Genomic DNA, 1,153,433 nt, shown 5'->3' with positions numbered 1-1,153,433 from the left:
GGGGTAGGAGGTGGCTCAGCAGTGGGTGATGGCTGCTATCCAACCACTTCAGCCAAGAAGCCCTGTGAAAGCTTAAGAGAGGATGATGAAGAAGAGGGAAATTGACAGAGGATGGGGCTTACTTGACTGCCACTATCCTGGCTTATCTATGACTGGTGAATGACACTTGTGGGTACTGGCATGATTATGTTCTAGAGGATGCCTTCATGATCCCATTACATGCAAATGCCTTGAGCTCATTAAATGAACCTCTCCCTCCCTCCCTCCCTCCCCCCCCACACAAAATAATAATAATAATAATAATAATTATTATTATTATTATTATTATTATTATTAATTTGCTGGTCCCTGCTTTCTTGGAGATGGGATTCTTTTTGTTGTTGTTGTTGTTGGGGAAGCAAAATTCAATTTTTACTTTTTAATTGGTTATTTTTAGGTATACAATAACAATAGGATTCATTTTGACATAATTATAAAAGCATGGAATATAATTTGTTCTAATTCAGTCTCCAGTACGGGAACCCTTTCCTTCCCTTTCTCCCTCACCCTGTTTCCTTCTCTCTACTCTCCTGATCTTTCTGCTATTTACTTCTGTTTTGTTTTTTCAGTGTCATGTATATGTACATGATGGTGAAATTTACTGTAGTATATTCATATATGTACACAGTAAATTTGGGTCAGATTCAATCCACTATCTTTCCTATCTCATCCTTCTTGCTTTCCCTTCTTTCTTCCTTGGTCTACTACACTGATTTTACTTCTATTCTTTTTTATTTATCCCCTACTCCCTTATTTTGGATTAGCTTCCACGTATCAGAAAACATTCAAACTTTGATCTTTTGGGACTACCTTATGTCACTTAGCATGATAGTCTCCAGTTTCATTCATTTACAGCAAATGTCATAAAGTCATTATCTATGGATGAGTAAAACACACACACACACACACACACACACACACACACACACACACACACCATTTTCTTTATCTACTCATCTGTTGAAAGACATCTCAGTTGGCCCCATAGCATGGCTATAGTGAATTGTGCTGCTATAAACTTTGATGTGGCTGGATCTGTAGTATGCTGATTTTAAATCTTTTGAATATACATCAAGGAGTAGAATAGACAGGTAATATTGCTTTTCCATTCCTAGATTTTTGAAGAATCTCCATACTGCTTTCCAGAGTGGTTGCACTAACTTGTAGTCCCACCAACTACATACAAATGTACCTTTTTCCCCCACATCCTCGCCAACATTGTTTCTTGTATTCTTGGTAACTGCCATTTTGACTGGAGTGAAATGGAATCTTAGAAAAAATGGAGATTGAAATTATAGTAATTGCTAGAGATGATGAACATGTTTTCATATATTGCTGACCATCTGTATTTTTTCATTTGAGAAGTGTCTGTTCAGTTCTTTTGTCCACTTATTTATTGGGGTTTTTTGTTTGTTTGTTAAGTTTTTTATAATTATTTGTATATCCTGCTTATTAATGCCCTATCTGAGGAACAGGATTTTCTCCCACTTTATTGACTCTTCAATTCTTAATTAGTTTCTTTGCTGTAAAGAAGATTTTTAATTTGATTCCACCCACCTATTAATTTTTATTTTATTTCTTGCACTTTAGGGGTCTTGTTGAAAGTCTTGTTCCTGAGCTGACATGTTGGAATGTTGGGCCTATATTTTCTTCTAGCAGTTGCAGGGCTTCTGGTCAAATTCCTAGATTTTTGATCCACTTTGACTTGACTTTTGTGCAGGGTAACAGATAGGGGTTAAATTTCATTCTATGACATATGTATTTCCAGTTTTCTCAGCACCATTTGTTAAAAAGGAGTTTTCCAATGTGTTTTTGGCACCTTTGTTTAGTATCAGGTAGCTGTATTTATGTGGGCATGTCTCTAATTATTTTATTCCTTTGGTCTTAGTGACTGTTTTGTGCCAATACCATGCTGTTTTTTCTGTAGTATAATTTGAGATCCTAGAGGTAAAATTCTTGATGATAACATTTTCTTGTATTGATTGTTATTATCTAAAGCCATAAATGGAAGGATAATTTTTTTATATTATTTGATGTATTAAAATCAGTAGAAGAGAAATACAAAAGTGTGGGTCCATTGTCATCATCTAAAAAAAATATTTCAAAAGATTCTCTACAACAGTATTCTTTAATGTGTGTTTCAGATATATAACTGCCTGGGAGAGTTCTTGATTATTCTTACCCATCAGATTTGACAGTGGGGGAGAGGTAGCACTGAGAGCTTTGGATTATTAGAAAAGATGAAGAATACTGGAACACATAAAATAAATAAACAGGAAAATAAAATAGAACATTTGGAATCAAAATGTAGTACTGAAGATTTAAAGTAGAACAGTGTGACAAGGTGAGAGGGAAGAAAGGAAAGCATAAATAATCCATAAATTCACCTGAATATTTTGAGGAAAAAAAATGAAGAATTTCCCAACTGTTAGCTATTACACAATCGAAAGCAGATCCAGTAAAATAATGGATTTCTTTCAAGCAATGTTGTTTTACAAAAGACAGAGAAGAATTGATGGTTTAACTCTAAAAATCTGTAACATCAAAATTATATTATTGCAATAAAGCTAAATAGACAAAAGAGATCTACTGTAGCCATATAAAATGTGGGGAAATTATCTATTGCTCATACAAAAACATTTCTAAATTTTACCTTAATGCCAAATAGAAAATTGACCTTTTTAATTATTTTTATTCACTGGTATCATTTTATGAAGATGGATAAGAAGTATTAGAGGGTTCCCAGAAGTCAAATTTCTTAACAACTAATATAACTTATATGTATTCCATTAGGCAGAAAATGTTAGTCTAAGGGAAACCAATGTTAGTCTAAAAGGGAAACCAATAGATTAAAGGAAAGGGTTCCAGAGAGAGGAGAAGGGTGAGGGCATGGGAAAATAGCAGTGAATACAATCTAACAAAGTATGCTATGTCCATGTAAAAATATACCAACATGGATCTCATCTCACATATAATAATAATTTACTAGTTACAATAATAATAACAACAACAACAATAATAAAAGAGATTAGCAGAATGGGCAATCAGGCTAGATGGAGCGAGGAGGGGCAGGAAAAGGAAGGGAAAGGGGAATGAGATTGATCAAATTATGTATGTGCATGTACAAATGTAGCATAATGGATAAAACAATTATGTACAATTATAATGCACCAATAAAACAAGAAAATGTCAGCCTACTGAAAAATAAATGAATTTATGTTGTCATTAATGTATGAAAAAAGGGATGGACAATGATTAAGGCAATCAATGTGACTAGAATGTGAGGCTTCTCATTAATCATAGCCTAGCCAGATTTCGACATGAACAAATGCATCATCTTTAATTTCATAGTTACCTTCCAATCCAAACAGAGCAAAACACACCAGTAAGCCATTTAAAATAGTTGGATTAGGTCACTGAATTTTTTGGTCAAACCCTTTCCTTTGAAGACAATGGATTTCTTCATAGGAAACTCCTGTTGGCAGGCCTACTTTTGAATACTGCCCACTGGTTTTTGGATCTTCCCTAAAGGGAAAAATGCCCAACTACCCTAAAATAGTCCTTTCTTTTTGAGGTAGCATTATTAGAATATAAAATACAATATTTTCCACTGTTTCTGACCTTAGAGGGAAAGCCTTCAACATTTTGTTACAGCATGTTTGCTACTAGATTTTTAGAGATACACTTTTATCAGATTAAAGGAATTCCTTTTTATTCCTAGTTGGCTAAGAATTTTATGTAAAATTTTGAACGTATTCACATGTTTAATCATCAAAGTCTCATATGGTTTTTCTTTTTTATTCTGTTAATGTGGTGAATTACATTGATTGATTTTTTTATAAATCTTAAATCACTTGTGTATTATTGCAATTAACCCAATTTGGACATGATGTCTTTTCATTGCTATAAAACACTGAATGATCATTTTTAATATTTAATTTAGGATTTTTGAATCAGAGAGATTGGCCAGTGGTATCCTTATGTGCATTTTCCTTATCAACTCTTGGTAATGAGAGGATGCTGGCCTCAGGAAGAAAGCTGAGAAGTGAGACATGTTTTATATTCTCTGGAAGTTTATCTAAGGTTACTGTTATTTTTATCATTAACTATTAAGTAAAAACTCAGTAATGAATTTCATTTCTTGAGAAAGCTTGGTAAATGATACACAGGATTCTATGATGTTTTTGTAATTTCCTGTATGTCTATAGTAACTTAATATATTTTAAAAATTCACTAGGGAAAACATCTGTGTTTTGGAGTTGTACCCTATCTCTCCAATGGTATTGAGTTGCATATTCAATTCCTTTATAGGTAGGGGAATTTTCAAATTTTCTATTCCTTCTGTATCAATTTTGCACAATTTTTTTTTCATTTTTACATACTTTTGCATAGTGTTGTCCATAATACCAATTTTCTCTTACCAATGTCTGCGAGACCCATGATAATGCTTCCATTCAACCCTGATGCTGTGGTGTTTGCTTTTGCACTGCCCTTTCTCTTTACTGGTCTTGCCATTTGAGCATCATTTTATTTGTCTTCACTGAAAATGACATTTTGCTTTACTGATACCTTACATTAAAATTTTATTCCATTGATTTTAGCTCAAGTATTCCTTTCATTGTTGTATTTTAATTATTGTTTTTTTTTTATATTGGGTTTAATTGCTCTTTTTTCCTTATCATTAGATTCTGCTCAAGTGTTTCATCATATCTAACAAATAAATATAAATTTCTGTTATGTTTTAGCTGGATCTCACATGTTTGTGATGTTTTCAATATAATTCAGTTAAAAATATTTTCCAAATTTCATTGGAGTTATTTTTAACACCTGGGTTAGTTAAGGAATATTTTCTAATACTTGATTAGTTTTTGGTTAAATCATGCTGTGGTGAGAGAATATACTCTGTATGATTGCATTATTTGAAATGTTTTGAAACTTGTTTAATGATCAGTGTTTGACTTAATTGGTGAATTTTCAACATGAGTGAGAAACATGTCCATCTATCAATTGCTGATATAGTATTCTATATTGATTTAGTTGACACTAGGATTAATTAATTGTGTGGATGTATCCTTAATCAATTGTTTTCCTTTGTTACTCAGAGAGACAAGTGGTAAAATCTGCAACTATAGTTATGTATGTTTCTATGATTTCTACCAGTTCTATCCATTTTTGCATTAGATAGTTTGATACATGTTTTATTTAATTTTTCACTGCTGTGACCAAAATACCTGATATAAACAACTTAAAGGAAGAAAGATTTATTTTGGTTACAGTTTAAGAGCTTTTAATACATGGTCATTCCTTTGGGCTTGAGGTTGGGCAGAAAATAATGGCTGAAGTGTGTAATACAGATGAACTGCTCACTTCATGGCAACTGGGAAGCAAAAACAGAGAGAGGAAGGAACCAGGAACAAAATGTAGTACCCAAGGGAACACCCTCAAGGACCTACAACCTTCAACTGGTTCCCACAGTCTTCACCACCTCCCAATTGTCCATTCAGCTATCAAAGAATTAATCCATTGATGAGGTCAGAGAGCTCATGATCTAATCACTTCCCAATAATTCTAGCTCTGAATATGACTGCTCTCTAGAGATGGAGCCTTCAACACGTGACTTCTGGAGGATATTTCAAATGCAAACTATACCAATAATATGATACTTTGTAGTTACAAACTTTAAATTAGTATGTGGCTTATTACAGGTGACCTCACTAGTCACTATTAAATATCTCCCTTTATTTGTATTAAAGCTTGCCTTATCTAATCCTAGTATATCTATACTAACTATATTTTAATTAAATGTATGATATACATTTTTCCAGAGGTTTTCTTTTATCCTTTATGCATTTTTATATTTAATATTTGTCCTTTTCTAAGAGCCATATTTATATTTAAATGGGGGCATTTAGGATATTAACATTTATTGTAATATCTAATGTACTTTAAATTTGCATCTTACTATTTGTCATCAAAATGTGTCCCTTGTGTTACTTTTATTTTTTTCCAATTTCCTTTATTTATCAATTTTTATGCTGATGATTTTTAAATATAAACACATAAAACAGCAAAATTAGAACTTACCAAAACTGACTCAAAAGTAAATCTAAATAGATCTATAACCATTAAAGTAAATAACCCACTTGAATCAAAGTGTGGAATATGATATGTCAAGAAATTTGTAATGTTTTGAACAACCCACAATAAAAAATTTAAAAAAAAAAAAAAAAAAAGTAAATGAAACGGTTGTTTAAAAGAAACCACAAAAATAAACACCTTTTCAGAGAGTTTACAACAAATTTTACCTACCTTGCCTTAAAAAACAAAAAATGAGAGACTCTATACCACGTTTTTATTATAACACTAATGTTCAAACCATAAAATAAATTATGAGGAAGGAAAAATACAGGTCAATTATTACTTATGAGTACAAATGCAAAATCATAATAAAATATTATCCAAAAAATTTGTCAAAATACACTCAACTATCATGTAAAAATATATAAAAATTGATCCAATTAATAAAAAAGGAAAAATAACACTAATTTGTTATTAAAATCCAAGAGATGATCGTTAAATTACTTTTTAAATTAAATGAATTTTAATCTATTTTACTACTTTGACATTAACTTTGAAAATATTGTTTACTCTATTCACAAAATAATTAATGATGAAAAATTGAAATATTCTCCATATATTCACATAATGCATATAATTATATCTAATACCCAGTTATATTCAGATGTTTATGTTACTACAACAAAATACCTTAAATTACATAATTTATAAAGAGCCAACATTTATGTCTCACACTTCTGGAGACTAGAAAGTAACAAGACCAAGCACCAGCAAGTTTAGTGTCTGGTGAGTCTCTAGTCCATGATGGTGCTTGAACATTGTGTCCTCACATATTGGGGTGAAGGGAAGAGCCTAACCTAGTCTTTTACAAGGCACTAATCTATCCATGAGGATGAGCCCACATGATTTCATCACTTCAATAATGCCCCCCCAATACCAATACAATGATATTAAGTTTTAATAGTCACTTTCCTTAACACAATAAACAATAAAACTGATCACAGGTAATATTAAAACCATTCCTCAGAAAATAAAAACAAGACAAAGATTCATGCTACCATCAATCCTACCAGACATTGTTTGAAGACCTCAGGCAGTTCAGGAAGAAAAGAAAAAGAAATGGAAGGTAAGAGAGTTAGAACTGATAAAATAAAACTCATCAAGTATGGTCTATATGAAAATTCAGATAATTTATTATCAAACTATAACTAGTGAAAAAGATTGGCAGAAATCAATGCCTTACCAACATTTAGAAAATATAACTTAAAAACATATTATCCCAATACCAACAAAATGTAAAATGTGTATGAACCATTATAACAAATGTGTAAAAACCTGAAATATTTATAAAGTTCTATCAAACAACTTTTTTTAAGTGCTTTATGAACAGAAAAATACTGCAATTTCCTGGACTGAGAGACTTGACATCACAAATAAGGCAATTCCACTCAAAATTAATACAATTTATATTCAAATTCTAACTGAATTTTTGCTGGGTGGGATTTTTAGGTGGACCCTTGTACTCATATGGAAGAAAAAAGTCTAGCTATAGAAGGAAATTTTTTTTAAAAAAATTGATTTACAAATACAGGAATGGTTGCAGATTAGCATGAGACAGCATTTCTCTTAGCTTAGCTACCAGGAACTCAAACAGTGGGAATACCATGTCTTCCCCAGGTTGAGAGTAAAACTCCTGAGCCTAGCTAAAACAGAGATAGTTCAATCAGATATTCAAAAGAAAGAAAAAAACAAAAACCTCTCCATGGTGTTTATCAATCATCCATGATCCAGGAGCCATTTGGGGACTGAGCTTGGCAGAGCCTAAGGAAACTGGACACTCATATCCATGAGTTTTCACCCAGGATTACACAGGTTAGAAAGGCTGGAAAGAGCTGGGCTCTCCCCAGCTCCATGAGCCCAGAGGCTTTGCGGGATCTGATGGGACTGGTGACAGTGGGTAGGATTCAGAAGGTTGGAAGAGTATGTGAGGGCATTTTGCTCTCAGCTTTCCCAGCCACCTTTCCAGCACCCACTGGTTTCCTTTCCTGGCACCAGCCTGGTCTCTGACCCTCTCCCCCTTAGTTTGGCATCTATCAGTTCTCAAGTCCCACTAGTTCCAGCATCAGTCTGACATTCAATGGGGTACTCTTACTTCCCAGTCTCCCAACACCTCCCTAGCCTTGTCCCTGCCCATTGCTCATAGCTTTGCAATCCAGCATGCACTACACAGTGCCCAGCCTTGATCCACTCAGCATGAGACAACAGGGTCCCCATTGTGTGGTGATCTAAATCGCTCCACACTCCAAATAGCTGCTGGACCCACCAGTCAAGTGCACAGTTTTGTTGCTGACTGCAGGTCCAGGTGCCCACCTGCATGTTCTGGTGTCCAGCTTTGATTCTCCCTAGGCAGAACAGCTGGACCCCAGATGTAGCCAGGCCCCAACTGACACCACAAGCAGCTCAGCCACTGGACCTGCCCAATCCATTATGCAGGCTTGTGACCAACTAGCAGGTCCCAGCCCCCAGCCCTCAGTACCAGCTGGGAGAGAATTGCCTACCCACAAATTGGAAAGGGCAGAGGCTGGAGAGATTTGAGTTAGAAAACTGAATCAGAGACCAGAAATCGTGAGGTTCATAGGTGATATAGTGGACTAAGAATAGGCTCCTACACCACATGAGTGGAACCTAAAGGTGATTCCTGGGGTTCAATTTTCCAACATAGACCAGAAATTCCTGGGCCTTGAAGGTATACTGACTTAAAATCTTCAGAACAATTGGCATTCATCAAAGGACTAGAACATGCCCAAGCCTACAACCCATCTCCAGGAATTCCACTTCCAGGATTAAGACTCTCACCCTAACAACCTCACTCACCCTGAGGGCAGAGCAAACATAAAACTACAGACAATCCCACCTAATTGATGAGAAGGGAAACTAAGAAACTTTTGAACTCCAACAGAAGAAAAATTTTTCACTTTTTCATCAAGAACTTACTTATTCTTTTTTTAACCTCAGATTTTTACCATTTTTGAAACCAACTATTTTTCATGCATCAGTTTATTGAGGACTCCAATATCCAAATAGTATATTTAGCCATGTTTTACATTCTTTTATTTATACCTTTTTCTTTCTATTTTTAATTTTTAAAATTTTATCATAATATATACACATTATAATACATATATAATATATATATATATATATATATATATATATATGAGCATTTATCTTGATTCTCTTTCTTTTCTCCTAATAACCAATCTTGATAATTCCCTCTTTCACTCTTTCTATAATTTTTTACTTCTATCTGCTCTCCTCCTTCTTCATAAACATTATATCCTACAACACTTCTGTTCTTTGTCTACCATCTAAAATTATAAACCCTTTTTCAAAATACTGTTTTTATTGTAGGCAATATCTGAACACATCATTTCTGTTTACTGAAACAAAACTGTAGAGGTCACAGTAGAGGCTGTTTGATTTAAGGCTATATATTTTTTTGCATTTGTTGCTATTATTATCTCTCTTCCCCTTAAAGGCAAAATACTGGAAACTTTCAAGGACACTATAAGTCTACAGGGTAGAAAATGTATTGCCTCAGATCCACCTGGTAGATACACAAACAGTATGAAAAAACAAGAGAACAAATCACTCCAAACAAACCAAGATGTGCCAATAATAAAATCCAATGTCAGAGAAGGCGTTCAGAATGTAGTTATGTAGTTAAACTGATCTGTGAGGTAAATGACAATGTATGGAGTAAAATCAGAGATAAAGTGATATTTTACCTCCTGAATTTTAATAAAGAAATAGAGGTTCTGAAAAGACATTAAGCAGTAATCCTGGAAATGAAAGAATCAATATACCAAATTAAAAATTCAAAAGAAAGCATCACCAATGGACTAGACAACTTGGAAGACAGACCCTCAGGCAATGAGACAAAATATATAATCTGAAAATAAAGTTAAAAGAGATGTTAAGAAGGGCTGGGGATGTGGCTCAAGCGGTAGCGCGCTCGCCTGGCATGTGTGCGGCCCGGGTTCGATCGTCAGCACCACATACCAACAAAGATGTTGTGTCCGCCGAGAACTAAAAAATAAATATTAAAAAAAAATCTCTCTCTCTCTCTTTAAAAAAAAAGAGATGTTAAGAAACCATGAACAGAACTTCTAAGAAGTATGGAATAACATAAAAAGACCAAATTTAAGATTTATCTGGATAGATGAAGATGTGGAGATACAAACCAAAGGAATGCACAATCAATAACATCAGAAAATTTTCCAACAAAAAGAATGAAATGAAAAATCAAATACAAAAGGCTTACAGGAACCCAAATGTTCAAAACTATAAGACTCACATCAAGGTACATTATAATGAAAATGCCTGACATAAAGAATAAGGATAGAATTTTAAAGCCTCCAAGAGAAAAATATCAGATTATGTATAGGGGGAAACCTATTTAGATCTCAGCTGATTTTTCAACCCAGACCCTCAAACCTAGGAGGTGCTAGAATAATATATACCAAGCTCTGAAAGAAAATGAATGCCAAACACAAGTCCTATATCCAGTAAAATTAAGCTTCAGATTTGAAGATGAAATAAACATTCTATGACTATCAAAAGTTAAAAGAATTCACAAAAAGAAGGCCTGCACTACAGAACATTTTCTGCAAAATATTCCATGAAGATTAAATGAAAACCAAAGAGTGAAAACCAGCAAAGGGAGGAACTACACTGAAGGAATAGTCAATCAAAGGAGAAACTAAGTAAAATTAAAAACCAGAAATAAACCAAAACGACTGGGAATACTAATCACATCTCAATATAACCTTGAATGTTAATGGCCTAAACTCATCAATGAGAAGACATAGACTAGTAGATTAGATTTTTTTAAAAAAGGACCCAATAATATGCTATCTCCAAGAGACTTACCTCATTGGCAAAGACATCCACAGACTGAATGTGAAAGGATGGGAAAACACAAATCACTCACATGGATCACCTAAACAAGCAGGGTTTTCTATCCTCATATCTGATAAAGTGGACTTCAAGCCAAAGTTAATCAAAAAGGACAAAGAAGGACATTTCCCACTGCTTAAGGGAATTATTCATCAACAAGACATAACAATCGGAAATATTTATGCCCCCCAAAATGGAGCATCTATGTACATCAAACAAATCCTTCTCAATTTCAAGAATCAAATAGACCAAAACACAATAATAGTGGGTTACTAACACACCTCTCTCACTATTGGGTAGATTTTCAAAAAAAAAAATTAAGCAGATATAGAAATTAAGAAGATATAGAATTAAATAATACAATCAATGATTTAGACCTATATAGAATATTTCATCTATCAACAAGCAAATACTCTTTCTTCTAAGCAGCACATGTATTCTTCTCTAAAATAGATCATATCTTATTCCACAAAACAACTCTTAGCAAATACAAAAAAAATAGATATAGTACCCTGCATTCTATCAGATGATAATGAAATGCAATAAGAAATTTATAGACTAAGAAATAGAAGCTTCTCTATCATTTGGTGACTAAATAATACGCTGTTGAACAACAAATAGATAGCAGAAGAAATTGGGGATGAAATAAATAGAGATAAATGAAAATGGCTATAAATCACATCAAAATCTCTTGGACACTATGAGAGTAGTGCTAAGAGGAAACTTCACTACATTGATCTCACTCATTAAAAGAACAGAATGTCAATGAATAAATTACCTAACATTATATCTCAAAACCTTAGAAAAAGAAGAACAAATCAACACAAATAGCAGTAGAAGACATCATTAAAATCAGAGATGAATCAATAAAATTGAAACAAAAGAAACAATTGAAAAAATTGACAAAAGTTGTTTACTTGAAAAATATAAATAAAATTGATAAAACCTTAGCTACACTAATGAAGAGAAAGAGAAAATTCCAATTATTTAACTTCATGATATAAAAGGAAATATCATGACAGACACTACTGAAATACATAAGAGGATCAGAAAATATTTTGAAAATTTATATTCTAACAAAATAGAAAATTCTGAAGACATTGACAAATTTGTAGAGATACATGACTTACCCAAACTGAATCATGGAAGACATACATGATTTAAACAGATCAATTTCAAATAATGAATTAGAAGACGCCATCAAAAGCCTACCAATTAAGAAAAGCCCAGGACCAGATGGATTCTCAGCTGACCTTCAAATAAGAATTAACACCAATACTCTTCAAATTATTCCATGAAATAGAAAAGGAGGGGACCCTTCTAAACTCATTATATGCAGCTAGTATCACCCTGAAAACAAAACCAGACAAAGATACATCAATGAAAGAAAATACATCAATGAAAGAAATACAAGGATGGTTTACCATACAGAAATGTATAAACATAATTCATCACATCAATAAACTTAAAGACAAAAGTTATGTGATCATCTCAATATATACAGAAAAGGCACTTGACAAAATATAGCATCTTTTCATGCTCAATTTTTTTTAGAACACTAGAAGAATTAGGGTTAGTAGAAACATACTTAAACACTATAAAAGATATTGTTACTATTTAGATGTAAGGTTCCCCAAAAGCCCATGTGTGAGACATTGCAAGAAGGTTCAGAGAAGAAATGATTGGGTTTTGAGAGCCTTAACCCAATAAGTGATTCAACCCCCTGCTAGGGATTACCTGAGTGGTAACTGAAGGCTGTTAGGGTCTGGATGGAGGTGGTGGGTCACTGAGGCATGCATGGCTTTGGGGTAGATATTTTATATCTTGGAGTCTCTCTCTGCTTACTGTTCATCATGAGAGCTGCTTCCCTCTGCCAAACTCTTCCACCATAATGTCCTGCCTCACCTTGAGCCTTGAGGAATGGATCCTACTGTCTATAGATTAAGACCTCGAAACCGAGAGCCCTAAATAAACTTTTCCTCCTCTACAATTCTGCTGGTTGGCTCACAACAGAGAAAAAGCCGAGTAAAATAGCTATATATGTAAACCCAAGGCCAAAATCATTCTAAATGGAGAAAAAAAAATGAAAGAATTCCCTCTGAGAACTGGAAAAAGACAAGGATGTCCTCTTTCACAACTTTTATTCAACATTGTCCTTGAAACTCTAGCCAGAGCAATTATAGAGGAGAAAGAAATTAAAAGGATATGGATAGAAAAAGAAGAACTCAAACTATCACTATTTAGAGATAACATGATTCTATATTTATAAGATCCAAAAATTCCACCAGAAAACTTATAGAACTAATAAATGAATTCAGCAAAGTAGCAGGATATAAAATTAACACCCATGAATCAAATGTGTTCCTATGCATCAGTGATGAACCAAGTGAAAGAGAAATTAGAAAAATTTCAAAATAGCCTCAAAAAAACAAAATATTTGGAAATCAATCTAACAAAAGAGCTGAAAGACCTCTACAATGACAATTACAGAACTCAAAGAAAGAAATTGAAGATGGCCTTAGAAGATGGAAAGATCTCCCAAGCTCTTGGATAGGCAGCATTAATGAACATTGTCAAAATTGCCATCCTACAAAAATCTTTATACAGATTTAATGAAATTCCTATTAAAATACCAATGGCATTCTTCATAGAGTTAGAAAAAGCAATCATGAATTTCATTGGGATAAATAAGAGACCCAGAATAGCCAAAGCAATTCTTAGCAAGAAAAGTGAAACAGGAAGCATCACAATACTACCAGACTTTAGTTTATACTACAAAGCCATAGTAAAAAAAAAATCATGGTATTGGCACCAAAACAGATGTGTAGACCAATGGTACAGAATAGAGGACACAGAGGCAAACCTATATAAATACAGTTATCTCATACTAGACAAAGGTGTCCACAACATACATTGGAGAAAAGATAGTCTCTTCAACAAATGGTGTTGGAAAAATTGAAAATCCATATGTAGCAAAATGAATTTAAAGCCCTATCTCTCACCCTACATGAAACCCAACTCAAAATGGATCAAAGACTTAAGCACCAGAACAGAGACCCTGCAGCTAACAGAAGAAAAAGCAGGCCCAAATCTTCACCATGTTGAGTTAACAAGATGCCTAAAGTACAAGAAGTAAAATCAAGAATCAATAAATGTAATGAAATCAAACTAAAATGCTTCTTCTCAGCAAAAGAAACAATAACATAAGGAGAGAGCCTACAGAATGGAAAAATATCTTTACCATATGCACCTCTGATAGAGCTTTCATATCCAGGATATATAAAGAAATCAAAAAACTTAACACCATAAAAAACCAAATTGCCCAATCAATAAATGGGCTAAGGAACTAATCAGACACTTCATAGAAGTAATACAATTTATGTACAAATATATGAAACACTGTCAACATCTCTAGCAATTAGAGAAATGCAAATCAAAACTACACTGAGATTCCATGTCAATCCAGTCAGAATGGCAATCATCAAGAATACAAGCAACAATAAGTGTTGGTGAGGATGTGGGAGGAAAGGTACACTCAGACATCGCTGGTGAGTACAAATTGGTGCAACCACTCTGGAAAGCAATATGGAGATTCCTCAGAATCTTGGAATGGAACCACTGTTTGACCATGTTATCATACTCTCGGTTTATACTCAAAGGACTTAAATACTACAGGGATTAAATACTACATACTACAGGGATGCAGCCATATCAATGTTTATAGCAACTCAATTCACAATAGCTAAATGGAACCAACCAAGGTGCCCTTCAACAGATGAATGGATAAAGAAGTTGTGGTGTATATATATACAATGAAATATTACTCAGCCTTAAAGAAGATGAAATTATGGCATTTGCCATAAATGAATGGTGCTGAAGAATAGCATGCCAAGCAAAATAAGCCAATCCCCAAGAACCAAAGGTTGAATGTTTTTTCTGATATGCAAATGCTAATTTACAATAATGGGTGGGGGTCAATGGAAGAATAGAGGTACTTTTGATGAGACAGAAGGGAGTGAAGGTAGGGGAGAGGTTATGGGGATGGGAAAGACAATGAAATGAATCAGACATTAATACCCTATGTGCATATATGATTATATGACTGGTGTAATTCTAAATCATGAACAACCAGAAGAATGAGAAATTGTACTCCATTTATGTGTATAATGTCAAAATATAAAGAATTCTACTTTCATTTATGACTAATTCAAGTAAAAAAATTGATCTTCCTCAAAAAAAACTTAATTTTAGACATACTAAATTTCTGCAGTATCTTACACAATAGATGACAAGAATAATAATTTCTGAGGGGGTGTTGATAGAATAAATACCAATATTTTCCTCTTTTGGAAACAATAAGGTTTTTCTCTATATATAATATATTCAGGATACCTCTTAACTTTTATTCTTTCTTCTATTAGTTGTAAGACAACATAAGTTTTGGAGCAAGATTTATACCTTTGTAGTCTTCAATCAACAAGACATCTCTTGGCAATTTAGTCATATTTTAATATCTCTAAAATCAATATTTTCTATTATAATTTGTAGGCTTTGTTTAATTCACAGCATTTTTCTTTCTTTCTGATACTCAAAATAATTGATCATCTTGAAAAGGATGACTCCTGAGATATAACAAAACATGGACATCAAAATGATGGGATATAGCCACAGAGACAAACTGACTAACAGACCATAGGAGAATCTTGAAGCAGACACTTTGGTAGCATGCTATTCAAGAAGAAGGTAAAATAGTAAGTGATATACAACTTATTAAATAAATCATGTACACACAATTGATCATACAGTTGGAGAAAAATAAAATCAGGTTTGTGCCTCACAAACTAGTATCATACTTATAAAATAAAATTCAAAGCATTCTAAACAATACATATGAGGCTATGTATATACAATCTTAGAGAAAGGATTTATTAAACAAGACATATAAAACAAAAAAGAATTATTTCCAGTGCGAAGATAAACTTGATACCTTACAATTTAAAACTTTCATGTGATAAAAACACTAAAAATAGTCACACCAAAGATTCAGAGAAGTAATTACAATGCATATGACCAATGAGGTATTAAGTCCAAAATGCATATTCACATAGAATAAATGTTACTTAAATAAGAAAAAACATCAATATAGAATAATAAATAAAATATGTAGCCAAGTAATATATGAGAAAGTAAATTACTAATGTACTAGATGAAAATATGTCATTTTTATTAAGATTATATAAAGCACAAAAATCTCATCTTCCTGATTATGAATATCATCTTCCCAGCCTAAATGCAAGTGTAATAACTATCAAGCAATATTTTAATGAAATTGAGACCACAATTCTGTATTTATTTAGGGATACAGGTAAATGAAAAGATAAACTTTTTAAGAAAAAAATGAAGAGAATTAATGGCGCTCAATCCATCACATGTTACAATATAAAATAAATCAATACCCTGTTAACTTATGAATAGACCTAAAAATAAGACACTGGTATTAAAAAAATACCCTATAAAATATTTTTCAAGATAATTGGGGAAATTGGTTAAATATTTGGATTTATCATAAGTTAAAACTTCACTGCACACTAAGAAAGAATATTCTGTTGTTCAGAGAAATTCACCAAAATCTGCAAATGGATAAAAAGAAGGTTTCACGTTCCTTATTTAATAATTCATCCAATGATTATTTCATTCTTTAGACCAGAGACAAGAAACATTTTCAATAGGTCAGATGGTACATATTTTAGGCCTTGAGGACCACATACTGCTGTAATAATGATTCAGCTTTTTGTAGCACAAAAGCAGCCACAGGCAACACATAAGCAAGTGGATACTGCTTTGCTTGCAAGAAACTTTGCTTACAAAAAAACAAATAGTCAGTTGATTTTGGTCCACTATAATTTAGCAACCTTCACTCTTCTCTAGAAAAATAAATGAACCTTATCTGATTATCTATTTGCACTTGTTGTGGGCTCACCCTTAGTGAGTTTACCAGTTAATATAGTTAAGATACTGAATCTATAGAGTTGAAAATTATTTTTTTCATATAAAATAGACAACCCCAAAGGTTATCATATTATTGCACAGTAGGTCTTTAATCTGTTGGGGCTTTAATTTGCTAAGTAAAATGTTTTTCCTTATTCCCTTCCTGATGGATTATATACACTTAATCCTCAAAGGCTCTTTGAACCAGGTTTGCCATATTTCTAGGTGAGTGAATTATACAAGTGAACTATTTTTAATTCTATCTTATATTGAATATATAAGTATTCCACCTTTATATTATATACATGTATGCTAAAATATTCTATATTGATATGAGGACCATATTTTTATGTTTCTGAAAACTGAACATTGACAATTTGATTTGAGGCAGACACACCAACATTTATATTTAATACCAATGACAACCAGCACAAAGACGTAGGGAGCGAGACAGGCAAGTGTGACCTATGAGGCCCCACCCTTTATTTATCAGACAGGTCCACAAGTTTCCCATGAGATTTCTGTGTCCTGATGTAGATTCCTAATGCCACCACCTAGAACTCCCTCTTCCAGTCACTGAACCACTGAACCATGGAACACCATCTTATATTTGTAAAATAAGACATTTCACCAATATAAAGGCCTGAGGTCTTTACCGGTTCCTCTCTACTTCAGACTAGTTTTCTTAAACACAGATTTCCTTATGTTTCCCCTCTCTATCCCTAATCAGAAAGTGCTGTTTTCTATTACCAGGCAAATAAAATCCAACCCAAGACCTCATCTAACTCACATACCAACACTTCCATTCTGCTTCATTCGAGGTCTTTTCAAGTCCTCATTGGCTCTTTTTTCTTCCCCTGAAACACAATTTATTATAGTCTTCTTTTGAAGTACTGTTTGCATAGTTCCCAACCATGGTGAAGGTCTTCCCAGTCCCAACAAAAGAGAATTTTTCCACCTTAGACACCTATCACCTCTCCCAGTTTTCTCTTTCATATTAACATTCTCAACATGCTTAGGAATTAGTAGACAAGAATGTTTATGGTCTGTTTCATTCTACTATTTTTCTTATCCCCACATACCCTGACTTCCCCTCCTTTCACTTCCATCTACCTATAAGTTATGCATTCTACTGTCATGTATAACTAATTAAAACAAATTTAAAAAAAAGAATGTATATGGTGACATTCTGATGGTTTGTGGGTTTACCCCAGCATTACCATTTGTTACCACTGTGATCTTTGCCAACCAATCAAGTGACTCGATTTTAGTTCCCACAATACTTTTTAAAAGTTAAAAAGTTTATCTTTCCAAGCTATTTGAGTTATGAATTACTAAAATTGGATCATATAAAAAATGATTTCTGGGGACTGAGGTATAGCTCAGTTGTAGAATGCTTGCCTAGCATTCACAAGACCCTGAGTTCAATTGTTTGATCCCAGCATTATTGAAAAAATAAAAGTATCATTTCCATGAAATGATTACATCTTGTACATCTGATTCTGTCTTTTCGTTAGTTATTTAACAAGAGCACCCACAAGGATGATTTGGGTTGCTCTGCATCCTTCTTTTGGTAACAGTTTTATGGGAAATTATTTCCCCTCATGAGGTCCAGTCTTTGTGAGACTACAAATCAAAGTGTCTGACCTCCCTCGTCAAACTTGTAGGCACTTTATTTAAGTTGGAAAAATTGAGCTTTCTGTCTTGGGACTTTGTACCTTGTAATGAAAAGTTTCAGGGCTGGGGATGTGGCTCAAGCGGTAGCGCGCTCACCTGGCATGCGTGCGGCCCGGGTTCGATCCTCAGCACCACATACAAACAAAGATGTTGTGTCCGCCGAGAACTAAAAAATAAATATTAAAAAAAATTCTCTCTCTCTCTCTCTTTAAAAAAAAAGTTTCAGAAAAAAATATTGAGCATGTTCATTCTAACATTGAAACCAACAAGAGTTGTATAGTTATTCTCACTGAAATCCCAGAATTATTTGGTTTTGTCCTTTATGACTTTTCTTCTAACTTTCCTCAAAGTGTCATACTTTCCACATTTACTCTCAAATCTCTTCTAATAAATTTCCTTTCTGCCAGAGTTAGTAGAATTGAATTGTGTGCAACCAAAGAAGCCAAACACAGGATTATCACATCTTTTAATCCCCAATAACCAAAACACAATCTCTAGTATTTAGCATCCTCAGTAAATTTTTTTAAAATTAAAATAAATTTCTAACCCTCATTGGCCTTGTATAGTTTACTTTCACTGTCTTAATTTCATTAGAAAGCAGAATGCTTTCAAATGTATTTGTTTCTACCCTAAATATTAGGGTAGAATATTACAAGTTATGCCCATCTTGTTCCAAAAAATAATTTAAAATTTCTTAAGGTTAACATAGAAAATTAAGGCAGTAGAAGAAAATGTAAAGAATCCCCTGCTATTTTCCCTAAAGTGAGCATTATAAAACACAGAGAAAAGTTCATCATTTTGACTATTATCCTGAGTAATTCATTTCAAATATTTCATCTCTGATCTAGCGTTTTCGGCCTAGCCTGTTGTTTGGATTCACCTGGGAAGATTATTTTTATTTTAAGTACATGTGACTAGCTTTCACCAAAGACCAATTTGACCTTAAGTTCTTGGAATGGAACTTGGGATACAATAATTTTAAATGTTCCCAGCTGATTCTAATATGTAATAAGAATTGAGGGCTTAAGACCTATGGATCCCATAAATTATGGGAAATTCTTAAAATGGAATAGTGATCCTCAAATTATACTCGTCAAGCACAGAAATGATTGTCCAGATTTGAGGGGGAAAAATACAAGCATAAAGATTCAGTAAAATAAACTCTCTTGAAAAACACTAATACTCTACAATTATTTTCCCATCAAAATAAAATAGTTCCAAATACACAGTCTCTTCCAGGTAGCATATCTTTAAAACCAAAGTGAAATTTTAAAACCACTCCTTCAAATAGCATCTGTCCAGTCGGCAATTGGTGTGTTTTAGTTCATTTCCCGTTTCCATTTGGTGGAGTTCATGGGATATTTAGAGAATCAATGGGAAATTGGGAATTGAGTGCCAACTTAGGTATTTGATTTGGAAATAGAGTCTCTGAAAACCATCAATTCCAAATACAAGGCAAGCCATCTGTATTATGCCATCCCAGAAACTGGTAAGAAGAATACTCTATAAACATTTACAAATGCCAGATCCAGGTTGTCTGGGCTACAGGTGGAGGCTACAAAATTGCCAGGAAAAGTAAGACACCTGCTGTGTCCTTGAATACCCTTTAATGGGTGGGAAAGGAAGACAACAGGGCCTGCTATAGTACAAATATGGGGAATTGATAGTGATTTAAAAATGTGATTACAGAGCAATATTGGGAGACCTTTCCTTAAATACATGCACAGTGGTCTCCAGTGGTAAAAATAATCAAGCCTGATAGCCCTAATTAGTTTTGGTTAAGTGGAAAGGACTCTTGTAAAAGTCACACACCTGCCCTAACTAGCCATTAACACTTTACAAGTCATTACTTCATCAGATACAGAATAAGCTGCTCTTTCTGGTCTGTTCAGCATATGTCCATGCAAATCTATGGTCTCTGTGACATTGTGCTTGGTTAAGAGGAATCAATCTCAAACCTAAGCGTGAAAAAAAAAAAAGGATCACTTTAAACTCTTATTAAAATTCTCTTGAAATGAAAAAAAACTTTATTATAAAATCTTTGAGATACAAGTCTAAACATTCTAATTAACAAGAACCATAGAGGAATCAAGAATCTGATTTTTTGAAGTCCTTTTTTAACTGGTGCATTGTAATCGTACATAATAGTGGGATTTATTATGCCATATTCATACATGCATACACCATAATTTGATCAACCTCAGCACAGGCATTTTTTATACAAGTTGGTATAAAGACAATACACAGAGAAGCCAAAGAAAATTAATACAAGGATTCCATTGAATTTATCATAATATAGAGGAGGCTGTATCTACAAAAGACCTGAGTAAAGGTGACCTTGGCAGGAGTTTCTGGCTGAAGTAAAGAAGCTACAAAGAACAGGAATGAGAGTTTGGACTTAAGAGCAAGATATTCTCTAAGTCTATTAGTCAGGAACAGAATCCACAGGAAGTATAATTATAAATAGGGAGACTTATTAGGTTGGCTTACGTGACCAGAAGCTGGATAGTCCACAATAGCCGTCTACAGGCTGGAGAGCTGGAAGAACCAGTAGCTGTGCATTCCAAGAGACTGAAGCCCCAGAATAAGAAGGATCAACAGTGCTACCCTAGTCTGAGAACGAAGGCTTCTGGGGAATCACTGGTAGAGTCCACTTTGGAAGAATGAAGAAGTGAAAGTTAATATCCTCAGACAATTCCAGCAGTAATCAAGATCCCCTTCAAAAAGAATTGAGCTTTCATCTACTGCTACTTCCTTGTTCTTTCAACTTTTTTTCCATCCAAGCCATCATCTTATTGGATGGTGCTTCCCAAACTTAGGAAGCATCTTCATTTCAGTTGGCTATCCCACATGCCAATCATTCCTAGGTACACCCACATTGACATAAACCTTTCAGTCCTCAGCACCTCTTAATCCAATCAAGATGACAATTCATAATGACCATTACAGTACATAGGATTGATCCAAAAGAAAGGGAAGAAAAGCATTTGCTAAGAACAAACCTCCCAACTACAAAACATTGCCAAAGATAATTTTAAAGATAGTAACAGTTTGGGAAATAAAGGAAAATAAGAAAATTCCAGATCATTAAGCTGTGATCAAGTGTAATTACCTCCCACATTGCTTCAGGTAATTTGGAATAATGACCTCCACTAGGAGTCAGCTGCAGCCCCTGTCCTTTATTTAGTAGGAGTATGGATTCTGGAGTAGCAGTCCTGAGCCTTAGGTACACCTGAGATCAACTGGGAACTTTGATAGATTCTGATGTCATGGCTCCAGGAAAAGAGTATAAAGCAATTGGTCTGGGACAGAACCTAAGCCTTTATGTTCCTTCCATGTTCTTGCCATATTTAAGAACTAATGCTATTGAAAAGTGTTCTCAAACTTTGGGATGTTTCAGAATCATCTGGAGAATGCATGGGGAATACAGGCCCAAATAACTTGAAGTAGGGAAAGACATGGATGATTTTGTTTGCCAAGTCCTCCAGGTGGTTTTGACACCCAAATCTGAGAACCATTGATCTAGAGTGAGATTGCATGGATTGGAAATGGGTCTCCACACTCAGGACTTGAGCACTTTGGGCCAGTTGCTCATCTTACCTACACTTCACTTTCCACTTTTATAGAGCCAGGTTAGTAGGACATAGCTGATAAGGGATTGATGAGGATGGGCATATATATTCTTCTCTATTTTCAGCTAGCCTAGCAGAAAGCGGGCTCAGCAGCTCTGTTATCTCAGTGGACAATCAGACTGGTCCCACCTCTGGCGTCATCCTATCTACCCTTCACATGGCCATTTCCCACAGCAGGGAGCTTTTAAGATTCATAATCTCCTAGATGTCCCTTGCATATTCTCCCCTAATCCCTATTTCCACCACAGTTATGTAGAATAGTTTCTTTTCACACTTTAGTGTGCCTAGACTTGATAAAACAGATTTGTGGGTCCTATCCCTAGAATTTCAGAGTCTGAAGGTGGCTCAAGAATTTGCATTTCTAACATGTTTTCAAGGGATACTGAGTTGATCTGAGATATATTTTGAGAACCATTGATATGGAAAAAAGGGGTTGTTTTTATATAGCTATTGGCCGTGTGAAAGCTATGAGATAATGGGAGTCTGAGATCTGTGTACCCTAAAACTTCTCTGGGTTATTTGAGTATAAAGTGTCCCTCAATGATCTCTCTGTTTTATCTGTCCTGCAGATTGGTATGTACCTATGGCTATAATGGGGATTATATATACTATCAAATGTAAAAGTGTCTAGAAATGGAATTAACAAATAATTTGTCTTTTTTTTCCATGCTGATGGTCAAACCCAGGACCTCTCTCATGAAAGGCAAATGCTCTACCATTGATCTACATCTCCAGTCTTTTCTCTTGGGGTCCTCAAAGGAAGCCAACATTAGTTTTCATTTGTCAAACCCATCTTGAGTACCTTCTCTGAGCCACACATTTGTCTACATGCTGAAATTACCATGATGAACTGACTGTCAACAAGTAAGAACGAAATGACCACAAATAATTATAATGCTATAATAGACACAACATTATATACTGTCTCTAATATGGGCAGGCTCCCATTAAGTTAGTTATTATAAGAAAAGGGAAAAGACCATAATTGGTCTCTTTGCTACCACTCATTTCCATGAGGTGGGGAATAAAAACACATCCTTTCACCCACCATATCCCTAACTTCCAAGTCCACTGCAAAGACATGTAGCACATGTATAATGTTAGTCTGTATTGAATTCATCAAAGATTAACATAGTGCAGGAAACAGCATTTGATAAATTTTAGATGTAGTTTTATCATTATTTTTCCTACAGACTGAATAGCCTTGATATTTTTAAATTTCTTACTGTTATCTGATGTTTACAAAGAGCCTTTCTTTAAAAAGCTGTCTTTTGGCACATGCCTATGATCCCAGGGAGTCAGTAGGCCGAGGCAGAAGGATTGTAAGTTCAAGGCCAGTCACAGCAACTTAGCAAGACCCTATCTCAAAATAAAAAATAAAAAGGGCTGGAGGTGTGGCTCAGTGGTTAAATGACACTGAGTTCAATCCCCAGTACAAAAACAAAAGGAAAACTATAAAAACTCTCTTTTCTTCACATATTACCTTCAGCTATTTCATCCCTGAGACATTTTAGATTTATTGGCTCCCTCATTTCATTAGAGGAACACAAGATGGAGAGACATTCAGGGGTTCATCTCAAAGCAGAAGATGAAAAGCAAAATTTCTGTCAGAGAGACCTAGGACTCCATGTTCTGCTGTGTTACAATTAGTAAAAGATGTATACCACCTAGAGCCATGTACCTCCCCCTACATGAGCAATCTCAGAGCACCTAGAGGGACAAGAATCTGGGGCAAATAATGATAATAAACAAAACCAGAGAAAAGATGTTATTTTTCAGAAATGATGGCATCCTCTGAGAGACACATCTTTTACGCTTCATAGGATCATCAAAAACAAGCTATTTTTGTAATCTTTAAAATTTATTTTTCCTAGATATACCTGACAATAGATGGCATTTTGACATAATTAGATTAGCTATAACTTGGATCCCATTCTTGTGGTTGTACATGATGTGGAATTTCACTGGTGGTGTATTCATATATGAATAAATGAAAGTTATGTCTGATTCATAACAAGTTATTTTAAATGAAGATATTTCCATCTATTTTCACACATAGGGTATAACTGCTTCTACTACTTGATCCCTGCTCCTTCCAAGATGTGTTTATCTTCACTCAGTAGCCTTCAAAAATGTTTACCAAATGGTCTAAGATGGATCACCCAGCTGCTGGTAAGAAGAAAGAAACAACCCTTTTCAGGGTCCATATTTTGCTGTGCTGATGATGTGAAGAAAGAATTGTATGTTACATACAATATTAGAACATTCTCATTTAAAATAAATTGTACCCTGACTCTTACAAAATGAATGTTAGTATATCTGAAGAAGATGTGCAGACAATTGGTTGGGTTTTCTCTCTGAGATACTTTGAATCAGCAGCTACCCTAATTGCTAAATATAATATTCAATCCCAAGTAAAATAAAGCCTGAGTCAACTATCTTCCAGTTAGAACTTCAAGGAGAATTCAGATCTCTTCCTCAGAGCCCCATTTATCATAAAAATTGCTCCAAATTCAGCATTTCAGCTGTACAAACTAGAACATCTCCTTCCAAATTTGATTACTTCCAGGAAATCCTACAAATATTTACAATTTTAGACACTGATAAAAAAATACATCTGACTTGATGTGAACCATGTCAATTTCTATGCCTTCACTGTGAGAGCTTATTATAAAACCCTAAAGTCAGAATCATTGGAAAACTTGGACACAAAGTGGAATTAAAGCCCAATTCCTGGGTAAGTCCAGTTGAGATCTATATGAATTTAGTTGTAGTAAACTGAGATTATGTAAATTTTTTTCAGGCTCATTGTCATTTCATATTTGAATAACTGCTAATACATTGTAAAATTTCTGAATCTGTACACTAAATTTTCTATATAACTCAGGAATAAGGATGTACACCTCTGAAATATGGAACAATCACAGGCAGACAATATCTGCTTACATAAATAACCCCATCACCACCACATTTATGATTGTAAATGTTTAAAACATTCATTGAATGCCTGTAAGAATATGTGGCCTGCAAAAAAGACTTTGCCCAGATAAATTACAGCTGAAAATTGATGATGACACCTGTCCTGTCACAGTAGATTCTCACCATTAACAAAATTCATTCCACACTCAGAAGACACAAGTCCTCAAGGTGCTTGCAAAGTGATCATTTTGATCCAGATTCAACTAGCTCCCTGAGAAACAAGACTGAGGCATCCTGCAAAGGGCAGGGTAATGGCATTCTTTTTCTCTTATCAGCCCATATCATTAAGCTAAGAATCAGCTTATGACCATTGGGCATGGAGAAGCTAAAAGTTAGGCATTGAGAGTCTTAGGGAACTGAATTGCAGTTATGACGCAGTTGCCAAACTGCTTTTCTTGCAAAATATTAGTAGAATTAATTGTTCCTGGCTTTCTATGGATGATAATGATGCCCCAAAATTATCTCAGCAGACATCTCTGAAAACACCTCATGTAAATTGTAAAACAGATTCTTCCATCATGTTTGTTCACGATCTTTTCTCTTCCCCATTATAACAAGAGATGTTGTCAGGGTAAGGATAAACAGGGCTTAGCAAATTTGTCTTAAATCAGTAGGTCTTAGATCGAAGTTTTTATCATATTGTGAACTCTCAGTGTTTTGTGACTTGAGTATCAATCCATGAACATAAAATGGGCCTTCCTCCACATCCCAAAGTATTCCTGCATGTTTTGGGAGTAGGTATGTTTCCTTTCTCATGATGCTCTGCAAATAAATAGTATCTATAAAGCAAGAGGGTTATGAGAAACAAAACTTTCTAAAGCAAAGAAAACACAAGTTGTTATGGCTGGAGTCTTGGATTAAATCAGGAATTTGAGGAAATAAGTTCTTCAGCATGGTTTCAGCTTGAAGAATGAGATGTGAAACTACAAACATTATTCCTTTGATTAGCCTACATCACAACCTTAAGAGTTAGTTTATGGTCACTCTCGGCCCTCAGCTAAGTAGTACCCCCTGCAAACTTCCCACACCTAGCAGGACCCAGAATTGATTCTCCATTCTAACTGATGCTCCTTATCAAGTCAAATGGCTCCTCACACATTTCATTGAACTGCTTCTATTTTCTTGACTGAAAGGTTTTCTACTGAGCTGGAATAAAAGAGCCACTTTTAAAAATCAATGGTCTCTTGCTTTCCGGAGGGACTATGTTTTGGTACCTAGACTCAGATAAAGAAAGAAATGGTATCAAAGACCTATCTCAAAATGAAAAACTATGGTTTCCAGCTCTTATCCAGGGTCCAACTATTAGCAAACTTAGGATGCTCTTTCCTTCGATGCTGCTGAAAGAATGTCTCTTAACCTTGAACCCACATTTGAATCACTTTGGGAGATTTCAAAAATTCCCCAAATCCCTCTTCAGACCATTTCAACAGGAATCCTGGGGTGGAACTCAGCCTCTGTATTTGATGACTCCTTATTTTCTGACTCCTACTTGTGACTCCAATGCAGAGCCAGGATTGAAAAAAACACCTTAAACCAGTCATTCTCAAACATCAACGTGTCTCAGAATCACCTGCAGGACATGCTAAAATAGTTTGCTGAGGCCCTCCCACAGTGTTTCTGGTTCTGTAGATCTTGGGTCAAGCCCCAAATTTGACTTTCTAACAAGCTCTCAAGTGAAGCTGGAGCTGGCACTTGCAGTACAGAGACGATACTTCGAGAACAAATCTCTTAAATAAATATGTGATCTGACATTTTAAGCAAAAGAAATAATAACATTATACATGTTTACATTTCAGAGAAATTGGTTTAATACAAGTATCCATTTTTAACAGCATTATATAATCTTTAATTTGACAAACTAATGGAAATACCAGTGACAGTGCCAAAGAGCATGTCTTAATGGTTTCACTGCCCTTTCAGTTATACAAGAAATCCAACTCATAAAATATAACTGAGATGTTTAAACAAACCACTTATGTGGTACTTAGGTAAAACCGTAACCCTTGTAAAGTGGCACAGATTAAAATCAATTTCATGAAGTCTCTGTTTCATTTCAGCAAGTTTGCTTGAAAATTTGAGCAGCTGCAGCATCAGAGAAACAGAATTGCATAATCACACCTTGATTAACTAGAAGGCAGCAATTCAAAATATTTAACTAGTATTTTTTTCTTCCATCCCTAGGAAACAGCTTCCTTCCAAAGCTCTGAAAATCTCCATACCAGTTGGAGTACATCATATTCATATCCTTATGTGATGAACATAGGTCTTGGTATCACTTAATCAAATCCGTTTCTCCCTTTTTGGAGTTTTTATTTTTTCTAACTAGTTATATATATATTAATGCCCTTAAAATAATTTTTTTCAAAGTTGTAGGAAGATAATCATATCAACTTTATGTGGAATAGAAAAAAACGAAATTTTATATTTTTATTACTGTATGCATGAAATGTAATTTTCTCCATTTCAGGCTCTACTGCCTCCTCTTTCTATCCTCTTTTCCTTCCATTTTCCTCCTTCCAGTCTACTGGACTTCCTTTTATTCATTTATTTTTAATTGGCACTTTATGAATATACATAAAACTGGAATTCGTGTTGGTATATTTATACATGCAGATGATGTAGTTTTGTCAAATTCATTCCACATTTCCCCCACTTTCTCCGTCCTCCTCAATCTCTCTCTTTCTTCTACTTCACTGTTCTCCCCTCTATCTTTATGATACATGACACCCCTTTATTCCCTCTTACTTTGTTCTAGTTTATGCATATGAGAAAACATTCAACCTTGACTTTCTGAGTTTGACTTCTTTTACTTAACATGATGTTCTCCAGTTCCATCCATATTCCACAAATTGGCATAATTTTATTTTTATTAATGGCTGTGTAAAACTTCATTGTGTGTGTGTGTGTGTGTGTGTGTGTGTGTGTGTGTTTATGACATTTTTCAAATCCATTCATCTATTGATGGGCACCTGGACTTGTTCCATAGTTTAGCTATTGTGAGTGCTGATATTAATTCTTTCATTCATATATATATATATATATATATATATATATATATATATTCCAAAGAGAGAGAGCTAGAGCTAGGTCAGGTGGTGGTTCCATTCCTTGGTTTTTTGTTTGTTTGTTTGTTTTTGAAGAATCTCTATACTACTTTCCAGAGAAGTTGTACTAATTTCAGTCACACCAATAATGTATAAGTAAAACATTTTCCTACATTCTTGCCAATGGGTATTATCATTTGTGTTTTTGATAATTGACCTTCTGACTACAGTGAGATGAAATCTCAATGTAGTTTTGATTTGTATTTCCATGATCGCTAGAGATTTTGAACATTTTTTCAGATAATTGTTGGCCCTTTGTATTTATTGTTTTGAGAAACATCTGTTTAGATCTTTTAAACGTTCACTGATTAGTCTACTTGTTTGTTTTTGTTAAGTTTTTTGAGTTCTTTATGTATTCTATATATAAATCCTCTGTCAGAGAAATAGCTGGCAAAGATCTGCCCCTATTCTGTAGGCTCTCTCTTCACATTCTTAATCATTTCCTTTGCTGGGCAGAAGTTTTTTAATTTAATGGCATTCCAATTATTGATTCTTCATTTTATTTCTTGAGCTTTAAAAGTCTGGCTGAGGAAGAAAGTGCTTGCCCCAATATGATGGAGTGTTGACCCTATGTTTTATTCTGGCAGTTGTGAATATTTTGGTCTAATTTCTAGGTCTTTTATCCACTTTGATTTTACTTCCATGCAGAGTCAGAGAGAGGGATCTAGTTTCATTCTTCTATATGTGGATATCCAGTAGAAAACAATTTTTTCATCAATAGGATAATAAATAAGAGCATATATCATTATGTGGATATATATGTATGCGTGTGTGTGTATACACACACAAACACTTAAGCACCACACAGCAATACAATGTGCAACACACAAAATGCATGATGAAATACCAACTCAAAGAAGTCATAGAGAAAAGATTCCATTTTATGTGGCTCCTTTTATTTGAAGCCTTAGAACAAGTACAACATAAACTTCAGAGGAGGGGTTGTCTTTGAGAGATATATTGACTGCAAGGGAAACACAGCAGGGTCATCTGTAGCACTAGACAAGTCTACACCTCATTCTGAGTGGTAAAGTAGATTTCTGATTATATAAATACTAATAAAGCTTATGATTCGTACACTTTCTATGGTATAATCCAATCAATAATTTTACTCTCAAAATTTCATTAGTATGATGAATTACTTTTTGCCCAATGTTCCTCATATCCAAATTCAAACCTGCCTACACTCAAATTTAGTAAGTTTTAATCACAAGCCTAATACAGAAAATAGCCCAAAAGTTTTGCTAATAAAGTGCAATGGAAAAAAGTTTCATCTAGACTAGGAGAGTAAAGGGAGGGAAATAGAGAAAGGAAAAACAGGAGGAAAAGTGGCAGTATTAAGGATTGAAATTGAGTGAATTACATTCTCTACATATATAATTATGTCAAAATGAACCCAGGTATTGTGTATAACTATAATTCACTAATAAATACTTCCACCATTTGTGTAATAAATAAAATAAATTATATAAAACAAAAAAACAAAAGACTTCCACCTAAAAAAAAGAGTGAATTACATTCTATGCATATATAATTATGTCAAAATGAACCCAGGTATTATGTATAACTATAATTCACTAATAAATACTTCCACCATTTGTGTAAAAAATAAAATAAATTAAATAAAACAAACAAAAAAGACTTCCACCTAAAAGTATTTTTTCCTCTTCTTTTAAAGTCCCACTAAATTAAGAGTACAGTATAAAATGTTGCAAATTAAGAACAAAGAGAATGGGAAAGAACAGAAGCTTCACCTACAGACATAAGATTTCAACAAGTTTTGAAGGGCAGAATGCAGATGAAAGATGGTAGCTAAGTTCACAGATGCATTAAAATACAACATAAAGTCACCATAAAAGAGGGAAAATGAGAGAGATCACTTTCCCAAGAGAGCTCTAGAAAGACATGATACACAGAGATAACCAATATGGAGGTTAAAGTGGACAGAATAGGCAAGATGTGAAGTTGAAAAATAGAAGGTGGTTATCAACAAAAGTCTGTATGCAGAATGATAGAGATCAAATCCCAGGTAAATCGTAAAATGTTTCCTTTCTGAAGAAATAGAGTGACTCTAGGAAATAATATTGTTTGTGCACTAGCACATCATTCCTCGGGGTAAATGTTCTATTCAGTCTTTTCAGTATTTTCATTATTTCTGTGAGGGAGTACAATCACAGATGTCCTCACTTCATTTCATTAACCTCTAAAATCTTAGTTTCTTAAGATTCATGATGTTCATTTGCTAAGAGCCATAGCCAAGTAGTATGATGCATGGCATTTTTGGTTGAAAGGTGATGCCAGCAAGCCATTGAGATGATATGATTATGTTAAGATCTGCATTCATATGGATATTAGACCCCTGCTGCCCACCTCAGCCTGCTACAGGACTCCTGGAGAGTTCCCATTGGTTGGGGAAGTGCGGTAGGAGTGATTTCCTGTTGCTGGCCAGGAGAACGCAGTGTGTGTCAGTTGGCATTTTTTTCCCAGGAGCGTATGGGGCATTGGCGGGGAGTTTCAAAATAAAGTTTGTTCCTGTTTGAGTGGCTCATGATTTTGTGCCCAGTCAGACTGCGGCATTCATTTTTGTGGGAAAATCCACCTGTCTAAAAGTCCCACCATAACATATAAAATTCCTGTTATGACCTAGTTATAGGAGTCCCCTCCAAAGCTCATGTGTGAGCCAATACAAGAATGTTCAGAGGTGAAATGATTATATTATGAGGATTGTAGCCTAAGCAGTGAATTAATCCACTGATATGAATTAACAGAGTGGTAACTGTGGGCAGGTAGGATGTGGCTGGAGGAAGTAGGTGACTGGAGATGTAGCTGTGGAGTTTATATTTTTTCCTTAGTGAGCAGACTCTCTCTATGCTTCCTGGCTGCCGTGTTCTGAGCTGCTTTCCTCTGCACACCTTTCCACCATGATGTTCTGCCTCACCTTTGGCCCAGAGCTGTGGAGCTGGCCAACCATGAACTGAGCCCCTGAAACTGAGAACCAAAATAAACTTTCCTTAACTAAATAGTTCTTGTTGCATACTTTTTGGCCAGAGCAATTCAAAAGCTGAATAAAACCGTTTCCAATAAGTGTTAGTGCTTTGCTCTTAATATGATATAGAAAAACAAGGACCACCAGATATTGGGGTAAGATGCTCCCAATTTATAGGAAGGAGAACCAAATGAATCGGGGGAGAAAACATTTTGAAAAGCTTAGACTTAAAAAGCATCAAACAAAATTTTATAAAAAAAAATTGAGTTACACCATAAAAATAATAAATGATTGTATTTATAAAACAAGAATATCATGTTTTATTAAAATACTCAAAAATAATAGTTTGCAATTAAATATAATTTTTAATTTTTAGATATTAAGAAATTTGAATGATGTTTCAGAAGATAATATTCAGAAACACCAAGAAAGTAGGGAATTATGAGACAAATAATGATATGTTTGGGAAATTAAATATAAGTGGACATTGCAGATAGAGAGAAAAGGGAAAAGACATAAGAGGAAAGTATTTTTAAAAGCAAATGTGGGCAGGGGTTGTTGCTCAGTGGTAGAGGGCTTGCCTAGCATGTGTGAGGAAAGGGTTGGATTTTCAGCACCACATATTAATAAAAATAAAGTTTCTTGACAACTAAAACAATTTAAAAAAAAATCTTGAAATCATGGGGTTGTGGCAGACATCTGTGCTCCCAGTGATTTGAGAGGCTGAGACAGAAAGACCACAAATTCCAGGCCCAGCACAGCAATTTAGTAAGACCCTGTTTCAAAATAAAAAGGGCTGGGGGGTGTAGCTAAGAGGTAAAGCACTCTGGGCTCAATCTCCAGTACCAAAACTAAAAAATTAAAGAAAATAAAATCATATGAGATATGTTACTAAAGTAACAGACATTTGTTTCTTACTTGAAAAATCCCAAGACGATAAAGAATAAAAATATAAAACAAAAGGACCACAACAATGCACAGTATCACAAAGTATAAGAACTCAGGATTAGATAGGTTTATGGAATGTTGGAGTGAGTGAGGTCGTCCCTGAATCTACTCCCTCATGAAAATACTGTAACACAATTGAAAACAATCACTTCAGAACTCTTGACATAAAACAAAACCATGAAACACACCAAAATATTTGTTGGATGCAAATGAGTGAAACAGTAAGATAGGAGATTGTGTGACATTTGAGGCTGTTCCCACCATGCTCTCCTTCACAGCTCAGTGGCATAAAAATCCAGCAGCCTCACAATAGAGATGGCCAGCATCTACTGACCACCATTAAAGCCCCAACCTCAAAGCACAGTCAATATTCTGTCCAGATTAGTAGTTTTCTAGAAAATTTCCATTTCTAGAACTGAGTGACTTTTAATTTCTATTTATCTGACTCAGAGTTTAGCTCTGGGAAAGAATAGAAAAAAAAAAAAAAAAAAAAAACCTATCCTTAGGGATTAGTGAAAACAATAGCAACCTGCTAGGAGCATTGCAGATGCCCAAGGCTGTGGTTTGAGTTAGGGGAAGCTAGATCCTGGACAAAAATTTAAAAGGAAGTCCTGGAGAACTATAGAACCAAAGGAAACTTTGAAAAGCTCCAACACATTGCTGGGGATCTAAAAGGTTTTGCATGCGTGGTGTTGCCAATAGGAAAAACCTGGGAAAAATAGTCTTCAGTCTTCACCTCTGGCTGAACTTGAGACTTGCACAAATAGGAAGTACAACCTAAAGCAGTCTTATAAACTTCCTGAAACTTCAATATGGAATTTCACACATCAATCCCCTTAGCAAAGGATTAAGAAAAATAAAAGAGAGGTACTTAAGAAAATATTTTGACCAAACTTGGGGTTCTTACTAATTTACACAGAACAAATGATAATCCCAAGCTTAAGAAGTAAAAATTAAAACAAGACCCTTAAAACAGTAAAGCTAACGAAAGAGTCAATGTTCTTATACTGTAAATAATACATAATACATAGGACTAGTTCTCAAAACAGCAATAAGAAAATAGCAAAACAGAATAGCAATAATACCAATAAACCCAATGGCGGGGGGAGGGGGGTGGTTAAGGTGTATGATTCTATTTATACAAATATATCATTTAAAATGTTCACTTTTCAACACAAAATGATGTATACAAAGAAATAGAAATAAATGTGAAATACAAAGAAAAAATATATAAAGAATTGAAAGGAAATACAACAACAGTATCTTGTCAGAGAAAATTTAATGAGACCAAATAGAAATTCTGGAGTTATATATATATATATGAATATATATATATATATATATATATATATATATATATATATATATTTCTGTATATATAAAACATATAAGTACACACACACACACACACACACAACTCAACCATAAAGAAGAATAAAATTATGACATTTGCTGGTAAATGGATGGAATCATACTGAGTAAAATAAGTCAGATTGAGAAGTAAAAGGTCAAGTGTTTTCTCTTATATGCAGAAGCTTACGAGAAATAGAAAATTTAAAAGCAGGAGAAATCTCATGAAAAAGAAGAACAGCGCAGTAGAGAAGGGGAATGAGTGGGAGGGAGGAGCAATGGGCAAAAGGAGGAACAACAGAATGAAATTAACTGAACAATATCATGTGCTTGTAAGAAAACATCACAATGAATTCCACTTTTATTCACAACTATAATGCACCAATTAAAAATAAGAAAAATAAATAATTAAAAAATAAAAAAGAAGAAATAATGGTAGGAAAGTTGCCAAATTTAATGAAAACATTAATCTCAATATCCAAGAAGCTCAATAAACTCCTAGACAAAAGGCAAAAACTAAGAGAAACAAAGCCATAAGAAAAATGTGACTTATCACATACAAAAAATACTCAATACAATTAACAATTAATTTAAACTGTGGAGAACAGAAACTCCTGAAATGACATCTTCCAAGTGCTAAAGAGAAAATATCAACAATAATTCTATACCCAGCAAAACTCTCATTCAGCAATGAATGAAAATTTTGAATATTCCAAGATAAATTAAAGCTGAGTAAACTTGCTAGAGATGCACCTTAAAATAAATACTACAAAGAGATCTTCAAATTGTAATAAATTATGGTATTACAGGCATGCACCACTGTACCTGTCAAGAAAGATACCTTCTCTCGCCTATCCTAATGGTCATGGCTAACACCTCTATAAGAAAGAAACATATTAACAAGAGAAAAGCATAAAAGGTTTTCTTAATTAAAGTTTTACATGCTATGGGAGACTTCAAAAATGAAAACCCAAAGACCCAGGGGAAATGATCTATTTTCATCTTAGACTAGATAAATAGCGAAAAGTCATGCAGAAATGTGATTGGACAAAAGGTATGACTGCCAAAGAAGATCCAGCAAAGCATGTCTGTCTGTTTTTTTGTTTGTTGTTTGTTTGTTTTCCTGGTGTAGCATCATTTCCTTCTCAGTTTAGGGAAGGGTCTGGTGTGAGATGGGCATCTTATGATCTAGTATTCTATTAGACAGGGTAAGTCAGTCACTTTACATATGGCTACACAGATAGGCAGAGGAAGTTTAGAGTAATATTCTAATTACTGTGGCTTTGGAAGAGCAATTCTAGTTTCTATGGCTCACTTGGGGGAGAAAGAGGAGCAGGAGAAAGGATAGGAAATGTCAAAGAAAGGTTTGGTTTCTGCAATCCTTCCAATACCCTTCAGTTTAAGTACTCAGCATATCTAAGTGGCATACTTTGGAGGTATTATTTTCTACTTTCTATGTTGATACCTGAAATCCACCTGAAGAAAGGAAGAACACCAGAGAAGTTACTACATTAATGTAGAAAATAATATATTTGTTTATAAATCTTTTCTTCCCTTATCTAACTTAAAAAAACATATAAAGCAATAATATAAAATTGTGTTAATGAAATTATGGGAAAATGTGATTTATATGATAACAGCTCAATAGAGATCAGAAGGAATGTGACTGTATTAGAACAAAATTTTATATGATATTAAAATTGTTTGTATAAAGAACTAAATCATCTTTTTTTTATTATGTTACTATTTTTTTAAGTTTTTTATTTTTATTTTTTTTTAATTTTTTATTGTTGGTTGTTCAAAACATTACAAATTTCTTGACATATCATATTCCACACTTTGATTCAAGTGGGTTATGAACTCCCACCTTCATCACATACACAGATTGCAGAATCACATCAGTTACACATCCATTGATTTACATATTGCCATACTAGTGTCTGTTGTGCTCCGCTGCCTTTCCCATCCTCCACCATCCCCCCTCCCCACCTCTCCCCTCCCCTCCCCTCCTCTCTCTCTACCCCCTCCACTGTATAACCCTGAGGGTCTCCTTCCATTTCCATGCAATTTCCCTTCTCTCTCCCTTTCCCTCCCACCTCTCATCCCTGTTAAATGTTAATCTTCTTCTCCTGCTCTTCATCCCTACTCTGATCTTAGTTACTCTCCTTATATCAAAGAAGACATTTGGCATTTGTTTTTTAGGGATTGGCTAGCTTCACTTAGCATAATCTGCTCTAATGCCATCCATTTCCCTGCAAATTCTATGATTTTGTCATTTTTTAATGCAGAGGAATACTCCATTGTGTATAAATGCCACATGTTTTTTTATCCATTCGTCTATTGAAGGGCATCTAGGTTGGTTCCACAGCCTTGCTATTGTGAACTGTGCTGCTATGAACATAGATGTAGCAGTGTCCCTGTAGCATGCTCTTTTTAGGTCTTTAGGGAATAGACCAAGAAGGGGAATAGCTGGGTCAAATGGTGGCTCCATTCCCAGCTTTCCAAGAAATCTCCATACTGCTTTCCAAATTGGCTGCACCAATCTGCAGTCCCACCAGCAATGTACAAGTGTACACTTTTCCCCACATCCTCGCCAGCACTTGTTGTTGTTTGACTTCATAATGGCTGCCAATCTTACTGGAGTGAGATGGTATCCTAGGGTGGTTTTGATTTGCATTTCTCTGACTGCTAGAGATGGTGAGCATTTTTTCATGTACTTGTTGATTGACTGCATGTCCTCCTCTGAGATGTGTCTGTTCAGGTCCTTGGCCCATTTATTGATTGGGTTGTTTGTTCTCTTATTGTCTAATTTTTTGAGTTCTTTGTATACTCTGGATATTAGGGCTCTATCTGAAGTGTGAGGAGTAAAGATTTGTTCCCAGGGTGTAGGCTCCCTATTTACCTCTCTTATTGTTTCTTTTGCTGAGAAAAAACTTTTAGTTTGAGTAAGTCCCATTTGTTGATTCTAGTTATTAACTTTTGTGCTATGGATGTCCTATTGAGGAATTTGGAGCCTGACCCCACCGAATGTAGATCGTAGCCAACTTTTTCTTCTATCAGACGGTGTGTCTCTGATTTGATATCAAGCTCCTTGTTCCATTTTGAATTCACTTTTGTGCATGGCGAGAGAAAGGGATTCAGTTTCATTTTGTTGCATATGGATTTCCAGTTTTCCCAGCACCATTTGTTGAAGATGCTATCCTTCCTCCATTGCATGCTTTTAGACCCTTTATCAAATATAAGATAGTTGTAGTTTTGTGGATTGGTTTCTGTGTCCTCTATTCTGTACCATTGGTCCACCCGCCTGTTTTGGTACCAGTACCGTGCTGTTTTTATTACTATTGCTCTGTAGTATAGTTTGAAGTCTGGTATCGCTATACCGCCTGATTCACACTTCCTGCTTAGCATTGTTTTTGCTATTCTGGGTCTTTTATTTTTCCATATGAATTTCATGATTGCTTTCTCTATTTCTACAAGAAATGCCGTTGGGATTTTGATTGGCATTGCATTAAACCTATAGAGAACTTTTGGTAATATCGCCATTTTGATGATGTTAGTTCTGCCTATCCATGAACAGGGTATATTTTTCCATCTTCTAAGATCTTCTTCTATTTCTCTCTTTAGGGTTCTGTAGTTTTCATTGTATAAGTCTTTCACCTCTTTTGTTAGGTTGATTCCCAAGTATTTTATTTTTTTTTGAAGATATTGTGAATGGAGTGTTTGTCCTCATTTCCATTTCAGAGGATTTGTCGCTGATATACAGGAATGCCTTTGATTTATGCGTGTTGATTTTATATCCTGCCACTTTGCTGAATTCATTTATTAGCTCTAATAGTTTCTTTGTAGACCCTTTTGGGTCTGCTAGGTATAGAATCATGTCATCTGCAAATAGTGATAATTTAAGTTCTTCTTTTCCTATTTGTATGCCTTTAATTTCTTTCGTCTGTCTAATTGCTCTGGCCAGTGTTTCGAGAACTATGTTGAACAGAAGTGGAGAGAGAGGGCATCCCTGTCTTGTCCCAGATTTTAGAGGAAATGCCTTCAGTTTTTCTCCATTCAGAATGATGCTAGCCTGAGGCTTAGCATAGATTGCTTTTACAATATTGAGGTATGTTCCTGTTATCCCTAGTTTTTCTAGAGTTTTGAACATAAAGGAATGCTGTACTTTGTCGAATGCTTTTTCCGCATCTATTGAGATGATCATATGGTTCTTATTTTTAAGTCTATTGATGTGGTGAATAACATTTATTGATTTCCGTATATTGAACCAGCCTTGCATCCCAGGGATGAATCCTACTTGATCATGGTGCACAATTTTTTTGATATGTTTTTGTATCCGATTCGCCAGAATTTTATTGAGGATTTTTGCATCTAGGTTCATTAGAGATATTGGTCTGTAGTTTTCTTTCTTTGAAGTGTCTTTGTCTGGTTTAGGTATCAGGGTGATGTTGGCCTCGTAGAATGAATTTGGAAGTTCTCCCTCTTTTTCTATTTCCTGAAGTAGCTTGAAAAGTATTGGTATTAGTTCTTCTTTAAAGGTTTTGTAAAATTCTGCTGTATACCCATCCGGTCCTGGGCTTTTCTTAGTTGGTAGTCTTTTGATGGTTTCTTCTATTTCCTCAATTGATATTGGTCTGTTTAGGTTGTCTATATCCTCCTGACTCAATCTGGGCAGATCATATGACTTAAGAAATTTATCTATGCCTTCACTATCTTCTAATTTATTGGAGTATAAGGATTCAAAATAGTTTTTGATTATCTTCTGTATTTCTGAAGTGTCTGTTGTGATATTGCCTTTTTCATCCCGTATGCTAGTAATTTGAGTTCTCTCTCTTCTTCTCTTCGCTAGCATGGCTAAGGGTCTGTCGATTTTGTTTATTTTTTCAAAGAACCAACTTTTAGTTTTGTCAATTTTTTCAATTGTTTTCTTTTGTTTTGATTTCATTAATTTCAGCTCTGATTTTAATTATTTCTTGCCTTCTACTTCTTTTGCTGTTGTTTTGCTCTTCTTTTTCAAGGATTTTGAGATGAAGTATGAGATCATTTATTTGTTGGTTTTTTCTTTTTTTAAGGAATGAACTCCAAGCAATGAATTTTCCTCTTAGAACTGCTTTCAATGTGTCCCATATATTCCGATATGTTGTGTCTGTGTTTTCATTTATCTCTAAGAATTTTTTAATTTCCTGCTTCATGTCTTCTATAACCCATTGATCATTCAGTAACCTATTGTTCATTCTCCAAGTTGTATGCTTTTTCCTTCCTTCTTTTATCGTTGATTTTCAGTTTCATTCCATTATGATCAGATAAGATGCATGGTATTATCTCTACTCCTTTATATTGTCTAAGAGTTGCCCTGTGACATAATATATGATCTATTTTTGAGAAGGATCCATGTGCTGCTGAGAAAAAAGTGTAACTGCTTGATGTTGGGTGGTATACTCTATATATGTCAATTAAGTCTAGGTTATTAATTGTGTTATTGAGTTCTATAGTTTCCTTATTCAACTTTTGTTTGGAAGATCTGTCCAGTGGCGAGAGAGGTGTGTTGAAGTCTCCCATGATTATTGTATGGTGGTCTATTAGACTCTTGAACTTGAGAAGAGTTTGTTTGATGAACATAGCTGCACCATTGTTTGGGGCATAAATATTTATGATTGTTATGTCTTGTTGGTGTATGGTTCCCTTAAGCAGTATGTAGTGTCCCTCTTTATCCCTTTTGATTAACTTTGGCTTGAAATCTATTTTATTTGATATGAGTATGGACACTCCTGCTTGTTTCCGAAGTCCATATGAGTGATATGATTTTTCCCAACCTTTCACCTTCAGCCTATGTATGTCTTTTCTTATCAAATGCGTCTCCTGTAGGCAGCATATTTTTGGGTCTTGTTTTGTGATCCATTCTACTAGCCATTGTCTCTTAATTGGTGAGTTTAAGCCATTAACATTTAGGGTTATTATTGAGATATGGGTTGTTCTTCCTGCCATATTTGTTTATTTCTGTTACTAAACATGGTTTGTTTTCCTCTTTGATTATTTTCCCCCCCTTTACTGTCCTACCTCCCACTGTTGGTTTTCATTGTTATTTTCCATTTCCTCTTCCTGTAATGTTTTGGCGAGGATGTTTTGAAGAGATGGTTTTCTAGCTGCAAATTCTTTAAACTTTTGTTTATCGTGGAAGGTTTTAATTTCATCTTCCATCCTGAAACTTAATTTCGCTGGATACACAATTCTTGGTTGGAACCCATTTTCTTTCAGTGTTTGAAATATGTTATTCCAGGATCTTCTACCTTTCAGAGTCTGTGTTGAAAGGTCAGCTGTTATCCTGATTGGCTTACCCCTAAATGTAATCTGCTTCCTTTCTCTTGTAGCTTTTAAAATTCTCTCCTTATTCTGTATGTTGGGCATCTTCATTATAATGTATCTAGGTGTGGATCTCTTATGATTTTGCACATTCGGCGTTCTGTAGGCTTCTAGGATTTGGGATTCTATCTCATTCTTCAAGTCTGGGAAGTTTTCTCGTATTATTTCATTGAATAGACTGCTCATTCCTTTGGTTTGGAGCTCTGTACCTTCCTGTATCCCAATGACTCTTAAGTTTGGTCTCTTAATGTTATCCCATATTTCTTGGATGTTCTGCTCATGGTTTCTTAACAGTCTTGCTGAGCTGTCTATGTTCTTTTCAAGTTGAAATACTTTGTCTTCATTGTCTGATGTTCTATCTTCTAAGTGTTCTACTCTGCTGGTAGTATTCTCCATTGAGTTTTTAAGTTGGTTTATTGCTTCCTGCATTTCTAGGATTTCTGTTTGTTTGTTTTTTATAACCTCTATCTCCCTGTATAGTTGATCCTTTGCTTCCTGGATTTGTTTGCGTAATTCATTGTCGAAGTGATCTTTCATTCTAAATCATCTTAAAATGCTAATTTTAATCCCAGGAGCATCATTAAGGACATACAAATATTATTAATAAAATAGCAGTATAGGAATTAAACTGATACACTATAACACATATAGTCAACAAACAAAAAGATAATAATGTACCAATACAAAAAGTAAAAATATATAACACATAACAATAGCAAACTGCAAATGTAAATCCTATGTATCCATAATTACAGTCAAAGTAAATAGTAAATAGATTAAGTACTCCAATCAAAATACAGAGATTAGGAGGAAAGTTTTTTTCTTACATTTATTTATCTATTTATTTTGATACTAGGGATTTAACCCACGAAAGCTTTTACAATTGACATACATCATCAGTCCTTTTATTTATTTATTTATTTTTGAGACAGAGTCTAAGTTGCTTTATTACTTGTTAAGATACTGAAGCTTAACTTAAATTTGTAATTCTACTGTCTCAGCTTCCTGAGTTTCTGGGATTACAGGCATGCACCACTGTACCTGTCAAGAAAAGATTTTTTTCCATACATGATTAATATGTGCTAACTACATAATGTCTGTAAGTTCCACACATTAAATCACATGACATAAAGAAGTTGAAAGTATGAAAAATAGTATAACATGTAAGAGAGCCATGCGGCCTATTCTAGTAATTGAAAATAAAAACAATAAAACTAAGGTTAATACTATTATCAGACACAAAGAAGGACATTTTATAATCATAAATCAGGCAAATATAACAATTTTAAACATATATAATCTTTTTTTTTTTTTTAATTTTTTATTGTTGGCTGTTCAAAACATTACATAGTTCTTGATGTATCATATTTCACAATTTTGATTCAAGTGGGTTATGAGCTCCCATTTTTACCCCATATACAGATTGCAGAATCACATCAGTTACACATCCATTGATTTACATATTGCCATACTAGTGTCTGTTGTATTCTGCTGTCTTTCCTATCCTCTACTATCCACCCTCCCCTCCCCTCCCCTCCCCTCCCCTCTTCTCTCTCTGCCCCCTTTACTGACATTCGTTTGTCCCCCTTGTATTATTTTTCCCCTTCCCCTCACTTCCTCTTGTATGTACTTTTGTATAACTCTGAGGGTCTCCTTCCATTTCCATGCATTTTCCCTTCTCTCTCCCTTTCCCTCCCACCTCTCATCCCTGTTTAATGTTAATCTTCTTCTCATGCTCTTCGACCCTACTCTGTTCTTAGTTACTCTCCTTATATCAAAGAAGACATTTGACATTTGTTTTTTAGGGATTGGCTAGCTTCACTTAGCATAATCTGCTCTAATGCCATCCATTTCCCTGTAAATTCTATGATTTTGTCATTTTTTAATGCAGAGTAATACTCCATTGTGTATAAATGCCACATTTTTTTTATCCATTCATCCATTGAAGGGCATCTAGGTTGGTTCCACAGTCTAGCTATTGTGAATTGTGCTGCTATGAACATCGATGTAGCAGTGTCCCTGTAGCATGCTCTTTTTAGGTCTTTAGGGAATAGACCGAGAAGGGGAATAGCTGGGTCAAATGGTGGCTCCATTCCCAGCTTTCCAAGAAATCTCCATACTGCTTTCCAAATTGGCTGCACCAATTTGCAGTCCCACCAGCAATGTACAAGTGTACCCTTTTCCCCACATCCTCGCCAGCACTTGTTGTTGTTTGACTTCCTAATGGCTGACAATCTAACTGGAGTGAGATGGTATCTTAGGGTGGTTTTGATTTGCATTTCTCTGACTGCTAGAGATGGTGAGCATTTTTTCATGTACTTGTTGATTGACTGTATGTCCTCCTCTGAGAAGTGTCTGTTCAGGTCCTTGGCCCATTTGTTGATTGGGTTGTTTGTTCTCTTATTGTCTAATTTTTTGAGCTCTTTGTATACTCTGGATATTAGGGCTCTATCTGAAGTGTGAGGAGTAAAGATTTGTTCCCAGGATGTAGGCTCTCTATTTACCTCTCTTATTGTATCTTTTGCTGAGAAAAAACTTTTTAGTTTGAGTAAGTCCCATTTGTTGATTCTAGTTATTAACTTTTGTGCTATGGGTGTCCTATTGAGGAATTTGGAGCCCGACCCCACCGACTGTAGATCGTAGCCAACTTTTTCTTCTATCAGACGGCGCGTCTCTGATTTGATATCAAGCTCCTTGATCCATTTTGAATTAACTTTTGTGCATGGCGAGAGAAAGGGATTCAGTTTCATTTTGTTGCATATGGATTTCCAGTTTTCCCAGCACCATTTGTTGAAGATGCTATCCTTCCTCCATTGCATGCTTTTAGACCCTTTATCAAATATAAGATAGTTGTAGTTTTGTGGATTGGTTTCTGTGTCCTCTATTCTGTACCATTGGTCCACCCGCCTGTTTTGGTACCAGTACCATGCTGTTTTTGTTACTATTGCTCTGTAATATAGTTTGAAGTCTGGTATCGCTATACCGCCTGATTCACACTTCCTGCTTAGCATTGTTTTTGCTATTCTGGGTCTTTTATTTTTCCATATGAATTTCATGATTGCTTTCTCTATTTCTACAAGAAATGCCGTTGGGATTTTGATTGGCATTGCATTAAACCTATAGAGAACTTTTGGTAATATCGCCATTTTGATGATGTTAGTTCTGCCTATCCATGAACAGGGTATATTTTTCCATCTTCTAAGATCTTCTTCTATTTCTCTCTTTAGGGTTCTGTAGTTTTCATTGTATAAGTCTTTCACCTCTTTTGTTAGGTTGATTCCCAAGTATTTTATTTTTTTTGAAGATATTGTGAATGGAGTGGTTGTCCTCATTTCCATTTCAGAGGATTTGTCGCTGATATACAGGAATGCCTTTGATTTATGCGTGTTGATTTTATATCCTGCCACTTTGCTGAATTCATTTATTAGCTCTAATAGTTTCTTTGTAGACCCTTTTGGGTCTGCTAGGTATAGAATCATGTCATCTGCAAATAGTGATAATTTAAGTTCTTCTTTTCCTATTTTGATGCCTTTAATTTCTTTCGTCTGTCTAATTGCTCTGGCCAGTGTTTCGAGAACTATGTTGAACAGAAGTGGTGAGAGAGGGCATCCCTGTCTTGTTCCAGATTTTAGAGGGAATGCCTTCAATTTTTCTCCATTCAGAATGATGCTAGCCTGAGGCTTAGCATAGATTGCTTTTACAATATTGAGGTATGTTCCTGTTATCCCTAGTTTTTCTAGAGTTTTGAACATAAAGGGATGCTGTACTTTGTCGAATGCTTTTTCCGCATCTATCGAGATGATCATATGGTTCTTATTTTTAAGTCTATTGATGTGGTGAATAACATTTATTGATTTCCTTATATTGAACCAGCCTTGCATCCAAGGGATGAATCCTACTTGATCATGGTGCACAATTTTTTTGATGTGCCTTTGTATCCGAGTGGCCAGAATTTTACTGAGGATTTTTGCATCTAGGTTCATTAGAGATATTGGTCTGTAGTTTTCTTTCTTTGAAGTGTCTTTGTCTGGTTTAGGTATCAGGGTGATGTTGGCCTCGTAGAATGAATTTGGAAGTTCTCCCTCTTTTTCTATTTCCCGAAGTAGCTTGAAAAGTATTGGTATTAGTTCCTCTTTAAAGGTTTTGTAAAACTCTGCTGTATACCCATCCGGTCCTGGGCTTTTCTTAGTTGGTAGTCTTTTGATGGTTTCTTCTATTTCCTCAATTGATATTGGTCTGTTTAGGTTGTCTATATCCTCCTGACTCAATCTGGGCAGATCATATGACTTAAGAAATTTATCTATGCCTTCACTATCTTCTAATTTATTGGAGTATAAGGATTCGAAATAATTTCTAATTATCTTCTGTATTTCTGAAGTGTCTGTTGTGATATTGCCTCTTTCATCCCGTATGTTAGTGATTTGAGTTGTCTCTCTTCTCTTCGCTAGCATGGCTAAGGGTCTGTCGATTTTGTTTATTTTTTCAAAGAACCAACTTTTAGTTTTGTCAATTTTTTCAATTGTTTCTTTTGTTTCGATTTCATTGATTTCAGCTCTGATTTTAATTATTTCTTGCCTTCTACTTCTTTTGCTGTTGTTTTGCTCTTCTTTTTCTAGGATTTTGAGATGAAGTATGAGATCATTTATTTGTTGGTTTTTTCTTTTTTTAAGGAATGAACTCCAAGCAATGAATTTTCCTCTTAGAACTGCTTTCAATGTGTCCCATAGATTCCGATATGTTGTGTCTGTGTTTTCATTAATCTCTAAGAATTTTTTAATTTCCTCCTTGATGTCTTCTATAACCCATTGATCATTCAGTAACCTATTGTTCATTCTCCAAGTGATATATTCTTTTTCCTTCCTTCTTTTATCGTTGATTTTCAGCTCCATTCCATTATGATCAGATAGGATGCATGGTATTATCTCTACTCCTTTGTATTGTCTAAGAGTTTCCCTGTGACATAATATATGATCTATTTTTGAGAAGGATCCATGTGCTGCTGAGAAAAAAGTGTAACTGTTTGATGTTGGGTGGTATATTCTATATATGTCAATTAAGTCTAGGTTATTAATTGTGTTATTGAGTTCTATAGTTTCCTTATTCAACTTTTGTTTGGAAGATCTGTCCAGTGGTGAGAGAGGTGTGTTGAAGTCTCCCATGATTATTGTATGGTGGTCTATTAGACTCTTGAACTTGAGAAGAGTTTGTTTGATGAACATAGCTGCACCATTGTTTGGGGCATATATATTCATGATTGTTATGTCTTGTTGGTGTATGTTTCCCTTGAGCAGTATGTAGTGTCCCTCTTTATCCCTTTTGATTAACTTTGGCTTAAAATCTATTTTATTTGATATGAGTATGGATACTCCTGCTTGTTTCCGAAGTCCATATGAGTGATATGATTTTTCCCAACCTTTTACCTTCAGCCTATGTATGTCTTTTCCTATCAAATGCGTCTCCTGTAGGCAGCATATTGTTGGGTCTTGTTTTGTGATCCATTCTACTAGCCTGTGTCTCTTGATTGGTGAGTTTAAGCCATTAACATTTAGGGTTATTATTGAGATATGGGTTGTTCTTCCAGCCATATTTGTTTATTTATGTTACTAAACATGGTTTGTTTTCCACTTTGATTATTTCCCCCCCTTTAGTGTCCTACCTCCCACTGTTGGTTTTCATTATTATTTTCCATTTCCTCTTCCTGTAATGTTTTGCCAAGGATGTTTTGAAGAGATGGTTTTCTAGCTGCAAATTCTTTTAACTTTTGTTTATCGTGGAAGGTTTTAATTTCATCTTCCATCCTGAAGCTTAATTTCGCTGGATACACAATTCTTGGTTGGAACCCATTTTCTTTCAGTGTTTGAAATATGTTATTCCAGGATCTTCTAGCTTTCAGAGTCTGTGTTGAAAGATCAGCTGTTATCCTGATTGGCTTACCCCTAAATGTGATCTGCTTCCTTTCTCTTGTAGCTTTTAAAATTCTCTCCTTATTCTGTATGTTGGGCATCTTCATTATAATGTGTCTAGGTGTGGGTCTCTTATGATTTTGCACATTCGGCGTCCTGTAGGCTTCTAGGATTTGGGGTTCTGTCTCATTCTTCAAGTCTGGGAAGTTTTCTCGAATTATTTCATTGAATAGATTGCTCATTCCTTTGGTTTGAAACTCTGTTCCTTCCTGTATCCCAATGACTCTTAAATTTGGTCTCTTGATGTTATCCCATATTTCTTGGATGTTCTGCTCATGGTTTCTTAACAGTCTTGCTGAGCTGTCTATGTTCTTTTCAAGTTGAAATACTTTATCTTCATTGTCTGATGTTCTGTCTTCTAAGTGTTCTACTCTGCTGGTAGTATTCTCAATTGAGTTTTTAAGTTGGCTTATTGCTTCCTGCATTTCTAGGATTTCTGTTTGTTTGTTTTTTATAACCTCTATTTCCCTGTATAGTTGATCTTTTGCTTCTTGGATTTGTTTATGTAATTCATTGTTGAAGTGATCTTTCATTGTCTGATTTTGCTGTCTGATGTCTTCCTTGAGACTCCAGATCATCTGAAGCATGTATATCCTGAATTCTTTATCTGACATTCCATCAGCTGCAGCTATTACCTCTTCTAAAGTTGAGTTGACCTGCAATGCTTGTGGTCCTTTCTTTCCTTGTCTCTTCATACTGTTCGTGTTCCTTTCTTCTTGGTGAAACTGTTGTGCTATTGAATTTTCCCCCTATATATTTATATTGGTCTTGTATAGTTGCAAAGTCTCCCTCGCAGGCGCGGGCGGCGGCTCTGCCCCTCCGCCAATTGGGGCAATGTGCCTACCACGCCGGCAGGCCGCTGGGCCTGCTCTGCCAGTCGGTAGCAGGTCCGCCGTCCTTGCAGGCGCGGGCGGCGGCTCTGTCCCTCTGCGGGCCGCTAGGCTTGTTCTGTCGGTGGTCGCAATTCTGCCTACTTTGCAGGCGCAGGCAGCGGCACTGCCCCTCTGCAGGCCTCTGGGGCTGTACTGCCAGTGGGTCGCAGGTCCGCCTACTTTGCAGGCGTGGGGGGGGGGGCGGCTCTACCCTTCCTCAGGCCACTGGGCCTGTTCTGTCTCTCGGTTGCAGGTGTGACCTGTTCTGATGGTGGTCTCAGTTCCGACTACCTTGCAGGCGCGGGGGGGAGGGGGCGGCTCTGCCTCTCAGCAGGCCGCTGCTCCTCTTCTGCCGGTGGGTCGCAGGCCCGCCTACCTTGCAGGAGTGATTGGAAGCTCTGTCCCGCCCTGGGCCACTGGGCCTTTTCTGTCGGTGGTCACCCTTCCCCTACCTGGCAGGCGAGGGGGGTGGGGGGCGGCTCTGCCCCTCAGCAGGCCGCTGGGCCTGCTCTGTGTTTGGTCCCAGTTCCCTCTACTATGCCGGCGCAGGGGGAGGGGGCGGCTCAGCCTCTCAGCAGGCGGCTGCTCCTCTTCTGCCGGTGGGTCGCAGGCCCGTCTACCTTGCAGGAGTGATTGGAAGCTCTGTCCCGCCGCGGGCCACTGGGCCTTTTCTGTCGGTGGTCACCCTTCCCCTACCTGGCAGGCGAGGGGGGTGGGGGGCGGCTCTGCCCCTCAGCAGGCCGCTGGGCCTGCTCTGTGTTTGGTCCCAGTTCCCTCTACTATGCCGGCGCAGGGGGAGGGGGCGGCTCAGCCTCTCAGCAGGCGACTGCTTCTCTTCTGCCGGCGGGTCGCAGGCCCGCCTACCTTGCAGGAGTGATTGGAAGCTCTGTCCCGCCGCGGGCCACTGGGCCTTTTCTGTCGGTGGTCACCCTTCCCCTACCTGGCAGGCGAGGGGGGTGGGGGGCGGCTCTGCCCCTCAGCAGGCCGCTGGGCCTGCTCTGTGTTTGGTCCCAGTTCCCTCTACTATGCCGGCGCAGGGGGAGGGGGCGGCTCAGCCTCTCAGCAGGCGACTGCTCCTCTTCTGCCGGTGGGTCGCAGGCCCACCTACCTTGCAGGAGTCATATATAATCTTAATAACAGAGTCTCAAAAAACACAAAGTAAAAACTAACAAAACAGAAAAACCTGAAAAATAAATAATTCAGCAATGATAATTTGAGACTTAAATGTCCCATTTTCAAATAGAAGAACTTGGCAAAAATTCAGAAAAGAAAATAGAATAATTGAACAACACTATAAGCCAAGACCTAACAGATATCCATGGAATACACATGCTAAGAGTCCTGAACAACGTCATTAGAGAATTAATTACCCCTAGGCATGGCAGTGAAGAAGGTACTGATAGGGAATACAGTCAACAGTCCTCGAGTCATCCCAGCCATGCACCAGACATGAGAATAATTTTGCCCGTGGAGTATTAATTTTCAGTTGTCAAATCATCCCTAGACAATAGTATAGAAATAAGCCTCCCCTGCTAAATCCAGTCTGAATTTCCAACCAAGAAAATTATGAACATTATATAAGTACTTGTTCTAAGTCACAAAGTATTGGGGCAGCTTGTTTTATAGCACTAGTCCTCAGAACAATAATCCCCCAGCATGGACTCACAATGACAGAGCAGCCACTCTGTCATGCTTCTTAGAAGAAAGGATGTCTAACCCATAATTGCAAACCTTTTCCTCATCTATCCCTATCAAAGTTACAATTGAATTAAGCAATTAATTAAACTAGGATAATAGAATATTTAAGTTAAACAATATAAGAATGGCATAATTATCAAGAGCCATCCTTGGGATGTTTGGACTATATTGTGCATCACAGCCTAGAGAATAGGATAATCTGGTGTCTGGGAATTTCCAGGGGACCTTTCCTCTGTGTAAGACTGCCTAGAAACATTGTGAGCACTATTCAGCTCTGCCTGGTCCCACATAGCACCAGAGATGGGGTGATCTGCTACAACCCCACAGCCACACTGCCCCTCTGAGATGGGTGTGACATTCCAAGAGGCCAATCAACCTGATGACTGCAAGACATTATGAAGCAAGACTTCACCCCTGAAACCTTATCCCTGACTTTTATGTACCCCCTTAAATAAACTACAGGAGCCATTTTCTAATTGTCAAGCTCCAGATCCTGTGTGGACTGGACCTAACAGGGGCTCCAACTTTTTGAAACTATCATTCCAACTTTGTCTTTTTTCTCTACTAATTATTCTAGACTTTAATTTGTTAGGTGGCTAACACCCTCCTTGGCAAGATGAACCCCCTAAAAAGGCACTGGCTACCTCCCCATAAATAATTATCTATTTTTCAAAACTCTCCCATTTGACTTAACTTCTTTAGTACCCTTTCTCTTCATTTAAAAAAAAAATTCCCATCACAGAAATTTCTCAATATACTACAAAAAAAGTGAATAAAAACATAAAAACAAAACTTGAGCTGGGATTGTGGCTCAATGGCAGAATGCTTGCCTTGCACATAGAAGGCATTAGGTTCAATCCTCTGTACCACATAAAAATAAATAAATAAAATAAAAGCATTATGTCCATCTGCAACCAAAAAATAAATATAAAAAATTAAAAATAAGCAACTAATTAGTCACTACATGGGAACTTTCAAACTAATTTAAAAGTATGTAATTGTTTGGTTTCATAAAGAACTCCAGACTCGACCACATTACCAGACCTTAACCTATACCTCAGAGCCATAGTAACAAAATCATCATGGTATGGGCATCAAAACAGACATGTAGACCAATGGCACAGAATAGAGGACACAAATACAAATCTACATAAATACAGTTATCTCATACTAGACAAAAGTGCCAAAAACATTCATTGGAGAAAAGATAGCCTATTCAACAAATGATGCTTGGAAAACTGGAAATCCACATGTAACAAAATGAAATTAAACCACTATCTCTCAGCCTGCACAAAATTTGACTCAAAGTGGATCAAAGACTTATGCACCAGTACAGAGATCTTGTCTGATGAGGTCCTTGGCCCAAATCTTCACCATGTCAGCTTAGGAACTGACTTCCTCTACAAGACTCCTAAAGCACAAAAAGTAAAATTAAGAATCAATAAATGGGATGGAATCAAACAAAAATGCTTCTTCACAGCAAAAGAAACAATCAATAACAAAGAGAGAGCCTACAGAATGGGAGAGAATCTTTATCACATGCCCCTCAGATAGAGCACTAATCTTCAGGATATATAAAGAACTCAAAAAACTTACCACCAAAAAACAAATAACCCAACTAAACAGACATTTCACAGAAGAAGAAATACGATTGATCAACAAATACATGAAAACATATTCAACATCTCTAGAAATTAGAGAAATGCAAATTAAAACAGTACTCAGATTCCATGTCACTCCAGTCAAAATGCCAATCATCAAGAATACAAGCAACAATAACTGTTGGTGAAGATGTGGGGGAAAAGATACACTCATACATTGCTAGTGGGACTGCAAATTTGTACAACCACTATGGAAAGCACTATGGAGATTCCTAAGAAAACTTGGAATGGAACCACCATTTGTCCCAGTCATCCCACTGCTAGGTTTATACCAAAAGGATTTAAAATCAGCACACTACAATGATGTAGCCACATCAATGTTTATAGCAGCATAATTTATAAGAGCTAAACTTTAGAACCAGCATAGGTACTCTTCAACAGATGAATGGATAAATAAATTGTGGTATATACACACACTGGAATATCACTCAGCATTAAAAGAGAATAAAATTATGACATTTGCAGGTAAATGGATGGAGTTGAGAATATTATGCTAAGCAAAATAAGCCAATCCCAAAGAATCAAAGGCCAAATGTTTTCTCTGATATGCAAAAGATAATTCACAAAGGAGGAGGGGAAGAATAGAATATTTTGGACTAGATAGAGGGGAGTGAAGAAAGGGGAGGAGGTGTGGGGTCGGAATGATAATATAATAAATTGGACATTATTACCTTCTATATATATGTTTATATGATCAGTGTAACTCTACATCATATACAACCAGACGAATAAGAAGTTATACTCCATGTATGTATGATATATCAAAATGCATTCTATTGTCATATATAACTAATTAGAACAAATATATATATATATACATATATATGTAAGTGTGTGTATATATATTTATATCTGTAAAAAAAGACCTTGAGACTCAACCTTATTGTGCCAAATGACAAGGTCTTATTCTTTGAAGCCAGACACAGAAAGAAACATATTACATGATCTAACTTGTATAACATATCTAAAAAAAAAGACAAAAACATCAAATATATAGAGATATAAAACAAAATAATGGTTCTCACGGGCAAGAAAGAAGGCAGAGGAAATGGGGAGATGTAGTAGGATACAAAGTATTTGATGTTGGGTGAACAAGTTTATAGATATATAATGTTCAAAATGAGGACCACTATGTTCAAAATGAGATAGTTCTACTGTATATAGAATTCATGCAAAAAAAAGTATATGTTAGCTGCTCTTGCCACAAAAATAAAGACAGAAAAACAATAAAAATGGGTAGCTATGAGATAATAGATATGTTAATTTGCTTGACCATCATGACTTTTTACCATCTATCTGTATCCCAAGCATTATATTGCATAACTTAAATATATATCATACTTTTTTAATTTTATTTTTTAAATACATGTCAGCAGAATGCATCACAATTCTGATTACACATATAGAACAATTTCTCATACCTCTATTTGTTTTTAAAGTATGTTCACATCAATTCATGTCTTCATACGTGTACTTTGGATAATGATGTCTATCACATTCGACCATCCTTGCTAATCCCCTGCCCCTTCCCTTTCCATCCCACCCCTCTTTCCTATCTAGAATTCATCTAATCCTCCCATGCTCCCACTTCCTACCAACTATGAGTCAGCCTCCTTATATCAGAGAAAACATTCAGCATTTGTTTTTTGGGGACTTGCTAACTTCACCTAGCGTTATCTTCTCCAACGCCATCCATTTACCTGCAAATGCTATGATTTTATTCTCTTTTTTTGCTGAGTAAAATTCCATCGTGTATATGTGCCACATTTTTTTATCCATTCATCCACTGAAGGGTATCTAGGTTGGCTCCACAGTTTAGCTATTGTGAATTGTGTTGCTATAAACATTGATGTGGCTGTGTCCCAGTAATATGCTGTTTTTAAGTCCTTTGGGTATAGTCTGAGGAGAGGGATAGCTGGGTAAAATGGTGGTTCCATTCCCAGATTTCCAAGGAATCTCCATACTGCTTTCCATATTGGCTGCACCAATTTTGCAGTCCCACCAGCAATGTATGAGTGTGCCTTTTTCCCCACACCTTCGCTAACACTTATTCTTGTTTGTCTTCATAATTCTTTCCATTCTAACTAGAGTGAGAAGTTATCTTAGAGTAGTTTTGATTTGCATTTCTCTAATTGCTAGAGATGATGAGCATTTTTTCATATATTTGTTGATTGATTGAATATCCTCTTCTGAGAAGTGTCTGTTGAGGAACTTGGCCCATTTATTGATTGGGCTATTTGATTTTTTGGTGTTTAGCTTTTTGAGTTCTTTATATACCCTGGAGATTAGTGCTCTATCTGATGTGTGGGATGTAAATATTTAATCCCAAGATGTAGGCTCTCTATTTACCTCACAGACTGTTTCTTTTGCTGAGAAGAAAGTTTTTAGTTTGAGTCTATCCCTTTTATTGATTCTTGGTTTTAATTCTTGCACTATAGAAGTCCTATTAAGGAAGTTGGGGCCTAATCCCACGTGATGGAGATTAGGGCCTACTTTTTCTTCTATTAGATGCAGAGACAAGAATCATATGATCATCTCAATTGATGCAGAAAAATCATTTGACAAAATACAGCACCCCTTCATGTTCAAAACACTAGAAAAACTAGGGATAACAGGAACATATCTCAACATCGTAAAGGCTATCTACACTAAGCCTCAGGCCAACATCATTCTAAATGGAAAAAAATTGAAGGCATTTCCTCTAAAAACTGGAACAAGACAGGGATGCCCTCTTTTACCACTTCTATTTAATATAGTCCTTGAAACACTGGCCAGAGCAATTAAACAGACAAAATAAATTAAAGGGATACATATAGGAAAAGAAGAACTTAAATTAGCACTATTTGCTTACGATATGATTCTATACCTAGAAGACCCAAAAAGCTCTACCAGAAAACTTCTAGAATAGTAAACAAATTCAGCAAAGTAGCAGGTTATAAAATCAACACCCATAAGTCAAAGGCATTTCTGTATATCAGTGACAAATCCTCCGAGTCGGAAATGAGGAAAACTACCCCATTTACAATAGCCTAAAAAAAATAAAATAAAATACATGGGGCTCAACTAATGAAAGAGGTGAAAGATCTATACAATGAAAACTGCAGAATCCCAAAGAAAGAAATCAGCTGGGGTTGTGGTTCAGCAGTAGAGCGCTGGCCTAGCACATGCGAGGCCCTGGGTTCAAAACTCAGCACCACATACAAATACATAAAATAAAGGTATTGTGTCCAACTGCAACTTAAAAATAAATATTTAAAAAAAAAAAAAAGAAAGAAAGAAATCAAAGAAGACCTTAGAAGATGGAAAAAAATCTACCTTGCTCTTGGATAGGTAAAATTAATATTATCAAAATGACTAATACTTTCAAAAGCACTATACAGATTTAATGCAATTATGATCAAAATCTCAATGGCATTCCTCATAGAAATAGAAAAAGCAATCATGAAATTCATCTGGAAAAATAAGAGACCAGAATAGCTAAAGCGATCCTTAGCAGGAAGAGTGAAGCAGGTGGCATCACTATACCAGACATTAAACTATACTATAGAGCAATAGTAACAAAACAGAATGATATTGGCACCAAAACAGACTGGTAGAGCAATGGTACAGAATAGAGGACACAGAGACTAACCCACAAAATTACAATTATCTTATATTAGACAAAGGTGCCAAAAACATGCATTGTAGAAAAGACAGCCTCTTCAACAATGGTGCTGGGAAAACTGGAAGCCCATACACAACAAAATGAAATTAAACCCCTATCTCTCACCATGCACAAAACTCATTTCGAAATGGATCAAGGACTTAGGAATACAACCAGAGACGCTGTGTCTAATATATCACAAAATTTTATATAAAATATCCTATTGGATTTGTGTTTTCATTATAAATTACAAATATGTTTATGATACATAATTGACCTAATCATAGTAATCTGATGTTGAAAAATAGAAAAAAATGCATTGTTTTTCAAAGTTTCTTTTTTTATTTTGTTGTAGTCCCAAATCACAAGCCATTCTACAAAGATTATATTTCATAGGTTGGAGCTAAGAATGGGAAGTACTGTCTTATGTATTTTCAATATTTTACCCTTGTGTAAGTTATAATCCACTGTGATTCTCCAACTTATTTTTAATTGGGGGAAAGTGGCTGAGTTTCTAAAAATGTATAGAATGTGGTCTCTTATGCATCTTATCTGGGAAATGTTTGATGTACAATGATCTAACGAAACAAATTACTAAAATAAAATCTGAATCAGTAACTAGAAAAAAAGCAAAACAAAATATCACCATTATTTACTATTTAACTTCTGGGAGAAAAGCATTAATAGGTTAAAATAGTTCTTCATTATTACTATGTAGTTTCTTGGTAACATTCACATTTTAAAATATTATCTCAAGTAATGCCATGTATTAGACCAGAGCTTTTGAAGGTTTGTGGAGGCAGTGGAGAGGAACTGATGGGGAATTTAAACACAAACCATCCAATTCAATTGGGAAAATGATGCTAATTATTACTCAGAGGCAAAGACAAATCCATGAGATTAACTTGGTAGGGGTTGAGGTTTTCACATAGAAGTTATACAGCAGGAGATACATAAACTTCCTTTAAAATGTGATAAGGCTATCTCTTGTATTTGACTGCATTAATCCCAAATGCTTTTGAAAGCTCCTTGTGGACAGGGACTTCATTCTGTTCACCAAAGTGTTCCTAGTGCCTTTCATATTTGCTGACTTAGATGAATACATAAACAATTAATAGAAAGCAAAAAATTTGAGTCAATGTTATTTTGTAAAAATAAAAAGAGCAAACATCTGTGAATAATCACTTTTGATTATTGCTTAATGCTTTAAAGCATGCAGTGACAGATGCAATCCTTATGGGTTGAAGATTCAAGTTATAAGAAAAATAAATAAATGAAGAGATGAGCTAGTGGATATCCAAATATCCTTTAGGAATGAGAGACATTCCTCTATTTGCTGGCAGTGATTCTAGAATATGATTTCTACCAGCAAACCTCCTTGGGGATTGCTTTTGCTAAAGAAGCGGCCTGGTTCAAGATCCTGCCCTCTTCCAAACCACCCTACAGCCAATGACTCATCTAAAGGAGATTATAAAGACCCTTCCCCTTCAGCCTCCTGGGCCAACTCTAAAGGGCCATCCTAGCCCCAATGTTTACTGCTTTATTGGAAGTGTATTCTCCCTCTACCATATCCCCCAGGGTTGGCCACTACCTCGCCAGGGAATTCTTGACTGCTCTGAGGAATCGGGAGAAATTAAAGTCTAGAAGAACAAAAGACAAGAGTCAGAAAGGATAGTTTTAAAGATGGAGCCCCTGATAGATCTCGTTGTCATAGGAGCAGGAGCTAGACAATCAGAAAACAGCTCCTGTGGTTTATTTAAGGGGGTACATCAAAGGCAGGGGTAAAGTTTCAAGACATCTTGTTTCTTGATGTCTTACAATCAGCAGGTTGATTGGCATCTTGGCAGGTCACACCCATCTCAGAGGGGCTGTAGGCTACAGCAGGTCACCCCATCTCTGGTGCTGTGTGGGACCGTTGGAAGAGCTTGAATAGGGCTCACAATGTGTCTGAGCAGTCTTACACAGAGGAAATGTCCACTGGAAGTTCTCAGACACCAGATTTCCCTATTCATTAGGCTTCAGTGGGCAACAGTCCACACACAACTCATGGAGGGCTCTGAACAGTATCCGGTTCTTTTCCTCTCATTTCCAAATCTTCATCATGAGTGTTATGATTTAGATATGAGGTACCCCCCAATAAAGTTTATATGTTAACAAAGGAGGTGAAATTATTTTATCATGAGAAATTTAACCTAACCAGTGGATTATCCATTTGACATATTAATAATTAAATTGGATTAGTGGGTGGTAACTGTCCACAGGAGGGGTATGCTTGCAGGAGGTGGGTCACTGGAGGTGTGCCCTGTCTCCTTCTTCTTTCTGTCTCTCTGTTTCTTTGCTACCATGAGGTAAGAAGCTTTCCTCCACCATACCCTTCTGCCAAAATATTCTGCTTCACTTTGGGCCCAGAGTGATGGAGTCAGCCAATCATGGGATGGGCTGAACCTATAAAATCATGAGCCCCAAAATAAACTTTTCCTGCGCTAAATTATTCTTGTCAGGTCTTTGGGTCACAGTGATGAAAAGCTGACTAATATAATGAAAACATCCTTAAATAATGGGTGCTACATGCTAATCTGTATCTCAGAAAATTAGGAACCATGTCTCCTTATCTATTTCTTCCACTTTATCAAACTGCCTCATGCATGAGCCCACACAAGAAGTTACTTCTTCTTATCTTTTTTATTCCAGCAGAAAGAGTTGCCCTAGTTTTCTATAAGTGTTTGCTTCCTTGTCTTCCATTATTTTGTATGGCCTAATTGAATGAACATTTCTTTGCTTCTCTCAAGACGCAATAAAAATGTAACCTGTCCTCATAAAAATATTAAAGACTATCAATTTTCTATGTCTTTCTATTTTTATTATGTGTCTTTAGAGATTAGAGAGAGTCCGATCATGATTATCCATATGAACAAATCAGTTTCCAATTCCTCTGGCAGATTTCTAAGCAACCTTGCTTGAAAAACACCTGGTAAAACATGCTTTCATTCAACTTCAGACAATTCAAAAGCAGCTGAAAGTCACTTAAGTGGAAACCCAACCATGATGCTGCTTTTCAAATCAAAAGCAAGAACTCGGCTCCACAGGATATGGCAGAGTGCCAGGTGTTTAATATTTGAGGGACAAGCACAGTGTTCAGAGCTTCTTTACGTAATTGACAAACCAAAGCCCAACACACCAAGGTTAGCAATTCACTTCTTTGGGGCCACAGAACTGGTATTGTGATATTCCTGCACTGCACATAAATCACTTTTGTAAAACAAGTACAGGTTGTTTTGAGTCCCTAAAAAAACTAGCAACAAGCCTCTGGGTAACTGAGCAATGTCAGAACAAGGTACAGCGAGGATTCAGGGTCACTTTGGAATCACCATCATTTTTCTTCCTTCTTGCTCCTGAAACTGCCAAATTGTTTTTGGCCCAAAAGCTATGCATTTAAATTCTATGCAGATGATAGCACAGATGTACGGTCACTCCACAGGTCTTTGATGGATTGGATTGGGACATCAAACATCAGCACATCTCCAGATGTCACAGAAAGCTTTGCAGAAGGTTTTCAGATTATGTTTTGCCAACCATTTGGGCTCGAAGACAGAAGATGTTATACAAGCTGATCAGCGTGATCACAAATCACTGGTGGTCAGAGTTTGATGTGCCTTATTCTTCCTTGTGTGTGTGGCAAAGGACACGTCATTGATCTGCTGTCAGAGGAAGGAAAACATAGAAAACTAACTCGAAAGTATAGAACAGTCTATGTGAAATTTCTAAAGAGAAGACAATTATTACAAGTTGTTTTATACTTTTTTTCTTCTCTTGATGGGAGAAAATAAATCATAAATTGATATTCCTGAATGCCTATCATGTCAGTTCCTCTACAAATTTATATATTGGCATATATTTAACATAAAATTTATATCATTTATGTATATAATTAAATGTCTCATTTGACTCTCACAATCAATGCATGAAAAAAAAGAGGCAAATGAAGTCCTTAGGATGTCAATAACTTGCCTAGGTTTACACAAAAACTAAAGTGAAATTATTGGCATTTAAAGAAAAGTTGTGATGACTTCCAAAGTATGATACTCTCACCCTTGCACCCCATGTTATATGGATTGTGATCCTAAGCATACAATTTTTTTTCTTTTTCCGGATTTTTTTTCTTTTAACTCATAAAACTTCTTGGCGGAGCTGTCTATTCATAAAATGACCCATGCTATGTTCAAGATTCTATTTGTCCAAAGCACAAGTGGGTTCTAACAAAATGAAAAAGACACTGATTCTGCTTTTGATTTATTGTTTAGTGTGGGTTATTGCAACCAATTACAAAAATATCCTACACAGTGAAAGTTCCATGTACTTTTTTATTTCAGCCAGACATTAAAGGATTAGTGGGGATAGGCGAAAAGAGCACCCTAAGTGGAACAGTATGGACAATCATAGTGCATGTCTAGAAGTGCAAAAATAACTCAACATTGCCAGGAGACAGGCTGCATGGACAGAATTGTAAACAACCTCCCCCCAAAAAAAGACATTGTGATCATATCAAAGTCTTTCATAAACATAAACAGGAAGTCTAGAGAAGGAGAATCTTGAGATTTGCAGATTATCTCAGTTCTTCACCCCTTTCTCTATCCATGACCTTTGATTCGGAATTTGGCTAGGTCCTCTGCCTGGAAAGGGAGTGTGCCTTGTCCTGTTCTTTTATTTGAATTCAGCCAAACACTCCTACCCCTCTGTCTCCATAACCTACACAACCAGTAAGTACCCCATTCTTCATTACTAAAATTTTGTCATTTCAAGTAACTTATATAAATTTGAATAATATAATACATAACCTTTGGGTTTGGCTTCTGTGTTTTTCCACTCAGCTTAATTCTCTGGAGATTCATTTAGTTGCATATATCAATGCTTTGTACCTTTTTTTTTTTCTGAGTGCTATTCCGTGGTAAAGATGTACCACAGTTAACCATTCACACATCTGGGTTGTTTAAGGTTTGAGGTAATTATGGATAAAACTTCTCATCTGAATACAAGTTTCTGTGTAAATGTAAGTTTTTATTTCTTTGGGATTAAGGCCTAGGTGTGCAATTGTGAGGCCATATAGTAGCTACAAGTCTGATGCTTTAAGGAACTGCCAAACTGTTTCCCAGAGTGGCAGTACTATTTTGTATCCCTGCTAGCAGTGTGGAAGTGATCCAGGACTCTATATTATCCCTATTTTCAATTTTAGCCAATCTAATAAGTGTTTAATGAAATCTTATTGAGGCTTTAGTTTGCATTTCTCTGGTGCCTAATGATGGTAAACACCTTTTCCTGTGATTATTTGTCATCTGTTTATTTTCTTTGATGAAACATCATATGTTATATTTTGCCTATGATTTGGTTGGATTATAAATATATTTCTTTCTGGAGAGATTAAATGTGCAATATTTTTAATTTTACTGTCTGTTTTCAGAACTAATATACAAACATGTAATTGATTTTTGTTTTTCTTATATTCTGTTAAATTTCTGTACTTACTAACTCTAGAAATTTTTTGGAGATTTCTTGGGATTCTCCACAAAAGATAATTGAGCCATCTGCAAAAGAGAGCCCATTCCTTTCCAATCTGGATGTATTTTATTACCTCTTCTTGCTCTGTTCCACTGGGAAAAACTTCTATCACTATATTTAATTGGAATAGATAAAAGTGGAACACCTTACCTTGATCCTAATGTTATGTTAAAGAATTCAGTCTTTTTATCTTTAAGTATAATGTTACTGTAGGTTTTTCATAGACATTCTTTATCAAACTGAGAAATTTCCCATCTCTTCTTATCTTTCTGAGAGGGTTCTTTTTTTTAAATCATAAATGAGTAACTTAGTCTGTTAATACAGTGGATACATTGATTTCCAAATTTTGAAACAATTGTGCATCCCTGAAATAAATCCCATTTAGTCATGGAGTATATATATATATATTTTCATTTGTTGCTGGATTCTGCTTGGTAATACTTTGTTAAGGACTTTTGCACCTATATGGATGATTACTACTGATTTACATTTTCTGATTTAAATATTTCCCAGTCTGTTTTTTTTTAATTAGGATAAGATTAGTTTCATAAAGAGGACTATAAAGTATTCTTACTCTTTTTATTTTCTTGAAAAATATTATGTAGAATTGATACTCATTTTAGTAAAATTCTCCATTGAAGATATCCACACCTGAAACTTTCTATTGGGGGAAGTTCAAATTATAAATGTAATTTCCTTAATAGTGATAGGGCTCTTTAAATTATGAGTTTTATAGTGGGAGATTTAGAGTAGTTTCTATATCTTGAGTAATAATTATCTAATTATCAAATATGTATGTGTACAGTTGTATTGGTCAGTGTTTTGTCATTGTGACAAGAACAACTTAAAGGAAGAAGAGTTTATTTTGGCTTATGATTTCAGAGGTTCAATTTATGCTTGGCAGACTCCATTGCTCTGGACCAAGGTGAGGCAGAACATCATGGTGGAAGGGCCTGGCAGAGGAAAGCGATCAATAAATGACAGTCAGGAAGCAGCAGAGAGCTTGAGTGCAAGGAGCCAGGGATAATATAATTCCCCAGGGCATGCCCCCAGTGTCCTAATTCTTCCAGACATGCCCTATCTGCCTATAGTTACCACCCAGAATCCATTTAAATTATTAAAACATCACATGCATTAATCCACTAATTAAGTACAACTCTCATTATATAATCATATGACCTCTGAACATTGCTTCCTGGTCTCACAGATAAGATTTTGGGAAACACTTCATATTCAAACTATAACATTAGGCCCCTGGCCCCCAAAAGCTCATGCCCATCTCACAATGCAAAATGCATTTAGTCCATTTCCAAGAGTTCCCTAGTCTTAACAGTTCTAGTATCGCCCAAAAGTCCAAGTTCAAAATCTCTTCTGAGACTCAAGGGAAACTCATGGCTGTGAGCCATAAAGATTAAAAGCAAATGACCTATATCCAATATATAATGGCACAGAGTAAATATTTTCATTCCAAAAGGAAGAAATTGGGTCATAGAAGGAAGTCATAGGACCCAAACAAGACTGAAATCCAGCTGGGTAAATAAGTCCTATAGCTCCAGCACCTGGGGCACATGGCATTGTGATGTTCTCTCCAAAGGGCTTGTGTAGCTCTGCCCCTGGGACCTCGATGATTGCAGCTCACATGGCCTCTCTCTCTTGGCTTGTTTCTGCTTGATTCCTGCGACTTTCCTCTGCAGATGTTCCACATTACTGGCAACTCTTAATTGCTTGGGTTTCTACTGCTACTTCAGCTTCATTCTCACATCTTCACACATGGCCTTCTCGGTGGATGTCTAGAGGGATTCTGTCCCTACTACACTTTTCCTGGCCTTCCAGGCCTTTTTTTGACAGGTTGTTGGAAGCCTTCATGACCTCCTCACTGCAGCATCCAACATTCCTGTAGAGTCAGCACCTCATGAATGATACCAAATTCTGCCACCATCTTGAGCACTACCCAGCCCTCCCAGGACCGTGACTACAGTCGCATCTGAGTGCCACTGCCAATCCACAAAACTACAACTATCTTATATTTGATCAAGGGGCTAAAAGCATGCAATGGAGGAAGGATAGCATCTTCAACAAATGGTGCTGGGAAAACTGGAAATCCATATGCAACAAAATGAAGCTGAACCCCTTTCTCTCGCCATGCACAAAAGTTAACTCAAAATGGATCAAGGAGCTTGATATCAAATCAGAGACTCTGCGTCTGATAGAAGAAAAAGTTGGCTCCGATCTACATATTGTGGGGTCGGGCTCCAAATTCCTTAATAGGATGCCCATAGCCCAAGAGTTAATAACAAGAATAAGCAAATGGGACTTACTTAAACTAAAAAGTTTTTTCTCAGCAAGAGAAACAATAAGAGAGGTAAATAGGGAGCCTACATCCTGGGAACAAATTTTTACCCCTCACACTTCAGATAGAGCCCTAATATCCAGAATACAAAGAACTCAAAAAATTAAACAATAAGATAACAAATAACCCAATCAACAAATGGGCCAAGGACCTGAACAGACACTTCTCAGAGGAGGACATACAATCAATCAACAAGTACATGAAAAAATGCTCACCATCTCTAGAAGTCAGAGAAATGCAAATCAAAACCACCCTAGGATACCATCTCACTCCAGTAAGATTGGCAGCCATTATGAAGTCAAACAACAATAAGTGTTGGCGAGGATGTGGGGAAAAGGGTACACTTGTACATTGCTGGTGGGACTGCAAATTGGTGCGGCCAATTTGGAAAGCAGTATGGAGATTCCTGGGAAAGCTGGGAATGGAACCACCATTTGACCCAGCTATGGCCCTTCTCGGACTATTCCCTGAGGACCTTAAAAGAGCGTACTATAGGGATACTGCCACATCAATGATCATAGCAGCACAATTCACAATAGCTAGACTGTGGAACCAACCTAGATGCCCTTCAATAGATGAATGGATAAAAAAAAATGTGGCATTTATACACAATGGAGTATTACGCAGCACTAAAAATGACAAAATCATGGAATTTGCAGGGAAATGGATGGCATTAGAGCAGACTATGCTAAGTGAAGCTATCCAATCCTTAAAAAACAAATGCCAAATGTCTTCCTTGATATAAGGAGAGCAACTAAGAACAGAGCAGGGAGGAAGAGCATGAGGAAAAGATTAACATTAAACAGAGACGAGTGGGGGGAGGGAAAGGGAGAGAAAAGGGAAATTGTATGGAAATGAAGGAGACCCTCAATGTTACACAAAATTACATATAAGAGGTTGTGAGGGGAAAGCGGGGGGAAACAAGGGAGAGAATTGAACAATAGCAGATGAGGTAGAGAAGGAAGATGGGAGGGGAGGGGAGGGGGGATAGTAGGGGATAGGAAAGGTAGCAGAATACAACAGTCACCAATATGGCATTATGTAAAAATGTGAATGTGTAACCGATGTGATTCTGCAATTTGTATTTGGGGTAAAAATGGGAGTTCATAACCCACTTGAATCAAATGTATGAAAGATGATATGGTTTGAGCTTTGTAATGTTTTGAACAACCAATAAAAAAAAAAGATTTCCTAACCTCCTTGTGTCAGATAGGTGCCCCAATAGTCTCATCTCAAAAGAATTTTTACTTTTACACCCTTGGTCCTCTGATGGGTGAGGTCCTGCCTATTCCTGAGATGCCCATAAGCCATATTTCCAATTGTCCCTTTGTAATGTACTTAACATCCTTTTATTGGCTGTAATCTATTCAATAATTTCAACTTTCTTTGCTGCCATTTTATATATAGTCTTCTGGCCAAATTAAAAGCTTTAAAAATCTTCCACTCTGCTTTCTGTTCTTGATTATCATAGCAAATTTGGCTAAAAGCCACCAACAATATCCATGCTGCCATGTAAATGCCATGCACCTTGACATTTCCTCCCCCAGGTTAGTCTATCACCTCCACATTCAGCTTCACACAGTCTCATAACATGACCAGAATTTAGACAAGTGTGTTTCCACCATGTAATGCAAATATACTCTAGTCCGATTCCCAACAGAGTCCTCATTTCCACCTGAAATCTCATGAGCACAGTCTACTGTCTACATTTCTATCTGCAACCTTATCTTTGGGGCTCCCATAAGAATTAATTATTAAGCTCTGCTTACAGAATTCTAAGGCCACTCCAGCCTGCATCTCCAAACTTCAAACTCTTCTCACAAACCAGTTCCAAATGCTTCTTTTGAACCACATGATCCAGGTTAGTCACAGAAACAACTCCACTTCTCGGTACTAATTTCTGTGTTAGTCAGAATTTCATCACTGTGACCAAAAAAACCTGACAAGAACAACTTAGAGAAGGAAAAGTTTATTTTGACTCATGATTTCAGAGGTTCAGTCCATGGTTAGCAAACTCTGTTGCTCTGGGTCCAAGATGAGGAAGGTCATGGCAGAGGAAAGCAGCACATGACATGAGAGTCAGGAAACAACAGACAGCTTGAGTGCAAAGATCTAGGGAAATTATAAGTCCCTAAGGGTATACCCACAGTGATCACTTCCTTCAGCCATGCCCTTCCCCCTACAGTTACTGCTCATTAATCTATTTAAATCATTAATCCATCAAATGGATTAATGAAATGGATTAGTCTACGGATTGGGTTACAGTCTTCACAATCTAATCATTTCACCTCTGAGCATTCTTCATTGTCTTACACATGAACTTTGGGGGCCACCTCATATTCAAACCATAATAACTTTTGTTCCCTAATTATGCCTTTGATTTCTTCAATGACTCCAATGATAACCCTTTCCTGGCCTATTATTGTAACTCATGACTAATTTCTCTTTTCTATTGCTGTGTTGTTAAACATGTGTCTATTTTATTATTCTTGTCAAAAACCATCTTGTCTTTTCTCAGTGTGTGCTTTTCCATTATTTATGGTTTATGATTCATTGATTTCCATTCTTAATTTCCTTTTGTCTCTTGTTTGGGGTTTTTTTTAGTTATTTTCAGAGGTTATTGAGATGGGAGCTTACGTGACTGATTTGAAGATTTTACCCTTTTCTAAAGTATGCATTTAGTGCTATAAATTTCCTTCTCAAACTGCTTTAGCTATCACCCTCACATTTTGATAGGTCTACTTTACTTTTTATTACACTGAAATTTTTTTGTCCCTTGGAACTTCTTCTTTGACCTAGGTTATTTTGAAAGGCGTGCAAGTTTACTTTCAAGTAAAATTACTGTTATTGATCTATAACTTTATTCACTGTAATTGGTGACTACTCTATGATTTCAAATCTGTTCAGGTATGTTTTCTTTGTTTCTTTGTTGTTGTTGTTGTTTTTGCTCCTAGATATAGTCTATCTGGGTTTATATCCTATGATCTCTTAAAAATAACATATATTTTGAATAAAATGTCCTATGAATGTCAATTACATACCGCTTAGTGCTATTTAGTTCTTCTTTATCCTTTCTTAGTTCTCTGTAATTAGTTCTCTAAATTCTTTTTTTTTAGATATTTATTTTTAGTTGTAGTTGGACACAATACCTTTATTTTATTTACTTTTATGTGGTGCTGAGGAGCAAACCCAGGGCCTAGTACGTGCTAGGCAAGTGCTCTAGCACTGAGCCACAACCCCAGCCCCGTAGTTCTCTGAATTCTGGAGGGGTAGATGTTGAAACCTTCTACTATAATTGTAGGTTTGATGATTTCTCCTTTTCATTCCTTTTCTTTTTTCTTTTTAACTTCACATATTTTGCAATTTTCTTGTTTAGTGTATGTATATTTAGAATTGCTATGCTATTTTGGTTCACTGACCTTTTATCATATTAGACGCTCCTTTCTGTCTCTATTACTATTTGCCCTAAGGTAGACTTAATCTGATATTGATACAGCTATTCTTTCTTTCCTTTGGTAATAATGTTTGCATCATTTATCATTTTTGTTCTTTTACCTTCAGTCAGTCTATACAGTTTTATTGGATGTGAGTTTGATTTAGAGAGCATTTAGTTAGTCTTTCTTTTATCTAATGTGTCAGTCTTTGTCCTTTAATTTATATTTAAATATATTGCAGTTAGTGTAAGTATTGATATAATAGAGTTAAAGTTTGTCACTTTTTTTGTTTTGTTTATTTTCTCTTTTCCATTTTTCTGATTTATCCTATGAGTTGCTAGATCATTTACTAAAATTCTAACTTGATTCATCTATTGTGCTTTTGAGTATATTTCTCTTTAGATATAGCCATTTTTGTGTCATATTCTATTGTCATTCTCATTTTGACAGTTTACATTAGCATAGACAACTTATCTTTCTTTACATCACTTATCCTTTCCCATTAATAGCATACTTGAAAATATATCCTATACATATATTCAGAACTGTATAAACGATGATGTAAGTGTTCAACTATAAGTCATAATTTAGAAAACCTCAGAGAAGAAGGAAAGCCTAGTATACTTGCTCATTGTTTTGCTCACAGTGTTCTTCCTTCACTCCTACAGCTGCAGGATTGCTTTCTTGACCATCTCCTATTTAAAGAAATACCTTCTTTTGAGATAGATCTTCCAGTGACAAATCTTAGTTTTTCTTCATCTGAAAATGTTTTGGATTTCAAACTCTGTGTACTTGCTGTTGAGATTTCTGCTGTCATCAAGATTCTTTTTCCCTTACCAGAAAAATTTTATCTCTGCTTGCTTTTAATTTGGGGGTTTCTGTTTTGTTTTGTTTTCCTTTCCTTCATTTTTAGTCTCCAGAAGTTTAATTAATCTACGTCTTAGCACAAATTTATTTATAATTATCTATTTGGAATGCATTACATTTCTTGAATCGATAGATCTTTCTCTTGCTCAGCTAGGAAGGGTTTCAGCCATAGTTTCCTCAAGTACTTTTTCACCACTACCCTCTCCCATTTCTCTTTTTGGGTATTGCATGACACAAATTTTAGATTTTGGCCATAACCCCATAGGTCTATGAGTTCTTTCCTTTTATTGCCCATGTTATTTTTTCCCCTATTATTCAGATTGGGTGATGACTATTGTTCTTTCTTCCATTTTTCTGATTCTTTCATCCCTCCTTCATGCTATTGAACCAAGCATTGAGTTTTTGTTTGGACTATTGTGTTTTCCAGTTCTTACTTGCTCATTTGTTCTTCCTTATATTTCTTTGCTGAGACTTTTCATTTATTCTCTTCTCTTTTTTCCTTTTGTTTCAGTTGTGTTCATAATTGATTGCTTAACCACATTTGAGGTATGCTTTTAAATGTTTGATCATTAATCCTGATGTCTTGTCAACTCATTGTTGGTATCTCTAGATTTTCTTTTTTTGTTTCCATCAGTTTGAGATCCTACTGTTTTTTTAAATATATATATAGTTGTTGTTGTAGATGAACACAATACCTTTATTTTATTTATTTTTATGTGGTGCTGAGGATTGAACCCAGTGCCTCACACAAGCTAGGCAATCACTCTACAACTGAGCCACAATCCCAGCCCCCCTGTGGTTTTGACATAACAAATTATTTCTTTTTTAACTGAAAATTGAAAATTACTATTTTAGGTGAAGCTTGATTTTTATTGAAACCTTCTGTTTTAATTGGCTTCCACTGACATTATTCCAACAGAGAAGGTACCACTTCTTGCCATTGGGTGAAAGGAGAAATACAAGTTTCCTAGTCAGTGAACATTGATAAATGAGGGATGAGGGATGTTCATTATTACTACTGATCAATGGACATCCTAGCCTCATTATTAGAGTTGGGAAGAAAGCATCAGTCTTTATCATGATGCACAGGAGGAAAAAGTGTTATATTGAAGATGGTAGTTCTGGCTCACCACAAGGTGTCCATTGACACTATCTAGGAATGGCCTCATAACCACCAAACCAAGGGAAAAGACCTGAACCTGTATTCGGCCTCCACTGGTACCCTCACTAGTGGAGAGGGAAACAAGTGTCTTACTACTGCCAGACAAGGGTGGAAATTTAAGCTCTGCACATGGTCTCTATTTATATCCAAGGAGAGGGGAGGGTGCCTCATTATCAGCTGCTGGTGATGGAAATCCCAGCTTCTCTCTCATCTTTCTCTACCATCACCCTGGTTAGTGAGCACCTTTTTCAACCTCATGAGGTTTGAATTTTAGGCAACCTAGGCAACCTTTGTTAGGTAGCCATGGGAAGACCCACTTTTTTTCTAGAGTCTTTGGCCCGAATAGACTTGTAATTGCCTGAAATTTTCTGTCTGGATAGTTTAACTTCTGCCTGATCCTTTGAATATAGAGAAGGATTTTTCTGAGGGTTTCCTCTGATGGTACTTGTTATAAATTGGGATTGCCAGGTTTTCAGCACTAAGTCTTAGAAATATGAGGAAAAAAAATGAAACCCAAGGGACTCACTACCATGTCCTTCCTCAGATTCTGACATGCCAAACCACACTGCCTTCTCTCCATCTTTCAGAGTACTATTTTGTTTGTTTTGTGTATTATATCCACAGTTTTTAGTTGTACTTAGCAAAAGAAATAGGGAATATTGATGCCTACTCCATCTTCCTGAAAGCAACACAAAATAACGTTTTTTATAAAGCATTCCCCATCAAGTAGAAATTACATTAATAATTATGGAAACATTAAAATCTACCTACCCCCTGCCTAAAAGGACTGAGTATATTTCCTAATATATTTGGCCAAGGAAATAAGCCTTACGGAAGGTGCATTATACTATAATATGCAAACTTGATCATGTTCAAACAATCCAATCAGAATTGTTATGGTTAACTTGAAAAACAATGAAGCCTTTTTTTAATGTTTTGAGCATGGATCTTGAAATATCTATAGAAAAGGTAATTGAATATTATGGGTGATTAAAAAGACAATTAAACTCCCCTGAAAAATTGAAGATTTCTTTTCTTATTGTTTTTTTGTTATCAAATGGCTCTTAAGGCAAAGTTGAAATATATTGCAGAGGAAAACTTTCCCCTTTAATTTACCCCCAGGTAGAATAGAATATCAAAAAGCAAATTTGTTGTTGTCAATGTGAAATAGATCTTAATTTTTTTCTAGAGGTATGGGAGCAGTCAAAAAGGAACTGAATGGATGCTTTTCAGTATTTCAAAACTTAACGAAATAATAGAATAAGTCATACAGTAAGAAAGCAGTAGAGGCAGGAAACATCACGTATGTTGCTCCTGGGTTTCCAGGCAGTAAGATATTTTCTCACTTTTTTTTTTCATATCACTGACAGTCTGCAGATGCTTGACTTTGCATTTTTAACCCCATATTTGTTTCCAATGAGGCTTTTGCAGAGGCTCTTCATGTTTCTAAAGAGCCTCATTGCAAAGCATTCATGTGTTCCATCTGGTAGTAGACCTGACTTCTCTTAAGTTCCTTACACTTAATACAAAGCAAGAATACAATCTGTTTCTCAGATCTAACTCATTTGGTGAAGTTGTTCCCCCTGGAAATTTTTCAAAACATCTCTATAACATGCAAGACTATATCCTGAGGGGGGTATAGTCTTCTTGTATCTCCCTATCGCGATTTTCCCCCATCACAATTTTGCAGTATCAGGATTTCAGTTGTTTTAAATTTTGCTTCTAAGTTATTCCTTTATTAATTTATTTACATTTGTCCATAAGTCAGTCACTAAACTTCAATATTCAGTAGAATTTTTAAAAAATCACAAGAAAAAAATGTTACATTAAAAAACACAAGAACAGAAGCCAAAAATAGATTCAATTCATAGGAAAAAGCACAAAACATAATGTTTAGAGAACTCAGTTCTTCTTCAAAACGCACAACTTCAACACATCATCTAGGTTTTCGCAGCCTCATTTCCTGAACAGCCTATCGTATGTGCTTACTTGGTAATCCACTCCAAGTGGTGATGTTTTGATAAAAATGAAGAATTTCATTTTAAAGCACAGTCCTTCAAACTATACTTTGTTATCTTTTTTTTAAGCTGTGCAATCATTTACTATTTTTTTATTTGTTCTTCTTAGATATACATGACAGATGAGTGTATTATAATCAAGTATAACTTATTCCAATTAGAATTCCATTCTTTTGCTTTTTTTTTGTACCAGGGATTGAAATCAGGAGCACTTAACCAATGAGCCACATCCCCAGCTCCTTTTTGTGTTTTAATTAGAGTCATGGTCTCACTGAGTTACTTAGAGCCTCCCAAGGTTGCTAAGTCTGGCTTTGATCTTAAGATCCTCCTGCCTCAGCCTCTCAAGCCTCTGGGATTAGAGGCAAGAGCCACCACACCCAGCAGGACTCCTTTCTTTCGGTTGTACATGATTTGGAGTTTCACTGGTGGTGTCTTCATATAAAAACATAGGAAAGTTATATCTGATTTTAATAAATAAAGTTTTATTGGAGTACTTTCATGTCAAGGCTACTGAAATTCTATGGCAGAATTACTTAGTAGTTGCTCTAGAGATCATGTATACCATAAAGATCAAAATACTGACAACATGCTCTTTCCAGAGAAAGTTTCTTGACATTTATCCTAAAAGATAACACATTGCTAGTAGATCAATGTTCCTGTTCATTCCCAAATTAAAAAGTGTTCAGGGACAGAATTATTCAGATACATATTTAAATATGGTATCACCTGCTTACTGAGTGTGTTATGTGAATAACATAAATAATTAAACCTTAAAAATAATTAAACCTTTAACAATCTTCCATGAATATAGAGAAAATTATTTTACATGTGACACACTCAGAACAAAACCAGTAACCCAAATTATGCTAGCTTTCATTTCATCCCCAAGGTAAGTTGTGTGTGATCTCAGACTTTCTCAGCAAAAGAAAATAACTTAGCATTTAGCATCATTATCAAAAGCAAAGATTTACTATGTGAAATAAATCCACATCAGCAAATAATATAATAATTTCTGCCACAGTATTCTGTAAAATCAATGCATTTGATATTTATAAAGCATGGGTATGCTAGGCACTATTTTCCATTTTGGAAATAAAGACTGTTCAAAATTTTACTCTCATTGGGCTTGGAGTCCCAGAACTGTAAGAGCTGCTCTTTATTCACAACCACCAAATGGTAAAAGAGTAAATTGATTAAGAGAAATACATTCATTAGGTCAAAGACAGCTAAGAACTGAATGAGATCGAATAAACAAAACCATGGCATTTGATAAATGAAGTTACTAGTGACCTAGATAAGGATTGTTTCAGGGGAATGGGAAGAATAGAATGAGTAGGAAAGAAGAGATGACAGCTGCTATCAATGATTTTGAGAAATGTTTCTCAAAGAGGAAGAAGAGAAACAGTGTAGAATCAAGAATGAAATTTGTAAAGATAACTTCTAATATGAAAAGTATTTTATTAATTGCAAGTTATTTGCAAAAGTACAAATTTGTAGATACAAATGCAAGGTTACTTTCATTTTTACTGGCAAATTAGCATTCCCTAAGTGTTGGTTTCCCTCTCTACTATGAAAATCAAAACTACAAATGTCCTATCAAATGAACAATGAATAAGTAAATTTGCCAAGTGAATTTTACTTTGTGAATAATCTGTCTGATTCTACCAACTTAATAAAAATAATTCTCACAGGGCTTTTCAAAATCAAAGTTTTAAAAGCCTAAAAAATAATTTCAGTAAGTTTTACAGCTCAGCATGTAAGCATTTGAGAGTCATCATCCTAACTATCACTCCATCTTAATGACTATCTTCTTAGATTCATCAGAAAAGTGAGGTGAAAGACAAATAGTTGCCCTCAAAATTGAAGAGACAGACAAACACAGAAGACCATAAGTTACTAGGGCAGCAGCCCACAAGCAGAAATAATTTGCAGTAAAGAGTGAGAACCAGAATAGAGAACTTAAAATGTAATAGATGAATTTTTGTAGACTCAGTGTGAACAAAGCTGGGAGTAAAGAGCTCCATGGTGACCCAACATAGGGATTCCTCCCATATTTGTGAGTTTTTGCTCCAGGAACTTGACCACATTATCACAATGAACACTGGAGATATACCTTGTTGTGTTTTCAGAGAGGGGAAAGGAAAAGTAACCATTTTGAAATATTCAAGACCATCCTGATTTAATCAAGGCCAATCTTCAAGAGAAAATATTTTTACTAGATCCTAACTGATTAATGTGTATTTATTTATTTATTTAGAGCTCACCAACCTGTAAAAGGGAAAGAGACAATTGTGGTCCCTGCTGCCTTTCACATGGGGGGAAGGAAAACCACAACTTCAGACCACTCTAGTCATCCTGTCTCCCTAAGATGTGAGACCAGAGAGAGCTAAGAAGCACTTAGAATAGTTTATAGTCAAGAGAAACAGTTTTACTAAAAGACTGAGATATAATCATAGAAATACAGATAACTGTAAGAAGAAGATAACCATGCCTGTTTTGAGACCTCTCTGGGGAATATTTTACAAACTCATCATTCATTCTTGTGTCATTCCAAATCTACCACCATATTATTAAAACCCTGTTGGCCACAGTTGCTTCTACACAGTATCTCATGTCCAATAAGAATTACAAGGCACAATAAAGACAGGAGAAAACCCAGATTCAAGAAGCAGAGCAAGCATCAGAACCAGACTCAGATAAAGCAGGAATATTTGAATCAAACTTGGAAGGTTTGAAAGCACACAAACGAAGCTACAATTAATATTCTAAGGACTCTAGTGGAGAAAGTAAACAGCATGCAAGAAGAGATGGGCCATATAAACACAGAAATGGACATTCTAAAAGTCAAAAAGAAATGGTAGATAACAAAAAATACTATAATAGTGTCCAGTCTAAAGCTGAAAATTAAAAGGAGAAAAAGTAAACAAACTAGGATATCCAAGAATAGTGGGTAACCACATAAGGTATAACATATGTATGATGGGAATATTAGAAGGAAAAGAGAAAGATAAAGGAACAGAAGACATTGTTGAAATAATAATGAGTGAGAATTTCTTCTATATTTAATTCAGGCACTGAACTACAAATACAAGATACTCAAAAAACATCAGTCAGGATAAATTTTAAAAACAAAAAAACTGTACATGGAGGAATAGTATATTCAAACTGTAGAAAATTAAAGATAAGAAAAAAGATCTTGAAAAAAAAGCTATAGAGGGAAAATTACTTACCTACAGAGGAGTAAGAATTACATCAGATATATCCTAAAAATCAATGCAAACAAAAAGAGAATGGAGAAAGCTCTTAAAGTGCTGAGAGGCAATGATCATAAACATAGAATTCTGTTGGAAATAATCCTTAAAACCAAAGGCAAAATAAAGAAATAGAGTCATTACAAAAGTTGAGGGGATTTTTTTACCAATAAACTTGCTTTGCAAGAAATGAGTTATTTGGAGAAAAAGAATATGATTGAGGTTAGAAATTTAGATCTACATAAAGAAAGAGAATCAAAGAAGGATAGTGCTAATGAAAAAAGAAAACCTTTTTCTCCTTCTTAATGAAACTAATTAATAATACTATTTTCAAAATAATAACAATAACAATGTATTTAATTATATATGCCCTGGTGGGTTTTTTTTTTTTTTTTTTTTTTTTTTTTTTGTGTGTGTGTGTGTGTGGAGGGAAATGAATGGCAGCAATTATACAAAGTACAAAGGAGAGGAATTGTGATTATTTTCTCACTATAAGGCACTTGTACTACCTGTGAGGTGGTGTAGTTGTTTTTGAAAGTGGATTTTGATTTGTTGTAAATGTATCTGACAAATAACAGGGTAACTACTTAACAAAGTAAAAATCAGCAGAAAATTTAATATTGCTGTTATACTAAGAAAGAAGAGAGGAAATAGAATAATATAAAATGTTCTATTAAAAATATAAAAAGCATAACAGGAGTGGAAACAAAAATTAGAACAAAAGCAATGAATAAAGAACAGACATTTTTATTCACCTCTATTCATAATCACTCTAAAAGTCAATGGTCCAAATACAACAATTAAATCAAAGTGATTAAAAGAGATTATAAAATAGGTCAAAAAACAAGATTCACTTATGTAGTTTCTATGGAAAACCCACTTCAAATATTAAAATGCATAAAGATTAAAAGTAAACAAATGGAGAAAGTTATACCATACTAACTGTAATCAACAGAAATCCATAGTAGCTATATTACAGGCAAAGCCAACTTGCAAGAAATGTTATTAGGGATTGAGCAGGGAATTAAATAATAATGAAGGATAATTTCTCCAAAAGTACACAACAACCTTAAGGAACACATGCCTAACCAGGGAACATCAAAATACCTGATGTAAAAATTGGCAGAGATACAAAGAGAAATAATTCAATTCGCTATTATAGTTGGAGGCTTCCACTTCCTTCTTTCAGAAAAGAGATAACCAGCAGGCAGAAAATCAGTAAAGACATAGTTGAATTCAACAAAATGAACAATCAACTGAACATAATGAATCTGTAGACAGTTTCATCCAACAGGAGCAGAGTGCACATTCTTCTGAAGCTCAAGTGGAACATTTGCCAAGATAGAACACGTTCTGTACCATAAAACACTACCAAACTGAACAGAAAGGAAAATCACATAATATCTGCTCTCAGAATGCAATGAAATTAAGCTAAAAATCATACAAGGAGGATACCTGGAAAAATCTCCCAAATACTTGGAAATTAAACAATACACACTTAAAGTACCCATGAGGTCAAAGAAAAAAAATATCAAGAGAAATTTTTAAATATTTTGAACTAAATTAAAAAATAATACAATAGCAAAATTTATAAAATGGAGCTAAATCAGTGCTTAATAGGAAATTTGTAACGTAAAGTTAATGCATACATTAAAAAAGAAAGATCTGAAATCAATGATGCAAGCTTTTATTTTAGGAAACTGGAGGAGGGGAGTAAATTAATTCCAAGCTAAAAAAAAAAAAGTGAAGGAAAGAAAAAAATGAGCAGAATTCAATGAAATTGAAAACAGGAAATTGGTAGAGAAATTTTTTAAAAAATCTCATTCTTGGAAAAGATCAGTAAATTCAGGCAGCATCTAGCCAAGTTGCCTAAAATAAAAGAAAGAAAACATCTTACTAACATCAGAAATAAAAGTGAGGACCTTGTAACAGACACCATGGCCATAAAAATGACAATAAAAGAATATTATAAACAATTCTATGACCATCAGTTGGCTAATCTAGATGCAAGGGACCAATTTCTTAAAACACACAATCTGCCCAAATAGGCAGAAATAATTAAAATATTATATCTATATTTATTAAAGAAATTGAATCAATAATTAATAGCTTTCTTAAATAGAAAGTACCAACCCCAGATGGGTATACTGGTGAATTCTACCAAACATTTAAGGAAGAAACTAAACTACTTTTCTATATCTCTCCAGAAGTTAGAAGCAGAGGAAATACATTCTAAATCATTCTGTGAGGTTAGGTTTACTCTGGTACCAAAATCAGAAAAAAAAAATACATTATAAGAAAAGAAAACTACAGAATAATATCTCTCATGACATGGATTTTAAAAATCCTTTAAAAAATATGTCAAAAGAAATCCAAAAATACATGAAAAGAATTACACATGACAACCAACTGTGATTTAATCCAGATATGTACAAGTATGGTATTCAAAAGTTAGTCAATGTAATCCATCACATCAACAGGCCAAAGAAAAAGTAATATGATTATATCAACAGATACAGAAAATCTTTGACAAAATCCAAGGTCCATTCATGGTAAAAGAAAAAAAAAAACAAAACTCCCGCAACTTGATAAATAACATCTATAAAAATCTTCAACTGACATTATTCTTAACAGTGACAAACTAGAAACTTTCCCACCAAAATATCTAAAGGCAAGGATGACCTCTCTTGCCTCTCCTTTTCAATGTAGAACTATAAGTCCTACAGAAAACAATACGAAAAAAAAATTAAAGGAGTATTGATTAGGAAGAAATAAAACATTTTGTTCACCTATGACATGATAAGTTATGTAGAAAAGCTGAAAGAATTAGCAAATGATTTCTGAAGTTAATAAGCAATTATAAGTAAAGTTTCAGGATGCAAGTTAATAGAAAATTATATAATTAATGACAAGATATAAATTATATTAACACATTAAAAATGAAATACTTCAGTATAAATCTCAATATATTTACAATGTCGGTGTGAGGAAAGCCACAAAATTGATGAAATAAGTTGAAGAAGGACTAAATAAATGGAGAAGTATTGCATGTTTTTGGATAGGAAAATGCAATATTATCCTGATGTCATTTATTCCCATTCTAATGTACAGATTCACTTCAATCACAAAGTCTTAGCATGCTATTTTGTGGATACTGACAAACTGATTCTAAAGTTACGTATAGAGATGAAAGACACTGAGTAGCTAACATATATCAAAGGAGGAGAACAAACTGGAAGGTGGATTTTGAGACATACTCAAAGCTACAGTAATCAAAATAGCACTGTATTGGAAAAAAGATAGATAAATAGATCAATGGAACAGAATAGAAAGCTCAGACATAGACTCTTGTGAACACTGTCAGCTGAATTTTTTTCCAAAGGAGCAAAGATCACAGAGTAGAGCAGGGACAACCTTTTCAACAAATGGTGCTGAAGTGACTGAATTGAACAAGCCAGAGGAGGAGGATGAAGAGGAGGGGAGGAGGACATAGATCTTCTACCCTTCACAAGAATTAACTCAAAATAGATCATTGACCTAAATGGGAAATCATAAATCTCCCAGATGATAACCTAGATGAAGTCAGGTAAGATAATGACTTCCTGGGAGGACACCAAAGGGACAATTCATGAAAGAAAAAATTGATAAGCTGGACTTCATTGAAACTGAAAACTTCTGCTCTACAAACTCACTGTCAAGAAAATGAGAAGAAAAAAAACAGACTGGGGTAAAATATTTGCAAAAGGCATATCAGATATAGGACAGCTGTTTAACATAAGAAAATCTTGAAACTCAGCAATTAGAAAACAGATTTGAAAATAGGTAAATGAACTGAACAGACATCTTAACCAAGAAAATGCACAAACAATAGCATATAAAAAGACATTCAATAACACATCATCAGGAAACTGTGAAACAATGTGTCAGTGGGCTACCACTGTACACCAGTAGAATGGCCAAGGTCCAAAATGCTGATAACACCGAATGCTGGTGAAGATGTGGAAAATAGGATTTCTTATTCACTTTGGGTAATGCAAAAATGATATAAACACTTTAGGAGATAATTTGACAGTTTCTTACAAAACTCAATGAACTTTTGCCATACGATGCAGCAATTTCACTCCTTAGTATCTCCCAAATAAGTTAAAAACATGCTCTCACACAAAACTTTCACATGCATGTATATCAGTCTTTGACATAATTGCCAAAACTTGGAAGCAACCAAGATGCACTTTTGTAGATGGATGAATAAATTAACTGTGGTATATTCAGACATTGAAAGAGTATTCAGCCTTAAAAATAAACAAGCTATTAAACTGAAATGTAAATTGATAAGCGAAAGAAGCCAATCTGAAAGGCCACATGGTCTGTGGTTCCAATCATTTGACATTCTGGAATAGGCATGTTTATGGACAGTAAAATTAAGAGTAGTTGATTTGGGGAGAAGAAGTGATTAGTGGGCAGAGCTTAGAGGAGTTTTAAGACAGTGACATTATTCTGCAGGATACTGTAATATTGAACACAAACCACTATGCATTTGTCAATAGAATGTGAAACATCATGAGTGAAACCTAATGTAAATATAGACTTTGGGTGATAATAATGTGTCCACGTATATTCATGTTTATAACAAATGTACCACTCCAGAATGAGAGAGGCTTTGCCTATGTCAGGGCAGCAAATGTGTAGAAACTCTTTGTACCATCTGCTCAATTTTGCTGTGAATCTAAAACTGCTCTGAAAAATAAAATGCATCTTTCAAAAAGACAAACCAAGATGACCTTCATTTTAAGAGAGAATTCAGCCCTTAGAAAACAAAATGCCACTGGGTAAGACAAGTGTGGTTGGGAGGTCAGGTCTTTCAGCTTTTCTCTCAGATAGTCAGTCAATTCCCCTAGTTCTGCCATTTTTCCTTCATCCAAATTGAACTTGCTGGTGCTGGGTGCAAGAGGAATCTCACTTTGACTGACTGTATGGCTGGATTATGACTTAAAGCCCAGGTTTCCATGAGTTATCATGGACAGGATTAGTCTGCAGAACTAAATGATTCAATTCATCCTAAACCTCACATAAAACAGTCATTGCACCCACCTCTTCCTCCTCCCAAGTGTTTTGCCCTAACTAACTGCTTCCTTTGTGAACCACAGTATCAGTTACTAAAATTTCTAAAGGCCTACTTATGTCCAACTTCTAAGACTAAGGCAGTACCAACTCACATTTGTGGAGCAATTCATATGGGCCACACATTGGACTAAGCAATTTACCTTAATATACAGTTTTCCATTATCATACAAATGGAACAGTATAAGGTTCATGTTAATGTTTCTACTTTACAGATAAGAAAACTGAAATTCAGTGCTTTATAATTTTGTCTGGATCACACTGCCTGATATTTACATTTCTTATTTCAAAACCCATTCTCCTACTATGATGCCATGAGAGGAACTCAGCAACACTTCTTTGTATTCCTGGCATGATCACACAGACTGAATCTCATGATGAGACAGCATACCTGAACTGGAGGCACTTTGCATGGTGACAACTCTGTGCTCTTCTGAGACATTAGAGTCATGGAAGACTAGGAAGAACTCGAAATAATCCCAGAAAAAACTGTCAGCACAGCAATATGCTAGTATAGGATCCTGAACTGGATCCTGAGCTAGAAAAATAACACCAGGGGCAATTGGCAAAAACTGAAGAGGTCTGTGGATTACATAACCTTGTGGAAATATTGATTTCCCAGATTTGGCTCATTATAACCCTATAACAGAATGTTCTTGTTTTAGGAAACACAGTGAAATGTTTAGAAGTGAGACAAAATCATGTCTACAACTTACAAACATTTCAGAAAATAAACATGTACATTAACTCTCACATGAACTACACATACACTCATGGTGGAGGAGGGGGTCATGGTATCTATCTCCTTTGTCTTTGAAGAATCCTAAAATAGGAAGAGTAACACTTAGCCTTCAACTTACATGTTAAAAGTGAAAAATTAAAAAACAGAGTCAGAGAAGTCATCTTTAAAGATCCACTTTATTTACTATTTACTCAGCACCTTCCAGTATCATATTAGAAGTCTAAAAGGATACAGAACCCTGAAATTCAAAACTTCTAGCCTTGATAAATATTTCTGTCTCTAGACATCTATATATCTATATTGTCTTAATCTTGATTGACTATGACTATGAAACACACAGGATGTGTCCAAGGCTATATGATGCTATAAAAACTCGAGTAGGATTAACTACCTTATAGTAAAAGACCAAAATGATAAAATAACAAAGAATTCTAATATGGCCATTTTATTCATAAGTATATTATTTTTCAATGATTCTTAACATTTTACTAACTAAAGCTTACAGTGTTTTTTTTGTCACTAGGCCAATTATTTAACTTATAGACACCATCTTCATTTTGAAGTCATGCTCATCTTTTGTGTTCATTGTCACATCCTAAATACCTAACTTAGAAGCCAGAATATAAAAACCTTGAGATAAATACATTGAGTATATATGTGAAGATTGGAACAAGGGACATCTCGTTAGGGCATCCAAACAGGCAAGAGGGTTAATGTTTCTGATCATAGAAAGTCAGTTTGCACTTATTACAGTCCAGAGCCAGTCAATTCTTATTTCCTGCCTCCTGAAGTCATCCTTGGGTAAATGATGTAGGAACAAAGCACTTCCCAACATGATTTCATAGGTCAAGTTTAATTAGGCAGAAATAGCACCTGCCCCACACACACACCCATACTTGCCTCCACAGCACTCTGGTAGCATTCAGTCTTTGTTTATTCTTTATGTGAGAATTGACTGCATTCCTTTTGACCTTGAATGAAAGACTACTATTTTAGTTGTAAAGCTTGCCTCTATTATCTTCTAGGATGGATCACAAAATAATTCTATGTTAAATATTTCTCATTTCTGAAATCTCTTTTCTGAACTAAGCAGGCATGGTTGAACTATGGTTTCATCAATCAGCAGTCATCTGGAGGCTGTAAGGATACAGAACCCTGAAATTCAAAACAGGCTGTACTGCCTGTGAAGTAACCCATGAAGAAATCAGTGCAGCAGGTTTATCTTTATGTAAGCAATATTTCCATCACCTGGCATTTCAGATTGTTAGTGTTATGTGATTCTGTTGGTGCTGGAAGGAGGTTTGGAAGCAACTGTGTAGATCCTGTTAGTCATGTGTTTCTATGGTTATTTATAAATATTATTACCAACCTTAGTCAATATATGATGATTATAAATTATTGTTTTTTTTTTAATTGCCAGGAGCTGTTTCCTTCCAGAGATCATTTAGAAGGACTTTGAAATTCAGTTGACTCTGATGAATGGGACTTACCAGACAGAAAATACTAATGGGGCCAAGATTTTGGCAATTAGGTTGAGATTCAGACACCAGTTTGCTGTGAGAATTGAGAAAAGGATGAGTAATAACAAAAAAGCAACCTTGTTTGACTATGCGTTAGAAGGAGTACTTATTTACAAGCATGGGAATAATAACTTTCAGGGGAAAATCACCTACACCTTGTGGGTCCAGGGAAATACTGCTGTAATATAATTCTGTTTCAGGGGGGTGGGGGCTGAAGCTACATGAGATAGAATTAGAAAGTTTCTTCTGTCCTTACAGACCGCATCATTGATAAAGAGCACTCACAGCATAGGTTCAGAAATGGATTATCCCAGATAAAATTCAAACATCAGAGGCTGAGGCTGCAGCTCAGTGGTAAAGCACTTGCCTAGCACAGGTTAAGGTGCGATGTTCAATCCTCAGCACCACGTAAAAACAAATGAACAAAATAAAAGTTGAATTCTCTTTAAAAAATGCAAACATCAAATGGGAAGGGAATTTAGCAATGAGTATTTAGAAACCCAGCTGATGCTTTGTGTAGAATCTACAAAATGAGGTTAAGATCATTCACCAGGCTCAAATTAAGACAAGACCTTCAGAAAACACATTGGAGCTTTAAGGATGCTAACCAATTGGCTAAGTAGTCATGAACCACATTTTACATTTCAGTCAACAGTGGGATATATAGGACCATATATCACCTAAGGATCTCAAAACCATCTTTGAGTACGCTATATGATGTTTGTTAACAACACATTTCTCAGTACACATTCCTGTATTTCAGTGACATGTGAATGTATTAGGAGTCAGGCTTGTTTGCATCATAAATATCCAGCAGAGAGAAATAGTCAATCAAAAATGAGCCACAGAGTAATTCTCATGTCTATTCTGCATTTATTTGTGAAAACTATCCCCCTTGTCATTAAATATGACAAGTGCAACCCCACTCATGTTAACCACTTTAATAAGCTCCTCTTGTAAATAGCCACAATGACTATGTAGAATTTTAATATTAAATTGTTGCTTTTACACATTAAAGTTTTGATGAATCCCCTTGTTATTTTTGAATATTTTATTTTTTCCCAGTAGGTGTGGTGGGATTTAAGAAAAGAAGGATAGCAGGCAATGAGTTGCTCAATGCTAGGTAAGAAAAAAAACCCTAAGAATACAAGAAAGAAGTAAAATTTATTCCAATCTCCCCAACTTGGATTTGAAAGAGCTGGGATTTGAACCCAAGTATTTGACTTTTAAAACATATTTTTCTATTACACTATGGGTTAAAAGAAAAATTACTACTAGAGATACACAAATAAATACTATATTTAATTATATTTTTTAAATTTAAATTCTAAGTATTATCTTGTTCATTTTGTGCTGTTGTAACAGAATACCTGAGACTGGGTAACTAACAATGCACAGAAATTTATTGGCTCACAGTCCTAGAGGCTAGAAAGTCCAATCAATGCACCAGCAACTGGAGAAGACTTCATGCCATATGATCACATGGAGGATGTGAGAGTGTGAAAGAGAGAGAAAGCAGATCAACTCATCATTTTATAAAATCACTACTCCCACCCCTGAGGTCAACCTCTCATGGTCTATCCACCTCTTAAAGGCCCACATCTTATTGCTGTAATATCAGCAGGATTTGCCTGTCACAATTGATCTATAATCTATTTCAATCAGCAGATGCTATATGGTAGAGAACTGATAATAGCCTCTTTAAATGTTTTATTGTCAGCTAAACTCTCCAAAAATTTAGAGAACATATACAATTGAGAATGATTTTCAAAGTAGTCATTTCTGAATATATTCTCCTCCTGTCATGGTCAATAATATATTTATATGTCTTATATGTTGAGGCCCAAGCCCACACATATTTATTTGTGTCTTGAACAAAGACTTATCAAATAATTACCATAAGCCAGGTATTTGTAGAGGGACTGTATATCCCACAAAGAAGACAAAATTCTTGTCTTCTGACAGCTTATTCTCAAGTGAAGGAAAGAGGCTCTTCGTGATAAATTAATATATAATAACTGACACAGAGCTCAAGTAACACAGGGTATTATGATACAGAATGACAGTAAGGTCCAGTTTCCAGTAGGCAGATGATAGACAGGTCATACTGATGGAGTGAAACTTAATCAGTAGACTGATAGAAGAGAGTGGATCCATGGAAAAACATTCCAGGTAAAGAAAGAGTAGAGAAAGTCCTTGTGGCCTAAGTGAGTATGTTTTGAGACTTACAAAGAAATTGGACATCCTAGGAATTAAAACAAAATGGTAGCTGGAGATGAGGAGGAGAATAAGTCAGAGTATGTAAGCATATGTGATCCATGGTAGAAGCATGGTTTGAAATCTATGTGCTAGTTAGCTTCCCATTACTATAACAAACACCTGAGATCATCAATTTATGAGGACAAAGGAACATGGGGGCTCACAGTTTTGAGCCACATTCAATTGGCTCTCTCATTTTTGAGACTGTAGGAGGCAGTGCATCATGAGAGTAATTTAGGAAAGCAAGCCCCTCACCCCATGTGACCAGGAAACATAAAAAGGAAGAAGAAAAGGTCCAGGTCATGATATCTCCTCTAAGGGCATTGACCTACCAATCAAAAGACCTCCCCCCTAGGTCCCACTTCCTAAAGGTTCTACCAGCTCCCAGTAGCACCATGCACTGGGGACAAGCCTTTACTGCATGAGACTTTGGAGAACATTTGACCAAGCTATAACATTATAACAACAGTGAGTGTAAATGGAGAAGCAACATAAACTTCATTTGAATTTTTTAAAACTCCCTGTGGCAGCACTCTGGAAACAAACAGTAGGAGCTATTGTAGGAAATGAAAGAAACAATCTGGAGAGTATTCCAGAAGTCCAGGTAAACATGGTCATGATTTAGATAGAACAGAGGTTCTCAAAATAAAGAAAAAATAGATGGGCATGAGGTACATGTTGGAGAGAGAATTGACAGGATCTGCTGATGAATTGGATGTGGAATATGAGGGAAAAGAAGAAGTCAAGAATGACTCTCAGGCTTCTGGCTGTGGTAACTAGGTCGATGGTAGTGCCATTTGCAGAGATGGAAAAGGCGGAGGAGAGCCAGGCATAAAGGGGGAAACTAAGGGCTCTGTTTTGGCCATATTAAGCTTTAGCTGTCTCATAAGACATCCAAGTGGGGTAGCTAAATAAATAATTCAGTGTTTGCATCTCAGATTTATAAGAAACATATGGTCTGAAGCTTCTAAGATAGGATTAAATTCTGGGAGACAAGGTAGATATGTCTTTCTGAAGCCATCTCTGTGCATGGGGTTTTCCATTTGATTCTAAGACTTTGGATCATGGACACCTCAACTCTGGTTGTTCTCCACCCATTTACCTCCTGGTTTCCTCTCCTCTGCAGAGTAGTGTCTTGTGAAAATTTCCACTTGTCCTTTCAAGTTGACCAGGAAGTAATCATGCAGGCTCTTCTCATTTTAGGTGTTTTTAACTAGAGTGGAAAAAACCCATTGCAAACAATAATAAAAACCACTAAGTGTAGTTTTCAGTAAAAACTGAAAAGTTTTCCTCTTACTGTAAATGGAGAAACCCTTGAGACTTTTTGTTCCTGATCTGCCACTTGATGGTTAAAGAGAAGCTTCTTATTTATTCTTCACCTATAACTCTTATCCCTCTAGGTATTTTTAGACACGTTATATCATGGAATTCATATTGACTCAAAAATCCCAAAAACAACGATCTGGAAAATTTCTGAAATACTTGTCCAACCTACTCATGTTACATGTAATGGAACAAAAATTAAAAAAAATAATCAACATTATTCTCTCCATCAGTTATCTTATTCTTTGTAATTATTGCATCTACATATGCTCAACTAAGGAAGTTTTGAAAATTGAAAAAGTATGAAGGAAACAAAAATTTCTTTAATACCATAAATCTTTGATAATCACAATATATATTTTGGTACATCTTACAGATTTTATTATATGTATATAATATGGAATATATGTGTGTGTATATAGATATTGTTTACCAATATTTATGTATGTGTATCTATATGTGTATATATGTATTATATACATGCATGCATATATGTACAGATATATGTTTTATATTATACATCCTCTTATTTCTCATATATATATATATATATATATATGGATAAATACAAACATATTCTCTTTGTTATTGATTATTCTTTCTTGTTCCCTAGACTATGTGGATGTGGCTAACTTTCTTAAATTTGTGAGTTCCTGGACAAGGAAAATGTGTGATTTAATTTTTTTCCCAAATAAACTTTAGAAAGAGCTCAAGGTGCCATGCCAGATGCCCTTCAGTGGGCCAATGTATCAATCCCTTGATCTAAGAGTTAATGACTCAAAGCTCCTTCTTCTGCTAAAGGTTAGAAGCCACACACACACACACACTAACACACAGACACACACACCCCACACACTCCCATGGACACCTGCATAGGGTAGACAAGTCATTTGCCTCAAAGTGGAACCAACAGTGTGGTACAATTCATGATCGGGAGCTTCCCATAAGATCAGGCAGAAATTCATGTTGAACCAGATAACATATTTGCTTAGCTTCAGTAATTTCATGAAGGTCTTCTTTGAGATTTGGATTACAGAGATCTGCTGGATTTAAACCTAGCCCTACAGTTTTGATTCAGTGTAGTATTAGTATACTTAATATAAGTAATTTTATGTAATGCCAAACAGTAATCTTTTAGTACTTAGGATCAAACCCAGGGCCTCAGGCATGCTAGGCAAACACTATCCCACTGAGCTGCAATCCTGCAAGAAGTTGTATAGGAATAAAAATAATGGCATTGCCTTGAGCTTGCACTACTTCAAATAATTGAAGTTTTAAATCCTTGAACATCATGAGTAATTTATGAAATGACAAATTGCAAAAACAAGTTAGTAATAAAAATTAAAGGAAAAAGACATGACAGGCAGAATCACTTCTATGTGGAGGGATAGAGAAAAATTACATGGGATATTAAGCATCTGACTTCTGATTTAAATAATGATGTACATTCACTTGGTTATACAAGAAAATTCTCCAACACTCAATGATTTAAAACAATAATGACTCATTAATGTCCTCAAGTTGTTTGGAGACAATTCTTGTGGTCTCTTACAGGCTCACTCATGCACCTGTTGTCACCTGCAGGCTCTACTGATCTAGGCTGGGTTCTCCCATAGAGAGCTGCAGGCTGAGCTAGGAAACCATTGGATGAGACAGCTGGGATTCCTCCCACCAGGTATCGCAGTCTCCAGCTGGCTAACCGGGGCTTGTTCACACAGCAACACAATTCTGAGGGAAATAGCAGAAGAGCCCAATACCTCTGAAACCCTGGGCTTGAAACTGCCACACTGTGGATTCTGCTCCATTCTACTGGGAAAAAAAGCAATAACAAGGCTGGAGGAATAGAGGATCGAATCCCATCTGTTGAACAGAAAAAATCTATAGTATAACATTTCAAATGATCTGAATATAGAGAAGAGTAAAAATTGCAACAATTTTTTATATTAACATTTTAAAAATTTTTTCTAATTTGTTATACATGACAGTAGAATGCATTTTGTTTCATTGTACACAAATAGAGCACAACTTTTCATTTCTCTGGTTGAACACCATGTAGAATCACATCATTTTTGCAATCATACATGTACCTAGGATAATGAAGTCCATCTCATTCTACCATCTTACTTACCCTCATGGCCCCTCCTCTCCCCCCACTTTGCCCAATCCAAAATTCATCCATTCTTCCCATTCTCCCTCCCCCCATTATGGATCAGCAACTACTTATCAGGGAGAACGTTCAGCATTTGGTGTTTTGGGATTGGCTTACTTCACTTAGCCCAATATTGCGTTCAAATGCCATAATTTTATTCTCTTTTAATGCTGAGTAATATTTCATTGTGTATGTATACCACAGTTTCTTTATCCATTCACCTATTGAAGGGCATCTAGGTTGGTTTCACAGTTTATGTACTGGGAATTAAGCTGCTATAAACATTGATGTGGCTGTGTCATGGTATTCTGATAGACCAAGGCTTGGGATAGCTGTGTTGAATGGTGGTTTCATTCCAAGCTTTCTAAGCAATCTCCATACTGTTTTCCAGATTAGTTGCACCAATTTGCAGTGCCACCAGCTATGTATGAGTGTGCCTTTCCCCCCCACATCCTCACCAATACTTATTGTTGTTTGTATTCTTGGTAATTGCCATTCTGACTGGAGTGAGATGAAATCTTAGAATAGTTTTGATTTGTATTTCTCTAATTGCTGGAGATGCGACATTTTTTTTACAATGAATCTACCACAAACATGAAAGATTTCAACAAGCAGAAAAAAAGAGAAGGCAATGCACTTATTTTATGGATTAAAAACACAGCTTTGTTAAGAAACATGGTGTAAAGAGATGGACATCATTACCCTAGGTACATGTATGACTACACATATGGTGTGACACTACATAGTGTACAACCAGAGAAATGAAAAGTTGTGCTGTAATTTTGTACAAGGAATCAAAATGTATTCTGCTGTCATATATACCTAATTAGAATAAATAAATAAATATTTTTTTAGAAACCCACAGCCTTTTGAATATTTAGGTATTGACAGTGGGAAAGTTACCTTATTTTCTATGTCTCCATGTTCTCATCATTAAAATGTAGGGAGAACAAGACCCACCTGTTAACATTGTTGAGAGATTTAAATTATGTGATTTATATAAGGCCCTTTGCAAAATGCACTTCACATTAGAATCTCCCAGTGGTGCCGACTCTGTTAGTTTTATAAATAAAGGCACAGAGAGGGTGTTTAAGGAGGTAAGGAGTGTTGTCTTTGACCACATTTGAAGGGTGCACACATCAGAGCCAACAGATTTTATCACTGTTAATATTTTGTGCTGGAACTAACAGTGTATCACCATAACGATTAGTGTTTGCATGACCAAAACCCCTGAGTGACCACAAACTCAACTATGTTTATACTTCTGCATAGGGAAGGACAGGCGGTGTAGCACATGCCCTCCTGAGTGGCATGGGAAACCCTGCCTAGTTTTCATTCTCATTCTGAAGGCTTAAAAATAATAAAATAATTTGCTTTTCTCCTAACTGCCCTCTTTCTCCAAATAACCACACTTCTCTAAACTCTGACCTTTCTAAAGTTTGCATTTTAGAAATGCTAGGAGTTGTGCTAGAGGTCCGAGGGGGAGTTTATAGAGGTGAGAACATCAGCTTGTGCATAAAGACATCTAATTTCTCATGGGTATTTGGCCTCCAATTAAACTCCTTTTTCAATACTAAAGCTTTGTCTTACAAAACTGTAATGATGTTCCAGATTTCTGATACACACACACACACACACACACACACACACACACACACACATATATATATATTCATGTATATATATCTTGTATATACACACATATATACACATGAATATTTTTTTTTAATTTTTTATTGTTGGTTGTTCAAAACATTACAAATTTCTTGACATATCATATTCCACACTTTGATTCAAGTGGGTTATGAACTCCCACCTTCACCCCATACACAGATTGCAGAATCACATCAGTTAAACATCCATTGATTTACATATTGCCATACTAGTGTCTGTTGTGCTCCGCTGCCTTTCCCATCCTCCACCCTCCCCCCTCCCCACCTCTCCCCTCCCCTCCCCTCCTCTCTCTCTACCCCCTCCACTGTATAACCCTGAGGGTCTCCTTCCATTTCCATGCAATTTCCCTTCTCTCCCCCTTTCCCTCCCACCTCTCATCCCTGTTAAATGTTAATCTTCTTCTCCTGCTCTTCGTCCCTACTCTGATCTTAGTTACTCTCCTTATATCAAAGAAGACATTTGGCATTTGTTTTTTAGGGATTGGCTAGCTTCACTTAGCATAATCTGCTCTAATGCCATCCATTTCCCTGCAAATTCTATGATTTTGTCATTTTTTAATGCAGAGTAGCCTGTGTCTCTTAATTGGTGAGTTTACACATGAATATTTATATATGCACACATATATACACACATGTATATGTATATAATACACATATATACAATATATCTCTGAGATAGATTGATAATCTCAAGAACATGAAAGCACCTGAGACTATTTTGTAAACCAGAGGGGGAAAAAGTTAAAGGGGCTAAATGGCCATGATTATTTGATAATTAGTTTTTGCTCATCTTTACTGGAAGGTAACAGTGAAAGCAGGCTTAGCCTAAAACCTCAGAGAATAGACACAAGAAAGAATTCCTTAATGAGGGCAAGACTCTTGACACAAGAATGAATGATGAGTTTGTGAAATATTCCCCAGAGAGGTCTCAAAACAGGCATGGTTCTCTTCTTCTTTCAGCTGACCAGAGATGTGGCCCCACTCTGCAGTGGAAAGCCAGGATTCACTAGCTGATGCCCAGCTCCTCCAGAACTCTGACTCAGTAAAGCAGACAGCGGTCCATGGACACTGGAAAAACTCAGTAATGTTTCCTGAATCTGTACCTCCCAGAAACTGCATTTGGGGCCAAGATTGTGACAAGTGCCTAGCATTGTCCAGACTGGATACAAACCCATAGATGTTAATTTTTCCAATGCTCCATGTGAGCACTGGACATGCTCACAAATCATCTGTGGGAATTCTCAAAGTATGATGTATGGTGCACCCACACTCCTTGGAAACACTTTACTATACAAACACTAAGCTATGTAAAAACTTTGCAAGTGAGTCTTTAATTCCCTTCTTTTAATTGTATGAAGGAATACATATTCACATTCACAGTCTATATTCAGTATTGCAGTAGGACTTATTTTGACATCAAAATATCCTCACATCACATGAAGATAATTGATATCTCAGGATTCCTTCAATTCACCTACTGGCATTACTGCCATTAAGATGACACCTGATGATCAGGAACAGGAGCTGACATATCTAATCCCAGTAACCTGAGAGGCTGAGGCAGGAGGATCACAAGTTCAAGGTGAGCCTAGGGAACTTAGTGAGACCCTCTCATAAAATAAAAAGGGCTGGGGGTGTAACATGGTGATAAAGCTACCCTGAGTTCAATCCCCAGTACTGCCAAAAAAAAAAAAAAAGGATCACACTTAATTCAGAAAAATAAAAATATTCACTGTTAATACAGTTGATATTTTCTTCATATTGGCATACTTGAATCATTTTATTACTTTTCTCTTTGTATGTTTTTATACTGAACAAAAATATGTAATTAACCTTGATATGTACTCATAAGCAGTATTTAGTAATAAATGTTATGCAAAAACCAAATGCACTAGAATTGAAATATTATAAGTAATAACATAAAAACTTGGTGGTATTTAAAAACTAATTAAAAAGTGAATTACTGCCCTAAGATCCACTTATTTAATAAAAACTTGGGACTTAAATGGCCATACACACAACAGTGATAAAGTAGTTAAAATGCAAAGGTATGCTCAAATTACATTAATGGAAATAGTCTCTTCCACTCAATTCTAAACAAGTTATGTGCATATCATATTACCTAACTTGTTCTTTACATTCAACATTAAATTGTTCAGAATTATTTTACATAATCCTCCCTCTCCACTAAACTACAACTTCCATGAGAGTGGGTCCAACTTCAATTTTTTCAAAGTGTTATCCTGAGAAACACTAACACAGCACATTAGAATGACAGTAAATAATCAATAGAAAGGAAGCTCCTACAAATGCATTTATTAGAGATATGAATCTCAAAGGTAAATCTTTTGTTACAATGATTTAAAGAACAGATGAGAGCCGGGTGTGGTGGCGCATACCTATAATTCCAGTGGCTCTCTCTGGAGGCTGAGACAGAAGTATCAAAAGTTCAAAGCCAGCCTCAGCAGTTTGGTGAGGCTCTAAGCAACTCAGAGAGACCCTGTAAAAAGACAAAATAAGGCTGGGATGTGGCTCAGTGGTCAAGTGCCCCTGAGTTTAATCCCCAGTACCCACCACCACCCCTCAAAAAAAAAAAAAAAGCAGATGAGGAGGGCCAGGAAACAAAATGATCAGGTGAAAACTTTAGGAGATAAGGTGAAAAGGGTCCTAGGAAGTCAATTATTGTTATTTGAGGAAATGAGGAGAATGAAACTTCGAACTTATTAACTTGCCAATCTATTCAATTAGCAAGTGGTAGGGAATATACTAGGTCCTCAACAATTATTTGAAAATGAATAGGAATGATTACACATTCACAAATTACCCACTAATTTTTGGGCTTTTCTACTTACAACTATATTTTTCTTTCTCCTTCTCCTTCTCCTTCTCCTGTGTGTGTGTGGTGATGGGGACCAAACCCAGGGCCTTGTGATTGTGAGGCAAGCACTCTCCCAACTGAGCTATATCCCCAAACCTTTTCTTTTATTTTTCACAAAGTCACATTCAGTAAACTCAATATATCAGTCCAAGTTCTTCATTTATGAAACTCAAAAGTGATTCTATTTATTCTGTAATATCTCTTTAATTCTTTATTTCATTCATTCATAATAAACACTTATTGACTATACCATATGTCATGTTATTTTTCTTCCCATCTTTTTTTTTTAAATTTTTATTATTCCCATATTTTAATTTGCGTATTATAGGTGAACATAAGGGTGGGATTCATTTTTATATATTCACACAGGCACACAATATAATTATATAATATGACAGCTATCATTCCCCAACTTTATCTAGGCCTGCCCATCTTTCCAAAATAATTGTACAGTACAGTCTGACCACTTGTGTGATATTTCAACTCTTGAGTTCTCTTTTACATTACAATTAGGAATGCTACTGATTGTAAGTTTTGGTGTTTGTTTTTTGTGTGTTTGTTTTGTTTTGTTTTTGCAATTTCTAACAAAGCAATGTCCTAATAATCCAAGGGTTCTAATTCAATAGAAGATAATCTCAACATTGTCAAAAAAGGTTAAATATTATAATTATTATTCTAAATGATGGAAATTTTCTTTAACACTATCCAACTAATTATATTCAGGATCTTGTTCAAATGCAAATTCTTGGGGTGGACCCAAGATTTTTCAATTTTAATAAGCTTCCAGGTGATAATTTAGTAGCTCTTTGCTAAACCACATATTAAATAGCAAGATTCTAGATTATCACATAGGTTTAGGATCTTTTATGGATGGTCAGGAGACAGATAAGTGAATATGTATAGCCCCTATTATAGTAACACTAGGAGGTAAACAAGTAAGTTTCCTACAGCACACAGAAATATACTTTTGCTTATAATAGAGGTATGTATTGTTATCATTTTATCGTTATCATTTTATTATCAGGACAGACAACCTAGTCTGATACAGTTCATTCATTTATTCATTCATCTCGTACGCTTTCTCTAAGTGGCCATCATATGTGAGGAATTATATAGTCCCTTCCTTCAAGTTTTCTACAATGCAGTATGAGATATAAACCAATAAAATCTAGGGTACACTGTGGACTTTCCTCAGATGCTTCACCAGCAGCCCCAATTTAATAGTCCTGACCCAACCTGATTCTTATCCAGGAAGTATTTATTTCTTGCTTCATCTCCATGGAAAAGACTCATCCTGTGGCATTTTTTTTTTCTTTCTGAAGGGAAAAAGCAGGAGTGCAAAAACCTAGTTAGATATTCTGAATCCCACAGTACATTTCAAGTCTCTGTGCTGTCCTGTCTCCTAACAACCCAAAGGCCAGTGCAAATCATTCCACTTACCACCAAGCCAGAACATGATGAAACTAAGCCAAAGATGATAGGAAACTATCTCAGGTAGAGGATGGGGATGGCAGAATAAATATTTTCTAAAAAATAACTTATCTCACTCTGAGTATATTTTTAACTAATACCCCAAAACAATGGTTGGTTGAAGTCAAGAGATAGAATATATATATATATATATATATATATATATATATATATATATATATATATATATAAAATTATAATAAGAAGATCACACAAATTTTATTAATCATATAAACCTTTCTCAACATGATCAGCACCAAATTGGGATATTGAAATCTTCTAACTAAAATATTTGAAGACTGAAGCAGAATAATGTAATAATGTTAGCTCTTGGGAAATAAATTATTGTAAAGATGTAATACAACAGTGTCTTTATATAATTTATCTTTTAATGTAACATGAATGAAGAAATTATAAAAGTGTTCTTGGTTTGAAAATGGAATGCCAATCCAACTGTCCTTCTGTATACCTTTTAGAAATAAATACAACTTTTAGAAAAACAGACCACCTGATCTCTAATCCAAAATGGTAATATTCTAATCATCAGATCACAAAAGCAGTTTTATAATAAGCAACATAAATTTCAGAATCTGTTCTAATGAACATTTATTCTCTAATAAACCATGATATCCCATCGGTCAACAAATTATGTTCTCTCCTCTCATAGTTTTATAACCATATTTTTTAAATTTTATAATTCTTTAATTCACCTTTTATAAATAAAATGTCTGTAGCTTAAATGGTAGCCTATTATATATTGCATATGAGGATTACTAAAAATTTAAATGTTAAGTAATTTTATAAAATTTGATTAGTAGTACAAGTTACTACTTAAAAGAAATACATCATCAGTGCTGGAGATGTTGTTCAGTGGCAGAGTGCTAACCTAGCATGCTATGAGGCTCTCAGTTCAATCCCCAGCACTGAAAATTTTAAAATCGAGAGAGAGGGACAGGGAGATAGAGAAATACATAATAACCTAATATTGATGCCAATATTTCACAATGCTTTTTGAATATGTAAATGTGACTACACATTTATATGAAGATTATTTTTGCAATCTCAGGACTGCTATAACAGATTACCAAAACTTGGTGGGTTAAAGCAACAGAAACTTCTTCTCTCACAATTCTGGAAGCCAGAAGTCTAAAAGCAAGAAGTCAACAGGGTTAGCTCCTTCTAGAATTTCTAAGGTAGCATCCATTCCCAATTTCTGAGTTTCTGGTAGTCATAGCAATCTTTGATGTTCAATGCAGTCTGTACTTTTGTCTTCATATAGCTTTCCTCTATGTCTCTTTGTGTATTCTCCTATTTTGTCTGATATCAGTCATGGGATATTTCTGAAAGTTTGGTACTCTATTAGGGTTTTCTAGAGAAACAGAATCAATAGAACCTATCAGTTCTCTCTCTCTCTCTCTCTCTCTCTCTCTCTCTCTCTCTCTCTCTCAATCTCTTGGAAATCTCTTTTAAGAAATTGGCTGACATGATTAAGATGTTGATAAGTCTGATGGTTGGTAAATCCATTCAGCAACTGGATCGGCTGGAAACTCAGGCAGAATTGCTACTTCAGGCTACAAATAACTTTCCTTCTTCCTGGGGAAACCTCCATCCTGGTCCTTAATGATCACTAATTAGAAGTGACATTGTCTGATACTAAGGAAGAAGAGAGGTTAGGCCTTGAGAAGAGTAGAGATGATTTTAAATGGTCATCATAAAAAGTAAGACCATGAGACCACGAGCTGACCGTGAACTGGAACCTACTTTATGGAGGGTAATGTGCCACACACAAAGTCAGTGGATTGTCAGTCTTAATCACATCTACAAAATGCTTTTATAGCAACATCTATGCTAATGTTTAATCAAACAACTCATTAGTGTACCCTAGCCAAGTTAACCCATAAAATCAACTCTTGGAAACAGGAAAGGGAAAGAAAGTGATAGGGTTACAGCTAGAGGATAGTGGATTACTTAATTAATATTTAACACAGAAAATTTAAGCCTACTTAAGGACAATGGGGGAAAGCCACAATAAATATTCAAGGGAGAAAGGACTAAAAATTAAATGTTAGTGAGATGAAAGGGAGGGTTAGGATACAAAATACAGGTGGAAGTATGGGACTACTTGGAAGGTACACCATTTGATACTAAGGATGAGGGGAGCTTAGACACTGGAAAATAGTGGACATGTATTTAAATGATGATCATGAATTGTATAACTCTGAGCAGATTATAAACTGAAACAGAAACTATTGAGACTGGTGATCAGAAATGTAAAACTTAAGAGATGATATAGCTACAATGTTATCCTGATGTAAGTACAAAGAAGGTAAGGAAAAGGGCTTAACAAGAACTGAGATATTACCAGGTAAGTCTGAATAACAGAAGAACAAGTAGATTGGCTATATGCAAGAAAAAATTGTAATAATAAACATGAAAATATAAACTATAAATGGAAAGAGATAAAGAAAAAATGGTGGGATTATAAAAAAGAATAGATAGAAGTCTAGGAAGATAGAGAATAATGACAGTGAGTCATGTTTCAGGTTGAACAAAAAAAATCTGAAACTGGACAACATTATGCTTTCCTGCATAACTGAGAGGAAAGGAAATCATAGTTGTTCTAGGTTTGGCAACATCCAAAGGGTGACTGCAGGGAGGGGCAGCTAAGGCAATTTGGAAGAAAAGATGTGGATGATGCTGAGGCATAAAATCAGAGCAGGAATTGTGATGAAGACGATATGTCAGACCAGTTGCCAAGTTCTTTTGGAAGTAGCGAGATGGACACCACTACCAACTCCCAACTCTGAGATACACAGGGCCTGAGAAGAGACTTTCCTGGCATTGGAAGATTCCAGGAAAAGAGATGCTCTCTGAGGATTCTGGGTTACATCCAAGGCAAGTTTTTTTAAAAAGTGAAAGAAACTTCATGGAGATTGTCCTTCCCTAACAAAGTAATGTTCTTCTCACTGTTCCTAAGAGCCCGTCTTCCTGTTCATCTTTTTCCTATCTACCTTAGTCCTTAGTTACCTTCTCTCACTCAGTCACATATCCACCAATCACACATCAATCTTAATGCATATATTTCATAATCGCTTTGCCCAATTTTATTTGACATCTTCCTACCATGACCCCATCTGAGGACATTGTCTTCTCTCTTGTCATATTTCCCACCAGACATGGTATTATGTCTTCAACAAGTGATTTCACTAGAAATGATACTGCTGATTGGACTGCTTTCCACTGACCAATAAAAAAATAAAATAAGTCAAATAAATACTGAGTACTAATAAAAAGCAAAAAGAAAGCCAGATTCCACTCTGACTTACACAGCTATTAGCATGACTCCCCAAAGGATCTATTTTAACCAAATACCAAAACCCTGACTTCTTTTGCACAGCTTGTAAGCAAATGTTAGCATGTGGACTAGATTTACATCTTACCCACAAAGAAAGAGAAAGGGCTGTGGGGCTGAAGAGAAGGCAACACAAAGGTTGATTTTGTCGCAATGGAATCCCCACTGCCTGGTTAGAGATGAACTTGAGTGATGGGTTTCCCATGATAGTCTCCCAGCACTTCATCTTAGCCAAATATTAATGTGCTGAATTTATTACAGTTGAGTTCTGAAATTAAAAATGGCCATCTGTGGCACATATGTGTGGTACATGGAACAGTAATATATTGTGGACCAGCCCGACATGAAGTAAAGGATATTGTGATTGTGACAAGGCAGGTGAACTCAGGCATACACCAAGACAGTGAAATGAATCTGCTAAACACTGGTATTGGTCCTCTCCGCAGGTATCTGCTTTCTGACACAATATATAATATATATGAGAGACATTTATTAATAATCCCTTTAACATACCTCTATAACAGATGGTATAGTCAATCTGAAAATGCAGTTAACTGACATAGAGTAATGAATTGAACAAAACCAAATTTTGGAGGGAAAACATCACAAGTATCAGAGAAAAGAATAATATTTCCTTTTGTATGGAGAGCAAGACTGCAATGAGGTTCAATACTGCAAAGGTTGTTCCACTGGGTCTGTTAGGTAGATGTCATAATCAAATTAGAAAGGTATGTGCATACACATTTTGTGATCATAAAAGAAAAAAAACAGCTTTTTTCATTAAGAAATCAAATATACCTGAAATTAACATTCATTATCTATCCAAAGAGAACAGAATATATTTTATAAGGCTGAATATTATCTTTTGTGAATATTTCAGAAGGCCCCCTGATAGAAAGCCAGAATATAAATTGATGAGATATGGGAACCATGGAGCATGGATAAATGAGTTTTTTCACATTTTGAATTGTTTGAGTCCAGAATGTAGAAAACAAATAAGACCAGTTCTTGGAATGTCATGTCATAAATATCATAGCACAAGATGGGGCCACTCTTTCCATTGCTTTGGTTTGTGCTTACATGACTGAGTTTAGTTAGTTTGGTTAAACCACAGCTAGACAAGATGTTTGTATCAGGGTTCTAAGAAATTAGTGACTTAATTATTTTGCTCATCCATAAACCATGCAATGTCCAAATATTGTCCTGTTAGTCACATGGATCTTTTCAGGGATTTCTGAAGACATGATACAGAAGAAAAATTAGTAGAGTAGGAGTCAAAATGTTACCTTATTACTACATTAAATAACATTAATATTCTGAAGTTCAGTGATGTTGGCATTCTGAGAATGTTCTAGAGAGTATCAGAAAAAGACAGAAATCTAGAGAGAAAACACAATGTCTACAGGGAAGGACAAACCTTCATTTACCCACTGTTTTAAATCACTCAGTACTTTTTGATTATAAGTAGTAGAAACACAATGCAAATTGAGCAAAGAATATGAATAAGCCACTAGAGATACAAATGTTAAATGAGACAATATAAATATTTTATCCTTTTAGAAGAAGTTAAAAGCAAAACAATGAGCAATGAGATATTTTTGTCTCTAAAATGTGTAAGCTATTGATAAAGAAGAATGGCCACTGTGTCATCACTGTGACCAAAACATCCAACAAGAGCAACTTAAAGGAGGAAAAGTTTATTTTGACTCATGGTTCAGAAGTTTAGTCCATGGTTGGTGGAATCCATTGCTTTTGGCCTGAATTGAGGCAGAATATCATGGCGGAAAAGAGTGGTGGAGGAAAGCTGCTCAGAGCAAAGTTTCTAGAAAACTGAGAAAGAGAGAGAGAGAGAGAGACCAGGGAGAACATGGAACCAGTGAGAAAATACAAACCCAAAGGCACACCCCAGTGGCATACTTCCTCCAGCCACAACCCAGCTGCCTATAGTTACAAGCCAGATAGTCCATTCTACTTATTAATCCATTAAATGGCTTAATCCTCTGATTAATTACAGCAATTATAATTTGATTATTTACCTCTGAAAACTCCTAGAATAACAGGACCTTTTGGGTTCACCTCATATCCAAACCATAACAGCCACTTTGATGCAATATGGTAACAGGCTTTTTCAGAGATCAGTGTGGCAAAAAAAATTAGAAAATATGCCTCAACATTTTTTTCATTCACTAAACAATTTATTGAGTGCCTGTATGTATGCAGCACTTTACAGATGTCCCTCTCACAGTAGTTACGATCTATAAGATAAGATACAAGTATTTTTTACCTAGAAGACCAAAAAGTAGGCAGACTAATAAACAATGTTGTTATAATTTTAGGTATGAGTTATCCCCCCAAATCTCATGTGTGAGTCAATACATTAATTCTCAAAAGTGAAATGATTCAGTTATGAGAGTTATAACCTAATCAGTGGATTAATCCTCTGATATAAATTAACTGATTTATATCTATAGGAATATAGAGTGTGAATGGAGGAGGTAGGTCACTGGGTATGTGCCTTTGGGGTTTATATTTTGTCCCTGATGAATAGAAATCTCTCTGCTTCCTGATTGCCATGTCCTGAGCACTTTCTTCCTCCACACCCTTCCACCATAATGTTTTGCCTCATCTTGAGCCCAGAACAATGAAGTTGGCTATCTATGGACTGAGATCTCTGAAATAGTAAGCACCAAATAAATTTTTCTTCCTTTAAAATCGTTCTTGTCAGGTCTTTTGGTCACTGTGTCAAAAAAGCTGACTAAAACAAATGTAAAACTATAATTTTAGTAAGCACCAGAATTATTTATATAGAGTTGAAATGCCTGTAGGAGTAAGCTGAATTGTAACAAAATTTTGCCAAAACTTCTTAGGTTGCACTGAGCCCTAAGCAATTGAGTAAGTAAACATTTACAAGGGGGGGGGGGGAGCAAAAAAGACCAAGAAGTATAATGATGTGTACAGAAACATAATGAAGAAAAGGAATGTAGAAAATAAAGGACAGTGCATCAGTCAGGACAGGCTATGCTATGCTACAGTAACAAGTAATTCTAATATCTCAAAGGTTTAAACCACTGAGTTATTGCTGCCTCACACTTCATAGCCATTTGAGTTTATTTTGCTCCAGATAATTCTACTGCTATTCTTCTTACTCTGAAACACAGTTAGGTAAAGCAGTCAACTATCTGAAGGTTAACAATTATCATGGTTAGCAAAACAGGGTAAAAGGTCAAAACCAGTCACATGACCTCAAAAAGGAGGCCCAGGAACTATACTCCTACAAGGTGTCCTGATGGAAGAAAGCTGAAATAACAGATTGACTACTCTGCTGAGACATTGGGGGAATTATGAGCTATAGTAAAAACAATCCTATAGGCAATGGGAAATCCTGTAGTTACTTAAAGCTCAATGTATGACCTTGTTTACCAAAGAACTATCCACTAATTTTTTTAAATGGTAGAAAAAATCTAAGTATTTAATAATACATTCTAGCTTAAAATGTAGTCACTGAATATTTAAAATGAAATATCATATAAGTAATAGAAATAATATGCTTAGAAAATTGTAACATGAAAAATAGATTAGGTAGAAAAATACATATTAGATACAGTATAAAATGAGATCCATTTAACTTTTTAAAGTAGTATATATTTATTATACTTACATTAAAACTCTTAGAAATAGATACAGATATATTTTATCAGAATTTAATCCAGGACCATGTTTTTCTTCTTTTTTTTTTAACTCTTACTATTGTTGCTATGTTATTTATTGTGTGCTTTATTCATGTGTTTATTTTCTGGAAAAATAAGTACACCCTATCAGCAAAACATTTTTTAATTGACCAAGACTTTGCCACCACTTGAAAATTAACATTTTTTCTTTATTTTTTCAAAATAAACATTACTACATTTTTTGCAGTCTTCTGTAAAGTGCACAAAAGTTATTGACACACTATTTTCATCTTTTAAAGTTACTTCTTGTCATGAGCAACCCCATGACTCAGATCTAAATCCATAACTTGCTTCCCTGAGGCAATGAAATGACAAGCTTTGGTCAAGACCAAAATGACCAAATATTTTTCAGGTGGAAATTCTATAGTCTAGTTAAGTACCCCAAACTTATGGAGCTAGAATGATCCATGAGACTCTTCTCTGCATCTTCTTTTGACTTCCCCTTGGCTATGGTGGCAGAATGGTCATAACTAGTAGTAATAAGTCAAGAATCATGCAATGATGTATCATTGATGCTGTCCTAAGAGTATACTTTTGGCTGAAAAATAAGACGACCTTATTTTGCTTTCTTCCTTCATCACTGAACATTTGACAACAGAAAAGTCTCCGATTTAAAAAAAAAAAATGGCACAAAAACTCAAACCTTATTTCAGCTCTGCTTCAGCTTCCAACAAAATAAATAATCTGTTTGGACTTTGCAGACATTGGCCAAATGTTGGCCTAAACTCTGGACTAATACCTGGATGGATTGATACATCTGACACAATTGGGTTACTGCAAACTGGGCCTTATGTGAAAGGCCGGGAAAAGTTTTAAATCAGTCTGGGGTGGAGATCCTCCACAGGGAAGAACATTGGTGAAGAAGTGGATTTGTACTTCTTGCAGGCATTGTTGTGTAGCATTTTGTGAGTGATTTTTTTGATGTTGTTTAAAGAGGAGAAAAGAATGAGGAATGAGATATGAGTCTCATTACAAAATCAGAAAACCAGTATTTTGTTTATCCATGTTACCATTTATTGATAGTTTCCACTTTGTACTCTCATGACTCTTCACAGCCCTTGAGATACCAATGGGCAGTCTTGATTGAGCTATTATTTTATGGGAAATGATTTGTTCTGAATTTTGTTTTTTTTAATGTTGCTGCAGTCAGTGCTTCATGAAGGTCTCCTATTTTGGTTCAGTGAATAGAAGTAGAATCTGAAATGAAAGTGAGGTCAAAATGTGAAAACATGAAAACTATTTACTGAACAGGCAGCAGATTACATGTTTTTAATGAAATTTTCTTTGAAAGTTATGTCTGAGTTCCCTTTGGGAACAACAATCAGGAATTCTGCATAATATTCTGCAAATGTCTTTTAAAACCACTAATAGATGAGAAAGAAGATAATGAATTTTTAGAATCAAATGGGGAAAATAAATACTGGAAAAGACAAGTTGTTAACTTCTATTATTCATAGGAAAGGAATAAAAGAAATGGGAAACATCAAGAAAAAATTCAGGTCTAATTCCATCAGAATTTGGTTCCTTAAGGATTGTTCAATGAAAACATATATGCTTTTCTCCAGGGGGGGGGGGAAGCTATGAGAAGCAAAGCCCCACACTAAAATTTTGGAAGAATAATTTATGATAGGTGGATCTAAGCAATATGATGAGGGTGGGTAGACCTGTCAGCACCTTCTTGGAACGCAAAAACAAATCCAGGTTGGGTCAAGGGTCAGATACCATTAGAAAATAGGGAAAAAATGCTAAAAACTAGTTATAGAAGCAGAAGTCATGCCCAGGGTCAGCTATCAGGAGGACCCAAAGGGCATGATAAATTCTAGTGGACTAATGAAAGCAATAGTTAGACCTAGATCAAGTCCTTTAGAAATTAAGAAAAAGATGAGTAACAAGAGCCAGCTCATATACTCTGTTTTAGTAGTTTCTAGAATAGAGATTCTTCTGAGGGTTAAGTCTCTGTCTAGATGAGCATAACTTCATATGCCTATAAGGCACAACACTCCAAGTTTAATCTGTTACCTAACACAGTAGGGAAATTTAATTTTCAGAAGATATTTCTATCCAACAAGACAAGTGTAGACATCCAAGATTGTCTACACCTGTCAACTGTATGCAAATCGAATCATGGCCTCTCTCCTGGCCTACACCAGATGAATTCTCCTGATTTGTCAAAATGCTTTAGAGTCTTATTTATGCATTTGTAGTCATAATTTTCATTAAGTTACTTGACAGAACTCAATTTTAATTGTGTATTTCTCACAATATCAAATATGTGTTTGTGTGTAAGTCAAACTAAAAATCCTTTTTGATAGTCTCAATAAATAATTTCAAGAAACTCCAATTATAAATCTCAAATGTTTAAAATGCAGCAAATTCCTAGCCAATAAATTTCATAAAATCAGGGCTGGGGTTGTGGCTCAGCGGTAGAGCGCCTGCCTGACACGTGTGAGACCCTGGGTTCAATCCTCAGCACCACATAAAAATAAATAAACAAAATAAAGATATTGTGCCCATGTATAACTAAAAAATATATATTTAAAAAATAAATAAATTTCATAAAATCAGAGACTTCAAGTTGGAAGTTACTTAAGAAGTCATCTGTGGTAGCTTTTATAAATGTCCAGAAATTTTGGACATTCCTTCCATCAAAATGGATACGCCTCCCCTAAGCATCTATAATGGACACTGATTCACTTGGAAAAGCAATAATATAGAGGAAATGAGTAGCATGGGTTCTAAGGCTATACCATTAGGGTAACACAGCTTCTGCCAGGTGCACTGAGACATATGATTTTAAATCTCTGAGCTGCTATGCAAGAATCCCAGCTACTCTGAAGCAAACATGCTGTAAGGAATTTGAGGGCAAAGAAAGAGGCTACAGGTACATGCCCTAGTTGGCAACACTAACTGAGCTCTCAGCCAACTGCCAGAAAAACCTTTCAGTCAGGTAAGAGAGCCACCTTAGGCATCCAACCCAGTAAATTCTTCATGTGGGTCTAGCTCCATTAGGTATATTACTGCCATTTCTGGAGACACTTCAAATGAAAAAATAATCTGAGGTCCTGAGCCATAACAGCATGAGCAAAATAAAAATGTTTTAACCCTAGAAATTTCAGAGCAATTTTTTAACGTAGGATAGAAAAATGATAAGCTAATTGATCTGAATTTTCACTCTGGATGAATCTTTTGGACTAAAAGATTTTAGTACAAGGGATCCCCTCTCACATGTTAGCCATGTGTTGGCAAACACTACTTTTTTCTTCATGTTAGGGTAAGTATCTCATTCTAACTTCAAACTTATAGTCTAGATGAACCCTCTCTGATTTCTTAAACACCAACAAAGGCACCCTGAAAATATCTGTTTGATCTTTTCTCCTATAAGAAAATAATGGTTTGTATACAGATTTGCCTGAAAAGATAATTTTTTTTTCAGAATTCTGTGTGCCTTCCTCCAAACACATTTCAGTTAGAGAAGTCCTAAAATATAATGCAAGGAATTTGACACTTTATTCCATAAGTCAGCTTACTAGAATAGAATTTGGTGAAATGTTCTTTTCTACTGCTTCCATTGTGCTAGACACAATATTTCACTAATGCAACCTAAGATTGTGCTAGTCTATTTTCCTAACAGCCACATCATACTATTGGCTTATTTTATGGTTGTCATCAAATGGAAATCCCAGAACTTTGCCATCTGTACTATGGCCAAGCCAGCTCACTCTCATGTGGCTGACTTGCTGAACCTAAACAGAACTTGAAACTTGTTTCTGCTTAATCTCATTTCACTGGTTTTGGACCAGTGTGTCTCTGTTAGTTGACATCACCTTTTTGTTGTGTCAATCACTTATCGGTTTGGCTAGGCATCCCACCTAGACATTCTCCCTTTTAAAACTTTATCAAAATTATCAATAGGAATATTGAGCCCAAAGAACTAAAACTATACTCAAATTCCATTAGAAAACTACACAGCTTTTCACTAACACACAGCAAGCATATGTTCAAGTCACTAAAATCAACAGTTCTATCACTCAATTCACTACTTAACCATGAAATTCTCAACAAAGATATTTTCAGATGCATTGATGTAATTAAAATGTGTTTGATCCTTGGGATTTCCTGTTCTCTGGAGGTTATAATGAAATGGAAAATCATGTGAATTTGGCATCATTTGTTTTGAATGAATATATGGAAGCTCCTAGAGATTATCTATAGTATTTTTCAAAGTTGTATAAATTACAAGCATGATAATTCATTCTAGAAAATTGTATTGAACTGAAAAAAAGACAACGATCCTTTTGTTCAATTTTTATCACCATTTTTGAAAGCCAATATATAATATTCATCTTTTAAACTTCTATTAGAAATCATGTGGTTTGATGTTTCTTAGAAATTGGCGTTTAACTATCTTATACTGGTAGGTTATAAATATGCTCTAGAGGAATTAATAAATCAGTTAATAATTAATAAATTATGCAGTTATTCTGTTCTATTTTTCCATACAACAAACTGCTCTACGAGTTCATTGACTGTTCACTTTACTTGCAATTTTCTGTTGTCTCCTGCGTATGATGGTAGACTTTGCCTACCTTGCTCAAGGTTGTATCTGCAATATCTAAATTCAAGCCAACTACATAGAAATATGTTGAACAAGGAATAAGATTTTTTATTTTACTTTAAAATTGACATACATTTGTACTTATTTAATTTGTATTTGTACTTATGTAATTTGATACATGTATACAATGTGTAAGGATCAAATTAGTTAATTAACATGTCCATCTCCTGGGATGGTATCATTCCCATGCATTGGGAATCTTCTATCTCTTCTTTTTTAGTATTCTTAAACATATAATTAACTGTCATAGACTGTAGTTGCATTATTTATTATGCCATATAACATTTAGAACTACTTCCCCTACAATGATGTTTTGGCACCCATTATCCACCCAATTACTATGTCCCATCAAACTTCCCTCCCTGTCTTCTCGTGACCTCTATCTACTCTCTACTTCTATGTGATCAGCACTTTTTAACTTCCAAAAATGAGGACGTGTAGCATTGGTATTTCTGTGACTGGTTTATTACATTTAACAAAATGTCCTCTAGTTTCATTCATTTTGCTACAAATGATGACCCCATCCTTTCTATCACTGAATAATATTCCATTATGTGTGTATATATCTCATTTTTACCCATTCCTACATTGATGGACATCTTGATTGATTCTCTATGTTGGTTTTTGGGAAGAGTCCACAATAAATATGAATGTACAGGTAGCTCTTGGACATAATGACTTCAATTCTTTTGAGTATTATATTAGTATTGAGATGAGCATTTTCCTCTTGTGGTTTTGGTTGGCATTTCTTTGACAACTAATGATGTTGGGCATTTTTTCAGATACTTTCTAGCCATTTGTATATCTTCTTTTGCAAAATACGTCTGTTCAGATCATTTGCTTATTTGTTAATTGCATTATTTGGTTAGTTGCTATTCAGTTGTCTGAGTGAGGAATGAGATTTAATTCAGGCAAACCTCAGGTCTCAAACTCACTCAATTACTCAACACTTCCTACAGACTCAATTTATTCGTCCCAGTTTAAAAACAAACAAACAAACTTTTCCATAATAAAGGATACTGACACAATTCTTCAGTTTTCTCTTTGTAAATTGTTAATGTGTTTCCAAGAAACACTTATGTTAAATGTCCTTTAAAACTTAAGATTTTAACTTAGATTCCCCCAGAAATAGCATTCAAACACAGTTCATATTGAAGGTGAACCCAGGTAGTAAACAGGGTAGGAGGAATCTGGGAAGTAAAACAAGGAAAAGGAATAAAAAAGAGTTCAGCTCTTCCTCTAGAATCTTTAAGAAATCATCCTTCAATCTTCAGAATTAGAATGATCTTCAGACAGACCTCGAGAGGTTGGTGGAATAATGTCTGTTTTATTGACTTTGCATTTCAAACATTATCCTCACTTTTCTAGAATTACATCTTCTCCTCCAGTGCTCTACAGGAAACTATCTTCTCAGCAGGTTAATGGAGATTGAAATGAAATATCAGTGTACATCTGACTCTTGCTTCAAAAAGAAAGAGATCCTCGTTGAAATTTTTTTTACATCTATCATTTCCCCATTTTTTCATTGTCTCATAATTCTTTGAGGTAAAAGACGTGCTTGTAAGAAGGAGCATATTAAAATTGGAATGTTAATACATTCACAAATATCTATTAAACACTCAAAAAAACCCTGTTAATTATAAATACATATCCATTTCAAGATTTTATAAAATAACTATAGGATATTTAATCGCATGAAAATATGACTCCTGGTGCTTGGTTTTAAAATAATTGATGCTATAAATAGATGATATTTTTGGTACATAACTTGGAACGCTTGCTGAGATGATTTTGTAGTATGCGATCACGTGATAAGATTGAGCAAACAGAAAAGATGGCAGTTGGCTTGGCCAGATACATTCTGGAAAGCAGCTCATTGGGAACCATGGGGACCACTGGGCTTTCACAACATCTCAAAATCTTTCTCCAATCCTCATACAAGCTTCTTTGATGTTAGAGAATCTTAGTTCAAATACATCTTAGATTTCACAGTCCTTTATGATCCATTGCCTTGTGGGCTGAGCATGGTAGCCAACCTCCAAGATGAGATGATTTAACAAAATGTCTAGTTTCATTCATTTTGCTACAAATGACCAGATTCCATCATTCCACTCAAAAAAACACATATTTGGTGGTAATATAAGAATGATTTTAATTGACTACATCATAGATAAACTGTTCCCCTTATTTAATTTCTACCCTTTCTCAATTCAAAGCTTACAAAACAGGATATTTTTGTCCTCTCTCTATGCTTCCCAGAAATTGAATAGATCTATCAATATGGTAGACAAAATTTAAAGCTAAATAAAATTTAGAATTCAGTCCTTCAGGTATACTAGGTATAAGTCAAGGACCCAATAGCCAACTATGATTAGTGGCCACCATACTGGACAATGCACATACCAAACATTGTCAAATGCTGTCAAGTTATTTGTTAAGACATAATGAAAAACTAAAGTTTTAAAGACATTACAGTCTTGTCTTGACCTTTAATACTTAGCTTACATGGTAGCCAATGTAATTTAGGGTAGAAACAAATGCAGCTCTCTCACTATGTTCTAGAATCATCTATAAATATGCCCCAAATTGATTGCTTTACCAAAAAAAAAAAAAAACAGGGTTTAAAAGAGCCCTGCTGTAATAATTGTTACTGTGAACCAAATCATTACAAAATTAAATGTCTTAAAATAAACAATAAGCATTAGTTATCACTTAGAGTTTCTATAGGCCAGGAATTCAAGAGCAACTAACTTGAGTAGTTCTGATTCAGAATCTCTCATGAGGTTGTAGTCAGATGTTAGTAGGGGCTAGGGCCATTTGAAAACTCAATATTATTGATTAATCCATTTTAAAGTTCATGCAAATGACTGGCAGATTGATCCCTCTCCTTGGGAGTGGTTGAGTTTTCCTACCATGAATGGCTGAACTCTGGCAGAATAAGAGATCCAAGATATTAAGGCGAAAGTTGTAATAACTTTATGACCTAGCCTTAAATGTCTCACACTGTCACTTCTACCATATTATATTGGACACCTGGGTGAGCCCTGAATGATTCAGCATGGAGAGAATTATACCAGATCATAAATATTAGAAGAAAGAGTCATTGGGGGGCCATTGGAGGCTGGCTACCATATTCAGCCCACAGTGTTTCTTCTAGAGTACAGAGGTTAAGAGGAGTGGAGAAATTATAAATGACTTTAGTCACAGTATCTCAGGTGTCTGCCAAAAATTTGCTTAGTAATTCCTCAAAAAAAATCCATGTCCCATCTACCTTTTAAACTTAAAAGAATTCTAAAATTTCACTTTCATCACAAAACTCTTTTAACTACATAAAAGATACCAATCTTAAATGACTCAGCATCAAGTGCATTCTATCATTCTTGAAACCATGTTGTGTTAGTATTATTCCAAAATGTTTCCAAATAATATTTCTTTGGATGATTCATGTTTAAATGAGAAGAACAAAATTTACCCAAAAGTTGCCATAAAAGTAGGTTTGTACACTCTGTATCAAAGAAGAAAGAGGAGGAGAAAAGAATGAAAAAATAGGAAAAAATTAAGACTGTTTCTTTTACCTCCATGGTATCAGCCAGTCTAATCATACAATATTTTCGTTTAGCCCAAAATAAATAAATGTATGAGATGACTTTGCAACTTTGATGCCCAAAGTTCACAAAAGCTTACTTCTTGAGAGGAGTCATCCTTACCGCAATCTTTACCTTGGAGTTACATCTGAAGTGGTTGGGTCAATCCCCTCCAAGAGCATATGTTGAAATTTTAGTCTAACTCCATGGTAACCATGGCACTGTTTATTCTTTACTTAATATTATAATGAACATAAAGAACTTTGAACATAAATATTTGGCCAAAAGAAAGAAATTGCCTAACTCTTATGCTGATGTTCTATTGGCTCCTAGGAGACCATCATGAAACATAAAAATTAAGTAGCTGAGTTTTCAATTACACTCTAACTAGTTTACAATTACCATGGTTGAACAGGATGACTTCCCTCTGCCTGGGAGTTAAAGGAAGTAGATTACAGCCCTGTTTTGTCTCTGATCAATTCTTTGATTTGAATGGGGCAAGTCAACCTTGATGAGCCTTAAATTAGTTATAAAATAAGAAAGGATTTGTTTAATAGATCTGAAGTTTCTTTGATTAACTCAAATATATTTTTAAGTGAATAAAAAAAAAACCCTGTGTGTACCTTACCATTTACCTATAGCCCTCTCTCCAACAATTTTATTCTTGACCTGAAACATTGAAAAATTTTAGCCATCAACTCTAAACTCCTGACTACATATCCTGGACAAAGTAAAATACAACTGTCTACAAACATAGTAGACTAATTATTAACCAGCAAATATTTACTGAGAAGCTGCTAGAGACAAAATACTACATAAAATTGATAGGCATCAGAGTCTTGTAAAAAAAAAACCCAACTATGGGCTAGTGGATGGTTCTTCTTATAACTGGGCACCTCATTAAACAGTGAAATTCACCGATAATGAGTTACAGAAGACCTCCCCATATAGGCCTGGCTAGTTCCCAGAAGTTAGTGTGAGTGTCCTAGAGAAGAGAGAGCAGTGTGTCTGCCTTAGAATCTCACAGCTTTAACCTTGAGAACCTCTCTCTAGTACAATTTAGATCCATATGCACCCAATGAGAAATGTGCTCAAAAAAGGCACACTCATTCTTTGCTGGTGGAACTGCAAATTGGTGCCACCAATCTAGAAAGCAGTAAGGAGATTCCTTGGAAAACTTGGAATGGAACCACCATTTGATCCAGCTATCCCACTCCTCTGTCTACACCCAAAGGACTTAAAAATAGCATACTACAGGGACACAGCCACATCAATGTTTATAGCAGCACAATTCACAATAGCTAAGTTGTGGAACCAACACAGATGCCCTTCAGTAGATGAATGGATTGGGAAACTTTGGTATATATATACATACACAATAGAACTTTACTCAGCATTAAAAAAGAATAAAATCATGGCATTTTCAGGTAAATGGATGGAGTTGGAAAATACAATGCTAAGTGAAGTAAGCCTATCCCATAAAAACAAAGGCCAAATGTTTTCTTTGATATGAAGATGCTGACTCATAAGGGGGAGGGGGCATGGGAGGAATGAAGGAAATTAGAGATAGGGCAAATTGGAGGGAGGGGAAAGGAGGGAGCAATGGGGTAGGAATGATGGTGGAATGAGTTAGACATCATTACCCTAAGTACATGTATGAAGACATGAATGGTGTGAAATGCTTTGTGTACAATCAGTGACTTGAAAAATTGTGCCCTCTCTATATAATATGAAATGAATTGCATTCTGCCATCGTGTATAACAAATTAGAATAAATAAATAATTTAATAATAAAAAAAGTAAAGTGCCACCTTGTTTGGAGTGGGCAAGGCCAAACACAAATGTAGGATATAACTAGAGATACTTAGCAAATAATAGCAACAAAACACATTTATCCCAGAGCTAAACCGTTTATAAACTTATGATATTCATTACATAACTCAGGGACAAGTTTTAGCTACTATAAATAACACTGATATATAACCTTAATATCATTGTACTTCTTTTTAAATAAACTTTAAAAATTTTTTCTGAAATGGTAAACGGATAGTTAGAGAATATAATGCTAAGTGAAATAAAAATGGAATTCTTCTCTCAGGCAGTATAAAATTTCATAAGGATTTTAAATGTTATACTGTTAAATTTCTCTCCACTAAAGCATAATGTATCTCCTCAAAAACAATTCTGCCATCACTTTTACTGACTGCATAGTATTCTGTCAGCACAAGGTGGAGATATACTTGTGTCAAACTTAAGAAGAAGAAGAAGGAGGAGGAGGAGGAGGAGAAGGAGGAGGATGATAATAATAATAATAATAATAATAATAATAATGGAGATACAACTATCAGTCTCATCTGTAACCAGCATTTAGTTCTGCAAACTTACCTACATTGCCTTCTATCCATGCCCACTAAATCACCGTCTTATCTGAATTTTACTTCCCAAATAGACATCAGTATAAAAAATATAATCACATTCCAGAATGAAGGTAATATTATTTTTTGACAGCACTTGGTACACTCATAACTCATATTTTGAGCTTCTCAAAATGCAGAAGGGAGGAGGGTATTCATAAAGAACTCCTATGATAATGCTAGACTTTTGTAAGGAACATTAAATCACATTTGAGATTCCTGTCAAACGTCAACACACTTATTTTTCTGTCTTCTTATTCCATCTTAATCTTGTCTTCCTCCTTCTTCTTCTTTTTCCTCCAATAAAGATAATTTATTGACTTGGCCTTGGATTTCAAAAATTGTTGGGATTTAACAGATGTTAGAAGAAGGATTTAAAATAGAACAGTGATCAGGTTGAATTGGGTGATAAAGTAGATCAGTCCATCCAATGGACAGAGGAGTGATACCAATGAGGTGAGACTAGAGACTTAAGCTGGACCCAGATCAGTAATATTTTCAAAGGGGGTTAAGGTCCTATGCAGTTGACTATGAGAGCCTGTAGGATTTCTTAACATTAGTGACATGGATAAAGTTTAAATTTTAGGAAGATCATGCATATTATATATTCTCATGCATGAAGGAGTTATACTAAATGCCATTTAACCACAATGCTTATAGTACTGTATCAGCCAGCTTCCCATTGCTATTTTAAAAATATGTGAGATAAATTAACTTAAAATGAGGGGGGAAAAAGTTTATTTTGGTTCATCATTTTGGCGGTTCCAGCCCATGATCTATTAATCCTATCTTTTGGGGTCTGTGACAAGGCAGCACATCAAGGTAGCAGGATGTGGTGGAGTCAAACTGCTCATCTTATGATAAGGACACAAGAGAGAACAACTGGGGTCCCACAGTCCTCTAAAAGGGCACACCTCCAATCCCACTAGGACCCACCTCTAAAATTTCTGTCTCCTCTGAATAGTGCCAAGCAGGACGCTCAAGCCTTTAACATATAGGTCCTTGGACGAAATTTAAGATCTAAACTATAATGGGTACTTTGAACTTCTATCCAAGACACCACACATTCCTTTTCAGTACATGGGGATAAGGCGCTTAGAGGGAAATGACTAATGTTTACTCACAGAAGATAACTGAAAAGAGATGAGGGGTGGGCCTGTCCATGAGTAATGGAAGGAGGAAGGAAATGAAAGACTCGCGATCTCTCCACTCATCCAGGACCTTTCCTCAGGGGTAGAGTTTGGCTTTCAGATGACCAGCAAGTCAACATTGGCAGCGACTCAGCCACCAGAGCAATATCCAGGAAGCTACTGAAACCACAGAGGACTTTGAAACACATGCGTCTGGGTTTCCTGCTATTCCCAAGAAATGTCGGTAGTCTTCCCCGGTCACCTCCCTCTGTGAGCACTGGAAACAAGGCTGACAGGAGGCAAGGAGGGACAACTGGAGACATCAGCTGAATCATAACATCTGGCGGGGACTTTTCTGCTATCACAGAATGGGAGAGAGGCTTAATAATAATCACACTAGCCTCTCAGAGAAGCTGTTCCTGCAGGAGGGTGAGACAGCCTAGAACTCCAGCTCAGGAAGAAATGTGTGAGTGTGAGCAAGAGGAAAAGGCAGTTTGTGTCTGTGCACAGGTGTGTGTTTTCAGAACAGAGAACAATTACGAAAATCAGAGATCCCTCTGGTGCGAAGGGTTCCCCCGAGTTGAATGTTTCAGTGATGCAGTTTGGCCCCGGAGCCTTCATCTGAGCTGAGGTTCCCTCCCTCTTCTTTTGCTTCAGTACAGTGTTTTGCTTGAATCTGAGTCATAAGCTCCTTAAGCTGGCAGGAAACGGATAGTCGGGCTGGCAGCTCCCTCTCCCTCAAGCAGAGGGAGTGTCTTGGCTGACACCTAAGCAACCTTTTCCATCCCCCGGACTCCTAACTGAACCAATGAACAAGAGCAGAATGGAGGCTGGGCTGCACTCTCAGAGCAGGCGAAAAGAAATGCATCCTGGAACAATTCATTAGCTGAACCCCTGGTTTTGAAAAGTGGTTTACAAAGTTACCCTCAGCCATTCACCAAGTCCTTCAAACATATTGTGTCTGTCACCCCAAACTGGCCTATGAACCCCAAACCTTCTCATCTAGGTCCCACCCCACACCTACAGGTTTTCTTTCTCTGCTTCCAATGGACTCTTCCCTCCAGCAGTCTTCTTCCTCCCCTCTATTTCTCCTAAACCACAGCTACTCTTAATAGCTAAGTTCACACATTCAAGATTGCTCATTATTCATAAGCAAAGTCATAAACTGCAATTTGAAGGAATCCGGGAAAGAACTCTCTCCTACCCAATGCCACTAGAATCTGCATTTAACTGTGTTAGGAAGAGCACTGATGTGATCAGAGAGGGAGGAAAACATTATCAGTCACTGATACCCCAGTTCCAATCAGTTGTCAAATTAACACCAGCAAGGATCAAGGGTACCAGCAAAGAGGGAATCAGATTTGGGAAAAGGAGAAAAAAAATGAGAGAGAAAAGTCTGGCCTGTGAAAATTGTGCCATGATCACTACAATGTGGATGACCCTGCAATTCAGGGGATGGGAGGGTGGTTGTCTGAACACCTGGATGGAGAGAATCTGCCAAAAGAGCTAAGGGGTGTTGAAAAGTAATGGCAGAATGTTGGAAGCAATCATTACCTTAAAAGTAGTTTTTTTCCTCTAACCAACCTGGTTACTTGAGTTTAAGACTGAGCCTTGGCAGGTTTTCTGCATGCCAGACCCCAAAGAAAAAGTCTGTCTCGCTCAAAACAGTTCCAACATTCTTTGTGCCCTCTCCTGATTTCCTCTACCTCCTTCTCAACCTCCTGCCATCATTTGCCTTCCCTGGCTCTCATCCATTCACTTCATCCCCAGCCTCCTCAAACTCCACTTCTGACATGCAACAAGACTCCCAAGTCCAGAGCCTCTGGCCTGTTTTCCCACCCAGCATTCCTCTGTCTCCTCCTGTCTGTACCATTGCCTGATACCTTCTGATTGCTCAGACCAGACCTCTGCTGTCAATCAAGAGCTTGACCTCCAGAAGGCAGTCTTCGGCCATTCAATTTCAGGAAAGTAAAAACAAAACAGAAATCTCTAATATATTTGAAACAAGCTCTGTTTGAATAGTTAAATCTGTTGAATGCTGAGTGTGTAAAATAACATCTTCCACTGTCCTAGAGAGAACTTTGCAAAGCAGCTATGTTTCGTATATTAGAAATATAGGCAGTTTTGTTATGAATTGAGCTCTTTCTTTTCACAGACACTAGCTCTTTGTTTATTTCAGATATGAACAGCTACACAGCTGCTCCCCAGCTTAATATTTGCAGCATATTAGTTATGAGAGATAACATTGAATTATTAATATAAATAGCGTGTTAATACTGCCCCACCTGTATGTGTAAGGGCCCTTGGAAAATAGTCTCTATACTTAGTATGAAATGACTTTAAAACCAAATTTCCATGGAGGAGAAGAAAGAACACTCATAACCATCAGGTTAAGCCCATTTCTCTCTTTCTAATGTGTTCAGATGGCCATGTGCCCTCCACTCTTGCTCCAAGTGTCCATTCTGAATGTTCATACAACAACCTTCCTGAAGACAGAATGATAGTAGAGTAGCTCATCCAATCTAAAGAACTTGTGATTTGATGTTCAAGTATTGCAGTTCTAATTTGACAGTTTGGACTTAGGAATATAAAGGGGTTGAAGCAGTCATCCAGCAAATATCTTCACAAATTCTGGTAGGGAAAGAGAGAACTGGAAGAAGAATTTATTAATTCAAAACATGAGGGAAAGTCCAACTTGATGAAATGTGACTTACAGTAGAAAGATATAGAGAAAAATCCCCTGAACATCTATGTTTTCCTCATAAATCTCTCTCACCTGAAGCAGAATGAAATGTTTCGAAAGTCCCATCACATGATATACTATATTCCATGGAGGACATACTATCGTATGGACATTTCTGAGTTCATCCTTAGAGAAGTGTTGCAACCAAATGAATATCCTTCATGCAAAAATAAGTACCCATGAACAAATTCTTTATTTGCATTTTTTAACTCTTTGAAGAAGACAGAGAATCTCCAGTAATAGTTTAAAAATTCCTCTCCTGCTGTCATCCACTGACAAGCATGGAAGCCAATCCCCAGGCACTTTCTTGAGAATAACCAAAGAATATTTGCCTCTCGGGCTTCTGCCTTTCAAATATTTTCTCCTCATTCTTACTCTTTATCACTTCCTTATGATAATTGATTGTCTTTTCTCTCTCACCTCAGAGGTCCTGTCCTTCTGAAGTCATATTCTAGTTCTTTGTTCAAATACCAGAAGAACTGGCCAAACCCTCCTCAAGTGGCAGAACTGAAGGTCTAGAGTCCTATGTATCCTAAGACATATGTAAGAGACTGGACACACATGTCGTCCCTCTTTTTTACCTAACAATCTGCATACTTTATTGAAGTCACATGAATGAGCCCCAGGATCTCATTTTTTTTTCTTATTTCTCACATATATTGCACATAGGCAATCTTTTGACACCTCTATTAATGTCCTTGGCATTAAGTGCCCTGTGAAAGGGAAGGTTTTTCTCCACTGAAAATCTCTTTTCAGCTTATCTCACTTCTCTGCATTTTTTATTGTTTCTGAGCTTTTAATGTATCAAAGACACTTATCTGTAGCTACTTTAATAATAGCATCATTGATCTACATTCTCTAACAAAGGAATGGTTCTTATATACTACAAAATGGCTTGAATGTACTCTTAAGTAAAAATGAAAGAAAAACACATAGTGTATTTCAAAGGCTTTCCCGGATAGAAAAGCTAAACTTTAATGAATTACTCTAAGATATGATATACTGCAAAGGAATTCAGTGAAAAATTAATGCACTAGTTCTGTATTCATCAATGTGAATAATCATAATAGTCATATTCTTCTCTTCCCCAGTACATAACCCTTTTCACACCTGTCTCTTCTACTCAGCATGTCTCTTAAGCTCTGCCTGAGCTCTCCCTCCCTGAATTGCAGCTTGAACATTCTCCAAGGTACTAAGTAATGTGGGGCACCTATTGGGTTCTCCACACTTGTTTTCCATATCTTGGGTATCATTGCCCTGTGTAACCTGACAATTAATGTCTTTAAAAACCCTTTTGCCCATGTATTTTGTCTTATTATTTTTGTTGTCTCAGAGAAGCAGATAAATATAAATTGTCTTAACTCCATCTTAGCCAGTAGTCCTGCCAGTAGAAGCAATTGAATACTCAATTGTTACTCAATCTGTATTTGGTGAATTCAATTGCTTAAAGTCCACAGCCTCTTGCCACAAAACACAGATGAAAAAAAAAAAATCCAACATACCTCATTATGCTTTGTGGTTGATATCCCAAATTCATAAGGAATTAAAATGACCACACACTAAGGCCATATAATAAAACAAAAAGTTTAAAAATAGTCCTGAATAAATATTTCTCAAAAGATGACATACAAATGACCAATAGGCATATGAAAAATGCTCAATATCACCAATAATCCAAGGGAACTGCAAATCAAAACCACAACAGGATGCCATCTCCCCCCAGATTTAATGGCTATTGCTTAAAAAATACAAGGAGAACAAATGTAGGCAGGGAGGTGGAACAAAGGGAACCTCTATCCACTGTTGGTGGGAACATAAAATAGTACAGCCATTATGGAAACCAATGTGTAGGATCCTCAAAAATTTAAAAATCAAACCTCCATATAACTCATCAATGCCATGAGAGGGATAGAGACACATTGATCAAAGGATAGATAATTATAGGTAGGAAGAATAAATTTCTAGAGATCTATTATACAGCAAGGTAACTCTAGTTAATGACAATATACAGATGGCCCTCAGTTTTCAATGATTCACCTTGCAATTTCTCAACTTCATGATGGAGCACAAGTGATACAAATTCAGTAGAAACTGTACTTAGATGTATAGTATTCAATAACTTACATGAAATATCACAAAATATTCAACACTTTATTATAAAGCAGGCTTGTATTAGGAAATTTTGCCCAAATGTTGACTGATATAACTATTCTCAGCACATTTAAGGTTGGCTAGGCTAGCTATCATGTTCTATAAGTTAGTATTACCTCCATTTTATATAAGATTTTATCAACTTACAATTCATTTACCTGGATACAACACTATCCTGTATCATGAAACCACTCTGTCATCTTCCTGAAAAAATTGGTAACTATGTGAGGTTATCATTTGTTAATTAGGTAACTTTAACCACTACATATTCATAATGTGTATGTATTTCAAAAAAATCATGCTTCACAGGGTCAAAACACCCAATTTATCTGTCAATTTAAAAATCCATTAATAAATAATCTTTACAAACATAAAAATAAAATGGCAAGCAACCTCCCCAGCCTACATTAGTTACTAGCGAGTGCAAGAAAGTACCTCAAATATAGTGGTAAAATAGACCTGTTTCTCTCACAGTTCTGAAGACATGACATTAAAAATCGTGATGTTAATTTGTACTTATGATAGTTAGAATACCTTCCTTTTATTCTAACCATCAGCCCCTAGTATCGTGTATTGCTTTTAAAGTAAACACTGAGGTGTTTGTAGGGGATTTAATTTAATTACAATGGCTAAGATGCTTTTCTATAAAGGTAATTTCAGGCATCAGTTTTAGTTTAGAGATTCCTAAAAATGTTGCCAGGTTAAAAAAAAAAGGAAGAAAGAAAAAACAAAAGTGATGCCAGGTATATAATTCTAATAGGCCCACAAGTGACATTTGACTGATGAACCAATACTGTTATTCCCACCTATGCAGAAGTCACTGGAGAGTTTCACTACTTATAAGCCAGAGAAAAAGAAAGAAGGTGCATGTCTGAATCTATAGATAATACTAGGATATCATCACTTATAAAGTGTGTCCTTGACTTAAGACATAATTAAAATGTGAAAGGTGTTTGACTCAAAATCATATAAATGTTGTGGTTTAGTTTGTTTTTGCTTTTGTTTGTTTTGTTGTTTTGTTTTGTTTTTGATATATGAATAAAAAGACATACTTGTGCACAATAAAAGAGATTGTTGTCCTAAAAGTAACCATTTATCTTGGCTAGAGAATTACCCCACCTTCTACCCTATGAAATTGGCCCATCTCTTTAGTCCTCCACCCCCGCCATCCAGCCAGACTACAGCCCACTGATCCACATTAGTTAGGGCGATGATATCTGGAATTAACTCAGAAATATCTGAGGCTAGGAATCTTTGTAGCCAAGTCACATTAATGGCATCATCTGACACATGGCGCTGAGATGTCTCATAGCTTTCATTTAGCTTCCCCTTTCCAAAGACTATGGGGTTTAATCCTGCTTCAGTTCCGCAAAATGCCCCAACGTCTTTCCAGTAAGCTCTTTTTTGTGGCTTAAGTCAGCCGGAGTTTATTTTTGTGGCCTGAAACCAAGAGAACCTTAACTAGCACGATGTCCTAAGAACATTTTCTTTCGGAAAGATATACAAGAAATTAATCTTAATTACCTCCGAGGAGTAAAGGGCCCTATGGGTCCTGAAGCTACATAGGGAACTTTCTTTATTACCTTGTAATATTCTGTACCATTGAACGTTGTGTTGTTATGTTTGGTTTAATTTGGGATGTGCATTTTGGCACCATGAATATCTATCAATTGCATACTTTTCCAGCTAGGTTTAAAGTAGGTTTTTTTTTCTCATGGCTCACCCTTATTCCTACACTAGTCTGGCCCCCTTATTTCAGGATCATGCAACTGAGTCTAGACCAGTTATGATATGGTCAACGATTTCATAGGTACCAAGAGTTCATTATCTTTGACTAGCTGAGAATTACTCTCATCATAAAGTCAATAATGATTTTATTATTTTGGTGTAGTAGATTGGAAGTGATCAAACATATTTCTGTTAAGTTGCCTATGCTATTGACAATAATACTTCTACTTTTTTTTTATTTGGGAATCATTCTGGTTAACAATCTCCCATTATGAAAAGAACATCAAACTTAGATGACTTAGTTATTAATCATTTCATATATTAAGGCGAATTTTTCTAAATTGGATTATCCAGGCACTTAGGTTAAATAACCCTAACTGAACAAATTGGGTGTTTGAATGGAACTGTGAAAATTAAGACAAGTGGGAGTTACCTAAAAACAGTATCCCAGTTCTTTCTTCTACTTCTCCCCCACCTCTACTACCTAGAAAGAAAAAAACTGATACAGTCAAAAAAAAAAAAAATCATCCCCTTGGAAAGAAATTAGCACAAAACAAGACAAATGGGCCAAATTAGCCATCTGTGGAATTATCCCATCCTGGGAGGTGATCTGTAAATGCCTTGTCAATGGAAGCAAAGGATTTCCAGTCCAGAGAAGGAGGAGGAAAACTAGACGGGTGTCTCATAATTATAAAGCCGTAAACTGTGCAGTTGTATTTTACCTTGCTTCAGATGATGTCATGGTGCTTTAGTAACTGATTTTAAAATAAGAATCAGAGAATAGGAATGCACCACTGTTTGTCCAGGACCGTCTGGAAAATCAGAACACCACCCAGGATCACTCTGATGCTACACAAGGGATCACAGTGTTTTACACATGCAACAGGTGTTTCCTAGACCAATGCACTTCATGGAAACGGGGTCATGAAGAGAGAAAGAAAGGAGGGAGGAGGAAAGAAAATAAAGGACAAATAAAGGAGAGAAGAGAAAAGGAAGAGAGTAGGGACAAAGAAAAGGGAAGCCAAGGAGGGAGAAGTGTTTACTTTGAATGTCATAATTTGGCCACTTAAAGTGTTAAAATATCATGGGGGCATGATCCTCTCCCCCCCGCCCCCCGCCCCCCCCCCCCCCCCCGGTCTGTTTTAATGGCATTTTAACTAATTTTCTCGTTAAAGAGTTTACATTGTTTCCTGGTGTGAAGTACGAAAGAAGGTTAAGTACAGAAGTTATTAGCTCATCCCTGCTTAAAATTCAGAATGTAGTCCTCTACCTCCTTTAGCATAATGTGGTTTATAGTTTAGGCTGCATTCCCTACTTCAGGGGCTTCACCTCCCAAATACAATTCTCCTCTGTGCCCTGGATTATGCTGATACTCCAAGTTCCCATAAAAACACCTTGCTTTTCCATATCCTAGAGCTTTTTCATACTCGACTTTATCTCAGCAGAATACAAGCCTGCCTGTCAACTCCCAATCATTGTTCCCTTTGTGCTGCTGGTGGGCTCAACCAGCAAGAAGGGTCCCAGCAAAATTTCTTTTCTAGAATGACTCATAACCTTCCATAAGAGAATGATTTATGAAAATCCTATTGATATTTATCAAAAGAAATTTAGTCATCAAAGTACCTTCCTCTTCCCCATCTAAATACTTAGCTCCAAAGAATAGGCAACATCTAACATTCACCTGACTGTAACACTCTCTCATACATGTTCACGATAGACCCTCAAAGTCACTAGAATAAATGAATGAAGCAAGACAAACTACTGTCAGGAGAATTTACCCAAAACTTGAAAATAATACAAAATAGTTACTTTCTTCCCATTTTAGAATTCTGTAGGGATGGCTGTTAATTTACAAAGGATTAGCAGCACTGAGGATGATTCCTGTCCATAGTAACACAAATGAATTATATAAATTTCTATAGGTTGAATTCTCTTTTGAACCACTATTAACATCTTTTCACTTCTCTCTCTTGAATAAAATCATTTACATGTGCTCATTTTATATTTGCATGAGTCATGATTTTACTATTTTTGAAAATTATGCTTCAACACTAGAACATCTTATTGTGTCTGTGCATAAACTATCAAATAGCATAGGTTGAGTGAGTCCCAATAGAATACAGGAAGTATTTTCTGTTAAATAACCTAATGTGGCCACTGTATGTTAATACAGAAGTCAAATTAATATAAATGTTAAAATCATAACATAAAACATAATAGAAAAATACAATAGAGTCTTCTGAAGTAGGTAGTTGCCAAGTTCAAATATGTGAAAAAAAAAATATATATATATATAATATAATATATAATATACATACACATATGTTTTAAAATGTAACCTGTACATTGTAGTCGATATATTTTCCATATAAGTGATTTCAAGTTTATAGGTTTCCACATCACAAGTATGTATCACACTCTATTAAACATGTAGTCATAAAGGCACAATGTTAACTCTGTTACTTAACTCGTTTAATCACTGTTACTCATTCTTGCCTGTTATTTGCTTTTCTATCATTCTTCCTAGCTAAAGCCTATGTATCATCCCCTTGCCAGACTTGGTCCCACTCATTCAAGGGGAAATAAGAAACTTTCCCAATAAAAGCAGCTGAACAGACCACATGAAACAAAACAAAACTCCAAATTTAATGGTCCATTACTCATAGTGAGCTGATGATCCACGGAGATGACTGACCAGGTAACTGGGTTAACTAGCTGAAGGGAGAGGTTTGCTAAGTTGATGAAATATTCCATTGAACCCTTTCTTCCCCCCATACAGACTCAGGCCCAGCCAAGACCTTTGCATTTAGTAGGGCTGCTCATAGTGTTCTCAACAAATCTCACTTTCCCAAAGCCAGTAACCATGGATTCAGCATCTATTCACATGGTCCCTGGAGCCATGTGATTCATTACCTGTACAAGTGTGAGTTTCTCATGGAAACATGGAATTTCAGAGAACTGGGAGTACACATGCTCCCTAAGATTGAAGTTCAGATTCCCTTTAAGAGAAGGACATTGCAAGGTCACCCATTTGCACACAAGTTTTTTTTTTTTTTTTTTTTAAGCATATCACTTCTTAAAACACATATGTGATTAGAACTTTATCCTATTTTTCTCCCTTTCTTAACTGGCATTCCATATGAATGGGAAAAAAAATCAAAGTCATTCTCTCACAAAAGTCCACATTGAAGTATATTTAAGTGTCAGATTAAAACTAACAAAAGACAGGAAGCTGGGAGTTAAGACCTTAACTCAGTCCTGAACTCACACTATTGTGCCTAGGTAAGAAGGGGTCAGGAAAGAACTCAGGGTCAGAATTCACTGCTTCTGTTTCCTTTCACTGCTGAGATATTAAACTTCAAAAAAATATTAAATTGACAAGAAATCCCCAAGTGCCCATAACCCATACAGGGTGGTAATCTGTGCATATCTCTAGCTTTGAAGGGCATGTTTCAACCTTACACCTTTCCAAAATTAGAAAAACATCTGTTACTTTTGGTAAATTCCCTTTTCTATGTGTCTGTTTTCTGGCTGTACTGAGACCTTTCCCTTTCATGAAATTAAATAAATAAGAAACAGGAAACATCTCAGAAGTAGAAAAAGCAGGGATTCCTTATCAGATAACAAACAGCAACTTATTTTGTTTTAGCATTCTCTTATAAGGAAACCATTATACACATAATTGAGCTTAATTTTCTAATCTAGCATGACCTCCAATATAAAGTATGATTCTGTTTCCTCTTGGTCATGTTCTAAACTCATCCTTCAGCAACAGTTGCAAATGTCTTTAGGGGATTTGCAGGTAGAGAGTGAACCTCCTCTGCAGAGACAGCCTGCCATTGGGATCCAATGCAAGTTTATCTAGGTTCTTTCACCCAAGTGAGGAGATAGACATTACTTAGGTATATATGTGAATCCTCTGTTTACAAAAAAGAATATATTTTATTTTTTGTACAATGGTAATTGATAGTTGGCTTCTGTGATCCATAATATTGCTAAGGAAATTGGCAACAGTTATTAAGATGCAAGTACCTGACCAGGATAGGGGAATAGCGAATAAGACTTGGTAGTGCAGGGGCTGTGTGGGGGTGGTGACATCTAAATAATATCTCAAGGGTATGGGGTTAATTTCTGAGGTGATGAGAATGTTGTAAATTTGACTCTGGTGATGGTTGCACCTATGTCTGAAATATATAATCAAAACCATTGAGCTGTAAGTTGTATGTTTAAATGAGTAAGTTGTATTATGTGTGAACTTATCTCAATAAAGCGGGTACTTAAAACTTGAGAGAGAGAGAGAGAGAGAGAGAGAGAGAGATTACAAGCACCACATACAACAAGCAGTGTTATGGGAGAAACTCTCAGAGCTCTGACAACTGGTAGCCCCTAGGATACTCGTAATGTTCCAGACTTAAGCAGATTCCTATTTTCACATATGAGAATCTGTGGTTGACTAACTGTGCCTGCTAGTCCAAATCTTGTGAATTTCAGAGCAAGCCTGCAACCACCCTCAAAGGGGAACCGATCCTCCTTTCACATTGTTTTCTTATGAAATACTGACTTACTTCTTACTGAAACTTTCTGATTATCCTGATATTTGTCATTTTTATCCCACATTGTCACTCCTACTGCTACTATAAAGAAGGGCTTTGCATTACTAGAACCTATTTCAATAAGAAATAAGTTTTGTCTCCCTCAGTGAGATTTAAAAAAAAAAAAAAAAGAAAAAGAAAACTAGCTCAATAGATGAAGAGAAAGACAAAGACAAGAAGGAAAAAAGGTATAGAAAGTGATCATTTATCATCCAACTGGTTGAGTTTTAAGAGCAAAAAAAGGACAGGACAAATGAGAAACTGGACTGAGAACAAGGACAAGAAGTGCACACTGGGGCCATCACATGGATGTAGGAGTTTTCCCTTAAGGTAAAGTTATAAAACTTTTTGGCTTGACTTTTAGGCATCTGTATTTAAGGAAGCAGTGGGGATATAGATGGTTTTGAGCTGCATGGTGCCTGGATGCATTGTGCTTTAGAAAGAGCTGTGCAGAATTCAGATGCAGGATGGATTTGAGAAGCCCCAAGGAAACAGATATTTAGATTATTACACTAGATCTTTGAGAGGTGTTTGGGGCTTAGCCTGAAGATAGAACAGAAGGAATGTGAGGATTTATTGATGTACAATGAACAGACTTCTACAACTTAACAGATGTGGGAAATCTCATATTCATAGACAGGGTGAATCAGAGGTGTTTTTTTAAATTTTTTTAGTAACTGATTGATGCTTTTAGAAGTATTTTTAGGGAAATGTGAAGTTAAAAGTTAATGTGTGCAAGTTCATTAACTAATCACAATATATTCTTCAGACCTTCCCTTTAAGAAACAGACAACTATATTTCAATGTAATAACTACCAAAAATGGGATGGGCAAGAAACTGAATCATAAGAATTTCCTCTGATCAGATCTGGATCTGTTTTTGAGTCTTGCTCACTCCATATGTGGCTCTGTTATTCATAGAAAATATCTGACCTTTTATGGGTTACATCATGGATTTTGAGTCTCTGAAATAGGTGTGTTCCTTCCTCACTATGCCCCTTAGTATTTGCAGCTCCCCTAGCATAATGCTCTTCCTGTCCAGTTTACGTGAGCAGCTCTTTCTCATTGCCTCTGTAAAGCTCTCTCAGAGAAGAGGCATACCCTACCAATAAGCACTTGTCTGTTTATTCCTTGAAGCAGTAATAACCTTGTCTGTTTATTCCTTTATTCCTTGTCAGCCAAGGTGTAACCATGTATCCTGGTTCATCCAACAACACATAAGCAGAAATTCATTGAAATGGGAATTCAACAAAAGATTTTACATCTCTGGTGTTGTTAAAAAAAAAAACTGACACATTCTTTTTCTGCTTTCTTTTTCAACCCACCTTGAACACCATTATAGTTTTGAAAATGAACAATGAACAAGTCATTTTGCAGCCATGTAGTAACCAATGAGAGAAGGAAAGCCAGCACACTAAGCTGTGAAAGATGTGATAAGTGGGTCATTTTTAGCACTACCTCAGCCCTATAACTAATTTTATCCTTCCTAGCATAAAAGATAAATAAATGCCTTCTTTCCAAGCCCCTATGACCAAGTTTTTGCAGTTATTGTTTTTGTGTTTTTTTAATGATAAAAGTCACATTGACACATTATCAGTTATCTATTGCTGACTAATAACAATCCTGCAAATCTACAGGTCACCTGGGCAGTTCTGCTACTCAGAGCTAGGCTTCTGCTGGGCTCTGCAGGCATTTTGGGGTCACTGGCAGGCAGATTTGTATCCATGTATTAAAGAATAGACTAGACATGGATACAGCAGAATTTTTTTTTAAAGTAGAGGGTATGAGTTTCCAACATCACTTCCACCATGTCTTATAATGCAAAACAAATGACTAGGCCAAATCCAGTATAGAATGGAGTAGAGAACTGGAGTCCTTATTGTGCAAAATCTATCACATAATCATAGAATATGAGAGATGCAAGACGGGGAATATGTGTTTACTTGTACCTCTTATATAGGAAGACTTCTCTAAACTTATTTTTATCTAAATGTTTTCTCTGTTTAATTCACAGGGCTGTTGGAAGAAACTTTTATTTCTAAGTCCACAGTAGATTAAATGGGAGGTCTTTAGAGGTGTAAGAAAACAGATGCTATATCACAAGCTGAATTGATTCTGGTATTACTATATCTTTGGATGCACACGTGTGGGAGCAAAGTTTACACCCATCTTCAGGGACTTTGGAAGAAGACAAGGAAGGAAACTGATTGTGGAAGAGCTTCAATTGCCAGCTGATGTTTGAAAGCTGAATTAACACAAGGTGATCCCTATTCTTGCCACCCAGTAATGGCTGTGTATTCTCAGTGGATGGTACACTGTATTTCAGTCATCTACTTGGGGTAATACTTGTCTTTTCTTGGAAGCAAAGCCTTTCTCCTGATCTGTATAGGATTTTCCAGGACCAATTTAGATAAACCACCTGCATTGTTACACAGAATAATAGTTACAGAAGCTTAGGAAACATGTGAGATGTGAGATGACATGTTACCTTCCCACCCCCCGAAAAAAAAAAACATTGCTCACATTAAGCAAGTTGGAATTAGACAGCAGTATATCCACTGTCTCAGGAAGAAAAAAAAAAAAAAAAACAATGAACACTCTACTCCTGATCCATGATGTTAGGGACCTGATAGATGCTCACCAGTTGTTTTTGTTTTATTTCTTCTTGGATACAAAGCCAAACTAAATCCCTGGGCCACCCGGCATCTAGGGAAAGACAAGTGATAGGGTTTTGCCATTGGAATGTGAATGGAAGACATCCCTTTGGATATTATGCAGAGTTCAGCAAAGCAGAGCCTATAGGTTAAATTTGGCCACAGTTGCCTGACTTTGTAAATACAGTTCTGCTGGACGACAACCACCCAAATTAATTTATGTATTGTCTATGGCTCCCAGTGCAGTGTAGCAGCAGAACTGAGTAGTTTTAATAGAGCTAAAAATATTTACGATTTTTCCCATTAGAAGTGGTCCAAAAAGCTTAAAATATTTACTACTTGTCCCATTACAGAAAATATGTTGACCTTTTTTTTAAGTCATATTAGAATTAAATGGTGCTTCACTTTTTCTTTTCCTTATCTGCCATCTGTCAGACCAATTTTGAAGCCTTGCAGAGGCCTATAATAAAAACACTTAGATTTCTGAAAAAATGTTTGACATAGAGGTCCCCATCCATATATAACAGGCCCGTTTCCAACTCCACATTGACCATGAGATTGGGGAAAAGAAAAAGCAAATAAATAAATAAACACTGTGTTATATTACAGTACTGAGATTTGGGGATTGTTTGTCCGAGTAGTTAACATCACTTACCCTGACAAATATAAATGGGTAAAACAGAGTATTTTATACAAATTCTAAATTTAAAAATTGAATAACTATAGCCCAGAAACATGACCATCCAAGCCTGGAAGAGACAAAAGTAGGTACCATTTCCTCTGATATTGAGATGAATTGGCAGAGAATTACCAGAGAGAAATTCCATCACCCACTTCAAGGTTCTGTTCATGTGACACGACTTAAGGACAATTAAAATTTTGAGTCCAAAAGGACATTCACTTGCAGACTTGTGACTAATGTCTGCCTGATTGTTTATAATATTAAAGTCTGCCTTTTGTTGATCAAGTGTGAGCATTATGGATATTCATTAGTTACTCCTCATTAGGAAAGACTTTTTATACCCTTTTCAAAAGAAGACTAGATAAATAAGCCAGAGATGTATTGTTATTCTCTCAAGACAACTAGAATCCCAGGCACCTGTAAGAGAAGGCTATGAAAAATAAAATAAAGGTAGATAGTTTTTGGAAAAGTGAGCAACTACCTAAATTTGCCCCCATCATTGAGTATTTGATATGAAATTGAGATATTCTAATGAAACATTAGGAACCTAGCAATTACCTTGAACACAGAGGGCAAGATATTCTTCCCATCTGCACTGTCCTTTCTCCTTCCTCTGTCTTCTCACTTCCTCTTCACCATGAGTCACTTCCCCTGAGAATCCTTCAGATCCATCCCAGGTCCATCCTTTTGTCTTCTGTAACCCCTGTAAGTAATAAATGGCTCAGGAAATCTTTTACTATAGTGCATTGCAATATAATTTTACACATCTGTCTCTCTGACCAGGCTTCAGGCCACGGCCATTCCCTGGCACCATTTCTGGAATACAGAACATGCTCACTAAATATTTGTAGAATTAATGGGAAACCGCTCTCTAGGCCAGTGGGCTTCCAAGTCTGGTTAAGACTTAAAATGACTTCAGGAACACGTAAAAATATGGATTCCCAGAACTCCTGAATCAGAGTCCCCAAGGGGTAGGACTATGAAACTACATTTTTAACAAACTGATTGTGGAACATTGAGTCCTATGCTCCAGTCATCCTAACCAGGAAATCTTCCCAATCCCGGGGATCTAGTCCAGTGTTAGTCCTTTCTTTTATGTTTCTGCCAGAGTCTCCTGGCTGCCACCAATGGAGCCGTCCTCCTCCCCCATCTCTTCCACCCTGCTCTTCTGCCTCATCTGGGGCCCAGAGCAATGAACTCAGCTGATTATGCATTAACCTCTAGAATCATGAACCAATATATACTATTCCTCCTGAAGTTGTTCTTGTCAGGTATTTTGGTTACAGCAAAGCAAAACTGATTTGAACATTCTATGGGTTCTATGCTAAAATTAGATAGAAGTGAGGAAAAGGTTGAAGCAGGGGAGACTGTTAAGAAACTGTTGTCCTAATTCCCACATGAGATGACAGTGGGTGAGACCAGGTGCTACAAGAGAGGTGGTGCTTCAGATCCTAGTTGAAAGGAAGAACCAACCGTTTATGCTTATCATTCAGATATACAGGAATAGAGAAAGGAAGAGAAGAGTCAGAGACAACTCTAAAGTTTGCGGCTGAGCCACTAAAAGGATGGCATTGCCATTAATCCAGATATGGAAAATAGAAAATTGAGAAGATAGGGTTGACACACCCAAGGGAAGATCTCATCAATCCATGCATTTCTTCCTCTCTGATCTTCTCTGGTTTTGATCCACAGAGATCTAACTCAAACCTCAGTTTTCTAAGGAAAGGGATAATTGCACATGTTTGTAAAAATTACACATGAAACCATAAGACTATCAAGTGAACATTATCGTTAGGTAAACGTAAAAATCCAGGGATGATGCCCATTGACCCCAAGAAAGGCCTTTCATTAGACCTTGAAAAAGCAAGTGAAAGGAAACATGAGTCCACAGCACCCTTAGGGTTCTTGGACCACAGGAGAACAGGTTAGATGTTTTGCAAGTAAATATAGTGCCCTTTCTGGAAAGCTTCTGTTTGCTAAACTTTCGAAAATGAAACATCAGTCATTAAATCATAACTTAAAGGAACATGAAGTAACAACTGACCATGCATACCTACCTATTCTTATCCAGGAAGTAAAAGCATTACGTGCAGCTAGAGAAACTATGGGTTTCAGAATATCTGAAACCAAATAGATTTCCTTTTTAAAGAAACCAGAATCCGTTCTCCCAACCCATCTCCCACTTCCATCCCATCTTGCAACCACCAGCTCTGCCCTCCTTCCCACCGGTCAAATCTTGGTAGAAACAGCTGTCACCACAAAAGTCATACCGGTAGGACAGCCAGCTGGCTCTGTGACTCACAAACAAACTAACCTTTGGACTTTATTTTGAGCAAAGGGGCTTCCTAGCCTGTGTTCTTTGCGGCCATCTATATTTTTGCTCTTGGGTAAATAAACACCAACTCAAATGTCATATTGAATCATATTGTGGGTGTTCAAGGTCATTACCTATCATTGCTTTTTAACATTTTTTCTTTCTTAATCAAAGTCTTTTATCTCTTGATAGCTTTGCTAATGAAGGTGCAGATCTTCATTACGTTTAAGTAGCCAAACTCCTGTTTGAGATTTTGCTTCTCTTAGAGGAAGAGGTGTGAACACTGTTTTTTTTTTCATTAACAATTCAATAACCCTTTCTCAAAGGGTAGGCAGAAGTCACAGAATTAACAGATGACATAATACGGTATTTATAAATTTTAAGAAACCATCAAATATATGTGTTGCAGCATAGCACCATCTACTGACTAAATAGGGAAAGAATGTAAAGAGAGGGAGGGAGACAGGCTGTGAAGGCTATGGGGAAAGGAGACAGGGAAAGGAAAATAAAAAGGAAGAGAAGAAAATGACTTTGGATTTCTTCTAGTTCAATTCCTCATTCCAAAGATAAAGAAACTAATCTCAGAAAGTTTGTTTGAATTCATCAAGAGCACAACAATTCTCAAATCTTCAATTTATAAGAAAAAATCACTATCACATTTACAAAGCTTAAAAATTAAGTAGTCACTGTAATATTTGAGAATAGACATATAGATCAAGGGAACAGAACCGAGACTCCACATATACGTGGAACAGCATGCTAAGTCCATTATTTTTTTAGCAAGGCCCAAAGCCAATTCCATAGAGAAATGATAACTCTCAATAAGTTGTGTTGGGCCAATTATGCAAAACAAATGCAATCTCAATTCATACTTTACACATTTTTGAAAACAAATATCATAAGCCCAAATAAAAAACATAACTACAAAGTTTCCAGAAGAATACATAGGAGAAATTATTTGGGACTTGTATTAAAAAAAAAATCGTACACTATTGCTTATAATGCAATATCACCACACTTAGTCCTTGAATAGACAAATGATAAACTATGGCCTAAAGAATACCACTCAACAATGGACATAAAGAAACTACTGATTCAACTAATGACAAAGATGAATTGAACACAAATGTATCATGCTAAGTGAAAGAAGTCATTCTCAAAGGAGACCTACATTCTGCACTATTCTATTTAATGGCATGTTGGAAAAGTGAAAACCATATCCTAAAGACAGAAAAGAGATCAGTGGTTGCTGGGACAGAGGAGATGCTCACTACCAAGGAACAAAGAAGAATGTAGCGGGGAAATAGGAAATGGTTCGGCATTGCGACTGAAATGGTGATTATAGGACTCTCTGCATTTATCTAAACTGTCAGAACTATACAATGGAAAGAGTGGATCTTACTGTACATGAGTATAACAATAAATACTATAAAGTATAATTACCCTGTCCAGAATATAACATACACACACACACACACACACACACATATTTTAAAGATGGGATTAAAAGTTTTCTACATTGGTGCACACCTGTAATTACAGCAGCTCAGGAGCCTGAGGTAGGAGGATCAAAAATAAGCCAGCTTCAGAAACTTAGAGAGGCCCTAAGCAACTTAGTGAGACCTTTTCCCTAAACAAAATATAAAAAGGGCTGGAATGTGCCTCAGTGGTTAATCACTCCTGGGTTCCATCCCTGGTACCAAGTTAAAAAAAAAAAAGCCTAATCTTACACATGATTTGTTTATACTAATCAATGTTCTTAAAAGGAAGTGCTTGCTAAATAAAATGGTCACTGACTTCTGCTTCAAGTATTCCCTATTCCAAAATATTAAACTCTTAACTGGCAAATTTTAGTGCAATAAGAATATTTTTGTTATTTGTGTTTGAATGACCAAAATAGATGGCAGAGAATATATTTAATGCATTTAAATTTATATAAAGTCAACTTTCAATGTGAATTTTCATCTTTATTAAATGTCTTTAGAAATTTTTCTGGTAGCTGATATAATAGAAATAAGTAAATACATATCTCTTTCTTTTGAAGCTACACATTACATTCTCATCTGCCTTTATGGATCCATGCACTTGTACTTACACCTCAAGTGACATCTCTTCCCTAAAGAGAAGAAGTCTAATGTCACAACCTATAAGCAGAACATTTATTGTGTTGGGTTTATGATGACAGTGGTAAGGTCAACCTAAGCAAGAGGATGGTAAATATTGAAATATCATTTCTGTACTATCATTTGCCTCTGTCATGATTTGATCACTGCCTCTCCTTAGATCCCACCCAGATCCAGAGGGATATTGGGCCATTAAAACTCATTTATCTTAAAAAATATTTCACATATATCTGTCATGTAAGGTATTGTGCTAAAATAAAACTAAGGACATTGTGGAGAATAAGAAGATCAAGAACCTATCCTACATCAGCTATTTTAGCAGGACAGACTAGATGTATGAAGTTAGAAATGATGAGGAAATAGGATCAGAAATGGGGAGGGAAGCTTCAGGAACATAAGAGGAAAGCAAGGTCACAAAGCAGGTTGGAATGGTACATAAGGGAAACAATTATGAGCACATGAGCATTAAGTTGTTTGATGACTAACCTCTTCTAACCAGGTTGATTGGAGAATGTGAACAATAAAAGAAGATACTAAGACCAAAGCTGTCAAGACTTAGAAGTTTCCAGTTGTACCTGATCCTGTAATTCAAGCTTTACTACATTATAAAAATGACATTTATAGGGAAAAAAACCACCCTGTAAAACTTTTAAAAAATACAAATTTAATTGATTTGTTGATATCCAATGGAAGTAATCTGATTGATGCTAAGTAGAGAAAGGAGACAAATCTTATTTAGAGAAAATTGTATCCCTAAATGGTCTAATTCATTTATCTTTATTTACATTATTAAAATGACTTATACTACCCAAATAAATTCTCCCAGAAGGTTGTCAGTTGGAATAAAAGCACAATGTGTTAGTCTCTATCATCTTTTCTGGTTCTGGAACCTGATATATTTGAAGGTGAAACCTGACAATACAGGTTTTTGGTAGAGGTCATTTTGGAAATAGTTACCTCTTACTTCTCATGAATTTTCTTCAATAGAAACACATCTCTTGACCACCGAGTCTTGCTGTTTCTTTCCACAGAACTTTGCCATTCATAGAAAAGAACATTCATTATGACTCCAAATCCTCATTTGTATTATGCACTTGAGTAATTGCTCTCATCAGTCATATAAAAGTCTGAAGATGTACGTGAAATTACTTAACCAGTAGCTTAAATGGTTAGGTAAGCAATCCCTCAAACCTCAAAACCTACAATAAAAAGAGGGCTAAAATGTCTCAAACCTAGCCATATTTTTGATCTGTGCCATTTTTTAAGGTAGAGTTTCAATAAATATTATTCCTTTAACATGCCATAAATTAACTTCTCTGTAGCTGCAATGGCTTAGTCACAGTTTTACAGTGCTCAGTTTTTGTGAATTTGTCTATCTTCAACCATCAGTCTTTGCCCTTCCACCATATTCATAATAAATAATTCAGAAATAGTGCCTCCATTTTTTCTTTGAAATTATTTTCATCATTGTTTTTATTTTTCTCCTCTTTTTTTATTTCAGGTCTCCTTTAACCCTCATCATCTAAATATAATTTTGATATTTAACTGTGATACTGACTTAACTAATAAACTAAGAATTCTGGTTTTTTTTGAAGGAGCAGTCTAACAGTTTAAAGTCATGATCAAAAAAGCAACCTGGCTGACATAAAAGGGTTTAAGAATTTTTTTTAAAAAGCCATTATTTTGATTGTTTCCTCAATGAACTGAGCAATAATGGGGGGGAAATGTCTTCTTTGCATGTCCCTATAATATTCTTCCAGATCCTAAAAAGCTAGACACGTTGGGGCCTTATTTCTCCTATGCAGTAATGCATGGGTTGCTCTGAGATACTCTTTCTTGTGAACATTATGTTGCTTCAGGTTGTAGGAAGTACTCTTCTAAGTCCTTGGAGTGGGTCTCCTTCATTAGAGTCTTGAAAAACAGAGCACAACATCCAAAATACCCACAATGCAACATGAAGCAATTATCACTGCTGACATGCAAAGTGAAATACACTCACTCCATTTACCACATGTTCCTGCCCAAGCTAGAAATCAATCAGTATCTCTCTTCCTCTCTTTTATTTTTATAAGCCAACAGAGAAATGCAAGATAAAGTCTTGCCATCTATGTTTATTAGCCAAGTGGTGTGGGAAAAGACAAGAAAAGGGTGAATTTTTTCAGATTATTCAATGTTTGCTTTGGGTCCTTACCAATAGCTCTTGGAAATTAAATCAAAACCATAACAGGTTCTGCCATTCATGAATAGTGCCAGAGAAGGCTCAGCATCATCTTCATAATGGTTGCAATGCACCTTCTACATTAGATATCACAGAATCCTGGTTAGGTTGAAGGAAACTCACTGATAAAGGGCAAATTCTTCTTACCCTTCCCATGTGGAAGCCATTGTTACTGTGTTCAAGACCACTCTTGTTAATTTTTTACTTTTGGTTTGGTAATCAAGTTCATTCAGGTGCCAATGTCCTCTTCACAAAACTGTTTTGAAGAATTGACTAGTCTTGAACCTGTATGTCACTATCCTTAACTCCCACTACAACTAGGAACTTCCTGTGGAGGATGAAATGTTCATGTCCCTTGAGATTCCTGTCTTCGACTCCACATCTACAAGTCTCCACTTGCACTATAGTGCTTCTTAGAAAACTGGTCACAAGAAGTGCCTGTTACAAGGAACATGGCTGCATTCCATTCAGAGGCCCTTGGATTCCTAGGCATGGCTACAGCCCATCCTCCCACTTTAGTGGGATTTTTATACCTGTGATTCCCTTTAGTAGGATGAACTGGAGTTATTAAAACTACTTTGCTGTCCAAAATGTCAGAAGTGTCCGGAGGTTTCTAGTCTTTAAGGGTGATCAACTAGCATGGTTTGCTTGATATTGAAGGATTTTTCCAAGATAAAAGATTTTTAGTGCTAAACACAGGACAGTCCCTGACAAACCAGGGTGGTTGGTCACCTAGTTTACCCCCAACATTCTTAATAAACAGCCATTAGCCAATAGTGGACTATGAAGCAACATCAAAGCCAGCTCCCTTAAGTTGGGACAAACTCTAAGAAGAAACTGTGCCTGGGGTTTCTTGAGGAATCCAGTTGAGGATGGGATTTCCCTTGCTTATTATTTCCCATTCTGTGTCAGGTTGGGACTCTCACTTCTGTTTCCTGAAAGGACTTCCTTCATAAATTACATGGACCCCCATTGTCATCTGCATAAAGATCTTTTGGGGATCTGCACTAAAGACTCTGCATCTCCATGAGTGTTAGAAAATAGTACTAAAATCTACAAGGCAGTCACATATTTTATTATCACTAAACTTTTAGTTCCTCTCCTGAATCCAAATTGATAATAGAAAAACTGTTGGGTACAAAAGTTGTTCATCTTAGTGAGTTTCCCTTCCTTGTCTCCATAGCCTGGAGGTGATAAATATGATAGAGACGAAGAAGACCATGAAGGTTTCACTTATGGGCAAGGAAACAGTAAAAGGAGGAGTATGGAATTTAAATAATAAACCCATGATCAAGACATGATTAGTTTTCAATAGTGTGGATCAAGGAATATTTTTCCTGAAATAAGAATAAATCTCCAGTACATTTTTAAGAAAATATTTTGTTTTGCTCTGATCATAGTAGATTTATATAATGTTTACATATACTTAAAAATATTTTTCTGAAACTGTAACTCAATAAAATATTAACCTGGACTGGAATCATCCCTTTTAAAAAAAAATATTTTAAAAGATCCTTCACTTACTTGCTCTTTCTTTGAACCACTAAATTACTATACAGTGAGGAGCAATTTGCAATAATTTACCAAAAAAAAAAAGTAATAAAGTAGCTGTATACCCTGTGTGTTTGTTTTAAGGAAAAGGGTTTCCCTTTCAGGACCCCACGAATGTACAAGGTTCAAACAAAGTGCGGGGTGCTAATGAACAGACTGTTTTCCTGTGCAGGGCCCCGGCACAGAATGACTTCATTCAGGACTACTGCTCGCGCATGGAAAGTGTTGGTAAAAAATCCCACAGAGTTCAGACGACCTTTTCCTAACTTTCTTTTTTTTTCTTTTTTTTTTTCCCCTTGTTTGTCTTTCGGGTCTAAGCCAGGGATAACATAAATATTCATCAGCTGATATTTGCAGTAGCTGTGAAGTTATGAATGAGGCCATGCGGCTTCTCTCCTATGCCTTCTACAGAGTGGCAGCCTCTCCACTCAACTTCCAGCCAAACGACACTTTCTGAAATCCCCAGAGTGTACCAGTAGGCTTTTCAAATTCAGTCCTTTTTTTTTTATTCCCCCCTTTAATGCTCAAAGCAGTAATGCTGTCTGCTTAATGTTTACCCTGGGATTATAGAAGAAGAAAAAGAAAAACATTCTTTTGCCAAGCTTTAAACTTTCAAATGCCTTGACGTAACAGGCAAATGTGTTAGCAGCCGAAAATATTGGTGATATATATCAATGCATATGACTGTTGCAAGGTTACTTTTTTATATCAAAGATAACTGGAGCGTGTATTGTGTGAAGAACAGAGAAAAATAACCATACCTTTGATCTTTTTCTTCTGCTTTATTAATTATCTGGACAGGTGTTGGAGATGTTGCAAAACACTTTAAAATAGGTAACTTCAAACAAGTTCTCAGTGTTCAGACATGAAAGAAAGACAGATGGAAAGTGAGAGAAAAAAAACTTGGGCCAATCCCATAAGGATAGGAAGGAGTTGGTCTTTCTATAATCCAGATTTCCTACAAATCAGGGCTTTAGAATCTGGAAACTTTTTATTTCTCAGGGTCTCACTCAAATAAAACTTAGTAAAAGGTTAGATGTGAATGGAATCAGGGAACTGTGTGGCAATAAATAGCCCACAGCTAATTCATCCATCCAATCCCCAATGGCTCATAAATATAAATAAAATGTGTTTTCATGGAGGTAGAATAAATGTACACAATATTTTCCTTTTGATTCTGCTCATTAGTGTGTTTTATTCAAAACTTGATGTTTGGTCTTTCCTTGTCTATGCTGTAAGTAAATTGGGTAGATCAAGAACTTGAGGATCATTTATAAAATGTCTTACAACAAGTACCATACTTGGAAGACTTTTCTTGGAAGTGTTCTGTATTTATGAATTTTAAATCACAATTGCAAATCAAGATCTCTTATGATCACTGTTCTGTATTTTTACTGGGTTTAGCCATCTTTCCCATACCTGACAGTGGAAATAATTGTCTAAAACCACCAAACCATAGAGATGGAGAGAAGGTCTCAGGTGTTCAAATAAGGACCAGATCCAGGCCTGGCAAGAAACTGACTGGAACAGATACTCATGGCTGGATTCCTGTGTCTGTCTCCATCCTGGAGTTAAGCTTTGCCAGAGCCAGAATGAAAGCCAGAGGTAAGTGCTCAACTGTGTTCTCCCAGGCTCCAGCCCTTACCAGAACGGGGCCTGTTGAAGAGCTAATTGGAGGGAATCAAAGGTAACAAACTTCTGTAAGAAAAAACTCAAAAGTAGACAGAAATGATGGATTGTCACACATACCCAGAGATATTTGAGAGACCAGCTGAGTTAGTGTAGGCGAGAACACATTTCCTCTCTCCCTTTTCCTTGCCCAATAATGAGCAATCTGACATGGAAGTAGTAGAGAGCAGAATTACTTATTGACCTTCTCTTTGAAACTTGATTTTTGTTTTGTTTTGTTTTGTGTTTTTCTAAATCACATCAGATCTCAATGTCATAAAGTATTCCAGTTAGATACTTCTTACTCTCATTTTTTTTGTCAGGAAAAAAAAAGTAAGTTGATTCAACGGTGCCCTATACAATCTTGTATGCAAATGATTCTATGTTTCAATCTTAGGCACAACCAGGCTGTTTTGTGTGTGTGTGTGTGTGTGTGTGTGTGTGTGTGTGTGTGTATTTGCTTATTTTTCTTTGTTTTTAAAGGATTACTTACATGTGAAAGACCACTTCCTATGTCCTAGCATTTCTTACATCTTTCTGGCTTCTCTATAAATACTGAATTTTCCTCACAAATACCTCATTTATTCAAGTATGAAGCTAGAATATTAAACAATTCAAGAAGACTGCAGATCTTTTGAGGCATATTTCAAGTAGACTCACACTATTCCATCAACGTGGCCCAAGTAATTTATAGTCTAAATCAGGAGATTTTGAGCATGAATGTGACGTTAATTATTATGGGAGAACAAGTATAAAGCTGGGACTCTTATGGACCAACTGGAGCACACTATCACTGGCAATATGTTGCTTTTCTCTAAGGCAATTTAATGCCATATTACTTGGAGGCTGACAACTGCTATACCCAGTCTTCATTGATATGCCCAAATGACAGTGCATTCTCCTAAAGTTACCTAGGAAATATCAACTTCCTTCTCCTTGATAGTTTTTTTAAAGCATATCACATAAACAACTTCATGCTCTCTCTTTAATGCAGGACCCACACTATGTCAAGAAAAGTAAAATAATGGGTGATTAGATCAGTTATTTCCATTGCTTCTGAGAAACTTCTCAGTGCATTCTGGGTATCCAGAGTTGGATCTCTATACTTAAGTGTGCTCAGCTCCTGATACCAGAATCAAGATGATTGACAAGGTACAAAGGGGGCCTCAGAAAATTCCCCTTAGGCTGATGTTCATAAACATTATAAAAGAGCATCTAGTTAGAACAGCAATTCTCACACATTGGTTTGGGATCTCAGGGTGCCATGGTATCAGTTGATTTCCAACTCCTCTGTGGTGAATTCTTTTCACTGTTTGTTGATCTTCTCCTGCTTCATATCATTTCTTTAGCACTGTAAGAAAACAAAATTATACTATTTTATCAATAATTTTTTGAAGTACTAATTACTTCAAAGTAAAATTAGTACTAATTACTTGAAGCCTACTTGTGCTATTTAAACTGGTTAGGAAAATTATGTTAGGGCTTTGCATTAAAATTTTTTTATAATTTTTGCAACTAAATCTTGCTTTATATCTACTGAAATTTATCAATTATCTCTAACTCTACTATTATTAATTGATTGCTCTTAAGTCAATCATCTTTCTAGATTAGTTCTTTACTAACCTGTCCAATGAATGAAGGGACTGGATTTTTAACATTTCTCACACAGCCTTCACTATATTTGGGGGAGGGGACATACACAAAGTATTCAGAATAAATACCTGTTTTAATAAATATTATTTGTTAAATAATTATATTTGTAATTATATTTTTAATGTAAGACATAAGATAACAGCAGAGAGTCTTATAAAGCATAGTACAAGACTCAACTTTAAGTCTACATAATTAATGTAGGCACTTCAAGAATAAAGCAACCTACAAGTTAAATGTGCAGGACTGAAGACATTAGTTTTGGAATAACATGTTAAATTTCCATCAAACATTCTGTGGTCTTAAACTGACACTATGGTTCTGGATCACTGATGGGGGTGTTGAAAAAACAAAGTAAAAATCTACTCACAGTGAGACTCCAGGCAATTTCCTGGCAACCATCTCATTTCCTAGTTGTCACATGATGCTGTACCCATAACGTATTGTAAGATTAAGATCAAAGAACTAAAGCAGTTGTCCCTCAGTATCCACAGGGAGTTGATTCAAGGACCCCACCCCCCATGCTTAAATCTCTCACACGAAGTAGCCTAGGCATATAACCTAGGCATATCTTCCAATATACTTTCAATTATCTATCCCTAGATTACTATAATACCTAATATAATGTAAATACTGTATAAACAGTTGTTGTACCATATTGTGTATGAAACAATGACCAAAAAAATATCTGTATATATTCAACGCAGATATAGGGTTTTTTTCCAAGTATTATTTTAATCTATGGTTGGTTGAATCAACAGATGAAGAACTCACAGATACTGAGGCCTGACTATATGTTTTCTAACTTTCTTTTTATGACAATATAACCAGAAAATATTAGTTCATTTGTAAGGTGGCTGCTATGGTTTAGATGTGAGGTGTTCCCTCAAAACTCCTGTGTTAATATTCAGAGTTAAAATGATTAGATTATAAGAGTTGGAACCTAATGGGTGGATTAAGACTCTGAAAGGACCACTCCACTGAGTGGTAACTATACCAAGGTTGGGTGTGGCTGGAAGATGTAGGTAACAGGGGATGTGCATTTGGGGTTTATATTTAGTCTCTGGGGACTCAATCTCTCTCTCTCTGCTTCCTGGCCACCATGAGCTGAGCAAATTTCTTCTGCCACACCCTTAATTCCAGAATGCTCTGCCTCACCTTGAGCCTGTGCCTTAGAGTCACCAAACCATGGACCTGGGGAACCATGAGCTCAAACTAAACTTTTCCTCCTCTAAGTTGTTATTGCCAGATATTGTGTGTCACTGTGACAAAAAGCTAACACAGTTTCACACAGATAGCAGGGTTTAGTGCACACATATATATATAAATACAAGGCACCACATTAAATTTGAATTTCAGATAAATAAGTAATTTTTTAGTATATTTCAAACTTACTGACTAGGAAATACTTATATTAAAATTTTGTTGCTTATGCAAGGGACACCTATTGTTTTGTTCCCAGTTAAGCTTTCTTTTTTTTTTTTTTTTAGTTATAGTTGGACACAATACTTTTATTTTATTTATTGTACGTGGTGCTGAGGATGGAACCCAGGGCCCTGCACAAGTTAGGCGAGCACTCTACCACTACCACTGAGCCACAACCCCAGCCCCCCAATTAAGCTTTCTTACACTGGGAACAGCAGTAACCTTTCTCTTCCCTCTTCTCTTAGGATAATTATACCTATATTCATTTACTACTCTTTCTTCTTGATCACAAAAGACTGTTCAAGGGACAGATATATGACCCAACTCTAGTTCTGTTCTCAGATCATCTTGAATAGGAGCTAAAACCACAGAGTGATTTTTTTTCTTTTTTAGAACTTCTGAGAAAATTAATTTTTACTTAAGCATCATAAACAATGTCCAACTGAGATTTTGTAATTCATGATGCTCAGTTGGAAAGAACAAAACACAATTCGAACTATGTCAAGGAAAAGGAGGAGGTAGCATCATAATAAGTCACACAAGTATTGAACAACCAAGCTGTGAAAAGAGCGTGGAATGTGTGTGGTAACAGGACTGGAAGATATGAAGCTGGGGGTCGGCAGGCAGCTGTGTTCCCTACATCCTCCCTAAAAGGAGGATGCCAGTTTGCAGTAAAAAATCAGAAGGCCAACATTTTGCAGGAACAAGAGTGGAAAACATCAGAAAAAGTCCTTGTTGCTTTCAAACCAAGCTCCTCAAGACTCCATCAGCCCCCTGCTCTTCCCATAGCTTGGTTATCAGTATTTCCTGTGATGAAGTAAGATGCTAACTTGTACTTTTCCTTGACTTAGTTAAAAAAGTGTTTTATTCTTTCCAACCCAGTATCATGAGTTACAAAATCTTACAAAATTGTTTCTGATGCTTAAGTAAAAACCAACTTTCTCAGAAGTTCCAAATCAATATTAATTACTCACCACTTTTTAGGAGCTAGCTGTTGCATGATTGAAATGCAGCAAACATCTTCACCCAACTTATTTGAAAAAAGAATTTTTTTTTAAAGAGTGGAATATAGGACTGGTTCATAGAATGCATAAGAATAACATCTAACCACATGATCTTAATATTTCAAGCAATTTTTAATATTCTGACTTTTTGAAATTTGAATTGTTCATCAATCTCAATTTGATATTTGCTGAAAAATAGAATAAAAGGAAAATTTAAATAATCAAATCTACTTGCAGGAAGATAATGCTGTTTGATATTCTAATACTCCCTTTTTTATTTCTGTTTTGAATATTAAACAATTTCATAATAGCAATTTGTGGTCATATAATACTAATGCATACAATCAATATTTTTAGAATTCTCTATCAATATTAACATTTTAAATTTTCTCAGTTGCATAATTTTCAGTACTTGCTTTATTTGTTCCTAAGCACAAAATGTCAGAGTTGGTTCAAAAAAGTCTCTGCAATATCCCTGATAAATGTTGATTAATTTAACAAAGATTTATTGAAAAACTATAATTTTTCATGCAAGGTGTTGCATGAAAATTATAAACAACAACAACAAAAAAAAAAAAACAAGACAGAAAAATTGGTCATGCTTATGACATCCTGGTATAAGGCATTATTTCCCCATAATTTTTTTTCACATTATATGTTTTTGTTTTGCTCTTAGGACCACATTGAATAAATTTACCCATGCATCTACTTAACAGCAGATAAGAAAGTAAAGATTATCACATGTCAACCCAAAGACTGTGGCACGTTCTAGAAGCATGACTTGATTTCCGGGCATCTTTACCCTGTGATTTCTTGCCCCTGAATGCATTCAGTGTGAATAGGACTGAAGTCAGTGTCACATGAGTAAACAGCACAAAATTGGGGGGTATTCTTTCTATGGGCCTGGACACTATTTTCCTGTCAATGTGTGAAAGGATTAGTAAGTCAGTTAGTGACCATAGAGCCCACCCTCTCTAGGATAAATAGGCATCAAACAGCAGTGCAGAAAGCAGTGCTTCGTAACAGAGAACGTGATGGCAGCTCAAACTTCAGTATGCATCACCACGGCAGGTCCCTGATGCTCAGAGAGATACGAAATAGCATCTAGCCTGCCTGTAGACAATTAAAGATCATATCCAAAAAAATTAAAGATCATGTCCAAACAATTACATCTGCCTACCCTTCCTCTCACTCTTCACACATGAAACTATTCAAAACTGCTTTTAATTGTATCTTGCTTTAGTAACTGAGATGTCATCATGCGATGGCCAGTGACAGGCCTAGTGACTCCTTTTCCTGAACGGCTTCAATAATGCCAAAAGGGTCTGTGCATAAGTATTTTCAATAGGGTCTGATATTTCTCAGTTTGTTCCCAACTTTTAGACTGAGAGAAGCAAAACTATAAACGAATCATACTGACTCTTATATTGGGTAGGTGATTGAGAATGCCTGAGTTATGCTTTACTTCTGACTGAGCATCAAAAAGTGAACTGGGTCAGGAAAACATAAACCACAGTAAAATGGACATGAAGCATTTGATTCCTTCACATTGTGAGCCCCTCTTTGTTGTGATTGTTGCTGCCAATGTCGTTTCTCTCATTTCCCATCCATCAGACAACACAAAAAGCACTGGAACACCATGTGACCTTCATGAGCAGGAAGGTGTGTTATTTATGAAAACTGATAGAGACTAATTAATTCCTTGTATAGCATTTTTTTAGTCAATGGGAAAATGGTATATTGTTACCTGTTACTTACCTGGAGCCTGCAAGAACCTTGGAAGTGGAAGTGTCCACAGACAGGCCATTTTGTCGAGGGGAAGAGATTCTCATTCTTGAGCTCCGGAGAGAGGGGCATTTCAAATCAGGAAGCAGTTTGGACATTAACCTCCCGTGCCCTTCTAACCACTCCCTTCCTGAGAAAGGCCTGACAACTCTGAGGAATGTCTGGCTTCCCAGAGACCTTTCTTTCTATGTTTATTTGCTTGCCTTTACATCATTTTCTCCAGCATTTGCTTGCCCAATAAAGGATGGACGACGAGAGATGGCAAAAGAGTTGAAAACCAATCACATAATCCTGGTTAAATTGTTAGCAGACCTAGAATAAGATCAGCCAAGAACCATTTATCTAAAATGAAGTTTGGGGGGAAAAATCTGTGGATTTCATTTAGATTGTGTTTACATGACAACAAAGCATCTGGTGTATTTAATGGAAAGTAGGCAAATTGTTTATGCAGTTGTGTGGACAAAACCGCCAGCTGATCCAATGATTGCCTTTTCAAAGTTATGAATTCTGGCTTTAGTAGTTGCAGCTCTGGCCTAAACATGAATATTTAAGAGCTGCATAAATTAAGTTTTTTTTTTCTTTTTGTTTTGATAGATTGACTGTTTACTAATGCTTGAGTCTTCAAATATTATGTTGCTTTATTGACTGCTGTTTATTGTGTGTGTGTATGTGTGTCTACGTATGTGGGAATGTTGAAAATAGTGAATTTTAACTTTAGTTAATTAATTGAAGAGTTTCTATAAAAGGTTTCTTCCTAGTTTTTGAAGGCATTAAAATTACTTCTTAAAACAGGATCGTCCTGACCTTGACATATATTATATGAGATTACTATTATTCCAAAATTCTCAAAAAGATTTGCAATGCTATCACGTCACATTTAAACTAGATAATATATGTTATGTTTTGGATTTTTTTAAATGTTCCACAAAGACCCATATGCTAAAGGCAATAATCCCAGCCTGCAGCACTACTGAGAGGTGGTGAAGCCTTTAATGCTTAATTGGAGGAAGTCAGGTCATTGAGGTTGTGACCTTTAAGGAGATATTTGGACCTTAGTCCTTTTCCCTCTTTGCTTCCCTGCCACTGTGAGGAGAACAACCTCCTCCAATGTACACCTCCACTATGATGTCTGCCTCATCAAGACCCAACACAATGGGCCCAATGTCCATGGACCAAAATAAATTTTTGTGATCCAAAATAAATTTTTCTTCCTTATAAGTTCATTATCTCAGGGTTTTTTTGTTTTGTTTTGTTTTTTGTAACAGCAATGGAAAACTGACTAGGACTGTGTGATTACAATAAAACACAGAAATCTGAAACAAACCATAATGTTGACCAAGGGAAAGTTATTGTCAACTACTTAAAAAAAAAATTCAGAGAACAATCTGAAAGATTTGCTTACTAACATTAAAACTATATAACACAGTATTAACAAATAAAGAAATATCAGTGCCACTTATGTTCCTGCTATACAAATAACTTTATATGGCAATGAAACTTGCACTCTGAAGTCAAAGAGATGCCAAAATTCCTTAGAGAAAGAGTCTTTACTGGTGCCAGGTTGCTATTGTGGATATAGGGTTTTGTCCTCTCTATTGGTCGGATTTCACTTCATTACAACCTTTACTCATCCTTTTCAGTTTTCCAAAAGGTAAGCCATTACATGTGCCATTTATGCTTATTACTATTATTTTATAATGACTTACACATACATCCTTTCTCAAAGGTTTTGTCACAACTTATTATTACATGCAACTCTTTAGTGATTTTACTGCTCTACCTAAATGATGAAATCTAACATTCAAGATTATTTTTTCAAGATGGTATGTCCACTCAAGATCTCAGCTGGGTAGAGACTCAAAACATTAAATAAAATTCTTGTTTTATTCCTAATAAATCATATCTGAAAAGATGAAGAGGAAAAACACACAAATAAAAAACCTAAAGCTCTTTTAGATCCATAGAGCACTTTCCTTACAAATAGTTTAAAAATATTTTCACATTTATTATTGCAATGTATGTTCCTACTATACAAATAACTTACAAATGATATTATATTTATTATTGCAACATATATGCCTACCATACAGGAAAGAGCTACTATAACATTTTAAATCAGAAAGTTTAGACTGAAAACACTTTAAGTAATTTTCCCAGGGGAACCATGTAACAGAGTTGACCAATTTATATTAGTCTTGAGTCTGTTCAATTAAATTTTTTAGTGATTAAGGTTATTCTCAACATCTGGTTCTGTGCTATTCAAAACACACCCACAAGTTACATATGAGTACATAAATTTAAATCAATTAAAAATAATTAAATCAAGATTTCAATACTTGGCACATTTCAAGGCCCAGTGGCCATAGGTTACTATACAAAACAGCATAGATCTAAAACATTTCCATTATTACAGAACATTCATGGGACAGCACTGGTTTAGATAACTGAAATCTCTATATAGGTTTGTTGTCATGGAATAAATGTCCAACAATTTATAATAACCATTGTTATTAATGTTTCCATAACATTGATGATAAAAGTAATGTAGAAAAATAGAGGACTTCATCATGCCTGTAATTCCAGTGGCTCTGGGTGGTGAGAAAAGAAGATCTAGAGTTCAAGGCATGAGGTGCTAAGCAATTCAGTGTGACCTGTCTCTAAATAAAATACAAAATAGGGCTGGGCATGTGGCTCAGTGGTCCAGTGCCCCTGAATTTAATCCCTAGTACCCCCCTCAAAAAAAAAAAAAAACAGAAAAAGAAAAATAGAAGACTTTGTAAAAATGTATGTCAATAAGTGATATGAGACATAAGTTTTTGTACATTTTTAAATTAGTACTTCATTTTTATCCAAACATATATTTTATTTTAATTTTGTATTTTGTATTTATTTATTTATACTGGGGACTGAAGCCAGGGATATTTTATCACTGAGCTACATCCCCAGCCCTTTTTTTTTTTTTTTTTTTTTTAACACAGGGCCTTGCTAAGTTGTTGAGGCTGGCCTCAAACTTACAATCCTCCTACCTCAGCTTTCCAAGTCACTTGGATTCCAGGTATGCACCACTGCCCCCACTGTCTTTGTATATTTAAATTTAAAGTAAAACAGAAGGTAGTAGCCATAGTTTTGTTTTAAAAATTGTGAACTGTATGACAGTCAGCCTCATCTTAGCTGAACTTATTGAAATTAAAAGATAAGGAAATACATTTTTAGAAATCAGATGGTGTTGGGGGAGGAGGAGATTGAGTCAACATCAAGGAGGAAACGGTTGGCCAATTTCAATGTCTCCAGATCAAATTTAATGCAAGAAGACAATCCAAAACTTGTGCCAAAGAAAGTGTGACCCCCAAATATAATACTCATTCAAAGTGTCAATCAAGGATAAAAGCATCCAACAGATTTTACATATTCACAAACTCAGGGAATACAGCTGCTCTTTAAGTTACAGTTGGCCAGTAAAATCCAGGGAATGAAGACATGAATCAAGTTAAGAAGAACAAATAATAGAGAAGATCTTAAATGGATAGTAACTGCTGAACCCATTGAAATGAAAACTATCAACACAGAAGAGGAACTTTGTACCATAACAATATAAAAACAATAACATATTAACAAATATGTTATATATATGGAGAGAGGAGGGGAAGAAAAAAGAAAGGATAATAGGTGTAAGAGACTACTGTCTTTATTTTCTTTACAAGTGAACTGATACTGTTCAAAATTGAAACGTGTATAAATCAAAAATGACTCCAACCACTTAACTTTCTATAAGTTTTAAAATACATTGAACAAGGTCTTTTAAATTACAATCTTTTCATAAAAGAAGCCCATTCCTTAATTTTAGGAAACTTTTCAATTTCACCTTCTATCCTACTAAATTCAAGTAAAAATAAATTGAATGTTTTACTTAAATGTAACACTTTTTTAACAAAGTCATGTCTGCCCATCTAGTTGTTATTTACTAAACATACACAGCAATCTCCAAACTGACATAAGTGCTCTCTGTGTGATAAAATCTGGAGATTTTTATTTTCACTCTGATTAATTTCTTGAAATTTTTAACCCTTTTTACAAAACAGTTATTTTGTTCTTAATAAATACTATAAAATAAAATGCATATTGTAACTTATACTATCTTGTTGATAATAAACACCTATTTTTTCCTACTATTTTCATGTTGAACCAATGAAGTAAGTGGATACTACTGTCCTCATCTCAAGCTGAGATCTGAAGGCCCTACCGTGGCCCACAGGGCTAGTCTCTTGGGCCGTTGGGATGCTAATTCAGTGCTTTCAGGCATGTTAGCCTTAGACCTTTGTTCAGTGAGGATAATAAAGAAGTTTTAAACAAACTCAAGGGTTGACTATAATGGGGAACCAGATAACTTTTTTGATTTAGAATTTTTTTTATTTGTTCTTTTTAGTTACACATGACAGTAGAATGCATTTTGACATATCATATATACAGGGTGTGTAATTTCTCATTATTGTATGTGATGTGGAGTTGCATAGGTTGTGTATTCATAAATACACATAGGAAAGTTATGTTTGATTCACTTCTACACGTTCCCATTCCCATCCCTCCTCCCTTTCCCTCATTACCCCTGTCCAATCCAGTATCCAATCCCCACCCCCGCAACCCTGCCTATTGTGAGTCAGCATCTGCATATCAAAGAAAACATTAAGACTTTGGTTCTTTGGGATTGGCTTATTTCACTTAGCATGATATTCTCCAGCTCCATCCATTTACCAGCAAATGCCATAATTTCAGTATTCTTTAAGGCTGAGTAATATTCCATTGTACATGTACCACATTTTCTTTAACCATTCATCTATTGAAGGGCACCTAGGTTGGTTCCATAGCTTAGCTATTGTGAATTGAGTTGCTGTGAACATCAATGTGTCTATTGTCACTATTGCATGCTGACTTTAAGACCTTTGGGTATATGCTGAGGATGGGGATAACTAGGTCAAATAGTAGTCATATTCCAAGGGAAAACCAGATAACTTTAAAGATAAATAATCCAGTGGGAGAAGATAGATAGCAAATTATGCCAGGCCTTTTTCCCACTGATGCTAAATCCACAAACAAAATCAGACATGATGCTTACTAAAATGCCAACTCTTGTTCTGACAGCATTCAGGGAGCCACAATTCTTGATTGTTAGAAGATCCTACAAAGTTTTCAGTTAAACCTATGTTCATTGTCTAAGTTTGGAAAAGTATCAGTGGAGAAACAACCAGACAACTGAAATTTTTTAAGTGTCTTTTTATTCCCCCACCTACCACCAACTATGAGCAATTACATTAGGGAAGAAGGGAGATCTTTATTGCTCAAGTTAGCTTTGGGTGAGGACAGGAAATTGCATCGTTTAAAATAGATAAGATTTCTCATCACATAAACATACAATAATGGCCTTCTGTCATTCAGGTTTACATTTATTTTGCTTAAAGTGAGCTCTTACCCTGATGTCTTCCTATAATTGACATATGACCGAGGGCACATTTAAGTAAATATAAGTGCAGAAAGCATCCTCTGTCTTTATAAGAAATCTTCAGACTTTCAAAACAGACAAACTTTACTTTGTTGCTAAGCAACTGTCATGCAACTCAGTCCATCAGACAGTAAATAAATTATGACTTTTACAATGAAGAGAAAACTCTTTTCTCCCTGTTGGTGAACAAGCCACAACTTCCTTTCATGCTATCCTAATCCACCACAGCCCTTTAAAGCTGTTTTACAAACACCAGTGTTTTGGCAAGATAAACAAGCAAATGAATAACACAGCAATGACCCAGATGCCGTTTGCAAACTGCACGCTAAGAAGCATCAGTTCCATTTTCTTCATTCCTACAGGCCTGAGAACCTAAGCCCCCAAGCCTGGTGGAGAGAAGGAAGTTTACTTCACACCCACATTCTTCCAAGTAGCAGAATATAAGCAAGCTTAAACAAAGAAGATTATGGAAGTTTCTGTCAGCAGGCTCACATCATGGCTACAGGGTAAGGCATGATTCTTTAGAAGGGAATAAGGGTGATTTCAGTCATGATAGAAACAGACATCTGAAGGGACAAGATGTTACAAGGGGGTGAGAACTTTGTGGCTCATGAACCAGATGTGGGCCACATCCACACTGAATGTGACCTGCTCAGTGTTTAAAATGTATTTGCTACCGTTTCGACTCTTTGCATGAAAATCTAAGTAGCTCACTTTCCTGGAAATATCATAAAATAACATTGTTGTTGTTGTTTTTATTTTCAGAGTAATCAGTTAGAATTTGCTTCCAGCAGGAAAACTGGAAATAATCCAAACATCTAACCATAGAAGAAGTAGATTAATTGTGGTCTAGTCCAGTAATGGATTACTACAGACCAGTAAACAGAGATAACTACTGATATACTCCATAATATGAATGGATTTCACATATGTCGAGCAAAAGAAACCAAATATCAAAGTACATGCTTCCGGGTTCCACATATGTGAAGTTCAAGGCCAGTCTAAACAAGTTGATGGCAATGGAAGTCAGCATAGTTCACTTCTTATGGAAGGGGTTTGGGATGATGAAAATGTTCTGTATCTTGATCTGGGATGGGTACTGTGAATGCATATATAAAACTTATCAACCTATACACTTTTTCTTGAGCACTTTACATAACTCACTATGCATTTTATACCCTAATAAGAAATAAAAATCAGCTAAAAGAATATAATGTCAAAGAGCAGCTGGTATTAGAAGTGGGGCATAGGACTTCCATCTAGCCCATACCCAACTACTGGCTCTTATATCTGGTTGAATCTGAATCTGATTCTGTGGGAGGTGGAGACCCAACAATCTGTTTTAACAGTTCTCTAGCTAGTCTGCTACACTCTGAAGTTTGAAGAAGGAAAAAAAAACTGTCCTAGCTTACTATGTACACTAAATGACATGGTAGAAAAGTAGATGTCCTGATTAAACCATCCATGCCCTATTGCCATTCCCCGCAACGTAGTCCAAGAAACTCACCAAGGAGACAGTTAAATGTGATTTAAACATTGTCTATTCATGTTTCAAAACATCACATGGTACTCTGCTAATATGTTAAATGTTTATGCTTAGATGTATACATTTTAAATTTTTAATTTAAATTAAAAGAAGAAAATAAAGAGTAGAAAAATCACTTGGCTTGTGAAAAGAACTTCTGTCATGTTTAAGTAATGAAACCCCTGGAATGAAATGAGCAATCAGCACACCTTATTCCTGTTTCAATCACCAGACACATTTGGTGTATTAGTACAACTAGATCCAAGTTCCTCTCTTAAAAAAAATGAAAAAACAACTATATCTTTCTGACTATGGGAAAATTACCAAGACATTAAGCATTCATATGCTGTGAAGATATAAATGGAAATCTATATATGAGGAGGTAGCTTGGCTCTAGAACTCATAAAAATACACAAATTAAGACGAGTAAACCCCATTCCCACTGTAACTTACCTAAAACACCATTGATGGATCTTTGTTTTCTGGGAAGTTATCAACATTTCAAGAAGATATCCCCCAACCACCTACTACGATGTAGCCAAAATGAACACTCTGTGACAAAGGCATTTCTGAATCAGTTCAAAGAGTCAAGGAGGTGCTTACTATATACCTATTCACTGATTAATATCATCTTGAGAAGCAATTGTATAATATGCAAACAACATGGAACAATATTAGAAAATAACCAGTAATAGGACAATAGCATTCTCTTTACATTTAGAGAAAAGAATAAGGAGGAGTAACTATCCCCTTTTATCAGATTGATTATTTTTATCAAATTTAAATATGATTTCAAAGAGAATTTATGTTTGTGCTCATGTTGGCATTTCAGAATGCCCTCTCATTTAGAGAGAGTAGGTCAGGGAGGGAAGGAGATCTGAGAATAACAAAACATAATAATAGAGCAATATAGTGATTGTATTTTTGGTAGTAAGTCTCTGAAAGGTTTTGCTCGATTTCTTATGGTAGATAATAAGAAATCAACTTCAAAATTACTTTTGACTACTAAACTTACCACACATTTGTCAAATGCTTGGTTTGAAAATAAATCTAAAAATTATATGACCAGGGTTTCACGGGCATGCCACCAGGCACTCACCAAAACACCACACTCACAAGGAGTCCACAAGCTTGGTTGGGGTTTGATATTCTGTGGTGTTTTAGAGTGAAGTTCCATGGGACAATGCACTACAGGCTTAGAGCTTACCATAACACATCATCTGTTCTTCTGCCACCCCACCACATCCCAGGAATAGGTTCTTGGTTCCTGGCTCAGCCATCCTGCTCAGTAATAGTTGTCCTGCACCTGTAGCCAGAACCTGGGCACAGGCAATAAAGGGTCAAAGCAAGGTGCAGGGGAGTACCTCAGATACCTGGGAGGATCTACAGTTGCCCTGTTGGGCAGCCTCCAATTCTCCATGACCAACTGTCCAAGGACACTTGACATTAACTAGCAAATAAGACACTATGATCAACTAAGGGAAAACCATAGAGAAAATGAAACGTTTTATTTTATTTTTTCTTCTTTCTGAGCAAGAAATCCACATCTTTACTTGGAATCACCCTATAAATTATGTAGTGATTCCCAAATGTGACTATAAGTGAGCAAAAAAGCAAATGAGGAAAGCAACGGATATAGGAGAAATAGAAGAATTAATGGGTATGCATCAGAGGAACAGGGAGATAATTATGGGTCAGAGATTAACTGGTTGAATTCCATATTGTTAACATTGAACCAGATACATTATTTTCAGAATTATTTATTTCTGATTAAGAAAGGGACATACACCATAAAACATTCAGATCTACTCAGATAATAACAATGGGAATAGAAATCTACCTTTGAGGCAGCAGCATAGCTCAGGGTGTTGGAAAGTAACAGTATCTACAAAAATCACAAATTACCACCATCCATTCCAATTCCCAGTACTATTTAGTTTGCGTTGTGATTCCAAATCTCCTGTTTCTCCAAGCATCTCCAGTATGTCAAACCTGAGCACTCAATTTAAGAATTTCCAAACACAATGCAGGTTAATAAAGAGTGAGAACATTATCTTTTTACCTCTGAGTTAGCTACCTCCAGTTTTACCAAAGGATATCTTTTGTTTTCCAGCACTTTTACCTGCCAGAGGATGACGTTGTCTAAACACATTTTCAATGTTTTCTTTTTAACAGTTAATATATTTCCAGGATGCAAGTCCATTTCTTCTAAAAAGTTCCTATGACACCCATTGAAAAGTCAAAAGCAATGAACTAAAAGGGATTGCTATTTTGTTAGAGAAGAACGACACCCTTTGTATTGAAGTGGGGAATTACAGACTGTGGTCACCCTCTGCACAGTGTCTCTTTGTCAAGTAATACATGCTGAAAAAAATAATACAGATGGGAAAATATTGTGCACTGTCAGATCTTGGAAACAGCCAAAGGATTTTTCCTCACCAATGTCTTGTCAATGACTTTCACATTCTGGCACCCTGAAAAAAATAATGCATACATTTAATATGGAATGAATGCAATAATAATCAGGCAGGTAATCGTTTTCCCAAGGAATGTAAAACTTGACAAATGTAAGGTTTATGATTCAAGGTAGGCTTGCCAAATCTTATGTGGCATGAGACCATTTTTATTACCTAAACAGTCCTTAACACAAAATGACTGGCACATATTTTTATTAACACAAAGAGTGTATTCTTTCTGCCACATTTAATAGAGAGCCAGTGGCTGAAAGCTCTCTTTTAGGATATATGTCTGTACCAAATTAAAATGCAAAGTGAGGATTCACGGGATGGCATTTTTCTTGGGGATGCTCTGTCTAACAGGCTCAAGAAAGTAGTGAGTAAACAGTTTAATTTCAGGAGTTCTCTCTTTTGAACAATCTGGATCCTTTGGGTCACACACAAAAAAGAATCCCTCTTTAGCTTTGAAACTGGGGTAGTTGATGATTTATTCAAGGTCATTCTTTGCAGCTAGAGGTTCATTCTGTGCCAAATTCAAAACAGTCGCTAATAATAACATTTATCTATTCTTTCAACAAATATTTATTTGTTGTTATTTGAATGTCAAGTACTGCAGTAGGCATTGAAAAGCTACAGTGAAGACAGCAGACAAAGATCCCTGCTTAACATTTCTTATATCTGAGAGGACATGTAAATTAAAAAGTGAATCATACGAAATATTATATATAGAAGGTAATGGATGCTAAAGAAAAACAATGGCATAAGAACACTGGGAAAGAAAATTGGAAGATAAAGGGATGGGAAATGGATTGTTATTTTAAATAGAGCAGCCAAGGTGGGCCTTTGTGGAAAAAAAAAAAAGTACAATTTCTATGTGAAAGCACTGAGAACCCAAGGACGTTCTTCATAGAGATATCTGTGAGGAATCATCCATTAGGAGGAAGCAGCCAATGCAAAATTCCTAGGCCAAGATGTGTCCGACAGAGATAAGGGACATCAAGGAGGCAAGGGTGGCCCAGGAGGAATAACCAAGGGTGACAGTGGAGGAAGCTGTGATCACAAAAGCAACAGAGGTCAAACTGCATATGGCCTTGTGAACCGTGGTAAGGACTTCAGTACTGGGCTCTGAGTAAACCAAGAGCTCTTGGACAGGTCTGATCAGAATATTAATGTGATCTGAATTAAATGATTTGAATTTAAACTGATCATTCAGCTAGGATGATCAATAGAGAACCTCAGAAGGGAGGTCAGATGGAGAGGCAGACCAGCAATACCCACAGGAAGAGAGATGATGATGAACCTGGCAGTGGAGGTGATGACTGAGGGCAGATCCTCATTATATTCTGAAGATAGAGCCCTTGTGGATGTGAGGGAATGAGGACAAAAAGAAGACCACTCAGGAATGACCCAATATTTTTGATGTGAGCCACTTAAACTTAGTGCTATCATCTGGATCATAAGTGTCCTGGGGTATTCCGTCGGTGTGTTACAGGCTTGGTCTCGAGCCTATGGTACTATTGAGGAGGTAGTGAAAGGGTTAGATCCTTGAGGGCATATCTTCAAAGGGTATATCAAGACCCCTGCTCCTTCCTTTCTCTCTTTCTCTTTCTCTGCTTCCCAGCCACCATGAGGAGAAAAGTTTTCCTTCCAAGGTGCTTCCACCATATTTTCTGCCTCACCCCAGACCCAAAGCTATAGGATCCAGCAACCATGGACTGACACTTCTCAAATCATGAGCTAACATGAATCTTTCCACCTTGCAAGTTGATTATCTCAGTTTTTTTTGTCACAGCAACAGAAAGCTGACTAACACACGTCGTATAAGACTGAGACAAGAGAAACTACAGGTGGAACTAATCTAATGGAGAAAGTTAGCAACTTAGTTTTGAACAAGTGGAATTTGACATGCCACTTAGATAGCCAAGTGGAAGTGTTGACAGGTCAGTGAGATTTATATATTGATATGTTATGAGATGAGAAAGGGCATAATGTAGCATTCACCCTTAAGGTACTCGTATCCACCAAAATATCCCTAATAAAACTATCAAGGATAGAATCTAACTGCTCACTATAGAATCCCTCAGTTCAGTGTGCTCTGAACCAAAACTGAAAATAGGAAGTCATCTTCAAATTTAATGTGCACCAAATGATTCCATTTTCTTCCTGCTCAAAACCACTTCTCTCCATCAAGGAGCCTGACTTAAAGTCCACAGAAGAAAAGAAAGTTGTAGATGTGAATAAGAGCCTTACCACTCAGAGCCATGGCCAACCAGAATTCTTCCTTGAGTATCTCAAGGACATCTTGGACACCTTTCTCCCCCTAAAGAAGTAAAAGACACAGAACTATTGGGTAAATCAGTTGGACTGGTTTCAGTAACTGGAAGGAAAAAAAAAAAAAAAGCAAATTTGAAATTGAATAGCTTACTTTTCTTTAAAAGTCCAACTATGTCACTATTGATTCATCTTGCTTTATATATTTATTTATTTGTCTAATTACCTGGAAGGCCAAGCCCCATATGATGGGTCTCCCCACAAACACAGCCTTGGCACCCAGGGCCAGAGCTTTCAGAACATCAGTGCCTTTCCTTACACCCCCATCCAGGAAGACTTCCACCTTTCCCTCCACGGCCTCCACAATTTCTGGCAGAACGTCAATCTGTGAAGAGATAAGGTCAATAGTTTCATACTATCAATGTTGAATTTTTATTCAATTCCACTTTCAAGGACCACTAGCCCACCCAACCAAGTCTTAAGAGAGAAAGAAGCGGAGTAGGCCTGGGTGAACAATAAAATTATTTCCCCTTGAAAAAAAAGAAGTACAACTGTTAGTAACTGAAACAAAACAATGACCAAAAATAAAAAGTAAATTTGAAATTTAGTAGCTTATTCTTCTTTCAAAGTCAAATATTGGCTTGTTTTACTGATATTCAAATTCTAGGGCTATGATAAAAAAAATTATAATTTTGAAGCAATTTGATCTTTTATAGCTTTTCTTTTTAAAAAATGTAAATTGACAGGTAGAGTGGCATACTCCTGTAATCCAGCAATTTGGGAGATTGAGACAGAAAGGTTGAAAGTTCAAGGCCAGCCTCAGCAATTTAGCAAGGTCCTCAGCAACTTAGTGAGACTCTGTCTCAAATAAAAAATAAAATGGGCTGGAGATGTGGCTCAGGGGTAAACTTCTCCTGGGTTCATTCAATCCTCAATACCAAAAAAAAAAAAAAAAAAAAAAAATGGAAAAAGGAAAAAAGAGAAAGAAAACAAAAATTGTAAACAAAATAAACTATCTTGTTTACACATTATTACAAATCAGCTGAAATTCACACTCAGATGATACTGCAAGCTCTGGTGTATAAAAATGCAAATTGGTCAGAAATGAAAAATTTAGTCTTGATTCCCTTGTCTAACATGTTTTGCATATAGAAACATATATTAGAGAATTTTCTGAGAAAATGTTTTCCTTGTTTTTAAAGGGAAAAAGTCACATGAGATTTGAAAATCCCCATCTTGATTGACAATAGATGACTGGCTCAGGTTAACACTAGAGAATACAAGATCCTCAGAGATCTGCTGGGTTGCACTATTCTTCCTTATGCTTCATACCTCTCAGAATTCACTTACTTTCCAAGGCAACTTCACTTTCTCTCACTAAAAGAAACAGAATGCACTTGCCCACTCCCTGACTTTGGCCTTGGCCATGCAACCTACTCTGGCCAAATATATGTAAGCAGAGATGGCAAAGGGCCATTTCTGGGCACAGGCTTAAGCAACTTCAGGCTTTTCTACTCACTCTTGTACCTTGGTTATTTGTCCTAAGAAGAACACACCCTCCCCCGCCCCTTTAATATTCCCCACTTAGCTTGGACCCGAGGATGTCTTATTCAGGAAGCAGAGCTATCCCAGCCAAGCCAAGCTGGACCTGAAACTTGGAGCACAGCCAGCTACCAGGCCTAGATCTAAGATCCCTGTTAACACAAAGCTTCAAGGGAATAAGTGACTGTCCATGTAAATCACTGAGTTAGAGATCTTTTATTTTATAGCATTAAGTGGCAGTATCTAACTGATACAATTGGCTAATTTGATGAAGATCTTTGCATTTGAAAATTGAAATAGTTCCTGTAGATGAAAATCTGTAAAACTATCCACATCCATCCTCAAATGTTGACTTCTAAAATGAAGCCCAGACTCTACTTAAAATGCATGCTGTAGAAACTACCATACACTCAAGTGCATTTTTTTCCAGAAATAATTGTGCTGAAATCACTAAAAGGCTTTTCTCCTTCTCCTCTAAAATTTTGAGGCTAAACTCAAGTAGATTTTTATGTAAAAGGGTGAAATCCAAACATGGCTACAGAGTTAGAGGAAGCGGAGGCAACTCTTGGCATATGGCCCTTAAATATTTGGCAGGTAATGTGATTTTCCTCTTTTCCTTTGGTTTCTCTACCTTGCCAAACATGCTTTGGATCCATTTACATATGTGCCCTTACCTATACATAGTCCTCCTTTTACATTCAAGCAAGTTACATCAACATATAAATGCTACAATTTCCAGGCCATGATGCAAGCCATAATTAAGCATATTTCCCCATTTGAAACCAGAACCAAAGAAAAATATTAGCTATCTTAGGTTCAATACACATTTTCAAAGTCACACAAATCAAGTCTGTTTAGGTTATTTCCAATGCCTAGCATGGCCTCAAAGTAAACTAATAAAGATACTTAAAATGTGAATCCTGGGTTATAAAACAGAGCCTATGTTTGAGTTCCTGTGTCTTTGGACAAGAATGTTCTGCCCATTGCTGAGCATCTCCATTCTCCCTTTTTCCTTTCAGTAGTTACAGTTTTATGAGATATAAATTATATAAAATAATTCCAATCATGACAGGTTGAATAAATAAATATAGTAGATAAACCCATTATTTTAAGACCCTGTTTAAATTTTCTTCTTTTCAGTTCACATCCCTATAGCCTTCATTGTTAGTCTTTTGACTTCTAACATTTTAGCAAAACAGCTGAGCATCAAATCAGATAAAACCAGATTTGCTTTAGTTAAAAGCAAAGAAGACCAAGTACAAGTCATTGCCCATAAATCTTCCCCTGATTCTGTACCTGACCCTAGCTATCACACTTTAATGCAAATCTGAGGTTCCTACTAAGCACACTTAGGAAAAAAAAAAAACTGGTCCACGAGGTTCAGTTATTGTTTGCAAAATGCAAAAAAAAAAAAAATGGTAGCCATGATTTCCCTCCCTGTCTTCATTTCTTGAAGGATTATAAGGATTATGGTGCAAGGGAATAGGAGCAGGGAGATCTGATCTGGCTTGCTTTCACCAATAGAAGATGAGAAAAGTTGACATTCAGTTCTAAACCTAGATCTTAAAAGACCTAATTCGTTCTAAACCTAGGTCTTTAGGAAATCAACCACCTCCTGAGAACAAGCCCACAAGAGTGTAGGAAGACATGAGGCAACCAGAGCCACCCATACTGAGCTCATCCTACACCAGCCTGCCCTAGTAGACTGGGCAGCTGACCACAGGCACAGATGAGTAAGCCCAGCCAGAAACACAACTCCACTCCCCAGAAGATCTCAGTCCAAATTGCCAACCCACAAAATTGTGTAATGAATAAATGGCTATTGTTTTTTAGCCAGTAAATTTCAGAATGGTTTGTTACACAGCAGAAGCCAACTGATGATGTCAAGTGTTACTCAAGGATGAAATTACATGGGCCTTTCTGTATTTTCCTTTTATTTATTTACTTTTTTGCTTCTAAACTAGACAAGTGCTGTACCACTGTGCTATAATCCCAGCCCCATAGACCCCATTTCAAAAGAAAAACATGAATCTCAAATCTCACAAAATATGCCCAATAACTCAATTTTAAAGACACCAACTTAGCAACCTAAATACTTATTCTACGAAAATGTTTTGCAATTGAGAATTTTCAGTGGAAAAGAATGTCACGTTTGTAAGTTTGAGGTACTCTGGGTCCACTTAGCACCAAAACAAAATGCAGCCAGTATACAGTGGCACACACCTATAATCCCAACAGGTTGAGAGACTGAGGCAGGAGAATCTTGAGTTCAAAGCCAGCCTCAGCAAAAGCCGAGGTGCTAAGCAATTCAGAGAGACCCTGTCTTTAAATAAAATACAAAATAGGGCTGTGGATGTGGCTCAGTGGTTGAGTGCCCCTGAGTTCAATCCCTGGTACCTCCTCCCCCCGCCCCACAAACACACACACACACACAAAAAAAAAAAAAAAAACAATGCAAACTGAAAAAAAAAATACTCTTAAGATTCAAACATATCAGAGAATCTGTCTTTAGACCTACATTTGAGATTTTAGAAATCAATCAGATTCTATCATACTATGCTCAAATGGCTTCAAGGTCAACCTGGGCCACATTATTACTGTAATGATAAGGTCCTTGAAGTAAACTGGGTTTCTTGTGTGTGTATTTTTTAAGTTTTTACTTTTTTTATTGATTCTTTTTAGTTATGCATTACAGTAGTATCCATTTTAACATAATTATTCAAGCATGGAATATATCTTATTCTAACTCAAACCCTAGTACACCTCCTTCCCCTCCTCTCTCCCCACCTGCTGCTTCCTTCTCTCTATTGATCTTTTTGCCATTTACCCATAGTTATTTTTTAATTAATTTCTTGCGGATATAAACAACGATGAGATTTGCTATGATATATTCATATGTGTTCATAGGAAAGTTATGTCAGACTCATTCCACTCTCCCTCTCTCTCTCTCTCTTTTTTTTAATCCTTTTGGATATAGCAAAGACCTGGAAGCAGTTATCAGAAGCAACGTGTTAAGATGAACTGAAGTTAAATTTCTGGCCGAGGGCTCCTAGTGATAACTATTTCTCCATACTAAGGAACCCTGAGATTATTAGAAATGTAGAAATCATATCCTCAGCCACGCAGTAAGAAGAGGCTTACACATAAAAGTATCCTGTTTCCCCATCTCTCATCCCAAAGGAGAGGCAAGACAAAGACTTAATTAACCCAAGACTCCCAGTTCAGTGTTCCTCCCATGATGTCACGTGACCTCTGTTGTTCTGGCTTATGATGTAACCAATTCCTCTGGACAATGAGCCCTTCTGTTCATCTGTTGAAAAGTTCAACACCCCAGCCTCCTTCAAGGCTCTTTGCCACTCAACCTCAAAATCCACACACTGAGGGGAAAACCCCAATTTGCCATAAATGAAGTCTTCTCTCTCACATTTCTCTCATCATCACGGGCCTTAAATTTCTTCTAAATTAGGAGGCAAAAAAACTCAAGTATCTCCTGTCATACACACAGCATGCAAAGGGAGGGTTATTGTTTTTTTAAAAACAGTCTCAGAGACCACAACTCAAAAAGCCCTTTTAGATAAGTTTCCATATCCCCTCAGCCAGAGGGAAATAAACCACACCATTTAGATATTTTTCCCCTTAAGATCTAGTTAGATTTGATTTCAGTAGATTTATATTTTATTTTTAGAAAACAAACTTAATTTGGGCCGCACACTGAGTCTATGTCTTCATACACAAGTGAGGCATAAATCTGAGAAAAAGTCTTGAGCGCTGACCAACTTCCCCACCCTGCTCACAGGAAGGCTTCACTTTCCACCTCTATTTACTTGCAGGCAATATTTAATATCACCTAAAAAGATGTGTCTCTAGGAGTAAAGCTGAGCTGGAAAAGGTGGAAAACTTACAGTCTTAGTATTCTAAATCTTGGTATAATCCTGCAGTGTATAGACTTGGTTGATTGAAATCAATAGTACTATAGAAAGAACAGTGCCACAAGCACACCCAATATTCCCCACCCAATTTACTCTGCCCTGTGTCACACTCCACTCATCTATCAATTGTAGCTAAATTGACCTGCCTGTTCAATGAAATGATAACCTATGACTACTTGGGTAAATTATTTCTTCTACTCTCTACTCTACTTCCAGTTGTTTAAATATAGTCCACTAGTCATCCCAATCACAGCCATCTATATCAGAACTATGATTAAATTGATCTCATAAAAGAGAGAACAATGTATATGCCAATTCAGTTTAGAAAAAAATAATGTGGTCTAGAAAGACCATCTACATTATTTAATAAATATGTACATTTTTTAATTTTTGTTATATGATACTAGTTTCTTTTGCCTGTGATAAATCAAATTATAATGCATTACAGTTCAAAAGCAACAAAAGAATTACATCTGATGTCTAACTTCAAATGATAAGAAAACCAGGATTCAGAGTAGAAATCCCCTCAGCAGTTCAGGTTCTCCTTTTCTCTTTCCTTGGATATGATAGTTATGAAGGTCACCTAATTGCTATTCATGCCAAAATCCAATTTGTAACACTCACTGCTGTTAAACCAAGTCTCTTCTGCTGTATATCCAATGACTTAGTATTTAAGAAACTCCTCCTTTGTCTATCCAGGCAGGTGTATTTCTCAGGACTCCCTCATTTCCACCAGACACTGCAAACAGAATGAACTACCTAATATTCCCCAAGCATATCCCACTCTTTCTCATTCCACATGAAAGCTTGTAGTTCTAAAGATGGAGGTTCACTCGAGTCCAGGGCAGAGCTGAAAGATACTTGCAACATCATTACCTCATCTATACAAATCTTAGCCAATTCCACAACTCCACACAACATCATAAGGAAATGACTTTTTAATACCTTATCCAGAGCTTCTGATCCCAATTCTGGATCATTGATCCATGAAATCTATCCAAAGCTATATATCTGTCTCATGGTTTAGGTATGAAATGTCTCCTCAAAGCTTATGCATTAGACAATCCAAGAAAATTTGGAGGTGAAATGATTGGGTATTGAGTGCCTTAACCTAGATCAGGACATTAACTCAGTTGAGTGTATTTAACTGGGTGGTAACCTAGGTAGGTGAGATGTGGCTGGAAGAGGTAAGTCATTGGGATGTGCCTTTGGGGTTTATATTTTGTCCCTGGTATGCAAGACATCTCTCTCTGCTTCCTGTTGTCATGTCCTGAACTGCTTTCCCCACCCACATTCTCTGGCCACAATGTTTTTGCCTTACCTTAGGCCCAGAGAAATGGAGTTGGCTGTCTGTGGACTGAGATCTCTGGAACCTTGAGCCCCAAAGTAAACTTTTCTTCTAATTGTTCTTTTTAGGTCTTTTGGTCACTCTGCTAAAAAAGCTGACTAAAACTGTCTCCACAATTTTTGATCCAGTTCTCATTCCCCAATCTTTGATCCCAAAATCTGCACTAAATAGATTGCTGGTATCCTTGGCTTTGGGTCTCCTTGAGGCTAACTCATTACCACAATTTGCAAGCCAGTTTAGTTTTTTGTTTTATTTTGTTTTGTTTTGGGGGGGCAGTACCAGGGATTGAATTCAGGGGCACTCTACCATTGAGCCACATCCCCAGCCCTATTTTGTATGTTTAATAGAGACAGAGTCTCACTGAGTTGTTCAGCACTTTGCTTTTGCTGGAGCTGGCTTTGAACCTGAGATCCTCCTGCCTCAGCTTCCCAACCTGCTGGGATTACAAGCATGTGCCACTGTGCCCAGCCAGTTTAGTTCATTTTTATATCTAGATTCTGAACTCTAATTTGTCTAGCATGGTATGTTAAGTATATAATAACCACAGATTCACATTGAAATCTCCTGGATAGCTTTAAAATGTATTGGTGTTTATGTGCCTCCCGATGATATGAGATTCTGATGAATGGATCTGCAGAGTAGCCTGGATATCATGATTCTCAAAGTTTTCCAGGTGATACAATATGCAACCAAGATAGTTCATAGCTCAACAGAGCAGCCTGTTTGCTGCTGAATTCTGCTCAACTGGGCCATAGGACTTCTATATTCTTTCCTCTTTACTTTCTTTGTGCAGCTTTTCAACTCCCACCCCTAGGGGGCTGCAGACATAGCTTGGTAATACAGTGCTTGCCTACCATACACCAGGCCCTGGGTTCAACCCCAGCACCACAAAACTCATAAATAAACAAATATTTTAAATTCCATTCCCACCTCCTCAGGAAATTCCAATGTATCCCTCTTCCTGACTTCTTGTCATAATTGAGCCTATGATCTCTAACTCCACCAAAGCTTTTTATAATTTCCACAATTTTCTATTAGCTAATCTTTTTTGGATTCTCATTGCTTAATATTTCCTCCCCTTTATGATAACTGCTGAAGTACCTATGATCACAAGGACATCCCTGCTCACAAATGCCTGATTACTTAACAAAGGCTTACTTATGAATTTATGAATAAATGTACTAGATTGATTAAAAATACTCCTATTAGTTGATTTCAATTATTCTGTGCCACTGAAAATCTGTGATGTCACATATCCACACATAGTTCACCTTGTGTGATGACAAAAATTTGCACATAGAATAAGCAGACATAGAGTCAAAATTGAGATGGAAGTGGGAGCCAAAGAGAAATCTCAGCACTTGAGGAAACTCACGGTGGCTGGCACTCCATCAAGTTGTCGAGCGCCATGATTGGACACTAAGATCCCATCCAGACCATGCTTAACTGCCTTCCTGGCATCATCGCCTAGGGGGGAAAAAAAACAGCCTATGAAAACTAGGATTTAACAGGTTTGGGTTTAGAGGCTGCAACAATCCAATTTTTCTATCCATTTATACTGAGAATTTAGTATATCCTCAAGTTCTTCAAAATTTCCCATTATTCTGTCTAATCTATGTCATTCATCTTATTGTCCTTAGAGGCAACTAACTGCCTAGAGCCCTCTACCTTCTTACTCATTTCTGTATTTGTAATTTTGGGGCCCCATTACCTATCTTCATCCTCTATGACTGCTCCTATTCTATTGGGATTGAAAGTCTTATAGTTCAATACATAATTTTCCCTGTCTCCTCTGTGTTCCCAGAGAGCCCACCTTGAGTTATAATTTTCTATTTTTCTTCAATCAAAATTCTCCCTTATTGTTGTTTTTTTTCCATAAATTCCTGAAAGTTTTTGGCTATTTGTGCTCTTCATCTGTTTAGCCGTGCTGTCATTGATTTATATATGTCAGTAAGAATGAAGTCTTGTGTTTGATAAGAGGGTCCCTGTGTATTTAGTCCAATGCATATCAATTAAAGTGTATTTTCAAAATGGTTCTCTAATGTATGGTCTTAATGCACTGCTGTCCAATTGAATTCTGGGTGAAAATGAAAATATTCTTTATCTGTTCACTTCCATTCAGTGACCACCTGCCACATGCAGTAATTGAAATGTGGCACTGTGACTAAGGAACTGGATTTTACATTTATTTTATTTTACTTAATTTAGGCAGTCACGTGTGACTGGTGATTATTATATTGGACATATGATGTTTATATAAGTTTACCTATCCTAATAAAGATATACAGTAGGGTATTTTTTTAAGTTTAGATATAGTCATAAATAACATTAACACGCAATGTAAAATTATGTTCTAAAATGATGTGGTTTGGTCTGGTTATGTACTTGTATGCATGATACCAAATAGAAAAGTCAAATATAAAAAAAAAACATTGAAATATGTGAATTATGATATTATGTGAACCCCATAATTGAGCACGTATGTATTCCTCCTACTTGTATTTGATTTCTGCCACCATAGAATATTATTAATAAATAGATCCTATACAGAATGAAGAAGGGATTGACTTCTTAGGCTAAGTCATAGGACTATCTGAAATTTTTTATTGGCATATATTAATTAAGTAGAATGCTGGGTTTCAATGTGATATATTTTCCCATATATAAAAACATAATTTGATTGATTTTACTCCCAGTACCTTTCCCACAATCCCATCCTCCCTCCCCAAGATCCCTTTCCTATACTCTAATGGTTGTTCTTCTACTTTCATTGAATCCCGTTTTTCCTCCTAGTTGTTTTTTTTTCCTCCTCTTGCTTCCACGTAAGAGAAAACATACAATAATTTCCTAAGTCTGACTTATTTTGCTCAAAAATATGGTCTCTATTTTCCTGAAAATGCATAATTTCATTCTTGTTTATGGCTGAATAAAAGCCCATTTTGTTTGAATGCTATATTTTTGTTACCCATTTATCTCTTAACATACACCCAGACTTATTCCATAACTTGGTTATTGTGCATTGTGCTGCAATAAACATGGATATGCCTGTATCTCTTGGATAAATATGAAGGAGTAGTATAGCTGGACCACACGGCAGTTCTGTCTTTAGCTTTTTAAGGAACTTCCATATTGATTTTCAGAGAGACTGCTCTGATTTACATTCATACCAAAAGAGTTCCTTTTTCCCCCACATCTTCATCAACATTTATTGCTATTTACATTCTTGATGTTTGTCATTCTAACTTGAGTGAGATATAATTTCAGTGCAGTTTTGATATGCAGTTCCCTCACGGCTAAAGATATTGAGGTTTTTTTCATATAATTGTTGATCCTTCATATTTTTTAATGTCTGCTTGATTCAGTTGCCCATTTGTTCATTGGGTATTTGCTTTTTTTCAATGTTGTGTGTGGGGAGGGGTATTTGTTTGTTTTCATTTTTGTTTTTTGCTTCTTCATGCATTCCAGACATTATTAGAAGAGTAACTGGTGAAGATTTCCTCCCATTATGGAGTCACTCACTGTTAATTCTTTCCTCTACTTTGCAGAGCTTCTTAATTTGATGCCATCCCTTTTATTGATTCTTTCTCTTATCTCCTAAGCTATAAGAGTCCTAGTCAGTGGTTTTTGCTTCTCCTAAGCTATAAGAGTCCTAGTCAGTGGTTTTTGCTTAAGTATATGTATATGTTGAAGTGTTTCCCCTATTTCTTCTTCTAACAGTTGCAAAATTTCTGGTCTTATACTTCTGTCTTTGATCCATTTTGAGGTATCTGTACAGGGTTAGATATAGAAATCTAGTTTGATGTTTTCTATATATGAATGTCCAATTTTCCCAGAACTGCTTGTAAAACGGGCTGTTTTGTCTCCAGTGTATGGTTTTGGTACCCTTTGTCAAAAATCAAATGACTGTTGTGTAGGTTATTCTCTCCTCAGACTGGTTTGCGGAATAAATAAATTGAGTGTTTGGAAAGTGTCTGACACATGTTGAGTACTCAGATGATTATGAAATATTACTAATACAGTCATCTGGTAGTGCAGGGAATATAAACTAAGAAGATGAGTTAGGTAGAGGAAGATTCATTTGCTGGATGCTTTGGGAAATTTATTTGTGTTCTGTTTATAGCAATAAAGTTTCATGCTAGTCTGGAGGATGATTATAAAGTACCCTGCATTTGGAGTAAGTGTTATTTAAGAAATAGATTGGTGTTTTCCATTATTTCAAATGGGTTTCCATGTTCTCCAGGCAATGTAGGACTATAAGGCCAAACAACAACAGAAAGATTTTCTCAGGGGATAGAAACAGGAGCTTATAGAGAAGCGAAGACAGTAAGAATAATTCATGAATGGATATAAGCTCTTTTAATTAGCTGCTTATAAATCTGTCTTGCAATTAATTTTTTTTTATTTATAACCTGGACAGGAAAGCAATTTTGCCTTCATGAGAAGGTCAAAATATTCTGACTTAGCAAAATGTTCATGAATCTTTGATATTTTCATTAACCATAATAGTTTACTGGTTTGTCATTCCTTATGTGTTAATTTGCCATTAAATTACACTGATCATTTAAGAAGCGAAATAACTGATAAGTATTCATACTGTTTTCTATCTTATTAATATACTATTTTCATATTTAATCTAAAATATCAAAGTGAAATATAGGTCATCAAGATTTACACTAAAGTCTTCTGAACTCTAGATAACTGGGCAACAATTTTTAATACAATTGAGACAGCCTGAGTAAAATATTATTTAAAGTGTCTTAAATGAGCAAACCAACCATGAAAAGAATTAATTAAACAACACTTCCGTAGATGCAAAAATAAGCCACAGTGGAAGTGAGATAACCTCATTAAAAAAAAAAAAAAAACTAAAAAGGATTATGCCTTTGCTCATGAGTCATTTGTTTATTAGTGTGAATTCTGGCAAAGACCAAATCCTGTCTGAAGTACACGTTTGGAGCTTGTGTTGATGTTCTCCAAGGACCAAGTTTAACCACAGCAAGGGATTACATCTTGCATTCCAATGTGCATCCACTAAAATGCAATTCTTAAAATGGTGGTAAGGATGGGATGTTTCACCTAGATCTTTCCAAATGCTCTTGAGTTTATGTTCCAGTGAACATAATCTGCATACTTCTGGTAAAAGGAAAATGAAAGGAAAGGGATGACTCTCAGTCAATCCATGTGATTCTGGAAGAAGACTTGTGACGTGAGTACTGGATTTCCCAGAACTCATCCACCTTCCCCTCCTCATCTCCAGATTGTGTATGAGCATTATTTGATGTAGTTGCTGTTATAGAGATGATTGTTGTTTGCTAAATAAATGAAACAAATAGTTACAGAAAAAACTGGACAAATATAAACTTACATTTATAAATAACTAACTTCTTTTCAAATGCCAAATGCTCTATTTCTTTATCTTGCTTTTTGAGTTCTAATTATATAGGCTTAGAGTTTTTACCAAGTATTTTATCCAATAAACATTTGGGCTACCTGATATGTGCAAAATATTGTGAAAACATGTAAAAATGAGCCAGATAATCCATATACACAAGAAAAAAGAGAGATGATGATGATGGTGGTGGTGGTGGTAGTAGTCTTGGGCAAAATGATTACAGACTAAAATTCTAGATTCAAAAGTATTTTTCAATGTAACCCATGATAGTAAGTGTAATGTAATGGATTTGCATAATAACCTATTGGGCAAAAAGTAGAAAATGATATAAATTGGGAATCCAGAATTGAAAACTGGGTTCAATAAAATGACCTCATTTTTTATAATTATTTCTTATTTAACTGAGACCATTTGGAAACTAGACTAAAAGTTTGTTCTTCTTTAGTGATTTCAAGCCAGATCTCCCAGGTCATGTCTGAGATTAACCATATTAATCTTCTAATTCAATTTTATCTTCTCATTCCCTTCCCTGACAATCATTTCTTACCTGGACAATCACACTTCCTGAATGTTCTTCCTGGCCACCTCCATCCATTAGGTCAATTTTACAAAACATGATTTTTCTAAGGTGCTGATCTGATGAGGTGGCTTCCCTGATTCACATGCTTCAGTGATTCTCAACCACCTTAAAGTCTACATTCCCTAAAATGCCTTACATTTTATATAAGTTGTTACCCATAAGTGCTTTATTTCACTACTATTTCAGTCTGTAATACAATCTGTTGACCCATTATCAGAGTGAAATTCAAGTATCTTCATTCTGAAATGAAACCTTTTCTAATCTGCTCTTCTAATGGTCCAACCATTTTAAAGCCACTGCCTTACACTGCCTAGTATATCTTTGGTGTTTTATACTTCAACATTTTAAACAACCCCAAATGCTTTTTTATATGTTTGTCTGTATAACAACAGGCTCTTCTTTAGGCCAAGCATCTTAAATTATAATCATAAAAACTTTTAGCACAAAATAAGTACAATAAATGTGCATGGAATGAATGAATAAGAAGAAGCAAGAATCAATGAATAAATGACACAGAATATCCCTGTGAATGTTCTTTAGAACCTAAGGTTGTGTGGCTACAGAAAGTAAGGGGACAAGGTGGTTGCAAATATAAGAAGTGAAACTGTTGTTTAAAGGTATATGTAAATCATAATTTAATCACTATGGTATAAAACCCATAGAAATTTTGAATTCAGATAATGATCAATAGTAAATAGTGTGACAATACATTTTTCAAAAGCAAAGATTAAGCTAGACCCCTGTTTAAACATATCTCCAAAAGCTGCACTGAGCCCATTCTTTCATTTAAATTTTTCTTAGTGCACAGATGACACAAAGTAGGCAGCATGCTTAGAGCTTTATAATTAGAGACCACATGACACACATTCAAGTAAACTCCATGAACAAAGTTTGATTTGTTAGACTCTGAGATAAGTTAATACACTCTCTCATCCCAAAGCCACTTACTCAAACATTTCACTTTTTTTTTCAAGTGTTTTTTTTTGTTTTTGTTTTGTTTTAGCTATCTATATAACCATGCTGGAGGTGGAGGGACACAAAATGTTTTCAAAGAAAACATTTTTTTTTTGAGAGAACACTCCAAAACATTGGCACTCCAAAGTCATTATAGTGATTATAAATCCTTGTGGGACTTGTATACATGTGGATTCTGGAGTAAGAATCAACTTCCTTACTATCCATGGGTTGATAATTGAGAATTATCCACCATTCTTCACAGAGAGATAATGGGAATTTCTCCACAGTCAAATATTAGCCCTGGCCATTGGTACTTGGAGGTAGCACAGGAAAAAGAGAAAAGACTCTTAAAACAACAGGTCTGGCTGTCCTAGTTCCTTCATTTGGGGCGTCTTTGGTCTAAGAGCAACTATTGTATCTTTCAGGTAAAACCATGTACTCGTGATGTTCTACCAAGATTTTGCCAAGTTCCATGAGTCAGTAATGGCTCCAGAACAAGTCAATGACATCACAAACACTTTGAAAAAGGTAACTTCTTACTTATCATCTTTTTCTCTGAATATTACCTAAGAATGAGTAGATATTTACTCACTAACATCAGAAGAGAGAATTGAGAATTGGAATGTGTCTTTTGATTTCCATAATAAGTTCTTCCTGATTGTTTTCCCTTAGGGAAAAAAAAAGGCACGGCAGTATCCACTAAAGTTAGTACGGATTCCAACTGAGAAATAAACAAACCTCTTAAGATGCCCTTTGCAACAATAGGCAGTGATGTCAGTCCCCTCAGCCACTCAATATCTTTCCAACTGATGGATGGGTCTATAGCTTTCGCCACGTATGCAGCAAGTCCACTGTCATCTCCAAAATTTTCCGTAGGAGAAAATGCTAAATCATTGGTTTCAAAATTCTTCAACCTGAAATAGTTACATAAATGTTAGAGTCTGTAAACAAGTCAAAATAACACCTGGCATTTTGCCAGGGGAATGTTAGAATTCGTAAACAAGTCTGGATGGTGCCTGGCAAAATGCCAGAGGGAGTGGTTTGAGAAGTAACAAAAGCGAGCCATTAAGTGTGAAGATTCCTGCTTGGTTCACTGCTGTATCTAGTTTATGTTAATTAGATAAGCTGTGTGGAATGTATAAATACTGCTCCTGTCTTACAATAAACGGCTCCTACTCCTGCTGTATCAATGTACACAAGTTGTTTCGTCACCCCCACCCCCCCCCCCCCGTTATTTTGCTGCAGCCAGACTGCGGCACATAAAATTAAAAAAAATTCCCAAAGTCACAAATATATTTATGATGATTGATTCAATGAAAAAAATAAAAGTGACTCTTTTCAAATCAATTAGCTATTCATTCCTCAATCACTCACTGAAGGTTACTTGCAGTTATATTTTCCATGTTTTGCTGTAGGACTCTAGGCTAAATGTGACAATTCAGTGGTCTTCATTGATTAACTAAAGAGTATGTGTGTGTGTGTGTGTGTGTGTGTGTGTATTGTTAAACATTTGTATATTTATAAGCAATTTCAAAGAAAAATATGTGACCATGTTCAAACATTTCCTGTTTAGGCCAGTTTATGGATCTAAACAATAGACTTGATGTTATTTTCAGCCAGCAATGCAAATTAATCATAATGAAAAACATTTGCATGATGCTTTATAACTTAAAAAGGGTTTTTATATATCTATATTTTCACATTTCTTTAAAAAACTTTTAGAAAGTAAAATTGACTCCTTGTCTCCCATTTTACACACACACACACAAATGAAAACAGAAATGTAGAATGAGTTGCCCCAAGAATAAAAATAGCTAATGACAGCATTTGGGCTCCAACCCAGGTCTCTCCACTGAACTCTTGATTAGGTTCTCTTTGCTTTTATAAGTTGCATCCTGGCTATTACAACTGGCCTCAGGCAACCTGACAATGCCCTAGGGTCCAGACTAAAGAAGGCTGGAACTGCAGTAACATGTGTTAATACTTCCTGTCTGTTCCCCTGTGGACAATTTTACCTGCCATATTGTTAGGGTAGTAGTGGTGGTGGGTACTGGGTACAAGAGGTCTTTTCTGGTATATAAGTTGTCAGAACTGGCTTTCCATCCATCCTTCATTATTTGTTCCTTCTGAAGCTCTGTACCTGCTGATTCAAACTTCCCTGATCTTCCAGACAACTTGGACAAAATCATGAGCTGTCTAATTATCAACACCTTAACCTGTGGCTTTTTCTTGCTCTGAGGAGCTTAAGTTACTAGCCATACAGAAGACTAGAAGTGTAAATAACCCAGCTCCTACACCACTCCAGAGACTAACTCTGAGATGCAATCTACATACACTCCCAGAGTTTTCCAGCAAGATTAAGCCTCAGTTGCCCTCTGTAACTGCCTTGATAAAGAGTTCTCTGTATGCTGCCTACCCCTCCTTGCCCCACTTCCCTGGCTCTCTAACAATATTTCTTCATATTCCAAACGAACTACCTGCATTCAAACCACTGGCTCACAGTCTGCTGCTCAAGGAACCCAATCAGGTACACCACTGAGTTGCTAACTTCCCGTGTCTAATTGCGTTGACCTAGTGTAGTCCCCAGTTTCTAATTCACCTCTAAGCCTCTGCTGCTGGCTCATCCTAAACCTGAAGTCATTTCATTGGACCTAATATCCTCATATTCTAATTAGACTTTGACAGTTCCCCAAACTAAAGGAAAAGTCCTTTCTGCCTACCGGTCTGACCACTAGGTGAATACATGGCCACCTGGACACAATAGCACCATCCATGTGACTTATCTACCCACAGCCCCAAATCCAGTAGCAATCTTCAGTCCCTGAAAGGCTGCTTATAAATAATGACAATGACTGGGTTCACCTTGATCTTCTGCATATTGTAACTAACCCTGTTAGTCTCCTTTTCAGGTATAAGTAGAACTATATATTGAACTCTGGCTTAGTTCTAGCTCTCTGCTCCCCTCTGGCACTGAACATAGAAAAGACCTTGGAGCCATGGCTGTAAAAGCCTTTATATAAAACTAGAACTATCTGGGAACATTGTTTTTAAATTATTTTTTAAACAATCCTTTAATACAAAACTCTTTTGATACTTTTTACATTTCAGTATATTTCAGCTCAAATAACAGGTTGTGTAGCTCAAGTGGCATATATTATCATAAGGACATGAACATTCAATTCCATAATCCTTGATTCAAGCCATTAGAAACATTTTCTCAATAAGAATTGAATAGTGCTATAGTTTTATGGACTCAGGTGACCACTAAAAGTAATAGAAAATTCTAGCTCCTTGAGGGTCATAAGAACATTTATCTAGCTATTGGGCTCTGATAGGGACTTTAACTGGGCTTCTTAAAAAATCAAACCACATAGGATTGTACATTTTATCACAGCCTTTGGTCTTCTGTGGTCACACTAACTTGAATTGAATTTACCTTTCTGGTCAATGACCATACACTCATGGTAAGACCTATTCCACTACTTATAAATTATATTAAAGTTCAAACTTTCAAGTAATGTTGTTAATAAGAAAAAGTGCAGTCTCTCTATCCCAGAGCAATAACAGGAGAAAAAAAATTGCTATGTGCATGGAGTCTAAATGGCACACCACCCCCATCCCAAACAAGCCACAGTGCTTCAGCAGGGGTGGGGTGAAAGGGTGAAATGGATAGGAAAAAACAGAAACATGGATAAAATTATATAAATAACTGTTGTTATTCTTGGATGGTGAATGCAGATCAACACTTGAATGAATGTTGCCTTACAGAAATCTCAGTGCACAATGAAGCCTTGTTGTTGCTCTCAAAATTGTTCAAAGCCAGAAGCCAAGAAAAAGTTTTCAGATATCTTGACAGAGACCCACGATGGAGTGTTTTACCAATGGCTCCAAGAGAAACCGCTATGAATGCTATTTTTATTCAGATTATGACATATATATATATATACACACACACACACACACACACACACACACACACACCACACATATCACACATATATATCACTTATGGCGCTTCTGATAACCAAAGTATTCCATTTCGTAAAAAAGGAAAAGAGAAATATTGAAATAATAACACAATTGCTTAGGGCTTAGTTTTTAAATACCAGTCTGTTTAATGGCACAAAGGCAAGTACCTTTTTTGTAAAATATTTGTTATGCCTAGAAGCTCTTAATATAATTTAACCTATTATAGAAATGGCTTTAGCTTTTAGTAAGTTAGTATCATGGTAATAGTGACAATTACTAAAGAAGGTTAAATATTATTAGATAACTACTAGCAATGCTATTATTATTGGATAATGTATAATATCTATTATATATATTGTTAGTGTAACACTAAAGGTAAAGCCACATCTGTATATTGGAAAACCAAAAATTAAAATAAAATAAAGCTTGCAATATCAACACAGTAAAAATTAAAAGAGAGATTGAGGGAGACATTCAAAATCCACACAGGATTGGTTCACAGACCACCAGCCTTGAATTCTTTGATTACAAAAGTACTTATGTTCAGATGATAGCCCTGGTCATTTGTTTCTCAGTATGCCTGGTAGTTAAAAGACGGGCTAGAGCTATAAATTTCAAGTTCAAATCCATGAGCAACTTCTTCATAGTAATGTTATATGGAGAAAATCTTATGTTCTACTACATTTTTATTTATTGACTCAACAATTATTATCGAGCAATTACTTATTTAATGTCACCAGTAAATAAGACAGTGCAAACTCCCTATCCATTGTAAAGACTATATGTAAATTATAGAGCATATTGGAATGTAAGTACTAGCAAATAAGAAAAGAAATAAAAATATAAATGGGTCAGAATAAAGGGATACGAACCGGCAGAATTTCCCATTGAAGTTTTAGTTAATGGTGACCAGGGCTGACCTTGATGAGAAGCTACTTTGAGAAGGAAATAGGTAGTGCTACATAATGTTTATTATAGCTGTAACAAACAACCACTTCTGCGGAAGCATAAGATGCCACACAGATTTATTATATTGAGGTTCTGAAGGTCAGAAATGCAAAATGGGTCTCACTGGATGGAACTCAAGGTGTCCTTTAGCATCATTCCTTCTGGAGCTAAGGAGAATCCATTCTCTTGCCTTTCTCAGCTGTAGGAACCTCCTGCTTCCCCTGCCTGCTGGCCACATTAATCCAGCCTTTGCTCCTGTTATCTCTCTCTCTGGCTCTGACACTCATGCCTCATGTTTCCTTAAACATTAAGTCTTTTAGGCTAAGATAGGATCACCTCCCTATCTCAAGGTCCTTAATCAGATTTGCATGTGAAGTAAGAGGTTCCAGCTATTAGGTATGGACAGCTTTGGCGTACCTCACCAATTAGCGAGGATGTTTTCCTCCATGATGTACCTCAGTCTTAATCAAGTGACCTCTCTTCTCTTGAAACTGCACTGAAAGAGCCAAATCCTAACCCAGTGTAAATTAACCATTTCCATGAGGGTTCAAAGAAATGAAAAGACAGACCATTGTCTCAAAGCCTCAAGAATCAGCATGATGAACCAGCTTCATTCCTTGCTTCATCCAGAGCAGAGGTGAATTTTCCTTACTCTTCTCAGTTTCAGGCACCTCCATGCCATTTATAATGTGCAGACTTACATATGTTTTGCATATAGACCAAGCAGAGATTTCCTACCCCCTGAACTCTGGCTGCTCCCAGATGCCAACAGTCAGGAGCCTCCCCCATCCAGGCAGAGGAAGTAGCAAGGGATGGAAGGAGCCACTGCTTTACAGACTCATTCTCCTCTGGATTTCCTGCCTCCTTCGCCTGCCAAACCTCACTTCTGAAAAGCCAGGCTTCACCTTCTGTTTGTCAGGTCAGTTGTGAAACCGATTTCATATCAAGCTATAACAGATGAGCTTTTGGGGTATAATAGGCTTAAAGCGGAAGCCAGGACCTCCCATTAATATACTGTGACTTCAAAAGCTGAAATGAGAGCCACTGGGGAGCTGACTGGATGGCAAGAACCTGCCCTGAAGCCCATCCTGACAAGCAAAGTCAGTGTGCACTCTGGGGAAGGGGATACACTCAGCTGCAAGATGGTTCCCATGTTCCCCATAACCTGGATGTGTGGCTTATTATTTGCTCATCTTCAGACCAGTGATGTGACAAGCTGGGGATCCACAGCCACTCCTGTGCACACAGACAGCTGAAAAGAATCTTTGTTTCATGGTCCTTCACGTCATCTGGGCAGAAGCCCAGGAGCAATGGAAAAGGGAGAAAGTAAATCCCCCTCCCCGCTCCTCACTGAGTGGCCCCAGTGTGGAAGGAGTAAGAGGAACCAGCCAGAATTAGTAACCATGTCATCTCACCCACCTAATTAGATACCTCTGCAAAATGCACTTTGCTATGCAAAAAAAAAAAAAAAGTATTTAAGTTGCAAAGAACAAACAGAACAATAAAAACAAACCCTGCTCTATTATTATTATTATTATTGTTAGCAGGAGTCCTATTGCAGGCAGGAAGAAAAGTAATAGCAAATTCCTTTTCAAATGACCAAAGGGAAATAATGAGGAATGTTTCTCAAAAGAAGCCAAGATAGTGGGAAACTAATTATTTTAGAAAGTCTCAAAGAAATTAGGTAGTCAAAATAGAGAAATAATGTAATTACAGGTTGCATGTTAGGGAAGTTTGAGGTCATCTGCTTTCTGACGAGTTTGGCAAGGTGTAGGATTATGTCAGAGGTTTTGTTTTTGTTCTCTTTAAAGACAGGTTGTTTGGGTAATATGTGAAGCAGCTTTATTGGCAAGCCTAAAAAAGGATAGTGCATTCTCTCTGTCGATTGGTCCACTACAGGTACCATACACAGAAATAATATCTTAACCTGCCTGGAAGAATCTGAGCAATAACATCATACTGTTAATTTACACCTGGCTCAACCACAAGATTTTATGGACAATAGTTTATACTTGCATATGTACATACCAAACACAGGTAAATGACAATTATGTGTCACATGTACAAGACTACATAGAGTCTTACAACTTAAATGGTAGTAGAGATACATCCTAATCTGATTATATTATGTATCAAATTATTGGTTTCCAACAATCCTTTTGTCCTTACATAGAATTCTGATTTGATTTTTGAATCTGTTTAGTGTGGAACTCTTAGAAGGGTAGACAGAGTGTGCATGTCTGACTTCTTTTGTCTCCAGTCTTTTATCCTTTTTCAACCTCCCAAACCCAGTTGCTCTAAACACAATGAAAATACACACAGTGAGGAATGGCTGCTATGGAATGAGCTTAAGTCTCCCAAATCCATCCCTCATCATTTCACACTCTGCTGGCTGCTGTGGAATTCCACCACCAAAAAGTCCTCCTGTAACACTAAGTTAGATCTCTGTTTGGATACTTACAGCCCTAATGATGATCACACATCAGTCACACATTGGTATTAAAAAAAAAAATCCAAGGGATGATTTTGCTGGGAACTATAGGAAGGAAAAAGCAATAGGGAATAGAGGTCTAGACTTAGGATAAGTTGGACTCTCAATAAGTTCCACTGAGTTCCCAGCTCCAACTCACTTCTAACCCTAAAATACTGCAAGAAATGGGAAAATACTCAAAGTTAATATAAAGGCTGAATGAACTAATAAAAATCATCCCAGTTCAATTTAAATTATTGGATACATAGTTTTTGCTAAGATGACTGATTGAGTGAATGAATGAATCTTGATCCATGGATGAGCCACATGAAAGCAGAAGATTGCTGAAAGGGGTAGAAGATGAAGGATCAAAGATGTGGTTTCTTTCACTTCAATTCTTTTCAAGTTTTTTTTTCTAGCCCTAGCTGCTCCTAATCCAATTAAAAATAATATCTAAAAATGGCTATTTGATTTCAACACACAAGAAATAGGGGACCAAGATCATGGTAACAAATTTTTGCCTATGTTAAATTCATTATCTTTCATCTGTATGGTATTTAGTACATATCAAAGCTCCAATGCGCTCTGGCACATAAACATATTTTAATTTTATAAGTATTTGGCAACTCATGGCCCCGTTATATAGCTCTAATATGTGACACCCACAAAGAAGATGTTATTTGCTAGAGAGTATGTGGACATTTAGCAATGACAGTTACTAGAACCCAGTGTCTATCATTCCTAGACAAGATAGATCCCTTTTTCCATGTGTTATTCTTTAAATATGAGGTGTAGTCCCAAACCTCCTGTTAATGTAGGAATATCCGAGGTGAAATGATTGTATTGTAAGCACTGTACCCTATAAGTCCATCCTAGTTTGAATGGGCTAATGGATGGTAACTGTAGGCAGGCCGGTTTAGTTGGAGAAAATGTTCACTAATGGGGCCTCCCTACACCCCCACCCCCCCACCCTCACTTCCTGGCCTTGAAGAGTTGAGCAGCTTTCCTCCCATGATGCACTGCCTCACCTTGGGGCCCAGAGCAATGGAGTCTGCCATCTATGGACTGAGACCTCTGAAACTGTGGGCCCCAAATAAACTTTCCCTTCGCTGAGTTGTTCTTGTCAGGTGTTTTGGTCACGGTGGTGAAAAACCGACTAACACACCACACTTCAAACTTTTTGGAGATCTAATTCCCCAGAGCATCTTCTGAAAACTGGGAAAAGCCTCTGTTGTCAGCTCATGGCAAGCAAAGAGGACTAGCAAATCAGCCCAGGGACCACACCATCATCCTTACCTGAGTTGAGGAGGCAGCTTGAACCTGTTCCGCACATCATCAAAGCGGTTTCCCAGGTAAGGGGTGTCCACGGTCACGAATATGGCCTTGTAGCCCATCTGCTCTGCTCGCTTCACCAGCTGCCTGGTGACCTCACGGTCCTTGTAGATGTACAGCTGCAGCCAACGAAGGGCCTCAGGACCAGCCTTGGCCACTTCTTCAATTGAGGAGGTAGCCCAGGAACTCAGCATCATGCCAGTTCCCAGGGTCTGACAGGCTGAGAAAGAAAGGAGACTATAAAAGCAGGTCAGCTATATCTCCCTCTCCCAAGCCTTTAAGTTGTAGATCAGTGGGCAAAGACCTCCGCAAGAGCAACTTGGCAATAGGAAGCCACATCTTTAAAATATTGGAAATGTATCCTTTTCACGTTGTGTATGTGGCTCCTATGTAACATCAAAGATGTGCCATATACATATGGGAATATTGAGAACAACCTGAATGTCTAGTCTTGGAGAATTGGTTTACCAGTAATTCCCACATAAAATTAAATATGCACCACAACCATTAAAGTAATGTTATTGTGCTGGTTAATTTTATGTATTAACTTGGATAGGCTGTGTTACCCAGATATTTGATCAAACACATCTGTGTATTGCTGTAAGGGTATTTATAGATTAGATTTGCAGATTATCCACTGTAATGTGGATGGGCCTTGTCTAATCAGTTGAAAGTCTTAACAAAAGACTATTTCCTAATGAAAAAGGAAATCTGCCAGCAGATTTAGATTTTAACTTTAGACTTGAGCAGCAATCTTGACTTTTCCCTAGTTCTCCACTGTGCTGTCTAACCTGCAGATATGAGATTTATCAGTCTCCATGATCATGTGAGCCAACTCCTTAAGGTAAATCTCTATCTCCTGTGAATAGATAAAGAAACATAGGTAGAGATAGATATTGATATAGATACATATTTATGTGTGTGTGTGTGTGTGTGTGTGTGTGTATAGAGAGAGAGAGAGAGAGAGAGAGAGAGAGAGTCTATTGGTTCTGTTTCTCTGGATAACCCTATTACAATTATTTTTATAAAATGTTCACAGTCAAAGTTGTTTGAGATATAGATATTTTAAGGAAAAAACATTCTACAAAACATGTATAATTCCATATTTGTTCAAATTATAATTATTGGTATAGGAAACTAAATAAAATACATGTTAACTGTGGGAAAGATAATTGTCAGTGAGTTTAATTTTTCTACCTTTATTTTTCTTATTTTTTTCTTCCTTAGTTTTTAAAATTTCATTTTTAACGATGTATTCTACCACTTATTTTGTTTTACAGTTTTAAAAAGGTGTATATGTTCGAAATCTCAAATAGACTCAGCATTTCTTGAGCAAGATAGCAAGAAACAAGAAACAAAATGAAAAATTAGTAAACAAACATTTGTCTTAGAACACTTTAACAAATATGGATCTTGGGTTTTCCTCCAAAAGTAGTAAAATTGGAGTCAACTTAGTGGAGGAAAAATTGATAGAATGTTTGAATACTATATAGAGAAGGACAGAAGATACATTATAAATATCTAAAACTGACTATATGACTCCAGGTGTTTGGCTGCTCTTAGTGCCTTGTCCTACCAATTGGGAGTAAATGTAGTTACAAAGTGACACTCATAAGATAGTGATGATAAGTTAGTGAGATGGTACTTATAAAGTTGCACTTGCAGGTTAAAATGTTTCTGTACTATAGAGCATGGTGGTGCACACCTGTATGTAATCCCAGCTACTCAGAAGGGTAAAGCAGGAGGATTGCAAGTTTGAGGCCAACCTAGACAATTTAGGAAGACCCTATCTCAAAATAAAAAATCAAAAGTGCTGTGGATGCAGCTCAGTGGTAACGTGTTTTTCTATCATGACTAAGGCTCTGGGTTTGATCCCAACCACTGCCAAAATACCAAAAAAAGAAAAAAAAAAACAATAAATAAATAAAGCTTCTGTTCTTCTCAAACTTTAGCTAACAGCAATAACCAAGTCCCTGGAAGGCTTATGAAAACAGGTTTCTTTGTCCCACCTTCAGTGTCTGACTACACAGGTCCAAGATGGGGCCCCAAGTTTTCCTTTCTAACAAGGAAAACTTATTACAATACTGATGCTGCCAGTGCTGAATCATACTCTGACATTTAAGTAGTAGCATCACCCCTTGATAGTAAAAGTCCAAGTTCAAACAGTAATAAAATGGATTTGGTTTTTGAAAAATGCTACTTTTCCCATGACTTTGAAGGTGATTTCATCCTTGTTCTCAGGTCATTTGGGCACATTCAGAAGATGTAAGCTGGAGATCATTATGTTTATGGGTCATTAATATGTTGCCCCAAGAGTTCCTCCGAGAATTTCTATCATAGGGTCTTATGACTTGCAAATTGTTGTCCAAGAAAAACCCCATATTTTTCTAAGCAATAACACATATGAACATCTGGACCATTGTCTGATTTTCATTAAGATTTGGAAATATGGAAATAATGCCAGGGGACATTGATTGCTTGGGTCAGAATCTTCTTAACCATCAACTTACCACAAAGAAAGGATGTCCTGGAGAAGATGTGACCTAACTAAGGTCACACAGTGTTTGTTGGACAGCAAAGTAGCATAAAAAACCGAGTACGTCTGATCATTCCTCCAGGGCAAGGATCTTTCTAGAACTCTCAGATGTCCAAAAGACTCTCTGGTACCAAGCATGGATAAATTTATTTCTTCTGTATTTCATAGTCATGATCTCCAAGAGAGTAGGTTTGCCATGTGCCTGAGAGATGCTAGCATACTCACATCTCTGAGGAGGCACAGAATCTTGGAAATCAATGAGAAAATCTGCCATATGTCAGAGGTGCAGTGAGGTGGCACAAAGGAGATACAGCAAAGAGGACCACTCAGATAAAGGGCATCTTTTTGTAAATAACACTAAAGCATCATGTAGGCTTAGCAGTGGCTCTGCCAACAGTAACATCAAAGTCTGCAAAAATATTTGCTTGATTTCATAAGAAATAGTTGCAGACATTAAACCTTGATTGTCAAAATGCCATACACACAGACATGCGCACACACACACACACACACACACACACACACACAAATGCACAGCTAATTCCTAAGGCATTCAAACCATCTAATTTGTGCAAGATGTCAGTCTTCACAAGCATGTTACCCAAGTGGCTTGAATGTGGATGTTCTTGAAAAAGAAGGACAGTCTCTCCATGCCATCTATTTCCAGAGCCTACCTGTTCTGATACAAGCGGCTTCTGGAGCTATTGCTGATCCTTATTTGTTGTTCATGATTCAAACTTAAGAGGCTGAAATTTGGAATCTGGATCCCTCAAATTCCAAGTTACTATTGTTTCCAGTTTTAGGCACTCTATAAATATTGGTGATTTAATACATTTATTCAAAAAGAGTCTCCAGGATGCAGGGGGACTATCAGAGGCTGTGCTGACGCATTATCTGTTGAGGCTGTTATTACTCCCAGGAGAAAACAGAAGGAAAAATTTTATAAGGTCCCATGCCTCTTACACCAAATACTGCCGATCATGGTGTTTCCCATTTACCTGTGATTATTTTCTTGATAAAGGTAAATTATTGATGAATTGCATCCATTGTATTTAACAAAATATAATATTAAAATGAGCTACAAGAGCCTGAGATTTTCCAAGAACCATTCAAAATAACAATTAAAAATTTGTTTATTCAAGCCAGTCCCAAAAAACCAAAGGCCAACTATTCTCTGTGATATGTGAACACTAATCCACATAAGAGGGTGGGAGGGGAAGAATAGAAGTCCATTGGATTAGACAAAGAGAAATGAAGGTAAGGGAGGAATGAGGCGAGTAGGAAGGACAGTAGAATCATTTGGACGTAACTTTCCTACGTTCGCATATGAGTATACCACCAGTGAAATTCCACATTATGTACAACCACAAGAATGGTATCCTAATTAGAATAATCATACTCCATGTATGCATAATATGTCAAAATAGACTCTATACTCCCATGCATATCTAAAAAGAGCAAATAAAAATGAATAAAATGTATGCTAAACTACAATACATAAAAATTTAGAGAAAAATTTTTTAAAAATTTGCTCTTTCAACTAAGGACAGATCTAAGATTAAGTTGATACATACCAGTATGGCAAAGAGCCTTGCTAAAATATCAAATTAATTCCATCCCAATTGGTAAGTAACCATGACTTTGAAGTGAATATCACCAATCTTGGTTTCCTTCAATGTGCTTCAATATGTCATCCATTCCTTCCCTCCCCAAGGAAACATCAGACCATTCTACCATCCAACAGCTTAAACATCAATGCCTGAAAGGCCTGGAACATACAAACCTACTGGAAGACTGGAGACTATCATCCAAACACCACTCCTAACTGGTCAGTTGCTAAACTTGTTGTTAAGGATTTCAAATATCAACTTACCTGAGAGATGAAGATTAAATCCTTCTAGCTCACACTTACTTGGGTGGATAAAAATTATAATCTTTCAAATTGTATGAATTGGTTTCATTTCTCATTAGAGATATCCTGGTCCAGGGTTTCAGAGGACTCCTGTGTTTGGTCCTTTTACTCTACCTGTGCATCTCTGAATTTCTCTCCTCCTGCTCTCAATGGTAAGAACAGTCAGATTTCATGCTCCAAAGACTGACTGGCATCAGTTTTTATTTCCATTCCAAACTTCTGGCTTTTTATCAAACGGTACTGAATATTTTCACAACACCTGACAAATGGAGCTTATGGACAAGGGGTTATTACTATAAAGGCAAGTCCTGGCTCATACTGATGATGAAGTTCTCTGTTAGGGTTTAGATATGAGGTATCCCCTAAAAGCTCATGGGTGAGACAAAGCAAGAATTTGTATGGGTGGAATGATTAGATTATGAGCCATATAATAATCAGGGAATTAATCCACTAATATTGATTAATTGAGTAGTAACTCTAGGCAGGTAGGGTGTGATCAGAGGAAGTAGGTCACTGGGGTTGTGCTTTGGGGGTTTATATTTTGTCCCTGGTAAACAGAACTCTCTCCACTTCCTGGTTGCCATATCCTGCGCTGTTTCCTCTGCCCTTTCGCCATGATATTCTGCCTCACCTTGGACCCAGCTAACTGTGGACTGAACCTCTGAAACCAGAAACCAAAATAAACATTTATTCCTCTAAGCTGTTCTACCAGGCCTTTTTACAACAGTAAAAAGGCTGACTAAACAGTCCCTAATGTTATTCTAAGCCTAAAAATCTGGGCTTTTCTATTAGTACATCCTAGAGATAACATATCCAGGATCCTTCACCATGAACTAAACATCAATTTCATACGAAAACCCAGGATTATAATTCCTTATTTTTAATCCTCTCTTTTATCACCCTTAAGACATATCTTTGAGAATAAACAGCTACACTTTTGATGTTCTCTAAATTTATTCAGACTCTGGTTATATGTTGGCATTTCTTTCTCATCTATATTTAGTAGAAAAATGCATAGGAGTCACATACTATCACCAAAAGAGACATTGGTAAGGTTATCAGCACTCAGGCATCAAACATAAAGCTACATATATGAACTTGGAAATAATATTCATATCTCACAATGAGATATTTGGTTGATTGAAAGTCTAAAGGCCTTGGTTTCAGTGCCAACCTTGAATCCCTGAGGCACATTCCACCTGCAAAACATCTGTAAGCCTAGCTGCCCTGCCCAGTTTATAGCATTGCTGGTTAGTCCATTGACACAGATGTTGGAACATTTTCTGCATAAACTCTGCAACTGAGAGATAGCCTGTCTCAAAATATAAATTTTACAAAGGTCTGGGGATATAGCTCAATGGTAAAGTGCCCCTGGGCTCAATCCCCAGTACCAAAAAATAAAAATAAAAAATAAAAGGCAAATAATAATAAATGTTGTCTAGAATGGGAAAAAGGAACTCTGGTGTACACTTGGCAGGAATATACACTACTACATGCATTTTGGGAAATAGTATGGAAGTTTTCCTGCCATGTTTTTGATGTGCAGGAACACATTCTTCTCTTTCTTTCCTTCCCAAATAGTGTCAAATGCTCACTCCTTTTAAGGGAAAGCTTCTTAAAAAGAGAAAAATCTTTTCCATGCCAAGGAATTCCCTATAGGGCCTTGTATAGGAAGCAATACCTAAAGAAATAATTTCTGAATTCTCAAGGCATATATTTCTGGAGGGTCAGTGACAAGATAACAGCAAAAAATTCAGGAACTGCAGCAAATCTGGTCTCTCCCCACCTCCATCCACAACTGTTTATAGATTTCCATGAAGAGAACTGTAGAGTAAGTCTAAAGGAGGGTCAGTATTTACATTAACCAATAATACCTGGAAGAATGAAGAAATCCTTTGTATGTATTTTTTTTTCCTTTATTCCACTTGTGATTTAACTGCAAATATAAACTAATGTTTACAGTAGCCCAAATCACAATAGCCAATTTATGGATTAACAGATAAAGAAAATGCACATATTCACAACAGAGTTTCAGTCATAAAGAGGAATATATTTATGTCATTTTTTGGTAAATGGATGGAACTGAAAAACACCTAAGTGAAATTAGAATCAGAAAGTCAAGAGTCAAAAAAGTTTTCTCTCATATGTGGGACTTAGAAAGAAAAAATGGAATCAAGAAAGTTATCCAATGAAAATAGAAGAGAGAACTGGATTCAATAGCCCACACCTATATTCCCAGCTTCTCAGGAGACTGAGGCAGGATTGCAAATTCGAGATCAGCCTCAGCAACTTAGGGGGATCCTTTCTCAAAATAAATAAATAAATGGAGATGTGGTAGTGGTAGAGTGCTTCTGGGTTCAATGCCAAGTAAAATAAATAATAAATAAATAAATAAGCAATTGAGTGGAGAAATGGGATCAAGAGGGAGGAGCCATGGGGAAGTACTAGTGAATAAAATCTAAAATTTTGCTATGTCCATGCACAAAAAAAGAACCCTATTTTCTATATAATTATAAGGCACCAATTAAAATAATACTAATAATAGAAGGAAGACCATAGAGTAGAACAAGAGAATCAAGGGAGGGGAGGTGGGGAGGAAAACAGAAGGTACTGATAAGTGAGATTGATCAAATTATATTGTGTGCATATACAAAGATGGCATAATGAATCTCCCTACCGTGTTTAATTATAATTCACCAATAATCTTCTTCTATTTTAAAAATAGCACAGCTTACTATCACCCCTATCTGTGTCCCCTCCAAAAAAAAATGGACTCTGGACTGATGGAAAGCATTAATGCTTTCAGTTTTATAGAATGAATGATGTCCTCAGACCCAGAAACAATACACGCTCAGATTAATATCAAGTCCCAGCACTAGAAAGACAAAATGCTACAAGGACCTGCAATAGCCTGGTGTAGGGTGTAGTTCTTCCTCCCTAGACCGCCATTGTATAGAGGGCTAGCTGAATTCCATACACTATGGAACCCATATTCAACTAATGAGGTTGACATCGACTTGTACCAGATACGAATGCCATTACCTCTAGGGTTGACACAATCCTGAACACCAAGGGATAGTGATATCCTGGACTAGAACAGGTCAAAAGCTTTGCAAAGCAGCCTGCACTGGGAGCACCTTCCTTAAAGCTAAGGATCGCAGTTATGCTTCTAATGACTGTTAGTTCCCTTTAAATATCAAGCCTTAACAAAAACTTTCATTTCTGGGATCAAGGTAATCTGGATGTGAAGAAGTGAAAATGGGAAACATATTGTGTACTTCAACTTTGGGGACCTGGATACTAAGCCCGCCCATGCCAGGTCTTTAATTGAAAATTTACTGAGTGGCCCTCTTATTTATCTAGTCTGTATCTTACCTCCCACTCACTTCAGAGAGTCAAGACAGAACTTAGACGGTCTTCAGAAGGGAATGTATTTGTACTCCACCTAATATGCTTCATGTTTGAGAATTTCAACTATGCCTCTAACTGGGAACCACCAGGAACTTTCATACCAGGCTTCTCCGCTTCTTCTCCAGCTTTGATGTGCATGGTGATCACATGGGAATGTTGACAAAATTCAGATTCTGACCCATTTGTTCTGTAGTGGGACCTGAGATTGTGCATTTCCTAATAGCTCCCAATTGACGTTTATTCTATTGACTCATAGACCATAATTTGAAAACAATGAGATAGATATTCTCTTTCACGAGTACTCATCTAAGGATATGTGTGGTGGTCCTCCCATCTTTGAAGAGCCACTCAAGATTTTCCTTATGGAAAACAGGAAAGAAAAACTAAACCATGGTGGTAAGGTGGGCAATAACACGCATGCCAGCATCCAGTCATGACCTGCTGATTACTCGGTCATTACCTGTTAGTAACCTTCCAAATAGAGACACAAATTCTCTTGCCATGGTTTCTCATGTATTCATCCCTTACTTATTTTAATGTCAAGGAATTAAACAGCATTAGAGTGACAACCCCTCAGCACACTTAACCATCATCACTTATATTTTATAAGCCTGCTTATATGTGTTTTGGCCTGCTTCCTAGATTTCAGATTAGAAGGGAAAATAAATAACCAAATAAAAATGAAATGGCAGAAGATGAGAAAGAAAAGAAAGAAGTTACTCAAAGCTAAGAAGACACAATTTACCAATTATAAAATAGCTTCCAAATGTTTAATATCAGGTCCAACAATCTTACCAACAGGGTGCTCAGTCATCAGTTAAAACTAAAGCACATCACAAAGGCTTGACATGGAAGGAAATTATAGTGCATCTGAGAAGGATGCCGATCCACAGCCACCATCACCCTCATGACACCAGAGAAAACATTATTTATCAAGGGGAGTAAAGGTCTATTATTTGGAACATTAATTCATGTGGAATAAATCATGTACCCAGACTGGAGCAGAACAATTAAATAATGTGTTACTTTGGGTACAAATGATTTCTTTGAAAAATACCTCCACTTAATGGGAAAAGGGAATTGATTTTCCCGAATTAAGTTTTTAAAGAAAAAGGAAGAAGTGGAGGGGGTGGAGAAGAGAAAGGGGTAATTTGTTCAAAGGGCCTCAGATTTTTTGAAGGTACATTTGATTAAAAGGCTTCTGCAAAACTTAGTCACCAAAACAGCTGCACTGAACATAATTTTGTTGAGAAAACGAATTTTGTCATCTGCACAGGAAGTCATTGTGTAATGGGGAAAATATGCAATGACAAAGTATCAAGCCGTTGTGTGGTTCTAAACTCAAGGTCTGACATATTGAAGTGTTTGCATAAGTGTGGGCCATAACGTCCACTGTGTGTGTCCGCCTTTCATCATAAGTGCACTTAGGTTACACAGGTTTGCTGAAGACACAATTAACATTGTTGCATAAATATCGCAAATTACGATTGATATTACCCAGAAAATAAAGTTCTGAAGCCTCTGCTCTACAGAAAGAATAAAACTTCCACTACAATTATGATCTAAATTCTTTGACGTGGTCAAACAAATCTTCTTCTACTATTTAGGGAATTGTACTCATTTAAACACTTTCAAGAAAGGCCAGGAAACTAGACTTAATTGTTCTAATGCTTCCACGATGCTTCATTGTCTGAATCAGGAGCAGAATAATCCTGAGTGACCACACTGCCACTCTATCTCTAGATTTCTTTTTTACTCTGCAGAAATATTTGCAAGGAACAAATAGTCTCAGTAACATCTTAGATCTCCCTGCCTTGCCTTTGCTTTATATCTGGGACAGAACTCTACAATAGACTAAAACATTAGCTCTACTGCAATGACTTTCAGGTTATTATTCTGTCATCTGATCGAGCTGTCAGGTCCTGGCATAACTGGCAGATCACACAGAGACCACACCACAGTGAGATGCCTTTCTATGATGACTTTGAGCAGTATCAAGTTTGCACCTGACAATTTCAATCAACCTCTCACAGTTTAACAATCTCAGTGTTGGGATACACATGTGAGCCTCTGACTTCTCACTGTCTCATTTTAATGCACACAGGCATACTAATTCAGAGAAGAAACAATCCCATGCTCTCAAGAAACATGCTCTAGAGGCTAAATTTTGGTAAAAAGTTCTTGATAGTATGGCATTTGATATTAGAATTTAATACTGGTAGGTTTTAATATGTTTTAAACATCGTTAAAAAAATTTTATCTGATTGCAAAGTGAACTGAATGCACTTTTGTGAAAACAAAAATGTAATTTTTATGAAAATTTTTAGAAATGAATTACTCACTGTCTAGATACAGACCTTTCTCAACTTACAATAGTGCAATCCCTGGTTTTCAACTCTATGATAGTACAAAAGCAATATGTATGTATTCAGTGGAAACATTTTAAAGTTTGAATTTTGATCTTTTCTTAGACTAACCATATCTCATATTTCATATTTCTCTTGCAATACTGAGCTACAGCTCACTGTAATATTGGCATCATTCAGGCAAATGACGAATGTTCTGCAGTGTACTACGAAGCTAAGCCACAGTAATCATTAGATTATGTATATTAAATGCATTTTCAACTTAATGATATTTCCCATTTTCAAGGAATTTATCAAATTGTAACCCCACTTTTTAGTCAATATATATATATATATTGACTAAATATATATATATATAATATAGCATCTATATATAATATAGCATCATAGGCACGTACATATACAAAGGAGGCCAATAATCTTTTAATATATGTGTATATGTACACATGTGTGTTGTGTGTGTGAATGCACATGTACATATAATGCGTATCACATGCACTACTTTTCCGTTCTTAGAAAAGCAGTTCAAAACATGAAATTGAGCTAAAACTGATCGAAATAAGGGTGAACAGAGGCATCAACTAGGATTTTAATTTGTTTGTTTTTACTACAATGACACCAGGAAATATTTGCTTCCAAATGTTTAGTTAATATAGTTTGGGCAAAACTTTAGGGAATCTCTTCCCTTTTGTTCCTCCCTAGTTTTGTTTCTTCTTAATAAAAATGCACAAAATAAACCATGATGTCAGACTTTACAGAGTGAAACAGAACAGGTTCAAGTTCCCTCTCCGCCATTGAAAGGTTCTAGTGCCTGCTCAAGGGTTTCCTTCCCTCTACTACTAAAAGCCACTGAAAAGGACCTTAAAGGTCTGTCCTGAAGAGAAATGATAGGAATGTAAAGTCTGAGCATTACACCAAGTGCCTAAAAGCCACTTTACTTCAGAAAGACTAAAAGTTTCCTTTAAAGCAAGTCTGGTGTTTTGCCTGGATTAAATAAAATTGAGAATCATGGGGACATTTCCCTAGTAGTTATGCTGAAATGTATATCTACTCGGTCACATAGTACAACACATAAACACATAAATCAATAAAACTTTCAAAAATAATTGGTCTGAGTTTGGAGCAAAGGAAATGACAATTTTTCCTGTAGATGTTCTTTCACTCAATGTTAAGTTTGATCACTTAATCTCGGAAAATCCAAAAATTCAACAGCTAAAGCTCTCACCTACGCCCTAACTCAGTTCTCTGGGGTCTGTATGGCTCTTTGTATTACACTGCAATTTGTTCCACCTGCACCTTATAGGTGGTCAGTGCATAGCTGAGTCCTCAAACTTCACTTTGGAATTTTCTGGCTTTGGGGCTCAAAAAGAAAGTGTTTAGATTTAATGGTTTTATGATCCATCAAATCCTGTGTAGTAGCCTCTAATTACATTCAGGGGCAGGAATTTCTTTTTAAACTTTTTTTTTTTTTTTGACAGCTTAATACGAATTTGCTAATATGCTGAGCATTCCTGGAACGCATTAGGTGGATTTTAATTTTCCTCTATATGAGGTCCCAGTGCTCCCTCATGTGGCATTTGTCTATATAACAAGTCAGAAGCCCAAGGATGAATTAATATTTAATCTTCTTAAAATTTCTTTTTCATTACCCATGTTTAAAAGCAGGGGGAAAGGAGGAGCTTATATAACCGTGGAAGGTGAAGTAAAATTTTATTTACAGCCATTGTTCGCAAACCCAGACGATTCCCTTATTTATGTTCATAAAGCATCAAGTGACAGAGAAAGCATTGTATTAATTGGTTCTCTGAGAAATCAGAGATGCTCTACTTATCTTGCAAGATTGAAATTTAGCCTAATGATACTATCTATTGTATATACTGCTGGCACTTACATTTAATATTGCTATTTTCTTAAATATGTTAAATACTTTTAGAATGGATTCTATGCCCTTCCCTAAAGAAAATAATGAACAAAACTTTATAATTAAAAATTTTTTAAATAATCTACCAGAGCCTCAAATGGATGTGCCATTATTGATAGCACCATTTATCAGATTCAAAAATGTTACAATAATTGACAATTATTAAAATGCTAATTAAATAATCTGTAGAAACATCTTTCATGCATAGCACAGCATGTGAGAAATTCCAGTCAATGTTTTGTAGTGATTTTCTTCCTTCAACAGAGATCCAGGAATTTTAATTTTAATTTTTTGATATTTTAAGACCTTTACATATGCTCCCAAATTTTATGGAAAGCTCGTATTTTCTGTAATTTTCATTTTCTATGGCTTGCTCCATCTTCTCAAAGTCAAAAGGATAAAATTATAAAAACATAATATGTTTTCAATTAATATTCCAAGATTACAGCATAGCGTTTGCCTTAGGCTACAGTTCATGACATCTGAAATATCAGTAACTGACCAGGATATTATAGACACAGCTCCTAAGAGAATGATATAACCTTGAGAAAGGTAATTAACCTCCCCAAGCCTCAGTTTCCATATCCACAGGGGTTGAAGAATAATCAAGGGAAGATTTTTCAGGAAGATAGAGAAAATGAGGAAAATACAGGGAAGAATCCCACAAATATAGATGGGCCATCAGTGGAGTCGAGGGAAGTAATAGAGGGGGAGAAATGGAAGAATAAAAAGGGAGGGACTGAGGATTGAATTGAACGAACTGTACTGTGTACATATGTAAATACACTGCGGTGAATTTTGCCTTTATTTAAAGTGCCAATTTTAAAAATTATAAATAGATATATAAAATAAATATTAAAAAATTATAAATAAACAATAAGAAGAGGATGGGAAACAGGGGGAAGGAGGAGGGGAGAGAAAAAGGAAGCACTAGGGACTAAAGTGAAACAACTTGTGCTCCATACTTGTATGATTATGTTAAAGTAGACCCCAATGTTATGTATAACTATGATGCACTAATAAAAATATTTTCTAAAAAAAAATAATAATAATGAAATTTTATTGGGAAAAGGGGAGGGAGGAGTGGGGAAGGGGGCATGGGGCAGGAAAGATGGTGGAATGAGATGGACATCATTAACCTAGGTACATGTATGACTGCACATATGATATGACGCTACATCATGTACAACCAGAGAAATAGAAAGTTGTTCTGCAATTGTGCACAATGAATCAAAATGCATTCTGCTGTCATATATACCTAATTAAAATAAGTTAATTAATAAATAATTAAAAATACAAAAAAAATAATGCTCTTACACTTTGGACTCACATATTTTTAACGTGGTAATAAGAAACAAATGAGATTACAAACTCAAATTGCCAGGCACACATTAATTTCTCAACAAATGTTGACTTTGATCATTTTGCATAAGATTCTGAAGTATTACTTTCAGAATTTGCAACATTTATTAAATGTGTTTTTGTGTTTTCAGCAAGATCCAAAGATAAATATGTATCCACTTTCTCTGCTCTATCTCAGGTATATAGTATAAGAAAGAAATCAAGCACATACAAATACTCCCCATTTGAACTCTCCACATTTGGCATAAAATGTGGTAGAAGAGGTAGGATTTCAGGAAAATAAGGAAGGGCAGGTCTGTACTTTGTACAGAGTATTCAGTGAATGTTTAAGTGGGATAAAACCATTTATTTATTTACTAAAAAAATTTGTAAAAAAAAAAAAAAATCCCCCATTTCTGTTAGGAATTTTCAGGTTTTATTTTTGTAGTTTTCTTATTGAAGAGTTTTTTGTTGCTGTTTGTTTGCTTTGTTTTCTTTTCATCTTAGCAGCAATTTAAAAAAAAAATTTTTTTTCTCCTAAGATCCAACATGAAACACAAGTACCTGTATGTTTGGTGATACAACTAAGGTCTCTAAGATCCTGGAAACCACCCTAGCACCACTTTCTTGGCTTAAGCCCCTCATTTTATCAGTGAAGAAACCTAATCCTACAGAGTGAAAATGACCTGCCACAAGAAGCAAAACCAGTTAGTGGCAGATTTTCACATAAATCAGATGTCCCAGCTGAGCAGCCCAGGAGACAGTTGTAGCCCACAGAAGTATTTGCTTTGGCCCACATATTTTTTTCCTCAAATAGTGTTTTAGAGCATTTTGATTTATTTGCCAACATATAAAAACCAGGAGATTGTACATAAAATCAAGATTTCTGACTTCTCTTAAAATATTTGAAGATTTGGCAACCCCTCATCCTCACTCCTTGGGGGAAAAGTCAGTGAGCCCTAAGATGTGGCTGCCCTCTTTGGGATACAAATACAATCTCAGCAAGGATTGGATGGAACTTGTGATCTCAGGTTTACTACTTTCTCCACCACTTGTGCGGTTGTTTTCTTAATTCCTTCCCTCTTCAGACATTAACTTTACAAGCTTAACCCTTAAAGGCCTTTTTTGAGGCCCCCTTTATAAAGCTTAAGACAAAAATATTTTTTAGCTGAGAAAAAGGAATTTTCATTCCCACCAAGGTTAAAATGGAGAGGACTTTCTGAAAGTGGGTTTTTACATGTGAAAGAGAAATATTTGGAGGGCTTTGGATTTGGAAGAAGGACAAATAAAAAGTATGCCCCATTTCTGTAAGCACTTACTTCAAGAATCCTCACAAGAATCCCTGAAAGTTCTTATTTGTATAGGTTTGCCACATTTAGTAAATATTAGGTTAAAAAAGTGACTTGTTCTTTATCTAAAATTCTCATGTAACTTGTCCCTGTATTTTGTCTGGCCACCTTATATTCATTGCCATTTTATATTTTTAAAAAAGTGTAGCTCTGCTGGTAATTCTGAAGCATAAAACAGCAATCATACTAGGGTTATAAGGTGAGAGGAAAGGCCAAAGTTTCCTTAAAGTTAGATTCTGCGAAAATGTCTGAAGAACCCATTGGGAATTGAAGACTACATTGCCATGGCAACATTCAGAACTTTCTGGAGGCACATACTAATTACTCAGGCCAGATCATTCCCTATAGATTCAAATGGCCTTCACTCTCACTATGGTGATGGGGACACTTTCTCAAGAGACAGATTGCTAACTACCCTCTGTCCTCTCAACTTGGTACCTACTTCTCTTCCTTGCAAGGGGCTACATCCCTGAAATCTGGAAAATTTAGGGGCCAGATAACTAGGAGGGTGACAGAAAAAATCTTTTCATAATAACATCCGTAGATTTCACAATATTCCCAAGGATTGCGATTACTAGAAAAGATTTCCATTTTCTTTTGGGGGATGATGGAGTAAATCAAATTAGAAGCTTCATAATTGCATGATGATTTTCTGAGTTTCAGAAAAAAAAGTAATCTTTACCAAGTATGAATGTTCTTATACTCTTACTTAAAATTTTCCCATGGCTGCATATAGCCCTCAGTTAACTATCATCCTGGTATTTATTCCTCTGGAAGCCAACGATGACAGGATGATTGAGTGCAAGTTGTTCCAGGTAGGGATGATCCCAAGGTGATCACTGGAGGATGGAGGGAGTGAGAGACAGATATAGGAAGGTAGCCAACCAGGAAGACAAGGCTGATGGGCAGGAAACTTTGGTGGACAACTAGGGATCAATTCCATTGGGTGACAGTATTAGTAAATGCTTCAGTTACTCTGAACAAAGAGAATTGAGCTATTTATCCACCAGTTACTATACACCACACATTCATTCATTTACTCCCAACTTAGCCATTCATGGGCTCCTGCTGCCAGAGAAAATGCCAGGCAAAAAGTTGCAGATTCAGGAAAAAAAGGAAGAACAACGATGAAATATATCTGGGGCATCAACAGAATCTGCTCCAGGGACACATCCCTCCCTTCCAAATAACCCATCATTCTACAACCAAAACACTGTGACCAAGAATTCCACTTGACTACAAGCCAATAACCACTGGTTTGGGGGGTTAATCTGAATGTTAAACAGACCAAGAACCCATTGATGAAAGCCTTAAAAATTCTGAAGTTCTCCAGGGAGGTTTCTCTCACAAGTCTGGAATATAATCTTTCTGAAACTCAAGAAGTCTGGAATAAACCTCAAGGGAGGTTGATCTTATAAATCTGGTTACTCTTGAGAGCAGTGTAACCATTCATTGACATCACCAAATCCTCTATGACCTCAATGTCACTACATTCCCTTCATTCTGTATTTTCCACTTTTTCCAAATGTCTATTATATATTTTGTTATCCTGGGAGAACTACTTTGCATGCATCTAAAGTTATAAGTTAATTACTTCCACAGGATTGTGATTGGCAAATAAATGGATTTCTTCTCTTGACACTTCAGAAGATTTTTCCAGACATTCAAGGCCAGGAGGAACTCCAATTCTGGAGACAGAATAGCTGGATCTGAATCTTACCTCTAACCCTTATTATCCATGTAATCCCGAGCAAGTTACTCATCTGGTGTGTAACTTGGTTTCTCTTGCGTAAAATGGATTTAACAATATGGCTTGATTCTCCAGGCTGTTTTGAAAATTCAATCCTTTAATAATTGTAGTGGCCTTCATAGTGATTTATAAGTGTCCGCTAAATAACTCTAAAAGGATTAGACTCTAATGAGCATTTAATATCCTCTCACAGTTTAGTGCTCAGGAAAATAATGTTAGATAAAATAGTCCTACCTAGGGGTTGTGGTTGTAGCTCTGTGGTAGAGCGCTTGCCTAGCATCTGTGAGTCAATGAGTCTGATACTCAGCAGCATAAATAAATAAATAAATAAATGTCCATCATATATATATATATACACACACACACTTGTTTTATTGTATATATGTATATATTAGTTATATATGATATATTTAAATATATATAACTAATATATATATATATATATATATATATATATTTTTTTTTTTTTTTTTTTTTTTTTTTTTTAAATCCTGACTAGGCTCTGAAGTCATTCATAGTTTCTAAATAGCTTACTTTTCTTCTTTACTGACACCCTATATTCACCAAGAATAAGGAACACTAACCTTGGCACCATTAAAAGTGACCTTACTAACTAAGAAACCTGCTTTCTCTGTAATTATAGCCATTTGGCCAAAATGAGACACTGACACCTGTCAAACATCAAGTAAAGGTATAAAAAGGTATAAAAGCAACTTGTTAGCTCTGGGATGTCTTACCCACTGCTTGTTAATGTCTATACTTCATTCCCTTCATTTGCATTCTCTTTATCGTTTTCCTTTTTTCTCCCCTCTTTTAAATCTAACTTGTGTTGAATTCTTCTTAAGAAATCATCCAAAGAGCAGTTTATAACTACGGACCAAGAGTCAGAAGAACAAAAAGTCAGGAATAATCTCATCACTCACGCATAAACCTTTGTAAACTCTGATAGGCATCCTCATCTTTAAATATATACTTTTAAAAATATTAAATAATAGCGATTTTCTATGTCATTATACTCTATATCATTTTTTTAAAATTTCATTACATTTCAATGCATCCTAGTTTTTGCAACTTATGTCCAGTGATTGAGACATTTTTCCAACTTTTTGCTTATTAAATATATAATAGATGTGCTAGAGATTACACTCTTGCCAAGCGTGTATGAAGCCCTGAGTTAGAACCCCAGCACTGCAAAAAAATAAAAATTAAAAAAAATAAATTAAATTAAGAATAAGAAAAATAACAGATGGCAAGGTCCTTGCAGAAGTGTTTTTCCTCAAAGTACTACTTTCTTGGAATTCCTAGAAAATAATGTGTAGCATCACATGGAATTTACATTTTTAGTGCTTTTTACTATGCCAAAATACTTTTAATGCCTAAACATTTTTAGAAAGATTATTCCACCATACACTGTTCCTCATCAGCTTTTTAAAATGCACAGTTTACTCCTAACCTCAGCTTACTGTATGATCTGAAAATAACAATTTGATATTTAGAAAATGAGAAATATTGTTATGATTAACATTCCTTTGCCTATCAGTGAAATTAAATATTTTCCATCCATTTATTGGTGGTTTTAATGTTTCCATTTGTTAATTTCCTACTTATATATTTATTTCCACTTATATATATTTTTTGTACCTTTTGGGTGATATGTTATTTTCTTTTTCAAATATATGGGCTTTTTACAGAGAAGGGACATTAACCCATTGCTATCACATTTTATCACTTTTTTTCAGTTTGCCATTTTCTTTAAATTTTTATAAAAATTTTAGAGCAACAATGTTTTAGTTCTGTATGTTTGTTTGCTTTTCTTTACTGGTTGATTCCTATGGCATCTTATCCCAACTTTAAATAGACATATACCCATTTAGTATTTAGTAACCAGTTTTTCCTTCTCCTTGCCTAATTTTCAGGATTCCCATAAATCAATGCCAGGAATCCCAAGGCCACTTACCTGCATGTGGTCTAGGATTAGAAAGAAAGAAGGAATGAAAGAAAGAAAGAGAGAGAGAGAGGGAGGGAGGGAGGGAGGGAGAGAGAGAGAGAGAGAGAGAGAGAAAAGGAAAGAAAAGAAACGAAACAAACAAAAATAAGTGCCAGCCTCAGTTGCCTAAGTCTGCCCAAAACCCAGAAGAATTCATTCTGACATCCCTGGTAGAATTTTGTGGCAAACATTTCAAAGAGGAAAATGAATCCACAAGATCCTTAATTTTTAGAACTAAAATGCCTTAAAATAGTATTTGGTTCATGCTCATTTGGCCTTCATTTCCAGTTCTACTGAGCATCAAAAGATGTCAAGTAAAATTTATTACCAATTTTTATAGGAATTTTTAAAGCAGAAATTACAGTGATATATGCATAGCCTTTTAAATGCTAATCATTGCTAAGGAACTAGGAAGTTCAAAAATTAGGCACAATAGGAGATTTCTTTACATCATATTTGATTTTCTCTTTGCTGTCTCTTAAGGCAGTTGAAAATGTTCTACTGGGAAAATAACGCATCCATAAAAAAGAATCTTAATCCAAAATCATAGAAGAAAACACAAGCAATCTGATTGCTTCTGTTCTTTTCAGTGTGAAATCACTTTGGCTTGGAGAAAGTAGATCTTTGAAATAGGGTAGCTACCTAGTTGAATCCCACTTCTGCCCCTACATAGCTGTGGCCTTGGAAGAGCCATTTCTCAGACCTTCATTTTTTGAGATGTTGATATTAACACCCGTAACTAACATTTATTGAGCCACTAATCTATGCCAAGAACTTAATATGTGTGAACTTATATTCACAGTAATCCAATGAGGCAGGTATGAATTTTATCTTCATTTTATAGCTGAGGAACCCAAGGTGTAGAGCAGTATGTTGCCCAAAGAGATACAACTAGAAAATAGAAGAGCAGGATATATAGCATTTTGATGATAGAACCAACAAGCTTAATTTTTCTGAGTGCAGGGAAGTGTTTGCTTGATGCATCATAGAAGAGAATTGCTAATCATTTTTCTTCTTCTGTCCCTGTGCTAAGGACATACTTCCTACCTCTCACAGTTGCAAGTTCCCCATCCACATGAGCCATGCGCTGCATGGCAGTAGCCCCAGCACATATTGGCATGCTGACCCGCTGTCCTAAAACAGAAGTTGACAAATCGATTTCAGCAACATTCTGGAGCATCCTTGGATATAGCTTCCATCTACAATTAAAAAAGATAAATAACTTTAGAACTTGAAAATATAACCAATGATTTGACATGGCATTTTATTCAGAAAGAAAAAAAAATATTAGATTTTTTTTTTTTTTTTTTTTTTGCATCAAGCAGATGATATCACAAAGCTAAAAGACAAGAAGCAATTTTAATTGTTAGGGCAGAAAGTTAGTAATAAGATGATAAGGAATATGATGCAATGTGTACATGTATTGAACAATACATGGCACCCCTTAGCATGTAAAACTTTAATTTTTATGTATGTATCAATCAAAATTCAAACATACAAAAAAGATGACAATGAATTTCCCAAGCTATTTATTTATTTATTTATTATTTCTTACTAGCAATTTTTAATTAAAGTATAAATAGCATACAGTAGAACTTACCAACACTTTTGTACATGTTTGTAGATTGTGAAAAACGTATATAGTGGCATAACTGCTAAGAAAATGAAGAGCCTTAATAGCTCAGTTACTCCTAAATTTCCCCATGCCCGCCACCTTTCCTGAATATGCAAAGCGCATTTAATCCATCTTCAAGAGTTCCCAAAGTATTAACTGTTTCAGTGTTGCCCAAAAGTCCAAGTCCAGAGTCTCATGTTAGATTTAAGACAAATTCTTTACTGTTAGTGTGAGCCACTGTAAAAAGCAAAAGCAAGTTATATATATATCCAATATATAGTGCCACGAGTAAACATTCTCATTACAAAAGGAAGGAATAGATGCATGTAATGAAGGAATGGGTCTCAAATCCAGCCAGGCAAACAAGTCCTGCATGTGTATAGACACTTGGTAGTGAAATGTGATAACCAAAAGACTTGTGTAATTCCATCCCTGTGGCCTTGTTGGTTACCATCCAATTGGTCTCTCTCTTAGGCAAGCTGTCTGCAGTCAGCAGCTTCCCTTGGCAGGTGTTCTGTTTAATTGGCATCTCTGAATCCCAGGGGTCTTTATTGCAACTTTGACTTCATTCTGCTAACTTCATGCATTGTCTTCTCAAAGATGCCTGCAAGGATTCCAACCCTGCTACACTTTGCCTGGCCTCCCAGACCTTTTAAATCTAAGTAGAATCTTCCATGACCCCCTAACTCCAGCATCCTGCATTCCTGCAGAACCAGCACCAATGAGATATCAACATCTGCTGCCAGCTCCAACAGTACATGGGACTCCTTGGATCAGAGCCGCACCAGCTTCTGAAAGCCTGGGCAGCTGAGTGCAGTGAAATCAATCCTGGGCAAAGAGATTTCCAGATTCCCCCCATTGGCAGAGTTCCACCAAGGAGTCTTCTCAAAGGAGTTTTCATTTTTACACCCTTGAACCGGCCATGAGTGTGATCTTGCTGATTCCTCTCAAATCTCAAAGCATCTTTCCTATTCTTTCTGTGCAAAGTACTTAACTTCACTTTATTGGTGTAATCTCTTCAGCAACCACATCTTCTTTGGCCCCAGTTTTATTTGTGTTTTTCTGTCCAAACCACAAATTTTTAAAACTTATTTTCTTCTGCATTCTGCTTCTGATTCTCACAGTAAACCTGTGAAAATAATTTAGAGGAAGAAAGATTTATTTGGGGCTCATGGTTTCAGAAGTTCAGGCTATGGTCAACTGATCCCATTGCTTTGGACCTGAGGTGAGACAGAACATCATGGAGCATAACACAGAGAAGCTTCTCAGCTCATGGCAGCTGGGAGGCAAAGAGACAAAGCCCCACTTGCTTTTACAGTAAAACACTCCCCATCTCAATCCTCTGACAACCATAAATGTGTTTTTTGTTGTTGGGTTGCTTTTTTGTTTGTTTGTTTGTTTGTTTGGTTGGTTGGTTGGTTTTTGTTTTTTGTTTTCAAAGTTTTGCTTTGCAAGAATATCCTAGAGTCTTTAATAATATTCTTTTTCCTTTGAATATAATGCATTTGAAATCTGTCCATATTGTTGCATTTATCAATAGTTGGTGCCTTTTGATTAATGACTAACACTCCACCATACAGGGGTATCACAGTTTGTTTCTCCATTCCCAAACTAAGGGACATTTGAAATGTTTTCAGTTTGAAGTGATTATACATAAAGTCACTATAAACATTGACCTACAGGTTTTTGAGAAAACATAGTTTTTATTTCACTTCCCTCTGGTCATTTTGAAGATGGACAGAGGCCCAGAAGGTAGATTAGAGTTGAAGAAGATATATTACATCACTTTCTTTTCTTTTTTCTGTAATGCATAGTAGCTGCAATTGCTTTTTAAATTATAATTTGCTTTCTTCAGCATGGTTGAGCTGAATGCTGTACTCATTGATATGTGATAATGAGGAAGGATAACCCTTTTTAGATGAGTTGAACATTTTCCTTGAAAATGTTAGTTAACTGAAACCAGAATTTTGGGCTTAAACAGTTTTTGACTCCTGAAAATTATCTTACATGATTTTTTTTTCTGTGATTCTTCCATGTTGGAGTAAAAATTTCCAAAAACAAAACAAACAAAAATTCACTAGTAAAATTTACAGATGCAACAGTTCTCTTTCCTCCAAGCAAAATGTACATCTCTAACTCATTTGGGTTCATTATTTTCCTCATTAATGAACAACTAAAGCTGAAGAAAATTCAGTCTTATTACTAATGGGTATTGGTCTAATGAATTGCTTGCACAGACACACATCTATACCTAACCAACACTTAACTCACACTTCCTTTCCTAGAGAGATTGAAGTTTTTTTTTTTTTTCAGTAAATATGGTGAAGTGTGATGTAGTAATGGAGTAATTGAGAAAAAAAGTTCTCATTTGAAGCCGACTTCAATTGAGAAATTCTGCCTTAATATTGCTTGTGAACTAGCTAAGGGTCTGTAATCTAACCCGTCCATTATAAAGTAAAACATCCCAGTTCTTAAAAAGCACTATAAAGTAGTTTCACTGTGTGATTTCTATGCTATTCCTTTGAACATCATAATTGTCATTATTTATGTCACACCGCACGCTCTGCTGCTGGAAGTCTTTTCTTCTCCACTGACCTTCACAGCATGATTCTTTGATCTCCGTGTTGAAGGGAGAGAGGCAAAAGCCTTGAAGGGAGCTTTTATTACCAACCATGTGTGTTCTTAGAATGAGAGAAAAAGATTTTAATAGCAGCCATTGGCATGCCAGCTAGGAAGGCACTAATATTGACTCAGGGCTGGGGAAACAATGAAAGCCTTTATGGAGAGGATACACAAAGCTGCAGGGTATGGGCGAAGGGTGTGTGTGTGTGTATGTGTGTGTGTGTGTGTGTGTGTGTGTGTCAAAGGGGAATTTTTCAATGTCTTATTCCTATTTGAAAAGCAAGGCTCTCTCCAGACAGCAGCTTTACACTTCTCCACCTGGTGGCGCAGTCACCTTAATAACTGTGCTGCTGTTGCTGCTTTCACCACAAATGCTATTTTCTGTGCTGAGGATGTTACAGTGAATCATCAGCCAATGAACGAAATCCAATTCTGGGCAAAATCAGATAAAGCCAATGGAGCGGGAAAATGTTCATCCTCTAAGAGTCATCCACGTTTGGACATTTTCCAAAGTTCAAGGACACTGAGTTTGCCAGATGTTTCCCATATCTTTCCAAACCCTACCCAGCCCACCTCGAATGAAACTGACTGTCCCAGGAATCATGCAAAAATGATGCTCTCATGGGGCCTCAGCTTTGGAAAGTCTTTAAAGATGCATCAAATGGTTGAACCAACTGAAGAATAAGACTTTTTTCAAAGGATAGAAAATAAGATGCCATTAACAGGACTTTTAGCCCAACGAGGCCCTCAAATTTAACTTATCAAAAAATCAACACAGGCACACACTCTCCAAGAGGTGACTGCTCTTGGAAGACATCCCAGCTTTAAAGCCTTGTGCTTATTGATCACACCTACCAAGCACAATGAATGACTGTTGCCTAAGTCCTTCAAACACTGTCACCTTGCATTACAATTTCCTTACCTTAATATTTTACTTTGAGACAGAATGCAAAAAGTGCCTTAACCACCTCTGGTGGCTATTAGTTAATAGAGATATTGTGATGAACACTAAAATGCTACTGGTGAGTTTATATGGCTTCTGGAATATCAAAGTAAGAACATCATCACTTTTATTCTTCAGTGATTAACAGAAAAAAAGCACACAGTTGTCAGTGTCGTTAGGTGACGTAGTGTGAGAGGGAGGAGCTTCTATTTTTGAAACCAGAGGGCCTCTAAGTACCCAAATTATAGAATGATTTTCTATCAATAATTATTTCAGAAAAAGCCACAAAATATGTGCAGATCATGCTTTAGGAGACTGCTTTGAGAGCATGTAGATGAGAAAAAAAATATACCGTTCCTTCTCAAATTAACCCTAATCAGATCAGGTCACACAAAATGCAGCAAGCTGACATTCACTCTGTTCTTATCATATTTATATTTGCAATAGGAAATTTCGTTCTTCTGAGTGGTTCCATTTATTCTTCATTATGTTTTTTTGTTGTTGTTGATTGATTGTTTGTTTTTGTTGTTTGTTTTTGGTTACAGTAATACTAAAGCCCCGAGTCTTAATCATAAATGTCTCCAAGCGATAGCTGGGTCACATGAAAGGTCCCAGTCCCCAAAACTCCAAAATGTGGTTTTCAGATCTGAGTACAGATAAACACTGTTACTTTAAATGACTCTTTGTTGTCCTTGTGGTAGGAGGAGACCATTTCACAAATGTCTTTGAAATACCCTGACCTTAGGTTACAACGGGTTATCTGAGGTTTAGGTGTTGCACCCTTTATTTGAATCAGAGTCAAAAAAAAAAATTTCAGGGTGATTCCTTTCATGTTATCAACCCAAAGCCACCAAAACCCTGGCAGAAAATCTTTTAGTTCCATGTGACAGCTAGATAATACAAGACAAAGAATCAAGGGTCACCCAGCAAGTCGCACAGCAAAAGAGGAATTGAGATGTGAAATCGGTAACCACGAGTATGTGTTGCAATACAGTCTCAAGTGCTCAATAACAAAAGAGTATCAGCTGTCTTCCAAAGTTGATAATGTCTTTTTTTTTTCTTTAAGGATGAACAAAAATGAATTGTCAAGATTCATGGAAACGGTGGCATTGCAAACTCTTTCCCATTACCTGCCACCCTTCCCTAAATTTCTCAGGGCACACATAGGAAGGTAATAATCTCTGGAGTGCCACATGATTCAAAATAAGCCACAGGATGGTTTTCCAGTTCATAACTTGAAGTGCCTAAGTCTTCTGGTCTCACAAAGTTCTCGAATCTCGAGGGTTGCAGCACCCTTTGGCTCTTTTCTCTGAAGGCTTCTCTGAGCCAACTGTTTGGAGTCCATTTAATATTAATTCAATCCTCCAGAATTATGGGAACCCAAAGTCAATATGCATTCATGGGATTTAAGCTCCTGTGGATGGAATTTGCTCTGGCTCACTGCTCTGCCCTCAGCTGGTAGTACAGAACCTAGCCCCTAGAGGCTGCTATAAGCAGAAGTTAACTCATTGGTAAGCATTGGGGGAGGGGCCAAGGAGTGTGGAAAGGGGTATAGAAATGGCCTGGGTGATCACCAGCACCAATGCTGAGACACCAGCTCCCTGCGTCTATCAAGGGCCTGAAATTCCCTTGGTAGTAATGGCCCATTTGGTTTAAGGTGTTGTTTTCAGACCACTCACAGAAGAACCATGTCATCTATTGAATAGAATTGACATGGGGGCAGTTGACGTGACAAGATGTCCAAGAAGGGACATCTTCCAGAAGCAGAAAATTTTGATGGGTCCAACATAGAAAGCAATGATTAGAAAAGATTAGATTATGCAGAAATGTAAGCCCCTCCACTCTTAGGCTATCATGAATTCTCCAGAATTTTCTAGTTCAAATGGGAGAAAACCTGAATCAAGGGTTGCAAGGACTGGGATAGGTCCCACCCTTTATTCCACGGCCAACCTGGGGCATCATGACCTGTGGGTCAATCAGCACTGCCTGCAGGAGATCAGCTGGGTTAGAATGATTTTATTTGTCCTAATTTACATATAGCAAAGTGATTTTGAGTGATTTCACTCTAGATTCAAGAATTCAAAAAGAAGCAGACTCTCCCTCCCTGGATATTTTCTGTCTCTTTTCCTTTAATTTATCACCATAATGAGCACTTACACTATTCATTGCCTTTAGTAAGGACTGTAATGGAAGATGGATGGAACTAACAGTGTATTGCAGCCTCCCCTCCCCTCCTCCAGAAAATAAACCATTTCTGTATCTGCTGAGAGAAAAACACTCCTTTAAAGATATCTTGTTTCTTGTTTTTATTACAAACAGAAAACATAAACCATGACACTCACCATCTTGTATCTTGAAATATGAAAGTCAAGGGAAAACTAATTTGGGAAGAGAAATGAAGCTTTTTGCAGGAGAGATGAAACAGCGAAGTTGAAAGATGAATGTAACGTAGACAAATTGAAATCTAAAGTGGAAGTTAAAAACAACAGTAATCAAAATGAATGATAACACAGGAAGCCAGCAGGATGGGAATATCTGAGGCAGTAATCCTATCTGGTTCAACCAGATAAGACGGTTATCTTGCAGTTAGTGTTATTTCCTACCTCATGAACATGAGCACTCACTGTCACTCTCACAGAAAAATAAATAAATAAAATTTTAAAAAACAAGGCATCAAAATTTATGACTAATGTTATGTGTGGTTAAATTAACTCCATCATACTTTCAAGTGTAGACAGAGGGGTAGCTTTTACAGTCAATTGTTCAAGATTCTCAGCCTTGGAATATTTTAAACAATCCAAGAACTCAAGATTCTTCACATCCCCCCAGAAAGTTCCCCTCTCTATTAAACGCATATCTAGACAAATAATTCCACACCACCAGCACAAACCTGCATCTTGTTTTGATGCTATATCTTAGTGTAATATTAAAGCACAATTTTACATTAAAAAATTTTCTTACCTGGAGAATGCTGTAATATTATCAGCCAAGGTCTCCTGATCATTTGCCCCAGATCTATAATAGTCATATATAGACTTTTGAAGCACTGATTTAGCATGTTGTTCATAATCATCAATACAAACTAGCCGGGAGAACATTTTCCTAGCTTATTTCGACCTTGGTTGTTACTGGTTTTTGGTTGTTTATTTTTTGAGTATTGCCTTCTACACCCTGACAATTCCATTATTTGTCAATTATTAATAGACTTTTGTCAAAGTTCATATTTAGTTCTCTGTTGCTTACATCAAGTAAGCAAACATTATATGCTTAGACTTTGAAATTTAATTTGCAAAGGTTATCCACCAAAGAACACCTAAGCCACAAGAAGTTGTGATTGGGGAGGCAGAAGGAGGCAATGAAGTGTCTATCACATTGAAAAAGCAGAGAAATGAATAAAAAAATAAGGACTTAGTATTTATGTGAAATCACTTTTGGTTTAGTTGTGCCTATGGCTGATTCTTCTACGTTACCTGCCTTTGGTCTTTGCTTTGTTCCCAGAACAGGCCCACTCATTTTCCTTCCACATTTGGATCATGTACATATTATATGAAAATGAAATACACTTCTACCAAATATGAAATTTAGCTATAAACCTTTGGCTTTAACACGGAACATTATGGCCACATTCACAACTAATTCTTAAAAAAAATATTTGGAAGGGATATAGGGAAGTGTCATCCCAAAGGACAATGTGATCTCAACCTAAAATTTCACCCAATTACAGAATATGTGATGAAGGTTTGGATCAGCAAGATGTGATTAAGAAAGCAATTCCTTTAACATCATGCCTGTGTTTCAATCTAGGAGCCTTTACTTTGAGTTGTTCCCATCTCTTCAACAGCTGAACTCCAACTGCTTACAACAGTATGAGAATTTTCTTCTAAATTTGGAGCCTGCTTTTCCATCCACATGACTGAAATGCTTAGTGTTATGAAATCAATATCTCATGGAACAGCCTTCAATCATGAACTTATGGGAGATGGTGCATAAATACCATCTCAAATACCTCACTCCTCTAGTGGGATCATTCCTCTGTTCTGATTCTATGACACAGGCTGCAGTTACCCACAGTGAGTTGCTTGAAAATCCAGCGGTAGTGAGTGCTTTCCTTCCAGTCTCACTGCCCTACCCCTTATCAATGCTCTGTCCACCTCCCAAACAAAACCCTTTTATTTGAATGCTTGTCTCACAGTCTTCTTTTGGTGAAACCCAAACTAAGACAAGGATAAATATTAACAACTATTTTGAGGGTTGACTGTCATGAGTGAAGGGCATATCATTATTGAAACACTTAGCATGTGTGAGATATGTAATAGATATTCCCTGCTCTTATTGTTTAGATAGAGTTTGTAAGTATTTTTTTAAAGAGTTTTGCTTAATACCAATTATGTTAAAACAAATCCTTAGCATGCAAGAGAATGAAAAAAGAGATTCTTGGGCTTTTATGACATCATTGCTGTTCTGCAAGTCCATTGGTTCCTGAGTATTTTCTTGTTACATTTGCAATTAGTTCAATTTATTTTCTATGCCCTCAAGAATAATGCCTTCCTGAAGTAATATGGATTTTTATATCTGGATCTATTGAACAATTGTCTTAACTTGTACTTTATGAAATTCCATAGAGTAAATAGGATAGGACGTAGAATCATAGGGTCACACACTGGGTGAGGGTCTTCTAAGTATTTTGTAGTGCGAAAAGCATCCAAGGTGAAAAGAATTACTAGGATTTGGTATGTAATCTGTAATACAGTTTTGACCTACCTGTGGCCACAGAGCAGAAAGAGTCCAGTCAACTATCATGTAAAACTCCTGCTCTGTGCATCACCAAACAGAGAAGAGGCAGGATGTGGACCAAATTCACTTGTACAACTAACAAAGCAACTAGAAACCAAAGATGCTGGTTCGATAGCAGTTCATTGGACAAAGTGGGAATGAAATAAGCACCAAAACTATAAGCATATCTAGGCCTTTCCCAGCTTTAAGGAAAAACATAATTTTTAAATTGATTTTTTTAAAAATAAATGACAGTGGAATGCATTATAATTCTTATTACACATATACAGCACAATTTTTCATACCTCTGGTTGTGTATAAAGTATGTTGACACCAATTCATGTCTTCATTCATATACTTTGGATAATGATATCTATCACATTCCACCATTCTTGCTAATCCCTTGCCTCCTCCCTTTCCCTCCCACCCCTCTGCCCTATCTAGAATTCATCTGTTCCTCCCATGCTCCCCCCCACCCCACTATGAGTCAGCCTCCTTGTATCAGAGAAAACATTCGGCATTTGTGAAAAACATAATTTTAAAAAGGAAATGAGTTTTGATTTAATCAAACACGTTTTGTTTGAATTATTTATTATTTAGTTAGGATTGACGTTAATTATACCTATGTTGATTCTAAAGTTTACAAATGCTTACTTAGTGATAAATAAAATGAGATACAAAAATTGCTATTAAAGGGCTCAATTCCCAGCACAAAAAAAGGAAATAAAACATTTTTAATTTAAAATTGCTACTGGGGCCAGGCACCGTGGCACACACCTGTAATCCCACCAGTTCAGGAGGCTGAGACAGGAGAATTGCAAATTCAAGGCCAGCTTCGGAAACTTGGCAAGGCCTTAAGCAATTTAGTGAAACACTGCCTCAAAACTAAAAATTGGAAAAAAAGAGCTGGGGATGTAGCCCAGTGGTTAAGTGCCCCTAGGTTCAATTCCTGGTACCTAATAATAATATTAATAATATAAAACAAAAATAAGAATGTAAAAAACCTGTTGATAAGATAAACAAGTTCCAAATAATTTATTTTGACAATTAATAAAGCCATCATGAAAGCTGATTCAAGGAATCTCAATTGCTATTGAGTATAGATTCAAAATTTGCAAACTAACCATAATCTTTTATTTACATATTCCATCACTACCAATTATTAAAAGTTAATGTTAGCTGTTATTGAAAGTTGCATCTTGCAACTAATATCATTGGGATGAACAGGCAGTTTGGTGTTCTATGGTAAAACTTCAGCAGGCCATGTCCTGGTACTACTGAGGAAGAGAAATAAGGGCCAGCATTTCTCAAAATGATTGGCCTCCCAAGAAGACTGATAGGAACAGGCAGTCTCAGGCACTAGCCTGAAGGAGAAATTATGGCCATTGGTGTGGCAAGAATCATCAGATGATGCTGACATGTAATACTGTTTGAGAGCCAGAATTTGGGCAAAAATGGGGAACCAAGAAGTATATTGAAAGAGGCTTGAATTTAAAAAGAACGAACAAGCCCCCCACTCTTCTTCTATAGGAGGGCATCTCATCAGTTTATTTGGAATAACATCTTAGTAGATGGAAATGCAATCCTCACACTGCTTCACTCATCTCTCAGTGGAAGGACAAAATGAAGTAGTTGGTGTTTAAAACAGATCTTGTTAATTTGTGATGATTACGTTCCGGAAATATCTCACATTCTTTTAGAGACAATGCAATCTTGTAAACCTCCTCTGGAGGCTCGGTGAAGTGAGATGCTTAAGCAGGACCCAGGGGACAGCAATCTCATGTCTTGTTCAGGCTGCTAAGGGCTGCATGTGTCACAATTGTTCCCTCCTCCACTCCCTAATTTGAGAATCAGATAGTAAATTATGCACATGACATCTTCTTAGTTCAGGTTCACCCCCTTTCACAGTGGCCAAAAGACTAGGGTTTTGTTTGTTTGTTTGTTTTCCTGCACTGGACTGAGTAGAATCTCTACTTCCAACCTTCCTTAGCATCCTAATAAAATCTTAGGCAGAATAATGTCCCAACATCTCCACAACTGTGGGATGGTTTCCAAGCCACAGGGCTCTCTTGCAGAACTCTCACCTGATGCTTAAACTCTTAAAGCAAAACTCTTAAAAGAAAAACTGAAGCATGAGCTCTGAGGAATCACCGAGATCTCTCTATCTTTGTCAGGGCACTCATTGTCACTTAACAGGCAGTTTAGACTGTTGCTTGAAGATGTCTTGTTTCCAGCTTTTATCCTTTTACAAAGCTTCTTGTCTTAAATGAGAGAGGTTTGGTGGAATCTTAGTCATTTCCACCATCCTACACACTGGAAAAGGCTAAGTTTTACAATTACCCAGCACCACTGACAGGCAGGCATGGGGTACCCTGGATGGCTGGAGAGAGTGCCTCTGACCCGTAGGTGGACCATTTTGTTGTGGTTTAATGTATATTTCCCTGTTGATTTACAATTTTGATCATCTTTTTACTGACCTTTTATTTTCATTGACCTTTTATTTTCCCACTTTAGTGAAATCTTTGGCCATTTTTTAAAATAGAATTCTGGTTGTTATTGATTAGTAGGTTTTCTTTATATATTTTGGCCATAGGTCCTTTGTGGTTATGCCCGGGTAAATTACACTTTTACTAAGCTCTTGACTTGCCTTTACACACTAATAATGTCAGTGTCAGCCTCAAATCTGCATGATTGTGAGCTTGTGGTTAGAACTTCTGTTTTCTTTCTCTTTATTTTGGCCTCCCTTTTCCCCTTCCTCATTCCCTCCCTTCCTTTCTTCCTCTTTCCTTCATCATTTTTGGTGGTGTGGGAGATACTGGAGACTGAACTCAGGGGCACTCAATCACTGAGCCACATTCCCAGCCCTATTTTGCATTTTATTTAGAGACAGGGTCTCACTGAGTTGCTTAGCATCTCGCTGTTTCTGAGGCTGGTTTTGAACTCGCGATCCTCCTGCCTCAGCCTCCAGAGCTGCTGGGATGACAGGTGAGCACCCAGCTTTGTCCTCATCTTTGACTTTTTTTGTCTTCTTTTACTTTTTCCCTTTCTTCTTCCTCCTCCTGATTCTCCTTTTATTAATTCTCTCTTTAACTTTCCTTTCTCTCCCTTTCTCCAATCAGAGCCCAGTCCTAGACAGGTAACTTACTTTCAGCTAGTTGAATTTTCTTTTTCTGGTTTATACTCTATAAGCATTGTCCTTTGAGGTCCTGGCTCTGAGCTGGGATTAAAGGGTATGAGAGTACTTACAGACTTCTGGGAAAGGTTCCCTCTTTTATTCTCTGCAACAATATGACTTGGCAAGCAGTCCCCTGGGGTGGATGAAGGCTGATAGGAGGGGTGCAGAGGGTTGACTTGTGTTTCCACTACTGTGAGTTAACAACCCTCTGAGTATTGGTTTATAAAGTGATAAATAGGATTTGCCTGCAGTTCCTCCAAGGTCCAAGAGGCCATTAAAAACAGAGCCCCAATACCATATTGGGTTCAGCACATGTTCCTGAGGTAAAGGTGGCTTCAAGATGCTATTCTGTGGGCTCTTGCTCTCACAGATTTTGATCTGTTTAGTCCTTATTACTTTAAAGGGATTGATGCCTTTAGAAATGTGTTTGTTATATTTAAAGTAACTTTCCATTATGTTCAGCAGAGTGGTTGAATTGGAAGAGTTGAAATCCCTTTATTAGCATGAAAATAAGCAACCAATCATTTGACTACTAACTAGTGCTCACGAATTAGCAGGTTTTTTGTTTGTTTGTTTGTTTGTTTTTATTATCCCACATACAGTATTTCCCATGGACCATCCCTTAAAGCAAGATCTTCCAGAACTCTATTTCCTGGGGGTGCCCTTCAGCATCTCATCTTTGTACAGCATTCTCCATAGCATGCTACTTAAAAGAGGCTCAGCAGATGGGGAACTTTCTGCTTTTTGTCACTTATCAGCTTGTTATTGCTTTTAGTATTTTTACTGATTTGTTGTATTTTTTGGCTCCTTGAGAATACCCCTTACTTTGTCATTCCAGTTACACCCTGTAAAGTATGCTTATAACATTTTATCTCACATCTGTAGTTTTGTGAAAGACGTTTTAGTTAAGTGAGTCCATGTATCTCTAATGATGACTCTTTAAATATAAGCCTTCTCTGATACAGAAATGTAAATGCTTTATATAGTCAAACATATCATAGCATTACTGATGAGCTTTTTAGTCTCATTTTTTAAAGCTCCCAGAGGCCTTAAAGGCATTCTCCCATGTTTTCTTTCATCTGGAACTGATCTTTGTGAACTGGGGTAGTTGCCATTTTGCTTTGGTAAGTTAAGTGGACCAAATGTATGACTCAGGAAATGTATCAGCTCCTCCCTTTCAAGGCACGGTAGTGAGACCAAATATTCTGGTTCCCTTGTGGACAGGGCCAAGCTGGTTTGAGTTCTCGGCAACGATTTGTCAGTGTATGGGACTTTCAAATTGGGGTTGGAGCACAGGATCCTCAATGCAACGCCTTTCCTAGATGTGTTTTCCTTGGCAGAGTAGCCAACTCTATCCTAATGCTTGCCACAGTATCAGCCTGGGTAATGTCAACCCCAGGCATCACATTGTGTGATCTCAAGTTATATCATTGTCACTATAAGTAACATGACAATATGTACATATATATGCATATATATGTTGCTCTAAGTTACATAATATATGTCAATGTTTTATATATGTATATACATGCACACATATACACACATACATACTCACATACATACATACATAATTCCTAAGGTAGGAATTAATTTAGTTTTCAAAGCAAATAACCAGTGTCTCACCATCACTTGCTGGATAACCCATCCTTCCCCACTCATTTAATAATAATATTCATTAAAACACAATTGTTCACACTCTATGACCAATAAAACCTAAACCTCTCCTTTTAGTTTACAAAAGACTAACATTATGAGGATATTTCTTGCATAGATATAAAGATATTTGCAAGGTGAATAATGAAAGCAGAAGGGTTATAGATGCTAGACATTATGGGGTTTGTAAGCAGTGAATGGGAAGGTAAATGAACAGTCTCCTAAGGAAGCTATTCTAAAAACACAAGTGTAGTTGGGACCAGTGAGCAAGAGGGGAAAGAGCAATAATGAAAGGTCACACTCTCTGATTTTGGAGATTAGGATTCAGAATCAAAATGACCTTCAATGGTACAATTTTATTTAAATTGTAGTCTTCTGCTTGGAGGAAAAGCCCTCCATATTTAAAAAAAAGACAATTTCTTTAGGTTAATCACTTGATTCTAGGGAAGAATCCACAAGACAGGGAAGATAGCTCTGCTGAAAGGCCGTAGTAAAAGGGAATCACTGTGCTTGGATGCACATCCCAGAACAGATGTGCCTTTAGGGTCAGGCACGGTGTTCCATTAGGTTTTTTTTAACTAGTACCTGACCAGTTTTGGAGTGTAATGGATGCCTATTAATAGCATGTTTTTTTGTTTGTTTGTTTGTTTGTTTTTTGTTTTGGTAAACTATTGCTGATCACCAAAGGCTAAATTTAAAAGGCTATTTCAAATGAAAATTTTCTTTTAGCATATTTGAAAACCAGAAAATTGTTAAGAATGACTCTTATGAAAGTTTTCAAAATAATATTTTTATGTCAAATGTGTTCAGGAACCAGGCTATTTTTTTCAAAGCAAATGGACTTGAGAAAAGGATCCTTCCCCTCTTCTTGTTGATAGACATAAAAATAATAAGAATATTAACTCAGTTTTTTAAAGATATGTAAAATGCTTTTTTTATATACTGATACTTCAACTCCATTGTTGAAATATCCATTATGGTAAGCAAAGGTAGGTGCCCAACCACAAAGGAGAGTGCATAAGAAGGAAAAAAAAGTTTATCTTCCAATTTATTATCACTGAGGGAATTGTTTACCGGAAATATTCTTTTTCTAATTTTTAACTGTTGATGGCTGTTATGGTTTAGATACAAGGTCCCCCAGAAGCTGATGTATAAGACAATGCAAAAGTTTTCAGGGGTGAAATCATTAGATTATGAAAGGTGTAACCAGATCAGTGGATTAATCCACAGACATAGATTAACTAGGAGGAAACTGTAGGCAGGTGGGGTGTGGCTGAAAGAATTAAGACACTGGAAATATGCCTTTAGAGTATATGTTTTGTCCCTAGTGAGCAGAGTTCTGCTTCTTTGTTGTTAGGTCCTGAGCTGCCACAGTTATACACATCTACCATTATGGTCTCCCTTACTTTTGGCCCAGAGCTATGGAGGAGTCAGCTAACCATGGAATGACACTCTGAAACCATGAGCTGAAATAAACTTTTACTCCTCTAAATTGTTGCTGTCAGGCATTTGGTCACAGTAACAAAAAGCTGACTAAAACAGTGGTGAATTGTTCAGTGTGGGAGTTAAGATCAACATATATTAATTATGTGAAAATTGATTGTCCGTTTTTTAAAATCTTAATAGAACTCATGAATTTACACATTATAATTCATAGACTATAATAATATAGCCTCATTGCCTTGTCTTACAAAAAAATCCATTCAATATAATATCATATTGACATATGTGCATATTATGATATGCATATTGCATATCATATTGCATAATATAATGTCATTGTAATATATATAAGCTCACTAACAAAAGTTATATAGACCTTAAGCTAAGACAAAAAAACATGTGGGGTCCAAATGGCATGAAGGGGGATGAAAATAAGAAATAAATTTCTCTGTATTTAGTGGTGCTACATGGGAAATGCCATCTGATTTACATGAAATTGCAATTTAACTTATATATAAGATAAGCTAAAACCATGGCTAAAAGTTAAATGCATAAATATTATAGTATCTATAGAGATAGTAGAAATCATTGAAAGTCTGGGTTAATTCCCCAAAAACCTCCTAAATGGTGATTCATGTTGTTTTGTTTTCTCTTCCATAAATTTATTGGGATGGCTGTATGGATACATGTTTTTGTATATTCTGTAATGTTGATATTCAAGATTAAAAGAAAATTTTCAATTTAAGGTTAAAATCTCATAAAGGTGGGCTTTTAGCAAATAGAAATTTTTAATATAAGCAAATATTATCTATGAGGACAGGGAGGAAACTAGGAGAATAATATTTACAATGGTAAACCATAGTTTCTAATGTCCCAAGTGTTGAATGATTCTTCTTGATTTCCCTTGTAAAATATACACAATGATACTCACAGACCTGGGGAAGTAGCTCATTGGTAGAGTATTTTCCTAGCATATGTATGGCCCCAGACTCAAGCCCCAGTACCACAGGGGAATAAAGAAGGAAGACCTCAGACCTTACAGTATCTTAAGCTGGGAATAAATAAGGTGACTATCAACCTCTAAGCCAAGTAACTTGGCTTTTAGAAATTGCAGAAGTAGTTTTCTATTCTGTTCAAGTGGATGGATACAAGACATTTTCTGATGCTGAACGCCTACTTCTCTGATGGGATATTAACCTTTGCCACCCTGCCAGGGCAATGCTAACATGATTTTGTCCTGAATAATGGATTTTTTTTTCCTTAAATAAACTCATTCAAAAGTTGTTAGTTTTTTAAAAAGACTCAATCAATTGAATGAGACCATCACTATTTTAGCAATCTCCTGATTATTAAAAACAAATCAAAATGTTCCCAAGTTCTATAGGTTAGTACAAATATACCTTATGCCAACAGCTTCATTATAATCAGGGAAAAAAGCTGCTTTTCAACTTCTATATAGCATTTATGTGAAGTCTATCACTCAGGACACTACAGAAATATAAAAGTAGTAATTTTCCAAGTGTATGATTCTTTATGTCTCCCTAGCCCCAGCAAAAAGGCAAATCACAGGTTTTGCATGGCTGTCTTCCTTTCCAGGTTGAAGTGAGACCATTTTATAATGAAACCTTATGGTTCTTTTCTTTGTTAAGCTCTCCTTTACCTATTGTAGAATAACTCCTGAAAATTAGATATACATGTGCTTAACTTTCCTATTGTACTCCTTGTTTCAGAGAAAGAAAAATCACACACAAAAAGGTAGGTTTTCTGAAAGGTTGAAAAGAATATGGTGAATTTGCAACAGAAAGAAAATTAGAAAAAATATCCACCTTGACATTCTTGGTATCAAATAGTTTTCAAATTATTATTTAAAGCAATAGTCCCCCTTCAACTTCTCATGTTCCTTTTGAAAATATAACTATACATTGTCTCTGGTTTTTTTTCTCCCAAGACCTTAGCCCACCAGCTTCTAACATTTTCTCCTCTCCTAGTCTCCACATTCATCTCCTCAGTGAGACCATAGTTAGACAACTTTAGGAATCAAGCCAACTCACAACTCTGCCCTTTTATCTTAATAGGATTTTCCAGAAATCATGTGGATAAAGATCATACCAATTATTCTGCTTTTTCAGCTCTCAGTAACAGGAAAGTGTCTGTTAATGAGATTTCGGTATTGATAGACATCAACATTTTCCAGAAAGAAAATGGCATCATTTCCAATGTGCAGGAAGCAATTTCTCAATGGATAGTCAGGTTCAAAAAGCACAGGAAATATAAAAATGAAAGACTTAAAAATTATGGTCATGCAGGCAGCTTGTTTATTTTAACCAATATATTTCTAAACAAAAATGAAATGTGTTTTTATGATTCTTGCAGTCTGGAGTCCATACCTACTGGGGCAGAAAATCAACATTTAATAATGTTAAATAATTTCTGCCCATAGAGGATATGTAAGTTCTCAAAATGTTTGGATACATATAAAATGAGCAGTACCTGGAATTCAAGTTCAACCAGTGAGACACATAATCTTTGTGTTGCCTTTTTCCATATCCCTTGATTGGCATGTGTAGGAAGGCAGCAACTCCTAAAGAAACTGGGTTTTGTGGGTCATTAATAAATGTTCTCTCAGAGAAACTAACTACATGTAGGAACAAAAAATAGCTTCAATGAAAAATTATGATTATTGAGACCACAGACTCCAAGCTTATTGGATTCTAGTCTCTCATTGTCTTTGAGCAATTTTACAACTCATAAATTAGAGAGAGATCTGATGGAAATGCAAACTAACGCAAACATTACATCCACAGGAGTAGTTTAACCCAAGAATTTCATCTTGCATGATCACTCACACAGATGCTCATAATGAAAACTAGAAAACATTACTAATTCTTCTCTTTACCTTTCACTGTCCACAACTTGTCCAGTAGCATTAAATTATATGCCAATTCCCCCATTAAATGATACATGTATTTAACCATCCTGGCCGAAGCCATCACCCTATCTCTCTTGAAGTGATAACCAGAGGATAAACTTCAGAACTTAAGTCAAATCATGGTTTGCCCTGCTTTCCACCCTCCAATGCCTTTTCATCACACTGAGAATAAAATCCACCTTTCCTACAGGTGATTTTTACTTATTAAATAGTCTTTTCCTCTCTCTCTCTCTCTCTCTCTCTCTCTCTCTCTCTCTCTCTCTCTCACACACACACACACACACACACACACACGGCATTCATCTCCAACTGTTGTTCTTCTTGCTTATTTTTGCTTGAAGATATCAAACTTATTCTATCTTCAAAGACTTCATGATCACTCTCCCTTCTCCAAGTAACACTTTCTAGAACTTTCCATGGCTGACTCATTACTCAAAATCTATTGAGAGAAGCCATACTGGACCATCCTATTTAAAAGTGTATCTTCCTTCCAGAGCCCTGACCTTTTCCTTCTTTATTTTCTTAATTACACATATGAAAATCTGAAATTATATCACATATCCATGTGTCTATTATTATCATTGCCCCCATACTAAAACATCAACTCCTAGAAATCACAGACTCATCTTTCACAGTTGACTTGTCAATGTCCACAACTGGGTGTGGCTTAAAGGATGCCATTGTGGCCTGAATAAAATCCTCCTCTACCACCATTGGGTCACTTCTCATTCTAGAAACTGTGACTATGTTACCTTAAGTAGCAAAGGGACTTTCCAGATGGGATTAAATTAATGATTTCAAAATAGGTATATTATCCTTGATTATCTGGAAGGGCCTTAAATGTAATCAAAGATTTTTTATGAGAGGTAACTATATCAATGATGATCTGGTGATGAAACTGAAAATGAGAAGGGAGGAGACAGAATTCTGGCAGCCTCTAGAAGCCGGAAGAGGCAAGGATGCATTCTGCCATCAAGCCTCCAGAAGACAATAACCTCCAGACACTGTGATGTTAGCACCTGTTATGGTTTAGGTGGGAGGTGTCCCTCAAAAAGCTCACAGATGAGACAATGAAAGAAGGTTCAGAGAAGAAATGGTTGGGTTGTAAGCATCTTAACCCAATCAGTGATTTAATCCCGATAGGGATTCACTGAGTGGTAACTGAAACGGTAGGATGTGGTTGGAGGAGGTGGTAATTCCAGTGTGTTTTTGGTGTGTATATTTGTATCTGGAGAGTGGAGTCTCTCTCTCTCTCTCTCTGCTTCTTGATCACCATGATGTGAGATGTTTCCCTCTGCTATGATGTTCAGCCTCATCTTGAGCCATGAAAAATGGAGCCAGCTTTCTATGGACTAAGACCTCTGAAACCCTAAGCCCTCAAATAAACTTTTTCTGGTCAAATCCTTTAGTCACAGCAACAAAAAAAGCTAAGTTAAAATGCCCCATAAGACCCATCATTTCTGACCCACAATTTTTAGCTAATAAATGTTTGTGTTAAGCCACTAAGTTTGTGGTCAATTTGTTTTAGCAGCAATAGCGAACAAATACAGATGCAGTCAATAGGAATTCACTTAATGAGTCCACTTAATAGAGGAATATAATACTTTGGAGGGAGGTTGTATATTAAGAACTTTTAGGTCTTGTCTGTTAGGCTCATGAGAGTGTATGTAGAAAGCACTTTATATAATCACTCAATACTTACCAAATGTTATTATTTTTATGTTTTATAGTTCAAGGGAAGTACGAGCCCTCTGTTCCTTATCTCTCGCTGTACATTAAAACCACTTGAAGAAGTATAAAATGCTCATGCTGTACCTCCTAACAGCAAGGACCAGCTACATAAGTTGCAGGACCTCATGTAAAAAGTATAGGGCTCCTTAATCACAAATTATTATAAACTTCAAAATAATAAAACAGCCTAGCACTTAAATCAAGCTCTGAGTTCTTGTAGGGATGACTGCACACATCATGTCCCCCACAGAGTTCCCTTTATCCAAAGCATTCTGAAATAAGTTGTATGGGCTTGTTTTAAATGTCAAGTTATTCTAGTGTGAAACCACAGTTGAGTACAACTGATGTAGTTCAACAATAGCTTTCAGTAAGTTGAAAACACTGAGACCCTTTGGTGGTACACCAGAATATCTCTAAAACAAATTTTAATGAGACAAAATCAAGCTTTTTTGCTTACTATGGTATGGCAGAGTGCTACCTCAAAGAAGTCTTTATTGCACCTCAGATGAAGGATGGCAAAACTGAAATATTTATTAAAATTCCAAGTGACTGAAGCCTTGGTTAGTTAGGATTGGGTAAAGATCAGAATGCAATTGTACAAGATCACAAGATTCTTCTATTTGAAGAATCTGGTGGGTCTTTTAGAAGGTCCCTGGATAGAACATACAGTTATTTGTCACTTTTATTTTCCTGGGCAAGTGTTTTCTGGAAAAATTATGATGACAAACACAGTATGGAATAATAAAGTGAAGTTAATTTAGACTTTAGGCAGTGTAGACATGCTGGATTTGCTCCAGGAAGGTGAAATGTCTTGCTCAGTATTACACAAGTAGTGAGTGAGTCAAGATGGACCCTGAAGGTTCTGACTCAAAAGTAATGTTCATACCACCTTCCAGGGTGCTTCTGCACTTAGACTTGTGTAGGAGAGAGCAATAAAACAAAAGAAATGTGTGGAGCTTTTAACATATGTTAATCTAGACAACAGAGTAGATTTTACTAAAATTCTTTCCAGAGATAAAAATAATTATTTGTGATTCTGAGTTTTGTTAGCTGGAATTACTGGACCATGTAGGGTCACTAAATTTAGACAGTTTATATTCCGGCAGTGAATCTATAGGCCTTCATATTTGTGATGTGACACTTATCACATCTTGGATTAAATTATTACCCAAATCAATAGTGCATATTTGGTATGAAAGCCAAATGCATGAACAATGGAATAAAGAAGTGGGAACTGAAGAATGGTTTTTTGAAATAACTCCAGAAAGTCAGAACAATGTGGTTGAGGCTTTGATAATATGAAAACTGACTTGGTGGTGGGTTGCGGGTAGGGAGATGCATGTTTCCAATTAGAAAATCAGACTGAAGGAGCAAATTTGATGTAGTAAACTTGAGATTCTCTTCAGAAGCAAATCTTCCCTGTGAAATTGCAAACTGTATATTATCTTTGAGACAGCTTCAATAGCCATCTGATTTTTTAAAGACATTATAGTACACTCTTAACAAAGAAAAACAGCCTATGTCAATACCACTTGGAACCGTCAAAAGCTGTTGCCTTGCTCCATTGGTGGTGAATGGTTTCATTCCAGGGGGATCTGGCTGCTGCCATGGAAGTCAACTTCAAGCCAACTTTGTAGCAGTCCCAGAAACTTGAGAAAATTCTGGAAAAATATGCCAATGAAGGTCCAAATAAAAAAGCTTTGAGTTGTGATTAGAGCAGTCCACTAAAGTGATACAAAGGCACAGACACAAAATTAAAGAGGTGCAGCACCTACCATCCTACTCCAAGGATGACTTATGCAGGTAAAACTAAAGAGGCTGAAATTAATGTAATGTTTGGTGGAAAGGATGTGCTCATATGTGGCTGGGAGAATTCCTGAGGTGGAATGACTGCAAGATGTGACTCATGAGCCCTGGCCACTCCCCTGGGTGAAGTAGATAGGTGAGTGAGCCACAATTTGCTACATTCTTAATCCAAGAGCAAGAATTTTTAGCATTAAAGTAGCTGACCAACCTGAGGAGGCAATAGAATGGATAGCAACAACCTCAAGAACCATCTCATGGGGCCCATACTACATTCCTTGAGCAGATTTAGGGAACTGGGAGTGATAGCAAGCATAATCCATCTTATTCAGATCTTCTTAGGTAAGCATAAACAAGGTCCAAATTCCTTCAGGATCCCCTACACACACACAGTTCTTCTTGAAGAATTGGCACCAATTTGACTGCAGTACAATAGGTTTCCTATGGTGAGGAATCTAAAAGAATCCAACATGGGTGAGTCCATAGGAGGATCACCCCAACCTGCCCAGACAAATCTGGAGGGCTGAAAGTGTCCAACACTTGCTTCTGTTGTAGAGAAGGAACTTCCAGAGTAGTCTCCACCATGAGGGTGCTTAAAAGCAATATAAGCTTTCCTTACACAAGGAACAGGGACTGGAGGAAACTGAAGATTCTCTGAATTGGGGAGAGGGTATGAGTGTGATTAAATCCTGAATCTGTTAAGTAGGCCTTCAGGAAATTTTCCATTTTCTATCTACAGTGTTTGTGGAGAGGACAAAGATGAATTTTGGCAGAGGGAACTAGTCTAAAAGTTCTATGACAAAAGCCTGGCAAGAATTCTGATCTGGCCAGCATAAACTAAATATGTCAGATAAGGGCTGACAGATGGAAAATGTAGTAGGTATACAGGGACAAGTCCTTTGGACACATGGATATGGAAGGCCTCCTACCCTTTTCCTCTCTCAATAAAGGAGAATTCTGGCCATCGTCTTTGATATTTAGTACTTTCCTGGAGATCCACGGTTTTGTTGTACAGCAAGATGAACCTTAGAAACACAGACAGTATATTTATATCTATGTCAGAAAGGATCTGTGGAAAGAGGATCTTCCTTTAGAGAAAGTAAAGAAGAGAGTTAGTAGTAAAAGGAAAGTGGCTAGGGAGAAGAAAACAATTGGTGCTGATACTTTGGGGGAACACCACAAAGAATTTTTAGGGAGAGAATAAAAAATATAATGAGGCAATACACTAGTTTGGGGAATGAATAGCTTCAGGGAATAAAAAGAGAGAATTATAATAATATTTAGAAAATCATTTACACTTTCGATTTCTGGATTATAGTCCTTTGAATGCAATAATCCACAGATACGGCTATCTGAGCCTCAGAATTTAATTAGTATCTGGCATCCTACCTCATAGCAAAAAAAAAAAAAAAAAAAAAAAAAAAAAAATCATCCAACCTAAGAACACAATCATCACCAATTAGCTTCCTCCCAGTATTTACACTGGCTTCCAAGATCATTTTATTCTGATTTCAGGAGTTGGATAGATAAAGGTTGAGTGTTGATCTCTGATGGATCTGTTTATTTCTGGTTCATCCTTATTCTTAACATTACTTGTTTCAGAGACCCAACCCAAATGAAAGGGTCTCATAAACCCTTCCACTCTTAACCAATCCCTGTCTCCTCAGCCACGGGATACTCTCAAAAGCATCCCTAAGCTTATCAACACTCCCCTATTTCTCCACTTAGAAAGAGCAAATGCCATCAGGAGAAAAATAGCCATGAATGTCAGGATAACCCCTTGCTCTTTGATATCTTGTAGACTCTAATGCCATATAATACAAAATATATACATGCATATTTATATTGCTTCTAAAGCAATTTTTCACGTTGTTCTCATTGAAAGAGCTAGTTAAAATCCTCTGCCTCCTGATTAATGATGTGGAAGTTTCCTATTAATATCATTGTAGATATGAGACACAGAAATTTTAGGTAACATGCTTAAATTCAGATCCATGACAAGCTGTGGACCTAGACTCAACCCCAGGAAGATCTGTTCCAGTGTCTATTCTCAATCATCAGCTACTTGCCTGCTAGGGAAATATATGTTGCTTTCTAGCGTTTCCAAAACAAATCATGGAAAGTCCTGAGGAATATATTTCTAACATTATGGTATTTCTCCCAAAGGTGATGATGATGATGATCATCATCATCATCATCATCATCATCATCCAGGGAATGTCTCAGTCAAAATGTTCAAAGGATCAGTTACATAGAAACATTGTATATACCTGACAATAATAGAACTTATGGGTAATATGTTCATATAATAATAAAATTAAAAAGTATTGAACCAATATATACAGAATGAATGAAACTCAAATACATTATTTTGAAAAAAAAAAAGGTACCTTTTTATATTTCATACTCCTTTCAGGTTTCTAAAGTTTTTCCAAAAAAAAAAACTATGATGTTTCTATAATAATTTTGTTTCAAGAATTTAGACGTCTAATCGGCCCTCTGATGAACTGCTTCCTTGTGTGATTTGTAATTGTTATGGTTTGGATACGAAGTGTCCTCAAACTCATGTATTGAAGGCTTGGGTCCCCAATGCAGGTATGTTTAGAGGTAGGGCTTTTGAGAACTGATTGAAATGTGAGGGCTGACTTCATCAGTAGATTAATCCACTGATGATCTATGACCACTGGGTGGTGATAAAAACTGTAGGCAGTTGAAAGATATTGGTTCCTGGGGGTATTTCCTTAGGGGGACTGTACCTTGTCCTGGCCTTCTCTCTCTCTCTCTCTCCTTCCTCACCTCAGGTCTAAAATGTTGTAGGCAACCTACAATTGACCAAAACGTCAAAAAATTTTTTTAAATTCTTTCCTCTTCTAAGTTTCTCTTGTCAGCTATTTTGGTCACAGATAAGAAAAGCTAATACAGTAATTTTGGATTGCGAATTCATCTTAAATGGGGTTTTACTTATGCGAATCTTTAAGCCAGGATGGGGATGTTTCAAAGAGTAGTTTTGTTGCTTTCACCTATATGACCTCACCTGCTGCTCCATTAGCCTTATAATTTCTGTTTTGAGACTATGGAACTATTCTCAAACTGCAAGTTTTATAAGGTCACACCCATGATTATAATTTCTTAGAGAGGCCTATTGTGTATCAACACATACACCAGGCTAAGAAAGGTTTTCTTGTGCTAGTGAACAGACTTGTTTTGCCAAGTATGTAAATGGGATATTATTTAAATTCCAATATCCCATCTTGAGGCAGCCAACACCTTTTATCCTCTAACCACGTGGCCAATAAAACGTATATTCTGCTATTTCCTAGGGCAACAGCTTTCCACCACCACCATTACCATTATCACCAGCACTGGGAGAGTCCTAGTACTAACTCAGTTTATTTGTTTCATGGTAAATTTTCAGCCTCATGTTCTTTTTGAGATCAACTTTGCCTTTAAAAAGATACCAGTTATAGTTTAGCCAAGATCTCTAGCTTTTGTAGTGAGCTTTCAAATGTTTTCTACCATATTTCTTGAAAAGTGTGTTTTGGAAATGCTAGAGATTAAACTCCTCCTTGAAGATTCACATTATTAGCTCCTTAGAGGACACCAATTTAAAAATTCCTTTGATCAAAAACTCTTTTTGACATACAATGCACAAAAATCTCTTCTTGGGTTGGGCCATAAATCATCACTTTATGCATTTTATAAATGAGACCATTCTGCTAGCCCAAGAAGAGCCATGAACTAGTTTCTTGAAGTCATTTACTTGGACCTACTAATAAGACCATGTTTGAATCACAAGACAAGGGCTTATCTTCCTCTTATAGTATAAGAGCAGAACTACAGTTTTAAAACATGTCAATATCTATGTTAAAAAAAATTACCTTCCTTTATGCCATTTAAAAAGATAATTGCCTCTGTTAGAAGGTAATTCCTACTTTTCCAGGGTCTACAGAACAAATGCTTTGAAAAGAGGGTCAAATGTCTTGATGCCAAAATTATAATCCAATGGCTTGGCCCATGGTGTTATATATGGACTGACCTAAATAAACAAGACATTTGGAAAACTCCATTCTATACCTGGCTCTCTCACCACTATTGCAGTAGTATGCTATTTTCCACCAGTGGAGAGAGCCTTCCCTCTATTGGCAGTCAAGGATATCAAAAGTATTAAAGAATGCATTGTACAATAATGTTAGTGGCCAAAGTAATTACGAGTGTGTGGTCAACTTATAAACTACTGGGTTTTAATGCTATTTATTAGACTAAGATTCATGCTTAGAACTTATACACAGAGAGCTTGCTTGAAGAGCAGTTCCATAGAATAACAGCCCAGTAATTAAGATTGTCCTAGAACACATATATTCTCTGGGTCTATCCTATGGTCTCTACCTAAGCAACAACAAAAAATAATTTTAGAAAAGGTCTCCATAAGTGACAGTAGTACACAATGAATTCTGATGGTGAAGACTTTCCAAAGGATAATATTTAAGTTAACATGATTAGTCAAATGTCTACTAAACAGAATATTTGAGAAATCTATAAATTTCTGATAAGAGTATCAGATATTTAAATAGGAGGAAAAGCTCATGCAAAGATTAGAGAGACAGTGAATTCATAATTTTCTCTTCAAAAAGAAAGTAAGGGCCAGAATTTATCTCGCTGGGTAGGCAAAGAATCTCTACCAAGAATAACCAAGTTTATATAGGCTGAGACAAAGCTAACATACATATTTCTCTGTAGGAGGAAATAAGATTCAGAGTTAGTTACTCTGAGGGAGGGATTTAGAGGCATACCAATTTAATAACTTTCTTACTACATATCCCACTATCATCTTCCAAGAGAAAAATCAAATCTCCCATCACATTAAGGCCTGAAAGTGTTTAAAGAATTGCCTCACCTCCTTTGTGCTATTTTACTGCAATAGTGGCAAGAGAGCCAGGTGTAGAATGGAGTTTTCCAAATGTCTTATTTAGGATACCAGGTCGGTCCACAGTGTCTTGGAGGAATCACAGCATCATTTGCCATCGGTTCCAGTCCTGCCACCCCCAGACCTCAGGACAAAGTGAACCTGGGAGGTGAGTGGAATGATTTTGTAAAGGCAATACAATTGGCTATGATGATGGGGAGCTCTTGAATCATAGAACTCGTCCTTGAGCAGCTAAATGGCACATAATTTGGTCTTTACAGAGTTGGGGTGGGAGAGGTGGGGAATGAACAGACAGATAAAGAGCAAACACAGAAGAAAACAATTTTTTTTAACAAAGTAATATTTTTAACTGCCTAGGCAAATGGTTTTGTGAAAATACTTATATGAAAAGCAATACACTATCTTGCATTTACGTAGTCATCACTATTGGGTTTTGACATAAATGAAAATTTACAATAAAGTGAAACCACACAGGATTAAGGATTATGTACAATTCTGTATCAGATGATCTATAATATAGGCAATGTACTGCTTGAAACAATATCTTGATTTCTCATTTCACTTGCTAAAGATGTACAAAGAATACATGGATAAACAGAACACTAAATGAAACGGCAAAATAATCAATACCATTACAGAAAATATACATAACAAATTTATAATGCATGACAATACAAATAAGCAGTGTCTTTAGTATAACAACTGCATTCCACAAAGAAAGTATCTACTAACAAATATGATCTAACTATACCGAAAACATATCACATATATAAAGCATCACAATCTACATAAATTTTACTGAGAATAAGCCATCTGAAGGCCATATCCTGGGCTGAAGTTTTCAAATAAACCTCCACTTTCAGAAAGCTGTTCACAACAGCCCCATCAGGTTTCATCAGACTTGATAACATTTGGCTTTTGCAAGATAAGCTATAATCTTCTCAAGAGAATCAAAATGTAAGACTGAGGTAAAGAGATACTACAAGAGGGAACTTTTTTGTTGGCACAAAAGATTTACATGAATAACCTCCAAAATGCTGATATATTTGACAGGATGGGTTCACCACACATGTATAATACTGACAGAAATAACACTACAACACTGAGATGAAGGACCTACTGACAAACACTAGCAAAAGCACCAATCCCTCTTCTTTCTCTCACTTCATGCTCAAGATTTTACACTGAAATTTACTCTTCTTTTCTACCTTTTTATTTTAATTTGGACCCTTTAATGTTTCCCATCCTGTAAGCAACAGAGCAGCTAAAGTCCCAAAAGCCTTGCTAACAAAGTTGGATGGCAAGTATTCCCTTAAATAGCATTTTTATCATCCAACCCAAAGGAGGTACAGGATGCAGATCTGCAAACTTACATACACTCAAATCATGAAGCAACCTCCAAACTATCAACAGAGTTTGGGATCATAAAAAAATCAAAATACAGCTTTCATAGCTGCAAAAGCCAACCTATTCAAAGCCTGTTTACTTTTTATAGGTAGTTATTTTTAGCTTACAGGGATCATATTCACAAGATGATGTTGCAAGTACGTGCCAAACAGTGCAATGCCCTGTGAATTTAACAGGCACTATCCCTGACCTATTCAATTATACTTCAAAGGGAAAGAAAGTGGAATTGCTTGTGCATTGCTTCAGTGAGATCCCTAACCAAGCAGGCTTCTTTTAGCAGATCTAGCAGAAGATGAATAATAAAAGAAATCAACAATAGGGTAACTAGAAGTTTCACATTCCTTCTAGGAGATGAATAATAAAAGAAATCAACAATAGGGTAACTAGAAGTTTCACATTCCTTCTAATCAGTGACAAGGCACCCTGCTCCCAACTACCTGCACATAAAGTGCTATGTACCCACACTCCACAATCATTACTTTACTTCATTCACCTATTCTGAATTCGCATAAAACACAATTGTATGATTAAACAAACTGATACTGCAATAGAGGGAAGCATGACTTTTAAAAAAAATTTTAAAATCAAAATCACATTTTCCATGCATTTAACCACTGGATTAAATATATTACTATAGAAAAAAACCAATTGAAATGCTGATCTGACTTTAAGTTTAGGTTGATGTTTTTATTTAGTTTTATATTAAGTATTGAAAACAAACCTAGAGGTTCAAGTGGAAAGATAATAAATTAGATGTGTATGAATCAGGCCACCTCCTAGAAAAGCTATCTTTTGTTAGGATGGTAAAAAAAAAAAGGAAAAATCAGGAAAAAATGGTTCTTATAGACAGATACTTAAACTTTTACTGGAGTCTCTTCCCAAGATGTTTTTCTTCCCACTCTATATTTTTAAAAAAGAAAATACATTTTTCTTATCATGTAGTTAGGTATTATTTGGGGTCCAACTGTAAATTGGGCTTACACTTAATAAAAAAAATAACAAAAACAACAACAACAACAAAAACAAAAAAACAAAGTAGAACGTGTTTTCTTTCTCATGCCTTTCCTCTAGTTGAAAACTTCACTTTAAAAAATTCTATTTGCAGGAGGGACGTTATATAGAAAAGCCAATCTATGAAACCTTTCTTATTTCATAACTAAACTTGAACTCACTATTCTTTGAAATCTTTGTTTACACAGTTGATTGTAAGAGAAAGAAATCCAGTGACAGGAGGACAGGCACAGCTTAGCTTGAGAGTATCCAGAAAAGCGTCCTGGTGTCAGGGAGTAGAACTGCCCCCATCAGAACCATGGCACTTTGGGTGAAGGTGTGTCAGAGGGGCAGGAACTGGAGGGAGGGGAAGAAACAGGCACAGGTCAGGTCAAAATTCTTCCTCCCAGTCCATCAATTCTGTGATGGTCTGAAGAGCACAATTACTAGCAACTTTAACAAACTTCAGCATATTAGGGAAGAGACTATTAGCTGAGTTGGAAAGATAAAAAATAACTATCTCTGAAAATCAATTCTCCTAGTAAAAATCTCCTTTGTGCAAAGTTGAAAGGAGCTTCAATCAACTACAGGAGAGCAGAGAGTTTCAGAGCCTCCCCCACCAGTGAGCCCCATTGTTAACAGTTAATACAAGGAAAGGGTTATATAAATAGTCAGATAGAAATAGACTGCATTTCCTTTTTAAAGATGACAGAAACTTTCTGAATTTCATAAACCTGTACTCATTATTCTGTTTGGACCCAAGGGGTATAAGCTTGACTTTAAGCATCTTTCATATGCTTGGAATCTAATTTTATGAATTTATTCTAAGACATAAATCAGGTAAGAGAAAAGTAGATGGATGGATTTTGAAAAGAAATTGGGTTCCCTGGGTACTTATAGTAGATTGAGGAGTGAGAGATTTACAAAGATACAATTCTCTAGAAGTTAAGGAAGATGGAAACAAAATCAAATCTTTTACATCCTGATACTGACTTTCATTAATTTTTTTCACCAAAAGCACATCAAGTGAAGGAAACTAGAAACAGTTTCCAGTTATTATTAAAGTGTTTCAAGAGCCAGGGAACCCCCTGAGATGGAAACAAAACAACACAGTATTCAAGTTTTCTTCACAAGGCTACCCTGTACTGGGCAAGACTTAGATCACTTCTGGCTTCAAAAAAATATAAAGCATTGCTAAATAAACTTTCTGAAAAAAGAAAACTACTACAGGTTGGCCAAAAACTTGTTTTAAAATCTGTCCTGTAAAATCCCTACTTCCTTTGAAACTCCAAAGGTTACAACATTTCATTTGAGATAGTTGGCAGTCAGGGCTTCATCAGTTGTGTTACTGATTTTCTAAACCTTCAAATGAGAATAAACATGGTGGAAGCAGACCTGGCTGCTGCATCTCCTAAGTGAGAAACAACTGTGAAGAGTGTGGGTAGTCTGCAGGCTCACAGTAGAAAAGTTGGAGAAATAAAAAATAGGAAATAAAACATAACAAAGGAGATTTAGAGCTGGCATATTTCCAAGTTCTTTTCTAAAACTGTATCCAGGGCCCTCTCGATTTCTATCTCTAAACAAATATTTGTGCACTGTGGTGCATGATGTTTCTTACAGTTTCACAAAATAAACAGTTAACACATGAAAAGGAAGCAAGACTTCTGCTATTCTTTGAGGATGCTCAGAAGTAAAGGCTGTTTTGCCTTCATTTTATGGATCTGTAGCTTTTTCTCCAGAGGGTGCTAATGACTGGGGGTTGCCTCCTCTGGTTAAGACTCTCAAGCCCCAATTAAATGAACTTGTTCCCATCCAGATCCCCCAAACAGATCATAACAGCATGTTGTTTTTATCTCTCGATTGTCATGACTGAAAGATTGTCCTTAGGGTACATGAGGCCTGTGCCTATGATACAATGCCACTAGAGATCATCTTTTAAGGGAGAAGCTTTCTCAGTCAGGAAAAATTAAGGATTTGGTTTAAATTGCAGACCAGAGGAAAGCTGACATATTCTTTTGGGCTGCACTGTTGGAAACTGCATCACCGAACCTATCTATGGTCCCTTACTGGCATTCTGACTCTTGCGCTGCCTCAATGCATCTTCTGCCACTTCTGTATCAGGTGAATGGGGCTGTTCTGTGACGTCTTCTTCAGCCTCATCAGGTTCAACTTCTTCCTGGGTCATACTGCCCTCTCTCAGGGGCCCTTGGTCACTGACTTCACTTTTCTCCTCATCCATACCACCTGGCAGATTGTCCTCTTCCTCTTCCTCCTCTGCTTCATCCTCATCACCAAGGTCTTCTTTCTCTTCTTCATCATCAACAAGGCTGTCCTTGTTTTCTTCTTCATTTGAATCATCTTTTTCCTCCTCTGCATCCTGCAACTGTTCAGCCCTGTGAGCTTCCTCAGACTTCTGATTCTGCTCTGTAGAGAGAAGACAGGAAAAACATCCTCCAAATAAATGATGGTAATTCAGTATTCAATTGAGTGTGTTTATCTATGAAATGAAAAAACAGGTGAATTGACAGTTTTATCCACCTTGAAGCTCTTGGTATTATACAGAACAATTCCTTACTTAGCATCCTAGCCCCCACCTAGGCTTCTCCTTCCCTGAGGGCCTTCAGTTACTATGTTGACTTTGGCAGAACATGTGGGCAGAGAGCAAAGGTTCCTTCATGCTCTGTATTTTGTAGCTTTTAAAAGGGTCAGTGGCTGACTGGTCATAGCAATTGGTTCGGAAATGTGACTTGAGCTGAACCAATCAGAATACTCCCTAGGAGAGTCAGGAAGAAAGGCCATCCTGTTTCTTAGTAACTGGTTAAACTGGTAAGATGTGAGTTGGGACTGCTGACAGCCACTAAATGAGCACGATGGAAACAGAAATCCAACATCACTCAGGCTGGGAATGATGCCAGAACACCCTTGGACTTTTCAGACAAGTAAGCTAATAAATTTTCATGTTCCCCCCTGAAGATGCTTTATACTGGGTTTCTGTTACATTTAAGAATTCTAAGGATCACATATATTATTCAATTATCTATGGAAGTCTCAAAGCCCCCAAAATTTCAAGTATGAAAATTCAAATTTATCTAAACTTCAAATAAAATTCAACAATTACAAAGTCTTTATGCAAAGTCTCAAAAAATAGCCATGAAAAAGACATTCAAATCCAGGGCCACTTAATTCCAGAAGCAGTGTGAAACATTGCTAGGATTCAGGAATACTGCCTTAAAGGACAGTAACACACAGTAGAGACTCAATAAATGTGCACTTCTCTCCCTCCTATTGTTCAATTCAAATGAGGAAAAGCTGTCCACTGATTAATAAAGGGCATAAAACTAAAGAGCAATTACCAATATAAAATATACTCCAACTTAACAGAGGAGAAAAAGGATTTTTTATTTTCAAATATACTCAGAGAACATATTTTAAGAAAATTGTCAAGGTGATATTTTGTTCATTTAAAAAATCAGGGGAAACCCCCTATGTATAAGAAGCACAAAAAGAATTCCAAACCATAGAACACCATAAAATTCTAAACATACTCTCACATATGAGCTTTTCAGACTTACCAGAATGTTCAGATAAATTCCTTGGAAGTGGCACATAGAAACATTCTGATATTATCACCAAGATCTGGAGGAAGAAAAGTGATTTTATAGTAAGTTCACATAACAGTTATTACCAAAGGGTATCAAAATTAGGCCTTGCTTCTATATAAACACACATTCTTAGACTAATAATTAATAGCTGATCAAAAGTCTTCAAAAAGATAAAGATATAATTAAGAATTTCCTCCTTTCAAATGTGACGTAACACAGGAAAATACCAATAATTTAGAACAAGGGCCACAAAGTCAAAAGCCTACAGAGAGTCTACTATAAATAGATGAGTGAAACAGGTATAAGAAAACAGGCTCTACAAGCCAAGTCTAAAATGGTCTCCTTAAAAACACTATTTTGAACAAAAAAAACTACTACGTATTTATTTGAGCTGCCCCACACTAATGGGTAACCCTCAATTGAGTGGAAGAACACTTCAGGGTCTGGAATTCTTAAGAATACCATTGAAATTTCTACAGACAAACTGTGAGAAAACTACTCAAAAATGTGAACTAAATCCTATTTGAGGCAGTGATGGATTAGTTTCATCTCTGACCTTGACTGAAGCATAAGTCATTTTCTATTGTAATAACCATGTCTTTTTCCTTGATGAACTCTAAGCTCCTTAAGGATAGGATCCATCTGCCATGGCCAGGGACCAGTAATGAGCCATACTGATGATACTAATGGCTACATCCAATAAGGCACCTGGTGCCAGAACAAAATTAGGATCCACTCTCTTCGTGTACAATTTTCCCTGCCCTTAAAGCACAACACGAACAGATCCAAGAATAAAGAAAGCTGCCCATATAGAAGGCTATACATTTCTTCTTGTATTTAATGCTTAGATTACAACTTCTTTTTGAATAATTGTACAGTCTTTAAAAACAGGAATAGTGCTACATATACTAGTGTTTTACATGTGCTCTAAAATTTTAAATAAGTCAATTCATAGTCCTTGATTCAATATTATAAGTATCAAATGAGTACTCTACTTTGTGTTCAGGATTACTACTAGGCATATATTCATTTATTACTGTACTTGATATTTGGTTCATTAGGTTCAAGGTACCATGCATGTTAATATCTGGGGCGTGTGTTGCAAAGAGAAAAAAACTAAGTTTATGGAAAATAAGTCTCATACAAAGCACTCTGATACTTAAGAGATAAAGAGCTTACATCCAGGTATGGAGTGGAGAAGGATCAAGGATGGAGAAAGCATTGAGCCAGAGCATAGAGTGGACAGCATAGGCAACATTCACTGCGTGGCTGCTCTAAGCTGCAGCCAGTGAGATTCCTGAGGCTCCTGGATCTCGATAAAGTCACAAGTGCCAGGTTCAGGAGACCCATGAAGTAAGGCAGTGCATTTCAGGAAGGCTTTGTGGGTTGGGGAACAAGCAGCTCCAAGCCATTAAATCACCCTTACCAGCAAAGAGGAAGCATTTCCATGTGTTAGGACTGAGGTTAAGGATCTTACATTTTTAATGTGATATTCATATGTTTACTAGCTATTTTCAGGACATAATATCTCTTGTGACTTTTTTTCTTTCTTAATTTCACCAGGAAGGACAAAGTCCTAATATATTGCAAGTGAAGAAGAAATATCTTTCAGTGACAATACAAGCATTTCCAACAATGCCCACAAGGGAGAAACTTGCATTTATGATACTAGAGGGCAGGCTGGTACTGGAGAAAAGACTCACAGGGGACCAGTCCCACCTTTGTCTTTCTTGCATTAGCTGAATAACCTGAAGTTCCCTTAACTGCTTTCGCTTATGCTCAAAAGGACAGGTTTGAGCTAGCCTACCACCAAGGCCTGTTGTCTTCCTTCTCAGAAACTGGGAGGAAATCCTCTCATCTTTTCATTAGATTCTTTCACTTCAAGGTCTAATTCTGGTCTAGAAAACCTTTCAGAAACAGTCTATAGGAGAATGGTACCTTTCTCTTCATCTTCTACAATGACCATAATAGGTTTTGGCTTCTACCTAGATGCAGATAACCATGCTACAAAATGAAGACGTGCACTGAAAGATGGAGTTTTTTCACAGAGTTATGACATTCATGATTCTAACACTGGGGACCTTCCTCTGTGGAAGGCCCCAGGCTAGACATTGGTTATCAGCATCTAGAAAAATAATCTACTTAAGCACCAGAATTTGAATAGTGCCTATATATGGCAACAGAAATAGATATGGCAGAGGAGAAAGCAAGTCAGCCTCTTCTTTTTCCATGAATGAACTATCTGAACTGAAAAGCTTGTAGACCTAAGCTACTTGGATCATAGCCTGTGTTCTGCGGGGCTTTTCTGCTTCTCTAAAACTTTGCTGCCTTTCACCCTTCAGAGTCCAGTTACTGACAGCAGAATGTGATCCTGTCACAGTCATTTGATCTATAGACTATGAACTAAAGATCACTCCAATGTTAGTTAAAAATACAGAATATATACTTGATTCTAAAACTGAGCTCTTTATTTAATGTGAAAAATAACATTTTATAAAATACTTCTACCATTACCAGGCTCAATCAAGAAAAATCAGCAGACTTGTTTTCATTTCCCATATTTTAAAACTGGGGTGGGGGGGGGAATAGTAAATACAATAGTCAAGCTAAGTGAAGAAATAATAGAGAACATTTCTTATGGAAAACATCTTGCCCTCCTAGCACTATGAAGACACACATAAAAGGAAGGAATGTCTCAAAAGTCATCAGAACCAAGTTCACATGTCTGCAAGCCTGGCCTTGACTTTTAGCCCCAGGTAATGGCAGAGGTGTCACAGAGTGCTGAAACTCACATCTGAAGCTCTGGCCTCTAATCCTGACTGTAAAAAGCAAGTGAGTCACAAAGCCTCTGCTGGCTGCAGCTTCTCTGGGAAGGGGGTGGTGAAATAGAGTATTTTAAAGGCTGTTTCCTTTGAGTACTCAGGCAATTCCTACTCTTCTATTTTGAGAAGTCCTATACTCAGCAGTTTTATCTCAGATTTATTCTATCTGAACTACTCATCTTTACATCCTGGCTTCACAACAGATGTGTCATTCCCCAGGGAATGTGGGCAAGATGTGGGGCAGCTGCTTCTCTGGGCCATTCAGAGCCAGTCTCAGTGATTCTGTTGAGCAGCAGCATCCTTTTCCCTAGTGTGCTACATTCTCTCTGTGGCTAAGAGGTGAAAACAATTGAGAAATGCTTCTTCTATAATCCTAGAAGCTAGTGAAAAGGCCACTCTGGAATAGATGATTTCAAAAGAGATAAAAGAATTCAGCTCTTTCAAATTGTACAACTAATTCCTAAAGATAAGATTTAAAACTACAAAAAAATAAAGATTTCTGAAGGCAAAAATTCTACATACTTTACAATTTTACAAAAACGTGATCTTAAAGATGTATTTACTATTTCTGATTAACAGATTATTTTGCTAAATAACATTATCTTCCCATGTTTTTATAAAGGCACAATAGAGTGTTTTCTTTATCACTTGAATCTTCTTTCTTCAAGTCAAGCCTCCAATAACCTTCCTATAATGTTATTTCCATCTAAGTTTCAAAATGAACCTCATGCATAAGCAGGCCTGACTCAATTTCTTAGACTTAAAAGTAACCTCAAAGTCTAAAACTCTTTATGCTGAGAATTTTCACTGGTTTTCCAACAGGTTCATACTCAACCTACATTCCCTTTGTCTCCATCTCTGAATTACCCAGGACCTCATCCTGTTCCCCTACAAAAGCCTCACACTGCTAGAAAAATCTGACATTAAAAATACATGGGAGAAGCACAAACAGTTAATTCTACTTAAATCCAAAGTCAAATCCCTTTAAAACAGGGCAGTGGAGACATGTAAACTAGCAATACAATTAATATAACAGAATATAACACACCAGGGACCTGATTATTAATTTATTCAGGTTGCTAAATTTCATCCCTACCTCTAAAGTTAACACCAGTAGTAAATCTCAAAGATAAGCCATAATGTGAATACAGCATGCTCTTGGAAAAATAAGAACTAAGTGTCCTCCACTCCTTAGAGTTATTACTTTGTCAGACCAAGTTGTGACTTAGTATCAAGTCAATTGCTAAGCATTTAAACTTATTAAAAAGAAATGTACACAATCTTACCTAAAAGTTTGTTCTTTAATATAAAACTTTTATAATCATTAATTATTCTCACCATGGAGTAGTTAACAGCTATGTCATTACCATACAGTAAAAAGGCTTTTCAGAACTTCTAAGAATTCAACAGGAAATCAAGTTGATCAAGGGCAGGTTAAGAGAAAGACAAAAATAATTTGTATCAGAGAGTAAAATATGCCAGGTGTGGTGGTAAACATTTGTAATCCCAGCAGCTCAGGAGGTTGAGGAGGAAGGGTTGGGAGTTCAAAGCCAGCCTCAGCAAAAGCGAGGCAGTAAACAATTCAGTGAGACCCTGACTCTAAATAAAGTACAAAACAGGGCTGGGGATGTGGCTCAGTGGTCGAGTACCCCTGAGTTCAATCCCCAGTCCCCCCTTCAAAAAAAAAGTAAAATATGCCACACATTTATAGTTGCCTATATAATTAAATAAATAAATTTATTATTTCAACTTTCACCTAAAACACCTAGGGAGAAAATACTGAGATACCTACTGGATACTGATTTTCATGTCCAAGGAGAACATGGTGATTTACGCTGAATCTTTTTTTTTCCCCCACATTAATGACAGTGTTCTTTCATCCACATTATTTTACAAAATTCACCTCAGGAAAACCAAATATGTATAAGCAACTGTATGTATAAGCAGCTGGTCAGGAGCAGAGGTTCAATTGGAGGATATGAACAGAAAAAAAAAAAAAAAAAAAAAAAACTTTGATCTAAGTAAGAAACAAATTCACAACTTTGGCCTTATCACCACCATAGTCTAATCAAGTAGGCAATGTGTAAAAACCATAGTCAACTCAGTTGTCTTGGAAACTATCAAGTCTGGGTCTCTGTTTCTTCGTTCACCAGTGTTTATGTTCTGGGCAATACACATCTTCAGAATAGTTAAGGGATAGGACTAGGGAGCGATAATTTAATGAACTTTCCATTATATCTCATATTACCCTTAAAAGTAACATTAAATAATCAAATGCTATTTAATTACTTGATTATACACAAAAGAATGTTTTGTGTTTTTTTCTTTCTTAGTCCCCTTTGAGTTTTACAGGAAATCCACATTTCTTTAAAGAAGAAAAAAATTGGTTTTCTCTCTTACCAGACCCATAAGGAGGCCAAAAAGCAAAGTGGCAATGACAAAAAAGACATAAGAACACCAGGCAGGAATTCCAAGGGTCACTGTGAAATAGTTGTGAAGATGCTGAAAACAAAAGAAAAAAAATTACTTGTAATGAGGACCAAAAATATTTTAATCATCTTCTCTAACACCAACCTGCAAATTGTCTATCCGTACATTTTTCCACAAAATGACCCCAAATATGTACCCAAATGACTCTTAATGAGCAAGTCAAGTTTTTCAACATTGAAATACTCAGAGTAATTATAAAGGTTGTATCTAAAAAGAGTTATCTTTCCCTAGAGCTCTGGACCTGAACCGAACTCTAGTAAACTGTTTTGCTAGTCCTTTCTTCGATCATGATTTGTTTTGTTTTGGTCCCTCATATAAATAATTATATATATTCAGTATTTATTCATAACATGGCATCTTTTAAAAAAATGAAATTCTTGGCCCTTTAGAAATTTTTATGTAAAGCAAAATGACTACAGAACCAACTATTTAAAATTGTCTCCATATTTACTTTTTCAAATCAGACTTATTATTCTACCCCTTAACAACTTTATTAACTACTACAAGTAATAAAATGCAATACTGAACAGAAGAAATTTTTTTGATTAATTTATTTTAAGCAAATGAGATTTTATTAGTCTTTCAGTAGAACATACATTATCTTATGCTTACTATTCTCTGGGACTCTAATGACAAATACTTGAAGAGACACAATCTTAGCTAGGAACTAGTTACCTGCTAACTCACACAGGGTATAGACATGAACCTGCTCATTTAATGTCAAGGTCCACTTAGATGCGAAGTTGCAGAGCTAATGCTTCCCCATGGTAATTTAGTCATCTGTTTTGATCCTTACATTGCCATCAACTATAATCCAAGCAATTTCTAGACACGGGGTAAAATGGTTCCAAGTTATATAGATATAATCAACAAGCAGAGATAATGATTAAATGATCTGCCTAGAACTGATAAAATAGATGAAAATGAATTCAAGTTTCTGTTTAATTTCATATTTCTCAAAATTTAAATCATTCCCATTGGTTTCCTAGTTTTATTTTGGGCAATTTAATAATACATTTTACTCTGGCTTAATTCTGAATGAAAGACAAGCAAACAAAAAAGTTGGTTAAATGATCTCATATAATCTGAGAGATCTAAATGAAGACTCAGCAAACATTTTAAGCACTAACACATGTAATCAATATATTCAATCAACACTTGTTGAATAAGGAAAAGATACCAAATGCTTGAACTATTCACATGAAATATAAACAAACAATTTGTAAAGCTGCTGTCTTTCTTCTGTTGATGGCACTTGTCATCAGTCTGTGCTTAGTCAGGACGATTGCTTATGAAGGGTAGTTTAAAACTCTTTCAATGTAAGTTCAAAAGGTATTATACATTTCCTACTTTAGAACATAATGTTTATTGAACAATTTATGCTTTTCTTGATGACTCAGTGCAATCAACACGATTAAACTCTGAAATGTGCCAAAGAATTAAGATACTAATTAAGATACTAAAAGTCAATCTGCCTCCGTGCTGACTCAGGGATGCATTCTGGAACTTGTTTTGTGTCTTCTGATTTACCTCATTTATGTGATTGGAATAAAAAAACTGAAATTTTTAGATGATTGTGTCTTATGCCCTTTCTGCAAAATAAATGATTGCAACTTTCAAGAAAATATTCTAACTTTTAGATTTTAGTAAGTTATTTGCTTTTGAATCATTGCATTCTGAGTCCAACATTTTTTAGCATTCTCAAAACATTATCTTATTGTAATGAGCTTCACTTCAATTTTTATACCAACCCACTCTTGAAGCAATTTGAGCTTCTTAAAGAAACTCTGCCATCTTGTGGTTTTTTTCAGGTAATTATTACTAAAGACATTAATCAAGTTATGTTTTCACAATCTGTAGATATGAATCTTTATCTGTTTACTTTGAGTTCATAATGGCTTTAGGGACCCTCTGTGAATGTTATAAGTCACAATATTAAGTATCTGGAGTTTTGCTTCAAGATCTGGATAGAACTATGATAAAATTGTTTTGCTCATTTTTTCTTCCATCATCGAAGATTTTTTTGGTCCCCCTTGCCTATGTGTACATGTGTGCATGTGTGTATGTATGTGTGTCCAAAATAATAACTGACTAACACTTATTTGATTTAATTTTAGATTTTCATGTTTGTTTCTTTAGCCATGTTTCTTTAAATACCAGTTTTCACTTGTGTAAAATCCTGGTCCTTGTTCAATATTACATGTTCTCATTACAAGGAAGTACCCGGATATTTACTGAAAATGCACTCAAATGTCACCTGATGGGTATGATAACCTATACCATTATATATTATATTATCTGACTTAGGGCTAATTTCTGGCTAAATATATAACTGAGTTGAAAGACCAAATGAAAAACATCACTACAAGAGAGTAAATGAGAACAGACCAATCAGTGGTCAGACTGGATTTAAGGAACCAGGCCAAGGTCCCCATGGTCAGAGGCAGAACCTTCCTTCCCCATGAAGGCCAGGACTCCCTCCAGAAGTCTAAACCATTACAGGCTGAATAAAATGCCACCCAGAGCATCCACCCATCCAAACCAATGTTTCACAGTCTCACTCAAAACTGAATTGGCCCTGAAAAACAGAGAGTCTTTGGATTTAGAACTTGCCTGCATCACAGGATATATACTCTGAGGTCAAGGACAGGCTTGATCCCTCACACACACAGATCAGAATTGCCAAAATATTTTCCCTATGTGTGAGCAGGCAGGAAGGACTCCTCGGTGGTAGTGGAGTACTCAATCCTCCTCCATGTTCTACCCCCAATATTTGCAATGAGACACAGACTTGCAATCTCTTGTAGAGTCCATGAAAGGAACCTCGTGAATGGCACAGTCTCACTGTAACATTCTACAAAACATTCTAGACATTTTTATGAGAGAGGAAAAAACACAGTAAGACAAGAGACACTGCTATGTAAATCACAAGGGAATGTTTTCAAGTTCTTTTTAATTTTTTTTAGATGTTGATGGACCTTTATTTTATTCATTTATTTATATGTGGTGCTAAGAATCAAAACCAGTGCCTCCCACATGCTAGTCAAGCAGCACTACCACTGAGCCACAACCCCAGCCCTCAAGTTTTAAAATAGTATTATTCTCCAATATAAACATGCAAGACCTTTAATTCTCATCCTTGGATATTTATGAAACACTAAATTTTCTGTTATGATAATCTAATCAAAAGAGAAGGTGATATTCATCAAACAGATTGTCCTCTCCAGGATGTAGCATGCCTTAGTTTAGCTAAAATTTGCCATGTCTATGCCCTTTCATAACAACAGTGACCTTTAGGAGATATAAGTTATATCCTATATTAGTTTTAGTAATTCACCAAATTTGATCAAACAATATTTTAAATACATTTAAACACTAAACCTAGTTATCAAAAGTATGTATGTTGTACAAGTGCCACAGAATTGTGTTTTAAGTTTATAATTAGTCTTGTTTAAAATAAACAAATAAAAACAACAACAAAAAAGTATTCTTGTTGTCTATCACCAGAAGGGGAAAATAAAATAATAAAGATGGCAATGATTAATGATTATAACTACAAAAAGTAGTTATCAAATATAACATAAGTGCCAGATTCTATGCTAAACATTCAAAGAGTTCTGGTAAGAACAGTCTATGTCAGAGAAAGCAAACAGCTTCAGAAACATGAACACAAGGAGGAAAAAGATGGCTTGTGTTTTGAAAGGGAGAAGGATAGTGCCTCTGAAGCATGGTAGCCAATCATAAAGAGAGATAAGAAAACAAAGACTAGAACATCTCTGTCCACACATGTGCCATCAGACAAAAAAAAAAAATCTCAGCCTGGAGAACCCTAGTCCTGACTATGAAACCAGAGCCAACGGCAGTGCTTCCTAAAATGCAGTCTTCTTCACATCACCTTCATGACATTCACCTCACCCTATACTGCTTTGAGAGTATTAACATTGCATTAAGTTGAATCATTTTAAGTTTTAATAAAAGTTTAAAAAGTTTTTTATATTGCTACTGCCTTAGAAAATCAGAGTCAATTCTGGACTTTGAAGATGTCTCCTCTCTGAGAAACTTTTCAAGTTGTTCACCTTCTAGACTTCATTGACTCCTTTTATGAGTGAAGCATATGGAATGTCAAGACAATCCATGAGGACAGGATTACTTCTATGAGTTTATAGATATCTAGTATACAGGTGAATGCCCTCATGATTGGATTAGAAAAACAATTTGAATTTGGTGATGGAGAGAACACTGATGATCATTTACTCTTAGCCACATTGTGGTACAAATTACCAATCAAAAATTCCTAGGGTTCCACTGGCCATGGTGGAGTATGCCTATAGTCCTAGCAGCTCAGCAGGCTAAGGCAGGAAGATTGCAGGTTCAAAGCTAGCAACTTAATGAGCTATAAGCAAACTAGTGAATCCCTGTCTCAAAATAAAAAAAATGTAAAAAGTTGGGGATGTGACTCAGTGGTTAATTGCTCTGGGATTCAATCCTTGTTACAAAAAAAAAAAAAAAAAAAAAAAAATCCTAGGGTTCAAGGTAACTGCAAAAAGGCCATTCAAGCGACTGCCCTACTTAAGGGTTCACTTCAAATAAGAACATAGGGGAGGCTGATACAAAATGAAGAAGTACAAATGCAAACCAAATAAAATCTCTTGAGTTCATAGGAATTCAGCTAAGTGGGTATCACAATACCAGGCAACCTTAGAATCCTAAGGTCCAGTTTTTAACTTCAAAATGTCAGACAAGCAAGTTGACTTCACTCCTAAAACAGAAATTCAAGGACTTTAAGGAATCACTAGTTTAGTAGGATCTGATGTTCTAGATATTGACATTTTTTTCCATTTTTTTTTTTTTTTTTCATTACAGAAAAATTAGAGAGTGCCGCAGTCTGGCTGGGCATAATTCAGGAGCCACTTGTTAAAAGAAACGAACTTTATTTTTAGAACCACACACCGCACCACACAGCTCCTCAGGAAAAACCCTCAGAGCCCAACTGCCACCACCAGCTTCTCACAAGCCTCTCAACCTCCCCCAGTCCTCCTGCTCTTGAGGCCCATGGGCAATTGGCTGGGTCGCATGGGCGGAGCCAAAAAAAGTCCCCCAATGAGAAGCTCCATGGTCTGAAAGGGCGGGGAAACAGCCCAATGAGTATCACCGCAAAGGAGCCAATCAGCTAGAAGTTGCTGGGGCAGCTGTGAGCCAATCATCAGCTGGCAGCTGGAAGTTTGCTGGGGCCTCTTCAGCTGTGGCTCTCAACAAGAGAGTACAGAAAAAACAGGTCTTTAAAATCAGCCAGAATTCCAGTATTAGAGAATATCATTGTCAAGAATCTATTTGATCTGTCTAGGCATTTTTCTATATAAGTGATACATAATGTTTTGCTATCTTTCCCCCCAATTAATAAGTTGCATCTTTCTTTTCAGAAAAATTTACTTCTAATAGCTAGCCAAGCAGGAAAGTTGACTGCTAAGGAAAAATTGACTTCTATTTGTATACATATCCACAAAATCTCAGTAGGATAAAAGACTATAGACAGACATCACCAATTTTGCTTCTCTAGCTTTAGCTACATTACTTCTTTCTTGCTTACATGTTTTTATCTTCTTTCTCTGAGACTTTCCACACTTTATGTTTTAGCCTCATCCATGATCTCTCTGTCTCTCCCTCCCACACCACGTGCTGTGCTTCTTCTGTTCATTGTTAATACTACAGTTTTACTTCTGTTCACTGTTAATACTACAGTTTTATTTTATCTAGACATAAGTTAAAAACAGATGACATTCCAGACAATTATATATTTGACCCTGACAAGAGACTCCTGGGCAAAAGAAAAAGTCAGATAACTAAGTAGGCAGGACAGTCAGCTAAGACTGCTAAGTAAGGCCGACAAAGCCAGACTATGCCAAGATTTGGAAATGGGGACCAGAAAGACCTGATGGGACATCAAGGACTAGGCCCCATCAGGCCAAATATCATACATCTTGTAAATAAGAAGTCAAGAGCTAGTAGAATGTACTAACTATATATCTTCCCTAATATAGTCTTTGAAAGTAAAACTCTTCTCTAGCATCAATGAAAGTCATGATTTTTTCTCAACCTGGAGGATAAATTCACCTATTAATTTTTACATCATAGGTTCTGTGCTAAGATCTTGCTCTCAGTGCTGTCTGATAACCAACAAATCTACAAGGCTCAGATATCTATTAGACTATATGATAATCAACCTTTAATGTCAACATACTGCAAAAGGCAAAATCCCTTATTCTCAATTTTCGGATTGCAATTCACAGTTCTCAGCTCTTGACTAAACTTCGCACCAATGTTAATAAATCAACAGAAGGAAAACTTATGAAACTTAAAACTATTTAGAAAAAGGAAAAATACTAATTATTGTTGAATGTGATTTTAAAAATGTCAAAAAAAAAAAAGTTAAAGTTTAACCAAAAAGACTGAATCCAAGTCTCTGATTAGCTTCTTGTAAAAACACAAAACAAAACAAAAACCCCATGAAATAGATATCTAACAAGGCAGAATATATAACTAAGAAACTGGTATATGAAAGGTTGTTTTTAAATTTCCCTCACTATATATCAATGTGTATAAGAAACAGAGTCTTCTTGAGTTCTTTAAATGTTAGGTTTCAAATATGATACCATGACCTATGATCATTGTTTAGAAAAAAACATAAACAAGAATTCATGTCTGAAGAATTTTTTTAAGTATTTTGAGCTATAATTAATTCCAGAGCACTCTCATTCAATCTTTGAATTTAGCCTCCTCTACAGAAAAGGGAAACAAAAGGTCATAGACATAGCCAAGGTTATATAATGGTTCAACATTTTAACCTGAACAACAGTACACTGAAATGACTAAGTGAAATTTTATAATTACATACAGCAAAGGTCCACAAACAATAAAAGGGTCAGATAAGACATATTTTTGGCTCATGAACCACAACTCCTTGTCAGTAACATCTACTCAACTCTACCACTATCATATATAAGCAGTCATAGATAATGAATACTGAATGAAAATGGCTGTGTTCAAATAATGTTTTATTTACAAAAATAGTGGCCTACCCATAGGCTATCGTTTGGTGACCTTTGAAATATACTAATACCTTCATACTTAGATAATCTGATCTGTAGGGAGATTTGTCAATGAGAAAATTAAAATACTATATATGAAATAAAATGATATAAGCCCTTTGGCCTTGATAAGAATTTTAATTTCCAATCAAAAAAAAAAAAAAGATATGACTTAGACAAAGTATCGACTAATCCCTGATCAAATTATGCCCTTGTAAACACAATTTGTATAACTTAAGGAGAAAAGCAGAATTTTCCTTTTGCATAAAAGCTACACATTTATTCTTAAGAACCTCTCTGCAAATATAATTGTGATGGTTTTACTTAAGATTACTCACCCAAATCTTGCCAGAGATGCTAAAAAGACCAGCCATTCCAGACATCCTTAAAAAATAAAGAGAGAAGAGGACAACTGATCATGTATACTAAGAAGAAAAAGAAAAAAAAAAAAATGCTCAGATCAGAGGGACTACCCTTCACTGATCTCACTACACATTGTTCTCTTTCTTGGATTGACTTCTGTTCTTACACAGTTTACCATCTGTGGTTGTCATTTGAATCTGCCTGAGGTAAATACATTCCAATTTCTTGGCTTTTTCTCCCTTCATTGTATATGTCTGGCAAAAATCCCAAACGTAAACATCTGAATGTCTCTGGGGAAAGATTACATGTAGAGATGAACCCCAGCCTAAGTGAATACTCAGTTCCACCTAGTCTTAGGGCATTTTTTAAAGACTCTGGGATAATAGCTCATTTCCTCTTCCCCCTCTTTAAACCTTACATGTATCCCCACTCCTAAAATACTCATTGCTAACAAACACCTTGAAATCAGAAGCCATTATGTGATCTATCTTATCTTTCTACCACCAAATCTAAGTCTGGTGTATACCTGCATCTACCTTCTCATTTCAACAAGAAATTCTATCTTTCCTACTACGGTCCAATTACTCTTGTGCCTTAGTTCTTTTCACTTTATCCTATTAATGACTTGGTTCTTTCCGTAATCCCTTCTTCCTGTGTTACTCCATCTCTGCAGGACATCTCTCCTCAGCATGCATATATATTTCCTCCCATCTTTTAAAAAGAGCAACCCTGGACCTCAAGTGTTCCTTCAGTTTCACAGATGAATTTTTCCAAAGAATAGTGCTCACTATTTCTTCTGCATCATATCTTAACATTCAAACCTGCCTCTTACTTGTAAAGCTAATATTACATGATCTTACACTGCTTCATTCTATGCCCATGTCACCATTTGATTTTCCTTAATCTCTTGGTAACAGGGACACAAGTAACTACTCCTTCCTTCTTGAGTACCTGTTGTCTGGAAAATGGTACACTCCATTTTTCTTCCTGCCTCTCTATATTCATTTTCAGTTTTCTCTTGCTGACTTATTCTCTATGCAAATTCTTAATTTGGAAATAGTTCAGGGATCAATACTAAGCAATCCTATTTCTTTCTAGGTGTTTTTTTCCCTTCTGAGACTTTAAACACCATGTAGGCGTGTCCTAGATGGACACCTCTATTTGTGTTCCTGAAATCATGGAGACCCATTCCCATGTAACCAATTTAACAGCTCTACAAAGTCTACATCTCAAATTCAATAAGTCCAACACAGAGTCATTGATCTTCTCTTGCCTGAATAAGTAAGTAATACCAAGATTCATCTGCTATTCAAACGTGAAACCCAGTTTTCACTTGTGAATTCTCCCTCTTTTCACCTTGGCCAAGTCTACCTTCAAAACATACTTTAAATCCATTCATTTCTCCTTCTCCACCACTGTCACTCTCCTACAAGCTATCATCTCAAAGATGGACACTATGAAATACTTCTAACTAGACTCTGATCATTCATTCATTTCTCATTGCATGGACTGATAACTTCCAAGTTTGACTTTAGGGTCACAGGCTCTACAGGATCTAGCTTCAGCCTGCCTCTTACTTGTAAAGTTAATGTTACTCTTCTCCCTTGCACCATGATCCAATCTGGCCACCACTTTGCTCCACATGTACATCAAGGTGTTTCCCAAACTGGGGCTTATGTTCATGCCATACTTGTTGCTGGGAATAGTCTTCCCCTGCTCTTTACCTGGGCTAGTCCTTCTCCCTCAGATCTTACACTTCAAGTTCTTCCCTCCAAGCAATTCCTCCTAAACCCTCCCTTCTAAATTAATAGGCCCAGAACCCCACAGTTTTTACCTATCTTAGTAAAGTACAGTTTTGTTTGTTTGGTAGGTTGGTTTTTGTTTTGCAGTGCTGGGGACTGAACCAACTATGCTATTTTTGTTTATCCAGATTATGACTCTTGATATCCCCAGTTTTTTCTAATCTTACTCACTTTGAGTTACCTAAAAATAATAGAGGGATCATGTCTGTCTCATTCACTGATAAATACCTAGCACCCTGAAAAAACATCTGGCATAAAATTAAGGCTTAATTATTTGTAGAAGAAAGGCTAGAGGTAAGCTGCTTTTAGGGTAAGTTATATGTTTCCTGAACATTAATATAGAAGCCACTAGATGATTTATTCCTGAAATATTAAACCATTTGTTCCTACATTAGTTAGGGAAATTATGCCTGCATGTTAAAATAAAATTAATTATAAATATGTCTATTCGAAATTAAAACCAACTATGGAAAAAATTTCCATGATCTGGCCTTATCTTTCTTGCCAAGTATTATAAAGTTTATGATCATGGCCAAAAGTTTTTGCCACTAATATTCTGCCAGGCAGTTAAAAACCACATACGCTTTGTTTTCACATAAGACACAACAAATAATTTATTCCTTTATAAATTATTTCCTGAATTACTATAATTCAGGAAAGAACTGCTCTCCATCTTACCAATAATATAAAAGAAGGAAAAACAACTGGCATTCAATATGATATTTTACAAAGAGAAAGTGGTCAACAGGCAAAAGCTGGAGGGGAGGCTTTCTGTAACCCACAGAAATCTGGCTACTCAGTTCCCAACAGAATAAAAACTACCTGAAATACAAGTGGATCAGAAAATCAGAAACCCTCCATGAGCCAATTATGGGCATATGTATGTGATATGAGTAACAGAAGTGAATATGAAGAAAAATGTAGGCTTTTAAGCAGGGTAACTTGATACCTAGTATTTTGTTTTTAATACTTTATCATTAAAAAATTTAAAAATTACGTTAGAGAAGCTGGAGATTTCCAGCCAGTCAGAGGTTCAACTGACTGCCATTTCTTCTCTAAGATGTAATTCTGTAGGTCTTCGAAGATTCCTGGACCACGGTAACGGCGGAATATTCCATCCTTTGCACTACAGATTATAAGAACAAGTAGAATAGAAATAAATCAAAATATAACTGGCTATAGATCATAAAAATCAAAATAAATATGGCTATACATGAGAAATTCTAAAACTGAAAGCATTTAACATTTTGCAACTTCAAGCAAAGTTCTTGACAGTGTTTAATTTGTCAAATTATTTTTCATTACTTTTGCTAGAATTATTTTAATTTTTCTGTCCTAAAAGCAAAATATCCATTATTATCAGATTTAAAAAATTGTATCTACATTTCCAAACTTATGGCATTCAGTCCATCCCCTGGGAATCACAAGAACAAAAAAAAAAAAAACTCACAATCGCCTTCAGTCTTCCCTCCCTCTTACCTTCTTACCATGGTCAAGTCTCACCAGGGCAAGTGTCTGCATTTACCATTTTCTTCTCTTCATTACTCATTCACCACTCAGGCAGACTGTTGTGAGGGAGGGTCCTACTCCTACAACTCCATTGAACTTGATTGGGGTTCTCCAGTGACTTGTAAATGCCACGACAAATGGAGTACTTTTCTGACATTTTTCTTTCACATGATATTGGCACTGTTGACTACTGGACACTCCTTCCTTCTTCCTTTAGCTTGACATTTTTTTTTGAGGGGAGGGGAGTGCCGGGGATCCAACCTATGGCCTTGTGCATGCTAGGTAATTGCTCCATTAATGAGCCACACTCCCAGTTCATTTAGCCTGAATTCCTACTACTCTGACCATCCCTTCTCAGTTTCCTCAATCACTGTCTTCCTTGGCAGATGTCCTATTGGTCAACCCCAGGCTCTACCCTTCACCTGCTTCACATCTCATTGTATATGCTCTTCCTACATATATTTCAATTGATATTACCCAAGCCCAAGGAATCCCCAACATGTATTTCCAGTCTAATCTTTCTTCATAGTTCTAGATCCTGACATCAAACTGCCACTGGAACTTCTCCATTTGTAATCAAAATAAGCACTTAACACTATATTCTCCATTCTGGTCTCTACTTTCCAAATCTCATTTTATTTTAAGGGCTTCTGATTTTGTAGGCCAGAAATAGCACATGATAGTTTTAAATGACCTGTTGGTAGTCATCACAGACTGTTCCTTCCTTGGATAATAAGTTACCAAACCCCAATAATCTCATCTATAAGAACCTCTGAAATCCATCCTTTCCTTTCTCTTTCCCCTGCTACTGAGTCTCTCTAGCCTCATCACCCAGCATGATCCAACTGTACCTGTGGGCCAGCCATACAGAAACAGTTAAAATTCTCAGAAGGTGTCTCATTTCTCTGAGCTTATTTATGCTACTTCCTTTATCTGGGAAGATTTTCTTCATCTTGTTGGTTTAATTCATATCTACGTACCCATTAAGAGTTATCACACCTTTATATCATCAGAAAATCTTCTCTGACCCCTACTTATACCTTTTCCCCATCTGATATTAGGTTCTCTTCTCCACAGCACTTCAGGCAACCTGATCTTTTGACATCTATCATTCAGAGCAATGCAGGCTTTCCTCTCCTCAAACACTCTGCTAAACTAGTGGCAGTCATGAAAAACTCCTCAGAATATCTGGTATATACTGACTGATTTATAATCTTTGCAAGACCAGAAAAATTATTTCTACTTACTGAAAAAATGCAGGGAGAGTGGTGACAAAGAAACGGCCACTCAAACCTATAAGAAGCATAAACAGAAAGGGTTATAAGTCAAATTCAGAGTAAACTGAGCAACTTAAGTACTAAGAAAAAGTTTCCTCACACTTACCTTTATAATCAATTATTAAAATAATTAAAATTTTTGAATCACATTTATTATTTCTTTTTTTGATTTAAGGAAACATTATTTTTACATATTTTGATTACATAACACTTTATAGTCACTGACATACAATTTGCTTATCCTCCATGTGTACGCTGGAATTTCCTAGCTGTGTGCCATTTGGGAATATAGAGAGGTTGAAAAGATACCTATAAAGTCATACAATCTTAAACACTAACTTCCCTATTTATTAATTTTATGGCTTTAGATCAATTATTTCACTTTTCTCTTTTTTATTGGTTCTTTTTAGTTTTATATGACAATAGAATATACTTTGTTCTAAGCATGAAATATAATTTGTTCTAATTCAGTCCCCTTCCCCTCCTTTCCTCCTACCCCCAATTCCATTCCCTATACTCAAGTGATCTTTCTGTTCTTTACTTATAGTTTTGTTTTTTTTTATTAGTGTCTTGTGGATATACTTGATGGTGAGATTTACTGTGGTATATTCATATATGTACCTTTCTAAATCTCAGTCACTTGCTCCATAAAATGGGTATATTAAAACCTAATTGAGCCAGGCACAGTGGGATATACCTACAAACCCAGTGGTTCAGGAGGCTGAGGCAGGAGAATCGTAAGTTCAAAGCTAGCCTCAGCAACTTACCGAAGCTCTAAGCAACTTAGCAAAACTCTGTCTCAATATAAAAACTAAAAAGGGCTGGGGATGTGGCTCAGTGGTTAATCATCCCTAGGTTAATTTCCCAGTATCAAAAAAATGAAATGAAATAAAATAAACCTAACTGAATTATTCTGAAGTTAGATTACATCAAGGATGTTAAGAGCTTAGTCTGGTGCCTGATAAAAAGTGAGGAACTCAATAAATCACCGGTAATATTATTATCAGTTATCAATTTAAAAAGAAGAGTAAAGAATATGAACTATATAAGATCACATATAATCTTTGTACATTTATAAAATTCCCAAGTACTATAAAAGGAACAGATGTGTGTGTGTGTGTGTGTGTGTGTGTGTGCGCGCGCGCGCGCGCGCGCACATATAGGGATATATACACACATATTACACATATATCTCATATAGATACATACACACATATATCATACACACATATACACATGTATGTATGTATATTTATGTATGCATGTACATATATACATATGTATATATTTATGTATACATACATATATATGTATAAAAGCATGGTTTATATAAACCATGCTTTTCCAATTTGTCTTAGCAAACATTACTGAACACTCAATACAAATCAAATGCTATACTACATATATATAAAGGCAAAGATTTTGAAACGCTTAGTAACTCCAACAAATATTCACTAAGAACCTTATTTGTTCCAGAAACTATGATGATTGTTCAAGACAAACAGAAAACTTTGCTCTCATAGAGCTTACAATCTGGAGGCAAAGGAAAAGAATTTAAGCAAATAGTCAAAATCATGATTATAAACAGAGTAAATGATGTTGAGAAAAAGGGGCATAAAACAAAATATTAATGAGACTAGAAGTAGAGAACAGATCTCTGCCCTTCAAATGTTTATAAAAATGATATTTTATAAATAAATTGTATTAATGAGGGCATTAAAAATGAGTAAAGAGAAGGAATGCAAAAGAACCCAGCATATAAAATTAACAAGAGACATCATTCTAACATTTCTCATTACTTCTACCTCTCCCATTCAAGAATAATCCAAACAAAATGAAATAACTATTAAAATAAACTTGCTCAAATTTTAGATCTTGAAAGTCACCTGAACTTTGAAATGCTGAAGTGTTCCTTTTAACAACATGAGAGATTTACTATTAACTCATTTTATAAATTAAATCTATATTCAACATAATACTTTATTGATTAACAATAAGTCTTCTTAAAGGAAGATTCTCTATTTCTTCTCATAACAGAACAAATGGACTCTAATAAAACTCTTTAAGAAAACACAGCACTTGAGGGTGTAAAAAATCAATGTCACAAAAAGAAACATTTACTACAAAAATTTTTCACTCTACCCTTTTTTAAAAAGTTGTTTTGTCAGCTATAAATATGCAAGTGACCCAAGGAGAGGTCAAATGAGGATTTTATTTTGACAAGCACTTCTGAGGGCATTTTTACCTCTGACGTTACTTGGAATTCCACCAGAATGAAGAGCAAGGATACCTCTGCTGTACTAAACTTTCAACTCTAAATTGCCATGTGGAAATGTATTGGTATTTCTAAGTATTTAAAAATTATTACATGCTTTGATTTAAAATAATTACAAATAGTGTCATGTTTTACTTCTTTCCTAGCTATTAATTCTTATACCTATCCTGAAATTTTATCTGAGATTTACAGTGTTGGGGAAACACATTTTTCTTACATGGTTTTTTAGTTGGAATAAAAAATAAACAGTATCTCATTTATTCTTAAAGTTTTTTATTTAGATTTTGTCAGAATAAATGGAATTTCTAATAAATGTTATATATCACTGCAATTTTCTTAACCTGCTTTTAAAGTCCTTTATATATGTTTAGTCATCATCAGCTATAGCAATAAATAAGTAAATGCATAAAAGTACAAAAATTTTCTTAAATATTTATTTACACAATACAGAAAATATTTCCAATTTCAGAAGCCAGCATACCTGCGATTTAATCTCACTTCTGCCTTTTTAATCTGGGGTAGATAATTTTAAATTCTTTTATATTTATTTTTTTGTTGTTGTAGTTGAACACAATACCTTTTTATTTTATTCTTATGTGGTGCTGAGGATCGATTATTTTATGTGGTGCTCAGGGTCTCACACATGTGAGGTGAGCACTCTACCGCTGAGCCACCCCCAGCCAGATAATTTTAAATTCTCTGGGCTTCAGTTTTTCTTCTTATACACAGGCACCATATTTTCTATCAATTAGTATTTAGTATTAAATGATTTTATATTTATATTTTAAAAGCATGTACAATTCAGTACCTGATATATGATAAATACTAATAATTGCTAGCTCTGATATTTTATATTTAAATCTCTGATTAAATAAGATGATGTGATAGGCACAAACTAATTTTGTCTGCAGTTCTTTGTAAACTGCACATTATTTTGGAAAATATAAATTATGTCCATGCAAATAAATGTATCCATGAAAATAAATGAGTACAAAGAAAATAAGAAAACGAAACAAGTAACAGATAGTCTCTAAAATTTTCCTGCATTTTTCTGGTTCAGGCTAGAGGGTTATACTAAAACACTTGTTGCCAAAATTGCTAGATTAAAATGTAGGAAAATTTTATGGCTCTTGATATGAACTGCTGATTTGTTTTCTGTAACCATTGTATCAATTTACAAGGCCATAAAATGATACATTTAAAATAAAGACTACTGCTAATAAATAGTACCATCTCAAGACTGCTTTCATTTATACTTCTTTGTCAATTTGACTTCAAATGACAATACATGTGTGGAATATTAAGAATAGGACTGCAGCATAATAGGACTGTAGATATGAGTTCAGTTTATTCTAGAATAATATATCATCAGTGAGGATGAATTCAGTAAAACCAACAACAAAATCTAGAAGAGCCAAAGTCATCTTTGAAGTATGAGACACTACTAAAACCCTTGCAGATGTGACACCATAGGAAATCCATGCCAGTGTTTCAAACATGTTCTAACCTTTTATACTGATGCTATAAAGCAGCAAGAGACATCTTTTCATTATCTGCAAAATTAAAATATGAGCACTCTGTAACATATAGGAACTATCTGAGGTTGGGACTTCAGAATAAAACCAGTAAGCCAAGTGTGAATTTTGCAAAGAATTAGAACAGCATGGCAGCAGCCATTTCCAGAAGCACATGATAATTCACTGCAGCAAGCTGCAAAAAGCATGTGGATTCTGAAATTCAGAGTCTGACCAACACTCCCAAAATTTCTGTGTGACTTTTCTATTATAAGGGTGGCTTCTACTTTAAAGTAAAGACTATATATAGCACAATGTATAAAGGGTATAAATCCAGAATACACAAAGTTTTAAATTTCTTATCAGAAAACACATAAAGATTAAAAACTTAGAGGAAAAAAATTATACTGGTATGCAAAAACACAATAGAAATTAAGGTCAGTATTGAGAAAACTAATAGCTTTTGTTCTACTTTTTATTAGCTGTGATACCTTGGTCATGTTACTAAACCTCCTGAGGCTCAGTTTTCTGAGTAAGATGGAGAATTATTATAAAGCTAAAATGCGTATACCTAACACAATTACAAACAAAAGTAATGGCTTATTAAATTCTAGTTATCACTTAAGAAAGTGAAGGAAAACAACTAAAAAAAAGTAGAACTAACCTAATCTTTGAGATTGAAATAATGTTGCCAATTATAGTAGAATACAAAGTTGTTATATTATAAAATTTAAAATATAACACTAACTGAAGTACAGCAAACTAAACTGACTTCTGCTGCATTAAATTGTGGTTTAAGAACAATGTTTATTCTTAGTTGAGATAGGGTCTGGTTTCCTTCTAATCCAGTGACACAGCCATCACCCATGGGTGATGTATGAGCAGCTACTGTTTTGTACATACTCATTAAATTCAATTTCAAAAAGAGAACCCAACTGAAATATCACCCTATCTTATGCAGTATTAAACAGCCAATGTAATGTAACTTAGAATCTAAAGCTTGTCCTTTCCTTTCTACATCTCAGCTATAAAAACACAATATGTTTATAATGTCTGTTTTCATAATTGTGAAATATCTTTTATTTAGAATACATAAAGGAGAAGAATCATGGGCATGACTAATGCATTTTCTTATGTATGAACACTTAAAATATTGTTGCTTTCCTGATTATAAATTTTACTCTCAGAGAAAAATGAAATTACTACTGACTAACATGCCTGTGGCAAGTCAGTCTTGATGAAAGAATATGCAAATGAAGCTCTATAACCAAATAGAAATTTGCATAGAAAAATATCCAGTAGAGAATAAAACAGACACTAGTATTGCTGTATGTATTAACGTGGCTGTATAACCAATGTGATCCTGCAATCTGTACATGTGGACAAATGAGAATTCAGACCCCATTTGAATCAAATGTATGATATGTCAAGATCATTGTATTGTCTTGAGCAACTAATAAAAAAAGAAAAAGAAAAAAGAAAAATATCCAGTAGAGTGCTCAACTTGGGGAAAAGTAATCAATAACATTTCAATGGTTTTCCATTACTCATTCAGGATAATAAATTTTATAAAAATAAATAGTAAAATTGTTTCTAGGCATAGGGACAAGCTGCCACATAGGTTTGCCTGAGAGTTGGTACCAGGTTAGATGCATGCTTACGCCCTCTCTCCCCTCACCCCTCTCCTCTACCTTACTGGCTTCTACTTCTCTGCTGAAAATTCTTATCCTCCAAATGTTGGAGTGCCCAAGTTCTCATTCTCTAGTACACGCCCCATAGGCAATCTCAATTCTTCCTTTCTCTAGCTTCAAACATCTGCACAGATGATCCTCAAATATCTCTCTCTAGCTTCTTTCTAAATGGATGTTTATTTAACACTCTGAACTTAACCCATCCCAAATCTGCTCCTCCTCAGACCTACCTCCTGTCTCCCTACTACATTCTACAAACAATCCATCAGGAAATCCTACTCTCAAATCCAACCACTTAACCATTACTGCTTCTAGGCTAAGCTACGTCTTCTCAACTCTGAATTACTGCGTTAACACCCTAATTGTTCTCCCTACTTTCCATTTCTGGCTCCCTACAGTCAGCTTTTTCCACATAGCAGCCAAAGGGAATTCTTTTAAAACATAAAATCACATCACATCACTTCCCTACTCAAACCTTCCAGAATCTTTCTTCTTATCATCCTTCATATAAAATCTAAATTCCGTGCCATGGCCAAAAAGATACTACATAGCCTGCTGCCTAGCTACCACTCCATTTCCATTCATTCAGAGTACTTTACTGGCCCTCTTATTGCTTTTGCAAATAAGCCAGGAATACTCCTACCTGCACATAGCGTTTGCTCTACCTGCAATGCTCCTGCCCCAAATCTTGTTGAAGTTCACTCTCTTATTATAACAAGATCTCTGGTTTAAAGACTTCTTCCCTGGCCATCCTATTAAAAAAAAAAAAAAAAAAAAAAGTTTCTCCCATTGGTTTCTACAATTTTTACCTTATTATTTTCTTCTTATCGCCAAACACTATCTGACATTATTTTTTATTTGTATTTATTACTACTTATCTCCTTTACTAGAATGTAAGCTCAATGAAGAACCAGCCTTCTATATTCCTTGTTTACTTTTCAAGTCTGATGCATGGTAGGAATTCAAATATTTTTGTTGAATGAACATGCTATTTTTAAGTCCTATTAAAGGGTTAATGAAAACATGAGGTTTGAAATTTCAAGTAAAATTATAAACTTAAAACACTATAATCAGAAGCATATAGCCATGCATCATTTAAAGATCAGAACATGTTCTGCCAATGCATCATTATGTAATTTTTTTGTGTGAACATCATAGAATGCACTGACACAAACTACATTCTACACACAATCTACATCATTAGGCAATAAGAATTTATGGTACCAAAGTCATCTATGCAGTTTGTCCTTGTCCAAAACATGATTATGTAGCCCATGATTGTATTCTCTAGGACATTCAAACAGTCATGCATGTATAACTTTGTCTCCTAATTTGTGTTTATGAATTGCAGTCTTCAAGATTTTATCATTTAAAATAATTTTAGAATCTTTGCCTTAAAAATTGTGCTAATACATAAAATACTTTTATTTCATTGAACTTTATTTTCTTAGTTATTCTTGTAAAATACCAGATGAAAGAGTCATTTTTTTTTGTATTTCAAATATAATTAGTTTACATCTACAGAAAACTTTAAGTTAACAATAAATGTTTTTAAAATATTTCTTCAAAGCAATTTCTCTTACTGTATTCTTGATCCACAACAGCCAAAACCAAGAACTAATAATCATAATTGCCCATCCCCAAGTAGAGGATGGACAGAAGCAACTTTGTTCCAATGCTTAAAAGGTGGAAGCTTGAAGACTCATGGCTTACATGGCTTATAATAAAAAATATCTCTCCATGGGTTTGTCCTTATGTCCATATTAACATATATCATCCATTCTTTTTTCCAAGTAAATGGTACTTCATTACTTAGTATAGTTTTTTTTTAATTCACAGTTATTATACAAAGGTAAACAGCTACCCTTTCATGCTTAACTTCTTTTTCACTTATAAAGTGATGTCATAGGTAAAAATTGAATTTCTATAAGAAAAGATGACTGATAAACTTTGAAAAATAGGCACATTCAGAGATTTAGATCATAAAAGCCCACAACTTCTCAACTTATATATAATACACAAAGTTATTTTTAAACTACAAATACAAATTTATTGTATATTAACTTTCCAAAATATAAAGTATTCGCTTTTACTCTTTGGTGAAGTGATTCTTTCTCTTAAAAAATTACAGCCCTCAGAGCTTATAAGAATAGATGGAATGACAAAATTAGATACTCACCATTTTGGAACCCACTGAGTCAGGTAAAATCATCATGAATCTTAAAAATCCCAAAGTATCATTTCACTGATTATTTGTTAATAAGCAGGTTGTTTCTAAAATATTTAGATAGATAGTGTTACCACCTTAACCAAATGCACACAATTAACTTCACTAATGGTGATAACATTTGGCTTTTGCTGAGATGCAACATAAAGTCAGAGTACCACCTATGAAGTACTATTGCCATAATGTCTAGCCAGAATTGAACTACACCTCTGGATCAAAATTCCACTTTATAGAAAATGAATAAAATACGAGAGTAAGTTAAATATCACCATAAGGAAACACGTAGGTAAATCCTGGCTTATCTTCATCAAGATATTAATGTCATGAAAGAAAAAAATGGGCTTATTCTAAATTGAGAGAGACTAAAAACACAGAACAAAACAAATGCAGCTTGAAAACCTTGATTCATTCCCCCTCACCCATGGGAAATAATCAGGAAGATTTTACATGATAAAGAAGTGAAGTGTGAAGTGTCATGATGCCTGCAACTTACTGCCAATGTCTCAGAAAATACAAATACATATGCACATACATAGACAGACCCAGATGTGCTAAAATGTAATCTGATGATTTAAAAGGTAGTCCTAGTCTCCCAACTTTTTGATAAACTTTAAAAAATTACAAAATAAAAAGTGATTTTTTTTTTGCATATATGTTCAACATTTACAATACCTGGTTCTTGAATGACATCTACTTTCCCCACACTGATTTGAAGTGTTTCACCATTCTTTGCAAAAGTCTCCCATTCAGAATCAGTCTGCTGGCAGGATGGACACCATGGGGCATAACTAGAAGAGAAGAATAGTTAATTAGCACAAATATATGGAAAAAATTATAAGAAAAAATAGAGGAATAGAATATTTAAATGAAAAAATAAATTCTAAACTAAAGAGAAGTATAAAAATCAAGCTTTTCCAAAGTCCTTTAAAATAGAAAAAGAGAAGCATACTTTCCCTCTAGAATTTAATATATGAATATCAATTCTATTGGAAAAAATTAGTCAAAGTTTGAGGAATTATTGCTATATATAAAATGTTTAATGCTATTCTTACACTTAAACTGAACTTTGTTACTTTCTAAATATATTTTGATCTCTGAGGATGAATGCACTTTGAGTGCCCCACTAAAGGAAAGTAATTTTCACAAGGTTACCCTTATGATAAACCAGTTTCAGATCCATCAAAGCTGTAGATCTACTAGATAGGGGCCAGAAGTTCTGTCATTAGTGGGTCCTCAAGCATGTTTCCAAACATCTGAGTATCTGTGTTCTGAATCATTCCAAGAAGAAAAGGAAAAGTTCTATACAACACTTTTTTAAATTGAAAAAGAGTTAAAAATACTTGGGCCTTCAAGCAGAAATCCCACTTTTTATATATATTTCTTATTCAATAAAAAATATTAATTTACATTTAATGTTTACATAAAAAAACATTAAGCACTCTACTAAAAGCTGAGGTCACAACAGTGAATGGGATAGATGTGGTGTCTCCTTTCCTTGTGGCTTGTATTATCCAGGGGTGAAGAGAAGATACAGACGGGTAAATACAATCGAAGTGACAAATGCTATGATTGAGAATGCTGAACAGATGCTATAGTGACACTGAGGAGCTTGGGTACCTCAGAAAGAGCCACTAAGAAAGATTTAAAACAGGAGTACCATCAGGGAGGGGTCAAAGAATGTTCAACCCTTAGCAGAGAAAAACAAATATGTGTGAAGACTCAGAGCCCTGAGACAATACTTTAGTGGCTTCACCTTGCCCTCCCATGTCTGGAAAACACCATAAAGATATACACTACAAAGCTCTAAATTTTTTTCAGGGTTTAATCTGCAATTGTTAAGATGAGAATCCAGAGAAGTTTACTGCTCAGAAAGTGTTGTTGGTTGAATAATATTCCCCCAAAAGATATGTCCAAGTGCTGGCCCTGGTATCCATGAATATGACCTTACTTTAAGTAGGAGTCTCTGTACGTATAATTAAAGATCCCAAGATGAGATCATTCTGACTTAAGATGGGCTCTAAATCCAATAACAGTTGTTTGAAGAGGAAGAAAAGGGAGCTTTGACAAAGATAAATAGGCAGAAGACCATGTGAAGATGGAGGCATAGAAATGAGTAATATAGCTACAAGCCAAGGAACACCCAGGGATGCCAGCAGCCACCTCATAGAGGCACCAAAGGGACACTCCTACAGAGCCTACTGGGGCCCCCAGCCCTGCTGCATTCTGGCCTTCGAAATTTGACCTTCAGAAAGGTGAGAAAATAAATTTCTGTTGTTTAAAATCACCCCATCTGTAATTTGTGATAGCAGATCAAAGAAACTAATACAGAAAGGAAGACATCCTTTGAAATTAGAAGGAGTTAGATCAAACAAGCTGTATAGAGATTTAACAAAGCTTGCAGGATTATGCTTAATATAAAATATTGTGAACAAACAATACCACATGCTTGAAATACATTCAAAATACTATCATGACAAAATTAAAAGGAAAATTAACATTTTCAGAATAATGGCACAAAAATACATTGGAACAAATGGAGAAACATTTGGTTTTGAATAATTCCCAGAACAATAGAAAATAAAATAATTAGTACTCACAAAATAGAACAGGATACTCCAGGCAAAAATAAATAAATCATTGGGCGCATTTTAAGTAACATTTCAGGATGCCACCAACTAGACATATTTTTTTAATCTACTTAAACTTTTGAAAAAATCTTTAATGTAAGTCAAAATATTGAGGAAATAAATAAAATAGACATAAGAAAAAATTGCTATCCCTAGATTGATCACATGTAATGAGTCTCACAGTATAAAAATTTTACCACCAAAGGATAATGGACAGAAAGTACAGATGAAACAAGACTGACAAGGTATTGATAACTGCTAAACCTGAATGATGGGTAAAATAAGGATTTACTACACACCTATTTTGTGTAGAAAGATTTTTTAATAATATTTTTTAAAAGACTTGATTGAAGAGATACACCAAGTTTTTGGTAAACATTATAAAATGCTCAATTTATTTTTTATGTTTTCAATTCCAGAATTGTTTTTACAAAATCGTTTTCACAAAAAATATTTCTGCATTAAGAGAGGGAAGAGGCAGGGGAGAAAAAGAAGTAGGAAAAAAATGCCTGCCAAAAAAACAAACACATACACCAAGTCCTAGGAAAGGAAACAGAGTAAAGGGGAAAGGTTGCCGCAGTCTGGCTGGGCACAATCAGGAGCCACTTGTCAAAAGAAACTAACTTTATTTTTAGAACCAAACACGCCAAACAAACAGCATCTCAGGAAAAACCCCTCAGAGCCTCAACTGCCACCACCGGCTTTCCACAAGCCTGTCTCTCCCCCCCACAAGCTTCTCTCCACCTCCCACATTGGGAAGGGGTATATATTCCCCAAAGATAAACTTAAAATAACCCTTTTTACTCTAAACTTTTAAAATTTGGATTCATCAGGACTTAGTGCTGCGGAAAGGCATATGTGTCCAAAAAATGTACATAAGCCCAAGGTACTTTGGAAGGATATTCTAACAGGACAATGGAAAGGTCCTGACCCAGTAATTGTCTGGAGTCGGGGGTCTGTTTGTGTGTTTCCACAGGGAGAACAGCAGCCGATTTGGATTCCAGAGAGATTAACCAAAGTCCTGACCCAGTGATTGTCTGGAGTCGGGGGTCTGTTTATGTGTTTCCACAGGGAGAACAGCGGCCGATTTGGATTCCAGAAAGATTAACTAAAGCGATTTCTACAGACCAAAAAGAAGATGATTTGGCTCAAATCCATAACAACTGATATCCAAAACTCCAGTTTGGCTATTCTTACATCTGCAACAGAACCAGGATGCTTTTTTCAATATCTATTTTATTATTGCCCTTTGCCATATCATGAAGTTCTATTTTGTTTTTTGAGCTCATACAGACCTAGGTTAATGTTTTGCTGATCAGTTCTATTTTTTGACTATAGAGTTTTTAAACATTGCAATGGAGATTTCACCTGTAAAAAGTTATAAGGCCTTTACTATAATGTTATGTGTTGTATGTATTATGTTATGTGTGCACACTTGTGTTTTGTGTTATATGTTTGAATGTCCATATATCATATATGATGAGCGCTCATGATAAAATGGATCCAAATATTTTTTTTTTCACGTGATTTATATGGTTTAATTTAAATTGGGTAAACAACTGTTGAGGATTGTTTTAATATGTAAACAAAAAAGAAGGTTAACAGATCTGTTTGTTTACTTTCACCTTTCCTTTTCATTATATTTAATAATTCTCTTAAAGACAATGTAAATTGTTAAGAAAATTGTTTTCTTTTAGTGCCTTCTGTAATGTTACATAATTTTTTCTTTAGCCATTATTGCCAGAATTCCTATCTTCATCCCAGTGCCGGTGAAGACAATGTAAATTGTTAAGAAAATTGTTTTCTTTTAGTGCCTTCTGTAATGTTACATAATTTTTTCTTTAGCCATTATTGCCAGAATTCCTATCTTCATCCCAGTGCTGGTGAAGTCAAAGATAAAACCAATCTACACCTTCTACAATAGCCATCACTGAACTGCTTGCAGAACTTGCCTGGGCACAATCAGGAGCCACTTGTCAAAAGAAACTAACTTTATTTTTAGAACCAAACACGCCAAACAAACAGCATCTCAGGAAAAACCCCTCAGAGCCTCAACTGCCACCACCGGCTTTCCACAAGCCTGTCTCTCCCCCCCACAAGCTTCTCTCCACCTCCCACAATCCTCCTGCTCTTGAGGCCGATTGGCTGGGTCACGTGGGCAGAGCCAAAAAGTCCCCCAATGAGCAGCTCCGTGGTCTGAAAGGGCAGGGAAACAGTCCAATGAGCATCACCGCAGAGGAGCCAATCAGCTAGATGTTGCTGGGGCCGAGGAGCCAATCAGCTAGATGTTGCTGGGGCCGCTGTGAGCCAATCATCAGCCGGCAGCTGGATTGCTGGCAGCTGGAAGTTTGCTGGGGCCCCTTCGGCTGTGGCTCTCAACATCTCCCCCTCTCTGTTTAAACAACAAGCATGTGGCTTAGGGACCGTGCCTGTTAGGCAGTCCAATTCAACATATGGTCCTTACCCGTCATCGGATGAACTGACCTCTAGGCGTCAGCCTCCTGTCTTAGGTTGGTACCACTGCAATTGGATCATACCCGTCACTGACTACCGGTCCAGCATACAGCTATACTTGTGGATAGGCCTTTGCACCAGTGGGGGGGTGAGGTTCTTTGCCTCACCTCTGTTGGCCCCCAAATTTTAGACCATCACTAGTAGAGGAGGATGCAAAATGCCATGACATTAAGCCAATTGAGGGCTCCTTTGAAAAATTGTACCACCGGTGACATCATCAGCAAAAATACCCCAACACTACCACAAGTCGCTGCACCAACAGATAGTTCAAAATGCATACAGGTGAGCTCACAATGTGTCCAGGCAAGTTCTGCAAGCAGTTCAGTGATGGCTATTGTAGAAGGTGTAGATTGGTTTTATCTTTGACTTCACCAGCACTGGGATGAAGATAGGAATTCTGGCAATAATGGCTAAAGAAAAAATTATGTAACATTACAGAAGGCACTAAAAGAAAACAATTTTCTTAACAATTTACATTGTCTTCACCGGCACTGGGATGAAGATAGGAATTCTGGCAATAATGGCTAAAGAAAAAATTATGTAACATTACAGAAGGCACTAAAAGAAAACAATTTTCTTAACAATTTACATTGTCTTTAAGAGAATTATTAAATATAATGAAAAGGAAAGGTGAAAGTAAACAAACAGATCTGTTAACCTTCTTTTTTGTTTACATATTAAAACAATCCTCAACAGTTGTTTACCCAATTTAAATTAAACCATATAAATCACGTGAAAAAAAAAATATTTGGATCCATTTTATCATGAGCGCTCATCATATATGATATATGGACATTCAAACATATAACACAAAACACAAGTGTGCACACATAACATAATACATACAACACATAACATTATAGTAAAGGCCTTATAACTTTTTACAGGTGAAATCTCCATTGCAATGTTTAAAAACTCTATAGTCAAAAAATAGAACTGATCAGCAAAACATTAACCTAGGTCTGTATGAGCTCAAAAAACAAAATAGAACTTCATGATATGGCAAAGGGCAATAATAAAATAGATATTGAAAAAAGCATCCTGGTTCTGTTGCAGATGTAAGAATAGCCAAACTGGAGTTTTGGATATCAGTTGTTATGGATTTGAGCCAAATCATCTTCTTTTTGGTCTGTAGAAATCGCTTTAGTTAATCTTTCTGGAATCCAAATCGGCCGCTGTTCTCCCTGTGGAAACACATAAACAGACCCCCGACTCCAGACAATCACTGGGTCAGGACTTTGGTTAATCTCTCTGGAATCCAAATCGGCTGCTGTTCTCCCTGTGGAAACACACAAACAGACCCCCGACTCCAGACAATTACTGGGTCAGGACCTTTCCATTGTCCTGTTAGAATATCCTTCCAAAGTACCTTGGGCTTATGTACATTTTTTGGACACATATGCCTTTCCGCAGCACTAAGTCCTGATGAATCCAAATTTTAAAAGTTTAGAGTAAAAAGGGTTATTTTAAGTTTATCTTTGGGGAATATATACCCCTTCCCAATTCCTTCTTTTTGCTTTAATAAGTACATTTTAATAGTTTGATGAGCTCTTTCAACTATGCCTTGTCCCTGTGGATTGTATGGGATTCCTGTTATATGAGTAATGCCAAATGTTGAGCAAAATTGTTTAAAAGAGGTAGAAGTATAACCAGGGGCATTATCTGTTTTTAACTGTTTTGGAACACCCACAGTGGCAAAATTTGGTAAGCAATGAGCTATAACATCTTTAGTTTTTTCTCCGGCATGAAGGGAGCCCATCAAAAATCCAGAAGAAGTATCAACTGTAACATGCAAATATTTTAATTTTCCAAATTCTGGCAAGTGTGTGACGTCCATCTGCCAAATATGGTTAGGTATCAATCCTCTAGGATTGACTCCAAGATTAACTTGTGGTAAAAAGGTCACACAATTTTGACATTGTTTTATTATTTGTCTAGCTTGTTCCTTAGTTATTTTAAAACGCTTTTGTAAAGTATTAGCATTGACATGGAACTTTTTATGAAAATTTATAGCTTCTTCTAGTGTAGAGAAAATATGTATGTCATGTGTAGTTTTATCTGCTAAATCATTGCCCAAACTAAGGGCTCCAGGCAATCCTGTATGTGCCCTGATATGTCCTATAAAGAATGGATCTTTTCTGTCCCAGATTAGACTTTGTATAGTGGAAAGCAAAGAGAAAACAGTAGAAGAAGGGGAAATCCTACCAGCATCTTCAAGAGATACTATAGCATTAACTACATACTGACTATCAGAAAATAAATTAAATACAGAATCTTTAAACATCACAAAAGCTTGTAAAACTGCATTAAGCTCTACCTTTTGAGCTGATTGTTTGGGTACTAAAAATGTAAAAGTTTGATCAGGGGTAACTACTGCTGCTGTACCATTATTTGACCCATCAGTGAATATATTTGGAGCATTCATGATAGGTGTTTTTCTTGTCATTTTTGGAAAAATTACAGGATGCAATGCCCAAAAAGACAATAAAGGATTAGATGGTAAGTGGTTATCAAATGAAACATTAGATTTGCACATGATTATTGCCCAAGTATTTAACTCATTAGCTAACTCATCAATTTGATTCATAGTATATGGAGTAATAATTTTATTGGGAGAAATTCCAAACACTCCCTTTGCTGCTTTTATTCCTTTGAGTATTAATTGTCCTACAGCCTCAGGATACCTAGTAAGAATAGTGTTAGGAGAATAAGATAAATGTATCCATAATAATGGACCTTCTTGCCAAAATACTCCTGTAGGAATATTTTTTGTTGGTAGTACAATAAATAATAAAGGCAAACTTATATCAATTCTATCCAAATGCATATTTTCCATATATGTTTCAATGATTTTTAATGCCTTTCTTGCTTCAGGCGTTAACATTCGGGGTGAATTTGGATCTGATGGACCTTTTAGGATATCAAATAAAGGTCCCAACTCTCCTGTTGGTATACCTAAATAAGGCCTTATCCAATTTATGTCTCCTAATAACTTTTGAAAGTCATTAAGTGATTTGAGTTGATCTACTCGTATTTGAATTTTTGGTGGACGGACCATGGTTGAGGATAATAGAACTCCTAAATAATTAATTGGAAAATTTAATTGTACTTTATCTATTGCTATCTCTAGATTATAATTTTTTAATAAGTTTGTAAGTGTGGCATAACATTCTAGCAATGTGTTTTTATCTTTGTGTGCTAATAATACATCATCCATATAGTGAAATATTTGTAGTTCAGAATTTTGATTTCTAAGTGGCTGGATTGCTTTGTTAACATAAATTTGACACATAGTTGGGCTGTTAGCCATCCCTTGAGGGAGTACTTTCCATTCATATCTCTGATCAGGACCTTCATGATTCAGTGCAGGGATAGTAAATGCAAAACGTGGACTATCCTCAGGATGAATTGGAATTGAAAAAAAACAATCTTTAATATCTATAACTAAAACATACCAGGTTTTTGGCAAAGCAGACAACTGAGGAATCCCTGATTGAGCAGGTCCCATAATAACCATCTCATTATTAATGGCTCTTAAATCTTGCAATAATCTCCATTTACCAGATTTCTTTTTGATGACAAAAATGGGAGTATTATGGGGAGATACAGAAGGTTGTATATGTCCTTCTGCTAATTGTTGTTTGACCAGGTCATGGGCTGCTTGTATCTTTTCTTTAGTCAGGGGCCACTGAGGAACCCACACTGGTCTTTCTGATTTCCAAGTAATTTTTATTGTCTCAGTGGCCCTTTCTGAAAATCCAACCCATGTCTGTCTGTTCCTTGATCTATTTGTATTGGTGCTGCTATACCTTGTTCTTGTTTTTCTAATCTTTTTCCTTTCCTAAAACCTTGTCTAGTCATAATAGTGGGTGCATTTTGGTTGATGTTATTTGTTAATGTCAAACCTAATTGATCTAGGACATCTCGTCCCCATAAATTTACGGGAAGATGATCCAATACATATGGCTGTATAGTTCCTTCACATCCTTCAGGATCCTTCCAATCTAATACCATTGCACTTCTATGGGGATTAGTCGCCACTCCTAGGCCTCGAAGCGTTTGAGTGGCTTGTTGTAATGGCCAATGTTTTGGCCATTCTTGACGAGAGATGATGCTAAGGTCTGCACCTGTATCCAGTAGCCCATTAAATTCATGTCCTTGAATATTTAGTTTTAGCATGGGGCGAGAATCTAAATTTAAAGAAAGCATAGCCCAATCTACACCTGTGGAACCTAATCCCTTGGAACCTCTTTCTACAGTACGACTGGAAAATTTATCATGTAGGCTGGGTATTATTAGTAACTGTGCTATTCTATCTCCTGGTGAAATTACTGATATACCCTTTGGAGAACTGGCTATAATTTTTATTTCACCTTCATAATCGGGATCAATTACCCCAGGACTTATCATAAGTCCTTTTAGAGTAGAAGAGCTGCGTCCCAATAATAAGCCTACTGTTCCTTTGGGAAGAGGTCCTTTCACCCCTGTGGGAATGATTTGAACTCCCATCTCTGGAGTTAGTACTGCTCTGGCGGAGGCGCAGATGTCCAACCCTGCGCTCCCTCTGGTTTGTCTGATGAGGGATCTGATGGACAATGTGTCCTGGGCACTACCCTGATGGGGTTGCTGGGTTCCTCCAGTGCTCCGTATATTTGTGGTTTTGGGCCCCGGAGCATTGGGCCCCCTTGTCCATTTTTTGGCAATGGAGCCTGATGCCTTTCTCCACGATATCGTGGATAAACACCTGGTCCTTGTTCGTTTTTTGATAATGGAGTACCCTCTATGGTGGTTTGAGAACGGCATTCATTAGCCCAATGTCTCCCTCTACGGCATCGTGGGCAAATACCTGGTATTCTACTCCTTGGATACCTAGTTTTGTTAAACCCTCCTCCAATGGGGCAATTCCTTTTAAAATGTCCTGTTTCTTCACAATTGTAGCATGTTCTTGGCCTGGCATCTAAAGCCTGTTTTACTGCAGCTGCCACAATTTGCCCTTGTTCATTAATGTCTCTGGCATCTAAAGCCTGTTTTACTGCAGCTGCCACGACTTGCTCTTGTTCATTAATGTCTCTACATAATTTAATATATGTGTTTAAATCTTCATGTTTCCATGGTCTAATGATATCTCTGCACCAACGATTCGCTTGCTCATAAGCCAGGTGTTTTAGTAATGGCATTGCTTGTTCTGTATTCCCAAAAACTCTGGTAGCTGTTTGAATAAGCCTATCTACAAATTCAGCATAAGGTTCATTAGCTCCTTGTATTACCTTAGATAATTGACCTTGTAAACCTCCATGTCCTTGTAAAGTCTTCCATGCCTTAATTGCATCTGCAGCAATTTGTGCGTATACGCCAGGATCATATGCAATTTGTTGCTGCTGATCCTCATAAGATCCCTTTCCTAACAACATATCTAGATTTCTCTGAGGATAACCAGCTGCTGCATTTCGCCTAGCCGTCTCCTTGCAAAATTCCTCATTGGCAACCTTCCATAACAGGTATTGTCCTCCATTTAGCACAGCTTTACACATATTAGCCCAATCTGCTGGCGTCATGTTCAAGTTGTTAATGGATTCGACCAAGCTTACAGTGAAGGGTGCTTGAGGACCATAGGTTGTTACAGCCTCTTTTAGCTGCTTCACTGTTTTGAAATTTAAAACTTGGTAAAATCGCTGCCCTCCTGCCTCAAATACAGGGCATGTTAATATTTGAGATCTTGTCTCAGGATCCCAACTATCAACTGCGGGGGTTGGGGACCTCCCAGCATATGGAGGTGGCCTTGTTAGTTGGACACTTACGTCCTCTGGTGATAGAAAGGTGTTAGTAGCAGTCTCCTGTAGAGGTGGTGCTGTTGGTTGGACACTTACACCCTCTGGTGATAGAAAGGTGTTAGTAGCGATCTCCTGTTGTAACTTTCCCCCTGATGGCTTTTTCTGTTTTACACTTTCTTTCTCTGTCTGACTAACTTGAGAGGCCTTCTCTTTTACTTGAATCTTTTCCTCTGTCTGACTAACTTGAGAGACCTTCTTTTTTACTTGAATCTTTTCCTCTGTCTGACTAACTTGAGAGACCTTCTCTTTTACTTGAATCATTATGTCTTCTCCTTCCTCTACCATTGTCTGAACTGAAGGCTTTGGACTAAGCAAACAAGATACGAACGTCCACAATGGCAATGTGCCAACTGGCAGAGTCCCTGGGCTTTTCTTTTCTATTCTTTTTAAATCTTCACCATGATGGTTCCATTGTGATATATTTAACAACTCCTCCTTAAAAAGCCATGGGCTACATTTTTGTATTGTATCAACGTATGCCCTGACTGCTACTGATTTTACTGGGATGCCTCCTTCCTCTAACAATTTACTTAACACTCTTTCAGTTTGTTTTTTACTAATTTCTGATCCCGTATTTCTACTATAATACAACCCAACAAGATGACGCCAAACAAAACCGAGACAGAATGAAATAAAAAGGGAACAACAAAAAGTCATTATAGCCTTTCTATCCTCCTGACATGTGCATCCGTCCTTTCTCCCTATCTGTTCCTCAGACGTAAATAGTTTTTCCTCAGATGTGAGCGGTTTTTCTTCCGTCTCACTCATCTCCAGGGACAGGCAACTTAAAACAAAAGTGAAACAAAATAACAAAAGAAGAATCTTAAAATGGCTACCCATCCTCTCGCCCTGCCCTCAGGGGCGAGCAGTTCACTTACCCTCAGTCGCTCCCCGTGCGAGCCACCAGATGCCGCAGTCTGGCTGGGCACAATCAGGAGCCACTTGTCAAAAGAAACTAACTTTATTTTTAGAACCAAACACGCCAAACAAACAGCATCTCAGGAAAAACCCCTCAGAGCCTCAACTGCCACCACCGGCTTTCCACAAGCCTGTCTCTCCCCCCCACAAGCTTCTCTCCACCTCCCACAATCCTCCTGCTCTTGAGGCCGATTGGCTGGGTCACGTGGGCAGAGCCAAAAAGTCCCCCAATGAGCAGCTCCGTGGTCTGAAAGGGCAGGGAAACAGTCCAATGAGCATCACCGCAGAGGAGCCAATCAGCTAGATGTTGCTGGGGCCGAGGAGCCAATCAGCTAGATGTTGCTGGGGCCGCTGTGAGCCAATCATCAGCCGGCAGCTGGATTGCTGGCAGCTGGAAGTTTGCTGGGGCCCCTTCGGCTGTGGCTCTCAACAAAAGGTAGTAAATTGATCCAATTTTTAAATAAGGTTTAGGGTTAAAGGGATGTCAGATCACCTGTGCAAGCAAGTCCTTTTAAAATCTTGAACTGTGCAAAGTTCTATTCAAACAATCAAAGCAATTATACACATGCACTTTGCAGAACAACAACAAAGTAAAAAAAAAAAACTGCAATCAGGAAAGATTTTAATATTTCACATTATAAAAAGGTAGGGTGGGGATGTTAAAAAGACAAGACTAGGGGAAAGGATGAATTTATTTTAGATAAAATACTGGAAATTAAGCAGAAATCAGAAGAAACAGGATGCCCAAACCTCTATCCAATCAGGCCCCAAAAGCAGCAAGACTAGCAAAACTCCCTAATGACATCTCTAGAAAAGACTATTCTAGCTAATCCAAAGATCGCTCTAAAAGACCATTAGTCTTCCCATTATAGAAGATCTAGAAGACATGGGCTAGAGAACATTCCTGTAACATTTTTTTAACATGGATTTTTTTTAAAATTTTATCTCTATATTTCCAGGGCAAAGTATATTCCCGATACACAGTAAGTGGTCTAGAAATGTATGCTGAATAAGCAAATGTATAAACTTCAGTAAAAATTTCATTTTCATTCTTCATAGAAAAAAAGTTATTTTCTATATAACTTCTAAATATCCAAAAGGCAGATGAGTCTTAGGCAGTTGGCAAACTTTAAAGAAAAAGGAACACTAAATCATTCAGAATATTTCAGTAGGCATTTCAGGATTTTGAATAAGAGCTCTGCTACAGGAATCAGATCAACCATGAATTACCCATGTGATTTTGGGCAGGTTAATAATCTTTCCATGCTTAAGCTTCCTCAACTATAAAATGAGATAGTAACAGGAGCTACCTTACAAGGTTATTGGAAGGTTAAATGATACATACAAAGCAAGCACACAGTAAGAATGATCATTAACACAAACTACATTTGCAATACTCTGCTAGGTTTCCAAGACACGTTTATAATACCTCACCTCAGCTCATCTGAACTTCATATCCTTGCTGACAAGGAGAGAAAGCAGGTTTAGAGAGACTTGCTTAAGTCTTAAGACCACTTAAAGCAAGAACACAGATGGAGGTATCTGTGATTTAAAAAAAAAAAAATCTTCAAGATACAACATCAACAAAAAGACAACATCACCACCAACATTCAGAGGGAAAGAGGTAGGAGGCATAAGAAAGAATGTACAAAAATAAGGAAAAACCCTTGAAGGACAATTTAATGGATTTTAGATATTCTCTGCTTAATTTCTCTAGGACTCTGTCTTTGCATACATGTGCTACATTACTAATTATTAAACCTTGCAAATTTCACAAATTTTAAAAAATCAAGCCCTTAGTCGCTAGACTGTTATGTAAATTAGATTTTTGGTGAAACTGGTATTCAGATATGCAATTATGATACACCATCAGATAAGCCATTGAAGTAATTTTAGTTATTCCATTTTCTATGTTGCTGCTACCACTGGGCTGTGGATTGTCAAAGCCATTATTTCTGATATTTAGTCAGAGCTGGTTGTGGTGGAATACACCAACATGTTCCTTCAATTGTGGAGATAAGCCAGTTCTGGATTAAGTAAGAGAACTGACCCATTGTTGCCACAGCTTTTTTATGTGTACTCCTGTATTCTTCTGTATATAAGGGATAATAATTTAAACAAGAATTTAAAACCTATTATAAATAAAATATTGCCAGGGGTAAAATGAATGCATAGATATGCCATGTGATCTTCGAGTTTCTCTCTCCCCCCCCCCACATATATGTATATATAATTTATTTATGTACATGTGCATGTAAGCATAAATAAAACTCGTTGGAAAGAACCAAACATGGTCTTTCTTTACATTGTTTAAAACAAGGAGACAGGCACAGTGGCAGATGTCTGTAATCAAAAGTTCAATCCATCCTGGGAAAACTTGTCTTAAAATTTAAAAAATTATTAAAAGGCTGGGGACACAGGTCAGTGTATAGAGGGCTTGCCTACCATTTTCTAGTCCCTGAGTTCCATTCCCAGTACTGAAAAGAAAAAAAAAAAAAAACAATTACCTCATAGTAGCAGTCTTTTCTTAAGAACTATAAAAAAAATCTTATCTGCCAGTAAGTGTGTCCTTTACACATAATGTAATCCTCTTTGATTTCAGAGTCTCTATGGGGAATTAGTATATCATTGTATTCCTGGAAACTAGGTCAACATATTTTCTATTAAAACATTTTGCAAGTCATAGTGATATGTAAAATTACAAAGCTTCATAAAGACATCTGAAATATATTTCAGATAACCAAAATGCTGTTAAATTACATAACTTGGATATAAGTTTAACGTTTTTAATCATTTCTGGGGAACCAAATTCAACAGCACACCATTGTTATCTATGGTAGTATTCATATACAAAGTACACTGAGGTTCTGCTAGATGCACGGTGATGATACGTTTTTTGTATGAAGTCACCAAATTCAATTTCATTAGGTGTACTAAACATTTCAGAGGGAAGACTTAGTTAAATTTATTTTTTGGAATTTTTATTAAAAATAAGTTTTTATTCACCAATAATGGACAATTTTTCTTCTGTCTTCACTCCAATCTCACTAGTATTTTGTACTACATTCATAGAAGTGAGAAGGACAATGAGACATGCAAACATTTGCTAAATGAAATGAATGTAACTTATGCTATTTATTTCCTTCAGAGCATTATAAAATGCCAGTCCCTTAAAATCAAGGTTGTAGCTCATTCACCTCCACCTTCCCAAGTCTTCAACCCTGTAAAGAACCTACAACAAGAATTTAAGCAACTACCTCTTTAACAGTCAATCAATAAAATCAAGACAATCTATAAACTGCAGGAAATGACAACTACTTGACACAGATAAGTTAAGGAAATAATGTTCAATACACCCTCTAGGCATGAGAAGAATACTAGAAAGAAAATTCCAAAATCTAGAGGTCCTAAGCAAATAAATGAGGCTTTACTCCATCACCAGGTGTCTAATCTGTTTTGAAACATGAGCAGCCCAAGAACAAGGTCAGAAAAAGTATTTTATAAAAAATCAACCTGATCTGATTTACAGAAGTAATGTGATTTAACTCAAATATTTTTATATTTTTTCATTGCATTTTGGTTTAACGATAAGCAGGTCAAAAATAAGCTATTTGGATATCTGCTTGTTTATCTGCTTTGTTTAGCTATCAAAACAGTATACAGAGTGTATCATATTGCATACTCTTGTGTTTCTAAAGAATAAAAGCGGTATTCTCAAGGACTGACATAATGGAAGCCAAGCAAGTATTTAAAACAGCAAAAGGTTGCAAAGCAACGGAATGGAACACAACATAAAAAAGAAAAGAAAACATGGGAAGATCTTAAAAAAAAAAAAAAAGCACAGCAAGCCAGTTGTAGTGCCATGGCAGAAATGGATGAGTGTTATAAAATGATTATATGAAAGCAAACAAAAAGAGAAAACAGAGAATACAGTAAGCCCTTAGCATTAAAGAAAATATAAGCAGTAATAAAATTCTTTTGCAGATTTGTAAAAAGGTTTCAGAATAGAAATGAATTACTGCAAATATATTCTTATCTGATAATTTCTCTTTAACACAGCACTGCTTTTCTAAAACTGGAAATTCAGCTACAAGGATCCCCAAAATTGTCTGTTTGAAAGACACAGAAAATATAACAAATTGAATTTTGTATTTGGATCTTTTCATGTCTCAGAGCCAGGCAAACATTGGTAGGTCCTTAAAACTAAATGAAATTAACAGCACAAATATAACCATAAATTGCATTACAGAGGCTTTATATGACATGAGATATAGAACAGCAGATTCCCAGAAGAAAAGTTCCTTATAAGCAAATGAATAAAGAAAGAACTGTCATTCAAAGTGATGTTAGATTCTCAAACTTTTTTCTTTTCTTAAATTTTTTTAGATGTTGATGAATCTTTATTTTATTCATTTATTTATATATGGTGCTGAGAATCCAACACAGTGCCTCACACATGCCAGGCAAGTGCTCTAACACTAAGCAACAGCCCTACCCCCCTTATCAAATATTTAATACCATGAGAAAGTTTCCCAACATTTCTTCTTTAGGTAGTTCAACACATCAGCAGCAGACTCTAGTTACCTCCAATTATAAAACCAGTTCACTTGAGCACAATGTTGATCTGGGAAGTAGCATAAACACATTTTGTTTTTCTCTTATGAGAAGAAAAACCTGATAATGTTTGAATCCCTAGAACGTCATAGGCCTATAGTGGTATCAATAATATAATGAATCTTATATTTTTTAAACTGTTGGATTTTTTCAAAGGGAAGAGAAGGAGTATCATCTAATAATACAGAAAATAAATCAAAAATAGACAAGAGCTATAGTATTTATTCAGAGGAAACATTTCTGAAGAGGTTCTGGTATGCAGAAATTGGAATGTAATTTGGGTGAATCCTTTCCTTTCCTGTCATTTCCTATCCACTAATTCTGCAGAATACTCCATGTAAAGAGAACTCCTACTAAAATGATCTCAATATGTACACAGCTTACTTCCAGGTTACAAGACTCTTTTTGCATCACAGTGCAAGCTTACACAAGACAACTGGACAAATGGCAAGCTTATCGCATATGATCTCTCCCATCTACGCTTATACATTTATAAAAAGGTACAATGTGAACCATCAACATAACCAAACATAAGAGTTATTGGCTGTCACTCATTTTTAGAAACTTAGTGGGGCTTCAACTCACCAATGATTTAGTGTTCTTAGTTCTCTGACTTACCAAAAAAAAAAAGCAATTCCAAAAGAAACCATAAACATAAAGGAGCTGAGGAGTTGGCAACATTAAATATGAGTTTTCTTCTTTGACTGTTATCACCTACATACACAAACTGTTTTAATCAGAAAATTAACATCCAGGAAAAGAACGTGGTGTAAAAATCTACTAGGAAAAAAAAAAAAAAAAAAAGACCTTTCCGTAGTATTAGCTGGCAAAATGCAGTTTCTCTAAAGTTCTTACAGTTATTCGAGGGAAACAGGCATTCCTAACATAAAGCTCCACTTAGTTTAAAAGTTTCTCTTAAATAGAATATGATTTCCTCACTTCCTTCCAAAGTAGTTGAGTGGTTTACTTTAATTGTTCGATCCTCTAGCTTTTTTCCAACAGTTTTACTGATTTATTATGATAACAAGGGCATTTGTTTTGAGTTCTAAATATTCCTTTTTTTGTAACCAAAAGCTAAATTCAAATTTGAAGAGATAGTATGCATATGTTCTTTGAGCAATGTAATTTGTTAAGTGACAACTTCGTCCATCATCTCAACACTGTTTTTACTCTATTAGGCATCTGCTTGCAATCTAAATTGCAGTCTAAGGAATCAAAATTTGGTCTTGGATAAAGACAGATCCAATTTTGAGAGTCTTTTGTGCCGAATGAAAAATTAATTATCAAATATTAGGAAATATATATACACATATATGGCCTGAAACCACAGGCTACAGAGATGTGGTCTCAGCCATTATTTCTCCAGAACTTCATTTTCCCTAAAAGCCCATCATGATGGTCTCTCAAGTCTATTCAAACAACTGTCCTCGGTCAACTTCAAGTCTTCTTTCAAATGATTACTTCCTTACTATTCAGAGTTAATTGAAAGCTACAACCAACAAATCCCCTGCCTTCTCCTAACTAAAAAACAGTTGCCCACCCCTTTCAAGCAAAAGCACTGAAAACATTTTACCTTCTGTTGTTCAAAAGGAACAATTTGTTAATAACCTACTCTTTATAAAGTCAGCACAATTAAATTATTAAATCCACCTAAAAGATCGACCTCTAAAAATTATATAGTATCAGCATTTATTTGTAATCCTGTTTTAAAACTAAAATGCACGCTTGTTAATGTTTTATTCTCACAATGACATCTCAAGGTCTTCAAAAGAAAAACTAAGACATTAGTACAAAGTGGTTTCCCTTCTCTAATCTACTGTAACTTATTCAACACAAATGTTACCTATCCTTTCCTCCTTATTCATACTGTACATGATGTCACTGAATGACTGCCAATTATCCCATACACGTATACTCACTCCTGTGAGGGCACGGTTTTCATGCAGATTTCCTCCCCTCCACCCTCTTTCCCTTGGTAAGCTGCATTCTCTCTCCCAGAAACAACCTCCCCTAAAGCAAGTGAGAAAAATGTGGGGATGCACTTCACCCCTAGCCGTCAGCGCGGAGGGTCTTGCGCGCATGCGCAAAGGAGGTCGGCCCCCGCACCGCAGGTCGCTGGCAGGGTGGGTACCCGGCCCTAGGTCTAGCCAAGCCGGACCACTCTGCGAGCCGACCACGCGGGCTGCGGGAAGGTGGCGCCCGCGAGGATAATGTGGCGAGCGGGGCGGGCGGGCACACTCACAATTTCAGCATCCACTCGCCTTCCATCACCAGTGTCCAGTTGGAGGCGGTCATGGGCTGGACTCGGCTTTGCTCCGCCGGCAGCACAGCCTGCTCGGGGCCCTCGGTCGCCGCCAATGCCACAACCGAGGCGACCAGAAGCGTCGTCAGCAGTGGGCCGCAGCGCCCGCCCGCCATGTTGGGCGCGGAGTAACACTCCCCAGCAGGGAGTGTGGGCCAAGGAAACTACAGGGCCGAGGCCTGGTCGCCTGCCCGCCCGGCGGGGCCTTGCCAGGTAGTCCAGAGGAGATGCCCAGCCGCCCCGCCTCCGCCTGGCAGTGTGTACAGACCCCGCTCGCGACACCGGCGGGCGGCCGGCACCGCCTCTTATCGGCCTGCGTCCGCCGAGGCCACGCCCCCTCCCGCCTCGCCTTGCCGTTGCCCGGGGGTGTCGGTTGCCATGGCAACAGCCGCCCTTTCTCCCTGACTGCCACACTGAAAATAAACAGATGACCCAACGTTGTTTAAGTTAGTGCCAGCACCGCTCAGGCCCCTGGAATAGCGGGTTGGAGCGCGTGCGTTTCTCTAAAGAGAAACGTGGCCGGTCATTTAAAATCCATGCTCTTTAAAATAGCAGCAGGGGGCTGTGGAGTAATCTTAAGGTCACTGAAAAATGGAGGGACATGTGGGCTGGCTTCTGGCTGAAAAATTTAAGTGCTTTCTGCATGTATACATTGAAGCATCACCGCGTAATTGGAGATGATGATGAAACTAGACGATTCGATTTTATATAATTTTTACTAAAATATTTTAATTTTATTAAAAATTAAAACATGAGCACTGACAGATGGATGCATCATTTAATAAGAATATGGCCATGGGCAACGCAATGAACTTCACCTTTCTCTCAGCTATAGTTTTGTTAGTGTTTTAAGATAAAAGTAGTCTTCAAGTTCAAAAGCCAACCTCAGAAACTTAGCAAGGCCCTAAGCAACTTAGGGAGACCCTGTATCAAAATAAACAAAATTAAAATTAAAAGGGCTAACGATGTGGCTCAGTGGTAAAGTGCTCTGGATTCAAACCCCTGTGCTAAAAATAAACAAATAATTAATTTAAAAAATAAAATAAGCTGTAGTCTTAAATGATTTCCAAATCTCTTTGCAGGTAATACATTAGATGAATCTGGGGGACCACCACACCCTGAGTAGGTAAGACTGGTTACAATTAAAGCGTGGGTGAGTGATTTCAAAGTTGCTTTATAAGCGTTTACTAGGTGTACAAAGCATGAAACTCAGTAGTGTAGTTACTAGATCTTGAAAAAGAGGTGGTTGCTTAGACACACTAAGAGTACTTCAAGCACCTGCAATCACTCTCCAATCAGTAATATATAAGTAAGAAAGATGAGTTTTACTTGCAGAAAAGAGCTTGTCTGAATTAGGTGTTAATTAGTATTAGATAAAACCTATGTAGACACAGCTCTTATCATCAAAATATAACACTAAAGAGTTTACAAACTATTGTAAATTAGAAAAATGTCTTTGCAATGAATGTTACTAAGACTTTTATACATCAATCCTGCAGTCAATAGAAAATAGTTTACTGTGTTAACAAGAGGGAGAAATCATCTCAGGCACAAAAGAAACTCACTGCTGGAGCATTTCCTATCTCAACTACAAATTGTGTGTTCAGTAATTGCATTTCTTGGCCTTCAGATGAAGGAGGACAGAGAAGACTGAAGGAAACAATATAGCAGGAATGTGTGGAAAGGACTTTGTCTTGAGGAAGCATAAAGCAGCCTAAAAGGAAGCAGCTGCTGTCAGACTGTGACAGCCTTTCAGTTCTGACACATCCTAGCCAAGTGATTGTGGCTTGTACCAAACTTACGTGAAAAAATGATAGAACCTGCTTTAAAAGGTGGCTACGAAGATAATAAAAGAATAATGCCTATGACATGGTATAATCCAGAAGAGGTTATTATTATTTGGAGTCAATAATACCCTATAATACTTTTGAGGCCTTCTAATTTTCCCGAAGTAATGTCCTTCACATTCAGCTTCATTTCTACCGCTTACATTCTACCATTCTCCAATCTCCCTCAATCACGTGCAAGGATGGCCTCCCACAATCTCCCTTGCTCCAGTAACACAAAACTACCCTCCTTTCCCAAAGCACACTGGTGCTTGGATGCCTCCCTGCATCTTTATTCTGCTTAAACACTCTTCTTCCCTAGTTGCCTAGTGAGGCATTATTTAACCTCTGTCATGTAGCTCACAGTGTTCCTCCAATAGACCATGCAAAATGTGCTGCTATCTCCTTTCAGATCCAATAACACTTATGTGTAACTCTACCATACTCCTTTTAGATTCAACACATTTACATTTAGTTATCACTCTCTCACCTCAGTTCTCCAATCCATACTAGGTACTCTTCAAAGTTAAGGGTCTTACCTTAGGCATCTTTGTGTCTCCAAAATAGCAGAATTCACGCCTCATAGCAGTACTTGGGGTAAACAATTTTTGACACAGGGCCAAAGATCTTCATCTCTTGGTGTTCAGGCCCTTGTGTAATTCTCTCTTCTTGAGTGTGTACTGGGCCCAGCAACTCATTTTGAATTGGCAAAATATGATGAAAGTGATAGCATTGCTCTTCTATTACAAGCTTACAAAATATCAGAACTTCCTTCTTGCTCAGATACCCCCCTTGCTTGCTCACTCCAAGACACTGTACAGAGAATTTCAAGTGACAAGAAACTTAGGGAGGCCTCTAGCCAATATCTCATGAGGAACTGAGGCCTCAGTCCAACAGTCAGCCAAAACCCAAAACTTGGGAATAATCATGTGAGTAACCCACAAGTGAATCTATCCCCAGTGCACTTGAGATACATGGGCCTGATGAGTGACCCAAAGCCAGAAGACAAGAGTTTAGCACAGCACTGTACCCACAGAAACTGTGACATAATAAATATTGGTGTATTAATCCATAAAGATTTATGATAATTTGCGATGTACATGTTTTCATATGTGAAATATTTCTTTACATTTTAATGAAGAGTGGTATCTGGTACTAGGAGAAAGCGATTCGGTCCCCAGAATAAGTTTGTAATGGTCGTATTGTGGGGCACTTATGGTTACACAAAAATACATGATTCCTACAAAGAAAAGGAATCTCTTGGACTTTTCCTCCTCTAAGTTGATTTTATAGGGTATTTTGGTCACAGTGATGAGAAGGTAACACACTTCACAAAGGCAAGAAATATTCATTATGATAACCTATTCAACTTAGCTGTTACTACATAACCAACCAACCCAAAACTCATCGCTATGGTTCCAGGGATTGATGATGATGATGGTGATGATGATGATGATGATGACGATGATGATGATGATGATGATAATGATGCGATGTGTGTGTGTTCATGTGGTGGCAGATGTTTGGAGCTAAGGCCAGAGTCAAAATCTTTTCATTCACAACTGACATTTGATACAGGATTTGTGGGACAGCAAGAGATGGATCAGACATCTCTCTTATCCTACATCCTCTCCCTGTGTGTATCTTGGACTTCCTTACAGCTTGGCACTTTGGGAGTGTCCTCCTTAAGATCTCTACAGCAAAAGCTCCCATATACAACTAGAAGTTGCACTGCTTCTTAACCTCAACTCAAAGATGTGAAAATGTCACCTGTACCATATTCCAGTGGTCAAACAAAGCACTAAAGGCCAGCCAGAGAAGAGGAATCGGATTTTACCACTTAACAAGAAGCAGCAAAATAAATGTTGACCCCCTTTTTGGTATTTACTTATATATTTATTTGTACCAGGGATTGAACCCAGGAGCACTTAACCACTGAGTCATATGACAAGCCCTTTTTTATTTTGAAACAGGATCTCACTAATTTTCTTAGGGTTTCCCTAAGTTGCTGAGCCTGGCTTTGAACTTGTGATCTTCCTGCCTCAGCCTCCTGAGCCATTGGAATTATAGGCATACATCATCACACCCAGCAATTGTGATCATTTTTAATCTACCAAAAAGTAAAAAAATTGGAATAGTTTATTATTGAAGCACAATTTATGCAATTCTGATCAACCCTCTGTCTTCCTTTCAGTAGTAGGTTGGGTGTTTTGAGGGAAAAGACAGTGGTATTTCTACAAAACAGAATGGGAACTCCCTCTCCCCTTTTATCTTTTGTGGGTAGGTGCCTGTGAGATGCTGATTTGTGCAAAATTGTGAGAATGATTTTTAAGCCTGCTACAGCCAAATGGTTTGATTTAAGTACCCTTAGAAGGTCATAAAATTTTGGTTAAACACATTCCAAAAGATTTTTAAAATGAGAATATTTGTGTAAACAAACCTGTAAAAATCTGATAACTATCTGTATTCTGAAACTGTTTTTGCTTGAATAATGAGTGTAGAAAAACAATTTTTAAGAGAGATAAAATCTTATGTTCTAATGATACCAAGTTTTAATACAGAGTTACCAATCAAAGACTTCAATAAATATGGCAACTTGGAACTTGATATTAGGCAGATAATCAATGAAAGGTAAGAAGATTGCATTCAGATCACAAAAATCTAAAATTATAAGTTATAGAAATAATGATATGCATTGATTTTCCTGTTGTGAATGGTGAAACTGGTATGGAAATATTAAATAAGCTAAGCAATGCTGTAAAATTAGTCTATAAAGTAATGAGAGTACAGGAATTTAATTACACAAACAGATTTGCTAAATGCCTTACAGGAACAAGAGGTGGATGGAGAATTTAAATAGGACACAGTAATATGTCCTAGAACAGATGGCAGAAGAAACCATGAAGGATGGAAATAAGCTGAAGTGTATGCAGACTAGTGACTAGAAACAAATCCAGAAGGAGACTCAATAAATCTCTAAGAAAGAAGCTTTGGGCCATGTCTTGATGAAAGAAAATCAACGAAGTTTCTACAGAACTAATAAATGAGCCCAGGAAAAGAGCAGCTGCATTTTAGAGAAAGGTAGGCAAATCAGTTCTCTTTCTATGTATCAGTAGGAATTTAATTAAAAATATAATATAGACAAAGATTTTATACAATAGCAACAAAAACTCCTTTTTTAAAAATTAAAAGAAACATATGAGATACAGGGAACATACTAGAGTACTTTTTTGACACAGAAGTAAATTTTCCCAAATTGATTTATAAATATAATGCAATGTGATTCAAAATCCAACCAAGGTCTTTTTTTTTAACAGAATTCTAAAAATCTGTCTTAATACTTATGACCAGTCAAAGGGATTTTGAAAAGAGCAATTGTGTAGGTCTTGGTCCTCTTACGTGGTAAAACCTACTGTAAAGTTGCAATAAAATAGTGAAATGGAGAAACTGGCATAAGAAGCAGCAAGAGGATAAATAGTTCATAGTTAAGACCCAAGAAATAAACATACTGTGTGTGTGTGTGTGTATGTGTGTAATATATATGCAACATATATATTTACATATGCAACATATTAGTCAGGATAAGATAGACTTAAGCTACAATAACAAACACAGAGGCTTAACTCACAAATCTCCATTCTCTGTGATACAAATTCACAATGGACTCAAGAAACTCTCCAAAAAAGCTGTACACCAGCCAGGGTGTACACAATACACACTACACTGCTTCAATCTTATGACTCTGTTCTCTCAACATGAGACTTTCTCCAAGATCACTGCAGGGTGAAAGACATGTAAAAGACTACAAGGAGATTTTTGCTCTAGAAATTGTCCACATAATGAAAAAACAATATTGAAAAAGTAAAGCCAAACAGAGTGAAATGGTCTGAAATCTCCATAGCACACAATGGTTTAATAATTATAAAGTTGAAGTTCTACAAATAATTAAGAAAAGGGATAATAGCAAGATTATACATAACTGCAAGATTACACATATCCAGAGATGAAAAACTAACAAGATTATTACAAAAAGCTGCTCAAGCATACTGCTCATCAGAAAAGTACATTTTGTAATTACTGATAGTTTATTTGATACTTCTCTATGATACTCTATGATACTCCTTAGGGGTCAACCTATTAGGACTAGACATCCCAATACTATAAAATCCTCAGCGGTCTTCATCCATAATTTTCCCTTTATAAGTACTGTTCACTTTATGATTCTTCTCTCTGATTACATGACTTTTGGGAATCTGGCATGTGCATATCAACTTCAAAGTACAACTAAATGGAAACTGGAAAAGAAGGAGAATAAAAATTATTAAATAGCAATCATGTACCTTAAATAGGTCAAATCATATATGAAAGGAAATAAATGTATAATGTGTAAAATTACCTACAATGTTGAGTGTTCTCCAGTAATCACCAGGCCTTGCATATTGGAGCATATAACCTGGTGTCTTCATTTAAAATTTTTTAAAAAATATTTATTTTTTAGTTGTAATTGGTTGGATATAATACCTTTATTTTATTTATTTTTATGTGGTGCTGACGATCAAACCCAGGGCCTCGCATGTACTAGACGAGCACTCTACCGCTGAGCCACAACCCCAACCCATGGTGTCTTCATTTTATTGAACAAATTTCACAGAAAACAGATGGTACACAGACCTTGTGCTAGGTTTTGTGAGACAAGGAGGTGTGAATCTCTGTTCTAAATGAGACAGAACATTAATCAATAACATGTTAAATAATAATAGTTAAGTAGTGTTTGGAAATTAGTAACCCAAAAGATGCTGTATATGATATTGAAAAAAAGGCTAATTGAATGGATTCATATTCTAAACTGTTCAGTAATCTAGATCATTTCATAATGGAAAGGCTGAGAATATAGCATGCAAGATAGTGAACTTCAGAACTACTCTGACATGTAGGTAGAAAGAGGAAAGATGAAGAAGAGGGGCAAAGAGATTTTCAGTCTGGGAAGATGCCATGAGATTAAGAAAGCCAGTTATGGTGGCACATGCCTGTAATCCTAGCGAGTCAAGATGCTGAGACAGGAGGATTGCAAGTTCAAAACAAGTCTCAGCAATTTAGCAAGAGGCCTTAAGCAATTTAGTGAGACACTGTCTCAAAATAAAACATAAAAAGAACTGGTGATGTGGATTAGTGGTTAAGTGCCCCTCGGTTCAATCCCTGGTATCTGAAAAATAAATAAATAAAAAGAATTTATATTGGGTTAAGGATGTAGCTTAATGGTACAGCACTTGCGTAGCATAGGTAAAGCCCTACATTCAATTTCCAGCACTGCAAAATAAAGAAGAAAACATTTTGAGGTTTAAATTCAACATAAAAACAAATAAAATCTCAACCGCATTTATTATGAAGAAATATCTGTTCTTGTGTTTTGGCATTTGAAGGTTGAGAAATCAGGATCTGTATTTCTGCACTTGACACATTTAATCAAGATTTATTTTTATTGAAGAGGAGAAACTGGAAAGGAACACAGATGTCCGCTGAGTTTACTGCTGTGTTCCAAGGAAATAAAACATGCTAACTGAACCATCAGTTGTTGCATGTCTAGCAAGAATTTACTTTATTCTATAGATCTTATTTTAGGAAATATTTCTTTATATTTGATCCAAATCTTTCTAAACATATTTAACTCATATTTTTAAATTATTTTTTGTGTTTATATTTCAATAAAGGTAGAAATCAAATATTCACTGGGTAATAAACTTAACTTTACATTTATAATCTATAATCTTTTTTTCTATACTTCAAGCTCTTCTCCAATTGTCTTCATATAAAATTTTTAAAGCCAAAGTTAGATACAGATAAGCATTAGCATATTAGATAATACCTTGCGTTTTACCTAATAAAATATTTTGGAATGGGCAGTGATTTCTATGTTAGTGATATAAGCAGGGAAAATGTTAGATTCTTTAAGTGAAAACCTAACTAAAAAGTCCATTTGTTCATGTGTTTATTTATTTATTTATGTATTTATTGGTATGAAGGATTGAACCCAAGGGCACTTAACCACTGAACCACATACTCAGCCATTTATCTATCTATCTATCTATCTATCTATTTATTTATTTATGAATCAGGGTCTTGCTAAGTTGCTGAGACTAGCTTTGAACTCACAATCCTCCTGCCTCAATCTCCGGAGTTACTGGGGTTAAAGGTGTGTACCACTGTGCCCAGCAAAAATTCATATTTTTCATGAATCACTTCTACAATTTACTGCTAAAGCATGTACATAATACTTAATAAATCTAATATAATAAGATAGAGTTCATGTTACAGCACTCAGCCTAAGCACATGTGGTGTGCTAGTATTTAAAAACCCACATTCCAGAGTCCAAGATAACCTCATCTGTTGAGTTTGCCAAATTCTATGACCTAAGAATCCCCCCATGTCTGATTTTAAACTGTCTACTCGATATTCACCAGCTAGCAAAATTTCTACATTTTATCAATTGGTTCTTACAGTTGGGTGCAAGTTTATTCCAGATCCACATCATAAACACTGATAATAGTATACTACGACTTATCAAAATCCTTACCTTCTATTTGTTCTGAGTGTGAATGGTATAAATTAAAAACTCTTAAATACCTGTATAAAATTTATGATTTTTACAGGTGTGTGCTGCATATTTATGAACTTAAAATATTGTACCTGATTTAATCCTATGCTTTTTTAGCACTTATTACTAAATGACTTTCTTTTAAAGGCGTTTTTAAAACATAACTAAAGAACAAATATATTGTTAAGTGAATTTTTATGTAGGAATATAACTTGTGTTGAGTGACTGCTTGATTTGTGCATGCTCACACACACATGCATGTGCATGCACACATACACATACACACACCCACACACACCCACACACACCCACTGCACAAGCACACATTTGAGTATTTAAATGACTTGATTCAGTACAGGTGGTTGGGCTGTGGCAATGATCCTCTTTCTAACATAACTAAATGATGCTTTTCCTATGTTCCATGACAGATTTACAGCATTGCCTAAACCCTAATGAATCACAACATTATTTTTCTCAAATTATACTTATATACAAGAGAGCACGTACTTTAAAATATCTGTAATATAAAACATGCTCTGTGTTGTCAAGTTTTCACTTTTGCTCTTTTTTTAACCATCAAAAATGAAACTAAGTCCAGCTAACTCTTAAAAATACTAGTCTTCCCATGCCAATGGAGCAGAAATAATAAGCTCGTTTAAGACATTTATTTTGAACATATAAGCACATTCTCTACTGATCTTATTTTTGTGCCATGCAAATTAAAGTTTTTTCATGAAATCATTCAAGGTAATCAAATATTCTTCTATAAGATAGAGGCCTCTAAAGCTTTCACTGGATAAAGGAACAGAAGCAATCTCATACCCAGGATTATGAGAAACAGCAAAGAATTCCTGAAAGGAGATGTACAATGTCCACCATGTTTTATTTATGTTAAAAAAATGTAGGTTCAAGTTGAAAAGGTGTTGCATATCTTGCTGATGTGCAAGAGTAATAACTAGTCTTGTGTCAGAGATTTTCATTAGAAAACTGCCGCAGTCTGGCTGGGCACAATCAGGAGCCACTTGTCAAAAGAAACTAACTTTATTTTTAGAACCACACACGCCAAACAAAACAGCCTCTCAGGAAAAACCCTCAGAGCCTCAACTGCCACCACCGGCTTCCCCCAAGCCTCTCTCTCCAACACAAGCTTCTCTCCACCTCCCACAATCCTCCTGCTCTTGAAGCCAATTGGCTGGGTCACATGGGCGGAGCCAAAAAAGACCCCAATGAGCAGCTCCGTGGTCTAAAAGGGCAGGGAAACAGCCCAATGAGCATCACCGCAGAGGAGCCAATCAGCTAGATGTTGCTGGGGCCGCTGTGATCCAATCATCAGCAGGCAGCTGGAAGTTTGCTGGCAGCTGGAAGTTTGCAAGGGCCCCTTCGGCTGTGGCTCTCAACATCTCCCCCTCTCTGTTTAAACAACAAGCATGTGGCTTAGGGACCGTGCCTGCCTTAGGTTGTCCAATAGTACATATGGTCCTTACCCGTTAGGTTGGTACCATTGCAATTGGATCTTACCCATCACTGACTACCGGTCCAGTATACAGCCACACATGTGGAGAGGTCTTTGTACCAGCGGGGGGGTGAGGTTCTTTGCCTCACCTCTGTTGGCCCCCAAATTTTAGCTGGACGATCATGACAAGCAGAAGGGAGGAAGATACACCAAGCCAATTGATGCTCCTTTTGGAAAAATTGTACCACCGATGACATCATCAGCAAAAATACCCCAACACTACCACAAGTCGCTGCACCAACAGATAGTTCACAATGCATACAGGTGAGTTCACAATGTGTCCAGGCAAGTTCTGCAAGCAGTTCAGTGATGGCTATTGCAGAAGCTGTAGATTGGTTTTATCTTTGACTTCACCAGCACTGGGATGAAGATAGGAATTCTGGCAATAATGGCTAAAGAAAAAATTATGTAACATTACAGAAGGCACTAAAAGAAAACAATTTTCTTAACAATTTACATTGTCTTCACCGGCACTGGGATGAAGATAGGAATTCTGGCAATAATGGCTAAAGAAAAAATTATGTATTAAAATATTTAAATTATGTATTAAAATATTTAAATTATTTTTGAGCTGTAAGACCTCAAAAAACAAAATAGAACTTCATGATATGGCAAAGGGAAATAATAAAATAGATATTGAAAAAAGCATCCTGGTTCTGTGCAGATGTAAGAATAGCCAAACTGGAGTTTTGGATATCAGTTGTTATGGATTTGAGCCAAATCATCTTCTTTTTGGTCTGTAGAAATCGCTTTAGTTAATCTTTCTGGAATCCAAATCGGCTGCTGTTCTCCCTGTGGAAACACATAAACAGACCCCCGACTCCAGACAATCACTGGGTCAGGACCTTGGTTAATCTCTCTGGAATCCAAATCGGCTGCTGTTCTCCCTGTGGAAACACACAAACAGACCCCCGACTCCAGACAATTACTGGGTCAGGACTTTTCCATTGTCCTGTTAGAATATCCTTCCAAAGTACCTTGGGCTTATGCACATTTTTTGGACACATATGCCTTTCCGCAGCACTAAGTCCTGATGAATCCAAATTTAAAAAGTTTAGAGTAAAAAGGGTTATTTTAAGTTTATCTTTGGGGAATATATACCCCTTCCCAATTCCTTCTTTTTGCTTTAATAAGTACATTTTAATAGTTTGATGAGCTCTTTCAACTATGCCTTGTCCCTGTGGATTGTATGGGATTCCTGTTATATGAGTAATACCAAATGTTGAGCAAAATTGTTTAAAAGAGGGAGAAGTATAACCAGGGGCATTATCTGTTTTTAACTGTTTTGGAACACCCACAGTGGCAAAATTTTGTAAGCAATGAGCTATAACATCTTTAGTTTTTTCTCTGGCATGAAGGGAGCCCATCAAAAATCCAGAAGAAGTATCAACTGTAACATGCAAATATTTTAATTTTCCAAATTCTGGCAAGTGTGTGACGTCCATCTGCCAAATATGGTTAGGTATCAATCCTCTAGGATTGACTCCAAGATTAATTTGTGGTAAAAAGGTCACACAATTTTGACATTGTTTTATTATTTGTCTAGCTTGTTCCTTAGTTATTTTAAAACGCTTTTGTAAAGTATTAGCATTGACATAGAACTTTTTATGAAAATTTATAGCTTCTTCTAGTGTAGAGAAAATATGTATGTCATGTGTAGTTTTATCTGCTAAATCATTGCCCAAACTAAGGGCTCCAGGCAATCCTGTATGTGCCCTGATATGTCCTATAAAGAATGGATCTTTTCTGTCCCAGATTAGACTTTGTATAGTGGAAAGCAAAGAGAAAACAGTAGAAGAAGGGGAAATCCTACCAGCATCTTCAAGGGATACTATAGCGTTAACTATATACTGACTATCGGAAAATAAATTAAATACAGAATCTTTAAACATCACAAAAGCTTGTAATACTGCATTAAGCTCTACCTTTTGAGCTGATTGTTTGGGTACTAAAAATGTAAAAGTTTGATCAGGTGTAACCACTGCTGCTGTACCATTATTTGATCCATCAGTGAATATATTTGGAGCATTCATGATAGGTGTTTTTCTTGTCATTTTTGGAAAAATTACAGGATGCAATGACCAAAAAGACAATAAAGGATTAGATGGTAAGTGGTTATCAGATGAAACATTAGATTTGCACATGATTATTGCCCAAGTATTTAACTCATTAGCTAACTCATCAATTTGATTCATAGTATATGGAGTAATAATTTTATTGGGAGAAATTCCAAACACTCCCTTTGCTGCTTTTATTCCTTTGAGTATTAATTGTCCTACAGCCTCAGGATACCTAGTAAGAATAGTGTTAGGAGAATAAGATAAATGTATCCATAATAATGGACCTTCTTGCCAAAATACTCCTGTAGGAATATTTTTTGTTGGTAGTACAATAAATAATAAAGGCAAACTTATATCAATTCTATCCAAATGCATATTTTCCATATATGTTTCAATGATTTTTAATGCCTTTCTTGCTTCAGGCATTAACATTCGGGGTGAATTTGGATCTGATGGACCTTTTAGGATATCAAATAAAGGTCCCAACTCTCCTGTTGGTATACCTAGATGAGGCCTTATCCAATTTATGTCTCCTAATAACTTTTGAAAGTCATTAAGTGATTTGAGTTGATCTACTTGTATTTGAATTTTTGGTGGACGGACCATGGTTGAGGATAATAGAACTCCTAAATAATTAATTGGAAAATTTAATTGTACTTTATCTATTGCTATCTCTAGATTATAATTTTTTAATAAGTTTGTAAGTGTGGCATAACATTCCAGCAATATGTTTTTATCTTTATGTGCCAATAATACATCATCCATATAGTAAAATATTTGTAGTTCAGGATTTTGATTTCTAAGTGGCTGGATTACTTTGTTAACATAAATTTGACACATAGTTGGGCTGTTAGCCATCCCTTGAGGGAGTACTTTCCATTCATATCTCTGATCAGGACCTTCATGATTCAGTGCAGGGATAGTAAATGCAAAACGTGGACTATCCTCAGGATGAATTGGAATTGAAAAGAAACAATCTTTAATATCTATAACTAAAACATACCAGGTTTTTGGCAAAGCAGACAATTGAGGAATCCCTGATTGAGCAGATCCCATAATAACCATCTCATTATTAATGGCTCTTAAATCTTGCAATAATCTCCATTTACCAGATTTCTTTTTGATGACAAAAATGGGAGTATTATGGGGAGATACAGAAGGTTGTATATGTCCTTCCGCTAATTGTTGTTTGACCAGGTCATGGGCTGCTTGTATCTTTTCTTTAGTCAGGGGCCACTGAGGAACCCATACTGGTCTTTCCAAGTAATTTTGATTGTCTCAGTGGCCCTTTCTGAAAATCCAACCCATGTCTGTCTGTTCCTTGATCTATTTGTATTGGTGCTGCTATACCTTGTTCTTGTTTTTCTACTCTTTTTCCTTTCCTAAAATCTTGTCTAGCCATAATAGTGGGTGCATTTTGATTGATGTTATTTGTTAATGTCAAACCTAATTGATCTAGCACAAATCGTCCCCATAAATTTACGGGAAGATGATCCAATACATATGGCTGTATAGGTCCTTCACATCCTTCAGGATCCTTCCAATCTAATACCATTGCACTTCTGTGGGGATTAGTGGCCACTCCTAGGCCTCGAAGCATTTGAGTGGCTTGTTGTAATGGCCAATGTTTTGGCCACTCTTGAGGAGAGATGATGCTAAGGTCTGCACCTGTATCCAGTAGTCCATTAAATTCATGTCCTTGAATATTTAGTTTTAGCATGGGGTGAGAATCTAAATTTAAAGAAAGCATAGCCCAATCTACACCTGTGGAGCCTAATCCCTTGGAACCTCTTTCTACAGCACAACTGGAAAATTTATCATGTAGGCTGGGTATTATCAGTAACTGTGCTATTCTATCTCCTGGTGAAATTACTGATATACCCTTTGGAGAACTGGCTATAATTTTTATTTCACCTTCATAATCGGGATAAATTACCCCAGGACTTATCATAAGTCCTTTTAGAGTAGAAGAGCTGCGTCCCAATAATAAGCCTACTGTTCCTTTGGGAAGAGGTCCTTTTACCCCTGTGGGAATGATTTGAACTCCCATTTCTGGAGTTAGTACTGCTCTGGCGGAGGCGCAGATGTCCAACCCTGCGCTCCCTCTGGTTTGTCTGATGAGGGATCTGATGGACAATGTGTCCTGGGCACTACCCTGACGGGGTTGCTGGGTTCCTCCAGTGCTCCGTATATTTGTGGTTTTGGGCCCCGGAGCATTGGGCCCCCCTGTCCATTTTTTGGCAATGGAGCCCGATGCCTCTCTCCACGATATCGTGGATAAACACCTGGTCCTTGTTCGTTTTTTGATAATGGAGTACCCTCTATGGTGGTTTGAGAACGGCATTCATTAGCCCAATGTCTCCCTCTACGGCATCGTGGGCAAATACCTGGTATTCTACTCCTTTGATACCTAGTTTTGTTAAACCCTCCTCCTATGGGGCAATTCCTTTTAAAATGTCCTGTTTCTTCACAATTGTAGCATGTTCTTGGCCTGGCATCTAAAGCCTGTTTTACTGCAGCTGCCACAATTTGCCCTTGTTCATTAATGTCTCTGGCATCTAAAGCCTTTTTTACTGCAGCTGCCACGACTTGCTCTTTTCATTAATATCTCTACATAATTTAATATATGTGTTTAAATCTTCATGTTTCCATGGTCTAATGATATCTCTGCACCAACGATTCGCTTGCTCATAAGCCAGTTGTTTTAGTAATGGCATTGCTTGTTCTGTATTCCCAAAAACTCTGGTAGCTGTTTGAATAAGCCTATCTACAAATTCAGCATAAGGTTCATTAGCTCCTTGTATTACCTTAGATAATTGACCTTGTAAACCTCCATGTCCTTGTAAAGTCTTCCATGCCTTAATTGCATCTACAGCAATTTGTGCATATACACCAGGATCATATGCAATTTGTTGCTGCTGATCCTCATAAGGTCCCTTTCCTAACAACATATCTAGATTTCTCTGAGGATAACCAGCTGCTGCATTTCGCCTAGCCATCTCCTTGCAAAATTCCTCATTGGCAACCTTCCATAACAGGTATTGTCCTCCATTTAGCACAGCTTTACACATATTAGCCGAATCTGCTGGCGTCATGTTCAAGTTGTTAATGGATTCGACCATGCTTACAGTGAAGGGTGCTTGAGGACCATAGGTTGTTACAGCCTCTTTTAGCTGCTTCACTGTTTTGAAATTTAAAACATGGTAAACTCGCTGCCCTCCTGCCTCAAATACAGGGCATGTTAATACTTGTCTCAGGATCCCAACTATCAACTGCGGGGGTTGGGGACCTCCCAGAATATGGAGGTGGCCTTGTTAGTTGGACACTTACGTCCTCTGGTAATAGAAAGGTGTTAGTAGCAGTCTCCTGTTGTAACTTTCCCCCTGATGGCTTTTTCTGTTTTACACTTTCTTTCTCTGTCTGACTAGCTTGAGAGGCCTTCTCTTTTACTTGAATCTTTTCCTCTGTCTGACTAACTTGAGAGACCTTTTCTTTTACTTGAATCATTTCCTCTGTCTGACTAACTTGAGAGACCTTCTCTTTTACTTGAATCAATATGTCTTCTCCTTCCTCTACCACTGTCTGAACTGAAGGCTTTGGACTAAGCAAACAAGATACGAACAACGTCCACAATGGCAATGTGCCAACTGGCAGAGTCCCTGGGCTTTTCTTTTCTTTTCTTTTTAAATCTTCACCATGATGGTTCCATTGTGATATATTTAACAACTCCTCCTTAAAAAGCCATGGGCTACATTTTTGTATTGTATCAACGTATGCCCTGACTGTTCTTGATTTTACTGAGATGCCTCCTTCCTCTAACAATTTACTTAACACTCTTTCAGTTTGTTTTTTAATAATTTCTGATCCCGTATTTCTACTATAATACAACCCAACAAGATGACGCCAAACAAAACCGAGACAGAATGAAATAAAAAGGGAACAACAAAAAGTCATTATAGCCTTTCTATCCTCCTGACATGTGCATCCGTCCTTTCTCCCTATCTGTTCCTCAGACGTAAATAGTTTTTCCTCAGATGTAAGTGGTTTTTCTTCCGTCTCACTCATCTCCAGGGACAGGCACCTTAAAACAAAAGTGAAGCAAAATAAAAGAGGAATCTTAAAATGGCTACCCATCCTCTCGCCCTGCCCTCAGGGGCGAGCAGTTTCACTTATCCTCAGTCGCTCCCTGTGCGAGCCACCAAATGCCGCAGTCTGGCTGGGCACAATCAGGAGCCACTTGTCAAAAGAAACTAACTTTATTTTTAGAACCACCCACGCCAAACAAAACAGCCTCTCAGGAAAACCCTCAGAGCCTCAACTGCCACCACCGGCTTCCCCCAAGCCTCTCTCTCCAACACAAGCTTCTCTCCACCTCCCACAATCCTCCTGCTCTTGAGGCCAATTGGCTGGGCAGAGCCAAAAAAGTCCCCCAGTGAGCAGCTCCGTGGTCTAAAAGGGCAGGGAAACAGCCCAATGAGCATCACCGCAGAGGAGCCAATCAGCTAGATGTTGCTGGGGCCGCTGTGATCCAATCATCAGCAGGCAGCTGGAAGTTTGCTGGCAGCTGGAAGTTTGCTGGGGCCCCTTCGGCTGTGGCTCTCAACAGAAAACTACTGGACAGGTGGTTCTCAACAGAGGGTGATAAATGACTTTGTCCTTCAGGGGACATTTGGCCATGTCTGCAGAACTTTGGGTTATCAGAAAACGTTGGAAGGAAGGGATGTTAGTGATATCTAGTGGACTAAGACAAGGGATGTTAGTAAATACCCTATAATGACAGAACAACTCCTCAAAAAGTCAAATGTTAAAAGAAACCTTGCACAAATGTGAACATTTGCACACATGTAAATCAAACAGGCGAAGAAATGGGATATCTTCAGCACCGTTGAAGTCTCTCACTTGGTCCTCCCTAATCACAAAGCCCTCCATCCCTTTCAGAGGTGATCTCTGTCTCAACTTATGTGGCAATTGTTTGCTTGCCTACCTTCACAGTTGATGTCACAGCTCATGTCACTAAATATCAGAAAAGAATTCTACCTGTCCTGACTATTTTGTGAATAGAATTTTCAAGTGACTTTCATACTTTTAGATAATAGGCAATAGATACTTCTGTTACCCATTATTATGTCTTTAAGGCTTAGTCATTTCAGTGAATGTACCTATACTCTATTAAACTTCTGCACCTGATTGCTTGTATGAACAAAATATGATTTATCCACTTTAAGGTAGATTGATGTTTAAATTGCTTCTAGGTTCAGAGGACCACAGACAATGCTGGTGGGACCATCTGTGTACACAAACACTAGCACGCTTGTCTACCAGTTGATGGACATCATAGGACTGAATACTGAATCCCAGGGTATGTGTATTTTCAACCTCACCAGATAGTACTAAATTCTTTCCCAAAATAGTTGTATCCATTTATATTTCTACTGGTAGTACACAAAAATCCCTCTTGAATGTTATCTTCTCCAGTATTTTCTTGTCCTTTATTTTGTTAGTACTAAGTATAATATACTTATTATATATAAAAGAAGTATATTTTAAGAAAAAAAAAAAAAGGCTCTTCGCCACTGAGCTGCATCTCCAGTACATTTCATTTTATATTTTGAGGCAGTGTCTTGCTAAGTCGCTGAGGTTTGCCTTATTCATTTCAGTGAATATAGCTATACTCCATTTAAACTACTGTACCTTTTTGCTTGTTTGGAAAAAAATATGATTTATCCACTTTAGGGTGTACATTTGTAAGTCACAAGCTAAGTATAAATATCTCAAAGTTATCACATTGAGCTGTTTTAGTCCCTATATTAATACTATCCTGCTTTAATTAGTATATTTTATTACATATTTTGATATTTGGTAGAGAAAATTATCCCCCTTTTTCCATCTTTTTTTTAAAATAAATTTGGTATCCTCCTGCCTCAATCTTCCAAATAGCTGGAATTACAGATGTGTACCAGTACACCCAGCTTCCTCTGTTTTCTACTGTAAGAATCTTCTATATGGTGGATATTTAGTGATATCCTAGAGAGTCTTTACAAATGTTTATTTGCCAATTTCTCCTCTTTAATGAAGGACCAGTTCAGGTATTTTGCTCATTTGTTTCCTGCTGGGTTGTCTGAGACTTTCTTGTATATTTGTAGTGTTTCTTTATGTATTCTTGAAATTAATCTTTTGCCATGACACCTAGATAATTTTTCACTAATTTCATGGTGAAATTAGTTTTGATGAATAAAGTTTGTAAAAGTTTTTAATACACTTACCTGTGTTTTCTATTTTATTGGTACTTTCACAATCCTATTCAGGAATTTGTCTTCTAATGTAAGGTCACAAATCTATTTTTCCTATATTATCCTAAAAAATGTATCCAATTATCCTTTTAATTATTAGGCTTTTACACTCCTTAATTTTTTAATATGATGTAAAGTAGGGATTTAATTCAATTCAATTTGGTTCAATTCAACTCAATTCAATTCAATATGGTTCCTCAGTGGTCCAAGAAATAATATACTACCTTAACTGATCTGATATACTAACCTGTTTGCCATAGAGTACATGCACATTTGTAAGTCATAAGCTAAGTATAAATAGCTCAAAATTATAACAGTGAGCTATTTTAGTCCCTATATTAATAATATCCTGCTTTAATTAATATATTTTATGACATATTTTGATATTTGGTAGAGAAAATTATGCCCTCCCCTTTTTTTTGTGAGTTCCTTGACTATTCTTGTTTCTCTATTTTTCCATATACATTTTAGAATATATTATATTCTGGCCAATCCTAAAACCAACCAAACCAACCAAAAACCAAAACCTGTTGGATTTTTAAAAAAGATTACCCTAGGTATATCAAGTTAGTTTTTCAATCTATCAATAATATATATCATTTCTTTAAAGATGTCCTTTTTAAGCATGGAGGGTGGCACACACCTGTAATCCCAGCCACTCAGGAGACTGAAGCAGGAGAATCACAAGTTCAAGACCAGCCTTGACAATTTAGCAAGACCTTACCTCAACAAATAAAAAGGGCTGGGAATGATGTAGGTCAGTAGTAAAATGAACCTGGGTTCAATATACAGTAACAAGATAGAAAAAGATAACTTATTTAATATCTTAATAAAGTTTTATATTTTTTCATAGAGATTGCATTTTTTTTTTACCCCAGCTGGAGGAGGAGCCCAGCCTCCCGCCTGCATGGTAGGCAGACCACATGGCCCAGAGAGGGGGCACAGCCACCCGCCCGTGCGGTCACCTGACTGAGCTCTGGACAAACATAAGGTTTCCCCAACACCCCACCTCATCAAACACCTTATGAGAAAAACTGATGGAACTCATCTTGGAAAATCCCACCAACCCTTAAAACCCACCAACTGGTGGGCGTGGCTACCAGCTCGGTTCTGCAGCAGATCAGGCACCTGGTTTACATCTCAGAGAATAAGAGTAGAGAGGCCACAGATGGAAGCTCATGTCCTCTCACACTGACTACCACCACCACCCTGAGCCCAGAGACTCAAGCTAGGAATAGACAACGCCACCAACTGGAAGAAAAGAAAACAGAGTTCTGAGAGACATTTTTTTTTCTTTCTTTTCTCTCTCTCTTTTCATCTATTCATCCAGTCTCCTCTACCCTTCCCCCTCTGGTCCTCACAACCTCAACATATGTGAAACCAAAAATTGTGCATGAAAGAGTCTTTTAACAACTGAATCACCAGAATAATATAATATACAGGAATTGCATATGCCCCACCTCCCTTCCCCCCTTTTTATTTCTTTTCTTTTTTCTCTTATTTTCTTTTTCCCGCTCTCTTTTTTCTCTTTCTTTCCTTGTTATTTGTTTTTCTCCCTCTTACTCCCTCTATCCCACTTGCAACCCCTTAAATTTTACTATTTATAAGTAGGGTAATCTTATAAATATAGATAGGAATTTGAATCTATACATTCTTCCATAAATTACCCATCTATTGGTTAGAGCTTTCCAAAGTTACTAAGTTAGATTAACCCCATACCCTCACTCTTTTCCCCCTAAACATAACATCCTACACCTGAAATTCAGTTTTCTTCAAGCTACCAGAAACGGTATGCCTTTCATTAAACTGATGACTATATTTGTAAACAAAAATCAAAACCAACATTTGTAGACATAAAGTCTAGCTATAAATGTAGTAATAAGGAAAACGTGTGCTTAGATGATGTACTATTGATATTGAGAACTGTTAACATTGTATTTCTCCACAAAAGGGAGACTTTGCAACTATGCAAGAGCAATATAACTATATAGGGGGAAAATCAATAACACAACAGTTTCACAAAGCAGAAAGAAACGTGAGCAGTATGAAAAGACAAGGAAAGAAAGGACCACAAGCAATGCAGGTCAACTCAACTTAAGAAGAGGTAATATCTGCAGCAGATGGAATGTCAGATAAAGAATTCAGGATATACATACTTCAGATGATCTGGAGTCTCAAGGAAGACATTAGAGAGCAAAATCAGACAAGGAAAGATCACTTTGACAATGAATTACATAAACAAATCCAAGAAGCAAAAGATCAACTATACAGAGAGATAGAGGTTATAAAAAACAAACAAACAGATATCCTAGAAATGCAGGAACAATAAACCAAATTAAAAACTCAAATGAGAGTACTACCAGCAGAGTAGAACACTTAGAAGATAGAACATCAGATAATGAAGACAAAGTATTTCAACTTGAAAAGAACATAGACAGCTCAGCGAGACTGTCAAGAAACCATGAGCAGAACATCCAAGAAATATGGGATAACATAAAGAGACCAAACTTAAGAGTTATTGGGATACAGGAAGGTATAGAGGTCTAAACCAAAGGAATGAGCAATCTGTTCAAAGAAATAATATGAGAAAACTTCCCAGACTTCAAGAATGAGACAGAATCCCAAATCCTAGAAGCCTACAGGATGCCGAATGTGCAAAATCATAAGAGATCCACACCTAGACACATTATAATGAAGATGCCCAACATACAGAATAAGGAGAGAATTTTAAAAGCTACAAGAGAAAGGAAGCAGATTACATTTAGGGGTAAACCAATCAGGATAACAACTGATCTTTCAACACAGACTCTGAAAGCTAGAAGATCCTGGAACAACATATTTAAAATGCTGAAAGAAAATGGGTTCCAATGAAGAATTGTGTATCCAGCGAAATTAAGCTTCAGGATGGAAGATGAAACTAAAACCTTCCACGATAAACAAAAGTTAAAAGAATTTGCAGCTAGAAAACCAGCTCTTCAAAACATCCTCAGCAAAACATTACAGGAAGAGGAAATGGAAAATAACAATGAAAACCAACAGCGGGAGGTAGTATATTAAGGGGAAAAAAATAATCAAAGAGGAAAAACAAATAATATTAAGTAACATAAATCAACAAATATGGCTGGGAGTACAAACCATATTCAATAGTAACCCTACATGTTAATGGCTTAAACTCACCAATCAAGAGACACAGGCTAGTAGAATGGATAAAAAAAAAAAAAAGATCCAACATTATGCTGCCTACAGGAGATGCATTTGATAGGAAAAGACATACATAGACTGAAGCTGAAAGGTTGGGAAAAATCATATCACTCATATGGACCTCGGAAACAAGCAGGAGTGTCCATACTCATATCAAATAAAATACACTTCAAGCCAAAGTTAATCAAAAGGGATAAAGAAGGACACTACATACTGCTCAAGGGAACCATACAACAACAAGAGATAACAATCATAAATATATATGCCCCAAACAATGGTGCAGCTATGTTCATCAAACAAACTCTTCTCAAGTTCAAGAGTCAAATAGACCACCATACAATAATTATGGGAGAATTCAACACACCTCTCTCACCAGTGGACAGATCTTCCAAACAAAAGTTGAATAAAGAAAGTATAGAACTCAATAATACAATTAATAACCTAGACTTAATTGACATATATAGAATATACCACCCAACATCAAGCAGTTACACTTTTTTCGCAGCAGCACATGGATCCTTCTCAAAAACAGATCATATATTATGTCACAGGGCAACTCTTAGAAATTATAAAGGAGTAGAGATAATACCATGCATCCTATCTGATCATAATGGAATGAAACTGGAAATCAACGATAAAAGAAGGAAGAAAAAATCCTGTATCACTTGGAGAATGAACAAGAGGTTACTGAATGATCAATGGGTTACAGAAGACATCAAGGAGGAAATTAAAAAATTCTTAGAGATAAATAAAAACACAGACACAACATATCGGAATCTATGGGACACAATGAAAGCAGTTCTAAGAGGGAAATTCATTGCTTGGAGTTCATTCCTTAAAAAAAGAAAAAACCAACAAATAAATGATCTCACACTTCATCTCAAAACCATAGAAAAAGAAGAGCAAAACAACAGCAAAAGAAGTAGAAGGCAAGAAATGATTAAAATCAGAGCTGAAATCAATGAAATCGAAACAAAAGAAACAATTGAAAAAATTGACAAAACTAAAAGTTGGTTCTTTGAAAAATAAGATCAACAGACCCTTATCCATGCTAACGAAGAGAAGAAGAGAGAGAACTCAAATTACTAGCATACGGGATGAAAAAGGCAATATCACAACAGACACTTCAGAAATACAGAAGATAATTAGAAATTATTTTGAATCCTTATACTCCAATAAAATAGAAGATAGTGAAGGCATCGATAAATTTCTTAAGTCATATGATCTGCCCAGATTGAGTCAGGAGGATATACACAACCTAAACATACCAATATCAATTGAGGAAATAGAAGAAGCCATCAAAAGACTACCAACTATGAAAAGCCCAGGACTGGATGGGTATACAGCAGAGTTTTACAAAACCTTTAAAGAAGAACTAATACCAATACTTTTCAAGCTATTTCAGGAAATAGAAAAAGAGGGAGAACTTCCAAATTCATTCTACAAGGCCAACATTACCCTGATTCCTAAACCAGGCAAAGACACTTCAAAGAAAGAAAACTACAGACCAATATCTCTAATGAACATAGATGCAAAAATCCTCAATAAAATTCTGGCAAATCAGATACAGAAACATATCAAAAAGATCGTGCATCATGATCAAGTAGGATTCATCCCTAGGATGCAAGGCTGGTTCAATATACGGAAATCAATAAATGTTATTCACCACATCAATAGACTTAAAGATAAGAACAATATGATTATCTCTATAGATGCAGAAAAAGCATTCGACAAAGTACAGCATCACTTTATGTTCAAAACTCTAGAAAAACTAGGGATAACAGGAACATACTTCAATATTGTAAAAGCTATCTATACTAAGCCTCAGGCTAGCATCATTCTGAATGGAGAAAAATTGAAGGCATTCCCTCTAAAATCTGGAACAAGACAAGGATGCCCTCTCTCACCACTTCTGTTTAACATAGTTCTCAAAACACTGGCCAGAGCAATTAGACAGACGAAAGAAATTAAATGCATAAAAATAGGAAAAGTAGAACTTAAATTATCACTATTTGCTGATGACATGATTCTATTCCTAGAACACCCAAAAGGGTCTACAAAGAAACTATTAGAGCTAATAAATGAATTCAGCAAAGTGGCAGGATATAAAATCAACACGCATAAATCAAAGGCATTCCTATATATCAGTGACAAATCTTCTGAAATGGAAATGAGGACAACCACCCCATTCACAATATCCTCAAAAAAAAATAAAATACTTGGGAATCAACCTAACAAAAGAGGTGAAAGACTTATACAATGAAAACTACAGAACCCTAAAGAGAGAAATAGAAGAAGATTTTAGAAGATGGAAAAATATACCCTGTTCATGGATAGGCAGAACTAACATCATCAAAATGGCGATATTACCCAAAGTTCTTTATAGGTTTAATGCAATGCCAATCAAAATCCCAACGGCATTTCTTGTAGAAATAGATAAAGCAATCATGAAATTCATATGGAAAAATAAAAGATCCAGAATAGCAAAAACAACTCTAAGCAGGAAGTGTGAATCAGGCGATACAGCAATAGACTTCAAACTATACTACAGAGCAATAGTAAAAAAAACCAGCATGGTACTGGTACCAAAACAGGCGGGTGGACCAATGGTACAGAATAGAGGACACAGAGACCAATCCACAAAATTACAACTATCTTATATTTGATAAAGGTACTAAAAGCATGCAATGGAGGAAGATAGCATCTTCAACAAATGTTGTTGGGAAAACTGGAAATCCATATGCAACACAATGAATCTGAATCCCTTTCTCTTGCCATGCACAAAAGTTAACTCAAAATGGATCAAAGAGCTTGATATTAAATCAGAGACTCTGCATCTGATAGATAGAAGAAAAAAATGGCTCCAATCTACATATTGTGGGGTCAGGCTCCAAATTCCTTAATAGGACACCCATAGCACAAGAGTTAATAATAAGAATCAACAAATGGGACTTACTCAAACTAAAATGTTTTTTCTCAGCAAGAGAAACAATAAGAGAGGTAAATAGGGAGCCTACATCCTGGGAACAAATTTTTACTCCTCACACTTCAGATAGAGCCCTAATATCCAGAGTGTACAAAGAACTCAAAAAATTAAACAATAAGAAAACAAATAATACAATCAACAAATGGGCCAAGGACCTGAACAGACACTTCTCAGAGGATGACATACAATCAATCAACAAGTACATGAAAAAATGCTCACCATCTGTAGCAGTCAGAGAAATGCAAATCAAAACCACCCTAAGATACCATCTCATTCCAGTAAGATTGGCAGCCATTATGAAGTCAAACAACAACAAGTGCTGGCGAGGATGTGGGGAAAAGGGTACACTGCTGGGAGCCATTAGCCAAGTAGGTATGACAATTTCCTTGCCAGCGTACCCCATGTTGCTTCGTGGAAGGACTCGTGGAAATAGGACATTTTGCAGTGACTTTGCATGTAGTGACCTTGCTCAAGGACCAGGGCGGATTAGGGTGTTCCCGGTTTAGGATAATCGGGTTTAGGGCGTTCCCGGTTTAGGTTCCAGGTTTAAGGTTTAAGATTATTCCTGCTGGGAATAGGGCGTATCCTGCTGCCTGAGTTCCCCTTGAGTTCTCACGGGATTCAGACAGTATTTTTGGGAGACAGAAGCCCAGTGGAGGTGGATATGGGCAGAGAACGTGGATTTCCCCAGAACGTGATTGTAGACGGCTGGTGTGAGTTCGGGAATAAAGAGTTGCTGTTTGAATCTACAAGCTGTGTGGTGGCTCGTGATTGTGTGCCCAGCCAGACTGCGGCATTTGTGCCCAGCCAGACTGCGGCATTTGGTGGCCCGTACGGGGAACGTCTAAAGCTTGGAGGTAAGTGAAATTGCTTGCCCCTGAGGAAGAGCAAAAGAATGGGTGACCAATTCAAAAAACAATGCGTTATTGTTTTGATTTATCTTGTTTTTGTTTCAAGCTGCCTATCCCTAGAAATTTCTCAGGCAAACTGGAAAAAATGGTTGACTAAAGGTTTGAAGTTTGTCTGCCCTGAGGAAGAGAAAATTGATACAACGATTTTTTATTCTGTTTTTGTTTCATTCAGTTTCGGTTTTGTTTTGAGTTATCTTATTGGGTTGCGTTATCTTTATAGTAGATTAGAAATTAGTAAAAAACAAACCGAAAAGATGTTAAGTAAATTGTTAGAGGTTCAGACCATGGAGAAAGACATTTTAGATCAAGCAAAAGAGAAGGTCTCTCGAGCTAGTCAGACAGAGGAAGAAAATTTAAAGGAAAAGGGGTTGTTAGGAAAAAGGCCACAACAGGAGGCTGTTACTAACTCCGTTTTATCACAAGAGGGCGTAATTCAACCAACAGCCCCACCAATGGAGACAGCTGAGTGGCCCTCAAACCCCGTAGTTGATAAATGGGATCCTGAGACAGGACCTCAAAGATTAGCATGCCCTGTACTTGAACAGGCAGGAGGGCAGCGAATTCACTGTGCTTTAGATTTTAAAACAGTGAAGCAGTTAAAGGAGGCTGTAACAACCTATGGTCCCCAAGCTCCCTTCACGGTAAGCATGGTCGAGTCCATTACTAACTTGGATATGACGCCAGCAGATTGGGCTAGCATGTGTAAATCTGTACTAAATGGAGGACAATATTTGTTATGGAAGGTTGCCAATGAGGAATTTTGCGCAGAGACAGCTAGGCAAAATGCAGCAGCCGGTTACCCTCAAAGAAATCTAGATATGTTGTTAGGAAAAGGACCTTATGAGGTTCAACGGCAACAAATTGAATATGATCCTGCTATATATGCACAAATTGCTGCAGACGCAGTTAGGGCATGGAAGACTTTACAAGGACATGGAGATTTACAAGGTCAGCTATCTAAGGTAATACAGAGAGCTAATGAACCTTACGCTGACTTCGTAGATAGGCTAATTCAAACGGCTGCCAAAATTTGGGGGGATATAGAACAAGCAATGCCATTAATAAAACAACTGGCTTATGACCAAGCAAATCGTTGCTGCAGAGAGGTTATTAGACCATGGAGACATGAAGATTTAACTACATATATTAAATTATGTAGAGATATTAATGAACAAGGGCAAGTCTTGGCAGCTGCAGTACAACAGGCTTTAGATGCCAGGCCAAAAACATGCTATGATTGTGAACAAACAGGACATTTTAAAAGGAATTGCCCCATAGGAGGAGGGTTTAACAAAAGTAGGTATCAAAGGAATAGAATACTGGGTATTTGCCCACGATGCCATAGAGGGAGACACTGGGCTAATGAATGCCATTCTCAAACCACCATAGAGGGTACTCCCTTATCAAAAAACGGACAAAGACCAGGTATTTACCCACGATATCGTGGAGAAAGGCATCAGGCTCCATTGCCAAAAAACATACAGGGGGGCCCAATGCCCCGGGGCCCACAACCACAAATCTACGGGGCAGTGGAGGAACCCAGCAACACCATCAGTGTAGTGCCCAGGATACATTGTCCATTAAATCCCTCATCAGACAAACCCGAGTGAGCGCAGGGTTGGACATCTGCGCCTCTGCCAGAGCAGTATTAACTCCAGAGATGGGAGTTCAAATCATTCCCACAGGAGTAAAAGGACCTCTTCCCCAAGGAACAGTAGGCTTATTATTGGGACGTAGTTCATCTACATTAAAAGGACTTATGATAAGTCTTGGGGTAATTGATCCCGATTATGTAGGTGAAATAAAAATTATAGCTAGTTCTCCAAGAGGTATATCAGTAATTTCACCTGGAGATAGAATAGCACAGTTGTTAATAATACCCAGCCTACATAATAAATTTCCTAGTCATAGTGTAGAAAGAGGTTCCAAGGGATTAGGCTCCACAGGTGTAGATTGGGCTATGTTGTCTTTAAATTTAGATTCTTGCCCAATGCTAAAACTAAATATTCAAGGTCATGAGTTTAATGGACTACTGGACACAGGAGCTGACCTTAGCATCATATCTCGTCAAGAATGGCCAAAACATTGGCCATTACAACAAGCCACTCAAACGCTTCGAGGCCTAGGATTGGCGACTAATCCCCATAGAAGTTCTATGATATTAGATTGGAAGGATCCTGAAGGATGTGAAGGAACTATACAGGCATATGTATTGGATCATCTTCCTATAAATTTATGGGGACGAGATGTCCTAGATCAATTAGGTTTGACGTTAACAAATAACATCAATCCTAATGCGCCCACTACTAGGGCTAGACAAGGCTTTAGGAAAGAAAAAAGATTAGGAAAACAAGGGCAAGGTATAGCAGCACCAATACAAATAGATCAAGGAACAGACAGACATGGGTTGGATTTTCAGAAAGGGCCACTGAGACAATCAAAATTACTTGGAAATCAGAAAGACCAGTGTGGGTTCCTCAGTGGCCCCTGACTAAAGAAAAGATACAAGCAGCCCATGATCTGGTCAAACAACAATTAGCGGAAGGACATATACAACCTTCCATATCTCCCCATAATACTCCCATTTTTGTCATCAAAAAGAAATCTGGTAAATGTAGATTATTGCAAGATTTAAGAGCCATTAATAATGAGATGGTTATTATGGGACCTGCTCAATCAGGGATTCCTCAATTGTCTGCTTTGCCAAAAACCTGGCATGTTTTAGCTATAGATATTAAAGATTGTTTTTTTTTTCAATTCCAATTCATCCTGAGGATAGTCCACATTTTGCATTTACTATCCCTGCACTGAATCATGAAGGTCCTGATCAGAGATATGAATGGAAAGTACTCCCTCAAGGGATGGCTAACAGTCCAACTATGTGTCAAATATATGTTAACAAAGCAATCCAGCCACTTAGAAATCAAAATCCTGAACTACAAATATTTTACTATATGGATGATGTATTATTGGCACATAAAGATAAAAACATATTGCTGGAATGTTATGCCACACTTACAAACTTATTAAAAAATTATAATCTAGAGATAGCAATAGATAAAGTACAATTAAATTTTCCAATTAATTATTTAGGAGTTCTATTATCCTCAACCATGGTCCGTCCACCAAAAATTCAAATACAAGTAGATCAACTCAAATCACTTAACGACTTTCAAAAGTTATTGGGAGACATAAATTGGATAAGGCCTTATCTATGTATACCAACAGGAGAGTTGGGACCTTTATTTGATATCCTAAAAGGTCCATCAGATCCAAATTCACCCCGAAGGTTAACGCCTGAAGCAAGAAAGGCATTAAAAATTATTGAAACATATATGGAAAATATGCATTTGGATAGAATTGATATAACTTTGCCTTTATTATTTATTGTACTACCAACAAAAAATATTCCTACAGGAGTATTTTGGCAAGAAGGTCCATTATTGTGGATACATTTATCTTATTCTCCTAACACTATTCTTACTAGGTATCCTGAGGCTGTAGGACAATTAATACTCAAAGGAAATAGAGCAGCAAAGGGAGTGTTTGGAATTTCTCCCAATAAAATTATTACTCCATATACTATGGATCAAATTGATGAGTTAGCTAATGAGTTAAATACTTGGGCAATAATCATGTGTAAATCTAATGTTTCATTTGATAATCATTTACCATCTAATCCTTTGTTGTCTTTTTGGTCTAAGCATCCTGTAGTTTTTCCTAAAATGACAAGAAAAACACCTATCATGAATGCTCCAAATATATTCACTGATGGGTCTAATAATGGTACAGCAGCAGTAGTTACCCCAGATTGAACTTTTACATTTTTAGTACCCAAACAATGAGCTCAAAAGGTAGAGCTTAATGCAGTTTTACAAGCTTTTTGGATGTTTAAAGATTCTGTATTTAATTTATTTTCTGATAGTCAGTATGTAGTTAATGCTATAGTATCCCTTGAAGATGCTGGTAGGATTTCCCCTTCTTCTACTGTTTTCTCTTTGTTTTCCACTATACAAAGTCTAATCTGGGACAGAAAAGATCCATTCTTCATAGGACATATTAGGGCACATACAGGATTGCCTGGAGCCCTTAGTTTAGGCAATGATTTAGCAGATAAAACTACACATGACATACATATTTTCTCTACATTTGAAGAAGCTACAAATTTTCATAAAAGGTTTCATGTTAATGCTAATACTTTACAAAAGCGTTTTAAAATAACTAAGGAACAAGCCAGACATATAATAAAACAATGTCAAAATTGTGTGACATTTTTACCACAAGTTAATCTTGGAGACAATCCTAGAGGACTGATACCTAACCATATTTGGCAGATGGACGTCACACACTTGCCAGAATTTGGAAAATTAAAATATTTACACATTACAGTTGATACTTCTTCTGGATTTTTGATGGGCTCACTTCATGCCGGAGAAAAATCTAAAGATGTTATAACTCATTGCTTACAAAATTTTGCCACTGTGGGCGTTCCTAAACAGTTAAAAACCGATAATGGTCCTGGCTATACCTCTACCTCTTTTAAACAATTTTGCTCATCATTTGGTATTACTCATATAACAGGAATCCCATACAATCCACCGGGACAAGGCATAGTTGAAGGAGCTCATCAAACTATTAAAACGTACTTATTAAAGCAAAAAGAGGGAATTGGAAGGGGGTATATATCCCCCAAAGATAAACTTAAAATAACGCTTTTTACTCTAAACTTTTTAAATTTGGATTCATCAGGACTTAGTGCTGCGGAAAGGCATATGTATCCAAAAAATGTACATAAGCCTAAAGTACTTTGGAAAGATATTCTAACAGGACAATGGAAAGGTCCTGACCCAGTGATTGTCTGGAGTCAGGGGTCTGTTTGTGTGTTTCCACAGGGAGAACAGCAGCCGATTTGGATTCCAGAGAGATTATCTAAAACAATTTCTACAGATCGAAAAGAAGATGATTTGACTCAAATCCATAACAGCTGATATCCAGAACTCCAGCTTGGCCATTCTTACATCTGCGACAGTGATTAACCAGGATGCTTTTTTCAATAGCTATTTTATTATTGCATTTTTCCACATTATAAGGTTCTATTTTTATTTTTTGAGCTCATACAAACCTAGGTTAATGTTTTTCTGATCAGTTTTATTTTTTGACTGTGGAGTTTTTAAACATTGCAATGGAGATTTCACCTAGGTAAAGATACAAGGTCTTTACTATTGTCTTATGTGTTGTACGTTTGTGTGCACATTTGTGTTTTGTGTTGTATGTCTGTGTGTGCGTATGTCCATAGATCTTATATGAGGAGCGCTCATGAAAAAATGGATCCGAATTATTATTATTTTTTTTATTCACGTGATTTAAATGGTTTAATTTAAGTTAGGTAAACAGCTGTTAAGGATTGTTTTTAAAGTAGGTTAACAGATCTGTTTGTTTACTTTCACCTTTCCTTTTCATTATATTTAATAATTCTTTTCAGGATAATGTCTCTTTAGCATCATTGCCAGAATTCCTATCTTCATCCCAGTGCCGGTGAAGACAAAGATAAAACCAAACTACAGCTTCTATGATAGCTATCACAGTAAACTGTATAAACTGATGCATCAATGAATATAACTCAACAAGCAATGCTCAATCAAGGAGTCAACTTACTTTGGGAGGAAACGGATTTTGGGAAGAAATGGACATATTGATAGATTCCTCCGCTTTAAACTGCTTGCAGAACTTGCCTGGACTATGTAACTATTGTTTGGTGCAGCGAATTGTGGTAATGCTGGCATATCTTTGCTGATGGTGTCACCAGTGATGCAATTTTTATTTCCTTGCCAGCGCACCCCATGTTAATTGTGGTAGTGCTGGCATATCTTTGCTGATGGTGTCACCAGTGATGCAATTTTTCCCAAGGAGCCGTCAATTGGCTTGGTGTCGTGGCATTTCTGTATCCTCCTCCCTTCTGCTAGTGATGGTCTAAAATTTGGGGGCCAATGGCTATATGCTGGACCGGTAGTCAGTGACGGGTATGATCCAATTGCAGTGGTATCAACCTAAGACAGGAGGCTGACGCCTAAAGGTCAGTTTTCCGATGACGGGTAAGAACCATATGTTGAATTGGACAACCTACCAGGCAGGGTCCTTAAGCCACATTAACCTCACTCCCCGACTGGCACCAAGGCCAAATTTGGGGGCCAACAGAGGTGAGGCAAAGAACCTCACCCCCCCACTGGTGCATAGACCTATCTACAAGTATGGCTGTATGCTGGACTGGTAGTCAGTGACGGATATGATCCAATTGCAGTGGTATCAACCTAAGACAGGAGGCTGACGCCTAAAGGTCAGTTTTTCCCATGACGGGTAAGAACCATATGTTGAATTGGACAACCTACCAGGCACAGTCCTTAAGCCACATTGCTTGTTGTTTAATTAATCAGAAGGGGGGAGAGGCTGGGAGCCATTAGCCAAGTAGGTATGACAATTTCCTTGCCAGCGTACCCCATGTTGCTTAGTGGAAGGACTCGTGGAAATAGGACATTTTGCAGTGACATTGCATGTAGTGACCTTGCTCAAGGACCAGGGCGGATTAGGGTGTTCCCGGTTTAGGATAATCGGGTTTAGGGCGTTCCCGGTTTAGGTTCCAGGTTTAAGGTTTAAGATTATTCCTGCTGGGAATAGGGCGTATCCTGCTGCCTGAGTTCCCCTTGAGTTCTCACGGGATTCAGACAGTATTTTTGGGAGACAGAAGCCCAGTGGAGGTGGATATGGGCAGAGAACGTGGATTTCCCCAGAACGTGATTGTAGACGGCTGGTGTGAGTTCGGGAATAAAGAGTTGCTGTTTGAATCTACAAGCTGTGTGGTGGCTCGTGATTGTGTGCCCAGCCAGACTGCGGCATTTGTGCCCAGCCAGACTGCGGCAGTACACTTGTACATTGCTGGTGGGACTGCAAATTGGTGCAGCCAATTTGGAAAGCAGTATGGAGATTTCTTGGAAAGCTGGGAATGGAACCACCATTTGACCCAGCTACTTCCCTTCTCGGACTATTCCCTAAAGACCTTAAAAGAGCGTACTACAGGGATACTGCTACAACAATGTTCATAGCGACACAATTCACAATAGCTAGACTGTGAAACCAACCTAGATGCCCTTCAATAGATGAATGGATAAAAAAAATGTGGCATTTATACACAATGGATTATTACCCTGTACTAAAAAATGACAAAATCATGGCATTTGCAGGGAAATGGATGGCATTAGAGCAGATTATGCTAAGTGAAGCTAGCCAATCCCTGAAAAACAAATGCCAAATGTCTTCTTTGATATAAGGAGAACAACTAAGAACAGAGCAGGGAGGAAGAGCATGAGAAGAAGATTAACATTAAACAGGGATGAGAGGTGGGAGGGAAAGGTAGAGAGAAGGGAAATTGCATGGAAATGGAAGGAGACCCCCATCGTTATACAAAATTACATATAAGAGGAAGTGAGGGAAAAGGGAAAGAAAACAAGGGTGAGAAATGAATTACAGTAGATGGGGTAGAGAGAGAAGATGGGAGGGGAGGGGGATAGTAGAGGATAGGAAAGGCAACAGAATACAACAGACACTAGTATGGCACTATGTAAAACAGTGGATGTGTAACCAATATGATTTTGCAATCTGTATACGGGGTAAAAATGGGAGTTCATAACCCACTTGAATCAAATGTATGAAATATGATATGTCAAGAACCATGTAATGTTTTGAACAACCAATAATAAAAATTAAAAAAAAGAAAAAAAAATAGATTGCATTTTTTGTTGTATCAGCTAATAATTACTCCATTTTAAATGGTATTTTTTTTTTCAATTTATTCTTTTTTTTTTATTGGTTGTTCAAAACATTACAAAGCTCTTGACATATCATATTTCATACATTAGATTCAAGTGGGTTATGAACTCCCATTTTTACCCCAAATACAGATTGCAGAATCACATCGGTTACACATCCACATTTCAATTTATTCTTTATAGAAATTTTACACAGTTATTTATTACATTGCATTTTATATGTTGCTCCATTCTCTGAAACATGCTGATAATTTGATGATTTATTCTCATTTGTGCTCTGAATACTTCATACTTATGTCATTATATTTTTAAACTATTTTAACCCCTTCACCTATGTAATCCTGATGTTATCACACTGATATTATTCTTTTTATTCCAGACCAGATTCAACTAGCAAACATTCTGTGTCTGTGGGATGAATTTAATTGCTATTTTCTCTACTGTTTCTGTTTTTATTGTTCACACTAAGGCTTTATTTCAATATTGTCTTATCCCTTATCCACATTTGTTTTTTTTTTCTTTCTCTTCTTTCTTTTTTTTTAGCTAATCAATGTATTTATTGATTTGCTAAAAAAATAATTTTTGTAATTTCACTGTTTTGCACACTTGTTTGTTGTATAATACGTATTTTTTTTTTTTAATTTTTTATTGTGGGTTGTTCAAAACATTACAAATTTCTTGACATATCATATTCCACACTTTGATTCAAGTGGGTTATGAACTCCCACCTTCACCCCATACACAGATTGCAGAATCACATCAGTTACACATCCATTGATTTACAAATTGCCATACTAGTGTCTGTTGTGCTCCGCTGCCTTTCCCATCCTCCACCCTCCCCCCTCCCCACCTCTCCCCTCCCCTCCCCTCCTCTCTCTCTACCTCCTCCACTGTATAACCCTGAGGGTCTCCTTCCATTACCATGCAATTTCCCTTCTCTCTCCCTTTCCCTCCCACCTCTCATCCCTGTTAAATGTTAATCTTCTTCTCCTGTTCTTCGTCCCTACACTGTTCTTAGTTACTCTCCTTATATCAAAGAAGACATTTGGCATTTGTTTTTTAGGGATTGGCTAGCTTCACTTAGCATAATCTGCTCTAATACCATCCATTTCCCTGTAAATTCTATGATTTTGTCATTTTTTAATGCAGAGTAATACTCCATTGTGTATAAATGCCACATTTTTTTTATCCATTCGTCTATTGAAGGGCATCTAGGTTGGTTCCACAGTCTTGCTATTGTGAACTGTGCTGCTATGAACATCGATGTAGCAGTGTCCCTGTAGCATGCTCTTTTTAGGTCTTTAGGGAATAGACCAAGAAGGGGAATAGCTGGGTCAAATGGTGGCTCCATTCCCAGCTTTCCAAGAAATCTCCATACTGCTTTCCAAATTGGCTGCACCAATCTGCAGTCCCACCAGCAATGTACAAGTGTACCCTTTTCCCCACATCCTCGCCAGCACTTGTTGTTGTTTGACTTCCTAATGGCTGACAATCTTACTGGAGTGAGATGGTATCTTAGGGTGGTTTTGATTTGCATTTCTCTGACAGCTAGAGATGTTGAGCATTTTTTCATGTACTTGTTGATTGACTGTGAGTCCTCCTCTGAGAAGTGTCTGTTCAGGTCCTTGGCCCATTTGTTGATTGGGTTGTTTGTTTTCTTATTGTCTAATTTTTTGAGTTCTTTGTATACTCTGGATATTAGGGCTCTATCTGAAGTGTGAGGAGTAAAGATTTGTTCCCAGGGTGTAGGCTCCCTATTTACCTCTCTTATTGTTTCTTTTGCTGAGAAAAAACTTTTTAGTTTGAGTAAGTCCCATTTGTTGATTCTAGTTATTAACTTTTGTGCTATGGGTGTCCTATTGAGGAATTTGGAGCCCGACCCCACCGACTGTAGATCGTAGCCAACTTTTTCTTCTATCAGACGGCGCGTCTCTGATTTGATATCAAGCTCCTTGATCCATTTTGAATTCACTTTTGTGCATGGCGAGAGAAAGGGATTCAGTTTCATTTTGTTGCATATGGATTTCCAGTTTTCCCAGCACCATTTGTTGAAGATGCTATCCTTCCTCCATTGCATGCTTTTAGCCCCTTTATCAAATATAAGATAGTTGTAGTTTTGTGGATTGGTTTCTGTGTCCTCTATTCTGTACCATTGGTCCACCCGCCTGTTTTGGTACCAGTACCATGCTGTTTTTGTTACTATTGCTCTGTAGTATAGTTTGAAGTCTGGTATCGCTATACCGCCTGATTCACACTTCCTGCTTAGCATTGTTTTTGCTATTCTGGGTCTTTTATTTTTCCATATGAATTTCATGATTGCTTTCTCTATTTCTACAAGAAATGCCGATGGGATTTTGATTGGCATTGCATTAAACCTATAGAGAACTTTTGGTAATATCGCCATTTTGATGATGTTAGTTCTGCCTATCCATGAACAGGGTATATTTTTCCATCTTCTAAGATCTTCTTCTATTTCTCTCTTTAGGGTTCTGTAGTTTTCATTGTATAAGTCTTTCACCTCTTTTGTTAGGTTGATTCCCAAGTATTTTATTTTTTTTGAAGATATTTTGAATGGAGTGGTTGTCCTCATTTCCAATTCAGAGGATTTGTCGCTGATATACAGGAATGCCTTTGATTTATGTGTGTTGATTTTATATCCTGCCACTTTGCTGAATTCATTTATTAGCTCTAATAGTTTCTTTGTAGAGCCTTTTGGGTCTGCTAGGTATAGAATCATATCATCTGCAAATAGTGATAATTTAAGTTCTTCTTTTCCTATTTTGATGCCTTTAATTTCTTTCGTCTGTCTAATTGCTCTGGCCAGTGTTTCGAGAACTATGTTGAACAGAAGTGGAGAGAGAGGGCATCCCTGTCTTGTTCCAGATTTTAGAGGGAATGCCTTCAGTTTTTCTCCATTCAGAATGATGCTAGCCTGAGGCTTAGCATAGATTGCTTTTACAATATTGAGGTATGTTCCTGTTATCCCTAGTTTTTCTAGAGTTTTGAACATAAAGGGATGCTGTACTTTGTCAAATGCTTTTTCCGCATCTATCGAGATGATCATATGGTTCTTATTTTTAAGTCTATTGATGTGGTGAATAACATTTATTGATTTCCGTATATTGAACCAGCCTTGCATCCCAGGGATGAATCCTACTTGATCATGGTGTACAATTTTTTTGATATGTTTTTGTATCCGATTCGCCAGAATTTTATTGAGGATTTTTGCATCTAGGTTCATTAGAGATATTGGTCTGTAGTTTTCTTTCTTTGAAGTGTCTTTGTCTGGTTTAGGTATCAGGGTGATGTTGGCCTCATAGAATGAATTTGGAAGTTCTCCCTCCTTTTCTATTTCCTGAAGTAGCTTGAAAAGTATTGGTATTAGTTCTTCTTTAAAGGTTTTGTAAAATTCTGCTGTATACCCATCTGGACCTGGGCTTTTCTTAGTTGGTATTCTTTTTATGGTTTCTTCTATTTCCTCAATTGATATTGGTCTGTTTAGGTTTTCTATATCCTCCTGACTCAATCTGGGCAGATCATATGACTTAAGAAATTTATCTATGCCTTCACTATCTTCTAATTTATTGGAGTATAAGGATTCAAAATAGTCTTTGATTATCTTCTGTATTTCTGAAGTGTCTGTTGTGATATTGCCTTTTTCATCCCGTATGCTAGTAATTTGAGTTCTCTCTCTTCTTCTCTTCGCTAGCATCGCTAAGGGTCTGTCGATTTTGTTTATTTTTTCAAAGAACCAACTTTTAGTTTTGTCAATTTTTTCAATTGTTTCTTTTGTTTCGATTTCATTAATTTCAGCTCTGATTTTCATTATTTCTTGCCTTCTACTTCTTTTGCTGTTGTTTTGCTCTTCATTTTCAAGGATTTTGAGATGAAGTATGAGATCATTTATTTGTTGGTTTTTTCTTTTTTTAAGGAATGAACTCCAAGCAATGAATTTTCCTCTTAGAACTGCTTTCAATGTGTCCCATAGATTCCGATATGTTGTGTCTGTGTTTTCATTTATCTCTAAGAATTTTTTGATTTCCTTCTTGATGTCTTCTATAACCCATTGATCGTTCAGTAACCTATTGTTCATTCTCCAAGTGATGTATGCTTTTTCCTTCCTTCTTTTATCGTTGATTTTCAGTTTCATTCCATTATGATCAGATAAGATGCATGGTATTATCTCTACTCCTTTATATTGTCTAAGAGTTGCCCTGTGACATAATATATGATCTATTTTTGAGAAGGATCCATGTGCTGCTGAGAAAAAAGTGTAACTGCTTGATGTTGGGTGGTATATTCTATATATGTCAATTAGGTCTAGGTTATTAATAGTGTTATTGAGTTCTATAGTTTCCTTATTCAACTTTTGTTTGGAAGATCTGTCCAGTGGCGAGAGAGGTGTGTTGAAGTCTCCCATGATTATGGTATGGTGGTCTATTAGACTCTTGAACTTGAGAAGAGTTTGTTTGACGAATATAGCTGCACCATTGTTTGGGGCATAAATATTTATGATTGTTATGTCTTGTTGGTGTATGGTTCCCTTAAGCAGTATGTAGTGTCCCTCTTTATCTCTTTTGATTAACTTTGGCTTGAAATCTATTTTATTTGATATGAGTATGGACACTCCTGCTTGTTTCCGAAGTCCATATGAGTGATATGATTTTTCCCAACCTTTCACCTTCAGCCTATGTATGTCCTTTCCTATCAAATGCGTCTCCTGTAGGCAGCATATTGTTGGGTCTTGTTTTGTGATCCATTCTACTAGCCTGTGTCTCTTAATTGGTGAGTTTAAGCCATTAACATTTAGGGTTATTATTGAGATATGGGTTGTTCTTCCAGCCATATTTGTTTATTTCTGTTACTAAACATGGTTTGTTTTCCTCTTTGATTATCCCCCCCCCCTTTACTGTCCTACCTCCCACTGTTGGTTTTCATTGTTATTTTCCATTTCCTCTTCCTGTAATGCTTTGGCGAGGATGTTTTGAAGAGATGGTTTTCTAGCTGCGAATTCTTTAAACTTTTGTTTATCGTGGAAGGTTTTAATTTCATCCTCCATCCTGAAGCTTAATTTCGCTGGATACACAATTCTTGGTTGGAACCCATTTTCTTTCAGTGTTTGAAATATGTTATTCCAGGATCTTCTAGCTTTCAGAGTCTGTGTTGACAGATCAGCTGTTATCCTGATTGGCTTACCCCTAAATGTAATCTGCTTCCTTTCTCTTGTAGCTTTTAAAATTCTCTCCTTATTCTGTATGTTGGGCATCTTCATTATAATGTGTCTAGGTGTGGATCTCTTATGATTTTGCACATTCGGCGTCCTGTAGGCTTCTAGGATTTGGGATTCTGTCTCATTCTTCAAGTCTGGGAAGTTTTCTTGTATTATTTCATTGAATAGACTTCTCATTCCTTTGGTTTGGAGCTCTGTACCTTCCTGTATCCCAATGACTCTTAAATTTGGTCTCTTAATGTTATCCCATATTTCTTGGATGTTCTGCTCATGGTTTCTTAACAGTCTTGCTGAGCTGTCTATGTTCTTTTCCAGTTGAAATACTTTGTCTTCATTGTCTGATGTTCTATCTTCTAGGTGTTCTACTCTGCTGGTAGTATTCTCCATTGAGTTTTTAAGTTGGTTTATTGCTTCCTGCATTTCTAGGATTTCTGTTTGTTTGTTTTTTATAACCTCTATCTCCCTGTATAGTTGATCCTTTGCTTCCTGGATTTGTTTGCGTAATTCGTTGTCGAAGTGATCTTTCATTGTCTGATTTTGCTGTTTAATGTCTTCCTTGATACTCCAGATCATCTGAAGCATGTATATCCTGAATTCTTTATCTGACATTCCATCTGCTGCAGCTGTTACCTCTTCTAAAGTTGCGTTGACCTGCATTGCTTGTGGTCCTTTCTTTCCTTGTCTTTTCATACTGCTTGCGTATCTTTCCTGCAGGTGCGGGCGGCGGCTCTGCTCTCTTCTTATTCCAATTGGGGTGTCGTGGCTACCACGCCGGCAGGTCACTGGGCCTGTTCTGGGAGCTGGCGGCGGCTCTGTTCTGCCCCTACTCCAATTGGGGTGACGAGTGTACCACGCCGGCAGGCCACTGGGCCTGATCCGCCGGTCGGTTGCAGGTTTGCCTACCCTGCAGGCGCGGGCGGCGGCTCTACTCTGCCCCTACTGCAAATGGGGTGACGTGTCTGTCGTACCGGCAGGCCACTGGGCCTGTCCCGCTGGTCGGTCGCAGATCTGCCCACCTTTCGGGCACGGGTGGAGGCTCTGCTCTGCCCCTAGTCCAATTGGGGTGTCGTGACTACCCCGCCTGCAGGACACTGGGCCTGTTCCTGGCACGGGCGGCGACTCTGCTCTGCCACTACTCCAATTAGGGTGGTGTTTGTACCACGCCGGCAGGCTCCTGGGCCTGATCCGCAGGTCTGTTGTAGGTCTGCCTACCTTGGAGGCGCGGGCGGCGGATCTGCCCTGCCCCTCCTACCACGCCTGCGGACCCCTGGGCCTGATCTACAGGTTGATCACTGGTCTGCTCACCCTGCGGGCACGGGTGGCGGTTCTGCTCCGCCCCCGATTGGGGTCACGTGACCACCACACCGGCAGGGCCTGATCCGGGCGTGGGAGAAGGATCTGCTCTGCCCCTACTCCAGTTGGGGTGACGTGTGTACCACACTGGCAGGCCACTGGGCCTGACCCGCCAGGCTGTCACAGGTCTGTTTACCTTGCACGCTCATTCGTCACAGCGCGAACCGCGGCTCTGCCCTGCCCCTCCTACCACGCCCATGTACCACTGGGTCGCGGGTCTGCCCACCTTGCGGTTGCGGGTGGCGGCTCCGCTCCGCCCCCTCTCCAATTGGGTTCACGCGGTCACCACGCTGGCGAGCCGCTGGGCCTGCTCCGGGCGCTGGCGGCGGCCCGGCTCCTTCCCTCTGGCTCGACGACAAATTGAGGAGACTCGGGTGACTGTGCCTCACCCCCCCTACCAGGAGACCAACTGCTTATGTCACCACTGGTATTGATGAAGTTCCCTCCTCCGCCGCTTTCTGCAGACATCAGATCTCTGCCATGTTGGTATCCTATGCGAATGGCAGCATTTCGTTCCCCTTGCCGGGCAACCAAAGCACCGGGTGAGTCCTGACCGGCCCTCAGCAGGACCCGGACCGAGAAGCAGTTTCCGTGGGCTCCTAGCCCCGGGCCAGGGAAGTTCCGGGAGCCGGAACTCGGCCACTCCGTGCTCGGTGTAAGCTGCTATAAATGTAAGCTCCAAGAAGCAGTCCCCGCGGGCTCAGTTCCGGGAGCCGTAATTCGGCTGCTTAGTTCTTGTTGTATGCTCTGGTAGGCGCAGGGTCCAAGAAGCAGCCTCTGCGGGCTCAGCAGCCCTGGGCCAGGGCGGTTCCGGGAGCCGGAACTCGGCTGCCCCGCACTGGGTATTCACTCCGATAAGATCAGGTTCTAAGAAGCACCCAGGCGCTGAGCCCTAGCAATCTGTCTGCAAGCCGCAGGCGAATTGCAGCCTGAAATTACCTGTTCTATGGCTGAATGAGCTGCGGTCAGTCGAAAACAGCGGTGGTGACGTCATTTTACCAACATGGTGGCTGCTGGCCTCCTCTGTGGTCTGACCGGTGTGGAGAACCGAGATGAACCGCTTCCTTCCCCCGTCTCGAACCCAGAATTCAGCCCTGAGTACCGTGCTTGCGCGGCTGGCAGAAACTGCAGCGCTGTAACCCTGCGTCTCTATCCCAGCGCACGCTGCAGATTCTAGCCTCGGGCCGATTTGCTGAATAAGCAGTGCGACAAACCTCTCGCGTTTGAGTCCCCGTAGCTGATCCTCGTGCGATGGAAATCCTTCCTCCAGGTTCCGGAGCACCCCACTATTGCTGGAAATTCCTAACAAGATATCCTTTAGCCGTCCTGACTTGTCATACTCCCACACAGTGAAGCAGCACACGGGGGCAATGCACTCCCCTCGCCGCCATCTTTAATCAACCCCTTAAATGGTATTTTAAATGCTGTCTTTTTAATTTTTGTTTTTATTACTTAAAAATCAAAAACGACTATCTATATAAATTTTGTATACATTTAACTGCCTAAACTCTTACTCATGTAAAAAAAAAATTGTCTCAACTTCTTCGGCAGGACAAGTTCTAAGATGGTACCTGGGCTTCCTGCCCTCTGGTATCAGGCTGCTAAGTGTGGGTGGGGCCTGTGTAGTGTTGTGGGATATAACCCATGATTAGGTAATGTTATAGGCAAAGGTAAAGGGATTTTGCAGATATCAATAAGGTCTCAAAATGTAGTTTTCTCCAGGTGAGCCCAGCCTGATCATTTAAAAACTAAGAGAGAGATGAGACTCTTCCTAAAGAGACATGCTCTCCTGCTAACCTTTGGGAAGCAAGTAGGCATAGGTGAAGTGCTTCTGGATGGGGCTGGCCTCAACCTCAAGAAAGTGATTTCTGCCAACAACCTGAGTATGTTTGGAAAAAGTCCCTGAGCACCAGATGGGAACACCTGGGTCAACTGAGAACATGAGTCAAAAACCCTGCTAGGTCGTGATTTATAACCCACAGAATCTATGAATAACAAATATGTGTGTTTTAAACTACCAGATTTGTGCTAATTTGTTACACAATCTGATTTTCTATTTTTCTACATACACAAATTTGTTCTAAAGGAATCAGCATTTCATATCTTCCTTTCCTGTTTTTAAGTAATTTCTTATTCCACTCTCCCTTATTTAAGACCTTCATATAAAGTTGACTAGAAATAGTAGTATTGGCATAATTGTCTAGTTTTGTTATTAGTGGTTTTAGTAAAGGGAAAGTTTTCAATATTTCAGTATTAAGTATGGCATTTACTGCAGTTTTTTCAAAGACACTCTAACTGGATTAAGCAACTCTTTTCTATCCCTCATTTGCTAAAAATTTTTGCCAGGAATAAGTGTTGGCTTTTATTAAACACTTTCTGTATCTTTGGAAAATATCATGATTTTTTGCTTGAAATGTATAATGTATGAATTACATTAACTTACATTCTAATATTAAAGCAAGCTTTGATTCTGGGTGAGGACAAGTGGGAGAAGCAGTTTAGTAATAGTACTGGATCAGAATAATTTTTTTGATTCAGTTTGCCAATATTAGCTTAAGATTTTTGCATCACCCTTGTTAGTGACCTATAATGATTCATAATTATCTTTTATTTTTATTCTTAGTGTTTTCATTTCTAGGATATGCTAGTCCTATACAGTGAATTCTCTGAAAGCATTGTATAAGATTGAAATGTTTTTCTCCTCCATGTACTTTAGAAATTAGTGATAAAAATATCTAAGCCCCAAGGACTACTGAAGACGTGAATGTAGTGTCTGGAGGTTGTCAGGATAAATATGGTAACTATGCTAATGATCAAAAACACTCACAGTACAGCAAGCTAAACTTGTTTTCTCAGTTAATGGGCATTGTAAAAACATGTCTGTAGAGATCAAATAAGACTGTAAAACAGTGCTTCCTAAACTTATTTGACCACTGAATGCTTCTTCAATTTTAATTTGTGAAACAGTTATCTTTTGTTATCCCAAAACCTTTTCTTTTATTCAAAGATCCAAGGACAAGGATTCTTTTAGCATAGTGTTTCATAAACTCAAAACTCTGAATGATACGACAATTACATGCCAATTTTAAATATTGACTTGGCATACATCAGTGTGTTGATAAACACCCCTTAGAGATTAAATTTCAGATTTTTTTCATTCATAATGCATAGAAAAGTATATACCACATGGTTCAGTTATGGAGCAAGAATATAATGCTACATTCAAAAGTAATGCCAAAAGAACCCTGCTTATATTTCTCAAGTCTTATGAAAGGGACATTTAAGCCACAGGGCTTCTTAAAAAAGGGAAAAAAAAGACAATTAAAAGAAATATAACAATCGGGCTGGGGATGTGGCTCAAGCAGTAACACGCTTGCCTGACATGTGCGGGGCGCTGGGTTCGATCCTCAGCATCACATAAAAATAAAATAAAGATGTTGTATCCACCGAAAACTGAAAAATAATATTAAAAAATTCTCTCTCTCTCTCTCTCTCTCTCTCTCTCTCTCTCTCTTCTCTCTATCTAAAAAAAAAGAAAAGAAATATAACAATCAAATCTAATTCCTCCCATCCAATAACTAAGGCATCAAAGTTCTTCTCAAAACATTCACACACACACACACACACACACTCAAACACACACATACCTGAGAAAATAATATTTTCCTTGACCTTGGCTTTATTTACCTCTGTTCTTTTAATTAAAACCCCATATGGTTAACTGTTGAGGGTCACAACCAAGTCAAGATGGCGCCTGGCACTTTGCCAGGAGGAGTGGTTTGTGAGCTAATGCCCCCGAGCCATTAAAATGATGGAGATTCCTTATTGGCTGATTGCTGTATCTAGATGATGTTAATTGAAACAAGCTGTGTATAATCAGTATATATACCTCTGCTGTCCTGCAATAAAGCGGCTCCCACTGTTTCAATCTTCACAAGTTGCTTGTCACCCCCCGGTTATTTTGCCCAGCCAGACTGCGGCAGTTAACAAACTTGAGGACAGGAGAGGAACAGAAAATGGAAGAGACAATCCAGCTTCACTTTGGCAAAAACAACACAAAGTCTAGAAATGCAGTGACAAATCATAAGCTTCATATATTCTGATACACGTCAATAGAGTACACTATCCCTAACAGCAAGTTAAGACTTGCTAACAAGAGAAGTTTGGGGTACACATTTGGTCATTTTTACTTATATTTGTAAAAACTTTCTAAGAAAAACTTTTCCTATGACTGTTTTTTTTTTCCACTTGTATTCCTATCAGCTTTCTATGGAACACTAAGTTTCCAAGAAACACAAGTCTCAAAATTTGCCATATTTGAAAGCATCACTGTGTTTTTAGATGTCTTTCACAATCATTTCTTTCAGGTCACCATCTTTAAGGTGACATAGAGATGTCCTGTTGAAAGTGTACTAAATAATGCAATTTGCTGCCAGGGTCAATCCTATAAAAAGCTTCTCAGATATTGTGTCCTAAATTTGTTAAATATCATTATGACTTTGGACATGTGAAGTTATGTGGATAAACTTCAGCTTCATATAGGTTACATCATAAACTCCTCCAAGGCTCAGATCTGTAAATGATCAACTGAGGTTTTAGTAAGAAGACCACGGAAAAGTAAGTTGTAGTTGATTTATTGTCAGGAATGAAAGTCATAATTCACCCTATATTGCTAATGGAAAATATTCTGAAATCTCTAAAATGCAAAATTTAGAATACAGAGAGAGCACTTTCAGTTGTTAAAATGTGATTCTATAACCAACAGAACTGATGAGGAACTCTTTAACAAGTCAGAAGACGGTAGGTAGGGATTGCCCTGGGTGTTTTGAAATGTGTTTGTTCCCCTTGTGATGACTTATGGTGTTTTACATTTGAGGTTTGCACACTTTTCCAGTGTATGTTACCTTAACCAAAGCATTTAAAATTTTCATCTTGTCAAGGTTTATTAACATGAGATAATGCTGACCATATTGGAATATGTAATTAATTATCTTATAAAATAGTATGTCTAGTATGACATCATCTTGGAAAATACACAACTATATTTGATCACAAGAAAAACATCACTTGAAGGATATATACCATCAACTTCCTAGTGGTTAATAAAAAGTATTATGGTGTCCAGCTGAAACTAATAAAAATGGGAGACAATACCATATCAGTACATAAACACAAGCTTTCTCATTTTTAACAGTTTCTGTGTATTTTTACATAATACATTATGCATAATGTATTTATGGAGATTTTCACTGATGGAATTCAGTTTATTTCCAAACTTTTGCTCTTGTAAACAATGTTGCGATAAATAATCCTTTGCCTGGACTGTGTTGCATATGTGCAAGTATATCTGTAGAATTGTTTCCTAGAAGCAGAATTTCTGCCTTAAAGGAAATACACATTTGTAACTTTGACAGCCATAGTGCTCCATAGCACCCGTTCTCCATAGAGATTTTCTCAATTTATGTTCCCAGAAGCAATGTATCAAATTGCCAGATTCCACACTTCTGTTAGCATAGTTTGCATTTATTTTTTTCTCTGCAAAGTTTGTTCATTGAACAAATGTAAAAATCACAGATAAGTATTTTGGTGATATTATAAGTGACCCCCTTGCCTTTTTTCCTTTTCTCTTTGCTTGTTTTCTAGGTTTTTAAATTAATTGGAAGAGAAATCAAGTTTCAAAACAATGTTTATAGTATATCACCACTGATATAAAAATAAATTAGAAAAGAGATGTATTTATGTATATACATAGAAGTCCTAAAAGCTGAGATAATGCTCGTAATGCCAAGAATTAGGAACATATTTCCCCTTGTCAAGCTTTATTAAGAATGACAATCAAAATGCTCAGATGAAATGGAGAGATGTCTGTGAATTCTTGGTGGCTCTGTGGTCCCAACACTTGCGGATGCATTCTCAATGTAAGTTTCAAAGGAGGGTGAAGAGGCTTCATGTTGTACTCAGGTGTAGCCTATTTGACAGTTGGTCAGTAAGGAGCCTCAACTTTCCAGGTTCTGATGACTGTGGGCTCTTTATACAGAGGCTGTCTTCCAAGGGCCCTTCAAAGATAATGCCTCTTCCTCTTAAAATCAATAAGTCTATTTACCTGGAGGTCCAAATGACTTGGAGGTTAGATCAGATCCTCTCTCTTTATCCGGAAGGCATGACCCTGATAAAGAAAGTGAATGGCTCTCAGAAATGACTTTAACTCCTTCCTTTCAGAAGGCTACTCAGCAGTGTATTAAGGAAGCTGGTATTTGGGAACAGGGTAAGATGGGAATTTCCAACTGAGTATCTTTGTAGTCCATGTGAATCTTTATCTATTATTAAATGATTAAATAAATGCAATTAACAAAAGTGAAGTTGAAGCATGCAACTTATAATCAGAGAAATGATATTTTTGGATCACATTTGTCCATATTCATGGAAAATGCTTCCCTGCCATACTCGAACACTGCCAATTTAATTTTGATAATGGAGTATTTGGCATAGGGAAGATTGTGACCAAGTTAAAGAATGTGACAATATTAAAGTCACATTTGGCGAAAAACAGCAGAGATCCTTGGAACTCTGCCTAATAAAAGCTTTTTATCCCCTTCCCGAAATATATTTGTAGATTTGATGTACTTTCTGAATATATTAATAACATTGCCCTTTTTAGTTTGACCATTGTTTTTTATTGTTCTTTCAGAAATGATGGCTGAGCTTCAGGACATTACTCTACTTGTCCCATCTTTGTCACTTCATTGCCTTTAGCAAGACATAACTTCTTGTGTGTGTGTGTGTGTGTTTAGTTCAGATGTGCAGATGTAGTATGATTTAGGCTGGATTTGGCCTGACAGTTGCTATTTATGTGACATCAAAGTTACACAGTTTCCTTGAGTTTCACAAATAAATATTCTCATCTGTAAAAAAGGAATATCAATACCCAGATTTGAGCCCAGATTCTTGAGAGAGCAAAGCCTGGAGCCAGGTTGAAAGCACCAATACTCATTTGGGGAATGAGAGTGGGAAGGTGAAAATCTGGAGCTGTAAGAGTAAGGAAGAGAGGTGACCTGAGGCTAATGGAGATTCAGAGCCATAGTATCCTGCAAATATGTCCACCTTGCACAAGGTTTCCTAGATTGCTAAAAAGAGAATCCAGCCAAGAGCAGTGGTGCACACCTGTAATTCCAGTGTCTCAGAAGGCTGAGGCAGAAGGATCTCAAGTTCAAGGCCAAGCTCAGCAATTTAGCAAGACTCCATCTTAAAATAAAAAGGGTAGCTCAGTGGTAGACTGCCCCTGGATTCAATCCCCAGTACTGCAAGAGAGAGAGAACCCATGCATGAGATCAGTTCTTCTTAGGGAGAAAGAAGGAATATATTAGCTGAGATTTACTTATCATCTCCTCCTTCTCAGGGGGCCAAAGTTTTCTCCAAATTTAAGTTGAAGTGCACTTCCTCATGGGCATCCTTTGGCTCCTTCAGATATCTCTTGGATTGCCACAACCCAATTCTTGTGATACAACATTTTATTGAAGTCCTCAGGTGGCTGGAAGAGTCACAATTCCAGATGGGTGAGTCTTGGGTGCTTTACAGTGGCCTTTGAAGGAAGTTCCAGCATTCATGAGGCAAAGGGAACATGAATCAGAGCAGAGTAAGCATTCCATGAATATCATGAATGCCTAACACTGTCTGATACACAGTCTATTCAAGTTTTTCTAATTTCTTGAATATGTCTTCTAGCTGTTGATATGATCAGATTACACACAAGGTCAATGTATTGCAATTAATTAATGTGTTTTGAAGTTTCTTTTAATCACTAGCAATTCTCCTTCCCACACTTATTACAGATGGTCTTCATTTCCAGTAAGATTATGCCCCATTTTAAAAAATATTGAAAGTCAAAAATGTTTTTAATACACCTAACCTTCTGAGCATCATAGCCTAGCAACACAGAGTACTGTACAGTAAGTGTTGTTCACCCTCGAGATCACTCAGCTAAGTGAGAGATAGATGCCCATCAGAGAGAGTAATTTACCACATACTACCAGCCTGGGAAAAGATCAAAATACAAAGTTCAAAGTACAGTTTCTATCAAATGTGTGATCACTTGCCCACATCATAAAGAGGAAAACTTACAAGTCTAACTATTATAAATTGGCAATCATCTAAATCTTACCATTTGTTTTTTGAAGAAACTTAGCCATAGAAGTCCCATAGAAGTCTGCCCTTCCCCTCCTTTTTTTTTGTGTGTGTATGTGTGTGTGACTGAGGATTGACCCCCCAACCCTTTTTTTTTTTGAGACAGGGTCTCACTAAATTGCAGAGACTGGCCTTGAACTTGAGGTCCTCCTGCCTCAGTCTCCTGAGTTGCTGGGATTACAGGCAGGAGCCATAATGCCCAGCCAAAGTTTTCAATATTTAATTAATGTAGGCAAATTCATCATATTCTTAATCTTGGAAACCACTGGTCTGCTCTTGGTCCAGTAGTTTATTTTCTAGAAAGTCACATAAATGGAATAATAGACAGCCTTTTAAGTCTGGCTTCTTTTACATAACAGTATTCTTGAAATTCATCCATGTTAATGGGTATGTTGGTAGTGTTTCTATTACTAATTATATTCTGTTGTTTTTATGTATATTTCCTATCTAAGGGATATTTGTGCTATTTCCAGTTTGGGCAATAACACTGAATAAAACTAATACAACTATTTGAGTATAGATTTTGGTAAGAATTTGGGTTTTTATTTGTTTTGAATGGGATTTCTGCATCAAACAGTAAGGGTATGTTCAACTTTACAGTCATCTGCTAAACTCTTTCCCCTAGGGATAGCACCAATTTGCATCCTGATAAGCAATGCACCATAATTAGTGTTGCTTTACATCCTGACCAGCACTTGGACTTATTTTAGTATTCCAATCATTTTAATGGGCATATAAATATATACAATGGAATGTTATTCAAGCACAAAAGGAATGAACTTAGGAGACATGGTATAACATGGATAAACCTTAAACACGGTGTGTATGCTAAGTGATAAACCAAACACAGAGGATAATTATCGTAGGGTTTCACTGTTATGAAATAACTCCTGTTTTGGTCAGCTTTTTCTTGTTGTTGTTGTGACCAAAACACCTGATATGAACAATTTTAGAGGACGAAAAGTTGATCTTGGGGCTCACAGTTTCAGAGGGCTCAGTCCACACATAGATGGCTGACTCTATTTCTCAGGGCCTGAGGTGAAGCAGAACATCATGACGGAAGAATGGGGTGGAAGAAAGTGGCTCAGGATATGGCCAAGAAGAAGAGAGAGAGAGCTCTGCTCAACAAGGACAAAATCTAAACTACAGAGTTTTGCCCCCAGTGACCCACCTCCTCCATCCACACCTTACCTGCCTACAGTTACCACTCAGTTAATCCTTATCAGGGGATTAATTCACTGATTGGTTAAGGCTCTGATAACGCAATAATTTCACCTCTAAACCTTTTTGCATTATCTCACACATGAGTTTTTTGGGGGATACCCCACATCTAAACCATAACACTATGGTAGGCAAATTTATAAAGACAGAAATATCAGGGGTTTCTAGAGCTGAGAAAGAAAAAAATGGACTATTGTTTCATGGGTAAAAAGTTTCTACTTGGGATGTCGCAAATGTTTTGGAAATAAATAATAGCGGTATTTACACACCATTGTGGATATAATTAATGGCACTGAATTGTTTACTTAAAAATTTCAAATAGAGTCCAGCATGGTGGTACACACCTATAATCTCAGCAACTCCAAAGACAGGAGGATTGCCAAGTTCAAAGCAAGACTCAGCAATTTAGTGAGGCTGAAAGTGACTTAGCAAGACCTTGTCTCAAAATAAAAAATAAAAAGGAGCTGGGGAAGAGAATTAGTGTTTAAGTGCTCCTGGGTTCAATCCCTGGTATGAAAGAAAATCAAAATTCAAATAGAGAGGCCTGGGAGTATCTCAGTGATAGAGTGCTTGTCCAAGCCTTGGGTTCAATGCCCAGTACAAAGAAAAAGAACAAAAAAACTAAAAACCTTACCAGTTGCCATAGTGCACACTTGTAATACCATGTAATCCCAACTACTATGGAGGCTAAGACACAGAGGATTGTAACTTCAAGATCAATCTGGGCAACATAGAGAGAACCTGTCTCAAAAAAACAAACAAACAAACAACAACAACAAAAACTTACCAACTTTCAACCAACATTTTATGTCATCTATCTATCTCCACAATTAAAGTGATTATTAAAAAGTGATTACTGAGATATTATCATCAATTTCAGGAAGCAAAAGAGAAGATTGATGAGCAGTCCTCTCAGGTATCATACACCGTGAAACCATTTGTACTAAGAACACAGAGCACACATAGTGAGGACAGGGAGAGATTTGTTAGGTTTATAATGACATTGACTTTAAGATGGTTACATACTATTATATGTAATTGGTAATTTGATGCCAAACAGTGGAAATATAGATTTGTGGACCATTAGTATTTAGTGGTAGCTAAAAAAAATGGTAGAATGATAATAAAAATTCACAATGATTTTAGGGAAATTCAATCTTCTCTTACAGTGTAATAAATTTGACTACATTATACTGAAAAAAAAATCAGTCATAAAATAGCTTCTTTCTGACCAGTAGTCCTAATTCTTTTGACTGTTCCCAAAATGGAAAAATTAGAGTGAACATGTTGTGACACTGCATGGCAACAATATAATTTAGTTTTCTTTTGTTTATTACCACAAATTTAATTAGATACATAATCCAGAGCCATTAATAGTTTGTCTGTTTACTTCAGGGTACAATGGACTTCTCAGAAGCCTGATTCTCAGAATCCATTTACTTGTGTGCCCTGATGCCCTGTGTGGGAGCAAGGATTGCCCTACGTACCCTAGACACATGAACTTGGATATTCCCAGACAAGATTGACATCCTCTATCCTGGAATGACCTCACTGTGATACATCCTAAGCCAAAGCTCAAATGAGGTAAAATATAAGAAATATCTTGATACAGTTTAAAGCTCTATATAAATAGTACTTACTATTCTTAGTATTATTGTTTGGATACAATAAGCCTGAGAAACTGAATGTGTCACATCATTATCAGCATAAACCTGGTGAAAAGGGAAGTTAGTAGTGTGAAAATATATATTGTGGATACGTATGTATATGATACTGGAGGTTTTCCCCAAGGACTACAGAACGCTGGTAAATCTCCTTAACTAGTATCTAAAAAAACTGTTGTTGGAACTTTCAGAGATTCTCAATCTCAGCAGAATCAATGTTTTAGACTGGATAATTCTGTTCATTGTAGGATGTTTACTAGTATGGCTGGCTTCTGACCACCAGATATCATTTCCACCTCCCGAGTCCTGACAATCAAAAACATCTCCAAACTTTGTCAAATGTTCCCTGGGCAGGGGTGAGTTGAAATACCCCATGGTTATTTTACCTAAGTGGACTATGGTACTCAAGAAATGCTGAGGGGAAAATGCCTGCCTACTAGACAGGAGGGGTTTACTCCAAGTGCAGAAGTGGACACCAGAAGACCTATCAGCACAGGGCACAGCCAAATGGAGGTAACAAGTAGGTGGTCAGGTCAAGAGTCTCCCATCCATTGGATGCCTCTGTCTTCTCTGGGCCTAGTGTTTGACTTGCTTAACCCCAACACTTTCCCAGCATAGTAATAACACCACCACCACATAATAAGAAGTCAGTCACTAGGAAAGGGGTGGAGTTAAATGTTGATAGACATTTAAGGCTACCATAAAATGGAACTTGTTAGTTCTCTGGTATCCGCAAGAAACTGTGCTCCCACACATAGATGATATGAAAGGTAAATAGAAAGTCTCAGTGTTTGGTTGTGGTTGCTGTTTCTGCTGTTGCTTTTGAAATACGAAGATGGAGCTCGATTTAAGGTGCAGGAAAAAAATGAGCATCCTGGTGCTGGAATTGTGGCTCAGCGATAGAGTGCTCCCCTAGCATTGGCAAAGCCCTGGGTTCGATCCCCAACACCACATAAAAATAAAGATATTGTGTCCAACTACAAATAAGAAATAAAAAAAAAATGAGCAACCTTTTCTTGGTTGTCAAGTAAAAATAATAAAAGTTAACACTACCATAGAATGTAATTCCAAACCCAAGAGAGAATCAATGTTTAATAAATATGTACATACATATCACACTTTTCTTTTTAAATAATTTTAGATTTACAGAGTTGTTTCAAAAGAAATACATATCTAGGTTTCACTGACTCTGACGTTTTACAATTATCATAACAAAGATATTAGTGTTGGTACAATACTATACGTTGAGCATCCCAAACTCAAAAATCCCTAACTCAAAAATGCTCCAAAATCCAAAACTCTTTGAATGACTATATGATAGATGCCATAAGTGCAAACTCCCACACCTGACTTCATGTGACAAATGACAGTTAAACTGCAGGTGCACCAAACCATATTGTATAAAATTACCTTCAGCCTATGTGTATAAGGTAGATAGATATAAAACATAAATTAATTTCACATTTAGATTTGGGTCATTATGTATATGCAAATATTCCAAAATCTGAAAATGTCTGAAAAACATTTCTGGGCCTAAGCATTTTGGATAAGGGATATTCAACTCATTTTAACAAAATCATCTTTGTCCAACTTATTTAGTTTATCCACTAGCATTTGTTTTTCTAGCATTTGCAAGATGGAATCCAAGAGCCTGTGTTGTTATGTCACTTAGTATTCTCCAATGTGCTATAGCTTTCAGTCTTTCTTTGTTTCTTTATGACCTTGGCAGGTAGATTATCCCCCAGTTTGGGCTGATGTGATATTTTCTCATGATTAAATTAAATTCTGTATTTTTGGCATGAACACAACAGACCTGATGCTGTATCCTTCTCAATACACTCTATCAGGGCATTTGCAATGAAGCTGTGTCTTATGATCAGAGAATTTTACCCTTGCTCCCTTGGTGAAGGTGGTGTCTGCTAGATTTCAGCATTGTAAAATTGCTCTTTTTCCTTTGTGTTCAAGTCCTTTTGTTTGGAAGACATGATAAAACTACGTACATGCACTATTTCTCAAGGTTTTGCCTACTAAATGTAGCACTTATCAGCGGATCTTGTCTGCAACAGGATTTTCTTTGGTGCTTGCTTAATGGTGATTTTCTATTCTCCTTCCACATTTATTAATTAGAGTATTCTCTAGGTGGAGCTTTCCATTCTCCACCCATTTATTTATTTATTCAACTATTCATTCTCAGCATGAATTCAAGGATATTTCTTTTAATCTCTGGGTTATAATCCAAGGCTTATCATTATTTATTTAGTTGCTCAAAGTGTCTTGGTTTTGGCGGTAGGGAGCCTTTTCAAATTGGTGCCCCTGTGTTTTGACGAAACCCACATTCTTTTCCATTACTGTCTGGCACTCTGAGAGCTTTGAGGCTTACCTTGTATTTTTAAAAATGAAACCTCTTGTTAGTTAAAATGTAGAATAAAAAGGATTTTCATGCAGTTAATAAAAAAGGAGTAGGATTTACAAAAGGCAAGTGATTACTGTAAAAGAAAAGAGATTTATCTCTAAAGAAAAGAGAAATGGTAGATTGTGGGAGAAAAGCATGAAAGAACATACCAAAGAGAAAATCAACAGATGCACACAGAAAATGGGGTGAGTTTGAGAAGAGAAAAAATCAAGTGACAGCAGAATGCAATAGTTTTTTAAAAATGTAAATGACATTGAAGCATAACAAATATTTTAAAAAGTAACTGTAAAAGAGAAATGCATTATGATATAAAACAAGAATTTATATTGAGGTGCTTTATCATACTAAAATTGAATACTTTATTCTGCTAGCTGAAACTTTAAAAAATTGTGAATTTATTAAAATTTTCACCTTTTATTTCTCAGGGCCTTTTGGTTGTAGAATCATTTAAATTTGTAGATAGTTGGTATCTCTGAGATAGAACATACTACAATTGTTTTTGGCTTTGATTTTTTAAAAAAATGAGATAGTTACATGTTTTATATTCTATTAACATGATTTCCTACCATACCATTCTCTCAGCGACTAAATAAGAAAATATATATATCTAGTATGTTAACTCCCTATCTATCACCTGCTCTACTGCATGCCGACCATGAATAATTAGAAACTCTAAAGTTCTGGTATTTGGTTCTTGAGAATAAAGTTACCTGCTCCCAGGCAGGAGGAACTATTTCGGCTCATTGATTCTGATTTTAAGGTTTCTGCCACTAGATGGCGATGGTGTTCTTAACTGTACCGTGGAGTCTTGGAGGCTATGGAATCTTTGTAACTCTCCATTATTCTTTCATTCATTTGATTTATTTAAAATTATTCTTTATTAAATATAATTATTATATGAATCTGTAAGAGAAAAACTATACTTTTTAAAATGCCTAAGATCAGATGATGCTGAAATGGTTCATGTGATTGCTGAGAAGGCAGGAGCAACTTCTGAATCTGTTTGGCACTTGTGACTTCCCACGTAACTCGTAACTCAGGAAAGTCACTCAAAACCACTAAATTACCATATTATTTTAAAAAGTCTACTTAATTATGTTGGCTTTGTGTAGATTATGTTCAGTTAGCAGCAATGTATTTCTCGTATTGTCTTCTCACCCCCAGGGAACAGTTCCTTTCTGACCCAGTCTTGAATTTCAAAATTCACTGTATTATTGCTGTTATAATTGTTAATGCATCTTTATTGTACAAATTAATAGGTTTCAATATGCCATTTCCATACATACATATATTGTGCTTTGAACATATACTTCCCCCTGCTTTCTTCCCCTCCCCTCCCTCCCTATTCCTCTCAGTTTATTCCTGTCCCCTTCCTTAATTCCTCTTCTTCCAGGACATTTTTGTTTTCCAGAGATGAGAAAAATACAAGATAATTTCCTGTTTGTGTTTGGCTTGTTTCTAGTTCTATCCATTTTTTTTTCTCTGAATGACATGATTTTAGTTTATTTATTTTGTGGCAGAATAATAGTTTGCATTTATTTGTATATCATATTTTTATCCCTTCATTTATTGGTAAGCACTTAATCTTGACTCCAACATCTTGGCTATTGTGAACAATGCTATAATAAGCCTGAGGATATAGGTGTCTATTTTGCTTGCTGACTTCATTTACTTCAGGTGCAAACTCAGTAGTGATATAGCTGGAGCCTATGTTTGTCCTATTTTTAGTTTTTTGAAGAATCTCCATAGTGTTTGGAATTTGCTTTAATATGTACCTATGTTCTTCTCACTCTAGGAGGACTTTACTCTGAGCTCAGAGACACCAACATCCGTTGTTAATACCCCTTTTTCAGTCCCTTGGGGCTCCTCCTCCAAGCCAATCCCTTTGTAGAGGTCCCTTCTTTATATTTCTCCTTTTAATTAACCCAGTGTCTTGCCTTTGTTACCCCAGCTCTCCAGGTGGTAGTTGTTTCCTTTGGTTCCTAATTCAAGAATACCTTTTTGTGCACTTTATCTTCTCTTGGTAGTTTAGTTCTTTCATATATTAAATTTCTACAAATGACATCAAAACTGGTATGGTTTCTATCTCCCTAGGAAACACTGACTAATAAACTCCTCTGTTTAGCCCCTCAAATCTTCTCTAAGAAATCTTGGTATGGGCTGGGCATGGTGGCACATGCTGTGATCCCAGTGGCTCCAGAGGCTGAGACAAGAGGATCACAAGTTGAAAAACCAGCCTCCACAACTTAGTGAGCAACTTAGCAAGACCCTGTCTCAGGAAAAAAAAAAAAAAAAAAAGAATAAAGGGCTGGGTGTGTTGCTCCCTGGGTTCAATCCCCACTACCAAAAAAAATTGATATGTTATCTAAGATAATAAGTAGTGAACTAATCCATAGTAAACATTTATCTTTGTTCTAAAAATAAAGCACCTCCTGATGACGAGATAGGAAAAACACAAAGGGAGATCTAACCAACATATCAACAATTTTTGCAAAGTATCTGCCTTGATTCTACAGCAAAAATTTACTTTTATAAATATTATTACTTAAACTTACTAGAAAAAAATACATTTCAAGGGCTTTAAAAAGGGAAGATGCTATAACCCTGAAATGGAAAGCATCAGTATCCTACATAATAGTAAAAGAAAATTGGATAATTTTTTAATGAGTTCTATTACATTATCTATGAAATTAGCAGCAACACACTGTATTTTATATAACTTCTCACTTCTCAGAATTGAAGGAAACCATTTGGACATCACTTTTCATTCTACAGCACACCTTTTTCAAAGATAGCCACAGTTTAATTGGAAAGAAATTCTGTCAGAAAAAATTAAATTAGTTGGGATTAAGAGTAAAAAATTATGATTTATCTATTTTGGTGCCCTCTGTTTATCTGTAACATTTCTTAGACTACTTAACAGAGTTCACTAGACAGCTCAGTTTTAGTTTGTTTTGTTTTGTTTAATGAGATGTCCTATCTTGCTTTTCTTATTATACCGTGTAAGTTGCCATGGCTACTGTATTTTTGAAGATTCAAATTTTTTTTTTATAATGAACCTACCTTTACTGAGCTTTTGTCCATAATATATAAACAATGCTTGTTTTTTGTTTTTTAAAAAAGTAAGAGGTACATCAAATATACGGAGGAAAGTAAAAATTCCTTGAAATCTCACAACACTATATCATGCACACATATTCACTTACATGATTTTCTGTAAAATTTATAATAGAAACTTTTAAAATACACTTTGTAAAACTGCTTGGCATTATCTTGTAAAGATGACCATAAAAATATGTTACAGAGCTGAGGAATTTGGGGAAACTGAGGCAGTGTGAAAATACACCCTTCAAACCCCGATTCTTATAATCAAGTAAGAAAGATTTAAGACAGGTTGTTTAGAGCAACAAGCATGAGTTTTTTGAAGGGATAGGGAAAGGGAAAAGGGACATTCTCAAAGGAGAGAGGTCTCTTCAGAGAAAGTGTGCTTCTCCTGCACTCCAGTTTTACTGGGGATCCCAGAGAAGTTTCCAGAGAGTCCCACCCAGGTCCACCTCTTGACTTTTGACTGACAACAGGATAACATAAACTTTCAAGTCCCCACTGCCATGACAATTCTAGGTCATCTTGGCTCATGCTGACCAGTTCTAATTAGATTCTTAATGATAAATTCTTACAGATTTTTTGGTGAGGAAAAATTACTCTTCTCTCCCCGAGTTTTGGAATGGAGTCTATGAAAAATATCACAAAAGTCTCCTCTTCGGGATAGCTTGTATTTCTCTTATCAACATTATTTCAGGCCTGCATTGCTCTTGCAGTTAACAGGTAGTTTGCTGAGGAATGGAACATATTCTGTCTACTTAAGCCAATCAGAGCTGCAGATATATTGCTTCTTGGAAAAGAAAGAATGTGGGGGTCTGCACAATGGGGCCATTTTATAAAATTATTTCTTACCCTCATGTTCCCACCACTTGCATCTGTTTGTCCCCTGTCAGGTATTCTTCAACCTAGCAATTCCACTTGTAGGTAGGAATACTATAGAAACCTTTGTTCACATGCCCCAAGAGAAATGTACAGGGATATCCCTAAGAACTCTCATGAGAGAAGAACATACTTGTCCATTAACAGGAGTAAAGGGAAATAATCTATGGTATAGTCATAACAAGAAAATAACACAGCTGAGAAAAGGAATAAACTATCTATTGGTGTGGATAATCCTTAGAAACATTTTTGAAGGAAAAAAACAGTTGCATAAAAAATGTGAGTAAAACCACCTATGTTTTTATAAAAATGAGAAATATCCTTCATTTTGTTTTGGGTTTTTTTTTTTTTTTTGGTACTGGTAATTGAACCCTGGATGCTTAACCATTCAGCCAGATCCCCGGTTCCTTTTATTTATTTATTTATTTTTATTTATTTATTTATTTTGAGATACGGTCTCTCTAAATTTCAGAGATTCTTGTTAAATTGATGGAGCTGTCCTTGAACTGGAGATCCTCCTTCCTCACCCTCCTGAGTCTCTGGAATTAGAGGTATGAACCACTTCATCTGTAACACCCCAATTTTACAAGACAAACTGCATTTTAATCCATAAACTAGAGCAATAGAATGATAGAGCACCATTATTTTTCTTCCTTTATTTTGCTACCTGTACTCTACTCCTCTGTCTTAGCTCATATTTTCATTCCTTATAAAATTCTGACAATGCCCTTCCATACTGTGATAGCCATGAAGATGCACTGCTTAAATCTCCCATCAAGAAAGAAATAACCATTCTGCTTCCAGGAGTGCAGTTGGCCGACAGCCTCCAGTGACAAGGCCCTGTGGGTTCCATCTGCGCCTCTGAGCTGATGCTGCATTCTTCCTGGAGCCAAACACAGCTAATGACTGAGCAGAGTGAGGATAGTAAGTGGCCATTTGAGCCCCATATGAGTCTCTTCCAATGGGCAATCTTTGCTCCAGTACTTCCCGTTAAGATGCCAAGACTGACAAAATCAGTTTTAATCTCAGGCTCTCTTTATTCTATTCCACTTCCTCCCCTTTCATGTTTATTGAGCACAATCCCTGAAAAAAAATCTTTTGCTCTCCAAAGCTCACTTGAACATCTGCTTTCTAAAGCAGCAGAATGACACACTCCAATTCAAATAATTATATACAAATGCACACATTAGAAAATTTAGCATAGTTTACAAAACTGTGATAATATGTACAATTCTATTCATTTTGGTTTTGACCACTTAACAAGATGGGGTGGAAATGCTTCCCCATTCACTATGGAGTTCTCATTATTTTAATAGCCATGGAACATTGTATGATATTAATATACCTCAATTTGTTAGTTTCCTTTCTGATGGGGATGTGTTTACTACAAGTGTGTTGTAGTAAACACATCTGTATCCACATTCTATGTATCAGTCTTTTTATTTTAGTGGTATAGATTTTCAGAAGTAGGGTTTCAGGCACTAAAATATATGTATTTTGCATTTTACTAAATTATAAATTTTCTTACTAAAATATAAAATATCAGGTGTATACACACTTGTAAATTTTTTTCCACTCGGAGAATGATAAAGGGATGCTACTGCTACCTACATTTCTATTCTCCGAAGACTGGAGAAATTGAGCCCTTTTCCATGTTTATTGTTCATTTTTATTTGATCATCCAAATATTCCTTTTCATATTAGCAATCTATTTTCCGATAAATTTTAACTAACTTACAATGACCCTTTGGATATTATGCAATATAACTACATACACTGCAAATTTTCATACAGTAAGATAAGTTTATCTCCTAGAAATTCTTGGCTTTCTCTCTTAGTTAAAAACTTTTTGCATAACAACCTTCCCCTTTTTTATTTTCCAAATTATTTCCTAAACTGCTTTCTGTGCTGCTTATTGTTTCTTTTTAAATTTCACCTTTGAATTCAACTGGAATTGATTTGGTTATGTGTGGAGATTGAGTTCATTCTGCAGTCTTTCAGATGTGTACATGTTGTGAGAATAAAAAAGTCTGGTGGTCCATTTTCAAAATATAGTATTCAGCCTTAATTGGATCCAATTGTACCCATTTTAGTTAGAGCCCTTCTCTTTGCTTGCCCTAATTTTAAACTTAAGCCAATCCCAAAGATTGTATCTCTGAGTCCTCCAATCAGGGCGAAGGGGTTTTAGGTATATAAACCAGTGGACTGCAAGTCCAGGCGCACTTGGTAGCCAGGTTCAGGTTGCATCCCATAAGTAAAGGTTTGCCTTGCCTACCCACTTTTGGGCTCTTGTAGCACCTTATTATTTCTAACGATGCTAATGTCCCATGACCACTTTTTTAAAAATGCATGTTAGTGCACCACTGTTTTGCACCTTTGTCACATATCAACTTCTTATGTACATTTTGATATATTTGGGAGATTAGTCTGTCATTCTATGTGTTCTTTTCATGATAGTGGCTTTAGAATAGGTTTTAGAATTTGAGAAGCTCTGACTCATTATTCTTTGAAAAGAGTTATTTGCTTGCTTTATTGAATTCACTAGAATCACTGAAGTAATGGTGAACAAAAATGACAATAATGACTTCCCTGTCTTATTGTTTATTTTAATGGAGATGGATTTAGTGCTTCATTAATCCACTGTTGGTCATTAGTTTTTGAAGCTTGAGAATATTAAGTCATTTCTTTTTCTTCCTAATTGCTGAAGTTTCTCAAATTCCTTTTCAATATCTACATTTTGTGGGGGCTTTTTTTCTCTTTAAGTAGTTTGCTTAATGGATTGAAAGATTTTTCTGATCCTGTACCACGTGAGCATTTGTGAAGCCCATCCTCTTTTTTCAGTGTATTATTTTCTTCCTGCTTATATCCCAAAAAGAAGAAGAGTAGTTTTTAAGAATTTTCTCTACTAGAGATAATGATAAAATTGTTTATCCTGAAAACGCTGCAATCAATCATTTGGTTTAGTGCTAAGTTAATGCTTTTAAAAGAATATGTTCTCAATCATATTCTGGTCTCTCTTTTTTTAAAAAAAAAACTAATTTGGAGGTCAGTTTTGCAATTTTCATTCTTCTAAGAAAGCATACATCTTTCTAGCTTTTCAAATTTTATGTCAGTTACATGTAATCACTTTCTTTTATTTGTTTAATCTCTTCTCCTATATAGCTTCTTTTAAAAATATTCCTACCACTGAATATTTTTCATTCACTCTTTTATCCATTTTACTATATCTTTGTTTTCTTTCATTTTTTTTACTTAGTCATTCCTTTTTTCCCCACTTTTATTTATATTTTAGAAGTTCTTCCAACTTCTTATAGTGAGTTTTATTGTCAAAGGACATAAACTTTCTGTTACCAAATAAACAAGTTCTAGGTATTTTATGTACAGATTGGTGATGGATGTATAAATTAATTTCCTTGCAGTCATCACTACGCAAAGTAAAAATATATTAAATCATTACATTGTATACCTTGAATGTATGGAATTTGGACAATGTTTTAAAATAAAAAATAATAATGATTAAAAAATTTCTAAAGGATAGTGGTTATAGATATGGAACTCGAATTCTCTTTTAAGTGGCTAGCTGTGTTAACACACTGTTCCATCTCTGTGCCTCAATCTATCTAATAGGGATTAAAATATCTATCTAATAGGGATTAAAAATAACAACTTTATAAGGTTCTTGTGAGAGCTAAATAATGCAATATATATTTATAAAGATGAGAAATATTATCTATCATGTAGCAAACACTGAAGTACTGAAATTTTTTGTAAGGTATTATTCCCTTTCTCTCTTTTTTTAATAATTTTTATTGTTGGTTGTTCAAAACATTACATAGTTCTTGATATATCATATTTCACATTTTGATTCAAGTGGGTTATGAACTCCCATTTTTACCCCGTATACAGATTGCAGAATCACATCAGTTACACATCCACTGATTTATATATTGCCATACTAGTGTCTGTTGTATTCTGCTGCCTTTACTATCCTCTACTATCCCCCCTCCCCTCCCCTCCCCTCCCCTCTTCTCTCTCTACCCCATCTACTGTAATTCATTTCTCCCCTTTGTTTTTTTCCCCTTTCCCCTCACTTCCTCTTGTATGTAATTTTGTATAACCCTGAGGGTCTCCTTCCATTTCCATGCAATTTCCCTTCTCTCTCCCTTTCCCTCCCACCTCTCATCCCTGTTTAATGTTAATCTTCTTCTCATGCTCTTCCTCCCTACTCTGTTCTTAGTTACTCTACTTATATCAAAGAAGACATTTGGCATTTGCTTTTTAGGGATTGGCTAGCTTAACTTAGCATAATCTGCTCTGATGCCATCCATTTCCCTGCAAATTCTATGATTTTGTCATTTTTTAATGCAGAGTAATATTCCATTGTGTATAAATGCCACATTTTTTTTATCCATTCGTCTATTGAGGGGCATCTAGGTTGGTTCCACAGTCTTCCTATTGTGAATTGTGCTGCTATGAACATCGATGTAGCAGTGTCCCTGTAGTATGCTCTTTTTAGGTCTTTAGGGAATAGACCGAGAAGGGGAATAGCTGGGTCAAATGGTGGTTCCATTCCAAGGTTTCCAAGAAATCTCCATACTGCTATCCAAATTGGCTGCACCAATTTGCAGTCCCACCAGCAATGTACAAGTGTACCCTTTTTCCCACATCCTCGCCAGCACTTGTTGTTGTTTGACTTCATAATGGCTGCCAATCTTACTGGAGTGAGATGGTATCTTAGGGTGGTTTTGATTTGCATTTCTCTGACTGGTAGAGATGGTGAGCATTTTTTCATGTACTTGTTGATTGACTGCATGTCCTCCTCTGAGAAGTGTCTGTTCAGGTCCTTGGCCCATTTGTTGATTGGGTTATTTGTTCTCTTATTGTCTAATTTTTTGAGTTCTTTGTATACTCTGGATATTAGGGCTCTATCTGAAGTGTGAGGAGTAAAGATTTGTTCCCAGGATGTAGGCTCCCTATTTACCTCTCTTATTGTTTCTTTTGCTGAGAAAAAACATTTTAGTTTGAGTAAGTCCCATTTGTTGATTCTAGTTATTAACTCTTGTGCTATGGGTGTCCTATTGAGGAATTTGGAGCCCGACCCCACCGTATGTAGATCGTAGCCAACTTTTTCTTCTATCAGACGGCGTGTCTCTGATTTGATATCAAGCTCCTTGATCCATTTTGAGTTAACTTTTGTGCACGGCGAGAGAAAGGCATTCAGTTTCATTTTGTTGCATATGGATTTCAAGTTTTCCCAGCACCATTTGTTGACGATGCTATCCTTCCTCCATTGCACGCTTTTAGCCCCTTTATCAAATATAAGATAGTTGTAATATTGTGGATTGGTTTCTGTGTCCTCTATTCTGTACCATTGGTCCACCCGCCTGTTTTGGTACCAGTACCATGCTGGTTTTGTTACTATTGCTCTGTAGTATAGTTTGAAGTCTGGTATCGCTATACCGCCTGATTCACACTTCCTGCTTAGAGTTGTTTTTGCTATTCTGGGTCTTTTGTTTTTCCATATGAATTTCATGCTTGCTTTCTCTATTTCTACAAGAAATGCCGTTGGGATTTTGATTGGCATTGCATTAAACCTATAGAGAACTTTTGGTAATATCGCCATTTTGATGATGTTAGTTCTGCCTATCCATGAACAGGGTATATTTTTCCATCTTCTAAGGTCTTCTTCTATTTCTCTCTTTAGGGTTCTGTAGTTTTCATTGTATAAGTCTTTCACCTCTTTTGTTAGGTTGATTCCCAAGTATTTTATTTTATTTTTTTTGAGGATATTGTGAATGGAGTGGTTGTCCTCATTTCCATTTCAGAGGATTTGTCGCTGATATACAGGAATGCCTTTGATTTATGCGTGTTGATTTTATATCCTGCCACTTTGCTGAATTCATTTATTAGCTCTAATAGTTTCTTTGTAGACCCTTTTGGGTCTGCTAGATATAGAATCATGTTATCTGCAAATAGTGATAATTTAAGTTCTTCTTTTCCTATTTTTATGCCTTTAATTTCTTTTGTCTGTCTAATTGCTCTGGCCAGTGTTTCGAGAACTATGTTGAACAGAAGTGGTGAGAGAGGGCATCCCTGTCTTGTTCCAGATTTTAGAGGGAATGCCTTCAATTTTTCTCCATTCAGAATGATGCTAGCCTGAGGCTTAGCATAGATTGCTTTTACAATATTGAGGTATGTTCCTGTTATCCCTAGTTTTTCTAGAGTTTTGAACATAAAGTGATGCTGTACTTTGTCGAATGCTTTTTCTGCATCTATCGAGATGATCATATGGTTCTTATCTTTAAGTCTATTGATGTGGTGAATAACATTTATTGATTTCCGTATATTGAACCAGCCTTGCATCCCAGGGATGAATCCTACTTGATCATGGTGCACAATTTTTTTGATATGTTTTTGTATCCGATTCGCCAGAATTTTATTGAGGATTTTTGCATCTAGATTCATTAGAGATATTGGTCTGTAGTTTTCTTTCTTTGAAGTATCTTTGTCTGGTTTAGGAATCAGGGTGATGTTGGCCTCGTAGAATGAATTTGGAAGTTCTCCCTCTTTTTCTATTTCCTGGAATAGCTTGAAAAGTATTGGTATTAGTTCTTCTTTAAAGGTTTTGTAAAACTCTGCTGTATACCCATCCGGTCCTGGGCTTTTCTTAGTTGGTAGTATTTGATGGCTTCTTCTATTTCCTCAATTGATATTGGTCTGTTTAGGTTGTCTATATCCTCCTGACTCAATCTGGGTAGATCATATGACTTAAGAAATTTATCGATGCCTTCACTATCTTCTATTTTATTGGAGTATAAGGATTCAAAATAATTTCTAATTATCTTCTGTATTTCTGAAGTGTCTGTTGTGATATTGCCTTTTTCATCCCTTATGCTAGTAATTTGAGTTCTCTCTCTTCTTCTCTTCGTTAGCATGGCTAAGGGTCTGTCGATCTTATTTATTTTTTCAAAGAACCAACTTTTAGTTTTGTCAATTTTTTCAATTGTTTCTTTTGTTTCAGTTTCATTAATTTCAGCTCTGATTTTAATTATTTCTTGCCTTCTACTTCTTTTGCTGCTGTTTTGCTCTTCTTTTTCTAGGATTTTGAGATGAAGTGTGAGATCATTTATTTGTTGGTTTTTCCTTTTTTTAAGGAATGACCTCCAGGCAATGAATTTTCCTCTTAGAACTGCTTTCATTGTGTCCCATAGATTCCGATATGTTGTGTCTGTGTTTTCATTTATCTCTAAGAATTTTTTAATTTCCTCCTTGATGTCTTCTATAACCCATTGATCATTCAGTAACCTATTGTTCATTCTCCAAGTGATGCATGATTTTTCCTTCCTTCTTTTATCGTTGATTTCCAGTTTCATTCCATTATGACCCTTTCTCTTTTTGAAAATGAAAAAATTTCAGCTTTTATGTTCTCACCTGACTACAGCTTTACCTATGTCACATTAGGTAAATTTTCATGTGAACTTTGCTTCTCTGAAAAACCCAAAGTTCATTTTTTTGTATTTCATAATTCTCAGTTTTTGCACATTGTTTATGTTGTTATGATCAAAAGAAATGGGTAATAAATTCTAGTCTTTCAGTTTTGGGGGAGCCAATTATATAATTAACATATTAGAGAACTTCATATTATTCTACACATATGAGAGTTTGCTATTTCATGAAATCAAGTTTTGGTGGGTTACTCATTTCCTGTTCAAGCTCCTATTAATAATTAAATATGTGTATTATAATATTTCACTAGATCCTAATTTTTAATTAAATTCTCCCTGTGCTTCTGATCGTTTTTGTTTTGCATATTTAGCTGACATAGAGTCATTGGCTTGTAATCTAGTTAAGTTATTCATTATCACACCTTTCATCTTACATAATATTCCTTTGTCCTGTGCTTTCAACATAAATTCTCTCTTGTCTACCACTGATGCTGTAAAACTTGTGTTCTTTTTGTTTCTGGTATCTTTAGACCTACAATGTCATTATGAATATTTCTCCTTTTCTTGAAAAAATATTTTCTTCCTTTCTTAAATCTTCCTCAAATTTATGCTTAAAGTTTAGGATTTCATTAGCTTTCAGGAGCTCATTGTGTTCTTCCACTATGAAGAATCTTTCTTTCTTCCACTTAGGGTAAATTTCTTCTGTTACATAAATATTGTCTTTCCTCCATCTGTTTCTTTTTGTCTCTTTGGAGTCCTTATTAATGGCACATTAGAGTTCCTGGAGTTGCTCTCCAAATTGCCTTTGGTTTACCTTGTGATTTCCAAAGCTCTGAAATTTGTTTTGAGTTTGGAGATACTTATTAGACAGGGTTTTTCTGCCTGATGTATCTAGTCTGCTCTCCCTTTCAATACATCTCTTGAATTATAAAATTTTTAGTTTGTTTCCATCTCCAAAATAACTTTGTGCCTTTTTATTGAATCCCCTTACATCTTTAATTAATTTATTTATCTACTCAGTAAGTTAATTAGACAGTTTCCATGTGTTTCCCGGAGAAGTCATTTTTTGCTAGGAGCCACCTGTGCATCTGTCACTCCCCCTCTGACTTCTGGTTCACCTCTCTTTTATTATTTTCCCACCTGCTTGCTGATGACTCACACTTAAATCATAGCCTTAAGAAGATATTTGGGATCCCTTCCTACCAGCAGACTACTGGGGGAGCCGAGATCCAGCCCAGACCTCCCACATCAGCCCTAGTGGGACCCTTGCTCACAGCAGGCCTGGTCCATCCCACCCCCTGCTGGACAGACATTCACCAGAGCCTAGCTTCTGGTGAAGGACTGCCCCTTCCGACCAGCAGACCACCAATGGAGGTCAAGCCCAGTGGCCCAGATCCACCCACACCAACTTGCACAAGACCTAAATCCAGGATAAAGTAGCATTTATTGAGGGACATCAGCAGGATCTGGAAGCCCAATATCAAGGGGAGGTACAGACAATCTGCATGGGTATTACAAAAATATAGGGAAGAAACTGTAATATCTCAGATCCACACTGAAAGAAAGGAAGACACATAGACAACATGAAAAAACAAGGGAGGAAAGTGTCCCCAAACAAACCAGGACACTATAATAACAGAACCCATGGACAGCGAAGTTGATGAAATGTCAGAGAAGGAGTTCAGAAGGCTCATAATTAAAATGATCTGTGAATTAAAGAAGGACCTAAATGAGCAAATACAGGCAAAAATTTATTACTCCAAAAATGAGATAAGAGAGCAAATACAGGTAGCAAAAGATTATTTCAAGAAAGAGATAGAGACTCTGAAAAAAAAAAAAAACAGTGAGAAATCCTTGAAATGAAGGATATAAAAAATCAAACAAAAAGCTTAATAGAAAGCATAACCAACAGGCTAGATCACTTGGAAAAAAGAACATCAGATAATGAAGACAAAGTATACAACCCTGAAAATAAAGTTGATCACACAGTGAAGATAGTTAGAAATCATGAACAGAACATCCAAGAATTATGGGACAGCATCAAAAGACCAAATCTAAGAGTCATTGGGATAGACGAAGGTACAGAGTTTCAAACCAAAGGAATGCACAATCTCTTCAATAAGATAATATTAGAAAATTCCCAAGCATGAAGAACGAATTGGAAAACTAAATCCAAGAGGCTTACAGGACACCAAATGTACAAAATTACAACAGATCTACACCAAGACACATTATAATGAAAATTCCTAGCATACAGAAGAAGGATAGAATCTTAAAAGCCACAAGAGAGAGGAATCAGATCACATATCAGGGTAGACCAATTTGTATCTCAGCAGATTTTTCAACCCAGACCCTCAAATCCAGGAGATCGTGGAACAACATATACCAAGCTCTGAAAGAAAATGGATGCCAACCAAGAATCTTATATCTAGCAAAACTAAGCTTTAGATTTTATGATGAAATAAAAACCTTCCATGATAAACGTTAAAAGAAATTACAACTAGAAAGTCTGCACTACAGAACATCCTCAGCAAAATATTCCAAGAGAGGAAACGAAAAAGAACAGGGGGAGGGATTACACTAAGAGAAAAATCTAATCAGAGGAGAAACCAAGTCACGTTAAATACCAAAAATAAACAAAAATGGCTGGGAATTCAAATCATGTCTCAATAATAACTCTGAATTTTTAATGGCCTAAACTCACCAATCAAAAGAAAATAGACTAGCAGATTAGATCAGAAGAAAAAAAAAGGCCCAACAATATTCTGCCTCCAAGAGACTCATCTCATAGAAAAAGACATCCACAGACTGAAGATGAAGGGTTGGGAAAAATCATAACACTCACATGGACTGCAGAAGCAAGCAGGGGTTTCCATCCTTATATCAAATAAAGTAGACTTCGAACTAAAGTCAATCAAAAAAGGATAAAGAAGGATACATCATAATGCTCAAGGGAACCATACACCAATTAGAGTTAACAATTATAAATATATATGCCCCAAACAATGGATTATCTATGTTCATCAAACTCTTCTCAAGTTCATGAGTCAAACAGACTACAACACAATAATTTTGGGTGACTTTAATACACCTCTTTCATCACTAGATAGATCTTCCAAACAAAAGCTGAACAAAGAAACTATAGAACTCAATTATATAATCAATAACTTAGGCTTAAATGACATATATAGAAATTTCATCCTGCAACAAGAGAATACACTTTCTTCTCAGCAGCACATAGATCCTTCTCTAAAATAGACCATATACTATGCCACAAATAAACTCTTAGCAAACATAAAAAAGTAAGTATCTCTACATTCTATCAGATCACAATGGAATGAAATTAGAAATCAATGATAAAATAAGAAATAAAAGCCACTCCAACACTTGGAGACTAAATAATATGCTACTGAATGAACAGTGGGTTACAGAAGACATCAAGGAGGAGATTAAAAGTTTTTAGAGGTGAATGAGAACACAGATATACAACATATCAAAATCTGTGAGACACTATGAAAGTAGTTCTAGGAGGAAAGTTCATTGCATGGAGTTCATTCCTTAAAAGAAGAAAAATTCAATAAGTAAATGACTTAACACTACACCTCAAAGCCATGGGGGGAGGGAGAAGAAGACGAACAAATCAACTCCAAAAACAGCAGAAAACAGGAAATAATTACAACCAGAGCTGAAATCTATGAAATTGAAACAAAAGAAAAAAATTGAAAAAATTAACAGAACAAAAAGTTGGTTCTTTGAAAAAATAAATAAAATTGACAGACCCTTATTCATGCTAATGAAGAGAAGAAGAGAGAAAACTCAAATTACTAACATACATAATGAAAAAGGAAATGTCACACAGACACTTTAAAGTACAGAAGATAATAAGAAATTATTTTGAAAACCTGTACTACAATAAAATAGAAAATATTGAAGGCACCAACAAATTTCTAGAGTCATATAATTTGCCCAAATTGAATTAAGATGATATACAGAGATCAATTAAATCAATTTAAACAGATCAATTTCAAGTGATGGAACAGCAGACACCATCCAATGTCTACCAACCAAGAAAAGCCCAGGACTGGACGGATAAACAGCTGAGTTCTACAAGACCTTTAAAGAAGAACGAATACCAATACTTTCCAATTTATTTCAGGAAATAGATAAAGAGGCAGTACTTCCAAACTCATTCTATGAGGCCAATATCACTCTGATTCCAAAACCAGGCAAAGTCACATCAAAGAAAGAAAACTTCAGACCACCATCTCTAATGAATATAGATGCAAAAATTCTCAATAAAATTATGGCAAATCAAATATGAAAATATATCAAAAAGATTGTGCCCCATGATCAAGTGGGATTCATCCCAGGGATAAAAGTTTGGTTCAACATACGGAAATCAATAAATGTAATTCATCACATCAATAGACTTAAGAATCATATGGTCATCTCAATAGACACAGAAAAAACATTTGACAAAATACAGCACCCCTTTATGTTCAAAACACTAGAAAAACTTGGGATAACAGAAACATATCTCAACATCATAAAGGCTATCTATGCTAAGCCCCAGGCCAATGTCATTCTAAATGGAGAAAAGTTGAAGGCATTCCCTCTATAAACACTGGAACAAGACAGAGATGCCCTCTTTTACCACTTCTATTCAACATAGTTCTTGAAACATGGCCAGAGCAATTAGACAGATGAAAGAAATTAAAGGGATACACATAGGAAAAGAAGAACTAAAATTGGCACTATTTGCTGACAATATGATTGTATACCTAGAGGACCCTAAAAGTTCCACCAGAAAACTTCCAGAACTAGAAAATGAATTCAGGAAAGTAGCAGGATATAAAATCAACACCCATAAATCAAAAGCATTTCTGTTTATCAGTTACAAATCCTCAGAAATGGAAACAAAGAAAACTACATCATTTTCAATAGCCTAAAAAAAATACTTGGAAATCAACTTAAGGAAGGAGGTGGAAGATCTATATAATGAAAATTAAAGAACCCTAAAGAAAGAAACCAAAGAAGACCTTAGAAGATGGAAAGATCTACCTTGCCCTTGGATAGGCAGAATTAATATTATCAAAATGACCATACTTCCAAAAGCAGTATATAGATTTAATGCAATTCCAATCAAAATTCCAATGACATTTCTCATAAAAATAAAAAAAAAGCAATCATGAAATTCATCTGGAAAAATAAGAGATCCAGAATAGCTAAAGCAATCCTTAGCAGGAAGAGTGAAGCAGATGGCATCACTATACCAGACCTTAAACTATACTACAGAGCAATAGTAACAAAATCAGCATGGTATTGGCACCAAAATAGACTGGTAGACTAATGGTACAGAATAGAGGACACAGAGACTAACCCACAAAACTACAATTATCTTATACTAGACAAAGGTGCCGAGAACATGCATTGGAGAAAAGACAGTTTCTTTAACAAATGGTGCTGGATAAACTGGAAATCCATATCAACAAAATGAAATTATACCCCTATCTCTCACCATGCACAAAACTCAACTCAAAATGGATCAAGGGAGTAAGAATTAAACCAGAGACCCTGTGTCTAATAGAAGAAAAAGTACGCCCTTTTCTTCATCATGTCGGATTAGGCCTCAACTTCCTTAATAAGACTCCTGTGGCACAAGAATTAAAATCAAAAATCAATAAATGAAATGGACTCAAACTAAAAAGTTTCTTCTCAGCAAAAGAAACAATCTGTGAGGTGAATAGAGAGCCTACATCTTAGGCTCTCATCACACATCAGAGCACTAATCTCTAGGGTATATAAAAAACTCAAAAATCTAAGCACCCCAAAAAAATAATCCAATCAACAAATGGGCCAAGGACCTGAAGAGACACTTCTCAGTATATTGATATACAATCAGTCAACAAATATATGAAAAAAATATTCATCATCACTAGCAATTATAGAAATGCAAATCAAAACTACTCTAAGATTTCATCTCACTCCAGTCAGAATGGCAGCTATGAAGAACACAAACAACAATAAGTGTTGGCGAGAATGTGGAGAAAAAGGCACACTCATACACTGCTGTTGGGACTGCAAATTGGTGCAGCCAATATGGAAAGCAGTATGGAGATTTCTTGGAAAATTGGGAATGGAACCACCATTCGACCCATCTGTCCCTCTCCTCGGACTATACCCTAAAGACTTACAAACAGCATACCACAGGGACACAGCCACATCAATGTTTATAGCAGCACAGTTCACAATAGCTAAACTGTGGAACCAACCTAGATGCCCTTCAGTGGATGAATGGATAAAAAAAAATGTGGCATATATACAATGGAATATTACTCAGCAATAAAGGAGAATAAAATCATGGCATTTGCAGGTAAATGGATAAAGTTAGAGAAGATAATGCTAAGTGGAGATAGCCAATCCCCCCCAAAACAAAAGCTGAATGTTTTCTTTTATATAAGGAGGCTGATTCATAGTGGGATAGGAAGAAGGAGCATGGGAGGAACAGGCCAACTCTAGATAGGGCAAAAGGGTTAGAGGGGAAGGGAGGGGTCATGGGTTAATTAATGATGGTGGAATGTGATGATCATTATTACCCCAAGTACAGGTATGAAGACACAAATTGGTGTGAATATACTTTGTATACAACCAGAGATATGAAAAATTGTGCTCTATATGTGTAATAAGAATTGTAATGCATTCTGCTGTCATACATAAATAAAAAAGGAAGATATTTGGTATCTACCATAAATATGTGGGAAAAGAGCATACTTATTATTGAACTATCTTAGGAATTCCTACAAAAGTCTTTAAAGAAGTTGAGGAAAGCTACCATCAGGGTCAATGTAATAAAACAAGAAAGAAATTAGGTACAGTGTTTAGAAAGGAATTAACCCAAACTGACATTGCTTGCAAATGATATCATCTGACCAGTGAAATCTAGGTGCATAAACCAACATATTGTTGGAACTAATAAGAGAATTTATCAAGATAGTCATATGTAAGATACATAAAATCTGACTATATTTTATAAAAAATATAATAAAATATAAGCAGCAATAAAGATTCTAAAATATCTAGAAAAAAAACCTACCATGGTACCTGTGGAAGGTATATAAGAAGAAAACTATGAACATTTGTAAATATAAGTAAAAGAAAATGAGCATAGAGAAACATACAAAAATCTTAAGTGAAGAAATTCAATATTGTAAATATTTCAGCTATCCAGAAATTATACTATAAATTTAATGCAATAACAAATAAAGTACACATTGGATTTTTTGAAATATGGACTTGAGAAACTATATTTAAATTTCTTCTGGAAGGGGGAAATCCAAACCTAAGCTATACACTTATCACAGAAAACACGAATGATATAGAGTAACTTGTCTGGACTAATATCATCAGAACTTATTCTGTATCTACAGTCATTGAATCAGTGTAGCAAGAAGTTTAGAAAATATAAATAAAGAAATCAGCTATTCCAAATAGGCCAAGTACAGAGCTAGAAGTATAGCTCAGTGGTAGAGTGTTTGCTTAGCCAATGTGAGGCCCTAAGTTCAACCCCCAGTGCTGGAAAGAAAAAAGAAAGAAAGAAAAGACTAACTAGGCCAAACACAAACCTATGTCCAATGGGAAATTGAGTATATGCTATAGGTGGCTTTTTAAAGGGGAAGTAAAAGGGGGATTGTTCAGAAAAATGTACTCAAATTGTGAATTTAATACTTGGAAGAAAAAAATTCACTTAACCACTGCAAATGTTTTGCAGATCAATATTCCAAAGAAGCAAAAATTAAAAGTAAAATAAAAATTTTTTTTTTAATTCTCAAGAAGCAATTTTTGAGACAGATTTATTGGCAGGAAGCTTACTGGGGATCTGGTCTTGAGTTAATCTTATGAGGGCGATGTGTAGGAAGCAGCACAGGCAGAGGGAGAAGTTGAGCTGTAATTGAGTCAATTGGTTGAGGATTCAGCCAAGCCCTAAGGTAGGTGTGAAGCTGGGGTGTTCCTTTAGCGCTGTCCATCTCTGGGATTAGGGACCATTCATAGGATCAATCATTGGATATTGGTTGCCTGTAGGAAAAGAGTGGGAACTTGGGCAAGGTCACTGTCTCCACCTAAAGGTTTGACACCACATTAATGACATGAATGCCAGATGTGTTCAAAAACAATAGTAGGAAGATAAAATATGGGATGTAAATTTAAAAATACAGTGGAATATATTTATCATCTTAGAGTCAGAAGGTATTTTAATGATAGATGAATTTCATGACATAAAATATTGAGAATGTTCTTAAATGTATTATTACATAAAGCCAATGCAGAAAAAAAAATGTTTGCCATGTGTTTTAAACAATGCATGACACATAGAATGTAACAAAAAGTAACTTTACTTTTGGTTACCTAAATATTTACATCCTAAATATGATTGAAGCAGAAGCTTTAATAAGGCCTCATGACTCTTCGGTCCTTGTATTCATGTCAAGTCAGAAATGCATTCTCGTTTTAGCCCAAGAGATCAATCCACACTTCAAACTTCCTTCTAAGACAAAATTTCTCCTCCCCCAGCTCTGTGTTGCATTTGGGGGAAGGGGATGTGGTTGGCTTCCGTTTGTTCTTTTATCTCTTTTCACCTCATGCCTTTTTGGTAGCTGTGGTTTCAGACCCCGCCTCGCTGAAAACGTTGTGGAGAAGATAGGAGAGGTAAAGGCTCAGAGCTGGAAAGTTTCAACTTAGCTGGGAATGAGTCCGTCACAGCTGACTTTGTATTCTGTGTGTCACTGATGTGTGAAGGCGACTCTCTTCTGAGAAATCTGATGAAGTCTTTGAACATCCTAGTAGTCCTTTCAACCCCAGCCAGAGCATTCATGACTCCCTGGATGTTGCTTCCAGTTAGCTGATGGACCACTCCTCAGATTCTTGTGGTAGAGTCCCCACCTCTTCCCTGATGGTTTTGGGAACAGTTAGGATTGATTCCCATGCTCCTAGATGGACCATGCATAGGAAATCAGCTATTTCCCAGATGTATCTCTTTTCACTCTTAACTATCCCTCTGTCACCATCTATACATCCTGAGCAGGAGGCAGAGAACAGTGTGCTCTGCTCCTGTTGCAACTCCTTGTAGAATGTACCTCTCTACGTGTGAGGCGACAGAGAAGTCATAGATACATGGGGCAAGAGTTAGGAAGGGATGGAACTCACTGGGCAGAGTCATACCCTAAGAAATCCTGTATAAATTTCTGCCTGTCTTCTCAACCCCTTTTGGGGAAGGTTGTTTGCTTGCTTTAATTTCAAATGTGTTCTTTATGAAAACATTCCTTCACTCTGTGTATCAGAAAAGTAATTAATACCAGAGCATATAAAAAGCTGCGAATTAACAGTCAATTTACAGAAGACAAACAATTAAAGAGTGGGTGCTAAAAGTCATTGATGATCACCAGAATAGAACTTAATTGGCACTTGAATTGTCAAAATTAAAGAGATCTAAGGCAAAGAATTTGGGAAGTGAATGTTCTCATTCACTGTAGTGAGTGGAAACTGGCAATTTGACAAGGACTGCTAACATGTTGGGGGGAATGATTTAGCTATCTGATTAAAGATGTAAGTCTCCACATCCATCCTCTAGAAGCGATTATATTATGTTTTCCAATGATGAGTAAAATTGGATCACCTGAGATTAGGAAAGTTTGCACATTTATAAAATGAATTTATGTTCCTGATATCTGATTTGTGACTCTCAAAGTCATATTGAATTTTTGTAAGAATATATTCCTGTAACACTTGTGCACTTAAAATAATTTTAAAAGATCATTCCATTTTATTATTGCTTTGCAATGAATTGTTCCACAAATACAACAATTGTCTCACCAGGCCATTTCTTATATTCTTTTGAAATTACAAATTTTCACTATTAAAATTGTTTCCATGCCCCTGAAAAGAAAATAATTTTCTTTGCTCGGCCATTTCGCATTAGCATCTCCTTGTAATTAAGCACGTGTCTTCACAGCCCACTCCACCTCTCTTAGGACTGCCTTTCTAAGACAGCCTGGGCCTTAGCAACCATGAGTGTATTATAGAACCTTGTATAAGCTGCTTCTAAAGCTGATTGGATTTGTGTATTCACATGAATCAAGTTCTATTAATCAGCATATCTCTTCTGGTGATTTGGAGTAAGATTGAGAGACTCTAAAGCATCTGAGCTGCTTTACATAGAGAACATGGAAAGAGCCTGGAGAGCCCCCTTGAGACCTGTGCGTTCAGGAGATGGAACCATTCTGCACAGAGGGGGAAGGTTAAAGCAGACAAGATTAGAGACCAGGACCAGCTGCTTGGTTTCATGATACTTTTCATTGCTTTCCAAATAATCACAATTAACATAATAACATGTGTTGAATACCTACTATGTGAGAGAGCCATGCTAACCACTTTATATGCGTATACTATCTCTTTTAGTCTCCATGAGAGCCAGACCAGTGAGGACTCTTAGCAATCCTGCCTAGGAAGGCATAGCTTAATTTCCTAATGTAATTTGAAGAGCACCAGTTTGCACCCAGGCTGAGTAAGTCTGAAACCTAGATTTGTTCTTTCCTTTCTCTCTTTGTTAAGTTTTATTTAATTTTTGCTTTTGTGTCCACAAATCTTTATTTGAAAATTCCCTCCTCGATCCCTAGTATTTTCTTTAGAGTTTACCCCCAAATATGCGATCAAGATTAAGTATTGTTTTGTTGTTGTTGTTGTTATTGTTGTTGTCAAATTCCTTAAGCCTTCTTTAAAATAGTCCCTGAGGATTTTGGTTGTTGTTGTTTGTTTTGTTTTTTTAACTGCCTGGGCCTCATCTGTGCTTCATCCCAAATTAGCTTCTTTTTAAAATATTTTTATTAGTGCACTATAGTTAAACATAATAGTTGGGTTCATTTTGACACAATCACACATGATTGGAATTTAATTTCCTCCACTTCAGTCCCCAGTGCCTTCTCTTTCCCTGTCCTCCTTCTTCCCCTGTTCCACTTCCTCTACTCTACTGGTCTTCCTTCTATTTATTTACTTATTTTTAATTGCTGCTTTATACATATACATAAGAGTTGGATTCTCTGTAGTAAATTTATACCTAAATTTGTCTTGTATTGTTTTTGACTTTTTGTTCCATGCCTGTTCAGTTGCAACCTACTGTTGCATAAGTTATACCAAGACTTGGTGATTTAATGCCATTTAAACAACAACCATTTAATAATGGCTAAAATTACTGCAGGTCAGAAGAAGTAGACAGAGTACAGTGGAAGTGGCTTTGCTTTCACTCCATGGTGGCTGATGCCACAGACTTGAAAAGCAGGGGGTCAGAATCATCTGGATGCTTCCTTATTCACATGCCTCATGGGCTGGGGCAGCGGTAGGGCTGAGTTCAGTAGTGATTATCTGCCACAGAAGGCTGCTCTATGAGGCCTTGTCACACATGGCAGCTTCAGGGTAGTTAGACTTATTATATGTTGGCTTAGGGTTCCATGGCTTAGAATTCTAATACTACTTCATAGAAGCTGATAGGCCTTTAATAATCTAGTGTTGGAAGTCACATGATTCTCCTTTTGCTCTACTAAACTGAACAAAGTAGTCACAGAGGAGGGGACATAGAAGCTCTCCTTCCTTTAATGGGTATACTGTGAGAGAATTTACAACCATGTTTTAAAATCACTACAATATCCTTGATTTCTTTGAAGAATCCAGGCCAGTTAAATAGGTTTTTAACCTTCCTATCATGTTGTTGCCCTGTACAAGTTATCCTATTAGCTTTCCAATTTTTCTTTTCTATTACTAGTTTGGAGTACTTTTCTGTTAAATTAATATGAAAAAGACTCTAAAAAATAAGGGAGTATATTTCAAAAGTTCCTTTTTTACATTGAACTCTAAGTATGCTGTGCTGGCAACAAGCAGTTAGATCTTGAACAAACCTACCCCATATTGCTTAAGAGGCTATGACCTTCAGTTCATCCTATTCACATCACCAAATCAAAGCCATACATAACACCTGTAACCCAGAAGGAGCATTGAACCACCGCACCTCACACCGTGCATCACAAAATATTCCAAGAAGAAAAGCAAGAATTTTGGCTACTCTTTAAATAAAAATTATAGGGAAAGAGATTTCATCCAAGAACATTTTAAAAACAAGGCTTTTCAATGTATACTTTATACACAGTAAAACTCATCTTTTTGGCAGGCTACTCCATGAATTTAACAAAAAAACAGCATATAGTCATAGTTACATAACCACCATCACCACCACAATTAAGATAAAGAATAATTCCACTCACTTCAAATGATTTTCTACTCTGCTTTTTAAAAAATTGTAGATGGACACAATATCTTTATTTTATTTATTTTTATGTGATGCTGAGGATTGAACCCAGTGTCTCACACATGTGAGATGAGTGCTCAATCACTGCGCCCCAGCCCCAGCCCTCTACTTTGCTTTTATAATTAGTTATTTTAATCCACCTCCAGCCACTGGCAACTAGAGATCTCATTTTTCCACTGACAATCTATAATTTTTCCAGTAGATCATATATAAGATCATATATACAGAATCAAACCATATGCAGCTTTTTGCATTCAGAATTTTTCATATCAGAAGGCTCTGGGGACTTATGTTGTTACATTTGTCAATAGCACAATCTCTTTTGTTGCTGAGTAGGATTCTGGGTTTTTTTAGGTAACTTTTTGTCACTATTACCAAAAGACTTGACAAGAACATCTTAAGAGAAGAAAAGTTTTATTTTGGCTCAAAGTTTCAGAGGTTCAGTTTCATAGGTAGGCCAACTCCATAACTATGGGCCCAAAGTGAGGCAGAACATGATGGCAGAAGGGCATTGCAGAGAAAAGTAGTTCAGGATATAACAGCCAAGAAGCAGAGGGAGCTCTGCTCACCAAGGACAAAATATACACCTCAAAGGCATGCCCCGATGCCCACCTCTAGCCATACTCTACCTGACTACAGTGAGTACCGTGTTAATCCATATCAGTGGATTAAAACACTGATTGGTTAACACTTTTATTCTATTTGTTTGATCTTGCATTGTTGCGCACATGACTTTTGGGGGACACCTCATATGTAAACCATATTATGTTGTATGATTACACCACAATTTGGTTTGTCCATTTATCTGCCAAACAATATTTGGGTTGATGTCAACACAGAACATTTTTAAAAATAAGTAGAAAATGGTACCAATGAATTTAATCATATAGCCTTGAATTTCTAATCTCTTCATATTTCAAGTCATTCTGAGCTTCTTATTAGCAAACTTTGTAAGTCACCAAGTTGACAGGAATTATGCAAGTTAGGGAGGAGCAATGGTTTCTTTCTAATCAACCATCTTCCCACTGAAATCCTTCTGGTTTGGTGCAATTTCTCTTGTTTCTTGATCAACATGTTTATGGAGAGTGTTGAAAGGGGATTATGTTGTAATGGGTGACAGCAGTCCACACAATATTTCGATGACCAAAGGATCATTCAAGTGCATAACTTTAAAAAGTGGAGTTAAGCTTTGGGTCAGAAGATGGAGCACTCTCTTTGGCTGATGTATAAGCCTCAGGTCCTCAAATGAGTGTTGTTTAGGCAGCCACGTGCCTTCTGCAGGATGGAATGTGAACAGGTAAGGATAATAGGAAGCACCCTGAGGGGGGAAAATGCATATTTCTGTTTTTCCCAGTATTCAGCTCCTTCACAATAACTCAAAGCAAGTTACTGCACATGCTGAGCAAGATTTCAGTAGGTTAAAACTAACTTTAATTCCATCAAAATCACCCAGTATCAGCATTGTCTCCATGACCCCTTGCTATAAAACAACTGAGAACAATGTAGCCCTGCTGATTTTCTCATTCTATTGTATCAGTTAGCAAAAAAACAGGTGTGCCACAGACGTTTCAAGTCTGTTGCAGCTCAACTTAATATGCCTGCACAATTCTCTAATTTCACTGTCAATGCAGCAATCTTTTCTCCTTTGTTAAAAGGTTCTCGAAATCCTGTAAATAATGCCAATGCATACTGAATTTAAGTCAAATAATCCATTTGCCTTTCTCATTATCTTTAACTCTTTAAAAAGAAAGATCTGAAAAATGAGAGATGAGCCCTGGAATGAATCATTCAATGCTAAATTTCTCTGGTTTTGCAACAGTCAATATTTATAAAAAGAAGAAAAATAATAGAAAAAGAAAATCTGAAGTTTTCTATCACATTTAAAGCCTCAAGGTATTTTTGTTGCTGTTGTTTATTTATTCATATCTTGTCCCTTTCATTTTGTAATAATCCTTTTCTTAATAAAATTGCTATTGAAAAATGAAATGTCATCTTTGATTCACATGTCAGTCTCCTGCTTCCCCTTATCCTCTCCACCTTTGCTCCCCACTAATACTAACTTCTTAGTAATTTCCATCGTCAGGATCCTGGTTAACTAGACAAATCAGTATCTCCAGAGTTATTCACAGTTACTTTAATCAGTATCACAAAATGCATACTTATTCATCTACACTGATCATTTATGCACACAAGCTGGGAATGGAGAATGGAAAAAGAAAAAAAAAAAAACATGCATTTTTTCCCTCCTACTATCTTAATCTGTTTGTAGTCACTCCTGCAAAAAGCCAGTGACTGCCTAAACAACAGCATCATTTGAGGACTTGAGGCTTGAAAGTCAGCCAGAGAAGGTGCTCTGTCTTCTGACCCAACCTGTAGGCCAAATTTCTTTATTATTTTCATTACCTATTAAAGTAGTGTGTGCAAATAAACACATACATAATACATATAAATAATAAAATGAATATGCATATAATTTATGAATTGTGTGTCTGATAAATACACATATATACATGTGTACATATATTACATATGTAACTTTAAAATGTGAATGGGCTCACAGAAACTGAAACCCCTGTGGCTTCCCACTCTCAACAGTACCTGCCCCAGATCCTTCACTGCTCTGACCACACCCCTTGCCTTCTTCTCTTGTTTTTTACACTCTGGTTTCATAGTCCTGTTAGATTTTAAGGACACTGAACTAATTCCCATATCCACATCTTTGCCCTAGGTGTCCTTTTGACCAGAGGAAACCTCTGTCTCTCTCTGATGTGAGCAACACCAAGTCTCTCTTATCTTGCACATTTCAGCTTAATATTATAATAACTTTTGTCTGCCAATTATAACTTTTGTTGTTACCATAGCTATGCAATCATTCTCACTTTTCTTATGTTTTTCTTGTTTTTTACTTTGTTAATAACTGGCATCCTACATGCCTTCCTGCAGTAGATCTCTGGGTGCCTCTGTAAATACCTCTCACTCCTTGCTGTTCCCTCTCAAGTTTGTGGCTCCCACTCTTTGCACCTATTATTTCCTGCCTAAGGGCTTTTTCTGGCCACAGGATCACCCTCAGCCTGTAGGATTGTGCAGGCTAGAGTGCCAGTGAGTTCATGAGGAAGCGCCCTCAACCAATGATGTCCCAAAGTTAATGAACTGTTGCATGGGACCTTTCTGAGGTATCCTTTGTGAAATATCCCAATGATCCACAAATAGCACTAAGTCCCAGTTGCCCACAGTAGTAACAATTCTTCAACACATTTTACTTTCTTTCCTTCCATATTTTCTCTTTCTCCTACCCTACCTGCATTATCTATCCCCCCGAAAAAAACACCCATTTGTGCCCTCATAATTATTTCATAGTTTGCTTCTAAAAAAAAAAAAAAATCAACCCAAGACACTCCCTTAAATAAAATGTTAGCTCCACTAAAAGCAGGAAATACTTGTCATACTTATCATTATTTACCCCTTCCCCTTCAGCACTGGGCACATGTTAAACACAGGACACATATGCCTTGAATGTGTGCATACATGTGTGGTAGGATATAATTGGGCTATTTTCAGAGATTCTTTCCCTGATATTGCAATTCCCCTATAGGCCTTCCTTCAGATCTACTTGTCACGTTAGGAGAAGGATCTTCATTCTCTGAGGACTCAAGTATAAAACAGAAAACACAAAAGATACAGAGGTCTTGAAAAAGACAATATGGTAACTTGGAAATTATAAATCTATATTTAAAACTGTGTTTAAATGTTGAGGATTTGAATTCCAAGTGGAGGATTTTTTGAGAGACAAGAGGCTGTTTGAGCATCCATATAGCGAGAGAGGTGCTCAGTGAAACTGCAGAGAGTAAGGAAGGTGTCAGGGGACCCAGGAACTCCCCACATTGCATTTGTTCAGCAATATTTCTTCACTAACCAGAAAAACCAGGGACACACAGATTTCCTGGAGATTGCCAGTGACTATAATAATGTTATATGTTAATATTGTTCAATCAAAAATAGTTATTGGACAACTCTCATACATTTCCTGGGACTATGTTAGTATGGAGGTTATTACCATGAATCAGATAGCAAAACTTCTTGTCCTTGTAGAGCTTCTGTTTGGGCCAACAGAGGTACTTTAATGAGCAAAATTTGAAAATGACTTAGGTATTAAAATAAGAAGTGAAAATCAAGGAAGGTAAGGGGAATGATGCTATTTTAATGCAGAGGTAAAGGTAGGTCTCTCTAATATGATGATAAATGAGCAGAAGCCTAAAGGGAATGAGGAAGCCAGCTCTGCAAAATATCTCTGGAGGATGAACAATGGAAGCAGCTAAAATAGTTCAGGATAGAAATTCTTAAGCTGGAATATGTTCCTGTGTTTGAGCAGCTACAAGGAGACTCAGGCTCAACTTAATGAGGGAGAGAAAGAATGGTGGATGGGACCAGGGACCTTGTGATGTTTTAAGTATATAATTTCCAAATCATCTTTATTTGACTTCAAGTCAATTAATCTGACAATTGTGCATTAATTTAAGTGTCATTTTGTGATTCAATTGCTTCACATCCACAAGATAGCTGCCATGCTCCAGCCTTAGGTCACCATGTTAGGTAAAACAGCAAAGGTTTAATTTCACATATAAAATTTTAATTGAAGAACAACATGCATATTTAAAAGTGCAAAAATCATAAGTGTTCATCTTGATGAAATTTTATAAGTGATCATATCCATATAGCCAACATCCAAATCAAGAAATAAAACTTTTTCTCTCTCTCTCCAAAGAAACCACTCTTCTGACTTCTAGTATCACATGTTACATTTGCTTCTTTTTGAACTCTGTATAAATGAAATCAACATGTATTTTTTGCATCTGGAGTTTTTGCTCAACAATAGATTTAAAAGATCCATCTGTTTTATTGTATGTAGTTGTATTTTGCCAATTGTGTTTGCTAGGTGTGGATTACATTTTCAATATACAACAATTTATTATATCTGTTTTGATGTTGATGAGCATTAGTATTTTTCAGTATGGGCCAACACAAATAGCCTTGTTAAGAACATCATTGTCTTTATATTTTGGTGTGCATATTTAGGAGTCAAATTGCTGGGTTAAAGTACATTGATCTTTTTTAGCTTTACTAAATGCTGAATGGTTTTCTAAAATGATTTACCAATTTTTTCCTATCATTATAGGCCTGAGCCTAAGCAACTCCATTTTAAAAACTCCAATTTGAAACCTGCAGTCTTAGTAGGCACACCTAATGAAGTCCTTCAGTATGGCCTGGGACATAAACAAGTCACTTCACCCTGAGAAGGTGAAGCCTCTGGCAGGCTGTCCTCACCTGATAAGAGGGAAAGGTGAGAAGATCAGCCAGGAGACCACCAGACCAGATGTTTTTGACCCCAGGGTAAATGATATCATGGAGAAATCTGGTGGTAGCTGATAAGGATTGAAAGGTGGGGGGGGGGGGTCAAAAAGTCCAAAACGTAGTATAAATAATAGAACTAATGAACAGGAATTCAGCCAGCGGAAACAAGGATGCACTCAAGCTGGAGAGCCTGATGAGCCTGATGAGGACCATTACTTGTCATGGTTTTCCTGATCCTCTGCGTGATCCTCACTGCCCTCAAACTCTACCGCCTGTCTAGACCCTGGTGAGAGCCTCAATATCTCCATAAGACCCTCTCCTCAACCAGCCATCCACTCCACACCAGGAAAATCCTGCCTTGGTTCTGGACCTGATCGCCGAGGTCTGAGTGAGTGTGCATCTGCTGGACATAAAGCCTAAGGCTTAAGACTTTTGAGTTTAGCATGCAGAGGGAGTGTCTGTCATTAGCCTGTCATGATTAAGTGTGTTTTCAGTGCTTAGAATTAATCTAGAATTGTTTGCTGTGAATTAATTAATCTAGAATTGTTTGCTATGAATTGATTATGTCTACTGAAGTGCCTAGCATTAAGGATTGTCGTTTTCTTGATAAAGAACTCACACTTCAGATAGAGCCCTAATATCCAGAGTATACAAAGAACTCAAAAAATTAAACATTAAGAAAACAAATAACCCAATCAACAAATGGGCCAAAGACCTGAACAGACAATTCTCAGAGGAGGACATACAATCAATCAACAAGTACATGAAAAAATGCTCACCATCTCTAGCAGTCAGAGAAATGCAAATCAAAACCACCCTAAGATACCATCTCACTCCAGTAAGATTGGCAGCCATTATGAAGTCAAACAACAACAAGTGCTGGTGAGGATGTGGGGAAAAGGGTACTCTTGTACATTGCTGGTGGGACTGCAAACTGGTGTGGCCAATCTGGAAAGCAGTATGGAGATTCCTGGGAAAGCTGGGAATGGAACCACCATTTGACCCAGCTATTGCCCTTCTTGGACTTTTCCCTGAAGACCTTAAAAGAGCGTACTACAGGGATACTGCTACATCGATGTTCATAGCAGCACAATTCACAATTGCTAGACTGTGGAACCAACCCAGATACCCTTCAATAGATGAATGGATAAAAAACATGTGGCATTTATACACCATGGAGTATTACGCAGCACTAAAAAATGACAAAATCATAGAATTTGCAGGGAAATGGATGGCACTAGAGCAGATTATGCTAAGTGAAGCTAGCCAATCCCTAAAAAACAAATACCAAATGTCTTCTTTGATATAATGAGAGCAACTAAGAACAGAGCAGGGAGGAAGAGCAGGAAGAAAAGATTAACATTAAACAGATACATGAGGTGGGATGGAAAGGGAGAGAAAAGGGAAATTGCATGGTAATGGAGGGAGACCCTCATTGTTATACAAAATTACATATAAGAGGTTGTGAGGGGAATGGGAAAATAAACAAGGAGAGATATGAATTACAGTGGATGGGGTAGAGAGAGAAGATGGGAGGGGAGGGAGGGGGGATGGTAGAGGATAGGAAAGGTAGCAGAATACAACAGTTACTAATAGGGCATTATGTAAAAATGTGGATGTGTAACCGATGTGATTCTGCAATCTGTATTTGGGGTAAAATTGGGAGTTCATAACCAACTTGAATCTAATGTATGAAATATGATATGTCAAGAGCTCTATAATGTTTTGAACAACCAATAAAAAAATAGTTAAAAATTAAGGAAAAAAAAAAAAAGAACCTATAGAGTGAAATTGTATGGAGTGATTTGAGTGAATAAAGCATTGAAAAGGGGCAGAAGCTCATGGACATTCTTTATTTCTCCCCCTCGACTGCATACATCGCAACTTTGCCCCCTCGAGACACATGAGCAGAATGTGAGAATTACTACTGGTCCATCTTAGATAAATGTTACTGATACTAGTGATGAGAATCAGGACTGAGTCCTGTTTCCAGGATGTGAAGATTGAACACCCGAGAAATGCCAAGGCAAGCTTAGAACACAAGTTTTATTTCAAGGATAGAACAGAGATAGACTTCTCCCAAGAGAAGGGGCCCAGAGCTGGGTGTCCAAGGAAGTGGGGTGTCCTGCCCTTTTACACATTTTAGATTTCCTTTGTTCTCAAGCTCTCTCCCCCATACATCCTATCTACCGACTAGTGACAAAAAGGTGGGCCACAAGGTGGACTGATCCAAGGGCAGGAATGAAGCAGGGGTATAGGCAGGAAAGAAGTCACCCAGGGCTATTCTTTGGCCACTAATTAACAACTCCTTGCAGGGAGCAATAATTCCATGGAGGCAGATAATCTTGGCAACAGGTGGAGGAGGGGAAGGAGCTCTGGAGGTATTAGCATTTTATTTCCTTTTGAATCAACCACCATCTTTCCGACCTAACCATTTGTCACCTACACTGACTGTCCTTGCCCCTCACCCCCAGCTTCAGTATTTTCTGTCATTTTCATTTAAGCTATTCTGTGTGGAGGCATTAGATGGTAGTTTAAATTTATATTTCCTTGGAGTGAGTTTTGCACCATATTTTTTCTGGAAATTAAATATTTATACTTGAAAAACAGCTTATAAGTCATTCCAAATTTATGGGAGTTATAAATGGGGATAATACCAGTACCCATATCATGGAATGGGAGATAATTGCATTAAAGCGTCCATGAAAAACAATGTGATGTGCAGTGAAGAGTAAGAGCTCAATTAATATTAGATAGTATTATTTTATGGGTTGAACAAACAAACGCTTCAAAAATATGATAATCTTTGGTGCTAAGTGTCCATTTGAAGAGTGCCATAGTCTGGTTGGGCACAAATCACCGAGCCGCCACAAAGCACTTGTATGTTCAAACAGGAAACTTTATTGCCTGAACTCCAACAGCACTCCACGCACATTCCCCGGGAACTCTCCGGAACGCCACCCACGCAGCCCCTCTCTGGCACACCACACCAACTGGAACTCCCTCCACTGGAACTTCACCAACCGACATGAACTCCCCAGGAAATCCCGCAAGAACTCCAAAGTAGGGCGGACAGCAGGGGTCTATATACAATTGAATCAATCCAGCATCATCTTAATGGCTCACCTCTCAACCATTACTTCTGGAAAAATGCCAGGGGCCATTCTGACTTGGCTGTGGCTCTCAACAGAAGAGGAAATCCAGAGGCACTTCTGAGTACAGACAAAGAAAAGAGGAATCATTTTGATAGAACCAATAGAAAAAAATGACACTGGAACCAGAAATAAAACATCCAAATAACTTCCAAGGCTACATTATGTTCATTTCAAATTAGTCTTAAACATCAAAGCGAAAGTCAAAATAATAACACTGAAAAATATTCATAATTCTCTTGTTCATATACACTTTTGGTAACTATTGACATCTCATTGAGCAGAATATCTTCATCTTTTATCCATAAAATAATGTTCTTCATAGATAGATAAAATGCATCTGGTTATAGTCAGTGTATTTTCACAATAATCACCATTACTATCAGTGGAGCCATTAAGTGGATTTTGAACTGAATTAGGCCAATCCCTCAGATAGAGGAAACAGAAATCAACATGGTAGAATGCTAGTACCTGAAATGCACATCCCATTTCAACCTTACAGGATTAGTAGGATTTTTTAGAATCTTAAGGCAAGAAGGGCATATTAAGAACTTAAAACAACAACAAAATAACTGAAATTTTTTTTTCATATGTTATGTGGAGGAAATGGTGATGTCTGTAAATACAGACAGGCAATAGGTAAGCAGACGCAACATAGGCAACAAAGATAAGAGGAATCTCGATCATGACCATTGTGCTAGACTTGGTTCAGTAGCCTTATGGGACCGTGAAATGATTCTGAATTGAGAAATGAGAAATGACATACCCACATTCTGGGAAGGTAGCTTTAGGAATCTTATCCATTATGGATGAAGTGGTTTTAGAGTCTGAGTGACAAATCCCTAAAGATTTTGCAAGAGTTGTTATGTATAATGAGACCATGAGTGTAGGTGATAGTACAGCAAGGGTAAAAGAGATGATTCATTTGAAATATGTTTTGAAACAGTTTTGACAAAACTTACTATACCTTGAAAAAACTGTCAGATGAGGAAAATTAAAGCATGGTCAAAGATGGCATTGAGAAGATAATGAGTACTTTTTAATTCTAGAAAATATTATTAGGACTGGATTCAAACCAAATTTAGAAAGACGTCCATGAATTCAATTTGGGACTTTTTCATGTTGATAGTTGAATTTTTTTCACATTCGATAACATAATGCCGATAGTAATTAAAATTAATGGAAAGTCAAAGGTGGAAGCAATTTTGAATATGCCAGAAATTTTTATAGAGGAAAAGATAAATTAGAGGGGAGAATAGAGAGATAAACAGTTACAACTGTGGGGTAAATTTATGAGACAAAAAAAGATTGGCAAGTGAAACAATAAATTGATATTTTTATGGATGATACAATTATGATGAGATCAAAGCAATTTAGTACATAGATTTGATTAAGTATACATATTCTCCTCTAGCCATCTTCATTCCAATTCAACCCAAATGAGAAATCATCAGCACCATAATAAGAGAATAATTAAGAGAAATTATAATAATTAGCTTACATCCATATTTTTAATACTTTTATAATTAGAAAAGAGATCTTCCAAATGGATATTAAGTTACACTTTTATAAACTCATTGTAGTACTCTAATTCACTCACTCAAAACATGTTTGTTTTTTAATTTCTAACTATTTTCAGGAACTATTCTAAGCCATGGCATTAGCAAAGCACACAACAGACCCCAAATCTCAATCCTTCTCAAAAACTTTTTAGTGGTTATGTAGGAAGTAATGCCCTGCCTTAAACTCATAGTAACTTCTCTGTTTACTCTGTTTTCCCTTCCCTGTCAAACGCAAGTGGAGCTAAACACCGATGAGATGATCATAACAAACAACCTAAATCAGGTTTGGTAATTGCGATCGGCCAAGAGACACCTGTCTAATAGAGATAAGTGGTTTTATGATTTCATTCCAACTCTGCTAACTGTAAAATGCCAAATAAACATTTAATATACCTCCTGTAATTCAGTAAGTCCATGTTTTGAGAAGAGAGATTAAACCACGTGCATAACTGTTCTAATTTTTCATATCCTGAGAGCATTTGCCATTGCAGTTCATTTTCCCAGAAAGGACAGTGAGTCCTTAAAATAATTATTTAGCTAACCTCTGAATGAACCAGCTCCACTGTCACTGTTAAAATTTGGATGTACTCATTGTATTAATAGGTTTTGGCTCATCTCTGCTTCTTATTTCCATTTTTTTAAGAATAGATCTTGTTCTCAGTGGTCTACATTGTGCAAAGATAAAAGGCATATTTTAAATAAATCCTACTGTTGCTTTTAACTATTATTTTCCCTTAGAATGTAGATCTGGAATCTCACACAGTTAAATCATCGAATAGAAGACATTGAGGACATGCATCATTATGAAAAACTCCCTTACATAATGTTGGCTCACACTGTTAAAACTGGCTGATATTTTATATTAGTTCCAGAAATTTTCTTAGGATATAAAGTCAAAATGCTTTTCCTCAACTGGTCATTAAAACTGAAAATATTTACTAACAACATATGAGTAAATACTTATTATAAAAAATTATATTTGCACATGGTTTTGATCCTATTTGAAGTATGGCCCCATGTATGTATTATCAATCTTGCTTCGAAAATTCATTGTTATTGCTACGTATTTTTTGCTGCTTTAACTTCATTGAGATAAATTCTTGCTAGAACATCAAGACCCACAGATATATGTTTCCTGAAATTCTAAAATCTCACTAAAACCAAGCAAAACATTTCAAAATAGCCATCTGGAAGAAGTCTGGGATTTAGGAAGATATTCTCACCTCGAGTGGGCATCATTTCTATGCAATAAGGTTCTGTTCTATTGTATTTATAGATTTTACAGATGCTTGGAAATATGTTTTCCCTCTGAGAGAACATGAAGAAAACTAAATATCTACCAGAATTCCCAAGATGGTATGTTTTAAACAAAACCATGTCAAGACAATAAAAGAAAAAGGAATGAATAGATTTTGTTTTTTAATTTTTCTTAACAGTGACTAGTTTCTTTTGAAAACATTCCAGTAGGGGAGATCATAAAATAAGATTACAAATAAGGTAGCTTGCTTAAATTATTATGCATGAAAACTTCCTTTGGCCATGTGTTCCAGATGAAAGGAATTTATATCCATATTTCAATGTTAGTCATACATTCACTACATAATCTGTTCCATTTCATTACATGTCCAATAAATTTCATACTACCTTGCATCTTTTCATATACTACACTTTTTAAGATTTTATTTGTAGTGTTAGCTGAATTTTTCAAAACATAAAGAAGATGGTTTGTAGGCATTTTTCTGTTTCATATCATAAAACATGTATGGCTTATAGGAACACCATGTCTGTAGGTTATGGTTGTACAGCAAACATTCCACGGTCTTTTTTAAAGAAAGGAGTGTTTATTTCTCCCTCTATTGAAGGTCAAAGTTTATTTCTCACTCTACTGTAGTTCAAAGTTTATTTCTCACTGTGCCAAAGTTCTAAATTTATTTCTCACTTTACCGAACGCTACAAGACATAAACAAACCTCTTTAAAAATAAACCACCAAGAGATGAACAAGGCTGGTAAGTCTTATAGTGAAACTCAGTCATATGTCTAGAGTTTCCACAGTCTTTTAAAGCAAGTTGATTTCATGTGTTGTTTAAAATATCAGAAAAAAACAATGTTGAGGCATGTACCTTTTGAGAATGCCTTTGGATTTTAAGAGTGAACTAAAATGATCGTAGTTATATAAATAATTATGTTGTTTGATGGAAGCTATTAGAAGGTTTTCAACACTGTATAACTCCTGTGAGGGTACAATTTTTTAGGTGCAAGATGTAAGTCAGCAATCATCTGGTTGTTTGTTAAAGCACATATCTGGAGGAGGTCTAGGCTTTCCAGTGGGAGGTGGCTTGGGAAAGCTATATCACTGCCTCTGAGAGCTATAACATTGAATGTTCACCAATATTACGTTAAACAGAGACTTTCAGATTTACTATTTATTGATGTAGAAATCAAAACCATAAAATGATACTATAATTAAAAAATAAGATGTTGGAGGGAGGGAATGCTTTTCTTTCAATGGGATGTAAATCTAAATCTGTAAAGCAAATAGTAAGATTTAAGCATAAATACATTTTCCAATTTTAACAAGAAATAGACACAGGAAAATACAGTGAGTTAATTGCATATGTATTTATATTTAAGAATATAAATTTGTGATTCTTAGATGTTAAACTTTAGAAGCCAACCATTCTCTATTTACAATAAAATGTGGTTTTTTTTTCATGGCCACTAATTCTGTTGTTTGATTGTCAAAGTCTATATAGACATTTCTTCACTATAGTGAGAAAATGGATGTAAAATATATGAGTAGTATTTTAAGATAGGATATGGCTATTGCAATAGCTAGTACAGCAAATAATTACTACACAAAGTTAAAGGAGTAATCTCTTGAGGTCAGGCAGTCAGAAAGGGCTTATGGGAAGCCAGAACTGATATTCTAAAGTGGAAAACAGTCATTTATTCACTCAATAAACCTTTCCTAAGTACCTCAGATATGCTAGGAAATCCACAAAGCACTATGGGAACAATTATAAACAGGTATGGCCATGGCACAAAAATATGTAGAGATAGGTAGGTTCATCAGTTATCCATTGCTACAATAAGACGGCATAAAGCTAATCATGAAACCTCAGTGGTTTCCAACAGTAAACATTTATTTAGTTCTTGGTTTTGTGATATGGGTTGGATTCGGTTTCTGTTCGTGCATCTGGGGTCAGCTACAGATATTTAAGTATGATCTTGGTGGGGCTCACGCCTGTGAATGGGGGATGGCTTTTGCCTGATGACATTAGCTCATGTTACAGGGGTATATTTCATTCTTTAGCATACCAGCTCAGGCATGTTTTCATACCTTCTCAAGGAACAAGTATGAGGACAAGCCAAAGTTTTTAATTATGTCACTCTAACTAATATCTCATTGATCAAAACAGTCATATGATCAAGCCAGACACAGAATAGTAGGGTTCCACAAGATTTCAAGCCAAAGGGCATGGGCCATTGACATAGTCAACTTACCAAAGTGAATGAAATAGAAACTATAGCCACCCCTCTAACCATGGGATCCCCATCCATAAACTCAATCAACCATGAATGAAAACTATTTGCAAAATATATTGTGTCTGTATTGAACATGTATACACACTTTTTTGTGTTTTACTATTCCCTACATACTACAGTGTAACTGTTTACATAGCATTTACATGTATTAGCTAATATATGTAATCCACAGATAACTTAAAATATATGGAGGATGTGCATATATTTCTATGCAAATACTGTGCATTTATACAAATGACTGGAGCATCCATGGATTTTGGAATGGGGGAAGTGGTCCTGCAACCAATCCTCTATGGATATCAAGGGAGCATTATTCAAGATATGAGTGCATAAGAAACGGGCACACATCTTTGGGAATTAAGAGCAAAAACAAGATAAATTCAAATTATAGTGGACTCAGGAAAATGATTTTGAAGTAAATAGTACTTTAATAGGATCTTGATGCAAAAGTTAGATGTGATAGAATTTCAGTTGGAGATTTAGTGGAGCAGAAGCAGGTAGAAGAAAAAGTAGTAAGCAAATTAGAAGAAAAAATGGTCACCAATTTGATTCCAGCACTAGTTTGGGGTAGAGAAACAGTGAGAAACAGAATTTCCATTATGGACTCATGTGAGGAGGGTGTCCACATTACTTGTAACACTTAGCTAAGGAGTATGAGTTTTATTTTGTAGGCTATAGGAGACTTAAAGTTTACAAGAAGCAGCATGACTTTTCTTATGGTAACTGATATCTGAAGTGGATCTTTGCTCCCCCATATAGATTTGCTATTACCTATGCCAAAATTATTTAATAGACTTAATCCAAGAACTGCCACTACATGAAATTCCTTTAATAAACATGTAAACTGAGGGAGAAAGTGCTAATGTATTTATGGAAAGTAGTATGTACAGTTCTGAAAATGACTTCCAAAGTGAGCTGTGGTTCATTCTTTTTTCAAACACTCGTTTTTGCAAAGCCTTAAACGTTCCTTTAAGGCAAATATGAAAAACAAAGACTACTCCAAATAAGTAGGAATTGTGCTTTCTAGGGATTTTAGAATAAAATATTCTGTCTTATGAAATAGATTTTATCTAATGGGAAGGAACAGAAGAGAAAACAAATAGTTAAAATGTGTTGTGATAACTTCATGATAGAAGTTATGGAAGAGTTTTGAGATCACTAATAGGAAAGGTCTTGTGGGATTAAAATTTGAATGAACCATTTGTACTTATCGGAGGACAGACACCAGAGGACTCTACTGGGTTATAGAGTCAATGCTACGAGCACTGTCTATAGCCCTGACCTGATTACTTCCATGTCTGCTGGCCCACCTGTAGTCACCACTCTCTGTGTCAACTCACTGGAGAGCTTTCTCCAAAGCTGCTCATGTTCTTTCTACTTAACTGCTCATATACATGGCGGGCCAAAATGAAGAGGAATCAGAAATAGCCCTCAACCGATGACAGAAGGAATTAGTATATAAATCCCTTGGTCCTCAAGTAGGGTAATTCGGATGTCAACTCTACACGGTTCTCTAGAGTTCCCCTGCAAGGTTAGGCTTCAGTGAACTCACAGTGGTGACCTTCCTCCATTGACACCTCCTGGATCACCTTCCAGATCACCTTCTTACACTCAGGGTCCACTAGTGTAGGGACCTAAACAAAAACAGAGGGGATACATGTAATTATTCTTCATTATCCCCAAATCATATTGGATTATCACTACAAATTATGCACATTTGTGCTTATAAGTTATAGAAATGACAAGAGAAGACCCTGTTGAAATGTGAATGATCACACTTCCATCAGCCCCAGAGGCTGGGGGCTCACTTTATTCTCACCAACAAATCAAGAATATTATATTCTACACTCAATGATATTCCATTCTCGCACATCGTAATAAAATTGACATCATCTAAAAAGTGATTTTTAAAAGAAGAAAAAAAATACAGATACAAAAATATCTGAAAAAATATAATTCGCTTGCATGGCTTTTGTTGTTGTTCATATTTTACTAAGCTTATGATGGTATATGATAACTAAAGGAGATATAAATCCTAATTGCTGATGAAAAAGAGCCACTAGTGTGAGTGAAAAACCATTGTCTATGCTTGGGACTCATTTTGTAGTTTTTCATTTTCAGCCACTGAATTTCCAAAATCACAAATTTTGATTTTATAAGAATGTTCACTATTAGTGATGGATACCTCCATGTGTAAAAATATAGTCATTCCTTTACCTCATGTTAAAATTAGGAGAAAGGAAACAAAAATAAAGGCAGAGCTATTATAGGGAAATATCTATGAGAAAAAAGTCTCTTGTGCTGGTTGTAGTTAATTATATTCATTGATTTCAGATTACATAACTGGCAGAAAATAGCCTTTTAATCTAAGAATTATAACTTGGCTAATGGTTTTCTCAAAATGAATAACCTTATCTAGAAGAAATACAAGGAATTTAAAAAGTTTACTTGTTTTACCTAATAAAACTACATTCCTGAGTTATGTTTATTAATGGAATAAACCTTCTACTCTTCTTAAGCCACTTTATTATACCACAAGTGCACTCAAGAGTAACAAGTAATAGGCCTTCAAAGTGCTGAAAAAATGGACCACCCATTAAAGGACCAAGATAAATTTATATATATATATATGTGTGTGTGTGTGTGTGTGTGTGTGTGTGTGTGAGCTTGTTCTCAAAAGAGGTAGAGAGTTGACCTATGAAAAAACCACTAACTCCCTTCCTATATCCCGAACATCAAAAGCACTCCTCTCAGAAATTGGATTGGTACCCACCTTAGCTGTGAAATATAATGTCCACATTAAATCAAATTGTGAAGAAACATTTTTTAAATATCAGGAGTTCTTATGCAGCATAATTACATAGTTTCAGGAGTGAGCAGTGTCTCTCAGGGGTCCAATTCTAGTTCCATTTCACAGATAATAAAGTTGAGAAGTTAAAGTCTCCCAAACCTGTTAAGTCTGGATCTAGAAACTGCCTTTTCTCTTCATGCTGTAGCTCAGGAGGAACAGGACCTAGGAAGAATGGGACATCTGCTAATGTGAAAAGGAGATGTTGAGGTTAGGAACATGAGGTACTGCCTTTGTGAGCTGCGACAACTCTTTTGCTCAGAGAAGAAACTAGTCTTAATTTCATTAGATTAGCTTCAATTATTCATCATTTATAGACCATTCACTAATTTATGAAAAGAATAAAAATTCAAAGAAAGCACACATTGCCTTTGAGAGTATGAACATATTTTTATGTTATTTGTTGTGTCTTTGTTCTGTGGCCAACTTTATATTTAGAAGGAAACAAAATAAGTGAGGAAAATCTAATTTCAGAAACCCTCTACTCAGTTGCTTTTCAACATTTTTATTACATAAAGTCAATCTTGAACCAAAACATCACTTGATCATATGCAAGTTTTCATGTTAATGAAATGACTGTGATAAAAATCTAATCATTGAAAGGGACAGTAACTCATATTTTTATACAGTTTCACTATTATTTGGTTTCCATTGTTTATTTGGCAATATCTTTGAAGAATAAATAACTAAGAAAAAATCATTAGCCATAGGGCATTGTAAATCTTTCAATGATATCATTTACTTCCTATGAAGAACAATTTACTACAGTCATGTTGTTCCAAATCTACTGATTAAAACAGTATGAAAATTTTAATAAACTCTGGCAACTTTGTCTAACAGTAAATACATATTCATCAAGGAATAAAAAACACTAACTAAAGTCATTAAAGTTGGGAATTGTTTCATAAGACACTTCTCCAAGTAGCTTTTTAAAAAATGTTTCCTAGTGGTAGAAGACCAGTCACAAGGATAAGAAGCCCATCCAAGATTCAGGCATAGAATCAGCAAATGGCAGAGGGCCTATCAAACAGGCCCGGAGACTGGATCCTATTAGTAGCATTTGACCCTATAACATGGGTCTTAGAGTTCTTCAGAAGCAAACCCTGAAACCAAGGAACACATGCAAATGATTTATTAAATGATTTCTCTCAGACAAAACCAGTAAGGATGAGGTAGAGACAATGGGGAAGGGAAGGAAGCGAAGTCAAGACTGAGTTCAAGTGAAGTTCCCTTGTCAGCCTGACTGTGAGGGGAACACTGGTGCACAAATCACACCTTAGGGTTGGTCCTACCCCAAGACAAAGGAAATGGGCTTTTACTCTTGTGACAGTTAATGGCTACAACTTAGCTCTAGAGTAGTAGTCTTTTGAAGAACATTACAGTGTTAAGAATGAAGCTCATAAAAGCAGAGGGATGGGGGCAAAGTACCAATAAAAGGTATTTGAAGCCGACATGGTGGCAAGCCTATAATCCCAGGCTGAAGCAGAAGGATCAAAAGTTCAAAGCCAGCTTCAGCAATGGCGAGGCGCTAAGCAACTCAGTGAGACCCTGTCTCTAAATAAAATACAAAAGATGGCTGAGGATATGCCCCAGTGGTTAAGTGCCCCTGGGTTCAATCTCTGGTACCAAAATAAATAAATAAACTAAATAGGTATTTGAATGCGTCTGGAGGTAGGGGTGGCTATAGTACCTACTATGGACATGTAAGGGGATATGATAGTATTTGTCCTTGTGACAGCTCACATCTGGAGTCAGTTGGACCCATTATCCAGTTGTTGGTTAAATAAGAGACACAGTGTGGCTGTCTTCTGTCTTATTGCAGAAAGGCCTGAGTTTGGTCCATACTCTGAGTCTCCTGTAGTTTGATGATAGAGAATCAAGATTAAGGGTATAAAATATGCTTTCTACAGGATGGCACCACTGTTAACATTGAAATTCTGGATTTACTGCCTAAGCCCAAACAAGGTAAATCTATTTTACCTCACTGTGGAGTTGTTGCCTGAAGCACCAAAAACAGAAATGGAGTTCATAAAGATCAGAGTAATTTTTTTTTCTTTAAGCAGTTTTCTGTTTTCATTAACTAAGCATTTCTTAACACTTTGAACAGGACAATTTGCAGGAGAAAGACAAAATTTGGGAGTCACACTGGAAAGGAAAGCAATAAGATGCACGTGTTTCTCTTGTAGACTTTTTACTACTATTAATATATATTTTCTGTCACCAAGAAGGGTGACATGGCATATAAAATGATCATACTGAGATGACCATGTAACCTGTATAGTGTGAGGACATCTTGTAAAATTAATGTTTCATGAACTTACTTTGGCAAATTGTCCTGTGAATGATTAACACTGAAAAATTATGTACCCATTTGACTCTTAGTAGATGTAAATATCTTAAACAATATATATGCAAATCGAATCTGTATAAAAATGCTAACAGGTTATAATGAGTTTTAAATACTTATAATCATTTTAATAGTTGTAGGATGAACAAATGGTATTTGGTGGTATTAGGGATTGAACCCAGGGCCTTGTATATGCTAGACAAGCACTGTACCACTGAGCTATACCCCCAGCCCAGGATAAAAGATAGCAAAGCCTATATCTATTTTACAAGAGAAATTATGAATGTAGGATGCAGGGTGATGGGAAATTACAGAGAAGGGAGGTAAAGATGGAAAGGGGAAGGGATCATATTTGATAGGTCCCTTCAATATTTTAGTTTCTGTGTTGTCTGGAGAGTAAGATATTCCATGAAATAACAAACTAAATAACTAAATAAAACCACAAAAATAAGCTATAAATGAGAATATCACAAACCAAGGGTTGTGATATAGATATAAAGCTTATTAAATTAAGAATAGATGGAAATTTTATGTCTGTCCAAAATTTTAAAAGCTGAAACAAACATCACTGAGAAAAACTTAAAATAACCTTAAAAAATTGATTATAAGGATCTCTACCATCATTACTTTCACTAATGTACTGAAGGTTTGGGTCAGTACAAAAGAAGAAAAAGAAAGGAGACACATAGGATTTGAAATAGGAATTAATATCTCTATTTCCATGGGAGTTTTGCTGACATGGAGAACAAATAATCAAAAAAATTCTTAAATGTACTCAAATTTATTAAAGTTTATTAATTTATTAAAGTTATAAGACAAATAATCAAAAGTACTTAACATATTTATGCAATAGTGCAAACACCTATAACTATAATAAAAGAAAAATACTATATACAATATCAAATGCCTAAGAATAAATATTTTTTAAAAAGATATATCTGATCTCAATGGGGAAAATCATAAAATGGCATTAAGAGATATTAAAGAATATATAAATAAATAGGTTTTTATAATTAAGAAGAGCTAATATTATCTGACCCTACTTTTCCCCAGTTGATCTGTTGATTCCATGAAACTTCAATCAAACCTCAATAGTTCCTCAGACACTGCTATGATACTACAATTTACATGAAAGTATAGTAAAAGAATAATCAAGACCCCTTTGAAGTCATAAGTAGGGAGGAACAACTTGCTCTACCAGGAATCCAGACAAGCTATAAAACTATGGAATTTAAGACAGGAAGATAATGACATAGCAGGAGAACTATTAAGCACAGAAATTCCACAGAATCACAGACAAGAACTCAGTAAGTTATAAACTTTGATCCATAACAAAAGAGAAATGGATGAGCTGTTCAATAAAGAACTAGGAAAGGTGGTTAGTCACTTGGAAAATAATGAAGTTGGATTTCATGTCCCACACTAAAAACAACTCTTATCAGATTAAAGTCTAAAAAGTTTTTAAAAATTTAAAAAGTTTTGAATACATAGATAAATATCTTTTAGATATTCAATTACAAAAAGAAAACAAGGGAAATTATGAACATAAGGTACAGGATGATGGCTATCTACAGAGACAAGAGGTAAGGATGGAAGGAAAAGGAACCATATTTGATAGGTCTTTTCAACATTTCCTTTTTTGTGTTGGATAGTGAATATGTAAAATAGTACAGGAAATAACAACCTAAATAACTAAATAGTACCGCAAAGTAAGCTATAAGTCAGAGTATCCATCTATAAAAATAGTAACAATGCCCTTGCCTTGTGTTAGTTCAAGGTTTTAAAATAAGAATCATTGATAGTAATGATTCCCAAATATTTTGCAAAATATTTCAAAATGGAAGAGGGAATTAATAGATATCTTTGGGCTGGGGATGTGGCTCAAGCGGTAGCGCGCTAGCCTGGCATGCATGCGGCCTGGGTTTGATCCTCAGCATCACATACAAAGATGTTGTGTCCGCTGAAAACTAAATAAATATTAAAATTCTCTCTCTCTCTCTCTCTCTCTCTCTCTCTCTCTCTCTCTCTCTCTTTAAAAAAAAAAAACTTAATAGATATCTTTGGGTCAAAGCAGATTCAACCTTCCATAAGAAGCTTTCTTTGAACTCTGGTTTCTTGTTTCTGACATTTCATACTATTTATTATTATTAAGTCTTCTTTCTAAAATGTTTTAAATAATTTATCATCCGTAGAAACGGGGAACAGTAAAACTTTAACAGACAATTCAGTGACATCAGTATGTGAACTGGGGTGTGCGCTATAGTAGGAAGATCTCAGTACACTTGACTGTAAGTGAGGAAATGCCAGTCATCAAGAATGGGTACACCATTTGGAAAGGTGAACATATCTTGAGTACGTGTAAAGGCAGTCTTGTCCACTGGACCATCAAATCATGTTTTGATATTTGATGGGATCCTAAAGAATTCTTGTAGGACAACAACAACAAACTAAAACAGAAAAAAAGAGTAGTGATATTTTTCCATAATTCATGGAACAGATAGAGAAAGATGTTTAGAGATTTATAAAAGGTAGACACGTGCAGAGACAGGAACTTAGGAAAGAAGGGCTGGCTACTATGAATCTTCAGAGACCTAAACCAACTGATCCTGTATCTAATCTGAGATCAGACAGAGTGTAGAGAATCAGAATCACAGTATGGATGAGCAAAATCAGGAAAAGAATGCAGACATCTAAAAAAAAATGGGCACATTTTGCATAAAAGAGAAACAACAGTAAAAGTCCAACTAGAATTTAAGACCACCATTTCTGGGCTGGGGTTGTAGCTCAGTGGTTGAGTGCTTGACTTACGTGTGTGAGGCACTGGGTTCAATCATCAACACCACATAAAAAATAAATAAATAAATAAATAAACAAAACAAAGGTTTTTTTGTTTGTTTTTTGTTTTTTTAAAAAAGACCACTTGATTGATTGCCAAAGTCCCCACAAGTCCCAAAATGCTCAAGGTGGGCAGTGACATGAACCTCAAGAACTTGATATTGGATCACCTTTGTAGAGGACCTAAAACAAATTTCAGTAGTACATTAAAGTGATACTCCTTGCACATACATTTTCATGGAACAATTCATGTCTGTTCCAATCAAGTTAATATAGGTGAAATAATGTTGAATAAAGTTTTGCCATACCAGAAAATTAGGCAAAACTGAAGAGGGTTTACACACATGCAATGCCTCTTTTCCATTTTTGTAATCCATTAATGTAAAAACCCAGTCTTGTCATATGGAACAATGAAACCAATTATATAGGTAAATATATATGTGTATATATATATATATACACACTCATGTGCATATATACATACATACATATGTATATATATGAATATACACACATAAATATATATATGGAAGCAAAAGATGTAATGTATAGCAGTAAATGCATATAAATCTATAGGCAAGTATATATATATATATATATATATATATATATATATATACACACACATATACATAAAGCAATATAATTTTTAGTAGTAACAAAAACTACTACCTAAGGATGAATCTGAAAAATAATTTATGTAAGACCTTTGTGGAGAAAAATTGTATGGAAAAGTGTATTAGATTATTCAGCAAATCGCCCCACGGCTAGAGTCTGCAGCGCGCGCTGGGAAACGAGGAGATAGCGACGCAGGGATACAGCGCTGCAGTTTCTGCCAGCCGTGCAAGCACCGTACTCAGGGCTGAATTCTGGGTTCGAGATGGGGGAAGGAAGCGGTCCATCTCGGTTCTCCACACCGGTCAGACCACAGAGGAGGCCAGCAGCCACCATGTTGGAAAGCTGACGTCACCATCCCTGTTTTTGACTGACCGCAGCTCATTCAGCCATAGAACAGGTAATTTCAGGCTGCCATTCGCCTGCGGCTTGCAGACAGATTGCTAGGGTTCAGTGCATGGGTGCTTCTTAGAACCTGATCTTATCGGAGCGAACACGGAGCGCAGGGCGGCCGAGTTCCGGCTCCCGGAACCGCCCTGGCCCAGGGCTGCGGAGCCTGCAGAGGCTGCTTCTTGGACCCTGCTCCTATCAGAGCATACACCAAGCACTAAGCGGCCGAATTCCGGCTCCCGGAACTGAGCCCGCGGGGACTGCTTCTTGGAGCCTACTCTTATCGGAGCTTACATCGAGCACGGAGCGGCCGAGTTCCGGCTCCCGGAACTGCCCTGGCCCGGGGCTAGGAGCCCACAGAAACTGCTTCTCGGTCCGGGTCCTGCTGAGGGCCGGTCAGGACTCACCCGTTGCTTTGGTTGCCCGGCAAGGGGAACGAAATGCTGCCATTCGCATAGGATACCAACATGGCAGAGATCTGATGTCATCAGAAAGCGGCGGAGGAGAGAACTTCATCAATACCAGCGGCGACAGTAACAGTTGGTCTCCTGGTAGGGGAGGTGAGGCACAGACACCCAAGTCTCCTCAATTTGTCGTCGAGCCAGAGGGGAGGAGCCGGGCCTCCGCCAGCGCCCGGAGCAGGCCCAGTGGCTCGCCAGCATGGTGACCGCGTGACCCCAATTGGAGAGGGGGCGGAGCGGAGCCGCCACCCGCACCCGCAAGGTGGGCAGACCCGCGACCCAGTGGTACATGGGCGTGGTAGGAGGGGCAGGGCAGAGCCGCCGTTCGCGCTTGCAAGGTAAACAGACCTGTGACAGCCTGGCGGGTCAGGCCCAGTGGCCTGCCAGTGTGGTACACACGTCACCCCAACTGGAGTAGGGGCAGAGCAGATCCTTCTCCCACGCCCGGATCAGGCCCTGCCAGTGTGGTGGCCACGTGACTCCAATTGGAGTGGGGGCGGAGCGGAACCGCCACCCGTGCCCGCAGGGTGAGCAGACCTGTGACCAACCTGCAGATCAGGCCCAGGGGTCCGCAGGCGTGGTAGGAGGGGCAGGGCAGATCAGCCGCCAGCGCCTCCAAGGTAGGCAGACCTGCAACAGACCGGCGGATCAGGCCCAGGAGCCTGCCGGCGTGGTACACACACCACCCTAATTGGAGTAGGGGCAGAGCAGAGTCGCCGCCCGTACCAGGAACAGGCCCAGCGTCCTGCAGGCGGGGTAGTCACGACACCCCAATTGGAGTAGGGGCAGAGCAGAGCCTCCACCCGTGCCCGAAAGGTGGGCAGATCTGCGACCGACCAGCGGGACAGGCCCAGTGGCCTGCCGGTACGACAGACACGTCACCCCATTTGGAGTAGGGGCAGAGTAGAGCCGCTGTCCGCGCCTGCAGGGTAGGCAAACCTGCAACCGACCGGCGGATCAGGCCCGGTGGCCTGCCGCCGTGGTACACTCGTCACCCCAATTGGAGTAGGGGCAGAACAGAGCCGCCGCCAGCGCCCAGAACAGGCCCAGTGACCTGCCGGCATGGTAGCCATGACACCCCAATTGGAATAAGGAGAGAGCAGAGGCGCCGCCCGCGCCTGCAGGAAAGATACGCAAGCAGTATGAAAAGACAAGGAAAGAAAGGACCACAAGCAATGCAGGTCAACACAACTTTAGAAGAGGTAACAGCTGCAGCAGACGGAATGTCAGATAAAGAATTCAGGATATACATGCTTCAGACGATCTGGAGTATCAAGGAAGACATTAAACAGTAAAATCAGACAACGAAAGATCACTTCGACAATGAATCACGCAAACAAATCCAGGAAGCAAAGGATCAACTATACAGGGAGATAGAGGTTATAAAAAACAAACAAACAGAAATCCTAGAAATGCAGGAAGCAATAAACCAACTTAAAAACTCAATGGAGAATACTACCAGCAGAGTAGAACACTTAGAAGATAGAACATCAGACAATGAAGACAAAGTATTTCAACTGGAAAAGAACATAGACAGCTCAGCAAGACTGTTAAGAAACCATGAGCAGAACATCCAAGAAATATGGGATAACATCAAGAGACCAAACTTAAGAGTCATTGGGATACAGGAAGGTACAGAGCTCCAAACCAAAGGAATGAGCAGTCTATTCAATGAAATAATACGAGAAAACTTCCCAGACTTGAAGAATGAGATAGAATCCCAAATCCTAGAAGCCTACAGGACGCCGAATGTGCAAAATCAAAAGAGATCCACACCTAGACACATTATAATGAAGATGCCCAACATACAGAATAAGGAGAGAATTTTAAAAGCTACAAGAGAAAGGAAGCAGATTACATTTAGGGGTAAGCCAATCAGGATAACAGCTGATCTGTCAACACAGACTCTGAAAGCTAAAAGATCCTGGAATAACATATTTCAAACACTGAAAGAAAATGGGTTCCAACCAAGAATTGTGTATCCAGCGAAATTAAGCTTCAGGATGGAAGATGAAATTAAAACCTTCCACGATAAACAAAAGTTTAAAGAATTCGCAGCTAGAAAACCATCTCTTCAAAACATCCTCGCCAAAACATTACAGGAAGAGGAAATGGAAAATAACAATGAAAACCAACAGTGGGAGGTAGGACAGTAAAGGGGGGGAAAATAATCAAAGAGGAAAACAAACCATGTTTAGTAACAGAAATAAACAAATATGGCTGGAAGAACAACCCATATCTCAATAATAACCCTAAATGTTAATGGCTTAAACTCACCAATTAAGAGACACAGGCTAGTAGAATGGATCACAAAACAAGACCCAACAATATGCTGCCTACAGGAGACGCATTTGATAGGAAAAGACATACATAGGCTGAAGGTGAAAGGTTGGGAAAAATCATATCACTCATATGGACTTCGGAAACAAGCAGGAGTGTCCATACTCATATCAAATAAAATAGATTTCAAGCCAAAGTTAATCAAAAGGGATAAAGAGGGACACTACATACTGCTTAAGGGAACCATACACCAACAAGACATAACAATCATAAATATTTATGCCCCAAACAATGGTGCAGCTATATTCGTCAAACAAACTCTTCTCAAGTTCAAGAGTCTAATAGACCACCATACAATAATCATGGGAGACTTCAACACACCTCTCTCGCCACTGGACAGATCTTCCAAACAAAAGTTGAATAAGGAAACTATAGAACTCAATAACACAATTAATAATCTAGACCTAATTGACATATATAGAGTATACCACCCAACATCAAGCAGTTACACTTTTTTCTCAGCAGCACATGGATCCTTCTCAAAAATAGATCATATATTATGTCACAGGGCAACTCTTAGACAATATAAAGGAGTAGAGATAATACCATGCATCTTATCTGATAATAATGGAATGAAACTGAAAATCAACGATAAAAGAAGGAAGGAAAAAGCATACATCACTTGGAGAATGAACAATAGGTTACTGAATGATCAATGGGTTATAGAAGACATCAAGGAGGAAATTAAAAAATTCTTAGAGATAAATGAAAACACAGACACAACATATCGGAATCTATGGGACACATTGAAAGCAGTTCTAAGAGGAAAATTCATTGCTTGGAGTTCATTCCTTAAAAAAAGAAAAAACCAACAAATAAATGATCTCATACTTCATCTCAAAATCCTTGAAAAAGAAGCGCAAAACAACAGCAAAAGAAGTAGAAGGCAAGAAATAATTAAAATCAGAGCTGAAATTAATGAAATCGAAACAAAAGAAACAATTGAAAAAATTGACAAAATTAAAAGTTGGTTCTTTGAAAAAATAAACAAAATCGACAGACCCTTAGCGATGCTAGTGAAGAGAAGAAGAGAGAGAACTCAAATTACTAGCATACGGGATGAAAAAGGCAATATCACAACAGAAACTTCAGAAATACAGAAGATAATGAAAAACTATTTTGAATCCTTATACTCCAATAAATTAGAAGATAGTGAAGGCATAGATAAATTTCTTAAGTCATATGATCTGCCCAGATTGAGTCAGGAGGATATAGAAAACCTAAACAGACCAATATCAATTGAGGAAATAGAAGAAACCATCAAAAGACTACCAACTAAGAAAAGCCCAGGACCGGATGGGTATACAGCAGAATTTTACAAAACCTTTAAAGAAGAACTAATACCAATACTTTTCAAGCTACTTCAGGAAATAGAAAAAGAGGGAGAACTTCCAAATTCATTCTATGAGGCCAACATCACCCTGATACCTAAACCAGACAAAGACACTTCAAAGAAAGAAAACTACAGACCAATATCTCTAATGAACCTAGATGCAAAAATCCTCAACAAAATTCTGGCGAATCGGATACAAAAACATATCAAAAAAATTGTACACCATGATCAAGTAGGATTCATCCCTGGGATGCAAGGCTGGTTCAATATACGGAAATCAATAAATGTTATTCACCACATCAATAGACTTAAAAATAAGAACCATATGATCATCTCGATTGATGCGGAAAAAGCATTCGACAAAGTACAGCATCCCTTTATGTTCAAAACTCTAGAAAAACTAGGGATAACAGGAACATACCTCAATATTGTAAAAGCAATCTATGCTAAGCCTCAGGCTAGCATCATTCTGAATGGAGAAAAACTGAAGGCATTCCCTCTAAAATCTGGAACAAGACAGGGATGCCCTCTCTCTCCACTTCTGTTCAACATAGTTCTCGAAACACTGGCCAGAGCAATTAGACAGACAAAAGAAATTAAAGGCATAAAAATAGGAAAAGAAGAACTTAAATTATCACTATTTGCAGATGATATGATTCTATACCTAGCAGACCCAAAAGGCTCTACAAAGAAACTATTAGAGCTAATAAATGAATTCAGCAAAGTGGCAGGATATAAAATCAACACGCATAAATCAAAGGCATTCCTGTATATCAGCGACAAATCCTCTGAAATGGAAATGAGGACAACCACTCCATTCAAAATATCTTCAAAAAAAAATAAAATACTTGGGAATCAACCTAACAAAAGAGGTGAAAGACTTATACAATGAAAACTACAGAACCCTAAAGAGAGAAATAGAAGAAGATCTTAGAAGATGGAAAAATATACCCTGTTCATGGATAGGCAGAACTAACATCATCAAAATGGCGATATTACCAAAAGTTCTCTATAGGTTTAATGCAATGCCAATCAAAATCCCAACGGCATTTCTTGTAGAAATAGATAAAGCAATCATGAAATTCATATGGAAAAATAAAAGACCCAGAATAGCAAAAACAATGCTAAGCAGGAAGTGTGAATCAGGCGGTATAGCGATACCAGACTTCAAACTATACTACAGAGCAATAGTAACAAAACCAGCATGGTACTGGTACCAAAACAGGCGGGTGGACCAATGGTACAGAATAGAGGACACAGAAACCAATCCACAATATTACAACTATCTTATATTTGATAAAGGGGCTAAAAGCGTGCAATGGAGGAAGGATAGCATCTTCAACAAATGGTGCTGGGAAAACTGGAAATCCATATGCAACAAAATGAAACTGAATCCCTTTCTCTCGCCATGCACAAAAGTGAATTCAAAATGGATCAAGGAGCTTGATATCAAATCAGATACACAACGTCTGATAGAAGAAAAAGTTGGCTACGATCTACATTCGGTGGGGTCGGGCTCCAAATTCCTCAATAGGACACCCATAGCACAAAAGTTAATAACTAGAATCAACAAATGGGACTTACTCAAACTAAAAAGTTTTTTCTCAGCAAAAGAAACAATAAGAGAGGTAAATAGGGAGCCTACACCCTGGGAACAAATCTTTACTCCTCACACTTCAGATAGAGCCCTAATATCCAGAGTATACAAAGAACTCAAAAAATTAGACAATAAGAGAACAAACAACCCAATCAACAAATGGGCCAAGGACCTGAACAGACACTTCTCAGAGGAGGACATACAGTCAATCAACAAGTACATGAAAAAATGCTCAACATCTCTAGCTGTCAGAGAAATGCAAATCAAAACCACCCTAAGATACCATCTCACTCCAGTAAGATTGGCAGCCATTAGGAAGTCAAACAACAACAAGTGCTGGCGAGGATGTGGGGAAAAGGGTACACTTGTACATTGCTGGTGGGACTGCAGATTGGTGCAGCCAATTTGGAAAGCAGTATGGAGATTTCTTGGAAAGCTGGGAATGGAGCCACCATTTGACCCAGCTATTCCCCTTCTTGGTCTATTCCCTAAAGACCTAAAAAGAGCATGCTACAGGGACACTGCTACATCGATGTTCATAGCAGCACAGTTCACAATAGCAAGACTGTGGAACCAACCTAGATGCCCTTCAATAGACGAATGGATAAAAAAAATGTGGCATTTATACACAATGGAGTATTACTCTGCATTAAAAAATGACAAAATCATAGAATTTACAGGGAAATGGATGGCATTAGAGCAGATTATGCTAAGTGAAGCTAGCCAATCCCTAAAAAACAAATGCCAAATGTCTTCTTTGATATAAGGAGAGTAACTAAGATCAGAGTAGAGACGAAGAGCAGGAGAAGAAGATTAACATTTAACAGGGATGAGAGGTGGGAGGGAAAGGGAGAGAGAAGGGAAATTGCATGGTAATGGAAGGAGACCCTCAGGGTTATACAGTGGAGGGGGTAGAGAGAGAGGAGGGGAGGGGAGGGGAGAGGAAGGGAGGGGAGGGGAGAGGTGGGGAGGGGGGAGGGTGGAGGATGGGAAAGGCAGCGGAGCACAACAGACACTAGTATGGCAATATGTAAATCAATGGATGTGTAACTGATGTGATTCTGCAATCTGTGTATGGCGTGAAGGTGGGAGTTCATAACCCACTTGAATCAAAGTGTGGAATATGATATGTCAAGAAATTTGTAATGTTTTGAACAACCCACAATAAAAAATTAAAAAAAAATAAAAATAAAATGATGTTAAAAAAAAAAGTGTATTAAATGATCAAAATAAAGGCCCAAATAAATAGTAAGATATACATATCCTAAAATAAAAGATGTCATTTTTCTCCATTCCATCCATAATAGGAAATATATTCTTTTTAATGTTTTTACTGGTATTATACTTGTACATAATATTGGGATTCCTTGTGACATATCTATACATACACAAAATATTATTTGATCAATTTTACTCCCCAGTACTTTTCTTTTCCCTCCCCTCTTCCCTCCTCTTTTTCCTGTTCTTCTATTACACTTGCCTTACTTCTATTTGTTTTTAATTGGTGTATTATAATTATACATAAAATGGGATTTATTGTGATATATTTATATATGCATATATCATAATTTGTTCAATTTCATTAAATTCCAGTAGCCAACAAGATTTATCAAAGAACTTGACAAACTCATTCTAAATCTTGTATACAGTACACCTTCTTTACAATCATTTTCCTCTCTATGGTTTGACTTATACATAGTTACCTGTGGTCCAAGAATATTAAAGGGAAGATTCCATAAACAAAAAATTTACAAATTTTGAATCACTTTATTACAGTATATTTACATAATTGTTCTATCATTATTAGTTATTTTTAAAACTTTACTGTGCCTAACACATTAATTGAACTTTTTCATAGGTATGTATGTATTGGAAAGCATAGTCTGTATATACATATATGTGTGTATGTGTATACACACATATACACATACACACGCGTTTGGATACCAACTGGGATTCCACTGGGGGCTTTGGAACATATAAATATGGAAAACATATCAAAGAGGAAAAACTAAAATAATACCAAGACTATTTTGGAAAATTGAAAGAATTATTTTCCTACCAGTTATCAAGTTTCATGATAAAGCTATAATAACTAAAAGAATGTCTTGAAAGATAGGATCATAATAATATTGTCCAAATAAAGAAACAGACCAAAAGGGGAAAAAGGGATAAAATGATGCATTGGGCATTGTTATATTAACATAAAAGGATTTCAAATTTGTGGGGGCCAGGTGGTATTGAGAGGTTTAATTTTCCAGATTTAGAAATAAAATATGTAATTCACATTATAAAATGAAACACAACTAAATAAAGACTATATTCAGTTTTTAAAAAGTAAAGCTATGAGATATAAGTGTAGTCTGTTAGCCTTACTATCTCTGAATATAAAAAGATATTTGAACAAAGAAATAAAGGAAAGGGGCTGGGGATGTGGCTCAAGTGGTAGCACGCTCCCCTGGCATTCATGCGGCCCGGGTTCGACCCTCAGCACCACATACAAACAATGATGTTGTGTCCACCGAAAACTAGAAAATAAATATTAAAAAAATTCTCTTTCTCTCTCTCTCTCTCTCACTCTTTCTTAAAAAAAAAGAAATAAAGGAAAGTTTAAAACAATAAACAGAGGGTATTGTCACAAATGAAAAACAAATACATTGAATCACAGCATAATTAAATAAGACTGTACACTGTATTTTATTGTACAAATAAGACGCTGTAATAGGCAGGTCCACTTTTATTGGGTTCTCTTAAAGTTCATGACTTTGGTTAATCCCCTCCCATGAAGTAACTCATCTACAACCAACAGAATGCCTCAACCTTGACAGCATGTCATTTCCATAACTAGATTTCAAAGGTGCTGATTATCATCTTACCTGCACACTCTCTCTCCCTTGCTTGCTCCAATGAAGCAAGTTGCCAGGTTTTGCCTCTCTAACAGTCAGGAAGTAAAGCTCTTGATTCCTCTCAAAAGGATCTCAATGCTACCCAAACCACATAAATGAGCTCAGCAGCTATCATCTTCAGCTGATCCTTCTAATGAGCCTGTGTCCTGGGTGACATCCTGATTGCATCTTTATGAAAGACCCTGAAGCAGAGGACTCACCAAGCCATCTCCAGATTCTCAACTCACTGAAACTGTGAGATAATACATGTGTGTTGTTTTAGGCTGCTCTGTTTCTGGTAATTTGCTTCACAGCAGTAGATAAACTAATACAGACAATGAGTCAGAGAAAACAACTCATTACCACACATACTACAGTCAAAGGTTTAGCACCAAGATTACATAAGAAACTCCTGTACATGAAGATAAAATGCTATTCTAAAAACATAAGTGGACCAATGAAATGATCAGACAATTCCTAAAACAGAGAATTCCATTGATAATAAACACATGAGAAAGTGGCTAGCCTCACTAGTATTGAAGAAACAAACATTTAAAAAAATAAATATTTTACAACAATTATTTGATTGACAAAACCTTAAACAGTCTGACAAAATCAAATTCAGCCTGGGTGTGAGGGAATGAGAACTGATATCCACTGCTGGTAAAAGTATCAATGGTCACAACTGTTCTGAAAAGCATAGAAATTAAAAGATACATACATTTTCATTTCTAAGTATATGCTCAGGAAAATAGGAGCAGGGATATTTATTCTGGCATTTTTTGCTGTAGTGAAAAATAGGAAATTCCCCTAGTGTTTATCAATGTTGGAATAGTAGAGTCACGCTTTGCAGTTATAAGAAAATAAAATAAATAAGTTAGATCTATAATATTTAGATAGAAGGAACAAAGCCAGGTAAAGTTCATGATACATGGCATAATATTATGTATGAAATTTTAAAGAACCATTCAAAATAACACTGATTAAATAGTATAATATGTAACAATGTTTTAAAATAATACTTATGCAGATTAAATAATCTTTAAATTGTATGTTTAGTTTTAACCAACTTTATAAAAATATGAGAATAGCTGCATCCACAAATTTCAACAATATTACCTCTTTTCCCATGTATTTCTTTGTTCTCTTTCCCAAAATAACCTCTTTGATATAACCATTTTAATTTTGATTGGTTTTATTATTGGTAAAGGGAAAAAAACTCATTGTGATCATCACCTTTGGAAAGGAATAGAATAATGGTCCTGGAGAGAAAATAGGTTTAATTATTTAATTTTTATAGCTGTTTTTATTTTATTCCTTCAAGTTCATGATAATTATCTATACAATATGTAAACATATTTAGATTTTGGATGGTAGTTGTTATCCAGGGTTTTTTTGTGAGGTATTATTTTTCATAATAAAAATAGTATTAGAGATAAATTTCTTCTATGTAGCACTTATTTTCTTCATTGCAATGATTGATGCAAGCCACTGTGATATTTCCAGGAAAGTGCCTAAAATAATATGTGACAACATTTCTGAGGGCTGTGAGTAAAATCTTATATATCACATGTCAGGCTGGAAAGGTGGTACGTGAGTATTTGCTATTTTAACATTAAGTTGGTCATTTTCTTTACACAAACAGATTGAAAGACAAATAATCCTCACCATCAGTTCTCTTTTACTCGCATTCTCACATTGAACTACTATAACCTGATGAAATGCTGTCATCACTTCCAATCTTAGTGTTGTAAACAATAACTGCTTTTTATTTCTCATGGGTATAGGGCTCAGCTTAGTGATTTCTTAGTTCTTGGCCAGGCTTGTTCACCCATGTGACATCAGGTTTTGGGTTGTCTGGAGACTGCATGATCTAACCTGGCTTCAGTGAGACAGTTAGTACCCAGTCTGCATGTGTCTCATTCTCCACAGGTTAATCCAGACACTGTCCTGCAGTAGAGGCAGGGGTATAAGAAACACAATAGATATTCCCAATTGCTATTTCAAAGCTCACAAGAGTTAACTCACCTATTCAAGACCAGAATCAGTGCAGAAGCATACTACTGGAGTGTAGATACCAGGAGGTATGAAAAACTTGAGGCATTTATACAACCTATCTACCTTCGTACTTAAAATCAGTCATGGTTCCACTTGTGGCTCTTATAATGAGATTTCCCCAGGATGGCCAACTTTGTGACATTATTATTAAATTGGTAACTCTATATTATTCATGGTACAAATAACATTCTTCAGTCAGTCCCTAGATTTCTATATTTCATTTCTCATTTGTCAATAACAGAAGTACTTAGGATGAGTTTACTTCTTTCCACCCTTCTTTTCTACTGCACTAGAGAGCAGGAATCCATAAGTGCTCAAAAATATGACAGCAGTCCAGTCCCATTTTTTATCTTATAGCCTTGGAGGGGAACCAACTGTGATAGAAGTCACCATCCAAAATGTTTTTCCAGGTGCTAGTAGTCCCCAGAATGATGAAGAGGTAGTTTGCTCTTTGGAAGAGATTCAGACTGCAATGTAACAGAGCTTCCAGGGGCTTCTAGACCTTCTGAAGCTAACCTTCTGAACTATCCTCCAGGCAAGTGAGATGCTATCTATACCAGTAAGAGCATCCTTGTTGGTTGGGGAAAAGCCTGGTGAGGACACCTGCTACCATCAAAGTCATGGCTAAAAACATTCTTGACTTATTAAGATCAATTGAAAAATGACATAAACTCTGGTTATTAGAATTCTCAGTGTCCAGTCCTTCCAGTTAATATGTAGTGATTTCTCCTAGTTCTTCTTGAATAACTCTTATCTCAGAAAGCAAGAGTCCTCCACTAGTTCTTCTTGAATAACTCTTATCTCAGAAAGCAAGAGTCCTCCACTGGTCCTCTGCTTTGCTCAAATACTGGAGATGACTTTTGAATCCATTTTTCTTCAGACTTGTAATTTGACTTCAGCTTAACTCATAGTCCTTCCCTGCTACTGGGTCTTAGGGGCTGTCAGAGTAGTTCATCCCTATGAATCTAATTTTGAATCTCATTTATCAGAAATCAGTTATATTCCTTCTTCCCAGACAGTCCAGCTCTCCTTATACAAATTGATTTGCCTCCTGCAGGTGAGATTAGCTCTGACAGCAAAGCAATTCCCTTCTTCTTACAACTTCCTTTGAGCATTACAAATATGCCTAAAAGATGAGTATTTTAAACAAACATTTCTATCACTCCAGTCCTTGCATAAGTCAAGGAAATCAAGCAGCAGGCTTTTGGAAGGTAAGGGCACAACCTTCAGAGAACTGAAAAGGCTTGATTCAGGGTCCTACATTGGTCCCCTTGTAGATATGGCCCCACATTTACACTCAAAAATCTCAGTCCATACTCTGTGCACTAAAAAGCACACATGGTAGGCAATAATATGAACACCTGGAAACAATACACAAACACAATCCTTTCATGAACAACCATTTCATCAGTATTTCAGTCTTTAGCTTGTCCTAGACACAGGGTCAGGCACTAGAGGCATGTAAACAAGCATCACATGGTGCTATTCCTGAACTCTGATAGATTTTTTAGATAGGAATAGCTGTAAAAAAATTTTGCATTTGCCTTCAATATAACTTTTGTAATTTTGCACAAAATATAAACACTTTTTTTCATTTTCAGAGCTTAGAGTTAAGATGGATAATTTTTGTGGAACTCACAAGGTTAAAGCAGATTTTAGGCCTTCTTGACATTCTTTAAATAAAACTGCAGGACAGAATTTATCAGAAGCAGTCCTCATACATATTTGGAAGAGATAACCAAGGTTAGCTGGTTCCTGACTTTTTCTTTTGATATACCTCAGATGTCTGTGATTTTTGCCAAAGTTATAAATGGCCAACAGACTCTTTGCTGAAACACATTTTCCTTATCATGAACTGTAAGTTTTATAACTTCAATGTTGGTAAATTTTATAAATGTCATCTAGACATAGCCATTTTAGAGAAAAAGCAGAACTCAAGTTTAGCAACGATATTTATTTATTTTTTAAATCCTCATTTGTTGTGCCTTTTATAAGTTATATTTCTGGAAGTTCTCCAGGTAAATAATTATTAATTGATGGAATGTTCTTTCAAATGACGTCACAGAACTAAAAGTATTATTAAAACTGTCTTCCCCCTTTTTCTTCCTATTGATGACTTAACTTTGAGTGAGGTTTGAAACTATAGAGAAAATTGGGCATCCACATTTCAGTTTCAGTAATTTGAAACATAAAAATGTTACCAATTTCTGTGATTCATACTCACACCTAAAGAAAGAAAGACAGAGAAATAGAAAGGAGAGAGAGAAAGAAAGAATTGCCTTAGGAGAGTTCATTTGTTCTTTGATGATATTAGAAAACAATAACTTTCCTTCCTACTCACTGGAGTGACTCCTGAAATATGTAAAGAATCCACTATCATTAATTTAAAGTCCTGAGGCACCATTGTCTATTTAAAAGCATATGCCTAACACTTAAGAAGTATGAGGCATTATAAAAGAATGCAAGTCCGAAAGCAGATCCACTTACCAACATTTAAGTAATTGATTTCACACTTACAGATTTGAGAACTAGTATAAATTAGTCACCAATAATTAATACACTTGGTACAATTGATAAAAATGCCTGAACACAGCCAACCATGAGCAACCTTATATGGTCAGGAAGAGCAGTACTATTTATAATGCCAAGCATTAAGTCTGGTCTACATTTTCAGAAAGGGCTTTGAATACATGGTTTAATATATTTCATGTAAAATTCTTTATAAATAAATAGGATTGTTTTCTAGGATGAAAATAAAGCTAATCATTGACTCAATAAACATCCATTTTATGTGGGGTTTTTTTTCTAGCAAACAATAGTAATATTGGGAATTGAGTCATTACCAAGAATGAAATTTTTGTCATTGATTGAAGACATTTGTTTATTACACAAATTTTTTAAAAATAGATCTTCAGTTGAAAGGACAGCGTTCCCAGTCTATCTGAAAATGGACAATTTTCATTAATTACTGGACATGACAGATTCTGCTGGGGGCACGCTGGTCATGAATTCCCTTTGACTCTCAGAGAAGTCAAGTGGCTGCATTCCTTTGTCTGTTTCTCCCCATGAAATCACTGAGTGAAGTCAGAATCCTGAACAGACAGTTATCAAGAACCTTAAATGCTAGGAGTGAAAAAAAAAACTGGTGTTGTGAGCATCCACATCTTTCCTGCTTTCTATAAATGCCTGACTGATTCCCATGTGCATACATGGAAGGAAAATAAGCAATAGGGATTTTCAAATATATTTGGTAGAAATAATGTTTCCGGTTAATTATTCATTTATATCCCCCCATGGCTTTTAAATTAATTTAATTTTATTTATTTTGTCACATGGATTTATACAGGGATTCTATTGCCACATTTTATTTTTAAAATAGCAAAATTAACTAAGGCCTCTAATACCAGCCCCTTCATACTGTATGTTTCTTTGAATCCTTTTGTGTATGGTAGGCATGCAAGGGTACGTGGTCTATGTGGATGTGTTCATGTACTTCTTAAAACAGAAGTCTAGAGTTTCCACATAGGTTGGCCATGTCCATTACCTCTTCCATGAATTCTCTATCTGGAATTCAAGTGAAGAACATTTGGACTTATAAATATATAGGTATTTTTTAAAATATGAATTGTTTCATATGGTTGTATCATTGTACCAGTCACTTAAAAAAGCTTTAGTGATCCTTTTTTTTTTTTGTTAGAACATATAAAGCCACTGATTTTTATTTAACTGCTGGATGGGTGTTCCATAGAGGAGATTTAACAGGTTTTATTTAACTGTTCCCTGTGGGTGCCTCTTTGCACATGAGATTTTTCTAGCATAATCAGAAGTAGAATTGTTCAGTCAAAGAGATACATATTTTAATTCTAATTTCAAAGAAATTCTGCCAAATTCTCCTTCAAAATGCTAAATTATTCCCACCAGCCATGCAGAAAAGTTAATGTATCTCCTGTGCTGGCCAACAATGGAGGTTAACAAGTTCTCAAATTTTTGCCAAACTGATGCAAATTGTTGCATCAAATTTGTTTGAAATTCAGGTCCCTGAGTAGCAAGTGCAATTATACATATGTTCCATACAGTTATTGTCCAGTTGCATTTTCTACCTTGAATTTTCTTTCTATGAAACTCAAATGAAAAAATACAGGGATTATGCTGATGTATATTATAGTATTATTTTTACTTGTCTTCTAGTTATATTTTGTAAAAATATTTTCTTTTTTAATTGAAGCAGTTATATATCTTGAATCTCTATTTAATTTGTGTTATAAGTGGTTCTCCCCATTTTGAAACTTTTAAAACTAATAAGGGCATATTTTATAATATAAAATTTCAAAACCATATGATTTAAATGTATCTGTTTTCCTTACAGCACTGCCAGACTTTTTCAAAAGTTATAAACATACTCTTTCATTACTGTTAGGGTTCCTTTTATATATTTAGATGTTAAATCATCTGGAATAAGTTTTGTGAATGGTAGAGGGGAGACGGGATTCCAACTTTTTTCTCCAGATGGAAAACCTGTTGTCCCCATGTCACTTGGTGAATACTTCATTTCTCCACTAATAGAATATGTCACCTAATAGATACACATGTCCTTAATTTGTCCCATCTAATCATTTAAAAAATGATGCATGCATAAATATCAGGAATTTACTACTGGCAACAATTATGATCTTCAGTCACTTAACAATGTGTCTGTTATGTGTCTATCACACAATTTTAAGACCTGGGAGAGAGCATCAACAAAACAAGCCAAATACCTGCATTCATGCTTTTGTGTTCAACAAAGTGGAGGGGAGAGAATACCACACAGCCAATGGGTATGAAACAACTTATCTGTAAGATGTCAAACTTAAACAGTTTGAACCCAGGGCCTTACAACTGCTAGGAAAGTGCTCTACCACTGGCCTATAGTCCCAGCTCACTGGCCCATTTCTAAATATTCTATTAAAGACAATTAATATGCAAACATCTGAAACTACTGAGAAAGTGTTTGTCAAGCCCTTCTCTTACCTCCAAATTTAAAACATATCTGGGGAAAAGAGGCATAAACAATCAAAATGATATGATATAGCTAGACAAAAAGAATAAGAAAGGAAAGGCAAATTTTTTTCAAATAAATTGAATAAAACCATAAAAATTATGCCAACCCGAGGGACCAGGCCACTGGGATGTGGAAAGATTGTGCTGCTCTGACTGTAGTTATGGAAGTATAAATTAGGGGACACACAAATAAGCTTAGCATTTTTTAAATCATTTTTAATGACATTGTTCATTTCCTTATATTGATTTTACAGAAATGGAAAAAAAAAAAGAAGACATGTCATTGGAGGATTGGCTGGAAAAGTAATCTAGACTGAGTTTTAAGAACACTTTAAATGATTAAGAAGTTGATTACATTATATATATATATATATATATATATATATATATATATATATATATATATAAAGGGAAATTAGCAAAAAAATATGTAAGCATAAGGAGGACACGGTTTCAATGAATCAGTGGTTTTGGAATCCTTGAGGACAGGACTGCCCGAGACAAAAAACCTGGCTTTAACTTCAGAGTTTTCTTTTCCCCTGAGGTGCTCAGTGTCTTTGTGCACCCTTGTAGTTGTGCTCTTTGGTGTTCAGAACTCTCCAGAAATACTAAATACTCTTTTCTACTTCTCAACTTCCATGGACAAACTAAGTAGTTTCTACCATGTATATTATGATTCTAAGGATAATTAATCAACATTGGATTATCACAGGTGGTCTTGGATATATCTCTCCTGTAAAACACATGTGCATTTAACAAATTTGCTGAAGTTGCTTGGGAAATAGAAACCCTTCTTCTCAAAAGTACATGAAAATCTCAGTTACTAGGGTAGCCTGGGAGGAGAGATGCTTTTGTCTCAGGGAGAGCTCCAGTTTCTGTGGTAGCCTTTCAAATGTCTCCCAGCCATCCTACCACTGAGTTTGTTTGTTTATGTAATATCCCTTTCTTAAGTGTGAGCTGGACTTAGTGAGTCATTCATGTCACACAAAGAGGATATGGCAAAGGTGGTGGGATGCCACTTTCAAGATTAAGTTGTGAAAATTGGCTCCCTTTCTTGCTCATCATTAATGTGAGCCAACTACCATGTTTTACTGCTCCATGTTTTACCGCATGAAAAGAACTTCAAGGAGGATCCCAATCAATGAGGGAATCAGTCCTGTGCAGTACCACATGAATGAATTCTCCTCCTGTGAAGCCATAAGCTCACTGCATGGTCACTTGATCACAAACTTGTGAGAAAACAGGAGATAGGTAGAAAACACAGCTAACACACCAGATTCCTGACACATAGACATTTGTGACATAAGAATTAATTTGTTGTTTTGTATCACTTAATTTTGGGTAGTCCTTTCTCCTTCACATACAGTTAATAAAAGCTACCTTGCAGCAAAACATTCTGTGGTTATCATAGGAATCATAGACTCTTGAGATAGAAAGAGACTTTAAAATCAACTAGATCCATGCCACACTGGATGCTTGAGACTCTTCTAATACCCTTCTAATGGTGGTCAAGCACACTTGAACACCTCCCATGATGTGAATAGTTTCACAGAATTAATCACAATTAATTTTCACTTGGGTTTGGAAATTTCTCCAGTAATAGTTACTTGATAATGATGAATTTTCATGTCACTCTGATCAACTCCCATTAATGTTTGCTTCTCAGTAAGGAGAATTATATCATTGGTTAAGACTGATGGGAAAGAGAAAGTAGGTTATGTCAGAAAGGGTCATCACGCCTAATCTAATGACTCTTTCCTTTGTCAAGTTTCCTGTATAAAACATGTCATCTCATAAAACTGAAATGGAAAATGTCAACATAATTGTGCTCTGAGGCCATGATAAAGAGTAAAAAATGGATCATCCCTGCAGTTGTAATAAATACCTACAAATAATTTTTTAATGCAAAACACATCTGATGAATTGCATAGACGTGTCAGTGACTTGACTTCTTAAGGAAGAAAAACTTCACAGTGATAATCCAGCTCATAAAATTACTTTATGAACTGCTCTTTGTTAATAGTAATCATGGGACATCTGCAGCACATCTTGAAATTCCACCACATTTCCCAACTACATTAGTAACAAATTGAAGTCATGCACTCAAATGGGATGAAGCAATCCATTCAATAGCAGCTGCAAGAGACTGGTCAGCTTTAACAGAGTCTAATGATAATTCCACTGGCAAGGACAACTGAAAAATGACTGCATTCCTGGATTACTTAAATGTAGCTGAAGCTATTGATATCTCATTCTTATTCCCTTGAGGCTCACCCCTACACTAGGAAGGCTGCTTATTGCAAACACCTGCTGTTCTCTCACTGTGAGATTTAATTCTGACCCACTCTTAGTAAAAATTGGAATTGCCAGAAGGAAGATAATATTCTGGATGGAAGCTTCAATCAATGTTGGAATCGAAATTGAATGAAAGAAAGTGCCATCTTTCTTTGCAGCTCTATCGGCAAAACTCCAACCCATCCATGTTCTACACTCTCTCCCAGAAATCCCGTACCATTTTAAATATATATATATATATATATATATAGATAGATAGATAGATAGATATAGATATAGATATAGATATAGATATACACACACATACACACACATATATGTGTGTGTGTGTATTTTTTAACTATAGATGGAAACAATACCTTTGTTTTATTTATTTATTTTTATGTGGGGTTAAGAATCAAATCCCATGCTTCATATGTTCTAGGCAAGCGCTCCATCACTGAACCACAACCCCAGCCCTTCCTGCATCATTTTTAAATAGTTCCCCAAAGTGGTAACTCCTAGATAGAATAGCATTATGGCCTGATTATCCTTTCTTATTTTCCTACTCCACTACTAGTGTTTCCTTATACTTATCACCAAAATAAAGTACATGGACTGAAGTCTATTTTGCAGGTTCAGTTGGCCCCAACTTACTAGAGTTGCACCTTTAATTTAAGTATAATTTTTTTCATCTATTCCATTAATTTTCAGTATGTATGTTTTTCACTTTTTGTAAAATTCCCTTTGATTTGCCAACTTTTGATTTAGTCGGTTCTTTATTTCCTTATTTTTTAAGGCGGGAACTAAGGTAATAGACTTGATACCTTTCTTGGTTTGTAAAATGGAATATAAATGCTAAAAAATTACCACTAACTACTACATTTGGGAATCTCAAAATTCTTGATTCTTTTTTTTTAAATTTTCATTCAAATTAAACCACATTTTAATTTCTATTTTGATTTCTTCTTTAAATCATGGATTGCTGGACATATATTAATTACCAAACATTTGTGGATTTTTTCAGAAACCTTAATTAGTTCTGTTTTTTTCTCTAATTTTGACATAAAATATATTTTGAATGATATCAATCCATTTTAATTCACTGAGACTTGTTTTACGGTCAAGAATATTGTCTATCTGGATAAATGTTCTATATCTACTTGAGAAGAATGTGTATTCTGCTGTTTGTGAGAGGGTTCTATAAATGTCATTTAGGTCAACTCTTCTATATTCTTACTAACTTACTGTCTGCTTTGTTTTATTGTTTTCTGAAAGAAATATGTTAAACTCTCTAACTACAATTGTGAATGTTAAAATTTTTCTGCAATTCTGTCAGTTTTCATTTATGTAAGTTCAAATTCTGTTATTAGGATTGTCATGTCCTCTTGAGTAATGACTCTTTCAATTCCTTCCTCTGAAATACTAATATAGCCTCTTCTGTTTTCTTTTGATTAGGATGAGTATGGCATATTTTTCATCCTTTTACTTTTAATTCACATTTTTCATATTAAATTTGTATTTTGTTTCTTTTATGCAGCATACAGTTAAGTCCTGATGAATTTTCAATATGGCACTATTTGCCTATTCTAACACTATTCAAGTATTAGACTCATGTGTGTCTATTGTGATTTCAGTTTTGTTTACATTAAGCCTATTTCCTGTTGAATCTTCTTCACTTTCACACCATCAAAAATTCAAAAAACAGTAAGTGGAATCATCTTCAGAACTGTCAGTATCTTCAAGATGTTACTCCATTGTCTTCCATTTTTCATGGATTCTAAAGAACATCACGTTTTCTTTACTTCTCTATGTGGAATGTCTCTCTTGCTAGTTTTAAGATATTTCTTTAATGATTTTGAGCAATTTGATTATGTGGTATTTAGGCATGTTTTCTTCATTTTCTATATTGGTACTCATTGAACTTCTTATATCTTTGGTTTTTAAATACACTTCTTTGGGAAAAAAATATCAGTTTTGTGTATTTTAAAAAAAAAAGCCTCCAATTTTGGGAACTCTACTTAAAGTGTATGAGTATGTGCCCTGAAGTTTTTCCATAGTTCTTGGCATTTTATTTTGGAGAGTTTTATTGCCACCTTCTTATTTTCTAACAAATTTTCTGCAATGTTCAGTCTTCCATTAATTGAACATAGTGTAGTTTTCATTTATAGATGTTTTAATTTTTTTATTTTTTATTTGTTCTTTATAGTTATATATGACAGTAGGGTATATTTTGACATATTATACACACATGGAATATAACTTATTCTAACGAGGATCGCATTCTTTTGGTTGTACATAACGTGGAGTCACACTGGTCATGAATTAATATATAAACATAGGAAAGTTATATTGGATTCATCCTAGTGTCTTTCCCATTGCCATCCCCACTCCATTCCCTTCATTCCTATTGGGTCTTTAAAAAATGTTCCCTTACCTATTTATCTTTTTTAATGTATGGGAATTTATTAGATGTCTAAGTCAGCTAATCCAAATATCTTTATCGTTCTAGATCATTTCCACATAATTGATTTTTCTTCTCATCATGAATCTTATTATCTTGTTTTCTTTTATGTCTCATAAAGTTGAGATAGATATCTGGAATTGGCTGGAAACTTCACCATTTTGACTGCTAAATGCTTTTATATTACTATAAATAGGTCTCACTTCTATTCTGGAAGAGAGTTAAACTACTTGGAAACATTTGGTTCTTTAGGGTCTATCATTTATAGTTAATTGGGTGGACGCATAGTATATTTAGTTCAGGGGTAACAATTATCCATTCTTGAGCTCCACTACTGAGTACCTTTTGGGCACTATCTAGCTACTGAATTTGAGGTTTCCAGTATAGTTAGTTGATACAGCCATTATCCCTAGCCCTGCATGAGTTCCAGGCAATGTTCATTCTAATCCTTGCCGTGATTCTTTCCCTACACTTGGGTAATTTCCTTACCAGTATGTGCTGATTAGTGCTCTGCTAAATGCTGAAGGAAACCCCTCAGCATATCTCAGGAGTTCTATTTCTATTCAGCCCTTTCCTTTCTAAAGCGTTGTAGTAAGAACTGTAGCAAATTTGTTCTCTCTTCACAGCTCATAGAATCTGCTGGACCCTCCCTAGAAGTCCCTTCTCTGTGACAAGGAAATTCCTCCATATCATAAGCCGAGGCCATTACAGGGCTTGTAGACTTCACTTTGTATATCTTGGATAATACAATTCATGGGCATTTGATGTAAAACATCTTAACAACTATAGTTCATGTATTTTGTCCAATTGTTGTATAGTTTCAGATGGAAAGAAAAATCTGGTCCCTATTTCCATCATTGCTGGAATCAGAAGTGCCCTGTAACTCTTTATTAAAATTTAATAAATTGGTAAACCGAAACAGAGAAGTATCTTGCTTAAGGTTACACTATTAAGTGGTGAGATCAGAATTGAAACATAGATTTTCAGATTCCAGAGCACTCATTCTTGACCACTGCTCTCTACTGTTTATGTAAATCACATTCCAGTACTTACTTCCTCATTAGCACTCAATGAATACTATTTATTTGTGTTTTATTGATAATAAGAAAGTTATTTACATGAAGTAAAAATTTATGTAAAATTTTATATAAATAAAAAATATATAAAGAAAACCAAAAGTTTTCTTTTAAAGTCAAATTACACATGGGCAAGGGACTCTAGATCACATAAAATAATTACATTAAAGTCAAAAGTATTTTAGTATATATATTAAGTAGATGTTTCAAATAGCTAAATTTGAGCAAGAAAATATGACTAGAAATCCACAGTTCATTCAGATTAGGCTTTAAGACATTCTATTCTGGAACAATTTGGAACAATTTATTTGGGATTTCCAATAATTGTGAATCAGATATGCATGCACACATTGGTAAGAATATTCTCCAATGAGAATTTTCCTAACAGCCATGATTTGGACTTTATCAAGCCTGCTTCGTAGGAAATATTATTAACTCAAGTTCTAAATATCGTGCAAAGGAATAGCCTAGATTATTATGTAAAAGTTGTATCAGCATTTAAGGAAGAAAATGAAGATAGATATTACCAATAATAGTCTATTGTCATATTTGTTTTCATTTTTAAAATGGGTATGTTTGGCATTTTTTTATGTTGGGTATTAAAAGTGTGTATGAGTCTTTATACAAACACACACACACACACACACACACACACTCACACACACACACACACACACACACAGAGAAAGGCTGACAAACCCAGAAGTGACATCTTAAAATTCCTTCCAAACCTATGATTTTACTAATTAATTCTAACCATTTCTCATGGATTATAGTAGCTGCCTCTTTTGGCAGCTGATGAAGTGATATTTATTGCAAACCTTGAAGTGGGAAAAAATACTCAAATAATTTCTCTTTTTCTGCCCAATCTGCCTCCAAGCAACCCAGAGATTAGAATTAATTTGTGTAAAACACCTGACATTGCTCCTGGTATAGAATAGGCGCCTAATGAAAAGTTTCCTAATTTACTATGAATAGAAATTTGAGGTGGGGGGGTAAAAATAGTTCTGAGAAAAAGAGAAAATAAGTTAGCATGAGAGAAAGGAAAAAAGATGTGTGGTAAAGCACTCAGAATAATTTTGCATCCACTCAGAAATAGGAAATGGGTAGGGGGTATAAATAAAGACTGTAAGCAGCCAATTAATTTGGTCTAGACAAGGTCAAGCTAACAACTTATCCAAAGGCCCTATCAGTGAGGAGGTAAACTACCATCTCAATTCATAGGTAAGCTTAACCACCATCGAAATTGACTCTCATGACAGACTTCATTTTCAAGAGGATTTTGAGGTTACTAAAATCAAGAAGGAAAACACAAAACCAAAGGTTTCAACAGGGTGGGGGAAAAGAAGTTCAGGAGAATTATATTTTAAAGCTAAGTATTTCAGAATAAAAGATAAGCCAAGCTTGGAGGATAAACATCCCTACCATTATCATTTTTCCCCATCCTTGGTGGTTTCAGCTAATTCCAGCAATTTTATATTAATTTACATATCAATATTTTAAATTTTTAAAAAAGTTTGCAATTGAATATTATTGGTAAGAATTGAGTATGTAAAATAATACAACCATTTAATGGAATAGTCACATTTATTATCAATTTTCTACAGTAAACTTAAACTTACCATTGTTTTTTTTCTTTTAAAATAATCTACTTCAAATATATCACCATCTCCCATGGGATTTTCCAACTGAGATTTTTTTTTCTATTGCAATTGTTTAGTAGTTTTATTTCAAGCCAAGTGCATTGGAGTGACTCACATCTCAGGTCCTCTTGCTTTTTCTTCACCCTTTCAGACAACAGAAATATGAAGTGATGTGTTTGTTATCTGCAGCTCCCAGGAGACTCAGGTTCTTACATACTCTAAGTATTTCATCCCAGGCCACAGCAATGTAAATTTTGGAAAGAATTGAGTATCCACTTATGCAAGATATTTCTGTAGTTGCAAAAATTATTCTAGAGAAATTACATTTTTTTCCCTCCTCCTTCTTATCATTTAATAGCATGCTTTGAAGTGTATCCACTTTCTGGGGAGATATGCTCTCTGTCCAATGGCGTTACTGCTAAGAGCTCCCACTGTTCCTTTTCATCAAACTCACATAGACCCTTTTTGTAGACCCATTTTTTTTTATCATATATTTATTTATCTCTGAATTTAAAAATAAATGGTATACAGGGCTGAGTGATTTAGTGAATAAATGATGCGTGGAAATTGCATAGCCATGTACTCTCTTGAATTGTTTCACAAAATTGGTTTAATGAGATGGAGATGACAATTAACTTTTTCCAATTATCATTTCTCTAATTCAACATTCACTTGCTGAGTGTCAAAGTGAGCTCCACAAATCCTTCAGGGGTCAATAATTAAACAGCATGACCAGAGTTTTAATGATCTCACTTTCTCTTTTTAAAATGAATTTCAACGTTTTTTTCTTCCCATTTCAAAATAATAGGCCAGAGGGCACTGCCTCTTCTTTGCTCCAAAAATGCAAGGGAAACAATACATTTGAGAAATCTGGAGACTTCAAAGAACTTTATTTTAGCCACATGGGAAAGATCAAGACAGTCTAAGACCAGGGCTTTGGGGTCAGGAGAAGTGCAACTAAGTCTCCATTCTTCCCTTCAAACCTATGGGGTATTAGCCATAGCTTTGGCTCTGGTTCATTTTCTATAAAATGGGAGTAATATTAACTATTTTTTTACAGAGTTGTAATGAGCAACAAATGGATTAACATGCAATGCCTGACAATAAACACCAATTCCTTCTTTTTTTTCTTTTTGATAAATGTCATTCTGTGAGTTTCATTCTTATTACCTGTAAAAGGTAGAGAAGTCAGAGTTGTATCAGTATTTATCAGGCAGGATGTATGGCTTGGGATGGTGTATGGACTATATCTACCATTATAAGGAGTCTTGTCCTCTCTGAGCAGATTTTTTCCAAGGGACTTTCATAGTTCAACTTATTTTTTCTCAATCCATTACAGTCCTCTGGACAACAAACTGTCCTGGGATATATAAATAAATTAGAGGAATATTTGATAGCGTATCTAAAGCTCAGCAGATTCTTCAACTCTGCTAGCCTACCCTCATACGTAGCAGGCTCTGATTCAACTCTACTTCTGTTTTCTACATGTCCTAAAATCACATCTTATTCCTCCTACTCTGTGATATCCAACATTTTAATCCACAAGTGATCATCACTAAAAAATAATTTGTGCATGCCATCATTAAGAAGTATGTATTTATAAATGATAGGTATGCACCTCTATACTAATACTGTCCTCATATTTTAAAATATGAATAAAAGTAAATGAAAATAGAAGTTGTAACATATTCTTGACATGTTACAATAGGTCACCTTGCACATTCCTTGGTGTGCATTCCATTTCAGACAGGAAGTTTTTCCTGTTGGAACTTGTGTGGTGGCGGGGAATGCATGAGACAGAGTAGGTGATGCTGCAGACTAGCACTGCTTTGTTAGAACTTTGTTGCAAGGGCTGTAAGTTGGCCATATTTACGGTGTGGCAGATTCTTCTACTCTCGTTCTTGGAAGCAGCCAAATCAGGCTTTTTTTCTTTGCCAACAAGAACTGAAGGAAACTGGACTCTTGTCTGAATGCCAGTCTACCCTTTTGCTAGCTTTATGCTTTTGTAACCAAACATTACCCTGTGTCCTTTGAGAAGATAAAACTGGCTTGAATCCTCACATTGAGTTCTGAGCAAATTTTCATACCCTCTTTAAGATTTCTGTAATTTCCATGGAAGGTTTACATCCCCCATGGTTACCTCTTCCTCTGCTTTTTTACCCCTTTGAAATTCTCTATCTTGTTTACTTTGTGCTACTCTTCTGAAATTCTCTCAATCAAATTTTAAAAAGAGCTAGGAGGTAGCTCAGAAGTACAGAGCAGGAGGTCCTGGGTTCAATCACCAATACAAAAAAAATTATCCTTTCAAAATTCATTCTCCATTCATAACTCAATGTCTTCAGCAAATTTTTCAAAAAGGTGAATTCCAGGATAAGAGATTAATACCAGAGATGTATAATAGTACTTCAATAACAGTTGCTTAACTTTGTGTCATGACACCATGGTATCATTATGAGTTGTGAAGTATGAGGTGAGTTCTTGATTCCCAACAGTATGCACAATATTGATTGTGTGTTTATTACCATAAAATCATTTTTATTTTTTGAGTTGCAATATAAATTCTAGAATAGAAGAGAAAGTGGTATAATTACAACAAGTGTCTTGGGAATTGTGCATAATTTTTTGGTCCATCCCTGAGGGTGCATCTCATATATGAACATCAGCTAACCGTAAAGCTTCTGCATGGATATTTTGAGTCTCATTTCTTTAGACCAGAGGATGTCCAGTGTGAGACACATAATCAAGGAGCAAGCAAGATGATTCAATGAGGCAAAAGAAAGTATTACAATTTATATTTTATTATTATTAATTTATTTGCTGGAGATTGAATCTTAATTTATTATACTGGAGATTGAATCTTGAGTTATTGAATTATATCCCCAGCATTTTTTTCCCCTTTATTTTCTATTTTGAGACAGTGTCTTGCTAAGTTTCCCAGGCTAGGCTCAAACCTGTGACCCTCAAAAATATAAATAAATCTAAGTTGGAATTCTAGAAAGAAAAAATAAATCTACAAGAAGGCAGGAAAAAGAAAATGGAGAAACAAATGAACATATTGGGTGAGATTTTGTAGATGCCTAGAAGATTTTGTAGACGTCTTAGAAGAAAGGTATATATAAAATGTCCAAATCAGTAATTTAAGTTCCCACTACAAGACAGACAAAGAATAAAACAAACTATAAAGTGGAAAATAAAAGACCTACTGTATTAATAATCATACTAACTGTTAATGGTTTAAGTATACCAATTAAAGATAGAAAAGACAGATCACACATTCTATTCATGCACCCATGGGACATACAGCAATATAGACCATACCTTGGGTCTTAACAAAAAGCTCAACAAACTTGAAAGAATGAAATTATGTACAATGTGTTCTCCAAACAAACTGGAATCAAACTAAATGTCATTAGCAGAAAGATAACAGGAAAATTTCTGAACATTTGGAGACTAAGCAGTACATTTTTCACATAGCCTATTGGTCAAAGAGAAAGATGATATTTTTTTTAAAATACCCTAAGTAAAATGAAAAGGGAAATATAATATGTCAAAAATTATGGACGACAGCTAATACAGAGCTCAAAGAAAAATTTTAGTACTATATGCATGCCTTAGAAGAAAGGTATGCATAAAATGTCCAAATCAGTAATTTAAGTTCACACTACAAGAATGTAGGTGATGAAGAATAAATCAAACCTAAATCAAGTAGAAGGAAGAAAATAATAAAGATAAGAAGAGAAATCAATAAAATAGAAAAAGAACAGGAGAACTCAAGGAAACAAAGGGCTATTTTTTTAAAGGATCCAAAAAAAAAATTGACAAACCCCTAACAACACTGATGAAGAAAGAAAAAAGAAAAAGAAAGCAAACACAAAGGACCAATATGAATAAACAGGTGATATCACTATAGACCCTGCAGGCATTAAAAGAATAATAAGGGAATTATGAACAATCCTAACACAAAAATGTGAAAACTTAGATAAAATAAATCAATTCTCAATTCCTAAAAAAAAGCTAAAAAATCTCACTCAATATGAAATGGATAATTCTCTACAGTTATAAAGAATATTGAATTCACAATTTTAAAATTCTTATAATAGAAATCTTTAGGCCCAGTAGGCCTTACTACAGAATGCTAGCAAAATTTAAAGAATTTACACCAATCCTGTGCAGTCTCTTTCAGAAAATGGAAAGGAACTATTTCCAGTTCATTTATAAGGCTAATGTTATCCTTATATCAAAATCAGGTGGAGAATTTTTTGAAAGAGAAAGTTATAGACAAATATCTCTCCTGAATATAGACATAAAACTCCTTAACAAAATATTCATCAATGGATTCAGCAATGTTAAACAAAATCATAAACATGGACAATGCTATTTATTCCAGGGTTGCAAGGGTAGTTCAATGTTTGGAAAATTTTACCTACTAAAGTCCTACAGATAACATTATACTTACTAATAAAAAGACTAAACTCTTCCTCCCAAGATCAGGAACAGGGTATGTGTGTCATCTGCTCTTTTCCTTCTTATTCAACATTGTGCTGGAAATTATAGCCAGTTCAACCCAGCAAGCAAAGTAAATTAAAGACATATAGATATGAAATAATGAGCAAAATTTTCCTTATTTGCAAATGACATAATGGTTCTGTAGAACATCACAAATAACCTATACAAAAGTAGGCTAAAGAATTGAAATCAGTAAGGTCATAGATATAAGATAAATACATAAAAATTCATTGTATTTATCTACCACCAAGAAACACATGGCACCAAAATTAAAAATATAATGGCACTTATAATTGCTCAAAAAATGAAATACATGAAAGTGAATAAAACATTCAGGACTCATAAGCTAAAACTTTATGATTAAAGATCTAACTAAACATCTATATCATGTTCACAAATTGGCAGATTCAATTTAGTAAAGACATCTAAATGTAAATTCTCCCCAAGTTTATATACAAGTTTTGCGCAATTCTTATCAAAATTTTAGCACATTTTTGGAGATATAATCATGACTATTCTACAAAGTATATGGAAAGGCCAAGTAAATATGAGGAATTGGTACCCTTGATTTCAGGAATTTTCATATAATTATAATTAAATTGACCAAGGGATAGACACATAGATCAATGGCACAAAATAGAAAATCCAGAAATAAATCCACACAAATAAAACCAACTTATTTTTCAAAAACCTTGCAAACAATTCAGTGGAGGAAAAAATAGTTTTTTTGACAAATGGCAAAGTGGCATTGAAATAATTGGAGATCCATAAGGCCAAGAGGAAAAAAAGAAAGAAAAAAACAAAATAACTCCAACCTAAACCTAACACTTTCCCCTAAAATTAACACAAAATTGATCACAGACTTAAGCATAACATGTAAATCTACAAAATTTTACAATCAAAGGAGAAAATCTTTGGAACCCAGAGCTAGGCAAGGTATTCTCACAATTGGCATTAAAAAACATGATACAAAAAAGGAAAAATGCCTAAATTGGATTTCATCTAACTTAAAAACTTTTTCCTGTGAAAGATTTCCTTTGAAGAATAGAATAGAGAAAGAAGATTGAGGGAGGCAGATGGGGGATGGAGAGGGAAAGATAATAGGGTATGAAATTGACTAAATTATGTTATGTATATGTATAAATATATCACAATGGATCCTGATTTTAAGTATCATTATAATGCACCAAGTTTTTTTAAAAAAAATAAATGGAAGGGAGATCAGAAGAACAGAGAAAAGGATTGAGAAAGGGAGGGACAGGGGGAGTACTGTGGAATAAAATGCAGCAATTACATTATGTGCATGTATAAATGTCACAATTTACTAAGAATGTTATGATAAAGGCAAAAAAATATTTCTTTTAAAAGAATGAAAAGACAATTGATAGAACAAGATAAAATATTTACAAACCATATATCTGAAAAAGGACTAGTATCTAGAATGTATATCAAGAACAATCAAAACTCAGCAATAAAAGAGGAAGCAATGCAATTGGAACATGGTCAAATGACATGAAGCTCTTTCACCAAAGAGGATATGCAGATGAAATATAGGTTCAGAAGAAAAAAGATGTTCAACATTATAACCCCAATAAGATATCACTACATTTATATACCCTGGAGATTAATGCTGTGTCTGAGGTGCACATTGTAAAGATTTTCTCCCATTCTGTAGGCTCTCTCTTCATGTTGTTGATTGTTTCTTTTGCTGAGAAGAAGCTTGTAAGTTTGACTCCATCACATTTATTGATTCTTTATTTTACTTCTTGCACGATAAGAGTCTTGTTAAGGAAATCAGTTTCTAAGCCAACAAGGTGAAGATTTGGGTCTACTTTTTTTTTATGCTATTAAGGCACAAAGTCTCTTTTCAAGTGCCTAAGTCTTAGATCCACTTTGGGTTGAGCTTTGTGCAGGGTAAGAGATATGGGTTTAATTTGTTAAAGAGTCTATCTTTTCTCCAGGGAATGATTTTGACACTTTTGTCTAGCATGAGATAACTACATTTATGTGGGTTTGCTTCTGTATCTTCTATTCTGTATCATTGATCTACATTATCTGTTTGGTGCCAATACCATGTCATTTTTGTTACTATGGCTCTGTAGTATAGTTTAAGGTCTGGTATTATGATGCTTCACTTTTCTTTACCACATGTACCTCAGACAAAACATTAATCTCCAAGATACATTAAGAACTAAAAAACTCAACACCAAAATCAAATAACCCAATCAATAAATGAGCTAAGGAACCAAGCAGATACTTCACAAAAGACAAAATACAATCAATCAATAAATATATGAAAAAAAGTTCATCATCTCTAGCAATTTGAGAAATGCAAATCAAAACTACTCTAAGATTTCATCTCACTCCAGTCAGAATGGCAATTATCAAGAATATAAGCAACAATAAATGTTGGCAAGGATGTGGGGGGGGAAGTATATTCATACACTGCTGGTGGGACTGTAAATTGATGTAACCATTATGGAAAGCAGCATGGAGATTCTTCAGAAAACTTGGAAGGGAACCACCATCTGACCCACTTATCCCACTTCTTTGTTTATGACCAAAGGACTTAAAATCGACATACCATAGTAACACAGCCACATTAATGTTTATAGCAGCTCCACTCACAATAGCCAAAGTATGGAATCAAACTAGATTCCCCTCAACAGAGGAATGGATAAAGAAAATGTGGTATATATAAACAATGGAGCATGACTCAGTTTTAAAGAAGAATGAAATTATGGTATTTGCAGGTAAATGGATGGAGTTGGAGAATATCATGCTCAGTGAAAAAAGCCATTCCCAAAAAATCAAAGTCTGAGTGTTTTCTCTGATATGCAGATGCTAATTCATAATAAGGGAGGAACTAGGGAAGAATAGAGTTACTCTGGATTAGGCAGAGGGGAGTGAAAGGAGAGTAGGGGAATTGGGGTAGGAAGGATAGTAAAATGAATCAGACAATATTACCCAATGGACATACATGATTACATGACCCTTGTAGTTCTACAACATGTACAACTAAAAGAAGAAGTTTTACTCCATTTATATATAATGTGTCAAAATGCATTCTACTGCCATGTATAATTAATTATAACAAACAAAAAATTTTTTAAAAAGATATCACTACATAATAGCTAAAATTTTAAATGTTGTTAATACCAAATGTTGGCAATGCTATAGAGAAATGGGATCACTCAGATGTTGCTGAATGAAATAAAAATGATACAGCAATCTGGAAAAAAACGTTTGTCAGTTTCTTAAAAATGAAACATGCAACTACCATACAACCTTGCAGTTGTATTTCCAGCCATTTATCCTAGAGAAATGAAGATCTACACATAAGAAAAAAAAGTACATAGTTGTTTATAATATCATTCATAATGCAACAACACAAGAAACAAACTAGATGTTCTTCAATAGATGGAGAGTTAAACACTCTTTAATATGTGCACATCATGGAAGAGTAATAATTAAAAAAGTGTGTCAATACATGTAACAACCTAGATGGAGTTCCACTGTGTTACGGTGAGTGAACAAAGCCATTCCCAAAAGATGATAGTCTATATAATTCCATTTGCATAGTTCTCTTTAAAAAAAATGCTGGGAATCAAACCTAGGGGCTTGCACATCCTGAGACAAACATTCATTCTACTATTGAGCTATATCCCCAGTCCTTATTCCACATTTTTTTCTTGAAATGAAAAATATTATAGAAACAGAAAACATATCAGTGGTTGTCAGAGGTCAGGAGGGAGAGGTCACAAGAGGTAAGTGTTTGGGACTACAAAATGACACCAGGTAGGATTCTTGAGAGGATGAATCTTCAGTGTTTTCATTGTGTCAATGACAATATCCTGGGTGTGATAGCATGTTGTTTTTCTAGATGGTACCCTCGAGGTAAATTGAAAAGTGGATACACCAGCATCCCTCTACACTATTTCTGAAAATTGGATATGAATCTACAATTATCTCGAAAATTTAAAAAATATATAGGTGGGTGGGCTAGGGGTGTACTCAGTGGCAGATCACTTGCCTAACATTCACAAAGCCAAGGGTTTAATCCCTAGAAATTGAAATATACATATTTGATATATACATATACATTTCACATATATGTATATTCATACATGTATATATATACATTTTATATATTTCATATACACATACATACATGTATGTATATAAACATGTATGAGGGTATAACTGACATTTAACTGATATGCTTCAAATTTTGCTATTTTTTAAAGTTATTTCTTTGGTTTTCTTTATACTTTAAATAATATACTCATTCCTTAATTTTAATATTTATTCTTTCCAGTGTTCTTAATATTCTTAAATTTCTTCTATATTCAGCTGAGTTATATTCTCAAGTAAAATTTTCAGAAAATCTAGTTGAATTTTTATGCATCAGAAAATGTAATCATTCAAACTCAGAAAGTCAAGGGTCATGTTTTTTCTCATATGTAGAATCTGGAGAAGAAAAAGGAAACAAAAGGTGGGGGACAATCTCATGAAAATTGAAAGTAGACTAATAAAGTAGAGGAAAGGAACAGTGGGGGAAGGAAAAATATTGAAGGATGATATTAGCCATATTATATTGTTATAGTGTGTGCATACACAAATATATAACAATGAACTACACCACTATGTAGAGTTATAATGCACCAACAAAATATATGAAAAACTATCCAAAAGGTCTGGGTATATAGCTCAGTGGTAGAATGCCCCTGGGTTCAATCCCTAGTACCCTGAAAGAATAAATGAATGAATGAATAAGTACCAATCACAGTGCTGGACACATGGTAGATGATTTTAAAAAAAGAAAATAATTACTTTTCCCTTACATTTATGAAACTGATAGCTAGACTGAATATAGAATTCTTAGTTCCAAACATTTTTCTCTTCAAATTTATAAGACATTGCTATTTCATTATTTTTGGCTCTATTGTTACTGATGAGAAGTCTGATATCATTCTCATTCTAATTTCTTAGGAAATCACCATATTAGTGTGTGTTGTTTTCTCTTTGAAAGTTTTTAGGCACTTATTTTCAAAAATTGATTTCAGATATGAATTGTTTTAACTTACCAAGATGTCTGTGAGACTTTGGGGCAACAGATTGTTTTAGTTTAGCAATAGATTGCTATGATTTCTGTGGTTATTTAAACCAGTCCTAAATCCCCCTATTCCAATTTCTATTTTTTTTTCTGGAACTTCTCTGATGTGACTCTTATGCCTCCTCAAATGACCCTTGATGGTTTAAGCTAAGAAAGGACTTGTTAATTTTTCTTTGTTTCCCTGTTTCTCTGAATATTTGTGATTTAGCCTTGGCATTTCATAGTCTCTCCTCAGTTCAGTAGCCAGAGTGAGCAGGGTTTAACATGTCAGATTATGACATTATTCACTCAAACCCTGCATTATCTGGTTCACTTGAGTACAAAACCCTAAGTCCTAAGAATGGCAGATAAAACCTTGCATAAAACCCAAGAACCTCTTTGGCTTCATCTTCCAGGACACTTGGCCTTGCTCATTCAATTCATCTACAGATTCTCTTTGCTTTTTCTCCATCACACCAGACACACACCTGCCTTATAGATTTTTCAAAAACTATTCTGTACTCCTGGAAAACCCTTTCCCCTTGATACTCCTAACCACGGTCCTTCATGCCTCTCATGTCTTTGCTTGTATCCTTATTTTACAATGGTGCTGACCTGGACAGTCCCATTTAATTCCAAATCCTGCTCCTCTCTATTGTTCATAATGAGCCATATTCATTCCCCTGTGCTCTTATCTGTTGCCTAACATATTCTGATTATCTCTAGTTTATTATGTTTGGATTTATTACTGTCTCCTCCTTCTAAAAGGTCAGCCTTTGAAGGATGGAATTTTGTGGCTACTTTGTTCACTAGTATAGTTCAATCACCTAGTATATAGTACCAGGACCAGACACATAAAAGGTATTAAATTAATATTCATGGATTGAATAAATGACTTCATGTCCTGGAAAATTAAATGATTTGTTTTTCTTGCAGCTCTTCAATTAAACATCATATTCTGTGCTTCTATCTAAAATTTACTTGAACTCTTTCTTTTTCTTGAATTGTTTCTTAATTGCTTCCTGTTTCTTACAGTTGCAAAATCATCTCCTATTACTCTGAAAATAATGATTAGATTGTTTCCAAGTTCTTTCTATTTCCTTGAATTTTTCTTAAGACAAAAGGTGAATCCTAATTTCTAATTCATTTAATCACTTTCATTTTAAGTTTTATGGCATTGGGCCATAATCAAGACTTGTCAGTGCCAGGTACTTAAATCAAATTATCTTAAGCTAAGAATTTGTTCTCTTCTTGCTGATGTAATTGAAAAGTCCATGGCTACATCTCTATTTATGGTTGAATCATGGATCTCATTCTCCATCCTTTGGAAAGATACTCACTTGTAGTTGGCAAAATGGCTATCAGAGTCCAAGATTTCTATTCTGTCAGTTTACCAACCCCATTGGAACATGGAGAGTTTTTCCAACAAAAATGCTGATTGGTCTGGCTTGTGTCACATGACTAATTAAAAAAAAAAAACTTGTGGTCAGGTATTTGGGATTCTCTGTTTTTTTCAGATATGGGTCTCATGTTCCCAAGATGCAAAAAGATGAACAACCTCACCTAACCTACATGGTTTGTTTCCCAAAAGAAAAAGATATTTATTGCAGTAAGAAAAAGAGAGGCAAAAATTTTGCCTCATACAATCTCTGTACCTTTAGAGGAAAACAAAAAGTTCTTATTTGTTTTGATCAGACATCTTTAGCTATGATGTTAGATAAAAGTACAAAATAATTTATCTTCAGAGATAGCCGCCTGAATACAAATAATTCACTATTTATTAATCATTTTTTAAACTAGTAGAAGTCTCATTAGACTCTTATCTGGGCAGTTATTTATGGCTCAGTGGAGTCATCAGGATTCCATTAGCTGTGTGACTCAATTTGCATAGTGTACCATAAATACCACTTGCTGAATGAGATTAAATTCATATGATTAGATGTTCAAAACATCAATTCTCATTTCTTTCAACCCATGTGAAGCCAAATTTTTACTGAAAAATCAACAATACCTACATTGCTAAAAATGCCAGGAAGGAAAAAACACTATAATTAATTCATTTTATAAAGGTGTAGGAGCAAAGCAAGAAACATATAATAATAACATGACAGTAATACTTATCCTAATAATAATTTTGCTGTTGAATATCCTTAAGTATTTCCAAATATTTTCACTTAACATCATAGAATCACTTGGTATTTGAGCTCATAAAATTAGATATATATGATTATGCCAATTTACAGAATGAGAAAAATGAAGTCATTGTAGGCAAATATGACATTTATATATACAACCACATAGCTTTTATCACATTATATTAGAAATCTCTGTTTATGTTAGGATTGGGAATTACATGAGGTCAGATATCTTATATTATTTATTATTATTATTTTTTTTTATTTCCAGGCCCCAGCTAGTGTTTGGACAAACCAACAAACAAAAATCCTCCCAAGTATAATTCAGTTGCCTATGGTCACAAAGCTAAGTCACATATGGTAAAAACCAAGTTCTTGTTCTTTTCAATTGAAATGCTTTTCAGTCCATGGATCGAGCAGCAGAGGTTAAGTAGACAGAAGTGGTCCCCCTGTAGAGGCTATCAGTGACCTTTTTGAGATCCAGTAGGCAGGGAACCTGGAGAACTAATATTCTGACTTTATCCTTTGCTTTCCTCCCATCTCATCCTAATGTACCCTGTGGCTAACTAAGACCAAACAGAAAACTACTCCTATTGATGAATCCATTCTGATTTGTGTTCCAGAGACCAGGTCAGACAGCAGGGAAGAGAAGAATGGGATGGCTCTGGAGGGATCAAATCCTACCTAGTCCAATCCTTAAGAGACAGTGAAAATCATCTTACCTACTTAGCCTACACTTGACTGCTGACTGAGGAAGCTGATTTGCTCATAGGAATTGGTATGCTAACAGAACTGCTGCCATTCTTTGGAATAGGAGCTTGTTTTTGTCAAGAAGCATAAACAGATGGGATCCATGGTTTTACTCATCACTTATGCTGTGTGCAGCTGTAAATTATGGCTACTGTCCTGGGTTCCAGAGGGTTGCAGGCAAGAGTTTGTATCCAAGATCTTCCAGAAAACAACTGGCGTACTCTTTATACAGTGAATACAAGCTCAATCTATCCACACTGCAAGTTTCAAAGCATATTCTTCATTAATTGAATGTGACAGTGCATTTACCCCTTTTTGTGGGGAGAGAACAAAATACTGATTCAAAGATTGTTCTGACTCTGAACTCCAAACAGCACATACAACAGAAGCCAGTAAATCAGTTGGGTCTATTTCTTTATGAATAGACTCCTCTGTGTGGTGTGTCACAGAAAGTCCTACTTGCAAAGTCTCCACGTTGCTCATACTGGCTAAGCCAGCACTAGTCTTCCCTTTTAACTTAGTTGGCATGGCTTATTCCTCTTGGGCCATAACAATCTCAGCTGAATCATGCAACTTGTACACACAGGATATTAAGGAAATGACCTGAATAAGTCTTTTGCAAGTAAAGGGCCAGACTCAGGCATCTGGTCTACAAACTGATGAGCCACATCTGGTTCTATCATTGTCTGACTGTGGTGAGCTCAATAACCCTCTGTAATTTGGTATTTCCATCTAGGTAAGAGGACATTTGGGGCTTTGGGTATAGCTTATTGGTAGAAAATACAGGTAGCATGCATGAGACCCTTGATTTGATACCCAGCACCAAAAAAAAAAAAAAAAAAAAGAGAGAGACATTTAATTTCTCCTCTTCTTCAAAATCTTGAAATCCCTAAGGCACTCCCTAATTATAAAATACTATAATCATATAATATATAACTGTCAAACATATTAAATATCTAGAAAGATATATACTTGCCTTTATTTTCTGCAGAATAGGTCATGAGGTTTGAGAGGGAGCATGTCCTAACTAGAATAGAGAAAAGATGTTTTCATTTCAACCTATTATGAAAAGTAAAGTGAAAATTGAAAATTCATACACTGAGTTTATGATTCAGATTTCTTGTGTGAGAAATGGGGATGGTGAGATATTTACCTCCAGAGTTTTTTCTGGAATAAAAGAAAAGAATAAGCAATCAAAAAATGTCAAATGTCATAAAAATGAAACTTGCTCCTAAGGTTAGTTTAGGTAGTGAGTCATTATGTTTGCTACGTCAATTTATTTTCATATTACATAAATAGTGTTTTGTTAGTCTTGACTAAAGTTAGAGTCAGAATCCCAATCTGTGGAAATGGAATTTTTTAGGGTTTCTCAAGAGAACAAATGAAAGTCATAATTTGAATGACTTTGGTCAAATGGAAGCAAACCCTGGGCTGGAAAGGAAACATGAAAGAATTGATTACAAACAGTAATAAATCTGTTCAAAATATGGTTAGATTTGAGTTTAATAGTTTGGGATCTTTGTACTCATATCATTTATCTATTCCCACAACAATGCTGTGTTGGAAGCTACCCCCAAACTCTGGTTTAGAACATTGATGCTTGTGACTATGTGGATCAACAGGAGAAGGCCTTTGGTACTAAATGAACACACCCAGATGTCTGCAATCAGTTGTGGATTGGAAAGCAGCTCTCTTGACCTTGTCTGGCTCTATGCTGGCCTAGGATGGGTTAAGATGGAATGACAGCTTTTTTTTTCATTGGTTTCTGCATCCCTCTATTAAGAATAGCCAGGGCTGATTTCTCATGGTGCCTAGGCATGGTTGATATTTAAGCTTAGAACTGGCACATTTCACTTTGGCACTATTCTGTTAGTCCCAAGACCAGGCCATATTTTTGAAGTAGGCAGAGATATTCCACTGCTGGATGGGAGAAGCTGCAAAATCACATTGTCAAGGGTGTGAATACTTCTCCCAGAGAATTGCCCCCTGCCCCCATTTTTTTTTGCATTCAGTCTATCACAGAACTCTGTTTGAATTTCCACATGAGAACTCTGGAAGGCTTATAAACATCTGGGAAGCTTCAGAAATTTGGACATTGCTACACCAGCATGCCACTACAACAGGCAAGCCAAATTTGTACTTAGAGGGCTCTATAAGACATGCCAACTATTTTTATGAATGTACAAGTTTGGCTGACATACATTTTCTAATATCTGAAACATCCCACTTGTGCTACTTGAGCAACCAAATCAAATGTAGTAACTAGTGGTGTGACACGCTCCTCACCCACTCTTTTAACAGCACAATAATAAAGTCGATATTTATCTTACCTATTGGATTTGATTTACAGAATAAACCCATGTCACTTCTTGAAAGCTTCCATCTCACTTGTATTTTTAGAAGGAAGAAATTCTTTACATAACCATATTTGGAAATATGTCTTCCAATTAAAAAAACAGTTAAATAGCATATATACTTGAAGTTCTCAATACAAAAAAGTGTCTGTAGGAGGTAGTTATTTACAATTATTTGCTCTTGCAGCTGTAGAATTTTTTTTTTCTTTAAACATGGAGCTCCCAGGAGAAATTCATGTCAATGACAGTAACATCTATTTGTTTAGTCTTTATTAAGAACAAAGAGGTTTTTTTTTTTTTTTTGGTTTTAGGATTTCTCAAAAGAAACAATGAAAGTCATAAATTGAATGACTTTAGTCAAATGGAAGGAAACACTGGATCATTTTTATTTGTTTGTCTGTTTGTTTGTTTATATAAATACCAAGTATGGAGAAAATAGAATTAAAGAATACTATTGGGAAATAACTATAGAAAATATAAAATTATGTAATTAAGAAAACAGTGAATGTAACCCCATTGAAAAGAAAAGAAGAAGCAAAAAAAAAGTGACATCATTTATTGTTTTAGATATTTCAGAATACAGCATAGGTAGATGCTTAGCTAATTCTTACTCCTTAGAGAAGGTTTGAATTGAGAAAATACCGCAGGAATGCATGCAGGAGTCCATAGATCTCTAACCAATCATGAAATGAGAAAATAATTTCAAATGTTATCCTGTAATCTGCAATGTTTTTATTAGATATAGTTGGGCTTTAAAACATCAGAGAATTTTACGTGTAGGAGTTACATGGAAAAACTGTGGTTACTTCAGAATTTCATTAAACAAGTTCAAGTTAGAATTTTTCTTCTCTCAAGTTTTCATCTCTTCAGCTTACTGATTTGCTTTGGAATCCAAAAGCCTGTGCCAATCTCCATGCTCAATGTGGACATTAAAATCTTGTGTAACATGAAGGGGGTGCTGTATTTTGTCAAATGCTTTCTCTGCATCTATTGAGATGATCATATGACTTTTATCTTTGAGTCTATTAATGTGATGAATTACATTTATTGATTTCTGTATGTTGAACCAACCTTACATATTTGGGATGAACCTTACTTGATCTTGGTGCACTATCTTTAGGGATATCAGGAACATATCTCAACATTGTAAAGCTATCTATGTTAAGCCCCAGGCTAACATCATTCTAAATGGAGAAAAATTCAAAGCATTCCCTCTAAAAACTGGAACAAGACAGGGATGCCCTCTTTCGCCATTTCTATTTAACATAGTTCTTGAAACTCTAGCCAGAGCAATTAGATAGATTAAAGAAATTAAAGGGATACAGATAGGAAAAGAAGAACTCAAATTATCACTATTTGCCAATGATATGATTCTATACCTAGAAGACCCCAAAATTCCACCAGAAATCTTCTAGAACTAATAAATGAATTCAGCAAAGTGGCCATAAATCAAAGGCATTCCTGTACATCAGGGACAAATCCTCAGAAAGAGAAAGTAGGAAAACCACTCCATTTATAATAGCCTAAAAAAAACACCTTGGGAATCAACTTAGTGAAAGAACTCTACAATGAAAACTACAGAATGCTAAAGAAAGAAATCAAAGAAGACCTTAGAAGATGAAAAGATCTACCTTGTTCTTGGATAGGCAGAATTAATATTGTCAAGATGACCATACTGCCAAAAGCACTATACATATTCAATGCAATCCCAATCAAAATCCCAATGTTATTCCTCATAGAAATAGAAAAAACAGTCATGAAATTCATCTGGAAAAATAAGAGACCCAGAATAGCCAAAGCAATCCTTAGCAAGAAGATTGATGCTGGGGCATCACTATTCAAGACCTTAAATTATACTACAGAGCAATAGTAACAAAACAGCATGCTATTGGCACCAAAATAGACCTGTAGACCAATGGTACAGAATAGAGGACACAGAGACAAACCTACATAATTACAGTTATGTCATATTAGACAAAGGCATGAAAAACATACATTGGAGAAAAGATAGCCTTTTCAACAAATGGTGTTGGGAAAACTGGAAATCCACATGTAAGAAAATGAAATTAAACCTCTATTTCTCACCATGCACAAAACTCAACCCGAAGTGGATCAAGGACCTAGGAATTAAACCAGAGACCTTGTGCCTAACTGAAGAAAAAGTAGGCCCAAATCTCCATCATGTCATATTAGGCCCCAGCTTCCTTAGTGAGACTCCTATAGTGTAAGAATTAAAATTAAGAATCAATAAATGAGATGGATTCAAACTAAAAAGCTTCTTCTCAGCAAAAGAAACAATCAGTGAGGTGAATAGAGAGCCTACAGAATGGGAAAAAATCTTTAGCCCTCATACATCAGATAGAGCACTAATCTCTAGGATATATAAAGCGTTCAAAAGCCTTAACACCAAAAAACAAATAACCCAATCATTAATGGGACAAGGAACTGAAGAGACACTTCTCAGAAAAGGGTATACAATCAATCAACACTCATATATAAAAAAATGTTCAACATCTCTAGCAATTAGAGAAATGTAAATCAAAACCACTCTAAGATTTCATCTCACTCCAGTCAGAATGGCAGCTATTAAGAATACAAACAATAAGTGTTGGCGAGGACGTTGGGGAAAAGGCACACTCATACATTGCTGGTGGGACTGCAAGTTGGTGCAGCCAATATGGAAAGCAGTACAGAGATTCCTCAGAAAACTTGGAATGGAACCACCATTTGACCCAGCTATCTCACTCCTTGGTCTATACCCAAAGGACTTAAAAACAGCATACTACAGGGTCACAGACACATCAATGTTTATAGCAGCACAATTCACAATAGCTAAATTTTGGAACCAAACTAGATGCCCTTCAATAGTTGAATGAATAAAGAAACCATGGAACATATACACAATGGAATATTATTCAGCAATAAAAGAGAATAAAATCAGGCCATTTGGAGGTAAATGGATGGAGTTGGAGAATATAATGCTAAGTGAAGTTAGCTAATCTCAAGAAACAAATGCCGAATGTTTTCTCTGATATAAGGAGGCTGATTCATAGTGAGGTTGGGAGGGGAAGCATGAGAGGATTAGATGAACTCTAGATATGGCAATGGGGTGGGAGGGGAAGGGAGGGGGATGGGGGTAGAAAAGATGGTGGAATGAGTTAGACATCATTACCCTAAGTACATGTATGAAGACATAAATGGTGTGAATATACTTTGTATACAACCAGAGATATGAAAAAATGTGCTCTATATATGTAATATGAATTGTAATGCATTCTACTGTCATATATTAACAAATTGGAATAAAACATTAATTAATTAAAAAATAAAACTTACACTTTACTCTTAAAAAATCTTGTGCAAACTTAAATTTATGATTTCTGCATTGACTTTTATTTTTCTACCATTTCTGACTATCTATCTTAACAACTTGTTCACTAAAATATTCAGTGGAATATTTCTAACATTTAAAATAATAGTCATTTTAACAATCGATGTTAGAGAATGATGAGTTTGGGGTTCAAATTCTGGTTCCCACATTTCTAATTGCATGATATCAATAAGGTGAGGTTCACTCCCCTCAACTTCATTTTTTAAACTTTAAATTGGAGATAATAATGTTACTTGTCTCATAGGGTATTTGTAAATATACAATGAGGTAGTGTGCATAAAATAAACATGTAAAAAGCACTCTATAAATCATGATAGCCTGAGGTCACAATTTAAAATGCACCAATATTCTAACTCAGGGGAGTTTTTGCTGAGGTATATGGCCAAGATAAAAGAAAAATCTAAAAGATATTAATACTGAAGTAACTCACTGAATAGCCCACTCTGATTACCATAAGGTATGAACCACAATTTGGAAGCCCTGCTCCTGCACCTATAGTTTTCAATCATTGTTTTCTTTCTTTCTTTTTTTTTCTCTCTCTCTCACTCCACAGGTTAAGATAAACTGGCAGCCAAAGATCATCAGATATTTATGGGAAGTGTCCAGTGTGAAAATGGAGACAAAGCAACCAGGAAATAGTAACCAGATGGAAAAACAGACCAGCTATTAGAAGACTTTAAAAATAAACAAAGTAGATTAACATTATGGAATTGCCAGTGAAACCAGGATGCTATGAAAATGACTGTTCAGCAAGTGAAAAAATGTCTTCAAAAGAAAAAAAAAATGATGGCAGAGATGAAAACTGAAACAGAAGTGTTAAGTTAGAAAATTCCACAGAAATTAGAGCAAAAAGATAAAGACATGGAAGACAGTAAAGATAAGACAATTAGAGGACTAATCTACGAGGCTTGCTAACCCAAATATGAAGTCTTCCAGAAGGAGAACATATGAAGAAGTAATCAGAGAAATAATTCTAGAACATTGCCCAGAATTATGAGACATACTTTTCTAAATTAAAAGACCTCACTGAGTGTCCTACATAGTAATTGAATATAACACAAAGTCCAAAAGTCACATAAACTCAGAACACTGGAGGGCAAAGAGGAGGTTCCACAAATTTCCTGAAATAAAACAAAATGAAACGAATAGTTTTCATATGGAGGATCAAAAAAGACAATCAGATTTCTTAAGAGCAATATTGCTAAAAAATAATGAAAGAGAGTAAGCCCTCCAAGTTGCGAGAAAATTTAGTTTCTAAACTAGAAAATTTCAGTTTAGCCAACTTACTAATTAATCACGAAAGGTAGAATAAAGGCATTTTCACACGTGTCAGCTTTCAAACAATTTACTTTCCTGCTTACCTTCTCATGAAGCCACATAGAGATAAAATCCTTGAAAACAAAAGAGTTAAACAAAACAGTTAAGACAAGAATTAAGGGTTCCAACACAGCAACATGGAAAAGTCTGATGGAGTTCTGATGGTGAAGGGGAAACTCCTACAGGCCAGAGTGTGGAACCAGATTGGAGCAGGGCAGAAGTCTCCAAAAAATACCCCTTGAAGAAGAAAAGGTTCAGAAAACACTCAACAAGTCTGCACACATCACAGGAATTTTCAACAACTGAGAATATTATCTGTCTTGAATTAGTGGTAAGTATAAAAACTAGCTGATGAAATGATAAAACAAGGTACTCAGAACAACAACAACAAAAAAACTTTGCAGAGAAGATTAAAACTAAATATAGCAGAGTTGCTTAGCTTGCACTCAACCACTAATATATATAGTAGCAATATAAACATGAACTATTGAGTTCACCAGAGTTAAGTCCATATTCCTGGTAGGATAGGTGGGCAAGGGGAAAAACTGGAGGGGACATTGATAAAAGTAATTTACTTATCTTTAGTGCTGAGATATCAACACAATGAATGGAGTGAATCACTAAGTAAAATATAAACACAGTATTTAATGACATGGGGGCTAAATGCTATAAGAATCAATGGAAATAGTTGAAAGTATTTATGAAGAAAATTGGATGAGCAAAGCTTTGTAGTTATTTGATCCTTTAAAACTAAGTGTTTTTATAATTTGATGACAGTAAAATCTAAATGTTAAAAACATTATTTCTATGAAATTACTTACTGGTTCAGTATTTAAAAAGTGAAGACAAATATTGCTGAAAATGAACAGTTTGATTGGAGCTTTTAACCATGAAGACACATATGGGAACAAACACACACAGAGACACACAAGCACATTTGCACACATATTGTCGTCATCACCATCACCAAGCAACTATTTTCTAGATGTGAAGTATATTCCCCCCCCCCAGTACTGTAGTTCTTTGTCTAACCTTTATCTACAGATTTTATCACACATTCTTGAGAACCCAAACCTGTTAAGCAACTTTACAGAAAAGGCCAGTCAACAAGAAAGCAGTCACCAAACCTCCTTCTGTCTCCTTCCCCTGAAATCAAGTACAAAATAGAATAAACTTTATTACCTAAAAACAACACATTTCTAAATATGGAGCATTTTCATTGGTCTCATTAAAAATTTAATGAAAGTTTTGATTAAATTAGAAATCAGAAATTACATATATACAAAGGGTCAAATAATTTTATAAATTATTCATTGCAACAGTTTAAAGCTCAAATATCAAGTATTAGCAACTTATGATCATGCATGGCCCTTTTTCTGAGTAGCACCTGTCATTGTATGATGAGGATGAAAATCAATTTTCTCACTGTTTAGTGACAAAGAGGGAAGGCATTTCTGAGTGTAGCAGAGCTGGGGCCTTCTGAGAAACTGAGGCAGTGTGAAGACCCTCAAATCCCAATTCTTTCGATCAAGTCAGAAAGATTTCAGACATGTCTTTTCAGAATAACAGGAATGAGTTTATTGAAGGGATATAAAAAGGGAAGGGAGACACTCTCAAGGGAGAGAGTGGGTCCATTCAAAGAGGAAAGAGACGGGGTAGGGGTTATCGCTCAGTGCTCGCCTAGCACACATGAGGCACTGGGTTTGATCCTCCTGCACCATATAAAAATAAAATAGAGGTATTGTGTCTATCTACAAAATATAAATATAAATGTTATATATATATATATAAATGTTTGTTTTATTGGGCATCGCAGAGAAGTTTCCAGAGAGTCCTGCCCAGATCCACCTTTTGACTTTTGACTGACAGTAAGATGACATCTGACTTTCATCCTCACTGTCATGACAATACTAGGTCACCTTGGCCCATGCTGACAGGTTCTAATGGAACTCTTAACCATAAGCTTTTACAGATTTTATAGTTAGGAAGAACTATCCTTATCTCCTAGAATTTCAGGATCTGATCACAAGAGTCTCCTGGATTCGTCCCATGAACATGAACTTGGTCCTGCTTTTCTTCTTCAGTTAACAGGTAATTTTGCTGAGGAATGTGACATATCTGTCATTTAGGCCAGTCAAGGCTGCAGGTAAATTGCTTCTTGGAAATTAAAGCATTGGGGTCAGCAGAGTGGGCTCATTTTATAGAATTATTCTGTGTTTCTACAATCCTCACCTGTCTGTTCCCTAACATGAGAATTAAAATTGAGCAATATATTAGCTTTCTGGGGCTGGGGATGTGGCTCAAGTGGCGCACGGCGCTCGCCTACCATGCGTGCGACCCGGGTTCAATCCTCAGCACCACATACAAACAAAGATGTTGTGTCCGCCGAAAACTAAAAAATAAATATTAAAATTCTCTCTCTCTCTCTCTCTCTCTCTCTCTCTCTCTCTCTCTCTCTCTTTCTCTCTCTCTCTTTAAAATAATATATTAGCTTTCTTATGTGGTTCATTTTTTTAACTATAACACATAAAACCATGTAAGTAACTAAGTGATGAATAAGTGACTCATGGAATATCATACCAACATGGATGGTATTTAACCAAACTTCAACAGTCTCTCAAAACTCAGCATATTTTTTCATGCACAGAAGTGACCTCAGTTATTCTGTAAAGAATAATCATCTTAAGGAGCAAGGCTTCTTTGCATTCATGTCTACAAGGTTCTATGATTATATTATGTCAACAACCCATTTGTATTCTTCTCAATGTCAAGATCTTTGATAAGTAATTAGATCCCAAGGAAGTTGAAAGCAGGATTGCAGGACAATAGAGTCACATACCTGACTGTGTCAGTAATAGATTGCCCAGGTTCTACTTCACTCCAAGGTATGTACCAATGCCCTGGCTACTGGCTAAAATGTACTCTCTGTTACTATAGGTTAGGTATGGAGCCCAGGATTCTCTTACCCAAATAGCTCATAAGCGATGCTGATGCTGGTCTGTGTATCACACATTGAGCAGCAAGGTGCTAAATGATATCAATAGTTTCCTATTTACTAGATTCCTAGGTCATGAAAGAGAGAAATTCAATTATAGACTCCAGTAGATTTCCTGTTACACAGTAGGAACTCAATATATTTAGGGTGACTTTGCTATCTTTGGAAAAGTATGGGGAAAAAGAAACCTCACAAAACAGGTTTTAGCCCTGTAGTCATATTTAATGAGAGCTAGGCAATTATCTATATATGTTTGGTAGTTTTTAAATTTCATTTATGTAAATAATGCTAATAAGAAGTGTTATTTTAATAACTGAGTTTCTCAAGTATTTCTGGAGAAGATTAATTTGCACAGTTACAAATTAGCTCATAGATTTTGGGGGGGGGATATGTATTTTGGAAGGAGTTTCCTTTAGATTTTTCTTTATGATGGATTTCCTGTTCTCAGGTTGTTTTTGTTGAAGCATCATTGTTATGGGTTTGGTTATGAAGTGTCCCCTAAAACTCCTATTAATGCAAAAATATTCACAGGTGAAATTATTTGATTATGAGAGCTGTGACCTGATCAGTCCTTCCTAGTTTGAATAGACTGATTGGGTAGTAACTGTAGGCAGGTGGGCATGGCTAGATGAGGTGGGTCACTGGCCTTGGAAAGTTCATCTTCCTGCTGCCCCTTTTCTCTTCTCTCTGTTTCTGTGGCTGCCAAGAATGAAGCAGCACTCCTCCAACACACCCTTCTGCCATGATGTTCTGCCTCACCTTGGGCCCAAAGCAATGGAATTTTGGCATTGGTGGACTGAGATCTCTGAAACCCTGAACCCCAAATGAAATTTTCTAAGTTGTTCTTATTGGTATTTTGGTCATAGTGAAAAAAAGCTGACAGGGTCCACATTATATTTACTTACCTTTACCTAGTCAAGTCAGATCTTTGTTTTCATGTATAAAATACATCCTGCTTCAAGTATGCTTTCTTGTTTATATAACAGTGGGATTAATTAAGGCCACCTATTTCATATCACAGAAAAATAAATGACACAATTATAAAACAATAAATGCTTACTTATTTTAAGGGTGACAGCATAAATTTCAAGAAATTTAGAGAAGATTTCTTCCTATTAATCAGGGACTGGCAGATTACATGGATCAAATAAAGCCTGCCACATTTTTTTGTAAATAAAGCTTTATTGAGATATAGATATACCCTGTCATTGATCTATAGGCTATGCCTGTTTCAGTCTACCATGGTGGAATTGAGCAGTTGTGATAGAAACCATATGATTTACAAAGCCCGAAATACTTACTGTCTGACTTTTGCCCAAAATGTTTACCTATCCTTGCTGTACAATTAGAGATTATGTTCTTCCTAACACATGAATTTTGAAAGTCATCAGGAGCTAGCATCATAAACTATACCTGGTAAATTTAGAATTACACTGTAGAATGTTGTGAATTTTACCTAGTTTCATTCTGGAAGATGCAGTGGCAACACAGCTTAAAAATCAGTATAGTTTGTTAGAGAAGGAGGATTTTCTCTTCATTGTTTTTATTTACAATCTTATTTTTCTTTTGTTAATCATGACTACAAAAAATGACTGCTTGTGTTTAAAGCAGTTTCTTTGTTCTTTCTATATAGGCAAGAAAATGGGGATATTTTGTGAATATTCATATTAATGATTTGAAAAATTTTACCACAATTTTAAGAAAACCATTTTCCAGGTTATTTTTTTTCTCTTTGTAACATAATCACTGCCATCTGTTGCTCAGTTTAGTTGTTCTTTCTTGCTCTTTGTACATATTTGTACATGTCCATCTGATATTTACTATGCACTAATGGGGGTAATTTATAGTAGAGAAATGCTCATGTTGTTATAAAATATTTCTATTTACTTAATACAAATGTACAAATTGAATTAATTTCAGTAGATTCAGGAGTTTAGTGTCTTTGAGTGAGAGCTAGTACCTTTTGTTATGTCTGCAAAATCCCAGCTCAACATTATTTTTTTTATCTATAAGAATCAGTTTGGCAGGGGCTGTGTTGTGGGTCCGTGGTAGAATGCTTGCCTAACCTGTGTGAGGCATGAGGTTCAATCCTTAGCACCACATAAAAAATAAACAAATTTTTTTTAAAAGTCAGTTTGGCATCACGAAACTGGTTCAACAGTGATGTAGGATTATTTGTTTTTTCAGTCTTTAAAATATGAGGGAAATTGGAATGTAGTGCTTTCTTTTGAGTCATGCTATTTAGTTAGATGAAGAATGAAATTGTCCAAAGCATATTGTTTCATTAATTCTCTTGTTTACTGTAATATCAACATGAATGTAAAGGATGATATTCAAGTGAGAAAAAGCGAAACTTCGTAGTTAGTCTGTAAATCATCACAGATTGACATAGTGAGATCTGCTCTAATTATGTAGCTGCTACAGTAGCATGGGGACTTGTTTTCAATAAACTGCATCATCTCTGCAGTCTGCCTCTCTAGTTACCCTCACAAAGACTTTGAGTACAATTCCTCCTCAAGGAAGCCAGTGTTTCTTCCAGGGAGACCAGGACAAAGTTATTTACATTTTTGGTAAAATAACAGAGAACCAGTAATTTCTTCAAGAACAGAACCCTGGGAAATATGTGAAAAAAAACCCAACCAACCAAAAGACTTTTTCTTAACCTGTTGGCACAGAGTATTCAGAGACAATTAGAGAATCTGTAGGGGTAATGAGCATGAGCAGTTACAAGTGTTTGGTATTTGCTGTTTGCATCTAAATCTGTTAGGATTGGTTGTGGTTGCTTCAGGTAAAAACTCCCAAATTTCAGGAATTCAAACAAGGGAGAAACTTGTTTCTTTCTCTTACAAGAAATGTATATGAGCCAGGTGGGGTGGCACACACCTGTAATCTCAGAAATTTGAGAGGATGAGGTCAGAGGATCTCAAGTTGAAGACCAGCCTGGTGATGAAACCCTGTTCCAAAAAAAAAAAAAAAAGAATAAAAAAGGGATGTAACAGTGGTAGAATGCTACTGGGTTCATTCACAGCACTGACAAATAAATGAATAAATAAATTAGCAAAATCTATGTGATCTGGGGTGGTTTGTGGCTGGGACACCCAATAAATTTCATCTTTCTGCTCTTCTATTCTTTCTCCTTGTTTATGTTTTCAATGTCATCTTATGGTTGGCTGAAGCCAACAAGAAAGAGGAAATGTCTGTGGACAAAGAACATTACTACTCTAAATTAAGGTGGAGTCCTACTACTAATGACACTAGGAGACTGTAACCTGGATGGCAACTAGAAATCTCTTAACAGCCTCTTTGCTGTCCTTTGCAGAGGGACTTTTCTCTACCTCTTCTGTATATTTTAAAGAATTAAATGAATCATTTTAGCTAATGATACAGAGAGTTGGCTCTTTTTCCCTAAAGTAGGATAACAGCAGTGAAATGAGAGAATGCTAATTGGAAGAGAAATTCTAAACTGAAACAAAGTCATGTCAATGTTTATTAACATCCTTGGAAAAATGTTAGTGGATATTTATCTTATTTTATAGGTGTTACCATAGTATTAATGGTGATTGAAATCTTTGCATCAGAAGGGAAGGTACAGAAATGTACAATTTAATTTCAAATTAACCTGGAAGAAGGCAAAAAGGTTTTTTTTCTTCTTTTTAAATGTGAATCCATTCATAGTGTTCAAAAGCATGAAAATGAAACAAAGAATTCTTTAGATTCTGTTGCCTATAACTATAGATATGACAGGAGACCCAAAGTTTGGTGGTTTAATTTGAAGCAAGACACAGAGCTGTGCTGACATTTATTTTTGTAGAACAGAGAAGATACATATCTGGAAAATATACTGACTCATGAAGATTGTTTTGATACTTGTGTGTCTCCATCTCTGTGTGAGGGTTCAGAGACAGCAAGGAGGGAAGTAGGATGAGGTAGACCTACCTGATCAACCCTGAGGCACTGTATCTGCAGTCCTCCCTTCCCAACACCAGTGTTTTCTGAAAATCCAGCTTCTGCAGTGAGTACCTCTCTTTAAACATTTTTGCATCTGAGCTTCCAAATTTTCTTTTCAAAATTGTGTTTAAGGCAATCATCCAGATTTCAATGAAAGCATTTGCTTTAAGTGAAGGATAAAGTAGAACTCTAATGAATATAAGGTCATTTTTCTTATTCTTCAAGAAGAAAAAAAACCACCATTTTTGTAAGGAAACCAATTTGAGAGCTTTATTTCTTTTGTGTGACAGAATTTAGGGAAATACATTGTGCTGTTAAGAAAGGGTTCAAATAAGAAGGGTATGGCTGTCTTCCATGTGCCAGTGATAATTTTAAGTTGTCTTCTTTTGAGGCTCTGCCTGTCTCCATGTGTCACTGGATAACAAACTTCACTGAGTCAGAACTTGGCCACTTCACAGGATGCATTTTCTTGTTTATAATCTAAGAAGTGTAAACCTTATCTCTTTTATTAATGTGAAATGAAATGATAATCATGATGTTGATGACATTTAATTCTTGGCTCCAAGAGTCTACAAACGTGTTTCTTGATTACAGAATCATCCTGGGTAGGTACAGAATCTCTGCCTTCTTCAACACGTGGCTCCCAAGGTCACTGTGAAGATCATCTCCATCCCTGCAAGCCAGGCAGCAAAAGAGTGGGCAGCTGCACACACGGAAGGTTTTATGTGCCAAAGATAATTTATTGTAACCCAGATGTATCTGGTTCTGGGTAGTTTTTCTTTATATATCTCCTTTATTTAAAAAAAATATAAAAGAACCTGGTGCTTAGATGCAATCAAACCTCATTTATTCATCATGGAGAAAAGCCTTTCAATTCTAGAAGGTTAGAGAAGAAAATGGATATGATTAAAGTTTACAGAATCAATGGAGGCAAAAAAGAAGTTAACTAAATCACAGATCACAGAAATAGGGTGCTATCTTTGAACACTGAAAGCTTTATTTTAGGGCACATATAGGCAATAGAGTATAATTTTAGAATAATTATAAGTGTTAATTACTATTGATTAACACTAACTACGTGACAGTGACTTACATACATGATTTTATTTGATCTTTATAATCACTCTTTAAGCTAACTTAGTATGGTGATTAAATTTGCAGACTAGAGGGTCGAACTGCCTGGCTTTCACTTCTGGTTCTTTCACTTACTAGCTTGAAAAATTTGGTGCAACCATTTAACACTTTTACTCAGTTTCAGGTATAAAATAAAGATCGATGACAGTAATCAAGTTCATAACATTATTGTGAGGACTAATGAAGTAAGAGTAAAAATTCTTACAACAGTGCCAAGTACATAATAAGCTTTCTTCCTCATCATCATTATTTCCTCATTTACCTATATCAGCATACTGTATTCCAGAAGTGGTAAAAGACTTCCCCAAGGTCACATAGCTAGTTACAGATAGAACTAGCTATTGGAAAGTACATCAATTCAGATCAAATCACCTGTCCTTCCCAGGGTGGCAGATCTGGAGTAAGTTATGAACTGATAAGACAGTTGTGGGATATATACCACAATCTAAGTTCTAGGGGAATTAGAAATATTTATATTTTATTATAGTAAAATCAGGGAGAAATTATCCAGATCTTACAAGGGACAACCATGATGGTTTAGAGTGAAGGTCATAAATTCATACTTTCTAGGTTTTGATTTCAGTTCCACCTTATATAACCTTGATATTAATTCACTTCTCCAAGCCTCGGCTTTATAATCAGTAAAATAAGGAGTAATAATTTCATCCACCAGATCAGCTGAGAGTAACCCTGAGATATAACTGATAAAGATATCTATTATTTTACTTAACAGGAAGTCTAGAGATCCTTCAAAGAGTTAGGGATGTTAGGAAGGAGAAAGGCTATTTGCATTTTTCTACTCAACTGTGCTCTTCACATAAGGAGAGAGGAAGAAGGGGGTGGAGAGAAAAGGAGCAACAGAGAGACAGAGAGACACTCCCATACACATTGGTCAGATCTGGATCCCATATGTACCTTCTACACCAGTGAAAAGCAAAGGAGAATGGAATTACTTTAATTGGTTTAGACCAATCAAGTTCATTTCCTGGACAGAGGAAGGGACCACCTTCCTAAGCAATACTGACTAAACAAAATCAGGGCATGCTTCTAAGAAAAAGTGGGTGAAGAAGGCTGATGAATAGTAAGGGTTACACTGCTGAATGTCTGGGAAGTGCTTAACTTAGTGCACTGACCTCTGGTCAATAGAGGCTAACTTTGCCAACTCCCAGAGGCTGACATTCCCAAAGGCAATTCTGTGCTCTCACAAAACACAGACCTTCTTATTGTTTCAAAAAAGAAAAACAGAACAAAGCACTGAACTGGATGGATCATAAGCCCGATTCACACGATTTTGAATTGTCTTGCAGGTTCCTTTGCATGGCAAAAATCCCCACACTTAAAAAACAAAAGAAATAAGCAAATAAACAAACAAAATATTTCTACATAGTATCCTTAAAAAAAGGTGTACAAAACTAGGGAGTTGAATCAAGCTGCCTCAAGTGTCATCCCGATTTTGAAGGGATTTATTCTGTACTCTTCCTGTATGAAGCTGCATCATTTCCATTATTTTGCTGAAAAAAAAAATACAGAAACGAAAACCCCAGGGGCCCAAGTTTGTTTTGAAGCCAATCTCTATGCAGATATTACTGCTTTACCCTTCTTTTTACATTCACATTCCCAGCAACAGCTGGGAGGGATAAAGAATGCCTGATGAAATACTCAACCATCCATTCCCATGATAATGGTGCATAACAAATGACCCCCAATTCTGCTGCGTTCAAAGAAGAACATTTATTGTCATGCTCAGGGGTCTGCAGGTTGGTTAGGTTCTGGCAGATCTGGGGTGAATTCTGCTGGGCTTGACTCCAAACTGCAAATTAGGTTTAGGTCTGCTGACACATGTGTCTCCTTGGATCAGAGGCTCCCTGAGACATGGTTGCTTATCTCCTGCCAGTGAACAGAAACCTAAGAGGGCAAACCCCACCTCAGAAGCATATTTCAAGCCTTTGCTCATATCACACCTTCAAACATCCCACTTGTCCAAGCAAGTCACATTGTCCAACAACAGTGGGGTAGATAGATACACTGCATGACTTAGTGAAATCTAAAAGTTCACAAGTGAAATGTAAACATATAGGGAGGGGCACAGAGCAAAGAACAGAGATGCAAGGAACCTATCTACCTTCTAATTTTGCTCAGAGCCCATTTATGACCTTCCAAATTCTTCCTTTAGTGGGCCCATCTTTGATCTGTCTTGACTTCCTAAGTCATTCTGATAGCTGAAAATATATTTCCCCAGTAATCTTTCCAGTGGATTACAAAGTAATTGAAGGGAAAAAGGAAAGGAAAGGAATGAAAAAGAAAGGATAGAAACAGAGCAAAACAATCTGGTAGAATCAGCTGTAAGGACAATTGAGAAAGCACAGAGCCCTGGAAGCAGGGTTTCGTCTCAGTCTTTTAATTGAAGGTAATCAACATAAGAACTTGACAGTGCCTTCTGAGAGGCAACTAGCAGGTCAACATCACTTTTTAGAAGGACTATGTATGACAGATTCAGGGTATAGTCTAGAGATGCATGATTAGAATGAAACAGGTTTTTAATGAAATTCTTGGTGGCAAGTGGCTTCCAAGGTCAAGAGAAGACCTCCCAAAGACATGGAATCATGGGTCTTGTTCACCAGGTTGCCCACGGTGATTGAAATAGTGCCAAGCATGTAGGTGGTGATCATTATATTTTTTGAATACATTGCAAAATTATACAGCAAATTCCCCTATTGGATTGTTGATAATCTTTTGATTCAGTTTATAAATCTTGTCTTATAGAGACCCAGAAGGTAGAGAACAGTCTGTTTTCTCCCTTTATTTAAAATAAGATGTAATTTAACTATAAATTCAGTCATTTTATGAATTCAGTTTTATGAGCTTTGAAAAATTTAAACACACATGATATAGAATATTTCTGTCACCCTCAAAAGTTCCCTGGTCAATCTTTGAGAAAGCTCTCTCTCAGTATAGACTAGCTCTTCTATTCAAGAATACCTATAAAGGGAATCATGTAGCATGTGGTCTACTGTGTCTGACTTCTTCTACTAAATTTAAAGTTTATAGGATTCACTCATGGCATTGAATGTTCATTCCTTTTTATTGTGGAATAGTATTCCATTATTTGGACATACCAAATTTGTGTATTTATTCACTAGTTTATTGGCATTCTCAGCTTCCAGTTGAGGGTATTATGAAAAACGTTATTAACTTACTGTACAAGTCTGTTTTCATTTCACTTGGACAAAAATCTAGGAGTAGAATTTTTTGATTGTATGATAAATAAACATTTAACTTCACAAGAAACTGTTCTCCAAAGTGTCTTTAAAATTTTATATTCCCTCCAGCAATGGATGAGAGTTCCAGTTGCTCCGCAGTCTTCTCCAACGCTTGGTATAATTAGGCTTTAAACTTTTATCCATGTTTTTCTCCTGTACCTTCCTCCAATGAGACATGTTTGAAAAAATGAGTAAACACAAACATTCCTGGATCTATGTTCCTAAATAAGCCAAGTATCTATTATTATAAAATCTCTCTCTCCCTCTCTCTCTCTCTCTCTCTCTCTCTCTCTCACACACACACACACACACACACACACACTGACAGAAGAATATGAGGGGACCCCCTGTCTCCCTTGGGAATAAAACCTTTGCTTGCCTAAAGATCGACTTTTGAATCTCAAAAGCACAACTTAACCGTTCGCTGGACTTCAAGACCGATGCTTGCCAATTTCCTTAAGAAGCAGCAAGGTTTCTTCAAAGAACTCTCACTTCAAACCTCTCAACTGCTCTCTTATGTTAATAAATAATAATTCCCTTTTTTAAAAAGCTGGAGAGCTCCTGCTGGAACGGCAAGCTATGGGTTGCCTCTATCTTCCCTCCCAACACCTTCCCTTTCTCCCTGCGTTCCTGCCCAAGTTCCCCAGAAAACCCTAAGAATCGCAAATACTCCCGGACACCACTTGTACCCCTGCTACTAGGGCACGGGGCATGCTCAGAGGGCATTGAGGGAGGCGCAGGCGTTGGCTGCAGTGGGCCTCTGGAGCCGGGAGGTGCCGCTGCGTCCCCGCTTCCAGGCGCCTGACCCAGCGCGCAAAGTTGGGCTGGGAGCGCGGGGCGGGGGGAGGAAAGACCGAGCGCGAGGGTGGCGGAGAAGGGGGGGGAGAGGAGGCGAGGGAGGAGGGGAAGGAGCAGGGGTGGGGGGCGCCGAGCGTGTGTCACTCGCTCTCTCCCTCTGTGTATAGAGGATGTGCTGAATGGTGCGCTTTGAGGCGGCGGCGGAGGAGGAGCAGGATCCGGCGGTCGCTGGCAGCTTTGGCCGCCTGGCTCGGCTTCTCTTCATCTTCCGAGGCTCGGCATCTACCGCGGGCTTCCGACCCCGCGTCCCGCCCGGGGCATGGCCGGGCGCTGCGCCCCCGCGCGCCCCGCCTGCTAAGCGGCGCCTGAGGGAGGTGCGGAGGCCAGGAGGCCAGGGGAGGCCGGCGGGTGAGCAGAGTCGAGCGCCTCTGGAGCAGAGAAAGGAGCCCGCGCCTAGTCCCTGCCGTGCTCGCCCGGGCCACCCGGAGCCCCGATGAGCCCAGATGGCTGGGGCTCAACCCGGAGTGCACGCCTTGCAACTCAAGCCTGTGTGCGTGTCCGACAGCCTCAAGAAGGGCACCAAATTCGTCAAGTGGGATGATGTAAGTATTGGGGCGGCCCGGCTCGGGGCGCTGGCCCGGGCACCCGGCAGGGCGGGCTGCGTGGGGGTGGGGCGAGGGGCGCGTTATGCAATGGGCGCACTGGGAGCGGGCAGGGGCAGCCTCGGGGCGCACAGGTTGTCATCTGCCAAGGCGGACAGCAAAAGGCTGGAGGCTTACGCGCGCTCCTGTGTCCTCCAGGTTTAGAGTTGACATCCTTGTTGGATCTGGTAAACGCCTTCTGAGGGTCTTGTCTGTGGGTTCAGTGGAACAGGAGAAGGAAGCTTTGCCTGGTGACGGGTCCAGAGAGTTTAGAAAGTGGGGAATGTGAAGTTGGGACCAGATGGAACTCGCTGGGTATGGACAAGATGCGCCCCTCTCCTCTCACAGGCGCATCCCCATTACCTCTTTTGCCCCTTTTGAAGAAGGAATGACCCCCAAGTCCGAAACTGTTTAGTGATTTCTACCCTCTTAGCGCTTTTCTGAGAGACACGCGGCAGAGGACACATCGGTCCAGCCGACAGGTGGTCGTTGATGCCAAACTTTAGCGCCTGGCTCCGGAGTAAGGGCCCCTGCGAAGGGCGGAGGAGGACACACCTGGGAAGGGCTAATGAGCAGTAGGGTGCCTTTAAGGGTTGAGGAGGGCTTAGTGGGCCTGCAGGCGGGTAGGGAGGGCTAATTTTTGAGAAATGACCTGGCTGGAGTCTTCAGTTTGAAGCAGACACGTCAAGATGTTCCATAAGTATTACCTGTATCTTTTGCCAGGATGGGTACACCCTACCCCAGTCCCCGGGGTCTCCTGGACTTCACATGTAGTCAGACCCCAGGACTTAAAATGACCTCTCTTCCTTCCACCACAGTGACTTTCAAAATATTTAAATGAACAAATCCAGCTGAAAACATGTGATTGAAGTTGCACATTATAGTATCAATTTTTGTCCTGGGTGTCATTCAAAGGGTTTGATAAGAACAACCGCTGAAATAAACTCCAGCTGTCAGGATCTAAGGAAATTTAGGTCCAAATGACTAATACATCTCTTAATCAGAAAGAATTATAGGAGAATGAGGCATGGTTCTTGCTGAAAAGATTTTCCACCTAGTAAATTATAGCCTCTTATCCTCCAGGGTATTTTTCTTTAATCTTCTTAAGCCAATTTCCAGTGTCTGAAAACAATTTAAATATTCCAGGTAGCGAATCCAATTACTTAGCTGAGTGCGTCTGTGTCTATATTTTGTCCAGTTGGAAGCGCAAACGGAACTTGCAGTATGAGCCACAGCTTCCTTGAAAGCTTGTGCCAATTATTAAATGCTGTAGGCAAGGATGTAAACATGCATCTTTTACCATGGACGTTAGACTTTTCTCTTTTCTGTTCCAGTTTAATTGTACCAGATATTTTTGTAAAAGAATAGAATCTAAACAATAAATTCAGACACAGGTTAAATGCTTTGTGTCACGGGGAAATAAAAGAAAATGCAATTCTACAAATAAAATAGTCCTGCCCCTCTTGAGATCCTTACAAGGAGAGCTAATGTGATGATTTACTGAGAAAGAGAGGGACAGGCAGAGAAGAAGGGAGGAGTATTTTTCAAGAATAAAACTGGGAGTTTGGGCATAAGCTCTGGATTTCTTTACAGTTTTGACTTTAAGCTATATTTTAAGTAATTCTCCATAATTTCCAGTTTGGGAGAAAAATAACCAATGCTGCTTCAACGATGAAGTCTTCATGAAAATACATTTTGAAATATCCAGGTGGATTATTTGTAATATATGCATTTATGTAACAAATATTCGTTGCCAGCCTTGGACTTCATTTCTGGGGTGGTGAAGAGATTAGACAAAATTCTGGCAATTAAGGCACCTTACATACTAGGTAGAAAAGACAAAAATGATTTAAAAAATTGAGAAAGAGAGTGATGCATTGAGACTGTCGGAGGAATCACTAGTGAAAACACTACTGGATAAAGGGAAAGGTGAAAGAAAGCTCGCCAAGCCTTGCAGCAGTGTTTCTGGGGGAACTATAGGAAGGAGGTAGATACTAAGGAGAGAGCCAGTAGAATCCCAGGTCTTTTTAAAGAGGAAATCTAGAGTGCACCCAGGAGAAAAGTTCTATTTACTGTGATAAATTATTCTGTAGGTGCTTTGATTCCCTTAGTCTCCATGACCTGAGGACTAAGAGGGACCCAGACTTTCTTAAGATTGCCTTTATCCTTCTGTGGTATCTTCTGCTCAACTCTCTGCAGTTCATATTTGGTCTTTTAGAATCAAACCAGTTTAGTCTCTCTGGCTATTCTTATTGCATCTTCATGAGATTGTGCATTGAAGACAAAAGAGAACTAAATCTCGAGTCAAAGTCCTGGGTTTACCTCCTGGTTCTCTTGTCAGTCTGCTGTGTAACTTAAGGTAAATCGCTCATCCTCTCTGAACCCTTGTTGCTTCTTAAGCAAATCTGAGGTAATGGTGCTGTTCCTACCAGTTTCAGGTACTAGTTGGGAGAAACCAATAGGAGAAAGCAACACTTCTCACACTGAGCATACATCTGAACCATCTGGGAGACTTGGTAATGCTCAGATTGCTGGGTCTCACCCTCTGTTTCTGATTCAGGTGTGGGCTGGGCTTAAAAATCTACCTTTCTCCAAGGGTCTTGGGTGATGCTAATGCTGCTGGTGTGGGAAACCACACTGTGAAAACCACTGGGATAAGGTTTGTGAATGAATTTGGAAAGTATGACAGACGTAGCACAGTCTCCTTGGCCTGCGTCAGTTTTGGTTGGCTTGTGGATTTAATTTTATTTCTGTGTGTATTGAGAAATTCATTCAATAGTTAAACAACTTAATAATCTTTCATTTACTTGTTATCACTTAAAAAATGGAGAATCCTTCTTTCTTTTCTATAAAAGGAAGGGTTAGCTTACTCATAAAACAGATTCTCGGTATACCGATACAAAGCATCACACATAAAAGGACATTTAAAAATGATGTGTTTGGAGTTATTTAGAATTGCTTAGAGATTACTTCTTATTCCTTAAGTGAAAGCATCATATCCGCTGGTTCTGACCACCATAAAGAGTGGGAGATGTCCCCCAGAGAGTGCCATGCCATACACAATGTTTTGGCTCCCTACCAAAATCCTGGTGAGGTTGTGGATGCTCTCAGGGTGTGAGTGAAAGCTTTCACACTGGCACTGACCAGTCACAACAGCAGGTGGCTAAGAGCAGGAGCCAGAGCCCTGTTGTACTAGGCAGGCATTGACCCTTTTACTGCCTAATCCTGGCAAGGTCTGGTCTTCCTAGGGTTTGGGGTAGGTGGGTGGGGAATTTGGAATGTTTCAGAATTTTAAAACTAGTAATGTAAATGGTGTCAACATTTGAACCTTTGATGCTTCTTAAGCAAACCAGTGTTAATGGTGCCTTTCCTACCAGTTTCATATAGAAGTTGGGAGAAACCAATAGGAGAAAGCAACACTTCTCACACTTGAAGATACATCTGAACCATCTGGAAGACTTGGGAACTAAGTCTGTCCTGAACTTGGCAAGCAGATAAAGAATCAACTTATCACAGCTACCTGTTTCACTAATGATATTAAAGGAAGAAACTTTATGTCCTTGCTTTAATTTTATGTTTTTATATTATTGGGCTTTGGTGGTTGGAAGTGGATATAAAGGACTGTGCACTTTATGGAAAAATGCTAATGAGATAGTGGAAGGAGAGTTACTTTTTCCAACTCGAGTAGAGACCTGGGAGGTAGTGAGACTGGCCCTTTTCTCTCCTGGACCTTGGCTTTACTCTGGATTATTGGACAGGATTTAGAAGAAAAGGGAAAGGACCCCTGCCAACCTTGATTTGTCCCTGTTTCCCATGGCCAGGACCCTGTCTCTTTGTCTCATACCCTGTAGAGAAAGGTTTTCATTTGTTTGTTCTTTCTCTTCTTCATTCTTACTTTCCAAATTTGACTCTCCTTATGGGCAGGTTGCTTCATACATCCCCACCTCAGTTTCCTCAACTGTAATGTGTAGATTGCAGTATTTCCCTCCTCCCCAAACAGTTGTTAAGGCTTCAGCAGTGAAAGCATGTATGTCACTTTGTGTATGGCCTGACACACAGGAAACCCTCAATAAAATGTTCTTTAAAAAAGTTATTGTCTCCTAATAGTAAGAGAATCATGAATTTTTGTCAAGTCAGTGTCAGGTGCTTTTAATATATTCATGGGAAGATCCAGACCTTTCTTTTATTCCCTTTAATTTGTATTTTGATTTGTATAGGTTATAATTTAGAGAAAACCAATCAGTTTTTTTAACCTCCTTTAGAAATTTCAGATGGGTCATGGAAAATGAATCTACATAATTCAAAGGAGGACCCACTCTTTTTTAAGCAAGTCGGTTTACAAATTATTTAGAAGTTTTATTCCTACTTAAATTATGTATCTCTGTATCTCTCTCTCTTTATATATAAATGTACCCCCCCCCACATACTTAACCTATATATAACCTTACATCATATTTCCTGTTTCTCAAGGATTATCTAACACTCAAACGTCATAATTGCTAGACTAAGTTGTTTGAGAAAAAGTTTGAAGAAGCTCAGAGGTTTGGATTTCCATTAATGCACTGCTTGTTTGAAACAAGAACTCCCTACCCCTAATTAAAACAGAAAAATTGACAAAGGCAGCATTCTACACAAAAGCTTAGTTAGAACTTTTACATTATATGGAATCTGCTGTTCTGGTTTCTAAAACGATTACAAGATAAGATGACAATGACTGAAGACTAAGGAGGGAGCAGAGGGGAAGGGTTCCTGAGGTTGGAATTCCACAGCATTCCCTTTGGAAAGGTTATGGGAAATAGGGAACGGACAGCTGAGTTGGAAGTGGGTGGATGCAGATTGGGGTACCCACAGAGGAGCAGTTTGACTGGAAGTTAAGCAGGTGCCTTCTAGAGAGCCACATATGTCCATGTTCAAAGAGTTTTGGGAATTTCTCATTGACAGTAATTACTATGATCTAAATGTAAAAATATAACTTTCTCTGAGTCAATAAAGGTGTGTTAAGCCTTTTATCAGAGTGTAACATGTATACAGCCAAAGGCACCAGCTGTGTGTCCCGCTGGATTGGTTTTCACAAAGTGAGCATTCTGCTTCATCAACACAAGATCAAGAAACCAGAAGTCACCTAGGGCTCTTTTCTAGCCCCTGCCCCTCTCCCGGGGTCACCTTTATCCTGATTGCTAACACTAACATCTGTTTTGCCTATTTAGACCTGTTTTGCCTCTAATAGGCCTATTTTTATATTGAATGAAAGCTAAACCAAATCTCTTCATTTTTATTATTGCTGAATTAACCCTCTTGATCACTAACAACAGAAGTGACTTGTTTTTGATTTAGATGGCCCTTGATTAGGTCCTTCTTATCTGTGCTAAGGTGAAGTCTGAGAAGTGTAGCAGGTGCAGTCAATGCCCCAAAGGAGGAAATGGTTAAGCAAAGCTCTAGTGATTTAGCAAGGAATCGTTATGCCTGCAGGCCGTTATTGGCAGGGTACAACAGATTCGCAGATTTGTACAGTGCCACTGCCTGAGTATACTTTTCTCCCATGGAGTTTTTTTTCTTTCTCTTTTTGGGTGCTGGGGATTTAAGCCAGAGCCTTGTCCATGTTCAGCACATAAGCACATGTTCTACCCCGAGCTGTGTCTCTAGCCCTTTTTATAAAAAAGTCAGTTTAAATACTTTTATTTTTACATTTTAAAAACTGAAGTGAAATTCTCCTAACACAAAATTAATCATTTTAATGTAAAACAAAATTCAATAATGGCATCCTGTGTACTTACAATGTTGTACTAACAACATCCCATCCAGCTCCCAAACACCTGATGTAGACGTTGCCAACCTATGGTGCATTAAGGTAATTTGCTCTGGCTATTAGCATATCTTGAATGTGTCCCTTGAAATTTTAGCCTATCAATAAATAGCTTCAAATTATATTTACCTGCAGTGATATTTAAATGGAACAAGAACATTTTGCTTTTTTTGACAGTGAACTTGGTAACCTGTGGTTAAATGCTTCCTTATCAGAATTGTTTCCTGTTATCATGAGCAATAAGTACCAGCAGAAATGGAATGGGATTGATTGTGAATTGTTAACTAACGCTGTGGGTCTCCACTTAAATAACAAATCCTTGGTAACTGAAAACGTTAGTTTTCCTGTTACCTGACCTTCTGTTAGGTTCATGCAGCCTTTCAGATCCAATCATAAATTCCATATGCTCAGACAGAGCTCACAGTCTATTTCACCTAATCCTTGCTCAGTCTATTCCATGTCTGATCTCCTAATCAGACCCATGTGCCCCTGTCTCAGTAGGCAAGGAACTAGAGACGTATTTCTGGGTTATTTACGCACATGATCCTAAAGTAGCCATCAATTTTTGTAGAAATCTAACTCAAGTAGCATATAAAGGATGGTTAGGCTCTTTAAGACTCTGATTCCCCTCTGATCTCTTTTAAGGTTTGAAATTTGATTTTTTTTGTTATGTGTTAATTTCAATTTTAGAAATTTTTAATTTCATTTGTACTCTGGAAAGAATGTTTAGGTATATATGTTAATTAATATTGACTAAATCTATGTAGGTATCAAGAAACTAAATTATTATATATTGGGAAGTAGACTAACATATAAAATGAGAAAAAAAAAGAAAGGTATGTAGTACCAAAGCAGAATTAAAAACATCCTGCATCTGCTTTTCATTTTGAGGGCTTTTTTAGTTCAGTGTTTTGTTTCTTTTTATTGCACTGAAGTTTTATAAGAAGTTTGTGGAAAAAGGGATTAGTTAGCAAAGGAAGCATTTTTACCTGAACGAGTCATGTTCTCTGTCAATACACAGCACTGATACCTAGAAGATTAAGATATTATTATGCCATTAAAAATCAAATTTTCTTTGGAACTTGTCTATGAAATTAGGTATTAGAAATTTAGTTTTGATTCATTTCATAAAAGAGGTCATATGAACTGGGAGTGCTGGTACATGCCCGTAATTCTAACCACTTGGGAGGCTGAAGCCAGAGGATCACAGGTTTGAGGCCAGACTCAGAAACTTAGTGAGACCCTCAATGACTTGGCAATTCTTTTTCTCAAAGTAAACAATAAAAAGGACTTGGGGTGGGGCTGTAGCTGTAGCTAAGTGGCAGAGTGCTTAGCTAGCACATGTGAGGCACTGAGTTAGATCCTTAACACCACATAAAAGTAAACAAATAAAGGCATGCTGTCCATCTACAACTACAAAAAAAAAAATAGGAGATATTGTTCAGTGGTGAAGCTCCCTAGGTTCAATTCCCAATACTAAAAAAAAAAAAAAAAAAAAAAAGCCACATGAATTTAAAAGGGAGTTGGTTGGAAGCCCGTAGAATAAGTCCACAAGATTGAAAAAAAATTTAAGGAAGCTTGATCATGATCAATCAATCATGATCTTGGGTGTGCTGTGTTGAATGTGGTTGAATCTTTGCATGTATTCCTACATCTCAGGCCTATTTTTAAAAACAAAGCCTAGACATCTTAAGCTACATTTATCAGAATCCCTTGAGGCTAATATTCTACCTGCAAATTAAATTCTACCAAATGGATGCCTGGGCATAAAATTTGGAGGGCAGAAATGTGAAATAGGCCACTCTCCTCCATCTTTTGGGTTGTTTCTGCAGATATATGAGAGACTGAAGAAGTAGCATCTTCTGTAGTACATCTCCATTGCTTCCAAGAGCCTCCTGTGACAGTGGCTACTCCCTATTTTCAGGTTACTCTTCCTGTGATTCTTTTGGACCCTCATAGTTCTTTCTTGATTTCTCACATTCCTGAATGTGGTGGAGGCAAGAGCTGTCCTCAAAGGTCAGAGCTGTGGTGTTCTGAGGTCATTCATGGAGACCCAACCTGAAGCCCATTTCTAGAACCTTCCCATGATTTGATCAATTGCTTCATTGATTGTTTTAATTTCCTTTATGTTCAAAATTCAAGAAAGTTTTCTGCTTCCTGCATCTACAGTGTGCTGGATATGGCCTTTTATGGCTCTAGGACTTCATGACTTTTAGTCTTTGCATGGTAGTAATCATCTAAACAACCTATATAATCTCTCCCACAATACTACATTTGGAGTTTTGCTATAATGTTGGCTCTAGAATTCAGTATCCAGGATGAGTCTTTGTGGCAGACACTTATCCTTGTAAAAAACTAGTTTTTATTAACATTCACTCCATTTAGTCATGGAACCTACCTTGGGTGGTGGGAAAAAGCAATTGTTGCTACCATTTGACACAGTGAGCTATGACTTGCTTCAGGACACAAAATTATCAGAGTCAGAATCAAAATTTAAAAATAGATCTTAGAGTTAAATTCAAGACCCTTTACTATCTACCATGATGTCCCAAAACAGGATCCTTTTGGTAACAGAACATTTTTAAAAGAGTTCAAATGAATGCAAGTTGAAAGATTCATTGACTTTTCTAAAAAATATCCCTGATTTTAAGATTTATACAAATGAAGCTTAATGGCTATGTACACACCTCTTTTGGCTAGTGCTTTCAAGTAGCTCTTTGCATGGCATATATACACAAAGTCAATTTTTGTGTACACTATGCAGGATTTAGGAATGTGGGAAAACTTCATCGCTGCTTTGAAATACAGAGACCAGTGCATGATCTAGAGTCTTTACAGGTGTTCTATATCCATCAGTCGGTGTGAAAACATTCCTATGGAATGTTGGAGAATGGTGTTAAAACAAAGTTCATTTTTGTTCATTGCTAAATAAGTGACATTTATTGCATATGCTGCAACACTTTATACACTTCCCAACATACGTGGAAATATTCTTTTTGTTGGGTTGTTATTAAGGTTGGTCCCATGGCTTCTTATGGAAATCGTGGATCATGGAAGATGGTAGACCAAAGGAAGTACAGAGGATCAGTCGCTTGCTCCCAGGCAAGGTGCAGAGTGACTTGGAACACAATGTAATGTTCATCTTGGAGAAGATAAAAGAGTTATCTGAGATAACTCAGAGACCAGATCTAGATTGCCAGTGCAGGGAGTGAGTATGCCTTGTCTGCATTACACCTATTCCAGGTCTCCAGGGAGGCTCTAGCGTTGTATTATTTATTGGCTTTCCCCAGGGGAACCACAGGTCTGGCACTTGGTGGGTGCTGGTATTCCCTCTTGTTAGTGGAATGAATGAAAAATGGTTTGGTGTGTCTGGCTCATAGTGGGTGCACATAGGGAGGCACGCAGCCTTGAGGGAGACCTGGAGGATGGGCATATTGACAGGAAACCTTCATGACCTTTGCTGTGTCATGTGATTTTGGTTGTAAAGCATACTTTCTATTCCAAATGAAATCTCCCAGAATCCTGAGGGACTCTATGGGCTTCTTAAATAGAGTTTCTCTGTGTGTCTTTGAGAAACAAAATGTTCATCGGCAACACAAAGTTAACTGTTGTCACAGTGCTGATTTCATTTAAGGCCTAAATACAGCTTAAGGTTGAATGTGTACTCAATGATGATTCTATATTGATTGAAAATTATGGGGCTTTGTGTATTTACATTTCTTGTAACTCTTACCAGTGACTCCATTTTTCTTTAAAAAAAAGATGTTCATACATACATTCGATGAAAATTGTCCTTCAAGAAATTCAGAATTGTTGAGAGCGACATCCAAAGGTTGACCAGAAGGAGAACATTCTATCACAATAATGATTCACAAAAAGAAAAAATGAATGGATCACTCTTATTGATAAAATGAGAAAATTAGCAAGGAAAGGCCTATAGTTTTACAACTTTACTTATAATAAATTTTCCACTGTGGTTTTCCCTCTGTACAGAAGCAATGGAAGCCAGTGGAACAACATTTAACTTCCTCCCACCCCCAGCCCTTGTTCATTGTACTTGGCCCACTCTATCCTTCCACCTGCCCTTTTCCTGAGAGAGCATTTTACCGTATTTATTTATGCTTGGAGCCCATCCTTTCTGGCATCTCTGAATCCTGGCTTTATTATTCTCCACCATTACCTCCCTCTCTTTTGACAGTACTTAAGTTTTCCCTCTGTTGGCACTCTGCAGAGAACATAGCAATATGCCTGCATTAGTCTACTTCCCTCTACTATGACAAACATCTGAGATAACCAATTTATAAAAAGATTTATCTAGACTCACAGTTTTGGAAGTTTCAATCCATCATTGATTGGCCCTATTGTGTAGGATGAACACTACATCATGGCAGGAGCATGTGGCAGAGCTCCTGACCAGGAAAGGAAAGAAGAGAAGGGAATGGGGTCCCACAGTCCCCTTTGGGAGTATATCCCCAGTGACCAAATGACCTTCCAGTAAGCTTCACCTTCTGAAGGCTTCATCTCCCAACAGAGTCACTCTAGGGATCAAACCTTTAACACATGGGTCTTTGGGAAACTTTTAAGACTCAAATTATAGTGAGATCATTATTCATAAAAGCCCCAACATAAATCTATCACAATGCTCCCCAGCCCTTCTTCCTCCTTTACTTACTGCCCTCTCTCTCTTCTCTTTCCCTCTACAAGGAAAGGGTAATTTCTATTCATTGTCTCACTTTCTTTGCTACCCACTTTTTACCCCTCCAAGCATTATTTTCCTCTCACCACTGCTTTCAAATTGCTCTTGCCATTTCTTACAATGCCTTCAAAATTTCTCTTGCCATTCCATGAAATAACTTGCTAGGTGCCAATGGCGACTGATATTTTTCATAGTCCACCTAGCTTCTTTTTTGGCAGTACTCTTCCACTCATCCATTCACCCATTCAGTATTCATACCTTATAAATTTATTGATACCTCTTATGAGATATTATGGTAGTGTTATGGACTTATGATGATAAATGGTTTGGTTCTTGTGCTCATAGAGTTTTTCTTTCACCAAGGGAGATAGATGGTAGACAAATAGAGGTATAAATATTTTATTGTAATTGTGATAAGTGCTACAGAAAAAAATAAAATAAAAAAGAGTGCAAGTGATTATAAGAACCATGGAAAGTTTCCTAGGAGAAATTCTATTTATGAAAAGACCTGACTTGTAAGTAGGACTTGGGCCAATATAAGAGAAATGTGTCCCGCTGAGGGAACATTCCAAGCAGTCAAGGAGCAGAGGACTTTGAAGGCAAAAGCAGGATAAGCAAATGGGGCATGCAGCTCAAGTAATGCTATGTGGATAGCAAGAGAGTGCCTGTGTACTGCCTCAGTCCTAGAAGATTTTTGGACTTATCATAACATTAACAGGAGACCATTAAACTTGTGGTTTCTCAGTTTTGACACTACTGACATTTGGAGCCAGACAATTCTTTGTTGTGTTGTTCTAACTTGTGTATTATGGGATGTTTAGCGACATCCTTGGCTTCTACTCACAAGATGCCAGCAGTAAAACCCCCAGTTGTGACAATCAAAATTGCCTCTAAACATTGCCAAGTTCCCCAAGGTGCAAAATTGCTCCTAGTAATAAAATGATATGATATACTATCAACTGATTTTTAAATATCAGGCTACTTCTCATTCTCACTATCTTGTACTTACACAGAGACCCACAAACACACACACACATGCACACAGGGCCAGTAAGTACATGAAAAGATGTTTAACATCATTAGTCACCAGATGAATGCAAATTATGACCACAATGAGATGTCACTTTATATCCACCAAAGCTATATCTCACTGAAATGACCAGTTTTGTCATCCAGGAACTCATGAGGCAATGAGAAGCTTGACTGATGGGGGATCAGGAATTTCACTTTGTTCCCTGGTTTGGCATCTGGTAGATCTGGCCTGGCACTGGAAGAAGCATACTTCCAACTTTTCCCCATATTCTTTTAAAAGGATTTTTATCCTTTTCAGTAAAAGACAAGCAACTTTTTTTGGTGGGGGATTTTATATATATATATATATATATATATATATATATATATATATATATATATATATATATGATAGCAGAATGCATTACAATTCTTATTATACATATAAAGCACAATTTTTCATGCCTCTGGTTGTATACAAAGTATATTCACCCCAATTTGTGTCTTTGTACAGGTACTTTGGATAATAATGTCCATCACATTCCACAATCTTAATTATACTTCTTTACAATGTTTTACATCCTCTACTTTGGAATTTCTTGCCTCCTTTGTTTTATTTTAGGAAATTTCAGACTAGACACACCCCTAGAGGAAAATGCTCATCAATGTTGATGCATATGGAAATTTCACTTCGCTGATCCTAACTTAGCACTCTAGTTTCATATCTAAGACAGTCCTCATTGTGTTGTTATTTCATAGTCAGTGCCTTATGGCTTATGTTTGATGGACATCCACTTTGATATTCAGTTACCCTTAGACTTCTTCCTTAGATAGCATTTTCCTCTGGTGTATCTATTGCCATATTTTCCTTAATGCTTTCTAATATAAATTTTGGGCAATCCCAAGATTTTTATTTTCCTTGTTAAATCTGTAATATTGATTAGCTTAGAAACACATGTCTATTTATGTAAGTTCTCTTTTAATAGCATAAACACATAAACATTGCTGGGAATTCGGAATTGTGGTTGACCTTGGTCAACAGACCTCTGACAGTGGTGCTAAGGAATGCACTGTGGGTCCGGGACTGATCCTTGACATTAGATTTGAGGTCTAGGGCTATATTTTGTATCAGTTTATTAGGACTGCCATAACGGACTGGGTGGCTCGCATGATAGGAATTTATTTTCCCATAGTTCTGGAGTCCAGAGTCCAAGATCAAGGTGTCAGCAGGGTTACTTTCTTCTGAGAGCCATGAAGGAAGCATCTGTTCCAGGGTTCTCTTCTTGCTTTGTAGATGGCTGACTTCTCCCTCTTCTTTATTTTAGTTTATTAGAGTTTCAGAGGTCTCAGGAGTACCCTTCTAAGATACATCCCAGTGACTCACCTCCTCCTGCTGAGCCCCACCTGCCTACAATTACCACAGAGTCCATCCATTCCAAGTAAGAGTGATCTGAGAATCAGTCCAAAACCCACAGTGCATTCCTTAGTGCCACTGTCAGAGGACTCTTGGCCATCCTTGACCACAGTTCTGACTTTACAGTGATTCTTGTGTCTTTATATGATTACAAGAGAACACAGAGACACATGTGCTTCTTAACTAATCAATGTATGGGTTTCACCAAGAAAATAAAAATAAAATCAAGGATTCCATAATTTAACCTTTGAATATCCCTGTGGAAACACAGGAGCTTTTGGGGATGCCTCATATCCAAACCATAACACCTTATCTTCAAATTAGTACAGTCACACTTTGAAGTTATAACATCTGGACATGTGATTTGGTGGGGGAGGAGGTGAACAATTCAATTCTTAGCATTCCTCTGCCTGGTAAAGTGTGTCTCAGATGGCAGTAACATGATAACTGTTATTAGATGTTTGAAGAATTGAAACTTAAAGTAACTAGATTTATTTTGTAATATTTAGATGTTAAAAATTAGATGATAGCTGTATACACGAGGAGGAAAAAAGCTATCTAGTTGGAATTGTCTGAGGAGAACTAAGTTTGTTTAGTGAGAAAGATTTCTATGTTAAGGAGAGTCCTCAGCAAGGAGGTGTACTGCCTTATAGAAATATCATGCAAGCCACATAGGACACTTTTAAAGTTTCTAGGGGCTGAGGTTGTGGCTCAGTGGTAGAGTGCTTGTCAGGCATGTGTGGGGCACTGGCTTGATTTATATATAATATAAAAATATTTTCTAGTAGCCACTTAAATCAGTAAGAAAGAAACAGGTGGAATGAATTTTAATAATTTATTCTATTTAATAATGTGTATGTTTTAATGTGCAAAAAATATAAAAAAATTATTAATGAGGTGTTTTAAATTCTTCCTTTCATTCTCATTCTTTGAACTCTTACAACACATCTTAGTTCCAGAAGCCACAATTCAAGTGCTCAGTTTCTCCAGGGTTGTCACATGGATTTTGCATTGGAGACTATATTCCCAGTGGGATAGGCAATGTTAGCTTTTTTACTGCTGTGACTAAAAGATCTGACTAGAATATTTTTAAAGGAGGAAAAGTTATTTGAGGGCTCATGGTTTTGAGGTCTTAGTCCATAGAAGGCTGGCTTCATTCCTCGGGGCTCAGGGTAAAGCAGAACATCATAGTGGAAGTGAATGACAGGGAGAAGCAGCTCTCATGCTGATCAGAAAGTGTAGAGAGAGAGGGTCTCCATACGCCAGATACAAATATATACCCCAAAGCCGAAACCCCAATTCCCTATCTACTCCAGCCACATCCCACCTGCCTCCAAATACCACTCAATTAATCCCATCAGGGATTAAGTCATTGATTAAGTTAAGGCTACAACCCAATCATTTCTCCTCTGAATTTTCTTGCATTGTCTCACACGTCAGCTTTTGGGGGACACCTCACATCCAAATCATAACAGGGGGCCAAGAAAATGGTTCTTGGGGGACAAAAAGTATCTTCTCACCTTTTTAAAATAAATCCCAGATATACATGCAACATATAAACAGATATTTAGGATATCTGTAATATTAAAACTTCATGAGGGAGGACCAGGAAAATAAATATATCTAAAAAGACTCCTTGGTGTGGCAATAATGACAATATGTTGAGATGAATTGGTGGAGTGCATGTATTTGTAGGTTTGCTTTCTATTGTAGCTTAGCTAGGTTTCCCTCAGCAAGTTATTTAGCCCAAACCTTGGCCTATTAATATGTAAAATGTGACTTATAAGAACTACCTCTTCAGTTATTATACGTACAGTCATGTATTTAATGGTGGGGATCCATTATTCTTGAGAAATATGTCCTTAGAAATTTTGTTGTTGTGAGAACAACACAGGGTGTATTACACAAACCCAGACAGTATAGCTTAGTACATAGCTAGGCCACATCATGCAGTGGTTTGTTCCTAGGCTACAAACCAGTACAGCATGTTACTGTAATGAATAGTATAGACAACTGTAACAAGGGCAAGTATTTTTGGGGTCTAGACACACCTAAATATAAGACAGGTACAGTAAAAATACTAAGGAATAAGACTTTTCCAGCTTCATTATAATCTTACAGGACCTACATATTATACAAGGTCCATTGCTGACAAGATTGTTATGTGACACATGACTAGACACACACAGAGGAGAAAATCCATGGGGTGGTAGAGAGGGAAAAGGAAAAGAAAATTGGGGGATCTCATGAATATTGGAAAATAGTAGAGTAGAGGAAAGGGACCAGGGGAGAGTAGAGGGAAGGGAAAGGGGAAATACTGGGGAATGATATCAGACAAGTTTATATATAAATAAATAAATGGAGTTTATTGAAATTCATGGAGTTGCAGTAAATAGCAGTTGAGACAGTAAGACAGTCTTCTTTCTTCAATTGACTTCATGGAATTTATACTGTTTCGCACAGACAGAATCCAAAGTTCTTTCAGAGTGTATTCTTTTTTAAAAATTTTGTTTTATCTGTTCTTTTTAGATATACATGACAGTAGACTGTCTTTTGACATATTACACATACATGGAGTGTAACTTCCCATTCTTGAGGTGGTACACAATATCAGCTAAATCACACTATTATATTGTGTACATGTGTGAATACGTAAAAACAGATCCCAACATTATGTATAACTATAATGCTCCAATACAAAATATGGGAAAGAAAGAAAATCCATGGGAAGGTCATACCACAGTGACTAACCTAGAACAAATGTTAAGGATGGGTCCATTGTTATTCTATCAGGGATTTTTGTAAAAAACAAAAAAATATATGCTGGTATTAGGGGGAAGTTTGGGTCACTAATGCCTTTGGTAGTTTTTCTCAGTTTCTTTAGGATTTATCATTGATTTATATCAGCTAATTGATAAGAACATTTTTATTGTAATAAAGAGCTACAGGCTTTGGTAATGTTAATGTGATCCTGATGAGTATTTTTCTTGCTGAAATGTTTGTCATTTTTTTGGATGTTAAGGTTTTGTGGAAATTCTTTACTTTCTCTCTCTCTCTCTCTCTCTCTCTCTCTCTCTCTCTCTCTCTCTCTCTCCCTCCCTCCCTCCCTCCCTCCCTCCCTCCCTCCCTCTCTTTGCTTATACAAAGAAAAACCTCTATTAACTGGATAAAATGGGAAACTTGAGGGCTGGGGATGTGGCTCAAGCGGTAGCGCACTAGCCTGGCATGCGTGCGGCCCGGGTTGGGTCCTCAGCACCACATACAAACAAAGATGTTGTGTCCACCGAAAACTGAAAAATAAATATTAAAAAAATGAGAAACTTGAATAGATTAGTAATAAAAAACAAAATTTAAACTTTTGATAAAGATTTTTTTCGACAAAATTCTAGGACAGCACTGTAGTCACCCTTACGTTTTCACATAGAGGTGATATCTTACAGAAATTACAATTTAAAATTAATAGTACTTTTGAAGAATAATTGTAATCATGTAGGAGTTATTACAGGAATATAAGAATACTATTTTAAAATATGTTAATAAATCAAATCAATAACTTAAAAAGTATGAAATTCAGAAATTCCTTTACTTTGTTTCTTGACTGTCCTTTATGGGCCTGAAGACTTTTTGAAGATTGTAAGTAGTAGCTTCTTATCATTATATGAGTCTTTGCTATTGATGATATAGGGATGGTAAATTAGTTCCTTTCAGACAAAAAATAGTAAGTGTAAAATTACTGTACATCATCCACTATTACTAACTTAAGACAGGTGTGTTTATTCTATTCTTTTTCTAAGGCAGACATTGATTGGGAAATACCGTATAGCTTTAAATAGGCAAAAAGGAGTTCAATTCTGAGAGACAGTGTACTTAAAAGATACTCATTTACCTACATTTTAAGCTAATAGATCCTTGAATCTTAACATTTTTATACTTCAGACCCAAAGTTTCACCCACCGTAGGCCTACATCAACGGTTCTCAAAGTATGGTCCCTGGACCACTAGCATCAGCATCACTTTAGCTTATTAGAAGTGGAGACACTCAGATTCCATCCAAAATATAGTAAATGGAAAATGGGGAAAGGGCCCAGCAACCTGCTTTAATAACAGCTCAGGAAATCTGATTCATCTGAAGATTTTAAAATGGCCATCTTGTGGAATACAGCTCTCATTAATATTAATGGTGAGAAAAAATAAATAAAACATAGACCCTCTGAGGGTTGAGTTCATCCTTCTGTGCTAAGTTACTTCAAGAGTCATTCCCATCTGCAGTTTCCTTGGGAATGAAGGTTGAATTTGTATTTCAAAGGTTATACCTGGGCATAAGTTTTGACAATGTAAAGTATTTGAGATCTTGGTTGAGTGGCTGCTTTGGTATGGAGAAAATATAGATTATTGCAGCTATGTGGGAAGTAGGAAGAAAAGCAGGTGGAATTGAAAATGGAGATTTGTGTATTTCTGGGTCAAATCCTGCCTTGCATGGCAAGAATGCCAAGTTCCAGCTGATCTTGGAATGTTAGAGGTGATTATGGAGGAAGCAGGCAGGGAGCCCAGATAAATGATCATTTAACAGAGGAACTGTGGCCGGAAGAGTGGGGTCATGAAAATATTGAACAAAGGAGCTCTGATTTGGAAGGAGGAGAAGGAATAAGCTAGAAATAGCAGTATCTGAAACAAATGAGGCAGCCTCATACAGTGTTCCAAGATCTAAATTTGAGCAGTTTTGCTGTGCTTACTTAAATATTTGGTTGTCTGGGATCCTAGCAATGAATTGCCACCTAGTTTTGGTTAGAATCCTTTCAGAAGCTCTGGTAAGAAAAAGAACTGACCTGAAAATGATAAGTTACACCTACGGGTTCATTCCAGTTGATCTAGAAGTAGATATGTGTGCAGCCTGCCAGAGCTCTTATTTTGCCCACCTGTAGAAGAGTAAGTGATGAAACAGGACCAAAAATATTGCTGCAGTTTATTGGAAATATTGCTGTGAACTGTTTTGCATGCAATCTCATGGAAGAAGCCTAAAATAATCTTTAAATTACCGTTTCATTAGAATATCAGATTTGTTTCCAAATGTCTTTTTTTCTTGACATTTAAAAGTGATCTTGAAAATTAAAAATCCTAGCATAATTGTACTGAATCCTAACAGAACAGTTCTCATAAAAGATATTTTTCAAACTGCATGTTAAGAATATCAGGATAAAACAGGATGGCAATTCCTCGAATTATTAAACATAAAACTGCCATAGGATCCAGCATTTCCACTTTTGGATAGATACTGAGAATAACTGAAAGAGATATTTGCACACCTATGTTCTTAGCAGTATTGTTCACAATTGCCAAAAGGTGGAAACAGTGCAAATGTGCATTGACAGAAAAAGGGATAAATAAAACATGGTGTACACATAAAATGGAATGTGCTTTCAATGTTCTTAATGCTATTGGACTGTGCGCTGAAGCTGATAAATTTTACATTAAAAATGTTTTACCATAAAAATATATCAAGAGAAACTTTTATATTTTAATGCATCTGTTTTTACATATAATCCAATATCATAATAATGAACACCTTTATATGGAAGGCAGTTGTCCAGCTGCTTTACCCCAAATAATCCTGTTTAAATTTCATGCTGTACTTTTTGGTAGGTAATTGTCTCTTATTTTTAGTTATGTAAATTGAGGTACCAAGAAAGGACAGGCAAGAATTTGAACCCAAGAGGATAGACTGCAAAGCTGAGTTCTTACAACAAAACTTAATAGACTGGGCATGGTGACTCACATCTGTACTCTCTGCTGCTTGGAAGGCTGAGACAGGATCATAAGTTCAAGGTGAACTGGGCAGGTCAGCAAGACCCTATCTCAAAATAAAAATTTTAAAAGCATCGGGAAGATGGCTCAGTGATAGAGTGTTTGTCTATCATGTGTAAAGCCTTTGATGCCCAGTATTGAGAGAAACTTCATTAAAAAAACTTAATAAGTAGATAAAAAACCATGAGTACTGCTTTACTAATCAGAAAAAAAAAATCTCACATTCCAAAATTATCTCTCCAAGTCCCAATTTTCATTGCAAGTTCCTTTGAACATATAAAGGCTATGGCATACTATATAGTTATAATATTCATGAAAAATTGCAAAAACTGGCAATTTATATCTATTTAAAAAATACAATTCCTGCAAAGGCCTGAGTATTTCAGCAGAAAAGTCTGTATCTTGTGACACGCATTTTCTTGTGCAGATGGTATGTCTTTCTGAAAATTGCCAGAAGAAAAGAACACATATTTTAGAAATGTTTGATATTGTAATCACAATGCATGCAATTTTTTCTCTATAATATGCATGCATTAAATTCAGGAGACTATTTGTCTGTGATGTTTTAGCATGTGAAATTTAAATTTGCAGCAATTTTGTGTGTATCTTTCCAAATATGTAGAAGATGGCCTTATTTACTGTTACCTTGGAAACAGCAATGCCCAACTGCTACGCTTATTCTCTTTAGTACAATTAAAAATCATTTTATGGAGCAAATGTAATTTAAAATATTATCCTCAAGCATAGATTTTAATTAACTTTATTCATATGAAATAGGTAATGATGGTTAGTGTTAAAATTATGTGGAAAACTAAATATAGCTTTTTAATAGAAAACATGTCAATGCCTTTAAAAACTTGTCTTAATCAATAAATGTATCACTGGACTTTTCCTTTACAAGTTATTTACAAATATTCTGATTATTGGTAAAGGATCTTGATTACAAGGTTAATAATTCTATGAAATTATAAAAATGCCATGCCTCATTTTTTTTTCCAAAATTTTGGTGAGCTTGAACTATAGTTAGTCTTTCTTCAGTAACTCCTGAATGGGACTTTCCATAGTAATGTATGTTGACATACATGTTTTTTCTTATATTTTTAGGACTCCACTATTGTTACTCCAATTATTTTGAGGACTGACCCTCAGGGATTTTTCTTTTACTGGACAGATCAAAATAAGGTAAGAAATGTCTTTCATAATTTTCCCCATTATTACTGCTTTGCAAAATATCTATTTAATTGAATTATGTAAGTATATCCAGTTCACAGGTGCCTCTTAGGAATTTGTTTATAGATTCTGCTTCCAAAGAACAGCTGAGGTCAAATGTTTTAGGACTTTTCAAGAATACTGATTTGAATCATTAGATTTGTTAAAACCCCAAATAATTGGTAATTTTCAGTTTTGCTTATATTATTTGTTAGGACAAGAATATGCAAATTATAAACTGGATTTGGTGTAGAACATTATTAGGCAGTGTTGCTGGTTGAAGTCCTTGCCCATAAAGAATGAAGAGAAATGATGAGAAAATCACTTTTGACCCAATGACCATAGCCTTGACTTTTCCTTTTCCTTTCTTCTCCCCTGTGTTGTTCATTAAGAATTCTTCCAGCATCAAAAGGAATTTGGCCTTGATAATTTACTCATGTTAGAAAATCAAGGATAAGAGTTCTCTAACTTTTTCCTTCAGGTTTCAGAGTCTTCCCAAATTAGCTTTTTGCCCACAATACCAGGAATTTAATATCTCATTTATTATGAAACCAATTGATGATCCATACTGAATTATTAAAAAGTAGAATGTCTGAAGATCATAAGATTTATTTGAGGCTTAACAGGCATTTAGATGAGAATATTCATAGAAAGTGGTTATTATTTCAAAAGTTATTGGTGTAATTCTACCCTTGAACCTAAGAGGCACCAAATACAGAATATTTTCGTCCTCTGAGTACTGAGATTTGGAGAGATGGGTTAGAGTGCCTTTGAAGTGCTAAATACATTTTGAAACCAATAGAATAGGAATAGAATACCTTAGACTATCTGGGAGCTCTAGGATTACTGGAGAAGAGTGTCCAAAATGTTAACTCTTTCAAATCTCCTCATTAGATCTCTGGTATCCAAAGTTCCTGGAATTATCCCTCTCACCTTCCTCCTTTGGGGCAATGTCAGTTACATCTTTGAGCAGTGAGTTGGAATGGCCCTGTGCATTGGCAATTTTGCAGGGCAGTGTGGGCTTTGGGGAAAGGTTTTAGGGTACTGGAAAGTAATGTCTGGCCCCAGGGGCTAGTCCTGAGTGGGCCCATTTACGTATTACCCCAAAGGCAGATTTCAGCCTTGTGGTCCTATAGTTATTTTCTAAATACTGTATTGCATCCTGCAACCATCTGTGGCCACAGATGTGGGACTGAACCATAGACTATGCTCATGTCAAAAATTATGTCTGAGTAGGATTTCGTATTTAATGTTCACGTTTATTACTGGGTGTGTTAATCACTTTGGCTTAGACATTATGTTTGGTTTCCTGCTGTTATGTATAAAACAATGGCTTGAAAGAGTTTTTTTTTTTTTTTCTCTCCTCCAAACGCTATTTTTAGAGCTGTTGGAGCTATATTCCTGAAAGATATATTTATAATGCCTAGAGCTTTTCTTAAGGTTGGGTATTTGTACAAGAGACCAAACTGTCAGTTTGATTTTTCAACTTGTAAATCAAGCTTCTATAAAAGCAAGAGAAGATATTTTGGGATTTTTAAATAATTCATGGAGACTCAGTTAAGCATCCCTTGAAGACCAATCATAAATATTTCTTTGCTGAAGAGAAAGGGCTTAGGACCAAAGGTTCTTTGATGCACTTCTATTGTTCCATGAACCTGATATTTTGACCCATGCTTATTTTCAAATATGGGAAATTTTCTTTTAGCTTTTTTACACCAGCCTTTTTCTCTTGGTCCTAGTTATGTATTTGACCAATTGAAACAAGTAATGTGGGTAGCAATTCCTTTTATCTCTTTTCATGAATATTAATCTTACAGTTCTAGATAGAGATGGTACATTTCCCTTTTCCTTTTTAGATACCTAATTCATTACTCAGTCATTTTTCAGTTCAGAGGTTTACTTTTTGGTCAATGATTATATATCTTAGAATCTAAAAAATGAGGAGATGTAAGAAAAACAAACTTAATATGCTTTCAAGTTTGTCATTTTCTTTCTGGCTTTATGCCTAGTCCCGGAACCAGGACAAGAGATGCATTCACTCTTAGGAGATGGACTGTTATAGGAATGTGTTCTAGCAAATGTATATTAGAAGAAATGGTGCACACAACAAACTTTGATACATCAAGCTCGTAGTCAGCATTTTTGCATAAGACCATCTAATGGTTCTTGGTGGAATTGTGCAATCATGATGTGACTTAGAGGAGTATTTTCATTATGATATATATATTTTTTCTGGCAAGTATTCTTAAGAATCTATTTCATGTTATTATAGTGATCCTATCTCAGAAAAAAAAATATTATGCTTTTGTTTGGCCTTTGATGTTGCACACTCGTTTTCCATTGGTTGGGGACCTTTATTGGTATTTATTGTAATATGCCTCTTTTGACTTCTTCTTTTGACCTTTTTTTGTAACATATTCCCTCTGTGGTTCATGAAGCTTATACCAGAGCATTTTGATTAGCAATCACCTAAGCCTTGCGTGCTTACAAGTGATTTGAGTGGCTTTAAGAAGTTCTTGCTAAAGAGTGTTATTAAAGAGAGCTTTCTTTTTCTAGCTTTGGGAAAAAAACAAAACAAAACAAACAAACAACCAAAAAAAAAAAAAAACAACTCGCCATTTGTACTGTGTAACTCCTGTCCTTCTCTGCTTATGGGTACATTGTACCTCTTACCTGAGCTTCCCCCATTCTAAGCTTTTGGCTTTTCCTCCATAGACAGTGACATGTTGCCTTCCCCAGCCCTTCCTTTGATGCGTCATCATCGAAATGATAGGTGCCAAAGAAGACAGCACAGATGAAAAATTTCAGAATTAAAAACCAGAGCTGGCAAGTCATTTTTAGGTAACTGAAATGGGTTTCAGTGAAACAGTGACAGGATTTGGGGGGTTGGTGGAAACAGATAAATATGAAAATCATTTTTAGGAAGAAATGTTCATACTTTTTACCAGCTCTGGACTTATTTTGACAATTCTTCCCATTTATGGTTGGTTCTGTAAAATCTTATTGAATAAAATTAGCAAATGCAGCTTTCTAAATATAACTATTTTAAGCATGGTGGTTTTTCTAGTGTAAATGTAGATTTATGTGAAGAGGATAAGTTTATTTCTAAGTCATGGGTGAGAAGGGGCTCCTGTCTAGCTGGAGTAGTGAAGGGCTGAATTAGGATATGACTTTTTTTTTTGTTTTGGATCTATGCCATGTGGGTACCAGTACCATATCAGGAAGTGTCAGCCATGAGAAGTATGTGATCAACAAGATTCTGCAGCAGAGTTTTGAAGGAAAGACTGAAGCAGAAAAGAGGGTCAATGTGAAAGAGCTAACACCTTTCTGTAGGCCAAGGAAGGTACTAAACCTTCTCCTTGCAACTCGATGCCCTGCTTGTATGCCAAGGTTGGTGTAAAAATAAAACAAGTTGCTACTAGTTCAGATCAGAAGTTCACTGTAGTTTGGTAAATGCTTCCTTGTATCCATAAAACAGGAGCTCAGGGTAAGGGAGAAGAAATTCATAATAAATTTTAAAATGAAAAACACACATTTTCAATGAAGGATTCTTACTACTTTCTTTGTTATAGATTTTTAATTTTGCAGATAATATAAAGATATCTTTTTGTTCTTGTTGTTTGGAGAGAAAGTATAAAGCAGTGTAAATATTCTCAAGCCATACCATGGTGAACCCCAGTCCTAGTCCTTTATCTGAAGTCTACTGGTAATGGCTCCTTGGTTTCTTCCTGGGTTTCATTATTTAATTTTTTTTTTTTTTTTTTTTTTTTTTTAGTTTTATTTAGTCTTTTTTTTTTTGGAACTGGGTATTGAACCCAGAGTTCTCTACCACTGAGCTACATCCCTAGCCCTTTTATTTTTTATTTTGAGACAAGTTTTTGCTAAGTTGCTGATGTTTGTGATTCTCCTACCTCAGCTTCCAGAATTGCTAGGATTATAGCCATGCACCACCATGCTTGTTTGGGTCTCCTTTTAATGAATCTGTGCAAGCATAAGTATGGAAATGTTTCATTCTGTTTTGTTTGTATTAACTTTTTTTAAATGATTTTTTTTTAGTTGTTGATGGACCTTTATTTTATTTGCTTACTTATATGTGGTGCTGGGAATCGAATGCAGTGCCTCTCACATACGAGGCAAGTGCTCTACCGCTGAGCTACAACTCCAGCCCCTGCATTCACTTTTTTAAAAAAAATATGTATTTTTTAGTTGTAGCTGGACACAATACCTTTATTTTATTTACTCATTTTATGTGGTGCTGAAGATTGAACACAGGGCCTCACGCATGCTAAGCAAGTTCTCTACCGCTGAGCCACAACCCCAGCCCCTGCATTCACTTTTAATCCAACTTTCATCCTGTTTTTTTTTTTTTTTTTTTTTTTTAAGTATTCCACAACTTGCTTTTTACTTCTCAGTATTTCTTATAGAAATTTTCATATGTGTATTTGACTTATTCTTTTACATTGCTCTATTGTATCCTAAAGAATAGATTGCTAACTTTTATTTGCTAATACAAATGGTGGACCTTTGATGTTTATTTCTAATATGGAGCCATAGCAAGCAATACTATAATAGAGAGTGATAGCCTTGTCTACATCTTTCTGAGTATATGGTCCAGGGGATCCCTAAGGGATGTGCTTAGAAGTGCAATTGCTGATTGAAGTCTATACATATCCAAAATTCTAGCTATTGGCTGTGCTGTGCCTTGCATAACCCCCCTGTCTTAATATGAGAGAAACAGTGTTCTTAAATCTCACTAGTACTGCTAGGAAACATTCCGATTTTTGCAAATCTGATACAACAATTGTATCTCTTTGTTTTAATCTGCTACAGCCCGATTGGCTAGTCAACAATGTATATTTTCTTGCATGTTTTGGCTGGCCGTTTCTGTTCCTTCTTACATAGATTGCCTGCTTATACCTTCTGCCCTTGTGATGGTAGTTCTCTTTGCATTCTAAATGTTAATTTTGTAACTGTTGTAAATGTTGCAAACTTCTTCCTGTCTGTGGCTTGTTTTGAATTTCTTAACATCAGATTCACGCATGACAAAAGATAGCTCAGAGCCTTAAACCTAATGCAGTCATATTTTAGTGTTCCTTTCCTATTTTTCTACTCATCATATGTGTCACTGTCCTCATTATTAGTCTAGGTTTGTCTGGTTTCGTTTTCTGTGGTGCTAGGAATCCAACCACTGAGCTGCATTCTCAGCCCTTAATCTTGGTTTTTAATCTATGCGTAATATATTTTGGTGGGAGGTAGAGTTCTCTAATTTCTTCAGATTATTAGTCCTGTGGGTTGGTGCTTCCTATAGTTTTTAGTTGTGGCCAGCTGCGGTAGCAACCCATAGCACGCCCCACACATTCTTTTCTTTTTACTACTTGAGATTCAACCCCGGGGCTGTCTGCTGCAGAGTTCCTTTTCTTGTTTTATCTCAAGACAGGGTCTCACTAAGTGTCTAAGTCTGGTCTGTAATTTGCAATCCTACTGCCTCAGCCTTCTGAATTGATGGGATTACAAGCATGACCACCTTGCCCAGCTAGCACCTCCTTTCTTGTGGCTTTCTTCCTGGCTTAGAGTGTGAAGCGTGGGGGAGGTGGGGTCTGTAGTGGCAAGATGCATCTGAGTCAGTGTTCCTATATGGTTCCTAGTGTGGGCACCTTCACCACTTGGTTTGATGGCCATAGAGTATTTCATGCATTTCAGTGCCTGCAGACTTCTGCATTGTCATTTCCTACTTCATTCCTATTTATCTCCTGCCTTTTATACTTTCTGGTTCAACGAGTGCAAACATTATTGTTTACCCATGATCCTAGATTAAAGACATAAATTTATACCTGTGTATTTAGTCATTTCTAGGGACACAGGACAGGAGGGATTGGCTCTACCATCTGCTCCATCTGCCTGTCCTGTTCTGCTTTATGATTTTGCCTGAGACACCATTTGGGATTATTATACAGAGCGATGATTAAGTTTCTATAAACGGCAACTATAGATCACTTTCTCTTAACCTTAAATTCCTATACAGAGTTCAAAAACAAAGTTTAAAAGTTAAATATTTACCTAAGCCACAGTGACATTTCTCAGCATGAGTCCAGAGTTCAAAAAATATTTTAAATGATGTGTCATGAACCTCTACAAGAAGAGCTAGTGATTTCCTATTAAAAAAAAAATACCCCATCAAGAACTACTGAGCACACATTTTATGAATGGTCATTTAGCAGAGGAGCTTCCTCTTTAGGACCCCCTTGTCTACTATATTCCAGAAACATCAGTTTTTGTCTTTCTTGTGTGAGACAAATGGAATAGGGGACTCTAGGGTTGACTGAGTGCTTGAAGGCATAATGAGGTAGTTAGAAATGAAGAACATGAAGTTTATTTATTTTTATTTGTTAGCTATTCCCAAAGGCTGAAACAGTAACTGAAATTACCTTGGAAAGCAGCAAAATTCATGTGAAGGTTGCTTTGTTTGTTTGTTTTTTTTTTTAATTTTTTATTGTTGGTTGTTCAAAACATTACAAATTTCTTGACATATCATATTCCACACTTTGATTCAAGTGGGTTATGAACTCCCACCTTCACCCCATACACAGATTGCAGAATCACATCAGTTACACATCCATTGATTTACATATTGCCATACTAGTGTCTGTTGTGCTCTGCTGCCTTTCCCATCCTCCACCATCCCCCCTCCCCACCTCTCCCCTCCCCTCCCCTCCTCACATTTAACAGGGATGAGAGGTGGGAGGGAAAGGGAGAGAGAAGGGAAATTGCATGGAAATGGAAGGAGACCCTCAGGGTTATACAGTGGAGGGGGTGAAGGTTGCTTTGTGAGGGCTGCAATTGTTCTTTGGCCTGGAGCACCTGTCTTTGCTGACTACCCAGCAGCATCAATGGATGAAGTCCTTTCCTTCACCTTCCCTGCATTTCCTTTGCAGTATCAATAACTAGAAGAGGCACAGTATCATGTCTGTGCCCTCGACCTTACTGCTGCATAGGACACTAGCTGGACACCAGTGGGCATCCAGCTCCTGCATTCTTTTGCTCTTTTGGCCACTAGAGCTCACTTTGCCTTCTATGTAGCTGCTCAGAACTTTCTGGCAATCAACACTCAAACAGACCAAGAGGTGGTGCAACTCAGAAGTGTGTGTTTTATGGCATTGCACAGAGCATGCCTGTGGAGTGAAGCCCGTTACTCCTAATGGTAACTGGCTTGATAAGTTACCCTGTATGTTATCCTTCCCTTCCTGTATCACTTCCTCACTACTAACGTGTCTGAAAACCACCTCTAAAATAAACTTCTTTTACTAGAATCCTTGTGCAGGAACTTCTTAATGTGGATACATAATGCCTAACAACTTAATACAGATATTTCCTGATTAGGGATGTAAGGGAATTCCTTGGGTAAAAAGCACTGGAACATATTAGGTGAATACTTTGTCCAAAGCCAGGACTGGTTTTCCTAAAACAGTTTTAATTTGGGAAGCCTGAATCTGGTCACAAAAACAAGCTTTGAAGTTGTTGTAGCAGATGTGGGTTTGGGTTCTGGGTTTGCTGTCTACTTAATGAGTCATCTTCGGCAAATCTCCTGGGCACTCTAAGCCTCAGTTTCTGCATCTGTAAGACAGGTATTGCTGTCTTAGAATTGTTGTGAAGGCTGAATATAAAACATGAAGTGCCCAGCATCATGCACACTACCTTCTAAACTCTCCTTCCTCTCTGCTGGCTTTTATGTAACAAATAATTAGTCTCCAACTAAACAGTTGTCCATAATTAATTCTTAGGGACCACAAATGTACTGTTTTGAAAACCAACTGATTGTTTATTTATGTATACATTTCTATTGCTTTTTTTTCTTCTTCTTCAAGGCAACACTGACCTGTTTTCTGTTTAGACTCTTGTGGTCTTTTGATCCAGAGCACTGAAGCTTAGATCTGTTTGGGCAAACAAGATGTTTATTTATGTATTTCATAATGTTTTGGGAACAGAGCCAGGGAAGGCAAAAGAAGGGATTTATTGCTTAAAAGACTTTTCCTCTGAGAATAATTTGCTAATAAATTCTCCATCATAGGTGAAAGTTTCTTAGACCACAGGGAACTTGAAACATCTTAAGGAACAAGCTTTAAGATGATTTAAAGAATTTTGATAGGAGAAAATGGTAATAGTCACAAGAATTAAATGCCACCATGGTTGTCTATGCCTTCTTTTCCTAAGATAACTGTTTCAGTATTATTACAGTTATTATTATAACAGTATTATTACATTGGCATCAGGTAGCTCTTTCTCATTCACACTGATTAGATCCTTAAAAATTAAACGTTTAGTGATTTTGAGCATAGTTTAAACAGATGTGGGTCAAATTGCTAGGAGCAAGTCTCTATTCCTCAGTTAGTACTTTTTGATACAAAAAATGGCATGAAACATTGAATTGGAAGAATAGGGAGTTCATCTATGCATTGTTTATAAGTTTTGTTTCTTGCCACAGGGAAAATCCATTGTCCTTTATAGTGAACAGAATTACCAGATACGTGGGAGTGACATGAAGTTTTTCTCTTTTGTTGGAATTACAGATGTTGTAGATAGAGTATACTAATTTAGTTGCTCTTGGGTTTATTTTCTTGCCAATTTAAGATTATTTGATCCTCCTGATGGGGTCATATGGAGCTCTTTCTATGTTTAATCAGAAGATAAACTTCTTTTTGCCTTTTGGTAAAACAAAGTTTAGATCAATAGTTGAGTTATGTAAACATTTACCCCCCCCCCCCCCACACACACACAAAGATTCAAATAATATACTTCATTATTTCATTCTATTTTTTGTATTTTATCATTGCTAATTTTATTTAAATGATTTAAAAAGGCAAAAAGGCAAACCCTGATTAAAGTAAATTATTGGGAAGTCAGTTCTTACATATAAGTAAATTTCTCAAATCTAGGAAGGATTTGACATTTGCTAGTTCAGTTTGCACATACTTTTTCACTATTATTATTGTCATTGTCATTATCATTAGTATCAATAATAGCAAACATAGATATTGTTTTCTGCATGCCAAGCATCATTAATACATATGTGTGCAGTGTATATACATTTTTGGGGGTATATATATCTATATAGTATAGAAATTTGATATGTAGCGTATATATTTATAGTGTATATGCAATATATATATATGCTATATGTATACTTTTATAGTGTACATCTATTCATAAACATAGTATGTATAATAATATACATAAATATTATTATTTATGAACAGAATATACTATAATATACATAACTATCCTGTAATGCATACATACTATTAAATCATTTTCAAAAGCCTCTGAAGGACAACACTATAATTATAAAGTGAATAAGTTGAACTGCACACAGAGGTCATGTTCTGACCCTAAGTCCTATTGTTGGTTAGTGGCAGAGTCAGGAGCAGAATCAACACAGGTAGCCTGACTGTGTAGACTGGCTCTTACTTAAAAATCTGATTATTGTGTAATTTTGTTTACCTGTAGGATTTTTTCCCCTTAAATTTGTTAAAAAAAAAGCAAGAAACCTCAGTAGGTATAATACATTTGCCTGGATGAAGCAAACTGTATGCAGAAGGGGTTCTCATTAATTCAATAAACTTCCTGAGCGGATGTGCACACTCTGCCTTTCCTGTCCAGGGCATAGCCTATTTTCCTGCTGAAGTAATCCTCCATATGAGTACTCACAGGCTCCACTAGATTCTGAATTATTTGACAATGATTGCATAATATTCCCTATACTGTACGTAATAAGTCAGGAAATTACTAGAATTTTTTTAGAATGTTTCTCAATATCCAAGAGTGAATCAAAATAGATTTTTCGGTTATATTCAGTTCATTAAAATTCATTTGCTTTCCCATTCCCTGAATGCTCCAGGTATTAGCCATTTGTTCTGTCTTTACTAAACACGTCCTCGGCATTAATGTCCTGTTTGTGAACCTTTATGTTTTATTTTTCTAGATTCTATTAGATCAAGGCACTGTTTAAATTCCATAATTAATTAATTGAATTAGCTACATTTTTGAATAAGGGAATATGGAATTAAGAATAACCTTAAAGGTCTAAGGGTGTAGTTCAATGGTAGAGCACATATTTTTGGCATGCATGAGGTCCTTAGTTCAGTCCCTAGCACATGTGTGAGCATGTGCTTGTGCACACACACACACATACACACATACACTACTTACAAAATTATTTCATTTTATATCTTAACTTTTATTTATGAATACAAAGCCAGATGTTATCTTAAATCGCCACATCTTGTCATTTCTTATCAGTTTGTAGAAACCCTTCCCTTATTGACACAGGTACCCAATGAGGGAGAATGATAATTTGCAGGTGTGATCGGAAGCTTGCCCTTTAGTAACCTCTACATCATGCATTTGATAAAAGTGAAAGCACATTTCTTTCATTACAGTGTTTGGTTTTCACTCTGTCTTTTGTAGGGAGTGTGGATTGTGATGAGAATGATTTCACATGAGATTTCTCCCTGCTTTTCTGCCCAAACTCCCTCCTTTCTTAGGGACTGTGTCTGTAAACCTTGTTACATCATGACAATCCATGCACCTGTGTGAATGAATGCTTCACTGAAAAGTTTTATGGGGCAGAACTAGTTGCTATACTGAGAAGCTAATGACTGTGCTGCTATACATAATGGATTCTATTTTTAGATGAACATTTGTTCCTTTTGCATGGCTTAATTATGCAAGAGGACTGCAGTTCCAGGGCTATATTATGAATATTGAGGTATTAGAATCCAGAGTAGATGTGACCTTAGATATGTTGTGACTTTTGCATCAATTTGAGTCATGACGTAGTTTATAACTAGACAGAAAAAAAAAAATTAAAACAAAGCACCAAAACAATTTTTGGTGTTTGTAGGTTGAATTCTTCCAGCAGCTGACGCCCCAAGCTCAAGTGACTTATTCAGGAGATGACCTCAGGAAACATGGAAAGGACAGTGGGGAAGTGAGAGAGTCAAGGGAAGGCAGCCAGTGCAGGATGAGTTATCAGGTGAGTAGACAAAGGAAGCTTCATCCTGCCGAGAATCTTGGTAGACACTGCAGGGAGTTCCATCAGTTCTCTTTAGTCAGTGACTGAAGGCAGCTCTCTCAGGAGTATTGCTTCAGCTCTTCTGCCAGCTTCTCTTGGTGGCTCAGAGGGTTCCAGGCAAGTGAGGCCCAGGTTCTGAGAAAACCCTCAGACATAGTTACAGTTGGAAGCTATCAGTTGGCATGTGTGAGAACACATGGGCACCACCAGTGCTGACTACTCTGGGGGCTTTAATTTTCAATGAACCAGATTTCATACATCTATACCTAGGGTGCAAACTAGAGGCTGGACCTGTTCATAAACAGATCTTGCTTAGTTTGCATAATACCTTAAACACATAAACATGAGTTCTCAGCATTTAAAAACCTGGTGATTCAATTTGTAAATCTAGATTTCAAAAACAAAACAAAACAAACAAACAAAAAACCCAAACAAACAAACAGAAAAAACAGAAGGCATGCCAACCTACAACATCATACCCGCCATGGCCACATTTAATTGGAGTAGAGCAGCAGCTGCCTGCTTTAGACAGAGTTTGGTACCAAATCTACCACATTCCTCACCAAGCTACCCTACCTAATTTATATGACCAACTTAGATGCTTGTGGGTAAATTTAAGGCTTTTGTGATAATATTCTGTACTGGAAGCTTCAGTAAACTAATGATTACAAAGCTTCATGTGAAATGTAGTTAATTCTGTCACAGCGTGCCTATTGGAGTACTATGGCAGAAAGAACTGAATTTTTTGTAGTGGAAAAACATGGTTGAAGGTTTGAGTATCCAGGTCCCGTTCTTAAGTTCCATAAGCAATTGATGCCCTAAGCCCTCTTCTTCTCTGTGAAATATGGATCTGAAGTATAGGAGCCCTGAGGTCCCTCTCCACTGTAAAAGACTATTATTCCAAAGTGACTTTCACGTGCAATTGTACTAGGTAAGATTTATAAATATAACTCCTTTCAAAAGAATTCAAGTTGAATTGGGCCATTAATCTAAGGGAAATAAGAATAGTGGGCTCTGGGATACCAAGCAGAGTGACTTCATTTAGTGGAACAAAGGGGATTAATTTCAACCCTAGCCCAAGGCAGTGAGTATTGTCTGGTATAGCCAACCAAAGTGGCTACTCCTTTCCTCAGCATAGAGCTGTGCTGTCTGTACCATATCATGAAGACTTGTGGCTTTTTACATGTTCACTTTGATTAAGATAAAATACAATTAAAAACTCAGTTTCTTACTCATACTAGTCATATTCTCAGTGCTTTAAAGCCATCTGTGGACAATTACAGTTATACACTTCCATCATGGTGGAAAATTCTTTTGGACATTGCTGCATAGTTTGGACTGGGAATGACTCTTCAGAGCCAGTGCAGTTTCCTTGCAATAAAAAGTTTTCTTGAACTGATGGAGAAAGAACCACTCTGTCTTTTGCGGGATTCTGGTCTACAAGTATGTGATATCTGGACCTGCTTTTGTTATTTTGTTTTTGTGGAAGAATATGGTGGTATAGGTAGCTGAGACACTACTTTGGGAGCAGAAGAGGGAAGCTTACCCTGCAGAAGACAGGGTAAGCTTAGTCTGTTTTGTGTTTCTGTGGCAAGATACCTGAGGCTGGGTACTATGTAAATTAAAGGGATTTATTTGGCCTTCAACAATTCTGGTGGCTGGTGGATCCAAGAATTGTGGCACCAGTGTCCTGGTGGGGGACACACCTGGCTGCATTACAACATGGTTAAGAAATGAAACTGACAGCATGAAGAAGGGGCCAAGTGCATGGGGTGTCCTTGTATTATAACAGTTTTCATGAAAACTCACTCCCTCCTGCTAGAATTATACCAATCCCTTCTGAGGTTGATACCATTAGTGTCCTAATTAATTTGCCTCAGGCCCCTCCTCTTAAAGGTCTAATTACTTCCACATTGTAACTCTAGGGATCCAGCTTCTAGCATATGAAATTTTGGGGGACACATAACAACCATATTTAAATCAGAGCACTAGTGACGAACCCAGTAGTTGGTTACATCATGTGAGATGCCAGATTTTCCATTTTAATTCCATAAGCTAATCAATCCCTTCATTTTCTAAGCCAGTTTAAGATGAGCTGTTTGTCACTTTCAAGATTGCAAACTGATATGCTGGACATTTATTTATTTGAAGGAAGACAGGGACTCATATATGAAGGATTCAGCTACATCTGTCCCATGAACATGAAAGATAAATAAAAGAGGGGATAATATTTATGAACAATTTATGTACTCAGTGACTACAATTTCTTGCCTAAGACATTGCTGTCTTATATATTTTTCTAATTTGAGCTTTAGCTATCCATGATAACTTTATCAACTTCTAATTACCACAAGGGAAGGCTATTTCTTGAAAATCATGGAGAAAATTGCACAAATAATATAAGGTTTTGGCAATTTTGTGTATGAACCTAATATTCTGTCTAGATTATACCAGGAAGATTTGTAGGGAAGGAAAGTAGAACTTATGGGTAAACTGTTGTGTTGCAGACCTTGTGCTAGTGTGCTCAATGTGAAATGTTTTATTGGTGCATCATTTGGTTGTTTTTTTTTCCATTTTGCATCAAGGAAAATGAGGCTATGGGTAGGTAGGGTAATTCTTTCCCTGGAAGGCTCTTTTGAACCCTGACAGTTTAGAATGAAGTGCTGTTGTCTGTGTTCAGGAATATCTCTGGCTTTCTTTTACTAAGGTAGAAATTAACACATTGTGTTTATGTTGTCTAACTGCTTTTACTTGCGCAGTAGAGGATGGAGTCCTTAAATACAGGGACATTACCCAATTCATTTGGCATTTCTAGTATGCTGCTAGTATACAGTAGTTGCTCAATCAATATTTGTCAAATGAATTTGAAAGGCTGTGCAGCTTGTCTAAAGCTAGGGTTCACTAAGTGGTAGTAGAAAGCTGGATCTGTCCAAAGCCAGTGCTCTCTCTTACCATTGCTCATTTGTTAAAACCTCCCTGATAAATCTCCACTGCCCCACTCTTGGCAATTTGTGTGAACTTCTACTTCCTGTAGAAGAGGGAAAGCACTGTAGGGCATCCCCACCTACTTCCTGCTATGTGTCTCGGAGGCACAGCAGCTGCTCAGTCCCTTGTTTGCAACTGTATTTTTTTTCCCCAGCCCATTTCTACCTCTTTGGTCCTGGACCCTAGTTTCTCTGTTATTTTACACTAACATTTATTTCTTTTCCTATTATTTGTGTTAACAGTATTTGCCCTATAGCCAGATGTGTACCATCAATATTTAACATGACGTGCCACTTGTATATTAAATAGAAACCCTACACCCTCTCTGGACCTTCATGCTTGCTTTCCCTTTTATCATCTTCATCTAAGCAAACTTCTGGAAAGACTTGCTTATGTTCTTCTTTTCACCTGCTCCTCAATTCATATCAACCTGGATTCTGTTCCTGTCCCTTCTCCAAACTCCTTTTCCTAAACCCACCAGTGACTTTCACATTTTGAAACATATTGACTCTTTTTAGCTCTCTTGGTGCTTGACCTTGCATCAGGATTTTATATTATTGACCACCCCATTTCCCTTGAAACATTCTCATTTCTTGACTTATAATCCAGTTTCACATTATCATCCAGTACCCTGTCCCTGACATAACTGAAACCAAGTATTTCCATGATTGGTACCCTGCCTTTCCTACCTTCATGCCTGACCTGGTCCTGCTGCCATACTAGGTACTGCCTTCCTCTGAGTTGTCCAATTCTGGACTCTGGAAGTCTTCCTTAACATCTTCTCTACCCTCCATCAATCTCTTGGGCCCTTCCTTTTGTGCTGTGATCACACAAACTACATTAGTCCTCTTCTGTTTCCCCAGTTGTGGTACATTCTTTTCTGCTTGAAGTCTTCACAGTAATTTCCCTCTGCTTGGAAATATACCATCTTTCCTGCTAAATTACCCCCTCTATTGCTTAGCTATCATTTTTGCAGTTGTAATCAATTATTTTTACATAGTTTTATAACATCTAGCTCCCCTGTTAAGACTGTTAACTCAATGAGAGTGGAGTCCAATATTGTTCTGGTCAGTGTTTAAGAAGTGGTTTTCCTATGAGGGCAAATGATTTGTGGCATTAGCTGATTTCCATGGTGTAAATACCCCTGCTGTGTCTGATTTCATGATACCTGTGCTTTGTGACTGAGCATGGACTTGGGTAAAGAAGGCACAGTTGGCTCTCAAGAGCTTGTACACGCACTCCAGTGCATCAACGGGACAGATGCACATTTCCTCTTCACTACTGTACTCTCACAATTTGCTTGGCATATTGCAGCTTCTCTGTCACCATTCATTAGAGGGATAAATGTATTTTTTTTTTTCTGCTTAGCAATGTGGCCAAAAATTGGTAATGTTTCAGATAAAAAATGACATAAAATCTGTCAGCTGAGAATTGGACTGGGCTTTAGAATTTAGTACATCCAATCCCTTCATTTTCTCTGTTAGCATTGAGGGTCAAGAAGTGGAGTCTGCCACAATCATCCAGCTAACTCATAAGAGTTCAAATTAAAATGTACATCCCTTAAGTTCCAACCAAGACTCCACTGTGGCACATTGTCATTAAAAAAACAAAAACAAAAACCTCCAAAAAATAATTTCTCTTAAACTAATGATTTAGTTCAGGAGCTATTATTAGTGATGTAGTTGGTTATTTCTTATCTGTTAAGACAGATTTTGTTTTTTATCTTTTCCCTCTTAATTTCCCAATTCAGTTATTTATAGAATGAAGATAATCCATCAACTTTTGGTATGTAGTCCTAAAACGACAGCTATGTATTCAGATCACCTTTTTTTTTTTTTTTTTTTTTTTGATACTGGGGATTGAACTCAGCGGCACTGGACCACTGAACCATATCCCCAGCCCCATTTTGTATTTTTATCTAGAGACAGGGTCTCACTGAGTTGCTTGCAGCCTCACTAAGTTGCTGAGGCTGGCTTTGAATTAGAGATCCTCCTGTCTCAGCCTCCCCAGCTGCTGGGATTACAGGTGTGTACCACCACACCTGGCTCAGATCACTTTTCCATGGTTTGATGATCTGGCATAGGCTCCGGTGGATCATTTTCTGCTCTCAGCTCCCCTGGCTTCGGCAATTCTGTGTGGCATAGACATGTGGTTCTGCTGATCACACTGGGGTCTCAAGTCTGAGGCTTCAGTTAGCAGGGTTGGCTGGTTGGCTTGTACCTGGTCCATGTGGTCTCTTCTGCTCCAAAAGGCTAGGCCAGCTTGTTCTTGTGGGATACTGGCAGAGTTCCAAGGGAGTAGAAGCAGAAAGGCCCAAGAAACAGAATTGCCATACTGATGTCTCTGCCATATATTATATGCCAAATGAAATCATGCATCAAGTGAGGACATAGACCTCTCCTATAAATGAGAAGCCCTGCAGAGTTATATCACACATAGCCTGGATCTTCAAAGGGGAATCATTTATAGCTTGTTTTACAATCAAATACATAAAACAATTTTTTTTTCTCTAAAATTAATAGAAGATTCTCTCTCTGCTAGTGGAGTGTTTCCTGGAGCAGAACTGATCAATGGCTTCCTCATCTTTCAGAAATATTGAGGCAATGTGACCCCCCATCCAGGAAATTGTGTTAATTTAACATTAGAGTGCTTGAACTTCTCTAAGGTAGGGGGTTTCTCTATACCTTGGATTTAGTTGTTCTCAATTGATGTTCTGAAAGGAAAAAGTACCTTTGAGGTCATGGGGAGGTAAATTTACCTCCTGACCCAGTGTTCAGATGGGATCCTCCAAGGAACAGCTGTTAAAACCAGTTTGTTTGTTTGTTTGTTTTTTCGAAGTCACTGAGGAATGAGGTGACTTGGGGACCATTGTGACAAGAGAGGGACATCTCTTTATGGTTTCCTGTTTATTGGTTTGGCCAGCTTTCTGTCACTATAACAAACACTGGAGACAATCAACTTAGAGAAAAAAGTTATTTTGGTTCAGAGTTTGAGAGGTTCCAGTCCATGACCAGGTGGACCCATTGTTTTTAGGTCTCTGGTGGAGGAGCCAGATGGCAATGATTGGAGCATTTGACAGAGAAAAACCCATCACTGCATGACTGGGAAACAACCGAGAAAGGAGAAGGGCCTGGGGTTTATCCCATTGATGACACCCATAATGACCTGAAGAACCCCCACTAGGGACCGCCAAGCCAGGGACCAAGCCTTTAATACGTGGGCCTTTGGGGGCATTAAAGAGCCAAACTGTAGTAGTTGTCAGTAATCTCTTGCTTTGTTGTACTTTTATTCTTCTCTCCTTTAGTGATTTTTCAGTGACTGGAAGTCTTTTTACTTTTTATATATATATATATATATATATATTTTGGATCCTGTGCTGGGAACATGGAAATAACTCTAAATCTGCAAGAACACAGGGCAAGTAGATAGTAAACCTCAGAATTCTCCACTGTTGAAAAATGATCATGGGGAAAATTCCATAGCAGAGAGATGGAAATCATTGCAGACCTCTTCTTCTATCCTAGGTCTTCAACATGCATTTTTCTGGGATGAGAAACATATGTGTTTGACTGAGGGCGAATTCAGTAGGTTTTGTCAATGAGGCATGGGAAGGGATCAGTCCTTACTCTGAGCTCATCTTTTTTTAAGCTGAGTGTGCTCTGGGAAGATGCAGGTGTCAGCGTATTTATATCTAATGGAGCCAACAGGGCATGCCGTGACGGGAAGGAAGGCTGTTATCTGGTGGGTGTACATTGGGCTGGGGAGCCACTGAGGTTGAAAAGTTCAGTTTACTGCCATCTCTTCACTTTGTGCTGCGTCGAGTTAGTTCACGACCTCCTGTAATTGTTCTTTTGTAAGGTACCCCATGTAAGATCAGAGACTCTGAAATCCACCTCCCTGGGTTTAAAACCTGGATCAAGCACTGTGTGTCTCTGGGGACAAAATTTAACCAGCCTGTACTCCAGGTTTCTCTTCTGCACAGTGGAAATAACAAATATACTTCATAGAATTCTTGTGAGGATTAAATGAGATAACACATTCCAAACACTCAACAGAGCACACAGTGTAAATGTTCCATGGGTGCTGGCTGATTTTAGTAAAAAGTCTTAATCAATTTGAATACATATTGTGTGAACTTGAACTATGACAGGGGAGGTGGATTTCAGAGTCTCTGATCTTACATGGGGTACCTTACAAAAGAACAATTATGGAGATGGTGAACTAACTCAACACAGCACAAAGTGAAGAGGTGGCAATAAACTGAACTTTTCAACTTCAGTGGCTCCCCAGCCCAATGTACACCCACCAGATAACAGCCTTCCTTCCTGTCGCCGCATGCCCTGTTGAACTATGACAGTTATTCAGATATTTCTAATTCATGTTCTCACCTAGTTGCTTAGGGCCTCACTAGGTTGCTGAAGCTGACCTCAAACTTGCAATCCTCCTGCCTCAGCCTCCTGACCCTCTGGGATTACAGGCATGAGCACCTGGCTCTATATCTTTTTATACTCAATTTAATTGAAAAATCAGGATCTCAAAGAAATGCCAGTATCTATAGTCGCAGAAAATACTCACAAGTTACAGATATGTTCTGTGATTGGAGGACAACCTATGAGTGAGTGTGTCCACCCAGATTCCCAGGACCTCTGGTCATAGATCATAGAGCCTGAACTAAGGCCACACGTGGTTCATGTGACCTGTGTCTCAAGTTGCCTCTGACCAATGAACCTTAAGAATGGAAGGCTGAGTGGAAGGACATAGTTTGTACTCAAACTAACGCTCTGGACACGGTGGTCCAGATGGTTCTGGAGTATGAGATTGAATATTGATTTACCTTTGTGAAAACAAGTCCCATGTCTGATTTCTTTTGTGCTTCTGGCTGCTTTCAGCAAGACATCTTATATTAAGAGAATGGCATTAGGATCTCAATACAGATGGCCTGAGTCAATCAGTTAGAGGACACCGACTCGGTTTCTCCACTGGTCAATGTCAGTATTCTACCCAGGTTCCTGGGATTATGCACCAACCATTTCACATAGTTTTGAGTGCCAGTATTATGCTCTGACACTGTTGTATTAACTCCATCTAGACATGCCTATTTAAATTAATAAGTTATTTTATTTGTTGTAAGGACAAATAGAAAATCTTATTGACTCTGGGAAAGAATGGCAAATATTTATTGCAGTGTCGAAAGGAGCTACACATGGATGTTTACAAAATACATAATAAAATCTATTTAAAAAATGGAAGTAAAACGAGGGAAGCACTTAGAAGTATATCTTTGAAATGAATCAGCTTCATTCAAAATGTAAGTGGAAACATTGGGGTAGGAAAAAAATGTCATTTGCGGAATTATTTTAAATGATATCTAAATTTTTAGATTTAAAGTTCCGGATGGGAAAAAAGATAATCATTGCTTTGAACTTCTTAGGAGAAGAAAATTTAAAAATTGGGGAAATAGGCTGAGAAATGGGCATTATTCCTTTTTTGGTTTTTTGACCTGTTATATTAAACAGCTACATTTGGTGATCCTTAGTCTGTGACTTTATACAAAAAACGAAAAATGGTGGTGATGGTGGTGGGGGCTTGAGCCATATGAAATTGCCGTAATTATAGATAAAAAGTGGTCAAACATGGGCAGTTTCATGTAATCCAGCAAGGCAGTCATTCTGAAAGAGCAACAGTGTTACTTTTGCTAAATTGTCCATCTAATGATAACAGTTTAGAATCTGACATTGAAGTGTGAACATAAATTAGCTTCTCGATTGTTAACAGCTATGATTTTCCTCTAAAATAGCAGTATTTGCTGCAACGTTTTATGATTAACATTAGAGACACTGTTACTTTCAATCATCTGTATAGTTTCCTCATGTTTAGTTATACACATTTAAGTGAGTACAAATATGACTTTTGCTTAAAGGTCAGCTTCAAATTAGAGGTTGGGGTAATAAGCTTGAAATTAATTTTTCATTGTTTCTCATTTTATTTGTGAGTTATGCTCTATTTCTTTGTTGTTATGAAGGAAAGAAAGTGATTTATTTTGTTTCTTTTGCAGTATAGGATGGTAGTTATAAGTACAGACTTTGTTATTATTTGTTTGAGTTTGGATCTCAGCTCTATTGCTCCTCCAGCTGTGACTTGAGATGGGGAGTTAACCTCTCTGTACCTTGGTTTTCACATGTATAAAAATGGATATGATAGTACTTCATTGAAAGGTTTTGGTAGGGATTACCTGAATGAGTGTAATGTGTTTGGATCTGTACTTATCATGTTGGATGCAAAGAGTATTTATTATCTTTCATTATACTCTCCATTATGAAGCATGTATATGAGCCATCTGGAGAATGACTCCTTGTCTTTGAAAGTGAGAAATTGTACCACTTCTCTTGTAGTACCAGAAGTTCACCTGTGGGAGTGTCCCTTTGTCAACATAAAGTCCACTCCAGCCAGGTGACCCCTCAAGGTGAGGCCTGCTTAATCAGTTCATGCTTTGTGAGGATTGGTTGTTGGAAGTAAACTACCCCTGAGTGTTTATGTGGCTGGGAACCAGCCCATCTGCTGCTACCTTTTATGTGTCTTAGTTCCATTTCTTTTCAGGTGTGTTCTTTCCCAAGTAGCAGTTTGGCATAGCTATTCTAAGCCCCCATAAGTGCTGGATGCATCGGTGGATAGAAATGTACATTCTGTAATCCATTCGTTTTTTGTTTTTTTTTTTCAGCATGATTCTTTGAGCACCTACTAAGTGTCAGGCACTCTTCTGTGTCAGATATATCACAGATAATATATAACCACATGGCAAGTCAGGTGGGCTGCTGTAGAGAGTGAGAAGAGGATGGGAAGGGCTGGGAGAGTGAGTCAGAGTGGCTATTTTATGTAGGTGTTCAAGGAAGGCCTTTCTGATAAGCTGATCTTTGAGCAGAGATATAAAGGTGCTGGGGATCGGACATTGTGGCTCTCTGGAGGAAGAATATTCTAGGAAAAAGAATTAGTAAGCGTGAATCCATGAGTCTTCTGGAATGTTTTGATGCACAGCCCAGAGGCCAGGTGGCTGGAACTGAGTCAAAGGGGGAGACATAACATTCAATGACGTCAGAGCCCTGTGGAAGGCAGGGCAAATCATGTAAGAGTTTTTTTCAACCAGTGTAAGGACTGTGGTTTTTCTCTGAATGAAATTTGAAGCCATTATAAGATTTTGAACAAATTTGTGGTGTGCATGGACTCGTATCAAAAAAAAAAAAAATAAGAAGGATCACTCAGAGTTCCAATGTGGACAAGATAGCATAGAGTTTTTTTTCTCTCTGTTCTTCTTTGCTGAGTACAATGAAAAGTCTTGAAAGTAATGTAAGAGGCACCAGTGTGGAACTCTGAAAGGTGCCAAGAGGAAGGCCAAATGGATTGTGATCTCAGGACTCAAGGAGCAACATGGTGGCATTGTATGTGTCCCCAGCAAACAGAAGAGGAGCCCTACACCCACCATTTTACAACCCTGACCCCACAAAAGAAAGTGGTCCAGAGGTGCTCCCTCCTTCCGATGTCTCCATGGGAGCCCAGCAACACTGGCGATGTGGTCATTGAGGAGCTTAGCTGGCAGTAAGTGGCCAGGGTCAGTGTTCTATCAGAGGCACACACCATGGGTGGGCAGAAGGGAGCTCATCACAATAAGCAGCCCAGCCTGAGAAGCCTCTTGTCCCCATAGGCCTGAGGCTCCTATCTGCTGCCCAGAGACACTGGGACTGGGACACCAGTAAAGAGGATTCAACTGCAACCAGCACTTGACCTAGGAAACCTGTTTGTTCCCATGTGGAGGCCCCAGATTCCCCTCCATCACCAGAGACACAGGAGGGTCAGACTGAAGACACCCCTCTGCCTCTCAGGCTCAGGGACCTGTGGGCATCCCAGAAGCATCATCTAAACTAAAGAGACCAAAATGACATAGCAAAGGCTCTGGAAAATAAACTATCATTGGGATGATGGCCCATAAAAGTAGAACAACTCACATCACCAACTTAGACCAGGGTTGTGGTCTGCTAAAATAAACAATTGAAATAAGATTTGGAGTCTTCTAACATAATAGATGCAAGGTCTAGTATACCAGTGACTGTGGCCCATCAGACCAAGCACCAGGAAAAGCACAGCTGGAGTGAAAAGAGGCAGCTGGAGCCAACTCCAAGACAAATCAGATGTTAGAACTTTTTGAGAAGGGTTTTAAAGCAGCCACCATAAAAAACTTTATTAATTATAACATATTTGAAACAAATGCAATAGTCAAAAACCTTAGCAAATAAATAGAAGTCCTAAGAAAGAACTAAATAGGGTAAAACTGATTTTTTTTTTCCCTACTGAAAGTCTTAATGGTCAAAATAAAAGAGCTCCACTGGATGGGCTCAATAATAGAGCAAAGTCAACAGAAGATACTGTTAGTGATTTGATCACAGACTGACAGAATGTATTCCATCTGAATGGTAGAAATGAAATCCATTAAAAAATGAACGGATAGCTGGGCACTGTGGTGTACATATGTAATCCCAGTGGCTCATGAGGCTGAGGTCAGAGGATCTCAAGTTCAAAGCCAGCCTCAGCAAAAGTGAGGCTCTAAGCAACTCAGTGAGACCCTGTCTCTAAATAAAATACAAAATAGGGCTGGGGATGTGGCTCAGTGGTTGAGTGCCTCAGAGTTAAATCCCCAGTGCCTCCACCCTCCCCCCCCCCCCCCCCGCAAAAAAAAAAAAAACAGATGCCAAGGATCTATGAAACAATAACAAATTATCTAAAATTCGTGTCATTAGCATTTTAAAAGAGCCCCAAGAATACTGGGCTGAAGTGTACTCAAACCTCCTGTAAGACACAAACCTATAGATTTAAGAATCTGAGCAAACCTCAAACAGGATTTAATCTAAGAAAATCTCAGTCAAGATGTACCAGGTTTAAACTCTGAAGACCTAACACAAAGACAAAAAATAATCTTGAAAGCACAAAAGTGTTGTATTAATTATAAGGAAACACTGATTCAGATAATAGAGGCTTCTCATGGGAAAACACGGAGGCTGTAAGCTAATGGGGAATTTTTCATTGCTGAAAGAAAAGAACTGGAAGAAAGGAAAATAATGGAAGGAGAATAAATGCAAGTGGGCAATCCTTTGCCTTGTCCGTTTTTGCGAATCATATTTGACAGTTGAAACTAAATGATATCACAGTCTGATATTCAATTCTATTTAATATGGTGGGGGTAGTAAAGGGATCCAAATATAAGTAAAATTATTTCCACACTTTTGTGAATTAATAAAATTTTGATACCTATAGACTGTGGTAATCACATATGTATTATAAGAGCCAGAGAAGCTGCTAGAAAAATTATATAAATACTCATACTTAAAAAAAAAGAAAGAAATCAAGGCAGAATCCTAAAAAAACTTTTCAAATAACCCTCAAAGAATTAAGAAAACTAACAAAAGGTATAAGCAGAAAATCCAGCAAAGATGATACACAGATGGCAAATAAGCCAACATCATTAGGCATTAGGGAAATGCAAACTGAAACCCCAGTGAGGTACCACTCACATCTATCAAATGGCTACAATTAATCAGTGACATTATTAATTACTGCAAGGATGGGAAGAAACTAGAACCCTGGTACCTTGTTTGTGGGAATGTGAAGTGGAATTGAACTTTGGAGAAAAGTTTGGCAGTTTCTTGGAGTTACTTTATGACACAATAATTCTGTTCTTTTTTTTTTTTTTTTTTTAAGTACTGAGGATTGAACTCAGGGGCATTGAGCCACATCCCCAGCCCTATTTTGTATTTTATTTAGAGACAGGGTCTCACTGAGTTGCTTAGTTCCCAGCTGAATTCCTGAGGCTGGCTTTGAACTCGTGATCCTCCAGTCTCTGTCTCCTGGGCCACTGGAATTACAGGCATGGGCCACTGCACCTGGCCTATTCTTAAACATATATTCCAGAAAAAAAAATTGAAAAGGATGTTCATACAAAAAAATATCGGTACACAGATGGTCATTGCAGCTTTATATACAACAGCCCCAACCTGAGAACAGCTCACATGTCCTTCACAGATTGTAGGTTAAATAAAGGTGGTGTGTCCATACTATACAATACTAGCCAGCAATTAAAAGGTTAATATCCACAACCTAGATGACTCTCTACAATGTTGAGCTGAAAAAGCCATTCCCAAAAGGTTGAAGTTTGTACAATTCCATGAACATATGAGTTTTGAAATGACAGAACTTTAGAAATGGGAAGATATTTGCAGTTGCTAGCCATTAGGCACAGGTACAGGCAAGGTGGGAGAGTGATGTGGTTTTAAAGGATGATGTGAAGTATCATTGTGGTGGTGATTCTGTTCCATGGCTAGACTGTACAGGGAACACAATAGACCTCCAGTGAGAAATAAATTGGTGTGTGATACACTGTTTGAAATTTGGTGTACATCTCATTAAAAATGTAATTGTTCATTTTCTTATTAATTTACAATGTAGCTCTGAGTTTCCCAGGAGTACATGCAAAGATTTCTCAGTGGTGATTAGAGCAACTAGAATAGCTTTTGCAGAGTAATGGCCACTATAGCTGCTTGTTATGGTTTGGCTATGAGGTGTACCCCAAAAATCTCACGTGTGAGACAATGCAAGAGGGCTCAGAGGGTAAATGATTGGGTTGTGAGAGTCTTAGTTAGGGAATTAATCCTGTGATAGGGATTAACCAAGTGGTAACTGAAATGGTAGGGTGTGGCTGGAGGAGGTGGGAATTGGGGTATGGCTTTGGGATATATCTTTCTATCTGGCAAGTGAAAATCTCTCTCTGCGTCTTGATCACCATGATGTGAGCTGCTTCCCTCTGCCACACACTTCACTATGATGTTCAGCTTCATCTGGAGTCCTGAGAAATGGAGCCAGCCTTCTATGGACTAACACCTCTTAACCTGGGAGCCCTCAAATAAACTTTCCTTCTCTACAGTTGTTCTGGTCAGATCCTTTAGGCACAGCAGTGAAAAAACTGAATAAAACACTGCTAATATTTACCACCCATGCTGAGACCTAGTAACTTTTTCCATTGTGTCACCATAAAGAAGACAATGCCATGTCTTCCTTGGGTGACCTCTCTATGAGACACAGAAGCAATAGCATTCACAGTGTGTAGCCTCAAATAATTCTGAAACTTAGATAAAAAGCTCTTTTATCACTAGCAAATAAAACCACGTGAGCCAAGTATGCAATGGTGCTCTGGTGTCTGGTATGGAAGGTTGGTGACCTCAGTATTTCCCTTTCCTGTCGCACAACTGTTTGGTTTTGTATATCCTCCCATCAAGAGGTGGAGACTGATTCCTCAACTTTTGAGTCTGGGTAGGTTGTGACTGTCTGTCCAGGAGAAGGTGGTAGAAGTAATGATGAGTCATATTTGAGCCTAGACTTGAAGCAGCCTCATGTGCTTCAGTTTCATCCTGGGAATCCCATCAGTGTCCAGGGAACAGCTCAGGCTTGCTGGAGAGAAGAACCTGTGGAGCAGCCGGAGTCATCCCGCTCCATCCAGCTCCCAGCTCCCACTCGACAGGCAAGCTGATTACAGTATATGAGAGTGCCAAGCTGAGTTCATCTCAATCTAGCCCAGATCAGCAGAGGCATTCATCTGGTCCATATGCTCATGAGCAATGATAAACCTTTATTACATACCACTGAGGTTTTCTGTTATTTGTTACACAGCATTATTATTGTCATAAATAACTGTTATATCTCACTTCATCTACTAGAGAAAAATTGATTGGCTATGTAGCCTGGGTTCCAGTCTTTGTTTTCATTCAACTTGTTTGCATGACTTTCATTTACCTCTCAGCAAGGCATGTGTAAAATGACAAAAACAATTACTTTTTTGTCTAACTGACAAAATTGTTACAGTGAAATGAAATATTTATAAATGTATTTGTTACCCATGAAGCACAATGCAAATTTAGGTTAATGTAAACTGTCCACTTTACAAGAATATATCACATTTCAGTTTTCTCCAATGCACTTGATCTGTCAGCAACTAAATAAAGCAAAGAAAAAAACAAACATAAATATTATTTCAGTGCCAAACTAGTGCCACTGATCCAGGCATGGTTTGATATTCTCTGATATGTTTACAGTGAATTTGAAATTAGCTGAAGAATAACACTTGTTTAGTTCTGGTAATAATGGGTAAAAGCATGGGTCTTAAAGTAGAACAAATCTTGATTTATTTGGGCACACTTTTTAGTTCAAGAATGTGGAGTATAAATACCAGTCTTTAGGTACATCAGGGTGTGAACCACATAATAATCAAAAATTTGAATTTTTATTCTTATATTTTCAAAAGTAAAACGTAAACGGAAAGTGGTTCTCTTGGCTTGGGTATAAATTGCATTCTTTTCTTTAAAAAATTATGAATATTCCTAGTTTTCAAATAATGGCTCTTTTTAAAAATAATAATATGTAATTGTTATAAAATTTGAAACAGTTAATGGTAGGTAAATAAAATAAAATTTACTACAGAAATTTTTACCTAGAAATATGAACTTAACTTTAAGTAATGTATTTCAGATATCAATCTATGCACAGATGAGCAACTAAAAACAGAGCAGGGAGGAAGAGCAGGAGGAAAAGAATAACATTAAACAGAGACATGAGGTGGGAGGGAAAGAGAGAGAAAAGGGAAATTGCATGGAAATGGAAGGAGACCCTCATTGTTATACAAAATTACATATAAGAGGTTGTGAAGGGAATGGGGAAAAAAACAAGGAGAGAAATGAATTACAGTAGATGGGGTAGAGAGAGAAGATGGGAGGGGAGGGGAGGGGGGATAGTAGAGGGTAGGAAAGGTAGCAGAATACAACAGTCACTAATATGGTATTATGTAAAAATGTGGATGTGTAACCGATGTGATTCTGCAATCTGTATTTGGGGTAAAAATGGGAGTTCATAACCCACTTGAATCTAATGTATGAAATATGATATATCAAGAGCTTTGTAATGTTTTGAACAACCAATAAAAAAAAAGAAAAAAAGTCAGCCTCAGGAACTTAGTGAGGCCCTAAGCAACTTAGCAAGACCCTGTCTCTAGATAATGTATTAAAATGGGCTGGCGATGTGGCTGAGTTATTAAGCACCCATGGGTTCAATCACTAGTTCCAAATAAAAAATTAAAAAGAAAAAAAAAAGATACATATACAAAGATAATGTAGAAACAAGAATATGCTTATAACAACTGGAACCTATGATATGAAGTTATTTAATTAACATTTTTAGATTTTTTTAAATTTAATTTTTTTAATGTCACTTGAATTAAGCATAAAAATGAAGCTTAATTCAATCTAAATGGTAAGACTCCAGATAACAGTTTCACCATAGGATGTTCTTTTTTAAGGATCCCTCTAAAATTTAATATTAAATGGTCATGGATAATTTGAAGTTTAAATCATTGTTTATGTACCTAAAACTTTATCCATATTCATATCTAATTCTTGCTGTGAAAGATGATGAAAGCAGATTATGTAGGCTTCGTTTTTGACTTTACCATCTCATCTCCTGAATTACTCATTATAATACATTATATGGTTTTAAGCTTTCTACCATCCTATGATGTTCTGTGATGATACTTCTTGAAATGGTTTTTAACTATTTTTTCTCAGAAATCAATTAAAACACAAACTGCTGAAACTCCTTAGTTATAGAAAGGCAAAACCAAACCCATTCATAATAGTAGAAATACAAATTATAACCATACTGAGTTTCCACTTCTCTGTCACATTGTCAGTGACCTAAATTTTTTAAAGTATTTTTTTAGTTGTTGATGGACCTTTATTTTATTTATTTATATGTGGTGCTGAGAATCAAACCCAATGCCTCACATATGCTAGACAAGCACTGTGCCCCCAAGCAATAATCCCATCCCCAGTGATCTGAAATTTGACCACACCTTTTAATGGTAAGGCTGGAGAAGCCGGCCTTATCATGCATTGCTGGGAAGAGTGCAATTAGTTCCCTATTATTGAGGGTAATTTAGTAATAACTACCAGGACTATAAATATATGTATCTTTCAACCCAGCAATTTCTCTTCTAGGTGTTTATCCTTTTCATGTATATCTGCACATGCACAAAATGGCATAGGTACAAAGTGAATCATCTCACTGTTGCTTATAAAAGCCTAACTTGGAAGCAACGTTCATCACCAGGGAACAGGTTGAAGAAATATGGAATATTCATGCAATTAAATATTTTGCACCTAAGGAAGAACAGGTGGCAAAGAAGGGAAAGGAGAAAGGAGAGCTCTCTGTGTTGATGTAGAAAGATCTCTAAGACATAATGATCAATAAAATGTTCATGACCAGAAGCGAGTGGTACAGGGAATTAATAAGGATATATTTGTATTTGCATAAAGAAGGACATATATTAAAATAACAGGTGCCTGGGATGGGAGAGGACAGGACAGAAAGGGTACTGGAGATTGTTCACTCCATCTCTTTAAATGGTTTTAATTCGTTAATCATTGGCTGTTACTTATTGCAAAAATAAAGTTAAAACATTAAGGGGATTCAATTCTCAACAGCACCCCTTTTCTCAGACTCCCCATTCATGACTTTAATTTGATTCGCTTTTGGCTAACTGGATTTTGTCATGTAGTTAATGTTAAAGAATTCATGAAAATTCTATTTACCAAATTTCTGCATGAATGAGAATATGTATCACAATTTTGTGTGGGAATCACTTGAAAACCTCTGGATTTTTTGCTCGCATTTGATCACACCTCAAATTTTTATTAGCATCATTCTCATATCTTCTAGAATGGGATTGTAGCATTTTTACCAAAGTGGAGTTTTTTGTATCTACTTTGGTTTTTTGTTGTTGTTGTTGCTGTTTGTTGATTATTGTTTAAGATGGAAGAGTTCATGACAAATGGTTTGTATTCTCTAATCCTACACTGCAGGTTGGATTTCTTTTTAGTTTATATTTTAACATTGTATTATTTTAGAATTGTTCACTTTATCTCTTACTTTTCTCTGTAGAATATATCCAGAGCAATATTTTAATTCTTGAGAGGTTTAAATGAAACTTTTCTCTATGAAATTATTCATGTCCATATATGAATTATATGTGAGGCCATATATAATCCTCTTTTATATGAATTACGTATAAGAATAATCTGAAGTTCTGTGCTTGTTTTAATTGTGTGAATTATGAAATTGGTGTTAGTTTCCTGAGCTCTCTATCATACTGTCTATCTTTTGAAATGTCTGTGTGATCTTTAATAGGGAAGTAGGTGATTTTTAAAATCTGTATTGACTATGATATAAGCCTTGTAGATAAGATGTTCTGTGTGTAGAATGTTCAGAACCTTTTGCCAAACTTCTGTGAGTTTGCCTCAATGATGCTAAAACAATCAAATTGAAACAAAAAGGGAGGGATATTGTGCAGATGGTCCAGTTTCTCTATATTTCTGATTATCCAAATGTTCTGAGAAGCAGAAACCAAGATGGGATTAAAGATGAAAAGATTTTATTAGGGGAAATACCCGTATGAGTTAAGAAAGGGGGAGACCTGAGGATATAGCTCCTTGATATTGGTCAGTTAACAAGTATGAAGCCATGAGTTCCATCCCAGCACTGAATAAAAAACAAACAAACAAGGAAATAAGATTCTGGGAGAAGCAGAAGAGCTTCCAGGTAATATAAATTTGACCTCAGTGAAGGAGAGAAGGGGGGAAGACTGGTTGGAAGTGTCCTGGCAGATGACTTAAGCAAATTGAAGGAGTGTCCTTGAGCCAAAGTCAGCTGTCAGAGGAATCCTGGCTCTCCCCAGAATGGACCAGCCTGACTCTGTCTGGTGGAATTAGTCATTGGCTGGACATTGATAGTGGTCATGGCCTTGGCATAAATATGGTGATGGCTTTTGGACTCAGCAGAATGAACCTCTTTGATCAACTAAGATCTCTTCAGGAACCCTTGACAGTTGGAATTCCAAAGGCTTACACTAAGCCTCTTATTTTATATTTGCTGTTGAATGATCTTATCCACTCCTATGACATGGCCTCTATCTCTTCTCAGTCTATAGTCCTGATTGTTATCTTATCTTCCATGCCAAACCTAGGTTCCCATTGCCTTCTCCTATCCACTCTCAATCCTGCAGATTCTCCAACTTGACACCTCACCACAAGCTCCTCCCTCACTCTTTACCGTGTCTTCATCGTCTTCCAGTAGTAATAGTCTTGAAGTCATCTGTACTCCTTCCACCCCTCACCTCAGGTACCCAGCCAATTGGCCTGTCCTTTGGGTATATCTAGAATTTTGGGATCTGGCTCCTTCTCCCATTTCTATTGTGAGAATTCTAATTTGGTTCACAGGTTCTTTTTATAATTACATATTTTTAGATGGAGACTGTGGCTCTGCTGGGGTTTGGCTGATGTAGGCTTCTTCTGCTTCAGGCTCTGGGTGTGAACCAGACTTCTGGTCTTCTCAGCATGTGCTCATTGTGGGACCCAGGCTTATGAGCCACCAGCTGCTTAGAGAAGGCTCCTCTCATGGATGGCTGAAATTCAAGAAAGCAAGACCACCTGCGCAAACACATTTGATGTGTCTGCTTATGTCGTGTTCACTAATGTTCCTTTGGATGAAACAAGTGACACGGTTGAGGCCAATATCAAAGGGTCTACTGAGAAGAATCCCGAAAGAAGTGGATACAGGGAGGGGTGACATATTGGGAACAAAAGTGCAATTGATGATTGCTTTCTATAAAAAGGAAATAATCATAAAAAAATCTTGAGACTCCATTGTATGTGTATATGTGCCTTTCATGCTGTATGTTTCCTTGTAATTGGGGGAGGAGATGGATTTTACTATTGAAATCAAAAGGGAAACTGTAAGAAGGGTAATTTGAATTTATAGAGGAAAGGAGAGTTATGGAGTTGTATGCTGATATGCTGAGTGGTTCCAACTTGTAAACAACTTTCGCAAGTTTTCAGAAACTTACGGGAAATTGTCATTTTCATTCACATTTTTAATCCCTGACCTGTTTAAAGGGTAAAGTGTGTTGCATATGATGGTCCATATGTATAATCCCAGGTACTCAAGAGGTTGATGCAGGAGAATGGCAAGTTCAAGGCCACCCTTGGCAACTTAATAAGAACCTGTCTGAAAATAATAAAAAAATGACAGGGGATGTAGCTCAGTAATAGAGCTCTTGTCCAGCTCAGTAATAGTGCAAGAGACCCTGGGCTTACTCCCCAGTACCAGTGACAGGGCAGGGGAGTGAAAAAAGAGCAAAGTCTTGTAATATTTTTTTCATTTTCAAAATTAGTTTTTACTAGCTTTATATGGGCAATATAAAATGTGCAATTTCGCCAAAAATTAACACATGAGCATTGAGTATATTAAGAAATGGAATCCCAGAATATAAATTTATAATTTTAAAGTGTTATATAGTTGACCACTACTTAGTATATGATTGGTGGTATAGTGATTTGATTGGTAATTCACATTTTATTTTATATCTTACAACATAAGAGAAGAATTCTATGAAGCCAATTGTTGAGAAATCAAATGAGAAGTGAAGTGAATAGCTGTAATTTCAAACAATTGCTGCCTACCTTTCCCTATCCTTACTGTCTTGTTCTCTCTCTTTGTGTATTTTTTTAAATTCCATATATAAATGAGATTGTGCAATAGTTTTATTTCTTTTTCTGCCTTATTTCACTTAACATGATGTCTTCCAGATATAGTACTTAGGATTTTTGCTAAATGAGTAGATTATAGTTCCTCTTTCGAGGAGGAAAAGAGAAATGAATAACTGTGAAACTATTTGTTTCACTGTAATAGCCATCTTACCCTGTATGTATCACATAGCATCATGTTGTGGGCCCTGAATTATACAGTGAAATTTATTTAAAAATAGCATTACCTAAACAAGCATCATGCATGTTTACTAATATTAGGAAGGATTTTACTTGAACACCTAAACATAACACATTTGCATCTAGATTTTATATAGAAGCAAAGATATTACCTAAGGAAAATGGGTCTGTCTCCCTTTCGCATCAAAGATGTTGGGAGACACAGATAATCCAGCCACAAGAAACTCAATGAACATGTGGTCAAACGTACTGGCATTTTCTATTAAATTGTAAGATTTCTCAAAACTTTAACATATTTATCATCCATATATCAAGATACATGGAAATGACAATGTCTTTAATTTTCAGTCACCCAAATTTTGTACAACTGTTTTATTCACTGTAAAATTCATCACAGAAATTTATCTGGTTCAATTTGTGAGAATCTAAGAACTGTCAACTTCCACCTCTTTGCTCTTTGTCATCTGCAGAATCCCTTTGAAACTTCAACACTTAGGAAATATTTTGCTAGGGAGAACTGCACAGTGTGGAAGAGAAGAAGAAAGAAGAACTATAGTTGAAACAGAATATTCAGGATTCTCAAGGTTATGATGTTGAGACTAGGCAGCAACTTTTTAGCATGACTTGAATTGATAATGTACATGTGGCTTCACTGGGTTTCTTTTTTTTTTCATAGACTAATATATTAAAAAAGTCTGAGAAATAGGGCCAGGGATGTAGTTCATTGGTGAAGTGTTTGCTTATCATGAACGAGGACCTGGATTCAAACCCCAGCACTGCAAAATTAAAATAAATAAATAAATAATGAAAAATTAAAATAAATAAAATCATAAAGCGAGAAAGATATATAGATTCCTTAGCAACTGCTAAAGTAAAAATTCTGATTTAAATTTCAGTCTCTGAAAACCTAGATTCAAACGGCAGGTGACACCTGTTACTGAAGTATGTTCTTCCTCCATTTCTTTCATTGTATACAGTTCTAATGCTCTTTTGGTGAAACCTGGTTAATCATTAAGAAGGTCAGAGTGCATAAACTACCTGAAATTCTCAGATAAGTAGTTTCTTGATATCTTTTTTTTTTGGTGCTATTTGAAGTACTTAGGTTAGTGTTATTTTTGCTTAACAATGTGAAACTGTTCGATTTTACACTTTAAAAAAACCCTAATTATTCCTATAGACCACAAATGTGATTTGGAAGTTTGAAATGCCTTCACCTTCTCCATTAGAGATAAATTATGTTTTGGAGTTAGGGAGCTTGACACCTGCATATGACATTTGTGTTTATGAGGGCAGAGCAAAGTGAAGATTTCAGACAATTAACTTGGCAGTCGGGCCTCTGGGTCGGCTGGCTGCTGTGTTTACAGGCAAAGCAAGCCGGATGTTGAGATGTCAGCAGACAACCTGATAAGTACATAATGGTCCAGATTGCCTTCTATCCTCAGCACCCAAGTCACTTGCTGGTGTAAGTTGGATATTTAAGGGTGAATATTAACTCTGGTGGGTCACTGGGAACCATTTAATAAGTAACTAGAGGCCTGGAGATGATCACCTCTTCCTCTAATGCCCTGATTTTGTTACTGGTGCAGTTCACCGAAGGTCACTCTATGGTTTCAAATATTTAATGTCCTTTCCTGAGTGAGTGAGCCGGGTCCAGTGGGGAAGCAGGCTGACTTCTTATTTGTGATCAGCTAGTATCTAGTAAGCTGATGAAGTCCATGATAATTATAATCTGGCAAGAAAATGCTGATCCACAGATATTCTAGAAGCTCAGAGAAGCCAGAATAAATCCAAGTTATGATAAAACAACTTCATTAGGTATGAGCATATTTATATGCACAAGAGTTTTGAGGGGATCACCTTTTGTGAATTTTACGATAACTTTTAATTTTATATAATGTCATATTTAATGGAAAATAGGTAAGATAAAAATTCAGGAACAACTCTGTATTCTTCACAGAGATTCACTGATTGTTTTTAACTTTCCCAGTCTTTTCTATCAATCTATCTACCAAGAATTTAACTTCTATAACAATTTTTTTCCTTCATCTCTGGATAATTCTGTATTCTAAGATCACAAACTTTTTTTTTAACATTGTTATGGTGAATAATTGTAAAAGTCAGGAAATTTTAAAATGATCCATACTGTTATCTGATTGTTGGTATGCTTTTAATAAATTATATTGTATATAGTGAGACAGAAAAAGGAAAGTACGTGAATGCAATTCCAAAATAGATTAGTTGCCTCAATATTTGGCCTCTTAGTGTTTTGGATTTCATAATTTGCATACACAATTCAGTATAAATATAATTAGATAGGATAAAGGCTGACATAATACATCTAAAATAAGGAGAACCGTTATCAGACTTTGCGTGAATACGTGTAATAATAGAAAATAAAAATAAGGCATACTATTCCGATTTTAGATTCTTTAAAATGTCATCAATTTACTGAGATTTTCTAATGGTACAATGTTGTAGCAATAACTAAAAAGCTTAAATTTTTCTTCCGGAATACTTTAAAGGGATGCTAGCCCATTAGGGTCATCTGTGGTCATCAATTTCATGATCATTTTTTATAGCTGATGCTTCAAACGGTGGTATGAGGTCAATTGAATTCTGGTGTCCAAGAAGCCAATTAAAAAAAAAAATTCTCAGGGTGGACTGCAGACTGTTGAATGGGGGTTAAGATGAACACTAAAAAGCAACATAAAGGTCAGGGAAGCCAGTAGCATGGCTCTCCTATGAGGGAGGGTCCCAGCTGTGACAGCAGAGCCCTCCCTCAGCAATACTTCCTGAGAATTTTGGCCTCAAAGCTCCAGTGATAGCTTGGGAAATTTACGAAAGAGAATGTAATGTCACCTTCACCCTCGGGCCAGTTTTGAAAGCAGGTTGCACCTCATTTCTAATCCTTGCAGAGTTCCTTACAAATTTTCTATTACACTCAAAATTATGTCAAAATTAAAATTTACAAAATTCACGAAAGCTATTTGGCTTATTTACAAATGCCAGCTAACTGGCACCAGTGTAACCACCCAAGGATTCAGGAAATGGAAGTCATATTTTTGGAGACAGAACTCAGGAGAAACTGGGAATATAGCAAAGGGTAGGAGAACATTCCAAGAATTGTGTAAATAAAAGTATATAGCTACAATGAAGCAACTAGCTGCAGAATGGTGGCCAGATACAAGCGGGGGTGGGGTGGGGGTGTGGGGGTGGCTATTGTGTTTCAGGAATATCCAGTTGGTTGCTAGTTCTCACAAAAATAGGATGCATGCTGTATAAGTGGCCTCCACCGTCCATGTGGTAGAACAGGCTGCCCCAATGGGTAGAGGACTTTTAAACCTCCAACTTGCTAAGACATGTTCACATACATCTTATAATAATGAAGTCTAGCTCAGGGATTTCTGCCTTTATATATAGAATTTATGACATGTGTTATAGGATATAATTAGAAGCTGACAAAGAACATCCAAAATACAGACGACTGTTAACCTGTCACATATTTTGTAGGAGAGACTGTGGGCAACCAGGCATGTTCATGTATTGCTGATGGGAATATAAATCATTACAACATCCACAGAGGGCAGCCTGATGATATCTATTAAAATTCCAAATATACCCTTTTCCCTGAAAGTGCAGCTTGTATAATCTATCCTATAGATACACTTATGCACAGTGCAATAAAAACAGAAGATTAAAACTCAAACCAAATATTTGAAAATGGAAACGGATCAAATAACTGTAGTAGATCCAGCCATGGAATACTATACAGCTGTAAAAGAGAAAGTTCAAAGAAGAAGAAGAGGAGGAGGAAGAATGTGCTGTATGTGATGATTGGGAAATGTCTTCTAGGGGAAGGCAAGAATAGTCTCTTTTGCATACATTTGCATTAAAGAAACTAGAAAGAGATATAAAAAATGAATAAAAGTGTTTTGTGGTGGGTGGAAACTGGCAGATGGAGACTGGGGTGGGTGTGAACATCTTCACTGGGTAAGTCTTCTGATAGTTTTTTTTTTCAGCTGTGTTCATGTACTAGTTAATTAAAAATCTGGAGAAAAGGACTTGTTGTGTTCTTGTAGGAATTGCAAGGAAGGCTGATTTTTCACCCGAACATCTATTCTCCCAGTGGTTTTGATGTTAAACTGGAGTATCTTTCTCTAGACTAAAGTCATATTCCGGCAGCTTCCCTTGCAGCCAAATGTAGCTCTGAGACCAGTGACACAGAATGTGAAGTGTTTTGTGGTACACCATGATATTTTTTAATATATCCAACCAACCACAAAGGCCTTTCTGCCTTGCTTTCATCTTCCTGAATATGGATTTGATGTCCAGAGCCTCAGCAGATATCTTGGCAAGGAGGGGAACTTGATATTGTAAGCCATGGGCTTCAGAGGACAGAGCAGAGAGAGCCATGAGTTCTGAGGCCACTGTGGAGCAAACATAGCGACTCCTCCTTGGTTTCTCTCAGATGAAAGAAAAACAACTTCTCTCCTGTGAATGCCACTCTTTTTTTTTATTGGTTGTTCAAAACATTACAAAGCTCATGACATATCATCTTTCATATATTTGATTCAAGTGGGTTATGAACTCCCATTTTTGCCCCAAATACAAGTTGCAGAATCACATCGGTTACACATCCACATTTTTACATAATACCATATTAATGACTGTTGTATTCTGCTACCTTTCCTATCCCCTACTATCCCCCCTCCCCTTCCCTCTCATCTTCCCTCTCTACCCCATCTGCTGTTGTTTAATTCTCTCCCTTTTTTTCCCCTTTCTCCTCACAAACTCTTATATGTAATTTTGTGTAACAATGAGTATCTCCTTCCATTTCCATACAGTTTCCCTTCTCTCTCCCTTTCTCTCCCCCCACTCGTCTCTGTTTAATGTTAATCTTTTCCTCATGCTCTTCTTCCCTGTTCTATTCTTAGTTGCTCTCTTTATATCAAAGAAGACATTTGGCATTTGTTTTTTAAGGATTGGCTAGCTTCACTTAGCATAATCTGCTCTAATGCCATCCATTTCCCTGCAAAATCCATGATTTTGTCGTTTTTTAGTGCTGCGTAATACTCCATTGTGTATAAATGCCACATTTTTTTTTTTTATCCATTCATCTATTGAAGGGCATCTAGGTTGATTCCAGAGTCTAGCTATTGTGAATTTTGCTGCTATGATCATTGATGTGGCAGTATCCCTATAGTATGCTCTTTTAAGGTCATCAGGGAATAGACTGTGAAGGGCGATAGCTGGGTCAAATGGTGGTTCCATTCCCAGCTTTCCCAGGAATCTCCATACTGCTTTCCAAATTGGCCGCACCAATTTGCAGTCCCACCAGCAATGTACAAGTGTACCCTTTTCCCCACATCCTCGCCAGCACTTGTTGTTGTTTGACTTCATAATGGCTGCCAATCTTACTGGAGTGAGATGGTATCTTAGGGTGGTTTTGATTTTGATCTTAGTGGTAATGATTTGATGTGGGAATCCAATCTAGTATTTGCCCCCAATTTGTATCCTGTTTTTCTTTAAGATCTCTCGCTCTTTTTTTTTTTTTTTTTGTGAACTTTGCTGGACACTGTAGCACTTTTCTAACTTGTTCAAATCTTTGAGTTCTTACGATACCGCTGGTTACCAGTCCTGCTTCCCCAATGTTGAAGTATAACATTAGAGAAGCACACTGAGGCAAGCATATAAAGCAGGTTTTTTTTTTTTTTAAAAAGGGGTAACACAGACTCCTCCTGGGAGGGAGAAGGGGAGTCATAGCTGCTATCCTGGTATCCCAAGGTGTGAGAGCCTTCTGCCTTTTTTGTATGCCCTAGGCTTCCTTTGATCTCCTGTTCTCTTTCTCTTATCTCTTTCCTTCCTGCCTATAGGACTAGGCCCAGGAGATGCTCAGGTGGGATGGCCAAAAGGTGAGGGGACGGGCTAGAGGGGACAAGGTGGAGTGATCCAGGCAGAAGGGAAGTCCAGGGTGCATTAACAACTTTTATAACTCCCCTTAGGGAGGGACAGTCCCTGGGACAGATTACCTAAGCAACAAATTGGAGCAGGGGCAGGTTATCTTGATAAGGGTGGAGGAAGGGCTCTGAAGGAATTAACACTTGGATCTGTCTGTTCTCTGGATTCAACCCTTGTCTATCTGCCTGTTCAATTCTGGCTTCACTTGTAATCATGATTCACAATAAGTATTCCTAGATTACTTATTAGTAATTATTAGAATTAGTTCTCAAGATTTCTAATCATGAGACATGGCTACTATTAGTTGTTGTGTTTTGCAATTCAAAGTACCACTGTTGGGAAAATCTCCCATGATTGTCTCCTGTCATTTTTCTTTTTAAGGTAGTTGTACAGCTTAATGTCTAATATTTCATAACCAGTTAAAATAACCATGCTTCTTGTGTCAAAATAAATGTTCAGATTCTCAATCATGGATTTAAAGATGTGTGGAATTAGATTGATTTTAGGAAAGGTGCATGCCACTTTTATTACTACACTTAAAATTCAGTCCAAAAATAAAGGATGATGAGTAATAGGGAAAACAAGATGGAAAAATGAATGAAATTTATTTTTTAGATGCATGGGAGGTAGTAGTGGGAGGGCTGATATGCTGATGTATTTCTAGCAAGGATGTCTATTAATGTGGCTGTAATAAACTAGATTTAGTAAGAAAACATTAACCTTTATCCCAAAAAGATTTGTTAGTAAAAAGATACGTCATGGTCTCATTGTTGAAAGACTCATACTTCTTCATATTGGAAGGGAAAAAGCAATTTCCATCCATGGTTGCACAGTGTATATATCTTTACTTAAATGGGTAAGCCAACTTTGTTCACTGAAAAGCAGTGGAATAACATTAATAAAGCATAATCTTAATAGACTGCGGAAGCGAACGAACTTGTCTGGTGTTGCATAACATGTTTTTGACCTAGGATGACTTCTTTGAGGCCCCTCATACTGATTCTAATTTAAATACCCAATTTAGCAGCCTTTTTCTCTGCCTTAAGTGGAAACAATATTCCAAAGGAAGTTTTTACATAATTATTCTACATTATGGAGATGGACTTTCCCACGCATTATTACTAGGAAATCTTTCAGGAAAGCAAAGAATAAACCACTCCAAAGGAAATAAAAGTTTTTGAGAGCAGCTTAAAAGACAGAACAGGAATTTTTCTTGATATTATTCCAGATAAAATTCTGCTATAGGCTGAATGGTTCTGTGTCCCCAAGATTCATTTATTGAAACTACTCTCCAATGCAAAGGGGTTTGCAGTTGGGCCTTCGGGATGCCATTAGGGAGGTGACTGGGAGGATTACACCCTAGTGAATGGAATGAGTGTCTTTAGAAAAGAGGCCTCAATGAGCTCTCTTGGCCATTCTGCCATGGGAACAAAAGATGGCTTTGTGTGAATCAGACAGTGGTTCTCACCAGATACCAAATCTGCCAGGGTGCCTGGATTTTGTACTGCCCAGCCTCCAGAGCTGTGAGAAATAAATTTATGTTCTTAATAAGCCATGCAATCTATTCTGTTTTTTGTTTTAGCAACCCAAATGGACTAAGATAAACTTTTCTCTTCCCCATAGATTGAACTAGAAAACATCAATAATTGCAGTGCAGTAATTGACACAGAGAACTTTACACTAAATATATTTTTTATCCATACATTTTTGTATTCATTAGTCATCTGTGTTGTGCTAAGGCCACAGAACTGGAGACAGTAGTTGGTCCCTGATGTCAGAGAGCTTTGTAGAAGAGTCTCACGATCAATGATTTCCACAATAGACACTACTGATTAAGAACCAGGATAGGTGTTGTGGAGGGTGACTAGGCCATTTTGGGAGAGTGCAGTTCAAAGGAACCAGATCCAAGCTGTAGGCTCAGAGTCCTGAGCAAGTGGTAACTGAGTTCTAGCAAGGTGTGGGTGCAGGATGCTGCACCTTATTTTTTTGAGTCCTAAAGAGCTTTGCAATGTGAGTCAACTTTAGCTCTCCCACTTTTTAGAACTTTCCCAGCAGGGGGCAGCTTAGAGAGCAAGAGGAAGGGACTGGTGAGATAAAAGGGAGAAGTAGGTTGGGCATGACCATGTCAGGCTTTAAGGATTTCCCTTTTCACCCTCCATGTGGTGGGAAGCCCTAGAAAGGCTTTGGAGAGAGAGCCTGGAATGGGAGAGACCAGCATCACAGCAGTCAAGCAGAGTAGATGCCAGAAACTGGTAGGGAGCAAAAACAATGAGAGTTGAACTGCTGGGGTTGTGGGGAGTGGCCAAGATGGCAAAAATCCCAACGTATCTGAGAAAAATTTAGGAAGATAAAATGGATAGGAAAGGATGGTGGATTGGATTAAAAAGGTATTTATGACTTAATCTTATGTAGCAATTGAATGAAAAGCTATGATTCCAAGCCAGACAATTGGTTTGGAATGTATGCTCTTTTGGCTTTATCTTATTACTGATTACCCATCTCTTTATTCTGATTATTAAATCCTTATCCAATAATTTGCATTTCAAGTGTTCCTTCCTCTTGAAAGTCTTTTCGTTTTGTCCATGCTATCTTTTGTTCTACAGAAGTATGCAGTGACCGTAAGAATGCAATCAAGTTGCTCAGTTTTTTCCTTCTTCGTCATTATTATTTTATTTTTAGTTTGCTTAGGAAATCTATTCTTATTTAGATAGATGCCAATATTTTCTTTAAAAACCTCAAATTAAAGGGCTGGTGTTGTAGCTCAGTGGTGGAGTGCTTACCTCACACATATGAGGCACTGGGTTCCATCCTCAGCAACACATTTAAAAAAAAAAAATCCCAACATCACTGTGTGTTGGAATTGGTGTCTATCTTTAGTATGAGGTAGGAACTTTGTTATACCTATTTTGTTACAAAAATCACAGCCTCAGCAGCATTTATTAATATATCTTTCTTTAGTAAGGCCTTGAACTTCATATTTTTTTTATTTCTAGGTGCTTTTCAAACTTTATTACTACAGAGAATGAAATCATTTTGTTTATTACCTTTTCAGATTGGTATTAAGTTGGTTATTTTCCTGGGTAGGAATGCCTCTGGATCTTAGAATATTGATCTTGTAACCAGTCACCTTGCTTAACTCTTTTTTGTATTTTAACAGTTTTTCTGAGGATTCTCTTAGATTTTCTGCGTGGAAAAGTGTTCTATACATAATCTATAAACAGCCAGATATTCAAAGGTTTTAACCATTTAATTTTTTTTCTTGTGTTTTTAATCATCCAGGGCTTCTGGAAAAAGACTGATTAAAAGCTCAGCGTAGGATCTGTGCATCTCTCTGATTACAGAGAAAATGGTTCTCAAGTTTTGCCATTAAGCATGATATCTGCTTTAGATCTTTAAAAGGTATTCCTGAACAGGTTAAGGAAGCTCTCTTTTATACCTGATTTGCTAGGGGCTTTTGAAAACTCATACATAGGTGTTAAATATTGGTAAATGACTCCTCTGCATGTATTGAAACACACTTTCCTTCTCTCATATGTTAAGATAAATCCTATTTGCTATTGTTAACATCTGCTTGCTAATATTTTATTTTACTTCTATATTTACAAGTGAGGCAGGCCTAGGATTATTCTTTCTTATACTTTCCTTGTTCAATATCAAAATATATGGCTTCATAAAAGAGTTGGAAAATATTATTATTTGTTTGTTTCTTTATTGGGTGTTTAATGTTCTGTTATGTTCCCAGTTCTTCTCAATTATTTACTTTTAGTCCCTGTCTTGTTTATTGAAGTTATCAGAAAAAAAGGCCACATTCTCAGTATCATAAAAGTAATTATCTCTTTTTTCTAGTATTTTAGATATTGTATTTTTTAACCTTTAAATCTTAAATAAATAACTTAGAGTCAGTTCTTCTATATACGTGATTAAGATAGGGTTATGAGATTTTTATTTTAAAACTACAGAAAAAAAATTCCAAGCTGTTTTTAGCAGAAGTCTCAAATATATCATTCCTGGTACCCGCTGGGATGCCCAGGAGAATTGCTATAGGTTTCAGGCTTAAAATAAACCCAAGTCTCTACCTGATTCAACAATATGATGCCATCCTTAATGCAGAAATAAGCCTTTATCTCCAAATATAATGAGAGAAGGAAATTTAATTTGAGAATCCTTCCAACTCATATATGCTATCATGCAGCCAGAGCTAAGGATTTACTTTAGCAAGCAGGTGGAATTCCCAAGCATACTGAAGCCAGGTACAGAGATCCAACTCCCTGTTCCTCCCAAAAATCAATGTTTTAAAGCAGAATTTGAAGCAAAATTTCTTCTCAGCCTTCCAATCAACAATGCTATTGATGACATGGCTTTTAAAATTAGTACTGAATAAACTTAAAGAGAAAATGTTCAGTTTTTACATGTGCAGAGACATGAAAAGTGCAGTATAGCATGAAGGAAAGAGCACATAGCTTTGCCTGTACTGTGTTTCATGGTTCCTTCTGGATTCCTACTTATATTTGAAACACATGTTAGAATGAAAGTTTCTAAAACAGTTTGTCTTACTAGTAATCTTATTCCTCAGTCAATATACTCAGGAACACTGTACTTTTTAGATGGTTGTTCTGTTCTTGGAATTTAATTACTTATCTTTTTATTTTTTAATGTCAATATTATGTTGCCTGAACATCATCCATTGTTTGAAATGTGTGTGTGTGTGTGTGTGTGTGTGTGTGGTTGTGCTTGCATGGGTTACAGAGTCTGTTTAGATAGTATCTGACTGTGGATACCTGTCTGTGAAAACCCATTCAAATGCAGAAGACATTCAGGTAATTATGGACTGGATAATTCTAATGTCACACATCAGAGGTTGCTTATTTTTTTTATTTAATTCAATAACGTATATTGAGTGTATAGTGAGTGTGAGACCATGCATTGTGTTCTGTGGTCTCACACAGGGATAAAGACCTACTAAAAGGAAGAAGATGATGATTTGTCTGTAACAATCACATCAGACAATATAACCATTGATATTCAAGTATCATAAATAACATGGAGAGGGAACATAGAGAAGGAAGAAGTTTGTTTTGCAAGGGATTGGTGGTGAATGTAGGAGGAGAGTTAAGGAAGAACATATGGAGAATTTAGAATTTGGGCTTACCTTTGGAAGGAAGTATCTTTTAGGGACCAAAGAACTGAACCATAAGGGACCTTTGTTCTTTCAGGAAAGTGCAAATAACATAGCATATGTGGTGAGCAATGGTGATTAAAGAGCAGGATAGGTTGGGATAGAAGCGCTCATCCATTCTCCTTTTAATATAAATTAATCTGGAAGTTGTATGGAGGATCATTCAGAACCTAGGGAAAGTAAAGGTTACATAATTGAGAATGTAGTTCAGGATCTAAGCAACAGTGGTAGGAATAGAAACATGGGATACAAGGGACAAAAATTGATGACAAATATAATAGAGGCATAAGGAAGAAGAATAAGCAAAGATGACGTGCAATGGTCTGGTTTGCGTAGCTAGATGGAAGTTAACTTGTTAATGGAATGGAGAATTAGGGCAGATTTTTTTTTTCATTAATTTTAAAATGACTTAGAGTGTGGTGGTTAAGAGAAAATGGTGGTGAATTTGGTTTTGAACACACTGAGTTTGAGGAAACTGCAGAAATATTTAAGTGGAAATGTGAGTCTACATAGGGAAAATGAATTTGTTGCTCTGAAAAGGGTGATAAACAGATGTCATCACAACATGGGTGATAGGTATAGACAAGGGAGAGGATGAGTTTGTCCAGACAGAGATGCACAGTCTGAAAAGTAGACACTTATAAGGGGTAAGATTGGAAGATCCAGCTTCTCCATCAATGAGATGCAGGAAGAAAACTGGGACACTATTTCCTTGAAAATTGTGGGACACGAGTTCCTAGAAGGAATAGCCAAAGAGTATAGTTAGGAATTGTTTAATCAGGGTCCTCACTTCCTTGACCTTCAGTTGTTACAACTCTGAAGTAAACACCACACCTTCATCTAGAGTTCCCTAGCAGGAGTCAGCCATAGATGCCCACAGTGAGTAATTTGTTCATTATGAAAGCCTACATTGCCTCCCTTCCCATCTGTCTTACTTCTCAACTCCCTATCCAGTGCTCCCTGAGGTCACCTGAGGAATCCAATCCTTGCATGACAGTCTGTTTCTGGGGAGAAACAACCCTAAGACAAAATAAAAGTTTGGTTTTTCCTTCTTAAGAATGTGGGATTGGAGTGAATTAGGAGGAGGATGGAGAGACAAGCCTGAAAGTGGTAGGGTAGAGAAGTAATTGAATAAGAAATAAATACTCAGAAGAACTAAAGAAGATGGAGTTGGAGGATTAGAGGTTATTCACTGCCTGAGCCAGAAAGAAGTGAAGACAGTGGAAAAAATGTATATAGTATTTGTGATGGAGTGTGGTAATTCTTGATCATTTCTCAAGGAAAGAGAGAGTTGCTGATCCAGAATACACCTCTTAATAAGCACCTTGGGACAGTTCATTCATTCCAACTATGTTGTCATTGTTCATTCAACAAATATTTATAAAGCACATACCATGTGTCACCACTTGTGATTTTCTGTCTTAAATGTTAGGATCCTCTTTTATCATTTTTTCCTTTGTCACTTGATTGTCAGCACTGGTGGCTTCTGTTTTTCTGACATTGAACTCAGTTAATTTGACTCTGCCTTTGACATCCCTGATAATAAATTATTATCCTAGAAATGTGTTTTGAATTTAAACTCAATTTCCATCTTGAAATTTCCTTTAATTTTTTTTTGTGGTTAAATCCATTGAGTGTAATAATCAGAAAAGACAAAGGAAAAATATTAAGATAGACTATTTAATAATGTTGCTGGGAAATGTAGCAGACTCTTGAGGAGGTAAATAATGTTCTAAAACTCTAAAACTCGCTGAAAATGGAGCAACATGAATTTTTTTCCTCTCTGATTTTATCTGGTTTTTCTCTTGCTTCTAACTTTATTAGCATGCATATATTAATATAATTTTTCTTCTTGATAGACAGCATATAAAAGAGTCTTGCCCCCACAAAAAAATCAAGCCATGAAATTTATCACGCCTGTAAATCTAACTATTGACTTATTGAAAAAGTCAATAGAGAAATATGTTACTAAATGATAGAGAATGCCATCATTCTATCTATACTATAGGAAATAGGAAAATCTTCAAGATTTTAACTTGTTTTATTTATTGAATAAATGTAAGAAAAATAAGTGGGAACTATAGTTTAGCATATGTACAGGTCATTTGAATGTACAGCTTTTATTTAGATTGGGATTTAAAAATAATATGACAGAACAATTTTGAATATTTGGTGATATTTAAAAATTATTGTTAATTTTAAAAATTATTTTGGTTATGTTAAATAAAAGGAAACCACACCTTTAGAGATACTTTCTAAATAGCCTATGGATACAATGAAATGATTTTTTTGGACTTGATTATAATAAAATAGGGGAGCATAAGAAGGAGTGAGGGTGTAAAGGAGGCGAATATTTTTGAGGCTGGATTATGGCTTTGGGTTCTTGTTTTGCTGTTTGGTTTACTCCTAAGCATGTTGAAAATCATCCATGACAAAAACAGGAAAGTTAGCCAGGCACAGTGGTGAACACCTCAAATCCCAGTTACTCAGGAGGCTCTCAATTTGAGGCCAACCTAGGTATCTTAGTGAGACTTTATATCAAAGTAAAAAATAAAAAAGGCCTAAAGATGTAGCTCAATGATAGGACTCTTGCATAACTTGTGTAAGGCCCTGGGCTCTATGCTCAGTAACACACACACACACACACACTCACACATACACACACATACACACACACACAAAACCCAAAAACAATAACAATTAAAAAAACCCAGAAATGTTAAATTAATAGTATATGGCTAGACTAGATTGCCTTTATTGTTTGGACAGAATATGGTTTATTTTTATGTTAAAAAACCTTTCTTGTGAAATGGTGTGGTTTCTTAAAATTCATCTATTTCATAGAATGTTAAGCAAGTTTAAGAATCAATTAAAATCTTCTTAGGATAAGCTTTATTGCAAATCCACTTTTGACCTTTGCTCAGAGAAGAGAATGTGAAAAGAACACATCTGTGTATATTCTTTTCCTCATCTGTGATTTGTATAGGTGTTTGTTCAGTATTTTTAACTCTTTTGGTTAGGTAAATATTTTTCTATCCTTCTTCCATCTTCCAATTATCCTTCTTGAAATTTTAATCATTAATGAATATTGTGAACATTTTTAGTAAGATGTCTAAGCCTTAGATAGTGACCATTGATTACATTTTCTTATTTCCAGAACTACAGGATTCAAAAGAATGAGGAAGAGAAAAATTAATAAATGGGTATGAATGTATTTTCATCACTGTGACATTTTTAAAGAAAACCTCTTCAATATGACTTGGGAATTATTACATTTTCATATAATACTTTGGAAGAATTAATAAAGTTTATTTTTTGGAGTTGCATCTAGATTTGCTTCTGCCAAAACTAATATGGAATGTAAAATACTGACTATATTTTAGTTAACGTACTGATTTTTTAAATTATTTTTATTCCTAAAATGTTAAGCAGGAAGAGAGAACAGAATTACTATGCTGAATCATATAAACATATCCCAAGAAAATATTTGAAAAGAAGAAAAGTAAATGGGTACAAAGATAGTCACTGTCATATTTCCAGGACTAAAGCACTGAATGATAAAAAAATTACAAAAAGTAAATAAGTAAATCATAATATTTAATAACATGAATTATTGAATTATCATGGGAAATAAAATTTAAGAGATGAAGTGATATGGAAATATATAGAAAATTAGGGAAAGTACAAGCAAAATAAAACATTGTGCTTTCACTCTAATAACAACTATGAAAAGCATGTTGGTTTATAGATAAATACTGGAGGAGAATATTTAAAAACGAAGCCAGCTGTTGCACTGTAGTGTTAGTATTAAGAGTGATTTATTTTTTCTTTAAAATTGCCTTCTGTTGTTATCATTGCTATTTATAAAACTTTAAAAAAGACGCAGAGAACAAAAAAATTAATTCTGTCTTGAAAAACTCTAATTATATTGAAAATGCAGTTCTAAAGGGAAGAAAATGGAAGATTAATTTTGTTAGCCCTAATGAATACAATGAATAAATTGCTATGAACTGCCACATATTTTAAAGTCTTCTTTGTTTTAGTGGTATCAAGGGCAACTCATGGCTTTGCCCTCCTTCAACAGAAAAGGCGAATGCTGCTATAAATCCTATACTCTTAAAAAATCATTGCTTTCCTATGAAGGTGAGCTTTATTCAGTGTCCATTACAGTGCTGGCCCCAGGTGAGCACTTCCTACAAACTTACAGGAAGTCTGAAGGGAAGCCATTGAATCTCTTTATAGAATATTGGTGATTCTCCAAGGTGATATTTTCTTTTACGGTGTGACATTTTATTTCTGTATCATATTGCATTCTCTTTTCAATACCTGTCTCCTTTCCCCAGCTGTACTGCAACTTTAAATTGCAGATAAATATTTTCAAGTGGTAACAGTGAGTCTTAACTCTCCTTAGGTTCTTTCAGGATGTTTGCATGGGCATGAGGTTGGCTTTTTCTTGGTGGTTATTGCAATGGGATGCATTTTCAGTACATATCGAGATGTGCTTCCTATTGTCAAAATCACAAAATGTGGATAGGTATTTGGACTAAACCATCAATAACTGTTTTCTGTTTTTCTTTTTCTGTTTTTTAACAGAGATACTGTAGAATCCTATTCTAGGATTCTGATGATTTGGTACATAAACAGACTTTCTTGAATCTGGAGTCAGAAGAAAAAAATCATGTGACTGGATAGAGTGTTTCTTTAGCTTATTATTTTTACTATTTACTATACAATTGAGTTAAAATTAGAGAGCATGTAAAGCTGGCTGCTTTTGAAACAGAGAAAATGGACATGACCTTTGATCAGGGCTAGTAGTGGAAGGGAAAAGGAGGAGGTTGTCATTTTTCTATGAGACAATAAACCATAGACCTATTTGGTTCTTTCCACTGCTAGGAAATTGCTCCTGGGGAGTAAACATCACCCTTTTTCCTGTTTATGTGATACATTTTTTCAAGTCAATTAAAGTGCTTAGCAGGCATTGTTTTATTAAACATATAGAAGTCTAATAAAACATAGAGATATATTTAGTATCATTACATCTTTTTCATGGATGTCATGTGGTATGTTATTGGAATATAATAATATAGTTTTTGCCCCAAGGAGTTCATGTGTACTTTTTCAACATTTTTAAAATTGGTGCATTATAGTTGTGCATTATGGTAGGATTTGTTTTTATATATTCATATTCATACATGCACACACACAATATAACAACACATTTTGACTAATATCACTCCCTGGCACTTTCTCTGTCCCTCTGAACCTCCTACCCCATGGTCCCTTTCCTCTATTCTACTATACTACTATTCTACTATTCTGATTTCCATAGTTGTTGTTTATATACACTTTCTGATGCATGTGCATCAGGAAGTTTGTAAAAATCAAATAATCACATGAAGACTAAAGCAGTGTTTTTCATTTATTTATTGAGATTATTGGAACTAGTAAAAACTGAAACTATTCTTTAAGATAAGATAGTGTGCAGAATAAAGATTTTACTGATGGATTTAAATTATTATCAAAACTACAGAGTGATTAGTTAAATAAAATAGAGAATGAAGAAATTTTTTTGTCTTGAGCTGTATTAAAATTTTGCTCAGTGTTTCTCTTGGTTCTTTTAGTGAAGAGTCTGATCAGATAATCAAGATGGTATTAATGCGTTTGTTTTGAAAAATGCTTTGCTGGAAGTTCTGTCTGCAGAGAATGATTAATAGGGGTAGAGACAGCATTACAGAATAACTGTAGTCTTTCAGGGACAGCCACACTGACCATTGGAATTCTGGCTGCTCTTTTAATTAAACTTGAGGACAGGAGTAAAGAACTGCTTTTTTTTTTCTTTCTAAAATAAGTATTGAGGTTACACAATGTGTTTAACCTTGGGATTTGTCAACATTTGTGGAACAAACCCGTATGCAGTTTTTCAGTTCAGTAACCAAATGACTTTTCCATTGTAAGTGAAAGTAGGAAACTACTTTTCTTAGCAAATGTAGAATTTGTTCTCAGAGGAGCTAGTTATTGTCTTCAAACAATGGGTACACGGAAAATGTAATTTAGGAAAAGAAAGGAGTGTGTAATCTTATGATAATTTTACTGTGGTATATTATGCTGTTTTAAAAGGTTATTTTATTCCCTTAAACTTAAAAGCTTTTTTCTTTTTTTTAATGTTACAAAGTAGTACTTATTATTGAAAGTATTTGATGATTGTTAAAATTCCAGTGTCATAATTTCTGTTGGGAAAGAAGGACCAAAGAATACAAAAATATTTGTAATAAAAATTGTGTTTCTCTCCATTCCTTAACCCATCTGGAGGTCAACCTTGTTATCAGATATGATTTTATCATAAATTGATGCCCGTCCAAACCTTGGATCTGTTGTCTTAACTCATTTAATTTATGGAACATGTTCTTGACATAATCTAATTGGAAAACCCAACCCTCATTGTTAGAAAAAGTCTGATTTCATTCTTCAATTCAGATAAGCATGTTAAATGCACACTGCCATGATCCATATTTTATTTCTGAATTGTGCATGTGAGATAGAAGAGGAACAAAGGTCTTCTAGGTGTTGTGCTGTGTCAAGATATCGTCCCACTCACTTCCATTTGTCTTCATTGTGCTGTCCCTTGAGATGGATGCCTTCATTTTCAACGGTGAAGAATATAAGAAGCCACTTTGTTAAATAAAAATGTTTAGCTCTTCTGCAGTATAGCTGCACTTGAAACATATATGTTTCAGGGAAGACCCAAAACACCACTATCAGCTGATAGTGCCTTGAATGAAAAGAGACTCAGTTATACCTCACCTCTGAGAGAATTCTACTTCCTGAGACAACACCTCTTTGCAAGATTCTGGTTGGATGAGTGTCAGATCTTTCCTTTGTAAAGGTGAGATGGGCAGCAGAGAAAGGAGAAGGAGCAGGTAGCAGCATTGCAGAAGTCTTCCTGTGTTGATCAGATTTGGGAACATTGAAAATCTGCTATAGTTTTATTTCCTTAAAGCTCTCCATATCAGTGTTTCTTTTGGGAAATTTTGGTGTGTACTTCCATTACCATTTGAATAACACCATTCTAGTTTATTTCAGTGAAACAGTAAATTGGCCACTCTGAGTGAAAATACCAGTGATAGACATTTACAAATGCTACTGAATTTTAACTTTTAGGTTCTTTATATATAATCATGCAATTCTTCCATGAATTAGGATTGCAACAGATTGCAAAATCTCTAGGTATATCATTTGTCCTAAAATAAATCTTTAAAAGCAGTTAATTATCTATAATTCTACCCTGGGTTAAAATAAAAATACGCTTTCTAGGTCAATCTTCATTAAGCTATTAATATCCTTTTCATTTATAAGACTTTCAATTTCCTTTATTAGCAACTGCAGGTGGCTTAAACATGATTGTCATTGTTTTGAATATTAACTGACATTTGAATTTTTTGGTGATTTTGCACTGCCTACATCCTGACAAACACAGGCACATGAAATTTCCCAACATATCTGTATTTACTGAACTGTATTTATTTTTTACTTTTCTTCTGGTCATGGATATGTCTGTTTTCTATGATTTCTAGCACAATTCAAGAATTGTCATAGGGACACTCAGTAGTATATTTAGAAAAACCTGAATTTTTTCCTGCTTTATTTTCATGAAAATAAAAATCTTTTCAGGGTAAATAAATGAGAATTCAATTTAATGAGTTCAGAGGGAGCATCTGAATTTTGAGTTCATCAATTATATATAGTTCCTTAAAAACGATATTTACAACATGTATACTCAGAAAAATGAGAAATTATATCCCATCTATGTGTGATATATCAAAGTGCATAAATTATACCCCATCTATGTGTGATATATCAAAGTGCATTATTCTACTGTCATGTATAACTAATTAAAACAAATTAAAAATTAATTTAAAAACCCTATATCTACAGATTTTATATGCATTTATTATAAATAAAGTTTATATCTACAATTTGGCCAAAAGCACTATTCGCTGTTTGCTAATGGTTAAAAGACATACCCTTGCATGAGTATACCTTTGTTTATTTGCTTATTAAAGATATTTGGAGCCCTTGGAAGTTTCAGCTGCAGTCCACATCCAGAGACTCCCAAAGAACATTCATGTACATATTTTAGAATGTATATATGAAAATGTTGCATCAAAGTATATGAACTTCTACATTTTCATCTTTGCTACCATAAAAATTATATGAAAAATGGATACTGCAGATTTGAAAAAAAAATTCTTTGTAAGTTTGAATGTTGAAAAACATTTTTTCCTTCTTGGGTCCCTTCTTCCTTTTTTGCCTTCTTGGGCCCTTCCATCTTTGTGAATTTCCACTTAATTAAACCCTCTCCAGGTACCTTTTAGATTGCACTCATGTTTCCTGCTGGGACTCCACAACTTTATTGCCTCCAAACTAGATTGTAATAAAAAGTGTATTTAGTAATTCATCCAAGAATTGTTTTGGCCTGGTATTGCACTGGAGCCTGAGGCTACAGTGGTAAACAAAAGCAATATTTATGGAGCTCGGGATTTAGTCGGTCAGGGCCAAGTTCTTCATTAGACAATGGCAGGGATGCTTGTGCATTGCTGAACCCAAGAGAGCCCTGTGAATACAGAAGAACCTGACAGGGACTGAGGGCGATGGGACAGGGCCTCTAGGAAAGAGCTCGCAGGGAAGTAACATTTACTTCTTAAGATGAGTAAGAATTGCCCAAAGTAATGTGGTAATAATTGTACTGGGGAGAAGAGATTGGACATGCCAAGGTCCTGCAGCAGGAAGTAGCAAAGCAAGTTTGAATTGTTGAAATCAGGCCATGAGGTTGAGCCCAGATCACAAGGAGAAGTTTAATCAAAAGTAAAGCTGGCAGAGGGGCTAAAATAAAGCCTCTCCTATTGGTCTGATTAAATTGCATCTGAAATGCAATAGGAGTAATTTAAGGAAAAGTGAAAATAGGGATGCTGATGCTGTGTGTGTGTGGTGTGTCTGAGGGAACTATCATGATTGGATGTTTATTAACAAAACTTAAATTAATTAGGAAGAGAATGCTTAAATTTAAAAAATTACAATCTTGTTTATCTTGTACCAGTTACTCATGGAAGAAGGTAACTTATAATTCTTTTGGAGGTGATTCTCTTCAATAATGAAGTTATTTTCTCATATTCAGCAAGGAAATACTAATAAAGTCATTTTCCTACAGGGCAGAGAGTCCCAGTTCAATTTAGCATCTGTGGCTAACAGTTTCTGAATAATTTAATCCTTAACTATTCAACCAAAGCAGGGACAATAGGAAGTGTGTTTTTAAAACCCTCATGAACGTGCCTGTGTCATTCAGCTTTTCGTTGTTGTGACCAAAATACCTGACAAGAACAGCTTAAAGGAGGAAAAGCTTATTTGGGGCTTACAGTTTCCATGGTTGGCCAATTGCATTGCTTTGGGCCTAAGTAAAGCATAAGGGTGTAGCAGCATGTATCATGCTCAGCTCATGACAGCCAGAAAGCAGAGTGAAGGAAATCAGGGACAAAATTTAGTCCCTAAAAGCATGCTCCCAGTGACTTATTTCCTTCAACCATGCCCCACTAGCCTGCCATTACTCCCAAGCCAATTAAAACTATTAGCCCATTAAAATTATTAATCCATCAAATGGGGTAATCCATTTGATAAGGTTACGGCTGTCAAATCTAATGATTTCACCTGTGAACACTCCTGGATTGCCTAATGTATGAGATTTTCAGCAGACATTAGAGATGTAAACCATAAAGGTACCTAAATGAGCAAAAGCTAAACAAAGGAGGTTGTAGCACAGAGCAATCTTGGATGTAAGATTTCAACTTTGGGAATGATTTGCAAATAATAGCTTCGTAGAGATGGTCCAGTATATGCTCATGAAAGTAGTTATGCCTTCACACATTAAAAGGCTACTAAAATGTGCCCACTACTGGCACTTGGCATCCTTGCTTTCCTCCCATTTAGGACTGCCATCTTATATATCAAAGACTCACATTGCCTTTTTCCTTCTTTACGTAATAATATGCTCGGATGTGGCCTTTGAATTGCCCATTAAGCAATTACAGGGTTCTGGGGTTCAGGATGGTGTTTGGGGGATTTATGTGCTATTTAACTTTCATTTTTCACTCTCAAATAGGAAAAAAAGATCTAAGCACTCCTTTAGAGTTGTCTGGGGGATTGCTTATGTTTTCCTGCTTGAGGAGATGTGTCTGTGGGGCAGCCATAATTATAGAAAGGCCAAGCTAACTGGAAAATGGTGTACTTGTTCCTGAAATTGTCTTTTACTGTCTCTTCCTTTTGTATGTTACTGGATTGAAAAAAACAAAATCTTTTTTCCTCCCAGCTCCACATCAGCTTTTTATGGTCCTATTTATGTAGCTGGGCAATGCAGAAGCTCTGTGTTTACCATGTAAGCTGGAAGTCACTTAGAAGATTATTTTGTTTGTCTCACCTTTTGACCTCCTGAAAGCTCCCATCAGCCCTTTCTCCTCCCACCTTCCACACTATAAATAAAAGCCAACCCATGGCACCCACTTGAATATATCACTTCTTAAACTTCTGAATCAACTTGTGAATCTTGAAAGGCCATAAAACCTGAAAACTTAAGTAGCTAACAGGGGGAAAAGAAAGTTTGAGACAAATTCTTGGATGACTTGGAAGAGAAGAGGTTTGGAGAACAATCGTTCTTGTTGTTGAGGGATTAGAGAAAGCAACTGTCATGGTGCCCAGCAAGACCCAGGATAGCTTTGGAAGATAGCCAATTGGGAGCTATGGTGTGTTTTTTAAGGTGATGCAAGTCAAGTTTTTTCCCCCCTTCAAATAGCTTAGGGTTCATACCCTGCCCCCATAGGAATATTACAACCAGAAATTATGCAATTCTCCCACAAGAATTCTAGTTTGAGGCCAAGACTGGATTGTGAACATTGAGAGTTTGGGGTCTGTCTTGACAAACTTGAAATGGATGGATGCTCTGAGACCATCAACATTATTTTGGTTGTAGAGACAAAGTATTTCTGGGCTTGAATGAAATCCTGCACAAGTAGATCAGCCTCAGAATACAGCCAGAATAACTTCAAAAAGTACTCAAATAGGGTAAAGTATTAGACAATTCACCATATTTTAATTTTTATTTCTTTGTATATATATTTATATAGTATATATACTTATATATATGTGTGTATATATATATTTATATAGTTATATTTAATCCACAGAATGGTACAGTACACACACTATGAATAAGAGAGAAATCTAATTTTATGCAGAGTTAATTTGATAATACTCTACTTTTTATTTTATTTTTTCAGGGCTATTTATATGATTTTGAGAAGTTTGTTAAAATTAGATGATATTTTAAGACCCTTTTGACATTTTATGTGATGATAGGACATGGGTACATAAGTTCAAAAAAACTGGACAGCTCTCACAGTTGAAGAGCTGCCATATTTGGGAGTCCTTGGCAAACTTCAATGTAAACTGTATGTTGTTTACTTAGGGAGTCTTTATAACAGAATTACAAGCACCCATTATACTTGGTTCATGGGCTTAAAAATCACAGAATGAATTTTGCAAAACTATTGAGTGATATGGAATTTTAGGTTAGAGAAAAAAATGGAGAGTATAAATACAGACCAAAGGTCACTATCTCTGAATACCAAGCTGGAGGATTTACTCCTGAGGCTGGGCAGAAACTCAAATTTGAAATGGTGCTGGGACTCCAACATTCTCTTTCAAGGAGCTGAGGCACAGTTTGTTGTGTTCTGTTTTGGTGTCCAGTGAGAGGGACTTCTGAAACAGAGGTCAGAGGTGAATTTGACTTTAAAAATACAATTCTAAGTAGAGATTGAAAGTGGGTATTTTTAAGTAGAAATATAAGTTTGATCATGATTCATAGCATCCACTCAGCTAAAAGGTCATTTCCTGCGAAGTAGAAGATCCTTGTCCTCCAAGAGGTCAGAGAAAGTCCCCACAAATTCTCATATTTAAAGATAAATGACAGAACCTCACACACACAAAAAAGATGTAGCATAAAAGAGAGAAATTCAGATTAGGAATGCAAAAAATATTTGTCATCTACTAATGCTGTGCAGAAACCTATGTACTTAGAGTTGTAAGTCTACTACTTATGAGCATTCAGAACACAGAACAAGCCAAAAAGACCATGTAAGCCAATTTCCCTGGCAGGTTGCAACTAGTAGCAGAGTCCCCTTTTCTCCTGCATGACTAGACATTATCCCAAATGTGTCCTGTGTAGCTTTCACTTACCCAGCCTTCTCTATATGATTTTAGTCTCCCTGCGGGTGAGTGGCTAGCCTTTATTTGCCTCTCCTAACCCTTGTTTTAAATCTACTTTACTGATGGTGACTTGTTTATCAGTGATTCCCAGAACACATCCCATGCACCCATCCCTGTCCAAGAAGTTGGCACCTTGATGCAGACGCAGCAGTGCATTGCAGTTCTGAACAAAGAATTCTTTGGATGTGAAGGATCTTGAATTAGGGCTAGGATAGAGTCTCCCTAGAAAGTGTGCAGTTGCTGGATCAGAATCTGAGGGGATGGTAGAGTTGAAGGAGAGATGGGCAGATGGATTCACTGACAGGGAAGAAAGCTCAAGAAGAAATAAAGGGATTGACAGAAGGAGAAGGAGAAGGAGAAGGAGAAATGAGAGGTAGATCTATCTCTCCCCAAGAATGGAAGGAGAGAACAGGACAAAGAGTCTTCATGGTAGAGAAAAGGGTAGAGTTACACAGTATGGCAGAAGCTATAGGAAGGAATTTGTGGGAATTTGATATCAATGACCTTGAACTTCTGACTAAAGTAAGAAATGAAGAGATCTGCTCATAGAATGATACAGAGTGGGGGATCATGAGGAGAATTGGAAATGGATTGGCTAACTTTTGAAATGGGTTTTCAATGCACATTCATTCATCTATCTACCTAACAATATTTGTCTTGTGCGAGGGACACATGCAGGCAAATGCAGTCCCTGTTTTCATCAATGAGGAACACAGCAAGGGACCTTGCTGTTCTGAGTCTGGTGCATGAATGAGTAGCATCTAGATTCCCTGGGAGAGTGTTGGAGATAGAAATCTTTGTGTGCATAAGAAGTGAGGAGCTTTAGTCCACCTTAGAGGTTAATTCTGGGGCCAGAAAACCTGAGTTCAAATTCCAGCTTCTGCCACTTGCTAGCTTTGTGACTTTGGGAAAATTCTTTAATCTCTCAGATTCCTGTCATGTAAACTGGGAATAAAAATAATAACACCTACTTCACAGAGTTATTTTGAAGATAAAATATTTATAAAATACCTTGGAACATAGTAAATATTCTCTAAGTATTGATAAATAAAAATAAGCAGTTAGAGAGGCCAAATCTAGAATCTGCTAGGGAACAGAGTGTGAACTAGTGGGTCTCTGGGTGGGAGTGTGGTGCCACTCCTAGAATATGTTTTAGAATTTCATGGGAAGTTGGTTATTCCACTTTGGGGGGATCATAATCTTGTAGAGGCTTAAAATTCCCTGGCAGACATTCATGTGGGTGACAGAAGAACTTAAAATATCTGAAGCTATATATCACTCCATCTTACATGTAATACGGTGTTTCAGATTTTTATTGGGTTCAGTTAGGTGTTTCTGAGTTTTATTGTACCCTGGATTTCCAGGACTGCAGTAGCCTTGTAAACTTAGGGATGATTACACTTTGTTTTATTGAGAATGTTACCAGGAACTAGTCACCATTTCCGAATGTCACCAGTTCTAGCATTTGAGTCCTGATGTAATGCAAATGTGCCAGTGTGCAGCACTCACTGTGATCTTTCTTGTTTGTATAAGCCTCTGAAGACTTCGCCTTTCTTCTAGTGCAACTGTACCCAAACGTAATATATTGAGATTCATATGCATTTGGAATAATTTTGCTTTATTTCTTTATATTAACAATGAGAGCTTTATGTTAGTTTTTTAAATTATATAAGTGGTTGGGTAGGTTACTGAATCAGTGAATTTTATCACATAACTTAGTTGCAGAGTGGGACTGAAATGGGCAGGAATAGTGGGTACAAGCAAGGGTCCTGGGGCAGGTGTCAGTCAGAGGTAAGGTGGCTGAGGTTGGGCCATTGACTGATCTTTACAAGGGAGGCAATCATTAGATGGGATCAACCTGTCACCTGAGGGATTTGGTGTAGTCTTAGGTTGCCAAGCTGAGGTTTATTGAGGTATGATATTGACATTTTCCTTTATACCTTTATAAACAAGGTAGAAGTTAATGATGAACATTTGCTATACCTAAACCAGCCACTTGAATTATGTCCAAATCCATTCACATTCTTACAGACTTTTGGAGTGAAGCTCAGTTGCTAATGTGAGTGTTCATTACATGACACTTTTCCCCGTTTATGTGACATTATTGGGAGGACAGATAAGAGTTTGAAATTTAATTCAATAGTTATAAATTACTTTTTAACTTACAAGTTTTATATGTGTGTGGGGGGTGGGCATGTTCAAAAGTTACTTCACAGATTTGATACATGTTATTCATATTTAGTATGTGTATAAATCTGTGCGCGCGTGCACACACACACACACACACACACACACGCACGCGTATATATAGTCCACTTAAGCAATGTGAGAGTTTCATAAATGATTTTTTTTCTAGGTTTCAGACTATTTGCATACAGGTAGTCAGTTTTGAATATCTTTTTAACTGAAAGAGTGCCTGGCAGAATAAAAGCATAACACAGCTTTAATGGACGAAGAAACTCTTATGAGAGTGGTGCATCTGGGAAGTAACCTGAGTTGAAATCATACGTCCTTAGGATTCCACTTCTCAATCTGTCATTGACTGAATTTTGACCTTGGGTAAATTATTCAAAGTGTTGGTTTAATCACTCAAAACTCAGATTACTAACACATGCCTAGATTACATATAACATCAATCAAAAGAGAGACAACAGATCAAACCATTTTAAATGTACAAAATGCTAAAGAAATGCAAGATTTAACAGTTTCTACAAAAAATGTAAAATGACATTTTGGCTTATTTAGGAAGAATGGTGCATTCGTTAGGGGTATTGTGGGGAAAATGGTGTGTTGCCAAGTTCACATCCACCTGGAACCTCAGAATGCAACCTTATAGGATATATTGGATGTATCATGATGGATTAGGTTGGGCCCTACATCCTGTGACTGACTGGCATCCTCATCAGAACAGAGGACATGCAAGGAGACATAGAAATGAAGGCTGTGTGCAGATGGAGCCAGGCACTGGTGTTATATAGCTGCAAGCCAAGGGATGCCCAGGATGGCCAGGAACCACTGGAAACTAAGAGGAGGCAAGGAAGGATTCTTCTCTAGAGCCTAGAGAAGCAAAGAGCCTCTGCTGACACCTTCAGACATTGCTTCCAGAATAGTGAGAGAATAAATTTCTGTTGTTTCAGGTCTCCTGGTTTGTTAGGCAGCCCAAGGGAATTCATAAAGGGGTAATAATTTTTACCTCCTGTGAAGAAAGGGTCAGGCTCAGAGGTGAAATATTGCTTTGGAAAATGTGCTTGGTGTCCTGGCATTGTTGATCAGCACATGGCTTGCAGGCACTGGCTTCTGAGGCAGGCATAGATGGGCTTTCTGTTCCACCATTGTCCACACCCTGGGAGGCTGGCCATACCCCAGTTCCTGCCTGCCTACTCCAAGTGATAATAGCTGTATCTAGCCCATTCATTGCTTTGAAGAGTAAATGATATAATATATGTAGCTTAAGTGTATGTGCACATCTAGCTCAGATTAATGTCTTCTAAAGTTCACTGATTATTACTATAAACTTGGTAATTTGAGGCAACCGTTCTCCAATTCCATTTTATTCTGCCTTACAAGACTATGAGCCAAGAACTTTTAAAACCAAAATGATATTTTCCACCTTGATTCAGGATTCTTAACCACTTCTTCTTATCAGAGTCTGAATTTGCCTTTCTCACAGTGAACCTCACTTGGCTGATTTGGATTCTCAGGGCTAGGTGGCTTTTTATTTATTTCTTTTAACTAACTGCAACTTTTTGCTTGTTCTTAGTAAAAACACAGAAGTAGAAAATTATGAAAAAGTCCTTGAGCCTGAAATTGCTTTACAGACTCTGTATATATTTCAAGATAAACACAAGGTTTTAAATATCAGTTACCCTGGGAAGGTTCCTGACTGGCTCTTTGCCAGCATGAGAGATGAACATGCCGGACTCATACACCATCACTACCCTTTATGAGCTCAGCCTGGGCTGTCGTGTAACTGATCAATAAATGGTTCTTCATAGGTTTAAAATCTCAAATTGTCATCTAAATGCATTAACGAGAAAGGTATTATAAGAAATATTCGGAGAAGGGAAGTTCAAGGTCAAAGGTAAAATCCACAAATAGTTTCAATAAATAGATCTAAGGTTTTCATGTTCCATAGACTTCTCTATTTAACTGTACTTCTCAAAAGTCTCCTGGCATAGCTTTTAGAGTTAATTGACACAAAAAGATCAAAATTTTTTGGAAACTTAAGTTTAATTGTTCATTTATTTTCTTTTCCAACAATTTATTATGAAATTCTCAAAACAGCATTAATACTGTGTCTCAAGTAAAAATCATTTGCCTGGTCCTTGTTTCCAGAGTAGAGACTGGTTAAATACATCTATGTCCATTTGAACCCCCACAAGGCAGTGTTATAATCTTGCTTTAAACAGTAATTATGTATTTTAAAGAAATTAAGAGGAAAATCATCTCTTTATAAAAATGTCCCTATATATTTACCACTTAAAGTGTTTGTTGTTCTTTCCTGAAGATTTACATTTCATTTTTCTGCAGCCTTAATAACTTCCTTTAGCTTTTGCTACTGTACCAAAGAATGATTTTCCTCATTTTCCTGTTTAAAACATCTCTATCTTACCTTCATTTCTGATGGATACTTTTTTCTGGATGTTGAATTCTGGGTGATGTATCTGTTTTCTTTCAGAACTTTAAAGGTGTTTTTCTATTTCTTGTCTTCATTGTTAGTGATCATTCAAATTCTTTGCTCACCTGGAGGTAATACCTTGTTTTGTTCTAATGACTTTTAAGATTTTCATCTTTATCTTTGGTTTTCAGCATTTAGACTATGATGAATCTAGATGCTGCTTTTTTTTTTCCCCTAGGGATTGACCAGGGGCACTTTACCACTGAGCTACTTCTCTAGTCCCCCACCCCTTCCTTTTCTTTTCTCCCATTTCGAGACAGAGTCTCACTAAATTTCCTGGGCTGGCCTTGAACTTGTGATCCTCTTGCTTTAGCTGAGATAACAAGTTGTTTCAGTCAGCTTTTTCATCTCACTGACCAAAAGATCTGAGCAATACAACTTAGAAGAGGAAAAGTTTATTTGGTGGTAAAGGTTTCAGATCTGCAATCCATAGATGCTCAACTCCATGGCCCTGGGCCAAAGGTGCCATAGAACATCATGGCAGAAGGGCATGATAGAGAAAAGCAGCTCAGTACATAGCAAGAAGGAAGCAGAGAAAGAGTGAGCTCTGTTTACCAGGGACAAAAAATAAACCCTGAAGATATGCCCCCAGTGACCCACCTCCTCCAGCCACACCCCACCTGCCTACAATTACCACCCAGTTGGTCCATCAGTGGACTAATTGACTGATTAGGTTAAGGCTCTTATAACCCAATCATTTCACTTCTGAACTTTCAAGCATTGTCTCATATATGAGCTTTTGGGTAACATCTCATATCTAAATCCTAAAACAGGTATATGTCATTGCACCTGGTATTAGACATAATTTTTAAAAAATTCTGTACTTGGGTTTTGCTGAGTTTTCTCAATACATAAATTTGTGCCTTTAATCAAACTTGGAAAAATTTTGGCCATTTCTTCAAATATCTTTTGTCCACGTCTTTTGGAATTCTAATTGTGTTATACTTATGTTTTGACCAACTTTGAATTATTTTTAATAATTGTATTCAACACACATCTTTGATGATGCAATTAGATATGAATAAATTGACTTTCTCAACCCCTAGCAGACTCTGTGAAACAAATCCAGGTCTTCAGTATATCCATTTCATATGGGTCTTTTTTTTTTAATGAATACTCTTCAACTCTCCAACAAATATATGACTGGCCTTTATATTCGGGTGGAAGTATTAGCATGACTCCTGAAGTTCTTGCTCAAAGGAGAGGCAATTATGATCTAGAATATACAAGAGGGATAGAATCACTAGATGAATCATAGCAAGATTTGGCACATGCGAGGTTAATGGAATTTTTCAAAGTAAATCATTGCTTACAGTTTCAAATTGTTTTCATTTTGAGTTATTTTGTTTAAAAACAGAAACCTTCCATAGGTATAGTCTTTGGTTAACTATCTTACCATTTTGCTCACGAGTGATAGATATGTCTCCATAAGTCTATTAGCTATCCTAAATCAAACAGTTTTGTCCAGTTATGACAAACAAACTTCCATTGATAGATAAATGTTCTAATCTTTCTGTAACTTTTTGGCAGTGACTCTCTTATGTGGAATTCTATTTCTGCCCCAGTGTCTTTCAGCTGTCCTATCTGTGTCCCATTTAAGGACTTGGTTGCATTTCTATTGTAGAAACCTTAGTGTGGTGCTAAGGAATCTCATCCTTTTAGGGAATTTGTGTTTCAAATCAATTGCTAAAACCCTGGCCTTCTTTGAACATTTACATGGTCTCACAGCTCTGTTTAGAACAGGCTGTAAGGCTTCTCTGTCTCGAGTGAGACTTAAAGACTCATTCTTACCAGCACATTGGCAAATACCCTGGAAGCCAGCCATTTGGAGGAACCAGATTGAACAGCCAAGCCTGAAGGCTTGGGAGAGTCCCAGCCTTGACCTCCCCACTTCCTTTTCTCCTTCTCCTTCTCCCTCTCCCCTTCTACACTCTCATTTCTCCTCTCCTCCTCTCCCCTCCCTTTTTTCTCTTTTTCTATAGAAGAATTACTGCTTGCTATTGATTGTCATGTCTATCAATGTCTGAAATTCAGCATTTGAACATGAAATTTGTTTTACTGTGCACATTTGCTTTTGTTGAATTAAGTCCAGGTCTCTTCATTTCCCAGGGCATAAAATCTTGGTTAAATTCCATGGGAAAAGATTGTGTTCTGGATATATAAACATCCAGCCAAATACTTGTAGAATTCAGAAAGAGCATATATTCTTAGCAGTGACTGAATTCAGACACTTGCATGTAGATTAAATGTTTTCTTCAAGGAGGCATCTTACATTATAGCTTTGAAAATGTTGGACTTTTTTTCCCCCCCAATTTGCTGTAAAAACCTCTCATTCATCTGAAGTAGAATATGCTTTATGTTTGGGTGGAAGTATTAGCATGACTCCTGAAGTTCTTGCTCAAAGGAGAGGCAATTATGATCTAGAATATACAAGAGGGATAGAATCACTAGATGAATTATAGCAAGATTTGGCACATGCAAGGTTAATGGAATTTTTCAAAGTAAATCATTGCTTACAGTTTCAAATTGTTTTCATTTTGAGTTATTTTGGTTAAAAACAGAAACCAAAATTTAAACAAAACAATCTGCTTAATGTAAAATAAACATGTAACTTAATTTGCACATTTGTTGGATGCTTGCTTTGGAAATCATTGTGGTAAAATGGAAATAGTCACATAGGCTTCTGAGCCAGGTAAATGTGGATATGAGTCCTGGCTGAATAGCTTTGTGGCTTTCGGTGAGTCGCTAAACTCCCCTGAGCCACATTTTTTTTTGTCCAAAAAGTAGAAGTGGTAATACCTATCTGCAAGGCTGGGTTAGGGTTTAACAATTCAGCCAGCACCCAGAGGGTCCTTAATAACTACTTTGAGAATGGAAAGCCAAAAAATGAAAGCATTTTGTTTATGACTAATAACTCCTAGGTGATGTTGCTTTCACTCATATGTCGAGATAATTGAGTTTCTACTTTGAAATCTTTGTACTGTGAAAAGTGTACGAGGCATAAACCGTAAATGCATAAGTTAATGAATTGAATATTAATAGATATTTATGTAGCCATCAATTAGTTTGTCAGCTTAAAAAAAACTTTTTATGATGCTATAACAGACACAAAGAAAAGTACAAGAAGAATCACAAGTGTGATTCCACAGTAAAGAGGTTTTGAAAAGCGAATGTTACAAATATGGCACAGATCTTCTTCAGAAGCTTCTTCAGATCTGTGCCATATTTGTAACATTCACTTTTCAAAAACCTCTTTACTGTGGAAATATCTATTGCCCACCAAGGACGTAAAAGTATAATGAACCTTAATATTTCCATCACCCTTTATTTTTTTTTAACTTTTTTGACATTTTTGTTATGTTTAGATATACATGAAAGTAGAATGTATTTTGACATATCATACATACACGGAGTATAACTTCCTATTTTTGTGGTTGTACATCATGTGGAATCACATCCTTTGTGTATTCATATATGAACATAGAAAAGTAATGTTTAATTCATTCTACTCTCTTTCCTATACCCTCCTCTTCCCCCTCCATTTCCTTCATTCCTCTTTTCTAATTCAATGAACTTCCATCCCTATCAACCTTATAGAGTGTTAGCATTCACATATTAGAGAAAACATTTGGCCTTTGATTTTTTGGGATTTTTTTTTTTATTTTTTGGGATAGCATGATAGTCTTGATTGCATCCATTTACCAGCAAATGCCACAGTTTTATTCTTTATTATGGCAGAGTAATATTCCATTGTGTATATATACTACATTTTCTTTATCCATTTCTCTGTTGAAGGACACCTAGGCTAGTTTCATAGTTTAGCTGTTGTGAAATGAGGTACTGTAAACATTGATATAGCTACATCACTATAATATGCTGATTTTGAGTCCTTTGGGTACATATTGAGGAGTGGAATAATGGGGTCAAATGATGTTTTCATTTCAAGTTTTCTGAGAATTCTCTGATTTCCAGAGGGGTTGCACCAACTTGTAGTCCAACCAGCAATGTATGAGTGTACCATTTTCCCCACATCCTTGGCAACCCGTATTGTTGCTTGTATTCTTGATAATTGCCATTCTAACTGGAGTGGTATGAAATCTCAGTGTAGTTTTAATTTGCATTTTTTCTAATTGCTAGAGATGTTGCTATTTTTTTCATATATTTGTTGACTGATTGCATTTCTTATTCTGTTAAGTGTCTGTTCAGTTCCTTTGCCCATTTATTGATTGCATTATTTGTTTTTTTGCTGTTAAGTTTTTTGAGTTCTTAATATAAATATTGGAGATGAATACTCTATCTGAGGTACAGGTGGCAAAGATTTTCTCCCATTCTGTAAGCTCTTTTCTCAGGTTCTTGATTTTTTTTTTTTTTTTTTTTTTTTTTTTTTTTGCTGTGAAGAAGCTTTTTAGTTTGATGCCATCCCATTAATTGATTCTTAATGCTACACTACTTCTTGCGCTTTAGGAATCTTGTTGAAGAACTTGGTTCTTAAGCCAACATGAGAGATTAGCCCTACATTTTCTTCTAGTAGGGTCTCTTTTCTAATGCCTAGGTCCTGATCCACTTTGAGTTGAGTTTTGTGCAGGGTGAGAAATAGGGGTTTAATTTCATTTTGCTACATATGGACTTCCAGTTTTCCCAGCACCATTTGTTGAAGAGACTATCTTTTCTTCAATGTATGTTTCTGGAGCCTTTGTCTAATATGGGATAACTGTATTTATGTTAGTTTGTCTCTGTGTCATTGGTTTATGTAAACCAATGATGCTTTGTTTTGGTGCCAATATCATGCCATTTTTTGTTACTATAGCTCTGTATAATTTAAGGTTTGGTATTGTGATGCCTCCTGTTTCACTTTTCTCCCTGAGGATCCATCACCCTTTTAAACCTTCCTTATTCATAAGTACTTTGTTTCATCTGCACATCTAATTCTCAGCAGTCCCAAGAGCACTGGATGATTTTCCCAAAGCACCTTATCATTTCATCCATTCATATTTCAGTATTCATCTTAATAAGAAAACGATCCTTTTATCACACTATTTCATGAAAATAGTATCCTGCCAGGAATCCACGTTTCCCCTTTGTCTCTTTAGGGGTTTATTTATTTATTTGCAGTGGGTTGTTCACTACAGGGTCTGATTAAAGTTTGTAGATAACTTTCTTTTAAATGTTTATTTATGAAGTCCAGGCCTCTGTTGAATTTATGCTGAATATTTAAGTGGGATGGCAATTTATGTGGCTCATTTGAGGAGAGAAAAATGTTGCATATTTTCAAATTAAATCTGCTCTTGGAATTTATAACATTTTGGAATGCTAAAATGAGAGATAATCTTTTTTTTTTTAAAGGGAGAGAGAAAGAGAGAATTTTTAAATATTTATTTTTTCAGTTTTTGGTGGAAACAACATCTTTTATTTGTATGTGGTGCTGAGGTTCAAACCCAGCACCCAGCGCATGCTAGGCGAGTGTGTTAGCTATGGCTCTCAGCAGTTACCGCTTGAGCCACATCCCTAGCCCAAGAGAGATAATCTTTTAATTTACTGATACCTTGTGCCTTGGCATACTTCAAATCCCTTTTTGCACTTAATATTTTAGCCTGATTTTTTTCCCTTTGGTGCCATTTGGTATTATAGAGTCTACTGATTCCTACTTGGCTCCTTTGATTTACCTACAAAGTGATGAGCACAATGGGTGTCTTGGTTTAGCTTTTCTGAAGAAATTTATCCCTGACACCTGAGACAGTTTCTAATTCCTTCCTTCAGCCATCAATGGGAAGTGGTCAGGACTTTCATTATACAATCACTTCCCAAAAGCCCTACCTCTGAACACATAAGACTCTGGGGGGCATTCTAGATCCAGACTATAACGGACAGCAAGGTTAAGGATGTAACAGTAAAGCTGACCACAATCAGATGTTCGTTCAAATGATTTTTCTCTTCTATTTTATTTGATCTTATTTTCAAACAGTTCTTACTCCTGACTACAGAGAGGACTTGATGTTTCCAGTTAAATATTTTTCAAGTCTTTTCCGGTTTAAAACTTCTCTAGTCTTAGATTTCATCTTACTTACCTGTGACCTGGTTAAGAGTTTTCTCCTGTCTCTTCCTTCACAAGCTGGTACCTGGTGCATGGGGAGGGAGGACAATTTTTGCCTTTGCAATGGAACTGGTTGATTGAGAGCTCCCATATTTTATATATATATATATATATATATATATATATATATATATATATATATATATATATATATATATATTTTTTTTTTTTTTTTTTATAACAAGCAGAGTCTTCTGTGGTCCTTAAGAATTCTGCTTTGGGGACGTCAATCCCGAACCCTTGTTGATGAGATTTGCAATGCTCAAGTTCACTTCTGTGTTCTACTCTAAACCCTCCTCCGTCTACCAGTCCTGCAGCTTCCATCAGCATTTATGGCCTTGTGGATGCTTTCTTCTCATTGTAGCGTGCTGCATTCTGACCTTTGCCTGGTCACTTACCCAAGCTCTGTTATTCTACTGGGTCTGGACATACTGTGCACACTGTCACAGGAAGGGCTGGGCTGAGCCATACTCACAAGGAGAAGCTGAGGCCAGCCGATCTGAGCCACGGTGCTTTGCCCATCTCTTCTGTGTTTTCCCTGAAGGGGTTACCAGGACCCTTGTTCTGTCTCCTCAATATCATAAACTTCCTTTCTTCTCTGCAATTTGTTTCAATCAGCAGGACTGATTCAGGAATTTCCTTTTCATTGCATAGGAAATGTGAAATATTCTAATTGCCAAAATAAGGAAAAATAAAAGGAAGCCAGTGAAACACATCCAAAATATTACCATTTCAATATGTCATCAACATAAAATTTATTGAGATATTTTACATTCTGTTTCTTTTCTTGTGGGTGGTTATGGGTGGTTACAGAGTCTTTGAATTCCAGTGTTTGTGTTTTATATTTACAGCACTACTCAATTTGGGCCAGCTGCACTGGAGACTGTGGCTGCTATAGATAGTGTAGGACTAGGTAATCCAAGGTCAGAAATGAAGAAGCCTAAAGATAATTTTAAAGGAAAGCAAAAACATTAAATAAACTGAACTCTTAAGACCTGTGTAGTCTCTAGGTAATTTCAGAGGAAAAGCAATAATAATAAATAAACTGGACTCTTAGACTGGTGCAGCTTTAACTGCCCGTCTTAGCATTTCATTAATTCCAAGATTCCTGATGGCCACCATCGCTTGATGTATGTAGAGCCTGGCGTTCACTGCAATAGCTTTCTGATCATAGGCATCAAGTCTCTGGTTTCTCCTCAGTCTTCCCAAAAACCTAGCACAGTGCTGAGCTCACAGTAGATACTCTGCCAATTAATCCTTTGATATAAGAAATGATCACAGACCACTGCTTTGATGTCTTTGATGTCCAAGTAAGAAAAGTTTAGTTGTCTGACAGCCCTGATACTGTCCTTCCTCCTCCCCCACCCACACATTTTCTCACTGCCTTTTGGTTTAAGGTCATTAAAGCCACATTTTAAGAGCAAAAATATCGGGAACTGTGTATTAAAAGTGCAAACTATAGGACCCCAATGAAGCATGTGCCAAAATTTTATTGTATTGATGAGATGACTTAGCAATACAAGGATGGGACTGGAGTGGCTCCCAAATCTTATCTAGAAATGTACCTCATGATATGTAATAATGTATGAAAATGATACTTCTAATTAAGTACATTCTAATGAGTTGGACAAATTTAGGCAAATCAGCTAGATTCCTTATGAGTCCTCAAAATAAATAAATGATGAATAATGATTGGCACACATTCCTGCACCAGCAAGGGGATGTTGGGTTCAATGACCAGCAGAGACACTGATACAAGCATCCACCCTCCCTACCTACACACAGGCACGTACTCAGTCACCCAACATTATTTAATGGTACTCCTTTAATTCTTCCCAAAGCTGCACTTCCCTTTATGTCCCTACTGTCCCCTGTTGTGTTCCCAGCCCCACAGTCATCCTTTAGTCAGCACTTCCAACTCTCAGTGGAAAATACCAGTTTTTCCCCCTTGAATTCACCAGAGCTCAATATTATTATAAAACATACCACAAATTAGAAAAATTAAATGGGGAAAAACCCAGGCACACAAAATAGAAGTCCATTAAAAAAATATTCTTAGATGTGTTCCTGTAGTCCCAGCTACTTGATGCTATGCCAGGAAAATCACATGAGCCTTGGAGTTCAAGGCCAGCCTAAGCAATATAGTGAAACTCTATCTTAGTGAAAGAAAAAAATATTATTATGTTAGGTAGACCCAAAATTGCTCTCTCAAAATGCTATAAGTTTCCAAATATTTACTCTCAGTTTCTGTACATAGGTTCTCATGAGTTGATAAAAGAGCTTGGTTTATGCACTATAAATTGAGTATTCATGTTATAGATATGTGTACAGTCCACTGTGATGGCCAGTAGCCACTTATAGTTTTTTTTTTAACTTAAAATTTCAATTACTTTAAAGTAAGTCAATAAAAAATTCAAATACTCAGTGCTTAGTATTTCAGGCGTTTCCTAGCCTCACGTGGCTAGTGGTTATTATAGTGGACATTTGAGGTATAGAATATTCCAGTCATCACAAAATGTTCTATTGGATAGTGCTTTTGCAGTCCCTTGATACTCAAAGTGTGGTCCGTTGGTCCGTGCAGTTGTTGAACATGGCAGCTTGTTAGACATGTGCAATCTTGGACCTACACCTACTGAAACAGAAACTGACTTTTTAATGGGTTTTCCAGTTGATCCCTATCTACTGAAACTTAGAAGCCCTACTCTAGCATGTTTCCAGGACAAGCTAAAATCCAATTCTGATGAGGCGGATCCACTAATTATTCTATAGCTGTCTAGACAAGCTCTATCCAGAATGATAAGCACCAGCCAGCCACATGTGGCTATTTAAGTTAATGAAAATAAAATAGAATTATCAATTGTTTCCTCTGTCACCTCTGGCACATTTCAAGTACTCTATTGTCATATTTAGCTAATGGCTATCATATTAGACAATGTGGATGTATTTTATCCACTAAAAATGTTTGGTTGGACAGTGCTGATCTAGACTCTAGTTTACATCAAGAATTCTACATCACTCAGCCCCTAGCTGCCTCTCAACTTGAACTCCCTTGGTGCTCTTTGTTGATCCTTGTCTCTGTCATGAGTGAGTGAAGTAATTTAGTTTCTGTGCACTTACATATCCATTGTTCCTTTGCCTTGAACACTATTTTTCTCTTCCTGATTGAAGATCATCTCCCCATGTTCTTCAATCAGCCTCTCTGTCAAATGACCTCATGAGTTAACTACTACAAGAAGCATTTATAGAAATCATTTCACACATATCACACATGTACACACACACACAAACACACCCCATTTATACAGTCCTTTTTTATTTCTTGGGTTGAAGCTTGTGTGTGTACATATCACACTTTTTGGTACTGATTTATTCTCTCTCCTAAGGTCAGCATTTCTCAGCCTCAGCCCTGTAACATTTGGAACTAGATAATTCTTCATTGCAAAAGTAGAGTGCTATCCTGTGTGTTACAGGATGTTTAGAGGCTTCTCTGGTCTCTGCCCACTGGATATTGGTAATCCCACAGTTGTGATTACCCCTATTACGTTGTCCAATGTGCCCTAAGGGACAAATTCACCAGTGGTTGAAAACCACTCCTTTACATCTCATGAGGAGAGTATCCTAAGAATTATGAGACACTTTGAATCCATAGCACTTTGCAAGTTTCTGCATATAGTTGGCACTATTTTGATACAAATGGTGATTGGAAAATTGATAGGAAAACCTGTCATGAGCAGGTGTTTCTTTCATTCATGATTCCTTTCTTCTTTCCTTTTCTTCCTCCCTCTCCTCTTCTCTCTTCTCATTCCTTCCTTCCTTTGTCCCTCCCTACGTACCTTCCTCCCTCCCTCCCTTTCTTTCTTCTTTTCTTCTCTTCTCCTCTCCACTTCCTTCCTTCCTTCCCTTGCAGAGTAAGTAACACATTCTCACATCTAATTTGATTTGTTCAGTGAGTATTCTAACCAGGAAAGAAGACCTACAAGAAGGACAGTTCCTGGTCAGATGTGTCTCCCAGGGTAGTTTGGATGAGCCACAGTAGATAGATGTGTTGTGCTCAGTTTTATCATTTTTACTGTGAGTCAGAATTGCCAAGCCTGTCAACTTCTCAAACAGATATCATCACGGGATTTCAGAATTTAGAGGAAAACCAAAAGATGGTGTGTTCCAGATTCCTCCTTTTTATCTACACATGGACACTTTTATTAACTTCTACTCCAGCCATCATTAGCATCCGGATGGACATAGATTTTTTGAGGTCCCATAACTTACTACCCATCAGATGCAGAGTTATAGGATAATGGAACTTGATCGGGAAGTCCCAAACTTTGCAGTATGCTACTCTTTTACCCCAGGCAGTCCCCTGGTACTCGTATGGTAATGGAATGGTACCCAGCTTAGCTCTGCCATATTTTTCCAGGCAAGTATAAAGGAGTCAGAAATTATCCATCATCCAAGTCCTCAACAGCTTTGGAGTCTACTTTTCTTTCTTTTTTTAAACTGATATTATTTTTTTAAAATACATGACAATGGAATGCATTACAATTCTTATTATACATATAGAGCACAGTTTTTCATATCTTTGTATATAGTATGTTCACATCAATTCTTCCCTTTATACATGTACTTTTTTTGCCTTACAATTCTTTTTATTTTATTTTTTAGCTGTAGTTGGGCGCAATACCTTGATTTTATATACTTTATTTTTATGTGGTGCTAAGGATCGAACCCAGGGCTTTGCATGTCCTAGGCGAACTCTCTACCACTAAGCCACAACCCTAGCCCTGCATTACAATTCTTATTACACATATATACTACGATTTTTCATATCTCTGTTTATATATAAAGTATGTTGACACCCAGTTCCTGTCTTCATACATGTACTTTGGATAATGATATCCATCACATTCCACCATCCTTGCTAATCCCCTGCCCCTTCCCTTTCCCTCCCACCCCTCTTCCCCATCTAGAGTTCATCTAATCCTCTCATGCTCCCCCTCCCTACCCCACTATGAGTCAGCCTCCTTATATCAGAGAAAACATTCGACATTTGCTGTTTTGAGATTGGCTAACTTCACTTAGCATTATCTTCTCCAATGCCATCCATTTACCTGCAGATGCCATGATTTTATTCTCTTTTATTGCTGAGTAAAATCCCATTGTGTATATAAGCCATATTTTTTTTTTATCCATTCATCCACTGAAAGGCATCTAGGTTGGCTCCACATTTTAGCTATTGTGAATTGTGCTGCTATAAACATGGATGTGGCTGTGTCTTTGTAGTATGCTGTTTTTAAGTCCTTTGGGTATAGACCCAGGAGAGGGATAGCTGGGTCAAATGGTGGTTCCATTTTCAGATTTTCAAGGAATTTCCATTCTGCTTTCCATATTGGCTGCACCAATTTGTAGTCCCACCAGCATTTTCTGAGTGTACCTTTTCCCCCTGTTTCTTTCTAGAATGCTCTCGGAAAACTAATCGCCCACATTTACCCGGAAAACCTGGACCTTATCATATTTATCCTTGCTGTTCTTCATTTCTGCACAGAGGTTCCTCAAGTATCTTTCTAGACCTGGCTCTAATTGTCAAGATTTTGCCCATCTCTTGGATTGGACTGGAGGTGGATGATTGTGTCCTCTCTGCTGTTTTGGTCTGGCCTTTTTTTCCAAGGCCTTGCTAGAATTTGATCAACCCTTGATCCCACAGCAGCCACGGCCACACCCTTCCAGCATCTGGTGCTGGCATCTCCCTGTGATGCTGACACTGACACCCCCTGATGTACTGCCTCTGCGTGGAAATGTGCTTGTAGTCATCCCCAATTATCCTTTGGAGATAGGTTCCAAGATCCCCCAGTGGATACCAGAAAATTCAGATAGTCCTGAATCCTTATTTCATTCTTACTGTAGGTGTTAGCAACCTCAGGAAACAATTTACTTTTCACTTTAATGGTCACATTTTAGGTCTTCTCTTGGATGTATTGAAATTGCCAGCATCCCTTTTCTTATACTTTGGAGCCAATATTGAGTAAAATAAGAGATTCTTGTGCATAAGCAGTGTGGTACCACAACAGTTGATCTGAAAAGTGTCAGGGCTGCTTTGTAATGATCAGGTACTATATGCAGGGGAAAAAAAAAGATGATTTATATCCCAGCAGGACACTGTAAGTTTTCATCACACTATTGAGAAACAATTCAAAACTTATTGCTTGTTTACTTCTGGAATTTTCCATTTAATATTCTTGGGTGGCAGATGATTATGGGTACCTGACATCATGGAAGGGGAAGCCACTCCTAAGGGGGACTTCCGGAAGTTTCTTCACTGCACAAGGTCAGCAACTCTCCCCGTCCAAGATGTGCCTGTCTTGATTCTGTTATACTCAAAGGCCCGAGAAGCTGCATTCAGCTTCCTTTACAGCTTAAGCACATGGCCAGTTAGATGGACTGGGAGGATGACCAGCCAGGAACCTACTCCTTGTAAAGTCGCAAAGCTTTGGGTAAAATCCTTTGCTCCATCTTCTCAAATATTTATCAAATACCCACTCAGGACTCATCCCTGTGGATACGAATAAGATACCATGTCCTTTAGCTGTTGGTCATCCAGGGGGAACAGAAATGAAGCAAAAACATGATTTTGGTGCAGTGAAGAATGAATATTCAAAAGGATACAGTGACACAGATAATGGGGAGTCAGAGAATAATGATAAGAATAACTTTTTTGTGGTGACATTTCTGTGTTTTTATGCTAGGCACAAAAATACTGGTCATTTTTTCATATAACTTTCATATCTGCTAAAGTGTCGTGTCGTGGGTACTTGGTGAGGTACACAGGTGTCTGAGATGGGGGAAACCCCCTTCAGAAGTTGATGCTTGAATCTAATTATTTTTTCTTTGTATTTCTTTCTTTCTTTTCTTTTTTTTTAACTTTTTATTGAAGTATAAATTAGAAAATTAGAATAGCACAGTTAGAAATCACTCAGCTCATTGAATTTTCATCACCTGAGCACACCCATGTAACCAGCCTTCTGACATCAGATTAAGAAGCAGGTCATGCCCAACATCCCAGAGTTCTCACAGCACAACCCTTCAATTGCACATTCCACTTTTCTTCTGGATATTGCTTCCCCTCCACCCAGGGGTAATCTTCTGACTTTAACAGCATAGATGAACTGCTAGTTTTGTACTTCAGATCAATGGAAGCATGCGACATGTGCTCTTTTTTGTGTGTGTCTGGGTTTTTACACTCAGGATAGTGTTTATGACATTCATCTGCATTGTCACGTACAACAGCAGTTCTCATTGCTGTATAATATTCCCCTAAATGCTTTTCTAACATTTATCTTCCTGTTATAGGCACTTGGTTAGTTTTCAGTTTAGAGTCCTTATTAGTAGCATTGTTACCGATATTACAGATATTATTCTAATGCACATCTTTTCTCGTGCCTTCGTAAGCATGTGTTGAGGAGTAGACAGGAGTTACCCAGAGGGTTAATAATAATAAAAAGAAGCAGCAGGGAAAAATGTTCCAGAACTATGCAGTATCTGATTGACAGCATGGGTGGTTACTCATTTCTCTGTGTGTGTGAATTTGAAATCTTGCCATGAGTTCATTTTGCTTACTCTTTCCTGAACTTTCCAGCCACTAATGGAATGTAACACTTTCCCCTTTTTGAACTTCTTCCTTCTTAACGCAGTACCACATTAAAGGTCAACTGTAAAATTTTCACACCCTATTACATGCATTCCTAAAGCTGGATATAATGCTTCAAAATGCTACTCCTGTTCAAAGACATACGCATAATAATTGTCATGGAAGAATGTAGTGAACATGAAATTCTTTGTTTGAATTTCCAAATTTTTCCCCCTTCTTTGTCTTTGTTTTGACTCTGTGGATCTGGCAACAGTTGATAAATTGTTTTGGAGTAGAGGATTACTAGATTAAAAACAGCATTTGACTAAAAATAGGCCTCTGATTTTATTATCAGTGTCCCAAGAGACAATGTGAGTGTCTGTTTCTTTTTCTTTCATTTTTTTTTTTTATCATGATGTTAAGTATCACCAGAACTTAACACTCACTGGCTGAAGCCATTGTTTTATTTTTTATTTTTTTGGCGACTGGGGATTGAATTCAGGGGCACTCAGCCACTGAACCACATCTCCAGCCCTATTTTGTATTTTATTTAGAGACAGGGTCTCAGTTACTCAGTGCCTCACTTTTGCTGTGGCTGGCTTTAAACTTTGGTCCTCCTGCCTGAGCCTCCTGAGCTGCTGGGATTACGGGCATGCACCACCATGCCAGGCTGAACCCATTTTTGTTTATAATTGAAATTCATTTTTCCCGTTTTAAGAATCCAGGTTGATGGGTTCAGAATTGCATAGTGAGTGTACCTGAGCAGTTGTGATGTTGAGGCAAGTATTTTTTTAAAAGTCATTTTAAAGTTAGCAAAGGTGTATCATTTTGCCCAGCTAAATTCATGCAGCTTCATTTTGGGATTAATGTGCTGTTTATTGGGACACTTCTGAATATATGCCTCTGAGATTTGCTCTGTGAGGGGAGGGGCTACTGGGATTGAGATTGAACTCAGAGGTGTTTTATCACTGAGCCACATCTGTAGCCCTTTTTTGAAATTGTTCCTATTAGTTATACATGACAGTAGAATGTATTTTAACACATTTTACATATATGGAGTATAACTTCTCATTCTTCTGGTTGAACATGACGTGGAATTATACTGGTCGGGTATTCATATATGCATATTGGAAAGTTATGTCCAATTCATTCTACTATGTTTTCTATTATTATTCCTCCTCCACTCCCTTCATTCCCCTTTGTCTAATCCAAAGTATTTCTATCCTTCCCTATTCCTACCCTCTTATTGTGAGTTAGCATGTGCATAACAGATATAACATTTGGCCTCTGGATTTTTGGGATCAGCTTATTCCATTTAACATGATAGTTTCCAGTTTCATTCATTTTCCAGCGAATGCCACAATTTCTTTCTTATTTATGGTTGAGTAATATTCCATTGTGTATAAGTATCACATTTTCTTTATCCATTCTTCTGTTGAAGGGCATTTAGGCCAGTTACATAGTTTAGCTGTTGTGAATTGAGGTGCTATAAACATTGATGTGGCTGCATCTTGTAGTATGCTGATTTTGAGTCCTTTGGGTATATGCTGAGGAGTGGGATGATTGCCTCAGTGATGATTTGATTCTATTCAAAGTTTTCTGAGGATTCTCCATACTGCTTTCCAAAGTGGTTGCACCAATTTGCAGTCCCACCAGCAATGTATGAGTGTATTTTTCCCCACATCCTCATCAACATTTATTGTTGCTTGTATTCTTGATAATTGCCATTCTGACAGGAGTGAGATGAAATCTTACTTTTGATTTGCATTTCTCTAATTGCTAGAGATGTTGAACATTTTTCATTTATTTGATGACAGATCATCTTACTTATTCTGTGAAGTGTCTTTTCAGTTCCTTTTCCTGTTTATTAATTAGGTTATTTTATCTTTGGGTGTTAAGTGTTTTTGAGTTCTTTGTATGTCCCGGAGATTAATGATCTACCTGAGGTGCAGGTGGCAAAGATTTTCTCCTATTCTGTAGGCTCTCTCTTCACATTCTTGATTCTTTCCTTTTTTTGTGAAGAAGCTTTGATTCCATCCCATTTGTTGATTCTTGATTTTACTTTTTGCCATTTAGGATTCTTATTAAAGAAGTCGATTCCCAAGTAGACATGATGGAGATGGCGATTTGGGCCTATTTCTCCTTCTCTTAGACACAGGGGTTCATAAATGAATTCAGCAAAGTAGCAAGATATAAAATTATCACCCATAAATCAATTGGATTTTTTTATACATCAGTGATAAAGCAACTGAAAGAGAGATTAGGAAAACTCCCTCATTCACAATAGCCTCAAAAAAATGGGGAATCAATCTGACAAAACAGGTAAAAGACCTCTACAATAAAAACTACAGAACCCTAAAGAAAGAAATTGAAGAAGACCTTAGAGGTTGGAAAGACTCCCCATGTGCCAGGCAGAATTAACATGACCAAAATGGCCATACTACCAAAAGTGCTATACAAATTTAGTACTATTTCTATTAAAATCCCAGTTACTTACTTCACAGAAATAGAAAATGCAGCCATGAAATTAATTTGGAAAAAGGAAACCCCAAATTGCCAAAGCAATCATCAGCATGAAAAGTGAACAAGGAGGCATCACAATACCAGACCTTATACTACAGAACAATACTAACAAAAATGGCATGATATTGGCACCAAAACAGACATGTAGACCAATGGTACATATGAGAAGACACAAAGACAAACCCACATAAATACAGTTATCTCATATTAGACAGAAGCACCAAAAATATACTTTGGAGAGAAGATAGCCTCTTCAATAAATGGTGCTGGGAAAACTAGAAATCCATATGCAGCAAAACAAAATTAAACTCCTACCTCTCACCCTGCCCAAAACTTAACTCGAAATGGATCAAGGACTTAGGCATTTGACTATAGCCCTTTTTATTTTTTATTTTGAGGCCAGGTCTCACTAAATTGCTTAGGGCCTCACTAAATTGCTGAGGCTGGCCTGGAACTTGTTATCCTCCTGCCTCAGCCTCCTAAATCAGAGTTGCTGGGATTACAGGCATGAGCCATCATGACTGGCTTTGTGATCTTGAAAAAGCATGAATCTGCAATGATTTTCAGAGACTTTGTTCCAGAAATGAAGAAATATAGGTGATGCTTGCAGAGAATGAAATTAGGTGTTACTTATGAGTAACTTATATAACAGTTTCTTCCTGAAACGTGTTTCAGAATTATTCTCTGGGTGGTCAAGGTTGAAGGTGTATATCGATAAAATATAGCACCATAATAAAAATACAACATAATAGAGATTGACCCTGAAATGTAAAAGTATTTTACTTTTAGACAACATACCAATGTGGTTATGTTAATGTCAGCAGATACAAGGAGGGAGAGTGCTTGATCATACTGATAAAATGACAAAAAGATATATGATTCTGTTCTACTCCTAATAATTTTTAAAAGATCTTACAAATGGGAATATTAGAATGCTATTGCAAACAAATGTCCACATCCTACACAATACTAATGTTCTGTGGCTTTCCTGCTAAATGGAGAAGAAATCAAGGTTATTCATTGTCAGTCCTATTATTGAACACTGTTCAGTAAAATGAAGCAAGGAAATATTAGAAAAGAGAAGCTGTTTTATAATTTACATATGCCCTGGTTGTTTACCCTGAAGACACAGATCAACTAAAAATTAATCCTAATGATGAATTCAATAAGGAGTTTCTTTTCAAAGTAAATTTATGAAATGATTTTTCTGATTTGATCATTGAATATTGCCTACGTGTATTGAATTATCATGGTGTACCCCATAAATATGTACAACAAATCATAATAAAAAAAGAAGAGAATTGTTTTTTATGTTCAGTAATCAAAAGTTAGGAAAGCTGACACTCAAAACTTCAACCCAAAATATAACATAATAAAATTTTAAAAATCTTAATTAATTTTATAGGATCCATTTATTTCAAAATATTTATTTTAAATAGAGACAATATATTTCTGTATTCTTCAAGTCATGTTTCTTTTAAGAATAAAACAATACGTATTTTGCCAAAGTTAGAAAGTTATTTTTCAAATTTATAAAATGACTCAAGTGAATCTTAAATTATTTTGAGAAGCTACTGGAGAAATATTGAGTGAACTCTGTCCACCAAAATTTCAGATGTAGTATAAAAAACACTATAACATTTCATTGTTATGGAAATAAACACCAGTAAATTAGAGCACAAAGTTAATAAATTCATCAAGTACTATAAAAATTAACACATGAGAAGAGTACTAAATCACTTGCTTCAGATTATTCAGTATGAGTTCGAATTTGCAAAGGGAAATATAAATTTGACAACATTATTTTAATATACTTCTACATAAAACAATGCAAAAGTTAAAAAAAATGCAAAGGAAAACGATGAACAGACTAGGATTTTTTTTTCCAAAATAGATGACATACAGTATTTAAATCCTTATTCTATAAACTAATCTTTATAATGTACAAGAAAAATGAAAAAAAGTGTAAATAGCAATTAAAGAAGAATGAAATATAAGCATAAATAAGTATACAAAAATCATTACTTTCACTACTAACTAAAGAAATATAAAGGCAATAATTATTTTAACCTTGAAGTTTTCCTCTTTTTCTGAAAACTCAATAACCCTGTGGTTGGCCATGTTGAGGTTAAATATCATTCTATGGTATGTTGACAATATTTTAAATTGGTTCAGTTTTCTGGTAGCCTTTAGCATATTTATCAAAAACATAAAAGTCCTCAGGCCCTTCAATTCAACAATTTTAGTTTTAATGCCTTCTTCTAAGGAAATTACTATGAAAGTTGAGAGACATTACAAAGAAATTCCTTGCAGCACTGATCGATATTATGATAAATCAAAAACTAAACTGTAGGTATGCAACAATAGGAAATCACTTAAATAATTATGATAGATGTCTATAGTGAAAAATAATGCTGGCATTAAAATCACTTTATGTGATGTTTGCTTAATTAAACATCACATAATGTCTGCTTGCTCTATTGTCAAGGGAAATATGCAGATTACAAAGTAAAATGAACAATAAGATCTTATTCTTTTTAAATAGAGTAAATGCCTAGAAGCTATATGGATAAGCATCAAAAGAACAGTGGTTTTCTCTGGCTGGTGCATTATGAATGATTTTAATTTACTCATTTGTAATTGCCTCACATTTGCAATTTTTTCTAAAATGAACATACATTACTTTCATCATTTATCATGATAAAGTCATATTTTATAAGCAACGTGTTTTGTGTTCTAAAAACAGAAAACAGAAATGGAATGATTAGTATTACTTATTAATTCAAAGTTTGAAGGAGGGATTCATTGGTTTCTTCATTATGAGTAAATTGAGTAATCTAGTTTTTCATTTACTCTGATGTAGACACAAATAGAATTCACAATATAATCAGGCACTAAACATGGGGTTAATTAGCCAAGTAATTACATAAATCAGATTGCAGTTTCACAAACTATACTACTACAGGAATGTCCTTTTCTTAAAATACCAGCTTCAAAAAATTAATTCTGACAATTTGTAAAAAGATTGTATAACATCCTGAGAAAAGATTTAGAATATATAAGTTGAAGAGAAACTCTGAAAGACAGACATATTTGAATCCAATAATGCTTCTATAAGAATTTAAACTTATGCTGGGAAAAGAGAATGAAGGTTTAAAAGTTCCACAAAATCTTTTCCATGACTCCCCAAGAGTTAAACCCGTAAATCATGTAATAATTTTTATTCTCAATAAACTTACTGGAAGGAGAGGTGGTTTGTTGGGGATTGGTGGGTATGGGTTATGTAAGACTGAGATTTTAGGTAAGAGGATTGGAGCAACTGGCAAGGTACCCAGGGAGGAAATACCCAGCAGACATTTAGGGGCAAAGAATTGACTCTTGAATCAGATTTTAGAGTAGTAATGATGCTGATGTAGCAGTCAGTTATTTCAACTTGACACTGTGGAGGCCTGAATTCCAGGTGAGTTCACAACCCCCTGGTTGCAAGACTACATCCCCAGGGAACACTCTTCTTAGTTCCTTCTCTGGAGTTATACCTAAGGGCAGATCACTCACATTAACTATATTATGAACAACTTCCCCTTCCATTCCTCCATTGTGCAAGGTGGCACCTAGAGATGAAGTCTCTCAGGAGAGTTAAATAGAAGAAAATAAGTACAATAGTTTACACTACTATAGGCATGATGAAATGAAGGTGGGGAGTCAGCAAGCAGTAAAAGCAAGGTGGATGAAGTAAGGTAAACTTGCCAGGTGTGGTGGTGCACGCCTGTAATCCCAGTGACTCTGGAGGCTGAAGCACTAGGATCGCAAGTTCGAGGCTAGCCTCAGCAACTTAGCAAGGAGTGAAGCAACTTAGGGAAACCCTGTCTCAAAATAAGTAAATAGATAAAGGAAAATAAAGGACTGGAGATGTAGCCCAGTGGTAGAGAATCCTTAGGTTCAATTCCCAGTATGGCGGTGTGGGGGAAAAGAAAGGAAGCAAACTCAAGGAAAAATGATACAGGGCGAAATTTCAGGATACATTTGACCTAGACATAAAGTGGTATAGACACAACTAAAGCCGTGAGAACTGAGACAGACCAGCAAGCCTAAAAATAGATAGAAATGGATAATCTTGGAGATGGTGCAGTCCCCTGGGTAAATGGGGATGAGGGCTTCAAGGCATCTGGAGTCAGAAGCTGGTACCTGGGGAGGAATGGAGGACGGTGGCTCAGTGTGTGTCATCATTGATAAAAGGACTTTTATTTCTGTTTAGGGAAGCTTGATTATATTTTTGTGTAGAACAAAAGCAATCAGGAGAGAGGGAAATATTTAAAGTACCAGAACAAGATGGGATGGTTGATTAAACAGAAGGGTTTGAGAAAAAGCTGAGTAGGATTGGATCAATATACCAGGGCCAGGATCAACCCTGGAAAAGATGAGGAACACCCACTTCTCAGACCTACCATGAGACTCAAGTGTGGACAAGTAACTAACTCCTTCCAAAGAAGAGATGGATTGTCTGAAAAGTCATGGAATGGAATACTGTCTCCATAATAGATTTCTATTTACACCACTTTCCCAAATTTATAGAGTAAGAAATGAATATATATTAAACTAGATACCATGAAAGTTTGCTTTATATTTTTCCCTATTCTTATCAGCTTTGAAGTCCAGTTCTGCTTGGTCGTCTAAATCAAGGAGTTGGAGAATAACAAACATCTAGTAATTAAATTAGGGGTTATGGGAAACTTTTGAACACAAGATTCTTTACTTGTCTGTTTTAAGTTATTTTTTTCTCAGTTTTGTGATTCTGTGATCTCACATCTGCTAAAATTTTCATGGTTGGGGTATTTCCTAATATAATTGAAATTCTCCTGGTTTAGAAATTTCATTGTCATAAACGTACCGGCAGAATCATCTTTTTGTTTTCACTTGATGTTTTCCCAAATGTAAGAAAATATGCCTAGTGACTTGATTAAAAAATACAAGTTATCTCCTTGAAATAAAGCCTGTACTTTTTAGGAAAAATAATCTTAATGAATTTTGGGTTTTCTTTCATGAGTCCTACCATGTTGTAGGGTCAGGTTGGGTCACATGCTGATGATTTGGACTAACCTCATTTGCTAGTTCGGTGTAGGGAAAGTGGGAAGTTCTTGAGTGGAAGAGCACAATACTCTTGTTTGAAAGCAACAGGGCCCATATCATTTTTAAATAATGTATCTTTGTTGCCATTTAATGTCAGCATGATTTTCAAACAAACTTTCATAGGAATCAAAAAAAAATAGAAGAAACACAAAGCAATATTCATTGAGCACAGAGCTGGGTGAAGCACTTTTATGTGTTACCTAGTACATGCTCAGAAGAAATCGTGCCGCATGTTTTATTTGACTTGATTTGTGTATCAGGAAATAGGCTGAGAGAGGGAAGAAGAACACAAGTCATCAATGCAGAGTTTCCCTAGCTTCATGTACATCTTCCCACCATCCTTCCACCCACCTTGGCAGAAAGTGAAAGCTGGAGCAAAGAGAGCCTCTTGGAAGAAGTGGAGTTTGAGTCAAGGCCAAAATGGTGGCCAAGATTTAGATGAAGAGGAAGGAGGAGCCAGAGTTTAAGGAGGCTTAGAGTCTATGCAAAGACACTCAGATGAAGAGTGCATGGTGTTCAAATGCTCTTTACCCAGCTTTACCTAAGAGGAAGAAAACTCTATTGAACTCACTTTGGGCTATATCATTTTGGAGAATAAAGGGTTTTGGCAGGAAATCCAGTGGGGCCTCATAAAGAACAGCAGCCAGGAATTAGGATTCAGGAGGTAAGATGACTTCTTGTGTCTGTCTAGAGAACTCCATGTCTTTTCTCTCCTGTTGAACTTACTGTTACATGGCTTTTTTTTTTTCTTTTCTGCAGAATAATATGTTTGCTGTGCTTAGTTTGCCCTGCTATAGAAGAGATGTACTAGAGATATACTAACCTTAGTGAACGTTAATGTCAGGTTCCACTGGCTAGATATCCATCTCCAGCCCAATCACCTGTGATAAGGAGAAAATGTCTTTGGAGGTCTCACTTACCTTGGTGTGGGAGCAGGCTTTTTGATAGCATGGTACAGAGAGTGTCTCTAAGAAGGAACTGATTGGCACTTGAACCACAAAGAACAAGGGAAGTGAGAGGGCAATGTGGTCAGACTTTATGGAATCCCTTGAAGACCAGTGGAACCACTTGCACTTGAGCCTCTAATTGAGAGGTGAAAGCTTGCAAGGGGAAGATATTTGGGCAAGTTGAAAGGATGGAGAGATGGAGGGGCAGAGATCAGCTAAGAGATAATGGCAATAACATAGGACCAGGGCATAATGGCTAGACTTAGGGACATGGGAGAGGAATGGCAATTGGTGAGAGGACAAGGAGGTACTTTAAAAGGATAAGCAGAATTTATTGAGTGGTTATAAGGAAAAGACACCTTTCAGCTCCAGGCATAGGGACAGTGTAGTGTGCCTTCGGGAGATAAAGAAAGGAAAATGAGGAGGAACATAATTGTGAGGGGAGAGAGACTATGCCTCGTTTGGGGAATGTTCTCTCAGGCATAATTGCATCAGGAAAATATTAGCCATAAGATTACGAATGGAATGGTGGAGTGTACAAAGTGAATTGAGTAAAATGGAAGCCCTACTAATTGCAAGTTTGTGAAATAGGGGGTTGGGGGTGCTTTGGAGTAAAACAGGAATTCAATGGCCAATAGCCTTACATCTTAATTTGCATCATTGTGGGACATACCATTTTGGGGTTTGTGACAAAATTTCAATGAGCTATTAGATGATTAGGTCAGGTTATCAGATTTGTGAGACACATGAAAAATATGACCTAGGGTAAAATTTGGGGGCCTGCTGAGGCACAGTGATAATAGATGAGCCCTTCTCCAGGTGGGAAAACTCTGGAAGCAAATCCAACATTCATTGTGTTAAGAACAATGCTGGAGGGCTGGGGTTGTGGTTCAGTTTTACAGCTTTTGCCTGGCACAGGTGAGGCCCTGGGTTTGATCCTCAGCACCACATAAAAAATAAATAAATAATAAAATAAAGGTTAAATTATTTTAGGAAAAAAAACAATAATAATGTTGGAACTTTTGGATGGCCATTTATTCCTAAGCATGTGTTAAGATGCAGACGCAAATAGGAAAAGGTTAAATTTCCAAACACAAGACAAAATATTTCTTCCTCTTGCACTAACAGGACCTAGCCATTCCCTAATGCAGACAACATTAGTCTGAAAGAATGGTTGTGTTTTGGCCAAACCACGAACTCCTTCTTGAGATCCTGCCAGTTCCTGGTGGAAGCCAGGAAGTATATTTTTAGTCCTCTATAACTCGGGCTAAGGCAACTATGTACCTCCTAATGGTTGTCATCCCATGGATATAAATAGAAGCTTTAAAGAAACAAGCCATATGTTTTGCAGTGGTTATTTTATTTAACTCCAGATCTGATTTACAAGCACTTAAATTCCTAAAAACTACTCTATTTTATTCTTTAAGGATATGCAATGCCCACAGGAATGCTTTGTAATTTGGCTGTGGAATCAGAAACCAAAGATACTTTCCTCTCCAAAACTTGTGATAAGGTCAAATGCTAGAGGCCTATAGTAATTGTTTTTGGCTGTTCTCTTAGAATTGAAAACAAATGCTATCTAATACCCCCAAAGTAGTGTGCTGTTGGTAATGTATTTATATAGCTAATATATATAATTTCAGTTTTTCATCACTTTTATGCATTACCTCAAACTTAAATGTGGTTCTCAAATTTGAAGAATTGGAAGTAGTGATTTAGCCAGTTAAAGTCAGATTGGTATTTTTTTGCATCAGGGAATTGTTGTAGTAAAAATTAATTTAAAAATGCATAATGATGTATAATTTAGACCAGTATAAAGATACACTGCTTGCCTATCAAAATAAAGATAATTGAAAATACTGACTATATCCACATTTGGAAATAATACAGATAGAGATAGCAGAACTCCTGTGCATTGCTGCTGATGGGAGTACAAAGTGGTTAAATTTGAAAACTGTTTACTAAAAGCTATACATGTCTCTCCTGTATGAGGCATAAGAGAGGTGGTAGTATATGTCTTTCCAAGGATGGCTAAATGTATGACCATGCTGCTTTATAGAACCCAAACACAAACAATCCAGTCATCTATCAACAAGAGAGTGGATAAACAAATTTTAATATACTGATAATGTAGAATAACATTCACAATATGTTAAATGAAAGAAATTGGACACAAAGATAAATATGACTCCTATTACATGAAGTTCAAGAAAAGCAAACCAAATCCATGGTGATACACATCAGAATAGTATCCCACTCCTCTGGGGAGTTCAGTGCCTGAAAAGGGGCACTTGTCAATTCAAAGTGACAAGGAAATGTCATAGACCTTGGTCTGGGTGGCGTTTTCAGGGTGTATGCATATGTTAAACATTCATCAAATTGTGAACGGGAGGCATGAGTAGTTTACTTTGTGTAAGATATAAGTCAGTAATTGTATTAAATATGTCATATGCCTCAAAATGATTCACAACAAATTTTCTTCTTCTTTCCAATTCCACAGAGAAGGGAGAGGCTAAGTGTAGCACAAAACATTGATTCTGGGCCAAACTGAGGAGGAGATGATGCGATTTAAGTATCCAAGCAAATACAAAGGGACTTTAACTTCCCAGTGTTTATTGCAAGGAAATAAATGTGCTCTACTTGTGAAGATAGTAAAATAGTGTGGCCCATGAAGAGATCTTATTCGAAGTGGCCCTGTATAGATGCTTTTTTATGTTTTATGCTATACTACATCAACATTAAAAAATAAAAATAATTTCAACTTTAAGCAGATTTTGTTCTTTAAAATATTTTATATCTATGTTGCCGTATAATTGCCCATGGAAATAAGATCATGTGTATGCTTGTGGGTTGTTTGTTTGTTTGTTTGTTTATCCTGTTTCTTCTTCCCATTACCTATTGTATAACTTACATAATTTTGTTTATGTTCAGATAACAGGGCCAGGTTAGGCATTTTGTTGTTGTTGTGACAAATGCCCGAGGAAAACAACTTTTAAAGGAAAAAATATTTATTTTGGCTTACAGTATTGAGGTTGTAGTCCATGGTCAGCTGGCTCCATTGCTAAGGGCCTGTTGGAGGCAGAGCATCATGGCAGATGAAACTGCTTGGCTCATGGCTACCAAAAAGTGGAGGGAAGGGAGAGAAAGACAAGAGTAAGGAGCCGTGGATGGCATGACAAGATATACCCTTTTAGGGAAGGATCCCAGTGACCTACTTCCTCCAATTAGGCCCTCTTGCCTACTATTTTCAAAACTTCCAATAATGCCATCAAATATGAATCTCTCAATGTATTAATCCACAATGAGGGTAGAGCCCTCATGATCCAGTCTTCCCAAAGGTCCCACCTCTTAGACTAGAGACTTTGGGATATGTTTCAGATCCAAACCATAACAGAGGCATGAGCTTATATATGTAAATGTGCACATTTATATATCTCCAACCACTCACATCCATATATGTTTCTTTGTGCTAAAAATATAGTATTTTATTATACACTTTCCTACATCTTGCTTTTTTTCCCCCTTAATAAAATTTCGTGGAAATCTCTGAAAGTTAATTAGTGTTATGGTTTAGATGTGAGGTGTCCCCCAAAAGCTCATGTGTGGGACAACGCAAGAAGGTTCAGAGGAGAAATGATTGAGTTGTAAGGATCTTAACCCAATGAGTGAATTAATCCCTGATGGGATTCACTGAGTGGTAACTGGAGGCAGGTGGAGTGTGGCTGGAGGAAGTGGTTAATTGGGGGTGTGGCTTTGGTGTATATATTTGTATCCAGAAAGTGTAGTCTCTCTGCTTCCTGATCACCATGATGTGAGCTGCTTCCCTCTGCCACCCTCTCCCCCTATTACCTCGAGCCCATAGGAATGGAGCCAGCATTCTATGGACTAAGACCTCTGAAACTGTGAGCCCTCGAATAAACTTTTCCTCTTCCATAATTGTGCTGGTGAGGTTCTTTAGTCACAGCAGCAAAAAAGCTGACTAAAACAATCAGTATGTCATGGTGGCCTCCAGCTCCATATTGGGATATACAACTCCATATTGGTATATACAACTCAACCAATTCTTTTTCTCTTGGGTTTTGATTAGGCAAGCTCTTTAGAGTACTGCAGTGAGAGTGTTTTGGACTTAGAATAGCAGTCAAGGTTCTACATGGAATGCCTCAAGGCATCTATCTTTCCTCCATCAAAAGGTGATAAATTTATACTTGTGCACTCAGAAAATGAGGAAATGGTGTTTAAAAGTCTGTGTTTTGGGTATGATAAGAAGAACTCTGTCATGGCTGACAGTCGTTTGCTTGTGTTATGCTTGCTGTGTTTGAGGCATGATTGTAAGAACTTGTAATGTGTTCGTTTAATCTTTAAAATAGCAAAATTGATGCACTATATCTTATTTTTTTCCTATTTGCCCATGAAAGAATGAAGAAAAATTGAGGTAACTTGGCCAGGGTTGGAAGAACATCTCAGGTTCAGTTCCTGGATTTCCAACTGGAGATCCTGTTGTTTTATCACCACACAATGTTACGTCTCAAGTATGATGTTTACTATACCTTTTATCTTATCCATGAGTACTCATTGATAATGTGAAATGACTGGTTCTCAGGAAATTGATGTCATTACCTTGTCAATCATAAACAACACTAATAGAAGGCTACATATGTGTCAGATACGTTTGTTTGTTTGTATTACCAGGAAGTTGATCATTCACACATGTTAGGTAAGTGCTTTACTGTTCAAATAACTAATTTTTTTTTTTTTTTTTTGCTTCAGAAATTGTCCTAAGCCAAGGAAGGAGTGGTGCACACCTGTAATGCTAGCTACTTGGGAGGTTGAAGTAAATGTATCACAAGTTCGAGACCAGCCTGGGCAACTTAGTGAGACCCAATCTCAAAAGAAAAAATAAATTAAAATTAATTTAAGGAAAAGGATGCAGCTCAGTGGTAGAACACTCGTGGATTTCATCCCCAATACGGGGGCGGGGGAAGAGAAAAGAAAAGAAAAAAGAAATTGTCCTTAAAAGGTAGTGGCTTAAAAAGCAACCATGATTTAGGCTGTGATTCTGTGGATAGGCAGTGGGATCTGGGCTCAGCTGGTGGTTCATCTGTTTGGTCTGGGATCACTCAAGCATCTGTGGTTAGCTACTCAAGTCAGTATGGCAGCTCCGCTCTGGAGATTGACTGTTAGTTGGAATAATAGGGACGATCAAGCTGTGAGGCTTTTATCCTGCAGTAGGTTTCTCCAGGATTGTAAGATAGTGGTGGTATGGTTTCTAGAGGAAGGATGGAAACATACAGAAGTTCTTGAGGCCTACCATCAGAACTGGTATAGCCTGGTTTCCACCATATTTTCTAAGTCCAAATGATCCACAAATCTGGCCTGGACTCAACCACCATTGGACTTAGTGCCCAGTCACATGTCAGAAGGCAAAGACAGAGGATGATGAGTAGTTGTTGCTATTTTATTCAGGATGGAAATCAAACAAAAATAAGTTATTTAATTCATGTGATAGGGTCCTCACCCTTGTATCTTATTGTGTGTGTATGTGTGGGCTTACATGTGTACTTTTTCCTGAGAATGTCTCCTATATTTTTATCCTTCAGTTTGCAAAATAAAACTAATTTTCTTTTTCTTGGGGTATTTCTTTCTAAGATAGTGATATACTTGCTCCAAATGTCTAAGCTGAATTGAATCTCTCCACAATCCGTAGGTGCACTTGTTCTCTTGAAGTCCCTCTGTCTACAGCGATTACAGTCTCTATTTCTCAGGTAGCCAAAGGGCATGACATGATATTGTGGCTTTTCAAATCAGCAGGACTTTTCATTTTATATAAGGCAGGCATCCAAAACATCCATAACTCAGGTGGCTTAAATGCCTGTAAGTTGGAAATTTTACAGGGAACACTATCATACTTCCCTTCTACACCTTGAGCATTGTCTCTCTGTTCCCAGAATCCCTGTCCCATTGTACTAAAGAAGGGTGCACATTTATCAAATTTGTAAACTGAGGCATAGGAAAATATCAGTTTGATACAGGGTTAATTGAGATGCAAAGGTTTCTCATTTTTTGGTCCACAAATGTATAATTATCTATAATGTTCAGGTTGTTTCATCTTTCTTTCTCTTCTGAAAGCTTAAAATGATATATTGTTTAACTCATCCGTTCAATGTGGCATTTCTTCTAGGATGCCTACTGTTGTAGAAATGATGATATCCTTGTATAAGAGAATTTTAGAGAACTGTGTTAAATTAGGAGTGTAGTGACCATTACTTTTTTCATTTTTATTCTCATGGCACAGTAGATGAAAAGCATGGATCCAGGAATTAGCCAGGCTGGGTGGGATTAAAATGTCAATTCTACCATTTTTAACATGTATAATCTTAGTTTAATCAATTTAATACTACACACTCGCATATGTTCACCAGCCTAATACCTAGAACAAAGTTGTAAATGGTCAGTAAATATTTATTATTATTATTGAAAACAAAGGGCAGTGTAGGAATGGCCATCTTCATTCAGATCAGGAATGACTGGTGGATGACAGAGGGTCTCTTGTGCAGATGTCCTTGTGTTTCTCCTCTTTAGTTGAGGCTTTTCTCTCAAGTGTCCAGATGGTGCATGAATTACCCTTGGGTAAGAGCCAATGAGATAATGCATGCACAGTGCCTAGCGCAGGGTCTGGAAAGAGTAAGCGCTCTGCAAATATCAGCTTACTTCCTCTTCCATTGACTCTCCTTGTGGGGAATGGACAGCTTGTGAACTAGCCTTCTGTCTTATGCTGGGTTCCCTAGAACCAGCCCCTGGGAGGAGGAGGATGTGAAGGTGATTTATGAGGGATGAATCCCAGGAGACTCTGGCAGGAGTGGTGGAAGCAGGCCAAGGAAGAGGAAGAAGCCAAATACGGGTTCCATTTTCAGAGATGTTCCAGCCTTCGTATGACCCCATGGGGTGATATGAAACACAGATGGACCTCAGAATATGTCCTGCCTGGAGGCAAGGCAGCTTGTATTTCAGACTCCTGTACCGCTGTGGGTGGAATAAGAAGTAATACTGCCAGCTCTTCAAAACATTAGCACACTTGCTACAGCTCCCAGGTGCAAGGGGTTGGAAACAAAACCTGTAGAAGCTGGGGATGGACACACAGAGCCAACAAAAGGGATGGACATGGCAGATCTGTTGGCAATAGTAGTGACCACTGAACACTGTTATGGTTCATGAAGTTCAGGTAAACAAATCTCTTATTAAAATGGTGGCCTTCTGGTAGGAAGAAGAAGCTTACTAATTTGGTCAGAGTTATCCATTGTGTTGTGAGCAGCTACTAAAACAATATCAATCAACAGAAATAAGGTCTGTCTTTGAAGAAAATCTGTCTCAAGTTTCAGCCTCCCCAGTTAAACTTCTGCCAGGCCCCATCTGAATATGACTATGAGTATTTGGTCAGAGCATCCCTGGGTAAAGTAAGATGGTATGTAGGAATCAGCTTTAACATAATCCCTTGCAGAAGGAAACAACTGATGATTAATAGCTATGCAGGGCTTTTCCTCCAAAAGGGATGATTAAACTGCAGGTTTACTTCGGAAGAAATACAGTCTGCATGTTAACTATAGTATTTAACAAAGAGCAAAAAAAGAAAGTAAGCAAAATTTTAGGAAAATTTCAGGATTCAGAAGGAAAGAAATAGAGTTATTAAATAATAAATAGAAAATATTTTAAAAAGCTGTTAATGGTCTTTGACATATTTTTAAAAGTTTGTGAAAGGGGATCTGTTTCAAGGTGTCATTATTTGTATTGTGCCTCATTTTGGGGGTCTCTTGAGAAATTAAAAATTGCTGATAAGCAAATTTGAATGCTTTGGAGATAAGTGAAAACATTCTATCTGTGATTCATGGCTTGTTATTATTCTTACATTTTTCTTCCCTGTGTTAAGGACCTGTCCATCATTGGAAGTAATTGAAAAGACAACTTTGCCTGAAGCTACTTGAGACTAGAACCAAAATCTTAAATGTTGAGGCAAGATTCCAAAATTAATTATGAAGGCTCTTGTAAAGATGTAGCATATTTTAACCTATTTTGATGGACAGAACCTATCACAAATGGAGAGCTCACTTTCCCTTTGCTCTGTGCTTCCCTGTGATTTTAGGTCATGACCAGTCTGAAATCTGAGCCTCCATCAAAGCCATGTCTTCATATATGTCAGCCAAAAAGAGCAAGACAAGACAAGACAGCCTGTGTCTGTGTCTGTGTGTGTGTGACTCCAATGGGTCCCATAAGCAGAAGGCCCTGAGCCACAGTTTGTTTCTTTTGATTACTGGCAGATCACTGTCTGTGCTGTTCTCTGATGTGACTGAACATATTAGCTATGCTCTCCCCTAATAATCCATGCTTCTAGTGTTACCCATTCAGAATTTATGACCATTAAGGACAGTGGATTAGAAGCCTGAAGAATTGAGGCTTAAGTCTGCTGTCAGAGATTTACTGTCATTGTTTTAGGTGCAAAATATTAGCAGGCAGGCCAAGTCTCTTCAATTCCTGGCATAGTACATTTAGTGGGGGAATTATCTGAGAATGAATACATTTTCTCCAACACAGCTAAGAAATCAAACACACAGGGAGTTGTTGAAAATTGGAATGTAAGTTTAAGCTTATCATTCCCTATCTGATCGGCATCATCCTGTATTTGAGAGAAATCTGACCTGGAAGATGCGAATGTAGGCTCTTGAACAATGTTTCAAGGAGAGTAGCAAAAGGAGACTTACTCCTTTCTTCTTTCCCTCTTACTAGTTTCAAGTTTAATTAGTTGATTAAAAAGAAAAAAAAATAACTTAATAATCATGTAGCATAAATTGCTACTGGAAATACCTATATTTTCTATGTTACAATAGTTTATTTTATTTCATTTTTTGTGATTTGTTGGGTTTTGTGACCTCGTGCTTTAAATCATTTTTCATTTGTAAGATGGTTGATGGTTATTCTTCATCATATAGTTTGCTATCTTTGAGTTGCTTTTTTAAACTACTTGTTTTTATATTGCTTAACCTACAGTTAAGGTAGAAATGACTACCAATAAAGTATACTTACTGAAGTGCCTTTTCAAACTTTGCGTGAACCGATGCATTTAATCTTCCTTTCTGTCTGTCAGCAAATATTTATTGAGCTTCACCAATATATCAGGGACATTGCTGGCTGATGGGTCAGGGAACAAGAGCCATGGTGCATTTCATCTCACTTTGAAGCTGTCAGTCCATAAATATTTATTGAGCCCAAGACTATGCCAGCTTCTTTGCTGGCAGCTGGGGATTCAGATATGGAAATACGTATTTCCTTTTATTCCCAGAATTAATTGAATCTACAAACAACAATGATGTAGTAGACACAGGATGTGTACTCTGTCTTAGTCTATTCAGGATACTGTAACAAAAATACCTTAAACTTGATAATTTTTGAAACTGAATTTATTACTTATAGTTCTGGAGGTTGGAAAGTCCAAGATCAGTGTCTGATGAGGGCCCATTGTTTATAGATGGTACCTTCAAACTGCATCCTCTCACTGGCAGAAGGACAATAAGTCTCTCTCTAACCTGCTTCATAAGATCACGAATCCCATTCATGACACTGGAGCCTTCATGACTCACTTCCGGAAGACCTCTTCTCTTAATAATATCACATTGGGGATTAAGTTTCAACATATGAATGGGGGCTGCCAATATTCAGACCCCACTCTGATGGAGGGCCAGGCCAAGTATAGTGGATTTTTAATGAAAATGTCTACTAGCAAGAGTAGGGAGGGTAGCTTGGAGCTGAGCTTTGGTGCACAGAGACACATTTGCTAGACGGAACAAGATCAGGGAACATGGTGCTTTTGAAATAGGGAGAAAACATGAGTACAAGCACAAAGGCCTGCCAGAGATTCGAGAATCCATCAGGGACTCTGAGTTATTGGAAAATGAAGTATAAGGCAAAGCGGTTGCAGCCAAGAGGCATCATATTATAAAGAAACTAGATGTGCTGCTTAAAGTGGTTCCTCTATTTTCTGCCAATCGCTTATTAGAAAGGAATGTGCTCTTCTAGGTGGCATCTGTTATGGTTAAGGGAAAAGGAGAGGGAAGTTTCCAACAACGTGGATTACACAGCTGTAAGTGGGATTCACATCACTGATGTGCTTGCCCTCAAAGCCTTCAGAGTTGGAGCAGATTACATGATGATAAAAGTTTGTGGTGAAATCACTTGTTTGCTACTGTAAAGACCATTGAATGAGAATGCCCATGTAGAAAGTGTATTTATTGCTGTGGACATAGGAACCTGGGTGTTAGTATGTTTTCCCTGGTACTGACAACTTCCCTTGGCAAGCTCTTTGAAAAGGACCCAGTGATGTTACAATTTGGGGACTCAAACCCTTTTCCAGATGGTCAAGACATAAAGATGATTATTAAGAAAATATGGGTCATAAAAGAGGGAGATTGGAGTGGTTTATTCATCACAGACTGGATAAGAAAAAAAAAGAAACTCAGGGGATGAGCTTGGAGACTTTAGATCCAGTTGCCCTACCCTCATGAAGTTCCTTGGCCAAACTTGACTCCTAATGGGCTTTGATAAATGTCAGGCAGCTTCTGGACTCAGATTCTATGAGAGGATAACTCAGTGCTGTCTTCAGTGCACAACTGCCCAGGTCTCTCAGGTGGTCTGAAACTGCTGACTTGGAAAATGCCTACCTATTGGTAAATCCTGTGTTGGAGATGGGGCAGTGTTGCTCTCTCCCTGTGCACCATTACCCATGCAGAGTATCAAGGTGGAGGACATGATGATGATGAAAAGCAGGTTCTAGAAATTGACAATGGCTCATTCTGTCCCGTGATCTTACGTAACGTTCAAATAAATGTGAGCTTGGTGTGGATGAAAATGTCAATTTTATTCAACAGTGTTCTTCGCATCAGCAATACAGCTGGGCCACACTGTTCCTAAGATTGCTTTTAATCTTACCTCAATAGCACACCAAGGCAAATTGAATTCCCACTGATTAGCCCTCCCATGGTCTCTCATTCTTCTGGCCCTTTAGAGCACTGAGTGTAGAATCTCACTGGCCAGTTCACTTAGGATTGAACAGAGGTGTTTGTAAAGGGAGCAGTCTTTATCTACACCATGTCTTGCTCTCATGGATATGGTTTATTAGTGTCAGTTCATTAGGTTTGAGATAAAATAGTTTCTTCAGTGACATAGCTTTGTTTTGCATTGTTTACATTTAGATGACCACACAAAGGTTTATCTGGGACAGTCCAGTTTTATGCCTGTGTTCTCTAGGTTATTCTTATTTATTTATTTTAGTTGTAGGTGAACACAATACCTTTATTTTATTTATTTGTTTTTATGTGGTGCTGAAGATAGAACCCAGCACCTCACACATGCTAGGTGAGTACTCTACCACTGAGCCACAACCCCAGCCCTCTATGTAATTCTTAGTAGTGTCCCTTTTCATTCTCTAAAGTATTCCATCCTGAACAAAAGTTTATGTGGTTTCCTGTAGTAGATGCAGCGAATTCTTTTTTCACATCCATCAGTTCTAACGTGATTGGTATCCTGTTGAAGCTGTTAACGTGTTATGGAATGTTCTCCTGACACTGCAGGAACTCTTGACCCACTCACTTGGTAGACTGAAATTTTGGGGTGTTAACTCCCAACCCAGTCAAAATCATTCCTGATCCTATTACTTATTGATCTTAATTGGTGGTCAATGTCATTTGCTTGTTCTTATGGATGTCCAGATGCTCCAGCTCTGTCATTTAGAAAATTTACTTTTCCTATTACATTTCATTGGCACCTTTATCAAGAGGTAAGTGGCTTTATATGTGTGAGTCCAGTTCTAGAACCTCCTGTGATCCATTGGTTTACCCTTATACCAATACCAGACTGCCATAATTACCCCCAGGTGACTGGAGTTTGCCTTCACAATTGAAAATCTTCAGTTTGATGCACTGTTCTTCAAACCATGGCCAAATGCATTGCTAGTTTAAATGGATTTGGGGTTTTATTCATAAGAAGAGATTATATGGAGTTGACAGCCAACAGTGTCTTCCAGACATATATTAAATCATATATGAAGCTATGTTTTTTTATGAATAGTACTTTAACCCTATTCATTTCATAGAGGCATTTTTCTCATCCACAATCTTCATCTAACTCATGGACACATCATCATCATTGGAGCATCTTTTGAAGTCATCTAACCAAGTTTTCCAAAATAAATATTTCAGAACTTATATTTATATTGTTTGACATACTGCATTTTTGAGAATCCCTATGTGATGTGGAAACTGGAAATTTTATCCCAAGCTATAGTACCATTGGAATAAATTAGGATAGTTTGGCTTTTTTTTTTGCCATCAATCCTGCATATTATAGTGTGTCTGAAACTACTTACTGTATTGATTTTTAAAATGATCTTTAAAAAATCTCTTTATATATGTAACATTTGCAATTGTGTGATTACTTGGAATAATTGCTAAATAAGTAGCTGTTTTAAATTTTCTGATACACTAGTTTTATTTAAGTAAACCTCTAAAAGTTTCCAAACTAAGATTAATAGAGGTAATTTGGGGCCAGTGTATCTCATGCAAATATTATTTCATTGCACAAAATAAAATCATTAAGAAAACATTGATAACATGAGTGACTTTTTGAAGTCTTGACTACAAATCTGGCCCATCTTTTCTGATGAATGCTTATGGAGGAAAAATTCTGTACCTCAATACAAACTTATGTAATTGTTCCCTGACTACCAGTCTAGGGATTTGTAATTCCTTTTGACCATGTTTCAAAGTGGTAAATTATAAACAACTTGAAAACTGCAATTTAATATGGTTGAGTTGTTTTATACATCTCTGAGAAGGTTTTTGGCTCAAGTAACATCTACCTTTTCCAGAAGATCCCTGTGTATCATGAATTCTAAACTAACAAAGTTACCAGGGTACAGGAAAATGATGTGATGTGTCTTAGTTGCTGAAGGTTCACTTTATCTTGAATAATAAAATTACTGATCTACCTAGAATTAAGCTTAATTGCACAGTATTGTATTTCCTTTGCCAATTAACCCAGTGCAGGTCCAAAGTAATATATATGAAAAATGCTTTGTAATCTAAAAAACACTAGGCAGCTGTTAATCGTTGTCATTACTATATTGGAAAAACTACCTGTGGCCACTCAAAATGGAGAAAAAAGTCTTAACAGTGAGCAAAGAACAGCTCAACCCTTAGGCAAGTACTTTATCATCAAAACATTTCCTAATGACTGTGATTCATAGCAGATGAAAACTAACTCCAGTGTTTTTCAAACTAGAGGTCTTGACCCATGAGTAAGTTGTGAAATCAGTTTATTAGTTGGAAAGAAAGAAAAGAAATGAACAGAATAGGAATATGTGTATAGTGGAAAGTATCAGAGCTAGTAAGGATAAATATTGTTTGGGGAAGATTTCTGGGTGTACTTGTATATACAAATACATATATACTTAAAAGTGTTCTGATTGTGAAGCATTATTCAAAAATAAACCAGATTCAATAATGTGTCATTTCCCTGGTCTTTTGTTTAAAAAATGTTTGCGATCATGATAGTCATCCTTAGACTTAGCTATTATTATCTAATTTTTCATGTAACACAGAATGTTAAGGCTCAAATGTTGGTCATTCTTGAATCGAAATAGAGCCTAAAGGATTAACTATTAAAATTCTTCTTTTAAAGCATTGTCATTTTTAACCAGATAGTTTGATTCAACACATTTATTTAGAATTAAGAATATATATAAAACACAGAACAAGAAAAATATATAAATATTATATAATTCTGCTTTATGCTAAATGGCAATTTAGTTTCTTCTATGGGACATTAATATTCTATAAATTATTTTTAAAGGCTGATACAGATTTAGAAATATTATCTGACTTAATTTTACATGTTTTCTGTAACAGAAACAGTTAACTATTGCTGTGTAACTAATCATTAGTCTAAGCTGGGCTTTACTTAGGGACTTTGGTCCCTGTTGACCTCCTTATGGGTCTGGTCAGCTGTGGATTTGCAGAGCCACTCTGGTTGTGAGAGTTGGCAGGCTGTTGGCTGGCTTACTTCAGCTCTCCCCTACCCTGGTCATTTCTCATTCTCAACAGAGTACCTAGGACCAGTTCAGGAGACAGAGCCTGGTCTCTGAGAGAGAGCAGATGTGTGGAAGTCACCTTGAGTCCTAAATTCAGACTGGTATAGTACCACTTTGGATGCATCCTGCTGGCGGTAGCAAGTCACATCCATGCCCAGATTTAAGTTCTGGGTGAAGTAGACTCTTCTCATGATGGAAGAAGTGGCAAAACCACAAGGAAAAGGGCAGAGATACAAGGAGACCATTAATTGGGGCCATCAATGCAACCAGTCTACCCGCTGCTCTTTTCCTCCCTATAATTTTCACTGGAGCAATATAAAGGAATCTGTTAGACAAATGCACATAAGGACCTTCTTTCCTGCCTCTGGTTTAGCTCATAGTAAAGAGAAGATTAATGTGGAAATTGATCTAATCCATGCATTAATAAGTAGAACAATTACTTAAACTGGGCAATTTTTCTCTCAATTTGATTTTAATAAATATCATGCTTTTAAGAGTCTAATATTGCTAACAGAATGATTGTGTTTGCTCTGAGAACATTCTGAAGCTTGCCTTACTGAACAAGTACTTTCCTAAAAGGGTGTGGGAAAATAGAATTATAAATCAAACCAAATTTTGTATATTGAGCCTCCTCAGTTTAAAATGATTCCTTTACATGTGTTTTCCTTCCATAGATGTCTCTAAAAGTCCTAGTTTTGAGACAGGCTGTTCACCAAAGCAATCTTTACCTGTAGAACATAATTGCTATATTTAGCTCAAAACTTGGGACAGAAAGGCTAATAACATGTCATTTAAAGCTTGAAGATAAAAATGAATATAATCTGTTGAGAATAGTTTCATCAACTAAGTTTAGAAATAATCAGGTATAAGGGTGATTTTTACATAATCATTCGTCTCTTGTTGAACAAACTAGGATGAAAATTAGAGGAAATTAGAAGGGAAATTAGAAAGGATAGTACGACATCCTACTCATATAGTGATGATTTTATAAGTGAAAGTGAGCTAAAACTGGCATTTGTGTATTCCTACCTGCCTGTGAATTTTATAATCTAAAATAATTATTGAGGTAATATAAAGTAATTAGGGGGGCTGACTCCCAAGACAGACTGCTTGAGTTTGAGTTAATTCTCCATCCTGCATTATCTCTGTATCCCATATGAATGCTTTGTGCACCGTTTATGCAGCATAATACTGGCTCCTACTTTATCAGGTTGTTTGAGGATTGCATGAGTAAGTATGTATGACGTGCACAGGACAGTGACCAGAGCATGGGGGTACAGTAACTCCATTGTCAATGCCACAGTTCGTTTTTATTCCAGCCTTCATGCATTCTCAATGACTCATTACACACTTGTTTGAATTCATATGCTGTATTCCTGCTCTGGGGTCTGGAAGACAAAGATAAAAGACCAATGCAATAACCCCAACTGACTCCAAGTGTTGGGTGATTACCTTTATCACACCCTTGGCTGCATAGCTGGTGATGTCACCCATAAATGGGATATCAAACCTGAAGATCATTCAGAATGCCTGCAAGACTGGCTTGTTTCTTAGAAAATGCTTGAACATATACATGTTTTTAAAGCTGTTAACTAAAAGTTGTTGAGTTATCTGGATTTACTTAAGTTCACACCCTGTCTTTATGTTTCTCTGAATATAGAAATTTCCCAACATTATATGTGCTTTTAAAAAGGAACTTGCTATGTATAGAGTGCATTAAGTTTAAGGAAAGTAATACATTTTTCACTCTTGTACTATCCAGGCATTTAAATTTTTTTATGTGATGAATTGTTTCATTTTTGTCTTTTTTCCCATATTTTTGTTGATGCGTTATAATTGTATATAATGGTAGAATTCATTATTACATATTCATACATGCACACATTATAATCATATAATTTGGCCAATATCGTTTCCCAAACATTTTGATTTTCATTTGACAGTTTCTAATTGTCCCCTGAAATTGTGCCAACCTTAATACTGACTGAATTCTGCCACAAAGAAAAGGAAGTGATTAGGATTTTTTTTTTCATAGATCGTTGGACCACATGAAAAATATTGGTTGGTTATGGAGCTTACTTGGAGAACAGGGTATGTCAATACCACACAATTTTTGCTTCTGCCTATTCTTTTTTGTGTGTGTGGTGCTGGGGATAGAACCCAGGGCCTTGTGTATACAAGGCAAGCACTCTACCAACTGAGCTATATCCCTAGCCCCTAATTGTCTACTCTTAATTTGGTCCCATCCCTTGTCCTCTATGGATTTACACTAGCTTAGAAGTAGTGAGTTATATGGTAGGAAAATTTTTGGTATATGAATTTCATTCACTCATTGAAGAAATGGATCTTGAATTCAGCCCTTCCCTTTCAAGTGCAAGATGGATAATCTAATTTTCATAAATTACAATTAACTGATTATAAAGACAAGTGTACCTTAGTTTTAAATTAATAATTTCTGAAGAGAAAATACTTTAAGTATAGAATACTGATTCTGTCAAATGCAAAATGGGCAGGAATTCCAGTTATCAGTAAATATGTGGATTATGTTTCTAAATTTTAATTAAGATAATTTTTGGATTATATTGTAATATGTATATTACTAAGCCAGGCATTACTTTTTTCTACCTTTAAAATTTATGTCTGCTTTGCACAGAGTAAAATTTACCTGTATGAGACTGTGGTTGTGCAAGTTTCAACAATTATATGCCTTTGTGTAGAAATTAGAATTGCCTTCATTCATTGGAACACCCACAGTATGAATGGCCATTTTAATTACTTAAGTGCTTGATTTCATTTTTGAATTTTTTTCCTCCCTCACATTTGTGTTTTGTCTTACTTGGCTTCTACAACAAAATAGCATAGACTATGTGGCTTAAATAATAACACTTTCTACAATCCTGGAGGATGAGAAGTTCAAGATCAAGATGGTGGCAGATTTGATTCCCAGCTAAGGGGTTCTTGACTTGTGTACACAGCCCCTCTTGCTGTGAAAAACAGGCCCACATGACCTTCCCTTAGTATGTGTATGAGAAGAGAAGAAGTGGTGGCAGGCAGGGGCAATGGAGAGAAAGAGAGAGAGAGAGAGAGAGACAGAAAGGGAGGGGAGATTTTCCTCTTCTCAGAAGGGCTCCAGTGCCATCTTGATTATCCCAAACTCATGACCTCATCTAAACTTAATTACCACCCAGTGGCCCCACCCCCAAATATCATCACATTGAGGACTAAGGTGTCAACATGAATACTGGATGACACAAACATTCACTCCGTGTGAGATCTTCTAGTAGGAAATGCTTGGGGATGCATTAGGAGGTTAGGGCAATGATTAACAATGAAGGCTTGAGGCTTGGACCCGGCTTCTCTATCTCTTATCTCAGGAAATTACTCATAAATCCAGGACCTGGCAATGTTGAGAATAACTTGTCATTTGTCTCGCATTGTACATATGCCAGTGTTTGAAATCACAGGCTTTGTTGTCAGGCATGCATGGGTTCAGTCCTAGATTCACCAGTGATACCTGTCACTAGATGTGTGATTTTGGACATTCTCAAGGTTTTTTTTTTTTTTTTTTCATCAATTGAATGGAAATAGCAGTATCTATCCCATAAGGCAATTGTGAAGATTAAATGAGTGAATGTTACGTAAAAACTTTTGGTGCTGCCCTGGCTCATGGTAGCACTGGACTAGTTATTATTGTTGGATTTATCTAATTCAAAGCATTTTCATTCCACAAGGGAATGACAGAGTACCATTTAAGACTTGCCAAAGGGCGGGGAAGCTATTAAATATCTAAATAATGATATCACTGATCATTTCTAAGTGAGTTGAGGTTTTTAGCTAGAAGGAAACTTTGATAGAATTTGGAAACAGCATTTTCATGAATTTTTATTCTGTCATTTAGCTTTGGAAAAAAAAGTTTTTGCATCACCTGCTATTATGGTTATATCCCAAGTTTATGTGTCTTTAATGTTGTCTTGTTCTTATTTTTTATTCTGCACCACGTGAAATTCAGTCATTTCTAAAATAGAAAAGTGTGGAGCATAAATGCATGTGTCTAAGTCATAATAATATTATCAACAAATTCATAGTGTTTTTACTGGCAATAGTTACTTAATAAAAAACATGTGTCAGGAGAGCCAAAATAGTATTTAGTGATTTGTGAAACCATTGTTTTATTATTTTTATTTTTTCTGTCATCACCATTAGGCATCACACAATGTCATTATAGAAATAAATCATCAGAGTTTGGTGAATAATTAATATTTTGAGTTAAGAATAACCTTATTGATCTGAAGATGTATTTTAAGATCACCTATCTTTTTGAGCCCCTTACTTTATTTGATTAAATGCTGTGTGAATGTACTGCTGAGCCTCTGGATTCTGCTTGGTCAGTCAAAGCCAATATTGAGGCTTTGCTGGTGACAACTTCCAATTGTATATCAGTTAATATTGCCAAAGTAATGCTGTATAAGAAGCTACCTCAAACTTGAGGCTTAAAAGCACTATTTTTTTTTCTAGCAGTATGATTGCATTTCTCCTTCTCTAAGCCTGCCTTAGCAGGGCTTCTTCACATGTCTGTCATTGCTGCAAGTTAGCAAGGTAGTATCATTGAACTTGTACAGGCCCTCACATAGATGGGGTCTCAGCTCAGGTGACTGAACTCTGTCCCACGTGGTAGCTCATCCTCCAGAAGGCTAACTTAGTCATATTTGCATTGCAATCACAAATCAGCAAAAACAGAAAGCAAAAATGCTCAGCCATATACCTGTATTTTTTGTATCAAGTCAATTAACACACTTTTGCCCAAGGTAAGTCCATGGTGAAACTAAGAGCAGAATAGGAGAGAGCTACAAAGTTACAGGGTAAAAGATGTGGCTGTGTAGATGCTGCTAAATGGATTGTTAATAAAATCAGTCTCCCACAGATGGGATGGATCCACTCCACAGGGAAACCACCAATTTTCTGAAGGATTTCCCCAATTGGACTGCTTTAATAGCCTCTCTCTCCAGATGACCTGTTTATCATCTAAATGCCTGGAATGTGTTGTGAGAAATGTTTGTACCTGAGATGATCAGATAACAATGCTGCTACAGCTACCTTAAAGAAAGGGCATGGCCTGTTAGCACTGCAAAGAGCAATCCATGATACTAAAGTATAAGTCACCTGCCTTTATGGAGAAATGCCTCACAATACCTTCTAATGGCTGAGAAGAGGCGACTTATCATTATATAGCAAATGGAAATCATACCTTATGGGATGATGTTGGTGCAGTGCTCAGATGCTCTTGGGCTGATGATTCTTCAGCTGCTTCTAGTACTGGCTGCTGGCTCCCCTCATCTTATCCCCTCTCTCCCACCTTCCCCTTTCCTTAATTATTCTTAGTCCAAGGGTCTGAGGTAACCTCATCCCAATTACTTTGCCTCAAGATGGGACCACCTCTGTGGTACTGTTAATCTCCCAACTTCTTTGGAATTAGACTTGGGGTAAACCACAGCCTTGCTCAGCTCTGTTCCCTTCCCCATCTGTTTCCCTCCCTCCCTTATGCTGACAATCACCATGAATAAATCACATGCCTCCAAATTCCTGTCTCAGTCTCTGGTTTTGGTGAACCCAACCTAAGACATATGTTATGATGTTATATTCTTTATATACTTTTTTTTTGTACCAGGGCTTGAACCCAGGGGTACTTAACTACTGAAACACATACCAGCCACCCCCCCCCCCCCCTTTTCTTTTATTTTCTATTTTGAGACAAGGTCTCACTAAGTTACTTAGGGCTCCAGTAGGTTGCTGAGACTGGCTTTGAACTTGTGATCCTCCTCCCTTAACCTCCTGAGCTTTGGGATTACAGGCTTGCAACACCATGCCCTGCCTTTATGTATTTTTTTTAACTTCACATTGATTTGAAAAGATAGAGTAGACCTCATAGATACAAAATGAGATGGTCTTCATAATATATGTATCCTATCTTTTACCTTGAGTATAAATATCCTCATGTGAAAAAGTGGGAATAATTACTATAATCTGAAGCGATAATGTTGAGAATAAGGTTAAATGAGGTAATGTATGTGAAAGGACTTTGTTAGGGGCCTGGACTATAGGTTAGTTGTTTTTATTTGTAGATTGTACCTTTCTTTTGTAATTCAGAGATCTTAAAAATATAAAAAAAAGTTATTACTGGATGCCAATAAAATAGAGTGAAGCAATAACACTGATGGCATACTCCTTTATTAAAAAATGGTTTTCTTGATTACTGTTTTTTTTTTTTTCATTTTGTCAAAATTGAAACATAAGTTTTGTATCTCTATCCAGGGGACATGAAGACAGATTTTTGGCTTCCATCACATCACCACAGGAAGATAAAGAATGTTCACTTCATTTTAATATTATATTTTGACTTCCTTTGCAGAATGCTGCTTCAGGCATATGGCAAAATAAACTTTCAAAATTAGTAAGCTTTGAGGAATAAATAATGATTTAAACATTCTTTATTTGTGAAATGGAGATGATTATCTTCTAAAAACCCAGCTAATTTTATTTATTCTGTTGTGTCTTAGCAATTTTGGTATACTATAATTGGCGGATTGTAGATTCAAGCTGGAAATGATACTACTTCTTAGTACCATATCAATCATAAAATTCACCTATATTTTGGGTCAGTCCAGGGTTAAGCAGAAAAGAGTGTTCTTAGCATGGCTATCAGAATGATTGTCAAACATTTGCGACCAGAACAAGCATTTCTGTTAAATGAAAATCAAACACTTGGGATTTGACCCTGTGTACTGGGATCTAGACTCACACATATGCTTAGGGTACCAATGTATGCAAAAACCCTTCTTGGAATTATTTGTCTAATTACACTGCATTGGCTTGCTTCCTTTCTTTCTCCTCCTGCCCTTCAGCTTGCCAAAACACACTCTGCATTTCCTTCCTTAAAGACTTCTTCTTTGTTTGTTTGTTTTGTTTCTCAAAGATATTTTCTTGAGGAATTTAAAAAATCCAAGGGAAGGGAAAAGAGTTAGCAGACTTAAATTCCAGTGAAAGTTGTCACTGATTATGATGTAATGTAGGTGTTTAATAAAGGGGAATGAGAAATTATATTGTTGATGCTGAGTGAGATTTGGAGAATTTTCAACTTATGTTACAGTATCTTTGTTAATGAGGAAAAACAAGATGTATTTAGAAAGGTAAGCTGATTGTCGGTCGATATGGAGAAAAATAAGAGGGTGGAATTCTGCAAAGAAAACCCAATTGTGGGAATTCTTAAGGTTCTTCAGTTTCTGGACATTGAATCTTTTGTGTGTGTTGATCCTGATGTTTGTGATTAAAATCCAACTTTTTCTTTTCAGCTTTTTAAAGTGAAAATCAGTGAAGATTCTTGTAGATCTCTGTCAATAGGATGTGCAGTAATCTCACTTTTGATTTAATGCCTCAGGCATATAGCAGCATTTAAAAATTATAGAGTTGCTGTTATATAATTGGCTTCAATCCCATCTTGTACCCTTTTGCTGATATAGCAAAACAAACCTACGCAAATATGGAAGAAATTAGCCATAGCAGTTACCAACCCCCGTGCCACTCAGAAGAAAGTATTGTTGTACATAAACTAAAGCTGAAAATACTGAACATTCTTTAGCCGGAGCTGTGTGTTAATTGCCTGTGCTGCTGTGTTTTATTTTCTACTTTAAATTTTTTTTTTACTATAAGTTTCATTGAAAGTGATAGACATCATCCACTTAGATGTTTCTGGTTTGTCTAGAATAAATGTGGGAATAAAATATATAGGGAAAATGACACTCTGATTTCCTTAAATTTTTCATCGTGGGAGTTCATCTCATCTCATTGTGCCTTATTGATTTTATAATATTGCTATTTAAGGCATTGGTTATATGATGGAAACTATTGGTCCTTTGATTAGGATTGAAATGATTGGCTATCTCTGATTTGATGAAGTTTTGTCTATTCTCCTCCCTAGTATAATCACAAAATCCCCTTGTTTCATTAATTAAAGGCCCATGCTTTAAGATGAATGGAAACTTTAAAACCAGATTAAATTAATTTTAGGGAAAACAATTTACATTACATTAAATTCAGGATTATTCTTTACTCCTTATGTTATTTTAAGACTGTCTCTTGATCTTAAGTAGCAGAATATCTGCCTTAGTTCATCTAAGAAGTATATCGTATATAATAGCTGGAAAATAAGAGAGTGACTTATAAAATGTTTGATGAAGAGAGACAAGAGGCAACCACAGATTCTTGTCAAAGTCAAAGTTTCCCTTAAAAAATATGGAAAATTAGAGCCTGAAGTTCTGGGAATGAAACAAGCCAGAAATAAAATTAAATTTATGTAGGTATATGGGCTTCAGCATTCTACAACCCAGTTATATAACAGAGACAAAATAAGGTAACTCTGGTTATAACATCTTGTAAAAGAAGAAGCAAGGTTATATAATTAGACTGCATTTATCAAGTAGCACATTCCACCTACACAGGCTCTGAAGAAAGACGGAAGAAGTGGGGAGGGAAGGATTTCTAAGGAATAATGAGTAAGAACAGTTTGATATGTTGTACATTTGTGTCATCCTTTCAAACTTTGTTTTTTTTCTTAGTATCGTGCATAACAACACTTAGGTGCCTAATGACCTGTACAATTCGATCCTTCAAAGACCTTGGTCAAGCCAGTCTTGGAGGCAAAAATGAGATCTCAGTGACTTCGGAAGTAGGGGATGCTTGTGCTTTAAGAACTTGAGTCTCAGGAAGTCAGCAACAGTTACTTAAGAATATGTTTATTTGGAAAGATCATTTTCAATATTGGTAAGCAAAGTGATCAGGTCTATAGATAGCACATCTTTTGTGCCTTTCAATGTATGAGTCAGAAGATTTGGTCTAATACTGTGTTATCACTGTTAGAGATAATGCAGTATGTTCTGCTAGTCAAACCATGTCATAGGGAGGTACAAAGGAGAGGATGCAGAAGCAAGACAGTAACAAAGATACTCATTATGTTGATCCATGCTTATAGGAGGAACAGTAAATAGATCAGAAATCATTCCTACCACCATGGGTACACTTGTTTCCATTTCACCTGTTCAACAACAGTTTTGACCAGATGCTTGTCACCCTATGCTATTAAATAGCAATTTCTGCTGAAGAAGCATATTTTGCTGAGTACACACAAATTGGAAAATTCAACCCCAAACAAAATTTCTAGAGTGTTTTCTCCAGGATTAGAGTTTTTTTGAGAGAGCCAGGGAAATGTCCCTTTACCAATTTATTAGATCCCAGAAGTTTAGTGCCATTGATTTATCTAAAATTTGGGAGACAACTCATGGATAAAGAAATAAAAGAAATTAAAGTTCCTGCTAAATTAAATGTAGTTTTTGAAACTGCCAGCATTGCATTCAGTGTTGGGTCACTCTGCCACCATTTGCATTTGTGCTTCCGTTGAGTGCCTAACATCTGGTGATGGACCTGCCTTGTAGGTCTGTCTTCTCTGTTTTCAGTGGAAATATGCAGTCATGCTAGAATCTTCTAGTGAAGTAGTGACAATAAACACTTAACAATCATTCCCAAGACACTGGCTGCTCCTAGTTAAAGGTGCATAATAAACAGATAACAAAGATTGTCAAAGAGATGAGAAAAATTGCCTCCACTTCCACCCTTTGGAAGCAACCTTCATGGATATTGGATGAACTAAATTTTAACAGAGGAAGCTGGCAGATAACTGAGTCTGTATTTAAGATATTTGGTGGGTAATTTATTCATTTCATAGTATTTCTGATTTGATGACTTGGATTTTCATTTCTAATGAAACTAACAAAGACATACCATTTGGCCTGATGGGTTTAAATCTAAATGTATCACAATTGAAATTGGTAAAATGAACTGCTTTTAAAACTCATTTCTGGCTGTTAATTTTACTTGTCTTTAGACAGAGGCTAAGTGTTACCTATACCTCATTTGGCAACCATAATTCACTTGTAAACTTTTATGGTGAAACAATTGCCATTTTGGTGAAATCTAGGCAGGAAACTCATCAGTGACATGATGCTGCCTTGCTGCTTCAAAGCTTTAAGCCTGAGGACTTTTTAAAGCAGGAAACCTAACCTCACTGGCTGAGCTGGTATAAAAAAGTGGTAGCTCATGTACTCCCTTTGATATGAATTTCAAAACTCAAAAGTATTGGATTTTAGTTGCAGTAACAATTTGCATTTATTTTTAGAAGTTGATTCCCAGTGGACTTCAAAGATCTTACTCTTCTGTATGGATTAGTTTAAAAAAAAAACATAGGAAAAAAATAAACCTTTCCTAAAATGTTAATAGTGTAAATAATATGGGCTCTGGCTTGAGGTGGATATGCGTTCTGGACTCACCTCTTCCTACTGGGACCAAGCTGTCTACTGCTCTGTAACATTCAGATGATAATAGTTCATGAAGGTAACATCATGGAAGATGCAAATGTTTCCATCTCTGAACACTGTTGAAAATAGTAGAAAGGGAGATAAGGGAGAAATATCATGGTATTGATAAAAATAATTGCAGTGAATGGGGATAAGAGAAACTGGTCAAGTACTTTCAATGTAAGAAATTATTTTAAAGATGAGTAGCCAGTGCTAGTAGCTTTCCATATTTGCTCTCATTCTTTTATTTTACAAGCATGACATTATTTTTGTGGCATGCATATTTATGTATGTAAGTATTTGTGCATGCCATCTACATAAGGAAGAAAGCACAAAAATCAGAGTTTAAAAAAAATCACCTTGAACTTTACCACCCAGAAGTATTTATCAATAATATCAGTTTAACATCATTCTAAATACATTTCTAAGTGTTTATACAGGTATTCATATAGATGAAAGAATATAAATGGTGTTATATAATTGAGTTAATTCTGTAGATACTATTTTAACAGGAAGGCTTCGCATTCCATTCTTAGTATCGATTGCTTCTCTGTGATCCATGATAACATTCACCACCTACAGAGTTCCCTTCACCCAACTTCAAATCTTGATTTTTCTTATGTGTATCATGCTGTGAATGCTCAGAACATTCATGTTGTTCTAGAACCCTGGTTTCCATATTTGATCACTACCAGTGCCATATTTAATTGTAAACAGTGTGCTCCATCTACCATTTGCCATGGGTTTTGTTGTTAAATCATTTATCTTGCTTCTTCTCTAAATTGTCCATTTCATTGGCATTGGCTATTTAAAAGAATATGTCTGGGCTCATAGGTGCCCATGAGGTCTCTATGTTTGCCAGTACAACTATGCTTAGGTCACGTTGATAGCCTTTGCTCTATGGCCTTCTATCACTAAAGAACACTGTGTAGAAATTTCAGAAGACTGTTCTTTCCTTGTGATGAGTTATTTGCTTTTTATGTTGAGATGCTAAATAAATTATTTTCCTCTGAACTAGAATATTTTGCATAGTTGCTTTGCCCTTTTTTCATCTTGCTTGGATGACCTTTTTAAAACATTCTGTATTTTCTAATAAAATATTGGTGACTTCTTGACTTTCTTCCTTTATGAGACCAGAGTGCTCTCTATGCACCGGCTGTAGTGTGAAGAGCTGGTTGTTTCAAGTTCTTTGTTTCCCTTGAGAAGGGAGGTTGAAGCATGTACCAATGCCATATACATTCTTAGATCAGGCTTATTTTTTTTTCTTCTGACATTTTGTAAAATGTCATGTTCCAGGTTTACATCAGAAAGTAAGAGAGAGGGAGAGAGGAAGAGAATGAATGTGTGTGTAAGAAATGGGTACTTTCCATTCCTACAGAGAACATACTTGGACTTCTACTGTTTTTCTCAATTCATCCCGAAGCTCCAGATGGTTTCATCCTTTTCTTCAAAGAGAATCAGTCTTCTCCATTTCTGATATTTCCTTGACAAGGAAAACTATAATACCTGTTTAACTCTTTTGTCTCCCAATTTGTGAACAGAAAGTTTGGACTTACCCACTGACTTGGAGGAGGCTCCATGGTTAGAGTCAGGGACTCAGCTCTGTTCTGTATTCATGGCTTCTGTTATTTTCTTAGCTGTCAGAGTTATTGCATCATGTCAAATTTTGTTTCTTTTCTTTTTTTTTTTGTGGTTGTTGTTGTTCTGTCTTCTTTATGATGATTTTGCTCATTTTTAAGTGTAAATGTATTCAGTGAGGCAGTTTTCAACCTCCTTTAGTTTTGAACCTGAAAATCCATACCAGATTTTGACCTAAGCACAGAGAGCTTCTCCTCTTGCCTGTGAAGGTGGTTTGTGGTCCCTGTAGGGAAGTTGTCTAGAAGCATTAAACCCCCTGTGCGAGCTAAGCTTATCAAAAGGGTATTTAACTGAACACCTGCTGGCATATATTTTTTTATTTTTAAAATTTTTTTACTCTTAGTGCTTGTCAGTATCGAGTACCATATTTTTCCTTTCTTTTTTGTCACCACTTACAAGCTGAATAAGAAAGAACATTCACACCTCACTGACTTTCTTTTTATTGGGACGTTCTTATTTTTCCTCTTGATTTATTTTCCCTTGCTCTGAGGATGTTTATAAAACTAAAGAGAGAGAGGGAGATAGACAGAGGAACATTTAGATCAGATATACTAGCTAGATTGTTCCAAAACCCCAACATCTTTTTAAGTTTTGAAAGCAAAACTTAACAAAAATTAGTTCTTACTATATGAAGGTGTTTTCTATCCAAAATATGTTTCTGTATAAATTCTTAGCAGTTTGAAAAAAGCATTACATCAGTCCACATCATCAGATAAAGAGCTAGCTTTCTGATTTATTTCCAAATGCTTTAGATTGAATAAAATTGAATTTCTTTTTGTGCACACACAGTGCTCACATGTGAGAATAACAAATGTGATATTAGACTCTCTCCTGCTGGATCCTTTACTATATAGAGTGCTGCTTGAGAAATCTGCTTCATAATGTGGTAGTGCGCGTTAAATGAGCAAATATAATAAAAGCACTTAGTAACCCTGTAATGAATCTTATCTGTGGCTGCTGCTGGTGGTATTGTTATACCATTCAATGGGCTTTTTCTTAGGTGGGTTTCTTAATCATTAAACATTCCCTTTGAAGTCATTAATGCCTTAGATGAAATTTTTACATAATGCATAAATGGCAAACTGTATTGATTTTACATTGAGCTTTGTCCAGGCATGTTGTTGTATTGGTTAATATGTGATATAAGTGAAGCTACTAGTCTCTGATGGAGACAGGCCTCAAGTGCATCCTGCATACGTCTCCACCAATGGTCTCCTCAGCTTGTTTCAGCAGGCCCTGGGCAGGAAGGAAGCCACAAATATAAGAGCAGATCCCTCACCTTCCCATGACAAATATTGGAATCAAGGATTTGGATTGTCATAGCCTTGATCTGCTCCTTGACCCCATCTCTGTGTACCATATCATTTCTTATATTGCACTTCTCCAAGTGTTTGATTTCCTTTGCACAAAGGAAAATCTGTGTGGAGTCATTTTTATAAGAAGATACTATGATACCAAATTACTCATAGTTATTTTACTTGATGATTTGGTTTCAATTTCTTAAGTTGCTGTGAATGTTATCATACCATCCATGCTACTCAAATAAATTCCTTAGACCATCTGCTTTGGCACTGAGAGTTTGTTAGAAGTGGGGATTATCAGACTCCAACCTAGACCCAATGTTAAAATTTGCATTTTACAAATTCTTTGAAGTCATTAATGCCTTACAAGATCCTACAGAAATTCACATACACATTAATGTTTAATGTTACAGTACTGATGTGGCTGAGATTTGATTGAAATTGAAAGTCATGGCACTCAAGAGAAACATGGATTTAAAAGGCTTTTAAACATGTGAAACAGGTACTCGCAACTCATAATGAAAAAGACAGTCTAAATCCAATAGCTAAATATCAATTTTCTCCTAATAGATTGGTAAAAATTTATAGATACTAATATACTTGTACATTGTCAATAAACAGATAATAGCATTGGTAGAATTTGGAGGAACAATGGATATAATCCCTATGAATTTTTGACCCATCTATCAAAAGTCTACCCTTTAGCTCAGCAAACCTACTTCTGACAAATTATCCTGTAAATATGCATGCAAATTGATAAATGTGTAAAGATATTTATCATTTAAGATATTTATTATTTAAGGTTTATTTGAGGGACTGTCACAATCAACAATGTTATAATCATGCAATGGAATATTATATAGCTGTTCAAAAGAATGTGAGATTTCTTTTTGTGCTAATTAGAAATACTCTTCAAAGAACATTGGTAAGCGAAAAGATCAAGGTGCTGAAAATGTCTATATTTTTGTGTGAACACAGAAACAATATCTATATGTATACATATATACACATATACATACACACAAATATATATATTTAAATTAGCCTGTCATATATTTAAATTAGCCTGTAGATGCATCTAGGAAAAAACAGCTCTACAATCACATAAGAGAAACAAAGTAGGTATTTACAATACATGTAATTGAAGAAGAGTTTTTCAAGACATATATTGAGCTAATAAAATTCTGTACAAAAAGGACAGTTTATGCACTGGAATAAAAAAATAAAGATTATTGAGGAGGCTATTCATTTTTGGACACACTGTTCTTTAAAGAGGATCTTAAACAGCCAATAAATGTATGAAAAGTGTTTAGTGTCATCAATAATGATGCAAATTCATACCAAAAATGTCTATCATTCTACATGTACCAGAAGTAAAAATCTTTAGAATAACAAATGCACCAGAAACTTGGATATGTGCTGATGGGGTGAAAATTAGTCTAAACACTTTGAAAAATTCTTCAACATTTCCCACTAAAATTGAACTTGCACATTTCTTATGACTGAGCAATTTCAATCCCAGGTATGCACCCTCTGGAAATATATTTCCCTATGCACTAGGGAACCAACTCAAGAATGCTCTTGTTGGCATTATTTGCAATAGCCATAGACTGGAAATAACCCAATATCCAGTAACAGTAAAATAAACATGTTTATGTTTTATAAAACAGAAAATCATAAGCATCGGCAAGTATTGGAGGAATTAAAATATTTATACATCGATGGTGAGAATATAAAGTGGTGTAGCTGTTGTGGAAAACAGTTTTGCCATTCATCAAAAAGTTAAAGGTAGAATTATAATATGATTTGACAATTCTATCCACAGATATACTTGCAAAATAATTGAAAGTAGGTTTTGTAGCAGATACTTGTATGCCAGTGTGCCTGGATGGATTATGCACTATCGACAAAAGGTGAAAACAGCCAAGTGTCCATTCACAGAGGAAAGTATAATCAAAATGTGTTTTATACATATATAGTGCAGTATTATTCAGCTTTCTAAAAATGAAGTTCTGATATTGCCCAGAACATAGAAGAACATTGAAAACATTATACTAAGTGAAAGAAGCTCGTCACAGACTACCAATATTGTGTGATTCCACTTACATGAGGTACATAGAATGGGAAAATTCACAGAAACAGACAATAGAATAGTGGCTATGAGGAGCTGGGAAGGGAGGTTGTAAGAGGAAGGGAGAATGGAGAATTGTTACTTAATGGGAACAGAGTTTCAGTTTGAGATGATGAAAATGTTCTGAAAATGGATGGTAGTGATGGTTATATAACATTGAAAATGAACTTAATGCCACCAAATTATACATTTAAAATGGTCAAAATGATTAATTTTTAGTTATATATATTGTCATAATAATAAGCAAATTATAGCATGTTCATGCAAAAGAATATTATACAGACACAAAAATAAATACACCGGAAGTACACTCAACATGATGAGTCTCTCAAATGTTAAATGGAGGAAGCTGAATATAAAATAACGCACACCATTAAATGATGGTGAGCTCACCTGTATAAGAGACAAATAGATAAATCTGAACTAGAGTATACAGGGATGAAACTAAAGTACATTAAATTTAAAAAAAAAAAGCAAAGAAAGAATTGCTATAGGTATGTGTCTTTGTCCGTTTTCTCTTGCTGTAACAAAATAGTGGAGGCTCTGTAGATTTTAAAGAAAATAAATATATTTGGCTCACACTTTTAGTGGCTAGAAGGTCTGAACAGCATCACACTGGTTATATGGTGAGGATGTGGTGGGTTTGATCTCAATATCATTCCATTTTCAATTTTCTTTAATTGGAAGTTTTGTTACATTTCATTTTTTGATTCACATTGCTATGCCAGGAAACTATCAAAACGATTCAGATCAGATAACTTCAAGAAGTTTTGATTTTACATGCTCAATCTATATGGATTCCAGGACATCTGAAGGCTTGTGTTATATAAATAGGAAAATGATTATGTTGTAAATGTTAAAATTATATTTGATTTTTCTTCAGAATCCAATATTTTGTATTCTTTTGTGCTTTGAAACCCTGCTTTTTGACTTAGGTCATTAAATCTTAAAGACTTACTTATTACAAGAAAATGGATTTGTTTCTTCCTTTTTGAAATTGAAAAGTAGCCAAGGCCTGAATCAGGGTAGCTGTTCTCCCCACAGGGGCAAAACGAAAGCCTTGCAACAAGCCAATTTAACATCCTAGTTTGGGTCATACATTAAATTTCTGAAAAATACCATTTTCTCAAAAAGGATCAAGAAGCATTAGTGCACGAGAAGATTAGGGTTCCACGTTGAGAACAGCGATTGTCACCCAGGCCATTGGGCGGCTGGCGCTTTTCTGGAACATGCGTCTTCTTCAAATGGCCTTCTCTGTGGCTCCACAAGGAATTAATAATCTTTCTCAAAGTAAAAGTCTCTTTGGGGTAAAATGGCATTGAGAATTGAATAAGAATGGGAGTAAACGATGTCAGCATGTTTCTTTCAAAGCTGTGCATTTAGAACTCAAAGCAATGCCAATTTGGAGATCTATAAAACAGCTTATCAGACATATTCATGCTGGGAAAGGTAGGATTTGAGAGTTCCTGGTTTTTATATGCACAGCCCTTCTTCAGTTTAAAATCACTGGAGGTTTTTATTTGTGTCAAAAAAGTCATGTAAGTAAACCTAGAATTATTTTAAAGCATTTTTGCCTGTTTTGTCTCTTCTGCTATTGTTTGATTAAATTATTTTTAAAAATCTTTTAAAGGTAGATACCAAGAGTAACGTTTGATAAATAATTCTACAGCAAACATTAGAGGGTGTTTTTTTAATGCAGAGAACACAAAGCTGTTTGTTCAGGTGGTTTCTTTAAATTTTCAAACTCATTTTATTAATACACCCTTATATACAAGCGAACAAAGATCCACTGCACAAACTGTTCAGTTAGGTGGCTTCTTCACTTTTTTCCAGTGAGACTTTATGAGTTTGATCTAAAAAATGTTCTCAAAAGTATAGATAGCAGGGCTGGGGATATAGCTCAGTTGGTAGAGTGCTTGCCTTGCATGTGCAAGGCCCTGGGTACAATCCCCAGCACCAAAAAAAAAAAAAAAAAGAAAAGAAAAGTATAGATAGCCTTTATAGGAAGATGGGAAGATGTTTCCTAGTGTGTGATTTTCTGTGATCTTCTTGCAATTGTGGTATTTTAATTATCATCTTTTACACTTTCCTGTTGAGTTAACAATAAGTGATATGCTTATCATTCAAAAACATGTACTCCCATGTAGAAGTCTTCTTTCTTTATATCCTTTACAGTTCTACAGCAGGAAAATTATAGCACATTTACTATACTAACAGGCATTATTTTCTATGCTGCCTACCTAGTAACTCAGAAATTGAGGGATGTTTGATTTTTCATTTTATTTTTGCAGTATAGTTTTGTATAGTCTAGTATGTTTTTCAGCTACTTATTCTTTTCATTGAAAGGAAAACTTTGGATAAACTATCATAAAAACTCCTATATGTATTCAGGTATGTGTGTGTATACACACACTATATATATATATATATATATATACACACACACACATACATATACACATATATAAAACACCTATATATGCATACATATGCATATATATATGCATACATGTATATGTGTGTATATATACATGCATACATATACATGTGCGTGTTTATGTATTCACACACACATACACATACACATATACATCATGTTAGAATGCACAGATTATCCATTTTATATTCCATGCCATATTTGTGATTATTATATATTGCTTTGTGTCTATTTGGGTCACCGCAACCCTGTATTAGAATGTACTCTGTATTTGTATGTGCTGCATTTTCTCCAATGGAATGAGTAATACCTACTGCGGGGATCAGTGATATGTCAAGCATTGGTGTTCTTCTGCCTGTTGATTTTTAGTTCTTAATACAAAGGAGAAGAGCACAGAGATGAATCATGCTTCCTCCCCTTGTGATCTTAATTTTGACTTTTATTGCCTAATTGGGCAACAAGGTTATATAGCCTCACTAATAAACCTGGGCTAGGTCAGATGGCCACGTTCAGTAAAAGGTGGCTCTTTGGCCCTCAGATTTTAAGCCATCTGACATTTTAAATTTGCATTAGGAGGCAAGGAGAGGAAATAACCAATATTCTGTGCTTCTTTAGCTCTTGAGAAGGAAGCTTTTTCAAGTCAAGTCTTTGTTCAGATTTTTTGGTCAGTAATGAAGTAATCTTCATTTTTGTGTTATATCAGCAAAGAAAATGACAGCTGAAATCTGAAGGCAGGATACAAACAGATATTAATGCCTCAAGTCAATTTGTTTAAAAAATAACACATATAAGAAGGGGAAAATAATCAATCAAAAGAGTTATAGAGCTTTTTTTTTTTTTAATATACCAAGTGCCTCCAAGTTGGGCCTTTTTCCAACAGTTGTCAGTTAAATCCCTATTTCTCCTCAGTTGAATGTTATTTTATTCCATGGAATTAACAGGAGATCATGACTGAACTTTCCTAAAGTGGATGTATTAGTTAGGATATGAGTCTAGCTACAGTAGCAAGAGTCCGAGTATACTGTGATTAGAAATTGTTTCTGGCCTACATTAATTAGATAACAGTTAGATTAAGTGCTCCTTGGTACCAAGGGTCTGGACTCTTTCTATGTCAGTGTGCTTCTGTCCTCAAACTTGCTTCCACCTTATGATCTAAGATAACTGCTTCAACTCCAGTCTTCACAGCTACCTTCCACCAAGAAAGATAAAATGTATTCTGGATATCCCTACATATTGCCTTCACTTAAATTCCATTAAAGTATGTGCAGTTAAACAAAGAGAGACTGGGAAAATGTAATCTTAATGCTAGATAGTTATGTGCTCAACTAAAATTGGTGGTGCTATTACTACAGAAAGAAAGGCAGTCTGGATATTGGAAGATAATTGTCTTGCCATCATATATAAAAAAATGTAAAGAAGAAAATGAGAATTGTCTGTAAACTCACCATCTAAAGATAGTCACTTTTAAGTTTTGTCATGTTGACTTTCATTACTTTAATGTAATAAATATTTTTAAAAGAACTATACTATACAATATAATATGCTATATTTTGTTTAATGTAGTAAGACAATTGAAACATTTCTTCCAATGCTTTTTACAATGCTTTACTAACAACCTTTGAAATACTGTTGCAATGATGATAGTTACATACTATCTGTGAAACCTAATATAGTTATCTGAATTTATACTTTTGAGCATTTATATTTTTGTCCAGTTATATTCTAAAGATATCACTGGTTATAAATATTTTAGTATCTATCAGAGATGCCTAATTTAGAGGTAAAATGAATATCTTTAAAGTTTTTAATGTATTTTTTAAAATTGCCCCTTAGAAAATTAGTGCAAAGTTATACTCCCACAGTTGCTTCTAAGAGTACTCATCACATCAAATCTCCTCCATTACAAAGTAATATATAAGATTTAAGATAATTACAAATTTGATAGTTTACAAATAGTCCTTTTGGGTTGGGAGGTACCAGGGATTGAACTCGGAAGCACTCTACCACTGAGCCACATCCCCAGCCCTATTCCGGATTTTTTATTTAGAGACAGGGTCTCACTGTGTTGCTTAGCTCCTCACCATTGTTGAGGCTTTGAACTCGCAAACCTCCTGCCTCAGCCTCCTGAGCCACTGGGATAACAGGTGAGCCACTGTGCCTGGCTACAATTAATCTTTTAAAATTTTATTATTTTAATTTATATTTTTTGTGAACAGCATCAAATATTTTCAAACATTTTTGGTCATCTATGATCTGATTTAAATTTCACCTATATTATCTGTGTCTAAATGTCAGAAAAAAAAATAACTTCAAAAGAGAAAAGGTTTATTCTGACCTATGGTTCCAGAAGTTTTAGTCCCTGCTCAGCCCAGTTACTTCAGTCCATCAATCACCCTCCCAAAGACCCCACATCTGAACACTGCTGCAGTGAGGACACATGAGTTTTGGGGGAACACTTCAAATTCAAACTTTAAATATGACCTTTATATTTTTTCTACTTATGATTTCCAAAGACTCTAGGATGAGAGTAGAATTTATTTTAAAATATGTTCAACTATATTTCTAGCTTGGAATTAGCCTTCTGCTTCAATAAGTATTTACATTCTTGGAGATTTCTTCTGTTAATGTAATTAGAACAAATATTTGTCAATATCTAGTGGGCAATCAATAAATGTTTGTTTAATATGTGATTGGAAAAGTGAATGAATGGTTAGGTTGATCACCACATTTCCCTGTTCTTAATGCTCCCTGGTTTACTTTGCTTCTTTTCTCAGGTCTTTCCCATTCTGAAGCTTTGGGTTTTAATTTGTATCTTGGCTGACTAGAGCATATATTTTCAAAAGAATTTTGAGTGTTCATGCATATTATGCTTGATGTGATCATGCATATGAAAATATTCTGATGACTTTGCCCACTGAATTACTACACAGATTGTATAGCAGTCTTTATTACAGTTATTTCCCTTTAAAACTCTTCCCCTATCTTCTGATTCAAAGTATAAGAATCGTCTAATTCTTATTTTTTTCTGAGATGTTGCTGCTGTTTTACTTTCTGGAATCTCCAAGAACTTTTTTTCTCTCTTTTTTGAAATCTGAAAAAGAAAATATCAACTCAATGTAATATGAATAGACACTGATAACATTTCATAATTTTCCCTTGGAATCTGGGGAAGTACTTTAAATAGATTTGGAAGTGTTTCCTTCACTCTGCCCTTAATTCTCATTTCTCTTGGGTCCGTCTGGTCTCTTCCTCTGGAGCATTAGTTCATACTCTGTGGGTTTGCTTTTCATTTCAATGTTCTTCTTTCTTGTTATTTTTATCCATGTTTTCCTTCATTCTGGTAAAAATGTGGGTTCTTGCAACCAGTGGTTTGATTGTCCTGCTGTAACAAGTTTCTGCCTGCTCTCTAATCAAAATACTGTCTTCTTAGCCTACCCAGCTCGTCTTGTTTCTCAGTGGATCACACCTCCTGTTGCATTTCATTCTCTGGCTTTAGCTCCTCACTATTTCCGGAGTTCTTATTTCAAGGAATTTATCAATTCTATAAAGCAGATGCTCAACTTGTGTCCTTGTGTTTTGCTCTGATATTTTCCCAATTATGCTCTTGTGTGTGTGCTCGTTCTCTCTCTCTCTTCCTCTCTTCAGCTTTTGAAACCTTTTATTCCCTATACTATTTATTCATCCTAGAACAATGAGGTGTCCATGAAGTATGACTGATATTTTGATCATAAACTTGAAATGTTAGTGGTTGGATTCTTGGATCTTTTTATATACAAGTATTTTCTTTAAGAATCTCCTCCTGCTGGGTGATGTGATGCATGCCTATAATTCTAGCAACTCAGGAAGCTGAGACAGGAGGGTGGCAGGTTGAAGTCCCATCCAGGCAATTTAGAGAGACACTCTCTCAAAAAAAAATTATAAAGGGCTAGGGATGCTCACTGGTATAGCTCAGTGATAGAGAAACAGTGAGTACAATCTCCAATACTACTACTACTATTAGTACTACACACACACACACACACACACACACACACACACATGCAATCCCCTTTTATTTCATTTTTTAACCAGGAAGAGTGGATATCATATGTCTATCAATAAGCTGGTGAAGACTTATCTCCTCCTTTATTCTATTCACAAATTTTATATTACTAAATATCCCTAATACCTAAAACATAGTGCTAAATAGCCTTATGAATGTATAAATTCACACTTATATTCTATACATCATGCGTAATATGAAACATGTAGCACATTATATTATATAATTATACATAAATGCAAATATATATTAAGCACATACATTTAACATTGAGGTATAATCCTTTGCAATATAAAGTAAACCCTAGAAATATATTTATATTGCTGGCTCAATGACCCAGGTGCTCAAAGGACATGAGCAGTTCTTTGTATTTGACTCTTGGACTGGCCTGAACTTTGGTGTGGCATGGTGTGGCCATGCCTGACCACATGCCTTGAAATGAAACTTCAAGTGAGGAAGATCATCAGAAGTTTTCCTGGGCAGCTACTTCATTGGACTGACTTCTCCACAGGGGCAGGCAAATCCTGTGGCCTTCTCATCTGCATCCACCAACTGGGAGGATTTCCAAAGTCCCTACAATAATTTGTTTTGTTTTATTTTTAATTTGTTGTTTGCAGTACCGAGGTTGAACCTGGGGACTCAAGTATGCTGGGCAAGCACTTTACCACTGAGCTACACCCCAGACCCTTTTAATTTTCACTAAGTTGCCCGAGCTGGCCTCAAACATGTGATTTTGCTACCTCAGTCTCCCAAGTAGCTGGGATTACAGGTTTGCACCACCCCACCCAGATTGCAAGTACTGTTTATATCTATATAATATCTATATTTATTTCTCTATTTCTCAAGGTGGGTACTGGCAAAATCTTGGTGTTTTCCTTCAAATTGTTTCTCTTCTCCAGAATATCTAGCCAAAGTTTTATGTTTCTAAAATGATGTTAGTATTGTTTATAGGCTGATATGTTATTACCTACATGGGGTAGTCCATGGGTCATTTTGGAATGGACCCAAGAGATGTAGCACAAGAGAGTAAGGATTGCTTTCCTAGGCTACTGTCTTCGGTGATGGTGACAGGTTTATATTAGTGCCATTAAATAGATGATATATACTGTTCTGCCTTCTGAATGCTCAGAATAGATAATTGATATTCTGGCAAAAAATAGTTTTAATGATTTCCTACTATTTCACCGTGGAACTATCATATATATATGCACATATTTCCATAGCTGCTCATGAGAGTTAGTGATTTGCTGAGTTTGGCCCTGGGCAGGAAAGGTGTGTAGGTTCCTCGGTAGGTTCCCAGGAGTCAGTAGCAGCCAACACTCCCAGGAATGGGAGGATGCTGCATTGGCAGCTGGTAAAGGAGACCTTGGCAGGGTACCAAGAGCATCCAATGTAATAATTCTCTACAGTTCCTGCCATGTGAACTATATGTGTGAGCACTTTTCCATTAATTTCATTGCTAATTAATTCAACAACTAGGTATTGTCTGTTACATGTTAGAGATCTTAAATCTTTCTAAAAAATATTGGTCAATGAAACTCTGGGATTCATTTGCCAGGTCTTTATTTTAAAGAGAAGATACCATAAAGTAAATATCATTTTGTCTATTTTATTTAATTAAACTCAATACAATACCTTTCTGGTTTCAGCTTCTCCTTATAAGTATATACGAAGGTTTTGGCTTAGAGAAGTTAGAAAGTTTTACTCTTGAAATTACTAGAGGGCTTTTCCCCCCATATTTCCTTTACTTATTGGTATATTAAAAGACTATTGAAGTCATCATAAAGCCTGATACTCAGTTCTATATTTTCATCTCTTATTTTAATATTTTATTTTTAATCCAATAAGAATTTTTATGATAAGTGAGATTTGAATGAATGTGTTTTCCTTGGAAAACAAGCCAATTTTATGGTGCTGTTAATTAAATAGTTCTTTCCAGTTGATGAGTGGTTTTCTTTATCCTATACCTCAAAGGATTGTACCTCAATGATAAATATATATATGCTTAATAAATATTTTTAATTATGTGTAATTATATAATACTGCATTATAAGTCACATATTATAATATAATATAGCATAACATGTAAATGTAAATGGATACATTTATAAAGATATTGAGCCCAGTATTTCAAGTTTCAGGGATATTTAGTAGTATAAAATTTATGATTAGAATGAAGAACAAGATAAGATGTCACCGGCTTATGGATGATAACTGTCACCCCAAATACCTCATCTTGTCCCCAGGAGACCTGCTGAGGCATGTGGGGGAGGGATGGAGAGCCAGATGGTGCTTGTGGCTGGAAGTCGATGACTCCGGGAGGGATGGAAAGCAATTACTCGGTACCAGTCCCCTGGGAGGCTGCCGACAAGGCAGGCATGTTCTCTGCATTCATCTCTACAAGGTGTGATAATTAAGCCAACAGAATCGTAGCATGTGTCTGATGGGTGTACAAAGACTCAGCATGGACCCTCTTGGCTTGTTCATCACCTCCACATCACCTACATAGACTCGTAATTATTAGGAATTTAGGGCATCTACCTGTGACAAATGTCTGCCTCATTAACACCTCAGATACTTAAGGTACCATGGATAGCCAAAACCTGCTTATCACCAGGGCAGCTGGAGCATTGAGGACTGAGGTAACTGTTGTATCAACCTTAAGAAGAATTTGCTATATGCCAGAGAGAAGAGGACGGAGGTATGCTGGAGTTAGCCATCTTGATGCATATAGTTGGTATCAGCTTATTAAAAGCCTTATGAACTAGAGGTCTTCTCTATTTGACATGTAATTGTCTAATATATCTCCCAGTGACTCAGGGCTAGTTGCCAGAGACTGAGCAGCAAAAGACCCTCCCAGCCTGTATATTGGGAATTCTTGGCAGGTCTTGAAATCTGTTTTAGGGATGACTCTACTTTTGCTTCCCATTCAAAGGCCAAGGCAAACTTAAGTGGGGTCTTTTGTTATCCAGCTTCTTTTTCTTTAAAAACAAAATTATTTATTTTGCTTTTTGTGATGCTAGGGATCAAACCCAGGGCCTTGTGCATGCTAGATAAGCACTGTACCACTGAGCTACACACCCTAAACCAGTTTCTTCTTCTTGAGGGACCAAAGGAGGCTACAAAGAAATGAGAAATTCCTATTCATTTTGAGATCTGCAACCCTTGCCCTGGAATGCTGACAGAGAAATTCTCAAGAGAAAAAGAAAAGGGACTATCTTATGTTGGGTTCTCTAGGAGCAGAGCTTGAGATGAGAATTCTCATCCAAGTAACTTATTGAGGGCCTGCCGCATGCTTCACACCAGACACCATTAGCTTCCTTGTTCACAGCTGGGGGATCAAGAGTTTTGGGTGTTTCTTCATAGCCAGTTCTTTAGGCATTGATGGATGTAGACATGACTGGGAAGTCCATCTTCTTCTCCTCATGACTGGAAACAGACATCATGTCCATGCCAGAGTTTGCTACAAGATCAGGCTTAGTCTAAGGCCACATCTGAGATCCTGACTTCTTGGCTTCTTTCTCTTCTCTGTCCTTTTCTCCTGCCCCTCTCTCTGTTGTCTTTGTGTTCTGTATCAATACATCATGTATTTATGTACCTGCATCTCAGGGTCTGCTTCTGGGAAATTGCGTCTGTGACACCATCTAATGCGAAGGATGTGGATCAAGAAACTACAAAATCAAATATGCAAGTACGACTGAGGCTTGTGTGCCAAGAGTTTATCGTGAAGTTTATCATGAAGGCAGTATATCATGAAGGCACTTAGCTGATTCTTGGAGACCACATTCTGGGGGAACCATCCTCTTCAGTGAGAAAGGAATAGTAAAAATTGATGAGGCACTCTCAGCCTTTCCAACTCTGCTTTAAGCAGTCGGCACATACTATGTCTGTGCCTCTCAGGCTTTAATGTGCACCCACACACATTTTGTTAAAAATACACATTCTGTTTCAGTGGGTATGATGAGGGGTATTCTACCCAGGAACCCCTGGGAAAGCTCATAATTCTGGTCTCCACACCAGCACTATGAGTAGCAAGGGATTTACTCACCCATCCTCATAATAGTTCTGTGAAGCAGATTGTAGAATTATTTCCATTTTTTTTTTAGATGAGAGTGAGGCACAGAGAGACTAAACAGTTTGCTCTAAATTGCATAGCTGGCAAAAAGTAAAACCATAACTTGAACCCAGGTTGCCTGGTTCCTGAAAGTATCATCTGAAATGCTCTGAAGTTAGGTCTCCATTGAAAGTGAAGTTCTAAGAAAGGTTGGCCAGGCCAAAAACTGAAACACAGTGTATCCCTGTTATGGATTGCAAGGAAAATCCAGATGGGACACTGCCCCAGGACACTGAGTGTCAAATAAAGAGAAGCTGTTCCACTGTCAGGTTCTTTTTGAGCCACCCATGCCTCTGGAACATTTGGTGGCAGTTTGACAGTATTGCCTAGTGGCTTGAAAGTAAATGACCAAGTGCCAGAGACTCACAGAGGTGAATGACAGCCGTTTTAATTTCTCCAAGATCACTCGATTTGTCTTTTGTGATATTTCAACATGTTCAGTAAAATAGCAAGCAACTAGAGATCTATAACCTGATTCACTCTAATTGATTTCTTGGCTTCCTTGGGTCTAATTAATTTTAAATATGTGTCCTAAAATGGTGCAGTAGGCTTCCTAAAAGTTGTTAGAAGGCAGCTGTATCACCAGTTGATGAAAAATTGAGAGTCGGTAGGTAAATAGGAATTGATTTTTCTGTTGAGGTCCAGACAGAAAGAAGGAAAATTGACCCCAGAACTCAACAGACGACCCTGGATTACTCTTGTCTTGATTTGAGTTTCCCCAGGATGAGACTGTGAGACAGATTGCCGCACAAATGGTTTTCCTGAAGTCTAGAGAGGAGGACCCTTTGGAGAATTGGGAGGGGGAGAGGAAAAGACCACTAGGGGGTGCATCATCGAGGAAGACACTTCTGTGGGTATCTGGGGTTCAGTCTCTGGAGTTCTCTGAGAGACGGTGTAGGTCTTGTATTTCGGAATTATTCCAACCTAGGAGCAAGGTGTCTGGGTCATTTATTCACTTGTACCCATCATTCCTGGGTTACTGGCTGGCCCTGTAAGGCTGTCTCCTTAAAACCCAGAATTTCTGGGCATAGGCCTGGCAGGTGGAGGCAGCAAGAGAGAAGAGCCAGAGTGTGTGCCCTTGGAGCTGTAGAGCTGGGTCCACAGCGGGACAGTAAATGCCATTGAGACGTGAACAGGGCACCTATAGCATCTCTCACCATGGCCAATGTCCACATATAAATCATGTTCCTTTGTCCTCCTTTTGGGCTCCTGTGACTCCTCACCATACCCCAGTTTCCAACCTCTTGCTCCCCACTTGTGTGGAGCCTATAACCTAGATTACCTTCGCCACTGGCTTGGCAACGTTGAACTCAAGCAGTCATTCATCCTACATTTTATAATACAATCCTCTACCCCTATTTAGAAGGTTACACACTTGAATTGTAACTCTCAATTATATATTATGACTATAAGTTATAACTATGGATTAGATTACTTAGACTCTAAAGTACTTAGCTTCATAGAGGACCTGCAGAAACCATTTTTTTCTTTTTCTTTTTTCTTTTTTTTGTGGAGGAAATAATAAAAAAAAAAAAGCAATGCCCAGCAAAACTGAAAATTGAATAGAAGCTTATGTATGGCAGTAATTTCTAATGGGATTAAAATTTAATCTTAAAAGTGTGACATTTGTGTTTGACATTGTCAGAGGTGAAGGAGGAAAAAAAGTATATTCTAGGCCAATGAGAAATAAAATGGGCTCCTCTCCAGGCTCTGTTGCCTGCGGGGTGTCATTACCTAGGTTTCCCGTCTGACACCATGTAGGCCGTCTGGTCACCTTGCAGTCCCAGCTGCTGTTTGATCACCTGTGTGCCTTATTCCTGTCAGAGGGAAGGAAAACAAAACAAAAACAGTGTGGTCATCCAGACTCGCCTTAAGTTCAAAAACAGGCTTTCCCTTTGGGGACTGTTATCCCCATCATGAAGCTTCTCATATTGGTATGGGATAGACCACTCAGTCACCTCTTTCCTTTACCCATTTTTTTTTTTTAGAAATCACCTGAATATGGAGATGCTGCAGATCAGGAAGATGATTTCAGTACCTATCCTTGGTTTTCTTTAATATTGGGAAGTATATGAAAGAGTTCGATTTCTGTTACTGTAACAGATGCCTGAGGTAAACCGACTTATAAGGTGGAAAGGTTAATTTTGGCTCATAATTTTAGAGGTTTCAATTTATGGTTGTTTGGCTTCATTGCCTGGTAGTGAGGCAGTGCTTCAAGATAGGAGCATGTGGCAGAGACGGCTGCTTAACTCATGGTAGCCCGGAGGCAAAGAGGTAGAAGGGAGGGGACCTAGGGTCCTAATGTCCCCTTAAAGAACATACTTCCAATGACCTAACTTTCTCCTAATTAGTAAAGTTTCTATCACTTCCCAGTAGATCTACAAGATAGGGACTAAGTCTTCAACATATGGGCCTTTGGAGTGTATTCAAAGTCCAAACCATAACAGTGTTATTGAGTGCCTTGCTATGTCACTCAATGACATTTCCATTTTTTTGTTTTATTTTTTATTAACAAAGCATAGTTCTAATGCACAAGAAAATGTCTAAAGTACTTGGTCAATTAATCTCATTCTTGTCTTCATAAATTTGCATGAATAATAATAATATTTTCACCCTCATTTTACACATGTGAAAACTGAAACACCAAAAAAGTTGTCATGTTGGCATTGTCCTGAGGGTGACATGGAGATTGATGGAAATATGTTTTAACTAATTTTGACTCTTTGATTAATTCTTGGGCCCCTCTGTCCTATTCCTAAGAGGCTTCTATTCCACTTGACTTTAGGGATGTTTTTCAATATGCATTAAAAGCTTGATCTACATTCTCCCTGGGTTAAGTCAGCACAGCATGGAGAAAATGCCACTGAGCCAAAAATACCATTGAGATTGCTTTCAGGCACTTCCAGAGTCCTGCCTTGTGGGCTTACGTATATAAGCTTCTCTGGTGATTATAAGGATGTTGAAGTTGTAGAGCAACCCAGATTAACAGAAGAAAGGAACTTTCAAATCAGTCAACTCCCCAGGACTGAGGGAGGATTGGGTGAAGGAATCATGCAGTTTGTACTTGCCTGACAAGTTGATCCTTTCCTATTTTCACATCAATCTTCTTGAATCATAATGCCTAGTAGTAGATTTCTTTATTATCTTGAAAATATTTGCTCACGCACAGTTGTGGGTTTTAAGGAAGTATAGCCTAGTGGTTAAAAAAAAGAAGCAAGAGGTCTGAGTTGGACTCTGAGCCTCTGCTTGGGTATTCACTGCGGACACATTACATAATACATTGGAACCTCAGTGTTTTATCTATAAAATGGACACATAATCTGTAACAGTTTATAGAGTCAGTGTAAAGATTGGTTCCTGTGAAGACAACTATAATGTGCTTGTCACTCAGCAAGCATGCTCTGAATGTCAAATACCCTTATTATTCTATAGTCTAATGTGTTCTGGGGTTTTGTCTAGCATAGTGTTCCCACCATGAATGGACATGATGAGAGCCTGGTTTTAGTACTTGGAAGCTTGTGACCCTGATCAAGTTATTCAACAACACTGAGGTTCCATTTCCCAACTGCAAAACAAGGTGAATATTACTTTCTTCATAACATTATTATAAGCATTAAGCTAATTAACTTATCCAGAAGTCTTAGGTCTGTGTCTGGGATTTTTGTCTGTTCTTGTCTTTGAACCTAGCACATTATAGATATTCAATAAATATTTTTTTCAAATTGGTGAATAAACTCACAATAGCTACAGTAAGGAAGGACTTGTCACATTAAAATATTGTCTTTTGTTTGATTCTCTTTTTCCATGGACATTTTATTTGCCCACCGTATGAGTGGATGTACAGTGTAGTCGCATTCGTTAATGTCACCACTGATCTCTTCAGAAAGGCCTGCAAGTATTGAGGAGACATCAGTCTCATGGTGGTGGACATGCATTTTCCTAAATTCTGACTTAGGCCCAGAAGCTTGAATTTCATCATTGGTGACACGTACTGGCAGTTATTTATCTTGGAGTGGCCCGTTCACTTCATTCATTTTCAATAAAATGTCTGCCATACACCCAAGTCTGAATAAACCCTTTGCCTGTCAGTCATTCTTTTAAGTAAAAATGGGAAGAGTGACTAGATGAGTTCTTAACTCATCCCATAAGTGGGTGAGTAGACTGCAGAACTTTGCGAATACTTCCCATCTTGCACATAGGATATTTTAAAAGCATTCTCTTAGGAGTCAAGATTTAATAAAGTTGATCACTTTTCCTACTTCATTTTATCTGTCTGTTATTATGTGGTGCTGAGGATCAAACCCAGTGCCTAACATGTGCTAGGCAAGCGCTCTACCACTGAGCTACAACTGCAGCCCAAGAAGGAGATTCTTAAGTGTACTTTATCATATTGAGTGTGTGACAATGAGTAATTTGATGGCTTCTGGCTGGAAGCCTGGCACCGTTTCCTTGATTTGTGTGAGAACACCAACAGTTGTATCCATCATTGCTTTCGTACCGAGTGTAAATGTCATCATAGTGTAAAAGGCAATCACCTCAGAGTGTTAATATGAAATCATTTTGACCTTGGGTACACTCTGAAAGGGACTTGGGGAAACCCAGAGATGTGTGGACCATGCTTTTGGAATTGCAGAGTTATGGAAACACACAGAAGGTTCAAGTGGCTGGCTTCTGCCATTTATGAATGAAAGGGAAGGAGAGTAAATGAAGACTTTGTTTCCCATCCAAGAAAATAGGTGGACACAGACTCTATTGAAGAGAAGGAGAAGAATAGGAGAAGAGTGGATTTCTGATAGACAAGAGAGGTTCCATTGTGGAGCATGAGGCGTCTGTCTATACGTTATCCTATTTGAGTTCCTTATTTTAGGACATCTTTACAATTGTTTATTCAAGATTTATCCATCATGTTCTGGGGACAACAGAAATATATTTGATTCCAGTTTTTTTTTCATGCAATAGTTTTTTCTTAGTGGAGTTATAAGTTCTTTGGAGGATACCCTAAATAATACATTTAGGAAAAAAAAAAAAAAGAAAGAACCCAATACAACACAAGACATTATCAAAGCAACCTGGTTTTGAAATATGACATTCTCCTTCCTGCCTCCCCACAATGACATAGTTTTTATTCCATCCTTCAGCTCCGATCAGACTAATAAACACAGTCATTCTAACCTTCATCATAAATTAGGGAAATGCAAATATACTACCATAGTGAGATCTTGTACATTCAATAGACTAAATTAGAGAGACTGACAGTTTCAAGGATTGAGGGTGATGTGATTTCTCAACTGTGCTTGACTCTTTTAGGTGTCAAATTAAATGAATTCAACCATTTGGAAAACAATTTCACACTATCCTGTGAGGTTGAACATTATATTCCCTATAATTCAGAAATTTCAATTTTGGGGATATACTCCACTAAAAATCTACTTATGCCAAGAGATAGGTGCAAGAAATACATTGAAAATGGCAGAAATGGAAGGAGAGAGCAACCCAAATAACCACTGGTAGAATAAATGGTGACCTAGTCCAATGCTGGAATACCATGCTTCAGTGAAAAGGAATGGAATTCTACTGCAAGAAGTCACATTTTGAAATCATACAGATACAAGCTTAAGGGAAAACAGAACTTTGGATGAGTATAGAGAATGCATGACACATTATTTATAAAGTTCAAAGCCAACATGATTTTAAAAAATAGACTTTAATGGTTATATACCTATTTGATAAAATTCTACACAAAAGAAAAACAAAACAAAACAAAAACAAGAATACAATATTAGCCCAGAATTTTAAGAAAGTGTTTTCTCCTGGTGGGTGTGTAGACAAAAGATGTGATACAGGAAGACTATATAAGACAACATGGTGATATGGATGAACTTCTAAGTTTTAAATGAAGAGATCAATAAATTTTTATTATAAAAACTTAGGGTATATACAGGTAGGATACACATATTTTTGTATACATTATTTTATGATAAAGTTAGAACTATGATGAAAGAAAAAGTTTCCTTGTTAAGTTTTGATCTCAAGATTTAGTAACTTTTGTATCTTTTGTCTGCATTGTAAATGTGTCTCCTGATGAAGTAGACAGCTTTCCTCGCAGACACCTTATTTTAGTCATGTTTATATCTTGTCTTTAAAAATATTCTAGAATATATTCTGTACTAAATCTATGTCTGCTAATTAAAAAAAAAACAATCAAAATAAATAAATAAATAGAATCTACTTTCTGGATTGATCTATAACCAATATAATTTACTAAGTTTTCACTTAACATTTTTGACCTGAATACATTAGATAAAAGTAATTTAGTCAAGATAATTTATTTATAAATTCTTTGATTATTTTTTATATTTTGGCATTTAGATAAATATTGTGATGATTATCTTTTATACATATGCATACAAAATAAAGAGGAATGTTCTTTTGTATATGGTGTAATATGTTCTTCACTCTAATACAATGAATAAGCTTCTTTTTTTAAATAGGAAAGAGATTACTCAACTAATTTTGACCAAGTTTATTGAGTGAGTTTGCCTCAAAACTCACTTCCATTTTTATGCCTCCCTGTATCTTCACATAATAAACTTACAAGTGTGTTTAGTGCAATGCTTTGTCTCAAAGTGTGTGTGTGTGTGTGTGTGTGTGTGTGTGTGTGTATGTGTGTGTGTGTCCGTCTATCCTCTGAAATTATGTGGCTTCATTTCCCAGAGCCCATCAGTGGTTTTACAGAACTTACACAGATTATTAGAGCTTTCCCTTCCAGATTGTACCCTGCACCATATAAACCTTTATACAGCAATGACAGTGGGGAAGAGGGACAGGTGTGTTCTGGCCAACACCTGGGAGCTGTCTCTGTTTCTTCCAGCTGAGGTTTTAACACAAATCTGTTGGCCTGGGAAATGTCTTCTAGGTCGCTTTCCCCCTTAACTGGGCAGTCCTAACAATTCTCCTGAGGCTCTGGGGAAAGGTGATCCCAGGGAAAGGATGGAGCAAGGCAGGGAGGGTGTGGATGGGCATTTCCTTCCAAGTCAGACCCCTTGCCCTGCTCCCCTCCTCTGGTGTTTTGTTAAGCTGGCCATGAGGGCATCTAGCCTATTTTGGTCCCACTCCCCCACCAGCTCACTGTGGTGCAAATCCAGATCTCTGGAGGAATTGGAAATACTTTAAAAAGGGTGAAGCAGCTCTAGAGAAAGACTCTCAAAACACAGAAGACTTTTCACATGCTGTAGCTTCATTCAGACATCATTTATATGTGGGGAGGTGACCTTTCATCTAGTTGAGCAAACTCTTCCTTGGAAGATGAGTGTTCAAAAAATCATCTCTTATACAAAATAATTTCAACTCAGTATAACCTGTGCTATTTTTAGTATTTATATTTTTTCTCTTCCTTGGAAAAAAAAACTGGGATAATAGTGAGTATATACATCTTTGTGTCTACAGACATATAGACATACACTATATAAATCTAAATCTAAATATATATGTGTATACACATACACACCATATGTGTGCATGTATACATCCACACACATATCTACATGTACACAATACATGCAGATAAGTGTTTCTATATGTGTACACTTATATGTATAAAATTGAGGGAAAAAAAGGCCATTTTATGCAAATATACGACTTGAGTTTCTTCCCTGTAATAAAATCAATTAACCATTCTCCTTTCTGCAGGAAAGATGAATTTGCTCTCTGAAAGAGTGATCAGCCATATTAGTTGTAATAATATTCAATATTCAGAGATTAGCTGTACACTGATGTCCAAAAGGGTCAATCCAAAAACAGAATGGGAAAAGCCTCTAAATCACATGGCCTCTTTAACTGTTTATTGATAAAGTTCTTGAAAGGGAACTGGAGAAACTGGGGAAAGACAATTGAATGTCAAGTAATCATAATTATATCCACTGACGGATGACTGAGAGTGGACCATATTGATTGTCCAAAGAAAGTTTTCTTGGGACTCTGAGGACGTTGTTCTCGTTAATGCACAGCCACCTGGGAAGGGTTTTCAAAGGTGAGGAAGGGACCCCACCATTAGAAATAAAAGTGAGCCATTTTTCAGAAGGTTCCTGCTCATTGTGTCAGCCAAAAACGATTAGCTCCAGTGAATCCTGCCTGGGTGATGGACAGCCCCTTTGATGTTAAACCTTAACATTCATTCCTGGTTTTATTAGCTTTGTAGCTCGCTCTTGGATTCTGTTGCCAGTGGCCTCACTGCCTGATTTTGCAGGCTCACGTGCTTCTGGCTTTCCAACACAGTCCCACCAAGTCCAGTTCTGTCTAATAAGATGAAGCAAGAACTTTAATTCAGTTCCTAAATCTCAAACCCCACCAGAGGCATTGAGAGAGTTTACCGTATCCTTTTAAGACTCCTTGTGACTGACTCCTTGCTAAGGGAAAAACCAATGCATTGTGCATTCTTATTCCTCAAGCTACCTTTGATTTTAGTGAACATCCCCTGGGTCATATGGTCATATTTCTATTATTTATTTTTAAAGTTTAAAGGGATATCCTTTAAACTCAGTGTACTGAAAAAGTTTTATTCACTGACTTTTGAACAAAGTGTCCCATTTAGATGTATGCAACCTGACTTTTTTTTCCCCCTTGATAGGGAATCAACCACTGTGGAATACTGATTCTTTAAAAAATATTTAAATCTTGTTGTGTTTTTGGTATAGTTTAATTTCAGAAGTACTTATTCAGAACTTCTTGTATTCAGAGCTCTGATGATATGTTGCACAACTCCTGGGAATTTAAATGCAGTGGAGCATCCAAAATACAACCAAACAGATGTGTGGGCATGTGTTATGCCAATGGGAAATGCTACCCAGGGCACCACTTTGGCATGTATTGATATATTATAAAGGAACATGATGAATTTATGGGTAGATAGGTAGGTAAGTAGAATAGATTCAGTCATTTATTCATGGATGTATCTATTACCAAAAACATAGCAAAAGGAAGACTGCAGAACTTTCTAAAAGCCTCTGCAGGCCAAATCCCCTTCATTGTAGCAGCTAATCTTTACTTGCTACATCCCACAGTTAGTGGGATGCTTTCTCCATCTGTTTTCTTTCAGGAAAGTCTCAAGGACTTTTCTAATAGAAATCAAATTAGATTCTTGGACTCTTCTTTCTACCTCATTGCCCTGACTGACCAATAAAGGATTAACAACTATGCAACCCCATAAGCATGCCTTAATACTGTGTCTTTCAATGTCTTGGTTTTGTTTTTGATGAAGTCAGAATAAACCTACATTTTATCATGTGCCTCTATGTGTAAGCTACTTTTAGGCCCCAGCATCTTGCCATTCTTGGTCAGCATTCTTGCTGAAGGGCATATCATTCAGTGTCTTGAATGGAAATATACCTGCCTTCCGAACTCCCAAATCCACATTACCATTCCTTCTGTATGCCCTGTCTGTCCAAGGTGTCTGTCTGACATCTCCACTTACATGTCTCTCTCACTTCCTTGTCCTCATCTACAGTAAATTCTCAGCTTCCTTAGCCTCCTCAAACTGACCCTTTTCCATCCTTCCTTTTAAGAAAATTCCATACCTTTCCACTTATTTGCTCAAACTGGATGCCAAAGTGCCATCTCTGGGTGCCTTATATGACCCATAACTTACCTAGTATCACCATGTTCCATTGTGAAACCATCCACTGTTTTCGATTTCTTACCTTCTCTCAAGGCTCAAGGACTTGACTTTCTTACCTGGCTGACTCTTCCTCAGTGTTGTTCATGTTGCCTTAGGTATCAGTTGTCTCTTGCTACGATAATGCTACATTAACAGCCACAGACACTTCTCTGGTGTACAGCACAACTGCAGGTATTTGTTGTGCACGCATTTGGGGGTGAGCTTCCCCTGGTCTTGGCTGAGCTTACTCACACTTCTGGGGAGCAGCAGGCTGTGAGCTGAATTGGGATGGCTTCAGCTTGGAAAACTAGGGTGACTCAGCTGTGTTCCATGTGTCTCATGCTTGGACAGACTAGTTAGAAGTTGTCCTCACAGGTAAGGCATAGAGCACAGATAAGGGCACTAAGTGTTTTCTTTAATATGCTGGTGACTCCCGTTCCTTAGCTAGGGACCAAGGGGCAGGGGATTATACTTGGGCTCTGGAGTGGACATCTGATAAATCCGTGGATAGGGACATGGAAGATGATGAACTGGGACCACTGAAGCCATCAGTGTACCACCAGTTCAGAACGGTCCTTCCCCACACATGAGAGTCTCACTTTCATTCACACTCTATCACAGCACCCTCTTTTATTAGTTCGTAGATATTTGTGGGGAGGTGGCTAATTTAATGACTGTGTACTTTACAAAGCTGTAAACCCCCTGAGATCATAGGGAAAGGAGCTCTATTTTGTTTATTCATTTGCAAAGCCTAATACGGTGCCTGCTTCATTGTAAGTGCTCACTAAATGCAGAATACATTATAGGGAGAAGCTGGTAGTGGAGCTTTCAAGGTGCAAGCAATTTGTCTTCACCATACCCCAGGATAAGTTGCTGCTTACAACTTAGACATAAGTACTCTGGTCAATAAATTGGCCCATCCAAAACAAGACCTCTTATATCCCTGAGCCAATCATCATTATTATTATTTATTTTAATTGTCATCATCATTTATTGTATTGTTGGTGATTAAACTCAGGGGTCTCTACATGAGTTACATCCCCATTTCTTTTTATTTTGAGACAGAGTCTCACAAAGTCACTGAAGCTATTCTTAAAATTACCATCCTCCTGCCTCAGCCTCTGGAATTTTGGGGTTGCAGGTGTGCACCAGCATGTATGGCTTTAATGAGCCTTTCAAGAAATGCTGAGTTCCCCTGGCTTTGGCTATGAGGGACCTCTTTCCCTGGACCAGAATTGGGGACAGAAGGCAATACTTCAACATCGGTGTTGAGAGGAGCCTTCCATGTCTGTTTTTGATTGTTAGACTCTTGCCTAGAATTATGGGACCCAGTCAAAAAAGCTGGAGGAAACCTACCCTCTCTCTGGAAATTCAACTCTCTTTCAATAAATGAACCTAAAGGGATGTATACCCTGCTTATGGAATTTTCTACAGTAGTGGGGGCAGCACTATTGTTTGAAAAACTTTCTTGTAGTGCAAAGAAAACAGGCCCTTTTTAAAGAGCTGAGTTTGGCACCTCACAATTCAATAGTCCAATTATCTACTGTCTATTGTAAAAGACATTCAGTATAATTCATTAAAAACTAGGAAGCGCTAAAAAATCCATAATACTTTATTTTTCTACCAAATAACAAATGCAAGCACTATTAGTGCGATTTAATGCGTTTACATGGATTCAAGGGGACTATAAATCCTTCCAGATAAAAAGCATCCAGAACATTGATAAGAGAGCCCCACCCACTGCTCCACCAAGACCCACCACTACACAGCCATCCTATTTTCCACATACTAGACAAATGAAGCACCCGCTGCTGCTGGATCACCATTCCCCATTGCCCTTCTGTTCATGCTGTTTGTGCCATCTGGAATCCTCTCCCCTACCTTTCCTGACAGACCAGGTTCTACTCAGCATTAGGCACTGGGTATAAATTTAAACTGTGCACCTGTTTTGACCCAGTAATTTTGCTTTGAAGAATTTATCCTAAATAAATAATTGGACTTGTGCCTTGAGATTGCACAGCAATACACCAGGATGTTAACAGTATTTATGTCACCTCCAGGAGTTAGAATTTGGGGGTCAGCAGTGGGGCTTTGGTGTCAAACTGCCTGGATTCAAATCATGACTCTATTATGTTCTAGGTGTTTTGATCTGGGACAAATCATTTCATCTTTTTGTTCAATTGCTTCATACCTAAAACTAAACAGTAAATATTATCACTTTCTAGAGTTATTGGGATGATTTAAAAAATCCTGGTAAATGCAATATACTTAGAATAGTGCAGTATACACACAAGAATTCAGTGCAGTATACACACAAGAATTCAATAAGAATTCAGTATACACACAAGTGCTTTCAGATATGTTTACATTATTTATGCTTTTTTTTTCTTTTTCTTGCTGCCATTGCTATTAGTGAAGAGGTTAGACTCTTCTTTTTTCTTTCTTTAAAACCTTGAACCCTAGTGATTTAGCTAGACTCAATGTAAAATGAACAATTGGTGACTTGTCAAGAAAAATAATGAAAATTCCTAAGCTAAATTAGTTTCTTTCATAGAGGAATACATGCCAATTTCTAATTTGGGAAGCTACTTCATTTTCATGATATCATCGCAGATGTCATGATAGCTATTCAAGACCATGGCACTTGATGATATGGCACAAATATATGGTCAACTTAAGTCAGCTACAAGTCCAATTTAAATAGGCTTCACTGGGTCGAAATTAGCCCTTTAATTATACTTTATCTAATGTCAGGAGTCAGTGTTGTGCTTTAGCTATTTAAATCTTTGGCTTTCAATTAGACATTTAATAGCAAGCCATCAGTGTTCTTCTCATTGCGTGTTTAGAATGTGAATATCTAGCTCCCCACCCTTTGATTAAAGATTGTTCCAATCACTGCTGATTGTAGACATTTTAAGTTGTGTGCTCTAATTCCCATTTCAGTTTTTAATTTTTTTAAAAAAATTTATCTTTTGACTTGCCATTTTATTTAACCACAACAAAGTAGGTCAGGAGATGGGTTATTTTTCTCTGAATAAAAACTCTTATTTTCCAAGGAATTTTTTTTTCACTTATCAAACATTATATCATTAATACAGAATCTGGGCTTTAGGAAGGATCTTTGAAGATGGGGAAGGTAATAGTTTTGATATGATAAGATCAAAAATGAAATGGACAGAATCCTGACAGATTACCTTGGATGCACCTGCTGCTCTGCTGTGAGGTAGGGATCAAATTCAAAGCCTGGTTTATTTGCAGTTTGTGGTGATCTCTACCAAAAGGACAGAGAGATGTGAAGAGTTGCCCTTCCTAATAAAGGCAGAATTGATTCCATCTTGGATGTCCTATGTGTGTCCCTGAGATAGATGTTTTGCTGTCTTAAGCAGCTCTTGAAAACATGAGAAGATTCTCTCGGATGAAAGACGACTTCTTGCTTCCTTTTTGTTACTTTACTCTTTGTGGAGATCTGATGTTTCAAAGGTCATGGTACCATCTCCTCAGTTGTTTTGTTTCTGGGCCCTCTTTGCCTTTATGGCAAGAGTTGCTGCTAGTTCTTAACACGAATACCCAAAGAGCTATACTTATCCTTCTGATCAGATAGAAGCAAGAATGCTGTAGAGACAATATAGATTCCCCTCGCCTGCCCCAAGGGATTTGAGTGAGAAAAGAAATTCAAGGGTGGTAAATAATGACCCAGTGTTTAACAGAAAATTCGCGAACTGGATAGTGCATTCTTTTTAAAAAAAAAATTTTTTTTTAAATTTTTTATTGTTGGTTGTTCAAAACATTACAAATTTCTTGATATATCATATTTCACACTTTGATTCAAGTGGGTTATGAACTCCCATTTTTACCCCATATACAGATTGCAGAATCACATCAGTTACACATCCATTGATTTACATATTGCCATACTAGTGTCTGTTGTGTTCTGCTGCCTTTCCTATCCTCTACTATCCCCCCTCCCCTCCCCTCCCCTCCCCTCTTCTCTCTCTACCCCCTCTACTGTCATTCATAGTTCAGTGACTTGTTGCAAAGTAATTGTGCATTACTTCTTTAATAAAATAACCAGAGAATCACAAAAAAAAGGACAATGCTAAAATCTCCAAACAGTGAAAATATTAGTTTTTTTTTTCTCCTTTACATTGGCCTTTTATGTCCAGTCCTAGGAATATTTTACAGTTTTTTTCCCCCCTTGGTAAAATCAGCAGGAGCTTCCAGGTGGCTGAAATCCACTCTGTGCATTGTTGCCGAGAACATTTATAGCACATTGTTCAGAACAGAATAGACGAGAACGACAGGGGGCTCTTCAAATGTGCCTCATGGAGCCCCAAACTGGAGATGTTTTTTTTCTTGTCATTTCAGAGTTTCAGCAGTAGGGTCTGGGATTCAAAGCAAATACCAGCTCCTACAGAACACAAGCCTTAATTAATTTCCAGCAGGAGATGAGCGATTGCCAATAAGCCATGAATTAAAATGGAACAGTGCACCAAAGGCCAGGTTCTCATCTCAAAATGAATAGCATTTCTTGCTGTTTTCTTGAAAGATCACCTAGGACTGAGAGGTGAGCAAGCTCTCGTGGCAGCTCTCTTGTCTGTAAGGGGGTGAATGGTTTGGGCCAATGCACAGCAGGAAGTGGCCCCGGAGAACACAGGGACCAAATCTGATGAACTCAAAGACATTTTGTCAGTGTGCCCGACACATCATCTGCAATATTTATGGAGCATCTACTTGTTTTACTGGCTTTATTAATTTCTCCTATAGTCATCAAACCTCAGTCTTGGAAGGACCCTCAGTCAGTGTTTCTTGTGCCTAGGGGCCACTTTGCCAAAGGGATTAGTGTTATTCAAACTCCTCTTGTACCCACAAACTCCATCTTACAAGATGTAGCCTATTTTATCTCTGAGCAGCTCAACTGATTCCCATTTCTTCTTAAAATTGAGCAAAATTGAATCCCCTGCTGCATTGGTCCTTTGGGGCTGGCTTATCCCTGGGACCAAACACAATGAATCAAAAATGATCTTGTGCTTGATAGCTCCTTAATAAAGAGGGAAGGCAGGTCTCATACACTCTGTGAGGGGCTACTTCTATGGGAAAAAAAATATCTTTCAACATTCTTCACTGGGCATTGTGTGTGTATGTGTGTGTGTGTGTGTGTGTGTGTGTGTACACACACTGGCTCAGTGTAACAATAGTTGTTTTCCTAACAATAAATAGCTAATATGTATCCAGTGTTCACAGTGGGGCAGGCAATAATAATAACTGTATCAACTAATTACTAGGATTATCAGGTTTTACAGATGAGGAAAAATGAGGAGGTAGAAGCTTACCCACAGGATCTGAATCTAGAATCCATACTCTTAACCCCAGCTCTCTAATGCATCTCATGCTCTTGCTGAAGATGTTAACCACTTTCCATTTCTTTTGGGAAGCTGCCATTTCTGTCATCTGTTTCACACTGGATATACACTACGGACATTAGATATGTTGTCCTGACCGATCCAAAACTCAGCAAACTTTGACCCTGTTTTCCTGGTGAGAAATGATAAGCAGCTGAATCGTGATTTGCACCTGAGTAGTTCTGGGTCAAAACCATAGAGTTTCCATTCTACCAGCTCACCTTGAGGGTTGTAACCAGGTGAGTCTCTGTAGGCACCAGCAACTCATGAATGGGAGGCCAATTTCTGTAAAGCATTCCTGCTATCTATAACTAGTGCCCTCTAGTGGTTTGAGAGAAAGGATGAGGTGAGCTCTGGTTTATGGTTTGACTTCCAGCATTCAGAGGCCAAATAGTCAGAAAACCTTGCTATTTGTATCTCTTCCTCAAGTCTGGGACCCTCAACCCACATCTGCTGCAATGTAGATTCAGCCTTAAGGGACCATGAGAATTATGTACCCAGCTGCTCATTTCTGTGCCAATTCAAGGATTAGTTTTGACTTTTATAGATGCATACAAAGGAGGCAGAGTCAAGAGACGAGCTTGACTTGTGGCCTACTAAAGTAAATTAAGTCCATGCATGTGGCACCCCAGGGCAGCCATAGAGGGTGGGCTGGGATGCTACTTGTAATTAGCTCCAGGAGCATAAATGAGGGCCTATTCTTTTACATCTCTTTCCCATGAGGTTGCTAAGGATTTGTTGGGATTAATGCATTCCTCGTTCAGTTTTTAAACACTCAGGATGTTAAGCTGGCAGACTATTCTCATTATAGTAGGAATTGTTTCACTGGGTTGCACTTTACAGAGATTGGCTGCAGGGAATAAATGATTTGTTGGAAAACTAGGAGCAGAAAAGGTTGGAAAGATCAAAGTTTCAATGTTCAGAGAAGTCTTCTCTCCACTCTTTTCATTCAATTTGAAATGAATTCATTATGACCGGCAGATCCCAGGGGACTCCAGAGACATTTGAGAGAAGTGCCTTAGAAATGCCCCCTACTTCTCACTGGTGATGTCAAAACATGGAATGTCTACACAAGTCAAATATAAGAAAAGAACTTGTTACTTTGGGCCAAATTTACTCAAGTTTTAGACTAACTCCTAGCTCTGTTTCTAACTTTGACAAACCCCTTAATGTCTGTGATCCTTAAATCTTTTCATCTGTAAGGCAGGGCTAAAAATAGTTTTTAAGACTATTTTAGGAATTGACATCATGTCCTAACAGGGCCAGCCTAGTGCTAACATAGTAGATGCTCATTAAAATGGGATTACATTAAAATTAACTATTATTTTGGTTAGTTGATGAATTTATTGAAAAATGAATGAAGAGCTATCCTCTCATATAATTTCCTTTTCTATTTTTTAGGTTAATAGTTTAAGGAGCCTTAACAGGAATTTTTTTTTTTTTTTTTAATACTTGATTTGGAAGCAGTGAATCTTTAAAAGCTGAACCATGAAATGTTACCATCAGGGAAGAACTGCTGCTGCAATTTACAAGCATTAACCAAATCCCCAAGAATTAAACTAGAACCGAGTACATTCTTAACGAGGCAGCTTGGAGTTTTCAGACACGTCTTTATTTCTTCAGCTCATTTGCAAATACTTATCTCTGAGTTAAATCATTCAAATGACTTCAGAAACACAATGGAAGCAGAGCAGAACTAAGTGTATCCAACTGTCAGTCTGGTGAGGGATGATATAAAATGGGACATTTAGCTGGCATCCTACATGGTCTCTAAATAGAGCTAACAAAAGCTTCCAGGTTTCAGTGGCTAAAAATAGTGGTTATTGTGGAGGAAACATGCTTTGGACGTGAGATCAGGGCCGGGGGAGAGTAAGAGAAATGGGTACATGTGGGTGCGGCAGGAACATTTGGAGGGTCAACTAAAAGGCTCTTAGTCTTTGGATTCAGCTTTAATTGGTTCCATAAAAATGAAGCAGAAATGACCTTCCTTCTCTTTGTGGTGTCAGCTTCAAATGAGTTATGGACACTGACTCTGCAGAGATAAAACCAGTTGATGAAGTAAGCAATCCATTGATTTAAAACAAATTGCCAATTGGAATAATCTGTCAAAGACCTGCTTGTTCTTCGTTAGCGTTTATGTGGTGTTTCAGTGTTAATGAGGTTTTGGTTTTTCTGTTTTGTTTTGTGTTTGGGGTTTAGAAGTTCTCTCATCCCACTCCCATGAATCATTAATTTTGTTGTGAGTTAAGAGCACAGGTATTTGACTCATGGTAGTGTATTTCTTCTGTAGATTGTCTATATTATCAGAGACTTTCACTATCAAAGTAGTTAAGCCAGAAACTTTTCACTTGGGTTGAACAGCAAAAACTATTACCATTTTTTTTTTTTTTTTTTTTTTACAGAAGAACTTCTCTCAGTAAGGGAAGTTTTTTCATAGCCTGAAACTAAAACTCCATGAGATAGGGAGAACTCACTCAAATTCTTTCTGAGCCAAACACTTGCTATTAATTTATTTTTATTAAATGTGCATATAGCATTTACCATCTACCAGATAATTTATATTCCTTGCTAATATTAACAAATTTAATCCTCATAATGATTTTATGAATAAAATACTACAAATGTTTCCAAATTACAGAGGAAGAATAACTGAAATACAGAGGAGTTATGTAACTTGCCCAAGATCACAGGATTAATAAGTAAATGAGGCAGAATTTGAAACCCAGGTAGTGTACATGAACTTAATCAACATTCTGTCAGTATTTTTTGGTCATATCTCTTAAATGTAATTATAAATAATAATGATAATAAAAGTCTGCCAACATTTGCTTTGTACTTCTTTTGCCTAAAATGTCCAGATATGAACCCATAGATTATTTCTTTTTAATATTACAGTTAGTCTCAAATTTGGTGATTTAAAATGAAAGTCCAGATGGAATATATATGTATGTGTATATAAGAGGCACACATATATAATATGCATATATGTTTAATGCACATATATGTGTGTGTGTGTGTGTGTGTATATATATATAATCTGGAATTGGGTGTTATTGGGAAAAAAACATTGCAAGTTGTCTCCATGGTCTCATCAATTGTTTGTGCTTGGAGGAATGGCATTTTCTTACCCCTTAAGTTTTGGAGGTGAAGAGTCTGAGATGGCAGAGGTTACACCAATGTCACAGGTCCCACTAGTAATGGTGCTCCTGAGTTCCTGGCTCCCAGCTTCTAGGCATCCCTCTCTGCTGGGCCATTTTCCTGAAATAGCTTCAGAAGTTGCAGCCTAGAAGAGGGGCCAAGGACATGCTGGAAGTCTGAAGCCAGCTGCTGTCCTTGGTCTTTTCTGTATTCCCCAGGCAGCTTAAGAGTTTTTTTTTCCCATAGAACGTGTACACAAGGTGAATTCAGGGTCTATTGGCTTCTTCGACCAGAAGGAGCCATCTGTCTTTTTAAAAGATGGATGGTTGATAGGGATTGCCCAGGTTTGTCTCATGCAACTGATGATTGGTTGTTTAGGTGGACCAAGCTCAGAATCCTCATGTATAAAAGATGGTGTTAGATTGAATTCTAGGATGAGCCTAACATAGGCTTACCTTAGAAAAGCAGAGTATAGGACATCCTCGAATGGAACATGATTGACAAATGCACAGATTAGCAGAGAGGTGGGAAAAGCCATTGGAAGCTCTACTGCTATCCTGGTTTAAAATGGATGTCACCTTGCCTTGGCTCATGGGAGGTTTTTACCTCTATCGTGACCTTGCAAAGTATCCAAACATTCCTAACATCTGTCATGCAGGGTAGTTGGTGGCACAGTGCCTCTTAAGTCTATCTTGGGCTCTGGTTTGAGATTGTCCACATAGTGTATGTTAACTGTATGAGAAGCATGGAGAGATTCTCAGGGTACAAAGAATCCACGAGACTGGGCAATATATGAACATTGGCCTCGACTATGGGTGATGGGTGGCAAATCAAGGGTCCATTTGGTGCTGGGTTGATCTGCCTGCAGTTCTTAGCTACTATTAGTTGATCAGGGATTCATAGCCTCTTTTGAGCTATTATCCTCATTGTCAGGTGAAGCCCATGGAGCCCTTATAATAATAATAATAACTTTTTAGTACTTTAACTTGGTAAATTTACATATAGAAAAATGAAGAAAAAACCTTTTGTGTAGCTCAATTAATTGTGACAGATGTATACATCAATGTCACCATTGTTCCAACCAAAAGAACATTTCTGTCACTCCAGAAAGTTTCTTTGTGCTTTTCTTAGTATATCCTCTTTACCCTAGAGCAAATCACAATGATTTCTACTACCATACCTAGCTTTGAACCTCATATATGCATTAGGAGGAAAATTCTCTCTGCCCCCAGAAGAATTTTCAAGACCTAGCTAGCCCACAATGGTCACTCAAATAGAATCAAGACCAAGACATTGCCTAGGCTCACATAATGACTGATATAGATAAGCATGTATTTCATTGTTTGAGTGAAAAAGCATACATTTTGAAGTTTTTTAGGAATATATTTCTTATAGCTAGAAATAGTAACTAAAACATTGTCACACGCGGAAGTCTGTATTGTAAATAGCTAAGGGTTTGGTTAGTTTGGGCTATAAATGAGAAATAGAAGCCCCATGGTGATCTAAGCCATTGAAGTGTCAAGTTGAAGTCTCCTAGTTAAGAATTAAAGGAAGCCACAGGGTGAGGAGCACTGTGTCCATAATCCTGTTGACAGTGGTTTTCTTCAGGCTTTGATTCATGGCTCATCTGCTCCCTGCCTATGGCCTGAATTCAGCAAGGCCATGCCGGTTTCCATGGTGCTGGTTTGCATACCAAACCAGGACTTGTATTTTTGTGTTTGCCTCACACATTTCCAGTGCTAAGTGTTCTTCTAAGAAAGGGATTAGCATGCTAGCCAATTAAGGGAGTTTGCCAGAAATAAAGCACCCAGGGAATTCATCTTCAGGTTATATTGCTGCTGCTTTGCCTAAGAACTGACAGCATGGTTGATTGGTTTCCTTAGGCCAGCATGACTCTTAGGATAAAATATCTATGGTGAAATCTGTAGCATATGTTTTTGTGTTCCCCCCCGCCGCCCTTTTTTTCTTAATACCTTCTAAGTAGTTCCCAAAATTGAAATAGAGTTTTTTTTAAATTTTTTCATTTTTTTATTTGATAGTTTTGTTGTGGAGCAAGAATGGGTTTCTGGAACTTTACCTTTGGAGGTTTTGCTTGTTTTTGTTATTGTGGGTCTCTTCAGTGGAAAAAAAATTGCCCCATTCATTTAGGAATATTTTCCTTAAAAATCATGCTTTTGAAAAAGATATTATCTAAAAAACAGGCCTTTTAATCAGCTTTAGCCATCAGAACTAAAGCTTAAAAATGTTTGGTTTCAAATATCTCCAAGGAGTATGATTTGCAACACACAAGTACAAAGTATTGATAGTCACAACTTCATGGATCAATCTCAAAAACAGATGCTGAGTGAAAGAAGTCTTTTACATCTTCCATTTAGATGAAATTCTAGAAAGGGAAAATTAATATATGGTGTGGAAAGGAACAGTGTTTGCCCCTGGGTGGTGGAGCAGGAATTGATTAGTAAGAGCCTGGGTTGTCTGGGGTGACTTCAAAGGCTTCCTATTTTGAAGGGGATTTGGGTTATGCGAGTGTATTTATCCTAATTTATGAGCGTATGCTTAAGATGTATACATTTTGTTACATATAAATTTTACCGCAAAAGAAAAAAAAAAAGACTTGTAAAAATGAAGTTCCCTTGCAAAATCTAGGGTGATCCTATGAGATATTTAGACACACAGAAAACTAATGAAAATTGATGATTCATGACAAATCAGTCAGTGGTATTTGGAAATCATGTGTGGCTATATCCATTCTGTGATTTCAGATATTTATCTGAATCTCTAGATTCCTATGGAAGATGTCTGCTTGCAGAAAGCACTATCTTCATTGATAGTTTTAAGTGGTCAGCAAGGGTTTGACTGAGTTGGAAAGCAGATCATTTGTGTCACAGGGCAAAGGCTTCCTGTGGAGCTGAGACCACCTTGGCAATTCTTTCTCACAGATTCTTGGTGATCACACCAGAAAGATCTCAGACATGTCATACAGAGTAGCAGGCATGAGTTTACTAAAAGAGACCAGGAAAAGGAAAAGGGGACACTCTCAAGGGACAGAGTGGGTCTTCTCAATGACAGGAAGGACAGCAGACTCCTCTTACTCTCCAGTTTTACTGGGGTCCCAAGGAAGTGTCCCAGAAAGCCCTGCACAGGTCCACTTTTTGGCTTTTGATGGACATCAGGATCACCTTAGACTTCCAAGTCCCTGCTGCACATGAAAACTTCAGTCACTTTGGCCCATGCTGACCATTTCTAATTGGAACCTGTTCTTACAGATTCTAGTTAGGGGAGATTATCCTTGTCTCTCTGAGTTCTAGAACTTGGTCTTAAAAGGTAACCAAAATCCCCCCTTCAGGGTAACTTGTGTTCTTCTGACCAGTATTTTGAGTCTGCATTTCTTCTGCAGATAACAGATTGTTTGCTGAACAATGTAACATATCATATTGACTTAAGCCCTAAAGGGTTGCAGGTAAATTGCTTTTCAAATGAAAGCCTGTGGGCCAAGTTTAAAGGATCATTCCCTTAAATTCACCACCATCTCTGTTTCCTATTCATTTGGACTTCACTTTGATCCCTTTTCCTTTTTGGAGTATTGAGAGAAAAAACATGCATGATCATGTCTTTGATTGGGTAGCATTGGATGATCCTGCTTCTTGAGGCAAGCTTAGGTTTTATCTCTATCAAATGCCTTCATCTTTTAAAAGTTTTCCTTTCAGGATCTGGAAAGCCCTTGGGGTAGCACAGAAATTCTCCTATAATTTGGGAGTGATCTTTGGCCCTTACCAATGCTTTGGTTTTACTCAGTTCCCACTTGAACTTGTTTAGGAAGTGAAAGAGGTGATGCTTGGACAGTCAAATCATGTGGAATGTGGCTGCCAATTCCTGCCCTGATGTTATGGTTGGTTCATATCACACATTTGATAGAAATACACAAATGTGCAGATGTGGAATTCAATTTTGTGCAGTGAAGAAGATCCTAAATATCTTCCTAGGAGGGTAATGAGTTGTTGATCCCTACCTGCTTTGTGAGCTTTCCTCTCCATTGATGTCCCCCTGTCTGCTCACCACTTAGCCTCCAAATCCATATCACTTGCGCTTAAGGATACAGTGCGTTATAGAAGACACTGTCGGTGGTCCATCCAGATTCCTTTAACCTGACCTATAGCATCTGGAGTCCAGCTGCTTTGAGGATTGGTTTTGAAAGTGTACAGCTGCCTCACTAGTCAGAGAAACACCTTAGCCAGTTTAGAAGCTATCCATCCAGGGAGGTTACAGATCTGGCCCCCTGCCCTACACATCCAGCCAACAAGCCTGGAGATGAAAGATGACTCTGTGGTATGTTGTATGCTCCAGAACTTTCTGTGGGATCAGCACAAAGACTGCACTCAGATATGTGTCTTCCTGTAATTCTTCTTTATAAAGATGGTGAACTTCAAAGAGACCAAGGTTGCTCATCTTCAGACAGGATCAATGATTGCCTATGAGAAGAATTTACATATGGGTATCTGAGTACCTGCAATTAAGTAGTGCTATTTCAATGTTTGCTCACTCTGAAACCAGGTACATGTTACGCGTGGAGAATGCAACTCTTCCAATATGCAAGACAACCAGAAGTCATTGCCCTCTAACATATTAATGTGGGAGAGGGAATGATGGGGAAAAGCGCATGTGTGTGTGTGTGTGTGTGTGTGTGTGTGTGTGTAAGAATCCTCTTTTTTCCTTGTCCTACTTGAAAGGTCATGATTTATACTCATTCTACCTGTAGAACTTTTAACAGAAGGGACACACGGTTGGTTCATATCACACATTTGATAGAAATACACAAATGTACAGATGTGGAATTTGATTTTGTGCAGTGAAGAAGATCCTAAATAATATCTTTCATGTAGAATATGCTAGAGATTTTGTACTTCCTGGAAGCCAAGAGCCTCCATGTTTTCTCTCTGAGAGAAAATATAATGGCTTCAACCATAGGTTGGCCATCCTGTGTTTGAATGTGTTACAACTTGAAGAGTGGCTGTTCTCTTCAAAATAGCTGGGATTATAGAGTCACAAAACAGTATAACTCTTTGGGTGCTTACTTATGTTGACAATAATGTTTATGTACATTGATATTTAATGAAATTTGAAGTGAAGGAAAAATTATTTCTTTCTCTGTATGGAAAAATTTTGTTACCCTCAGGGGCATCTCAACCTGCCTACAGCATTATTTTACATAAAACAGAAAGTACCAGCATTTTTTTTAAAAAAAATAAGGGAATAGAACAGAAAAGAACTGTATCAATTATCCATTTGCAAAATAGTGCTCTGTAACAAACCCCCTCAAATTTAATTAACTAACCAAGCAATCTGTGATCCATCAATATAGAGTGGGCTCAACTGGTAGTTCTTCTGCTCCCAACTGAGCTTAGTCCTATGCCTGGCAGCTAACTGTTGTTCTGGAAAATAGGGTCAGCTGAGCCATATGCCTCCCATTCTCCAACAAGCTATTCTGAGCATGGTCTCAGAGAGGTGACCAACAGTAAAGATCAGAGCAAGCAAGATGAGGTCACTAAACCCTTTCCACGTCCTCACTTGTGTCACATTTGCTAAGATCTCATTGATTGAAGATTGCCATAGGTAGTCAAGCATCTGGTCATGATAGGACACCACAAAATTAATGTTCACAAGTGTGAATACTGGTGACAACAAAGAATTAAAAACATTGAAACATGTCACCTAGTGCATGTACACACACACACACACAGAGAGAGAGAGAGAGAGAGAGAGAGAGAGAGAGAATATAGTCATCTGTCAGCATTCGTGAGAGATTAATTCCAGGAATCTTGTGGATAGCAAAACTGAGTATGACGAAGTACCTTATATACAATGATGTGGTATTTGCATATAACCTATATAGATCTTCCTATATACATTGAATCATCTCTAAATTTCTCATAATACCTAATACTATTTAAATAGTTGTTAGACTATACTTTTTAGGGAATGGTGACAAAAATTGACTGTATATGTTTGGAACAGACAAAATTCTCTTTCCAGATATTGATATGTGGTTGCTTGTTTGCATGGATGTGGAACCCACTGATATGGAGGGTAAACTGTGTATGAAATGTTATCAAGTAAAACATGGAACTCAAGAGCTGGAAGCCTAAACCTCCAATTGTAACATCATATTTTCTATCTTCTCTTTTTAGACTCCTGGCCCTACTCATTGACCTTGACCTGTCTTATTTTGTCATCAGAAATCTTACAAATTATCATTTCTCTTTCTTGGAATATGTTTCTTTTTTTCTTTTCTACTCAATTCTAAGAATTTTTTGTAAACCTTTGTCATTTTTCAACACGTCTATGCTACCTTATATTAATGTTTATATGTATGATAGTACCCTGTAACTTTAATCAAATAGGAGCTCTTTCTAATCAGAATCACTTATTTTATTTCCCTATGTTGGCTTATTATATAATAAGAGTTTAATAATATATTGATTAGTGGTTCTGTTCTCCACATTCTGTGCTACTCTTCTCTTTCTTGTCTCTACCTATGTTCTCTTCCTTTTAAATCTGATAAAGTGTCTTGATCTTGAGTGTCATCTTCAGTCCATTAGTAACAGATGCCTGGGAAGATTGTGTTGAGAATAGCTCTGAACTCAGTATCAAAAAGAATTGGCATGGGTGCCATCTTGGATTAGTAATGCCTGCCATGGATGCAGGAGAGGATAGACCATTCATATTTGGCACCGAATAAGTTGTTAATTTTTAAAGAGGCATTCCATCTTCTAAGCTCTGTGGGGAGAGGAGTAGTAGTGATATTCATTGAAGGAAAATGATGGTGATGGCCAATATTATAAGATACGTAAGCAATCAGACATTCAAACAAAATCTCTCAATAAGAGGCAGGAGGACAAAGAGTAGGGCTTTTGGGTCAACCCACCTAACTTCAAAATCTGATTCTGCTCATTACTAAACTTGGTGACTTTGGATAAACTAGATAACATTTATTTTCCTTAGCTTCCCCATGTACCAGAAATGGTACCATGGCAGGGTCATTTTTAAGTGTTCAATGAATTAACTTACACAAAATGCACAGCATTATTTTTGACTCATAGTTTGTAGTGAATGAATGCTAGCTACCATTTTATTATAAAGCAGTGGTAAAAATTACAAATAAGTAAAATATATCTTTAAAATAAAATAACAGTGTTTCCATTTGGAAATCTTTGATAAAGTCTGTGGATGACAATAATGGGAGGTTAATGAGCCTGGCTGTAACCTGGGAGTAGTCTATTCTCAAAATAAGCAGGAACAGTTCTGAGCAATCATTTCACCAACTACTGGCACCTCATTTCATTCAGGATCAATTACAGATGTAGAACCATGAATAAAAATTCATTACAGGGATTTGACCTTTTGCAGTAGTGGGAGCTGTTAAACCATCTTCTGTTAACCAAATCTGTTGTCTTCACCTTTGAGACTGGAGCTTATTGTCTTCAAAGAAGCCAAGATGGACATAAGGTGGGCAGCAAGGACAAGCTAGAACTAGCAGCATGGGCAAGACCCCATAATATCAGTCTGAAACTAGTCAGTTCACTTATATACAACTTGGGCTAAACAGGTTATCATGCAAGAGAAGTTGGCACCCTTCATCCTGGAGGAGAACAGGCGTCTGACCAGGGAGATGGAGACTCTAAGAAGGTAGTAAATTTTGAACAATTGAATGCCAGGTAAGTGATTCATCAAATAAATGACAGTGGACATCTGCCCAACCTTCAGAGTGTGGAGATCAATGTGACGGCTATTGGCTGTTTCACTTCCTTCTTCCAACTCCTCTGCCAACTGCCTGTTGCCTCCCCCACTCCCACCCCTTGCCTCCCCACCAATCAGACATTCTGGGAAATCTTCTTCAGCCTAGTTAAGCTGACATGTTAAAGGGTCACCACACACCCCTACTGACCATGTGTTGCAACAGGAAAAGAAACCTTCAAATCAAGAGCTTTGGGCTATTTAACCTTAAGCAAAACCAATTAACCTTTCTGGGTTTCAGATTTTAATTTTCCCATGAATGAAATAGGAAAGAAGGATAGTCTTTCTCATCCTTTAGGATCACTTTCAGTTCTTAATCTTTAATTCTGTCCTCTTAACTTCCTATATCCATTCAATTTCTTGTGTCTCCCTTTCTTGCTTACCTATTCCCTGTGCTTCTGTCCCAAGGCAGTCAGCTAAGCCAGAATGAGCACGAGGCAGATGAAAGGAGCCCTGGGTGTTTGCCTAAGCTCTCAGAGCTGCCAAAGGCAAATGCTGGGGCAAAGGGCAACTGTAAGTGATGGAATTAAATATTTACCATGTTAACCATGACCACTCATGGATTTCAGAGAAAGCCGACCATATTGACTGGAATTTTTCCTCCTGTGTTTCTAATGATATGCAATCTTGACTAGATTTGCCAGCTCTCAGAGGGTTGCACACTATTCAGCAACATTAATTTCTTTGCCTACTTCCTGTTACAAGCAATTATAATCTTGGCAGTTTTACTCGCCTTGAATAAGCACTTGTACACTTTATTGATATCTGGCAGAGGGGACTCTCTCCATGTTAAGCCTTACTTAGAGTTTTGACACTGCTAATTCTACAAAGTACTTGAGCTGCAGATCAACATTTGCTGGGCATTCTGTGGGGAGGTTTTATTACTGAATCCTGTGAAATGGAAGATTCCAAGAAAATTTAAGATAATTGATTTTTTTTTTTTTTTGCCCTCACATCTTCTTGCCCACTCTACTCCCCAAATGGTGATTTAACCAGTCCTATAAGGCAGTAGGCACAGGTTCACAACCACTTATTGATAATTCCCTCTCTAGTAGGACTTGACCTTGCCTAAAGAGAGCCATCCTGCCTCCAGTCATGCTCTTCCCTAAAGCATGCATTCAGTGGGTCCTGTTTCCAGTATATAAGACCCAGTTCACTCTTTCTAATTCAAGACATCTCTGTAGAACTGGCTCAACTCGGGGCTCCCAGGAGGTTGCCTGAGACCTCTTCAGGAACATTATCACAGCCTGACTTCTTCTCCTGTCCCTACTTTCTTCTTTACTTTCCTCCTTTCTTCTCTAGGTGTTGATCCCACAATGTAAATGCATGTATACATTTTTTTTTTTTTTTATCTCAGAGTCTATTTTTCCAAGGAATCAAAGCTGTAACTGTAGTGACATGGAGCGAGATCAAAGTTTAGGAAGCAGAAAGACCTGTGGTGGAATCTACCTACTAACTCTTTAGATCTTGGACACTTGAGTTTCTTTCTCTCTTCATTTTTTTTTTCATTTATAAAATGGTCTTTTTGGGAGGATTAAAGCAGCTCAGTTAGTATAAATCCCCAGGCCCTGTGGGGGATATTCACACTGTTTATGTCCTCCCACTGCTTCTGTCGCCTTCTATCCCATATGATTTGCTCAGCTATTATGTTTTCATGTTTTTTGCTTACTTTTTGTCTGCATCCACCCCACTGCCCACACACCCACAAACAGGAACACAAGCCCTGCAAAGAAAAATATCCTTGTTGTTTTTGTTATGCATTTCAAACACATAGTGAGCATCGATAAGTACTAAACGAACGAACACATGAAGGAAAGGGAAAATAGAGGCTGGGAGATCAGTTGGGGCGGGGGCTGGGACCCCAGTGTTAATGGGGGCAGTAATAAAGGCTGAGTGACATGGAAGCATGGGAGTGAGAAGCAGATAGATTTTAACAGTTTGGGGAAATTAAATGCATGGAGTATCTTAAAAACACATAAAGTTTTCAAACTTGAAGTTGCATCAGATTCCCTTTGAGGGCTTGTTTAAACACAGATTCCAGGGCCCCATTGTGAGAGTGTCTGATTCTGAAGGTTCATGACCAAAGCCTCATTTGGATAATTATTTCTTTAAGCAATTTTCACCTATTTATCCTTCTACTTTCAGTTTAATAAGGTTTTTAGTAATTTTGGTCATTGTGGAAGTAAAGAAAAATGTGTTAGTATTCCCCTTGTGACAGTAAAACTTCACAGTTATAAAGACAATGATTAAATAACCCATTCCTCTGTCCTCTTTCAGTTTGTTTAAAACTCTCCTTGTTGTTTCTAATTATTTTCTCTCGGGCACTATTATCATTCTTTGTTTGTTTTTCCATTGAGAGTCTGTTAAGAACTGTTTCTTTACTCCTTGTTTTGAAATTTATCAAGCATCTCCATGTCCATATTAGAATACAAAATATTGAACATCAAATTCTTAAGTAAAATAGCAGTTATCACCAGATTTTAATTTCTCTGAAGCCTTATCTCCATGATACATCCTAGTATCCATGCCAGATCTTTCTTCAAAAGCAGTTCTGTAAATTTTTATACAGCTTATGGTCTCTTATGTCCTGTAGGATTTTTAAAAAGTCCTTTAAAAACATCAGAGATACATATTTTTCTTTCTGATCTTACAGCATTTCAAATTCATTAACTCCTAGTTTGATTTCTTGGGGTGGGGTGGAGATATAAAAGTAGCAACTAATATGATATAGTTAAGTTATGAGCATTTTGACTTATCAAATATGCAGATTTTTATCTTCTGAAACTTTCATTTCTGAACATTCTTAATATATTAAGCTAAACATTATTTTATAGAAATTGCCCACTCATTTAAAAAAAAAAAAACATTATCCATGTTATTTCTCAGTTGTACAGATCACCCAGACACCAGCAAAGGGCTGAGACTGATTCATTCATTCCTGGATCATTAGAAGGTAGCAAAATTCTTCAACATAATACTTGCACAATAAGTGTGCGTTCAAGATTGCCATCAACAGAGTTGACTATTATTTTTATTCAAGAAAACTCTTTTTTCTTGTGTTTGTTTTGTGGGTTTGCATGACAATATTATGTTTCTTCAAAACCAGGTGCCTTAGCCAGTTTTGTTTTGTTATAACAGAATAGTGTGAACGGGGTAATTTATAAAGAAAAGATATTTACTTAACTCATAGTTCTGGAGGCTGGAAAGTCCAGGATCATGAGTCTGACAAAAGTCTACTTGTTGGATCATCCCATGGCTATAGGTGGAAGAGCAACAGTGTACTCACAAGAAGGAAGGAGACTGAACTCATATTTTTATAAGGAACCCTCTTCTGTGATAACTAACCTGATTCCTTGACAATCAGCATTAATGCATTCATTCAAACTTTAACACCAGTTAAGAAAACGAACTGGGATGAAAACATTTTCAGTGGATTAAAAAATGCTTACCTTGTGTTTATTTTTATGGTCTGATTTTCACATAGTATGATAATCAGAGTAACATACTTTAAAATAATGACTTATAACTCATTATGTGTTAAAAGTAAAAGTAGCACTCCCTTAGTTTTATAAAATCATCACTCTTTGCTGTTTAATAAAGAGATGTATTTTTACCACTTCTTACCACACTTAATTCCCCCAACTTAAAATAGCCTGTTTAGCTGTATTATATCAACACCCACTCCACATACCTTTTTATAAAGTGAATATTATATAGGCACACACACATACATCTTCATTTTACAGTGACTTTTTTTACAGCTTCAAAAACGTGAGTCTTGAAGTCATCTAATCACTGTCCAAACCTAGTGTTTAAGTCTTACCTCTATTATTGTATTAATTGTCTGTTGCAAAATAATGTTGCATAAAAAAATCTCCCCCAAACTCAGTAGCTTAAGACAATGCATATTTGTTTAGTTTATGTATCTGCAGGTTGGAAATTTAGACTGGTCTCTACTGGGCCATTCATCTGATGTGATTCACCCACATGTTGAGCAGTGGGCTGATTTTAATGACATAGCGATTGGATTGTGTGTTTCTCCTCATCCAATAGGCTATCCCTGGCTAGTTCTCATGATGACTGGGCAGGGCAGAGAGAGGAGGAGGGAAGAGAGAGAGAGAGAGAGAGAACAATAGAGAGAGGGAGAGAGGAAGAACATAAATTTCTTTGAATCCTAGGCTCAACACAACACACTGTTGGTTCTGGTGCATTCTCTGGGCCAAAGAAAATTGCAAAGCTAGCCACAGTCAAGAAGTGAAGGACTAGATTCCACTTCCTGAAAGCAAAGTATTTTGGTACAGAGAGGGAAGTGAACTGGGGTCATTTATTCAATCTACTACAGCTATTCCTAAGCTGATTTTGAGCAGTTCCCTTCATTTCCCCCTCATCGACCCCAAATAAAGAAACTTTTTCACATTTTCCTTTTCTTATGGTGATTCTAGGGATGGTGTATTACTCTGGTGAAATAAAGATCCTCCTCACTTATAATCAAGACATGGGAGTGAACCAACATAAATAGTGTCATTGTGCTAACCTATGGTGATACTAGAAGCCACATTGCAGTGTTAGCACCAGATTTGTGGTGAAGAAGGTGACATAGTTGAAGTCTGCAGAGTGGCACGATGGCTTCCTCTGTATCACAGATATGCCTCAACATGTGAGATTTATTCAATAAGTATATGACGAATGAAGAAATGTACTTCTCTATGTGTTGTTATTTATAATTAAGTGTGTCTTTCACAATTAGGACATGAAAGGTCATATAACATAGACATACATACACCACACATGTTGGTATGCACCCCAAAACATCTCTGAGTTCACATAATAGCAGTCAACATGTACTACTTGTTACACAGCAGATCCTGTCCCAGTAGCTCCTTTCTGTTAGCCATTTAGGCTTTTGAAAACAGGCAGTAAGCCTTATGAACATCTGCATTTTGCAGGTGAGGTAATTCAGGTTCACAGAATTCTGTTCATTTGCCAAATGTTCTAAATGTCCTGCTCAGAGTCACACAGCTAATACAGAACAATGTCAAGATTTGCCCTCGGGCAAGACATTTTCAGGCTCTGACACCTAAATCACTGCTATACCACCGTGGCTTTAGTTAGAGCTTTCATCTGTGGTCTCCCTTGTAATGTTGGCTTCCATCCTTTAAACTAACTCTCAGGAAAACCAAACCATGACTTGCATATCACCCTGTGAACATTTTTCATCTAACCCTGACTTGTCCTGACACCCACCTAGTAGACTTCTAATAAGACTTCCCTTTGCTGATAATTTCCACATTGTCAAGGGATGCAAAATAGTTTCAATAAAAAGTTTTAATATTAGCCAATAAGAAAGTATAAAAGAAATAGAAAAAAAGCATAAAAGGAAGGAAGGAGAACAAAAGAAGAGAGAGAAAACTTTTTAAAAAAAGGGGGGATAATGGGGGACTGAGTTTGTAATTCAGTGGTAGAGTGTTTGCCTAGGATATACAAGGTCCTGGGTTCTATCAACAGTACTGCAAGAAGAGGAAGATGGAGAAGGAGCAAGAGAAGGAGAGGAGCAAGAGAAGGAGCAGGAGCAAGAGAAGGAGAAGGAGCAAGAGAAGGAGAAGAAAATGGATTGCAGTATTTTCTGTCAGTCCCAATGTTTGGTTCATCTATCCATCATCCTCTCTGTTAGCAAGTGAAATTGAAATGAGTGGTTTAGGTAATGAACCTAAACGACTGTAGTATTCATTACTAACCACTCTCAAAACTATTCTGCTTGATGGTTTTTATTTGGATGGATATATACAAGTTTCCTTTTCATAGCTAGATATAAACATATGTGAGAAAAATTCTGACTCAGAACAGATTTTAAACCAGGAGGCCCTTTTGCTTGCTCTGAATTGTTATTCATCACATCCCTTATTGTCATGTTCTAGGCCCTTCAAAACTTTGTTTTTTAGTGCTGTGTTTCCTCATAAACTTCCGTGTTCCACTGCCTATGTGTGAATAAAAAGTAACATTTTAAATAAGCATCTTTGCTGCCCTAGAGGTCAGGAGAGACTTTGAAGACACTGGAGGGTTGATCCATGTCCTGAGAGGGCAAGAGTTGTCTTTTGATAGCAAGCCAAAGAGGGCTAAATTTCCTTTAAATAGTTTATCAGTACTCTGTAGTTCTCAGGATCACTTATAAAAATGGAATTGGTATAAAAATCCTCAACAAAGGTAGACTGGCTTAGATAGTAATACATGGTCTCAAACTGTGTTGCAAGGTCACCAAAATGCTTCCAAATAAGAAAACATCCAAACTAAAGGCCACTACTGCATATCTGCTCCATCCTGAGTATGGTGTACAGAAGAGCTTCAGTCTCTGCCACACATATGCAATTTCCCTTTGATAGGCCTTCAGTGTCCAATCTGTGGTAAGATTCCTGTTAGAAGTACTGTGGCCTGCTGCCCAAGAGAGATTTCTCTGGCTTCTGAATGTTCTCAGTCATGTGCTTAGTGGACTGAAAGAGAGAGAATCAATGCCCATGGAAGCAGCCCTCCACCCATTACTGAAGGGATTGGGTAGATTTTATTTGGGCCGGATATAAGGCATTTTCTTCCCAGTTTTCTAAGAATTCCCCAACAGTATCAAGCTCCAAGACCAGGAACAATAATCCAATTATTAACCTACCCTATCTTGGCTTCCTACTTTTCACTGCCTTTCATCCCCTGTTAACATTTGGATGTGAGGTGTCCCACAAAAACTCACATGTTGAGACAATGTGAGAGGGTTCAGAGGGGAAATGATTGAGTTGTGACAGCCTTAACCCAATCAGTGACTTATCCCTTGATGGGATTAATTGAGTGATAACTGGGGGCAGGTGAGGTGTGGTTGGAAGAGATGGCATTTGGGGGGCTTGGCTTTGGAGTATATATTTGTATCTGCTAAGTGGAGATCTCTCTCTCTCTCTCTCTCTCTCTCTCCTTTCTGATTATCATGTGAACTGGTTCCCTTCTGCCACACTTTTCTGCCATGATGTCCTGCCTCACTTTGAGCCCCGAGTAATGGGGCTGTCTATGAACCAAACCTCGGAAACCATAAGCCCCTATGTAAACTTTTCCTCCTCTACAGTTTTTCTGATTGGGTCTTTTAGTCACAGCAGAGAAAAAGCTGACTGAAACACCCTCACTCAACTATTCTGGTTTCCTGGAGTTACTTTTCCTGGACGAATTAGTCATCTACCCCTTACCTCAGGGTGCTTCTGCCGGGACCCTACATTACTAAAGGTGTTCTTATTATTTTATCATATTTTCTTCCTGTACTTTTATCCCCCTCTGCCTTTCTCCATTTCTCTTTCCCCTGAATTCCAAGGTTATAATGCCCCATCCTACAAGGTCAAGTTCTCAGCACACCAACTAAGGAATAATTTCATAACATTAAAAAATCAATAAGTAGAATTCAACACTAGAATCATAAGGGAAAAAAATCTTATTAAACCCCAAGATAGAAAATGGCTATAAAAATAGAATAAAAAGATAGGAGATACTCTATGGAATTTCTGAAATTAGTATTTTAAGAGCTTTAAATCATCAGGCAGAAAGTAGAAAAGTACTTTATCCAGATCAACAGAAGGTATTTCTCAGAGACTAGAAGAATCTCACAATTTACATAATAAGTTTTGAATCGAAAATGACAGAAGAAGTATAAATTTGGAAAACTTTGTCGGAACTCTCCTTCACTTGGGATAGTGGGCAGCTGCCTTGGCCTGTCAGAAAAATAAGTAGCCGTCACTGACTGGACATGTGTTGCCTTGCGTGAGACTGTGCAGCATGTAAAGGTTTGACAGAACTGACATAAAAAATATACCTCAGGTTTTGTTAGCACTGAGAAGGACAGCTCCCGTTCATTAGAAAGAAGGTCTTCACAGAAATGGCCACTGGGGCAGATCTCCCTCTCTCAGGGAAAAAGATTTTCAGTAAAGTCCAGTTAACACATTGTTTCAGAAATACAACCCAACACAGGATGCCAATGTAAACTTTGTTGCCCACACATTTGCAAATTTGGCCACTGTTTTTCTGACATGTTTTATGTATGTCCTTTCTAAAATATAGTCACAGATTCTTTAAGCAATGCATAAGGTTTTCATTTATGAAGTACATAATGCTCTAGTTATCCATTGCTGTGTAATATACCAGCCTCACACTTAGTGGTTTGAAAATAAAAAAAAAAAAACAGTAATAGATATTGTTTGTTATTGTCTATTATGGTTCTCGGGGTCAACTTGGCCTAGTACAGCAGTAATCTCTTGAGGTCCCTCAGGAATCTGCGTGGGGAGTGTGCCTGAGGATAGAATTATCCCTTGTCCTCTCACATATCTATTGTCTTGACTGTAAAGACTCAAACATCTGGGGTCTGGGAGAGCTGGGACTCCTGAGGATCTACCTCCAGAGGTATGTACTCTCCTGTGTGATCTCTCCAGCAGGATGGATTTGGGACAGCTGGATTTCTCATTGGTGGTTCTAGGCTCCAAAGATTCAAGTCCAAAGAGGGAGAATTGGGCAATGACTGCCTTGCCCATTATGGTCTAGGCAAATCACTGAGGCAGCCCCTATTCAAGGAAAAGACATATGACTCCATGTCTTGATGGAAGGATTTTCAAGCACTTTTCACTTCTTTTCTGAAACTGTTACATTTAATAGTGATTCTCTTTCATCATTATGGGGTTTTAACTGTGTTTATAATCCCACTGCACTTACCCTAATACCATGCTCAGTCATTGCAGAAAAGCAAAATTCGGCTAACTTAATGCATCAAACTATAGTACAACAACACTTTTGCTAATTTTTATGTTCTAGCCAACTATCCTTTAAAATGTATTTATCTAGAGAAACAGTTAAGTGAGAGAACTGGAGATTGAGAGGTAAGAGGTTGACTTCTAAATAAGGAAAAACTATGCACTATTTTTTTTTAATTCAACTGGTATCTACAAAATGATAGCTATATGTCTAATATTGTGCTAAGCTACTGTGACAAAGGCAGCTAAGAACAGGAAGTTTTAAAATTAGGGGCACAACTCATTCCCATTTCAGGCTGTATAAAGGTATGTATGTGGTTGCACGTGTGTGTGTGAAATTTACTTACAAATATTACCTGCACACCATTATAGAAGTCACACTAATGAAATATAACAAAAATTCATGTCTTGAGTTTTGATATTCTGCAGAAGGGTCAGGCAACAGTACTCAACATTCTGCCAAATCCATAATCAATCCAAATCAATTTTTCAGCAACAGCTTTGTATATAGATAGTTCAAAAGGGGTTGATAGTGTTAGGCAATAATCACACGGGATAGTGTTTTACCATAAATTATGAGTTATGTATCATAAATATTGTGTGAATGTTTGTTGAGTGAATGAGATATTATGAAGCATCACTGGGAAAAATGTACAACCGTGAGGACTTCTCTCATATGGAGACTCCATGTGCAGGAATCTGGAGACTTCTGAACTATTTAAAGTAGAAGCATTAGAGTTGTAAAATGGGAACAAAAACATTAATTTTCCCTCAAATTATTTTATAAATGTGTAAGCTATGAAAAGAGGCATTTTCTCATTGGTCTTTTGTGTTATTTTGGTCTCATGAGTCTGTCTATAAACATCAACATCCCAACCTAATTAAAAAAAAATTACTTGAGCTGAAATCCTTACCACAGTTGCTGCTTCTGGGAAAACTTAAGCCAAGATACCATGACTGGGGTGCTGAACATTTGAAAGAATCATATCGAATAGCCACATGGAAAGAATCTCTAAATAATTTTCAAAGGAAGAAAAGATTTAGTTAAAGGTTTTGATAATATGGAGGTACCTCTGGGGGACTGGTTCCAGGAACCGTTCAAATAATAAAATCCATGAATGCTCAAATAGAATTGTAGTATTCACATAAACCTGTGCACATCATCCTGTATATTTTAAATGCTCTCTAGATCATGTATACTACTTAATACAATGCAAATGCTGTGTAAATAGTTGCTATAATGTTATTTTAAGGGAATAATAACATGAAAATATTCTGTTCAGTGTCAGTACAGATATAGTTATTGTAGGCTTAATTACATTTTCCATCTGTTGCTGGTTGAACCATAATAAGTATTAACATAATAAGGGTACAAATAGAATGTTGGGTACTTTTCTTGTGAAACTTTAATTGACGTTTTCTTCTTGCAATAATCATGGTATCCATTGTTAGAAATCACCCACTATTGATGATATTTGGAATAATGGAAGTTACGGGGTAACTCTGAAAAGAAGCTACATTTTGGAGATTCTTTGTAGCTAAGATAAAGAACATTCAAAAACCAGCATTTCAGATTTCAGGTTCCATATCTTCAAAGAGGAGACTACCTCTCAGAACTAAGATAGATGCATTTTAGACCCAAATATTTCAGAATCTTCCCTGGTGAGATCTAGAGAGAATTTTGTTGATTTGTGATCTCCTTAGCGTTTCATATTTTTATTGGAAATCAAAAACAAATTAAAGCAATACTTATTTGTGAAATTCATGTCATCTGTAAACTTGATCTATTATGTGTTCAGCCAACATTTTGTTAAAAAATGTCATCAGACAGCTATGGAGTCAGAGACTTGGCATTCATGTAGTGCTTACTGTTCTAGGTAGTGGACTGAGAAATTTATCATGTGTTAACTCATGCAATCCTCATAGAGATATGGTTCAGGAAGATAAAGTAACATGCCTAAGGCCACATATGTATGCTTTGGTGGACCCTGGACTTCAACCTTGTCTGTTTTTAGAGTCTACACTCTTGATCATATAAGTGAAGCTCCATCTTCACCTACTCTCATAGAGTTCTTAGAAAGGAGAGGTAGGAAAACTAATGATGACAGGATTAAATGTTTGGTAGAATGTTCAGGAAGTGCCAAAAAGCACAGAGATAAAAGGGCTTCACTTTACCTGGGGAATTTGAAAGCTCTGTAGAAGATACCCTTGACCTCAATTAGAAAGGGCATTGCGCTGTGGAAAAGTTGTTATTTCCAGGAAACAAAATATTTTAGAATATTTTGAAACTCTCTAAGAAACTAAAAATACTTCTACCCACTTTTCTCATCTAAGTGAAAGTAATTAGAAGTTTATTCTTTTTTAAAAGAGAATTGCCCTTTAGGATTGTCTAAGTAAATATTTTGCTCTCTGTTAAGTGTTCCTACTTGGAAGTGTAAATATCTGCTAGTGTGTTCACATGGGTCTTGATGACTACAGAAAGATTCCTATTCCTATTTTCTTCCAACTCTTTTTGCAAATTTTAATTCTCTGAGAAATTATGTAGTGATATATTGACTTCCAAAGATTATGCTTTTAATGTAAAGTTACCCAAGTGGTTTTAATTTAGTGTTGCTGCTAATTTTTTCTGACTTATCCGTGTTCACCCATGTCCTGAGCCTAAGATTCTGAAGTGGGAAGGCTCATGTTTCAGCCCAGCATTCATAGCGCAGCGGAATAACCCTTCAAGCCAAAGAGTCGGCAAGGTCCAATTGTGTTTGAACTTGTTAGGAATGATAGTTTGACTTTCCTTGCCTATGTTTTACCCAGTCTGACAAAAAATACATTTTTTTCCTCCTGTCTTGCAAACTTGTTTTTGAGGTAAGAGATCTGCATCTTCCAAAATTTTTCCTGGTGACCTATGAAATCTTTGAAGAAACAGAATGTGTTTCTCAAATTTTATGATCTGTCCAGGTAACCCTTAATATTATCTCCTTTCACTTTTTAAAAGAAAAAAAAAACATAAGAAGAAAGTCCTCTCTTTTTAGTCAGAGCCAAATTGCATCTTCATTTTAATTTTATTTCCATGACCTTCTAGAAATTACTCCAAAGTACACTTGCTTATTAAGACTGAAACACAGCTCTGAAAAGCTGATATTCACCATAATATGGGTCTGGCTGCTTTTATAGGATAAAAATGAAAGTGATTTAATCAATATGGAAGGCTTATTGCTTTTTCATGTTCAGGTCTAAACCAGTAGTCAGTTTAAGGTGACCCTTATCCATGTGATTGTCCGGTTATCCAGGTTTGATAGAGTATTCACAAGGCTGAACAGCAACATGTCATCATTCTACATGAGGAAAGGGAGGAGAAAGTGGAGGGAAACAGATTCCTTTTCAGGACAAGATTCAGAACTTTCATAAATCACTGAAGTTCATATACTATTGGCCAGGACCATGCTTAGCTCTGAGGGAGGGTGGGAAATGTCCACTGAGTTCAGTAGACATGAATTCAACCAATATTCAGGAGAAGAAAGAAAATGTGGCTAACTGAAGAATGAGCAGTGCCTGGCTAGAAGGCCTAGTCATCCTAGTTCAGTTCAGTAGATATTAAGGTCTTTCTAATTTTAGTTTACACCAAGTTTATATTCCAGTGTTTTAATTAACTTGTGGTTCACCGAAACCCCCCAGGGAATTTTCTGATGCTTTTCCGGTTGGTGATTTACTTCATATATTGAAAAATTATTTTATTTTCTGGTTGCCACCATATACAATTAACTATAATTTGGTATGTTTCCCTAATTGTAAATATGCATATGTGTAGGTTATATGTAATACACACACAAATATAGTGTTATATATTCATATGTTGTGAGATACACACACACACACATCCCTATACAGTACAACACATTCATACATGCATGCATGCACATACACATGCCTGAAAATATGACTGGTGTAATTTTTCTTACATTCTTCATTGGATCATTTTTTCTCTCCCTTTTCTTGCTGAACTCTTTTTACCCTAGCTTAAATTTGAATTCTGCTGCTTCTGCAGAGTGCTTAAAATGGAAAGAGGAGGCAGATGCAGGAATTGCTAGTGTCTGCAGCCAGCTTTTCTCATGACTAGTTTGGCTGTTCTTATCTTAATTTTTAAGCACATGACAGGTTTTAATTGTTGTTTTTTTTTTTCTGGTGGATTGTGTGATGGAAGCCCTAACCATTGCATTTTAATTTTAGTAACCCTGCATCATTTCCACTGGGGTGTTTCATTGGTGATTTCTTTATACATGGATGACTAGGACTAGCATATATTTTATGCACTATCTTACATAAGTCACATGAATTTTATAATTTAAATAATCATATGTGCATACAAGACAATAGCTTACTGCTACTCTGATATGCTACTTGGGGCATATCAAAGTTGATGCTGTTTTGAGTTTGCACATGCTCTGATACAGATGACCCAGAACAAGATATCTGAATTCTTTCTAATCTGAGGTTCCTAGAAGACTCTCTGGGATGAGATGTAGTTCAGAAAGGAGACATGCACCCTAAGAATAATATTGTGTTATGTCCAACTAATCAAAGACATAGTTAATTGAGGAACTAGGTGTGTGTAAGATACTGTACAGGGTACAGGATCAAGACAAGCTATTATTCTTGAACAGCCCAAATATCTTCAATTATCAATACCTGACACTGACAGTATCGTCCAGCATCCAATGGAAATGCAAGGTTCAAATGACTATCCTAACCCACTACTGTTTCTCAACACATTCATTTTGAATCCTGTAACTCTAATTCTGTATTCCTGTATTTATATCCAGTATTCTATAAAGGTAGAAGTTTGGTGAAATGGTTTTACACACATTCCTATGAATTAAAACAAATTTCAGCCTGTTTTAGAAAAGACTTCTGGCCGGGACATGGTGGTACACACTTGTAATTGCTAACGCAGAAGGATTGCCAAGTTCAAAACCAGTCTCCACAACTTAGTGAGAATATAAGCAACAGAGAGGCCTGTTTCAGAAAAAGGGACTGGGGATGTGGTTAAGCATCCCTGATTAAATTTCCAGTACTGGGGACTGGGAGTGCACTTCTAAACCCTTACTTGCTTTTCCACCAGATGTACTGGGAAATGATTAAAAATCTCTCAACTACATTCCTTAGGTCTTTGAGTTTGGGCAATAATTTGACCCTTTGGCCTGAAAGAAAGACTTTTTTTATCCACCACCTTTTCACCCCTGCATGCAGAACACTTAAACATTCCCTTCTTTTACCTGTCAGTAACTTTCACCAATCCTGGTTCATCTCTGAGGCTTCCATAGTTTTATCCCATGTACAATGATAATGCTATGGATGGCATGGTGCCTTCCTCTGGTAGTGGGACCCAAAGCCATGTTTTTGGTAAGGTTTTGCAGCATTGCTCTCATCAATTTTATGATTTGGACTGTGGTTTATTTTTAGAGTTTGCCTTAGAGTCTACCTAGGCAATATTCAAAGATATGGCCCAATAGGTTCTGAAATCAGAGTTGGGTCTCTTTCACTACAGCCTAGCAATTTCAAAAGGACCTTTGATTATGAAATTTATGAAATCTCCTAGAGAAAATGTATGTAAATTAAAATAAGCATGTCTTAAATATTTGTAGTGGAGCTACGTTTTTGATTTCCCTCTTTCATTCAATGCTGACATGTTTTACAATTGAAAATTTAAAAATGGGTAAGTAGCAAATAAGTCTTAAGAAATAATTTCTTCCTGGGATAAATATCACTAATGTAAAGATTCTTTCCCACTTATTCTCAGGAAGAAAAGTAGCATAAAACTATGGGGTCTTAAAATACATGGAGTGCCTTATGCAGTGTGGCTCATGCCTGTAATCCCAGCAATTCGGGATCTCAAGTTTGAGGCTAGCCTTGGCAAATTAGTGAGACCCTGTCTAAATTTTAAAAAAAAGAGGAAAAAATGAATGGAAGCTGTGACATTGGATCACTCATAATATCTACCACTTATTAATTGCTTACCACATGTTGGTCCTTGTTCTTGTTACTTTATAGTATATTAACTTAATCATTATAGAAAATATAGGCATCAGATACTATTTCATTTTCCTTTTTAGAGGGAATGCTGAAGCACAGAGAGGTTACGTAACATCTTCTAAGTCTCACAGCTGTAACTGGTAAAGCTGAGATTTGAACCCAGTTGGTCTGTTTCTAGAATCTCTATGCTTAACTATCACAACAAGGGCATGATTTTGTCAAGTGTTACAAGTCAATGCTCAAGAAACTGCATTTTATAGCCACAGAAGAGCAATGCCACATTTACACCTTTCCTTGGAAGGCTTTCAAATGTCACACTAGCTCACTACATTGACTTACACACCCTCCAGTCTGGCAGCACCAGCAATCACGTTCATACCCAGCCACCACTCTCAATTCCAGAAATCCGATGAACGTGTATCACGCTATGGAATGTCTGTGTTTCTGTAAAAGACAATAAAGATTCTGGTTTTCATCTTCTCTCCTTACCTTCCTTCTCATACTTTCTTCTTACCCTTCTTCTCTTGTCCTTCCCTCTTCCCTCCCTCCCTCCCTCCCTCCCTCTCTCCTCTCTCTCTCTCTCTCTCTCTCTCTCTCTCTCTCTCTCTCTCTCTCTCTTTTTCTGTCTTGTGGTTCTGGTGATCAAATCCAGGGCCTTGTGCATTCTAGGCAAGCACCTTACAACAGGGTTGCTCTAGGATTCCTACATTCTTGATTGCATTCAAAGGGTACTGCAAAGTCAGCAGAATGTACTGCCCAACTACTTTAGGACATTGACATATAACAGATTCTGAAAGACTGTGTCTGGACATCTTGATGACATTCCTCACTGGTTAATTTGGAAGTATGTCACTGGCACCCATGACAAGACCATCTGGTTCCTCTGCTGTTATAAAGGATGGATATAAAATAAAATGAACTGTGAAGTAGAGGGGTAGGAAGTATGATGTCATATTTTTTCAGAGCATAAAGTAGGTTTTCAGCGATGACTAGATATTTAATGTGCATTAGGCCCTTCTGGTATATATAAGATTGAACATGAAATACCACTTTTCTAGATAAAAAACTGGGGGAAAATAGAAATGGCATCCACACACACATGCGCATGTAAAGATATTCATGCTATCATTGATAAATGGTTAAACAAATAGATGTTAAAACAATAGATGAAGCTCAAAGTTATCCAGTGGAATTTTGCTTGAAATTCAGAGGATATTAAAATCTTACATACCTGAAATTAGGAGGTGGCTCTGAGAACCCATTCTCAGGATTCTCTTAGGAAAAGATGTTTTCCAGGCAGAGACTTGCTTTAGAAATATTATACCTGTCACCATATTCTCAAGACAAAAATTACACCTTGAAAGAATGAGACTCAACATGTGGGAATGTTTTTTATATTAAAATTGGAAGAATATTATCTAAGGCTGACATCTTGAGATATGTTTGGCTTTTTTTTTCTGTTTTGTTATGTTTTGTTTTCATATTACTCTGCTGAAAGTGAAGGCTGAAGCCTTTGGCAAGGTTTTGTAGCTTGGGGCATGGTTTTGCTGCAGTGATGTGAGTAGTTTTTCAAATGTCATTTTTTTGACAGAAGTTACCGAAGCGTGGTGTCTGAGTTCACCAAACCATTACATCTTTAGTTATTAGGCACCTGACAGAAATAGGGGCTTTGAGGTCTTTTGATCCTAAGTCGAAGTCTTTTTTGGAGTTAAGAGTTGTTGTTTTGTTGCATTAAAGAGATGAAAGTAAAGTGCTCAGAGAAAGTAGAAACTCACTTTACATTTTGGAGAACTATTTCTTAAAGAGGTTTTTGTGGCCTGGAAAACTGGGCACCTTACAGAAAAGACATTATGTGGTCTTTCTATGTTTGCCTCTTATGGCTGATTATCACTTTACTGTGCAGAATTTAAACATATAAAGCAACACATGTGAAAACAGTGCAGGTAAGATGCTTGGCCCAAGAATTAGTAAATGTGAGTTTTGGACTAATGTCTTCCATTTAGCCAAGGCCTTTCTGGATCTTTGTCTCATCATCTGTAAAACAAGGTTACTCAAGACCATGAACCGGAAGGTTCTGGGTTTCTGTTCTTGGCCCCAGCATTTATGGCCTCTAAACTGGCAGGAGAACACAAGGTATTTGACCTTGCTTCCATCTTTCATACTGTGCCCTGCTGCCCTTGGTATTTAAATGAACATGACTCTCCTGACTTTCTGTCAGTGGGGTTACACTCTGGGCTTCTTTCCAGCTGAGGGAAGGATTTATGCTGATTCATCCACACTTATTTTCCCAGATGTCACCTCTCCCAATTTCTACCATAGAATGGAGCAAATTTGCCAAAGTCAATGACAGAGTTTATTTGTTCTTTGTAATCTGGCTTAAGTGCAAAAACCTAAATGGACTTCAAAATAGATAGAACTTAAGTGTGATGTATATTAGCCAGAAAATTCTGTAAATGAATAGATTATGTGTTAGTTATTTCTTATCCCACAAAATCAATAACCAAAGTGTATTATTAGTCACCGTTCAGTGCTCTACACATATATCACTTAAACTTCATGACAACTCTGATGAAGTGTATGTGATTGTCTCCAAGTGAGAAAATGGTAGCAAATGAGAGACTGAATTACTTGAGTAAGTCATTCAACCATTCAGTGGCAAAGCCAATGTTTGATCCCAGTCAGACTCCAGCAACAGTGGTTATAACTGCCATGCTGTCTCTCTTCCTGCCTAATGGTACTTGCTGTCTCTTCTGAATATGCCCTGTCCACCTTCTGAGGTAGGAACGCTTAATTGGATAGAGTTCTGGATCCAGGAGGTCAACCCCAAGCCAGAGGAACTCTTCATATCCAAACTTTGTCAGGTATAAAACGGGAAAATAACCCAAGGATGATTGGTATTATATTTGCCTAACTTACGTGGTTTTTATTAGGCTGAAATATTTATGTAGCTGCTTTGAAAGTTGTAGAACTATGGCACAGATGGCTAGAAGATCAATAAAATACACTCTTCCATTGGATTATTACTGGTAAAAATCTTCTCAGTGAAGGTCTATCTAACCAGCTCTCTCCAGCAAAATGTGAGAAGTGATGTGTTACTTCTAAGTTGATGTGGTTACAGAGAGATCCACATTTTTTTTTTTACTCTTTTTATACTGCTAAAACAGAGTACTTGAAACTGGGTAATTTGTAAATAATTTATTTATAATATATAAATGTATTTCTTATACTTCTGAAGGCTGAGAAGTTCAAGATCAAGGGGCTGTCATCTGGTGAGGGCCTTCTGGCTGCATCATATCATGCTAAAAGGTGGAAAGCATCATATGGAAGAAAGAAGAGGAGAGGGAACTGAACTCGCTTTTATAACAAGCACACTCTTGAGATAACAAAAGTACTCCCATGATAACGACAGTGATCTGTTCATGAGGGTATAGATCTCTTATGACCTAATCACCTCTTAAAGATCCAACCTCAACACTGTTGCACTGGGGATTAAATTTCTAACGTTTGAACTTTGGGAAACATATTCAAACTGTAGCATTGTCGTTACCTCACCCCTGCCTGAATGGAGGGAATTCCATTCAAGTGTTGAAGATGGTAGAGCCAAAAGCACAGGAGTCTGAACTCCTAAATGATCAACTTTGACAAAGTCATCTGACCAGGAATACCCACATTGTATTATAACATGACTAAGGAATGTGCAATGAATTAAGATACAGAGTGAGGGGTTTCTCTGTTGTTAACAGCTAGTGTGACTTAACCTAACTATGACCTAACACACAATCCAAAGATGTTGTTGCTTTAATCTTGATCTAGAGTAAAGGAACTGAGGATTCTATTATTACTCATCTATTAAATTGCTGAGCAAATCAGTGAACTTAGCAATGCAAAATGCTACTGTTCAATAAGGAAAAAAAAATGATTTTATGGCCTCAGAGCAATGTTTCTCAAGTGGGGGCAATTTTGCCTCCCATCCATAGGAAGTGTTTGGCAATATCTGGAGACATTTGGTCACATCTGGGTTAAGGTGTTACTGGCATTTAGGGGGTAGAGAGCAGGTGTACTACTCAACATCCTACAATGCCTATGACTTCCTGTTACAGTTTGACCCAAAACATTGATAGTGTTGAGGTCTTGAAACCCTGCCCTAGAAACATGTTTAGAGCCACAGATGTGAACACCATTATAGTGTGCTTGTGCCATGTAGCTCTCTTCAAATGGTAGGAGCCGTCTGGCCCCTGCTCTGTATTGGGTACTATATTATTCAGGAGACATGCTCTTGACAGAAAAACTCTTGGTTCTTGGGTATCATATAGTCATGAGATGACCATTGAGTGGAGTAGAAAACATTGGCTTTAAAGTTAGGTCTTTCTGTTAATAGCTGTATGAATTAGTCAAGTTCATAAAGCTTTACTTCCTTCATTTCTAAAGAGAAATAAGGCTGCAACCTCATAGGTTTATAAGTGTTAAATAGAATTATTGATATACATAAAATGTTTAATATAATCTGTTGTATATAGCAGGTACCCAGGCAAATATTCTTTTCCTTCCCAGGAGAACAAAAATATGACAAGGTAACAAGATCTGAATCTGTACAGTACAATAAGTAAGAAAAAAAATGTGTGGAGTGGTATAATGTATAGTGGTATAATGGCCCATACATTTATATATTTTTGGTTTACTGGTTGAAGAAATAACTGGCTTCCACAAAAGCACAAACAACAATTAAGGTTAAGATTCAGTTCAAAAATCATACATTCCCAGTTTTAATTCCAGTTCTTTCTTGACAATGACTTGGTGAGCCCTCTTCCAGCAGCAACTCAGAAAAATATTATTCTGATTTAGGTCCAAGTTCTTCATTCTGTGGTCCCTCCAGTTCTGTGTGTTCTTTTGTTTCTCACATCTTTGACTAGGTTGTGTCCCACACCTACTTTCACTCCATGCTCTTCCATGCATGGCTGCTTATGTCCTTGTGTCAAGGTTGATATGCCGTGGAGGAACATTCTCAGATGCTCTTTGCAATAGTTGAAAGTTCAGAAACTGAATGTCATGACCTTCATCCACTTTACCATAGCTATTTTCATACATATGGTTGCTGTATCTATTACCGCAATGCAAAGACTTAATGAATGGTGATTTACCCATCAGTGCCTGTCCTATAAGTGTCTTTTTCTATTGCCCAGGTGTTCTTTTTGCTCCAGGGCTCTGATATGTACAGGTACTTGATGTTGACAGAAAATGTAGATTTTTATGAGTTTTTATAAATTTTTGGGGGTGGCACATCACATATTGGAAAAATATATTGTGTATGCAGATCTCGGCCTGCTGGAGGTGACCAGCTAGGATCCTATACTGCTCAGGCCTCATGTCAAAGGGTAAGTGTCTAGGTAGAGTTTCCTTAACGATACATGATATGCTGACTTGTTGGGCAACTCTGTTCTAGACTGCCTTGGCACTGAATCATAAAAAAATGCAAATTGAATAAAAAGTTGTACACTCTCTTTCTTACCCTTGACTTCCTAGAAAGTCCCCACTCAAGTCTTACCCTTTATTTTTATTTTCATGATTGTTAGATCAATTGTCACCTTACCTTTAAGAGAATGTTTCGTGCTGTGTAATTGTCTCTCTTGGCTACACTTGACATCTCTGCCTGTGCACGAGTACATCGTTTCTCCCTACATGCTTGTTCTCCTTCTACCTTGGGCACTGTCCAATGTCCCTTCATTGTTTTCAACCAAGCACACACGTTCTCTTTAACTTCAGGAATGAAGATTGAGTTTTGGGCAATTAATGCCATTACAGGGCAGAGACAGGGCTCTTCCTGGCATCTCCAATACATTTGGACCATTACAGAATAAATAAGTATTATAGTAATTTATGTGATTCAGGAACTAATTTCTTCTATTCTTCTATGATTTTTTTTTTTTCTGATAGTGGGGATTGAACCCAGAGGCTCTTTCTCACTGAATCATATCCTCAGCCCTTTGTATTTTTATTCTGGGACAGTATCATGCTAAGTTGCTAAAAATCTCATTAAGTTAACAAGGCTAGCTTTGAACTTGCTATCATCCCGTCTTAGCCTCCGGAGTTGCTGGGATTATAAGCATCTGTCATGGGACTTGGCTCTTCTGTGACTTTAAAAATGACATTTTAAAATGAATATGTTATTGGTCAAGAAGAAATCACTCCTGGAGAACAATTGATTGCTATATAATGCTGGTCAGGAAGAACTGGATTCTGGTGCTGCTTCTTGGAGCTGTTGATAGCATGGAGGGATTCAAAGGGTCAGGGGAGGGTGGCGAGGTGCAGGGACCAGTAGAAACAGCTGGAGCCTGGGACTGGAGAAAAGAAGTTCAAGGGGAGGTAGGAAGCTACTTTCAGCTTTCTAAGAAGGAATTAGTAAAACTGATGCTGAATTCTCCAGTCAACAAGAACTAAGTCTAAAGGGTAAAAATGGTAGCCACAGAAAGAAAGGCAAACAATACCTGTGAAAATTGGTTACTAGTGTAAACAGTCAAAGGTTATTCTTGCAGAAGTTTTTCTATGTAAATCTAAATCTATATATGCTCATATAAACATAAATATTTTATATCATGAATATATGTTTGTTTATAGTTTACATAAGGGGGATAATGGCTTACATGGTTAGTTTGGATTCCATGTATTAAAGACTCTCAAAGAACCAGGGATATTTAGAAGTGGAACAGACTACCTCAGTATTAGTGAAATTGCTATGAGTTCAAGTAATTAGAATACAACAGGCCAGCAAGTATTCAGATTTAATATTCATGCCTGTCTCCTGGGGATCTCGTTAAAATGCAGGTTCTGAATCAGAAGATCTTGGTGGGGTGTGGAATTCTGTATTTCTAACAAGATACCAGCTGTTGATAGTTCTAGGCCCATTCTGAGGAGCAAGGTTCTGATTGAACTTCACTAGCATCTGTGGGGATGCTTAGGATGAATGCCTTCCTGGGATCAGGGTGAAATACCTCTAAGTTTCCTTATAACATGAAGGTTTTCATTTGTCTGGAATAAATACACAGACACATACATATATATGTATACAAATGTATATGTGTATATATGTGCCTTATAATATTATATATAATTATATGTAATATATAATGTTGGATATATATAATGTTGATTCTATATGGCTACCTTCATATGTTGTCTTGTTTGTATTCATCAGTTTTCTTTTTCTGTTTTTTTAGTACAGCTTACAGCAATATGATAACTTTTACTATCAACATTTTATATTTTAACACTTAAAACTAATATTCTAATCCTTAACTTCCATTGGTTCCATATATCTTTATTTAGAGAAATATGTATGCATGTATTTTAGGATATTTTCTATGTGTCTAAGTTAGTTTCCATGGTAACATAAGGATTACATAGAAGCGTTGTCCCTGATGATTCTAATAGAGGGAACAAGAACAAAAATAATAGTCAGTAATAATGCTTAACAGCAATTAAGCACAGCTTACATGCTGGGCAATACTTTAGGTGCTTTATAGGCATGAAGGTATTTAATCTAATATACAAACCTAGGAAATAGGCACTATTAATATCTCACTTTATAGATAATGGAAGTGTGGCCCTTGTGATTCAGAAAGTATCAAGGGAAGGATTTCATCCATAAGAGGTGTGCTAATTTTTCATGGAGTTTGGACCTTTGTGAGGAGAGTGCAGATATTGTCCTATTCCTCTATAGGAATATATTCTGCATGTGGTGCCCTAATACTTCTTCATTAGTGGCACATGTGTGTTTTTGTTAATGCTTTCTTGCAGGAAACAAGCATTAAAGGGGTCTGGTACCTGTGTGATTGTTGAGTAGCAAGTGCAGCTGGAATGTGAATTCTCCTTCATTGCATCTTTGTGTGTCTCGTGATGCCTAGTGATGGATGGGACAGAGTCTAACTAGCAAAACTGAGACAAGGGTGATAAAAGTCATCAGTGAAGAGGTTTTCTTTACCCAGATACCAGAGCAAGGGCAGTTACATAAAATTATTATTTTGTATTCTAATGGTTCTTCTATGCAATATAACTTGTATACACTATATGCATAAATCTCAAGTATATCACATCTTGAATTTAGACACATGTGTATGCCTGTGTCACCATAGTGTACATTAACATAGACAACATTTTTATGCTCCAGAAAGCTTTTATCTTCCCTCCGTCAGTTCCTCTCCCTACTACCCCTGCACACACACAAAGTACCCAGGTACAGCTATTGCTCTGACACCAAGCTGAATTTTATGTACTTTTGCCCTTCAGATAAGTGGAATCAGCTGATATATTTTTGTGTGTCGGACACCTGGCTCTGCATAATTATCTGCAACTCAACACAGCAATCCAGAGATTTGTCCAGGCTGCTACACGTGGCATTTATTGTCATGTAGTATTTCCTTTAATGACTTTTCCATGACTTTTATGAGTTTATTCCTTCTGCAGTGGATGATGGTTTGGGTTGTGTCCAGTTTTGAGCTGTTATGGATAAAGTTTGTTCAGGTCTTTTTTTTTTTTGTGGGTGTGTGTTTTCATTTCTCTTGGGGGAATTAAGTACCTAGAAGAAGACTTGTTGAGCTATAGGGAGGTGTGTCTGTTTAACAGTATTAGAACCTTGTAGTTTTTTGAAGTGTTGTTTTACTTTATACTCCTACCAGGTGTTTGTGAGACACAGATGATTGTGATCACAGTGCTGGAATGTCACCTACCCTTCGAGTAGACAATTTCTGTGGTATTCCTCTCTCCCACAGGAAAGAGTGGGAGAGAGTAACAGGCTGGGGTTGATGGTGATGGAGTTACAGAGTCAGTGCACTGGAGAGGTAATGGGTCCCTCTCCAGCCAGTGGCAGAAGTTCATTTACTCCCAGAACTGCTCCTCAGCTGGCAATGCCTGCCAACCTTCCATTAAGCGTTACACCATGGCCACTGGCTGCGTTACAGAATTAATTCCGGGACTGGCTTTCAGCCCACCTGCACCTTGACCTCATCTCTGCTTGTTCTCTTTGCACACCCACACGGTATTCATCCAGCTTCACAAAAACTCCCTTCTTCTGTTTTTGGTAATTTGCTTGGTTGCGCCTCTTTTCACTGAAGCTTTGTGGTCATGAGTTCTCTCCCTAAATAGGTGCATAACTTTGGGCTAGTTACAGATCTCCAAGCTTCTGTTGCCTTGCCTGTAAAATGAGGAACAGAATGCTGTAAGTATTACAAAGTTAATGCAACGATAATACCTACAAAGACCTTGGCATAGGATCTGGCACATAGCGTGTGCTCAATAAAAGCTAACAGCTGTACTTTTTATAAATGGTTCAATCTCTACCCCACCCTGGTTCCTTTCACAGCTAATTCTATGTAAAAGCCCCTTCTGCAGATTAGTGACTTATAAAAGGACTGGATTTAAGTAGCTTGACCCTGTTTGCCTTTTGCCATGTGCTGAATATAGTATCCATCCCTTCTGGATGACATCATTTAAGGCCTTGTTTTGGAAGTGGAGACCAGGCCCTCACCAGGTACCAAATCTGTTGGCGCCTTACACTTGAATTTCCTAGCCTTCAAGATTGTGAGCAATAGATTTATGCTATTTATAAATTCAAAAAAAAATACCCTCCTGGGAATTGTGCTCACATTTTTTTTTTTTTTTTTTTTGCCCAGATTCCTCCCTTTCTAAGGCTCAGTCGCTAACTGCTTCATCTTGACTATGTCTTAGCAACAATCACCATTTCTAGTGCAGACTTTAAGTTCCTGCTACTTTGTTCTGGGACTCTTTGGATTTCCTTTTCCATACTTCCCAGGATTAATTAAGGATTATATGCTAAAAATAGATCATTATGCATTTTCAAGAGCTTTACTTTATTGTTAGATTGTTACTTTTAACACATGAAGGATATCTCCCCTTTCAAAACAAATTATCACTACATGCTGAGAGCCAGACAATATTATTCTACATTTTTGATATTCCAGTGGCCTCAGGAATTCCCAGGGGTGCCTTTCCTGTTCATCACAGAAAGGACTTTGTATACACTGGTGTTTTAGTCAGCTTTTTGGTCACTGTGACCAAAAGACCTGAAGGTAACCATCAGAGGAGGAAAAGTTTAATTGGCCCATGGTTTCAGAGGTCTCAGTCCATGATTGGCTGACTCCATAGACCTGGATCCAGGGTGAGGCAAAACATCATGGGCTAAGAGCATGGGGGAGGAAAGCAGCTTAGGTTGGGGCCACCAGGAAACAGAAAGAGCACTGCTCACTGGAGACAAAGTGTAAACCCCAAAGGCACAATCTCAATGACTTACCTCCTCAACCACATTCTACCTACCTACAGTTATCACCCCGTTAATCCACATCAGTGGATTAATATAGTGATTAGGTTAAGGCTCTCATAACCCAATCATTTCACCTCTGAACTTTCTTGCATTGTCTCACACGTGAGGTTTTTTTTTTTGGGGGGGGGGCACCTCATATTCAAACCATAACATCTGGGTAGTGAAAATTCATGGTTTTTGTCTTAAATTGTCTCATCTAAAAGTTGCTCCTTTACTTCCAAGATCTTCATCTTGCAGTTTTCAGCATGGTGCCCTTGCACTTGGCTGGCTCTTTATGCTCATTCCGGCTGCCTGTTGCTCTCTCATCAGGTTTAGACATTCTCAACCTGCATATGGACCTCCCTTCTTTTCCCTGCCTTCTCCCACATCAATATGACCATCCAAGAGCTTCTTGTTTGTATGCCTTTACTCACTTTACCCCTTTCCCTGGTTAGTAATTCAGTTTTAGCAACTTCAAGTCACTCTGTACTACTCATTCCCTGACTTTGCTCTTTCTTGTCCCCACAAAACTCTTTAAAAATGGTCTTCACTGAGATTCTCAACTTCCTCGTCCTCCACTCACCCTCAACAATCGCCCACTCACTCACTCACTCACCCTCCACAGTCTCTATCAGGGCTGCTGCCCCCACCTTCAGCTGAAAGTGGGGCCAGTGAATGTCTAATACCTGGTCATCTGTGTTCATCTCAGGTGAACCCTTTGCATCCCTGACAGACCTATCTCTTTCTTAGTACTTTTCTCCTAGGTTTTAAGGCATTGTACTTGCTGGGTGGGTTTTTTTTTTTTTTCTTTCTGTTTGAACTTTCTTCTCCTAGGTCTTCATAATGCTGCCCCTCCCTATGGATTTATCTTCCACGCAGAGGTCTTCCCAGTCCTGCACCATTCTACCCAAAACGGCTCTCTTTAGCACTTGGCCTCAATTTCTAAATATTTTTAATTATTAATATCACTATCCATGTCCAAGATTCTTATATACGTAAATATATGTGTATGTGTATATATGTATATATAAAAACATTTCATGGAGTAGTTTGTAACAAATTCCACATTTGATAATAATGAAAACTGGTATTTATTAAAGACCTACTATGTGCTAATTATTGCCATAAACTATTTTTATGCATTAACTCATTTTCATATTTATTGTAACACAATCAAGTAGGAACTATTATCTCCTTTTGACATATGTGGAAACTGAGATACAGAGTGGTTAAATAACTTGTCCTTGGTTTCAAGACCAAGCAGAGTGAGGATACTGAACTGCCCATTGTGATGCAGAGATTTGTGGTAGAAATCACCAAGGTAAAAACCACCAAATTAATATGCTTCCCCATGCATTACCAGAGCACAAAGAAAGATGTGGTGAGACAGAGCATCCTCAATGACACCAGCTGGAATGGAGTAACATTTTTGCTTCCTATGAAGCATTGAGAATGTGAAGGTATGGCTTTGTGATGGCTGAAGGAGTCTTACACCATACACTCATATCATTTTGCATTGAGTGTGGCTAGCAGAGCTTCAAATGATACAGAAATGCATTGTGAGCCTTGTCTAAATCTTAGAGTAAGAATGTAAATGTCTGAAAGTTGTAACTTACAGATAACAAGATATATTAATTTACTCTTTAAACAATCAGTAATCTGGATGAACTAGAATTAGTTCCTAATTAAAAGAAGGAAGATGAGCTGGCCCCTGTTTCCTTCCCTTGGACTCTCCGTTGTTGATGCCTCTATCTTTGCAAACTCCTGGCAGGAGAAAGCAGGTTTGAGTGCATTTTTGCAGCTGGAGACAGCAGGTGTTTCCCACCTGTGTGGTTCTGTCTTCTGGGCTGAACTTTGCCTTCCTTCCAGAGTCCCCAGCACACTCTCCCAGCTCATTAGCACTCTTGTCAACTGTTGGTCTGTTGCTGGCAAGCCTGAGTCAACCTGAGTGAAAGCCAGCTGCATAGAACCCTTGAAATTGCATCTAACCTGTTCTTAACACATCCTATATTTGCCTGTCTTAAGATATCCTCATCTCTTGTGTGACTTTGCCAAAAGGGAGACCAAAAACTCAGTGGATGTCATATGTAAATGATTTCATTTGTAGCGCACACACAAAAATGTTTATAATATTTTTTTTGGAAGGGGACAGTTAAGAAAGGCAGACATTTAATGCCAAAGGATGAAAAGTCTTTACTGTTCAACAAGAATAGACCCTGGGGACCCTCAAGTTCCAACAGAGCAGTAAATTCAGTCCATGTGGCTATGCAAAGGGTAATTTTATATCACTAGATTATAAATCAAATGTTGGAGGGAGGAGCTGTTCATTAATTGCCTAAAATGCCCCTTTAGTCTGTACTTTCTTCCCATTCCTACAGTTACTCCCTTTTTATGGGCCTTATAATCCATCCTTGAGTCATCTTTTTCAATCTCAATGTTCCTACCAAGCACCTGGAGCTCTGGAAAACCTAGATTCTAACTTGGTGAGTGGGGAATGGGGCCTGAGATTGCACATCTCTGACCAACTCCCAGGGGATGCCCAAGCTGCTGCCATCAGATCACACATTGCATCGCAGAACTCTAGGACAGCCCTTCTCAAACCACAGCTTGTACCCAAATTCCCTGGGGATTAGTTAAAGTACAGATTTCTAGACTGGTTGTGTACCACAGTGGTAAAGTACATGCTTCACATACCCAAGGCCCTGCATTCAATTCTCAGAATCCAAAACAAATCAAAAAACAACAAACGAACAAACAAAAGTCCTCACATATTTCTAGGTCTGATGACAAGAGATTCATATTCAGTAGATGTTAGAAGAGGCTCATTTGTCACAGGTTCCCAGGTGATGCTGCTGCTGCTGGTCTGGGATCCATTCTTTGAGATCCATCATGCTAGACATTTGTAGTAGCTTCCGACTTATTTCTGCCACCTCTACTTGTTTATGTTATTTATTTATATCACTGTCACCAGAATTATTCCTTGAAATTGTAAAAGTGATGATTTTCACAGGCTTTCTTGTTTATGAAACGGGTAATGTTTCTTGGTGCAGCATTGAATACATTTCTAGGCTCTTTGGCAGCTGTGTTAGTCAGCTTTTCGTCATGGTGACCAAAATACCTGACAAGAACAACTTAGAGGAGGAAAAGTTTATTTTGGCTCATGGTCCATGGTCAGCTGCGTCCACTGCTCTGGGCCCAGGGTGAGGCAGAACATGGTGTAAGGGAGGAATCTTGTTCTGTTCATGGCAGCCAGGAAGCAGAGAGGAGAAGGGGGAGGGGCAAAAGGGAAGAGGAAGCCCTCCAGTGACCTACCTCCTCTAGCCATGCCCCACCTGCCTATAGTTACTATCCAATTAGTTCATTCAAACCAGGATGGACTAATTGAGTTACAGCTCTCATAAACCAACCATTTCTCCTCTGAACGTTTCTGAACTATCAAATGCGATTAATGGGAGACACCTTATATACAAATCATAGCAGTGACCTGCCTCTATATCTACCTTAATGATAATTATGAGATATACTTCACATATCTGATTTATCAGTCCTTAAATGATTCCTTATTTCTTGGACTTATTCAGATTATAGGAGCATTTTTTTGAGAATGTGGAAACATAACCATACAATGATAGTCACAAAAGTTTTAGAAATCTGTAACTAATATTTAATACCAATTATAAAGTTGTCATGCTGTATATGAGGATCCTGCTATCAAGTCCCAAGTCCAGTGTCTTGAGAGCTTTCCAGTGTCACCCAGGAGAAGCTGCTCCATGATGCTGTGACCTAAGCTGCACTTTGCTCTGCCCTAGTTTTGTTGAGTCTCTTCTATGAGACTCCATGCTATTTTCTTGCAGGCTGCTAGATGCAAGGGTTATTTGTTGTTGCCAAAGTTTGTTTTGTTGTGGGGCTCTTGATCCTAATTCTTTTTCACTGAATCTGCAAATACTCCAAGTGCAGTCCATAAAGAGCCTTGACTTCTCTCCAGAATGCACTGCCAGATGCTTGCTTCCAGCTTTACTAACCAACCTGAGAGAGGGATTTTGTGGGTTTGTTTGGTCTTGCAGTTTGGAGCCAACTGAGCACCATGTCCCTAGTCCACCTTCTTTATTGCTTGCAAGTATAAAAAGGGAACATTTTATTCCACTCCCTTGGGTGGGAACAATCACTCTATTTATGGGGTCTTAGCTAAAATTAGATTTCTCTACTGCATGATTCTCTGGCTTTATCTATATACAACCATGTCTTTTATTATATTGCTATTTCATGTTTAGGTTCTTCTAGTCTTCTGGTGGTGTTTGAGCCTTTGTAGCCTCAGTCTTCCTTTCCAGGTTCACCTTCTAGCACTGTGGCACATGTACTCCAGCCATCCTCAGAGAAGTCAGAAACCCTTACATCTTGCCTCCTGCCTTCTTTCCTTTCTTCCTTCCTTCCCTCTTGCATTAGTCAGGGGGTTCCAGAGAAACAAAAATATACCCCACCACATACACATGTATTACAAGAGGGGATTTATTAGGTTGGCTTACATGATTAGACGCTGAATAGCTCCATAATGGCCACCTGCAGGCTGGAGGGAGACTGGGGAAACCAATAGCTGCTCAATATCAGAAGCTAGAAGTCTCAGAATAAGAGGAACCAAGAATTGAACTTGGAACTGTAGTCCAAGTTCAATGCAGAAGACCTGGAAGCCCCTGGAGAGTCACTGGTGCAAGTTTATTTGCAAAAGCTGAGGAATCTGGAGTCAGATGTCCACTGGCAATGTCAGCACCAAAACCTGCACTTGCTCGAGAAGAATGGATTGTGCATGTGTGTGCTTGCCTCCCACTTGCACTGTTCCAGCTGGGCCCCTGCCTATTGGATGGTGCCACCCCGTTCATAGCAGGTCATCATTTAGTTTTCTGACCTTATACGAATCATTTCTGGGAACACCTTCCCAAAACATCCAGAGGCATATTTTATCAACTTTCTATGTGTCTCTCAGTAACATTGAAAACCAAAATTAAGCATCACATCTCTTCTGCACTGTATCCTCTCCTGGTATGTGATCCTAACTAAGTTAAGCCCACACATGCAGGACTCTTCAGATCTTAAACTAAATCTTGTTAAGCCCAATGAAAATCAGGTGCTTTGTCCTCAAATACAGTTGACCTAACTCATTTCAGTTTTTCTTTGGTCTGGTTTCATAGGAATGTTGTGAGGGAGAGGGGAGGTATTTGCTGCAGGCAAATGTTGGAACATTTAGGACAGTTAAGGGAAGAAGGGACCTAAAGCCTGGTAAAAGTTGCACTTGGCATATTGAAAGGAATTTTTGCTCCTTTAATGATCTTTGTTTTCTTTTTGTAAGTTGATCTAAAGCAATTAAAAACAGAAAACTGTTCTACCCAAACTGACCATTATTTTTTACATACTTGGTACATTGTATACTCACCATATTTTGAGAGATTTTGAAAAGTGAAGAAACCTCAAAACTGCCAAAATCTGCTCTTCTTTCACTCATCAGAGTGCCTTAGTAGGACAAATGAAATAACTTGTCTGTGTTGTTCTGGGTCTTCTTCTGTATTGACATCCATGCATTTAAAGGATTTGAGATAGGTTGCAGTTGGAAACTTGGGTTTCTCTTATTATTTATTTCCCTTTGTGTTTTCACCCATCTATACCATTGACTGATACTATATATTGCCCAGGCACTGGGGTGTAGGTTAACATGGCTTTAGTATGTACAAGGCCCTATGTTCAATCCCTAGCACCAAATAAATAAAAAAATGGATATTATGGTCTTTATGTTTTAGAACTTTGATATTTTTAGAGAATTCTACTTAAATGACACCCAGCCTAAACGAGAGCCAAAAATCCATCAGCATGATATTTAAAAAGAGTTGATGGTTGGGCTGGGGGTATAGTTGGTAGAGTGCTTCTTGCATGTACAAGGCCCTAGCACCACATTAAAAAAAAAAAAATCTTCCCCTGGGGTGGACTCAGCAACACATTGAAGGCAATAAATGAAGAAAAAAAAATTAAAAAACAAAAAGAATACATAAGAACTAAAAAAAAAAAAAAGAGTCGATGGCTGATGAAACAACATATTGGAAGTCACAACCCCCTTCTTCGGAGCTATGAAATTGAAAGCCTGCAGTCAAGATGATGAGTTGCCTAACCAGACCCCTTTCTGGGTCAGTATAGTGTCTTCTCCATATTACAGGTGCTGTCCTCTAACTACTAGGTGTCAGTAGCATGCACCAGGGTAACAACCAAAATGTGCCAGACTTTGCCAAATGTCTAGGGCTGTGGAAGGAGAAAGGGAGGAAGGGAGAAATGGGTAGCAAGATCCACCACCTCTTCAGATCCACTGGTCTGTAGGGAACCTGTGAAAATCTTAAATCCCTAAGACTTACTCAAAAAGAGAGTAGAAATACTCTGCAAATTGAACATGACTTTCTTTTCCTATCACCAGTTTCCCTTTTCCCTATTTTTAGTCCCAAATTTTCATCCATGTATTCTGCAAGCATCTAAGATGGCAGAAGAGTGAAAGGAGTCATGGTTTGTACTTTGAAGAGTCCAATAAGGCTGGAAATGGTCCTGGCATAAATTAGGGAAGTCAAAGATATCCCTTGTTTATGTGAGATCCTGGCAAGATACAAAATGTTAATGCATGCTAGGCAGGTGCTATACTACTGAGACACAAAATTTAAAAAAAATTAAATAAAACTTATTGAATATAACATCATGACTTTATAATGATAGAAAGAGTAAGGATGTTTGAAATGTGACCCCCAGACCACAAGCCCAACTAAACTAATTTTATCCTTTTCCTCTGAACATATTGCTCCCTTCCATATTCTTCCCCTCAGTGGCATGGGGTGCCTGCCCATGCCACTCCATCCTTCATAGCTACACCTGATGGAAAGCCCACCCAGGATCAATATAATTAAGCAAAGCTGATTTCAAAGGCTTGAATCATTAATTGCTGTGATTCTGACATTTAAGAATGTTATGTTGACCTTGGTCTAGTTCAGTCACAAGAAGTCAATGAAGGAGAAGTGCACCACAGCAAGGCCCTTAACTTAATAAAGATTTAATTTATAGTGTTTCCTAACAGTCTCTTCTTTTGAGGTAGCATAGCCCCTTAGGTACCTTTTTTATTATCTGAACTATTAAATACACATCTTCTTTGTTTTGTATTTTGTTGTTTTTGTTCATCAAGGCAGTGACAAGTAAAATTCTGTCCACAGAACATTTTATGTACTTTAAAACAAATATTCACTTTTCAATGAGCCTTTAAATACACCCACTGACATTGAAGGTGAAAAATCTTATATTGTCTCAGAAGATCAAACAGCATTCAGCAGTGGGCCATGAAATCCCAAAGGCCACAGTTCTGTCCCTGGAAGACTGTCTCCATCCAAAAGACAGTTTCCTTTCTTTCCAGAAAAGAACCAAAGAGACAGGAATCACCTGACAGTGAACACAGAAAGTAAACACACAGCTCCGTGACATGGAGGACATGGAACCCCATGGAAAGCTGACTGGCTCAAGAGACAGAAGGATGTAGAATTCTGAGAGAAATGGGTATTGTTAAGCATTTGTGGGGTGGAAGAGAGACACCATAAACAAAGCCAAGTGCTAAATATAGCAACTATGGAAATAAGTAGCCCAGGCTCCCAGGATAGTCCCTATCTTTGATGCTAAGCAGCTAAGCAGCCCCAAACAGGTTCCTGTGTAAAGCTATAAACAGGAAAGGATTAAGAATATGCTGATTGAAAGAAACAAATGTGTTTTACCTCTGGATTTTGCTATTTATATAATAAAACACAAGAATGTCAGAGCAAGTATTTCGTATAATTAAAGTTCTCCAGTTTAGGGGCTGGGGAGTAGCTCAATGGCAGAGCTCTTGCCTAGCACCTGTGAAGCCCTGGGTTTGATCCGTAGCATCACATAAGAAATAAAATAAAGGCACGCTGTCCATCTACAACTACAGGAAAAAAAAAAGATTTTTAAAAGAATTTTTCTCCAGTTTATGGTGGGGGAAAAATGACATATGGATCATTGACTTGAAATGTCGATTTCACAATCTTTTGAGAAGGGATTTTTAAAAACAGTAGATGTTTTGTTGTAAAAATGCTAGTTCACTAGGACCAAAAATTGAATACTTAGGATCTGTATGTGTGATACTACAAAAAAACTAAAAACAGAAGTCAAAAAAGATTGAAAGAAATTGGGAGATATCTCACATTTATGGGTAGGAAAGTTTAATATAAAGATGTCAGTTCTTCCCAATTAAACTGTAGATTCAACAGAATACCAACCAAATCCCAGCAAAATTTGTTTTCAGTGTTCACATACTTGCTTTAAAATTTATGATAATTGATGATGCCAAAAAACGGAGAAGAGCCAACATAATGCCATAATGAAAGAACAAGTTGGAGGAACCACATTATCTGATTTTAAAACGTGGTATACAATTGAAGTAATTCAGAAAGTTTGGTGGTATTAGGAAAGGAACATACATGTAGATCAGAAGAGCAAAATAGAAAGCTCCAAACCAGACATCTGTAGGTACAGTTAACAGATTTGTTTCTACAAAGATTTAACAAAAATTCAATGCAGAAGGTGCAGTCTTTTCACACATAGTTCGGAGCAAATTGGTATCTATATGAGACATAGAGCTCATACCTTACACAAAATATTAACTCAAGTCATGATTAAAATGAGTCTTAGACATACATGTAAAATGCAAACCACTAAAACTTCTAATAAAAAATAATTTTTTTGTGTGTGATCTTGGATTCATAGATGAGTTTCTAAATACAACAACAAAAGTATGATCCATGAAAGAAAAAATTGATAAATTAGACTTCACTGAAATTAAAAGCTTGTGTTATACAAAATACATCATTAAAGGAATCATGGAAAAGACACAGACCAGGAGAAAGATATTAAAAAATCATTTTTCTCATAAATAATTGCATCCAGAATATACAAAGAACACTCAAAATCCAACAATAATAAAACAGCCAATTAATTAAAAACTTGGCAAAATGTCTGAGCAGATATCTCAAAAAGAAAATAAGCAGAATGAAAATACACATATGAAAAAAGTGTTCAATATCATTTGTCATCGGGAAATGCGAATTAACACCCCAGTGAAATATCACTACACCATCCAAATGAGAAAAAAAGGACAATACCAATGTCTGGCAAGAATACACAGCAATAGTATCTCATTTTCACTAGGGGAAATGCAAAATGGTATAATTATTTTCAAAGAGAGTTTGACCATTTCTTATAAAACTAAACATAATCTTGCCATGTGATCTCACAATTGTGTTCCTGGGTATTTATCCAATTATTTGAAAATTTATGTCCACATAAAATCTTGCAATTCAAGTATTTGCTTTAACCTTGCTTTAAAATTTATGATAATTGATGATGCAAAAAAACGGAGAAGAGCCAACATAATACCATAATGGAAGAACAAAGGAGGAGGAACCATATCATCTGATTTTAAAACTTGCTATACAATTGAATTAATTCAGAAAGTTTGGGGGATATTATTATTCATAATATCCCAAAACTATGAACAACCATAGTGTGTTTCAATAGGTGAATGGATAAACAGATTATGGTTTATATAGTGGAATGCTGTTGAGTGATAAAAAAGAATTAGCTCTCAAACCATGCAGATCCATGAATGAACCTCAAATGCATATTTCTAAGTGAAATAAGTCAGTCTGGAAAGGCTATATCTTATATGATTCCATTTGTATTACATTCTGAAAGAAGCAAAGCCACAGAAATGGTAGAGATCAGTTGTTACTAGGTAATAGGGATATGGGGGGAAATTGAAAAGGTGAAGCACAAGAGATACTTTCAAGATGCTGAACTATGCTGCATGACATTGAAATTGTAGACAACAAATACTCTACATTTATAAAAATCCATAGAACTTTGAAGCACCAATAATGAACCTTAGTGTATTCAGTTAAAGAAAATCTTTTAGGATGTCAAAGAAATTCCAAGATGAAATGCAGATTGTGTTCAAAGAATGAACTTTATCACAAATGTATGAAACAATTTTGCTGAAGGGAGTTGGGGAGAAAGTTACTGACTTAGGTAAATTGGAAATCTATGGAATCTATGAAACTAAAGCAAACAGAACTGGCTCTAGTGAATAAAGTTGTTTCCCATGGAGGCATGGGTTAACAATCTAATACCCCTGTACTTACATACTGGAATTGAATAATTAGGCAGTTGGTAGAAGTGCGATTTCTCCTTGCTGAAGTCGGGGGTGTTTTGAGCAAGGGAAGGAGGCTAAAATGATTCATGTGGTCATGGACTACAGTTGTAGACATCACTGTGAACTCATTTGTTTTAATACAGATGCAGATGGATAAATATAAAAATAGCTATAGGGGTATGTGAGTATAGGTTCAAATATAAAACAATTTCCACTGAGAGAACCTAGCAGCAATAACACATCAATGTCTATGAGCACACTTCCCTTGAACTAGGTTTCTAATACTACTCTTTAAGGAAAAAATGGCTGATTCTTAATTGAGGAAGGAATCTGTAGCATCTAACTGTGTCCGGAAATAAGTACTCAAAGAACACAACAATGAAGGCATGTCAAAGGGACAGGAAGCCAACTCCAAGAGCTCTCAATGGTGAAAACTGAAACAACTTAAGCAACAAATTGAATAATGTAATATTGGATTATAGCCCTAGGTAAAAAATAAGTATCCATAAGACCATAATATTGTTAATCAATGAACGAATAAACAAATAATTTGAAAGAAAAATAATTCCTTCATACAGAAGAGTTCAAAATAACTGATGTACCTAGTGCCTTTCAGCGTGGTGAAGTGTAACTGCCATCTGCTCAGGAGAGCTTTGCAAAGAACGACCTTTCAGAAAACAGACCCTGGAAAGTGGAGATATAAAGAGCAGCTCTACTGAGCAGAAGCTGGACAGTCACTACCTGAGCCAGGGGGTCAAGGGAGAATATCATCAGTATTAAGTCAGGCTGATAGTATGTGCCTTTGATAGGATGGGAATGGGATGCAAGTAGCACTTTGGGAGCTGGGGGTGTAGCTCAGGAGTAGAGTGCTTGCCTAGCAGGTGTAAGGCTGTGTTTTCATCCCTAGTGTCCAAAAAAAGTGGTGGCGGGGGGATAACAGTTTATATCTAGTTTCTCTTCCCAAACCCATAACCTCAGTCTAATCATGATAAAAACACCATCTCTCCAAAATACCTGACCAAGCCCTCGTCAAAGTTGTCAAGGCTATCAAAATCAGAGAAAAACCAAGCAATACTCACAATACAGAAAACCTAGCAAGATCTGAGAGCTAAATGTAATATGGCACCCTGGATGGGATCGTGGCCCAAAATAAAGGACAATAGGTCAATTTAAAGATATATGAATAAAGGACACACCTTAGTTAATATAAAGTATCAATGCTGGTTTATGAATTGTATCAAATATACCAATGTATGATGTTAACTTTGAGGTCAAGTGTGGGTGTGTAACATAAATTCTCTGTACAACTTCTGTGTAAATCTAAAATCATTCCAAATTGAAGCATTCTACCTATTTTTGAAAGGACCAAGGTTGAAAGTTGGATGGTGGTTGTCAAGGGCTAGGAGTAGAGAGCGGTTAATGGAAAGTTATTGTTTAATTCATGTAGAATTTTGGTTTGATAGGAAGGAAAAAAGTTCCTGAGATGGATGTAATGATGGGCACACAGTGGAGGGAATGTATTGAATGCCACTGATTTGTGTATTTGCAACTGATTAAAATGGCAAATTGTATGCTACATATATTTTATCACAATAAAAATACTCCAACCCCTCCTAAGACATAGAAAATTAGAGAAGAGAAACATCAGAAGGACTGGAAACAACATTTAAAAATAGAAAACAGAGAAAGCAGTAGGTCGGAAGGCAAGATGGATAAAATCCACAGGGGAAAATACTCCCATCACTAGATCATCAGGGGAAAAAAAAACACCTGCTATGGACCAACAAAATAGTGCCCAGGGAATACACTCCATATTCTTCACTTTTAGATTTTATACCACCCTTTCCCCCAAATCCAATGCAGAAGGCAAGGAAAACAAATTTAGTTAGTAAACTAAATTTGGTATCGAACAGAGAGACAGAACAAAAAGTGGAGTCCCTGATGTACTTTGGCCTCAGATATTGGCCCTCTGGGAAGGGGATGGAGAGAGTAACCAGATGTTGTATTTATGAACTGTCACTCAGGATCCAGGCATTGCACTATCTCTATTTTATACATTGTTGTAATCCTTACAGCAGTGTTAGATACCAGGACCATTATTTCTCACTTTAGAGGTGGCATTTGAGATCATCCTTTCCAATCACTGGCTAGCATTAATTAGTGACACTGAAAATTCCCATCCACATTAGGAATAGAGCTGAATTTTTCAGGGAGACCGTAACTAAGTGAACTTAGCTGATCCTATTTATGTTAGAGGATGCTTGCTATAAATCAAATGGTTTTCTGTCTACCAAGTCAGGAAAATGAGTTAGCAAGGCGTGTGGTCTCTGTCCTACAATGGAACTCTACATTGTTCAGCTCACTAGCTGTGGGATCTTGAGTTATTTTACATTGAGGGGACTTATTTTCACCCTCTAAACAATGGGGATAAAATTTATTCTTTGCTTATAACATCCCCCCTCGCCCCCCCCCCCGCATCCTTCCTTCCTTTCTTCTTCCTCTTTTTCTTTGTCATTCAGGATTAAACCCAGAGGTGCTTTACCACTGAGATACATCCCCACTCAACCCCTCACTTTTTTTTTTTTTTGTGAGATAGGGTTGAGCAAAGTTGCTGAGTGTTGAGTGTCTCACTAAGTTGCTAAGGCTGGTCTCAAACTTGTGATCACTCGCCTCCACCTCCCTTGTTTCTGAAATTACAGGCATGCAACAGCATCCCCAGCTGTTATTTTTCATGTTATTATGCCTATTATATTTTTAATAACCTGAAATAATAGTATTCGTTCCTTCAAAAAAAGGGTCATAAATTGGGTAGGGGTGTGCCTCAGTGGTACATTGCATATCTATGATGAATACATAAAGCCCTGGTTTTGATCCCAAGCACCAAAAAAGGGGGTGGGGGGACGAGTATCATATAAGCTCTGTATTAATTGAAGTATCCTAGGTTCTATAAAAAAAAATAAACTCCAGGATTTCAGTGGCTTAACACAATCAAAAGTATTTCTAATTAACTCAGGAGTCCAGTGTGGATGATTTTTATATAAAGTTGGCTTTCTTCTACTGATGATTCAGGTAGGTTCTGTTTAAACTAGTAGCTCCAATAACCCTCAGGGTCTCTTTGTCCTCTATATACAGGAGGAAGAGGAAAGAAGGCTAGAAAGGACTCTCTCTCTCTCTTTCATTCATGTTCCATTTGTGAGAACCATTCACATACCGTCCATAAATGCCAGGGCTGTCATGAAATATGGATCATGATAGGGAAATTATTTCCCTATAGTTCTCTATAGTATATACAGCAAAGTGCACGTTTGGGCAGAGAGTGGGTCACTTCCACTAAGCTCTGCACAGGCTTGCCAGTTGTGAACCATGAAAACCCACTCACCTGTTTGAGGACATCATAATAAGGCCTAATTCAATGGTTACCAAGTGTAATAATGACAGTTAATCCCTCAATTTTCTCTGACCTTTAAATGGTTTAATAATAATTCCATTGAAAAGTGATTTGAAATGACTTGGAAATGCTTAATATATGATTGAGATAACATTAAAAAAAATCGCTGGAGTTCCAGCATTAAGTGACCTTTAATGTAACAATGAGGCTCTTCACATTATATTTTTTCTTAACTTTCTTTCTTTATTTATTGGTATTAAAGATTGAGTCCAGTGATGCTTTATGATTGACCTACATACCCAGTTCCCCAGTTCTATTTATTTATTTATGTTTAGAGATAGGATCTCACTAAGTCACTGGAGGCTGGCCTCAAACTTGCAATACTCCTACTTCAGCCCCACAAGTCTCTGATATCACATGTGTACCCTACCATGACTGGTGTTTCTTCTTAAATTTAAAGTGAGATTTGCATGCCAGGTGTGGTGGTATATGTCTATAACCCCCAGCTACTCAGGCAGCTGACTCAGATTCCAGGACAGGTTGAGCAACTTAGATCCTTTCTCAAAATTAAAAAAAAAAAAAAAAAGAAAGAAAGAAAAGAAAAAAGAAAGAAAAGATAAAAAGGACTGGGAATGTAGCTCAGCGATAGATCTCTTGCTGAGTATGCCTAAGACCATGGGGTTGACAACCTGGACCACAAAAAATAAAAATGAAAAAGACTTGCAGAAGGGATATGATATACCATGAGACTCTCTTATATATGCAGTTTATTCTTTGTATTTACACTTTATCTTTCTCTTTCTCTCATTCTCTCTTGCTCTTCCTTAGGTTTATCAATTTTTAGTTACATATTTTGTTTAAAAATAACATCTGATCATTGTATTCATCAAGTATTTTACTTAAATAGGATGACATGCTTTTGTCCAAGTGTTTTCAAGAAAATATGAGTGTTTAAATGTAAGGGAATTACTAAGAACAAGAAACCTTGGTATAGCCACATGATATTTGTTACTAGTCTTCAAGAGTTGCTTCCAGAGGTTCTCAAACTTCAGAGTATAAAGACTTACTTGTAGGTTTGTTAGAACATAGATCATTGGGTTCCACGCACTGTAGTTTTGGATACAGGAAGTCTCAGATGGGGGCCAGCAATTTGTGTTTCCCATTTGCAGATGATGCCAATACTGCTGCTGTAGGGACTCTATTTTGAGAACCACCTATTTGTCCATCAATTCACACCCCAAAACTTTAAGAAGAATGTTATCAAATCTATGCAGTTTCTTTGAGGTTGAACTATTTGATGTGCCCCAGGTTTTTAATAAAGAAAAAAAAAAAAGCCAAAAGACATACAGTGCTTAAGACTCAGGTTAATTTAATTCCATAATCATAAGGCAGAAGAGTACCAATTTTGGTACATGGAGACTTCTGTACTTAATTTTGACTGACCCACATAAAGCAAATGTGATTCATCTGACTTGTGATTGAAAACCCAAATTACCCAGGTTGTGAAATACAAAAGGTTTTTTTTTTTGTTTTTTTTTTTTTTTTTTTTTGATGAGGCCTAAACAGAGACAAAAGTGCTAGGAGTGACTGGGTCAAAGGTGCACAGGGGAATAATTTGCCCAAATATTCAGGAAAAGAACAAGAAAATCACAGCAACTTTAAAGAAAAACAAGTAGAATATTTCCACTGAATAAGAGTCCAAAGTCTGAGCTAAATGGCTTTAAAGTTTTTCCCCTAGGCATTTACTTTTTTTTTTTTTTTTAAGTACAGGGGAAGTAATTCTGAGTAAGATTTATTTTTCAGATTTACTTTCATCTGAGTAAGAAGAAATATATTGTGCAGAAATGAAAAAGTGATTTGTCCTCTTGGGTATTCAAAGCTTATGTTAAGGATTCATGAGTTATTTATTTAGAAAAATTATACACCCAGGGACAATGAAGCTGGTTAATACATAGGGTGCATAAGATATTATGAAATTCAGTTTTTCAAAACCCTAGAGATAAATAATCTATTCATAACATTGTAAATTGTGAAATTAACAAATAAATGTCAAAGTGGGGTCCTGTTTAGAAAGTCTTAGGTGGCCTGGAATGAACATACGGGTCTTACTTCAAAAGGTGAACAAGGATATTAATCAGTAGTGGATTCTTTGAGGAGATGATCTGACTTGAAAAGACATCTCACACAGCAGGAAGGTAATATTTCAGCAGCTGAAGAAGCCAGTGACAAATTCTTACCACTGTCTTGCCCTCGGTGAAAAATTCTAATACAGTTAATATTTTTTTTCTCAACTATATTTACACAGAAGTGTTATTATAAAAATGATCATGTTTTGATTTAAAGGAAGGAGAGGGTGAGAAGAAATTCTTCTCTGCACCCTGCCATTGGCAATTTTAAGAGAATGATTGTACTGTCAATTGCTTCTTTCTTCACTGCCCAATTTAATATTTCAGAAAAGTCATTCAAGGGCTGTTTTTCCCCCCCCATAGTTGTCTTGTTGGCACCCTTTTATGGTGTCACTGTGCTCAGAGTGCTCATCTGCTTTGACAAGGTGAAGGTCATGCCTAAGCAGAGGCAGAGACCCAAGGTCAAGTGCACCTCCGAGCACCCTTAGAGTGAGGTTTCAGGGGTCCACCTTGCTGCCGCGGCCACCATCATCAGTCAACCCTTCTGTGAGATGTGGCGGTGGGCGGGGGGGGGGCAGCCCTGTAGACCCTCTCTGTTCCTTTCCCTGGCTTATGCTATGTTTTCCATTGTACCCTGACTCTATCTACCCATGCGTCCTGGTGGGCACCAATAACATAAGCCAACCATGCCCCAGAGTTCCTCCTCCCTCCTTTCATTCCTTCTTTCCTAAATTTCTTTCCAAAAGTGTTTTTGGTATGTGTAACAGGAAAATATAAAACATAATAGAAGAAAATGCCAACTTCAGCATTTTTCTTTAATATTTTTGCATCGCTCCAAGAACTCATTTCACGCCTGCACCTTTTTCTTCAGGGTGAAAGTGCATTCAGTGTCTTTCATCTCTGTCACTTGTAGGTACATTCCCTTTCTTTAAGTCTGTCTCTCCCTTTTTTTCTCTTTTCCAAGTTTCCATGCTGTCACTTTTGAAAGGTCCCATGCTCCCCAATTTGTTGAAATACATGGCACTGTGTTGCCACTTCCCAAACTTTTTAGTGAAGGAAGCCAATGTAAGAATTGCTCAGAGAATTTCTCCTGAAGGTCAAGTAAAGGATGTGTTGAGAAAAGACAGATGTCTTGTATTAGTTGTTCTTGTTTGTTGTGTTTGGTCTCACTGTTCTGAAGCAGTGAATGCAGAAACACTAGGCCTTATAAAAGATGTTTTACACAATATCATTTCCTTTCTCATTGTTATGGAGGGCAAATGGGAAGCGTTTAGGCAATGACTCTGCAGTTCCCTATTCATAAATTGAAGAATTTCAACAAAATTATTAACTTCCTCCTCATAAGGACAAATTCACTGTCTGCTTCCCAAATCTATTCCTGCCTGACTCTGATAAACCTAAATTTCTACACATTTTCTTTAAACACTTCTGTTTTTAATTAACTTAAAGAAAGGTCATAAAAATACCCGCCTTTTCACATTAGCTACTAGAGTATTCCTATAAAATTTTAAGCCTCAATTTCATCTCTGTCTTTTAAATCTATGCCATCTGAGTAATTCCAAGATTCCTGGTGGGCAACTTTTCTGTAACAATTGTTCCATTCTTGAATTTTATCCTCAGCAAATATTTAGCTTGATTTCTTAAGGATTATTAGGTCTTTTCTTTTTTACTCTTTTTAGAATCTTTCCCTCTCAAAAACAGTAATTCTTTTTTTTTTGTATTTTTAAGTACAAATAATACTTGTATATATTTATAGGATGCAATGTCAAATTATATGGGTGTGTGTATTGCATTGGCTATGAAATATTTATCCTTATATTGCATATTAATCATCTCTGTGGTCAGAACATTTAAAATCTATTTTTAAACATTTTTTAAATACACAGTGACTCTAATTTCACAGTCTTCCCTGTGTTGGCTTTCAAATCTTCCCTCGTCCCACTATGAATCTCTGAAGTGTTTGTGAAAATGCCTAGAAAAAAAAATGTTATTTATATAAAGATTTTTAAAAATCATCTTCATTCATTTTAAGTAATGTTTTGATAAAATGATGGAATGAATAATTTTTATTCCTCTTTGGAATATAATTAGATATGTTCCCTTTTGGACAGATTTCTTTTTCTTTTTCTCTTTCTTTCTTTTCTTTTTTTTTTAAGGAAGGGAAGCCAGAATAGGTGGTGTAAAATGAATTGTATCTTTACCAAGAAGAAAGTAAAACACAGTATGAAAATATTTATTTTAGCTTTGAATATGACCAAAAATTAAGTCTGAATTGGAAATTATGAAAACTGATTCTTTTTATAGCTTTTAATTCTTTTTTAGTAAGAAATATTCCTCCTTTAAAATCAGACATTTTTAGATTGTGATGTGACAACACTTTTGAGAAAACTGTTTGCACATTCGATTAGCTGGTATGTATCTACATATCTATTTCACAGGAAATGGTCAAAATATTTTAAAATCTGGGTAAAGATAATACAAGGTAAAACAGAGTACAGTGACTAAGAATTCACAGCCCTAAAGAATGCTTGTTTAATGGGTATAGTACTAAAAATCCTGAAACACACAGAAATACATGTAAAGCCAAAGAAAATCATCAATAGAACAATGGAGTTGATTTTTTAAAATAGTATGTGTGTGATTCAAAACAGTTTTAACATATTTTCTATGTTGATTGTTTACACAATAATAGATCATGTTTTTGGAACAGAACCAAGGCAAACTTTTATATATAAGGGATTTAAGCAAGGACCCCCAGGAGAGAAGAGTGAGCCTGCAGGAAGCAGAACAGCAGAGGGAAGATCCAGACAAGGGGAGACCTTCAGGTGAAGTTCCAGCCTCAGCCTCACCAGCTAAGAGCTCCACAACATAAGTTACACCTGGGAGTTTGTTCTGCCCCAAAGCAGGTTGCTGGGCTTCCCTGCTTTTGAACCTGTCAGTCAACAGCTATGAGCATTCTCAGGGGAGATAGCCTTCCAAGTACATGGTGTCTGCACAGCTGGGTGAAATGGCTACAGGATGCCAAAGGGAGTCAAGTTGTTAGGAGTAAAGCAAACAGGCTCTGAGAAATAATAACTAACCAATAAAGAGCCAAATAGTGATCCAGTGAGCATCAACTGAGCTTTCTATAGGCACTTCAAGCAAATTTCCTGGATAATTAAAAAATGACCCTAGATTTAATCTACCTTATATAAATCATTTATAGTTCATGGTATGAATAGCTGGCCTCATTTCTTGTACTTGAATTAGCGTTGAGGTTAATGAACGTTGAGTCAAAAAGAGAGTTTTTCTTCTGGTAAACTTACAGAAGCTCACGAGGACCTTGGGGTTGATTTATTGATCAACTCAGTGAATGTTCTGGTCAGGAAGATTCATTAAACATCTTACTCCCTATTAGACTCCCAGATCCATAATGCACAAATTAGCATTGGAAAAATCTCAACCGGATTCTCATCTTGCCAGAAAGGCAAAAGTGATCTTAAGAAGCAAGTCTTTGGAAAGAAAAGAAAAATTGCACATATTATCTACTTAAAATATCTTATTTTGGAAACTAGATTAACTCCCTGCACATTCAGAATGTCATATAAGATGAAAAGTTGATCTGAAGCTTGTGGTTGCTGGAACACAGAGAAAGCCTTAGGAACAGGAAAATTAGTTGTATATTTTGGAATAAATAACTTAAGAAGAAAAATGAGGCTATCTATACAAAGTGGCTACTAAGGTAAGGCGAGGATAAATGCCAATTATGTATGCTTTCAAAATTCAGAAATCACCCCATACCATGACTTAGTGAGTAAAGAAAAAAGAGATTACATTGGTTGCCAGCAAAGGGTTGATTTGGAACATCTGGAAATGGGCCAGGTTTGCTTAGAACTTCTCCTTGATTCTGCTTGGCCTCCAAGGGCCCAATTTGGAAATTGCTGCTTTAATTAGTATTGGTGCTTCAGATAAACATACTGGTCTAAAGAAGACCTTTCTTGAACGAGTTGATTAGTAGTTCTCTCGTTGTTCATAGAACTCTGATGTAGTTATTTTGTAAATGGATCTAGGTGGCCTGTACAACTATCCCCATATCTTATAACTCCTACTCCTGGTTAATGAATCTTCTTTGTAGGCAGCTTCATCTTTATTTACGATCTAGGGCAGAGGTTCTCAAAGTTCAGATTCCATCTGAATCACACTGAAGCTTATTAAAAAAAAAAAAAAAAAAAAAGCAGATGTGTGAGCCCTACCCCAAATGTTCTGAATCAATGGATCTAGGGTAGCAACAGAGGATTTGCATTTTTCTCATGTTTCAAGTGATGTTGATGTCATTGGCAAAGGGGCCGCACTTTGAGAACCACTGGAGAAATAAGGGAATTCAAGTCCTCAAAGCAGTAAAGTAGTATATCCAAATATTATATTAAGGTAGGACTTTGGGAATAGGAGCAGCTTGCTCTGCCAGATGAAAACACTTGACTGCCTGTTCAGCCATAGTGAAATAGGTATAGACCAGAGATAGTATCTTAGATGACTCAAAGGGACAATCTGGCTACAATTAAATCATCTGGACTTTTCAAGTGGAAACAGCTTTGTTTTCCTGATGAATCTATATCATTTCCATATTTCTTTTCAAAAGACCTTTTATGGAAATTAGATTCTTTGCTCACCCAAAATATTCATGAAGATGGTTTTCAGCACTTATGAAACTATTTGCAAAATGATGGATGCTATTTCTAGTTAATCTGATTAGTCTAAAATGAGGACTTTTGCTTAGCACAGACAGTAATAGAAAATTGTGAGAATGGATCTTATCATAGTTGAGATCATTTCAATGAAAACTCTAGTCCTTAAAAAACATGGTGTCATCTGTGCTCCAAAGTGTTAATCCCTCCATGACATGGTAGGTAATAAATTAGAATTAGTAAAATAAAATATACTGTTCACAAAGATCTAATATATTCCTGATTTTATCCAACTTTAGAATACATGTAGATATACCACAGCGATTATGGAGTTTTTTTTTTTCTCAGTTTTTTATAATGTCAACCAAAAAGGGTAAAAGTGAAATAATTACTATCATGTTAAATGTCACCTGGCTTACATTCATCATTTTGAAAAATTGCCAAAATATATTTTTTATTTTATTTTTCTAGTTTATTCATGTATTCTAATTTGTTATATGTGAGAGTAGAATGCGTTTCCATTCATAGTACACATATAGAGCACAATGTTTCTTGTCTCTGATTGTACACAAAGTAGAATCACACCATTCGTGTCTTCTCCTTTCCCTTTCCTCCCCTTTCCCTATCTAAAGTTCCTCCATTCCTCCAATGCTCCCCCACCCCCATTGTGGATCAGCATTCATTTACTGAAAATGCCATGATTTTATTCTTTTTTAATGCTGAATAATATTCCATTGTGTATATACGCCACATTTCTTTATCCATTCATCTACTGAAGGGCATCTAGGTTGGTTCTACAATTTAGCTATTATGAATCATGCTGCTATAAACATTGATGTGGCTGTGTCACTGTATTATTTTTTTTTTAACTCTTTGGGTATAAACCTAGGAATGGGATAGCTGAGTCAAATGGTGGTTCCATTTCAAGTTTTCCAAGGAATCTCTATACTGATTTTCCAACTTTCTTAATAAAACTCCCATAGCTCAGGAAATAAAATCAAGAATCCATAAATAAATGGATTCAAACTAAAATGCTGCTTCTTAGCAAAAGAAATAAATAGAGAGCCTACAGAATGGGAGCAAATTTTTACTACACGCACATCAGATACAGCACTAATCTCCAGGATATATAAAGAGAACTCTAAAATCTTAACCCCCAAAATAAACAAATAACTCAATCAATAAATGGGCCAATGAGCCAAAATATATTTTTTAATATAATGTGTTCCAGGATCTACGAAGCATGTATGGCAGTATTCCCTCTCAGAGTCATAGATACATCCCTTTAGCCTATAAATGGTCAGGTTTTATTAATTTTATGTCTTAATAAAGTTTTGGTAGTGAGGATATAGTTTATGTTTTGCTGCATTTAGCATATATGAGTATATAAAAATTCCTCAGGTTTCTAAAAAAAGAAATAAGGAGAAAATTTGGCCATTGAACAATGCGGGTCTAAATTATCCCACCTGCTAATTTACAAAGAACACACTTCGTAAATAAGTGCTGTTATATTTCACATTGCTTGTGCCGACATAGCCTCTGAAAAGTAGTGTTTCATTCTTCTTATTTATTATTTTATTTTTTGTCCATGAACAAAGACTGAAGTGGGTTTTCTTTTCCTTTTAATTGCTCAATACTCCTGGTGCATTATCAGTATTGAAAAATAATTTAAGAAAAAAATTAATTTGCAGATATATGGATTCTTTTTTTGACCTGTACCCCATCTCAGTGATCTTGGGCAATTGAAATATTTGCTCTGGGACTTGGCTTCTTCATTTGTGATCTGTTTCAGCTTTATAAGGCTTGGATTCTGTTATTGTAATTGTTTCTAGATGGTTGTATTCAATAATGGTGATGGCATTGCAATCAGTTGTGTGCTTGGTAGGTTCTCAAGATATGTAAATTCATCCACATTCCTTTTTTTAATTAAATGCATTAGAACTTAAAAATAATGGAAGTAGTGTATTAGTCAACTATTGCTTAAATACAAATTACTACAAACTTGGTAGCTTAAAACAGCAAACATTTATTATGCTACAGAGGGTCATAGTCTCATCTTCTTAGGGTTTCTTAAATTTGCAATGAAATTGTCTTTGGGATTGTGTGCTTACCTGGTGTTTTAGTTTATGAGAGATTTCAGATCCTTGCTGGAATTCACTTCCATGAATTCTAGGGCTGAGACTCTTATCACATACAGACCTTCTTTTTGTTGTTGTTGTTTTGCTTTGTTTTTGTTTTTGGTAGTGGGTAGTGACCCCAAGGGTGCTTTACTACTGAAAGACATCCCCAGTTTTTGTTTTGTTTTGTTTTTTAAATCTTGAGACAGGGTTGTCTAGGGCCTCACTGGGTTGCTGAGATTTTTTTTTTTAATTATTATTGGTCGTTCAAAACATTACACAGCTTTTGACATATCATATTTCATACATTTGATTCAAGTGGGTTATGAACTCCCATTTTTACCCCGTATACAGATTGCAGAATCACTGTGAACTTGTGATCCTTCTGCCTCAGCCTCAAAAGTTACTGAGATGATAGACATATACCACAGAAGACTCAGGCCTTCCTTTTCTTAAATAGTATACTATAAATCTATCAGATTAGCGTCTTTGCTGCTTCTAGGTCCTTTTCACAAAGACTTACTCAGGATGTGTCTCTCTTGGTTACCTGAAAAATCATTTCCCATTTGCCATATTACCTAACATAATCATAGGACCCATAGCCCATCACCTCTGCCATATGATGTTAGTTGGAAACAAGTTGCAGATCCTGTTTATGTTCAAAGGGAGAGGATTACACAGAGGTACAGATACATTAGGGCAGGAAGAATCTTGGCCATGTTACAATTCTGCCCAATACAGGTGTGTTTGTAGGTTTTCATCACTGTGACTAAAATACCTGACAATTTTTGAAGCTGGAAAAAGTTTATTTTGGGATCATGGTTTCAGAGGTTCAGTCCATGATTAGCCAACTGCATTGATCTGGGCCTGAGGTGAGACAGAACATCATGATGGGAAGGCATGGCAGAGAAATAGTAGCCAGGAAGCTGAGAGAGGGAGGATGTACTTCCTCCAGCCACACCCTACCTGCCTACAGATACCACCCAATACAATAGTCCTTTCAAGTTATTAACCCATCAAATTGGTTAATCCACTGAAGAGGTTACATTTCTCATCATCTAATCATTTCATTTCTAAAAATTATTACAGGAGCTTTTGGAGGATACCTTACATCTAAAATGTACCATCTTGCCCCTGAGCCCCAAAAGATCATATCCACCTCACAATGAAAGATGCATTTAGTTTATTTTTAAGATTTCCCATAGAATTAACAGTTCCAGCAATTCCCAAAAGTTTCTTCTGTGACTTAAGGCAAATTCTTTGTTGTGAACCCTTGTGAGACCAAAAGAAGGTTAAATCTACCCAATATACAATGATACAGAGTAAACTTTTCTATTCCAATGGGGAGAAACAGGCATAGAAAGAAGGAATAGGACCAAATTAAGACCAAAGCCCAGTTAGCTAAATATTAAGTTCTTTAGCTCCTGGCATCCTGTGCACATAGTGGCAAGAGTTGATCTTCAAAAGTCTTGTGAAGCCCCACCTCTTGCTGGTTGCAACCCACATGGTCACTCTCTTAGACTAGCTCTTTTCATAGCCAGTAGCTTTCCTTAGCAGAAATTCCACCTCACTGGCATCTTTAAATCGCAGAGCTCTCCTCTCCTTCTCAAGCCTTTATGTATTTCCTTCTCAGAGGCTTCCTGAAGGGATTCTGACCCTGGTACATTTTGCATGACCTCCCAAGACTTCCTTTGAAATCTTGTAGGGAGGTCTCCATAACCTCTTAACTCCAGCATCCTACTTTCCTGCAGAACCAGAACCACATGGATGATGCCAAAGTCTGCCACCAGCTTGAACAGGAGTTGGATCCCTTTGGAGCAGAGTTTCAGTGACCTCTGTACCTGGGGAGCTGAACATGATGAAACAAATCCTGGGGAACCAACTTTCTAGGCTCCCCTGAGTGAGCAGGGTATCCCCAAGTTCTCTTAAAATAATTTTTACTTGTACATTTCTAAGACTGCAAAGGGTATGCTCTTGCAAATTCCTGAGATGGCCTCAAGACACCTTTCCTATTTTCTCTATGCATAGTACTCAACAAATTCTCCTCCTCCTCCTCCTCCTCTTCCTTCTCAGGATTAAACCCAGGCAGCTTAACCACTGAGTCAAATCTTGAGATCTTTTTTTCCTTTTAATGTTTTGTTGAGAGACAGGATCTTGATGTGTTTCTTGGTACCTTGCTATGTTGAAGAGGCTGTCTTTGAACTTGTGATCCTCCTGCTAAACTTCTCTTTAATGACAATAATCTCTACAACTTCCTTGGTCTTCACTTTTCTTGCCAAACTGCAAAATTTTCAAATCTATTCTCTTCACCTTTTCTACTGATTATCACAGTAAAATTGGCTAAAAGTTGTCAGTAATATCCATGCCACTGCCTGAATGATGTGTTGCCTTGAAATTCCCTTCACCAGATTAATAAATTCAACCTCACACAATGTCTCAGGACATGGGGAAAATGCAGACAACTTCTTTGCCAGAATGTAACATGAATGTCAATAGTCAAATTTCTGATAGAGTCCTCATTCCTTTCTGAAACCTCATGAGCACAGTCTTTACTGTCCATATTCCTGTCAGCATTATGGTCTGAGCTACCACTGGAATCATCCATTACACTCTGTTCAAAACACTCTAAGGCATTTTAGCATGTATCTCTAAACATTTCCAAACTCTTCTCACAAAGATTTCTAAACCACGTGGTCTGGTTAATCACAGCACCAACATCACTTCTTTGTACCAGTTTCTGTGACAGTCATGTTTTTGTCACTTGACCAAAACACCTGACAAGAACAATTTAAAGGAGGGATGGAAGCATGGCATAAGAATCTTCTGGTTTACCTTCTACCTCCTGGACTGCTTCCTTTCTGAATCCTTACAGTTCATCCTTTTTCACTCCAGATATCTAAAAGGCCACTAAGTATTTATTAGCCATTTAACTTCATAACTACATCACATCTTCTTACCCCTGAGTTCTGTATTCTCAGATTCAGAAAACTGTAGATCAAAAATATTAGTAAGGAAAGGGACTGTTTCCATACTGAACAGGTACATTACTTTTTTCTTGCCATTATTCCATAGACAATACAATATAGCACCTGTTTACATAACATTTACATTATATTAAGTGTTTTAATGAAACTAGAGATGACTTGCAGTATGTGGAAGGTTGCATGCAAATACTGTGCCATTTACATAAGGGACTTGAGCATCCATAGGCTTTGTAATCCATAGGGTTCCTGGAACCAAACTCACAAGGATACTGAGGGAAACCTGTATATATTCTGATGTCAAAGTTTGATTGAAGATCTGGTCATGCCAACCTCCTGCTCAAAATACTACAACAACTTTGATTGCTTGTTGAATACATGCAAAAATCCTTAAATTGGCCATAATGCCCTATATGTCTAGATATCAGTCAGACTGTCTGCTCTAATATGCTGTTCTTTGTTATAGTATCCTGTTTCTTTTTTTCCCAGGGCCTTCAGAAGACTCTTTTCTCTTCCTGAGTACTTCTGCCCCTTTTACTGCTTCTTTCATGAATCAACTCTGTCATGACTTTCTCAGAGAGATCTCTTTGCCTAGGGCTACTGCTGCAGAACCTGGTACCCAACTCTAAGTACTCGCCCTTTTATAAATTGACACTTGCTGAAGCCATCTCCAAATTGCAATTTTTCTATTCTGTGAGTCCCCTTATTGGTTTCTTTTTACTCATCATTATATCCCCATTTCTTAACTTAGTGTCTGCTACATTATAGGTGCTCAGTAAAAATTCATTAAAAAAATAGAATAGTGAGGTTTTTCAAGTCCTTAAGTTTTCCACAAACCATATCTGGCCTTTAGATGTTATCTGAATCGTCAGTATAGTTGCCTTCTATTTCTCTAAGCCTCACTGTCTTTTCTGATCTCTGTTTTTTACCCAGTTGACTCATAAAATTTGTACCTGGCTGAGATACCTCTGTGAATTAAAAAATGCATTCAGAAATACTGCCTGGTTTTCCAATCCAGTTTCATCTTGGATATTGATCTTGACACTTGAAGAATGCACAAACTCTGGACCTTGGTGAATTTCTTATATTTGTAGGAAGCATGATGGCAAAATGAAGGAAGAAAGCAAAGAAAAATGACAAATACCCTCCACATTTTCTGCCATACTTGTCAGGTACTTACCAATGCCATCAGGATAATGAATTTTGAAACAGATCCAGAGATACATTTCAGACACAAGTAAAAAGGAAGATAATATACAAAAGCATTGGAAACCCCCACACCCTCTATATTCATTTTTTCTATTAAATTTAAGAGAATATGAGAATCTGATAAGTACAAGATGTGTTGGCCAACTTTATATGTCCTAGGTTGCTTGTAACAGTAGATATCTAGTTGATTTTCTGAGTAAAGGTGGAATTGACTGATGTTTTTTACATTATGTTCTTCCTAGAGCCAAAGGCAGCAAATACTGTCCTCAGTAGGGTGTCATTCTTTCTGTAAACCAGGACAGAATACACCCTCTGTGCTGGACTTCTTGTTAAGCATTATACCAATGGAGATGAAAAAGCAAGTTCATTTTGTCAAGAGAGTCACAAACAAGTCCAAAGACCCTATGTCAAGATACCGTACAGTACAACCCATAACACATGACCTATCTTGTGCTTTCTTTCCATGCCAAATGTTAGTCTAATTTTGTATTTAATTGAAAACATAGAAGTGAAATCAGTTTTCACTGGAAGGTGCTTCTCTTATTTAGGTTTCAAGTTTTTAAGAAATATCTTTCCAGTACTAGGTTTTCAAACACTTTTTATTTTGTTCATTTGTATTCGACATTTTTCTTCTAGATGCTTTATCTGCCAGCTTTTGCCATTTCCAGTAGGATCTTTTACTTTCACTTGGGATGGGAAATGTTGCAAGCATAAGGATTCGTGTGAATGCATTGTTCCCTGCGTGCTGAATGGAGATCTTAGTTTAATATCTCAGTTGATTAAGCAGCAGCTCAATAAGGAAGATGTTGCTGGCATCTGCATCTGTGTTTGACAGATAAGGATACCAGGCGAACACAAACATCTGCAGTAATTTGCTTAATATTGCATTGATGACAAGTGATAATGCCAAGCAAGAACTTAGATTTTTCTGCCTCCTAGCTTTAAGAAATTTGCATTATATTAACTTAAGCGTGTTTAAATAAAAGAGATCCAGATGTGTCACCTTTTTTTTGTTCTCTGCTCTGTTGTATTGATGACTGGTGCATCTCATTTCCATTGGTGTTACTTATGCTAAGACTTCGTCATAGGTTGTGGATAAAAGACAAAAAAAAAAAAAAAAAAAAACATGCATAGGGAACAAAGAAAACAGGAGACCAGGTAGAAGACAAGGCAGAGATTTTTTTTTTTTTTAAGAGCTATACTGCTTAGATTTTGTACCTCCTCAAAAACAGAATAAAGGAACAAAGCATTTAGTTTAAGTCCATCTGCTTCTTTTAAAATTAAAACCCCTTCATTAAAGGGCTCTAAAATAGGGTTTTTAACTTGTGCTTTGTACGGATATTTGGCAGTCAAAAATATATCAATGTATTCCACTTGTGGTAAATCGAGGTTGAACAACTTAATGAATACACCACATGTAGAGGTATACATAATCACACACACCCAACCATTAATATCTTCTGTGTGAAAAGCTCATGACTGTAATTGCTGCTGTGATTATATATTATGTGAACTTGAAGCACGTTATTATATTGGGTGACTAATGGAATTTGGTAACAATGCACAGAAATTTGTATTCTGGAAAGAGTTGAGTTTTAAATTGTATTCTTTCCTGAGTTTGCAGTGGATTTCATGGCTCATCTACCTCACAGTAAGTTTGAGGCTGATGGATTGAAATTTTTCTGCTGAATGGTAAACATCAGAGACCATTCAGTTTTTCCTTAGCTTGCAAGAATCAGTTTTCTCATCATTCATTCAAAATTTAAAAATAACACACAATCCTCAAAAACCTTTGATCACTGTTAATTTACTTTTATCCATTCTTACAAAGGGAGAAAGCACAATAGTCCAGTACATGCATTAGGGATCCTGGAAGTATGATTCCCAATTTTTGCAGGTGTCATTGTGAGCCTGAAATAAAGGGGTCTGTTACTGCATTTTTCCTTTACTCCTCCAAGCAAGTCACATGACTGTGTACTCAGATCCCTTTTTGGCTGTTGGATGGGCTTAGAGGTTAAAGAAAACCAATTTTCTCCTTCAACTTTTTAAAGACATTTTTAATGTTATGAATAATAGTACAAACGATAAGTAGTAGTTCCTGCCAACATAAAACAATTTCAATGATTGCTTGAATTTCTTAACACTTAAAGACTTGTAGAGAATAAAATTTAATACAAAGAAAAATTTTAAAATAGAAGTTGATGGCATTTTTCTTCAGTTAAATCCAGGCCTAGATTGTTCAAGATCAGGCACACTTTTACATGCAATAGATGTAATATTTTTGACAGTTCCATGTAGAAAGAAATGACAGTTACAGATTCTTCATGTAATGTATAAATACTGTATAGTGTTATCAATCATGTTAACCTAAAAGCCTTATAGCAACAGCCTATGTGTGTGTATTTATCAGTACTTCTCAAAGTGTGGTCCTTGGACAAACAGCATCAGCATTACTGGAAGTTTATTAGAGACAGAGATTCTCAAGTCTGCTGCACACTTACTGAACCAAAACTCTGATGAGAGGTATCCAGCTAATCTATGTTATAGCAACCTTCCAGAAGACTACGTTTTAAGAGCCACTACTTTGGAAGGTGTTATCATCCTCATTTAGTTGATTATACAATTGATGCTCAGCGTGAGAAAATGGTTGGCTGAAGACATGGCAGTTAATTTCAGGGCCCTTACTTATGCTTATGTTTCCTGTTTGTGTATCAGGTGATCCCCTGTTCTTAAGAAAGGAGCAAAATAGGCTTGGGAGGGGGCAGGAGGTTAACAAGGATGGTGGAATGTGATGGACATCGTTATCCAAAGTACATGTTCAAAGACACGAATTGGTGTGAACATACTTTATATACAATCAGAGATATGAAAAATTGTGCTCTATATGTGTAACAAGAATTGTAATGCATTCTGCTGTCATTTATTTTTAAAAAATCAATTAAAAAAAAGGAAAGGAGCAAAGTAGTAGTGAATTTTGCAAAGCTAGAAAACAGTAACTCTTAAATGAACTGAGAAAGGGATCATTTCACCATTTTATAATAATGAGAGTGGGTAGTTAAAACTATTAAGGAAAGAAAATTAACCTAGAAAAAGTTTCAGTGACACAAATAACATTGTTGTGGTCCTGTGCATTGAGTTCTTCATTTTCCTCTTAGGGGAGGAGAGAAAAAGATGTAGTTAAGCCTCAGAGGGGTGGCTGTTGCATGTTAATAGAAGGAAGAGATACTATTTTAATGATCACTTTCTCGCCGAATGAGTCCATGAAGAGTTTTTCCACCTGGGTCTTTCCCATGCCACATTACCCACATCGATGATGCCCTGCAGTGGTTTTCCAGTACATGCAATTTTACACACACGGGTGAGAGAAATTTCTTAGTCCTCTGGTGTCAGAATGAATCCCTAGGGTAGATGGCATTAACTACCCTTGGTGGCTTGGGAATGGAATGCTTCCTTGGAGCTGAAAGTAGAAAACAGTGTTCATTATCGGTAATATAAAAGTCTATCTAATGCTGCTTGCTACGATGTAGGTTCTTTGTGAACTCAATTTGGGCTTTGTGTATATTATCAAACAAGTAACACTTCAGTCTGTAGTTTGTTCAGCTGGGAGGAACTTCCTTGAATAGAACCAAACATAAATACCATTGCTTTATGATAAGCGGGACAGTCACATTAGGTCCACTAAATCTGAAGGTGATCCCTAGTGTACATCCCAAGTGGGCCGGGGTTTTCTGTACATAGCTCCTTGCTCTGTGCATTTGCACCTACCTTTTATTCTTTCTGAAAACACCTGTCACCCTCTCCCCCATGCAAATTTATAAGACTGACAAACTCCTGAAGGATCTTATCCTGTGGATTGGCTGAAAGGATGCCATAGCTTTCTATAGCCTATATCTATGCATTTTCAAAGATTTTATCTTTGCATTTTGTCACTTAATCCTTAGTACTGTAGCCTGACACATTGTTGACACGTAATTCATAATGCTTGAGTGACTTAAAGACTGCCATTTGCACTTAGATAAACCTCTTAGACCAACGTTTCCAAAATGCACTATCATTTTGTCCAAAATTGCAAGTCCCAGTGAGGAAGATAGAAATCCCATCACTGTTTTTCATTCCTCTCTGGACTTCTGTTCCATTCTACACCATATTGCCTTTCTCATCTCTCTTCATATTATGTATCTTCATCTTGTCTCCTAGATTTCCACTCAGTTCCACCTTTTAGATTAAACTGAATCAGGTCGGTTCCCTTTCTGTTTCCTCTCTTCCAGCATATGGATTGGTTGTTGTTGCTGTGGAGATGAAGAAACTTGAGCCAGATGCTCAACTTCCTCAAGGCTGATTTTCCCATCCTGTCTCCATAAAGAGCTTTATAATGCATTTGCCTAGGGGAAGCATGGAATTCCAGGTTGATACTGTTGTTATCTAACACTGATCAGGTCCCTTCAATATAGTGGATGAAATGGCCTTGGAGAAAACAGTAGCACTTTAGATCTATCTTGCAAGGTTCTTACCTGGTTTCCACCTATCATACCACAGGGCTTGGAAGGGCTTCCACAGGGCCATACACAGTGTGAAATGGGCTATGGAATCCTCTAAAATGGGGAAAAGAAGCCTTTCAAAATTGGGGTGAGCACGAGAAGAGACCCAATGTTTTACAGCTTCCTTTATTCCTCAGAAGTGTTCTGTTAGACTTGCTGTGTGGGTTGGCATTTCGGGGTAGGGACTCTACCTGTGATTTGACCCCTATTTCATTGCAGCCTTAGGAAAATTATCAGACCATTTTCACCAAACTTGTTTTGGAATTGGTGGTAGCTATTTGAAAAAGCTGCCTGGGAACACAGTGGGCAGGCACTTGGGGATCTTCTTGCAGTCTAGGAGAAGTCAGACATTCCTGTCCTGAGGGACCGTCAGTTAGCCACTGAAATATGACATAGGTTGGACATCTGGAATCTCTTTAAGACAAGTCTATTCATGGCACCCCAGTCCTGTCTGGCGAGTGGCAGAGTCCATTGTATAACTTTATTACATGTATGTCACAAACATCATGGATCAGTGTCCTTAGCTGAACTTTCAGGGTTTCCCACCCCCTGACATCATCTGCATGACTTCTCTTTGCATGTTCAATACTCCACCCAAATGGAATACTGAATGACCCCCATGTGAATCCCCTCCCACACCGCCACTGTGTCTGGGGTGTTGTTCTTCTTTACTCCTGTGTGCCTCTTGATCTTCTTCTCTCTACTCCCTTTCCCTTCAATGTTCTACAAGTGTCTGAAGACCATGAGCATCTCAAGATTCAGCCCAAGCCTCTAGTCCATTCTTGTTTGGGTTATTGTGAACCCTGCACCTGGGATGAGCTCTCTGCCTCTCCACTTCTCTTCTCCAAGCTTAATGACCCCTCCATGGAGTTTTCTTCCAGCCTCTAGGGGGCAGACTCTTTTTTCTCTGTTGACCTCCCACAGCAGTTAACGGAATTTGACTTTAAAGCACCCTCTCTTGTCTTACTCATCTACATTTATTTACCTCCCTACTTGATGGTGATCCAGGGAACCAATCACATCTTATGTATCTTATGCTGAGAGTAACTTCCATATTGGAGATGTTGAATAATGGAAAATGCACAAAAGAAAAATATAGGGTCATGAGGTTTATGTACAAAATGCTGGGGTTGCAGGAGGCAGATCCATATCTTTACCTTGGCTGGATGAGCTAGTAGTAATACCTGTGAGCTTCCATCCTCCTCCCTAATCCTCCATCCCTGCTGACATTTCCTTGTGTCTTTGCCTGTATTCTGTGACTCCCAGGATTATTTTCAACAGTGGAACAAAAAGGACTGACTCCTCATGATTTAGGAATGGCTTGGAGGATAAATTGGGGACTCAAACCATGCACTTTATGCTTTCCAGATGTGTTACAATATATGTTAAACTGAACAGTTAGCAGTTAGCCATCTTTTTGTTTCCATCCTATTTCAGCTGAGAAGTGATAAAAGAGGGGAAAATAGCCTAACTGCAGAGAAATGTTCAGGCAAGTCTCAAGACAATATTATTTTTTTAAAGGGATGTCAGTGACATAAAACAAAGAAAAAATATCTGTGTGGTTGCTTAACAATTTCATATTTTTGCCTTCCAGGAGACGGAGCTGTTAGATCTCAGCCTTGTCAAGGATGCCAGGTGTGGGAAGCATGCCAAAGCTCCCAAGGTAGGAAGTGGAGCATTGTTCATGTACCAGCTGCGGCCTTATTTATCTGTGTCATGATATCAATTAATTTCCCCAATTAAAAGTTTCTTTGTTGTAGCTATTGCAAGACACAACAGCCAGTGTGCCCTAAACACTTCCACTTTCATTAAAATATGAATGAACATATGGGCAGTGCAACCTTGGGGCTTGCTTCAAGCCCTGGACTTTATTTTTGTTTGAGGAAAAAATATAACAATGCCAAAGTTACAGGTTAAGCATTCGTAATAAGAAAATCTGAAATTGGAATAATAAATCTAAATATGAAAATCTGCAATCTCTGGAGCACTAATGCAGTCCATGCCATAAGTAGAAAATTCCACACCTGACCTCATGTGATAACGGATCACAGTCAAAATTTGGGTGCACTAAAAATATTGTATAAAATTACTTTCAGGTTGTGTGTAAGCTGTATTTGAAACATAGATGAATTTTGTGTTTAAATTTGGGTCTCATCCTCAAGGGTCCTTATTATGTATATGCAAATATTCAAAAATCTGAAAAAAAAATCTGAAACCCTGTGTTTCCCAATCATTTCAGACAATGGATACTTAACCTGTACTGGTTAATTCTAAGTGGTTAATGTGTGCCTGAAATAATTTTTAAAAATATCCTTGAAACTTATAACATTTAGATGTGATGAATGGAAATTCTACATAACTAGAACATTCTACAATTAAAATAATTCCACCCATGAGACCAAAAAGATGTAAATTCTTAATTCTGAAAATGTTACTGGAGAAGACCAGCATACTTTGGGATCAGTTGTGTGGGATGACATTTGTTTTGGCATGAAAAACTTGCTGAGAAATAATCAAGGAAGTGTTTTCAGTTCATTTATATTTGGAAGATTATTTTAAACTGTTGGATGAAGAAAATATATGTTTTTTTTTTAAACTTAGATTATTTGGTAAGGAATAGTAGCAGGATGTGTTGACTCAACATCAAAGTCAAAAACTATTCTTTATCATATTTAAAACTTAGTGCTTTTGAATACTTCATTTTTAGCAGAAAGAGTATTAGCAAAAATAGAAGTACAGTTTCCATTTAGGAGCCCAGAGCTTCTCTGTCTATTTGATATAAAGCTAGAGATTTCCATATGGTTGTGGCGGTGCAGACCTTTAATTCCAGCTATTGGAGGATTGCAAGTTCAAGGTCAGCGTGGGCAACTTAAACACTTTCTGATCCTGTCACTAAGTGAAATAAGCAAGGCTCAGAAAATCAAGCGTCAAATGTTTTCTGTCATATGTGGAAGCTAGAGTAAAATAAGGGGAAAAAATGTGGAGAGAATCACATGAAAATATTAGGGAGATCAGTGAAGCCGAGGACAGAGATTGAGAGGGAGGGAAGAATGACCTGAAAAGGGAGGGATTGTGGAATGAAATTGACCAAATTATGCCGTGTGTGTTTGTGTGTGTGTGTGTGTGTGTATAGATCATAGCAAATTCTTTTTATATGTGTGTATATATGTATATATGTGTGTATATGTGTATATATGTGTGTGTATACATATAAATATATGAATATATATATATATATATATATATATATATATACACATCTGTGTGTGTGTGTGTATACACACAGATAGATATATATGGAAGACCATAAAGTAGATGAAGGAGAAGGAGAACATGGAGAAGGAAGGAGAGGAAAGAGGAAGGGACTGAAATAGAGCAAATTATATTCCATGCATATATGAATATGTCAAAATGAAACCCACTATTATGTATAACTATAATGCACTTATAAAAAATGTTTTTTAAGGACTGGAATGTAGCTCTGTGGTAGAATGCTTGCCTAGCCTAGCATGTTCAAGGTCCTGGATTCAATCCCCAGCCCTGAAAAAAAAAAAATGATGACTTTCTTTTTGAGAATTTTCCTACAACTTTTGTCTTATCTCTTAAAAGTCAAAATTAGTTTCTTTAACATCCAGGATGACTGATTGCTTCAGATTTGCAGGGGGAAATAAAAAATTACTCCTGTGATGTCTCTCTTTAGAGATATAAAAATGCCTTAGAGCAAATGCAGAGATGAAGGTTTGGAGCTGAAAGGGTTAAAGTGGCTCAGTTTAAAATGTGAAAAATGAAAGTTGTAGAAAGAAAAATCAAAACTGTTTTCCTTCAGAAGGCTTCTAAAAGTATTTAGTGTGAAACTAGCTCATTATGTGCATCCATCTCCTAGTAATAGGGAATTTCAATACCTTTGATCTTTCAATTCTATCGAGTTTATCATAATTAATACTTTGTTGATGATTGAAAATTGTTCACAGTTTTTAGCATAGAAAGAATCTATACTTTTCCTCTTCTCCCAACAACATGTCAGCCAACTTTTATATAAGCCTGTTAGTTCCAACAACTACAGTGTATCAATAACAAAGCTCTGAAGTTGGTCTTCTAATGCAAGCTTATTAGCCTAACTTGAGATTTCAGTATCAACATTGGCTAAAGACAGTTGTCTGAAGAACATCAGAGCCTTCTTTGTCTCAGGCATCAGGAGTCAAAGTCAATTGTATTGGCACATGGAGAGTTCCATGCTGGAATCTGTCTCTCTTATTGCAGTTCACAGCTAGCTTATTAGTTAAGTGTTTCATTTATGGATGCAGTTTGATAAATGTCTATTGAATGTTGATAAATGAACAGAAGTAGCATCTGTGCTCTGATAATCTGATAAACCATTATTAGATCCTAAAATATTTCTCTCCATGATAGACTTTTAACACCCAGAATACCCTGGCTTTGGTGTTTCAGTTAACGCTTTCTTTGAGGGGGGAGGGGGAAGTGCTTCCTCTGTGCATTATACCTGCCTATGGCTTTCTTACTTTCCTCCTCCTTTCTGGTGTTTAAGAGCCTTACTCTAACATTTTCAGAGCCTGGTTCTGTTGAATATTACCCTTGTGGCTTTGCTGAGCATCAGACTTCTTCCTCATAGGACCAATGATGATGATAATAATAAGTTCTTTATATGATTGCTGTAAGGAACAAATGAAATAATTCATTAACAAATCTCTCGCACAGGAGTTCTCAAATTTAATTGCTCATGGAATCACCTGAGAAACTTTAAAAGCTTCTGTTGCCTGTTTCCCACTTCCAAAGTACCACATTAATCTAACTGATACAGATGGGGCATGGATATCAGGGTTTTAGAAAACAAATTTGCAGCAAAATTTGAGCATCCCTACTTAAATTATGGTAGTATTTAATAACCACTCACTAAAAACTCAGTACTAGCAACTATTGTTGATATGGTCATTGTTTTATTTGTTTCTTTTTCTGTGTTGGGGATGGAGCGCAGGGCCTCATACTTTCTAAGCAAGTGCTCTACCACTGAACTATCCCCTCTCAGCCCCACATCATTATTTTGTTATTATCATTAAAATTTTCAGGTTTGATTTGCAGTAAGTGGATTTTTGTTTCATTCACCCAAGTTAGAAAAGTTTATATTATGGGGCTGGAAGGGGCTATGTCCATTAATAGACAAGACAAAGACGATTATAAGAATATTAGTTTAAAACTCTTTAACTTGACAGCCAGACAGTGGTGCATAACCTCTGATCCCTCAACTCCTGGAGGCTGAGGTAGAAGAATCACAGATTCAAGATCCACCTGGGAACTTAGACCCTAAATCGAATAAAATATAAATTAAAAGGGCTGGGGCTATAACTTAGAGGGAGAATGCTCCTTGGTTTGATCCCCCCAGTACTGCAGAATAAATGAATAGAAATCTTTAAGTTGACAATTTGAATTCAAACTGGATAAATAACAACATAATTTATTTAAAATATTTGAAAAGTGTTGCAAATTTGAATGCAAGTGGTGGGTTCCAGGAAAGTCTCATTCAGCTCTTCAATTAATGTCACTAGGGACTAGGCACCTTTTTTTTTTTTTTTTTTCTCGAAAGTCTGGCTTCCAGTGTTCTGGAAGAGGCCCCTTTTTCATTCTCTGGTACCCCTTGGTGATTGCCCCCTGCAAATCGCCCTTGGTAGCTCCTGACTTGACAGCAGTTCCATGGAGTGTGGGCTAGAAGAGAGACTAGCTGTCTGAGAGCCTTCCAGAATGACTACAGTAGAACACCTTGTCAGAGAAGACATGGTGGAGGAGGACGGCTAAATAAGATACCATTAAGATAGTTGGAACAAAAGCAGCAGAACAGTGAAAAATTGAAAGTGTAAAGATATCAATATAGAGTGAGCAAATCTTGGAAACTTAGGACAAACAGGCAGTGTAACAGGAAGACAGATTGAGTGCAAGACTTTCTCCAGAAGCTTCCAAACCACAAAGGAAGGAAAAAAAAACATTTGTGGAACATGTATCAAAATACCCAGGCACCCTGCAAATATTTATCTATGTATTCATATTATTTTGTTTTTCACAGCATCTCATTACATAAAAATCCAACATCTCTTTGAAAATGAACTGTTTTCTATGCCTGCTGTGATTTGAAATAGCATTTATAGGAAATGGAAAAGGCTTCCACACGCTGCCTTGTTAATAAATTTAAATGTTGACTCTCGATACAATGCATAGCATTCCAAATCTGCTTTTCTATATGTAGCCTTCGTTCAAGTTGCTAGCTTTTAAATTTCTCACGGGAGAGACATTGGGAGATTAAAAAAAAAAAATCCAAATGTAAAAACCAGAGGAAACCAAATTTGAATCCTTTGAAATCTAAAATGTATTTATATTTTCATTCTTGGTGTCTTCTTCCAACCCTCCATGGTTTATGTAGTACATGTAAGGACAACGTGCTGAGGTTGATACATCTTGTCTGTGCTATACACTTGTGCTCCCTAGATTGTCATTTCAAAGGGATCTTCCTTTTTTAAAAGAGTGTTTATCACTGTGCCTTCTCATCTATTAGTAGTTCTTGACCCAACAGATCAATTTAGTAGCACATGTGTAGCATTCATAAAATGAAGCAGACCTGACTAGAATTAAAAAAAAAAAAACAAAACAAAAAAACAGAATCTTGTGCAGAGTAACTGGGTTTCTGAAATTTTGCTCATGGTCATGAATCCATATTCTGGATTACAATACAAAGCATATATATTTGTTTTACTGTGTGCCAAATGAGAAAGACTTCAAAGATGCAAATGAAAAGAGATGATTTCTTCATCTTCTGCATTCTTAGGATGTACTTTTCTGTAGGTGTACTGAAAAGTGGATGAACTAGGAAAATGGAGATGTAGGTGCAGATACCACCTCTGCCATTAATGAGCTCAAAGAAGTTGTATTTTCTGCCTGGTCCTTTATTTCGTCCTCTGTGAAATGGGAGTACAGGCTGCATGCCTGGTTTTCGGTGTATAATTCCTGTTAGCCTTTTGATTCCAAATTTTAAATCAGAAAGTAAATCAAGCCAAAACTCTTCCTCTTCTAAAAGTGATGTGGAACAAGTTGAAATGACCTAAAACTTCTTATCTTGGTCATGGCAAATCAGATGAACTAAAAAACAAAAACAAAGCAAATAAAATCAGGTCACAATCGAACCAAAGTAAGATGCTATGCACACAAAAAGGAAGAAAAACATGTCATACTTTGCACATAGCTTTTTGAATGCAATTCTAAGTACTTTCAGACTCCATAGGGAACAAGCTCACCGTTATGGATGATCCCCCAACTTTAGTGCATGAAAATCGCATGCAGCTGACATGTGCATACAGCAATAACCTTGAGAAATATTTCTACCATTTTACTTTATTTTCAAACTGTTTTTTGTTTGTTTGGGTGTTTTTTTTTTTGTATTCTGAGGACACAGATTCCCATACTTATTTGATGACCTTTTCATTCTGTGGGTGAAGGGCAGTTTATTTCAGATATGTAATATTAATTTCATTTTGACTCCTTGTAAGTATCTAGGTCCCAATTAAATTCTAGATGGTATATAGTATCATCAGAATCCCCAAAGGCAGATTAGAGTAAATTAAATTTTAAAAATTGATTCAGCTTTGCTTTCCTAATCCCTATATAAAAAGATATTAGTTCATTTTTTTTACTGGTTTGACCAAATTGTCATTGAGAGACAATTTGTGACAGGCGCTGTTCTAGGCACAGGGAAAGCAGCTCTTTGTGTGACTTTCTATTTAGGAATGATGGTACTGGTATATTGGTCCTTACAAATAAAAAGAAAAAAAGAAAAGAAAACCCTCATTTGTTTGCCAATTTTCCTAGGTAACTGTTTTTCACCTTGGTAGATTTCAAGTCACCAACCTGACATCACTGAATGGACAGGTGAAAAGCAATGTACATCGCAGCCTAAAGCCCTATATGAATAGGTCCAAGGGTGGGGAAAACAGGTAACAGATGAGACCTACTGAGAAAAGTAGGGCAGGATAGGAGACCATAGACCCGAAATGATGGCGAAGCTAGTTTTCTTCTTCTCTCTCTCTCTTTTTTAATGAGTCCCACAGGAATAAGTTATCTTGATACAATGCAGTCATGTGAGTAGGGACATGAATTTAGCAAGGGAGAGAACTAGGTTAATGACCACAGGAGGAGCACTCCAGGCAGGGAGCACAGCAAGAGCAGAGGCCCTGAGGTGGGAGCATGCAGAGCTTGTTTGAGGAATAAATAGCAAGGAGGTCAGTGCCATCAGGGGCGTCAGGGCTCATGCATTATGCTGATGACTGGGGTTTTCCTCTGATAGATTTGAGGGGCGTCTGAAAGCTCTGAGGAGGGGGTAACAAGGTTTGAGCTTCTGAAAAGCATTGCTGGTGGCTGTGTTCAATGCATACTATAGAGGACACAGGAAGAAGCTAGGGAAACCAACTAGCTGGCTATTGCAAACATCCTGGGTAGTGGGGATGGTGACTTGTAACCAACATGGTATCTACAGAGCTGGTGAAAAAAAAAAAAAAAAAGACCGAATCTGAATGTGTGCTGAAGATGGAGACGCAGGTCAGTGTGTTGGATGGGAAGTAAAAGAAAAAGAAAGGATTGAAGAATAACTGTTTGTGTTTTGACTTGGGAAATTAGGAGAATTGCGTTGCCATGTCCTAACACAGAAGAAGAACTGAACACACTTGAATTGAAAAAAAACGCAGGTTTTGGATAGGTAAGGTTTGAGATGCCTGTTATACTTCTAATTGATAATGTCAGTAAGAAATCAGATCTGAAATTCAGGGTAGTTGTTGGCCCTGTAGGTATAACTTTGAGTATTTTAAATTTGATATTTGGGTGAAATCTCCTAAGGAATGTGGGTTTAGAAGAAGGCAGTCTGAAGTCTGAACCCTGAAGCCTTCAAGAAATTTAGGCAGAACTAACAAGAGACTGAGAATGGTACATACCCTAAAGAATTGAAAGTAGAAACTCGGTTACTTTTATACTGATGTCAATCAATGGATGAATGGATATGCAATAGGTAGTATATGCTTCAAATGGAATATTATTCAGCCTTAAAAAGGAATAAGATGTTAACACATGTTGCAACATGAATAAACCTTGACAATATTACACTAAGTAAAATAATCCAGACCCAAAATTTATTCGCATGAGGTATCTAGAGTAGTCAAATGCACAGAGAAAGTAAAATTATAGTTGTCAGGCCCATGGGAGGGGAGGATGGGGGATTATGGTTTAATGGGTACAGAGTTTCTGTTTGAGAAGATGAAAAAATTCTAGATGTGGATGGTGACAGTGGTCATACTACAGTGTTTATTTACTTAATGCTACTGACCTTTACACTTAAAATTATAAATCTTCTGCTGTGTATAAAAAAGGAACAGCCAGTGAGGAGGGAAAAGATAGAACAGATCATATCCTTCATATCTAGAAATGTGTTTTGAGAAAAAGGGAGTCCTGGGATGAATTTGGGTCAAATGATTAATTTCATTCTATCCTTTTTCTTTTTTAACTTAACACGTTTTCACACTTTTATTTTATTGAACACACCCCTGTATGTACATATATTTACAGATATGAATATACACTATATATACACACATGCTTTAATTTTTTTTCCTATATCAGGAGCATTCCTTGCTAATATTCAGAGTAGTTCATTTATTTAAGGGTTGTCGAAACTCAAACAGCTCATCATAGAATCTGGATGCCAGCATATAAATCTCATAATGAGCTGTTATTTGGATGTTATACAACAGCGGTTTCAATGAATCATCTATGAGGACTGGAGTTGAAATGAGTACTTTATTTATTGTCCCCTTTTGTTGATTATAATCTATTTCCCTCACTTTGAACCGTTTACCATTGTATGAAACCGCAAACATAAAATTTGAGTTAGCTATTTTGAGGATTAGAAAAGAAAAAGAAAACTCTTTATACAACAAAATAAAACTTTCTTCCTTTTTCACTTAATCGCTGATGAGATCAACCTTTGGTCCTTATTCTTGACTCCAAATATTTCTTAATTTGCCTAACATGTTGCAATAGGTGTTTTTTTTTTCCTCCACCTTTGGTTGGTTTGTTTTTTGTCATTCTGACAAAATGTGTTTATTTACGTCTTTACCAAATGGAGAAAAATTGGTCAAAAAATTTACAGAACTCTGTGCCCCTGTGTGTGTTGGTGATTTTGATAGCTATTCAAATTTATCTTCAGATGTAAATTATATGGCATAGTTCCTTTTTTTATGTTCATTAAATTCCATAGATGTCAGTGGTTTCCTTGGAAACTAAAACCTTTATATAACTAGTCAGAGATTTGGTAGCAGAAATATCGGGATGCTGGGGGGTGGTGGTTAGGGAATGGTTCCCTTGGTTAGATATTTGCATTTAAAACTCTTCTGGATTTTTTCCTTTCCCCTTACCCTCATGGCTGTTCAATAGTGAACAGGAAAAGAATTGCAAAGCTACTGTTAAGGTATAGAATATCATTTGTAATGACTAAAAGCTTTTTACTTTTACAAAACAATCTCAGGTAGGCATAGTTTTTTTCGGGGATGTTGGTGTTATTTTTTATGTTTGAGAAGTGATTGGTATGTCTTTTATCAGCAGTTAAATGAAAGCATTTGGTCAATGCATACATCACTCAGTATAATAACACATATCCACCAGTAAAATACAATAAACTGAAAATGTGTGTGGTTGAGTCAGGATTCTGTGTTTTTTTTAATAATTGCAAGTAGCATTCTTGGTACCCTGCCCCTAAGAGGTCAAAAAGTTCTTGATGGTGGTATAGAGAGATAAAGGAAGACCTCAGTTCTACTAAGAACATTTTCATTGTGGCCAAACTGGACCCCTTGTTCAAAAGGAGATTAGTAACATTCGTTCACTAAACCCACATCTCTTCAGAATGCTGTAATTCATTTTATGATTGCATGTACCTCATGTAATTTTCCTCTAAATCTGATTGGTTTTACAAGCAATGGTGCAGAGTTACATTTTGGAAACATCTCTCAATTTCAATTTTTTTCAAGTGCAGAAATACGCCATCTTGTGGATATATCTGTTAGCAATTTTAAAATTCTGTATAGTGACCCTCTCTCTAAGCCACAGCTTTCAATCTTAGGTTCTAATATAGAGATAAGCAAAACATTGGGGGAGCTGTTAAAATCATGATATTCAGTCCACACCCAGATCAATTAAATTAAAATGTGTGGTGTGGGGCTTAGGCACCATGTTTTCTTTGTTAGTTCCTTTGAGTTTCTGGTGTTCAATGAGAACAATAACTCTAAGTAAAAAGAATATCAGCTAAAATAAAGGTTGCTCTTTTTTAAAATAGGAATTTTTATTTTTCAGAATGACACTGAGAATTTTTCTACAACATATGCTACTCGAAAGGACTACTAATCAGTCTAGTCTTTTTAAAACCTGGCCACTATACTTAATACAAAGAAGTGTGCATAATACTTACCTTAGTCTCTTCTGCCTGACATATAAAAACAAGTGCCACAGACTGGGTGGTGTAAATAAGACAGTTATTTTGTCACAACTTTGAAAGCAAGACGAGATCAAGGTGTCACCAGGGCTGTTTTCATTGGAGACCCTTCTTTCCCTGTATCTTCACATGGTCTTTCCTCTGGATCTAACTATGTCCTAATTTCCTATGCTGATAAAGAACAAATCATTTTGTATTAGGACCCACTCTAATTATCTCCCTTTACCTTAATTACTTCATTAAAGCCCTCAACACCATTACATTTTAAGTTCCTATGGTTACAACTTCAACCTATGAATTTTGAGGGGATTATAATTCAGTCCACAAAATTATTTCCTCATGATATTACAAAACCAAATTTATGATTTACTTCTTTCTAAGGAGTATACTATAAGATTATTTCACTCTTGATCTAATAAAGATAAGTGGATTTTTTTTCTTGATAGTCAATGATTGTCAAAATGGATAGAATTTTGTAGTCAGAATAATTTCAGAAATAGACATGGTTGCTTTTTTGAATTGGTTTTATTGCAGAATATGTTGTTTTCGTCTCTTTATCTCTCATATTTGTATATCCTGGAATGACCAATGTGTGTCTTTGTACATTGTAAGTGCCTAATGGAGAATAGTCATTACAGATGCAAACTCTTGTGTCAGACAATCAAGCCTCAAGGCCAGTCATAAACTGTATAACTCAGTGATTTATTCCATATCTCTGAGACTTAGTTTCCGTATCTGAAATATAGGAATAATCTCCATGTCTATCTCATGTTGTTGCTGAAATGACTCAATGATAAAGCGCATGAAAAGGACTAAACACAACTTTCACTACATTTTATGTGCTAAATATATTTTAGCTGTCATTATTAATAGATTTTACTAAACAGATAAAATGGGTAATTGATACTTATTGGATATTTCATAGTGGGCAAAAGGAAATTAAAGTTGCATAATTCACCTGCTTAATAGAATTTTTTGTTCTGCTATAGATTGATTCACAGTGTTAAATATATATTTTTGTAGCTTTAATGTTTAAGCCTACCTATGAGAATATTTTTATATTAACTATAGAGAAATGAACTTGGAGCATATTTATCTTTTCAGCTGAACACCTACCTCCAGAGAACCATTATAGCAATCCTATTTTATTAAGACTTACAGTTCTTATTTAGAAAACTGCCTAGATTTGCCAACACTTAAGTGGATTTTCCCAACAATCAAAATAATTTTAGAGCAATTCACTTTCAGTTAAGAACATGTTGGTATCTTTTTCTGCACTATGAAGCCATTGATACAAAATCCAAAGCACTGTTTTGAAATAGAATAACAAGGCTTGAGGTCAGAGAGACCCAGATTCAAACCTAAGTGCACATATGACCTGAGAGATCCCAGAAGGGCTTTTTTAGTTCCTCTGTGGATGCTAATACCTGTCTGGATAGCATGGTCTGACAAGTTGTATTTTGACTGGTAACAAGACACAGATCATTTTTTTTTTTACCATAGGATTTCACAGTTTGCTACTTCTCTTTCAACCTGTTTTAAGCTTATCTTTTGGTTTACCTAGCACCTTGTGATACTGATACATAATTATGCATATGCATTATTTGAACCGCCTCCATTATGAAGATCAGGTTCTAAAGCATTTTGGTAAGTAATTTGGCACATGATCTAACAGGGGGAAAGTACAGGGATGTAATCTGACACGTAATTTAACAGAGGAATGGGAGTAGGCCTTAGAAATACGAGACATTACATTTCCTTTTCAGCATCAGGACAGAGTAGAATGAATGCCATGTTAGTTTTCGTGGGCTGTGAGTGCTATAGTTTGAACATCTGTGCTTCCTCCAAGATTCATGTGCAAATTTATCCTTGAATGTAATAATATTAAGAGGTGGGTTCTTCAGCTGGTGATTATATCACAAGTGTTCCTCAGGTATGGGATTAAGACCCTCATAAAAGAAGTTTCACAAAGGGACCTCCTTCCCCGCCACCTTTGCTCATCCACCTTCCACTATGGGACATAGCATTCGAGGCACTTTAAGAGACACTGAAACCCTGGTGCCTTGTTCTTGAATTTCCTCTCCTCTAAAACTGTGAGAAATGAAATTGTAATGGCTTGCGAATTCCTCAAGTATTTTGTTACAGTGGCACAAATGGACAAAGACACTGGGTTTTAGCTTGAGATCTTCCATTGGTGGAATGATCTTGGAGGAATCTTCTCATCCCTTTTCTGATAATAATGAACAAGATGATCTGTAGACACTGAAGATGATATTTACAGACACATTGATTTATTATGAGACTTAAATGATGTATATGCCTCAAATAGCTTTGCCAAGAGTATTATGTGGTGGAGTAATATTCACCAGGCAACTTGGTAGCTTGGAAGAAACTTTAGGGTATGTACTAGTTTATTCTGAAAATTCTAAACTTTCTTACATTTACCATAAAAATATGAAATCCTACATCATAGCCTTTGCATGTGATAACTGGCACATAATACGTATTTTCATGGATGAAAGAATTCTTTCTATGTAGTTTTCCTTTCCTGAATGTGAACACAGCTAACAATCTTAGGTATCTAAACTGAAATTTCAAGTATTCAAAAAAATAGCATTGATATTACCTAAAATGTATCAATTAAGAGTCAAAAGAAAGTAGTGTGATAATTGCTCTTTGAAAAATATCTGGGGCTGGGAGTATAGCTCAGTTGGTAGAGTGCTTGCCTTGCATGCATGAAGCCCTGGGTTCAATCCCCAGCACCAAAAAAACCCCCCAAAAAACAAAAACCACTCCTGAAAGAAATCTGTAAATGGCAGAAATATACTTATCCAAAACTGGTGAAACTACTGTCCACTGAGATTTTGGCAAGACAGTATAGACTAACTAGTTAAGCAACAGTTAGTTCAACAGTGTTTAAACCGTGACATGAAATCATTAGGACGAATAGGTCAGAAAATTCTATTCCCCATACACCTACCCATTTTCTTGGTGTCTTTTAATATTTCCACACCCATATGCTGCTTTATATGTAAATTTGTGCCTGAGCATTTACCTATTTCAGATATGCCCCTGGGGAGTTGGAAGAAGAATTTGCTTGTCACCATCACCAGGAATAAGCCTGACTCTATGAACAGTCACTCCATTTATCTCAGGGTCAGAGAATACTTTTTAAAGACCATAACTCAGAAGTTCTCCAGGCAAATTCCTTGGAATACTAACAGGTTTTACAAAAGTGTTTGGGGCTGGAACTGTAACTTAGTGGTAGAGCACGTGCTTAGCATTTGAGAGACACTGAGTTCAAGCCTCCGGCACCCAAAATAAACAAATAAATAAAAAGTGTTTTCTGGTTGATAAGTGTGGGAAGTGTTGGATTTCTCTATTACAGGATTTCTCACTGCCTTTGATTCGTTAGACGTGGATTTTATGGCCTTTTTGTCACAAGTATATCACAGGATTAATATTCTCCTGAATTTGAATTCACATTAGTAAATGTTGTTATTGACAGTTATTGTGAAAGTAAGCATTTTGGAACACCAGGTTTTAGGAGGAATGTCTGTTCTCACAGTAGGGCAGACACCCAATGAAAGATGTTTAATGATCAAATTCTTAGGTGACCTAAACTAGAAAGTGTTTCTTGAATCTTTTGATAATACATTGTTGAATTTTTGTCTTGCATTATATCATGGACTGTTTTTAATATTGAACTTTAACAATTACCATTAGTACCATTTATCATTTTTCAAATTGAGATTTTGGTGCATGACAGAACACCATCAAAATTATTCACAGATTACCACAACACAAAAGTCTTCTTCATTTCCAAGGTACCTAGAATCTAGTTTGAAACTTTAGTGAGCCTACTGCCTGCTCTAACACTAAATGTGAGATTTCATGCCTGCTGACAATTTTTTCTGGAGATCTGTTTTCTGTGGATTTGCATATCATCACTTATATAAAAATGATGTCACTTGGCCTTCCCAGAATGATCTTAAGTCAACATAAAACTTGATTTGAGGTTACATTAAAAGGGAATAGAAATTATTGGGGTAAGAATAGTTTTTAAAATACATAGCTTCTACCTGTTTCTATGTGTATGCATATGTATGTGTGTGTCTGTCTGAGAAGTAGAGATTTTTGACTCTGTGATTTCATGTGAATTGATTTCAATGCTCTGAAAGTGAAGCTTTGATTCTATAACCTCATGTTGGTGGCATGGGACAGCCTTGCTTAAAGATGCTCCACCAGAATTACCCATGTAACCATGTCAAGTCATAGAATTTCTTCATGTCTTGATTTCCTCATTCATAAAATAAAGCAAATGGAGCTATTTCTAGGGTCATTATGAAGATTATAGGACATAATATATTTCATAGGTAGTAGCTTTGGTTGTGCTTAAAATCAGAGGTCATAGTATATATGTTCAACAGACTTGAAGTCCATTTCATTTTTTAACAATTTAGACTTTTCTATATGGTTATACTGTCTAAGTGTTTTCTTTATATATTTGCATTTTCCATCAACACTATGGAGGATTCTCACTTATTATCATTTTTTTCCTTTTAATCATTCATTTAACTACCTTTTATTTATTTATTGCCTTGGTATTAGGGATTGAACCTAGTACCACTGAGCTTCATCCTCAGCCCTTTTTATTTTTTATTTTGAAACAGGGTCTTGCCAAGTTGCTCAGGTTATCTTCAACCTTGCCATACTCCTACCTCAGACTTAGAGTCACTGGGGTTATAGATACACATCACTATACCTGGCATTAATAACATTGTTTTAAAAAGTTTTGTTCGTTACTCATGTTTCAAAAATACTAAGATAATGTTTAAATTTTTTTTTAATTTTTTATTGTTGGTTGTTCAAAACATTACATAGTTCTTGATATATCATATATCACACTTTGATTCAAGTGGGTTATGAACTCCCATTTTTACCCCATATACAGATTGCAGAATCACATCAGTTACACATCCATTGATTTACATATTGCCATACTAAATTTTTACATTAAACATTTCCTTACTAAATTATTTCGGGGTTTGTAATACCTTAGTTAAAAATTGTTGTGAAACACATGTTTTTATAAATGTTATTAAAAGTTACATTTCACTATTTTAGTTGAAATTTTAAAGCAGCTCATTTTGCATCTGATAGGAATTACATTGGCTTAATTCTTATAGAGTACCTTAGTATGCATTTAATAAGAGTTTTTAAAGTTTCATGAGTTGAAATACACACAAATATTCTGGGCAGTTAAACAACTATTGCCCTGATAATTTTTGCCATATCTTTACTTTGTGAAATGAGCCAATGAGAGAGAGTAATTTTGTGGGGCTCTTAAACATGCTTCTGAATTAATCATGCCCTTGCAATATTATCTGAATTGCTTAGAAGGCATTGTTTACACATTTTTCTTATACAAATATGAATACCAGATGGAAATCTAAATAAAATTAATTTAAGAAATATGTTATTATTTCTGTCCCTCACAGATATCAAATGATGTAGCATGGCTGAATAAAGAAAACTAAATTTTATGTTTATATAATTGTAAAAGTCAATAAATTTTTCAAATAAGTTCTCCATACATACTATGAAAAAGAATTGCTCTTAGAATATCAAAATAAAAATAGGTGATTGAGTGGGATAGTTCATAGAGTTAGTGGTTTATAGAACTTTTCAAAAGAATGTGAAAGAGTAAATTGTGCAAGTACTGACAAACTAGACTTGATATTTAATTTTATGGTTAACTGCTCAAAATTTCATAGTTTGAGTAGATAGTTCTTAAGTCAAATAAGGATATTGTAGAGCATTTGAAACACTGGAAGTGTGACGAGAGCCCTATTTTTCCATGTTTAAAAGAAAAAAAAAAAGTAAATTGTTAATCTCGTATGCACAGTATGGAAAGTCATAGTAGATCGAATCTCTGCTCCGTAAATATTTTTCCCCTGATACTTAACTGTGCCACAGTTAGGCCTAAATTCTTTCAAGTAAATTCTTAGAAATGTTCTAAGTATTTAGAAACTCATTAAGCGCTTTTAATCATATCCTTTAAACATTCTGCTTTTAATTTGCCAATATTCACGCTCAGTTCAAGATTTTAAATTGAGAAACTATGAAGTCGGAACAGAAAAACAATATATGGAGCTGAACCTCGTCTTGCTTTTTCTAAGCTGAGCTTGTTTCTCTGACAAGATATTAGACAGTAAGTCATGTATGGACCATATAGCTGCAGAGGAAGTAGGGGTGCAGAAAGTTCAGGAGTATTCTCTGACTCTTGTCTGTGACATTCTTGCCCCAGTTAATAAGGTGTGGTACTGCAGACTGAAGGGCAGAAATTCAAGGCTGGGGTGAATCTAAGCCAGTTAAAAATATTTTTTTAGTCCTAACAAAACATGTTTCTTTAGTAGCATTAGGTGGTATTAGTTGCATGCACAATTTTCACACATTATTAATCCTAGCACTACATTGGAACTCTACAATTCTGCATCCTTGGCACTAAATAAATTCTTCTGGCTGTATGACTTAGAAGAGAAAAGCTAATTATTTTCATGGCCAGTTCTGAATTTTGCCTTGGTGAAGATTCAGTCTATAAAAATGAGAACTTGTCCAAAGGATAGTTTAAAAACAGGAGGAAAGAATGACAGAACAGGATTCTGTCTTTAATTTCATCAACTTCTGAAGCTACTACAGAAAAATTCTTTTCAGAAAAAAAGTGTAGACTAAATAAATTGCCTAAGAGGTTGAATAATTCCAGATACAACAAGTTATGTGTTTATTTCCCAAAAGATCCAACTGTGTTCAACTGTGTATTTATAAATATGACATATTAAAGTTCTTTTATCTGACCTGACATAGGAAATTTGGCCATAGTTCTAACTATTATTCATATTTATCAGTTTTGTGGCTAAATAAAAATATGTTGATTCAAATTTGTATTTACTTTTCAGTATCCACTTATTATGGAGTGGTTTAAAAATCTCTGCTTTAGTTTTGCTACTATTAGTAACTCTAATAGTAATCTATCTTCATTCAGCATTCTTTGATGTGTTTTCTCTAAAACGTAATCCTAGCAATGGGATTATAGACCTAAATAGATCAAATTAAATTCATTGTCTTGAGACTCTAACTTATGACTTCTTTTTCCATGTGGGTAAATATATTATTACATTAATATATTTGCTTGTTTGTTATACTTTGTACAGAATAATTCTAGATAAAAATACAGGTGCTACTTGTAACAAATCAAGTAGAGAAAACTCGTTTCCTTGCAGTTCTCTTTATCTCTTAGCATGTTTCTCACTAAAAATATATGTTCCAAGGATATTAAAATTAATCAGCTATTCAGTTTGATTAAATCATTTAAAATTATATTCAGCTTTGGGGATTGCAATTATTTATTCTTTTTTAAAATTTGACATTCTGAAAATATAAAGTATTCCCATAGTTCAAGATTCAAAATTATATACATGAGAATACACAAGAATTCTCATTCCCATCCATGTCCTTTCCATTCGATTTCTACCTTCCTTCTGATGTTTCCCCATCATGTTTTTCTTTGCAAACCTAAGGAAGCACAGATACACAAATGCATACCAGCTATCTAGGCCATTCATCTCTGATAAAAATAAATCTTCTTTATTCTTTTGTAAACTGCATAGTATTCCATGGCATGTTTATACCCTTGGTCTTGCAATCACTCTCCTGTGGATGAGCATGTTAGGTGCTTCTAATGCCTTATTATGTGATGCATAAGGCTGTAAGTGAAAAAAAAAAATATGCCTCCCTTTACAAAGGCAGAGGTCCAGTTTCAGGATAAATTCCTAGGATTATTGAATTTGTTAATATTTCAGCTTCATGGAATTTTATTGGTGTCTTTTTCTTTTCTTTTTTATTTGTTTGTTTTTGCTGTTTTCTACTTCTCCCTGCAACATAGAAGAGGATCTTTATTCCCTCAACCCCAACTTCACCACAAAGTGTATTGTCAAGGTTTTTATGTTTGCAGATTTTGTGAGAAATGTTATGAGTATAGTTTTAACTTGCATTTCTTCTAATATACATGAAAGCAAACATTCCTTCTATTTGAGAGAGAGAGAGAGAGAGAATATGTGTCATCTGTCTTATTATGCCTGGCACCTGAAACAAAAGCATTTATTGCTCACAGTTCTGGTTGCCAGGAAGGCCAAGATGAAGGTACTAGAAGATCTGGTGTCTAGCAAAGGCCTGCTTCCTGGTTTGCCAATAGTGACCTTCTCTTTATATCTTCACATGGTAGAGAACAGAGACAGGGAGAGGGGCTCTCAGGTTTCCTGTTCTAAGGACATTAATCCCATTTGTGGATGATCTCATTCCCTCCCAATAGCCCCATCTCCAAATACCATCACATCCGAGATTAGAGGACAGCATATGAATTCTAGAATTTGGCCCATAGCTGAATATTTGTTCATGTATTTTGCATATTTTTCACTTGGGAGTTTTTTACCTTCCCATGATTATTTTAGAAATCTCTGTATATATTTGGAGAATCGACTCTCTCATAGATGTACAAAAGTGTTCTCTTGCTTTGTTTTTGCCTTTTGATTTTGCTTAGGGCATTTTTTGCCATGTAATATTTTGCTTTCATTTTTATGCGATCAATTTTTCAATATCTTCTTTTATTACTTTTGGATTTTTGAAGAGCAGTAAGTTTTTTCCATAGTTAATTTATAAAAAAAAATGTGCTCAGATTTTTTCTAGCATAGTTTCATCTTTTTACATTTATATCCTAGATCACCTTGATTTTTTCCTGTTGTTTACTATGAGGTATGCATACAATTTTGTTTTTCTAGTTTTGTTATTTTTGTTCCAATGCTATTTTTACATTCATTATTTAATATTGTTGAATTGCATACATGTACAAATAAGTAACAAGAAATCTCACCATATATACAATTATAATACATCATAAAAAACAACATGTAAAAAAATCTTGAAAAGAAAAATCCAATTGTGTCTTTTAAAATTTCCTTTTTTGTGTGTCCCAATATCATTTATTTAGAATTCTGTGTTTTGCATTCTTTTTGAAGGAGTTGAACTTATGTCCTGTGAATTGAAATACTACCTTTCTCATGTACGTGTTTCCATATGGACCTGGACCTATTTCTTGTTTATTTATGTGTTCTCACAGTTCAATCCATCTATGAACATTTACTATGTTAAATCAAGTGGATTTTTTTTCAGGAGGGACCCAAGAAATCAAATGTCACCATATTTTTTTAATCAATTATATTGACTAATACTGTTCCCTGGTTTGCAGCCTCCATAGAAAAATTGTTTTTCCCCATGGCAATTGTTATATGAGATTTTAAAATTATATATATGTTTAAATATTTATGGTTTGGATTATATAAATATTTATGGTTTGGATGTGAGGTTTCCCCTAAAAGCTCATGTGTGAGGTAATGTAAGAAGACATAGAGGAGAAATGATTGGATTATGAGGTAACCACAAACCTACAATATGTCATTTCTAGTTTGGAAATTTTAATTTCATTTTTTCAAATTTCTAGCAAATGAAAAACAAAATACTAATAAATACTAATTAAGGAAATGACATTATCTTATTCATTTAACTGCGAAGTCAAGGAAATCAAAATAAGTCAAGAAAACTTGAGGTTAGTCTGTTTTATAAATTAGACTTTCAGAAATCTATGTTACCATCAAGTTGTTCATTCTATAATTTCTGAGTACATTTTATGTAAAAATAACTCCTGTGCATTATTCATGTTGACAGACCCTTTAAATAGCCATAAAGCATGTGGGAGCAGAGTAATGCTGCATCTGCCCTGTGCTTTTTAAGTCTATCAATTTTATGAGATGGAAATCCTGCATAATTTCAGAACTTTTCTAATGTTCCCAACTGTGGTGGCATAGGGAAGTACCTTAGCCGCATTATGTGGGTGAAAATGTCATATGTCTTGATAGGGTTTTTATCCAAGGAAGGTGAGAACTGTCAGTTTCACTTCTTAACTGATAAAAATAAAATGTTACAAGTTGAATAAGTTTTACTTTAAATGAAAGTCAGGAGTAGCTACTGTGACTTGCCTGTTTGTGCCAGGGTTCTTCCTGACAGTGGTCACCAGGCACACGGCCACTGTGACATGTAGGACTTTGGGGGTCTGAAAATTAAAACTGATACCCTGAGTTTCCTTAGGGTATCAGTCTGGTTTTATGAATTTAAATAATTGTTTTAAAAAAAGAAACAATCCATCCATCTACTAAAAACTAAATTCTAGGTACTAAAAGTCATTAAAAAGTGTTTGCTTCCGCTGCAGCAACAATTCATTGCAGTTTCCTGTTTTCATTTCCCAGAAAGTCTATAAATGATATACCACCAAATGCTATTTTAACTTAGTAATATGTCTCAGAAATTATGTCGTATCAATTCACTTCTATCTACTTCATTCCTTTTTTCTGAAATGGTAAGGTACTCTTATTTTATAGTGGTGCCATAATTTACATATTGAGTCACTTCTTAAACATTTTGTGGTTTCCAGGTTTTTGGTGCTCCTAACAGTGCGTTAATGTACATTCATTAAATATATCTATTATTTTTCTTTTTGGTATTGGAGATTGGACCCATGGATACTTTACCACCAAAGTACATCCTCATCCCTTTGTATTTGTTTATGTATTTTTTAAATTTTGAGACAAATCTCACTAAGTTGCTTAGCACCTTGCTAAGTTTCTGACACTAGCCTCAAACTTATGATCCTCCTGTCTCAGCTTTCTGAGTTGCTGGGATTAGAGGTGTACCCTACCTTGCCAGGCCCAATAAATATATTTTTGACCAAAAATATGAATTTCCTATAAGTGAAATTGCTGGGTCAAATTGCACATTTTAAATTATGAAATATGTTGCCAATTGCTCAACAAAGAGGTTGTGTCAATTATATTTTCATCCACTGAGTTCAAGATCACCAGTTTTTTTCACACTTGCACCAATAACATGTTTTTGATTTTTGCAAATGTGATAGATGAAATATTGGTAGTTCTTTGTTATTTAAATTTGCATTTCTTCTATTATAATCTAGAAAGGAATCTTTCATCATGTGTTATCTGTATTTCTAACCATGTTCTTTACCCATTTTCCAATGGGTGGGTTGTTTGCTTACTATTTTTTAGACATTTTGATGCATTAAGAACTGTCATGTGTTACAAGCATAATGTTAAGCTTCTAATTTCAATTTTAATTTATTTAGTTTCTGCTTCCCAGAAATTGTATTTTTTAGTCAAATGTATTAATCCTATTCTTTTATGTTTTTAACTTGGAGTGCTGCATAGTAGATTTGCCTGTTTTAATATCATGAAGACCATTTAAAAAAAAATTTCTTCCAGGGGCCGGGGTTGTGGCTCAGTGGTAGAGTGCTTGCCTAGCATGTCTGAGGCACTGGGTTCGATCCTCAGCACCACATAAAAATAACTAAACAAAATAAAGGTCTATCAACAATTAAAAAAATTTTTTTCTTCTAGAGTTTTCACGTTTCCAGTGTTTATGGCTATATCTTTGAGCCTCTTTGATCTTATTTTATGATAGTCACAGAGAAGGAATCTTTATTAGAATAGGCTAAGGTAGTTCATCATAACAAACAGCCCTCAGATGTCAAACATCAAAATTGTATCACTTGCTCAGTCTACTGAAGTTCTGAAAATGTTCCAAGATGGCACCCTCAGCAATCTTCATTGTTTTCTATCTTGAGCTCTGCCATCTTAACATTGGTAATTGTATTTACTGTAGCAAGAGAAGTAACGGTAAAACCAAGAGGGGCTTGTCAATGCTTCGACCAGCGAGTGGTGCCTATTCCTTCTCCTTATATTGCATTGGCTGTGTCTAGTTACGTGGCCCTCCCAAGTTGCAAGGAGGTTGAGAAATATACACCCCATGTGCCCATGAAAGAAAGGAGAACCAATTATTAGTAATGTTTACCACAAAGTCAAGTGTGTTCTATGCTAGATGGCCACCAAGTTGTCCAATATTAATTATTGCATAAGCCATTTTTTAATGATTTGAAAAGCAATCTTAATTATATACTGAAAGCCTGTATAATGTTTCCATTCTGTACTGTGATATTATTGACCTTTTATTTAGTTTGAGGCTACTAATAAAGTATTTTAATTACCATAGTTTCATATTTCACAAATGTTTTTGGTAGGGATATTCCCTGCCAAAATTTTTAAAATGAATTTCAGAATAAATTTTACTGTTATAAAAACTGTGTTTAATTTTTATTGATATTATTTCATATGTTTAGAGTAATGTAGTAATAGTTTATGTCTGTAGCACACGGGATATTTTTACCATAATGTCTTTAATTTTTCTCTTTATATTCCTTATAGATAAATATCTCATAGATCTTTTGTAAAATATTCTTTTAGTTGTAGATGGACATGATACCTTTATTTTATTTATTTATATATTTATTTTTATGTGGTGCTGAGGCTCAAACCCTGTGTCTCACATATGCCAGGCAAGCATCCTACCACTGAACCACATCCCCAGGCCCCCTTAGATCATTCATAGTTAATTTTTCTTGAGTATTTTACCACTTTGATGCTGTTCTAAATACAGTTTTTATTTATATTTCTAGTGGTTTTAAAGTAAATAATGGAAAACTAATTTTTGGTATATCTTTGAGTACCCAGGTATTTCAGTGAATCTCTTTGTTGTATAGTTCTGTTGATCTTCTTTATTTTAATTAATATGCAGCCAAACCCTCTGTGGCAAAAGGTAATTTTGTCTCCTCATATTCAAATCTGATATCTATATTTTCTTTATCTTTGAACTTAAGTATAAATGTTTTGCTAATTTGGAAAAAATCTCATTCTTTTGTATTTAAGAAAAAAATTAATATTCCATATAATATTTTCTTAGATTTTAAATTCTTTGTGATTAGAACTACTTAATTTTGTAAAACTGTTGAACATCTCCCACTAGAAAATGACTGCTTTAGGTCTCAGATGACATAAAAATAGAAATAAAACTGAGCTCTGGCTTTTCTGGTTCTTGCACTTGAAACTGAAAGAAAATACAAAAATGTCTATAATGCAAAATTATGTGTAGTAAGTAATGTAAATGGAGTATAAAAAGAAGTATTCACTATAACAAATGTTGAATTTGCCTCAGGGGTTGGGAGTCGATTTGGCTGGAATGGAAGAGGTTGAACAAGGCCTCACAGAGAAGGTAGCATTTGGGTGAAATCTTGATATTCACAAACAAAACATCCTGTGGATTGCAGAAATGGCCATTGTAGACATTAGAGTAAAATCTAAACTAATTTTAGGAGCTTCATTTTATTCAACACCTAAAATGGATTATGTCCATGGACATGCAAAATGTTTTGGAGATTAATCTATTGCATGAGAATTGATTACTAGTAACTTATTCATGCATGTCTTATTTTGAAGTGTGAATGCCCATTCTATTGGAAACCAGGACAATTTTTTTCTGGTTCATTGAGGATCGGTTATATATAATTCACTTTGTTGTTTATAAGATATTCTAGGTTGAATTAAATCAGCTTTTTTGTATGGTTTTATTTTTGGTTCATAAGTATCTATGGACAAAAATTATCTATTTTATTTATTTATGTGGTACCAGCAATTGAACTTGGGCAGTCAACCACTGAGCCACATCCCCAGTCCTTTTGTTTTGTATTTTATTTACAGACAGCGTCTCACTGAGTTGTTTAGTGCCTCACTTTTGCTGAGGCTGGCTTTGAACTCACAATACTCCTGCCTCAGCCTTGCAAACAGCTGGCATTATAAGTGTACACCACTGCACCTGGCTTATTTTTTTAATTTTTTATTAAGTGAAAAATGTGACATTGATTTTGTTATAAAAAAAAAGAATAAAGTGAATTTTTCTTTCTAAACAATTTTTTTACTTAAGGAATAATGACAGCCAACTTTCATTAAGAGCAAAGGGTTTTATTATTTCATAGAATAAATACTTTGTGCTGAATTAATTGAGCTAAGTTTTCATTCACAGTTTTGGCCAAATATCTGCATATCTATAGTCAAAAAAATCAGTTTTCCTCAGTTTCCTTCTAGGTAGAAATCAGTATGTGAGATCACAAAATTCCCAGGTTCCCTTCAATATGAAACTTTTTAAACCAATTCCAATTTTGCCTTGCATGTCAAAAGGGTAGCATTTCTCTGTATTAAACACATCTCTTCTCCTTATACTAAGCCAGAAAATACAAGATTAAAAAGCATCTAGCAAGACAATAAAAGGGACAATTCTGAAGTTTAATATGCTTCTCTTCCTTCCTTTTCCTCTGGCTACCCACCTGAAAAACAGGAAATCATGCTTTTGGGGAAACTAATACTTGTGGTAAATATCAGTTTACTATTGAAGTGCTTCATTTTCTCAAAGTGACATGGGCTAGGAAAGCACTCTGGCACTCTTGGATACTGAATTTTAAAATATAAAGATCCTTTTAATAATCCTTTGGCAGAAATATTGGGTAGTACTTTTAAGAGATCAAATTTCAATTCTTTATAAGATATATTAGTATTGAATCCACAAAATGTAGTAAGAATATTTTGGAAACATAACCTTAACTTTTAAAAATGGCAGAATTATTTCTGATAAGGAATTTTTGGGGTCCAAATAATATATCTAACTATAATTCTTAAAGTTGTATGTGACCAGATTAGAAAAAATAAAAGCAGTATGCATGTCTCATTCCCTATTTCCTACCTGTCCCCTCAATTTATTCTGACATTTGAAGTTTTACTTACTTTTCTGCTTTTCTTCAAATGCTTCACACACCATTCCTTCAAAATTCATCCACCCTGGTCATATTTTCATGATGAAATCAAAAGAATCAGAGAAAGTGTGTAATGGCACAAGGCCTTTAGTGGTCTAGTCTCCAAATAGGACCCCATCAGTTAAACCATTCTTTAGGTCAAAGCAAGTGTCAAGATGAGCCTACATATAAGGGTAGGGAAAGAAACTCTTCCTTAATAGAAAGAAATGCAATGTCACATTTAAAAATGATTGGATACAGGGAAAGTGGAAAATTAGGGTCATTTTTTATAATCAGCCTACCTTACTTTCTTTATAATGGCTGGTGGCTTCACCAAAATTAAAACCATCTGAAACCTGGATAATCTGGTAGCCATAAAGTTTCCCTATATACATAATTGCAGTTGATTTGTACCAGATCATGGAGCCAGTCTTACAAAATAGCTATTAAATTATAAAAACTAAAAACAAAATGCACTATATTTAAATAATATTAAGCCCATCATTTCTAGATAATTTTTTATCTCTGTTCTTAAGGTTGTTTATAACTGTCTTATCTGAGTAGCTGGCAGTGCTGTATAATGATGTGCTGCTATATATCTCTGCCCCAATATGTGCTCAGTGATATTGGGGCTCTGAAAACAAATCTCAAAGTGTGGCATATTGGCATGCTAAGTATTTTCAAATGAAGGACATTGGAAGTCCTTAGAAAGCAAATTCTCTTTTTGGCTTTTCCTTGCTCTCTTTTCTCTATCTCTCCAGCTCTCACTAGGAAGACCACAGAAACTAAGAATTCATTTTTCACATGGTGGACTGTAGAAACTAGAACCCCTTCTTCCAAAGCCAGCCATAAAACCTAAAAAATCACTCTATTTTCCAGAGTAAAAGCTGGTCACAAAGAAATTATCAATCTACCTTATTTGATAGTAGATCATAAAACCATCATTCCAGATGAGGCCCTATCCTGCACCCAGGAGGAAAGAATGCCACACAGAAAGCCAAAAAGAATCTGAACAGGTGGACCTTTCTGATTTCCCCTTCAATCTGTTATCATTAGATCAAATCCTTTTGCCCCATGACTTTTCAGAACACTATCCATTCTAAGCATAAAAATAGACATTTCTCCCTGGGCTTGGGGGTCTTCAATTTGAAGGCTCCCATGTCGTGTAAAACTTGATAAAATACATTTGTTATGCTTTATTCTTGTTAATCTGTCTTTCATTATAGAGATGACAGCCGTGACCCTTATGATGGGGAAAAAAAGCATCACCCATTTCCACCTTCATGATGACATCATGCTAATAGCTTGCCATTAGCTGTAAAAATATTTATACCACTAAAATTAGCAAATGCTAATTGGGGTTCTTTTTGATAGCTACCTATAACTTTCACCCATATGTCACTGACTGTGTGTATCATGCAAGATTTAACGGCTTAAGCCAAGCAATTCCTGTACTTTCAATCCTGACTTCCAGATTAACCTTATTTACTTGTATATAATCTACTGCTTTGATTTAAGGGGGAAAAAAAAGCATGAATGGAGTAAAGAAACTAAATTGCCTAAACATACATTTTAAAAGCAGTAAGAACTATGATAGCAAAAGCTGTTTTCCTCTTTGTTTAGTAAATACCCTGCTTGGAATGAAACATAAATTTATACTGCTTTGTAGTGTCAATGCACAAATCTAACCTTAAGGGAAAACCGAGGGACAAGGAAGATCAATAGAAGCCACAGTCATTAAAATGTGGTTCATGCATTCAGAAGAAAATTGCCTTACACTAAATGTTTTCAGCACCATAACTTCAGGGTGAGTTTTGTCTTAGGAAGCAACAAAATTCAAGTGATGCACGCTGTTTTATTTCCTTGCTGGTGGAGACCATGACTTATTTATTTTTTCTGAGTCAGATAGGTTGACAATTGCCTTCCAGTATTCCAGTGCTACAAAAGGTCATTCTGGCTACCTAAGAGCTTGTCAAGGAGACAGCCCTTTCAGAAAGAAACCTCACTGTAGAACCAGTAGGAAATGGAGAAAATGCAAAAAGTTACAAAAAAGAAAGGCTACTCAAGTTTTGTTATTCAGTTTTACCATCTTCACAATGGATTCCCAGGAAAAGCAAGAATTGTCACAGTTCTGTGTGGCAGGTCAACTTGTCTGGGCTGTTACTTGTTTCTAAAATTCATTTATTAGTGGTGCTTTGATGAATAGATGAAATGTGGTTTTGCCAAATGAGAATTTAGGATGAATATTTAGGATATGATATTTCTAAGTGAGAAAAAATTAGACTGTTAACTAATTAAAGAATCAGCATTCTACTTCCCAAACTCTGACAGCTCTAAGCAAATTATTTTCTTAACTTACAGTGTAACTTCTGAAGCTTTGGAGTCCATAACCTCTGCATATTTTAATTGTTACATGTAACTTTGAGAGGGGTTTAGGGTGACTCATGTAATATTATAATGAGATATTAGTACGACTCATGTTTAGATAAAGATGAATAAACATAAAAAATATAGACATATGTGTATCTTCAGGTTAATGTACATATATGTATATTTCTAAGCTCTGTTCACTAATGGGACCTAGAAGCATCAACACCCAAGAAGCAAGAATCACACCCTGTGTGTAGAACTTGGTTTCTAAGACCAAGTTCTTGAAATTCAAAACTTCTGTAAGAAATAACTGATTTAAGAACTGTGGCACGGAATATATAAGGTGTGCCTAGACTGGGTTGTAGTTCTAGAAAATAAGCAAGTATTCAGAAGGCACAATTATGGATATATGTTGAAGGGGCACAGGAGTTCACATAGTGACTACCTTTCCAAGAATACAGAAAAGGGGGAAAGAGCAACTTCACAGTGAAGAAACCTGAAGTACACACTACCTCAGCCATGCAATCAATGTTAAAGTCATCAGTGATAAATCTGATTAAAGATAGGGCTTAATAGTATGTACACCTGACATGATGCTATGAGATGGCTGTTTACACTGTGGTTACCTACTGCCAAGCTGACAACTCAAGTCTAACCATGTAACAGACACCAGACAAGCCCAAACATAGGGATATTTTACAGAATACCTGAATAGAGCAGTTCTCCTCAAAACTGTCAGGCTTCAAAAACAAGAAAGATCTAAAAAACACATTGGAGAGGAACCTTCGGAAATGTGAATGCTTAATATAATCTGGCATCCTGGGTAGAATCCTGAAACAGAAAGAGGACATTGGTCAATGCTAAGGAAATACTAGTAAAGCATGGGATGTTTTTAAAGGAATAATATAAAGATTTTGGTTCATTGGTTGTGAAAAGTGTATCATACCAATTTAAGTGCATCACTAAATAAGAGAATGAGTCTTTATTAAGAAAGGGAAACCAGATGTGGAATAGAGGAGAATATTCTCCTGCAAGTTCCAACTGCAAGTTTTTGTACAGAGAGAAATAAATTTACAAACATCTAAAATAGTTGTTGTAATGCTATTCTCGATTTTAAGTTTATTTTTTTAAATATTGAAATGACAAACTATCCGTAGTGAATTCTCTTATATCAGATCTTAATATCTCTTATATCAGATAGTGGGTTATATTATGGTGTTTCATTTTACAATAAATGTTTGTGTAAATATGTCTTTTATAGTGTACAGTTGTAGGCAGTTGAAGGAAGCCCATGCTTAATACAGTGATTTTTAACTTTGGATAGCTTTACACCTTTAAGCACATTAGCATTTTTGTCTAAGTAGCTAAAATCACACTGTTAAAGAGTCAACAATGCTAGAGTCTATTTCTATCTGTGCCATTACACATATGTGACATCTGAAACAAATTACTTTATCTCACTTTTATCAACCTTTCTGCCCATCCTTGAACATGTTACTGCCAATTCAGGACACTGGAGAGCTATATATATATATATATATATATATATATATATATATATATATTCAAATTATTGTACATATTTGTAAATATGTACAATATAGCTGTACAAATTCTTCTTCTATTGCTAATAGTTTTGTCATTTCATTACTAATATTCATCTTTCCTGTTTTATTTTAATAAGGGCTCTGAAATACAATGTATAATTTACATAAAAATTGAATTTTTACAATTTTTGTATGTTGTTGAGCTTGGAAATTTTAATTTTTTTAGAAGACAATAGCATGTTGGTTAGCTTTTCACTTGTGTGTCCAAAATACTTGACAAGAATAATTTGAAGAAAGAAAATTTTATGTTGGTTCATGGTTTCAGAGATTCAATTCATGATGGACCATCTCCATTGCTCTAGGCCTGAGGTGAGGCAGGACATCATGGCATAAGGGTACATAAGAGGAAAGCTGCTCAGCTCATGGCAGCCAGGAAGCAGAGAGAGAGAAAGGAAGGAAAAAAAAAAGAGAAGATAAGCCTTTCCAGGACATGCCTCCTCTGACTGACTTTCTCCAATGAGGTTCTACCATTTTGCCATCTGAGAAGGGCAGGGCCCTAATGATCCAAGTTAGTTGGGACCACATGGCAAATGGTTGTGGGTGTATTCTCTCTGCACATTTTAATGAAATTCTACTTGTTATGGTTTGGATCTGGAATGTTCCCCATGTGTTCAGAAGTATGACCTGTGGGAAGTGATTAAATCATTAAATCCCAATATATTTGAAGTCTGAGCTCAGAGAGAGTCAATGCATATTGTGGGGCTTTATCTTGGTAGGGAAAGAACTTTTCTATGGTGGCATGTATGTGTCTGCCGTGACACTCCACAAGTATGGTCCTGACAGAATAAAAGAGCCTAAATGAAACTTGCTATGCTAAAAGAAGGGCTTATATCCCAGGACAAATGAAATTATATTAGCAATCAGAGAGGTCTTCAAACACACTGTTGAACCAAACTTGACTTCTGTGAGGACAGACAAGGACATTGTTCATATGAATCTTTTTTTATGTTTTTATTGCAGTATTATACAAAATAGCAGAGTTCATTTTGACATATTCCTAAATGCATATAATAAAAATTGTTCCATTTCAATTCCTGTGACTTCCCCTCCCCTGCCCCGTGATTCCCTTCCTTGACTTTACTGGTCTTACTTCTATTTATTTTATTGTTGTATTATAGTTATCTATAAAAGTAGATTTCATTATGATACATTCACACATTCACGTAGTATAATTTGGTTGATTTCATTCCACAGCTCTTCCCATTTTCAACCTTTCCTCCTTCCCCCTTAACCCCCTTCTTCTTTGCTCTTTTCCCTTCTATTTTCATAAATTCCCCCTTTTCCATTCTTTTTTTCCCCCCTCTAGCTTCAGCATATGAGAGAAAACATTCAACCCTTGACTTTCTGAGTCTGGCTTGTTTCATTTGGCATTATGTTCTCCAGTTCCATCCATTTACCAGCAAATGCCATAATTTCATTTTTCCTTTTTGACTGAGTAGAACTCTATTGTGTATATTTGCCACATTTTCTTTATCAATTCATCTGTTAATGGACATGTAGGCTGGTTCCATAATTCAGCTATAGTGAATTATACTGAGATAAATATTGGACTGATGATATGAATATAGAATGCTGATTTTAGCTCTTTTGAATAAGTATTAAGGAGTAGAATATCTGTGTCATGGTTGTTCCATCCCTAATCTTTTGAGGAATCTCCGTACTACTTTCATATAGATCTCATATATTATTGTGACTGGGGTGGACAGTAAACAAGTGAACAAATGAATACAATCACTAAGAGAATAGTATGAACTGTGAAGAAGAATTAAACTGTATTAGGAAAGAAGATGATGGGAGATGAAGCCCACTCCTTGAAGCAGATTTAATGCATGTGCCTTGGGGTGGTATTGATAATGAATTGTCAATAAGAAAAATGACCATGAATCCATTCCTCTGAGGGCTAAAAATATTAGAACTAATACAAATTGTAATTTTATGTAAAATCATAGTGTTCATTTTGGGTCTGGCTCTGTTCATTCAGCATTGTATTCTGAGATTCAATCATATTGTCATGCATTATTATAGATTATAGAATAATTACTCATTCTCTTTGCTGTGTGGAATATTCCTTTGTATGAATATACAACAACTTATTTATCTGCTATTTATGTATCCAATAGACAGCTGACAGTCACTTGCATAGTTTCCAGTTGGGGCTCTGTCAAGCAGTTTTGCTCTCACAACATCTTAGCAGATGCCTCCTGGTGAACACAGACACATAGGGGTGGAGTTACTGAGATGTGGGGAATGATTATTTGAATTAGGGACAAACATTTTGACAAAGTGTTTGCCCTAATTTGCACTTTCACTAAGTATTTAAGAAAGATCTTGTTTCCTACATCCTGGTCAAAATTTGGTTATGTTCCTTTTTTAAAAAAAAAAAATTATGTTTTTCAAGTATATGTGCTGTCGTAACACAAACTGTTTATGCTTTTATTGTTCTTTATTTAATTAAATATAAAAATGTTTAATTATTGTTGAATTTGATGTGTGTCTTATGTATGTCTTATAAATCTTATTTTATGAAACACATGCCCCATTGGTCCATGTAGTTTGCTTTTAATTTATTAGTTTGTTACTTTTAATTGTAGCGGATTTAATGATAATTTCTAGAAAGGTATGTCTATGTCCTAATTTCCAGAATCCTTGAATATTGTATTATTTAGAAAAAAGTTATTTGTGGTATAATTATTTAGATTGTAAAGTTCATCCTTGGATGATCCTGGCTGGACTTAAGTTCAATGACAAGAGTTTTTGGTGAGACAGACACAAGGGGAATTGGCGCAGAAAAGGAAGAGGTGACATGAAGATGGCTGTGCAGGTCAGAATGATGTAGCCAAAAGACAATCAAAGCTAGGAAGCACCAGAACCTGAGGTGATAAGTAATGGAACCCCTCTAGAACCTTCAGAGAAAGCACAACCCAACAGACACCTTAAATATGGCCTTCTGACCTCCAGAACTACAAAACTAAATTTCTGTTGTTTGAAGCCACTGATTAGGTGGCCATTTGTTATAGTACTCCCAGGAAACAAAGATTTTGAAATACACAATTTATCACATTATCCCAAACTACACCATCCAATAGCCGAATTTGAAATTGACTAGTCTGAATTAGATGTGAGTGTAAAATATACTTTGAATTTTGAAATCTTAGCATGAAAAAAATGCCAAATTTATCATTAGTAGCTTTGTATATTCATATTTTGGAAATATTGGGTTAAATAATCTGTAGTATTAGAGTTAATCTTACCTATGTCTTTTTTACCATTTTCAAAAATGTGGCTCCTAGACAGCCTACAACTGTACATATGGCTCACATTATAATTCTATTAGGTCATGCTGCTCTACAAACAACCCTAAAAACATTTAGAGTGAAAACAGTAACTGTTGTCAGCTCATCATAAATTTATCCTGTTAATCTTTATTCACCCAATAAAGAATAAAGACATTTATTGGGTTGCTGTTTTCAAATCCTATTATGCAGATTGTTTCGGGTACAAATTTGGAGGTCCTGTTTTCCACTTCTATATTTAAAATACCTGAACTTATACTGAAAAACCTTTTGACAAAAGAATACAAGGATTTGTTACCTGGCAAACCAGAGGTTTTTTTTTTTCTTTCTGACCTGGTCAAACAGACAATTTCCTCATTAATGAAACTGACATATTCAAATAAGAAAACTAAGAATCAATTTACCCAAGCAGTGCACGCTAATAAATACATTGTAAGATGTATTAGTTACTACTCCAATAAAGCTTAATAAAAAATCCCTCAAATTTAATAATTTATAATAAAATGCATTTACTTTCCTGTTCAGACATTACACTGTGCTATGCCACCTATGTTAGGTGAATTATGCTGTATGCTGGGTGAGTTGGGCTCCAAATTTCAAATTAGATTCAAACTTTCAACTCTGGTCTCCATAATATCCTTGAACTAGCACCTACCTGCAGCTGTTCTTCCCATAATAATGCCAAGAAACCAAAAAGATGTGTAAAACTCTCTCTGCCTGTTAAGGCCCTGGGTTAGATCTGGCATACTCCTACTTAAGCCACTTTTTTTTTTTTTGTACCAAGGATTGATTTCCAGGGGCACTTACCAGTGAACCACAACCCCAGTCCCAAACTCTTTGAAATATATACCTTATTTTGAGACAAGGTCTTATTAAGTTGCTGGGGCTGACTTGAACTTGTGATCTTCTTGCCCCCACCTTCCAAGCTGCTGGGTTCACAGGTATGCACCCACCCTGGCTCTCCTTCAGCCATATTCTATTGTACAAAATCAGTCACCTGGTCAAAGCCGGCGTCAGTGGGATGGTAAAGTACACACCACATACTTATCCCACAGGGGTGTTCCAGAGTAAGGGAGTGTAGGATTGAGGCTTAATTCCATTTACTACACAAGAAAACACTATTTTTGTTTCTCTTCTAATTGACATAGAAGGTCTACATTCATTAACTGTCTAATATGTCATCAAATTCTGCAGTAGAAGAAGTGGGAGGTCAGAGATGAGTAAATAGCAAGGCTCTGACTTATAAAGGTTATAATAGTCGAATAGAGAACACAGTCCTGTCATTTAACCTTCTTGTGCTTCCTCAATTGTTTGCAGAGATAATATTACTATGTGTTTTCTGTAGTTATCATGAAGATTCATGAGGTAACACATGTGAAGGGTGATGCATAAATATTATGGGGTTACAAAGATTATAACCATTGTATGTATCCAGATGTTCACCCAGCTGTATAGTTGGATTTCAATTTTTAAAAAATCAAAATGCAAATTTATACTTTAACCCAAACTGAAAACAATCTGTGTAATAAGATTTGGTCATATGCATATATATTTATATGTACTTTGCAAAAACAAACTAACATGAAAGAAATACCACATCAGTATTTCCTGTATATGATTTTTTTTGTTGGTATTGAGCTTTGGCAGTATTTTTATATTATTCAATTTTATGTTTTCTCAAATTTCTGCAGTGATCATCTCCTGAGACAAAAATCAATCATAATATATTTTAGAATGTAATTTACCCAGTGAATTAGATTAAATTGAGGAATTTCAGCTCTGATATATATATTTTTTTCATTTGTTAGAGACTTTGACCAGATTCTGTAGATGATTACATGGACATTAAAGTTTATTTTGTCTTAAAGCTACTGCCGTAGAATATTCTAGAAAAGGTTGATTTTTTATATATATATGTGTGAATTTGTCTTCTAATAATTGATTTAATTATTATTTTATTTTAATTTTACTTATGTTTAAATTCTGTAAATAGTAAAGTCATCCATTTTCTCCTTTTCTTCCCTTGCCTTGCCCTATTGTTGTTCAAATTTATCTATGATTACTTCATTTCCTCTCATTGAAAAAAGAGGGTGTGCTGCCATAACAAACCCTCATTACATGGAGGGTCTTCCAGGTTTATTTTAATTGTTAAAACTTGTAGTTAACAGCATGAACACCCAAAAGGGAACAGTCTGGATTTTTCTTTTTCAAATTATCAATGACAGTAAGTAAAAACATTTTACAAAACTGTAAAATGCTCTGTCTCCAGAAGCAGTTTTGGTAACTAATGTGCACAAGGTTTATCAAACATTCAAAATTGGCCAAGGGTTTAATTGGTTACTTTCTTGAAGTTTACTTAATCACCATTGCTACTTTTCAGAGACCCTTTCAAATACTCTAGCCAAACACAAAAGGACTAACATCAGAAGACTTCCATTACTTGTATTTAACAAGAATAAAGAATACCCAATAAGACTGCTCAATTCTAGATCCTTCTCTATTTGCAGTATCAGAAGGAATCTACTATATTTTAAACCTTCCATTTTTGAAACTATCCCTGACTGCAATTAGATTGAAAAACTCAAGCGCTGATACAGTTTCTGGTGTCTTCTTGTGGTTTGAGTCTGGAATGTCCCTCAAAGTCTCATTTGTAGTAGGCCTTGTTCCCAGTGCAGTACCATTCAGAGATGGGGCTTTGGGGAAGTGATTGGATCATGAGGGCTTTCACCTGAATAGTGGATCAATCCATTGATAGCTGAATGGACTCCTGGAAGGTGGGAGGAATGGTAGGTGGTGGGGTGTGGTTGGAATACTGGGGGATTCTTTGGAAGTTTATTTATTTTCCCTGGCTCTTCCCCTGTGAGCTCTCCCCCCCTGTGACTCATTCTGCTCTGCGCCACCATAAGGTGAGTAGCATTTCTCTACCATGCCCTTCTATAAATTTCTGCCTTGGGTCAGGACCAAGCAATGGACCCAGCCAACCATGGACTAAAACCTCTGAAACTATGAGCCAAAATTAAAAAAAAAAAAAAATCTTCCTTTAAGTTGTATTTCTCAGCTACTTCTCACAGTGACACAAAGCTAACCAACAAGAAACCAATGCCAGGAAACCAAGGGTTTCCTATTCTGTTTTTAGCCACCAATTGTAGTTTTTTAAATCGAATTATATTTAATTATAAGAGATATATTGCATTTGAACTTTGGGTGTATCTTTATTTTCAAGAGGATGGGTATCCTATTACTAGTTCAGATTTCCTGAGAGTCTAACAGATAAATAATCGAGATGGAAATAAGTATTATATTCCCAAGGTATTTTAAACTATTAGAAAGACAGATGACTATATGTGTTAATAAAAAATATCATTTTCATGGAAAGGTGGTTTGAAAGAGTACTATCAGGACTAAAAATATGTTTTTCATTAGAAGAGCCCGGATTTCTCAATCTTGATATTAAGTGGAATTTATATTTTTTAATTCAGTCAAAAAATCAAGAATGATTATTACTACAGCTAGTATACTAGGAAATAGTATTTAACCTGTATCAAATTTAGTGTAATTACCCTAAACCATCTATGAATGAATATTCATAATTTACTAAAAAAAAAATCCTAGAAACAAGAATTGATGTGAAAGGCACATTGTTTTGATAACCCATAGTGCTTCAGCCAGCTGTATTAGAAGAAATGTATCCCAAGATGCCTTATAGCCCTTCTCCTTTCCCATTTCAGAATCCTATATGAAAGTATAAGAAAAGAAGAAGAAAAATCTTCAATAAACATAGTGTGGATTGTTGGAAAAGTGTGAACAATGGGTAAAGCAGGATGGAAAAAAAAGTTTTTTAAATCAGAAATCAAAGAGAAGCAAATATTTGTCTGAGAACATTTCTATAATATTTAAAAACAATCCTATCGGACGAAAATTTCTACTTGCTATAGATGCTTAATCTGTGTTGTCCAGTATGGTAGCCACTAACCACATGTGGCTCTTGAGCACTGGAAATGTGACTAGTGTGACAGAGGACCTGAATTTCTGATTTTACATGAGGCTAGTTGCTGCCTTAGGGTCAGCATATGTTCACAGCTTTACCTCCTGAAGTGTGGTCTTACACCAGGAGCAACCTCGTCATCTGGGAGTTTATTAGTAATGTAGAATCTTGGCTCACACCCAGACCTGCTGCTGCAGAATATGCATTTTAACAAGATCTTTGGGCAAGTGGCATGCTCCTGGAAGTTGGGGAGGCATTTACCCTGTGGCAATTTTCACTTGCTAATTAATCACCCATTCAGAAACACTGAGAATTCTCTATTTTTATCATAGGATAGTGAACATTAGCAGTATACTAATTTTATCCACAGAAGAGTATTTGCTGCAACTGGAGTAAGTTGTAATAGTACTTGAACTGCTGACTTTAACTCTTTTCAAATGTGAAAAGAAAAACAAAAAACAAAACCCATTGCTTGATCTGCTGATTCCTTCCTTCATGAAACACATATGTCCTTACATGGTAGGTGTGCTTGATTTGTGAAGCATCTCCTGTTGAATTCAAGGAAGTGCTTTAATTCTCTGTGGCAAAGGGAAAGGGAAGGAAGTGAACAGATTTCTGGGTTCACCCTTGAGGCCAGTAGTTAAAAAATCATCATTACAAATTTTGAAAGCAAGGAAATGTCATAAAAGTTAGAACTGTGAAATTATGTTGCTAGAGTATTTTATTACCTTTGGTTCTTGTCCTTTATCATGTGTCTTAATTTGGAGTCCTCTGAAAGTCAACTCAGAGATAAGGACTTGTGTACAAGTAATATATTAAAGTCATCCCTGGAACCATGATGAGTTGTGGGAATGAAGGAGAGAAATTAGGAAGATCAATAAAGAGCACTTTGATGGATGAACCAATTATATGGGCTACTGGGTCTTAACTCCTTTAAGGGCCATATAACAGGCTAAAGTGGAAGACACTAGCATGTAAGGAAACTGTCTACTTAAGGTCAGGGTCAAGTGTCTTCCTGGATGATCAATATGGTAGGGGGGCAACAGCAGAATCTCCTCTACTGCAGTAGAAGGTGCTTTTGTAATGAGATACACCCTCTATGTAGGTTAGAAAGCTATCAAGTGCTTTTTGGAAGAGAAAAGAGAGAACCAGGACATCAAGAATTTGGTTGAGTTTTCCTATTGGTTTATTATTGGTGTTAAGTAAATTCCTCAGGGTAACAGGAGCACAATGGAGATATTGCACATTATAATCACAGAAGCTGTTCCCTGCTCTAATGCCAGCTTTGTACCCCTCCTCACTAATATCTATATCTTCATTTCATTTTTTTTTTCTGAAATTTGTTCTTACTTTCTTAGTTTCTTCCCTGTAGAGTCCACTAAGAATAATAACCTATAAGCTTAGAGTCTCCAAAATGCACAAGTGTGATATGTTTCTGATTCCATTTGTCTTATGTGTGTTTAGCCACATCTAATTGGAAGGTATAGTGAGTACTTGGGTGGCATTTTTAGAGTCACAGTCATGAGAACATACAGTCTAACAAGGGAGATTTTCTCTATTTTGTGTGTATTTTAGTTAGTTTTTTGTTCTTGTGACCAAAAGACCTGAAAGGAACATTTTTAGAGGAGGACAAGTATATTTGGGGGTTCACTGTTTCTGTGGTCTCAGTCCATAGACAAGCTGGCTTTATACCTCTGGGTGAGGCAGAACCTCATGGCAGAAGAGTGGGTAGAAGAAGGCAGCTGAGAACATGGCACCAGGAAGAAGAGAGTGAGAGAGCAGGAGAGAGAGAGAGAGAGAGAGAGAGAGAGAGAGAGAGAGAGAGAGCTCCTCACAGAAAAAATGCAGACACCAAAGGTACAACATTGACCCATCTTTTCCAGCCACACCCTATCTGCCTGCAGTTACCCTTTAATCTCTATCAAGGGATTAGCACACTGATTAGGTCAAGGCCCTCATAACTAAATCATTTCATCTCTAACCCTTGCTTTGTCTCACACACGAAGTTACCATAACAGTATGCATTTATTTATATTTTCTCAGACACAATTTTAAAACAACTTACATATATGCTTAATTCAGAGTCCTCTGGGTAGAGCAAAAATAAGAATAAGAATTTATTCATAGAAAGTCATTTAGATGCAAAAATGTGTTCAATTAGATTTAGTTATAGATGATAAAGTTGTCTTTCCTAGATAAAAAAAAATCCTGAAGTCTCTGCTAGAAAAATCTATGAGACTTGACCACACAAGCTAGGGAGAGTGTAAAGGTATGTTCACTAATCTTAAGCAACCTAGTGTCCCTTATGATGGCAAGGTATATTCCTTAAAAACAGGTCAAATGAATTTACAAGGGAGCACAGTCTGTAGAGGGCTTAGGACAGGTCCTGTGGCTATTCTGTAGGATGTGTGAGACAGAGCACAAGATTTAACATGGTTAGTAGTGAATTGCTCAGAGAGGGAAGCATTCAAGCCAAGTTTTGAAGCCTGAGGACTAAGTATACAGACTCTGTCAGGGGCATTTTGTAAACAAAGCTGAACATGAGCTTGTTGGGTTTAGGAAACTAGTTGGAGATAGCCTAATTAAAGGTTATTTAGCCAATAAGAGAGGATATGGTTGCAACTGCCAAGGAAGAACCTGAATGACACTAAACGTAGGACTCAAAAGAAATGTTCCTTGATGGTGTCTCTTACAGTGGAACAGATTGGAATATGTAGATAGAGAAATATGGATATACATATAGACACTGCTTAATGATGGGGGTATAGTCTGAGAAATGCATCATTAGGAAATTTCATCATAGAGTGTGAGCATCATAGAGTGCATTATATACCCCAAGATGGTACAAGTCAATCACTCTATGTGGCCTCTTGATATGATCAAGAGACATGGAAACAACACCTGTATGAGGTTGCTGCCAGTGGAACACAGGGTACTGTATATATTACAGTAAACTTTTTTTGGGAAATAATGATGAAGATTATACCAGAAACCAGAACCAGAACCCAGAAACAGTTGTGTAATATCATTGTTAAGTATTATGTGCTGGATAGTTGTATGTGCTATACTTTTACGTGACTGGAAGTGGAGTAGATTTTACACCAGCATCACCACAAACATGTAGGAAATGTGTTATGATATGATGTTGTAACAGCAAGTGTGTTACTGGGTGACAGGCATTTTTCTGCCCTGTTATAACAGGCATATATAAGAACTCCACCACTGAATGACTCTTCATTACACACCACACAACCATATGATTTTAGCCTTAGGACTCCATCATCCCCTGTGGTTCATTTACATTGTAGTTATGTTTAAAAATGGTGTCATTGATTTATTATTAATGAATTCTTGCATTTTTACTAAAAGTACATGTTTTCTATTTTAGAGGATCCTACCCTAGAGGTAAACAAATGGATACAATTCAAAACAAGAAGTCTTAATAAAAAATCCCATGAAATTATATACAGGCTAATTCTAATTAGATTTTCTAATTGACTTGCTATTTACTTCCCATTCTCTATTCTCCATGGAGTCCCATATACTTTGTAAGGAGACAGAATGTCTGAGCAGAAAATCTTAGGGGAGAAATATCCACTCTGTCAAATTCTAGAAGCCCATCTTCTATTTGTGAATAGTAATGCAGTCTAGTAGGATGTCCTTATGCAGACTGAGTGGGCCCATAGACCTGTCTCTAAGATAACCAGACCACTGTCAAGCACTAGGTACAGGGTGGTGCTGATCTGGGTTCACCTGGAGACTCAGGGTAGCTTCTGCAGTCTTCTAGTTCTGGCTAGAATTCTTCTTTCAGCTGGTTGACATTCAAGAACTAGCTTGTGGGAAGTTCCCTGGAGAATAATATCAGTATCCTCTGCAGGCCAACTGAATTGGTAAGGTTGAAGATAGTGACAGTCAGACTTAGGATCCAGCTTGTCCTTCTCTTCTCTTGCTTGGTGTCCAGTGTTCATTCTCATCTCATGGCCCTAACCTGTAGTCAGTTGAATCCCACCAGTAGATGCTAGAACAACAGTCCTCCATAGACTTCTTAGCTGGTTAAGCTCTCATAGTTTTGTAAGATGTAATGAACTCAGATTTCATGTCTCTGTGATTCCATGTTCCTCTGAGTGTCTCTGCTTTCCTGACCATGTGCCAGCTGCAGTAGAGCCTAATGCCTGGCCCAACCTTTAGGCTACCTCCAAACTAAATCACTAGATGTTGTGTATCCATACTTGAATATCTTTAGAATGTGCAAAAAAAAAAAAAAAAAAAAAAAAAAAAAATTCTGTATAGGCCTCAGAAGTGAATATATAATTGTCTCAGTCCATTTTGTGTTGCTGTAACAAAATTCCTGAAGGCAGGTGATTAATAAGAACACAAATTTTTTGGCTCATAGTTCCAGAGGCTGGACAGCATGAAGCCAGCATCTACTCAGCATTGGGTCAGAGTCTTCTTTCTGCATCCTAACCTGGTGAAGGGTATCACATGGTGAGACAGGGCAAACCTGTCCCAGCTTGGGTTTCCTTTTCTCTTCTTATAAAAGCACTAATGCCTTCATGAGGCTAATTCTGATTAGGTCCCAAAAGTCCTACCTTCAAATACCATTAACATCTGTATTGAGGTATTAAGTTTACATTACATAAAGTCTTAGGGAACACAGTCACACCAAAGCAACAATTGCATATGAATTCTTATTTTATTGAAATTTGCTGTGAATAATGGTATTTCTTCATCTAGGTACTAATGGAGTTCTTTTCAAATAATTTATTTAGTATGGATTTCTTCTATCTTGCTCTTTATTTTCAAAGGTGATCACTTGGGATTTAAAAATTCATGTTAAAATGAACAAAAATCAAGATATTTGCTTTTTTATAAGAGGACAACCACTGCGTTTAGCCTGTGAATTTCTTATCTAATTATACTCTAACTTTCATTCAATTACTGAGCACCCTAGAGGCCTGAATTGGCTCAGACACATTGATGACTTTGTTTACTGTCACCCAACCATCCTAGAGAGAGACTGGACCTTCTAGATGAAATGGTACCCTTCTCCAATCCCTCTGGAGTCCCATATCATTATCTATCTACACAGAGAAGGGCAACCACTGAGATTTCTTAGAGTCCCAAGGAATCATTTTTTAAGCTCACTCTATATGAAATACTGTTTGTATGCTTCACCAAAGCTCATTAATGTAATTTTCACATCATTATTGCATCTAATGATTATGTAAGCATCCCTGATCATGTGGAAAAATTAAAGATGTTAAATTATAATATCACTTGATCTTTTAAAAATCAAAGTTAGTCTGTCTTTGGTGTATAAGATGGAACTCTTTGAACTTCACACAGTGCTTAACAACTGTAATAATATTTTTATGTGACATGCATATTTATAAATGATCTTTTTTTTGAGTCTGCTTATGTTTTCAGGCATTTGTTTTTAGTCACAGGCCTACGACTTTGCTTGACTAATGAAAGATTTCCAAAAATGTTAGCAATACTTATGATTTTACATGGAGGCAACAGTAGAAAATGTATAGTTCACTTATAACTTAAATGTTTTTGTATTCAATCTACGTAAAAAGGTATCTATCTTAGTTGTTTTCAGGTTGTGATAGGGTTTCTGTTGTCCTTGAGTTGTAGGCCCCCCCATAGGTATAGGAGCAACAGTTTGTATTTGAAATTATTATAAAGGATTCACATGTTATAAATGTGCCTGTCAAAGTTCCATTATTAAGTAAGATCATAGTAGCAATTGTGATTAATAGAGCTGGTTTGGACAGTTCTAAGCATGCATCCAACAGAGAGCTGTTGTACACTTTTGTAAGAGAAAGTCTCATATTCCCTTACCTCTAAAATATGGTTCTTAATTCCTTCTGTAAAGATTGTAATGAAGCTGAAAGAAGCCACGTAGAGAAGGGAGATTCTGGGAGATCTGCAAGCTCTTTTCACTCTTCTAAACAACCCACCAAAATTTGCAGAGGACAGGGCTCAAATACACTAGGAACCACTGGGCTTATTCGGAATTATTTGAAATCATAAATATTAAATCTAAAAGTAACAAGAATCCACTGAATAGCTATAGAGACATTTTATTAATATTTTATTTTTCAATAAATACGATTTTGAAATCTTTCGGTGTGTTCAGCAGATTAGTCTATCTAAATAGCTCAGCCAGAATGCCATAACATGAAAAAATGCCTCACTTGAAAAATTCTGAGTGTGTCTGTGAGAGTAACAGAAAGATACAAATCAGAATGAGAAAATTTGCCATTGCTGCTCAGAATGTCTTATGCTTCCTGGAAATACCTAGTTTTAAAGTCTGTTTTTGTTTTCAATACCCTGATGGAATAGACCAGTTTGACAGTCTGGAAAGAACTTTAAAAACATAGCTGTCAGACAAATATCATGTCGCTAGCAAGAGACATAAAGAGGGAAATATGAAACTCGGAGAAATAAGACACTGGCATCAGCTTTTCTAGTTAGACTAGTGAGAAGAATAAACAGCCTTGTTATTATATAGAGAAAATGAATCAGAACCTTGTAATTATTTCCAAGGTTCATTGATGTAATGAATCTGCTTACAATGGTTTACATGTTACAAGGTTTTCTGCCCGCCCATGTCTACCTTTCTTAGGCAATACATTGCCAAAGTAGTGTACAAACTCGGCCTTCTCACTCTGAAATTTTGTGGAACCTGCCATTTTAGAAAAGCACAAACAAAAATAAGGAGTACACAGCCTAAGTTTTCAGTGATTGTTGTTGTAGTTGTGTGTGTGTGTGTGTTGCCAGGGTTCCAACCAGGGTTTTGTGCATGTTAAGAAAGTGCTACTGCTGAGACATACCCCAACCCCGATTTCCTTTTGCTTTAAAGATAATCAAACCATTTAGAGAGCTCCCTTGGGAATAACATTACTTCATTCTGGGAAAATACTTCCATGTTCCCTTTACTCTATTGGAGGAGCACCAGATCTGTCAAGTGCTCTGCAAAGAAGGGTTCCACCATCTAATAAATATGCAAAACCTCATCTACTATAAATACTCTTGAAGAGCTACTGATGAGGCTAGATCCCTCATAGTCCAATCACTTCCTTAAAGCCTCATTTATGAACATTGTTGCTTTGGGGTTCAAGCCATCATCACATGAGCCTTTGGGGACATTCCAGATCCAAACCATAACAATCCTGCATTAAAGAAATCATTTTAAGTTTAGCCAAGTGACTCCCCCAATTTTTCACTTTAAATCCTATTTGTGCTCCCAAATCTTTCTTTACTTGTACCGGAATTCATCCTTAGTAACTCCTCACTTGAAATTTGGTCCTTAGTTGAGCAAAATCAGCTTCTTCTGTGGCTTCTTAGAAATAATGGAGTATTGGGCCCAACCCCAAACCTATCAAATCAGAATCTGCATCTTAATAAGATATTCAGGTGATTCATATGCATTTCAAAGTTTGAGAATCATAGGTCTAATAATCATTCTGATTTACCACCTTCACTTCCATGAAGCTAAGAACCTGCTGAGGAAAAATCTCATGCAGAGCATTTAAACAATGTGGGAACAGCAGGCAAGTTGCACCTGCAAAGAGTGTCTGCATGCTCTGCCTCTCTAATTTCTGTGAAGCTGGAGATGTCTTTTGGAGGTTGGGATGAGTCTTTACAACCTGTTCCATTAGTCTAGTGCATTGTGAGTAATGATACTCTATGTTACAAATAGCAGACACACACGCAAATGAGCCTGTGTCTTTTCTCAAATGCAGTGTCAGCTGGCAGAGTTTATAAAGCCAGGTATTTAGCAGAAATCAGAGCATGACTGCCACTTCAAGAAGCTTTGCTTATACACAAAAAGGGCAGGTAAGTCCAGAATGGAAGGCTGCTGTGGAAAAATATGATTGGTGATATTTCCAAACATGATTATTGGTTTGCTCTGGCAGGTGAAATGTTTATGAGGAATCAAAATACTACTCATCATTCAAAAATGCCTGTAGAAATATCTCTATTGGGAGCAACTAAATCAGGTACAATTGACCTAGAAGTACTACATAGAGCCCTCTCCCCTTGGTATTAGATATGGTCTATGTCTTGATAGAAGTTACATAAACATTGCATTCACCAAACCCAATAAATTAACCACTTATGATCTGTATATCTCACTGTATATAAATTATACCTCATTATAAAAGGAAAGTATTTGTCTTGTGAAATTGGAGTACAGCTGATATTAGATGCAGCCATTTGGGCTACCAAGAAGACTTTAATGGAAACATGCATTTGTAAATGCCCTTCACTTAATATATGGACAGGTTTTGATTGGAGGATAGCCATTGCTTTATGTGACCTCATAGGCATCCCGGTCAGCAGTGCCAGCGCTCTGGAGAAGCCACATAGCATGGCATAGGGTATTGTAGCATGGGCTGCAGATAAACACTGTCTAGGTTCAAATCTGGCCATAGTTCTTGGGGATACAGAGCATGTGATTTGACCTTTATGTGGCATAGTTTTCTTATCTTTCAAATGTCAGTGATAAAATATACGTCCTTCACAGGATATTTTGAAGACTAAATTATCTAAAATGTGTAAAGACCTTCGAATAGTCCTGGCATATAAGAAAACACTCTATAAATGTTTATGAAGCAAATATAATTGCTTCAATAAACTAGCTACAACCACCACAATCATATTAGCCGTTTATTTCTTTAACAGGACTTATTACTATTTAAATGGTCCTGTTTTAATTTTTTTCTTTTCATGTGGTATTGTTAGTTTACTATCCATCTAATTCATGAGACCCAAAACATAAAGACTGATCTATCTTGTGCATCATTGCACTCCTGAGGTACTAGAAAAGTGCCTGATACACAATAGATGGATAATAACACATTGAACAGATGAATAAATGAATGGCATTTAAATAAAATCTCTTAAGAAAGCAGGTGTCATGATGTAATGTCACTTTATAAAATACTGATTAAATACTATCAGGTGCACTTAGCAATAGGTAAACATCTTTTGGAGCTAAAGTATCTGCTTTGATAGTATCACAGAAGTCTTTTGAATAATTGGAAGGAGCCAATAAGTGGACAACCCAAGTTATGAGTATTACAAGAAGAGGAAACTGCCATTGCAAAGCCCAGAGACTCAGATGATTGGACTGTGTCCCAGGATCTGAAGGTTTCCTATGTCAATATTTATATCATAAACTTTATACTTTTCAGAGTACTTAAAAACCCAGCTAAACATCCTTTATACCATCTAAGTATGCTATATTTTCCTTTTAGGATGGTAGATCAAGTAAGATTAAGTGTTTTATACTATGTTTGGGATGTAAGCCAAATTAACAACAGACAAAATTTGATCTTCAAATTTGGCAAATACTGTATTTCCATTAACCCCTGCACCTGGCTTCATACTTCATGAGGTTAAGACCTAATCATGCTCATTTATGCCTCTCTCAGAGCTTCCCAGACTACCTTGTATGGAAGATGCACAATAAATATAAAATCCAGCTAAATGGATTTAATTGGAGTGCACACAACTGATGCTCAGAGGATTTAAAGTAAGACTCTGACTCCTACAAGGACAGAGGGGTCATCCACTCAGTTTGGGATCAATCCTTGTATCTTGCAATTCCTTATTAACCTTGCTATACCTGCAAATTATACTTTATCTTCACAAGACACCACACTACACACACACACACACACACACACACACACACACACACCACAGTAATGTAACAAAGGATTTGCTTCAGGTACCATGAGTTATTATAAGATAAATTGCTTGGGGCAAGAGCTTACAACACTGCAAAATATGCTGTGGTGAAGATTCATATTTGATTCATAGGACAGGAATTCAAATGTTTATTTCTAAGGGGCTCAGATACCACAGATTTATATCTGAAAGCCAACACGGTATTTGTGTAACTACACACTGTTATTTTGTTGAGACTAACCGACTTTCTTTCATTTCCATTGCAAAGCACTGTTTTTGTATGGAGGGACTTATTTCAGCATTTGGTCAGCTTTTTAATGGAAAAAAAATCCTAGATACAAGTCCAAATGAGTGTTTTTATCTATTAGATAACTCCTATGACCTAAAGTTCTGAAACTTTTCTAATTTAAAATACATTAAACCTCTTGGCTTCCTTCTACATTTTCTAAGATCATTTTTAAGGAATCAGATGAGCAAGACTGTTCTGCATTACTGTTTAGCTAACTAGTGAGCAGATTTTTCACCTTAATTCAATGGTCCTCCCTTACGCTCAGAAGATCAATTCCACTGCCTTCACCTATGGATGTTACTGAACTCTCTGTATTTGTACTGAGATCTTTCACCTTTTCATTCAAAGGTACCCCCTTAAACTTTGTAAGGCATATAGCTTATAGCTTATAAGGCTGGCATATCTGAATAGCCAATATCACTACTTGGGTGTTTTGGGGTCATTATTAAGAAAAATAAGGTTAATTAAACACAAGCATTGCAATACTAGGTTACTCTGATAGCCCAGAAGGCTACCAGTGACTAACAAGAGGGTAACATATAGTAGTGTGTATAGTATGGATATATCGGACTGAAAGATGATTCATTTTCTGGATGGATGCATTGGGTCAATGTGAGATTTCATCATACAACTCAGTATGGCTTGCAATTTAAAAGGTAGGAATTAATTGTTTATAGAATTTCCGTTCAATATTTTTGGGCAGAGCTTAACTAAGAGTACCTGAAACTATAGAAAGTGAACCCTGGGGGTATGGGGGGATTATTGTACTTAACTGTGCTCAAAGATCCCTAATCAAGTCATCTATGACGGGACTTCTCACACTATACTTGCATCCAAATCTCCTGGAAAGCATTTTAAAAAGTCAATTGGATTCTGAAAGTCTATGTGAATCCTAAGATTCTGTGTCTCTAACAAGCCCCCAGGTGATGCCATAGACCATTTCGGCCAATTAATTAAAATAAATTCCATATTTTTTACCTCTAAAGTGGGTGATTATAAATCCCGTAGGCAATGAGGAGATTCTCAGCTATGATGTTCTAAGTGCAGAATAAATTATCATTACATACTGTCAGCAGACTACATGATCACTGACCACAAACAAGGGCTTTGATTTTTTTTTTTTTTTTGGTTTCTTTTGCAATGGAGTGCAATGTTATGTCCACACTGCGTGAAGTTTTATAGAGCGGGGGGCGGGGGGGGGGGGAAGCAACTTTGAGAAAATTTCTCCAAGAAAGCACTTCTTTGCTGTTTCTAAACTTCTTTCTCATTTTTCTGGTATCTTGCAGCAGGCAGTGGAGAAACCTGCTTAAGCTCACCCTTCTTTCACTTTGAGCTTTATGGTGACACTTTTCTGGCACCCATGTCAGCAGATTCTGCTTTTATGCCGAGTTGAAAGAAACATCGGAAGCACTGCTTCATTTCTGTCTGGAAGAGCCAGGGACATGATGAAATGTGATTTCTTTCCCTGAAATGTGGAAGGATGATTGGCAAGAAATGAAGCAGCTCAGTGATTGTTCTTCACTGAGGGCCAACTCCATGAGCAATGTGCTACTTTAGCTCCCAGTAGTTTCTGGACAAGACCTAAAATAAATCACAATTCTAAAGGAAGAAATGTTCTATTTCTTTCCAGTGGTATGTAAGAAAATAGAAAATCTGTTACAATTTGGTTTTTATTCTTGGAAAACCAAATGAGCGAACTAGTTTTGTTTCCACATATATATGCACGCACATGCACATGCGTAGACAATGGATTTGAATCTATGAGCAAAAGGGAATTTAAAATTAATTTTTTTTGCAGTCTGAGCAAAAAATAAAAGAGTTAGATCCAAGGATACAAAGTAGCAAATATGTAGGATGTTCAATTCTAGGGACTCACTGTATAACAGAACTACAATTAATAAAATCATTTTATTTGGGATTTTTGTTAAATTAGTCTTGTCACACACACATACACAAAATTAACTGTGTTAGATGATAGACATGCTACTTTAAGATAATAACCATTTTTCTGTTTATCTGTCTCCCTCTCTCTCTCTATATGTATATATGCATGTATATGCACATATATATATATATATATATATATATATATATATATATATATATAAAATACATAGCTATGTACACATATGTTTGTGTGTATATGTATGTATATATATATATATATATATATATTTACACATATATATCCCCAATAACATCTTGTCATGAACCCCAACTATACACAAAATTTATTTTAAAAATGTCATAGACTGAGATCTTCAGAACACAGGAAAAAAAAATGAATTGGGCGAGGGTAGGAAGGGCCAAAAAGTGAAAGAAGACTATTTATAAAAAAAAAAAAAGACTTTATGACAATGAAGATAACATACCAGATTTATAGCTTCAACTCATGAAAGATGTAGGTCCATTTTGCTCTCTCAGTCAGGATGTCTACAAAGAAACCTGGCTTCTGAGGATTTGAAGATTCAGATGTGATTCTCTAATCTTAAGTGGCCTTCCATCCAATTAAAGTAAAGGCTTCAGGACTGGGGAGATAGCTTGGTGGTAGAACATTCACCTAGGGTTCCCCAGGACTAGATTCATCTTCTACACCATTAAAAAAAAAAACAGAAATATTTAATTTAAAAAAAAAAAGAAAATCATAAGATAAGCTTAACTGGGAAGCTGGGACTGCACAGGGAGGTGACTGGTAAGGGAGAGATTTTAAAAGATTGCATTTGAGTAAAACTATGAAAGGAGGATTGAACCAGGATGAGTGGAAACAATCTAGGACATCCTCAGCAAAAAGCCCCTATAACTTGAGTTTCAAAGACTAAAAAACTTTTGAGGACCAATGTAGGGGTTTTGAAGCTATGTTTAAATAAAAGAAAATTGCACAGGACAAAAATGTGCTGTATCAATAAATGGGCAGAATTTTTCACCCTTTCCTTGTACTCTCCATCCCCAGAGAAACACCACTGAACTGCAAGGACATATCAAATATCACAAAAAAAAAGGAATTGTGACAGATAGAATGGAAAGCCTTAGTCATTTTCTGGTATTGAGGATGAAACCCTGGATCACTCTACCACTGAGCTACATTCCCAGGCCTTTTCATTTTTTTTTTTTTCTTTTGCAACATTGTCTCTCTCTAAATTGCCCAGGCTGGTCTTGTACTAATGATTCTCCTTCCCCAGCCTCCTGAGTCACTGGGATTAGAGGTGTGTGTTATTGTACCCAGCAGCCCTAGTCATTTAAAAGGGACTCCAATAGCCCCAGGAAGGAGATAGCTGTGGACCCAACTAGTCCAGTTTATCTCTGAGAAATGATGGAAAACAAAAGTGTGGTGAGAAATTTGGATCTTCTGTGGATTCCATCTAGAATTTTGCTTGGCAGCTGTCACAAGTGCTTCTCAGATACATGAGAATCCAGAGTGTAAAGAGTTTGATTTCTGGTCCTTGGCACTTAATATGGAACTTCTGGTGGATTAGTTAGGAGACTCAGGTTACATTCCTGAAAGAGAAAACCAAAATTACTCCCTGAACGTGTAAAGGAGATTTCCAGTATCTACTTTGTGGATCCCTTTACTAGCTTTTCTCTTATCCTCTTATGCCCCCAAGAACATGCTTCAGGTAGACACAACCTGGTCTCACCTTTCTGCCAGTCTTGGCAGTTAGGTATGTCACTGGGCCAATAAAGTGGCTGCCAGAAGTACAGTATTCTCCCCTTATCTGTGGTTTAGGTTAACTGATTAGTTGTGGTCCTAAACTATTAAATGGAAAATTCCAGAAATAAACAATTTGTAAGTGTTCAATTGAATGTCTTTCTGAAGAGTGTGATGAAATCTCACACTGTCCTGTTTTGCCAGCCTGGGACATGAATTCCTCTTAACCTAGTGTGTCCCCAACACATACACTACCTGCCCATTAGTCACTTAGTACCCATCTAGGTTATCAGCTCTGCTATTGTGGTATCATTGTACTTTGTTCAATAATTATCCTTATTTTATGTAATAGAGGCCCCAATGCACAGGAGTGGTGATGTTTTTAATTTGAATACTCAAAGAGAAGCCCTGAGTTGCTTCCTGTAAGAGAAAAGTGAAAGTTCTCATTTTAAGGAAAGAAAAAAATATATATGCTAAGGTTGCTAAGATCTAAAATAGGAATCAATCTATTCTTGAAATTGTGAAGAAGTAAAAAGAAATTCTTGGTAGTTTTGCTGTTGCACCTTGGACTGCAAAACTTCCAGCCATGGTGTGTGATTATATGTCATTTTATACACACACACACACACACACACATATGTATATATATACACATATATTTCATACATATAGTATGTATTTCAGAATCATACATATATTAATATATATAATTCTGAAATAATTATATACATAACAAACATATATATATAATTATATATTTCAGAATTATCTGAGGTTTCTGGTGTTCACTGAGGGTCTTGAAATATTCCTCATAGATGAGGAGGGACTATTGCACCAACTCATTTGATTTGGGTTTGTATAGTAAAAACCACTGAGTTGATTTCCTTTTCACATCTCTACCTATTTAAAAACTGAATGAAACAACTCATGGTAGAAAGACAGGAGAATTTCCCGATAGCCCCTTTGAGCAGGAACTCTTTTCGTTGCCATGGATGGCTAAGGGAATATAACAAGGTTGTTTTGGGTTAGGCTTCTCAGCGACCTATTTGTGGGTTAGGAATTCAATTTTGTGAATTGGGACCTCCAATTTGAGGGGAAAAAATAAAGAAATAGAATATAATAGAATCAAATACAGCACATAAAAATGTCAGGGTTTATTAAATGTAATAAGGTTAAATGCTGCTTTGTGAATTAATCTTTGTTCCAGTTACATATATAAAGGTATGTTTGAATGTATTGAATGACACATAAAATACATTTCTTTCTGAGTGACATGATCAGAAAAAATGTAAAACTAGAGATTAACATCAATATATTTCCCTTAGGAATATTTTATTTTTTGAGGGGGTGTCAGGAGTTCAACTCAGGTGTGCTTAACCAGTTAAGTTCAGTCACATCCCTACCCCACCTCCTTTTTTATTATTTTTCTTTAAATTTTGAGACAGGGTCTAACTAACTTGCTTGGAGCCTTGCTACATTGCTGAGGCTGATCTCAAACTTGAAATCCTCCTGCCTCAGCCTCCCAAGTTGCTGAAATTACAGGCAAGTGTCACCATGCTTGGAAAGAATAATTTCAAATACTTTTTTTTTTTAGTAAAAGGAAGGAAGAACACCGAATTATTTGAAGATCAACACTGTATAGGCATTTTAATCCTTGTAGCCTCCCACTGAGGCAGACCTTATGTTTTATTATGTTTTTGGATGAACCTTCAGTGGTTTCAAAAGGTGATTTGACTCTCAGGAGTTTTAAGAGATAAACTAACTGGAGGCTTCCTGTTGTTTGTAGATGTCAGAGCACCAGGATTTGTTTGCCATGGATCTGCCATAGTCATAGTGAGGGAGTATGTTGGTCAAGTTTCCACGGGAAGGTCAGTTTGGGAAAGCAGGAAACATCTATCATACTGTGTGATGAAGGCTGAGGGTCTGGACACTGAAGAGAACCAGGAGTTATTTTGGTTCTGGTGGATTGTGAGTCATAAGACAGACATTAAACTAGACAATAAGTCCACAGGAGAAATGGGAAAATGTGCCATGAATTTGAGTTATGTTTGTGAAACATTAGAGTTGAATCCAAGTTGCAAGAATGTCCACACAATTACAGAGGCTAGAGGTGATCAGCAAAACCCTAGAGGACAGGGAAGAGGCTGCAGGTGATGAAAAACAAGGATATGTTTAGAGTACAGGAGAACAGAAAAGAGGTTCTTCCCAGGCCAGTTTTAAGGTTGAGATATTTCAGGAAAACTGGGTACAAGGCACAGTTGGAGAGACCAGGCTGAGCTGGCGTTATTATTTGGATCTGGAAAGTCTCCCAAGGGCTCATGTATGGAAGGCTTGGTTCCCAATGCAGACATGTTCAAAGGTGGGACTTTTGGAAAGTAATTGGAGCATGAGAGCTCTGTTCTCATCAATGGATTAAACCACTGCTGGTTTCATAAGTGAATGGTCTATTTGGAGGTTATGGGAAAAGTAGGAAGTGGGGGCTTGTTTTAGGAAGCAGGTCATTGAGAGTGTGCAGTAGAGGGGTGTATCTTGTTCCCATCCTCATCCTCTTTCCCTCTCTCTCTGCTTTCTGGCCTTCATGAGGTGAACAGCCTCTTCCACCATACACTGTCAGCCATGATGTTCTGCCAGACTTCTGACCCAAAGCAATGGAGCCAGCTGGTCATGGACTGAAACCTCTGAAACTGGGAGCCAAAACAAGTCTTTCAGCCTTTAAGTTGTTTTTCTCAGGTATTGTGTCACAGGAACAAAAAGCAACTAACACAGCTGGTGAATCCGTCCACTACTAGTCTCAGCTTTGCCCTGCTTTGGAACAGGGTGGACACAACTCCTAGCTGAAAATGCAAATCTCAGTGGTGCATGTTTAATGAGTCTAGCTGGGAGGATGTGAGGACTCAGACTGGTTTTCATGCAAGAGCTTCCTTTCAAAAAATAAGGCAACAGAACTACAACAGTACTGATTACGAAGGAAATTTCTTACATGTATATTTTTTTTGCCTTTTCTCAAAAGAGAAGAACAAATAGAAATTAGAGAGAAAAACTATTTCCTTTTTATTGATTTGTTAGATAAAAAGAATTTTATGATTATTACATGTTATGCATTAATATATCATTATATTAATTATGTACAAGTATATATTAACAACATATTGCCATCTTCTTCAATTAATTCTAAGCTCCAAAGGAAAAGAGAACATTTGAAAAATTAGCTTTGGGTACTGTCCACAATGTTGAAGTTCTCTTAGTAAATTAACCAAACCTTTAAAATTAATACAAAGAGGCTGTTTTCACTGTTGCCTGCTGGACACAAGCCTTAATTATGGTAGTAATCTGAACAGCCAAGTTATTCTGAATTCCGAGCAGGGGATGATGTATATGATATTGGGTACTTGAATATTATACCTGATAATTCACCTGTGGGTTTCTGTATATGTAACTGTAAAATTCTCCAGATAATTTGGTATGTCAATACATTTTCTTTGAAGTCTGTGTTTTAACATGAAGGTCTTTGAACAGACTGTTAGCTGAAATTGAATTTAAAAATTTGAGTCATAAAGTTTTGATGCTGTAACAAAATATCTTAGACTGAAATAAACACAGAAATTTATTTCTTATGGTTCTGGAAGCTGTGAAGATCAGGGTGCTGGCAAGGTAGGTCTCATTCTTCTCTCAGCTCCTAGGTGACTTTTCTCATTAAGATACTAATCCTATCCTATCCTAGTTCTATCCTATGTGGACTCTGCCCTTATGACCTCATTTAATCTAAATTACCTCTTAATGAGGCTGTCTCCAAATATGGTCACACTGTGGGTTAGGGCTTCAACATATGATTTTTCTTTTTCTTTTCTTTTCTTTTTTTTTTTTTCAGACAGTGCTATATTCAGTCCCTAGCAGATTTTAAAATTTAGAACTGACTTTCGTTACTTTACTAAATAATTATATAGTGTGGTTCGTTGCAGGGTTTCTTTTCTTTCTTAATCCACCTTCTTTCAATTCCATGTTTGTTTCTTTTCTGAGAAATTATTCCTTCATGATCAAAGTGACAGACCCTTCGAAGTGGCATTTGAAGTTGCCAGTATCAGACCCTTTGATACATCCAGCCTATTTGCCAGCCCAACAAGGAGGAGCTATATCACTCATCCATCTAACTTCACAACTCTGAGTGCAGAAACCCAGTTGGCGTGGAAAACATTTCCTGTCCTGAGTTAAATTTAACACCAAACACACCACGCCTGGATGATTCTCCTGGTGGCGCTCACTTGGGGCAAGAAAACATGAACCCCACTGGCTTTGCTATTTGTAGGTTTCCTATCACACGTGGTAGTCATTCATCAGTCCTGGCTGGAACTGGTTTTTAATAGCAAACAAACTTGGCATCATGGGCGCAATCAGCTGAGGTTAACCAAAGTTCTAATTAGACCCAGAAAGGTTTGTTACACTAAGCTTTAGGGAGACAGTTGCAACCAGAAACAAATTCCTTGCAGCATCGGGTCCTTTCCTAGCTCCATGTTATGATCAAGAGGAAAACCTCCAACCCCAGAATCAGGGACATAATTGTCAACATCTGGGAATTTAACAATCCAATAATTGTAAAATAAAATTTGACTTTCTAATAACTCTAGGGAAAGAAAGGATTCTAGAAAAAAAATCTGAGAAATTGTTTTTAGAGTGACGAAGATTTTAAATTTGGATACAAAATGGTTATTTTGATTTGTTATGTTAAAGCTGCTTTTTCTTTCTGAAGATCTTCTGTGAAGAGGTGAACTATGAATGGCAGGGTGCAGGTCAGGCAGTGAAACTGTTGATGTCCTGTTCTGTGTGTGACTTTGGCAAGATTCTGTGCCTTAGTTTCTTCATCTACAAGTGGATGTGCAAAAAGCAGCTGCCTCGCAAAGAAGATGCAAGGACTGAATGAGAAAATGTCAAAAGAACATGAAAGGGGAGCTGGCACAGAGTAAATCATGGGAATGCCATCTTCATCACCACTGTCATATGATTGTGATCAATTGGCTTTATTCATCTGATAATGGGCGGAGCCATCTGACACTACACCACTGTGAATTGCCTACAAGAGTGGTGTAAATGAAGTCTGTTTATAAAGAGATGCTGGAAAATGTCTAATTTTATCAGTATGGCATCAAGAACAGTCATGGGTATCACCAGGGGATAAGCTCTTTATTTGGAAGAACGCCACACTTCTTTCTATTAAAAAACATGAATTAGTCAGCTTGTCATATTTTTGTTTTTTCCTTTATTATCAGAAGATTACAAGATGATTTTCAGTCACAATGACTATTAGTTTCTGTGACTAACTGCTTATTTCTTTTCCATTCTTAAGATTGGATTTTCTACTCTCGAGCTAAAAAAAAGCATAATAGGTATGATTGAGGGCACCAGGTTTTCAAATGAGACAGGAAGTTTGCTGACAATTGTTTAAGATGCATATTCATTCTAGTTGTGTCTGCACTTCCTCATGGATTTTAAACATTTTTGGAGACATTATCTCTGTTGTGTTATTTTTCATTTTTTTATTCATACAAAAGTTTACTGAGTGCCTCACACTAGACAGTAGGTTATCACAGTAAGTAAAACCTAGTCTCAGCCTCTAGAGGTGTAGCATATAGCAGAAGATACAATTTAAAAATTACAATAATAATATCTGCTATGTATGTAAGCACATAAGATCAGGAACATGGAAATTTCTTTCTGCTGTGTTCCCTGCTCTATCCCTTCTTATCTAGCGCCTGAAACAGATTAGCTGCTCAATTAATATCTATTCAATGAATTATTGCATCAGGCATTTCACATATACTAAAAATCTTAAATCTGTCAAGCATAGTGGTGCATGCCTATAATCCCAGCAACTCAGGAACCAGAGGCAGGACAATTGCAACTTCCAGGCCATCTCAGTGACTTAGTGAGGCCCTAAAAAGGGATGGGGATGTGGCTCAGTGGTAAAGTGGCCCTGGGTTCAATCCCCAATGCCTATATATATAATTTTAAATTTGGACACAATATGGCCATGTATATATGAAATCTTTATTGAGCAACTCCTATCTGTGTTCCAAACACTGTAGACCATTTCAACACCATCAACCAGAAAGAACTGCTAATGTTATGAAATATGTGAACATTGAGATCTAGTTGGTTATGTAATTTGCTTGTGGTTTCACAGTTAGGACGAGCCAAACAGAGGGCTGCCTAGCTCCAGAGCCATGCCCTTAACCAATCCCTCCATCTATAACACTGTCTTGCCCTAATACTGGTGGGTGATGGAATAGTTTCCCTACTTCATGGATAATGAAAGTGAGATTTTCGAAGGCAGGACCAGGTTAGTAAATGCCATGTTCAAACCAATACTCTCAGGACTCCGAACTGTGAACACTTTCAACTATACCACACTGTCCCTTGTGCATGCACTTGTGGACAATTATCCCATACACATATAAATACATGCTCTAACAAGAGCTTGTATGAATTGTGCAAATGTCATGTATGTTCATGTGTCCATGGCATAAAATACACCTGCAATGGAATATCTATTGAAATAAATTGAGCTTAATGGTGACCTTCCTACCGAGGATGGGATTGGGCATGACACAAAACACCCAGTGACTTGAGTTTGTCACTCTTCACTACACTATTTATTTCTTACTTAAATACATTGTAAGCATCAAGACAGTTTTTAGCCTTAATGTACAAATCTGTAGATGGGATTCTTAGGTGGCTCTCATGATCTCCACCCACTGGTGTTTGATCCTACCGTAATCCCTACTGTTTGGGTCTGGACAAAATCTAGGACTTGCTCTTCACCAATAGAAAATGACAAAGGTGAAGGAATTGTGTAGATGGATTCAAGTCTTAAGTCAGTTGATTTTGAATAAATCAAAATGGAGACGATTTTATCCTGGGTGGTTCTGACTCAGTGAGGTGAAAGCCTTTAAAAGGGGGACTGAGCCCATCTGAAGGTGACTGTTCTTGCAGAGATGATGAAGCTCCTGGCCCTGTTAGAGAAGTCACATGGCAAGGAAACATGGAATCTCTGGGAACTCAGGAAGCCAGCAAAAAACCAAGGCTCCAGTCAGAGTTTAAGAAATTGAATTCCGCCAACAACCTGAATGAGCTTGCTTGAAAGCAGATAATTCCTCCATCATGCCAGCAGATGTTAACACAACCTAGCTGACACCTTAATTACAGTCCTCTGAGACCCTGACAGATGTCTCAGCAAGGCTGTGCCCAGGCATTTGACCCATGAGAAGAGTGAGGTAATGTGTTGTTGTTGTAAGCCCTTAAAAAGCCCTCGAATTTGTGGCAATTTGTTGCATAGGCATTGAAATTGAATATGTGTACAGTTTTAAGCCTCCCTTGTTAGCCAAACTGGTTAGTTGCCATTCTGGTCCCTAGGGCTCCATTGATGACATTTAAACATTTATTTATTTTTTTCTCAAGCTAATATTCTATTTCTTATACTCAGATACATTGAAAAGTAATTTGTGACTAGTTGAAGCACTATTTGGAATATTATTATTGGGGTTGACTGAGTCCAGATGGGAAGATGAACTATAATGAGATTTCAAACCTCTCTAAGGAGAGATTGGAATGATATTTAGGTGATCCCTTGAAGAGACACACTAACATTCCTCTCTCCACACAGGGCATTTAATCATGTTTGCTACTTCTTTTGGAAATCCCATCATTAAGAATATTGACTATGATACGGATGTACATTTGTTAATTCTTTTGAGCAATGACTATTTTTTGGCTTCACTAAATGTAGAATTCTCACTTTGTGTTCAGAAAAACAAACAAGCAGATAAAGACTTCCCATCAATCATTTTACATTTTGATTACACAGTAAGAAATCTGTAATTTAAAAAATCTGTTGTCACATAAGAGCTCCCTTTTCTTGTTCTTCCTCCCTCTCTCGTTTCCCACTACTCTTTCATCATTTCTCGGGTTTGGGTATCTTTTATTTCCTCTCCATGTGCTGCCCCTGTCTGCTTTAGAGTTCTACCTTCTTGCTTCAAATTCAAGGAAGATACCTGTTTTCACATGTTCCAAAGAAAACAATAGTGGGCCTGTCTTGAACCAGCTCAGGGGCCAAGAGCAAAGTCCACATCTCAGAACTGTGTGCAGAGGAGTTGGTTTCAAACAGGGAGACATGGATGAAATTTATCCAATACTGAGAAACTTTCCTAAAAAGGAGTTTTACTGGGGGTTGAAGTCAGGAAACAAAACAGAATCATCCCTAAGTTAGACATACTTTGGCTAGAAGAGAGAACATTTTAAGCTATTATTTAAAATACCATCTTTTAGTACAGGAATAGATAACTGTATCAATGTTAGAGAAGAGATTAGAACATGTTCAGATAGGTATAACTCATTCTGAATGGTGGTATGAAATGCTATCTCATTATAGTGCTATTGTTTTAGAAATGTTTTTTATTATATGACAAAAATATATGAAGATAAATCTATTACTATACTAAGCAGTGCAGTTATTAAGTATTTCTCAAATAACCAGTCATCCATGAGGGTACAGTGACATTGTATTTATTATTTTTACCATCTATATTTTCCCTTTACTGCAGGGTCTGCTTCTACCTGTATTTTATATTTTCAGGAACATTTTTAGTCCAAGACGGCTATCAAAAATGTGCATGTGTTAGTGTTCTCAAGAGTTGCAAAGAAAAATATCCAATTCCGTGTTAAAATTCCACTTTTACTGGTGTTCTAGGATAAAATAGACATTATTATTGCTGTATATATACATACGCGACTGCATGACCAATGTGATTCTGCAACCTGTACACTCAGAAAAATGAGAAATTATACCCCATCTGATTCAAATGTATGATAGGTCAAGATCATTGTACTGTCATGTGTATCTAATTAAAACAAATTTTAAAAAATCCACTTTTACTGGGGTTCTAGGAACTTTCAAGATATGATCAAAGAAATATTAGGTAACATTAACAATTATATAGCTTGTCAGGTACTAGGGGAAATTTTTGTAAACTTAGTGGGCCACATACACATCACTACAGCCTAAGAAGATTTAACAAATAAAGAAAAAAGAAATTTCCAATAAATAGCACTGAGACTTCATTGCCATAAGGATTATACCATTATGAGGCATCCATTTCCTTAATCATTATAAAAATCACTACAATTTATATATTATATACTTTTATATAATTATTAATTTATATTTTATATAAAATTTTATTTTTATTTTGCAGGTTTTTTCTTGTATTTATACATAATTTCATAAAGATGTGTTTCTTTGGGGTTGTTAAACATGTAATGTATATATGACATTTCCAAGTGATAGGCACATGGTATTTTCTGGAAAGATATTGAGACAATGGATATCCATTTGGACTTAGGTAACATTGGCACCCTACCTCACACCACATAAGCAAATAAATTTGACATGGAATAAGTATATTAACATTGAGGTACATAAAAATCACTAAAATATACAAAAATACTTTTTTATAACTGTAGAATATAGGAGAAGTCTTTTCTAGAAATGATATAAAACCCTGAAACCATAAAGGAAAATATTGGGAGATGGCCACTGAGCCCTATTAAATTTCTGGTTTGCAAAAGACACAAGAGACAAAGGGAAGAATAAGTTGCAGGATGGAAGAGAACATTCAAAAGATATGTCAGAAAGCAGGTAAATATATGTGATCCCTAATGTAAAAAGTGGCTGACCTAAATCACTAAACAGCAACAATGTTCTCATGCATCTCTGAATGCCAGTCAGAGTTGTCTCCCAGCCAGGTGTCTAGGGTGCTTCAAAAATCAAATGACTTCAGTCCTTGACCAGTTGGTCCTGGCTCTGTTGGACGAGGGACCTCCCTATGGCTTATGGACAGCAATAATCTTGTCCAGCTCATTCTCTTCCTTCCTGACCCCAGTATGCTCTAATCATTAGTCCTCATTCTGGGCTTTAAGAAGAGTATCTCCTTGGAAACTGGCAACAGGCTGTCTCACCTGGCCCCAAGATGAAGGAATCCATCCACTCAGCTTTTCCATGGTGATCTGGAGCACACCTGACCTAGCAAGTGCCCTGCTGGCACTGCCTGTTTGTTCTATGGTTATTGACTTTACTGCAGAAAGGAAATTTGGAGGATAGAGTCAGGGCCATGCTCTCAAAAGGCTAGCCATTTATAATACCCCACACTCCACTTATAATACCCCACTCGACTGTAAGTATCTCATTAGAGCCTTCTACCTTGAAGTTTCCCTCAATCCACCTTTGTACACCCAGCACTTTACAGAGAGTGCACACTCAGTAAAAATTTGTCAAGAGTATGTGAATGATTGAACACTAGATGGAACACAGATTGCTCAATCCCTGCATCTTTTCCTTCCAAAGAGTTCAGGGTCAGTGGCTAAACCAGTTGTAGTAAAGATGCCAAGGTTTGAGGCATCTAGGGGGCATTAGCACACTGAAATATTTGTTAAGACTGAGAAGCAGGCTCTTTTTTCGGCTGTTTCAAACAGTACCTAAAAAAGCAACTCGTCTTTTTAGATGCTGTAAAGGATGACAGGGTGCATTTTTTCCTAAGACCAATAAAATAAGTAGCATAAACTGTTACTGCTTCTTAAGAAAAATGGAGGTAGAGAAATACTCAGACCCTTAACCAAGGAAGTTGGAATTTACCCAAAATATTTTTGAAGGGCTGTACAGCTCATAATATTCACACCACATCCTAAACAGGCATTTATCACCCTTTAAAGTTGTGTGATATTTAGATATTTAGATTTATGATATTTGGACAGATGATATTTGAATATGTGGATAGCAGATCTATAAATAAAACTTGGATCATTTCTAATATTATTCTTCTACTATATTTTCAAGGCTACCTTATATTTAATGTAATATTTTTCCTTTTTGACTAGTTCAATTCTTTTTCTTTTTTTACCCCAGGTGATTGGCCTATCCCTTGCCCTTTTAGGAAATTGTTATGACCTCTACTCTCTATTTTATTTTAACTAACAATATCTTAGAATTTGCAGGTTTGTTTCTAGAAACGTGTTTGATCTTGTTAAGTATATTAAAGTAAGTCATATGAAAGATTACACTGCTTTAAAAGAATGCTAAAGGAATAATGAAATATCTAAACAGAATTTTACAGAACTACTTTTATAAGAGCATTAAAATATAAACTGATCACATCAACATCAGGGTCATCATCATCAGTTGATCTCATCATGTCACCATGAAATGGGATGGTTTAAATTAGTTTTTTGGGGGGCAGAAATACCTGGTAGCTTGAAAGCCAGCAATTAATCAATAGTTTGAAAATATATCTCTAAGTCTAAAAACAAAATCATTTTAATGGTAGCCAGAATATCTTTCTCTCTCTCTCTCTCTCTCTCTCTCTCTCTCTCTCTCTCTCTCTCTCTTTCTCTCTCTCTCTCTCTCTCTCTCTCTCTCTCTCTCTCTCTCTCTCTCACATACACACACACACACACACACACACACACACACACAGGTAAATTCAAACATGTGCTAATCCTGTATCTAATATAGAAGGTATAAGTAATGTGAAATAACAATATATTCTTTTCATTGTTATGGTTTTATTCTTTAAAAACATTTGGACTTTATTTTTATTGTCTAAGAAAACTGTTTAACCATTATAGATGGATCATTGATGGTAGAAAGATCTATAAATAAAACTTGGATCATTTCTTATATTATTATTATAAGGCAACTCAGATCAAATAGATTCCCAGTGATTCAATATGGTGCCTGGATTTTCTACAGAAACAGATTGTTGAGTATTATTTCATCACATATTTTTAATACCTTTAAAAATACTGTCTATATGTCCAATAATTCCACCTCTTTAGATCACCTATAAAGAACAAATTCAAGAGACTTTAATGATGTCATTCAGTGCAGTGAAATTTTACAAAAGATATCATCACAAGAAATCCCTTATATAATTGCAAGCAAGTGGCCATATTTCTTGACAATTTGCCCATTATTTTTATCATATACAATTGAAGTTAAACTATTGTTTCGAACTGGTAACATTCCAGTTAAAGTAAATACCATCATTTACTCATTGGTATCAAGCATCTATGGTCAGTACTACAGAATTTGAGAATTTTACCTATATAGCTCAAATTCAATGGTAAAGCACTCACCCAGCATGTGTGTGGCCCTCTTCAATCCACAGCACTGAAAAGAGAGGGGGCGGGGAGGGAGAGAGAGGGAGAATTAGAGAGAACTATATGGTTGAAATATTTTTAAAAGTGACAGTTTACAAACATTACAGATCACAATAGGATACTTAACAAAGATGCTCATAATAAAGACCATACTTCCTGTATATGATATGAATTTCTGAAAGGTAGAGTGGTTTGCTACAGGAAAGAATTGCTTTGGAATATATCTTCCAGTCAAGATGTTTCATGACTATTAACTGGTTGCAAACTAATCTGATCACAAAATAAGTAATTTGATCAATGTAATTCCAATTCATGTCAATAAGAAATAATAAATACTCATTGTTTTGGAGGTTTGCAAGTGACTTAATATTTATCAAGGTAGAGATGGTTTTGTATGGACACCAGGACTGAATGAAATTACTGTTTGATTATGAATGAATGAGCAGTCACTGACCACAACAGAAATTATCTCTGATATTATTTACTCTTCCAACACAAAAATTCTTATGGGAAGACATGGTGAGAAGGCAGTCAGGATTGTCTCATGAATGTCTTTAGAGAGATGATATGTTAGTCAGCTTTCCATTGCTATGACAAAACACCTGAGAAAATTAACTTAACAAGAGGAAATATTTATTTTGACTCCTGGTTTCAGAGGTTTTACTTCATGGAAAGTTCGCCTGTTGCTTTCTGGCCTGTGGCAAGGCAGAATATCATGGTAGGGAGCACATGAGGGAGCAAAGCTGCTTGTGTTATGGCCGCTGGGAAGCAAAAAGAGAGAGGAAGGGGATGGTCTCCAATATCACCTTTATGGGCATACTCCAGTGACCTATCAATATTCCACTAGTCCCACCTCCTAAGGTTCCACCACCTCCTTGAAGTACTACAGGCTATCAACCAAGCCTTTAAAATATGGATCTTTGGGGAATAGTTAAGATCTGAATCATAATAGAGGATCATCAAGCATGTTTCCTCCAACTATGAACATATTTACTCTGAAAATTTCCTTTTTAATTAAAAATTTCCTTTTAAATATCAATAAAGGAATATTACTAAGCAACAACAAAGAGGCATTTTACCTTAAAATTGTTATATACTTAATATAAGAAAGGATTCTGTTAAGATAAATGAGTACAGAAAACAGGGAATAGGTTTCCAAGGAATATGTTTTATCCTAGTTGTGATTTCAGATAAACAAGAGAAGGCACACTGAATATAGTTTGATCTAGAGTACTTGTAGAAATAAAGTAATTTACTATATTCGGTTTATATTGAGGGCAAATAAGTACAAATATGGTTTAGAATTCTGTAATATTTTTCTTATTTTTGTTTAGAGAATTCTCTAGAAAAATCTATATAGGTTTTAAGTACCTGATTTTCACATCCTTGTTATCTTTTTTTCCAGAAATTCCTTACTATTAAAAAAAATTAAAGCCCAGTTCAATGAATATCTACACTAAAAATTTAGTGAAGCCCTCATATCCAATTTATTGTCTTTTGAAATTAATTCATGGAGACATTTCTTGACATAGATTATCACATTTTATAATACTGTCTATTTAAATCATTTTTTTTAGTTTAATGATAAAACCCAGGAGGTTAAATTACCTTGGTATTCCACAGAAAATAGTAAAACAGTCAAACATGAAAAACTGCCATGCTGGGAAAACACTAGTTATTTATAAAAGAGTTAAATGATAATAAATACTATTTATTCATTAAAAGTTCATCTTTATTCTCTTGGATACTACTACAACACAAAAAGACAATAATGCTGAGTTTTCTAGAGAGTAGGAAAAAAACCTGCATTTCACATTTTAATGATAAAAGTATCTTATGAGATCTACTGTAAATGACACCTGAGAGCATGTCTTGACCTTAGGCTTGATTTATTTTTGGTGTGTCATGGGGGTATTACCAGGGATTGAGCTCTGGGGCACCTGATCACTGAACCACATCCCCAACCCTATTTGTAATTTATTTAGAGACAGGATCTCACTGAGTTGCTTAGCGCCTCGCTAAATTTCTGAGGTTGGCTTTGAACTCGTGATCCTCCTGTCTCAGCCTCCAGAGCTTCTGGGATTACTGGCGAGCGCCACCCCGCCTGGCTATTTTTATCAAATATAACAATGAAAGAGGCCACTTCCTCCATCTTGACAGGATGAGGCCCCTGTTTTGTATAAGGTAAAGAAGAGAATGCTGTTCAAAATCCGTTTAAGAACAACTTAACCCATGTGGAAAGAAATTGGCAGGGAGACCTATTGACCAGTAGCCAATCTCAAGAAGAACTCTAGGCTTTTTATTTTTTCTATTTGTTGCCCCACAGCTCCTTCACTCCCACCCATTCCAGTCTTCACCATTTTCTTACCTGTTTTTTACCCTGGGAAAATGTCTCAGATGATCTGCATTTTTCAAGCTCCATGATCAGCTGACCTCAGTTTAGATTTAGCCAACAAAAGTAGCATCAGGTTACTGGAAGGCAAGCGGAGAGACCTTATCCCCTGTTCCCCTGCTTCTGCCTCACATATCTGGCAGTGGCTATCTCTCCAGATACAGCTCCCAACAGGTAATCCGTCTGTGGTCCCAGCTTTCACCAGTTACAGTAACTATTTCTTGTAACAGGTCCTCCTTCCAACCACTGCCCTACCCCTTTGGGTCCATGGGTCCTAACAGATCCCAGCAGTGGCTCATTCCTGGTCATATGATTTTCTTTTTGGTTCTTGTACAGACTGCCTACACTTCAGAGCTCTCCCTTTGTTAAAGTCTCTTCCCCCTAATTTACATGGTTCAAATCTGTTTGTCTTTGTTCAGTTTTATTTTGTTGTTGAGATCTTAACTGATACAGAATTTTTAAATCCCTGGTTTGGAAGCATTTAGGAAAAAACATTGTGAGCTTTAGGAGTCAACTGGCATCAAATGTATTGTCCAGCAAATCCACAGCTCTTTGTACGGGCATCCCTAATGACAATGTTTATGATGGTTATGTCTCAAGGTTATATCCTCCCTCTCCTTCTGACCCTTTATTTTTGTTATGAAATTCTAGGAAGCTATCAGGGAAGATTGTTTTGTAATTTTCTCTGATGCACAATTTGGAGACATAATTAATTCATTGAATAAGATCATCCAGGTTCAAAAAGGTCTCAGTGACTTGAAATTCTTAATGTACACAGTTTGAGTTTCTGAAGCTGAGCACAAATCCTAAGTTTGCAGGCATGTGATTTGCTTTAGTCATAAATCCAGTATAAGGCAATGTGGCAATTTGCCTTTTGGAAATATTAATAGCATTTTTGGCATAGTTAGAGAAAGTCAAAAGCCAACAACACCCTGCACCAGTCAGTCCATATCTGGAGATAATGTGTTCATTTGGAGCATGACCTTGAACAGGTAAATCATCAGGATTGCTGTGTGGCAAATGATTTCATGCTCAGGGTTTTAAGTGCTGGATTTTAATGGCCTGGGTTTGACCCTCATCTCTCTCCCTTATAAGCTCTGAAATGTTGGCAAGCAGAGTATGTTTTGCTCATTGACTCTGAATTGGGGATCCTGAGACTTGGGGATTACGCATTCAGAGAATATACATAAAGTGATGTCTGGCGCATTCCACATCTTCTACAACAATAGCTAGAATTATAGTTATTAGTATTAGGGTGTGATTAGTCCAGAAACCACAGTACCTGAGTAACAACAGTTCAGGGACCTGGGGACAATTTATCTTGTGGGAAAGAAGGTACAGTGAGGGTGGAGAGGCTTCTTTAGAACGTGAAAGATTGTATAATCCAAGGCGGAATTGCCCTAGGAAGTCAGAATGAAATGCTCGATGGAAGTTACAGGGAGATATAATTTGGCATGGTATCAGAAATAACTTTGCAATTTCCAGCACCGTCCAACAAGGAAGGAGGCTGATGAACAATGTCTTTTTTATCCATTCGTCAACAGAGGCTAGGTAGTCACTATGTGGAAGATGATTTTAGCAGGAAATCTTTGAATAAAGGCTGAAGAGGGGAGGGTAAGGATAGGGAGAAAGGTGACAATAAGACCTTTGATTTCCCCTCAGGCTGTGCGATTTGGGACTCTTGTGTGTGTGTTGGACAGAATATCAGGAAAGTGGTTACAACCTTTGTTTATATTCATGTTGCCCTCTTTTGAATCAGCCCTTGGCAATAGTCCTGAGTCATGATGTCCCAACTGGGTACTGATGATCCCATGTATATTTTATTGTTGAGATGGCTTTGCCTGCCAGAGACTGAGTGGTACACAATGGCTTCTGTATTGCCAACCTTGAAGACTTTAATATGCTGTGTTCTGGAATAAATCCCTTTGCAAATGTGTCTTTTCTTGACCAGAATGAAGCATGGATCGTTGGGAGGAAGGAACCTCACAGTTTTTGTGTTTTTCTCTTCACCCAACCAGGTATTTTTACCCTGATCAAGCAGGCTTTGGAAACCTTAAATGCACACCAGTGTTGTGCCTCTGGCAGTTTCTATCACTAGTGGTTGATAATTACAGCTTTTCAAAGATACATAGCATATGCCACGTTTTTAGTGGGAGCAGAGCCTTTGTGTGGCAAAGTGGCTGATACACTTCTAACTAAATCTGTAGATGTGTTATGTTTAGAAGGCAGCGGAAGAAGCCTGAGCTGGCAGAATAATTGCTGTGTTAGGGCGCCACCAAAGACAAATTGTGCACCCAAGATTGTGAAAACCCTGTCTTATAAAAACTTGTTTCAAAATCAGGGCTCCTACTGGGACAGAAATAACAATGCCTACCATTTTGGAGCACATTTGGAGAAAATGTCAATGTAGTATCTCAGGGAAAATTCATTTTTGAAAAATGAGAGTTCTTTCTAGTGAATATGACTTTTTGAAGGGATATTTTTAGTTTTTGAAACTGTGTTTTCCTCCTCCATCTGAGCTGTTTGTATGAGCAGCGATAACAAAAGAAATGAATACCAAACGAATCAGCTTCAATTGTTTAAGTCAACACAGATAGTTTCTAGGTTAAGAAAAGAAATTCCATCTGCTGAAAGGCATGGCACTGTCTATTGAATAGATGAACTTGGAGGTCGTTTCCAAGCTCGAGGTTCTATGGTTCTATAATCACAGAAACTATGAGGGAATGTGACAGTTCATAACTCATCCACTGGCTATGTCACATGCCAGCTGAACCAAGAAAGGAAAGAGAACATTATTCAAAGCAAATTCAGACTCACAGAAATTTTATATATATAATATATATATATGCATATTATATATATATTTATATAGATAGATATAGATGGGCATTGCTTATTTATCAATAAGAAAATGAAAACAATTTATGCTTACTGAATGCTTTTATTAGCCAGGTATTATATCGAGCATTGTGTATGTAATATGCATTTAACTGTTTCATGCATGAGGAAACTGAGCACTGTAGATATGTTCAGGAGTACCATGAAGCTGACACTAAGCAGATACCCTCTCAGCTCCATTATGTCTTGCTTCTTTACAGCAAACATAAGCAATTCATCACACCACATCTTTCCGGACCCCAGACTCCAGCACAACTAGCATTGACATTTTATTACATATTTTCAGGGCTTCACTTTCTTCAATTCTATGTGTGAAGAGAAACTGGAAGTCCATTTGGTAAGTAGGTGCCACTTAGAATGAAGAGGTTAACACAATCCAGAAACTAAGGAATGATAGGGGTGGTGTCTGGAAAACTCCCAGGCTGACTGTCCGCCAGAAAAGTTTCAAGGCTTATACTGTGTAGTTTCTCAAAGTGTCCCCAGCATGGGGGGAAGGAGACCTCCCACTCAAGAGTAATGATAAGGAGCTCATTCCTGCATGTTTTTTTTTTTGTATATTGCTTCCATCTCTATCTCTTCCCTGATCCTCATTTTTGCTCCTTAGGGTAACCTCCCACAGACATTTCTTGTATACAAGTCCTTGTCTAATGTGGTGGTTTGGTGAGGGAAGTCAAATTGAGACAGTCCCTAAGAATATGTGACTGCTATCTTTTTTACTGGCATAATCCCCCTAACTGATTACAATGTCTATCATACTAGGGGATTGACTATTAAAAAACTCAAGTTAATTTGTAAATATCTCTGTGGCATCAAATCTCTAACCACATGATGGAAGTTAATGGTAATATATTGAAATTTGCTTTTTTTAGAATTGAGTTACTCAATAAAATAAAAAAGAAATCATCACTACACAGTGACATGACCCTTTTGAAGTCATCAAAAAGCATAATGGTATTTAGAGAACATTTTCCTAGTCTTCCAGTCTACTCCTGGAAATGATCTGTTGTTAATTTGCCTTGTGGTCTTAGATGAGTCAGAGATTGAGATGTAATGATTGTGTTCACATTCCTTTTGAAAAAATCTCCCGTCACATCTCTTTCCATCTACTCCAAGACCTTGTATTTAACTTGAATAGGATTAAAATAAATATTTCAATTTAGACAAGGGTTTCACTGAATGCAGGGAACAAAATCATGATATATATTTTTAAATTTCTTCTTAATTTCCTAAATGAATAGAAAGATAAAGATATCCACCAGTTGGGACATTGTTAGGTGGTATTTTTCCTGCAAGAACAGTACAGTTCTGGAGTTACTGACAATTTCAAAAAGAATTCTGTTGGTGCACATTTTTTTGTCTTTTTTGTCTTGTTTGTCTCTGATTTCTTCAGTCTCTGTTCTTCAAACAACTGGGTGGCTTTTCCTAGTGCCTTGAACAGAATACTAGAGTTTATATGCCTTTTTTCTGTAGCCATGCAATGAAAGCAGAATCCCTTTTTAAGAACTCTGTGTTTAATGCAGCATCCACTACAAATTCCATGCTTTGTAGATTTTTATTTGCAGGACCCTACCATCCCTCATTCATAACATATGATAAACTCAATAATAAAAATAATAAAAATTGGTTCTACAAGCTCATGCTATCCTGGAAAATCATCCAAAATTTTGTGAAAGTGTTATGGATTTAGAATAGATATCAGCTAAACCTCATTTAGTTGCTAAGTTGTAGAGTGAGCTTGTACTCAAATGAAGACATTTGGTAAATTTGTATGCAGTCCCAAGGGGAGATATGTACCAAGTGGCAAAATAAGACAAGATTCTGCCATGTTCAAAACTCTAAAAGCAGTGGGACAAATGCTCAGTCTTTGCAGTAATATAGAAACTGTGCACTCACTTGTCATTAGTTAGAACATATTTTTCATTTTTGAACCACATAGTGTTCATTCATTGATGTCCTATTCAGCTATGCCATATATGACTTTGTCAAAAAGTGATTTGCCTATTAAAATTTCATTACTGTTATGATTTAAAAAATAATAATTTGTTCAGAGGGAAAAAATTGACAATTTGCATCTGTATAGAAATTGTAAATGGACTTATTGAATTTCAACTCCTCCTAAGAACTCGTTTCAGATTTCCTTCTCTAAATAGGCATTTTAAATTACCTCTTTTAAGGAATTTCTTCCGTCTTTCTCTCCCTCTCTCCCTCTCTCCCTCTTTTCCTCCCTTCCTTTCTTCCTATCTCCTTTCCTCTCTTCCTTTCTTCCCTTTTCTTCTCTTCTTTCCTTCATTTATCTAAAAATTCTTTAATGTAGGTGTTTGAGTGAATTATTCCAGTTATTCACTAAAAAGTCCCTGGAACCCAGCATGAGAATCATGTCTTATTTTTAAAATTGAAACCAAATATCATAAGAGGTATACTAAGAAAATTTGAAACAACTTTAATTATATTCTCTTAAATAGGTACTCTCCATGAAACAACCAGATTTCAGAGGATTCTCAATTTGTGAAGCATCATTCTGTGCTCCTTTAGAGCTCTCTGTCTAATGTCTCTGATAGGAAATAAGCAATTTTATTCTGGTAAGAAGAAATTACTTTTCCTCCTTTCTTTTCTCTCTTAATTTTTAATCCACCTTTTAGTACTTTTACTAAAACCAATGTTTAAAAGAAAAGTGTTCATAGTACCCCTGGGAATTTTTTAGTCACATGTAAACATATGGGAAAATGAGTTAAAAAGATGCAACATGGTCTACTGGAAGAACACTGAGACTTTTGGGATAAGATTAAGATTAATTTCTCAGCTCTACACTTATTTAGTGGCAGAAGAGGTCAAGGTCCTCCTTTGAAAAGTGAAGTTATGTTTCCAAATGATTGTTGTGCTTCTCCAAAGTGTTGCTGTGCTGGGATGTAAAATGAAGAACATATTGATTGGTGGTGACTTTGGAGAACATCCTAGAAGAGAGGGTAAGGTAAAGCAAGTGATGATTTGTGTGCATGAATCAGGCCAGATTTTACAGGGGGTTGGCTCTGTTAATAAAGCTCAGTGAACCCTGAAAGAGAAACATTTGTTTCTGTCCAGATAGACCATACAGAAAGAACCAAAGAGAAGAAATGATATTTGATTTGGGTTTTGTAAGATGAATAGGATTTTACCAGTGAATACATGAGAAGAAACACAGCTTGGTAGGAGAAGCATTAGTCAAACCATTGTAAGACATAGGGAGGACACACACACACACACACACACACACACAAATATATATATGTATGTGTATGTGTGTATATATATATATATATATATATATATATATATATATATATATATATAATCAAAAATGGAAAATATGTGGGCCTAATTGTGATCTATAATCAACATTTCATTTCCTTGTTTGCTTACTTATTTAATTGTTTGAGCATACCAGCTGTCACGGAGACCAGGATTCCAACTATGAGAATTCCTTCTCTATTGACTTCAAATCGACATGCAAATCAGCTCTCCTTGGACCATGCTAGACTGGCATCATTTTGAGTTCCACTCCTAACTGGGACGGAGTTATTCCATTTGTGTGCGGGATAGCAGCGTGTTGGGGCACAACACCCTTCCTAAGGTGTTCCTCTCCAGAGCCTCCCTTCAGCTCTAGTTCTTGGGCAGAAAACCCCTGGCCCTCAGATCCAATATGGCCCTCATTGAATCAGCACACTGTGCTGAGGCTTTCAATCAGACCTGAGAGCAACAACAGTAGCATTAGCTTTTATAGCCACTTCCCAGGACTGTTGAAAAGAATAGAGACGATACTAGATGGAACATGTGTTCATTTGGATTTAAACTCAGGTTCAGACTGAGAGAACCAAGTCAATTTATTGAGCTTTTCTGAGGCTCAATTTCCTCATCTGTATTATAGAGCTAATAAGACCTATTTGATAGAATTCCTGGAAATTTTATTAAACAAATGTGGATTGTACATTTGCTCCATGCAGGTTACTATTCTAGAGCTTGGAACATTACAATGTTGTCCCTGTATCCTGAGATTCAGAGAAGAGCAGGTAGGGATTGGGGGCTGGAAGAATAATAAAAGGGACAGGGAAATAATGTTATAGTATGACAAAGGACAGCCAACAGGGGCATCGTACCTGCATGAAATGAAGGAGTAAACAATGTATCTGGAAGAAGAGTATTTCAGGCAGAGGAAACAGCACATGGAAGCTCTGCTGTGGACTGAATTGCCCCTCCCCCCCCACACACACAAACTTTCATGTATAAACCCTAATGCCAATGTGACTATGTTTGGAAATAAGGCTTTTAAGGGAGTTAATTAAGTTTAAATAAGGTCATAAGTGTCCATTGTACTAGTGTCATAAAACAAAACAGGAAGAGACCCTAGAGCTCACTTGATCTCTGCATGCACACAGGAAAGCATGTGAGGACACATGGAGGAGGTGGCTATCTACAAGCCAGAAAGAGACATCTCACCAGAAATCATCCCTGGAGGCACCTTTTAGCCACCAGAACTGTTTGAGAAAATAAATTCTTGCTGTGGAGTCATGCAAACTATGGCATTTTGTTAAAGGAAGCCCAAACCAACCAATTACAAGCTCTGGGGATAAAATGACCTTGACACGTGGCTGCAGAAGAGTTAATGGTAGGAGAGAGTGCTGGGAAATTATGTGGAGAAGTAGCTAGTAAGGATCCAGAACACCTTAGCCTTGAGGAGGAGTGGAGATTTTATGCCAAAGGGGATGGGTGTTTTAGAGGATTCGCTTCAAGAAGTTTAACATATGGTGTATGGTTTCAAAAGATCAGAGAGACTGACAGGCAGAAAAATTGACTATGGAGCAGAAAACATGGCCTTGAAAGCAGTCAGGTAGATGAGGGCATGAGCCCTATTGAAATGGGGACAAGGGATGGAGAGAGATCTGGGAGATGGAGCTGACAGAATTTGGTGATGGATTGGCTATGAAGTGGGGAGAAACAAGTCAGGATGACTCACAGGTTATTGGACTGAGCCTCCAAGTGAATGATGGCAGTCCATGCTTGCGTCTGGAACAACGCTGCTCTGCAGACACCAGTGTGGCTCATTGTCTCCCCTCCTGCATGTCTTTACTCAAATGTCACCTTTGCATTCAAGCCTTCCCTGACCTGCCTACTTAAATGATGCTTTTGCTCCATTTTCCTTTCCTCTCTAGCATTTTTCCCCACGCAAAATATTCTATATTTTACTACCTATTTTATTTATTGGCTTCTAGAGTGTACACCTCATGAAATCATGTGGTTTTGTCTGTGTTGTTCTCTGCTCTTTGGCTCATCATGTCTAGAACACTGTCTAGCACATAAAAGATGATTAATAAATGTTTGATGAATACATAAATAAATGAATGGATGGTTGAAACAGGGACTAGGGCCTCAAGAAGTCTGTCAGGATGCCTACTGAACAGTCAAATGGAAATGGCTAGTAGATCATAGGGTGTATGTTTTTTAAAAAAAAAAAAACTAAGGCATATACTATGCGTAACATCTTGCCTTCATTAAGTAGCAGTCATTATTACTGCTACTATATTATTATTCTAAGCCTGCTGTGTCTGCCTTTTACTATATTTTAGGCTAAATCATCTGATACCTGAGATTCTAGTTCTATGTCTGTGCAGGTATGAGATTGGAGAGAAGTGGAAAGAGACTAAAGCCCAACTGTGTCCTTTCATAGCCATTTAGTCACCACTGTCACACAAAAGGTCCTTTATTCAGATTCCCTAGATGCTTCATGGGCTTCTATCTCTGAGCAGAATGTTAATTCCTATCTGAACTCAAAGACCGCAATCAAGCAAGGGCAATAATCAAAATGATGTATATAGCAAAATCAAAGATTTTTTATATCATGATCAAAATCATGTGGTTAATTATAGGAATATATGTTAAGGTTTATTGAATTACTTTGGTCTTTCTAGGATACATGATGTACAGAAAAGCAAAGATTGTTTTAAAAGTGGCCAAAAGGAAGCTTTTTTAAAATAAATATGTTTTTATATAACTTTGCATACTAATGCTTATGTTTTATATAGCAACATTTTGCTGAATGTCTCACTATGCCTGTCTTTTAGCAGATTAAGATTTTAAAAAATCTCTCAGTACTTGTTTTTATGTGGTATCTCAAGGAATGATCTGCCTTCCAAAATTTCTTTACAAGGGAGATGATGTTCACATGAGCAAAATAAGGTAATGCAATTTTGCTCCATAGTGTTAAATAGATTCCTGTCTTTGCTGCTATGAATTGTGAGCTAACAGTTTGGGATGTTTATTTTGTTTCTCATTGAAAAGTAAAACAATTGTCAGTTTATTTTGTGGCGCTGGTTTTGTTTTGTTTTTGTTTGGGACAATATTTTTTTGTTGTTCTTCTTAAATTATAGAGTACTAGTAAGAGAGTTGTTGGTCTTTTTATGAATATTTTCTGCTTTTCATAAACACAAAAGTTTCATAAGGAAAAGTACATAAATTTTAATGTAAAATAAAATAATTTGAATGTCAACAAATATAGACAAGGAAAAAGAATTATTTTACCTTTACTTAGTCTGTTCAGACTGTTATAACAAGATAACATAAACTGGGTAGTTTATAAACACAGAGATTTATTTCTCGTGGATTTGGAGCCTCAAAAGTCCAAGATCAAAGTGCTGGCCAATTTGGTGTCTGGAGAGAGCCAATTTCTTCATGCATAGCTGTTTTCTCACTATAACCTCACATGAAGGAAAGAACAAGGGATCTCTCTGAGGACTTTTTTATTTTTTAACATCAGGTCTTCTTGTGTTGTCCAGGTTGATCTTGAACTCCTCAGCTCAAGTGATCCTTCTCCCTAAGCCTCCTTAGTAACTGGGACTATAGACTCACACCAGCATGTCAGGCTTAGGGTCCTCTTTTATAATGTCACTGATGCCATTTATGAGGGCTCTTACCCTCTCAGAGCCTAATCTTCTCCAAAGTCTCACCTCCTAATAAAATTGCCTTGGGTTTTAGGATTTGAGCATAGGGATTTCAGGGGTGGGAACAAATATTCAATCCATGGCAACTGTCTTCACCTAAGCCACATTTTATCCAAAATCATCTTCCTTAAACTTCTACAGAAGTTGTTAGATTTTTTTTTTACCTACCACTCTTTTATGCAATAACATGGGTTTCCTTGTGCACATAATCTCTATTATCTAGCCTTCTCATGAAGTTGCTTTCCTTCAGCATCGTCAGAGGCCCCACGGAGAGAGAGTTCAAGAAGGGAACTCTCTATTATTGTGCGGTGTCACTGTCTACCTGAAGTGTGGCATGTGTAGTGGGAATAACATAAGCTTTGCACCTGTCATCCAGGCCTCCTGTTCCACCTGCACCACTTACCCACGGCTGTTATTTTGGTTAATGACTTCCTTACCTATTCTTGGTGAGCAATGCCACCTAGAAACCACCAGTAATTCCCAGCTTTTCTGCTGTCTTCCTCCCATACCACATCAGCCATGTGTCCTTAGCATCTTTCTCATCTCACTCATGTCATTTTTTTTTGTCCACTACCATCTTTCATCTGGCCCATAGCTATGGTGTCCTCAGAAGACTCACCTCCATCCGTGTTCCACTGGGTGCCAGTGTGAAATTCCAAAATTCCAAGTTTGATCCTCTCAGTCCCCATTCATTTTCCCACTATTGCGTATGACCACTAGAGAACTAACTTGTATGCTTTCAGGTCTGTTGATGAATGATCTTCCTGTCTTCCTTCTTCAGAGTCATCTCATCTTTATACTCCTAATACATGCCCACGTGTGTGCTTACACACACACACACACACACACACACACACACACTCTGCCTTCCAGCACACTCAGCCTCCTTCATGCACTGCTCCTGACATACTATCTGATACTTGAACTTCAGTGCTTCTGCTTCTTGTGGAATCTTTTCCAGCCTCTTACTGGATCATTTTGTAAAGTTGTTTCTAATCTGTGTTTGTGGAAATGTATGGCGATGACTCAAATAAGAACAAATAAGGCAAATAGAGAGGTTCAAACCTTTAGAGTGAAAAGGGATTGGCTTGAAGTGCACTCTGATGGGAGATTGTTGGTCTGAGGAAGCCTGACTGGAGCTGGCTAGAGGTGGGCTTCTGATGAGGTGGGTTTGGGAGGCAGATTTGGCCTTCTCTAGTTGGTCCGTAATTGGAAGGAGGAGGGAAAACAGGGAGGCTAGAAATCAGTGACTAAGCCATGACTGTCTGGGCTGATTGCAGAGATTGCGGTGGGAACTCAGTTGTCATACATTGTCTGGCCATTGTCCGTGTGCGTATTCAATCTCTCATGTCCAATCGATATTTGTTGAGTGAGTAAGTGAATATTTCATCTTAGTAATTGTTTATTCTATCCTCTTCCATCTTAATAACAAAATTGCTAATGCCCCAGCCTCTCCATCTCTCAACAAATTATGTTTCCCTTTCTTAATATACGAAAAAAGGTCTTCCACATAGGTCTAGATGTGATATCAAGAGAAAGATTTTTCTGCCCCAAGAAATTTCTTGAGCCTTTCCCCTTAATCACCCGCCTACATCACCGTTTTCAGAAGAAACAGGTTGGGGGTGTGCGTTCTTTTATTTACCCAGTCCATTTCTATTACATATCTAATTGGGTCTTCCTACCTTGTTTATAATGCCTTCCTAGGATAAAAGGTCTTTAGGGTTGTCATTCCATACATTTATGTAAGTTCTTCTTTTACAGGTAAAGAAACTGACCTTCAAACTTTTCCCTTTTAACATCAATAATAACACACCACCCAGTACAGAAAAGAAATCATTCCAATGAATGAAATAGTGTTTGTACAGGGTTTGACACTCCACAAAATATTCTAATAACATGGTGCCTACTCTTTGAAATGTTCAGATCCTATTTCAATAGAATTTTTAAAAGTCAATGTAAAATAAAATGTGAATTGCTTGTCACACTTGTACATGGAGGCACAGGGCTATATTGATGTCTTTAGACAACTTAAAAGCTAGATTCTGGCAAAGTTTCTGATGAGTAGGATTGGATTGGAAAGAGGAGGTGATGGTGGTATTTTTGCATATCCATCTTTGTAGAAAAACAGTGGGCTGCAACATGAAACCACAAAAACACTAATGTAGCTAAATTCACAGAAATCTTTCTCCTCATCTCTGAGGGAAAGTTTTGGCTAAGCAAGTTAATTTTGTCTTTCTGCATTTGCATAGTAATTGTATTGAATCTGAATATGCATTTGCATGAAAATCATTCTTTTTCTTTCAGCCCTATTCTTTGTAAAGGGATTAATATGGCTCATGACAAGTCATTAAATAATAAACTATTGATGTTGAATGCTTAATTATTATCTTATGTTTGGGTCTTTTATAACTTGATGCTTGAGTTGTTAGTCTGAAGTTTGTTGCTGCTGTCTTTATTGTTGTTCCCAGATAATAATCACTTGAATTTTATATTGTGGACTTGGTTTAGGGCACTACAAATGCTTTCCTATAGTGAAGTACTTCAAATATTATTAAAGAATTATAATTAAATATACTTGATATTGAAGAGAGATATAATGTCTAAACTAACAGTTTTGCTGTGACTATTGTGATGCTCACAAAAATATGTGATCATATAGATTATTTAATGGGATTATTCCAGGTAACTTCAAATGACCTCAGGTCACTGACATCATTGTATGCAGTAATCAGCCATAGAGGTCAGGATATTCTTCACTTGCCAAAGTATCCAGGGTCATTTCACAAATCATTGCTTTGAATGCCACAACAGCAGGGCTTCTAGAAATTAATTGCCTGGGGACGATGAAGTATCTTCACCTGTAGGATTTCCCAGAATTAGTGGAAGAGACGTAATCAAGTTACTGTGTAATATCTTCCACCAAAATGATGAATATCCACATAAGAACACTGAATATGTGCTTCTGTAATGCCAATTTAAGTGGTGATTTGTGGCTCAGAAATCGAAAGCTAATGTTTTATTTTCCTGAAACAGAAATATAGATGGAAGAAACTTATTCATGCAGATTTTAGAACATATTCCTCTTTGTTAATTGAAAACTGATAGAAATAATTCTACAAACTCTATACTGGAATGAGATGCTGATAGAAATATTAGCAAGATGAGATCTGTTTTCTTTAAATCTTTTTAAAAATATTTCCTAGTAATTTATTGTATTTTTCTGTATACATTGACATCTTCTACTCTCTCTCTAACAGGACTACAGGACTACTTTCCCAGCATTTACCTAAAGAGCTGGGAAGCCACCCTTTTACACAGGGCTTAGAATATTCCTTGTAGAATCATGACCATAGGCCTGCTGAGACTCAAGCATGTTGCCTTAAAGCATACTATTTCATGAACTCTTCTTGTAGACTGTGCTGCCTACTTAACCTTTGCTGAAAACCTATCCTCTTCCATTTATCAAAACATAAGATCAATGCATTATTCACCTAAATTACTCTTCAAATGTCTCTGTCCCAAAGAAGTTTTATTTTAATATCTACAATCTCTATGCAATGCCTGGAATATGGCCATCCATATATGATCTTCATTATTTTTATTACTGACTTCTTAGTATTTATTTTGAATGTAAAGTTCTCTCTATTCTTCTACTCATACCTTTAGATATGAGCTGTTCCCAAAAGTTCATGTATGAGACAATGCAAGAATTTTCAGACTCAGAGCTGGAATGACTAGATTATGAGAGGTACACCCTAATTAACTAGACAGTAATGATAGGCAAGTAGGGTGTTAGGGGAGGGGGTGGGTGGTGGGGGATGCCTTTGGGGTATTGTGCCTCAGGTGAGCAGAGCACTAGCATCTATCTATACCTTCCTGCCTGGTATGTTCTGAACTGCTTTCCTCTACCATTCCTTCCTGCCATGATGTTCTGCCTCATCTTCGGTTCAAAGCAATGGAGTCTATGGACTGAGACCTCTGAAACTGTGAGCCCCCCCAAAACTTTTTCTCCTCTACAGTTGTTCTTGTCAGGTCTTTTGGTCACAGCAAAACTGACTAAAACATCTGTCTACCAGCCCACACATTTTACTTGGTTGTCAAAGATTTAGGAAAGTTCTAGAAGCTTTTCTCTTATCACCCCATTTAAGATTTTAAGTAACATTAATCAGTGGAAACTCTTATTCTGAATAACTCCTGGATGAAAAGTGTGATGGTGAGCCTGCACTTTAAGTAGCATGGCTCAAGAGCAGGGATTTCTAATCATAGGTCTGTGGTGCTTGCTGGGCATGTTCCATATTTACACCATCTAAACCAGTGACCCCTTGCTAGGTGTGCCAACTGAATACTTGAAATGTGACCATTGCACCTGAGGAACTGAAATTTAGCTTTTCTTAGTTCAATTATTTTGTAATTAAATAGCTACCTGGCATATGATCTTCATTATTTTTAAAGACTTTGTTACAGTCTTTATGGCTTGTTGGTTGTTCCGAGTTTTGAGAAGGGGAATCTCCAGATTAAAGGATTATTCTTGCTTATTCTGAATTTCCAGAATCTTTCTTTCTTAATTGACCCAGAAAAAAATTTATACATTGTTTGGAGTAACATGTGATTTTGTATGCATGTAGACATTGTCTAGGAATGAGTGTAACTATCTACAAACATTTTAAATTTCTTTCTACTAAAAACATTCAAGTTTCTTTATCATAGCTAGTTTCAAGCATAATGTACTAACATTATCTCTAGCTATCCAGTTATGCAATAGAACACCAGGGTTTATTCCCCCTATATAACTATAACTTGGTACCCACTGATAAACTGTTTCCCAGACCTCTGTCCCCTCTGCTCTCCAAGTCTCTGGCAACCACTATTCTACTTTCAACTTCTGTAAGATCAAATTTTAGGGGGTGTATTTCTAGCATATTGCATAAGCTCAAACATGATATTTGTGCATTGTAAATGCCTTTCATATTGAGAGATTAAGTGTACAGTTAAGTGGGCAGATTCATAGAATTGTCTTATAATAAAAAGATTTGACTTTGAAGATACAAAACATGGAGGGTAAGTAATTCTTTCTTTACCAATTATAGGATTATTTCTAACAAGTCACTTAATCCCTTTAAGCATCAATTTTCTCATTTCAAAATAGCAATCATTACTGTGGTAATGTAATACTCACCTCAGATTTGGTATTTTTTTTTCACATGAAACATTTGGCACATGTTTTTTTCAGGTAGAATTTGCTCTATAAATGTAATTTTTGTGAATGCATCAGCATATAATCTCTCCCTCTTCTAAATAGTTACAGTTTTGTGGAACAATATATAGAAAAATGCTCTACATGGGCACAACTGAAATAAAATTGCATGGTTAAATATCACCCATTACTGTGTGCAGTTACGATGGTCCAGAAGAAGGACTTTAGAAAATTCATTTGATTTCACTACATTTTACTTTATTTTAATTTACATGGAAATAAACATAATATTTTTGGTCTGGGAGTTTAAATTGTTTGATTTAATTTTCTCATAAAAACTTGTCACAGATGAATCTGATTGAAATATTTTAAATTCAGCTCTTCTTGAAAGTTCCTCATTCCAGCCTTTCAGGTACACAATTTCTTCCTTTTATAATGCTAAAACAAAAATATTTTCTTGAGAAGATTTTTGTCTTTCATAGCCTTAAATATATATGCACACACGCACACACACAGGCACATACACTCACACACTCACACACACACACACACACACACACACTTTTTTTAAAAAAATATAAATCATTGACTTACTCATGCAAATAAGAAAAAAAATCACAACAGCTAACATTAGGAATTGTAAAAGCACAATTCTAAACACTTTAAATATATAAATTCATAGAGTTGTCATTGAGGCTGAATAAACCATAAGCTCTTTTGCTCTCTGCTATTACAGTGAGTTCTGAAAATATTGACAGTCCTCTAATTACTAGTAATGGCATGAAGCTGCCATCCAATGACCTTTACACAATCATGATTTATGTATGGGTTGAACTGGGAGCTTCACCATTTAAGAATGATTGATTAAGACAAATCTAGGCATTTTGAAAGAGAATAGATTGATTTTGTATTCCTTAAAGTGTCTACAGTTTATAATGGAGCAGCTATTTTTTTTTTATATTCTTAAACAAGCTCCATAGGCCTTACAATATTTTAAATGCTCTGTTTAACAATTGGTGTTCCAGCCAACCCAACTTTCTGTTTGCATTCATTGGTATTTTCTTCACAGAATTTTACCTTTCCTCAGGGTTACTTTTTAAGTCAATCATCTGATCTGGATAGACAGAAGGGGGGATAGGTTAACAATCACTCATAATTGAATTAGTTTTGTCTTAGTCTTGAGTCTCTATGGCCCAACTGTGGTTCAGGTTGAGACATACACTCTCCTGACCTGAGCTCCTTGCCTCTCTCTTGCCTCCTTCTAGAGTAAGACCTGGATGCAAAACACTTGAGTTTTCCTGATCACCTTGCAGGCATAAGAGACCAGGTAACCCAATAGGCAGAAAACAACCAAGGAGAATCTCCTCACATGAATAAAAAGGCTAAGAATTGTGAAAAGAACACCTTTCCACACTACCTCAACTTTGAGTAAATGAAGAATATTAAAATTTTACTTTGGTTTGTTCATTTATGTCTCATGCGCTCTGATTTCTAGGCACCTAATTGTGTTGATCTTTTCCCCCAGATTATGCTTATCTTCTCCGTAAAGTGGGATTTCTACCAATGAATGCATATCTCCAGGACAATCTGACTTGGCTCAGAACAGCATATTAACACATTTTTAATTGTGTATTGAAGTTAGGCTAAAATATCATGCACGTAAAGATACAAACAATAATAATAAAATGAGAAGGTATGTAACTACCACCAGCTTCTCGGACCTTAGAAACCCAATGTACATCTCTGTCATCCTTTCATTTCCTTCCCTGCCAAAATAATCATTGTTAGAATTCTGTTTACTTACCTATCCTTCTTTAATAGTTGGCCCACATACCAAATAGTTTAAAACATATATATTTAATTGTGCATATTTTTAGACATCTTAGCAATCATGTTGAATATAAACATAGAAAATATATGAATGTTATATGTTCCTATAAAACTTGTTTTTTTTCTTTCAATGTACTTTTTATTTTTAATTTTTTAATTTTTTATTTGTTTTAATTAGTTACACATGACAGTAGAATGCATTTATGCACTTTGATATATCATACATATAATTTCTCATTTTTCTGAGTGTACATGTTGCAGAATCATATTGGTCATGTAGTGACATACATACATACAGTAATAATGTCTGTTTCAGTCTACTATCTTTCCTATCCCCACATCCCCTCTTCCCCCCTTCCGTCACTTCCCTCTACCTAATCTAAGGTAACACTATTCTTCCTTAGTGCCCCCCACACCTTATTGTGAATTAGCATCCACATATTGAAAAAAACATTCAGCCTTTGGTTTTGTGGGATTGGCTTATTTCACTTAGCATGATGTTCTCTGACTCTAACCATTTACTGTCAAAGGCCATAATTTTACTCTTCTTTAAAGCAGAGTAATATTCCATCGAGTATATATATATACCACATTTTCTTTATCCATTCATCTATTAAGGGACACCTAGGTTGGTTCCATAGTCTAGCTATTGTGAATTGAGCTGTTATAAACATTGGTGTAGCTGTGTCACTATAGTATGCTGATTTTAAGTCCTTTGGGTATAAAGCAAGGAGCAAGATAGCTGGGTCAAATGGTGGTTCCATTCCCAGTTTTCTGAGGAATCTCCATACTGCTTTCCATAGCGGTTGCTCCAATTTGCAGTCCTGCCAGCAATGTATGAGTGTACCTTTTTCACTACATCCTTGCCAACATGTATTGTTGCTTGTATTCTGACAGAAGTGAAATGAAATCGTACTATTTTGATTTGCATTTCTCTAATTGCTAAAGATGTTGAACATTTTTCATATATTTGTTGAGCAATCATATTTCTCTTCTGTGAAGTGTCTGTTCAGTTCCTTAGCCCATTTATTTGTTTTTTTGGTGTTAAGTTTTTTGAGGTTTTTTTTTTATCATGTAGTAATGCTTCCTGAAATTTACTTATATTTATGTTGTTGGTTATAGTCATTCATTTTTCACTGCTATATATTAATTGCTTGATTACCACAGAAATTCTGACAAGAATATTAACTTTAATCAGAATCATTATGTTTCTTTTGAATGATAACATACGTTTAGCATTTTAGCTTCAGCAGTTGTCATCTATTTTAATTTTATCCTAAACTATATAAATCAGACATTTTTAATACTCTCATTGATTATTTAAATGCACTTGCATATTTACTAGTTTTTGTTTGTTTGTTTGTTTACCTCTTCCTTTTACATGTCAGACTTGATATTTGGGATTTTCCCTTCTATCTGGAATACATTTATAAGCATTCTTCAAATGAGGGTGTATTGTCAAACATTTTCTTATTTTGTTTGAATGAAAATGACCTTCTTTTATTTTTATTTTTTATTATTTTTTAATTAGTTGCTCATGACAATACAATGATCTTGACATATCATTCATTTGACTCAAATAGGGTATAATTTCTCATTTTTCCAAGTGTACAGGTTGCAGAATCACATTGGTTACACAGCCACGTATATACATACAGCAATACTAGTGTCTATTTTATTCTGCTGCCCTTCCTATCCCCCCTTTCTTTTATTTATTTATTTTTTATAAGAAGTGAGATTCATCAAGTTCTTGTTTCAGGTTGACACTTGTTCTCTCCTGGCACATTGGCAAGTGTCCCACAAACTGGTGTCCACTGGTACAGCTGACATGTCAATCCGATTTGTAGTTTCGTGAAGTTACCTTTTCCTCCAGTTATAGTATTTTCATGTTGTCTTTGGGGTTTTGTAATTTTGCTGTACAGGATGTCTTTAGTATGACTTTAATTTTAAGTATCCTCCTGTTTCGGTCAGCTTTTTCACCACTATAGTTTTAGAAGAGGAAAAGTTTATTTGGGGCTCATGGTTTCAGAGGGCTCAGTCTGTAGATGGACAACTCTATTGCTCTGTGTCCGAGATAAGGCAGAGCATCATGGCTGAAGAGGAAAGCAGTTCAGGACATGAAATCAGGAAGCAGAGAGAGCACTCTGCTCAACAAGGACAACATATATACCCCAAAGACACATCTTCAGGGACTCACCTCATCCAGTCACATCCTACCTGCCTGTAGTTACCACCCAGTTAATTCCTAGCAGGGATTAATGCACTGCTTAGGTCAAGACAGTCATAACCCAATCATTTCACCTCTAAGTTTTCTCTCATTGTCTCTCATCTGAGCTTTTTGTGGGCACTTCATATCTAAACCATAACACTTCCTCAAGATTAGTTGGCCATCTTACATCTGAGGGTGGAGAGAATTAGTTCTCAAGCATTTTTTGCCTTATTTCTTCATTGCTTCTCTCCTAGTCATTATTTTCCTCATTCTCAGTTGACCCATTTTTAGTTGAATTTTGCATTCTTTTCTAAATTTGAGTTGTAAAATTTGCATTGATTTTTATTGTAGCTTTGTTTGTTTGGGTCTTCTTTTGTTTTATCAGCTTGTTGATTAATAGTGGGTAGATCTCTGCTGGTTAAAAATGAGTCATTCCTGAAATAATAATAAAAAAAGGGAGGGCTGGGTTAGAGGGAGGGAGAGAGAAAGGGACAGAGAATCAAGTGGTGTGGAATACTTGCAAACATGATCATGATAACTAAATGTCACCAGTTATGAGTAAGTTAATATTTGGTTTGCTAGTTCCAAAGTTATGTACAACCCACATATTGGTTCCAATATAATATTTAATTCATAAATTCTATGTAGTATTTTTAATTGCTTTTTCTTCTTCATCTGACTTTCAAATTCCATAGAAAGCTCTGACAGAAGGGCAGGTATGAAAGTCAGATGATGAGGGAGCACCTGATAAGTGGCCTGTTACAAGGTCAGAATTAATAAGAGAGGGACCTGAAATTTTACTGAAAGAAAACTTAATATTAATTAAGCAGAAAGAGGAGGGGAAAACTAGGACAATTTGTGGTTCCTCTCAGCTAGCTGGCATGTTTAATTTTTATTAGTGTTCATAATTGACGCGCTGCTAGATGAATTGGATTTTGCAGGATTGATTTGTTATGTATTTTGAAAATCTTTAAATTGAACAAATGGGACTCCTTAAGGTGCAGGCTTTGGCCAGCCATCCTTTCAAGGGTGCGTTTTAGCTGGATAGGTTTCCCAATCTCCATCAAAGTTCAGGAACATCATTGGCATAGCTGATTTAATTCTAGAGGTCTTCTCATTTATGGAACATATTGAGGAAGCTGCCATCTTCTCACAAATTGTGGAAGAATGGCATTGTTTCTGGAAATAGGAATTTAGAGTTTAATTGTTACTGATTCGTTTCTGCCCTCTTCAGAACCAGAAAAATATAGCTTGTGTCAGTTAACATTGCTTTGAAGATACAAAAGATTTTTAAACTATTCCATGTTCAAGGTAATTTTAATCTCCTCCCCAGGGGTAATAATAATGTATCCATTAGGAAATTTAGATCTTAGTTTTTATTTTTAGAGAAGTGGCAGAACTTTCATTTCAATGAAATTAGGCATAGATAACTTGATTATACAGGCATTATGTTTGCAAACCTTTGCAAATCTATTCTGGGTTAAATTAAACCATTGACTCAAAATAATGGTCCTTTTCTTTCATTGTTATTTTATTTCATTTTACTTATCTTCTTTTATTGACTTTATTATTTATTTTAATTTTTGCTCATAATGTTAGCAATAGGATTCTGGTGGTCACATAGTTTATTGTCAGGTAGCCAAGTAGAAGTCATATGATACACAAACCAAGCTTCAATATAATAGTTAAGCCATCTCAATCAGTCAAAGCTGTGTGATAACACTTAGTCTGACCCAAGATATACCATCACTTTATAGAATGACTCTCTCTGGAATAAAAAAGATTCTCTTCATCATTGAGATCCCGTATGGATCACTCAAGTATTTTGGAGAATTGAAGGATCACAGATAAAAGTGCTAGATATAAATATATGATATAAGAGAGGGTCCAGGATGGGGATCATAGTCCTCTCTGCTAGTATATGTTGTAAAAAAAATAATCCTCAAATCTTAGTAATTTACACTGTAGAACTATGTTTTCTGTTTTACCTAATGTTCTTTCTGGTAGACTTTTCTCTTTTAAGCCATGCTTCACAGATCCAGGATTCTTCCCTTTAATGGGTTAGTTTTCTATAAATAGGGATTTCTAATTTCCTTGCAAAGCTGCATCAAGTTAGAAAGAGAGAGGATATGTATAATCACCAATATGAACACACACTTTACCTCTTTCCCGATGGCTAGATGTCAGTCGCATGTGGTTAGGTGTCACAAGGCACACTCAGACAAGTAGTACAATGTGTGCTTAAGGAAAACTAGATGGGGTTTTGTGATCCTGTGTATCTCTGACCTATATAGTTGCATATTTGCTTTTTCATATTTATCATGTTGATATCAATGTGAATAATGTAATGGAGTTAATCGCCTCTAAAGGAAAAAAATACACACGCACATATTGCATATTAATTTTACATTTAAATCTCAGTCTGATAATTAATATATCAACATGTTAGGTAATTTCCTTAATAAGATCTTTTCAAATTAGTTCAAAGATGTTTGGGGCATTACTGAAAGGCAAATTTTATTGAGCGAAGAATGTCTTCTCAATTTACAAAACAAATAACCAGCTCATATGTGTATCTCTCAAATCTCCTTTGCACATCAAATTGAGTAGCTTAGCATCATGTATAGCGAAAAAATGGATATTGACAGCCCAGCCTTGTTAGTTTTCATTTCAACAGGTCCCATTAGCATGAAGATCCAGCTGCCTGCTTCAGCTCTAGGACACTAATGGGAAGTAAATATCCATCCAAGTGCCTGGCCACTTTTCTAAAATAGAAAATGACATCATGTAATTGGTTTTGTCTGAAATGCTCAGTGGGCAAAAATGTGATTCAGATGAGTTAAGGCATGATGTCATTTTTCTCGAAGTGTATTCCGGGATTCTCGCAAAGTCTGGGAGATCAGCAGCCTCATTCTTGGAGGCAGTCTGAGTGCACCAACGTAGGGATGAACGTAGCTCTCATTTGTATGAGGTGGCTACTCTCTTTTCAAATGGAAACATATTGGGCTATTTTTAAAATCAAGAAATGATCAGAACAAACTCCAGATCATCACTGATGGCTCAAAGAAAACTTCAGATAATTAATGCCTGCTATGATTTTGCCTTGTCGTCAGTCTGTCACCTGGAATGTGTTGTAAATTAGGCAAGAACATCATCCAACTTTCAGCTCCTTCCAAAGCTCCAGTGGCAAAAAGAGGGGTGGAACTCTGAGACAGTCTTTTTAAATTTATTGTAAATAATCAGCAAATAGGAATATTATCTAATGCCAGATAGAGCTGAGTACCAGAAAGAAAGATACACAGGGGTAAAGAGCTAGAAAAGGATGAAGAAATGGAATGCCATGGAAAAGGGGGTGTGAGAATCAGACAGTTGAGCAAAAGCATGAATAGATTAAGACAGGAAATCCTGTGGATATTTGGCAGGAAAGTAATACAGGTACAGGGAACAGCAGAGACAAAGACCCTGGATCAGGCCGGGTGCTCACCTGTAATCCCAGTGGTTAGGGAGGCAAGAAGATCACCAGTTCTAAGCCAGCCTCAGCAATTTAGAGAGGCCCTGTGTAACTTAGTGAGACCTTGTCTCAAAATTAACAATCAAATCAGCTGAGTATGTGACTTAGTGGTTAAGCAACCTGGGGTTCTACCCCTGATCCCTGCCCCTTATCACCAAAGACAGACCCTGAATTAGGAGTGTACTGGTCAAATTTGAAGATCAACATTTGCACACTTGGTGGGAATATTAATTAGTAGTGCCTTTGTAGGAACACTATGGGGGTTCCTAAAAAGAGTTAAAAGTAGAACTAGTATATGATCCTGCAACCGAACTACTAGTTATTTATCCAAAGGAAATGAAATTAGTATATTGAAAAGACATGTGCATTCCCATGTTTATTGCAGCAGTATTCACAATAGCCAAAAAAAATGGAAACAACCTGTGTTCATCAACTGATGAATGGAAAAAGGAAAAGTGGTACATAAACATAATGGAATACTATTCAGCCATAAAAAGATGGAATCCTGCCATTTCTAGCAACATGGAAAGAACTGAGATCATTATGTCAGGTGAAATAAGGCAAGCACAGAAAGGCAAATATTTCACAACATAAGTGGAATCTAAAAAAGTTATTCTTATAGAAGTTAAGAGTGCAATGGTGGTTGCCAGAGGCTAGGAAGGGTATGTAGGGGAGAAAGAGGAAAGTTTGATTAATGGGTACTAAGTTATAGTTAGGGAAAAAAAGTTCTTCAGTGGCTGTATGAAAAAATAGCTCATTAATATCACTATTAATAAAAAATAAAAATCAGCAAACTTGAGTAAGAGGGAGAGTGGTAGAGAATATGATGAAGGTGGCAGGGCTGAGAACAAATTGTACAGGATACTACTATTGACCAGTATATTGTTCTGTCCATGCATCTGTAAAGCCGCCCTTCTTGGGGCTTTCCACCCATGCTTCAGCACCATGAAGGATGAGGCTTTGTAGGTTGTGGGTTCTGCATTGGTGCTGGGAACTCAGGTTTGCCATTTCTGGGCCTTGAACAATTGGCACCAGTTGAGAATGAAGAGGTCCATTGTCTGTAAAGAATTTTAATTTATAAGGGTAACCTTATAATAATCTCAGTTCTATCCAATTATAAGAATAACCAAGATGGACCTATTTTTTTTTATTATGACCAGGCTAAAATTCCAAACAATTTCAGTGATCAGTATTGTTCCCCAAAGGGCCAAACTACCTTCATATATACCCCACCATCATCATCCCTGCATGTCCTCTTGTTTTTGCCTGAAGTTCACCAGGCATAATTAAATATTATCTAATTCAAGCCACATCTTCTATACAGTTGCCAAAAACAATATCACATGCATACATAACTACACACATGCATATAGATATTTTTATACATTTAGCAAGGAATGATAAGTATATGAATTTTAAAATGGGATATTGCCTATTTGCAACCAAAGGTCTTACAGAGAACATATTAAATTATTAAGATAAAACGTGGCACAATTAATATTACTGAGTACCCATGATGAGCCTGGAAGATTTTTTTTCATGCAATCATTTTGTTGTTCAAAAACTATTTTGTGGGGTTTTCTCAGTGCTATGAAAGATATAATCAAAATCTAGAGATATTCTTACAAGAAACCACAATTTGACAAACTAAGAAAACCGAGGCAAGGAGAGGGTTAGCCTTTGCTCAAAGTCATGAAGCTAGCAACACACAGCTAGTCTCAAATGTGATTATTTCCCTTACACCTTGTCTTCTTTAAAAAGAAAATGTTTTTCAGATAATTGGAACATATAAAATAATCCAATCCACATGGCCTATTTAAATGGCTGTATTTCATCCAGGATATAATTAATATCTTGTGCAGAGCAAAAATTGTATGGAATACATAAAAACAGTTAATCAGATAATCTAATTTAAGGTAGAATGTGATAACAGGAGTAATTAATACAGAATGACTGGTAAACACCCTATGCATAATCTTTTCTCTAGAAATAAGTCTTCCTCCCACACTTGGCCATCATATTAATAATTCTGTGACTTTTAATTATGCACGTGGCTGCTCCTCCACACCTCCACGAGGACATTATCTAACACTGCATCATATACCACTACTTTTCATCTTACCAAAATGCAGATTCTGATTGATTCATGGTTCTAGGATGAGACCTGAGATTCTACAGATGCTGCAGGTCTGTGAGACAAACTTTGAGTTTAAGGCTATTACAGTCAATTCTGACACCAACCTAGGAGCTGTCATTTGGGCTCCATTCCTACTGTTTGTTACTTTTGCAAGAGTGTTTCCTGAGCCAAGGTCTTAGTCAGCTTTTGTGTCACTGTGACCAATATGCCTGATAAGTACAACTTAGAGGAGGAAAAACTTATTTCTGCTCACAGTTTCAGAGGTTCATTCCATGTTTGTCTGATTCCATATCTCTGGGCTCCAGATGAATATCATGGCCAAAGGGCATGGTGGAGAAAAGCTGCTCAGGGAATGGCAACCAGGAAGCAGAGAGAGACCTGCTCACCAGGGACAAAATATAAACCTCAAAGGCAAGCCCCCAGTCACCTACTTCCTCCAGCCACACACTCCCTGCACACAGTTTCCACCTAGTTAATTCATACTAGGGATGAACCCACCAATTAAGTTATGGCTTTCATAATCCAATCATTTTACCTCTGGTCATTCTTGCCTTATCTCACACATGAATATTGGGAGACACTTCATATCTAAACCATAACCACTGACTTTCTAGTACAGCAGTTGACAGGATTTCAAGAAGATATGGAGTGACTATAGAAGAGATAAAGTATGCACAATAAAAGTTTTAGAGAGTAGATTCTACAGCTCACTCTTCTAGAATCCACAGACCAATCATTCAGTCCTTGTTCAAGTGTATCAGCCTGAATCAGTACAGTTGATCTGATGAAGCATCACCTCATGGGGCAAAGCTGTTGTTCACCTTGAAGAATGGGTATGTTGTTCCTTGGGGGTAACCTCAGTTTCGCCTTGCTTAAAAAAAAAAAAAAAAGAAAGAAAAAAATCAAAAAAGGATCCAATATTCTTCTCCTTATATTATTCATTCTGGCTGGCTGCTAACATTAATTTTCTTGAGTGCTTTGGACAGAATATTAACACTTTCCCTTTTATCAAATGCTTCTGTGTGAAACTTTTGAAAACATGCAAGATAATTCCTTCATTAAAGCATGGATTCTCAAATTTTAGTGAAACCACAAATCACCTTAGAACATTATTAAAAACATAAATTTTGGCTCAATGAGTCTGGGAGTGGGAAATGAAAATCTGCATTTCTTAAAATATACTAGATGAGGTGGATGCAAAGAATTCCTGGCACAAACTTCATAGAGAAGACTTAAAATGTTTGCTCTTGTCTTGAACTACGATGGCTTTTTTTTTCTTTTTTGTATGTATGAGATGTCCAAAGTATAAAGTATTATATTTACATACCACACAAAGCCCAAAATGATGGAAAGAAAGAACCCACCCCGTAATATAGGCCAGTTATTAAAAAAAAAAAAATCTGCAATCGCATTATTTTCTTTCTGTGAAGGACTATTCAAATGCCAGCTGTGGGAAAGGATTCTTGTCAGAAAGTTGACTGGCCATTCCAACTTTTCTGAAATTAAGATCTACTTTAGATTACACAGAAGGTTCTAAAGAGAGCAGATGTTCAAGATCTACCCCAGACCAACTAAATCAGCATCTTTGGCCTAAGTCTAATGAGTAGATTAGACCAGATGTACCAGCAGCACCTGCAGTCTTTAGAGATACATAGAATCTCAGGCCATTCAATCTACTGAATCTGAATCTCCAGTTGATAAAGATCCCCAAGCAGTGTCAGCACATATTCGGTTTTGAGAGACCCTGTTAAGTGGGAGGCAAGTCTTGAAAACCAACAGAGCAACTTAATTATAAGATTTTGTCTCCTTTCCTGTCTACTAGTTTGGGGCTCTGCCTCATATTAGGATATTAAGATGAAGAGAAAGGTTAAGTGTATAGCCTAGTGATAAAGCCACTAACTACAATGGATAAGGCACAGGGTTTGAGCCCCACCATTGGAGGCAAACAGGGAGAGACAGACAGACAGACAGAAATATAATGGGTCCACCCCAAACCTGTTATTTTTATTAAACCTGCGTCTTCCAGGATGGTATAAAATAATTGGGAGAAAACATAGGAAATTTATTCAGTTCCATGTAAGTACTGCTTTCTTCCGTCTGTCTTTAGCTCCTCTTCATCATGAATTCTTCTCAACTTCTTCCCCCCAAATTCTTATTAGTTGCTTTCTGCTTTAAATCTGTTGAGTAAAAAGTTTGCCTAAAGGAAATTGAATCAATAATTCAACAGAGGAAAGATCACATGATAAGCAAGGGCGTTCCTATTGTTCCTTTGCAGTGATAGCAATTCATACCACTGGGCTAGAACTCAAGTGAAGGAAACAGAAACAAGGGTTAAGTGTTTAGTGAAGAACTACTTAATGCTTGACATCATGCTAAGGAATACAATAATGAATGTAAAGGGTTAGTTGCTGGGCATTTGTTGGAGATGCATGTATTAAATTTACAAACAATATAAACAACTAAGGTGTTACATTCTGAAATACAGAAAATAAGGGCTTAAATATGGAACAGGGTCTGAACAGTAATAAAGTAGTGAAGAGAGGGGTCGGTTTCAGTTGAAGCTTCACAATGAAACTTGAGTAGATTTAGGATGTTGGACATTCTATTTGGAGGCAATGGTTTGAAAATGAAAGAAAGAGAAGCCACAGAGATGACAGGAACAAATAAATGAACTCTTATTCTTCAGTCATAGTGCCAGTTTTCAGTTTGCATTCTTGAATGAACACAGAATTTTTACATATGTTTGGGAAACTGTAGAAAGGAAAACAGTTTTAAAAATAAGCATATTTTAAAAAAACTTTTTTTAGTTGGAGTTGGACACAATAGCTTTATTTTATTTATTTATTTTTATGTGGTGCTGAGGATCGAACCCAGTGCCTCAAACATGCTAGGCAAGCACTCTACCTCTGAGCCACAATCCCAGGCCCATAAAAATAAGCATTTTTAAAGTGTTATAATTTTCATATTTTTTTCTGGAAGATATGAAGTATAGGAAATGTTTCCTTGGAATTTTGCTAATTTCAAAATGTAAAGCATAACCTTTTATGAAATATTAATTAATGAAACAATATTCCCAGTTATTAATGACCTAAAACCTTGCGAATTTTAGCAGTGTTTTTTCCAGAAATTAAAAATAGTCAAAATTTCATGGATGTTATATATTGGTGTTCCATAAATTTCATTGTATTATACTTGTTAAAAAAAAAGAAAGGGAAAATAAAATTTTACTATATGGTTTGCAGAGCCAATTTTATACTGTGGCATTTGTGCATGATTCTTTAGCTAATTACTACTTGGAATTTCTGTTCCTATTAATTTTTCAATGTGGAAAGCTGAATTTACAACCCTAATCAAAATAAGCCTTTTCTATTTTTGAGTATTAATACTCCAAATAATATTCCAAAATAGACATGTATTTTATTTTGAAATAGTTTTTTTCTAAGAATATCTGCATAACATAAGAAGTTCATGTATTCAAAATATGATAGAATGACATGCCTGATAAATTTACATGTTTAATACCCTTAATTTTTATTATCAATCATACTTGTAGATTTAACCTTATCTGTTTTAGAATGCTAATTGATAACAAATTACACCATTGAATTTTAAATTTTATGTGAACATTTCTAGATTTATTATAGAAGGTGTAACCTAAAGATAAATGTAGGACATTGTCAGCAATAAAAGATAAGGCTGAAATATATTTCAGAAGATGCAGTGATTCTAAAACTTATAAGATCTTGTAAAACATTAGCTAACATGAAGTAATCCCCATGTTATGTAAGTTTGAATATTCCATATTCTGGAATCTACCACTATTAATGGACACTAGTAAGTTGTATGGGGAAAATAGTTGTATTCAATATCTCACAATTTTGTTGCTCTCCATCTTTGCCTTGGCAGAGTGTGGGTGAATGTAATAGACTTCTCCATGGATTTAGTGCTATGATATGCTTCAGACAGTCCAAAATGCTAGTGGATGCAGTATTATAGAAATGTCAATGTGCATGTGTCGCATGACTTGTTGTCTGATACTTCTCTGATCCACCCATGTGAAAAACATGCCCAGGTAATCCCTGATCCGAAATGAGAGACACACAGAAAAGTCTGGAACCCAATCTGTAGCTTGACATACATCAATGCAAGAAAGTGCCTGACATGTTTCTTTTCAAATCTTACTTCTGGTGTTTCTTAGTATAGGTATCCCCTGAGCTGAGCTTTAATGTGATGGTTTGCTAAAGGTTTTCTACATGGATGAATGAAGGTGGATAAATCAAGGAGGAATTGGCTAGACCTAAAGCCTTTTTCATCTCCGGAGTCTCCAGGTAGTGGTTCAGATATTCAAAAATGTAGCACTAAGAAATGGATTTATAGCCCGGCAGTGTCAAAGGCTTACCAAATGATTCCACAAGTATGACTTGGTGACAAGCCAGGCACCCAAACTGGGCAGAGGTTGAAATCATGGTATAATTAAGCTCATATCTACCACTATAAAATGAACAGGAAATCAAGTTTGGTTAACAACCAGAAGGCCAAGAAATAAAAACATTTTCATTTCACAAAAATGGAATGAAATGGAATGAAAGGGGAGGAAACAAACTTGAAGTGTTAGAAAAAAATATGTCATCAGGACCTGCATGGAGGTGGGAGGAGTAGGAAGGAGGTGTTCCAAAAGGCATCACTGAGAAAGGCATGTTTATCTTTGAAGAGGCATTCTCCAACATGCCTGTAATTTTTAGGTTGTTTTCTTAGTATAGACAGATTATAGTCTTTGGGTGTGGACTGGGTCACAAACTGGGAGGGTCCTGTAGTTGTTGATAGCTTCCACAGAAGTCTGTTTTTCCTATCAAGACCTCTAGATTTTAACTAGGTAATTCCCGGGAATCTGACAGTGGCTTGTTGAAGGCTCCTTCTGAAGAATCAAGTTGTATAGTTTGAGAACCACCATAAAGACTGGTTTAAAGATGACTTTAACAAAAATAGGAGGCATAAAACTACTTCTCAACTTAAGGAACTGAAACTGAAAATTTACTATTACATACAAAAATTAACATACTTTTAATTAACAAAATTATGGTTTATCTACCTTTAGTAATAAGTTTTCATAATATGTTATTACCAGACAGAAAACAAAACCATCAGATATTTGTTTTCAAAGTGCCTTAAAATATCTATATTCTGATGTAATTATTAATAGGCAAGACCAATGTTAAATAGTAAGAATTTGATAATTCCAACCATTCTGATTTTTTAAATTAATGACTTTTGATACATATATTTTACTTTAAAACACTTTTTCAGGAATATTAATATTCAATATCCATATATTATTTATTGAAGGTCATTAAGTGTGTTCTTTGTCCTGTAGTTATAAGGTAAAGCCCTAGAAATTCCTGTTGCTACTAGTTTGTGGTTGATTTGATTTTACCAAATTGAATGCTTAATAAACATTTCATGTCCGCTCTTCCTTGCTTATACATTTAATTTGGTTCATTTTAATTAATTTTCTCAAAACTAATTATAGGCTACCTTATATATAATAATTCTTCATTATAATTTTAAGGGGATTTTTTTCATATACTAGTTGTTTTTCTCCCACTAGATTGCATATGCCTTTTTAATTTTTCTCTATCCCCCATCTAAATAACAACACTGAACATCATGAAATAGGCACTGAACTAAGAAATTATTTGAATGATCTGAACTTTCAGGTAAAGAAAGGAACTGAAAGTCAATGCTTTCTGTGACTATGGATTAATTTTTTGTTTTGTTTTTTACTAGGTTGGAGTTAGAACCTACCTAAATATTCTGCTATGAAAAAAAATTTAATATCAGGATAACTTTCAGGCTTATAATAAAAAACATTTAATAGTGATTTGATGCAAATTTTCATGAACAGCCACAGCTTAAAGAATTATTTTAACTGTCATTTATTTATAGTTTAATAAAATCTGTGTTCCTCTATAGTTCAATTTGTTTGTGCTTGAAGAAATCATATTAAACTGTTGCTATAACCCCAGGATAAAATTTGTGTACTTTGTCCAGCTTCACAAATTGGCGTATCCATTAACTGACATCAATGAACAAAAAGGACATTTTTCAAAAATGTATTTGTAGAACATTCCATAATCTCCCCCTTATGGAATGTAATAATAGCAATATTTTCAAAATTACTTAACTGTCCAGCCAACATTGGATAGTCCCAATTATAGAGAGAAGTGTCCCACTATTTTTGAAAATGCCTCTCATAGTTCTCATTTTCATACAGAAAAATAAAAGGCAATTGAATTACAAAGGACACAGTTTTTTATATTGGAAAAATGTCTGTGGGTGTGTGTGTATGTGCATGTAAAATGTAGGCTACTTGGCAGGTGAGATTATGTATAATAGAGTTGTTTTTGCAAACTTATGTACAAAGCATAATCAGAAAGTTGGAGTATGAGTTTCAGTTAAAACAGTGCTGATCAATAGTAATCTAATGCTAACCACATAATTCTACCTGATAATACCATATTAATAAAACTTATTACTAAATGTGCTACAATTTACTTTTAATCAAAAATCATTTAAATTCTTCAGTATACAGTTTTAGTCTCCAGTCCCTCAAGTTTTAAGGTAGTTTTATAAATCTCCTGTTTTACTTTTTTTGAGGCCAACTTCAAAAGCTAAATTTTTATAATTTAAAATTTTTCTAACACTTTTTTTTCTGTGCTGGAGGCTGAACCCAGGGCCCCAAACATGCTAGGTACATGTTCTGAGATGCACCCCCAGCTAATTAAATTTTCTAAAATATATTGCAAAATGTGGTAGCCCTGAAAGCAAGTAATAGTTTCCTGTTAAAATCATGCAATTCTTCTGCCTATCTTGCTTCATTCTATAAGAGATCAAAGACAGCAGAGACAAAGCTTATTGTACATAGTAAAACAATGGTAGCATAAGAGCAGGAACCCCAAAATAGAAATGAATTAGGAAATCAAGATCAAAGAAAACAAGACACAAATGCACAGAACTAACATCTACACTGGTTCACACATTAGGGCCTTTACACATACCCTTCTCTATGCTTGGGCCACTTTCCCAGGTCTTTGGATAGCTCCCTCTTTGTTGTTGCATGTGTCACTTTTGAGATGTCATTTTTTCAAAGATGCTTTCATTGACCACCTTGTCTGAACTGGCTTTTAATTATCTTCAGTCACCTTAATCTGGTTTGTTTTCTTCAGAGCATTTGTCAAAAAGAGTTTCTCAATCACTCCATGTGTTGAAGCATTGCTATTTCTCTTCCCTGATTCAAACACCAGCTCCAGGAGAGCTTGTTCATGGTAGCATCCTCCAGGTTTGAATATAAGTTCCAGAGAACTCTTGTTAGTTTTAAGTGAATAGGTATTCTGATGAAGTCATTATGTGGCCCTAAGTTTTTTGGAAGTCAAAATGAGGAGAGAGGAATTACAAGGGAAAATGCTTTTACCAGTGTTTGCAGGAAAAACAACAACATCAATTGAAAACCTGAACAGAATTAGAATAGAGTTTTATCACAAGGAACTCCATTCAGCAGGTACAGAATGAAAGTAAATCTCATAGGGAAAATGTTGAAAGTATAGTACTTAGACCACTCTACCCCAGATTCACAGATTTGAGGTCTACAGAGATGTTACTAGAATCTTCCCTAGATCTTGAAGGAATGCACCGAGATGCACAAGGTACATAAGTATTTGGGAGAAGCATCCAGTTATCTACTGAACATAAATAAACTATCTCAAGACTTAAAACAGCCATTTTATTATTGTTATTGCCATGGTCATGGACAGAGCCCTGTGGCAAAACTAATCTCAGATTCATAATAGCTATTTCACACTGATTTGGGGACTGGGAAAGTTGGGGGTAGTCAAGCATTCTCTTGCAGTCTCTGACCTGTCTGAAGGTTGCCCCAATGACATTTCCAACATGGTGACTTCCATTAAGTTATCTTCCAGAAGTTCAAGGTGTTCAGGGATCCTGAAAGCAAAAGCTGTCAATCACCTAAGGCCTGGGTCCTGGGGCTAGATCAGCATCTTTTCACCTATATTATTGCATTGGTGAAGCACTCCAGAATTGAGGGAGACAGAAACCCTCTTCTCCATGGGAAATGAGTTAAGGAATCTGTGACCATTTTCAGCCTATCATAGTTGTAAAAAAAAAAAACAGAGAAGCCTTAGGAAAAGTTTGCATTAGCAACACTTTTTTTTCTAGCTCACAACATCGAAAGCAAGTTTTGAAAAGTTTTCTAATACAAAAGATTGACTCTATGCTATTAAAGCTGTGTAGGATGATTTGGAAGTACTTCTAAAATTATCCTTCTTCCAAGAGTTTGTTTCCAAGATTTTTTTTGGTAGATGTATATAAAATATGATTGGCAAGATAACCAGTCCTATGTTCATTGACTACTGATTTATTTTTATTTGAATTTGTAATAGAGAAAGTAAAATTTAAATGACAGTGTTTCAGTGTTAGAAAATAGAAATGTTGTTCAAGTAGATCTGTGAAGAGGTTTATATGGTTGTTAAAGTAAAAAGAAATATAGTGTTAGGAAGAAAAATATAAAAATTAAATTTTACTGAATGGAATGCAAATGTCAACATGCCTAATATTTATAAGTGTCAAGCGAAAAGGTAAACTGGGAGGAGTGAGAAAAATTAATTTCATTGTAGACACAAAAATCTCTGGAGCATTTTCTATGGAAAATAAAACTCCTGAAGCATTTCCAGGCCAAGGGTAATGCTATTGTTGCTAGCATTTGGTTTCTGTTCTACCTAGTTCTATAACTACACCTGAAACATACATTCTCAAGGTTTTTATAGGTTTGAATAATTATCTGTTGTAAATTTTCAAGATACTTTTAATGTAGCAAAACATTGTATTGGGGGTGTTTTCCCCTATGTCAGTACATTTTAGCTAATTGAAAACTAATCCACTTTCCTCACATATCTTATCAGATTGGTCATTAACAATGGATGATTTTGTTCTGAATTTTGTTTTTGATATTTTACTTCTTTCATTAAGAACATAATTTAGAGCATTCTTAAATTCCCAATTAACTGTCTGACTCATCATCTTTATACCTCTCCAGTCTTAAACTTTAGGTGACTTGGGTGGTGTATTATTTTGTTTTATGTTGAATAATAATAGTTTTGTAATTGGCAGCAGCTCACTGCTGGTTTTGAGATTGAAAGCCAGATAGGAAATATTGGAGTGGGTAAGACCAAAACAGTCATTGTTTCCACTGAAAATACAATTAGTTGTAAACTTTATAAGAAATTTCCATTTATATTCTGTTACTTATTTCTTAAAAGTGGCAGTTATAAGTGTTCTTTCCAATATCCGCCAGTTAAGTTAAAATGACACTGTGTTAGTTGGTAGTGGATATGGATAAGAGGACTTGTCTTGATTTAAGAAAAATGACAATTTCGCATTTGCAGTAAATGGATGGAACCAGAGACGATCATGCTAAGTGAAATAATCCAGTCCCAAAAAGTCAGAGATTGCATGTTTTCTTCAATATGCAAAATCCAAAAAAAGAGGGAGAAGGGGATAAAAAATAGAAGAAAGATCAGTGGAGTATGAGGGAATGAAGGAAATGGGGGTGGAAGGGTTAGGGAAAGACCAGGGAATGGATCTGAACTAATTTTCCTATGTAAATATATGAGTTTATCACAGTGCGTCTCACCATCATGTATATCTACAAGACACTAATTCAAAACAAAAACTATAAGTAAATAGCGAAAGAATTCATAGAATAGAAGAAAGGAAACGGGGGAGGGAGGTGGGGAGGGAAAGCAGAAGCACTTGAGAGTGAATAGAACAAATTATATCCTATTCTTATATAATTATGTAAAACTGAATTATAATGTTATGTATAACTAAAAACAACCAATACAAAAAAAGCACCCTTGCACACAGTAAGATGATCATAGTTGATATAATGTAATTGAATATTTTTAAAAAGCTAATAGAGAAGATTTTTAATATTTCCAACAGAAAAAATGATATATATCTGAGCTGATAGATTAATCTGATTAATTAATCAATTAATTAATTAACCTGATCTCATCATTATACATTGTATACATGTATTGAAATCCCACACTGTACCCTATAAATACATACTTTTACATGTAACAGTTATGGATGGATGGATGGATAGATAGATAGATAGATAGATAGAAATTTAACAAAAGAAAAGAGAGGCTGAAAATGTAGCTCAGCCTGCACCTGAAACATACATTCTCAAGGTTTTCATAGGTTTGAATAATCATCTATTGTAAATTTTCAAGATACTTTTAATGCAGCAAAACATTCTATTGGTTTCCCCTATGTCAGTGCATTTTAGCTAATTGAAAACTAATCCATTTTCCTCACATTTTTTATCAGATTGGTCATTAACAATGGGTGATTTTGTTCTGAATTTTGTAAAGTGTATGTTTAGTATGTACAAGGTTTTGTTTGATCCTCAGTACCATATTTAAAAAAGAAAAGAAACATCAGTGTGGACTGACACCGTGGAATAGATGCCAAATACAGTAATATCTTGATTATTCAAATGTAAGTTATTTCTGTTATCTGTAACAAATCCAGCTTTTCTAATGTGTTTCCCTATATTACTCAAACCTTTTATAGCTCCCGTTTACCTATCAATTACTGTATAATAAGCAAATAAGCTTATTTATCATTCACTTTAACAAAATAAACTTTAAAATGTTCTGATGGATGTACCTTTCTCTCCCAAGCCAATGGTAACTAACTGGGAGTACACTTAATTGACTGATCATCAAATCCAGAGCCATGAGTACTTGAAAGACAACTAGACTGTGTTTATTGTCGTCCTACCAAACACATTCTACCTGAAATATTAAAGGAAATCAAGACTTTAAGTCTTAATCTTTGTCAATACTAGCATATCTAGAATGATCTTTCTTTTTTATTTTTTAATTAATTAATTAATTAATTTTAATTAGGTGTATATGACAGCAGAATGCATTTTCATTACCCTAGGTACATGTACACATATGGTGCAATGCTACAACCAGAGAAATGAAGAGTTGTGCTGCAATTGTGTACAATAATCTTTCTTTTGATGAATAAAGGAAGTGAAGCCAGGCATGGTGGCACATGCCTGCAATCCCAGCAACTCAGGAGGCTGAGGCAGGAGGATTACAAGTTCAAAGCCAGACTCAGCAAAAGTGAGGCACTGAGCAACTCAGTGAGACCCTGTCTCTAAAACTACAAAATAGGACTGGGTATGTTGCTCAGTGGTTAAATGCCTCTGAGTTCAATCCCCGGTACCATAAATAAATAAATAAATAAATAAATAAATAAATAAATAAATAAATAAATAAAGTGAGACTTCTCCATAGAGATAAAGGTAGGTAGCCTGATGGTGTATATGTATGCTTTGTTTTTAGGTTCTGAATAGTTTTCTAGGAACATGGAAAATGTATTATGGAATTGAATAATATATCTCAATCTTCTTTGAACAAACCACTCTAATATACAAACACTCCATATAAGCCCAGTCTTTTTTGTTCATTATGGTATCCCCATAACCTAAACCAAGGCTACCCAGCACCAGTGGCAAAATCTGAGAATGAATATTCTAACTGATAATTTACCTACCACATGATAAAGTGTGATAAGCTGATCATTCTGTCTCAGTTCACTAAGAAAAATGAATTTTATGCAAAACAGATAACGCAGATTAAAATGCAAACTCTACCAATTGAGTTCCTCATATATCTTTGATTTTAACTCATTCAGATGTAAAAAATTGTCAAATGCCAGTTACTTTCCCCATCTTAAACTTCCAAGTTGGAAAACTTTTCAAAATTCAGAAATGACAAATTATCAGGCATGTATTAAACATGTTTTTCATTTTTTTCCTTTCAATTGCTTTTATCTCCAAAATATTCTTTTAAGAGTTCTGACATTTTGGCAGTAATGCAAGAGTTAGACTATATTTGTTTATTGACATTTTCCATCAGAGTGCCTTCTTCTCTAAGAAGTTTTGTATTTCTGCTGTGAATATATAAATATATCATTGAATCCTAATCAAGTCTTAATGCAGGTGACAAAAGTTGGTATTTCATGCAGCCTGAGCCCTTAAATCTCCATCATGGAAAAGAATGTTATTAGATATGGAACAGTCTATACTTTGATAAAAAGATGAATGTTTCAACTGCTTTATATGAAAAAAATTACTTCTACTATTTGGTGGATTACTCATATTATTGAATATTAGCCATATGTATTTGTATCAAAGTGTGTGTGCTTGTCTCTGTGTGTGAACTAAAAAGCTTATCCAGTTACAAAACAGAATCAGAAGATGAAATGCTTTTCTTGAGTTATTTTTTCTTTGTTCTTATTTTTTTTACACTTTCTTAAAATATCTCCATAAGACTTCTTGGAAGAGTTTCATAAACAAATTCTAGAATTTGCAAAATAGATGGTGAGTAGTATTTTTTTTTTCCATGAAGTACTGGTTTGGCCATACCTGATTGGCTTCCTAGAAGAATGGAGTGGATGTTCCCTAATAACACCTGTATCACCACTTCTGGAAATAACTCCAAATTTTCCTAAGTGGGGCTTCCTCCAGGAATTTGCTTTCCAAGTATCATCTGTGGTGATTCCCCAGGTTTAGAAGGTACTTTAGAAAGACTTTGTAATGCAGGATTAGCTATCCTCTACTTTCCCTGGAATGGTTGCAATTCTTCAACACCAGGATAGACATTAAGTCTTTCTTAATTGGCTTGGGTCGGACAGGGAGGGGATATGTGAAACTTCTAGATCTGATCTGTTCTGGTGCTCCTGAGATCTTCCGTAGTTACCTCAGGTCTGTTTAGAGGAAAGAGTTGCTTCATGAAAAGATCCCTGACAGTCCACTTCTGAAGACTCTGCCTGAGGAAAGCTGAAGAGTTTTGCTCCGCCCACATCCCTGTTTCTAGACTGGGGCAGATGAATAAAGGAAGTGAAGCCAGGCATGGTGGCTGCTAATGATTCACCTTTGAGATGTCAGAGAATATGTAACATTTCTCCTAATTTAGGAATATGCACACACACAGCTGTCTTGTCTCAAAATGGGATTTTTTGCTCCAGAGCTCTGCAGTGAGCAGCTTCATGTACATTTCAGATATTTGCCTGACTTTTTACCCTGTCCTGTCCTGCCTTCCTCCCGTCACAGGCATATCGTGAGATTCTGCCCTCAATAAATCACAGCCCTGCAAATTTCCATCTCCATGTCTGATTCTAAGAAACTTAAATATTATAAAACAAAATATGTGGAGATATCAGATCTCCGAATACAATGAAGACAACCTTTTAACTCAAAGGTTCATACTTAAAATGACCTGAAATGCTTAGGATAGTCTGTTTTATTACTAGTAGAATTTCCTGGAGGGAAACTTTAATGAGCCTAAGCAATGGTTACCATTTGCATTCCTAGACCCACTTACATCATTCTAAATTTAGTTATGGGCTAAGGGTGTAGCTCAGCAATAGAGTGCTTACTAGTATGCCCAAGGCCCTGGATTCATACCTAGCAGTTGGTGGGAGGGGACTTAATGCTCTATAAGCAACAAGTAGGCATTTTGAAAATGTTTTTGTTGTCTTATCATAACATAGTATCAAGATTTACTCTAGATTATTTAATGTAGTTTATTAAACTGCATTTTGTAGCTGTGTTTTTGCTAATAAACATAGTAAAACTTCAATTAGAGGCGTTTGTTGAATCTGTGTCAATTTGCCAGACTTAAATGACTTTGTCCTAACAGTACTGGCATGGAGATCAACATTTAATTGACAGGTTATATTGTGAAAAATGTAGCACGGCAAAGGTTCATAGACCTGTTTAATCTCAGCAGTGGCATGTTAAAAGACAAATGGAGATTAGGAAACATTTTCCTAAATAAAATACCTTATTTTATGTGGTACTGATAAGCAGAGTTTACAACATTAAGTAATTTATTCCTTCTACATTTATTGACTACCTTAAAAGTATGTGTAACTTTGCTAGGAATTTTCTGGGCACCCAAAATGGTAAAATAAAGGTCCTGCTCCCAAGAGGATACCACAGTTTATTGTGAGACGATGAATGAGGGATTGTGTTTGAGCCTAGACCAGTAAATGACCCCATGAATAAGCTTCTGTACATCAGTCTCATCTATAGCATGGCAGAATATAGATATATCTTTTGCAGTGAAATGAGCAACATGCTGAGGTTCCAGAGGAAAGTTCCCTGGAAGCTAAATATTATTTTTCTCATCAAAGGTGAGTATTACATAGCTAAAATATTTCAGCTGAATGACCTGGAGAAATAAACAATCTTATGAAATGAAATGCCTTCATATCTTTATATAACTGTTCATTTTGGAGAAAACATAACTTGGCTACATATCTTTTCTCCACTCCCATTCTCACTTCCTCCACTGAATTCTTGGAGTCTGAAAGATATCTTTGATTTAATAGATTTTTCAAAATGCTTACATTGTAGCAAGTTCTGGTTTGGGTTAAGTGGGAGATAAATCATAACTACCTCCAAAACTGAGTTAGGCCCAATCCCTGGAGGTAGCACAGGACTTGGCAGGGTACTCTGGCCAAGCTTTGCCGCTCTACAAGGTTGGCCAGAGTACAGATGCCATGCTGCTGAACCATAGTAGATGATTTTGTAAAGTTCTTACATTTTGAAGGTATTGGTTTGAAAAAGAGCTTTAAAACTTGACCATGTTCACCCTGGAAGCGTGTATATCTTAGTCTAATGGGGAGCTGTAGCCTTCATAAAATTTAAGATTCTCTAGGAAGTTCTGGGCCCCAATGGTTCTATTGGATTAGGTCTCTAACTCATTTAATTTAAGAACTTTTCCTCTGTGCTGGTATCCCAGGGAATCCTCGTTGTAATCCAATTATTTCTTGGTGCAAGACAGAAAAGAAATGCAGGTAGAATACAACATAAATATATCCTTAGCCAGAGAAGACTCTAGTACTGTGGGAAGTTTTATTATTGTCAAAACATTTGCTGCAGCTCCCACCAATCCTTCCATACAAAAACCCTCCCCTCAAAAAGATAATTTTCCATACCCCATTGCTGTGTGTCTTGCTTTGAACAATGAATTATAAAGGTAACAATGTAATCTATTTCTAAGAAAACCAGTTAAGAGTCAGTAAAGGGTTCTGCCATGTAATCTCCTAGGTCTTTCAGTCAGTCCAGAGTGAAGATCCAAAACTACCCAATGGATATTGTGTAATCAATAAATAAAGGTTTGTTGTTCATAAACGACAGGAATTTTGTGGTGTTGGTTACAGTGGCATTTGCCTGTTGATGGGAAAAATTTAATTCCAGTTTATGGATTATCATTTAACAACCTGCTATGAACTCTTGTGTAAATCCTCATGGGTAGACGTTATGTTTTCATTTTTTTAAATAATTTTTTAGCTGTTGATGGACCTTTTATTTATTCATTTACATGAAGTGCTGAGAATCAAACCCAGTGCCTCACACATACTAGGCAAGCACTCTACCACTGAGCCACAACCCCAGCCCCATGTTTCATTTCTTATAGATCAGTGTCAAGCAGTTGTTCAGCTGGATTATATGGTCGATATATGTTTAGCTTTTTAAGAAACTGCCAAAATGTTTTACAAAGTGGTTATATGATTTTGCATTCAAACCAGTAGTATATGAAATTTTCGGTGACTCTGATTCCTTGCCAAAATTTGTTATGCTTGGAATTTTTTAATTTTAGCCATTCTATTACGTGGGTACTAGAACATCAGTGTGGCTTTTATTTGCATTTCTCTAATGACTAATGATGGAAAGCATTTTTTCTCGTGCTTATTTGGCATCCAGATTCCTTCTGCAGCCAAGTGACTGTCCAAATTAGCCAACTTGGGGAGGAAAATTGGTTTCCTATTTTGAAATTCTGAAAGTTTTTTACTTGTATATATAGTCTGAATACAAATTATCTTTCAGATATATAATTTGCAAGTATTTTCTCTAAGTCTTATCTTTTCATTATTATCACAATGTTTTTCAAAGAACACAAATGTTTAATCTTATGAAGAATAGTTATCAATTTGTTCTTTTATGGGTTATAATTTTAGTGTTGTATATTTGTCTAACTCAAAGATTTTATCATCTTTTTTAATAATGTATTTTTTAGTTTATATAGTACACTTAAGATTATGATTAATGAGTTAGTGTTTGTATATGGTGTAAGGTATGGATTGGATTGGATTCTTTTTATTGTATTTTTTAATGGATATACAATTGTTCCTATATCATTTGCCAAAAGGACTGATTTTTCTTTGAACTGTCTCTTGCCCCATATTGAAAACCATTTGCCTATATAGGTGTGTCTCTTTTTGGACTTTTTCTTTTCTTTTCCATTGATAAATTTTGTCTTTTTTTGATGCCAATCCTGAACTGTCTTGATTACTATAACTTTATGGATATTTTTAAAATCAGGTTGTCTTGGTCTTGCACATTTATTTTCCTGTTTGAAGTTGTGTTGAATCTAGATTCTTTGCATGTCCACATGATTTTTAGAATTAATATAACAGTTTTTATGAAGAATTAGAGATTTTGCTTAATATTGCATTTAATGTTTAAGATTATCATGGAGAATAATTAATTCTTTTAAAAAAGGATTCATCCTACTCCTGAAAATGGTATATCCCTCTGTTTAAAATTTTTTAATTTTTTTAGCTTTCTTTTTGGTTTTTAAAGTAAAAATTGTTTATATCTTTTCTCAAACTCATCCCTAAATATTTCATATTTCATGCAATTGTTTCTTTTATTTCAATTCCTATGTGTTGTTTTTGTATATAGAAATGGAATTGAGTTTTGTGCATTGATTTTTAAATCCTACAATTTTGCTTCCTTGTATATTAGTTATAAGTTAAATCTTATAGATTTCATTGAACTGTCCACTAAATGATCATATTGTTCTTCCCTTCTAATCTAGCTGGCCAGAACTGCCAGGGCAACTTTGAATAATGGTGACATGATCAGACTCATCTGTCTTGTTTATGATCCAGAGGAAAGCATCCAGCTTTCATCATTTAGTATGATATAGCTGTAGGCTTTCTGCAGATGTCTTTTAACAGGCAGAGAAACTTTTACTTTTCATTTAGTTATTTTTAGGAAGGTATGTTAGATTTCCTAAAATGTTTTTTTTCCTGTATCTACTAAGATGCTCATATGATTTTCCTCCTTTGCTTTGCTTTTATGGTAAATTATGTCAATTAACTTTTCAGTGGTAAATTTTTTACCTTCCTGGAGTCAAGCCCTACCTTGACTATGCTGTTTTACTCTTTGTGATATTATTAGATTCTTTTCAGTAAAATTATTTCCAATTCAACACATATGTTAGAAGATATTTAGCTGTAGTTTTCCTTTTATCTTGATTTTCTGTGGTTTTGGTCAAGGGTTTCATAAAATGAAATGGGTATATTCCCACTTTTTCAATTTTCCAGGACAATTTGTGTAGACTTGCTACTATTTATTCCTTGAATGTTTGGTAGAATTCATCAGTGAAGCAATCTGAGCTTGAAGTTTCTTTGTGAGAAGATTTTAGCTACTAGTTTGAATTCTTCAATACATATAGTGTTGTCTGGGTTATCTACTCCCTCTTAGGTGATATTTTGGAGTTTATGTCTTTAAAGAAATGTGTCCATTTTTTAATGCCTCCTTTTGTATGGTTGTTCCCATTCATAATATTTCTTTTTCTATTTATTCTTCTAAGATTTTCTCTTTATCACAAATTTGAGCAATTTAATTATCATGTCCCTTACTATAATTTTCTTAGTATTTCTTGTACTTGGGATTAATTAAGCCCCTTATCTCCCCATAAAGAAGTCTCTGGAGAGGCAGAAGATTCTTTTCTGGGACCTTTCAGGCCTTTTATTCATTTGTAGTACTTGAGATTCAACCCCAGGGGAGTTGCTCTACCTGAACTAGACCCCCAGTCTCCTTTACTTTTTGTTTTGCGACAGGATCTTGGTACATTGCTGAGGCTGCTTCCAGGGTCCTGGAGAACACTCCATGGGACCTTGTACAGATATTGAGAATTCTTTCTCTCCAAAGCTGTCCCTTTTCCAGTACTTTCTGTACCTTATGCCTGAGTCTTTCCAGATTCAATACAGGGAATCCCTGGGTTCTTCCTGAGTTCCTCCTGCACTATGCAGTCTCTCAAGATAATAAATCGGGGTGTGCATAAGATTCACCTCAGTTGTTTAGTTTTGCCCAAGGATCACAATTCTTTGTTACCTGACATTCTGTATCATTAAAAAAATTTTTTAAATGTATTTTGGCTGTTTTGTTTTTGTTATTTCAGGTGACAGGGTAATTCTGTCCTCTTTCATGCAATGCTGACTGGAAGTGGGAATGACTAAGCTGATATAAAAAATCAATACATATTCTTTGTTCAAGGTGTTTAGGAATAAAAAAGTTGTCCTCAGATCAGGGTATTTGTATTGACTTCATCATTTACTAGCAAACCTGCTCATTTTTAATAAATGGTTACTTTGCCAATCATTTTTTCCCCAACTTGCTCCTCTAAAAAATAAAATCCAATTACCTACTTCCTGTTGACTTACCCAGAGTTCTACTATTAAGCTTTTGCATACAGCTCATCTGGATTGTAGAGAACTTATCTGGCTATATGTGTGAGTCATTCACTTTTATGTAATTTGCATTGCTAACTACATCTTCCAAATGGAATTCTGGTGACAAACTGTTCAAATAGGTCTTTTGTAAGTTTGCATCAAAGAAAGTTTTATGGAAGTATCTGGCATAATTAAATGTCTTTTCATGTGCATGTGTTTTTAAAATAACATGGTAGGAATGCTGAACAGTTTAAACAGGAAATATTTGTTGAGTCAGATTTCCTTCTGCAACTATAGTGCTGAGTAATTTACTAAGTTATAGCTTCAGTGTGATAAAGTGGGGGACAATGACTGTGCTCAAATATAATATAAACATAAGTAAGAAATGAAAAATATCTGTCTTAGAATATATAACATGATTAAACCCAAGCACAAAAATTCCCAGAGGTATATTTTTCTTATTGACTTAGTTTTGAACTTACAAAGTACATGTCTTTATTTCTATAATGCAAAAGTTATTATATATGTATATCAATATAATGACATTATATTTTTAAATGTTTATTTTAATATAATTAATTATATTTATTATTTATAATAATGTTTTTAATTAATGATACATTTATCAACATAGTATACATGCTCATTTTAGTATATGCTAATTTTTTCTGTTTCTTAAATTAATTTTAATTCCATACATGCATCAGAAATACATTCTCAATACAAAGAGTCCAAACAATTCAGATAAAATAAAATTTCCTTGTTGTCACTTTCCTATCTCCAATCTTTATCTCTTTCTGGAGGTAATCACTGAAATGCCTTCAGCATCAATATCCCTCACCTTTTGCACCTCATACCATCCAACTTCAGGGTATGAATGTTAATGGCCAGCTCTCTCCTTTTGCAAAAATCTGTCCCTACAGTATGATTTTCCATTTCAATCAATCTTACATGTCACTCATCTTTCCCTGACTTCTAAATTTCTGATCACCAAGGACACCCCATTTTGGTTTATCATTTGGAAAAGTGGCCAAAATGAACAAACTTATTTTTTTTAATTATTTCCATTAGTTTTCATTTAGAAAAAAGCAAATTTATCATTGGTTAAATCTCTTTTCTGGGTTATACAATTGATTTTATCAAATTCCAAGATGGTGATTATATATTGTTGGGTTTTAGGTAATGGTTTGATTTTATGACAGGTTCCAAAGGATAGATGAAAGACTCTGCTTTGTCTTATGTCTCTGGCAAATTTGTTGAATTTCCAGTTTTCAGAATCTGGCAAACATAAAGATGGTGATACTTTGAGTCTCATGAAGTTTTCAGTGTGTTATGTGCTTTAGCATGATTGACAGCTCTGTCTCAGGTAGCAGTCCTTCCTATGGCTTGTCAAAGTCTGTGTTTCTAAGTTAGAAGATTCTGAAAAGGAATCAAAACGTCAAATTTTGAATATTTGAAAAAATGAAAAATTATAAGAAAGCATTCTGGAACATTCTTTTTGTTCTGACTTTTGAAAGTTTTCCATTTTGTTCTTTAGATTTTTCTATAGAAGATCACATTTATTTTAGATTCAATTATTATGTTTTTAAGGAATACTAAGACAACAATTATCAGGAAATTAACCCAAAATGTCATAAGAATGTACTGTAGACAAGATAGGTCTGGTATTGTTGTTGTGGGGAAATGCAATGATCCATCACAATATTTTAAAGGCAGTGATAGATTTAAGTACTTGAGGATTGCAGAAACTAGCTTCCTCTTAAGTCAGAACATAAAAAGCTAGCTACCAAAGTGAATTAAATTCCTTAGCAACTAAAACAAGAGAGAAAACAGTCTTTTCTTGGTCTGTAATTCTGGGTATTCTTTGTAAATATATTAAAATTATCCCTCTGACAGATTTTGGTGTAAGTTTCTACTTTATTCCTTATTTGCTCAGAACGTTCTCTTCCCTTCAACATAATTAAGTCACTTATTCCTCCATCGTATTGTCCCCATCAACCAACTAGACGCATTTTGCCTACTGTGTGGTATCCCAATAACTGGATATAAGGAGTTAATACTAAAAAAGAGGATTTGTTCACGAGGTATTGATCATGAAGAGGTGGAAGTCCCAAATCTCAAATCCACTTCCTGGAGCCTCAAACTAAGGGTGTTTATGGGATAAAGAAACAGGTGGTGGGAGGCCTGGGAAAAAGTGATCAGAGGCAGGGGGAAGTGCTGTAATCAGAGTTTTCACTCATAATTTGACTTCATGGCACTTTCTAAAGTCCATAAAATGGCACATCAGAGTGCCCTGAGGGTGGGGTTTTCCAGCCCTCTGATACCTGTGAAGGCTGAGGAAGGGGTCCTTGGTTTCACTTGGTTGGAGATAGTAAAAAAGTGAACCTCCAAGTTCCTGAAAAACGACTTAGGCAACAGTTACCATGGTGACCTGTACTTCAGAGGTGTTAGGAAGAGCAAAGCTAACAGCAGTACATGGCTCAGCTTGTGACCTCTAAATAGAGATAAAAGCAAGTTACTAAAAGCAAGTAAAGACAGAGAGTTATTCACGCTTTCCCCTGGTTTCTTTTACCTGCCTCTCTCCCTTCTTTTTGTTTTCTCTTCCTTTCTCCAGCACCTCTGGTTTATACTCTAGCTCTACCACTGGATTGATTCTTTTGGAACTTGGTTGTGAACTTAATCTTTGACCTTCAGTTTCATGTTCTGCAAAATGCAGATGCAGGAGATACCCATTTCACAGGGTTCTTGGAGGATAACTGAGCCTCCTGTGTAAGAAGTCCAAATATCAGGTCTTTAGTGCTCAATACACATTTTATCCCCTTTCCTTCTACCTTTCTCTTCTCTGAGATTTCTTTCCTTCTCCTTTGAGATTTAGTTAAAAGTATCTTTTTTTAAAATTGTAATCATATGGAGATGAGGAAAAGAGGTAAATTATTAGCCGGAAAATAACAACAATGAATTTATAACATCAGTATTCATTTAGTGCTAAATATGGCTAGTCATGTTTTAAGATCATCACTTGCATAACTTCATTTAATCTCATCACAATTCCATGAAATATGTCCATTTTCACTTAGAGAAGCAAAGTCTTAGATTAAGGCAAGATCACAGGCACAGTCTGTATGTAACAAAAGTCATAATGCAGACCTCAAAATGTTGCCTTCAGTCCCTCAACTGACTCTAAGCTCCAATGCTTGGAACGAGACAAATAGCCAGTCAAGGTGGATTCTGCTCCCCTTGATTCCATTTTACCCAACTTTTTTACTTAATCATGTCACTTACCTGCATTGGCCTCAGTACTCAAACTCCTCCTGCCTCAAGTCATTTTGTATTGGCTATTCCGTGTCTCTGCAATTTTTTAATACTTTCCAATCTCAATAAAATGGTCACTTCCTCATAGTGTTTTCTGGGATCATCCTATTCAAAGTAACAGAGTTCTTTCCCCAAAGCCTCTGTAGTATTACTAGAGTTTGTTTTATTCATAATTCTTACAATAATATAATGTTATCTTGTATACTTATTAGGTTTTCTTCCTTTTTTTTCTTACTTACCTTGAAGGATACATACTATAATTAAGTGTGGACATTGCCTTTTAATTTTCAGTATTATCCTCTGTGCTTACTACTGTTCCCCCACATAAGAAATGTTCACTGTGACCTGAATGAGGTGAATGAGTAGTTTAAATTTTACACTCTGGTGAAGCTGTGTCCCAGACTATAACATTTAAAGAATACTTACTCTCTAAAACTGAGGGGTAACTCATTTGTATCTTCACCCTGAAATAATTAATAGTTAGAGATTTTCTCAGTTTTTTTTTTTTCTCTTTCTTATAGTTCTCTTAAAGGCTTGCTATTGAATGAGATCAACGGATCACTTTTTAAAATCATTTATGGAGGTAGATTTTCTCCCCAGGATCTTTTATCTTTTGTGTGCATGCCCATGCAGGCACACACATTGGGGATTGAAACCAGGGCCTCGTGCATGCTATTGTACTCCAGCCCTCTAATGCTATCTTCCACTGGTACAGAAATCACATCAGGGAAAGACTAGTATAAAGACCATAAGTCGTTATATGAATCAAGTTGACCTGTGTTCTGCACAAAATTCAGTCTTCTCACTAATGGTATCATGTAATGTCAAACCTTCATATTCCTAATGATACTTTAAAAATCAGCCTTCCTATTCTTTTTTTTTTTTTTTTGGGGGGGGGGGTGAGATGGCTACTGGGGAATGAATTCAAGGGCACTCAAGCACTGAGCCACATCCCCAGCCCTATTTTGTATTTTATTTAGAGACAGGGTGTCACTGAGTTCAGTGCCTCACCATTGTTGAGGTTGGCTTTGAACTTGTGATCCTCCTGTCTCAGCCTCCCTAGCTGCTGAGATTACAGGTGTAGCACAGAACACTTGGCTCCTGTTCATTTTTATAATGAAATTTAGGCATCAGATAATATCATTCATGGGTGGAAAAACTGAGTCAAAGAAGTATAGGACATACATGAAGACAAGTCAATATATATGGGGTCTCTGTAGGCTGACTCTTAACTATTTTGATGATAATAGCAGCTTATTTGACAAAATTTTAAAGGAGTATTAGGATTACAGTGAATATCATATGTAATATATGTGTAGTTAAGTAATCTGGTAAATAATCATGTATTACATCTATAATAAGCATAATTGATTTGAAATGAAGAGAAAAATATTACTAATTTTTTGTTTAGTCTCATATATTCTATGTAGGAAAAAACATTCAACTTTGGAAATAAAAAGCAAGTCTGCATCTTTATTTTGGGTATAACTGATGCCTATATATATCCATAGCACAATGTTTAAATTTTTAAAATTTATTAAATGCATTGTGGAACATTTAAAATACCCATCTGATATTTGTTATTGAACTTCAAAATGATATATGAGGATTTAGGTAAATACAGTCTGCCTAATATTAATTTTGGAAAGTAACTCAGAAGACAATATTTTGAAGACAATTCTGCCAACAATTATTAAATATGTTTTGAGAAGAAAATTGCTATCCAAATTACCCATCTCATCCTTGGCATTTTCTGAGAAACAAGACAAATATTTTTTAGTTTGTAAAGGCAGCTCACAACAGTTGCAAGTCAATTAATTATAAAAGATTTAACCATGCATTTGACCATAAAATGAATTGGTTGTGGTTGCTAGATTATAGTTTTAGATGATTTTATGTAGATCAAAGCATGTTTGACATACTGATGATTACAATGATTATCTGTGTGAATGACAAAAAAAATAGTAAGATTAAGAAAATATTTTTCTTGGAAAAGGTACAGAGTATGTTTTGAATAAACAAACAAAGCATGGAAAACTATTTGAATTCCTCATCCATTTTTAAGACCAGTTAATAAATTGAAGACATGCAAGTAGCTCATTATAGAAATCAAGCCTTATTTATTAAGAAGTGTTTATTTTTAATCACTGCATTCATTTGCTGGTCTAATGCATATTTTTCACAAGTACTTAAAATCCTCATCTCTTTTTGTAGATGATAATTACTTTCCAAATACCTTTTTGTTACTTGGTCATTGTTTATCTTTTAGAAAGATAATGATGCCAACAACAAAAATCTGTTCCTAGAGTCTATTAAATAGTCTATGAAATTTGTGTATATGTCATTTTATTTAACCTTCAGAATAATTCTATAAAATAAATTCATTTGTTTAATTCACAGATATTTATTTGGCACCTAATAGCTATGAAATTCTGTAGGAGTTTGGAACACAGTGACAAAGTAAAGCTGTCAAAAGTCCTTGTCTTCATAGAGATTACATTCTCAAGGAGAGGATGGTGCAATTAAGAAGTGCATCTGTTTGTCTGAAACAAACTCATGTTTCAGACAGTTGCCATTTGGGTTCAGGTCAGTGGGGCTGCTGTGCTGATGTAGATCAGCATAAACTGATCTCTGTTGGAGCAACTATGGGTGTACTGTCAACTTCCAGATCAGTTGGAGGCTGACTGAAGGTGTTCCCAACCAACAAAATTTCCTTCTGCTTCACCTGCAATTGAGCCCAGACTTTTTCACATGGCAGTTGTGGCAGAAGAAATGTTGGGAAGGCAGTCTTGTTGGCCTTTATTTCATTCTTTTGAGTGTATGCTGTATAAGTATTGAACAGATGATCCACTCATACCACTTGTCATGGTTGAAAAACAGAACTCATTCTGTTGCTGCAGTAATATTACAGAGGTGTTTGGAATCTACCCTCATGCCAGATGTATGTTTGTTGAATTTTGAACAGCTGTGTGGTTTCCATTCAAAAAATAACATTTTACAATAACCTCCCTATGAGTAACAACTAGTGTAGCCTATATACTTATGGGATATTTCAAACAAGAGTAAAAACAATATTCTGAGAAAAAAATACAAGTATTGCTTTTCCCATACGATTTTTCTTTGTTTTGTACCTTTTATGGAGGGATGTTTTCTCACATATTCACCTGGACTGTTGAATATCAAAGCAATATTAAATAGAGCACACCATTATGCAGTAGTTACTTTGAGGCAAATCACATAACTATAATTATTTTGTTAATAGGAAGGCTGAAACATACAAAGAATCAGTGCCAAATACTCTTGTATCAGATGTTCAGTGAAAAGCCAACAGATAGAAAATATATAAAAAATGATATTTGTTTTGTGTACTGTGGTCCATAACATTTAGGGAATTTTGGTTACAGAGTGTTCTCCTGAAAGAAGCAATGGCACAGAGTGCCTTCTGCATTGGAAGCAAAGGCCCAGGGCAGCAGGCAGCATGCAGCCCACCTTCATTGCACCTTTCCAGGAGGACTTTCTGAACCTGTCTCACCACGTGAGGACACCTCCCTAGAGGAGCCTTCTGTTGTCCTACAATAAACGGCTCCCACTCCTGCTGTATCAATGTACACAAGTTGCTCGTCGCCCCCCGGTTACTTTGCTGCAGCCGGACTGCGGCAATAATAGTTGTATAAAACCCCAATTCCATATAAATTCTTTTTGCTATTCTACTGATAATCCCTAGAGTGGGATAAATTTGCAAAAATTGTTTAATATTATTTTATTTCTGTCTCAAGCTTTCTCCTTTTGTTTTTTTCAAGTTATAAGAAACCTGTAAGCCTGGAACAGAGTTAATCCCCTTTTCTCCTCTATTCTGGTTTATCATCTCTTCATCAATCCTGGGCATGACTAAAGATCACATCATATGTGATCCTTCTACTGACCAGCTATATGTCCTGTAACATTTGAGTACCCAAGTTGACAATCAATGTGGAAGGTCAAATCAGTTATTATAGAAAATGACTGGAAAGTGAACCTCAGAAGCAGCAGAATATTAGGAAATGACTTTTGAAAACACTAATATAATCAAGTGCTTCCTCCAACACCTACAAAATACCTTAGCTCATTAGACTGAGATTTAGATCTCTCACCATGTCCTAAAGCTTTATAGACCTGTCATTTCTTGTATTCTTTAGGGACACTGCATATGATTTTTCCTTTCTCTGAAATTGCTGGCAGTATGCTTCTGTTCTGCTACAAGCAATTCAACATCATCTCCTCCTTGACGCTGTCTCTTTCTTCCAATTCTTTCTACTTTTATCTGAAGGGCCAGAAGACACCTTTTCTCTCTGCTAAGTGAGTGTAGGTGACCATGCTCCACAAAATCATACTAAAAAATATCAGCTTTTGTAATTTTTTTTTGTTCTGAACCCTATGTGGTCACATGTATAATTTTTGAATGAGTTTGGTGAGAACAGAGTGTTATTATATTTCATATTTCACAGATTTTCAATCAAGTTATATTGATTTATTTTCCCCTTTTCTTGGAAAATTCCAGTGATTTAGATTATTATCAAATACTTACAAATAACATTCTTTTAAAAAAGATATTTAAAATATGACAATATAGATAGTATGTTATCATGAAATAAAAGATGCACATTTGTATTTCTTGCATATGCATTTAAAAAAACTCAGGAAACATACATGACTATGCTAAATAAATAATGCATAGGAATTGAGGGTTAGGACCTGGGCTGATAGCATCAGGGTTAGGAGGGACACTTTTTATTGTAAAAGATTTTTACTTTTTGAATTTTAAATCATAGGAGTATATTTCTCATCTGTATGTTAAATATTTAAAATTATTTAAATAATAGTAAGCTTTTAATATACAATCCTGAGAGTCTAGGAAAGTTGAATATAAAAGTTTCATTCACTCAACTGATATCTAAATTACCTGACTCATGAGCTTGAGGTAGAGAAAAAAATGTGGCTGGTGTGGTCACGGTTTTTACTCTTTGTCCCTTAGTTCCTCTTCTGTTACTCAGCATGACACTTTTGATGTCTCTAAGGTTGAAGCAGAGACAGAGAGAAGAGTCCAGGGGCATAGAGATTTTACTTGAAAGGCATCCCTTTCATTCATTTTTGGCAGATGAGCTTGACAGTAGGAAATTGATTTTACAGTCCAGCTACAGTTGCATTGCGGATTGTGCCCTATATCACCTCCATCCTAAGACTCAGCAATGGAGCAATCCCATTGCCAAATTGCCATCTGCAGTAACAGAAGGAAAAAACAAGTGACAAATCCTACACTGATTCTTCAAATGTCTGCCCAGAAGTGACACAGGCCCCATTAGGTGACATATCCTTGGCCAAAACAAACCTCAAGGCTCCATGTGATTTCAGAGTGAGCAGAGAACTGCAATGGCCCCAACTAGCCAAAAGTACCAAAAATAATGATAGGGACTGGAGTGTAGCTCAGTGGTGATAACCTAACATATATGAGACAGTGGGTTTAATCCCCATCAGCACTGAAATAAGTTAAAAAAAAAAAGAGAGAGAGAAAAAAAAAGTAGCATTGATTCCTACCCCACCCCCCAAGAAATCTAAGGGTGGAATTCCTTTAATTTTTCAGTTAATTATAATTTGAGCCACAAGATATTTTGGTTGGTTACATGTGATATTCACTTATTAGAAAACAACAGATGAGGAGGATACCTCAACCCTCTGCTTCTTCTTTCTCCTTTCTCTTTGTTTTGTTTCTTCTTTTTTTCTGTCTTTCATGTTTTCCTCTGACCTTACCCTAAAAGCATTTTAATCTACAAATTACCAGAAAACCAAATCAAGCCAAAACAATGCACAAAAATACCTGCGTGCTTCTGAAATATTTGGTTGTTAAAAATTACTGAAATATAGGGGACCATGGATTTGTCTAGAATTACCAATCTAGTATGATAAATGGACATTGAGCTCTTTTGTCACTTTCCTCTCAAGAAGGAAGGGGTTGTATAGTTATTATGGTGATAATAACATGCCTTTTCCCAAGAAAGATTACACAATGAAGTGCCCTATACTCCCAACAGTGGTTCCACATGATGGTGTCTTTTCTTTCTTCCTCTCTATTTGAGCAGGAAGCCCCCTTGAGACTCATTGGTTGGCCCAGCCCCCTGTGACTATCAGGGAAACAGACTGGGATGTAGGGAATGCATAATGGATATTGGTTTTCATTACCCTGACATCTTGAATTAATCCCATTGGTGAATAAAGCAACAGTCAAGGTTTATGTCCTCTCATCAGGGGAAGAAATGAGTAGAAAGAATAGCAATGTACAACCTACTAGTCAGTTTGGTGTTTGTTTGAACTCAATAGCAACAACAACAAAAGCTTTGCGGTGACAAATTTCCCCTTACCATGCTATCAAGTGAAATGTTCCATAAACTATATCCTGTTTTGTTAGGTATACTGTAGACAATTTTCTTAAATTGTTAAGTTGCTCAGTGATATTAATTCTTCTTCAAGAGAACGTTGGAAATTTTAGCATTTAGAAGAGAGATGAGGGAGAATACAGTTGGCTCAGTGGAGGAGCAATCTCTTGGAGCAAGTAATTATGTCCCATCTGTTTGGAGAAATAAGTTGGCCTTTAAGAGAGTGAATGGAGTAACAATTTAATTAAAGGCAGGTTAGATTACATGCAAATTACTTGCTATTATTATTGGAGGGATCTGTCAAAATGGACAACTGGGAAAGCTCTGTTTTCCATGTTTCTTGAGGGAATAGGTCTTGGCATAGCTGGAGAATTTAACTTGATTTTTTGGACGTAAGTTTTAGTGCTGGTGTGTGGAATGAGATCATTACAGAGATCATTACATGTACTTCTGTTCTCTTTTCCTGTTCCTTTCTTACTCAGCTACTATTCATTTATAACTTGGTTTAACATAATACTTGAAACAACATAGTATTATCTGTTTTGAGGTTTCTTTCTTTGCTTTGCAAGAATCTTAGAAATAATCATTTGCTTAAAACAACAGACTTGATGAAAAAAAATATTTATTAGCACTTAGTCAGCAATTCTGTGTTGCTGTAGCTCAGTGTACTTGAACTCAACCCACCTGAACATCCTTGTCTGTGAATAGCCCCCAACCAATTTTGTCTATGTCATTGTAGATTTTTTTAAACTTTTTAATTTGTTTTAATTAGTCATACATGACAGTAGAATGCACATTGTAGGTTTTATAAGCAATTCAGTCATTCTCAATACAACTCATTCTTTCTTAATGTGGGTTTATCTGTATCAATCTGATCTTAGTCTAGATTAATATGGAAATTCTACATTTTAAGATGCCAAACCATTCACAAGGAATTATTCTATAAATATTGAACTTGAAAATTACATATTTTATTAAGTCAATTTACATCTCAAGAAAAATCAGAGCTTTAATGAAGCCACAATTGTTGATGTGTTTAAATGGACACCAGGTCCATTATAAATGAGTTTTCATGTGTTGCCTAGTTATTTATAGGGTGGATTTCCACAAAGGATAGACTTGAAGTAATGAATCCATCTAAATCACCACAACTGATCTAAAAATACTTTTGGTAAGCTCAGGTTGCTTATGAAAACAGTGACTTTTTTTTGGTACCAAGGATGGAACCCAGAAGTACTCTACCACTGAGCTACATCCACAGCTCTCTTTATTTTTTATTTTGAAATACAGTTTCTCTAAGTTGTTGAGGCTAGCCTTGAACTTGTGTTCCTCCTTCCTCAGCCTCTGAAGTTGCTGGGATTATAGGTGTTTTCCATCATACCTGTCAAGAGTGACTTTAATCCTCAATTTATCTGGTATAATCTCAGGTGACTGTTTTTCAGTTTATCCCTTGTCCCAGTTTTTTTTTTTTTAATAGGCTATGGAATTTTTATTTTTAAAGGTTAACCAGCTAATAATTTTTAATTATAATATGAATGTGTATATATATTTGCATACATACATTAACATGGCATGGGTTATATGCATATAACAATAACACAAAAGAGTATTTTCTCTATGATGCTTGGTTGTGGATATCTGTGGATAATGTAGGATTTTTTTATTTTAATATATTTGCTTTTTCTTCTGGATATGTGAATTTTGATTACATGAATAAAAAACTCATTTTCCATTAGATTAACAGGAAAATATCTTCTGAATGACTTCCATTAGATTAAGTTGAAGCTCACAGTTCTGGAGATGGGAAGTCTAAGATTGAGGTTCTGGCCAATTCATTTTTTAAAATGAGGCCTCTTTGGTTTTTCTTTCCATCCTCATATGGTAGAGACAGTGCAATTTTTATTTTTAAAAATAGTTTCAATAGTACCATTGTGTAGGTCTATTAATTTAATAATAGTAATTTTTAAGTCAAAAATCTTTTAATCTCACAAGTATCATAATTAGGACATAAATTACAGAGTCACATAGGACATGCTCAGTATAAATTTGATTTTAATAAATTGTGGTTGCTATATGGCTGTCAGAATCTGAGAGAGTAACAGAGAAGTAACAATTGGCAAAGATCAAAGTGAACAAAAAGTTATAAATCTTTTTGGATAGTGAAGGTTTTAAGGAGCATGTTTTCCCACGTGCCACACAGGAATGTGAGCAAAGATCAAACTCAGGATGGAGGAGGACTAACAAAGATCAGTATACTTTAACAGGACCAGATCTTACCAACTTAAAATGCAAGCCAAAGAGAGGGCTTCATGGACATTAGGTAGCAAATCTGGAATGCAAGGAACTGAAAACTTGCAACAGGGAGGTTGTATGCCAGAGCTACTTTGTGGGGGACAGACATGTGAGCATTTACGTATTTCTTATCAAGGAGGGAATGGAGAGACCAGTGACAGAAAGTTGAATAGAGAGGTTAATAGAGAAATTATACTATTTGAAAATGCATGTTTTAATTAGATGCATTCATAAATATAATACAAAAGGCATGGAGTAAGAAAAATATAGTATTATGAAATATCACGTATCAGATTTTTATGTCTCTATTTATAATGCCATGATTCTGCAGTTGATTTTTATCTGGGATTTTTGAGTTCTGCCTATTCAAAGTAAACTTGGCAGTTTCTAACATCCTCCCCACTAGCTGCTACTCTGGTTTCTATAATTTTAACAACAATTAATTTCAAAAAGAATAGGATTGTAATTATGCTGGATATCTATTCAAAGCTATAGTCTGTGGTGTACAAGTCAATTTTAAAGCTTTTGAATCAATTTAGAATAAAAGTATCCCATCAAAAAGAAGTAATTTAGTAAAATATACGATTAACAAATAAAAATCTCTTACATAATTTAGAGGTAGCAAATGATTGGATATTTGCACTCTAGCCCAGGTTGGAAATATCTTCATCTATCAGTGGGTTTACAATAGATTTATGGAAACTACTTTTATATATAAGCTAATTTTTAGAATATTACAAGTGAAATAATATTTGCATTTCAGTTCAAATAACAACCTGATTTGCAACATATACAGGCATATATGAAATAAAAGTTTGTTTTCCCAATACCTTGAAGTTCATACTACTTCATTATTTGAAAATTTAAATACAGACAAAACATCAAATGGTCACATCAAGTGTCAGACTTAAAGCGACTCAAGATTTGGTCCTCCTCTTTATCATCACTATAGTATCTTTGCTTATTTCTAATCTGCTCTTTGAACTCTGGTGTATGTAATATCCCAGAGTCAGAAAATAGGATCTTTGACTAAAGGAAGAAAATTGATATCAAACCTCTTACTTTTTCTGGAAGCAAATATGTGTTATTAAATATGTATATGTCATCTATATATCAGAAATAAACATTAAGTATGAGTTCTGCAAAAGACTGTGCTTTGGGTTAATTTAAAATAATTAACAAAAGAACTAGGGAAGTAGTTAAGTGGTAGAGCATTTGACTTGCATGCGTGGGGTCCCAGGTTCAATACTCAGCACTATCCCCCCACCAAAAACAATAACAAAATATGCTAATTTGAAGCACATACATGCTTTAATTCATATATATATATATATATATATATATATATATATATATATATATATATCTCCTTATGAATAATGAAAACACAACAATAACACCAGCAATTTTAAAAAAGTGAAACCAACAGAAGATTTTTGGAAGCATTTTATAACTGATATTAAAAGAATTTTCAGAGAAAGGCGATACTTTAAAAAACATATTTCATACATAATTTTTAAAAAAAGCTTTCAGATTATGTATTCCCTTATGAACTGCTCTCAAAGCTTACCAGTCTCCTATCTACCCCTAGTACACATCATTGCCTAAATCATCTTTTAAAATCATATTTTCTTTCTTTTATTATCAATATAAAACTATAATATATTGATCTTTAAAACATAACCTTTCTGAAATACTAGAATTCAACATTTATCCTTGACTGGTATACAATAAGACTTTGGGTCTTGGTGCTATATGATGCAGAGAGATCACCCAGGTCCCTTGCCTATGTCTGGCTGGAGAGCAGAAATAGTTCCTTGCTTCATGATGCTTTAAGACATTCCACATGAGAGAGCAACAGAAAAATCCTCTTAAGGCAACTGGGAAATGAAGTCATGATTTTCATCAGAATCAGGGAAGGTTATTGAACATATTATCCACATGCTTTGAAAACATGCAAATTCACATGAAAAATCATTCAATGAGATGCCATCAACCTGGGGTAAAAAGTGAAAGCAACCATGATTGCCATTTTGTTTGTATGATAAAAGTAAGCTAGTTATGGTTATTCATCAAAATATATTCTTCCTGATACTTATAAGTTACAATGAAGAGAAAGTAAAGAAAGAGTGAGAATATCAGTGGATGAATCCAAAACTGTTTTAGAATTTAGACTATGACATCCTCTAATAAAGATGCTGGCATAATAAAAAATGAGAGTTGGTTAAAAAAAAATAGTTAACACTGTTGACATGACAATAAATTAAGCTTCTTTCTGAAAACTTGGTAATAAAAACTTGGGAATAATTATCTATTTGGCCATTTATAGAAGACCATTATTATCAGCTTTTTTTTAGACTTTGCTTCCATTTTTTATTTCTCTCCAGAGCTACATTATGGAATGCTAGTTTACCACCAGTTCTGGCAATGATTGTATTTTATGACTCAACAGTGGAGGACTGCATAATGTCTTGATTGATTGACTGATTAATGCAGATTTTGTAGAAAACAGGGGATAAAGAGTCTGAAAAGATTTTCTGGAAATGGAAAGGAGTCATATTACTTATTGTGTGTAAGATTTAAAGGTTTTTATATTGATTGTTTTAGAGTGAATCAAGTGCTAAATATAATGAGAAACTTGTTTATTCCATCAACCAAATGGTTTCCGAACTGGTGATAGGATACCTCTACCATAAAAATTCTTCACTTGCCAAATCCTTTCTCTATGTGCATAACAAAACTAACAGCCCAAGTGTTTTGAGGGGAGGATAATACTGATCTCCTTCAAAAAGCAATTGCAAATTTCCTGTCCTTACAGAAGTGAATTGACTTTTAATTAGTATTCAAAAGAAGTAATTAATTTTCAATGGGCTATTTCTAAAGGAGAAGTTTTTTAACCATATTTCTCATAAATTTTTTCAGATAAGACCATCATTATTTTTAAGTTAAATTTTAACTTTAATTGATAAATAATAACTATATATTTTTATGTGTTGATGTGTGTATATATGTGGAATGATTACATATAGCTGTCATTTCGCATATCAACCACATTTTTTTTGCATTGAAAACAGTTTAAATCTGTGCTTTTAGCAATTTTGAAATATAGGACACATTATTATTAACTATGGTCACTATGCTGTATAATAGATCTCAAAAACATGGGTTCAATATCAGTTTCTTTGCCCATTTTCAAAACTGGCTATTTTCTTAGTATTAAGTTTTTTGAGATGTGTGGTATGGGTGGGGGGTATGGTTTGCAGATATTTTCTACCACTCTGTGGACTATCTTTAAAGCATAGAGATGCACAGTTTTCAGATTGACTCTTGGACAGCCTTTTTCTTTTGGCATTGCTGCAGATTGAACCCTGGGCCTCATGCATAATAGGCAAGAACCCTACCAGCTATATCTTAAAGAGAAGCAGGAAAAGGTTTTATATTCCCAAAACCCATATGATTGAAAAACTGCCAAACTGAAAATGAAACATGCATTGAACTTGGGACTAAATGATCTGTTCTTTGGGCATTGAAGCAATGATATTGTTTTAACTCAGAGACCTATAAATTTAGGTACACAATCATCACTTCTAGAATATTTTTGAATCCTTGAAGTAGTATGAGAATTCATGGGAAAACCTCAATCTACATAAATGTGCTTCAAATAATACAAAAATCAAATATCAAATATCAGATCGGATTGAAGCACAGGTGCTATATGTAAAATTCTTGGATCATTTAATACATTTTATGTATTTTTAAAATTAGCATTAAAAATTGTTTAGTTTCTTTTCTCTCTTTAAGGGAGGAATATAAACATACACCTCCCCAAGAGTTCTCCAAAATATTTTTATTTTATTGAAATATAACACATACACATAGTTACAGAGTATATTGTGATGCTTCTACACAGGTGGACAGTGTGGAATGAGCAAATTAGGCTAATTAACATGGCCTTTCCTTCATGTCCTTATCCAATATTTTGTGGTGAGAATATTTCAAATCCACTCTGTAGCAATTTTGAAGTATTCCACATATTACTATTAACTGTAGTTACTTTGCTGTGTGATAGTTCACCAGAACATTCCTGCTCTATAACTGAAACTCTACCCATTGGCCAACATTATCCCTTGCCTCTGTCACCCCATCTGCTAGCTCTGGTAATGAATATTCTTCTACGAATTTGAGTTTTTAGATTCCACATATAAGTGAGATCATACAATATTTGATAATATTCCTAACTTATTTTACTTGGAATAATTGCTTCATTTGCTAAATATTAAAATCAAAGTGTTCATCTATAAATCTTGACACTGGAGTACACCCTGTGTGAATCCATTTATATGAAGTTCAAGAGCAAGCAAAGCTAATCAAAGAAATCTTCAGTGATATTGGGCATATTCTTTTATATGGCTAAAGGTGATATAGAGATGTAAATGTGAAAACAATCATTAAGCAATATAGTCACTTTTAAAGCCCCCAATTATTCCTGTGTTATACAGAAAGGAACAATATATGTACTCTCATTCATTCACACACAGGAAAAGTAATCTGTGGGTTGGGGAGTAGTTCAGTGATATATAGTGTGTGTTTAGCCTGTGCAAGGCCCTGGGTTCAATCTCCAGCAACAACAACAAGTAATCTATCAAGTAACAATAGCACAGTAAACAGACACTATTTTCACCATCAGTTGCAATAAGGCAGATTACATTTTCTTACAATGTAAATTGTTGTGTTCATTTCAGCATCCACGTGTATTGGAAGAGCTTCGACAATTCAAAATGAAGACATATGCTATAAGAAAACAGAGTTACATCCCCACTAAACTATTATAAGAATTCGGTTCCCCTTTTGCCTAGTGGTTATCATGAAATATTTCCTGATATAAGATAGTTATCTCTAAAATTTAGCAACCAAAATATTTACAAAGGAAATGATAAAGGGCTGCCAGAACTCAAGAATAAAAGCATTTTAACCTTATCATTAAGAAGAAAAAAGGTTATCATAAATAAGAGTCCTCATCCCTAAACAACATTGTGTTCCATAGTCTAATGTTCATTCTGTGATCTTATTGTGTCATTCTTACCCTAACAAAGAAAATCATGACTAAAAGGTAAAACAATAGTTTCCCCCCTCCCAGGGTGGGGGTGGTGGTAACCGGGCATCAAACTCAGGGGCACTCAACCATTGAGCCACATCCCCAGCCCTATTTTTTGTATTTTATTTTAGAGACAGGGTCTTACTGAGTTCCTATCACCTAACTATTGTTGAGGCTGGCTTTGGACATGCAATCCTCCTGCCTCAGCCTCCCAAGCTGATAGGATTACAGGCATATGCCACCACTCCTGGCAATAATAGGTTTTTGTTTGCTTGTTAACTTGTTTTTTATTTTTTCAGTCATTGATGGACCTTTATTTTATTTATTTATATGTGATTCTGAGAATCAAACCCAGTGCCTCACATATGCTAGGCAAGCGCTTTGACACTGAGCAACAACCCCAGCCCAGGTTTTTGATAGTATGTTCACATACTATGTATGAGAAAATATTATTATATTGTTATTTTTGCTTCATATGTTAAGTAGTTCTCCCAAATGGATATCTAAGATCAATGCTTCTCAAACTTTAATATTCTTACAAGTTACTTGAAATCTTAAGATTAATCTTCTACAATCGATCAGGAGACTGAGATTCTGTTTTTTTTTTTTTTTTTTTTTTTAACAAGCCCAGGTCATGTTGATGCTTTTGGCCTGCGGACTACAATTTGAGCAACAAGCTCCTAGATTAAAAAGTATCTGTACTATGCATTGATTAGCATTTAAGTCAGAAAAAAAAGTCAGTGTTAAAAGTCAAGGCTCAAATATTATTCCATGGAAAGCAGTAGAATTTTCTATATATTTAATCCCAGATGAACAGCTGCATACTTTTAATAGCACTACCACTTATTTACTGTTTCTATTCTAAAGTGACTATAATAATAGCCCTTCAATTAGAGAGCTTTTTCAGTAATAGAATCAGCTTTTCTTATAGTGGTAGTTTTATTAAACTAATAACTGTTAGCATGAAGACACCATTACTGTAAATTATATTTATAATTATGGCACTAAATATACTCAGGCTGCATGCAATTATTAGAAATTTCTAACATAATCATTTACTTCTCCTGTAGCTCTCTTCCTATCACATAGACTCTGTGAACTTGTGTTAGTAGTGTATGCAAGCCTTTATAGGTAGCTATTTTCCTATATCCCATACAATTATTCAAAATGATGCATGGTCTGTCCAAAAACCAGTGTCACTAGCTGCAAGAATTGTTAATTAGAATTTCCTCCCCATTGTCTACTTCCCACAATCTGGGTTGGTTCCTTGTGTAATTTACTGTCTAGGTATACATTGGTTTTAAGGGAGGCACAGAATAAAGAAAAGTTCATATAAGAAATATACACATTAAATATTGATGCATAACTAACACCCTAAATTGCAGTGGCTTCAATTGTAAGCCATCAATTATCACTTCTGTTGGGTCATCAGGGGTGATTAGTTAAGATTTGACAGCTTGGCTGAGGTGGCTTTGCTCCACATGTATATCATGCAACTCCTCTAAGCCCATGCTCTCCCTTGGCAATGGCCTCTTTGAAGCCTCCACTGATCACTTCTGCAGCATTACATTGGCCAAAAAGGAATCATACATACAATCTCTACTCACCCTACTTATGGTAAAACCAAAGCAAGTCACATGGCCAATCTCAACATAAATGCAGCAGAGCAGTTTCACCTCCCATGCAAGTGAAAGGCAATCAGTGATCATTTCAGAATGACAATTGATTTTGCCAAAGACAGATCCTCTTTATGCATATAAATTCAAGTAATATCTAAAATCTGTGTTAGCTATTTTCACAACAAACTAAAATAGCCTCAGCTTTATTTAGCTAAATTAGAAGCATTGAATTGCTTGGTTTCTTTTAGAATCCTAGGGTTTTATAGAAAATGAGAAATTTTGATTCTAATAGTCACCCTAAAGTATTTTTCTCATTTTGATGCTGAATACTACTAGTCACACATAAGGGTTTAAGTTCCAAAATCTTGGTAACTAAAACCTTAGACAAGATGTTTATAGAGGAGTCATGATGACGTTGGGAAGGGCATCCACTCAACCACAAAAGCATTCGTCAAAGTTTTCCTCATAACTTTTGTTGTGGCTATGCAGAAAAATATAACATCCTTCCAGCTTTGTAGTTCTTAAAATATTAGCAGAAAAATGAATAATCTTTTCATTACAGGATAGTAGGTCCTATATATCAGTTGTGCCTGTTCTAACAGGGAATGAGTTCAACCATCTGACAGAAGAGGGCATGCTAATCTTGAAGGATGAGGGGTCAAAAAATTAAAAAAAAAAAAACCACTGGAATAGAAGGATTAGGCATTCTGAGTAGAGATGACACCATGCTGCATCCAGATGACACCATGCTGCATCCAGAAAGCCATAAGCAATGGCACAGAAATGTTGCTTATGTCTGGTACCTTCTGTCCAATATCCCATGACCAAAGATACTAGAGGTAAGCCTATAGCCTCATTGAGATGCAAGAAGAAGACAGAATTTACTGAAACTATGAAACTAAATCAGTATCTTTGAGGGGTATGCTTTATAGTTGTAATTGGAATCAATGTTGGGTTGAGAATAAAATAGTCATCAGTTAGAGCCACTCAAGCCTGACAACCACCTATGAGCAATGTTAGTCTGATTCACGATGGAAGAAAATGGAGCTACAGAGTCCAAGAATCCCAGTGTAATAGAAACAGTTCCATCAGCTCCATTAATAGACATGTTCTCTCCTCTCCTACCTGGGCACCAAATAGGCTGCATTTCCCAATATCCCTTGTAGTCAGAAGGTCACGTCCTGGTCAAGGGACGATGAACAGAAATGGTATAACCTATCTGTAGTCCCAGTCCAACCACTGATGGAATGAGGAAGATTCCAAAGCCAGGAGGAGAGCAGAAAGGAAAAATAGAAGGAGTTGAGGTCCCTGAATAACTTTGAGAAGAAGAAAACTGCTGGAAATGAGCTTTAATTGTGACAATTTGATCTGGGAGTTGTTTCTTAACATTATATTAATCTACACTGACCCATAAAAGCAGAAATTCTAAGTTCAATTGTCATTCTCTTTCTCCAAGCTTCAGAAATATTTCAGGGCTATGCATACGGGAATTTCTTATGCTTCTGAGCCTTTCAGAGATGTGGGATATAGAATAGGATTTCAGAGAGAAAACCCAAGTGGAGAGAAAATGGCAGGTGGAGACTGAGGGTCATAAGGTGGCATTTTCACTCTGCAAAGGAAACATTTAATGTACTCATGTGGTTCATATTCATAACCTTGCAGTTTCATCATTCATTGGCTTATTCACCTATTTGTTCATTCAGTACTTATTGGATGTTTACTGCAACATGCCGGCAATAGACCTGCTGAGGTTGCAAAGTGAGCAGAAGCAGACACACAAGGTCTTGCCTTCTGGTCAGCTCAGAGTTTGGAGAGTGAGATATTATAACTATGGTGAATACTGCAAAGGTGGAATAGAGAATGTGTTAGTGAAATTAGTATAGAGGGAGGAAAATATAGAGGGAGCTCTTCTGAGGAAGAGACTTGGAGCTCCGATCTGATAGAAGAGTAAAAGTAAACTAGATGATTTCTCCATTCTCTATAATTGCCTAGTGATTTATTTTCTAGGGTAGATACACTAGGAGCTAAATACAGAACTCTACAACTCCACCCCAGAAACAAATCAATCACCAAAATGACATGCCAATATTTGTCTTGCTTTCCCCCACCCAAATCCTCATATGAACATTAATTTTATATGCCTATACACTCACATAGCTGAATACCAAGATACTATTAGGACATCATTTAATAAATTCTGAAGAAAACTTAACTTTTACATTTCTATCTTTTAAATTTTTAATTAATCTTTGATCTGATACATTGTTGGAGATGCCTGAACCATAATGGGTAAAAATATGTGCTATTAGGTTGGAACCATTATTTGATGCATCTTCATTCTGATTTAGTCTATTTAACATAATCTCCTTTTTAAAGCATTAATGCTTCAGGGTCCATGTTTTAGTCAAGAAAGAATTGCATTTTCTCAAACCTGGCACTCACAGAAAAAAGCTATTTAGAAATCACACTTAAGTGTTAGTGATAAGAAAATTCCCTTTAGGGGCCATTAGCACTTTACCCGTGGAAAAACTGTTGGTAGTTCTCAACTTTTTAACTCTACAGAGGCAAAAACTGTTGAAAAGTCCTTGGTGAGACTAAGATTTGGTGAAGCAGAAGCAGTTTATTTTGAAATCCCATTTTAGGAATTTCAGAATATCTTATTGGTTAATTAAAGGTTAGCATTCTTATTACTGCCTTATGATTTATCAACAATTGGATAAATCATATAATTAACTTCTATCTGACTATTTTTCTCCCAATCTGACTATTTTTGTTTTTTTCTTTTCTTTCTTTTTTGGAAGTTTATGTAATTTTATTTAAACATACACACAAAAAATAAATGCACGCATGACCTGTCTATTCATTTTTTTCACTGCATAGCTGGGCATCAAGATTGGTGACTCTGATGGCCAGTGGGCTGCTCTTTCCACAATGGCTTTGCGGTTCTTGGAGGAAACATTGTGAGCAATCTCAACACAGTAAGATTTGTTCCAGCTTCTTGACATTGTGGACCAGGAAGTTCTGGAAGCCACTGGGCAGCATATGCTTTGTTTTCTTATTGCTCCCATAACCAGTGTTGGGCATCAAGATCTGGGCCTTGAATCTTCTCTGCACCCTGTTGTCAGTACCTCAGGTTTTATGCCAGTTGTGCTTAATTTTGACATATTGGTCTTACTGGTGCTGGATAAACTTCTTGGTCCTCTTTTTGTTGATTTTGGGCTTCATGAGAGGTCTGAGGGCAGCCGTGATGCCAAATACAGATGATGGCCACTTCCATAGGCAGTGCCAAAGAAGAAGAGCTGTTTTTGGTTTTGTTTTTTCTGTATTAACCTTTTTTGTAAGATTGGATCCATGATCCAAGCAAGAACCTACATATCTCTTCCTAATAATACTTTATTAAGTAACAATCTATCTTCAGTAAAATGCATAAATGTTAAGTGTGAAGACCTCTGACAAATATGTAAATTCATTCAACAACCATCCAGATGAAGGTATGAAATATTATTGTCCCAAGATGTTCAGTCCAGCCCTATTCCAGCTAAAGGCAATTACTATCTAATTTCTATGACTATACATAACTTCTTTCTCAAACTTGCTATCACTAGAATCATACAGTAGATAGTCTTTGATGTCTAGTTTCGTTTCATTTAAAATCCATGCATTTTAAATCATTTCTGGAGTACTAAAGATGTCCTAGGACTTCTGTAACTATTGCATGAATGTACAACTTCATCCATCTAAACAGGGGCAGGATTAAGGAATACTTGTTACCCTGAAAGTTTCTAATTACAACAAAGTATTGCTCTATACAGGTACTATGTAAAGTTAGCTACGGAATTCCTATGAAAACCAGCCTTAGGCAAATTAAAAATAGAAATAAAATTGCAGGCATGAAAGATATGTCTAACCTTATAAACAAGCTCATCATCTTAGCTACTTTTCAATTGTAAAAGGAAAAACCTAATTATAAATGATTCTCATCCATTTATTTAGGCTGCTCCCTGAAGGGCCAATTCTAGGTGATTCTTCATTAACCGTGTATCAGTTATTTGTCCTTGAATTTAAAAAATTCTTTTTTTCCATAATTTTTGTTAATCCAATAGGCCCTTCTCATTTGTACAAAATAGTAAGGTGTCAATTAATTTGTGGAATTTTGGATATTCATCTTAAGGCTTATGCAAAGGAAGAAAGAAAAAGTAAAAGCACTGAGGGTTCACTATGGCTTGATGGTCCAAGATACTTTCTTTTACATTAATAAATTATATCCTTTCAATGAATAGTGGTCCATAGAATCAAGTACATCCAGGGGAATACTATGCCAGTTCAAATGCATTGGTACTTAAGCATGAACCACAGTGAAAGTTTACTTCTATTATTTTACTACTAAAAGAGATCCATAAAGAGTGTGTGCTTTTACAGAACAGTCCATGTGAGTTTGTTGTATTTCTAATATGCCTTGTTCTGTTAACTTTAAAATTCATTGATTCTAAGTGGCCTCTCTGTTTATGTAGCAAATAATAATGGAGAAAGGCTCACAAATACTAGGGCATGCAGCATTCTAATTTCTGAGATGTTAAAATATGAAAGAATGTGTCTTAGAATGAAGGAAATTTGTTGCTTGTATGAAACTGGGAATCCTAGAAATCAGGAATATATCTGAGAATCAATCATTTGAAAGAAGAGAAGCAGCCAGGGCTCAGAATACTTAATATATTCAATCAAAGTCTTTTGCAACAAATTTAGGAAAATAAGATGCTCAAAGACTCAGCTGATCTGGACCAACACTGACAATCAAAAAGAAAGGGAAACCCATAAAATCCTCAAGGAAAGGTTGGCATTGTGTTTTCAGCCACACAGAAACCAGAGTCCAGGAGGCAAAATATGTTCTCTTTTTTCCCTAACACAGATATTCTTAATTGTAGCAGATGTGATTGGTGTCCTGCCTAGATCGCCAACTGCCATAGGTACTGGTATTAAGGTTCCAACCTGAAAATATCTCTAGGAGATTGTCCTTGAGAGATAGGAGTCACCTGTTCCCATATGGTAAGGAGAAACTTATATAAGCAGAGAATCTGATCTGGTGATATAGAACTCAAGCCCCTCACCCCCAACCCCACCGCCCCTCCTCAATGCTAGACATTGTGAGATACAAATTAGATTCCAGAATTCCTCTTGCAATCAAGTGGAGACTGCTGGTCAAGTGAGCCTACATCTTGATTTTCCTTCCTCCCTTACAGATTTCTCCTAAAAGCCCTAACTCAATAAATCTATCTGTAAGAATCCCCATCTCCAGCTTTTCTAGGGAGCCAAACATGAGACACCCATTCCATCAATGCTGCCATGCTCACCTTGCTGGCCTGCTGGTCTTCTCCCAGACTCCACCAGGTGGACAAAAACCCTTGCGTATGCACCACCAAAGTCCAAAGCCTGTTCTTATTACAGTGCTTTGTGTTCCATACTTTTTCCACTGGACACATGTGGACAAAGCAGAATGCAAGTCCTTTTCCTTGTAACCTAGAAGAGTCAAATTAAAGAAATTGCTTTTAAAATAATGAAACAATCTCCTGTATATGGAAAGCAGACACTGCCAAATTTTCAGTAGAAGTCTTTGAAAACAGTGACATTAAAATTCTTAACCACAATGAGTAAAATAAAAATAGATTTTTAAAAAAATGTGATTTAAACCACAAAAAAAGGTAAAAAAAAAAAGTCTACCTCTGTACAATATTCTAAACACAAGAATATAATTAAGATTGGAATATGAAATGAAGACTCATGTTTATTTGAGATTGATTGATTGATTGATTGATTGATGTTGATACAGGGAATTGAACCCAGGAGTGCTTTACACACTAAGATATAGCCCTAGTCTATTTTATTTTATTTTGAGACAGAGTCTCACTAAGTTTCTTGGACCTTTGCTCAGTTACTGAGGCTGGTCACTAACTTGTAATCCTCGTGCCTCCGCCTCCTGAGTTGCTGGGATTACAGGCGTACACCATCATGCCTGGTTTATACTCATTTATTGAGGCAAGAAAGTTAGGGGCTTCTGCTTATGTAATGAAGATTGCTCAAATCAAAGCCAATCATGCTGGCATTTTTAAACTGACTGAAATGCATAAGCCAAGCTATCACATGGAATGTTGGCTATAGAGCATGGTTTGTGGTCCTCAAAGGAATAAGCAGTTGAGGATGAAATCACTATAGAAGCCCTAACAGTTCAGAACTTTAAAAGAGCCATATCCTTGGACATAATGGGGAGGTCTGATTATCTCACTAGTGCTCATTCATATCTAAACTGTCTTCCATTCAGTGTTTATACAGAGTGCCTACTCTGTCCCAGGTACTAACAGAGGCACCAGGGATGGTGTGTGGAAGAGGAGAGAGAAGCCTCAAGAAGCTTGGGTTTCAGTGAGAATTCAAAAGAAAGATGAGCAAACCCATGGAACAAAAATTAGATTGAAGAGGAATTTTTGAAAATGATCCCAATCATAGGAAATGTGTATATGCACATTTGCAGGTGGGCATACACACACAGAAAGAAAGAAAAAGAGGGGCCACCCTAAAAGGGGATAGGGGGAGGAAAAGCACACAATCATGAACAAAGAGCATAGAATAATATGAAGGTTTGATTGAAAGTCTCAGGAAAATGTGAGTTGTAGCAAGTGGTAGGCCACAGAGATGATATCAATGGAATATCATTTGGGTGTTAAGCTTACCGTTTTAAATTCACTGAAAGAGGACAAATGGAATTTACTGGGAGTCTAGCACATCAACACCTTTTTATATTTAGAACAATATACAGTGGCTGGAAGGAGTTGCTTGTACTTGAGTGTTTGTAGTGCCACCTGGAACCTCAATGCCAGAGAGGTGCCCCTTGAGACAGGAAGCAACTAAGAACCACACCCCCAGTGGCCCACATGTGGAGCACACTTTAGATGGAATCAACAGGGCAGTATTGGTACTCAGGATTTCCCGATTATTAACTCAATAATAATTTAATTACCGAATTAATTTTAAAATGTCCAAAATCTTCCAACATGTTTTTCAATGTTTAGTGTCAAAGTTGAAAAATAAAAGTGACAGCAATAAAACAAAATTATAAGGGAAAAAACCCTCTATTCCTTTCAATGCCTTTCATATCCAAAAAAGCAAAACAGTATTGTATTCATATATATCAATCACAACTATAATATTCTATGATCTAATATTAGAGAGTACACTTAATGAAAGATATTTAGATATTTATATGGCTTCCAGCAATTCAGAAAATTCAGTAACTCCATTCTGTTCAGCAGTTATGACTCTTGTTTCCCCTCCTTAAATGCAAATCAAGATTAGACTAACACTTAAATGTGGTTTTGTCTTCTCAAGGTCATGTTTGGCCAAGAGTATCTGTCAGGGTTTCTCCCCCCACCCTCCTTTTCAAAGCAGGTACCTGTGATCTGATTAAATATTTATAAGTGTGGGTAAGTAGTTAAACAGAGCAGAAGTAGACCCTTAGCGACAAACTCCAGGGTCCACTAGATGATACAGGATGTTGGAATCTGAAAACTTTTCTTTGACCAGATTTAAAAGCCAGAGTTGGTTTGTTTGGTCTAAGTCAGTGTTGCTTTCTAAGATTTATTCATTGAGGTTCAGAAGTCATCTAAAAATACTCTGAGTAATTCATGGGTTCTCCCTTTTCTCTAGAGAGAGCTTCACTGTTTGTCCCCTGGGTTTGGAATACAGAAGAGGGAGACACTGACTGGGATGTTTTACTGCTGGGGTTAGGGACATCACAGCAGCTGCTTATTTATTTATTTATATGTATTCATTATAATGTATTTTATTTATTTATTTATTATATGTATTCATTAACATTTAGCACTTATAAACATTGTCTAGGTTGGCCTTTATTGGGGGTTGAAATGTCAAAAATATTTGTCTTTATGGTAATATTCAAGTTAATGTGATTTTGGTGTCAAGAAGGCCAAGTTCAGTTAGTAAGTCTCAATTGGGCTGCTTAGTTTCCCAGGCACCTTTGGGGACTTGTTAGGAACATGTAGAGAGGTATGAGCACAGGTTAAATGTCCAACTACTTGCTTTCAGAAGAAAAAAAGTTAAAATATTAAAAGCAATCATGATTGGCAGCCTATATCCCTTCAGTTGCTTTTCCAAAGCCTTCCAATATTCCAAATGAAGCAGTTGACAATGACATTTATGTAAAGGGAGAGAAAAAAAGTCATTTTTCAATCTCAGATTGAACGGAGGTGGATGGAGAGGAAAAGATGAATTCATTATAAAATACTATATACACACACAAATATATGAATATATATGTAAATGATAAAAGAAGTTAATTCCTGACCAATTATAGAAGAAGCTTAACCTTGGCAGAAATGCATTCTATTTAATTATAATTAGTACTAAGCATTTGTAAACATTTTCTAGGTTTGCCTTTATTGGAGATTGACGTCATAAATATTTGTCTTCATGGTAATATTCTAGTTAATTTGATTTTGGTGTTGATAAGGCTAAGTTCAGGTAATAGGTCTCAATTAGACAGCTTAGTTTCACACTAAAAAATTATAATGAAGGGACACAATTTACTCCAACTGTAATTGATTGACTCATGCCTTTGGGCACAGAGAGATCTTCAAAAACAGACCTCAGGGAGACCACGCCACATAGACACTAGGAAAATTGATTCCATTTTCACATGTCCCTCCCCAGCAATCAGGGGCATTGCTGTCAAATGGATAGTAGAACTTTAAAGGCAAACCACCTCTGTACTATCCATGAATAATTTCTAAATTAAAAGAGTTAAATTCAGAAAATTACATAAAAAATGAGCAAAAATGAACTTGTCATTTTACATGGGGGCTAGAGAAGAATGCAGAGTTTTCAGTGGATTACTGCCCCCTTTAAGCTGTTAGGATACTTTTCTGCTTCTCATAGGTTGACTATTTCCACTAACTTTTTTTCTGAAGTATCAGTATGTTTACTTGAAGCCTTGTGTTACTATTAATGGTCACCCTGAAAGAAAGCCAACATAGTAGTTACTTTGGAATGAGATAATAACCAGCATAAGGTATCTGAATGCTTCAGAGATACTGTAAATATTTTGTATTGAGATCTGGGTGGAGGTACCCTACTGTGTTACATTTGTAACCCTTTATTGACTTATGATTTATATACATACATTTCTACTTTTGTGGGGAATGTACTCAGGGTCACTCAACCACTGAGCCACATCCCCAGCCCTGTTTTGTATATTATTTAGAGAAAGGGTTTCACAGAGTTGCTTAGCACCTTGCCATTGCTGAGACTGACTTTGAACTTAAAATCCTCCAGTCTCAGGTTCCGGAGCTGCTGGGATTACAGGTGTGCACCACATTGTGGGCCAGTTCTACTTCTTTTATACTTCTTTTTTTTTTAAGTTTAGGAAAGAGGTTTATTAAAAACATTGGATTCCTATACTTATTCCCATAGACCTGAAATTTTATATGAGCACTGACTACCTATAGTATTCCTTTTCCTGATGATGTTTCTTTGATGCATGTTTTTATCAAATGTATCTAATTTGATGTTTCTTTGAAACAGTGTTACCATTTTCCTAGACCTTGTTTCTGCAGTATAAAATCTAGTGTCAACTTCCAATGTCTGAGATGACTTAATGTCTTCCTTCCATTTGGGATTTAAAAAAGAATTTAGATTAAACGGTTTCTATGCTTCTTCCAGCTGTGTTTGACAGTAAGTCCTGGCTTTTACTTACCTTTCCATCATCCTTTGCTGGGCAGCAGACATCCCAGTTGCCTTCCAGTAGAATAAAATGTCCAATGTAAGCACTGTCTTTACTCACAAGATACTTTTTGAATCCATGTGGTGTTTCCAGAATTGCCTGCTCCATTTATTACATTCTATACAACTTTGTATTTTAATGTCTTGGGGTATCGATTGCATTTTAATGAAAAAATGGCCCAGATTAGCAGTAATACAGCCAGCTGTGGGTTGCGATGTTAATATACACCTACTGTTTCAATTTGCTGGAAAAGCTGATAATGATGGAAGAGCACCGTTGATTCCGAAAACCATGCCTGGCAATTACATCTGTCATCAAGTCAGCTCTTGACCCTTCAGCTCTAGCAGCTTGCCTTCAGCGTTTATGAAAAAGAGAGAAAGGCAGGGCCAGTACAAGCATCTCCTGCTGCTTATATAGATTTTATCTGGTGATTGAACATTTGAAATCTGAAAGCACTAATATACAGGAGTAGTTAAAGCCTGGGCCATGGTGTCAAACCCAACAAGATGATGTTACCCATAGCAAGAGGATATGAGACAGGGCTGGATGATGTCAGATACACCAGCAAAGAGCATGATGTCAGACATATCTGGATACACATTCTGGTTCATCCATGCCAGTCTTGTGAGATTTGGCAAGGTAAATATGTAACTCTCAGTCTGAGATTTCTTATACCAGAAAAGGTATAATTATATCTGTCTTATTGTATTATTGAAGATAATAAATGAGACAATGTATGTAGACACACCTTAAGTCACACCTGGTGTGCTTCCTTGATGGTCATTGTTTCTTATATATGTGCTTCAGTTTATTTTCTTTCCGATCAAAAATTAAGATTGGCCAGGCACAGTGGCATACTTCTATAATCCTAGCGGCTCAGGAGGCTAAGGCAGGAGGATTAGAAATTCAAAGCCAGCCTCAACAAAAAGCAAGGTGCTTATTAACTCAGTGAGACCCTGTCTCTAAATAAAACACAAAATGGGGCTGGGGATGTGGCTCAGTGGCCAAGTGCCCCTGAGTTCAACCCCCAGTACCCCCCCCAAAAAAAGAAAAATTAAGATTGGACATGGAATAAAAGTTTTATTTTGTCTTTTAAAACTTACTCAAGAAAATATGTACGTAATTGTGCTTACATGAAACTTAAATACAAGTATAATCCTTGTACTGGTTCTCTTTGTGAGGCATGATAAAATATGAAATAGACTTGGGGTTTCTACATTTTGAAATTGTTCTTTTTTTGATCTGGGCCATAACTGTTGGATTTGGAATGAGTAAAACTTTATTGAGCTGTATATCTAAGATCTATGCACGTTATTGTAACTGTGTTATAACTCAACAAAAAAGACCTTAAAAATAGTAATATTTCTCAAATTTCATAAGGAGATATAAACTAGTACAGACTTCTGTGAAATTGAAAGTCATGATAATATTCAGTAATCCAACCCTTAGTTTCTCAATGAAATAGTCCAACAGCAGAAATATTCCAGTATCAGATAAAAATATTTGCGTGAGAGTGCTCATTGCAGCATTTCATATAAAAAGCAACATTGAAAACAATATAAATTAAATGTTGAATAATTACATAGTTGATAATGCATCAATTCCAGAATTATAATGCCACTAAAAATAACTATGCAGAATGGTTTGGCCATTTTAGAAGACTCCTTGGGGATGCTTTATAAAGCCAAATATACATTGGTCCTATGACCCAGCAATTCTGGCTTGGGATTTCTATCTCTATATATGAATTCCCACAAAGATTTGTACATCAGTGCTCACAGCAGCCTTATTCATAACAGCTAAAAACTGGAAGCAATTCAAATGTCTATCAGTAGGAGAGTGGATAAATAAACAGTGGCATATTCATATAATGTGATACTACTGAGCAATTACCACAACATGAATAACTCTCAAGATAACAAATGCAATGAAAGAAGCCAGACACAAAAGATTATGCATATTGTAAATGATCACATGAAGCATGCAGCTCCATTCATGTGAAATTCCAGAAGAGGCAAAATTAGTCTATGGTGATAAATACTAGAGGAGTAATTACCTTTGGTAGGAAAGGAAGAAATTGGTGATGGCAGTTGTCTTCACGTGGTTTGGCAGGATGTACAGCAACCATCTTGTGATATTGAGGATCTGCCCAATTAAACTAAAAATGTCAGTCTTAAAATTGTTGAATCAGTGAACCAATCCCTGGACCCACTACTTCTTTTCTTCTTATGTAAAAGAAGGTAAAGCAGTAAAGAAGGTATGTTCAACTTAACTATAGCTGATAACAGCATGTAAGAGATGATTCAGAGAAAGGCTATTTAGGAGTTACTAAGAAGAGCTCCAGGAATTCCAGAAGCCTCCTTTCCCTTCCACTTGCATTGTCAAAGTGATGGACCTGGAAGGGAGGCTAGCATTCATAGAAAATCACATTAAGCCCAAAGAGGTTATATGTCTAAATCAAGGATATGTGTGATCAAAATTAGATAATATACATTCAATTCCCTGTCTCATTTTATGAGAAATAAAAAAGGATAAAATATTTGTGATGATTCCCAGACAAATAGAAAAAGTTGTCTCTTTTTTAATGCTCAAAGGGCAGAAAGTATAGAATGAAAAGATTTGAGGAGAAGCTACTAAGAATAAGATGTTTGGACAGTGACAAGAGAGTGGTACATACCAGTGTCCTAATGATCTCACTGTGGGCGGGGAGGTGGTTTGCTCTGCCAGGCCCTTCAGTATCAGGTGTCAGTCATCTCTCAAAATCACATGCTTGATATTGTTACATTTTATTGAATTTTTAAATTTATTTACACTTGTGCTATATCAATAAGTGTCCATGATACATTTTGGATCAGGTTGTAATAGCTGGGTATCGTGACACATTCCTGTTGTCCCAGTTACTCATAAGGTAGAAGTGGGAGGATCTCTTTTAAACCCCTGACCAGCCTTGACAAAAAAATGAACCATGTTTAGAGAGAGAGAGAGAGAAAGAGAGAGAAATTTATATAAATCTGTATTAATTTCATGGTTGCATATAATTATGCCCATGTATTATTTTCCAAAAGAGTAAATCATGTACAAAATATTTTAATGAAATTGTTAATACTTGCATGGATCTACGTGAGGTAGACAATTTTAATTTTCTCCCAAGCTATTTCAGATGTGTTTTACTTCTCCCCCTCAAAGAAGGTATGAACAGCAACACTTCCCCCACAACCAACATATGCCCAAGGAACACTTGTAGGGAATTTAAATAGCTTTGTCACCTCTTGGGATATGTTTTTTTCAAATAAGGAAAAGTTTCATCTTTTAAGGAAATGCCAACCCTATGACATCCAACTAGTTATTGACAGAATTTGTGGTCACTTTCTTACTAGTATCTGAATGAATGAGAACTGGATGGCTATCTTGTTGGTTGTTAATGCTATTTTATTTATTTTATCAATGGTTAACATATGCATTTTATTGCAATCATAGAATTCAAGAGGAACAAATATACCAGTTTACCTCACACACTTCCTGTCCAATTGTCCTGTTCCCTTCCTTGGAAATAACAATTTTATGTGGTTCAACATGAAAATGTTATGAAATGCTAGATAGTGAGAAGCCGCTTCTTATCCATACCTTTCATCCAACCTGTTACTTCCCCTCAAACAATGCTCTTAATTTTGCATTCACTTTAAAATATATTATTTTGAACATATCCACATACTTAATTTAATATTCATTTTTTAAATTTTTTTAGATGTCAATGAACCTTTATTTGTATTTATTTATATGCAGTGCTAAGAATCAAACCCAGTGCCTCACACATGCTAGGCAAGTGCTCTACCACTGAGCCACTACCCAGCCCTAATTTCATATTCTTTATCCTGTTTTCATACCAGTGTTAGCATGCTGTACATTTATTTTCACAAACAATGTTTTCAAGGCCTTTGTATATCCCTTCATAAAGAACTTCAGGAATCTTTTGTTTGTATAGTTCCATTGAATTCCCACTGCATGGAAGAATCACATAGTGATAGTCCCTTAATGATAAGATTTGAAATGTTTCCACTATTTAACTATGATAAATAGTGCTGCAGTGACTGACCTTCTGTGTATATTATTATGCTTGTGTGGAGCTGTTTTTGCAGTATTCATAGGAAAGATGCTTGGGGAATTGTAGCAGATATTGTCAACTTACTCTCTGTAGAGCAAATCTATGGTAACAAAAGATGTTATCAGAATTCTCAATACTCCCTTTACACCCTTCCCAAAACTCATTTCACCACTGTTCCCCATCTCCAAAAGAAGTAAGCAAAATGCTGAAACCTCACTTATGATCTTCTTTCCTTATGATTCCCCTGAATATATATATCTATACCTCCAAACTGTGTATATATATATATATATATATATATATATATATATAGATAGATAGATAGATAGAATATATATATACATATATAACTGAATATATATACCTATACCACACACACACACACACACACACACACATATCTCCCTAAATAGCATATTATTTTTGAACACTTGGAAGTGGAAACATACTGTATAGATTCTTCTATAATTTACTTCTTCATCAGAGCATCATGTTTTGAGATCATCCATGCTGATGCTTAGAATGGTAGTGTTTTCATTTTCACATGCATGGTGTATTATTGTGAGAAGGCACTGCAATTCCTGGATCCATTCTAGTGATAGGCATTCTTGTGCTAATTATTTTTTTATATTTTCAATAATCTTGTTATGAACATTCTTGTCAATGTCCCCCCAATGCACCTCATTTCAAGAGTTCTGTAACTCCTGGAGTATAACTAAGAATAAAATTTTAGAGTTTTGTGCTATGGGTATTTTCAACCTAGTAATGTAATTATTAAGTGTTTTCTTAAGAAGTAGTACTACTTTATCTCCCCAGGAAAACAGATGATTGTTGTCAGTCCACATCCTTGCTAAGAAATAGAGGTGTCAAGTTTTTAATCAAGTGAATACAAATCATGTATGACTTATTTTTTTTTACTTATAATCTGGTTAAAATGTGCACTTGAGTGAGTCTAACAAAGTTGAGCATCTTTGCAGATGTTCATTCAGATCTTTACTTCTTTGCATCATCAATTCAAATGTCTGTCCTTTATTTGATTTTACTATTTAGCTTTTTATTCTTTCTTATTAACTCAAACAGTGTTCCTTATACTAAATTCTGGAACAAGGTGATTCCCAGTTGTATTTATATACCCTGAAATTAGATGCAACCTTCCCAATTTCAAGCCTATTTTACTTCCTAATATAAAGATTCAAGGCCATTTCTTTTTAAGTCTCATTTTAACTTTGTCTTACAAATGTTGGCACTTAGAATGTCTACTATAATTGATACTTAAATATATCCTGATTTCCATTATTTCCATAATTTTCTATTTTTTGACCCATGAATCACTTAATAATGTGTGATTTTGTATTTGTAAAATAATGGGGAATCTCTTGTCACTTTTTAATTATTAATTTAAATTCAACTGCAGTGTCATCAGAGACTATTCAGCATAATACCAGTACAGTTAATTTTAAATTCTGATTAGTTTTATTGCTAATATGGGGTCATATTTTACAAATGTTCACATGTTCAAATATAATATATATTCTCCACTAAATTAGAATAATAAATGGTATTTTTGATTCTTCTAAGCTTCACCATTGAACCCATCAATTAAAAAGAGTATGATTTGTCTATTACTAACATAATTACACCCAGTTTTTATATTCATAAATGGGGGTATGAAGTTTTATCCAACTGCTTTTCTAGATTCCAAGTTCTAGCAATAGCTTTTTCTTTGTTATGGCCATTTTACAACATACCCAATTATTATCTTGTTGTTTACTAGTATCTTTCTATCATATTCCATTGATCTGTCTTTTTATGCAACAACAGAAGTTTTGATTGGGTTATAACCAGTAATGAAAATGAAAACTGAATCCTGATATAACAATATACTGATAGACCCTAGTCAGAAAATTGAAGGAGATCCACAGAGAGATAATTTAGAAAAATGAATAGGGTTGTGGTCTTTTTGCGTAAAGGAGACATTGCATATAAGAAATGGAAATGTAAATCTCAACAGAGGGAAGTACACATTGTTAGCTATTATTTAAACCCATGTAAGCAAAGACTGTAATGCTTTGCTTTGTAAAAGACATCATATTAAGGAGATAAATGTCATATTAAATTATACTTGCAATGCTTACCCATGTCTCCAGAGAAAAGGGTGAATATAGTTAATTCACATGTTACACTGTTGTTACCATAGCCTAAACCAACTAGATTAAATAGATTTATTTTTTGACTAAAAGTAACAAGACTTAAGGATTGCAATTGGAGTGTGCATGTGTGTGTGTGTGTGTGTGTGTGTGTTTGTGTACATGTGCTTAACACACTATCTGCTAATAAATTAAGCCAACCTCCTATGTTAGTACACATAAGCTCTTCTCCATGATGTGTGGAGCTCCTATAAATTAAAGCTAATTTATAAAATTTCAGCAGTGCTTCCTCCACCCCTATACTTCCCATCCTATGCATTACAAAAATTAATTCTGGCCACCCCAGATGTAGCAAGGGAAGAGGTATAATACAAGTAATTTACTGAAATTTTATATTTTCCAATATACATATATGAAAAAATATATACATATACTTAAAATATTGTGATGATGTTGTATCAGAAACATATGTTTATATATAGTGAAGTTGTACATTTATGTAGTGATGATGTTCTGTATATAACTAAATATGTAAATATATATAATTGAAGATATTTTATATGAGAAGCAAAATCATGCCCACTCATCCAAGATTTTAGGAACTATTAATTATTTAAAACATAAATAATTTTGCTTTACATCTTTTGTTTTTATTTCTCTTGATAATATAAAAACTAGAAGAAGAAAATGGCATAATCAGCAATGTCAAAATAGTAGCAAGTTTAATACTGAAATCTGATCTCCTGAGCTCTGTTTAAGTTAATACCCAAAGCCCAAGTAATAGGTAAGTTAGGTATGAAAAGGGCTATTACCTTTTCTAGGACATTAATATTCTGTTTCCTATCTTGGTCTAAAATTAGAGTCTTATTTGCCAATGCAATATGTTTTATGAGCCAGTTCTATGTTGCCTGCATTTTGAGAGTATTTCTATTTAAATGAAACAAAATGAACATTTAAATGGTAAGCCCATTGAATTCTTCTGAGCTGTTGGAAATATCAAATACTTCAGCAAGAAAGCAGTTTTATCAGTTACTAAGTGCATAGGCACTGCATAATCTTGCCCATTAAAAGCCAGGTCAGGTACATGTTTGGTTGCTAGGCAGCTGCTGGGGAAGCAGTTCCTTCCAGACCTATGACTTATGCCACCTGCATTTCATGCCAACCTCTCCACACTTCCCAGGTTGTTACTGGAGAGGTTCTCATGTTCTTCTCTTTGTTTTTTTTTATTTCTCAGTCGTAAGCACTGCATTTGTTTGTCAGCTTTTATCAGGGACATTTCTGGAAGATAAAAAATGATAGACTTATATTAACTGGTTCTGAAGATTCACATTAAACAGACAGAGCAAAGACATAAAGCCATCTGTGGAATTTAAGACATAAAGCCCTTTGTGGAATTTAAGAGTGTGGATGAGAATATATTAGGATTACAGGGCAAGCCCTATTGTACCTCCATTTTCACAGAATTGGTTTAAAACACTTTCAAAGAGAATAAATGGGACAGCTGAGAGGGAGGGAGGAAAAGGAGGAAAATAGGGACCTGGGAAGGAAAAAAAAAAGAAAGCTGGCAGGCAAGAATAAAGAAAGAAAGAGAGGGAGGGATGATGGAATATGGAAAGAGGGAGAAAGAGGTGGATGGAAGGAGGGAATTCACTTTTTGTCATCTTTAAGAAACATTATAGATGGATGTGAACTCTTACTGGATATTCCTTATGTGATAGACATTTTATGAAATGTTTATTTACCTCTTCGGCTACCTGAACGATTTCCCCAGCAGGTATAAATCTTACCTGTCTGATGGTTTTTAACTTCAGCCCCTGACCCTGGAGTAGACTTGGAGTGAGGGGGAAGTCTGTAGGAGGGGCTTGCGGGGCTCTGAAGGGCAAAGCCTGCTGGATTCCCCCTCCCTGACCTTGGACATTATGGAACTGATATAAAACACCAGCAGGTAATGTTTTCACCCATCTGGGAAAGAGGGTCCATAGCTCTCTTTCCAAGAGAGGGCATGTTGACAACAGGCATCAGACAACAACAAAAAAAAAAAAAAAGAAAAAAAAAAAAAACATCTTACTTTATTCTACTGCAAACAAAAAAATTCCTGAGATCTTTGATTCTTTTTGGAAGGTAGAAAGGGGATGAATGAGGCTTTCAAGGAGATGACAAAAGGAACAGAGGACTCCAATTAATTGTCCATCCTGACAGGTTTAGATACAGGCTGGGAAGCCTGGTGTGTCTTCTTCCATATTCATGAACCACAAAAAAGCACAGGAAGCCTGCAGCTTTCTCACACTAGCAAGTGAAGTATGTCGAAACAGTTTTACTTCTTGCTTTCTTAATTCAAATTTAGACCTGCCCTGTGAAGGGCTGAACCATGCAGAAAAACAACAATCTAGAATGATATCTTTAAGTCTCTTCACCTGATCCGTTGAAATGGAGCAATTCTATTCTGAAATTAAATTTTTTAAATAATTTTTAAATTAAACAAAGAAGATAGAATGAATTAGAACTTTATTTCAGACTATTTTATATCAGGGTAGATTCTTAGAAAATAAAGTTCATTACCAAAATAGATTGTTTTAATTATAAGATTTTAAGTATATTATATAACTGAAATATACTCTATTGTTATAATTAAGTCTATTATTTTAATATAGTGAATATATCTGAGCCTACAGTTCATATGTGTTGCCCTACATTTCAGATGACTGCGGGCCTCTTGGGGAAGAAATTTAAGCAGAATATGTCAAAAGCCATGTCAGTGCTATTCCCTTTAACATAATAATTCCATTTCTAAAGGAAAAAAATTGAATAAGACCCTAGGCATACAAAATGTGTTTCAATCATAATGATAAAAAGGAAATAATTTGGCAACCAGGAAAGGGGACTGACTAGGCAGTTGCTCTCAGTGTGGGGAGCAATTTTGCACCACCCGCCCCACAATCAGGAGACAAATGGCAAAGTATCTTACAACAAAGAATTATCCAGCCCAAAATGTCAAGAATTCCAAGCTTCAAAAACTTCATTGGAGTTGTTAGCATATACTGATTCAACAAAAAATTGTGCAGTCTTTTTGTTTGTTTGGTTTTGATAGTGGGATTAAACCTAGGGGTGCTTAGCCACTGAGCAACATTCCGAGTCCTTTTTATTTTTTGTTTTAAGAAAGGATCTCTCAAAGTTGCTTAGGGCCTCTCTAGGTTGCTGAGGCTGGTTTTGAACTTGCAATCCTCCTGCCTCAGCTTCTCAAGCCTCTGGTATTAAAGACATGTGTCATGACACCCAGCTAAAATGTGTAGTCTTTAAAGCTCAATTTATAAAGGCTAGGTTTCAACATGGAAAATTATTTGATATACTTAAAAGAAAATAGCAGGATACAAAATTATATATAGATTCTATATATATAATTAGATTATATTGACCCTGAATTTAGTGAAAGTTAATTTGCAGTATCTCTCATTTACACAAGCCCCTTCCAAAGACTCTTCAGGTGTAGCCATTGTTCCCTATCTTTACAGATTTTGTATTTCATATGGGTTTGCTGGGCTCTGCTGGGTGGTTCTCATTTGGGACCTTTCACATGGCTGCAGTAAGATAAAGGTTGGAACTGAAGTCATTTAAGACTCACTGGGCCAGACATTATGAATGATCATCACTCACAAGTCTGGTGTCTCAGTGCTCCTGATAGGCCCCGCTGGATAGCAGCATAGCCTGAACACAACAGCTCAGCACTCCAGGAGGCAAGAAACAGAAAGTGCCAGTACACTTAGCAGCTAGATCCCAAACAGGAAGAGCATCCCTTTTGCTGTAGGCAATGATTTAATACAGTCCCAAGCCAGCCAAAATGAACCCCCTGGAGGAACAGAACCCTTCTCTACATGGAAGTGCTATGCATTTAGAGCCAAGGAAGGGCTTGTTGGTGGCTGTCTTTAAACATGGACTATGAAAGCAAGAGACATTTGAATTCCAGGACTACTATAAGATAGGTAAGGTCAGAGTTATAAAGCAGGAACCTTTCCTAGAAATTCAGATGTATTGAATCTGCCTCCTTCCAGAAGGACATGGTCATGTTACTGAAAGTCATAGGCCCATGGACAGCAAGTGTGTGGAATTCAAAAGGCCTCTTCCATAAGTCCAAGTTTCTTCAGGAAAGCACTCAGGATTGGGGATTAACCTCAACCAATACCAAACTTCCATTCCTATTTCTCACTAAGTGTAGATGGTCCATATTCTGAACCATCTTTGTCTTTAGCAATCCTAACCACATACATTTCTCTTTTCTCAAAGTAAGGTCCTTACCACTAGTAAATGACTTCCACAGCCCTTCACCATTTACCCCTCTACTAATCCATTCTGCACTTAAGGCTGGGTTATACTTTCATAGGAGAAAAACTTTGAAAGTTTTTGGGTCTTCAAAAAGGAAGATGGGAGAGCCTTACATAGGAATTCTTTCTTCTAAGTGTTTAGTGGTACAACAGGAGAAGGAATTTTGACTGGTGAATATCATAGATTATGTATGCAGAGTGATATTCTATGTGGGATTGAATGACATGCTTAAACTAATGATGTCAAGACATAGTCATGCCTATGGCATGCAGAACTTCTGGATAAAAAAAATGAATATTTCTGACAAGCAGCAGTAGGATATTAAAGGTCATGAGTAGCACTTTGCCAATTAGAATGCTCTAAAAATGGACTACCCTAAAATTCTCTAGTATAATTTTCTATTAAGAAGATCAGTGACACTTACCTTAAATTTCAAATATTTACTATTGAAAGTATTTTGTGCATTTTTAAAATAGGTAATTACTAGTATCTAGATTGCAATTTTAAAAATTACAAACTACTTTATATTGAAAAATGTGCCCCAAGATATTTACCCTTTCAGGATTGTGGAGTGCTTCATAGAGCAAATAAAAAAGCAAATGAAGCAGAACTCCCTAGAGGCCACTGAAATCAGGATTGAATTAATCCAGGTTGCTGACTAGTGTCCTCCTTGGCCAAATATCTAAATTCTTATTCTATTTCTAAATACAAGAGTGAATGACCAAGACTGTTATTTGCATTAGGGGATTAATAATCTGTGGATTTAGTTAATCTTACTTCTGATTGATTAGCAAATAGTCAAGATAATTAATAAGATATGCGCATGTGTTATAAAATAGATATTTGCAAATATCAGTTCAGAAGGACATTCTCAAAAAAAATCTACTCCATATGATGCCATTCCACTTATTGATTCTTGGTTTTATTTCTTGAGCTTTAGGAGTCTTATTGAGATAGTTGGTGCCAGTTGTTAATATATTGGAGTCTTGATCTTATGTTTTATTTAGCAGTTACAGTGGTTTTGGTCTAATTCCTACATCTTTGATCCACTTTGAGTGGAGTATTATTGTGTGTGTGTGTGTGTGTGTGTGTGTGTGTAAAATGGGCAAGAGAGATCTAGTCTCATTCTTCTACATTTGAATATCCAGTTCTCCCAGCCTTTGTTTAAAAGGCAATATTTTCTCCAACATATCTTTAAGGTACCTTTGAACAGGATCAGATGACTATGTCTGTGTGGATTGTTCTTCGTGTCTTACTCTATTCTACGTGTCTTCATGTCTGTTTTGATGCCAACACCATGCTATTTTTGTAACTATATCTCAGTACAATTTTGAGATCCGATATTGTGATACCTCCAGCATCACTCTTATTGTTCAGTTTTGCTTTGGCTACTCTGGATCTTTTATTCTTCCATATGAATTTTAGGACCATTTTTTCTAGTTGCATGAAGAATGTCTTTGATATTTTAATAGGTATTGCATTGAATTTGTAGCTCACTTTTGGTGATGTGGTCATTTTGACAATAATAATTCTGTCTATCTAAGGATAAGCGGGGTGGCTTCAAATTAAAAAGCTGCTATGCAAAAAAAAGGAAACAAGAGCTTGAAGAGAGATTCTACAGAATGGGAGGAAAAATCTTTACCAGCTACTCTTCTGATAGGTGATTAATATCCAGAATATATAAAGAACTAAAAAATATTAACACCAAATAAAACAAATAACCCAATCAATACATGGACAAATTATCTAAACAAGTATTTCTCAACAGAATAAACACAAATGGCCAGTAAATACATGAAAAAATGTTCAACATCCGTAGCAATTGGGGAAATACAAATCAAAACCACACCGAGATTGCACTGCACTCTAGAATGGAAATCCTCAAGAATGCAAATAACAATAAATTCTGGTGAAGATGTGGGAGAAAGGTAACTCATATGTTGTCAGTTTGACTGCAAAGTGGTATGACTACTTCAGAAAGTAGTATGCATATTCTTCAAGATTAAGAATGAAACTACCATATGACCCAGGTATCCCACTCCTTGGTATTTATCCAAGAGATCTAAAAGCAGCATACTCTAGTAATACATGCATACCAACATTTATAACAGCACAATTTACAATAGTCAAGCTATGTGACTAGCCTCGATGCCTGTCAATAATTAAATAGGTAAGAAAAATGTGATATATATATATAAAATAGAATTTTATTCATTCATAAAGAAGAATGAAATTATTTCATCTGGGGGTACATTTGAGAAACCAGACTTAGAAAGTCAAAAGTGGAATGTTTTCTCATAGGTGGAAGCTAGAGAGAAATAAGGAATTTTTTGAAAGGGGGCTGTCTATGAAAATAGGAGGGAGAACAATGGAGTAGAGAAAGGAGATAGAGAAGGGAGGAGGGATGGGAAAGGTGAGCAACTGTGTAATGAAACTGCCCAAATTATTCTATGTGCATGTGTGAATGGATCACAATGAATTCTACCTTTATGTATCATTATAATGCACCAATTAAAAACCAATAAAAGAAAGAATATCAATAGAGCAGAAGAAGGGAATCAGGGAAAAGAAGGAGGAGAGGGAAAGGAGAAGTACTAGAAGTTGAAGTGGAGCAAATTGTTATATGAATTTATGAATATGTCAAAGTGTGCCCCACTATTATGTATAACTATGATGCAACAATAGAAATGTTTAAAAATACACTCATTGGAAGCGTGCCAGTATTCCGTGAGACTTAGCCAGTATTTGTTTAGCATTATTTTATTTTCTTTATGCTAACTTTCTCTGACACATTACCCTTTATGTCAAAGATACCAATCTACCCTATTTCTTGATTATCAAGGTATTATGTTCCAATATTTGTGAATTGAGAATAAGATAATAAATTTCTTAACCATATTTTCTCTAAAATAAGTTATCAAATTCTTTGACCATACCCTTAATTCTCATTTTTAGTTCATTATAGCTAGAGAAGAAGTGGAATTTAGGATTAATATGAACTATTTCTCCATAGCAAATGGGGCCATTTGTAAGAGTGCTAGGACCTGATGTTGTGAAGATTCTAAAGTAAAGAAATGCTCTGGGGAAAATAAAATCATGGTGTTTGCAGGTAAATGGATGGCACTGGAGAAGATAATGCTAACTGAAGTTAGCCAATCCCCCCAAAAAAACAAATGCCAAATGTTTTCTCTGATATAAGGAGGCTGACTCATAGTAGGGTAGAGATGGGGAGTATGGGAGGAATAGATGAATTCTAGATAGGGCAGAGGTATGGGAGGGAAAGGGAGGGGGCAGGGATTAGCAAGGATGGTGGAATGTGATAGACATCATTATCCAAAGTACATGTATGAAGACACGAATTGGTGTCAACATGCTTTATATACAACCAAAGATAGTGAAACAGGTGGTATCACTATACCAAATCTTAAACTATACTACAGAGCAATAGTAACAAAAACAGCATGGTACTGGCACCAAAACAAGCTGGTGGACCAATGGTTCAGGATAGAGGACACAGAGACTAACCCGCAAAAATACAACTACCTTATATGAGACAAAGGTGCTAAAAGCATGCACTGGAGAAAGGGTAGCATCTTCAACAAATAGTGTTGGGGAAACTGGAAATCCATATGCAACAAAATGAAATTGAATCCCTATCTCTCACCATGCACAAAAGTTAACTCAAAATGGATCAAGGATCTAGGAATTAAACCAGAGACTCTGCATCTAATAGAAGAAAAAGTAGACCCTCATCTCCATCACGTGGGGCTAGGCCCCAATTTCCTTAATAAGACACCTATAGCACAAGAATTAAAACCAAGAATCAACAAATGGGATGAATTCAAACTAAAAAGTTTTTTCTCAGCAAGAGAAATAATATGTGAGGTGAATAGGGAGCCTACATCCTGGGAACAAATTTTTACCCCTCACACATCAGATAGATAGCTTTAATCTCTAGGGTATATAAAGAACTCAAAAAGCTAAACACTAAAAAAACAAATAGCCCAATCAACAAATGGGCCAAGGACCTGAACAGACACTTCTCAGAAGAGGATATACAATCAATTAACAAATATACAAAAAAATGCTCATCATCCCTAGCTATTAGAGAAATGCAAATTAAAACTACTCTAAGATACCATCTCACTCCAATAAGAATGGCAGCCATGATGAAGACAAACAACAATAAGTGCTGGTGAGGATGTGGGGAAAAAGGCTCACTCATACACTGCTGGTGGGACTGCAAATTGGTGCAGCCAATTTGGAAAGCAGTATGGACATTCCTTGGAAAGCTGGGAATGGAACCACCATTTGACCCAGCTATTCCTCTTCTCAGACTATACTCCAAAAGACCTAAAAACAGCATACTACAGGGACAGCCACATCAATGTTTATAACAGCACAATTCACAATAGCTAGACTGTGGAGCCAACCTAGATGCTCTTCAATGGATGAATGAATAAAAAAAAAATGTGGCATATATACACAATGGAATATTACTCAGCACTAAAAAATAATAAGATCAAGGCATTTGCAGGGAAATGGATGGCATTAGAGCAGATTATGCTAAGTGAAGTTAGCCAATCCCCAAAAAACAAATGCTGAATGTCTTCTCTGATATAAGGAGGGGACTCAAAATGGGGAAGAGAGGAAGAGCATGGGAAGAAGATTACCTCTACATAGGGAAGAGGGGTGGGGAGGGAAAGGGAGGGAGAAAGGGAATTGCATGATGGTGGAAGGAGACCCTCATTGTTATACAAAATACACATATGAAGATGTGAGGAAAAAAAAAAGAATAGCGCTACCTTAGATTAGGTAGAGAGAAGTGATGGGAGGGGGGGAGTTGGGGAGATAGGAAGGATAGTAGAATGAAACAGACATTATTATTACTGTGTGTATATATGTGAATGCATGACCAATGTAGTTCTGCAACCTGTATACTCAGAAAAATGAGATATTGTATTCCATGGGATTCAAATGTATGTCAAGGTCTTGTACTGTCATGTGTAACTAATTAAAACAAATAAAAAAAAGAAAAATTGTGCCATATATGTGTAATAAGAATTGTAATGCATTCCGTTGTCATTTATTTTTTTTGAAAAAATCAATAAAAAAAGAAATGCTCTGGGGAAAAGAATTTTGTTAAACTAATTGTCTCTGGTTCTGGACACAGTTCGAAAAAGCTTATGTAATACATTTTGCCAGTCTGCACATATTTATTCACACTCATTCACTCAAGGACTAGATCAGTCACCCAGTGGATACGTATTTAGGGACTGTTGTATTCATAATGTACAGAATTCAAAAGAATTTGTAAATTAAACTCTTTACCTTAGAGGATAGGGAATCACCCACTTGACATATTTGATGTTAGACTGCTGCATCCCACAGGACCTAAGATTATGTTTGGCACAAATGAGATAAAAGTCCCTACCCTCCCTTCCCTTCCCTTCTGCATCCCTTACTCTCTCCCCTTCTTTCTTTCTCTCCCCACTTTCTTCTTCTTTCCTTCTGTCTCTCCATCTATCTTCCATCCATCTGTTCAGTTTTTGTTTAAATGAGTGGCATTAATAAAGCCTAAAGGCAGTTGAAAGTAAATAGAAGTTAGAACGTAAAAAGCGTAGCTTACTGAGGTTTAAGCAAATGGCTTTCCACATCATAACAACCCACATGGGTTGGAAGTTCTATTTGTCAGTCTTGTTTCCCACAAAACCTCCAGCATTAGCTCGGTGGTTTGACAAAAGAAATTATCAAGTAATACGAATGCCATAATAAATGCTTCAGTTTACCATAAGAAAGGTGAATGTTTGAAGAGATAGATATGCTTCACCCTAATTTAAATATTATACAACATATAGGTATATCCAAACATCACATGGTGCTAAGCATCCTGGACGTGCATGTAATCCCAGTGACTTGGGAGTCTAAGGGAGGAGGATTTCAAGTTCAAAGCCAACCACAGATATTTAATGAGACCCTGTCTCAAAATAAAAAGGGGACTAGAGATGTAGTGCAATAGTTGAGCACCTCTGAGTTTATGCCCTGGTACCAGAAAAGAAAAGAAAAGAAAAAGAAACAGCACATGGACCCCATAAGTATATATGATTTTTCTGCTTTTTTGTAGCAGTTTCAAAAGTAAATTTAATGCTAGACCCAGTGGCACATACCTGTAATCTCAGTGGCTCAGGAAGCTGAGGCAAGAGGAACAAAAATTCAAAGCCAGCCTCAGGCAATTCAGCAAAGCCCTGGGTAACTTAGCAAGAGACTGTCTCAAAATAAAAAATAAAAATAGCTCGGGATGTGGCTCAGTGGTTAAGCACCACTGGGTTCAATCCCTAGTACCAAAAATACATATAAATAAATAAAAATAAGTAAATAAATGATTTAGTAGATTTTCTACACAATCATTGATGCTTTTAAGAATGTTATCAATTTTGCAAGCAAATGTTAATTAGACACATTATAGTCTACTCAAGAAACTAAGAAGGTTTGTAGCTCTTTATTTTTTATTTATTAGGAAAAATTCTTTTATATGAGTCCTCATTTAGCCTTGATGGCTGATGAATAAGCTATTACTTGATATTCTCTTGCTTTCCCAGTAACCACCTCATCCAGAAACCAGAAAGGGACTTCTCATTTTTCTAGCTTTATTGATGTGGTGAAGCTTCTAGCAAAACATCTTACCTCCCGTTGGTAACTCACTTGAAGTTCGCAGAGCCTCACAGGTGGATGAAACCTATCCCAGTTGTAAATCACAACATGGAACACTTCCTGCATATTTTAGAAGACAGAAAAGAAAATACCCTGTCAGCCAGCAATCAGAGGCACATTATATCTCAGAAGGTCTGCCCCTTAAACCTGTCACCCTGAATGAGCCCTTTCACACAAACCTTCCTACCAATTTATTTGGAACAGCCAGACAACTCCTCCCTCCCATCTTTTAAATTACCCCATGTCTTATATTTCCTTTAAAATGTTTCCAAACCACTGGAGCACACCTTTGCATGATTCCCACTGACGAAATGCAGGATTGAGGTTGTGTCAGATATAACTAATGATTAGAATTATTCCCACCTTTGCCTTGTTGACAGACAGCAAATAAAGGCAATGTTGTTATACCTACAATTGATCTATTGAAGTTAGGACTTGGTTTTGACTCATGAAAATATAACCTTTTTCCAGGGCTCTCTGAAGCCAATGATTTAGTGCCCCGATGTCCTATATTTGTTCAGTTTTTCCCCCTAAATCTCCCACTGCACACCAATGAGGCGTATTATTGTTATTGCAACATGTGGCTATGCCCAGGGTGTGTGTGTGGCATACACACAAAGGCACAGAAAGAAAGGCATACAGAATCCTCCATGAAAGCTGAGAAGGGTAAGACACCATAACTGTTTTTCAACTATCCTTCCTATTTTAAGTAGTGAAACTCTCACCCTGGTTAAGTGTCACTGGATTAAGCATAGATTATATAAGCAGCTGTATGAGTAGAAATCAAAAATTTAGGCTTCAGAGCCAAATCCAACTGGCTTGGTATTTGGGCTTGACCACATAGCAGCTGTATGACTGCTGGTAAGATGTTAGTTAACCTTTCCAAACATTGAGGAAGGCTTTGAATGGCATCTCAGCATATTTTGGCTTTCTTGGGCAGATAGAAGAGATCCTTTGAAGGTCTTGGGACAGAGGGGTAATATGGTGGAAGAAATGCTTCAAGATTCCATGCAAGGGGGACATGTCAATGGAATGGAATCTCTGAGCTGCCTTCTTCTCCTGGGCATGTACAAGAGCTGCATGTGGAGTCTCATAACCAGCCCTGTAAACCAGTCCTGAAGAATTGACTGAAAACCCAGTACACAAAGAAAGATGATGACTGATGGATGAGACAGGTTGACTGATGGATGAGAGTTCACTGGGGTGTATAATTTAATTTTCTTTTGAATAATTTATATTCCTTTTTGAGTGTGACCTGTACAAAATAACTTCCAACATGGGGTTGGAAGTTCTATAATTTTTATAATACATAACTTGCTTTGTATCTCAGTGAATGGTTTAACAATCAAGGAGTAATGAATCAATACTGACCTTGAAGCAATGTCTGGAATCTAGAAGCCACCAAATGTTCTGAGCTCTAACTTTCCATTCAAACTTCCATCCCTTTTGCATTTGCATAAGATTTTGAAATAGCAGAACAATTTGAGGAGATAAAGAGGAATGAGGTGGCTTTGGCTAGTTTGCAGAACACAGATGTGACTTCAATACCCAGCTGTGAATAATTTTCCTCCCAATCGAGGAAGAATTTTAATAGACTGAAACCAGGTCCTATGTGGATGCCCAGGATACTTTATCAACTTAGGTGCTCATTTACTTAACTCATATAATGGCCTCAGATGGATGTGCTTCCTCCTCTCCTGCCCCATGCTATGCTGTCTGAATAGCCAGATAAAGGGCCAAGATGTAAACAGTCTTTGGGCTCCCATGTTTCTAAGACCGGTTCTTCCATGGACATGAGTTGATCATGCAGCAATCTACTGGTGCCCTAGCTTCCCCTGTAGCCTTTGTCAAAACAGAAATGACAGAACTTCTTGAACCTCAGCAACTGAAATCCAAAAACAAAGGTCAGTGGCAAGATTGGAGTGGGCTGGTGAAACTGGCAAGTACTTTGGATCGTTTTAAGTAACTGTGCTGCCCCCATGTTCTTCACATTAACTGTCCCTTCTTGTCGAAAGTCTCATTGGATAGTCAACTCATTTAAGATCCTTTGTGGCTGGGAATATGGTCTGGGAGTTTACTTTCCTTTTTATAATTCCCAGCACACACTGAAATCCCATGTTAGGAGCTCTTATCAAGAAATTGTTGAGAGCAGGGTTAAAAACAGAGTGCACTTAAGAAAAAATAGAAAGAGCTTCAGTGACATTTGCACAATTGTTTGTCATTCTCATTTGGTTGGGAAAAAAATTGTTTTTCAGATTCTAGGGAGTTACTGTTTCTCATCCTCTTCATAGAATATTATGTTTTCAACCACAAAGGACCATAGCAGTGGTATTCAAGGTCCTTTGTGTAGATCAGGAAACTGATACCCAGAGAAGTTAACTGATTTACCCAGGTGGTGTCTTCAAAGTCAACTAGTTGGGAAAAAATTCTCTAGCAAGCCATGCTTGTGTGGCCTTCTATATAAAATCCATTCATAATATGTTCATTTTATAATCAAGTATTTACTGAGCCACTACTATGTGGGAGACATTGTGAATACAGTGGTAAATAGCCCAGATCAAGTCTCTGCCCTTAGTTCCTGGTAAGTACTCTAGTTGCTTATTAGTTAAAATAGACAGTATTATCTACCAATTGAGTAGAAATGCAGAATCTCAGGCCCCACCCCAAACCTATTGAATTAGAATAGCCTATTAATATCTCCTATGATATTGTAGGTATATTGGAGTAGAGAAGACATAGAGAAAATGAAGTTTAAGGGAGAAATAGGAAGGGTTAAAAGTAATGACTTAAGAAAGATACATGGAGACAGGGTACCCAGGCTCCATGGGCCATTTGAAGGACATGAGCTTTTTCTCTGAGTGGGAAGAGAAGTCCTGGAATGGTTTTATCTGACTTACATACAATATATATGGCACAGTTTTGACTCGGGTGGGATTATACAATGTGTACAGTTGTGTAGAACTCATCTAATGTTGTACTTAGAATGAGTTCATCCTAGTATATGCAAATGACCTAAGAAGTTAAAGAAAAAAGTCAAGCACATTGTAATCTGCATATCACTTCAATTACATAAATGGAAATAAAGCAAGCTCTTGGCAAGGTGGCACACAACCAGAGTCACATCTAGTCAGGTGGCTGGAGACAGAGGGTTGCTTGAGCCCAGGAGTTTGAGACAAGCCTGGGTGACATAATGAGACCCCATCTTAAAAAAAAAAGAAAAGAAAAGATGAGAGAATAGGAGTTGCAGAGTGTAATTCTTCCAAACTTCTGACCAGACTAGGGCAGAAGTGTGAATGTGGGCATGTGCACGCTGCAATAAGATCATTCCAAGACCCACAAAGCTTCAGAATTTGTAGAATAAGAGTGGAGAAGTAGAAGTTATACTGAAATGAAAAACATACTGGATCAGTAGTAGCTAGGAGACAGATATGATTCTCTCTCCATTTCTACTGTTACCTAGCTCTGTGACCTTAGACGAGTCACCTGTCCTTATTGGGATGGCAGTGTTCTTTTTCAAGTGGCAATTAGAGCCCGTATGTCCACATTCTTATGTAAGGGTCAAGTGATTTTTGAAAGCTGAGAAAATGTTTTGAAAATTAGAAGGTACTGTTATACCTATAAAGACTGCTAAAACTTCCTTCTCTAAGTTGCATTCCTACCAGTCAGGCCAAGAAGTTGGAGAGGGCTCTAATTACTGGATATTTCTAACACTGTCATAACACACACACACACACACACACACACACACACACACACACACACACACAAAGAATGTATCTCAGAGGTAAAGTGCCCCTGGGTTGAATCTCTCAACCCAGGGGCACTTTACCTCTGAGATACATCCCCAGCCCCCTTTTTTTTTCCTTTTTTTTTAGAAACAGTGTCTCACTAAGTTGCCCAGGGTCCTACTGAGTAACTGAGGCTGGCCTCCAACTTGCAATCCTTCTACCTCAGCCCCGCAAGCTGCTGGGATTAAAGGCATACACCACCATGCCCAGCTTGAAACTGTTTTGTAAAGGGAGAGTATCTGTGATAAAATTGAAAGAAACGAAATATATTTGATATATACTTTTGTATTCATTTGTTCAATAACATTGTCTTGAGCATCTGGAACTGATCAAGACATGGAAGGATATGCAAATATGAATAAAACCCAGTTTTCATGTCAATGAGGTGACAATCAAGAAGAAAGGCCATGTCAAAAATAATTTGAATGCAAATCCATATGTGGAAAATATTTTTTCAGAAAAATTTTAGGGCAATGGAATGGGAAGAAAGAGTTGAAAAATATTTGTGTCTTGGAAATTGTGAGGAAAGTAGTGTTGGAGGTGACTGTTAAGGAAAGTGTAGGAATCTGCTGAGAACAAGAAGGGCATCCCAGGTGGATTGAGCATATTGTGGTATAAAGAAAACACAAGACATTTCTTGAATGGTGTGCTGGCCAGTTTGGCTGAGGTAGAGCTTGTGTTTGAGCAGCAGTGTGAGGTGGGACATCAGACCGACAAAGTTGACTTGAGGACAACTCCGTGGAAGTCTTTTCATGCCAGCCTGTCTTGGCCGAAAATGGAAAACCACTGGAGGTTTCTGAGCAGGAGCATGGTCTGACTCAGAAATTCTATCAATGAAAGATGACTTTGGCAGCTCTGTGGGGTATGTAGTCATATTGGGAGAGTCAATATTGCATCAAAAAAAAAAAAAAAATTGGCTGTGCCAGGCACAGTGGTGCATGCCTGTAATTTCAGCAGTTTGGGAGGCTGAGTCAGGAGGATCGTCACAAGTTGAAGGCCAGCCTCAGCAATTTAGTGAGACACTAAGCAACTTGTTAAGACTCTGTCTCAAAAGAAAATAAATAAATAAATAAATAAATAAAAAGGGTTGGGGATGTGGTTTAGTGGTAAAGTGCTGGACATAAAACTCAGTTGGGTGTTGAAACAGAGAAAGTATCAACAATAACTCCAAGATTTCCAACCAAACTGAAAATTAATGGGTGAAAAATACTATATTTTCTTTTAAGAGTCACTGAGTTAGTGAGGCTAGTAGGGTAACTAATATTTTTTGTGTACATCCTCTGTACTATACAAGGTTACCTATATTATCCTATTTAATCTTCAAAACAGTGCTGTGAGGAGAGTAAGGCCATATTGATCTTAGCAAGGCTGAGGCTCAAGAGGTAAAGTAGCTTGTGTAAGGTAGCAGAGTCACTATTCAAAAAGAAATTGAAATACTGTATTCTTTGTATATTACCTTTGCAAAAAATCTACAACTGGAAGGGAGAAATTGAAATGGGAGAGTCAGGAAAAATCCACATAGTGGATTTTTAATGTCTAACTGATATTATCAAGAAAATAAATTTGTTTCTTTCTGTGACATATTATGGTACACAATAAAAATCTGCACAATATAATATAATAGTCTTGGAAACTCTAAAACATTGGGACAATTTCCTTTCCAGTGATCATTTCTGATGGACACAATGAATCCTTTCAATTAATGTTTCAGTAGAATTGTGCTGATATATGGTACATTCACAAATTAGATCCTAAGCTGTATTTTAGAAGTACAACTTGATTCATAATTTTCTTATATTTCTTACAATGCCACTCTGAGTCTGCATGGAAATGTAAACTATACCTTAACATCTGGGAGAGTAGTAATGTACCACAACCAGTGTTTCAAACATAATCACTCCCCTAAACAGACCTTTCTGCAAAAATAAGTTTATTCAGCACACAACTGATAGACCACAGATCTGCAGCTGAAATTATCAGTTGATGATATCATAATAAACACCATTACCATTGTTGTGTTCTGGCTGTTTCTCATTCAAGTTGTGTGTTTGAAATGGCTAGTAGTATTATCAGCTCTCCTAACCCAGAAAAAAAAAAATCACACTTCTATTTTCTGAATAACTTTCTTATGCCATAATAAATGAATTCTTTTGAATTCATCTGTGATCTTCTGAATACTATCTCCTAGCTGTGGCTTGGCTTTATCTCTACTCTGCTGTTTGCAGATAGCATTTTTTTTTGCTCTATGTTTCTAAACAGTTATAATTGCCCCCACCTATTCAGAAATCAAGGTTTTGCATTAATTAACGGTAACCTGTGAAATAACCCACTGATAAAACAAATGCATATGCATACATTTTCAGAAAAATAGTTTGAATTCTTTTCTGGAGAATCCAGAGTGGCAGACTGTCACTTCACAGACCTTTCTGATTTCCCCAAAATTGTAATAAAACCAGTTCATTGTTTCTCCAGGCTACTGAGCATCAAGCAATTTGTTTTCTGTGCTCATTCTGTCTGCTCCTGGCTTGCTCTCGTGTTTGTTGAAATCCTACAGCAGATTCCAGGATCTTTTATTTTTTTAAATAAACAATTACTACACCTTCCAATGTGGATATAATCAAAGGAGTGACCTAATTGTCCATCACAGATTTGGAACAGGCAGTTATTCTTCATAATGCCTCTAATTGAGGCTCAGGAAATCCATCTCACATGGGGACCCTTACCAAATGCATTATAAAAGAATTGTCTCCTTGGTCTAAACGGTGTCACCTCCAATGATTGAGTTTACAAGCTGGGAACATGGGAGTCACCCTTTATACCTTCTTCTTCCTTATGCCCATGTCCAACCAAGTCTATGTTCTGAGCCATTTACTTCTGTATGAATTCTGTCCTTTTATTTTCTTGAATTCATCAATTCTTCTCTTTTTCAACTGCCCCCCCTTCCTCTGCTATGACATTTCACAGTAGCCTCCTCACTGGTCTCACCCATACTCCCCTTCTTTTTTCTTTTCTTTACCTTACAATGAGTAGTATTTCCCAATTCACCAGTACATCAAGTGCACCCCAGGTTTAGCACCCTTTCATAGTTTTATTGTTTTAAGTGTAACACCCAAGTGACCTCCAAAGCTCTGCATGTTATACATGCCCCATATACTTCTCCAGATCATTTATTGATGTTCTCCTCTTATTTGGGAGGAAGAGGTACCCTCCGTCTAAACTTCTTCTCTTATGTCTTTTCTCTTGGTTATTTTCTTCTGCCTTCAGGTCTCAACTCAAGTGCTGATGCAGCATAGCCTTCCTGACCACCATACGCCCCTGCACCTGGGGTTTTCCTGGGTCTCTCCCTCCCTCCCTTTCTTCCTTCATTCCTTCCTTCCTTCTTCCTTCTTTACCTTTCACTTTCTTTCTCCCTTTCTCTTTCTCCCCTCCCCTCCCCTTTCTCCTCTCCTCTCCTCTCCTCTTCTCTTCTCTTCTCTTCTCTTCTCTTCTCTCTCTCTCTCTCTCTCTCTCTCTCTCTCTCTCTCTCTCTCACACACACACACACACATTAAAAGATATGCCCATCACCTTGTCAATTTGGGTGGTTTATCTGAAATTGACAAGTATAGTAGATAAAGAACAGACATGATGAAGTTGTATCTACTAAGATCTGAAGCTCATTTTACTTTTTGGCCACAGTATTTTCCACTGATTAGCAGGAATAATTGAGTGTAAATTTTTTAAAATATCAGTGACTATGTTTCACTACAAATCACTCATTAATTCCTGTTTGCTAAATTGTGGGGTTTTAATTTCGTATAACTGAGCATAGAAATTTCACCTTCATCTGGCTGTAACCAAAAGTATAACAAAGAAGAACATTCTACTAGGCATTGCAGGAAGAGATCTTCTCTAAGATTCCTTCCTACAGAACGATTAGAGAAATACAGACTGGTTTGGAGTAAATATTCTCAAGCTTGTATTCTGGTTTATGAGAAATTGTTTCTGCATCATTTCAGTTCATCAATACTTCTACCCCTTGACTTTGGCTAAAATATATACCAAGTTTTCCTTTGTCACAGCCATCTTTTCTTCTAAGTGCATGGAAGAGGAATATTATTTACAGAGTGGCCTTTACCATCCTGTGCACATCTGCTATCTTTAGCCCCTGTGTCCTTTGCCTAAGTACTAAACTCTCGTAGATTGTCCTTTGGAATGCTGGGAAGTGAGCAGTCCCATAGAAGTCCTCAAACAATGATCAGTGGGAGTTGATGCACACATGTCCACCTCCATCATGCCAAACTGACAAGCTACCCTGTCTCCAGAGTGCCTGGAAGGCTGAAACCTCAGTTGCCCACAGAGCTAGGTGCTTGACAATTTGCTTCCTCCCATCTCTTCCTTTCCCCTCCTCTACTTTTCCACTCTTCTATTTCCTGTGATCACCTACCATATAAATTGCTTCCTGTGAAATGCATTCCCTAACTCAGTCTCTGGGATCTTTTGCACAGATGTCCTTCTGATACATGGGAGAGTTTTAGGTAGGTGGATGGGTAGAAGAGACAAGAAAAGGAAGAGTAGAGAGAAGCATTTTGGGCTTCAGATTTCTCTGTAAAAGGGAATGACTTTGGGGAAAAGAGTCTGCTTCTGGGAGGAAACCCTGCCCAAGAGAGAAGGCTTTAGTGTTTGTGAAAGGGTGTCCTGGAAGTGATATTTGAGGCTTAAAGTCAGGTGTTTTAGACTGTAATATCTTACCAGTTATAAAATATTGAGTGATTTTATGCTGATTGGTGCAGAGCTTCTCCCCCAAAGCCCCAGAAGGCATGGCCAATTCGCTGGTCACCATTTTTTTCTTCCCATGATTCAGCAACCAAGGGTTAATACTTGCCAACAACACGGGGCTTTGAAGACACTCCTACAGTGTCTGTGGGCACCCTCTGACTGGAATAATCAGAGTGCCTGCTAGGAAAGTTGTTAAATACTTTTAATATTATTTATGGCTAATTTAGTAACCACTTGACCCAGATTTAAAATAGTGCTCTTCCTTTGATTATTATGCAAAGAAGACCTTTAATTTGCATTTTTTATCTCAGTCTCTGTGATCTTTTGCAAAGATGTCCTTCTGCTACCTGGGAGGTTTATAGGTAAGTGGGTGGGTAGTGGAGACAGGAGAATGAAGAATAGAGAGAACCTCCTCTCCTTGATGATGAACTTCTGGGCATTTCAATTTGAGCTGGCCCCATAGTTGAGCTTGTCCTGTATTGTAGCACCACTGTGTTCTTAACCAAAAGAATGCCTGCAAGGGCACCCTGCATTGGGCTTCCCTGATTGGTGCTTTTTGTTTTTTCTTGATTCAAAATGTTCTAGAGGAAAGAAATATAGAACCAAGAGTTACACACAGACACATTCCTTAATGGGTGTTTGAAGTTTCGGCCAGGGGTGTGTGGAAGCTTAGGTTCCGGGGCCGGTGCCAGCTACCAGGACCCACTACTTCACATTGCAACCTCTTGATATCAGACATTTCACATCCCATGCTCCCAACTTCCCATTCAAGTTTTGTAGCTGGAGAAGCTTTTTCATGCTGATTTCATGGTGATTCTGTGTTAATCACCTCAGGGAGTTATCAAGAATTCAGTAAAAGCTTGGATAACTGAACAAAGAACAGGTGTCCAAATAACAGCAATTCCTGGGCTGTACCCTTGATAGATTTGATGATGCCTAAAAACAGTCCGGTTAACATCCATAACTTCGTGACGAGTTATAACCTGGGTGTTGTTGCAAATGCCAATGTGTAGGCCACAGGTAAATCAGTTGTGAGAATCAGGGTGATTTTATGACCTGTATGTGTTTTATGGTTTTACGTGACACAGTAATCACAAAGTTCAAGAGGCACACTCTTACAAGTGTGAAACAGTCGATTTCAAGGTTACTTTTAGTTTCTGCTGTTGCAAGGCAGGATTAAGATACAGTTTCTCACTGTTCAGATTTGCTATTGAAGTTTTAGTGGAGTGTGGTGAGCCGTTCCTATAGACCGTGGCCGCCATTAGAAGATGGCGCCGGCTTCCACTGTGGCCTGTGATAAACAACTCCTAATATGGAGAATTGGCACGCAATCCCTTACCACCCTATGAGAGAGATCCACATGGCGGCTTAGGATTGGGCTGCTAGGATTGGGCTGCGGGAGGCTTTATTAGGCTGTGCTTGGGCGCTCGGCGGGGGGTCACTAGAAGATGATACTTGAATCAAGGCCTGAATAAACTGCTGAAAGAAGAATCCTGTGTCGTGTTTTTCCCTTGCCGGCGAGGGGTCGCGACAGTGGAGTGTCAAACTATTTGAGTTAGCAAGGGTCAGTAAATGATGTCATGGGTCTGAGTTACAAGGTGGAATCGTTTCTTAAAATACAGCAAGCATTTGGTGCCCAGAACTTTTAAGATCTACCAATTTCTCAGCTCTTGAAGTCTCTTTATCTTTAAAAAAACAAGATTCTTACTTCCTGTTTCTGACATTTGTACACACGTAGAGAAAAAGTTATCTTTAAAAACATAATGTTCCTATGGGTGACTTCTGATAGCATTTGGAGTTGGACCTTTTACAGGATCAAAAATCAAGTTTAAAAACTCAAGTAAGTGAATCCTAAAAAATATATATTTATATGTTATTGGAAGCTTTCAAAAAACTACTTTTTAACTACCAAAAGTTATGGAACCCTGTAATACTAAAATGGCTAAAACTTAAACACACACACACACACACACACACACACACACACAGAAGACCAAGTGTTGGCAAGATTGTAGAATAGCTGAAACTCATACAGGGGTGATATAAAATGGCATACATACTTTAGAAAGTTCTTTGGGAGTGTCTAAAACATTAAAATGTGTACATACCTATTGTATGGCCCAGTGATTCCATTCCTAGGTACTTATTCAAAAGTGATAAGATGTATATCCTTATAATGACTTATAAAAGAATATCCATAGTCACTTCATACATAGTAACCTCAAAGTGAAAGCAACCCAAATATCTACCAACTTGTAAACAAATAAACAAATTATGACATATTCATATAATACACCAAACTATCTACTTAGCTATAGACAGGAATGAATTGTTGATACATCCAACCTAATGGATGAGTCTCACAATCAGAATGTTTCTGAAGAAAACTGAAGAGACACAAATGAGAACATTCTCTACAATTCTACTCATTAATGTCAAGGACAGGCAAACACTCTTTAATGACAGAAGCCAGAACAGTAGTTGACTGTAGAGTGCAAGGGAACTGATTGGAAAACAGCACAAGGAGGGCTTTCTTGGCAGATGAAGTGTTTTATATCTTGGCCTGGGTGCTGTTTACATGGTCATATACAATTATCAAATTGCACTCATGGGTATGCTTAAGATTTGCATTGTCTGTATAAAAGTCATACCTCAATCAAGTGCTGTTAACATAAACAAAAGCTCTTTCCCAGCTTCTGAATTCCTGCTTGACAATATTAATATAATCAGTTGTTTTACTCCATTAGCTCAGAAGCTAAATTCAAATTTATTGTATGACAGGATCTTGTTCATGTGAAATCACTGGGGTATGTACACTTGTACTGAAGGAAATGTTCCAGACACTTGACACTTCCACCTTCAAGTGCCAAACCTTAAGAAAAAAGAAAAAAAAATTATCAAGGTTTGTGTGAAAAACAACACAAAAACAAAATTAAAAAATCCTTTATTTAGTAGAGTATCATAGTGGTGGTCTCTTCATATAAAATTGACCAAAAAAATTTTTTCACATATATTTAGTATTCTTTCAGGGTGGCTAGATAAATATTTTCTAAACAATGAGGTGTGTCATTCTTTAGAAAGATCTTCATCATGTGGAATATCCGACAATTCTCTTCACTTATGTCTTTCTCTAACTCTCTTGCTTAATAGTAACTTGGTGGTGGGAGGGGGTGGGTTGAGAAAATTGAAACACACAGCAGGAAGAACACATGGGTGTGATGGGAAGGTCAGATTTAAGAAAACTGAGGGGCATTCATAATAAGACCCATTAACTCTGAAGGAATTTGCAAATCCTGGGATTAACCTAGATGCTTTGCTTATTACTGGATAGATCTTTGACCATGTAGATACAAGGTGCCCAGGACATGGACAGACATTCATGCATGATTAAACTTCTCTTCATTTAAAAATCATTGCTGTGACCCAATATTTCTTTCATGCAATTTCTGAGGTCTAAAATGATTTTCAAAATTTCTTTCTGAAAATAATGTGCTTACTTTTATGGAATAGAGAAAATTGGCTCCATCTTTACCGATAAGAATTTTCTAGGTTGTCAGTGACTGAGTGGTTGGGGCAGACATGTAAATTATAGTCTGTTCTCCTCCAACTCAAACAATTTTCAGATGCTTTTGATGCAGCCCTGACAACCAAATAGCTCTTGTACCATTTATGATAAGAGCACACAACAGCATTCTACCCTGACATACACATTGGTCTCTACCTTATCATTAAAACTAATGTATCCACTGGCATTTTATTTGTCCTGTTTAAATGCCACATTTGATAAGAGTTAGAGCCAGAGATTCATAGAAAATAGATGGTGGTGCCTGACCCTTTCTGAAGGACATTTAAGACCAACCAAAAAGTACAAAGTGGGTTTAATCATTAAAACTTGAGCCCACCCCATGTTGACAGGTCTTACTCTGTGATGTGATGTTTTCCTCAGGCTTCCAGGTTGTATGAGGTGAGCTGAGTGGACCGGGGAAGGAGAGAGAGTATGTGCCTAGGTCATTTCAACTCTTTCACTACAAGGCTCAGATCATAGGTTTAGCATAATGGCCTTCTTTGCCATTTGAAATTGATTCAGTCCCATTAGGGATATAGGGTTTGGGGCCTGGGAGTGTACCTTAGTGTAGAGCACTTGCCTCCCATGGACAAAGCCCTAAGTTTGATCCCCAGCACCTCAGGAAACATTGAAGAAAAGGATATAGGGTTGTATGTCCTAGTAGGATGAGGGTTGGTTGCCAAGTCAGCCAAAATGGCAGAGGTGAAACCTCCAAGGGCACATTCCTCCGCCACAACACTGATAAAACAAGCAAAAACTGGTAAAACCAACCTATGTCAAAAGTCTGGAAAATAGTTAAAGATTTAAGATATCTAAGCAAATACTGAACTTCCCCCATTCCCCCAAAAAGTGATTTTAAAGTGGTAGTAGAGTTCTGTGATCTTTTAACCTACCATTGCCATACCCCGCTCCTCAGCATGGCATCAGACTTTAAGATGGCAGCCTATATTCCTACCATGGATACCTGGTTCTAGAAAGAGCAGACTAGACCTTATTACCAAGGAATTCTGATGGCTTGTTTTGACTTGTCTGGGAGTTCCCTAAAGGAATGACAAAAGTTACTTGCCTTTGTTATTCCTAACACAAATCTTTCAGGGAAGAAAGTAGCCATATAGAATACATTCCTAAAAAACACTGAGAGGCAAATGAATAAGATGCTGCCACCAACAGCAAAAGATGACAATTGGTATAAACATTAGACATGCCTAAATCCTGAAAGAAAAGTCTGGGGAGAGAATTTCTTTGGAGGATAGGGCTTTGAAAAATAACTTTTATAATTGGGAATCTAAAAAGTTATACATAATCCCAGGATAGGGCTCATGGTCTGAAAAGATTTTTGGAAGACTAAGTTTTACTTCCAGTTTAAGAATGTAGGCCTCCATGTTAGCAGGAAGTGAAGGCTAAGGCAGAATAGTAAATAACCAAGTTAAGCATTGAAAAAATACCCAGCACACATCCAGGCTACAAAGACCAGATGAGGGGGGTGTGTGTGTGTTTGTGTGTGGCTGTGTGTGTTTGCGCGCGTGCGCGCACGGACTCATGTGTTAGCTCCAAGTATTTAAAGAAATCTCTGTCAAACCACTAACTAAAACAGAGTTACCCCATACAGACCACAAAAACATACCATAAAAAATACAACCTTATAAAAATTGTCTAGAAAAAATAAATGAAGGACTGAACAGACATTTCCTCAAAGAAGATATCCACGTCGACAAAAAAACACATGAAACAATTCATATTACTAATTGTTAGGGAAGGGAAAATTAAAACCACTAAGACACTTCATACCCATTAAAATGGCTATTACTAAAATATATATATATATATATATATATATATATATATATATGTATATATATATGTATATATATATGTATATATATATATGTGTATATATATATATATATATATATGTGTATATATATATATATATATATATATATATATATATATATATACACACACACACACACACACACACACACACACATATACTAGGCTAGGTGTGGTGGTGCACATCTATAATCCTAGCTACTGAGGAGACTAAAGCAGGAGGATTACAAATTCAAGGACAGAATAGTCAACTTAGGGAGATCCTGTCTCAAAATAAAATTTATTAAAAGACTGGGAAACATCTTAGTAGTAGAGAGCTTGCCTAGTATTTATAAGGCCCTAGGATCAATACCCAGTACACAAGTAATAGTAATAATTAATAACAACAAAAACAATAATAATCACCATGAAAATAACACAGAACAATGTTGGTGAGGATGGGAAGTAAGTTGGAAACCTTTGCCTTTCTGGTGGGTAGGTGAAATGTTGCATCTGCCATGTAAAATAATATTGGGTTTTTTCAAATGTTTAAACAAAAATTATTTAGTAACACAGTAAGTCGACTCCGGAGTATATGATTAAAGTAAAAGACTCATATATTTTTACACCCATGTACATAGCAGCGTTTTTCACAATAATCATCAAAAAGCAGAAGTAACCCAAATGTCTATCAAAGGATGAATAGAAAAATAAAATGTGGTATGCACATACAATGGACTATTATTCAGCCTTAAAAAGGCAAGAAATTCTTACTTATGTTGCAACGTAGATGAACTTCTAAAATATACTGAGTTAGGTGAGCCAGAAACAAAAAGACAGATATTTTTGTGATTCCATTTATTGGAATTCATAGAGAGAAAGAAAATGGCAGTTTCCAGTTAGAGAGAATAGGGTTTAATGAGTACAGAGTTTCAGTTTTTAAGATGAAAATATTACATGTGGGGATGGTGGTAATTATTGTACAACACATCATAGAGACAATTAAAATGGTCAAAATAGTAATATTTCTGTTATTTATCTTTGACCACAATAAAAAAGAAAGTTTAAAAAAATGAGTAAACAACTTTAATTTCACAGCAGATAGAAAAAACAAACCCTGAGAGTGGGAAGAATCTGATTTCTATAGTTACCACATGATAAACTGCAAAATGTCTAGTTTTTACCAAAAAATAAAAAATTAAGAGGTGTGAAAATAAACCAGAAAATCTGACCCATTTGCAAGAAAGAAGAGAAAATAACAGAAACTCTCCTTGAGGAAGCACAGACATTGAAGGTAACAGCTGAAACTGTAAATCAACTCCTAAATATGCTCAAAGAGATAAAGGAAACCATAGACAAAAATGGAAGGGCACCAGGAAAATGATGTCCTTCTGGTAGATAGAGTTAAACTATGCCAGGGGAGAATGGGTGATTTAGCAGAGTATGGAAGAAATTATCAGGGTCCCATCTAGAGGACAGAGGATGGAAAAACGATCATAGGTAGATGACCTGAGAGTTGGCAAGGACTGATTCAGATACAGTACTGAATAACATGAGTAGAGAAGATTACTATAGTAGTACATGCTTGTAATCCCAGCTACTTGGGAGGCTGAGACAGGAGGTTGGCGGGTTCAGGGCCAGCTTGAGCAATTTAGAGAGATCCTGTCTCAAAATAAAATAAAAGTCTTCTGGATGTAGCACGGTGGTGGTAAAGTGCCTGTCTAGCATGTATAAGGACCTGAGTTTAAACCTCAGAACTTCAGGCACAAGTGCGCGCGCACACACACACACACACACACACACACAGAAAAAGGTAGGAAGGTACTACTACTCATTTATCTTTGACTTGGAGTTTATGTGCCTGCTTCACAATTTTGTTATGGTTAGTGAATATATCTTCAAGCTTAATGGAATGGAACTAGATAACTATTTTCTATCCTAAAATTTGCGATACTGAATTTAGAATATACCATAATTATGGTTTGTGTAAATAACATTTGTAACTGGAGCATGGGGTGTCATAAAAATCAGGACTTCTCTCCTGGTGCTAGGTTCTAAGGCAACTGGGAAGTGAGCAACCAGTTAAATCAGATGGATGCCATGTCCTAAGCATTGGAGGTTTGAAATTCATTTTGTGGAACATTTCAAACAGAATTCCAAGAATCCATTTCTAGTCTGTCTTGATATATCACAATGAAAGAATTGCTATGGATTAATTCTAAATAAAAGGTTTGGGTTTTTTTTGTTTGTTTGTTTTTTGTTTGTTTGTTTGTTTTTGTTTTTTTTTTTTTTTGTAATTAGCCCCCTCCTTGTTACCTTTCCTCATTTGTGTTGAACACATTTGTTTAGTTGCCTCAATTTGCAGAAGGATTAAATTTCATTAACAGATGTAATTAGAAAATGCAGTTTATAGACTAGAACTGCTTTATACCCTAACCTAATCAACATGCAGATGATCAATGTAATTGATTTTAAAGAAAGTTAAGCCGACATTAATAGTGCTTTTTTTTCCCCATAAAATTAACAACATTCACTGCAGTCAACAGGTATAGACATAGGTCTAGTTCCCTCCTTCCCCTCACCTAGAGGAAGAGCTAGGTCCATAATTCTCCCTGGAATTAGTGGGAATGAAGACCAGCCACATGTGCTTGCCTTTTTCCTTTTAGTAAGTCTTTCCTTGGATGAATAAAGATAGTAGAGAGGGAGAGATTTTGGTCAAGTTCCCTAATCTGCTTAGGCACACTCTAGAACTAAATATAGAAGGGCTGCCTGGGTGAGAAGCCGAAATTAAGACTCACTCCTGAACATATCTTACTCACATTTTGAACACTTTACAGCAGTAGTTCTCAGCCTGGGCCACACATTGGAATCACTTGGAGTGTCATAAACATTCTAATGGCCATGCCCCACTCTAGGATTCTGATACAAGTGGGCTGGGATGCAAACTGGCCCCTAAGAGTGTGCAAAGCTGCTCAGTGATCCTACTGTATGGCCATGACTGAAAGCTGTACAGTGAGTTAGAAGTATCTTACTTTGGGCCAGGTAATGCAAGGATGTACTTGGGGACTTAAGGAAAGAGGAGGGCAGCTGTTCTTCCCCAACGCAAGTTGTCTATTCCAGTAGTACCTGTGCAAAGCAATCATATTTGCTCTGGCAACATGCTAAAAATCAATGTTTGTATGAAACTAGGCTTCCTAACAGAATGGCTTGCAGTCTTTCAGCCAACCAATGCACTGACTCTCATATGGACTTAATGGACTTTTGTTCAATGAATGATATTTTTAATAAGCACAATTCCAATTTAAATGTAGCCAACTGAAATCTTAAATAGTGCAACACTGTGACTTCACATGGGGACAATCTTTTAACATGACTAATACCTGAAATGAAGTAATTGCTAAAATATTTCTAATCTCAAACTACTACCTTTGGATAAACCTTTGGTAAGACTTTAAGGGATGTACTATTTTTAGTAACTAGAGCAAATTCTAAAACAGTAAAAGCACATAATGGATGTCTGGCTTTTGAAGTAAGCAGCCTCCCATGTGTTATGAAGTACATGTGGCTGATCAATCTGTAGATCCTTAATATTATTTCTTCTGTCATTTGCATGAAATTGCACCTTCTTGGTGGTTTATTCAGTGTAACCTTGGAAACTTATAATGTGTAGACCTATAAGATGAGACTGAGAGCCAAATAGAAAAAGTATACTTATTATGCTAAATCAAAGATTAGGCAGGTATCCAATTTGTAAATCCAAGGACAAGAAGTCCTTGTTTGAAATTGTCAAACACTGCTTGCATTCATACAACAAACTAAAAAAGTTCACTTAAGAATTGGAAGCAAAAGATTGATTTTTTTAAAAAAATGATGTGGGGGGTTGTGTAGCTTTACCAATTGGGGAAAAAATAACAACAACAGAGAAATAAATCAATTAAGTGAAAAGTTCTCATTTGAAAAAGGTTAGTTCCCTGGATGATTGTCTCCCTACTCCCACCTCTCAATTTCCTGTTGTAGCGTTTCATTTCATTGTCTAAGCTTAAGAGGAAGTGAGAGGGTGAAGGCCAGCTGATGCAGTCCATAGAGCCTTCTCTCCTGAGCACCAAGCAAGGTGGAGAAGGCTGGAAAATAAAGAGAAAAAAATAACGGTATTTTAGCTCAACCAATAGCATGTTTTGTTGTTGTTGTTTTTTTTTTTAATTAGAGCTTTATAGTTATACATAGTAATTAAGTTCATCTGTACAAACTCATCCATGCCTGGAATTCCATTTCAGTCATGATCATCCCCTACTTTTCCCTCCTCTTTCCCCTCTCTTCCGCCTTCCACTCTCCCATTCTCCTTCCTCTACTGTACTAGACTGCCTTTTGTTGGACTACTTATTTGTATTTCATTATCAACCAATAAATAGCTTTTATTTCCTTTTCCCAGCCATATAACCAGCCAGAAGACTGAGTTTGGCTAATTTCTGTTCAGTAAGATATTAGCAAAAGTGGTAAGGTAGATTTTTTTCCAAGAAGCTATAGACATCTGGGACCTGTGCTTTCTCTTCCCTCCCTTACCCTTCTTGATATCTGTAATGCAGCAACAGAAATTGGAGCTCCAGCTGCCCTTTTGGACCATGAAGCAACCTTGCAGTTGGAAGTATTTGCTAAGAATGTGGGAGTAGAAATTTACAGGAAGCTTAAGACTCAAGTGATGGAAGCCACCACACCAGCCCTGGATTCCTACTCTGGACTTGTTTCCTATATTAGTCAGATTTTTTTGTCACAGTGACCAAAATAACTGACAAGAACAACTTAGAGAAGAAAAAGTTCCATAGTTTCAGAGATTTAGTCCATGGTAAGCTGACTCCACTACTCTGGCCAAGATGAGGAAGAACATCATGGTTAATGGGCATGGTCGAGAGAAGCTGCTCCACTCAAGGTGACCAAAAAGCAGAGAGGGCAAGGAGAAGGGGTCTCAGGGAAGATGAACCCTTCCAGAGTATACCCTCAGTAGCCTACCTCTTTCCAGTCATGCCCCACCAGTCTACAGTTGCCACTCAGTTAATCTTTTCAAATTATTATCCATCAAATGGATTAATCCACCTATTAGGCTACATCTCGGGTAATCTAATCATTTCACCAGCATTCCTGCATTGATACAAGAGCCTTGTGGAGGCACTTCATAACCAAACCATAACATTTTCTTGTGAAAGAAAATTAATCTTTATGTATTAAAAAGTCAGTAGTTAAAAAGTTTCATCTGATTATGTATTTGCAATCAATTATATAAAGTATGATCTATGTATTTTTAAATTATTACTTTTAACTTTTTTAATTTAGCCCTAAGCAGCCACCTATTTTGTAAGTTCACAGAATGTATCTAACTACTTACATTGGGCTACAATCTGCTTATGAGCTGTACCCAGTTGAGTTATAACTGTGCCATGTCAAGAAGGAATGCTGCCTAGTGTATCAAGTGAATGGATGGGTGAAACATCCTAAATTATGTTGGTTTTTAGCATGTGAACCAAGTGCACACCTTATCAAAAGGTTAATGATTTCTTCTAAACATGACAACCGATATTCTAACACCTTCAAAGTCAAAGAGAGCTGGGAAATAATGTGTGACTTATCCTCGGGAATGTGAAAGACAACATTTCTTAAAAAATGCATGAATATGAATGAGATGATGATCATTATTTGCATATGGCCAAATAAACATAACATTTGTGTTGGGCACCTTTTAAGCAGTTAGATTTTCCATGGAATCTATTTCAGCTTTGTTTTGCTTGCTTGGTAATCAGAGGACTGAATTTAATAAATAGACGTTATTGAATTTCCCTGGAATGTTCCTAGTGATATAACATAAATTTAGTGAACAATTGGTTATGATACATGGCCATTCATCTATAGGACCTATTGGTGAGGAAGGCAGTTTTAGATTTCTGGACCTCAACTACATAGCTGTAGCTATCTTGTGAATATGTCACTTAAAAAAAAAAACAACTAACTATATATTTATAAAATGCAATTCTTTCTGCTTATACTATGTTGACACCATCACATTGCTAGTGTCATTTTTAAACGGGGGGTTCCTCCCATCAGTGTGTATTTGACAACTTAGAACTGTAGGGTGGGAGAAGAAAAATAACAGAACCTGTAATTCTGGCTCCGGGTCAGTTAGCTGGACATCTTGATCAGATTACATCTAGTTTTTTTCTCCACTTGGGCCCTATTGACATTTTGAACCATTGTGTGATGTTGATGTGGGCACTGGTTCCAAAAATATTGGAAAGGAGAAGTACTTTCAAGCACCTGAAAAGCTATCTCCAGGGTAGCATCTTGATTTCTATGTTCCTGATTGTGAGCTCCAGGGCAGATGGGCCAACTTTGGGAGCAATGCAAAGTTTGGGAAAGATGTTGAAGTGAAAAGGGGAAGGATGTTAAAATGACATAGGTCATTCCAATATACATTTGTGGTGATTTGTTATCATTTCTTTTTATGTCGTGAACACTTTTTACTCAAATTACATTCACAGTTTGTAGCCTAAATTTTCCAGACATCTAAGTTTCCACTTCATTTTTCCCTTGTAGACAGACTGACACATGAGGACACAATGTTCAGAAATTTAGTGTTCTACAGCAACTTGAAGATCTTGGTATAAAATCTCTCTAAATTGTGATGGGAAGTCTTCCTTCCAAATTGCAAACATTTTGATTGACCATCATGATGCCCATAAAACTAACTTTACTGGCATACATCAGAAACTACTATGTGGTACTTTAAAGTGGGCTGGTAATAACCACTATTAGAAGGTGGTATGTTCCTAATCTGCTTAAAAGCAAGCAATGTCAAAATGTCTATTTGAAGTTGTTAAAAATTTTAAAGCCATTATTTAGAAGTTGTGACTTAGCAACCAAAGCTGTGTCTTTGAAGTAAATTTATACTTTAAAGGGAATTTATAATCAGTTGAGTTTTTGAGTCTCCTACCCTAGTGAAAAATCTGAAGTCAGAAGTCCTAAAATGCAATATTTTGAAAGGGCATGTTTGTGCACCTATGATATTGTTTTAGCAACAAACAATCTTTTAAAATAAGAAATTCTTGTTTTGTTATTAATTTTTAAAACTAGAGATTGGGTTGCTATAGTTTGGATCTGAAATATCCTCCAAGGGTCCATATGTTAAAAGTTCTGGTCATGACCCTGCCGCATTAGTGGGAGATGGTGGAACTTGCAAAGGTGGGGCCTAATGGAAAGAAGTTGGGTCACTGGAGATATGCCCTTGAAGAGGTACGACTCTTTTGCTTCCCAGATGCCATAATTTGAGCAGCCTCCTCTGTCCAATGCTCCTCACCATGATACACTGTGCTTCCACAGGCCAAAGGCAATATGGCCAAGCAACCATGAGCTAAAACCTCTGACCTAATATGCCAAAATGACCCTTTCCTCCTTATAAGATGATTTATCTCAAGTATTTATTATAGCAACTGAAAGCTGACTAACATCAGGTATGCTTGGAAAACAACATATTCATGCCATTTATGAAACACCATTTGAACTCCAAGTGAACTTCAAACACCTCAAGCCACATGTGTGCTGACTAGAGGATACCATGGTTTAGTTTGTGGAAATTTTTAAAATATGAGAAATTCCCATTACTCTTCACATTTTACCTCTGAGGATTTTCTAGCCAAGGTTCTATTTGAACCGAGGTCAAAAATCAGTTACTGTGTGGGCTTTTCTGAAGGGATAAATTTAATAAAAAGGCCTAGTTATTGTAGCATATGCTGATTTCCTTTCAAAAGATCTCCTTAAAGCATGATGATTAAAGCCTAAGGAGAAACAAATTTGTACTTTTTAAAGGTTTTAAGAAGTACCCTGTGGCAGGAGTGAGAAACCAAAAAAAAAAAAAAAAAAAAAACAAAGTTCTGAAGCCCCGTAATGAATAAATACTCTTTTTTAGCCTACAAGTCACAAAACATCAGTTATTTTTTCTTCTTTCTTGTTTAAAGACCAGTGGGCATTATATAAAATATTCTTGTTTATTCCCAGAGAAAAGTAAACTGCTTTATTTTGAAAAAAGTTTTTTTTAGTGTACAGTAGAGAAGATTTCAAATGTTCAGTATGTATTTTTAAAAGTCTAAGATCCCAACTTATAGTAACTCTCAGTGGATGAGTGTCTTCATTTGAATTCCCCAGAGGTAGTGTCTGAGAGGAGTTTGGAGTATGAAGAGTTTATTTGGGTGATGATTTCAATAGCACAAATTTGGGGTAAGGAAAACAGAGAGACAGGAAGGTAGCTGAGTTATGAGTTAATAAGCAAGTTACACTATGGGCAACTGGAACCTAATTCCATTGAAGTATTTTGAATACAGTATGGAGTGCATACCTTATTAGTGCTCCATATGAGTGGCAAGGGAGTTGAAATATTTATCCACCAACTCCTATTAGTCTTTAATACATGTATCCATCTGGTTTGTAAAGAAGAGCATTTCATTCAACCACGTTCTGTTTATTCCTTACTTGGCTGTACTGGATACCACCAAAAATATAGAGAGTTTCAATTCTTTGCATTGAAGTCATTGGTCTGAGTCCATGGGAACAATGAAACCCTGGGAAAATATTACCAAGATGCTGACTATGTCTTCTACAGTGAAAAACTGACTATAAAATCCAACTATATGGTCAACCAATAATTCCCCTAAATAGCAATAGTAAAATACATATGAGATTATCTAAACCCATAGCAGTCAGAGAAATGCAAATTAAAGCATAGCAAATTTATTATCAAGTTTTCATAAAAAATAAATTGCTATCAAATTTTTTATAAAATTGCAGTAAAGCATAACATGGGCAGGGTATTGATGGAATTAAATTAGAATCATTTTTAAAAGCAATTTGGCATTGTATTTCAATAGCTCACACAATTTACACTCACTTTGACCTGATGATTAGATTTCTATGAAATAAGAATATAATAAATGAAAGAAAACATGAGGAAAATGATAATCCTGGATAGCCAGAAAACAGGGGAATTGTTAAGTAAATTATGCTATATCAGCACTGTTTGTTTATGTAAGCAACAAGATTGTGGTTGTGAAAAACATATTAGCATGAAAATAAATGTTCATACTGTAACAATAAGTAGATAAAATGATGCACATGAATTCTAGTTACAACTGTCTCATTTTTTAACAATATTAAAAACTACTAAAAGAAAACACACCCCAGCACAGTGATTGAAATTTACTGATAGTGTCAATTACAATGTTTTACTTGCAAGTAGCAGAAAATCCAGCTCCTATTGGTTTAAACAATGAAACTCATTTCCTGTGTAACAGGAAAGACCAGCAGTAGTTTCCAGTTTGATCCATCCAGCAATTCAATGAGGTCTTAAGGGTCTTGTGTTTTCTTTCTCTACTCTTTCTTTGAAAGTCTGTTTCACTCTAAAGCAGGCTGTCCTCTTCCTTGTCATTTTGATGCTAACAGAACTAGAAAACCAGTTGCTGCCTTGATCACACTAAGGGTCAACAATGAGTGCTTCTGTCCCTCATCAGTGAACAAAATCCCAAAGTTAATTTTTATGAACTGGGCTCCATGTCCATTATTAAACCAAGAAATATTGTGTGGGGATAAAATTGGCTATAAACTGATGAAGACACCATTAGAGTCAATTCCATACTAAATCTGCTGCACAGAAAGAGAGACACAGAACAGGTACCAAGGAAGCGATGCCAGTATCTACTATAATACATGAATATATGTATATATGTGTTTTTGCATGTGTTTATATGTACAGATACATACATACACATACCTCATGAGAGGAAATGTACCCAAACTTACAAAGCTGATTTATTTTGTCATTTAAATTCTTCAGGCAGCAGAATACAACAGACACTAGTATGGCAGTATGTATAAACGTGGATGTATAACCAATGTGATCCTGCAATCTGTACATGTAGAAAAATGAGAATTCATACCCACCTCGAATCAAATGTATGAAATATGATATGTCAAGATCATTGTAATGTTTTGAGCAACCAATAAAAAAAATTCTTCAGTCACACAAACTTATAAAGTACCTATTATAGACACTATTCTAGGCAATTCAGACACAATATTAAATGAGACAGATCCCTTATCTGATGGAGCTGACATCCAGTGGAAAAAGGAAAACAATAAACACCCAAATGAATAAACACACACACACACACACACACACCAAAAAAAAAAAAAACTGATATGAAGGAACTAAAATCCAGACGCCAGTTAGAGGAATGGGATGTGTCTTGGCTTGGGGGAGTTTTTAGAGAGGTAATCTTTGAGGAAGAAACATTTCAGCTGGGAGCCTATGAAAAGAAGAGCCGCTCAGGCAAAAAAAAAAAAAAAAAAAAAAAGAAAGATTAGGGTACAGAGCACAAGAAAATAAAACCCATTAGGATGAAAGGGATAAAGGTACAGCAATGCTGAGATTTGGGAGAAATCACCAGAAATCCTGTAGGGCAGAGATATGGTGTATGAAAAAGAGAGTGGAATGAGAGGAGTTTGGAGTTATATGTAGATGCCAGATCCTGTAGAACTCTGGAAACTATGCTAAGAAACTGGGTTTTATACAAAGAGCAAAGGGTTTCATTGGAGGATAGTTTGTAGAGAAGGGAAGACGCCTGTTTATGTCTCTAAAATATTTCTTTAAATTCTGTTCATGAAATGCACTGTGGATCGACAACGGGGAATCCCGTCAAGAGGAGTAACAGATGGTGGCGAGTTAAAATAAGGAGTAATAGCTGCAGAGGAGGGGACAGATTGGGAATGGACTTTGTGGTGGTAATGTCTTATGTGGTATGGATGGAGAAAATACAGGAAGCTGTCAAAAAAAAAAAAAAAAGTAAAGACTAACTCTCACATTTTTTACTTGAGCAACTGCTAGAGTCACAGGCTGTGACTAAGATGAGAAAGACCAGGGAAGAAGATTTGGAAAAAAAAAAACAATACACAGACAAAGGAGAATTAAGAAATTGAAATTTGAGATGTTTGTTCGTCATTTATGCAGGCCCAGTTTCTTATTTTGTGTCCCAGTACGAAAATGAAAATGAGGGGTCCCTTTTCCAAGGGCAGAGAGGAAAAGTGACATAAAAGTTACTAAACTCTAAAGTTTGTTTCTTTGCTCTATGGTCTCTCTCTTCACTTGTCAAGGAGTTTTTAAAATTTACTATTTCACGTCACTCTAAGTAAAAAAAAAAATGAAATTTTATATCATCAGCATGTTCTTTTTTTACCGTTTATTCTTATAAATTGCAATTCTAAAGCAAATAGAAAAGCATTTAAGTTGTATGCTAAATCACCAAAGTACACAATTCCTATTTTATAGATTGTGCCTGCCTGTGTATTTTCTGCTTACCAAGATAGAAGAAATGCTGAAAAAAACTAACTGTATTTGTTTCCATTTTGCTTCTTGAGACATGCACATTTTATCAATACTTGCTACCTTCTGCTTCTTCTTAAGGCAGAACTGAAAAAAAAAAAAAGAAATCACTCATTGCCCCATCATTTCCATTTTTCCATGTCATCATTTTAGTGTTATGGTTGACTAGTATAGGAACATGACACACATAAGATTGGGCTTACTGAATGCTATAACCTTCTTTCTGCTTTTGAGGCAAGTTCTGAGTCTAATGGAAAATGTGGCTTTCAGAACTGCACGGTGTGGCCTTGAACTCTCAAGCCTTATGGATCCATGGAAATCTGTGCCCCTGAGCATTGCGAGATGCTGTATGTCACAAGCAGCCAGAAAAAGTGGGTGTGCATTTTGCACATACCTCCTCTGCTCCAGTGCTTTCTCCATTGACCCATCAGACGTCAGTGACAAAAACAGGTGTTCAAAGACAAATTGAGAATTTTAGAACAGTGACTCCAGAACATTAAACCAAACGTGAGTATGGGCCTCAGTGTGGCTGAACAAGTTTCACAGTTGTGAAGCTGACTCTGTATTCATGTGAAAATGTGTAGTAAATAGATATTGGAGTCTGGATTTCTAAGGAAAGTTCTCGCCCTAACCTGGAGATATAGACTTAGGAAATATTTGTACTTATGTATAAAATATTTTAGGCCACAGACAGGATGAGAGCACTTGACAGTTAGGAGATGGAGGAAGTGACTCCAAAAAAAGAGCCCTGAGCACTTGAGCAAAAATAACATGAGATGGACCAGCAAAGGTGTATCCAGAAGAAAAGGCCAGTTTCATAGAAGGAAAACTGGAATTCAAAATCCTAAAAACTATATGAAGACAATATTTAAAATAGAGGAGCTACAAGGCACCAGGTTCAATCCACATCACAGGCAGGACTGAAAAAAATTTCAAAAAATTTTAAAAATAATTAAATGTAATAGAGGGGCAAGGTCACTTTCATTGAAAGTTTCTGAGCAGTCAAGCAAGATAAGAACAGAATGTCCTCTTTCAATGCTGACAATGGAGATATGAAGGTCATTAGTGACTTGATGTTAACAGTCTCTCTAGAGAAGTAGGAACGGCATTTGCATGAATGTTCAGAAGTGAAAAAACCAGAAAGCACTATTGACAGCTTTTTCTAGAACTTTTGGTAGGAAAAACAGCAAAGAAATAGGGGCTGTCTTTGCAGAAGACTATGATATCCAAGAAGTGATATTGACAGCTATGTAGTAATTCACTTTAGTGCTCTGTAGAATGCTATTCTCTGAACCTATCATAAGCTTTATTTGTCTTTTCTAAATTTTTGGACACTAGGACTGTACCTAAAGATTTTTTTACATTTTTACGCCATACTTTTATGACTGTGCCTATATATGTTTATCTCTATTCTCCAAACTTGTTTGTCCATTGACCCTCCGAGCTGCAGGGACAAGACTGTTCACTTGTTCACTTGTTCTCATTCTAATTCATGTAGCCAAATGACCTTTCCAACCCCTCTGCAAAAATCTCAAGTTCTAAATGGCCTCACTTTGGGTTTCACTTTGATGTCTGCACATCAAGATTTACTTACTCTAAGCTCTCCAAGGCATAAGAGCTTTATTTTTTTCCTTCTTCTTTTTGTTTGTTGTTTTTCTCTGAACAGGACTCTGGAGTATCAATGGGTGATTATAGTGATAGTTTCCTTCATGGATTTCAGTCCAAGATCAAATGAAAACAAAACAAAGCTCCAAGAATTCCATGCCTCTTTAAGCCAGTTATTTCAGAGTAAATTGAACATTTACATTGTTGCAGTTGGTGGCTAATGGACGTCATTCCATGGGCAAAAGAGGAATAAGATAAATGTAGATCTCTTTAGAATTTCCTTTAAGACTTTATTTTTAAAAGTCTGATTCATGTTTGAAGCATATAATTAGATCTCAGAGGTTTCAGAAATCAGTTTATACAACAAAAGAATCAGAACCAGAGAACAATCTTTTTTTAAATGCTTAGGTTAAGAATATGGTTTATTAGGATCATATAAAATTTTAGAATTTCTTAAGAAAGAAAAACAAAACTAACAAGTTATTATTATTCCTATTCATAATCATTTTTTTCCACCAAAAAGCAGTTAATAGAGGAAGATAAACTTAGTTTGGGTTTTCCAGATGTTGGTTCCAAGTTAAGGCTTTAAATGAAAATAATTTATTTTGGGGAGTTCCCAGGAAATGGTGTCCAAGGTATGCAGAAGTGGGATAGGAAAGAGCTGTAGCCAGTGAAGAGTATGTTACAAATCAGTCACTATTGTGGGCAGCCAGAGTCAATCACACCAGAAACTGGGAGGCAGGATCAATATAAGCCTTAGAGTTTCCCTGCCTGAGGTTCAAGGGAGATTGGGTTTTTATCCAGCAGCTGTTTTAGTCATTGGTTGAGGTCTATTTCTGAGAGGCATCAAATGTGTGATGCTTCCAGTCTGCTAGGCACTGAGCAGGCTCTGCCAGCAGAAAAATCACCCCTGCCAAAAATATACAGAGGCTGTGGTTAGAAATCAAGTCCAAATGCAATAAAATAAAAGAATGACATGACCATAGAACCCAGAGAAGCTTGGGAGTGAGGGAAGAGAAGTCACCATAATAATTAAAACAAAGCTCCTCCAGGAATTTTATCTGATACTATTGCAAATGAGGACCACCCACAGCTCTTTCAGAAAATGTCATGAAGTGCAACCCATTGATTAGCTTATAAGGATGTGGAGGCACAGTGACATTTAGTGACTTGCTCAAGGACACACAAATGTAGTAGAGGAATTAAGCATCCTGACATATTAATATGTGAGTTTCATGAATATCAATAAAATGCATCTTTAAATATTTAGATGGAGAGGAATAAAATAGACATCTCAGACATTCAAGCAAATCATTTCAAAATTTTCCACAACCAGTCTCAGAAACAGACAAGGACATGAGGCTAAAGAGCATTAGATTCAAATGGTTTTCCCTTTGCTATGAAAGTTTACAGTTCCCATAAAATGTCTGGATAAACAGGGTCCATGTGACTCTCAAATTTTCTTCTTTGACTCCCACATAAATTTAGCAAAGGAGAGTCACAGAAAGTGGATAGAGCCTTCCTTTTGTTCTTCACATTAAGCCAGAATCAAGCAGTGACCCTTTCGGTAAATAAGTTTGATTCAGTAAGTAGGAAACCTATTGGCTGTTTCTCAGCTCATCCAAGAGTTCTAACCAAGGGTTTCTGATAGATCAGACTTGTTTGCATGGCAAGGTCGGATCAGAAATCAGTGTGGAATTCTAACCTGAAACAACCTGATTTGATTTCCCTTTGGCCCAACACCCTACAAGAGTCCATATCCACCTTATATCCAGGATTGTAACTATGATTCTTGTTTTCAGTATTGAGCATTCAAGTATATATTAGTCATAATTTGATCAATCAAATAAAGTAAGTATATAAAGTTCCTTTGTCAAGAAATTCAGCCTTCCAATATTTGTATATTATTAAAGTCATAAATACTAATGACTAAAGGATAACATACAGTAAAAAGTGATTATTGAGTTGTGTTTTAATTATTATGGTGACCCACTTCCCCCACTCTCAAGCTTCTCTTCATTCTATAGTCTTGTCATCCTTTTATTTTTATTGCATTTGGACTTGACTTCAGTAAAAAATGATGGCACTTTATGATCTTCACACATATTCACATATATTCAAATAAAGTGCTTTAAGCACTTTTTAAAATTGCTTAGAAAATACAATTTCTAAAAACCAAAAAGAAAACATGATCTTTAATTTTGTAAATTACTTCCCAGGTGACCAAATTAATAATTGAAGATGATCTTCTGATAATTGGTGAGCATTTCTGCCTAATTTTCAATAGAAGTAGTAGTTTAGCCTCTCCTCCTAAAGCACTTAACCTGATTTCTTATCTTAATAAAGAAAAGCTACTGAGGAGTTCAGAGACTGCTGTGCCATTAGAGGTATTCCTAAGAGCTCATCTTTGTTACTGATGAAATTTCTACAATCTGGAATGAACAAACTGTAAAACAATAAATAAGAGACGATGAAGAAGGAAGGAATGCTCTGTGACCAGATATTCCTAACTCTAAATACAGTTAAAGAATCCCTCTTCGATGTGTTTTAGCAAGAAGTTTAGAGATAACACTTCACACTGACTTACTTCTAGATGATACTTCCAGATAATAGTTTAAATTTATTACCTTCAGTTTTTAATATAAATACACATATATGTGTGTATGTACTTCTATTAAAAAGTACATATACACATGTGTATACACACATATATGCACATATATACATTGACACAATTGCTAAAAATGCAAGCTCGTATTAAATATATTTGTCAAATAGATATCTTATAAAGAAGCAGAATACAATTCTTCATTCATTTCTTCTTTCAAAAACAGGTTAACTTTCTTGCATCTCTTTCTATTAGTGTTTTTTAAGCCTTCATTTGTCTTTTGTAAAACTTTTTTCTAGCTGAAGTGAAGTTAATTGTGGGGTTGTTTTTCATGCTTTTTTCTTTTTGTTTTAATATTTTAAAGTGGTAGCTGTCAATTTAATGATGAACTACTCATAGTCCCTACCTCACCTAAATTCCTATAATCTTTCCAGGCCATGTGTGACGGTGAGTGAGATCTATACTTGATATAGGAACAGACTGCATGCATTGCAGGAATTACAGAAGTAATTGAAGAATTGACCTTAATTCTATAGTGACAGATTGGGCAAAGGAGGTAGGGAACCCCAACAGAGGAGCTGGAAGTTGAGAGAAAATGAGAGATTCATGATATATAATATTAATAAAATGCCGGCAATATAATCACGTATTTTTGAATGAAAGAGGTAAATGTGTTTCAGAATCTTGAAAATAACTTGTTAAGTCAAAAGACCATTTTAACATTTTTGATGACTTTTAACTTAAGCAATCTTAACTGGCAAAGAAAAAATAATACAAACTTTAAATAATCCCCCATGACGTGTGTCCTAGTTTAGTTTATAAGTACCTAAGGGGTCTTATGAGAACTGACATTTAAAAAATTTTGTTAATAAAGTTAAAATGCTAAAGGTAAATGCATGGGCAGTAAACCATGTGATTTCTCTTCTCTTAGCTAATTATCAATTACTTTTAGTTTTCTTCCCGCTGTTTTTCTTGTTTGATTTTGTTTTCAATGTTAAAATGCCAAGGAGCTCATTACTGTTTCCTGTGTTTGGTTGTGTTGTAAAACCCATGTGTGCTTTTATATATACCAGATTCTCATTATACCTGGATCTGTGCATGTGGGCTGTGGAGCCTTTGCCTTTGTGAACATATCTTTTAAAATTGCCTCAGTAACTAATAAATCTGACCCCTTCAGCCCAGAGGGATCTCTTCCATCTCTGTTCTAATAAAACTTACTAACAATTAACTCATAATCCTAACCTTTGTTAACCTCTGTAATTTATTTTTGGTGTACTCATTTCTTTGTCCTCACTCATTAATAGATTCGTAAGGGCAAGGACTGTGCAAACTTCTTGTGTGTATTTTATAGACACTAACCTAGCATTTGGCACATCTTATACCTGCTGTTAATAGTTTGTTGATAGGACAACTTCTTTTGGATGGCAATGAGATAGCCATTTATGCCCCATTCTTGTCTGTAGAGGAATTAAAGCAATATTTCAGTCTGAGAAGGTTGTAAATAATCAGATATGAATAGCCCTTAATCTGTTGTAGAACAGTGAGTGAAGGAAAATGACTGTTGACCCATAAAAATGACTTAACAAAAGATAACCTTTCTTAAATAAGAAGTGGAATACAAAGGATAAGTGTTGATTGGTTGAAAGAACCATGATGAGAAGTTTTAATGGAGAACACATGTAAGTTATTTGTAAGAGGAGTAATCATATTAAAGATAGGATGTTCTATGCAAATAGTTCCAACCAATGCTATTTAAAGGACTATCCAGAGTAAATGAGATTAAATTCTTCAGAGACAAAAGATTTTTCTCCCAGTTATTTCTCTGGACTTTTTAAACACTATACAGTTCCTCTTTGTCCATTGCCACCAGGGTCATTAAAAAATAAATCAACCATGATCTGGATTCCTGTGAAATCTTACTGCTTTATAGCAACTTCCATTATCACTTGAAGCAATGATACAAGCTCTTCTTTAAGCCTATCACAAAAAATCACAAGTGAGTAGATCAATAACAAGAGGAATATTCATATATAGACATGAAGACATTTGTTAGAATAGTCATATCTCTCTAGGAACCAGAAATACTGGTTTAATAACAATTATTTAATCAATGTGAGTCTAGATTCCAAAGCATTATGACAGAAGATAGAATATTAAATAGTGTTAATTAACATAAGTATTGGATAATATTAATCATATTTTATATTAATATTTAAAATTAAATAATATTAATTAATATTAATATCTTGATTGTTTTCAAAGTACCTCTTTTCCTTTACATGGAGTATTTACTTTTTTGGAAGATGCATCATATTATAGGCCCCAGTTCTTCATCACCACCATCTCCTTGTATCTATGCCCTTAGACATAGAACTTTATACTGCCTTCCTCACTAGCTCAGCAATGTGACTGACATTGCAAGTGAGATGTCGGCAAATGGGACATTCAGAAAGAAGAAAAAGTTCTGATGCATTGGACTTGCTCTTAGGACTGTCCTTGGATACTTTCATAAAAAGGATATGTCTGGGCTAGACATATCCTTTCCATGGGAAGAAACACATGGAGCAAAGCTGAGTGACCACAGTTGTCTCAGCCAAGTCCACCCTTTGACCGCCAAAACCAAGTCCACTTCACACATAAATGCTGTCTCAGTCAAGATCAGCAGAACCATGGAGGCAGCTTCGCAAGTGTAAACTAAACAACTCCTTATTATTTTAAGCCACTTTGTGTTAGAACAGTTTGTTGTATACATTAATGTAGCTATATCTGACTGATACACCTTGAGTTCTCAATGTTCAAATTTAATTGCTTCTCAGTCCCAAATACAGAAGCATATGGACAATAAATAGCAAGTTCTTAAATATATCCATGATCCCATTCTTAGGATTTCATATTTAATTTAATGTAATTTAAAATACAATGGATTTTTTTCTACAGAATGCTAAGAATGTTTTGGCCATGTTTTTTTGTTTGTTTGTTTGTTTTTTTTCATATTTGTTCCCACAATTATCTGGTGATCTGTAGTCTGTGATTGATTGGCTCATGCAGTGGTATCAAAAGTCAGCCCCTTACCTCTAAGTTCCATTCGCACCGTGGTACTACTCATACTCCAGAACTCTTCTTGCAATCAGGCCAAGATTGATTTCCAGCTGAAAACTACATCCTTGCTTAGCTTCTTCCCCTTGGTTATCTGTCTTCCCTTTCCCCCTTATATTTTCTGCTGAGAGCTTCTCTCAGTAAGTCACTGTATTAGGACCCTCATTGTAGGCTCTGCTTCTGTGCAACCTAATCTAACATAACAAGCCCAGAAAAATTTTTATAAAATGCACATATATTTCACTTTCTAAGTAAGTTGATGGCACTTTATGATCTTCATGCTTACATGGAGCAAAAAATATCCCTTTGATTCTTGTGCTTACTAGTATACCACTTTGAAATTTCCCCCATTTCTTTCTGCATACCTAGTAGAAACCTGGAAAATGCTTTCAAGAGGAGTTTTCAATTTTGCATTTTGAACTTTGGATCTGCCTTTATCTAAGTAAGTGAGAGAAGAAGAAACTAAATTCCAGTGTATTAGCATGGCATTTAAGGTGGAGAAATTGAGCAGCGGTAGGCAATCATGTGGAGCAGCCATTTATGACTGAATTATACCATTGTAGCTACTTAACATGCTGAACCATTCCTCTCTGTCTGGAAAAATCATAAAAAGGGACCCGTCAGCACTCTGAGTCACTACTAAGAAGCTTATGCATTCTCACACCTGCATTTAAATGAGTGTTTCCGGGGCAAAAATAAGGACCTTAGAGAAATGAAATGAAGTACTCTAGCAGAGAAAAACAATATTGGCTTCTGTGAGCATTTGTACATTAACTGCAGGAAGAACACATCTAGAATTAGTTTCATTATTAACAGCAATAGTTTTTTTTAACAACTTTTTACTTCTTATGTTCTTTTTTAAATGAGGAAAGATCACATAAGAAGGATTATAGTCAAGTAGCAAATTTTGATAATGCCCAAAATGTAAAGGAGCAGCAACTGATAATAGGTCATAGTGCTTTGCACCAAGTAGGAATTCTACAAATATGTCATGAATACAAATATCATGTCAGACATAGGATTTGGAACCAGAAATTGAAATATCTCACCTTTTGTTTCTTAAGTTTTATTTTTAATGAGGCATAACTTACTTATATACATCTTAGGTATATATCTTGATGAATTTACACAGACACACAGAAAGAGAGAATCACTAGCCATATTGAACTAGAGAATTTCTGGTATCTCAACAAGCCTCCTCAATGACCTCCCTACTACAGGGAACTACTACTCTACCTTTCTACCATAGATCTTTCTGAATTTATATGACTCTGTAAAAGAATGATTTCCCTGAATAGCAGTAGGAATCACTAACTACAGATTCCTTTGCCTCCTATTTCTAGCTTCTGGTCACCATGGCACCCTCTAAATCATTAGTCTTTTGTACTTATAATCTAAAGTACTCACCCCAACATTGCCCCTATTGAGTACTCTTGAGTTCTTTATGTGATCCTTGGAGATTCTGTTCACTTTCTGGGAGCAAAATGTTTCCAAGTCTTTCAGTACTGCCCTTGTAGGTATATATCCATGTCCATATGTATATTCTAGGATGTAGAGTATGTCTTTTCAGATATCTCTTACCTGCCAGAGAAAAGACTTTCTCTGTACATGTCCTGGAGCAAGTATCCCCACTCTGCTGTCTATGAACTAGGGCCTTGTGGCTGGTACACACTTTATTGCCATGGCCAGTTTATTGACCCTTAACTGCACAGTTCAGTTTGATCCATTCTTCTAAAACAGCTTCTTGCAAAATTGTTCAAGATGAGATAGGGTTAGGAAGAACTACAACCTCTTCTCCTTCTGTGATGCTCTATGCATGTTGTATTCCAATAATATTAAATGGTCTCTATTTCCTGGTATACCCCATTTATTGATTCATGTCTCTCTGCATTTAATTACATGATTACCTTTTTCTTAGAAATTTCAAATTTTAACCTTTCTTAACCAGGATGCTTTCCTTTTTATTCTCAGCTGGTTTCATTTTGCAGAATCCCAAGTTCAAACAAATCCTTTTTTTTCCCTTTGTTTTTCTTTATTTTTGATACTGAGGATTGAATCCAGTTCCTTGTTCATCCTAACATGTGCTATATGAACCATTGACCTATACCCCCAATTATAATGTGCTTCTTTAGTATTACTTCCATTATTTCATAAATTTGAGGTGATCCTTCACATGCCCAAATACTATTTATTTCTTAAGTTCATATATAGACACAATCTCCATGAAATCTTTTCACCTTCTCTCTAAGGAGCTTATTGCTTCCTCTCTGCCAAATTTGATGATTTGATAATATCTCTTGATAGTTTTCAGATTTTAATTTTATTCTGTTAGACTAAAAACCCCTGGAGAAAGAGAACTCTATTTTATCCAAAACTAGATTCTAGTCCACTTCAGGCCCCTTTTCTTACTCCATATTCAATAAATGCTTGCTGAAGGACTCTGTGCTGATTTCAGTGGATTAGTGAGCCTCTTTGATTAATCACATCCGTTAAAATGCATCAAAGACCTTTTGTTGTATTAGTTACATGATCTGACTTTTGGAAAGGAAATGCAACCTATAGAATTGACATGACCTTGATATCACAAAGGAAGTATCTCATTCTAAAATATCCTATTAGCATTTCATTTTCTTTGCTTAAAGTATATGGCTGGTTTATTCCTGTCATGGACCTAAGTAACTGACAACTTGGAGATTTCTGCATCTAATTCTTCTGGAACTTCTTTTTTTCTGCCTAAGCAGCCTCATTTTTCTGGATCACTTTGCCTACTTTAGACTTTGACTTTCTTTCCAGGGACATTTTTCACAAAGAAAAACAGATGTTTCCTAGTAAAGTTATCAGCACAATAAATAGGGAAAAACAAACTTGCATTTAAAAGTAGATACTGGGCCAGTGGCAGGTTCAGGCTTGCAAATTACCTTAATCTCTTACATTGATAGAGCCTTAACAGGCTGAATACTCACAGTAAAAATGACAACCTGCCATGAACTTTAGTGGTAACACACAAATAGGAAAAGCACTTAGAATATTAAGTTCACAAATTTGAAGGGTCTTCTTTTTCACATTTTGTGCAAAATTTGTTTTTATGTTAATTGGATTAAAAAGAATTTAAGATTCTCACCAATGTGCACCATACTCTGCAAATGCCCCCTCTGCTCCTTTGTCTTTGGGCCCATAACTTTCAATTCCATAACCCAGAGCTATTATGTTAGCTCAAAAGTCTGAGCTACGGAAATGGGGACCACATTTAAATACATTATGGAATCTTTGAGTTATAGGTTCCTAGATTCAGATAATATGTTTTAGTTTTACAGTATAGAGGATAAGCCTTGAGGATAAGTTATATAACAATGATATTTTTATTGAATTTACAGGCCTAAAAATATCTTTTAGAAGATGAAAGTATTTTTACTTATCAGAAGTGTTATTAAGTTTGTAAAATTGTGCCAAAATTTTAACATCAAAAATGATCTGCTTTCTTTGCTATTATATAAGACTAATGCCAGAGCTCTCAAATATAAAAGCCATATAAGAACTCAAAAAGAGACATGAAAGCTAAAGCTAAGTAGGATCTACTTAGCTTTGAGCAGTACCAACAGAGAATTCTCCTGAGGACTTACACTAAATGAGTTGGGTTATTATTCATTAGTAGGAATTAAAACAATTATCAGATTATATACAGCACCATTTATAATGTTGCCTGCCTAGAAAACCTCTTAGGAGAAGGCCTAGCAGTTTGATTCTTTGCTTTCTTATATAATAATAGCATACTGGCCCAAGTGAGGGGTATTCCTCAAGAATATAAACTAAACCATCCAAAAAAGGTCTTCATGGCATTCCAAAGTTAAAGGAAAACAGCCAAGAGAGCCTTTTGTCCTCAGTGAAGACCTTATGGCTTTTTGTCTTTCTTTTCCTATTTACTTTCTCTTTTTTTGGTACTAGGGATGATTGAACTCAAGGGCACTTGACCACATCCCCAGCTCATTTTGTATTTTACTTAGAGACAAGTTACTTGTGGCCTCACAGGGTTGCTAAGACTGGTTTTGAACTTGCAGTCCACCACCCCCCCTACACACACACACTGCTTCAGCCTCCCCAACTGCTGGGATTTACAGGTGTGCACCACCATGCCCTGCTTTTTTCCTACTTACTTTCTTCCTTTTATTTTTTCTTTCTTCTTCTTCTTCTTTGTTTTTTGTTTGTTTGTTTGTTTTGGAAAGCACCTGTACTCATTCCTTTAAAATTGTTTTGGAAAGACATATCACTGCTATATTCACCTAGCAGTTGTGTTCTTAAAACTCTCTTGCTTGAGATTATAAAATTCTCAAAGTACAGGTCAAGTATCCCTCACTCAAAATGCCTGGGCATAGAAGTGTTCTGTATTTCAGAGTTTAGGGATTTTGAAATATTTGAATATATTTTACCAGTTGACCATCCCTAATCCAAAAATTCAAAATCTAAAATGCTCCAAAATCTGAAACATGTTTGAGTATTGGTGCTCTCTCAAAAAGTTCTGCCAGATGTGGTGGCAAAGGCCTATAATCCTAGCAGCTCCAGAGGCTTGGACATGAGGATTTTGAGTTCAAAGCCAACCTAAGTAATGGTGAAGTGTTAAGCAACTCAAAGAGACCCTATCTCTAAAATAGGGCTGGGGACGTGGCTCAGTGGTTGAGTACCCCTGAGTTCAATCCCTGGCACTCAAAAAAAAATCCATATTTTGGGACATTTTGGATTTTATGTTTTCAGATTAGGGATGCTGACCTATAGTGGGTATTAATGCAGAAATTCTCATGCTGAGATTTGCAAATGTAGCATAATAAATAAGTCCCAAGAGACAAGTAGCATGGACAGTCCAGGGTACTAGTTCCAGTGTTTCCTAGCTGAATGGCCATAGTTATTAAACATTTCTGGATGTTTTCAGTTCACCATAAAATAGAATGATACATGAGGTGACTTCTTGGGCCACTTCCAATCTGAAAATGGAAGATTTCACAACCATCACCAAAATCAAAAATTTATGAAACCAAATGTGTACCAGATTATACCAGAGTATCATCTGTTGGAAATGTCTCCCCTCTGTGGTTAGGGTGCATAGCCATGACTCTCAGTTACTATAAAACATTGTTGACGGTTGTGTAAAATATTATTTAATACAGGTCTATTGAGTTAACTTCATGCAAGAACCCAACCGGAAATTCAAGTGTATTCAAAACATGGCTTCTGGCATCATACATGACCTGAAGGACTTCAGAGAAGGGAGGAGATGAAATAAATTATTTTGGGGAATAGTGGAAGAGTTAACAGTAGCAATGGTCTGTGTCTACACCAGATGATGGTTATAAATTGTCTTGATTTTGCAATATTCAAGTGAGTTACTATATGGCAACTACTTAATTTTTTTTTTTACTCAGTAACAATATAGTTGTTATTGTTACCATAATATTTGAAATGACCATAGAATGGCATACAATGAATTGTTTCTCAGTCACCCCTCTAATGTATATGATGTACTATACATAATACCTGTACCTGAAGGATGTATCATCTGGGGCAAAAATAGGTAAAAAAAAAAAAAAAAAATTGCTGAAAAACAAATGCTTATCAGGTGGGCCTTCTCATGTGACCTTTATGGTGCAGATATGTTTGCAAGTTCTCAAAAGATAATGTCTTATCAGGTGCCTCTGGGGGTGATCACAGTCAGCAACAGTTGGACACTCTGCATGGGAGAGCACTGAGTTTGAATTGTGCCATTAAAGTCTGTATTCTTTTAGCTTACCTTCTCAACTGGAATCAAACCTAAATGATTAAGATGAAAATTGAAGGTCTTAGATATTCTATGTTCTCTAGTATTGCAGGACAGACAAAACTATTTTGTTCTTGTTGATTTATGTTTGTTATTTACTTTTTTCCCCTCTTTGTTTGACTATATTAAATAAACCAATGGGTGTAGGTAGACTGTTCCCCAATGGTTTCTGTGTTTTAATTGTTTAAACTTCTGGATGTGTTGGGCAAAGGGGTATGAAGGTTGCAGATAGCATTAAGGATGCTAGTTACCTGTTTTAAAATAGGTTTGTTATTCTGCATGGATAGTTTAGATTTGGAATATCCCTCAATGGCCCATGTATTAAAGGCTTGTTTCCAAGGTTGATGCTACTGAGAGGTGTTAGAAAAGTTAAAAGGTGGGGTCTAGTGGAAGGTTTTAAGGCCACTGAAAATAATACCCAACATCGAAATTGTGAGGCCTAGGTCTTTTCTGTTTTTCACATCCTAGCCATGAAGTCAAGTTTGTGAAGCTATGCACTCCCCAGCATAATGTGCTGCCTTGCCACAGGCCCAAAAGCAATGGGATCAATTGACCATGGAATCAAACCTCTAAAACTGTGAACCAAACTGAACTTTTTCTCTTTCAAATTGATTGTCTCTGGTATTTTGTTATAGTAATGAAAAGTAATACACTGGATTACCCAGGTGGGTCCAGTGTAATCCCAAGGGCCTTTAAAAGTGGAAGAGGGATTGAGAAGAAAGACCAGAGAGATGTCAGGATGAGAAGGACTTAGCTCAATATCACAGGCTGTGAAGATGGAGGGACCCAAGGAATGCAGACAATCCCTAGATGCTGGAAAAAGCAAAGGAATGGATTTTCCACCAGGGCCTCCAAGAAGGAATGTACCCTGCTGGCACCCTAATCAGCACAGTAGCAGATGTCAGATGTTCTATCAGTCAGACTTAATAATAATAAAATAATGAATTTGTATTGTTTTAGGACATTAGGTTTGAGGTAATTTGTGACAGCAGAAATAGAAATAGTAACAAAAAATTACAAAAGAACAAATAAGGGACTGGGGATATAGCTCAATTGGTGGAATGCTTGCCTTGCATGCACAAGGCCCTGGGTTCAATCCCCAGCAACATACACACACACACACACACACACACACACACACAAAAAAAAAAAAAGCAAAGCAAAGGCTTATATCAATTAATTTGATTTTCTACTGTGCTAAATTTAATTGTTGAATAAATAATTAAATACCCACAAAAGGAGCTGAAAATAACCCAAATGATATTGCTTATATATTTTACATTGACATAATGAGTTGAAAATAAAACAGGAGTAATTCAAAAGATACTATTGCAGAATTTGTAGTAGGTGAGTTTTCCTGATTACTCTCTAGAAAGAAAAAGAAGGGAATTCTTCAAAGATTCCTCAGCTCAGACATCTCCAAGTCCTACCAGGCCCTTCTAGTATTCCTTGTTCAGGCTTTCCTTTCTCTACCTATTCTTTTTAATAATCATTTTAATTTGTGCCACAACGGGCTGAATTTTATTTCTTCTTCCCTGCCTAGATTCATATGTTGAAATCTTAACCCCCAAGGTGATGGCAATAAGAGGTAAAGCTTTGGGGAGGCAGTTGATGGAAGAGTACTCCTGAATGGGGTTAACACTTTCACAAAAGACAGCTGATCTCTAATTTGAAATTCTGAAGATAACCAGTTAAACATTATAGGTGAATCTGGGAGCTTAAGGTATACTCACTAAGAGGTGTTCGGCAGATTTAAAACAGAAATGGAGGCACCAGTATCAGTTAAGACCCAGTATCTATGTGGTCCAATTTGAACTGATGTTCCTCCAAGGAATATCACAGAGATCCCTTGCCCTTTCCACCATGGAAGGATGCTACAAGAAGACAACTATTCATCTATGGACAGAAAGTTAGACCTCATCAGACACTGAGTTTGCCTAAATTTTGAACTTCCCAGCCTCCAGAACTTGGAGAAATTAATTTGCTGCCTATAAGTGAACAGTGTAGGATATTTTGTTATAGGATCATAAATAGACTAAGACAGGAACCATCTCCTCCGTAAGATACTGAACTCCTCTGTCCTTAAGTCACACCAAGTATGAGAACAGTTTATTTGGGCCAAAATGAGGATGACCATCTGGAGAGAAAACACAAATTATATTGCCCAGAATAAGTCTTCTTGAAACACTATTGAACAGGTCTGGGTTTTTATAGATTAAACTAAATGAGCAAGAAGGAGGTTATAGCAAATCATTTATCACAATTGCATTTGACAAGAATAGCACAATATGCTTATTGGTTGTTGATCACTTACATTATACATTCCATGTAAGAGCTGTCATAAAGAGAAACAGGCTTTTACTTCATAGCATCAGAGAGTCTGCAGAAATCTGATGTGCTGGGTCAGAATGACCCAGGTGACTAGTCTCATGTTTCCTCCAGGGCTAAAGACTTCTATGAAGTCATTCTTGTGGCCTAGTAAATCCATTCTTCTTTCCCCTTTTTGGTCCAAATCTTTCTCTGGGAAGCCTTGATGATTGACAGGTGGTTCTCAAAGCTTAAGAGCAGTAGGTCCCATGTGGTTAGGAAAGCTCATTTTTAAGTAGTCATGGCTCACACAGGAGTGAAAGAGAAGGCTGCATTCAGGAGGATAGGGCTCAATCTTTGTTAGCAACACAGGGTCTCTTGATTGCCTGTGACCTCTGTCCTGCAAGTGTGGTAAATTCTTAAATCATGTCCAATCATTGGGCCACCATAATTATAGTTCTTCCTACAGTTCTGAACACTTAGATACAGAAAAGACAGTCAATTTATAAAAGACAAAAACTGAACAGGGAGTGATAATCAGCAAAAGAAAAACTTGAAATTCTGAAGATAACCAGTTAAATATTATAGGTGAATATGGAAGCTTAAAGTACACTCACTAAGAGGTGTTTGGCAGAGGTTTAAAACAGAGATGGAGTCACCAGTATCAACTAAGACCTGATATCAATTTGGTCCAATTTGAATTGATGTCCCTCCAAGGAATATAAAGGAGAGAAAAAGTAGCTTCCTTGTTTCCTCATGGTTGAAAGTTCCATCTGATTGTATCTGAAGGAATTTGAGACAATGGGTTTAAGTTGGAAACCCATAACTTTTCTCTCTCTCTCCCCTTAAACACTTCATGTGAATTTATTCTCGTTCTACCTGATGTTGGTGAGCAGTTTCACAAATAAATCAGTTTCTTCCTTAGAGTTCTGGAAATCCTTAGACCAATGGAATGATCTTGAGGTTATCAGAAATCTGTTTTGTCAGTTATTTCTATCCTTCTGATGAAACTACTTGAAGACACACTTTGTAGGATTATAATTGCTTGCAAAAAAGCTTCCGAAGAGGAATTAGAATAAGCCTTTTTAACTGTGAGAAATACTTAAAAATAGCCATGGGATTGATGACAGTTCAACAAAGACAATGATTATTTCTGTAGAATAAAATAATTTATTATCACATTTATAACTGACTAATAGTATATACTGGGACATATTAGATATCTAGAAATCTCATACAATTTTGGAACACATAATAAAACCACATTTATATTTATATAAATATAGATCTAATATATGTTTTGGGACTTAAAGTTAGTTTTAGATCAAAAAGACTTAATTTTGGAATTTGATTTGTGGAAGTTTTTTAACTTTCCACACTTTTTAAAAAACTTTTTTAAAAGACTAGATCTAGGATAATCTTGGTTATCTATTTAATTGAAGTGAAAATAAAAGAATATAAAGGCAAATAAAGAAAATTACAGAGTTTTTGTTTGTTGGGTATTGGGGATTGAACTCAGAGGCATTCAAGGACTATGCCACATCCCCAGCCCTATTTTGTATTTTATTTACAGACAGGGTTTCAGTGAGTTGCTTAGCATCTCACCATTGCTGAGACTGGCTTTGGGCTCACAATCCTCCCGCCTCAGCCTCCCAAGCCACTGGGATTACAGGTGTACGCCACCATACCCAGCAAAAGTTACAGAGTTTTAACAAAATTTTCACCCTCTCATGATTGAGAAGACTCAATTGTTTTAAGGAATCAGGGCCTAATGAGACACAACCCCAAGAATTTTGTTAGAACACAGTATCTTAATCTCCTAGGCCAGTTACCTAAGAAGTGGGGGCGGGAGGGGCACATTATTTCTTATTAAGAGCCCATCAATATTCTAAGAAAACCTCATTTTAACACTAGTTACTTTTGTACTGGTGTACTTTTAATATAAAATCTTAAACTATAAATCATCTTCTTTTAATTTTGGACAATTTGAATACACATAAAATTCCTTTCATAGGATTCATATTTTATAAACCTTCTATAACCTGCTTAGACATTTTAGAGCATGCTTAGATCTTTAGTTTTGCCTAATAGTGTTTTTTCTTCTCATTTTGCCCACATAAAATTCTTTCTCAAATAAAAAGTACTCTTTTTCTTTTAACTTGCTTTACCAAAAATACATCCTCATAACTAACTTTATAAAACACATCTTCTTTCCTGACATCTAGTGTTGTCAACATAAATTAACAATTCTGCTTTAAAGTAAAAAAGGAAATATTTTATTCTAAGCCAAATATAAGAGGTCATGTCCTGGGAATGTGAATTCAAGTTACGTTGAATGGTGTGTTCCAACACAGAAGAAGTTATGTGAACTTACATGGTCACAGAACAAAAGAAAGTCATAAATCAATACATTCACCAGTATATTGGTGAAGGCATCAGGTAGATGGGTTATAGCAAGGCAGGGAAATCTCTACGTTTCAAATATGGTCTTATAGCACTCAACTTTAAGGTTGGTGAAGCGTGAGAAGCCTAGAGAGTATTTCTATTTATCCCAAGAACATTAGGTCAGATGCAAAAGATGTTAGGTTAGAATGGCACAGGCTGCCTATAATCCCAGTGGCTCAGGAGACTGAGGCCAGAGGATTGGGAGTTCCAAGCCAGCCTCAGGTAAGGGAGGTTCTAAGCAATTCATTGAGACCCTGTCTCTAAAGAAAATACAAAATAGGGCTGATGATGTGGCTCAGTGGTCAAGTACCCTTAGTTCAATCCCTGGTACCGCCCCCCGCAAAAATGTTAGGCTATTAAAGAGCCTAAGAAAATCCAATGTAATATCACCTTTTAACCTGCAATATTCCTTCACAGTGTTTTATTCAAGATCACATAGCAGGATTTTTAATACAGATGCTGTTTCTTCAGAGAACTTCCGTTTATGGTGTTGTATCCCTTCTTATTTTTCCATTGAGTTACCATATATTAATCAGCAGTGATTGTGAACTGGCTCCCAGGAGATCAACATCAATTTATATTTTCTAGACATCATGGTTGTTTGTAACCCAAACCTAGAATATATTGTAAAAATATACTTGTTTTTTTAAATCGTATAAAACAAAATGTTAAAGTATTCAAGTTTTAAACTTGTACTTGATAATTGATGTTTTACTATTTTAACTTATTTAGAAGTGACCTAGGCATCTAATGAAAATTACTTTAGTGTAATATGACATTAAGATTTTCTCAAGTTACCTAACCTTTGAAAAGCATTTGAGTCTATTTTATTTAATTTATGAATGCTCATTTCTTTCTTTCTTTCTTTTTATATTTTGTTTTATTTATGGTTAGACACAATACCTTTATTTTATTTTTATGTGGTGCTGAGGATCGAACCCAATGCCCCATACCTGCTAGGCAAGCGCTCTACTGCTGAGCCACAACCCCAGCCCCTCATTTATTTCTAAATATATTTGATACCACATGAACAATATAAACACATGTATAAAAATATACATATAGGCATAACATAAATTCCTGTACACAAACATACATAAAAATAAAGACAGAAACAAAAATCTTAGAGCTTTTAGATTCTTCACTTGCTAGCTCTTAAGTCAGTTTTCTATTTTCCTTTTCCTTTAAATTATCAATCTTTTGATTACTTATTTTATGACCCCAAAATGTCACAGTAGCTAGGCAACCTTACATTTGAATTTTTAAGGATAAGATTCTTTGGTGAAACCAAGAGGGAAATTTACATTTTTAAAGAAACAGAACTTAGATCTACAGACCACTATTTTCTGAGACAAAAAAAACGGGCAAAAGTAAAGGCCCAACTAAACTAAAATGGCCAAGGGTGAGGTTTGTTATACAGATTTAAGTCTTTCTCTTAAAAGAGTTAGTGTGCACAGAGAGAGCCAAACTTAGAAATGGAAATTTCCTTTGTAAATGTGAATTTCTTTTATAAAGTTTTTTAAATCACAAATTAAAATGTCAGAAAATTGTACTTTGGAGATCTATGTGGTTAATAGAATTAAGTTCCTCTAAATATGTATATAAAATTACTGACTTTAGTCCTTTTAATGAATTGGGTAAAGAGAATTTTTTTTATGCCTCTAGGCCAGAGGGAATATTTAGGAAAGCTTCTTTAGAGTTTTCTAAAGCTTTACTTGTTTTAATTTAGTAGAAGTTTCAGTGGTTTTAGAAACAGAATCTTGTAGGAAAGAGACTTTAGAGTCTGTGCATCATAGAAGTCTAAACCTATCTGTTCTGATAGCTTTTGTTGTGGCAATTATTCTACATTTAAAAGCATTTCATCTTTTATCTGTTTGTTTGTTGGTACCAAGGATTGAACTCCGGGGTGCTCAACCACTGAATTGCATTTCCAACCCATTTTTAATTTTTAATTAATTAATTAACTAATTAATTTGTTTGTTTGTTTGTTTGTTTTTGAAACATGGTCTCCCTAAGTTGCTTAGGGCCTTGCTAAGTTGCTGAGGTTGACCTGGAAATTGTGATCCTCCTGTCTCAGCCTCCTGAGTTGCTGGGATTATAGGCATATACTACCACATTCAGCTGCATTTCATTTTTTGACAGAAGGAAATGTGTTGTAAGTTGTTAAGAAATTCCTAACAAGAAGTTATATTTGTGAAAATGGGACAAGCAGAAAGAAATGAGAGCCTAGAAGACACACTTGGAACATTATGTCCTAGGACTGTAAGCAGTCATATGGTGATTAGAAATCCTCACAATTAGAATATTTTCCAAGGAAAGAGATAATTTAAAGTGGCTCCATTCAGTTTCTATCAGAGCTATGATTTGTTATCCATTAACAGACATTTCAATTTCTTCTAAGGTGTTAGTAAGGGAAAAGAGGAATCTCTGCAAATTCTCAGGGAAACCCTATCCGAGTTAGATGGATTTTCTTGATGAGGTTTAAAAAGAAGGAAGGGTATGAGTGTTACCAGAATCCTATATCAAAGGTCCAACACTGGTGAAACCAACAAATCAGGTCTGGTCACCCAACCCAAAATCCAAATGGAAAAATAATGGTGAAAAGCAGGAAAGGGACTTTAATCAGTATAGTTATGGTGGGAAGACAAGGAGACCAATATTTCCAGCCCTGTACTGACATGAGCTGCCAGATAATGTAGAAGAACGTGACCACAAGTGTGCATGTTGGTGGAGCAACATTGGTCAAACTGTGGTCTGGTGGATCATCAGCTCAGAATTGGTTAGGCCAGGCCTGTCAGCAATAAGAAAGTTATGGTTGCATGGGGGACACTCTCACCTCATCACAAGATGTTTAGTGGTCAGACCTGTTGTTCCTGGAATCCAAGTTTCATGACTCAGAACAATGCAGACTTGAAAAATGGAGGCAGAGAAGCCTAATATTTTACATGTATTGTCCCATGTGAATAATTGGTTTTTAGCAAAAGCAATCTCTAAGTCCTCGTTACATAAGGAAGAAGCTTTGACATCTGTTCTAAGTCCCCAGAAGTGTCATAGTTCTCTGACGATGGATTGAACCCAGGCCTTGGAGGGAGAGGGCTGAATCCTGGTCACGCACTGTATCAGCAGCATTGGTGAGAGAAGGTGTAGAGGAAAAGGAAGCTTTAGAAGAGTTTTAGTTCAGAAACAGTCTTTTAATTTTTTATTTAATGTTTGAGAGGAAGGCAATATTTTTTTCTGAGATATATTTAGAAGCTTTTAAGTATCATTGAAAATGAGGCTCCCACTCTTTTCTTGGGTTTTAAAACTGCATTTTTCCAATTGAGCATGCAAATGTACCAATTTTAGAAATTCAAAAGATCCCTATTTTAGCCATTGGAGTTTAAGATTACCCTTAGATTAGACTATTTTCCTAGATACCAGCCAGATGAGGCTGCCTGTGAGATATATAAAACCAGGTGGAGTTTCATTGAAGGAAGGGCTCAAGCTTTGATGAGCAATTTTCAATAATTTAGAGTCCTTTGAGATGTGACCAAGCTGGGGCTATGTGTTAGATCTAATGTGCTGCTCGTGAACTTTATTCATCCAAGTATCTTACTTGAGTCAATTTTGTTCATTTACCCATCTCAGAAATTCAGTCGCCTTATAGTAGGTAGGGTACTTAAGGTGCTCAGTGACCATCTGTGGTTACATGGATCCCATCAGAACTGAATGTTCCTAAAATACTTTTTCTGGTGGAAGTCCCTCTGAGACAGCGACATGTCACATGTCATGGACTAAGATTTCCATTAAGGTTTTGGTTGTCTAAAGCACCTTTTGAGCTGAAAGAGTGTTTCTCCCTCTCTCAATTTTTTTTGCTTTGTTTTATTTTTCCTTCAGAGACAGTTTTATTCTCAAGTGTTTTCATTGAGGTTAGACGAAAGAAGATGAGTCACAATGGTAAATAGGAATCATGAAGTATTAGTAACTACCATTTACAGAGTGCTTTTAATAAATCAGCTGAAGAAAAATCCTTAGGACACTTAGCAGAAAGCAACCCTTCATCCTGCACTTACCTTCTGTAAGGAGGATTTAAAGCAATACTTGTTATGGACCAAAACAACCTGCCTTCATCCCAAACCTGAACCTTCTGCAAATGAAGGTGAAAGGCAGTACTCATTTTATAGAAACAGAACCCTACTTGCTTTAAAGAAATAGAACTCTATTCCTAATTTTCCTGATAAGGGTTAGAAGACAGCTCAAATAAAACCCAGACTCAACCAAAGATCTGGGAGACGTGGGATCCCAAGAGGACTCACACCTGATGTCTGGCTGAGCCCTGGAATCAGAGAACACACTAGATTCAGTTGCTGGTACTATGGGCTGAGTCTTGATAGACATGGAGGAAGCAAGGGAGGCACTTGAGGGTCCCGCTAGAATCTCCAGAAATGTCAACCTAAAAGAGACATTGAGGCATGCTGAGCATAAGAACAAAACTCCATTCAAACCAAAATGAGGATTGTCACCCAGGGGAAAAAAAAAAACGCAAAGTACAATTGCCCAGAATCAGCGCTCCCCAAATGATAAAGGGACTGGGTTTTTATAGATTTTTAAAATAATAAGGAAGTTAGTGCAATCCACTTGTTACAGTTGCATTGCTCAACAAGAGTAGCTCAGCACCCTGACTGGTCATTGGTCTTATACATTCTAGAGGAAAACTGCATTAAACAAAAAAACACCTTTATGGTTAGTTAGTTTGTTAGTTAGTTTGTTTGTTTGTTGCAGGGGTGGGTGAGTACTGTGTACTAAGCTCAGGTCCATGTGCATGCTAAGCAAGTGTTCTTTTGTTGACTCACATCCCCATCCCCGAGGAAAAGGCTTCTGCTATGTTATTATTTTTTTTTATCTTCAGATCATCAGAAACCTGCCATACAAGGTCAGAATGACAGGTGACAGCTCTCTCCTGCTTCAAGTTTTTTTTTTTTTTTTTTTTTTTTAGGCAATAGAATTTTGTGACTCCATTATTGTGACATTTTAAATCCTTCCTCATCTGAAAGTCAGGAACTGTCTTGTTTTCCTCATCCTACTTGAACATAAAATTCCAGAAAGGAGAGATTTGTGTTGACCCCTAATGCGACTCAAGCACCTAGGATTTTGCCCAGGGTTCCATTGTTTGTTGAGCAAATGAAGAAATGGTTTTCAAAGCATGTTCCTGTTTAGACCTTTCTCTCTATCCTAATGGGATAAGAGAAAGCTAAGTCTAAATGCAAAGCCATGGATGGAAATTCCAAGGACCCCACTCAGATGCCTCCTTGGAGCGATTCCTCAGCACCCTACAAATACAGTGGTCTCTCCTTTGTCCACCTATCATGAATTCTGACATCACTCCCGAGAAACTTATCTAATATGGGTTCTTTAGGCAGATATTTGTAGAAGGGTTTCTGTGCTAGAGGAAGAAATGTCTTTATCTAGATCATATTCCACTTTGCTGATTGGAGAGGAGATAGGCAGGATTATAATATCAGGAAAACATGAGAGTTCATGAAACCAGCTGTATTCATTCGCTCAGGCTTTCATAACAAAATGCAAAGCCCAGTGCCTTGAACAAAATAAATTAAGTTTCTCTTGGCTCTGGAGGCTAGAAGTCCAAAATCAAGATGCCAACAGTGTGGTGTCTTCTGAGTCCTCTCCTCGGGGTTTGCACCTGGCCACCTTCTTGCTGTGACCTCAAGTAGCCTCCTTCTGCTACACACCCCTCCCTGGTATTTCTTCCTCTTCCTATGAGAATGTCAGTCCTATGGGATTATGGCCCTGCTCTTATGACCTCATTTAATCTTAATTACCTCTTGAAAGGCTTTATCTTTAAATACAGTCACATTAGGGATTAGAGCTTCAACACATGAATTTGGAAGGAGAAACAATTCAGTTTGCAACACCAGCTATATACATAATAAAACACAAGTCCAGGTTCTATATACACATTTATTATTATTATTATTATTATTATTATTATTATTATTATTATTATTTTTAATGCTACAGAGTAGGCACTACAGCCACTGTCCTCAACCTTGGCTGTGCATTGGAGCCACATGGGCCACTTGTAAAAATCCCCAAGCAGAGACTGCACCCAGGCCAATCAATCAGAATCTCTGGGGATGGGGGCAGGGGAGGGGAAGGGGGATTGGGGGGTTGTCCAGGCAGGTAAATTTTCAAAGCTTCCTGAAGATTCCAGCATGCAAGCTAAGGTGGAGCCTAGCTCTCAATGATCCCAGGACCAGTTATTTCTGTCTGCCAAGTAAGAAGTTTTGCTCAGTCCCATCTGCACCTTCTGCCCCTCCTTCCCCATCCTTTCTTGCCCCACCCAGTCTTTCCCATGTATTCTTTCCATCCCAGTTCAATTTTAGCCCACTAAACAAAAACTGAAAATTTTTGGAGCCTTTCGTGTGATTCCAATAATAATAATGTGGCATTATTTCTACTTAAAACAAACTTTACTATTATTGGTGGGGCTTGCCCCCCCCCACTGCCAGAGGAGTTGCATTTTTTCTGAGGGACACTAATATTTTTACTAATATTGCAAAATTATTAAGGCATCTAAGAATGTATTAACTTATTTTATATAGGAGGGATTTTGATGAGTTTTCCATGACTTCATTATGATCTTTTGGAAAGGTTCCATTACTATGAGGAAACCAAGGTTTTCTACCTTAAGGGGCACCCCAGATATTCAAGCCCAGTCCCAGGTTATCTCAGAAAATCAGTTTGTATCCTCTATTTGGTGCTTTCCCAACTTGGCTGAAAATAAAACTCTATCGAACAATTTGTTGACCTGCTGAAAATTCTGAAATTGACCCTGAAATTAAATCCGGAATGGATTTGAGAATCTGTATTTTTAACCTTGGTATCTGGTGTTCCTGGGCATTTCTACCACATGACAATATGTTGCCTTAGTTGGGGGATCCTCAGATGTTCATGTGTGTAAAAGGGGATTTGTTAGATACAGAGTGGGTCCAGAATTGGCTTGAGATGCTGTGTCCTTACCTAGCTTATGGTGATTTGACATTGCTGGTCCACAGACTGCATTTTGAGAAGAAACTTGCTAAGTTTTCCAAGAACAAAGTTCAGAGAACACAGTTGATTCTCCATCTACTGTAGTGGACATTGATTTGTAGGAACCCCTTCATATGTCTTTGAGGAAACAAAAATATAGCACTTTCTAGACAGCAATATCAATATGAGCTCAGGGCTCTAAATGCATTTTATAAATAGCACCACAGATAAATTACCTCTTTAGAAAAACAGCACATCTTGTCTCCATCAGACATTAAGCACATATCTGATTTATTCTTAGATTAGAGAGTTCTTCTCCCAAATTAGGTGCTTAAAAAGGCATTGGATTCAGGAATAAATTAGTATATTAACCTTTAAGTTGCTTTAAAGGAAGGTCTTACATTTTATGCCTATTCTATCACCGAGATGGCTGTGAATTTTCATATGAGTAATTTATATAACATATACATCTCAGATAATGCCATTGATGGATTGATGGATTTGTAATTTGATGGCATTCTCTGGAGGTGGTGGCAACTCTAGGAGGTGGGGCCTGGTTGAAGGAAATAGGTCACTAGGACATACCCTGGAAGAGGACATCTTGTTCCTGACCCCTTTCTTTCTCTCTCTACTTACTGGTTTTCATGAACTAAGCAGCTTTACTCTGCCACATTGTTTGCCCATGATGTTCTGCCTCACCTCAGACCCCAAACAATGAAACTGGAAAACTATGAATTAAAACCTCTGAGACTGTGAGCCAAAATAAATTTTTTCCTTCTCTACATTGTTTTTCTCAGGTATGTTGTCATAGTGTCAAAGAGCTGATTAACATACCCAGTGACTGTGTATTCTTGCATGGCTGGTGGATAGTCAGGCCAGGGACTCACACAGGTGGTTCATTCCTCAACTAGAATGCCTTCGAGCAAGCTTTTTATGTGACTGAGTAAACTAAAGGGATGAATATTTGTGGGAAACCTTTTCAACATTGATGAAAAGCCAAATTTGAAAAATGTAAAATTCAGGTGGACCTGCTAGTATTAAACAGGTGTGGTCTCTCCTTCCTTTGAGACAAGGCTTATTCAGGAAGGCTAGTAGCTGTTTTCTTTCATAGTTCTGCCTATGAAACCCACTTTACTTGCTTCTACCTGCACCACCACCTCTACCACCATCAGAATTTCATCTCCTAGCTCTATATGATTTCCAGTTTTTAGGATACCCAGTGTTTACTTCATGTCACTTCACACATTTTATATGGGGCACCACCTTTTCTAGCCTCAGGTATGAATTCAAGTTCTATGATGAGGCTTGTTTGAAAAGCTCTTCATATGAGACAAAGCCTAATTTTCCAATACCCATAAGGTTGTGGTAAAGAGAATATTTGACACAAAGTTCTTTTTTTTTTTTTAATCAAACAAAGGCAGGGTTGACTCTTCATATTCCCGGAATAGAACCTCTTATGACAGACCTTAAACGGCCTTAATTTAAAGCAGGTGTATAAAATACAAAATGGTATTTAAAGAGGTGTAGAGATATTAATTAATATAGGCCTACTGAAATGCCAGGGATATCATCACTTCTGAAAATTGAATTAAGCCCTGAATGTCAATGCTAAATTAACATGAATAGACTTATCTATCCCTGTCCAAAAATATTTCATCCACAAACTGTGTAATACATGATGATTAACCAGAGGTTACAGATTCTAGCTGAAGCCCAATCAAATTCTTCAACATTCTAATAGAGGAGTATATTCAGGTCAAAGAATATTAACAGAAAAATTTCCATCACTTAAAGGGCAAGCAGAGCAAGTGTTTAACGAAGTGTTGAAAGTTTGCTTAATTGTTCTCTTCTTGATCTATTGTTCTTGATGAATTAGAAAACCTGTATGCTGCAAGTTATACTATAATTATGTCAAATATGCAGGCCCTTCTTTTAAAAAAGAGTTTAATTGCTGTGACTTATGAAAGTTAGAGAAACTGGAAGCATAATTAAAAGCTGATAACTTAGTTGAAAGAATGTTCATGTTCTTCTCTAGAAATAGAAATTTTCTAAATGCATGCTTGGAAGAGAGCTGGGGTTCCAAGGCAGGGTACAATGAGAGGTCCTCTGTAAGGGACCTAGGATTTGGGGTTATTTGGGGATTTTTCCTGAGCACAACTTGCCTTTGATATGTAAGACTCGATAATCATGAATTGCATTGTTCCTATGTCAGTACTATTTGCATTATATTAAGGGTCTCTGAAACTACAGAAAATTATAGATTTGTTGTCTATGAACAACAAGACATATTCTCCAGTTGTTTTTCTTCTCAAAAGCTTGTCTCCTAAGTGTACTCAGTATTTAAATGAATGTTCCATGATTTCTTCCTCCTCCTCTTCCTCTTCCTACTCCTCATCCTCCTTTCTCGCCTCACTCTGTATGGAATATGTCACTACAAAGACATTTCAGGAATCAAGTGCCTCTCTTTTGCATAAATCCCTCTAAATCTATGGTTAAGTCCAAAGCATAAGATTATCAAAGTAGTTCCCATCCGAATTTAGGTTATCATTTATACTTTCCCTGAAGTGAGATTCTGAGAAAAAAATTCAAACAAGTTTTGGGGTGATCTCACCTAGATTTTATTTAGCTTTACCAACTGACTCTGAATGGGCCACTGATCTTTTCACAAAGAGGCGGGGTCCTTAAACACAGAGGCAGTGCTTGTCAATTCAGCTGTGTTTGAATTCATAGACAAGTGGTTCTCAGCCTGTGATCCCTGGAAGCAGCAGCTTCCTTGAAATGCAATGGGAATATAACTCTCAGGCCTTACCTGTATTACTTAGCTTTCCAAGGATCTTAAAAAATACCTTAGGTAGATGGTGGAATGTGATAGACATCATTATCCAAAGTACATGTATGAAGACACGAATTGAGTGTCAACATACTTTATATACAGAGATATGAACAATTGTGGTATATAGGTGTAATAAGAATTGCAATACATTCCGCTGTCATTTTTTTAAAAATCAATTAAAAAAATACCTTAGATAATCAACTTGAAAAAGAAAACGTTTATTTTGTCAGATGGTTTCAGAGGTTTCAGTCCGTGGTCACTTGGTCCAATTACTTTGGACTAAGGGTGAAGCAGAACATCATGGTGGTAAGAGTGAGAGGTAGAGCAAATCTACTAACCTCATGACATCTGGGAAGGAGAAAAAAAAAGGTCCAGGGTCCCAATACCCCCCGTCCAGGGCATGCTCCCACTGACCTAACTTCCTTTCACTAGGCCCCACCTCCTAAAAATTTCATTGTCTCCCACTAATGCCATAGGCTGGGAGTCAAGCTTTTTTTTTTTTTTTTTCACTATTCTAAATTTATTTATTTTTTTATTGGTTGTTAAAAACATTACAAAGCTCTTGACATATCATATTTCATACATTAGAATCAAGTTGGTTATGAACTCCCAATTTTACCCCAAATACAGATTGCAGAATCACATAGGTTACACATCCACATTTTTACACAATGCCCTATTAGTAACTGTTGTATTCTGCTTTTAACCCACAGGCCTTTGGGGGACATTCAGTGTCCCAATGGGGGGACGTTCAATGTCCCAGCATAACCTACTGAATCAGTGCCTCTGGAAATGGGCCCAGCAATGGGTTTTAAGAAGCCCTACAAGTGATTCTGACACACATTTCAATCTGAGAACCAATTTTGTCTGTTCTTGTTTCAACCTGATACTAACCCAAAATTCCACTATTTGGAAGTGGGTAGCATTCATTTTTATGACCATTTGTGTTAGACATATAAATTTGAGTAATTTCAATGACTGGATGGGTATGGGGTTTTACTTTGAGGTGTAAAAATATTTTGGAAATAGATGGACACTTGGTTGCACAATATTGCGAGTTTAATAAATACACTGGATTCTTCACTTTAAAATATTTAGTTCAATGTATACATGAATTTCACCTCAAGTTCTAAAAAAATACAAGAGACATGAAATCACTTTAATACTCAAGTGATTTAGTTATACCTGTCTAAACAATAAACATCAAGATTAAAAATTTTTCCAGTTCTTAATCATTCTGTTTTGGGGGTGGGTGTGGTATTGGGGGAACTCAGGGGAACTCGACCATAGAGCCACATTCCCAGGTCCTATTTTATATTATTTTTTAATTTAGAGATAGGGTCTCACTGAGTTGCTTAATACTTCTCTTTTGCTGAATCTGGCTTTGAACTTGCGATCCTCCTGCCTCAGCCTCCCAAGCCACTGGGATTAAAGGCATGAGCCACTGTGCCCAGCAAGTTCTTAATCATTCTTATTTTAAATGTGTTTTTACTTTTTTGGCACATATGATGATATGCTATATTTTAATTATACAACTACCAAAAGTTTCCAAGTTTACATACAAAATAGAATACCTGTAACACTGTGACTTTAGTGCTAGTAATGTGACATTTTTCATTAGAATTTCTTGATGGGTCAAGCAATAGTTTTGTTTTTGTGTTTGTTTTTAATTTTTTTTAAATATTTTTTTAGTTGTCGATGGACACAAGATCTTTATTTATTTTTATGTGGTGCTGAGGATTGAACCCACTCCCTCACATGTGCGAGGCAGGTGCTCTACCACTGAGCTACAGCCCCAAACCAACAATAGTTTTTGACTGCAAACAAAACAGGACAAATTATTATTTATTTGTCTATCATTGCCAGGGTGATGATTAATATAGAAAGAGTAAAAACTGAGCTTTTAAAATGAACTCTGAGAAGCTGGGGGTGTAAAGCACTTGCCCAGCATGGGCCACAGGCCCTGGGTTCAGTCCCCTGAACCACAAAAGACAAACCTCAATAACAAAAGCATAATTAAGTCTGAAAGAAAATGCCTTCTACCATACCTTCCCTCATGCTGCCCAATTCAGAAGTCCATTTATATAAAATTCTATGAATAAAATTTTATTCCTTATGAAACTGATATAGAATACTATATTTTATAACATGATCTGAGGATGCCCACTGGAGTTGTGTTGCAGAAGGCCCTTGAGTATTGACCTGTCCAAATAGAGGATTTGTTAGTTTCTGAGGATATTTGTTGTCCATATCATTGGGAGACTTGAAAGTTAATTTACCAGGGGAAAGAAAAAGATTCTATGAAGTTTCCACTAAATGTGGAAAACATAAATCAATTAAAGCTTAAAAATAACCTTTTATTTTATTACATAACCTGGTAAGATACAGGATGAATTACAATGTAGAATATTGGAAAATGTTTTAAAATATGCAAAAGAAAATAATTCCCCTACCCACTTAGAACTGAGAAATAAAACGTGTTATATATTGTGAGTGTTTGTATACATGCGTGGACACAGAGCACACACGCAAGATAACACTCAACAACATAAGAGCACATTCCATTCTGAAACCTGTGTTCCTCTAACTACATTTTGATATTTCCCCTTTATGAAATGGACAGGAGAGGAGGTGTCCAGATGTAACATGGATATGGATGCAACAAGCTTGCTAGAGAATGGTACACGGGGACAGTGGTTGTTGGTGCTGAGGGCCAGCTGGGGAGTTAATGAGGTAGATTATTGGTATCTACCCGAAGGCATGTTATCCCCCCACAATTTTTTTAGAAAAAAAATACATTTATGAAAATTGATCCAAAATAAAGATTATTTTTAAAAATCAAAAATCAAAAAATACCTTAAAATGGTTTTCAACATCTTATTTTAAAGAAAAAGCTCAGAGCTCAGAAGGGTTTAGAAGAAATTGGTTAAGGATTGTTTTAAGGATTTCCCAGTATTCCAACTATTGGACTTGGTTCACTTAATCAATTGATTAATCCCCCACAATTGAATACACTGATTGCTTCCAATTTTTCATTAGGGCATATGACACCATAACTCACTTCCTTGCACCCATATTCTGTGCTTCTGCCGATGATGTTTTCCAACACAGTAATTTGTCTTCTCTCTATGTACACTAAAATCATCAACCTCTCTCTTTCTCTGTCATATTTTTCAGTGTATTGTATTCTTTTTAATTTTAGTATTAGTATCTATTTTATGTTGAATGTTTTCTCTCATAATATCATCATCCTGATCTAATGGTATATAAAAAAAATCTTCCTACAATTTAATTATCATGCTTTTCTAATTTTTTCAGATTTTTATTTAATTATAATTATGATCTTACTGAGATAGTAAAATATCTGAATTAATTTTTTCAAAATAGTTCAAAAATTATCTTATCATCATTTATTGAATAATGTATCTATCGCTTTCTCTACAGATTTGAAAAACAAATTTCTTATATCAGGTGTATAACTAGAGCAAATTTCTGAATATCTCTGTGACTTAGTTTCTTCCTCTGAAGTAAAATAATAAGCACCTATCCCAAAATGCTAATAGATGTAAAGTGTTTTAAAAGTGCCTGGTGCAGAATAAAAACTCAATTGATATGACATTATTACAAGCAGTATGATTGCTTCCATTTATAAATTTTTGCCCTACCCAGTCGTGGTGGTGCACACCTGTAATTCTAGCTACTGGGGAGGCTGAGGCAGGAAGATTGCAAGGCCAGACTCAGCAACTTAGCAAGGCCCTGTGACTCACAGCAAGACTGTCTCAAAATAAAAAATAAAATGGGCTGGAGATGTGGATCAGTGGTAAATACACCCCTAGGTTCAATCCTTATGTGTGTGTGTGTGTGTGTGTGTGTGTATGTTTAACATTGAAATAGCCTCTCAATTGGCTTCCCTTTATCCCGTTTTACATATGACAGACAAAGTGATCTTCCAAAAAGTATAAATCAAATTACTGATTTATATTTATATTTGTTCACTTGATCAATTGATTAATTCCCCATAATTGAATACACTGATTGCTTCCAATTTTTCATTAGGGCATATGACACCATGACTCATTTCCTTACTCCTCTATTTTGTGCCTCTGCTGATGATGTTTTCCAACACAGGAATTTGTCTTCTCTCTATGTACACTAACCTGCATTAAACCTAACAGCTTTCCACTATGTTTCAAACTCTGTTCTACAATAACCCATGAGATTTGGTCCAGAAATTTTCCCCCAGCCCCACCACCTCATCATAAATCAGTGACCCTATCTCCTGATTAGTTCCAGCCTCTCAGGACCTTATATTCCTGGACCAAGTCAATGCATTCCAACCTCATTGGCATAACGTGGAACATTCTTCCCCAAACTCTTGTGTGGCTTCTTCTTCTCTCATCTCTGCTTCGTCATTTGGGTCTCTCTCTAATGACCATCTAAAGCCGCTCCTACCCCCATTCCTCCTGTTGTTTAATTTTGTCTCATTTTATTTTCTTCTACAAGAAACATTATATGCCCTACAAACATATGCTTGGCATGTGTCTTGCCTTTATTAAATATGTGTTGAATTCATGAATGGGTAAATGAATGGATAAAAACAGGATGAAGAAAAATGGCTGAGTCTAATAGATTTAAAAATGAGAACTTTGAAAAATTAGATGTAAAATTGATCAGTGGTCCAGAGGAAGGGGATAGAGGGGAAGAGAGGAGGGAAGGGAAAGAAACAGCACTAGAAGCTGAAATGGAGCAAATTATATTCTATGCATATATGATTATGTAAAGTAAACTCCAATATTATGTATAACTATAATGCACTAAGACAAACATTTTTAAATGACTAAAAAAAGTATATGAGGCAATGCATATGATAAATGGCTTGATTTATCCATTCCACGTGTGTGTGTATGAGTGTGTGTGTGTAGAGAGAGAGAGAGAGAGAGAAAGAGAGAGAGAGAGAGAGAGAGAGACATAAAGTTGTACAGCATACATATATACAATTTTTTCATGTCATGTAGATAAAGAAATTATTTTTAAATGACTATAATATATGGGGGCACTGGGAATGTGCTGTATCATAACCTGTGTGTGACTACAGGATGTGTATAAATATAAAAATCCTCAAGCTATACATTTAAACTAAGGCACTCTGTGCTCTTTAATGTATATATGTTATACCTTAAAACTAAATCTGTAAACATATGTTTAAAATGCTATAGATGAGACAAAGTTGAAATCTTATGCCCAACTTAAAAGTTTCTGTTTTCACATAGTCTAGGATCCAATAGCACATGTAAATTTAAAATTTATTTTAGAATGAGCTTGGGGGTTATAAAGATTTTGCACTGTGTCATGTGTTTGGAAAACAAAATCATTCTCTTTATTCAAGGTAGTAAATGTACTTTAAAATGAGCTAGTAATCAAGTCTGGCTTAAAGGAAAAGGGTTGGCCCACAGAGCAAACTGTTTCAGCTCAAAAACACTTTGTCATGTGATCTTCCATTATAACCACATGACATTTGTTAAATATCGGAATAAAAAACATTTCCTGACGTTTAGATAATGATACTTAGATTTATAGGGTGGTTTCTTGTCTAAGACACTAATGCCTTTCATAAAAAGGTTTCACAAATGTATTTTATAAAAATACAAATAAGATTCAGTTGGCATAGCGACATGCACCATGTAGCAACTCAAATATTTTCTGAATAAATAACTGAATATGTGAGGGTAAAAAGTAAAAATAGTAGAAGTAATTATTTGAGGATCAAACAAAGCTTTATTTTAGTTACAGTTTCTGACATTTGTATGGATTCAATATTTATTTTAATATAATCAGAAGACTGCAATAATTATCAGTTGTTCAACAGTTATGACCTGTGTAGTTCAGTATCATTAGTTCTGAAAATGTTTTGATATGCATAATATGTAGACACCTTAGTCTTTTAAATGTTCCCCTAAAAATCTGGCCCATGCATACCTGGGACTTTTTTTAAGCCAAGAAGTTAAATGCTCTGCTCTTATTCCCTGCTAAAATAAGAAAAAACTTTATTGATTTGACGGTGTTATTTTTGTCCAACTTTTTTCTCTATTCAATTTCATTCATTTACACAGAAGGCAAAGAACAAAACAAAGTGTTGGCTACTGGGGCTTAGGCTACTGATTTTAGATAGAATTATGTGGTAACTATACATATCCCAAAGATGCTAGACCTGATTCAAACATTTTTTTAAAAATTTTACACATCAGAATGAGGTTAAAATTTGGAAACACCCCAGCGTTTGGATGAGATGGGAGCACTAAGGTAGGGCTAAAGAGAGTGGAGCATTGAACGTCGTTATACCTACCTAAATGTCTTTCTAAGTTGTGTATATTCAAAGTGGTGACTATGACAAATCTGTCGAGTCAGAATCTTCCCTTTTAATCATCCTCTTTTGCTTAAACTCATAACCTATCATCAAGCCTGGAAAACTTGATCACTTACCAAGGGGAAAACCAATTTGAGGTTTCCTTCAAACACACTGAATTCTATGGTTCACACATAAATTCAGGAACAAATTTTTTCCAAGCATTTGTGCATATGAGGGAGGTACACAAGTACCTTAGTGTGAATATCTGCTTTTGCACACCAGTTAATTAATTTTTTGAAAATATACAGTTCAGTTGTTTTTATTATATACAATCGTTTAGTGTAGTACTTATTCTCCCATTGCAATCATTAATCTTTCTGTCCTTTCTGTCTTAATAGATCTGACTATTCTAGAAAGTTCATTTAAATGCAATCATTTAATACAGGATCTTTAGTGATTGGCTTCTTTCACCACCCAAATGTTTTCAAGATTCATACACTTTGTAACATCCATGGGTACTTGGTAGTTTTTTATTGGTAAATAATCCATTACATAGATATGTTTATGTTTTGCTCATCTATTTACTAGTTAATGGATATATAGATTGTTTCAGCTTTGGGGCTGTTGTGGAAAATATTGCTATAAACTTTCACATTCAAGCTTTTTAATGAGAATGCATTTATTTCTCTTGGTATATATCCAGGAGAGGAAGTGCAGGGCCAGAAGGTAGCTATGTCTACCACCTTAAGGAACTGCAAACTGTTCTCCACACTACATATCATCAATAGCAGTGCATTTGATAAGTCTCTTATTAAGTAGAACATACAAATATTTTCTTCCATTCTGTTGGTTGTCATTTTTCCTGTCCTTTTCAATGCAATATTTTTTTTTGTTTTGAGTGGGGGGGCTTTTGTTTTTAGTTTTTGTATTGTGGATGAACCCAGGGACTCACATATGGTAGCAGATTCTCTACTATGGAGTCAGCCCTCCACCCCACTTTTTTCTTATTTCTGATAAAATCAAACTTAGCTTTTTTTGTTTGTTTTGTTGCTTGTACTCTTTATATGTAAGAAACCATTACGTAACTCAAGGTCTCAAAGATGTATATCTATATTTTCTTCTAAGATCTTTACAGTTTTAGCTCTTACATTTAGGTCTATGATACATTTTGAGTTTTTTGTATATTAGTGTGAATTAGTTCAACTACATTATAAAAATGATGAGAAGTTTTATTTTAAGTGTTTTAATGTTTTTTAAAAATTACCAATTTTAAGACTGAAATCAAATGTAAATTATAAGCATATTAGAAATGTGCTATATATTTTTTCACATTTTCTAGAAAAATCAACCTACAACCTACATTCCATGTTACTGAGAAAATGTGTTCTTAAATTTATTATTTTATTTTTATTTTTATAGAAGGTAAGGATGAAAAGGGGCAGTGAGATTGAGATTTCTCCCGCATACATGTATGTACCAACTTAGTGCAAATGTTAAATTTTATTTTTAAGCAAAAAGCTTTGTGATTGGAAGGTTTAACAAAACACATGTGCAGGAAACTAAAATAATGCCACTGGGCCCCATCTTCTTGAGTTCTTAGTTAGCAAATATAGGGAAATATTTTGGCTTTGATAAGATTAATCAGAACCATTAAAAATTCTTATAGAAGGTTAAAATTAAGTATATGTCAGTATCTTTAACAAAGGAATCACCAAGAAAAGTTTCCACTATTGATAGTCAGCTTTTTCTCACTATAAAAAATACCTGAGATAAATAATTTAAAAGAAGAGAAGATGGGTATTGGCTAACAGTTTCAAAGGTTCCAGCCTGCAATCAGTTGGCTCTGCTGTTTGTGGGCCTGTGGTGAGACAGAATATCATGGAGGCCTAAGAGTGTGGCAGAGGAGGCTGCCTGCCTCCGGGTATCCAGAAACCACAGAGAAAGCAGAAAGGGGCACTGTTCTCAAAAAGTCCCCTCAGGAGCACCCCCACCAGTGACCTAACTTCCTTCCACTAGGACTCACTCCTAAGGGTTCTGCCAGGTCCCAATCATACCAAGGATTTGTGACCAAGCCTTCAACAAATTATGAGCCTCTGAGGGACAGTCCAGATCCAAACTATGAGAACTACAGTCAGCTCAAACCTAGTCAGCTTGGTAGGTTATCATAAAATGTTAAACGCTTCTATTATGCCTTTAATAATTAAAAAAATAAATAAAATAAAAACTATGAGTTCCTTAATATCTAAAAGCATGACTTCACCTGATTTTAACTTCTTGAACCTCTAAAAAGACAAATACGTTAAGAGGTCTAGAATTACTAGGAGAGCTAGTAACATTGACTAGAAAAGACCTTATCGGTTAAATACAGTTCATGGAGTTTTATTGCCTGAATGTGCAGGAAATATTTAGTGACTCTTTGATCCACTCTCCTAGTGTTTCCAATGGTATTTTAAGAACATCATCTTAACACTATTCATGTACCCACAAACTTTTAAAAGATGTATTCACCTTAAGCTTTCTCCGCTGGAAAACCAGTCAGCTTTATGTCTTACTCTTTATAACTTCCTCACATACAGTCAGGTGGCCACCTTCTGTGTTTCAGAAGATCTTACCCCATTAGACTCACAGGCTTCACATATTTTGATCATCTGAATCTTCAGGGCAAAGGTGGTGCCATGTTCACAAACGTATCTCTACTACAAAGAATGACAGTAAAGATATAAAATTTGTCAAATGAATTTTAAAAAGGGACAAGACAAAGAATAGATGAAGGAAGTATGTTTATATCTGTAGAGTTCTTGGAATATGTATGTGTATAGGTGAATCAATTCCTGTAGTAAAAGTCACGTGAATATTCAGGGTTTACCTAAAAGTCAGTGACATAAAATTCCTGGAGGCCATTTTGAAGAAGAAAGCCCTCATCTTTGCCATTCATTGGATGGCAAGGTGCGGGGAAATGTGGAATATCAAGGACAGCTGTCTCCTGCCTCAACTCTCTCCTCTGTAAGCATTTCATGTCTCATTTTCTCATGTTCCTATATTCCTATTATCCTAAAATTCTCTTCTCATGACCCTAGTAGAAACCCATGAGTTCCACTCCCCCCACCAAAAAGCCCAGTTTTGCTCTGGAGCACACATCCCTGAAGTACCACATGGCTTGGGATGTGTAGGTGCATTGGGATATCATGGATCCACCAAAACCCACAGATCAGTGGTTCACTCCAGACCCTTCTGCCCATTGACTGGCTCAGCCTCATTTACCAGATTCATTAGATTCCCATCACCTCTTTAACCCTAGCAGCTTAAAGCCCCTTCCCCAGTAGAGCTTTTATTATTTAGAAAAAAAAAATGAAACTACTGACCTAACAAATGATACAGACATACTTCGTTATATGTGAAGGACATTTTCTAAGATGAATTGAAGAAAGACACCATCTATTAGTGATTTTCAGGAAGAATTTGGGGCTGTAACTGGAAAGCCACATTTAACCATTCCCCCAGACATGGCTCAGCTTCAATACAGGTAAAGCAGAGGAAGATCAGATGTGAGGTATGAAATGTGTGAGTCCAAGGACATTCTGCTTGCTTTTCTTTTAACCATAAAGAATTAGAGTTTGGATATTGTGGATATTAGCTTTTATGCATATAATGACAGTATTTCTCTAAAAGACAAAAGAATACACTGAAAGTCTCTTTAAGAAGTATTCAGTATTCTTTAATACTGTTGAATTTCTAATTTTCTCTATGTATTAAGGACCCTGTGCACAATTCAATTAGCCAAAATGGCAGTTGTATAACTTTATACCAGTGACCATAGATTAAGAGCTCACTTAAGTGACCTTTACTACAAAACTAATTCACTTATACACAATATCACATTGGTGATTTCTATTCAAGTGCTCAGACATTAGAGAACAGCAATTGCAGAGTCATTTCAAGATCTTCTGGAAGTGAGGAATTCAACAATGGACAACATCTAGGGACTTAAATTCAAGGACATTAGATGCACCAATTCAAAATACCTGAGAGTGATGTATAACCTCACCAGGAAAATCCAGAACATGGGCTAGTAGCTATCTCCCTTCTGGGCTGGCATATAATTTTCAGACAATATCCTAAAGTTCTTTTTTTAAAATCTAAAAAGAATAAATAAATAAAGTTTGGCATTTGTAAATCCTTATCTGTACACTGCAAAGAAATTATTAGTGCAAAGGAACAATTGATTCTTTGTTTTGAAAATCATTATTTCCTTTTTATATTTTTCTTATATTACAGAACAGTAATGTACTAAAAGTGCATGGTCTGTGTAAATATTTGCAAAATACATAAAAGGATTGAAAAAACAAATTCTATAAATAGAATGTTTTTGTAATGTCAAGATAAGGAACTCTACTCGTGAGAATAAATCAAAAATTATAATAAAATCAATAGAAGTGAATATCAAAAAAAATCAAATGTAAAAGGGAAACACATGATGACAAGACATATTTTCATATATAGTATCATTTGGATAAAAACATTTAAGTGTATGCCAGGCCATAAATCAATAAAAGCTGCTTAAATCATTAGGAATAGAGGAATACCCTACTAGAACAGTTCTGACTGCAAAAGCCATGAGAATGGCTGAGAAATAAACAAAAGTGTTTACTATCACTAGAAAATCTTAAAACACAAAGAAAAACTATAACAAGAATCAGATGCAGTGGCACACACCTGTAATCCCAGTATGTCAGGAGGCCAAGGCTGGAGGATCACAAGTTTGAAGCTAGCCTGGATAACTTAGTGAGACCTTGGCTTAGAATAAAAAATAAAATGTACTGGGGATATAGCTCAATGGTGAAGCCCCGCTGGATTCAATCCCAGTACTGGAAAAAAAAAAGAAAAGAAAACAATAACAGGATACAGTTTTTCTTTCAATGGACTGCTAAGGGTGAAAAATTTGGAAATAAACCATGGTAGTGACCTCATATGCTATTTATGGGGACATAAACTAGTTAACACTCTTCAGAGGACATCAGGCCATCTGTATCATAAGTGGCAATATCAATACCTTTCTTTTGACTTTTCAGTTTTTATTCTGTGGATTTATTCAAAATAGATTATCCATCAAAAATATTACTATGCGCACAAGGATGTTCAATGAAAATTGCTTGTGATAGTAAAATCTATACAATGATGAACTATGTAAGGAAATACTACAGAGTGAGTGTTTTGGCCAGATTGTATTGTTATATTGTTTGCATGTATGAATATTTAACAACAAATCCCATCAATATGTACAACTATAATTCATCAATAAGAAATGAGGAAAGTAAAATTATTTGCACACTTGTAGGCTGTGTAAAGAAATGGCTGGAACCTCACTATTCTTCAACAAAGTAGACTTAATCTAATTCAAACACATTTAAATTTAATTTAATCAAATTTAAAAATTTGTTGCCTAGTTTTATTAGCAATGTTTCAAGCATTCAATAGCCACATGTGGCTAGTGGCTATAATATTGAGGAAACAGATATATAACATTTTCCTCATCATCATAAGTTCCATTAGACAGCACTGTTCTGGAAAAATGTTCTTCATCATGTTCTCCATGGTTGCTTATGGCTGGCAGGATTCAAACTTCCGTTCATTCCATTACACTTTTCTAAATTGCTTGAACTTTTATAAAAGTATGCAATTGATTTGCAATCAGAAGCTTCTTTCATCTGATACAAAGTCACCCATGATCTCACGATGTAAGAAATCGCACTACTAATATTGTGTAGCATTTCCTTGTTCTCTATCTTCACAGGATCAATATCTTGGGTACCAGTTCTTAATGTTTTTACTATGACAGGTAATAGTTGAATGTTCTTACCATGCATGTTGTAATTTATCCTTTAAAATGCTTTATAAACGTCACTTTTACAAGCCATATGCAGTTCCCTCCTATATAATTAAATGATTTCTGTGACATATGCTGCCTTGAATATTCTACTAGAATATTTAAGAATTTTGCTAACCACTTGGACTTGAGAAAATCAAATTTATAAGAAGACAATGATTTATATTTCTTTTGTTATATGTAGAGGAACATCTAATATGTCACACTTTGAAGATGCATTGTTAGTTATAAATCACTATTCAAAACTGCCTACATAAAACACAATGGCCTTAGAAATCAATGATTTGATAAAGTGCCTTTATTATTAAAGTGTCCCTTTCCACTCTTGAGTGCAACAATGCATAGAAATCTTCAACATCTATTTTCTATGGAGACTTATCCAAAATGTGTCACTTCTCTAAGACTCTTTAGAAGCTATTTTTTCAGTAAAGGAAATCTATACTCCATTCACTTTTCCTGGGGTATATTTTGATAAACAAAAAATTACTTAAAAGTGAGAATAAAAAAATAATAATTGTGGGGTGAAAATACAATGACCTGAAATTGATGGAAGAGGAAAATGTGTAACAAATATATTTGTCATATTGCTCTACAGGTTGCTTTTGCATTGAGAATTCTATCCAGAATAAAACTGAAATCAGGGGCTTTGTTTTCTATAGCTACTTTCTGGTAGATACAACCTTTCCAGTGGGATTTATTTTCTGCAATAGGAATAGCCTTGCAAACCCAGCAGACTTAGCATATCAGAAAGAAAACTCATGACTATATCTAATCTCTCTTCAAGTATTTTTGTCTCTCTTGACTATAGCTTCATTTTCTCAATTGTGCAGTTCAGAAATTGGGATATTGCTGACATATCCATCTCTTCAACCCCAATGCCCAATCACATCAAGTCCAACTTATATTGCCTCTTACTTATCTCACCAGTTTGTCCAATTATACCACTATACCCCAGGCCCACACTACAAATCTCTCCCACCTGAAATGCTGCAGGTGCTTCCCCTCCAAACAGTCCCATATTTGAGCCAATAGCATCCTGACTTTCCCTAATGGCATCATAACTTTTCCTGGCTTGAACCATTCAATGGCTTATCTTGCTTAAGGGTTTAGAAAATGTCTTAATGAGAACAGCTGATACCTCCTTGAGTAATATGGCCCTCTGTCTGTCTCTTGCTTTTCCCCACCTGACCTCTTCTAGTAGTTTAGACTTTTTCACACTTGCTACTCTTCCTTCCTACCTCAGGACATTCACATATGCTTTTCCCCTGCTGGAAATGCTTCTAACTACCCTCCCTCATCTTATTAAGACTCTTTCAGATTTTCCAAATTTCAGTTCATCAAGTAGTTCTTTAGGGAAGCTCTCCCTGACATCATTAATTATATATATTAGAGGTCCCTACCATACTCTCTTGCTCTTTTTAATGAGACTCTTTGATTCTTTCGATGCCTATTTTCTTACCAGATTGTAAGCACCACCAAGGTGTATAGAATCCATTTTTGTTCACCAGTGCAACTCCATCAACTTCACAATGACAGGTAAACAGTAGAGGCTTAAACACTTATTCAGTATATGATTAAAGACTAGTAGTCAGATGCCTACAAAAACAAGAAAAGTGATGAATCTTCTGTAAAGGGGCCTTTGGGCACTGGTGCACAGGAGACTGTTCCCAGAGAAACAGATTCTTTCATCAGAAGAAAGTACAGTTATACTTTGGGAGTGCCCTAATTGTATTTCCCTTTAAGTTGGTCTCTATTGTATTTTAACATCATAGTCCAAGACCCACCCCTACTGGAAGAGAGCCCATGCAGTCCTGGGCTTTTCTTGGTTGGTAGACTTTTGATGGCATCTGCTATTTCCTCACTTGAAATTGATCTGTTTAAATTGTGTATATCATCCTGATTCAATTTGGGCAAATTATATGACTGTAGAAATTTGCTGATGCCTTTGATATTTTCAACTTTATTGCAGTACAGGTTTTCAAAATAATTTCGAATTATTGTCTGTATTTCTGCAGTGTCTGTTGTAATTATTTCCTTTTTCATCACGTATGTTAGTGATTTGAGTTTTCTGTTCGTTAGCATTGCTAAGGGTCTGTCAATTTTGTTTATTTTTTCAAAGAAACAACTTTTTGTTTTGTCAATTTTTTTTTTTCAATTGTAAGAAACAATTGAAAAGCACCAATTGAAACAAAAGAATTGTTTCAATTTCATTGATTTCAGCTCTGGTTTTAATTATTTCCCATCTTCTGCTGCTTTTGGTGTTGATTTGTTCTTCTTTTTCTAGGGCTTTGAGATGTAGTATTAAGTCATTTATTTGTTGACTCTTTCTTCTTTTAAGGAATGAACTCCATGCAATGAACTTTCGGAGCATGGGAGGAATAGACGAACTCTAGATAGGGCAGAGAGGGGTTGGAGGGGAAGGGAGGAGGCATGGGGTAATTAATGACTGTGGAATGTGATGATCATTACTATCCAAAGTACATGTATAAAGACATGAATTGGTGTGAATATTGTATATATACAACCAGAGATATGAAAAATTGTTCTCTATATAGGTAATAAGAATTGCAATGCATTCTGCTGTCATATATAATTTTTTTAAAAAAATTACAAAGAGAGAGAGAGAGAGAGAAAGAGAGATAGAGAGAGAGAGAACGCCCAGGAAGCTGGACTCTGCCCAGAAGGACCATACTTGGGGAGTACTCAGAGTAGGATTCTCTTACATATCTCAGAGAATGCCTGAGACAGAGAGATCTGTGACAGTCAGGCAATCCAATCATGAAGTAATCTTACCAGAAGAAAAAAGCCAGAGGAGGGCTAAAACGGGAAAATTGATGTCTATGGAGATTTGAGGTAATTCTGTTTAAATTGAGGTTGCTCCCTGCTTCCTAGTAGCACAGATTCTCTCTTTAGGTCAAACATAGATTCTCTCTTTAGGTCAAGTTTTAACTTACAGTTGCAACCAGTGATGTGCTCATGCCAGCCTGTTCATGATAGGTAATTAGTTGAATGTTTGCTAAATTCGTGAGTGAAGGTTGAACACAGACATTATAAACTAAATAACAGACACATTCAACCAAGTAAATGATATTAAAGACCCCTTAAAAATACTTAAACTCATCACTTCCTAATTATGTTATTAAATGTTATTATTATATATGATCTTGAGACTCATTGTATCTTTTATAGCTGTACAGTTAAATGTTATATGATAGTGTGCTACTAATCTCTTTTCAACTCCAAATTCAGTGGTGTCATGTGGATAACTTGAAATTGCTAATGGTGAGTCTATTCACCCCATAGACATCAGTAAATGCTAGAATTTAAGCTATAACGGCTTTTATATTGTTTGTTTACTTGACTTTGGGGTTTCAGTGTTTGGTTGTTTTTTTGCTCCTTGTTTGTTCGTTTCTTTGAAAGCCTGTTGTTAAACATTTACCAGTATCCCACAGGAGGCAACCTACTCGTGGCCCAATGCAATCCGTCATTTTGTGTACTTCACTGTTGAAATTACCTGGCAATACTATGAAATCGCTAGATTGAACCAATCTTCTAATCTTTTAACCTGTATTTAACAAAAAGGTGTTTAGTTGAAATCATTAAAAAGGTGGTGGTGAGAGAGTATGTGTTTTCTCCTGTTCCTACAACGTACACTGCTATTTCTCGAGTAAAAAACAATGTTTTTTGTTTTAGTCAGCTTTTTCGCTGCTGTGACTAAAGGGTCTGACCATAGAGGAGGAAGAGTTTATTTGAGGGCTCATGGTTTCAGAGGTCTTAGTCTATAGAAGGCCAGTTCCATTCCTTGGGGCTCAAGGTGAGGCTGAACATCTTAGCAGGGGAGGGTGGCAGAAAGAAGAGCTCACATCATGGTCACCAGGAGGCAGGGAGAAAGACTCCACTCACCAGATACAAATATATACCCAAAGACACACTCCAATTCCCTTCTCTTCTAGCCACACCCAACCATTCAGTTCATTTTTTCAGAATTAACTAATTGGGTTGAGACTCTTACAATCCAATCATTTCTCCTCTGAATCTTTTTGCATTGTCTCACATTCGAGCTTTTGGGGGACACCACATCTAAACTGTAAGTTTGCCATAAATGAATCATATAGCAAATTTGTGAGTAAATCAATTAGAGTCAAGAATTAGAATCATTTAATTCAATCTCTGACATTGGGATTGCTTGAATTCTCTTAATATGAAGCTGGGTAACATTACATTTCACCTAAATATATTTTATGTATTAAATGTCATCTTTTAATACATGCTGGACCCAGTGGCTCACACCTGTAATTCTAGCAACTTGGGAGGCTGAGGCAGAAAGATTGTAAGATCGTGTCCGGCCTCCACAAAATAGAAAAATAAAAAGGTCTGGGGGATGTAATTGAGTGATGAGTGCCCCTGGCTTCAATCCTCAATACCAAAATAAGAAAACAAAAAAGCGTATTTTTAGGAAGATGTAACAATACTTGACTTCTCAATTTCCAATGGATTTACAAAATCCCCTGGGAAAAAAATTTTGCTAGCAAAGAGAAAAGATGGCTGAAAAGAGGTGAATCCGGTTGGGGCTGTGGCTCAGAGGTAGAGGGTTGCCTACCATGCATGAGGCACTGGGTTCGATCCCCAGCACCATATACAAATAAAATAAAGATATTGAGTCCACCTATAACTAAAAAATAAATATTTTTTAAAAAGAGGTGAATGGAGGAAAAAAATCTTTAAAAAGAACAAATGAAATTTGAGAACAAAGGAAAAAACAATTGCCTAAAAATTTATCAGTACAGGTCAAAAATTAAAATGCAAAGACGTTACTAATAATATCCTAGCTATACTTAATACTTTGGGCAAAAATTTTGTAAAATTAAGAGAATTTTACACTTCTTAAATTCCCTTTTTTAAATTCCCTGTTTAGAATTGTGAAAGTAATTCTGGTGATTCTTTTATAGCACAGGCATCATTAACCTGCCTAATCTTACTGAATAGTCACAATCATATAACTCTCAAGATGCTCTTTTCTCATTGAAAGTTGAGGTCTTAAGGATGACCGCTTTGGTCTTTATGCATAAATGTTTTGATGGATTAATAGTAAGGAATTTTAGAAGACGGTTGCTTATTTCCGAAGAGAGTGCACACACAAAAGATATTTAAGACAGGACTTATTTAGATACTGCTAGTTGTTCCTTATGAAAGTAGAAATCAAACCTCCTCTTTGAATTGTAAAGACCTTTATATCCCTGACATTCTGATGGCATGATACATTATTGATATTTATATCTTATGGGATGTAGTTAACTCATATATATCTAGAGTTAGAAAACAGATGTAAATAAAAGAAACAAATATGAAAATCAAATATTTAATCAGAAAACAGATATAAATTGAAAATCAAATAATAGTTAATCTTAAATATTGTAGAACCTTCAGCAAACACATGCATCTCTATTTAGACATTTATAGATAAATTATCCATCACTTCAAACCCTTTCATTATTTGTATTGAATTGATGAGAAAATTTCCCTCCTTTTAACTTGCAAAAGCATTTATAATTTTGAAAGTAGCAGCTAACATTTATCTCAATGCAATATTTCATGGCATCTTTAAAATAAGAAATCATGGCAGTCTCCACAAAAATATATTAATGTTTCATGTGCATGAGGTACAATTACAGTTTGCAGGTTTAATTTTGATCACCACACTAATGCTTTAAGGCACGCTGGCATTGCTATTATCATCTACCCTGTGCAGAAAGTCAAAGCTCTGGGGCTGGGGATGTGGCTCAAGCGGTAGCGAGCTCACCTGGCATGTGCGGGGAGCTGGGTTCGATCCTCAGCACCACATAAAAATAAAATAAAGATGTTGTGTCCACCGAAAACTGAAAAATAAATATTAAAAAATTCTCTCTCTCTCTCTTAAAAAAAAAGTCAAAAGCTCAGATAGACTATGTTGCCTAAGTTTTAAAGCCAGTTATATGGAGGAACCAAAAACTGAATAGTTCTGGAAATGACTTCTCCTTTATCTCCCTTATCCTTAAACTCCCTTTCCCATGGTAGAGTGAATTAAAGGAAATATATAATGCAAATGCATATGTTTAAAATACATGTATTAATTGACAAATGTCAAAGTCATAAATACATATATGTGTATACATACATTTATATGTGTGTGTGTGTGTGTGTGTGTGTGTATATATATATATATATATATATATATATATATATATATATATATATATATAAATCTTCCAGTTCTTGTAAGAGATTAAATTATCCAATATATGTCCCTATGTTGTCTTTAATTTTCCAACTGTTGGTTTAGATTTTGACTATTCAGTGTGTTAGGTGCTGCTGTCAGCACTTAATGTATAATGATTCATTTATTTCCCATAAAGCTCTTATTAAGGAGGAACTAGGATTGTCCTTGTTTCACAGATGAGAAAACTGAGTCACAGAATTGTTAATGAAACTTTTCAAGGTCACATTGCTTTAAATGACAGAACCAAAACTCAAAGCCAGAAAAGCAGAATGCACTTCCCTCGACAAGCCTATAGATAGGCTTGTCATAGACACACACACAAACACACACACACACACACACACACACACACACACAGATTTCCCAACAAAGGGAATATTGTTTGTGTTGGTCATTATTAGGATCAGGCCTGCATTTTTGACGTTTGATTTTAAATTATGCTCTGAGTTTCTAGAAGCTCCCTTGGCAACATCTAATTGTAGTAAAGTACCATGGTAGGAAGCAGATGTTTTTACAAAATGGGGAGAAAAAAATCTCACGAGTCAGGAAGATAAAGCAAAATCATGAAAAGTATGTGTATATTCTTTTAACAAACACATATCATTATTCTTCTTCTAAAGCTTGGGCAGGTAGATATTTAAAATTACCTAGAAGTACTGGCCTCAGCTGAAAGCTGAAGCGGGCTCTAGTGTTTTGCCATCTATTGGTAATTTAAATGTGAAGGAACATATGACCCCTAATTTTGTTCTTTGCACATGCCATTCCCCCCAGGGCATGTGGGTTTTATGCATTCACTGCAGAGGTGCCTAGGAATTTTCCTGGCAGTCAGGTGGTTACATATATAAAGACTGCAGAAGAGGGTGGAGAGAGTTTAAAACATGAGTGACAAGCTATCAATACTTTAGAATTTTAAAGTTTGACAAACACTGACAACATAATGAGGGGAAAGCTAACCACTTTCTCCATTTACTTTTTTTAAAAAAAACTGCTATATACTTCATGCACTTTTACTTGCAGTAAGGATGATTGTACAAACGATAATTAAACTTGACCATTTAGCTTCCATTCTTTCCTAGGAAAGCAACTAGTGTCATCAGACCTTATTTCTTTCCTCTTTTAATTTAGCATATGGATTATTTTATGTTTTTAATGAACTGCCTAAAATACTACTTCAGGAGATGACTCAGATGGATGCTGATTTATTTTTTATTCTGCCAATTGAAACACTTGCCTATTTTTATATGGATCTCATTTAAGTATAGTTAAGAATCCATCTTTTTTTTTATCTCTGATTGTCTTACAGAGAGTTAATGAAAAGACTTTCATATAAATTGTGGATTAAAGTTGCATCCACAAAATGGTAATACAGATAGAGAATATTGTATTATAAGCTAAGAAAAAATAATCTGCTGGGCCCAGGGGCACATGCCTATAATCCCAGCTGCTGGGGAGGCTGAGGTAGGAAGATCACAACTATGAAGCCAGTCTTGGTAACTCAGCAAGATCCTGTATCAAAATTCAAATTTTTAAAAAGGGCTAAGGATGTCGTTCAGTTGTAGGACACCCCTATGTTCAATCCCCAGTAATGTACACATACACACACACACACATACGCGTACACACACAGATTTATCCTGACAAATTTTTAATATGCCTAATGTCCAAAAAAGGTACATTTCATGATATTTTATACAAATAAAATAGCTTTTTTTAAAGTCAAATTAAGGAGGGTGGATTCAAACTGGCATTTAACACTTATTGAACAATCATTCCTTAGCTAGTGTTTATTCTTTCCATCAATCTCTAATGTGTTAAGTTGTATATTATAATTACAGAAACGTGCAGCAATTGAGTCCTCCATTCTTAAGTGGAGAACCATCTATACTTTCTTTAGTTACATAGGAATGGCAAACACTAGTGAGTAAACTCAACTCTCTTTGCAAAGGGCATGAAGTAATTCAATCATGAATCCTGATTATTGAGAGAAAATGAATTTACTTAGTCTCTATTTTGTAACTCTTACGGGAATAGAGATTATCTAGGATTTAACTTTAAAAGTGGAGTTAAATTAGAACTGCCAGAATTCCTAGTTGGTCTGATTAATTTTAACTGTGGAGATACATGTAGTTTATTCTCTGCCAAAAGCAACCCTTGAATGACAGATAGGGAAAAAGTAGAAAATTCCAAGTTGGCTTCTCCTCTTACTTATTTCTGAGTTATATGCTTTGGTGTTCTTCAACTTGAAATGCATGTTTTTGCAGAGTTGTGGAGATAGCTCATTTACTTTTCTATTTTTATTTATTTGTTTTTAATGTCCACAGCATTTATATCAATTGTAGGGACAGAGAGATGCATTTTTAATATCCACAGCATTTATGTCAATTGTAGGGACAGAGAGATGCATTTTTAATATCCACAGCATTTATGTCAGTTGTAGGGACAGAGAGATGCATTTACTCCTGCTAATAACCTAGGTAGGTAACTCCTTCTCTGGGAGTTTATTGGCAGGTTCAATCATCAAAATTCATGCAGACATAAAAGCGCTTGATAGAATAGATTTTAGGACATGGTAGTTCACAGGAAAACTGTCTATAGGCCTTTGTTATTGTTGCTATTCTGATTTTGTTTGTGTTTGGAAGATGGCCACTTGTTTTTTTAGATCTGAGACTGCTCCAGAAATGATGAATTTTTAGACATCTGTATCCATTAAATTCTTTCCATCTGTAAGGTCCTCCAAATGTGCTTTTGCAGTTCATCATTCCAGATAATTCCCTTTGTGTATTCTCTGATGATCTGAAAATGGCTAAGAACAACTTTTGGCACTGGAAGAAATGAACATCATTTTCATTATACCCTTCACATGTCAATGATGCTCGAATAGGAACTGTGTTTGAAATTTGAAAAAGTATTAGTACAGGTAAAAAGAAAAATTAAATTGTTACTTAAAGAAGAATTCTGACCTAACCAAGTTTGTTCTTTATATAAATGAAATAGATGAAAAAAAGATATAATGTTAAACAATCAATGGTGGGAAAAATAGTTAAATATAGTTTTGAATCAGTGTACTCCATGAGGAAACACAGACTTGATGTTATATATTCTAAATCATTTACCTTGAATTATTTCATTGTATCCAGCGCTACATGATTTAAAAATATCTTTTCTCTTGAGAAGATTTTTCTCAAATCTCACTGTTCCTCTGACTCATGCTCAGTAATCCTTTTTAAATCTTTATGGTATACCTGAGCACAGTGGAGCAAGCCTATATATTCTAGCAACTCAGGAGACTGGGGCAGGAGGATCACAAGTTCGAGGTCAGCCTTAGCAATTTAGAGTGACCCTGTCTCAAAATACAAAATTAAAAGGCTGAGGATGTGGAATGTGGCTTAGTGGTAGAATGCCCCTGGGTTCAATCCCTGGTACTAAAACCAAAACAAAACAAAAATATGTGATATAATCATCCTAGAAGTACAGACTTATATACAATTGAATCCCCAACTTCCTACACCTCCGATTCAGTCATCAGCTTCATTTTACCAGCCTGCTTCATTACTTCTCAGTACTTTACTATAAACTTCTAATTTCATAAATACTGAGAGTGTTTTTAAATATACCTGTACAACCATTAGTGGGAAAACTGTACAAAGTTGCCACAAAGAGTTAATCATCTTTCTTATTAATTCTTGTTGTCTGTATCTAATATTGTTAGGAACAGTATGGATTTCAGCTCTTTTCCAGAATTCTTTTCTATTAAGGGCACTCCCTCCAGGTGATTTCTACTGGTTTTTAGTTCCTATATGATAATTCAAGTGAACCTGTAACCCTCACAATTTTTCCCCACAATGCTGAAAACTAGAACTCTTTAGGTAGTCAACTATTTGAGAACAAGTGTTTTTTTGTTAATGTTTTGATTTTTTTTTTCTTTTGGTGTGTTTGATGCTAGGAATTGAACCCAGGGCAGTGCACTTTCGAGGCAAAGCACTCTACCACTCAGCCCTCAGCCCTTTCTTGTTTTGAGACAGATCTCATTATGTTGATCAGGCTGGCCTTGAATTCACAAACATCCTGCCTCAGTCTCCCAAATAGCTGGATTACCAGCATGTATCACCAGGCCCTGCTAGCAAAAGTGTTTTGAATGGACATGAGAATTACTAAAGTAATAGTGACTTAATAGAAAATGCTTAGGACAAGAAAAGACAGAGGGTAATTCTCATGGCCCTCACTGAAAGGAAAAGGAGTTCAAAGTACAGAGCCTATTTATACCCAAATATTTCCCCATTAAATGTTACAGAAGTAGAGATATTGATGGACTCTGTAATCACTGACAAAACTTGTGATTTATAATTACAAGTTTCGATGGTTCCAGATAATTATTTTTCTCTTCCAAGTATACAAAAAGGAAAAAAAGAAAGAAAAATTCTAAGTGTCAATCAAGCATGTTTTCGCTCTAACCTTGCCTCAATGGTGTTCAAAAATTGCAGTGCAATTAATCATTTCACAAAACAGCTGGTATACTTGTTTAATTAGCCTTTGCAAAATGATTATTCTTCCTGAACATTCTCCTTTAATCTTTCATTAATGCTAGGGTGTTAAAAAAAAATTCCCTTCTTTGCTTTTACTGTTTATTCCATAAAACTTTTACTAAACACCTCTTCTTTTCTGGGTCATGAAAATTGATGCTTTTGGGTAGCTTTTGATCTTTCTGGGAGGCATAATTTACTTGATAAGCTCTCAACCTGTTAGTCCAGTTGAGATTTCAGTTATATTGGGCAAAGCTTTGAAATGGGGTTTTCTCACTTCATAACTTACCTGAAAATGTTCCTCTTTGTGCAGCCAAACAGAGGAAAAAAGTTTTATTAACTAAAGAGAGAATTAATGGCACCAAATAAAGTAACTCAGCTGGAAAGACTTTGTTTACTTTCTTGGTTTTTCAATTCCGCTATTTCTTTGTAAGGACGGTATATATAAAAAAAACCTCAAAAGGGAGGTCAGAATAACCAGTCTCAGTAATCAGGCCCTGTTGGCCCGCATTTAGCTAAATAAATAAGAATTCAAGTTTATTCCTTGTTCAGAAGCTGGCAGCAAATTTGCTAAGTGATTGATTTGATGCTAATTTTCTGCATGGACTGAGAAGTCCTTTAGGGCCTGTCCTGCGGGAGGAAAATAAATCCAGCCAAGTTGACTAAGCCCTATTTTAGGTTTTATTTTGAGTTCTGAAAGTTTGGAAACTTCCCTTTCCCAGAAAGGCTGTATCACCAAGGGATTCTCACTTATGATGTTCCAAAGAATGCAACTTGCTCTGAAAAGATGGCAGAAGTTCCCTGCATTCCAAATCCCAGAACATTCTGAGGATAGCATTTCAATTAACCTATTCATGGCAGGTGCTGTCATTTTCTACACTGTCATAGCCTATCTCTTGACATCTGTACTCAGTGTCGGATTCTAAGAGCCTTGGCTAACTTTCTGCCCCAGCCCTAGATGGCATTATGTTACGATCCTAAATACCTGAGATAAACAAATTATAAAAGAGAAAAGGCTTATTTGGGGTTACAGTTTGAGAAATTTCAGTCCATGATCAGGGAGACTTACTATTTTCAGTCCTCTGGCAAGAGGTGGGCAGCACATCATGGTAGGAGCATGTAGCATAGCAAACTATTCACCTCATGACCAGGAAGTGAAAAAAAAGACAGGAAGATGAGGAGCCAAGACCCCAATATCTCCTTCAAGGCAGGCCTCCAATGACCTAAGATCACCAAGTTCCACCTCTTAAAGTTCCTGCCATCTCCTAATAGTGCCAAGCTAGTAAATAAGTCTTTTAACACGTGAGCTTCTGGGGGACATTTAAGATCCAAACTATAGCAGGCATAATGATGACTTTTGATACCACAAGAACTACCTTCTTTGTCTCAATATGTCCATGAATCAAGGAATGAGGTAGACTTTTCTCATTTCAAAATTCAATTCATGGGATGATTGGAGGGAATAAAGGGATAATTATGACACATAAATATTTTGCTGAATGGCAGTATGACAGAAAGGACACTTTAGTGAAGGACCATAGGTCTTGAGCCAGAAATTCTCTTTCCACAAACAGTTGGGGCAAGTTGTTTCTAGGCCACTGGAGGTGGAGGCCTTCACTTCCAACCATTTTCAATTAAGAATAAAAGGCAACTTTGTTTTGAAGTCTTTCTGGCTTTAATTGTTTGAGGTTATGCTGTCATTTTGGAATCTCTAGTTATAAACTAATTTTTTTTCAACATTTATTACCAGGATCCAAAATTACGTGAACTTCTGGATGTGGGGAACATTGGGCGCTTGGAGCATCGGATGATAACAGTGGTGTACGGGCCAGACCTAGTTAATATCTCCCATTTGAATCTCGTGGCTTTCCAAGAAGAAGTAGCCAAGGTACAGTAGCTGGAAATCTCTGAAGCTCTCTTCTCAATGTTAATTCTTATGATATGGTACTAATACCTATGAAAGACTTTGAATGTTTGTCATACTTAACTTGTGCTGAAATTCCAAGTAAATATAAATCAGTCATCAAGTATAATTAAACACTGTCCAATAATTATATGTATTTTGAATTACGGGCTTTTTTTTCCACAAGGAGAAAATCACCTGATATAATTCCTTTGCAAAATAAAATAGTAGATAAAACCACATTCCATTTCACCTATCCCAAGTTATTATCGCAGATTCCTTCTTGTTTTATCTAACTCTACTTCCATTTCAACTCTCTCCTTGAGGGCAGGCAATTTTAATACCTTCTTAAATTCTTTGTCCCTGGACAACACATAGCCTACCACCATTTATATAGTATTAATTTAATTAAAATGTGAGAGAAGAAAAAAACACAAAATTTTAAATAACTGTATTTATTAGACTCTGGACTAGGAAGGTGAATTAGATACACCCTGTCCATTAAGAAATTGCTATTCTACTAAGATAAAGGGTCTTTCAGATAATATAGATATAACTGGAATATAAGTACAATACAGCAAACAAGAAGCTGGACCCAGGAGTGATACTTTCTCTAGGAATGCCCAAAGGCCTTTAAAATATATATGTGTACGTATACATATACATACATATATATGCATATAAGTACATGTATACGTACACACACATACATACAGTAATGAATGTATTTAAAGAGCTTTCTTTTTCCATGTTAATATTTTATGGAATGCTAGTTATGATCTTTGTCCTTCCTACAAATTCCTTCAAGGGTTAAGAAGATGAGTAGGAATATTTTGAAGTATGCATATCTTATACGTGCCCTTATAGGGTATCTCAGGTCACAGATCACAGCAGCAGGGTCACTCCAGTTCAGTGTGTATTGTTTGGGCAGTATGATCTATAATTTCCTAATCCTCAGTGTTCTGACAATTTTATGAGCTACACCGGATATACTAGCCTGACCTTTAATTCGTTAATTATTATTGGCAGGGGTTTATTTCCAATATTTACATTGACTTTAATTTTTACAGCAGAATGAATAAAATGCCATCCAGTTTTAATTCACTAAGGTATTTAGAAACTCTCTCCAAGTGTGTTCAAACCTAATCTGTTTTCTCTGACAAATGACCAAGTTACCCATTTACTTCTATTGCATAATTTACACTTGGAGACATTTCCATACAATAGAACTTTACGTGTGTGTCAGCATTGTGCTTGTCTTGCACTAGTTATTCTAGTGTCCCACTGTTACCTTTTTGAGTTTATATACTTCATTTCTCAGTGTATGGATGGGTCCTTAGACAAATGGATGAATATAAGCAAATGCTAAAAATTTGAAAAATATTTTTTAAATTGCTTTTTCCAAACACAATCATATTCCCATTCAAAAAAAAAATCACCAATTTATGAGATTCACTAAATCTCAAGTTAAAACATTCATTAAATGATAGTGACTTTCAGGGAGGTTTTTAATAACAACGAATATAGGTTTTTATATTGTATCTCAATCTGTATATCTTAAATTGCATTAAACCTTTCTACAGTTATATTTAAAATATATTTAATTTTCTCCTCTCTGTAGTTCCCGCCCACTAATTTTCTGTAAGGGGTTTTGATTTCTGAGACCTGTAATATTCCCCATCAGTACTGTTTCTATAAAGATTTTTCCAGCAGCTAGTTGAAGTTCTTGGTATAATTAATGAAGCCACAGAGCATGTTTTGCCTTCCCTGGCTGTAATATTTTTAGGGTATTTTTCTCCCACTGAAATTGCTAGGCCAGAAAGTTAAAATTTGTAAGCACCATGTTATTCTTGAAATTTATTTTTCATATTTCTAATTGTTAGTATGATCTCAGAAGATCATATCTTCTTTTTAATTTCTGGGGACAGTGTATATTGTGCCTAGTGCAGGGCCAGTATTAAAGTCTGTTTTATTGTATGGAAAGGCCAACAGAAGCCCCCTGTAACAGCTTAGATCTGGAATGTCCCTCGTAGGCTTATGTGTTGAAGGCTTGGTCCCTAATGCATTAATGCTCACAAATGGGGGCTTTGGGGAAGTGAATGCACCATGATTCATAGCTGAGTGTTCTACTGGGAGATGGTGGAAATTGTAGGGAGTAGAATCTAGTTAAAGGGATTGGATTCTTGGGGACATGCCCTTGGAGACTATATCTTGTCTCTAGCCCTTCCTCCTACCCCCTCTTTTTCTCTCTCTCTTTCCCTCTCCCTCTCCCTCTTTCTCCTTTCTAGCCACCATGAGGTGAGCTGCTTTGCCTAGACACAGCTTTTCACCATGATATTCTGCCTCATCTCAGCCTATAGCAATAGAGCCAGCTGATCATGGACCTCTGAAGCCATGAGCCAAAATAAATCTTTCCTCCCTTAAGTTATTGTTTTAATCAGCTTCTTCATTGCTGTGACTGGAAGAACTGACAAAAACATGAACAGTTTTAAGGAGGAAAAGATTATTTGGGGGCTCAGGATTTAGACATCTCATTTCATAGACACCAGCTTCATTACTTGGGGCTGATGGTAAAGTAGCACATCATGGTGGAAGAGGGTGGTGGAGGGAAGGGCTCAAGACATCACAGGAAGGAGAGAGAAAGAAGGGGGTGGGGAGAGACTCCACTCACCAGATAAAAAATATAAACCCCAAAAGCACATCACCAGGGACCCCCATCCTCCAATCACACCTTACCTGCCTTCTGTTCCCTCTCAGTTCATTCCTATCAGGGGATTAATTCACTGATTAGGTTAAGGCTCTCATAACTCAATCATTTCACCTCTAATCCTTCTTGCATTGTCTCACACATGAGCTTTTGGGGACACCTAATATCTAAACCAAAACAGTTATTTTCTCAGGTATTTTGTCACAGTAATGGAAAGCTAAAAAAAACCTAAACTCCTGTAAAAGTTGAACATCAGCAGAAGAGATTGTACACAAACAGATTTGTCTCATTTTTCATTCAGTCAACACACATTTGTTGGGTGGGTGCCTTGTCTGTTTCAGCCACAATTCCAAGGTTAGGGACACATCAGTGAAGAAAACTAATCCCTTTAGGGGCCTATATTCTTGAAGAAAAAAAACAGATAATTCATAATGAAGTTTTGAACATATCATATCTCAGATGGAGGACTGTGTGGAAGAATAGAGGAGAACAAGGAGTGTGTATATAGAAGAAAAGAATTACTTCTTTATGAAAATATGAGGAAAGTTGCTCAGTTGCCACAATATCATAGATTTCTGAGAATTCTCCTGCATCAATGAGAAATTTTTTTTAAGAGAGAGAGAGAGAAGAAAGAATTTTTTAATATTTATTTTTCAGTTTTCGGTGGATACAACATCTTTATTTTATGTGGTGCTGAGGATCGAACTCAGTGCCCCTTGCATGCCAGGCGAGCACATTACCGCTTGAGCCACATCCCCAGCCCATCAATGAGAAATTTAAACTAGAACTGAAACTTAAATTTTCCTGAAGATGTGATTCTAGATTCACATGCCATTTTGTTCTTTCCTGAACCACTTGAAATTGAATTTTTAATTTATACCTTAAGACAAGTGAATCCTTTAAGAGACAGATATGAAGGGGAAACGGTCTTTCATCGTCTTCTTCTGTAATTGAACTCTGAATGTAGTGTCCCTGGCAATTACACTTTTGTTACACAACATGATTTGCCAGCCCTTCTGTACCCTGACAATCAGGCTCATCTGCTTCCTCGGTGGAGGGTGGGGTGTCTCCCTTGAATGTAAGTGGTTTGTTTTCCATTCTCCCTGCCACCTTGATAACCCTGAGAACCGGTGGGTATGCTGTGCTTGTGACCACGTGCAACTCCCAGACACCTCCCTGGGGTGCTCTCCAGAACTGCAGGGGAGGTGGTGAATGCCCCCTAGAGTCCTTTCCTCTCCTGTCCTTGGTTGCCAATGGTCTCCACTTACCACTCTATGATTTATGGTAGGATTGGAGGAGGCAGCAGCAGAAGAAGGGAAAACAGGAGAAGAGTGGGTAAAATAAGCTCCATGATAACATGCTGCCTCATGTTCTCAGGGAAGAGAACAGAGGTGAAGCCTAGGCAAGGTGTTCTTGAGGGGACACAACATAGTTGCTAGACTACTTCGCTGTTGTCTCCATGACTAAGTTTTCCTTGAAAACCCCACAATTCTAGTCACTAGCTAGCCTCTTTCAGGGGGTGTCTCTGCTCACTATAGTTTACTTTCCTCGTGATTCCTGTTCATCCTGTTCCAGTGCAGACCCTGGACCTACAACTCCTACACCTTCAATTGGGCTATCTTAAGCATCAATTTATCATCGATTCTTGTCCTCTGATTTTTTCCAGTGGCTTAGACGAACATTTAGTCCTCCAAATTTTGGCCCAGTCTCCACTGAGATTCCTCGCCAACAAGGGGTGCTGATGTACTTCATCCCCATGCCACCACGCCCTATGTATCTGTCAGTTAACGCCTAGGACAGAATAAGGCACAGGGCTAGTCAGTAATTCTCAGAGGCTGTATGAGCTATCTTCAGGGTTGTTGGCATACATTCTTACAGGACCTCACGTGTTGGTAATAACTGCATTGCACAGAGGTAAGGCAGAAGGGATTTGGAGGAACTGTAGCAACCTCATTCTGCTCCTAACAACTGTTGTCTCAGACCAATATGTAGGAAACATAAGCATGGATAAGAATAGCCTGAGTGGCTTATTAAAAACTCTGTGTTAGGCTCAAGCTCCAGCAGGTCTGGGATGAAGCCTGAGCAATTGCATCTCTAACAAACAAGTTCCAAGATGGTGCCAATACTGCAGGTATTATATGACACTGTACCCTGAGGATCTCTTCCTTAGAGAAGTGTGGGCTCAGTGGTGCCAGGTCTTTGGGTTTTCCTCTAAAAGGAGATGAAGAATCCACATGAAATATTAAATATTAGCAAAAATTGTCTTTAGCACGTGAGCCAAGCAAAAAACAACTTGACATATGGGCTTCCATTTGGCAGCTTTTTGGTCTAGATACTTATTCAGAATGGAAAACATTGTCTTAAATGAAGTCTCAAAACCACGGAGCACAATGGAGAAAGCATGGAATGCTGTTTTGCAGAGTAGAATCAGCATCCCAAGCACATTCCTGCATGCTCTCACTTCCAAACCCCTCCTGGAGTCCTCTGGGTGCCTAAGATGCATGACCTCTCTGCATGACATTTTTTCATTTTTGAAGAAACAGTGGTCACTGTGGGAATTTTTCAAAAGTTTAATCACGGTCATTTATCTGTGTCTCTGACTGGCTCATATGCATAACCATATCATCTCCATGCCCTAGAGAGGGAAAGGAGACAGGACGCTCTAAAAGAAAACCTCTTAGATCCTCTAGTCTCCATTTTTATATTTGCAACTTAAAAATTAAAGAATAGAGAAGACAAATCGTGACTTAAGCAGGCCAAATATAAAAGTCAAGAAGAACACAAACTAACACAGTGTCCTACAAGCTCATCTTTCAGCCCCTTCATTAAACAACTGCAAACCAAGTCTTTGAGAGATTTGATGCTGGGGGAGACCAACATTGGCTCTGCTCTCACTGCATATCATAATTGCTGCAAATGAAATATCTCCTCCTGTAAGACCTCAGTTTTTGCTTTTAATATGAATCCTGAGGGGGACTCTAGGAAGGAACACAGTAAAGCGAAGAGAAAGAGTCTGTAAATCATAAATCTGAGCTGCACTCTTCTGACTAATGTATGTGAGCCTTCAAGCCCCTGGATAGTGTGGGCACATTATTCATCCATGAAACAGGGAGCTTGGATTTGTTTACTCGTGTGTTTATTTAACAAAACATTATCAAGCTCTCTACAAAATGCCAAGTTCTGTTCTAAATGCTGGGGTTAAAGCAGTGAATAAAACAGACAAGGTCCTTTCCCTTGTGGTGCATACGTTCTAGTGAGGGAGAGACAATAAATAAAACAAATAAGTGAGTCATGTGAAGTATCAGGAGGAAATCAGTGATGTCAACAAAAAATGAAGTGGTGGTGGGGATTTCTGGGGAAGGGACACTGAATAGGAAGGTCAATTCAGTTATCTCTGAAAAGGTGACACTTAGGCAAAGGCCTGAAGTGGGTAAGAGAGCAAGCCATGTGGATATATGGAGAGAGAATATTCCACATAGAGGGAACAGCAAGTGCAAAGGTCCTGAGGCAAGAATTGTCTGGTGTGTTTAGGAACCGCAAAGGAAAAGTGTGGCAGGAGCAGAGTGAGCAAGATTGAGAGAAAATAGTAGCAGTGGGGATTGAACAGGCAAGGGAAACTGATTTATATAGAGCAGTGTAGGCTTTGGAAGGACTTTGTTTTTTATTATGAGTGAGTCAGAAGCCACTAGAGGGTTTTGAACTGAGAACAGAGATGATCTGACTTAACATTTAATCAATAACGGAGTGCAAAGGGAGGAACAATTGTGAAAACAAGCAGATAATTTAGGAAATTATATATTTTAAGTGAGTGGCTACTGACTTCAACCAAGGTGGAACTGTGGAGATGAAAAGGAATTCAAATATATGTCTCTGCTGCTCTTTATATCAAAATAAAATATATAGACATGTATAGATATATACATGCATATATATGTGTGTGTGTGTGTATTTAAAGATAAAACTGACACCATCTTCTTATGTTCTACATGTTGCGTGGGAGAGAAAATTAAATCAAAGATATCATCAGAATTTTGGCCCAGACATCAGGAAAGATAGAAATATTACTTACTGACATGGAGAAATTTTAATCTACAATATCTAGTAAATTTTTACTTGGAGGTATGTAGCCCTTTTGGTCATGTTCAAACTCAGTTCAAACTCAGTTCAGTTCACTTTTGGCTATTATTGTATATTCAAGTGGAGACATTGAGTAGGCAGTTGATTATATGGGCCTGGAGTGGAGCACCAAATATAATATATAAGTCTGGGAATCATTGGTTATTTCATAGTATTAACAAGTCACAAATAAGTATCTGTTATGAAATAGTATTAATAAAATGGAGGAGATCAACGAGGAAGTGACCCTAGATGGAGAACATGTCCCAGGTTTGAGTCTTGAACACCCTGTCATGGAGGGATAAGCAAGAATCAGAAAAAGATAAGGTCGAAAGGAAGCAACCCAGCAAACCTTTGTCAGTTGAAGTCAGGTGAAGACAATATTTCAAGGAGAAGAGAGTGATCCTGCTGCTCCTAGTTGAGCTAAAATGAAGGCCCAAGGTTGGCAATTGGCTCTAATGATGCAAAGGCCTCTGCTAATCCTTCCTTATTAGAGCAACTTCAGAGGAGTGGTAGGGTCCAAGCCCTGAGTGGAATGGGTGCTGGCAACACTGCGGGAAATAAGAGATCAAAAGGCATTGCTGTTTTGAGAAGTTTTGATATAAAGAGCATCAGAGATGTGGGAAAGCGGCTGGAAGGGGAAGTGAGTCAAGAGGTGGTTTTTAAGGCTTGAGTGACAATAGCATGTTTATAGACTGGTGGGAAGGATCCCAGAGACGGAAACCAAATGCTGATCCAGAGAATTAGAAGCATTGGAGCCTGAGTAGGCAAGAGCAGTAGAATTTAGTACAGAGCTTAGTAAATTACAACCCAGGGGCCATTTTTAGTTTGCTACCTACTTTTTGTTTGTTTTTGGTATCAGAGATTGAATCCAGAGACACTTAACCACTGAGTCATACCCCCAGCCCTTTTTATATTTTATTTTGAGATCCTGCCTTGCTAAGTTGCTTAGGGCTTGCTGAATTGCTGAGGCTGGCTTTGTACTCACGATCCTCCTGTCTCAGCCTCCCAAGATGCTGAGATTACAGGTGTGCCCGACCACACCAAACCTACTACCTGTTTTTATAAATAAAGTTTTATTGGAACACAACAGTGTGTTCCAATAATGTCTGATCCTTATACGAAAAACAGTATTTCAATTCTATCCTGCATAAAGGGGCTGGGCTTGGCCATGAGAGGTGGGACTCTCATCTAGAAGAGGGTGAGTGAAGTACATTGATCAAAATGTTGACGAGTGGTGCATGTAGTGGAAAGAATTGTAGTTCTTTTCTGATTGCCTCGCTTTTCCAGGTGACAGAGGAGACTCTAGTTATTCAGAGAGTAAAGACTGTTTTATTTCTTAAGCCCTTTTCAGCACTAGTTAGAGCATTGCTTTAAAGATCTGACTGGCAAGGTGAACATGAAATATAAAACACAGATCATATACATCTAGTCACAAAAAAAATGACAAAATGATGTTATTTTGAGCCAGCTGATTCATCAGGTAAAATGCTCAATTGGCAAGTGCATCTGAAGATAAAATAGTTTTCTTCTACCTGTTCCATTCCAGTCTTTCTCCCATAATTCTGTTTATTCTCTGGAGGTGCTGCATGGAAACAGGTATCTAGGTGTGAGTCCTACCCCCCTGATGGCATGCAGTGTGAGCAGTATTGTGTAGGTTGCTGTGAGCCAGAAGCAGTAGTTCCAGGGATTGCCATATGCTGGCTCCTACCTCCAGGTCTCAGCAACCTGAATTGCAGGTGTTAGGAGATCATTCATTACCTAGAGAATCTCTGCAAGTCAAGAAATCTGTCCCATAATTTAGTACAGAAGAATACCAGTCTACAAAGTAAGGAAAGGTGATGTCTTCCCTGTTTTGCATTTAGAAAACCAAAATGGTTTTCAATATGTTTTTAATTTGGGTTCTGGTTCCTTTTCTGATCATCCATGATAAAAAACAAAAAATGAGTAGAAGTCTTTTTAGGAAGGCTGAAGCTGGTGTTCTAGGCAAGACTATGTGTTGTATGTGATGAGGCAGGAAACAGATGCCCCTGTGGCTGCTTCCCTCATACTCCAAAGCTCATCTCCTGATTCCACCTTTGCTCGCTGCCCAATGCTCTGTATCCGTGAGGTGGCCTGTCACCCTGAGAGACAGGATTTGAGATCCAGGCTCTGCTATTAATTCCTAAATATTTTGAAACTCTGATAGGCCACCTGGGCATGCACATTGTTCAACCACCTTTCATTCTGTCAAATTTCAGTCCAAATGTTGCTTCAGTCTAATGAGAAGCAGTGGATTGGACCAGTAAGGAGCCAATGGATTGAGATCAAGATGTCTAAAAACAGACATGCAGGGGGAATTTTGTGTTTACTTATCTACACACAGATCTGCAGACTCTATTGTTTTCAATCCTTACTTCTTTAATCACAAACTCTTTTACACATTTATAAATAGGAAAAAACAAATTCCTTTTTCTTGTGTAGCTATGCTAATGGGAAAAGAATCAGGTTTTTCTAATGAATCCTTGAAATACAACAAACAAAAAAGAGTGCACCGATCCAAACTGTATGTCCTGAAGGCTTTTTAAAAAAGAAACACACCCACATACCCAGCACCCAGATTGAAAAACTGTGCATCACCAGGACCCCAAAACATCTACCATATTAACCAAACCCTTATTTTGAGTTTTAACATTATAGAATTGTTTTACCTGTTTAAAAAATATCCGTAAATGGATCATACAACATAGTTTTTTGGTCTGATTTCTATTATTCAGTATTATATTTATGAGCTTAATGATATTATTCTCTATTTGTTGTGGTTTTGATGTTTTTTTTTTCCCTTTGCTAAACAGTATTCTGTAATAATTTATCTATCTATCTATTCTATAGTTGATGGACACTCAGGCAGTTTCCAGTTCAGAGCTATTACAAATAATGTAGTTACAAACATCTGCCTCTCTGCAGAGTATATACAGGGGAGAGTAATTGCTGGTCATAGATCTTCGTATGTTCTGCTTTGATAGAAACAGTGAATTTCCCAAGCTGGTTGAGCCAGTTGGGTTTTTAAATGTCATTTCATGCATGCAAAAAAGTCTTTAGCAGGGAATTTCTGTGTGTTACGTTATTATATTTTGAAGTAGCTGTCACAGAGTAAATGAGCTCTCCAAAAATAGTTTCTATACACTGAACATCAATCTTGACTGTCTGCAATTCTAGATTTTAGAGGGGACCTCTGTAACTGTGAGTATGTTAGAGAATCTAATTCAGTTCTTTGAGAGGTGTGGTGTGAGGTGTTCTGGATGTTTTCCTTAACTTCATCCACACCAGTTGCTTGCCTACCATCCAGATAACGTGCAAGCTCTGTGAGCTGCCTGACCAGATCTCACATCTCTTTTCTTATCCCTCTTCTTGCTGTCTTGTTCAGGCCCTGAACAGGCCTCACCTTTTGTCAGCCCCTCCCTGTTTTCCTAGAACCTTCTCTTTGCTTTCCAGCCCTGCCTGCCCATCTGTGTAAGAATATCAGTAGAATCTGCTCATGATTCACATTCTTTTCATTCTCTATTACCCACAGAATGAAGTGTGTACTTCATTCCTTCCTTTATCTGCGTAGTGAACAAATATTTTTTTGAAGGCCTACCAGGGGCCAGATACCTCACTGGGCACTTGGGATTCATTAGTGACCAACGCAAACATAGCACCCACCCTCTGGTTCTGTGCACTCACCTCCTACCTTTCTGCTCCAGCAGTTCTTAACTTCCTGTGATTGTCTGCTTTTATAATTAGATTTTCAATGTTCTGATAATCATTGTGTGTTTTATTCTAGAGCACCTTTCTCCAGTATGTACCCCAGGGAAATTTCTAGACCTCCTTGGGGACTTAGCCATATAGTTTACCATCTCCTCTTCTATCCCTGAATTCCAGGAATGGTACATTGTTCTCTTCTCTGTTCTTTCATGAACCCCAAGCATATTTTATTTATTTGGGTGCCAGGGATTGAACCCAAGGGTGCTTAAACACTGAGCAACATCTCAGGATATCCAGCCCTTTTATTTTTCATTTTGAGAGAGGGTCTTGCTAAGTTGATTAGAGCCTTGCTTATTTGCTGAGGCTGGGTTTGAACTTGCCATCTCCTGCCTCAGCCTCCTGAGCCACTGGGATTATAGGTGTGTGCCACCACAGCCAGCCCCAAGTATATTTTCTATTGTATTTATCACTCTATAATTACCTGTCAGTGTACCTCATAACCTATACTGAATTTGTGAACTGCTGAAAGTGAAAAATAATTGCTCAGTCATTTTTGTGACCCCAGTATCTAACTTAGTGTTGGCACGTAGTAGGTGTTCAATAAATTTCTTATGGAGAGGGGGAAGAAAGCAAAGGAGAAAGAGAAAGAGGGAGAAAGGAGTACAAGAAAAGAACAATGAGGGGCTTTTAACCTCTTGAAAAAACTGATAAAGCACTTAAAATTTTAGAGCTATAGTTCTTTGAACATCATGTACTCTAATCTCAATTTTTATAGAGTTGAATAAATTAAGGCCCCTTAGCTGATTGGCTGTTTCAGTCTTCTGAAGCATAATTGTCTCTCCATAACTTGCCAAGGTCCACGTAGAAGGATGCGGGTAGTACTCATTACAATGACTTTCATTCTCCCCATCATTCCCAAACTCAGCTTTGCTCCCACTTGGGGAGTGACTATAACTGCCGCCCTCCCTATGCATGAGCTAACTAACACATGCTTTCTTGAGAAAATTAAAAATAGCTCCTCTTTACCAAGTATGTTGACATGGGTCAGGCCAACAAAAGGAGAGACGTTGTCCCATGGAGGAATTTTGTTTTTAAGAAAAGTGCCTTGTTAATAATTTTCCTAATGATTATATAATAATATCCATTCATTCAAGAAATATTTAATAGCCTATTGTGTGCTGTTAACTGTGGGTGCTGGAGGTACAGAAATAACCAAAAACATTGAATGGGGGTAGACTGACAATAAAACAAACAAGGTAGTGTTCGTGGCAGGGAGAAATAAAGGACAGAAGGTGACAGGAGATGCTGGAGAAGGGAAGTGTGTTTCAAGGTTGAATGCCCTGGTCACACAGGACTACACTGAGACTATGCCTTTTGGGGAAAACCCTGAGGAGGAGGATGGAGTGAGTTCAGAAGGTATCTGGGGAGAGAACAGACCCTGAGGCACAAGAATCCAGCATGGTGGTGGGACTTCAAGGAAGCCAGTTTGGCTGAAAGGGAGCAAAGGGTAGGAGCAAGAGCAGTGAGAGAGAAGTTGGCAAGGGGTAATGGCTGGCCACACAGTCATACCTGGCCATTGTAAGAATTTGGCTTTTCTCTGAGTGACACAGGAAGCAAATTGTGTTGAGCAAGGGATTGCTCTGGTGTGCCTTATTTTAATAGGAAAGCCTTAGTGCAGAAGGAGAAAGAAACTAGGGGAGACTAGAGCAATTGGGGTAGGCGTGATAACAAGTGGTTGGCCACTGGGTCTGTTCTGAACCTAAACCAAAACATTTGCTGATGGATAGAATGCACGGCACGAGAGACAGAGGATCTGAGGATGCTGGCAGTTCATGTTGGAATTGCATTTATTGAGCTGGAGAGCCAGTGAAGGAGGGAAAGCCAGAAATTGGGTTTGGAACAGGAACTAAAAATAGGGTTAGCACCAATCAGCAGAATGAGCACAAGTGTGACCTCTTATCTCTCTCAAAATTCTATGAAAATGATGGGAAAAGAATACAATTGCCTAGTGACAAATATCCAGTGAGATGAGTCAATAAAAGATGACATATTTCAATAAGTTTGCAGAAGAAAATGGGGAAAGTGTCTGATGAAACAGAGAAAACCACAGTCTAAGATACTTAGAAAGCTGCAGCCAAGGAAGTCACAGACCTGCTCAGAAACTACTCAGGGAGCCCCAGACTGGAGCACTGCCAGCCTAGCGGGACACTGTGCAAGAACATGGGTGGGGAATGAAAAGTAGAGCCTTGGGGGCTGGGGTGGAGCAGAATAGTAAAGTACGCGTCTACCGTGAGCATGTCCTTGGTTCAATCCCTCATGCGTAAAAACGTGTACACACACACACACACACACACATACATACACAAAAACCAAAAGCAAGGGTAAATAACTAAAGGAATACAGACAAAATAACCTGAAGGAATGCAGACAAAACAGTCAGCTCGCTCCTTCTTCTCCTTTTGCAGAGTAATTTAAAACCATTTATGTCCTGGAACAAAAATCTGAGGATTTATATTTTAGGAAATTGAACAAACCATTTGAAAAGAATTATGGGGGCTGACATAGGAGTTACAGAACCAAAGTAAAGCCCCTCTAGTTCTAAGCACTGGATGCCACCTATGTACTCACCTAAAGGTCAAGACTACAAGCAGATTAATCCCACTCATATACTCAAAGCTCCCAGTCAGCCTTTTTTTTTTTTTTTTTTTTTTTTGGTGCTGGGGATAGATCGCAGGGCCTTGTGCATGCAAGGCAAGCACCCTGTCAAATGAACTATATCCCCAGCCCCTCTCAGTCAGCCCTTCTATTGCCCTCATTAAAATGTGAACCAATAAAAAAATCTACAAGCTTTATTTAAGGAAGGCTACACTATTGGATGAAAAGAGAAGCCAGATGAACCACAAAATAAGACACCAGGAAATTCCAGTACCAAGTGATTTCCCCCTGCCTGCAGTGGAAAGCATCTTCAGAAGTAATTGGCAATAAAAATTAGAGCGAGATGTTATTAAAAAAGTAAAAAGGTTAAAAAGAGCAAAAATGTTTTATGAGAAATCAAAAATAAGGTAATAGAATAAAAATTTAAATTCTACAGAACTTTTTTTTTTTAAAGGAGATGAGGGAAGTCTCCCAGAATGTGGAACCAAATAACAACAAACAAACCAAAAGTAAGAGAAAATATGATAACAGTGAGAGAGAAAAAATATGAGATAAAGACATAGTCAATCTAGAGAGTACAATAGAAAACAGAGAAGGTAATAAAGTAATAAAGACATAATACAAGGGACTGGGGATGTGGCTGAAGCAGTAACGTGCTTGCCTGGCGTGTGCAGGGTGCTGGGTTCGATCCTCAGCACCACATAAAAATAAAACAAAGATGTTGTGTCCACCAAAAACTGAAAAATAAATATTAAAAAGTTCTCTCTCTATTCTCTCTCTCTTAAAAAAAAGACATAATACAAGAAAATACCTGCGAATTAAAGAAAGGCATGTATCTTGAAATTAAATAACAAGTGTAAGAATCAAATAGGTTCAGGCAATGTGAGTGGGATACTGGAAGATGATGGATAAATGAAAAAAGGCTGAAGTTTCTACTCCCCCAGAGAAGGTAAAGTGAGGAATAAATGTACATTAAATGTATTATTCAAATGCAAACCTTGCTAACTCATGCAGGATTTTCAGTAATTGGAGAAGCAGCCAGAAACATCCATATTCACCTATTATCAATGATTCCTTTTAAAAATTATATGGTTCCTGGAACTGGAACTGTAGCAAATAAGATGATCTTAATATAGTAGATGTCCCCATATAAAATTACAATTGCATTTAGATTTTATTGTTTTGCTTTTAAACTTTCAAAATCAATTTTTATGCAAACAGTTAAGTCAATTTTGGATAGTGTTCAAGATTTAAAAAAAAAAACTTGATAGTTTAAAAATATATTTATGCTACCAAGAATTAGAGATCAGGATTCCCAGGAAAATGTCCTCCTCTCACAAACAGAAGAGCCAAGTGAACTGTCTGTAATTGGTGGAGCAAGAAATGATTTAAGTATGTTCCTTGTGTTTGCAGAGGTGACCAGTGGGGAGAGAGCACTGGCAATCATGGAGTTGCTAGTGATGGCAGGAGAAGGAGAAAAGGGAGATGGTGTGAGAGATTGAAACCCTCATCAATCAGAGCAGAATGTCAATAGTGAAACTCAAAAATCAGTCAATCAAGAAAAAGAATGGCGTGTGTATTTAGAAATATGGAAATAACCGCAGAAACTTAAGAATAGAAATGCTAAAATTTAATATCAAGAAACAGAACTAGGGTACAGAAGCAATCGTGGCTTTTCATTATAACTCCATCAAATGTCTTTCTTTGATTAAATAAATTTTTTTGGATTACTACCACTTAGTAAACATTCATTTCACCTGCCATGGGTCTACATGCATTATCTCAATTCTTATGACAAATCTGTGAAGTAAGTCCTATTATTACCAATGTTAAAGGTAAGTGAATATCAGACAGGTTAAAAAGAAACCTGTTTGAGATATTCTGCCAGTCAAGTAACATTTGGCCTTGAGTAACAAAAAACCAAATCCAAGAGTAGCTTAGAAAATTAAGAATCATTCATTTGTATGTTGTTTGATTTGGGGGGTTTTGGTCAGTTGCTATTGTTTTCCTCATGTCGCAGGAAGTCTGAGGGTAAGTAGTTTCTGGTGCTGATTCAATGGCTCAAGGATTATAAAACTGAGGACTCTGTGATTCTCAGGGACTCTTCCTCATGGGCTAAGATGGCCCTGCAGCCCCAGCCATCCTATATGTTTTCCCCAAAGTAAAGAGAGAGAAGCACCTATATCAAAAAGCCACATTTTCCCAGACCCCACCACCAACTTCTGCTTATGTGTGATAGGCCTTCTGGCACATGGCCACCTAAAGCTGAGGAAGTTGGAAAAGGCACTTTTCAGTTGAACATATTGGGGATCTACCTGGATACAGTTGTGTTTCTGTTTTAGAAGGAGAAAGTGGTGATTAGATAGTGCTTAGTAGTGGTTCCCATCTAGAAAGTGGTCGAGTGCTGTTGTGAGAGTCAGTAAAGCATATTTTTAAATAATCTAGAAGAAAAACCAACAATATGAGTCAGGAAGGACCATTAAATAATCTGATCTGCGTGTTTTAATTATAAATTAAAAGACAAGAAAGAAATTGTGTTTAAGATCCACTGTTCCATGACCTCAACTGGCAGTGAGCAGTGGCCCAAAGTGAAGCAATCAAGATCAAAGGCCAAGAAAAGGCTCATGGTAGAGAAGGGCCTAACATGATCAAGTTTCCTACGCAGAGCCAAATGCCTGTTCACTTGAAAGAGAAGAATCTAGCTTTGGCAAAAAGGTTTAAAATAAAGTTGGGATGTGCAATTAAGGTAATTTAGAACAAATTGATTTCCAAATGAGAAAATTATATTTTAGCAGAATTCCGTCATTATAGGTTAATGAAGAGCTACCTGTGCGTAGTTCACTAATCAATTTTCTAGGAATGCGGTTTTAATTTCCTAGACCAGATTTCATTTAGCAAATAAGCAGCACAACTTAACTCCCAAGAAACGGTGATTGCTTTCTCTCTCTTTTTTTTTTTTTTTCTGCCTGAAACATATCTTACTAAAGAAGTTGCTTGTTTTTTTCCTTTAATTTTTTTTCTTTTTTAAATTTGATCTCCTCAAAATTACTTTTTTAAATTTGATCTCCTCAAAATTACTTTTCAAAAAAATAAGCAGTCATATCAATTATAATTACAGTGCTTACATGCATTTATTGTGTGTAGTACGCAACACTGAGGCAGATACAAAGTAATAATTAACATTGAGACTTCTAAGACTAGAAGGCATTATAGTAAGTATTTTTATGAAAGTGACATGAGGCTGTTGGAGGCTGCCATTCCAAGAATATAACAGATTGACATGAAAGCCATAATAATGAAGCTGTGGGGTTTCAACATGTGAACGATAATTAACATTTTCCTAGTTGCACAAATGAGCAATGACTCAGGGAACTAACTGGAGGAAGAGGAGTAGGGCTCCCCAGCTGAGGCTACAAATATACTTGAAGACCACAATAAAAAAAAACTACAAACCTCTCATTGTGAAAACTTCAATCAAAACAAACATCTTTTCCTTTCACTTGGCTGAAAATATTGTTCTTCTGAAGGGTGCCTTAGTCCATTTTCTGTTGCCATAACAAAATAGCTGAGACTGGGTAATTTATAGAGGAAAGAAGTTTATGTAGCTTAAGATTTTCCAGAGACTGGAAGTCCAAGATTAGGCATTCACATCTGGCAAGGACCTTGTGCTGTAACATAAAATTGCAGAAATTTCAGGGCAAAAGCAGGGACATGCAGAAAAGACAAAACATGAAGGTGTCTTCTCTTTGTAACAACTCCCTCTCATAGTTTACTAATTCAGTCCCAGGAGAACAAAAACTGCCTGGATACCACAAGAATTAACCCAGTGTCCCAAGAGCAGCATGAATCCTTCCTAATGACCCTATCACCCCATTGGGGCTCCCTCTCCCAACATGATCAGAATAGCAATTAAATCTCAGTGAGTTTCAGAGGAATCAAGCCATATCCAAGCCATAGCAAGGGGCTTTAATTTTTATTTCTCAAAGTTAATTTTAATTTGATTTCACTGCATTATACTTTTTTCAATTTGGCTGAGAAATAAACTTTAAGAGGACTAGAGACGTATTAGACCTGGCACCTCTCAAAAGCAGCCCAAAATGTAGATCCTTATACACATATGTCCCCCATACTGCATTTTCAGATAGGTGAATGTTTCCTTAGAATATCAGGTCCCATTTAGCACAGTACTGCTTCACTTCTCTGGGGAAAGACTTTGACGACAATTCTTCAGATCCTAGCTCAAAACATGAAATAAAGCGCAATGCATGGCCTTGTAGCCAACACGGATGTCCTAAGCCATCACACTAAAGCTTCCATGCTGTATTCATTGGAAGACCCTTAGTCTCTTGTTCCAACCAGCACTGCTAGTTCTTATAACCTGCTCCAGCATCGTGCACATTACAATAGAAAACATGCAAAGCCAGCACCACCAACCCTGTAGCCAAGCACAGTGAATATGACTTACTTTTAAGACAGACACCTTGATTAATTTCAAAAGACAAAAATTATAAAACATGCAGTCAACTCAGAGTATGATTTATTGCCTATTTCATAAAAAGAATAAGACAGCACGAAGAGGTCCCACACACGTTATGGGACGACAGTCCTTTCCTTTGCCCTTTCTCACAGAACTCGATTATAAAGGGCACATGTGGTGCTTTCTGCACCCTTCCATCCTTCTGCTCACTGTTTTCCCCCCAGTTCCAATGATTTGTTTCTCATAGACACTGACGGGTGCTGGCCTGAGGGATTCCTAGAAGTAGATTCATCAGATCACTCCCAGGACTTTTTAGACCAGAAGGGAAGAAATTAACCAGTCTCTGGTGGCAGGAGACACTATTTGTGAAAACTCGCTGCACAGCTGGTGGCCATGGAGAAGACCTCAGCAGTAGGGAAAAGAATCATGTCCACTTGGAAGAGAGCCTCCGGATTCCTGTTCATCTTTATTATTAATACATTGTTCTGTTGCAATTTCTCCAATATCTCCTTCAACTACATTAAATAGCCCACTCCCCTTGATAAAATCTCCTATTTCCCATATTTATTTGAGTTGTTCTTTTGTCAACTGTAGCCTAAAGGTTTTGAATCAATGATCTGAAAACGACTACTCACTTTCCCTTGATATTTCATCATTTGAATAATGTGACATGCTAGTGTCCCCGTAGTGATGGTAGTGATGGTATTGAGTCCTCATGTGCTACTTGCTTGAGGTTTTTATTGATTTTGTTTGTTTGTAGTTATGTATAGTTTACAACCATTTTTCTTTAAGTAGGAGATGAGAATGAGAACAATTTGACGATAGAATCTTAAGATTTTCACTGCTACCTAATACAGAGAAACCGTGCCAGAAATTTTACCAAAATGTCAAGTGTTGTATATAGTATCATACATGCAGTAACTTCTCAGATGGTCTCTCTGATTTTAACAAAAGATTTTGCAGCTTGTATACCATATTTCACCATGAAAAGATTCTTCAGTGTGTCATTAAGACAAATGCTCAGCAGGATGAATTCTGATGTGTGCCTGTAAGTGAGAGGAATGAGCTCAGCCAGGCAGGGCAATTCTGAATGACCCACACAACAGTCCAACTTTCTCAAATCCCAGACTACTTCCCAGCCCACTTGTAAGCAGAGGTGATTGCAGCAGTAGGATTTTTCCAATAAATAGAATATAAATACAAAACATTAAAAATAGGTAAAATCTTTGTATGTATCACAAATATGAATACCTTATTTTAAGGTGATGATACAGCTCAGTGTCAGCAGGCTTGCCTATCATATATGAGGTTGTGGGTTTGATTCCCACTACCACAGAAAGTACATAAGTAAAAATAATTGTTTAAAAAAACCCTTTTTATTTTAAATTTTACATATTCCATAAAGCTTTTATAAATTAAATGGATGGAACACAGAGGATTCTTAAGACAATGAAACTATACTGCATGATATAATAATTGTGAATATGTATCATTATATATTTGTCTGAACTCAGAATATATATATAAAATGAACTCAATGTAAATTGTGGATTCTCAGTAATAAAGAGGTATCAATGTAGGATCATTAAATTAAATGTACCTCTCTGATGGGGGATATTGATCATGGGGGAGGCTATACTTGTGTAGGGACAGGGAATATATGGGAAATCTTTACCTTTCACTTAACTTCACTGTGAACCTAAAACTTCTTTTCAAAATAAATAAATAAACTCTTTTTAAAAATATAAGTACAGTAAATAGAGGCTTCCAAATCAGGCTTTTTGGAAATGCCTGCTTTTAGTTCATTACCATCTGTCATTCCTTTATGACAGTGACCACTAATGCCCAATTATATCTATCTATATACAGACATAGATATAGAAAATGCAGATTCCCATTAGAATCGTTTCATTTCCACAGAGATCTCTTTGAATGAATATATGTTTTTGAAAGTAGAGAATACATGCTGCTCATTTTTGTGACTCCAGCTGGTTAGGGTCAGGTCACAGCTATGGCCTTAGTATCTTGTGAACTGTGATGCCTCAGGACCATTGACAACATGCAGCCATTGTATGGTAATTAGCTTCCACCAACAGAACTGGTACTGAAACTGGCCTGTGTCTGAGCTCAAACCTCAACCAAACAAAAGCCCACTTTTAAAGACAATGAAAGGAAAAATGGGTTAAGACTATAAACAGGAAATTTATAGAAAAGAAAAAAAGTAGAACAACCCTCAAATTACAAAAGCTTGCTCAGGTGTGTTTGTAAATTGAAATGTCAATTAAGATAATGCAGGATCCCACAGTGCACCCATTAGATTTTCAAGGATTTTTCTGAATGTCAGATATAGGAAATGTGTTCGAAAAGGCAGGAAATAAAGCTAGCCTACACTGGCAAGACAGATGCAGAGTGTCCTCCTTACCACTTTGGTGAGCAAGTGAGGGCACCCAGGACTGATGAAAATATAGGTATTTTAAGAATTCTTCATGGTTACTTCTGATATTTCTTCAGTGTCTTCTGATATTTCTTCCAGAAGACACTGTCCTTGTCTGTAGACCTCTATCAGTCATAAGTTGAATTATCAAAGGGAGAAACTTCTATTCTTAGAACTGGAGAGGATATTGAACTATGACATGACTGGTATTTGGATCAAGGGCAAATATTATGAATGGTTGTTACTCTTTCAATTGGCTAAAGCAACTTTGAGTGGAATTGGTGGCCTACTCTACCAGAACTCCAGGACTAGACCTGTATTTTCAACCTGAGCTCACACCTCTTTATTTTATCATACTTCATTTCTGCTCTACTTTGTTTACTTCCTTATTATAAAGGAGTTGTAAAGTGTTCCAACTCAAGAAGAAAACCCAAGTTCAAATCTCAGTTACACCTAAAACTTGCTGTGTGACTTTATAACATTTATTGAATGTCTCTGTGCTTCAACTTTCTCAACTGTAAAATGGGATGGAAATAATACAGTCTATCTCATAGGGCAGTTTGTGAGGAATAAATAAGTTAATTATTTGCAAAATAGACCTGACCCATAGGAAATGCTAAATTGGTGTTGGAAATAGAACATAGTTAAGTAGATTTACTTATCTGATCCATCTTATTTAATTGTATATATCAGTTATATTCACATTTTCTAGACCAAGGTGATGACAAGCAAGGTATTTAGGACTTCAGGTTTGGCAGCCCAAGAAAGCAGTCATCTAATCCCAAACTGTGACTTTTATTAGTTATGAGAACATCAGTAAGCTTTAAGTGTTTTGAAATTTGAAGCCTCCTCTATAAAATAAGTAGGTTAACTATCTCCAACAAAAATATGTGAGAGTCAGTGAAGTTATTGAATGCAAAGAACCTCTCTCAGAATATAGTAAACATTCAAACAATAGCTATAAGAATAATTAAAAAAAAAGAATAATTGATAATCATGAAACATTTGCTAGTAGCATTAAGCAAACACATGTTCCACAAATGCCAGAGCTTAAGTAGCTTTAGAAATTTAAAAGTATGTTGCTTTGTGACATGTTAGGGAAACTCAGTATCTCTGATGGTGTCAAGACTGGAAGTAATAACAAGGGCACCTTGTGGGGAGAAAAAGTTGCAGAAATAAGCCAGGTGCTGTGGCACATACCTGTAATCTCAGTGACTCAGAAGGCTGAGGCAGGAAGATCACAAGTTCAAAGCTAGCCTCGGCAACTTAGCCAGGCCTAAGCAACTTAGCCAGACCCTGTCTCAAAATAAAAAAATAAAAATGCCTTGGAATGTGACCCAGTGGTTAAGCACCACTGGGTTCAATCCCTGGTATGAAATAAGGAAGGGAGGGAGGGAAGAAGAGAGGAGGGAATCTTGAAGACGTAATAACAAACATGAACATTTAAGTCCCAGCTAAGTCCATGAAAGTTGATGTCTAGAGCCATGTCCTCTAGTTAGGGTCTCTGTTGATCAAAGAACAGAAAATGTCTCTTAAGAAGCTTCAGGGTTTAAATAGCAGGAGCTATAACAAGGTAAGTGACAGTCAGGACTTGGTTTCTGAAAGTGGAGAAGCAAAAATCAAATCCTCTCAATTAAATAAAAAGCTACCGTTCCAGTGCCATACTAAGGCTCAGCACTGGGTTTATGAAAAAAACTGCCTCTGTAGGCTCTGTCTTTCCTGCAACAAAGCATATTTCATAATCTTATGGAAAGCCAAGATTGCTTTAAGCTGCTCTGGCCATATCTCTTTAGCCATGTAGTTCTTAATACAGCTGAAAGATCTATTTGCTTATGCAAAAACTAATAGTCAAAATAATTTCTTTATTTGCTGGAGAAGGGATTAAACAAAGACTAGAATAATGCTTCCTAAATCAGAACCTGGAATACCTTGCTGCTTAAAGTGCTGTCTGTGGCCCAGCACAATACTCAAACTTTATTTAGTATGCATAAAAAACATGAAGATTTACTGAAGAAAGTGCAAATTTTGAGTCAGCAGATGTGGTGTGGAGCTTCAAATCCTACATTTCTAACACGTTTTTAGTCAACGCTGCCAGTGCACCCTAAAATATTGCTACTCGTGTCATGGTCCAGCATAGATCTCACCTGGGACCTTCTAAGAAATGCAGAATCTGTGTCCCCTCTGTGGACCCACTAAATCAGCATCTGCATTTCAACAAGACTAGTGATGCATGTGCACTTGAAAAGTTGAGAAAAGCTTCTCTAGAATGTATGTGAACCAATTTTCCCAGGCTTGGATGCATTTCCCCTATTGCACAAGGTGGCTACTTTGAGTACTCAAGAATCCCAAAACACAAATTAGTATGCTTCAATACACTCTAGAAGTGCTCTGCCAACATTCCCTCCAATTCCTTTGTCATTTTCACACACACACAACACCTCAGTGGGTTTTCATTCCCAGGAGCTCATACCTGTGTCTATTGGCTCCTCCCTTTGGATGCTAGAATTCACTTTGTTTGATTGGGAGGAGAAGAGAAAGAAAGTACCTAGAAATATATCATCACCTTCAAGCACTTTCTAACTAAAATGAACAGGCACGGGGATTTCTAATCTTCAGCTTCCTTCTCCCTGATCAGAAAACTTAACTTTGAGGTGTGGTCTACATGTGGAGAAATTAAGCCAAGATTTCCCTCCATGAGACTGCACGATGTTTTACCCTCTGCCTCCTGCACCCACTGTCCTGCTCACTTCTCTGTGAATGCTGGCAGAAAACACTGCAATAAACCCAGTCTGCATAAATCCTTATCTCAGGTTCTGTTTCTAGAGAACTCAAACTAAGACACATGCTATTTTAGCTAAGTGCCATTTAGCCTAAGATCAGCATCCAGCCAAGAGTTTGGGTTGTTTCTAAAGTTTTTTTTTTGGCCGCTGTGATAATCTCTGATTCTATGATTCAACCTGGGTCTTGTGTAACACTTACAGGAAGCCATTGGACTCTAGGATTTTCACATGTGGGAGGTCACAATCGGAGAATGTTATGAAAATAAATTATGCTTTACTCTGAATGAGCTAACTGTGGTGGTGCAGCGAAGACAATGAGATGCTCTTCTTAGCTGGCTTTATTAAGGACCCACAGAAAGTTCTAAGGACCTAGAAGACCCAGCTCTTGTGATTAGTGTGGCATCCACGGCCACTGTGGAATTTTGAGTGTTGGAAATGGTGCCAGTACAAATAGAAATGGCATAGTTTAAAGCACAAAATCATTACAAAGGCTTTACTATGAAAAGAATGTATTTTGTTAAGAAGTTTTGTATTGATTACATGGTTAATACAGGTTAAGAATCCTTTGTCCAAAATTTGTGGGACCAGAAGTGCTCCTCATTTATGATTTCTACCAATTTTGGGATAGTTTCATATAGACAATGAGAAATCTTGGGGATGGGATCCATGTTTAAACACAAATTTTATTTGTTTCTTATGCATTTCGTAGTCTGAGGGTCATTTTATTCAATATTTTTAGTGCATCTGCATCTTGACTGCAACCTGGAACATGAGGTCAGGTGATCTTTTCCAATTGTGGTGTCATGGAGTTGTTTAGAAGTTTGGATTTTAGATTTTCACATCAGAGATGTACAACTTGTCTATCAGGGATTGAACCCAAGGATGCTTAACCACTGAGCCACATCCCCAGCTCTTTTTTTTTTTTTGAGACAGAGTTGCACTATGGTAAATATCTTAGTTAAATTATCTTTTTTCACAAGTTTATTTTTATTTTTAAAATACAGCTGCTAGAAATTCTCAATTACTTATGTTGCTTGTATTGTGTTTCTATTGGACTGGAAAGCTTTAAGCTTTTAACCGAAAAGCTCAGACTAAGTGAAATATTCCTGGCTTTTTAAAATTCTTTCACTCTACCAATTTCTGGTGTTGAAGTATATCTCAGTAGACATACAAAACTGTACATTGTCTTCAATTATAAATACTTTTATCAGTACATAATGTCACCATGAGCTGGAAATATATGAAGTTTGAGTCTTAGCCCAAAAAAATTTTACGACGGGAACATATTTTTAAAACTATATCAATAGTTATTACTCGTGTTTAAAATTATCTAATTTGAAGGAAATTAATTTTCAAGCTGTTAAAAGATTATCCTGATTATTTTCTGTGTGTACATCAGGTTTTATGTTGATAATTTTATTTTCCTCTCATAGCTATCTTGCATTGCCTTTTCTAAATCCTCTGGCAAAAATCTATTGAGTTCAAGGCCTCAACATTTCTTACCTGCACTACTGCAGCTTCTGGAGTTGTTCCTCTTTATTTCTTAGCCTTGAATTCATCTCAACATGGCTGTCAGATAATCTGTCTAAAGCACAGCCTAGTCCTGGCTCTCCTTACCTCCCATCCTGAAGAAAAAAGGAAAGAAAGAAAGAAAAAAAAAAACCCAGACCATTGGTGGTATCACATTTTTTTGCTCAATTATCTCTAAGCATCTGAACAGAGACATTAAATGTGCTTCATAATCTGCACCTAACTCTACTTGTTGCAAATCCTTCTCTCTTTTCTTCTGTATTAGACTACTTCCTTTCCAACTCTGTTTGCACAATGCTGGTTCTTTTCCCAGACAGTTTTCTCTGCTAAGAACTCTCTCTTCTCTTTCCCATCACTCTAGGTTTCTGTTCTTACAGTTCCATCAACAACAATAGCATATTACATGAAAATATATTCCCAGTGCTTTAAGTCAAAAAGTCAAAAAACAAATGTCTATTTAAAAAAAGACACTACACAAAAGACCAGCAAATCAGTAGTAGGAATAACACAGCTTGGTGACAAAGCTATTGAACTGAAAAACATTATTTCACAACGAACACAAAGAAGGACTGCAAGATTGGAAAAGAGGAGCAAAAGAATTATAAAACAAAATGTTTGGCAAAATGCCAGAGCATATCCTCACTTACCAATAATCAAATGTAAAAGGATTGTCTTCTATAATCAAAATATATATTTATGAAATATATTTATGAAACCAAGATCCAACAATATGCTGCCTCCAAGAGACACATTTGAGTTTTAAGGACACACGTAAACTAGGAATGAAGGTATTTCAAGCAAATACCGACCAAAACAGAGCAAGAGTGTCCATATATATAATTTTAAAAGAGACAAAGCATATCAATATTATATTATGATAAAGGGATCAGTTCAACAAGAAAATATAACAATTTTAATTTGATATAGTTGCACCCCAAATTGGAGTACCTAAATATATAAAGCAAATATTAATAGATCTGAAAAGTGAGATATATTGCAATGTACTAATCCTATGGAACATCAGTATATTATTTCATTGAGGAGAGACTTAAATCCACTATCATAATAGGAGGTGATCAGTTATCTCTCATGTCCTTTTCAGTTAGAGAAAAAAATAATTGGCCCAGGATATGTATTATATATTCTAAACTATCACAAAGAATGGAGATTCAGCATTGTTTTAGTAAATTTACTCTTCCATTTTCTTGGAAGACAAGTGAGATCACTAGTGAGTGGTGTGAGGTAGGGATTAAGATTAAAAGAGCAGTATGGAGATTCCTGGGAAAGCTGGGAATGGAACCACCATTTGACCCAGCTATTGCCCTTCTTGGACTATTCCCTGAAGACCTTAAAAGAGTGTACTACAGGGATACTGCCACATCGATGTTCATAGCAGCACAATTCACAATAGCTAGACTGTGGAACCAACCCAGATGCCCTTTAATAGATGAATGGATAAAAAAAAAATGTGGCATTTATACACAATGGAGTATTACTCTGCACTAAAAAATGACAAAATCATGGAATTTGCAGGGAAATGGATGGCATTAGAGCAGATTATGCTAAGTGAAGCTAGCCAATCTCTAAAAAACAAATGCCAAATGTCTTCTTTGATATAATGAGAGCAACTAAGAACAGAGTAGGGAGGAAGAGCAGGAGGAAAAGATTAACATTAAACAGAGACATGAGGTGGGAGGGAAAGGGAGAGAAAAGGGAAATTGCATGGAAATGGAAGGAGACCCTCATTGTTACACAAAATTACATATAAGAGGTTGTGAGGGGAATGGGAAAAAAACAAGAAGAGAAATGAATTACAGTAGATGGGGTAGAGAGAGAAGATGGGAGGGGAGGGGAGGGGAGGGGGGATAGTAGAGGATAGGAAAGGTAGCAGAATACAACAGTTACTAATATGGCATTATGTAAAAATGTGGATGTGTAACCGATGTAATTCTGCAATGTGTATTTGGGGTAAAAATGGGAGTTCATAACCAACTTGAATCTAATGTATGAAATATGATATGTCAAGAGCTTTGTAATGTTTTGAACAACCAATAAAAAAAGAGCAGTGAGAGATTAATATTTGGTACTATAACTATAACTAATTTAGAGAACTGTAGTCAAAATTTAAATATCCCTGGCATAGCTAATTAAGCACAGGTAGCCAAGTAGGAATATTATATTTGAAGTTTTGTTGAAAATCTACTTACCATATTTTAAACTTTTCTATCACTTTTTATCTATTTATACTTCAGGGAAAATAGTAAAAAAGCATTCAGTTATTGAAGGCAACACAGCAATTTTCTATCAATGGACATTTTAAGAAGCAGGGAAAAAAATCTTTGTTTATGTGTAAAGAACATTTCCTTAGGATAGTCACTCAGGGATTTGAATTTAATTACTTTTTTTTTTTTTTTTTTTTTTACCAGAAGCAGAAAAGGTCAGGGGCGGGGGCATCCTTGGGCATACAAATTGAATTAATGTATCTTCCTGGAAGCTGAGCTAAAGTCATGTCTTATAACTATGCAGTATTTAAGCTAATGCAAGTGTGATTTACATTTTTCAGGAATGGACAAATGAGGTTTTCAGTCTGGCAACAAACCTGTTGGCCCAAAACATGTCCAGGGACGCATTTCTGGAAAAAGCGTAAGTCACTCTAATTTTATTGCTAAGGGTGTTGCTTCTTCTGAGTCAGTTTCCTTTCTCCTTTGTGAGTCTTTTGTTTATGCTGCACTGGCTTCTCACATTGATAAACAAAAATTTCCCTTTGGGATTTGTTAGAGAACTGATACCTCCACTGTTCAGAATTGGAAGACTTCCAAGAAAGATCACTCTTTCCTCCGAGTTGCACATCCGCGTTACGCCTGGGCTGAGCTTGCCTGAATGTCAATGCCTTTGACACACAGTAAGGAGATACTTCCAAATCCTGGCAGCTGTGCTCAGAACTAGAAGTTATTAATTTCAGAGAGCCTCTGCTCTGCATCTGCCTGTGACCTCTATTATTAATCCAAGGAAGAGAATGAACAGCATATGTTCCTAGTTTCTCTAGAGCCATAGTCCTCTGATGGCTGCTACAGTAATCATCGTGCCTACTTAAATCAATAAATCGATGGCCCTTGTAGACAATCACAATAATTATTAGTGAGAAAAGAGGAAAAGAAAAGATGTAGAGGAAAGGATAGAAGGAAAAAAGAGAAGGAGAGAAAAATGAAGCAGATTAGTACATCAGTCTGGAATTGCAACAGCTTTTCTAAAAAAAAAAAAAATTGTCTGACCAAGGAAAGTAATGACACATGCCAGATGGGCAGTGAGGGGTTCCTGGTTGTGTTCCTTTGTGGCCATTCAGGAGGTTGGGAAACCTCTAAATGCAAACCACAAACAGAACCCTTAAGAGATGGTCCTGGGTTTTACTGAATAGCTTTGTCTCTTCTCTCTTGTTATGCAAGACATACCCACTATTTCAGGCCTCCTATTCCAGCCACATTTCCGTTTTGCTCTTCTGAGGATTCCTTTTACTTTTAGTCAGCACCCCACAGGTCTTGTATAAGTGGTTTTCCATGGGATCATCTCCCCTCCTGAATTTGTTCCCTTAAACATCCTTTTTACATGGCTCCACCTCCTCCCTTCCTTTCTGCCCCTTTCTTTTGCTCCGGTCTTTGTCCCATCTTTTCATCCAACAAACATTGTAGAACATCTATTCTTCCAGAAGTGTTAGTAGAAGTGTTAGTATGAATTAAGATGCTCTACTTGAAAAAGCATTTTTTAGCTGTTATCTGTTACAAATATCTTTTCTAATTAAGTGTTTCCTTATGTAGCTGCTTTGAACATTCTAGAATATGTCTCTTAGTGAGCATATTAACATTTCTGTGGCATATATACCTAGTGTAGGTGAGTACAGTTTTCTAAAGTAGCATTTCCCTTTTACATGTCCATAGCAATGGTTGAGAGTTCTGTTGCTCTCTCTCTACCTATGTGTCCCTAGCAGTTGAAGAGATAAACACAGTCATTATATTCATATAGTGGGATTCAGTACCAAAATGAGAATGAATAATCTACAACTATAAGCAAAAGTTGGTTGGATCTCAAAAATACAACACTGAGTGAAAGAAGCCAGACACAAAAAAAAATATGATTCCATTTTTGTAAGGTACAAAACAGGCAGCAATGATCTGTGTTGTTTAACAGCAGGATCACAATTCATTTTTGAATAGTTCCTTTTGGAAGGAGGTGTGAAAGGGGCTTTTAGGACCCACTAAAGTAACAGTATTCTACTTCTCAATCTGGATGTTAATTTGGAGACTTAAGCATTTTGTGAATTTCAACAAACTGCACATTGGCACAGGTTCTTTTCTTTGGGTTTTATCCTTCAATAATATTTTCATTTAAAAAATTGAAAACTTATTTTTCTGCTTTGTCAACAGCTATACTAAACTCAAGCTACAAGTCACTCCAGAAGGGCGCATTCCTCTTAAAAAGTAAGTCTCCTGAGTGTTTCCCATTGTTCGTTTTCTTTTTCTCAAAGATTTGAATCTGTGCCATGGCTCTGCTTTGTTTCTTCATCAGCCTAAGTGGGAGCTTGGCAGTGCGTGATAACTCTGTCCTCTTGCGTGTGTGCCTCATATCAGAGCAGCTGATTTCTCCATAGCATTTCCCTGGGGTACACTTTTCCTCTGGCGTCCCTTTTTAAAAACACCGAAGTGGGATGGGGAGGGAGTGAGAAGGAAGGGGACCTCATTGCTAAACCCAAAGAAACATCTGATACTCAGACCTATTCTGGGAGTACAAATTGGGTGACCTCGGTACCTCTCTCTACCAAGGTGGCTCTACCTTAAAGCAGGACTTGCAAACTCAGGAGATGGGCAAGGAACTTAAATAACAAAGCAGGGCAAGAAGAAGTAGAAAACTATCTGCAAATCAGTCTAGGGTACTGAGAATTTACCTGCGTCATGTACCTTATGGGATGGGTAACCTCCAGGAAGAGGATTTTTTAATGTTTCAATAGAACCCATAATCCAAATTATTATAGTAAATTGTTCAGCACTTACTTTCTGTTTTTTTAAAAATGAAATTAGTGACCTAAGAAAGTACATCTTTAGATCATATTAGTCAAAAGTCTTTCACTTGACTTATAAGCTATCAGTGAGATTCTGTTCATGAAAAATTTTGAAAAAAAAGTCTTAATAAAACAACATACACACTTAGGGCCATGGGTAGCAACGAGGTGACAAGTTTATTTTAATATTTAATATAAGATGCTATTTGATGCACTAGTTTTTTAATTGGATCATAAGTATTATCTCAGAACATTGACACTGTGTTAGACACTATGATTTTTTAAAAGCACACACAAAGATCTTTCTGAACACAGATGCAGATGTATGGAAGACTAGCTATCCTTTCATTCTTTAAAGGTGAATAATGAATAGGTTTGATTCAATGGGATATATTGAGTGGGCACCATCTGTAGGTCTGTGATCCCAGGGACTTTTAAACATCTCTCATTCATGTGTTTTCACTCCACAGCATATATCGCTTGTTTTCAGCAGACCGGAAACGAGTTGAAACTGCATTAGAGGCTTGTAGTCTTCCATCTTCAAGGGTGAGTGTGTTGCCTCATGGTGATAGCACAGAAAAATAGTTCTTAATGATTTATACTTAATACACATTGTCCCAACACTACCTGGACATATTTTTATAAAGTCTAAAACCCATAACTTATTTATATTTGCAGTGTATGAGACCACTATTGTATTCTTCATTCCCATAACCCCAATATTTCAATCTAGAATGACTCCTGTGGGGCTGGGGACATAGTTCAGTGGTGGAGTGCTTGTCCTGGGGTCCTGGGTTAAATTTCCAGTGGTGAATAATGAGGAAGAAGAGGTGGGGAGGAGAAGGAAGAAAGAAAAATGAAAACCTTAGACAGATACTTGCATTTTGTAGATAAAAAAATCATTAATGTATTCTGGGTGTAGTGGCACATTCCTCTTTATCCCAGTGACTAGAAAGGCAGAGGCTAGAGGAATACAAGTTCAAGGCCATCCTGGACAATTTAGCAAGACTTTTTCCCAAAATAAAAATATAAAATAAAAAAGGGCTGGAGATACAGCTTGGTGGTAGAGTGTTGCTGGGTTTAATCCTCAATACCACACACAGATACATATTTGTGTGTGTCTGTCTGTGTTTGTGTATGTGTAGTAATCTAATCATGTAATAATACAGAAAATAAATAAATAACAAAAAGAAAGGGTCAGCATTGTCAAGAAGACAATTTATAATGTCTATCTTTAAAAAAAAAACTATCTTTAAAATAAACCATTCCTTAATGTCTCTTGAGCTAGTAGCTAATGATAATGTGAGGTATTATGTTTAGGAATACATTTGAAATACTAATTTCACCTTATCCTTCTTAAATTCTTCATTTTAAGATTTATAAGTTGGAGATACATTTAGCATGGTAGTACATGTTTATGAATAAATGTATGTACTCTGCAAGGCTGTGTTCAAAACGTTTTTACCGAGAGTGACACAGATCAAAAGTTTGCAGATAACTCACTTTGCTCTTGGTTGGTAAAGAAGGTGAGAGGACAAAGGATGTAACTTGCTTTTCTTAAATGCCTGATATGTACATACCACTCTATATACATTAACCACCTAGAATAATGTCATATGCTTTCATTTTAATTAATTTCTACATAAGTGAATCTCAAATAAGTTGTTAGCATTGTTTCTAGGTGAACAGTCTATTGCAAAACTCTTTCTCATGTTATATTCAGTGCTTTCCCTTCTATTCTAAATTATTTTTATCCTAGTATCTAAGCAACAAAAAGCACTTATTTAAGGACAACACTGACTTTATAGAAACTCCGAGCCTCTTGAAACACTAGCAAGCACTGAATGAAATCTTAAAGCCACTCTTAAACTTATGATTAAATTATGAAAAAGCATTATTGATTTCTCTTTATTAAATTAATTGGCCGATTTTTGTTGTGAATATTTTTTTCAAAGTGAAGTTTATTAACGACTTTGGTAGGTTACAGGAAACACTGTCCACCACCACTTCTCCTCTACAGGTAGAAAAGGCTAACATTGCTGCCTGAACAGGGCAGAGTTGTGCAAAGGCTCCACAAAACATAGTTACTTTTGCTTTGATAAGCAAAGTAGAGTACTGAGTTTGCTTACCATTGCTCTTCTGATAGATGCTTTAGCGTAGGAAAGATATAGCAATGAAACTCCTCTCATTGACCCAACAAATATTTCTAGAGACTTTACTGTGTATCCACAGGTACTGAGAATGTGGTAGTGAGCAGAAATGAAGTTTAAGGTTTCAAGGACTATAAAATCAGCTGGGGAACTAGTTAAGGAATACATCAACAGGGGCTGGGGATATGGCTCAGTTGGTAGAGTGCTTGCCTCACATGCACAAGGCCCTGGGTTCGAACCAGCACTAGGAAAAATAAATAAATTGAGAGAAGTGTTATGAAAGAAAGAAAGGAAGGAAGAGAAAGAAAGAAGTGGTGCTATGGAGAATAAGGGAAGCTCACTTTAGAAAAAGAAAGCAGTGTGTGCTGAGGCTGGGAAGAAATTTCTGGATTTGAGAAACAGAAAAGACCACTTGTTCAGAAAAAAAAAAAAAGAGAGAGAGATAAAGTATGAAAGTTGGTTTCATAAAGACATGCAAAGAATGGTTAGCCTATCCCTTCTGGTTTTACCTTTCCTGGATAATGCCTTGTGAAATACAAGGATCAAAAATTTTAACTTGGTATTATACATCTGGCTAAGGGAAAGAAGGAATAGAAAAGCTGAATAGAAAAATCAAACCCATCAATCAATTCTCAGTAAATTTCAATTTTCTAAACAATTGGATTCTGACATTTCAGTCAATAAACATAAATTGAGTCTTTGCAATCCGCTCTGTCTATTATAGGTTCAAACTTTCCGACCAATATCAACCAGAGACATTTGAGGAGGTAAATGAGATTCAAATAGCAGGAATTACATTTAAATTGGAAAAAAAATTATCTTTAGCAAATTAAATGTAATGCCAATTCTCTGAAAACAAACTGAAGTTATTTGAAAAATATAATCAACCTCCATAGTAGTTTTGAAAGATTATTTTTCATAGTTAAGTATAATTTACTTGGAGAACTTGTAGAATCAGAATGCCTTTTAAAAAATCTAAACCGAAGATGGTTTCAAAGCCAGGAAATTAATGTTTCTGTGAACTGTCTATTGCACATCAAAGCTATATTTTTAAATCATTGCAGTAATTTCATATCTACGTGACTTTTATGTGGGAAAAATCCACTAATTAGCAAAAAGGTTCTGGATACATTAACAAGGGATATTTTAAACATTGCACACTATAAAAGGATTATATAAAAGGGTTAGCTAGTTTGGCATAAATGGGAAACAATTTCATAGCCAGACATCATTCAAACTAGATTTAATTGTGTTCTGTAAATAGACACATTACCCAGAAACACAGTGGATATCCTGTCGAGATTTTTTAAACATTATCTTTGTACACATTGTTAGGGATAATTAATGCACTTGAACTTGTATCCTGGCTGACATGATCCATTGGAATAACACATTCCTTTAGTGGGTAGTCCTTTGGAGATTATAGTTGTTAGCCTCACGTCACCCTAATTGTTAAAAAGTAGTACTGTGCCGAAAAAGAGAGACAAAGCAATAGCTGTCCTTCTATTAATAATCTAAACTTATTTTCCAGTGAGACCTCTGAAAACCTTCCCATTTTCAGAAAATGACCATTCTACCCACAAGCTGAGAACTGAAAATAATTTATTTGTACCAAATTCCCTTGGTTTTAGGCTTATTAACTTGAAAAGAGCTCAGTGACATTTGGAATTGTATTGTAGTCTTGCCATAACATGGGCCTATGGGGGTGCATTTTAATGAAGAACATAATGAAAAAGCCTGTGTATTTATTTTAAGTTGCAAAGTTTGCTGGGTATAGTGGTGCATGCCTGTAATCCCAGCAACTCAGGAGTCTGGGGTAGAATAATAAGTTCAAGGCCAGTCTGGGCAACTTAGTGAGACCCCATCTCAAAATAAAATTTTAAAAGGGGTTGGGGATATAGCTCATTGGTAGAACATCCCTAGGTTCAATTCCCAATCCTGGGGGTGGAAAAAAAAAGTTTATTGTAGTTGATGGACACACAAATATATTACAAAGGGAAATTCCTTGGGATTTCAAGACTATGATATGTTTTACTGAGTAATACTGTAAATAAAGCTTATAAAATAATTTCTCTGTATAACTGTAGTTCATTGCGTTTCTTCCTAAATCAGAAACTTAATTACTTTTGAGTTGTGATACTGAAAATCACTGATATCAAAATTTCATTTTAAAATCACATTACGTACTCAGTACATAATAAATTAAGAGTAATTTATTTGTAATTATTCTATGGACTCTGGCTAATTCAACTTTTTGATTTATAGTTTTAAAACAAAAATATTGAAAATATGTAGAATTTGTAATTTACTGGGAAGGAATCCACAGGACCACCAAGAAAATAATCTACATGTGGACACTATTTATTTGATTCTGCTTCAATAAATTAATACTTTTTAATCATCAAGTTGAGCAAAAGAAAAGTGAGATAAAGAAAATCAGCTACATTGAGAATTTTATCTTTTTTCATGTGATAAAATTCAACAGTGAAAATAATATTACATTTATTCATATTATCTCATTAATTTGTCCATTTAATAGAAAATCCTACTTCTCAGCTGGTAAATAAACAATGGTTAGATTTTAGGAAAGTATATTGTTCTATGAAATTTTGTGTCTGGACTCTTACGAAAATGATTTTCATTAAATCTGATGCTCAACAAGAAGTACCATACGCAAGCTCTCACTGCCAAAACTCACCATTCTCATAAATTATGTCCATTTATTTAGTAGGTGTTTAATGTGTACCTACTATGTGTTGCACACCAGAATTAGAGCAACTGACAGACATCACACAGGTCCTAACTTGTGCGCTTCAGCAGGTTAGCAGGGAAGAGGGAATGATATAGCCCAGAGCACTAAGTGTTGAAAAATAAGAGAAGCAAGTTATAATGGGAAAAGAAAAACCAGACCAAGTCAGTCAAGGGGGAGACAAGGCCTTCTAGAGAAAGAGCCTTCCAACTGAGCCTTCCAACTAAGCCAAGAAGGAAGAAAAAAATAGTAAGAAGAATACAATTATTGATATTCTTAGATAAAATGAATTTATATCTGTGCTGGATGAGTTTACACAGAGGTAGAGTGGACTCTATTTAGAAGGGAACATGCAGAAATGCACTTGGGGTTTATAAAATGCAATCAAGTTAGATGCCCTTGAGTTGGATGGCAGCACCATTGGGTGTTTTTTGTTTTTGTTTTATCAATTTATTTTAGATCTTTCTTTTCCCATTGTCTAACAACCCAAGAGTAGGGTAGACATGTCCAGACCATTTCTGTATATAGATATATGTGTGTCTAAATCAGAGAGGGTGTCATCGTCTAGTCAATGGGATTTTTTTTTTTTTTTTTTTTTTTTTTTTTTTTTTTTTTAGTAAATCAGACGAAATTTTGGGAACCTGCTTCCAGGTTGTCCTTGTTCCATTTTATGAATGGCAAAATACCAATCAAGCAATCCATGAAAATTTATTTCCCATTGTTCTAGGACTTGTGTTCATGATTTCAAAGTTTGTGTACAAGTAGCCTAAGCCTGCTGGTATAAAGCATCTGTCTATGCTTTATCCCTCTATGTGAAATGATTGATGTGTTGCTTGGTTTTCTCAAAATTCTATTTTGCAACATAAATGCATTTTCCTCTATAAATGGAAAAAAATATGGGGCTACTGTTCATTCCATAAATATGGGGCTACTCTTATACCCAGTGGTAAGCTAAGTTTTCTTACATTAGCAAGCGGTGTACAATTTCAGACCATAATTCAGACAGGATTTAAAAAAAAAATTCTTTTAAAGTAAATTTCAAAACATGAACATGATTAAGAGGAAGGGTGTTTTCTTTGGTTTAAGAGCCTGAAAATAAAAATAATCATATAAACATATACCTGAAATAGGGAAACTGCATGAAAAATGTCCTTCCTGTTAACAAAGACTTGAATACATGCTTCCGGTTTCCATGGCAGCCCAAATAAACAGAAAACAGAAGCCACAGAGGTAGCCTTTTATATCAGTGACTGGCTTCCAGGACAATAAGACAGGAGCAATCAGTGAAAAATAATGGCTGGTGCTGCCCTACTTAGGAAAACCATTTTACAACTTATCACATTATTTAAACCAGAGGGAACATTGTTATAAAAAAAAAAAAGACACACAAATTTATGTTTTCATTTGACAATGTCTTTATCTAGTAGTAACATCACCTTGAAAAAATATTCATTCAAAAACCTGATAAACATCATAACAGTGTGCATATACTTCATGCTGCTGTTCTGCACATTTAAAAAATGATTAACATGGTAAAATTTGTTATGTATATTTTAACAAAATTTAAAGAAACATATTCAAACCAAAAGAAAGAGGAGGAGGGAAAGGAGGAAAAGGGGGGAAGGGGAAGAAAAAAAAGAAGAGGAAGGAGAAAAGGAAGAGTAAGAGGAAAGAGAAAAGGAAGACGAAGGAGATGAAGAAGAAAACTAAAAAAGAAAAAAAGTGCTGCTAAACAGAATCTGTCCTTCCTATGTCTAACTTATCTTAGTAAATGTACTTAGGGAATTGTCTCAACATTTCTTTAGCAGAAGAAAAATCTTAAACTCTAAAAAAAAAAAAAACAGAAAATTAGGATTTTGACACCCCAAATCAGAGTCCAAGTGAGCTCTACATTTGGCCTCCTATATGTGCTCTGGATATTTATTTACCAGACCTCCTAGAAGAAAGGAAAAGAGAAGGAAGGAGACAGGGAGACAGGAAAGGAGGGAGGAAGAGAAGGAGGGGAGAGACAGAAAGAAGAAACAGGAGAGAGGACCATATGCTGACTCTGTCGTTCTATTTCTCAGAATGATTCCATACCTCAAGAGGACTTCACTCCAGATGTGTACAGAGTTTTCCTGAATAATCTTTGCCCTCGACCTGAAATTGATAACATCTTTTCAGAATTGTAAGAGGACATATTTTAATGTGCATTTTCTTCCAGCTTGCATTGATACTCAGGCTGTCAAGATGGGATTTTGAGTAGCACTAGAAGGAGGTGGAAGAGAATCTTACACCATGTCTATGCTCCTGAGTGATCTGTTGGGCATGATCCCATGTTCTTGGTCCTGAGGTGGAGCCACTGCTTTTAATGAGTGATTTATGATTTATGATTCATGTTAGTTTAGCATCTCATGTGGTTCTGTGGGGTTTAAAGATAGAACAGGGAAGTATCTTGGCTAAGTTGGAGATAGACTCCTGTACCAGAAAGATCTGTGACTGAGAACCACTTATTTGATCTGAACCATATCAGTGAAAGAAGAAGTTTGAATTACCAAGAACCCTCCCAGCTGGAATATTATTTGCTTTTATGTTACAAATTACAAATATATGCCTATCTTTTTTAAAGAAACTAAAAAAAAATTCAAGAAAAAAAATGCATAAACCAAAACGTCAAGGCATATGTGGGAAATTTGCAGTTTACCCTTCTTGACACACTAAAATCTACATAATGACAAAAAAAAAAAAAATCAATCCAAAATTGGTGAAAAAAGTAAGGAGAAAGATAGGCAAACAGTTCTGCTGAAAATAACATTGCATGTTGGATGTCTCTGTGATATTTATTGCCATTAAATGTTTATTGAATGTCAACAGCCCTGAACTTGTCATTGGGTTGTTGATTAAATTGTAATGGGCAATTCAAATCACATTATTTAGAAAAGTTATAGACACTTATGAAACCTTAACTTAATGAAATGAAAAACATACCCAAGTAGGTTGTTTATTTTTTAAAGTAACGAATGAGGTACAAATATAACTTTAAATGATTAAATGGGATTTGAGAGTTTGATGACTAAATCATAGTGTTAGTGTCATAAATTTAAAAATCCATACTTCTGTTTAATTTAAAGTGCCTTTGTACACAAACTATGCAGAGTTTTCCTAATGTGGATTTTTTTAGGGATTTGATAATTTTCAGGTATATTAGGATTTAGTGGTGTTGATTATAAAAGACAATTTATAACTCATAGGGATACAGAAATTATGGTGGAGTCACAGTATGTTTTTTGGGGCAAGCTAAGAATTTATATAGCTTTTCAAGTATGGAATGGTTTTGCTTCTCTGTAGATAAATTCATAGATAAGAGTTAATGGGGAAAATATTAAAACTGTTGGTTTTAATTGTTTTTAGTGGTGCCAAAAGCAAACCATACCTTACTGTTGATCAGATGATGGATTTTATCAACCTGAAGCAGCGAGATCCCCGGCTAAATGAAATACTTTACCCACCTCTGAAACAAGAACAAGTGCAAGTACTGATTGAGAAGTATGAGCCCAATAGCAGCCTTGCCAAGAAAGGTCAGTACACTTTGTTCCACACCACAAGGAAGCTCTTATTCCCTATTGTGAATGGGTGGCACTCTGGTAGTTAGGGACATCAAAGACTTCAGAGACTGTTTAGGTCAATTGCCCTATTTGTAAACCTCCTTGTCTTTCTGTCTGAAATCACTGGTTGTTTAAGCCAAAGTAGATTTTTATTTTTTAACTTTGGTGTGTGATTTATTTTAGGTTTATGTATGCATGTAATATATATTTTTATAATGTCTCATTATTTGTTTTGCTTCAGATTTATCCAGTGAGTGAGTGCATTTTTCTCATATAGGAAATTCACTAACTTAAAGTTGCCCTTTCTGTTCTCTTTCTAGTAAGTTCTGTGAAGTAGCCTAAATCTCCAAAACCAAAAAGAATATTCAGTCTACTAAACTCTTTTATTGCAATTTATATGATCTGACAAATTTTTCCACCCACTTTGGAAAATATTCTGAAATCTGATCTTTTATATTTAAAAAATTAGTGTTAGTAGAAAAACTAATCATTAGTCCAAAAAATTGATATAAAATAGGCAGCTCTAAGTTGCATAGAATTCATTTAGAAATTTACATTTTTAATTCAGGAGAAGTCAGTTGCCAAAATATGCAAAATATGATCACAAAAAATTAATTGCTGGAAGTTTTGAATTATATGTGGAACATTTTCCCCAAACAAGATCTTTGGTTGTTTCTCCACCATGAAGATTAAATCTCATCTGCCTTGAAGTTGCTTCACTTAGAAAATCAATACGTTATAACATGTTATTGCAAACTGCCTATTCCATAAGCAGGGACAGCAAAGTTCCAGTTATTGAAAAGGAATAAATTACATGCTAATATGTGGGCAATTTATAAAATAACAAAAATAGCTCTACCAAGCTTAAAAGTCACAAATAAGAATGGTAGTCATAAAAAGAGATTAAAAAGTTTTTTGGCTCATTGTACTTATTCTGCAATTGGTCCTCTGAATATAAAATACATGTATTTAGTATAAAATAAAATATTCTCTCTGCATGTTGTTAAAAGGGAATTTCTAGATAACATTTTTTTTCATTTTTGTTTGTGTTCTTGGTTGAATGCTTTGCTCTATTGTCTTCGTTTCTATCATGGCCATGGAGGTGAGGTCAGTCAAAGGAAGCAACTGACCCAACAGTGTGCCTTGGCAGGGCCAGGCCCGCCCCTCCACACCTGCCTCTTTCCCTAGTACCACTTCTATTTCTCCTCCTCATTACACAGGGAGCAACTTGCTGGATAAGCTTTTGCCTGTATAGCTTGGCATTATCCTTATGATGTCTGAGCTTCTCCAAAAATGACCAACACGATGTTATAACAAATCCAGTATGACTTGGGAAAACAGAAAGTGTTTTTTAAATCAATGAGGCCTCCTAAGCATCAACTGTACCATTTTGCCTCTTTTCACACCACACTGCTGATGGTCCATGCCCCAGCTGCTATGTGACACATCCATATGTCATTTTCTGATAACTTAGATGAACTAGAAGGTACAAAGGGAAAATCTGTGACTGGTTATTGTAGGACTCCATGATCCTAGAAGAATCAATGTTGACTCTAATGGAAATTAAGACTGTTTCCCAGCATTTGTATGATTATTTAGTGCCTTTTTATAAGTGCATGAGGTATGGATTTCACAATCAGAACAGGTGCATAAAATTCAGGTATATTTTTAAAACAAATATATTTCTCTTCCTATGACTTAATATGACACTGATGAATGCCGTGTAACACCTTTAATCACAATATAGAGAAGCAACAAAGAACTGTGGTGCCCCTCACAGTTTCAAAGTTGAGATCCACTGGTCTCCTGGTCTTGGTATTTAATTTCTCTGTGTCTTAATTACTTCATCTTCAGAACTGAAAGGATAAGAGTTCTCCATTGGCTTGTGATTTTGCATTAAATAATGTCTGCATGGTATTTAGAAAGAAGAGTGTGTGGCCCACATGTGGGATGTATAAGTGTTAACTCTTTCCTTGAGGTGTTGAGATGTAGTGTATTGGTTTATATTCCTCAGGTATTTTCACCTATTATTTTTTAAAGAGAACACAAGATGTCTGAGCCTTTCATTTCCCCACCACCTAGAAGATCAACCTGCTCATGATGCATTACTTAATGTAGACTTGTAGGTGTGATCCAGAAATTGACATATAAAGTATTTGTGCCCCAGTTTATGACTTGAGATTATCCCCTGGAGGTCCCTAAACAGAGGAATTTTCTTTGTGCCATCTCCACTGAAAGTCTTGTCTAGCTCATGGGAAGGACAGGGACTCTGGAGTTCATCCCTGGGATTTGGTTAGAGTGCCAACCACCCCAGAGACCTACAGAGACAATTCAGCAGCTCTGTCTGGCTGGATCTGTCATCCTTTCCCCTCCACAGTCCATGTGAAAGAAATCCATCTCTCCAGGTATCAACTAGTCAATTTACAAAAGACCTTAGTAAGGTTGCTTCGGCTCTAAGACGTGTAATTGTGATAACTGCCTTATTTAAGGATAAAGTGAGAAGATGTATGCTGACGTTTAGTTCAGCAATCAATAATCATTCCTTAGGTGGTATAAATTATGATTATCATCATTGAACGCAGGGCACATTAGTACAGGAGGAAGCACACAATCTGTGGTGTTCTGGTCCTGAAACTCAAAACTTACAAGCAAACCTCTATTCATTCATCATTCATAAATTTGGCATTCAGGAAATCATTAGTGACAGGTAAGAGGCAATGGACTGAGAGAGAGGCAAAGAGAAAGCTGGTGCTTTAGGTTTGCACTCTTTTAAAAACAACAAGATATGACTGTAAATAACTGTAACCTTTCAAGTTCTAATGTGCACATGAATCACCTGCAACCTTGTTAAAATGCTGATTCAGGATTCTGTGTTTCTAACAAGTTATTAGGTGATGCTGAGGCTGCAGGGCTAGAGATCACTTTGTGACATGGCTATGAGAGGAAGTGAAGCAAAAGGGAGGGTAGAGCAACATCTTCCTGGAGGGGATGGTCATGGAAGAGACAACATTCAGGCTGGACTCATTTCAACAGGCTTGAACTAGAAATTCCCTAGGAATAGAGGATATAGCATTCTATCATTCACTCAACAAACATTTCTTGAACACTTATATATTAAGCACCAACAAAATTTGAAACAGAAGCTTCAAGGTTTACAAGCTGTCTGAAGAGATCTGAGGACAGGCAACTCTATATGAACACTGAGCCAAGGGAGTTGTTATTTCTAAGTTTCCCATTAGCAACCTAGAAAAAAAAATATTTTCAATCCCAGTATTTCTTTCTTAACCCAAAACCTTAAGTAACAAAATTGTGTTGAACTTGAGCTATTTCATACCACGTGATTTTATTTGCCACTTTGGCGGTTTTTATATGAACAAAGAAGACTACAGAAGATTGTTTCATTGTGTTAACTATTATTTCATAGTCAAAAGATAACAATTTTTAAATTTATTTAGGGAATTAGGAAATCACTAGATTAGATTGCAATTCTTGAATAAGTAGAGTTTGAAGTATGAAGATGAAAATCAATTTTTGATTTGGTTTTTCCACTTATAACATTTGATGTTTGACTTTAAGATCTTTTCAGAACCTCCTTTATATGTCTCCTTTATAAGTAGGCTTCAACAAAGTACAACTTAATAAACTTTTGTTTGACTTTAATGAGTGGTATGGATCTTCAAGGAAATAGCTTTCATTTATTTTGAGACTTTAGAAAGCACATTAACAGGGGCTGGGTTGTGGCTCAGCGGTAGAGCACTCGCCTTGCACATGTGAGGCGCTGGGTTCAACCCTCAGCACCACATAAAAATAAATAAATAAAATAAAGGTATTGTGTCCAGCTACAACTAAAAACAGTTTTAAATAAAAAGCACATTAACATTTTGCACAGAGGCAAACCAAGTCTTTGAAGTCAGGTGACTTATATAAGATCTGATACCAACATGTTCTTCAAGAAACCAAGTTTTAAATTTTCAGTTAAGTGCTGAATACCTTTTGATCAATAAACATATAAGGGAATAAGCAGAGAAATTTAATATTTTATTATAATGTTTATCTTCTGCTTTAATTTTGACTAGTTCCTCAAATGTGCCCAAACATTAAATCAGTGGTGATCTTAGTGCTTATCCACAAACTTAGTCTTATTTTTCTGAGAAAGACACTCCATGCTGACTGTCTGTTAGAAAATGAGAGACATAAAACACATACATAAAATATGTAGTATAACATAAATAGATGTATGAATACCCACATGCATATATATATACTCTGATATCAAGAAATATATTTTAAAGCAGGTTTTAAATACACAAAGTTGATATATGTTAGTGTTTAATTTTAATATTCATTTTCTATCATTTTCAAATGAGAGCCTAAAATTTTAAAAAGTTTAATTTGACCTACAGCCTAAATGTCAGAGCTGACTACAGGCTAACAGACCAAATGTGCAGCACACCAAAGTGTGAATTGAAAATCCAGAAGAGACGATGGGCCTGCTCTAGTTAGCATGTTGGCCATGTTTCTATGCTAGAATTTCTGTTTTGGGAGATGTGTACATTGATTGTAAATAATCCAACTGCTTCTGTGCATTCTGAGCCAAATAGTCACATATTTGGTTTGCACAAAGAAAGAGTTTGAATCTTGTCTCAGAAGACACTGTTCTCAAGAGTGTCTGTTTTATTGCTTTATTTTTACAACATAAAATCACACAATGAGAAATGCTGGGCCCCCCAAGTTAGCAAATGTTTCTTCCCTGCCAAATCGTTTTTAGTGTTGACCTGAATCTGCTTGACGCAGAAACACATAACAATCTCTGCTTATCCAAACCAAAAGGTCATGAATTCCATTGTGTGAAGACTAATATTTCCTGAGCACAGTAAATTTCTTTAATCACTTAAATTCTTCAGAAAAATGAGAGTGAATAAAATTAACATGAAAAATAAAATAGTCAAATTGATGATATTTTGGTAACAATACAAACTTCAAGATTCAACTGATGTATCCATAAATGAAAACTAAGTTTTGCTTAAACCAATCACCTAACCAAAAGAAAACCATAGGATTTTTTCATGCTTTTATTCTTCTTTGGAGAACAGGTATGCATTAGTATTTATTAAATAACTGAATTAATATAGCAGATTATAATGCTAGCAGAGGATTCAGTTCCATGTCTCTTCCCCTTTTTATCATCCATTATTCCTCTTGAATTTTTATCAGAACTGTCTAAAAGAGTCCTCACTTTATTTCAATTAAATCATAAAATGCAGCTATATAATCCCCTTTAGTATTTATCAGAATTCACCAAGTTAATAGTTTGATAACTGAAATGAACTCAAATTCATAATGTTAAAGCAATTTGGTTTTAAGCAAAGCACACATAGGTCACATATAGCAAATGTTTTTCCTTTTGATAGACCTAAGCTAATAATGAAAGTATCAGAAGAAATAACTATCCTGTTTCAATAGAGTTTTATTTAAAATATGGATAGAGTTGAACTATATTATAGCATTATCATCAATACTAAGAAGTTGAGAGAGAGAGAAAAAGAGTTCTGGACTTGGAAAGCTTATAATAGTGTTAGGCAGGACTCCTTCATTTGAAAAAAAAAAAATGATTCTTAACTCAACCTGAAGCACAAAAAAGGAATTTACTGGCAGATCTAAGCAAAAAGTCAAGGTGTTGGCGGGGCAAGTGGCACACACTTGTAATCCCAGGGCTCAGGAGGCAGAGGCAGGAGAATCACAATTTCAAAGCCAGCCTCAGCAAAAGCAAGGTACGAAGCAACTCAGCAAGACCCCGTCTCTAAATAAAATACAAAATAGGGCTGGGGATGTGGCTCAGTGGTTGAGTGCCCCTGAGTTCAATCCCTGGTACTCCCCTCCCCCCAAAAACAACAACAACAAAAAAGTCAAGGTGTTAAAGACTTGTAGACTGAAAACAGTGGAAGAAAAACAATTACCCAAACTTCAAATGGGATATGGAAGAATGATCACAGGGCAGATAAAAACAGTAGATTCCACTAAAACTGAATCAGAAATCAAGACCTAATCATGATTCTTTACATTACCTTAGGCTGCCATTGTGTTTTTTTTTTTTTTTTTTGGGGGGGGGTCAGCCCCACCCATAGTTTTCTCATCTTTGGAATAATTGATTCCCTTCAAAGACTGCTGGACAAATTAAGCAAGATGTTTGTAGAAAGAAGACCTCCCACTAAACATAGATAGTTGACCTAAACTGATAAAAAGTGATCACTGGTATTTATTTACACCCAATTATTTTGAACATTTATGGGTCTGGAAATAAAATGTGGGGCTTTAGACAAAGGCATTCCCAAATCTGGCTGTCTCCCCCATCTTACCAGGCTTATTTAACTTAGCTCACCATTATGAATAAGTTAGGATTATTTAATGATGAAACCTGAAAAAAAAAATGCCATGTCATATTTGTCAAAATGTTCCTTTCTGACTTTGGTGCTCTTTTCTATATTTTTATTAAGATAGAATTATAGTTATGGATGTAAGGATTTACACTTAACTCTTACTTTCTTATCACTTAACTTTCCAAGTAGACTTTTTAAAATCATATTTTCCCAGTACCGTATCTCCATCAGGTCTTGCTTAGTAAAGAAATGCATTATACTTGAAAGTTAGCAATAAGTAGAAGTCAAAAAGCATGAATTGAAGAGGATTATTATAACAATCTCTATTGTGCATCCTTGAGGGATCAAACATGACAGAATTAAACAAAAAGTTTGCCACAGTGGCATGTTTAAGCCATTAAACCTCAGGCACGTGACTTTCCTTGCTTGAGCCAAAGGTTCTTCATCTATAAAATGGAGTGACACTAGCATTACAGCAGTTTTTCTACATCTCTGGGAGCTCAGCATTTCAACCCAGACACCAGCATCCTCCCCACTCTCCAGTCTTCTCCCAGCCTAACCACAGCCATCATGCAATTCCCTGGAACTTCATGGCCCCAAGAGTAGTCATGAAATAAATGCCTCATCTTCCTTACCCCTCATGTGACAGTTGTGATGCACATCATCTACTTTCTCGCAGAATCCCCCAGTGGTACTGAGCTTTATTTATCCATCCGCTGTATGCTGCTCAATGACCTTCCATTTATTAGTTGCCCTTCCTTCTCCTCTCACGTCTCTTCTCCTCTACTGTTGACTCTCATATTCAACTTTTGGAAGACCCCCAACTTGGACAAACAATGTTCTTAACAGAGTTGAAAGCAAAATATAAGTAAAGGAAGAGTTAGTGAGTTTCAAGAGAAAAAAATGGAAAAGAACTGTGCCCACAACTCATCAACTCCTTCTTTCCATATTATCAGATAATGATTTTAGTAGTTACCATTCATGAAGCCATGGTCATTGGCTTCACATCATGAGAGTTCATATTTACAAGGGACTTAGCCATTTGGCCCAAATTTTCAGATCATAGAAAAGGAGCTAAGGAAGTGATAAAGTGGTGACCCTGACTCATATTTTCTTTGTTCCATGGCAGCTACTAGATTCCCTCAGGGGAGCCTCCATCAGGTCTTGCTTAGTAAAGAAATGCATTGTACTTGAAAGTTAGCAATTAGCATCAATAGCAGTGGTTCTCAAACTTATCTTTGATGTAGCATCCTTTTATTAGTGTCCATTTCTTCTGATAACATCTTTCAAGAAAGGCCAATACATGGGGGAAACCTTTAAAAGCACTTTGACATGAGTCAAGAAGAGTCTGGAATACCACTGGTGATGACAGCCCCACCTGCCCTCCACCCCACCCATTGTCTGCAGTCACTTTGCCAAAACCCCAGGAGATGCAGGATGCTCAGTTTAAAAACCACTCATCTGGAAGAAGTATTGACTGGTTTAAAGATCTGCCTCAAATTCAAGTAGGCATCCATTTAAATATGTTTATATAGATTACCTGCATAGCAAGAGAGGAAATGAAAGAACTAAAACCAATGAACAAAGTTAACTCAAATGAGATAGATTTTTTCCCAAAAGACAAAGACAGATGAAAACTATATGACATATTTAATTCTTTTCATGCCTTAATTGACTACACTGAGGACATTGCCGAAAGCCACCAGTATTTTATTGATAGGGATTCCATTTAAATTCCATCTATTGACTTTCTAGCCTCTGTGGAAGGTCACAGAAGAATGGCATTGTTGTCAGTGAGCAAAATTTAAGCTCCTTTTAGCTTTCTGTTTCTTATGTTCTGTGAAGTATTCAAGATTGTCTACCAATGAAAAAACTAAAAATAAAACAACTCTTTTATCAAGGTAGCCACTATGGGTCCATTATTCATTGGTTGACTTGCAACTTCCTTTCTGGTATTCCTTTAATGCATTTCCTTTTCTCCCAGGAGGCAAGGGCTGGGCCCCAGGAATGCCAAAGGCCTGGCCCAGGAATCTGTGTTTTCTTCCTTTGGCTTTTTTTTTTTTTTTTTTTTTTTTTGGTGACCTCAACGTCTGCTCAGCAGCTCAGTTTAGCCAGAAAGTCACAGCCATGTCTAGTCACAGCTGAAATTCCTTTGTGCAGAAAATAACCAGACAGGAAAAATATAAATAGTAAAAGTCAAAGTCAAATGCCAATCCTGAGAAATAGGGAAGTGTGTGTGGTGGTCTGAGCCACTCCACGGTCTGCCACACTTCGTTAATGCCTCTCACTGTGTCAGATGAGACCCCCAGATACCTTGCCATTTCTTGTGTGAGCAACTGGGACAAAACAGAGAATGGTTATTTTTCCGCCTCAATGTAACCTCTCAGCATAACGTCCCATTGACAAGTATGGACTGTTCAATTATTTCTCTTCTCAGCTGGAGTCAGGTAGAACTCTGGCTCACTCCAAAGGAACAGTTTGTAAGTTGCCTTGTGCTGGGGGAAAGGTCACCAAGCTACAGGCACTTGACTCCCAACACTGCCATGCTCAGAGTCTTGTTTTGTTAAATAATCAATTTACAGGAAATAAATAAGGAAATGTGTTGAATGCAGAGAGAAACAAACCATGACCACAAGGAAACCAGATCAAATGAGGTGTGGACCATCAACTCTAACACTTAACTGAAAAGCTGGAAAATATGCCCCTGCAGGGAACACCGCCAGGAAGCTTAGAGTGACCAATGATTTCATTAGTACATTATGGAGATCCCAGGAGCTCTGTCTCAACTCTGAATCATTGCAGTCTCTAGGACTCTGATCATAAGAGCAAAGTTAACTCTAGGCTAGGAATAGCATTATGAAGAACTTTCATTGAGGATGACAAACAAAATCAATCTTGTTACCTAAGACTCTACCTGACACATAGAAAATGAGCCCAAAATGCTTCTTGGTAATGTTGCTATATGACTTTGTTGGCGTTCCCCCAGGAACTGACTCGGAGAGAATTCAAGAGCAATAAGTTTATTTGAGAGAAGATGCCAGGAAGCACTAGTAGGGAGTAGGAACAAGAATGCAGACAGTCAATAAAGATTGACTTATCAACCCAATTATCATCATGACTAAGCAGAGCTTAGTCCTGGGGTAATCACTATGTTTGTATGAAGAACACCCATCACTATGTTTGAGTATGCTCTTAAGAAGTGTTCATTCTCAGGCACTTCCAGTCTATTGGACACAAAGTTGGCCATTAGGCAAATAGATGCAAATGGGAGTCCAGCCAACCAGATCTCTTAGTGCACCAAGAAGGTCTGCTATAATTTCATTACCAGCAAAATGATGCTTACTATGGTCACATATAAAAAGGATTTGTCCATCCAGCTCTGAACTTTACCAAGAATCTCCAGCATGTCAAAGGAGAGATGCCCCCAAAGTACCTGAAACTCATAGTCATGGTTTGGATTTCAAGTGTCCCTCAAAGATTCATATACTGAAGCTTGGTTGCCAGCTTATAATGCTGTTGAGAGGTAGTTGCACATATAGGAGTGGAAGGAAGTTGGGTTACTCAGTGCCTGCCTTTGAAGGGGATATTAAGGACACTGGCCCTTCTCCTTTCTCTTTGCTTCCCAGTCACCATGAAGTAAATGAACCTCCTCCATCTTACACTCCCCACCATGATATACTGTGCCACCACAGGCCCAAAGGCCACAGGGCCAAGCAGCTATGGACTGAACCCTCTGAAAAAAGCCATGAATCAAAATAAACCTTTCCTCCTTAACTTGATTTTCCTCAAGTATTTGTCCTTAAATTGATTTCCTCAAGTCAAAGTCGCAGAGAGTTGACTAACATACTTATCATATTCTTTTCTTTACTCTAACACATACTTGATTTGATTGCTTGGACATTTCAATCTAGCAAACATGTATTTCCCACCTAACTTAAGAACTACTAGAGGGGATGGGATTGTGCCTCAGTGGTAGAGCACTTGCGTAGCATGGGTGAGGCACTGGGTTCGATCCTCTGCACCACATAATAAATAAATAATTTTTTTAAAAAAGAACTACTAGAAAGCTCACCAACATCAAAATAAAGTCAAGGAACATGTAATTCCAAGAAGAGATGACATTACAAATAATTATAATTCAAGACATAATATAAATAGAATAATTATAATTTAAGATACATATATTCATTTGTTCATATAGCAAATATTTACAGGGCGTTCTTTATGTGCTAGGGAGGTTTAGAGAGAAAGATAAGTTTAATTTTTCATTGAGGTTCTAGCAATTTTCAAGAAATTCTTCAATTTCTTAACCTGCTAGTGATCCCATATAAACCTCACAACAAATCTTCAAGTCCAGATTATTATCCACATTTTATGACAAAAAAAAAGTGATTCGATGGGCAGTCAAAAAATTTGACTGGCAGGAGCATATGCTTATTGGTGAGGGAATTAGTGAGAGGAAGTCTGGAAGGGTATCTGCATGTGACCTAAATGCAGCCTTGATGCTACTGTTGGATAATTCATTCATGTTATTTACTTAATATGCATTTTTTGAGCCTTGCTGCCTGTGCCAGCCCTTGAGCCAGGATGGTAAGGTGCCATTCTTAGCCTCACATGCTCTTAATATATTAGAACCTCCTGTCTCCTCAGAACGTGAGGAAAGATGTGCCGAAAGCTTCTGAAGAGCAAAGCAGTATTGCATGCTGTGCTTCAGGAATGCCACAGAGCAGAGGCCCAAAGGAAATATGGATTAGAGTCAGGTGGCATTTGAGACACCAAGAGATATCATGTTCTAAGAAGTTCATCAGAAAGCATGAATGAGCATATATTGTTGGCCTGCCTGTGTACTAAACACGGGGAGAGATGTAAACAAAGTGAAGGCCATGGCTCTTGCCCTTAGAAAGTCATTGTCCAGTTGGGCTAAGGAACATGACATTGTGGTTGAGGATTTAAAACATTTTTGTCTACTTTGCACTATGGTCAAGAACCATTATGGAAGATCTGCTTTTGTAAAGCAATGTCACGGGAAGCTAAGAAAATACAATGGAACTTTTTTCTAGCCTCTGAGAACCTCTAACTCTAAAGATAAATAGTACTTACACAGTTCTAGGCTCCAAATATGTTCTAAAGCTATGTTCACGAAAGAAGGATACTACTCTGAATCCTGTCTTTGTCCTTCATTAGCAACTTAAAAGGACTGTTGAAGCTTCTTTGGGTCAAATTTTGCTTCTATATCATGTTAAATAGCAAAATTTTGCAGCAGCGATAGCAAAGTTCATGTCCAAAAAACAGTAATTGAAAGAGAACATTTAATAGATTATTTCTGAAAGCGGGCAAATAGATTTTGGTGAGCCATGCTATATGAATGCCATCTGCACTTTGTTTCTGTGAACTGAGCTAGAAGAATTCACAAGGGTCATAGCACCAGGGATAGATGTAAGCCAAAAAGTGACTTCTCGATGCTGAACTTAGAAGTGATTTAAGGAGGTGCTAAGCCATTGGACCGGTAGTGTTCCAGTGTGCACTGGTGTCATTACACGAAGGGTGAAGATTGAAAGATGATGAATGGATTCTCAACCACCTAATCCTACTGACATCCAGACATATGGGTGCCAGAACCTGCCTAATTGGCATTTGGCTCAATACAATGAGGCTGGTGCCCATGCTAGCTGGCAGACACACTGTCCAGTTTGCCCATCTCTACTGTGTGATGATTCTATGTGTATTTATGGGCCATCTGTCTTCCAAGGCAGAATTTCTCTGTGCTGCAAAGTTTTGGAGATGTTATTTGCATTGTTTAGTTGTTTTTATTTTTTCAAGCTAACCTGATTTTTTTTTTTTTTTTTGCAAAAGTCACAAAACAATGTCACCTCTTCAGCTCAGCATTTCTCTTATTCTTATGTTGGCATAACAAGATTTTTTTTATTGTATTTTGTTTTTCTTCCTAAATGTTAAACTCAGGGGTTAGAAAAGAAAAATGCTAGAGGATGCCTTTAAATGACATGCAAAGATTAGAATGTAAATTAAGTCTGGAAAAGAATTTTGGACCTTGATAGACAAATTCAATTCAAAGAGCTAATCCTCACGGCTCTGCCAGATGGGTCATTTGTCTGCCTGCGCTCAGCTTCTTTTAACAGAAAGATTAAAGTAACACGTTTTAGAGAGATAAGCAAATCATGGGAGAAAGTCTTCCTTGGTCACATCCAGGGCTATTTTTAGGACTGATGCAGGGTGACCAGATTGAAGCCACTGCCAGCCAGGCAAAACACTCCCTCTTCCATCGCCCATGTTCCTTATCCAGGACAGTGCGGGGAGTTATGTGGATAAACATCATCAGTCACACCCACTGCCATCTGTCTTTTCATTGCTTCAGCGTGTGTTCCTGTTTAGCTTTCATACTAGTTGTCACCCAGACAAGGCGCTTACCTCTCTGAGCCTCCATTTACTCAAATGAAAATGGGAAGTAAAAAGTTCCTCTCTCATATGATTTCTGTGCCTTGCACAAGGTCAGTGCTTAGTAATGTAGTCTTATTATTATTGTAGTTGTTGTTATTGTTTTTTCACCTTCTATTACTAGACGAGTTGTGGTTTCTTTTTCATCACTGCAGCATAGTAAAGGCCTAGAACACAAAAAGTTGACTCCAGATCCTGCCCTCCTGAGGGATATGTGACTGAGCAAGCTACATCATTCAGATATCTTATCTATAAAATAGGCACAAAAATGGTAACCACTAATAGAGTTACGATGAAGACAAAATGAGTTAATTTTGTGTGCAGTTTAGTAGCAAATAAAGTCCTTTTTGACCATATACTGGAAATAGATCAAATGGATGCAACCTTTCAGAAGATGGCTCTCTTTTTCTTTCTTTCCAATCCTGTTTGCGCTTACACAATGTATGTATTTCCTTTCAAGTCCAAATGCATTATAAAAAAGAGAAGCGTCCTGTGTATAAACGTGGCCAACCATGTTCTCTTTCCTTGAAACTCCACAGGACTTTTTCCGTGACACTTCACTGCCACTTCTTCACATGTGCTCTTGGGACTGTCTCAGGAGCAGCTCCACGTCTGTGGTTCATGCTATGTTAAAATGCATACAGAGTGGGAAAAAGCCTGTCTGGGGAACTTTCCAGGCACTTTAGTATTGTGCCCTGGATTCTGCCATGGCTTATGCACTTTCTCTTTTTCCTGGGTCATGGAGTATAATAAAAAGGTGGTTCAGGAGTTTCAGTATAGATGAGGGACATCCACTTGTGTTACCTGGCCTATTGAAAATCATATTTATAAGCTTCTCATACTTTTTAATCTATGGACTTAAGAGGAAATTCTCCCAAAGTGAGAAAAGGAGGTTCAGAGAAATGTGAATTGATGGAGCAATAGTTTGCCGTGCGCAATATAACGAAGTACAGTCGACTCTTTTATCATTTAAGGAATGATCCTCCATACTCTGAGTTATCCTACTCCCCTTCTTCTGGCCTGTTTTGATGACTGTGGACTTTTTCTGGGACTTCTCCTAGACTTGAGGACAAGAAAGCTTTGATATTAGACGACTTTCAGGTCCAAGAAGAAATTGTACCCTTATTTCTCTCCTCTCTCCTCCCTCCACCATCCCTCCCTTTCCTGGGACGAAAGATAGAATGCTTTGATGTGGACTATTCTGGAGAAAAGTTAAAAGGGACTTTGGAAAGATGAAGGGGAAAATATCTCATCTGTTAAACACTCCTACCTATGACAGGATTAAACACACAGTTTATTTCAGTGCCTTAGAATTTAGTTTTCTAGACATTTCCTCACTTTTTTTTTTTTTTTAGATCTAATTGTATAACATCTCCAGCAGTGTTTTGCACTCCAATGGCAACATTACATGAGAGACTTTTAAAATAAAATTACAAATCAGGACACAGATTTCTTCTGATTGAGTGAACTCATGAGGGGTTCATCCCATGGCCCTGAGGGGAGTTGGACAAGGCATCAGCACTCAAATCATCAAAGGCCAGCTTGATTCAGTTGTCACCCCTTTAGAAACTCAGGTGTTGACAGCTCTTTCACACACTACCATGCCTGCTCCACACAAAGCATCCTTGTGAGGTTGGCAAGAGACACCAAGGAGTGTGAGTAACTTCTCACCTGATGAATACCTGTGAATTCAAGCTGCCTATGTAACTCTGATTCCATTCCACCTGGGAGAAACAGCAAGAAAAACCTGAATGCCAGATTATCCATACAGTGCCATCCATGGTGAGATATTAGTCACTGCATGCTTTTCATTAGAAAGATACAGGTACAAGAAAGCCAGGGAACCCCACCATAAGTTCCTAGCCAGGTAAAGCCAACCTTTGGTTTCTCCCAGGTAATTGAATTTTGCCTAAAAATGCTAGGAGCAATGACAACACTTTGAAATTTGGCTTCATAAATTTTATCAACAAAAACAGTTGCAATATGGAATAGTAGAAAGATCATGCAACTTCCGGATAAATATGGTGGACTGAACATATATATTCATTCAATTAGACTCTCTTAAATCCATATTAATACTGAATTATAAGAAAGATTTTTTAAGTGTAATCTAGCAAGAGTGTGGGATAAGGTAAAAGACAATTATAATTTTTGTAGCTGTCTGTATGTTTATAGCTATAACAGATTTGAAGAATTGATCATACTTTAAGTATATGACAAATGGAGAACCAATCCAAGTTACTCATAAAAATCTTAAGGTTTCAGGATTGATAATCCAGGTCCCTCTAGAAGTGGGATTAAAGAGAAGGACTAAAATAAGGGGAATGACAGCTATTTAAGAAATAGCTCCCTGAGAGATATAAATTATTTACTCTTTGGAGATAGGATAAAAGAAGAAATGAGGATGATCAAGGCCTAGAAGAAGGTAGGGTTCCCATTTTAAAAGTAAGGCCATCATAGCAATCTACATGTGGAGACTTCCAATCTCTTCCCTCATATAAATCTGGGATCCAGATTTATACTCTCCGGGTAAAAAAATGAGAATTTCTCTAAGGACTCTGATTGAGCCAAGAAGACCTAATGTTATGAACATTAGAGATTACTCCAAGAGACAAAGGCAGATCCCTTGACAGTGGTGTCTTATCAACTCTTATGCTTTTGAAGCCACCAAATGCACTCACAAGTCCAATCAGTTTTTTATCCTGTCACTTTTAAATATAAACAGATAATCAATAGTAACTAGGCATATGAGGAAAATTTATTTTTTAGAAATAGAAATAAATAAAAAAGTATTTAGAACATAGGGAAAATGTAGTGATAATTCTTTAAATATATAAATATCATTAATATCCTTAAGAAAATAACCAAATATGTTGCATCTGTGAAACAAAGAAGTGTCAGACCATAAACTGACTCATAGACATTAAAAAGAAGCAGAAACAAAATACTGACAGAACAGAAAATAATTTTTTAAAATCCCAGAGAACAGAGCAAACAAATGAAAAAAAAGAGAAAATGAATAAAAATTTAAAACTGGGCCAAATAATGTTCCAGAAAGAGAGAATACAGGAAATTAGTATATAAATAATTTATTTAAAATTTCCAAACAGAAGGTGAGTAGGTTTCAGACTAAAGTTTTTCAAAGGTGCCTAGCACAGGGGATATGGACAAAACTATAACAAAATAGATCAATATGAAATTGAGGCCAAGTTGCTGAAAATTTCCAGAGGTACTTATACAAAATAGAAGAAAGACCACATAACTATTTTTCAGATGATCAATCAGAAAAGGCTTCAGACTTCTTAACATTACACTGGATACTGGAAAATAATGGACCAAATTTCTGAAAGAAAAAACTTTTCAATCTAGAATATTATAGCCAACTAAACTAACAACTAAGGGTTCAAGTGTAATGCAGCCATTTTTAGACATGCATTGTTTGAAAATTTTAACCCTCATGAACCTTTTCAAGAAACAACTGACAAATGTACTCCAACTAAAATAAAATGGCAAACTATGAAAGAGGGAGACATGGTATGTGAAAAATAAAAGAGATTTAACAGAGAATATAATAAAGAAAATGGAAATTGATCCGTTTACAATGTAGCAAGTTAGAAAGCTCCAAGAAACACTTTTAGAAGAGACAGTAAATAAAAGAAGAGTTGTGTTTGAGTATATTCCAAAGAGGTCTAGATAACTGGAAGAAGTTTGGAGGTAGATTAGATATACATGCAAATAAATTTTGCAAATGACAAACAAGACACTTATTAACTTCAGGAAAAATTAAAAATTGTGCATGAAAAGAAAAATAATTGTTGGGTATTCTACAACTCACCTCTGAACAGATTTCATAGTCATGACAATATAAGCATATTTACATACTTACCTAACTATAACATAACTGTCTCAAAAGGATGTGAAGAATATATATTTGTGTGTTGTGAAAGTGGAGGTAAAGAAAGATCAATGCCCTCATCTTCTGTGGTGGAAAGTCAGAAACTAGTAATATCAGCATATTATTTTGAGATATAGAAGTAAAAAACAAAAACATTAGCTGACACTTTTTTATTACACACTGACTACTCCTTATCCTTTTTTTCCCCTTCAATTCATCAGATAAGAGGGATCAGGGCCCAAGAATAAGAGAGAACTAATCCAAAAAGCTCTTCTATACCATTCATTTGTTTTATTCTCTAGAGCTCTCTTTTCTGAAAACAAATTTTCCTCATTCCTAATTGTCCCTAAAAACCCATGGGATAGCTACTGGTTTAGAGAAAGCATTGGATTAGCCCATATCTCAGTAAATATTCAAGGACCCTTGTGTGCACTTGTAAGCATGAACTACATGCAGCCAACTCTCCCTGGACACAGTGCAGTGTAGTTAAAACATGATTTAAGTTCTCATAATGTCACAATATAATTTTGAGTTTGTGTCTTCCTGAATACTTTTAGGAGGGCATCAGCCAAGTCTCAACCATGATATGTTTCAAGGAAAGGAGAAAACCAGAAGGAGGGAGGATACCATAGATGGCCATGATAGCTTTGCAGAACTGCATAATATTTGAGAGTTTCTTAGCAGCAAAGGTCCTGCTGAAGAATGAGGAGACATAAGACTGCCAGGAACCATTATTTGGTCATACCACTTTCTCTGTATTTCTTTAAAGACAGTTTCTTCCCATATGAGTCAGATCTGTTTCCCTTTCGCAACACCAGTTTCCTTCTTCATTGAACACTGGGACTTCTTTTGAACAGCTTCATAGACCAGTATTTTGTTCCATTCCTTGAGGGATATATGTTTTTCATGCTTTGGCTTTAAGTGGTTCAGATAATATGTATGCTTATAAAGACATTTAGGTGACATTATATGAATGACATGTCCAGTTGAAAGCATACCGATCTTTAATAAGAACATATGAAAAGGGGTTTATTTTTAGCCACTGTCAGCTGACCTTACCCTCCTGAACTTCACTTTTCTTCTTCTTGATTTTCTTCCAGGAAATTGTAGCATTGTTTTTCACTGTGGTTTAATGTTACATAATCTCATTCTAATATGTGACATTTCATTTTGTTTTAATTCAACAAGTAATCATCCATAACATATTGGCCTGCTTGAATTCATAGAATTTTAGAGCTAGAGAACTATAGTCCATATAGTTTATTCATCTCTTAGTTAGGGAATTTCTTCCCGACCAGTTTTAGCTGGCAGGAGTAGAAGCTGAATTTCTTGTGCTGTTACTAATTTGTTTTCCTATCTCAGTTCTCAAGGTTTTTCATTCTTCTGAGCTCCTTAGTGGACAATAAGAAAATTGTAAGCAATTTTGCACATATAGTTCAAGATTAAAAAAAAAAAAAAAGATTGTTTCATTTAAGTCAATGGCAACAGCAATCTTCTAGCTGTAGGTTATACAGAATGCAGGGAAGTCCTCTGAGTCTGCTCTCTGTCCCCAAGCCTTTACTAATCAGAACTATATTTCAGACAACCTTATTATGCCAAAACATCTGAGTTTTTTCAATTGAGCTCCTAAATCCTTAGCCAACACCTCCAGATTACACACTGACTGCTCTTTATCCTTACTTTTACATTGGCTTTTCTTTATTTTGACTTACCTCTGCCTAGTCATTTCATGCACCAAAAATCTTGAGCATTTGTTCCTTTGTCAACAAGGCAAAGCTTTGGGGTTGAAAATTGGATGCCTGGTTACTGCCTACAATTGGCAGTCATATTGTATCTGAACTGCCCTCCAAACTCATTCATTGTTTTGATCCCAAATTAGATACTCCTTTCACTGGGCATTTTTAAATTATTTAATGTAATTATGAATAATCTTCAAAAACACTGACCCATCTAATTCTTGCTTTTTACTGATTCTAATCAATGTTAAACATAATGTTTAACATAAACATAAAACATAATATTTAGAATAAACATAATGAGCTATATATAGCTTAGTAGTATGTAGGAGGTCCTGAGTTTTATTCCTAGCAGAAAAAAAGGAAAGTTTATACATATTCATATATGTAATTAAAAATATATTTCTGTATATAGTTTATAATATTGAATAATAAATACATATATATGATTTCTAATAGTTTCCTTTGAAATGACTTTATCATCTTTTTGGTTTACTCACAAATTAATTAATAAACTTTGATGCTTTCTTTGTCCTGTGTTAAATCATACTTTGACCTAGACAATACTATCTTCATTTAAGGATGACATTTGTAGCTTGTACCCACTCACTTTGTTTTCTGTCTTGCACTATGACATTGTTCACAAGCACAGTCCAGAATCTTTTGTCTATATAACCACCCAGAAGTCACTAACAAGAATTGATACTGGCATTAAAATTCCAGTGTCATCTCTGCTCTGTTGGCATATAGTTTGTCTTACTTACTTTTAAAAGTTGCTGACCAGATTAAAAGATATTTAATTCCTGCAAAATAAAAGTTACAAACTGACACTCTTCGAGTCAAATCCAGCACCATGAAGATGGTCAGTTAGGTCACACTAACTTCTGCTGACATAGTTGGTGTGACTTTAGAAGGAAAGCACACTTGCCAGGGTTCCACTAAATTGGCAGCATAATTCCATATTCCCAGTATGCACATTCATCCTGCAGGCACATTACTTTTCTTTTCTATTCCTTGAAAACACTTGCATTTACTGCCTATCCTCTAAGGAAGAGCTGTACTTAGAGATTGAGTTATACAAAATTGCCATTTGCATAGGTTAGCAATACCCAATACTAGCACTTTCATATGATCTGACCATATTAGATGATAAAATCAAAGAAAATTATGCAGACCTTGGTGATCTTTCCATTTCAAAACAATTTATTTTCTATTTTAAATCACTACAATCATGCAAAAGAAGTGATTTAATCCTGTGTGTAAAGCATCATGGTAGACACCAAGGAATGACAAAGATATAAATACACATATGCCTTTGAGGGTGTCCACTATTGGTTTTCATGGGGTGACTGGTCTTGTTTTCTATTAGATTATGAGCTCTTTGAAGGCAGGGACTGAGTTTTATGTGCTCTGGTTTTTTTGTTTGTTTGTTTGTTTGTTGTTGTTGTTGTTTTTTGTATTTAGCACCTGGCAGGTGTTAATAACTCTTTGTTAAGTGAATAGAAGGTAAGGAGAGAGAAAAGAAGAAAGAGGGAAGGAGAGAGGAATGGAGCCTTTAGATTGAGCTGTACCAGACAAGCTGGACTTATCACAAAGAAAAGGAAGACAATGAAGAAATTACAGAGTTTTTAATAAAATTTTACCTTAATAAGTTTTATACTTCAAACCATTGATTGAAATAGCTTTGGCTCTAGGTTGACTTTGGTTTGTTTCCAAAAACCAAAATCAGTCCAAATAGATTTCTGCATTTCACCATAAATGCACGATAAACAGAAGTCATAAACAACAGTAATCAGGTGTCCTTTTTAATGGCAGCACGATCAGGGTGATAGATTTGTTAAGTGATGGTTATTTGGAATTATAAACTATGCCATCTATTAAAAATTGGTTACATGCAAATGAACCATTTCTAAAGCATTTTTCCTCTTATCAATATTGAAATTATCAAATTTTACATTTGAGTTCATTTCTAAGCAGTCCATGGTGCAAATAATTTTTCCTACTTAAAGTTTATTTAGAAAGGCATTTCTTTCATTAAGTAGCATCTTGCATCAAAAGAGCCAATACCTAAATTTCTTTCTTCTCTTTTTACTGATGTTTGAGTGATATTAAAGGTGATGTAACTCTAACATTTCCAGAATATGGAAAAAGTAACCATCAGTCACCTTGAAAAATTTATTAGACATGAATAAAATTTTACTATACCAATAAATTTGCCATATGGTAAATTGCATTAGCCCTGCCATTTATAGATAGCACACTCCTTGATGTGTAATTGATAAAAGATTCAACTTTCAGAAATTTAACAGAAAGAATTTTTTTATCTGTATTAAAAGCCTTAAAACATGCTTAATCACTGAATAAGCAATTCCATTTTCAGGAATTCATCCTACAGAAATAAAGTTAGGTTTAAAATTTAACTATCATTGGTGAGGATGTGGGGAAAAAGGCACACTCATACATTGCTGGTGGTACTGCAAATTGGTGCAGCCAATGTGAAAAGCAATATGGAGATTCCTTGGAAATCTGGGAATGGAATAACCATTTGACCCAGCTATCCCTGTCCTCAGTCTATACTCAAAGGACTTAAAAATAGCATACTACAGGGATACAGTCACATGGATGTTAATAGCAGCACAATTCACAATATTTAAACTGTGGAGCCAACCTAGATGTCCTTCAGTGGATGAATGGATTAAAAAATGTGGCATATATACACAATGGAATTTTACTCAGGATTAAAAAAGAACAATACCATGACATTTTCAGGTAAATGGATGGCATTGGAGAAGACAATGCTAAGTGAAGTCAGCCAATCCCAAAAAAACAAATACAGAATGTTTTCTCTGATATAAGGAGGCTGACTCATAGTGGGGTAGGGAGGGAGAGCATCGGATGAAGAGATGAATTCTAGATAGGGAAGACTGGTAGGAAGGAAAGGGAGGGGGCAGAGGATTAGCCAGGATGGTGGAATGTGATGGACATCATTATACAAAGCACATGTATGAAGACTTGAATAGGGTATCAACATACTTTAAATACAAACAGAAATGCAAAACTTGTGGTATATATGTGGATTAAGAATTGTAATGCAAAAAAAAATAGCATTACCTTAGATTAGGTAGAGAGAAGTGAAAGGAGGGGAAGGTAGGGGATGTGGGGATAAGAAAGATAGTAGAATGAAACAGACATTATTACTGTATGTATGTATGTGACTGTATGACCAATGTGATTCTACAATATGTATACTCATAAAAATGAGAAATTATAGTCCATCTATGTATGATACATCAAAGTATATAAGTTCATTCTACTGTCATGTAAAACTAATGAAGATAAATTTTAAAAAAAGATTTAACTATCAAAGAATTTAATGCAATATCATTTATACTAGTGAAAAAATTATAAACAACTATAATGATCAATGATAATAGACTATTGTTTAGTCTTCTCATAATTTTATATTTTATAAATATATACATTTATAAATAATTATATATAAATATTTATTTGTATTCATATATATAATATACATATTTTTATGTTTTATACTTTATAAAATATAATTGCATATTGTACATTTTAGATATTTTATCTGTATGGAATTTATTTTCACAAGAAAATATTCTTTATGGGTCACTTAAGAAAATAAGGGTGCTTAATTATATATGTACATAAATGTATAAAGTATCTATTATATATTAATATTATACAATAATGCATAAGTGTATACTAATATATTAACATCATATAATATATAATCATAATTATATACAGATATTATATAATAATATAATAGCATATAATACTACATGCTATATATAACATATGCAATATTATATACTATATAGCATATATTATAAATTATGTCAAAATATAATATATAATAAAGTCATTATATATCATATACTAATTATATATGTTATAGATGTGTGTAAATTGGGCATGTGTGTGTAAATTGCATACACCTATAATCCCATAGATCAGGAAGGCAGAGGCAGGAGGATTACAAGTTGGAGGCCAGCTTAATAATTAAGTAAGTGCTAAGAATGTAACTCAGTGGTAGAGAACCCCTGGGATTCCCTGCAAACACTGACAAATTATATGAGTGTAAATATGACTTCATCTTCATAGAAGAATTATATGCACACTTTTTTTAGAGGGGGATCATACTCGCCAAGGTTTTTACTTCTCTGAAGAAGGAGTTAGAGATGTTCAAAAAGTTTTAAGTTTCCTCTCTGCTTATTGCATTGTCTAGTTTTTCTTCAATGAGCTTTTAAATTAACACAAAACTTTTTCCAACAATTAAAAAAGAAATGCTACTGTCCAGTGGTTAGTGCTCATATCATTACTACCTGTAAATACACCAGTGTTCTGAGGCTTTGACTACTAAAGTTGAAAAACAAACTGTGGTGATACATCTAAATAGTTAAAGTGGGTCTCTGTATCTATAAAAATCTCCATGATACTTGAAATTTTTCATGATAGAATTATAAATTTTTAACAGAGGAAAGCATTTTCCAGAGTATGCATTTCAACTCTCATGTTATACACATGAAGTAATCAATATTTATAAAAATTAAGTGGCATGCTCCGGAACTTATGACTAATTTTTAGTAGGGTTAATATTAGAACCTGGTTTCTATGCAATTTTTTTTACTTAGTAAATTAATTGTCCACTTCATATGAAAAATAATCTCATTTTATTTGACTAAAAACGAAAATAGAAAGATGTGGATAGCAAAAAAAAAAAAAAATCTCCATGAGAAAGAACTGTCTCAGGTGTTTCACAACATCACATTGCACACCTTAACTATGTACAATTTTTTATCTGTCAGTTACATCTCAGTAAAAGCATTTTAAAAGCTGAAATAAAAGCATTACCTCAATATTTAGGAATAGTCACCTCCAAAAAGTTACAATGAAAGAAAAATATCTAAATCTGAGTTAAAGTATAAGTCATTATTTTCTCCATTTGAAGTAAAATTATTCAAAATATAAAATGTAAAGGCCTCCCCTTTTATGAGAGTTTGATTTTTTATTCTGAGGAAAAACTTAATTTGTGGTCATTTTTATTTTCTATTTCAGAGAAAAAGATTATCTGAAAACACTTTAACTTCATTTTAAATAATAAAATCCCTTGTGCATAGCTCTTTTTATAAAAGTAATGAATTCAAAATACAGAATTTTGAAAAATCACCAAAAATGCTATCACTCAGAGACAAGCCCTAATAACATTTTGGTGTCTTATTCATTAAGGTAATGCCTATTCTTATATGAAACTGTGGCTGCTGCCTTCTACCCTGGATGCCTCCAGAATTTTCTGGGGTGGTGAGTAATGAGAATAACATGATACCAGAAACCCTTGAAAACAATGCATTCACATCTCCTTCCATCTCCTTTCCTCCAGGACAGATATCAGTGGATGGATTTATGCGCTATCTGAGTGGAGAAGAAAATGGAGTCGTTTCACCTGAGAAACTGGATTTGAATGAAGACATGTCTCAGCCCCTGTCTCACTATTTCATTAATTCCTCGCACAACACCTACCTCACAGGTATGAATTGGCCATTTTTTGACTGTTACTATGGGCAGTCTCACCAAATTTCAGTAATCTCGAGTTTCTCTTGTTTCAAAGTATAGGAGAATTTTCTTCTGCTTCCTCAGAAATACCTCTGGGAACTCTGGGGTTCCACCACCAAAGTCTCCACCCTTAATAAGCAGCCATATCCCTGTTTGTGAAGCAATATCACCATTTCTCCAGGCCTAAGTTTTGAAGTCTTTTAAATGTACCCATACCTTTTAACTTCAGACCAATGGAATTTTGTATAATGGAATCAAATCTTATGTTCAAAGCCACTTACAATCCCACCTACCTCTGTGGGCTGTGTTCATCTACAGAAGAGTTCCATGACTCTTAATAACTTCTATTGAAGGCAAATTGATTTTGTTCAAGGTGAAACAGGGTGTTAAACAAAAACAAATTGATCTGTGAATAATAATTTATTCCTTATAGTAAAAATTATAATAAAGCAGGAAAAAACAATTACATGTTTCCTTTATTGATCATAAATTGAATTCTATCATGGTTTTGGGAAATCATTAACCCATTCAATCCCAAACTTTTAATTCTGTGAATATTTAAATAAAATCAACACAGGTACATTAAAATAGGTTGGAAATCATGATACAGAACTTACATACATCTAACTATGCTAATATTAGTTAATATTAATATTATTATAGCTATTATATTACAACATAATTATATTCCCTTATTATGTATTATATCATTATATTATATACTATGTTAAAATTTTTATAGCTATTCCACACCTGGGACAATGGTAAAAAATGGATTAAATAGAAAAATACTAAAATATATTTTACATACTTATATACACATAATTTAAACAAACATACACATATATGTTGTCTTATCATAGTTTAGAATTAACAATTTAATATAGATTTTAATTAGCAAAGAATAATCAAAATGCATTTCTTCTAAAATACTTTCTGTATAGCAGATCTCTAGTGGCAATCCTTAAAAAGTCTTTCTAGAAAACCTGAAGCTGGGAGAAAAATAAAAACACCTTTCTAAAACCACATCACATTCTTGCTTCAAACCATCCTCACATATATAAGATAGCCAGATCTAACACAACAGAACTGAAGTCTGGGTCTCATTTGCTATTTGTGTTTTGTAAATGCTCTCCTTGCCATGGGGGTGGTTTTGATGTGTTCTTGGCTCATTGTCCAGGGGTGTATGGTTTGTACTGCAGGGTAGACCACCAGTGAAAATGCCTATAAAGACAAGAGAGACCCAGGCACTGAATAGCCGTAAGGGTATCCATGAAAATTCCACAGGGTTTAGCAATCTGACAACTGAACAGTTCTTTTTAAAAAAAAATTCTTTAAAAGATTTATTCCTTCTGCCTTCAAATGCACACTTTGTTGGTATCAAATCTAGCATTGGCCCAATATCCCATAATGGGTGAAAAAGAACTTAGAAATTATTCTTAGAAAGCAATGTTGCCTCTCCACAGCCAGAATGGGCTATCTCAGAGTGATTGCCCATAATTTGAGACCATCTAGTAAGAATCATATGGTCTGAGTTCTGTAGACATTTGAACTAAACTAGACATTTGAACTGCAACGTACATATTTTTCATGAGAACTGAAAGGCTTTCAGACTACTTACACCCAATTTTGTTTCAACTGACATTCTCTAGAAAAGCTCTGCCACAAAACTAAATTCATGTTTGGCTCCTCCTAAACTCTATTCTGGTTACTTATTGCTGTATAACAAATCACTCCAAAGGGTGTCCAAAGTTTAGTATCATAAAACAAGCAATATTTTACTTTGATCCATATTCTGTGAATCAGGAATTCAGATAGTGAATAGAATACAGGAGACTGTATGTCTCTGATCCATTGTGTCCTAGTTTTTACCTCAGAAGTGACTGGGAGAAGAAGGGGTGACTCAATTAAAGAGCCTGCTGCTGGAATCATCTGGAGTCTTCTCCATCATATCTGGCCCCACAGCTAGAATGACCCAACAACTAGGCTCAGTTAGGACTAGAAACCCAATTTCCTACAAGAGGCCTCACCATGTAGCTTGGGCTTCTTTAGAGCATGGCAACCCAAGGGTAGGTAGGCTTCTTACATGGATGGCAACTCAGAGATGCAAGAACAAGTATCTCAGGTAACAAGGAAGCTTAACTGCCTTTGCACTTAACTCCTGAAGCACTATAATGTCACTCCTTTCTGTATTTGTCTAGAGTCACAATCCCACTTAGATTCAAAGGGTACATAAACCACAGCTCTCAATGGGAAAGTGACAAAGAATTTTCAGTGCTGCTTAAAACTACAACAGGTTCCATAATTTCAGGAGAGTAATGTCCACTTAAACACCCTTTGGATTCAGTTCTTTAGGCCTGCTACAAAAACTGCGGCTCCATTCACATCCAAGCTCATAAGCCTTTATGAGGGATTTTATTTTTCCTTCTTAAGGGTTCTTAATCTTATTTGGTGCCACTGACCTATTTGGCAGCCTATTGAAGCTTATAGACACTTCTCAGAATGTTAAAAACATAAAATAAAGTACCTGGGATTAAAGAGTAAATAAATTTCACTAAAATATTTTTAATAAATATTAAAAAACAATTTTGTGATAAAATAATATGTATCTTTTTAATTAACTATTTTAAATGAATATAAGCAATATTTTGTCATAACTTGCCGCAATTGGATACCATAGGAAAATATCTGTGATTTATACTGGTAAAACAGTCACATATCCTGCTAAAACTACTGTGACTTGTCACCTACATTCATAATTGAAGAGAATTTAAATTTTGTGGAGATGTTATAATTAAAAATGTAACCTTTTTTTTTTCTCATCCAAGTTCATGGAGGTCTGTGAAATGTCAAGTTAAGAAGCTTTATCTTTGACTTGAGAGAATCCAAAGTATGATTTTAAAAACTTCAGCATATAATAAAATCTTGCATTTATCATATACTTACTACAAGACTCAAAAAACACTTAAATATTTATCCAGCTGAACTTTGGATATGAGATTTTGTTTGCCCAAAACTCACAATGCTGAGTAATTTTTTAAAAGTCCTTTTAAGCCCAAAATGCCTGGGAATTGATGCCATGCAACTAAATTGATATATTTATATTCATTACTTTCTGTATCATATAATAGATGAGTCAGGAATATCAAAACAATTGAACAACAATACTGATTGGATATATATTCCATTGTTTTCAACTGCTTTTGGAATATATTAAACTATCCTCTTGAACATCATTATGGATTTAGGGTTTTCAGATTTTGTTTATGTGCATTCCATCACAGCCACTATTCTTTGAAGCTCAAATTATCTCAGCTTTGGCCACTGGGAACCCTTTTTTGCCTCTCAGTATGACCCATGGGTCTTTGAAAATTCTCTTGCTTCCTGGCCCATAAATGTTTTCAGAGTCACCTTCCTCCTGTCTGCTCCAGACATGGAATCATGTTTCTCCAGTGTATTCTGGATCCTTGTGGGGGAGAGCAAAAATAGTATAAGTGACAGCACTTTTGACCCTGCACTATGAAAGATTATTTCCAGATTATTTCTGTGAACAATCCAAGGAATTTGGATTGTTGTTATTTTGTTTTTGCTTTTTAGGGCATGGTTCAGAAAAATAGTTTCACTTCTATCTTCCAACTTCAATTCTTGCATTTTCTTTTGCAATCTTGATACCTAACAAATTATACAGTTACTCATTTGCTTTATTTATGATATAATAATAGTTCTAAGAAAATTATTCATTATTAATGCAAACAATAAATTATGGAATATAATTCAAATTTCCCATTTAGTTTTTATTTTCAAACTGCATTTCACCAAGCATTTTCAAATTAATTTTATAACAGTCACTAATATGCCCCATTTTTGTGTGACTTCAGAACCACAGAAGTGATGGAGAATTTAACTTCATTGTATTGGGTTATTTTAAATCTGAGGGTATTAGAATATTATGGATGACAATGCTCAGAAGATAGAGTTTTCCACTATTAGGAAAATGAAGGATTCAGGTTAGGTTTTAAAGAAAGAACTCAAGTAGTTGTTTCCAAATTTCTGTATCTGATTCATTCATTCTGTATATGATTGCTGATGAATTCTCCATCTAATTATTTAATTTCTAGTAGTATTAAAATGTACATATTTTCAAATATTCAATTTGTAAAACTATGTGAGCTCACTTAAATTCAATACTGATCTTAAATGAACTTGTTGTAGTTGCTTATCTTTCTCCCTTTTCTGAACTATGTATTATTATACCAAGGTTTTCATTAGATAGATTTGCATAGAATGAAATAAATTCTCACAATATTACCTTGTTCCAGTAGAAGCCAGGCTTTTGTTTTTCTGCGGGGGAATTAGAGAGAATTTCATATAAATAGAAAAAACCCATTAAAAATGTTAATATGGGCATTTCAATATAGAAAGCAGTATGGAGATTCCTTGGAAAACTGGGAATGGAACCACCTTTTGACCCAGCTATTCCACTCCTCCATCTATACCCAAAGGACTTAACAACAGCATACTACAAGGACACAGTCACATCAATGTTTATAGCAGCACAATTCACAATAGCTAAACTGTGGAACTAGCCTAGATGCCCTTCAGTATATGAATGGATAAAAAAAAATGTGATATATATACACAATGGAATATTACTCAGCAATAAAAGAGAATAAAATCATGGAATTTGCAGGTAAATGGATTGAGTTAGAGAATATAATGCTAAGTGAAGTTAGCCAATCCCAAAAAACAAATGCCAAATATTTTCTCTGATATAAGGAGGCTGATTCATAATAGGGTTGGGAGGAGGAGCATGGGAGGATTAGACAAACTCCAGATAGGGCAAAGAGGTGGGAGGGGAAGGGAGAGGGCATGAGGGTAAAAAAGATTGTGGAATGAGATGGACATCATTACCCTAAGTACATGAATGAAGACAAGAACGGTGTGAATGTACTTTGTATACAACCAGGGATATGAAAAATTGTGCTCTATCTGTGTAATACGAATTGTAACATGTTCTGCTGTCATATAAAACAAATTAGAATAAAAAAATTTTTTAAAATGTTAATACAGACTCTTAAGGTTTTGCCTGAAGTCCTCTTTTTTCTTATGGACCAAAATTTGCTTTTACTTCATAGAATCATTGTTTTAATTACAGATAAAACTAATATAGAAATTTGTTTCTCAGAGGCTTTTGGATAAATTTGGACATCTCTGCTATAAAAATTAAAAAACTCTCCAGACCCAACTAATAATGCTAAAAGTTATAACCAATAGAATCCCAATAGAATTTAGTTGAGTTTTAAAATCATTATCAAGGAAATAAGTACAATTTTATACTTCATGGACATTTCTAAAACAAGTGAAAACTCTATCTATAGAAATCTATTTCACATAAGAGGCTCTCCCTAGGAAAAAAAAAAAGGAAAGGTTTCCTATTCAAATAAGCTATGAAATGCCAAGTGCAAACACAAGTTAATACCTACTGTAGTGTGGATTAAATATAGGAAAAAAGACAGAGATTGACAGTGACTAAGGGGATCACCAACCCTGCATATCCCCTGTCACCACTCTTCTATTTATTTTATTGGAGCACTTTAAGAACTACAATTTCTGAGAAATTTCACTCTAAATCTAAATGAGAAGCATTTCAATATGCTTGCTGTTTTCTTTTGAGACTTCAAAGGGACTGTAAAAATTAAATGTACAGTATGAAAAACCAATCCATTTAGCAATGCATATTATTATGGCTATTTTTCTGCTCATTATTGCCCCTTGTTGAATATCAAGATGCCCAGAAGGAAAAATAAATCAGATCAATGAGAGAAATATGTCCACAGAAGGAGTTGGGTTTTAATTGCAATGGTCATTTTCAAGAGTTTTAGATGGTCTTGGCAGTATACCCAGAAATGATTATGTTTTAAATGATGATTTTTCCTTGAGGAATATACATTGATGAATCCAGAAAAAAAAGAATCCTCCCAGGACAGAACAATATGTAATCATTTCAACCCACACCTGAGCATCATTTCATACACCAAACTTTTCATGCTCCAAACTCTTTAGGAGACAATGGCTCCATATAAAGGCAAGACAAAGTGGTATAACCTCTGGGTAAATTAGCCTCCTTACTGAGCTTACAGAAAAAAAAAATTGATTTGAAGTTTTAGTTATCCTCAATAGTCTGATGAATTAAATTATCTGACTAAATGTCAAATAATTATGCAACTTCGCTCCTCAGTTATATGTTCTTGGTTGCAGAAAATATCTAACAATGATTCAGTCCTAGTTGTACCCTTGTCAATCACTCACTAGCTACCCATACTTGGAATGTCACTCATTCTCTTCCTACATATTTCTCCTTCATTATCCTTAGCATATATAACCTTTTATCGTTTATTTTGTATTTAAGTATACAGAGACCTAAGAAAATTAGGTGGTAGAATGGAAAGAAAATTAACTTAGGAAATAAACAGGCTGAGTTTAAATTTATCTTTAATTATGTACTTACCTCCTTGAGCCTTGGTTTCCATATTTATAAAATGAAGATAAATTAGAACAGCCAGGATCCTTGTGGCTGAAAGTAATAAGATATTATCACATAATGACTTAAAGATTAAGGAATTTATTACCTCACCCATAAGACTTCCAGAGGAGGAGTGGTTGATGGTTGGTTAAATCAAGAATTCATTAACGTCATTGAACACCAAGGTGCTTTCTTCTTTGTCCTCTTTTGGTTTCAAGATGACTGTATACCCTAAGTGTCACTTTCCTACGAACAAAGATCCACATGTGGCATAAGGAAAGTCCCAATCTTGTGTCCCTAAGATTAAGAAAAGTATCCCTGGAGGTTCTTAAACACCTCTCCTGCACCCCCACCTGGTATTCTTTCCTTGATGCCCTATTATATATTCTCCAGAATTATACCACAGAGCAAAAACCACTTTAGTCACTACCATGAGCCATGGAAGTTCCATAACCGCCTCAGAAGATTCTTGATTTACTCCATGAATGGGAGAGATAAATTTAGGATTTATCAGATTCTAAATAGGATAATCTATTAGTAAAAAAGGAAAAAGAAATAAGAGAAAGAAAGGATGACCAGAAGTGTACAATCAGGATGAGAGTTTGAATTGCTAAATAAAAACCTGCTGTTTTATTTTTACTTGCCTCCCTTCCTAGATGCTGAGGTAAGGACGATGTCTCATGTCATTTTTATTTTTTCATGTCATTTTTATATCCCAGAAACCTGTATTTTGCCTCCCACAGAAAATATGTTTGGGGATATATATATTTGTATGGGGACCATACCGTGATCAGTAAGATATATGCTTAACATTGTTTTCCCAAGAGTGGGAATGGATTTAGACCGTTCCCCACTTTCTCAACTAAGGCATCACCTAACAGTTGGATCTATGTTCAAGAAATTTTCACGTGTTCTCTGGGGCAGATACTATGGAAGGGAGAGTCTAGATCAAAATGATGCCTTTAGGATTGGTCAAGAGAAACAACACACTCTCATATTTTGAACTGCTTCCATAGGTGTAGCTGTGAGATTATATGATTGTCACAGAATGGAAAGCAAGGAGAAATAGTCCCCATCTCCCATTATTGAAGGAGACAATGTATATTGAAAAAGGCCACTGAGTGAACAAATATGTCACATTCTCAACTTTCTTACCCTGGAGGTTGAAAAGAAGACAGCAACTGTTGATAAACATGAATGTAGGCAATTATTCATTAGCCTTTGCAAGATAAGAAATTTCTCAGAAGGCTTTGTTAATACAGAAATTGTTATTTCCAATTTCCTGGTCTTTTCTCTCACTGGATGCCTCTGGTAATCTGAGACAAAGCTCTAGTGAATGTAACCAGCTACCAAAAATGAGTGCAGTCAAGTGAGAAGTCACAGAGCTGTGACTGGAGGCAGTAATAGGAATTAATCTGAGATGGAGCTTCAGCTCCAAGTTCAATCATGGATTTGGAATGTATTCCAGAGGGTGTTCACAGCCAGGCAGAGATGATGTCAAATGCAAGTTTCAGAAATACCAAGGATTGAATGACTCATGACACATCACAGTCCCAACCTCTTGGCAATCCCTGGCCCCAGAAGATACATTTATTGAATCGAGTCAAATGGAAATATAGTCAGTGGGTTGGGATGTAATAAAGAGAAACTAAGAATTTTAGGAAAGAAAAATAAAGCCAATTTTGAGTCTTTAGGCAGAAAAGAAATAATGGAGATTGTTAGCACTTATATTAAAAAAATCTCCTTAATGAAGTTAAACATACAGGGAACTTTATGTACATTTCAAGGAATAGGAAGATTCTGGGTAAATATGGGTCTTCCTAAAATAGGCTTTCTTTTGTAGACTTCCATTCCTAATAAAAATTATTAATTTTAAGAATGATCAAAAGGATTACCTAACTAACTGAATTAATTTTGGGCCAGTGAAGAGAACATAAGGACTAAAAATCCCAATAATCAAGATCAATCCTAGAGAATTGCTTGGCAATGTATGTTCAAAGTCCTTAAGAGGCAGAAAAATATTGAAAGAGTAATTCAATTTCTGAAAATTTTGCCTACAAAGAAGCAATGATCAAATATGCACACAAACAGAAATTTAAGAGTAGTTTAAAAAAAAAAAAAAAGAATGGTCAACAAGTTTATCTTTGAGGGATTCTGTTAGTTTTAGATGTTGGACAACACACACATACACACACACACGCACACACACACACACACACGCACACACACATGTACTAGGTTTTTTAGATGTTTTTTGCATCTCACAAACCCAACCCCACACTTTACCATGCCTTTCAAAATATTGACTGTTCGGCCATCAAAGTGTATATCAAATTTCTTCTGATTATTGTTTAAATGACAAAACCAAAAAAGAAAGAAATTTGCAAGCAAACCCAAATAATTGTTTCCAGAAACTCTTGACAGAACATTCTAGTATTATTTAGGTCTTTATCTACTTTGATATACCATTTACTGTAATTTAGCTTCCAAATCCATGACAACTTCCCTACCATTCAATGAAGGCTAAATAAAATAGACTCAGAAACTGCACAATGTGTAGCAGTATTGGATTACAAGGTTAGTAATAACCTTTTTCTGGACAGCATACATTCAAAAAACATCTGCTCTATTTTTTAATACCAGTGCAGTTTTTTGCAGGCACAAACATTTTTAAAGTGTTAACTTGGTAATTATTTAACTTCTTCACTTTCTTTTGTTAGGACAGCCCTCCCTGAAGTTTAGAAATAACATAATCTTTTCCCTTTTGGTTCCACTGTTCCCTTGCCCCTTGATGCAGAAAAGACATCTGTACATTTTTGCAATGACAATAAACTTCAAGACAATTGTAAATAGCAAATGGATTATCTAGCATTGGGGAACTTTCTAGGTTGTTTTGTCAGCATTTCTGTTTTGCAAATACACATTTAAAATGCCCTAATTGTTTTTTCTTAGAAGTGATTCTGAAACCTACTTCATCAGTCTTCAGCTCATTTACCAGGGCTCTATAGAACTCAAGAATGTCATCCTTTTGTTATGCTGATAGTTGAGTGTTGAGACATGCATATAAAACCAAAATTAACCAGTAGACTTAATCTTATTTTTTTTCTCTTATGAGTCTCCACAGAGCCAATATTGTCCATTTCAAAGTCATTTTGACAGTTTTTATCAACATGTCATGAGTCAACTGGCTAATAAAAAAAGAGATATGAAGGAATCTTATAGAGTATGAATTAAAAAAACAAACACTTTAATAGGGAAAACCAAAGACTTCAATTTGTTTGGTAATGTGTTGCCTCAAAAGTTATTTATTATTAATCTTTTAAAAACAATTTATAGTGGCATTAAGAAAACTGTTCATTTCTTTTTTAAAAATTTGATTTATTTATTCTAATTATGTATATATGACAGCAGAATGCATTTTGATTCATTGTACAAAATTGCAGCACAACTTTTCATTTCCCTGGTTGTATCCCATATAGCGGCGCACCATATGTGCAATTATACAGGTATCTAGGGTAATGATGTCCATCTCATTCCCCATCTTTCCTGCCCCCATGCCCCCTCCTGTCCCTTCCCCTCCCCTTTGCCCAATCACAGTTCTTCCATTTTTCCCATGCCCCACCCCAATTATGGATTAGCATCCACTTATCAGAGAGAACATTCCATCTTTGGAAGAAACCTTTGATTTCTTTTTGTTGTTGTTTGTTTTTTGTTTTTTTGCGCTTGCTTTTTCCTTTAATATCAACAGACTTGGGAAAGTTTTACAAATCAGGGTAAATTTTCAATCATTTAGGAGGTTTAAGACATATCATAGTTTTGTTAATGAAATGTTCAGGTTAAATAAAATTTAACAAGAAAATGATTTTTCCCCTTGTTAAAATGTTTTTTTTTTTTAATTTTTATTGTTGGCTGTTCAAAACATTACATAGTTCTTGACATATCATATTTCACACTTTGATTCAAGTGGGTTATGAACTCCCATTTTTACCCCGTATACAGATTGCAGAATCACATCGGTTACACATCCACTGTTTTACATACTGCCATACTAGTGTCTGTTGTATTCTGCTGCCTTTCCTATCCTCTACTATCCCCCCTCCCCTCCCCTCCCCTCCCATCTTCTCTCTCTACCCCATCTACTGTAATTCATTTCTCCCCCTTGTTTTTTTTTCCCTTTCCCCTCACTTCCTCTTGTATGTAATTTTGTATAACCATGAGGAAGAGCATGAGAAGAAGATTAACATTAAACAGGGACGAGAGGTGGGAGGGAAAGGGAGAGAGAAGGGATATTGCATGGAAACCTTTGATTTCTTAAGTGAAAAAGAAGAAGTTTGTTTTTCTGCCCTCTGTATTCCAGCCCATAGACCTCAGGTGCCTTGATTGTTACAATTCTCATAACTTCACATGGGTATTTCAGTTGTGTTCACAGAACCTCTTAACTCTGATGAAATTTAGCTATTTTTCCTTTTGTTCCTTTGTGCTATTGTTGTCATATCTACAAAATCCCTGCTGCATCCAATTCTGTGGATTCACCTCCACCTAGGAGTTTTATGGTTTTTAACTCTCACATTTTTGGAATTTGATCCATTTGATTTGTTGTTTATAGTAGAGATCCAGCTTCATTCTTTACATATGGCTGTCCAGTTATCCTGCCCAGGCCAATCATTGAAAAGACTATTCTTTTCTGCTTTCAGTTGTCTATCAATTCTTTTGAAAGCCAGGTGACCATATAATGGAGGTTTGTTTAGGACTCCCAATTTTTCTTTTTGATACCAGGGAACTCGACCACTGAGCCACATCCTCATCCCTATTTTGTATTTTATTTAGAGACAGGGTCTCACTGAGTTGCATAGGACCTTGCTGTTGCTGAGGCTGGCTTTGAACTCAAGATCTCCTGCCTCAGCCTCCCAAGGCACTGAGATTTCAGGCCTGCACCATTGCACTCTGCAGGACTCTCAATTCTATTCCATTATATCTATACTTATGACAGGACAGTTGCTTTCTACAGGTTTGTAGTCAATTTTTAAGTTGAGAAGTATGATTCTAACTTTGTTAAAAATTTTCAAAATTATTTGATTAACATGAAGTTTTGAATCAGCTTGTCAACTTCTGAAAAAAAAAAAAAAGATAAAAAGCAGAGTAGGAGACTAGGGATATAGCTCACTGGTAGCATGTGGATAGCCCTGGGTTCAATCCCTGACATGCACGAAAAGAAGAGAAAAGAAAATGCAGGTGGGATTTTGATAAGAAGTGAGTCTATAGATCAACTAAGGGAGCAGTGTCTTCTGTTCCATGAACAGAATTCTGCATCTTTTTATTTTCCAGCTTTAGAAATTTGGGCAATTGAACTACTTTGTGCTGTTTTATATTTTAAGTAAAATAATGAAGATTTATTTAAAGATTAAATATTTGGTACATTTAAGGTCCAAAGACCTGTTATTGATACATGATAAGCTCCTAAGAAGCATGTGTCCTTGTTATGATGCCCTCCTATCTGTACTCTCTCTATTCTCTCTTCACCCAACCCAGTGCTAGAGATCCTTGATTTGATTGTACTCAGCTCCCTGGTATGTTAAGGCAGAAGAGAGGCTGAGAACAACTGTTCCAGATTTTCTTTTTCTGTGTGATAGTGGGACTGAACTCAGGGCCTTGCACATGCACACATTAGGAAAGTGCTCTACCTCTAAACCACATCCCCACCCCCTTTTAATTTTTTTTCCCCCTTGAACAGTCTTGCTGAGTTGTCCAGATTGGCCTCCAACTTGTGATCCTCCTGCCACAACCTCCTGAGTTGCTAGGATGACAAGCATCTGCCACTCGCGCCCAGCTGCTACAGCTCCTAAACACTTTGTTTTCCAACTGTTAAGAGAGGCTTTCTAGGAAGCTAGGACTCACTATCTTGCTTGATTCATGAGATTTGGGGGTTTGTTTTGTTGGTGTGTTACAGCTGGCCAGCTGGCTGGAAACTCCTCTGTGGAGATGTATCGCCAAGTGCTTCTGTCTGGTTGTCGCTGTGTGGAGCTGGACTGCTGGAAGGGAAGGACTGCAGAAGAAGAACCCGTCATCACCCACGGATTCACCATGACAACAGAAATATCCTTCAAGGTAGAGTGGATGTGTGCTGTTAACAAAGAGAGCCGGGGAGACCTGACTCCTTTTGGAGAAAACTTCCTAAGGTAGAAAGTCCCAGTAGTCACAATAACATCGTCCATAGGCTATTAGTCATCTTTATAATATCACAGATTAAAATTAAGCAGTTTACACATGGTTAGTTGGCATCAGGTGAATGGATGCATGCTAGTCAAACTCTTAAGGAAACTTTTTTTTTTTTTTTGGTTTTGGGGATTGAAACCAGAGATCTACCACTGAGCTATATCACCAGCCATTTTGTTTTATTTTGTTTTTGAGACAAGATCCCACTAAATTGCTGAAGGCCTCAGTAGGTTACCAAGGCTGGCCTGGGGATTGTGATCTTCCTGTTTTAGCCTACCGGTTCTGGGATTATACGTATATGCCACCACGCCTGGTTCTGGTGAGAGTTTTATAATGAAAAAAAAAATCTTTTTTTATGGCCATATTTGGCATTAGTATTTCTTCATTACATTTTATTTTATTTATTTATTGGCACTGGGGATTGAACCCAGGGGCACTCATCATTGAGCCACATTCCCAGAACATTTTTCTTTTCTTTCTTTCCTTCTTCCTTTCTTTCTTTCTTTTCATTTTTTTTTTTTTTTTTTTTTTTTTTTTTTTTTTTTGAGACAGGGTCTGGCTAAATTGCTTAGGGCCTTGCTAAATTGCTGAGGCTGGCTTTGAACTTGTGATCCTCCTGCCTGAGCCTCCTGAGTTGCCGGGATTACAGGTGTGAGCCACTGTGCCCAGCTGGAGTTATATTTACTATTATGAAACATGTATAGCAAAGTATACATACAACTTATTTCTACAGTTTAATTAATGAATATAAAGTGTATAAACATGTAACTGCCATCTAATTCAGGTGTGTTATCATACTCCTGTAATCCCCGGGACTCAGGATGCTGAAGCAGAAGGATGACAGCTTTAAGACCAGCCTGGGAAACTTAAGACCTGTTTCAAAAAATAAATAAAAGCAGCTAGGGAGTCTGAGACAGGAGGATTCGGAGTTCAAAGCCAGCTTTAGCTAGGGAAAGGTGCTAAGCTAAGCAACTCAGTGAGGCCCTGTCTCTAAAAAAAAATACAAAATAGGGCTGGGAATGTGGCTCAGTGGTTGAGTGTCCCTGATTTCTATCCCTGGTACCATAAATAAATAAGTAAATGCACTAGAGATGAAGCTCTGTGGTAGAGTACCCATGGGTTTAATCCTCAATAATGGAAAAAATAAAAAAAAAGAAACAACCCCATGTACCTATTCTCATCGGCGTGGTCTCCCTACCCTCAGAAGTGACCACCCTCTTGAACAGTGCAATGATCACTATTTTGTGCATTTTAGAGCTAAGTAAGTTTAGGTGCTGCCCTAAACATTGTAGCTCCCACAGTTGTTTAGCATGGTGTGTAAATTAATTAATACAGTAGATGCATTATTTTGTGCCTGCTTTTTAAAAACTCATTGTTTAGAAGATTCATCAATATTATTGCATATATTTCTAGCTTGTTTGCTTTATTTATCAAGACACTATCAATTACTACTATTTAATTAAACAGTGATACAGATTGAGTATCTTCTATCCATATGCTTGGGAAAAGAACTGTTTCAGATTTTTTGGAGTTTTTTGAGCTTAAGAATATTTCCATAGACTTTGCCAGTTAAGCAAACATAACCTGACAACCTGAAATACAAAATGTCCCACAAATTTTGTGAACATTATGTTGGATTTCAAAAAGGTTTAAATCTTGGAGCACTTGGGTTTCAGATTTTTGGATTAGAGATGCTCAACCTGTATGAAAGTCCGTCCTGTAGCAGAGCTTTTGATATGTTGCTGTCTACCCATCAGGCCTCCAGGAACATGCCTCTAGTCAAAGTTGGGTTTATTTGCTCATGAAGGAGTAGAACACATATCATGGAGAACAGTAATGACTTAGTAAATGCTTGTTACAGAAAATTTACAAGACTTAGTTTTACATTAAATGATTTAGAAGAGGTTTCAAGTGCTGCTATGGATTGGATGCTGTCAGAAAGCCGAAATAAACCTATAATAAGGTCTTTTTTTTTTTTTATTGAACCCAGAGCTTCTTGCATGTTAGGCAAAGACTCTTTCACCGAGCTACATTATCAGCCCTTCATATTTTATTTTAATGCAGGATCTCATTAAGTTGCCCAGATTGCCCTCCAGTTTGTGATCCTTCTGCCTTAGCCTACTTAGTAACTGGAAATACAGGCATATGTCACCAACCTCCACTAAGATTGGAATCTTAAGAAATCCTCCCTGGGGTAAGGGTAAAAGCTGTTAATGTTAAGGAAGCTTCGGGCATTCTTATTAAACAGGAATGGGGTGTGTTTAGGCTTCTTGCTCTTTCCACCTTTGACTCCAACTACATTCACATGTGTTATCATTTTTTGACCCAAATTGGATTCTTTTTCTCTCTTGGAATCATGGAAACACTAAAGGAGACTGAGCATCCAGTGAGCAGGGCAGGAAGGTTCATTCCTGGCCAAAGAATAAGAGAAGTCAGGAGACAGGCTCACAGATCAGCTTTTCAACCTGTGGAGAGTGGAAAATCATGGATATAGGATAAAAGAAAAGAGAGGCTAATAAAGGGGAAGAATATTCATGTCTTTTCTGTGAATGGGTGGTAATTCAGGTGCCACCTCTTTTGCTCTTTTTACAGTTATTTCCAGTGTGATCATGGCAGTTGTCAGCTGTCCTGGCACTGGGGTGGAGGGGGGGTGAATTTCATGTACAGATTGGATAATACTGCGGTTAGAGGTCATTTGGAGGTCCCTCAGGCAGGCAGGCAACCTAGATCCAGCTGGTTTAGGCTAGCTCTCCTGGAGAGGAGCTTCCAGCTTCTGTATACAGAGATAAAATTAGGGTAGGGCAGAAGCTCATCTAAGTGATATAGGCAGCACACTGGATAACACTGTGGACACCTAATCCCAGCTAGCCAAGTTATATCCACATCTTCAAAGACCCATCCCCAGAAGATTGACCATTTGGGTAGGTAAATCTGGGCTCCTAGGAACCTAAGGAGGTATCTAGAAGGTAGATGTTCAGTCTTCAGGGAACATGTTTTTCTAGATGACTAAGGTTTCTCACTTTGGAAGGAAATTAGAAGATAAGGGCTAGAAGAAGGTTCTAGGTCCTAGGCCATTACCTGGCCTGCCTGGATTGTAGGACAAAATTGATATGGATCACCAACTCTTGCCCTAAGCAACTAGGGGAACAGAGCCCAAGTATGTGGGTAGCTAAAGTGGGGGTAGAGGGAAGTCCATTGCAAATGACTTCCATTGCAAAGTGAGAAAACTAAAGAGTCCAGAAAATTTGTGAATTAGGTGATAGCATCACTGAAATTTGTGACAAAACTTTGGATGAGGAAGATCATCAACTACTTGGTTAGCCTTTATTAAATGAAGTTGTCTCAGGAAAACGGGGGTTTATATTTATTTATTTAGAAAGAGGCTTGAGGAGTTGTTTCAGAATTATTGGGAAAAATAATCCCAAACCCATTTTTTAGCCCTGGGGTATTTGGGATGTGAGAAAATAATTTATCATCTAAGAGAACAGAAATAGAGAAGCCCAATGTTCACGGGACAGCTTTGCTTCAGTTTTGACAAATGCATTTTTCTGATCAAAGGTACTTTATTCAGTACAAAAAAAATGTGTTCAGAAATAATATCATTAGCACCTTAAAATATTTTGCTATCTGTGTCTAGGAAATTTGACTTCTTCTGCTTTGTTAAACATAGCCTGTAATACAGTGATTAGAGAAAATAGAGGCACCTTGCATTAATTTTATGACAAAGTTTCACAATGGGATTGACCTTAATTCTGATCAAAATCTTTAAAAGTTGTACCTGCTCCTGAAATCGACTACTCTGTAAATCTTCAGATTTTCTTAAATGGAAAAATCAATGGGTTTCTATTTTATTCCCATAGTCCTCCCCGCCACTCCAGACTCTGCCACTGCCCTTGGCCATTTATCTAAGATACCAGCCTAACTTGATTGGACTTCTTAAGAAAAAGTGGGGGCAGATGATGCTGGAGTAGAGCCAGTACCATTTGGGAGTCTCTGTCAATGGATGGGAATGGTTCTAAAAAGGAAGAAGCTCAATCTGATGGGGCTGAGGTATGTGTGGCCCTGCACATGGACCACTGCTAGGAAGACCAGCCCACCTGCCCTCAGTCTACCCCTGAGTCCTCGTGATGAGCTATTATATTTTCTTGAAAATCAGAAGACTTTAGTTGGACATGGTGGCACACTCCTGTAATCCCAGCCACTCGGGAGGCTGAGGCAAGAATCACAATTTTAAGGCCAGTCTCAGTAACCTAGTAAAGCCTTAATCAACTTAGACCCTATCTCAAAACAAAAAATTAAAAGGGCTGGGGATATGGCTCAGTGGTAGAGTGCGATGGGTTCAAGCCTCAGTACAAAAAAAAAAAAAAAAGAAGTCGTCATCTTCCAATTTCTTTGGGTTCCTTGAGTGAGAATAAACCCCAAGCACATTCTAAGGCATATTTATTTTATGTGGAGCATCTGCTTCCCGGCCTTTTCCATTAAGTTTGCTTGGAGTGACTCTTCTCAAGCACTTGACCAAACAAGTGATTCTTCAATCACACCTATAATCCCTAGTCGTGGACTCCCTGAATAGCCTTTCCTGGTGTCTGGAAGTCCTACTTCTCAACCATGTCTACACACTTGCAGACAAGTGTAGAGGCTTCAGGACTAAATCCAGTCCAGATCCCGCTTCCTCTGTCTGCTGGCTGGAATTATGGATGGAGAAGTGACCAGAGAAGAGCCAGATCATCTCTCCAGTGGTTAGTTTGTCCAGCCAACCCTCCTGCTCATGTGCGCTGGCAGGATAGTTAGTCCTGGCTGAGACGTGGGTGGGTGGTAGTAGGTGGGAATGGATGAGGGGAGTAAAATTGGCAGCTCATGTTCTGGATTAATATACAGCAAGGCATCTCTGCATCAGGACCAAGGGTAAGACAAGTGAAACACCAGTGAGGCAAACTTTAAGGAGACTCCTAACTCTCAGGTCCTGTTGGTGCAGAACAGTTACCTGGAGTGAGTACTAAATTAAATTTGGTACTTGGCACCTGGAGTGAGGGTCTCTTTAAATTTGGTACTTGAATAACTTCCTCTCCTTTCCTCACCCTCCTCCCAGTTCTGCTGTGCATGATTATCAGCATGCAATCCACTGTTCCAGAACCAAGTATATATAGTGGCTTGTAAGAAAGTATCAGAAGAGAAACAAGGAATAGTGTCCTACATAATCCATCTCCTACCCCCAAATTACCATAATTCTTACTACTTCCCCCCTCACTCACACAGCTCCAAGTGCCAGGCAGATCCTACCTCAAGCCTTTGCATGGGCTATTCCTGCTGCCTTGAATGCTATTCCCTGAAGTACCCTCATGGCTCCCCCCTTACCTCCTTGAACCTATATCAAATGCCACCTTCTCCTTGTGGCTAAGTATAACTCTATGTAATATTCCTATTAGCCATCATTCCCAAGCCCACCTTGATAAAATTTTTTTCAACCCTAGCTTTCCATTTTTTCCACGTAACACTCATCATCTTCTAACAACCTGCTTCTTTTAATTATTATATTCCTTGTTTGTTGCATCTCTTTCTACTAACATGGTGGGAGCACCACAAAGACAGGGGTCTTTGTTTCATGTCTTTATCTGTCCGAAGCACTTTGAACAGACCCTGGCATATAATCAGTGCTCAACAAATGTTCTGGATGAATTTTTCTATCCGAAAGCCAGTAGACAGAGTGTAGCAATGCTTTCACTTTTACTCTTTTTACCTCTGTGCATCACCTACATGAATTTCATCTTTCTCCATTTTTGCATGTGAAATTTTATGTACAACGTATTGGTAGGTAGTAAAAAGACTCTCCCAACTTTTGCTACCTGGGCTTTCCCTTACACTTGGGCCTGACCTTCACAGCCATCAAACCATATTCTATTCTATAGATACAGTGCGTATTGCAGCTGCAAAGTTCATCATTTTTATGCCATACAGCTTATCTCCTTTCAGTGTATATGATGCAGAACATTCCAGTGCAGTGTATCTGCCTACTGGCATTTGATGCCTATTTATTGTATGAGCCCAAATAAAAGGTTATGTTCAGTGAAAGGGGACGTGCTGTAATTCAGTCTCTTTGTGGAGGCCTTTTTATTCTGCAGTTTGGTTTATTTGTTACTTATCCCATATATCTGCCCCTTTGTCTCTATGCCTCATTGTCTTCTGATGGCCCTGATGTAGTAATTCACCCTTTGGTCGCATGCTTTCTGTTCCTACTCAATCTCCTTCCTCCATACACTGCACACCCCCTCCCTGCCCACTCCATCCCAGGCTGGTCCTTTTTCTTTCCTCAGGCAGCTCCCTTTTGAGCAGTAATTGTACAGAATGGAAAAACGGGTAATATGAAACAAATGCATGATAAACATGGATCAAATATGGGTAAATTGTTAAATCGAGCATTTCTGAAAATAAGGCTTCATTCCCTGAGAGAAATAATAATAATTTAGGATACAGTTTCATGGCTCCAGAAATGCACACATAAAATGGATATCCAAATACACCCTGCTGTTGTCTGTCAAGGATAAAGGCAATTTTCCCCACTGGAGGTTAGTAATGGAACCATATGGTTAATAGATTATTGAATCCAGTGTTAAAAGTATCTGAAAACTGGTTTTGTCTTGATAAGGAGCAATTGAGTAGGAAGGAACTTTGACATCCAATATCCTCTAATTATAGCATGTATGAAAGAAACTTAAAAACTACAACTAGTCAGGTGTGGTATCGCATCCCTATAATCCCACCAGTTTGGGAGGCAGGAGGATCACAAATGCAAAGCCAGCCTCAGTAACTTAGCGAGGCCCTAAGCAACTTAGCCAGACCCTGTCTCAAAATAAAATATAAAAAAGGGCTGGGGATATCACTCAGTGGTTAAGTGTCCCTGGGTTCAGTCCTTGTCCAAAAAAAAAAAAAAACAGAACTAGTTTTCTCATCCTGAATGATCATGTGCACCATGCACATTTCAAAGGATAACAGAACAAAAGTTCTCTGATAGAAACTTCTAGAGTTTTCAGTTGATTCCTACTAAAATTATTAGATAAAATTCAATAAATAGTTCCCCTCACCCATGGTTTAAAGGTTTGCAAGATCTTCTAGACTGGCAAGGTTATGACAGAGATGAGGAGCGACAGTTTGGAGAGAGGAGGAGAGTGGAAAGAGAGAAAGGCAAATATAGACGTCAAGGATGCTGCTCAGGAGCTGACTGATAGGGTTCCAGTACCAGCTTCTTCATTTACTGGCTATAAGGGCCTTGAAACCTTCCTCTTAAAAGGAACACTTCCACACTACTGGTGGGATTTTAAATTATGGAAATCAATAGGGAGGTTCCTCAAAAGACTAGGCATGGAACCACCATATGGCCCAGCTGTACCACTCCTCAGTATTTACCCTAGAATTAAATACATTTATAAGACAGTGATACATGCATACACCTATGTTTAAAGCAGCACAATTCACAATAGCCAAACTATGGAACCAGCCTAGGTGTTCATAAACAGATTAACTGATAAAGAAAATGGGGTATATATTCACAATAGAGTTTTATGCAGCCATAAGAAAAATTAAATTATGTGCTTTGCGGGAAAAGAGAGAGAACTTGAGACCATTCTGTTAAGCAAAATAAGCCAAATTCAGAAGATAGAGGGTCATATGTTTTCTCTCATATGTGAAAACTAGAGAGGAAAAAGGAAAGGAAAGTTGTGGGGGGATCTCATGAAAATTGAAAGGACATTCATAGAATAGAAAAAAGGAACTCTGGGAGGGAGGAGAGAAGGGAAAGGGAAAATACTGGGAAAGGATATTGGCCAAATATCAAGTGCATGTACAAATATGTAACAACAAAGCTCACTATTACATACAACTATAATATACCTGAAAGGGGGGGGGGGCGGATTTCCTCTTAGCAATCCAAACTTCCTTCCTTATCAGCAAAATGGAGATGATAATCAACATACCTTCTAGGGTCATTGTACATAAACATTCAACAACCCTTCTTCATGCACAGACATGGCATGGCATACCATAAATACCCTACAAATGTGAGCTACTGACATTATGATTGAAATGCAAAAAGTCAAACTTCAGCTTTTTTTCTATAAGTACAGTAGACCTGGTACTATATAGACCAGAATTTCCTATCAAGGCAGAGTGAGGGTGGGAGTTAAGTCCTGTGTCAGGCTGTCATGATGAAGGCTGTGGGTGTCCCCCATGCTCAACCCAGGGCATCCGCTTCAACTTGAGGAAGATGCCATAAACTCACACTCTATAGTAAATTAAACACAACCCAGGCTTTGGTTAGGAACCCAGTGGGAGCTGATCAAGGTGAGCCTGAAAACATTCCTGGGGTTTAATCTTACATTCTCTTCTCTGTGACCTTGGGCAAGTCAATTTATATTTCTGAACCTCAAATTTGTAAGCTGTACAATGGAAGGTAATGTTTTCCTTATGAAATGTTAGCAGCATGGAATTAAATACCTCTCTGGGACAAAGCAAATGCTCAGCCAATGACAGGTTTTGTTTTTACTAGAAAGTGAACAAGATGGAAGGATTAGGATACTTAGGGAGGAGACATTAGCAAGGCGAATTAACATTAGTTGATGTGATAATATTTACTAAACATGGCTAGCTCCTTCACCCTCTCTTGGGGCATCTTCACAACAGATCTGTGGAAAGACGTTTATCACTCTCCCTTTACAGATCATCAAGTCAATGCACAGAGGCATAAACTGGTTTTTCCCAAGGTCACACAGCTAGTAAGTCTAAGAGGTAGCAGTTTGTTTGAATCCACAAATCAATGAAATAAATAAATTTAAATCTTTAAAGTGTTGCTTTCTTTTTATAGCGCACTTATTTTGATGGACTCAACTATCATAAAAGTTAAATTGATTATGTATGAAAGGCGATCTGTGAATTCACTTCTAAGAAACAGTGAGAGTGACTCTTCTTGCTCCATGCAGGCAAATCCTTCTTAAAGGATATATGCAAATGAAGTACAGAATTAGAAAGCCTTATTTATACTCCAGAGCAAGGGAAGTAGCTTAATGGCATAGCTATAAAGAAAGCTATGTGTTGCATAGGGAAGGTAGAGAAGACAGTGGAAAAAATTTAAATGTGAAGAAAGTGAGTCAAAATTCTTACTTGAAATTCTGTAAAGACTAAGTGCTACTAAAAAACAATGCATGAGAGTGTGAAACTCTAATAGTATTAACAGTGATATAATTAAACAATAAATGAGATTGCACTTCAATGCTAGTTAAATAAGAAAAACATTTTGAAAATATAATGCCCCAAACTGGTGAATATGCATTTGCAATCTGGTCCTTCCTACATTTCCCTGGGCAATCTAAAATGAAAAGTCATCTGGAGATACATGGGAGACTCTAGAAATATCCACATTCTTTATTTCAGTAATTCTCCTTCATATAACCCATTCCTAGAAAATCATGCAAAATAGGAAGGAAAAATGAAGATGTTCTTTGAAGGATTCTTTGAATGACCACTCTTAAAACATACTCAGCCCACAGCTGAGGAATAGTTAAATTAACTAGGATACTTCTATTTGCTTAGAATTTTATATAAGTTTATGACAAATATATTTTTTAAAAAATATACATGGAAGAATGAAGTACTGATACCTGGTACAACACAAATGAATTTTGTCAGCCTGCTAAGGGAAAGACAGCAGACGAAAAAAAGCCAGATACTGCATGATTCCATTTATATGAAATATTTGGAATAGGCACATCCTTGGACACAGGAGTAAATTAGTGATTGCCTAGGACTAGGTGGGTGAGATGGGGCTGGGGAAGAAAAGTGACTGCTGGTGGGTACACAGCTCCTTTGAGGGGATGATAAAAGTTTCCTAAGGAAGATCAGGATGATGCTAGCACAACTCCAGGAATATACCAAAAACAATTTAACAGACCACTCTGAATGCTGAATTGAATCTCAATTAAGTCTTAACAATGTTTTTTTTTTTTAATGTAAATTATGTACTGTAAAAGTAAGTTGCACAAATACATGCAAAGCAGACTAGAAGTCAACATAACCAAATGCTAACAGTAGTTCAGTTGAGAAAGTGAACTTGTGAGTGAAAATTAGCCTTCTATTATCATTGAAAACTTTTTTCAGTGATTAGATTTCTTTCACTATGAAAAGTGTTAGATATACTTAATAAATAGTAAAATCATTCCCCTTTACAACTATGTCTTTCCTCCATCAAATCCAGTCTCCTTTTTTTTTTTTTTCTCCACCTTGAACAATCAAGAGTTAAATATGTTACAGGCTGGCTGACCTCACAGCCCCTTCTTGCCATTTGGTACAATTCTGTAAATGGAAAAGACAACCATATGGACTGAGTATTGCTCAGTGCCTGCCTAGCATGTGTGAGGTCCTGGATACCATCCCCAGCACTGGAAAACAAACAAACAAAATAACAACAAGCAATAAATAAATAAATAAATATCCACCATATTAATGGGTTTAACCACAAAGGGGAAAAAAATCTACACTTTAAAATTTCTGGCATATTGAATATACATCTGTTCTCATTTTTAGGAAGTGATAGAAGCAATCGCAGAGTGTGCATTTAAGACCTCACCTTTTCCAATTCTTCTATCATTTGAGAACCACGTGGATTCGTAAGTATTCAGAACTTTCAGTGAGGAGTCTTTTCCCCAAGTCTTTATTTAACAATCTGGTAATTGTTCATCAGATTTAAGATTGTTTGACATTATTTCTGGGCATGTTATTTCAGCATCTGTAGTCTCAGCAGCCTGGGAGGCTAAGGCAGGAGGATCACAAGTTCAAAGTCAGCCTTAGCAACTTATCAAGGCCCTAAGCAACTTAGCAAGACCCTGTCTCAAATAAAAAATAAAAAAGGGCTGGGGATGTGGCAATGTGTCAAAGTGGTTAAGCACTGTTGGATTTAATCCCTGTTTCCCCCCACAAAAAAAAAAAAAGATTGTTTTACATTAATGGTGTTCAATCATTTTATCATACTATATAATAAGTGGCATGTTTTCATTCATGTATGATAAAACTTATTCATTTAAATCTCATCAGCATTAAAACTTCATTGGACTTACGCCATAATATGATTTTTAATTAAGGACTTCTGTTTAAAAAAAAATAGAACATTTTCTTATTCAATACATATCTTCTTTATAGATCTGGAATGCAATGGGCCACTTTTAGAACCCTCCTTCATCAGCACCTTCTGTTGCATGCAGATTCATAGGCAGTTTTGCCACCTTAAAATGACCAGTTATCTACCTGCAGCTGGTGGAAGGAAAACTGCAAATTCTATTCTGCCACTTTGTAGTTATACAGAGCTCAGCCTGGCAAATGCTCCATCCTTCTTCTTCCTGTTGATTTTCCCATTTGTTAGTATTTGTAAACATTTTCCTACTTCAAAATAATCTGCACTTATTACTGAGCTACTCAAAGTAAAGGTCATTTTTACCTGACTCTTTATTTCCTTCCCTCCTTCCCTCTCTTCCTTCTTACCTTCCTTCCTTCTTCCTCCCTCCCTCCCTCCCTCCTTTCTTTCTTTCTTTCTTTCTTTCTTTCTGCTGGGAATTCCACTCAGGGTTTAATGAATGCTAGGCAAGTGTTCTGCTACTGGGATATACACCTAGTTTTTTATTAATTTTAGTTTGAGATGGACTCTTGCTAAGTTGCCCAGGCTAGCCTTGAACGTGACAGTCTTCCTTCCTCAGCCTCCTGAGTAGGTGGGTTTATGTGGGTTTTTAAGTGTACACCACCACATCTGGCCTATTTTATATTCATTTATCACAAAGTATTAGAGTAAGAGATATTTATATGTAAGATGTGCATATTAATTTATCATACAGTTATTCACTTTAAATGGCCTTACAAGAAAACACTGTTCTCTGGGATTGGGGTTTTAGCTCAGTGGAAGAGAATTTGCCTAGCATGCACAAGGCCTTGGGATTCATCCCCAGCACCAAAAAAATAAATAAATAAAAAGAGGTTATTTTCTATCTTGAAATTTTGGAACTTAAATTACCATGCATAGAACCAATTCAATTTCTGAAGAACACACAGTGGAGCCACCATTGCTCAAAAGACCATTTGTGAAGCCCTCCTGTTCGTCTCAAGGACTCATGCCAGATTTCTCAATCCAAAGCCAACAGGATCTATCTAATTGTGCTCACTGATTCTTTTTCTCCTTCTTTCAATCAAGAGTCTTTCCCAGGTCACTGATTTTCTTTGTCCATCTTATTTACAACATGGGCTTGCATTTGCTAATTCTGCAACAATTCACTGAACCTTAAAGAAGCAATTTGGTCATCATCAGATTTCTAAATAATTAAATGTGAACATTCATTAACATATACATATAGAGAAGCCTTATTCTGACATAACCAATCTTATAAGGGTCTGTTCTTCTATTGCCCTCAGTAAATCCACATTACATCCATTGGTCCTTAATTCTGCTTCATTATCAGACATTGTCCAATGAATGCTGTAATCATTTGGCACATAGTTCTTCTAATACTCCTGAGGGTCAGTTGAAGAAAATGGAATTTATTCTGTCCCATTGCTGTTTCTCAGGGGCACCTCTTTGGTGGCTGCATCTAATAGCTGCTTGGTGGTGACAGCTCTGACTTGCCTGTGACTTTGCTGGAGCTCTTCCTTGTCTCTGCCCATCCATTTGCTTTTTGGTTCCCACAACACTTTGCCACTTTTCTTTCAGGCACAGTAGTCACCAGACTGGTTGATGTGTGGAGATTGTGTGCACGTGCTTTGTTTTGTCTACTTTTGAGAAAAAGCATTCAGTGTGCTTATTTTCTTAAATATTTCTATTTAAACTAGACAAAATGAAAGTCTATGGTTCTATTCTGGAGTATCATACCTGCTACACTGCACTCTCCCTTAATTAGCCAAAGAAGTACCAGCAACTACCATGACCATAAATATAACAACAGGTAGCATTTATTGAATGGGTATTTTGTGCCCAGGAACCTTGCAATTATTTTATGTGCCTGAGCTCATGCAACCCTCAACATGAACCCAGGTGCTCTTCACAGTAAATATGATGATTATTGTTAGTATATGGATGAAGAAACTAAATCCCAAAGCTGTCCAAGATTATGCAGCTAAAATATGACAGAGGTGGAATTCAAATTCAGTTGGCCTGGGCTAGAGAACTACAGCATTTCCTGCACCTGCACAGAAGCATCATGAGCTTCCAAAACATGGAATTAAAACAACCAGAGCATCTGCAAGACAACTGTCTATAAATGTTCATGCTTTTGTGGCTTATGAACTCCAACCACAGAATTTTTTTTTTCTTTTTAGCACTGGGTATTAAACCCAGAGGTGCTTTACTAGTGAACTCCAGCCCCAGCCTGCTTTTTTAATTTTTTTGTTTTGAGACAGGTTCTCACTAAGTTGCGTAGGGCCTTGCTAAGTTCCGGAGGCTGGCCTTGAACTTGGGATTCTCCTGCCTCAGCACCCTCCCTCACGTTGCTGGGATTCTAACTGTGCATCACCATGTCTGGGCCACAGGGTGTGTTGTTTGTTTGTTTGTTTGTTTGCAATCTTATGCACTAATCATACAGAGATCCAAAACTGGGCGTGGAAACTCCCTACCTTGTGAACAAAAGCAAAGTCTGTGGCTGCATAATACTGTCCTTTCTGGGCAAATAAGTTTAGCTATTAAAAGTGTCATTAATAATTCAAATGTGACAAAAGAAAACAGGAAGACAGCCTTCCCAGGGTGCCAAGAGTGCTTCCCAAGCCATTAGAAAATCTAATGGCAATGAAATACAGAGAGACTGACTCCCATTGTGGGAAGATGTTTGCTACACATTTCCTCTGTCCTTCAGCTTCACATGAAAATCCTTTAGCCATAAATCTTTCCTGGGAGGGGTATCACATGGCCCAAGAAGGCTGATGGACATCCCCTCCCTGGGTAGAGCCCTATCCTTGACTTGTGGGTCAACTCACTTGGTTCTGGACCTGTGGCAGGTCTCATTCCTTAAGTCCCAGCACCGTTTCCTTCTCACTAAGCCTAAATGTTACCTCAGAATCCTTCTCCACCCAGTGACCCAGGAGCACACCCTCAAAACATTTGAAACCTATTTGCCATTTCTGGTGAACCATTTTATCCTCTGGTGCCAGATTCGGAGATCCTGTTCCTGCTGATTTGGCCCACAGCCCAAAACAAACTCGTACTAGGGGGAAAATGGAACAAATCCACAGCATTTTATGGTTTCTCTCTAAGTATTTGAAATCCTGTATCCATAGACAACAAAAGAGACTCTGCCACTAACTGCTGTCCACTTAGTCACCTGCTACCTCAGGCTTCCATAGAGAACTTTCTCAAATGCAGGTTCCTAAAGGGCTCTCCCACTCCCAAATTAGAATTTGTAGAGAAGACTTGAAAATCTTTACAAAAAAGTAAACAACAATAACAACAAAAAGCCCTAGTTGACCCTGATGGCCCACTTCATTTGTGAACTAGCACTTTTACAAAATGAATCCTGTATTGAATTCAAATGAAGCAATCTCTAGCCCTGGTTCAGCTACAGACAACTATGAGATTTTGGACAAGGTTCTTTATTTCCATGGACTACAGATTCCTTATCTATAGAGAAGGAGGTCAGTGTAGTTCAGTTTGGGGGATTTAACCCCATGAGTTGGTATGCATTCTTATCAGAAACTGACTCTTATGCCAGACTTAAAATTATCTATCTCTCTCTCTATGTTCACAGTGCTGGGGATTGAACTCAGGGACTCTAACACGGAGCTATATCCCAGTGCTTTTGAGACAGAGTCTCACTAAATTGCCTGCAGTGGCCTCAAACTTGTAATCTTCTTATATCAACCTCCTGAGTAGCTGGGATCATAGGTGTGCACCACTGCACCTGACTGGGTATTTTAATATCTTTAGAAATATCTGTTTCAACCTGAAGCTCAAAATGTATTTATGAATTTTTCTCTCTCACTTTATTTCTACAGTAGCTGATATTGATGCTCTAAAATTTTCAGGATTTTTTTTTCTAATTGCAATTTTAATGCCTTTTATTTCTGCAGTGCCTCCTGTAATTAAAGTAGGTTTGTTTTCCTCTCATTTTTTGTATTCGGTTTTCCCTGTACTCTGATTGAGTCAGGTGAGCATGTGTGTTTATTGAGAATATGAATAGCCTGATTACTAAGTAGCACAATTCATTTTTTTTTCTTGGACAACTACATTTTACTTTCTCCATCTTAGACACAGATCCTTGTTTTTCAAAGTATCTGCATCCAAGGGGAACTTCTTAGAAATGCAGCAATTCTGGCCCCATCCTGGGTTCTATTTCAGAATTTTACTTCAACTGGACCCCAAGTGATTTGGACAAAGTGCTAGAGGGAGGATCTAAATGTTGTATGTCCATAACCACCTGCATCAGAATTACCTGCAGGCTTGCTTCAAAGGCAGATTCCAGGACTTCACTGCCAACTCCATGAATCAGTGAACTGGGACTTGGCTCCATCACCTGCAGTGTTAATGACTCAGGTGTTTCTTTAGTTGAATAAGAATCATGGCTTCAGCACCATCCTTCTTGGAGACTACCTAACAGAGCACACCTGTTTAGGGACACCTGAATCACCTCCCTGAAATCCCTCTACTGGTAAGAATATGGTTTCCCAGAAATCCCCAAAGCAGGAGGATATCAGGGTAAAACTCTTCCTTTTTGTTCCTGGTCACTAATCAAAGAGAACTCAGAACTCCCACAATCTACCACTTAAGAAGAAATGTCACCTACTGCAGCACCTGGTGACTAATATTAATCTATCAGATTAATTTAAAGTTTGAACATGCATCAGAAGCATGAAGAGGACTTGTGAAAATGTGGAACCTTTACTTTTGACTCTGTATCTGCATTTTTAACAAGTGATGTTGATGCTGCTGTCCATGGACCACACTTGGTGTAGTAAAAGATCTATGATGTATAATAGGATCATTCTTTGACAGTTTCCTTAAGTGCAACCTGGTTGTTTGGACCCAGCACAGATGGACTTATTCTCAGCTGCAGCAGGGAGCTGGCTGACTTGGCGGAGGCCCTGTGTGAGTTATCACCGGGGCAAATAACATCCACCTGGGCCTACCCTTTCGAGATCAGCCGCTACTGCACCTGCTCCCAGCGGTCTCATCGACACAGTTTCTAAGAAGTTGTCCTTAAACCACCACCTCCAGAGCTTTTCAGGGTCACTTCTCTGATCAGCAGTGATTTCTTTCTGGCACTACTGAGGACTAGTGCCATCTACTCTGAGGACTGCGTCAGCCATACAGTAAAATCTCATAGAGACCAACAGAAGTCTGATGAGGAGTAAGAAGGCCTTTGTACATTTTCTGAATCTCTCCTCTGCTTCCCCCTGCAGTTTCAAGAAAGCAGTAACTTGGGAAGTTCATATTTAAACCCCAGATAACTCACCTGATCCCTAAAACACATGCTTGTTTTTTAAAAAAGAAAAAGAAAAAAAAACGGATATAATGAGAGCTTTCTCCTGTGGATTATTGCAATATTATTTCACTCCCCTCAGTGCTCCTTCCCAGAGGCGACAGTCCATGATCCAAGCTTCACATTCAGGAAACAGGGAATGAAAATGAGAGTCACATTCTGTAATTCATCTGAACTGTGGGAGAGCTGGCTTTTCATTACTGATGCTTATTCTCAGTACGATCCCTGTTCTTCTACAATGTATTTATCATTGCAGTGTGTAGCTATAACTATGGGAAATCAAGTTCTACGGCTTAGCTCAAAATCAGAGTCCATAAAACCCACCAGAATCAGATACCTTATAACGATATTTAACATTCCACAGAATGAAAAAACAAATATTTTTTTATTGCATTCAAAAAGGTCAAGGAAAGCAGGAGCTCCGAAGGCATAGGGCTGTTCCCTGCTATCAATGTGTTTACGAGGGCTGGAGGCACAGTGTGTCTAGTCTAGCTGGCAGGCACTGCCTTCCAGAAGTGGGATCATCTTACATGTGCCCTGCTCTTGCAGCATTTCAAAGGCATTTGCATCCATTACTTCATTTCATCTTCTCAGCATCCTTTGTCCCTTTCCAAGAGCAGTGGTGATCCTCCTCGTTTTATAGATCCAAAGCGGTTCAGGAGCCTGGAGCTCCAAGAAGCCACAGCTGCTCCAGCCTTTTCCCATCAGATCCCATTTGCAGGCAGCACTCTCAGGCTTACCCTCCCTTGCTTCCCTCTTATGCACATCAGAGATGCAGAGAAGGCACCTGTCCCCAAGATGCCTGCTGCTTTTCTCTTTCCTCTAGGACCCCCCTCCACATGTCTCCTGTCTGCTGCTTTCTCTGATAAATTTGAGATTCACTTTCCTTCGATGCCTCTCTGTGCCCCTCCCTCTCTTCCTCAGTTTTCTTTCCTCCCCTGCCTCCTCATAAACACTCCTTTGAAACTCTCTGTAGGTCTGATCAATTTCACCCAGGAATTCACATGGAGCTGTGGAAAAGTTCACTCTCCAAGTGCCTTGAATTAACATAGAACTGGGGAATGAAATAAGAGGGATGATGGAGTCTCTAACTCTGGAACCTTTAAGGCTCTTGTGACAGGCAGATGACCTGCTGTCCGCCCTGTCCCTGTCTATGCAGGTCAGCCTTTAAAATAGGCTCACCCAGCCCATACCTTTACTGTCCGTGGGGTGTGCATGTAGTATTTAAATTCACCTAAGGAAGGATGGGGATTTAAAATGATAAAACTTTATCCTGAACGGTGGGCTCAGGGAATCGCCACTTTTGGTAATTAATAACACAAAGTCGCCCTGTTCAGGCTCCTGTAAGAAGCTTCCCTGCTTGCTTTTTTTTCTTTCTTGTTCTCCCTTAGCCCAAAGCAGCAAGCCAAGATGGCGGAGTACTGCCGACTAATCTTTGGTGATGCCCTTCTCATGGAGCCACTGGAAAAATACCCAGTAAGCAGGTTTGGTGTTTGCCCTTGAAGATAGGCATGCATTCTACCATGGGGGTTGGAGGGAGACTTACTTCCTTTCCATATTGATAATGAACTCTCTAACCAGGAGGACGCTGGCGATGGGCCCAGGGAAGGTGGAAATGTGTCTGTCTCCTCCTCTTCCCACAGTGCTTTCCTTCCCTCACTGCCTGATGTGCCTCAATTAGGAGGGCAGAACCCCCAGCAGTTACAATCGGCCCACAGAGAAAGGCCAAGAGGACAGGGCTCTGCTTACCTCCCAGGGAGGCTTCTCACACCCCTTTGAGATAGCAAAATGGGACATTGGGAGTGGCACGATGACCTGTCTCATAGCTGCTGCCCACTCTTTCCATGTACCTTTGAGGCAGAACTCAGGTCTGCTGTTGCTGTGGTCCTATCCCTGTTTGGAGAAAGAAAGCAGCAGAAATAGCCTAAAGTAGCCTCTTCCCTTTTGGATCCTTGAACCCAGTCCCCAAATATCCTTAAGTGAGTTCATCTCAGTCCCCAGACTCATTCTAAACAAAGAATAGAGGACTAGCTTAGAGGAGTTCAATAGACTTTCTAAAAATAACCCATCCTGTGGCTTGCACACGTGCTCTCTGATATAATATCTAATAAACCTCTCATGGGAAATTGATTTTCCCATTAGATGTGCAAACTTGAAATTGTAGAATAAGATTTGCAAGGATGATAGCTAGAATCTCATGGCTGGAAGGAAATCTGAAACCACATAGTCAGCCTCCACTGATGCCGAGAAGATGTGTGGCTACCCTAGCTATTTCCAGGAGGAGAATTTGGCTGTTTAAAGCTGCATCTGAAAAATTGATTGCACAGTCTCGCTTGGAAGCTCTTGTCTGACTTTACCAAGTCTTCCTGCTAGAGGCATGGCTTCCCTTTGAAAATTCAGAACAGTGCCTTATCTGTCCTAAATCAAGATGGTTGGATTCATTTACTTCACCAGAAAACTCATGCAAGTTCAGGTTTAAGACTTAAATCTACCAATACATGGCTGAGATCTTATTTATGTATATTTTGTTGTGTGAAAAAGAAGAGTACAGCAATTTAAATATATCTTTAATGTAAAAAAAGAGCTATGAACCAGCACCCTACAGGACACACAATACAGTTTAATGAGTCACATCCAAGGTAGTAAAGAATAATCTAAATGCTCTGGGTATCCAGAACTGTGCTGGAATTTTGGAGAGGATATCTGAAAGAGAGGGGCAGTATTTTTAAAGATTTTGCTTTTCCTTTGTTAGCTGGAATCCGGAGTTCCTCTTCCCAGCCCTATGGATTTAATGTATAAAATCTTGGTGAAAAACAAGAAGAAGTCACACAAGTCATCAGAAGGAAGTGGCAAGAAGAAGCTCTCTGAACAAGTGTCCAACACATACAGTGATTCCTCTAGCGTGTTCGAGCCCTCATCTCCCGGAGCAGGTGAGTGGCCGTGGGCTCCTATGGTGTATGGTTTGAGAATTGCCACTCTGAAATTCATTTACAGGGAAGTTCAGCATTGCTCTGGGCACAGTATTAAACTGCACTGGTTTTCTGTTGCCTTTAGAAACTCGATGATTTAAATGCACACAAATATTTTATCCTTCTGTTCTCCAGATTCAAAAGTCTTGCAAGGATCTCACGGGCTTAAATCAAGGTGTCCACAGGGCTGTGCTCCTCTATGGAAGGTCTAGGGATGTCAGGAGCAGTCTCTACAGACTCAGTCTGAAGCATAGTTAGATTCAGCCAAATCTATTTTACTGATGCTCATCACACTTCAGACACACATCCTAATTCTAAGTCCTAAATGAGTCTACACCTAAGGGTTCCAGATGCTCACCTGTGATGTGTCTTAAGTTCAGAACTCTATCCAGGCTGGAGGAGTCTGGCGCAGGGGGGAGAACAGTGACAGAGGTCTCAGTCTGTCTATCTGAGTCCTGTTAGTCTTGCCATGCCCTCGAAGACTGGGCCTTTAAATCCTAGTTCAGTTGTGCTTGCAGCTGATAACTGGATGAGCTCTGGGGTCTACGCCCGGGTTTAGACTCTTACATCACTATCTTAAGTCTATCTAAGTTCTGCAGTTTATGTAAGTTTTGCAGTTTACATTACATCATGGACATGATGCTTACAGTCTTTATCTAACTAATTAATATACTCCACAGTCAATAATCCTATAACATTTTCTGGTACTCGTTATCAAAGGAAGAATTTGTTTCTTTGCTTTTCCACCTCCTAGCGGCCTCCCACATTTACTGACTCAAAGCCCCCTCCCCTAGCCTCAAAGAGAGCAATGTTCCATCTCCTCTGTAGTCACCGGTCCCTACGGCCACTGCTGGGAAGTGTCCTCTGCTTTTAAAGAGTCATGTCAATATGTCAGATCCACCCAGAAAATCCCAGGATAATCCCCCCATCCTTTCATTTAACTCATCTGCAAAGTCCCCTTTTTTTCTGCCAAGTTAGTGTATTAGCAGGATAAGGCATTCTTTGGGAGAACATTATTCCAGCTTCCACATTAGCCAGGTCATCTTTGTTGTGACCACATGATAAGCTTCTTAAGGGACACATTAACACAGGACTGTAGATGAGATACTGAGCAAAGACATTCTCAATGATGAGCCACTGAAGCCTCCTGATGTCTCAATCTTCCATGTCTTACAGAGGCTTTCTGAAAATGTGAAATGGCAAAATTGCTTACATTACCTATCAAAGCTACTAAGCCATGCCTATTATCATTCCTTTTCCTTTTAAATTTAGGTTGAAATGAATTTTTTTTTTTTTTTTTTTTTGTCGTCGATGAGGAAAGAATTGGAAGTGGTTGCTTGTTTCTTTGGGATGATTTGTCATTTAGTCTACTTTATTTTCCAAGTTCAATCAGTCTCAATCATCCTACAGTGCATTATAAAGACCTTCCAGGTTGGAGGGTGATGAATAGAGAAAACTTGAAACTTGCTTTAGAAAGTTCTTTAGCTAAAAGTTTAACATGCTGAGTGAGGCTCAGCAGTAGAGTCCTTGCTCAGCGTGTACAGAAGATCCTGGGCTCCGTCCCCAGAATGGCCCTACCCCCTTAAAAATAAAAAAGAAAGAAAGAAAGAGAGAAAGAAAGAAAAAAGAAACAAAGAAAGAAAGAAAAGTTTAACATTGGTACCATTACACTGAAAAATTATTTATTATATCTACAAAAGATGAACATACACATTACCACTTACCCCAGGCTCCAAGATTTCTAGATAAACACCTGACAGAAATGCATATTTATGTTTACCAAGAGGCATGTGCTAGAATTAGTTAACAGTAGCATGATAAAAAAAAAAAAAATAGCAAAACACTGAAAACCAACCAAATGCCCATCAACAAATTAATAAATCATACTGTAGCCACACAAAAGAATTGTATGCAGCCATGAGAATGATCTATGGCTATATATAAAATATGATGTTATAAACATATGTTGAGCAAAAAAAGTCAAAGACAAGATCATATTCACTATAGGATTCCATCTATGCAAAGGACAAACACAGGCAAAACTAATCTGGGCTGTTAGAAGCTAGGGTAATGGTAACCCTTGGAAAAAAAGTTGCTGGAAGTGAGCCCAGGCGGCCTCTGGAGGCTGGGTGGTATTTTCTTGGTCTGGATACTTGTTACTCAGACATCTTTATTTGGTGAAAATTCATTGCACTGCACACATACAGTATGGGCACTTTTCTATGTTCCTATCACACATTAATTAAGAGATTAGAAAACAATGTGAACATTAAAATATCAACTCCAGGGCAATCAAGGAGGAAAAAAAAGGTTGGTCAAGACTCTGACTTATCTTTTCTCATATTTTCCTGTCTTAATTGCCAATGCCTTGTATTGTTTAGATGAATATCCTTATCAGCCGACATGATATAATTCTTTGAAAGGGTTTTTGTTTTGGAGCTCTTGCATGTGTGTTTCAAACATTATTGCACAATTCTGATTTGTTTTACAAAAATAACCTTTATTCTCAATAAAAATGTTCTTTTTGAAGTTTTGAAATGATTGTCTTTAGAGGCTGCCTATTTCCTAAAATACCTTTGTCTCTTGAATGCTAGCAAGCAAGCTGTGTCTTCCTCTGCATGTGGGTGCTTAGTTTTTTTTTTTTTTTTTAAACCATCTGCATTTCCTACTACCAGTTCTCTCTCCTCCTCTTATTAACTAGATGCATTACACAAGTAACGATTTTTACAGGCCGTGAACATTATTGCTTAATACAGAGTAAGAGCAGCAATCTGTTAGTAATTCGGTAGATTTCCTAAGCTAGTCCCTGGTCTGTTGTGCAATCATTATTTATTTCAATGGAAATTTTTGGACATGTTAATAGGTAGGTAGGCCCCTGCATAAAAGACTACTGCTAATTTGCCATTTGGTTTGTAGATGTTCAGAGTATTGGGAACTCAAGTTACTTGAAAAACATGAAATAGATCTTATTTCAAGACTAATTTACTTATCACAGACTGTGTTAGCCAGAGCACTTTTAGGAGTCTGCCCTCTGCCAGGAAACTTGTCTTAGAGAACTAAGATCAATATAGTTTAATAAGATTCCTCTGAGGCCTCTCCAAAGACTTATCAGGGAACCCCATAAATACGTACAATTGCTATGTATCAATTTAAAACATAAATACAAGTAAATAAGTTTTAAAAACTTGTGAAGGAAAAACCAAGTCCTTTCTCTTATAGAAGAGAGAAACAAATTATTTCCCACAGAAACAAAAGAATGACCTGATTGGGTACTTGCAGTGACTGGTGTATTATTGTGTCCCATGAAACATTTTGTAAAAGATTCTGCCAAACATCTTTTCAGTTTGCTTGATTAAAAGAATCCCCTCTCTAATTAAAAAAAAAAAAGTAGTAATAAGAACAAGTTGGGGGCCAAACTTGAATATAAAAAAACATTTAAATGGTAATCTCCTAAAAGAACCTGTTTCTAATATAAAAGGATACATTTTCTTTGCAAAGTGTAATCAATTCACCTTATTAACACAATATTGGCGTCATAAAGTGGTTTTATAAGGCTTTAAGAATTAAGCCATAAATAACCCTTGTTGGTACCAGAAGTCTTTCCCTTTTACAGATATTTAATGAATACTTTCCTCACTGCTATCTTCAGTAATTGATTGAAATTCCTCAACTAAGGGAAAAATTTATGAGCTTTTTGGAGGTCACTGCTGTGGGCATTGTGGCATTTACATAGATTGAGTAGGGCCCGTAACTTTCAAAAGGCTGGAGTAGGAAAGGTACTTGGCAATGCAGGTTGCCCCATTATTGAGCTCATACTGCCATCTACTGACATAATTTTGCCATTGCATTCTGTGAGCTCTAAAAGAAGTAGTTGAATGGATTTAGAACTATACCTTCTTGACTTTTAACTTAGAAATATTTTTACACAAATGATATTACTGAGCATGACTGAATCCAGTAGATATAGAATAATGTCATGTTTCAAACAAGTATGCATATTTTACCTTGAAAAAGACTTTTAAATCTTCAGGGGGGCAAATACACTGACATGACCTTTTATATTAGCTAAATATGACATTGAATTAGGTCTGGATTTGACTTTCAATCAGAATGATTTTGTAGTGTTCACCAATTTTATCCTGCCCTTTGAAACAGAACGTCACCATTTTCTAAGATATATGCGTTTTTTCTATGAAAATACAGCTATTAGAGAAGCTTTGCAGACAAATTCTAGAGTGTGGTGGGTACTTTTTGGTTTTCATGTGTGCTACCGTCACCCCACAGTTCCTGCCCTGGTTCATAAATCCTTCTTTGCCATCTGTGAGGTCCCCTGCATCCTTGGAGAAGGTTGACACAAGGTCACTAAACCATGTACTGGTCAAACCTTCCATCAAAGGCTTAGAAAAGTAGAGACAAATAAAAAGGGGATAATTTATCTATATTAGGGTCATAGAGTCTAACATCCCTGAGAGAGAATGTATACCCCAAAATAGGAAACATGTGTTTAAGAAGGAAAACTGTATATGATGCCATATTTAAAAAAGAAAAAAATGTTGAGATTCAATTTTTATAGAGCTTGGAAATTTAAAGGGTATTTTATTCCCAAATAAAATTTAGAGAAAAAAATCTATATTCAAAATGTCAGGATAATTCTCTGTAACTAATAAAATTTAAATTCCTAAAATAATAATGATTAACAACAACAACAATAACAACAACAAAAATAAAAAGAAACCAAGAAGCCAATTTCCAAGGAAGCCCTCTAATCAATTTTTGTTAGTACATTTGTTGACAAGTGCTTTGAACTTGCGAATGTTGACGTCACGATCTGTTATTAAAATTTGACAGGGGAAGCTGAGACCGAAAGTGATGATGATGACGATGATGATGACTGTAAAAAATCTTCAATGGATGAGGTGGGTAAAGACTGGGTTCTCCAGAGTAGGGACGAAGAGCATAAGAAGAAGATTAACATTAAACAGGGATGAGAGGTGGGAGGGAAAGGGAGAGAGAAGGGAAATTGCATGGAAATGGAAGGAGACCCTCAGGGTTATACAAAATTACATACAAGAGGAAGTGAGGGGAAAGGGAAAAAAATACAAGGGGGAGAAATGAATGACAGTAGAGGGGGTAGAGAGAGAAGAGGGGAGGGGAGGGGAGGGGAGGGAGGATAGTAGAGGATAGGAAAGGCAGCAGAATACAACAGACACTAGTATGGCAATATGTAAATCAATGGATGTGTAACTGATGTGATTCTGCAATCTGTATACGGGGTAAAAATGGGAGTTCATAACCCACTTGAATCAAAGTGTGAAATATGATATATCAAGAACTATGTAATGTTTTGAACAACCAACAATAAAAATTAAAAAAAAAAAAAAAAAAGACTGGGTTCTCCCACTTGGCAGGCCAGGTGTAGGCTCCTGGATATATTTCATAGTCACCTTCTGCCATCTAGTGGCAGAAAGAATAAATGCATGACATCCAACAGCCGGCTTAAATTTTTGAGGTTACTAAATGTGTTGTCAAACTGTTCCAAGTCCAGAGAAGTTATGGGGCTTGGAGGAATATTCAGAAATGTAGCATTAATTTCATTGTGGTGATTTTGGAACCACTAGAGATATCTGTTGATATAAGCTTAAACATCCCAAGTAACATCATCAGCTCAGAAATATTAATTACATCGATCCTAGAGGCAATTCAGAGACAGATCAATTAGAATGTTAGAATTTTGTTATGACATAAGCTTTGGGAAAAAGGTCTGCAGTGAATCTTCTTTAAGATGTGTTAGAGGGTCTCTGTCTTAGTAGTTGCATCTTTAGAGTTTATTTAAAAATAAATAACAAGTAATTGTTCTTACTTGGTGTTCTTTCTCTTATAATAATTTCCATTAATAAAATCTAATATTTTTTTTGAGACAGATCTCACTATGTTGCCCAAGCTGTTCCCAAACTTGTGGGCTCTAATGTTCATCCCATGCATCACCACCCCCACCCCCAGCTTAGTCTAAATATCTGCTTTGTTATGTTACCCAACAAAATTTCAACTTAATTTTTGAGAGGAACTGTTACAATGCCCGGTAAAATATATCTGCCTGAAAATAATTTAAATTGTGTATTTATCTTTTTCAGTACTTCTGAATCATTTAAAAACTGTGCATTTGCAAATGAATATTGCCCAATGAACATTTAACCTAAATGTTTCAACTGACCTTTTCAAAAGAAGCCTTGTCTCTCTACATTTTATCTTCTAGAAATAGGAGAAAATATTAGATCAGTTAATAGAGGCCTGTCTTGTGCTAATATTCCAATACTGATTTTCTTCTTTATTAAAATCTATATCAAAGAATGGACAATAGCCAATAATAGCTAAAGTAACATGATATTTTACTGTGTGCCAAGCTCTGTTCTGAGCTCGTTAACATAAATTAACTTGTTAATAATTACAAAAATCCTATGTACAATAGGGACTGGTTTTATCCTATTTTACAAATAAGTAAACTGAGGTACAGAGCAGTTGAGTAACTTGTCCAAGATGGAATAGCTTCATACTAGTGTTCTTGGGATTTAAAATCAACCATCTGGTCTTAGATCCTAAGCTATTAATTCTACACCATGCTATATTCCTTATCTATTAGGCACTTGGGGAACTAAGAAGGAGGGAGTCAGAAAGATTAATGAAGGAAAGCAGAAGCTGTTGGCCCACCCCGACTCACTTCCACAAGAAAGTATTTTTCATATTATTATTAACAATTTTAGTTCATCTGGGAGTCACTTACATAACATTTTTCTTACTGTACAGTGAGTTCTTGATTTACTCACCTTAGATACCATCTTCTATCAAAGGTGTCCTTGCTTTTCAAACTTTAATGTGCATTCACATCACCTTGTTTACCTGCACACTGTGATTCCCAAGACCCTCAGAGGAGGCTGAGATCCCACATCCCTCTGGGGAGATGCTGTTGCCCAGACCACAAGCCATCCAGCACAACAGGGCCTCCCCTCCCTCAGGCTGAGCATCCCTCCCTCATCTGAAAATCCAAAACCTGAAATGCTCCAAAAATCCAAAACTCTTTGAATGCAGGCATGATTCCACATGTATGAATGCAAAGGTGGAAGCTTCCACCCCACGAGACTTTATTTCACATGGAAAATTATTTATAATATTGAACAGGACTAAAGATGTAGCTGAGTTATGGGAGCATGCAAGAGGCCCTGGGTTTGATCCCAGCACTAAAAAAAAAAAAGAAAAGAAAAAAAATTAGCGTTAGGGTATGTGTATCCAGTGCATGTGAAACATAAATGAATTCCACGTTTAGAAATGGGTCGCCTCCCCAAGATCTCTTATTAAATATATGCAGTATAGCAAAATCCCCCCAAATCCAAAACGCGTCTGGACCCAGGCATATTGGATCAGGACTGCTCATTCTCCCTTGCCTTTTCTTTCTTCTATAATGAATTTTGACTGGCAAGAATTATTTTCGAAAGAGGAGGGATGACTTAATGCTGGTTTGAGTCACCTGACCATTTTCCTGAGAAAATAACCCTTGATTATATAATGCCAACTCTGGAATTGTTGCTTATTTCTCATTCCTGCTTTTTCTTCCAGGGGACTGCTGGGAGTGAAGCCATGGCCACGGAGGAGATGTCTAACCTGGTGAACTATATCCAGCCAGTCAAGTTTGAGTCATTTGAAATTTCAAAAAGTAAGTTTTTCCTGGATTATAATCCTTCCTGTAGCATAAAATGAATATATTTTAAACACGAGGTCACTAGATCAACAATGATGCCTTAACAGAGATCATCTGGGCTGGTGAAGATGTGACTATAAGCATGAATTGAGTATCTTTCTACCTTTCCATATACCGAAAACTGTGTGTGTGTTCATGCACGTGTGTGATATATATATATATAATAGTGTTAGGGTTGGAACCTAGGGACCCAGACATGCTAGGTAAGCACTCTATCACTGAGCTACAGCTAGAGCCCTGTGCATTTATATATATATATATATATATTTAAAAAAACTATTATGATACAGTATTCTATAATGTTCCCCTGAATATTTAACAGGGTTACAGTCCATACTTGGTTCTCCAAAAGCTGCTAGTTCAACAGGCAGCTTAATTGAGAGTTTTACCTTTGATTTTGGTTTGCAACAACACAGTGGGATCCATCCATTGTATAGGAGACAGTTTTGAATAAACTAGCTACCCACTCCCTAGGAGGGAAGTAGGAAGGACTTGAACAACTCTGGTAACTCAAAATAGAACCCATTCACTCAGATTCCCTCTGTCCAGCACAGTCTATATATTTAAAAGAATATAGAACTAACTTCACATCACTTTGTGTTTTCTCTTCTTCCAACTACACATCTGTAGTGAATGCAAAGAAAAAAAGTCATCTTTTTTTTTTCTAACTAGATAGAAAGCCCTTTTATGAAAATGCTCCTCGTATTTGCATAAAGACTCCATAAATTTCAGAGAACTCTTGGGCCTTGCTAGCTGCTTATATGGAACTGAAATTTTGCTTGAACACTGTAGCCCCTTAGAAAGGGCCGCTGTATAGATGTGTCAAAATCCAAGAGTCTTTTAACAAATTTATATTTGTATAATTTTTGCCCTGAGAGTCTTACTGCCATCTGGTGTCTAGAGATCTACACCAAAGATTTTGACTTTAATACAGTCTATACAGAGACATTATAACATTTTCTGATGCCATATAATTACTGATATTTTTTACAAGTTGTTAAATTTGAAGCATCCTAGCTATATTTATATGACTGCAACTTTCATTGGCTGCAAAATGAATTTTCCTAATTCATTAGTTAGGACCTTCTAATAAGGAGCTAGTGTGACATGGAGCAGATGCATTGAATTCTTCAGAACCAGCTAATGACAGCATCAGATGAACAAGACTCGTGCTTTTCTCCTTGTGTTTCATATCACTTCGTCACCTTGAAAGAAAAAGAATGGCAAACATAATTTACAAAGTACTGGTCATGTTGACTTGATTTTATTTAATAGCCATCCTTCAGATAATTAGCCTTATGGAACTAGATTTTATGATGGACCAAAATAAGAGAAGCCAAGATTTTCCTATGGATAAATTGGAAAAGTCAGGGGGATGGATAAGGAAGGAGACTGAATGTGACTTTGGAAGAAGAAAGAGGTTTTATTTTAAGAAGGGGTGTCAGAGAGGGAAAAGTCATCAAAAGTCACTCAGCTTTAAAAGCTTTGAGCCATATCACCACTCTTGTCTGAGTCCCGTATATAACCGTTGATTTGAGTTGGGTAGACAGTGGAGAAATTGACTCTCAAGTCTTTCTGAACTGAGATAACTTAGTTTTATTCCTCTCCATCAAACTGGAGCCTTGAATTTCACCTTGAACCTGTTTTCATAACTCTCTCGTGTTCAAGGATATTGAGATCTTCAGCACATTCACCTCTCTGGTCTTTGTTACCTAATCTGACAATAAGGCCAAAAGACTAGAAAATCTCCAAGGATCTTTCTGCTTTGAAATACCATAATTCTGATGTCACATTAGTAGTTCCAAGGTCAAGAGCAGGTGATATTGTGGGTCAGAATGAGACAGTCAGTGCTAACAGGAACCTTTCAATGGTATATTTTGGTATATTTTGTCATCGTCAACAATGGCCCCAAGGAGCCAGTCTGAATGAATTTAGAGCAAACGGTCAGGGTCACTGCTCTTTTGACCAAACACTTTTCATTGCCACCCTATACTCATCTAAAACTCATTCATGCCCTTAAATTGTACAACCATAATTGTATACCTCACCTAGTTCATAAAGAGAAAAGAGGACTGGCAAGACTCAACTTTTATTACTGGCAAATAGTTCACTGAAAAACATTGAATATGAAAGTTAGGTTGAGAATTCATGGCCTTCCACGTCACTGAACATTTACCTACCTCTTTAAGGATATTGTAATTTATAACATTGAATTTTATTTCTAACCTCCTTTTTTGTTGTTGAACTCAGAAAGAAACAAGAGTTTTGAAATGTCTTCCTTTGTGGAAACCAAAGGACTCGAACAACTTACGAAGTCTCCGGTGGAATTTGTGGAGTATCCTTGATTTGACGAATGTCTGCGGAATTAACACCACTCTGAGGTCATACGCTGTTTGTTTCTTTGCTCAAAGATGCATAAAATGGCTTATTTCATAACTTGGGAGTGAAATGGTCTCAGGGCTCATATACAATGCTGAGCAGGGTACCCTGGAAGATGTAGCAGAGAACTGGCTTTGGAGTAAGAGAAGCCCAGTTTACAAGGTTGCCACACAAGGTTGTGTGGCAATTTGGTGAATCCTGCTTTTCTTCATCTCTAGACAGAAATAATCTTCTAGCTTTATGAGTTGCTATTTGGATTAGCCTTTTCTAAAATGTTTATTTTAAGACAGGATCTTGCTAAGTGTCCAAGGCTGGCCTTGAACTTGTGATGCCTTCCTAGTTGCTGGGATTGAAGGCATGCTCCACTGCACCCAGCATCATACAATTTTTATCATTATCCATGAACCAAAATAAAAACTGGATTTTTAATCATTTTTGCATAAAGTCAATGCTAACAACTATCTCCAAGAACTCAATTTCATGAAGCAATTCCTAGAATAAAAGTTACCTTTATAACTCATCAAAGAGGAGGGGAAAGAAATGTAGACTCCACAAGTAAGGTCACACTATAAAAATCACTACCATTAGTATTCACTATTGACTTTGAAATAGATCTTTCATTATAGGTTTTTATCCCATTTTATTCTCACAAACATCCTGTGATGTAGGAATTTTAAGTCTGCTTTAGAGATGAGGAAACTACAACACTGAAAAGTGAAATAGCTTTCCCACCCAAGATCACAGTGCTAGCAGGTCCCTAAATTAAGATTCCAGCCCATTTTGCCTGGCTCACAACTTTAGCTAACCTCCACCCCACTGGGTCATTGGAACTAGTCAGTTGTGTTTTCAAGATAGTGTATTGTTTAACAACTACACAGTTCTCAGCACGGAAACTGAACCACAATATTAAGCAAGGTCAGAAACCTCTGTGCTATATTTACCTCATTATCAATCATAAAGAGGACCTCACTCTTGGCAAACAGCATTCCCAGGGAAGGTTAAGAAAAGGAGCAGAGAGCATTTCAAAAATAGCTGTGCAGTTCGTATTATCTGCTTCTGCCAAACACAATACCATCTTCTCACATGACTTAACACAACACAGCTTCCTGCCGCGTCCTTAATCATTAAGATTATCCTTAACAACTTCCACGAAATCACATTGACTTTGGCTCAGACATTTTTGCCACCTCATTGGTTTTCACCCACCAGGCTCTGTAAAGGTGATGATGAGTTTGTAAAAGCACACTTGTTCTGTTCATTGAGAAAGCTTTCTGCACGGTTTACCCACTAACCCAGTGTGATCATCAGTGTTCATTTCATTTCCCCAATAGAGAAAGGCACATATTCGCCTCACAGTTCATACCATGGACTCATTGTGTTTTGTTGTTGTTCTTGTTGTTTTGTTTTTTTATTATTTTTAAAAAATATCTTTAGTATTTATTTATTTATTTTTATGTGGTGCTGATGATCAAACCCAGTGCCTCACCCCTGTGAGGCAAGGGCTCTAACCACTGAGCTACAACCCCAGCCCAACTCATTGTTTTCATTACTGTATTCACTACTTAACATGATGGTCCAGATATAACAAAATGCAGCTGAGCAGAATATATCCAAAAGGAACACGTGTGGACTCATCCAACTACATGCCCCAGCTCTTCTGGAATGCAGGCTGTCAGATGGTGGCCCTTAACTTCCAGACCGTGGGTAAGTAGCACAGCTCATTCTCATCCAAATGTTCTGTTTCAAAGTCACATTTCAAATATCCAAGAATACAAATATTAATAAAAGCTGGCAAGGATATGGAGAAAAGGAACACTTCTACACTGAGGGTGGGATTGTAAATTAGTAAAATCAGTATGGAGTTTCCTCCAAAATCTAGGAAGGAAACCACCATGTGACCCAGCTATACCACTCCTTGGCATTTATCCAAAAGAACTAAAGACACAGCACACCATAGGGATACATGCATATCCATGTGTATAGCTGCACAATTCACAATAGCCAAACTATGGAACCAGCCTATGTGTCCATTACCAGGATAAAGAAAATGTGATACACATACACCATGGAGGGTTACTCAGCCATAAAGAAGAATGAAATTATGACTTTTGCAGGAAAATGAATGGAACCAGAGAACATCTTATTGAATGAAATAAGCTAGACTCGGAAAGTCAAAGGTCATATGTTTTCTCTCATGTGGAAACTAGAGAGGAAACAGGAAAAAAAGAAAATATCTCATGAAAATACACGGAGACTTGTAGAGTAGAGGAAGATCAGGGGGAGGTACTAGAGCAGGAACTTGAACACATTATGTCATGCAGATGTATGAATGTATCAAAATAAATCCTACTATTATCTATAATTATAGTCCTTCAATAAAAATATCTAAAAAAAAAAGAATTACCCCACTGAATTGGAATTAAGCAATCAATGTGACCTTTTTTTTTAAAAAATTTGAATCCATTTTTTCACTTTATAGCTTTTCTATTAACAAATTTGTCTGCCTTCCCAGATGCAATAATTCATTTTTTATTATGTTAAAGGACATGGCTTACTACCTGGAAGTGACAATTTGTCATTGCTATTAATTTTTATTTCTTCTCTTGGTATTGCCAGTGGAATTACTTTTCTAAATGAATTTGGTTTAATTAAATCATGTTTCCTTCTGACCATTGAAAAGATTTCTATTAAAATCTAAAGTTATAAATTCATCTGAAGAAAACTGATATTTTTAATTTTATGTTTTCCTCTCACAAAAAGAATGTTTCACTCTTCATTTTTAAAAATCTTATATTAACACCCTCAGTAAAATTGCTAGCCCTCATTAGAGGTCTAGTTCCTTTAGATGAAATCTTTCTCCTTTTTTTAAAATTGCATTTTAACATATTATTCCTAGTTATTGATATTTGTATGCTTATTTTATATATATTTTATAAGTGATCATTTTCCTAAGCTTTTAAAATAGCCTATTTTGGGCAATAAATTTGTCTTCTCAGACGCACAAACACAGCAATTTAATCACATCTAATTTCCTCTACTCCTTATTGCTTTAGGCTGATCATTCTAGATAATATTAAATGATAACATTGGGAGTGGGCATCTTCTTCTTCATCCTGATACTTGGAGGACTTTTAATGTAGTTATGCTATCGAATATGATATGGGTTATGATTTTGTGACAAATAGTCTTTAAAATCCTAAAGAAGTATACACGTGTCCTAATTGACCAACAGTAGTTTAGGAATTTATGTTAAATACTAATGTATTTCTCTTGGCCAACAATTGATATGATCATATATTCATTAATATAAGCAATTCTTTTAATAGGTCTCCCAACATGTAATTATTCTTTTGTTCCTAAGATAAACTCTAATTGCTTCTTGTATTTTATTTATTAGACCATATGACTGGCCAATGTAATTCCTTAGGCTTTTGGAGTTAATTTTTTTTTTTTTCAAATATGATAGGCCTATTATTTCTCTCTCTCCCTCAGTACTTTGTCTGATTTTTGTATCATAATTATAGAAGTTTAATAAAATGAGAGATAAATTTTCACTTATTTTCCCTGCTTTAATAATGATTTGTTACACAGAGCTTTGAAATAATTCCATCATGCCCTCATTATTGTCCACATCTGTAGAAATGAATCATGACTCAGATAATACCAACCAGTGACAGCTTCCCAGATTCCTATGACTTTATTATTTTATGATATTTGTAGAACTAGGGGGTCTTATGCATGTTAGGCAAGTTCTCTACCACTGAGGTACAGTTCTGGCCTTCCAACTTTTTTGTTTTTGTTTTTTTCACCAGCAACTGCAGTAAGTGTGAATGTTTATTTGATGGTACTGATTGAATCTTAGGAAAACTTTGATCAGTGACCTTTATCTACTGGAAAAGAGTCGATGTATAATCAGATGTTGGTTATAAGTTAATAATAGAAATGAAAACTTTAAAAAGGAAATTTTTCCTATAAATTAAAAAACAAAGCATTATAACATCCCCTGTCAGTGAAGATATATATATATAATTCCAGCATCAAAAATTGGTCTTAGGGGAGTATAAATTAGTCTAAGCTCTCAGAAGGGCATTTTAGCAAAATTATCAGAAAAACTTTTCCAATGTGCACATCTTTTGTCCAGAAATTCTACTCCTAGAAAAATCATAAGTATTCAAAGATTTTACCACAGTGATGTTCATCAAAATATTATATGTAATGGTGAAAATTAGAAGAAATATAAACGTGCCCAAAATATCTACTCTAAGGAATTTATATAGCTATCACAATTAAAGGTACACTCATACATTGCTGGTGGGGCTGCAAATTGGTGCAGCCAATTTGGAGGGCAGTATAGAGATTCCTTGGAAAGCTGGGAATGGAACCACTATTTGACCCAGCTATTCTCCTTCTTGGACTATACCCAAAAGACCTAAAAAGAGCATACTACAGGGACACAGCTACATCAATGTTCATAGCAGCACAATTCACAATAGCTAGACTGTGGAACCAACCTAGATGCCCTTCAACAGATGAATGGATTAAAAAAAAAAATGTGGCATTTATACACAATGGAATATTATTAGTCAGCACTAAAAAATAACAAAATCATGGCATTTGCAGGGAAATGGATGGCATTAGAGCAGATTATGCTAAATTAGCCAATCCCTAAAAAACAAATGCTGAATGTCTTCTCTGATATAAGGGAGGTGACTCAAAACAAGAGTAGGGAGGAAGAGCATGAGAAGAAGATTACCACTAAACAGGGAAGAGAGGTGGGAGGGAATGGGAGGGAGAAGGGGAATTGCATGGAAGATGAAAGGAGACCCTCACCATTATACAAAATACATATATGTTGGTGTGAGGGGGAAGGAAAAAAAAGAGAGAGAGAAATGTGTCACAGTAGATGGGTAGAGAGAGGTGATGGAGGGCAGGGGAAGGGGGGATAGGGAGGGCAGCAGAATACAACAGACACTAGTATTGCTGTATGTATAAACATGGCTGTAAAACCAATGTGATCCTGCAATCTGTACATGTGGAAAAATGAGAATTCATACCCCATTTGAATCAAATGTATGATATGTCAAGATCATTGTATTGTCTCAAGCAACTAATAAAAAATAAAAATTAAAACAATTAAAGCAGAGAAATATTAAATGGAATTGACATGTTGTAATAAAAATACATTTAAAGTAGAAAAAAAAGATTATAAACCAATCTGTTGATAGTATTTTCTCTGGGTCTGGAGATTACAGCTGGATTTTTTTCCATACATTGTTATCCTCATTTTCACAATTAATAACTATTTCTTTGGTTAAAGAGAACAGTTACCAAAGTGTGCTATAATAAATCTTAGTTCCCTGTCTTACTTTCTCATTGCAAACATAAATACTTTCACAGTGAGTTTTGTATTTTTGATTATTTAGACCTGGCAATGCAAATCAACATGGGCATGTATGAATACAATGGGAAGAGTGGCTACAGGTTGAAGCCAGAGTTCATGAGGAGGCCGGACAAGCATTTTGATCCGTTTACGGAAGGCATCGTTGATGGGATAGTGGCCAACACTTTATCTGTAAAGGTATGGACACCCTTGTCCCTAACAAAGGTCTTAAATATTATCTATTTTGCATAAAGAAGTTGTTTAGTCATTAAATATTTAATATCTAGTAAATGCTCTACTTCCTTTCTATAGGTTTTTCCTTTTAAGTATCAAATTTTCATGAGAAATTTTCACAGGACACATGAATCTTATTAGGGTCCAATCAAATGAACTAGTGAGACCCACCATGGCCAATGCTCTTTTGATGTAAATATCCCATGAAATTTACATGAAAATTAGTGACCCAGATGGAAGAGTTCAGGTGTTTCCCTGCCCCCACTAGTTCTTACTAGTTCCTGAGCAAAATTAAAGGGGAAAAAATCCACTAAGTTATTAAATATTGAACACAAGCTTTCAGGTTAGCATGGGTTTTTAATTTCTACCATATCATGCAGGTCTTTTAAAATTCACACTAATAATCTTAAAGGGTTGCTTTATTATATATATATATATATATATATATATATATATATACACATATATGTGTGTATGTGTGTGTGTATATATATATATATATATATATATATATATATATATGATCCAAAAAATAATTCCAAAAGCACTTTCTTCAGTTTTTGAAATAAATGTTACAGAAGATATTTTTGAGCTGTCAGAAAATGTTTTTAATACTATGAAAGAGGAGTTTATTTTTATAAAGAAGTTTTTACATGAATTCTGTAAGTCGTTCATTATTAGACAAAAGCTAGAATTTTGTTTGCTCTTTTAAAGTATCATTTATTTTATGTTTTACTAAATAACTCTGGAACTAGGAGACTCTCATTGCACAAAATGCAATTTTCAGATTGGACTTGAACCAAGGCATTTGAAGACGATGTAAAAAGAGACCTTATCACATTACACTAATTTCTATCTAACCTAAGCAACCGATCCCCCTTTTCCTCCAAAACTTCTTTCATTTTATATCAAAGATTTAAAATAAAATTTTAGTGAAATATTTTGTCTTTTGAAGTTATTACAAACCCTCTTAAGCCAAGAGTGAAGTTGGCACAACTTGAGCTTCATGATTATATTTATTTTAGGAAATTGTTTTCAGCAGAGGATGTCAAATTCCCACCCCGTGTGATTAAGATAAACTCAGAAGCCTATCATGCTCATAAAATGCTATTTTTAGAATCCTTGTCAATGCTTGTTATAACTGAGTCAAACTAATGTTTTTGCCTGGTTTATAGAATCATCCTGTTTCATGTTTTCTTGCTTCTTTATTTTGTTTTGAGAATCCTACTGTGACAGAACAAGCAATTATAAAATAATGACACAGAGGCAGGAAAGTGAGTGTTAAAGAAGTAGTGGAGGCCCAGGCATTTGTAACCTACTGCTCCCGTCTCCAGAGGAGATATTGCTCTGGGACAGACCACAATGCAGTGGAGTCCTTCCTATCTTGAACAGTACAGCTCGACCTGCATGCAGCTCGTATCTGTCCCTCATACCTTTGTTTTGATCTTCAAGGTTCCAGAATGGATTTATAAACCCACCTATTTTGCTGACACGAACACTGTGTTTTAATGCCATTAATTTACTTTAGGCGTCTGCTTTGGTCAAACTGCATAAGCATCCAAACTCCTTGGTGCATCTGAATTCCCAGTGGGACTCACATCACTTGGAAGTTTCAAACTCAAAAAAGCCTGCTGAGTAGTTCTCATGTGGAACCTCAGGTTGAACAGAGAGATTATCCCTAGCAGATCCTGTGCACTTGAGCCAGAGAGAACATTCAGGGAGAATGGATGGTCCCAGAACAAGTTCAGAGAGCCTTCTGAATGACTTTCTCTCTCACTTGTTCAGAATCTCTGACCTCATCAGCACGTCGCCAACTTTGACTTTATGCAGCCTCTGATGACTATTCCCATTCCACCATTGTGTCTGACCTCTGACTCAGCCCTACTCTTGGAAATTCTGACCCCTTTCAAGGACTGAGCTCAGAAAGCTCTTGACTGGCAGGCAACTGTGTTCTAAACACAATCCAAATGTATCAGCTTTGCTCCATTATCTCTTGCCTCCTGCTGCTGTTCCTCTTTCTGGTATAGAGCAGACACATCTTCTTTGTCTCCATTAACCTTAATGATAGATCCCTCAGATTTGGACAACTCGGTTAGAAAAAGGGGCAGACTTGGGAGACATTTTATGAATATGTAACCTTAAAATCTCCTTTAACCCCACAATGTTGGTTAGTTCTTTAGTTAAGCAAAGAATGCCCGCAATTGTGCAGATGGCTAACTGGGTGAGGTCAGAGGTAATGATCAACTGCTCTTGATGGTTTATGGTAGATATTGCTTATTTATTCCTTCTACACTATTCTGTCTTAGGTTGACTCCTAAGCTTTTCCATGGTCATTATTCCTCCACCAGCTTCTTAAGAGAAATTCATATTGCTAATCTTGTTTCTGTTTCATTCTGCTTATAATTTAACATTCAGCAGCAGCATTTGTATCCCCTTTAAAATGCATCTTGTATCTTTGCTACTCATTTTTCAAGATGTATTTTTTGTTGTTTGTTGTCTAGATTATTTCAGGTCAGTTTCTTTCTGATAAGAAAGTTGGGACTTATGTTGAAGTGGATATGTTTGGTTTGCCTGTGGACACCAGGAGGAAGGCATTCAAGACCAAGACTTCCCAAGGGAATGCTGTAAATCCTGTCTGGGAAGAAGAGCCAATTGTGTTCAAAAAGGTGGGTCTCAGTGGTACACTCTGTAATCCCAGTGACTCAGGAGGCTGAAATGGGAGGATTGATAGTTGGAGGTCAATCTCAGCATTTTAGGGAGACACTGTCTCAAATTAAAAAGGGAAAAGGGCTGGGGATGTAGTAAAAGCACCCCTTGGTTTAATCCCCAGTACCAAAAAGTGAGGCGGGGGAGAGAGTCCTTGTATTCTTGACACAATACTGTGTTTTTGTTTTAAATTTTTTTTTTTTTAGTTGTAGTTGGACACATACCTTTATTTTATTTACTTATGTTTATGTGGTGCTGAGGATCGAACCCAGTGCCTCACATGTGCCAGGTGAGCACTGTACCACTGAGCCACAACTCCAGCCCACAACATTGTGTTTTTGATGTGTTTCTACTGAGGGAAAAAAATAATAATAAAAATAAACAATCACTTCTGGTTAATTTGACAATTCAGAAGTTTACAAAGCAATTGGATTTTGAAAACAGGAAACTAAATACATAATATCAAGACCATTAGCTGTATTCAAACAGAGAACTTTTCTCATTTCTCACATTAAAAATGTTCATGTGCAAAGAAAACAGCCTGGTTTGTACATATCCCTCGCTGGAAGGGAGGTGACAAAACACGAATGGATCCCAACTATTGTTAACTCATGTCCTTTCCTTCTGAAAATTTAACTTCTGGGACAAGAGTTTAACTTTTTATCTAAATGAGCTAAGTACAAACTTCAACTTGGCTTTGGAAAACCAGGACCTACTTCTTTCTTGGAATTTCAACCAGTTCTTGTCACCCAGTGTGCTTTTTTATTTTTTATTATTTTTTATTTATTTATTTTTATCCTCTCAGGTGGTTCTTCCTTCTCTGGCCTGTTTGAGGATAGCAGTTTATGAAGAAGGAGGGAAATTTATTGGCCACCGGATCTTGCCAGTACAAGCCATTCGGCCAGGTATGGATAATGCGGTGAGAAGCTCCTTACCAACTATAAAATAAAATCACCAATTTAAGCAACTATCTGGGGCTTTGTAATTTTGCTATATAAAAGGTCTATATGATCTTTTACTTAAATCTGGTAGTTTCTTGTCTTTGTGATCCAACTGTAATGTGTTCTTGTTACAATAATTATGTGTAATAAAATATCTGAAGCTTATATGTAAGTATTTATGTTCCTGGCTCATGAGTCTGAAGGTTAGCAGTATATATTTGTCTGTTTATCACTACTATAATGAAAATACCTGAGGTAAACTGCTTTATAAAGAAAAGGGTTTGTTTAGCTCACAAAACCAGGCATCCCATCATCCTATCAACGTTGCCTCTGGTGAGGACCTAATTTAATTCTGGGTGGCATCATAGCAGACATGTGCATTTGGGAGTGAGAGATCACCTTGCCAAATAGGAACCCAGAGAGCTGAGTAGAGCCAGACTTGCTCTTTTTATAAAAACCCTCTCTCAAGAACTAATTCAGGGTCCTAGAGAACTATCTTAATCTCTCCTTAGGCCACAACCCCAGTGACCCTTCCACTTATCTCCACCTCTTGTAGTTCCCACCACCTCTCACATCATCACACTGGAGACTAAGCTCCACAGATGAACTCAAGGAGAAAAATCACATCCAAACCATTGCACAAGGTTTAGCTGATCCAGCCTGGCCTCAGCAACATAGCTGTGCTTCAAGCCATTGATTGGGTTCTGGTGTGTTCCAAGTGTGCTCATTCTGGGGTGCAGGCTGAAGGGACAATGGCAACCAGAGTATGGACTTCTCTTGGAAGATCACCAGAATGCAAAAGGACAAGTCTCACTCCACATATGCATTTTGTACCTCTGCTTGGGCCACAGTGCTAACATCCCATTGACCACTGCATACCCTATACTGTGCCCCAATCAAGAAATCAAGTATAATTCTACTATAAGGAACAAATTTGGACCAATAGTTCAAACTGTGGCATGTATTTTTAAATTCTCTCTTTTGGGGGAGAATATGGTTAGAAAGGGAAAAAAATAGAATCAACAATGTTTTCCTATCTGATGAAGTAAATAAGACCTCATCACTCGAAGTTATATGAGAAAGAAGTGACCCATTTGTCATCCAAAGTCACCTAAAATAAACCCTTCCGTCACACAGATGTTCATAGCTGTAGCTAACATTGTGAAGACGATATGTGATACCCAGTGTTGTTGTCACCTTCCAGGCTATCACTACATCTGTCTGAGGAATGAAAGGAACCAGCCCCTAATGCTGCCAGCTGTCTTTGTCTACATAGAAGTGAAAGACTATGTGCCAGACACATATGCAGGTAAGCAACCTGACTCAAGGGCATGTCTCCATCTGGGGTCATTCATGTTTTTGTGGCTTAGTGGAAGAAGCACTGGACCAAACCAAGGCAGAAGATTGTGACCTCCGAATCCCTTCTGTTTTTGTCTGTATGTTTAGAGGTATGTTGCTCAGACTTTGTGATTACATTTTAATGCAGTTTATTTCCATTTAAATCTCAATGCCTCCGTTTGGAACGTGTTTACTCACTGGTAGTCTTATATTCATGGGCTCAGAAATTCTTGACTCATGCTACCCGGGGCGGGGGCTGCAGTTCTTTATCTAGGTCTGTGCAATGAATTTGGCTTCAGCTAGTTTTAGAACCCTGATCCTGGTGGGCACAGAGTTGACACCTATAATCCCACTGACTTGGGGGGATAAGGCAAGAGGACCACAAGTTCGAGGCCAGCCTCAGCAACTTTAGTGATGCCCTAAGCAACTTAATGAGACCCTGCCTCAAAATATTTTTTAAAAGGGTTTGGGGTGTAGTTCAGTGGTAAAGTATTCCTAGGTTCAATCCCCGATACCAAGAGGAAAAGAAAAGAATCCTGATCTTTTTCATGTATAGAGTCCTTAATATAGAGGATTAACTTGTGACAATGTCAAACAAAAATCACAAATTTAAATGCTTATAGTACCAAATATTCCATGAGGAAAAAAGACACTGGGAAATGGTGGAGACTATGGCAAACTTGGAACATAGCCCTCATCCAGAGATGGTCATAATAACTCCCTCCACCTAACTACTGCCATGCAAATAAGACCCATATTGCCAAATCTTTGGATTGTTCCAAGAGTGTGGAAAGTGGGCTCTTTCTATGAAATGTTTCTGTTTATGAGATACAATTTGGGCCAAATAAGACAAATGTTAGGAACACTATGGGACCGATGGATGTTTTAAAAAGAAACTAGAGAATGTGAAATTTTGTGGCATCCTGAGTTTGAACCTGTCCAATGTGGCTTTCAGAGCTGAACTCCTTTGAATTCTGTCTTCTTAAGGTTTCAGCAAAGTCCTGACTCTTGGCTGTTTCCAAAATGTTGCATTAATGGGTGCAAAGGTATATAGGTGGATGGAAGAGTGAAAGATGGATGCTAAATGGGCAGATGGATGAGTGGGTAGTTGGATGATGAGTGAATACATGGACAAAGTGTTGGATGGATGGGTGGTTAGATGGATGATAGGTAATCAATACCTCCAGAACCTACCATCTAAAACATTTCTTCCCTGTTTAGATGTGATCGAAGCTTTGTCAAACCCAATCCGATATGTGAATCTGATGGAGCAGAGAGCTAAGCAACTGGCTGCTTTGACACTGGAGGATGAAGAAGAAGTAAAGAAAGAGGTGAGAGGGTGTTGTAATCTTACTCAGGGTGTGAAGCATGATTTCCACACCAACTTTCTGACTTCACCTAAGTGATCTTATTCCAGGGAAATAAAAATGGCATATTGGAACACAGTTTCATGGATTTCTGCATCATGTCACAAAACATCCAGATGATAACTCAGCTTTTCATATTTCATCTTTTGTGGACACCACTAGCATCTTATCTTGTGATCATGTTAAACAGTACACATCTTGCTGTTTCAGGTGTTTCTGGATGAGTTCATACCAATTAAAGGTGATTAAGGCACAGGAAAGTGAAGATAATCAAGTCATTTGTATTTTCCTTTGTTTTAAATATAAAATGCAGGATGTTCAAAGGGCTTTTGTGATTTTGTACAATACACAAAGTATTGAATACAATGCCTGGAGTGTGGTTATGGACCCTAAAATGATTACTAACTATTATTATTACATGTACAGAGTTATGGGTTCCTGAAATAATTTATATAGTATTCTAAATTGGATGTCACAATGTAAAGAATAATCTTTTGTTTGGGGATGGAACCCGGGAACTCACACATTCTAGGTAAGTAAGAGCTCTACTACTGACCTAAATGCAGGGCCCTCTTTTATTTTGAGCCACTGTCACACTGAGTTGCCCAGGCTGGCCTCAAACTGTCTGTTCCTCCTGCCTCAGCTTCCCAAGTACCTGGGATTATGGGAGTAAGCCACCACATCCAACCTAAAGAATAATTACTAAAGGGTGAAGACATATTACAAATAAAGTCTAAAAAATATAGGGCTTAAATAGAGTGACAATTCTTTTGATTTTCAAAAAAGTGAAATATAATCTAATGATTATTGGGGATGACATCAATATTTAGAAAAATGATAGAAATTAGCTCTTCACATTTCCCTTGAATGTTCAGAGGAAATTTTCAAGAAAAAATAAAAAATAGACAGATAATAATGTAAGAAAAAAACTTTGGAAATTGCTTGGATAATTTGTTTGCCTATTAACAAATCCATTAGAGTTGGTAATGTTTATTAGATAACCTTTTACTTATTCCGAAAATAACTCAGGATTATGTAAAATTTCCAAAATAAAAACAAGACTCAAACATTCAGAGAGAGGAACTGTGAATATGGGTTGTAGACATAGGTCATCTTTTTATGTTCAATTTTACTTTTTTAAAAAATGGGATAATATTGATAATAAGTTCATATAATTTAGACTGTGTGTGTGTGTGTGTTACAAGGGATTGAACCCAGGAGTATTCAACCACTGAACCACATTCCCCATCCTTAGCCCTTTCAATTTTTTATTTTGAGATGGGATCTTACTAAATTGCCCAGACTGACCTCAAATTTGCAATCCTCCTGCCTCAGCCTCCTAAATTCTGGGATTACAGGCCTGTGCAACTGCATTCGGCATTAAATTTTCTTCTACAAAATGACTTTTAGTGGCTCAGTCTTTTGTCACATCATAATTTATTTATATAATCCCCAATTTTGGATATTTGAAATGTTTCACTGTTTTAAACAGATTTTCAAGGAACATATTAATACATTTTGAACCTGTGATTATTTCCTTTTACTTTCTATAGAGTTTTAGAAATTTTTGGTCTTGGGCATTGAGTTTATTAAACATGAGAGAAAATAAGATGAACTAAAAGGAAAGCAATTTAACCTAAAGGTAAAATGTTCCAGGTTCTTACCTCATATGTTTTGGTGCTAGAGATCATGGAATACTGGGCCTTGAACATGCTAACTGTGTGCTCTACCACTAAGTTATACCCTCAGCTCCAGGTTCTTCTTTATACTATGGGCATTATACTGCATAAGACCAACAGATACATCATCCTGTATGATCAAATTTAAAATTAGACTGGAAAATTTTATGAAGAATTTGTGGTATGCAGGAATAGGCTTATTTTATACCAACAGAAAAGTTTACCTAATAGTAGACAGGAATATGCAGGCTTCATAAGTTAATTTGCCCCTAATAACTGTGCTTAGTTTTTTTCAGAGAGAAAAATGAAACAATAAAAAGTACTTAGTCCCCCCTGCTTGGATTTAATGAGAGATTAGTTCAAGCAATTGCTGCTTGTATGGGGATTACTGAAGGAGGTTAATTTACTTGTTTGAAAGGGGATTCTGTTGGAGACCTATAAGGATCTCCTCTCCAAGCTGCTCCACTTATTGGTATACGCTGCCATAGGGCTTGACTACAAACAGCTCTCAGCTGCCAAAATCTGAGGGCTGGCCTGGGCTGACAGGTACCACCTTACCTGACATACCTAGCAGGTTCTTCCTTGGAGGGGGAGCACCCAGGCCCAAGGACTGGCCGACCTAGTGACTAACAGCTCAGGCCCCTTGCTTCCAGTGGCCAACTTCTGTGTTGCAGTCCATGTTCCACTGCTCCCAGGGAGATCTGCTGAGCTTGGCCTTGGAGGCCACATTTCAGCTGATCTTCTTCCCCTGTCTGCCCCGCCTGCCTCACTTCTCTATGGTTTTCCTCCTGAGAGCATTCTCTCAATAAATCATGTACTCAGGAATCCCTATGTCCAAAGTCTACATCCAGGGAATCCAACTGAGCTAAGTAGCCTGCTGTTTTATAATTAAATACATGAATGAATGCTTTTTTTTCTGAATTATTTTGCTTCAAAACTAGAATTTAAAGATTGGGCAATTCTTATATCTTTGATTCTGATATTTCTTCTGAGTAATAGTACTTTTCTTTCCCATGGCTTTTTAAAAAGATTACATAAGACAAGTCTACGAATGCATTTCTTGCTTTGCTCCTATGGTTACAAATATGAGATTAAATCTGCTCCCTGTAAATCCCCAGAAACCTCAAAACTCTTTCTCTTTTTTCCTCCTTTCCTTAATAGAATAAAAGACAATTGATTTAATTAAATACATTTGAAGTGAAGATTGTTTGCATAGGACTGGGGCTGGGGCTTGGTGGTCGATTGCTTGTCTCACATGTGTGGGGCACTGGGCTCGATCCTCAGCATCACATAAAAATAAATAAATAAAGATATTGTGTCCATAAATAAAATGTCTTTTTTAAAAAAAATAAATTAAGCTTTTTTAAAAAAAACACTTTTTGCATAGATACAAATAAATAATTAATAATATTCTTCTCTAATTAGAACAGGGATCTCTTTAATCAACTGGATGTTTATTTTATCTTCTAAAGAAATAGAAGTTTAAGCCAGGCACGGTGGCACACATCTGTAATCCCAGTGGCTTGGGAGGCTGAAGCGGGAGGATCTCGAGTTCAAAGCCAGCCTCAGCAACTTGACAATGCCCTAAGCCACATAGCAAGAGCCTGTCTCTAAATAAAATATAAAAAGGGCTGGGAATGTTGCTCAATGGTTAAGCACCTCCTGGGTTCAATCTCCCCAATACCCAAAAATAAATTTAAAAAGTGAGAGAGAGACAAATACAAGTTTGAAAGAAAGCATTCTCAAGTAAAATTATTTATATTTTCACTATCTAGAAGCAATATTTCTTATATTATCAACTACTACCTATATGTCAACTATTGTCTCCAAGGAGTTATTAATCATTTTAAAAGAATATTTGCAGACACCTGTACACTTCTGCTGCTATAATACAGCAATTAAGTTGGAAGTCATATATTAAAACATTTTGCTGATGGTTTTCTCAGACAGATCACTTATCTAATGATTGGGAAAAAATGTCACCCTTCGGGGAAAGCAATCCAGGGCCTTTGAGATTGCAGAGCTCTTCTCTCACATTGATGTCCTTTGAAATATATTTTTTTTGCAGGAAACAACACTTATCAAAAAGCTATTTAAGAAGAACAGAACACTTAACAGACATAAAATTACTATGTTTTTATAAACATAGTAAACAAGATAAAAGAAGTAGAGTTTTAGGTCAATATTGTTTTTGTATCTCCTTTATATAAAGTGACCAGAAGGGAGTTTTATAAAAGTATACAATCGGTTAAACTTAAAGAATATCCGGACTGTTTCAGTTTTACAAATAATTTTAGAGGTGTTCAATTGCATAGATTCCATATTGATATCATAGAGAATATTTGAATTGTTTTTTCCTAGAAATGTCTGAACCCAAACTGGCCTCACATTTGAAACTCAAAGTAAATAAATAAATAAAAAACATTTGCCTTCACCCTGTAATACTGGGGGGGGGGGGGGAGTCATTTCATGCTTTTGAACACCAGTGTAGCATCTTGTGCAATAATGTAAGTTTGCTTGAACGAGGCCACTGAAAATAAGTAAGGTTGTTTCCACTTGAGTAGATTTCAGTGCATTGCAAAATATTGGCAGACTTTAATAGTCTAATCAGTTATCTTCATAGAGTAATTTTCAAATAAATAGGTAGGAAAGTTCAGTTATTTTCCCAGTGTTCAAACAATAGGCATTTACTTATTATTATGTGGAAAGACACTGATCACATATCATATATACCTTAATGTTCAGTTACATAATATTTAGATTATATATAAAATCTGAATAATGGTTAGAAATCAAAGAATGATAGAGATTTAAGTTGCTGGATTTATTTGATCTTAAAATGATTTTTCAAGTAAATCATAATTCAAGGTGGAGGATTAATAAATTTGTACAATAAGAACTTCATTTGAATACTAACAAAGTCTTTATACCATTTATAAGTTATTCCTTTAAATTAAAATTTATGTAAAAATTTTTATAAACATAGTAAACAAGATAAAAGTCCCTCAGTTACCTGCAGATACTATTATTTTTGGCATATGCCCTTTAGAATGTTTTCTATTCACATATTTTTACAAACCTTTGATACTCAAATACTTTAATATAATCGCAGAAATGCCTAATGAAATATCAGTGACATTTTTAATTTTATGTCTTTTGTTTTGAGAGAGGTATAATCATGTTACCCAGGATGACATCCTGGGTCTTGTGATCCTCCTGCCTCTATCTCCCAAGTAGCTGGGATTACAGGCATGTACCCACCTCACCCAGCTTATTTTTTTAAATATATACATAAAGAGGAAAAGTAAACATTCAGTATATGGATTAGAAATTATTATATAACAACATTAATGTCAAAATGCAATATTTGAACATGAGTTGTAGCAAGTCAGATAAGTGAAGAAAAAATAAATATAAAAAGCATTCACTGAACCAGGTGCAGTGGTACACACCTGTAATCCCAGTGACTTTAGAGACTGAGGCAGGAATATTGCAAGTTCGAGGCCAGCCTCAGCAACTTAGTGAGGTCCTAAGCAACTTAGTGAGAACTGTCACAAAATAAAAAGTAACAAAGGACTGGAAATGTGGCTCACTGGTAAAATGCCTCTGGGTTCGATTCCTACTACAAAAAAAAAAAAAAAAAACATTTATAAAGCATTCTCTGAGTGCTTACCAAACACACTGACACATTAATGTATTAACTCAGTTGACTTATAAATATCTGTATGTCCTAATTACTACTCTTTTCATTTACCAGATGAGGAAACTTAGCAGCACTGAGACATTAAATTCCCTACCTAGTGCCACACAATTATTAAGGGAAAGGACTGAGATTGAAAACCAGGCAGTCTGACAGCACACTTATGTAACAAAAATCTATACCACATCCCATCACCTTACCTCCATAACAGAGTCGTAACTTTCTGGTAGCCTTTAGCAAGGACTGATTCTTCAGTACCAAGTTACACCAAGAGTTCATTTCCTCCGTGGAGAAATTGTGATCCACCACAGAGTACCTGCTCCAAGCCTCACTTGGCCATAAATTCTTATGTTCACAAGAGTTCCCTACATTATATGTGTGTGTGCATCATGCACATTCAGGTGTGTGCTCTTTGCATAATGTTGACGTTGAGAAGGGAAAATTATTTGGTAACTCTAAAATTTATTTTATTCTAAGAGATCTATTTTTGGTATTGTCAGTTTCTTGTGTTTCTATGAGTGAACTGAAATGTATCTAAATTTATCTAGAACCGTTTGCAAACATTTCTTAATTCATTATCTGGCACCAAGGGATTTGGTTATTTGAACAATGATAAGAATTTCACCAGTTCACAGGGCTTGACCGAATAAAGTCATGGGTATCTCTTAATTTCTCCAAGACAGATGCTTGACACTTTGTCCATAGTTTAAGAACTTGGCACTAAATTCAAGGATGAGGTTTACTGCTCATACTGGATTCTCTTTAAAATGAACCTCTGTCTTCTCCAATCTTCCTCATATAATGAGTTTGCAAAATATCAACAGTAATTTATAAAAGTCCTTGAACTTCAAGTCAAACAATAAAGTAAGAAGAGAAAGTTTACTTTTTTTAGGAAATGTCCTTTAAAAAATGACACACTCCCTTCATTTATATACTATACAACTTTGGCATTGACAAAGCCCTTATATTGGATGTCCTCGATAAAAATGGGCTTTACCTAGAACAAACATAGTAATCCCCATTTTAGAAGCGTCAATGACTTATCATAATGGTTAGAGTGCTGGCCTAGTATCATTGGCTTATAAATTGAACAACTAGGGTCTTTTTACATAAGATATAAAGATAATACCATACATTCACTTGAAATGAGTCAATGATTGATTAAATTCAACTGCTTTAAAAAATCTCCTTCAAAATAATTTTTAATTTTTTTATTTATATGACAGCAGAATGCATTACAATTCTTATTACATATATAGAGCACAAGTTTTCATATCTCTGGTTGTATACAAAGCATATTCACACCAATTTTTGTCTTCATACATGTACTTTGGATAATAATGTCCATCACATTCTACCATCATTTCTAACCCCATGCCCCCTCCCTTCCCCTCCCACCCCTCTGCCCTACCTAGAGTTCGTCTATTCCTCCCATGCTCCCCCTCCCTACCCCACTATGAATCAGCCTCCTTAAATCAGAGAAAACATTCGGCATCTGGTTTTTTTGGGATTAACTAACTTCACTTAGCATTATCTTCTCTAACTCCATCCATTTACCTGCAAATACCATGATTTTATTCTCTTTTATTGCTGAGTAATATTCCATTGTGTATATATGCTACATTTTTTTAATCCATTCATCTATTGAAGGGCATCTAGGTTGGTTCCACAGTTTAGCTACTGTGAATTGTGCTGCTATAAACATTGATGTGGCAGTGTCCTCCTTCATAATAATTTTTAAAAATTACAACAGGTTATTGAAAGATTTATCTTTCCAGGGATGAATCCAGAAACTTGAAAATTGTAATCCATGCTATACCAAATAGCATAGGATTATAAAGTCATGACTCTCAATAAATGATAAAGGTTTACACTCTGCTCCAGAGCAGAACTTCTCAGTTTTACTGTGCATACAGTTCACCTGGCCATCCTGTTACAGCAGGTTCATAATCAGTAGATCTGTCAGGGGTCACAAAAGTCTGCATTTCTAATCAGCTTTCAGATGATACTTATGCGGCTGGTTCATGGATCGTATTTTGAGTAGCAAGACTCTCAAACTTGGGCATGTATCAGAATCACCTGGATGGCTTCTTAAAACAGAGATTAATAGGTCCCATACCAGAGTTTCCGATTCAATAGTTCTGGAGTGGATACGAGAATCTACATTTCCAACAATTTGCAGTGTTGTGGTGCTGGCCCAGGCACCACACACTGAGAATCACTGCTATGGTGGCCCACTCCTGTCTCTTGCCAGTGCGCAACTCTCCCCGGATGTAACCCATGAATTCCATCCACTCTAAAGTGTCAAGTTAGTCACAGGAACCTTGGAAGAACTCCTGGAGAAACCCTCTTCCCTGATAATATTTTAGAAGTTGTTATGTGAGTGATTGACCATAGTCTTTGCAAAATTTATTAATTTTCAAGGTCCATTTCCACGTGTATTTAAAAAATTGTGACTAAAGGTATAATTTTTCACTCTATTCCCAAGTAGACCTTGTCAGATTGTAATGTGCACACAGATCCCCTGGAGAATTTTGTCACAGCATTGATTCAGGTTCCATGGATGAATGTCGAAGTTAGTTGGTCTACTTTCTCTTTAGAGAGAAAGATTTCTTTTAGAAGAGGAATCCATGATTTCTTTATAAGCTGAAAAGAATTTATTTCTTCTGATTCCACTGGAACTCGATCAACATTCACAAAAACTTTTCAGTTCACCCCCTGAGTCTATGGGTCCTGCCTCCATGGAGTCAATCAACTGCTGATTAAAAATATTTTAAAAGTTGCACTGTAAAGAACATGTATAGATTTTTTAGTTGTTATTCCCTAAATAATGCAGTAAAACAGCTATTTACATAGTATCTGCATTATATTAGGTCTTATGAGTAATCTAGAGATGATTCAATGTGTTATAGTGCAACTTTTATTGATACATTCCCCTTACCACATATAAATCCCTCTATCCATTTATCAGTTCATCTTACTTTTAATGCCTTTCAAAGTAGATGGCAAACCATCATGTACCTCACTCCTAAACATCGGAGAACACATATACCAGGACAATTTTTTTAAAAAAAGAATAAGCCTGTATTTCTTTGAAATGTAAGATGGATACATTATCTAAATTTATTCAGATAATAAAAATTTAAGGCACAAATTGTACATGTTTGGGAAAGATCTTTCTTGAGGGAAATTTTGAATCTAACAAAATCACAGCCACTGTATACATCTGTACTGATTAGGTTCTGCATCATGAAATATGAGTCTCATCCAAAATATTCTTAAAGAAAACTGATGATCTTTTCTCTTACCATCTGGTGACCAGATTAAGATACCATCATCTTAACTAGTTATATGAAAGGGGCTATACCTTTCAGATGACTCAGGCAAAGCCAGCGTCCTCAAATACCTCAAATTGCTGAGTCACACATCTGGTATTTGGAAGACACTTTACTTAACATGCTAACTACTCTATTAAATTCTCCAAATGCTCAATCTTGTCAGCTTGATCATCAGATCCAAATGGTCAGTACCCAGGATGGCAGTCTTTATAAATCAGCATTAAAAACCTTAAAAAAATGGCCTTTTCAGTTATCATTTTACTAGTTCACATATATTTTCAAGACACTTTTTTTCATTTTCAAACCAAGAATCTTTTTATAAAAATTTTTAATTTTAAAAAGCCAATTTTGCCTTGGTTTAAAGAAAAACATTGCAATAATTTTTCAATAATTTCATTTGGCCACCAGAGGGCAGGGGTTCCCTTCTGCTTTGGTTCACTTTGTGCTTTTTTCCCCACTAGCTAAAATGCAAGATTTAGTTAGGGAAACTGATATCCCATCTTCTGAACTTTATTTCCTGGTAATTTGTTTCTTTGGATCCTAAGAGTCTTTCAAATATTAATAAAACACATTTCTGGTTCTTTTGTTATCATAATTTCCACTACTATATGAAAGTATTTTGTGCTTATTTTATTTAAACTCACAAAAGTGAATATTTAGGAAAGCCTGGGAAATAAAGTCACAAGTGTTGATTTCTTCTGATTCTTTGAGTGGGACAAGGAATTTGACATTTACATCTCTGCTCACATACCCATATGTTGAGAATTATTCTACATTTCAATCATATCAAAAAGTTAAATTATAGTAATTATATTACTATAGGTGCTTTTTCATTTTGCAGATCTTACATTTAATCATTTTATTGACTTTAACTTTTTACATAAGAATGCCTTTTTAGTGCAACAAAGCAATCTTTTTGAGAATTATGTTCATGTTTATATGAAAATGAGTTAACATTTTACTAATTCACATATATTTTCAATTACGTTATTCCTGTGGTTCCTTATGTTGCTATTCTCATAGAATATAGAGTGAAGTACTAGTTTAAAGATTTAGGATTTAGATGACAGCACACATTCAAATACCAGTTCTCCTGACCTCTGGCAAATTACATAACTTTTAATTGTTTAGTAAAGACTTTTAATAATATCTCCAACTTCTTTACTTTATAATGGTGCTGAGACTGGGGCCCACCAACTGCCTGAGATAGGGCCAGTGCCCATAATAGTATCTAGCACAAGGTGATCTACCTCTGCTTTTATTACCAACTGCCATTAGGTAAATAATCAATTAAAATTTAAATACACAGCCCTTAGCAAAAAGCTTCAAATATTAGTCTGATATTTGTTATCATAGGTTTTCACTCAATAACATATAAAACTTGTCTCCAGAAAAACCATAAGAAGCCCTTTATAAGGTTCCAACTACACAAGGACCGACCCCCCCCAAAAAAAAAAATTCCTTAGCCCAGCATTTAATATCCATGCTCCTTACCTGCCTTCTTCCCTCCACCTTTGTGGCCAGGGGACGTTGGGAACTATGGTGAACTGCAGAAGGTTGCTTCCTGGCCCACTGCGTTTCCCGAGCACCCCTGTCACTTTAGGATAGCTAAGGACACATTGCTTGCCCTGACAGTCTCAGGATTCTAGGCAAATCCTGCCTAGAATCTTAACAGTGGGTATAGTTTGGCAGCTTCAGGACCTAATGTGGTCTGAAGATGTGCTTTCTCTGGCCTCTCGGTGATGGGAAATAGTGAGAGTTCATATACAAATCTAGTTTTCCAGTTTTTTGTTTTCTTTCTAAACCTGGGTAGCAATAGGCTGAATCTGAGTTAACAACTGCCACATTTGTAGGAGATCTCTTTCCAGCTTTGGGTGGTGCTGCATTAAATCTAGTCCACTTTGCTTATCAACTGCCTATTCAAAATATGTTGTGAATAGTGCCCCTGGGTCTGTGTGGTGCAGCCTATGCTGTCTGCAGGCATTATCAGGTGTGACTCTCAACTAAGCATTTCTTCAGATGTAGGGGCCACCTTCCTTCTTTGCTGGCAAAGTAACTAGTATTGTGAACATGGGCCCCACCTTCATGGGGTCCGGGGGCTAGGAAGCTTTGGCCCTACTGTATTCAAGCCAAGAGACAAAGGCTAGCCATTAACTTTGCTAACAACCCAGTAGTCAGTCTGATGCTCCCTTGGCTTCATCTGTGCAGCATAAATGCATTTCTTTTATGAATTTTGTGGTCAACCATCTATTCTTTTTCAGACTTCTCCAGGGCCATCCATAAACCCAGGCAGGTCAAGAACCTAAATGAGAAAGGAGGGAATAAATCCCATAAGGCAGAGAAACTTTTCAGTTCTAGCCCAGTGTGGGTGTAGAGGTCCAGTGTTGCCAAATATGATTGTTTAAGAGAAACAAGAAATCCATTTTCTAAAATTAAAACCTGCGCTGAAAAGTTTGGTAACATTGGGTGAGCCAATAAAAACACAGTCCACACCCTGCATTTGGACCAGGAGCCACGTGTTCACAATGTCTGCTGACCAAAGAATACACAGTCCTTCCATTCGGCATATGATTCTAGGAGAATTTTCCTGATGAGTGTTAACTAAATAAAGTGATCATGCTCAAAGTTACCAGTAGAAGCAGCCATTTTCAAAGGACAGAGCTCTCTACACAGGCTACCTACGTTACTTGTTTAGGCTCCAGGCTTCCTTCTAAATGTCCCTCCACAAGTACCAAGGCTCCCCTCTTCTACCTCAGTGCCACCAGCCCGAACACCCATGGTTTGTAGGCAGCGATTATTTGTTGACTTAAAGTAAGTTTTGCCATTATGAAAAGCTGTCTGGCACTCATGTTTTAAAGATGCTTTGGGGGATGGATTAAAAAAAAAACACTTGCAACAGTCAGCATCACTATTTTCATCTTTATCTTACCTTTGATGAAAGTGTTTCCATATGACAGTCTGTTATCTGTAATGACATACCAAAATGTCACAATGTTAGGCTTCCAATGCCTTCTGGAAAAATATATTTCCTAACATGTTTTGTAAATGGAGTACAAAGTAGAACATCAGAATAACCTCATTGTCGGTAAAACCTGCCACAAACTCAGAAGGATAGTCTAATGAAGAGCCACAGTGTTCACAGTATTGACAAGCATCACTTAATAGTGCGTAATGAGGAAGGCAATTATTTTATCAGAATTAGCATTTATTCAGCAATCATTTATTAAGTGGTTATGGTGTATAGCTGTTGGAGTGAGTGGAATGGAGATTTCATAAGCATTCATGCATTTATTAGTATCCATGGATGGTGTTGCATAAACATAAATGTTTTATTTACTGAGCACACACATATTTGCTCTGTACCAGGAAACATTCTAAAGACTTCATAAATATTAACCTATTTGCTCCCCTAAACAGCCTTGCATGATCAATAATATTATGATCCCCAATATTTGTATATCCTTTATCTATAGAAACAGAGACACTGAGAATAAGTGACTCACCCAGTATCATTTAATTCACTTCATCACTTAATCACCACTAGGAAGTGGCAGAGCCAGAATTCCAAGCCAGGCAGGTCTAGCTCCAAAATCTGTGCTCTTTTTATTTACCACATCAATTAGTTATTTACATAAAACAAAACAATCCCCGAATTGAGTGGCTTACTTTATGAACTACTTACTACTCTTCTTGAGCAGTTTGTTCAGAGGGGCACCTCTGCTGATCTGGACTAGTCTCAGCATATCTTACAGATTCTCTGATGTGAATTTCCGATGAATAAACTGTGGACAGCTGAGACTGGCTAGTCTAAGACATTTCAGCCAGAAGGGCTGAGATGCCCTACACAGCATCTCTCATCTCCATTGCTCTAATGGAGAGGGTCTGAGAAAGAGCAGAGGAAATCACATGTGTCTTTATGATCCTCTGCTTGTGTGGAGTTTGCTACTACTCTCTTGTGTGTTTTTGCTTTGCGATACTGGAGTTTGAACCTGGGGTGCTTTCCCACTGAGACCCATCCCTCGGGGTCTTGCTAAGTTGCTGAGGTTAGCCTTGAGCTACTGTCATGATTGATGAAAACAAACCACAGGGTCAGTTCTAGAGACAATGAGGAAGGACACTATGAAAGGGTCTGAATAACTGAGTCTTTAATTCCGTCAACCTGCCACGAATATGACTCCACACTATTCTACATTTGTTTTTCTTCCCAGTTAAAAATTAGATATTTTAGACTCCAAATGAGTTGTTGAGAACACTGTAACACCACGCCTTGTTGGTTTAGGAAGGTAATACAAGTATAATAGGAACAGTAGAAAATGAAAGGCTCTTTATGATTTTAGGCTGATCCTGGGGAAACACCAACAGAGACTCCAAGTGAAACCAGGACGACTCCCTCAGAAAATGGGGTGAATCACACTACATCCCTGGCACCCAAACCACCTTCCCAGGCTCTGCACAGCCAACCTGCTCCAGGTAAGCGATGTGAAAGCAGAGCTGCACCAGGTAATAAAGAGTGAAAAGCTTATGGTGCCACTGAAGGGGGCAGCGTGGTTCGGGTGGCTGTGTGATTTCAAGTGCAAAAAGCAGCACAGACCTGCGTGAAGAGTGGATGGGTGAATGCATGCATGCCAAGAGGACTCAAGGGCTCATGGGTTCCGCTGGCCACTTGAAACTCCCCCAGGTTTCCTGTGTCTTTATTAGTGGTGGCAATATGATCCGTCTGCTGGCAGGGTTTGTGAAGAGTTCTTCAAGCAACTTATAAGCAACTCTGCTTTAGAAACGCGTTCTCAGTCGTACTTTATTAAGTCTCTGCCAAGATCTCCTTTCCCTTACTCCAGCTTGCTTTTCAGTGCCCTTGAGTGTCTACCATGTACTGTGCACCCTGCTTAGTAGGGTGCATTATATTATCTCACCCTCACACCAAGCCCCTATGAAGAGATTCTATTATTGTCTCCGTTTTGCCGATGAATAAACTGCAATTTTTAGGTGATACAGTATCTCCTTAACCTGTGGAAACCTATGGCAAGACAGACACAGTTCCTAATAGTTTTTGTGGATACTCCAACCAAAGCTACGCTCATGTCACCTTTCTCAGAAAAATCCTTTGATTTCTCTGCAGCTCACTTGACCTTTAATCTTACACGGGTTTATGTAATCATCTCTCATTGTTATGTATGTCCTATTTCTGGTAATAGAAGGTGAGCTTCCTAGGATAAGCTTCATTTGGGTCCTTGCTTTGTATGTCACAGTGATGAAGGCTGGTGTGTGCCAGTATTTGACTTGTTAAACTTGATATTTTAAAATAATTTGATGAATAGAAAATGCTTTTTAATTGGCATAGAATACATGGCAGAAATTCTCCCTTTTCCCGAAAGTCACCATGTGGCAAGATCATGGTGCAACGTTCAAAAAACTGGGACATTAACACTGACACAATACTCTGAGATGAACTGTGGACCTCGTTTGAACTTTGGCTGCTTTCCACTAATGTCCTTTAGCTATCCCAGATTCTAACTCGGGATCCCACATTGTACTTATAAGTCTTCTTAGTCTCCTTTAATCTATGGCAAACCCTAGTGTTTCCCGGTTTTGATAGCCTTGATCATTTTGAAAAATTCTAATATTATTTTGTAAAATTCCCCCCATTTGAGTTGCCTAGATATATTCTCCTGAATAGACTGAGTCCTGAACTTTTAGGCAAGACCACCACAGAAGTTATGCTGTGTCCTTCTCTGTTCAGCATATCAGGGGTGTGATGTTAATATGTCCCATCTGCCACAATGTGGGAGCACTTGGTTCAGTTATTTTCTCCATGGAAAGTTAAGATTTCTGCTCTTTGATTGCCAAGGGAAGATTCTTTGAGACTATGCAAATATCCTGTTCATCCTTAAATTTTGGCAGCTGATCCATAAATGGATCTAACCTGCAAGTGCTCAGCTTTTGATTTTTAAAAGACCACTTGTCAACTTGTCATTCCTTATTTGCCCAAAAGGTGGCATTAGCACTCCCTAAATGGAATTTGTTGTTTTGATCCAGGTGGAGGGTTCTTTTCTCTCCCTATATGTGAATGAAGCAGCTATATAATTTCACATATAATTAGGTTTGTCTCAAAATTACAAAACAAAGACTTTTTGGAGTAATCTTGTTATAAATAATTTTCTACCATCATTTTTCATTCTTAGAAACTTAGAACCAAGGACTCAAAAACTTAGAATCAAGGACCAAACTTTTTGAAGGTTATTTACTTTGCCTTTGTATTGCAGGTTCTGTCAAGGCTCCTGCCAAAACAGAAGATCTTATTCACAGCGTCCTAACAGGTAAATACCACCCTTCCCCCACCCCAAGCTCCATGGAATTTTGTAGGTGAATATTAGACACTGTAAGTATTTAGAGAATCAATTTACATTTTTCTCTGAAAAATGAGATCACTAATATTTCTTCTTTTAAAAAAGATCTAATATTTCTTCTTTAAAAAAAAATATATATATATAGGCCACATTACATGATGTAATCAGAGAGAAATAACCATAGTTAGTAAATAGGACCTTACTGGCATAAAAGTAATATATATTTTTTACAAGATAGCTATTTCAGAATCAAAGAATAGATTCCTACTGGGTGTGGCCCTGTGAACAGTAATGCATTTCTTCCTAAAATGCCGAAAATTAACTGTGTTTTAGATATGCAGAATGTCACCCATTGGTGACCATAAAATGCATGGTGTTTAAGAACCGTGATACAGCTTAAAATCATTTTAAATTTGGTTAGTTTTACCTAAACTAGTGGTCCTAGAATCAATATAAGCTTTCTTCAATACAATTTTCAATAAGTTGTAGAGTCCTAAAAATATTTAAAATATTTGGTCCAATACACAACAGAAATGTACAAGCACGTTCACCCAAAAGAGCACCTGGGTAAGAGCCAAATGTCTACAACCAGAAGGATGTAAGATCCATGAATAAGTTGTAACATATTGACAATATAGAATAGAATACAGTCATGAGAAAGTCACACACACTGATGTGGATAACACTCCTAAGTATAATGCAGAAAACAAAAGATTGGCAAAATCCATTCATGCCATTAGAAACCCAGAATTGGGTTATACCTGGTAAGGGCAGGAACCACAAAGAAGGTGTCTGGAGTGCTGGCGATATTCTGATTTTTCACGTTGGTGATGGTATTTGAAGCATGTTAACTTTATGAAAATACACAGGGCTGTGTATTTAGGATTGATGTACTTTTCTGTAAGTATTCATATTTCACAAAAATACACAAAATATGCATGGAAAAATTACTTGAGGAGTACATTAGAAGCAAACAAAATATCTTAAAAGTCTTAGTTCCATAGAAAACAGTATCACATTGATGCTTAAAATAAGTATCCAGTGTTTTTCAAGAATACATTAATGTGCTGGGCCAGGTGGAGCACACCTGTAATCCCAGTGGCACGGGAGGCTAAGGCAGGAGGAGAGGAAATTCAATGCCAGCCTCAGCAACTTTGTGAGGCCATAAGCAACTTAGCAAGACCCTATTTCAAAATAAAAATTAAAAGGCTGGGGATGTGACTCAGTGGTTAAGCACCTCTGGATTCAAATTCCAGTTCCCCCAAAATTAAAAATATATAAATGCATAGACAAAATACAATGGTCTGTGGCAATGTATTAGCCTTATTATGTCTTGGTGACTCATTAAGAAGGAATGTTTGTGTCTATATAAATGGACATTACCTTTATACTTTAGAATGTGTCATAGGAATAGACTTCTATCTACATACTTTAAAAATATATTTTTTATTTGTTTTTATTTTTTTATTTTAGAGATCAAACCCAGAAATAGGCCATATCTCCAGCCCATTTTTCAATTTTTTTTTTTTTTTTTGTATTTTGAGGCAGGGTCTTTCTAAGTTGCTTAGCACCTCACTATAAGTTGCTAAGTCTGGCTTTGAACTCATGATCCTCCTGCCTCAGCCTTCCAAGTACTGGGATACAGGTACTCACCACTGTACCCAACTATAATACAGAATTTTATGTGAAAATTTTATCAAAAGTTGGAGCTCCTTTTTTAAACCATTCATAGCTGATATGCTGCGAATTATTTTTAAGGAAATGGGGTTGAATCTATTTCCCAAAATGCAGCAGTTCCTTGGGATTATAAATTCTTAATGTGATACCTTACCATGATGAGTCAGTTTGGACCTGAAGGAAACCATTAAATAAATGTACCTGGTTTTCTCCATGGCTTCTATCTCAAAAAAAAATTTTTTTTAATAAAAAATGTTAAGAGAATAGAAACATTTAAGGGAAGGAAGTGTATTTCAACTACTTAAAGATTTGAGCATTTAGGAACATAAATTATTGTTCTGATTTTAGTGTTTATCCACTCGGCATATCATTTTCTATTCAGTTCTGTTGTTATTCATGGCATATATTATTTCTGAATCTCTTGACATTTCTAAATATTTATGGTAACATTTTTTTTTTGTTCCCCAAAGCAAAAAGTTCAGATCAAAGGATGGAAATATGTAAACTTTGACTTAATCTAGGTCCAAGTCAATGATAATTCACTGAAGCTAAGACTCCATCAATTGAAAGACACCCATTGCTCATATATTGCTAAGAAAGAAGAATCCTGCAAAATTTTGGCAGCCCATTGACCATAAGTAGTATTTTTATTTCAGAAATGTGAACATATTTTTAAAATGCAGATTCTAGAATCTATGAAATATGTCAGCGAAGTACAGATTGTTTTAAGGTCAGGCTCTTTCCTAATAAATGTTTCCTCAACATTGAATATGATGCTATATAGGCTGGCACTAACCCTTGGGATGCCTGCCTGCAAACTAAATTAAAGGGTGCTCCCTTGAGACATCTTACTGCTGGATACTGTTGAGATACCTGTACAGATGTATGGTGTCTTTACTGTGAGTGGTCCCCCATAGAGATGGCACTACGGAATCTGCATAATTATTTACTGAGCCTCTATGGACACAATGTCAAAAACTGTTAAACACTTTCTGTGAATTCTTTCATTTCACTATAAAGTAGTACAAGTGTTTTAAATCCTTGAAGTGGCTGCCTTGGGTGTCCTGCCCAGATTTCCCACACATCTGGTATACCAGGTCCCAGCTGTGGGAGGGGTTGGCTGCAAACAGCTGCTAGCCTTCCCTGTCTTTGCCAAATTGCCCTCAGCCCAAAGGAAGACCCTGGTCCAGAAGATTATGCCTCTGCCCACTGACTATACAAAGATGTGAGAAACTGACCCTCTTGCTTAAGAGGAGACTGAGCCTGGGGGACAATTCACCCTCCTGAGCTTCCCTGGGATCAGGCAGAAGCTCAATAGCAGCTGAGACACATCCTTGTTCAGCTGCTGCCCCTGCCCTATGTGCCTGCTTCATCTCCCTCCCCTGCCTTTAGTCAGTCACATGAACCTGAATATTCCCTTGTGGGCTCAGCCTCTAAGGAATTCCAACTTAAAATAAAATAAAATACAAATGAAGAGAAGTTGGTAACCCAGCCATGAATTAGCAGGAGATAGAGACAGACTAAAACCTGGATCCATTTGGCATCTGACTTTACTCTTAAGCTTCAGTTGGCCAAGATCAGACAGCTGTCGCTCACAGAGCAGGTTGCTGCTCCTCTGTACCGTCAGTCCTTCCTGTCCCTTAGCTCTTATGCTCCTTGGTTGCAGAAGTGGAAGCACAGACGATTGAAGAGCTAAAGCAACAGAAATCATTCGTGAAACTTCAAAAGAAGCACTACAAAGAAATGAAAGACCTGGTGAAGAGACACCACAAGAAAACTACTGACCTGATCAAAGAACACACTACAAAATATAATGAGATTCAGAATGACTACTTGAGAAGGAGGGCAGCTCTGGAGAAGTCAGCCAAAAAGGACAGCAAGAAAAAGTGAGTTAAACGAGTATCTGTTTTACCACATGAAGAGTCAATTCCATGGCTTGCTGATGTTGTGTTTTTAATGCCATATTGTGTATTTATCCCACCACCAAAAAAGAAAAGCCACCAAGCACTTTCCATTCTCTATAACTCTTTTTTTTTTTTTTTTTTTGAGGGGGGACCAAGAATTGCCAGGGGCACTTAACCACTGAGCCATATCCCTGGCCCTTTTCATGTTTTTTACTTAGAGACAGAGTCTCACTAAGTTGCTTAGAGCCTTGCTAAATTGCTGAGGCTGGCTTTGAACACGTGATCTTCCTGCCTCAGCCTCCCAATCCGCAAACAGCTCCATTCTGTATGGTTTTTGAATCACTTTTGCTTGTGGAAAGAACTTACTGATTTTTTTATTTTATCATTCTCCCCCTCCAACGCCCCCTTCACCTCCAAGAGATGGGGCCTAGCTCTGTTGCTCAAGCTGTTTCTCAACTCCTGGACTCAATTGATCTTCCTGTCCCAGCCTCCCAAGCAGCTGGGACTATAGGTGCACAGTAGCAGGCTCAGCTGTGACTTTCTTTATTTAGCTGAATTCTTAGAATAGACATCAAGTTTTCCTTTAGTTCTTTCTGCTCATGGACCTAATCCCAGTTGACTGACTGCCTATATTACAGCTGCCAATCTGGCAGGTATAAAAAAAAAAAAATGGCCTTCTGTCCCTAGAACCTATTTGAAGAGGCAGCTTGTCTTAGAGAAAACAGAAGCCTCAATTCTTGCAGCCCTATCTCGCATAATGCCCTGCATTATGTTTGGGACCGGGGTCCCCACAGCCTCATGTACCCAGAGCTTGATGGGAGAAGCATTTCCTCACACAGGCATTCAGCTAATATTTATTTAATGCATATTATATCCTGGGGACTCAGTAATGAATATAACCTGCACAATTTTCACCCTCAAGTAGCTAATGAGGTAATATGGGAAATATAAGCAATTAACAACGAATACCCCAAATAATTTCAGACTGTGATGAATACTATCAAGAAAAGGATAATGTGATAGAGATTAGCTTGGGATAGGAGAGCTCTTCTGACATGTCAATCTGTAAAGAGGTGATACGTAAAGAATAAATCATAGCCAACTATGTAAGGGATGAGGGAGAATTATTCCATGCTGAGGGAACAGACAATGCAAAGGCCCTTTGACAGGGGAAAAAAATGGATTTGTTCCAAGAACTCTAAATTTGGCAAAGTAGGTGAGACAGAGTAAAAAATGGGTAGAGTGAAACAAGATGAGGTCTGGGAAATTGGAGAGAGAATCATACCACTGGGTTTCTCAGAGTTTGTATGAATAATCCAGAATTTATGTAAGTGCAATACAAATCCACTGGAAAAAAAATAAGTGGAATTGTTGTGTCTAACTAATATTCTCAAAAAATGATTCCAGCTGCTGAATGAAAGAGAGATCCTTAGCTGGCCTTCTCAGATAGATACAGTCACCAGGGATCTTCTTAGTCACAGGCTCTGATGTAGCAGGTCCAAGGTGGGTGATGCTGTTGCTGCTGGTTGATGGATAAAATTCAAAGTGAGGACTGGGTGTGGGAGCCAGGTGACCAGTAGGGAAACATTTTCATGAATCCAGCCAAGTGATGTCATATAATGGTTTGGTTTAGGATGATGTGGTAGACATGGAGAGAATAGATGGATAGCTGACTTTAAGAGGAGCCTAGGATATGGGGTCAGAAACTTGGAGGAAACCAATCCATGTGGAGAAGAAAACTCATGCGGTCACTCCAGGCTAAATCTATTCACGGACTTTTATCTAGACCAGACCGATATATTCACATGAGGTACATGAGAATCGCTCAGAGAGCTTGCTCAAAGACAGGCTTCTGAGCCTCAACACAGAGTGCTGTCACATGGGCCTTGGGTGGAGTCTGAGCTTCTGAATTTTCTAACAAGCTGCCAGGGTTTGTCAATGCGACTGGTCCAGACACTTGCCATTGATGGCCCTGGTCTAGCATCCTTCAAAGTCATTTAAAAAATAGAAGGGTGGCCTAAAGGGCTCGTTGTGTCCAGTCTCTATCTACCTTCCCATCCTTAATCCCCAGTGCCCCATACAAAACCCTGTAGCTCCTACTTAGATCCCACCATGATAAAAGAGGGAATTAGGATTCTCCTGCATAATGGACTTTCTAAAATTGCAAATCTCTGCCATGAAGGCTGCAAGCCCTACCTCTAAACTCCAACCAAGGTATGTGCCAGCTGTCAGAATCCCAATTTATGGATTATTGATTTCCATATGAATTTCAAAATATCATTTGCTCTTAGAATTCCACTTTGGGTTGTCATCATAGCTTACCCCAGACTTGGTGGACACTAGTATGACTGACCACACAGAGATTTCTCTTTTTACCTTTGGTAAGGGGCTGCTTCCAGTCCTAGACAAGCCCCTGTACTACGTGTCAAGGAAGATCCAGGCGTGTAGGCTCTATTGGGTTCCTACAACTGCCATGCGCCACTAACTCTGTTGGGTTCCTATGACTGCCATGCACCACTACCTTAAAATAAATATATTGCTTCACAGTTCTGGAGCCTAGAAATCCAAAATCAAGGTACCAGCAGGTACCTTTTCTGAAAGGCCTAGGGGAGGAGCTTTCCTTAACTCTTCTAGCTTTTGGTGGTTGTGAGAAATACCTGACATACCTTGGCTTATAGATTCTCTTTGCACAGGCGTGACTTAGGATAAGGTAATAATTTCCTTATTACCTTAATTTCCAAATAAGGTAATAAACTGAGCTTCTGGGAAGGACATGAAGTTAGAGGGGACACCATTCCACCTAGAACAAGTCCGGAGCATTTATACGCACTGTCCCATGTATTTCCCACAGCAGCACCATGAAGTAGATACAGCCATCACCCACCCTGGACAAGCAAGGACCTGAAGTTCAGTAAAATGGTGCCCCCACCAGTAGCACATGCAACACACAAGGCTGCAGTCAGAGTGCAGCCATAGCATGGTACCCACCCCGACCTTGCCAAGAGCCCACCTGTGTCTATGAAATAATAGATCTGGAACCTGCATCTCTGCAGGCATGTGACTGCTTCCTGGAAGTGTTTCTAGAGTCCTACAAAGGACTTGGAATCTTTATAACTGCCTTTCCTTCAGTGTCTTACATCATGAATGGATACATGAAATAAAAATACCCAAATAAACAAATTTATTTATCAACTATCCTGTAAGGTCCAAAGTTATTCTTCTAAGTTTAGATTCCTGGAATGTCTTTGAACATCCTATGCAGGCTTGTAGTATGAATTTATTGACAATGAATAATATTTTGGAAAGTGTAGCTCTCTAATCAATAAGGTTCATTTTTACATACAAATATTCAAAATTTAATAATTAGGGAAATGGAAATAAAAATGCATTACCTTAAATTTTATTTTTGTCCTTTTGGGATACAAATAATCTTCATCTTTCTGAGCGTTTATTGAACTAAATATCAAAAATATTTATAACACTAACAGAATATTGTGAAAGGCATTGTACTAAAATATTTGTAAACATTTACTCACACCATTTTAAAAGTAAAATGTTATTTGTGATATTAAAATATATAGTTTAGGAGATTTATCATTTCCAAAGGCAAACATATCTTTTCAATTTCAATGTATATTTGGTATTTTAATGAATTATACATCACAGAGGTGAAAAAATCTTTTAAATTATTTAAAATTATCTCTCCACTTCATTCTCTGTAATTACAGTGTACAAATTACTGTAATCAGATACCCTGAATTTCCATATATTGGCTAATGAATGAACACAATATGGTCAAAGATAATCCACTGATCTGCACAGCCCTACGAAATCATATGTGGAGTTAACTGTGCAGTTATTCAAAGCTTTCTGGGAAACATCGTCATTGACTTTCTCATTAAAGAGTCTCTCAGGGGCTTGACTTATAATAATCTCCCCTGAGAAATAAAGCTTTGTTCTTTAACTGAAAATGTGATAAATCAACCTGCAACTGCATGAGCATGTGAGCCAGGAATAAGGCAGGCAGCATTCCATCCTTCCTTTCCACCCTTGTTGAATCATCTTATTTTGATGCCAGGCCGGTGATAGAGGTAAGATGCATGTTTTAGATCCATATTGTGACATATGACGTAATGGGTGCCTCACTTGAAAGCACAATCAAAGTGCAATACTTGAGATTTAAAAAGTAACAAAATCATCTTTCTTTAGAGCTGGAACAGACTTAGAAGCCATCTAGGTGAAATTTATCACTTCTTCAAGGAGGAAGTTAAATGCTAAAGACATTAACATTTACCTGCAATTACAAAGCTGGTATAGGCAAAGTGTGGCCTAAGACATCTCCAAAATTTCTCCTTTAGTGATATGTGCATATATGTTTGCTTATTCACTTTTTTTATTTACTTTAAGTCACATTTTGTAAGCTTCCAATAGAGTATCAAAATAGCATCATAGGTGACATGTATGTAAAAATCCTACAAAAATAAAAAAAACAGTACACACTCCCATACACACATGAACAAACTGAACTTTCAAACTATTACCTAGATCTTTGCTGCTGTCCACATGTTGACTATTGAACTCTTGAAAATGGCTCACCTGGGCAAGGGGCACAGCTCAGTGGTAGAGCAGGTAGAGCTTATGCAAGGCCCTGGGTTCCATCCCCAGCAACAATAATTAAAATGTGGCTTGTCAATATTGAGATATTATGTAATAGAAAAATTCACACCACATTTCTAAGGGTATAATATCAAATAGATCCTTTAATTGTATGTTGAGTTTATAATATTTTAGATGTATTAGATTAAATAAAATATACTATATTTTATACTGTTTATTTATTTGTTAATTTGCTTACTTATTGATTTATTTTGGTGGTGCTAGGGCCTGATCCCAGGGCTTTGTGAATGCTAGATCAATGCTCTACCACTGAGCTACAGCACAACCCCTCACTTATTATTACTTTTTAAGGAGGTTACTAAAAGTTTTAAATTACATGGAAAAATATCATGTGTAGCTCACATTGTGTTTCCACTGGACAGTACAACCCATTTAATGTAATTTCTGTCCTTGAACACTGAATTAACCTCTTAGTCTCTGAGAAAAGGAAATAAGGATCAGATAGTTCTCCTCATCTGATTAAGGGAAACTTACTTATTCTTTCAAGAGAGACAAATGTTTCCCAGGACTAAATTACCATAGAATCTATTTCATGCATCTTATATAAGCAGCATTTGGGAATAATGCCTTCAACCCTGTTTTTACAGAAGATGCGGAAACATTGTTCACCTAGATGTGTTTATATACTATTCCTTCAAAAAACAACAACAACAAAAAAATCATCAAGTACATACTATTTAAAGATACATTAGAAGAAACAAAGCCACCAAGGTCTTGGTTATGTCTCTCTGCCATCTCCTTTATTTCGTGATAAAATCCTGAAAATACCTTGGAATAACAAATCGGCATCATGTCCATTAGATTATTTTCTTACTCAAATTATCCATTGTCTCAATTGAGCTTTCCATATAATGCGCAGAACAGTTCACTCAAAGATAATCTTTTTTCAGACATGGCGTGCGATGATACTGTGCTCTTGTGAAAGGCACAGGTATTGTCTGTCTGTGTCTCCCAGGGATGCTTGTCCACAGGCAGGTATACTGCAGCACCCCTATGCTGTGTCCTTGGGCAAACTGTCTCACTGAGATCCCGGGTCCTCACATAATTCTGGAGAGGATCATGCCTAAATAGCAAGCTGTTGTGAGTGCTCCTGGCACATGTTGAGTAGTCAGTAAATGAGAGTTGCCTCTGCTGTGGTTCTTGCAGCTGATTGAAGAAACACTTTTACGTTCTGGCTATACTGACTTCCAACTACACAAGATGATAAATGTAACTTATGCTCATGCCAAAATGGCAGCCATCTCAGAAAATTCAATGCTAGTATCCATGAGTTTGGGAGAGTGGTGGTACTCATTTAGCATTGCACATAAAAAAAGAAAATTTGGGGAGAGTTCTGAATCTTTTATTTGACTAAGTAAGATCTTATCACCAGCTTCCTGTGGTGCCAATGATGCTAAGCTAATTTAAAGAAAATTAGTAACGGAATTAGTAACAGCTGATTCTAAGAAACATTCTCTTCCTAATTCTATCTGATTGCTAGTAAAGAAGATGGAGGCAAAGTCCATGTGATGAATGTCATGGGTGGTTTGGTCTTCTTTCTGAGGGCTGCTCCATATAAACAAAAACAGCAAATCTCCTTTGTTTCTTGTTCCCAATACTCTGTCTCCCTTTCTATTGTTTTCTACAAGTGATAATACAAAGTACAAAATTATACGAAATCATGACATGAGTTAGGGAGAATTGTTTTAACCTATTTGCACATTAGTCCTAACCTTATAAAGATCTGTTTAACTCTTTAAGAACAGTGCAGAGAAAGTCCTCCTGCACAGAATAAGCACTCAGTATGAAGTGCTTATTCTATGAATATGATATATATATATATATCACTACATGCATCTCCTTTCCTTTGTAACTGAAGCACTTTGAGGAAAGTACCATTTGGGTAGTGATGTTGCTGCTGGTGATGAGAATCAATCAGTGCCAAGTTCAGTTTCCCTGGAATGTTGAAGATAGAACTCCTGAGAAATGCCAAGGCAAGCCTAGAAAGCAAGTTTTATTTAAAAGATAGAACAGAGGTAGACTTCTCTGCAGAGAAGGGGGCCTCAGAGCTGGGTGTTGAGGAAGTGGGGGTGTCCTGCCTCTTTTATACATGTTAGAATTCCTTTGTTCTCTTGGCCTCTCCTACCCATCCTGACTATGTGACTGGTAGCCAAAAGGTGGGCCAAAGATGGGAGAGAAGCCTTCCAGAGGTACCTCTCTATATCTGCCCAAAAGGTCAGGAAAGGAACCACCCAGGAGGTACTTCATTATACTCCTACAACTCCTTAGAGGGAACAACAATTCCTTGGAGACAGGTACCCTTGGCAACTGGTGGAAGAGAAGGGGGAAGGCTTTATAGATATTAGCATTTCATTTCCTCCTGAATTAGCCCCCATCTTTCTGACACAATCATTTATTACCTACACTGACTGTCATGTGCCCTGACCTCACTGATATCAATTAAGTTGATTCAGCCCCCCAAAGAACCATATTTTATAATGTGCCCTTGCTATTGAGAATCTTTAAGAAACAGAACTCAGAAGTTTTCTGGGAAGGTTATCTGCACAGGATGTCTGTACCTGCTCTCTATTTTCAATCCATAACACTCCATATGCAAAATATGGCACATCTTCAACCTTCCCTAAGAGAATTCACTCAACATAGTAAAAAGTTTTTAGAGAGAAAATGGAGCTGGGATGACATTGTACATGCCACATTAAAAACAAATAAGTAAACAAGAGGAAGGTCTCAAAAACCTTTACTAGACAGTGTTTTTCCCAAACAGGATTATCATTCTCACCACCCCTACAGTTAGGACTCTCAGCTTCCTGGCTTGGTTAGGACTCTTAGCTTCCTGGCTTCCTGAGCTTCCTTTTCTTTTTGGCCCCTGCCTCTTCCTGGAGCAACACAAATTTCATTTGTTTCTGTAATTTAAGATCTTCTGTTGCCAAACTTGTCTTTGAGGTCTCATCCTCTAGAACAAGTGGCTTATCAAAAAATTATTTCCAATATTATTGAATTCAACATTGGGCTTATCAAAATATTCATTTCCAAACACGATGGCTTCTCTAGGAGGAACTCTTGCAGACAGCCTTCCCTGCGCTTTATTACCACCTGTATGCTTTGTGAGCCAAGCTTTGTGTCTTTGCAGATCAGAGCCCAGCAGCCCTGACCATGGCTCATCGACAATTGAGCAAGATCTTGCTGCCCTGGATGCCGAAATGACCCAGAAGTTAATAGACCTGAAGGACAAACAACAGCAGCAGCTGCTTAATCTTCGGCAAGAACAATATTATAGTGAAAAATACCAGAAGCGAGAACATATTAAACTGGTAAGCCCAAGAAACATGATTTATGTTTGGGTGGCTGAAATCTCTTTCCTATAGAAAATGTTTTATGCTCTGGCATAATTCAAAGGGCACAAGGGCAGGTGCGAATGGTACCATCTTGGGAGACCATGGAGGCCACCCGTTGTCTACCATGCTAATATTTTCTACACTCCATGATTCTACCATCTTCACTAAGCTCTTCTCTATTCCCTCAATGTGGCTATGCTTTATTGTTTTTATTGACCCTAATTCATTTGGGGGATATGGGTTTTGGGGGTATCTTTGGAAATTGCACAGGAAAGTAAATAAATTCTTAGCCTTACTTAACAAAATTAAGAACATGCTGCAAGTAAATCTAACATTTTCTGTATCACTGAGCTTCTCAAGAAATGAAAAAAAAAAAATTACACAGCTCACTCTCCTACATTTTAAAGAGTCAACATCTAAAGGACCAAGGACTGATAGGAAATGTCATCTTTCCAATTTCTGGGACTCCCTATGGAGACAAACACCATCCCCTCCGTTAAAGATCAGTTTCACTTACCACCACCACCACCATTTTTTTTTTCATGGATTGTGACATTTTCTCCCTTGTTGAGGTCTTGACACATAGTAGGGACATAATTAATATTTAAAAACAGCTATATTAAATAAATTCAGCAATAAAGTAGTCTTGAAAACAAAGTGGATTCTCTTGCAGAAGTGCTAAGAGCCATAGCCCAGTAGGAATGATGCATGGCATTTTTGGTTGACGCCAGCAAGCCATTGAGATGATAATGATTATGTTAAGATGTGCATTCAATTGGAGATTAGACCCCTGCTGTCCGCCTTGGCTTGCTCCTTTGGAGCTCTCTCAGGACTCCCGGAGAGTTCCCATTGGTTGGGGAAGTTCAGTAGGAGGGAATTCCGGAGGACGGATTTCCTGTTGGTGTAGTGTGTCCCGGGAGAAGGCCTTGTGCGTGGCATTCGCGGGAGTTTTGGAAATAAAGTCTGTTCCTGCTTGAGTGGCTCGTGATTTTGTGCCCAGCCAGACTGCGGCAGGGAAGGTTGAAGATGTGCCATATTTTGCATATGGAGTGTTATGGATTGAAAATAGAGAGCAGGTACAGACATCCTGCGCAGATAACCTTCCCAGAAAGGGAAGTAGCCTCAAAAACAAATCAAATGAGTAATCTTAATAAAAATTAAAGCAGTGAATCCAGAGGAAATGTGTTGTAAGAGGTATTTCTATGATCTGTCCATTTCTTGCTGAGGGTCTGCACATATAGAATTCTGAGGCTGTTTCTGCTTATATGGTTGGAAATCTGCAGATGGTTTAGCCATTACTGTGTGAAAGGGGATCACTGTGAGTATTTGCACCTCCAATATGCAAAGAATTCATATGAATGGGTTATCAAAAGCCAGACTCCACTTGACCAGTTATTCTCAACATAAGTGTAAGTCAAGATAACCTGGAAAATTTGTTAATAGATACATTGTTAAGCCCTATCCAAATTTTAATTCAACAGGAGCCTTGTAGAGGTAGTGTTGATTATACTTCTGTTCCTAGGAACATGCTTTGAGAACCACTTCCTGGTACCCTAAAGGAGTATCAGAGCTTTGTTTTTAACAATCTTCACATAATTTTGATGGCTCACCTTGTTTTGAACTTCTAAAATAAGATGGAAGCAGTGAAAGAACAGTCTGGCTGAGCTTGGTTTGGGTGTGAGGAGGGGATTGCCTTGACAGACCTGAGAAAGGCAATACCAGTTTTAATGGGAGATAATGGCTTTGAGACCCAGCTATGATCATGGCCATGTGACTTTCTTCACTGAGTGACCCAGGCCTACTACTCTAGAATATAATGATTATAAGAATAAAAGTAGCAACTGTGCATTGGACCCTCACCATGGGGCCATAAACTAAGTCATTTATGGAAACTTAATCCTCATACCACTGGCCTTTGTTACTATTTTCAGCCCGTTTTGTGTTTTTTTAAAAAAAAATAGAGAAAATAGAAACATTTTTTTTACTTTTCCAGGGTTCCACAACTAGAAACTGGTATTTGGGGGATTTGATTTTTGGTCTTCTGATGCTGGAGCCCCTACTTTAGGACCATTATGTAGGTGCCTCTTATAATTCACTTTCCATGCCAAAGTCCCTAAACAAGAACAAAAACAAATAAGTGGGCAAAAATATACTGTATACTAGGTAGAAATAAGGGCTTAAAAGAAAAAAAAAAACTATCATAAATAGAGAAGTTGGAGTGGAGACTGGGGCAGGATGAAGAGTGGGTTTACAATTTTAAAGGAAATAAATAGGTGGGGAAGGACTTGCTGAGAAAGCAGCATGTGAGTCAGGAGGCAAAGGAATGACCCCTACAACACATGGAGGAAGATTTTTCTAGGCAGAAGATATGACACACATAGACTCTGGGATAAGAGTGGGCCAGATAGAGCAGGGTAGCTCTGTCTGAGAAAGATTATAAGGTGTCAAGTTAGAGTGATAGAACTTTTGGGGTGGGAGACACATCTTCTTGGTCTTTAGGCTTTTCTAAGGCCACTGTGTTTCACTTGGAGTGAGGTGGGAACTGTTGAAAGTTTTGAACAGTGAACTGACATGATCTAAAGTCACAGTGACCACTCTGGGTCTGTTTTGTCCTGGACATGGTGAGAACTGGTCCTCCAGGCAGGGGCAGTTCAAGCCAACCGTGGACCAAGAGGTTGAGAAGTGGCATTCACCAGCAGATGACTCAAGTTCACCAATAGAATGAATGTTACTTAGAAGTCTACAAAACCCAGCCACAATCACCTGGAGTTTCCCCAGGGACCCAACCCTTGAGCAAGACTCCATTTTCCAAGAAAAGAAACATGGCAATTTTTTTTTTCACAAAAAAAAGACAGTGGCAGAGTAAGAGAATATCCTAATATTCATAGGAGATTCCCAAAATAAGAATACTGAATATAGATTAAAAACAGAAGTCTAGATTTCCCAAGAAGGCCTATTGGGAGGAGTGAACGTGAGCTGCAGAAATGGGATGCAGAAATCACAGAAAAGAACTGAAAAATCCAACACTCTAGAAGCAATATCTAGATAAAAAGCAGCATATGTAATTCCAGTAATAAGGGTGTGAAAATCAACTCAGTAGGTTTTCTCCTGAAGGAGCAGGTTGGTTTAAAGGTCCAGACAAACTTATAAATGGGAAAACCTCACCCAAGAAGCAGAGGAGGTGGTATACATTTTAAAATTTTATCTGTTCATCTATTGAAGGGCATGTAGGTTGGCTCCACAGTTTAGCTATTGTGAACTGTGCTGCTATAAACATTGATGTGGCTGTGACCCTGTAGTATGCTGTTTTTTTAAGAGAGAGAGAGAGATTGAGAGAATTTTTTTAATATTTATTTTTAGTTTTTGGTGGACACAACATCTTTATTTTATTTTTAGGTGGTGCTGGGGATCAAACCCAGTGCCCCGCGCATGCCAGGCGAGAGCGCTACTGCTTGAGTCACATCCCCAGCCCCTAGTATGCTGTTTTTAAGTCCTTTGGGTATAGACTGAGGACAGGGATAACTGGGTCAAATGGTGCTTCTATTCCCAATTTTCCAAGAAATCTCCATACTGCTTTCCATATTGGCTGCACCAATTTGCAGTCACACCAGCAGTGTATGAGTGTAACTTTCCCCCCACATCCTTGCCAACACTTATTGTTGTTTGTATTCATAATAGCTGCCATTCTGACTGGAGTGAGGTGAAATCTTAGAATAGTTTTGATTTGCATTTTAGAATTCAGAAAAAAAAATAAGTACATTTCTATGTCAGCCTGGCCCTTTTGGAAAAATGTAAGCAATGTATTCAAAATGCTCATTTCTTCTACACTATGATTGTGGATTTGGGCTTCAGTGAATTCCCAATGCCTTTTGAACAAACAAGTACAGACCTTTATTAAGAAGTCAATGGCTGGAACACTTTGGATTTAGAACAACACAATGTTATTTCATGGCCACTTGGGGGCATCCACAGTTTATTCTACATGCCTTTAGCTGCTATATGTATACCAGATCTACCTATCAGCTTCACTTGTAATAACTAGAAATTATTCTGCCAGGGAATCTTTTTAACTGAAAGGTACCCAGAAGTTTCAGTTCTCTTTGGTGGTGGTTTTGAGTGATGAGCAGGTTTCTCAGGCTAAATCAGACCAATGGAAATGTAATTAAAAAGTGAGTAGGCCCCAGGTAAAAAGGAATATTTGAGTGATGAGAAAAATTAAGCAAGAGATATTTCATCTCCCAGAATTGCTTTGAGGATTAAATACTAATGTGCTTTGGCTAAGGATTATACATTTCAATGCTGGTACCACAGATCAAGAATCAATAAAAAAGCCATAGAATTAATAAATTACTTCACAGATGTTTACTGAACACTTCATATTTGTACAACACTCTGATAGATAGAAATAAAAATCAATTAAATGTAAGACGTGATTGCTGCACACATTCAGGGAGTATGTGTAACTAATAGTTCTAATAAATGAAAGCAAACATGTAGCAATAATTTTCCTAACTTTATAAACTGACAAACTCTATAAATTTACTAACTATGAATCAACATAATATCCTAGCATTATAAATTAATAAACCCTTCCTTCCTTTCTTTTTCTTTTCTTTCTTTCTTCTATTCCCCTCTCTCCCTCAGCACCCCTCTCTTTTTCTCTGTGCTGGGGATCATGCCTAAGGCCTTATGCATGCTAGACAATCACTGTACCACTGAGCTATACCACCACACCAGCTCCTCCATGTATTCTAATCCATTCTAATCCATCCATTTCTCCCTTACTTCCCCTTGACCTTGGTACCTCATAGTCTTATTACAGATCCTCTTGGCTGTCACACCAACAATCATTCCAAAACCCCAAACCAACATTAGTACCCACTAACCTGAGTTCCCCATTTCCCTGCCAATCCCAGTAGACTGAATACTATGTTTCAGACTGAAATCTCTGGGAAAATACTTATGGGCTATAAATTAAATGGCAACATCAAAATGTGATAGCAATGAGTAGGGCTCTAGAATCAAATGTCCTCATTTTAGGACAGTGTTCCCTTAAATGTTCTCATCTGCCCAGTGGAGAATGGAATAATTCTCACCTCTTTCAACTGTAAAGAAGAGAAATAACAAGCACAGAAAACATTGCTTTTCATGAACCCCTGCTATTTTGGTGCAATACATGAATTGGCTAATAAATTTATACATCACATATAAATGTGTATTATAGCTATTGACATCCTGCTGCAGCTTGAGGGAACTCATCATCTTCCTTTGATGATTCGTATCAGCTCCACATGTTGTTCCAGCTGTCTGGAAAATGCTCTTGCATTTCCTTCCTTTTGGGGTCACCCAGCTGAAGTATATATGCCAGGGGCAATTGCAATGCAGACGTAATCTCTATTGATAATGTAGTGTTATCTGTCTTCCTCTGATATTCTGGCTTTAACCTAGGGTAATTTTTCTTGAGAGATTAATGGTTATGCTTTCCTAAACAAACAAAAAAAAATGACAAATGAGTAAAAGATTTTAGTAGTGAAATAAGGAAAAAGCAATTGTTAAATGTGTTATTTGTGAATTTTCTGATCATTATCCTAATGGTGTTGGTGTTTCTCTCTCTCTCTCTCTCTACACACACACACACACACACACACACACACACACACACACACAATCCAAATCTATATACTGTCTATAGTCTGCTCCTTTTGCTTAAGCATTATGTCATGGGCAGTTTTTTTCTGTCGTGCTTTTTAATGTTGCTCAATGACTTTGCATTATTTCATTGTATGATTGTAGTTTAATTTATTTATTCAATTCCCTACCGATGTAATTTTGAGCTGTGTTTATTCTCTTTTATTATTGATGTTATTACACTAATGTTATAGAGAACATTATTCTAGAATTTCTGGAAAATTGGTCTCCAAAAAAGTTTTGTCAATGTACACTATCACAATGTCTGATATCTATATCCTTCTAGAGTTTTATCTTTAAAAACAAATTACTCCAGACAAAATGGCTGAAAATTGTATTTACCTTAAATTATATTGCTTTACTTATGAGGAAGGATGAGCATATTTCCATATGTGCACTGGCTTTTTGCATTTCTTTTTTCTACAAATGACCTGTTCACAAGCATTCCCTGTTTTACTAGTATGCCCATCTTTAACAGTTAGATTTTTGCATAGTGAGTACCCTAAAACTTATTGGATTAAAACAACTATTTATTTAGCTCATGATTCTGTGTGTCAGCAATTTGGGTTTGACACAACTGGATGGTTCATGCTGTCTTGGTTGGGCTTATGCCTGTTTCTTACATTCAGCTGCCAGTCACAGCAAGCCCTACTCCTGGGGTTTGGCTAATTATCAGTGCAGGTGATTGATCCACTGTCTCTCACCATCCAACAGGCTTGCTGCCTGGGCTTGTTCAAACAGAAGTTGGAAAAGATTCCAATTGAGAGCAAGTGGAAGTGTGCAAGGTCTTGTACAGATCTTATCACTTGTTTCTCATTCTGTTGACTGAAGCAAGTCATAAAACTTGCCTGGAGTTAGGGGCCAAGGAAATGTGCCCTATCTCTTGTAGAGAGCAGCTGTAAGTCACAATGTAAAGAATGCAGATACAGGGAGTAGTATAGAACTGGAACTATTTTGGTGGGGAAAAAATCTGTGTACAGCCCCTTATAGTTTGAATATCAGATTCAATAAAAATCATCCAAGGAAATTTAACAAAATAGAGTATAATCATCTTTCTTCATGATAGTATAATTTGCAAAGGATTTTGTGTGAGGACAAATAATTTTTATTTTCACCTACATAACTTTAACTATATTATTTCACCATTTTGAGTGTCTACATCACTATTTCTAAAATTTAAAAAAATTGGACAAGAATGCTTATAAAGTCTTTCTCCAATTGTAATGCAAGTTTCCCTTAAATTATAGAATATAGAGATGATCTAACTTGGATATATTAAAATAATAATTAGGGATTTTAGATTGAAACAACAGATTTTTCAACTTTGGTTTTTCTTTATTTTTGTGCACAATATATATTATCTTAATGTATTTTTTTTATGATGTTAATTGTTGACTAGAGAAGATTAAGGGGGAAAGGCAATAAATAGAACCAAATCCAAAAGCAAAGCAAAGAAGGACTGATTTGTGTCAACTTAAAAGAAACTTCAGGAACCAAAGAGATTCTGCTGTAAAGGAAAATTCCAAAATAAAATCCACAAGCCTGATTATTTATTTTGTGCCCTCTGGAATTATAGGAATCATTGCATTACATCTGGCAAGTGAGGGATGTTGAAATGACACATTTTGCATTAAGAAAAAAGATGATTGACACAGTATTTATCTTCATGGGCAGCTCTTCTGGACCTACTCTTCAAATAGACTGTTGAGAGCCCATGTTTTATGTCCCAGTTTAGTTATAAAAAAACAAACCAAGTCTTGTCTCCTCTAGTTAGATCCCCTTTTACAATTATTTGAAAGTATCCATTTGAACATTATTGCTACCTTCCTCCATCTAAGTGTTAAGTAATACTTGCTTAATTTATTCTAAATTAAGTGGCCTTAACCTCTTTTAGAATTATGAAGCCTTTTGCTAAAGTTTTAGTGGTTTGTCTGGCATCTTTTCTCCTCAGTTTTAATCAGATATGATCTCGTTTAATTAGTTCAGATGCAAACATTTTCTCATTTTTTTCTATTTTAATCAAATAATTGCATCATTTATGAATTCTGAGCTTTTCTTTTTTATTATTTTTTTTAAACTCAGGATCACTCAACCACTGAGCCACATCCCCAGCCTTATTTCCCTATTTTGCATTTTATTTAGAGACAGGGTCTCACTGGTTTGCTTAGCACCTCACCACTGCTGAGGCTGGCTTTGTACTCAGGATCCTCTTGTCTCAGCCTCCTGAGCTGCTAGGATTACAGGCGTGTGCCACCACACCTGGCCTGCACCTGGTTTTCAATAACTTTTGTAAACACCCTCATTAACATTTATAGTTACAAAGGGGATAATTCTGTGGTCTATTTTAAGTTCTTATTTAAAGTTAAATTTAAAACAAAATTTAATGAGATTTAGTCTCATAATGCTGCCCAGATTGATCTGGAACTCCTGGGCTCAAGTGATCCTGTTGGCCCAGGCTCCCATATAGCTGGAACTGTAAGAACACTCCACCTTGCCTGACTTGTATATGAGCCATTTTAAATGAAACTTTTTGTAGCATAAAAATAATATTTCATGAACATTTCATGGCCATAAATGCCTGGTTTTTAGTATTTTTTATAATATTTTAAGCCATAATTGAATTCTAAAATCATACTTATGTTCATTGTTTTATAACTTAACAAAGGAACTCTTAGAGATGATTTTGTCCTGATATTTTACTGAATAGGAAACAAGAATGAGAACATTGAGATGGTATAACCCAAGCAAAAACCTATGCTGATAAAACAATACATCTAAACTCTAGCTCCCTTTATCTAACTTCTTGATTTTTTTAAAACAAGTTTTAAAATATTTTGAGTCAAAGGAAAGATTTTTTCATTGACCCAGTTACATTTCCCAAAGAGCTAAAGAACTGGCATTTATATTGACATAATTTAAAAGTGAAAAAGAATTTAAAATGTTATGAGTTCATTGGATAAACTTATTTAACATTGAGTAGGAGTCTCAGTGAAATTTTCATTTTTGTTTCCCTACCCACTAGGATCATTTAAGCATTTAGATTCATGGCTAAAGGTGTAGCTCAGTGGTAGAGTGCTGCTTAGCTTGTAATGGTCCTGGGTTTGATTCCCCAGCACTCAGCAGGTTCGGGGGTGGGGCACTTAGGTTCAAATAAGAAACCACATAAATCCTTTTTTTTTTTTTTTTGCTTACTTCACTTAGCATTATATTCTCTAACTCCATTCATTTACCTGAAAATGCCATGATTTTATTCTCTTTTAATGCTGAGTGATGTTCCATTGTATATATATACCATATTTTCTTTATCCACTCATCTACTGAAACGCACCTGGGTTGGTTCCACAATTTAGCTATTGTGCATTGTGCTGCTATAAACATTGATATGACTGTGTCTCTGTAGTTTGTGTTTTTAAGTCCTTTGGGTATAAGCCAAGGAGCAGGATAGCTGGGTCAAATGGTGGAGAAACCACGTAAATTCTATTCAGCTAAGGAAAATAAAAAATGATAATTGGTAAGTATGAAAGAGTATCTCAGAGAATGATTAAGATGGTTGCCCTTTTTGACCAAGATATTCTCTTGAAAAAAAAGGGAGAATGGAGGAAACCATCTCCAGTGGGACATGGCCCTATGTCTGCTGATGGATCTCCATTATTCTGGCACATCATAGGTGCTCAGTAGATATGTATTGCATAAATGAATGAGTGTTTATCAATTTGAATAGCCAGAACACACACCCCAGAATAAGCATCCACCTCATTTATAAATCACCAGTAATGTGTTTGGTTTTTATATCATGACTTAGTTCAGCTGCATGGCAACTTAATTTTTTATAGAAAAAAAATTTATAGTGAAAACTCAGGAGTGGCAGCTCCGACCAGCATCAAAGAAGAGACATTCTTCGGATATTCATGGATGGGGAAGGAAGATGTATTGTGCCCAAAATGTGACTCTTCTATACTTGGCCTCTGCCCATTTTCCAAAATTATCCTTCTCAGAAGAGACTCCAAATACTCCAACTTCTGTCCACACATTTTTTTTTAATTCCTTTTGATTTAGCATCAGGGAATTATTCTCTTCCATGGAAACCATTTTCTCACCCTCAAATGACTAAACCAAGTGAAATTTAGCATGGAGTTGATAACAAGCATAAAATTTGATTCCCCAAGGCTTTTCTTTTGACTCCTTAAAAGATTTGGGACATTTATCTAGGAGAGTTGTCATGAGTAGTAAACAAATAAGCAAAGTAATTGAGATGTATCTGTTTCTTTGGAGCAGCAAAACAAAAATTATACCAAAAGTTAAAACTAAATGTTGTTTACAGAATTTCAGTTTACCGTGTACCCTCTTGGTTTATTTCCTAGAATTCTAAAATTAATCTTTGCTTCTTTTCTATCTATAATGACAGTTTAGTTTCAGTGAGGTTTGTGGCTAATAAATTATTGAGTAGTTTTTTTTTTTTTTTTTTGAACAGGCATTTCTTTTAAAAGTATGTCTACTAATAAATACATCAAAAGTCAGTGTGCTCTGCCCTTATGTTAGTTAAAAAGCCCTTCAATTGCTGTGTGAAAATCACTCTTCTGGGTTCTATCTTCATACGTTATGCAATATAAACTTTGGATTAAAACCCAGATATTCTTCATCTTATTTGATGATAAGTACAGAAATTTTTAATTTGTAAGAAGAGATTGACTATCCAAACCAAGGAAAGGGAAGGGATAGTGTGCCATTCTATAGAACTTTCTATAGCTCCTAAGCATTCTCTCCGCCCCCCACTTTTGCTTTTCTCTGCATAATATTTTTAGTTTTTTCCAAACCAGCAGATGAGCTTTCCCTTTATCAGCACACATGGGCACCAAACTGTTTTCTTCCTTTCTCCATTGATATGTAGGAAAGATCTTGGGCCATATGATTGGCCAAGCTTGCAGCCTTTGAGAAATTACCCAAGGTTTATTATTGCCTCCCCTGGACCCATAACCTTGGCCAAGAGATGGGAGTTAAAAGACATAGCAGCTTTCATGGGCATCATGCCAGACAGTCAGAAAGCAGAGGAAGTTCTTCCCAGAGAAGTAGTATTGGGTAGAGAAAACCACAAGTGAGTCCAGAAACCTCTCTTTATAGGGTAGGAAAGAGATCAATTATTGATGTACAAATATATTCTCATTGCCAGTTTAATATGAGTTTAACAACAATGGCATACTCTTAACAATGTCATAGTATTAATCATTCTGTCTCCTGGAACTTAAGGAGCCACAGTTTAAATGAAAATAGGAAATGCCGCTTGGCAGAATTACAACAAAAGCAATGATCTTTTACAAAAATAGCCGGGAAAGGCAGAGTGTCACAGGGAAGGGTCTGTAGAGAGGAAGAGTAGGAGAGACCCAGAAGTGCACACTAGACAGACTTTTGCATATTTGTCATATGAGCAGAGGTGTTGTCCTTTAAAAACATATTCTTTGAGATTCTAGGGAAACCCCATTTTCATTAGTCACAGGCAAAAGTCATATTTTTAAAAATACATCTAGCCAGGCGCAGTGGTGCGCACTTGTAATACCAGTGGCTCAGGAGGCTGAGGCAGGAGGATCCAGAGTTCAAAGCCAGCCTCAGCAAGAGGGAAGTGCTAAGCAACTCAGTGAGACCCTGTCTCTAAATATAAAGTCCAAAATAGGGCTGGGGATTGGGCTCAGTGGTTGAATCCCTCTGAGTTCAATCCCCGGTATCCTCCCCACCAAAAAAAAAAAAAAAAATACATCTAGATATTACATGAAGGCATTTGTTTCTCTGTGAACAAAACCTAGTTTGTAATACTTTTTAAGGAGTTATACCTCAGTGATAGAGTGAGTACTTGCCTAACATGTGTGCGGCACTTGGTTTGATTCTCAGCACCACATATAAATAAAATAAAATAAAGGTCCATTGACAACTAAAAAAAAAAAAAAGTTTCCAATAAGATAGTCCATTGTGGGTGTGTAAAGTTCCCTAGCTAACTCTGAGGTTGGAGTCAGTGTAGCTTCAAAGCTGAAGAGATTTTGTTCATAATTATTTCCTGAACCATTATTATTTGTAAGCGCCTATTTTGTGTAGAGCCTGAGAGTCAGAATAAATAAATAAAGGGATATCACAAGAGTGACATCCTCTTATAGAACAATAATGAAGTTTTTATTACAAAAGATAAGTGTCTGCAATTGATACTTATAGAAAAGCCAAATGAAAGAAAAAAAGGGGAAGAATCCCCAAGGGTAGGTTCAGAAAGGAAAGGACATGGAAGAAGGAGACCTGGGCTGGTGTCCACTCCCCAGTCAGAAGCAGTGATAGCAGCACAGCTCAAGACAACTTTTTCTCATCAAGAGAATGATCTATATCTGAGCTGTGTCATATTCACAAGGGAGTATCATTGAGGGGAAGGGGAAGGGAACATGAGATAAAGTATGAACATAGGTGTGTGTCTGGATAGTTCTGTGAACAAAATATAATCTACTTTATTGGATATGATGAATGTTAGTGTGGGAAAGGAAATTCAGAACTGGAGCGTGTCATATTTGAAGACAAAGAGCCAGTTATGTCTTTGGGACATCTAAAAAGAAGACTATCTGGGATGAAGAAGAGCTGAGGAGGGACTAAAGGAAGGAAGGAAATCCTTGGCATGTCCAGAAGGGAGTTAATAATGATCAGAACCAGAGTTCTGTTGCCACACAGCCATGAGATACAGGTGACAGGAGAAATGAGCAAATCTCTATTACCCACTCCGTGTGAAAGGCCCAAAGAGGGAGGTCAAAGGCAATGTACACTTTTGAGCTGAACAGTGATACTGTTAAAAATGAAAGAATATACTGTTTTGTCTTGTGTGAGACAAATTGTGAACTTGTATGTACAAATATTGAGGTAGGGATGGTGGGGAGGTATCATCAGGTAGAACTGGTCAACAGGCAGTTGGAGATCTTGAACTGAATTGAAGAGAGTTGAAAGGGGAGTAGTTGTGAGCTTGAGAATAAAGGAGTTTCTTGTGTGTGGTTGGCCACTAACATCATGACATTGAAGTCATGATTCCCAAACTTGGTACCAAGGCACTCTCAGGCACCACACTGAACTCACTGGGGCATATGGGTTTTTTTTTTGTTTTGTTTTGTTTTGGTACTAGGGATTGAACTTGGGGGGGGGGGGTGGGGGCTAGACCACTGAGCCACATCCCAAGCTCTACTTTTTATTGTTAAAGACAAGGTCTTGCTGAGTTGCTTAGCATCTCACTTTTGACTCATCATCCTCCTGCCTCAGTCTCCCAAGCTGCTGGGATTACAGGTCTGCCGCCACCAAGCCTGGCAGTTGTGGGATATTTTTTTAGGTCTGAGGTGTTGTTGGTGTTGTTGTTTGTTTTTGTTTTGGGGGGGGTTGTTTTTGATTTTTTCGTTTTTGGCTGGGAGAATGCTGGGGATTGAACTCAGGGCTTCATGCATGCTAGGCAAACATACTGCTGAACTAAAGCCCCAATACGTTTTTGAAGGAAACTAAACAACATATGTTGAACTCTATAAAAACTACTACTACTACTATGTTGCTCAGATCTAAGTATTTAATAAATGAAATTGGGTTTTTTTGATTCATTTTTGCCCAAGTGTGCCATGGAGAAATTATTGAGTTCCTAAGGGCTCTGTGAATCTGGAAAATTTAGGAACCTCTGGAGTAATAAAACTTAAGTCCTGACAACTGGCCAATAAGTTTAATAACAAAACAGTCTTTGAGATCTTAAAGCAAAATGAGGTGAATAGCAATGTTCGGAGCTGAATTGAGATAGTGAGGGAGCGTATACAGTCATAGAAATGGAAAAAACAGGTCAAGGACAAAACAAGTAAGTCCACATGGTGACACAGACCTGTGATCCCATCTACTTGGAACACTAAAGCAGAAGGATGGCAAGTTCCAGGATAGCCTGGGCCACTTAGCAAGATCCTGTCTCAAAGTAAAAAAGTAAAAAGGACTGGGATGTAGCCCAGTGGCAGAGTGCCTCTGGGTTCAGTCCCCAGTAACCCCTAACAGTTACATTAAAATATATATTATATATAATATATGCTATAGAGATATAGATATGAAAATACATAATAGTGTGTGTGTGTGTGTGTGTGTGTGTGTGTGTGTGTGTGATGTGTTCCATGTCTTGGAGGACAGAATGGTAGGAACATGTTTTTATGCAGAGGGAGTTTATCCAATGCAGACAGGAATTTTGGAATTTTGAGAGGGGAAAATTCAATGGCTGATGTGTCCTGTCACACATGAGAGAAGACAGCACAGAAAGTAAAGCTTGATCTTGGAAGGAAGAGTGAGGAAACCAAGTTAAGGACTCATGATGTGGTCATTGGGAATTGTATTTGTGTTTTTCCTTAAAGCTTTCACAACCACCCTATGAGAGAAGGATCATCCCTTTCTGGAGATGAGGAAGTTGAGTTCGGGGCAATGAGGTGCTGGCGATTGTGTGGGAGCTGACACCAAATCAAATAAAAGTCAAATTGGGTGGACAGGAAAGGTGTGAGAGCTCAAGTCTGGTATTTTGGTTGACTGGTTGTCAGTACTAAGAATGAGGGCAGTAGGTAGGAGGAAAACAGTAAATGTAAGCAGATGCTGGCATAAACAAGAAAACATTCTGGAGTCGGATACAATAATGGAGATGAAAACATGGAAAGAGAAGTGTGATTATCACAGAATTCAAATGAATTGCCAGAGATTTAACAGTGGCCTGTGTGATAAGGGAGAGTCAGTCCACTGAGATGCCCCAGAAGTCTGGCAAAGCATCCACCTCACCTGGGAAGATCTCAAGAATGCCGATTCTAAGGCACAACCCTGGAATCTGCACTTTCAGAAAGGTTCCAAGCAATTCTGATGTTGTATCCAAGGTGGGGTAGTTATGAATAACCTCTTGAAAATCAAGTCTGTAATATTTCATGATTGCTATGACAGTCACAATCAAGCAATGTCTTTCGAATGATCAAATATGCTTTCTGGTGGCCCAAGCCCCAGTAATATTTGTTTAGATTTAAGCCACTTAATAGACGAATGAATCGAATTTTCATTTACTTATTTAATTAATTGATTATTATTTATTTGTTTTTGCAGTGCTGAGGATCAAACTCAGAGCTTCACACGTGCTCAGCAAATGCTCTAGCTGTATGCTCTGCCCCTAGCCCCTTATGTTTGTTTTAAAGGAATGTGGGTACTATATTGTAATTCTTAAGAGAATTTCTTCCTTGACTTCTTTGATTCTCTTTGACAAAGACTTTCGAAAACAATTTTAAATACCATAATGAAAAGGCACTATAGAGTAGTGGTGAAGGCCAGGAGCCATGGAGCCTGTTTGGATTTGTACCCAGCTCTGACACTTACCAGCTATGTGGCTCTGAGCCCAGGACTTGACCTTCTGTGTCACTGTGTTCAATTCTCAAGTGAAGACATAGCACCAACTCATAGGGCAACTCTCAGATTAAATAAGTATATGCATGTAAAACTCTCCAAATTGTGCCTAACATATGTAGCACATATAAATTATCAGTGAAAATTTGCTGGATGAGGATTACAGTCAACTCTGTATCTTTGGGTTCCACATCTGCAGGTTCAAAAATATTTGAAAAGAACTCTTGTTTCTGCATTAAATGTATGCAAACATTTTTTAACATTATTCCCTAAAATATATTATAACTATTTATATATTTATAAGTAAATATATATGTTTATATATAAATAGAAAACAGAGCTCAGGAGGAACCTGGTCTTTGTCCATTTACATTGTGTTAGGTATTATAAGTGATGTAGAGATAATTAAAAATACAGGAGGATATGTGTAGGTTATATACCAATGCTACACCATTTAAAATAAAGGACTCCATGGAATTTGGTATCTTAAAGTGGTCCTGGGGTCAACCCTCCACTGCATATTACTATGTCACTATTATAATTACCACTTATATAAGACTAATCAAAAGGAGAATCTTCTCTTTGGGGAACAGCAACAGGGCCTTTCAAAGGAAACCCACACTCTCTTTTTGGTGCTTCAGTGAGAAGCCTTGAGTCCAGTGGCCATAGTCACTTGAGCAATCGCAAAAGCTTCCATAATGCAACAAAGAAAGAGAAGACATTAGTGTGCAAAATTATCTTCATGTAATTGATAAGCACTTACTAGGCATCTAGTTTTCCAGAATTATATAAAGTGCCAAGGACATGAAGAACAAATAATTGTGCCCTTGACTCTTGGTTTGATATGCAAATGGAAACAAAATAACTAAATAATTAACATTCATGCTGATGCAAAATTTAATGGAAGGACAGAAGAGAATTTCTGATGCTCCATTGTAACAGCTGCAAAGACACAAACATCAGCTTATAAGATGGATAACTCATGTCATCCTTGAACCAATTCAACAATGAATGAAAGCTGGAAACCAAGAATTATAATTGACTATTGATTATAACTTATATTTGCATCATGCTCATTTCTAAGTGTGATAGTATCTCCAAAAAATAAAGGCAGTGATAATCTCATTTAAAATCAAGAATGTAGATTCAGAAAATATGGACCCTATTCCCAAATCCCAGCTTCAGTAAGTCATAAGGTAGAGATAGGACCTAGTTCTACATGGTGAGCTCCACATTGTTTTCCCTGAGTCAAGCTGCTGTAACTTGCACAACAATCTAATGAATTCAGTTTAATTAAAAAAAAAATTTCACATTAAAGTCCATATGCCCAAATAATATGACAGTTTTAACTTCTTTCCTCTTTTAAAATGTTAGATATCTGGCAAATTTAACCATTATTAAGTATTCATCACAGATTTTCTAACCACAGATGCTATTATTTGGGGTGGAAAGTGTAGGGGAAGGAAGCTCTATTTATGATCATGTAAAACAACAAACTGGTATTTTCTTTCCCCAGCTCATTCAAAAGTTGACAGATGTTGCTGAAGAGTGTCAGAACAACCAATTAAAGAAGCTCAAAGAAATCTGTGAGAAGTAAGCCTTCATTCCCATGGCATGCTTATATACATTTATTAAACACAAGTTACCATTTGATTTGCCAAATCCCACCTCACCTTGTACTTCTATTTTGATTTCAGAGAGAAGAAAGAATTAAAGAAAAAAATGGATAAAAAGAGGCAGGAGAAGATAACAGAAGCTAAATCCAAAGACAAAAGCCAGATGGAAGAGTAAGTTTAAAAGATCCAGTTTCCCCTACAGTGGTCCACTTGACCTTTTGAATATAGCTCTGAGGCTTATTTTTAAAAGGAACCTGTTTTCCTTTTCTTTTTCTCTCTCCCACTCCCTTACCTGGGGACGGGGAACAAGATTCCCTTTAGTTATCTGTACTCCACAGATAGGAGATGTCTGTCAGAGGATCTAGGAAGTGCATATGTCCCAAATTAACAAGTAAATCCTAACACACCATCAGGAGTCCTGGTACCCTCTACCAGAGCACACCTGGAAAGTAGCCTTTGAAAAACTCCTTTAAAAGCCCTCTGATTGTCATGTTATGCTCGAATTCGGGACCCCCAAAAGACCACCAGAGACCCAAGATCGATGTAAGCAGCAAAGATGTGTTTATTGTGAGCTAGCTCGGTCCTCCGAGTGCACACACAGCAACTGGTGACGCTGAGAGGCCCGAGCCCAGGGTTTGCAGCAGTTTTATACAGTCTTTGGAGAAGGCAGGGACTTCACATACATCATAGCATGTCTTAGCAAATCATCACACACTGCGGGAAAATCATAAAACAACTCTAAAACATGATTAGCACATTCACTGGCGGAAACAAGTTGGGTAGGGGTGATTGGTCAGTACAAAAGGGGTATTCATTTGAACTGATTGGTTTAAGCCAAGAGGGGTGTACGTGCTGAACTACATGGTTTTCCAACATGTTATCAACCACCATAAACTACTGGGAGGGTCATCTGGCATCCCAGGTATTTCCCTGTCTCATGCTGATAGGTGGCTGCTAGGGGGTTGCTATGGATCCCCACCCAGCCTGACTGAGTCAGGGACACCTGGCACAGCAGATCTCTCCTGTTATTTGTAGATAAACAACTTTGCAGGGTGGGAATGTGCCTAGGAGTGCTCTGTGGGTTTTTCCAAGAACAAAGGTGATATCCCGTCCTTGGACAGGCTTTGCTCTGAGGTAGAGGCTGGTTTTTCAGGCAGAATCACAGCCCCAGGGACCAGAGTCCTCTGTGTTTCTCCTTTGCTAGCAAAGCAATAAAACAACTTTTTCCTTTTTCACAAAACCGTGTCCTCCTTATTAAATTGGTATTAGTTGTCATTGGGAACAAGGGCCGAGCTTTCAGTTATACTTGTACCTGGGAGTTATTTTGTTTTTCATCAGAGTAACAGATTCTTAACCAGGCAAGACCCTTCTGTGAAATTTCTCCTCAAATTAACCTTTCAAATGATCCCCTTTGTAAGGGATTTTGTTATGCTCGAATTCGGGACCCCCAAAAGACCACCAGAGACCAAGATCAATGTAAGCAACAAAGAGGTGTTTATTGCGAGCTAGCTCAGTCCTCTGCACACACACAGCAACTGATGACGCTGAGAGCCCCGAGCCTAGGGTTTGCAGCAGTTTTATACAGTCTTTGGAGAAGGCAGGGACTTCACATACATCATAGCATCTCTTAGCAAATCATCACACACTGCGGGAAAATCATAAAACAACTCTAAAACATGATTAGCACATTCACTGGCGGGAACAAGTTGGGTAGGGGTGATTGGTCAGTATAAGAGGGAGATTCGTTTGAACTCATTGGTTTAAGCCATGAGGGATGTACAAGCTGAACTACATGGTTTCCCAGTATGTTATCAACCACCATAAACTGTTGGGAGGATCATCTGGCATCCCAGGTATTTTCCAGGTCTCATGCTGATTGGTGGCTGCTAGGGGGTTGCTATGGGTCCCCACCTAGCCTGACTGAGTCAGGGACACCTGGCCCAGATCTCTCCTGTTATTTGTAGATAAACAACTCAGCAGGGTGGGTATGTGCCTAGGAGTGCTGTGTGGGTCTTTCCAAGGACCAGGGTCACGCCCGCTTCCTTGGACAGGCTTTGCTTTGAGGTTGAGGCTGGTTTTTCAATTTAACAGTGAATTATATCAAACAAAGGGTAGTTCAATAAAATATTGAGGCACACCCAAAGCCTTATAGATAGAAAGTAAAGAGCTTCAGGAAATGACCAAATGCCCACTGTCCAAAATGTCAGGCAACCTTCATTCAGAGCACTTCATGAAAACAGAGCTCATGCCTTAGGAGGAACCTGGCCTTTGTCCAGCAGCTGACAAATTATACCTTCCTCACAGTAGCAATAAGAATGTTAAAAGTTCATAAACTTTCATCTAAAAGTCTGAGGTTCCAGATGAGTTGGTGTAATGATCTATGCATCATTTGCCTCAGGGAGAAGACAGAGATGATCCGGTCCTACATCCAGGAGGTGGTGCAGTATATCAAAAGGGTATGTGGGTCATTACTCTCTATCCTTTGCAAACTGCATGTGAACATTTTTGTGAGCTCATTGAGAAGTTCTGGAAGTAAAAACCATGCCTTGTTGCATCTGTTTATCACCAGCACCCAGCAGAGCTAATTCAGGGAGCAGGCATTCCATAATCAATGTTTTTGCAAGTTTATTTCAAACCACTCTATGTATAAAAGAACTAATCTGAAAATTGGCAAGAATCATTTGCAAAGACAGGAGCCTAGATATGAAATATCCTTGGAAATTGGGGGGGGGGGCACAAAGGGCTTTTATAGGGAGAGAAAGACTTGATAGTGAATCAATGGGTGGGAAAGCTACTTCTAAGTGGGATATAAGTCATCTGGGACTTGTGTCTCCTTTTTTTTTTTTTTTTTTTTCCCTCTTTCCTCTCACAATGGAGCTTGGCCTCCTGGGGCTAGTTCCTATGTTCCCTTTAAAGGAGCATATTGCTTTTCTGCAAGCTAAACCTCCCAGCAAGTTATGGGCTTTGTGTTGTTGATGCCCAGAACTAAAGATTAGGGAAGGGGATTATACATTCTGTTATCTGAAGGTCACCAGATGTTTTGGGTTCTGTAAATCTAGATTATTCCGCAGTTAATATCTTCACCACTTAGCTGGGATTTTCTTTAGAATTTAGAATACAGGGCAAAAGGGAGGGCATGTAACTTTGTGGAGGTAAAAAGGAAGGGGCAGCTAAAGAAACTCCGGTACCCCCTCTGTTTATTTTCTTTGTTACTAGGGAATGAATCCAGTGCTCCTCTACCACTGAGCCACATCCCTGGTCCCTCTTATTTTTTTTTTTTTTGAGACAGTGTCTCCCTAAATTGCCCAGGCTGGCCATGAATTTGTGATTCTACTGCCTCAACATCCCAAGGAGCTGGGATTACCTGTGCACCAAGGCACTTGCCTAGGAGTCGCTGCTTTTACACAGGGGCAGTTCTTATTTTTAATTTTCAATTTTATGAATGAAAATGTTCAAACATTTTACAAAAATCTAAGTCTATTGTCCATCATCCCATCCCACCCTTTCCTTTGCCCCCCTTCAAAACTTGTCTGGTCTTCTGTAAATGAAAGGGCTATTCTTGACCAGAGAACCACATGACTAAATATGTGCCATAGATTTGAAAGCTTTCATTTTTTTTCTAAAAAATATATATATACATATATACAAAGTCAAAAGCATTTTTTTTTTTCTGAAAATGATTCCCCCCCCCTCTCTCTTTTTTTTTCTGGGTAATTTACTATAGTTAGAAGAGGCACAAGGTAAACGACAAGAAAAACTCTTGGAGAAACACAAGGAAATCCGCCAGCAGATACTGGACGAGAAGCCCAAGGTAAATAGAACTGAATAATAATTCACAATGATTTCATTTAATTTCCATTCCATAAGAATAAAGCCTTCCTGATTCAGGTAAGTATCTAACACCATTGCAGATCAGGTCTTACATGTGAAACTTTCATCTTTCTCCAAGACAGTAAGAATCTTTTCAAGGATATTCTGAAAGCATTTATCACCAACTGGTGAGCTTCTAAAAACCGCAAGTAAAGGGAACCACATCTGGGTATTTGGTTTCATGGTCTGAGATGTGGCTGCAGTACAGGAATTTTTAAAGTGCCTCTACCCGAGCTGGTTATGCATTTGAAGACTAACCAAGCCTGCTTCTCATTCTGCTCCAAGCATCTTGGGTAATGTTGCAATGTCAGATTCTGTCCAGCAGAGGATGCCCTGCACCCAGATCACTCCGGCTTTTACCCAATAAAACAGTCTCATAAACCAGAAAAAAACAAATCTTTTGTTTCCCCTACAGTAGCTGTTCATTGGGACTTCACTTTAAACTCATAGTATGACTGGGAGGAATATAGCTCAGTGGCAGAGTGAGTGCTTAGTGTGTGCAAGGCCATAGGCTTGATAAGCACCAGTAAAACAAAACAATTATATTATGCTCATTGCTTGTTAAAATGAATCACCTCATGAATATTCAATTGAACTGAATATCCATAAATCAAATACTTTCAGGTGAGCCAACAGCATCTGTTTTAGAATATTCCATCTATCTTGATTTGGTACCAAATAAATTTTTTGTGTATAAAAACAAGGACACTCTTCAGTTTAAAATGCAGAAAATAGTTAAAAATACTGCCATTCTACACAAGTGCTTTTTGAGCAAAGCTCAAGTGTTAGTTTTATACAGTTGTATATTTCATTCCCCAATTTACTTCAGAGGGATTTCTCATGGCTAATTCTAAATACATTGTCATATTTATTTATGCTATTCAATTTTCATTACTTAATATTTTTGGTTCTTAAAGTTTTTAGAAATACAGATCTTCAAGCAAAATTCATGATTATTTAGATATGTTGTTAATTCTTATGTTTCTCAAATTCGTATTTAATTTAGATATTCTTAGCCACCTTCTCAAACTGCTTGTCCATAAGTCAAATGGCATATATTTTTATCATAGTTTTATAAATTGCAATATAGTCATCTCCCCTCACCTGAGTTTCACTATTATTAATTTTAGATGCCAACAGTCAACAGTAATCTAAAAAATATTGCATGGGATATTCCAGAAATAAATAATTCATAAGTCTTAAATTACATGCCTTTCTGAGTGATGAAATCTGTCATCTGTCCCCCTTCAGCTGCCCCAAAAGAGAATCATCCCTTGCTCCAGTGTAGCCACATATGTATATGGTCTGACCATCAGTCCCTTAGCAGCCTCTCTTATTATGAGATTGACTGCCAAGGTAGCACAGGGTTTGTATGACCCATTTTTTAAAAGTTAATAATAGCCCCAAAGCTCAAGAGTAGTACTCCAAAGAGGCACCAGGGCATAAAACATGTAGGCAGCAAGTAACTCATATTTTGTGGTAATGCTCAGTTTGTCTAGGAAAAACCTTACTATATACAGGATTTGATACTATCTGTTGATTCAGGTACCTACTAAGGGTCTTGGATCACATTCCATGGATAAAAAGAACTACATTCAGGATTCCTCATTTTTACATGCTCAAATATTTTTAATAGAAGACCAGTTTTGACTAAAATTTAAGAAATACTTTAATAATCAGTCCCTAATGGATATATTCAGATACATACATTTTCAATCCATGCTGTCTGATTTTAAATGTGTCATTACTTCACTGATGTAGTATATTTGCATATAGTGGATATCTTACAAGTCAGTTTTTGTATTTTTAGAAAATCCTTCTTGGGAAATATCATTTTCACATAGTTTTATTTTGCTTTAGGGTATGTGTGTGTGTGCGTTCACATGTGTGCATGTGTTCCCATGCACATGGGCATGCCTGTGTGTATTTTGGTTCAACGATGTCAAATGTTTTACTTATAGATAAAATGCAATATAAACCTGTTAAAATTGCATAATACACTATAAATAACTTGTACAAAGATTTTCCTGTGACTGATCTAGGTCACCATGATTAAAACCAACAGGAGATGTCAAAGCACCTTTTAACCTTTTCCCTGCATATAAACAACCACTGTAGGAACTAACAACTTGGACCAGCTTATCAAAGTGTAATCAGTTGCACTTCTATAGAAGACCCAATTTAAACTGATTTAAACAGAAATAAACCTTGTAAGTCACATTACTGGAAGTTTAGAGGTGTCATAGTGCTGGGAATGGTTAATCTAGGGGCTCAACAACCTCATCAAGAAGCTAGGTATTATCAGTTACCATTGTTATATCTTTCCATCCTCAAACTATAAGGCATAGTCACGAAATGCCTGCTAAAGCCTATGTATTATAACCTTACATAAAAACATTTCAAGGCAGAACAGGGAATGTCTTCCTTTTGTAACCCTTTTTTAGGATGGAGGGAAACCTTCCGAAATTCCCCCAGTAGGTTTATCTTATTGGCTCTTAAAGTACCATGTTCGCATTCTTAAACTAATAGTAGGTAAGAGAGTGTAATTTTCGTGGTTGTCTTAGAGTGATTACAAAGGTGGGGGGAGGATCCAGCTTCTCCTCAATTCCAGGGTCACTAGATACCTGGACAAAATTGATGTTTTATCATTAGAGAGTAAATAGCACTTTAGTAGGTAATTAGCAGTGTGTGGGACAACCATATTTATAGCAGTTTTTAATTTCTTCTTTCTTGGCCCTGTAGAAATAGATCTGAAATAGTAATTAGTAGTTCTAAAGTCTTCACTTTTTTACTGCACATAGGTGCAATGATGAATTCCCCTTTGCTTTGCATCCATGAAGTTGCTCGATGACCATCTTATTGTAAATGGATTTTATGTTTTCCCTTGAAAATTATTGATTCCATGCAGACCAAAGTATTTATTGAAGGGTACTCTTTGGGCCTTACAACATATTTTGAGCTGGGTGTGGTGGCACACACCTATAATTCCAGTGACTCAGGAGGCCGAGGCAAGAGGTTTGCAAGTTTAAAGCCAGCCTCAGCAATTTAACGAGGCCCTAAGCAACTCAGTAAGGCCCTGTCTCAAAATAAATACAAAATGGTGGGGAGAAAGGAGAGGCTTGGGATGTGGCTCAGTGGTTAAGTGCCCCTGGGTTCATTCCCTGGTACCAAGAAAAAAAAAAAAAACTGCTTTGAAACCACGACCTGAATACTAAAATTAGAAATATTCTGGAACATAGCATGTGAAGGAAAATTCCAATAGCAATAACAAGGAGAAGTGTGTTAGTTCTCCATCACTATGACAAAAATATGTGAGATAATCCACTTAAAAAGAAGAGAGGTTTATTTTGGCTCACAGTTTCAGAGCTTACAGTCTGAACAGTCTTTTGCTTGGCCCTGTTGCTCTGGGTCTGTGGCAGCACAGTACCTCATGGAAGGAGTACGAGAGAGAGGAAGGCTGTTCATATAGTTCCCAGAAAGCAAAGAGAGAGGGGCAGGGTTTGGGGGATGCCTCCAGTGACCTAACTTCCTCCCAGTAAGCCCCACCTCTTAAAAGTTCCATCTCCTCTCCATAGTGCTTTATGCTGGGGCTCCACATCTTTAACACATGGGTCTTTGGGAAACAGATCAGATCCAAACTATAGTGAGGAGCAATACTAAGCAGTGGAGCAAAACAATTAGATCAAGCAGGGAACATCTGCAGAAAGACTAAAGCACAGGACAGCAAATGAAGGCTGATGAGTAGTCAAGTCAGCCAAGAGAACAGTCACCAATGCTCCTGTAAATGTAGGGCATGGACTAGAAGGAGAAGGGAATTGGCTTTGAAGTCATCCCTCTTCACATGCAGGATCAGAATGGCCATTGAAGCTTAACGTAGAAATGAGGGAAATCAACATGGGTGGAACAAAATAAAAAGGAACAGCTCAAGAAACTGAAATCCATCCATCGTTATCTATAAAACAGCTTCACTGAGGCAGTTGCACTCAGAAAGATGAGAAGACAAGGGATTTTGAAACATCTAGAAACGTACAAACAATTCCACTGCTGAGTTTTGGGTGAAGAATTTAAGCAGACATAATAGCAGGTGTTGTCAAAGACAACTGCAACCTTCTGATGAAGGGGAAGGCATGCAAACTGCCGTAAGTTAATAAGGACAATGAGTTCCTCCTCAAGTGCTTTACAGATGGGATAACATTTTCTAACTAGAAACTGACCATGGCTGATCATGGGCTACAGCAGAAATAAATACTATATGACATCATGTTTCTTTCATGGTAACACTGGATATAATAATCCATGTTCTCTTCGTCCCCTTAAGTAATGCTATCATGTGCTTGATGTTCCCAGTCCTGTCCATAAGAGGAAGGAGGCTCTTTCTACCTTATTTTGTTCTGATGATGGGACTATTTTGAGCTATTTTGAACCCTAGTCATATAAGCATAATTTTCTAAGCTGCTGGTAAATAACTCATTTTAATAGTAACAAACAAATATAAAAATTATTTTAACAAAAGAGTTTCGAAAAGCCAGTGGTTGAAAGTCAAAAGAGTCCGTTATTGGCAAGAAATTGTTCCTCTAGCTAGATTTATAGCAAGTTACCTATGAAGATTAATTGAAAGTATAACTCAACAATAAGTCCAATGACCTAGAAAGACCAAGTGGAGTTCTCATCATTTTTACCATTCTGCAACAGAACATTCCCAGGAGAACGTGCCTCATCAAAACCAGGCTTAAAATCCATTTCATTTACTCCCTGAGCTGGGCCAGCTTTTTAGTCCTGCTCACCTGTATTTGTTAGAGAATCAAGTAGAGAGATCCAATGTGAATGCTTATTTCAGGTTGTCCCACTTCATGACATGTGCAAAGCCCTTTTTACATATAAAGTCTCATTTAAAAAGAGATTTAGAACTCGGATTCGAGCCATGGCTGACGGCTGCCGGACGCCTCAGGCTCGGGCGCTTCTGCAGCAGTGCCTGCACGCACGACTACAAGTTCGCCCAGCTGAGGGGGACGCTGCGGCCCAGTGGGTGGAGGTTCAGAGAGGATTAGTGATCTATGTGTGCTTCTTCAAGGGAGCTGATAAAGAACTTCTTCCAAAAATGGTTAATACACTATTAAATGTGAAATTAAGTGAGACAGAAAATGGCAAGCACCTCTCTGTACTGGATCTACCTGGAGACATTCTTATCATCCCTCAAGCCACCCTTGGTGGTAGAGTAAAAGGAAGAAATATGCAGTATCACTCCAACTGTGGAAAAGAAGAAGGGTTAGAACTTTATTCCCTATTTGTATCTCTCTGTGAAAAAGAATTAGCTGCAAACAGTAAGTGCGCTGAAGCTGGGGTTGTAGTGGAACATGGCACTTATGGGAATAGGCAGGTATTAAAGCTGGATACCAATGGACCATACACACACCTAATTGAGTTTTGAGAAATTAAAAGTTAGTTCCTACAGCTATTTTGTGGTATAAAATGACCTGGACTATAATTAGATTTTTTGCCCCTTTGTCTCTTGAATATACTAATGTATAGCATTTTCAGATAAGAAAATCTTGGGTCCCGTAAATAATTGCAACATGCTAATCAGATGACCTTGTCAAGTCACCTAAACTCTAGAGCTCAGTCACTCTATCCTGTTTTCTACCATCCTTCCACTCAAGTATTTGAAAAATCCTTGTTTATTCACTTGATGATCATTAAAGAAGCCTTTTAAACCATACTTTAAAGATTATATACATTTTATTTTGTAATGAAGTAATGTGTACAATTAAGAAAAACACATTTCTTATACCCTCAAATTTATGTACTATGTACTAAAAGTAAAAGTCATTGTATGAAAGTTGAGGTGAAATCCAACACAAACCAATTATAACTTTGTCGATTTTGTTTCACTATTTCAGTTTTCTTTTTGTGTGTGTGTGGTGCTAGGGATCAAAGCCAGGGCCTTGCACATGCAGACCACATGTTGTGCCACTGAGCTATCTTCCCAGCTCAGTTTTCTATATTTTGAATGAAATAATATGTAACTTACTATTCCTTTTAATAATATCTATGAAAATGTAATGTAGAAATGTTATTGTACATTATATTACTTTCCAAGGACATCTAAATGCTTTAGATTATTTTAATAATCTTTAGTACCTCATAAATATGTACAATTGTTATGTGTCAATAAAAATTTTTTTAAGCAAAAAAAATATTTAGTTGATATAGGAATCAGGTATAAAACATTCATAGTTGTTTTTATTAAACATATTCACAACGAGAGATTAATGCTCTGTTTTTCAGTGTTCACCAAAACCATGTATGTCTCAGTTTCTATCTTTGGTTTAAATTACTGAGTTCATAAATTTTTTTAGGAATTTCCTTTCTTGTTGAATTAGATTGCTATACAAGGAAGAAAAAGGGAAGCTTTCTCAGGAAGTTGTTTTTAGTTGACTTGTATTGATTGGTTGTTTTTAATCAGTTTTGTATTGATTTAATGATTTGGAACCATTGTCAATTTTTCTGTTAGTAAATGTTAATATACTAAATATTTGTGCCCTCCCCCAAAATTTATATGTTAAACCACTAATCCCCACTGTGATAATATTTGGAGATGAGGCCTTTGGAAGGTAACTAGAGTTAAGATGAGGACTTGGGGGGTGGGACCCTCATGATGGGATTAGTGTCTTTAAAGAAACACCAGAGAACTACCTCTCTATACTCTCACCATGTGAAGATGTAGTAAAAGTTTCTCCAAGGAGATGTATATGTCTTTTAGATGACCACAAGACATATACAAAGCTAGGAAGAGAGCCCTCATCAGAACTGATCATGCTGTTACCTTGATCTTGAATTTCTAGCCTGTAGAGCTGTGAGAAAATAAAATTTTTATTGTTTAAAAAAAATAAAATAAAAAGAGATTTAATAAGTCCCTCCTTTTGCATGAAATTTTTGAGGGCATTACAGAAAATGGAGGTCAGACAATTTATACAACTGGTAAATGTTTGACACAGGATCAAGTTATATACTGCTATAGGTAAGTCCCACTGAAATTTATTAAGTTATAAACAATAGTGGGTGTTCTTAAAAGGGAATAATCAGCTGTTTTTCAGTAGAATTCTAAATTCTGGAGAAATGTTCAGCTGCATGTCTATAAGCAGTGAGAAATTTGATTCAGTCCCTAAGTGTATGAGTTCCTAGTTTGAATTAAGGTGTATCTTTTACGAAACTCATAACTGCAGAATTCTTAAGGTGGATAACAAAAAAAAAAAAAAAACACAGGCCAGTCTTCCACCTTAGTGACATAATTGGTCTCCTTGGGATTTCCATATCTGGGTTTGCCAAAGTGAATAGCAGAGGATTTAGGTGTCCAAAACTTGTTAGAAGCAACTCAAGGACCCTATTGCTAATGCACAGAAACCATGCCTCTTGTGTTCCTGTGCAGCTCTGAATTGATCCATTATACAAAAGACCTTCTGTTTTTTTCCTTGCACACTTCAGAGAGATTTATTTTAACATGTTGAAACATCATTCATCAGGAATTGCCTTGAATTGGCCGTGAATATTCTAATGTATATTGATCACTTTATATCTACTGACTCTCATTACAAGAAGAAGCATCTTTTGAGGTGACTTTTTAATGAACTGTCTCCCTAACCTCATAGAACAGTCGATAAATGTGTAATTTACTTTTTCTCTGACACTTAACTTGTCTTTCATGTTTCTTAGGACGACGCAGATTTTCTGTTTTAATTTAGCTCATCATTGAGAGAGGATTCCAGGAAGCTTCAGGGCATTTTAATTTATTCACAAAGAACATTTCATCATGTAGCTACTGGTTCTTCTTCTTCTTCTTTATTCCATCAGGGAAATATACACCAATTTTTCTCATTTCCCCTCTGACATCTTTGCAACAGGGCAAGTGACTCATCTTTACGTGAAGTTAAGTCTAGTCAGACCTACTGCTGGCCTCTGAGACAGAGTCCTAAATGTGGCCAATATTACCCCCAAGTGACTGGGGATGGGACCGTTAACTTAGGGATTTAATGTCAAGCCATTTTTCTTAAATGATTCAGTTGTGCCTTCTCTAATCTTTGGCTAGCTTGTGAGGGAAAATGTGAATTCTCTGGGCCACTATCTATCTCTGTTCTACACAAGATTTTTTTTTTTCTACTTTATCAATGAGGACTTGCCTTTTTAGAAAAAAAAAAAAAAAAAAAAAAAAAAAATATATATATATATATATATATATATATATATATATATTCATTATTTTCTTGAGTATAAAACTCAGACATATTTACTTTTATTCTGGTAATTACCAAGCTATTGAGACAGTTTTGACTCCATTTGTCCACTCTCAACTTATTTTTGAAATTTATTTTAATTCTATAGACGTTTAAACTCGTAAGATATGATTATTCTATTTTAGACATTAGTGTTCATTTAGATTTGCCTATGTGTTCATAACTTTCTTTGCTATACATTTTTCCTATGTCTCAGATTATTTGGGAACACTGACTCGTATTTTCTCTAGAAGTTCCTTTTATGTGATCCACAGTAAGAAACTCATTGGGGTTTATATTTTTGGTTTTTGCATTTTTCCCCCCAAGAATATCCTTATTTTTTTTTTTTAATGTGGATGAGAATACCCATTTCTTTTTATTCTGGGATGATACAGTCACTGATTATAGAATTTAATGTTGGCAATTATTTTTCTTATAGTTTGAAGGTAAAACTTTACTGTCCTCTAACCTCCACTAATTTTTAGTTAACTATTCATTTAGTTATTTTGATGATAATTTTTATTTTTCCCCCTTTGGCTGCATTTAGGAATCTATCTATCTATCTATGAAACATATGTTTACATTTTATACATATATATTTTTATAGCATACCTGAATATGTGTTTCAGGTGGCTAGATGGATAACATATCAGTTTTATAAAAACTCTGAGCTAACATGTCAATAAATAATGGCTTATGTCCAATTTTTCCCCTTCTCTGTTAGGGTTCTATGTGCATGCACATATATTTTTGCATATAAGATAAAATGGACCACCTTACTTTACTTTCTCTCTTAACCCTTCAGTATTTTCCATCTTTTTATCTCTTTGTGCTGCCCTGTGGATAAATTTTTTCTAACCCTTTTTCTGATGCACCTATTCTTTGCTTAAATTGCTGTTTTATTGACCCTCTGAGTTTTTAACTTTAGGTTTTGCATTTTATATTATTTCTAGAAGTTCTATTGGTCTATTTTCAAATCTACAAATCTGTATGTTATACTTGTTGCAGGGAAGATTCCCTGTGAGATCTCTCATTCCTGGTTTTGCTTAGGGTCCTTGTCCATCAGGAAAGATGAATTCAAAGTTTCCAGCTTTAGCAAAAACTCGTCAGGTCAAAATAGATTCCTTGCTTATTATAGGTCAGGGTTCACTGCTCCTTTCAGTTTGGTCCCAATCATTCTTTCAGTTTTTGTGGTTCTTAGGGTATTTCAAGGAGATAGTTTTACTATCAAATTGAGTTTTTTAAATTGCTTTCAGGGAAGGATGGTCCAAATACAACCTAATCGAATATTATAAGAAATAAGAAGCCCCCCCACCCCATGATGTTTCTAAATGTTTTAAGTTAGTTAACATCTGTATTACTTGGGATTCAACTATGGAATCATAATGAACAGGATACACTGTGTGTGCTACAGGGAGTTGTTGATTGCCTCATTCAACCCAGGGGACTGGCTTTATGCAGTCGTAATGATGTCTTTCCCTCTAATGCCGGACTCTGGTAGACAGGCAGTTTGAAAGCGAAGTTTAACAAGTAGTCTTGGTGACTTGGGTAATCTGCAGGAGCTGAAACTCTGTCACAGATTTGAACACACACACACACACACACCGACACACACACACACACACACACACCCCACACACACATTTGGCCCAGTAGTCAGAACAACTAAAGACCCAAGGGGAAGGGGAACTGACTGAAGGCCCAGCTGCTGCTTCTCAACCACCAGACAAATCAACAGAGCAGCAATATAGTGCCTGTGTGCTGTAAAAAGGCTGCTGCCTCTCTCAACAAGTCCTCCAAATCTCCATGAAACCCTTTGGAACTCAAAAGAAACGGAACTCTAGGAAATATATTTCAACTGAGCCACATTGGCACATTACAAAACTATTACCTTGTTATGTAAAAATTAGAAATTTTCTTATTTAAAAAATACATTGACTTTCTCTTGAAAAATTAGACTGCATGATTATAATAGAAAGAAGTAAACAAATTTCTAGAGCTGCAAAGAAAAACTCCCCCTTAGCCTGTATGGTACTCCCTTGTCTGCTTCCTGGATTTCTGTTGCCTGTTGGCCCCTAGAAGAAAACAGATTTGGAGATTAAGACAAAATTGCAGCCGGACATGGTGGCGCATGCGTGTAATCCCAGTGGCTCAGGAGGCTGAGACAAGAGGATCGTGAGTTCAAAGCCAGACTCAGTAAAGGTGAGACCCTAAGCAACTCAGTGAGACCCTGTCGCTAAATAAAATACAAACAGAGCTGGGGATGTGGCTCAGTGGTTGAGTGGCTCAGTACCTAAAAAAAAAATTGCAACTTAGAGTCACATGAATGCCATTGATTCCTCATCCCTTTCTTTACCACATCAGCCTTTTTTCCACCTCCTTCCCTGAGGATGAGACAGTGTGGGAGCATGGCAATAGATTGTATTGCATGGAAGGCAGAGGAACATGCCTCACCTGCACAAATTGAGGATTATGTGTTGGTGGGGTTCAGAGTTTCCCCAGCAAACACTGAATTTAACATCAGGGATAGGATGAGATCAGCCTCAAATATTATTTGGCTTTCATCTTCCCACATGCCATACATGAAAGAAGTCTACACAACCACTGATGGAAAACTTTGGGTTCTATTTCTACTTCTGCCTTCCCGTCAACATGTATGATGTTTATGAACTTTCCTACTACTTGATTTTTTTAAATTTTGAATATATCCCTAGTGTTTTTTTTTCTTTTATTGAAAATAGTCAAATGCACACACTTCAAACACTTTATAAAGCAAAAATTACAAAACTTTAATTGATGTCTGGAAATGATTACCTGATTTTACTATGGCCTTCAACATTTTAAGGGAAAGAATAGTCAAACTCCATCTAAGAGAAATATTTATCTGCAGAAAATCTGAAAAGAAAATATATTAGGTGCTTTGAAATATTTGATGAGGCAGAGTATAGAGGTCAAAGAACAGACTGTCATAAAAGGTCCAATGTGGGGCTCTTGGACTGAGAAAACATTGAAGGAAGCTTTGGTTCAAAATAGGAAAGCAGTTGCTAAGAGCTGTGCTCTTTTGCAGGTATTAAGCCTCAAGCCAAAATAGTCTAACCAACTGCTTAGAGTTCTGTTTGTAAATTTTAAACAAAAAACAACTGACACAAGTGTTCTCCGTTATTGTGATCATTAATCTTTGAATTTGACAAGAATTTGTAGCTGAAACCAAACCTCAAAAATGGGTTTTGCCCTAGGTAAACTTGCTTGTTTACGGGGAAATTTGTACTAAGCTACATCCCCAGTCCTGCTTCCTTTTTCTTTGCACCTTGTATATTACCTCTACCTCTCTAAAACAATGAAAAGTAACTCTTAGTTTGTGCTGATATAATTCTCAAATTTGTTATTGGGTCTTTGTTTTAAGTGGAACCAGGAGAACTGTAAGACTCGAAAATTATTGTAAAGCAGTTAAAACATCTATATAATTCTTGAGGTACCAACCATTGTGCAACCACCTTGGCTAATGGCCACCATCAATTGTCAGTGGATTTCAAAATGGTCTACTAACAGGTCTTCCTGCTGCCCTTTGTGTCCAGTCACAATCCATTCCCAGCATAACAGCCATAATAATTCTTGGAATCAGGTCACTCCTCTGTTCAAGATCCTACATGGCTTTTATGTCCCCAGAATAAAGGCTGAAAGATACAATGTGATCCAACTCCCCTTTGCTGCAGTCCATTTTTCTGTCTTCATTGATCTGTTCTTTGTTGAGGCCATATTGGGATTCTTGCTCAGCCCCAATGAGCCAGCCCAATCCCATCTTGGGCTGTTGTATGGACTGTTTCCTCATCTTCCAAGTCTCTTCTTGGGCAGCTCTCCCCTGTCTTGCAAGTCTTTCTCAAATCTGTCTTCTCAAAGAGACTTTCCACCATCACTCTGTATAATTGGGCAACCTTTCTGTGCCACTCTTCTATCATGGTCTTTCTGTTCTGCTCTACTTTCTGTTTTTCATAGCACGTATCACCTTCTCCCATTAGATTATACACTTCTTCCTTAATGTCATTCAATGTCAGTCATGCCCCATAAGAGTATAAGCTCCACAAGGGGAGGGACTTTGTCTGATTTCTTCACTGATGCTTCCTGATGCCCATGAGATCCAGACACCCCAAAATAATACTTGACAGATAGTTGATATTCAATGGAAATTTTTATTTTTGAAAATGTAAAAAGATTCATAAATTTTGCATGTCAATTCTTTCTCAGGGACCCTGCTCAGATCCCTCATTCTAATTTTAGTTTATGTGCTTTTGAAGGGAGGACCAATAAATATTCTTTGAATTTATGTAGAAAGTTAATAAGATAAACTTTACATTACAAAAGTAGAGCTCTTAAGGCTATGTTCACTGGACTTCATTGTTCCACTGAACCAAAGCCTTCAATAATTCTGCCTCATCTTTTCTTTGGTTTCTTGATGGCAGTGGGATTTTGTGGAGAATTTTTTTTAAAGTGGTAGTTGTAATCATATTTGATATCTAATCCCTGGAAAGGATGGGGAAGAACCAAGGAGAACTTCTGGTGCCATGCCACACTGGAGGTGTTGGGAGAGATAATGGAGTTGTTAGGCGTTACATCTTTAGCCCACAAGGCACACCAGGAGACCTCCCAGATAAATAATTTAAAACACCAGGTGACTTAGAAAGCAATTTCATTGCCAAAAAAAAATGACAGCCTCCCTTTTTTTCCACACAGGGGGAAGGTTCCTCCTCATTCTTGTCGGAAACTTGCCATGAGGATCCCTCTGTTTCCCCCAAGTTTACTTCCCCCAACCCTCCAGCTCTCAAGTGGTGACCACCGTCCTTCCTTCTAGCCAGGTAGGACTGGATGGGAGGGCTCGCTTTTGAGAGAACATGGTGTGTGGCCATCTGGTTTCCAAACAGCATGTACTTGCTCCTTACTCTTCATCCGCCCTTCTCTATGTCCCCATGTTTTTCTTGCTCCAGTGTGTGGCCACACCCATGATGGTTTCTGGTCCTTTCTTGCCTTCCTCTGGTATTTATTTCTTCATCATTGTGGTCTCTCTTCCTTATAGACCTTCCATTCTTCCATATTATCTTTGTGCTCTTTCCTCTTTTGATTTCTCAATTTGCAAAACTGGATTTCTTTTTAATCTTCATCTTTCTTGCACTCAGAATATTCTTCCTACTTTTGAAACCTTTTTTTCTTCCATTCCTGTTTCTCACTGCTCTGTTTCCCCAAAGTCCTATTATCTTAAATCTCAGATCAAATTAATTCTCAGGGAGTCTTTTCAAGACACTCCACTCGTCTCACCACACCACTCATTTTGAAAGTCTAACAAAATTTGTAATTTGCTTTATTCCCACGTGGTGTTAAGGGGGCAGCTCATGATTTTCTGATCCTGAAGAAACAAGAGGTCTTTGAAATTGCTCACCAATGTGGATGTTTGGGCCAGGAGCTATTGATTGGAGAAAATTGCAAGCTCAAAAGTTAGAAAGGGACTTTAACTTGCCAGTGAGTTGCATCGTAAAATCTATTCTTTTCCTTTCACTAATAAGGAAACTGGTCTACATCATTTCAAAGGGCATGTATTTCATGGAGAAAAGAAGTACCCTTGTGATTACAAATAAAGCAAACATCTATAGCACAGTAGGTTATGTTTGACAATATTTGATCGTATGTTGCAAAATAGCTAGTAGAAAGGATTGGACTATTCTCAACATGAAGAAGCCACACATGTTTAAGATGATGGATATGCCAGTTACTCTGATCAGATCTTAACAATATCTTATACCTTTATTGAAATATTACGCCATCTCTTATAAATATGTACAATTATCATGTGTTTGTGAACATTTGAAACATTTTAAAAAATTTAAATAGCGAGTTTCTATTCTTGTATGTAATGAAATAGAGTTCTATAGCAAGGCTTGGAGCATTTTCATCTTCAAGCATTTATTAATCTGTGAAGTAACACAGTTTAGAAACTGTAATATCAAAGAATTAAGGAAAACAACTTTTTTACTAAGAAAGGGATATACATTCCTTCACTTCGTCTACATCAAGGTTTGAAACTCAGTGTGTTGGAAGGGTGTGTGAGTTATTTGGGCATCTTGTTTAATTGCAGACGTCTTGGTTGGGGCCTGATGGTTTGCCTTTCTAACTAACTCCCAGGATATACTACATTTCCACAGACCACATTCTGACTGGTAGGATTCTAGTACATTTCTCTTTCCTGGCTTTTGCTAGCTTTAAACTGTCTTTGTGCTATTTATTTTCTTTGAAAAACATCTTTAACCTAATCACAAACTGGCCCTTTGATGTCTTTTTATTTTCTCCTGACTGTAACATAACAGAGAGGGAGAGAGAATGCCCCCTGAGAGCAAAGGCCCAGCCTGACCATGAATTCAGGCCATGTCCTCTTAACAGTGGCAATTTTGTTCATATGTGACCTTGTGATAAAGCTCACTTTGGAAGGTGGCACAGACAAGGGCCATGCAATATTGATTTCCAGTTTCTATGGGAGCCTCCAGGGAGAGAGACCTTGAAAATGCTTTTGCATTTGCATGTAGAGGATACCCTTCAAATCGTCAATGGTGAGCATCATTGGATTTTTGTTTTGGGGTTTCAAACCACAAGTAGAATATTGGATTTTCTCAGGGGATGCAAATGACAACGGACCTAAAAACATATGACTTGGGTTTTGCTTTTCAAAACAAATACATAGAGACATCAATGTTATATTTTTGTCCTTCTGCTCCCTCAGGCTTGTGATAGCCTAATCACAGCTTGTATTCCCTTCAGAATGTACACTGAGCTTCCTGTTTATCAAAAATATTTATTTTTAAAAAGATACAAATATTCCCAGAATATCTGTACTTTCATAAATTTTTAATCACATTGTTAGTTTTAGTCCCTTTAGTTTCCCACATATAAAATGTGGCATAAAAATAAATCGGTTTCACACTTTCTGTTAAAAAAAAATAGATCTCATTGCTAAGAGAGAATAGAAACCTAATTATGCTATTTTATATTTGTAAAAAGAACAAAATGTTCTTTTATAGCAGCATATGAAATATAGATTTTCTACTAATTTTAATGTTTCTGCAAACATTTTCTTTCTTGCTTACTTTTTCATTTGACATTTCCATTTATACACTAGCTGAAAAACACAGTCAATGAATTAAAAGTCCATAAAGTTATTACACATTTGCTTAAATAAACATATTTTTTCCCATGATAGAAGATTGAGCCTGAGAGTACATTTCTAAAATTGTGAGTGAAACTCTTCATTGATAAAATCATACTCCTTCTTATCACCCTGGAGATTACTAGGTGAAAATGAACAGGTGAATCACACTTTTAATCCTGGTACCTTCTATTTTGAATAGCTACAAATCATTGCAGAGTGAGATTTAAAACAAACAAAAAATAATGTTTGCTCACTTTCTGTACATATGAACCTTTAGATAAAGAAAAGTAGAGTGATCAATTTCTAAAAATAGCAATGACATATCATTGGAAAATTATAAACATATGCCAAGAATATCTTAAGTGCTTCTTTGTTCTAGATTATACCTATTTCAATAGCACAAAAGAATGGAAAACACAGTTCCTAAATGTTTTAAATTAATAAAATTCAGTTTAAGGTCATAGAAGGACATGAAACATTCTTTCTGATGAAAACAAGCAAAAATGAGCATTATCAGGAACCTTCAAAGCACATTACATGTATTATCTTCTTAGTCTCACTGTTATATATTTGACTATATGAACTTTACTAAGGTCTCCTGAGAAGTACCAAACCTTGCACACACCACAGGTATTGTGCCTTTAGGTTGTTTTTTGTTTTTTTTGTAAGCATCTGAAGGCATGGTTTTATGATCTCCATATCAGCATGTTTGACAGCACTTTCTTATTTTGATGCAGACGGGCAAGCAATATATTGTGTGTCATCTGTGCCTCAGTGTACCCATCTATAAAACAGAGATACGACCAGTCTCTTTGTTAAAGGAAGAAGGTCTTTTAGTGACTAGAAGGACAGATACCATCCATATATACCAAATCAGCCTCCACAAGATTATGACCAAATCCTGCCAGGGATTTAACCCCCAAGCCAGTCACAATATCAGGAGACCTTAAACATCACAGGCAACATATTTAAGTTGATGAGAAATCCCCTGTTTTTAACAAATGTCTTTGAGAACAGCTCCCAGTGATAGGTAACAAACAGATGTGAACATGAGATTAAAGGAATAATTCTAAAATCTGGGCTCAGGGTCTTGGGGTCATGCCCTCATGCTTTCTTTTTAAAAGCAATTTACCTACAGCTCTGCCAGGTTTAGGTAAAGAGGATATGTTGCATTCCACAGCAACCCACCTGTTATCTGCTGGAGAAATGCAGGCCCAAAATGCTTATAAGAAGAACATAAATTACCCTGAAGGGGGGACTTTTGTGGTTCTTACATAGGCCAGAGCCCAGAAGTCAGGGAGGTAAGGATAATCCTCCACCAGCCATGAAATCTATAAGAACAGGTTCCAATTAGAACTGGTCAGCATGGACCAAAATGACCTAGAGTTATCGTGTGCAGTGGGGACTTGTAAGTCTGATGTCATCCTGCAGTCCGTCAAAATCAATAGCTGGTCCTGGGAAGGACTCTCTGGATACTTTCCTCAACTCCTGATAAAACTGGAGGGCAGAAGGGTGCACCATCCTTCTAGTCTCTCAGAGGAACCACTCTCTTCCCTTCCTTGAGCGTGTCCCCTCTTCTCTTTTCCTATCCATTCTCATAAACTTATGCCGGCTACTTTGAGTGACATTTCTGAAATCTTTCGGTCGTGATCACAAGAATTGGTGAGAAAGGGTTGCTGTGATTGCTTCAGCTCCTCAGCAGGCTCTTGCCCTATCACACAGAGACTCAATTTTACCAAACAGACTTGTGAAAGCAGGACTCACTTTTGGGACATCCACCATTGACTGCTGTATCAGTGGGAGGGAGGGAGGCAACTTTTGCTGTGCCCATCACATCCAGGGGGAGGCAATGCCAAGCAGAGGGGTTGGGGGGGCACTCCATGGCCTGCACAGGTAGGTCAAGAGATTTTGATTCAACCTTTCTTGCACAGGGCTATTGAAGACTCACAGCTTGTTCTCAAAAGCAGCAAGAATGAAGAAGTGCACACTCACCCCTACCTACTCCCAAATTCAGCTTTTCTTTCTCCATCTTTTCTTTTTGCTCTCATGTGCCATTTATCTTATGGCTGTAGGTACTGAGTTCAAAACAGAGACTGACTGATTTTGCTTCCCTTGAGAACTTCTTGCTTTCCTCCTCCACCCTACCCTCCTAGTGAAATCATCTCTTCCCCCAGTCCCAGATCAACATCCTTGTTAATGAAGCCTCCTTCTGAATTGAACAAGAAAGGGGTTAGGGGACACGTGGCCCTTAAGGAGAGGCCTAATTTTATTTGTTCAGCCATTGTCTTTCATTTGGATTTCATTTATTCATTCAAGGCCTATTGACTAGACCCTCGTGTTTACCCCTGAGGATACAAGGACAGCTAAAGACACATCTTGAAAGAGAAATATCTCCTTGTCTTTCCATGTAAGTCTCAGTCACAGAGCACCAAGGGGCTTCTCCAGAGCATATGACAAATGACCTTGTTCTTTTTTTTTTTTTTTTTTTGTCTGGAGTTAGAGTAAAGGGAACTGCTTGGGGCTAAATTTTGAAAGATTTAAGCATGAAATAAGGAAGGTTTTCTGAGTCTGTAAGAATATTTACATATTTCAATACATCCCTGGGGTGGTGGTTGGTTTTTTTTTTTTTTTTTTTTTTTCTCTTTGAAGATCCTTAAACATGGAGACAAAGAGCCTGTCTACCAGCAGAAGGTTGTTTACAGGTGACCTTTTTAGGATCCCCTTTGAGTCTGTGAAGGATATGATTCATTAAAAGTCAGAAGTTTGACACTAAAATAATAGATAAGAGATCCAGAGAATTCAGGATGTGGGAAGACTCATTAAATAGATTTGCATAAATATCATGCTGAAAGATTTAAGGAGTCCATAGTTTAACTTATAGAACAAAGGAGCAGAGATGGCCTAGAAAAAAAATTGAAATCAATATTGTGCTTCTGAATTAACAGCTATAGATTGTTGTATTAACACCTGAGAGATGAATTCTATAGTTATATCTTAATATGTAAGTTGGTGTTCTCATTCTGGGGAAAATGACCATTGCTCATTTTAAGAGTTCTACTTGTGTGTACTTATTTCTGTGGCCTCTGGGAACTATGCACGTTTTAAGTAGCTACCATTGGTTGGATAGTGTTCATGGGTTTTTCTTTATTAATTCAAACAATAGTTATCAAATGCCTACTACAAAGAAGCATTAAACTAGGTGCTGAGAAAATAAAAAGATGCACCCTGACTCACTTCAAAGGGTCTATTATTTAATACTGTACAGAGTGGTAGAAAGAAATGGTCTGCAGTGTTGTACAATTTTCACAACCAATGTTCAATATGCAGTAGCCAACTAGCCACAAGTGTTTTTAAATTTTTATTTTATTTATTTATTTTTTCTTTTTATGGAACTGGGTATTGAACCCGGGACACTCTCCTGCTGAGCTACATCCATAGCCCTTTTTATTTTAATACAGGGTCTCTCTAGGTTTCCCAGGCTGGCATTGAACTTGTTATTCTTATGCCTCATCCTCCAGAGTTGCCTGGATTACAGGCCAGTGACACCCTGCCAGCCATAGGTTACTACCTGCCTGAAATGTGGTCAATGCAACCAAGGAACTGAGTTTTTAATTTAATTCTTGTTTAAATTTAAATGTGAAACAGCCACAGTCTTATGCTTCACCTTAACATCTAATGTGTAAACTACCATTTTGCCAAGGATTTGCAGTGGGATAGACACTATGATCATCATTATAATAGAGCTATTTACAGGGAGAAAGGACAGATGCACACTTAGGAAAACCGAAGAGGGCTTCACAGAGGTGGCAGCTTTTGAGCTGAGACCCACAGCCCTGAGTCAAAGTTCATCAGGCAGAGGAGTAGACAGAAAGGCATACCTCATGACATCATGAGAAAGTCCAAGATGCCAGTGTCAGGTGCATTGTTGTGGAACTTCATGTAATCTCATTGTTGCATGTTGTATGAATTGGCCCAGGCTTTCATAACAACATATCCCAGACTGAGTGGCTTCAACAGAAATTGATGTTCTGCCGGTTCTAGAGCCTAAAGGTCCAAAATCATGACTCCTGCAAGGCTGGGTTTCTAATGAGGCTTCTCTTCTAGGCCTGCAGATGGAAACTTAGCTGTGTCCTCAACTGACCTCTCTCCTGTATGCCATAAGAGAAAGAGAAGGAAAACCCTAATGTCTCTCTGTCTTCATCTCCAAATATAGTCACATGGGGGTCAGGTTGTCAACATGAATTCAAGGGGACCAGTTTAACTCACAACACACATCATTCAATAAACAAATATCTTTCATCTAGGTTGATTTCCTTAGAAAAGGAAATATATGCCTCATACCCAGCTCATACAAATTAAATAGAAAACTATGATCTATTTGTCATCATGTCATGATTTTGATGGCTGCTTTTGATTTACATATTAATTAACAACATAGAGTTCTAGAATATTAACAAGTATTTTTAAAACCCTACCTGAACCAATATATCCACCTCACAAATCTCAAATGTCCTTAATTATGATCTAAGCAAATATTCATTTTCTTTTATTCTTGGAAGACAAACCAGTGATGAGCCAGGGCGTCCTGTCTTAGCTCACAAGAGTCCACTTTTAAATTTTGCTGGATTTCATGAGCCAGTTGTTAAACATAGCCAATATTAAAAATCTGAATTAATATACAAGTAAACAAATTAAATTAAAAGCAAAGGTAACGAATACTCAAAAGTCATTATGTACAATTTCATAGCTTCTATTATCGTCTGTGCTTTTGAGGTACCTTATATCTCTGCTACCTGCATGATGACTCTGTCTGAGCACCTTTCCCCAACTCCTGGCTCAAAGCCATCGCTTTGTAGTTAGATGTTAGCTATGGTGCAAGTATTTATACTGTGAAAAAAAGCAAACTCTACAAATGGGGCTCCCCCCCCCCCCCCGCCCTTTCCTAAGAAAACCATGTGTTAAACATTTGCCTGCACACTCCTGGCACAAAAGTTCCTGTTTTCTGGCAGGGGTTTTCTCAGAACTTAGAGAATTCCTGTGGAGACTTGCTATTGTTGAAAACATTGTTTTCCATGGTCTTAAGTCTGTTTTCTGTAGTTGATAACACATTGCCACACACTGGGTAAGTTATAAAGAGAAGAGGTTTATTTTGTCTCATAGATCTGGTCCAGGTTGAGACATCCAACAGTGGCCTGCCTTCCTTTCTATCTTCCTTCCTTCCTCTCTATCTCTATCTCTGTCTCTTTATTTCATGCATGCTGGGGATTAACCCAGCTCCTCACACACTAAGCAAGTATTGAGCTACATCCCTGGACCTTTTAAACTTTTTTTAAAATATTTGAGACAGCTTCTCCCTAAGTTGCTCAAGTTGGCCTCAGCCTCCCAAGTAACTGGAATTATAAGCTGCCCCCATGCCTGGCTAGAAAACCCATTCTCAAGAAAACTTATCCCACTAATCCATTGATTCCATAAATGGACTAATCCTTTCATGAGGTATGTCCTTAATCAGTTCCTAAACATTCCACCATGCCCAACTTCATAATATCTCATAATAGAGATTAAACGAGTTTCTGAGGGGACAAACCAGAGCACTATCGTGTAAAAACCAAACAAAACTTTCTGCTGAAATAGATGACCTTTTAAAGACTTTTTACTGTTTCTTACACCAGAGAGAGGTATAAAGTGGTACTGTCTGGATGGCCTATGAACTCTCAGGACCCATTATAAAATATTTTTGGAAACACAAAAAAGTCCCCTAAAACACAAACCTCATAGCATGAACAACATTTTTCGGACCCACTGAGCAATGTCATCCACCTGAAAATTGCCTCAACTTAACAGAGTAGCCCTCCCACTATTAGTACTGGCTCACTGCTGAGGCGAAGGTAACACTTGGACCTTTCCTCCCTCTGAAGGTTTTTAGTAGCAACAAGTACAATAGAATATATTCTGGGATAAACAGTAGTTTTTAGATTAAATTTCATTTTTGTAGGAACCTTTTTTTTTCCAGTATTTCCCTTTTATACTATCTCCAAACAAGAAGTTGCTCAGGCTTTAAAACTGAAATGCCATTTGGCAGAATTTATAGGCAGACTTTTCCTAAAACTATAATTAACTCACACTTGTAGGCTGTAATATTTGAAGCTGAGGAAGTTTCAGCAACTTGTCCGGAGGCATATGGAATTATGATTGACAGCACTCGATTTCCTGCCTTGGTCCTTCTCTTCAAAAGTATGCCATTGTACATGTGTTTTTTGATTAAGGACCTATTCATTTATGATTTATTTTATCATCATAACATTTTATGAGGCTGTTAAGAGGATAATTATAAAAGAAAGAATTCAAGCAGAAAAGGTTAAGTAATTTAAAGTTTCCACCCTTTCTCCAAGTATAAGTTCTGTGCACAAAACATTGAGAAAATTGGATCTATATGGAATTTAAGCATAAGAATGGATAAAATCCTTGTCACATGTAGAGAAAAGGGAAGGAATCTCAGGACATAGTTCTAGATAACTCTCAACTGCCAAAGATCCAGGAAAGGCGAAAGGGGCAACATGACAAGTAAAGGGGAAAGGTGACAGACTATCAGGGGAGCCCAGAGGAAAAACAATGCAAAAAAAAAAAGAGAGAGAGAGAGAGAAACATCCATAGTGTCTAAAGCTACTGTGTTAGGTAGTTTTCTGTGACTATAACAAAATACCTGAGATTGATCTATTAATAAGGGATTGAGGTTTATTTAATTCACAGGTCAGAAGGCTGGGAAGTCCAAGAATGTGGTGCCAGCATCTGCTCTGCTCCTGGTGAAGGCCTTCTTGCTACAGCATAACATGGCAAGACAGAGCCAGCTTCCCTGACAGAGCTTACTTTTATAAAGCCATTTGTGTGACAATTCATTAATCCATTAGTCTAATAATGGACCCATCCATTCAAGAAGACAGAGCTCTAATGACCCAGTCACTGCTCATATGTTCCCCTCTCCACACTGTGCATTGAGGAACAGACTTCCAACACATGAAATATGGGGGCACATTCAAACTACAACAGTCACTGGGTGGTACAAAGAGGTGTTCTTTGGCATTAGTGAAGATGACATCACTAGTGGCCTTGGTATTAATGAGGGGTCAGTGGACTGGTGGGGGTGGGAACCAGGTAAGGGTAGAATAAATAGGAGGCAGAGAAAGGGAGGTGGCTTATCCAACACACCCTATAAGTTTAGACTTGAAGGGAAGCAGAGTTCTACAAGAGTGATGGAAAAAATATAGAAAATTAAAGGGAAATGTAGTGGAGAAGAGACTAATGAGCATTTCTAATTTATAATTCAGTCTAGTTTATTATGTGGCACTAGATAAAATGATTACCAAGAAAGAAAGAAGAGGGGTAATGATAGTGAACCCACCCTTGGGTAGGTTGGTAGGGATGCTTTTCCTTCTGACAAATTACTATTTAATAAAAGAACAAAAATCCGGATGAGTGTGAGGCATAAATTATCAAGAACAATAAGGATAAAGGTTCCTGTTGACACTATTTGAATGTTAGCTTGTTTGCTTTTGCTATTTAGTACATTAATGATAATCTACTCAGCATTACACGCCTTACATCATGATTATCACAAATGATATCAAAGGCCACAGGTTGCTACATGAAGAGTCTACAGACCTAACGACTGCTGCACTTGCCTTTCGGTAATTAGAATTTACTCTGCCTCGTGCAGCAGGGAAATTATTTTGCACATAATAAGCTCCTATATTTTTCTTTACACCTTAAGCAGTAGGATTTTTATTCCCAAGGATGAGTCACAGCTCTAGGAAAGGATGGGAATCCCTAAGGGAGAAGATCCTCATTTACAGAATAGAAATCTGGAAAATCAGATTGCAGGCAAGAGAGGAGGGGATTTCTCCAAATTCCTGTAGCTTCTCTTAACACAGAAGTCAGGCCTGACCAGATGGAGTTGTACTATAAACCCAAAGGTGATAGAACTCAGGCTCAATCTTAGAGAAAGAGGAAAGCTACCCCCTTCTGACCATGGGATTGTTGGAAGAAAGGGAGAGAACAGAACAGGAGGTGAGATTTTGTATGTAGTTATCTGACTTCTACTCTCTAGACTAAAATCTGGGAAAGAATGAACAGGGCTCACAACTCCCCACATCCTGTGTGTCTTGGGAGGGCAGGAAAGTCCCTGTGAGCACCAGGGATAGGAAAGGATGAGCTGAGGGGCAGGTGGGAGTCTAGGAAGACCAGCAGGCACCCTTTAGTGATGACTGGAATCAGCTGGCCCTGACCATGGATTCAAGTAGTGAGTGACCTCTACCAGGCTCTGCCTGAGCATCTGTCACCCTAAAATAATCACCAGTCATTTGTCCATGGAGAATTCCAGATCAGCCACTTCACAGCAGAGACCTGTGAGGATAGAGAGGGAAGCTGTGTCCATCCAGTCCTGCTGTCCCTCCTATTTGAAGACATGCTGAGTTCCATAATGGGTTTAAGTTCCATGTTGAGAAGCCATGGGAAGGAAGGACCACTATGACTGCACTTAACCCAGAGAGACTGATTTGTGCAAGAAACTTTAAAAGCAATATTGCGGGGAGTGGAATTTTGAAGCAACTAAAATTGTCTATTTCCTTGAATAGTCCGAAAGGCTAGGGCTGCTTCCCTTCCTGTCATTCTAAGTGTGGCTCCCACGCCTTCAGGGATGGGTAGCTGGGAAAGCATTTCCGCTGTGACTTCAATTACAGCCATTTCCCGGGGCAGGCAGTGCAGAGGCTGTGGTAGGCAGTGCCAGCTACTCAGAGTCAATTGAAAGGGAATTGGTTGCCTGGGAGTTTTCTAACCTGATTTCAGGTTTCCTGGACACTGTGTCCTCTCACGACCCAACACCTGCTGTGACAGATAGATGTTTGTAATGAGGTGAATAACAAGCAGCATCATGAACTTCAGGTCCCAAGGGAACAAAAAAGGCACAATGGCTCAGGTGAAGCCAGCCTTGTTCTTATAATTTTTTCTACCAAATTTGCATTCTCACATACAGCTTTGACCATATTTTTAGACAAAGGCTTTAAATGTATACTTTTTAGAAGAAACATTTGCTGTTTCATTGTTGAAAGGCTTGATCCTGCTGACAGACTGTCACAAACCTGGTTTTATCTTGCAGTGCTGGGGATCCACCCAGGGCATCCTGCATGCTAGTCAACAGGTCTTCTACTGAGTCACACCCCAGCCTAGATTTTTTTCTTTTTTCTTTTTTTGCTTTTTAATGACTGTTTGATGCCAAAAATCTCAGAATATCCTAATATTATCAATTCTAAAGGAGAATATTGCACCTTACACACACACACACACATTTATATTAATAAAGGAGGCAGAGGAAATGTTAAACAGTGATAGATGTGTTAAAATTAATAAATAAAATATTCATACTAGACAAATTAAACTGGCTCTTAGCTACTTTTTCTGGTAATATTTCATTAGATTTCATACCCAGAGGTATTAATAGGCAAACACATGCCTTTTCAAAGGTCCAGTGTCAGCAAACTTTCTGTGGTTTGTACATTTTTTGTTTGCCTTGATCTGACTGCTAGAACTGTGGCTGAGCTGGAAGTTGTAGACATGTTTTTCTCTTTTTCTTTAAACTTTGTGCCGAAATATATTGTTGGATGTGTCAGTCAGAACTTGATCATTTACATTTGTATAGTTCCTCAATAGATTTAAGTCTTCCTGGCAAAAGTGAAATATGACAAAAGCTATTAGGTGAGATTTTGCAAAAGCCCAAGATGAAGAATAGAATGTATGGTGTCTGTCAACTGCATCACACTTTAGTCCTTGATCAGAATTATGATGTTTTTAGAACATTTTCTATCGATTAAAGCTGATGGAGCTGGAAAACCTAGAGACTGCCATTCTAAGAACTATTTCCACATCTAGATTCCCAACCTTAGTATTATAGTACTCACTCAGTCATAAAAATAATACAATAGAAAATAAGTCTTCTCCTCTTACTTACAATTAGAGGGCAGTTGATTTAAAAGTGTTCATTCATCCATACCAAAACCTGTGGATGCTCAAGTCCCTTATATAAATTGCCATAGAGTTGTCATAGAACCTATTCTGCATATTCTAAATCATTTCCAAACTGATTACAGTGGCACATACCTGTAATCCCAGCTACTTGGGAGGATAGCTACTTCATGGCCTGCCTGCACAATTTAGCAAAATCTTGTCTCAAAATAAATTTTAAAAATTAAAAAGAAAAGGTTTAGGGAGGGCTGGGGTTGTAGCTCAGTGGTAAAGCGCTTGCCTCAATTCTCAGCACCACATATAAATAAATGCATAAAATAAGGTCTACCAACAATTAAACAAATAAAAATAAAAGGCCTAGGGATGTGGTTCAGTGGTGAAGTGCTCGCCTAGTTTGTGCAAGATTCTAGGTTTAATCCCTGTACCACAAAAATTAACTAATTAATCATCTCTAGATTAATTATAATTCCTAATGCAATGTAAATTTGATGTAAATATTAGTTATACTGTATTGTTTAGGGATGAGTGGCAAGGAAAAATCTGCACATGTTTGGTATAGATGCAGTTTTTCCCCCAAATATGTTCCATGCACAATTGATTGAATCCATAGATATGGAAGGTGTGTGTGTGTGTATGTGTGTGTGTGTGTGTGTGTAAACATTTAAGAGGCAGGTTTCCACATTGCTTGCATAAAAATCTCTAGAGAAATCCGTGTTGTTACTTGGAAGCTTTTGTAATAAAAGTCTATTGTAAAATACAGGGTTGGGAGGATGGGTACTACTGAATATCCGTGCTGTCTTTGAATTGTGTATACCACATGCATTACCTAGCTCTGCAGTTTGTTAACCCAGGATTATGAAACCAACAAGGAGATTGCCAAATGAGCACATCCCACTGGGTCTTTTCTGCACAGCTCTCTCCACACTAGCTCTCCAGGTACAATGCCCACTATTTAAAACTCAGTCACTTTGATTTCAAAGCACGAGCTTCCTTTCCCTACTGTGCAGGTGTCTGGATAATTTCTGCTCTATTACTTTATTTTTTCCAGTTTTCTTTCCTCTGTGTTCCTTCCTTTATTCATCTTTCAGCTGCTATGAATTTATACACCATTAAAAAGGGTGAGGGAAGCATATGAATTGAAAAACTGATTGTGCAACCCTGAGGGCTTTGTTTTGATTACCTTCACTGTCCAGGAGTGGCATTTTCCCAGATTTATCTTGCCTTCCTTAATAGAGGATTTTTCCACTGGACCTCTGGTAACATCAGGTGTCCAGACTACAGTGCCATGCTCCACTATTTTCATTATTCACACAGAAATGTGTTGATGGGTCATGGGCAAGCTAAATGTAAAATCATTTCAAGGTGGGATAAAAGAGCTATTGCTAACACTGGCAAACCGGATAGTTTTTTTTTTTTTTTTTTAAAGAAAATTACATAGACAAAAGAACTGCAAAGAGTTTGACATAAATTAGGCTGACAACTTCATTTAGCAGATGTGAAAAGAGGCTGAGAGAAATCCACTTACCAATGATGGTAGGATCAGACCCGAGTCCAGTATCCAAGCTGCCTTGCTTGGGCCTCTTAACCTCAGTTCCAGGCACATTCTTCATCCAACCATGTTCCATGTTCTTGGATCCAGAAATATTTGACTATTCAACAAGCATCACTTCTTTGTTAGGTAGAGTGGTGCATACCTGTAATCCCAGTAACTCAGGAGGCTGGGATTTCAAGTTCAAAGCTAGCATCAGGAACTTAGCAAAGCCCTAGGCAACTTAGTGAGATCTTGTCTCAAAGTAAAAAATTGAGAAAAGGACTGGAGATGTAAATCAGTGTTGAAACACCTCTGGCTTCAGTACCCTCACCTCCCCGCTAAAAGGTATCTGCTTCTCATTAAACAATTGTAAGCTGTCATAATAATCCAGGTAGGTACTAGATATAATTTAATTTTGAAAGTCAATACTTTTCCCCTATAATAGCAGTAATATCTATGTATTATCTACATCTATGCTTTTTAAAAAATTATGTGTATTATAAAATGACAGAAACTGTAAAATGTAGAACACGTATTTATATAACCTAAGTATAGCTATTCTTAAGAAGTTTTGTGTATTTCTCTGAAAGAGATTTAAAGAAGTGATATTTAATGATCCTCATAAAATTATAGTGAATAAAAATAAAAGTTAAAGAATTCCAAAGAGCAAACAACATATATGGGAGATTAATAAATAATTAGATGATAGAAAGCAAATGATTTGGTTGTATACATACTTTGCATACAACCAGAGATATGAAAAATTTGTGCTCTGTATGTGTAATATGAATTGTAATGCATTCCACTGTCATATATAAATAAAAAAATAATTAAAAAAATAAAAAAAAAGAAAGCAAATGAATGGGAGGTAACTGATTTTTTAGGGAAAAGAATAAAAAGAGTACATCTGAGTACCATGATTATAGGACTCCTAAATGAGAATGGAGCCTGGATGAGAAAACTGAAGCAAGAAAATTATCAATCAAAAAGGATAAGAAATGTTTCACAACTGTGGGACATTAATTATCAGACTCAAGATCCAAGCAGAGTGCTTAGCAACCAGAAAGAAAAGACTCACAGGAGAGTACCAAACAGGAATTTTTGGAATCTCAAAAACAAAGAAAAAATTTTAAACATTATCAGGAAGAAAACTATAAGTCACAAATTGAGAGCAAGAATGGAATCATCCATTTTCTCTGCAGAAAATCTGGAATTGTGAAAAGTGAAGCAATGCCTTCAGAATTCTAACATGACTTAACGGAAAATTCTATAGATAATTAAGCCAAAGTGTAAGACAAAAATACGTTCAGATATGTAAAATACCAGCCCACCTATATATTTTTCTAAGATTCGAAACAAACTCTATGTTTCTCCATACGTGCATCTATACAAATATGAATATGAATAAATTAAGAAGTTCTGGACATTTACTTCCATCCCTCTACCAAGATTAACCTGGGTGACAAGGCTGGAGTTAAGGAGGTAACTAAAGGGTGTTTTACAGCTATCTGCCTAATGGTTCTGTGTGTTTCAAAATAATGAATTTATGTCTTATCTGAGTGATCAGAAATAATTTTAATGTAGGGATTTATTACTGGTGAAAGTTATTGTTAAATGAGATCGTTTTAAATTCTAAAGTTTTACCATTCATCTGGATCCACTTCTTTCAAGTACCCTCTTTCTATTTCAAGCCTAGAAAAGAAAAGAAAAACCTCCAGTTCAGGCTAAAAGGGCCCATTATGGTTCCTTGATACCATCACATTTCTGCTAATGAGCATTTCAAACTTGATTGGTTTTTAGTGGCATTACAGTGATTCTGAAGCAATCCTAAAGTCACCTGCTTCTCTCCACCATGTAAAATCCCACATCTGTTGCTGATATGATTTATGATATGAAAACTTCAGGAGAGCAAAATTGAAGAGACGTTAGTTTTCAATAAAACTCTAGATGCCTCTGAAAAATATGTTATGAGGCATGAAAGGGTGGGGGAGAAGTGCAGAAAGGACAGGATCCAACTGGAGAAAGCACTCAGGGAGGTGGGCAGAGCAGGAGAGCTCTTCACCTACCCTGCTGACATTGAGCTCCTTGTTTTGTTGTTATTTTTCTTTTCATGGTGGGTGGGCAATGGAAGAAAGGGAAGGAAGTCAGCATGATGAGTCTAATAAAAGATGTATTACCTAAAAGCCAGGGCCCCCAGGGGCCACAGAGACTCAAAGTATGCATGAGTAAAAAATAAATTATAATCTTATTATTATAGGAAAGAAAGTTGTTGGATCAGAACTTAGTATAGAATAGAGGAAGAAAATTTTAAAAAGTCTTCTTTGAAGGGCCAGTCCTCATGGGAGAATAAAACCTGAATCCACACCTAATAGATACAAGATCTAGCATAAATCTGTCTCAACCTGGAAATCCTCTGGATTCCTGGCATAATTAACTGATTTCCTTATAAAGGAACCAATCTTAAAACCCTGCTTTAAACTATTACTGCACTTAAATTTCCAAAAAAAAATTTCAGTTCACCAAAGCAATTACAATACATGCAAAGAAAGGCAGCAGAATGAGCTCTACAAAATTGAGATTTTGAAACCATGAGAAACAGTGAAGCAAGTACATTCAACATTGATATTATGAGGGCTGGGGTTGTGGCTCAGTGGTAGAGCATTTGCCTAACATGTGTGAGGAACTTGGTTTGATTCTTAGACCACATAAAAATAATATATAAAATAAAGTTATTGTGTTCATCTATAACTAATTAAAAAAAGATTGACAACCTGAGTAAAGAACAAACTGACTAAAAAAGGGAAGAATCATTTTGGAAAACAAAAATTGATTTTCTGTAAGTATAAGATATTTAAAATGCGATAGTAACAACAACAGAGTGACAGTAAATTTTAAGAGAGCTGTATCATTCTACAGAATATTACTGTGTAAAAAAGATGGGAAAAATGGTGGAGAGAATAGGGACATGAAAGATAGATGGACTGTAGGTGAGAGAGAATAAGAATAAAATTTTGAGGAGCGAGGTACTGGAAATTGAACCCAAGGGCACTTAACCACTGAGCCGCATCCCGAACCCTTTTCATTGTTTTATTTTGAGGTCAGGGTTTCACTAAGTTGCTGAGGCTGGCTTTGAACTCACAATCATCCTGCCTAAGCCTCCCAAGCTGCTGGATATAGGCATGTGCCCCCCAACGAACTAGAACAGAAGAATTTTTGAAGAGGTTATTATGTTTGAGAATTAATGAAAGAGGCCAATTCATAGATTTGAAGAATCCCTAGCAAGATACATTTTAAAGAATTCCATATTCAGATAGATCATATTGAAATTTCAAAAACCAAAATGTCATTTGAGAATGAAAGTTTTAAGGATGTTTTATGTTTTAAATCAAATAGAAATAAGGTATAACATAATACCTTATCATTCAAAAGGAGATCATTAGTATTAAAGTATAAATATAAAAGTGCAGAGATATGGATTAACCCTAGAATATGAAAAATACTAAAATGTCTAATGCCACTAAAAGAATAAAAAGAGTATGTAACAGCTGGTCACGTGGCACACGCCTGTTATCCCTTTTTTGGCTCAAGAGGCTGAGGCAGGAGGGTCATGAGTTCAAAGCCAACTTCAGCAAAAAGCGAGGTGCTAAGCAACTCAATGAGACCCTGTCTCTAAATAAAATACATAACAGGTCTGGGGATGTGGTTCAGTGGTTCAATTCCTGGTATCTACCCCCCCAAAAGAGTATGTAACTATACAAATTGCCAAGGGAAATATGAGATTAAAAAATAATACAAAATAAAGAAAAAGGGGGAAATAAGCATAAGAAGAAAAATAAAACAGAAAGCATAAAATGAGATGGTAAAAATGAATCCATTAGTATTAGTAAGTGCAACATATGCAAAAATGTTCCATTTGCAAATATAAAAGATTGTCAGTTTATACTTTTTTGAATTTACCAATTAGCAGCTTAAAAAGGAAAGGTTTGGAGTTGAAAGGTTTAGAAAGTTGTACATAAAAAGGAAAACTATATCAGGCAAATAACCAACCAAAAGAAGCCTGCTTTAGCTCTGCTTATATCAAACAAGATGGATTTTAAGGCAAAATTAAAGAAGGCTGCTAACATAATAAAATATTCAGTTCTCTAAGGGGATATAACAACTTTAATCTTACAGTAATGTACTCATGGCATACAAAGCAAAAATATTAACAATACTGGTTCTGCCTCTATAAAGTAAAAAATATTCAACATATTTCTTTCAGTGATTGATGTATAAAGCAGACCAGAAAACAATATCATATAGAAGATTTGAATGAGAGAAAAACATAGAAATTTTACTATTGTCTGTATGTATGAATCTCAAAAAAAATAAGAGCAAATTCAAGGAATCCCTCAAAATTAAGACATTTCCTTTACACAAAGATATCTACTATTATCCTTCCCTATTCAATGCATTATAAAAGAAAGAAAAATCTTAAATTTATAAGATGCAGCCAGCTGATTCCAAAATGTATATGAAGAAGCGAGGGCCCAATAATTACTGAGACAGTCAGTCCCGAAAGATTATAAATTCTGATAGATTGTAAAGATTTATACACATCAAAAATCAATATGAACATATAATACTAAAGATATTGGTGATATATTGGCAAATTGAATTTTGCCACAAATAAATGGTTCATAAACAAATGCACACAGTTGTGAAAAGTTGATTTTGGACAGTTGACACTGCATGTCAGCAGAGAAGTGGCTTTTTCAATAAATGGTGCCAAGAATAGAATTATCAATATGAAAAAAAAATTGAAGTGGATCCCTACCTCATACAATATGTGAAATTTCACACTGAGGTGGTTTCAAGACTTAAATGTGAAATATAAAACTGTAAATATTTAGATGATAATGTAGAATAGTTTTTTTGTGCATTGGGGAAAGGGAAAAAGTTCTTCACCAATACAAAAAAGAACAAAATTTAACAGATTGATAATTCAATCTAAATTAAAGTTAAGATGTTCTCTTCATCAAAAGATGTTTTGAAGGGAGCTGGGGTTGTGGCTCAGTGGCAGAGCACTTGCCTCGCACATGTAAGGCTCTGGATTCAATCCTAAGCACCACATAAAAATAAATAAATATAATAAAGATACTGTATTGATGTATAACCAAAAAATATTAAAAAAAATACTTTGAAGGAAGCAAAAAGACAAATAATTGCTACACATCAACCCTACCCCAAATTTGTATCATATCGTGTTATGTCATGTAACATGATAATAATATATTCATACTAGTATTAGTACCTATAAAATTTCTATAAATTTAGAAGAGAGCCAGACACAGTGGAGCATTCCTATAATCCCAGCAACTCAGGAGGCTGAGGCAGGAGGATCACAAGTTCAAAGCCAGCTCAGCAATTTAACAAGACCCTAAGCAACTTAGCAAGACACTGTCTCAAAAAAAAAAAAAGAAAAGAAAGAAAAGGGATAGGGATGTGACTCAATGGAAAGCATCCCTGAGTTCAATCCCCAGTAAACACTCCTCCGTCCCCCCAGTAAAATAAGAAAAAGGAAAAGATAGTAAAACTAAGTAGCAACTCATAGACACATCTAACGTGGAGAAGCACAAAGTCAATAACATAAATGGATCCAGGATCATTAGTAATCAAAGAAGTGAAAATTTAAACTACAGTGTTTAAGTTGTTTGCACCTTCAGACTATAAAGTCTAATGATATCAAGGAATCTGCAAGGAATGGTGCGGCTGGGTCAATTGTAAACTGCTGATGGGGGAGTAACTCGTACAAACACTCTAGAAAAACAACTTGAGATTAGCTAGTGAAGTTGAAGAGCTGTTGCCAGAAATTCATTACCAAAGTAGAAGCTTCCTATAAAAAAAAATTTTTATATATATGCATCAGGACAGTTGTACAACAGTGCTCGTAGCAACACTCTTTTAACTAGAAAGACATTGAAAATAACCCATATATACTTCAAAAATAGAGTGAAGCAATGTGAACATATGCCTACAGAAGTACATTACACAGCAACTAAATAAATATGACTTATAGCTAAACATGGCAGCTTGGATGTTTCAAAAACATATTTAGTCAAAAAAAAGAAAGAAACAAACAAACAAGTGGCAAGAAAATACATACAATATGAATTCAATTCTGTTAGCTTAAATATATGCAAAAAGCATCAATATATTGTTTAGGAATACAAGCATAGTAAAACTAACATTTTAAAATTTGGGAATGATAAACCAAAAAAATTAAGACTGCTTTTACCTATGAAGAGTCAGAGGAGGAGACAGAATTTTTTAAACTGGTTGGTGGGTATCTATTGCTTCTGTTTTGTTTTCTTTTTTGATTGATGCATTGTAATTATACATAATAGCAGGATTAATTGTGCTGTATTTGTATATGCACATAGCATAATTTGATTAGTCTCATTCTTCAGTAATTCCCCTTTCCTACCCTTCTTCCCTCCCCCGATTCCTTTGCTCTACTGATCTCAAATCTATTATTATTATTATTATTATTATTATTATTTTCAATCAGTGCATTTTAATTATTTATAAAAGCAGGATTCATTGTGGTATATTCATACATGGACATGGAATAACTTGGTAGGTTTCATTCCCCAGTACTTCCTCAGACACTCCTCTTCTCCCTCCCTCTCAATCCACTTCTTCTACTCTCTTGTTTCAGGATTCTTATATATAATGAATATTTTACTTTCTTTTTATCTACTCAATATTTTTAGAGGAAAAAGAAAGTAGCCATGATGTATTGTGCATTGTAAATATGATTTATACAGGTAGAATATTTTCATATGTTAGCGTCTTAAGCATTTTTTTTGTGTGTGTTAAAATGATTTGCTCTAATTACCTATGGAAAGTACAAAAGAAAATCATTCACATTAAGCGATTACTTTGCTTAAACCCTCTGCGGGCTTCTCAGAGGTGTAGAGCAAATATCTACCTTCTCAGCAGGTATCTGCATGGTGGGGCCCTGCGCCCCTCTCTTACCACAGTCATGGGTTCCTTGTCTGACCTCCACAGAGGTCACATCTCTCTGTTCTTGCACCAAGCACCTAATCTATAGTAGATATACTCAATTAATTTTATGGGATCTTAATATAGTTTGCCTAAATATTTGGCCTATAATAGAAAGGTAGCAAAATGTCAGTGATATTTTGTTCCTTGGGTACCCAAATGTGCACTCCTGCTTCTCAGAGGCTTTGGCAGCACCTCACTGGATTGGCAGATACCCACCACATACCTTGCCCTCCAGCCTTGAGGAATGGGCTTACCATCTTTACCTCCTGGCTCGCTGGAACTGTGCATCCAGCAGTCAGACTGTCCATGCCATGTAATAACCAACAAACAAAATTGCATTTTAAAAAAAAAAGACAACTCAGAAGCCCGATACTTTCATTTAATACTAAACCACAGATTGTTAGGCCTGTAAGTAGGTCACACATTGTGTTGAGTGATCCAGCTCTGGCCTTTGCCATCTGGCTACATGAATCAGTGTCAGATAGATAAAAATAAATCTCTAGGAAGGAGGCCTTGGGGAAAAGTGTTGATAGACCAAGCACAGACCCTAAGACAGTACCTGCTCCCAGAATAACATCTTCAAAGTCAATTCAAAGACATTACAGCACAGGTTTAAATGCTGGTTCTATCGTTTCTCTGTTATTTCCACTGGAGACTAGAATCTGAATAGCCCCTGGCTTTGCTGGTAATTTGAATTTTATTGCCTGCCCAGAAATCCTGGGTGAGGAAAAGTGGGTGATGGAAACTATAAGTAGCCTTGAGAGAAAAACCACAACAGGACAATGCAAAGAAAATCCAGCTGGCTACTGGTTTGTCATATTGCCACCAGGATTTGTTTTCAACCTGGATTTCAAAAATTTAGCGAAACAATAAGGATTGGGTTTCATAATTATAATTATAAATACTATTTATTTCAATGATAACTTTGTTCTTGAGTTGAAGGAACACAGATAACAATAATTGCTTGCAGAGCAGAAAGATTTAAAAAATCCATAAAGAACAAACAGATAATATGAGATAAAGGGGAAATAAAAATGAGAGTAGGCAAGTATCTTGGAGGCAGTTATCTTGGCGTACACCACTCATAACACACACCCCACAACACCCTGTATGTTAGTTGGTCATAGAAGAGAAACATCCTTGGAGGAGCTTGCGCTTGCAAGTCAAGTTGGCATTGTGCCCCTTCTCATCCCAGATGCCACCATATCGTCATTCACACATTCTGCAGATCCTTGTGGCACTCATTTATCCATTCACACTTTCCTTGAATATATTAATGTGCCAGAGACCATGCCAGGTTTGGAGAAGCCATGGTTTACAAAAGTAGACACGGTTCCTGTTCTAGCAGAGCTGACAGAGAAGTGAGAAAAGTAGGCAGTAAACAAATGATCACATCAAGGAATGTGTAGCTACAACCTCAGACAAAGTCCTCTGAGGGAAAGAGACAGAGTGCCAGGAAGAACTCATTCCAGAAACACAGCCGGTCTGAGTTGGTTGGGTACAGGGGACTGGAGATGAGGCAGGACAGGGGATGTTCGAGGTGAGAGCTGAAGGCTGAATACGGATGAACGAGGTGAATGATGTAGGATCTGGTGGGGTGAGTGAGAGTGAGCAAATTGAGGGAAATTCTTCCAGATACAAAAAATAGTTACCTGTGGGGCTGGGGTTGTGGCTCAGTGGTAGAGGGGTCGCCTAGCATGCTTGAGGCACCACATAAAAATAAAGATATTGTGTCCACCTAAAACTGAAAAACAAATATTTAAAAAAAAAGAAAGAAAGAATATGGTACCTGTGATGATTTGTGTTTGGAGTATCCAGGATATGTTAAAGCCTATAGTAGATACAACATAGAGAGAAAGGGAAAAAGTATAAAATGGGGCTGGAAAGATAGACAGAAATGAAGCCCATACAGCCATGGATGTTGCACTAACAATTTGGGGTTTTACTGTGACAAGAGCCTGGATGGAGGTAATGGTGTGATCACATTTAGGTTTTGAAGATTCCTACTGATTGATGTGGAATCAAATTCCTGGTAGAACAGGCAAAAATTAGTTAAAGCTATTAAATTCATGTGGGCAATAGTCATTAGCAGTATGACATGGCTTGTGACAATGGAGGTGGAAAGATAAGAATCATGTGAGGCAGGAGCTGGAGTTGGGTTGGCTGTAAGGTATAAAGAAAGGAAGGAATCAAGGAGTTACCTGGATGTATGGTTTGTACAACTTAGTGGGTATTAACTCCCATCACTGAGCTACAGAACTGCAGAAGACGGTCAAGCTAGGAATGGTGGGAGGAAGTCATGAGAGGGATGGTTGGACATAGTGTGACTGAGTTTTCTTCGAGGCATCTAAGATTTTAAAAAGTCACAAAGCCAGGTATTTGGTAAAGGACTGTGGTCGCAGCTACTTGAGAGTCTGAGACAAGAGAATTGTTTGAATTCAGGAGTTTGAGGCCAGCCTAGGCAACAGAGAATCCATTAAAAAAAAAAAAAGTCACATAGGTGGTATGATATACCAGTTTGAAGTCGAGAGAAATCTTTGCTGGAAATAAAAGATTGTCAATCATTCATATAAAATGAAAGGACATTATAAAGGGATGGATGTGAATGAAGTTTTCAAGGAAAAGAATATAGTAAGAGAAAGAAAGCCTCAGATGGAGTTTTGATGGGCTTTCACGAAGCAGCTTGGCTTGAGTCATTCTGAACAGAGCACTAAGATCATAAGGGCAAGTCTTTATGTTTCTCACCATTAACTTGAACTTTTTCCTCATTGTTTTGTTTTGTTTTACCCCAGACAAACTGTCACACATCTCTCATTCTATAATTTCCTCAGTTAACCTTCAGTTGTCCCTGCCAGGAAAGACAGAAATTTCACTCTGAAAGGGTTTAAATCAAGATGAAAAATATAATTGGGTCAGTTTTTAATGAGTAAGACTTTATAGATATGCCAAATATACTTGTTCCAAAATTATTTAAATGTTAGTGATTTCATGTTTTTGTGTTTTACTGGTCAGCTTCTTCAGCCTTTACCTGTGAGCTCAGTTTGAGGTGCTTTGCATAGATGCACTGACATTTGATTTGAGATGACCTGGGGTTGTAAACTGTCATTTAGTTGGAAATGATCACTTTGCATATTTCAGAAAGTGACATCTCCTGGGTCACTTTTGCATGCTCATTACTGCAAACTGTCTAAGGAGATACAGATATTTATTTTATAATTAAAAATTGAGGAGAGCTGTAGAAAAGCTAACATTATACAACAGTTTTCATATTCCAATGTTACGTTTTTATAGATGTTGAATAGGATTAAAATAATTTGTATTAACTGACAGGTATGTCTCCACTCCCCCAATTATTTGTTCATTGAACTTGATAGTGATGGAGTGCAAAGAGCTGCATTGTGTTTGTGATTATGTGTAGTTGTGTGTGCAGGTGTGGATAATATGGATATTTGCATGCTTGCATGCCTTTCTGTGTTGGCAATATAATACTTAATACAAGGACATTGACTGTGGTATCTCAAGAGGGAGCACCAACTGTATAATTTGAGCTGCAAAGGGAAAAAAATTATTTTTTGTTCTTGTTAATGTAAGCACAATTTAAGAATGCTTTTACTATTATTATTTAATGTGAAAGATTTTGGAGCTGTACTGTCAAGTGAGGTTATCACTAGCCATGCATGACTATTCACCTTTAAGTTAGCTAAATTTAAATCTACTAAAGTTCAGTTTCTCAATCCCACTAGCCACATCTCATGCGATCAATTGTCCAATGTAGCTAGTGACTGTGGTATTGGACCATACCAGTGGACAAGTTTTCTGCGATTACAGAAAGTTCTATTGAATAGTGCTTAACTAAAACAGAGATAAATCCAGGTTGCTGCTTGTTTTTGCACAGCCTGTGAGCTGGTATTAATATTTTTAAATGATTGATCAAAAAATCAAAAGAAGGGGTGGGGTCATAGCCCAGTGGTAGAGCACTCGCTTAGCACATGCAAGGTGCTAGGTTCAATCCTCAGGACCACATATAAATAAAATAAAGGCATTGTGTCCATCTACAACTAAAAATGTTTTTTAAAAATCAAAAGAAGATAAATATTTCAGAGCACATGAAATCCTTGAAATCAATTAAATATCATTTAAAATTTGGAATCCAAATTTTAGTTTCTTTTAATGAAATTTTACTAAACATAGGCCATTGCTTTATGTATTGTCTATGTTTTCATGATACAACAGCCAAACTGAATAGTTGTGACAGAAGTATAGTCTGTCTGGTCAAAAATATTTACTCTCTGGCTTATTACAGAAAAGGTTGCCAACCCTTGAGGTAAAGGAAGAAAAGTAGCAGTGTCACCAGTCATGTTAGTAGAGCATATGCTGCATAGTTTTGGAAAATGAAATCAATAAGGCAAATGCAAAGTGTATCCAGAGCTCTCAGCCTGATTTGATTGATATAGGACACCCTGCATTTCAGGATTTGGTGGTAGACCAGGATGAAGTCCCTGGAAACACTGGTGATATCCTTTACCATGTATCCAAAGGGCCTCACTGAAACCTTGGCTTTCTCGCTGTCCTTTTGTAATTCTTTTGAGATACTCTCAAAAGCTCACTTCTCTTTATAATCCACGATCTTCCCCATTGTCAAAAGACAAATTAAGTTCTCTCAAGGTTTGACTATATGAAACAAGAAAATTCACTTACCCTCTTGACAGCCATGCCAATTATCTTTTTAACTTTCTCTTAGGCAAATGGCTGAGACAATGAAAAATTATTTTTCAATGGGACTTGAGCCAACCCAGCATCAATCTGCTCTCATTACTACCATCTCTTCCCATCTCTTGAGAATGACCTCAGTAATAACATGTCATCTCTTATTGGGTCAGGCTTAACTACATGCAAGAGCTTCATTCATTAAGTCATATTTTCCTATCAGAAATGCCACAAAACTATTGATGATTTCTGCAGGGCTAGGAATGATGCCATGACAGAGCACCCTAGTGAGACTAGTGAACCCGCTTAATAATATTTATGGATAAGGTTGTTCAAGGAGTGGAGGGGGAACAATCATTCCCCCTACTTATTCTTCCCTGATGTATTTATAAGTAGGTATTTTGGAAAAGTCAAAATGCCTATCTTTTTTTTTTTCTATATTGCTTCCCACTTTATCAACACCTGGGGAATTCCTAGATCCAGTTGAGTTTGAGTTTAAGAAAGTGAATCATTCTTCACTTGCAGATCTCCCTTCTTGGCCCTCATGAATCCTAGTTAATGACACAAATGCAGAAGTATTTGTTTTAGTGTGTGTAATTTCCTTTGAAATGCTTACGAAAATTAAATGAGACAGACATATGCTATCATATTAATGCATATCAGCATTAATGGTAGAATCTATCTGGTGAGTATACTGGTGTCTTCTGTAAAATTCTTTCCAATATTATACATTTGTTTGAAGATTTTTATAAGAAAATGTTGGAGGAAAAAAAATTCTCCAGAATTTTTGTACAGACCTCTTAATTGTTCATCAGTAGCCTTAAGCATAACTGACTTCAAAGGAGTAAATCATCAGGAAAAATGTTTGGCTCAAGCGATTGCTGTCCAATCCCTTGAGTGTGGCTCTAAGTTCAGGAACAAATGCAAATCCCCACTCAGTTGTGGGTGCCCACTGACTTCACCCTGGCTCTTCCACCCCATGAGCACTCAAAGGTAATTCATATTAGCACCGAAGTGCAACACAAAGAACAAGAGCACTTAGACATTCAGTCTTTAAAACAATTTTGAGCCTGATGCTTACACACCTACTTTAGTTTGTGCTGTTTTTCTGTACATTCTTGGCTAAACATGTTTTCAGGAGTGTTCTGTAGGTTGCTTTGAGGACTTCTGGCTGGCTCAGTACAGAATGCTCTGCTGATGCACTCTTGGAAGGAATCCATGGACTGACACTTCTGCTGCCAAAGGGAGTCAAAAGTCAGCCATGTTGACATTTAGATTTCTTAGTGACATGTGTCTGCTTATTCAATTCAATTTAATACAAAAAGAAATAGGGAGGGTAGAGCAAACTCTCTGGCAATGTACAGACCATTCAATTTAAAAGAAATAAGAACAGGTTCTCATTAAACATTGCTTGTGTTTAATTCACGGCACTTAAAAATGCATTATGGGAGGGCGGGACAGAGCTTCCAATCACTCCTGCAAGGTAGGCGGGCCTGCGACCCACCGGCAGAAGAGGAGCAGTCGCCTGCTGAGAGGCTGAGCCGCCCCCTCCCCCTGCGCCAGCATAGTAGAGGGAACTGGGACCAAACACAGAGCAGGCCCAGCGGCCTGCTGAGGGGCAGAGCCGCCCCCCACCCCCCTCGCCTGCCAGGTAGGGGAAGGGTGACCACCGACAGAAAAGGCCCAGTGGCCCAGGGCGGGACAGAGCTTCCAATCACTCCTGCAAGGTAGGCGGGCCTGCGACCCACCGGCAGAAGAGGAGCAGTCGCCTGCTGAGAGGCTGAGCCGCCCCCTCCCCCTGCGCTGGCATAGTAGACGGAACTGGGACCAATCACAGAGCAGGCCCAGTGGCCTGCTGAGGGGCAGAGCCGCCCCCCACCCCCCTCGCCTGCCAGGTAGGGGAAGGGTGACCACCGACAGAAAAGGCCCAGTGGCCCGCGGCGGGACAGAGCTTCCAATCACTCCTGCAAGGTAGGCGGGCCTGCGACCCACTGGCAGAAGAGGAGCAGCCGCCTGCTGAGAGGCTGAGCCGCCCCCTCCCCCTGCGCCGGCATAGTAGAGGGAACTGGGACCAAACACAGAGTGGGCCCAGCGGCCTGCTGAGGGGCAGAGCCGCCCCCCACCCCCCTCGCCTGCCAGGTAGGGGAAGGGTGACCACAGACAGAAAAGGCCCAGTGGCCCGCGGCGGGACAGAGCTTCCAATCACTCCTGCAAGGTAGGCGGGCCTGCGACCCACCGGCAGAAGAGGAGCAGCCGCCTGCTGAGAGGCTGAGCTGCCCCCTCCCCCTGCGCTGGCATAGTAGAGGGAACTGGGACCAAACACAGAGCAGGCCCAGCGGCCTGCTGAGGGGCAGAGCCGCCCCCCACCCCCCTCGCCTGCCAGGTAGGGGAAGGGTGACCACCGACAGAAAAGGCCCAGTGGCCCGCGGCGGGACAGAACTTCCAATCACTCCTGCAAGGTAGGCGGGCCTGTGACCCACCGGCAGAAGAGGAGCAGCGGCCTGCTGAGAGGCAGAGCCGCCCCCTCCCCCCCGCGCCTGCAAGGTAGTCGGAACTGAGACCACCATCAGAACAGGTCAGACCTGCAACTGAGAGACAGAACAGGCCCAGTGGCCTGAGGAAGGGTAGAGCCGCGCCCCCCCCCACGCCTGCAAAGTAGGCGGACCTGCGACCCACTGGCAGTACAGCCCCAGAGGCCTGCAGAGGGGCAGTGCCGCTGCCTGCGCCTGCAAAGTAGGCAGAACGGCGACCACCGACAGAACAAGCCTAGCGGCCCGCAGAGGGACAGAGCCGCCGCCCGCGCCTGCAAGGACGGCGGACCTGCTACCGACTGGCAGAGCAGGCCCAGCGGCCTGCCGGCGTGGTAGGCACATTGCCCCAATTGGCGGAGGGGCAGAGCCGCCGCCCGTGCCTGCGAGGGAGACTTTGCAACTATACAAGACCAATATAAATATATAGGGGGAAAATTCAATAGCACAACAGTTTCACCAAGAAGAAAGGAACGCGAACAGTATGAAGAGACAAGGAAAGAAAGGACCACAAGCATTGCAGGTCAACTCAACTTTAGAAGAGGTAATAGCTGCAGCTGATGGAATGTCAGATAAAGAATTCAGGATATACATGCTTCAGATGATCTGGAGTCTCAAGGAAGACATCAGACAGCAAAATCAGACAATGAAAGATCACTTCAACAATGAATTACATAAACAAATCCAAGAAGCAAAAGATCAACTATACAGGGAAATAGAGGTTATAAAAAACAAACAAACAGAAATCCTAGAAATGCAGGAAGCAATAAGCCAACTTAAAAACTCAATTGAGAATACTACCAGCAGAGTAGAACACTTAGAAGACAGAACATCAGACAATGAAGATAAAGTATTTCAACTTGAAAAGAACATAGACAGCTCAGCAAGACTGTTAAGAAACCATGAGCAGAACATCCAAGAAATATGGGATAACATCAAGAGACCAAATTTAAGAGTCATTGGGATACAGGAAGGAACAGAGTTTCAATCCAAAGGAATGAGCAATCTATTCAATGAAATAATTCGAGAAAACTTCCCAGACTTGAAGAATGAGACAGAACCCCAAATCCTAGAAGCCTACAGGACGCCGAATGTGCAAAATCATAAGAGACCCACACCTAGACACATTATAATGAAGATGCCCAACATACAGAACAAGGAGAGAATTTTAAAAGCTACAAGAGAAAGGAAGCAGATCACATTTAGGGGTAAGCCAATCAGGATAACAGCTGATCTTTCAACACAGACTCTGAAAGCTAGAAGATCCTGGAATAACATATTTCAAACACTGAAAGAAAATGGGTTCCAACCAAGAATTGTGTTTCCAGCGAAATTAAGCTTCAGGATGGAAGATGAAATTAAAACCTTCCACGATAAACAAAAGTTAAAAGAATTTGCAGCTAGAAAACCATCTCTTCAAAACATCCTTGGCAAAACATTACAGGAAGAGGAAATGGAAAATAACAATGAAAACCAACAGTGGGAGGTAGGACACTAAAGGGGGGAAAATAATCAAAGTGGAAAACAAACCATATTTAGTAACATAAATAAACAAATATGGCTGGAAGAACAACCCATATCTCAATAATAACCCTAAATGTTAATGGCTTAAACTCACCAATCAAGAGACACAGGCTAGTAGAATGGATCACAAAACAAGACCCAACAATATGCTGCCTACAGGAGACGCATTTGATAGGAAAAGACATACATAGGCTGAAGGTGAAAGGTTGGGAAAAATCATATCACTCATATGGACTTCGGAAACAAGCAGGAGTATCCATACTCATATCAAATAAAATAGATTTTAAGCCAAAGTTAATCAAAAGGGATAAAGAGGGACACTACATACTGCTCAAGGGAACCATACACCAACAAGACATAACAATCATAAATATATATGCCCCAAACAATGGTGCAGCTATGTTCATCAAACAAACTCTTCTCAAGTTCAAGAGTCTAATAGACCACCATACAATAATCATGGGAGACTTCAACACACCTCTCTCACCACTGGACAGATCTTCCAAACAAAAGTTGAATAAGGAAACCATAGAACTCAATAACACAATTAATAACCTAGACTTAATTGACATATATAGAATATACCACCCAACATCAAACAGTTACACTTTTTTCTCAGCAGCACATGGATCCTTCTCAAAAATAGATCATATATTATGTCACAGGGAAACTCTTAGACAATACAAAGGAGTAGAGATAATACCATGCATCCTATCTGATCATAATGGAATGGAACTGAAAATCAACGATAAAAGAAGGAAGGAAAAAGAATATATCACTTGGAGAATGAACAATAGGTTACTGAATGATCAATGGGTTATAGAAGACATCAAGGAGGAAATTAAAAAATTCTTAGAGATTAATGAAAACACAGACACAACATATCGGAATCTATGGGACACATTGAAAGCAGTTCTAAGAGGAAAATTCATTGCTTGGAGTTCATTCCTTAAAAAAAGAAAAAACCAACAAATAAATGATCTCATACTTCATCTCAAAATCCTAGAAAAAGAAGAGCAAAACAACAGCAAAAGAAGTAGAAGGCAAGAAATAATTAAAATCAGAGCTGAAATCAATGAAATCGAAACAAAAGAAACAATTGAAAAAATTGACAAAACTAAAAGTTGGTTCTTTGAAAAAATAAACAAAATCGACAGACCCTTAGCCATGCTAGCGAAGAGAAGAAGAGAGAGAACTCAAATCACTAACATACGGGATGAAAGAGGCAATATCACAACAGACACTTCAGAAATACAGAAGATAATCAAAAATTACTTTGAATCCTTATACTCCAATAAATTAGAAGATAGTGAAGGCATAGATAAATTTCTTAAGTCATATGATCTGCCCAGATTGAGTCAGGAGGATATAGACAACCTAAACAGACCAATATCAATTGAGGAAATAGAAGAAACCATCAAAGGACTACCAACTAAGAAAAGCCCAGGACCGGATGGGTATACAGCAGAGTTTTACAAAACCTTTAAAGAGGAACTAATACCAATACTTTTCAAGCTACTTCGGGAAATAGAAAAAGAGGGAGAACTTCCAAATTCATTCTACGAGGCCAACATCACCCTGATACCTAAACCAGACAAAGACACTTCAAAGAAAGAAAACTACAGACCAATATCTCTAATGAACCTAGATGCAAAAATCCTCAATAAAATTCTGGCCACTCGGATACAAAGGCACATCAAAAAAATTGTGCACCATGATCAAGTAGGATTCATCCCTGGGATGCAAGGCTGGTTCAATATAAGGAAATCAATAAATGTTATTCACCACATCAATAGACTTAAAAATAAGAACCATATGATCATCTCGATAGATGCGGAAAAAGCATTCGACAAAGTACAGCATCCCTTTATGTTCAAAACTCTAGAAAAACTAGGGATAACAGGAACATACCTCAATATTGTAAAAGCAATCTATGCTAAGCCTCAGGCTAGCATCATTCTGAATGGAGAAAAATTGAAGGCATTCCCTCTAAAATCTGGAACAAGACAGGGATGCCCTCTCTCACCACTTCTGTTCAACATAGTTCTCGAAACACTGGCCAGAGCAATTAGACAGACGAAAGAAATTAAAGGCATCAAAATAGGAAAAGAAGAACTTAAATTATCACTATTTGCAGATGACATGATTCTATACCTAGCAGACCCAAAAGGGTCTACAAAGAAACTATTAGAGCTAATAAATGAATTCAGCAAAGTGGCAGGATATAAAATCAACACGCATAAATCAAAGGCATTCCTGTATATCAGCGACAAATCCTCTGAAATGGAAATGAGGACAACCACTCCATTCACAATATCTTCAAAAAAAATAAAATACTTGGGAATCAACCTAACAAAAGAGGTGAAAGACTTATACAATGAAAACTACAGAACCCTAAAGAGAGAAATAGAAGAAGATCTTAGAAGATGGAAAAATATACCCTGTTCATGGATAGGCAGAACTAACATCATCAAAATGGCGATATTACCAAAAGTTCTCTATAGGTTTAATGCAATGCCAATCAAAATCCCAACGGCATTTCTTGTAGAAATAGAGAAAGCAATCATGAAATTCATATGGAAAAATAAAAGACCCAGAATAGCAAAAACAATGCTAAGCAGGAAGTGTGAATCAGGCGGTATAGCGATACCAGACTTCAAACTATATTACAGAGCAATAGTAACAAAAACAGCATGGTACTGGTACCAAAACAGGCGGGTGGACCAATGGTACAGAATAGAGGACACAGAAACCAATCCACAAAACTACAACTATCTTATATTTGATAAAGGGTCTAAAAGCATGCAATGGAGGAAGGATAGCATCTTCAACAAATGGTGCTGGGAAAACTGGAAATCCATATGCAACAAAATGAAACTGAATCCCTTTCTCTCGCCATGCACAAAAGTTAATTCAAAATGGATCAAGGAGCTTGATATCAAATCAGAGACGCGCCGTCTGATAGAAGAAAAAGTTGGCTACGATCTACAGTCGGTGGGGTCGGGCTCCAAATTCCTCAATAGGACACCCATAGCACAAAAGTTAATAACTAGAATCAACAAATGGGACTTACTCAAACTAAAAAGTTTTTTCTCAGCAAAAGATACAATAAGAGAGGTAAATAGAGAGCCTACATCCTGGGAACAAATCTTTACTCCTCACACTTCAGATAGAGCCCTAATATCCAGAGTATACAAAGAGCTCAAAAAATTAGACAATAAGAGAACAAACAACCCAATCAACAAATGGGCCAAGGACCTGAACAGACACTTCTCAGAGGAGGACATACAGTCAATCAACAAGTACATGAAAAAATGCTCACCATCTCTAGCAGTCAGAGAAATGCAAATCAAAACCACCCTAAGATACCATCTCACTCCAGTTAGATTGGCAGCCATTATGAAGTCAAACAACAACAAGTGCTGGCGAGGATGTGGGGAAAAGGGTACACTTGTACATTGCTGGTGGGACTGCAAATTGGTGCAGCCAATTTGGAAAGCAGTATGGAGATTTCTTGGAAAGCTGGGAATGGAGCCACCATTTGACCCAGCTATTCCCCTTCTCGGTCTATTCCCTAAAGACCTAAAAAGAGCATGCTACAGGGACACTGCTACATCGATGTTCATAGCAGCACAATTCACAATAGCTAGACTGTGGAACCAACCTAGATGCCCTTCAATGGATGAATGGATAAAAAAAATGTGGCATTTATACACAATGGAGTATTACTCTGCATTAAAAAATGACAAAATCATAGAATTTACAGGGAAATGGATGGCATTAGAGCAGATTATGCTAAGTGAAGCTAGCCAATCCCTAAAAAACAAATGCCAAATGTCTTCTTTGATATAAGGAGAGTAGCTAAGAACAGAGTAGGGTCGAAGAGCATGAGAAGAAGATTAACATTAAACAGGGATGAGAGGTGGGAGGGAAAGGGAGAGAGAAGGGAAAATGCATGGAAATGGAAGGAGACCCTCAGAGGTATACAAAAGTACATACAAGAGGAAGTGAGGGGAAGGGGAAAAATAATACAAGGGGGACAAACGAATGTCAGTAAAGGGGGCAGAGAGAGAAGAGGGGAGGGGAGGGGAGGGGAGGGGAGGGGAGGGGGGATAGTAGAGGATAGGAAAGACAGCAGAATACAACAGACACTAGTATGGCAATATGTAAATCAATGGATGTGTAACTGATGTGATTCTGCAATCTGTATATGGGGTAAAAATGGGAGCTCATAACCCACTTGAATCAAATTGTGAAATATGATATATCAAGAACTATGTAATGTTTTGAACAGCCAACAATAAAAAATAAAAAAAAAAAAATTACATATAAGAGGTTGTGAGGGGAAATGGGGGGAAAAAAACAAAAAAAAAAAAACAAAAAAAAAATGCATTATGGAAGGAATTTTGAATTTTTCTTGAGAGTCCTAAAGCACACAATGATAACTTTGAATATGCTATTTTTTTTCTCTCCACAAGGAGTATTCAGTACGAATTACATGGTTCTGTCAGAACATTTCATGAAGTTAACCTGTCTTTGATAATTGCATTAACATTTATACGTATATTATACATATATTGTACATATGCAACATGTACAATATGTGAGATATATATATATATGATTTTGTGTCTCTTTTTAAAATGCTTATCCTAACAGTTACCTTTATTTATAACTCCTTGGCCAAAAAATAGCCCACTAACAATAAAACAAAGTCTTAGCATCACTGTGCGCATCCTCCAAATTAGGCTAAACTTTGTGGATGTTTTTTTCAATTTAAAGTCCCAAAAGAACCTACTGAATGAGTCTTCATGTATTAGTCATAATAAAACTTATCCAAAGATTGGCATCAGTGTCTTAGTTTGTCTTCTGTTGTAATATGCCTCTCTTCCTGAAAGCTAAGCCCCAACATAAAAGTTTAATTGGTCATTTATTTTTTGATAATTAATTTTTTAAAATAAATTTCATCATTAATTTTTTTTCTCAGTTAAATCTAATTTTCAGGGAGTTTTAAAAGACAGTTATCAGGCTATTGAAATCACCCAATGGGTGTCACTTGACATTGGTTTATAACCTTTTAATAGACATTTTATTGATCTAACAATGGTCAGGACTGAGACTTGTGTGGTTCTACTTCTGACAGTCAAAAAGAAACTATTGCTGACTGTAATAACATTTAGAGGTCTTAAAATTTCAGTAGAACAGTAGTTTATACTTACTCAGTGAAATAGAGAGTTATATAGGATATTTAAATAAATTGTGGAACATTTGATCCCTGAAAATTACCCACTATAATCCTTGAAATCAATTAAATATCATTTAAAAGTTTCAGGCCTCCTGAATGTCAGAGGGAAGTGAAAATACAGTCATGGCTGTAGAGATTAGCACCAGGGAAAACTGACAGAAATTCTGAACTTGCATCTCTTGTTATGTCCTTGTGCTGCATCCTTGCTTGAAAGGTGATCTTGATGGGCTCTGATGTTTTAAAAACATGAGTGCAAAGTGCAACACAGTTTCTTTCCATGGATTAGAGCACATGAGGACTCTTGAGCAGATTATAAGAATCCCTATCATAAGACTGAGAGAAACAAGAGGAAAGAATTTGAATCAAAAGCCTGACCTGCAGATGACTCCCTTGTCTAAAGTAAATGTTAAATCTTGTTTTCAGCACATGGCTTCCTAAGAAAAGTTCTTTACTATAATAAGTAATTGCACAAAACTTTACCAGATGGATGAATCTGAGTCCTTAGGGAACCCTAAGGAGATTTAGTTATCTTGAGGACAAAGGCCTATAGTCCTTCAAAGCACCCCATGTAGGCAGTCAGAAAATGCTGTCAAGGATTGTCACTGGGGTGCCATAACAAACCCTAGTATTTATCTTGCTATAATGGGTTGGGTAAAGATCCCACAAGAGATGTCTCCAAATCCTAATTTCTGGAGCCTGTGAGTATTGTTTTATATGGAACAAGAGTCTTCAAAGATGTGACAAAGGTAAGAATCTTGCAATGAAGAGATCATTGCAAATTATCCAGTTGGCCCTTAAATCTATTGACATGTGTCCGTAGAAGAGTAGGGCAGTTAGAGATTGGACACAGACACAAGAAGAGGAGATAGTCACCACAGGGGCAGAGGTTAGAGTGGTACAGGGCCTAGTTAAGAATGGTGGCAGCTACTAAAAGCTGGTAGAAGAAATTAACTGAATTCTCCTGAGGGAACATGGATCTCATGACACTTTAGTTTCTGACTTCCTGACTCCAGAATTATGAGAGAATAAATTTCTTTTATTTCAGACCATCCAAGTTTTAGTAAGTTTTTATAGAAACTACAAGAAACTAATACTCTATTGATTCTATTCTTTCCTGTTATGGTTTGGATATATAGTGTCCCCCTAAGACTCGTGTGTACAAGAATTTGTCCCTCAAGCATCAATGTTCAAAAGTAGGGATTTGGGGAAGTGATCAAATCATGAGGGCTCTTACCTCATCAATGGATTAATCCATCCAGGGATTCATAGCTGGGGCATTAGCAAGAGGTGGTAGAAACTATAGGAGGTAGAACATTTGTTGGAGGGAGTGGGACTATATCTTGTCCTTGACACCTTCCCCTCACTCTCTCATTGCTTTCTGATCATCATGAAATACACAGCTCTGTTCCACCATACCCTCTTCACCATGATGCTCTGCCTCACCATAGGCCCATAGCAAAGGAACTAGACATCCATGGACTGAAAAATCTGAAACTATGAGCCAAAATAAATCTTTTCTTCTTTAGGCTGTTTTTTCTGGTATTTTGTCACAGTGATGAAAAGCTGACAAACATCTTTCCATATATTGGAATTCTCTAATATCTGCATTTCCTAGTGAGATATCTGAAAGTTATTTTCCCCTTACATGTTCTTTCATATTCTTCTGGGATATTCTCTATGGCAGTTAATCCAGACCATGACAACTGCATTTCCTGTGGGTTATAGGCGTGATATCTGCAAAGCTCAGAATAAACATCTGATCCAGAGCAACTATTGAGCTAGTAAGGGCTTTCTTCTCAAGTTCATTCATTCAACAAATATATTGAACATCAAGTGCAAGCCCCTAGAACCTCCTGTATCTAGGAGAATAATAAACTAAAAGTAATAGCACATTCTTGCTAGATGGCAAAAATTAATGTCACCATCAAGAACATGAATGATGAAGAGGCATTCAGCACCTTTCAGCTTGCCTATCTGGCCTATGCAAAAAACAGATAGACTTGGAAAGTAACAGTAGATTATTTAAATTTAACCAGAGAGTGATTACAATTGCAGCTGTTGTACTAGACATGGTTTTATTATTTGAGCAAATTAACACATACCCTGGTTCCCACAGCTAATGATCTGGCAAATGACTTTTTCTGCATTCATAAAGCCTAGCAGAAGAAATGTTCTTTCATATGGCAAGATTAACAAGACACCTGCATTGTCTTTCCTCAGTAATATATTAACTTTCCAGTCCTATGTCAAATTCAGTTCACAGGGACCTATATCCCATTTTCTTAGTACAAAATGTCACTCCCGTCCATTATTGTGATATTGTGTTAATTGAACCTAGTGATAGGTGGCAACTATCCTAGACTTATTGGTAAGATTTGAATATCAGAGGGGAGGAAATAAATCTGACAAAAGTTCTGGGGGCTTCTATCTCACTATAATCTCCAGACTCTGGTAGTGTGGAAAATATTGGGAAATTTTTTTCAAGATAAAAATATGTTATTGCATCTGGCCCCTCCTACAATAAAAAATGGAGAGATACAATGTATAGTGGCCCTTTTTGGATCTTGGAAACAACACATTCTTCATTTGGATGTGTGACTGTAGCCCATTTACTGTGACCCAAAAAATTGCTGATTTTGAGCAGGTCCCAGAAGGAGAGAAACAGGTCCAGGCTGCTCTGCCAATTGGGTCATGTGATCAACAGATCTAGTGGTGTCTAGGTTTAATATTATGTGTCATGTTCCCATAAGTCTGGAAAATAGATATTTCTACCGCCATCACACATACACACATCCTGCAAATGAAGAAGCATCTCAATGCAATTCAACAACTGTTCACACAACACACAGGTAAAACTAGGAATCAAACATACTTAGACAAATTTTAAAACTTACCTTCTTTTAATTTTCCTCTTAGATATATAAGTTTTTTTGGACTTCTAAAGAAAAACTACTTGAGTTCTAGACTCAAAATATTCATGGCCAATTTATGTATTATTGGTTTTTTGTTTGTTTTTTAATGTGTTTTCCTCATAGAACTTCTGGGAATTCTTCTCTAGTAATTACTATACTGCCAAATGATTTCATGCATTTCAGGGCCCCTAAGTACTTCACAGATTAAATGGAAGCAACATTAAGGAGTCTCCTTTTAGACAAGTCCAATCTTCAGGCACAACCCTGTGCTCATTCACCCAGTCCTAACACCAAAAGCTGAAAGGTCACAGGTGCTACTTTCAGTTGCATGGGAATCATTCTCAGATGATAGAACCAAATGAAATGAAGAAAGGAGATAGGGGTGAGGTCCTATGACCTTGACCACAGATAGACACTCAAAGGTAGGAACTGTGGCTCTGAGGATTCTCTACTGGCCAAAGATGTTCTTGAGTTGGGTGGACAAAGATGAGTTGGATCTTGCCAGAGGCCTGGGAAAGGCAGAAAGTCCACAGGAGGATTGGCTTGAATAAACCAAGAATAAAGCGTGGCCACTTTTAAAGTTCCAAGCTCTAGTAATTCCACAAAAACAATAGCTAGTTAGTATGTGCATTTATTTTGGGAAACAGTAACATCACAAATCCTATAAGAATAAATTCAATCCAGAACCCTCCATCAATTTCATTTTCATTTTTAATGTGGTAGACTCCTTCAGATTGACTTTCATCAAGAATAATGTAACCTGAGCCACCTTCGTGTAGTAAGCGACTGTCCTCTCATTCTCAATCTGAAATCTGCTTGTATTTTATATGCAGTCATAGCATCCCACAATTATAAGTTTAAAAATTAATAAAACAGGGGCTGGGGCTGTAGTTCAGTGGTAGAGCACTTGCCTTGCATGTGTAAGGCACTGGGATCAATCCTCAGCACTGCGTAAAAATAAATAAAGATATTGTGTCCATCTACAACTAAAAAAAATATTTTAAAAAGATTAATAAAATACATCTTGATAGCATTTGCTATGATTGCAAATTGTAAACAGAAGTAGTCTGGTGTTATCTCATGAGGCAGTTTTTTTAAAATGTGTAGTTTATGATTATTAAGTCATATTATGGAGCCATTTGAAAAATAATATACATTGTCACTGTTACCTTTATTACCTTTAGCCACGACTACATTTTAAAGAATGGAGCACTTTGTCATGACAGTTATAAATACAAAATAATACCAAATGCTGAATGTTTTCTCTGATATAAGGAGGCTGATTCATAGTGGGGTTGGGAGGGAGAGCATAGGAGAATTAGACGGAACTCTAGATAGGGCAATGGGGTGGGAGGGAGGGGGCATGGGGGTAAAAAGGATGGTGGAATGAGATGGACATCATTACCCTAAGTACATGTATGAAGACACAAATGGCATGAGTCTACTTTGTGTACAACTAGAGATATAAAAAATTATGCTCTATATGTGTAATATGAATTGTAATGCAATCTGCTGTCATATAACAAATTAGAATAATTTTTTAAAATAATAAATACAAAATATTTTTCTCTCTGTGGGACTCACATGGATAATTTATCTGTCTTTTTCCTTCTAAAACAGAGCTTTATTAAAAGGAAATTAGGACAATCATAGTAATAAAAATTAACAGTTTTCTTAATTCTGTGTTCAGTTGAATTCCAAGTTTTCTCTGCCTCCCTGCCTTTAATTTTCAGCAAGACAGAGCTTTTTGCTGACAAAGGACTCTAGCAAGCCTGCTGGTTAAGTATGTGCATGCAACTGTTTCCAGGTAATGAGTAAATGTAAATAAACATTGACATGTTCAACTTCTATCATGGTTAGTATGACATTCCTTGCAATTTTGAAAGCATCTTGGCTTATTTGGCCACTGTTGCAAACTGTAATAAAATTAATATAAAAGGAAAAAATTATGACATTGGTGTAAAATAGAAGGATATTTGACCACTGCAAATGCCATGCTGTACAATATTTGGGAAGCTTCTGTGGTAAGGGGCTTCAGGTGAAGCTCAGAAGTAGACCCTGTGCTTAACCTGTGCAAAGTCCTAGGTTCCATCTCCAGCACACAAAAAATTTAAACACTAAAATATTAAAGCCTAGGGAGAGAGGTCATGGCCAGTTTATTTAAGCACAGGGACAAGCAAATAACCAGTAAGAATGCAGACATAGTGCATGATATTATTTTTAATATTTGATCAATTTGGTGGGTTTTGTCAACTTTATATCAAATAGTTATTAATTTCTTGTTAATGACTTTGTTTTGAGTATAGTCTTCTGACACTCAGAAATGTGTGGTTTTTTAAAAATATTTTTAGTTGTAGATGGACACAATGCCTTTATTTAATTTATTTATATTTAAGTGGTGCTGTGGATTGAATCCAGTGCCTTCTGCATGGTAGGCAAGTGCTCTACCACTGAGCCACAACCCCAGCCCATAAAAGTGGTTTTTGAACCATGTAAAATACTTCATGCAATGCAAAATCTTCTACTGAAATGTTTTATATCATTGCATTTTGAAGTACAAGATTATGAGCTCCAGTTCATAACAGGTTTTTATTCATGGAATTGACAGTGAAATTATTTGAGAGTAACACAAGACAAAATATGAGAGGGAGTATGTATTGTGAATATTATTTCTTAATTGAGGTTAACTTACATATTAAGTTTTAAAAACTTCATGAAACATGCAAAAGTCTACTGAGATGAAGCTATGAATTTTTGAACTTGGATAATGAGCATATTTCACCCATATGTGTTTTTACCAATTTGTGAATAAATCATGACCTTCTAGTATCATCTAGACAGAAGTTTTGAGCATTTTCTCCACTACGAATATACAAAGCATCTGTAAGGCCGTATTCAAAGATAGGATCTCCTGGCTTTAGAAAATTTCATTTTCTGAAAATGAAATGTCTGCCTTGGCAACACATTGGCCATTTCTTTCCTGCTAGAACAAAATTAAATATTAAGCCAGTGGTTTTGGGCAATGCTATCCAAACTTTTCAATTTCATGCCCCTAAAAATTGAATGCTTATCCTCCTGTCCGAAGTTTATTTATTAATACTTTTTAGATATTATTACACCAACATGTATATTCATCACAAATGAATTATAATACATTAAAACATTTTTAATTATAATTAAGTATAATTTTAAAATGATATAGATGCACATAATGTTTGGTTTTATTTGCTAATAACATAAAAAAACTCTGTGCTCAAAGTGAGAACACATGAGTATGAATAGACTTCATAATTCTTAAAAGTGCATTTTTTTTTTTGCTGTGGTTACTGTATCATTACACTCCTTTTATTTAACTTATTCCACCAATTGCAAAGATTTGACTTCATGATTAATATTTTTAAGTGCCATGGCTTTGAACTTTCATTAACATCATATACAGTCAAATCAAGGGTCATTATTAGCTATAGAGGAAATAAATCTATATTTCAAATATTCTTAATCAAAGTTTTAATTAATTTTTAAAACTGATTTTCCTGTGATGTCTGTTTTTATCTGAGAATGTAGGCAAGGTGGAAATGTCGACTACCATTTTCCCTTAGTTTGCCACTTGCATTACTGCTAATATGGTCCATCTCCATTTCCTTGCAGTGAGGATTTGTTTGCTTAAAATAGATAAGATATCCTATAAATCCACCTAAACTAGGCACAGTTAAACTGAATAGTTGCAGCAAAATGAAAGTCATTGTATAAGCAGCAGTACCATGGTGTACCCCTTCAGAGATGGGGGACCTATGTCTTTGCTCAGAAGGCCTTTTGCACCATATGGTACTTGTTACCATCAGACAAACTAAGATGGCACCAGAGTGAAAATTTGAAGTAGGTATTAGTGAAGCTTCTTATGAGTAGAAGTTCCAGTATTCTCATCCCATGTGCCACTGAACCACCTCTCTAGCTATGCTTTGAGCCTACATATACCAATTTGGAGACCCCAAGTTTAAGGCACTAAATTACTTCTTCTCAAGAAAACAGAGCATGGGTGACCAGAAAGTTCTATATTTTGAAGGCAGTAAAGGTTTGGCAAAACCTCCATATTATAAGCATTGTCTCAATGAATTTTCTTTACATTGATTGAAGGCATAATTATTGAGTACAACCATATTTGTTGTTGTTATGTTTCCCTACTAAATTGAGCCTTTCCTTTTTATTTATTTATTTATCTATTTTATTAATATTTATTTATATTTATTTATTTATTAATATTTATTTATTTGTCTTTTTTTTGGCTTCACTGGGGATTGAACCCAGGGACTCATGTATGCAAAGCAATCCCTTTATGAGATATAATTCCTTTATCTTCTTGACCTAAAGTAATTCTAATACAGTAATCACTATTCATGCAAGCTTGTTTAAATTTAAATTAATTAAAGGTAGATTTTAAAACTCAGGCCCTCCTTTCTATTACACATATTACAGGAGGTCCCTAGCCATATGTGGCTACCCCTTGGGATAGCACAGAGAACATTTTATTCATCACAGAAAGTTCTACTAGACAGCACTGCCTTAAGACAATTTACTCCATCAGATAGTAAGATGACTACACTAGATATTTCTTAGCTAATGATTGCATGAAGAATTAAACAAATCTACAGTCATGGATAGAGACTTTTATATACCCCTATTAGTTACTAACAGAGGCAGTAAGAGGTATAAATAAATAAATAAATAAGAAAAGAAACAAAGAAGGAAATAAAATCAATAAGAACACAGAGAATTTGAATAACACAATTAGCCAACATGACTCACACATTTAATACACCACATTCAACAACTATACAACACATATTCTAGTACACATCAAAAATGTATCAACATAGACTAGGTGTTAAGACTTAAAACAAGTCTGAAAACTTTAAATTATGGAAATCACGTCAGCATGTTCTAAAATCTCCAAATATTTGGAAGATAAAAGACAGACTTCTAAATAAACCTTGTGTCAAAAAAGAAATGAAGATTGAAGCGAAACTGTAGTTTGAACTGGGCAATAATGAAAACATAACATACCAAAATATTAATTGATGCTTTTACAGTGTTTGTAGAAAAGTGCATATCTCTAAATGCATATATTTTTAAAAAGGAAAGGATAAAAGCCCATGGTCTAAGCTTGCATCTCAAGAAGCCAGAAAGAAAACCACAGATTAAACCCAGAAAAACAGACAAAGGAAAATACTGAAAATGAAAGAAATCAGCAAAATGGAAAAAAAAAAAAGACAATCTACAATGCTAAAAGTTTGATTTATGCATTTTAAAAGATGATTAAAATTGATCACCCCATTCCCCACAAGACTGATTTCCCTGTAATGAACTTCATTGTCCACAGGAAAGAAGTTTACTGCCATGTTTAGTGATGCACACCTGTAATCCCAGATACTTGGGAGACTGGGGTAGGAGAGTTCAAGGCCAGCTTCAGCAGTTTAGTGAGACCCTGTCTCCAAATAAAAGTTAAAAAATGGGTAGAGTGGTATAGCGAGAGAGTGCTTGTCCAGCAAACTTGAAGCCCTGGGTTCCATCCCCAGTACCACCCAATGCACATTTGAAAGAAGTTTACTTTGAAACTCTAATTTGCTAAACTTCTGTCCAAGCCAATTCTCTTTGTATGATACCAGAATTTTTAAAGTCTATTTTTCATCAGCTTAATTGAATTACAATGATAAGAGGATAATTAGGTGACAGAAGTGTTAAGGGAAGGAAGAATATTGAAGGAAAGGAAAGTTGTGAACACGTGGAACTCAGGGGATGTGACATTTAAAATTAGTCTGAGGTCCTCAATGGATAGTGTGTGAAGGAAAAAACATTATAATCGTAATTTTTTAAAAATGAAAAACCTTCCCTTTTATTTGCCTTTCAGAAAAGTAGGAAGATGTGACCATGAGGTCATTTTCGCATAATGGGAACTAATCAGTAGCTACAGTTATGTGCCAAGTCTCCTTAGGGGGAAGCAGGTACTATGTGATTCCATCATCAAGGAACTGAGCAAAACTGGTATCACACAAAGGAATCACTCCTATAATTTAGATTTTATTAGCTCTAGACTGATAAAACCTCCTACTCAGTGATTCTTAAACTTCAGTGTGCAAGCAGATCATCTGGGAGTCATGTCAAAATGCACCAGGTCTGGGTGGGCTTTATATCAATTCCACTGCTCTACTTTGACTTTATCACGAGCTCTCTGGAGATGCTGCTGCTGGTCTATGGACCTCACTTTGAATAGAAGGATTCTAACTCAAGGGCTCAAACTAACAGGCCAAACACCAAGTCCTATCAGCAACTGTTTCACCAGGTTTGTATCCTATTGATAAGAGTGTGGAATTAGTTACTAACATTTACAAGGTGTGAAACTTGACATAAGAATCTGAAACTTCTCCTGAAAACTGGGATGATCTCGCCAGACATACATAGCATGTCTGATCCATACATGGAGCAGTGGGTGGCAACAGAGTAGAAGCTGTCAGCATTAGAAAGTGCATGATTTATCCTCTGGCCTAAGCCCCATCTCCATTCCACAGTCACCTCCATTCCATCATCACTTGCTGATGATCCCTTTTACTTGACTTCTTCATCTCCTTCCACCAAGGCTGTCAACCTTAGCCAAATACCAGAACTGAAGAGCTTTAAGAAATATGCATGCCTAGATCCCACCTCAAAGATTCTGATGTACTCAGTTTAGGGAGAAGCCTAAAGTTCTCCGGGTGGATTTTTACATATTATGAAGGTGGAAGACTTCTGCTCCAATCAATTGGGTGACCATTCTTGCAAGATTCCCAGCCTCCATCCCCAGAGATTCTGAGTCAGAAGATCAGGAATTTCTGATAGAGTAATCCTCCTGCTCCATGGCTGGTTTAGAGGTGGGGCTTTAGTAATGATTAGAGCATGAGGGGTCTCACCACTTGTAATTATGGCCAATTGACTACAGATAATTTTTTTTTTTTTTGCTATAAATTGAGGGTTCTCTCACTGCCTCCTCAGATCTGATAGTTTGCTAGAATGGCTCACAGAAGTCAGAAGGCAATTTACCAGTTTATTGTGAAGGCTACAAATGATCAACCAAATGAAGAGGTACCTAAGGTGTCTGTTTGGTGCTGCTATAACAAAATACCTGAGACTGGTTAATTTATAAAGAATATAAATTTAGGGGCTAGACTTGTAGCTGAGTGGTAGAGCACTTACCTAGCATGTCTGAGGCACTGGGTTCAATTCTCAGCACAGCATATAAATATATAAAATAAAGGTCCATCAACAACTAAAATAATAATAAAAAAAGAATAGAAATTTATTTTCTCACAGTTCTGGTGGCCAGGAAGCCCCAAATGAATGCACTGGCAAATCTGGTTGTCCGGTGAGGGATACATCACCCAGAGGGGAAGAGAGCTGTGTCTTCACATGGTGGAAGGCAGAGGGCATAAGAGTGAAATCTGCATGCATCAACTTTTCTAGGAGTTTTAATCTCATTCATGAAGGAGGAACTCCCATGGGCTAATCACTTCTTGAATACCCTACCTTTTAATGCTATCCCAATGGTCCCATTTTTGAACTGCCATTGGAATTCTGCAGGAGACACAATGAAATCATAGCCTAGGGCAAATTCAGGAGGAGTCCCAGATGCAGAAACTTCTGTCCTTGGTGAATCAGGGTGTACCTCCTTCTGGACACATGGATACACCAACCTGGAAGCTCTCCAAACTTCACTATTTAAGGGTTTTTATAATTCATTCTTTAGTCCTTCCACCAGGTCAGTGGATAGAGCCAAAAGTTTCAGCCCTACTTCCTTCTCTTTCTGGTGAGCAGCCCCATCCTGAGTATATCAAGGGGCCCTACCATGATCATCATATTATCACAAATTCAGATGTGATTGAAAGAGACTCATTATGAATAACAAATGGCATTCCTATCACTATGGAAATTCTAAGGGTTTTAGAAGCACCATGCCAGAAACTCAGGACAAAAAAAAAATGATGTATTTCTTATTATAACACACCTGGGTATACCAGCATAAAAGAGGCCATATCTCCAAATGAGCAGGAGTGATAGTCTTGTGGTCTAGACTACTCGCCCGATGTGGAGGGTGGTGAACGAAGGAGGGTCAGAGGGAGCCATGAGAGCCCAAGGAATGGACCCTTCTTGTCCATCCTCTTGGAGGTGTGTCATGGGTCCTGAGAGTCTCATTTAACCACTGCCTTCCAGTATTTCTGATACAGACCATCCAAAGGATACACTTGGAAAGACATACTCTGCAAGAAAATCAGAGCAGAGAACAGCCTTCCCCCCCTCTTTTCTCTCTTCTGCCTAACAATTCTCAGTACTTGTCAGAACCTGGCAGCAACATAGAATGATAAACCAGGAATCTGTCTTGCTTTCCCAGATGGATCATGTTTTAGGGGCTTGGAAGCCAAACACTTAAGTCTGCAAATGGTTTATCCCAGGAGAGAATGGCTGCAGGCACTGAGAAAATGGGAGAGGGATTTAGGCTGGCCATACTCTCTGCTTCTTGGAGGGTCTTTCTATTAGAATGCCATTGTCATCTTAGAAATATAGAAAGAAGCCAAACACTCAAGTAGACATTGCCTGTAACTGGGTGTTGCACCCCAAAGTATCAGGATTTTTACAATAATGAGAGATTACATTGATTCTTACTTCCTGCCCTAGTACTGAGCTATCTCCTCTCATCTCCCACAGTTTCTTTAAGGCCAACTTTGCCATCCTCATTTTATGTGAGCAAACTGAGATACAGAGACTGGTCACTGACCCATGCTCATGCAGCTATTCACTGCCAGAATTAAGACAGGAACAGGCGGCCTGGCCCTAAAACTCATATTCTCTAAACCACTACCTTTGACCGCTTCTTTAAAGCATAAATGTAAGTGTGCCATAGATTTTAGTTTAGACCTGAATGATTCCTAGCAGATATTTTCCTTGACAAAAGGAAATGACACTGTGAATATTAATGTTTGTCATGGCCAGAGCAGACCCCATTTAGCTTCAGGGCAAACCAAGATGCTAAAAAATACCTGTAGGTATATTTTCTACTTATGCTTACAGAGCCAGGAAATGTGGGTTCAGATCCAGAATACATTTATATACATACCCATAGCTCATGAATTACGGATGTACAGAAATTCGATTCCGCTTCTTTGGTCAGTAAAAGATAAAAGACTAAACTTCCCAGGGAAGCTGATTGGTGATTCTCATCTTCAACATCTGAAGAGAGAGAAATACAAATACCCTGCTGCTGTGGTTTAAATGTTTGTGTTCCTTCAAAATTCGTGAGATACTATTAAGAGGTGAGATGATTAAGGCTTGAGGGAGGCTGCTTGTTCCTCTATGCCCTTCCACCATGGTGGACCTAGAAAGATGGCGCCATCTTGGATGCAGAGAGACAGCCACAACCAGACATTGAATCTGCTGGCATCTTCATCTTGGATTTCCCAGCCTCCAGAACTGTGTAGAATAAATATCTATTATTTTTGAACTGTCCACTCTAAGGTTATAGCAGTAGGAACAGACTAAGACATCAGACTATTCCAGGAACCTATTCCAAAAAAAAAAAAAAAAGTTCTTAAGCCAGGGGTTAAATTGCAAATTGGTCACCTGGCTGAGATAACCAGCAAAGACAATTGGACTTACACATTGTTATAGTGTTTTTTTCTTATTGCTTATTTATTTATTTGAGAACTGACTGCCAACTTTAAAAATCAGATTTATTGTTGAAATTTGTTTCCTTGATTTTTTGTTCCCAAAGGCTATAAGATGGGGCCATACTAAGTCCATATGCCAGTGGACTTGCAGCAATTAACTGAACCTGAGGAATGAGTCTCCCCTTTAGATAGGCTTCTGTGCTACATTTAGCCACAGTCACCATTACTCATGGTTGCCTTATAGCCACATACCACCATTGGCAACTCTGTTTTTTACCTGTTGTTTACCTGACATTTACCTCTGTTCCTTCTATGTACATGTGCATTTAATAACTGCTCACCTCCTATTTTTCAACATCCTTTGTAATTTATGATATGTGTATTTGCTTATAAACCTTGCTTCAACCAGCCACACTATCCTAGGAGATAGTCATTACTATAGGATCTGTAGTAGGCTGCAAAATAAGACTGAGTGGCCACCTAACCTTCACTCTCTAAGTCTTTATTCTAAATGGCAATGGGTTGTTTTTTATATGCAAACTCCAACATATTGCCTGCATCCAAAGTGCCTGAGACTTTGCATAGATAAGGATTCCAAAGCTACCTAGGCTCACTGGAATGACTGGTTGGTGATTTCACTGGAAATACTGCCATGATTGATTGATGCTATCTGCCATCTGCTATAGTCACCAAAATTTCTGCTGTCCATCAGAAATCATCAGTCCTGAGCGGCCATCTTCATTTTCTTTGTTTTCTATTTTGTGCTTCCTCTCTACCTCCTAATTATTCTGTCATTTCAGCCACATTTGGGGTTATAAAGTGTCATTTCTAAAGTGTAGCTACTGACATTAGTGAGTACTTTCTTGTTAGTTCTCCCAAAATAGAGGTCAATCATTCTTTGAACTCCTATTGATGGCCTTGAGAAACTGCCCCATTATAAAGTATTCCTCTTGATCAACAATAAAGCAATCCTCTAGGACAGAGCCAAGGAAACTCAATTCTTTGTAACCCAGTGTGAATCTAACATTGGCCTTGAGGCTCTCCCCTGGAAGTATGAACAGGTACTTGGCCTTTGTTTATTTACCTTATTACTGTTATTCTGGACAGACATCAGGACTCTGTCCCAAGAAGTGGTGTAGATATTTTTATATGCCAAACTCCAACTGGCCATATCTTATTGTTCTCAGGATGGACAAGTGGTCCTGGGAGACTCATGCTGCTTATCACCTCCTTTATCCAAAGAAGCCACATCAACAGAGGGTCAGTAACACAGAGCAAGCAGTGCATGTGTGTACACTTTTTCTGGGATTGATTGACTTAAGAGTAAGAATGGTCACCTTTCCATCCGAAGATTGGAAAGTGCTAGAGGTCACAACAAATCTCCATATATATTGTTTTATCTCTGATTTTCTCTTCTTTCTGTAATATTTATTGTTTTCTTACAATATTCACCATCTATTTTTTTCTCCCCAATGCTACATATTATAGACAATGGGAACACAGTACAATAGAATAATCATATCCAACCAACCCTTGGATAACCTAGGTGTCATGGAAGTGAGCTCTGATTTTATCACTAACCCTGTATGGTGGCCAGAAGTTATACTGTGTCATTCTACAGTGGGACAGTCCACATGGCCAATGGGAAGATGAAGGGAAAGTGAGCATCACCCAGCTGATGAGTAGAAACACCCACAATGACAACTTTCAGTAAGATGACAGGAAATCACATAGGCACATTAATGTTTCTGAAAGTGGCTTATCCAGAAAAACAAACAAACAAGCATTTATCCAGGCAAATAAACCCAGTAGTCTACTCATGAGAATTAGTTATACATAAAATAAAGTAGATTCTTTTCTGTTTTCAGGCAATAGCCTGGGGGAAAAATAAATGCCCAAGTCATGATTGCACAGTATGAAATTTTTTTTTTACAAAATTTATGAAATTACCACTTATATCTAGATACAGAAATTATCAGCGCCCTCAGAACCTTCTCTCTTGTTCCGTTCTAATCAGTACTACCTCCATCTTGAAGTATTCTGACTTCAGTCAACAGGGTGATTCATTTTTCTGGCTTGGAAACTTATATTAATGGAGTTGTACAATCTGTAGCCTTTTGCATCTGGTTTCATTTCCTGTCAAATATAGTTATATTTGGGGTTTTTCAATGCTGGAGAGTATTTGAATCTATCACAGTGTATTTATCTATTCTACTATTGATGGACAGCTAGGTTATTTCCAGAGTTTGACTGTTATCATAAGCAGAGCTGATAGGAACACTCATACTAGGGAGGAAAATGCAGGAGCTAAGGGTAGCTGCTTCTAAATTGGAACTTCAATGCAAGCAAGGGAAAGAAAACATTTCCCCAAAAAAGATCCTCCTACTTCTGTGTGAATCTGCTAAATGATGACACCCTAGAATGGGATGCTTTCTGCCCCTTCAACAGTCTCCCAGGCTGAGACATTTTACATGACTGTGTGGGCAACTGGGCATAGCGTGATCCTAAGAGGAAAATGCTTCTTCCAACCTCTAAACACAGTGTCAAGAGCTTGACACATTTCTATTATGTCAACTCATTATTTCACCACTAGAGGGCAAGAGCGACTCCACAATGCTTAGCTCTGTCAGATCTGTGGTCAATATGATTAATCATGGTGAGGGAGAAACAAGAAGCTGGGGGTGGGGAGGGGGGGAAGGAAGAGCATACAGAGCAAAACCAACACCCATAAACTTTAACTTTTCTGGGTAAGGAGGGTGTGAAGATGTCTCGCACTTTCTGACACTCTTTCCATCTTTCCTTTCTCTTTGCGGTTTTATTAAAATTGATTTCACAGTCCTCACTACCACTGAGCAGGGTTGGGACTAGGTCAGACAGAGCCATCTCACAGGCCATTTTTTCCAGCACAGCGTAAAGAAGCTTGCAAATCCCCAAAGCCCCAGGGGCTCTGAGCAAGCAACATGGAGTTCCGCGACTTCTTGCTAACAAGTAATATTTCTTCCGATAAAATCATGGTGTTTACTGAAATCAAGGCACCAATGCCAGCTGTGACACCTCTTCTCTCTCTCCCCCTCTCCCTCTGGACAGCCCCTCCCTCTTCCCACAAACTTAACCAGGATCACAGAGCGGAGATGTGTTGTTTTTTTTGCAGGGGGAGGAGGAGAAGGAAATTAATTATGAAGCTGAGTTGTCTTTAAACTATTTATAATAAATTTCTACTAGAGAAGGACAATTGGCTGACAATCTTCTTCTTCTGCCTCGGTATGACCAAATACAGTAAGAATTCAAAATGAAAACTGAAAAGCCAGGAAGAAGAACCTACAGCGGGAGCAGTGTGTTTTCCCATCTCATGCTGGAGAATGACAAACTTGGGAAGGAGCCTCCTGAGTATTTCCTGTCCTCGTTATCTCCTTTTGCTGCTCTTAAGGGCTAAGAAGCCTTCACTGTTAGCCAAGACTCCTTCGTGCTTCAGCTTAATTTTCCTTGCGTAATTTTAAATACAGATCGTGTCTACAGTGCAGCAATTAATGGATAGCCTAAAGACTTATTATTTCAAACTAATTGATATGTAGGAAAAGTTTAAATAACATAACAGGGAATAGGGGAAATTTTAAACGATGTGTGCACAGTGAATTTAGAATTTCTCTCTGTTGTGGAAGGTAGCAAAAACATCTGATTAATAAGGGGATGTGACTGAAATCTAAAATTCGTCGGTGAATCTTTTCCCTTTTGACACTCATGAGCATATGGTTGCGAGGAAGATGCAGAGGATTCAGAAATGGGGCCAAAGAAAGAGGGATCAGGTTCTCCACCACCCACAGCCAGACAGTTTCGGGGGTGTCTCATCAGAGAAATGAGGGCCCTTGCAAGTATATTTTGAGCTGTGCTCTTAGGTAAGAAATAAGAAATAGGAAAATTATGCCAGTATTTCCACGGTAACTCTTCAGCCAAATCCTCTTCTTGATGTCAGCTTGAGAGGGAAGTCTACAAAGGCCAAGTCTACCCAACTACAACACAACCTTTTCCAAATCCTGAGCACTTCCCAGCCCAGGAGTCCCTCTGAGTCCTAGGAAATATGCTTCAATTCATCACATGACTGAAAATTCAATTTCCCCAATCCCCATTCTAGCACATTCAATAGAAAAAGTTGTGAAAGCTTACCTGAAGAGTGCATATTCTTACAGTGGAAGAAAAGGATATTTTAAGAAACAACTTATGATATTAAACTCTGATAATAGAATTTTAAACTTTAGAACACAGCAGTTTTGTAAGGAAACAATTTACCCAAAGAATAAACCATAGGGGAAAAATTACCTTTAAAACATATTTTTTTCATACATGATTCATGTCAAAAGAATTTCTGAATGACTTCCAGCCAAGTCACTTAAACTTCTTTGTCTTTATTATTTTCATATATGAAATCTGCCTCATGGACTGGTTATTTTTCAGAATCTTTCAATTCTAATTTCCTATTTTCTTGGATAGTCATACATGTGTTTTAAAACGTGGAAAAATAAGACTCATTAACTGGAAACACATTTGTCTCTTAGTCAGTACAAGACCATGTTTGTGTTTACCCATGAACTAATTGTACAATGCAAAATCTAGAATAATGGTTTACCTCTCTATGCTGCTCTCTACTCACCTTCTCCAAACTAATCATGAATATGAATCTTGTATGTGTAATTCTTATACTTTTTTGTTTACAAGATATAGATATGCATGTACATCATATACATGTGTATTGTTGTTATAACTTTTTGTTTTAGCTGTTTTTCACTGAACAAATGACATCAAATGAAGTTAAAAGTATCATACTTAAGTGTGATAATGCATGTAAAATTATCATACTGAAGTATCATACTATAATTATAATTTTCATGAACCTACATTTTCATTTAAAAGTGTACTGCTAAACTCAACAAAAATGTGCACATACATTCACTAAAGACACATACTAGAATGTTCACAGCTGTACTGTTTATAATAAATAGCTCCAAATTGAACCTAACCCCATATCCATCAGTTGTTATAAGAATAAACAAATAAACTGTAACCCATCCACACAACTAAATCCTGTATATCAATGAGAGTGAAAAAAAATCCGCATCACTCAGCAAAATGAGTGATTTTCACAAATGAAATACTAAGAGAAAGGATCCAGACACAAAAAGTATACAAAATTATTATTCTATTCATATGAAGTAGGTGGCTATGTTGTGTGGAGGATGGGTGCCTAGTGATTAAAACTTATGTCTTGGCTATGGTGTTGATCAACTTTCTGTTATTGTAACAAATACCTGAGGTAATCAAGGTAATGCTTGCTCTGGGCCATACTTTTGGGAGTTTAAGCCCATGACCTATTGACCTTATGGCTTTGGGCCCTTGTTGGCCCAGTACCTCATGGCAGAAACTTATGTATTCTAGAGTCCTAATTACATTCTCTTTCTTTATTTGGGTGCTGGCAAAATGGATGCATTTACTTTGTAGAAAAAAAATTATAAATCCATAAATTTATTGTGTCAGCTATTGTGGTATAACAAATACCACCTCAAAACTCAGTGGCTTACAACAAGAAGTATTCATTATTATTTACAGGTTGGTAATGTGGTAAGTTTATATTAGTAGTTTGAAGAAGGTCAATTCACGTTATCCTTTGTCCCGTCAATGGGCATTTTAGTGTGATTTCCACTTTATTGCTGTTATGAAGAGATAGGCTATGAACATTCCCACATGTATCCTAGTATCTATACTCTGTGTGAGATTTCTTGATTTTTATACTGAAGTGCAGAATTGCTGTGCCATGAGGAATTTGAAGGTTCCATTTTGCAAGATGATGCTCAATTTTCTTTTAAATTAACTGTTGCACTTGACACTTCCTTCAACTGTGTGTGGGAGACTCTCCTGATCTAGACATTGCCTACATAACAGTTGATACTGAAGTCAGATTTTCTACTGGTTCCCACTAAGAAGGGTATAAAATGGCATCTTATTGTGGTCTTGATTTGACTTTTCCTATCAATGAAGACAATGATCATGTCTTCTTTTCTGTGTATTGTCATTATGTTTTGGGCCACATATGTTTTTTCTTAAGTAAAATGCTTGTTTGTATCTTTACTAATTTTTTTTTAATTGGGTGGTCTTGTCTTCTTGCTTCTTAGCAATTCTTTATATATCTCTATACTATTCCTCTCTCAAATGTGTTTGTGGTGAACATCTTTGTTCAGTTTAAAACTTGCTTCTCACTCTATTGAAGATATTTTTTGAATAACAGATTTCTTAATTTTAACTATTAACTTATGTTTAAACTTTCATTGTTAGCTTTATTTGAAGCTTGTTTAAGCAATCCTTGATGATCTCATCATCTGAAATATATTTATATCACTTTCTAAATGATGTAAATATATCTCAAATTTTTAATGTAACTAGAGATTATCTTATGCAAAATATATGGTGGGGAACTGATTTCATATAAAATTATAAGTTAATCTTCTTTTTAAGCATTATCTATTAAATAATTTGTGTTTTTCACACTGAGCTTCCATGTCACCATGGTCACAGATCAAAGTTCCACCAATGCATGGGCCAGTTTCTAGGCTTGTTGTTCTAATCCATTGGTTAATTTGTCTGTCTTTGTACCCATACCAATCTCTTGAATATTATAACTCTGTAATGCAACTGTATGTGGTAAATTGTCATGTCTTGGCTATGGTGTTGATCAACTTTCTGTTATTGTAACAAATGCCTGAGGTAATCAAGTTAATGCTTGCTCTGGGCCATACTTTTGGGAGTTTAAGCCCATGACCTATTGACCTATGGCTTTGGGCCCTTGCTAGTGTACATCATGGCAGGAATGCCTAGCAGAGCATTAATCTAGCATTAATCTCATGGCAGCTATGTAAGAAAGAAGAGAAAAAGGAAAGGGCAGGGTCCAATTATGATGTCAGACTTTCAAGGGTATTTGCTTAATGACCTAAGACCTCCCACTAGACTGCACCTTTTAAACTTTCCAACATCTTCCCAATAGTACCAAACTGGGAACCAAGACTTTAACACATGAGCCTTTGGGAGATGCTCAAGGTCCAAACCGTCACATCCAAGAGGCTCTTTATTCTTCCATAAAAATTTTTAATTTTTTTTTTAATTTCCAGATAAGAAGAGTTTTAAGCTCTAAATACCAGGCTTGCCTTAAATTCCTTTTTAAATAACCTTAAGCTATCACTTTCATTCTTTTCCATTTTGACCTGTATTTTGAACCCTTTTGTAAACTCAGCTTCCCCATCCCTGTAATTTCATTTCTGAAACACAGAGAGAGAGAGAGAGAGAGAGAGAGAGAGAGAGAGAGAGAGACGATACAAGCAGTTATGCTGGTACTATTCCTGTGTTCATTATAAAATATCTAGGTATGGACCTGTCCTCCATTTTGTCTAGGTATCATGGATTCAGGGAATCTAATCATTCTGACAAGCCACAAGAATAATTCCAAAGAACATTTATTTGGGGCACTAGGTTCTGATGTTGTGTAATGTTTAAATTAGAGTGAAGGACAGGGATGGGATGGTCTAAGCTAGAATAATGTAAGAGTCATTCCAATGTATAGGTATAAGTTTGTGGAAGTCCAGGTGAGATCCCCTGGGGAGGATCTTTTCCAAGACTTAAAGTGTCTTCAGTTTGGTGTCCAGAGATCCCATGATTCATCATGACAAATTCCATTTGATGTGCTCAGAGGGCTGTTGCTTGAACCTTCATAGAATTTCCTTTCACAGTTTAGAGTCCTAAAGTGGGACCAAGGGTGAGAATATTTCAACAATGTAAACAGCTCATATGTCTTCCTTGCTAATTTGCTTACAGTTGACCAGATCAGTTGAACGTACTCCAGTGAGCAAGACTGGTAGTGTAAGTGGAACCTAGTAGCTCCTCTTTGTCCTGCTGATGTGCTTCATGTTTGCATGCATAAGGTAATGTCTGAGATCATCAGCTGAGCAGGACAACAAGTTAAATTAATTCCACCTCAGAAATCCTGATGATGATAAGCTGGTTGTGGTGATGTACACCTGTCACCTCAGAGATTCGGGAGACTGAGGCAGGAAGATCACAAGTTTGAGACCAACCTTTAGCAACCTATTGAGACCTTGTCTCAAAATAAAAATTGAAAAGGGCGGGGGATATAACTCAGGGGTGTAGTATCCCTGGGTTCAATCCCTAGTACTAAACAACAAAAATAAAAAGAACTCCTCATAATGCTACTTGTTTTCTGTTCCCTATTCCTTAAAGTTTCTGCTTTGGAAGTAGGGACTGATTCCTAGTGGATTCATTATCTTGTAAGGCCAGCACTTAGAAACAGTGAGCTGGTTCTTGACTAGATCACTAGCTTTAATTTATCTCCATGAAGTATCAAATCCAGAACATTCTTATAAATAACATTTGCTGGCCAATTGAAAATAGTACAGCCTAAGGTTTTTCAGTTTAAGTCTTCCTATTCAAATTAAGAAAATTCATAACAATTATCTTTCAACTCATGCATCCAAAATTTACATAGAGATCTTGTTAAAATGCAAGTTCTATTCAGCATTGCTGGGTAGGGCTGAGGTGCTAATGCTGGCCCCAGGACCACATGGGGAATAGGAAGGCTTTACAAAGCTCTCCTCTGGTGCACAGCTGAATTAAAAGATGCCCTCCTTCTAAACATAGCATTCTGGCTCTCTTTCAAAATGTCTTGATTTTTTTATTTTATCTCAGTGTCTCAGTGTTTTGTTTTGTTTTGTTTTTTTTTTTTAATTTAGAAAAGCTTGTTTGTTGTTGTTTATATCTCTTAGCCAATTTAAAAATCTCTTTATAATGCTGGGTGGTTGTTAAGGTATTTCTTGTTGAAGTTTTTTTCCCAATGTAAACTCTAGGTTAGAGCTTATTAGAAGTATCTAATTACCTTCAAAGGTGACAGGTAATTGAACTGAATAAGCACAACTAGAATGTGGTGGGTCCCGAAAAATACAGTGGGAACGGAGGGGTAGGGGGGATAGGAAGGGCAGCAGAATAGAATAGACATTATGATTGCTGTATGTATATAGGTGACTCTATGACCAGTGTGATTCTGCAATCTGTACAATCAGAAAAATGAGAAATTATACCCCAATGATTCAAATGTATGAATTGCCAAGATCATTGTAATGTCATGTGTAGCTAATAAAAAAAATTAAAAAAAAAAAAATATATATATATATATATAAATGCAAAAAAATATCATTGTCTCACTCTCCCCACCATGAAATTATATCGATTTGTTTTCATTCTTCTTTTACTATGTAGGTAAACTTCCACTAACTTTCCATTCTAGTGAGTCACTGAAGGAATACAAATAGTTTGGGCTTCTTGCTAAAGCCTGTTAAGAGAGAAGATTATTATACATAATTGGAAACTGTGAAGCCAGAAGAACTGAGTCTGTATCCTGACTTCATCATTTACCAGCTGTGTTGTTTAAACCATAAGATGCTAATAGTATTTACTGGCAGAGAATAATGTGAGAATTCAAACAAGTAATCCAGGCAGATAATCTATGCCAATCGTTAACTTAGTGCCCAGCATATTGTAAATGCTCAATAAATATTCATAGTAGTAGTGGTGGTCATTTGATAACTATTACATGATACCTCCTAAAGGCCTACTGGAAGAGAATGTTTGTTCTTGAAACACTGATAAATAGTTCCTTTTCAAGTGTTATAACAGTAGGCTTTCACTTTGTGGATAAAATAAGAGGAAAGTCTCACCAGTGATTTATAGTTCCAGGAATTATAATTTTTACTGTGTTCATCACTGATTTGACGTTTTATTTTGTATTGATGAGCTCATTTTTTCATTTTATTTTGGCTCAGCAATTAATATTTTAAGTGTCTAATCTTTAAGCAACAGCAGTTTTATATTATTTAGGATTCCCTCCACCAAATACCACTGAGCCATTCATTTACATTAGTAGGTATTCAATAAATATTCATTAATCATTTCAATGATTAATTGAAATAATCCGTACAACACCACAGGGACTCAACTGGTTGAATCAGGAGAGGGATCTTGAGGCCTAGTCATCTTTGAGAAATTAGTCTATTATCAGTGAATTTGTTTCTGGAATATGATGTCCCTGATGTCTGAAGAGGAGTCACATGAAAAAATTGATATACTGATGGAACAATCATTCATGACTTAATTCACACAAATGTCATTCCAATCCATTTTTTAACTTTCAATTCATTGTTTTGACCCTAAGACAGACACAAGTTTCTCATAAAAATTGGTATCATTGTTATGTCCATGTTTGATAATACAGATAAGTATTGCAATTTTATTTTGTTGCATGTTTTCCAAAGAACTTTGCTATGGTTTGCTAAATGCATGTTTTAAGGATATAAAAGAATAAGATGAATAGAAATTTATGGGCTACTAACAGAGAGTGAAAACCAAATCAACATTTCTCCTTCTGATTATATTTTAATTCAAAAGGCTATATTTTAAATCAAGTTATAAAGCTTGATTAGTGGCATTTTTACTTAAAAAATGTTGATTTTATTTGAACTGATTGACATTTTGGTTGGCATTAGGAAATACAAACATATTCGTGTAAAGCAAACAAGTTTAACTTACATCTGCACTGTGGACATATGATCAAGAAACAGAAAGTACTGGTAATGAAACCTACACTTACAATGTTTGTTTGGGACAGAAATAAAGGCTTGATTCATCAATTGGTAAAGTGGGTCATTGTCTTTGAGACAAAAGTGTGGTTAAAAGGCAGGGTAAAAAGGAAAAATGCCAATGAATTTTTGATTTGTTGGAAAAATATTAAAAATACACATTATGACAACTGGACATATTAAATATTTAGTTTAATGCTAAAAACTTTTCCTTTAGCTGGTCACACTGTGCACACCTTTAGTCCCAGCAACTCAGGAAGTTGAGACAGGAGGATTACAAGTTCCAGGCCAGCCACAATAACTTAGCAGGATCCTGTCTCGAAATTTAAAAAAAATTAAATGGCTGAGTATGTAGTTTAGTGGTAAAATGCTCCTAGGTTCGATTTCCAGTAACACACACACACACACACACACACACACACACACACACACCCCAGGGGGGAAAAAAGGAAGAAAAAAGAAAACCTTTTCCATTAAAATACATTGTATCTCTAGTATAATTATTTGAATATTATTTTAGTGTAAAACTATTTTCTTAAAGATACTCTTATATACCTGCTATTGAATACAGTGTAATAACATATTTCTTCATGTAGAACACATTGGTTTTCTTTTGCTGAGATAAAGTACTTTTGAATATACTCACATGTCATGCATGATTTATTTATTTAAATGCTCAGCATAATTTTTCTTGACAGGCTTTTCTTACACTTGAAATGTTATGTAACAAAAACACCAGGACCAACTGGCATTGTAGTTTATTGGGCTATTCCACATATTGCTAGATGAAGAGGAAAATGGGTGAGCATTATCACTATGCTGGGCATATTTCAGCCGCAGTCTGTCTTTTCTCCTATATGTCAATTTCTCTTCCCACAAAAAAGAAAGTTCACAGCAGCTTAGACTTTAGTTGCGCTATATGTGATCACTGAGGTTAAGGTCTGTGTGTACAGTACAGGCCAAAATACCCAAATTCAAATTTACTTGGATTGCTGCTTGAATTTAATCTCTTCAAGCCCAGTTAGATCTGTGTAAATTCAGAAACTATTTTTTTCAAACTAAATATAATCACTGAACAATTTATGAAAAGTTCTCCTTTCAAGTAGTTCATAAGTAAGTCAAAGGATACCAAGATACATCAGGGACCAGGGCACATGGATCCAAAATTGATAGGAAAATCCTGCAATTTTCCCCCAAGAGGTGCCAGTCAATAAATGCAAACTAAATACTTAATGTCTTTATTTGGGTTTCCCCAGCAACAGACCCTGAGATAAGGATTGGAGTACACGTAGTGTTTCTGAGCAGAGATCCCATAAAACCAGTAGGGAAATAGAGAGGTACAAGAAAGGGAGGGCGAACAAAGGAAGGGGTGGTTCTTACTGAGCAAATTATAGCTGTGGGTGACTGGTGATCAGTCCCCTCGGAGACTGTGTAGAATATGCACCGTAGAAAATTCCTCACAAAGGGCAAGGTGGTCCTGAGATACACACACACACACACACACACACACACACCAACTGCTGGGTGGCACCTTTAGCCAGTTATATGATCCACTGAAGAAAGCAGACAGTTTGGAATTGTGACAATCTGTGTTACAGCGGTTAGGCCAAAGGGTCATAAGTTGAGTGTTGAGACTCAAAGCTATAGTGAGCTTCAGAATTGAGTGAGAAAACCCCCCAAATTCTGTTACCAACTCAATCATTTAAATTTCAGGAGCAGTAAAGCCAATATCTTGTATCTCATAACAACCAAGTATGTTTGGGTAGAGGAAATAATTTCCAAATTCAGCACTGCTCTCTTTTTTTTGGCAAAACTTAATCATTAAATATGTGAATGATTCTCAGTTCATGTAAATGACAATCACCTGTAAGTCTTTGTCAAGGTCTAAATCAGTGGCTCTCCAACTTTGGGATGATCCAAATTAACTAGAGAGTTTTTAAATCAACAAATCAGTTTATTTACAGTTGAAGTTCAATCTATAAAGGAAAGACTGAACATATTTCTATGCAACAAATATGACTAACATAGACTAGGGGGTCAGGGATGCTTCTATGAAAAGGTGATGTTTGAGATGAAGGAAAGGAAGGAATTAAATAGATGTAGAGAAAGGTTTTAAATTCCTTCCCCGTTTGAAGCTCAGTGTGTGGCACAGAAGAGGTGCTCAATAAATACTTGCTGAGTGAATCAGGAAAGGTGGGGAAAATACCTAAGAAAAACTCATTGTAGACCTTGTCTTAGAGGATGACTAACTGAGCTATGCATAAAGTGTGAATTTAAAGCCTCAGTTTCCAGAATGTGCCAGAGGGTATGATGATCAGTCTTTGTCCAAATCAATAAGGACAATTGCTGTGGGCAGGTGTACAAGTATCAGTATCTCAGGAAGCTGAGCAAAAGATTGTTTTTTACTTCAAATCAAACACAAAGGAGAAAATTAATGGAAAGCTAAGTGTAAAAGCTGATTAATACAAATTATAAATCTTATGATATGAACTTCAGAGAATACTAAAGCTAAAGTTTTCCATTTGTCACACAAATAACTGGGTCCCAACCCTGAGAGATTCTGGTTTAGTAAGTTTAGGGTGGTTCTGGGAAGTTGCATTTTTACTAAGAAGACAGGTGACACTGAAGTTCTTTTTCTGGGAACCTCACTCTGTAAAACATCACACACTGGGTTTGCCCTGCCCTGATGATTTCTATGTTTTTCCATTACTGTATTACCAAAAGAAATAATAGTTACCGTCTTTGGGTAAATAAACTGCCAAGGCCTTAAAAATCAAATATTAAGACATATATTTTCAATCTACTTCTGACTGACAGAGTTTAGCAAAGGCACCTTTTCCACCTCTGAAGAAGCCAGAATACTCCATGCTAGAATCTTCTCTCCACAGTTAAAAAGTCTATCATTTTTATAATTAACATGTTAATAGATGGTGATTCACAGTAAGGACTCATACATTAGAATTAGCTTGGTAAAATTTGTGAGTGATATTTTATTAGCACTATGGAAACTTATGCATATAATGACTTTAAATTATTGGTAGGTCACTAATTGCTGCTGGAACATGGAATATTTTCAACTTTTTAGGGAACTTTATTCTACGAGGCATACAATTAGACAAAATATACAGTGTATTAAAAAAAATTCTTGCTATTTCTCCCATAGCCATTTTAGAATGTAATTGAATATGCTACATAAAGGAGGAAGCCATATGGTAGGTGATGGATGAAGTTAAGTGTCTGTCGTCTGGGCAGATGTGCTGAAGATCTGCCATTTATTGATGTCCAGCACTTTGGGTCCTGTGATGCCAAGGAGGGGAGATGGCACCCTCTTTTGTTCTACTTGTACATTGTACATAAATTTATCGTGGTACTTATCTCAGCATATCCCTTTACTGTTTTACTGCTTACTTTCTTCCACCAGTCTGGGCACTCTTTAAAACCGGGAATGCGTCTCACTCATCTCTCTGTACCTACCATGTGTTACAATGCCAGATGCATGGGAGCATGGCTAGCAAACTCTGGATGAATGAATGAATAAAACAATGAATGTGTCAGGGGTTAAAAGCAAAGAAAAAGTGAGTAAATATAAGTAGAGAATAAATTATGAATCAGTGGTACCTGTCATCCTGTTTAATAGTCCAAGAATTAGGGTATATTCTATGATTGGAGGTTAGGATGGCTTTCCAGGTGACACAGTCAACCAAGAACCTGACAGCTTTGGTAGAATCTAGTAGATTTTCATATCACGGTAAGAAAAGATGAAGCTTTCCTTAAACCATTTATTCCGGCATTAATATGGATACCTATGATTCATCAGAAAGACCTTTAATCCCTTAAGTTTTTGAAGCTGCCCCAGGATTATACATGCCAGGATATAGTTGTCTGATAAGAAGGTAGAAGCAAGAAGTAATATTTAGTTTACTAGCTCTGCCTTGTCAACCAGGCAGAAGAAAAAGAAATGTTTTAAAACTGATTTGCAGTAGTACTGAATTGAAGCCACCCATTTTTATTCTTACAAAAGGAATTTCATATAGTCATACAATATAGGGCTATATATTTTTTAATCCATGATGGAAGAAAAAGGATTTTTAGTTCATTTCTATAATTTCCTTGTAGAAGAACTAAGAGAGATTTGATAAAGTAATAATGCCCCTGAGTTTCATAACACTTGCTCTTTCTTTCTTATAGCCAAAAAGTAGCTGTAAGTACTCAAGATTTATAGTTAGGATTATTCTCTAATTCTACTTTATGTTTAGAATACCAAAAAGCTTCCAACAATTTTAAGAGGCCATCATGATGGTGTAAAAATTGGTTAATAATCATGAATCAGAGAAACACTCAGTATCTAGATGAGATTCATCATTTCCCTAACCACAAAATAAATCATCCAACATGAATTATATATGTGAGACTGCATTAGTTAGCATACCAATAATTTCTATGACAAATAGCACATCACAATGTTAGTGGCTTCATATAGGAAATTTTTTCCTCTCATATAACAACCCAACATGGATGTTCCTGGTTGGTCGATAGCTTATTTCCACATGATGATTCAGAGAAACCAGTTTTCTTTCATAATGTGGCACTATCATTCCCGAAGGCCTTGCTGGAAAAGGGATTGAGACAGTAGAGAGTCTCCCCTGTGCTTTTAAAGCACCCTGTCCTAATATTTCATTGGCATGAACCTATCAGCCACCACTGGATATAAACATAGTGAATAGGGCTTGTAAACATTGTCCCTGACTAGGAAGCAGCCAGCCGGGTAAAGCAGAATGGTGGAATGGTGACTGTTCATTTTGAAGATAATTAGCTATTTTTTGTAATGTAGAACAAGATAATGAAATTTGAATCTGCTAAATGTAGAATTACCCTAAATTTATGCCCTTCTTCATGTAAGACCCGAAAGGAAAAGTCAGCAACATAACCTATTTATAATCCATATAACCTCTGTAGACCTCTTGAAGAAATGGATCCATCAACAGAAGTATCTGAGTAGAAAACTTAGAAAAGACTATCTCTGACAAAACACCTTGCAATTTGGTTTTTTGGATTTCCTATTCTAAACCTGGTGTGTTTAGCATAATTACATCAATATTCTTATCTGATAAATGAGGAATTGGGAAAAGGGGGAGATGTCTCAAATTCTTCAGCCATATGCTATTTTTTTCTAGAATAGGATCAAAGGCTTATCCAGGGACAAGGAAAAGTATATTGCCTCTTCTCAGAGACAGTTACCTTGACAAAGGCTAGGGACATCACAACAAGTGGTTTTGTCTCCACTGATAGCAAAAAAAAAAAAAAGAAGAAGAAGAAGAAGGAGAAGAAGGAGAAGAAGGAGTCCTGTCCCTGCATGGAGAGGCCTCAGAAGACTTGGACTTCAAGTCCAAAGAAAAGTGCATGAATATATTATTCAGATACTGCATAAGTTGCACATTGACCTTCATGATGTTGTATAATTTTTTAATTTAGATGCCAACACTGACAAATCAGAAGATTTAACACAAAATCCATATTTTTTACTTCTTTTGAAAAAATCAGATGTGACCCTTGGGCGTACAATGCTATGTGACAGTAATGTAGTTGGCAAGATTGGGTGGCTGCTATTTGTAACCAAGTCACATTTTCTGCCTTTACAACAGTTCCCACTCAGCCCCTGTCACTCATATATCTTCCTACCTGGCTCTGTTTCAGTTTGCTGAGAAATCTCATCAGTTTTCAACTTCATCTTGAGTGGAAAATTCAGGCCCCCTGACAATCAGGCTTCTCAAAACACGTATGAGACCAGGAAACAAATGTCTAATTTCCCTTCAGAGCGAGTTGTAAATATCCAACCTAAAACCACAGTAATTTAAGCAGGAGCCATAAACATATGTTTAGAAGGAGTGGTTACATAATTAGGACATACTCCCTAAGCATCAAAATCAATTATCCTGATAAAACCCTAGGACAGCTTACCACTCTTGAAATATACATTTATAAAAGGAAAAAGAAAAACCAAAACTAATTTTAGGTGATCAGGAGAAGGGTGTTCTCCAGGGACTGAGCAGAGTTCATTCTAGGACATTTGACAAAGCCAAGTCTCTTGTTTTTTTTTTTTTTTTTTTAAATGCAATGCACAGGCTTTGAGTCAAGAGAGTGGTTGTAACTAGGGCTCAAATTGGTAGGTCTTAAAAGAAATGTAGCTAGGGCTCAAATTGGTAGGTCTTAAAAGGAATTAACATCCAATTTATGCACAAAAGAGGAGAATCTGATCTATACTGAGACCCACATGAGGGCAGGACCTCCATGTGCAAAAGCCTTTGAGACTCATGGAGGCTCTTTCACTGGGACTCCAACTTCTCTGAGTTGGTTGCATGCACCATCTGTGCTATTGACATTTGCATCTACTGTGACTCAGTATAAGAATTTATAATGCAAGTTCAATGCTTCCCTGTTGGTAGCATCCCACTTGATTGAAAAGAAATACATCCTGCATCTAAAAATAATTAGCCTTTGGACTGTCTTTTATTTCAATTGACTTGAGGCTTCTTATTGATTGTTTTAGGGTGTATGTGGTTACGAGAATGGGATTCATCTGGTGCTGTCTTAGTTTCTCTCTAGTGGGCATAAATCATCCTTTGCTGTCATGCCCTGTCTCCTAATAGTTTGGGTGATTAAGAATCCACAAACAAGTGACTTGCAGACTCAAGAGAACCTTTTCTTTGACTCTTGGTATATGTTTAAATTTCTGAATATGAATGCTTTAAATAAGAAATATCCTGCTACTTCTCTTTGGCCTTAATAAATCTGATTCACAGATTTATATTGTTTCTTGAGCTCCGTAGAAACTTGGGTTCAGAGATTTTGAAGTTAGTGTGCATGTATTAAGTTGGCTACTATATGGAGAGTCCTAAGGATAGTAGCTGTCTGTAATTATTACTGTCTTTATATTAACACCTTTATTTCTATAGTTCTATATTTTCAGATTTACTAGTAATGTGGACTAGATTGGTTACAGACTAAGAGATTTTTTTTTCTCTTTTAAAATGTGATTTTCCCTATTCTGGTTTTCCTTTCGTTTGTCCTTTCTTATACTATTTGACTCTTGACAGAAATAGTCTAATTAAATTAGACTACAGTTAATGGCAAACAGAAAAACAGCCAGCTGACCAAATAAACATGCCCTGAACTGAAGAATTACATAGGGGAAGTGGAAAGCCAGTATCTTCCCAGCAAGAAAAATACAAATAGAAAATCCCAGTGAAGGTTTAGAAATAGACTAGGCTAATTGCAACTGATTGAGAGTATTTTTTTTTTTCACAAAATCGTACTTTACTATTAAGAGGACAGCATATCAATGAGACCTGGTGCCACAGGATCTCTCTTCAACGTCACTTTTCAATAAGAGATACTTCCCTTAGCGGGGCATGATGCCATATGCCTGTCATCCCAGCAACTGGGGAGGCTGAGGCAGGAGAATCACAAGTTTGAGGCCAGCCTCAGCAACTTAGTGAGGGCCTAAGCAACTTAGTAAAAACCCTGTATCAAAATAAAAAAAAAAATAAGAAGAGGACTGAGGATGTAGTTCAGTATCCTTGAATTTGAGCTCCAGTACCAAAAGAAATAAAAGAAAAAGAAAAAAAAAAACACTTTCTAAATATTTTATGAAAGCAACTTTGAAGTCATAGACATGCAAGGAAAATAGGTTTGAATTATTTGTTATTCTTCCCTTAACACACATAATATCAAGTTACTGAGATCTTCACGATTCTTATTTTTACATAGTAAGGAGTCAGCGTGGAGTGGTAGAGATAAAATCCTGGATTAGGAGGCAAGAGTTTGGGTTCAGATCTTGATTCTCCTTAAAACACTTGAGTGGTAGTCTTTCATTACCTCATTTCACAAATGATGGGATTTGTTGAACAATTTGTTGGCTGTTTACTCATTCGAGATTATAAAATAAATCTCTTAATCCTTGGACCAGAGCACAGGTCTTCAAATACTTAAGCAAGCTTTTTGCACTGTAAGTGCAGTAGTAACTTTCTGTTTGACAAAGTATCTCCTAACCACTACCTGGATTATTAATGATTTTAAAGAAATCAAAATTCTTCTTCTAAGTTACAATCATTTTTTTATTCCCAGCTATCATAGACCCCAGTTGAGTTTTCCCACTGATACCACCTAAATCAAAATAGAAAGCTCCAAGATCTCTATAAAGGGAAATTACTCTGGCACTGACACAAAAAATATCAAGGACTAGAACGACACAGTAGCTGAGATGAAGTATCTTGCTGAGTAGCATAATTATTGCCTTAAATTGTGGTTTAATTTGCTTTTAGATGCTGAATGGCTAGAGTATGTATACAAAGCAACAAAGGTCTTGCTCCTAGAACATGATCAACAATAAATTCTATATCCAGGCTATAGAACTTAATGCACACTTTTAACAGATATAATGGGAGTCATGGGGACATACTATTTAGTGCTGCACAAAAGACACAAAACTTCCCTGGCATGCAAGTTTGTGTGTATGTGGGGATTAGCTGCTCTTGACTGAGTGCCGCTGGGCTTAGCTGGGCTTGTTTATGTATCCATGATTGTCTATAGGTCACATAGGTGCCTCTGTGAATCTTATCTATGCTTTCCTACATCTCTGGGCATTAGCTAGATCTAAATCATCTAGGATGATTTTTGGCTATATGGCTGAGATGATTGGGGTGATTCCACTTGGTTCCATGTGGTTCATCTTCTATCACACTATTCCCAGTATATTTCCATGACCTGCAGAGGAAATAGAGTGAAAGTGAAACGGGGGCTTTTATAAGTCTCTGTTTGAGTCTTCTCTGTTAACATTCCTTTGGCCACAGTCAAGTCACATGACTATTTCGTATTCAAAGGATAGAGAAACAGACTCTGCATCTTAGGAAAAGGAACTCAAAAGTCATAAGCAAAGGCTGTGGATCTAGGGAAAAGTGAAATATTTGAGTCATTTAATCTAGTTCATCTACAAAGAAGAGAATTGACTAGATTCTAGTGTTGCTATGAGTGAGCCATATCCTTAGAAAACCACTAACTACTCTGGACCACAGCTTCATACTAAGTCAAAGGAAAGAGTTTGACTATATAATTGCAAAAAAGCCCTTTCTAGGACTTCAAAGTCCTAGAAGATATGACTATATAATTGCTAACATTCCTTTCCAAGGTTTCTGCAGCAATTTCTAGATACATGTGAGATAATTACAAAAGAAATTTTGAAATATATGTAGAGATTCAGAAGTATAAAGTATGGGCTGTTAGGAAATTTTAACAATTCAAGAGGGATATATTAGGGAAGAGACAGAAAGGAAGAAATAGTGACGGAGCTAGGTGAAAAGTCACAGAAATTTGTGTTCTCTGTGATTTTACAAGCAAGTTTCCTCTATGACAGTTTCATGAGAGAATAGGATGTACTGAGGAATTTACACTTCATAGCTATGTCAGAATGCATTTGGCTTTTGACTTAAAATTTAAAATGCAAATGCATGTTAGCAGCTGCACTTGGTAAATCATACGATCTCTAGCTTCTGTCTTTCCTCTTTTATTAATTCAGTGTTTGGATCTATTTAACATTTTGTCTACCTTGTTCTGGGCTCCCCCATCTTTCCTTTCCTGCACACTTTGAAACCCTCATGATGCCCTTTACCCAGCAGCCTCCAATAATCACTCTGAAACCCAATCTGAATATTGCAAACTCCAGAGATCTAGAGTGATGACATCTACAGAAAAGAATCTTTGAATACATCATTCATATCCTGAAATATCGGTGAAGAAGGAAAAGGAAGTACAAAAGGAGAAAACTGCTGGAAGATCTTGGTCTGGAGCGGCAGTATCAAAGTATGGTCCTGAGACCAGTGACCTCTGTGTCTCCTGGGAGCTTGTTAGAAATGCAGAGTTTTATGCCTCATCTCAGATTTGTTGAATCAGAATCTGCATTTTGACAAAATCTCTGGGTGCTTTGGATGTACAATAACTTTTGAGAAAAGCTCATTGAAAGCTTGCCCATCCTGTCATTTGTAACAAACAGCCATCCTTTACAGAAGTCTTCTCAACCACAAGGTATGGGTTCTCCACTGTAATCTATGGCTAATAGCAGATGAAAGAAACATAGTAGTGATTTGATTTTTATATATTAGCACAGAGTCAAAAATTGAGTTCCACATTCTCAAGTCACTTTTACATACTTAAATTATACACCTTTAGATGCACCAAGGAAAAGGGGAATTATAGCTAGAGTAGTGTCTCCTCAGTGAATGTCTTTGGTTATATGTCCCATATAAAAGGGGAAATGTTGAGAGGTTCTGCCTCTGGAAAAGATAATACCAAGTATACAGGCAGATTGAACAAGGCCCAACTTTTTAAATCCAGTCTCCTCCATAAAGTATTTCCCATATCAATCTAAGGTTATAAGCTAGGCTTCATTTTCAGTGTCTGTAGCTTATGTTGTTCTGTAACATCCATTAAGCCCAGTATCTTATTTTCTCCAAATACATTTCTTGTCCCTATAGGACCAAATACAGGCCTTACACCAATGAATAAAATATTATTTATTGGTAAATGCATCAATATCAACAACAATCCAGAACATAGTCCAAAATGAGAGATCTAACAAGTACCATCATTGTATGGCATTGACCAAATAATGACTCAAATTATGTAAGTAGAAAGGACAAGGACCACTTAGTAGACAGGGTTTCAGATGTGTTAGGATGTAATTCATTTTTCCCTCTTTTTTTTTTTTTAGCAGTATGATTACACAGTATTGATTTATAAGCAATCATAATATGTAGAAAATTATGCATGATCTCATTTAAACCTTTTAACAATGGCCTGGGGAAATTTGGCATATTAATTCCCCTTTTATATGAGAAAATTGGAATTCTAAGAGATTAAATAAACTGCTTAAGGTTGTACTTCATAAAATGCAAACATTCTATGCCAAAGCGAAGAAAGAGTCTTATTTATCCCACAATGAATGATCCACTTTGTGTATATCTATGACAACAGGTTAATTTGTGGTTACTTTCTTAACCCTTTGCAATGGACCCTATTGTTAGTTGGTATTTGTTCACAAGGTGAAACTTAATTTTCATATCATTTTCAAGCAAATATAGTTATTTGGGAAAATCTTCCAAGAGTATAAGCGTGCACCACACTTCGACACCTGCAAAAAAGTAACTGGAATTCATAGTCACTGTGACTTGATTGTATGATTCCACATTGGCATGAACCATCCAAGTTATTTCTTTTAGGTGTGGAGTACTTCCAACTTTGACCTAGAAATACACTGATCACCTCTTTACTCCCTTTCTTTACATTTCAGTTGCCAATAGCAACTTGGAAGTACAAGGCTGAACAAAAGCTGCCTTTTACATGAGTAGTTTGTAATTTTGAACTTGAGTCATGGTCAGTGGTAATTATTTATTTATAAGGGTTATACCTGCCTCAGGTCATAAGGGAATCCAAACTGTTTGAATATGCCGTGCCTCTGCTGAGAATCTATGAATTTTGTCAATTTTTGAACAGTTTTTGCTTTAACTTACTGGCATTGTGTGCTCAATTCACAGAGCTAATGTACCTTGTAAACTGGACTCTCTCTGGTGTTGCTTTGGGCTTCTTATTCCCTTGGCAGATTGTTTTTCCTTTTCATTCTTTTTTTTTAACTTCACTTTTTTTTAATTGGAGCATTATAGTTGTACATATTGATGTAATTTGTTGTTACATATTCACACATGCACACAATATAACAATATAATTTGGCCAATATCACTCCCTAGCCCTTTGCCCCTCCCTCCCTGCCTCCCCTGGCAAACATTTTTATCCAAAGGGCTCCAAGAATTATTAGCTTCCTTGCCCTATCCCCATGTTTATAGAAAGAGTTTTCCTAACTCCTATTTCAAGGATGAAGACACACAGATTTATGAAGGAACTTCAATTTTGGTGCTATGACAACCAACCTTTGAGGCCTTCTCTTCCATACCCTTAGAACATTAAATCTCTAGCCCTGCAAGATGGAGAATCCATTCTGCAACCTCAGGAGCCCCATAGCTTTAAGTTCCTTTGTTATTTTCATGATTTAGTAATTTCCTTTTCTTATATTCAAACTCAGCTATAAATTTAAATAACTGTGTTCTATTTTATTCAGATTTCCCTGCAATGGGAATAGAAAATCAGCCATATTGACCCAAAGTCCCATCTCAATGTATTCTAAGGAAGCTTGGAGGAAAACAAATAAGCAAGAACTGGATTGGTTAGGATTTATAATACAATCCAATTTTCCCAAATGGCACACAATCCTCGGTAACTTGACTGACCTCTCTCTGTACTTTTCATATGACCCTGTTATTTCTATTCTTGGATAAGGTAAAAATTTATGAGATTATTCTAAAAATAAGAAGAGGGCTTACAAGGTTGCTCAGGCTAATTTTGAAACCACACAATCTATGGATATATTTGGTAAATGTTTTTCCCATTGTTTTAAATATACTCTCATCATCTCACTGATGACATTGAAGTTAAAATACTATTTTGCTGACAATAATTCTTCACAAAATTGTCCTGGACACGGTGTCCCACATTAAGAATTCTGCATTTTTGTGTGTGTGTCATAAAAAATATATTAGATTTTTGTTTCATTTTAGAATGCTACTTTATGCTAAAAATAAAAGACACATTACCATAAAAATAAGAAGTAGAAAAAATAAAAATATACATAATCCCCACAGAATTTATATTGTACTGTTTCCTTTCAAAGTAGTTCTAAATTCTTAAAAAGTATTCTCACAACTATAATCACAGTATACATCCAACTGTGGGCATCCTTTTTACATTAATCATGATGTTATGATAATTACATTACATACTATATTATAATTATTTCTCCCTGTTTTCAAAGCCATTTATTAGACTACATTTATTTGGTTAAATCATTTTATAAAACTGGAAACCTTATTTGTTTTACAGATATGCTTCTGCTTATTTTTTGGTTTTGATGTTTTACGTTATCTTTATCAATAAATGTCAAAATAGTTTGAGCAAGATTATTAAAGTAATGTATTATCATGTCTATCTTCCAAAGGCCAGGAGATAGTGTTTGCAAGGGTTAAAATACTGTGAGGAATTGAACTTTAAATACATACAGCAGATGCTCCCAGAGAGGAAGAAAAAAGATGAAATAATCTAAAATGTCTAGTGAGAAAACAGAAACAAATGACCCCATATGTATATCAAAGATCAACATAATCATACAAAAATATAATTGTTATTTCAAGTGAATTTTGGCAAAATAATATTGTACATACTTGGTAGGATATGTTCTGGAAATAAAATGAACTTGAAAAACACCTTAAGCTTCACATGGTTCTTTTATTGATGGGTCCCTGTGTTGAAACTATTTCTGTATATGTTAACTTAAGCATATGAGTAAACATGCTAATGCTGTTAGGGAGCAAAATTTTCAATGAAAGTAAAAGATATACAAGTACAAAAGCAAGAGAGTTAAGAAAAAATATAATATTACATTTAAGTTTGAAATACTAGTATGTAATGAGAACTTTTCAAAGCATATTTCCAACAGTCTACTGAGATGCGCTGGGAGCAATGATCACTGTTAGGATCCAGGGCTTGGTTTATTAATGACTTCTTCATAAGGAACCAAGCTCCATGGAAAAGCAGATGATTTCAGGACTGGAGCAAAGGAAATATAGGAGTGTCTAGGATATTGTATTGTATCAAACAAGCAAGGAAACCAACTAGGGGCTTTCAAAAGGACCTGGGAGCTACCTGAATGGGCTCCCATTGATCCAACTCAAGACAATTTGAACATCCAAAAGAATCATGGCTGCTACTGATTTAAAACCAAGGAATAAATTAAAAAATTATTGTCTCTCATTATTTTCAAGAAAGAGAAGGAAAAGAACACTCATTTGTCATTTTTTGAAATGATTATTTTCTTAACTCCTTCCTTAGAAAAATGTGTAATTACAGGAAAGGAAGTAAAATTTACCCAATCTTTTAAGAGATAATTTAATTTCATCTGCATAAATGAAGGAAAGCTCTTCTTTGCAGAAGAATGCCAGTTATATATGAAATAATTAGAAAATTAACATTTATGCCCAGTGAGATAGCCAAGAATCCTGAGTTCCATTTGAGGGTATGAAGGAAATTTTACATGGATCCAGAGTTTGACCCCATAGAATAACTGCCAATTGTAAAGGCAAAACCATGTCTCAATCAAAATCAAAACATTGTATTTATCACTTTATCTAAATGATCAAACAGCATCTCTGAAACTCTACACCCACCAACACTTTGTAATATGAGATGTAAAATAATGTCTATTGAATATTCTTGCCAGAACAAATGTTTAACCTCCATCTAATCAAGCTTATAGCCTTAACTTCTAATTTACAGGAAATAAAAGTTTCAAGGAGCAACAGCACAAACAAATAATCAGAAAAATTCAGAATAAGGGTGCTATATTATAAGAAAATTGACAAACCTTTTACTAAAATCCAAGTCATAAGAAACCTAAAGCAGTAAGTATTTCATGGGTTCACATGGGAAAAATTAGACTGACATAATAACTAAATGTAATACACTAATTTTGGGTTTTGATCTAAAAAGATGAGCTGGAAGAGATTTGGAAGGGATAATTTGGAAGGGAAATTTTGAACAAGAGTGAGTCTTAGATAATATTAAGTAACTATTATGAATTCTCTTTAAGTGATATGATATTTTCATGTCATAAAATATCTTTATTTTAACATGTGTGCTACAGTATTTGTGGGTGAAATGTCATGAGGTCTAAAACATTTCAAAAGATGTAACAAAAAATATAGCGATAGATAGTAAGTGAAAATTATTTTCAAGTGTTGTTTTGGGTTTTTTATTGTTATGTTTGATTTTGTTTTGTTTTTCCTAGAGAAATTCTGAATTAAGTATCCTAGTACCTCCAACCTTATGTCTTGGTACCTTTATTTTCCATAAACTAGATTCCCAAAAGTGAAGTTTCTAGATCAAAAGCTATGTATATTTTTCTTCATATAAATAATATGAGATTATTGTTCAATGTTTGCAAATATCTTTGGAGAGTCTGGGGTTGTCACTCAGTGGTGATGCACTTACTTGCTTGGTATGATCAAGGCCTGGGTTTGATCCTAAGTACTGCACAATAAATAAATAAATAAATGCAGAGAAAACATCTTTGGGTTCAAAGTGTAATTTCAGTTGATAATCAACAATAAATACATGAGTTGATTTTACATGAAGATTTGAATTTCTGACTTGTAAAACAAGACTCTGACAAGTATCAGCTAGAACTGGGTATTTTGATACCTGTGTCAGATAGGGTGTGTCTTCTCTAGGACCCCTGACTCTACCACTCCTTCTCTGTTATGCCTTCTGTTTCTCTCACTTTCACGACTTTCCTGATCCTAGCAAACACAAATTGCAACACTTGGGCTGGAAAAGCTCTAGACTATTGATAGATAGGGCTTTTTTAGAATGGAGACAGATATTGCTCTGCATAATTTTCATATTTTCTCAAAATGAACAATTATTTCATTTACAAGAAGCAAAAAAAAGATCAAGACTTCTAACTTCGCATCCAATAGTAAATACAGTTTTGAAATTAACTTAATAACTGAATGTCTTTTTAAAAAGAGTGTTTCAAATAAACTATGAAGCAGTGACCTAGTTTAGAATACAATGAAATCTATTACTGCCTCATGATAAAAGGAAAAGTCTGATAAAGTTATAATTTAGCCACAATTGAGTCAATGATTTAAATTGTTAAAGATCATTATTATAATTAAATTACCAAAATTAAGTCTTTAGTAGAATTTAATTACTAAAAATATTTAAAAGTGATAATTTGGTATTTTTTCCCATGTTTTAGTGTTCTTTTTTTAATGTTTTAAAAAGAAACAACAGCACTTATCAAGCACCATGGGGTCATGTTCACCAACGACCGTTAACCTAGAAAAATTGCCTGCTCTGTCAAATAAATATGTCAATGTTTAAAAGTTCCCTGGTCCAAACTCAATGGAAGTAGTTATCTACTGTGTTCTGAAAACAGAGTCCTTTACAGTTCTCCATTTCCCTGCCTGCCTTGGAAATGAAACTAATTGCATGTAAGGCTGAACTGAAATTGAAGCAAATTGATAAGACTGGAATGGTAGTAAATGGAAGCTGTCAAACCAGACTGAGACCTCACTCATGCTAAAGAGGGAGACATTGTCAAAGTCCCCCTTCCTTCCAAATTGTTGGGACAGGGGAGAGAACTGGTAATTATGTTCTTGTCTTTGAGCCTCCAGTGATTTGCTTGCAGGACACAGAGGGTGGGACTGTGTTCATGGTGCTTTTGTTGCATCAGAGCTGTGGGCATCCTAGTGCATCCTTGGGCCATAGATCAGCACAATATATTCATAAATACTCTGCATTTTATATTTGAAGAGAATAATTTGCTTTCAACACTCAGGCTAAGCCATTCTTATCAGACACTTTTTTAAAATAATATTTAGTTGTAGATGGACACAATACCTTTATTTTATTTATTTATTTATTTATTTATTTATATGTGGTGCTGAGGATCAAACCCAGGGCCTCACACGTGCAAGGCAAGCGCTCTACCACTGAGCCACAACCCTTAACAGTCATTGGAGAACATGACCCCATGGTGCTTGATAAGTGCTCTTTCTTTTTAAAACATTAAAGAAAGAACACTAAAACATGGGGAAAAAAATACCAAAGTATCACTTTTAAATATTTTTAGTCATTAAATTCTAATAAAGACTTAATTTTGATAATTTAATTATAATAATAATCTTTAACAATTTAAATCATTGACTCAATTGTGAATAAATTATAACTTTATCAGACTTTCAATGTGGTGAAAAAAATAATTTGAACATGATCCAGTGTCTAGAGCTGCCACATGGCAATCAAGTGCCCCTTAGTTTTAAGCAATGAGAGTGTAGAGATGTGGCAAGCCAGCCATGGGCTGTGTGTGTTTGAACTATGAGCATTGAGTGCAAAGGGTGCACTGAACGGGTGTTACCCCTCTGTTTGGTCAGCAACATAAGCGTCTTTTCCCTCACTCTGCCTATGATCCCCACACAGCACATGAGATGGGCATGGCCTTCCTAAATGTCAGTCAACCTGCCGACAACAAGACACACGGGGTTAGACTCAACCCTCTAAAACCAGACCCCTTGCCTCATTTGAATGGCTTCTCCCCAATAAAAGGGTTCAGCACATGCTCCTTGCACTCTTTCTTGCCTTCCTTGCCCTCCTTGTGGGATCAGTGGCTGAGGAGCGGTCACTGAACCCAAAGGAAAGGTACTTTCTGTGTCTGTGTCTTTATTTAGTTTCCAAATTCACTTGGAGTGACCCTGATCAGTTTAGTCGTGTGATGCAACAATCCAGTATCTATTATTTGCGATTCTTGGGGCCTGTTGTCTTTCAGAATTCAGAGATTTTCTGATTTTTAGAGAGATAACATGATGCTTGTACCACGAGCACCAAGCTCCAGAGAAGCCTCCAAACTAATTAATTTGTTTGCAATTAAGTGCATCGATATCATCAAGGTGGCTCATGCCTATAATCCCAGCAATTTGGGAGGCCAAGGCAGGAAGATTGCAAGTTTAAGGCCAGCTTCAGCAACTTATGGAGACCCTGTCCCAAAATGAAAATGACCAGGGATGTAGCTCAGTGGTAAATCAACCTAGGTTGAAGTCCTCATAACAGAAAGAAGGGAGGGAAGAATGAAGGGGACAGATGGATGAGCATGAATAGTACATGAAGGAAAATAAATAATGCCAATGATTTTGCCACAAATTTATCAGAAATGACTGGATTTCAGAAATTTGAGCATTTTAGAATTACAGAGATTATTTAATAGACTAAAAATCAGACTTAGCAAAATTTCTCTGGAATAGAAGAAGCAAGAGTGAAAGGAGTTGAATTAGAGGATATTGTTCAGCAACTGACACTGTCCAAAGGGAAGTCCAGACCTAGAGGGGCAGATGTCCTGAAGACTGTCTTCACTCTGGACATTCCAGAGGTCAGGGCAAGTCCCAGAGACTAAACTGAAAGCTGACAGTGGAAGATATACAGCCAGGATCAAGACAAAAAGTATAATTGGGGTCCTCAAGTAGAACTCAGACAGGGAGATAATCAGAGTAGCCTAAATAGATTACCTGCATCAGCCATTACCCAGAGCTGCCAAGAAATTCATGGCCTCAGGCTCCACCCAACGCCTCCTGAATCAGAATCAAGGCCAAGATCCCACAGGTACACCTTTAAGGTGCACTCAGATCATGTTGCAGGGAGATCATCTTGCATGTTGTTGTTGAGAGGCATGGAGAGAAATTACTTAAAGATACTAAGGACACCTCTTAAGAAAAGTTGCCTCAAGACTAATGAGGGGAGAAAAACCATGTGGTTTCACATGTTCTGAGATTAAGCTCCCTGCATATCATTCAGCCCACAGAGCAAATTGTGTTTCAAATTTGGGGTTTTCATTTGGGTTCAGACAGCAGAACTTCCCAGTAGCCATCCTTGCCCCACTTCTCCTCAGGAGCACCAGCTTTACAACTATTTTACGAGGAGGACTGGCATGCAAATCTGTGTGTGCCGAAAGATTTCCCTGACATTCAAAAGTCTGAGAATTCTCCAGGGCATAAAATAAATAAGTTCAAAAGCAAAAACTAAAATGAGAAGGGAATCACAATAATAAATGGAAAAAATATCCAAATAAAAGTAAATGTTGGTTACAGGAGTGGGTTCACTTTGTAAAATGCATCGTTTCTTTTCCTTTCATTTTTTTATTTGTGTGTGTGTGTGTGTGTGTGAGAGAGAGAGAGAGAGAGAGAGAGAGAGAGAGAGAGATATGCTGGGGAATCAAACCCAGGTTTCCATGCATGCTAAGCTACAGATCCTCAGACTTTTCCTTTTAAAAGAACCCATGGGGCAAGTGACAGAGTGTATGCTTAGCCTGTGTGAAGCCCTAGGTTTAATCTCTAGCACTCAAAAAGTAAATTAATAAAACAAAACAAAACAAAAGCATCTAGCAATGCCTTCTCAGCCTCTGGCTGAAGCAGCAGCCTATGAAAGCCCCTCTGTCACTCTGTCTACCCCAGTTGCTTCTGAGCTCCCCAGCTCAATTCATGGTTGACTTTGATTGTCTCAGCTATCAATGGCTTTCAACCTCTAAGTGTAATAACTTTAGATCATTGTTTATGACTTCTATAAAGTTTTTTCAAACATGCATATGTGTGTGTTTATAGATGTACTTATTTATCCTAGTCCAAATTTTTTAGCCCCATCAAACTTGACTTTCAGCTACAGACAAATGGTATGTCCAGATAAACTCTGTTTTTAATCATCTCTATAAGTGACCAGTGAATGACATTTTAAATTAATTTATTCTTCTCCCTATCCTTCATATATCTCTTTCAAAGAGTTTCTACGTGGGTGGGCATAGAAATCTAAATGATCTTAAATCGTTCTCCTCTCTTGATGTCTCCTAGCTACAGATGGAGTTGGAGCAAGAATACCAAGACAAGTTCAAAAGATTGCCCCTGGAGATTTTGGAATTTGTGCAGGAAGCCATGAAAGGGAAGATCAGTGAAGACAGCAATCACAGTTCTGCCCCTCCCTCCTTGGCCTCTGACCCTGGAAAAGTGAACCACAAGCCTCCCTCCAGTGAGGAGGTGGAAGGAGAGAACCCAGGAAAAGAGTTTGATACTCCTCTGTGATTGCTCCTGCTAGGCCACTCAAGCTCCATTGAACTCTCTCTTCTAAAGATCACTGCCCAGGACCATCTTCCTGAGAAGCATCCCTTAGCCTAAATTCAACACCAAATGGAGAGTTCCAGAAGGATCCATACAGAGGTTTCATGGCCAGGCTCCAGGTGTCATGCAGAAAATACTGCAGTGAAGAATGCATGTATGTGGGATTTTGTTTTCTTTCTAATAGTAAATTCAAAGCAGGCAACTCCCAGGCTCTATGGAACATTAAATGACAGAAAGTATCTTCTTTGAAGAAACTTCGAGCTCCTGTTTTTATTTGAAACTCCAGTGTAAAGTATTTCAAAGTAATAGAAATAGATTGAGAAATGCATAGCACTATTTAACACTATTGATCATCTGACTTTGAGCATTTTTTTTCCTAGCTGCCCCTCAACTCAATGTCTTCAAGTTCATATGCATTTAAATGGTTTCATCCTTTGCTTTGCAAGCACGGGTGGCTTGCAGTTTGCTAATTTATTTATCGTAAAGGCATCAGTATCTGTTGCTGACATGGCTTTATTAGATACCATAGTGATTCAAATAAGCTGGTTTTCTTTTTTGCAAAACAAAATCACTTGATTGTATCCTTACCCAGTGAAGCCATCCCAAGACTTAGCAATATGGATTGTACATTTGGCTGCATGAGCAAGTTGGCTGCACATTTTCAGGCAGTGTGTTATCTGAATTGACTATTTGCACTCGAAGTCTGGATATTCATTGGCTGTTGGCCTGAAATGAATGATCAAATAGCTACAACAGGTCTATTCTGTTAAACAAAAAGAGTTGAGCTGATATGTGTTAAGCAGAAATTCAACTAGAATAAACAGGTTCCAGTGGTTATTTTGCTGTCCGATATTTTTTATGGTTCATTTATTTTTAATAGAGAGAGGAAGATTAACTATTTATCAAAAGAATACACAGACCCGTGTATAATTATATATATATGTATATATTTATATACATATATATATATATTCCATGTTTTTGTGTATGCACTCAGCCACACATGTATGTGTTGAGTATAGATGTGTCTTTATTAATTGGCAATAACCCAAATCTCTTCCACAAGACTTAAAACCAATTTCAGGGATAAATGGTTAGAGAAGAAAAGGGTCAAACATTTAGATTGCATGGATATTAAATTATATGGGCATGCTAAGAAACAATTGATGGAGTTGTTGGTGTAAATTGAGGAAGATTTAGAACTTAAGAATTTGGTAAATATTTTGCAGGATCAAAAATTGAATTTAAGTATCAGATTTTCAGCTTATTTTAATGGTCAGAATATACAAAAGTGTATTGGACACTTATTTGGAAATTTATTTGTATCTTCCATAATGTTTAATTGATTTCAATCTTATTCTAACATAAAAACTTTTCATTATGTATTTAGTATGTACATTTAATTCACTTAACTGTGTCTTTTAAGTTCCTATTTTAAGTGGCATTAGAGAAACAAATTATATCATGGTAAAACTGATCAAAGCCATTATTGAAAGAAAGAGTAATTATATTTCAAAATATAATTTAGAGAGTGATACAAAGAAATTGCAGATAAAGCCCAGAAGCAAAACATTCACAGCTTTCTTTATTTTAAAATAAACCTCTCTGGTTGTGGCTTAGAAAAACATTTTACAATGCAAAAACCAGTTGTGTCCTGAAAGTTGTGTTTCAAAATTTTAATATTTTTATGGAAATTATTTTATTTAACTTTAAGCAATAACTAGGGATCATAATTAAGTTTTAATCAAAATGAAGGCTTACTTCAGATATGAGGAAAGACCGTTTGATTAAGAAAACACATCTAGTGAGACACGAGGGGGAACATCACATCCCCTTTGGAGACGATTGTATTTTGATCTGAAGGATTTAGAGTGTTAATTAGATACTTAATAAAACTTAACTTTCACTGAAAGAAAAATCTTTCGTAAATCATTCTACCTTTGCACTTTGAAAGGAAGGCATAAAGAGGCAAGGATGGTCAAAATTGAATGCTGCTTTTTTATAAATAAAATTATAGACTGTCTAAAATTGCAGAAGAATGAACCGATAATAGCTTTCATAACCAAACACAATGGTAATCATTGCAGGATACTGTGTCACATTTTAGTCCAGAGATAGGCTAAGGTTGAATAACCTTGACTTACACAAAACTGTTTTGGTAGCTGGATTTCATTATCTTAGTGATTCTAGTCATTTTACAATACGTTTGTATTTGGCCATTAACTGTAATCACATTTTTATATCTGTACAATGACACTTTTTGCAGTTGTGGGTAGTGTGTAACACTGTGTGTCTTGCATCATTGAAACTACTACAGTGATATTATCATTTAATAATATTAATATTACTTGAAAATAGACAAAAAAAAGATAAAGAAAAGGGTCTATATGATGTGCAGTTTTTGTGCCTTTATGTATTTGCCTTGTTCTTTGTTGAATGTGTGAAACTCTGTACTGTGGTTTTTCCTATAATAGAAAGTAGAGTCGTGTATTAAATTAGATTGTGTCCCTGACACTTTTACACTACTGAGAATGGTGTGGTTTTGGCCGTGTAAACCAATTTTCAAAGTTCTAATGACATGCCATGTGTTTTGGTTTTTAACATTTCAACATTTCAATACCACCATACATTGAATCGATGCTCCTCTAATAGATAAGCAATCATTAAATAATTCTCAAAGAAAGGGCCACTGCTTGCATTCCTTTGAATTTAATGTAGCGCTTGTGCATTGTATTAATATTGTTCGTGACAGACTGGACTTTGTGACTTTTGCCTTTTAAGAAGGAAAAAAAAAAGAGATAGGACAAAGTATTTGAAGCTCTTAAAATGTACATATTTTGGTTCTTCTATCTTCAATTATTTAAAATGCATAATTCACATTTTTGTAATAATTCTATGCAATTTTGTGGCATGATGTTTCTTCCACTTGTAATTTTATGTGCTTTCATCACAAATCCAAAGGAAACAATAAAAATTTCTTAACACAACCCAGCTGTTATTTCTTGGGGTCAGAGCCAGCCTTCTTTACACAGGGAGAATAGTGGGAGCAGACATCTTGCCAATCTTTAGGGCTATAATGCCCACCCTGATGGAACACAGAAGGGCCTGTACAGGCAATCAGGATCCTGCAGTGCATATGCCAGGGGCATAGCTGTCACTAGTGCTATCCACCATGCTCCACCCAGGAATGGTATTGCCCTGGCCACCATTTTCATGATGGAGATCCTCCCCTCCTTCCTTCTTATCTTTCTCTCTCCCTTTCTCCCTAAGGAAGGCAAAACAAAGTTTGATATTTTTTTTTGACAAATAGTGGCAAGTAAAAAACTGTCAGAGAGCACTTGATGTAAGTTTTCTTATGAAACAGTCTGCAACTTTGATAGGAAAAGAAATGCACATGTGAGTTCAAGGTCAAGGTCCCAGAGGCTTCCCCAAATGCAGTGTAGTGTGTCTGTTATGTATTGCTGTAATACAAATGACTCCAAAATGCATGGCTCCAAACAATAAGAATGATCTTTTATAACTGTTGACTTACTGGAGTGAGGAATTCAGACAGAGCAGAACAGGGATAGCCAGTACAGAATAGCTTAGATTCTGCTCCACAGAATCTAAGACCTTAGACCTAAGAATCTTAGACCCTCAGCTGGAAGATTAGAAGGCTTGGGGTTAGAATCCACTCACACAACTGGTGGCTGATGGTGCTTCCCCTAGAGACTAGCTGGGGCTCTTGGCCGGACCACTTATATGTGCCCTCTCTGCGTGACCTGGGATTTCATAATATGGTAGCTCGGTTTGAAGGGTGAGCCTTCTGAGACCTCCAGAAAGGAATTCTCAGCATTTTTATAACCAAGCCTTCAAGTTTCATGCATCATGAATGCCAGACTTTCTTCATTGAGTTGACACTGCCCCTTCTCAGATTCAAGGTGAGGGAACAAACACAGACCTCATGACACCTCAGGCTAGTGTTGGTCACTAAAGAGAAGCCAGACAGCTGGAACAAATATGAAGTCATGGCCAACTCTGGCAAATACAATGTATGTACCACATGCAATAGTTGCCAAACTGAATTTGTGTCCCCCTTAAATGTGCTCTGCTTCCTTTTTTTCTACATCAGTAGGAACCATTTTAATCCAGTTTATCCCTCACCTCTTTCCAATAGACCATCAGGTCAAATCAATTCTGACCGTGTGATAACGCTCAGATTCACTGGTTTTCTATCCCCTGTCCTAGTATTTCAGTCAGGCTACCATCCCCTCCCACCTTCCAACATTATCCTAAGAATTTGTAAACCATGTAAACCTCTGCCCATACAACAGCTAGACTGGTAACACAAAAGCAAAATTTAATGGTATTAAAAGTCATCTGTCCTAAGGATAAAGTTCAACCCTTAAATAAATGTTTGAGATCATACAGCAGTTGGTTCCTACATAGCTGTCTAGCTTGATGTCTTAGCATGCCTCACACATCACACCACAGCCTTAGAGACCACCTCACCCATCACACACAAAGTTTCTCTTGGTTCCCTCTTATCCCTGGCTGACTCCTATTATTCTTTCCATTTATGGTGTAAATGTCACTTGCTGGGAGCCATTAGCCAAGTAGGTATGACAATTTCCTTGCCAGCGTACCCCATGTTGCTGACATGTTGCAGCGACATTGAATGTAGGTGACCTTGCTCAAGGACCAAGGCAGATTAGGGTGTTCCCGGTTTTAAGATAATCGTGTTTAGGGCGTTCCCAGTTTAGGTTCCAGGTTTAAGGTTTAAGATTATTCCTCCTGGGAATAGGGCGTATCCTGCTGCCTGAGTTCCCCTTGAGTTCTCACGGGATTCAGACAGTATATTTTGGAGATAGAAGCCCAGTGGAGGTGGATTTGGGCAGAGAACGTGGATTTCCCCAGAACGTGATTGTAGACGGCTGGTGTGAGTTCGGGAATAAAGAGTTGCTGTTTGAATCTACAAGCTGTGTGGTGGCTCGTGATTGTGTGCCCAGCCAGACTGCGGCATTTGTGCCCAGCCAGACTGCGGCAGTCACTTCTTCTGGGAAGCCTCCTTTGCCCCTTCTTTGAAGCCCCTTCTCTGAGCTCCCATTGCCTTCTCTATCAGTTATCTATAGCTGCATCTATAGCTGCATCACGAACATCAAGAAACTGTAATGTTAAAAAAAAAAAAAAAAAAAAAACACCTCATGCTATTTAAGGTGGATCTGTGAGGGCAGGTGGCTCTGCTGACCTGAGCTGGTTTTGGCTGACCACTGCTGGCCTTGTCTATGTATCTGTTGTAATCTGGAAGTTGACAGGTGACTGATCCTGGCTGGAGTCTTTCACATGTTCAAGGGTCTTTACTGGAACAACTGGCCTTCCATGGCTCTGCTTCATGTGATTTTGGATCTTCAGAGACAAGATCCAGAGAACACACAAACATGGTCAAGTCTTCAGAATCACACACCATTACTTCCACCACATTTTTCATGAAAGTAAGCCAACAGGAAATCCCAGATAAAGAACGAAAGGAGACAACAATGTTATGGGAGGAAAATGTGGAGAGTAGTTACTCATGGTGGTCATTAGGCCACCAATTCACCAAATACCCTGAACTTTCTTCTACACAGAGTATTTGCCAACTCCAATATAATGTCCTCTTAAATACATCTTCCACTTTGATGTTAGATGTCATGTCTCATTCACAGCTGAATCCCCACACTCACTATAATGTAATCACTTGATGATTGAGCCACATCCCCAGCCCGAATATTACAATTTTTATTAATAAGTTCATTTACCCATCTAGCTATTAGTGTTTAAGAAAGAGAAAATGAACACTTGGTAAGTAAATAATATATGTCATCAGCTCAAAGTTGCAGTATTATTTAGGCACTCCCTATGTCAGCAGGACGAGTGCGGCCAACCACACAGAATCCACACTTGGTCATCGACCAAGTATGGCACTGACACCAAAATACAAAACAGCTGTGACTGATGACAGGAAGTCAATCACAAAATTGTAGGTTGTGAGACACTGGTGGAGAAAGCAAGGTACACCTTAGATCCCAGAGGGGCCAACCAGCCTCTTTGTCCCACAAGAGAAAACTCAGGAGACATTGTTGTCCCTGCCATTCATGTACTATCATTTCTTTGAGCACTCTGGATATTTATTCTTCTACTAAAACCTTTCCTGAACTATAATTCACATAACATGAAATTCCTTTTGGTGGTATTTAGTGAAGTCACAGAGTTTCTCACCAATGGTCACTCTGTAATTTCAGAACATTTTTAGAACCCCAAAGGAAAACCCCATAACCCATGAGTAGTCACTTCCCATTGCCTTGCCTCTTACATCTCCTCTCTCCCCATCCCTTATAAACCATTAATCTGATTTCTGTCTTTGTGGATTTGTCTATTCTGGATATTTCCTACAATTAGATTTTTATTAGAAGTGGCCATTTGTTTCTGGCTTCTTTCACTTAGGATAAGGTTATCAAGGTTCCTTCACGTCATAGCATGTATCAGTACTTGATTCTTTTTAACACTTGAATAATATTTTTACATGGGATTTTTATTCATTCACACTTGATGGGCATTTGGGTTGCTCCCACCTTTTGAATAGGGCCGCTGTAAATGTTTGTATACAAGTCTTTGGGTGGAAATATGTTTTTAGTTCTGTTGCATGTATACCTAGAAGTAGAATTGCTGGGTTATATGGGAACATCTATATTTACTTATTTGAGGAATTACAAATTGGTCTTCCACAGTAGTGTGCCACTTTAAATTCACATCAATATATGAAGCTTCCAATTTCTCCCTATCCTTGCTCATGCTTTTTGCTTTTGTCTTTTTTGATTATTGATAGCCTAGTGGATGTGAAGTTGTATCTCAATTTGATTTTGATTTGCGCTTTCCTAATAGCATTGTATATCTTGATCATATGTCTACCTTCTTGGAGAAATATCTGTTTGTGTCATTTATCCATTTTTAGTTGAATAGAAGTTTATTTGAAATCTGGTTCCCCTTTCTTGATTTGTGGCCTTGGTCTCATAAATGAGCCTAAGGAAGGCTCTCTCCATTATCATTCTTCCTTGGGCTACTGAATAACTGTTCATTTTTCAGGAACTGATTTCGTTTATTTTCTATGTGAATCCAGGAAGTCATTTGTCTACTCATTTTACTAAATTTTGAATGTTTATTTTCCCAGATTTTGCACTTTCTCCAAAAAACTGGGTGTAAAATGACTGATAAATGTGGGTTGAATTCACTGGGATCCTGTGAGGCTCTAGTGGATAGAAATTTATTGTGCACAAGTGAAAATTTTAATGTTGCAATGAAAATATTGGCCACTTGACCTTTAAAAAGCAAACTTCATAACATGTTTTCCAACTTATGCTGTCAAGAAATTTAGCATATCAATAAGAAATGTACCAATAACAAAGAAAAAGGTTCTTGCTAATTAAACTATGATTCCTTGTCAAACATAAAGTCACACTCATCCTAATTTCAGAAAGGTTAAAATCAAAAGTGTATCTTTGAATCAATGAAAGAACATAACTTATTTTTTTTTATTATTTTCAAGAGCACCCTGGTTTATAAGAACCTAAGGTTGTACAGTCATTTATTTAACCAATAAAAAGCCCAATTTCCAGGCAGCTTTGTATTCAAAGTAACAATAGCCCAAAAGAAGAAAAATAGCTCAAGAGATACATATGTACTGAAAGCTCTATAAAAGGGACAGATAAGATTTGTTTCATCACAAAATCTCTTAAAACTGCTTTTCCATTTCTTTCTCTCTCCAGATGTGATTGTCACAGATAAAAGATTTTCTGCCAAAATCTCTCTTGAACTCCTCATCTTCATCTTTGATTTATTCTATTTTCTTCAACTGTTTTCAACTTTTGAAGCACTGTTTTACCCTCTTCTGCATGAGCATTCTTTTTGAGGAAGGGTACCAGAAATTGAACCCAGGGACATTTAACCACTTTTTAATTTTTTATCTTGAGACAGGGTCTCACTAAGTTGCTTAGGGCCTTGATAACTTGCTAAGGCTGGCTTTGAACTTGCATCCTCCTGCCTCAGCCTCCTAAACAGCTGTGATTACTGATGTGCACCACCACACCAGCTCAAACTTCTGTTTCTTAGAAAATAAAATAAATCCGGTTGCTTAAAGAGATTCCACAAGGCACCCTTGAAAAGACTTGTGGAACTGCTTTAGTCAGCTTTTTCACTGCTGTGACTAAAGGACCTGATCAACACAACTGTAAAGGAGGAAGAGCTTATTTCAGGGCTCGTGGTGTCAGAAGTCTCAATCCATAGACAGCAGACTCCATTTCTCAGGGCTCCAGTTGAGACAGGAACAGCATGGCAGAAGAGTGTGGCAGGGGGAGGCGGCTTAAGTGGTGATCAGGAAGCAGAGAGTCTCCTCACCAAATACAAATATATATGCAAAGCCACACCCCAATTCCCACCTTCTCCAGCCACACCCTACCACTTCAGTTACCACTCAGTTAATTCCTATCAGGGGATTAAATCACTGATTGGGTTAAGACTTGTACAATCCAATCACTTCTCCTCTGAACCTTCTTACACTGTCTCACATGTAAGCTTTTTTGGGGACACCTCATGTCCATACCATAACAGGAATATTCTTCACAATTAACCCACCAAGATGAAAAGAAACTGTCACATTTATCCATCAATACACATTGCCCATTGGTTGAGAGTCTCCTCTGGGGCACTAGCTCCCTAGAACTTTTCATCTCTTCCATCAGATGACCAAATTCCCATGGCCAGAGAGCACCTTCAGGTGGAGAAGCAAAGGACTTTGTATTTGTGGATACAAAATTTCTCAGGTGACTTCTAGAGCAGGCTGAGGGCTCCATGCTAACACCCAACACATAAAGAGAAACCCCAATCCAGGTAAATGGATTCTTTAAAACCACCTGTGAAGAGGGGATGATAAATCTTTCAAATCTCCAGCTACCCTTTGCCCAATTATGAGACTTAAAAGTGAATAGAATTGCAGTTTGATCCATTCTTAAGGGGATGGACCCAGGCAAGATGACTGTGACAGCCCTACAATTGGGCATGGGAACATTTGGCCATGGAATTCTGGACTGCCATGCCAGTCTAAAAAGGTATGTGAACTAATAGATTGGTGTGTGCCCCAGATCTAGCAGATGCTTTTCTGTGAAGGTGGCATGGTCAGAAAAAGCTAGAGTAAGACCCTCATAGCATGGTATCCAAGGCAAGCACTCCATTAGTCCAGATTCTGAGCAGTACTCCTAACACAAGAAACTGATAATTTTTAAAATATCAGATAAAGGAGTATTCTCCCTCTCACAAATATTTTCTTCATTCTATCTTCCATTTATTCAAAAAGTTATACCTTTCTGTGTTCCATGTCTCAGGGAATTGGAGCCTCAAGGTGGAGTTCTAGAAGGCTGTAAAACTTTTCCTAGGCTTTGTCATTCAAAAGCCTGTACACTCAGGAGAACAGAAAGCATTCTGGTTATGGGCAAAATGTGAGAAATCAGGAGACAAAGAAGTCTCTTCCTGATCCAAGTGAAATAAAAGATGTAAGGGATGTATTAAGAGTATAAGTATTAAAATTTCCCAAGAGAAGAGTTTTGCGTCTTTGTGCTAAGTATCAAGCAAATAGCAAGACCCTTCAGGCAACCTGAACAAATGGCACTGAGCCTCAAGAATTCCGATATCCTATTATGGCATGGAAACAGCAATAGTCTAGACCTCCAAAGGATGAAGTAGCTGAAGCAGAGTGAGCTGTTGGATATAAATGGATAAGAGGACAGTAACAAGCCAGGACACTGGATGTCTTTGTGAAGTCCTGCATAGAAAGATGACATTAAGAACAAAGGAACCTCTCTCTGTCACATATGGGAACTATGTAAGCCTCCTGAAACTGAGGTGCAACTGAAGAACTTAACTGATATGGGTTTTTGCTTAGTTTTGTTGTTGTTGTTGTTTCTTTGTTTTCAGTAGATAGGTGTTTAAAAAGTGAATTGCTTTATGTAAAAATAATGGACATCTTACCCCAAACATTTGAATTCATGAAGATGATTGTGCATACCTGAAAGGTCCAAATATATACAAAATGTCTTTTATGACCTGAGGTCTACATACTTCTATGATATGTGAGGTAGAAAGTTGTTCCACTTATTAATCATATTGGGAAAAAGCTCTCTAAGAAATTTCCATGTTGTCCACTGATCCCCTCTCACTGCATGAAACACTAGTGATAATGTGTCACTTAATCCAAAATTTGCCCTTCTCTCTTCTGAGACAAGGAAATACCTGAATTTTCACTTGAATACACATGATGCCCATTCTATTCCAATAGCTCATGTTAGTTGATGGATTATTCTATCTTATCATGTGCTTGTACTCTAATTCTGGAAAAATAGGACCATGGTCCACATTGTTTATTTTATTATGATCTGTCTAAATCCTGCACAATCCTAGAGAATAACAATTAACCACATGTTAAATTAGCTATTTCAACTGTCCGTGCCCTTCCAACATCTTCTTTGCTCTTCCCAAATTCCTTCCTGTCCCATTCAACACATTGACCTTATAATGGACTCTAAGGAAACTATCATTTTTGGCTAACTTCCTAGTTCACAATTCCTCTGACTTATTTTCCATACATGGATTCTATTTTCAGCTGCATATAATCTGCTGTCAAATCAGTCTATGGAATTGTTTGTTTATTTTTTATTCTGGCCACTGCATTTTTAAATTTGTATTTCTCTTCTTTTTTCTTGTTTTATGCCTATTGATTTCACAGGTTGGTTTTTGCCAGTTTTTGGTCATATGGTTTTATTTTTATGTGTGCCTTTTTTTTTACTGTATAATACTTATTTTCCTTAAATAATTATTTGTGAGTTTCTCTGAGATCTAGGACAGAAGTGCTTTCTAACAGAGTTAACTGGCATTTGTTTCTACATGATACCTAAAGGAGTGTCCAATCCAAGTCCCTTTTTAAAAAAAAATAATAATAATTTTTAGTTGTAAACACCTTTATTTATTTATTTATTTTTACCTGGTGCTGAGGGTTGAACCCAGGGCCTTGTACGTGCTAGGCCAGTGCTCTACGGCTGAGCCACAACTCCAGCCCCCAACCCAAGTCCTTTTAATGTTTGTTTTTGTTTTATTTTGTTTTTCTAATGTGTTTGAACCATTAAAGTATGTGATGGACCATTTTAAGGATGAAAAACTTTTGTGAGACCAGTTTGTAGATATGATCTTTTTGTGAAAATTTCTACTCACCAGATGAGAATCAAGGCAACTTTCTTTGAAGAATCTATAATAAAGATAGTGTTTTGATTACTCATTGGTTTTCCTTATTTTGAACCCTTTCAGGCACCAGCTTAATAAGGGAAGGCCTCTTGTTACACTGATTTAAATGGACTCAGACTTTTCTTGTCTCAGAGTGCTGGGGTCAGAACCCTGGGCCTTGTATATGCTAAGCAACATACACACACACACACACACACACATACATACATACATATACATATATATATATATTTTTTTTTTTTTTTTTGAGACAGTGTCACACTAAGTTGCTGATCAAACTCATAATATTCCTGCTTCAGCCTCTCAAACTAGCTGGCATTATAAATATGTGCCACCAGGTTAAACTTTCATTTTTACCTGTCTTATGAAACCATCAATATTGAAATCCAAATTTGACCTGATAGATAAATAATCTCAGAATGAATTGCCATTAGTACTCTGCTTACCACCCTTCCAGCTTTCCATTAGATTTTGGCCTGGTAATTACTTGCTATCTTGTTGTCTCTTCATTTTTTTTTTTTTAAGAAACGTTTTTGTTTTCTATTTTATCTAACATTTTATCTCTCAGAAGAGTTGCTCGGTTTCTATTTTGAAATTTTAACTATTTCCCTAAAGAACACCTTTTATGCCACCCAGATGTGATCCTAAAACTAGATAACATGAAAATTTTACTGTCAATCTCCTGGGGAAAGTAGCCGATCAATATCTAAGCATGAAGTGGTTCATGTATTGTTTGGGAATATTCTGTAGCCTCATTCACATCTCAGCCTAAATACCAATTAGACAGGAAAATATCACAAAAAGATGTCCAAAACTTCATTTATAAAGACCTTCAAGTTGTCAAATATATATATATGATATCCTTGGAAGTTAAATTTAGCACTTAGAGCTCCAATTTCTCTCTGAAATATGTAAAAACTCATCTAGCCTGACAGTTCCCTGTTGGCTGTACCTCTGAGAAGTCAATTATTCTCACCAAAGCCAATTTTAATTTGTGCACCCTACATTGCTCCTGGATTTCTATGTGATTTTTAAATAGAAGGTATAATATCAAATTTAAGGACTAACTTATGGTTTTCTGGACAGCGAGACAAAAACCTGACCCTGAATCACCAAATTATCTTAGGAAACACATGTATGGATTACAAGATATTTTTGACTAGAAAATAAGCACAAGATCAAGTATTATCCATTATTTTATCTCCAGGGCTTAGAGTAGCACTGGGACAGGCACACTGTATGACAATCAAGAAAGGTTGAATAAATTAATTAACCTGTGGTAGATTGATTGCAAAAAATGGCACTAATTCTTCACAGCCTCCCTGTGTTTTTATACTTTGACTTGATAGATCCTGCCACCAAGAAATGCTGATTCTACCCTTGAATTTGGGTTGGCCTTCAGATGGATTCTGGCTCATAGAATGAGAGTACTCCATTATTCCAGTCCCCAGATTACTCCTCTCTCTTTTGGAACCTTATAATCAACGTGAGGACAGTCCTTTGCTGGGGGTGAGAAACCTTATGAAGGAGAATTGACCTCATTTTCCTAGCTGATGCACCAGATATGTAATGGAACACAACCAAGAATACCTAAGGCATTTGGAAAACCAGCAGCTCACCATGGATACATAAGTAAGCCTAGCTTAAGTAGCCGGCCAAACAATAGAACTACTCAATACAGAAATGTAAGAGTACAAATAAATGTTTTATTCTCTCGAGCCGGTAAGTTTTGGGATCACTTGTTATATGGCAGTAACTGATTGGTGGAAAAATTTCGTTACAATTCTTCCTGAGGGATTTTTAGAGAAAAAGACTCCCTGTTGGAAATCAGAAGTCCTCAATTTTAGTTTATTCTCTCTCCTGAGCTTGCTTATCTTGTATAAAATACTTCATTGTGCTTTAAAAGATCTGAGGTTCCTTTAAGTTCTAATATAATATATAGAATCTCTCCAAATGCTTTATTTTACCATCCCTCCTAATAAATAGAGACAAAAAGCTGTCTGTTTGATTATTTATTTATTTATTTATTGGAAGGTTGAGCATTTCCTGATTTTCCAAGAAATCTGTTTGTACATCAAGTATTGGAAATTCTAGAAAGTTGAACTGATGTGTTCTTACTCTTAAGCCATCACTAAAATATGATTTTAGAGTAAATCCTTATTGAGAGTTTTGTGTGATTTTTGTTTTCTTTTGTTTTGCCACTTTATTCTAAGAGTAGAATTCAAACAAACAAAATGTATTAAAATAAACTTCCTTTTTAATCAAGGATTCCTGGGTACTCTACTCCATCAACATCCAAAAGAGGAACACAAAACAGAGATTTAATAATGCAATCAAAGCACCACTTTTAAAAAGTACCACTTCAATATTCATCGGGTTTTTTGCCAGTTGGTTCTATTATTGGAGTAGAGATCACTATACCTCAGTAGTTCTCAATTCTGCAAAGTATAATGGATTCACATATTTGAAGGTATTTAACACACATTTGGGGTTTATATGGGGAATTCCATGTGATAGTGATGATTGTTTTGAGAGTGGGGGACAGTGATTTTTAATATATGGGATTTGAGACCTCTTTGAGGATGTGATGAAAACTAGGAACACATGATTTAGAAAATCACACATCCATACACATTCACATAGTGAGTTTTTTTTTTTTTTTTCATACCTTTGCCTTGTCAACAACTTGCAAACACTGTTCAGATTACTGGGGATTTTTCTACCTTGTTAATCTGTGCATCCACAGACACTAAAAATTCTTTTTTTTTTTAAAGAGAGAGAGACAGAATTTTTTTTTTTAATATTTTTTTTTTAATATTTATTTTTTTTTTTTTTAGTTTTCGGCAGACACAACATCTTTGTTTGTATGTGGTGCTAAGGATCGAACCCAGGCCGCACGCACACCAGGCGAGCGCGCTACTGCTTGAGCCACATCCCCAGCCCCAGACACTAAAAATTCACTTTCCATAGTTTCAACTCAGGCACAAACACATGGCTTAGGATTAAACCATTTAAGTGTGTATGTGTGAGACATCGACTTGGAAGAAAGTGACATTCAGAGGCGGGCACTGTCCAGATCCACTCTGACCAGATGGAGGTAGATACAGTGAGATTTCAGAGATGGCTGAGGGCAGAGGTTCTGGTACATTGTGCTTCTCAGCAGCTGGGTGAGGTGCCATGTCTGGTCAGGAGCATCAGGGTCTTCTCTGAACAGTATGCAGTATAATTTTGGAGTTGCTTCTAATTGTGTAGCTCCCAAGCCTGAGTCTCAGAGTGCTTTAGAGATGCTGTGAGTTACCCAGTGTCCTTCAATTACTATTTAAGCTCTGTAACAAAGAACTCTTGACAGATACCTAAAAAATAGACTTTTCATATTATTCCAAGATTTCATGAGAATTTCTATAGACCATACATGACTTATTTCTCTTAGAATACACAGGTACTATCACATTATAGATGGAGAGGTAAAATGTAATAAA

At 36.6% G+C, this 1,153,433-nt stretch overlaps 4 protein-coding genes and 1 pseudogene across 7 annotated transcripts; 2 read left to right on the top strand and 3 right to left on the bottom strand.

The window, feature by feature from the left end:
• Positions 1–150,187: 150,187 nt before the first annotated feature.
• Hao1 (hydroxyacid oxidase 1) lies at positions 150,188–201,882 on the bottom strand. Its single transcript, XM_027921885.3, has 8 exons — positions 201,746–201,882; positions 194,652–194,803; positions 174,996–175,251; positions 167,051–167,226; positions 160,759–160,850; positions 152,791–152,949; positions 152,544–152,613; positions 150,188–150,311 (listed from the first exon to the last, which is right to left on the bottom strand). The coding sequence occupies exons 1-8, from the start codon at positions 201,880–201,882 to the stop codon at positions 150,241–150,243; spliced, it is 1,113 nt and encodes a 370-aa protein (XP_027777686.2). The 3' UTR covers positions 150,188–150,240.
• Positions 201,883–221,525: 19,643 nt separating this feature from the next.
• Positions 221,526–271,396, bottom strand: Tmx4 (thioredoxin related transmembrane protein 4). Of its 2 annotated transcripts, none has more exons than XM_027922140.3 (8): positions 271,019–271,396; positions 252,945–253,060; positions 244,536–244,581; positions 242,777–242,905; positions 239,953–239,998; positions 232,440–232,541; positions 227,188–227,251; positions 221,526–226,039 (listed from the first exon to the last, which is right to left on the bottom strand). In XM_027922140.3, the coding sequence occupies exons 1-8, from the start codon at positions 271,192–271,194 to the stop codon at positions 225,669–225,671; spliced, it is 1,050 nt and encodes a 349-aa protein (XP_027777941.1). In that variant the 5' UTR covers positions 271,195–271,396; the 3' UTR covers positions 221,526–225,668. The 2 variants fall into 2 exon arrangements, with proteins under 2 accessions (XP_027777941.1, XP_071464853.1); XM_071608752.1 differs by lacking the exon at positions 271,019–271,396 and adding an exon at positions 270,696–270,755.
• A 154,393-nt stretch (positions 271,397–425,789) lies between these two features.
• Plcb1 (phospholipase C beta 1) lies at positions 425,790–1,139,792 on the top strand. Of its 3 annotated transcripts, none has more exons than XM_027921696.3 (33): positions 426,118–426,216; positions 446,086–446,163; positions 652,646–652,714; positions 883,845–883,982; positions 910,986–911,065; positions 912,841–912,894; positions 913,943–914,018; positions 920,438–920,538; positions 921,762–921,928; positions 945,827–945,973; positions 958,470–958,627; positions 969,305–969,387; positions 976,614–976,698; positions 977,975–978,152; positions 983,040–983,107; positions 985,800–985,896; positions 988,192–988,276; positions 989,900–990,024; positions 993,744–993,898; positions 996,436–996,600; positions 997,446–997,545; positions 998,786–998,890; positions 1,000,141–1,000,250; positions 1,013,341–1,013,473; positions 1,015,264–1,015,317; positions 1,018,691–1,018,910; positions 1,026,736–1,026,916; positions 1,043,538–1,043,614; positions 1,043,719–1,043,808; positions 1,046,036–1,046,093; positions 1,047,362–1,047,448; positions 1,060,503–1,060,624; positions 1,138,390–1,138,477. In XM_027921696.3, the coding sequence occupies exons 1-32, from the start codon at positions 426,118–426,120 to the stop codon at positions 1,060,599–1,060,601; spliced, it is 3,522 nt and encodes a 1,173-aa protein (XP_027777497.3). In that variant the 3' UTR covers positions 1,060,602–1,060,624; positions 1,138,390–1,138,477. The 3 variants fall into 3 exon arrangements, with proteins under 3 accessions (XP_027777487.3, XP_027777497.3, XP_071464852.1); XM_071608751.1 differs by lacking the exon at positions 1,138,390–1,138,477 and adding an exon at positions 1,111,309–1,111,327; XM_027921686.3 differs by lacking the exon at positions 1,060,503–1,060,624 and having other exon boundaries at positions 425,790–426,216; positions 1,138,390–1,139,792.
• On the bottom strand, positions 781,825–784,970 carry LOC114107251 (large ribosomal subunit protein eL32-like; annotated as a pseudogene).
• Positions 1,052,419–1,054,381, top strand: LOC139704584 (D-aminoacyl-tRNA deacylase 2). Its single transcript, XM_071607372.1, has one exon. It carries the CDS (start codon positions 1,052,429–1,052,431, stop codon positions 1,052,933–1,052,935), a length of 507 nt encoding a protein of 168 aa, XP_071463473.1. The 5' UTR covers positions 1,052,419–1,052,428; the 3' UTR covers positions 1,052,936–1,054,381.
• Positions 1,139,793–1,153,433: the final 13,641 nt, after the last annotated feature.

The sequence above is a fragment of the Marmota flaviventris genome, chromosome 2 (genome assembly GCF_047511675.1).
Source record: "Marmota flaviventris isolate mMarFla1 chromosome 2, mMarFla1.hap1, whole genome shotgun sequence".
NCBI lineage: Eukaryota > Metazoa > Chordata > Mammalia > Rodentia > Sciuridae > Marmota > Marmota flaviventris.
This window is presented reverse-complemented; position numbering and strand designations above follow the sequence as displayed.

What these genes read in the sequence shown, in the direction of transcription:
- LOC139704584 (XM_071607372.1), top strand. Translation starts at nt 1,052,429, where the DNA reads ATGGCTGACGGCTGCCGGACGCCTCAGGCTCGGGCGCTTCTGCAGCAG.
- Hao1 (XM_027921885.3), bottom strand. Translation starts at nt 201,882, where the DNA reads ATGTTCTCCCGGCTAGTTTGTATTGATGATTATGAACAACATGCTAAA. An exon ending in TTGATGGAGTGCCAGCCACC is followed by an intron (nt 152,950 to 160,758) that starts GTGAGTTTCCTC and finishes ATCTCTTCACAG; the next exon opens with ATTGACGTTCTGCCAGAAAT. An exon ending in TATGGGGCTTGGCCTTCCAG is followed by an intron (nt 152,614 to 152,790) that starts GTAATTAGACAA and finishes TTACTTCTTTAG; the next exon opens with GGGGAGAAAGGTGTCCAAGA.
- Tmx4 (XM_027922140.3), bottom strand. Translation starts at nt 271,194, where the DNA reads ATGGCGGGCGGGCGCTGCGGCCCACTGCTGACGACGCTTCTGGTCGCC. An exon ending in TTGGCCTCCTTATGGGTCTG is followed by an intron (nt 227,252 to 232,439) that starts GTAAGAGAGAAA and finishes TTCTTCCTCCAG; the next exon opens with ATCTTGGTGATAATATCAGA. An exon ending in GAATTTATCTGAACATTCTG is followed by an intron (nt 226,040 to 227,187) that starts GTAAGTCTGAAA and finishes TTCTCTCTACAG; the next exon opens with AGCAGAATCAGAAGTCTGAG.
- Plcb1 (XM_027921686.3), top strand. Translation starts at nt 426,118, where the DNA reads ATGGCTGGGGCTCAACCCGGAGTGCACGCCTTGCAACTCAAGCCTGTG. An exon ending in GCCCTCATCTCCCGGAGCAG is followed by an intron (nt 978,153 to 983,039) that starts GTGAGTGGCCGT and finishes AAAATTTGACAG; the next exon opens with GGGAAGCTGAGACCGAAAGT. An exon ending in AGCCAATTGTGTTCAAAAAG is followed by an intron (nt 996,601 to 997,445) that starts GTGGGTCTCAGT and finishes TTATCCTCTCAG; the next exon opens with GTGGTTCTTCCTTCTCTGGC.